Source organism: Lissotriton vulgaris, chromosome 7 (assembly GCF_964263255.1).
Source record: "Lissotriton vulgaris chromosome 7, aLisVul1.2, whole genome shotgun sequence".
Lineage (NCBI taxonomy): Eukaryota > Metazoa > Chordata > Amphibia > Caudata > Salamandridae > Lissotriton > Lissotriton vulgaris.
In genome coordinates, this window is record NC_141695.1 from 1,043,104,746 (window position 1) to 1,044,258,178 (window position 1,153,433).

The 1,153,433-nt window shown below is 45.2% G+C and overlaps 2 protein-coding genes, 1 non-coding gene and 1 pseudogene across 4 annotated transcripts; 2 read left to right on the top strand and 2 right to left on the bottom strand.

The window, feature by feature from the left end:
- The first annotated feature begins 96,458 nt into the window (after positions 1-96,458).
- MYOT (myotilin) lies at positions 96,459-897,895 on the top strand. 2 transcript variants are annotated; one of them, XM_086931487.1, is made up of 18 exons: positions 96,459-96,643; positions 204,377-204,468; positions 237,559-237,604; positions 266,913-267,036; positions 353,734-353,787; positions 362,454-362,595; positions 384,939-384,962; positions 467,845-467,964; positions 529,776-530,034; positions 568,691-569,284; positions 600,212-600,356; positions 604,031-604,129; positions 668,505-668,548; positions 689,063-689,192; positions 733,360-733,567; positions 771,197-771,362; positions 806,193-806,326; positions 896,783-897,895. In XM_086931487.1, exons 3-18 carry the CDS (start codon positions 237,597-237,599, stop codon positions 896,944-896,946), a joined length of 2,415 nt encoding a protein of 804 aa, XP_086787613.1. In that variant the 5' UTR covers positions 96,459-96,643; positions 204,377-204,468; positions 237,559-237,596; the 3' UTR covers positions 896,947-897,895. The 2 variants fall into 2 exon arrangements, with proteins under 2 accessions (XP_086787613.1, XP_086787612.1); XM_086931486.1 differs by having other exon boundaries at positions 96,462-96,643; positions 668,502-668,548.
- On the bottom strand, positions 210,864-211,748 carry LOC147702898 (peptidyl-prolyl cis-trans isomerase FKBP3 pseudogene; annotated as a pseudogene).
- On the top strand, positions 399,371-399,588 carry LOC147702899 (small nucleolar RNA U3). Its single transcript, XR_015298626.1, has one exon. It is a non-coding gene; the product is annotated as a small nucleolar RNA U3 (small nucleolar RNA).
- Positions 897,896-1,083,016: 185,121 nt separating the features above from the next.
- LOC147702900 (uncharacterized) lies at positions 1,083,017-1,084,432 on the bottom strand. The gene has a single exon (XM_086928844.1). It carries the CDS (start codon positions 1,084,430-1,084,432, stop codon positions 1,083,017-1,083,019), a length of 1,416 nt encoding a protein of 471 aa, XP_086784970.1.
- Between the last annotated feature and the right edge of the window lie 69,001 nt (positions 1,084,433-1,153,433).

Sequence of the window (1,153,433 nt, forward strand, 5' to 3'; positions counted from 1 at the left end):
GGGCGAGACACCGAAATAGAGGCACTGCAGCAGGAAATCATCCGTATACATGATCAACAGGTGGACCTTCAGTCTCACGTCGAAGATTTGGAGAACCGATCCCGGTGGCATAACATCAGGATCCGGGGGTGAAGCAGTCTCCCGACACGGATGACCTCTTCCACTTCACGCAAGGCCTCTTTAACCACATGTAGAAAAAGGTAGGGCCAATGTTGATCGAGAACCTTTTTAAGTATTGCCCGGCACTAACCGCCTCTCATACCATTCGAATCTTTCAAACAAAGAGGCAGGCGCTGGAGGCTGGAAGGCAGGAAACAGAAGTTTATTCCGACGGAGCAGAACACGTCAACTCAGACAACAGGGTATCTTCTCGAGGTGCTCTAACCGCATCTCTGAGGTCGGGCCTCTTAGACACAGGTTTATGGCTTTATTGCATGAAACACATCTTTGTCAATACTTTGATGTACGGAAAGACATCCTCGGAATCCCCGCTCCAAGCCCGTTCCCACACACATTTACAGTAGAAGTCCCCACCCCGGTCACAATAGGTGATGATTGTCACACAGCTGGGCATTCCGCCGATTCCCGGAATGCATGTGGTTGATCGGATCTCATGGGGTGGGGGCTTTGATCAGTTGTGGATCCTTTGATGGGGGAGCTTCCTACTGTATGGGGGCAATAAACAGCATCCGCAGGGCCAGGTGGCGGCCTGGGTACGAGCAGGACAATCGGGCACAGAGGAAAGGGGGTTTTATCAAAGGGATACGGGATCATGAAAGGGATGGAGGGAGGTGTTGCGCTGGGAACAGGATGGGGTTCCGAGGCAGGGTTGCGCTGAAGAGGGGTTTATGGCCCGAGCATGTGAGAGCGGGGGCTGTCAGCGTGCGGGGGATGTTTGCGAGGTTAGGAGAGAGAGAGAGAGAGACGTGCTGGCTATCGGCAGTAGGCAGAGAGGCCATGGCATTCAAAATGGTTGCCGCTTACGTGCACGGATGAGCCTAAAATGGGACAAGATGGCGCCGATAATGTTGATGTCGCAAACTAGATTTTAACAGTCCTCCCTTTTTAACATATCTAGCCAGCTTGTTTAATCGATATCTATCTTCATCAAATTCCTAACCTCGACATCGTACAATGCTCTCATGTGTTCTTTTTCGAAGTCCAGAGTCTTAGTGCAGATACAATTCGCACATAGTGAACACAGAGGTGGCAGGCATTGGATTCCTAGGCAGAACCCACATATTACAACAACAGGTATCAGTATAATTATAAATAACTTCCACCCCCAGTTCTTTACAGTACTCCAGAACCAACCACCAAGCGGCCATTCTTCTTGTTCCTGGTGAACTTCTGAGGATAGTCTGTGGAGATGTTCGATGGCTTTGTACACTGAGGGTGAATTGTCTGGTATATAGGTGCAGCAGCTGGACCCGAGGATACGGCATGCTCCTCCACGATCCGCTAGAACCACATCTAGAACAAGGCGGTTCTGGAGAGCCACCAGGCAGACCGCTTGAAGCTCGGCTGTATTGTTCGCAAGGATGCCAGCTGTAATGTTCATCGTTGTTTCAACTGCCTGGATCAAATGTCGGATGGCACGGCTGTTCGCCATCGGGCCCCAGAGTGGAACAAGTCCCTTCATTGCATCGAGGAACTGTGCTCCGGTGGAGTCGGTTTGCTCAATGTCCTTGGCTCGTTTTTGTCTGTGGTGATTCGCTGGAGCCACATTGGTCGGAGGAAGGATGAAGGCGATATAACAGGTGTCCCCCCAGCCTTTGGGGAGCCAGGTGTAAGCCTTTGTACCACAAACAAAGTACATGTTCGGAGAAGAGACAAAAGAGGGTGGATCAGTGGAGTCCGAAGTTCTGGTGATGCGGCAAGCGCTGAGGCCTACCAGCTGTGTCCCAAGCCCTCCGATGCACATAAGGCCTGTGACGTTGATGACGGATAGGGCCACAGTCAGGGTGGCAGCTGTTCGTTTCCGGAGGTAGGAGAAGGTGGGTCTGGTCGGATTGTTAAACATCTGCATTTCAATCCGTTCTTTGACAGGGATGTCCATGTGGATAGAATCGTTGGAGGTCTGTGGGCAGAAGTGTGCAGCAGTTTTCTTCGTTTTGTTCTGCCAGACCTCATGAAAGAAATGTGTCATAGTTCTTCTGGAGGTGGCATTATCCCTATAGTTTTCTTGCAAGAGGATCAGCCAAGCAAGGCAGGAGCCGTGAACTGAGAAGGGTGAAGGGATGAAGGGCATAGAATGTCCAGTGGCGTGGGGTAGCAACCCACAGATCCAGCAGTTGGTGGCATTGGTAGCAAGTTGTTCCAAAACTCCTTACGCCTTTCTCGGAGTTGGGGTGAAAGAGAAATCAGATAATGTTCTTTCATTGTGGTAGGCTGTGCAGTGGACAGGAATGTCTCATGAGCTGGTGCGCTCTCTTCCACAATCCAGAGGGTGGTCATGAGGAGGAGGCAAAAGAGAAGGGCGATAAAAAGTGCAATAGTCTTTGAACTGTGAATTTTGTCAGTCTTTGGGTTTCTGTAGCGAATCTTCGAATGTCCGGTTGCTTCCATCATCTTCGTGCCGGGCGCTTCCATCATCTTCAAGGGGGCTCGGTAGCGGGCAGAACCACAAACTTCATCTGGCTTCTCTCCTGACAGCCTTAGTAGTGTTAGGCCACCGTTCTGAGAATTACGACTTAGTCAGTGGTCTGCTTAGCCGAAGCTCCCTCCTTTCGTCGCAGGTTATACCCTTCTCTGGATGGCACAGTGGGATCGGGAAATTTTGCTAATTCAAGTGTCTCTGTATCAGGATAGCAGTTCAGTGATGGTCGGTCTTTGTTCAGGAGCTCTTCCTGGGTAGCCACGTCTTCGGTCGTCGTCAGAGTCGAGGTGATTTTCTTGCAGTGGTGTGCATGCACCCAATTGCGCTTTCCTTCCACTCGAAGAGCTGTTCGGGTGGTGATCAAGACTTGCCAGGGGCCCGTCCACCGGGGTTCCAGACTCTTCGCACGCTGGAAGTTTCGAATCAACACGAAGTCCCCAGGTTGGATGGCGTGTCCGGAACCCCTGGAAGCATCGGGAATGGCATGCAGCACCTGTTGGTGGATAACAGACAGTGTCTTAGTCAATTGGTACAAGTAATCAGACATTAGGACGTTCGGGACGTCATGAATGGATGTCGGTTTTGGTGCAGACCAGATGTTCATGAGCCGGCCGAAAACAACCTCGTAAGGTGTCAAGTGGTGTTTGGTGGGGGTGGAACGCATTGATAGCAATGCCAGTGGGAGAGCGTCTGGCCATTTCAGTCCTGTGGTAGCCACTATCTTAGCTAACTTGAGTTTCAAGGTGGCATTATGTCGTTCAACTAGTCCAGCAGATTGGGGGTGGAAGACTGCGTGGAACTTTTGTTTTACACCCAACCCCTTCAAGATGAGTTGGATAACTTCGGCTACGAAGTGGGGGCCATTGTCGCTCCACAAAATTCGACAAAGGCCGTAACAAGGGAAGAATTCCTTTAGTAGTATCTTTGCAGTGGCCATGGCAGTGTTGTCACGGGTCGGATAGGCTTCCACCCACTTGCTAAATGCGCACACTACAACAAGTACATACTTCAGGCCTTGGCATCTTTCTAGCTGGATGTAGTCCATCTGCAGGACTTCAAACGGATGATTGGGAACCCCAAACCCTCCCCGGGGTACTACAGTTCCTTTCCCAGGGTTGTGTTGCAAGCATATCGGACATTGTTGGACCAGACGTCTGGCGGAGTATGCGATCTTGTCATTGTGCCAAACTTTTGAGACAAGTTAGGTCATAGGGGCTGATCCTATGTGTGCAGGGGAGTGTGCCATGGTCAGTATGGGGATCAGGTATGAATCGGGTAGCAACCATTTGTTCGTGTCTTTTGTTCGCCAGCAGCCTTCATCGTCTTTCAGTCCCACCTGTGCCCATTCAGTCAATTCGTGTTGCGAGCTGGCCATTTGGATGTCCCTAATAGTTTCCCTAGCGTCTGTCCATTTCTCTGCTTGTGACCTGGTCACGTACATGCGTGTCGTCGTCCTATTCTCAGCTGTGGTTCGGGCAGTGATGTCGGCCAGTGCATTCCCCTGTCACATGATGTCCGTCACCCTTTTGTGTGCTTGGCATTTTATTACTGCAAGTTGTTTGGGAAGAAGGACTGCTTCAGTTAAGGCGGAGACTAGATCTCCGTGTAAGATGGGGGTGCCGTGTGAGGTCAAGAATCCCCTCTCCTTCCAAAGGAGCCCAAAATGATGAACCACCCCGAAGGCGTACTGGCTGTTGGTGTAAATGTTTGCTGTGGTCCCTACTGCCAGGATACATGCTCGTGTGAGGGCAATCAGTTCTGCTGCCTGTGCAGATCGTTGTGTGATGCGGGCTGTCTCTACTACAGTTTGGGCTGTGGTAACTGCATAAGCAGCTGAGGTGGTGCCATCGAGGAGTTTGATGCAAGAACCGTCCACCCATAGCTCTCCGTCAGGGTCAGGGAAAGCTGTGTCTCTGAGGTCGACCCTACTCCTAGTCTGTTCGTCCGTGAGGGTCACGCAGTCATGTACAGGGGACACATTGGGATCGTTCTCTGGTAGGGGTAACAAAGTCGCTGGGTTCAGTGTGGTGCATCTCTTCAGGGTGATTTGGGGTGCAAGCAGAGTCAATTTGTATCCAGTCAGTCGTGCACTCGTCAGGTGTTGCGTCTTAGTCTGGTTCAGGAGGGTGTCAACCGCATGGGGTACTAACACCGTGAGGGAGTTCGAGAGCACGATCCCCTCACTTTGTCGGATAGAGATAGCAGCGGCAGCTACAGCTCGAAGGCAGGCAGGCAAAGCTCTGGCTACAGGGTCAAGAGTGGCAGAGAAGTAAGCGCATGGTTGTTGCTTTGGGCAAATGGACTGGGTCAAGACAGACAAAGCACATCCCTCCCTTTCGTGAGTGTAGAGGGAGAAGGGCTTCGTGTAATCGGGGGTTCCTAGAACAGGGGCCGAGCAGAGGGCATCTCTTAGTTCTATGAAGGAGGATTGGCATTCAGGGGTCCAAGGGAGTGGGAAGGGGACATCTTTAGCTAGCAGAGAAAGCAGCGGTTTCACAATGAGGCTGAAATTCGGTAACCACTGTCGGCAGAAGGAAGTGAGGCCTAGTAGGGAGCAAACTTGTTTCTGGGTCTTAGGGACAGGGGTCTCTAGAATGGTCTGGATTCGGTCGGGAGTAAGTTTCCTTCCGTATTTGGACAAGAGGTGGCCTAGGTAAGTGACCTGGGGTTGGCAGAATTGCAACTTCTTTTTGGAGACCTTGTGGCCATTTTCCGCAAGGAAGTGCAAGAGTTGGATGGTGGCTGTGACCGCAAGTGGAGTGGTGTCGGCCGCCAAAAGGATGTCATCGACGTATTGTATCAACACCACCCCATCTGGTAACTGGACTGCGTCCAATTGTCTCTTGAGGGCCTGACTGTAGATGCTGGGGCTTTCAGTGTAGCCTTGGGGTGCTCGACAGAATCTATAAGAGCGGGCTTTTAGGGTGAAGCCAAAGAGGTATGAGCTGTCTGGGTGGATGGGGATAGAGAAGAAGGCGTTCTTTAGATCAATGACAGTGAAGGTGGTGGCAGTGGAAGGAATCAGAGTCAGAATAGTGGTGATGTCTGAGTCTACGGGGTACTGAGGTACAACTACTTTGTTGACCTCTCGTAGGTCGATGATGAAGCGGTATGCTTTCTCGTCTCCCTCTCCTTGCTTCTTTATGATGGGTAGGATAGGGCTGTTGCAAACATTGCTAACTACTTCCTCTACCACTCCTGCATCTATTAGGGACTGAATAATCTTTACCAATGCCTTCTCGCCCTCGGGCGATATCCGATATTGTGGAAGTTTTGGGAGTATTGCGTCTTGTCGAACAGTTATTTGCACTGGGTCGATCATCATGCGTCCTACGTCCGAGTCAGTTTTGGCCCACAGATATGGAGGCAGAGTGTCAAGTAGGGACGAGTCAGCGTTAGAAATGGAAAACATGCGTCGGGAAGGACAAAGTCTGAGCAGAGTCGGATTGTCGTACAGGAAGACCCGAACTCCATCTTGCGAACACCTAATAGTGGCTCGGAAATGCTTCAGCAAGTCAAGTCCCATAATGGCGTCAGGGGTATTTGAAGAAAGCAAAAAAGTTGTGTCAGTGATGTTATTTTCTAAGTCAAAGAAGATCGGTGAGGACAAGGGGTTAGTGGAGGGCGTCCCATCGAAACCTATCGATGTTACAAGTGAGCCAGACAAGGGTGCCCTTGGAATCAGTCGTTTAGATAACGCACTACGTGTCGCGCCAGTGTCTACCAGAAATGGAGACTTCGTACCCAGGACCTTAGCGGTGACATAAGGACCTTGCTGGTCAACATAGAGCTCGACTGGATCCCTCCCTTGCCCTAGGCAGTCCTATGCGAAGTCGTGGGCGTCGTCGCAGTCAGACTGTTGGTACTGGTTCTGTCGGGGACGGTCAAATGTATTCGGTCTGCCTGATCTGTCGTTATTTGTATCATTTGTGGACCCTCGTTGCTGTCCTCTATTTCTCGGTCCACCCGCTACGTCTTTGGGGTCCCTATTCTTGTTCATCTCCAACAGAACCAGACACTGGAATTTCCAATGGCCGAATCCCTTGCAGAATGCACACTGGTCCTCGCTAATATCTTTACGTCCAACATAGGGTGCGGGAGTACGGTCTTTAGGGGGTGGATTCCTAGGGGCAGTCGTCTGGTAATTTCCCTTGTACTGCTCTCGTCCTATAGTCACCCCTTGCAACTGTGCGATCATCACCCTCTCCTTCAAGTCCTTTTTCTTTTTCTCAGTCGCTCTATCATTTTCATTTTTCTGATGCTCATAATATTGGGCCATCTGGAGGATAGCCGCGGGTTTGGAGGCTGCCCAACTACTCTCGCTGGCCTGCAGTTTCTGAGAGACCTCCTGCGATAGACCTTTGACATAATTCTGGACAAACAGAAGGTGTCCGGTTGCAGTGGTCATGTCCTGGCCACTGTAATCGGAGAACACCGTTTCAAACCGGGAGAAGTATTCTGATAAGTCTTCCTGGGGTTTCTGACGACAGGCCGTTACTATCGACCAGTCTACTTTCTTTTCTGGGATCAGGGTTTTTAGTTTCTGCACAATTTTGTCTGGGAGTTCTAAAATGGATTTCAAAGGCTTCTGTCCAGGCTCTCGTTGTCTATCTATGCCATCAAGTTGTGACCAGGTATGTCCGAACAGCTCAAGGTGGTCGTCTTTCCGGATTTGCTTCCACACAGCAGCTGGCAGACATAACCCGAAAAACAAGTCGATGTCAGCCAGGGTCATAATCGTTGAACCTAAGGGTGTACCTAGTTCAGTATAGAAGGCAGTGGGGTTTTTACGTAAATCGGGCAGAGATTTTCGGAACGTCAGAATATCTTGCCAATCCCATGGTTGGTAGACCCAGTTATACACTACCCTCCCTCTTGCATCTTGGTGGTTGACATCATCGTGTGTTCCCTGACCTCGTGGGGGAACCAAGTAGGGAGCAGCCTCTCTTATTGGCATCATGGCGCCAGCTTGCTCTATTCGTGGTTCGGTCGCTACAGAACTCGTAGGTTTAGCTTCCAACCCTTGTTCAGTGAGGTGGCGGAAAACCTCAAGCGTACGCACAAGGAGGTCCGTCACGTCACACTCGCCCTCATCCCCGATATCGACCTTTCTATACAGAGTCGTTAGGCTCTCGGGACCTTTGTCTCGATATCGGTCCTCATACGCATTTAGGGCATGATAACATAATCGTACAACAAAGTGTTGTCTGTGGCTCCCAGCATATGAGTTGAACATATCCATGATGTGCTCCTCACTCTCCTTTCATTCTACTAGTGTCCTGACTACCTTGTCAATCCCTGCTCGCTCATCTTTGCTCAACCTGTTCGTTCTCGTGGAATCTGTCTATCGGGCCTCAGGATTATCTAACATCGTTGCTTGTGCTGTATCTAGTACAAGGGGTTCGGCCGGCGCGGAGGCCATGGGGACCGAGGCCCTGGTACTACTCTCGCCTGTGCTCGGGGGCAGCGGGTGCTGTGCTAAAGGTTGGGAAGGGGCATATGGTGGGGGCATGTAGATGATCGGAGGACCTAATAAGAGATCATCGTTGGCTCGCTGTTTCGAGGGTAATTCAGGGTAGAGCGTAGGGGGTGTTCTAACAGGACACTGACTCGATGTTTCGGATTCTTGTTTCCGTTTGGCTTCCTCTCTCTCCTTTATCTCTTCTTCTAATTTTCTAGCAGCTAGGTGAGCTGCCTTTCGTAGCTCTTTCTCTATTCTAATTTCGTTTCTCTTTTTACGTTGTTCTGTTTCTTTACGCCACATGCCGAGACTATCAAGCATAGTGGGCGTTGTCTTATTGTTACAGAGGGCTGTTTCTAGCGCGCTTATTTTATCTTCATCGAAGGATCCTATCAGTGGCCACTGACTTTTCTGATCCTTTCTCGTATATTTATGCCATAGTTTGCTATAGGCTATGGCGATTAATCCATGCTTCATGAACATGTCCTTATTAGGGGTGCCTTCCAGTGGAGCTGGATGGTTCATCTCTAATAAGCGGTCCGGGCTGAACCAACTACCAATCAGTGGGGAGAAGATAGGCATGACAGATTACAACGGGGGACGAAGGTCCGCACTACCTATACTTTCACTATTTGCAAAGACTAGACAAAATATTTCTATTCTACGTTATTTGCAAGCAGAGAATATCTCAAAGAACCAATATCGAACAGTCAATGTTCGGACAATCAAACAATCAGTGGGGAGAATGAAATAGGCACGACGGGTTACAACGGGGGACAAAAGTCCGCGTTACCTACCCCTCACTATCTGCAAAGGAAGAGAGAATATTTCTATTCTTCCTCGTTTGTAGACAGAGAGAATCTCAAGAGAACAATCCTCGAACAAACAATGTTCGGGCAAACAATCAATCAGTGGGGGAGAAAAATAGGCACGACGGGTTACAACGGGGGACAAAAGTCCGCGTTACCTACCCTTCACTACCTGCAAAGGAAGAGAGAATCTTTCTATTCTTCTCCGTTTGCAGACAGAGAATCTCCAAAAAGAACCAACAATTCGAAGAGTAATACTAGTATTTTCCAAACAATCAAACAATTACTTCGCAATTCGTCGTGTTACACGACCCTTCCCGGACCGCATGGACAGTTTCTTGTCTTCCGAATCCAGCGCCCGATCATCCTCTATTCTCTGTGACTGTCGCGGCACTCCTGATGGTTCCCAGTCAGGACCGTAGATCACTCGAGAGAGGTCTGTTCGGAACCAGTGAAGTTCGGATGATCGGCTGTCAGACGAGGGTCTATCGGACAGGAGCTCTCCCGATCGTTGCAGTCGTTCACTCTGTCGTCAGGACCTCTCCCACTGAATCCACGTGTCGCTGATGGGCCCCACGTTTGAGACGCCAATTGTAGAAAAAGGTAGGGCCGATGTTGATCGAGAACCTTTTTAAGTATTGCCCGGCGCTAACCGCCTCTCATACCATTCGAATCTTTCAAACAAAGAGGCAGGCGCTGGAGACTGGAAGGCAGGAAACAGAAGTTTATTCCGACGGAGCAGAACACTTCAACTCAGACAACAGGGTATCTTCTCGAGGTGCTCTAACCGCATCTCTGAGGTCGGGCCTCTTATACACAGGTTTATGGCTTTATTGCATGAAACACATCTTTGTCAATACTTTGATGTACGGAAAGACATCCTCGGAATCCCCGCTCCAAGCCCGTTCCCACACACATTTACAGTAGAAGTCCCCACCCCGGTCACAACAGGTGATGATTGTCACACAGCTGGACATTCCACCGATTCCCGGAATGCATGTGGTTGATCGGATCTCATGGGGTGGGGGCTTTGATCAGTTGTGGATCCTTTGATGGGGGAGCTTCCTACTGTATGGGGGCAATAAACAGCATCCGCAGGGCCAGGTGGCGGCCTGGGAACGAGCAGGACAATCGGGCACAGAGGAAAGGGGGTTTTATCAAAGGGATACAGGATCATGAAAGGGATGGAGGGAGGTGTTGCGCTGGGAACAGGATGGGGTTCCGAGGAAGGGTTGCGCTGAAGAGGGGTTTATGGCCCGAGCATGTGAGAGTGGGGGCTGTCAGCGTGCGGGGGATGATTGCGAGGTTAGGAGAGAGAGAGAGAGAGAGACGCGCTGGCTATCGGCAGTAGGCAGAGAGGCCATGGCATTCAAAATGGCTGCCGCTCACGCGCACGGATGAGCCTAAAATGGGACAAGATGGCGCCAATAATGTTGATGTCGCAAACTAGATTTTAACACACATTCTGGGCAGACCAGCGGACTCCGCACTCCGCCTGGACAGGGCGCACCAGACAGGCCCACCGAGAGCTACCTCGGCCCTGCCGGCTGATATCCTGGTCTGTGTGCAAGACTTCTGTACCAATGAAGAGATCCTTAGCAAGGCCCGCCAGATGGGAACCATCTCCTATGGAGTTCATTCACCATCTTTATATCAGGATCTGGCGGCCATAACTCTAGGAAAACGTCGGTCCTTCAGACCGGTCACTGCGGAACAGAGACGGCGCAACATCTCATATAACTGGGGCCACCCCTTCCGCCTAGTGTTTCGGCTGGGCAACAAGGTTTGCCAGTTGCGGTCTTTCAAGGAAGCATGCCGACTCTTAGGACTCGAGGAGCCGAAGGAGGAGGAAGAACCGCCTGGACGGGGCGCGACTGGGGTGGACTCCACTGGGCAATGGCAACAACGACGACGAAGGCGCAGGCCGAAATGTCCGCCCGCGTTGGAGATCAAAGAGGGTGAACAAGCGGCGGTGGAGACAGTAGCGACGGAACTGGCAGGCCCTGATAGTGGGTGACCACAGTTATCGACACTCTGAGGCACTGCTGAGATAGGCGGGGACGGGGCCAGACGGGCTGGCGGCGGGGGAGAAAGTAATGGATCTGGACACATTCCCCCGATATCTACAATTGTGGATGATGGACAAGACTGTTTTCTGCATCCTTCATGTTGGGGAAGGGGGGGGGGGGCTTGTTGGTTGTTCGACCAGGGGAGGGGGGTGTTGTTTGTGATGCTTTGTTGGTTGCTTCTTGTCTCTAGCCGGGGGGGGGGGTTGCGGCGGGTGGGCTGAGGTTGTGGGTGGGGCAGGGTCCAGGTCCAAAGGCTCTTGCCGGTGCTGAGGCGTTGCCTCCTGCAGATTCTAGCGCGATGCTGGCTCCTAGGTGCGCCTCAGGGAGGAGACAGAGGTGCGAGAGGCATACTTGGCCAATGCTTGATTCCGCCCTGACAGGGGTCCGGGCGGCACACACATTTCCCTATGCCGCCAACTGAGTTGCGCATCCTCACACTCAATGTGCGGGGACTCAACAATGCAGCGAAAAGGAGAGCCGTACTTTCCCTTCTGGAGGCCTCTAAGGCCGATATATGCCTGCTCCAAGAGACACACCTATTGCTAAAGGACTGCCATAGGATGCGCTCGTGCTATTTCCCCCATCAGTTCTACTCTTCCTCTTCCACTAAAACCGCGGGGGTGGCGGTTCTGGTGGCCCAGAGGTTCAGGGGCAAGGTCTTACAGAGGGGGACAGAGGTGAAGGGGAGGTTGCTGTCTTATAGATTCTCCCTTGGGGGGAGACCTTCACGGTCTGTTCCATCTATGCCCCTAATGAAGGCCAGGAGAAGTTTCTACACTCCGCACTCACAGAGATGGCCGCGTCTCCTGATCGTCATGTGCTGATGGTAGGTGACCTGAATCTAGTCATGGACAATGTGCAGGACAGGTCGGCGCAGCGCTCCACTCAGGCTGGGACACTCTCTGCTGGGGGGCTGGCTAGACTAAAGGACATGGGTATGGTGGATTTATGGCGCCGCTTTCATCCCTCTGAAAGGGAATACACTTACTACTCAAATGCCCACAAAACCTATGCCTGGTTGGATTACTTTTTGGCCTCTCCCTCGCTTCAGGCTCTGGCAACGGAGGCGGAGATTGGGGCCGCATCCCTCTCTGACCACTTCAATATGGTGGCGGTGTTTTCCCTGCCTCCACGCACACCGCGCTGCTGGAGGCTACGCGACTCGCTGCTGCACTGCGCTGACATGGTGGGGAAGGTACGAGGGGCTATTACTGACTACCTGGCGCATAACAGCACTGACACTACATCCTTAACCACACACTGGGCGGCGATAAAAGCGGTTCTACGCGGCGAGTTTATAGCGATCTCGGCTGCCGAGAACGTGGATCGCGCACGGAAACAGGAGGAGCTGTTGATGCTGACGCGGGAACTTGAACGTATACATCAGCGGACCGGGGCGCCGAGGATCTGGAGGCAGTTACGACAAGCTAGGCAACAATTGGTAGCACTAGATCAAGACCTTGCGGAATACGCGGCGTTAAGGGTGCGACACTTATACTACACTGGGGGAGACCGCTGCGGGAGACTGCTGGGTCTTGCCCTTCGGGAAAAACAACGGAAACAAGCGGTGCAGGAGATTGTCTTGCCAGACGGATGGGTGGTCACTTAGGACGCGGACATTGCGGGGGCATGTAGCACCTTTTATACCTCCCTGTACACTGCGTCGGTGCTTAACCCGGATGAAATTGAGAGGTTCTTGGCCTCGGTGGCCCTCCCTACACTGACCCCGGAACAGTTGGATCTTCTGGAGCGACCTATTCGACCGGAGGAGGTAATTGAAGCCATCTCGTGCCTCAAAGTAGCAAAAGCGCCGGGACCAGATGGCTTCTCGGCGCTCTTTTATAAGACGTTTTGTGCACAGGTAACACCTCTATTGACCGCTCTCTTTAATTATTTTGCGGACCCCGAGGCAATTACGAGCGATTTGCTGGAGGCTACCATCTCGGTCATCCCCAAACCGGGGAAGGATCATTCGAGGTGCGAAGCATACCGCCCTATATCTCTGCTCAATGTAGACCTCAAACTCTACACCGGCATACTGGCGACACGCCTCGCACCGCACATGCAGGGGCTGATTGATCCGGACCAGGCGGGATTCATCCCTGCACGCCAGACCGTAGATAACACTAAAAGGGCACTGCATCTGATTGAGAAGGCCGAGAGAACGTCCGGAGAGTACATGTTGCTTGCGATAGATGCTGAGAAGGCATTCAACAGGGTCCACTGGCCTTATCTGGAGCAAGTGATGCTGAAGGCCGGACTAGGCGACCGATTCCGTGCATGGGTCCTTAATTGCTATTCTTACTCCTCCGCGACGGTCAGGGTCAATGGATTCACCTCGCCCCGATTCCCGATAGAGCATGGCACACGGCAGGGATGCCCACTGTCGCCCCTGCTCTTTGCCTTATATATGGAACCGGTAGCACAACAGATGCGCACTACTCCCGAGGTACGCGGGGTCAAGTTCGGGGCATATGTCCATACCATCAGCCTGTATGCTGACGATGTCCATCTGTCCTTGTCTTCCCCGGATACGTCTCTCCCGGCATGTGTGGAAATCCTGGATGCGTTCTCCAAGGTGTCGGGGTTTAAGGTGAATATGACCAAGTCGGAGGCCCTGGACCTCTCCCTGGCCCCGCACACACGGGCTCAGCTGCAGGGGCGCTTCCCGTTCTGCTGGGTGCAGAGGTCGGCCCCCTATTTGGGGATTCACCTTGTAGCCGCGCTGTCAGACACGGTCGAGATCAACTATTTGCGGCTACGACGGCTCATTTGTACCAAGCTGGGCAGGTGGAGGCACCTCCCCATGTCATGGCTGGGCAGGGTGGCGGCCATCAAAATGACGGTCTTACCACAGATTCTATATGTGTTCCGCGCCATCCCTCTCCGCCCGTCGGACGGCTGGCTTCGCCAGACGCAAGCGGAGTTGGCACAGTTCATATGGAATGGCAGGAAACCCCGGATGAAGCTGCGCCTCGTGATGCTCCCCCCTGAGAAAGGGGGACTGGGTATCCCAGATCTCCTGCTTTACTACCAGGCGGTACAGCTGCGCACGTTGGTGGAGTGGGGCAGGTGGGAGTCAGACAAACACTGGCTCTTCCAGGACCAGGCGTTCGCGGGTCGTCCACTCCAGGAGATGCCCTTCCTCTGTCGCCAGCACCGTCTCCCCAACCTCTACGCCTCCTATATCACGAGGGTACCACTCGAGGTCTGGGATTGCACCAGTCTTAAATCCGAGTTGACCACCTTTTCATCCCCACTTACTCCAATACTTGAGAACCCGGACTTCACTCCCGGGATGGATGTAGTGGCATTTGCGAGGTGGCGCCCGGCGGGCTGTAGAGCCCTGTCCCATCTGTATACAAAGGATGGGATTATCCCCTTCGAGACCTTCAAGCAAGAATATCAATTGCCGGAATAGGAACGCCTCCGATATCTCCAGGCCCGGCACTGGGCCTTGCATAGCCAAGTGCGGGAGGGGGCTGACCGACGGCTGCGGCCCTGCGAATACTGGCTGCTCTCGAGGACCTCGGATAAATATCTGATCTCTGATCTATATCGCACTCTTCTAGACCGGTACTCTCGGGTGTACAGCTCAGGCAGGGCGCGCTGGGAGAGGGAATTGGGACGCACCCTTAGCACCACAGAGTGGGATGGCATTTACTACAGCGAGTGACACTCTGCTTATCACATGGGATTGACTGACACGCTCACCAAAATAGCGACATATTGGTACTATACCCTCGAGAGACTACACGAATAGACCACAGAAGAGAGGCGACGTGCTGGAGAGGGTGTGGGGTAAGGGGGTCCTTGACTCGTCTATTATGGGATTGTGTCCATCTGAAGGAGTATTGGAAATTGGTGTTGGATGAGGTCGATGCCCACTTTGATACCGAACTCCCTCGCTTTCCCACATACATCCTGCTGGGTTTGCCCAATACTGTCACATATCCCTTGCGCTCACGCCATTGCGCTGGGTTCAGCATTGCAGAACATTGTGTCCCTCTGGCGCACTCCTCACGTGCCCACCCTTCAGGGGTGGCTTCATCGTCTGTGGGCGGTTCTGGGCATGGAGAAGCTCTCCCTTTTTGGGGCGGGGGAGGGGAACATATATGCGGAGTTGTGGCAACCATTCCTTTTCTTTCTGGCCACGAAATTTAGGGAGGTTAAGTGTCCTAAGTATCTGCGTCTGCTGCGTTTGGCCCAGACTGAGCCTGATGGAGTCTGAGAAGCCCAGTTGTTATTTGTGGAGAGTGATGGACCTGGACCGGGGGGGCGTGGTGGGTGGTGGAGTTCAGGGGGGGTTCGGGGTGGGAGGGTTCCTTTTGGGGTTTCTGGTTTTGTGTGTTTTGTTTCCCAACATCTTGGCAAACGCAGCCTTTGCAGTAGCAACACCTACCCAACGAGGCATGGAGAGGGATGCCCCGAGTGGGCTATTTACCCGGGGGTTCCCTGAGGCCATGATTCACAATCTTCTTATTTTCCCCACCTCATCCCCCCGATTTGAGACGCGGCCGGCCCCTCGGGGTTGTAGGCGGCTTGCTGTGTTAATTACCGACTGCATCCCTGTTATCATTGCAATGCCTGCACGGTATCACGATCTCAAGCCGGCCCATCGGGTTGTAGGCGATTTTGTCATGTATGTTTTCTCCTATAACACTAATAAAACAGATTTAATACTAAAACAGCTTATAGGCAATACCTTCACTGAGAGGTAGACAGGATGGGAAAATGCTTGCACGACACCCCAAAAGAAAGTTACCTCATACCACAATTTTAGGAAAAAAGAATGAAGGGGACAGGGTGACTCATGCTGTAAAAAATAATATATTCACAACACACCTGCAGAAAGTGCATACCCAATCCTAAAGACCAGCAGAGTACAACCTTGCCCCTTTTTAAACAACATCACACCAAGCCTTACAAATTACCAAATGCACTATAGGAAGCACTACTAAGTATGGGGGGATAATGAAATTTGTTAGAGATCTCACGAGAGGGAAAGCAAAGATTCTAGGAAAAACACTAGCTAGCAGACTGCAAAATGTATTAGAATCACTAGTGCACAAGAATCAATGTAGGTTTATACCACTCAAGAATGGAACATTGAACATCGGGAGACTTACACATCATGCACAGCCTAGAAGGCAAAAAGAAATCCGTACCTATAAAAAAGCATTTCATACCATAGGCTGGACATACGTGATACAGGTCTTAAGGCATACGGGATTCCGAACGAACCTCATGGCATAGATAACATTGTTGTATGACGAACCTAGAGCCCAAGTCAAGACTGGCAGAGGTTGACCAGAAGCTCCTACTGCTCCTGTTCACATTAGCAGTGGAGCCATTAGCTTGATAGTTGAGGAGTAAGCTTAATGTCCAGCGCATCACATTAGTATCCACCACACATACAGTCTCAATGAATGCTAACAATACATTAGTGTACTTGAAGGCCCAGAAACAGCAATGCCATTGCTCCTAAGTAAATTCAATGAGACCATCAAAGTAAATTGCCAAGATTGAATGCCAATAGAGACAAAAGAAACTATTCCCACTGTGGGAGCTGGTTGACCTCAATAGAGAAAACTACCTTAACCTCAGGATATACCACGTATTAACTACATTTAGATACTTAGACATTCAGGTAACTTAGAGAGTACAGAAGCAATACTGATGCAACCTGGGCTGAGTATTGAGTAATGTTGGTAAGTCTGTGACATTCTGTCGTATCCTGCCACTATCCTTGAAGGGTCATGTGTCTTCTGTAAAAATGGTGGTCCTCCTTCGATGTTTGAATTTGTTGTTGGATACCATGTACTCTCTACCACCAACCTGTTCACAAAATGTGTCCAAATACTAGTGTCCTTCGTTTGGGTGGGAAATGAAGCAGAGTGAGCAAAGAAATATTGAAAAATCAGTGGTTTGAGTGTTGTGCAGGCTGCATTTCAAACTGTATTACAAGGCAACTCAAATGCAGCATACAGTCCGCTAGTTTGACAAATGCCTTTACTGCGAGAAAGGTTTCATGGCAAGTATGAACCCATAAACAAACAGGCCTTAAAGAATTACTAATGTTGGGCAACTGGATACCAAGTCAATGACCATATATAGCATGACAAATAGGCGGCAGAAAAATAAAACAGGCCCATCTTATACCTTAACTAGGTTATTGGTTTCTCAAGCCCTTCCAGAGGATCAAACAAAACGTGGGAATTACATTGTGCTTCGACAGGGGATTTATAATAATAGGAGACTTACACTTGAGTGGCTCTTGCCTGACTTTTGAAGCAATACAGGAGACCTTTGTAGTCAGGACAGGCTAATTATTTCAACACAGCAGTTTGGTTCGTGCAGCAAGGAAAATATGATTGGGTTTCTATACGACAATGCCCATTCCCAGATGAATAATTTGCTGGCACCCATAAAGCTGAATACAGGGAAGAAATGGATAACTAACATTTACAAAGCACTCAAAAAAGATAAATAAGGAGCACTGTTGCCAATCAAACTGAAAGAAAGACTTAGCGTCACGCACAACAGATAAAGACTGGGATACAATTTGTCCTTAGTTTAAGCAAACCGCCAGTAATGCCAGATTCAAACTAGTTCAATGTAAGTACATACACATGGCATATCTCACATTGGTCAAGACACACAGGACATACCTGGAGCGTCCCCTCTGAGTGCCCCTGGTGTGAGAATGATAGGGTGGGGTTCTTAGGTATATGGGCAGCAATCGGACTCATAGTTTTTGGACAAAAGTAATCAGAACCTGTTGAGGGGGGCACAGGTTAGACAGGGGCTAGTGGGCACAAACAATGTTGTTTGAGGTTCATTGCCCCTGGTGTTCGTCCTGCTATAGGCCTGCAAATCGCACCAAAGACAACTCTTTCAGCCCTAAACTCTAAGGGTAGCAAGGGTGAGTAGTCGCAGGATTTTCAGAGAGGTAGTTTGGGGAATATAAACCCAGATTACTAAACCAACAGACACAATAATTTCAATGTCCAGCTCAATGCTTGTCAATTTAGAATAGAAGTACTTATTAAACTCACAACAGTGCTAAATACTATACAATTTAATCAGGAATACAGGGCAGTGAGGTGTCCTGGTCACAATTCATCTTGTGACGCCATGCCTGCTGATTCCCCCCTCGTGCTATCTCCCACCCTGGTGACCCTTGATAAGCGTGTGCCCCCAGAAATTATAGGAGCAGCATGAATCTGTCTCAGACTCACATTCTTGATCCCAATAGGTCAAAGTTCAATTAGTTCATGCATATCACTTGATCTTCCCCTTGTTGGTGTAGTAGCTATCACGCATCTGGTAGCTTAGTCCTCCTCTCACAGTCAGATGTATGTGGTAGTGAAGGCAGTCCTTGGAAGGCACAAAAGTGGGTTGGTGTGGCCTGCATATCTTTTCATGCCTGGTTTCAATCCAGCATCAATTGGCAGTCTTTGCACTTTGCCGCAGGAGAGGATCCGGTTGTTGTGGCTCCAGACACAACCCTTCTGGTCTCCAAACTGGAGCACCTACAATATGAATACATTTAAGTGTGCGGTTTCTGCACCTGACTGTCATCAGCCGTTCGGAAGCAGTAATCAGAAATAGGCAAAAGAGTAGGCCTGAGGTAGTAACCTCACCTGGTGCAACGGAAACTGCTGTCCCAACCCCCAAAAACCCGACTATCAAACAAATACAGTGCTTGGGAACTAATCAGCAGCACTTGCAAACACAATTCTCCATGGAATTTCCAAGGGTAGCCATCTCCATCCTCCTCTCTTCACTAACAGAAAGGTCAGCAACACACTTCCACTGTCTGGGGAAGGTGTCTTCATCTTCCCTGTTGTGCCATGCGAAACCAGAGACATCCAAAATCGATCCCACAGGCTTCAGTACTCCGATTCTCTCATAGAGTTAGTCCTACTACTGCACCTGTGCAACATGCACGCTACACAGTCACTCGACCTACAGATAGGATGTCAAAGCAAGATTCTGGGTATTCACGCGTATTGTCCTATCATGTTTCTGTGCACATCACAGTGACACCGCCAGATATTTGTGCACAGCATAAACCATGGCGCTTTTCATGCGAAGAACTGTTGGATAGTGTATTATAGAGGAAGTACGTGAAACATGCAGGGATATGCAAATCACTCACAACGACCCTGACCATGATAGAGGCTTCTCTTAAAGAAAAAGAGAAGCTGTATTGCGAAACCTGATGTATTACTACAAAACACACATCAGAGCTCTCTAGCGACTAAGCGGATACAGCTAATAAGTAAAGACGATACTTGGGCAAGTATGCCACCACAAGAAAATATGGAGATGGTGAGAGAACTAGTTTGACTCTGGCATAAATGATTTGGAAATAACAGCATATCAATGGGGGTGGCTGAGCTGCATGATGGACTGAGAGAGAGTATATGAATGCTCAATGAATTCACAAACATTTACACCAATCACATTCTCTGCACTGATACTGAGATAAATTACTACCTTGAGGACGTCACCCTTGTCTGGCTAGAGACCTCACCAAGGGAGTACCATCAAACAAAGCATATGTGCATTGTCAGAGGGCAGCCACAGGCTCATATCGGACTTCTACAAGGAGTATGTAAATATACTTGTGCTTCACCTCTTACGAGCCTATGTATCTGCAGGCCCAACATCATATAATCTGAGAAGTTGTTCACTATTTTTAAATGTATTGTAAATGGTTTATAATTGTTTTGAAGTTCAAGCATGACTGCTAAATTTAGAACCAATGTCCTGGCCATCTTGGAATGCTTAAACAATTATACACTATGGACAACAGCACTGCAAAGTGATCTCTTGCTTTAGAGGAAATAGCCATGTGCAATGCAGCGCACTGCAAGTGAAATGAGCAGTAAGCAAGCAACCCAAGGGACCTGCCTGGAGAGCTGACGTATGCTCTTAGGAAACATTAAAATAAATAGAGAAGAAGAAAATAAATGAAGGGGGACTATGAAAGGAGAAAACTCAAAACTAAAGGACTGGTCTACCAGCCTTGATACTGAAGTGCACTCATTTTCAGGTGGATCTACAAACATGGTCAGAAAATTGCATCATTCACAAGGCAAAAGAATCAATGACTCATGCAGACTGAACAATTACCCCTGTGCAAGCCAGTTGGTACATGGACGAACTCAGTCTGATGAGACACCTCTGCAAACAACTGGAATGCAAATGGAGAATGAGCCAGGGCAATGCAGGCAGCAGCAGATACAAATCTCACCTAAGACACTACCACCAAATGTTCAGTACCACCAAATGTGCCTCTCTGGCTGACTGCATCGATTCCATCACCAACAAAAGCAAATAAATATTCGATATTGTAAAATATTTCACCTCATTATCAGCCGCCTGCAACTCAATCACTCCCTTGCAGGACCTTTGCAACTGTCTCTTTCAATTCTTCAGCAATAACAACACCTCCATTTACAGCAACTTCAAATCGCAACTGGACCCGACAGTTCTCACCAAATGCCTCCCAATTGTGTCTAAAGAACCAGTGATAACCACATGGCCCATCATCACCCTGGAAGAAACTGCCACCATCATGAAGTCCATCCACTCAGTGGCCCCATTGGACCCCTGCCTCCACCACTCCTATTTCAGAGGTCTGCAATCCTTCAGCGCCATGCTCACACCCTTTCTGAATTCCTCCACCTATTCCAAGACCTACCAAGATGCTTGGAAACACTTAACTGCCTTCCCTTTACTGAAGAAAAGTTCTGCTGATCCTTCAGTGCTTGCCAACTACAGTCCAATCTTCCTGCTACAATTCCGGGTCAAGCTCTTAAAGACACCTCACAGAATACCTCAATTACCACCAACTCCTCAACACCACTCAGTCTGGTTTCAGATCCACCACAGCACGGAAACTGCATTCATCACTGCCATGGATGACCTCCGCATGACTCTGGGCAAAGGAGACATGGCTGGACCTCACCACAGCGTTTGAAACAGTTTTCAACCTCATTCTTTTTCCAACGCCTACATGGCATCGGAACCAAGGACACTAATTCCTAGTGATTTTGCTCCTTCTTGACTTGAAAGGCCCAGTCAGTCAACCTGGCACTGTGAAAGTTGAAGAAATTGATGTACATAGACAGCATTCATTCCCCTCCTTCTCCCACTCCTCTCCCTGTGAGCACCATGAATACTGTAAACTATTGACCGTATCACCCTGCCAGTAAGAGCCCATACCCCTATGCATATGTACAGCCATTCTAGGCACCATGGCCTTTTACCCATTGGAATCCCCGGTTTCCCTCCTGCGCGTATCTTAAACCCCCTCTCTCATGCATAGACCATGAAACCCTCTCCCTCTGCGCGACCCTGCTGTGAAAGGCAACTCTCCTGCTTGACCCGCACAAAACCCCCCATTCCCTCTTGAAGAGGCATCCTTCGCCTTGGCTGACGTAGCCCTCCCCAGCTGCACCCGACTGCCCCCGCTCTCTCATGTACGGGTCATCAGATCTCTCTCTCTCTCTGTGTGACTCTGTCCCTGTGTCCACCCTGGCTACCCCTCCCTTCTCCTCACATGGGCAAGTCATAAACCTTCTTCTTCTGCAAGGCCCTGTCCTTGAGAGTCACGGCCGCGCCTGACCAACACCTCCTTTCCTTCCATGAATACCCCTCTGTTGACGAGCCTTCCCTCCGCGCTCGATTGTCCACGCGGCATGAATACCACTCCTTTGATGACCCCTTCCCCCGAGTCCGGCTGACCACACATGTCCGAGGCCATCGCCTGAGCCAGGAGATACCATTTACTGCCCTTATTGTATGAAGTCACTCCCCTTCAAAGGATCCACTATTGATCCTAGCCACCCCACCCCCGGGGCTATGGTCAGGCGTACACATCCTACGGAACACTCAGCTGCGTGATTGCCCTCCCCTCTTATCAGCAGGTCAAGGGTCCCCATTGTGAACATATGTGGGGTAGGATTGACACGAGGATTATAGGGATGTCTTTCTTTTGCGTCATACTGTCCTGATTGTACTATCAAGTGTTTTGTAAGGTATAAAAGCAAGAGTCTCAGCTCACTTGTTAGAGCACCTCCCGAAAGACACTGTGTTTCGTGTCCGAAATGACTGGCTCTCCTCATGAGAATTAAACTCTGTTCTTGATTCCTGCTTCCAGCGCCCGTCTCTTTATTTGGTAATTATTCAACATGGGAACTAAGAGGCGGTTTGCGCCAGCGGCCTGGGCATCGATAGAATTATGGGCTCATGTTCCACAATTGGCGTCCCAACGCGGGGTCCATCAGTGACATAAGGTTCGGTAAGAGAGATCCAGACGGAGAAGTGAACATCTAAATGATCGGGGTATGCCTGCCTTGAGAGGGCCCTCGCCCGGCTGCCGATCGAAAGAACTTCGCCAATTCTGAACGGACCTCTCTTGAGTGACCTATTGTCCTGACTGGAATCCCACAGGAAAGCTACATGGAGTAAGAGAACGATCGGGCGCTGGAGGAGGAAGTCGAAGAACTGTCCGTATGGTCCGGTCCGGGTAAGATTAAGTAGGGTGTTTTTACGCCTGATTGGTAGGGTGGTTCTATCCACCTGATTGATTGATTGTTTGTATTGAAATCGGTATTTGTATACTGATATTGTTGGTATTGGTTCATTTAGCTTTGAATGCTACTTGACATATTGGTTCTCTTTTGAGAACGAGACATTCTCTGTTTGCAAACAGCGGCGAATAGGAACGTCGTCCCTCTTTGCAGATAGAGAAGGGTAGGTAATGCAGACTTTTGTCCCCGTTGTAATCCGTCATGCCTACTTTTCTCCCCACTGGATTGTTTGAAATCGATTAATAATCGATTGTTGCTCTTTGAGATCTTCCCTGTCTACAAACTGAGACGAGTAGAAATATTCTGTCTTCCTTTCTGGATAGCGAAGGGCAGGTAATGCAGACGTTTGTCCCCGTTGTAATCCGTCATGCCTGTTTTTCTCCCCACTGATTGGTTGGTTGCCTGGACATTGTTGTTCCAGGAATTGTTTCGTTTGAGGTATTTTCTACTTGCAAACAACGTGGAGTAGAAATATTCTATCTAGTCTTTGCAAGTAGTAAAGGGTAGGTTATGCCCCTTTGTGAATTCGTCAGTCCTACCCACTCCCCACTGTTTGGTTATTTGGGGGGTAGCTCGCATGGTCCGCCCAGGAGACTACCCTTATGGAGGACATATGCTCCCCGCTCATGGGCCATTTAGTGGAAGTAGACCATCTGGTCCGTCCAGGAGGCTACCCTAGTAAGTGGAAGTACATCGCTCGGTCTGTCCAGGATGATACCCTAATGAAGGAATATATGTTCCCCTTTTTGATCGATAATCTCGTTCCACCCCGGACCATTTATTGGAGGGAACTCGTCTGGTCCGTCCAGAAGTACCCCCTAGTGAAAAGGACACATAAAAATATGAAGTGATCACCGTTCCCTACTAACAGAAAGCTTTAGCTCGAAACACGCTAAGGAAGAGAAAGAAAAATAAAAAGAAATCAGGCTAAGTCAGTAACCCCCTGATGAGCTTTTGACTTCACTAAAAATAAGAAACATTAGAAATAGTTCGTAATAAGAAATATAAAATGGCGAAAAGTTTGGCAGCAAAAATAGCCACGAGGTAGCTAGGCTCTACTGCCTATTCCTGCTCCCAACATGTCTGCCTCATTGCCCGCCACGCCCAAAATAACGGTCACATGAAATAGAAACAATTCAATAGGTACCTACCCCCATTCCGGAAGCTCCCGAAATGCAACAGGTCCGCGGTTACGCCCATCCGGAAGGCGAGGCCTCGAGGCACGAGGGGCCCGCCTGGCCACGGTCAGTAGAGATGATGTTGGGCAGGCGGTCCAAAGGATGACAAGGACCTCTCCATCTCTTCTCTTCTGCCGCCCTGCAGGCCGCGGGGAGAGAGGGGGCTGTCTTGCCTCGGCCACCGACCACCCCTCTCTCTCACCCGATCCGGCTTTCGTTGATGGGCGAAGCCAAGGCAAGGATGGCGGCATTTCTTTGTGCTATAATGGCCGCAACTACACCCAACGCCTGACAGTTGCAAGTAGTCCCGTCACATGCCATCGCCTGCATAGTTACAGGTAGTCCCGCCACATGTCGACGCCTGGACAGTTCCAGGTAGTCCCGCCACATGTCAAGAGAAAAGGGGGGGCTGTCTTGCCTCAGCCGCCGACCACCCCCCCCCCCCCATCTTCAATGGCTGGCACGGCCAATATCGAAGCGACGGAGCCGAGGAACGGCGCGGGGTCGCTGGAAGGGGGAGGCGGCGCGAACGAGCCTCCCCCACCTCCCTCCAGGTGGAGGCTTCCAGCGACACCCCAATGCTCTTACTTAAAGAGGGTCAACATCAAAAAGCGGTCTTCTTCCCAGGACGGGCACACGCTCCATGCCTTCTCTCCTCAACCTTGAAGATTCTATAAGAGCCGGGGGGCACCCTGATCCCTCCGCATGGGCGCCCCCGCCCCCTTCACTGGGAACCACGACATCGGTGCAACTCCTGCCGGCGCCAGCCTCGGATTGGAAATGGCTAAAATGCAGCCACGGCACAGACTTGTTCAGTTCCGGAGGAACACCAGAATGACCCGGTAGGAAAATTGTTGCCGCCCTCCCCACTCTTTGACTAATGGTCCATATTTGTTAGACTGTTAACCACATAGCACAAAACTTTTTGAACTGCCAACGGAAGGTTCTGGGCCAACCATGCGAGACTAGAGACATTCTGACTGTGCTGGAACTCGCCTGACCCCACCCAAAATGGCGCCGACACAAAATGAGACGTTTTAAATAAACTTTGTTGCACCCTGATTGCGCAGCTTTTTGTCCCGAGATATATATGCAGTTTTTGGATAATGAAAGTAGATATGAAGGATGTTGAGTATGTGCTTGGACAATGAACTGACTTAGGGTGGGTACTGATTATGATTTGGAAAATGAATTGGTGTAATTTAGGTAATGAATGAACATTGGATAATGAATTTATGAATTTTTTAAAGATGAATTACTGACATGCATCATGCTTGCTCTGTAGGGAAGTTTTAATACGATTTTATTGCACTGCTGCACTTTATGCAATGAACTGCCACCAATTTCGTTTATTAAAAGTATTTTGAAAAAGAAAGCATGGTTGTAGCAGTTGCATTAATGAGTTTTGGATACCTTACTACTGTGAGCGAAGAATAAGTATGATGAAGGATGTAGATCAAAAGGGATCAGATATTTAGCAGCTACATTATGTGTCACAGGCAGCCGGAAAAGTGCTTTAGACACCCTTAAAACGACACCACGGAAATGCCATCTGACCGTCACCCTAGCACCCGATAAAGAGGGTTACGACCAAGTAACTCATGTAGATACGCAGATCGTCAATGATTATCTATCTGACATTACTGATCCCTCTGGGCTTAAACGCCGAGATGGTAACGAAATGCAGTACGTGGAGATAGGTCGAGTAAGTGGTAGGTAAAAAGGTTTTCGGACTACTGCATGCTGATGTACTTTGAATGCTGCCCCCCACCCCCCTCTTTTCCCTCCCTTCTGCAGGTCACGTCAGAACGGCGGCTGAAGTGTGGAAGAGCGATGGTCGGACCACCGACGAAAAGGGAAAGAGGGAATAAGTGTGTAGTCCTCATAACGATAAGTTTTAAAAAAGACGTGGACTTAAACATGACTGTTCCTCCTTAGGACATAGCGACTGAGAGGATGGACTGACATAGAAATTGGACAGGTACTGAATGACGAAAAAATGACTAGAAATGACGCATTAAATAATGTAATTGGACGTTTGACTAGGTAGGGAAAGGACAAAGGAAAATATACGGGTAAGGGTTGCCACGGCACCACCCGTCTAGGAAGTTAGAAATGTTGCTGATGTTCAAAATGCACTGCCCCCTTTCTCACACTCTTATAGATATAGCCAAGCTGCCCGACTGTTCTCCCGATCAATACTTGCCGTTGCCTCAGCCTGGAGAACTTCCCACCAAAGGAAGGAACTGAAAATGGTTTAAAATCCAACCATGGGTAACTAGCACGACCAGGTTAATTTCTGATCGACCAACCGAGGTGTGAGTATTGGTAATTGGGAACGCTCGCAGACGTGACAAGCGAGAAGAAAAAGGAGGGAAGGGTAGAAAGAGCTAAGCACGTAGATAAATAGGATAGTAAAGATACGTAGGATATATAAAACAGATCTTGTTGGCTAACAATTGTTTCCTGTCTTGTCGTGAATGTCTTATATATGTGTAATACATGTGCCGTCTTCCCTGTCTGAGCTTGTGTGTGTGTAATGTACGGATTTATGTCTTCCCTCTGTCTGTATCTGCGTGTTACCTGACCTTTGCTGTTCTGTGTTGTGAGCGCACTAAATGACCTATTTTCGTACACGTCTCTCTCTCTCTCTCTCACCACCCCTTATCTCTCTCTCTCTCTCTCTCCCCCTCTCTCTACATGTCATACGTGTACCGAATGGCTCGTTTAGATTGCGGACGATTCTCACTCTCTATGAGAGTCTCCCTATTTTCTCTCCCTCTTTTTGGTAAAATTGTGCCCCACCGGCACCAGTCTGATTTGATACATATTGAATGCGAAGGTGTTCAGCGAAATTGACCGAAGCTAAAATGATTGTATCTCGCCATATTACTGCCTCTCCTTTCTGCAAAATGAATGAACTTGAATTGGCTGAAAAAGAAAGGACAGGTAAGACGACTAAAGTCCCCCAAATCTGGCCATTTATAGGGGAACTGTATGTCCATGGCACCTTATGTCTGTTCTTCAGAGACGAACGCCAACGTCTAGATTGACCCCCAATGCCCAGATTGCCCCACCCCCTTTTGCACCCAAGCGCGAGCACCCGAAACATCCCCGCCCCATTTTTGATAGACCCCAGTTGCTGTCCCGAATATAAACATGATGACCATGAGTAACTGTTGACCATCGAGAAAATATTGTTCTGCCTGACTCTCGATGATGGCACCCCCGCCCTGTTTGAAAAGGTTAGCCAGTCCTGAAGTGAAATGCTCCGTAATGTTGAATATGATGTAATGCACAGTTGATGGGAATCTCATTTATCCTCACTTGAGTTATAAATAGGACGATGAATAAACATGCCATGAACTCAGTAGGAATGCTGACACATGCACTGCTTGGTAATGGACCTCTGACTGTGACCAATGGGCGTATCTCCCAAATGCGTAGAATTGAGGGAGGAATTCACATGCGTAGATATCTTCTTCTGCCATTTCTCTAAAACCTTGTCTTGTACCTATTCAAAGATTCACGATCACCGAAGGAGATGGGTCAGATGTGACGTACAGCCCGACTGCGGATCTTGGGACACGTGTGACCTCGACCAAAGGTGGAGCCGCAGAGCAACAGGATACGGGACGAGACCGCAACTTCAACGTGGAAAATGAAAAATGATGGGCCGCCTTGAAGCCCTCCGTCTGCTAACCCACGTGTGCCTGGAGTCTCCGTCCCCCTTCTTTGGGCTCGATTGATGGGCCTGCCTGCTTGTTATCCTTTGCTCCCTTGGTCCCTTTTGTGTGTCCCAGGCACTCTGACCCAACTCCGCTCGCTCTCTCTCCTATCGACTATTTGAACCATGCTCACCCTCTTTCCCACGTGACTTTTTGCCAAAGGGAAGAACTGCCTTCATATGGGAATAGGGTGTTGCCACAGAAATATAGGTGCCGAGCATAAGGCGCCGCCAAACGGACTGTTTAGGGAACAGGACTGTGGTCTAACAGCAGAGGACTGACCGCACCCTGCAACGCGTAAGGATAGAACCGAGCTGGACCTATAGCTCCACCGCCGGTGCTCAACAGCGCCAACAAAAGTACACGGACTAGAGCCTACCAGTGATGGCTCAATGATAAAAAGACACTGTGACGAAGAAATATCGTGTATTGAACTGAATTCCGCTCTCAACTACCTGGTCAAAACTGTTCATTGGTCACATTTTTAAGTTAGAAGGATTTATGCTATGTAGTGCGTTTTATTGTCAGGAACACAACGAAAATGCAATTTCCTATGTGCTGCATTCTGCCCATCACCTCGACTGTCTATGATTGTACGCCAAATGTTAGTATCGACAAAATGCTAATTCATCAACGATGCCTGTCTACCTGTAAACCCATCAATTGCAAAAATGACTGCTGTTATGTAAAAAGGGGCGACTGTGAAAGTTGAAGAAATTGATGTACATAGACAGCATTCATTCCCCTCCTTCTCCCACTCCTCTCCCTGTGAGCACCATGAATACTGTAAACTATTGACCGTATCACCCTGCCAGTAAGAGCCCATACCCCTATGCATATTTACAGCCATTCTAGGCACCATGGCCTTTTACCCATTGGAATCCCCGGTTTCCCTCCTGCGCGTATCTTAAACCCCCTCTCTCATGCATAGACCATGAAACCCTCTCCCTCTGCGCGACCCTGCTGTGAAAGGCAACTCTCCTGCTTGACCCGCACAAAACCCCCCATTCCCTCTTGAAGAGGCATCCTTCGCCTTGGCTGACGTAGCCCTCCCCAGCTGCACCCGACTGCCCCCGCTCTCTCATGTACGGGTCATCAGATCTCTCTCTCTCTCTGTGTGACTCTGTCCCTGTGTCCACCCTGGCTACCCCTCCCTTCTCCTCACATGGGCAAGTCATAAACCTTCTTCTTCTGCAAGGCCCTGTCCTTGAGAGTCACGGCCGCGCCTGACCAACACCTCCTTTCCTTCCATGAATACCCCTCTGTTGACGAGCCTTCCCTCCGCGCTCGATTGTCCACGCGGCATGAATACCACTCCTTTGATGACCCCTTCCCCCGAGTCCGGCTGACCACACATGTCCGAGGCCATCGCCTGAGCCAGGAGATACCATTTACTGCCCTTATTGTATGAAGTCACTCCCCTTCAAAGGATCCACTATTGATCCTAGCCACCCCACCCCCGGGGCTATGGTCAGGCGTACACATCCTACGGAACACTCAGCTGCGTGATTGCCCTCCCCTCTTATCAGCAGGTCAAGGGTCCCCATTGTGAACATATGTGGGGTAGGATTGACACGAGGATTATAGGGATGTCTTTCTTTTGCGTCATACTGTCCTGATTGTACTATCAAGTGTTTTGTAAGGTATAAAAGCAAGAGTCTCAGCTCACTTGTTAGAGCACCTCCCGAAAGACACTGTGTTTCGTGTCTGAAATGACTGGCTCTCCTCATGAGAATTAAACTCTGTTCTTGATTCCTGCTTCCAGCGCCCGTCTCTTTATTTGGTAATTATTCAACATGGGAACTAAGAGGCGGTTTGCGCCAGCGGCCTGGGCATCGATAGAATTATGGGCTCATGTTCCACAGCACAGTACACCTCGGACACCCGCAACCTCATCTGCAGTGTGCCTCCCTGACCTTGATCCTCTACAGTGCATACATGATCTTTCTAGCCAGCATCATCTGTTCTTATGACATCAACACCCTCTCTTACGCCAATAACATGGAACTCATTCTCTCACTCACAGACAAGACATTCAGTAGCTGGATCAAATTTAATGCCTGGATGACAGAAATCACCCACTGGATAAGGACCAACTGTCTAAACCTGAACACTGACCAGAACTAAATTGTGATCTTTGGGAAGAGCACTTCACTTTGGTTCTTTACCCTGTGGCAAACACCCAACCCCACTACCCACTTCCATACCCTAAATATGCTGAGGAAGGTTTTCAAATGGCTCCTAATCAGCCCCCGAAAAAACATCCTGCACATTCTGGTCACAAGCAAGCTGGACTATGGCAAAACCCTCTATGCTGGGATCAACAAAAAACTCACCAGAAGGCTGCAGACCGTTCAGAACTCAGGGATCAGATTCATTCGCAATCTTCCATGCCACATTCAAATCACACTCTACCTGAAGTGGCACAATGGCACATCATACCTCAGTAATCGTATCTGCTGTCACAAACCTTCCAGATACCTCCACTCATCCGCATTCCTACTTGCAAAAATCCCAAGCATATGGAAAACAAGATCTGTTGGTTCATGCTTCTCCTGCATCACTCCGAAAGCATGCAATGACCTGCCGCTACACTAAAGAGCCTCCTTCTCACTTCTTCCACAATAAGCTAAAGACCTGTGTTTTCGAATAGTCCACTAGACGCTAGATGTGGCTAAGCATGCCCATGGTCAGTGCCACGATACACTCCCGGGTGATAGCGTGCTTTATAAATCTGGATAACATAACATGCGATTAGTACCAATTACCCCTGAGCACACAATTATTAATATATAAGTCCAGATATCCTGATGCTTAAATTAATCAGCAAACCACGAAAATTAAGTAGAGAAAAGTCCTTAGATTGTCCTTCAGATTTTAATTCCAAATGTTCCAATATTGATCAGAATCAATGCAAAATCTTCAGTACATCAATTTGGGTCAAGATGCCAAAATCTTCAGTACATCAATTTGGGTCAAGATGCCAACACGTGTTTCGTCGTGTGTGTATTTCACACATAGACTTCCTCAGGGCTGAAAACACAATATACAGAAGCCCTGTATTAAAATCATTCATATTAATAGCTTTCGGGAAATATAGGTATAGTCCCCATCACCACCGAAATTATTTCGTGCAAAAGATGTGTGGGCTCAAGGTCGGAAAAAGATAGGAAAGAAGAATTACACCATAAAAAATCACCAACAAAAGGTGCGTACCCTAAAGCCAATAACACAAGAGAGAGTGAGGTCTCATATTCACCTTCAAATTATAGATATATAATTCTCTCACAACTTCCGTTCTTCTATCCAGCAGAATTGCGAATGTCTGAATAATATAAAAGACAGACATCACTACAATATACTCAAAATACTTGTTATACTTCTCCCTACGTTCCTAGCAGAGGTCTACATATTGAGAGTTACTCCACAAGTTTAAATAGTATATCCACTATAGGGAACTCAATCATTCTAATCTTAATCTCATTAATGCAAAATAACCAGTGATGGACTCGTCTTAGGTCTGCCTGTGTGAAACCACATTGCGGTATAAACTAGTGACTCACCCAATGTCTCGTGGTGATCACTTCACATGAAATACCTTATCGTCTCTGTCACAATCGTTCTGGAATAGATATCCATATAACAGAACAAACATAAGAAAATCTGCAAATCTCATACTATAAACTAAAAGATCAGCGTAAGGACTACACTCACCGGTTCCAGCAATGTAAATCTCTTTGTGCTGGGGCGCTGGAAATTAGAAACATACATATTCACTATACACGTAAAAATAACTTTAAATTTATGTCAATTACAGACTACGCGTTCATGCTCACCTATATCATACAAAATAACCGCCCGGTCCCCAGGCTAATCCGTGTAATCCAATATATCTGTTGAGCTAATCAACTACGAGTATTAAAGGACCTTTGGAAAAACAAGTAAACAGAAAGCAAAAACAGTTGTCAGTGATGGTGTTCTAAGTATCGTTTGCAGGTATTCTCACAACCTACACCCCCGCGTAATTATCTTACCGAGGGTTGTCAATACAGGCGGAACATCATTTAAGTCCCCACCTAAAAACACGAAGGAAAACATTAGGTACTGGCTTCATGAACGATGATCTCTTTAGTTTAAGCCAAAAACCAAAAAGCGGACGCTGAACACAGAGCCACTCACCCGTCGTGCAGCGGCAAGTGTCCTCGCTGAACTCCGGCGTTTGCTGTAAGCGCCATCTTGGAATGTCTAATTATAGGGCCTACTGCAGTCGCCATCTTGTAATGGTGTGCTAGTAATAATGCTTTCCTATCTATCTTTACTGCCACTGCGATCCAATATGTACCCATAGCTTTAATGTTTAAATGCTATACATCCTCCGTGTTCGGTCGTTTAAATCTAGCGTCAGGCGGCTTATACCCGGTAATGTATCGCCGCAATATTCTACTCATTCTCGAAAGAATAATAAATAACGTGCTATTTGAATTTATCACTATCACCTCCAAACTGTAGTCACTTAACACTGCTGAATATGGTTAGTGCAGAACAGAGTTACCATATATAACTCTCTTAAATCTAAATAATATTACTGTCACTCCATTGGTTGACATGAGAGCCAATAAACCTGTGTGGAAATCACAGACGCGTTCCATGGACGAGACCAACAGAAGTAAAGTACGTTCACCCTGTGTGGCTGGGTGTGTTGTATATAATTCCTCAGAAGTAAAGAAGGAAGAGGTGTACAGATAGATTACACACCAACGGAGGGAAAGACAGCCCAATATCTTGTGTGTAAGAGCACATTCTATAACCCTGTACATATCTTGTGTATAAGAGCACGATTTATAACTCTCACATAATACAATATTTGTTCACAAAGTTCGGAGGAAAAAAGAAAAGAACCTAATGGCAGTATATGTATATACGGTTGACAAAATTATACATCAGATACATCACAAAGATACATCATTTCCCAACCGTAATTACTGATACATAGAAACAGACACTGTAGAGTATTACTTATCTTTACATATCATATACACATTGTTTCATGAGAGCCAAGGTCATCATCATAGACATCGTTAATCCTGACCCAAGTAGTATTGATACTCATTATCAATGTTCAAACCCCTGCTTACAGCCTGAAGCTTCATAATCCAGATTACTTCCCTTCTTCTAAGCTTAAGTTGTCTGTTGCCACCCCTACGGTCGGCTGTAACATGATCTATTGCATGATAGCTAAATTGGTGTTGTTCCTGTTTATCATGATGCTGTACACTATGGGCTGCAATCGGGTATCTGGTGTCACCATTTTTCCATGCACGGAAATGCTCTACCATTCTATCTCTCAGTCTTCTAATGGTGCTGCCCACATATATCTGACCACATGAGCAGGCAATGACATATACAACATAAGTGGTGTCACAGTTGATGAATACATCTATGGCATATGTCTCTGAGCCATTGTAACTGAAACGGAGTACTTTCTTCTCTGCCCATCTACATGAGTTACAACGCCCACATTTATGAAAGCCCTTCCTAAAGTCATCAAACCAAACTTCTCTCCTGGTTTTGATGGGATAACTTGGGCTTAAATCGTTGGCTAGTGTCCTGCCCTTCCTGTACGCAATTGAAGGTTTCGTAGTTATGAATGGCAGTAAATCTTTATCCGCCTTCAATAAATGCCAGTGTCTGTTGATGATAGAGTAAAGCGTATTCGATTCTGTATTGTATTGTGTGATCAGCCTCACTTTATCTGTACGATCACTAGTAACCACTTTACTCGCTAAGGTCTGCTGTCTTTGTAGGTTCTTAGCCCACCTCCTGGCTTTGCTGATTACATCTCTGTTATAACCTCTTGCCATAAATCTATTTGACATATCTTGTAAGTTATACTCAAAATCCTCATCTTCAGAGCAATTCCTTCTTGCTCTGGTCATCTCTGAATAGGGAATGGATCTTTTCTGACAGTTTGGGTGACAACTGGATGCATATAAAACTGCATTGCAGCTCGTATCTTTCCTGAACATCCTCGAGCAGAGTCTCATGTCCTTTACAAAAAGCTCAACATCTAAAAATTCTATTCTCTTTGTGTCATGTTTGGTAGTGAACCGTAAATTGACATTATTACTATTCAAGTAATCAAAGAAACAATGCAAGTCAGCAAGCGAACCAGTCCAGATCATGAGACAATCGTCGATATATCTGCCCCAGTATTGAATATATTCCATCCATCTCTGTCCTTGATGGCCCCAGATCCACTCCGCCTCGAACCACCCCATAAAGAGGTTAGCAAAAGACGGAGCGAATCTGGAACCCATCGCGGTCCCAAGACGTTGTCTGTACCACTTCTGGTCAAATAAGAACACATTGTTTTTCAAGACAATATCAGTCATGCTTAGCAGCATCCCAGTGTGTTCGAAAAAATCAACTGATCTCTTGTTGAGGAAGGTTTCAATTGCCATAATGCCTAAGGAATGTTCAATATTTGAGTAGAGAGAAACCACGTCTAGTGTTACCAAGTACATCCCTTCCTCCCATGTCACATCCGACATAATGTTAAGTACATGCTTAGTGTCCTGAATATAGGAGGGCAACGATTGTACATACGGTCTTAAAAATACATCTATGTATTGTGATATCTTCTCCGTGGGACCACCTATGCCTGAGATAATCGGTCTCCCCGGTGGATTGTCTCTGTTTTTATGAACTTTTGGCAATGTGTACAGGCAAGGAGCTCTAGGTGTCGAGACTAACAAGTAGTTATATTCATCGTTATCCAAAAGAGACAGGTCATACCACTCCTTAAGTTGGATGTTAATACTCGTTTTAAATTTCTCTAGAGGATTACCACTAAGTACCTCATAGTAACGTGAGTCATTTAGTTGAGTATAGACCTCTGCATTATAATTAGTGGTGTCCATGACGACAATATTGCCGCCTTTATCCGCCATACGAATAGTGATGTCATCATTGTCCCTCAAAGTCTTGAGCGCTGCCCTCTCTGAGCTTGTCAGATTATCCGGTTTCCTTGGATGTCCGCTCCTAGAGCCCTTTTCAGCCATCTTGTCTATATCTAATTCCACCATTCTGTGAAAAGTATATATCGTGTTGCCTGTACTTAATTGTGGTGTCCACTTAGACTTCATTTTCAAACCACTACTCTCACTCATGAATCTATTAATTTCAAGATCGTCAAGCAGTTTCGTCATAGTAATAGGGTCTTGTTCGTTTTCTGTTAGTGAAAGTAGTAGTTTGGTTGCATTTGCTCCCTCTATACTTAGATCACTCAGGGTCTGTGAATAATCTGAATTTATAGCTTTAATAGGTACATGCACAAAATGTTTCTTGATTTTCAACATTCTCACAAACTTATATACATCAATTTTTGCATGATACCAATCCGACGATACATTCGGACAGAAACCCAGACCCTTTTTCAACAAAGAGATCATATCATCAGTAAGAATCAAATTTGACAAATTAATAATCTCCAGTTCCCAATTCTGTACATTAGGACTCTGAGTTAATCCTTCCACGATCTGAGTCTCATTCCTCTTCTTGGAGCCTGCTGACCCCTTGCCCCTTGATCCTCGTCTTGTCTTGACAGACCCCCACCTCTGCCTTGGTAGGTACTGTCCCGATTCCCTATTCTGACCCGTTTCACTTCCTCTAAAAAATTGTTGCTAGTGTCTTCCACAACTCCATCAGCCTGCAATGTACCTCCCACCTCCTCATTCTCACTACTAGCCAGCGAGGATAATTCTGTCTCACTCGCACTAGCAGTAACCTGGGACTTCTGTTTAGAACCACGGGATTGTTTAATTAAATAATCGAACCGTTTAGCAAAAGTGAAAACGCGGCCTGTTTTATAATCCCTCTCATCCCTTTGTAATTTACGTGCCTTCCTCCGTTTGATATCTGCCTGAAGGTCATTTAAATAATTATCAAGAATAGTATAATTCTTGACAGTGGCCTCTGGCATATTCAATTCCTTAATCTCCTCTTCAAGTTTGTGTATCTCCTCCAGTAATTTAGTGATCTTACGATCAGCATTTTCAATTAGTAAATTCATCAAATTCCTGGAAGAGGAGATTAATTCCTTCTCCCATCTATCTAATAGATCTAATTCCAGAACTTCGTAGGTAGGCATGATTTGTGATCTGAGACCCCTAGGTATTCTATTGAGGATCAGATACTGTTTCAGGGTGGCCGCGTCCCACCATTTATTCAATTCTTGTTTCTTAAGGTATTCTAATCTCTTAAATTTCTCCTTCAGACCCACATTCTTCGTTGGCTGTTGCACATTTGTGGGTTCACTGGTTCTACCTGACTGTAAATTGCTGAACAAGTCTTGTGCTTCCTGATCTCTATTCATAATGCTACTTCCCACCGGGTCTGCACCTGATTTGACAAATAACTCCAAAATTGGGATACAAACAAAACTCAGGGCGCTCCTCTTACTATCAGGGAATAGTGTTAGCTATATACAAATCGGAGATGGTGCATCTAGAGGAAGGGCGTGTATCCGACACCCTTGTCTTTCTGTAACACACAGAAATAGAACAGTACCAATTACCCCTGAGCACACAATTATTAATATATAAGTCCAGATATCCTGATGCTTAAATTAATCAGCAAACCACGAAAATTAAGTAGAGAAAAGTCCTTAGATTGTCCTTCAGATTTTAATTCCAAATGTTCCAATATTGATCAGAATCAATGCAAAATCTTCAGTACATCAATTTGGGTCAAGATGCCAAAATCTTCAGTACATCAATTTGGGTCAAGATGCCAACACGTGTTTCGTCGTGTGTGTATTTCACACATAGACTTCCTCAGGGCTGAAAACACAATATACAGAAGCCCTGTATTAAATTCATTCATATTAATAGCTTTCGGGAAATATAGGTATAGTCCCCATCACCACCGAAATTATTTCGTGCAAAAGATGTGTGGGCTCAAGGTCGGAAAAAGATAGGAAAGAAGAATTACACCATAAAAAATCACCAACAAAAGGTGAGTACCCTAAAGCCAATAACACAAGAGAGAGTGAGGTCTCATATTCACCTTCAAATTATAGATATATAATTCTCTCACAACTTCCGTTCTTCTATCCAGCAGAATTGCGAATGTCTGAATAATATAAAAGACAGACATCACTACAATATACTCAAAATACTTGTTATACTTCTCCCTACGTTCCTAGCAGAGGTCTACATATTGAGAGTTACTCCACAAGTTTAAATAGTATAGCCACTAAAGGGAACTCAATCATTCTAATCTTAATCTCATTAATGCAAAATAACCAGTGATGGACTCGTCTTAGGTCTGCCTGTGTGAAACCACATTGCGGTATAAACTAGTGACTCACCCAATGTCTCGTGGTGATCACTTCACATGAAATACCTTATCGTCTCTGTCACAATCGTTCTGGAATAGATATCCATATAACAGAACAAACATAAGAAAATCTGCAAATCTCATACTATAAACTAAAAGATCAGCGTAAGGACTACACTCACCGGTTCCAGCAATGTAAATCTCTTTGTGCTGGGGCGCTGGAAATTAGAAACATACATATTCACTATACACGTAAAAATAACTTTAAATTTATGTCAATTACAGACTACGCGTTCATGCTCACCTATATCATACAAAATAACCGCCCGGTCCCCAGGCTAATCCGTGTAATCCAATATATCTGTTGAGCTAATCAACTACGAGTATTAAAGGACCTTTGGAAAAACAAGTAAACAGAAAGCAAAAACAGTTGTCAGTGATGGTGTTCTAAGTATCGTTTGCAGGTATTCTCACAACCTACACCCCCGCGTAATTATCTTACCGAGGGTTGTCAATACAGGCGGAACATCATTTAAGTCCCCACCTAAAAACACGAAGGAAAACATTAGGTACTGGCTTCATGAACGATGATCTCTTTAGTTTAAGCCAAAAACCAAAAAGCGGGCGCTGAACACAGAGCCACTCACCCGTCGTGCAGCGGCAAGTGTCCTCGCTGAACTCCGGCGTTTGCTGTAAGCGCCATCTTGGAATGTCTAATTATAGGGTCTACTGCAGTCGCCATCTTGTAATGGTGTGCTAGTAATAATGCTTTCCTATCTATCTTTACTGCCACTGCGATCCAATATGTACCCATAGCTTTAATGTTTAAATGCTATACATCCTCCGTGTTCGGTCGTTTAAATCTAGCGGCAGGCGGCTTATACCCGGTAATGTATCGCCGCAATATTCTACTCATTCTCGAAAGAATAATACATAAAGTGCTATTTGAATTTATCACTATCACCTCCAAACTGTAGTCACTTAACACTGCTGAATATGGTTAGTGCAGAACAGAGTTACCATATATAACTCTCTTAAATCTAAATAATATTACTGTCACTCCATTGGTTGACATGAGAGCCAATAAACCTGTGTGGAAATCACAGACGCGTTCCATGGACGAGACCAACAGAAGTAAAGTACGTTCACCCTGTGTGGCTGGGTGTGTTGTATATAATTCCTCAGAAGTAAAGAAGGAAGAGGTGTACAGATAGATTACACACCAACGGAGGGAAAGACAGCCCAATATCTTGTGTGTAAGAGCACAGTCTATAACCCTGTACATATCTTGTGTATAAGGGCACGATTTATAACTCTCACATAATACAATATTTGTTCACAAAGTTCGGAGGAAAAAAGAAAAGAACCTAATGGCAGTATATGTATATACGGTTGACAAAATTATACATCAGATACATCACAAAGATACATCATTTCCCAACCGTAATTACTGATACATAGAAACAGACACTGTACAGTATTACTTATCTTTACATATCATATACACATTGTTTCATGAGAGCCAAGGTCATCATCATAGACATCGTTAATCCTGACCCAAGTAGTATTGATACTCATTATCAATGTTCAAACCCCTGCTTACAGCCCGAAGCTTCATAATCCAGATTACTTCCCTTCTTCTAAGCTTAAGTTGTCTGTTGCCACCCCTAGGGTCGGCTGTAACATGATCTATTGCATGATAGCTAAATTGGTGTTGTTCCTGTTTATCATGATGCTGTACACTATGGGCTGCAATCGGGTATCTGGTGTCACCATTTTTCCATGCACGGAAATGCTCTACCATTCTATCTCTCAGTCTTCTAATGGTGCTACCCACATATATCTGACCACATGAGCAGGCAATGACATATACAACATAAGTGGTGTCACAGTTGATGAATACATCTATGGCATATGTCTCTGAGCCATTGTAACTGAAACGGAGTACTTTCTTCTCTGCCCATCTACATGAGTTACAACGCCCACATTTATGAAAGCCCTTCCTAAAGTCATCAAACCAAACTTCTCTCCTGGTTTTGATGGGATAACTTGGGCTTAAATCGTTGGCTAGTGTCCTGCCCTTCCTGTACGCAATTGAAGGTTTCGTAGTTATGAATGGCAGTAAATCTTTATCCGCCTTCAATAAATGCCAGTGTCTGTTGATGATAGAGTAAAGCGTATTCGATTCTGTATTGTATTGTGTGATCAGCCTCACTTTATCTGTACGATCACTAGTAACCACTTTACTCGCTAAGGTCTGCTGTCTTTGTAGGTTCTTAGCCCTCCTCCTGGCTTTGCTGATTACATCTCTGTTATAACCTCTTGCCATAAATCTATTTGACATATCTTGTAAGTTATACTCAAAATCCTCATCTTCAGAGCAATTCCTTCTTGCTCTGGTCATCTCTGAATAGGGAATGGATCTTTTCTGACAGTTTGGGTGACAACTGGATGCATATAAAACTGCATTGCAGCTCGTATCTTTCCTGAACATCCTCGAGCAGAGTCTCATGTCCTTTACAAAAAGCTCAACATCTAAAAATTCTATTCTCTTTGTGTCATGTTTGGTAGTGAACCGTAAATTGACATTATTACTATTCAAGTAATCAAAGAAACAATGCAAGTCAGCAAGCGAACCAGTCCAGATCATGAGACAATCGTCGATATATCTGCCCCAGTATTGAATATATTCCATCCATCTCTGTCCTCGATGGCCCCAGATCCACTCCGCCTCGAACCACCCCATAAAGAGGTTAGCAAAAGACGGAGCGAATCTGGAACCCATCGCGGTCCCAAGACGTTGTCTGTACCACTTCTGGTCAAATAAGAACACATTGTTTTTCAAGACAATATCAGTCATGCTTAGCAGCATCCCAGTGTGTTCGAAAAAATCAACTGATCTCTTGTTGAGGAAGGTTTCAATTGCCATAATGCCTAAGGTGCCTAATGGTGACACCAGATACCCGATTGCAGCCCATAGTGTACAGCATCATGATAAACAGGAACAACACCAATTTAGCTATCATGCAATAGATCATGTTACAGCCGACCCTAGGGGTGGCAACAGACAACTTAAGCTTAGAAGAAGGGAAGTAATCTGGATTATGAAGCTTCGGGCTGTAAGCAGGGGTTTGAACATTGATAATGAGTATCAATACTACTTGGGTCAGGATTAACGATGTCTATGATGATGACCTTGGCTCTCATGAAACAATGTGTATATGATATGTAAAGATAAGTAATACTGTACAGTGTCTGTTTCTATGTATCAGTAATTACGGTTGGGAAATGATGTATCTTTGTGATGTATCTGATGTATAATTTTGTCAACCGTATATACATATACTGCCATTAGGTTCTTTTCTTTTTTCCTCCGAACTTTGTGAACAAATATTGTATTATGTGAGAGTTATAAATCGTGCTCTTATACACAAGATATGTACAGGGTTATAGACTGTGCTCTTACACACAAGATATTGGGCTGTCTTTCCCTCCGTTGGTGTGTAATCTATCTGTACACCTCTTCCTTCTTTACTTCTGAGGAATTATATACAACACACCCAGCCACACAGGGTGAACGTACTTTACTTCTGTTGGTCTCGTCCATGGAACGCGTCTGTGATTTCCACACAGGTTTATTGGCTCTCATGTCAACCAATGGAGTGACAGTAATATTATTTAGATTTAAGAGAGTTATATATGGTAACTCTGTTCTGCACTAACCATATTCAGCAGTGTTAAGTGACTACAGTTTGGAGGTGATAGTGATAAATTCAAATAGCACTTTATTTATTATTCTTTCGAGAATGAGTAGAATATTGCGGCGATACATTACCGGGTATAAGCCGCCTGACGCTAGATTTAAACGACCGAACACGGAGGATGTATAGCATTTAAACATTAAAGCTATGGGTACATATTGGATCGCAGTGGCAGTAAAGATAGATAGGAAAGCATTATTACTAGCACACCATTACAAGATGGCGACTGCAGTAGACCCTATAATTAGACATTCCAAGATGGCGCTTACAGCAAACGCCGGAGTTCAGCGAGGACACTTGCCGCTGCACGACGGGTGAGTGGCTCTGTGTTCAGCGCCCGCTTTTTGGTTTTTGGCTTAAACTAAAGAGATCATCGTTCATGAAGCCAGTACCTAATGTTTTCCTTCGTGTTTTTAGGTGGGGACTTAAATGATGTTCCGCCTGTATTGACAACCCTCGGTAAGATAATTACGCGGGGTGTAGGTTGTGAGAATACCTGCAAACGATACTTAGAACACCATCACTGACAACTGTTTTTGCTTTCTGTTTACTTGTTTTTCCAAAGGTCCTTTAATACTCGTAGTTGATTAGCTCAACAGATATATTGGATTACACGGATTAGCCTGGGGACCGGGCGGTTATTTTGTATGATATAGGTGAGCATGAACGCGTAGTCTGTAATTGACATAAATTTAAAGTTATTTTTACGTGTATAGTGAATATGTATGTTTCTAATTTCCAGCGCCCCAGCACAAAGAGATTTACATTGCTGGAACCGGTGAGTGTAGTCCTTACGCTGATCTTTTAGTTTATAATATGAGATTTGCAGATTTTCTTATGTTTGTTCTGTTATATGGATATCTATTCCAGAACGATTGTGACAGAGACGATAAGGTATTTCATGTGAAGTGATCACCACGAGACATTGGGTGAGTCACTAGTTTATACCGCAATGTGGTTTCACACAGGCAGACCTAAGACGAGTCCATCACTGGTTATTTTGCATTAATGAGATTAAGATTAGAATGATTGAGTTCCCTTTAGTGGATATACTATTTAAACTTGTGGAGTAACTCTCAATATGTAGACCTCTGCTAGGAACGTAGGGAGAAGTATAACAAGTATTTTGAGTATATTGTAGTGATGTCTGTCTTTTATATTATTCAGACATTCGCAATTCTGCTGGATAGAAGAACGGAAGTTGTGAGAGAATTATATATCTATAATTTGAAGGTGAATATGAGACCTCACTCTCTCTTGTGTTATTGGCTTTAGGGTACGCACCTTTTGTTGGTGATTTTTTATGGTGTAATTCTTCTTTCCTATCTTTTTCCGACCTTGAGCCCACACATCTTTTGCACGAAATAATTTCGGTGGTGATGGGGACTATACCTATATTTCCCGAAAGCTATTAATATGAATGATTTTAATACAGGGCTTCTGTATATTGTGTTTTCAGCCCTGAGGAAGTCTATGTGTGAAATACACACACGACGAAACACGTGTTGGCATCTTGACCCAAATTGATGTACTGAAGATTTTGGCATCTTGACCCAAATTGATGTACTGAAGATTTTGCATTGATTCTGATCAATATTGGAACATTTGGAATTAAAATCTGAAGGACAATCTAAGGACTTTTCTCTACTTAATTTTCGTGGTTTGCTGATTAATTTAAGCATCAGGATATCTGGACTTATATATTAATAATTGTGTGCTCAGGGGTAATTGGTACTGTTCTATTTCTGTGTGTTACAGAAAGACAAGGGTGTCGGATACACGCCCTTCCTCTAGATGCACCATCTCCGATTTGTATATAGCTAACACTATTCCCTGATAGTAAGAGGAGCGCCCTGAGTTTTGTTTGTATCCCAATTTTGGAGTTATTTGTCAAATCAGGTGCAGACCCGGTGGGAAGTAGCATTATGAATAGAGATCAGGAAGCACAAGACTTGTTCAGCAATTTACAGTCAGGTAGAACCAGCAAACCCACAAATGTGCAACAGCCAACGAAGAATGTGGGTCTGAAGGAGAAATTTAAGAGATTAGAATACCTTAAGAAACAAGAATTGAATAAATGGTGGGACGCGGCCACCCTGAAACAGTATCTGATCCTCAATAGAATACCTAGGGGTCTCAGATCACAAATCATGCCTACCTACGAAGATCTGGAATTAGATCTATTAGATAGATGGGAGAAGGAATTAATCTCCTCTTCCAGGAATTTGATGAATTTACTAATTGAAAATGCTGATCGTAAGATCACTAAATTACTGGAGGAGATACACAAACTTGAAGAGGAGATTAAGGAATTGAATATGCCAGAGGCCACTGTCAAGAATTATACTATTCTTGATAATTATTTAAATGACCTTCAGGCAGATATCAAACGGAGGAAGGCACGTAAATTACAAAGGGATGAGAGGGATTATAAAACAGGCCGCGTTTTCACTTTTGCTAAACGGTTCGATTATTTAATTAAACAATCCCGTGGTTCTAAACAGAAGTCCCAGGTTACTGCTAGTGCGAGTGAGACAGAATTATCCTCGCTGGCTAGTAGTGAGAATGAGGAGGTGGGAGGTACATTGCAGGCTGATGGAGTTGTGGAAGACACTAGCAACAATTTTTTAGAGGAAGTGAAACGGGTCAGAATAGGGAATCGGGACAGTACCTACCAAGGCAGAGGTGGGGGTCTGTCAAGACAAGACGAGGATCAAGGGGCAAGGGGTCAGCAGGCTCCAAGAAGAGGAATGAGACTCAGATCGTGGAAGGATTAACTCAGAGTCCTAATGTACAGAATTGGGAACTGGAGATTATTAATTTGTCAAATTTGATTCTTACTGATGATATGATCTCTTTGTTGAAAAAGGGTCTGGGTTTCTGTCCGAATGTATCGTCGGATTGGTATCATGCAAAAATTGATGTATATAAGTTTGTGAGAATGTTGAAAATCAAGAAACATTTTGTGCATGTACCTATTAAAGCTATAAGTTCAGATTATTCGCAGACCCTGAGTGATCTAAGTATAGAGGGAGCAAATGCAACCAAACTACTACTTTCACTAACAGAAAACGAACAAGACCCTATTACTATGACGAAACTGCTTGACGATCTTGAAATTAATAGATTCATGAGTGAGAGTAGTGGTTTGAAAATGAAGTCTAAGTGGACACCACAATTAAGTACAGGCAACACGATAGATACTTTTCACAGAATGGTGGAATTAGATATAGACAAGATGATTGAAAAGGGCTCTAGGAGCGGACATCCAAGGAAACCGGATAATCTGACAAGCTCAGAGAGGGCAGCGCTCAAGACTTTGAGGGACAATGATGACATCACTATTCGTATGGCGGATAAAGGCGGCAATATTGTCGTCATGGACACCACTAATTATAATGCAGAGGTCTATACTCAACTAAATGACTCACGTTACTATGAGGTACTTAGTGGTAATCCTCTAGAGAAATTAAAAACGAGTATTAACATCCAACTTAAGGAGTGGTATGACCTGTCTCTTTTGAATAACGATGAATATAACTACTTGTTAGTCTCGACACCTAGAGCTCCTTGCCTGTACACATTGCCAAAAGTTCATAAAAACAGAAACAATCCACCGGGGAGACCGATTATCTCAGGCATAGGTGGTCCCACGGAGAAGATATCACAATACATAGATGTATTTTTAAGACCGTATGTACAATCGTTGCCCTCCTATATTCAGGACACTAAGCATGTACTTAACATTATGTCGGATGTGACATGGGAGGAAGGGATGTACTTGGTAACACTAGACGTGGTTTCTCTCTACTCAAATATTGAACATTCCTTAGGCATTATGGCAATTGAAACCTTCCTCAACAAGAGATCAGTTGATTTTTTCGAACACACTGGGATGCTGCTAAGCATGACTGATATTGTCTTGAAAAACAATGTGTTCTTATTTGACCAGAAGTGGTACAGACAACGTCTTGGGACCGCGATGGGTTCCAGATTCGCTCCGTCTTTTGCTAACCTCTTTATGGGGTGGTTCGAGGCGGAGTGGATCTGGGGCCATCGAGGACAGAGATGGATGGAATATATTCAATACTGGGGCAGATATATCGACGATTGTCTCATGATCTGGACTGGTTCGCTTGCTGACTTGCATTGTTTCTTTGATTACTTGAATAGTAATAATGTCAATTTACGGTTCACTACCAAACATGACACAAAGAGAATAGAATTTTTAGATGTTGAGCTTTTTGTAAAGGACATGAGACTCTGCTCGAGGATGTTCAGGAAAGATACGAGCTGCAATGCAGTTTTATATGCATCCAGTTGTCACCCAAACTGTCAGAAAAGATCCATTCCCTATTCAGAGATGACCAGAGCAAGAAGGAATTGCTCTGAAGATGAGGATTTTGAGTATAACTTACAAGATATGTCAAATAGATTTATGGCAAGAGGTTATAACAGAGATGTAATCAGAAAAGCCAGGAGGAGGGCTAAGAACCTACAAAGACAGCAGACCTTAGCGAGTAAAGTGGTTACTAGTGATCGTACAGATAAAGTGAGGCTGATCACTCAATACAATACAGAATCGAATACGCTTTACTCTATCATCAACAGACACTGGCATTTATTGAAGGCGGATAAAGATTTACTGCCATTCATAACTACGAAACCTTCAATTGCGTACAGGAAGGGCAGGACACTAGCCAACGATTTAAGCCCAAGTTATCCCATCAAAACCAGGAGAGAAGTTTGGTTTGATGACTTTAGGAAGGGCTTTCATAAATGTGGGCGTTGTAACTCATGTAGATGGGCAGAGAAGAAAGTACTCCGTTTCAGTTACAATGGCTCAGAGACATATGCCATAGATGTATTCATCAACTGTGACACCACTTATGTTGTATATGTCATTGCCTGCTCATGTGGTCAGATATATGTGGGTAGCACCATTAGAAGACTGAGAGATAGAATGGTAGAGCATTTCCGTGCATGGAAAAATGGTGACACCAGATACCCGATTGCAGCCCATAGTGTACAGCATCATGATAAACAGGAACAACACCAATTTAGCTATCATGCAATAGATCATGTTACAGCCGACCCTAGGGGTGGCAACAGACAACTTAAGCTTAGAAGAAGGGAAGTAATCTGGATTATGAAGCTTCGGGCTGTAAGCAGGGGTTTGAACATTGATAATGAGTATCAATACTACTTGGGTCAGGATTAACGATGTCTATGATGATGACCTTGGCTCTCATGAAACAATGTGTATATGATATGTAAAGATAAGTAATACTGTACAGTGTCTGTTTCTATGTATCAGTAATTACGGTTGGGAAATGATGTATCTTTGTGATGTATCTGATGTATAATTTTGTCAACCGTATATACATATACTGCCATTAGGTTCTTTTCTTTTTTCCTCCGAACTTTGTGAACAAATATTGTATTATGTGAGAGTTATAAATCGTGCTCTTATACACAAGATATGTACAGGGTTATAGACTGTGCTCTTACACACAAGATATTGGGCTGTCTTTCCCTCCGTTGGTGTGTAATCTATCTGTACACCTCTTCCTTCTTTACTTCTGAGGAATTATATACAACACACCCAGCCACACAGGGTGAACGTACTTTACTTCTGTTGGTCTCGTCCATGGAACGCGTCTGTGATTTCCACACAGGTTTATTGGCTCTCATGTCAACCAATGGAGTGACAGTAATATTATTTAGATTTAAGAGAGTTATATATGGTAACTCTGTTCTGCACTAACCATATTCAGCAGTGTTAAGTGACTACAGTTTGGAGGTGATAGTGATAAATTCAAATAGCACTTTATTTATTATTCTTTCGAGAATGAGTAGAATATTGCGGCGATACATTACCGGGTATAAGCCGCCTGACGCTAGATTTAAACGACCGAACACGGAGGATGTATAGCATTTAAACATTAAAGCTATGGGTACATATTGGATCGAAGTGGCAGTAAAGATAGATAGGAAAGCATTATTACTAGCACACCATTACAAGATGGCGACTGCAGTAGACCCTATAATTAGACATTCCAAGATGGCGCTTACAGCAAACGCCGGAGTTCAGCGAGGACACTTGCCGCTGCACGACGGGTGAGTGGCTCTGTGTTCAGCGCCCGCTTTTTGGTTTTTGGCTTAAACTAAAGAGATCATCGTTCATGAAGCCAGTACCTAATGTTTTCCTTCGTGTTTTTAGGTGGGGACTTAAATGATGTTCCGCCTGTATTGACAACCCTCGGTAAGATAATTACGCGGGGTGTAGGTTGTGAGAATACCTGCAAACGATACTTAGAACACCATCACTGACAACTGTTTTTGCTTTCTGTTTACTTGTTTTTCCAAAGGTCCTTTAATACTCGTAGTTGATTAGCTCAACAGATATATTGGATTACACGGATTAGCCTGGGGACCGGGCGGTTATTTTGTATGATATAGGTGAGCATGAACGCGTAGTCTGTAATTGACATAAATTTAAAGTTATTTTTACGTGTATAGTGAATATGTATGTTTCTAATTTCCAGCGCCCCAGCACAAAGAGATTTACATTGCTGGAAACGGTGAGTGTAGTCCTTACGCTGATCTTTTAGTTTATAGTATGAGATTTGCAGATTTTCTTATGTTTGTTCTGTTATATGGATATCTATTCCAGAACGATTGTGACAGAGACGATAAGGTATTTCATGTGAAGTGATCACCACGAGACATTGGGTGAGTCACTAGTTTATACCGCAATGTGGTTTCACACAGGCAGACCTAAGACGAGTCCATCACTGGTTATTTTGCATTAATGAGATTAAGATTAGAATGATTGAGTTCCCTTTAGTGGATATACTATTTAAACTTGTGGAGTAACTCTCAATATGTAGACCTCTGCTAGGAACGTAGGGAGAAGTATAACAAGTATTTTGAGTATATTGTAGTGATGTCTGTCTTTTATATTATTCAGACATTCGCAATTCTGCTGGATAGAAGAACGGAAGTTGTGAGAGAATTATATATCTATAATTTGAAGGTGAATATGAGACCTCACTCTCTCTTGTGTTATTGGCTTTAGGGTACGCACCTTTTGTTGGTGATTTTTTATGGTGTAATTCTTCTTTCCTATCTTTTTCCGACCTTGAGCCCACACATCTTTTGCACGAAATAATTTCGGTGGTGATGGGGACTATACCTATATTTCCCGAAAGCTATTAATATGAATGATTTTAATACAGGGCTTCTGTATATTGTGTTTTCAGCCCTGAGGAAGTCTATGTGTGAAATACACACACGACGAAACACGTGTTGGCATCTTGACCCAAATTGATGTACTGAAGATTTTGGCATCTTGACCCAAATTGATGTACTGAAGATTTTGCATTGATTCTGATCAATATTGGAACATTTGGAATTAAAATCTGAAGGACAATCTAAGGACTTTTCTCTACTTAATTTTCGTGGTTTGCTGATTAATTTAAGCATCAGGATATCTGGACTTATATATTAATAATTGTGTGCTCAGGGGTAATTGGTACTGTTCTATTTCTGTGTGTTACAGAAAGACAAGGGTGTCGGATACACGCCCTTCCTCTAGATGCACCATCTCCGATTTGTATATAGCTAACACTATTCCCTGATAGTAAGAGGAGCGCCCTGAGTTTTGTTTGTATCCCAATTTTGGAATAACATGCGATTAACTGTCATGGATGGAGGCACAGTATCAATGATAAACCAATGGCCGAACAGAGTGGACACAAATGCCTTCTATTTATTTATATGGATATATATTTATATATATTGATGTTTCTGATATGTGATTATTATTTTATTACAAGATTCTGGCAGCCATCTAAGAAGAGATTCTCTCAAGAACACATCTTCTGCCGCTAGAGTTTTTTAGTTTAATAACCAACTCTAAAAGCATTCCCTACAAAGGCAATCTGGCAACAAAATACATATCCATCAGCTTTAAAACAGAAATAAAAGTCCACCCTTGAATGCCCATTGATTTTAACATATGTTTTTCACAATCAATATTTCAAGCCTAATGTGTTTATCATAACTTTTATAAAAACAGGTCAGACTTAGAGCAATAGAGATATTTTTTCCTGGTGAACCAAACAGTCCTGTAGCTGTTATCAATGGCTTATCGCCGTAACCAACTCAGGCCTACCGCACCGAGTATACACTTTCCCACAAGGCAACCATCAGGCATGCAGTTAAAAATTGATATAGTATACAAAGCAAAATACTATCTCTCCTAAAATAGTCCAAGGATTCCAGTAGTATAAATCTTCTATACCCATGCTTTGTATACCAGCACAAACATCCTGGCCTACTATGGTAATCTGTGAGATTCAATGTAACAAAATACCTATCTGTAGACTTGAATACAGAGTAGTACAAATCTACCCGTACATGTCCATTGACTTTGTTGGACCCGGCCCTTTTGGCAGGTTCACCCCGAGACTTTTTGCTTTTTCCTAGCCTGTTTCTGGAACCTGATGGTGGTGATGTTAGGCCTCTGCGCACTTTTTTCACTGTGGTACAGTAAAGTGCGTGAGCTCTCTGTGTATGTGTGGTGAGTGACCTGCCCTCCCTTAGGAATGAATGGGGAATATGTATGCCCATGGTAGTTCCTGATGTGTGGGGAGTGCAGGGTTGAGTTTGGTATGTGCGAACACGTGAGATTGAATGCTGCGTAATGATATATGCGGCATGAGTGTGTCTAGTGTAGAAGTGAGACTTCTAGAAGTTGGTATATTTGTGTAATTTGTGTCTGGCGTGTGATTGGCTGAGGCTGGCTGGTGAGCCTGGCTCCAAGAGTCTGGGAGGGTCTGCCCCGGTGGTGAATGGAGTGTTTAGCATGCTGATGTGAGGGGAGGAGTGATCCTGGGCCTGCTTGTGGATTGACCATCTGGTTTGAGGGTCCTGAATGGGTCTGGGTTTTCCCCACACAATGCTGGCTCCACCCCCTGGGGTGCGTCTGATGTCCCTAGCCTGGCCAGTGAAAGGAATTCCCTATAACCAGTTCTAGCTGGTTCTCACACTGCCTGCACCCTGATAGACAAAGGAATTTACAGTATAAAAAGGGGCTGTGTCTCCTTACAATTTGTTCTTGTTTCTGACTTGAATCCTACCAGGGGCGTGCTGCTGCTTGGGCCCAGGGGAATCCCTGGGCCCTGCCCAGCACCTGGATATCTGATGGACTTTCCTTTTCTGGGAGCTGCTGTGCTCCACCTTATGTCCTGGACTGCTGAGGTCCTGGACCCCTGAAGGACTTTTGTGACTTTCTGTTGCCCTGGCACCTGGGAGCGCTTTCCTATGGTCCCCAGCGCTTAATAGCGCTTTGCTCTGCTTCTAACACCTGGAAGCGCTTTGGTGACTGTCGTAGCGCTGGGGAGCGCTTCATCTGCCTTTGGCGCTTAGGAGCGCTTCATTCGTGCTAGCGAGTGCCTACCTCGCTTATTTTTTTATGATTTGGTCCCCTGGCAGGTGCTCACCCCGCCAGGGGCCTGGCAGCTATTTTTATACTTTTAATTTAACTCGAGGGAGCCCACCCCTCGGTTAATTATCCCCCAGCCTACAAGTGCCTGAAACGGGCCGCCGCGCTGCCCGCGACGACCCGGAAGTGGTTGGCCGGCCGGTCAATTGCGGCGCGGCCCGGAAGTCCCGCCCCCGCAGCCCGGGGAGGGAGAAGAAGTACGGCGGGAGATGGCGCGGAGCTCCCGTGAGCCTGGGAGAGCCCCGCACTGCCACCGGAAGAAGGAAGCCGCCTGTCGTGTCCGTCCCGGGGCTCCTGAGTGAAGGGAGAGCCCCGGGGAGAGATAGAAGTCCGGCTGCCCGAGCCGCGAGGCCTCCGTGCTGCACGGAGAGCCCCGCAGCAGGAGAAAGGAGAGCCCCGCATCAGGAAGCAGACCGGTGAGTGCGGGGCCGCTTCGGAAGAGGGAAGCAGTTGTGGCTTAGTGAGTCCCATCGGACTCGGGGACTCCATCGCAGGGGCCAGCATTGTCAGAGGGGGCGTCGGGGCACATTGCCGGTGCCCGCCCCCTCCTACCAAGTGCCCCTCCTGATTTTCAGGCGCATTGTTGTTGATGTCTGGTGATTGGAGCCCTGAGAGGCTCCGGGGGCATTTTCCTTTACTGAGAGCCTGAGAGAGGCTCTGAATATGTTGGTTTATGCATCATGTGTTTTTCCTTCCCTACACCTCTGAATGTTTTAGGCATCATGTGTTTTCTTTCCTTACACTGCTGAATGTGTTTTTATGCATCATGTGTTTTCTTTCCTTACACCTCTGAATGTGATGATGCATCATGCGTAATGTGTTCTTGTTTATACCCCTAGATGTATTTGATACTTAGGTGGTTGTTCTTTCTAGTACAGGTGGTCCTAGTGAGGTCCTAGTTCCCTGCGTGACATTTCTACTAAGGTGTTTAGGGTTGCGTAGGTGGTACTTACCTGTTCCCAGTAGTTACTGGATGTGATCTATAACTGCTATTTTGTGCTATACTTATTCTAAGTTCTAGAAGTGCTATTTCTACTAAGTGCTGATTCTGACAGTGGCCCACGTGGCCCTGTCCTGTGTAAATAATCCCTAGTGAATATTGCCCGTGCCAGTTGGCACAATGTACATGTGTGACTTCTATCTGATGTGTTTTTACAATACAGAAGTTATTTTTATGTAACCTTGTGTGGAGTTCCTTTTGTGGTGTGCCTAGGATGTTGTTGCTGTTGTGTGCTGACGCAAATGCTGTACACATTGCCTCCGAGTTTAACCTTACTGCTCATGCCAAGCTACCAGGGGGTGAGCAGGGGTTATCTTGGCGTGTGACTCCCTTGCCCTGACTAGAATGGTGGTTTCTGCCTGGCTTTGGCGTCAGCCTTAGCCTGCCAGAAATAGCCAGTTCTAACAGACTTAATGATATTCTTTTCACAATCAATATGCCTTTATTAAAACTTTTCATCATAAACAATCAGGTTTATGACCTTTATCGTTGGCTTGTCACCGTAAGCAACTGAGACCTACTGTGTTCCCACACTGAATTCCTTCCCACAAGGCTACTTTCAGGTTTATCGTAATAAAATTACAAATATGTTCAAAGTACAGTTGTCAAAACAATACAAAATATCTACAAATTGAGCTTAATAAGAATTTCCATAGTGCAAATCGTCAATCCCCCATGGTTTATTCAGGTGGGTCACCAGCACCAAAACCCTTGCCTACTACAGTAATCTTCAAGATTCTATGTAACAAACTGCCTCCTACAGACTATAACACATTTAATAACAATCCACCCTTAAAACCTGCCTTTATCCAGCCTTATAAGCCTTTAATCCATACTTTTCGCACTTTCATTATAAATGACCACACCAAAGGAATCTGACATACCTTTTCTCAGTGGACTGATAAGACCTCTACACTTTACCAATGGTTTGCACAGAAGATGGACCCATCAGCATACATTTATACAATTACAAATAGGTACAACATTACAGTTGGCAAAACAATATACTGCCCCTCTCAACAGGACCTAACAAGAATCATTACAGAAAAGATTATAGTCCCGGAATTTGTCATAGTGGGTAACCAACACCAAAACCCTTCCCTACAGTGGTAATCTGTGATATTACATGCAACCAAATTCCATATACTCTATGCATTTTACCACTACTATCCAGCACTAAAGTGCTTGTGCCCACCCCCTTAAGATGGTTTGATTGGCTTACACATGATTGGCATATTTAATTTACCTATAAGTCCCTTGTAGAGTGGTACCATGTTCTCAGAGTCTGTAAATTAAATGCTGCTAATGGTCTTGCAGCACTTATTGTGCCACCAACTTAAGTAGTACCTTAAAACATGTACCAGGTCTGCCACTGCAGCCTGAGTGCAGTTTTAAAGTGCCATGTCGACTTGGCATTTAAACCCCTTGACAATCGTTAAACTCCCATTTTATTACATATAAATCAACCCTAAGGAAGGCCCTAGGTATCCCATAGGACAGGGTGCTGTGCTGTGTAATGAAAAGATTGGACATGCACTTTTAAGTTGCACATATCCTGGTAATAAAATACTCCTGAATTCATTTTTCACTACTGTGAGGCATACCCCTCATAATGGAAATTCCTTTTTACAAATCAAATCAAATCAAATCAAAAGAGACTTTATTTCGGTTATATTACAAACCATAAAAGTACACATATAAACAATACAATTAAAAACACATTATTCACATTATTGCCACAGATTATAGCCACAGTACAAAGTCATAATAGACATTTCTCAGTAAAAAGTGCAAACAGTGCAAAGTAAAGTGCAGAAGAGATGGTTATATATCCATAAACTGGCCAATTAGTCAAACAAAATAGAACGGTCATTGGTCCAGACAGAGTCTCAGTCTAACAGCTAGTTTTAAAAACGCTATTATTTGGAGAACACTGTCACTGTGCAAGAGCTGTAGATAAATAAGAGCTGGTCTGATTTGGTTAAAATTAAGTCTTCTTAGGAGGGCAACAAGATAACGTCGGCGTGGATATTCATAAAACCTACATAAAAACATAAAATGCAGCATATCCTGTGGAGACTTCCCGTCGCAGCCACAGGGAGCTGCAGGCTTGCTAAAAATGTCCGACTTGGGTCTGATTAAAAGATGATGAACCATCTGAGATTATCGTGCCCTGCCCCACAGGTATTTCATGTCAATCACACATCTCCAGGCCAGATAGAGACTCATACCTGTTCTGTGTGTTGACATTAAATCCCTGCTGATAATGATCATTGAAGTTAGATCTATTGTGTGTATTACCAACATTTCCAGGTCCACAAGAATTAACAATGTTATACATAAAACGCGTGTCATTGACCGGGGTCTGAATATCGCACAAGGGTGTCGCAAGCCTTTGTTATGGGGGTTATTGCACAAATGTGCGTAGAAATACCCTAGCATGCGTACACATATACTACCCTCATTATATATTAAAGAAGATGCTCTTAGAAGTACCGTGGCCACATGTTGGGGATGTTTGAAGTTCACCACAATACAATCTCCACTGCCTACTTTTTTAGACGGTCCCACCCAGTTCACCCTCCTTACCGCCATTACCTGGTCTAAATACCCAATCGGAAAACCACAGTTTGTATTTAACCAGGACACTGTTTTATTTTTGAGTGAGGTGTGCGACTTGCCATGAGGTGAAGCAGGATGGGTACCAACAGGTGGAACATTGGTCAAAACCACCACAAATGGCGCACAGTCCGGTGGTATATTAAGATAGCGGTTACTTCTTTGGGGTCTAGGATCCGCTCAATTACATACAGTTGGATTGGGTTGCAACTGCAGGTTTGAAGTTTCCGGTTGAACTGGGGTAATTGGTGTTATTGAAGGCCTACTATTCGCGGTGCTGGCCACTACCACAGCATTGCTGGTATTCTGCTGGTTTTTACCTTGCGCTACCGCTACCTGCCTTCCTTCCCCCGGTTTGGCCCTTATACATGTCGTTGCCCTTTGTTGGGGGGAGACCAGGCCACCAAGCCTAGCCACCTCCGTGACCAGGGTGTCTATCTTGGCAACCAATGGTCTGAGTGCCTCCTCTAACTTTGCCTCCAATTTGGACTCCAAGTTTTTAATAAGAGTGGTAAACTGTTCAATATTTATGTTTAAATTAGAACTACCTTCATTATTCCCCGTGAATACAAAGGGATTGATCCCTGGGCCAATATTAGTTTTGGGTTCTACAACACCTCCTTTCTTGTTCTGCTTCCCCCCCCTTTTTGTCAATGCTTTCCTGCAGGTCCTTACCGGCCTTGTGCTAGTTGGAACTTCCTCCCGCTCTTCACTAGATACATCATAATGATCTGAATATACCTCCGCCCTAACCACAATGGGTGTTGGGGGCTCTTCACCAACTAAACCATCGCAGTTAGCTTCCATCACAACGTCCCCCACTACCTGCGGCGGCTCATCCAAACAGATTGCAGTACTCCCCTTCCCCAGTGATGCTCGTCGTTCACTATTGATCTGGGAAACCTTTCTGACCATATAATTATCGATGGTACTAAGGCCAGTGGCAGGTTTTTCGTTTTTGGATTTCGACATCCTGTGTCACGGATAGGGCAAAACGTAAGTCAAGATATATGGCAATGTGAACACAATAATTACAAAGATAAAAAGTCTCACTTGATAATTAAACAGGTCGGGTCAGTGCAATAGGACCAGGATATCTGGCCCAGTCCAGCCTCTAAAGGCCTCTGAGGGCCACAGAGGGCCTGCCCTTTGCCCGGGCTTAGCCCCGGGCGCTCCCGCTCGTGACTCGAAGGGCGAGAGGCCGCAGTCTGTTTAATAGCGCCTCCGGGCGCTCTGCACGCGTCACCGGCGCGCCGCCCCCGAGGCTGCTGGGTGCTGTAGGAGAGAGAGGGAGTCTCCCGGCGCTCCCTCTGTGCCCGGATACACTGCCGTTCCCCTCACGGCTTTGCCTGGTGGCATCCCGAGTCAAGGTTTGTTCCTGCTCCCCCCGGGGCTCACGGCCGCAGTCTGTTTAATAGCGCCTCCGGGCGCTCTGCACGTGTCACCGGCGTCCCGCCCCCGAGGCTGCTGGGTACTGTAGGAGAGAGAGGGAGTCTCCCGGCGCTCCCTCTGTGCCCGGATACACTGCCGTTCCCCTCACAGCTTTGCCTGGTGGCGTCCCGGGTCAAGGTTTGTTCTTGTTCCCCCCGGGGCTCACGGCCGCAGTCTGTTTAATAGCGCCTCCGGGCGCTCTGCACGCGTCACTGGCGCGCGGCCCCTGAGGCTGCTGGGTGCTGTAGGAGAGAGAGGGAGTCTCCCGGCGCTCCCTCTGTGCCCGGATACACTGCCGTTCCCCTCACGGCTTTGCCTGGTGGCGTCCCGAGTCAAGGTTTGTTCCTGCTCCCCCCGGGGCTCACGGCCGCAGTCTGTTTAATAGCGCCTCCGGGCGCTCTGCACGTGTCACCGGCGTCCCGCCCCGAGGCTGCTGGGTACTGTAGGAGAGAGAGGGAGTCTCCCGGCGCTCCCTCTGTGCCCGGATACACTGCCGTTCCCCTCACGGCTTTGCCTGGTGGCGTCCCGAGTCAAGGTTTGTTCCTGCTCCCCCCCGGGGCTCACGGCCGCAGTCTGTTTAATAGCGCCTCCGGGCGCTCTGCACGCGCCACCGGCGCGCCACCCCCGTGGCTGCTGGGTGCTGTAGGAGAGAGAGGGAGTCTCCCGGCGCTCCCTCAGTGCCCGGATACACTGCCGTTCCCCTCACGGCTTTGCCTGGTGGCGTCCTGAGTCAAGGTTTGTTCCTGCTCCTTCCTTTTTACATTTAATAAGCTATAATTCCTAATTGGAACAAGAAGGTAGCTATGTCATGTTTGGTATCTATGAAACTTTAATGATAAACCCACTTTAAAGGTAAAGTCAGATATTTCTTTACAAATTTGAAAATGCCACTTATAGAAAGTTCTATGAAATGTCTTAAATAAGTTGCTGGGACATTCAGATAATAGTGTATATTATGTCTTTTTAGGGGGTCACAGCTCCAAATTAATTTTTTGTCCTGAAGATGGTCTGAAAGAGTTGTACCATATAAGACCGAAACGTCGACGACTACGTCGATTACTTTACCTGCTTTTTATACAAGTGATCTTTATTTTGGTGAAATAAGAGTCATTTGTTTTTTATTTGCACTGGTTTGTACTTTCTACTCAAATGAATTATAGGAATAAGTTAGTATTTTCCTGTTCATTTGAATGAGTTATGATTAATTCTCGTTGTTTACATGTACCCTATGAATATTTGCCTAAACAATCTATATAAAATCAATATTTTTTATATGAAAATCTTCCTGTGTTGCTTTCTTCTCATGTCTTCATTGTCTACATAGGTAGCTTTATGATAAAAGTTTCAGATACCAATTCAGTTGGAACAGACACATACAGGTATTGAACAAACAGTCTGTAATCTGTGATAAACTCCTCTAAGGAAAACCCCGTGCTGGCACTCCTTTGAAGTCATTTGATCTGCCCAAGCCCGCAAGGGCATATTGTGTTTCCCACCCTTTTTCCCTACTTTTAGAAAGTTGGCATTTTCCTGCCCTTAGCCCTTTGTGCCTGCAGCTTGTCTTGGGTCGCAGGACTGGGTGTAGCTGACAGTTAGATGTTGTGAATTACTCCCAGACAGTCACACAAAAGGGGAATTAGGTGTGCCTCAATGGGACATCTGCTGGCAGGAGAGGGGCAGAGCTAAGCACAGCCACACTTGCAACTGAATAGGGTGTGCTCTGCCTTCACACAAAGGCCTAATAACCTCACATTGTCACTGCAACCAGCTTGGAGCCAGAGCAGTCAGAAAATTCCATGCACTTCAAAGAACCTTTCTAGAAGCGTCATCCACCTTCCAGAAGAAGGGCACCAGGGTATAAAAATAGGACCTTCAGACCCACTCTTCAGTTTACTTTCTGGACCTGCAGAAGGACTCTCAGAGGACTGCCTGCTGCTTTCACCTGATGTGGACCCTACAAGGCTGCTGCTGTACTTGGAAGAACTGCTTTGCTGTCTGGAGCCTGGGTTGAACACTCAGAGGCGAGCCCTGCATCTTCACCTGCACCCAGGACTATCAGAGTGACTCCACGGGCTAGTTTGCTGACTTTATGTTCAGAGCCACATGGACACAAAAGGCACCCACTAATTTGAACCCCCACCTGGACCATGCCTGAGTGAGTCCTGAGCCACCAAGAGTTGTCCTATCAGTCCAGGATCCCTGGATACAGTGCTAAAGGTGACCAGATAGCCAAAACCAGACATTGAGGACTCTTAAAATATTTTGGCAAAAAACTGCTCTGAGAACCAGCAGGAGACTGGGACCAAACTGCTTGCCTATTGAACCACAACACATCGCTGATCGGATTTACTTTGAAGCTTCTCCCGCTATGTTCTTCTCCAAAGCAGCAAGTGCTTTTCAGCAGTCCTTCGCCAAAGGGGTAAATGTATAGAGAGGGTCCCCGTGAGAGGAGCGTGTAAACAAACGATAACAAATTAGAAAATTCAAAGGACTAAAGTGGTGGTTTAAAAAGGGAGAGGACAGTTGCCATTTATTCAACAACACATCATGATGATTTGGTGAAACATTGTTACAATCATTTCAAGAGAAAGGAAATTTAGAAAATGAAATGGCCCCAATATGGGAAGGAGGGAAGGAGAAGGTGGTGCTCGAAGGCTGTGAAAAAGGTTAAGGATAGTATACAGACTTAAACATGATGTACATAAATACAAGGATCAAACAGGAATTAGGAATTATTCCAAAAACCAAAACAGCCTGTATCAATTAAGGCAAGTATTGAAAATACACTTCAAATATGGACATTCTGCGGTCACATGTGCAATTAAGTATAATACAGGGAATGTGCCGGACGTCCCAAAGCGAAGAGGAGTCGACGTTTCGACCCCTGTTTGTAGGCTAAATTAAGTCCTTTGCCGGGGTCTTCATCAGGACCGTTACAGTGGGGGAAAGGACGGAAGGGGGCCGTCCTGTCTGAAAAATTAAAAACCAATATCAGAAACTGGGGTATTAAGTCTAAACATCACAGTCACTGTCCTGTACACCATAAAGGTGGTTAATTGAGAAAGAACTAATACCATGGAGTCCGGGTCGTAAGGACCTCTGGATAGGGGGAACGAGGAGCTGAGTAGGCAATAAGTCATGCTCACGCTCAATGGTATACATCTTAATTGTCAAACGCACTACTTAATTATCGAGGGAAACATTAGCCAACAAAAGTATTTAAGAGAAATATCTCCAGGGGACTCACTAGGAGTGGAGGAGAAAGGTACAGTTGCCCATTCTAATGGTATACTACTATATAAGGGGAAAAAACTTGCTCCTACAGGGCTGTCAATTGTCAATAGGACCACTGGTCAACTTAAGTTCAAATAGCAATGTGTCACGGTGTCATGGTGAGTCACCCGTGCACGAACATGGTTATATGTATCCAAGTTCAAGATGAACAGTTGCGGTAAATATGTAATTACCTTAGGTCGAGGTAAACATACTCCATCACGATAAACATCAGCGGGACCAGATGACAGCGTGTTGGTATATGGTAAAAACAGCTGGACAATTCTAGGTAAAACCAGATACTTAAGGTTATTAAATTGTTAGGACACTGGTGTAAAACGATCCAAGTCTCAGGGAGTCCTGGTGCAGTACTGTTACACAGACAGAATGTGGACAGGTATGAAGTTATCTAAATTTAGATTAAACACCTTCCATTAGGATGAAAACCAGCGAAAGTAGTTGCTGCCAAAACTGGTGGGCGCCGTGCTAGTTTTCTGGCGAAATGACTGTTAAATCTAAATCAAACCAAATATTTCGGGAATCAATTTAAGAAAACAATAGACGTCTTTGTAGTACACAACATAGTTGTGTAGCAAACAGGGACCAAGTATGTGTAAGTCCCAGTCCGAAAATACCTTGTTAGGGTCCACGCAGGGTCTATGTGAACCGGAAAACCCTGGTGCACGCGGCGGTCGCCATGGAAAATCGGTCGACTGGGTGCCTTCACAATTACTTCCTAGAGAAGTGAAATATAGGCGCGTGTTATCGTTTCTGATCAATATCAAGCCAGAGCAAAGGATAGCAACACTTACTGGGTGCACAGGTCGCAAGGCACAAGCCTTCTTTCCGCTAGCGATCCTCTGAACTCCGTCAGTTGGTACGCGGAGTTTGGGGGCGGAGCCTATGACATTGCATGGCTGATAGAAATAAAAGAAATGCTGCCTGGTTTGAATAAAGATTGGGAGCGGAATTCGATAGTTGCAACGCATCGTCTCGCCAGTGCTCCACAATTACGGGTAACAATGAGCTAACAACAGCTCAAATTACTATATCCAAAAATACGCTTAAAACAATCTGCTCGCGCACTACCCATGTAACGCGGAGTTAGGGGGCGGAGCCTATGTCATTGCATGGCTAATAGAATGAGTAAGTTCTATCGTCTCGCAAGTGGGTTTACAGATAAAGCTAACAATATGCTAACCATAGCTCCTCAAAGGTATTCAAAATCACTTAGTCCAAAGTTACACTTAAAATATAATACTCGCGCACTACCCGTGCAAGGGAGTGAAGGCGAGCTAGCATGTGATTATTTGCTATTGAAATTTCGCAACTATCACACGATTAGACATGTATGTAGAGCTGGGGAAAGGGTTGAGAAATCAAAAATGAATTACACTCAAGTTATACCCAAACACGGGAATGGAAATGCTCGTGCACCTGTCACGCATGGTGGTGTAGACGAGTAACCCAGGGATGTTCCAAAGACAAGTTAGTGTGGGTGAGTGAACGGATTATCGAGAGGGTGTATTGTACCTCTCAAATGTCAGTATGGCTAGATTACAGTTTAAAGGATTCTATCATCTTAGTGCAGCCAATTGGGCAAAACTGCCATCCTGTTCGTTCAAGCCATTTTTGATGGAGTCTAGGAGAGACATCCATTTACACTCTCGTAAGTTAAGCACAGCTGCTAAATTTCCACCTCTCCTACCTAGGGAGACTTTCTCAATTACCAGCCACTTTAGGTCTGCCAGTGTGTGTCCAGCGGTCTGCCAGTGGTCCACCAGGGGGGCACCTAGGACCTTGCAACATAGTCTGCTGCTGTGTGCAGAAATACGGGATTTTATTTTTTGCTGGGTTTGCCCAACATATACTTTATTACACGGGCATGTAATTATGTAAATCACACTGTTAGTGTTACAGTTGGTATGGTGTTTTAGTGTGAAGGCCTGCTCACCATGGGTGAAATTTTTCGTCTGGATGGTAGTCTCGCAAGCTGTACAGGTCCCACATCTAAAGTGACCTATCACAGGCGGTAAGTGCCATAGACTTGTGAGTGTTGGAGGGCTCTCGGGTTCCAAGTATGAGTGGACCACCATATCTCGAATGTTTTTAGATCTTTTGAAAGAATGCAGAGGAAGCTGTGGTTGATCAATCTCATAAGCTATTAAAGGCCAGTTCTTGTTGATCACTTGTTTGACCTCGTTACTCCTTGTAGTGAAGGTGGTAACACAAATCATCCGGTTCATCTCAGGGTCTATACGAGCTTCAGGATTCAGCAAATTCACTCTCGGGTTATACCAAGCTCGCTTTCTGGCACGTCTCACCATGCGAGCTGGGTAACCCCGTGAGACGAGGCGCTCTTTAAGGATCTCTGATTCCTTGATATAGTTAGTCCGGGTAGAGCAGTTTCGTCTAATTCTCAGAAACTGTCCTACAGGAAGCTTGGTATAACCCGAGAGTGAATTTGCTGAATCCTGAAGCTCGTATAGAGTTTTTAGATCTTTTGAAAGAATGCAGAGGAAGCTGTGGTTGATCAATCTCATCAGCTATTAAAGGCCAGTTCTTGTTGATCACTTGTTTGACCTCGTTACACCTTTACCGGTCCCCACTCTTATCCCCTCACACCCATCCCATCTAACTACCCCTTTTCTTGTGCACTAAAGAGCACGTTGATATACCAGAATGTAATTGGCTCTCAATCTGATGAGCACACTTGTTCTTTTCAATTTGTCTTTTCTAATTTTTCCTTGATAAAATGAAGTAATTGATATGCTTTAAGTTTTGATTTCTCTAACCTTGTTACTCAATGACTGATAATTAGTATCTTACCTATGACGTGCTAAAATAAAATATGCACTGCACCTATGGACTGTTCATGATTTAAGTGACATAAGTTTGATTTGTGATATATATGGTCATTTGATGCCTATGAAAGCAATAGACTCCGACCACCTTCATACGTACCTGTTGCTTGACCAGGGCTCACACCCCAGTCAACTAGCAACCCAATTTTTTACATTGGTGTTCAGCGGTGTGGATCAGAACCTGTGTTTTGTGCAGTACCATACTGTGATTTGTGTTACACAAACATCCCTGATAAATAATTTGACATCAGAGTGACTCCTTTTTAAATTCTTCCTAAGTTTTTAATTTACTGTTTTCTCGCTTTTCTAAATTTAAGTGACCTACTTTCCTTTTTCCACCACGGAGATCAATCAATCAATCAATCAATAAATCAATCAATCAATCAGGAGTTTGTTAAAGCGCGACTACTCACCCGTGAGGGTCTCAAGGCGCTAGGGGTGGGGGGGAGGGGGTGCAGGTTCCATTCCATCAAGGAGGGGGTCTGTCGAAGAGCCAGGTTTTGAGGTTTCTTGCGAAGATGGGGAGCGATGTTGTCTGTCTGAGGTGGAGCGGAAGGGCGTTCCATGCTTTGGCCGCGAGGAAGGAGAAGGAGCGGCCCCCGATCTGGTCTTTCTGGTGCGAGGGACCACGGCGTAGGAAAGCTGGGCTGACCGTAGGGTCCTTTGGGGTGCGTGGAATTTGAGTCGGCTGTTCAGGTATGCTGGTCCGGTGCCGTGGAGGGCCTTGTGTGCGTGGGTGAACATCTTAAAGGTGATTCTCGCCTCGACGGGGAGCCAGTGGAGTGTGCGCAGGTGCTTTGAGATGTGGCAGTGTTTTGGCAGGTTGAGGACCAGTCTTGCGGCGACGTTCTGGATGTTCTGTAGCTTGCGGATGAAGTTTTTGTTTATTCCAACGTAGAGTGTGTTGCCGTAGTCGAGTCTGCTGGTGACCAGGGCGTGAGTGACTGTTCGAGGGGGATCCATTTGAAGGTCTTACGAAGGAGGCGGAGGGTGTGGAAGCAGGAAGAGACAGAGTTGATCTGGCGGTCCATTTTGAGCTCGGAGTCCAGGATGATTCCCAGGTTGCGTGCGTGGTCTGTGGGGGTTGGCGGGTTTCCGAGGGCGGTGGGCCACCAGGTGTCGCTCCAGGCGTCGGGGTTTGGGCCCATGATGAGTACTTCTGTTTTGTTGGTGTTTAGTTGTAGGCAGCTGTTTTTCATCCATTTGGCAACGGCTTCCATGCCTTCTCGAAAGTTGCGTCTGGCGGTGTTGGGCTCGTTGGATAGGGAGAGGATGAGCTGGGTGTCGTCTGCGTATGACACGATGTTGAGTCCGTAGGTTCTGACGATGGGGGCAAGTGGAGCCATGTAGACGTAGAAGAGCGTCGGGCTGAGGGAGGAGCCCTGGGGGACTTCGCAGGTGGTAGGTGTGGGGTCCGAGAGGGAAGGGGGGGGTCTGACCCACTGCGTCCTGCCGGAGAGGAAGGAGCAGATCCAGTCGAGGGCCTTGTCCTGGATTCCTGCATCGTAGAGTCTGCGTATTAGGGTGCGGTGGGAGACTGTGTCGAACGCCGCTGATAGGTCGAGGAGGATGAGGGCTACTGTTTCTCCTTTGTCCAGTAAGGTGCGGATGTCGTCTGTTGCGGCGAGGAGAACGGTTTCTGTACTGTGGTTTTTTCTGAAGCCGGAGATGGAGCTGTACAAGTTTAACACCTTCAGCAGGGCTGAGCTGCTGAAACTACAAAAAGAGGGTTTTGAAAGCAGCCAAGAAGGCTACCAAACTGGATAATCATGTAGCTCTCAGGGCCGTTGAGGAGGTGCAGAAGTTGCAGTCCTATTCAGGAGAGGATTATGTGGATGACAATGAGGATGAGGAGCACAAACAGATGATTAGAAGAGAGACGACGCAGTCCAGGATCCTAAGCTACAAGGAAAGCCCAACTCGACCCCCGGAGATGACTAAGATGGCCAGGATGGAGCAGGAAGCAGTGTGTCTGCAAGGGGCCGGACCCGAGAGGAGCTGGAGGGCTGGAAAGAGAAGAGAAAACTGGAGAAGGCTAAGTTAAGGGTGGAAAAGAACAGGCTGGCCCAGAAGCTCAGTCTCAAAGAGCAGGACATAAAAACCAAGCAAGTGGAATCCAGCAATATTGGTGGCAGCATACCAGCAGTATAGATTGTGGCATCTTAGGTGTAACGTTACTGAGCCATATCACCGTCATACTTTACACTTGTCTGGGGATGCGTTTTGTAAACTCAGCTTTTTTCAACCTCGCTCCCCAATGACATTAATTTGTTAATTACGATCTTTGACAAATGGATTTAAAAATGTGCTGCAAGCAGGTGATTATACCAGCGGCAATAATGGTCTAGTACTAGTCTCGGGCTTATAGGCATCAATACGAATAAACTCCTGATATTTTCCCAAATTCACGACACAATGTCCTTCGGGTGCTCCTACAAATAAGGACTGATGGGGTGTGCCTGAAGAGATGTTGTCAACAACAGTTTTAACCGACTGTTTGAATTTATTGGTTTAAGTTTTGAAGGTTGGCGGTCACTATGAGGCGTTCTAACTGGTCTTTTTTATGGTTTGTTATTTATTGTTAACATTAGAGCGGTGCCCCCGATTCCTGAGCTGTGGCCAGACGAGGAGCAGCACAGGTCTCGCAAACTCTAGGTGAGTGAGAAGCATTCATAAACTAGAAATGGTTGGGCCATGTACCTGTAATTGTGCGAGTACATAAACAATTGCTAGTAATGGAAACTCATGACAGATAACTCTCTTTAATGTGTTTTTCTCTGTTTTCTTTTTATGTGTCCTCCACACTTGATTCATTCCTCCTGTGGCAATCAGCTTCCACTTATTAGAAGTATTGAGAAGGCCTTATCAGGTGATATCCTAATGTTTGTTTGAATTTTGTGATACACACACTCACGTTTTCTAAGCAGTAGCAAAATAGAATTTTGGTCCTGAGGAAGCAGGAGATACACTTGGTATCTACAACTGCAGAAACATGTCGACCCACATAAACAGGCAGTAGATATTTGTTTAAACTACTGTTATTTTGCACTCCACGTTCTTTTAATCTTGGAAGTGGTTTGCTCCTCATTAAAGTTTCTCTTTGCAACCACTATCCATTTTTAAACCACTCACTTTCACTTGTTATAATTTTTGTGCACTGCTTTTCAGTTACCTGTATTGGTATGTACTGAGTATGCGCTGTGGACATACCACTTGTTGAGACTGGCCCATATGATGACAAATAGGGCGGTCCAGATAGAGTAACTGATGGGATTTCATATCACTAAGTGAAGGGTCCTAGCGCATCAGGTAATGGATAAGACACATCTTTTGAATACAGTTTGAGTTTCCTTAGACCCACAGTTATTATCATTGTGTATAGTGTTTGTTGAGGGGCTATAACTGTGAGTGGTCTATAAATATTTCCCTTGGACCCTATTCTTTCTGATTGTGTTGTGATTTAAGAGCAGTTGTATGACTGCGGGTCCTTTCTTCTTTTTAAAACTTCTCTTGAAAGTTTTAGACAGTGTGAAGCTGTGCTCCACTTAAGTATCCCAAACCAACTGACCATAACTTTGACAGTGTTTGCCTCAACTAGACTACCGCTTTCCCTTGATCTTCGACCAGATAATGGCGACCAACTTAGGTTTGGCCTTCGATGAGGCAGAAATCCAATCTATTTTAAGTGACAACCCCAGCATGCTTGAATCAATGCCAACCCAACCTGTGACTAATGAAGATGGGTGGCCTAAAATTCTAGTACTGAAAAAAAGCTATTCCCGTACTTGTGTACATGGGATTGCCATGGCTGAGTATCCCCGGGGCGACTGTGCTCCGTCGGGATTGATTGTTACCAATGCCCCAAGACTTTTTCTCGACGATAAAGACTTTTTACGCAACTGGTCACTAATAGCATGGAAATGCACTCGTGACTGGCTCGTGTTGATAATTAAAACAGCAAAACGTATCTCTGATAAAAGGCTTGTGGAGATTCAGATACTGGAAGGTCAAATCAGCACTAAGATCACAGCGAAGCTATTTACTAAACAACAAGACGAAAACAACAAAACTTCCAAAGAATTTAAGGATTCCATCCTGTTTGCAAAGCTTGAAAAATGCAAGAAAGATCTGGACAAATTCGCTATGGATAAGGTGTATCCTTATACCAGCCCCACTTATGTACCTCCCACTTACAACAGGAATGGACGCAAAGGGGGTTCTACCTATGGTACATCGACCTCTGAGGATAATTCCAGTGACTCAGATTCTAGTTTTCAAGGCAACCCTACTAACCAACAAAGCGGTAGAGGAAACAGAAGGAACTGGAGAGGCCAAAATTACGGTCCCAATCAATTCACTCCCTGGTGGTCACCGAATCCATGGATGACAGGAGGGGCTTTTCCTCCCCAACCTATGGGCCCTTTCGGCCCCATGCCTTTTCCTCACCATCAGAACATGCAACCTTTTTTAGGGTTTGGCCAAGGAAGAACAAGAGGCAGAAGACGATCCTCCCGGGGAACAGTACAGTGGACAGTGCCTCCACAATCGATGGGTCTGCGGAGCGGCAAACAAGTACCCCAGGAACAAGCGGGAACGAGCACAGAGACAGTTTGATAATCAACTTAAGCTCTAGAGAGCTCACCCCTACTGAGACCCAAGTGCTGAACCGAGGACTAGGCTTTGTCCAGACTACTATTGGAGATCCTTTTCAGACTAACATTGAGCTGGCCCAGTTCTTTAGGAAGATTAGACTGCACTTCTTCTTTTTGAACTCTGAGAGTCCTTCCACTGAAACTAATACAGGGTTAAGAAAGGTTTCTAACTTCATGCCTCTACCACATACCATTCCAACGAAGGTATTAACCTTTGAGGAAGCAGAAAGACATGACATTCAGACCCTGTTTACTAAAACTAACTCACCATTCATGAATCTTTCAAGGCAGGAACAGCAGGCCTTGACGGGTCTAGCTAAAGATGATGCAGTTATCATTAAACCTGCAGATAAAGGTGGCGCCACGGTCCTGTTAGATACAAGCACCTATAGGCAGGAATGTCTCAGACAACTCAGTGACATCAAATCGTACAGTCCTTTGTCGACAGATCCGACTAAGAGACTTTCCTTGCAAATCAAACATCTCACTGAGGAGGCTCTGTCAGAAGGTTGGATCACGGCAAATGAAGCCTCTTTCCTCTGCACTTCCAATCCGGTGATGCCATACTTTTATGTGCTCCCGAAAGTTCACAAGACACAACGCCCTCCACCGGGACGTCCCATAATTTCTGGCATCGGGTCTATTCTGGAACCCTTATCGACATTTGTCCACATCTTTTTGCGACCCCTGGTGAAGTTGATGCCTACTTATATTCAGGACACGAAAGATCTGTTGAGAACTTTACCAGGAATTGAGTTTGACACCAATTTGGATCTTTTAGTATCCTTTGATGTAGAGTCTCTCTACTCCTCAATACCGCAAAATGAGACACTAGAGGTGGTAGAGTCACTACTACGCGAACAAACTTGGGATTCCATCACTCCAGTATCTTTTATTATGGAACTCGTCACTATGGCGATGAAAGAAAACTTCTTTCAGTTCGAAGATACAGTGTACCTTCAGACCTCAGGGACTAGTATTAGCAGCGTTTTTGGCCTGTCCCTAGCGAACCTTTATGTTCATAGGTTTGAACAAGAGTGTGCATTATCATCTACAAACCCGTACTTACCATCCATAAAGGTTTGGAAACGCTACATAGATGATATTCTGGTCGTGTGGCGTGGAACTGCGGACAAACTTAAGATCTTCCATCAGTGGTTGAACGAGCAAAATACGTTCTTGCGTTTCACTATTGAATTCTCTACAACCACTTTGGCTTTCCTGGACCTTCGGATCACAGCAACCACAGGGGGCCTGGAATCCGAACTGTATAAGAAACCCATGGCACGAAACTCCTTGCTTCAATATGACAGCTGTCATCCTAACGCCCTGAGGGACAATCTGCCCTTTGGGCAGTTTTTGCGTATTCAACGCAACTGCAGCACTAAGGAGGGCTTCAACAAGCATGCTGGAGAACTTGAATCTTGTCTTCGTAACAACAAATACCCTAGAAAACTGATTCGGGATTCTAGAAAAAGAGCCTCAAACAACAATCGTGAATCCCTATTAGATGTCACTCTCCCGAAACCAAAAAATGAGAGGATGGCATTTGTAAATACATTCAATACACGGTCAAATGCCATCAAGAAAATTGTAAAACGACATTGGAGGATCCTCAACACTGGCCCTGACAACCTGCCTGTACCTCTATTTACGTATAAAAGAGGATCAAGTCTCAAAGACTGGCTAGTGCACACTAGACCTGGTCCAAAGAAAATTCATCAAGTGGGCACCTTATGGGACCTTCCACCAGTGGTGGGTCACCACCCCTGAGGGAACTGTGCTGCATGTGCACAGACGGACCATACAACAAGTATTGACATCGGGACATCCAGACAGTGGGAACAACAGAAGCAGTTTACCAACTGCAACAGTTCCAACCTTATCTACCTTATCAAATGCTCTTGTCCCTTACAATACGTGGGAATGACAAGAAAAATAAAAGTAAGGATATCGGAACATAAGAGCACGATCCGATGCAAGAAGCAAGCGACCCGCCTCACGAACCACTTTCTAGAGGTGGGACATACACCCACAGATTTTTCTTGGACCGTGCTAGAACAACCTCGGATCCCCCCACATATTGTCGACATCACAAAATATGTTTTCAAACTGGAGGAAAAATGGATATACCATCTGAATACAGACAAAAATGGCCTGAATGAGGACATACCTTGGACCTCATTATAGAGTGATGCCTTCTTGACCTTCAGTATTTACATCTCCAAGTAGCAACGCAAGTTTTGTGTACTCTCAACTTTGGAGATACGATAACATACATATCGTCCTATTCACCTTTAGGACCATGTCTATATGTATTTGAGAGCATACTTAGATATTGGTTCTGCACTACACATTCACTATACATCATTTCTTAGGCACTCGATAATGGTTGGAATGTCTTGTAATTATCCTCGGGTCATATTCGGTTTAATATCCGTGCTTAAAATATGTACTCTGTAATGCTAACGACACTGTGCGGTCCTGGTTTGATCCTATACACACATATAAATGATACGTTTTAACGATTTTCTTTCTCCCCCCTTTAAGTCAGGGAAATTGGTAACAATCTTTAATCGGCTCAGCCTTGAATATATGAGAAGCACTATCTAAGTGCCGAGTTCACACTACTTTGGAACTTTACAATTCCAAATCCGCGATCTATGCAATGTGTTTGCATTGACTTTTTTGTTATTCGTATTACTATTTTTAACATCGCGTAAATCATACTCGGTGTTTTGACTACATTTCCCAGAGTTTCCAGGCGCCGCACTGACACGTAGTCAGGTGCGCGACAGAAGGTTTGGCGCATGCGCACTAACACGATGCCGGAACTAACCGACACTTCCGCGTCTAGAAAAACGGTGAGAAAGCCTGTCTCGCAGCCTCCCCGTACAGCGCAGATGCCTGACTGGGGTATCGACGGACAGGTAGGTGAACCTGTTCGCATTGCGCTCTTGATAACGTATTTAATCTTGAGAGCGGTCTTCCTTACTCTGCTAACCATATAGATTGTGGCATCTTAGGTGTAATGTTACTGAGCCATATCACCGTCATACTCTACACTTGTCTGGGGATGCGTTTTGTAAACTCAGCTTTTTTCAACCTCGCTCCCCAATGACATTAATTTGTTAATTACGATCTTTGACAAATGGATTTAAAAATGTGCTGCAAGCAGGTGATTATACCAGCGGCAATAATGGTCTAGTACTAGTCTCGGGCTTATAGGCATCAATACGAATAAACTCCTGATATTTTCCCAAATTCACGACACAATGTCCTTCGGGTGCTCCTACAAATAAGGACTGATGGGGTGTGCCTGAAGAGATGTTGTCAACAACAGTTTTAACCGACTGTTTGAATTTATTGGTTTAAGTTTTGAAGGTTGGCGGTCACTATGAGGCGTTCTAACTGGTCTTTTTTATGGTTTGTTATTTATTGTTAACATTAGAGCGGTGCCCCCGATTCCTGAGCTGTGGCCAGACGAGGAGCAGCACCGGTCTTGCAAACTCTAGGTGAGTGAGAAGCATTCATAAACTAGAAATGGTTGGGCCATGTACCTGTAATTGTGCGAGTACATAAACAATTGCTAGTAATGGAAACTCATGACAGATAACTCTCTTTAATGTGTTTTTCTCTGTTTTCTTTTTATGTGTCCTCCACACTTGATTCATTCCTCCTGTGGCAATCAGCTTCCACTTATTAGAAGTATTGAGAAGGCCTTATCAGGTGATATCCTAATGTTTGTTTGAATTTTGTGATACACACACTCACGTTTTCTAAGCAGTAGCAAAATAGAATTTTGGTCCTGAGGAAGCAGGAGATACACTTGGTATCTACAACTGCAGAAACATGTCGACCCACAAAAACAGGCAGTAGATATTTGTTTAAACTACTGTTATTTTGCACTCCACGTTCTTTTAATCTTGGAAGTGGTTTGCTCCTCATTAAAGTTTCTCTTTGCAACCACTATCCATTTTTAAACCACTCACTTTCACTTGTTATAATTTTTGTGCACTGCTTTTCAGTTACCTGTATTGGTATGTACTGAGTATGCGCTGTGGACATACCACTTGTTGAGACTGGCCCATATGATGACAAATAGGGCGGTCCAGATAGAGTAACTGATGGGATTTCATATCACTAAGTGAAGGGTCCTAGCGCATCAGGTAATGGATAAGACACATCTTTTGAATACAGTTTGAGTTTCCTTAGACCCACAGTTATTATCATTGTGTATAGTGTTTGTTGAGGGGCTATAACTGTGAGTGGTCTATAAATATTTCCCTTGGACACTATTCTTTCTGATTGTGTTGTGATTCAAGAGCAGTTGTATGACTGCGGGTCCTTTCTTCTTTTTAAAACTTCTCTTGAAAGTTTTAGACAGTGTGAAGCTGTGCTCCACTTAAGTATCCCAAACCAACTGACCATAACTTTGACAGTGTTTGCCTCAACTAGACGACCGCCTTCCCTTGATCTTCGACCAGATAATGGCGACCAACTTAGGTTTGGCCTTCGATGAGGCAGAAATCCAATCTATTTTAAGTGACAACCCCAGCATGCTTGAATCAATGCCAACCCAACCTGTGACTAATGAAGATGGGTGGCCTAAAATTCTAGTACTGAAAAAAAGCTATTCCCGTACTTGTGTACATGGGATTGCCATGGCTGAGTATCCCCGGGGCGACTGTGCTCCGTCGGGATTGATTGTTACCAATGCCCCAAGACTTTTTCTCGACGATAAAGACTTTTTACGCAACTGGTCACTAATAGCATGGAAATGCACTCGTGACTGTCTCGTGTTGATAATTAAAACAGCAAAACGTATCTCTGATAAAAGGCTTGTGGAGATTCAGATACTGGAAGGTCAAATCAGCACTAAGATCACAGCGAAGCTATTTACTAAACAACAAGACGAAAACAACAAAACTTCCAAAGAATTTAAGGATTCCATCCTGTTTGCAAAGCTTGAAAAATGCAAGAAAGATCTGGACAAATTCGCTATGGATAAGGTGTATCCTTATACCAGCCCCACTTATGTACCTCCCACTTACAACAGGAATGGACGCAAAGGGGGTTCTACCTATGGTACATCGACCTCTGAGGATAATTCCAGTGACTCAGATTCTAGTTTTCAAGGCAACCCTACTAACCAACAAAGCGGTAGAGGAAACAGAAGGAACTGGAGAGGCCAAAATTACGGTCCCAATCAATTCACTCCCTGGTGGTCACCGAATCCATGGATGACAGGAGGGGCTTTTCCTCCCCAACCTATGGGCCCTTTCGGCCCCATGCCTTTTCCTCACCATCAGAACATGCAACCTTTTTTAGGGTTTGGCCAAGGAAGAACAAGAGGCAGAAGACGATCCTCCCGGGGAACAGTACATTGGACAGTGCCTCCACAATCGATGGGTCTGCGGAGCGGCAAACAAGTACCCCAGGAACAAGCGGGAACGAGCACAGAGACAGTTTGATAATCAACTTAAGCTCTAGAGAGCTCACCCCTACTGAGACCCAAGTGCTGAACCGAGGACTAGGCTTTGTCCAGACTACTATTGGAGATCCTTTTCAGACTAACATTGAGCTGGCCCAGTTCTTTAGGAAGATTAGACTGCACTTCTTCTTTTTGAACTCTGAGAGTCCTTCCACTGAAACTAATACAGGGTTAAGAAAGGTTTCTAACTTCATGCCTCTACCACATACCATTCCAACGAAGGTATTAACCTTTGAGGAAGCAGTAAGACATGACATTCAGACCCTGTTTACTAAAACTAACTCACCATTCATGAATCTTTCAAGGCAGGAACAGCAGGCCTTGACGGGTCTAGCTAAAGATGATGCAGTTATCATTAAACCTGCAGATAAAGGTGGCGCCACGGTCCTGTTAGATACAAGCACCTATAGGCAAGAATGTCTCAGACAACTCAGTGACATCAAATCGTACAGTCCTTTGTCTACAGATCCGACTAAGAGACTTTCCTTGCAAATCAAACATCTCACTGAGGAGGCTCTGTCAGAAGGTTGGATCACGGCAAATGAAGCCTCTTTCCTCTGCACTTCCAATCCGGTGATGCCATACTTTTATGTGCTCCCGAAAGTTCACAAGACACAACGCCCTCCACCGGGATGTCCCATAATTTCTGGCATCGGGTCTATTCTGGAACCCTTATCGACATTTGTCCACATCTTTTTGCGACCCCTGGTGAAGTTGATGCCTACTTATATTCAGGACACAAAAGATCTGTTGAGAACTTTACCAGGAATTGAGTTTGACACCAATTTGGATCTTTTAGTATCCTTTGATGTAGAGTCTCTCTACACCTCAATACCGCAAAATGAGACACTAGAGGTGGTAGAGTCACTACTACGCGAACAAACTTGGGATTCCATCACTCCAGTATCTTTTATTATGGAACTCGCCACTATGGCGATGAAAGAAAACTTCTTTCAGTTCGAAGATACAGTGTACCTTCAGACCTCAGGGACTAGTATTAGCAGCGTTTTTGGCCTGTCCCTAGCGAACCTTTATGTTCATAGGTTTGAACAAGAGTGTGCATTATCATCTACAAACCCGTACTTACCATCCATAAAGGTTTGGAAACGCTACATAGATGATATTCTGGTCGTGTGGCGTGGAACTGCGGACAAACTTAAGATCTTCCATCAGTGGTTGAACGAGCAAAATACGTTCTTGCGTTTCACTATTGAATTCTCTAAAACCACTTTGGCTTTCCTGGACCTTCGGATCACAGCAACCACAGGGGGCCTGGAATCCGAACTGTATAAGAAACCCATGGCACGAAACTCCTTGCTTCAATATGACAGCTGTCATCCTAACGCCCTGAGGGACAATCTGCCCTTTGGGCAGTTTTTGCGTATTCAACGCAACTGCAGCACTAAGGAGGGCTTCAACAAGCATGCTGGAGAACTTGAATCTTGTCTTCGTAACAACAAATACCCTAGAAAACTGATTCGGGATTCTAGAAAAAGAGCCTCAAACAACAATCGTGAATCTCTATTAGATGTCACTCTCCCGAAACCAAAAAATGAGAGGATGGCATTTGTAAATACATTCAATACACGGTCAAATGCCATCAAGAAAATTGTAAAACGACATTGGAGGATCCTCAACACTGGCCCTGACAACCTGCCTGTACCTCTATTTACGTATAAAAGAGGATCAAGTCTCAAAGACCGGCTAGTGCACACTAGACCTGGTCCAAAGAAAATTCATCAAGTAGGCACCTTATGGGACCTTCCACCAGTGGTGGGTCACCACCCCTGAGGGAACTGTGCTGCATGTGCACAGACGGACCATACAACAAGTATTGACATCGGGACATCCAGACAGTGGGAACAACAGAAGCAGTTTACCAACTGCAACAGTTCCAACCTTATCTACCTTATCAAATGCTCTTGTCCCTTACAATACGTGGGAATGACAAGAAAAATAAAAGTAAGGATATCGGAACATAAGAGCACGATCCGATGCAAGAAGCAAGCGACCCGCCTCACAAACCACTTTCTAGAGGTGGGACATACACCCACAGATTTTTCTTGGACCGTGCTAGAACAACCTCGGATCCCCCCACATATTGTGGACATCACAAAATATGTTTTCAAACTGGAGCAAAAATGGATATACCATCTGAATACAGACAAAAATGGCCTGAATGAGGACATACCTTGGACCTCATTATAGAGTGATGCCTTCTTGACCTTCAGTATTTACATCTCCAAGTAGCAACGCAAGTTTTGTGTACTCTCAACTTTGGAGATACCATAACATACATATCGTCCTATTCACCTTTAGGACCATGTCTATATGTATTTGAGAGCATACTTAGATTTTGGTTCTGCACTACACATTCACTATACATCATTTCTTAGGCACTCGATAATGGTTGGAATGTCTTGTAATTATCCTCGGGTCATATTCGGTTTAATATCCGTGCTTAAAATATGTACTCTGTAATGCTAACGACACCGTGCGGTCCTGGTTTGATCCTATACACACATATAAATGATACGTTTTAACGATTTTCTTTCTCCCCCCTTTAAGTCAGGGAAATTGGTAACAATCTTTAATCGGCTCAGCCTTAAATATATGAGAAGCACTATCTAAGTGCCGAGTTCACACTACTTTGGAACTTTACAATTCCAAATCCGCGATCTATGCAATGTGTTTGCATTGACTTTTTTGTTATTCGTATTACTATTTTTAACATCGCGTAAATCATATTCGGTGTTTTGACTACATTTCCCAGAGTTTCCAGGCGCCGCACTGACACGTAGTCAGGTGCGCGACAGAAGGTTTGGCGCATGCGCACTAACACGATGCCGGAACTAACCGACACTTCCGCGTCTAGAAAAACGGTGAGAAAGCCTGTCTCGCAGCCTCCCCGTACAGCGCAGATGCCTGACTGGGGTATCGACGGACAGGTAGGTGAACCTGTTCGCATTGCGCTCTTGATAACGTATTTAATCTTGAGAGCGGTCTTCCTTACTCTGCTAACCATATAGATTGTGGCATCTTAGGTGTAATGTTACTGAGCCATATCACCGTCATACTCTACACTTGTCTGGGGATGCGTTTTGTAAACTCAGCTTTTTTCAACCTCGCTCCCCAATGACATTAATTTGTTAATTACGATCTTTGACAAATGGATTTAAAAATGTGCTGCAAGCAGGTGATTATACCAGCGGCAATAATGGTCTAGTACTAGTCTCGGGCTTATAGGCATCAATACGAATAAACTCCTGATATTTTCCCAAATTCACGACACAATGTCCTTCGGGTGCTCCTACAAATAAGGACTGATGGGGTGTGCCTGAAGAGATGTTGTCAACAACAGTTTTAACCGACTGTTTGAATTTATTGGTTTAAGTTTTGAAGGTTGGCGGTCACTATGAGGCGTTCTAACTGGTCTTTTTTATGGTTTGTTATTTATTGTTAACATTAGAGCGGTGCCCCCGATTCCTGAGCTGTGGCCAGACGAGGAGCAGCTCCGGTCTCGCAAACTCTAGGTGAGTGAGAAGCATTCATAAACTAGAAATGGTTGGGCCATGTACCTGTAATTGTGCGAGTACATAAACAATTGCTAGTAATGGAAACTCATGACAGATAACTCTCTTTAATGTGTTTTTCTCTGTTTTCTTTTTATGTGTCCTCCACACTTGATTCATTCCTCCTGTGGCAATCAGCTTCCACTTATTAGAAGTATTGAGAAGGCCTTATCAGGTGATATCCTAATGTTTGTTTGAATTTTGTGATACACACACTCACGTTTTCTAAGCAGTAGCAAAATAGAATTTTGGTCCTGAGGAAGCAGGAGATACACTTGGTATCTACAACTGCAGAAACATGTCGACCCACATAAACAGGCAGTAGATATTTGTTTAAACTACTGTTATTTTGCACTCCACGTTCTTTTAATCTTGGAAGTGGTTTGCTCCTCATTAAAGTTTCTCTTTGCAACCACTATCCATTTTTAAACCACTCACTTTCACTTGTTATAATTTTTGTGCACTGCTTTTCAGTTACCTGTATTGGTATGTACTGAGTATGCGCTGTGGACATACCACTTGTTGAGACTGGCCCATATGATGACAAATAGGGCGGTCCAGATAGAGTAACTGATGGGATTTCATATCACTAAGTGAAGGGTCCTAGCGCATCAGTTAATGGATAAGACACATCTTTTGAATACAGTTTTTTGAGTTTCCTTAGACCCACAGTTATTATCATTGTGTATAGCATACCAGCAGTGCCCACTGGAGAGGCGAGGATCGGCATACCCAATCACCTGGTGTCCAACTATGTGGTGGGAGATTATATTGATGAATGGTTCTCAGCAGACAAGGTTGCTCTGAGAGTACAGAACGTTCCAGAGAAATAATGGGGGAGGGGGTGTAGCTTGTGGAGGTACATGCCCTTGGTAGGAAGGGACACTCTACTTACACTTCAGGTAGAGGACCAGACAAACAGCCTGATTTAGATCTCGGAGGACAGGTTACTTCATCACAACGGTGGCGGATAACCTGTCCACAAAAATATAAATCCCATAGTATTTTTTATTTATTTTATTTATAAAGTTTTATGTAGCGCAAACATGACCCTAGAGGGTAATAGCACGCTTTACATGAGAGCACAGAAGGATATAGTTGTGAGAACAAAAACTTGACACATATGAATGGAAGATAGTAAGTTTGACATCTATAGAGCTTCATCAATGTAGTAAACATACGCCGTACCGGAATAGTGGGCAGGTATATAGTCAATAAAACATAAGGTGTTATCAATGGAATATAAGGGGATTATCTTAGGGCAGAAACGTATTCATCAGAAGAGTTTCCACTTCTGTTTTGAAGAAGGATATAGATGACATTAGGCGGATATAATGGGATTTATATTTTGGCGGATGGGATATCCGTCAACGTTGTGATGGAGTAAGCAATCCATCCACATCTAAATAAAGCCCTAAGTATGCCCCCATGAACGCCATTCTTCTTTTCTTCTTTAAAAATGTGGGAACATACCCCTGAGAAATACCGTCAGAGGGTCAGAAACAGCCACAAACTCTCAAATAAATCCTATGCTGACTTCTTAGAATATTCCAGCAAAACACTGAAGCCCTGGGTGAGGGACAGCTAAGTGGATGATTTTGCTGGGCTGTACAATATGATTCTGAGGGAGCAGATGCTCAATACCTGTTTGACAGAGCTGTGCCCACATCTGGTAGATAGCATGCGATCAACACAAGGAAACTTGCTGCAGAGGCAGACCTCTGTGGCAACACCAGAGTGCCCAAAAGGGCATCTTGGCGGGACTTACTAAAGAGTAATCAGGGTTCCACCAGAAGAAAGAAGGAGAGACAAAAACAAGAAAGAGTTCTCTCAAGGCCCCCACAACACTTCTCAGGGGAAAGGTTCCCAATCCTAATCTGGTCACCAGAAAAAAAAATTCCTTGAGAGGAACACTGGCAGGTTTGCCTCCAGGTGCTATGAGTGTTATGAGTATGTTTACAAAAAGGGGTGGTGAGGGACAGAGTCTCTGAATTAAGCAGAAAGCTCTCACCCAGTCAAGAGATCAGGGCTAGATCCAACACCGTTTTTTAGCTCACTGCACCATCCCAGTTTCAGAACCTGGCTGTATGCAAATTAGTCTGTTCCTGTCCCAGTGCATGATGGGAACAGGGCAAACCAAACTACAAAAGCCAATTCTTACACTGGGAAGGAAACAAGCTCCCGGGGACCGGTTTCTGGCATTACAGCCGTCTTCGGCCCGGTTTGCTTGAATCCTGATGGTGCAATGAGCAAGGGTCTCACATCTGAGAATACCCTTCCACGCTTAGGAAGAAGGAAGAAGGCTGAAATGCCAGAAACCGGTCCCCGGTAGCTTGTCTCCTTTCTGGTGAAGAATTGGCTTGGTAGTTTAGTCTGCCCTGTTCCCATGATGCACTGGGCCAGGGACAGACTGATTTGCATATAGCCAGGTTCTGAGCTGGGATGGGGCAGTGAGATAAATAACGGTGATGGATCAAGCCCTGATCTTTGGACTGGGTAAGAGTGGTCTGTTTAACTCAGACACTCTGTTCATCACCACCCCCTTTTCTAAATCGTTTTTGGCCACTATAGGTGTGGCAGGGTATACTCAGACATGAGTCCCTTTCTCACTGCTCCATCAGGATTCAAGCAAGCCGGGCCGAAGAAGGCTGAAATGCCAGAAACCGGTCCCCGGTAGCTTGTCTCCTTTCTGGTGAAGAATTGGCTTGGTAGTTTAGTCTGCCCTGTTCCCATGATGCACTGGGCCAGGGACAGACTGATTTGCATATAGCCAGGTTCTGAGCTGGGATGGGGCAGTGAGATAAATAACGGTGATGGATCAAGCCCTGATCTTTGGACTGGGTAAGAGTGGTCTGTTTAACTCAGACACTCTGTTCATCACCACCCCCTTTTCTAAATCGTTTTTGGCCACTATAGGTGTGGCAGGGTATACTCAGACATGAGTCCCTTTCTCACTGCTCCATCAGGATTCAAGCAAGCCGGGCCGAAGAAGGCTGAAATGCCAGAAACCGGTCCCCGGTAGCTTGTCTCCTTTCTGGTGAAGAATTGGCTTGGTAGTTTAGTCTGCCCTGTTCCCATGATGCACTGGGCCAGGGACAGACTGATTTGCATATAGCCAGGTTCTGAGCTGGGATGGGGCAGTGAGATAAATAATGGTGATGGATCAAGCCCTGATCTTTGGACTGGGTAAGAGTGGTCTGTTTAACTCAGACACTCTGTTCATCACCACCCCCTTTTCTAAATCGTTTTTGGCCACTATAGGTGTGGCAGGGTATACTCAGACATGAGTCCCTTTCTCACTGCTCCATCAGGATTCAAGCAAGCCGGGCCGAAGAAGGCTGAAATGCCAGAAACCGGTCCCCGGTAGCTTGTCTCCTTTCTGGTGAAGAATTGGCTTGGTAGTTTAGTCTGCCCTGTTCCCATGATGCACTGGGCCAGGGACAGACTGATTTGCATATAGCCAGGTTCTGAGCTGGGATGGGGCAGTGAGATAAATAACGGTGATGGATCAAGCCCTGATCTTTGGACTGGGTAAGAGTGGTCTGTTTAACTCAGACACTCTGTTCATCACCACCCCCTTTTCTAAATTGTTATGAGTATGGGCACACCAAGGGTGATCCCAGGTGTCCCAAGCGGTGACAGCCCCCTCAGTGGTGGGCAGGCCATGGGGTTGGCTAGTATGGTGCTTGGGAAGAAGATGGCCTCAGTTAGTGTGGGGGAGACTAGTGAGGTTACCCTAGTGTCCCTGGGTTACAAGGAGGTGGTGCCCAAAGTCCACATGCCTTCCAATACTTCCACATATAGGAAGTGGGTGATAATCAATGGGTGGAGGCTCCTAGGGACACAGGAGCCAATATGACTACTGTCAGGTGTCATCTGGTGTCCTCAGAGCACTCGATTCCCAATACATTAGACCAGGTTGTAGTAGCATACAACCGGGGGAGCCCCTACCCTATGACTCTGACTCCCTTTAAATGAGGGGGTCCTCTGGTCTTCTGAAAGTTGCTGTGAGCCCTGCCATGTCTGCGGGCTGTCTGTTAGGGAATGATCAAGAGTACACTGCCTGGAAGGAAGTGGAGCTCAGGTCACACCCGGAAATATCGGGGTTGCCGGAGTAGGTCGGTATGATCATCAGGTCCATGCTTCCCAGGAGGGGAGTCCAAGAGGTCTGGAGCCAAAAAAAACGGCCAAGACATCTGCCAATAAAGGGAAGGGTGGGGGTGGGAAACCAGATGCTGATTGTCCAATGACACATTGTGATAAGGTGTCGTAGTAGGCCACCCCATAGGTTACCAAGGGAGGCAACATCGTTCTCTGTAGCCTATCTGAACTTGTTTGGATGTCAAGCAGAAGGAGAATCCACTAGAGAGGAGTACTGTAATGCACAGGAGTGCCCAACCATGGAGAACACGAGACGGAAAGATGATTGGCACCCGCTTTGAAGGGTAAACATCGACATTGTGGAACCCTTGGACCCAAAGACAGCCTTAGGTAACAGGTTTATCCTGTTCTTGGTGGACCACGCCATTAGACACCCAGAGACCATACCTCTGAGGTCTGTAACTGCATCTGCAGTGGCTAGGGCCCTCGTAGGGGTTTGTACCAGAATGGGTTTCTTCAAAGAGGTGGTGTCAGACAGGTTCACCAACTTCACGTCTGCATACATTACACCAATGTGGAAGGAGTGTGGAGTAACTTACAAGTTCTTCATACCCTACCATCCAATCACCAATTGGCTTGCTGAAAGATTTAACAATAACCGTAAAAGGCATGATTATGGACCTGGTTGATCCCATGAGGCGGAACTGGGACATCCTCTTACCATGCCTGCCCTTTGCCTACAAGAGGTGCCACAGAAGGAGATTGGATTCAGCCCCTTTGAACTGCAGCATGGGGACCTCTCAGTCTGGTGAAGGAGAGGTAGGGGCAAGCTCCCAAGAACCCACCCAGGATGTGTATAGCTACCTGCAAGACCTCAAGAATCAGATAGCCAAGTTCTGGAAGAAAGCGCTTGAGAACATGAAGGCTAACCAGTGGTACCAGACTGTTACCTTTGTGAAATTACAACCTGGACAGAAAGTGTGGATAACAAAGCCTGTGGAGGCTAGGGCCTTCCAAGACCATTGGACTGGGCATTATGAAGTGATAGAGAAGAAATGGAGGCCACTTACCTGGTGGACCTTAAGATGCCCCTTAAGGGTACTCCAAATCAACCGCCTCAAACCACGCTATGAGAGGTCTGAGGCACCATGCTGCTGTTGACAGGTGATGGGGAGGAGGAGGAAAGTGATCCTCTTTCCAACTTCCAGTCATCAAAAGAGAAAGATGGGTAAGCGGAGGGTGTCAACAGCACCCCTACACTGACCCCAGACTAGCAAGGTGCCTGTCACCAGTTATTAGGACAGTTTGACTCTCTGTTATGCCACATTCCTGGGCTTCCACATCTATGTACCCATGATATTGACACTAGAGACAGCCCCCTGCCAAAACAAACTATACAAGCTGTATGACAAACTGAGGGCCAGCATCAAAGAAGAGGTTTCTAAGATGTTGGAACTAGGAGTAGTTGAGCACTCCACTAGCCCCTGGTCCAGTCCAGTGGTGCTGGTACCAAAAGCTCCCCAAATGCATGCTACCCCAGAAATCCGGTTATGCGTGGTCTACAGGGGGCTCAACTCAGTAACAAAGACTGATGCTCCCACCCCTTCCCCAGAGCTAAAGGGGTCATTGACAGATTAAGGGCTCCCAAGTTCCCGAGCGCCTTTGATTTAACGTCAGGTACTGTTAGATTTCCCTAACTGAAGGAGTTAAAGAGAGATCAGCCTTTCCCACACCAAAGGGCCACTTCAGTTTAAAATGTTTGCACTTTGGGCTGAAAAATGCTCCTGTCACCTTCCAGAGGCTGGTGAATCAGGTCTCTGCTGAGATGAGGCCTTCAGTGCTGTTTAGTTGGACGACATAGCTGTCTTCAGTAGCAGATTGGAGGTCCACTTATTTCACCTGCAGGAAGTGCTTCAGGCCATGCAACACGTAGACCTGACTATCAAATCTAGTAGGTGCCAGATAGGGAAGGAGTCTTTGGTGTACTAGGGAGACCTCGTGGGTGGAGAAAAGGTGCAGCCCTTCCAGGCCAAAATAGAAATTATTCACACAATAATACAGGAGGTTTGTCAAGGGATATGGCACCATTTTTGCTCCCTTGACTGAGCTGACTTTTAAGAAGCAGCCCAAGACGGTGATCTGGACGCAGGTTTGTCAGAAAGGGCGAACACCCATTACAACGATGGCACTGCTACGCCGTGCGATCGCAACTTTTACATCGCAGGATCCTTTTCATCGCATGCTTTTACCACGCATGCTATAACACTGCACTGACTTTTTCAACGCATGCTATTACAGCGCACTGACTTTTAATTGGCACAGCGCACTGAGTTTTAAGCATGTTGATGATGGGAAACTGACTTTTGATGCTTAGCGCACTGACTTTTAATGAAAATGACTTTTAATGCTTAGCGCACTGACTTTTAATTGGCACAGCGCACTGACATGTGACATGTACACAGTCCAGAGATAAATGTAACAGGAGTCGATTTTATCTACTGCGTACAACAGAATACATTAAAACATTTTGAGAGCATGTGAAAATAATTGCTATTACAATGCTTTTACCTTGTGGTGACGTGTGGTTGTGTGCTTGCGGTGCTCGCATGTGGACACTTTACTTTAACGCGTATCCGCCCAGAAGTGGTTACTGTGTGACATTGTGATGACGTGTGGTGACGTCATTGACTTTTATGTGCACAGACATGAGCTTGCAGTGCTCGAATGTGGACACTTTACTTTAACGCTCGTCCGTCCAGAGAGCACATGTGCTTGTGACAGTGGAAAGGCTATCTATGCCTCAACTTCCCAGGGCACAGCGGCCATTCGACTACACCTATATTGCACTCTCAGTAACTGAAACATGTGTTGAATCTGATAGCTGGCCTCATCTTCACCATGCTGAGGGCTACTCATGTTATCAGTGGTGGAAAGATAAATATGCAGGTCAATCACCAGCAGGGCTTTAAGTGTGATGAAACAAATGGAGGGTTTCTCACAGGGGCGTGGCCTGTGTAATTAGCGGCGTGGCTTTAAAACGTTTACACTAAAAATCTGTGTTTAGCATAGTCTGCCGCCCGACTTGTATTTTGTGCTGTCTCGAACGGGTGTCGATCGGGCTGTTTTGCGCCCTGGCACTTTTTTCCGGAGTGCAGTGACAGCAAACGGCTGTCACTGCAGTCCGGTACAAAAACATGGACCGCCTGTGCCAGGGCTCAAAACAAAGCCCGATAGAGACCCGTTTCGAGGCAGCCTTTAAACAAGCATTTACAATGCAATGGTCTCGCCTTTGCCAAAGTTAGAGCTATTGGCATTGTAAATGACAACATTTTTATTTATGTGTTGGTTTTGAAAGAAGATAAATAAATGGCATTGCCATTTACAATGTCAATAGCTTAATCTCTCGCAAATGTGAGACCTATTGGATTTGCACCCCCACACACACACACACACACAGAGCCACACACACAGAGCCCCCCACACACATACAGAGCCCCCACACACACAGAGCCCCCCCACACACACAGGCAGCCCTCCCCACACACACATACAGAGAGCCCACCTCACACACACAGAGAGCTCCCCCCAAACACACAGAGAGCTTCCCCCCACACACACACAGAGCCCCACACACACAGAGGCCCCCCATGCACACACAGAGCCCCCCCACACACACACACAGCCCCCCCCACACACACAGAGCCCCCCCCACACACACAGAGAGCCCCACACACACACACACACAGAGAGCCCCCCCCCCACACACACACACAGAGCCACACACACACAGAGCCAATCAGTGAACCCCTGAAGCCCAATGCTACTTAAATAACGTATTTCCTTTTATATTAACTAAAGGTCACTGATAATTTGTCCCCTTAACGGAACAGTTTCTCGCGTATAAGCGTATCAGACAGCAGGAGTTACTACTGCATAATGACATCGGAAGGATGACAGGCCGAGTTGGCCTTACCTGAATTCGAAGGTGTAAGTGCAGATCACACGTAAATCAGGAGCATGAGTTTACTCAATCACCCACTTTATTTAAATGACTGACAAATTAGCAGCTCTTTGCCAGCTGTCCCTCAGAGGAGGTAATTGTCATCAGCAAAAGGCTTCAGGGAAAAATATCCCGCGATTTAACGTATCGAATAATGGTGGAGGTGGGGAGGGGTGTGGAGAAAAGCGCACACGATTGTTTCAGGTGCATCACCGTTATGCGCAAACATTTTCATGTTAATTTCATACTAAGCAACGTTTAACAGCAGTACGTAGCTCACAAACTCCGAGCAAAGCTGGTTTCTAAGCGCTCTCCGCATTCTCCCTTCAATAGGCAATAAAACTGCTGAATGCACCACTATTAACTGACGGAAATCACACAATGTGCCAAGAATCCAAGACAAAAACTGAGATCTTCCTTGTCGCATTTATAGATACCCAGAAAGCCCATTGCCAACGACACCCTAAAACAGTTTTCTTGAAGGAGAGGTGAGAACAAAATTACCAAAGAAATCTCACCGGCACTTTGGACGGGGTTACGGTTCGTTCAGTGTGAGGTGCAGCTAGCAGGGTGCTGTAATGTACGAGCGTGGGAGCAGTGGGGGGGGTCGGGGGCTCTGGCATCGGCCTGTCGTGCCTTAAGGTGCAGCCCTGTGTTTATCTGTGCAGTTTAAAACTGCGGCAAGGTACCGTGGCACGCCACAACTTTGTACAGGAGCATGGGGTACAGTTATCTAATATCAACAAACACAGAGCAGAGCGGGGAGTGCGGAGACAGAAGACAGAGGAAGACGCCGAGAACAGAAGAGGGTCGGCAAAAAATAAACAAAATGTATCAGCATGGAGGGTGCAGAAAGCGACAGTGTTGAACAAACACACGATTTATTAGTGTGTTTTTTATACAAGAGGGCCCCGTTGCCTCTCCCGACGTCAGAGAGATTCACAATTAGAGACGGTTCTTGAACACACAAGTTGCCAAATAACTTCAACAGTAATGAAATTCCCTGGGAGGCTGTGCTGCGCTGTCCTTCCTGCCTCCGGCGGGCGCTCCGTCCACACACTGAGAGCCTCCCTCGGTCAAGATGACGGACTAGCGGCTTCAAATTAAGAATTAGAGCCAGAGGCAATCTTAGCCCAGGAGCGTCTCAGAAGTTTGTCGTCACTGAGGGAGACTGGAAGGGGGGGAGGGCTGGGGGTGCTGGGGACGCTGAGGTTGCGACAGGAGACAAAAGGGTGAAGTTCTGGTATTTTAAGTTGCAATTTGAAAATCAAGGCAGTCTCTTGCTGCGTTCCGAGCATTCTGGCGCATGTCAGATGCAGAACAAAGGAACCACCGTCAGCACCGACAAAACCGATAGAGCTGCATAAAAAAGCCGATAATTCTGCTTTCTGGAGAGCCCGGAATGGGGGCACGATGTACACGCAAATAGAATCAACAAGCGAAAGCACAGCGCATCCTGTATTTGAGTGGAAGGGTGGAAGCAGTGACGAGCGCAGAGCCACCATTTAAAAACAAAGCAAGACAGGGGGGGCGTGCCCCCTCCTATAGAGGCCCCTTGTTGTGGAATTCTCTTCCACCTCAGTTGAGGCTAACTCCTAATCTCTTTTCCTTTAGGAAAAAATTAAAAACTCACCTGTTCTCATACGAATAACATGGCCACTCTCTTTGTCACCTCACTTACTACAGTCTGCCCAATTCATGCAAGCTACGCGCGGAGATACCCCTTCGGGGCTGATTCATGCGCGATATAAGACTATAAATAAATAAATAAAAAGGCAGATACTAGAGAAACAACTTGTCTGCCACTTACACGGACTGCCCGTGCATTCTCCCCAATGCTTAACCAATCCGAGCACGCCACAAACAATTCCGACATGCTTGTTGACTGTGGACTCCGACAGTGGTTTCGTCCGAGCCATCCTCCTTTAATTGGCGGGTACTGTTCAGTTTTGAGCGCGTCTGGTTCGGTTGGTGGTATTGCGCTCAGTTAGCCACGTACCGGGCAATGACAGCATCTCTTGGGCCGTACATGTTACGCTGCTGTCATCTCCCACCACCACGTTCCTCCGAGGCGAAGCAGGAATGCCTCGGAGAAACGCAAGGTCATTTTGGGATTCCAGGGCGTGTTTCCGTGCTCTCCCCTTCCCATTGGCTGGAAGGTAAAATTCCAGCCGAATCGCGTCGTGGCGGGGGAAAGATTGATTGACAACCATCTCTTCCAATGGCTAGCCTCCATTTATGGAGCTACCCAATGTAAAAGAGAGGCGCAGTGCTACGGCCAGGCGAAACCTAAAAACCAGCTCTGTGCATTCCTTGGGGCGGCATGCTTCTGCCTATCACCGAAAGAGTCCACCCTCAACCCTGGGCTGTTTAATACAGGCAAAAACGGCGGCTGCACCGAGAACGAAAGAGAAAGCGAGCGTCTCTCTAAAATGACCATTGAGGAAGCAGATTCACGTTTAATTTCCAGAGGCATACATGATGCTAAACAGTTTTGTTTACTTAGATAACTTCGCCAAAGAGGTAAAGTTGAACAATTCGGGCAACGATTGTTGCCCGCCACTTGGATTACCTGTCCAGAGCATCTGAAGCCAATATGCCATTTTGACGCCTCTGACGTCCGATGGTAATAAGATGAAACAGACCGATAATGGACCTGGTCAAGGTCCAATGCCTGTACATGGGTAATACATAACAGCCATAGTTGTAATGGCCCTGGCATTAAGGTAATATAGCAATAAGTCTCGCCAACACTGCATCATTTATTATTGACATATTAGCTTCAAATATATTATGGATATTAAATCATTTTTCTCCAAACATCAGCTTAGGAGTTCTGAAACATTTTCAATTGTGATTTACACATATAAATTCATTTAAGCTAAAGCTTCTAATTTAGTCATCTGGGCTACACACAAAAGAGCAACCGAGGTACTCGTTAGAGAAGCCTGTTTTATACCTTACATTTCCATTTCCAACAACATTTCCCCTACCTGGATGTTCCTTCTACAATAAGTATTTGCATCACGTTTTAACCATATATGTATATATCTTGATTAGGTGCTTTTATTGCACAGAATACAGTGGTAAATACAATATTTCACAGGGAACTGTGAAATATGGATTTTATTGTCATGACAGCCCTCAAACCACTCTGCAGAGATTTACACCTGACAGGGCTACTAGAATAAAAAAGTCAGGTTACCATATGGAGAAAAAAAATTGCAAACTAAACAACACATTCTCTTTGTTTCAACCATTTGAGCTCGAAACATTTGTGAAATCTGCAAAATATGTGTCAAATACAGTAAATCCATACCAATACTGTAATTGCAGCAGCCACAAAATCGCATACATCAAACTGCTTTCACCGCTGTTTTAGCAACAATTTATGTAAGGTAAACAAAACCTAAACATTCTAATTCCTGTTAGTAGCCATTGGTAACTATACTTTGAGGAAAGTGGCTTTCTATGATTAACTACCCCAAAATACACAAGTAATACAAAAAGTCAGTTACGGATAACATGTTACATCGTGCTAAACTTGTACTGCCATTTCAGGGGTATTGTGACATTTACAAACCATTAAGGGCCAGATGTAGGTGGCCGTTTGAGGCCATTTACCGAGCGGTAACGGCCGATTTTGGCCGTTACCGATCGGTAAATGGGTGAAAGGTATGTAGGGGGCATTATTTTACCGAATCGGTAAAATTACCGAATCGGTAAAATAGAAATTCGGTAATTTTACCGATTCTGAGGCACCCAGATGTAGGTGGGACTCTTCAGAGTCCCAGAGGCCTTACCGAATCGGTATTTTACCATCAAATCCAATTTGATGGTAAAATACTGATTCCGGTGTGCATGCACATGTGTGCATGCACACCTATGCCATGTGACAGGCATACCTGCTCTTAGGGCATGTATGCCTGCCACATGGCACCCGAGCCTGTTTTGGGGGTGCCAGAGGGTGTCAAAGTGATACCCCCTGCACCCTTGTGAAAATCGGTATTTACCGATTCGGTAAATACCGAATTCTTCCGAATTGGTATTCCAGCACATCTGGAATACCTACATATCCACCCCTTAGATTTACCGATTTTTAATTACCGAATCGGTAAAATTCGGTAATTAAAAATCGTTAAATCTATTTTACCTACATCTGGCCCTAAGCCTCAGGATTTAAAATGTTAACCTGAAGCCCTTGGTGCAATACTGCAAGTTATATATCATCTTCCTCCACAGGGATACCTCAGGCTCCCACCCGTCTCCGGATGCGGCCTCGATAGTTGTATACACTAATATGCATTTTTGCCCTTAACATCTAAGTACTCCTAAACAAACAAGTCCTTTGTCGGGTCCAAACTGACCGGCCTTGCTTTATAGTTGACAGCACTTTGTATGGTGCGTTTTGAGTAAATATTTTTAAAAGGAAAGGGTAAGATACATATAAGCGAATGGTAATGATGTGGAATAAAAATACCAGAATTGCTGAATGGCGCCTATGTAATTTCCCTATACGTCTGCATTCGGAGGCATCGACAGATCAACCAATGTCTTCAAGTGCTATCGACCCACCCCCCTAAAACGGACCAAGTTCGATCGCCAGTGATTTAGTGTCTTTATTTTCCCAACATACATTTCATGAACTTCACTTCAAGCATAGTCTCGATAGAGCATAGCAGAGCCGAGCCTCTCCCAGCCGTGGCCTAACCCTCTCCCCAACCAGCGGCCCAAATCTCCTCAAAAGAGCTCTACACTCACTTCGGTCCACAAAATAAGCTTCAAGATGTTCGTGGTCCTTCTGCGAACCCTGGGAGGTAGCGCTGGAAGCTGTAGCCCCCTGAAGCACCTCTCAAACCCGGTTACCACCAACCTCAATCAGCGGAAGACATGGCAATGACGTCATAGAGGCGCTCCCTCCGCCGGGGATCATAGAGATGGCCAGCGAGACGAGAAATAGGTGTAGCACGGAAGAGCACTCAGACGGCCATGTCGAAGCTGTGCTGCATACGGATTTCAGAAGGAATGATGCAAGACCGACAGGGTAAATACGTTCAGAACCTTGTAGCGAAGCAACAGGAGTGGACTGCTTTAGCAAATCAGTGAAAATAAGAATTCATTCATTAGACTAAAAATGAGCTCTTCAAACGTTGTCATTCTTTTTGATTTTGTAAAGGATAAAGTGGATTGATTAGCGTGGTTGTTTTACCGATACAGTATTGTTTTTAATACATATTGTTAATTGTGATATGACCCATCACCACTGAAGATGGTTACTTCATGTACACGTAAATAAAGTGACTCGGCACCGGGAAGAGGCGAGCGCTGTGACCCTCCGAAGCCAGGAGGCCATTTTGAAACGCAACTGTTTACTTTTCACTTTTGTTTATAACAGTGCGTGTACTGTGACTTCAAATTATATAATTCGATGATACTGGAAAATTTCATTTTTATTAACTGCAACGTTTTAAATTCTGTCACGGTCAGGAAGACGAGAGTTTACACTTTTTTCCCTTGACTCCCATAGTCAGCACCATTATTAAAAGTTAAAAATAAGGTCATTTTGGGATTCGGGGGGGTGTTTTTTGTGCTCTCCCCTTCCCATTGGCTGGAAGGTAAAATTCCAGCCAATGGGAAGAGGAGAGGGTGGGACTTAAAAAAAGACCCAGAAACGCCCCCGAATCGCGTTGTGATGGGGAAAGAGTGATTGACAATCAATCTCTTCCAATGGCTAGCCTCCATTTATTGAGCTAGTCAATGGAAGAGAGAGGCGGGACAAAGCCCCACACTGTACATCAAAAGATTTCGCCTGTGCGAGCACTGCTGCGCAGTGCTACGGCCAGGCGAAACCTAAAAACTGCTGGTGCTCAGACCCTTTGAGACCCGGCCCACTTAAAGCCCCGATCACCTGGATTATCACATTCAGTTTAATTACAGACTCCTAGAGGACATGTTAGTCCACCAATCATTGCCACAGAGGCACCCCATCCGTCAATGGGCGATCATGAGTGACTGATTTAAGAGCTCTTGTTGTCATTGTCTCATTCTTTCAAGGTGAATCAGCCGTCTTGGGAGCAGCCAGGAAACCTTACACAAGTAAATTTCACACTCTGCCTGTTCATATGTAGTTGGAAATTAGGGGTGCCTCTCAGATTTGTTCCATGTGAAAGCAAGCTTTTGGTTGACGTTTTGAAGTTTTCCTCATGAGCACCAGCCTTCAGAGTGGTTCTGAATCTTGACTCATATATCTTTTGAACTCAGGACCTCTGTTGACATTAAAGCAGTGACCGCAAAAGCATCTTTCTGCTGTTGATTGCTGGCACAAGGAGATGAAAGGAGCTCTGCAAGCTCATTCTGCAGAGGAGTTCATGTTGTCTTTGACGAAGAGGAGCTTGTTTAACCCTTTCGATGCTGATGACGAGCTCAGCTCGTCATCACCCACGGGTGTCGTGTGCTGATGACGAGCTGAGCTCGTCATGGAAACAGCAAAATGGTAATTCCCAGCACAGGAGGGGGAAAACGCCTAGCAGCCAAGGTGTTAGAGCCCGCTGTTCTTTTTCCCCAAATTAGTTACATTTGTTGCTTGAATCAGGATGTTTTTCATCAAGCTTTTCTTTCCCAATCATTCATCAAAAGCTGGAAGGACTTTGTCTGTCTAGCTCCCCTGTTTGTGATCTGGGTACGTCCAAACTGTTTCTCCAGTGTAGATGTTACTTGTTACTCTTCGATCCTGCAGCAGTCAAAGACACAACCTACTCTCCTGGCGGCGAACCCCCTTTTTCCCACGATGTGCGCACATCACGGTTGCATTACAACGTACATTTCACGCATTTTAAAAAAAAAAACATCTGAAACTGTTGTAGGGCTGCACATATGCGTTGTAATGGCATGCATTTTTACAGTGTGCGATGTATTCTTCTTGGCAATAGGAAACACCGCATTGGCGTTGAAACGCCGTGCGTTGTTAAATATGCCGGTGTGATGGTCTTTGCGATGTTTTTGACGTGTGGTAAAAGCACGCGTTGGAATCGTTTTCGATGTGCGATCATACATTCCCAGAAAGCCTTTGACTCCCTATTATAACCTATGTGCACAGCCACTGTGCTCAGAGCCCCCGACTTACCTAAGGACTTCATAGTCCAAACAGATGCCTCAGAGAATGAAATTGGGGCAGTTCTATCACAACTCAATAAAGAAGGCCTAGAAAAACCTGTAGCTTTCCTCTCTAGGAGGTTACTTCCCAGGGAACAGTGGTGGAGTGCTATTGAAAGAGAAGCCTTTGCTGTAGTCTGGGCCCTGCAGAAGTTGCGACCATACTTGTTTTGGACTCAGTTCCAGGTTCGGAAAGATCACAGGCCCCTCAGGTGGCTAATGAAAATGAGAAGTGAGAATCCAAAATTGTTGAGGTGGTCCATCTCCCTACAGGGAATGGTCCATCTCAGCACAGGAACTTCACGATGGACCACTGACCTGCGTCAGACCACCCCAATGCTGATATTCTATCGAGGTTGTTCCGCCTTCATGATGAGAACCCCCTGGAGGTTGGATAGCTCTCCCTAGTTTCAGATGGGAGGGCACGTGTCAGATCTGTAAGCCTTAGGGTGGTCTTCCGCCAAACGTTTTGCCTACTTACCTCCATTTTTGGTGCTGAAATTCGTTTTTCTTGGCGTTAGAACTCAGTGCACTTCATCACTGCTATCCAGTGCTAAAGTGTTTGTGCCCACCTCCATAAATAATGTTTGACTGGCTTACACTGGATTGGCATATTTAATTTACTTAGAGGTACCTTGTGGAGTTTTGCTAAAGGCATATTGGGGACATTCAGAAAGTCGACCTAGTAATGCATTATGATAGTTGCTTACCATTGTCTATGTGGTGTGTTAACTCACATTTTCTGGATTTCTATTTGCTGGCCTTATTTGTCTTAGGCTGTCCTGCTCATGTTTGTCACTCCTTTTGCCCAAACCTGGTTTACTGTATTCTTCTGTGAACTCGCTTTCTGTAACCAGGCCTTTAATCTTGCTCGTATCTTGTCACATGAGAAAGACGGAGGTCAAATGTCAGGCTGCTTCTTCCAGTGAGCTTGGTGTTTATTTTTCTTTCTCTGACTTCAAAGTAAGACGATTTATATGACAATCATGTTGGCTAGTAGGGTCTGCTTGAGAAAGGCTGTACAGATGTTATCTTATTTTTCTAGCAAACAACACAATGTAAATGCCTGTAAATAAATGGTGCTGATTATCAAATCATTACATTGGGTGATGACATATCCATACATTATTGTTTTTGCGCTGTATACTTTTATCAGTATAACTGTATGTGAGTACAAATGTAATGGCCATTTCAATTGAAGATGTGTTGTCTGAAATAGCAGTACGCTACTATACCAGGCATACTCCATGTTACTCCACTCCAATCTGCTCCACTTCACGCCACTGCACTCTACTCTGCACCACTCCACACTACGCCACTCCACACCTCTCTACTCTCCATTACTCCTTTATACTCTTTGCCAATGTAATCTACTCCACACTACTCAACTATGCACCACTGCACTCTTTGCCATTGTACTCTACTCCACTCCATGCCACTCCACTCTTTGCCACCCTACTCTGCAACACTGCACAATGCCGCTGCACTCTACGCCAATCTACTCTGCACCAAATGACTCTATGACACTGCATTCTACGCCTCCCTATTCTACTCTGCGTCACTGCTCTCTGTGTCACTCTATTCTACTCTGCACCACTGTACTCTATACCACTGCTCTCTACACCACTCTACTCTGCGCCACTATAGTCTATGCCACTCTACTCCTTGCAACTGCTCTCCACACCAATTCACTCCACACCACTCTACTATGCACCACTGCACCCTCGGACAGTATACTCTGCAATACTGCACTCTCTGCCACTCTACTTTATGCCACTCTATGCCATTGAACTCTACGCCAACGCACTCTACGCCAATTGACTAATCTACTTTGCACCACTGCATCCTATGACACTCAACTCTATACCACCATACTCTTCGCCACTTCACTCTACTCGAAAACAATCTACTCTGCAACTGCAATCAACGCCACTCTATTGCACTGTGCGCCACTGCACTCTACGCCACTGCACTCAACACTACTTTACTCAAAACCACTGCGCTCCATGCCAATCCATTCTACACCACTGCACTGGATGCAACTATACTCTACTCTATGGCACGCAGTCTACGCCACTCTGCTCTAAACAATTGCACTCTATGTCACTTTACTGTTCACCACAGTACACCGCTGCACTCTACGGCACTCTACTCTGCACTTTCTGCCACTAAACTTTCTTCCACTAAACTCTACACCTCTCTGTTCTATGCCACTCTTCTCTATGCCACTCTTCTCTACGTCACTCTTCTCTTTGCCACTCTTCTCTGCGCCACTCTTCTCTGCGCCACTCTTCTCTGCGCCACTCTTCTCTGCGCCACTCTTCTCTGCGCCACTCTTCTCTGCGCCACTCTTCTCTGCGCCACTCTACTCTGAGCCACTCTACTCTGAGCCACTCTACTCTGCGCCACTCTACTCTGCGCCACTCTACTCTGCGCCACTCTGCTGCACTCTATGCTCTTTTACTCTACTGTGCACCACTGCACTCTGACACTGAACTCTAAGCCACTTCACCCTACTCCTCTCTACTTTGCATTACTCTACTCTGTGCAAGAGCACTCTAGCCTGCTCTATTACCCACCACTGCACTCTTCACCACTGCACTCTACACCACTCCATGCCACTCCACTCTGCAACAGTACACTTTGTGACACTACTCTATATCACTCCATTATACCGTGCACCACTCCACTCTATGTCACTCTACTTTGAAACCATCTACTCTACACCACTGCACTCTATGCCACTTCACTTTATGCCTCTCTATACCACTGCACTCTATGACACTACACTTTATGCCACTGTACTCCACTCTGGGCCACTCCATTGTACACCCCTGCAATAAACGCTGCACCACTCTACTATACGTCACCACTTTATGCCACTGCATTCTACCCTGCACCACTATATTCTACACTACTCCATGGCTTTCTACTCTGAAACAATCTACTCTATGCCACTGCACTATATGTCACTGCACTCTACACCACTCTGTGCCACTCCACGCCACTGCACTCCATGCTATGCCACTCTACTCTAAACCACTGCACTCTATGTCAATTCACTCTGCACCCCTTTACTCAAAGCCAATGCACCCTACACGCTGTGCATATGCCAACTAATTTTCACCACTTCACATTATGCCACTATACTCTACAAAATTGTATTCTCTGCCACTGCACTCTACATCTGTGCACACATCACTTTACACCATTGTGCTCTATGCCACTGCACTCTACGCCACTCTATTCTGCTCTGCACCACTGCACTCTATTTTACAGCTTTCTGCTCTGCTCTACTTTGCACCTCTCTACGCCACTGCACTCTATGACACTGCAGTGTATGACACCCTACTCTGCATGACTGCACTCTACACCACTGCACTCTACAAAACTGCATTCTGTGCCATTCTACTGCATTGTGCGCCACTCCACTCTAAGCCACTATACTATACTCTACACCAGTCTACAGTATCCTATCCCACTGCACCATTCTACTCTATGCCAATGCACTGAACACCACTCTGCTCTGCATCACTCTACTCTTATGCCACTGCACTCTACACTCTACTCTGCACCACTCCACTCTATGCCACTTCACTGTGCTCTGCAAAACTGCTGTCTCTGCCACTGAAATTTACAGCACTCTACTCTAAATCACTCCACTCTACGCCACTGTACTCTATGTCAATTGACTCTAAGCCAATCTAATCTGCTCTCCACCACTGGGCTCTATGACCCAGTACTCGATACCATTGCACTCTATGTCTCTTGACTCTACTCTGAAACAATTTAATCTATGCCACTGCAGTCTACGCCACTCTATTCCACTCTGCTCCAATCCACTATACACCACTCCACAGTACCTCCGCCAATTGTATACAGCTGCACTCTATACCAATGCTCTCCACACCACTTTTATCTGAACCATTACACTCAACGCCACAGCACTCTATACCAATCTTATCTGCACCACTCTATGCCACTGTATGCTACTCTATGACAGTGCACTCTACGCCACTGTACACCATTGTACTTTGTTATTTTACTCTGCACCACTCTAAGTTCCTGCACTCTACATCAGTGCTCCCTATGCCACTCTACACCACTGCACTCTATGACACTCTTCTCTGCACTCTGTTCTGCAGCACTGCACTCTCTGGTACTATGCCAGTCTACTCTATTCTGCACCACTTTACTGAACTCCACTCCATTGCACTCCATGCCACTCTAATCTACTGTGCACCACTGCACTCTATTACACTGCACTCTACACCACTCCAGTCTAGGCCACGCCACAACACTGTCCTCTATGCCAAAGCAGTCTACACCATTACTCTATACCACTCCACTCAACACCACTTTATTCTACCCTGAAACAATCTACTCAGCGCAACTGCACTCTACGCCTCTCTACTCCACTCTGTGCCACTTCACTTTATGGCACTGCAATCAATGCTGTGCCACACTACTCTATATCATTCTACTCTATGCCACTGTGCTCCACCCTGAACCACTGTACTCTACTCTGTATCGCTCCACTCTACTCTGAAACAATCTGTTCTATGGCCACTGAACTTTATGTCATTGCACTCTACGGAACTCTACACCTCTCTATGCGACTGCAGTATACCCTATGTCACTGTACTCTAAACCACTGCACTCTATGCCAATGCACTCTACACCACTTTACTCAAAACCGATGATTCCAACACCACTGCACCTACTCCAAATACTTTGCACCACTGTACTTAACTTCATTATACTCTACAACATTCTACTCTATGCCACTACTTGCTACATCACTCTGTACCACTGCACTCTACACCACTCTAGTCTACTCTGCACCACTGTACTCTACTTCACTGCTCTCTGGCTTCACTCTACTCTGCACTGCACTACTCTACTCTGCCCCACTCTATTACCCTGCACTCTACAACCCTGCAGTCTCACACTCTATTCTGTATGACTGCACTCTATGTCACTGCACTCTATGCCACTGCACTCCACTCTGAACGGTTCTATTCTATGCCACTGCATTCTAGGCTACTTTCTATCAATGCACTCACTGCCAATCTACTCTGTACCACTGTACTTTACGCCACTTCGCTCTAGGCCTCTATATTCCATTCTACTACACTACACTGTACGACACTCCAATCCACAATAGTTCACTTTATGATGCTCAACTCCATTAAACTCTGCTCCACTGATGCACTTCACTCTATGCGACTCTACAGTACTCTACTCCACCCAATGCAATTCTACGACACTACGCCCCTCTACGAAACTCTACACAACTCCCTATAATGCCACATTACTCAACTCTATTTTAAGACACACTACTCCACTCTACTACCCTCCGCTCTATACCATTACGCTCTATGACAATGTACTCTGCTGTACGCCACTCTACACAACACCCTATATGCCACTCCTCTCTGCTCTACACCACTCCATGACACTCTACTCAAATGACACTGTGCTCAGCTCTACACCAATCAACTCTACGCCCTTCCCCTCTATGACACACTCCTCCCTCCACAACACTCCACTTCACTCAACTCTACTATACACCACTCTATGCCACTCCATTTGATAATACTCCAAGCCATTCTCCTTTACCCTGCTAACTTTTGCCATGCTGTGCAGCAGCCACTCAGGTATACAACAGTGCTAAAACATATTGGCAAAGTCAATTCCTCTTGTATAGAAAAGACCTATTGGCTTTGCCAGTGCTAGTTTCTTTTAGGCCTAGTGGTTGCCCAGCTTGAATAAGTCCTTCAGTCACTCCTGGCTTTTGTAGCCAAAAGCACGTTGAAATCTAGGATGCTACTAGTAGCATTAGAAGTATTGTACTGGTTGAAAAAATTCCTGCGCGCAGTGTTAATAGCAGAAAAACTGGGTCTGGCGGAAAGAGTCGGACAGAACATGAACATCAGCCGCATAGCTCTAGCAAGCCAGCTGAACTCGGCCATAGCTAACCATCTACAGTACAAAGGCTGCTCTCGTGTACGGTCTCGGGACAACGGACCTACGCTTTAAGACTTTACCATAAATATATCTTGTAGTTGTTCACCACGTCCGTCTAGTTTTCAAAATATTAAAGTACATAATTTAAGTCAAATATTGTTTACTTTTAGTGCTTTCCTACCCAGCGCTGAAATCAGCCGGCAGAAATCCGAGTGCCCTGTGAGGTCACTGGCTTGATTTACTTCCTGGCGATTCGCGTGCCGCCCGGTGGCTTCGGGGACTGCAGCAAGCTGGGGCTCAGACCATGACGAGCCCTGCGCGCGTGCTTTCTCGGTGTCCAGTGTGTTTGGGATTGTTCAGGGAATACCCTCCGTCACGCGCCGGCCTGTCTCGGGCCCAGCTGCAACAAGAGCTGAGGAGAAACATTTTCACATTGGACGAAAAGTAACAGGTATGTACCAACAAGTAATTCAACCATTTATTCTGCACTTAGGGCGGAGGAAATGAAGGGGGTCGGAACTCTGTGTAAACAAAGCATTTAATCTGAGACAACGAACGCTCAAATGCGGAATATACCCCTTTCATTTACCCGCGCAATTTGATTTAGAGGTTGTGTGTGCTGTGGAAAATCACGTAATGGAGGAACAGAAACGTGTGTTGGGTTTTCTTTAAATTCTCATTGAAAGTTTCCTTGGCAAGAGCGTGCTACGTGCGAGCTGATTTATTGGTCGCCACCTGTTCCTCTTCTCAAGCTTGTCCATCCATGGCGGTAAAATTAGACCTCAGGGGGGAACTATTTCTACGAGGGAAGGAGCCTCTGCGCCCCAGAGACCAAACGAATTAGCGCCTACAGTGTTAAAACATGGAGCCTTTGAGTGAAGGATAAAGGCAGCCAGAACCCTCGTTATGCATGATCTAATTTAAATATAACATGCTGCTCCGTGGACTGGCGGGCGCTCGGAGTAGAATTCATTTGTGGTCCCCTCAGAAGTAGAGGGTGCTTTACGTATCCCTTAATTTCAAGACAGTAAATTAGTTAATTGAAGTATTGTTTAAATATTTGGACTAAATGGCTTTTCTAACTTCGATATTTAACCGTGATATGGCGTGGTAGGTGTGATTTCAAAATTGGTTGTCAGGTGAAAGTAGTTCTGGTTTATCAATGGAAACCGAGAAAGTAATGTAGCAGAGCTGTGGGATCTATAAAGTGTCTGTCCTGTGACCCTTGTATGCCTTTCTTGCTTCGTGAACTCTCCGAGATCATTCTGCTGTGTGTAACTTACTACTTATGCAAATTACTTTCACAAATGTATTCACCTTCGCATCAACCAGTATAAATAGTATGTTGCCTGTATTCTCTTCAGTTGTAAAGCCTTTGATGTTTACTCTTGTGTGTCTGCAATGCTTGATTTGTCCCTATGGTCAGAAGTGGTGGGCAACCGCTCTCAATTTTGGGAACCAGGAATTCATTTGTCATTATCAGACTTTGATAGCAAGTTAGAGAAAAGGAGCAAAGGGAACAAGTCAACATAGCTGCCAACGGTCCGTTTTTGCCGGGACAGTCCCGGCAAATAGGGGGCTGTTCCGGGTAATTCACTATCCCGGGACAGTCCCAGTGATTGCACTTCAGTTCCAGCCCCAGTGATTGCACTTCCAGCCCAGCTAAGACAATTGCAATGGGAATATGAAACTTTGGGACCTAAGTAGCCGAGTTGGAAAAAATCTCCTATGCAGCTGAATGGGAGAATTATTCCAACTCAGCAACCTTGGCCTTAAGTTTGAAATTCCTATCTCAATTCCCTACAATTTTCTCTTTATTGAGTAGACCCTATAATCTGCACTGTGATAAGTAGGCAGAGTCATAGTACGCTAATTATCTGGGTTGGGCAGAGGGGTCTGGTAAAGTTTAATGTAAGAAATCGATAGCTGTGCTGCAAAGTGTCCCTGGATTACCCCCCTCCCCCCCCCATTTTGGCAGCTATGGAACAAGCATTGGTAAATGCATTAGTTGTCACGTATGTGATTAATAATAAGCTGTTTTTGTTGTAAATTGTAGCTTGCTGAGCAGTTGTGCAATATAAGCTACAGAAAGTCTGTTAAAGTATTATGACTTGTTTATGTACGAAAAGGTAATTGTTGAGCTGCTACTAGTGCCATTGTGCAGGTAAGTAACAGCAACATTTTGAAAAATGAAATGAAAGAAGGAAATAATAGGATTAATTGACATAATCGCAGTATTATGTCTTTAGAGGCGTTCTGATCACTTTTGGGCTAGGTGCTGCTGCACCTGTTGCACCATTCAAATCATGCCCCTAGTGCATGCAAGGTAACAGCACTTGTGACTTCTTATTCAGTAGTTAAATATAGCAATAATTGGTGTTTAGTTCTGACAACCTCAGGCCCTGGTACCAATGCAATTGCTGCACCATTTAAATCAAGCCCCTTTCAACTGCAAGGTAACTGCAATTATCACTCCCTGTTTAATAGTAAAATATATCAATATTAGGTGGTTAGAGGAGTTCTGATAATGACCCTGGTGCCTGCAAGATAACTGCCCTAGTGACTGCCAGTTTAGTAGTCAAATACAGCAATATTTGGTGTTTAGTGGAGTTAATAGAACGTTTGGCCCGCTGCCACTGCACCTGCAGCAACATTTAAATCCAGCCCCTATTAACTTCACGTTAACTGCAATTGTTACTGCCTGTTAAGTAGTCAAATATAGCAATCTTATGTGTTTAAATGCGTTTGGACAAGTTTTGGACCCAGTGCCACTGCACCTATCAAATCATGACCCTGTTATCCGCAAGGCAACCGCACTTGTGATGGACTGTTCCCATGAGGCACAGGGTCAGACTGATTTGCATATAGCTGTATCTGAACTGGGGTGGCAAAGCGAACTAAAGAATGATGATGGATTCAACCCAGATCTGTGACTGGTGGTGAGTGTCTGAAAAGTTTCAGCACTCCGTCAATCATCTCCTTGTGTTTGCCTAACTGCAATTGTGATGCCTGTTTAGTTTAACATTTTTGCAATTATCTGGTTTTAGTGGGTCCTTGGAGATTTTGGCTCCAGCACTGCTGCACCATTCAAATCAAGTTTTTTTTAACTGCTAACTGTAATTGTGTGAGTAGTCAAATATAGCAATATTATGTGTTTAGAGGAGTTCTGACAACTTTTTGTGCCTGGTGTACTGTACCTGCAGCACCATTCAAATCATGACCCGGTTTTCTGAAAGGCAACTGCACTTGTGGCTGCCTGTTTAGTAGTAGAATATAGCATAGCTCGTGTTATATTCACATATGTCATACGCACAGTGTTTATTACAACACTTAGAAGTTAATCATAATGACCAAATAGATTAAGTTGAAAAAATCAATCCGATGATGCCTACACATTGCAAAGAAAGGTACTGAGGCATGACTAGGAAATGCCGCAAACATTCTTCGGCTACAGCATTTGCTTAACAAAGCTAAGTAATAAAAAGCAAATATTCCAGCATACTGTTTGAAACTGTCTGCCTTTTCCTTGGGAAGAGTTCCTATCTTGACAGTGAATAGGGCTTAAACAGTGTGAACAGCATTGGTGAAGTATCGTAAATGCTTGCAGCCAGAGGAAGTTATAAAAAAAAAGTTCCATACAAAAGCGAATGAACTCAGTAAAGCTAAAAAAAAGCTTATTGTGTTAATTGCCTGTGAGGAGATGGGACCACCTCATGGTGGTGTTACTGGGATGAGGAGGACCTTAATCCGGGTAATGAAGGTTACCTATAACTAATGGTTCATTGCCTAGTGCAGTGATAGGTCATGAATGGTTACATTTGACTTTTGCTGCATGTATTCACAGCGATGGTACCAGGGTATAACTTTTTTGTTTGCATTTGTTTATTTTGTGTGCAAAGGCACCAAGTACAGTGCATGTGAACATAATGGTTTCAGTGGCTTGTGGTCTTGATTGATGAGCAAGGAGGACACAGAGGGAACAAGCAGGTAATTTGCATTGAACACTATTTAAATATTCACAATGTCCAGGACTAGAAGAGTATTGGGTAAGAAGGAGGAAAGGTAACAACAGACTTGCTGAGCCTCACACTGAAAGAAGTGGACTTTGGCCTCGGGTTTTGGAATGTGGAAACGAGAAGCTGGCATCAGGCTCTTGTGGGCTGGCATTCCAGGGCTGAAACCCATTAGCAGTATGGTTCTGAACTAAGAGCTATTGCATTGTACTTTGGAGACTTCTAATAGGAGGTCAGAGAAGGAACACAGTGGCGTATGAGGTTGGGTGTAGTTAGGTTATGTTATTAGTTTTGGTAGTGCTCAAACGGCTACCCAGATCAGGCTTCCTGGCGCTAACAGTAGTGGCATGGCATGTGTTAGAAATGGGGTTTCTGGTTGGCTAGAGTGTACACCTAAGCCAGGCAGAACCCACAACTTTAGTCAGGGTAAGGGAGTTTCACACCCAAAATAACCCCTGCTCACCCCCTTGGCAGCTTGGCACAGCTGTCAGACTTATCCCACAGGCAATGTGTAAAGCATTTGCGCAACACACTCACACAGCAGCGACACACTAGGTACACCACAAAAGAGACTCCAAACAAGGTTATGTAAAAATAGCCTCCGTATTACCCATAAAAACACAATAGAACACAATCACATATCTTACACTTTGCCACTGGCACTATTCTTGACTTTACCGGGGTTACATAAATCGCTAGGCCACTGTAATAACATCATGAATAACACAGTTAGTGAGGACAACCAGTGACTACTGGTAAGAGTGCACTTGGCACCAGACGTTATGCAAAAATAATTAGCAGTTCACCCTAGGAAACACTTCAAGTGTGCACTTTTTAGGTATATCCTCCCAATATCACCAGCAGTAAAAGGACCCCCTATGCCTTTAGATCAGGGCAATATAATCATGACACAGTACATGGGGTGCCAGGACCCTGGCAATGTATCACCTAATGCATAATCACCTCAGGGCATAGCGCTTATAACTGGCCAGCGGGCCAAATAACCTTAGGAGGCTTGTAACTCTCCACCCAACCTGGAGTTCAGGAGTCTCCGCTCCCCCTTTGCAATAATGCACTCTGGGCCCTGTTCTGGGCTCGCCCGCACTGCCCTTTTCAAAAGTGAGGGCTTAGGCCAATGGGACAGGCCGTGCCCCTAACAAGCAAGGCCATATTCTTTTCATGCAAACGCCCCTGAGGGCTGGAAGACCTCACCCGTCCCGTTTTCAGAAGAAATGGCCCGGCAGTCCTGCAGGCGTGCGGGGGGGTAATGGGTGGGGACTGCCAACAATAAATGTGGCATGCACAGGTCCCTGAGGATGGGGGACACACACACTGTCCACTCTGGCAGGGCGACCTCCCTAGGCCACCCCGCTTACAACTTGTAGTAGGCAGCCACCTCCGACGCCGGAAATGTGGGAAAATACAACAGGGCTCATTACCGGGGTCTCCTCTGTCTCTTGCTGGTGAGAAGACCCTCCTCTTGACTGCACTAAAAGCCCATGAGGCTCCGACTCATTCTCGCCACCAGCCCGGCCCTCAAACAGGCTCAGGCAGCACGCAGTCTCTCCCTTTCCTTACAGGAGCCTCGCCCACGACCAGGCATCCTCCACCTGACTTCCTGCCTCTGTAGGGCCAATAGTGTTCAGAGCGAAGTCTACGTCAACTTGGCTCCTTCCATTACACCTTATGGGGTAGCAGCCCAGGGCCACTCAGCAGAGCCCCGGCTGCAGAAATCGGCATCGATTCGCCAACACGAGGGTAAAGCGTTCCGCTTCCTTTAGCTCTCCCCTCAGCTCTCCCCTCCTGCTCTCACTCAGCGCTACGGTCCCTCTTAAGGGGGACCAGAGAACTGGGTACAGCAGTCCTGGAGTGCTCCACGCACTGGTTTACAGAAAAATATGAAGCGCTCAGCCTGTATCCTCCTTCAAGAGAGCAGGCAGCGCTCTTCTCTAGGAATTGGCAAGGGCAGAGCTGGGCACTGGCAGGCCAGCACAGAGGCTTGGGCGGTAGTAGTTGAAGTCCTTCCCTCAACATTAAAGTCCAATGGCAGTTCCTCCTGGCGCACTGCAGTCCACACAGTGTTTCAGCTCCACGAGTTCCAAGTAAGCTCTCAGACATGGGGTCACAACCCCAATATTTATAGTACTAACAGTCTTTGTTCCCTACTGGTAGAGGGCTCTGAGCCCAGTCCAAACCAGTTCTGGGGGGCACTTTGCAAGTGCACAGCACTCCCCAGTGTAAGTGTGAGCCCTGGCCCCAGACACTCCACAGGGGGGCGGAGCCATCATTGTGGAATGCAGGCACAGCCCTATTCAGGTGCAGGTTCTACTCCTCCCACCACTCTAAAAGCAGACCAGGCCTATTCAGCCTAGCACTGAATCATCCAGACTCCCTGGAGCCACTGCACCTCCCTAGCCCCTGTCACTCCAAAGCCAGACAGTCAATACACATCCTAGCAGAGGACGAAATGCACTATAAAGTGCCTACTTCTAAAAGTGGCATTTCTAAAATAGTAATAATAAATCCGCTAACACCACTACGCAGCATTTATCACCACTGTTCCAAACATACCAAATTATTTTTTTTGCTAAGTATTTTTATTAGCATTTTCTTTAGAGAAACACATTGTATGAATATACATGTGAATTAGCATTGTTATATGTGCTTCCAATCTGCGGAACCATGGTCACAACTTCAATTGGAATTTTTCTAATACATAGTATAATTGCTGCCATACACGATGTCTCCCAACCTTGCATGTCTTTTCACATGAGGATATATCTCCTTCCCTTTTGTTGCTAGTGTGGTAACTACTGGTTATGGTATTGAACTACTAACTGGAGGGGGTCTAACTGGGGTAGTGTTCTTATATTGCGGGGTATATGAATCGTACAGGTTCCAAACATACCAAACTTGATCAAGCTACCCCCTCATGTCAGGATTTACCAGTGGAGCATATATCAGGGAATTCCCAATGCATCCTATGGGAGGGTATCCTCACAGCAGTGAGAAACCAAATAGGCTGTTTGTCACTATCAGGACATGCCAAACAGTTAAGGCACATGTCCTACCTTCTACCTACACCGCACCCTGCCCATAGGGCTAGCTAGAGCCTACCTTAGGGGTGACTGATATGTAGTAAATGGGGAGTCACAGACGTGGCAACTACTTTATGTGCCACATCACAGCAGCAGTAAACTGCGCACACAGCCCCTGCAGTGGCAGAGGCCTGAGACAGGTTTGAAAGGCTACTTTGGTGGGTGGCACAGACAGCGCTCCAAGCCCACAAGTAGCATTTAATTTACTGGCCCTGGGTATATGAGATTCCACTGTACAAGGTACTGACAGGTAAATTAAATAAGCAGAACAGGTGTAGACTAATCTACCAAGTTTACCGTAGAGAACACATGCACGTTAGCACTCATCAGCAGTGATAAAGTGCCCAGAGTCCTAAAACCACCACCAACAAGTCAGAAAAAATACAGGAGGAAGGCTAAACGTTCAGGGAGGACCTTGCAAAAAGGGCCAAGTCCAACAGCATGTACAAGAGATATCGACATGCCATGGATAGTTAGGAATACCAATGTGCAGAATTTGTACAGGGCCCAGCTATATGATCCTAGGCACTCAGCTATAAATAGGAATAGTCATGTAAGGGTGTGCTGGGGTAATCTGGAAAAAAAGGCAGAGATCATGTCTATGAAGCAAAGGTGCTTTAGTGGGAGGCCAATGAAGAGGCTGCAACCGAAACAAGGTTGTTAGGTGCTTTGGCTTTGTAAAAGGGTTGCGAAGAGAACGTTTCTCAGATATTTAGTAGGTGAAATCTTACACAGTAACAATAGTAAAGATGGTGCAAAAATGCCTGTCGAGCGTATCAGCACAATTTTCACCTCCGATGTTTTGCGTCATAAGAAAGATAATGTTGAATCTGCAGCTATGTGGATGCTCCTGTTTACCAGTTGCAGTTCTCAAAGGTACAGAAAATACAATTCGTCTTCTATCTATGTAAGCAAAATCTGTGAAACTTTAAAGCATCTATGAGCTTGTGAAAGGAGCTACCTTTTCAAGGTCTGCCTACAGACATCTGTAGCGTTTGATTGTCCTCCTGTTATCAATTATTCAAACAGCGCAAAAAGAACTACAGAGAGAGTGGGCTTTGGGTCACCACCCTTCAGCCATTAGCTTGCAGGTGTTTTCCATAGTTTGTCATTGCCTAGAAGTGTTGTCCATCATGGTCATGACATTACAAGGAGGCTACGTTGTCCTATTTTTCGTCCCATTAAGTTTAAAAGATAGGACATAGAATGCTCCTTCTGTTAGACTGCAGATGTGATATATATTTTGAGACCCACTGTGATTTCCTTGATGTATTTTTTTTGCTGACCCATCACTTTAACACCTTGGGTGTTCATGACGGCTCCTGGCCTTCATGTGTCATAGTAGGCATGTGCTCATGACGGCCGGGAGCCGTCCGAACATTGCCGCTCTGCCCACGCAGTATTAATTCCCTGCCTGTGCGAGGGAATTAATCAGTGGGCGGAGTTCGGACGGCTCCCGGGCGTCATGAGCACACGCCTACCGTGATTTATGACGGCTGGGAGCCGTCCTCAGTACAGGAGCGCTACGCCCAGCTCCGCCCTCCTCCCACCGCAGCGTAATTTTCCGTGCAGCGAAGGGGTTAATTTCTAATTTATGGATTTTTTTGTTTAGGAATGGCTTGCTGTTTGGATTCCATAGTTTGTCATAAATGAACGCACAATGGCACTTAGTGAATAGCACTGTGCCTTTGTTTTACTTTGCTTCCACAATAACAACTTATTCAAGTCACTTTTTTGTTCACAAAGAAACGATGTAGATGCACAGAACTCCAACAATATCTAATATGCAATATGTTGCTGAGTATGACTTCTACTTACAGCACATCCTTCATCTTCTGACTCCTTCCAACAACACTTCTTTGTGGGTAAACCTTTTTTTTAATTGCTCCTTAATATTTATGTTAGTTCAATATTCAGTCATATCGGCATGTTGCAGACGCGCATAACAGTACTGTATCACACGATATCAATTTAAATAGTCTTAAAGCCGCAATTAACTCGCAAAGCTTCACTAATCTGTGGTATGTTAACCTTCAAATGGAAACTTTCCTGACCTAATTTAGCAACAATGTATCTATATATTGCATTCAAAATTGTGGCCGCATAATAGCATACAACTTTCCTTAAATTCGCTACTCTAGTTATATTTCATTTTACACTCGACATCATTACCCCGTCCCAAAAGTTATTATTGACAACATTTTCACGGCATTCAAAAGAACATTAGGTTCAATAATAATAAACCACCCAAATGGGCAATTATAATCCAGTTTTCATTCTCTCCAGAAATCAAGGTAGACGGCCACCTGTTTTCAATATCACCACCAATAGGATAATGTTCCAGTCCGTTAATGGAGTACACCCCCAGTCACTTCAATTGAATCGTAATGGCTTTTTCCTCACCGAAGGTCAATTTTTGTAGAAGTTGCAACCACTTTGTAACATAAGGTGTTTTTCAACATATTGCATATTTCGCTTTCCTGTGACCATTGACAGATATATATGTATATAATATATATTGGCAAGTGTGAGCACGATGTGCAGGGGAGCCAACCACCACTGAGTAAGGCGGAGCCGATAAAGGATTTAGAGAAAGGGAGACATGACGCTGGGACAAAGAAGCATTCGAAAAAGGCAGTTTGCCGAAACCGGCCATGCTGGTCTGAATAAAAGAAACCGTGAAAGAAATCCCCGCTGTGTCCTGTCATTTCGAATCCCGTGTGGAGGAGATGTTCGAATTGATGTTCAGCGCGTTACCCACGATGCGCATGCAGGACCCTTTCAGATTTGTGGCCAGGTAATCATGGGACTTTCTTTGATGGTAACTGTGGTAGCGGATTAATTCCCTGGCCCTCCACCGTACCCTCCGATGAGTCATTGGATATGAAACAACGAACTTTAATTGAAAGTGCTGCCAAGTGTGTTGCGCAGAAAAAGAACTGTTTAAAAGCACGGAGGTTGGTGGATGAAAGTAGGGGCAAAAGACTTTAACGATTTTCATGTTCCCGCACTACACTGCACTAAGGCAGCTGTTATGTTCCTGAAGGTCCGCCCCCGGTGCCCCGAGGGCTGGACGTGTTGGTCATGTGACTTCCCTATAATAAAAAGAGGTCTAGCACGTGCGCGGGCGTTCAGAGAGAGACGCACAGACCGAGCAAGCAAACTTATTCCCAGTGTCCGGCTGAGTTTATTCTAGGGCCACGTGTCAGGCCTAGTTAGGGTTAGATGCCCCTGAGTGCAGGTCCCAGAGAGATCTCCCTAGGGCTATCCTGTCCCCATCACCCGACACAACAATTGGCGACGAGGGTGGTTGTCGATCCCTCGCTCGGGGTGTGTGTGTGTCCCTCTTGGGGTGAGGCGGCTGCGGGCACTCCCACTTGCCTGCGGTGCTCGTGCCTTGCTACCACACACCCCCCGCTCTGCTCGCCTGGAGGAACGACTCTGATCCCTGGTTCTCGACAGGTGAGCGGCGCTGGCTTGCACCTTCCTGCTGCGCACAGGAGTTTGATTGGTCGCGCGAGGTGCTCCCTCTGTGGACCCTCCACGCCCGGTGCCGCACCGTGCTTGGCTGCACGTGTGTGAATCGCACCTCGGCGCGCCTGGCGAGGCACTCCGGTCGGCGCCCGGTCCTGCCCAGCTGTTCGAGGGGACGTGGTGCTGACCCGTCCCGGGCCTTCACCCTACTTCCAGACGCTGGAGCGCCAGGGCCATCATTCACTCGGCCCGTGGAATTTACCTCGCCCGAGCGCATTCGACGCCCCATCCGCACTGATCGGGGTGCCTCCTCGGATCATCTCCGGGCCGCCCACGGACATACTCCAGAGCGTCCAGGGCGATGGCTACCATTCCGCCCATTGAACCGTTTGTGGTGGAGGGTGCGCCCTCCACTCTCGCACCAAAGTGGAAGGAGTGGGTGGACAGGCTCCTAATATTCTTCGAGGCCACCAAGGTCCATAAGGAACAGAAGCGCGCCATGATTCTCCATCTTGGTGGCAAGGACATCCACTCTATTGCCCGGACCCTCACGGAGGCAACTCCCAAAACCCATCACACACTAATCAATGCACTCAACGCGCATTTTGAACCCATGGCCAACCAAGACTATGAACGATTCATTTTTCGGCAAGCGCGGCAACTACCAGACGAGTCGCTGGATGCCTATCACTCCAGGCTAATGAAACTAGCACTAACGTGTGGATTTCAGGACATCACAGAAGAGATCAGAGGCCAGATAATCCAGGGATGCGCCTCTGCTAAGCTACGCGAGAGAATACTGGAGGAGTCGGGGAAGCCTCTCCCAGACATTCTCACGCTGGGTCGCACAAAGGAGCTGTCCAAGGCCAGGGCAGCCCACATGGAAGCAGCACTACAAGCCAACATGAAAATGGAGCCGGTTAATAAACTACAAGTCCGCCCACAGCCCAAATGGGCAAAACGAACAACAACTCCGCAGGGCGGAGCTTCAGCGCAGTCATGTGGTTACTGTGGCGGCCCAAGACATCCGGCGCCAGAGTGCCCAGCACGGGGCAAGAGATGCTCCGGTTGCGGGAAAATGAATCACTTTGAAAAAGTGTGCCGGTCCAAAAAGTTCGGCAAGCCTCGCCAGACAATACACACTGTGGCTGAGCCCGAAGGCGCCGAAGGAGAACCCAGCAACAGTGACATGGACGATGACGAGGAGGAGCGATCCGTACACAAGGTGCACATGATCGGCACTGCCACCAGACGCACCAGGACACTACCACAGTGCGCCATACAAGTGGCCGATCAGGACATCATGGCGACAGTTGACACGGGCGCCTCGATAAATCTCATGAGTGCATCCCTCTACGGAGACATGGCTACTCCTCCCAGCCTCTGCTCCACTCCGATCACCGTTTTTGCCTACGGTCAGGACGTTCCCCTCCGCATCCGGGGAAAATTTAAAGCAGCGGTCCGACACGGGGACAAAATCACGCGAGCCAACATCTTTGTGTCGGAAGAAGGTCAAGGTATGCTCCTGAGTTGCCGGACGGCAGAGGATCTGGGGGTGGTCTCATTTGCGTTTGGTGTGCATGAGGAATCGGTGCAGCAACTGATTGCAGACTTTTCTGACCTATTTGAAGGGATTGGCTGTTTCAAGGGTCGGGAAATACATCTGCATGTGGACCCCACTGTTCAACCGGTGGCCCTGCGACACCGTCGTGTTGCGTTCCATTTGAGACCACTGGTTGAGGAAGAACTGCAGAAGCTGGAAGCAGCGGGGATAATCGAGAAGGTGTCCGGTCCCACCCCCTGGGTATCACCCATCGTGGTCACGAGGAAGCCAAAGCAGCCTGGAGCGGTCCGGATTTGCGTGGACATGCGCTTACCCAATGCTGCCATCAAAAGGGAACGACACATCACCCCCACGATCGATGACCTGATCGGAGAGATGGCCGGGGCCAGGTGGTTCTCCAAGTTGGACCTCCGGGCGGGGTACCATCAACTTGTACTGGACAAAGAGTCCCGGAACATCACGACGTTCTCCACCCACATCGGACTGCGCAGGTACACCAGGTTGAGTTTTGGGATATCCAGTGCTGCCGAGGTTTTCCAGAATGTTATCCAGGAACTAATTGCTGGCATACCGGGGGTGATCAATGTCAGTGATGACATCATGGTGCACGCAAGAACAATCCCTGAACACAACCAACGCTTGGCGCAGGTGTTCCGCAGGCTCCGCAGTGCCGGACTCACTCTGCACCGAGACAAGTGCGAATTCCTTCAGACCAAACTAGGATTTTTCGGATATGTGTTCTCAGCCGACGGCGTCAACCCTGATCCTGACAAGGTCAAAGACATCAAGGATGCACCACCGCCCACCACAGTCACGGAGGTCCGAAGCTTCCTCGGGATGGTAAATTACTGTGGCCGCTTCATAAGGGACTTAGCCAACCTGACTCTCCCTCTGCGCGAACTAACCAAAGACTCCACCCCATGGAACTGGGGACCTGAGCAGGAAAGGGCATTTCAAGACATTAAGAGCGCACTTTCCAACAACACCACATTGGCGTTCTTTGACCCACGACACTCCACCCTCATTGCAGTAGATGCCGGACCGGCGGGACTGGGGGCCGTTCTGATGCAGAGAGCCCGAGATGAGGTAGACTGGGCCCCTGTTGCTTTTGCCAGCCGGTCCCTCACGGACACAGAACAAAGATATTCCCAAATCGAGAAAGAGGCCATCGCAATACATTGGGGATGTCGGCACTTCCACTTATACGTATATGGCAAGCCCTTCACAGTAGTGACGGACCACAAACCGCTGCTGGCTCTGTTTTCAGGCACCTCCTCCAAGCCACCCCCTAGAATTGAAAAGTGGATCTTACAACTGCAAGAATATAATTGCGCCATCGAGTACCAGCCAGGGGCAAAGAATCCGGCGGATTACCTATCACGACACCCTAGGCCTGCAACCCCTGAGGAGATGGATGAGGCAGAAGAGACGGAAGCCTATGTACAGTGGGTCGTGGCCAGATCATGCCCGCGCCCCATATCCTTGGAAGAGGTCGTGAGCACCACGGCTCAGGATGCCTGCATACAGCGGGCCAAGGATCTGCTCCGAACGGCCAACTGGCAGAAAGCCAAGGAGAGCTGGAAAGTACTCACACCGGAGGCTCAGAAAATCATGGACAGTCTGTACCACGTGAGGGCTGAACTAAATGAAGACGCGGCGGGGTGCCTCCTGCGAGGGCATCGCCTGGTAATCCCGACGGCTTTGACAGGACGAGTGATTCAACTGGCACACGTAGGACACCAGGGGATGGTCAAGACGAAGGCCCGGCTGCGGACAAAGGTATGGTTCCCGCTCATGGATGATATGGTGGAGAGCGTGGTGCGAACGTGCGCGGCCTGTCAAGTCACGGGCGACAGCCCCCGTGAGGCCCCCATCATTGTGGAACCCAGGCCACGAGGGCCCTGGGAGAGAGTCAGTATGGACTTTGGCAGCCTTCCGGATGGGAGACACACGCTGGTAATGATAGACGACCACTCAAAATATCCTGAAGTCGAAATTGTCACCAGCACCAGTGCAGACTGTGTCATCCCCAAAATAGAAAAAATCATTGCCACTCATGGAGCCATGAGGGAACTCAGAACAGACAATGGACCGCCATTCCAGGGTCAAGACTTTGCTGAATATCTCTCATCTCTGGGAACACGTCATAGGCGCATCACACCGAGGTGGCCTCAAGCCAATGGGGAGGCCGAGAGATTCATGAGGACTTTGAACAAGGTCATCCGTATTGCTCATGACAAGGGGCAGTCAGTGGAAATGGCCATTTTCACGTTCCTCCGAAGTTATCGCCAGACCCCGCACTCCACAACTGGGGTGGCCCCCGCACATCTCCTCCTAGGAAGGGTAATAACTGACTCCATTCCTCATCACCCCCAGTGGGCACCTGCAATGATAGATGAACACGCAGTGGAGAAGAAAAGAAATTCTGCATGTGACAAGATCAGTAAGAGACGCCGGGCTGTGGCCCCGCACTTCAAAAGAGGCGATGTGGTGCTCATCAGAAATCGTGTAACTGGTGGCAAGTTTAAACTTAACTACGAAAAACGACCATGGCGAGTCATTGGGGTGAAAGGCACCCGCATCACGGCCACTCGAGGACGAGACAGGGTGACTCGCAATGTGTCTCATTTCAAACTGTATCATCCTTCAAGCATCGAGCCAGGGCGCCAGCAAGGCGGCGAACAAACCGAAACTGCAACCACGTTGCCGACCGTTGAATCAACACCTCGGCACGAGGTCAGGCATAGTAGCGAGCATCAGGGTTCTAGCGAAGAAGTGGGAGGTGACGCGGAGGCCCTGGATGAGGCCCCAGATCCGGAGGGGGCAGACAGAGAGGCGCCAAGACACGAGGTGGAGGTTGGAACGGAACTGATAACTCATCGGGGGTCCCAACGTCAGCTACGTGACAAACCCACCCCCTCCGGCTGGCTGAAAGATTACTTTACGTAAGACTGTTCCCATTTACATATATACATGTGATGTTTGAACTGAATGCACTAGCATTTAAAGGACGCTGAAGGCATCGGTCCTAACGTTTTCTTGAGTAAGAAAAGTTATGGTTGAATTGTGTTCAATGTTTGCAGTCTTTTGGTTTTTCCTTATTTTAGGAGGAATGTTATGTTCCTGAAGGTCCTCCCCCGGTGCCCCGAGGGCTGGACGTGTTGGTCATGTGACTTCCCTATAATAAAAAGAGGTCTAGCACGTGCGCGGGCGTTCAGAGAGAGACGCACAGACCGAGCAAGCAAACTTATTCCCAGTGTCCGGCTGAGTTTATTCTAGGGCCACGTGTCAGGCCTAGTTAGGGTTAGATGCCCCTGAGTGCAGGTCCCAGAGAGATCTCCCTAGGGCTATCCTGTCCCCATCACCCGACACAACAGCAGCATCTTGCAGCATTATGGGACTGGTAGTCCCCTGTTATTGGCAAGTGTGAGCACGAGGTGCAGGGGAGCCAACCACCATTGAGTAAGGCGGAGCCGATAAAGGATTTAGAGAAAGGGAGACATGACGCTGGGACAAAGAAGCATTCGAAAAAGGCAGTTTGCCGAAACCGGTCATGCTGGTCTGATTAAAAGAAACCGTGAAAGAAATCCCCGCTGTGTCCTGTCATTTCGAATCCCGTGTGTAGGAGATGTTGGAATTGATATATATATATATATATATATATATATATATACACATACATACATACACTAAGCAGGACCTGTAAGTTCAACACAAGAATCCAATAAAGCGCACACTCAGAGGTAGTTGACTAAGTGCAAGAGTTTAATCCTCTGTTGTTACGCGTTTTGACTGATGGACTGTCTTGATCACAGACAGTGACAGACATTACATCTATGTTAAGCCTGGCTGCTTTTGTGACAACCTAACAGGGGGTTTAAGCACAGGTACATTGTGTGACTTTTTTGTTTCACCTTGACAAGGATTGTGGTTGTTGTTTGAGAAGGGTTTCCACCCCGTCAATCCTAAACCCAATTTCTGACATTGGTGTTAAGTGATGGGATTTAATATTTGTGTTTGTGCTGTGCCATTCAGTGATTTTGTGTAACATTAAAATCCAATATAAATAAATTGATACCAGATTCCACCTCCAAATTTCTCACAATATACTGCTACTTACACCTTTGAATGCTTCCCATTCTATAGTTAAGTCAAAAGCTGTGTCTTAATTCTCACAAAAATATAGATCCCTGATTGTGGCTCTAGAAGGAGGATTTGAGCAAGGCATCAGTTTGAAACATACACATGGAGGAAGATGGAACTGACATCCCCACTGTAGTGAGAGCAGTAATAGGTTGTGATTGGAATCTGTATGACATAAGTATTCTGTACCATGCACCCTAAGCACAATTCATATTCTTCCTATAAACATGTCTAGTCTGAAGTGTATCTCTTGGACAGCAGAGTGATATTAATACTGTCTTCAGAGTACATTCCACTCCATATAGCTAGCAGCCCCCACTGCCTTGACCATTGTTAAAATCTGTGAGACAATGCACTTCATGCTGTATTCCATACTGGAGGGATCGACCTGGGGGATTGACCTGTCTCTATAATAACCATATACTAAGATATAGTTGCCACTAAAGTGACTTGGGTTTCCAGTGTCCTAGTCAGGCTTGGTGACAATGCGTTAAAAAATTGCCTTGTGTTTGGGGCATTTGCGCTTGCAATGGTTATCTAGAGTACCCACTATTTTTGTATTACTATCATCATTATCGTGATATGTATTCTCTATTATGTATGAAACCCTAGGTGCCCCATGAAAATGCAAAGCATGTGGTGTCTTATTTGTCCTCACCATTTTTAGGTCGAGACCTGCGTAGGCTGCGCTTGCGCAGTCGCAGGGAGAGATCTTATGTCGACAGTGTGGGTGCTTGAACCCGCCTGTAACAAATAAAGTCCTTAAATCCAGTATGTATAAATAGGTATGATTTATTGTAGCTTAGTTCCAGGTAAATATAATAATAAAGATATAAGTAGATGTAAATATAAAACCCCACCAGGAGCAGTTCTTCTGTCGCTCAGCCTGCCTGCCATCAACTGCCTCTCCACAGATCAGTCAGGTACCAAACATTCTAAGGTGCCATCAAACCTTCTACCAGATACAGTGGCTAGGCAATGGGGAAATCTAAGCAAGGGAAATGCAAGACATAAGCAAGATGTAACACCGCCCCTCTTCTCCATTGGCTGGCTTCCTAAACGGAGACAAACCATTGGAGGAGAGGGGCGTCACTCCATTCAAGCCCCGTGGATTCGGGGGTGTGTTTTTAACTTTCTTTTTCTTTTCTTTCTCTCCTCTTCCCATTGGCTGGAATTTTACCTTCCAGCCAATGGGAAGAGGAGAGAACGAAAACACGCCCCCGAATCCCAAAATGAGACTGCGTTTCTCCGAGGCATTTCTGGCTCGCCTCGGAGAAACGTGGTGGCTCTTGTTCATGGCTGCTGCGGGAAGGCGAGGGTTCCTGCTGTTCTTCCAAGTTATAGGTGGGGGCTCTTTTTGCAGTAGTTAACACTTAATCCGTTTCATCGGTTCTTTCTTGTGTTTGTGGCTTGTGTTTAGACTTCTGTGGAAGCCCCTTCCCGCACCCGTGGTGTCACCTTACAGTGCTTGCAGGAACTTTCGGGCGAATTCAGGGCTGGAGGGCGCCCCTCACTCTTTGTGTTTCCCGAGGCCGCAGCCTTTGCACTGCAGTCCAGACTAGTGCATCCGTAGAGACAGTACTGCAATAAAATGTGCGATTTTACATATATTTATGACCTGGCAATTTTTGTGTATTTTCCCTGATACATTTCAAATACTTTGGCCCAGATCACAGGCAGATACCCCCTCGCCCCTCCCTGGCCCACCCTCCTATTGACACACTGCACAATGTTTCACGGTTTTGTATTTTTTGCAGAGCAGGTTTCTGGGCTCGAGTTACCAGCTCCCCTGCTCAGCATGTGCCGAGCACGCTTTGAAGGGAGCCCGCCAGGCGCTAAACTTGAAAACAGCGTGGGGTGGATGTGGGGTAGGGGGGATGCACCCGAACCAGGACAGAGTGACATCCCTCCATGTCCCCCATCAGTGGCAGCCCCAGCCATCCTGGGGAGCAGATAAGGACACCCTATAACACAGCAACCTCTAGCCACCCGTCCGCCAGCGGCAGCCTCTGCCGTCCAGGGGTGCAGGTAAAGACATCTCTAGCCCCCTCCACCAGCGGTGCATATAAAGAACCCCCCCTCAAGACCTCCCCCCACCAGCGTCATCCAGGGGTGCAGGCAAAGACCACCCTGTACCCTCCCATCAGCCTGGAGTTCATGTACAGCCACCCCTCTAACTCTCCCCCTCCCACTCCTTTCCACCAGCTTCAGTCTCTGCCATACAGGGGTGCAGGTAAAGACCGCCCTGTACACCCCCAACCCCCCATCATCCAGGGGTGCATGTACACCCACCCCCCCAACTCTCCACCCCCCCACCCTTTTCCACCAGCGTCAGCCTCTGCTGTCCGGGGGCACACGTGAAACCCTTTTTGTCAGGCCAGAATATTGTAATAAACTGCTCACTACTACCTGCTATTGCCTGCAGCACCCTGTCTTAAGCAACACATGCATCAGTAGACGGTCGACTACAACATGTACAACTCAGCTTATGAGCCACGTTTCGCCCCCACCACCCAGCTAAACAGCACTCCAGTTGTCTAATTCAGGAATGATGAAAGGCAGAGTTGTCCCTGCAGTATTCAAAACAATCAAAGTGCAACTCGCACAGTGACCACAGCAGCGGGCGTGCAGCACAACAAAATGTCTTTGGGAACGTAGTCTGTCCTAATGGTAAAATGCATCATGTATTTATGGGTTGAACCGTGTATACATGTATGTATTATATACAAATATGTCATGTGGCCTATTGGATCAGATGCTTCCTCTATTTAAGGTGTGAGCCCAACACACACACAAACAAATATGTATACGCCGAGCGCCATACACAGTCCTGTATACACACACATACAGATTAATTGTTTGGATTTATACATCTCCTGTGAAGCCAGATATTGCTATTTCCTAGCACATTGAATAGCACTTCAAACAGTGAGTTGATGGAACTCATGTACAGATTCCCAAAAGGAAAAAGGCTGTGTGTGTGGACATGTGTGTGTGTGGGTGCATATATATATATATGTGTATATATATAAATATTGTATACATAGTACTAGAAGGCAGCGCGGTGCCACATTTACATTTCAGACCCACAGTGTAACACGCTGCACACACCTTGAAGACATTGCACTGCTGAGCCAAAGTGTTGAAAGTTTCAAATGAGCAGTGGCGTGCATGTGATATTACTCTGCTGCCTCCTATGTTTTCTACGGTCGTTCAAGGCAAGCAATAACTTTATTTTTATTGTATCCGGAGGGGGCTGGATCGTTACAAAATGTTTCACACCCCAGATCCCAGCCTCAGAGTGATTGTTTATAGTCGGGATGCGTATATTTATTCCTAGAGTAACCACAATACATCATTGATTGGGATCATCGATTCTCAGCGGTGTGGGAAATATATCTGTATCGGCATACCGTGTAATATTACGAAGGCTGTCATTATGTGGCTACAGCCGCATACGCACACACAGCTCCTTGGCTCTATCACTTTAGCTGCTGCGCTTTGTCATTTGAAGAAGCTCTGTAGAGCTCCAACTACAAGGCGCCACGAGTTAAGCATGGGGAGTGAGGCAGAGTGTGTTGTTGACTAGTTTAGATATTGCATTGTATATTGTAGTACTTGTATAGCGCTTCCTAAATTTATCTGAGACACTGCAGCGCTTAACCACAAGGCATCATTGAGTTGCACTGCTCGGCGGACCCGTGTGAGAACGAAGGCACAGAGATTATATTTGATACTATTGTGTATTACGGTTACATCGATTAGCGCCTCATACCTCTTACGAGGCGCCAAAGAGGATCTTGGTGGATGTCTCGCAGAGGCTGTGCTGTGTTGGAAGAGAGACGTATGATCGTTGTGTTGTGGTATCGCGCATGAACACCTTGGTGATAGGGCGTCGAGGCGCTAGCTTGCTGGGCGAAGAGAAGTGAGAGATAGCTCCGCCGTGATGGCACCTTTGCCTGCCCAGAAAAGTCCGGTGTAGACAGTTGGGTGACCACCAGTTTGTCACACATTGCACAGAGGACCCCATTCCTTAACGCAGGGCTCTTTGCGTCCATGGGTCATGAATATGTTTGTGTGGACAATAGCAGTTTGGCACAGGAAAAGGGGGCGTGGCTACCGCACAATAATGCGAGTTTATACCCAGATGGTGCGAAATTCAAATTCTACACAAATATTATGGTGCACATGAATGGAAGGGCACGTGCTCTGTGTGTGTGGGTGTGTGTGGCTCTGTGTATGGGTGCATGTGGCTCTGTGTGTGGGTGCGTATAGCTCTGTGTGTGGGTGCATGTGGCTCTGTGTGTGGGTGTGTGTGGCTCTGTGTGTGGGTGCATGTGGCTCTGTGTGTGGGTGCATGTGGCTCTGTGTGTGGGTGCGTGTGGCTCTGTGTGTGGCTCTGTGTGTGAGTGCAAATGCAATAGGTCTCCCATTTGCGAGAGATTAAGCTATTGGCATTGGAAATGACAATGCCATTTATTTCTATGTTTTAAAAACTAAAATAATGTCATGAGCAATGCCAATAGCTCTAACTTTAACAAGGACGAGACCATTGCATTGTAAATGCTTGTTTCTTCAGTTTATCTAGTTCAGTTGCCGTAAAATGCATCTCTTATAGGCAAGCTAGTTGAACCTTCTTACATTACCTGAAAGTGTAGATTCTCTATCTCTTAATTGGTGAACCCATCCCCTGAACAACTAGAGTCTATTGAAAGGATTATAATATCCATAGTGATACAGCAACAAGGCGACTGTGAGGGTGGCGGAGCAAAATCAGTATTGTGTTAATCTCTAAAGTGTTGACTGGGTGATCAAACTGTAAGCTGCATAAGGATATATATCATCAGTTAAAATAAAGTGCAATTTCTTCCTTTTATTTGCATGAGAAAGTGTAGGTCATGTTCATTACAAACACCCTGTCCCCGGTCATTGGTAGAACATACTTTGGTCACCACAACAACTATTTTAGAAGCAAATAGCAACTAATTACGTATTTCGGTTAAAGTGTCTGATATAAGCAAGAGTGAAATGGGGGTGGGGAGTTGACCTGCTGTAATACAATATCCAATCCAAGTCCAGCATTAATATTGGGCACCAGTCAAGCAGAATAAGCGTCATGCAAGGTTACAGATCACCAAAGCAAGCATTGTGTGTCAAACAATATCTTCTGCTGTCATTGAGGTAATCGAGGAGCCCTGTTAGTGGATCAGTGTGTCATATGTTGAGAATATATCTGACCCCTCCTCCAGTGGTTATGGGTCACTATAGGTACATGTTGTGAAGAACTGAAATCTTCATTCTCAGGGGTCCCACTAATACAAAAGAACTTGGCACAGAAGCTGAAATATGAAAAGACATCTTTATTAAACTTAATACGTGAGGCCACGTCACACAGAAGCCGCAGCAACTGAATGAGGTAGTCTAAAGAGTACAAAACACAGAGGCCTTTTATATGCTTAGAGTTACAAACTCAGCATCAAAGAAAGGGGCAGTCTTAGCTTCTGCAAGCATACAAAATACCTAATATGGACATACAAGATCTGCAAAATATTAGCCAATACAAAAACATCATGTAACCAGAATTTCCCCCTTACGTCGTGTTTCTGCCCTACCCATAAGTCAATCAATTACAGCACTTATAGGTAAATCAGTAATGGCAGAACATGTCTGTATGCAGTTAGGACAGCTAGTGTCTGAGATTACTTTCAAAGCAAGGACAGAGGGGGGTTTTCTACACGTTGCAGTCCAAAGGGCAGAAACACTTCATGAATAGAGCAGTCTGTGTAAAGGCAACACAAATTGATGACAAATGTAAGATGGAGTCAAAATTAAAGAACCTCAGACCCCGCTTCTGCCATTTACACAGGCAAATCCTAAAATTATTTTGCAAACATTATGTATTTCAGTGACTATTGACAATGCCAATAAAACAATAAGAATCAGTCTCCAAACACCCATTCTATGCAATTGCACGAGAAATACCCAGAGTCCGTCGAAGCCTCTCTGGCAGGCTTCTATTGTCCATCAAATCCTGTTTCTGTTGTTTTCTTCCGCATGGGCCTCTTCATTCAGGCCTGTCATGAAAATGATGTTACTCAGTATCAGTTGGAGTGCCTTCCTGGCAAACCCTCACAGCTCACTTGAAAGTCTCAATGTCTCAATGCAGTGCACCAATATTTCCTGTGCTGCAGGCACTACAGATAGTGTGCTCTTCATTGATCAAGGGCACAGATCATCTCATGCAGACCCAAGTACTATTAATCGGGAAAGAGAAACAGACTGTCACTCTCAGCAACACTTTCAGGCTCCAACACTCTCTATTCAGTGTCAGAGGATGCTCGGCCTGCTCTTTCATTGGCACCATATTGTAGTGCCTTTTGCCAATCTCAAATCCTCCAGGGCACTGCACTTCCGTTGGAGCAAAGGAAAAGGGGGTGTGTGGCCAAAAACTCAGGCCAAGGGTCTCAAGGGACTGCACACTGTCAGAGGTTAACCAGCACATGACAGGTGGAAAACTGAAGCCTCAAAAACAAGAATCCTTCTCTTTCGCTCTTTTGCACTGAAATTCTGGTTCTGTGGCAAAACCAGATCCTCCTTCTTTTCTGATGTTCAACGCCTTCTGATGAAGCAAGTACAATACGTCGGAGATAAAACTGATGGCACGCTGGCGATCGCTGTCCAATCTTGCTACTTTTCTGGGTGCTGGGACTTTTCATCTGCTAACTGTCACTGATGGGATTGTGGGTGAGTTCCGCAGGTTATCATGACTTAATCCCGCAGAACCTAGTGACGTAGGAAATGTGACACAGTTGTTTCCTTCAATTAAGTACAAAAACAGTTCATTGTATAACAAGGGGACTGCAAGCAAGTGGCCTGCAATCTTTAAAGGAGTGGCCATACGGCATGGGACATTTCTGTTCTAGAATACACTGTCATTCTCAAAGGCAATACAAAGACAAAGGCAGTAGGCAAAACAGTGCCTCTAGCCTCTTTAATTGGGTTTCCATGTGAGAGCATATCCTCTACCACCTAAGGGTAGATAGCTACATGGGAATTCTATCTGAATGGATGTCCTCACATATGGTGGCATTGTCTAATGGGGCAAACACATTTGTTTCTCAATTATTACATATAGGTGTTCCTAAATTCCTTATCTAGAACACCTCAAAAGAGAGATCACATAATACATATTATCAGGGACATGTAGATACCTCCCTTTAATAATTGTGCATCAGGTGGACTATGCGATACAAAAGCTAATGATCAAAATTTGGAAACAAAAGACAAGAACTAGAGAGTCCTGGTATTTCCATTATTTAAAATACATCTGGTCCATCAAAAATTAAAGCAGCAGAAAAAAGGTACTAAAAACCAAATTAGAATAGGCATTGAATTTGTCATATTCAAAAAAACGTAAGGTGTCTCCTATTGAGGTGGAAAACATAGTATTGAGTCAGTTAATCAGTCCATCACTACCCTAACAGTCAGACTGGAAAACATCAGAGTAGGCCTAATGAAAATTTTTGAAAACCTGACTGGTCATACAAAAGGGAATTATACATAATATGGGGTCTCTGGTACATTACTGCAGTCTGTAAGCGTGAACCTGAGCAATACAACAACTGGTGAAAGGAATTTGGAAAAGGGAAATGGGAATAGGTAAAAATGAAGCCTTGTTTCCTTTATGGTACAAAGCCATACACTACTTAGGAAGCAGAACAAAACTGACTAATGTAATATAGAAATTTGGTTACCATGTACAAGAGTCACAAATCTATAATTTATCCTTACGTCCAATCAGGATACATAAATGTAGGGCTGCCTGTTCCTTAAGGGAAGGGGCAGTACGTGACTAACAGCATGTGACATACTTTGATCCTGTATATCTTTTATTTTTCTTCAATACTATATAGCCAAATTTGACATACACTGGTGAAGTGTTGTCTTGTTTTGTTCACAGCACGAAAAATCATATCTGTGAAATGTAGTATCAGCGCAAAAAAAAAACCACACATATGCCAAGCCATCAGATATACGCGCTGTATATCTAGCACAAAAAGCATAGACGAAACAATAGCATATGTAAATAAGCGGTGACACACAACACTATTGCATGCACTTTTATGCACTGTGAACCTGCAGCCCAAAACAGAATATTCAGGCCTGCTTAATTTGTCAGGCTTAAAATCCTCACCCTCCTTTTGACAGCAGATCACCAGTTAGTGGACATTTGGCTGTCAAACACAACTGTGTCGCTTCTGACACACAGGACCGGTAGGAACAATCCACAAAAGGACAAAATGCAAAAATATGTAAAACGCACAAACATTTCTGCACATAACACACAAAATATCAACTGTAACAACCATCTTTTGAAAACATGCTAAACCTTTTTAACTTTCCAAAAACTTTTTCACAGACACTCTGCGTGTCCCGTGCACCAACACCCTTTGAGGCCCTGCTTTTCCAAGCAATAATTTCTCCATCTCTTTACACTTACTCCTATCCTACCTCACTGACCTTAAGGTCAAAATCTGCCTTGCGGGCTCCTCAGCCCTCTATCTCTTCCTCACTCTAAGGCTGAAAAAGGGAAAAAAAAAACCTTCACAACTCGTTCTAACCTGCAATAACCAACCCTATTTAAAAACACATGATATAGATATTACTCCTGTTAGGGGCTACAATTTATTTCTATACTTAGATTATTAAAACAGTTACTGTGAATAATTCGCAGAACATAATAACACACATACCAGTTTTTAGAACAAATGCTTGGTTGCAATGGTACTCATTTCATCAACCTTAAAAGGATGGAGGTCTCAGTTAGGTCCAGCAAAAGTTAAAACCTTCCACCCTGATATTAAACTCAAACCTCTGCACCACGCACATTGGCTCACTGGCCTATTTAAGGAAACCCAAATGGGAACAACCTGAAAACTTGTATTATACCTAAATGTATGCATTTACTGAATCCTAAAGCACTTTAAAGCTATTGTAAATGGCAAAAATGCCCAAATTTTACCCAAATTCGACTTTGATATTTGGGGCACTTAAAAATAAAGATCCTACAATTGCATTACGTATTAATCATCCTCAGAATGTTCTTTACAAATTGCAGAGATTGGACATTAGACATATCTCCTGCAAATCCTGAGAAAAATGAGTTTTTCACGCCTGCGTCAAGTGAAATTCTATATGCTAATGTCTTCATTATGCAGTATACCATACCTTAAATTAAATGATAATGCTAGGAGGTCACAGTATAAGTATTAAGATTCATGAATAGTAAAAAATGAATTTTGTAGCACTTATTTTTATAACCCAATCATTTTTGATAATTCCACATATTAAGGCTCTGTAATTCCTCGAATCTGACTTCATTTTCTTTTATTTTTTATTTTCTCTGTGCCACGTAGGCCTGCAAAGATAGCCTGACGAACAAGGTGGTCTTGCCTCCCCAGGTCATGTACACATTAACCAGATTAAACTGTAAGAAACTAACCTCTTCACCCGAAACTGACCTCGCAAAGCCAATTTCCCTGATTGATCTTTATCTGAGATTGCCAATCAATGTTCAAGACATCGTTAACTTTTTAGTTTCCTTGCAATTGCCTTATCTTGTTTCAGCATCTGTTACGGTTTCTTTTTTAAAAAATGTTTCTTCATTACATGGGTTAATTATTATTTAGCAACTGAGCCAAGAATATACTTACAGAAATGCTTAAAGAGAGGAAAACCCTTAATTGAAATGTCTTCCTATTATACAAAATAATGAACCTTAGTTTTAGAACCTTTTTAAAACAACATTCTGAAATGCTAAATTTCACCCGTGCAACTGAGGGCAAAATCCTGGTTGAATAAATATTCCTGTTTATGTAGCTTGTCTCTAAATGTTCGTAACATGAGCAGCTGGCAGTCTTTTTCAAACTAAAACATATCAATGCATGTTCTATAATATTTTGAGTTCAGCAGGAATTTACTTCAGCTGATCTGTTTGCCTGTTAATATCTAACACAATGTATGTAAGTAAAAAATACTATAAGTTTATTTAATTTTTTTGCAAAACACCCAATTTCGTTTTTGGAGGCTTTTTATTCCTAGTGAATGTGAATTTACGTTTTTAAACATTTAGACATCTTGCTTAATAGACTGAAAACATCAAAAAGAAACACAAACACACATTTGAGCTCATTTCAAACATAAACAGAAAAGGGGTCAAACACTCCGGACACACAATATGGCGCGTTTTAGTCATGCATTTCGTGAATCGCGCCATCGCCATTCACTTACAGAAATTGCACTCATGGGAAAACCACATAGACATTTAAACACACATTTAACCCACATATCAATACTCAGGACAGAAATAGAGGACAGCCCACAGACTGTACTTAAACCAAACCATTTGTAAATACTAGTTGTAAGTCATATTTACAAGAAACGCTTCTCAATTGTGTTCCAAAATACTGCAAAACAGCCCAACAGACTGATGTATGTCCAAGAAGCGAAAATACACTCAATTCACTAGCTTTGACTAGCAGAACACCAAAAATCGCTCTGCATATCTTCATTCATAAAATTACGCAGAACAAAGGATCCTTGTATGTATTATGTCCATATTTTAATTCCCTGTGGATACAAAATCACCGAGGAAGAAATATGTTTGTAAATCTAAACCGATTTAGATATTTCCCGCTAGAGGGGCCGGCTAATTTTCTTCACATCACACTATGGCACCTTCCAAATAAAGCAACACATTCCTCTGTGTGAGATTTGAAACAGGCATGCCAAAAATATTGCAAAATATACAATATTATCAAAATAGTGCTTAATGTACTTTTCGTACGTGCACCGTTCAACTAAACCAAATAGAGAAAATTCTCCTCATTACCTGTCTACACAAATTGCAATTCGCATATACAAACCTATACAAATCCAAAAGTTGGCCAACACAAATTCCAAAGTTCCAAAGCTACATTTCCAAATTTGCTAAGATCAGGCATCTTATAGCTCACTAATCTAGCTTCAAACTTCAAGGGGTTATCTCTACCGATACACTCGCAAATCTACAAGCCCCTCTGCTTTGGTTATTGCAGCAACCAAATAAAACCAAGAAACCAACCCTCAGCTTTGGTAATTGCAATAACCAAATCAAAACCAAGAAACCAAACAAAATCGTGGGAGCAACCCACTTGTACTTCTTACTCTTACTAATGAAAAGGTTACCCAAATTCTAACTGTCAAGTTCTACATGACCTAACGGTCTTTTTTAGAATACTCAATAATAATAATAATAATAAAAACACTTATAGAGCGCCTGGTTACACTTATGACAGTGTGTCCCCGCGCTAAGAAATGCTGCAGTATACCAAGAACTCACGCCAAAAAGGTTCTCAGTCAGGAGTGACATCATGTGGAGGATCAAAATCAGGAAGAGCAGAAATACACTGGGCTGCAGAGAAGAAGAATCCCCAGAATCCCTGTGCACAGAGTACCTTCTTAGTAGAATCCTGTCTTGTCCTCCTCAGTAGATTTCTGTCTCCTGACAAGATCACTCCTTCAAAAAGTCACTTCTCTGATGAAGCCCGCGTTTGCCGCGCCATCTGAAGAACTGAAATCTTCATTCTCAGGGGTCCCACTAATACAAAAGAACTTGGCACAGAAGCTGAAATATGAAAAGACATCTTTATTAAACTTAATACGTGAGGCCACGTCACACAGAAGCCGTAGCAACTGAATGAGGTAGTCTAAAGAGTACAAAACACAGAGGCCTTTTATATGCTTAGAGTTACAAACTCAGCATCAAAGAAAGGGGTAGTACTAGCTTCTGCAAGCATACAAAATACCTAATATGGACATACAAGATCTGCAAAATATTAGCCAATAGAAAAACATCATGTAACCAGAATGTCCCCCTTACGTCGTGTTTCTGTCCTACCCATAAGTCAATCAATTACAGCACTCGTAGGTCAATCAGTAATGGCAGAACATGTCTGTATGCAGTTAGGCCAGCTAGTGTCTGAGATTGCTTTCAAAGCAAGGACAGAGGGGGGTTTTCTACACTTTGCAGTCCAAGGGGCAAAAACACTTCATGAATAGAGCAGTCTGTGTAAAGGCAACACAAATTGATGACAAATGTAAGATGGAGTCAAAATTAAAGAACCTCAGTTGATTTGGATCTCTCTGCTTAGAAATGTCTTCACCTAGACTGACCCTCCTACTAGCCCTTTGCTCATTTGTTGTACCTCTCAGTGGATGTTGAGGCCCACAATGCTCATTCCATCTCGCTGGCCTCTTACTGATTTGCTTAAGGAGGTGATTTATCTCTGCTCTCCAGCCAGGACCATGCTTCTTCAAATGTGTTGTGTTATCCACTTAGACACTGGGTATATCAATCGGTATTTAATATAACATTTCTGCAGTGTCTATTAACCTCGAGGAAGCTGTTGCATTTTCGTTGCACCAAGGTGTTTAATGAGGGAGAATGTACACTTTCAGTCCTTCCATTTACCATGGGCCATCTTGCTTTGCTGCTCGTAAGATGTCAACTCTACCACTATGGTGCAACACTGAACCACAGATAGTTCAACAGTCTCTGGGTTGCCCCCAGAGCAGAAGGACATGCCTGCACTTGATGCTTTTTCGCTATTGAAAATAATTTTGAGTGAGTACCCGGAATACCAGTAGACCTAATACAGTCTTCGAGAACTAATTCCGCTTTCAGGTCCTCCATCATCTCCTGAAGATTTACAACGCTACTATTTTTCTAGCAGAAGCATCCTTCTGCATCCTCACTCTATCATGGAGATTTTGGGCTTCACATTTCAATTCTTTATGTTGCTGTTACATATTGGTGACCAATGGTCTCATTGCAGCTAAAATAGACAAATTTTCTGTCGCTGACAGCTAGTGAATAATCGACTTGCATCTAAACAAGCGGCATCAATTTACAGTTCTAGGGTATCTATGGTTTGAAGAATAATATAAAACAAATCTGTATGTGGTACAGAAGAGGACACAGCCAGGGCAAGTGGAGTCCTACTTGTAGTGCCACATCTGAGGCACCAACCTCATGTCGCTACTTCAGATTTCTACTTATAATTGCTTTACTTTTGCTCTTTTATAATAATAATTATTTGTATTTGTATAGCGCACATATCACCCCCAGGGGGTCTCAAAGCGCTTGTACGCATACCGCTGTGGACCCCATCCTGGCTTTCCCTGTGAAGTGCCCACTCCTGGGCACACCCAGGGTGAAGCCAGGCATCCCAGCGCTGTTGGGGCCGTTGTGGAGATTAAGCAAGCTATTGCCCAGAGTTGCAGAGTGGGACCCATGATTAGAGCAGGCACCGAGGCGAGAATTATCAAGTCCGCGGACACTGAGCCCAAGATCCTGCCGCGTCGGGAATTGAATCGGGGTCCCAGGCCTGACCTCTGATTCAGGATCTGCCACTTCTAACCAGTGAGCCACACATCTTCACTTTGATGTAGCTGATATTGTGGGCATATTGCATTTGTAAGATGGTGAATCACTGTTACTGCAATCCCGCATACAGGAAATGTTTATTACTGTGTTAGAAATGAGAAACTGAACCAATCCGAATAATAGTCCAGGGACTGACAAGTGGTCTTAAGTTCTCCACCAATGTGTAATATGCCTGATCACAATCTGTGGATGGTATAATAAGTACCAGCATCTCCACAGTTGGCTTCCACAACATGCCTACATGGAGGAGAATACATGCAGGAGCTATCCATTATGTTGCATATATCCTGCTCATATATAGTAGTGTGTTGATCACACAAAGGACTGCTTCAGCGATTCTAGCATGGGGGTAATCTAGATCAGGAGGGAGATTCACCAGAGCGATCCTATTGGTTGTCCTATCCAATTGTGTGCACATCATTTTGCCCTATTGCAATAACTGGAAACTAGCATGTCTGGTAAAGAGGTTGCCTGTTGGGGAATCCCTTCTGCTTTGTTAGTTTGCCATCTGCAATTTCTTGGTGCATTGGAAGCTTTGGAAATTGTTTAAAAACCCAGGTTTCTGTATATGTTTTGTTTTCTTCTGGTTTATACCGTTTTCTGACTTGTTAATTTCACGCTTCTTATGCAATGAACCTCTGCACCAGAAAGGACTTAAATCTTGGAACACAATTTTAGGAAGGTTGTTTTGTATATACAATACTTCATATTGTAAGTGAATAAAGTTTTGAGCAGATAAAAAAAGAATACTCATGGCCCTGATTTTGAGCTGGGCGGATTTAGTTGTGTAAATACTGGTTGTCTGGAAGGAATAATTTCGACAATATATCTACATATAAATCTGCCTCTCGTAAGGTATTCTATTCCCTCGGGGATGGAGATCCAACCTGATTAAATTATGTATGGAATTCTCTTTTCCATGTGGAAGACTCTCCGGTAGAGTGGTACGGGGCAGGAGGGTGGCAGTGGGCAGAGTAGGATGTGGTCTAGTAGGAAGGGGCATTGCATGCTCCCCCTGCCATAAGAAATGGTAGGATGTTGGCCGGGGACCGGACTGCGCTTGCAGCCCGAGCCTAAATAAAGCAAGATTTTTTAATGTATTTTGTAGCTAGTAAATTCAGGTTCCGTGTTCCTGCACCCAAAAAATCCAGGTGAAGAAACACCGGGCCAATTATAATTGGCCAGAGTTAAGGACCCAATTCTCAAGAGAGGGATAGGTGCTGGTCTTTATTACCCTCGAGCCAACTCCTTTTGGAAATAATATGTGTTAAATTATATTTTCCTGCAGAATTAGACCGGTTTAAATCGCATGATGAGCTCAAGCTCCCAAAGGGGCCATGATAAACAATCTGACTGTTTAAAGAAGTAATTGAACCAGTGAATACCTGGTGGCTACTATAGAGTACTGAATCTAATGTTTGCCTTCAAAAGGAAGCAGGATTAGTCAAGGCAGAGACTTAAATTGCCAAGCCTAAAAAGTGGACCTGTCAAAATAAGTTAAAAAATATATTTAGCAAAGCAGCAACATTTCAAAGAGGCTGATCCAGACCAATCAAGTAAAATAAGCTTTTAAATCCCATTTTGTAAGTAGATGGAATCTATGGAGGGCAGAAGACGAGGGCAGTCTAGAAAAGTATGTGTAATATGCCAAAAGGTTCTCAGTGGTATCATTGTGTAAAAGGGCTATTCTAGAATGTTTCAATTAAGAGTGCTGCACAGTATGCCAATTTGCCTTACGTAACACAAATGTTACTCAGCGTGCCAGGTCCTGCTGTTTGCATTCATCAGGCTGTACTACAGGTCTCAGCTTTGAACCTTTGTGACCCAAAACAACCAGTGCCCTTGTTTTTACTCCCTGGTCAATGGAGGATCTACTGGTTTGTTTATGTGTTTCCCCAGGGGGTTGGTATTTTGGAAAAGCACCATCGTAGTGCTCCATGGAACACTGCAGCCTTGGGGGTTGATGTAACCCAAAGCTGAGAAAATGTAACTGACGGGGAGCTCTCTGAGCATTTGCTTGCATCCATGAAGGTCATTTAGGGGTTTGCCAGGGGGACAGCTGCAGTCTCTGAACTTCAGCTTGTAACTGCTAGCTTGCTGCTTGAGGCAACAGCCTTTGTGGTGGAAACGAGATAATATTTGTTTGCTGTCCTTCAGCACTAGCAGTGTGTGAGCTCCGAATACTCTTTGGATTTTATATGTATACTGATTTATTTTTGGGAAATGTCACTTTCTCTCAAGGAGGTGGCTAAAAATAATCGAGTCCAGTATTTTTTTATCTACCCACATTTCTCATTTCTGAAAGTCTTTGTAAATACGTTCCTATTATGTGTGTTTGGAGTGCTTGTCTGGCTACATGTTTTTCTGCATGTGCAAGGAATGCCTAGCTGTTTGTGTGCCTGACTGTGTCAGTAATACTCTACTAGTCTACAAGTGACTGTGGTTTACGAGTGTGTCCATAACGTCTGTATAATTCCCACCCCAAAAAGTGAAGTCAAGAACTTGGGGGTCATGATGGACTCTTCAATTTCCTTTCAGGCACATACCAAGCAGTTAGCCGCATCGTGTTTTGGTATCTTGCGAAGCTTAAGACCCATTCTTAAATACTTTGCCCCCTCGGTCCGCCAACTCATCGTGCAAGCTACCATCATTTCACGTTTGGACTACTCAAATTCTCTTTTTCTGGGGGCAAACAAAGCAGAGATAACAAGACTGTAACGCATTCAAAATGCAGCAGCCAGAGCCTTGGTGGGTTTGCCACGTTTCTGCTCAGTTTCTAGTACTATCCGTAAATTGCATTGGCTCCACATTGACAGACGCATTCACTATAAAACACTTTGTATTTCCTTTAAGATTCTGAAAAGTGCTAGCCCAGCCTTGCTGAGCAACTTGATTTCACACTATGTTCCGTTGCGCTCCCTTCGCTCAGCAGATCTACACTTAGCTACGGAGCCCAGAATTAGGCTTTCCAGGACAGGAGGTCGGGCTTTTCGATATCTTGCGCCTAAGCTTTGGAATTCTCTTCCGGTTCACATCCGCGCTATGAATTGTTTGACATCCTTCAGAAAGGCTATTAAGACCTTTCTGTTCCCATCACCTTAGTCTCTTCTGGTAATTTCCTGGCTGGCCCATATTGTTATCATCTCCTCATGTGATAGCACCGGGACGCCCTTTAGCTGGGGCAGCTGCGCGCTTAATAAAATGGTTAACATAACATAACATATAATATACTAGCAGCCTGTCCCGACGTTGTCCGGGTATGAATTGCTGCCAGCCAGTAGTATATTGTTTTGTATGATTTCATTTTGATAGCATTTCTTATCTGTGACAGGCCTGTGAAACACTCTGATTCACAGTGCACTGCTGATGCACTTAAGAGTGCGCGTTCAGTAGTGTGTGAACTCGAGTTTCCCTACTTTATTTTACCTTGTAATATTATGTAGCGCGAACTCGACAACATGGCATGAGCACAGTTTACATTACAGAAGAACACATTCATTTGTGGTAGGCACGGGGAGACAAATCGATTTGCCTGGAATCACAGGATGTTGAGCTGATGCAGAGATTCGAACGTAGCTCCCCAGCTCTAAAGTTCGCTATTCTAAAACTTGTGGCGGGAGGTGTGTCTAAAAGTGTATGTCGGTGCTGGCCATCAATGAGATAGACCTGTGCATTTTTCAAATGGGTGGTGAAAAAATATGAATATGTTGCTGGAGATGTGGGCCGCCGTGCCACCAATGTACTTACCGGGGGAGGGTAAACACCCATTATTCCGCAACTTTCTTTCCACATACCATCACTCCGCATACTTTCATTATGAAAGTACCATGACTCCGCAATGCCATTATAACGCATGGCATTACATTTTAAATGCTTTTACCACGCATACATTTACAAAGAAATTCGTTGTAAATGCATGAATGGTAAAAGCATGTTTTTTTAAATGTTTGGATAAGGTAAGTATGGGTATAGGGGTATATCTTTTGGGGTACTGAGGTATATGTTTTGGGGTGTTTGGGTATTTTAAGCGTTCAGATATAATTTTGGGTTATGGGGTACAGGGGTAGTTTTAGGGTTTAGGGATATATATGGGTTTTGGGGCACAGGGGTATTTTTAGGGTTTAGGGCTAGGTTTGGGTGTTGGGCTATAAGGGTATTTTTAGGGTTCAGGGGTAGGTTTGGGTTTTGGGGTACAGGGTTATTTTTAGTGTTCAGGGCTAGGCTTGGGTTTTGGGGTGCAGGGGTATTTTTAGGGTTCAGGGGTAGGTTTGAGTTTTGAGGTACAGGGGTATTTTAAGGGTCATAGGCTATGCAGACGCCCACAATATACATTTAAAAGGTAAAAGAACCGTGCCAGCAAAGTAGTCCCTTGTGGGCGTGTCTGCGTTGTGCTGTGGGCGTGTGCTGGGGACGTGACAAACGCAGGGGGCGTGATGTACGTTCTGCCCTTCATGCCATGTCTCATATTGTGTGCTAATCCCACCCTGCTCCCTTTAAATACCCCTGCACCCCATAATCATAACCTACCCGTACTCCCTAAAATACCCCAACATCCTTAAACACTAACCCATCTTAACCCTATACATATACCCTGTACCCCAAAACCCAAACCTATCCTTAATTGAGGCATAAATACTGTGTGGATAGTGGAGATGAGTGAACAAGTACCTAATATTTTTTTCAATTCAGGTTCTGTCTTTTTGAAATAACATTTAGCTACTTTTAACCAGTACTTTTTGTCGATTCACTGATGTGCATCTGCCACCCCCGGAGTGGATTGAGATGAAAAACAGGATTGGATAATGACTGCCTAGCCTTGTCTTATAGAAACAAAGAAAATGAAGAAGGTGCTTTCCAGAACAAAAGGTCTCAGAGGCCATGAAATCAAAGCCTCAATATTAATGGTTAATAGTGCCAAGAAATTCCATTGAGGGTGAATATGCACTTCTCAAATATGCCTGTTATGTCATATTTGGCTTTCTACCATCAATTTTCTTCCAGAATCTATCGGCCAAACGGCAGATTTCTGTTTGGGTTAGAGAAGGAGACTGCGAGAGTTAAGGAGTCTGTTACGTCTGGTTTATCACCAATCCACACTCGCTATAGACACTTATTAGGAATATAATGGTTGGGGCTAGAAGGAAAGACACTTGGATGGGTTACCAATGCTTAAAGTCTCCTCCTTTTCAAGCCCACCTTTGGACTCTCCCCTTTATCATTGGAAAAGCGGAGTCTTGGAATGAGGATGCAATGGTTTTTCATCCCTGAAGATACTCCTGCAGCAACCAATGCTACCTTTTGAGCTAGATGGTAGAACTGGGTGCTTCTGCCTGACCTCTCTTCCACAGTGTGACTATAAGAAATAGTATGCAAGGCACCCTTTTTTCAGCCCCCTAATTTACTGTTTGAAAGGGGGAGATCAAAGGGTGCTAGGTTAAGGGAATTCTAAAAGTAGTAGATACCCCTTCCCAATCTACTTCTGAAGCACGGATAAGAGAACAAAATGTCCCATAGACTAATAGTTTAAAAACAAAACCAGAGGCTCAGAAGAAGAGAAAACGAGATACCACATATGCAGTATGGAGACTGAATGAGATCACATAATACAGAGGAGGGAGAAAGAGACTGAGAGACACAACAAACAAAGGGAGAGAGTACTCATAGAAGCAAAGATAAAAGGGAGCGAAGTCACACGAAAGTTACTGAGGTGAAGGAAATAATTCAGCGGTACAGATCTACCATAGAAACCAGTGAGCAAGACAAAGCGACTTAGAGATGAGAGAACTTGGGTACATAGAGGAGTAAAAGAGCAATCATATAAGTTAATATTGACACCTATTTGAGAGGCTCATGAGACACAAATTTGTAAAGATACAAATACAGAGAAACCAATGTGAGCTAAGGAGACTTAACAGGCATACTGGTGAGAGGGAGCAAGCAGTTAGCTTGGGAAGTTTCAGGATTTGTGGTGTGTCTGTCAGAGCAGTGTGAGGATTGGGTTTAGAAATGGAAGAAGGGGAAACCTGCTTAAATATTAAATATAAGCAAAATATCAGCTAATGCTCCATTACATCCAGCCATGACATACTTTGAGTGTGGTCAGTGTTGCTGTGCGTATGTGCAAAGGCACCTCTAACATGTAACAAGTAGGCTAGTACCTTACCCATATTCCTAATAGTTCTCCCCACACCTACTAAGGTGCACAACCTTAATATCATTACAAAAGTATTATTGGGCACAAATATCATGTAAAAAGTAGTAGTGAAGTTTATTTTCAGTGGGAAAAAGCCTAAAAAACTTTTACAAAATATAAAATACTGTACATCAGTCCATAACATACAATTCATCATCCCATGCCACTTTAAAAGAATACATTTAAAAATACTTATTTCATCCATATTTCTAAAATCTCAAAATACTTCAGTTAGTCTGCGTAATTTCCCCCATGCATAGAGTAAATATCCTGCTACCGCAAAAATAATCCGCTCCATATTATCAGTTCTTAAAATGCGAGTGGTATCTAGATAATATCTTACTCCCAACAGGTGACAAACAGGAATTCACCAAGTCTTCCTTAGATGATGTCAAATGGGACAAAAAAATGCTCTTCAGATCCAGAACACAGCTTGCATGAAGGACAAATATGTGAAATAGCACATCCCCCCATCTACTTCAAAATGTATTTACTAGTAAAATCCTATATCTGGATTTCAGAATTAAGGATCTTCTTTGTAATGGTTCAGTGTGATTCATACACATTTCAAATTCCAAATCCTGATTAAATTTAAGAAATCTTTCCATCAGGGTGCCTCCTAATGGCTCTATATTTTGCTTTTATCGGCCCAGCTTTCCCTTGTTTAACTGTTATGAGTTTTCCCAGGCATGTGCATATCCACCTTGTACATCAAAGAGTTTATATAATTAAACCAAGATAGTGATCCATGCTTATCTAACATTTTTAAAATTAAAAATGCTTGTTTTTAAGGTGCCAGAAACTCGCTATTTTAGCGTCTTATCAAAATGGCTCAAGTTTAGCTTCATCCGCTATATTCCTTTAACCCAAGTCTAGGCGCATAGGTGTTAAAGTGATACTTTGGGGCACCTTGAGAATTGATCGAATAAACCTATTCTCAGTTTTCACCAAGACTTCAATTCCATCCGTGCTCCATATCTCTGCGCAATAGAGTTCTGCGTCAAGTCCTCTTTGCACAATAAATCTATAAAGCAGGTGATATCAATAGGAAATTAGATTAATTTAGTTTCTAGGCAATCGCTGACTCCGTATGTTGCAGTGACATTTGACTTATTATTATTTGAAGAGCCCGTGACAATATGTTTGTGATCTGGACTCCCAAATAGGTATACTCCCTAACTTGTTTTAGGTAAGAGGACCCCAGCTTCAACTTCCTACGGAAAGACCTGTGTGGATGGAAACCCATTTTGGAAACATTGATATCCAAGTCAAGTGTTCACAGGTGATAGAGAATCTATTAATGAAGATCTGCAGCCCCATGGGAGTTTTTTAAATCAATAGCAGTAAGGCAGGAATTCTGTGGTCGGCCAATTTGGGGGTGCGGGGTTCACCTTTGCAATCCTATAGCTTATTAAATGTGCCATTAATGTTAAGTGTGAGTAGAGCTGGCGTGAGTATGCATCGCTGGTGTACCCCTCTCGCAACACTAATACAGTCCATCAGTTTTCCCTCCGTGCCCTATCTCACTTGTTCCAAATTATTACAATACAGACTAATTACTAGATCATGTTACCAAAGGGGGATTTTACCCAAAAAAGTCGCTGGGACCTGGGTGCTAGGCAATACATATATAGGTGTCCCAGGGAAGAGACGTATCATAAAAGCACGTAATTAGTCAGGACATTACTGAATATAGAATTCATCATATTTAATGAAGCCAACACTGTCATTCAATCACAATGTGCTATTCAAACATTTCAAATTTGGTCATCTTCTGACACGTTACCTTCAAGAAAACATAATCCCAGTGGATATGCAAATTAAAATAGAACCCGCGATTTTTGTTGACGTCCCAAAATTTAAGGAGGGCTTCAGCTACGTTCCGAATAACTGCTCCCGGCACTGGATGGTGCTGGGAGTAGAAACGGCCGCCGAACAGGTCCAGTCACTATCTAAGGAGATAGCATCATTGAGATCTGAGATTCTTGGGGACACTACATTAACCAAAGCTAAAGAGGCACTGGAAAGTCTGGATGCTACCTTAAAGGACTTCGATATAACGGCTCAAACAAAAAAAATTGAAAAACTTGCGAAAGATCTGCGCACATTTGATAAGATGAGTGTCTATCCTTTTCTACAACCTGATTATTTTAAACAGGATAATCAACGCCGGTTCACCAATCGTGGGCGCGGTAACTATCGAGGGAGACGTAATTATACTACGTTCTCTGATTCATCTTTCGGCTCGGGAAGTGAAGGAGAACCGAGCACGAGCACGTCCTACAACTACCAACAACAGGATTTTGGATACCAACCAGATCCGCCCCAATTTCCAGCTCAATGTCCGCCTCATTTTTTAGATCAAGGCCGGGGCCAGTGGAGACCACCCCGTGGTCGCGGCAACAATTGGGCCCGCGGACAAGCGCTGGGCCAACAACAGAATCCGAACAACTGGAGCGGAGGCAGAGGCAAGGTGCAGAGACAAGTAACCTTTCGCCCAGAGACACACGGAGAAATTTCAACCAGGAGGAACACTTACCGATCGTAAACAACCCTTTCACTGCTCAGGCGGTCACCAATGGCCAGGATGATGACAGTAATATACAATTAATTACCAATCCGGTCATCAATATTTCCCAACATAAACTAAATGATCTGGAAATACAGGTCTTGAGTAGAGGTCTATCTTATGTTCCGACATCCACACCTAATAAATTCCAACTGAAGACGGAGTTGGTTAGATTTTTTCGGAAGATCCGTTTGAGATATTATTTCAGAAACCAAACCACTCAACAACGAACTTCCACCACTGGGCTAAGATCACCTTCAACCTTTTTTCCTCCAACTTATGCTATGAGTCACAAAATCTTGGCCTTTGAGGATATAGTGACGAAAGAAGTTGACACACTTCTTGGACATCAGAAGTATACACGATTCAATCTGAGTAAAGCTAAAAAGACTGCATTGACCACTCTTAATAAGAACAAAAAGGTGGTAATAAAACCCGCTGACAAAGGAGGAGCCATCGTGGTACAAGACCTTACCAAATATAAGGATGAGATATGCCGTTAACTTTCGGATGGAACAAGCTACCAAAAGCTACATTGGACCCTTCTCGTGAACTAGCTATGGATATACTTAAAGTGACACAGAGAGGCCTGGATGAAGGTTTCTTGTCAGAATTGGAGTTTAAGTTCTCAAATCAACAACATCCTAGGTTGGCCACCATATATACTTTACCAAAAGTGCATAAGGATGTTAACAACCCGCCGGGCCGACCGATCGTCTCGGGCTGCGGCTCAATGCTGGAACCGCTTTGCAAGTATATAGACTTTTTTCTTAAACCTATAGCCATTAAGACCCACGCATATCTCCGAGACACCACTCAAACCATCAACCTAGTGGACCAGCGCCCCTTTGACCGCACGCAACAACTGTTAGTCACCTGCGATATAGTGTCTTTATACACTAGTATACCACAGCTGGAAGCTCTCGAAGTTATCCGCAAAGTCTTGGATGAACGTCCAGCACCTGTACCAGTACCAACCGACTTTATTGTGGATTTGCTGAAGTTAGCCATGATGAAGAATTTTTTTATTTTTGAAGAAGACTTCTACCTCCAAACAAAGGGGGTCGCCATGGGGGCTACTTTTGCCTCAAATTTAGCAAATCAACCCATTTAATGCAAATTTGGCATTATGGGTAAGATATATTGATGATGTCCTTTGTGTTTGGGATGGCAATTTGGAACAATTAAATAGTTTTCATACCTGGCTAAATTTATGCAATGAACCCATTCAGTTTACCATGCAGTCTAGCAATAATCGGATTCCATTACCATCTATGTTGAAAATGATCATTTACAGACAACTTTGTATAGAAAACCTATGGAGAGGAATTCCTTGTTGCAATACTGAAGTCATCACCTAAGGGGACTAAAAGATAATCTGCCTGTGGGACAATTCTTACGTATCAGAAGGAATTGTTCCAAGAAGGACGACTATATGTCCGAGTCCCAGGATTTATCAGATCGCCTAGTAGCCTGAGGGTACCCGGGACGCCTTGTGAAAAAAGCCTGCAAACGGGCGTGGTACAACCCACGTGAAATTCTTCTCAATACTGGAATTCAGGACAAAACCGATCCTGAGCGCATCATCTGTGTAACAACTTTTTCAACGAGAAGTAACGAAATCAAAAAGATCATTAACAAGAACTGGCCCTTGGTAGCTGACGACATCAAGCAGGAGGATCTACCATTACACTCTTTTAAAAGAGCAAAAAACATCAGAGACATAGTGATTCATTCTTTCCTAGAGTTGTCTGAACAACCGACCATTACCTCACTATGGAACCTTCCTCCAATTATTGGGCACTATAAGTGTGGAGCATGTATTGCTTGTGCCACCACATTACAAACCAAAAAGTTTGTATATCAAAACCGGACATTTGATTTGAAATCTTACACTAATTGCAATACGGCCAACGTCATATATATCATTCAATGCCCTTGTGAGAAAATATATATTGGTCAGACCCAACAAAAGGTTAAACAAAGGATTCTGCAACATGGCAGCAGAATACGCTGTGCTGTACCAGGAGCTCCCCTGGTTGAGCATTGCCAAAGAATGGGACACACTGCGCAAGAGTTGACATGGTTAGTCATAGAAAAGATCACATTGGGCAGAAGGGGTGGTAATTTGGCGACAGTGCTCAATACACGGGAATTGAAATGGATGGCTACATTTAATTCAATTACAAATGGCCTTAATGAAACGAACAGTAGCTATGCCCAGATGGCAGCACTGGGACATTAACATGAAAATGTACAATCCATGTAGAATGACTACCTCTTATGGTTTTTAGATGTGAACTGATTGATAACGTCTACACCCTCATACTGGAGAGGTGCACGTTTCCGAACCACTCTGAACCGCTATTACATAAGATCGAGCTGTATCTTTACATATTAGATAAACTGTTCCGGGATTAGTTTATATAATGAACTCTGGAAATGTCATAATGAGTAACGTCTACACCCTCATGTGCGAGAGGTGCATGTTTTGTAAATTGTTCACACTTAGGTATGGCATTCTTATTCTCAATTTGTAAGAGTGTCGGTACAATTTTAAACATCAGTTCGATTTACCAGATAGCTTGCTTAGTATTTCTTCACTTTCAGTCACTGGGACATTAACATGAAAATGTACAATCCATGTAGAATGACTATCTCCTATGGTTTATAGATGTGAATTGATTGATAATGTCTACACCCTCATACTGGAGAGGTGCACGTTTCCGAACCACTCTGAATCGTTATTACATAAGATCGAGTTCTATCTTTACATATTAGATAAACTGTTCCGTGATTAGTTTATACAATAAATTCTGGAAATGTCATAAGGAGTAACGTCTACACCCTCATGTGCGAGAGGTGCACGTTTTGTAAATTGGCCTTCTTAATTTCAATTTGTAAGAGCTTCTGTACAATTTTAAACATCGGTTTGAATCCCCGAAAGCTTGCTTTGTATTTTTTCACTTTCAGTCACTCATGTGACCACGCCATCAGGCTTTCATCCAAAACACGGAAGTGCATCTGCTTCGCGTATACGAAGAAGCAAGCACTTCGGTAGCAAGAGACTGCTGCTACGCTTTTTAGTAAGTCCCGACTGCGGCAGACCGTTATTTTTCAAGCTTCCTAAACTAGTCAAACAATGACTAATATCCCCTTAATTACTTTAAATCTTTCAGGGATTTTTGAAAAATACTGACAAGCTTTCATCGCCAAGGGCTACTAATCTTGGATTAAATCCTCGGTTACTGCATGACTAATGTAAATGTTTTGTTCAGGTATCACGTTGTCACATATGGTTAGATCCCCAGAGTCATTGGGCTATAACCTTATTCATCTTCTTCTTTTAGTGACAATCTAGGGAAGAAGTTCACTTTTACCCCAGCAGTCCGTCTATACGGATGGACGCATTCCAACCCTAAAAGTGGAAGATATATGTAAGTGAGCCGTTGTTAAAAGTCACAACCCCCAATTTTAAATTGCCTGTATCTAACTGATTAAAGTCCATTCTTGCTCCCCTTTAGTCGGCTCGATATCTGAGCACTTTAACATCCGACTACACAGAAGGTGGTCTTACAGATTCCTGACATTCGGTGCTGGCTGGCCCAAAACCCATGGTAAAATTCTCTTAACAATTCTATTCTTTCGCTAATATAGAGTTAAGATCTCAAATTTAATTTTTGTTTAGAATTTACTGAGTCTCCTTTATCTTTTTAGAATTGCACTGCCCCACTTTAACACTTCCTGTCCTGATGAAGACCCCGTCTTAAGGGCTCAAGTAAACCTCCCATGTAGGGGTCGAAACGTCGACGGCTCTACTTGTCCCTTCATCCGGCACTATCCATGATTAAACCATTTATGATCGTGACCGTAGAATGATTTGTATATCAGTTTCATTGTAACATTGGCTTGAATAAGTTATAGCCCTCCTCAATTTATAATGAATGTTTTGCATTGAATTTGAAATTCAGTTCCTTTCTCTTTTTTTTTAACCACTTCACCTTTTTTCATTTTACACCCTACACTTCTTTTCCCTTCTCTGTACTTGGGGCTTTAATGTCTTATGTTGCAAAATTTGAAATGTTTGAATAGCACATTGTGATTGAATGACAGTGTTGGCTTCATTAAATATGATGATTTCTATATTCAGTAATGCCCTGTCTAAATAATTACGTGCTTTTATGATACGTCTCTTCCCTGGGACCCATATATATGTATTAATTACTAGATCAAGCAAATTAGCTGGCATCCCCATATCTCTAAGAGCCACCCATGGTTTAAGAGGCTTCTCCTAGGTCTATAAAACTACATATATGTGGCCTTTTATTTAAATTAATGTCTTGTAAATAATTAAAATAAAGTGAAACACCTAATCAATAGTGCTCGTATATGACCGGAATCTGCCTGAAGGTGTGACATCACTTTGATGTCGCTCCATCCATGTTTGATTTTTAACAAATAGTAGTCTACTTAATATTTGTTGGGCATTATCTATCAGGCTAATTGGTATATAATTACCTGGGTTACCTTTATCTTCTTTTTAGGTCTAGCCTAGAGCAGCGCGCATGCGCTGCTCTATGGGAGGCTTCTTGTGAGCCCTCCAAACTTCCCCAAAGCTTGTCCATGTGATTTAGTTAACTCCCACATATTTCATTGGCCACTGCGTGTGTCTTTCAAAAAAGAAAGCACGCAAATGGCCGAAGGCTTGTGTTTGTCCCACCTTTTGTTGAAATAGTCCCTCCCATGGCGTTTGGGTCTCGGAGCAAGCAGGGGTGCGCAGCGTGGCAGCTGCATTCCTCCCTTGTTGTTGTGGATCATGTAACTAATATTTAACACAGCGCTGTCGCTTTCACTGTCGCTTTCACTTTCGTGGCCGCGATTGTTAGTCACACGTGGCCTGCTTCGGGGGACCTTCTCGGACCTGGCAGTGGCATTCGGTTGGATACCGAGGAAACATCAGAGTATAAAAGACACAGAAACCAAGAAGCTCAGTGCAGGGGTGGTATTGGTGCTGCTATGGGCTCTATGCATTATGGCATCTTCTTCACTCATGATGTCCTCATATCCTTTGTATAAGATTTCTAGACTCTGACGTGCATGGCAGAAAATGGGCTATGTCTCATTCAAAAAATATGGCTAATTGTATATCCATGTTCTTTGGCCATTTGCTGTACATATCATTGAACAAATACTGTTCCAAAATGGCCGCCAGGTTACTCTCGCTTTTGGAGATTAGACCTGTAGGCGAGCTGCGAACCTTCCTTGATTCAGCAGAGAAGTACGCTACCTGCAAACTGCAATTAGTTCCTAGGTTTCAGTTTAAGACAGAGAGCTAGAAAATAACGACTTACACAGACCATCGCAGACCTATCAGAGCTCCGGCTTCCGGAAAGGGTCACAGCTTAGTCCTTCCTTTGTGGCAACAGCCTGGAGAGTGTCAGCTGTGCTCACCACAGACTTTTCTCCAAGCCTGAGAATCTCCTTCAGATACACTGTGACCCCTGCTTTTTACCACAATGGGTGCTCAAATTAGCACAGTAGGTGTCTCATAAGGGAGGTTGTCGCATCACATTATTTGTATGCTGAGATGTAGTCTGAGCAGCGGACATCCAAATGTGGTTTACGCAGGTGTAGTTTCAAGAGTGCATCCTGGCATGGGCTTTCTTCACCCGCTTTCCTACCACTAATGCACAAGTTTTTGTGCAAGAGGCCGAGGAAGTGTGTGCATGCCTATCTGCAACTCTAGGAGTTAGACATGTAGTTTCAGCAGGCCTTTAAGTGGCATAAACAGGAGGTGGCTATCCGAAAGCGAGCACTAAGAAACATAAACTAGAAATCCTTCCCAAGAGGCGTGGCCAATGTAATTAAGGGTGTGTCTTAAAACATATAAAGTGAAATTCCTCATTTGGTATAGTGTGACATCCGACCAGTATTTGGTGCCTGTTCGTTTTCTACTATCTGGTGGGTGCTTCTGGATGACAACTTTGTTGGCAACTGGGTTTTGTTTTGTGCACAAATAAAGTGGATTTACCTGGCCTGAATTCACAGAGATGAAACCTCCCAGTACTTTAAGATCGTCTCAGAAGGCAGCCGGCCGCCGAGGTCCCCCAGTGCAGTGAGGGGCCCTGATTGCTTGCTGGGGCAGAGAAGCCCAACAGATGAAGAAGGGGTTGCACTGCCTCGCTGCAGCCGGAAACCAAAGGTAAGGCTGGCTGCAGTGTCACCCGCCTGGTTCTTGGGTTTCTTGTATGGGTTTCTTGTCTGTGTGACTACTCCGCCTCCCTGCCTGGGAGCGTCTGTCTTGTTTTCATCTGTCAGATTCCTTCTGACAGTGATGAGTTTTTGGATACCGAGGCAGTAGCCTCATTACTCCACACTAATTTTGAATTTTTTAGTCGCTGTTTAGGTGGTCTTATTGATGTATGACTCTTTGTCACAGTTGAGGTTGTATCACATGGTCAGCTCAGTGATGGGCCGCGGGAGTTGCTCTTCTTGGGGCTTTAATATGCAGGCAGAGGGGACCCCGCTGGCAGTGAAGGGGTGCCTGTCCTGTGTGTATACAGACATCTCCATTCACCGGATCTCAGGCAGGGGCGTGATGCTTAGAGGCACGTTTGTCACATTTTCACCAACAGGCTCTACTGTCTTCACACACCAGGCTGAGCTACAAAGTAGCTGTAGTGTGCGCCAGTGAGGACGCAGCAAGTGTGTGGGACGCAGAGATTGTCTTCTTTCTTTTATTTCCCCACCCCCGGGGAGGGGGCTGCTCTCGTGTACCCTTTCTTGCCCGTAGGTCTCCCTTTGCTAACAGAAGTGTCTGTGCAGAAGAGAAGTACTAGTAAAACAAACAGTGAAAATGTGTATAGTGAACCCCCAACCACGCAATGCTAAACACAGAGTAAACTTTTTTTAACGCATATCATGTTTTCTCGGATTTAATGGCACATCGTTTTATTTGATCAAACACTAAGCCAATCTCCGTTGATATTTGAGGAGGTTTTTAACATTAAAACGAGGATGCTCAGGTGTCAGACCACAAAACTGCCACTTTATAGCCTTTTCCTGAAACTGCTGTCTCTCTGGATGTGCTGTCTCTCTGGATGTGCTGTCCAGAAATATCTTTGCTGTTCCTTATTACCTTTACTTGCAGCCACGCTGGTATACAACATGGCTAAAACATATAGACAAAGCCAACAGCTCTCGTGTAGTAATGTGCTGCATAACTAAACACTTAGAAGGTCCCAAAGGTGAGACCTTTTGGCTATGCCAATGCATGTTTATAAAGGATTCATGCATCTACACTACTCTGGCTATAGCATTCGATAAAGCACTCAATATGAAGCCCCAAACAACTGGTTCTGATTGATAGAGATCCCCAGGAATCTTGTCCATCTTGTCCAGTCCCTGGACTTTCCCTGTTTTCATACTATCTATGTTCTGCAAAAGACTCTTCCATGGAAAAAGAGTCTATAGAAGTACATTCTGAGTTGTACAATAGATTCTTCTGTTCTCTAGTCATATCTAGACACTCTCTCATTCAGGACAGTTTAAAGAAAATTAAAATGATGTGCTCAGGTATGAGGTTGGTCATAAAAATCTTTGTTTCTAGTGATATGAGTGGCCCTATATGCTGGTGTATGCCAAAAAGCTTTGCTGTCTTTCTTATTGGCAGCTGTGATTAAGTCCACCAATTTCTATACTCCCTTCTCTTCCTGGGAGCTAATAGTGTGCATCTGTATTGTTTCCTTCCCAGAGCTATTGACTCTCTTACTCTGATTTTTATAGCAGCCATTAATTTATGTATGCACAACCTGCATTGTTTGGCAAACCAGAGTGTGTCTTGCTATCTGTGCAGTGGAGCCTTCTCGTTTTATAAAAATACACTCTGATGAAACCGAGTAGGTGCTTAAAAATATTCATTGTTGGGGCATCTTCTTGAACAGAATCCTCATGTAAATATAAGACATTGAAAACTAACAAATACATGTTTGCAAGTGTATCTACATTGGTCATAATAGTGGGTTATTTAATCCTTTTATTATTAGAGTTTGAAACTGGTACTTCAGTAGATGAACTTAAGTGTTAACCAAATTAAAGGAATATTCCTTAATGATAGAGACAGAGCATTGTCATCATTTTCATTTCCATTAATTACCACCATAGCTTTTATTTTCTGCCAAAGACATATGTCTAGTAATACGTAGTTCTGCTTCTAGACAGCGTTCTTTGGAAAGCATAAGCAGCTTCTTTGTCAGAGATTACGACCAGCCATTACAAGCATTAAGGCCATAAAATAATGTAATACAATACAGGGTTAAACCCACTGGAGTCAATAAGGACCTGGGTAATTATCAGAATGAAAGGAAGGGGTCCTCAGACACAAAAATATGGATTCAAAATTATTTCATTTGCAATTAAATTCATTCAAAAAAAGCAAAGCCATTGTATGCAAAAGAGTTTAATTCAAAATTGCATATACATCCTATTCAATGGATTAGAACTCATAATACATTTAATTTATATAACAAGTTTGTATAGATGTACGTGCCCACATTCACAACGGGGAGGGGTGAAGTGAGGGAAGTGTCAGGGATAGGATAGGAATGGTCTGATGCATTCAGTGACAAGTCTTATTCTTAATTTGAAGACTGTGTACATGTGGTCCCTTTAACCAAAGGCCACACCATGAGGCTCATAAAGAGTCCGAAGTATGACTAACGAACAAAGGCCTAACTCCGCTAGAGCCGTTAATGTCTTGCTTTGGGTCGGACTTGGTCGATGATTGTGTAGTCTACGTTTCGACCCGGTTAAACGGTAGGAGTCTGTTCCTTACAGAGAGGGTCTTCGTCAGGACAAAGAAGTTGTGGGTGGGCAACCTCCTATCCTAACAACAACAACAACAACAATTTGGAGGGGGCAGAAAGGGTAGAGGTGCCAGATTCCAACAACAACGAAGAACACCTACAAACTGGTCATTCGACAATACGTCCAGTGAGGAGGAACCTGAGCCAGCACAACGTGCTAGCAGAGTGAGATTTAACCAACCTGAGGTCTCTAACCCAAACACTGACTTGAGCGCACTGTTGCGGAATTTTTTAGAACAAGGTCAAGCAACCAACAAAGGTCCGGGACAACAGCAGCAACAACTGGGCAGAGGGGGAAACCGAGGCAATCGACCACCGCAACAATGGCAAACATTCTCCCCACGCCAGACACGGAGCAGAGGAAGACGACCAGTATAAACAACATCGTAGTCAATCTATCTGATCACCAGTTAACTGACGACGAGGAAAAAGTGCTCAACAAAGGGCTAGGATTTGTTCCTATGCCCAACCATGATGCTTTCAAATGCCGCACTTAGTTCCATGAGACGATGCGAAAAATAAAGCTAAAGAAGTTTTTCGCGAAACAACCATGTGAGGAAAGCACTGGATACAATACCAACTTAAGAAAGCCTTCCACTTTCTGCCCTTCAAGCGGCACAGTTGGACCAGAGGTCGCTGTTTTCGAGACCAAAGTCCTAGAGGAAATTGGCAGAATTGAAAGAGATATGAAAACAAATGGCTTCAAGAACATGACGAAAGCAGACTGGGAGGCTATGAGATCGCTGCAGAACAACAATAACATAACAATAAAAAGTGCGGATAAAGGCGGAGCCATCGTCATACTAAATACCAGTGACTATGACGCCGAAGTACAGCGCCTACTCAACATGAGAGCTAATTATCAACCTATAAAGAAAGACCCGACGCCTGAATTGATGAAAACAATAAAAGAACTTGTTGGCGGAGCTAAAGAGAAACAGTGGATAAATGTGAAGGAGGCGGAGTTCCTTATAAACACCAACCCTAGGACCCCCACCTTCTACATCCTTCCGAAGATACACAAGCTGGCCCGGCCTCCGCCGGGTCGGCCCATTGTATCCCTAATCCAATCCATACTGGAACCTTTATCACAGTTCGCCGATTATTTCCTACGCGAATCTGTGATAACCCAAAAATCCTATGTCAAGGACACAATGGCCATTCTAAATGTCCTGGCAGATATGAATTTTGATCCTGGCACAGAATATATTGTAACCATCGATATCGAGTCGCTTTACTCGTGTATCCCACAAGATGCTGCATTAGTGGCAACAGCGAGGGCACTAGCCAAACAGGAGTGGTTTTATGATGCCCCCCAGCGCTTTGTCATGCAATGCGTTGAATTGGCGCTTACGCGCAATTTCTTCAGTTACAAGAACGATCTGTTCCTTCAAGTGACCGGAACATCGATGGGAGCCACAATGGCTCCCAGCTTGGCCTGTATTTATGTCGGCCAATTTGAGGAGCACATCATCGAAGTTGAGAGTAATCCCTTCAAAGATCATATCCGCCTTTGGAGGCGATATATAGATGATGTGCTCCTCCTGTGGACCGGGGATGAATCATCCCTCCTCCAGTTTCTGAATTGGCTGAATACACAGGATATGAGCCTCCGCTTCAGCTGGAATTACCATCACACCAGTGCAGTTTATCTTGATTTAGATATCGAAGCAGTGGATGGAGGATTCCGCACGAGCGTTCACCAAAAACCGACTGATAGGAATTCACTACTCTCATATCAGTCATACCACCCGAGAGCACTCAGGGACAATCTCCCTGTAGGGCAATTTTTAAGATACAGGCGTAACTGCTCATCTACAGAAATATATAAAGAACAAGCGGGAGCACGAAGTGAGAAATTGGAAGCCAGAGATTACCCGCGAAGAGTCATCAAACATGCGCAAAAGAGAGCTTTAAATACACCGAGGGCGGCCCTGTTAGAGACGCAAATAAAGGAAAGAAGGGACTGTCTACCAGTGGTCATGACTTTTGACCCCATGGCCACTAAGATTCGCCAATCCATCAGGAAACACTGGTCCTTACTTTCTACGGGAAACTTTAAGATGCCTCCCCCGCGCTTTGCCTTCCGCAGAGCTAGTAATTTGAAGGACAAGTTAGTCCACACCAGGACTGATGTGAGAGTTGAGACAGAAACGAAAACCATTCCAAATGGACATTTCCCTTGTGGAAATTGCTCTGTGTGCCCAATGACAAAAAAAGCCACCACAGTGACACTACAATCTGGCAAGACTTGGACACTGAACCATTTCAGTAATTGCAACACTTCTAATGTTGTGTATAGACTGAGATGTGAATGTGGGTTGGAGTATATAGGGCTCACTACATGCAAAATCAAACTCCGGATCCAGGAACATGTCAGTACAATCAGGATCGGGAAATTGACCACCAAGTTAGTGCAGCACTGCCACCGCAACAAACACACCTTTACGTGGGTGGTATTAGAGAGAGTGATGGGTGACACCCAAACCATTGAGAGACGTCAGATTACCAAGGAAGCACGCTGGATATACCAAGAACAAAGCGAGCAGAGGGGACTAAATGAACTTTTGGAGTGGAACAAGCTACGCTGAGACAAATGACGTAAATGCTCCTTGGCCCAGTTGGTTGCTAGATCCTCCTAACAGCCCCTGAGTATTAGACATTAATTTGATTTATTCGGTATTGTGTTATGTCTAAGCAAAAAAATGACGTGAATGCTCCTTGGCCCAGTTGGTTGCTAGATCCTCTTAACAGCCCATGCGCACTAGACATTAATTCGATCTATCCGGTACTGTGTTATGCCTAAGCAGAAAATGAAATAGAGGTTGTACATGGTACCTGAAATAGCCTCGACCAGTGGGACCGATATCATTCCGTCTCTATACACTGGGCATTGAATATCGGAGTAATTGAGCCATAGGTTGGTCTTTGCCTCTAGCACTATGTATTATTGGGACCGACATAACTCCCTCTATATATACGGGGCATTTAATATCTGATTGTCCATATATATTAAGGTATGAAAATTGTACCACATGAATGAGTAGAGTTTGAGACGAATACCAATTGCAGCGTTATAGCTGATTCCATTAATCTGATGTACATACCATTTCAAGATGGCCCCCACATAAAACAGCATTGTCACATTAGGTTAACGTGAATCATGACACGAGTATTTTTTGGGACACTTTCCCTGCAATATAGAAGCTGTGGACATATTGAACGACTAAAATAGGGTTTCACTAAATATAAGATATGCCCCCTTGCTTTGTTTTCCTGAAAATTGAAGGAGGAAAGTGCATGTTTACAGTCTGTTTAGAACGAATGACGTTGTGAAAGTATAGAGTTTCCAACCAGAACGAGGGTTCTCCGCCCCTCGAGAAACATCATAACTATTGATAATCACTGAGAACTGCTACAGGAACCCTTTGAATAAGGGTTGGTTATGGCAATCGGCCCGTTTAATCATGGCCGCCGTTGTCCGGTAATGATATGAACAAGCTCGGTGAGCCAGGAATTGACCAATGAGGTAGCATGAAAATCGGCAGGTCAAGCAAGGATTGCGGAGACATGTGATGAGCAGAGCCAATCAGGTAGGCGGAATCGCGGCCAATGAGAGACCGCGAAAATCGGCACCGGGGGAAACAAATAGATCAGCTGTGCACTCGTTCGGCGTTCGAGTAATGAGAAGACGCCGAACGAGTATTCTCCACGGGTGAGACTAGAGGGTCTGGTAACCAAAGGGGAAGGTTTTGCTAACACAGGCAAGGTCGCGTTGTGAATGAGGCTAATCCCTGATGTTCAATATTTTATTGCAGTAACCACATTGAAGGGAGATAGGACTACGCTGACCATTGGGGGCATTTTCCCTGTGTTTTTCCTCTCGGCTGGTATGAGGGGTTAAACCACACGAAGGGTAATTATAATATCCTGTAATTGGGACAGCATGATTGTTAGACTGCATTAGTGCTAATTTCTACAATTCAGTTAGGTGGCCAGGAAGGTAACCCCATATATTTCTGTCTGTTTTTATTACAGCGTTGGCAGCACAGTGCCTCTAGCAGTGGCATTCAAATTGAGTGGCCCTGAGGAAATTGCCTGATCTAAACCACAGCAATGAAACATGTCGGCTGTGAGTGGGGTGTGAAGTGATAGGTAGTCTTCACACTCCTCTTTTTTATATTTAAGTGTTTACTGCTTGCAACAAAGAAGGGAACATAAGTAAAGTTTAACGCCCTGGTTGCACAGAATCTTATATGTTTAAATGTTTAATGTTTGTCAGTTATTGTTACATATAAGTTGTGTTCACTGCATCACGCACTGTTACTTTGGGTTTGAGACACGTTTCCGTTAAAGCTTGATGGCACCAATGATGATAACAGGGCCATCCTGGTGAGTACCAGCCAGGGGTCCCATTGGTGGTGCGCCCGTGAGGTGCCATCTTGCTCTTCACACATTTTCTTGTCCGTTCAAAATGTCTGTGAGTTCTGTGTTGTCTCGTATTGTCAATATCAGAGCGAGGCTGCTTTTTTTTTTATTTAAGCAATAGATTGAGATGTCGCGAGTATCCCTAGATTAAGGAACTCCCTGGTGTGATTTATGAGCAACCATTGATGTCTATATATCACTATGAAGTATTGCAGTGAGAACTAGGACTTGTTTTGTTTGATGAGAGAATAATGCTAGACAGCATCACCATCTGATCTTCTCAATTAATAACATGCCTTACCCCATGGGTTATATTGTTTTCAGTGGCTCATTGTCCTCTTTGTCTCCCGTGATAATCTAGGTACATTTACCATAATTTCCCTTATTTGTCATATGTTCGAAAAAATTTTGAGACTCCAGCTACACTGTAATATACATTGTCAATGTACCATGAGATAACATCTGTTCAGAACCTAGTAGTCTCTCTCTTTTTTTGTTTGATTCAAATGCAATTTTTAAAAGCATATGCACTTGCCCACATGACTGATTCTGTTTGTCTTTAAATGTTTTCTGTGTAATAACTATATATCAATCTATTTGAGATGTCACTCTCTGGCATCACAGAGTAATGAAACATGTCCTCAACATTCTTGCTTCCAAGTGAATCCCTTGTTGACACCTTTGCCTACCTTATCATAGTTACCCAAGCCTACTAGGGAATATTGTGTTGCCTTGTTATGTATAATATTCCACTCGGAACAGGCCATCTACATGGCCAGGAGCTCCCTTTCTAGAACCAAGTAGATTCGGTCTGTGTTGGGTGGAATGTGGGGCATATAAAAAATTGGGTACTCCAAACCATCATCCTCCTGAGTCTGTAAAAGTACAAACCCCCTACAGCCTGTTTGGAAGCATCCATCTCCACAATAAATCTTTTTGTTGGGTCTTGATGTTGAAGGATTGGAGCTAGAGTGAAGATTTGTTTTAGCTTGATGAAGGCACCTTGACTCAAGCGTCCAATGAAAACCTTGATGATGATCCTCTTTTTTCTTTTTAATTAAGTGTTTTGTATATGCGAGGAAGCACGATACAACAATACAGAAAATTAACACTAAGCAGTGGCCGCTAGCTTAAATAAGAAATGGTGAGGCGCGAAGGCTCATGACTCACCATTAGAGCATGGAGCACGACTAATGCACCACTTCTCTTTACTTCTCTTTGCTGTCCATGACCAGGAACAGGAAGGACTTCCTTCCTGCTGGTGTAACACAATTTCAACTAATCCTGGAGGTGCTCTAATGCTGTTTTCAGCATGAAAGCAGCTCCAGAATTGGTGGGAGCAGGCTCACCCAGTACTCATTTTGAGGCTGGGGGACTGTACCAGCAATCCCAAGGCTGTTCACAGCCTTGGGATTTCTGGGTCTGCAGGGCGCATGTCGGGCTGGCTGGCGCAAGATGGCCGGCCAATCCAACATGCGCACTATAGAACAGTGCTGTCATCCTGAATTTGCAGGATTCAGCCTCGTGCCCTCCCTTCGCTGTACACAGCGTGAGCCGGTGCAGTGGCAAATAAAATGACATTGACATGTCATTTTATTTATTTGTGCTTGTCTGCTGCACTCGCAGCAGGCGGGGTGATTCTCCTCTGCTCCTGAGGAAGAGCTGCCCCTATCAGTGAAGTTTCCAATGTTACATAGATGGCTTAGTTAGGTTCACATAAAATACGGTACAGATGATACAGGCAATGAGGGCAGTGCCGCAGGTATTGAGTCCTTGCGGTTCCGGGTCGGGGAGGAAGGTCATTGATACACCTGGAGAACCAGCTAAATACATGAAAGTGTTCCAAATGTCCTTGGAATTAGTCACCGCAGGCATTAGCGCCCAGTAATCCTTGAGACATTCTTGAAAATAGACTACGTCTGTAAGCCAATCGGAAAGTTTGGGGCTACTGCTGTGACCCAGATGGACCACAACTCTTCTATTTGCAATGCGTAGCAACATTGCTGTTAACCGCTTCGCTGCTAGAGAGTTTCCCCTGCTGTGCTGGACAGCAATACAAATGGGTGTGGTCATGACGAGCTGAGCTCGTCATGAGCATGGAAGGGGTTAAGCAGCAAAAACCTGCTGGTATGTTTCTTACAAACGCCAATAGGACAAAGAGCAGAGTTTAGGGTACAGAGCCTGCTATCGCCTAGTCAACATTATCAGGTTTTGCTGTCCAGTAGGTAGCTATTGCAGGGCAAGCAAGATGTAGGAAGTCTTTGTCTGCAGCCCCGCAGCGCACCTAGCTCACCTCCGGCTCCAGCCCCATCCTCCGAAAGGATGCCGGGGTACCGTTTATATGTTGTATAACTTTTACATGAGTCTTAACCTATAATTTGGCAACAGCATGCTGATTTGGAAATGGCAATATCTCCACTTGTCCTGCGTCAGGACATCCCTCAAGCCTGCCTGCCACTTTGATAAGGCTGTGGGCTTGGGCACTGGGGCTTTTCTTGCATTATAGAGTACAAGCATGAGATAAGCCTCCTAGGTGAGTGGTGAGTGAGCACACAGTCTAGTGCATGAAATGTCACAGGTTCACGGGAAATGAGCTATATCTGGCTTTACGAGGTCCTGTAGGTCCTGTTGAAACAAGAATTGTCCAGCAGGGTAGAAGTCCCCCATCTTCTCCAATTCCAGCTTGCAAAGATGGCGCTAAGTGGACTCATCGGCCGCATGGGGCAAGGCCAGGTTGTCAATAATGAGGAGATTAGCAGAATAAAAGCAGTACAGTCTTGCCCTGGTGCAAAGGCAGTGCCAGGCCCAGGCAGTGCATTGAATAGTGTCTGTGTCACGGTGCAGGAGTCCCAGAGTGGGTGCAAACTACTGGGTGCAGAGGGCATGCACGAGCATTATTCCCCTCTATCGCAATATGTGGCAGGTGTAGAATGGGATGTACCCAATAGTGTGCAATATGTGCTCTGGGCAGAAATAATAAAATTCAATATCTAGGGCACACATGCCCCCCTGTTCAAAGGTGAGTGTCAATGTCTCCCAGGACAACCTTGGCTGCTTGCCTGCCCATGTCTGCTGAATTAGGAGGAAGCAAATGTACTTGAGGAATGCTGGGATAAGTGGCATTGGTATATATACACAAACAAATCAAGATGTTTCAGGAGCACCACCATTTTTGCAATGGCGACATGTCTGGTGAGGGATAGAGGTAATCTAATCCACACCGGAAGGCGCTCCGCCACCCAGCCTTCATTCTTTTTCCAGATCTGGGTCACATCTCTACTGACATGAGTCCCAAAATACCGGACACTGCCGGTTGACTATTTGAGGGGGTACTTTGTGGGGAAGTGTTCTGTGCATTCAGTGAGCGGGAACAGTGTTGATTATAATTCCAGTGAGGGTCACATAATAGATGAATTCATAGATGAAGTTGTGCAGTAGGGGTGCAATATTCACGGCCAGATTCCACACACAATGGGTAACATTATCTACATACCAAGACTCCTCCAGCCACTGCGATATGTAGTAAAGGTCATGTTCAACTTGGTGCTGCCACAAGGGTGCTGCTAGTGGCACAATGGCAGTTGCATATAGAATCATGGAAAGTGGGAAACCCTATCTGGTGCATCTATTTATAGCTATGGGCTCAGTAACCTTTCTGTTGATGTGAGATTTCCCAGTCAGTAAAGTATACAATAGCTTAACCTACCGAAGGAAGCCTGGGCTAAATCCCATTCGCCGAAGGAGAGGAAATGGGTACAAACACCCAAGTGAATCAAATGCTTTAGTTGCATCAAGGAAGGCGCCCACTGCTGGGAGTTTCTGGTTTAAGGTATGGAGGAAAGCAAAGAAGGTGCAGAGGTTATGGCTTGTCGACCAAATAGGTACAAAATCCAAGCATGTCCTTCTTTCAGAATGAGGTGCTATTGATAGAAAACTGAGCGAAGTCTCTGATAAACTGTCGATAAAAATGGGCAAACCCAAAGAAGCATTGAGCCGCCTTTACATTAGAAGAGGAAGGCCAATTTAGGATGGCTGAGACTTCGCTCTTATCCATAGAAACCCCTGTGCTATTTAAATGAAAACCTAAGTATTCAACCTCAGGTTGATCAAATTTGCACTTTTCCAGTTTACAGTACAACTGATTTGACGTAGTCTATGTAACACTTGACTGACATTTTTGTGATGTAAAAGGGGGTATTTTGAAGATATCAAGATGACATAAAGATAGACTACAACAAAGTTGTTTAGCATGTCAGAAAAAACATGATCCATGGAATACAGCAGGAGCAACCCTTAACCCAAAGCGTATTACACAATATTCAAAGTGGCCTAAGGGAGTCATAAAGGCTGTCTTCCATTTGTCTACTTCCTTGATGCACACACAGATCTAATTTAGTAAAGATTTTAGTTCCCCAGACGGATTCCAAGATATTCTTATTTAGAGGCAAAGGATACCTATCTTTGATACTCATCTTATTTACGCCTCTAAAGTCTATGCAGGGTCTGAGTTTCTTTGACTTGTTTGGAACAAAGAACATAGAGGCACCTGAGGGAAAAGAAAATCAGGTAATTAGTCTATTCTGTTTTCTTCCAAATATAACTTAATAGCTTTTTTCTCAGACTCCAAGAGAGAATTTATTCTACCAGAAGGAACCACTGACCCAGGTTCTAGCGGAATAACACAATCAAACTCTTGATGTGGAGGTGAAGAGAGATCTTTGGGTTTCTGAAAAAATCAGAACAATCTTAATATTGATCCAAAAAACAATCAAGGAAGTGTAGAGTCAGTGGTGATAGATTCACCCTCCTAAATGGTATACATAACCAATGAGATTCTATCAATGTGAAGGGAGTGAATAATTTATTGGTTTTTCAAATATTGGCGAAGGTCTTATATCTAAAGGTGGTGGAAAAGGCTCTCTTTGCAAATGGCAAAGGGGGAGAAATATGTGCTTTTAAAATACCCCTCACACTAAAAATCCTTTAGTGTCATGCTTCATCATAGGGGTCTTTCCGTCCCTCTACGGGGCGGACGTGCTGTGACCTACGAACTACGCGGGAGCACTTAGTTTTTGACGATAGGCTATGTGTGATGTGTAGGACAGTGAAAAGTAATTAGGATAAAGTGTAGGGACCTATATAAGTGAAAGGTAAACAATTAAAAATTCCCTGGCTAGTAGAAAAAAATAATTTAATGACTTCTCTGGCTCGGAACAGTAAAAAAGGGGTTTTAAGTAGGGCCGGTTATTTCACATATAGTTTGCCCCATGAGCCTGCATCTTAGGGTTTTGTCAGGCGGTATAGTGACCGCTGGCAAAAGTCTGCCTTAATCCTACCCCTCAGCAGTTCCGTGGGACCGCCTAACAAAACCCTAGGATGCAGGCTCATGGGGCAAACTATATGTGAAATAACTGGACCACAATAGGTCTTTTCTTTTTCTCTTCTTTTCCGCTTCACAGAGGGCCCACTCAAGCCCGGAAGCAAAACCAAGTAGCCGATTTTTGCTACTAGGTTTTAGGACTTTAGGCATACTACATTCAATTAGAATTGAGTTCTTTTAGTAGGGACCAACAGAGGTCCTGAGGAGTAAGCAGGAGGGGACTGCTTACGAAACAGGTCATGTCTACCAAGTAGATAGCGTATTTCGCCCTACTTAAAACCCCTTTTTTACTGTTCCTAGCCAGAGAAGTCATTAAATTAATTCTTCTACTAGCCAGGGATTTTTTTATTTTTTACCTTTCACTTATATAGGTCCCTACACTTTATCCTAATCACTTTTCACTGTCCTACACATCACACATAGCCTATTGTCAAAAACTAAGTGCTCCCACGTAGTTCGTAGGTCGCAGCACGCCCCGCCCCGTAGAGGGACGGGAAGACCCCTATGAGATTCTTAGTGTGATAGGGGGATTTTAAAAGCACATAGTGCTCCCCCTTTGCCATTTGCAAAGAGAGCCTTTTCCACCACCTTTAGATATAAAACCTTCACCAATATTTGAAAAACCAATAAATCAATCTTAATATTGCTTTAGTATAGCCTGTAGTAAATTGATTGCACCAGGGTCTTCCGTGGGTGCCTTAACCATCTCCTTGGACATACGGGAATCCTCAGAGAAAAACAATATTGGTGGCAAAACTGAGAGGATAGGGATATCGTTTAAGTTTCCTAGTTGATGTTCAGATTTCGACGAGATAATCATGGCACTCCTAAGACGATTATATGATTTGGGGAGGTTATGAGATCAAAAGATGCTTTTTCATGGTGCCATCTAAAAGTTAGCTTTAATGGAGCTGTCATTTCTTTAACTGGTCTGGAAACCAAAAGTGTACCATCGACAGTCGGAACCTGCTCAGGAATCCTATTGGTAATTCTGGGTACCCCTTTCTCTTGAGTCTCATTTTCATCCAGATAAATACCACTTGCCCCACTGTAAAGAAGTGCTAGAATCTTCTCCTTTCTTTCATTTCAAGTTTCTCATAGAACCATCAGGAGGATGAGAGATGCTTGAGACTCTTCGGAGGCTCTGAAGAGAGGGATTTGAGACACTCCTGTCTTTTCCCCATTCACTAGAAACAGGATCTGGTGTTTCCGAAGGCCTTTGTGGGCAAACAGGACAGGCTCAAACCAAGTGTTCTGCAGATCCGCAATACATGCAACATCCATATTTACTGTGATGTTCTCTTTACACCCCAGGCAATGCCCCTTGAGCACTGAAGGGCCTGTCAGCAGGAGTGACAGGCCCTTCAGGAGAAGGTTCCACTATACAATCTGATAACCGAGGGCATCCAAAATAGGAGGAATACTGGGTGCTTGTTTTTTTGGAACTTGCGTTCCCGAAACCAATATTAGGCTTTAAAGAAAAATAGTTTCTGAATGAACTGACTGGACAAGCTTATCTTTTATTTCTTCTTTAAGACCTCTGGAAAACATTGTGACAAGGGCTCGTTCTACCCTTGTAATCTCTGCTGCCAACTGACAGAACTAGGTAATATAAGCCAATGCATCTTGATTTCCATGTGGGATTTCGCAGAGGGCCTCCTCCTCTGTAAACTCCAAATCTGGTCTTTCAAACATCCGTCTGAATGGTGTCAAGAAAGTTATTGGAAGGACATGGATCTTCTGAGGCTACTAGAGGGGTCACCCAAACCAGGGCAGGCCCACACAGGACAATGATGAGATATCCGACCTTGGCTCTAACCTGACCGTATTGTGCTGGGCGGAAGGAGAAGAAGACTGTTAGGGAGTCAATGAACACCTTCAGCTTATGTGGATCTCCAGAAAAGCATGGTTAGGCCCTAGTGTCTAGAGATTGTCATAGAGCGAGATTTCCCCGCACGTAGCTGTTGCAATTCTTGTGTCTGTTGTTCGATAGTCTGATGCAGTGATTGAGCTTGATCAGTTTGATCTAAAGGTGGTATGGTCTGGTCTTCATCCATCTCTCCAGGTCCAAAACCAAATTCTAGGCATCGCAAATTGTTGTCCATCGAAGACTAATGCCTAGCTGAAGTTCCTAGGTAGCAGTTGGTTCGGGAGGTCCAGGTCTTGATGGTCCTAGTCTGCCAGAGGTAAGGGTGCCCCCTTTTAGTAGACCCGATGGTGTCAGCACTAGATAGCGCTAAAGCAGATAGTACCTTCCAGAAAAAGCTCCTCAGGGAGGTACAAACCTAGTGGGCAGAGTTGTTCCAGGAGCAGGCAAGGAATCCAGCAAACAGGTCAGCAACAAGGAGCAGGCTATGGAATCCAGAGAACAGGCCAGCGACCAGGTGCAGGCTGAGGAGCACACAGGAATACTCCGGAAAATAAATTACAAACAGGACAAGGAATAACTGGAAACAAGTGGGAGCAAAGAGGCTAACAACAAGACTGCTGAAACTCTGCAATGCAAAGTAAAATAATTCTGAGTTTCTTTTATAGGTAAATGGCAGGTAATGACATCAGAAAAGATGGCGCCCTAATGGATTGAGAAGGCCTAATAATAGTCTCTGGGAGTCCTCCATCTTGGATTGGGAAGCTATATCCCATGAACCCTTGCTAGAGGATTCTTGGAAGAGGATTGTATCTGGTTATGGAGACCCCATAGGATCCTCCTTGCCTCTACTCCCCCAGGAAAAGAACAAAGATGCAGGAGATTATACCGGCAGGCCGGCCGCCACCAAGCAAGTGTCTGAAAGGAAGGCGACAGCCCGCCGGTGCTCCCTTCACCTCTCCTGCCTTCTGCCCTCAGCGTACTCTGACAATCCATAAACACCATGGTAATCGGCGTCTGGCAAGGGAGCAGAGCAACCTACAGTACCTTGCAGGGATAAGAAAACAAGAAGGGAGGAGTAGCCGTTATAAACAAAAACACAAAAGAAAAATAGAGTTACAATGCCACTACAATTGTCAGGAATATTGTGGTAAAGAATATTGTAGTTAACAATATCATGGTTCAAGTGTTAAAAGTCCAACACTTTCCTTACTATTGCTCAGGTTGGAATGGGGATAGTAAATCAAATCTAAGTTTTGGTTTACATTTTTTTTTAAATTAATTTTCTTTTCACATGAATCTTTTTGTCTTTGTTTATTTTGTATATTGTTTAATATATATAATTCTGAAATATTCTAGCTATTATTATGTATTTTCTTTGATTAATTATGTTTATTGATAATTTGTATTTCTTTCCTTACATTTATTTTAAAGTGTATATAGCTTTTTTATGTTTTTAAGTTACATTTATTTATTTACTTTCTACTTTATATGTATGATGTTTCGTAATTGTTAAAGTTAACATAATGCTAAATATTTAAAATTCAATATGCTTACCTATTTAGTGACTATATTTTGGTCCACTTTATTTTGTTGTTCATATTTAGCTACTTTAAATAGATGGCATTTGTCTCCTCTGTATTATTTTGGTGATATTTAGAATTTTAAAATTTGTATTGGAGATATTATGTCATAGAAGCCATTCTAGTTTTATGTCTGAGTATCAGTGGCTTTGTAATGTGCGTAAGATTACCTCCCTCATATGTTGTCACACATACACACATTCATGCAAAAAATAACAACAACCGATTTAGAAAGATGTCTATGTGCATGTCCTTGTTTTTAACATCTTAGTCATACAGGGAATCATCAACCCTATGTACAATGAAACACCTACAAGGATACCTAACCGGTTGCCTAATGAGTCGAAAATTCCCCCCCCAAAAAAACGTAAAACCGAGACATTTAAACCCATGCACCCACATATATCCCAAATTTATGGTTATATGCCTGGACATTTGGGGGCATTTGGACAGCTTGACGCCGCCGTGAGGGAAACGGCTCCAGGCAAACTTACCTGCGGACCTGCGGACTACCGCTCCCAGCAGCCCCGGAGAGGGCGTGACACTTCTCCTCGCGCCCGGAGGCGCTACAAAAGCTCCGAGCGCCGAGAGCTCCTGGGGGGCAGTTGGACAGCTTGACGCCGCCGTGAGGGAAACGGCTCCAGGCAAACTTACCTGCGGACCTGCGGACTACCGCTCCCAGCAGCCCCGGAGAGGGCGTGACACTTCTCCTCGCGCCCGGAGGCGCTACAAAAGCTCCGAGCGCCGAGAGCTCCTGGGGGGCATTTGGACAGCTTGACGCCGCCGTGAGGGAAACGGCTCCAGGCAAACTTACCTGCGGACCTGCGGACTACCGCTCCCAGCAGCCCCGGAGAGGGCGTGACACTTCTCCTCGCGCCCGGAGGCGCTACAAAAGCTCCGAGCGCCGAGAGCTCCTGGGGGGCATTTGGACAGCTTGACGCCGCCGTGAGGGAAACGGCTCCAGGCAAACTTACCTGCGGACCTGCGGACTACCGCTCCCAGCAGCCCCGGAGAGGGCGTGACACTTCTCCTCGCGCCCGGAGGCGCTACAAAAGCTCTGAGCGCCGAGAGCTCCTGGGGGGCATTTGGACAGCTTGACGCCGCCGTGAGGGAAACGGCTCCAGGCAAACTTACCTGCGGACCTGCGGACTACCGCTCCCAGCAGCCCCGGAGAGGGCGTGACACTTCTCCTCGCGCCCGGAGGCGCTACAAAAGCTCCGAGCGCCGAGAGCTCCTGGGGGGCATTTGGACAGCTTGACGCCGCCGTGAGGGAAACGGCTCCAGGCAAACTTACCTGCGGACCTGCGGACTACCGCTCCCAGCAGCCCCGGAGAGGGCGTGACACTTCTCCTCGCGCCCGGAGGCGCTACAAAAGCTCCGAGCGCCGAGAGCTCCTGGGGGGCATTTGGACAGCTTGACGCCGCCGTGAGGGAAACGGCTCCAGGCAAACTTACCTGCGGACCTGCGGACTACCGCTCCCAGCAGCCCCGGAGAGGGCGTGACACTTCTCCTCGCGCCCGGAGGCGCTACAAAAGCTCCGAGAGCCTCCCGCCCCGCGGGACGCGCGCGGGCGGCGCCGGGCGGAGCCCGGGCAGAGGGCGGGCCGTCTTAGGCCGTCAGCGGCCGGAGGTGGACGGGACGGGTCCAGTCCCCTAACGTTGCCATCAACATAAGGTATTTGGTAGTCCTCTCCGAGTGACTTTGTGTTTTGCCAACCATTCTAAAGACTATTGGATCGGGAGAAAACCAGACTGTTACTATCAGCTATTGTTGCTGTTGCTTCACAGACTGTGGGACCACGTATATTTTATTTTAGGTACCAGGTATTTGCTAACTTATAAATTGATTGCTGTAGTTCTTACACTTCGATTTATGAGGTGATAACAACTACAGTTACTACTTTCTCCTACCTACCGCAAATAAGTATGTCTCCACGGGGAAGTCGCAGCAGAACTGCAGCTGCCGGGGGCAGTAGTAAAGTTAGCAAAACAGGTCCTATTGACAATTTTATAATCAAGGCCAATGATGCCATAAATCAAGGTATATCCCTTTTGGAACGTAGGGTCTCACAAGATCTTGCTCATGCAAGACGCTCTTCCTTGGGACTTATTGCTTCTGCTACTACTCCCATTCAGGTTCCAGCTGTTAATAACAATAGATCTTTACTGAACATGTGTGTTGATGTTCATACCATACCCAATGAAGTAAATCTATCTGCTTCCATTCCCCTGATTGATTCCGATACAGACACTAGCCTAGACTTGGAGAAGACCCCTGACCTACATATGACTCCCTCACCTGAAATTATATCAGCAGAGAATGTTAGGGAAGTAAGGGGCAGACGTGAGGGCGCTATTCAAAAATTACAACATAACCAAAGCGCACCCACGCCAAAAGCCCCTAGGGTCAGTAAACACCAAGGGGAAGAAACTAGTACCAACCCCAACTCAAATATAAGCAGGACTGTGGACACAGCTAACAATCGCCATGAGTATGAGGCTGGGAAAGGAAAAGAAACGGAACACCTGGAAGGGTTAGCAGTAAAGGATGGTAGATTGATCGACCCTACTGAATTAATGAATGACTATATATTGGCAAAACTGGGTGAACTTCTTGGTATTTATCTATCCCCTATCGAAAGTAGGCTCACCCGGATAGAAAAGCATCTAGCAGAACTAACCAGGCCAACTAAGAGCTTAGCTAAAGTAACCGTTGCAAAAGACACAAGTCAACCCACTCCTAATCCAGCAGTGGGTCCCGATTCGAATGTCTCTCAGGTATTATTTGCAAATACAGTTAACCCACCCAAACCTGCCCTAGCACCACCGAAGGGGATAAGTGTCAGCCAACCAACAGCGAAATGTAACAAGGCAGCCCCTGTAATAAGGAAGGATAATATCACAAAACATGTAAATGTCCCTATGATGGGCCAGCCCCCAAATTCTGGAGGTGGTTCCATCCAGGCCCAACCACTACAAAAAACATCTAGACATGCTCCTTCCCGCATTAATTTACCACCTGAATGCGGGGCCTATGTCCTTGTTCTAGTTAATGTATCCAAACTAAGGAAGGACCAAGAAGAAATTCCCACATCTCTTAAAAACAAAACCCTACATTGGTTAATTGCAAATTGCAATTTCCCAATAGAAGGTGCAAGAGAAATTATCAATACTCAGCGGGTGGGCTGGATAGGCCCACTCAGGAAAAAGTTTGAGGGTGACTGTGTTATAATTAATTTTAAAAACCCACAGTGGGCAGAGAAAACACTAGCAAGCGCCCCACCACCCTCAACTCGGGAATTCAATACTACACTCCTTCCCTTAGGGTATTTCTATAGACATTTGATACCCCAGAACCAAGTCATGGAGAGCAATCCCATCACCACCTTTCAAGATTTGAATTTTGGTGCAAGATTCAAATCGCCGCTCTTCTTACAAAATCAGGATTTTGGTCATTTGAATGGCCATAATAATTGGCGGAACCAAATGCCAAACCAGATGCCAATGTTAGTATCCCCTAGTTACCCTCCGCACCACTTTCAATTCCCAAACATGCAGCAAGCTAACCATTATAGAGATAGATCCTATCCTGCCCCTGACCCTCATCTATTCCAACCATCATTCGAAGCGAGGTCAACATTTAACATCCCTACCTATAATCGTTTTGACTATTTTTCCAACCTAGATGAACAGGACTGACTGTATATAATGGCAACAAAAGATACTGATAGCCTAACTACAGTTAACATACCAGAGGTTCCGGTTGTACATGCTCAGGCTATGGGTGATATTGAAGAAATCCTGGACCTAATGCCTGTTGACGACAATCAACCTGCAGTTGTTAATATCATTTCTGAAAAAACAGGGAGTAGCTGTACTAGGGTTAGGCCAAGTAACCGTCGCAATACTCATGGGCTAACAATCTTAAGTTGGAATGTTGCAGGATTAGAATCCAAATTATTGGATCCTGCATGGATTAAGATAATTAATGATGCGGATATTGTTATGTTTCAGGAAACATGGGCTGTTGGTAACTTGTATATTGAGGGCTATCACTGCTTTAGTTTAACATCGCCGAAACCATGTTTTGGCCGAGCGGTGGGTGGTCTTTTCATCGGGATCAAGATTCTTGCAGGTGGTACAATTGGAAACCTGCAATATGATGGTCCGGCAAACCCCAACATCCAGATTCTTGAGTATAAATTGAAGTCAAAGACCACAATCTATTTAATAAATTTTTATAACAATGATTTTTATTATGTACCAAACAAGAACCTTTTGGCATTATCTAATGTTTTAAGAAATCTGGAATGTTCCCTTGCAGTAGACAAAAAGTCATGTATATTAATAGGGGGTGATTTTAACGCAAAATTAGCAGGGAGTGCTGGATCTGTTAATCACGTTTATTTTGACCCAGCAGAGCGTAGGGGTTTTGAACTATCCAAACTACTCACTGAATTTGACTTAGATGATGCTTTGAGTGTAGGACATAATTATGACTCCCATCACGCTCCTACATATATTGGTGGGAACAGTAGTTCCACTATTGATTACGTTTTTATGTCACCACTGTTAATAGATTGTATAGTGGAAACTTCTGTTTTACAAACACCCTTTAGCGATCACAATCCATTGGTTGTAATTTTGGATCTTGCCCCAAGCCCGATTTTCGAAAATTTAAATGGTGCAAGGGACATTACCCCATCAATTGATGGCCTGCGGTTAAAATGGAGGGGGGTGAATTGTGAGGCTATTTTAACAAATGTACAATTGCTATTTCCACATTTGATTGACTCTTGTAAAGTTTTAAGTAATAATTATGATCAATTAATTGCTGATTTTGAATCCTTGTGTTCAGCCATCAAAACCCTTTTGTCTGTTCCACTACCCATAGAAGGTAAAGAGCCAAGATGGTTCGATTCAGCATGTTCCCTGGCAAATAGAGAACTAAGAAAGGCTCTCTCCATGAAACCTAGGTGTAAAACAACCGTTCAGTTAGCTAGGAAACAGTACAAAGCTACAATATCAGAACGGAAGGCTAATTTACTTTCCGACCAATGGGACTCTTGGGTAATCAGCGCAAACTTGGGTGGTAGCGGCCCATTCTGGTCATCTGTTAGAAAAACACGGGAAATGGGAAAGAAACTCACCCAAATCAGTTGTAACATAACAAGTGCTGCATGGGAGACCCATTTTTCTAACATCTATGCAGCCCCTAAAGAGGAGTATTCTCCATCTATTTCTGACCAATCAGGGGGTCTATTAATTTTAGAGCATGAAATTAGAATAGCCATAAAAGAGAGTCTGGGAAATAAAGCACCCGTACCAGATGGTCTCCCTATTGACATCATTAAACATGATGTTGATTTGTGGACACCCATATTTCTTAATGTTTTTAACAGTTTACCAAAAACAGCCATGCCAACTACTTGGGCCACCAGTATTATGTCCCTATCTACAAAAAGGGAGATAGGTCTGATCCAGCGAACTATCGCCCTATCTCCCTTTTGGATAATACTTTGAAAGTATTGGGTCGTATAATCTTTCATAGAATACTGGACTGGGCGAATGACACTGACTTTTTAGATCCATGTCAGATGGGGTTCCGTAGTGGGGTAGGAACCAATGCCTAAACTTAAAATTGATAATTGACAAATATAGTGTTGCCCGCTCCTCCCCCACTTACCTTGCATTTATGGACCTCTCGTCCGCCTTTGATCTTGTTAATAGATCAAAGCTTTGGTCCATTCTCTCAACTAATGGTCTTGATGACACTCTGGTAGATTTCCTAGCCTATCTCCATACGGACCTGAAAGCACGGGTACGTATCGGGATGGGCGGAGAGGTATCAGGAGCCATTGAGATAGGAAGGGGGGTGAGACAGGGGTGCGTTTTAGCACCCCTGTTGTTCATCATTTATATTAATGGCTTATCCACCTGTCTGAAAAAAGTTACCACAGATGTCCCATTTGTTTCAGGGAAACCACTTCCAGTACTTTTATATGCAGACGATGCGGTGCTAATGGCCCGCACTCCTAATGCCCTTCGTCTGCTTGTACATAGTTTTGTTAAGTTCATGGAGGATCTGGATTTAAAGGTCAATTTTAAAAAATCTTTTATTATGTCCTGTGGCCCTGGCAAAAAGAAACTTAATACCATCCAGTTAGGCACAGATAAATTGATATCTGTCCCCAAATTCCCATATTTAGGGTTGGTTTTCGCTGCGAACGGCTCGTGGAGTGGGCATATGGCCCACGCCACGAGCAAGTTCTCGAAAGCCAACAACTCTGTTCTAAGTCTCCCGCGCCCAAAGAAAATAGGTGCCACTAGGGCTATTTTAAAGATTTTTAAATTACAGTGCGCACCTGTTGCCACGTATGGAGCGGAGGTATGGGGATCAAGAAACAGTCCATGCATCCAAAGTGAGGAGAATCGCTTCTGCAGGAAAGTGTTGGGTGTACCAATCTCCTCATCAACCTTCATCTGTCATAGTGAACTAAACACTCCATATATTAGTGATTTTATTAGAGCAAGACCGGCACTCTTTTGGATCAGAATCTGGCAGAATGAAGCTGCTGCTCTTACTCAGAATATTATAAAGGACTGTCTAAGTAGCGACCATGGAATGAGAATTCCATGGTTGTCTGAAGTTTTAAAATCTTTGAATGAAGTTGGCAGAGGAACTTTGTTTAATGATCCCACAACTATAGAACCGCAGGACAAAGTTCAGGTTAAGAACGCACTATATGCACTTTACAACAATGAAAGGCTCAGAAGCGAATCACAAAAATCAACTGTAACGAAATATATAGGCAATGGTTTGTGTGGACCGACTTTGCCGCCCTACCTCTCGCTGCCTATGACTAGCTGGGAGAGATCATTGTTGTTTCGTTTAAGGGCAGGAACAGTAAAATTTATGTTGTCATTTCCACTAGGACATTGTCACAGTGTTGATTCTACCTCATGTCCCTGTGATGGCGTGAGCACTCAGGATGATTTGCACTTTTTATTTTTCTGTAAATTTTATTCTGTGTATATCAAATGGTTTTTAACTCCGTATTTTAAAAAATCCAGACCACTGACTCTTCAAGACTCATATAACATGTTAATTGCCTTGGATAGTGATGAACTGACTTTTCGTGTCAGTTCTTTTTTAAGACTGGCTATACGAGCACGCAAAACGATGGAAAACCCATGAGTATGATAAATCAGCTTTGTTAACATTACTATGGAAATTAGCATATTGTTTTTAAAACACATTGTATTGTCACTGCATAAAAGGGTACGTCATATGTATATTGATTCTTAATTACTATTTGTATGTTTAATTACTTTATTTTTGTTGATGAATTATGTTCGGTACTTTTATGAATTTTAAGGAATTCGAATAAAGGTCTTTTGAACTTGAACTTGCCTGGACATCTTACAACCACCTATTACATTCTCAATTCTCTTGAGCACCACAAATGCACAAATACTCCCAAGGCACCTATCTGAAGAGATTCACAACAACCTTACAATATATACAATTCACACTCAAATACAAAAATCGCCTGTAAAGAAATATAAACGGATATGGGTAAAAGATGATGCAATGCATACTCTTTGAAACAAATATGATGATACACTTATCTGAAGAGATCCACAACCGTGCAATATATACAAATACACACTCAATTACACAAATCACCTGTAGAAAAATATATACAGATATGGGTAAAATTTGATGCAGTTGCGTACTCTTTGAAATATGATGATGCACGCATAACTACCATGCTTATCAGTCGGAAAAGCAATCTTTTATCCACTGATATTGTTGCCTAGTGTTCCTGTTCTTATGAGAATGCTATACACGTCTGGTATTACGTTCAACCGAGAGATCAAGGGAAGTTCAAATATAGGTCAATGATACTTTGATTTTGGCCAAGACAGAAGATATAGGTCTTATTTTTAGAAATGCCATGCAAAATATCACAGAAATGCAATTTTCCTCCACTGTTTTCTAATCGGTTAGTCAGAATATTATTTGCTGGCCACCCAACCCTGATGTTAATTTCTCTTTGTTGAAAAAATATGGAAACAAATGTTCCTCCCTTTGGTTTTAGTTCTGTGATTATTATTCAAATGGAAATAGTGTGGGCTGCTTATTGGTAAGGCAGATGTAGGCCTGGACATGGACGGTCAGGAGTTCATGAATTGAGATGCTGAACGCTCCTTACACGCTTACCCTGATGCTGTAGGACCAGAGAAGAGACGTGTGGGGGGTCAGGGCAGAGGGGGGTGGGGGAAAAAGAGAAGATGCTTGAGAGAAAAAAATATTTCTGCTTTTTCGTAAGCAGAGAATTATGTCCCTATTTGGTATCTCACAGGTTCATATACATGGATACTGACAATAATGCAAGGGCAAAGGGGGATTACTATTTATGAAACCATTAATACACATTTACGAAATCTGACTCATTGGTTTTGGCAGTAGCAGCAGCATTATTGAGCCAGCAGAGATGACCAGGATACTAACCATGCAGCCCAAGGAAACCTGTAACTGATTGCGGAATACTGACAGCAGTGTAGCTGGAAGAGGCTGGAGTTTGGAGAGTGCCCTAAAGAGAACATGTTCAAGAACTTGAACTTGAGACATAAAATGAAAAGGAAACTGACAAAACAAGAAGGGTGTAGTCCAGGTGCAAATTGGAACAACAGCAAAATGCCAGAGATGGCCAGGATGAATTGCAAGGCACCATATTATTTTCTTGCACCGTTCTATTGTTCTTATGCTGCTCCTGCTAATTCTCTTGCTGAAGGATTATCATTGACTATTAAGCAATTTTGCTCTTTTCTATAGGGGCAGCTTTGTTTGTAGTCCCAGTTTCTACAATACAGGGTCCACTTCCCTGTTTACAACAGTCGGCAACTTCCTCTTTCTCGTAACATGTATCTTAGGACTAGTTTGTTGCATATGGTTCCTGGCAGTATCACCTACCTCAATAAATTCTCCCATGAGGGAGAAGATACCAAACCATATTTGTTAGGATGTTTGAGGTGAAATCCGGTCACTAATTTATGAGGATGTACAAAGTCAGCAGGTTTCCAGGACCTCTCTGAGCTATCATACCCTTTTCAGGCCACTAAGTACCGGAGTTGACCATGATGAATATGGGTGTCCATGACAACCTTCGTATCATACTCCAAAGAGCTGCCCACTATCAGAGGGGAAGCAGGAGGACTTGTAGGCCTTGTTATTCCCTGTATAAAATGAACAACCAGGCTTACTTTACAATGCATTGGCAAGGACATGTCCAATTTAAGAATAGTAAATGAACTCACACGTTTGATACTAAATGTGAGGTGAGACCAGGAAATGAACAAAAACTTTGTTGACAGGCAGACTATATCTGTTACCTGGTACGGTCGAGCAGGCGAAAAATATTTGTCAGGTAAGTGACTTGTTCTGCTTTAATTTGTACGAGATGCTGATGGGCAGAGTGTCTAACATATCTGACCTTATGTAATATGCTTGTTACTGAAGAGGTAGTTGTGGGAGATAGTACTATATGCATTTTAATGTGCATGAATATAAGCCATGAGGGTAAAAAAACTGAAATATAAACTTAATATCTGGACTGTTCTCATGGGGTACAGGGTCAAGACTGATTTTCATGGCTGGGTCTAAACTGAAATGGCATGGGGAGCAAAAATCTGTGGATTTAGGCCCAGATCTCCTTACTGGGGTGAAAGTATGACATTGTTCAGTATTCTGCTCATGAATTGTTATTTTGCATTTGTCACCCTGAGTGGGATGAGTATGCCCAGACATGGGACCTGTGCACTCAATGCCACTGGAGTCAAGCTAGCCTGGCTGATGAGGGCTGATACCCCGACACCGGTCCTAGGATGCTTGTTTCCAGTCCAGGGAGGACCTGGCTGGGCAGTTCAGGCTGAACTGTTCCCATGAGGCACAGGATCAAGATTGATTTGCATATAGCTGGGTCTGAACTGGTGTAGTGAAGTGAGCTAAAGAATGATGATGGATTTAACCCAGATCTGTGACTGGGAGTGAGTGTCTGAAAAGTTTCAGCGCTCCATCCATCATCTCCTTGTGTTTGCTTTGTTCGCCCTAATTTAGCAGGGAATGCCCAGACATGGGTCCCTTGCTCACTTTGGCACTGGATTCAAGCTAGCCTGGCTGATGACGGCTGCTACCCTGAAACTATTCCCAGGATGCTGGTTTCCGGTCCAGGGAAGACTTGGCTTGGCAGTTCGGGCGGGACTTTTCCCAAGAAGCACAGGGTCAAGACTGGTTTGCATATAGCTGGGTCTGAACTTGGGGGGGCAAAGTGAGCTAAAGAAGGATGATGGATTCAACCCAGATATGTGATTTGGGGGTGAGTGTCTGAAAAGTTTCAGCACTCCGTCCATCATCTCCTTGTGTTTGCTTTGTTTGCCCTAAGTTGGCAGGGTATGCCCAGACTTGGGTCCCTTGCTCACTTTTCCACTGGATTCAAGCTAGCCTAGCTGATGAGAGGTGCTACCCTGAAACTGGTCACAGGATGCTTGTTTCTGGTCCAGGGAACAACTGGCTTGGCAGTTCGGGCTGGACTGTCCCCATGAGGCACAGGGCCAAACCTGATTTGCATATAGCAGGGTCTGAGCGGGGTTGGCGAAGTGAGCTAAATAATGATGATGGATTCAACCCAGATCTGTGACTGGGGGCGAGTGTCTGAAAAGTTTAAGAGCTCCGTCCATCATCTCCTTGTGTTGGCATATATGTTCATGCCATTCCTGCTGCTAATGGGAGAGTACGGCAATTGCATATACCTGTAAACATGTGTATGTCATTTTCATTTCAATGTGTGTTTAATACAAAGACCAGTGTTTTATACATATTGTGTAAAGTCTTTATGTAATGTACTCCGTGTGTTGCAAGGGCAGTGCTGTGCCAATACTTTACCCTTCGATATTTATAATAAGCCTGATTGCTCTGCGTCAAGCTACCAAAGGGTGAGCACAGGTTATCTTACTAGTGTATTTTACTCATCCTGTCCGGCGCAGTGATTTCTTTCTGGCTTTGATGCGTGCCTGCCAGCCACAAATGGCTGGGTCTAACAGTGTTATTCAAAATAAATAAAGTATCAAATATTTGGTATTCTTTGGTATTCAAAATGCTATTCAGGATGTCTGCATAACAGATATTCATGAGGTAAGGAATCAGGTGTTTTGATGAATTATGGCGCCAATAGGGATGCTGTGGTGGGGCTGTGCTGTTGGCAATAAAAAAAATCTCTCTCCATCGGATATAACGGGATGCAAGATACCTGCCCACATTTATATATATATATATATGTATATATACTAAGCCAAGCAGTGAAGTGGCCTTAAAAGGAAGCAAAATCTAAAAAAAAATGGTATTCTTAAAACCGCACACAATAGTTGCTTGGCTGGTACTCACGGTTTGACGAATAAGCAAGACCAGGTTAATAGCTGTGAATAAGCTCTTGGTCTTGAATATTGCATCGCGGAAACTCGTCCGTGTTAGTAAACAATACGTAAAGCGGTTGCCTAGGGAGAGAAGGGTGTAAAGTCATACTACCTTGCATTATGACCCTCTAATACAGGTGGAGCCTAAAGGAATTCAGCCCAATGGTGGAAACCTAAGGAATTTCACACTAACAGGAAGGAGGTCAAAACTGTGGCTGCAGTAAGGAAGGCATGCATTTACCCTACCTCAGTGGAGGCTTACAATGCCACGCAAATTTCATTTTCCCATCTGAAAAGGACTGCATGTGGAAGCTCGATCAGAAAAGTAACCCAAAATGTCTGGGGAGAGAAAGAAGGTAGATATGCTGTGCGGGACAACTTGGTTTTAGATATATCCTCACACTCATGAAGGGAAATAAACCCTAATGTCAATTTAAGGAACATCAAATGGTAAAAAGAAATATGAAAAAGAGATTTGTTAAATCTATACTCATTCATGGAAACGAGGTATTGTATCAAAGTAATATATTTGCTATTTAGTGAACACAAAATGGGTGTAAAAGAATATGAAAATCACTTTTTCCTACCCGATCGAACTTGAACTAGCAAAGCATTCTTTCAGTTTCAAAAGTGCATACAATGCCAATGACATGATTGCGTGAAAACCATCAATTGATCATTGGACATAATTTGAACATGTAAAACACATCGGTCTCAATAAAGTTTGTCGCAAACATCACCTCAGGATAGTTGCTGACATAGCAGTTCAACTTCCATTACTACATTATTTTAGTCCAACAGCATTCGAGCTACATTGAAAAATCAATTTATATTCTCTTTGCAGAAGAATCACCTTAATTTCTATGCCTCTACGGGGGTCTATGCAACAGTTCAATCACTAGCAACAAATATCCTCTTCACTGTGTCCCTTCCCCAAAAAGTGGATTACTAGAAGAGTAGAAGTTACTTTACAACAGATTCTACTTCTGTGTTGGCATATTGTTGTCTTGATAGTTTGTGAACTAACGTACATAAACCAAATTACATGTACAGCATATGCTATAAATTACATTGATGAATTACAATTTGAGAAAAAAATGGATTCACACATTATATCTAAGAATTTTTGTATTTGTGGTGTACTGACACACAATGAAATTGTCACATTTGTTCCTGTATTAATGGGAGACTCAAGAGACTTAATATGATGTTTTCAGCAGAATTTCTTTTGCCTGCATGGACTATATGATCTTTCACATTCTCCCCACATATATAGGCATACATAGGGGCATCAAAGGCAAATCACCTGCTTTGAGCACATGCTAAAGTTTTTGATATTCTTAACCAATATGTTGGGGTGTGGATTGAATATGGTCACACACACAATAGTCTCTGTGCAGCCTTCCTTGTTTTTTTTTTATGTCCTCATCTCACCTTTCAAGCCGCTGTGGAACTTATATAGCCATTTTCGCTAACTGTGGACCTCTCGGCTTATCGCACTCGCTTGGGTCACCTGAGCCCATCCCCTTTTTGTACGGGGATGTGGTGTAATCATTGTACCAGCTAAATCAGTCTTAAGCTTCGCCCCCAACTCAATAGAGGATGCCAGATGTAAATCAGCTTATCCTCTAAACCAGGGGTCTCCAAACTGGTCCTGGAGGGCCAGATCCATGCCAGATTTTTAAAATAACTACATGTATCTCAATGGGGATATCCAAAAAATCTGGCATGGATCCGGCCCTCCAGGACCGGTTTGGAGACCCCTGCTCTAAACCTTCATATTCTAGCCAGGCCATAACAAACGATGCTTTGAGTCAGTCCTCTCTTTTTGGAGGGAGGGGGTCTTTCCATTTTCTGCAGATCTCTCTCCACGCCAATAAGATCATATATAGTAAGAGACCTCTGTCCCGCCTTGAAGCAATCTGACAAAAGAGACCATTGTCTCCAAATAAAACTAAGGAGAGATTAACCTCCACCCTGGTTTTAAAAACTCCAAAAGAGTATCCCCCACCTCTTTCCAAAAAAAAATCCAACTTTGTACATTCAAAGAAAATGTGAATGTCATTTGCTAGCGGAGTATGAAATCTCTGGCATTTGGGTTGAGGTGCTGGGGTGAATTTTGCTATCTTAGAAGGGGTGTAATAGTGTCTATTAATGACGAAAGAGTGGTTCTTTTTCAAACAGGTCGGTTTTATAGACTTGTATAGTATCTTCCTTGTTTTTATGTTAGTAGCTCTGTCCTAGGTGAGAACCGGGCTAGTTTTTCAGTTGAGCCTAGACAGCACTCGCGACATGTTGTATATACTTTGCGGAGTTCAACTCCGCCCATTTCTTGCCATTGCTTTTCATTTGTCTAATGTCAGTGTCCTTGGTTGCTAGTGGTCAGTCCTGCCTCTTTGTTCCTTCTTTTTTCTTCCATTTCTTCCACAGAGCAGGGACTAAGTACTGTATCATTACGCTATGCTTCTATATCTGTTCTTAGGAGGACTATTTCTTTTCCTGGTTTCCTGCTCTGTTACTCTTTGTCTGTGTTCAGAATCGGTGCCATAGGTGCTTACATTGTAATATAGCATTCCTCACACCCACCTCCTCTTAATGCCACAGTTGTGTTAGAGCTGCACCCGTGCCATGCGTCCTGCTTCCTTACTTGTATTTGTTTAGCCTTTTTGCAATTTTGGATGTCTATCATCAGTTGGGCTACTTTTGGTAAGATGTTAGATTAGTTTTGGGCTTTCTTTTAGGGGGGGACTGAGCTTATTTCAAATGTTGTTTGTTATGCTGTTCTGCCAGCGCATGAGGCATTGCAGCCCCTCCCACTACCTGTTGTTAGGTATGGCAGTGGCTTCGGATGCCACACACCTTTCTTATTTCCTGCAAGCGCCCACTTGTTTAAACCCTCTGCCTCCACGCTCATTTGTTGTTCTCCCTAGTATATTCAATGCTTCAAAGTTTATGGGAGCAGGCTACTCATTTAGGAGGCATGTAAGTTTACGTTTTTCTCAATAAATGGTTTGTAGGTCAAGGCAACACAGCCTCTCGCTGAGTTCTAAACCTTTATTCTAGTCCAGTCATTTCAATATTAAAGTTTCTCTTTGAAGATTGCCGCCAATTTTGTGCTCTGCTAACATGGCCTACCTGGCTTGCTCCTCGTGTTCTTCTTCAATGTCTATGAATAACCCAGACCATGAAGAATTGGCAAATCACTGCTTTCACCTGCAAGTGGAGAAGTGTGGCTCAATGGTTAGAGCGGCAGACCTTGATGCAGAACGCTGGCCAGGGACCAGGGTTCGATTCCCGCCTCGGCGGGTTTCGGGCTTAAATTCCTCTGACCGGATATTCTCGCCTCAGTGCCGATTCTAAGCATGGGTCCCACGCTGCAACTCTGGGCAATAGCTTGCTTAGTCTCCACAAAGGCCCCCTGATACACAAGGGATGCCTGGTTTCACCATGGGATGCCCAGGAGTGGACACCCCACAAGGAAAAGCCAGGAGGGGTTCCCTTGTGGTAGGAGTACAAGCGCCGGGATGCCTCCGGGTCACTGTTCGCGCTATACAAATACGCCACATTTACATTTACAAATACCAACAAATGTTCATATGGTTGGCCTACAGCAGGAAGTGTCCCCGCAAGTGCTGAGTTAGTTCTTGAGTGCCGGCTGTGTTCATGCCCATCAGAATAGTGTTCGCTCTGTGGATTAGTAGACCCCTTCTGAGGAGCTTCGAGGCCTGCAGCCCTGTAGAGCTTGTGAGAATCCGGAGGCCGGTCCAGTCCACTGCATTTCGCAGCACACTCAACACTGGTTACATTCATTTTCTATGTTAACCAGCGTCGAACGTTCAGCGCCCAGTGCTGAACGTTCGGAGAACGAATGCTGACCGGACGGCCAACGGTCGTGCGCAGCACTGGGGAGGTAGCGCTCGTTACGACCGTTGGCCGACGGCAGCAATTAAAGGGTTAATACGTCAGATGAACGTAAATAATATCTAGCTCATTAACTACATATTTTGTGTGCACTGATTCACTAGTTATGTCTGTTCAGTGTCTATGCGAATAAAGCCTGCTAAATAGTCCACTTTTTGATTCTCTCTGTGGCTGTCAGTATAAGCGAAGTTTAAAAAGATTGGAACCGCTTCATTAAATATAACTTTACTGTGCAACGAGTGGCTTTCAACTTCTAACCGGTAAACAGTCAAAATATTGATTCCAAAATATAGAATGGACATAATATCGAAGTAAAAATATAGAATGGACAAAATATCGAATGGACACAATATAGTGGTTAAAAATATCGAATTTAAGGTAAGTAATATCGATTTTCAAAATATAGAATCAAAACATCGAAGTATACAATATAGGCATTAAATATATCGATTTTTTAATAATATCAATTTTTTTAAAGTGTTGTGTATGTTAGTATATGTGTGAAAAGTGTATATTAATTTTTGTAATGCATGTTTAATGTATTTTAAGTCATGATTTTTATGTTATTTAATTTTTGCGTAATTTAATTCTGTAGCGGGTTGTGGGTTTATACGGGAATAGGGTGGGAAGTAATTTAATTGTGATTAATTAAATATTTGTATTTATTTATTGGTATTCATTTTGAATTTATTGTTATTTTTTAATTGGTAATTAATTTTTATTAATTGCCAATTCATTTGTATTAATTGATTAATTGTTAATTATGTTAATTTTCTGTAGCGGGTTGTGGGTTTATAGGGGAATAGGGTGGGAAGTAATTTAATTGTAATTAAGTAAATACTTTTTTTTCATTTATTGGTATTGATTTTAAATTTATTGTTAATTAATTTTTAATTGGCAAATAATTTTTATGAATTGGTAATTATTTTGTATTAATTAAATATTTGATAATTATGATAATTGTATTAATGTATTTTCTGTAGTGGGATGTGGGTTTATAGGGGAATAGGGTGGGAAGTAATGTAATTGTAATTAATTACATATTAAAAATACTTTTTGTGTATTGATAATTAATTAACTGTTAATTTTTAATTGGTATTAATTTTTATTATTAATTAGTTTTTGTTATTGAAAATTAATTAGTTAAATAATTATGAATAGGTTATTAATTTTTAATAACTAATATGTAGTTGTATTTCTAATTAATTATTACATAATATTAAATTGGTTATTAATTTCAATTAATGTTTTATTGGTATTGATATTTAATTTATTTTTAATAATATATTAAATCATTACTTTCCCTACTGTTAAACTCACTGGAGTGGAATAGTAATGTTCACCCTCCCGCTATCCAATGCTTTCCCTACTGTTGCACTATCTGGAGTGGGAATAGTAATTTTTACCCCTACGCTATCCAAAGCTTTCCCTACTGTTGCACTATCTGGAGTGGGAATAGTAATTTTCACACTCCCGCTATCCAACGCTTTCCCTACTGTTGAACTCTCTGGAGTGGAAATAGTATTTTTTACCCCTACGCTATCCAACGCTTTCCCTACTGTTGCACTCCCTGGAGTGGGAATAGTAATTTTTACCCCTACGCTATCCAATGCTTTCCCTACTGTTGTACTCTCTGGAGTGGAAATAGTAATTTTTACCCTTCCAATATCCAACGCTTTCCCTACTGTTGCACTCTCTGGAGTGGGAATAGTAATTCTTACCCCTACGCTATCCAACGCTTTCCCTACTGTTGCACTCTCTGGAGTGGGAATAGTAATTTTTACCCCTACGCTATCCAAAGCTTTCCCTACTGTTGCACTATCTGGAGTGGGAATAGTAATTTTCACACTCCCGCTATCCAACGCTTTCCCTACTGTTGAACTCTCTGGAGTGGAAATAGTATTTTTTACCCCTACGCTATCCAACGCTTTCCCTACTGTTGCACTCCCTGGAGTGGGAATAGTAATTTTTACTCCTACGCTATCCAATGCTTTCCCTACTGTTGTACTCTCTGGAGTGGAAATAGTAATTTTTACTCTTCCAATATCCAACGCTTTCCCTACTGTTGCACTCTCTGGAGTGGGAATAGTAATTCTTACCCCTACGCTATCCAACGCTTTCCCTACTTTTGCACGCTCTGGAGTTGGAATAGTAATTTTTACCCTCCCGCTATCAAACGCTTTCCCTACTGTTGCACTCTCTGGAGTGGGAATAGTAATTTTTACCCCTACGCTATCCAACGCTTTCCCTACTGTTGCACTCTCTGGAGTGGGAATAGTATTTTTTACCTCTACGCTATCCAACGCTTTCCCTACTGTTGCACTCACTGGAGTGGGAATAGTATTTTTTACCCTCCCGCTATCCAACGATTTACCTACTGTTGCACTCTCAAGAGTGGGAATAGTAATTTTTACCCTTACGCTATCCAACGCTTTCCCTACTGTTGCACTCACTGGAGTGGGAATAGTATTATTTACCCCTACGCTATCCAACGCTTTCCCTACTGTTGCACTCTCTGGAGTGGGAATAGTAATTTTTACCCCTACGCTATCCAACGCTTTCCCTACTGTTGCACTCTGGAGTGGGAATAGTATTTTTTACCCCTACGCTATCCAACGCTTTCCCTACTGTTGCACTCACTGGATTGGGAATAGTATTTTTTATCCCTACGCTATCCAACGCTTTCCCTACTGTTGCACTCACTGGAGTGGTAATATTAAATGTTACCCTCCTGCTATCCTACGGTAAAATATTGTACATTTTTTATTTATAACTTAAATTAACTATATCTTAATTTTAAGGTTATTTGAATATTTTTAAGTATGTTGTAGTTAATTATATTTATTATTTCATTAATTTTAAATTACTTTTAAGACATTTAAAAAAATTCGATATTTTGACTGACTATATTTTTTACAGACTATATTTTGGATTCGATATTTTTGTACTTACCCGTTTGTAGATAGGAATTTGATATTTTGGCATTCTATATTTTGGTGACTATATTCTGGTAAGTCTATATTTTGTCATTCTATATTATGTCAGTGATCCCTTATAACCATCCCAAGTTTCTTGTTTTGACTGCATGCCAAGGTTTAATGTTTTTAAACATGTTGTTTTTGTTTTTTTTGATTTTGCGGACCAACTGCTGTTTCTCTGTGCCTTACCTTGGAGTCTGCTCATGTTACAAAAGTTCAAATGTAACAAGATGATTTTTACAGGAAGATCATTAAGCCATGCTTTAGGATTTATCTGACCCAATCTCGCACAAGAAGGGTTTTGTTTGTGACATTCACGATTCCAATCCTTTCATCTCTAGACTTCAAAACTGCAAAAAGTGTTTTCTCTTATTTTTCACTGCCAGGATTGACAACTATGTACTGTCGCCTCATGGGGGCACATTATGTATGTGGCTCCATAGCACAGTGGAAGTTTGTAAAATGGCCCTTCGATTCCTTCATAAATTCAGCACAGCTTGCAATATTTTAAACCATAAAATAGACCCAAGCTGTATCACTCATCGGAAAAGCCATGCATGTTTGTCTTGTGTAGGGCCACTGGAATTATGCTATTCTGCAGATTTTAACAAAAATAAAAAAATTCTAGCTCAAATGGAGCAAAAGTTACAAAAAATATAGCGACTCAAGTTCCTGCACACCGGAAAACTTTTCACTAAGTTTGACTGTTCATCTTTAAGTTGCTTATTGCTGTATTTTGGTGTTAAATTGTAACTAATAAGGCACACTCTGTTCCCAAACAGTATTACCAGGTGAAAAAATAACAGAATAATGAAGTATTACTATCATAAAATGTGCCGCATTATGCCGCATAATTTGCCTTTTCTTGACGCATAATTTGTTCAGCCCTATTGCATAATTTGGTTCGCCTCTGCTATATAATTCCAGTGGACCTGGTAATTTATCAAAACGTGACTGGTATGTTAAATGGCTAATACATTACCTCCTCCCACTCGAAGTGTATGCAGCATTGTATCCGCCTCCTCCAATACATCCTGAAAGTTAACTCTTAAAGGCTCGACTACAGAACAAGAGGATCGGAGATTTTGAAAGGATAAAAAACATTTTAACTTCTTTGACCAGCTGCTGAATGGAGATAATCTGAAGGAGTGCGACTCCTTAAGATTATCGTTGAAAAATTAAAATTGTGGTTTTGGTTACCTCCATTTTATAGAGCAAGTACTTCAAACATAAATTGGGTTACTTGTCGTCTGTCTTTTTCTTTTGTAGCCACTTGGCTGTTTTTTTCTCTTGAAAGAACCTATGCTATGCAGTTTCTTTGTATTCCCCCCCATTTCCATGACTTCCTCCACTGCCTTCTATTGGCGCAGTCTGCCTATTTCTTCGTTTTGATTGGTTCATACTTTGAACAGCAGAGCCTTCCTGTTTTTTCAAATCACAGTGTACCGTTCCGAAAAAAATTGGCCCAGAGATATTATCCTTAACTGAATGCAGGTACCCTAAGAAGCATGTGCCTTTGAGAATAGTTGCCCTTACTCACCCGAAGGTGACATGCTTCATCATTGGGCTGGGCTCCTCTCAAGGCAGGTGCTGCAATGTCTGGCGGTCCCCGCAAGAGGGTGCTTTACCGGAGATTTTCTAATAAATTCGCCAGGTGACCAAAGCAGGACAGGTAAATGTTGTGACCTACAGGGTGAGAGGATTGGTGAAAGTGTGGAGATAAAATCAACTGGCAACCTGATGCCGCAAAATATTTTAATGTGATCTTTCTGGTTGGTGTTGAGCTTAAAAAGGTGGCAGAGAAACTGAGGAAATAATGGTCCCTGTATGTGAGAGGGTGTATCGGTCATGTATAGACCTGCTAATAAGCGAAGGTATTTGCTACAGGTCATCCTTTGAGCAACACATGCTTGGTGGAGATAATTACTCTTCATGTTCCCCAAATAAGCGCCCCTTATTTTATCGACACCGGGTGGATGTGAAAGGCGGGTTGCTGCATCGGAATGTCGCGCTGTTCTTCTTTGGTAGAAGTCTTATTAACGCACTCTGCTATCCTATTATATTTCCAACATGGTAAACATCATACTAAATAACTTGTATTTCAAGTGTGTAGTTTTTGTAAAGCACTTTTAATGGGAAGTTCTTGTCGCAGTTCCCGTCACAGTCTAGCAGATCCTTAGCATGTAAAATTTAGTTTTGCTGTTAGATATTTCGTGGCACTTATTTTAGCGGCTTTAGAAATAAGGATGAGTGTAGGCACTGGGAGTTTATCCCGATGCTTTCAGATTACACACAGAGCTAGTACTTTCAGATTATGCAGAGATCACAAACTTGAGCAGTAAAGCACCGTCACACATTCTATTTTGTGTTCATCAGTTTTACTTGTAGCATGTGGCAAGCCTGAATATAGAGAAGAGCGGTCGCTCCTGTCTCCAGGTACCTGCTGACCAGGGTCAGTACTCTCCTGGTCACTGTGCCTGTGATGGACAACAGCTTTGTCTGTCAAAGAACAGGACCAATGAGTTAGCAGCCCAGTGGTGGTTGACTCGTAATGCTAACAGTCCATCCAGCACTTTGGTCATGTCACCCATTCAGCCTGCGGCCTACTGCTTTTATAGTTGGAGAAATGCGTGATTCACCACCCCTCGAAGTATCACTGACTAAACTACACTTAATCCCCGCACATTCTATTTTGTTCCCCATTTCCTCCCCTCCCCTAGTTCATCCATTGTATCACCCAAACCTACTCAACGAGCTTTTTTTTTCTCAATTATTACTTCTTTTCCATCATGCCCACCTGCTACTCTGTTGATTGCATACCTTCTTGCTCAGTCATATTCTGTTTTAAAAACCTAATTATTCTTTTCTTTTTTGGAAGGGCTTCACAGCTCCTATTTCTTAAGGCCATTTCTTTATTCTTTCATTTGCTGTGTGCATATGTTTTGTTTTAATTCACCTCTTCAAGATAGACATCAGCTATCTTGGAATTGTATGCTTGGTGATGCATGTGCGCATATGTGTCATCACATTGCAGCAGCTTGTTTCATAGGCTATTCAATACTCTACTGATGCAGTCGCACACAGAATGTTATCTTATCTTATCTTATTAGGGGATTCTTATATAGCGCACTGACACCGAAAGGTTTCCTGGCGCTGGCTGAGTGCCAATGAGATGAAGAGACGGGGGTCTAGCCAGTCTGTGTGAAGAGGTGAGTTCTCAGGAGTTTTCTGAAAGCCAGAAGGGAATTGGCAGATTTAAGAGGTAGGCAAATCTGCGACCGCCGTTTTTTTTAAGTTTGGTAGCAGGGACAGCTAGCAAAAGGCGATGGGAGGAACGAAGATTGCGTACCGGACGGTAAGGAATGACCAGTGATTTGAGAAAGGCAGGGGAGGTCCCGAACACAGCTTTGAAGGTCAGGCAGCCGATCTTAAATGCAGTCCTCTGCTCCACCGGCAACCAGTGGAGTCTGTGAAGCAGTGGTCTCGCGGATTGCCACTTCGGGGTTTTATAGGCCCCCTTGCCGCTTGGTTCAGTACAATCTGGAGCCCATCAAGGAGGAATTTAGGTAGGCCGTAGTACAGGGAGTTTGAAAAATCCAGGCGGGAGAGCACCAGGGCGATCAGGACTTGTATCAGGGCCTCTGGTGTCAGGAGATAGGAAACTTTCCTGATTTTTCTGAGCTGGAACATACATGAGGACACAACCGCACCAACCTGAGGCTTAAGAGAGAGCTCCGAGTCAATTATGACCCCAAGGCTCTTTGCTGCCTTAGCCGGGACGGGCGGGGAGCCGAGCTCAGTTGGCCAGAACTGTGGGCCCCAGTGAGTGAGACTGTTTCCTGGAAGGATTAACTCGGTCTTCCCCGGGTTCAATTTAAGCTGGTGGGAGTTCATCCAATGTTGGATGTGTAGCATCACTCTTGACAATCGAGGGCTGCATTGGGGGTGTTAAGCGGGAAAATGATTTGCAGATCGTCTGCATAGTTGTATACGATGATATTCCACCTCTTCAAGGAAAAAATGAGCGGCTGAAGATAGAGATTAAAAAGCAGAGGGGACAGGGACGATCCCTGAGGCACTCCGCAGATGGATGGGACCTGTGCGGCTGTGAAGGGACCAAGCCGGACCGCCTGCATTCTGCCCGACAAGAAGGATTTGAGCCAGGCAGAGGCCAGGCCTCGGATGCCGGCTTGCTCGGCACGGTGGATAAGGATGTTGCGGTCCACCGTGTCGAACGCAGCCGACATATCCAATAAAACGAGCGCCTGTGATGTCCCTTTATCGGCATTAGCCCTAAGTGTATCCATGACTGCCAAGATCACAGCCTCAGTGGAATGGGCTGGTCTGAACCCAGCCTGATTAGGTTTGAGAAAGTTGGAACGCTCGATGAATTCAGATAGGCAGCTAGTAACATGTGCCTCCAGGAGTTTGGATAGGTAGGGCAAGAGGGAGATAGGCCGATAGTTGGCGAGATCGTCCGGGTCAGCTCCAGGCTTCTTCAGTAAGGGCACAAGGACAGCCTCCTTGAAGGAATTAGGTACTACTCCTGCCTCCAATGAGGCGTTTAATAAAGGCAAGATGCAGTCTGGTATGGACAGGCAGATGTCGCGAAAGACAGAGGGGGGACAGCAATCATTAGGTGAGCCAGATTTGACTCGAGCAACAAGTTTTGCCAGAGTGCTGGGGTCGAGGGCAGGGAAAGAAAGCAAGGAGAGCGGGTTTTCAGGGGGGGAAGCTGGCATATCATCAGGGAGGACTGAAGGAATCGTATTCTTGATCTTGGCAATTTTTTCAATAAAGAAATTATTTAAGGCATTACAAGATTCTTGCGTCGGGGTCTGAGAAGGAAGAGCCCTTGCATCAGATGTAAGCTCCCTCATGATTGAAAAGATCTCCTGAGATTTGTTATGAGCAGTGAGAATCCTTTCCGAGATGTGAAGAGCTTTTGCTGCAATAATAGCATCTTTATATTTTTTTCTCGCAGGGATATATAGCTCTCTGTCGATGGGCAGATAATTGCGTCTCCACCTACGCTCCGTTTGGCGCAGTTATAGTGCTGTTCACTTGAATCAAGCACTTATCTTTCTGCCTGTGCATTAAAAGGCCTTGAAATGTGTCCATAAATGTTTCTGAAGGCAAGCATGCATTCCTGAATCAAACTGCATGACCCAGTGTGTAGTAATTATATAGCTCTTTAATCCCTAGTTAAGTGCAGTTTTGCAAGAGACTGCTCTTAAATAGCAAGCTGAACAGATGGCGAAGGTATAACATCCTTAAATCTGATAGGAGATAATTCCGTAGTCTAGAACTCATCTCAAAGATTGTATGGCCTTCATTAGATATTAATTTAAAAATAGCCCCTTCCATATTGTTTATCTTTACGAACTGGGGTCTGCGAATACGAGTACAGTTTTTGCTAATGTGCAGAAGCGTGAGCATTGAGGCGTCACAATAGTCTATGATTAATAGCACTTAACTATACTTTGTCACTCCCGTTAGACATAGATAGGATTAGCTTCCCTCCGACTGTACAACAAACACCCACACGACATAATTCCACATCTCATCAGAAAATTGAACAGCACACCATATAATTAAACTCCACTACACAACACTTCACAGCACAAAAACGATAAATGTAATGACTCTCCATAACACACAATTCCACTCTACATAATTCCTATATACTAAATACCACATATGTCTATCCGCATAATTCAACTGCACTACACATCACATACATCCACTCCACTCCAAAACACATAAGTAAAACGTATTTACATTTACAATACCAATGGCTCTAACTCTCGCTAATGCAAGACCCATTGCATTGAAAATGCTTGTTTACTGCTGTTGTTATAATTCCTGTGAGTAGAAAAAAAGCTTCTTTAAAGTAGTCTTCCTTAAATGTACAGTTCCGTCTTAGCCTCAAAAGGAAGGCCACGCGCTCAACTCTCTGGGGAGGCAGCTCTTATATTTTAGGAGAGAGTTCTTATCTGTTGGCTTCCCGTAAAGAGTGGTGCTGCGCTCTCAATTTACCTATTTCATCATGAAGTACAGGAAGGGGATAGTTTTGTTATTATATGTATATGTAAAACGTAAGTAATTCTGATTGGTCCCAAAATACTTCACAAATTATTGTGTTCTAGTGAATCTTATAGTTTTATTGCTTAGTAACTAAGATGACATTCGTGTTCAGCAGGAGGAAAAAAACCTGCCTTTGCCCTCTTTCTTTTTAGCAACACTGCAGACTTAAAATGTATTGCAAACTCTCCATGTCTAGACCTCTGCTCCATTTCCCAACATCTGTCAGCCAAAGACATTTCTCTCTCCCCGCCAACCACACTTATGTTCTCTTAAGCCATTCTTTCAGATGGGACATTTCTTAAGTTTAGTGCCCGATCACTTCACCTCTAGTACTGTTGTACAGTCCATACTTTTGCACTCAGTGTGTCAAGATGGTGATTTTTGGGAAACATTATTTAATTGTTATAATGATATTCAGTTTTACCTAACCTAAAGCATGAGTCGTTATTTTTGTTAGACGCACAAATACCGGAGGGCTAGTGACTACTGACAGTGGCGGCTGGAGGAATTTGAAACTGGTGTGGTGTATGCAGAACGAATTAAAGTATGCGAGCGAGCATAGCAAGCGAACCCAATGGCAATGAGGGTGGCTCAGGGGTGGGGGGGGGGGGTTCTACTCCGTGAAGATTTTTTTTTTTTAAATTAGCATCTTTTTGGTGTGATTTTCTGCACTATTTCAGTAATAAATGGCCTAAAAATTCAGTTCTTCTAGGCATTCTTAAAAGAAAACACATACATTATTTCAGAGAATTTCTGGGTTGCCAGCAAGTCTGACTTCTGAAGAGGGCTAGGGTACTAAGGAAAACTGCTTTGGCTCTACCCTTTCCAATAGAAAACACTAGTTGGCGATGTGAACACGTTCAATGGACAAACCTGGGGTCTAGGGAAAGTCCCTTGAGGCAGAGAGAGCTGACTGGTGCCAAGCTCACCTGGGGAGGGTTTGCTTTCACCTGGGGAAGCCATGGCTTAGTCTGCTTAACTCGAGTGGGCTGTTGCCAGGGGAGGGGCTGCCACCAGCACCATATATCACCAGCAGAGGGGCACCCCTTGGTGGAAAAGTTGCAAATTCCGCCTGATCTCTTAAGGAAAGGTTGTGCAGCTTGTAGCATGCAATGCCAAACGGTATTACTGGAACTCATAGTAAATATGAGGTCCTGATTTCAAAAACATAACATTCATGTTCGTGGAGGCTTGCCTGTGAATTCAGCAAGTTTTTCAATGTGAACTCTGTAAGCTTTCGAATTTTAGGAGCAAGCACGTGTTTGTACAATTAGTGGTTTACCAAACATGCTCAAACGAGTTGACATGGGGTTGTGAAGTGCGATGCTGTTACATTGAAGGAAATCAGATATTTTCTTAACGCGCTCCTCGTAATATATAACCTAGCCTGAGGCATGTAGTAGGCACGTCTTTTTTGATTGATGAGCAATCTCTACTTTTAACCTGTGCAGTTTTTGGGGCTTGGTGGAGAACCTGATATACAGAGTAAATTGTTGCCTGTCTGCTACAGGTTTTAAAGAGAGGTAAAACAAGACACACTTGTGTATTTTTTTAAATGAAACGGTCTAATGTTTTGGCAACCTGCTATTGTGTAAACGTTGATTTGTCTTTCAATTGCATTCTAAAACAGGCATGTTTGTGTAGTAGTGCAATAACCGGTAATCCACTACCCACCCAGCCTTAATACCCTACCCACTGCATTCTATGAGTGGCAGTATGAGAAAGCGTTAGCACGCTTTGCAGGGGGGCCTCGAGGTGGTATATTTTACACAACATGCTGAAAATAAGCTCCAAGCTTTGCACGAAGACTAAACCAGAGGTCTAAAATCTCGTGCAGGATTCAGAAAGATATTTTTTGTTTTGCACCAAGAATAGGAATATTTTCCGCATCTCAGACGGGGACCATTAAGAGAGAATAAGATTATTAGCGCTTGTTTGCTTTGCGTGAGCCCAAATAAGGAGAGGCTGCCTCTTTCACAGTGATCAGGAAAGAGGGTACATCTTGCACAGGGACTGGGAAAGAGAGCCTACATCTTGCATGCCAGCCGGAAATGGGGACTACGCCTTGCACGGACATCAGTAAAGAGAGAAGTGGCTATTCACAAGGGGCGGAAAGGAAAGACGACCTCTCGAACAAGGAGCTGGAAAGATGAGACACGTCCTACTTAACAAGCAAGGGGAAGGGACGCATTGACGGGAAGCACTTGGCTCTAGCCCTCTCCTCAGAAATTACCCATCCGCCCCAAGTCCACCCATAGCCGCCCCAGTCATATCATCTTTTCACTTTTAAACTCATCCTGCACTATTCTGGAAGCAACCCGTGCACGCAGCGGCCCTTTAACTCCCCCCTGTGCACCCCCTACCTCTCTGCACCTGAACAGTAAGAGGTGTGACCCCCGCTTGTAGCATCCATTCACAATCACACAATCTCTGTCCCTTGTCGAGCCTTAAGCCCGCCTCTCCTGAAGGTGCCTCTGCCGCAGCTGTCATTTCACCCATCCCACCCTCCCTCCCCCATTGCACCCTTTCCCAAAAGCAAGCGCCTCCTCTTCGCGAATCCCGCAAGAAGCACATTTTCTGCATTGAGTATTTAGCTGCCCCTCCCCCTCCGCCATAAATTCAGGCCCCCTTAGTCTGCACTGCCCTCTCTCTCTTGTGCAGGAACAACGGACTTGTTCCTGAACGGTCGCTCCCTCCCTCCCTCCCTCCCTCGCTGGTCTCACGCACTGTGGGCGCTGCTGTTCTGACTTGGGTATCGTTACTTGCGCTATGAAAGCTTCTGAAATTAACTGACGCTGTGTTTATTTTCCGAGAGCTTCTGAAATAGACTCACGCTGTGCTTGTGTACCGAGAGCGTCTGACATTGACTAGCGCTGTGCTCGTTTTCCAAGAGCCTCTGAAATTGACTAGCGCTGTGCGTGATTACCGAAAGCTTCTGACATTGACTAGCGCTCTGCTCGTTTTCCAAGAGCCTCTGAAATTGACTAGCGATGTGCGTGATCACCGAAAGCTGAAAGCTTCTGAAATTGACTAGCGCTGTGCTCGTTTTCCAAGAGCCTCTGAAATTGACTAGCGCTGTGCGTGATCACCGAAAGCTGAAAGCTTCTGAAATTGACTAGCGCTGTGCTCGTTTACTGTGTACTCCCTGTATAGCGCTGTGTTTGCCCGCTTGGCAGCTCGTTCTTTGAGAGCTTGAAAACCGACCTGGAATTGTCTTTGGCGCCGCTCTCTCAGCTCTACATTGTAGCGCGACATTTGCTCTCTGTGCCTGCTGGCGCTTTAACTGGACAGTAGGCGCGCTGGTCCATTTGCTGCCCCTGCCTCACTTTCCCTTTGACCCTCCATTTTGTTTGTTGCAGTTCCCTGGCCCTCCCCTCCTCCCCGCTACCGCCTCCCAGCTGCTGCCCCTCCCACGCTCCGCCCCCTCCACCATCCATTTATGACCAATGCCCCCACGCCCAGCGCCACACCCCTTGGCCCCCGTCCCACCCACCCCACCCGCATCACTTACGCCGCTTCCACCCTCCTAGCCCTTAACCCCGGCCGCCTCTCCGACTGCGCTCAAGCCGCCCCCGGACACACCCATGGACCCTTCACGTGCAACTCCTGCAAGTTTGACGGCACCAAGACCAATTCCACATCCACTAACACTAAACAGAGACCTGACGCCAACCACCTAAAATGCATCCTACTCAATACCCGCTCAGTCCACAGGCACGCCATCGACCTCTGGAATCTACTAGACACCTTCTCTCCAGATATCGCCTTCCTAACAGAAACATGGATGAAATCTACGTCAGCCCCAGACATCACCATTGCCATCCCGAAAGGTTACAAGATCATCCGTAAGGACCGGACCGACCAAACAGGAGGAGGCATCGCTATCGTCCACAAGAAATCCATCCGCATCTCAACCAGCTCAGACGTCAATCTCGCAAACACTGAACACCTCCACTTCCAGATCCACATCGACCCCAAGACCACACTCAGAGGCACCCTCCTCTACAGGCCACCGGGACCCCGTGCACATTTCAGTGACGACATCACGGACTTCATCACCCCACACGCCCTCCCCTCCGAGGATTACATTCTTCTGGGAGACCTCAACTTTCATCTCGAAAAGAACAACGACCGCAACGCCACCACCCTTCTGGACAATCTCGCCAACCTCGGACTTAAACAACTTGTCACCACCCCGACCCACATCGCAGGTCACACACTCGACCCTATCTTCACCTCCAGCAAACATGTCTCCTTCAGCCACACCACTGCTCTCCATTGGACGGACCACAGCTGCTTTCACTTTACCTACAACAAGACCACAACCAACAACCATCCTCAACCCACTCTGCAAAGAAACTGGAACAAAATCACCATCAACCAGATCTCCTCATCGCTTCTTCAAAACCCCCCTGCCCACTCCACAAACCCCGACCAAGCAGCCATTAACCTCACCCAATGGCTATCCAACAGCGCTGACATCCTAGCACCGTTGAAAAAACGGCAAATCATTCTAGGCAGCAAGAAGGCCTCCGGGTTCAACGATGATCTTAAGAAATCTAAGAAACTCTGTCGCTCCCTTGAGAAGGCCTGGAAAAAAGACCCAAACACCAGCACCAGGGACGCCTTCAAAAACGCCACCCGCATACACCACCAACTAATCCGATCTGCCAAGAAAGACGCTTTCAATGACCGACTAGATAACAACGCCCACAACAGCAAGGAATTATTCAACATCGTCAAGGAATTTACCAACCCCTCAGCCAACTCCAACGACATCACCCCCTCTCAAGCCCTCTGCGACTCCCTAGCCTCATTCTTCCACAACAAGATTGCAGAAATCCACAACAGCTTCGACAACCGACCCGAAGACCAACCCACCCAACCCTCTGCAGGACCCCCACCCCCCTTGAACATCCTCAACGACTGGAACCCAATCTCCACTGAGGACACCATCCGCCTGATGAACTCCATCCACTCAGGATCCCCCGCAGACCCATGCCCTCACCACATCTTTAACAAAGCAGACTCCATTATAGCACCGCACCTCCAAGACGTCATCAACTGCTCCCTCAACTCCGCTATCTTCCCGGAAAGTTGGAAACATGCCGAACTCAGCACCCTTCTGAAGAAACCTACAGCTGACCCCACCGAACTCAAAAACTACCGCCCCATCTCGCTCCTTCCATTCCCGGCCAAAGTCATTGAGAAAGCTGTCAACAACCAACTCGCCGCCTTCCTCGAAACCAACAAGTCCCTCGACTCCTCACAGTCCGGCTTCCGAGCCAAACACAGCACTGAGACCGCACTCATCGCAGCAACTGACGACATTCGAACTCTGCTAGACAACGGAGACACAGTCGCCCTCATCCTCCTCGACCTCTCCGCAGCCTTTGACACAGTTTGTCATAGCACCTTAATACAACGCCTCAGAAACATCGGAATCCAAGGAAAAGCACTGGAATGGATCACCTCGTTCCTTGCCGGAAGAACTCAGAGAGTCCGCCTTCCACCATTCAAATCAGAAGCCACAGATGTCATCTGCGGCGTGCAACAAGGATCTTCACTCAGCCCTACCCTCTTCAACGTATATATGAGCCCCCTCGCAGCCATCGCACGCCAACACAACCTCAACATCATCTCCTACGCTGATGACACCCAACTGATACTATCGCTCACCAAAGACCCCAACACCGCCAAAACCAACCTACATGAAGGAATGAAAGAAGTAGCCAAGTGGATGAAGTACAGCCGTCTAAAACTGAACTCCGACAAAACAGAAGTCCTCATCCTTGGCCCCTCCCCCTCCACCTGGGATGACTCTTGGTGGCCAGAGGCCCTTGGAAAAGCACCCATCCCGACGGACCACGCACGGAACTTAGGTGTCATCCTGGACTCCTCACTTTCTATGAACAGACAAGTCAACACCGTCTCATCTTCTTGCTTCAATATTCTTCGCATGCTCAAAAAAACATTCCGCTGGATCCCCACCGAAACTAGAAAAACGGTCACCCACGCACTGGTCACGAGTTGCCTGGACTACGGAAACACCCTATACGCCGGTACCACCGCAAAACTCCAGAAAAAACTTCAACGCGTCCAGAACGCGTCAGCCAGACTCATACTAGACATCCCGCGTAAAGACCACATCTCTGGACACCTGAAAAACCTCCACTGGCTCCCCGTTAAGAAGAGAATTACTTTCCGCCTCCTAACCCACGCACACAAAGCACTCTACGAACATGGACCCGAATGCCTCAACTCGCGACTTTCCTTCTACACCCCCTCCCGCCACCTACGATCCTCCAACCAAGCCCTTGCAACTGTACCTCGCATCAACAAAACCACCATGGGAGGCAGATCCTTCTCCTACCTGGCAGCTAAAACCTGGAACTCACTTCCCACTCACCTTCGCCTCACTCAGAACCACCTTACATTCAGAAAGCAACTTAAAACCTGGATATTCGACAAGTAACTCCTCACCCTCCTCAAGCGCCTTGAGACCCTCTGGGTATGTAGCGTGCTATATAAATCTCTTGACTTGACTTGACTTGACTTGAGATGGTAGGAGTTGCAAAGGTATGGACATACACCTAAGTGCAGGATACATGAATCAAAGAATTCTACAACAATTCAAAAGGGTCTGTCACCTTGCATGAGGTGACCCCAGCTGTAAGCTTCATGCTTAAGCAGCATTTCAAGCAAAAAAGTGCTACACCTTTTTGGACTCCAGAGGAAGATTGTGACCATCATTCATTAGCAAAACCACACCAACAATTTCAATTGTACCGACCGCTTTTCTTGCCTAAAGAAGCATTTATATATGCCTGGAAGGAAGTGAGCTACAGGTGAAATAATATGTCTAATTCATTTGTTTAGTGCCACCAAATTATGTCCTGAGTGTGAGGGCCCGCACTAGCGAGGGCCTACGCGCTTCTAATAACGGCACACAGACATGTTGGCTAGAGCACTCAGGTGGACCGGAAGTCCCGATCGACCCCCAGTTCGTTTCTTTAAGCCTTCTCACCATGCCTGGCTCGAAGGTGATACATTGTGTGCATCTACTTCCAGGTAAGGGGTCCCCACATAATTAGGGGTGAACAACTAGACTGCTACATCCCATCCCAAATCAGTTATTTTGTTTTTAAAGAAACGGAATAAATAAGCAAATACATAAATAGATAAATAGATAATTTAACATGCAAAATCGGCAAGCCTTTAGTTCGGCCCTGGATTTGGTCTCAAATCATAATGACATTGATGAGCAAGTGTGTTGGCTCGTGGCATGGTTGTTTCTCTTTCACTGGGTGAAGATCTTGATCCGGTGACGGCGGACAAGTCAGGGATTCTAGGACTAGTCGCACGGGTTTCTGTAGGATTCAGTTCATCAGTCACCCAATCTGGATCACTGTTGGTGGGCGCTTCGGTCCGAACTCTCCTGTGCTCCGTAGCAGGTATTTCTTTGAACCAAGATATATTTCGAGTGATTATTTCTCCGTTTTTTCCGCTGTCACAGCAGTCCCTTTAATTGTTTTGACATTCCACAGTCCTGGTTCATAGAATGTATGGAATTTTCCTGCACTCCACTGATTTCTCACCAGAACTGTACATCCAGGCACCAACAGCCTTTGTCGTTCTTTCTGTTGCTGACTGGCCTTTTGGTCGGTTGCTATCCTACGGGCTTGAGTCTCCTCAGGACGGTATGACTCTGGCTTACAATTCTCAGCTGCTTGGATGGTGTCTCGTCTTTGTCCTGAAAACATCAGTGACCACGGTGACCTTTGAGCGGTGCAATGAGGAGTACTATGGTACTCCCGCAGAATTTTCTGTAGCGCTACTTCTGGGTCTAATTGCTCTCTATTGCTATTCGTAGAATTTTATTAAGGGTTCTCATGAATTGTTCAGCCTCCCCATTAGCTTGTGGCTATTGTGGAGTGATGCAATGGTGTTTTATCCCCAGTCTTGTTAGATATGCTTTAAATTCGTTTCCTTAAAAAAGGTGGTCCATTATCTGTTCTGATTGTGTGTGGTAACCCAAATAGGGCAAAGGTCATCTCAAACATCGGTAGTAAGTGGTTAAATGCAGTTAATGGCAGTACCCCTACGATTGGATATTTGGTGTATCCAACGATTAGCACTGTAGCGGTTCTACCATCTGGAAAGCTTCCGAAATCTAAACTTATCCACGACCAAGGTGACGGTGCTGGCTCTTCGGTTATAACAGGAGCCGGTGACTCAGAGTTTCCAGTGATTTGGCATACCTGGCATTCACGTACCAGCTCATCCACAGCTTCTTCTAAGCCTGGGAACCACACCTTTTCTCTCATTCTGGATTTCATTTTTTTGTACCTTGGTGTCCGTCATGTGCTAGAGAAGTAGCTCGTTTCTGGAGACTTAGGGGTATCACAATGCAGGACCCTCTTAGCACAATGCCGCTGGGTGTTGCTCTTAGCTCTTCATGTATTTTCCACATCTTCCCTAGACGGGTCCGGTCCGCTTCATTCCACCCATTGATGTTGTGGAGAAAGTTTGCCCACATTCCCTTCTTTAGAGCATCCATTACCCTCTCGAGCACAATGTCAGTTCTTGCGTGGGCTTCAATTTCTGAAATTGTGAGAGCTTTTGGGCACACCCATTGATTTATTATATGATGAAGTCTTCAATTTGTTCATCCAGTTCAGAGTTGTGATTTGTGGGTTCCACACGGTGTTGTGACAAAAAGTCTGCTGGGTTCTTTGCACCCGGTCGATAAATTGGATCTAGTTGATAATGTTGAAGTTGAAACGCCCATCTTTCTATTCAGGGTGGCAGGTGTGGGGAAGTACCCTTGAATAGCGGGATCAGCGGCTGGTGATCAGTTATCACACGGAACGGGTGTCCTGAGATATATAAATGAAAGTGGTTGCATGCCCACTTTATGGCCAGAGCTTCTCGTTCGATTTGTGAGTATCGGGTTTCCGTCGCCGTCGGTGCTTTGCTCGCGAAGGCTAGCGGGCCCATGTTTCTGGTGTTGTGTCTTGGGCCAGAAGGGCTCCTAACCCTACTGGGCTGGCATCCACTATCAGTTCTGTTTGTCGTGTGGTGTCAAAATTGGCCATTGTAGTCTTTTCTTGCAAGGCTGACTTTACTCTATGAAACGCTTTTTCTTCCTCTTTGCCCAATTTCCACCCAGCTTCTTTTTTTTGTTAAGCTCCGAAGTGGTTCAGCAGGGGTGGCCAGGTTGGGCATGACTCTTCCGCAATACGTCGCCATACTCCGGAAACTCCGAACTTTGGACACAGACGTCGGTGCTGGAGCCAGCTAGATGGCATAAGACTTTCTTGGGTCGACTTTTACCCCCTCTTGACTAAATAAATACCCAAAAACTCGATGCTTTTCTTAAAAAATTGACATTTTTCTTTGTGGAGTGTGACACCATAATCCTGTAGGCGTTGCAGAGTAGCTCGGAGTCGTCGATGATGTTCTCCAAGTGTAGCAGAATGTATTAAAATGTCATCACTGACATTAAGCACTCCTTGTAGACCAGTTAGGATTTCTCTAATTGTATTTTGAAAAATCTCTACGGCCGAAGATATTCCGAAGTTTAATCTTTTGTAACGTCGAAGTCCTAGGTGTCTTGAAAATGTTGTTATATACCTGCTCTCTTCAGCTAGCTTTAACTGGTGGTATCCGGCGTTGAGGTCCACTTTTGAAAATCACTGAGAACCATTAAGATCAGCAAGAATATCATCAACTGTGGGTTTCAAATGTCTCTCCCTGCGTATTGCCTGATTGAGCATCCTCATATTGATGCAAAGTCTGATTTGGCCGGGCTGTTTTGGTTTTTCAGATATAGCCATGGGTAACGCCCAGGGAGTTAGGCCAGTTACTTTTTCTATCACCCCCGGTTGTTCCAGTTTTTGTATTTCTTGCTCTACCAGGTGTCGCAAATGAAATGGTATATGTCGGTGTCACAGAGCAATTGCTTGTACTGATGTGTCAATATGTAGTTTTACTGGTGGTCGTTTTACGCATCCTAATCCTTTGAATAGTTGCGGGAACAGGTCTAGCATATCTTCTGTCTGCAGAGTTTTTACTGCATTTGCAAATGTTATGAGGCTTAAATCTTCGGCTGTATGGCTTCCCACTAATATGTCCGCTTCTCTGTCAACTACATGAAATGTTGTGGCAATTTTGCGGTCCTCTGACTTTACTTGCACAGTCATCTTAACCTTCAGATGTAGGGGTTTCTGACTGCTATACGTGAGTATTCTCACTTTGGATGGTACTAGTGGCGGTCTTGGGTTGGGCTTTTTGTAGTGCTGGCTTCCCATTACATTCACTGATGCTCCAGTGTCAATGAGGGCCGTAACTGGTGATCCTGTGATTTCTATGGCACATGTTGGCTGGGGACGCCTTCGCCGTTTCAGGTCACTTGCAAAAGAGACAAGGTAGCATTCCTCCTCTTCATCTGTAGATGAATCTTTCGATGTGTTGTCTATGGGTCATCTGTGTTTTCAAGATTATTGTTTTGCTGGGATCATCTAGCGAAAGATGTTTCACCAACCTTGCTGGGGGTCTTCTCCCAGGAGTTCCTCTGCTACGCATGCCGCCTCGACACACACTTGAAAAATGATTGGGGAATCCATATTTTGAGCATATCTTGTCTTTCCCTGGACATTCATGATGTGGATGTTCTTCTCTCCCACAGTATCCACATTGGGGCTGTCGTGGTCTTCTGGTGGGCCATCGTCCTCATTTTCCGCGAGTGGAGGTGCGAACGACGTCAACTTGCTCTGTTTTGACACTTGCTGCCAGTTCATTTGGCTTGTTAAGCGCTGCTCTCGTGGCTGTTGCCATGACATCAGAAAGTTCATGAGATCGTGCTAGGATTAGTATATCTTCCAGAGATATACGTGGTTGAATGAGAATGAGGGTCCGCAGGGTTTTGTTGCAGCACCCTTGAATGGTCTGTGCTCGCACCTATTTGTCTTGATCATCATCTGTGCAAGTGCTGGCTAATTCTCTGAGACGGGCATGAAAAGTGTCCATAGATTCTCCTTCTCTTTGACGGGCTTGTCGCAACCTAAAATGTTCATAGTCAGGGTTCAGTTGAGTGTCAAAATGTGCATTGAGTGCCCGAACTGCAGCTTCATAGTCAGTTGGTTGTCCAGTAATTGGTACATGTGCAAATCTGCAAAATGTAATAGTAGGGATCTTTCTACAGCACCATCTGTCTCCCTTGTTGCGATAAAGTAGTTATTTAAACAGCCAATCCATATGTTCCACATTGGTGACGCAGTGGGGGGGTCAATTAATTCACTTAATGGGGGACTGTACTGACTTGTGAATGTGCATGCGTGGGCGCGACCGCCGGAGTTGCGGGTGGTAGAGGTAGCCTATTCAGTCATGGTGATTCAGCATATGAAGTTGATTTTGACAATGCTTGTTTGTTTGCCAATGCTTGTTTGCTTTACGCTTATTCACTTTAGTTCATAGACCACTAGTTTTGCCAATGCTTGTTTGTTTGCCACTGCTTGGCTGTTCTTGTAATGTTGTTGCCTTAGTTAGTAGACAATTGGTTTTGCTATTGCTTGTTTGTTTGCCAATGCGCGGACAATTGGTTTTGCCAATGCTTGTTTGTTTGCCAATGCTTGTTTGTTTTACGCTTATTCACTTTAGTTCATAGACAACTGGTTTTGCCAATGCTTGTTTGTTTACAAGTGCTTGTTTGTCTTGTGATGTAGTTGTTTTTGTTAGCAGACAATTTGTTTTGCCAGTGCTTTTTTGTTTGCCAACGCTTGTTTGCCTTCTGACGTTACTTTAGTGTGCATTCAACTGATCTTGCCAATGTATGTTTGTTTGTTCAATTTGCTCTGGTTTATGGATGGTTGATTATGCCAGTGCTTGTCCAGCGCCAGTATTTGTTTGCATGCTGCCGTTAGACAATCTGTCAATTTTCAGCGGGCGTTTCAGACTTCAAGATCTTCTTGTCAGGCACAGCTGATTCTGACTATGCATGCGCGCACTTCAGATTTCAGGGCGGGCTTTGCCGTGTCTCCTCGACAACACTATCACACTAATCGCTTCACAAGTACAATCAATTTCACAGCGAGAGCGCAGAGCAGGCGGTACCTTGATTTTCTTGGCTCCTTCACGATCGCATCTTACTGCGCTGACACGATCAGGTTTCCTCGCGCCACCACGATGTCGGTTGCGTTTCGTTTTTGACATTGGCATGTCAACGGTCCAGAGTATACAAACTTTTCTCTGGTTGTGAGGCATCAGCTTCACATGTATCCCATCCTACATCGCCAGTGTGAGGGCCCGAACTAGCGAGGACCTACGAGCTTCTAATAACGGCACACAGACACGTTGGCTAGAGACTCAGGTGGACCAGAAGTCCAGAGCGACCCTGGCCCGTTTATTTAAGCCTTTTCGCCATGTCTGGCTCGAAGGTGATACATTGTGTGCATCTACTCACGGGTAGGGGTCCCCACGTGATTAGCGGTGAACAACTAGACCGCTACACAGCCAACAGTTTCATATGTAATTGCAAAAACGCAATGGGAAAGAGGCAGCCATTTATGCTCAATTATGTAGCTGTTCCAATAACATCTCCCAATAAGATACGTTTGGTGAGGTGTTGTTCCATCGAATAGCAAACAGATGATATTGCTGCAATGGCTTTGAAGAGAGGGAATAACATGCCGAACAGTTAAGATTTGTCCTATAATCAACGTGGACCATGAATGCGGCTAAAATTTACATCACAGTTTAAAATACAGGATCACCAAAACAACCTTCTCATAATCAACATTTAGCAATAGTTGTTCACCCACCATTCTTAAAATAAGACTTCAGTCGCGGCTCGCAGTACTCTCTGGGGGGGGGGCGGAGTGGAGGCGCAGGGGTGGGGGCCGTGCCGAGAAGAGTTAAAAAAAAAAAAATCTTACCTGACGGGTCTGCGTCGTTTCTGCTCTGGCGTCCTGTTGGTTGGCACCTACAAATAGCTGCGTCACTGCTTGCAAACCCTCTCAGCCAATCCTGGCGCTGCTCCAGCAGCACCATGATTGGCTTAGCAGGGCTGCTTGCCGTCCACTTGCCCATTAGAAGACCGAGGTTTGAGCCTTTGCTCAACCCTTGCTCTCCTAATGCGCAGTCACAGCCTGAGCAGACACTAGTGCGCATGACTGGGCTGGTCAGAAAAATTTGCCGACCTTCACCAGTCATGCACATTAGTGCTGCTGCCTGCCCCCGGTCACACAAAGCATGCATGTCATGCTAACATGACACCAGTCCGCCCACCCCGGTCAGACTCTGAAGGGGGTGGGTGGTTCGACGTAATGCTGACTAACATGATTGTCAGTTCTCCCTCGAATCTCTGAACTGAGACCAACACGAAACTTCCACCCCTTAGGGGTCTCCACAGGGTTTAATCATGCATTGTCGCTAGCTGAGAAGGCATTTTTCGTAACATCAATACTGTAGTGAGGAATATCATCAAAAAATGACTCTTAGCACAAGTTATAAGCTGGACATCTTGCAAATTCCATGAATTGAAAAATGTCATAGAAATACTGTTAAATTCACCTACTTGCGAAATGTGCACATCACCTGGCAGAAGAATGCAGTTGAGGGAAAAAAACTGTAACAAGCTCTTCACGACCTTCATGTTTAATATTGCCATTTTCATATATCATGTTGTAGCCAACTGTTACAAAATGTAAATCATTGATGTAGGGAATTAGGGGGAAATGTTATCTTGGTTATATTAATTCATATTCTGTGTTAAAAATCGAGCCATGGAGCATGTGACCACAACATGGAATTTCTTGACATTGGCCAGTCACCATCGAAGAAGCCCTGATTTTTCTTTAGAATGATTAGATTGTCAGAATGTTCATCAGTATAGGGTCAGTAGAAATATCAACATCCTGTTTGAATCTGTTTAAATCTGGCGAGCCCTTTTTCGAGTGAGAATGCTGGAAATCCACAAATATGCCATGGCAATGCAAGGCTAGTCTTCTTCAAGCACCAATAGGCAGAGCCATTGGTTGCTGACATTTGATAATGACAACTTCAAGTCGGTCTGCTGCATGAATTCTAAATGTTTTTTGTGGATCTTTCAGTGGCTCACATGGCCACCTTGTGTCGTATTACATGTTCCAAGATGCACGAGGAGCTGTATGATAGTGACTCACATGGGGACCAGAGTCCAATGCAGATTCGTTGTATGCACATTCATTCTTTTGAAATGGTAAAAATCTGGCATGGATTCTGTCCCTACACCCTGGGCACCCCTGCTGTAGAAGAGAAGCGTGGAAATCTAGGCGTACCATTGTGCTGGAGTGGGAAACAACATCAATTATTCCGCACTTAAATGCCTTAAAGCATAAAAATGTGATTAACAAATGCATGGTTTAGGTTATGTACTGATTTTTTGTTTTTGTGTTGATATGTTTTGTGAATTTATATTATATATCTATGGTCCATACTCATGTGGGAGATATTATATTCTCCTGATAGCATTGCTATGGGAAGTGTTACATGTAGAGCGTCCGTATGCTGTGACAGGTCACACAACGCAGTGCTGGGCTGTACGATTGTGAAGATAGGTAAGAGACCTAGCACTGCACATATCACTTGATCCATGTGTCGTAGAGTACAGGAGCCCTCGTCTCCACTGAAGGAGCCAGATGCCTCTGATTATAAAGTTAAACACATGCCCCCCCCCTTGAATACTGGCTTCAGTAACAAGCACTTCCACCTTCAAATAACAATGAGCGTGTTTCTCTTTCTACTTAACATAATAAAGGATCAGTTTTCAAACTTAAAAAATATCGGTTAAGTTAAATGTAGTGTCCTTTGAACATGCATGTGGAGTCTTTTTTATTTGTGCTCTTCAAACTGCACATCTTTACTCGTGTTGCTGGATGTTGCCAGTGCTTGATTTGAGCCTGTGGTTCCAGATGGGCCCACCAGCACTCCTTTTTGGGGCCAGAACGTATTTTTAATCATCAGACTTTGGCCCAGATCATAGTCACATCAGGGCCACATGAACCCCCGCCCCACATGCCCAAACCCGCAAATAACACAATGACACAAATAATAGGTTTGGGTAAAAATTGCTGCAGGTTTATTACATACAACATATGTAATGACGGTGGGTTAGCTTACGGGCGATCCTAGGGCAGGCCACATTCTCGCCACCTGCCCGCCTGTTGAGCCAAACAACACAGTGGCGAACCACCCAACTGTTGTACAATTACCATAATTATAATGACACGCCCATTGCGGGGCGTGACTAGGCAAACCCCCGGTTGCGCAGGCCCACAACCGCCCGAAGGACTACTGGGGCGCCGACACGGATTCCTGCACCTCCCATGAGGTTACAGGTTAGGCTCTGAGGTTATGCTCTGGCACCCCTATGTGCCCGCTGACGTCCAGCGTTTGCACCTCTCTTCTTCCGGATCGCCCAGTAACTCCGCCACAGCCCGTGAGGTGGTTCCCGCTGCCGCACGGGCCCCCCACCAAATTACTGCTCTTTACCTGCAACCTACACCTAGAATTGCAACCTCCAGACAGAGGAGGAACAAGGCAACGCCCATAGGCGTGGGGTACCACCATCAGGCACCAATAAACCTGTCCTACAACCCCTCAGGGAAACAAAAGGGATAGGAAGGGGGCCCAAACTACAGAGGCCCCAGGTAACATGAAATAGGCTGTCCAGCGCAAGCCGCTGGGACACCAACATATCCCTTCCCCCTGAACGTCAGGAAACTGCGCCAAGGAGTCACTGATACGTCTGAATCACTGTCTTCATAATCCAGCAGGGAGAGGAAGTGTGCTTACTGACACGAGGGAATAGGAGGGCACCGGACATACTATAGAACTTGGACGAGTCCCAGTTAAGCGATAATCCGGGTCCACAGGCCGAACAGCCGGCATCCCCTGCCCTCTTAGGTTTTTGGCTGGAAGCGGCTACAGACATAGTACAGTTAGATAGCTAGACTGAAGGCCGACTACGACCACTTCCCGGGGACCGCAGCGCCTGCAACCGAGAGGCCCCTCGGCTGACCTGCGCAAGGGCATGCATGGATAAATGCCAGCCACTCCGACACCAATAGCCATCCACCCGGGAACAATCCCACTACCCCAATAGGGAAGACTATCCCAGGCAAGAGACCAGGTGATGGGAAGGGCCCCCCCAGCAGAGAATCCCTCCCGAATAAACAAGCGCTGTCACAAAACCAATCAACTGCCCGATTCCGCTTCAGCAACTAATCCCCACAGGATACAGAAATCTATTGCAGTACTCAAATGCATATATTGGAGTGACTAGCGAAGTGGTCTTGCAAGAAATAAACTGAAAACCACGGGGGCAGCTGAAAACACTGGCCCCCCCTAGGTAATGCATTAATTCCTAAATAAGGCAGGAGAACCAAAGGAAGGGGGGGGAATGACTATGACGTAAGACCCTACCAACATGGGAGAGCAACACATGTGCCGTTATCAAGGGTGCACAGGTAGAATTTCTCAGTTTAAAGTGGTTGCCATTATTGCAGTGCTCTCTATGTACCTGTGTTGGTACCCTTTGTTGCACACCACGCCACTTCTCTTAACGCACTGTTTGCTAATTTTTCACGTGCTTATCTTAACACTTGCACCGGTGCAAACATAGCCTACGTAACGTTTGTTCTTGTACTTGGGTGTCTGGTGTGCACTGCGTGCTAAACCTATTGCACCCCACACAGGGTGGCAAGTTTGCCGACGGCCTGGCACAATCACTTGTGCTGCACCCCCTTCGCCTGCCCTAAATAATACGGGGGGTACTATCAACTCCTAGAGTTCTAAGCATATATATGATTACCCTAGTTAGTAATTCAACACATGTAGATCCATTCAGAATTCTCAGGTGTAACTCAATACTTAGCCTGGGCTGTCAAGCAATTACACCCCCAGTATTACAAATAATAGCAAGCCACCTGTTTAACTTACTGGAGTAATTACGAGGACCCATACATAGCTGACAACGTCTGGGAATATGTGGGTGGCCTATCCAGTCATTTTTGTTTATGACGTGACATAAGAATGTCTATGTCCAGCACTTCACCGCATGTTAGAAAAGTACTAAAAGAGATCGGCCGTTGTGCCTAACTATTAGGATGAAGACCTCTTTGTGGTAAATGGGGTCAAGGTAACGTCAGTGCTTTGAAAATAACAATACATAAAAGATACTGGATTTTCTTTGGAGAATACCTGCGCGTCAGATACATGGCAGAGCTATCAAATTAAAGTAGTCGTGCGTTGCCCAGACGACAGGTTACTTACGTAACATGGGCCGAAGTGCAGCGCTATCTATAGCTGTGTTTTGCCTTGTTTACTTTGAGCATGAATCGCAAGGTTTGGGTGCGCGGTGCCTGTCTAATAGGGCAATGAGTGTGACATAGGCACTGTTAAGAGGAAGAATATGGGCCCCAGGAAGGAGAAAGGGTGATGAAATTGCAGCCATGATCACTAGAGTAATGTCACTTTACCCTGAAATACAAGCCCCTACCGTGGACCAGAAGGAGCCACATTGTAGGGTAAACTTCCCCCGGCTCCGGGGTTCCTTCCAAAGAGTACAAATGGGGTAAAAGACCGCCCCCACCCCATATACACAGCCAGTTGCCTGCTCACTGGCTTGGGCCACCACTAAAAGTGCGCACTCGACCCTTAAAACACCCCACCATCTGCACATAAAATACTCTTGCAGCATGCCTACCGGACCCTTTTCCACTTGTAACGCCCCACAAGCTAACACGTAAAGTAACTCAGGGAAACTGGTCTTGCCAAACTGGTCTGGTCATATAAGAACAGGTGTAGGGTCTTATACATAATTTCTTGTCCTGCATACAGCTAAAATATTATCATGCCAGTTCTATCACATGCTAAGCTGATGACATCCTCCCACCCACACCATTGCTGAACTTGTAATGCTGGCCTATAGATAGATGAGGGAGTACCAGGGCTACATAAGGGTAAAGTTATAAGCTATAGTATTAAGCTATAGAGGAAACCGAACATATCAGACATGATGACCAGTGTCCCTACCACTTCCAGACTTTACAAGGGGCAAATCAGTCATAGAGCATCTATTTCTTAGCCCGAATGAGCCGGTCATACTAGGATCTCAATGGCAACTCATGCTAAAACCCAGGACGAAAGAACAGATAAAAGCGGATGGGTAGCAAACGGGCGGGGCATCATGTCCTAATCGTGCCTGCCACTCGAAACCTAACCAGGCCGCGCCTGGGCTAAAACAACATGCATCAAGTCCTAAACCCAACAGGTATAAAGCATGCGACCGACATCTGATAGTCATCTGAGGATTGAATGTACTCAATTTCGCAACGGAATGTATAGGAAGAAAAGTAGCTGGTCTCAAGAAGGGGGGGGGGGTACCACTGTTGAAGGGGGGGGGGGTGGCTATTGGCAGGCCAGCCAAGCCAGCGCATAAAATACGTGTCGCTCAATAAGCCTAACCAGGGGGTCTGGATGGTGAGGGCGAATGCCCCAACACCGAGAACCAGGATGCTTGTATCCAAACCAGGGAGGGCCAGGATTGGCAGGAAGGGCTGGACTATTCCCAAGAGAAGACGAGACTAGAATAATGCACATATAGGAGCGTCTATACTGGAGTGGCGAAGAGAGCTACCGGACGAAGATGGATGCAACCCATCGCAAAGACTGGGGAGGGACTCTGAAGGGATTCCGCGCTCCGCCCCACAACCTATGCGTCTAGTAACTGAATGACAATTTGCATCCAACAAGTGCACACGTGTGCCAAGACAGCCCCAGAAATGCTTCGTAGCCGGGCATAGCTCTCTCCAGCCCTCGTCTAAAGTTCTGATGCTTGAAAAATGACCTGCGGCATCATCGTACTCAAATAAAGGTTCCGGACTGGTAAGGAATGACTAGAATTGAAAGAAAACCGATATCCAGGCAGGAATATCATGCCCGCGATTAACGCCTGTCCACGCCCTCACCGACCGCCACCACCCGTGGCCGACCATCGGCTAACCCTGGGCATCAAATGGCGCGTGCCAGCAAGTTTTAATCAGGGCAAAGCGAGTTTCATCAACTAGGGGAAACAACGTGGACAGGATAATTTCCCTGGAAGTGAGGCAGGGACCCAGGGCCTGGGAGGGGTGGGGCGCATTGAGGTGCCTAAAGGGGGACACGATGTGTAAGGCCCGCAACCTAATCCTGTGTGCAACAGAGCAGCTCGATATGAAGGTGAATGGAAAGCTCCAGGAAAAGTCTCTCGCGATGCAGAAGTATTCAGTATAGGGCATGTTTCTCACATGCATTTCATTTGTTTTATAGCACCCAGAGTAGGGAGTCAGAGCACTTAACATTCCACACACGCATTAAACAGGACAATGAAAATATATAACCAGACAAGCCTGATAACAAGGAGTGGGAAAGAAATGCATCCCTACCAGTGGACAGAATCTTTAAGAGTGTTTGGAAAGGCAAAGCACAAACTCTGGACTCAAAACATCGACAGTGGTTAGAATTGGCATTATAATAGGAGAGCATTCCTAACCAAACCAACCCATTTTGGGAACATTAGGGTAATGTAAAGGCTGGGGGAAACCATAAGGATTCAAACCTTTAACTTGCGGTTTGCAGGCAACTCTTTGAGGACAGTTAATTGCATCACTGTACTACTTTAGGATTGTAACTTATAACTGACATAACAAGAGTATCTGTGACAAAGCTGAAACCCATTGAGCTATCCCTGAACCAAAACCAGGTGAGGATGTGTTTCCAGACGAAATGGCACGCGCGAGGCACTGCTTAGGCAACGCAGCGCAATACCTAGCTCCAGTAGTATTACATGACACATGTTTTCCTGTACGGGAAGAAGTGCATGGCACCTAATGCGTGGGAACCGGGTGGAAGCCTCCCCGGGCTGTGACCGACCCGGGCCGAGACCCCCCCACCCCACAAAGTCCTATGCCGTAGCTCCTGCAGACTCGCACCAACCAGGTCAAAGCTGGCGAGACAGACACCACGCTACTGAAGGTATTTCAAATATATTCTGGCTTTACCGCAGCGCAGCAAGCACACGGATCTACCGATTAATGTACACAAGCTGGGCATATGCTAAAGTGTATTTACGAACGTGACCACAGATCTCACATAATATGCGCCAAGCAACAACTCAAATGTAGAATATCCTGTATGGCCCGGCCACAGGCAGCCTACACAACGTCGGAGAATGTGGACACGGTAGGGACCTTCCTGCACTGAAGTACCCCAGGCAACAACTCAAATGTAGAATATCCTGTATGGCCCAGCCACAGGCAGCCTACACATCGTCGGAGCATGTGGACACGGTAGGGACCTTCCTGCACTGAAGTACCCCTGATATGCAAAGGATCTCTCATGAGCAATTCAAGAGTACAACGCCGGCTGAATTCACTCGCTGTGGACTAGCAGGCTGAAGAGTACAAATAGTCACTCGCTGACGCACCGGAGGTTACTGCCTAATTAAGTAGTAACATGAATATTTTGACAAGGACGCAAATTCGCGTGTGCATACACATGCCAGAGGAGCGAGTTATCTCACCACCCTTGGGATGCTTGCCGTGGCAGATTGTAACACGTACAGGAAGACTGCTAGCCTTAAGAAAATTAGATAGCCGGGGAAGTATACACATAGCAGAACCGTAGGCAGAGTGCTGTCCCACGCGGGAATGTGACGCTCGTGGAGTACCACTCCCGCGTGGACTGACCTCCGCGAAGCACCTAGCCTCGGCACCTTATTACACACAACATACCTGCACCCTTTGCGAGCACCATAAATAACGCACACGCGCACAACATAGAACCATATCCACTGATCTGACATGCCGCCCCCACAAGAATCTAAATGTCCGCCCGACAACAATACCCCTCCAAGATGGCCACCGGAAATGCCGAAATGGGGGGGGGGGGGGTGTCCGAGGGCACTGAGCTTGCCGACTATACGGGAGCAACTTTGCGGGATCTGTACAATCACCCCCCCCCCCTCCCCCAAGGCCGGATCACCAATGAAGCGTGGAACGGGACTAGCGGGTATTAGGGCAATACAGCGGGGCCCGACATGTACAGGCCGGACCCGCACTAAACGTAAAACCACCATAGGAGGAAAAAAGGCCGAGGGGCCCGAGGACGAAACCGGAAGGTTTGGGGACGGGGGCCGTGTTACATGAAGCGCGTTACATGAAGTTACATGAAGAGCCTCCCAGGACAAAATGCGATGTGTAGCTCAGAATTAGCTCGTTTACAAGCGCTTAGAAACCTAGCTCTCACACGCACAACCACAAAATTCACTCTGAGAGAACTGAGCCCGGGCGCCATGGCGCATGGCCAGGTCACAAGAACGCCTACGGACACAGCCTGGAAGGGGATCCTACCTGGCGAATAATTCATCAAGCAAACAAACGCATTCGAAGCCTAAGACATAACCGTCGCCACGAAGGGAACGCACAAGAGACTTAGCCTACGACAGCAGCGCTACTCCAAATGTCCGCACATGCATCCGCGGATAAGCAAGCACCTCGGGAAAATATAGGGGACAGACGAAACGGCCATCTGCCCCCTTACTTCTCTCATAACGCGCTGGGCCTGAACAAAACTAGAACGGACTCGTAGCCTAGCAATCCTCATCGTGCTCTATGCAACCGGTGAAGGAAGGCGCCTTAAATGCCCCACATTATGTAATCGAACCCCTGGAGGGAGACGTAACGAAGGGCACCGAGAAACAATCAATTGCTCCGTGGGGACACACACTCACGAGCTAAGGTAAGCGCCACGGAAGCATATGCAGGAAACAAGATGCTGGAGTGGTAGTACCCCTGGAGGGAGACAACAAACAACTGCTCCGGTGAGACACGAGCACAGCAAGAATAAGGGCCAGGACTGCTCAAAAAGTCCCATGCATTAACCAAGTGTTACCCGACGCGTGGGGGAGGACCGCCGGGGCCACACCTGTGACCCCCATGCCCCCGAACAAGACAATTGCCTACAACCCACCTAAGTCCTCCCCACTCACCACAGGCAACACGGACCGTCGAACGCCGGGTAAAACGTCGCAAAAAACGTCGCAAGACCGGACCTCTGGAAGACGGCCAGAGGCAAGACAAAGAGTGTCCCAACATGGAACTGCGACGTCCGGGGCGGCAAAGAGGCCTCCCCAGCAGGGCAGAGGTCTGATGTACTCCAGACGGCTCCTCCCCACCGCCCCGGACGTGCATCACTACCAGTCTCCACCAACCGGGGGAGACTGCCTCAGGAGAGGAACTACCGCGTCATGCGGGGGCGGGACAGCCCTCCGTGACTAGGAGCCCGCCCTCCTGATGGCCACTGCGTGGCCTCGGGCAGGCGCAAGAAAGACACAAAGCAACAAAGGGGAAAGAGCATGGTGTCAAAGCGAGAAACCAGGAACGAAAAGGAACCCACACCAGTTCAATATAGCGACAGGAAGGTTATATTGGTGGATGAAAGAAACATGAGATTAAATAAAGACCAACCAGCCCTGGTATTCATCAGCCCGGCATTCCACTGGCTTCTTACAAAAATTTGAGCCCGCCACTTATTTCACTAACTAAGCACTCCACTCTGCATTTGTAAACCGGAATTCCATGAGGAACTTCTGGGTTGCACGAATTGTCAGTACTGGCTGGAATCCCCTTTGACTTTGAGCAGGTGCTAAATGTGAGATGAAGATGCTGTTAGGTGAGGGTGGAGGGAGTGGATTTAGATCATGGAGGAGGAAATGTAAAATGGTGATTCAGCCAAAGCAACATGCGATTTTAAAGGTTGGAATGAATTATCGCATTCAGTAAAAACCGGGTGTGGGAATACTGGGCCAGTTGTCATCAGGCAGGTGGTATCCTACCCGGGGTACTCTTAATCAGGCCTTCAATGTTGAATGCATCTAGTTAAAACAAACTTACTATACTCTTAGTATGTGTTATCCGATTACCATCACCCATTAGCATTTTCTGTTCCTACTAAAATTAAACTTGTATTTTGTTTGTTACAGATCATGGGTCACCATGTTTGAGAAGAGAAATATGTAGATTCTATTTCTGAAATCCAAAAACCGTCTATCAACTTCATATTTTCGCACGACAGGTGAGTTTTGTGAAAGAGAATATTTGTTATTCTTTGATTTACCTAAGTGTATTGAAATTGGACCTCATAATATTCGTATACTCCGTTAATTAAGTGTTGCAGTGTGATCTAGATTAAAATATATATATTTGGTTATTGTAGATAGTCCTAGGTGGTAAAGTTTCCATTGGAAGATTTTGTTTGAATTTGCTATATATGTTGTTGGTACTGTGTAGGAAAGTAGGACCTGCTTCTTATTTTACCCCCACTTTTTTGCTGATGTATCACTGTTTATGACTAGTCTGACTGGGATCCTGCTAATCGGGCCCCAGTCTATCTGCTTTCTCCCTGGAATTGTTGTATATGTACTTTAGGTACACTCCAAATTGGATACTGGGGTACCCTTATCAGTTCCTAGAATATAGTACCCCATGTAACCAGGTCATAGGTACCCCAGAGACCTCCCATGGGCTGCAGCATGTATTATGCCACCCATGAGAGGCCATTCAAAATAACACGACAGGTCTGCTACAGCAGACTGTGTAAGATGGTGCTTGCACCACTTACTGAGATATATTTCACTATATCTATCTAAATCACTACACATAAAAACCTATCAGTAACCCCTAGGGCAGGCCTTATCAATCCTGAAGGCAGGATGCTGGGTTTTACGTGAGAGTGTGCCCCTGCATGAGCAGAACCCCTCGACAGCCTTAGAAGACCAATTTTCCAGGGTTGTCTGTGATGCAGCCAGACATATATGTTTAAGTACATTATAACCTTGTCGTAAATGCTAACTTTATTACGGCTGCTTAGAGATATGTCTTGGTTGGTATCAAACACCTTGGAATCAATCCTCCACACCAGTAACTGGTGCGGGAGGTATGATTCCACCCTTCAAGAACCACTACTGTGGGTCACCGGGTTTACCCAATACCAGTTTTCTCGACCTGGGCTGCACAAAATGGATGCTGCCAGCCACAGACATGAGTCTGCCCTCCTGCTGCTGAGCCAAGCTTGCGCAGAGGAAGGCATGACAATAGGCATCCTGAAACAGGGTGATGAAACCACCTCCCAGATAGGATTTAGTGTATTGGGGCCTGGGTGGGTGCACTCTGAGAGTGCCAGAAAGTCTGCACTGGGGGCACATTTGGTGTCCCTGTGGATAGGCCAGATCAAACCAGTTCTGGGAGCCATTGGCTCCTGCTCTGGTGCGAAGCTGGACAAAGGACATGGGTGTACCTACCCCTCTGTCCTACCCATCCCCTAGGAGGATCCACAGAATCTTTCCAACCCCTTCCCATAGGTATAAAGTGGGTTACCTGACTACAGGACTTTAGATTTTACCTGGACAATATTCTGCTAAGAAGAAACCAAGGGCCATATGTATCAAGATACCTATGTACAAAATCGCATTTATTTTGCGATTCCTTAAAATTCCTTAATTGCGATTAGCAAATTGCGAATCACAATTAAGGAATACTTTCCCATTCATTTTATTGGCCAGGAGGCACATAGAAATGAATGGGAAGTTATTCTCAATTTACGATTCACAATTTGCTAATCGCAAATTGAGAATAATTTCAAGGGTGCAGGGGTGTCCAAAGGACACCCTGTTGCACCCCTGAAATATGCATGGGTGCACATGTAGTGCACATGCATGCTCTAAGGGCATGTATGTGCATCACATGGCACTTTGAAAAATGCAAAAATGTGCATTTTTCAAGGAATTCGCAACTTACCACCAACTAGAAGTTGGTGGTAATTTGCGATTCCTTAAGGGCATTTTGCAAATTTTGTTTGCTACATACATTGCATTTAAGGAATCGCAAAATGTGCGATTCCTTAAATGCAATTGCAAAGTAAGGAATCGCAAATTTTGCGATTCCTTATTTTGCACCAAATTTTTCTTAATACATTCCATTTAGCAAATTCGCATTCGCAAAGGCCTTTGCGAATGCGAATTTGCTTGATACATATGGCCCCAAGTACTTTGACTACCTGCACTACGATTGCACGACTGAAGAATCTCCTTTGGAGTAAAGGAGTTACTTCCCTGCAGCAACAGGCACCTAAACGCATTTGACCGGTTTGCTTCTCCAGAGCTCCTGCGGACTCTGAAGAGTTCAGCAGCACAGGAGGTGGGTTCCTAAAGGTCCCTGAGGTAGATTTGAACTCTCAGTGATTCTGAGACCAGTATGCCTCGTGGGGACCGTGCAACCCAAACCCCTGTGCACCGAGCACATTTGCAAGTGCGTATGCTTTTTGGCGATCCCTTAGCCTGTGCATTGGACTCTGTGTAGTCCTGACTCCAAGCAGTATTTGCTCCTAAGATATCCAGCCTCCACTCACAAAGTGCTCTGTGAGCTGGTATTTTGCACACTTGCTTGAGGTCTCCTCGCGATCCCCGGTCCGTTGGCCTGTGGGTCATGGCGAGGGTTACCTTGTTTGTTCTTGGACTTTCCTGGTTGCTTCAGACGTGCCATGACTCTCCATTGCTTGGCGAGTCCCCTGGACCTTGCTGGTCACACAAGCAGTGAGGGTTTTTGTTTTAGTAGTGTTGGTGTGGAGATGTGGCTGCCCAGCGCTGTGGGGTTCATACAATTGAGTAGAAACCCTAATTAAATCCATAATAAATAACAAGACCTAGCGGTAGAACACAATGTCGCCCCTTATACAATAGGTGTATTGTGGCACGGTATGGATTTTAAAATCGTGCGGTACCTTAAAGATGGCCCCCGCTTTGCTTGAGAACCATGGGGGAGGTCCTGTTATGGATTTCCAGACTGTCCATTTCCGGGAGTGTGTCTTTCACCGGGCGATTGAAATTCACACGCTCGCGTCCCGATTGTTGTGGAACGGGACGGAGCACCGAGCATAGCAAGACACCGTGGATGTGGTAAGGGGAAGAGAGGGCACCCGTAAGAGTGGCTGTTAACCTAAGGTGAGATTTACGGGCGGAATTGGTTTAAGCCAGTGGTTGAAGTTTTCTTGGGGCAAAGACTACTCGGCAATGCCGGGGTGGGAGCTGCAGATTAAATTAATTCCTAGGGCAGTACACTAAATGGGATACCATAGTTCGATACAAAACAAAGGATAATTGAGTGTAACAACTCCCTTTTTAAATATGTGAATCAATATGATCCTAGCTGAGACTGACGCTAGCAGGCACAAGCTGGACTGTGACTTTTTAGCACATTGTCCTAGAAGGTGGTGTGCAGGTACGACGGACTACAGCAGCCACCTGGTAAATGGATATTAAACTATGTATATACATTTCTTGAGCAAGGCTTATCTAAATACGTTGTTGAGAGATCGAGTTGTGTTTTTGTTGAAATTCGCTTCACAGTCGTTTTTATGTATTCCTTTATTTCATGTGACCGCAGGTTTGAGTGACCAACAAGCAATGTGTTACATGGTCCCACACTTGACCTGATGAAGTTGCCGGAATAATAGTAGGCAACTAAACATTTTGGCCCAGATGGTGATGAATGGCCAATTAGATGCCGTTTTTAAGTGATGACACTTACTGCATTGAATAAATTCCTGTCGCAAGTAAGCGATACCTCTTTTTAATTGAGGATTGCATCTCCTCTTTTGTGTTGTGTGTGGGACGTGGTAGGCACGCAGTGATGTTTTTCATTGACTGTGTCATCTTTCTTTTTTCACTCATCTTTTCATAGATTTCCCAGCCCAGAGGAATCTCTTTACTTTCATCTTTTTCTTCCTCTTGGAAAGTTACAGAGGATGATAAGCGTGGGCATACTGGTTAATATATGTTAGCAGCCCCCCGTGGTGTTTTTACCGTGAGGTACTTTCCATTCTTTTCACACATTTTTTGGTGAGATAATAATTTTGTTTTTGGCTTGTTGGAAGCTGTGGTACATGACAAGATTGGATAGAAAGTATGAACAGTAGGATATACAGGCAAGTAATAATTTACTGCCTTGTAAAGGGAATTAATACCCCTGGTCATTGGAAATATGAGATACTGTTCTGAGTAGGTCAGGCCTTATTGAAATAGATTGTTGAGTGGGGGGTGACCTGATTATTTACCCCTTGGTGCTCCTGTTTTTTGTTTGGATTTTAATATACAGCCACAAGCTTCAATGGACTAGCAAAGGAGAATCCAGCCCATAACACATTTTCAGAATAGCTGATCTCTATGTATGTAACACATGTTTCTATTTCTGGTATTTAAAATTAGCTGAGGTGTATATAATCAAAATTTGACATGAATCTAGCCTCTATCGACCTCTGTTGAAGACCCCTGCACCAAACCGCATCCATCTAATATATATATGTTTTTTGAAACATGGCTTGTTCTATTCTTATTTGGCCTTGAATTGGCTCTTCACAGAAAGGTATTTCGAAATAATTGTTACGGCAATGCCGTCTTCAGAAAAATTTATTGCAGTCTCTTGGAAGATTCTGTAAAAGTTTACAAGCCTTTTAGACCAGCGAAAAGAGGCATTTTGTGGGAGAATTTTTTTATTTACCTCAGTAATTGTTTTTGCTTCTGTAGTGGTTAAGGCTGGAAGGGGGATAGTTTGTTGCTTTGTTCATTTCTTTACTGCATTTCAGCAATTAGCATGAATGGGCAATCCGAAATTGAGGACTTGTACTTGGGTTATCTGACTGACTAAAGAAGCATTTGCAATGCAATAGGCCTTGCATTACTGAAAAGTTTGAGCTATTACCATTCAAAATATTAATGTGTCTGATTTTGATTTTTTGTCAACAAACATCCCAGCAGTAGCATAAAAAATTAAAGAAAATCCACGAAAAAAGGCAAGGGTACATATATAGACTGTTACTAGGTGTCCCTATGGAGTTGTAAGAGAACCCCTATTAGCTATATACGGTACTGCACCTTAATACAATTATAAAGAGAGAGATTGCAGCTGAGCACAGGTTTCTATTTGTTTTTTTACTGAAAGTGAGATTTTTGTTACCTTGAGTTTTAAAATTGGACTGTTAAACAACATTGGTGCATTTTCAAAACTCAAGCTAACAAAAATCTCACTTCCAATAAAACAAATGGAAGCATATGCTCACATGGGCGTCCGCAGGGGGGGCAAGGAGGGGCGCTTGCCCCCCCTGGAGAGACCCTCCTTGCCCCCCTGCGGACGCCCATGAAATCTGTGACTTCAAGACAGGGTTCTCACTCTCTTTCCTCTCCTTTCTTATATTTGCTTCCCTGTGAAATGGATCCAAAAAAGAAAGACGCTTTTGCTGGAAATGTCATATTTTTCTGACATTTTAATTCCAAAGTGCAGCATTGGGTATAAAAGGCTATACATATGAAAAATAGATAAATAACTAAATAAAGTAAGACAGAGTGGTAGCAAACTGGCCAAACTGATTTTATTCACACTGAAACACAATAGCGTCACTTTTACAGAGTTTGCCAGTGAAGCGCTATTTTTGTTTTCTTGTCTTTGTTTTCTTGTCTTTGTTTTCCTTGGACTTGGAACTAGTGCACCAATCCTGGAGGTACTGCAATGTGTGGATTGGAAAACAAAATGTGTGCTGCGGCTCCGCGTCCAGGGATGTGGTCTTTTTACCATACTGCTTACATTTTGTAAGGATATAAGCAATGGCCATTGAAATAGGCCAATTCAGGACCCTGTAGTCGTGTCCTTAACTTTTCAGGCAAAAGCACTCACTGATTTCTAAATAGTGAGTGTAAAAGCATTAAGGTAACCATGTTGTTACTGCTTACATTTCCCATGGTTTGCTACATTTTGCATTCCCTATAAGTGTTTGCATTTTCCAGGATGTTGTTACTTTTTTTTTGTAGGCCGCATATTGCTCTTGTCTAGTGCGTAATTTAAATTGAGACGCATCCAGGTGTTTATAGCGGGCAACAATTGGATTGTAGTTGAAAATAGTGGGAGTTTTTATCAGTGGGGCAGAATGGTGTTCAGTGGGGGAGAGGATGTGGCACTATGGTCAGAGCTGCTGAATTTGGAACTGGGAACCAGGTTCAGCCTTAATAACCAGCCCACCGGACCACTCTCCTGCAAGAGCACAATCACATGCTAGACCTTAGAAGGCTTCGCAACACCTTAGAAGTCCTGGTGTCTTCGCACCAGCAGGTGGATCCTAGCATTACAAGTGTAGGGTAACCTTCAAGGCATGTCCACCACTATCAATGAAGATGTTCACCTTGAGTCTTGCGGGCAGGCCTATGAAGCAGCACACCCTAGAACAACAGTCACTGAGGTCACAGGACCCTTGAGAAGGGCCAGCTCTAGGGAGGTGCAACCAATGTGACCACACCGGGTGCTGACTTTAGGTGGAGGCAGCATGTTTGCAAGTATATTATGGTTTTAAAAACGCTTGCTGCCTCCTTACTGGCCTCCAGCAAATAGATAGTTTTATTTATCTGCAATTAAATTGACAGACACGGTTTACCATGAAAAGATATAGGTATAACGTTTGCGTAAAATTGGATTATCACTAAATGTCCTACAAGAATGTAGAACACAAACTGAATGTACAAGCTTTTCATTCGCTGTATTTACAACAAGATAAAATCAAGTATATTCGCTGCAGTGAAAATAGCCGATGTTGCAGTCTTGAAGCTTCAATCTTCTGGTTCACCAAAGAATCGCACAGGTAACACTTACTCGATATCCACCAACTCCACTTCAAAAATTAATTTTGCATTAGGTGGTATTTTAGCATCTGGCTGTCCTTTCTTGCCATAAGCCCTTTCAGATTCGATTTCCATGTAAGCCTTTTCACCTTTGCTCATTGTTAGAAGGGCTTCATCCCACCCTCTGATAACTTTTCCTAATCCAACTTTGATACTCAAAGGTTTACCCACTTTCTTCTTTTTCAAACTTGTTGAAATATTTGTATCAAATTCAGTCCCATTCTCCAATGATCCTGTATACCAGCAATGTACAGTGTCTCCTTTTTTTGGAAATTTAACTCTATCTCCCTTTTTCAGAATGGATTTTCTGTACTTTGGTGGACCCTCGTAAACGATCTCTTCAGGCTTTGGTGGGGCATCTTCTTCTAACTTCACATTCTTAACTTTCTCAGGCACTCTAACTATAGTGTCAATCCCTTTAAAGCGCTTATTTTGAAACAGCTCGTTGTACGCTGGAATTAATTGGTCCTTCTTTGCAGTCTTGGCAACACTTTTTATGTTCCCCAGTAACTTATGCTCTGCAAGAAACGATTCTGAGCCGTGATCCTGTAGGAACTTAATGATGTCCTTCTTGGGCAGGTCGTCATTTTTTCAGCTGCTCCTCGCTCCACTCTCGCTGCGGTTCGGTTGCTGCCATCTGGCTGGCCTCCAGCAATTTTCGGCAACAATAAAAATGTCATGATGACTGGTGATTAATGTTCTTCCTAGAGAGAGATCAAAATTTTGTCTAGTAGAAGTTTTGACTCATGGAAAGGTAGCTCAGAGTGTTAATGTACCGGCTGCAAAGAACATGTGCCATGCAGATCACAAAGTTCACATAATGTAAATAGGTCAGTGGGCTATTGCTTTTGTCAGAGAGATCCTTTTGTTACTAGCAGGTTATAAATTAAAATCCTAACATAGAACAGTGAGCTATTAGCTGTCATCAAAGAGCTGCATACAAACTGCAAGGTATAAATTGGAGTGTTATGTTTTTTCCCCCAGTCTTTGATTATCCTAATTTGGACAGAAATCAATACTGATTATTAAGGAGAACCCCCAACCATGGTATTACGTTTTAAATTCCGGGAATTGTGTTTCTCCAGACCAATCACTATAAAACTATACAGGCTATTAGTATGGTTGTCATGTGACTCCTACACCTTGTAGTCCTTAGTCTTATGTAACATTTTCTATACAGTGATGTCTCTCTGGTATGAGTGGTGCTGTAAATCAAATTAAATGCATCTGAGAGACAGTGGCTATGGAGACTTGGTTGGCACAGTTAAAGGGTGGTAGTGAGGGAATCCATTGCGTAGGTGGTCATTGGGGGGCACTAACAAACATTAATGCACAGGACACCACCAGGTGCTATGGCTGGCCCTGCCCTTGAGGCTAGTCTGCCTCACCCATAGGTACCTCCATTGGCCTTGTTTCAGCAGCAGTAGCTGCAGCTCACCAGGGATTGGCAATGCAGGATTTACACGCACACCAAACTAAGTTCACAAACTTCACAGTCTCCCTGCTTCATTCACAAGCACTTTTAACATGTGCTGCCTGCTGTGGGGCCACTGATATTAATTATGCAGCAAAGGATGACAACATTATGCCGTAGTGTTGACTAAATTATGCATTAAAAAAAAGGCTGCAGCGTAATGCAGTATATTTTCAGGTATTTTATTATTTTGACGTGTGTACACATGCTAACAGTCTCTGGAAAGATTTTGCCTTATTAGTACCAGTGTAACATACAAACACAGCAGTGAAAAAGGTGACCAGTCAACTTTACAGTAGGCCATCCACTCCGCAGCAACACAAGTCGCATTTTATATTAACTTTTGATATGTTTGAGCTACAAACAATTTATTAGTTTAAATGGTCAGATCATGCAGCAGATCTTGCATTATGAGGCAAATATGGCAGAGCCGTAATTTTAGAGAAAACATTTGCAAACTAGGATATTTTGCCATTCATGTTTGAACTGCTGTTGTGGAAAAAGGGAGAAGTACTGATGACAGAAACTCCATGGCTCGGAGACAAATGGCTTGTTTCCACATTTTATCATATTTGGTACAGTCTGTGATTAGAAGCATATCCCACTTTTTGAATATATTTTAATGTCAATAACTCATTATAACCTTAAATAATCTTGTGTATCCATTGGTTGATTAAACTGGGCAGTGAAATGCCAAACAAATACTAAAAATTGGGATGTCTGCGCATTCTAGCCACAACTTTGGCTCCACCCACAGATACAATCCTTGGGTTATTCCCCCCCTTTGATTCTCCGCCCACTGTTCCCCTACTTTTTTCCCCCCACTTCTACCACTGTGTAAGACTCAGCATTCCTGGACCTGAGATGTGGCGCAGCTGCGGGCGCCGCATGTGCCACACATTTACGGTGCCGGGCTTCCGCATAAGGGAGCTGGCCATTATTGTATCCCTAAACATGCGCACGTTGTCAGTTTGACATTGACTACACACGTAGAAGGACTCTAAGTTTATTTTCAAAAATATAGCTAACATTTAGACCTAAACATTTTATTTTGTATAAATTAATTGAATGTGTGTAAAATTTAGCAATGCCCGTGGAATTCTAGTAAAGGGAGCACCCACTGGCAAATCACTAGCGTGTGTGATTGCTGCATTATTTATTACTAACTTTGACGTTGGGCTTTAACTTTGGATAAAAGTTATCATGAATTCTAGCACCAAGAAGCCAATATTGGTAAATATGTGTGCTACAAATAATCCCTAAAAAAACAACAAGTGATGGACCGAATGTGGATCAATGTCACACATTCTCCCAGTCAAAAGATCTGGGCCCAAATCCATCGTTTTTTTGCACTCCACACCACCCTGGGTTAGACAATGGCGATATGCAAATCAGCTCTGACCCTGTTGCCCCATGGGAACAGTCCAGTCCGAACTACAAAAGCCATGTCCTTCCCAGAACGGAATCAAGCATCCGAGGACCGGACCGGTTTGGAGGTAACACCTCTCATCAGCCCGGCTAGCTTGACTCCAAGTGGTGTGGAGTGCCTGGGACCCACGTCTGGGCATCCCCAGCGCACTTAGTGCGGCAATTGCAAAAACAACAAGTGATGGACCGAATGTGGATCAATGTCACACATTCCCCCAGTCAAAATATCTGGGCTCAAATCCATAGTTTTTTTGCACTCCACACCACCCTGGGTTAGACAATGGCGATATGCAAATCAGCTCTGACCCTGTTGCCCCATGGGAACAGTCCAGTCCGAACTACAAAAGCCATGTCCTTCCCAGAACGGAATCAAGCATCCGAGGACCGGACCGGTTTCGAGGTAACACCTCTCATCAGCCCGGCTAGCTTGACTCCAGTGGCTTTTGTACAGGGTCAGAGCTGATTTGCATATCGCCATTGTCTAACCCAGGGTGGTGTGGAGTGCAAAAAAACGATGGATTTGGGCCCAGATCTTTGGACTGGGGTGAATGTGTGACATTGATCCACATTCTGTCCATCACCTGTTTTGTTTGCAATTGCCGCCATAAGTGCGCTGGGGATGCTCAGACGTGGGTCCCAGGCACTCCACACCACTGGAGTCAAGCTAGCCGGGCTGATGAGAGGTGTTACCTCGAAACCGGTCCGGTCCTCGGATGCTTGATTCCGTACTGGGAAGGACATGGCTTTTGTAGTTCGGACTGGACTGTTCCCATGGGGCACAGGGTCAGAGCTGATTTGCATATCGCCATTGTCTAACCCAGGGTGGTGTGCAGTGCAAAAAAACGATGGATTTGGGCCCAGATCTTTGGACTGGGGTGAATGTGTGACATTGATCCACATTCTGTCCATCACCTGTTTTGTTTGCAATTGCCGCCATAAGTGCGCTGGGGATGCTCAGACGTGGGTCCCAGGCACTCCACACCACTGGAGTCAAGCTAGCCGGGCTGATGAGAGGTGTTACCTCGAAACCGGTCCGGTCCTCGGATGCTTGATTCCGTACTGGGAAGGACATGGCTTTTGTAGTTCGGACTGGACTGTTCCCATGGGGCACAGGGTCAGAGCTGATTTGCATATCGCCATTGTCTAACCCTGGGTGGTGTGGAGTGCAAAAAAACGATGGATTTGGGCCCTAATCTTTGGACCGGGGTGAATGTGTGACATTGATCCACATTCTGTCCATCACCTGTTTTGTTTGCAATTGCCGCCATAAGTGCGCTGGGGATGCTCAGACGTGGGTCCCAGGCACTCCACACCACTGGAGTCAAGCTAGCCGGGCTGATGAGAGGTGTTACCTCGAAACCGGTCCGGTCCTCGGATGCTTGATTCCGTACTGGGAAGGACATGGCTTTTGTAGTTCGGACTGGACTGTTCCCATGGGGCACAGGGTCAGAGCTGATTTGCATATCGCCATTGTCTAACCCAGGGTGGTGTGGAGTGCAAAAAAACGATGGATTTGGGCCCAGATCTTTGGACTGGGGTGAATGTGTGACTTTGATCCACATTCTGTCCATCACCTGTTTTGTTTGCAATTGCCGCCATAAGTGCGCTGGGAATGCTCAGACGTGGGTCCCAGGCACTCCACACCACTGGAGTCAAGCTAGCCGGGCTGATGAGAGGTGTTACCTCGAAACCGGTCCGGTCCTCGGATGCTTGATTCCGTACTGGGAAGGACATGGCTTTTGTAGTTCGGACTGGACTGTTCCCATGGGGCACAGGGTCAGAGCTGATTTGCATATCGCCATTGTCTAACCCAGGGTGGTGTGGAGTGCAAAAAAACAATGGATTTGGGCCCAGATCTTTGGACTGGGGTGAATGTGTGACATTGATCCACATTCTGTCCATCACCTGTTTTGTTTGCAATTGCTGCCATAAGTGCGCTGGGGATGCTCAGACGTGGGTCCCAGGCACTCCACACCACTGGAGTCAAGCTAGCCGGGCTGATGAGAGGTGTTACCTCGAAACCGGCCCGGTCCTCGGATGCTTGATTCCGTACTGGGAAGGACATGGCTTTTGTAGTTCGGACTGGACTGTTCCCATGGGGCACAGGGTCAGAGCTGATTTGCATATCGCCATTGTCTAACCCAGGGTGGTGTGGAGTGCAAAAAAACGATGGATTTGGGCCCAGATCTTTGGACTGGGGTGAATGTGTGACATTGATCCACATTCTGTCCATCACCTGTTTTGTTTACAAATAATCCCTAACATACACTGTACATACAGTATATTTAATCTGGTGCTTTAATCATAGGCTGTTTTAAAGTATTCTGATAAAAATCTAATTATGCGGAAGACAGCCTTGATTGGTGTTGGATCGAGGACCCAGAAGTCTGCACATCTAGCAGACAGAGGTAAAGCACCTTGTCAGAAAATTTAACGTTTGCCCTACAGGTGGTGTTTGTTGGCCTGTGGCAGGGTCAGTCACATGTCCTGGTTTCCTGGCATTTAATTGAGTCTATCCTAGTTCTGCGCCCCAGCGTTTCTTGTGCCCCACCTGGCACACATCATGTCGGAGGATGGTGAGGACGTTAACATTTTGCCCCCCCTTGGAAAAATGTCTGCGGACGCCCATGTATGCTCAGCTGAAATCTTTCTCTTTATAATTGCATTACAGATGCAGTAGCTTACGTGGCTAATAGAGAGTTCCATTTACAACCCCACAGGGACACCTAGTAACAGCCTGTGGTACTGCAATTTTTTCTTGCTTTGTGGATTTCATTTTATTATTTATGTTTCTGCTGGGATATTTCTTGACAAAAAAAATTACAATTTATAAACTTTCGGTAATGCATGACCTATTGTATTGCAAATACCTATTGATTTTGTATTTACAGTGTAGGTTTACTTTTTTGTGCGCACTCGTTGGCAGATTTCTGTTGTTTGTGGTTGATATGTCATGTTGTCAGCCGCCTGTTGTATCCAGTGTTCTATTATTCTGTGGGCAAAGTTGCTAAAATTAATGTAAAAGCAAAATACATTTCCATTTGGCACCTGCGACCCATTATATTCAGTTTTCGTTTGCTTTTGGCCCTTTCTCTGATTAAGTGTCAATGAACTGACGCACGACAATACAACAACAGGAAAACTGCTGCCTACAGTAAAGGAAAACATACAACCCTGAGAAAATAATAGATGTTTTCATAAATGACTTTCACTGCTGGCTTTCTTTTCCGTTCTATAATTGTGTTACAACAGCTTCAGCAAGAACAGCTGCCACGCATGCTTTGTGTCTTTACCATAACTAGAAAGCTCTAATTAAGACATAAATTACTTCTTGAGTCTTCCCATGCTAACTTGAAAAACACGATAATAAGAATGAACCAAAAAAGAGAGAACAGTCAATCAAGTTAAAAAAGAGAAAGGGGGATATAGTGACAAACAAGCATTGGAAATACAATAGGTCTCGCATTTTCTTTGAGGTAGAGCTATTAGCATTGTAAATGGCAATGTCTTTTACTATGTTTTCTGGAATGTATGTATGTGGTGTGTAGTGGAATTATGTGGGTTGGATAAGTTAGTTGTGGAATTGTGTGGTGTGGAGTGGATTTGTGTAGTTAATTATGTGGCATGGTGTGCTGTAGAATTATGTGGACAGATTTGGGAGTAGAAGTGGGGCTGTCCTCGTCAGCTGTGAGGCACCCATTTTTCATACCCAGATACAGGCATCATTTCTTCCTGATGGGGCATCTTTTTGTTCACTTTTGCTCAAGGCCCAGTAATTGTCCTTTAGGCCCTCAGGTTTCTGATGGATTGGCTGCTGTCAGCAAGTGATGTTGGAGACTTACGTAGATGGTCACGGCAAATGGAGTTGCCACTACAGTTCATCAGCTAGGTGGGAATTATTAAGCATCTCAGTGATTGCGGTCTTATTGCTCTCTCCCAATCCCTGGGTAACCTGCAATAAGGGGGAATTACATGAGGAGGTGGCACACTGCCCTGTTAAGTTCCTCTGAGTCCGCCTTCTAAGTGGATGGTAGCCAAGCAGGTGATCCTGCCCCACTAGTGGCGCAGGGGGAGAGCCAGACCTGCTGGACACAGCCTACATCCGACAGAGGCCATGGAGACAGAGTGCCACTGGGTGGGGAGCTCTGTTGTTGTGGGGGGAAGCCTTGTTTCACCTCCCTACATCCAGTGAGCTTTCCAGAACATGCAGAGGCATGCCTTGTGGTCTGTGTTTACAATTTCAGCTGAGATATCCGCTACATAGTTATCTATTGAGAAATAATTTCTGGCCATCATTGGTTCAAAGATGTAAATATAAGTAAGGTAAAAAATGTGCCCATCAAGTCAATAAGTGAGTTGAGTGCCAGCAGACCCAAATTATGTTTAACTGCAGTCCTGAGATACCACCATTGCCAGAGAGGTTGAAACAGTTGGGTTATTGTGCACGTACTAACCAAAGAGACCTGGACATTTAGGGCCTTTAATACAAGTGGCCCATAATTTGATCTGCAAATTGCACACCAGGTAAATGACGATATCCTGGGCCGTGGTGTTAATCTAGTAGGCACTGTATATGTGTGTGCGCGTTTCAAACCTCAAAATGAGTATGCTGTGATAATTGCCCATGCCCCCTCCACACACATTTTGGGAATGCTCAAACAGGAGTTATGCAGTTTGCCTGTATCTATTTATGCCATATTGTATATGGTGCAAGCAGAAGTGAGCGACCCAGCAAATTAAAAGGGCGAGCTGAGCCAAAACTGAGCTATGGGTCTGGCGTGTCTCTTTGAGAAACTGTGCTAACTGAGCCTTGAAAAAGTTTGCCTTGTAAGTCATACAACAAACATCAGATAAAATATGATTAATTCAAATCACAGTTAAAAAAGTGGCTTTCTTTCACATGTGGAACCTTCAACATTAATTTGTCCATTAAAGCAGGGCACTGAGAAGTACTTATTAAAAGTGATAGTTTTTAAGCATATACTGAGAACCTTTCTGCCCCCGCCCCCACCAAGGAGAAAGCACCATTAGTGAACTACGAGGCAAAATAGTTGTCACTTGGACCCTGTATGTGGCTGAGATTCTTGTAGATAATGGGACATTATAGTCTTAAATCAAACACAATAATTTTTTGTACAGCTTATATATGTAACACAGGATTTTGAAAGTGCTTTCATTTTTTATAGTGAAGAAAAAAGCGGAGCCATAAAATAAAATCTCTGCCTACAATCACTCAATTTGGTTAAGCTTGGAATCCGTGTTTAATGTAAGTTTTCTGGTTTCACTTTGTACAAACCAGCCACTACACAGATGTCTATTTTTGCCTCCTTTGTAACTCAAATATTAGTGCTTTGTTTTACCTCTTTGTGCATGAAGGTAGATGAGCGATGGTACAGGCAGAAGCCATATTAAAAGCTGGGCTCCAGGTTCCAACAGCACCTCGAGGGGAGACAGGCTTCAGGTTCGAGCTTTCAGTGGCTCGCCCATCTCTAGGTACTAATTGCACAGGCAATAACTAGAAGGATAAGCAATAGGTGGACTCCTTTTAATCCCATGTTTGCAAACAGTAGTTTGATTTTGAATCAGAATTTGCTCGGAAAGGTAAATGAGTCTCAATTATGTTGATGGCCCTGCTTATTTGTGGGAAAGTGTGCATATCGAAGCCACACAATATTCGAACCCGAAGATCCCAACAATTCAGGAAATTCAAATATCCATATCATAAAACAGAAGTCAGGATTCTCTGAGGAGTCTGTGCGTTTCTTAATAAATGTACACAGTATATATGCATTTGTCATGTCTTTTGACTTCGTTCACCCCATCCTGTTACAAATAGTCACGCACAAGCTAAACCCTTTAAAGCCTGCTTCTCATTTAATGAACCGAAGACATTGCAGCCACTCTGTTACCTTGCTCATTCCTTCGAGCCTCCCGTGCCCCTGCAGCACCTCCAGGAGACCCAGCAGTGCCACCCCTACTACCAGTGGCGGCTGGTGGAATTTTAAACTGATGAGGCGTTAACAGAACAAGTCTCTGCCCCGATATCGTACTTGTGAAATAGTGAGCTCCGAGAGTGTGCACCCCAGAAGCGTCATGGTGAGAGTTAATCTCCAGAAGTAGTTTTCCTGTCATCTGCATGCATAGGAGATATGGCCGTGAATATTTTAGTCACAGGGATTCATTGTACTTGTAGTATATTATGAGCATCAGTGTTTTAGTAGGGAATAATTTACTGCATTTTTATACATCGTTTTTAGAGTGACATTTAGGAGGAAAGTTACGAGTGGCTGCAGAGTATACTTGTTGTTTCAAATGTTTATATAAAAGGCCGACTGTGCACGGAAACGTGAAAAATTCCTCTGGCTCCCACATGTGTTCTTGTTGTTGTTTCCTTGCACCTTTCACTCTCGGTTGGGTAGTGTGAGTTATTAACACACTTGCCTTTGCTTCCAAGACGCCCCCGGTTCCAAATCCATGTGTAACACTTTATGTTCATGCTGCAGAACTTATGGTTTAAAATCTCACCCTGGCAGGATATGTGTGCGTTTGTTTGTAAATCGACTTCCGTTACACTGAGTGGTATTTTGCGAGGCAGAAGCAAAAAGTTATACGTGTTCACCAAAACTGGAAATTTCACACTTAAAGTAGGGGGATTGCGTTTATATACATGGAAGGAAATTCTTAACAAACTGAAAATGCATACTTTCCTCCCTCCGAAACAATACACCAATGAATCGAGCCTCCCTCCAAAACAATACACCAATGAATCGAGACGATCATAAACTCAGTGACCGAACAATTCAGAGCAGTGTGAATAACTATGGAGGGGAACATGCGATCTTTTAAAAAGCCTCCAACAATTTTAGTTTACCACTGCAGGATCACGTTGCACAAGCCCGGTCACTCTTACACAGTGTATGCAACCCCTACCTCCCCCTCACCGACAGCGTCCATGAAAAAAATAAAATAAAACGTACCTGCTGCCTTGCCGTCTTGGTGCTCAGCTCCTCTGCCGTGCACAGGCCCCCAGACAAACTCCTGACTGTGGTAATGCTTTTGCATTAGCGCTCTAGTGTTCCGCTAGGCGGAACAGGAAGGGGAACAGCGGAACCGGAAGGCGGCCATTTTAGGGCATTGGCGCCGACCGTTCCAGTGTAAGCGGTTGTGTTTCCCCGGCGCTCCGTCAATAAAGATAGTTAAATACATCACGAGTCTTCATTACTTTGAACTCCACAATGGCGACGAGGCTTCAGGCGTGACGCCGACCCCCGAACAGCGTGCCGCGCTGGTTGAGCCGATCCTTATGAGGCTGCATTTTCTATCGGACCGGCGCACTCGACAGTTGGAGAAATCGACGGAGCGTGGCAGAGGGCCACAACGAGCAGTACACAGCACACCCCAGTCTGCGGAGCATAGAGGAAGTAGACGGTGGAGGTAGGCCTGCAGGCACCCCAGCCACCGCGCATCACGAGGCCATCAATCCCAGTCACAGGCTCATCAGCCCCACGCCTGCGAGCATAGCGATAGTGCCCGAGCAGCGGGGAAGCAGGCCGAGGGCAGAGGGGAGCACCGGCCTCGGTGAGGAGAGACCTGGCCTGGCAAGCTGGCGGAACTGGGTGAGGGGAGAGGGGAGTCATCCAACGCTCGCCCAGGAGGAGGAGCAGGCACACAGGAAGAGGGAGTGGAAGACTCACATACAAGTCCTGCTCCCGACCATGCTCTACGGACGGAAGACAGTGACAGTGACCGTGAGGCAAGGGACCCGGCTGAGCAAAACGCGCCAGGTAGCCCTCCCGGGAGAACTTTCCCCATCCAGCCCACCAGACGTAGAGCGGACAAGATGGCGGTTCCCTCGTCGTCCCTCACACAACTCGTGCCTTTCCTAACCAATCCAGGGGAGCCAGAGAGGCTATGGGAGGACTGGAAGAGATATTTCCTCAACTACCTCGACGCCTTGGAGGAGGAGGCAGGGGCGCCATATTCAAGCAAGAGAAGAAAAAAAATCTTGCTACACAACTTAGGCCCGGAGGGGATCAGAGTCTACGACACCGTCGTAAAAGTAGAAAGAGATGCTGCGGACAACGATGTATTCAGCCACGCCATCGCCGACCTAGACGCACATTTCAGGCCGGTGGTGTGTGTTGCCATTGACCGTTATAATTTCTTCCAAAGGAAACAAAAGAGTACTGAGACTGTAGATGAATACGTGGTTGCCCTGCAAAAACTGGCGCTCACATGCAAGTTTGGGACACTACATGATGACCTAATCAGGGACCAGATCATCATGCATACATCGAGCACCCATGTCCAGGAGAAGCTATGGGTGAATGGAGATGCCCCCCTCAAGGAAATTTGGGCGATGGTAAAGAAGGTCGAGCTATCCAAACGCTGCGCCCAGGCCGCCAAAAAGGAAACGGGTAGCACGCAGACCGTGTGCAAGATATCGACACATGTAAGAGGAGAGCGTCCCAAGCCAGGAGAGCCCCAGAGAAACCAGGACAGCAGACGCCCAAAATCCAACAATTCGACAAATCAAAGGGCGATCAAAGGAGGACGTCAGAGCTGCTACAGGTGCGGTAGTGCTACGCATCTGGGAAACGATAAAGTGTGCCCAGCGTTCCGGGCGAAATGTTCATATTGCGGAATATTTGGCCACTACGAAAAAGTGTGCCACCGAAAGGAACTGCAGTCAAATATGTGGACCATGAACAGCAAGGCGAAACCACTAAATCAGAGGAGACAGAAGAACTGGAAGAAATACTGTACATAGACGTCCAGGTACTGGAAATGGATGGGTCAGGAATCGACAAGCCCCGTTTGGACATGCACATTGGGGGAATACCATTGGAAATGATAGCGGACAGCGGTGCTCCGATTTCCATAATTCAAAGGAAGGTGTGGGAGGACAAGTTCGTGTCAATGCACGGTGAGAACCTACACCCCATGGACTTGCGTCCCGTCACATACACGGGACAGAAAATCCCTATGTTGGGGTATTGTCCTCTATCATTTGAATTCAGAGGCCGCCAAGCCATATGCAAACTATACATAGCAGAGAAAGGCCCATCGGTGTTGAGTTGGAGAGACCAGGGTGCCTTAGGGATTCAACTCAACCCGGGAGGAATCGAGAAAATCCTCCTTATGGACATGGACAGAAGAGATGACATCGACTCGTGGAAACGAGCGTACCCAAGAGTATTCAATGGCCCAATAGGGGAGCTAATCAGATACAAGCACCTTATCAAGTTGAAAGAAGGAGCAACTCCGGTGGTGCACAAAATGAGAAATATCCCATTCCGGAGCAGGGAAGCGGTACAACAGGAACTGGACAGACTCGAAAAGGAAGGGGTCATCAGAGCCATAGAAAGTGCAGAGTGGCTTTCCCCGTTAGTGGTGGCTCAGAAACCAAATGGCAAAGTCCGGCTGTGCGTGGACCTGAGAGAGTTAAATAACAATATAATCATCGACAAGTTTCCCCTACCACGAATCAACGAAATGCTGTCAAAGACCAAGAACATCAAGTGGTTCTCAACAGTGGACCTATCATCGGCCTATCACCAAGTAAAGTTGCACCCCTCGTGCACCCACCTCACGTCATTCATCACCCCGTTCGGTTGTTATGAATTCGTGAGGATGCCGTTCGGCCTAGCGTCTGCGGCCGCGGTTTTCCAGAAGATGATGCACAAGCTGCTGAAAGGCGTGGACGATGTCCAGTTCTTTCAAGATGATATCTTGGTGATGGGAAAGTCCATGCACGACCACAATGAAAAGCTTCATAAGGTACTCAAGATCCTGCAGGACAACGGGTTGACAGCGGAATGGTTGAAGTGCAAATTGGGAGTAAAATCAGTCACGTACCTGGGCCACGAAGTGAGTGAAGAAGGGATCAAACCCAAAACTGCAAACATGAAGGCTATTCAAGATGCTCCCACCACGAGCAAGAAGGAAGATGTTCGGTCATTCTTGGGGATGGCCGAGTACTATAGTAAGTTCGTGCCTCACTTTGCATCCAAGACGCACCACTTACGTCAGCTGCTCAAGGAGAAGAACAAATTCTTATGGGGTCAGGAGGAACGAGCGGAGTTCGAGTCACTGAAGAAAGAGATGAGTGCCACCATTCCCCTTAAAGAATTCGATCCCAGTGCTGAGTCCATACTCACGACGGACGCCAGTGACCGGGGCTTAGGGGCAGTCTTAATGCAGCGGTCAGAGACGGGTGAAATGCAAACTGTCAGCTTCGCCTCCAGATCACTAGCCACCAACGAAGAAAAGTTTAGCGTGGTCGAGAAGGAGATGCTGGCCGTCGTGTGGGCTATGGAGCGATTCCGCCAATACCTGTGGGGAGCAAAGTTCCTAGTAAAGACGGACCATAAGCCTTTGGTCAGAGTGTTAACTTCGAGTGACCATGCACACGCCACACCCAGAATAACAAAGATGACACTTCGCCTTTTGGACTTCGTGTATGACGTGGAACACATCCCTGGACCACAGAACAAGGTGGCTGATTTTCTCAGAAGAGCGGCAGCAATGGAAGATGCGAATGACCACGAAGAACAGAAGTGGGAAGGTTATGTTGTTGCCACGATCCAAGAAGCGGAAAGGGTGATAAGCATGCAAGAGTGGGAGGAAGCATACAAGGAGGATGAGAATCTAGAGGCTATCAAGGGATACGTCATCCATGGGTGGCCAGAGAAGAGACACCTAAAGGAGGAACTCCGAAGATATTGGGAAGTGAGAGAGGAACTATCGTTGGCCGAGAATCCCATCTTCCTGTTAAGAGGGGACAAAGTGGTACCACCCCAAGGCATATTGGAACACCTAATGGCTGTACTGCACGAAGGGCATCAGGGCATCACCAAAACCAAGGCCCTAGCCAGACAAGCCTACTGGTGGCCGGCCATCGACATGCAGGTCGAGAGACATGTGAGGCAGTGCGAGTCCTGCGCCAGGGCGGACAAGTCGCAAAGCCTAATCAGACCCCCTCTGGGAAAATTCCCAATACCAGATGGGCCCTGGGAAATACTATTGGTGGACATCTTGGGACCTGTCCTAAATAGAGCAGGGACACAGAAGTACGTAGTGGCCCTAGTAGACAAATTCTCCAAATGGCCTGAAATTCAGGTAAGGGAAGTCATGGACACGGAAGCAGTGGTGAACTTCCTACAATCCACCTTCATAAGAGAAGGAATCCCGAAGGTCATCATCAGCGACAATGGACCTCAATTCACTTCGGCAAAATGGGTGGCCTTCACAGAGAGAAATGGCATCGAGGTGAAACACCCGCCAATATATCATCCCTCAGGAAACGGCCAAGTGGAGCGGTTCAACCGCGTGATCATGGGAACCATCCAAGCGGCCATCAACGATGGTTTAGACTGGGAGAAGGAACTGGAGAGAATGATTTGGGCATACAGGATCACACCAGGAAGTACCGGATACAGCCCCTTTAAGGTCTTGAGAGGGAGAGAAGCATTCACCAAGGATAACCAAGCGTGGAGGAAGCTGGTGGTACAGAGCAAGTGGTCTCCAGCAGTGGTGAAGAGAAACCTGGAGAGAGCACAAGAGATCTACACGACACACTTCAACAGGAATCATAATGTGAAGAGAACGGAACTAGAAAAAGGGGACTGGGTAAGAGTCAAACTAGCGGTCCTCAAGAAGAAAGGCGAAAGCAAGTTCTCACCACCTTTACAAGTTCTAGAGCCGTATGCCCGATCGGCCTTACTTAGCGACAGAAAGGTATGGTCACAAGACAGGATGGCCAAATGCAGCAAGATCATCAAATGGGAAAGCGAAGTGGAAGAAGGATCAGAGAATGTCGTGGAAGATGGAGAAGAAGGAAGTAGCAGGAGGAGAAGTGAGGACGTAGAAGAAAGTATGCAGAAAGTAGAAGAGGGCGAAGATGGAGCAGAAGAGAGAGGAGAGCAGAGGATTAGATGCAATGAAGAGAGGAGCGAGGAGGTGATAAACAAAGAAGGTGAAAGAGAGGTAGAGCAAGCAGCAAGAAGGGAACAGGAATGTAATGAGAGAATGACGAAGGTGAGAACCAGAGCTGAGAGAGAGGTGAAGACGCCAGAAAGATTTAAGGACTTTAACATGGACTGGAAGTAAGAACTTTATTGTTGAATTGCAATGGTTAAAGGGGGGAGATATGTGGTAATGCTTTTGCATTAGCGCACTAGTGTCTAGGCGGAACAGGAAGGGGAACAGCGGAACCGGAAGGCGGCCATCTTAGGGCATTGGCGCCGACCGTTCCAGTGTAAGCGGTTGTGTTTTAAGTATGGGCGGAAAATCCGTTTCGCTCGCGGATTTTGCGGATTTTCGGTAAATTCGCAATCCGCGAGATTCGCGAATCTCCCGCAAATCCGCGAGCAGCGGATTTTGCTCGCACTGTTCGCGTGAGTTCGCGGCTTCCCAGTACAACTTTGCGCCCCGCGAATAAGTGCAAAATTGCAGAAATACGATCTTAGCAAAACTGAAACTACTTACCAGGTTCAAAAGTTCAGGCTCATCATTAGTAGCCATTTCCTGTAGTGCTTCCTGAGGGGCCCCTCCAGAGTTCAGTTGCCAGTTGCAACTATTATGTGACCCTGCTCTGAACCTCAGAATAGTTACACATATGCCACAAAGGTCCTGAATTACAGCTAAGGGAGACAAGCAGGAGCCAGGCTGGAAGTTCAAATCCATTAATCAGCCCCTAATTCATTATTGTCAGTTGGGGCAGGGCAGGTGTTGTAACTAATTTTGAAACAATGAAAGCACTTAGCAAGTGCAAAAGATCACTAATCAGGAAGCACTAAGGAAGCAGGTGCCAGCTAAAAAAATATTCTGTGACACATTAATCAGCCCCAAATTAATTCAGGTCACTTGAGGCAGGGAAGGTGTGCTTGCGTTGCCACAATAATGTACACTGACTGGACAACCAGAGGGTGCTGTGATGAAACAGAGGGTGGCATGGGTGGGCCAGAGGGTGGCATGAGTAGTCAGAGAGTGGCAGTGGTGACAGAGAGTGGCAGTGATGAAGAAGAGTGTCCCAAACAGGCTGGACACGTAGAAACAACAAGTTCGCAAAACTTGCGACCCGACAGGTAAGTTCGCAATTTGCGAAATTGTACAAAACCCTCGCGAACTGGCAGAAACCCGCGCAAACACACAAAAAAAAAATCCGCAAATTCGCGAGAATTCGCGGATTTTGCGGATTGCGAGTTCGCAAATCCGCAAAATTCGCGAACGCGAGATTCGCAAAATTCGCCCATGCTTATTGTGTTTCCCCGGCGCTCCGTCAATAAAGATAGTTAAATACATCCCGAGTCTTCATTACTTTGAACTCCACACTGACCCTTGGGCCAATGCATTTGCTCTTCTGCCAGACTCGAATCCTCTGCTTCCCGCCTGTCACACCCCTTTCCCAATTCGTCACAGGGTGGGTCTCACCACGCCCTGTAATGAGTTGGGAAAGGGTGGGGTGACAGTCTCCACTCTTTGATTGACGTGGAGGGGTAGCGATCCCGGGCTTGGATTTAAAACGCCCGGGGCTAACTTCACCTCCACGCCATCTGGGGGTGGAGACTGGGCCCTGAAGCTAGGTCTTTGCCGAGCTGATGACATCACAGCCTTCAGGGCTGTGAGGTTCTCAGCCGGAAAATACTTAAGCTTCTTTGCGCCCGCAAGGGGTCAGTCACGTCACTTGACATGCCTGCGTCTAGTCACGGCGGCAGTATCAGTGATTGGGGCTGCTCGGGCAGACAGTGCCTAGCTGTATTCGCTAATGGTCACGGAGATTGGAGACTAAATTATTTTAATATTTAAAAGGAAAAAAAGGTATATTTTTTTAAAATAAATAAAATATGATCTAGCACTTTTGGCAACGGGGCGGAGCCCCGACGCCCACAGGCAGAAACCGCCACTGCCTACTACTCTGTGCTGGAGGCTGTGGTCTGGACCGCTTCTCTGTTTTGTTGTGTCTGCTTCATTCTAGCATAAGCATAAATTACGGTCTACGTGTGTCTATTTCTGGGTCATGTGGCACACTAGAACTAATTTTTTTTCTCAGTAAAAGGGGTCTTTATTCAAAGTCCGAGGAAGAAAGCCAAATTAAAAAGGTAGGGTTGTGGGAAATGAGAATAAGCAGTTTAAAAGAACGCTGAAGGAGTAACAATTTGCGAGGACTGGAAGAACATGAAAGCAGGGTGGATAGAAGCCAGGATGGGGTGGAACAAATGGAGGGGGGTGTATGAAGGATGCCAGCAATAACTGGGAAGGAGGGTGCTAAGATGCACAAAAATATGGCGCCAAAGCTAAACACACACCTGAAGAAGCTTGGGAGAGATGCTGTATAAAAAAAGAGTCCCTAAGTAGAAAGCAGAAAAGTGGAAGCAGACAAGTCCTGCGGCAGTACTACAGAACCCACAAAGTACATATAACAGATGACAGGACGAACCAGCAGGGCAGGCCGGCTTGCAGCTGAAGGTCCCCGGCATGGCTCTCGCCGTTGAGTCGGCCCCCTTATAGAGCTTTTTTCCAAAGTTGCTCCAAACATCTGGAACTTCTTCCTGAAGTGCCTCATGGGGGTCCAGAGTGTCCAAACTGCAGTCCAAGTGTCTGGAATCTCCAAGATGGTCCTTGAAAGTTTAGGACTTATGTTCCCACAATCCATTTGGACAAATCCTTTAGAACTCCACTGGATGCACTCCAGGCTGGGGATTCTTGGTGGGGATGGTCCAGTTGATCTTGGTTAACCTGTACCTTGCAGGGGGTCCACTCTTTATTCCTCCTGAAGCAAGGTACATCCAAAGGGCTGTAGTTCCAGATAATGCAGCAGGCGCAGTCAGTAGGATGCAGGGCCTGATGTTGCAAATCAAGTTTCCAGCTTGGCAGGCCTTCTTCTTCCATTGGTTTCAAGCAACAGATCTGAGAGGCTCTGCACAGCTCACATATTTATTCAGTGTTCTCTGGGGTCAAGCAGGAGAGCACTCCTGTTCAATGAGGTACAGGTCAACACCCCCGAGCATGGCCACTTCCTCCAAAGTGAGGCATAATCTTCTCCCAGAAATTACTATTCCTCCAAAAATCAGTATGGCAGAATTCTCAGTAGAGGACCAAGAACTAGTTAAACCAACTTTCCAGCGTGGCTTATTTACATACCTATCCTCTTCTTACCATCTGCAAATTCCTGCCTGAAGCCTGCCATCTGGCTGGGTCAGAGGGCTGGGCCAGATGGGGCCTGGTATTGCTTTACGACCCATCCTCCCTGCTCTGGCATTCCTTTCTAGCATAGCTCTCTCTACCAGATAGCCTCCACTGTGTGAGCCACTTATCACTTCATCACAGCAGCCAGGCTAATCCTGTTAACTCTGATCAATCAGGGGAGACCACAGGAAGGCTGAGTTTTGCTTTAAAGACAAGAAAGTCTTATAACCTTTTTCTGTAATTTTTAGGATAAATTCAACAATTGTCAGAACCTTCAAAAATTGGTTCATAATGGTTTTGTTCCTCAGGAGCAGTACCCAAAAGCCCACCTTCCAGCAGCTTCGGCTCTGCACTATAAGTTCAGCAGAAGGCCAAAGTGGCTAGACGAGGGGAGGTAAGGGAGGGTACTGCGGGGAGGGAGATCTGGAACGAGAAAAAATAACAACCGGAACACGTGAGCGCTAGTCGCTACAAAAATCACCTGCTGCTCTCACAGAATGGCTTCCGGATACCTAAAGGAAAGAACTGGCTTTTAATAGTATAACTCAAGTTAAAAACATCACTTAGAAAGTTTACCTAGGCTTACATCCAGTATAACACTAGAAATCAAAGTGCAAACAGATTCTTCTGAATTATAATAGTTCTTAAAACATTCACATACTTTCTGTAAAGTGACACCTAGAGTTGTCACAACTGACATCAATGATAATACTCTTAGTAATTGTTATAACAACATTCCCAAAATGCATTTACCTCATGCACACATCAAAAGAAATAAACACAGCAATTGTTTTAGCTAGATTTCCTAATGCATTAACCTCATGCACCAAAGATTCTGTACAGAAGTAAAACCCCCAGACGATTAACAAGACTTTCTGAGGGATTCGAGAAGTGAAATACAACTTAGCTGAGTTGTTTATTATTGCCCAGGAAATGAGGTCAAGCCGTGTAAATAGGCGAGTAACACAAGGTATTTCAAGAAGAGAAGAAGCTTTCAGCCGAAAGACTTCTGAACATTGAAGGCGCGATTGAAAACGGGTCCGCACCAAGACACGCAAAGTGAAGGTCAGAGATGAAGGCCGCCCGCACCAAGACACGCGGTAGCATGGCTTTCCAAGAATCGGCATTAGAGAAATGGTTGGATCCTACCTGAGATTTCTTCGAACGGATCTCAGAAGTAGGATTCAACCCAAAGGTCAGGATCTTCTGCGGAGGGGTCAGGAAACAAGCCGGGAACAGGAGAGGCGCCGGGAAATCAGAAGTGGTCCGGAGCTCTGGAAACAACGTTCAGCAACAGAAATCCCCTAGAATAATCTGCAAGGAATCTAGGGCGTGGCTCCATTTATAGCCCCTGATTCCGGTCTACAGATGCTGCTAAGGACCAAAAGGCCTCCAGCAAAGTAAAGAAAAGAAACAAACATTGATACCAACAATAGGCAAATGAGAAAACAAGAGTCGACAATAAACATTGGCACCTGCAAAACAAAAAGTTAGCAAGGACACAGTTATAAGCAAGTTAGGCACATGAGATTTATAGACCATTACAGGATTGGATCCTTGGATCCTGACAACAATAGCATATTATTGGATTTATCAATACCATTCTTCTAAGTCCTTGAATGATATTTCTCATTAATTCCTAGCTATAGTTATGAGTTCATAAACTATTGCAATGTTATCCTATGTGGCTGGGGATCTACAATGAGGGAAATGAAATATGCAATTTCTCCAACACCAGAGCATATAAAACATATTTTATAAAGGCCCTGTTTATTTTTACATGACTCCCTGCCCCTGGGACACATAGGGGAGACTTTAGGGATCCTAAATATACAAGAATAGTGTAGATCTTCACTCGACTGTGCTCCTAGCATCAAAGTTGGTTTCGGGAAGCACTTTACCAAAATGGGGGGAGTGAAATGTGCAATTTCTCTATTCCCATTGCATATAATACCTCTTTTATAAGGGCCCTCCTTATAAGTACATGACCCACCACCCCTGGGGGTACCTTATATGCCAAATTATTATAGATTATCACATTTTGAGTCTCTCTACCACCAAAGTAGAGTTTGGACACAATTTACATTTAAAAGCAGTTCAGCAACACAGGGCTGCTTTTAAAATGACCTCATGCTCTCAGCAGTGCATACATGCACGTTCCTAAAAAGCTGCTGGCCCCTAAACTGCCATGCCCTATTATATAATAGGGACTTATAGGTTTTTTTAATTCCCCTATCCTATTATGTTCTACGGACCTATAGGGTAGGTCATGCTAATCATAAGGGTAACCTAACACATAGTGAAACCTAATGTATGTTTGTGTTTTCACTGTGTTTTCAACATAGCACTGGCCCTGTATCTAGTTAGACAGAGCCCAGGGGCAGTCAGAATGCATTACCAGCAATACAAGTCAGTAAAGAAATGAGGGTGCACATGGCATACAGGATTACTTTACAACACCGGCGTACTCTGGATTCTCGGCACCTTGGACGAGTAAGCCTTCTGCACTTGACTCTTAGTGGTAGAAGTAGGCAGTCAGGCTCCCTCGGGGTGGAGTTGTGAATACAAGTTAGTGAACGTGGGCTCACAACTCAAAATGCGTGCAGCAGCAGCAATAAATCATTGTCCACCAATACTCACTTCTAGAAAAAAAGAGAAGTATTTTGTTTTTACTGCTAGCCGCACAAACTGAGGTCAGGGCTCTGTGGTCTCTCTGCTGATTCTCTGTCCCACTCACACCTTGTGTTAGCTATTGGGGTTATTTCCCATTCATTACTAGTAACATCCAGGGTATGCCCCACTAGTAGTCCAAGTATCAAGATTCCACTATGACTCTGATTTAAAGGCAATGGTGTTCCAATGCATATGCACTTGATTTAGCAGCACATTTACCAAGGGCGTAAGGCCCAAATCAAGTCAACGTGGTTTGGCTTAAGTGAAGCATTTGGAGTCCTTGAGTGCACCCCGCCTGCAGGCACTCACAGCAGCTCTGTCTAAGATAGGTGAGTCAGTCACACACGGACTCAGCGCTGCACTCGGTGGGCACAGGCTCATTCCCTTATTATTGCGCCTCTTCTTGTGGCTACTCCTGCGAAGTAAGTTTTGCCACTCTCCCAATGGGAGCGATGGCTATGACGATCCTGGTCTTGGCCCCACTTGGGTGACGGTGCTCTCACAGCATACTCACTCATTCAACAGAGTTGAATTAATCACAGTCCTTATTGTTTCTTCTGGCCTATGGGTCACCACTGCTCACTGTCCACAGGCTTCAGTCAGGTCAACATCGCAAAGTATCCATGGTAGCCCTCTCCTGGCATACAGGGTTGCCACACCGCTGCTGCACAAGGCTTCAAATGCAAAAAGAACAGATGATGGTGGGAATGCTGAATCAATCAAACAGTCACCCCCAGTCGCAGATTTGGGTTCAATGAATAGTGTTTTTTGCATGCCACGCCATTCCAGTTTGGACCCAGCCATATGCAAATCAGTATATATTGGATGTCCGGAGCACCACCAATTAGATTGTGAATAGTCCCACACTTAGACAGGCCCATGGTTATAAAAACAGAGTCCATTTGTTTTATTCCAATTCTTTGTATAATTCAATTAGAACAACAGCTGACATGTATTTTGTCATTTTTGAGGATTTTTTCAAGGTTGTGAAGTTAAACAAAATATGAGTTTTCTTAAAATAAATACACATTCACCAAATGGAATGATAGAATGTTAATGCAAAGAAGGGAGTGTACTCAAAACACATTAATTAATAGTGAATATTTGAAATACATTAGTGATCTTTAGAGAACATCTCATATCGCAGGGCAAGCCTGATACATGAATTAAATACAATGAATAGAGCCCTGATACATTCGAGCGAGGTGAAGATGAGATGAGGAAATTGTGTAAAGAAAGATTCGTGAGTAAATTTAAACGGAAAATCCAACCAAAAAAGTGGTGTTAACCCCAAACAGAGTAAAAGGAAAATAAAAAGGAAAAAGATAGACTAAGCCTCCATAGGTAAATAAACCTTAGCCCAAAACCAAAGTGGGAAGAGCTGAGACAAGATATTCCTAATATACATACCTCCAATAACTAGTCAATAGACAGCCGATACAATCCGTAGATATGCGAAAATCAAATCCTGGTCCTCGGAGCCCCGAGGATCACAAGTAGAAACAATCCGTGAGGAAAGTACTTCAGGCACGGAACCTCACAATTAGTGTCCTGGCAATGGTATTCAATAAAGATCATGAAGCTGCGAGGAAAAGAAAAAAGTAAAGTGAAAAAAATACAGTCTACTATTTTACAGATTGCCAATTGGAGTCTATGCTATAGACTTGTTTCTGATTAATTATTATACAAAAGTGTTTGGCCACACAGTTCCCCCTTTTCTAATTAATTGGGGATTATCTTTATTGAAGACTGTTGTCTTGGTCACAGTAATTTTGTCAGACTTTATTTCTGTACCTGACCTTCTACTTTTTCACAGCTTTTTTTGCTTTTATATACTTTGCTTTTTTCTTTTCCTCGCAGCCTGTATTAGCATTCTATCATCCTATTTGGTGAATGTGTATATATTTTAAGAAAACTCATGTTTTGTTTAACTTCACAGCTTTTGAAAAGTCATCAGAAACTATGGAAATCTGAAATAATTTCCGTTAGCATAAGTTGAAGCCATTTTCGTTGTGGCATCCATTTTGTTAGCTATGTAATTCTTCTGTCTTCACTGTTACTTGCCTTCTATTCTGCTTGAGTCATCAGCTTTAGTTAACTCCTTCTCTACTGGGCCAAAGTAAATGTATGTGCTGAGCTAAGGCCTGTAGCTGCTGAAATGCACCTGGTTCAAGATGTAACTGTCAACTATTTTCTGCTGTTGTAAACAGTACTGTTCCCCCTCCCACTCTGCTGACTAAGTGATCTCTCATCTGCCCATGTTGGACGGTAACTATTCCTGTGTAGGCCTCTACATTCTATTTGTGTCTTCATACTTACTCTGCAACAAAGTGTGTATATAAGGACAATGGTCTGTGTATTCAATGTACTACCTCCTGGAACACTTGAGGTTGTTGTATGGACGTGGTCCCACACATGAGTGATTAATAAACTTGTTATTTGAATTCCAGCTGCAGTGCCAATCTCTATTTTGTTGGTCTACAGACCCGTGAACAGAGAAGGGTGACCCCTGCACCAGTGTGCCCATTAAATGGCACATTACCACAAAAGGACGAAACACGAGACGGCTGTTTTTCTAATTAAATTATACAAATAATTGGAATAAAACAAATGGACTCTTCGATCTTTTGTCTTTTTTTACAACCATGGGCCTATCTTAAGTGATTGACTATTCACAATCTAATTGATCGTGCTCTGGACATCCAATATATATATTGTGTGTATTTCATGGGAAGTTTTCTTAGATTTACTCTGCACTATTAGAGGGGGCATAGTGCTTCATGTTCCATTGAGCACACTTTACTATAGATGTGTTAAAAATTGCTTTCCTGAATATTATGTATGTGCTAGCAGGTCTATTGGCCACTGTCACCCTCATATGTGCTTATATGCAAATCAGTCTTGACCCTGTTCCCCATGGGAACAGTCCTGCCTGAACTGCCAGGCCAGGTACTCCCCGACCAGAAACAAGCATCTTAGTACCTGCTTCTAGGTTTCACTCCTCATCAGCCAGGATAACTTGAATCTGGTAGCGTAGTGAGCACAGTACCCAAGTCTGGGTAACCCTTATCACTTAGGGCAACAAATGCAAAAAGAGCAGATGATGTACGGAATGCAGACTCAATCAAACATTCACTCCAGTCACAGATTTGGGTTGAATCCAACTTTTTTTGAACACCACGCCATTTCAGTTTGGTCCCGGACATATGCAAATCAGTCTTACCCTGTTCCCCATGGGAACAATCGAGCCCGAACTGCCAGGTCAGGTCCTCCCTGGACCAGAAACAAGCATCCTAGAAACGGTTTTGGGGTTTCACCCCTCGTCAGCCAGGATAATCTAATTCTGGTGGTGTAGCAAGCACGGGACCTACGTCTGGGTATACCCTTCCCACTTAGGGTGACAAACGCAAAAAGAACAGATGATGGACGGAATGCTGAATCAATCGAATATTCACCCCCAGTCACAGATCTGCGTGAAATCCATTGTTTTTTGCAAGCCACACCATACCAGTTTGGACCCAGCCATAGGCAAATCAATCTTGACCCTATTCCCCATGGGAACAGTCCAGTCCTCCCTTGACCAGAAACAAGCATCCTAGAACCGATTTTGGGTTTTACCCCTCATCAGCAAGGATAGCTTGAATCTGGTGGTGTAGGGAGCACATATTACACCACGGTGGCCACCACTTCCATACAGGGTTACTGCACTGCAAGTGTGCAAGGCTTGGGCCTTTACTGCTGTGTCTTTTCCATGGCTGTCTTCACACCTGCCCTCTACTGGACACAGGGATCACCGACTCAGTCCTGCACACAAGTAATGACACAATTGGTGCAGCACCTACTTCCTCTGCTCGCACAGGGAGTCCACCCGACTGGATTCCCGACTGGAACTTGCTCCCTAAGAACATTCTCCTCTTCCTCACAAGGCACCCTGGTTTCGGCAAGCAGTCAGGAGCTGGTGGTCTTTGATTCCCAGGGTGACTTTCCCTCACCCAGCAAGGAGACTAGCAGGCCTTGCCCGCCAGTCCTGGTCAGAGGCAGAAGGCTTGCAGAGTTTCCTGCCTTCACACAGCCCACCTGGCTGCTTGCCGATGACAATTTTTGGGGTCTCAGCCTACCCTTCTTATTGTCCATTTCCAGACACTACATGTGATTTAGGTTCGGAGTCTCTGAGTTTTTATGTTGGGTTTTTACCTATTTTGAAGTGCATGCTTCTCTGCAGTGTTCCCAGCCAGCAGCACTTTTATTTATTTATTTATTTATTTATTTACAAGCTTATATAGCGCTGGAATCGACTCCATCAGGAGTATCTCTGCGCTTTTGGGCCAGTCAACAAATACAGATAGGAACACTGATACGGATTAGATCTCATTTTTAAATAAAACAGTTTTAAGGAGTTTTCTAAACTGTATGTGAGAGGTGCAGAGTCTGAGATTTAAGGGGAGTCGATTCCATAGATTGGGTCCTGCTACGGACAGTGCTCTGCCTCCGTGTCTGGTCTTTTTGACACGAGGAACCACCAGTTGATGGCTTGTGCTGGATCTAAGTGGCCTAGACGGGATGTAAGGAATGAATTTCTGTCGCAGGTAGGTAGGGCCTTGTCCATTTATGTTTTTATGTATTATACAACAAATTTTAAATTTTACTCGTTGTCGTATGGAGAGCCAATGAAGTTGTTGTAAAAGAGGTTTGGATGCTGTTCTTGGTGGGGTATTCAGAACTAGGCGTGCCGCTGTATTCTGGACTACCTGAAGTCTGGCCAACACTCCCTCGTTGGCAGATAGGAGCAGGCCGTTACAGTAGTCGATACGACTTAGAACGAGGGTTTGCACTAAGGTCCTCCTAAACGTGTCACTTCACACCATTTTGATGTAGCCAAGGGTGAGTTAAGCACACAGGAGCTGATCTTTTAAAAGTGAGTGAGTCTGTAGGCCTCACTCCAGTGACACAGGTTAAAAGGGACCTGCTCAGTCTTACTGATCACTACATAATATACTGCCACCACTGCGCTTGTGCTGCTTAACTCCTGGCGAAGGCAGTAGCCTTCCACCACTATGAAGGTAGCTCTTTGGGTTCCCATTCCAGTCCAACAAGACAGCGATCCATCAGACAGGCCTATGTCATGGCGCGCACACATGATCCATGATTGCCTATGGCAGCAAATATCAGCACTAGGGATCCAGACATCAGTACAGTCAGGCACTCCAGGCAGGGGTACACACCCATTACCATGCAGAGGACTTTTCCGTCCCAATAGTTATATGTTGATGCTTTAAATAACAAGAGGACATTTTCAACAGCTCAAAAATAAAAGGCCAATGATGATGGGCTTGCTCGGATAGGAAAGGCATGAAAGAAATGAGGAAAGCGGATTCTTCTGTACAGCCCAGCATTCTAAAGATGATCTTTTGAACATAAATCAAACTAATTCTGACATATCTAGCGAATTATAAAGAATCAAAATAAACTTTGCATTTTGGATAACTGAGCGTGAATAAAGACGATGGACCTGCTAAATGGCTTTTGCGGGTGTTTATGAAGCTCCTGCTAGCAATGTGTTTAGCTTTTATTTAATGATATGTTATGATAATGAGATGTGCAAATGAAGGACGAATCTGTGTTTTTTGTATGGCATGAATAACAGTAAAGAAAAATTTACATTTTTGGCATTTTGTCTCAACAGATTTATCCAAAACCCATTCAGTTTTTCATCTATGAAACATGTCACAGTGAGTAAATGATCAATTTAATGACGTATATGCAGTATATTTGAATGTATACATAAAAAAAAAACAGTCCACCAAATGGGGAAAAACTAAAGCTTATGATTAACAGTGCAGTAGTCCGATATTTGGATCCTATGGCAGTGAAATGTCAAATATGTTTCTGGGTGGATTACAGACTGTTTGTAACAAAGAGTATCAGCGGAGGAAATTCAACCATGATCTTATCCGAGTGTGTCAGTCCTTTTTATTAAGCCACGTCATCAAACAGGTAAACACACAGTGATGGTGTCTGCGGGGCAGTAATGGTGGGGCAGGGAGAGAGGGGGTTAAAACAAAAAAAAGAAAATATCAGATACCTGCCGGCCGGCTGGCGTCTCTCCTCCGTTCTCTTCTGTTAACCGGAAGCACACAGACTCCCTTAGCCAGTCACCAGCACGGCAGAAGCGTTGTCATTGGTGAGAGTGGCCTGGTTCGGTACTGAGACAGGGAGTGGGAGCCTGTGCATATTCTTCATCCAGGCTGCGCAATACTGACTGGTGGAGAACATGCTAAGTGCACATTACTATTTGGCGGGCTTAAGACAGCCAACCAATCAGCGCAGTTCAGTACACCAACAACTCCTCCCCTGCTGACTGTGACGACAGCCAAGCCCCACCTAGCCCAAAACTGGCTTCACCACGGAAAATAAAATAATACCATTGTGTTATTAGCATTTTATTTTTCCTTTTTTTTTTCACTGCTGAAAAACAGCGGAGGAGCCGCCACTGGAAACACATTTTCATTGCTAACCGATGTCCTTTGTTGATTGGCGAATTAGCACTTGTAGACTGGTGGATTTGTGAGTGGGTGAATACTAGAATGAGTCTAAAAGTGGATGAATGAATAAATAAGTGTGCACACGGATAATAAACAGATATTTGAGTGAGAGCAAGGATGAAGTAAGAAATGTATGAGAGAACACATGCACGTTGGCAGAATGAATAGCTAACTCTAAGCATTAATGAATGGCTAAGTGAGTGTATGTATGCATGACAGAGTGTTGAATGAGATTGCATAGATGGATAAGGGAGGGGTAATATGATGTGTGAATGCATTGGTGACTGAGGTTAGGTTGCCAGAGGTGATTGAAGGCACACCAGTGGCAACCGGCTGTTGTCCATTCCGATATGCTGGTGCTTACTTGCTCATCCATGTGCTCACTCAGTCATTCGTTCATCCATGCACCATAAGAAACCAGTTGGAGTCACCCTTGCTTGTCAGGCTTTACTTGAGCTGAAAGGGCTTCTGTTTGTTGTGAATAGTAATAACATCTAACTGATATGAGAACAGCACTGAAAACAGATTAGAAAAAACTCTGCCCTGACACAGATAGAATGTCTCTTGGCTTGGCCCTTTTGCTGCGTAGGACCCAGAGTAGAAAATCCCAGCTACTGCCCCTGTCATGGTCTTGTTGTCAAGTGATTTTGGAGCAAAGACATCCTTGTCATGATGGAATGAATGCCTTTATCAAACCACTGCTGGGCTTCTGGAGAAGGATTGGTTCATGAATCTTAATTAGTATCTATCATTAACCCTTACTAAAAAATCTCCAATTGCACCTTTACATCTTTACAGACAAGCGATCCTCTTAAGCGTGTCGTTACAAGCAGCTGTAGCTATCTATTGCAAGCACTAATGAGCTCAATACAGAGCTATAGCATATCACAGATGTTTATGCTTTATCACTGACATTACATTATGTTGTTAGTGATGTGAAAATGTAGGGCTTCATGAATAAAGGAATTTAATATTCGCAAATCCTCAGAATCACTAAATTAGGTAGTTTGCAAAAAATACAATCTATTTTCTATGAACTAAACGCATTTAGCAATTTGGAATAGCGTTTCTAAATCACTAAATGTGTTTAGAAAGGGTAACTGATTCAGTATTTGTAAGGGACATGTTGTAGACATCCCTTCCAAACACTGAATGAGTATGCTACATATAAATGTTTTGCAAATTAAATCTGGCTGCAGAAGACCTCAAAGGAGTGGTAACATATTCACAAAAGGGGAGGAGTCCCCTCCGGATCCCTTCCAGTTCATGAATGTTGTAAAACCGTGTGTTGGGGTGTAGGCACTGCCAACAAACAGAAAAAAGTTATTTTTTCTTTTTAAAAGCAGGCATGCTTTGTTTAAGGAAAACGGGCTGTATTTTGAAGAATGTTTGCTTTATTCAAATGTGTTCACAGACATGGTAGTCTGCTGACCCCAGCAGGCCACCATCCATGTGATGGCCTCCAGTTAGAGGGAGTCATAATTTGCGACCTACCTGATTAATATTCTTGAGGCAGGTCGAATTGTGACTCACCCCGATTCCTTATTTCATAAACGGACCTATTTGTACTAACATAGGTTTGCAAAATAATTGCATGGTGGCAAAGATGTGGTGCACAAATTGGACCCAGTTTCTGTAAACACTTAAATAGTAAACTATGCCCCTTGTTCCTATGTAGTCAGTTTCTACTTCTTAATTTCATATGCATGGAATAATGGAGCGCTACCTTATGTCATGTGTGTGTACTAGCAAGCATTTTTAGATTTCTCCTACAGACAGCATTAGATGTTTATTGTTGAAAACTGATTTGTTTAAAACACAATGCAGAGAGTGAGCTTTGGGTCAGGCTGTTGCTAATGATTGGATGGCTATCTCAATTCTCTGCTCCTTATTTGGTGTCTTTTCTCTCTATTATTGTGTTTGTACTGCCCATGGAGCATTGCTGCTTTATATTGTTTCTGATTGAATGAGTCACGTCCTTCTGCTGCTGACTTCAGAGGAATCTTATTATTTTCATGTCCAGCCTATTGGTGTAGCGCATGCGCTGCTCGCTTTGCGAGGCATGCAGGATTCAGTATGGTGTGGAAGCTTTGTGGAAGTTCCGCTCACTCTCCACCCACCTTTTTCATTGACTTAGTTCTTAAATGCTGCCTCCCGATTGGTTAAAGGCTTGTTAGTCCCTCCTCATGAGGACCATGTCGTCATTTGTATCCTTCCAAGGCTACTGGCCCCTTTACTTAGAGTGTTGCACGGTAACTATTTTCTTCCTGTGCCTTCTCCCCCACCGCCCCTCTTCCAGAGTCCGTGCGTTCTCGCCCCCACTCTTGTTATTCGTGCCTTCACGCTCCCTACCTGCCCTCCGCCCACACTCCAGTTTTCAATGCAATAGGTCTCGCGTAAATGCGAGTCCTATTGCAATGCAAATGCTTGTTTATAAAAATTGCTACCAAGTCAAAGGGGTGGGCCTGCACACCTGTGTGATCATAGGATTCAAAACTTAATCGTTGTGAACAAAGTTTAAAACAGATAGTGTGTGCTATCACGTGTGAGGGGTTTAGCCCAAAAACACAAAAAAACTTTACACCATGCGAGACAATGGAGACCACTGACTACGTGGTGCACTGCTAGTGACACCTAGTGTCTATTTAGAAATTAAACACTCTTTTCTGCTTGCAAATCTTGTATTTCTGAATTTTCCATCAATTTTTGATCAACAAGAAATCAGAAATCATAAATTATACTAATTTGTTAAAATACAAAATTATAATACATTCGCATTTCAACAGTCCATCACCATGATAATTTCAATTCTCATGGAGTACACTTATGCAAACGATTTTTAACCAACTGAAAAAATGACAATACTCCCAATGCATTTCGGGTTCATCCAAACCCTTCTTCAGGGGAGATACAGTAGTTCAATGCAGAACGTTTATTCAAATCATCATGTCCTCTTCACGGACCCACTACGCAATATTGAAAATTCAATTAGTAAAATTGACCGGAGCCAATTTGATGAATACATGTGAAAAACGCTATTAGGATTTGCACTCGTGAAGGACAAAGGAAAAAACGTGTTTGCCATATGCAGTGAAACTTATATGGGCCAAAGCCCCTATTTGCTACACTACTATCCACATTCATAAAAGTGTAAACGCGCACTATACCAAAAACGCACGTATATTAGGTAAAACGACTTACAGCCATCCTGGATACCTCACCCGTGTGTTGCATGCTCAACAAAACCAATTAACTGTGCCAAAAGGAATTTAAGGGTGTATCCGCTGTATCCGTGAAATGTTAAAGCCCCAACGCTGCAAGCATAGAATCAATGTTTACACCATGGTATTATAAACGAGCTTACCGCAGCCTCATTGCAACTGCTAAGAACTCTTCTAAACTGGAAAGACTAATCATACCACATAAACGCTAAGTGTTAGTTCTATACTGAGAATGACATCCAAAGCCGTCCATGTAACAGTGCTCAGCCATTAACCTTACCCGTACGAAGCGTAAGCCCTCGGGTAATGTCGTATCGAGTCTCCGGCAAAACCCAGTTAAAAGAATCTGTAAAACAAGTGATGCGGTTCATAATAAGGGTACTGTTTATCTCACTATACCGCTGCCGCCTGGGGCACTCAGGCAATGCTGACAGGCTGGACTGATAGGTAAGTGTGTGGAACCTTTTTTTGCTGTCAGTGGGCCTGTTTTGGGGTCTGACAGGCCAGTATTTACTGTTAACTTCCCAGAGATTAAAACAAACATTGCCTAGAACAAGCTCAAATCCATTCCATCTGCCATACCTTGTAAAACACTTATACAGTTAGCAGGTTCAAAACTGCCCGGATTTGCAAACATAGGACACTTTTTAGCTATCTAATTTAGAAATGGGATTCACTTTTATTTTGGTGTCTGAGCCTATTTTCTGTCCCAGTGCGACCCTGCAGAGATCCCAGAAAACGTGCAATTGTTATTTAGAATTTTTGCATACCAGGATGATAAAACCAAGGTACCCTAAAAAGAAGAGTGTGCTTTTTAGGTCTCGCATGGCGTACTGAGCACATGCGCAGTCGAGCTCGCGAGATTTTATGTTTTAGAGTCCCGTCCTTTTCAGACTGGATTCCTTGCCTTACGTTTGTGGTAAAAGATTATTTATCTTCTTTATGGGTCCAGTTGGCTCCATAAAGAAGATAGGAAACCTTTTAAGTCAGCAGGAAGTCCGGGAGCCCAGTCTGAAAAGGACGGGGCTAAAATAGAAATGTGTACGTCATCTTTCATGCAATGGAATACAACGGCAATTAGTAATGAACGACAACAATCGTGTTTCTTTTTTCTTGTTGTAATGACTCGGGCTCCCTTTAACAAATGAGGTAATGCCATCTATATTTACAAGTTTGGGGTGGGGCTACAAGTTTCCGGTAATGAAGCGCTGCCACGGTCCACCCACTAAATCCTGAACTCCATGACACGTTGTTGGCGTCTCCAGGGAGTCTCAGTGGGAGGGTAAGCTAACGGGCTGAATAAAACCTTTCACCTCAGCTACAAGCCCTCGGAGAGTAAGGTCCCCTCTGCACTGTTCACAGATCAAGGTGCGGAAACAAAATCTCAAAGAAAGCCCCGTCCCGCCCTCTCCTTCGAGGCCAGTCATCCATCGACAGCATTGCCCGCCGCCGTCTACGTAACCACTCCACACTCATCCCTAGTGCACGACAGCCCTCCTGTTCTTTTGCACTATGCGCAAGCGTGCCCTGCCTTAAGAATACGCCATCGACATCTAGTGAGGAAGGATTGATACATAATTCAGATCTCCTTTCTAAATGAGATTACTATATCACAGTATTTCCACCCACATTAAAACATACGGTTCTGCTTGATAGGTGCAAGTGTAAGAGTAAGTGGCTGTATTCAACGGTGTGCATTTATGCACACCCAATGACTGCAATATTTACTCATGGACTTCAGTGCATAGGAGCACTCCCTCACCTGCTCTTTGGTACTTCTGACACAGCTCTTTCCACCGCTGGTTGCAGGAACAAAAGGGAAACGAGGCTCTCTATGAGACACGTTTACTTTCTGTATTTCCCACCCCGTGCCTTAACCCTGAGCAGGGAAATGAAGGGTGTCAAGGGTCTACAGGCGGGACAAGGGGTCCAACCCGTGGTGTTACCAGGGGTCAAACGGTAATTGATGTTGCAACCGCTACCCTTGCCATTTTGGTGAACAGCTGTTTCGGTATTTAATTCTGACTCATTAGAGCTATGATAAAAAGATTATATCACTTATGTTTCCTCTACCTTTCAAATGGGGGGGACATAACCATAACAGATTATCTGTTGTGCGAGTGTCTCAACCTTACAATTGCTTCTCTAAATGCACCCACTGAGTAGGGAGACATAGACCAGCTCTCTGTTTAGCAGGGTGCAGACGTGTTATGTGCATTGAACATTATAAAAGTGATTGTGACTTTTTCTCACTAAATCCCAAACCCATTGTTTCTTGAATAAAATGTCAAAGCAGCAACTACAAGGGAAAGTGAGGTTAGCATTAAACAGCCTGCCATCAAAATTAATTGATTCTGCAAGACTGTCATACAAAACCAGCCATTGTTGGGTCATTAGTGCTTTCTTAAGGCCAATGCATGAACAGAATAGCATATGGTTGCCTTAAAGATCTCCACCAGCAGAACGTGTCAGAAGAAAGCAGTTCACAAACATAACATGCACCTGCCCCCTCTATAGATGGAAGGACTGGCTCAAACCAATTATTTTAACAACAAGCATTTTCAATGCAACGGCTCTGTGTGTCTGGGGGGGGGGCTCTGTGTGTGTGGGTCTCTGTGGCTGTGTGTGTGGCTGTGTGTGTGGCTCTGTGTGTGTGGGGGGGCTTTGTGTATGTGGGGGGCTCTGTGTGTGTGTGGAGCTCTGTGTGTGTGGGGGGAGCTCTGTGTGTGTGTGTCGGTCTGTCTGTTTGTGTGTGGCATTTGTGAGAGATTAAGCTATTGACATTGTAAATGACAATTCCATTTATTTATCTGTTTTCAAAACCAACACATAATAAAAAAAAAGTCATTTGCAAAGCCAATAGCTCTAACCTTTGCAAAGGCGAGACCGTTGCATTGTAAATGCTTGTTTGTTTTACAGCAGAAAATTAACTGAAAACGATCTTCTGTTTTCAATGGTTACAATGACATTTAGACATGTATGCACTTCCCTTCGAAACTCAAGTTTCATGTGTGATATACTCACAAGTCCACATCTAGAAACCAATCTAAACACTTTTTAGGTCTCGTGACCTATCGATGTGCGTAAGCGCATCGAGCGGAGCGAGAATTCATGTCGGCAAAATCAACTTCAAACTAAGGACTTTCAGCCCCGCGGTTTTCTTGAAGTTCACGTGAATCACGTGAGCAACAAGCACGCGCATTCCCGCCTAGCACAGCACATCAAAGGGCTTCTCCTCCCCTAATTATTCATGGCCGGCCGCAGGCCGGCCGCACTTTCAGTTTGCCGGCATCTCCTCCCCTAATTATTCATGGCCGGCCGCAGGCCGGCCTTACTTTCAGTTCCCTCCTGTATCAGTTTCCCTGACGTCACATTCCCCGCCCTGCCTCCACCGTTCCCTGCAAATGTTGCCCTGCTTGTTTAATATGTGTTGTGGTTTTAAGTCCATACTTATGAGGGTGCCTGGGAAACTGCAAGATCCAGAGTACAAAGCGGTTTTGATCTATTAGCACGCAATGTCTATTGGAGTATCACATGCGGTTTTGTTCTATTAGCACGCAATGTCTATTGGAGTCTCACATTAGACGGAGCCACTTCGCTATGGCAGATCCGAGGTTCTGTTTTTGCCTCTGCCCTCTTGTGCCAAGAAGGACAGACATAGATTTTCAAACCTCACTGGCCCGTGTTTGTTTTACAGTGCCAAATTGTGCATCCTCCCCACTGATACACTTCCTTACGTGTTGCGATTAACTAACTATCTGATCGCAAACACGAGCACGCATGCGCGCATCCTCCTCACTGATGCACTTCCATGTACTTGCTGTGCTTCACGAACGTCGCAGGCCCCAGACAGCAGAGCTATCGCTAGACGCAGCCTACGTTGCACGATATGTAGTTATAGGACATTTGTCCCCTTCCATCAGCTCTACTTGGGGCACAATCGCCCCCCTCCCCACGCCCCTTTCCCCACCCCCTAGCCCCCGGTGCAACTACTTTACTTATTATAGCTAACCCTTGTGCATCAGAGACACCAGATAGAGGGGTGTGAGGAAACGACCACTGCACTCCAGCGCGTGCTTCTGTGCAGCGCTTCCTTAGTACAACGATGAGTGAGTGACAGTGACCCCATGCTCTTCTTAGGAGAGACTCCCCCCCACACACACACACACACACACACACACACTGTCCCTACTCTTTCGCTTCAGAGGGGAGTTCTCATGTTCTCTGAGTGGGCGCCGGGGTCCCTCACTGATACTACTAGCAAAGCTGGATGCTCCTCCCCTAATTATTCACTTTCCCGGCCGCTCACAGCACATCAAAGGGCTTCGCCCAGCGTGCGCTCTGCGGCTTCTCCTCCCCTATGCCTTTTCTTTCACACGCAGCCTCCTCTCGCCCCCTGCAACACTCCTGCCTCCCCCCTCACCCCTCACCCACTGTCTTCCTAGTTATTTCAACAATCCACCCTCTACCCAGCTCCCCTCTTGTTATATAGATTAATGCATCTTTCATGGAGCACTGCATTGTTCATCAGTGGCGACGAATTGCATGATCTTAGCCAATGCGACAGGAATACCAACAATTTGAAGAAGCTTGTGCTAGACTTCTGCTATTGTACAGTGCTCCCGATATCTAAATGCCCATCTTGTTTTTTTAGCCGACCTTCTTGTTGTAAGTAGGTAGCGAGGGGTGTTCCTCTAATCCATGTATTAAGACACCCCACATACCTTATTTGGCTCTTAGTACAATTTTTCTCCTGCCGCAGTTTTTTTTGGGTTCTTTACATTTACAATGATGGAGACAAACCTCCCTTTCTTCATTGTTGCATTTTTTGTGGTAGATTGGGGGAGTGATGTTTTTGGGTGGATGGATGCATGTGCAGGACTGAGATTTTGCATATTTGCCTCTTATTTCCTTCCTCAAGCTATAGGGGCACAAGATAAAATGCACTGCGATCCAATCTGCTGAGTGAATGAATAACTGCAGTGTCTCGCACCAAACGAAGCTTTCTTAACGTACTGCCTCTTGATAAGTTGCAAAGTGACGTGCAGAATTGCCCCAGCTGGCATCCAGTTGGACCTCTTTGATCTCCTAGCCAGACCACAAATGAGGAGGTACTATTTGCAGCACGGTCTCCCTGGGAAGGAAATTAAACACCTGCCCACTGACCCCAACCCGCTGCTCTATGCTAAGTCATCGACTTTCAACCATAATCTTTTTGAAGTCTTTTTCCTTAAATCAGGGGGACTGGCGTTCATGGGAAAAAGGGGCGCTGCTCTGGGAAGAGGCAAAAAATGCGAAAATCAACAGAAAGCAGCTGAAAACACATGACTGCTCCGAGGCGGTGCACTGAATCTCCTGGGTAAACTCGAGTGAACTTTACAGATGTCCTACTGCACAAGCACCAGCGGGGAAGGTTTTCTTTGACCTGGAGGCAAAAGCTGCAGCAGTGATGTCACATGAAAAGGAGTGCTGAATTAGAAATACATGGATCCGATTGCTTTTGGGGCGCATGAACAGTGTCCCTGGGAAGAGTTACATTCACTTCAATGTCTGGGGGTGGGGCAGGCCGATGAGGACAAGAAGGGATTGGGTGGCAACAATTTGTTGATTATCGCAGATGGGCAGGCTATAAGAGGGTTGCAGGGGGCTGCTCTTCTGGTTGTAACAGGTGTCTAGTACTGCATTTGGTTTCACTATGAAAACATGGCGCTGAGCACACAGAGTGCCCCTTATCTCGACTGTAGACCATAAAGGTCCAAACGAAGGAAGGAACCAGCTGCAGACAACATTTGAAGTAGTAGACTAAGAGGTAAGTGTGCAGTTAAGCCTCTGCATCAAGGGAATCATCGCCCCCCCCCCCAATCTCAACCCTCCCTGCTTTAGCAGCTACAGAGGGAATGGGTTCCTTATGGGCCTCTTCTGTCTGCAAAGTGGCAGGCAAAAGTTCATAATGAATTTGGGAGGGTGAGTGAGTGAAAGAAAGGGTGGAAGAATGGATAGATTGAACAATAGATGGCATAATGGGTGGATGGGTGGGTGCAACCTTGAATAGCTGAGTGAAAGGGTAGATAGATGGATGAGCCGCCAAAGGGAGGATGATGGACGGAGTGAAAAGGTAGATAGATGGAATAAAAGGATGGATGTATGATTGAAAGGCCAGATAAAAGGGGTGGTGGATAAGTGAAAGTTTGGATGATTGAGTCGATGGATTGGTTTGATGGATGGGTATCCCTGGACCAGTGGCAGCTCTCCTTTTTGGGCTTCACAGCTACACTACATCCTCCTTGTTTAGTGGTCCATTTTTATTTTATCAAGAGTGAATAATTATTCACTCTTGGTACAATAAAAATAAAATGCAGACCCTCTTCGGGTCCAGCATCAAGCTGAGGCAGCTAGTGACATTGATTTCTGAAACAGGTGCATGAAGGTGCATGTGCCATTCCAGCACTGTGAGCATGTCTGTGTGACTGAGGGGGCGTGGCCGAACAGCCACGATGGCGGACGGTCTCCGGTAGAGCTCCATGCCCGGCCGGGCCTGATCCGAGATATACGGACTGTCGGAGACCATCTGCAGGCTGCTGGACGAAGACCCGAGGCGGCACACTACCCGGAGCACGGGCCGCCGAGCAGCGGCGGAGGGAAACGTAGGAGAAAGCCCTCTGCGGGACGCGCTGGTGACCGCGTTACAGGGCCTGGAAAGCCGGGAGGCAGGGTGCTGCTGAGATCCGGACGCAGCACACCGGACCCCGGGGAAAGGCTGGAGGGCGAGAGCCCGGATTGGAGGGCGGAGCCGGAGCCCTGCCGAGGGCTGGAGCTTTGATACATACTCCTTCGCGGACAGCGCTGAGATGCGGAGGAACTGCTAACCCACGGTGAGGGAGACGGGGGGAGAGGAGCCGGACCCCCGGAACCCAGCCGAGGCCCCAGGATAGGGAGAGCCGCCATTTTGTAGGGACCGACCGAGAGGAGGCCTTGTCGCGACGGCTGAGCCCTCGTGAAGCACAGATCATCGGGGACCCGGTGCAGACTTACCCCGCACTCGCTGGCTGTTCTTCCCCCCCCATACCCCCCACTTTGACCTCAGGCTTCCAGAGGACGGTCCGGGAAGCAAGCAATAGAACTGAGGCAGTGCTTCCACATACGTCGAGGGCCTGCACACGAGGGGGGCGGGACGGGTTAAGACTCCTGTTTGTAGAACTGGCCGATTGCGGAGGGGGCCTGGCTGAGGTGCAGATTGCTGTCTGGTGGGCTCCTGGGAGGAGCTGGACCCCACTCGACTCGACCCGGTGGGAGCTGGCTGACATTGCTGGTGGCCACTTCCTGCTCGGGGGCCCGGTACGGAACCCCAGCGATAGAGATATAGGGAGCCTGGCCCTATAGACTGCCTTGCTGAACCCGGGAGCCGGGACGACTCCAGGTCTGACCGGAGAGAAGATCGGACGCACCATGGTCAGGAAGGGCCAGAGGAACGTAGAAGGGCCGGGAGAGTCGTCTGGGCAGACGGGAGCCGGAGCGGGTGGAGTTGGACCCGGCTCGATTGACCAGTCCGGACAGGCCACTCAACAGGCGGACAACCTGGACTTAATCCTCCAAGAGATCCGTGATTCCCGCCAGGCGCTGGAACAACAATTGGGGACCCTCACTACCAACTTCTCCCTCCTGAAAGCGGACCACGGCAAGCTGGCGGATAAAATCAAGGATCAGGGACTGGCGATAGCGGACCCCACACCCACGGTGGCCGACCATGGACGATCTATCCAGGACCTCCGGAGTCAGGTGAACGCACTGATGGAACGGGTTGAGGACGCGGAAGGACGCAATCGGAGGAATAACATCAGGGTAATCGGCCTGCCAAAAAAATGTGAGGAACCGCGGGCGGAAGGGTTCATGGAGCAGTGGTTCAAAGAGCATGTGGCGCCGGACAGCCTCTCCCCATACTTCCGTGTGGAACGAGCGCATAGGATTCCGACGGGCCAGCCCCGACCGGGGCGCCCTTCCCGCCCTCTTATCGTCCGTATCCTTAACTATCGGGATAGTGACACCCTGCTGAGGAAAGCCCGAGAAAAATCCGCCATCCACTTTGAGAACCAGAGGGTGCCACTCTATCCGGACTTCACGAATATGGTGCAAAAACAGCGGGCAACCTACCTGGCGGTGAAGAAGAAACTGCGGAGTGCGCAACTGAAATATGCTTTGCTCTTTCCCGCTCTCCTGAAGGTCATTCATGGGAAGAAATCGCATTTCTTCGAGAGCCCTGCAGATGCTGAAGAGTGGCTAGAGGTGATGGGGCTGGACGGCGGTCAGGAAGCATCCCAAGAGGCAGACGCAGGAGTGAGGGACAGGAACTCGGGAGGACGCCGCCGCTCCTCGTCAGGATCCGGAAAAGGGAATGCTGAGTGCGGCCCATCATGGAATCACCAGAGGGACGAACGACAGCAGGCCATCTCACTTGCCGGCACCTTCAGGGAGGACCCGGAAAAAATTACCACGGACTCTGATGATACCACTGGACACTCAGACTCTGATACCAGTGTGCTGCTTTTTCCTACGATTACTCCTAGGGCTGCTGATGAACTCATGGACAATTGACTGCCTGAGTGAGATCCTGAACCTACTTCTTTGCAGCAGTTATTGCAGAGTATCCTTTTCTGTTTTAATTAGGCCTCGGGAGATGGATCCTGACTGGGATCCGGGCTGTACGGGTGGGGGAAGAGGGGACCGTGGAATGGTCACTGATTCCCGGCTGAAAGCATGCCTCATCCTTAGAGGGGACACAATAATGGGTTCTTTCGGGATGAGTCTGGAAGCCACCTGTCATTGACTTTACACCTTTGTCTGTAATCACACTTCACTTCCCCTATAGCATTAAGTGCCTGGCCGGGCCACTGCTGAGCCAGCGGAGACTGAGACTGGTTACGCAATGGACACATGTGCTCTGGGCCGACCCCCCCCCAAGGCGTAGGCACAACTATTTGGTTTCTTATGGTTTTATTGTTCAGGTTGGGCTCGGCTATGTTTACTGGCTGCGCCAAGTTTGGTTTTACAATGTTGCTACTTTTTATAGGTGCTCTCTCCTGGGTTCGGCTCCCCGGGGTCCTAGACACACGACCACCTCTGACACTATTTTTACCGCCTGCTGATCATGGCTGAACAATCAGGTGTGTATACAGTCACCACCTGGAATGTTCGAGGGTTGGAGGCGGTGCAGAAACGACACAGGGTCCACTCTTATCTCCTTCAACAGCAGACACAGATCGCCTTCTTGCAGGAGACACACCTCACGGCCTCGGAGGCTCAGAAGCTCCGGAAGAAATGGAGGGGGACTCTATATTCTACATCCTATTCGGCGTTCTCTAGGGGGGCCACTATCTGGGTGCGCCATGGAACACCGTTTAATGCGATAGAGGAGCAAGCGGATGACCAGGGCAGGTATATCCTGGTTAAAGGGACTCTGGATGGCCAAATGATTGTCCTGGGTTGTATATACGCCCCGAACTACAAACAGGAACTATTCCTACAAAGGGTCGGGAGGGCACTCTCCCTGTGGGCAGGTATCCCCTGGGTGCTCGGTGCCTGGGTGCTCGGTGGGGACTGGAACGCTGTGCTGGATGTGGCCCTCGACCGATCACACCCACCCCTACAGGCTGCTAGTGCAACCAAGCTTACTGACATTTTCAAGTCCTGGGTGAAGGGCTGGAACCTAAAGGATGTTTGGCGGGAGAGGCACCCCACACACAAAGAATACTCTTTCTACTCCCCCGTACATGACCTACACACACGGATTGACTGATTCCTATGTTCCCACACGATGGTCCCACTGACGAACTCCCCGGAATACATAGCGAAGACCTTTTCGGCTCACAGGCCCCTTAAATGTGCTATCTCCTGGGGCAGGGTCCCGACTCCGGTTCCTACATGGCGTCTCAACCCCCAACACCTGGAGGCTGGCCCGTTCAAAGCAGCCCTCTCAGAGGCCCCGACACAGTACTGGGAGGTTAATTGGGATACTGCCTCCTCTAATTTGGTGGCCTGGGACGCAATGAAGGTGGTTATGCGGGGAGTGGCGATTGGGAAGCCGGTGGGGGCCAGGCAGGAGATCCACCGAAAGTTGTGTGAAGTAGAGAGCAGGCTGGCAGAGCTGGAACGGGAGGTGGGGGAGGACCCAGGCAAAAAACAGGCCCTACAGGAACAAAATATCGTACACGCTGAGACACTTGAGACACTGCGCATTATTGATCACAAGGCCTACCTACACCGTCAGCATACGGAGGCGGACCGCTCTGGGGCGCTATTAGCCCGCTTGATCCGTGATAAACCGGACGTCCCGGTAATTACCCAAATCCGTACCCGGGAGGGGGACTTAGCAGACACACAATCTGACATTAACTGGGCGTTCCACGATCACTTACAGGCAATATACGCTCGGACTGAGGCCCTTAATCCTACATACATGACCGACTTCATGCAAGTCCTCCCCTTCCCTCGACTGTCGGCAGAGGTGCAAAAATCGATGGAGGGCCCCATCGCCCCACACAAAATACGCGCGATTTTATACTTGAACAGGAATAAGACCCCGGGCATGGACGGACTACCTGTCGAGTTCTATTCTACTTATGCTGACATACTGGTGCCGGTCCTGGAACTAATTTATAAGGAGGCCTTTGAGAAAGGTCACCTGCCGCACTCGACCATGCAGGCCATAGTGATATCTATTTCAACCCCATTTGACTACACTTATACACTGTGACCAATGTGCGCAGCACTTCCCTCAATAAGAGACGCCTCCACGCCATCATGCTCGCGTCACCACCTGAGCTACCACGGGCGGGATGCATTGCGTTGGACCTTAAAGAAGCGTTTGATTCGCTCTCCTGGCCCTTTATTTTTGAGGCCTTGAGCCGATTCGGGTTTCCGGCCCCGCTGCTGCGGTGGATCAGGTTACTGTATACTAATTCCACGGCCAGGGCCAGAACAGGACGGTATGTGTCGGATGCATACACAATCGATCGTGGCACCAGGCAAGGCTGCCCCCTATCCCCACTGCTGTTCGTGCTGGCGCTGGAACCCTTATCCATTGCCCTTCGACAACACGCGGAGGGGATGGGCATACCAGTGGTGGGGACGTCACATCTTCTGTCCGTTTACGCGGATGACATGCTACTATACCTTCGAGACCTGGAAGCTGACCACACGCTATTGTGTGATACCTTCCGCCGATTTGAAACAATATCGGGACAGGCCATTCATCCGGACAAATCGGTGGGATTCTATTTCCGTGAGGAATATGGTCTGCCCTCAATGCCGTTTGGCACCTATGAGATCCCGGTAGCCTAATCCAGCTTTAAATACCTGGGCGTTCGCATATATAGGAAACCGGAAGATCAACTGGATGGTAATATTACTAGGGCCATCACTGGTCTCCGGGGCAGTATCGGATTTTGGACCTCACTCCCTTTATCGGTCTTGGGACGCATAGCGATAGCGAAGATGGTCATGTTGCCACGCTTACTTTATTATTTTGTGAACCTGCCCCTGTGTATTCCGCGCCGCACTTTCGATTTCCTTAAATCCTTATTGATCACCCTAATATGGGGATTGGGCAGACGGCGGATTAGCCTGCGGAAATTACAACTCAGTACCTCCCAAGGGGGCCTGGGTCCCCCTGACTTTCAAGGCTATTTCTATGCAAGCCAACTCCTGTGGCTGTCCTACTGGCTGGCCGGGAGGAATCTCCACGAAATAGGTTGGATGAAGGGTCGGCTTGATCGGGGTGAATTACACGCATTGCTACTACCCAGAAGTAGGATCCCGCGTGGATGCCACCCACTGCTCCGCACTGCCCTTTTATGTTGGAAAAAGGCACTGGCTTACACGTCCACGGCCCTGCCTTACGCAGATAATATCCCATTGTTGGGTATCCCAACGCCGCACGGGCGACTCACCAGACTCGCGCTTAGAGAATGGACGGCGAGTGGGATAGAAGGAGTGGGCAGTTTCTTTGGGGATGACCAATTGTTAGACTACCACACCTTCGTGCATACAACAGGGACATCGGACAGACATTATTTGCTACACGCAACTGTTTCCCATTACATCAGGACGACATGGGCTCCACAACGCGCCCACCCACAGTAGCATGAACTGGTACATCTGATACACTACATGGGGGCTGGCCGGGCACTTAGTGCGCTGACTGTACACCGGGGTCAGGGCACATGCTGCACTCTCCCTTGACGCGCTGCGGGCGACTTGGTCGAGGGACACAGGGGAAGAATTGACAGATAGGACTTGGAAATTGGCCCTAGAACACCCGAGGAGAGTTTCCAGAAATGTGAAGTTTAAATATAATCATGCCATGATCCTACACAGGGCGTACCTCACCCCGGTGCGGATCCACAAGATGTTCCCCAACGCTTCCCACCAGTGCCTGCGATGTCAGGCGGACGAAGCGGACTTCCTACATATGCTCTGGTCATGCCCGCGGCCCACGCCCAGACTAAGACTGTCTCTCTGGTGTCTTCCCACACAGTCTCTGTGACTTCTGCCATTTCAAGCTCTGCGGTGATGGTATCTACATCTGCCATTACCTCACCTATTGTTTCAGCTAAGATTTCCTCTAAGAAATCTTCATGGACTAAGGACGAAAAATCATCGTCGACCATTCCATCAACGACGATACCTTAGTCAATGAAGTCATCGACGATAAAAGTCCTGTCGACGGCGAAATCATCGTCGACGAAGAGCCCGTCGACGACGGTGTCAACGACAGCCACGTCGACGAAGAACCCGTCGACGAAGAGCCCGTCGATGAAGAGTCCGTCGACGACGACCCCGTCGACTACAGCCCCGTCGACGAGGACCCCGTCGACGACGACCCCGTCGACGAAGAGTCCATCCACAGTACCACCGTCGACGACGACCCCATCGATGACCCCATCGACGACGAGCTTGTCGACGGCGCTTCTGCCAATAAGCCAGCCGCCTTCAGCGCAGCTTGTTAAGACGCCTAAATCTTCAAGGAGTTCAGCTATTACCAAAACTCCGCCAACAAGACCCTGGCCTGTTCCATCTCAGGTGTCTCATGTCTCATATGTGGCCTATACACACTTTCAGCTCAAGACCTATCATAGGCAGGACTATTCTAATATATCCCCACTGCTGCCATCGCAGATCTTAGAGTCTTATGTGGAAGAAAAGGATTCTGAGGAGGATGACCGCGATAATGAAGGTCCCTTTGGGATTGCTCGCCATCCATCCGAATTACACAGAAATTGCCAGGATGAGGAGGACGAAGAGGATATGCAAGAGCATTACTACCAAGAGGAATTGGCTACACCTTTCTATAGGCAACCATATAGACCTCCACGATTGGAGGAGACTAGTCATCTACCTCCTTCTTTGATACAGTATTTGCAGGCCATGTTGGCAGACTATCGCCAGAGGTTCCCACCGACACCATCCACGCAAGAAGTACCTCCGGTACCAGCGGACGTACCTGCACCTCCTCCACCGCAGCCTCCAATGTCACCAAGACACACTGAAGAACCCGCGCCACAAGGGGATACCTCCTCTTCGGATGAAGATGGAAGAGAGGAAGGTGAGCTGCCTCAAGACAACACGCCTACGGATCCATGGGATGAATACGTAATACCCATGCCTTCACCTCCTTTGCCACAGCCCTCTGATTCTCCGCCGGAGGACATTGGAGGCTTTCATAACATCATGCAAAGGGCTGCTACAAGGTTTGAACTGCCAGTTACCATTGAGCAGTCGGACTGTTTCCTACATGATTTTAAAGAAGGGTATAGAAGGGTCACAAGGGCCATTCCCATTATAGACTTTATTTGGCAAGAAGGTCTAAAGATTATGAAGACACCCGCTTCTATCCCTGCAGTCCTTCCTTGTATAGAGAAAAAGTACAGGGCTCCACCAGAAACTCCATCTTTTTTGGTGGGTCACTTTCGTCCGGACTCTGTGATATCTCAAGCCGCTCAACAGAGGTCCAAGAATTCGTCCACTCCAATCTCAACGCCACCGGATAAAGAAGGCAGAAGATTAGACTTAATAGGCAAGATGTTTTCCATCTACGCTGCATCCTCTATCAAGGCAGCAAATTCTCTTGCGATTCTTGCCCGTTATGACCGACAGATGTGGTCGGAGCTGTCTGAATACCTGGAGTTGATACCGGAGGACCGTCAATAAGAGGCACGTAAGATACTGCTTGAAGGAGAAAGAGCAGCTTCTGAAATATTAGATTGTGCCCTGGACATTGCATATACTAATTCCCGTCAGTTAGCGGGCGCTGCGGTGCTCAGACGCCAAGGTTGGCTTAGAAGAACATCTTTCAGACCTGAGGTTCAAACAAAAATCCTCGATATGGCTTACGACGGGGACTCGCTCTTCGGTAAGCACATAGATGACGCCTTGCTTGCCATCAAAACTGATACGGATACCGCAAAATCGCTTGGTACTCTACAGTACAAGAGAGGTTATTTTAGAGGAGCAAGAGGTTGTGGCTTTTCTTCTAGAGGAAGTTACCATAACCAACAGAACCGGCAATACCAATCACAGTACAAGCACCCGTATTACCAGTTATCAAATCGTCAGTCTACCTCCAATAATTTCTCTCGTCGGGGAGGAAGACGAAGAGCAAACAATCAAGGACTAGACTCTAACAAGCGTCAATGAGTTTTGCCGGATGCCAGTCCAACATCCTTTCCTCCCTGTGGGCGCGAAGATCTCTGCATTTTACCATCATTGGCGGAACATCACATCGGACCGGTGGGTCCTAGAATTAATGGAAAAAGGGCACACTCTGGAATTCCTAAAGAAACCGCCTACAACTCCACCCAAGGGCCCCCCTCCCCCTCGTCTTCACTTATTGTTCAAGGAGGCCTTAAACATGTTTCGCAAGAATGCGATAGAGAAGGTTCCAATCTCGCAGAAGGGAAGAGGATTTTACGCTTGCTTCTTCCTGATAAAAAAGAAATCGGGAGAGTGGCGCCCGGTTTTGGATCTGCGCAGGCTCAACAAATTCTTGAAGAAACAGAGTTTTCGCATGGTGACATTGGCAGATGTGCTCAATTGTCTCAACGAAGGCGATTTTATGGCTTCTCTGGACTTGGAAGACGCCTACTTCCATATCCCTGTACACCCCAAACATATCAAATACCTCTGATTCACAGTGGCTGCGGTCCACTTTCAATTCAAGATGCTTCCATTCGGGTTAAAGTCGGCACCAAGAATATTTACAAAATGCTTGGCCCCAGTCTCTGCAGCGTTGAGGTCCCAGGTAATACAGGTCTTCCTGTACCTAGACGAGTGGTTGCTCAAAGGACCATCGAAACAGATCACAAGACAAGCGTTCAAAAGCACCCTGAGTCTATTCTCAAGACTGGGCCTCACTCTAAATGCGAAAAATTCACAAGTACAGCCCCTACAGGTATTAACCTTTCTGGGAGCCTCTCTGGACACTTGAAAGTGCAAAGCATTCCTGTCTCAGGAGCGTCAGGATGGACTTCAAAGACTGGCAAAGCAGATCTCACCAGAAAAGTCACTTTCTGTCCGGTCGTATGCGTCTCTCCTAGGGATGTGCTCTTCAGCAATCAACCTAGTTCCCTTTGCAAGACTCAGGATGAGGCCACTGCAGGAGGGACTACAACAACAATGGCAACAACTAGGAGGATCTTTCGACGATCACATAAAGGTGACACCCAAAATGAGACAAGCTCTCCAGTGGTGGTCGAAAGAAAGCAATCTGTCTCCGGGCCTCACATTTCTTCAGGCTATCCCGGAATTCGTTCTGACTACAGATGCATCAATGGAGGGATGGGGAGGTCATCTTCAGGCCCTCCAGATTCAAGGCTGTTGGTCTCATCAGTATCGGCAGAAGCGCATCAACAGTCTCAAATTAAGAGCCATTTTCATTTCTCTGCAAGCGTTCCTTCCAAGAATTGCAAATTCATCAGTATTGGTGCGTACGGACAATACCACCAGCATGTTTTACATAAACAAGCAAAGAGGAACGAGATCTCTATCCCTATCGCAGGAAGCTCAAGAGATGTGGGAGTGGATTATACAGCACGGCATAACACTCAGAGCGGAGCATGTGAAGGGGGTTCACAACTCCTTAGCCGAAAACCTCAGCAGATCCCTCACAGGCTGCCACGAATGGGAGCTAGAACAGGAACAGGTGAACAGACTCTTTCAAAGTTGGGGCACACCAACTCTGGATCTGTTTGGGACAAGACAAAACAGCAAATGCCTGTTCTACCCCAGCAGATTTCCACAACGGGGGTCAAGAGGGAATGCCCTGTCCATGAGATGGTCAGGAATCTATGCGTACGCTTTTCCCCCGATACTGTTGATACCAAGGATTCTGCAGAAGATGAAAAGGGAACATTGCACTCTTCTTCTCATTGCTCCTCGCTGGCCGAGGCAGTGCTGGTTCCAAGAACTGCTCCTGTTATCGCGACAACCTCCAATTCGTCTCAAACCGACTCTTTCTATGCTGTCAAGGGAAGGAGGTCAGATTCTGCACCCGGATCCTCAATCACTGCACTTGCACGCATGGCTCCTGACTTCTTAGAGATTAAAGATCTCCAAATCTCTGAAGACTGTAGAGCAATTCTGTCTCAAGCCTGTGCTCAGACTACTATCAGAACGTACCGTTTCAAATGGAAACGCTTTTGTTGCTGGTGTGAAGCAAATAATATTCATCCTCTTCAAGCTCCACCTGAGGATATTCTACCTTACTTACTTTCTCTAGCCAAGGCGGGTCTGGTATTCTCTTCTGTTAAGGTACATCTTGCCGCCATATCCCGATTCAGAAAAAGTGCGAACAAGCCTTCACTATGTTCATCTTCACTGATAAAACAATTTCTGAAAGGATTGTTTCGAGCCTTTCCTCCAATTCGACTTCCGCCTCCCGAATGGGACCTCAATATTGTCTTGTCCCAATTAATGAGGAGACCGTTCGAGCCTATCCATAAGGCGGAATTGAAATTCTTAACCTGGAAAGTGGCTATTTTACTAGCTCTCACTTCAGCCCGGAGGGTTAGTGAAATTCAGGCGTTCACCATTTCAGAACCTTTCTTACATTTCTCAAAGAATTATGTCACATTGAGAACCAATCTGAAATTCATACCTAAGGTACTGTCTCATTTTCATTTAAACCAGCCGGTAAAGTTGAAGACCTTTTTCCCGGATCCTGTCACACCAGCTGAGAAGGCCCTCCACTCTCTTGATGTCAAACGATGTCTAAAGTTTTACCTTCAACAAACTAAGGACATAAGAAAATCTAACCAGCTATTTGTTGCTTACGGACAGGTCACGCTAGGACAAGCTGTAACTAAAGCAATCATAGCTAGATGGTTATCCTCAGTGATACAATTCTGTCATGAAAAGGCTAATAGACCTTTAGTCAGAAAAGTCAGAGCGCATTCCACTAGAATGATGTCGGCGTCGTCAGCTTTATTTGCTGGAGTCACGCTGGAGAACATTTGCCGAGCTGCTACTTGGAAGAGTGTCCATACTTTTACAAGACACTACTGTTTGCAGTCGGCATTACATGATGATACAGCAGTTGGAGAGGCAGTGCTGCAGCATCTTCTTCATTAAGGTTAGACTTTTCAAAGTCTCTTACATTATATGGATGTTATGTAAAGATGTATGGTTTACTATAATGCTCTGTTTATCAAATGTTGTCTTTATTAAATGATAGTATAAGAAAGTTCTTCTGCATGTGTGTATACTTACATTTTAGTGCTCTATAACCTTCCGGTTGTGTGGGGGATATGTACAATTACGGTTTGTCTCCCACCTTCTGCTAACGACAGATATGACTTTACTGCTTGCTATTCCGATTCAGGCATGTGAATCTATGAAAGATACCCCAATACTGGATAAGAAAACAAGTTACTTACCTGTAACTACAGTTACCCAGTATTGGTATCTTTCATAGATTCACATGCACCTACTCTCCTCCCCGTCAGGGCAATTCTTTATTAGGGATACATACTTCTCACTTGTGCTGGGAAAATCTGAGGAGAACTGCCTCTGTTGGGAAGGTTCTAGAGGGTGCTGTCAGCTGATTGGTTGGGACTACTTTTCAGTCCTTTTTACATAGTGAGGTAGATAGGCTGCTAAGTTTTGGGCTTAGTTGGGCCTATAGTCTTTGCAGCCTACTACAAATAATTTTCTAAGGCACAGCTATTGTATATATTATTACCGTGGGACTCCCGCCTCGACGACGGGGAATGATTCAGGCATGTTAATCTATGAATGATACCAATACTGGATAACTGTAGGTACAGGTAAGTAACTTGTTTTCTTCCCTCATACCTCAGTTTCACAGAGCACCCCCCTTTCATCTATTGACATCTTGTTGCTACTTCTCTTGGACTACGTGGTCGTCACCTCTGCACTTCCACAGTGTCCAACTTAGGAATGTACTGAGGTCACAGTGACCATTGCATCACACTGTGCAGTTGTGCGTATGCCTCAGCTCTTTTCAACAGTCAAAGCTGTGCAAGCTCTTCATGGTTTGTTGATGACAACTGTCCCGTTGATGTGGTGGTGCGTAACTCCTAGTGCTGCCAAGCACTGAAAAGGATATCCTTGAACAATGACTGTCATGTAGATGTGCTCTGTGCCCTATTTCAAATATCTGTCTGCTGGCTGGCCTTTCTATTCTATTTTTTCATTAGTCTTGTAACCATTTTTCAATTCCCTGCCAATGTCAAATGCCTGCATACCTTAAACACAACGTTTCCTTAGCTTTAGATTCCAATGTGTTATTGTCATGCATGAAATTCAATTTGCTGCAATCAACTTTCCATCACTAGAGTGAGTAAGGAGTTTAAATGCATGGCCTACATGACATGAGCTCTTTTACTACTTCCGACGAACAGACATTAAGGCCTGTATTTAGAGTTTGGCAGACAGGGTGCTCTGCAAATATCATGGAAGAATGTTTCTGATTGTGGACCCTGCATTGGCTCCAACAATAACAAGCATTTGTAAAGCGATAGGTCTCACATTTGAGCGAGTTTGAGCTATTCGCATTGTAAATGATAATGCCTTTAATATATATGATTTGAAAAACTGCAAGCGGTGCGTAAACACACACTTTGTACTTATAGTCCTTGCTAATGAGAAGGAAGACTGGCAGTAAAAGAGGCGCAATTACTCCCAGCCTTGCTTCTCGTAAGCAACGACTATAAGTTCGAAGTGCGTGTTTATGCACCGCTTACAGGTTTTCAAAATACAGAAATTATGAGCATTGTCATTTACAATGCCAATAGCTCAAACTCTCGCAAACGCGAGACCTATTGCATTGCAAATGCTTGTTTTTTTGTCCTAGCACAGCTTAAAGGAGGTTGAAGCACGTGCCTTCAGACATAAACTTGAGCACATCTGATGCAAAGCCTGACACTCATCGCAACTGCCTTAAACATTTTTGACTTCTGCTCCTTGATTGCCTTTGTGTACATGAAGCCACACTGCTCCAAGAGTTGGGCTTGTGCTTCTACTCCAAGCACTACAAACCGACCTTGTGTGGGTCTGAAATAGACTTTTCCTAAGACTGGAGCACCGAGATTAAAATGTGATTTCTTTGGGGCAGACATTCCCTAAAGCACTGCAAAATGCTGGAAAAGTTTACAAAAGAATCTCAGGTCTCAGATGTTTGCCTTCACCACATGTGCTTTAGCGGCAGCCGTCTTGGGCAAGAATGGTGCATGTCACCCCCTTGGGAAAGCAAACAGATGTTGCAGGGACAAGGCCTGGCTGAGTGCAGCAGATAGTATATCGCTGAAAGTATAGGACATCCCTCCTCCCCACTTCTGCCCCCAAGGTGTCTGTCACCTGTGGGCCTGAACCGGCAGGGTCCTCGTTTTAAAGCCCTGTCGGTTAGGTGGCTGGTGCTCCTAGGCTGGGTCTCAGAAGCAATACATTTATCAGAATTTATGTGAGAGTGCATGCAGAGTGAGCATGGGTACTGGTGTCTGTAGGTATGTGTTTGCAGAATGTGTCCCGGTGTCTGCCCGCAGGGGGTGCTATATCTCAGTGAAGGGAGTGTTTGCATCGTTGATTTGAACTCTATATGTCTACAAGGGAATGTGCAACACCATTAGGGTTTTGGTCATTTGCTTGTGTTTAAGGGAGTCTGATGGATTGTGCGCCTTCAGCTGGAGGTCTGCTTGAATGTCAGGAGTTTATCTGCTGACTGAATGTGCTTGTCAGCTGATGTGGGTGTGGGTAGAAGTGACAACCACCTTCTGCCCACACTTACCTCTGTTCCGGGCTAACACCGACCAAAGAGAACAGACAGCTAGACAACCAAGAGCGAAAGAGGTTGCAGCTGAAAGGCTATTCGCCGTGCAAGACGCCATTTTAATGTTAAAAAACTTCACCAAAAAGGTGTTTCTTGGTTGCAAATGTTCAGTTACATTATTTCTATTTTTCGCACAATCCTAAATTGCAACATTTTTTAAACTGTGGAGACATAATAGCGGTAAGACACCGGGCAAATGCATGTAGCTGGCATGGAAGCCTTCATTGTGAAGCCCCTGCCCCAGTGGGGAAGATGTTCCTGTGGTTGACAGATCTGCTCTTGCTGTGTGCGGAAAATAACTAATTTTCCACATCATAAAGCCATAAAGGTAACGGCATAGTGTAACCCTCCGAGAAATGCTGTGGTCCTGTAATGGTCACATTAGCACTGGCACCAAAGAGTCTGTCTGCAGCAGGACACTAACCAGGGAAAGGCTATGGAGCCCATAAACATGAAAATGGGTGCCATGGTGAAACAAAGCACGGCGCCCGTCTACATAAGACGTATGAGTGTAGCAACCCGTGAAGTGGGCGCCATAGTAATGAAAAAAAAGCATAAAAGCGGGCGGCATGCTATATATAAAGCGTGTGCCTTAATACATACTAGTTATGCTCGCAGCGCAAAAAAACATAAATGCGGGCACCGTTCTAAATAAAAAGCGCAGCACCCGAATACATACAAGTTATGCATGCTGCGGCCTGTAAAGCGGGCACCATGTAGAAATAAATAAATAGCGCAAACTACTGTTAACAGGCACTCCCACCACACAGTAAAACTAGCAGGTAATAAGGTAAACTAGTAGTCCCCAAAGGAACACATAACACCTACAAGTGTAAGGAAACTGTAGTTGACCGGTGCTCCTTACCTAAAACCGGAAGTGATGTATCATGAGTGCCAACCAATAAGAAGCCAGGAAATAAAAGCGACGCAGGAGTGACCTAATTGCAAGCAGCAGGTGGTATTACACTCTGTATAGCGATTACAGCAAGTCTTACAGACAGAGCATAAGCACTGCCTAGGCTCGACCTAAAAATTACAGTTTCAAACAGGAAATAGGATTAATGATCATCTCCACCCAATGCGTTGGGAAAAAAACTCCCAATACTAAAGACCATTCATATTTTGTTTTTCAACAGCAAACTCGTGCTTTGTGAGTTTGTTTTTAAAAAGCAAACACTTTGAGGGTGTATTGAGCACATCCCTCTGCTGACCTGGTGGACTGTAGTACAGCCGGCCATACTTTAAATAAGACCCTCTGATGCAGCAATATAATTTCCTATTGAAGCTTTAGTACCCTGAAGAACAGACTCCAAACCACCTTGGCATTCTCCACCAGTCAGTCACCTATCCAAAGTCTGCAAGCAAGCTAAAAACATGCTCTGCAAGAGAGGGGCAAAAGTGAGGTAATATCCGTCACCATTACAGATTCTAAACCACCTCCCTTGCCGGTTAAAGAGATTCCGCATTTCAAGCCTGAATGCTTTTTTTGACTAGTGTATAGAACGTTAATCACATCCAGTGCAACATAAGACTCAGCTTTGTGATAAAGGTCCTAAATGTGGATTCATAAGACCAATCTGCTTCCTTCCATATATCCTCTTGCCTCCCGATAGGAAAAAGAGCCACATGCCACTTCAACCCAGGCACAATAAGTTCCAAAATAGTCTACCCTGCTGTGTCAAAATAATGGGAGAGAATGAAACAGAATCCTCCATGTATTAAATCAGAAGCAGGGGGCTGTAAGAGGTATGAACATGTCAGTCTTTCCTACATACTAATTGAGTAATTTTACTACTTCACTCTATAAAAGAAACTTGAATATAAGTTCTAAGTAGATTTGAATTATGTATTTCTGTTAACATAAATAGAAACCATTCTTTTGGATGGAAATGCTACTGCTCATATTCAAATCAGTCACTTGATGAACCTACCAAAAGATCGTAAGCACCCCCAGCATTGTTAACTCGGCTAGCAATTGTATCATCAAAAGGTAAGTGGTACATTTTCAGACCACTGATAAACAGAAAATTGGGAATCAATATGATATCCCTGATATAAATACCTGAGCCTAGAAGTAACGTTTAAATGGATCAAACAAAGAGGAACTTAGACCAGTAAACAGTTAACTACCAATGAATCGACATATGAACTTTGAAAGTGGCTGGCCTAAAGGCATTGACATTCAGCTTTCAATGCACAAGGCAGTTCACTATTGCAACTGTAGAGGTGAATAATGGATCAATCATTCCCTCAGACACCACATTGAAATTTCAGTAACTTAATTGAGTTGATCGAGCCAAAGACACTCTGTTGACAGACAATAATTCTACTGACTTCCCGAGATGGCATGAAGTTCACCAAACAACCAGCGTCAGATGACCCAGAAAAATCAAGACATTATTTACTTTTGGGAAAAAGAAACTAACAGTGAGGTGATAGACAGAAAAGTCCAGCAGTGAAAGAAAACACACCAAAGCTCAGTGTTATACACCAGTCTCTGAAACTAAAACCATGCACCCAACTGCATCTTGGCAGAAGCTATTGGGCCTTTAGCAGCTTGGCTCCAGCTCGTGCTGGATCCTAGGCTAGGCAGCTGCTGCTGCTCTTCAGAACAAAGAGCCTCTTTTGAAGTGTATCGATGCTTCACTATCAATATTTTGCATTGGGAAGCTTTCTTAAGGCAGACTGATCTACCATACAGCCAATGAATTTGCAGCATGGCAATAAACAGAAACTATTTCTTTGGGTTGAAACAGGTTTCACTATAGCCCCTCTTTGATTTTTTTTCTATTCATTACATGCACTCTAGCAGGCAATTAAACAAATCTCCTGCTAGATCATATTAAGTCAACAGACAAGACTAATATGTTTTCTGAAGTTTCAGCAATGTGACTTTCATCTGAAGCCTTCAATATTTAATAGTATGAGTTTTAGATTTCCACCCATAGGTTTCATTTGATGTTTATGATGTTGACAATTTCACTTATGTTTGATGTTCTGCTTCAAATTGAATGAAAGCCTTTTGCAGCGCATGACCAAGTAAATAGAAAAACAAATTATGTATTCATTTTTTTATTATTGTACTGTGCCAATCTAGCAGACTTTAATTAGCCGTAATTATATTTCTGTCTGCAGACAAACGGTCATGTGCAATAAGACTTTGTAATGACCTACTTTGATATCAGTAACTTGTTACTTTCAGGCAAATGTAGTGCATTTCTTTTTACACAAAGCTAAGACCTGTCTTAAATGTGATATAACTTTAGTTTCTGGTTATGCTAAAAAGGAAAATAGTAAATTGAGCATTACATGGTGCAAGAGCTAAAATCTGTTTTTGAAGCCTGATGCTTACATAACTCTCCCTCTATCGACAGCAAAGCCGTCAATTCACCTTGCAGGACCTCAGCCACTTTGTACTCGTATTTTTAAGCTGGTTTGGCCAAATGAATCCTGCAAGAGGCACTTATAGAGATAAACCTAAAACCATTATGGATGTCCCGAGATATGAAGATTACTGGGACATAATAACCAAGTTAAACGACCGGAAACTGTATCATCAACTGAGAGTGGGCTCGCTACCTGTGCGTGGGCTAACACACTCTTGGAATCCAGAAAGTAGTGACAAATGTCCTTTTTGTGTAACGGAAGTAGAAAATATTGAACATCTACTATTCTGATGTCCAAAGTATTCACTACCCAGAAGAGTCTGGTTAAGACCAGTATGTTGTTCGTTGGGCACTAGATCTGCTATTGCTGCCAGTAGGATTTTGAAAACGGACAATACTGCCTTTATTGTCATCGGTGTAGCAAAGTTCATTAGCTGGGCCTGGTCTATACGTTCCCGTAACCTTAGTCACTGAGTCATAGCTTTTACGTCATCTGTTTTGTAATTGTGTATTGTCGTATGTCGTAGTCATGGTCTTTTTCTGTCCAATTTAATGCTGTTTTACCCAGGTTTTAAAATGTATTGTATTTATTGTCTTAACCTTTTTATGAAATGTATTTTATGCTTGTTGTATATTGTCTTTTATGATATATATCGAAATAAAGACCTTTTTATTTACTTTGATAAACCTAAAATGGAATTAAGGAGAATTTCTGATCTTACTGTAGTGGCTAGGCATATATTTCTCTTTTTTGGATGGTTGGACCAAAAAGCTCAATAATTATCATGAGTTCAATTATTAAAGAATAGGTTTTCGGCTGACTATGGACTTCTACAGACAAGCATGGGAAGCAAAGAAAATTATCAGCCTACATACACTATATATATAGTCAGTCCTTATGAACTGATTAAGGAATCAGAAAAAGGCAGCTCCATCAAGTTAATTGACTGTTATGCAGCACATGAGCTGCCCGAAGCGGTATCCCTGGAGGTGGGGCTAACGCACCAAGCAACTATGGGTTTCTCACGCTCTCCGAGTCCAAAATTATTTTTCCACACACTCCATTTCAGATAATTCTGGACCTGGAGATACTGGACCCATATTTTCAGGTGGAGCTGCAGTGGCTGTGCCCAGGTGCTGCGCTAATTCCCCACCTGCCCGTACACTGCAGCATGGGGAGCAGAACAATCCTTCTCTATCCCCCCCAGCTGAAGCAAGCCCCACAATATCTTTCACTTCACCCTGCTCCCACCTTGCAGACCATGGTGAAAAAAAAAATAGTACAGTAGATCAAAAGTGGGACTCAAAGAAAGGAGGGCTAATCAGGTTGAAAGAGAGGTGGATGAAGAGATGATTTGTGAGAAAGGAGTTAACAACAATATAAAGTTAAAGAAAGAGTGAACTAGAAAGTGAAAGAGGTATAGAGAAAAAGCAAGAGCGAGAGAAAGACAAAATCATGTTTATGCACTCAGTAACCAACATGTAGTACACTATAATTTATGTGATTAACATCTTGTCCTCTGATTGTTTCTGGTTTCTTTCCTTTCTTAAAGGATAAAGAGAAAAACTACCAGTGTTTCACTGACAATTGGGTCCTCACTGAAGGAAACAAGCAGCAATGCAGTACGACAGAGCTCATCAACATTAATTCAGCCCATTTCCATTGATCCTAAAAGGGTATGTTACTTTCCTTGTCTAATTATAAATACTTTCTTGTTGGCGGCGATGATGTTTTAATAATTTAGAGAGATGGCAACACTTGTGTTTCAAAAGCAGAAATATCAAGCCTCAACCATTTTCTGGCAAATGCACATTGTTAGCCAAATATTTCTAAAGAGATGCGAGTAAAAACAATTACTTGATATGAGTGACGACTGTTGAGGAGGGGGTGTAAGTGTGTGACAACAGCTAGTGCCGCATTACATAAATCGCTCCAGGGCACTGTGCTATTACAGAAGGGGCCGCAGAAGCTTCCACTGATGCTCTTTAATAGAAATTGTGGCACAATAAAAGCATTAGCGCGATTCTAATGGGGTGTTCCCTCATTCGCATACGGGTTGGCCCCTTTCTAATAAGCGAATCCATTTTCCTCTGCATCCCTGCCATATGATAGACACAGGTGCAGGGGCGCAGAGGTTTTCCGGAAGGGCACAGTCATTGCATTCTTTGAGGGTGACCCCTGCAAAGGGCAAAACGGGGTCACATAGATCCCGAAGAATTCCCCTACAGTCGGGTGCAGTTACTCAGTGGGATCTCTGTACCCCCTTGTAAAGCAACCACATGACGCCGGCACTGTGAAAGATGTCTGCTTCAAAGAGCCATATCCACTTTCGCCAATTATCTGTAACAGAGTGCACTGTCCTTGTTTGTACCTCGTACACCTAGTTATAGATATGCTGCAGTGAAAACAGGAACAGTGCGCCCAATGTATAATATATCCCTGGTACCAGGTCTAGAGATATCTGTGTGTGTGTGCGCCGGCGCGTGTGTATGTTTTGGGCAAGCATGTGCATGCACAGTAGAGAAAGTATGTGCCTGTATGTGTGAAAGATTGGGTGGGGCACTTCTTGTTTTTTAGGTCTCGCCTAGCGACGCAGCGCATGCGTGCTCGCTTGCGAGATCTATTGTTGTCGGTTTTCTTTTGGAAGTGGGGTTGGTGACCGCGCTGTCTCCCTTAGGCCCCGCCCACCCGGACTGGACTTGTGTGCGTGTCGGCAATCGACATTGCCATGTTGTGACCTTGCCTCACGCTTGAGCCCCCCTTCTCTGAGAGACTTGTTTCACAATGTTCCATCTCTAATCGGGGCTTGAAGTCTGGCCATTGTTGTCAACAAGAGCGAGGAAGCGGGTCTAATTGTGCATGCTTCGAGCCAAGCCCCCTCTGTCGGCGGCGCTGCCTCGTGCTGCACCACGGCCATTCATAAACGAGAGGCGACGTCAAGGCTGTTAGCGATTGTCCAGTTTCAGGGTCTAGTGCAAAGCCCCTTGCTGCGGGCCCGGAACCAGCAAGGAAGAGGAGGTAATGTTTTTTTAATGGCCCGGGCAGCGGTGGTCTCTTCTGTCCATCGCGCTTAAACTGCTTCCCTTTTGTTTTGCACTTAAGCTGTGTATTCACTTGTAAAACAACAACCACAATTCCGGACTATTCGATGTTGTGAAGGGGGCCCAGACTGACACGCAATCACCCAGTCAATTTTGAACTGCAAATGCGTCGGTTTCCTAGAAACTTTTTGAGGGTCGCAGTTCAAAAATGGGCAATTATTTGCAGATACAAGGGGGGGGTGGTTACAGAGCAAGGGTGTGAACTACAAATATTGCAGAGCGTGCCCCTGCCCCTACCCTGAACTTTTTATTGTAAAACTTAATTGTTCTGTGTGGTCAGGAAGAATGTCTCACTCCTCACTTGCTTCAGGACGTGCATGTATTCTTTGAGTCTTACTTGGAGTGGACCGACACAGTGGTAATCTGCTGTCCTGCAGATACAAGCACCTAAGAGCTTAAAAATTGCCCAGACAACCCATGCCCCCTATGTGCTTTGCACCAGTGGGCCCCTGAAGACGTGACAAGCCTTCCTGGTTGCCTCTGTGTATGACACATACCAAGAAGATCTGCCCTCAGGCCATTGAAGAGAAGGGTGAAACGTTAAGTGCACACCCCCCCCCTCCTCCTCTCTCTAGCCCCTGCTGGCTCGGAGGAGCCAGAGCTATTATGCTGCATTGTCCAGACAGAAGGCTCTTTATTTCAGAGTACCTGGGAATAGCTCGGGAGGGGCTGGGAAGGAGCAAAGTGTGTCCCCCGCCAGTTTCATTGAAGCCAGAGGTGTGTGTAGAGGTGAAATGTGGCCTGACAGATGTGTAGGTGGAGGCTGTACCCGGCATTGGAAGCGGCTGCCAAGTCCAAATCTGCTAACCGGCTGGAAAGTAGAGGGGGCTGCCATAGAAAACCGTATCAGGCGACGCATGTGTGCAGTGTGCCCCAGTTTGTGTTACTCAGACCATGTCCTTCCTCAGGCTCACCGGAGGAAGAGGCTTTCCTGGAAAAAAGCAGTGCACACCTCGGTGGTATGCATTATTTAAAGCCCGCCAATTCTGTGTCCATATGTGCACCTTTCATTTAGAAGCTGGCAGCTGCCACTCTATTGTACCCTGGACCCACCGGTCTGGCATGGCATGCCTGGAAAGCATAACATTTTTGTAGTCGCATTAATTAAACAAATGTGTAGCAGTTATGTATATAGTGAGAACTGTGAAGTGCATTCAGAATCTTGCACTTATTTCTTGTGGGGGAGGGGGAATGGCGGGGTGTAGGGTTTCTCTCTTGTGTTGTTCAACGCAAGAGGCAAAGAAGCACACAAGGTTAGTATAGATGGAGGCCGATGCAGTCCTGGAAGAAGCAGGTCTTCTATATTTTTTGAGTGGACATCTGATCCATCACAGGGTGTTTTTCCAGATCGTTTTCAAGTTGGGAAATTCATCTTTTCTGGTCCTATCTCCTTTTTGTATCTGCTGAGTTCTAGTCCAACCAGGTCAAGTCTTCTTGAATTGCTTCAACCCCAGTATCTGAGGATTTTCTCGGCCAGGTAGGGTGTAGTATTAGTAGTTTTTGTTTTGAGGATGGCAAGCAAGTTTTAACAGGTCAGACTAGTGTTGATCCTTCAACACCTGCTGCGTTCTTCCCAAGTTTATTTTTTGCACACCATGAGCATGACATGCACATCAATTCACCAAAATGCCTGGGGTAACGGAAGTAACATCACACACCCTTTCACCTTCACTTTCACACACACATGCTTACATATACACACACATCCACACTTACACATACACACTCATAAACACAGTCACCCGCAAGCACGTACACAATATACATTTAAAAGCATATTTTACATACCTCATCTGCCTGAGAAGGTCATATTTCAGCTAATTGAACTCATTTTTACAACACTTATAGTGAAAAATATTTTATATATTAACTATTGGCGGTCACCAGTAGGTAGTTATAGTTAGGACTTAGTTACCATAGGAAAATCGCAATATTCTATTCACAATAACTTTGGCGCCGATAGACGAATCTTCGCAAATTTTTCAAAACTTATGGCCCGCTTCGGTCCGTTCTTATCTTGAAAGTTTTGGAGTGATTCGGCAAGCGGGAGCTGAGAAAACATGTTTTCTCCATGCAATTTTCCATAGGAAACTTTAGACACAACTACAGCCGGAACTCCTGAACGGAATTACACCAAATTTGGCAAAGAGGTAGCCCTTGGTTCAGAAAAAGACCTTTTTGGTAAATGGTGTAAATCAGTTCAGTAGTTTTTTTAAATATTAATGGAAAAAGAAATATATGTATACCTGGGCGGACCCTAACCACATACATCGTGAGATCTGATTGGCTGTCAGCACTTCATCCAAGAAGTGTTGGCAGCCATCCTGGGACCAATATACATGATAGCACCTCATTAAAAAGCATTGCAGTTAATAGAAGGTTTTAAGACTTTAGTTACATTATAAATCATTTGTTGGTGGTAGCGTACTCATTTTAGGAATTGTGGTGTGTTCTAAGGTGATTTTACCATGTCAAAAAGCCTTCTGCTGGGATATCATGAATCATGTTTAAGAGGAAACTATTTTCTCATGCTTTTCCCACAGAGGTTTGGAAGGTGATCTTTGAGCTAAACTGAGAGCATACTTTCTGAAAAATTCACATTATCTTTCTCAGTCATGTGAGAATGAAGTCTGACATTCTCAGTAAAACATGTACATCCAACAAGGGCTGAGACTGTCAGTTTGTTCCTTTGTGTTCTACTGCAGCTTCTCAGAGTGTTCTAAAGAACAACTTGAGCGCTAACAGTCCTACTTATGACAAACGTATTGCACACCTGAAGCCATCTTGATTGGAATAAAGTGGTAACTCATAAAACATTTAATTTAAAAAGGAACAAAATGAGGGGGTTCATGTTGCCATAGAAAGTTTGATTAGTGCTGCAGAAAGAAAAATCAGGGCACATTTTCAGTGACTTCTCAAATCCTCTTCTATTTCATAAAAAAATTCTGACATGCAGACTGAAACATGCACTTTCAATACCAGCAGCAGACTTCCCTGGTGAGCAGTAGCTTTACTACAGTGATCTAATAAGCAACTTGAGTGCTAACATTCAGAATTTATGGCAAATGTGTGACACATCTGAATGCCTTCTTGATGGAATAAAAGTAAAAAACTGAAAGTATTTCCTACTGAGGAGCCTGTAGTAAATGAGGAAATTAGGAAACTTCATAACAAATAAGGCTCCCAAGATGGCCACCAGAGACAAAAAAAAAACAAATGTAGCACACATATCACCCAGATGTAGCCCAAATATAGATCAATGACAGAATGTCCCAGAGTGTTCTTAAGAACAACTAGAGCGCTTACTGTCTTACCTATGGCAAACGTATGGCACACCTGAAGCCATCTTGATTGGAATAAACTGGTAACACTTAAAACATTTAATTTAAAAAGGAACACAATGAGGGGGTTCATTTTGCCATAGAAATTATGATTAATGCTGAAGAAAGAAAAATTAGGGCAAAATTTGAGAGACTTCTGAAATCCTCTTCTATTTCATAAAAAAATTCTGACATGCAGACTGAAACATGCACTTCTAATACCAGCAGCAGACTTCCGTGGTGAGCAGTAGCTTTACTACAATGATCTAATGAGCAACTTGAGTGCTAACATTCAGAATTTATGGCAAATGTGTGACATATCTGAATACCTTCTTGATGGAATCAAAGTAAAAAACTGAAAGCATTTCCTACTGAGGAGACTGCAGTAAATGAGGAAATTAGGAAACTTCATAACAAATAAACCTCCCAAGATAGCCACCGGAGACAAAAGAGCCCAAATGTATCACAAATATCACCCAGATGTAGGCCACATGTAGCCCAATGACAGAAGTGTGCAAAACACTTTTTATTTTGTGTGTTTTTGCAGTTGTATATAGTGCAGACTTGCCAGGTATTGGAGTGCTTTACATGAGCATTGGTTACATCACACAAGAACAAATTCATTTTGGTTTTAGACATGGGTAGAATAAGTGATTTGACCAGAATCACAGAATGTCGAGCTGAAGCAGAAACTCCAACCTGGTTCCCCAGTTGCAAAGTCTGCACCTCTGGAAGTAACACCACATCCTCTCCCCTAAGTGCAACATTTAATCAAGTGGTCAACTAGATAAAAAAAAAAAATAAAGATTACAAATAATTTAAAAGTGCTTTGTGGCTATTTGAAAACTCAGAATGTATGTCCTCATTTTAGTTTTTTAGAGCACTAACCATAATTTCGATGCACATAAAACCCTCTCATATATGAAATTTCTAAAGGAAATGCTCTAGGTATTACGGTTTTGATTACATCAAGATGAGGTCAGGCTTTCCACACTTTTGTAATAAATATAGAATTATAGCAATCTAATTGTTCATTAGGATACTGTTGAGTGGCAGAGGCCAGGCGGCAGGAGGGTGCAGAGGCAACAATTTGACCACACTGGGCAGGCAGGAAGGGCAGTGGCAGCACACCAGACTATGGAGGGCAGTGGAAAGGGGGGCAAGGGCAACAAACTAAAAATACAGGACTGGCAAGAGAGGCTGTGGCAATATAATAGACCATTGTGGGCAGAAGTTAGAGGCAGAGGTATTACAACCATACATGCCAACAGACCAATTCAGCCAGGAAACGTCCAATGTTGCTTTATTTGATCTGTCTCCTGTCTACAATCTCCTCTTTTTCAATGTAAGTCAAAAGGAAAAATCAATACCCCAGTTTTTTTTCAAAATCTCCCTCTTACCAAGTTCAAAATGTTAACAAGTATGGTATATTAGATCATGGAAGGCAGAAGAATTGGGGTAGGGACATGGACTTGGATAACAGAGGACAGGAGGGACATGGAGAGGTGCACCAAACTGACCTTACAGGGCAGGCATCAGGGTTTGCAGCAGCACAATACACCACACAGGTCATGCGGGACGGGAGTGCAGCACAACAATCCATAGAAAGCATTAGGATGGGACCGGACCATGCGCATGGACAACAGAGAACAGAGGGGAAAGAGGCAATGGTAGCTAGCTGACCATAATGGACAGACAGGAGAGTAAGCTGCAGCATAATAGACCATAAATATTTATTTATTTATTTTATAGCACTTATAAGGCGCACAGCTACCTACAAAGGGTTTCCCGGCGCCGGACTAGCAAAGCACAAGACACAACTAAAGAGAGAACAATCAAAGGCAATTATTTGTCGAACAACCAGGTTTTTACCCATAAAGGGCAGGAGGGACGGATCAGGGGCATTACAATACAACAGACAAGCCAGGAGGGAGGGAATAGGGGTCTGCACATGGAAACAGAGGGCTGGGGGCAAGCGGGCAGGGCAGGAACAGCAAGATGACCATGGAGATCAGGCAGGATGGGCACTAGAAGGAAGACACACCATGGAGAGCAACAGTGAGACTATAATGGCATACACACAGACCATGGAGGGAAGGTGGGAGGGGGTCAGGGGCAGCTAGCTGACCACACAGGATAGGTGGGAGGGGCTGTGGCAGCACAGAAGATCATGCATGGCAAGCGGAAGGGTTAGTGGCAGCACAATGGCTATGATGGGCAAGAAGGAGGTTCTAGGGGCATGCACAAAGGACCATGGAGGATAGAAGGGAGGGTCAGGACCTGGGCACAGACAAGAGAGTTCAGGGGAAGGGGCCTCACAACAGACCACGTGGGGCAGGCAGGAGGAGAAGTTGCAGCACAACAGACCAGGGAGGGCAGAAGGGTGTGGCAGTAAAATGGACCATGGGGTTCAGTAGGAAGAGGGTAGGGGCATGGAATGTAGACAGGCAGAGTGGAGGTGGCAGGGACAGGTTGCAATCATTTGACAATGCTAGGCAGGTGGTAGAAGAGTGGCAGCTCAACAGAACACTTAGAGTAGATAGGAGTGGCAGGTCCATGGAACATGGTGGGCAAAATGGATGTAGCAGGAGCATGCACACAGACATCGGAGGGCAGGGGAAAGGAGAATAGGGGCAGCAAGCTAAGCGCAGAGGCTAAGCAGGAGGTCAATGATGGGGCATGGAATTGGGCAATGGAGGGCAGGAGGAGTGAACTGGTACATCATGCTAAATGGAGGGCAGTGGCAGCACATCAGACCATGCATGGCAGGAGGGAGGAGGCTAGTCCATGGATTCAGACAACAGAGGATAGGAAGGAGGTGGATGGGGCAGCAAGCTAACTGTTCAGAGAAGGCAGGAAGGCCAGTGGCAGAACAACGGCCATGCAGGGCTGTACTAAGGGAGCAGGGACATGGACTTGGGCAAGGAGGAGGGAAGGCAGGAGCAGCAAGCTTGGGTGGGGGCTCCACAATGCCAGGCCCTGCTCCCAACACCCCACCCTCCATTGTGATATGCATCTTACTTAACGTTAAAAAAAACCTCGACATTTGCTGAAAAAAACAAAGATTACAGGGACGTTATTGTTAGACTCAGATTTCACTCATACACAACCAGTGAAATTCAGCAGTTATAGTTACCTGAGCTAACTATAACTTATGCCCCTGCAATGTACTGCTAATGACGTCAGACATTACATCATTCATGACATGGTCAGTTATATCACTCATGACATCTCAAATGAGCTGTGAATGGAATGGAACTATAATCGCTAGAACTTTATTTAGGGATAGTGTGTGTATATTAACATCCCTTTTTTTTCTTTTCTTTCGCGTAAGAACCATTATAATACACAACGTGCCCAGATTAATATGGCCGAAAGCCTTTCACTTTAAAGTAATGTGTAACCCTGGGCATAGTTTGCATAGTAGCGCTACGCGTAGCTAGGCGAAGTGCACTTCGCGAGCTAAGAGTAGCTACGCGAACTGCGTAGTGCACTGTGCAAAATGCTGTTCGCACTGATTGCACAGTGCCGGATGCTTGTCCGCACTGTGCAATCAGTGCATACAGCATCTCACCCAGTGCAAGCAGTCGTTTTCGGCCGCTCGAGCTTTCTCAACGCGGACTGGTAGTTTCTCATCCCGAGCGGTCGCGAGCTTACGCGACCACTCGCAATGAGAAACCTGGCCTCCCCGCGTTGAGAATCTCGCCGGGAGGTTTAATTTCCACGCTCGCGATCGGCAGCTTGATGTTGCTGATCACGAATGAGGAAAAAGTCTCGACAGGATGTCATTTTGCTCGCTCGTGGTCGTCAACTTGACGTTGAGGACCGCGAGCAAGCAAAAAATGACTGATACGCTACGCGTGTTTGCACTGTGCTACGTGCAATTTGTGATGTGCGAAGTAGCGCAAACTACGCGAGTGTACTGTAGTTTTTCGCCCAGGATTAGTAATGTGTAGTCCATTGTTTATGTTGATGTTTGCAATCCTAAATATGTTTATTATGAATAAGTCACGTTGACGAACATACTGGTATGGCGGTCACGGGGCAAGACATGCTGAAATGACATTGTGTGCATATTAACACTTCTTTTCTTTTCTTTATTGTATCAATTGTATCAATTCCTCAATTTTCACATCGTGACCAGGCCAATATGGCTGCCAGCTTTTTGGATTAAAGTAATATGCAGTCCTTTGTTAATGTTGGTAACTTTAGGCATTTGTACATTTAAATAAGGATGCTACAATGACTTCTTGTATCGTTATCAAGGTTCGGACGAGCCGAAACGCGTGGATCACGTCCTTTGCAGATTAAATACTTCCAAACTACAACCTGAGTGCTGATTCCTTCCTTGTAAGAGTGAGAGGAGATTAAATACATATATATAAAATTCACTGAAAAAAACACGTTTCAGGGACATTATAGTCAGAAATTAGCGTTTAAAAACCTCAGAAATTCACACACAAAAAAACACAGGTTTCATGGACGTCATAGTTAGTTGGATATTTCTCTCGTACAAAACAAGAGAAATTTGTCCGTTATAGTTAGTTGTGCTAACTATAACTCGCGCCACCGCAATGCACTGCTGATGACATCACATATTACATCACTCATGACATGGTCAGTGACATCACTCATGACATCTCTGATGACATCATCCACGTCATCATCTGATGCACCTCCTCACACCCAAAAATACAGACTACCATTCTCGAAACCATAGATACACCAATATTCTGTACAGTATGCATGCAGACCTCTAACCAGCTACATACTATTGATACGCTCTTCTGAATACCCAGTTAGTACCTATGCAGTCTAGGAATCCTTCTGTCTGTCCCATGCACTTTACCATTTCACTCATCCAGCACTATCTACTTATCCTATCACTCCACCAATACCTAAGCACTTATAAATTCAGCACGCCCTTTCTTTGCATCTCTGAAATTACTCCAGTTATTAGCCGTATACTTAAGGAATGGCATAGTCACTAACACAAGTTCAGGGACAATATTTTGTACACTATACATGCACACCTCTAACCAGCTACAAACTATTGATACGCTCTTCTAACTACCCAGTTAGTACCTATGCAGTGTAGGAATCCTCCTGTCTATGTCATGCATTTCTCCAATCACCCATCCAGAACTATCTACTTATCCTATTACTCAACCAATACCTAAGCACTTACAAATTCACTCTACACTCTGTTTGTAACACTGTAATTATTCTAGTTACTAGTCATGAAATTATGGAATGGCTTAGCTACCAACACAAGTACAGATTTTATATTTTGTGCACTATCCAAGCAGACCGCTAACTAGCTACATACTATTGATACACTCTTCTAAATCCCCAGTTAGTACTCATGCAGTGTACGAATCGTCCAGTCTGTCCCATGCACTTCTTTAATCACTTATCTACCACTATCTACTTATCCTATCACTCCACCAATACGTAAGCACTTATAAATTAAGTGTTCACTCTGTTTGCAGCACTATCATCATTCCAGTTACTAGTGGTATTCTTATAAAATGACCTAGACACCAACACAAGTACACATAAAATATTCTGTGCATAATCCCTACAAATCTCTAAGCAGATACATACTATTGGTCCACTCCATTAAATACTGAAGTAGTTCCCATGCAGCGTAGGATACCTCCTGTCAGGCTCATGCAATTCTTCAGTCACCCATCCAGCACTATGTTCTTATTGTATCAGTCTGCCAATACCTAAGCACTTATGGGGCAGATTTATAAGCACCCTGCGCCACCAGTACGTCACTTATTGTAACGTAGTGATGGTGCCAGGTGCTCCTTCATATTTACAAGGAGAGGAAAAGCCACCCTGCATGGTTTTTCCTCTCCTTGTATATACGACCCCTTCATACACAGAACTTTGCGTTGAAGGGGCGGTCCATAGGTGTTGCTGTGGGTGTTCCCACGCAACACCCATAGATCAAGACACATCACCAGATTTATGATAAATCGTAAATCTGGAGATGTGCGTGAATGCTGCGCCATTCTAGAGTTTTTGTAGCAAGGCGCAATGAGGAGAATTGTTTTCATTTCTCCTCATTTTTTCTTTCAATGCATGCTGCATTCCACAGCTTACATTGAAAGAGGAAAATGTATTTACTGATTGTTTTTGTGCAGGAAGGTGTCCCTTCCTGCACAAAAACAATCTCCACACGACACAGACATCCCTGCACCATGGTGCAAGGGTGCCTGTGTCACCGCATGGGTGTAGTTTGTGCAGTAGTGCAGAGGGAAGCACAGAGTTGCAACATATTCATGTGCATATGTCACATCCCTGTGCTTCAGAAGTGCCACAGTGCAGTGCAGCTAAAGAGCTTGCAGTGTCACGCTACAGTACTTCCTCATAAATCTTCACCTGTAAATTAATCATACACTACTAATGCATTCTTTCAGTCAATCATGCTGTATACATATATTCAACCAAACTTTCACACATTACCTTGCAATCATAGTTGTTTCTTTAACCAGATAAGGTAGTTCTGATAAGAGATTTTTTTCTTCTTTTGTATTTTTTTAATTTTTTTAACAATTTTGTATTTTTTTTCCGTGTTTTTTCAAAAAATGAACAAAAAAAGCAGGAAACTTTTGTAATTACTTATCATATCAAAACAACAACAACAAAAAAATTAACAACGATGGTTGCGTTGCGCAGCACAAACTGCATCCACCGACTGCTCACCGAAGCATATAAGTTTCTTACACTTCACGCAGTGTTGCTCGAGAAAGGCAAATTCTGGCCTAATGTCCATTGCATGTGTTTCTGAGGACGCTCCAGAAGTACTTGCCACCGCAGGTGAGGGGTTCAAAGCAGCTCGCCTCATTTCCTCCAGAGCAAGATTGAGAGGATGTGTGGACCGGAGATGCTTATACATAGAATCAGTGCCACAAGAGTATTTTTTTTCACTGCTTCTTGGGTCACAAATTTTGCATGTCACCTTTCTCGCATTTAGTTTTTTTTTCTCCAGGTGGAAAAGTGAAGACTTTCCACACAACATATTTCGGCCTCTCTGGAAGTGGTACCTCCTGCAAGAATTCTTCTTCAGAAGATACTTCCTACTGCTGCTGCTGTCCACAGATACCATTTTGTTTGATATTTTTTGAAAAACACCAAAAAAACAAGCAAAAAGGGCTCTTGTAGAAAAAGAGATGTCTCTCCAAAGATGCTCCAACAAGAATGATTAAAATGGGTGGGGTCCTTCAATAGTTACAGTGGGAAATGTTATGAACCAATGAAATCTTTTTTATTGAGGTAACATGGAATCTGCGCACTCTTCGCTCACGAGGTACGCACCCGACGCAACTTTGCGTTTATTATAAGTACAAATATATTATTTTTAAGAATATCTTAGATAATCTCTTTCCCTAATATGTATATTAAAGACACATACATATCATTTTAGAACATACATTTTTTTGCGGGAATCGCGCACCCAGCACACCCCAGCACGTATATGACATCACGCGCGACCGGCCACGGCGCAAGTGTCGCGTACCGTAATGCGCATGTGCTGCGAATGCGTGGGATCAGGAGTCCCGGACTGGTCGCATACCAATTGCACACATCACGTAATATTAAATGTATATGATGTAACTGAAAAACACGCAGCCATCGCACTCCGTACATGGATCCTTCACAACTTTTCTAAAATGGCGGCTAGAATCCGCACACCCACCGTGTTGTGTACGCTTTGGGTGCGCGGCTCTGAACATTTTTGGGAAAATAATATAAATATATTAAAATTAAAAAAAAAAAAATTAAACAATATTTCCGTTTAAATTATTTTAGAAAACATTTTTAAGCAATTTTCAGAAAAATATATATTATTTAATTAATAAATTATTTATAAATAAACAGTTAGAAAACTGTAGAAAATCAGTACAAAATTCACTGAAAAAACCATAGGTTTCAGAAACGTTATCGTCATTAGAAATTAGCATTTAAAAAAGCTTTGAAATTCACTGAAAAAAACATAGATTTCAGAGGCGTTATAGTTAGAAATTAGCATTTAAAAAAACGTAGAAATTAAAAAAAAAACATAGGTTTCAGGTGTGTTATAGTTAGCTGGACATTTCACTCGTACAAAACCAAATAAATACCTCCGTTATAGTTAGTACTTCTAACTATAACTCACACAACCGCAATGAACTGCTGATGATATCACATATTACATCATTCATGACATGGTCAGTGACATCACTGATGACATCAATGATGACATCTCAAATGACATCATTGATGATATCACTGATGACATCATCCACATGACAATCTGATACCTCATCATATACTAATATAACATTTTCATCACTCACTGTAAAATACAGAGTACAATATTTGAAACCATTGACACCCCAATACCTGTTACTACATACCAACTCACTGATTCCTAAGTCTACACACACAACTACCCATTCAACAACAGAATCACTTATACATGTAGTCACTAATTAATAGAACACTATCAAATGCACTTATACACGTATATAGACATCGACACATCAGCAGTCATCCTAGTCGGTTATGCAGTCATCCTACTCACTCATGAAATTGTTTTATCACACTTACATTTACTCACTTACACAATTATACACACAACACCTCATTTATTCAAACACCTAGGGCCAGATGTAGGACGGTCGGTAACGGCCAAAAATCGGTATTTTCGGCCGTTACCGATCGGTAAATATGTGATAGGTATGTAGGGGGCATTATTTTACCAAATCGGTAAAATTACCGAATCCGTAATTTTACCGATTCGGTAAAATAAAAAATCTGTAAATTTACTGAATCTGAGCCACCCAGATGTAGGGGGACTCTTCAGAGTCCCAGAGGCCTTACCGAATCGGTATTTTACCATCAAATCCAATTTGATGGTAAAATACCAATTCCAGTGTGCATGCACATGTGTGCATGCACACCTATGCCATGTGACAGGCAGACCTGCCCTTAGGGCATGTATGCCTGCCACATGGCACCCGAGCCGGTTTTGGGGGTGCCAGAGGGTGTCAAAGTGACCTCCCCTGCACCCTTGTGAAAATCGGTATTTACCGATTCGGTAAATACCGAATCGGTAATGCTAATTCATTCCTATGGGCTTCAAAGCCCATAGGAATGACTGGGCATTACCGATTCGGTATTTACCGAATCGGTAAATACCGAAATCATCCGATTCGGTATTCCAGCACATCTGGAATACCTACATGTCGACCCCATAGATTTACCGATTTTTAATTACCGAATTGGTAAAATTCGGTAATTAAAAATCGGTAAATCTATTTCACCTACATCTGGCCCATAGTAACTCATAGTTAATATGTTAAAAACTCCCCATTACAATTATACACTCATTCATATAGTTATCCAGTATTATGGGTATCTTTCATAGATTCACATGCCTGAATCATTCCCCGTCGTCGGGGTGGGAGTCCCCGGTACATAAATAAAGTAATGTCACATAGACATATATATATATAGTAATGGTCCAGAGGCCTCTCATTAGTAACATATCCATGTCCTTTTGTGAAAAGGACCAAACTTTGGCCAAGAGCCAATCAGCTATCACCACCCTCTAGAGCCTTCCTGGAAAGAGCTTTAGTCCCTCAGATTTTTTACCCCACGTCGTGCTAAGGGAGTCTCCACTGAGCTCTGCTCAGTTTTCCTTAATTCTCTGGATTTTCCAATACTTTTCTCTCAGAACTTCTTCATTTGTGTGGGGTTTTTCAATTTAATTTGGCTGATACTCCTAAATAAGGTCTTTTTAGACCTTGTGCCTCTTGTGGCAAGAAGAGGCTTCATGTAGATGACAAGCATAAGGATTGCCTTTACTGTCTCTACCCAAACCACTCTTCTAAAGATTGTACGGTCTGCCGGACTTTCTCAACAAAGACCCTCAAGGACATAGAGGGGCGCCTGTTGATATGGCTACAGATACTGAAAGATAAAGACCAGGCAGTCTCTTCTGGTGAGAGTGAGTGTTCCGTCAGGAGTCCACATTCCTCTCCCAAAAGGCCTAGAGTGACATCCCCAGGACCATCTTCGGAGCCACCTCAAAAGAAGACGCTGAAGTCTTCAGAGGTTCATTCTAAGGTCTTGCCCGTGAAGGTTTCTCTTCAGGGCTCTGCTCCCACCTTCAAGAAACCCTTCAGGACCTCATCAGCTCTGCCTGTGACAGCGTCGACAGCGACCATCTCCACTTCTGCGGCGTCATCTTCACTATCCACGTCGATGTCCACAACATCCTCGTCGTCGACGGGTAGGTCCATCTTATCTATTATAAAAATATAGAAATCGTCGTCAACGCCATCGTCGACGAGCACTTCCACATTGACGAAGTCCACACCATCGTCGCCGACGAAAGCTCCATCAACGTCATCGCCGTTGTCGACGAGACCATCACCGTCCTCGATGCCAACGTCGACGAAGCCGTCGACGAAGAAATTACCGTCGACGCCAACGTCGACGGGCTCGACGACGACAAAGGAACCTACATTAAAGAGTGCGTATGTTCACCTAAAAATTATCAAATGCACGCTGACACCGGATTTAACCTCTCCGAGCAGAGTCCAGGCTTTACCACCTGCGCATCTTCTGGACGACGATGACTCGGATGAGGGCTCAATGTTCCAGACAGCTACTAGCCCATCTGAACTGAAAGTAAAATATCAGGAGAGTTCAGATTATGAAGAACAAGAACTGTACGAACAAGTGGATTACCAGGAGGAATTCCAACCTCTTCCTCCTCAACCTATGGTGTGTTTACCCGCATCTATAGTCACGGATCTGCAGTTCTTGATTGCAGACTATAAACAGGGGTTTCCCTCTATGCCTACAACTCCACCACCTCCAGTGGTTTCTCCTCCGCCTAGGCCTCGGCCTCCACCTCTAGTGCTTCAGCCGGATCCTGCTCCTTCACATCCTTCACTATCCTCAGATGATGAAGAGGAGGAGCAACAACAGGGGGAAGGGGAACTCCTGGACTCACATGACGAGTGGGATGATTACGTCATTCCATGTCCGGCAAGCCGATTCGCCCCCGAAGGATATTGGGGGATTCCATAATAAACTGGAAAGGGCGGCTTTGCGTTTCAAGATTCCAATTACCACCCAACAACAAGACTGTTTCCTTTATGATTTTAAGGAACAGTTCAAAAAGGCTGTTAGGTCCATCCCTATCATCGACTACATTTGGAATCAAGGGGTTAAGATCATGCAAAACCCTTCTTCCTTGACCCCAGTTCTGCCTAGGCTGGACAAGAAATATAGGGCTCCAGACACAGCTCCAGCTTGCCTTACTGGCCATCCCAAGCCGGGCTCTGTCATTACTCAAGCAGCGCAGGGCAAATCGAAAAATCCATCTGCTGCTCTAACTGCGCCACCGGGTAAGGAGGGACGAAAACTGGACAATATTGGAAAGCGTTTTTCTTCTATGTCCGCGTTGACAGTGCGCGCTTCATACACTATGGCACTGTTAGGACGTTAAAACCGTCAAATGTGGGCTGATATCGCCCCATATTTGGGATAATTATCAGAGGAACAAAAGGAAGAGGCTAGAAAAATTCTCTTGGAAGGTGAACGCTCAGCCTCAGAGATGATTGATTGTGCGATGGATTTCGCAACCTTGGTATTCCGCCAACTAGCCTCGGCTGCGGTACTGAGACGACAAGGTTGGCTCAAACCAACTACTTTCCGACCGGAAGTGCAAACTAAGGTGCTTGACATGCCTTATGATGGCCAACTTCTGTTTGAAGCACACATTGATGAGGCGCTTCAAGGTATTAAAAAAGATACCAATACAGCGAAGGCACTGGTTAGCCTCCAGTTTAAAAATTCTCCCTTTCGGGGCTCAAGAGGGAGAGGCCAATCTGCAAGAGGAGATTTTCAAGGTTACCGGTCCTCTTACAGCTCAAATCAGGAGGAAACAAACCGCAATATCAACAAAGACAATAACAACAGTGGTCCTACACGAAGTCTTCCTTTCGTGGTAAAGGAGGAAAAAAGGACACAGCCAAAAGATAATGACTTCTTTCTGCCACGGGTCTCCACTTCTCTGTCATGCAAAGTTGGAGGAAGAATTTCATCTTTCCTGCAAAATTGGAGAAAGATTACTACGGATCGAAGGGTCATCCAACTAGTTCAATTCGGAAACTCAAACTCCTCCTCGCCCAATGCTCCACAAAAATGTACATCTACTGCGATTGTAACTCTCCCTAATGCTCCAGAAAGGCGCCATAGAAAGAGTCCCTCGTGGTCAGAGAGGCAAGGGGTTCTACTCCCGTTTCCTCTTATTCCGGAAGAAAGAGAAAAAATGGAGACCTATATTGGACTTAAGATACCTAAACAAGTATCTAAATAAACAGTCATTCCGTATAGTGTCCATTCAGGAGGTGCTACAACTCCTCAATGCGAACGACTTCATGGTGTCTCTAGACCTTCAAGACGCTTATTTTCACGTACCTATCCACAGAAATCACAAGCAATACCTTGAAGTCGGCACCACACATTTTCACAAAATGCCTATCTCCAGTAGCAGCGTACCTCCGGCAATAACATCACCAGGTCTTCCCATACTTTGATGACTGGCTCGTCAAGGCACCTTCTCTTGCAGGCGTGACCAAGTCCTCCAATGCCTGTCTTCAACTTTTCAACAACTTGGGCCTCACTCTCAATCTAGACAAATCCATCCTTCAGCCTTCCCAGCGTCTCACTTTCCTAGGCGCTGTACTCGATACGGCACAGAATAAAGAATTTCCTTTGCAGGAGCGTCAATCTTAGCTGGTATCCTCCGCGGCCCATGTACAAACCAAAAAATCCCTCACAGTGCGCCTTTACATGTCCCTGCTAGGGATGATGTCTTCTTGCATCCTGTTAGTTCCACACTGCCATCTTCATTTGCGCCCTCTTCAGGAAGCGCTATCCACTCAATGGATCCAGTGTAGAGGATCGTTCGAAGATGTAATCCAAGTGACTCCTCCGATGGGGAAAGCTCTACAGTGGTGGATTCACCAACAGAACCTTATGCGGGGTATGCCTTTCCTGCTTCCAGTTTCTCCGCTTATATTAACAACCTATGCGTCCCTGGAAGGTTGGGGTGCCTTCCTCCAAGAACTCAAAATCAACAGACAGTGGTCCCCCGCCGAGCGACAACTGCACATAAACCTTCTCGAGTTACGAGCAGTGTACCTGGCGCTTCGAGCGTTTCTGCCTCGGATCAGAAATTCCCCAGTGCTTGTGAGAACAGACACCACCACCACAATGCACTATATAAAAAAACAAGAGGGGACCCGTTCTCTGACGTTGTCTCACGAATCTCAGAAAATCTGGAACTGGCTGCTTCTTCACAACATTTCCCTTTGGGCGGAATACGTCCCTGGAATGGACAATGTCCTTGCAGACTCACTGAGCAGACAACGCTCTGTGTGCCATGAGTGGGAGCTGGACCAGCAACTTCTCAGTCACATCTTCTTCCGATGGGGCAGACCTCACCTGGATCTGTTTGCAACCAGACACAATGCCAAATGCCAACATTACGCAAGCTGGCGTCCCCAGAAGGGCTCTCTAGGGAATGCATTTTCAATCGCATGGTTCAACATCTTTGCGTACGCATTTCTTCCATTTCCCCTGATTCCCAGGGTCCTCCGGAAGCTGAAGGCGGAACATTGTACCCTGATCTTGATAGCTCCAGCTTGGCCCCGCCAGCACTGGTTTATGGAGCTTCATCTCCTATCGCTGGAACCGCCGATCCCCTTGCATCCGTACCCCAATCTCCTTACAATGAACCACTGACAAGTCCAGCATCCGGATCAGGCATCTCTTAAATTATCGGCTTGGCTCCTGAGTTCAGCGAACTTAGACATCCCACCAGATTGCAGAGCTGTTCTAGCCTGGGCTCGGTCCGACAGTACCAACAAAACGTATTCCCTGAAATGGAAAAGGTTCTGCATGTGGTATGAATCAAAGAAAATACATCCCTTTTCTTCGTCACCTGCACAGATTTTGCCTTACCTTCTACACTTGGCAAACTCAGGTCTTGCTCATGCTTCAATAAAAGTTCACCTGGCTGCCCTATCTCGTTTCAGGCGTTCCTCAACTGGTGCTTCCCTATGGTCTAGTAGACTCCTAAAACAATTTCTTAAAGATTTGTTCAGGACATTCCCTCCAGTAAAGACTTTACCGCCTACCTGGCAGCTAAACATTGTGCTTGCTCAATTAATGAAACATCCCTTTGAGCCAATACACAAAGCTGATATCAAACATTTTTTCCTGGAAAACGGCTCTTCTACTGGCGCTTACTTCAGCGAGACGTGTAAGCGAACTCCAAGCCTTCTCAATTCAAAACCCTTTCCTCCAATTCAGGCAGGACAGAGTGATTCTAAGGACTAATCCCAAATTCATTCCAAAGGTCCCATCTGACTTTCACCTTAATGAGCCTATAGTCCTGCGGTCTTTCTTCCCGAATCCACATTCCGCAGCAGAGAGGTCTCTCCACTTTCTTGATCTCAAACGCTGTCTTAAATTCTACATCCACAGAACACAGACATTTCGATAATATAACCAACTCTTTGTTGCTTTTAGCAGACCTAGGAAATGTCTTCCCTTGACTAAGCAGAGTATTTCACATTGGATCTTAGCAGCTATTGCTTTCTGTCATCGGCAAGCAGGACATCCTCTGCATTCCAAGGTTCGCGCTCATTCCACTAGAGCAGTCTCAACCTCCATGGCGCTCTTTGCGGGAGGGCCCATTATTGACATCTGCAGAGCGGCGACATGGAAGATGCTGCATACGTTCACCAGGCACTACTGCTTGGATACTGAACTAATGAAAGATGCGGCAGTGGGGCAAGCTGTGCCTCGTCATCTATTTCGCCTTCTCTTTCATCCCACCTTCCTACTGTCTACTTAGACATTTCTCTCTCTCTCTCAAATTGCATTTTGGTACCTTTTGCATTTCATAATTGATATGTTATTAACTAGTAAGATTTGTTGTTGTATCATTCGAAATGTGCTTGTTATTGCTCGCTACTCTGATTCAGGCATGTGAATCTATGAAAGATACCTGTAATACTGGATAAGAAATGCGTTACTTACCTGTAACTGCAGTTATCCAGTATCTTTCATAGATTCACATGCAACCCACCCACCTCCCCTGGAAGGGCTCACCTTAGTTCTCTCAGTGATATACTACTTAGCACTGTGCTTACGAAAATCTGAGGGACTAGAGCTCCTTTCAGGAACGTTCTAGAGGGTGGTGATAGCTGATTGGCTCTTGGCCAAAGTTTGGTCCTTTTCACAAAAGGACATGGATATGTTACTAATGAGAGGCCTCTGGCCCATTACTATATATATATGTCTATGTGACATTACTTTATTTATGTACCGGGGACTACCAGCCCGACGACGGGGAATGATTCAAGCATGTGAATCTATGAAAGATACCAATACTGGATAACTGCAGTTAGAGGTAAGTAACTCATTCCTTACTCTCACAATCACTGACTCTTACATATACTTATTTATGTACACCAACTCTCACACACAATGCCTTTTATTTTTTTACTTTGTTGAAGATGTACAACTAAAACATATATTCGCTCACCAACACACAAATAAATACACTCAGTCACTCAGACAACTGTTTCCACATGCACTCTTAAACCTATACACCTAGTCAATCAACCATTCACACATCTATGCACAGAGTTACACTCACCCCATCCCACCACACACAAACTTAGTGTCCCATACAAATACTCACCTAACAAATCAATAACTAATATACACACGCATGTAGTTAGTGACCAACTGATGCAGCATGTCATGCAACAACAGTGACAGCGTTGCACAAATTCACATCGTTTAGTTACTAATCCATGTATTAAGTGAAACACTTTTAATTACTCACTTAAACAGACAGTCAGACAGCTACTAAATCCTCCATCCAGACAGTTATATATCAACTCAATCTTCAATATAGATTGGTGTATATATATATATATATATATATATATATATATATATATATATAATACATATTTAAATTTCAAACTAAACCACATTCACTGGATGATGTCATCTTTGATGTCATTTGAGATGTCATCAGTGATGTCACTGACCATGTCATGAATGATGTAATATGTGACATCATCATCAGTTCATTGCGGGTGCGCGAGTTATAGTTAGCAGAACTAACTATAACAGAGAAATTTTGTATGGTTTTGTACAAGTGAAATGACCAGCTAACTATAACACCCCTGAAACCTACGGGTTTTTCTTTGAATTTCACAGCTTTTTTAAATGCTAGTTTCTAACTATAACATCTCTGAAACCTGTTTTTTTCAATGCAAAATCTCAAAATTCTATTTGGAATAACTTTGGCGCCGGTTGACGAATCTGCCTGAAAATTTCCTCAAAATGGCCTCGTCGAGCACCGGGCCTTCCCTGAAAGTTTGGGGGGATGCGTCAAGCGGGGGTCGAGATAAAAGGGGGGTCCCAAAACGCGTTTTCCCCATGTTAATTTCCATAGGGCGGTCGAACTCACTTTTAGCCCGAACGGCTTAATGGATTTCCACGAAACTTGACAAAATTGTAGCCCGATGTGCCTTTGCTATGTCTCAAGATATGTGCTCCAGTGGATTTTGAGTAATTTAGGTTAAAAAAAAAATATATATCTATGGCAGCGCCCCGGTACGCGCTCCGGGGAGCGCTCTGGGCGTGCCACGCGACTTCCGCACAGAAAGCTGATTGGCTCTCGGGTGTCTGTCAACATTCGAAAGAGTCCGGAGCGGCCGCCATCTTGTGTCTCGGTAAAATCGAGACATAAGAGGTGGAAAAATCAAAGGGGGAAATGACCATAAGGGGGCAGGGATAGACCCCCCCTGACCCCCTAGGTTTGATGTGGGGGCCATAAAAGGGCCCAGCGGGGCAAAAAAAAAATTGTTTTTTTTGATTTGCGCGGGGGAGCGCCCAGTACGCGCACCGGGGAGCAGACCGGCGAGCGTCCCATGGGGAAAAATTAATAATAGAGTTTTTTAAAAATGTAGCCTTTTTTTATAAATTGGAGGTAGTTCTAAAAAGAACAGTTTTTTTTCTTCTTTTTGTTGTTTTATATTTTTTTTATTGTTTTTTGAACATTTTGTACTTTTTTGGGGTTTTCTGAACAGTTTTATATATTTTTTTTATTTTTCATGGGGAGAAACGAAAAAACAGGGAATTGAAAATGGCTCAACTGGAGCAAAACAAAAAAAGAAAAGAAATAATTAGGGTTGATTGGGGCATTTATGGTTGTCCCCAGCAAGGACGATGAGCTTTACGCTTTGTTCTCCGTAGGAGATGGTCTTCCCACAATATTTACAGATAATTCGGAAATCTGCAAATCGTGGCTGAATGCACGGCATCGTCTCACTTTCCTCTGGTGCAGACAGAGTGGGGTGCTTCCTTTTTGAGGTGGTGCTTGTGGATTGGGGAGGGTTACTGGCCAGTTCCCTCATCTCTGCAGCAGAATAATTTATTGGATGCTTGCGCTGCATGTGGCGTATCATCCTGTTGTTTCCAAATGAATATTTCCTGTTGGGGTTTCCCCTGGAAAGTTCCACGCCACAGATTTTGCAAGTCACCTTGGCTGCATTTACTTTTTTCTTCCCCTGTGGGATGGAAAAAAACTCCCATATAAAGTGTGGTCTTGGCTGGTATGGGGTATTTTGTTCATCAAGCCATCTTCTCCCTTCTTCCTCCTCCTCCTCCTCTTCCTCCTCTTGTAGACCACCAATGATATCTTGTGGTGGTCCTCTTGGTGGTTGTGGTGGTGGTGGTGGTGCAGATGCACCAGCTGCTGCTGCTACTGAAGCCATTATAAAGATCAAAAAGGTACAGAGAAGTACAAACAGGTCTTCCTAAGTCAAAGGACAAAGTCAGAATAAGGAAAAAAGGTGAGGTCTTTCATCCTTTTGAAAAAAAAAATGTATTGAACCAATGAAAAGTGTTATTTTCAGGTCACATTACCAGGGGCTTCATCATTATGAAACCAAAACTGTTATGAACTAATAAAAAGTGTTATTTTCAGGTCACATGACCCGACGCGCTTACGCTACGTGCCCCGGGGCGCGTTGCGTAAGCGCGTCGGACGCCTAGGTTGCGCAATCGAATTCGCTCGAGTGCTTCCGGGTGCGTTTACGCCGTGCGTATCACGCGGTCGCGGCTACGCGATCCGTCACGATCATGTTTTCGTTCGCAATATTGGTGCTTACGGGACGCTCCCCGGTGCGCGCCCCGGGGCGCTTCATAAAACTATGCTTTCCGGGGCGCTCACCGGGGCGCGCACCGGGAGCGCTCCAAGGCAAAAAAAAATAAAAAAAATATATATATACAAAAAAAAATTGGCAAAATTGTAGGGACTGGTAGCCCGATGTGCCTTTGCTATGTCTCAAGATATATGCTCAAGTGGTTTTTACGAAAATTAACTTTGAAAAAAATATATATTGTGCTACATTGGGCTAGATATATGTTTGAGCCCAAATGTAGCCCAAATGTAGCCCAATGTAGCCCAAAGATGGCCACCAGAGACAAAAAAAAACCAAATGTAGCCCAAATATCAGCCAGATGTAGCCCAAATATAGCCCAATGACAGAATGTCACAGAGTGTTCTAAAGAACGACTAGAGCGCTAACAGTCTTACTTATAAACTGAGACTTATAGTTAGGGATTAACATTTAAAAAACCTTTGAAAATTCACTGAAAAAAACATAGGTTTCACACCAGTTATAGTTAGGAATTAGCATTTAAAAAACCTATGAAATTCACTGAAAAAACCATAGGTTTCACGCCAGTTATAGTTAGGAAATAGCATTTAAAAAACCTATTAAATTCACTGAAACAACCATAGGTTTCACACCAGTTATAGTTAGCTGGAAATTTTACTGACATAAAACCATTGAAATTCCACGTTATAGTTAGTTGGACTCACTATAACTTGCGCGTGTAATGCACTGCTGATGACGTCACATATTACATCACTCATGACATGGTCAGTGACATCACTCATGACATCACTGATGACACCATCCAGTGAATGTGTGCCTTTCTGAAAAATAAATATGTTTTATATATGTATATGTAAAGGTCGATGGAAGAATAAATGTTAAATTAAGTGTCTTAATGGTGTATTTTAGTGAATACATATATTAGCGAATATTGTTTAAATGTTTGTATCAGTGTTTCACTTTGTGTATAAGTGGCTGCATGGGTTAATGAGTAGCTACATGTGTGTGTATATGGGTTATTAGATGTTTTTTTAAGTATCAGTATGAGTGTCTGTATGGTTTGGTGGGGGTATTACTTAGCACATAGATGCATCAATGACTGACTCACTGTTTGTATGTTTGTATGTGTTTGGAAGACGGCATATGTGCAGGACTGTATGGATGGAGGAGTGTGTATATGTGTGTGTTAGTGAGTGAATGACTGTCTCACTAGTGTCTTTATCAGTAACTACATATGTTTTAATCTAGTATATGTGAGTATTGATGTATATAAGTGAGTATATGTGAGAGTGAGAAATTGTAACTAACTATAACGTGGAATTTCATTGGTTTTATGTCAGTAAAATTTCCAGCTAACCATAACTGGTGTGAAACCTATGGTTGTTTCAGTGAATTTAATAGGTTTTTTAAATGCTATTTCCTAACTATAACTGGTGTGAAACCTATGGTTTTTTCAGTGAATATATATATATATATATATATATATATATATATATATATATATATATATATATATATATATATATATATATATATATATACTGAAAAAACCATAGGTTTAACACTCGTTATAGTTAGGAATTAGCATTTAAAAAACCTTTGAAATTCACCGAAAAAAGCATAGGTTTAACACTCGTTATAGTTAGGAATTAGCATTTAAAAAACCTTTGAAATTCACTGAAAAAACCATAGGTTTAACACCAGTTATAGTTAGCTGGACATTTTACTCATACAAAACCATTGAAATTCCCACGTTATAGTTAGTTGGACTCACTATAACTTGTGCGCCCGCAATCCACTGCTGATGATGTCACATATTACATCGTTCATGACATGGTCAGTGACATCACTGATGACATCTCAAATGACATCACTGATGACATCACTGATGACATCATCCAGTGAATGTGTGCTTATGTAAAGTTAAAATATGTTTTACATATTGAAGAATGAGTGTATGTATGAGTGTGTGGATGAAGGATTTAGTAGGTGCGTGACTGACTGTATGAGTGAGTGATTAAATGTGTCTTACTGAATGCATAGGTTAGTGACTAAACTGTCTGAATATGTGCATCATTATGGCTGTTGTGTAAGCTGCTGCATGAGTTGATTAGTAGCTATATGAGTGGCTATGTGGGTTATTGATTGGTTGCCTAAGTATTTGTATATGAGGGTGAGTGTGTGTGGGGGTGGCTGGGAGGTGTGTGACTCTGTGCATAGATGTGTGAGCAGTTGATTCACTTGGTGTATGGGTTCAAGAGTGCCTGTGGAAACAGTTGTATGGGCGGTTGACTGTGTGCATGGGTGTGTTGGTGAGTGAATGGATATCTCAGTGCTACATGTCCAAGTCAGTACATATGTAAAACACAGTGCATGTGAGAGTTGGCATATATTAATGACTATACATGAGAGCCTGTGATTGCGTAAGTGACTGTATAGATCAATGTGTACTTGTATCAGTGATTGTAAAAGAGAGAAAGTATGTGTTAGTATATGTTTGAATAAGTAAGGTTATGTGTGTATAACTGTATAGATGAGGAAATGGGAGTGTGATTGATTCTTTGCATGACTGACAAGGTGTGTGAGTAACTCCATGGATGAGTGGCAGTGTGTACCACCAATGTACTTACCGGGGGAGGGTAAACACCCATTATTCCGCAACTTTTATTCCGCTTACCATCACTCCGCATACTTTCATTACGAAAGTACCATGACTCCGCAATGCCATTATAACGCATGGCATTACATTTTTTATGCATTTACCATGCATACATTTACAAAGAAATTCTTTGTAAATGCATGAATGGTAAAAGCATGTTTTTTTAACGTTTGGATAAGGTAAGTATGGGTATAGGGGTATATCTTTTGGGGTACTGAGGTATATGCTTTGGGGTGTTTGGGTATTTTAAGCGTTCAGATATAGTTTTGGGTTATGGGGTACAGGGGTAGTTTTAGGGTTTAGGGATAGGTATGGGTTTTGGGGTACAGGGGTATTTTTAGGGTTCAGGGCTAGGTTTGGGTTTTGGGGTACAGGGGTATTTTAGGGTTCAGGGGTAGGTTTGGTTTTTGGGGTACAGGGTTATTTTTAGGGTTCAGGGCTAGGCTTGGGTTTTGGGGTACAGGGGTATTTTTAGGGTTCAGGGTTAGGTTTGAGTTTTGGGGTACAGGTGTACAGGGGTATTTTAAGGGTTCAGGGCTAGGTTTGGGTTTTGGGGTACAGAGGTATTTTAGGGTTCAGGGGTAGGTTTGGGTTTTGGGGTACAGTGGTATTTTTAGGGTTCATGGCTAGGTTTGGGTTTTGGGGTAGAGGGGTATTTTTAGGGTTCAGGGGTAGGTTTGGGTTTTGAGGTACAGGGGTATTTATAGGGTTCAGGGCTAGGTTTGGGTTTTGGGGTACAGGGGTAGTTTTAGGGTTTAGGGATAGGTTTGGGTTTTGGGGTACAGGGTATATTTAGAGGGTTAAGATGGGTTAGTGTTTAAGGGTGTTGGGGTATTTTAAGGAGTAAGGGTGGGTTATGATTATGGGGTGCAGGGGTATTTAATGGGACAAGGGTGAGATTAGCATACGATATGAGACATGGCATGAAGGGCGGAACGTACCACACGCCCCCAGCGTTTGTCACTCCCCCCCGCACAAGCCCAGAGCACAATGCAGACACGCCCATAAGGGACTACTTTGCTGGCACGGTTCTTTTCCCTTTTAAATGTATATGGTGGGCGTCTGCATAGCCTATGTCCTTCTGCTTCAACTCCCCTTTCCAACGCTGTATTGGGTGTTGTTATTGGTGCTGTGGTTCCTTAGATTACCCGCCTCAAAGGTTTGGACTCTCTCTTTATTATATTAGTATGGATAGATTCGGCATAAAAGTCATAATGTGATGAACTCCAAATCAAAATGCAACACAAAATGGAAGCTGAGTCTAATTATCTTTTCATTGAGAAGAAAAAATAAAGGTTATCTTTCTCTATACTGCTCTCACCGAGGGTCCTGCCTACCTCCCTTGCATCATACCCCAAAGATGTCAGTACATGTTGACTTCCTAAGAAGTACTCACGTCAAATGGGTCCGATAGCTTAAGTCTGTGGAGCTCACTCTAAGATGCTCCTTCTCCTCCGAAAATATGCAGAAGTCTCTTTACACTGTCTCTGCGCACCATACAAAAAGACAATGTTCCTTCCGCCCCCAATACATCACATGAAAAAACTTTTCCTTGCAACTTTATGTACTTTTTCTACAGGAGCCATGTTGTTCAGCTCCTGCTCAGGGGCCTTGTTTCCCAGATCAGCCAGACACGAAAAGCGTCCTCCCTTTTCGCCTTCTAGTCTTCTTCAAAGACATTCCGGGTATTTCCTTAAATCTAAGAATAACAAGGTCGAATTCCTGCACCTGCAGTAGGATGTGAACATACTGTCTTCGCATACAAAAAGGATTCATTTAATGAATTCTTGAGAAACCAAGGAGAAACGAATATTCAAAACAACCTGCAGTGTTGAGCCTACAGTACAGGCAACTTAAACGATACACAGTTACATTTGTATGAATATAATATCATCCTGCACATTATGCATACAGGAATTAAAAGCTTTTTTAATACATACAAATCCTACTGAAATGTGCATACAACATTTTAATGCTTATATGATTTGAATAAATGCATCTTAATGGTCATATAACACTGCAAACAATAAAATATATGGGAGTGCATTAGATAATGCACCCATATAATTTAGAGTGCTGTAAGCACTCTATCAGCTCCCCCCTCTAAAGGCTAGTGTCATAACACCAAAAATCTACTTCCCTTAGAGTTTTCTCCTTGTAGAAGAGATCGACCTAAACAGAAGTTGTAGCTTGCCGTTCCTGTCTAAATCTTTCTAACCCTTTAAGATGCAGATAATGGCTGTCCTGCAGTTGTTCTAACTGCTGCTCTCTTTCTTCAATGAGTTATCATTATGACGTGCCTTTTGCCATTTGTAAGCTTTGATGGCTCCCAATAGTACAATTTCACAAATGACAGCTATTATAATAGGTTTCAAAATGTATCTCATTATTCATTGTCCCAGACTTCCAAACCAGCTTCCAATCTTCCCAAATCCCTTGCCAATTTGTTCCCAAATTCCATGTGCAGCCAAGTCCCGTAAATCTTGATGTATCTCTGAAATATTACTAATATATTTTCGAATATCCCGACTATTGTCAGGAATATACGTGCAGCACTGTTGAACTTTCAATAACTTACAGACTCTTCCGGCTTTTGCTAATATCACATCTAAAGCAAGATGTTTTTGAAGAACCACAGCCCTTATCGAAACCATTTCCCCATCAACGAGTAATAAGATTTGCGCTGTATTCACAGAGAGCTTATCCACTATTGTTGCCAACTTTCTTATTTTTACATCATTCAAAATCACACCCACACTAGGTATCATGGCTCCAAATACATCTCCAACAATGTCACCTGCACTTGCACCACATTTTCCTCTGTGTATTCTTTTCCCTTATTAAGGTCATAAATCATCTACATAATAAAAATTGGGAAATACCACAGCTAAATAACATGTACCAAACCAGTTCTTAGGCAATATAACATAAGCACTTTTCCCACACACAAAATACACATTTGGTACTATGGTTAATTTATCCAATAGAGCCTTTCTTATTGACTCCTCAATTAAGAAAATGTGTTCACAATCTCTCTCACCCACAAATATTTTGTCATGATATATTGACGGGTGTCTGATGCACAATTTCCCTTTTTGCTGGAAATCTAAAGCTATTGGACCAGAGCGTCCCTTTGCCTTATGATCTAATTCTTCCTGTGTTCGTGGGATAACCTTATGGTTTGGGTCTGGCCTAAATAAAGTCTGCCTATGTCGATCTTCTATCTGATCTACGAACTTCTTTTCGATATCAGACAATATGCAATTCAGATTGTGTCTATGAGCATACGATGTATCCAAAGTAATAGTGGGTCCAAAATACTTAGACAACCTTTCTACCTCCTTATAGTAATCATATTTATTCATGTACTTAAGAACTGGAACTTCTGAGAGTACCACATCATAATTTGAGAAGTAGTACTCAAAATGGGCCTTACTATAAAACATGCTCAACAACACACTACATGTGATGCCATAGGTCAAAGGTAAGCGATGATATTGGATGCCCTCTTCTACTGATGCTGGCAGTTGCATACACACATAACAATCTTTCTCTTCCATTGAATAAACATACTCATACAACAAGCGAGCATATGCATTCAGCGTGAAATCACCCTTTGATAAATCTATATGCAACATCCCACTAGTTTCCCCTAATCATATCTCTATCTTTGGCCGATGCACCTTCATCTACGTCTGAGTTAGATGGGATAGGTGTTGCTTGTTTCCCATTCTTTTCAGCATCGTGAGACCCAACCAAAGATGTAACAATCACCACAGCTATGCCAATAAGCACCACAACAATAAGGGTATCAATTATGCATTACTGCTTGCGTGCTGACTTTTCAGATTCCATTTTGAATCACTGTTTAGTTGAGATGTAAATGAACTTAACAAAGAATCTGTTCTTCTTTTCTTTGCTTGATTTTGTTAATTACAATGTCTTTTTATTGTTCTTTTTCATTTGATTATTGCTATGTTCAGTTCGATGATACCAAACCTATTGTAGAGATGTAGTCAGCCCTAACCCTCAATTCTTCTTCTAATGAAGGTCCCTACTGTAAATCTTCTTCCACTTGGGGCTAGGTTATCTTCTTTCTACGGCTACTAAGATTTTCTTTTACATTCAAGCTTCATCGTTTATGATGTTAGATCCAAGCATAGCAAGAACAAGCTGCAGAATCTCTGTGCGAATCTTTCCCATTTCTTGTGCAGTAGGCTGTCGATCAAAGGTAGGGAAAGCAATTCGGTCAAGGATCAAAAATCGCAACCCACTCAGCCTTGGTGGATCAAGAACTGTCAGAGTCAGAATTCCGAAAGCATCAACTCCAGGGACTATTAACTGAATTTCAATTGTCAGAGTGCTCTCTCTGTGACTCACTGTGCTGGTCTCTGCATCTGCAGCCAGGTACGTCCACTCAGGGGATGCGTACTTTTGAGACGGTACTCTCTCTCTTTTGGATCATCTTAGACCATCCGGTCTTTCTTCGGTTTCACTTTGATCGGATTCAGATGTTTCAGGAATCGGAGTGAGATTCTTTTCAGATGCAAGCCTTATGTTCAGCCTTTCTTTCTTTATTGGCCATTTTGCAGCTGCAGCATCTGTTCTCCTCTCTTCCTCTCGATCTGATCCTTTTGCACCAGGCTGTTCATTTTGCTCTGGTTCAAAGTTCACGTCTGCAATCTCGCCTATATAGGAATCTGAATTTAACTCTGGAGCTGTTTGAATTATTCTTTGTTGCTCAGTTGATTGTTCTGCCTCATCAAGAGTTCTCAAGATTTGACCTTTTCCTTCTGTGTCTGTTGCGTTCTTAGTTACACTTCTCGGAACAAGGAGAGTTGTGTCCTCGTCAGGTTCTGGGACTGCGAGTATGTGAAGTGTTGATCCAGTTTGGCAATCCTCCACACTTTACAGTCCTACTTGTGACCAATATTAGCTAGTATGGTCCTCGCCAGCGGGCATCAAGACAGCTCCACCTCACGTGCTTTCGGACAAGCTCCCAGTCACCAGGGTTAAGATCATGCAGCAGGTCTCTCAAGGTGGATGCAGTTGCAGCCTCGATCTGGTGGGACACAGAATTAGTCAAATCAGCAAGTCCCCTACTATAAGCCATAACCAAATAATCTGTGATGTTTATCAATGCTGTAGCTAGCACCATAGGCAAGCGCATAGCTCTTCCCATCAATATTTCATGGGGAGAGAGCTGGCCTCCTATCGGGAGTGCTACGCAGACTCATCAATGCCAATGGCAATGCATCCGGCCACTTCAATGAAGTTAATGAACACACCTTCGATACCCTCATTTTGATTGTGCTGTTTATCTGCTACACAAGACCAAAAGCCTCAGGCCTGTAACTACAGTGCAATCTTTGATCAATCTTCAAAGCTGTACACAACAATTTTATGATTTCATTATGGAAGTGTCTTCCTCTAGCTGTCTCCACTGAGGTCGGAAATCCAAACAGTGGTATCAGTTCCCTTAAGAGCAGTTTTGCCACTTTGAGACTATCACATCGTCTAGTTGGATATGCCTCAACCCAACGTGAAAAGATACACACCACCACCAAAACATATCTGAGACTATTGCACCTGGACATTTCAATAAAATCCAATTGTATCCTAGTGAAAGGACCCCTTGATCTTCTAATGTGGCTCATTGCAACCACAGTTCTCTTTCCAACATTCATTTCTTGACACATAACACATGTGTGACACCTTGCTTCAGCATGCACACGAAATTGTGGGTTGAACCTAGTTTGCCTAAGCACTCGTACCATGGCATCTCTCCCAAGGTGAACTGCTCCATGAATCTGCCTTGCCATTGGGCTCAACAAACAGTTAGGTAATACTGCTCCTTCATCTGTCAAAACCCAAATGCCATCTTTTCTCTTTTTAAAGCCTGCTCTAACCCATGATGCAGCTTCCTCCTCTGGGACCTCATCCTGCAGCCGCTTCACCTCATTCCAAGTATCGGCTACAGCTAACATCATGCTGAGCTCGGTCTCTTCTGTGCTCTCTCCTACAAATTCACCAATATAAACACAAGCATGTATAGCACAAAAACGAGCTACTTCATCAGCATAGTTATTTCCTTTAGTAACAAAGTCCTCTCTCTTCCCATGGGCTGCACATTTTACCATTGCAATCTCCTAGGTTTCTGTAAAGCCTCCAATAATTGACTCACAAATTCTCCGTTACAGATAGAGGATCTTGAGGACGTTAAAAATTCCCTCTGTGACCATAACTGTCCGAAATCATGAACCACTCCAAACCCATATTGGCTGTCCGTATAGATCAGGGCCGGACTGGGAACCAGAACCGGCCCTGGCAAAGTGCTCGGCCGGCCCCCCCCCACCCCCACCCCCATCCGGGAGGAGGAGGGGGAGGGGGGGCGCGACCGCGCTCTGTGCCGGGGCCGGTTTTCGGCCGTTTTTGTTACAGGGCCGTTTCTGCAGCATAGCTGCAAAAACGGCCCTGTAAGAAAAACGGCCCCCAGGGGCCCAAACCCGGCCCCCAACCATGCAGCCCACCGGGGGATTGCCCGGTGCCCGCAACGGCCAGTCCGGGCCTGGTATAGATAGTCACTCGGACTCCATCCGCAATGGTACAGGCACGTATCAGAGCAATAAGTTTGTCCACCTGAGCAGAGTATACTCTTTTCAACCAGGCAGCTTCCACCACCCCCAAGATGGTGCACACAGCAAACGCTGCTCTCAAACACCCTTAATTGTCTCTTAGGCATGAACCATCAACAAAAAGGATCAAATCAGATTCAGGCCGTGGTTCATCAACAATGTCTGGTCTGGGTTTGGTAGATAGCTCAGTAACATCCAGACAGTTATGCTTTTTACAATCCTCTCCTTCCTTTTGCGGAAGAGGCAACAATGTGGCAGGGTTCAAAGTGGTACAGTGTTTCAGAGTAACATTTTCAGAAGCCAATATAACTTGCTCATACTTTGTAAGCCTGTTATACATTAAATACTGTGTCTTTGTTCTTGTCATTAACAGTCCTACTGCATGTGGCACGTAAACAATCAGTGGATGACTCATTACTAAGTTTTTACCTCTATCAATGCTGACACCTGTTGCTGCAACGGATTTAAGACATCCGGGCAACACAGAAGCTACTGGATCTAATGTAGCTGAAAAATAAGCCACTAGTCTACGGGCACCTCCATGTGTTTGTACAAGGACCTCTAACACACATCCTTCCTTCTCACAGCAGAAAAGTGAAAACCCTTTGGTGTCATCTGGCATTCCCAGACCTGGAGTGTGACATAGGCTCTCTCTCAGCTCGTGGAAAGCTCTCAAGCATTCGTTATCCCATGGTACCGGATCAATAATGTCATTTCGACTCAACCTCCACAGTGGCTTTGCTTGCAAGGAAAAATTTGGGATCCACTGTCGACAGTAGCCAACCATTCCCAAAAACATGCAGACTTCTTTTTGTGTTTTCGGAGTTCCCATTTGCAAAATCGTCTCTATCCTATCTGGCGACACTCTTTGTTTACCCTTCTCAATTTGATGACCCAGATATTTCACTTCTGTTTGACAATACTGATGTTTGTTTGGGGACACCTTGTGTCCATTCTCTACCAACTGTTTCAGCAAAGCCACTGTGTCAATCTTGCAAGCATTCTCAGTCTCTGAAGCGACCAAAAGGTTGTCGATAAACTGAGCCAAGACTGAGCTCTGAGGCATCACCAGCCCTTCAAGTTTCTTTTTCAAACATCGGCTAAAGATAGAGGGACTTTCTGTATACCCTTGAGGGATAAAGCACCATGTTAACACACTGTCGTCCATCCTAAATGCAAATAAATATTGACACTCTTCATGAAGTGGTATGGAGAAAAATGCCTGACATAAATCGATGACAGTAAACCATTCTGCCTGGCATGGTATCTGAAATAATATAACACCTGGATTTGGTACCACAGGACAACATGGGATCACGATTTCATTGACCCTGCGCAAATCCTCCACTATTCTGTACTTGCCACTAGGCTTCTGTAGTCCCATAGTAGGTGAGTTACAGGGACTTCCTCTTATCTCTTTCAGATTGCCTTGTGCAAACATGGGCTTGATAACAGGTCTTATTCCAGCCACAGTTTCTGGAGTCAATTTATACTGTGGAGTTCGTGGGAATTTAGCATTTGGTCTGACCTGTATCTTAACAGGTTCAATCGCTCGGATCAGTCCTATCTCCTCACCTGTGAAATACCACACTTTTGGAGAAACCGAATCTTTCAAATCATGTGGTAAGTTCTTCGTCATGATAACCACAAACAATTTGGCACACAGGCTCATATTGGCCATTTTAAAATCAGCATCGTCATCATAGGTCTGCAGCTCCACACCCCTCGTAGTGGAAGATATAGTGCAATTTAGATTACACAAAAGATCTCGTCCCAATAGACAGACTGGGCTGGAATCACACACCACAAATTGATGTTTGTCTTGGAATGGCCCTATTGTCACAGGTAACTCATTTGTTAACGGGTTAGTCATTTGCAGATTGGTAACTCCCATTACTTGAATCGAATGTCCTGAAAGGCATCAATTTGGAACCACTTCTGTCCTTACTGTGGAGCGTGCAGCTCCAGTATCTAACAAAAAGGTAACAGGATGTCCATTCACTGCTGCATCTACAAACGGTCCACTTTGATCCACTTCCAGGGCAGCACCCAAAGTGCAATCTCCCTGCACCCCTCCTCTGACACTCACGAGGACCTTGTATCTGATCTAATCTGTCTTGTATTTCAAAATAGGGCCTCTGATGGTACAAGTGATTACTTGTGGGTAGTCTTGGAGGTTGAGGAATCTGCATCTGCGACTCACAACCTCCCCAAACAAGGAACTTGGTCTTGTCACAGTGTTCAACCCTCTGCATCTGTCCCTCTCCCTCATATTGCTTTTGATTTGCTGGATTCAATTGACGCTTGTACTTCCAATGCCCGATTTTGTCACAATAATGACACGCTGTGATTTTCTTTTGATTTGCCACCCAATCGCCTCCCATTCTGGCATCCATACCCCTTCCTCTTCCCTGTCCAGGTTAAGATACAGACTGTTGGTTCATTCCTCTACCACTTCCTCTACCTCTACCCATTGCTCCTCCAACCCCTTGCATCCAATCAGGCCTTTCCGGACTCCTCAACTGTACCAAAATCAATTTCTCTTTTGTTTTCTTTTGTGCTGCCTCTACCTGTTTGCTGCAGTATTTTGCATAATGCAGAATTTTGTCTACGGACGTATTCTGTCAAGATATCAAGTAATGCTGTATCATCAAATTAATAACAGATTTCCGTCCCAACACAAACTTCGAAACAAACTGTCCCATATCTTTTGGCTCAATAGTGTCCATTCCACTATGCTGTTTAAAGGCCACCAAAAGTCTCTCATAATAGTCATGTACCGATTCCTTAGGATCTTGAGTAGTACGATCGATTTTAAGCCAATCAAAAGTCTGAGGAGCTACTTTAGACTGCAACCATGTAATCACGTGTTCATATTTCTTCATGACCTCAGCCGAAGGACCATGAGTCACCGCATCTGTAGCTGGTTCTGCAGTGGGCCAATCAACAGCAACCTTGCATGCCGTCCATAAATCACCCGGGACCTCTATGTCAAACAAGGTATTCATCAATCCATAACACCTTTGAAATCTTAACAAACCGGTCAATTTGCTTATACCAGTTGGCAGGTTTCTCCCTCAGCCAAGGAAAATCATTAGTAAATGCTGCCAAATCACCCCTGCTCCATGGCACATTTACATACCCTCCATTCTGTACTTCTCTCAGAGGATACTTTCCTGCTGCTTCCGTCCCTCCACTCTGAGGCGGAGTATCTCCTATCACTTTCTTGGCACTTTTCTTTTTTGACCACCTTTCTTCTCATTTGTCTAATTCTCTACATGGTGGCATCGTTATTATCAAGTCTCTAATTTGTTCCTTTAATCCTGTCATTCTCTTTTCTTCGACATCTCTTTTCTTCTTCATTATCAGTATAATTTATTCTGCAGCTTCCCAGCATTAATTTTGTCTTGGTCAAATCCACCTCATACCTTCGTGCCAACTGTACCAATGCTTCATGAGCTTGCTTTGCGTTTTTAGTAACATCCTTAGCTACAAATAGTGACTCGCTTGGGTCAAATGTTTCAATCCTATCCAATGGTAGATTCCCTTCCATCACTTCATCTATTTCAGCTTTTAGTTTTACCACATCTATCGATGGGGCCTTCATTGCCACTTATATGATTCTCTGACCTCTTTCACTTCCTGATTCTTCTCTGCCACACCTTTGTGCACTCCTTGAGCCTACACCCTCCTCCAATCTCACAACTGGGTGACTTTCTCTCTTGCAACTTCGACTTCTCCAATGGTTACCTTCACACAAATTCTGAGGTTCGAACATTTTTCTAGGTGCTTCCCATCTCATATCTAGTTCCTCTCTCTGTATCATTGACTACCTCACTGGTGGAACCCACATTCTGATGTCTGACCTACAATTTGCTAAAGCTCCTGTTCGTCTTCATTCTGATCCACTGTCCATTCTTGATGGATCAGCTTAAGCTGGCAGTGGAGGACTAGCTTCTACTGGCATCTGAGCCATACCTGTTCCACTCTTGGAAGACTCCCACCAGACATAGTTTCTTCTCCTCCTTTTAGCTGCTGGCTTCCACCTGCCCCCTCTCCAGAATCATATATTGAAACCACAGGTCCAATAGTAACTGGTACAGTAAGAGACTCTGGTAACCGCATGGTACATGCAATTTCATCTAACCCAGGAGCTGCATATCCTATTCCTCCAGATCCTCCTGGAATTGTTATTCCCACTGACATTCTCCCCCTTACTCCTGTTGTCTGCTCCTCTGAGCCGATTCGCCCCACTCCTTAAGCTTCTTCTGTTTTCTGCGTCTTCTCCAGCTCCGATCTGGAGTCACAAGTTGGAGGACGTTCTGCTAGAAGTCTATCAAGGAAACTGTCATCTGTATCACTGCCCTCCTCTGTCTTACTCTTCTCCCCAGACCCTTCCACTAGTAACCTGACTAGATACAATTGTTCTCCCTCTATAGTATCTACTCTCCATCTCTTCAGCTGTGCATCCCACCTGGCATCCTGATATGCCTTCATTGCTTTCTTCATTCGTCCCTGTGAAGCTTCTCTTCTCTTTGCAATTGCTGCCCTCATCCATGCATCTAATGCCTCAAATTACGTGGTCTGGGCAGAGGGTTCAGAGAAGATATCACTACTCTCAGCTGGTACAGCACCTCCATCCGAAATGATCCATAACGAGGGAAAGCCAATTCTCCCTCTTTCTCTGTAATTTTATGCCAACTTTGAAGCCACACTATAGTATGGAGTCCTACATTTGTTGCCATAAAATGTGCAGGGGTGTCCGCTGGTAGAGCTTCTTCTCCCACCCAAGTTACCACCCCTGTGTCGCCTCTACACAGATCACGCAACACCTTAAAACATCTCATTGTGAAAATCAATTATTTGCAATTCAAACTTCAATATTCAACTCTGGATGAACTTCCACCAATCGCAGCGCGGCGTTACACTAACCAGCCTATACCGGCGCGGCACGCACTGACATCACAACTCCCTCTTCCCAGAGGTTCACCCTCCTTTACAATATTACCCTGTACACTCGCACACACATTCGTACTACAAGTAACTGTATATCCAAAAGCTATTAACCAAGTAACTGCTTCCTAACACAGTCACAAACACTTACAGTTACATAAAACAAGTAATTGTCTGTCCGCTAAAAGATCGATAGAACACTCTTACAAGAACATGAGCTGTGACCCCCAACCTGCGTTGGTCCCTCAATCGCTGAAGTCTACCCCCGTACCTGAGGTTTAACACCGCAACGCTCTCTGCATTCACACAAAGTTCCCTTTCACAAGTGGATCGTCGATAGCGCTTCACGAATCCCACAGTATTGATCAGACAATTACATATACAAAACTATCCCAGGATCTTTGACTTCTCTTGAGTCCGCTCACCAAACTTCCTGATCCGCTCGTGTCTAGACCATTACACCGATTAACCCACAATCACTCAACTTGCATTCCAACTTTGCAAGACATCACACAATTAATTCATCAAGGCAATCTAACACACCACACGATTTCATACTCGCGCTACAACTATTTCCACCGCACCATCAACATCCACCGACCTCCATCAATCTTCGTTTTCGCCGTCGTCTACTCCAAGTCCAGAGCCCGATTTTCTTCCACTTTTACTCTAAATTCTCATTCTCCCCTCACTTTAGAGGCAAACCATCCCCTGCTACCATTTGATTACGCCAAATCTACTCCTTACCTTCCCTATTAGATATAATGCAGATGGTCCTTTAATTGCCTGCTGAAGGTGGTTGAGGGGAGCAAAACAATTCAGGATTATATTTACAATATAGTCATGTTTAAAAGACCACAGACTCCAAACTCTAGGTTTGTGGATTCATTATAAGGCCAAAAATAATTGAATAGAAACACACCTTATTATCAGAGTATATAGATACATGAAAATCAATACAAAGCTGAGTCAATCGCTGTTGTCTATCCCCATACCTGAGGCTTACCACTGCAACAAAGTTCCCTATCACAAGTGGATCGTCTATAGCGCTTCACGACACCCACAGTATTGATCAGACAATTACATATACAAAACTATCCCAGGATCATGGATTTCTCTTGAGTCCGCTCACCAAACTTCCTGATCAGCACGTGTCTAGACCATTACACCGATTAACCCACAATCACTCAAATTGCATCCCAAATTCGCAAGACATCACACAATTAATTATTCACGGCAATCTAACACACCACACGATTTCATACTCACGTTACCACTGTTTCCGCCCCACCATCAGCATTCGCCGACCTCCATCAATCTTCGTTTTCGCCGTTGTCTACTCCAAGTCTAGAACCCGATTTTCTTCCGCTTTTACTCTAAATTCTCATTCTCCCCTCACTTTAGAGGCAAACCATCCTCTGCTACCATTTGATTACGCCAAATCTACTCCTTACCTTCCATATTGGATATAATGCAGATGGTCCTTTAATTGCCTGCTGAAAGTGGTTGAGGGGAGCAAAACAATTCCAAATTATATTTACAATATAGTCATGCTTAAAAGACCACAGACTCCGACCTCTAGGTTTGTGGATTCATTATAAGGCCAAAAATAATTAAATATAAACACACCTTAATATCAGAGTATATAGATACACGAAAATCAATACAGAGCTAAGTCTACCAATATAAGTCATTCGGGATCAAAGGCATTATGTGATGAACTCCAAAATTAAAATGCAACACAAAATGGAAGCTGAGTCTAATTATCTTTTCATTGAGAAGAAAAAATAAAGGTTATCTTTCCCTATACTGCTCTCCCTGAGGGTCCTGCCTATCTCCCTTGCATCATACCCCAAAGATGTCAGCACATGTTGACTTCCTAAGAAGTACTCACGTCAAATGGGTCAGAATGCTTAAGGCTGTGGAGCTCACTCTAAGATGTTCCTTCTCCTCTGAAAATATGCAGAAGTCTCTTTATACTGTCTCTGCGCAGCATACAAAAATGCAATGTTCCGCCCCAATACATCACATAAAAAAACTTTTCATTGCAACTGTCTGTACTTTTCCACAGGAGCCATGTTGTTCAGCTCCTGCTCAGTGGCCTTGGTTTCCAGATCTGCCAGACACAAAAGGTGTCCTCCCTTTTCACCTTATGTCTTCTTCAAAGACATTCCGGGTATCTCCTTAAATCAAAGAATAACGATGTCAAATTCCTGCACCTGCAGTAGGATGAGAACATACTGTCTTCGCATACAAAAAGGATTCATTTAATAAATTCTTGAGCAACCAAGGAGAAACGAATATTCAAAACAACCTGCAGTGTTGGGCCTACAGTACAGGCAACTTAAACAATACACAGTGACATTTGTATGAATATGTCATCCTGCACATTATGCATACAGGAATTATAGGTTTTTCTAATACATACAAATCCTACTGAAATATGCATACAACATTTTAATGCTTATATGATTTGAATAAATGCATCTTAATGGTCATATAACACTGCAAACGATAAAATATATGTGAATGCATTTGAACCATGAGTATAATGCACCCATACAATTTAGAGTGCTGCAAGCGCTCTATCAAAGGTATAGATGGAAATGGTAACACCACTGGAAGACAGCATGGTCTCTTTTTCAATGTGGGAGTAATGTTCTGTGGAAGTTAGTGCTCCCCTCACAAACGCTGCTCTTGCACTCAAACTACATGGCTGTTTCAGAAACAGTACCACTCCCAGCACAGAGCGATTAGCATCTACTGACAGTTCAGTTCCTCTGGCATGTTCAAAGTACTTTAGGGTTGTCTCTTCTTCACGTTGTCTTCTCCAACCAGGCCAGTCAGCACATCCCTGATGGTAATCGTATAGACGTTTGTGGTGATAGAGATTCATAGTTCATTCTTTTGTAGCTGTAGAGGCCAGGGTGCTTTGAAAAGGTTGTTATGTACCCGGCTGGGAGCCCGAGAGTTATTGATGGTATTCCGAATTGTAGTCAGTGTTGGAGAACCGCTGTGAGCCATTGATCTCATCCAATAGGTCATCTACTGTGGCTGACAAGTGGCGTTCCCACTAGATGGTCATGTTTGGCAGCTCATATCCAAATTAATGAGCACTTGTTCTGTCTATAAGAGTTTCCGACTGACAACGATGGGCAAAATCCAAGGAGTGGGACCTTTTCCTTACTTTATTTTGGCCGCTCTCTCCAGCTTTTGCAGTTCAGCCTTGAGTTTTGGGTGGAGGTGCATCGTCACCCTCCTATGGTGGAGAGCAGCACGCTGAACTGACTCATAAACATGCAGTTTGACTACTTTGTCCTTCATGCATTGAGTCCCTCAAAAAGATTCTGTTGCTCTGGCAATGGAGTGTCTATGTTTTTAGTGTGCAGATTAGAGTGGCTGCAGCCGCTCTGCTGTATGTCAGCTCAATAAAGCCCATTGTTTCTTGAGTGAGGTATGTTTTGGTGGTTGCAGAGCATTCACCATGAATCAATTCTACGCGGAAAATCACACACAGGGGCCTGGCAACTTGTTCCTGTGGGCAAACAAGTTTCCCTTGCTGTGTTTGAGCGCTAGTTGCAGTGTCAAGGGTTCAGAATGGCTGTTCACCTTGACATTGATCGATGCACTGGTGTCAATGAGGGTAGTGATCTCTTGCCGCCCTAGTCTGATTTAGCAATACGTTGGTGGTCGCATATTTCTAAACTTTTACTCCATGATGTAGACCCCTTCTTCTTCTTCATCATCATCCATGTCTTATTTAGCTTTTGCTTTTGGGAATACTTCATAGAATCGATTGTTTCTGCCTCCTTGCACTAAATGGCACATGCTTACAAATGGATTGACTCTCCTCAGTACAGTCTCTAGTAACTTGGGAAGTTGCCACTGTATTGTCCACAGGTCTTAACTTCGACTTTTTAGGTCTCGCCTACGCAGCACGCATACGCTGCATAGGAAGAGATCTTTAGTAATCAATTCAGTTTTTGGCCCAAAAAACGTGCACGCGTTGCATTGCTTTCAATGGCAACGCGTGCACGTTTGGCAATTCCCTTGCGGGAGCGAGCTTTGAAACTATCTGTTTGTAATTAACAGATGGTTCCTGCTTGCTCCCGCAAGGGAAACAGGCGCAGGCCCCCTCCTCTCTCCCTTCCCCCTGCTTCCTCCTCCTCTTTCAGTGCAAGGCGCGTGAGCTTGTCATTGTATTGGATTGTAAAAGGTACGGAAAGGGGTACAATGAAATTGCGCACATTACTTCTTTGCCATTGGAAATGAGTTTTATCACAATTCTATTTTAAAACCTTTCACAACAAATACCCTTTGAGATACACTGATACAATTACAGTGAGGTATTTTCTTATCTCCTCTGCATCTACGACTATTGCGCCTTATGTCCATGCCCTTTCCCTCTGGTAGTGCGATATTAGAGCACCCTTTTCTTGAACGCCACTACTCAAATAGTACACAATTCAGGTTACTCGTTTCATTTGCTTGAAAGGTTGAGTCAGCCCTGCACATACTGAAACCTGAGACAAGATGGTTGCACAGAGATCTCTGCAGACACTCAATGTATCTCACTGTCTGATATAGCGGCCCTTGGGTAGCTTGTATGGGTTTCTCTCAGGAGGGTTTCAATTTAGTGGCTTTTGTTGCATGACAGCGGTCTGAAACCCTTCTTCGATCTATTCCGGCCTTGAGAGCCCCGCTCAAGCATCCACAACGCTGAGAAGATAGCTCAGTGGGTTTAGCGACTAATGATGGGGATCTCTGTGCAACCTGCAACTAGCTGTTTGATTGGGGTTGCTGAGCCTTTATTATTTTATTTTATTTACAGTGCTTAGAAGCTGCAGCCTGTGGCACGAAGACCTCAGCCATCAGGAGTAGCGCGATGTGGTCCTTACCAGGGCTGCCGATGTGCATGGGTGTGCCGTGGACCGTGTGCATGGAATGCGTGGCTCCCACAGCTGCGTCCAGTTTATCCTCAGGCACCGGCCTCATGGTGACCACCAGGGGACAGTGGAAGCTGGCAACGCTGAAGCAACGCACCGCTGTCTGACAGGACAAGGAAGGAAGGAAAGACCACAGAGTGAATGAACTGAGGACGAAACTCAGACTAGTCCTAATAATAGATTTATAGGTGGGCAAGCCGGTGAATTCACAGAAAGCCACACGCCCCACCCCCTCCCTGCACCCTTGGGGTCTCGGAGAAAGGTGCTACAGTGCAGAGAGAGATGCAAAATAAACAGAAACTAGGACATCTCGGCTCAACTCTACTCTCTTTTGTTTCAAGATTCCCAGCTGACCTCGAGACGATCCAGAGCCGGACACTAGGCTCGAGCGAGTCTGAGCCTTCAGTGGCTTGCACCCCACTAAATGGCACCCGTACAAGTTCTTTGATTTGCACGACAAAAAGAACATGGAGTGATACAAAGACATTTTTTCAATACATATATAATGGCACATAAGCACTGAAACAAGTCATACAACGAGTTAAACATACAATGCACTGACGATACATTTTAAAACAGGCACTTCAATAAGGCAATCAACGAAATGGATAAATAACGCAAATAAGAGAAGAATGTTAAACAACATATGCACAAACTTTTACGATTACAAGGGAAAATACGCGGTTGGGGTGGAGGGGGGAGTTGTGAGGGTTTGTTGGCTCAGGCAACAGAAATGTCTGGCTAAGTGAAGAACAGAGTGACTGCCCTTTATACTAGAAATATTCGTTCACAACACTCCAATGTTACTCATTTTATCACTCTCACAAAATGAAAGACTGAGCTTGCCCTGCTGGGATTCAAACCTGACAGCCACAAGATGCACACAGATCATAGCAGCAAGCTCGCAACGCGTGGAGTGGAGCTGTCCAAGAGTGGTCTTCCTCAGCGAGTACAGTGGTCTCTTCGGAAGGAGAAGTCCCATCCGAAGCATTCTGGGGGATTGACTGGCCCACAACGCAGAATACCAGATTCATCAAGTCATTTTTTTTTAATTTCAATAAAACATCTCTCTCTCTCAATTTCCAATTTAGCAGCTTAAAATTATCACTGCACAGTCGTCACCTTTACCCCTCATGGCAGATCTCTGACACCATTCAGGCGAAAGATGGGTACAGGTGACTCTATGTGGATGCGTTGTAATGAGAACTCAACAAAAGTAACTTCAAATCTTTCATGGAAAATAGAAGATTGCATTTTTTAAAACATTTTTATTAGTTTTGAACATCGTCCTCATGGTGGCACATGACTATCAGGATCAACGGTTATAGAAGCTTGCAACTGTTAGCCTTTCCCTCCTAAAGTTAGACAAGCATTGGCATAGCCAATAGGTCTCGCTTTTGGGACCTTATAAGTGTTTACCCATGCAACAGTTGATGTTGTTGCACCAAGAATATTGTGCTGCATAACTAAATACTCATAAGGTCCCAAAGGCGAGATCTATTGGCTATGCCAATGCTCGTTTTGGAGTTGGCTTGGTTAGGTCTAGTCTTGGAGCGGGCCACTCTTTTCCATAGTAGATTGACAGGGCTTCCTTCATGGGCTCGTGAGGGCCATTTCCATGCGTGACGGCAGAGCACTGGAAAGACACCTGCAAGAAGAGGCCAGGCATTTTTTTTTTAGCAGCACAGAGTCACAGGAGGCAACCAACAAACCAGCATTACAGAGGGGTGTTTGTGTGAAGGTGGTATGCCTCCCTAGTCTCATGCATGCGTGATACTTCAGTGCCTTCTAACTTGTTACTATTTCACCCCGGGATCTACATAGTTATTAGATTTATAAAAAAGATATACATATATTTTCCCTATGGCAATGTCTTGGAAGTAAAGCTATTATTTTAGAATTGAGATGCACCTTACTAGATCACTTTCACTGTTGCCCTTAAGGAGCGCATAGGACATATAAGCGCAAAAGTGCAGCCTCTATGGTCAGACTGACCGTTTTGTCACTCTGGCATTTCCAGGTTGGTTGCAGGGCTGCTTCCAGAACTGGAGGGAAGTGCATGAACCAAGCATGCAAATCCCCACGAGCATTACAGTTCTCAAAGCTATATTGCTGACTTGTCCAAAAATGTCAATAACACTTGATGAAAGCAGATGCTACTGGTAGATAACCAGGGCACTCCTCTATGTATTGTTTGTTTAATGGCAGAAGCTTCTCTGGCATAAAGTTCTCTGAAGCCTGCACAATGATGTGCACACTCAAAAGGCCTCTTCCACAATCCGCAGCTCTTTTTTAGGTACAAAAATCATGCGAGACTTTATGAACGATTACAGGCATACTGTATACACAGCATGCCCCCCACCCCATTAGAAGTAGAAGACTTACAGTTTAGCCACACACATATATCAAACCAAATTGTCAGTATACTACATCGGGCAATGTAAAACGGCTGCAGTTTCATATTAGTTGAATCTTTGCTGCCATCCGGTGGACACTTAATACTATTGATTTGGATACATGGCAATTCTGTATTTGGTGCTCATGACTGCACGCATCTCTTCCGCTAAATGCCTCATATTTCGCACATTGCCATCATACTCATCTGAAGTATAAAACGTTTATCCAGAAATCATTTTTCGAATGCTTTCAGGGCTGGACTTAAAACAAATAATTCCTTGTAAAAATGTTCAAGCCAAACCCGGGCTGCAGGAGGACGGCTATTGTCGATTATTAATGATACATTGAGTTTTACTTTTTACAGATATAACCGTTCCACTGGTAGAGCAGTGGTGTAGTTAGATTGCGGTGATCCATAAAGCAAGTGAGAAAAAGAGCACCCCACCCCCAGCTGGTGCATGCAATGTCTCTGGTGCCCCCTATGTGAGCCTTTGATTACAGAAACAGTGCTCACCAAAGGCTAAGATGTGCGGCACACTGCTTACAATAGCAGTATCGTCAATCCGGTAGATGCTGGCATAGTAGTCCAGTCCAGAGGAATACCATAGCACTCTGAGTGCATTTTGCACCTTAGCATTGACGATGGGTAAACTAACTTCGAATCTTGTGAGGCTGAGCTCCCTACTCCAAACTGCACTGAGCAAGCACAGCAACTGTGTTGTTTAATGTGGCTGATGATGTGCATCAAAAGTTCAAATTGTAAATGAAAAATGACATAAATCTCACAATTTGTGACTTTTGCCTGTAGAGCTAACCCGGAGTACAGAAAGATTAGATGTTCAGACAGCAGCCATATTGCTCAAGCGACACTCATCTTAATCTCTCTTAACACATACAGAAGTTATATATGTTGATAAAAAAATGCACAAAGATTGATAATGAAATGCCTTCGTGAGCAAGGCCAGACAGGCCTGTTATTCCATCGGGCATTTCCCAAGTGGATTGGAGCCCTTGGAGGAGAGTTTTGAAAGCCCAGGCCCACTCCTTGTGCCTCTGTCACTTTCCCCAGCTTACATGAGGAAGTACAGTGAGCCTTCAAGAGATAGTGAAAGAGAAGGAGAGACAGGGAGCATAGAGAGAAAGCGACCAGAGAGGGAGTAGAGAGAGACGAAAGTGAGAGTGGATGGATGGAAAGAGAGTCGTTGCTCAAGGGTTTGAGCATTTTTGTCAGATATCCTTTTGGTTTCCCAGTCCAGCCCTGTTTGTGAGTCATGAAAAAAGCACCATTGATAGCATGCCAGTGATGGTCACCATATACCAGGAACCTCTCCTAGTGACTGGGTATGATGACTCAGCGGACTAATACATTCAATGCAAAGACTTGTATTTACCCTCAACTGCAACAGGTTTGAATCCCAGAGGACAATGCTGAATTCGAGGTGGTTACTGGTGGGGCCAATCAATATGCATTTTTAGGTAGTGGCGCCTATTTTTCTTATAGGACTGACCCGGTGCAAGAGAGGGAGAAGCACAAAAGGGTAAAAGAAAGAAAAACAAAAAAAAAACCAGAGAAAATAGTGACAAAGAAAGCAAGCTAATTATTCGACTTAAATATTGGAAGTAGATGACAAATAACACGTTTCTTTGATATATTCAACTATCTCGTGCCAACTGTATGAACTTTGGATAGCGGATCTATCCAAACATTACCACCTATAAATTGTAGCAAAATGTATTTTCATGTTAAAATGCTAAATAGAATTTTTTTTAAAGGATGAAAAATAACCTGAAAGAGTGAAATAAAGGGGCCGAGAGTGTCTGAGGGTGGATGAACAAGGCATCCAGTCTGCAGCACCTAATGTTCTCATATGACCTCCAACTGCAGCACAAGTCACAATTTCATTCAAGCTGGTTCAGCGGCCAAATTGCCTTCAACAGCGGCAGAGCCCCTATTGTCCATATTAAACTCAACTAAAGACCACAGCGCAGCCCTCGAAGCAGACTCGCCCTCCTCAAGTAAACCTTTTGCAGAGCTCTTGAGATGCCCCTGCTACAGCAGAGCCCTGTAAATGTCGACTTTTCAGCTGCAGCAGAGCCCCCAAAACTACATTGAAAGGCAGCAACAGAATCCCTATCCCTCCCCAGACACCCCCTGCTCCCCAAGGCCCCCAGCTGCAGCACAGGGCCCCGCAGCGTCACTCAGCTGGAGGAGAACCCGCTTCGTAGCTGACATCAGCTGCGCTGCGGCGTTGCCTCACACTGTGACTTAAGCTGCAGCAGACGCCTCCCCAGGCAGCCTGTTAGTTGCACGTGAAAGAAACCCGGAGCCGGTGACCAACTCCAAGCTCCCGTGGAGGACGGGTGAGAATCACTGCCTGGTGCACACCGGAGGAGTCAGCTGTGTGAGTGGAAATGCACGTACAATAACCTGCAAAGCCAAGCTAATAAACCAACCTCACTAGAGTGCTATGTTGGCCCCACAGCAGGGTTTTAAGCGGGATGAAAAAGCTGGGGGGGTCGCTCAAAGGGGCGTGGCCAATCTAATTAAGGGCATGGCTTAAAAACATGTAAACTAAAAATCTGTGTTTAGCACAGTGTGCCGCCCGACTTGTATTTTGCTGTTTCATTCTGTCAGTGCATCCATATATGACACAATAAGTAACATTATACCTACAAGTCTGGACTATTGGCTTTGTCAATGGTTGTTAGTTGCATAAGATTAATAAGCAGCAACTATGGCTTGTATTTAATATTGAAAACGCTTCCACTTAAAGACCAGGTGACCCCACGACAGTGTTGCTGCTCCTGAGTTTCAAAAAGAGAAAGGAAATCCAGAGAGAAAATGACTCTCTTTGAAGGATTTCCCTTCCCCTACAACGCTCTCCTGGCATGAAGTCATGCCATAACTTCTCCACTAATGCGAAGTGAGCAGTGTGAGCAGCGCACATCTATGTGCCTGCTGTCACTGCAGTCCGGAAAAAAACGGACCGCCTGTGCTAGGGCACAAAACAGAACCTGATAGAGACCCATTTCCAGGCCTCCTTTAAAAAACTGCCGGTGCTCAGTACCAGTGAGACACAGCCCGTTTAAAGCCCTGGCCCACAGACAAGAGTTTCCACTGCCTACCTCAAATAACTCCGCAAAATATCTAAATCGTTGTGTGTGTGTGAATGTCACCAGGCATAACATAACTCCGTGATGTAAGTTGATATTTCCATGAGATGTTACAATTATACCATCGGCATAAAATGAAAAATGAACCTGTAGTTCTATAAAATCAATGGATCCGGCACTGGGTGTACGCTCTGTGGCGGAGTAACACTGTTCACTCATTCGGTCTTTTCTAGGACCACATACGTTGCTGCACACACGGCTGTAATCCACTGCACAGGTCAGGAGGCTTTCCACCTTGGGAGTGTGGGCCCCACATTCTATGCAGCCCAGTCCGACGGTCTTTGCTCTGCAAGTCTTCATTCACTACCAGGAAGTCACGATCTCTGCACTGGGTTTACATTCTGCATGGGTTAACACTGTGGTCACATCCTGTGCTGCCCAGTTTCACGTTTAGTTTTGCACAATCACACATTCGAAGCAACCCGGTCCCAAATTCCAAGCTGCATAGTCCCACATTTCGCAGTAAGCAGTCTACCATTCTATGTAACTAGGTCGTTCTTCTGTGATACATAGTTCGCTATTCTCCTGCCCAATGTGCTACCCAGTCCCACACTCAGCGCCTGTGTTATCCAATGGGCAGAGATGCACAGAAAGACACTTAATGCACAGCCACATCCTACGTAGCTTATTCTTTCTTCCGAGGGGCCAAAGACCACATTCTGCACTGCCCAGACTAGTCCAATGTACTTGTCTGTCCAGTCCCACATTCTTTTACGTGCAGTCTCACTGTCAGACTAGCCAGCCACACACTCTAGGTTGCATAGAATTTACATTATGTACAGGTGTAACATTTTGCCCTACCAGACCGATATGTCGTACTACTACGTCACACCTTGCACCGTGCCTAGTCCAGTGTTTTGTGCTGCGGTCCGCGCTCTGTGCAGTCCATTCTTCTGTACTGCAATGCATAATGCAATGTGCTGCATAGTGCAGTGCCACTTGTTTCTTTATGCAGTGCCCTCTCTCTGACCTGAATAGACTCGTATTCTGCATTAAGCATTTACCTTCAAACGGCTCTGTCCCACTCTCCTAGCACGCGTACCCTTCACGTTGCCTCTTTGTGCACCAGCACTTGTCACTCAGTGTACATACAAGCATTACGAGAAAGAACAGATTCCTTTAAAATAGACCAGGCTATTGATATACCATGGGTGAAGTTCCCTCTCACATTTGCTTTGTTTTGTGCACACAAGAACACTTTGGTGTGCAGTGTACCATGTTACGCTTTGTTCTGTGTGCCGCTGTGATCGTTGTATTTCATTGTACTGTGCACTCACTGCCTGTGTGTGCAATCATATAGTCACCCCTGCCCTGCCTGCGTCTTGTCCTGAGTGCAGAGTGCCGTTTTCACACCTCTTCCCCATCAGCACACGTCACTGTGCACTGTGTAGTATTTTTATCCCATGTGTAACAGGAATACACAGCGTTATCTTCGAGCAGAGCACCCTCAATCTTCAAATACCCCTCATTGGCGGCTTCATCTCTGGATCCTGAGAACAGCTCTGGAACCCCCTCTGGTCAGACCTTTGGATGTACAATATGTCAGAATGAACCCGGGGCTCTTCCAGCCCTCTGCTGAACCCAACCCAGAGTACACAAAAGTCTTTAAACTGCCCCTCGGTCATGACACACTTCAGGGTAATGGGCTCTCCAGGCGCAACCGCTGCTGAGGGGTCCTGGGTCAGCACTGGCACTGCCAGGGCACCTGTGAAGAAGAGGCACAGAGGGCATTGGTGCATCCCTCGAACACACATTGTCCATCTACTCCCAACTTGCTACCCAGATGCCCAGTGACCCATTAGCCATGATCTGATTGTCTGCCCAGGGCTGAGAAGCCCCATTGGAATGCATTTGGACATTACACCTTGATAGGGGGTGGCCCTCACCTCTCCCTCTGTTGTTTCTGTTCTACTTACAAAAAAAACAAAAACATCAACAACAATGAGACGAGGCCCAGGACCTTACATGTGGCAGTGAGGTGGACCCCCAGTGCTAATGACGTCAAGTGGGGCCATGGCTTCACTTCAGAAAGTCCCTCTGTGTCCCAGATCAGTGGTCCCTGCCCTGACCCATGTCTGCAGCTCTTATCTTTAGCCTGCACAGCAGCTGAATGCAAATCAACGGCAGCCCCTCTGAAAGAGATTGGGCAGTGCAGGTGCCCGCCAATATTTATCTTATGCACAGCACCGACTTACATTATGTAATGAACCATTGCATACCTTTATAATCTGGTTACAGAGGCTTAGTTTTTTCTGGTTCCACGCAGTACCCCCTGGGCCTATTCCTTACATTTGAAATTCACATGTACTGCTATAGTGTGAGAAGGCATTTCATGAAAAGGAATATAAAGTACGGTTGCCAAAAGAAAATGCCAGCCATGTGTTGTTTTAAGACACTAAGGGCCAGATGTAGGTCGCCAATTACCGGTCAGTAACGGCCGATTTCGGCCGTTACCGACCGGTAATTGGTGATTGAGATGTAGGGGCCATTATTTTACAGAATGGGTAAATTTACTGAATCAGTAAATTTACCGATTCTGTAAAATACTGAATTGGTAATTTTACCGATTCGGTAAATCAAGATGTAGGTGGCACTCCACAGAGTGCCACAGGCTCTTAAGAGTCGGTATTTTACCACCCAATCCTATTGGGTGGTAAAATACCGAATTCAGGTGTGCATGCTCATCTGTGCATGCACACCTGTGTAATATGACACACAGACATGCCCTTAGGGCATGTATGTGTGCCACATGGCACAGAAGCCTGCACTTGGGGTGCTAGAAGGGTGTCAAAGTGACACCCCCTGCACCCTTGCTGGATTCGGTATTTACCGATTCGGTAAATACCGAATCGGTATTCCCCATTGATTCCTATGGGCTCAAAAGCCCATAGGAATCAATGGGGAATACCGATTCGGTATTTACAGAATCGGTAAATACCGAATCTTACAGATTCGGTAATTCAAAATAAAAAATTACCTACATATCCCTCCTTCTAATTTACCGATTCATCAATACCGAATCGGTAAAATTCGGTATTTATGAGTCGGTAAATTAGATTTACCTATATCTGGCCCGTAATCGGGTTATAAAAAAAAATGTATGTATTCATTTGTTATATGACTTTTCGGTCTTTGTTCCCTTAAAGCAGGGGTCTCCAAACCGGTCCTGGAGAGCCGGATCCATGCCAGATTTTTAAAATTACTACATGTATCTCAATGGGGATATCCAAAAAATCTGGCATGGATCCGGCCCTCCAGGACCGGTTTGGAGACCCCTGCCTTAAAGTATCAGCCATGGATCATTCAGGCAGCCCTTAAACACAATTAAGTGTTTGCTATTTATATTTGCTGTTTGAAGTATGCACAGATATGTATGCGGATAATTCAACAGTCTATTTCTCTTGACTTTGGCAGGATACTGAGTTATAGCTTGTGTACTTCTCATGTATATGGTCAGTCGAGTTTTTATGGAATTGCAGGTTTGGGTTTCTCTTTCAAAGTTTCAAGGTATTTTCAATTCTATATCATACCCTTCATAGTTCTTTGTTCTTCAGCCATAGGCAGTCCCTGAGACAATAGGATCACTCCTTGGCATTGTTCTGATTGCTGCCTCAGATAAATATTCTGCTTTTGACAGTATTGTTGCAAATGGCATAGCGTGTATGTTGAGAGTGTTTCCCACTTTCTCACTAGAACTTACAGAAAGACAATATAGAGGTATTTCATTTAAATGTTGGAGGTTTTAAAGAAAAATATGCTAGATTTCTGGGTGGTAGGGCAAAGTGGTACACGGTGGGCCGCGCCGCAGGGGTGGGGGGGGGCTCCATGTGCTTTGCAGGGAGCCCCCTCAACTTTCGTTACGCCACTGATCCAGTGCCATCAAGACTACACAGCCTTGATATTCGGCACCCCCAAAGTTAGATAGTGCTGGGCACAGGTTTCTGAGCAAACGTTTGGGCACCAGCACTCGTTCTTTTTCACATAAAGCACTGCCTGTAGTTAAAATCAGACTTTCATGTTTCTAAGGACTATAAAATATCATCGACTTAGATAACTATATATAGAGTGTACTATTTATTAAGAGCTCCAAGACACCCCATGTGGGTGTGAACATGCCTGGCCATATTATGCCAGAGATGCCCCACCAGATGACTGCTAGCGAGGCCACTGTATGCAAAGGATGTTCATAAGATACCAGGAATGGCCACCAGGTGCATTGGAGGGCCAACAGATGCTAAGGACTAAGGATGCTGCCAAATGCCAAAAATAATTAACAATTGCCTTACCTGAAATAACCTTCAAATTGCAAGAGGTGGACAATCCATTCCAGGGAGAGCAATTGAATCCCCGAATGAGCCACTACATGCCAGAGTGGAACAGCACATGCCATTGAAAGCCACTGCATATCGGTTAGGATCACAACTATAATGGTCACAACTTATATAGGATTGTCCACTGTGGAAGCTCGACAGAGAAGGTAAGATTAAACAGGTTCTTTATTTAAGAACACCTCAGCCACAGATCCGGCTCAACTTCATCAACAATCTGGAATGTCAGAGCCCACATTCCAGAAGCATCTTAGTTACCACACAACACCCTCCCTAAAACCATTGCAACAATATGAACAAAATACACAAAAACATAAAGGAATAAAAAAACATTAAGGAAATATCTTCACCACTTTATACAGACCGAAAGTCTTTGAAATCCCTCCAGATCTTGTGTTTATTTTTTTGCCACATCATCCCCAATCCTGAACACAGGATTTGTGGCCACCTTACGCAGGTCACAGTTCAATTTTCTGTTTTTCCACACACTTCTTTTCACTGGATATGCCATTTTCAGATTCCCCAAATGAACACTGCATTCTTTCCCCTAAATCATCCAATCTAGAGACATTTTCTTGTTTGCTTTTCTACCCCTGAACAACTCGAAGGGCACTTTCCTGTGGTAGAGTGTGGGGAAAACATGTACGCATTCAAAACGTTCTTCAAACCTCTTTCCAAGGTATACCAGCACTTCTCTCCAATTGTATACATTCTTTTAGTGCTCTATTAAATCTTTCCTTGGTGCCAATCCCTTCTGAATGATACAATGAACATGTCATATGTTTGATACCTTTCTGATGAAGAATCTTTCCATCTCTCATTAAACAAATTGCGGACCATTGTCTGTAAAAATGCTTTTAGGCAAACACTCTCTGCCAAAAATCTCACTCAGAAAATCCATACTTCTTAGTCTTAACACCCCTACCAATACCAATCTCAGCCCACCGAGAAAACTGAAACAAAGGATAATTGCAAGATCCACTGCAATATAAAGGTCTTACTATATATAAGACAACAGCTTCCCACTTTTTACTTGGGATGTCTCTATATTCCATTGGGGGATTTCTAACCATATGAATCTTCTCACACAATCCTGACATTCTCTGACTAATCTTTCAATCTGGACATCTATCCCAGCCCACCATTAGCTCAATCTAATTCTTGCCCAAGTCTTACTCATATCTTGATTGCCTACATGCCCAAGGTTCATGATCTTTTCCCTGAGCTAGTAAGGCAGAATTATTCTGGTACACAACACAACAACACCATCATCACCAGACAGCCCATGTCTTTTTTTCTGTACAATTCCAGTTCTGGGTCCTTTTTCATTGAACTCCACCCTCCACACAACACCACACACAATCTCTGCAAAGTAGCATCTTCGCTAACACTCTGATCCCATTCCTCTCACAACATGGCGCCTTCAGTTCACATAGATACTTGAATTTATTCATCATTTCCACGCACATCTTCCTCATTAACCAGACTCAGTCGCAACAAACAGTTTGTAACCTTGTTGTTAGGCCCCGGGACATAACAAAACTCAAAACAATACTCTTGTAGAACTACAATCCACCTACTGATACACCTGGAGACCACACCCAACCCCTTCTTCCCCCAAATTCCCACCAACAGTTTATGATCAGTCAACACAACAATCCTTCTTCGTCATACAAAATTTCTCAACTTCCTAATAGATCAATCAATCAATCAATCAAGAGTATTTGTAAAGCACGCTACTCACCCGCTAGGGTCTCAAGGCGCTGGGGGGCGGGGGGGCTGCTACTCTCTGAAGGAGAGATGGTCCTGGGTGAGTTGTAGGTGGGTGGGAAGGGTGTTCCAGGTCTTGGCCACCAGGTAGGTGAAGGACCTTACTCCGGTGGTGGTTCTGCGGATCCGTGGGACGGTGGTGAGGGCGAGGCTTGCGGAGCTGGCGGGTTGGCATGTAGAACGTGAGGCTGTTGTTGAGGTATTCGGGGCCCAAGTTGTGGAGAGCCTTGTGTGCATGGGTGAGGAGTCTGAACATGATCCTTTTGCTGACGGGGAGCCAGTGCAGGTCCCTCAGGTGGGCGGAGATGTGGCTGTGTCGGGGGATGTCCAAGACGAGTCGTGCTGAGGCGTTCTAGATGCGCTGGAGTCTTTTCTGTAGTTTGGCGGTGGTCCCAGCGTAGAGGGTGTTCCCGTAGTCCAGACGGCTGGTTACGAGGGCCTGGGTGATCGTTTTCCTGGTTCCAGTGGGGATCCAGCGTAAGATCTTACGGAGCATGCGGAGAGTGTTGAAGCAGGAGGAGGTAACAGCATTAACTTGCTTGGCCATCGTGAGGGAGGAGTCAAGGATGAAGCCCAGGTTGAATGCGTGGTCCGTGGGCTTGGGTGGGGGGCCCAGAGCAGGGGGCCACCAGGAGTCGTCCCAGGCGGAGATGGATGGGCGAGGATGAGGACTTCCGTCTTGTCTGAGTTCAGTTTCAGGCGGCTGAGCTTCATCCAGTCTGCGATGTCTTTCATTCCGTCCTGGAAGCTGGCTCTAGTGGAGGTGGGCTCGTTGGTGAGGGAGAGGATCAGTTGGGTATCGTTGGCATAGGAGATGATGTTGAGGTTGTGCTTGAGTGCGATGGCTGCGAGAGGGCTCATGTAGACGTTGAAGAGGGTGAGGCCGGATGTCATCGGTGGCCGCGATGAGGGCGGTCTAGGTGCTGTGGTTCGCTCGGAATCTGGACTGCGATGGGTCAAGAGATCCGTTTGTCTCCAGGAAGGCTGTCAGCTGTATGTTAACAGTTTTCTCAATGACTTTTGTAGGAAAAGGGAGGAGCCAGATGGTGCGGAAGTTCTCGAGGTCTGAGGGGTCTGCGGTGGGTTTCTTCAGGAGGGCGCTGATCTCTGCGTGCTTCCAGCTCTCCAGGAAGGTGGCGGATATGAAGGAGTTGTTGATGATGTCCCGAAGTTTGGGTGTGATGATGGAGTCGGCTTTGTTGAAGATGTGGTGTGGGCAGGGATCGGCTGGGGAGCCCGAGTGGATGGTGTTTATCGTGTGGGTGGTATCTTCCGTGCGGACCTGAGTCCAGGCGCACATGGTGGTGGTGGGGGGTGTAGGTTCGGTGGTGGGGTACGTGTTCTGAGCGCCGAAGCTGTTGTGTATGTCGATGATCTTACGGTGAAAAAAGGTGGCCAGAGAGTTGCAGAGGTCTTGAGAAGGCGTGATGTCGTTGTTGCTGGCGTTGGCGTGCTCTTTCACGATGTTGAAGAGTTCCTTGCTGTTGTGGGTGTTGTTGTCCAGTCGTTCTCTAAAGGATGACCTTTTGGTGGTGCGGATCAGCTGGTGGTGTTTGCGGGTGTCGTTCTTGAGGGCTGTCATGTTGTCCGTTGACTGGTTGTGGCGCCAGGCTTTTTCTAGGTCACGGCAGGATTTCATGGAGTCTTTGAGATCATTGGTGAACCACGTGGCTTTCTTGCTGTTGAGGTTGCTGGGAGGGTTTTTCAGTGGAGCAAGGGTGTCGGCGCAGTCGGTGATCCACTGTGTGAGGTTGCGGGCACCTTCGTTAGGGTCCGTGGTGTTTGTGGGAGGGTTTAGGCGCAAGGAGGTGGTGAGTTGGTCGGTGGTGATCTAGCTCCAGCATCTTCGGGGGTTTGTTGAGGGCGGTGGTGGGTCGTTGTTTTCCTGAAGTTGAAGTGTACGCAGCTGTGGTCGGTCCAGTGGAGCTCGGTGGTGTGGCTGAAGGAGATGTGGTTTCTGGAGGAGAAGACAGGGTCGAGCGTGTGGCCGGCGTAATGGGTGGGGGTGTTGACCAGTTGCTTGAATTCGAGGTTGGTGAGGTTGTCTAGTAGGGCGGTGGTGTTGTTGTCCTGGTCGTTCTCCAGGTGGAAATTGAGGTCTCCTAGGAGGATGTAGTCGGGGGAGGCAAGGGCGAGTGGGCTGATGAAGTCTGCGATGGCCTCGCTGAAGTGTGAGCGTGGTACCGGGGGTCTGTAGATGAGGGTTCCTCTGAGGGTGGTCTTGGGGTCGGTGTGAATCTGGAAGTGCAGGTGCTCTGCGGTGGCGAGGGTGGCGTTGGTGTTTGTCGTCATGCGGATAGTGTTTCTGTGGGCGATGGCGATGTCTCCTCCGGTCTGGTTGACGCGGAACCTCCGGGTGATCTTGTAGCCGTCCGGGATGGCAATGGCGATGTTGGGGGCTGAGGAGGCGTTCATCCAGGTTTCCGTGAAGAAGGCGACGTCTGGTGCTGTTTTGTCCAGGAGGTCCCATAGTTCGAGGGCGTGCCTGTAGATGGAGCGGGTGTTGAGCAGGATGCACTTGAGGTGGTTGTTGTTGGCGGCTGTTTTGGCTGGCGTGGTGCAGGACTGAGTGCAGGTGAAGTAGCAGGCGTGGCAGGTGAAGGCTCCGTGGGTGCAATCAAAACACACTCAAAGCTTCCCTCCCTACAGTAGAATACTTAAATTCAGCACCATGGAAAGCCCTGGAAATGTGTGTTATTGTTCTAAATTTATCCTTCACTTTCTCGTTCTGCAATAGTACAGCTCCAAGATCAACTGCACTGGCACCAATCATAATATAGCAATACTGGGTTGGGTCATGTTAGAACTGGGATGTCTGGTTGGCTAAGGCTTGCGCCAAAGCCAGGCAGAAACCACCACTCTTGTCAGGGCAAGGGAGTTACACGCCAAAGATAACCCCTTCTCACCCCCTTGGTAGCTTGGCACGAGCAGCCAGGCTTATCCCGAAGGCAATGTGTAAAGCATTTGTGCACGTACACACCAACAACATCCCAGGCACACTACAAAAGGAACTCCACACAAGATTATAAAAAAATAGCCTTTGTATTCTCATAACACATTAGAATAGTAAACACATAACATACACTGTGCCAACTGGCACGGGCAATATACACAAGTGATTATTTACACTTGACAGGGCCATGTGGGCCACTGTCACAATCAGCATAAATTGGTACAAGTAACAAAGATCAGAAACATATAACCACTAGCCACTGGAAATCACTGTACTCCACCTCAACCTGTAACATAACTTTCCAGTATGCACAGTCGCGAATTACATCCTGCGCCAACCTCACCAGCATAAACACATTATGCGATCTCTCATTAGTCTAAACACATTAGACCCTACCTCCTAAGCAGTGTTCCCTCTAACCTGCGCGCCTGCGCTCGCGCGCACCTTTAAGGCACGTAGCGCGCAGTGCCACAAGTGAAGCGCGCAAACGTCGCTGCCGCCCGCTTTTAAAGCGCGAGCGGCGAAAAACGGCAATTTACTCGTTGCCAGAGGCCTTTGTGAAAGTATTCCTGTTAATCACAGCGCCAGTCAGGCGCTGCAATTAAGTGGAATACTTTCACAAATGCTCACAATCATCCCGCAGCCTCTCGCCATTGAGAACAGACATGTAGCAAATCCAAAAGCACAACGTGTGCTTTACACGTTTTGCTTTCAGACGGGATTCCTGTTAATTACAGCGCCCATCATGCGCTGCAGTTAACAGGAATATTTTCACAATGGCCCACAATCAGCACCCTGCTGCTCTCTATTTAGAAAAGAAATGAAGTGCGTCTGAAAGCAAAACGTGTAAAGCACACTCTTCAGGTGCTTTTGGGCCTGGTATGACAGAGCGGGTGCAGCTGCCACTCTGTGCCCCAGCAGAGAATAGCAGCCGGTGTGCCAGCGTAGGGCCCATGCAATAGCTGCTGATGGCTGTGGCTCGGGATCCGCATGCCTCTACTGCTTCCGTTGTGCGGCTGCTGCAGAGCTTTCCCCTCTGATCCTGCAGTGGTGGCCGCGGTCCGAGGGAACTGAATGAAGCTTGAGCCATGGATACATTTGTAGTGCGGGATGAGAACAGCAGCGTCTATGCAGAGGGTTCCAAGATCCTCCTCTCCACCGGTCAGTGGAAGAGGTTTAAGAGGGACAATCCCAGATTCAACCTGATGCTGGGAGAGAGGAACTGGCTACCCTTCGGGAGGCTTGGTAAGGATCATTCAGACAATGCTCCATTCTCCTACTACCAGCTCCAGACCCTTTCCGTGCATCCTCAGTCAACTCTCACCAATAAAAGCACACCCACCGCTACGTATGCTGCTGCTTCTTTCTTATTTTTACCCTACATATGCCTACTTCTTGAAACCGAATCAGGCAGCTTATTTATGCTATTCCTTTTCCCCACGCGCGTTCCTTAATTATTTCAGAGGAAATTTAGGACGCTTTCCGTGCTTGGAGAAAGGCGAGACGTGGTCTAGAATAAGTCACGATGCGAGTGAGAAGTTGACTCGAGCAGCGACCTGTACCATTTCTCCTGAATATAACGCTGTAAATGGTTTGTCCGGGATTAAGTATGTTCCTAGAGGTTAAGTGTTCCATTCCTTTTCGGAGAGCATGAACCAAAGGACCGTCTCTCCGTTTGGATTCCTTAATGCAGATGTTGTCATCCATGGCAGCATTAGAAAAGCAGGAACGGCATTTAGGCGAAGGAGGGGTTTCTTGGGGTACTGACCCAACACTGTAAAGAGGGATATTGTAAATGTTCAGAAATATAACTTCTGAATAGATGCTTTCAATGTTTGGTATATCTTAAAACGAGTTAGAAAGTTTTTTTTAACATGATTTTATTATTATACTCCTTGGTTCGCCAAGAGGTTGATCTAGTACCCTGTTGACCTTCATTCCGTTTCTGCATTTAGTATACACTTGTATTTACGCATGATTCTTTAAGAATATACTTGACAGCAACTTTGCCAGTGTCCAATTTTTTGGGGGGGTCTTTTTGAACCTATTCCACACCGAGGATTTTGCACTACTTTCACAGACACTATTCAAGCAAGCATGAAAAGCATGCTTAGCAAAATTAGCCAAAGCACTAAGCCTAGTAAAAGCGTGTTGTAAATTTATCATATTGAGATTTGTACTGTCATATTATCATGAGTTTCTGTCACTTAGCTGTTGCCTGGTGTCTGAGTAGGATTTTATATATTCCCACAGAGTATCAAACAGTTTCCATCAAGTACATTTATATAGATCTATTTCAGTGAGTAAAACTCAGATTTTAAGTGGATACTGATTTTTTTTAACTAAGTCTGAGGTGATGAGCAGCATTTTCAATTATTCTAGTTACACACAAATACGTGTTGGTACACATTGAACGCTCTTGACCTGAGAAAATTTACTATGTGTATATAGAGATAACTCTAATCACTAGCATATGCAGTATACCTTTGTACTGTCTACCATTCCTATGTAACTCTTAGAGTATAGCCATTTGTATCTCTTCCTTGAGTGACTTTATTACCTGTACATTCACAATTTTTCTTTCACTTTGTATCTCTTCCTTGTGTGACTTTACATCTTGTACATTTGAAATTTTTTCTGTTTGTATCTTTTGTGTAATGCATGTAATCCTAAATCCTTATGTTTTGCAACTGGTTCTTATGTAAAGCGCTCTGACACCTTCGGGTAAAGTTTGCGCTATATAAAACCGCAGAATCGCAGGAGGTTAGGCTGATCAGAGACTAAAAACCCATCTCCTAAATCGATAGCTTGAGCATTAGCCACAACCCCAACCATAAGAGCGGAAGCATTTTCAATATTATTTACAACTTGATGCAAAAGACAACCATTGGCTAAGCCAATAGTCTTGGCTTTTTGTAGGTGTAATGTTACTTGTATTATATATCTGGATGCAATGACAGAAGCAGCAAAATTCGGGTAGGGTGGCGCACTATGCGATGCACATATTTTTAGTGTAATTGCCTTTAAGCCACACCCTTAATTGTATCGGTTACGCCCCTTTGAAAGATCTCAGAGTATTTCCATCCCTCTCAAAGCCCTAGTCTACACACGCGGTCAGGTCCTTGGCGCGCATAGCCTTGGCTGCAGCGCACACAGACCTTACTCTGCCGCACACAGAGGAAAATAATTAGAGGGAACATTGCTCCTAAGTATAACTCACCTTAGGGGCGTAAATCACAGTGAAGTAAAATCCCACTAACACAAACTTAAATAGGTAAAACAAACTCATAAACCTAAACCATATCTAGAGGTATCAAAACAGGGTGCGTAAAACATACTAAATGCATGACATTTCCTAGCACCACATTCTCTTCAGCACATAAATCACATTAGGGCCTTGCGCCCTAACCATATTCCAGCCCCTCTGGCCAACTGGCCATCCATGAAGGGGCTCAAATGCCCTGTGTCCAGAATGTCAGGGCGCGCTGCTAAGGCAGCGCCAGTCAGGGGTGCGCCATCTGCGCAACCTAAATGTTGCAGCTGCCCACTACTTGCTGGGCAGCTGAGAACAAGAACAGGGCCTAAACGCTGCAGCTGGCACTAAGTGCTGCGCAGCTGTGGAGGCCAAAGTAGCGGCGAAGGGAGTGCGTCTCACTCCTGAGTTCACCAAGACATGTCCCCTAGAAAGAAAGAACCTAAACGGTGCAGCTGCCCTCTACTTGCTGGGCAGCTGTGGATGCAAAACGGCTGCATGGGCCCTCACTGGCCCTTGAACAAATGTGCCAAACGTTGGAGCCCTCTAGGCTCTATAAATAAATACTGCGCACATTGGAGCCTTCTCGACTCTGAAAACATATGTGCCCTGGGTCGGAGCCATCTAGGCTCTGGAAATCACCATGTTGCTCTTAAAACACTCTGGAGCGCTGGAGCCACACGGGGCTCTGTAAAATAAACAATGTACTACTGTGAGCCATCTGGCTCTCAAAATAACTGGCGCCTCGGAGCCACGGGGCTCTGCAATGGAAACTTGCCCCCAGGAGCCCACTGGCTCCTTAAAGAAATAAATGCCTTCATCGGTGGAGATACGCGGGCCCATAAAATACTCATGCCCACTGGTGGACAAGAACTTGCCCCCAAACACTGAGGCATCCCACGAAGGAAGACACGGACCCCTCGGGACCTGTTAAACACTGTCATCCACGTTGGAGCGGCCTGCTACCAGACGGGGCCGCTCTGAGTGCGAGCCTGCCACGGTGCCTTGACCAGGCACCTCGCCACCCCATACAGAGCCCTCCCAGTCCATCTGGCGGCCCTGCCCACAGTCAGGCGGGCCGTGGACGGTAACCTCGGGGCAGGATGAGGGGTAGGCTCGCTCGGGTTTTGAAAATAAAGGTAGTATGCGGGGTAGGCAATGCTGAGACTCGAATAAGCGGGGTGGGCACCCGCAGTTGTTATACTATCAAAACGAAGATGCAGGGTGGGCACCAGCGCATGGGCATCCCCAGATAAAGGGCCAATGGCCATAAGGCAAGGTGGGCACCTGCCTTAAATATCAAAATCAGCGGGGCAAAGAGGGAAAAAGCGCCCCGGGCGCTAAAGGGACAGATATCCAGCCCTGAAGCTCAAAATGGCACAAAAGGGTCCCAGGGCGTAGCTGGGCCAGGAAGAAGGGCCCATAGAGAAGTCCTCCAGGGATCCAGGGGCTGGGCAGGGGCCCCAGCAGCAGCATGCCCCTGGCAGATTCTTTTATTCACAAAATCCATTTGTTTCCAAAGGTGCAGGCAAGGGGCGAACCAGATGCAACTGGTTCTTGAGCACTTTGTTTTGCTCAGCCCCTCTGCCTATTGACAGGGTGGGTCAGGGACATCAGACACACTACAGGGGGTGGAGCCAGCATTGCGGAGGGAAGGCCCAACCCTATTCAGGTCCCAGGTGCACTCCTCCCTCCCATCAACATGCAGATCTCCCCATTCACCACCGGGCAGACCCATCCTGACTCCTGAAGCCAGGCACACCAGCCAGCTCTACCCAATCACAAGCCAGACAGTCAATTCATATTCACTGCACAGACATGCCATCTTCTAGAAGTGGCACTTCCACACTAGTCACAATAAATCCGCGCACATCATCGCACAGCATTTAATCTCACGAGTTCGCACATACCAACCTCGACCCTGCACTCCCCACACATGAGGAACTACCATGGACACACATATCCCCATGCATTCCTATGGGAGGGCAGGCCACTCTCACCACACATACACAGAGAGTGCACGCACTTTACACTGGACCACAGTGAAAAAGTGCGCAGAGGCCTAAAATCACCAACACCAGGTTACGGAAACAGGCTAGGAACATGCAAAAAGTTTTGGGTGAATCTGCTAAAAGGGCCAAGTCCAACAGGTCATAACACTGTAAATTATTTACACACAACAAATCCATCTTCACTCCATTAAACTCCCTTTCACATTCTTGACAAAAGAACCATTTTATGTTTTTCTTCAGTAATTGACACACATTGGCAGTCTTGGAGGCTACATTAGAAATACTTTGTAATGGAATTCCATTATTCCAAGAAACAACATCAGTCCTTCATTTTTCGAGGGATGTTTCAGACACACAATGTTGAAAACGAGTTCTTTCTTGGGACTAATCCAAGTCTGATTGATGCAGTGTCAAATACTCAATTACTTCTCTTGCAACGGTATACTTACTAAACTTGAGATTAACCCCTTCTCCTACAAAATACCTGAAACTTGTCTAACTCTCACATCATGTATTTCACGTGTTTCCCCAAAAATCAGAGTGTCATCTTGGAAATACTTAATTCTATCCAACAGATGCCTCATCCTTTGGAACACAGATGCCGCTGAGGCTACCCCAAACAGCATTCCTACAAAACCTTTGGTACCAAAGGGAGTAATAAAAGTAGTAAGATCCTTTGAATAGGGTGATGCCTTATCTAACGATATGCCACTGTGAGATCCAGTGTGGAAAATAGTTTTGCCTCATGCAACATCAACACACAATCTCCATAATATTCAGCAGCGAAAACCAGTCAACAACAACACATCTATTTAGAGCCCTCAAGTCCACACACAACCTTATGTCTCCTGACTGTTTTTGTGCTATAGCGATGCTGCAATGAGGGCAAATATTTAGAGCTCTCCACAGGCTCAATTATGCCTTCTGCACCTAAGCACACCAGTTACTTTTTAACTGATGCTCTTACTGATACGGGAATCGATCTAACTTTACAATCCACAGGCATGGAATTATCCTTAATTCTTATCGGATGAACATAACCCTTCAGACAACTCATTCTTTCAAAAAATGCTTCAGGAAATTCATCCACAAAGTTGTTTGTTAAATTGTTTCAGCATGCTTCCAGACAATGGACACTCACTTCCTGCAATTCTCTAATGTAATCCTCTCTAATTCTGACAGGAGGTGATGCATTGGTATCTAAAGAATACCAAAATCCCTTTGATGGTGCTAATATCACACTGTCACCTTTTACTGGTACATATGCTTTACTACAAAATTTGTTACACTGGACTCCTATCTCAGCCGCAATAATCCTCAATAACCCTCTCAATTCCATCACTTGTTCATCATAGCAACCTGGAATAACATCCGTTGTTTTTAAACTCTAATGTTTCAACATACTATTTATCAAAGACATCCCTGGATATTAAGGTCAACCAAGCTCCAAAATCTATCAAGCCTTCTGACAATAAAATCTGTGGAATATTCTGTTTTCCCCACTTATCTGGAAACAGACAAAATGCAATCCTCTACCGCCTTGGCAGATTCAGATGACAATTTGTTAACATTTACATTGTTGTTGCCTTAAGGGCAACATTTAGCAACATTTCCTATCTAAGTGCAGAATTTGCATAATACTTTTAAAGCAGGAAACGTTTTGTAAGAAGAAACATGTCCTATTACTCCACATCATAGCACACTCCTTTAAACTTTGCAAACGGATTTTGAAAAGATTTACTTTTGTTGTCAACCTCCTTTAAGTCCCCGCACTTACTGTGGGTTTGCTGCTCCTAACCAACTCCTTTGCACCTGCCAAAGAATGTTCAACTTGCTTCACAATAGATGTAACTTTTTTCAATGTAGAGTGCTCTTTAAACAAGTGTTCTATTCTCAACTTGTCTAAGCGACACCTTAGCACAAACTTAAAGAAAGAATCTAACTTCCTTAAACTGGTGATGTACTCCTCCATACTTTCCCCGGTTCCTTGTTTTCTCATCACGAAATGATACCTTTCCAACACTGTACTTATTTTTGGAAGAAAATGTAGATCTAATTTCTTTATGCAAATCTCAAACTCATTCAAATCTTCTTCCTCCTTCTCTAGGTTAGGAAAAGTCTCAAAAACCTCCTGATCCTCACATCCTAAACAGTGCATTAAAAGTTTTTCTCTCTGGTATCAAATTCGACCCTCACACCTTAGCATGGTGCCAGAATGTTCTTTTTCTACTTGGACCATTTTATATGGTGATGAGAGGAAGAATGGTGGAGCTACAATGTTTTGCATGGTAGGACTTGTAAAAAAAGGAAGTTAGTTAATACATTTAAAATAGACATTTTATCAATTTGGGAAATGAAACAAAAATAATAATAAAAATTAACATGTTCAGCATAAGATAATTGCTCCTCACACAAGATTAATTTACAATCTAACAAAGCGCTTCAGAACTAGCACTCCAACATGTCTGACAAACCTATACATTATATATTAATATATCCAGAATAACCAGTCTTTCTGTAATCCATGCGCAGGATGCAGCAAGAAGAACAAAGGTCAGTAATCTAGTGTTCCAACGAAACACTTGTTTCTTTAATTTTCTCTTGATATCGATTAATGAAGGGCGTAACAAGGGTGGGGCTGGAAAACAGCAGACACTCTTGCTGCAGTAAGTGTAAATGTCATTTGTAAAGTAATGGAAGCTTAATGTCCTCAAACATATTCCTAGCTGAACAGTGGGCCACACTGAAATATTTCAGAGGAGGAACATGCAGCAGATACAGCTGCAGCCCAGCCCAGGTAAAGAAGACTGTGTGGAACTGGATAGCCGTGGCTGATTAATGCATGAGGCCTAAGCGGCTCGTCACAGCCATTCCAATGCAGATCTTGTGCTGTACACTTGTGCCGTCAAGATAATACAGTGTGCAGCCTCAAAATCGGTCAAATATTACCAAAAGGAAGGTACGCCACTTTGAAATGCAGAACTCAGAATTATCTGGTCCAGCAGGAAAAGCTCAACAGTGAAAATGTACACATGAATCAAAATTTCAGCCACCCTGATGATCCCCCACAAAAGGTAAATATGCACATGTGTATGCACCACAATGCACTTGAAAAATGATTTTTGTTGCATTTTTCAAAAGAATTGCAAATTACCATCACATTGAAGTTGATGGTAAGTTGCAAACCTAAATTGTGAAAACACAATTTGCAATTGCATAATGCATCGCATTTAAGGGATCGCAATTTGCGATTCCCTAACTGCACCCGCAATTAAGGGAATTGCAAAAAATGGGGAATTCCTTAATTGCGAATTGCAAATAAGGGACATGCATCTCAAAAGGCCGTGTTGCGATCACAAACAGACGAATTTTGTGATTCTCACTATTTGCGAAAGGAAAATGGTTTTATGCAATGTCATGCCCAGGCCAGGGACAGTAGGTCCCTGGGCAGAGGCCAAGGGACACCGGACACCGCTTCCGGTTTAGCGGAGGGGACAGGAAGGGACAAGGACATTCCAGGGAGGACCTCGAGGCGAGAGGTCAGGGATCATACTGCTGTGCAGATAAGCCAATAAAGAGTACCTGCATATCGATTTCGCATCCTGTGTGTTCCTGGGGCTGATGTACCCGACAACTGGGGACGAAGCGGGCTATTGTGTGCCCAGCTGGACCGAAGAAAAGAAGAGCTGCTGCACGTCGCGTCGAGGGACGAGCGTGGACACCAGCGAAACCAGGAGCCCACCCTGTCTCGTGTATTCAGGAGGAAACGTCGCGGGAGCCCACCCCGACCGCCAGTGAGCAGAGAAAAGAAGCGTCTGCAACACCCGGTAAGCAGATTGAAAGTGGAGCGAGCGCGCGCATTGAATAGAAGAAAGTGCGAGATCTCGCGAGAAGAGCGACAGCCATTTTGAAGTCAGGTCGCCGGAGCCAATCAACGCAAAGGAAAATCGGGCGGCCATTTTGAAGTCAGGCAGTGCTCCGATTGGTCGAGAAGTCTCAAGAGACTACCGGCGGCCATTTTGAAGTGAGGCAAACTGACCAATGAGAAGACAGAACAGCGCCGCGGCCATTTTGAAACCAGGAAAATACGAATAAAACGAGGAAAGTGACGTTTGAGCACCAGAAAAGAAATAAGCACAGACAAAGGCAAAGAAAATATAAAGTGATAATGGAAAGTGCTAAATAGAGCACTAGATATAAAAAGAAGCACAGGCAAAGCCAAAAACAAAGGAATAGGAGCAGAAAGTGCTAAGAAAATACACAATAAAGAACTAAAGAAAGGATAAAACAAGAATTAATAAAAGAGTGCCAGGGAGAGCACAGAAGAAATAAAACAAGCACAAGGCAAGACAAAGGGAACCAATAAAAGGAAAGGATGGCAGATACAAAACCAGAAAGACAAAGTGCACAGTATAGAAGACCACTACCATTCAACTTATCTGAGCCACAAGTAGGAATTCGATGGGAGAAATGGGTCAGATGCTTCGAGAGACACATGGAAGCCACCGATGTGACTGACCCAAAACAACTAGGCATATTCCTAAACTTAGCAGTGATGAAGTTGAAGACCTATTAGTGACACTGCCAAAAGAAGAGACTGCTAGCTATGACAAAGTAAAAAAGTGCCTAACAGACAAATTTGACCCGCAGAGAAATGTCGACTTCGAGCGATACACCTTCACGATTGCGTTTCAACAACCGGATGAAACACTAGATGATTTTGCAAGAAGATTGCGAAAGCTCGTAACACACTGTGAGTTCGACAAGTTTGATAATGAACAAGCAATCAGACTGCTTATCATTGAGGGCTGCCATGACATGGAGTTCTGTGCAAGGATTCTAAAGGAACCAACATCACTAGAAAATATCCTATCATTAGCAAGAGCGGAGGCAAGAGCGACAGCACACGCAAAGGAAATGGAGCGAGGAAAAGAAAGACGAGTGGAACAAGCACACCGCATGACAAACAACAACCGCACGAGCGGCTGGAAAAAAGACAGAAATGAACAGACAGCAAAGAAACAACCGGAAGTAACATGCTACAGGTGTGGACTTTAATTTCCACATCGAGGCCCGTGCCCGGCATTTGGCCAGACGTGCAGGAAATGCAATGGGAGAAACCACTATGCCAGTGTGTGTCAAGGAATGCATTTCAGGAATGACAGAGGAAGAATGGGAAGACCACGAATGTCAACAAGCAGGCACGTCAGACATGTTGAGACAGGAACAAGGAGCTTATCAATAGAGTCAGGTGAAGAAGAGGAAGAGTAAAAGACTGAACGACTCTATCTCATGTCGGATGTCACTACAGAATCAGCTGATGAGGGTGACAAAGGAGAAAGAATATGTCTTGTAGACAAAAACAAAATGAAAAAGACAGAGTCTGTGACCATAGGTGTAGGATCACACAAAGCAAAGTTTGTCCTGGACAGCGGTGCAAAATGTAATATCATGTGTGTGTCGGAATACGAAAAGATGAAGATAAAGCCAACGTTGAGGCCGTCCCGAATTGAAGTATTCACCTGGGGGTCCCGGAAACCAGTAACAAACATGGGAAAATTCACGGAAGAACTGACATACAAAGACCAGAAGACAAAAGAAGAGATTCACGTGTTGAAGGGTGACATCCCAGCACCATGCCTGTTGAACAACATCACAGCTCAGATGATGGGTCTACTGGAAATTAATTGAATTGACGTACAATATATCAGAGAAAAGAAGCATCCTGAAGGAATATCCCAAGTTACTGCAGGGCCTAGGAAAGTTGAAAGGGCGGCAAATAACGCTACACATTGATGAAACAGTGAGGCCAATAGCGCAACACCATCGGAGAGTGCCAATACACCTGCAGCCACAAGTAGAGGAAGAGCTTAAAGCACTCCTCAAGCAAGACATAATAGAACCAGCAGAAGGACCAACGCCGTGGATGTCACCGATCGTGGCCCTACCAAAGAAAGACACGTCAAAAATAAGAATATGTGTCAACATGAGGATACCAAACAAAGCAATCGAACATGAGAGGCATCCTGGACCTCATCTTGATGATATGATCAGCTGCCTAACAGGCACAAGACTTTTCTCCAAATTAGATTTATGCAAGGGATACCACCAGCTAGAACTAGATCCTCAGTCTCGATACATCACGATATTCTCTACACACCTCGGTCTCTTCAGGTATAAACGTTTGAGTTTTGGAATATCGTCCGCTGCAGATATTTCAGGAAACAATACGACAGGTAATAAGGCCAGGGAAAAATAGCTTAAACTACAGCGATGACATTCTGGTGTTTGGAAAGTCGAACGAGGAGCACGACAAAGCATTGAGAGATGTATGCTCTCACCTAGAGCAGGCGGGTCCGATACTAAATGAAGATAAATGTGAGCTGGAGCAGGACGAATTAGTATTTTCTGGCCACATCTTCTCCAAGAAAGGAATGCGGCTGGATCGCAGCAAAGTAAAGACACTGGAAAGAGCGAAAGAACCAAGCGATGTGGCAGAAGTGAGGTCATTCCTCGGCCTTGCCAGCTACTGTGCAAGATATATTCAAGACTTTGCCACTGTAAGCGCACCACTAAGAGAATTGACAAAACAAGGCCAAAGCTTCACATGGACCGAAAGATTGCAGCAAAGCCTTTGAAGAGATCAGACATGCTGTGACGGCAGTAGACCACCTAGCATATTTTGACCCAAGGCTGTGCACTGAACTGACGGTGGATGCCAGCCCAGTGGGACTAGGAGCAATATTGGCACAACACCAACCAGGAAAAAACTCCCCAAGACACGTAGTAGCATACGGAAGCAAGAGCCTATCGGACGTAGAAAAAGGATACTCCCAGCCGGAAAAAGAGAACTTGGCGGTAGTATGGGCATGTGAACTCTTTCACATGTTCATCTTCGGAAAACCGTTCACAATAATAACAGATCACCAAGCACTGATAACAATATATGGAAATCCAAATGCAAAAATACCACCCAGGATAGAGAGAATGGGGATACGGCTAATAGACTACAATTTCAAAATAATACACACACAAGGGAAGGAGCATAATCCGGCTGACTACGTATCAAGGCACCCCCTGCCACAAGCGTCGCAAGCGACAACCATGGCAGAGGAATACCTAAATTTTGCACTCAAACACAACACACCGGAAACCATAACAATGGAAGAGCTAGAACAGGAGACAAAGCAAGACCTCACCATGCAAGCTATAATGAAAGTGACAAAATAGCAAAGGTGGAGGCACATAAATAACAGCAGCTGGGAAGAAGGAGTGATGAAAGAAGAGCTGTTGGCGTTCAAAATGATCAGTGAAGAGCTCTCAGAAAGTGAGAATGGAATAGTTATGAGAGGCACCCGGATAGTAATGCCCCGAACACTTAGGAGAAGGACAGTAGAACTAGCACATGAGTCACATTGAGGGATTGTAGCAACCAAAAAAATGCTACAAAAAAAGTGTGGTTCCCGGGACTAGACAACATGGTAGAACAAACTGTGATGCACTGTCACATCTGCCAAATAACAGGGCCCCCATCAAAGCCGGAGCCACTGCAAATGTCCAAACTTCCACAGGCAGTGTGGACAGAACTGGCAGCTGATTTCTATGGGCCTCTGGAGACAGGAAATTACCTGTTGAAGGACTGGGTTCTTTAAGACCCAGCGGTGCCAGGGGACAACACCTGAAACCTTCGTGGGTGACCTGCTCCGGCGTACGAATGACAGAGACACGGGACACTTCCTTCGGCGTCAAAGATTCAAGGTTTATTTACTGCAGGGAAACACAGAAGTCACAGGAAGTACAACGAGTGTAGTTCGGGGAGACTGCTTCAAATTGGTTCTGTGGATCGCTCCTTTTATACACGATTCTCCCATAGGTTTACATGGTACACAAAGGTTTACGACTTGGTTCCCACAATTATCCCCGAGAGGGGTCGCTTTGGTCACTTTGATACATTCGAGGTCCGGAATATAAGTGCGGAAACATTTGGCGGTTCCCAACTGTAAAAACCCATCTTCCCACCATTAGTACATTCCAATCAGCAGTAAAACAGATCGAAGAAGGAACAAGAACAGGTGTGGAGGAAGATGGAAACAGTGGGGAGATTGGAAAGGGTGTAAAAGGGGAGGTATCGGGAAACACGAGCTACAGGCATCAAAGGGACGTGCCTAATGAGATGCACGGCTGAGACAATAAACCAGCACGGCGAGATGAGCCGCGAGCGGGGCCATCTGCCTTACAGTATCATCCCCCTCGTCATAAAGACACTTTCAAAGGACATGTGTCTTCCGCAGAAATCTTGGGAATCCCAGGGTCGCGAAGCAGACAACGTCCGTTCGCTGGCTACTTGAGGGCAAGAGACAAAATGGATGCCATATCTAAGATGGAACCCGTGAGGTACAGATGAAAAACCCACGTAACAAACGAACGTTTTAAGTTAGCACAGCGAAACTGCGCACACTTACTAAACTCGTCATTTGCGGTTCGTAGATACCAGACTCGACCATATTCGTGCGAGTCGAAAACACCACTTACAATTGTCACGGAACCTCAGACGCTCCTTTTGCCCTCATGTAGGCAAGCACTAGTCGGAATCATACTCGATATTCATCAGACCATCTAGATGTTGCTGTAACATAGCTCTGTCCAACCGAGTCCCCTTGGTAACAGGTGGTTGTCTTATACACGTTGTAGCACAGAGGCCACATAAGGCAGGACCACACTGCACACAAAGGCAACACGTGAACAGGAACGCCACAACAACTCCGATAATCATCAGAATCTTCCAACCCCAAGTCGACATCAGGCCCCAAAACCACCCAAGTAGCGTCCAATCCCCTACATCCACGTGTATGGATTCAGAGATTTTATGCAACTTTGAGATGGCTTGATAGACAGTCGGAGCGTTATCCGGAATGAAAATACAGCAGCTCGAATGGATCACCTTACATACCCCACCTCGATCTGCTAAGATCACGTCTAAAACCATACGGTTTTGTAACGTCATAAGTCTATCCGCCTGAAGTTCTGTGGTGATATTACCAAGGGCACTGGCAGTAATATTAGCTGTCGATTCTACCACTCGAGTCAACTGTCTCAGGTTCCTACTATTAACCATAGGCCCCCAAAACGGGAGGAAACCCTTGAAAAAGTCTCCTGCCTCTTGACCGGCAGTATCCTCTTCGCTAATTACGCCTCTCACAACTCTTGTCTTGTGATAATCTGCATCTACAGTGAACGTCGGAGGCAACAAATTTGCGATAAAGCATGCGCCCACAAAGTCGGAGGGCAACCATGCATACGCACGATCATGGCAGACAAAGTACGTACCCTTGGCAGCCAGAAACACAGGGGACGAGACCATCGGCAGAATGTAATTCTCGGTGCAAGCACTCTCTCCAAGTCGGGCTTTCGATCTTCGGCCACGACCCATTAGACAAAAATTACCAATGTGGGGTACGACCCATATCGGAGGCGAGCTTTTAAGCTGTTTATCACTCGTGAGCGCACTGTACTCGACCCTACTCAAGACCCTATAGGCTTGTACCTCTTCCTCTGGGATGAGCGACGGCTTATAGATATCTCTATCTAAATCTTCTATCGCTATGGACAAAGGCTTATAGTACGAGCCAAGGCCAAGGTAGGGAGAACGTGGCTCTCGACTGGGGTGAGAATCTAGTGCGCTTCGAAACATTGTTTGGAATGCTCGAGCTGAACCCTGGGAACTATACGGTAAGACCAAATATGGAATTCCCTTATCCGTGGTATGTGGCATCAACCCACACACCCAACAATTAGTAGTATTTACCACTAACTGGTGCTGGTGAAGGAGCTGAATAAAGGAATTATTGCGGAATTCTGCACATCTAGCCTGCTCGTGTTCGGGTAAGATATGAAAAGAATGAGGGGATGCAGTGGAGGTAAGTGTAGGGTCAGAGGTAGGAATAGGTATCGCAGAAGGTAAGAAGTACGACATCATGTAATACACCCCACCCGCCAATAGAGCAGAAACAATCAGAAGCAGTACGAATATTTGAAACATAAAACATTTGGTACGAGTAAGTTGTTGTAACTTGAACCTTTGCGCCTGAGCTTCTTCCAAGTCCATCAGCTTCGAAAACGGCATCCCCTTTGACCGTCCGCAACGTTTCTTGACGCACTTCGTTCTGTGTAGCAGTAGTCAATCCCTAGGAGTTCCCAGGAACCGACGGTCTTTAACCTAGCGTCAAGACCTGCTAACCAGAAGGAAGTACACGCGCGGCCCTACGGCTTTTATTCACAATGTATATGCAAAAAAATGTCTCTCAGCTGTGGAAGCAAAAACACATATGAAACGAAACTCAATATATATATACAAAAATAATTACAATGATACGGGTGTTCGGACTGATCGTGGAAAACGGGATAATGCAATTATCAAGGGGCAGAACAGGATTATTTTATTTGTCCTTAGTGCTGGAACGCAAAAAGTATCGAGTTTTCCCAGGACGTGTATGTTCATCAAACAAAGGATCTGATGAGGGAACAGAGTCCTGTTGATCAGCCGAATGTTCTGGTCTCGAGTCTTTTGATAACAAATGTTCAACAGTGTCTTTCTGCTGCACTGAGGGTTCTCCGACAGGTTGTGCGTCGCTGAAAGGTACAAACGCCGGCAATCCTTCGGATTCAGATGAAGCAATGCCCCTCCTCACCCACGAGTCTGCCGGCAAAGGAATAGGAACTTTCTTTGTATGGGTGGCATGCACCCAATTTTTCCGGCCCTCTAAACGAACGGCAGTTCTCGTGGCAAGGAGGACCTGGTAGGGTCCAGTAAACCGGGGTTCCAAGTTCTTCTTGCGGGAAAAATTTCTGGTGACCACCCAGTCTCCGGGCTGGAGCTGGTGGCCTGGACCCTCCGTCTGCGTCGGCAATGCTTTGTAAACCTGTTGGTGAATTAACCTCAGTTTAGCAGTCAGATCATGAAGATAGTCAATCAACATTGGGTATTCGAGACTGGAGAACACACCCGGTCTAGGAACCCCCCACACATTCGCAGGACGACCGAACACTATTTCATAGGGGCTAAGCCCTACTCGGGAGTGTACGGTTGCCCTAGTTGATAACAAAGCTAAGGGTAAAGCATCAGGCCACGAAAGACCAGTCGTAGCCTGAATCTTCGCTAGTTTCAATTTAAGGGTGCCATTATACCCTTCAACCAAACCAGCTGACTGGGGATGATTGGCGCTATGGAATTTTTGATTAATTCCAAGGCCCTTACATACACTCTTCATCACACTCCGCACAAACTCACTTCCGTTATCCGACCATACAATCCGAGGCATTCCATACCGAGGAAAGTATTCCTTCAGTAGGATTTTCGCGGTAGACAAAGCAGTGTTGTCTTTGAGGGGATAGGCTTCAATCCATCGGGAGAACGCGCAAACCACAACTAAAACGTATTTCAGGTTATTGCATCGCTCCATATGGATGAAGTCTAATTGGATCACCTCAAAGGGACATGAAGGGGGAGCGAAACTACCAGGAGGAGTTGGGGTTCCCTTACCAGGATTGTACAACATACATACCATACAATTCTTAACCAATCGTTCAGCACATTTCGTGATACCATCATTCTTCCACACAGGGGACAGCAACTTAGAAATACCTTTCACGCTAATATGTGCTAACCCATGCGCCATTGTCACAACAGCCAGCACATACGCATCCGGTAACATCCATCTCTTACGTTCCGACAAATCAACCCAACAACCATTCGCATCCAACTTTCCCGTACTTTCTTTCCACTTCGTCTTTTCAGTCTCGGTGGCCTCATTCTGAATTGCTTTCACACTCTCGATAGTGTCCTCACACATACTCGATTCTATAGGCCACCTAACCGAACTCATCACATACATTCTAGTGCTAAGATTCCGTGCAGTCTCCTTAGCAATCTCATCCGCAAAGGCATTACCACGACCAACATCATCCGTCACCTTACGATGCGCACTACATTTAACAATCGCTACCTGCTTAGGCAAAGTAAGTGCATCCAAAAGATCATTCACGAGCTGTCCATGCTGAATCTTTGTACCATGCGATGTCATAAAACCTCTCTCTCTCCACAACCGTCCAAAGCTATGGGCGACGCCAAAAGCGTATTGGCTGTCGGTAAACACATTCACACGTTTCCCTTTCGCTAACACACACGCTCTAGTTAGAGCGATCAGCTCTGCAGCCTGGGCAGAGTTCTGATTCAATCTCGCAGTTTCCACAACAGTATTCAAAGATACAACAGCATATGCAGTAGTCACATCACCATTCGGCAATTTAAAACATGAACCATCCACATACAACGTTCCGTCTGGATTTTCCAAAGGAGTGTTTTTAAGGTCCACTCGACCTTTTGTTTCCTCTTCAGTTCTCAAATAGCAGTCATGGGCTGCTATTTCATCTGACTCTGTGCTAATGGGTAACAAAGTTGCCGGGTTCAGAACGTTACAACGTTTTATCTGAATATGACTTGCCAACAGCGTCAATTCGTACCCAGACAACCTCGCACTCGTCAAGTGCTGAGTTTTCGTACGATTCAAAAGAGTATCGACTGCATGCGGAACCATCACCGTAAGCATGTTATCCATGACCAATCCTGCTGATTGTCGGATGGACACCGCAGCTGCCGCTGTTGCTCTCAAACAACTCGGCAATGCTCTAGCTACCGGGTCCAAGGTCGAGTAAAAATATGCACATGGACGTTGCTTACCACCAAAAGGTTGCGTTAAGACACTCAAAGCACAACCTTCCCTCTCGTGAACATATAGTGTAAACGGCTTGCTGTAGTCAGGGGTACCTAACACAGGAGCCGAACACAATGAGTCACGTAATTCAGAAAAACTTTTCTGACATTCTTCCGTCCATGGTAAAGGAGTTGAAACATCCTTACACGTAAGAGCCACCAATGGTTTCGCTAGCAATGAAAAATTTGGAATCCATTGCCTGCAATACGACGTGATACCTAGAAAGGCATGCACATCTCTTTGGGTTGTTGGCACAGCCATTCGCGCAATTGCTGCAATTCTCTCTGGGGTCAACCGTCTTCCCTCCTTTGACAATAAGTGACCTAGATAGGTTACTTCTTGACAACAATATTGGAGTTTAGAAGGTGACACCTTGTGATGTAAGTCACAGAGATGTTGCAGCAACGACACCGTAGCAATTTGGCAAATGTCCTGAGTATCTGCAGCCACCAATAAGTCATCGACATATTGGATTAAGGCCGCACCAGCCGGCAACGAAAACGCATCCAGTTGACCCTTCAAGGCTTGACTGTAAATCGATGGACTCTCACAGTAGCCCTGAGGAGCGCGTTTAAACCGGAAGCTGCGTCCACCAAGAGAGAAACCGAAAAGGTCTCTGCTCTCTTCTGCAATTGGAATGCTGAAGAACGCATTCTTCAAATCGAAAACCACGATGCAGAAGCTGGAATCAGAGTCAGTAGCGCCGTGATGTCAGGCACAACAGGAAACTGAGGAATCACAATTTTATTTACCTCCCGTAAATCGATAACGAAACGATAAACAGGTGGTTTCGAAGAATCAGTACGTTTTAGAATAGGCAGTACAGGGCTGTTGCACACGTTTCCCTGTGTCTCTTCAATTACGTCTTTCTCGATCAAATCATAAATGATCGCTAACAATGCTCGTTCACCATCAAGAGAGATACGATACTGGGGAATACGTGGCAACCGCACATTAGATTTCAACTGAACAACATAAGGGGAGATGTCAAGCAGGCCCACATCATTGGGACCTGTTGCCCACAAAGATGCAGGAAGAGAACTCAATTCCGGTGGAAGCTTATCGAGAGACAAGTACATAGGAGAGACAACCCTCTCTCCTAAAGTAAGCTTTACACCCGCAGGAGAACAATACAGAGTTGCATACAAACGTTTTAGCAAATCCAGGCCCAAAAGATTTTCACCACAACCCGTAGTCAAAATCAACGGAGCTTCTAGCTCACGAGGCCCAATTGTAAGGGGCAAAGGGCGTGAAACTGGGTTGCTAACGGGGGCGCCAGAGAATCCAACGGAAACATTTGTTAAGCCAGACAAAGGTGCGCCAGGGAGTTTCGAATGCATTATGGAACTTTTCGCTGCACCAGTGTCCAACAGAAAAGGCTCAACGACGCCCGATGTAGCAACTGCGACGTAAGGCCCTCTCTGATCAACCGGAACTGATACCACTCCCTCTCCTTGTCTATGGCTGTCCTAGTAATTACTGTCCTCAGTTCCCTGATCGACGTAATAATCGTCTACATTGTACTGCGCAGATCGTCCTTGCGACGATCCACGTTGATCAAAACAATTATCGGAATTTGATGAGTTGTCTGAACGGTCATTTTGAACACCGCGACCTCTACCACGTGGTGCCTGCTGAGAACCACCACGACCTCCTCTAGATGAGTTACCACTGTTACGATCGTTTAAAACGGGACAGTTACATTTTAAATGACCCTCTTGTCTACAATAGGCACATTGATTGTACCCTAACGAAGATCTTTGGGAAGAGGAGTCATTTCGAGGTTGTGACCTATTTGATTGCGACTGCGGTCTATTTTGCTGCGAAGTATTCTGATTCGAGCGCGGGGGATACGCCTGCTGTAACAACACTTTAGTTTTGAGTTCTTTCGTCTTTTTATCAGCGCGGTCGTTCTCCTCTTTTTCTCTGTTCTCATAATACTGAGCCGTAGCCAATATTTGAGCCGAGGTAGAAACGGCCCACGCACTCTCAGAATTTTTCAATTTATTGCTCAAATCGGGCAATAAGTTAGAGACAAATTTGTCCACGAACAACCGCTGACCACCCTCAGTGCTCATATCTTGACCACTATGATCAATGAATGCCTCCTCAAATCTCGTAAAGAAATCAGAGACACTCTCGTCCTTTTTCTGTTTACAAGCTGACAGTTTGTCCCAGTTCACCCTCATAGCCGGCATAAGTGTTTTCATTAGCGTAATTATTCTTTGAGGGAGAGCAGTAATGAGCTGTTCAGGCTTAGCCCCGCCGACTTGCCGCGTATCGGCCGCAGTAAGAGCAGCCCAATCGCCACCTAATTCGTTTGCGTGATCTTCGTGCCTAATCTTAGCCCATACCGGTTGCGGTACGATATTGCCGAACAGCATATCGATATCGGCAAGATTCATTACCGTAGCGTCTACAAGCTGTGATAATTCTTTATAATACCCTGCAGGATTTTTGCGAGGGTCAGGCAAAGATTGCTTCACCTGTAAAACTTCTGATCGTTTCCATGGAAGATGTATCCATACTCTCTGAAAGAACGGCAAGATCGGAGGTTGAGCTGCAGGATTACCTGGCATCCACACTGGTGGAACTTCCCGCATAGGAAACTGACCGGACGCATCTAACTGCCTCTCAACATCCTCAACAAACAAAGCTTGAGGTATAGGAGCGGGACGGAAAGATAACAACCGTTCAACAGCACGTCGAACATTAGTATCCACTATCAGTCCATTCGAGAACTGAAGCTGTAGATCAGACAAAGCGGTCAACACCTCGTCAGGTGCATCGGCCGATATCTGATCACGCAGTACCTTGCACATTTCTTCAAACACGTATCTTTGGGTCGGTTCATTGAATTGGCAAAACGTATCAAGTACAACACGCGGAGGATTTCTAAGAGGGTGCGTCATCCAACCCATCGCCATATTGTATAGCGAAGCACGTTCCCTGTTACCGGGAAGCTGACTACGTCTCTGAGGACCGTCTGAACCAGCGGACCCAAAAACGGGTCCGAGAGAATGGAAAAAACTAGCCGCAACAGGAGAAGTACGACTACGAGTAGACGGAGAAGTATAGCACAAGGGACTAACAAGAGAAGAGGTAGAAACAGAAGAAGCAACAGGAGTAAGTAGAGCAGGAGCAGTAGCGGGAGCAGGAGGATGTGGAAGCGGAGGAGCAGTAGGAATAGCAATAGGCAAATGAGCGGGAACAGTCGGAAGAACGGGTGCAGGTTGAGGAACAGGTTGAGGAACAGGTACAGGGGGGACCACAGGAGTTGCGGTACCCTGCACGTACGGAGGTGGTGACTTCATAAGATAAGACATTAGGGGATCCTCAACTGACTCTTCCTTCTTATCCGACTCCGTTGGCAAAACAGGATAGCATTTATCTATGGACATACGCTGTAGCCTGTCAAACACTTCCTTTTCCTTAACCTCCTTATCACGCTGAAACTGCTCTGCTTTCTTTACAATGGTAGCAACACCATCTCTCTGATTATGTTTAGTCTGTCTGATCTCTTTCTGTCGGGCTTCTTTACGCCACAACCGAAAGGCATCAAACATGGCCGGCCTTGACTTTCTCTCAAACAATTTAGTCTCAAGATTATCTAAGATCGTTGCCTCAAAACTACCATGAGGTGGCCAACTAAGGGCACCATCTTTCTTAGTGTAACGGATCCAGTAATCATTGAAAGTAATCGGGCCTAGCCCGTGTTTGCTGTACAGCTCATAAGTTGGAGTTCCAACCGGAGGTATCGGACACGAGTCCTCCAGTCGGGAATCCGTACCACAACGTCTGAAACAACTAAACAAAGTACTGCGACCAGGCATCTTGCACACTAGCCGAGTTTCACAAACGTCAAGGGTTACGGGATTTACCAAGTCCCTGCAAAGAGCAAAAACCCTCGGTTTTTGGCGACTGCAGACGTCAAATATCACAACAAAGTACCAAAAACTACAAATGCAATGGAACCATGCAACAACTAAGCAACCACAACCAAGAACTCTGGGAGCGACCCACAAATACTTAACTCAAAGATCGATGGCGCCACCAGGAAGGCCCGTCAATCGTCTCGCTATACCAAGGTCTACGCCAGGCGCCAAAACAGGTCTACAGTCAGGGCAGCAGTCCGTCGCAGCCGTCAGGAGGCGGGAATCTTCGCGGGAAAAGTCTTCGGGCCACTTGTTTCGACAACAGGATCGATGAAGCGGAGTGCACCTTCCCTCGGAGATTTCACACGAAGTTCCTCACGATCGTCGGGCTTGGACCGGTACCACTGATGCAGCCCCACGTTGGGCGCCAACTGAAGGACTGGGTTCTTTAAGACCCAGCGGTGCCAGGGGACAACACCTGAAACCTTCGTGGGTGACCTGCTCCGGCGTACGAATGACAGAGACACGGGACACTTCCTTCGGCGTCAAAGATTCAAGGTTTATTTACTGCAGGGAAACACAGAAGTCACAGGAAGTACAACGAGTGTAGTTCGGGGAGACTGCTTCAAATTGGTTCTGTGGATCGCTCCTTTTATACACGATTCTCCCATAGGTTTACATGGTACACAAAGGTTTACGACTTGGTTCCCACAATTATCCCCGAGAGGGGTCGCTTTGGTCACTTTGATACATTCGAGGTCCGGAATATAAGTGCGGAAACATTTGGCGGTTCCCAACTGTAAAAACCCATCTTCCCACCATTAGTACATTCCAATCAGCAGTAAAACAGATCGAAGAAGGAACAAGAACAGGTGTGGAGGAAGATGGAAACAGTGGGGAGATTGGAAAGGGTGTAAAAGGGGAGGTATCGGGAAACACGAGCTACAGGCATCAAAGGGACGTGCCTAATGAGATGCACGGCTGAGACAATAAACCAGCACGGCGAGATGAGCCTCGAGCGGGGCCATCTGCCTTACAGTATCATCCCCCTCGTCATAAAGACACTTTCAAAGGACATGTGTCTTCCGCAGATATCTTGGGAATCCCAGGGTCGCGAAGCGGACAACGTCCGTTCGCTGGCTACTTGAGGGCAAGAGACAAAATGGATGCCGTATCTAAGATGGAACCCGTGAGGTACAGATGAAAAACCCACGTAACAAACGAACGGTTTAAGTTAGCACAGCGAAACTGCGCACACTTACTAAACTCGTCATTTGCGGTTCGTAGATACCAGACTCGACCATATTCGTGCGAGTCGAAAACACCACTTACAATTGTCACGGAACCTCACTGTTGGTAATAATAGATGAGTTCTCCAGATTCCCAATCGTGAGACAAGTAGCATCAACCTCGGCAAATGCAACTCTGCCAGTTCTGGATGACATATTCGCAGCATGGGGCTCGCCACAGACACTGAAGACAGACAATGGCCCACCATTTTCTGGCGAAGAATTAAAAAGGTTTATGGAATACCTCGGGATTCACCATCGAAGAATAACACCTCTGTGGCCACAAGCAAACGGAATGGCGGAACGGTTCATGGGAACCATCAAAAAGGCAATACAGAGGGCCAACTTAACGCAGATCTCAATTGGACAAGCATAATGCCAAGTGCTGAGAAACTATCGGAACACCCCTCACAGTTCCACAGGAAGGTGCCCAGCTGAATTGGTGTTGGGGCGATCAAGCAGAACGAGGTTGCCACAAATGAAAGAAGTGGAAAGTGTGAAGCAAAAAGACATAGCTGTGAGAGACAAAGAAGCGAAAACAAAAACGAAGGAATATGCTGATCGGAGGAGACATGCAACAGATGCCAAAATAAAAGAAGGGGACACCGTGGTAGTCCAGCAAAGACAATCACGGAAATCAGACAGTGCGTTCTCAAGGGACCCCTTGACAGTGACAGAAGTGAAGGGGCCAATGATAACTGCGTCAGCAGGACAATACCACATCACTGTAAATAGTTTGCACTTCAGAGAACTGAAAATAAAAGAAGATGAGTTGCCGACACATGGGCTGAAGGAAGACATACAAGCAGCACAAACTGACATCTCTCTCTCTCTCTCTCTCTCTCTCTCTCTCTCTCTCTCTCTCTCTCTCTCTCTCTCTCTCTCTCTCTCTCTCTCTCTTTTTTCAGGCGAAATGTTTTGTTTTGCAACAAGGGGGGAGATGTCATACCCAGGCCAGGGTCACTAGGACCCTGGGCAGAGGCCAAGGGACACCGCTACCGGTTTAGGGGAGGGGACAGGAAGGGACAAGGACATTCCAGGGAGGGAAGACCTCGAGGCGAGAGGTCAGGGATCATACAGCTGTGCAGATAAGCCAATAAAGAGTGCCTGCATATCGACATCGCGTCCTGTGTGTTCCTGGGGCTGATGTACACGACATGCATGTGCCCCTGTGTCTGTTTAATATTGTATGTGCTCACACATGGAGAAGCCTGTCTAGTCACCAAACAGACATAAATTTATCAATTGCATATACTTTTTTCGCTTATTTATTTTGTTTTATTGAGGAAGTAAAATTCAAAATGCATATTTTAAAAGAGGATAATAGATTAAGCATTAGTTACTTAGATCTGTGAGCAACCTGCAGGTCACAAGTTTAAATTTTACCATTGCCAGCTCAAGAATTAGTCCTTCTGTTATCAAATGAGTAATAAGATAATACTAGCAAACCAATAACGTTCTATATATGTAGCATGTATAAATAATGCTTTTTATTAGAAAACATCATTATTTTGATAGTGAAATTGAGATGCTATAATTTTATCCTTGTATTCTTTTCACTCTCGAGTCAAAACTCAATAGAACTCGACTCTGAGCTCAGAGTAATAGGAGGCTTTCTTATTGTCTAGGGCAAACGTTTGGACTTCAGGACCGGAACAGGGGCAGGGCAGGTCAAACTGGCATTCTGGTCTGCTACTGCCCTGCCATCAATGAGCCTACTCCTGAACTTGTTTCAGTTCTGGTGTTCGCAGAGACGTTTTAAGGCTTGGGCAAAGTGGGCTATTGCCCAGTGGCCCCACTTTCAAAGGGGCCTCTGAGAATGTGAATTTTCTGTCTTTGACTTCTGTCTATTCTTTTTCACTGTCTAAATCTCAGTGCCTCTCTGGGTATCCCTGTTAGAAATTAGGTCTCTATTTGGCATAGGTTTGCATCCAATTCCAAGAACAGCCCACCATCGCAGTCAGGGTAAACTACATGTGCATTTTAATTTAACCTGTGCTCGCCCTCTGGTAGCTTGGCACAGAGCAGGCAGGTTTAACTTAAGAGGTAATTTGTAAAGTATGTTTGCAACACACACACACACAGACACACACACAGTAACACAATGAAAACAACGCAAAAAGACTCCACACAGGTTTAGTAAAATAGAGAATATGTATCTGAGTAAACCAAGACCAAAACAACAGACCTCCAATAACTAAAAGTCAAGATATGGATTTTTAAACAATAAATGCAAATATAGTGCTTTGAAGTCAATAGAACTAAAAGGTTACTTGAGGTCGCAAGGGGCCGAGGTAAATCCAAAACTCAGGACAACTGCGATGGATTGCCTACGAGACTCCCACAGGTCACACTGAAAAAGTAACTTGGATGGAGCAAAGCGTCGATGCTGAGGACACGATGTGTCGATCTTTTCCACGTAGTTGAGTCGCTGCGCCGTCGTCGAAATCCATTGAGATGCAGGCAATGCATCGTTGTCGATCCTCACCAAGTGTTGTTGTTGGGCCACACAGGCTGTAGAACCGCTGTCGTCGAACAGCTTCTGTGTCAGCGTCGAAGGATGATGCCTACGTTTTCAACCGGCGCAAAGGTGACGATGCATCCGTTTTGTAGCAAAACAGCTACAGAACCCACTCTGAGGTGCAGAACTGGAAGAGGCACCTCAGGCTAGGGTAGGACTCACAGATGCTACAGAGTCCGGTAGCACCATCAGAATTACAGGAAGTATTTTGCGTCCCTGAGATTTCAGAAAACAGGAAGCAAGCCAGCAAGCCCTTGGAGTCACCCTGGGTTAAAGTGAGATGGGCCCAGTCCTTGTCCTCAGGAGGACAGAGATCTGCAGGCAGCAGGGCAGCTCAGCAAAGCAGAGAAGCCATTCCTCAAAACAGTTGTCCAGGCAAAGTGGAAATCCTTACAGCACAGCAGTCTTTACTCCTGCAGAGTTCTTCCAAGGTATTTAGTGTTAAAGTCAGGGTCCCAGTACATATACCCAAATGTACCTTTAAAGTGGAGGGTGACTTCAAAGCATCTCCTTGAAGTGCACAGGTTCCCTTTCATGCCAGCCCTGTCTGTCTGCCGGGCTATCTGAGGGGGGGTAATGAGCCATTTGTGTGGGACACAGGACACTGTCCATACAGATATAAGTGTTAGCTCCCACTCCCCCTTCCTGCCCAGGAAGATTATCAGAATGCAGATAAATGTAAATGTGTTCTCTGTCACAACCACCCTTCATGTGTTTGTGGCTGTCTAGAGAGAATGCACAAAGTGTAGCGGTCACTCAGATGTGTATCGGAGACAGGCTGCAGGCACAGAGCTAAATTGAGAGCAGTGAAAGTACTTATTTTTAAAAGTGTCATTTCTAAATTAGTAATGTCAAATCCAACTCTATTACAAAAGAAGATTCATCATTACCATTCCAAAGATATGAAACCGGATTTAGCTACTCCTTTCTAATCTGGAATTACAGCTTAAAAGGGTTTAAAGGAATTCCCAGTGTTAGCCTATAGCAGGAGTAGGCCTCACAGTAGGGAAGACCGGCTTTAGCTGTTTGCCACTATCAGGTCATGTAACACTTAAAAGTACATATCCTATCTTTTACTTACACAGCACCCTGCCCTTAGAGCTACTTAGGGCCTACCTTATGGGTGGCCTATCTGTAATAAAATGGGAGTTTAAGGCTTGGCAAGTGGTGTTAAATGCCAAGTCGAAGAGGCAGTAAGCTTGGAATGGCAGGCCTGAGATAGGTTTGAAAGGCTACTTGAGTGGGTGGCATAATCAGTGCTGCTGGTCCAATAGTAGCATTTAGATTACAGCCCTAGGTATATGGTATACCACTTTACAAGGGACTTATAAGTAAACTAAATATGTCAATCTGGTATATACCAATGTCACCATATATAGGGGCGAAGCACATGTACTTTCCCACTGGTTAGAAGTGGAAAGGTGCTCAGAGTCCTAAGGCCAACGAAAAGACACAGCAAAAAGTGGAGGCAAAAGACAAAAAGTATAGGGGAAGACCCCCTAAGGATACCAGGTGTAACACTTCCTAGCTCAGACTGTGTCTTTCTAACCACTAACTTTGTAAGGATCAAATGGTTCTGGAGTAAGACCTATTTCATCTATTTTTGTGAGACCCTATTAAAGTTTCACATATAATTTAGTATTGTTTGGCATCATTTGGGACTGAATTAGTAGGAAATGGGTAATAACATTCAAAATGTGTTTGGTACTGAGGACCCCAAAATTTGTCTTGTATGCGTTTTCCAGTTGTCTCCCTTGTGTATCTCTCACCCCCTCCACTTCTCTTGTGACCATGTGTTTCCTACTGCCAGATCCCTATTGCTCTCTCTCACCCGTTTGCTTCTCTCCCACCCGCGCCGTCTATTTTGCTTCTGCCCAACTCGTGCCCATCCTTGGGCTCCCTGCCCTGCCGTCCGTGCTGCCTCCGATACCCACACCCTTCTTGTTGCCTAAGCTCCCCAGCCTCGTTGCATCCTCCCAATCTCGTTGCTTTGCCACAATCTGCTTTAAAACATGCTTTCATGTGAGTTTTTTTATTTTTAGTTACCGATGTGACATAAGAATTTGCATACTTATTCATTGTTCTTTGAACCTTTTTAAGATTGTTTTTATCGAAAATGCTAAACCCCTGAAGTTATGTTTTTCTTTTGGCATTTTATAGATATATATCTGGATTTTAATTATAAATTGATGAATGTAATGTATGCTTTTATGATATCTTTGTGATAATCGAATAAAGCTTATTTTGATTTGATTTGATTTAGTTACCGATCCAACTCAGATCGGTAACTAAAAAGAAAAAAAAGCAGCCTCATCATTATGTATGTACCGGCATACGTGTTGCTCGCACCTTCAAAACTATGCTCGTCAAAGGCTTTTGTTTAAATCTTTGGCCATGTCGCCCAGCATCCAGGATGCAGGGTAGTTTGGCTAAAAACCATTTGCAAAGCCAGGAGATTCCAAAGTCGAAACCTCTTAATTGTACCAATACTTGTTATTCAAATGCTACATTGTACCCAGTCAGAATCTGAGAGGCTGACGCGCATACATTTAGTTGAGAGTGAGCTCCAGGAACCTAATTAGACATTGATGTAATAATGATGACACCGACTAAAGATCACTTAAGTTAGGGGTGTGTGGAAGGAAATGAATAAATGTGTAAGTGATTGAAAAATACTCTTCCAGTTTAGTGGTAAAATCACAAAACCCTCAACAGAAAAGGAAGGCCGAATACAGTCACAGCCTAGATAGGAACAGACCTGTAAGTACTTCATTTCCAGTTCATGACAACAACTTTAAATATAAAATATTTTGTCCAGATATTTTTGAAATCTCCCATAGTGATTCAATGTGTTGTTTTACGTATGCACACTCCAGGCAGTTTAAGGTTACACCGCTTTGCTAATTCTTAAAATAGGTTTCGTTCATGTAGAAGTTTCCAGAAGGTCTTCCAGAGAATGTATAGTGTTCATTGTTATCCGGCAGACTTTAAATGAAGGGATTCATACACCTCTACTCCACTCCTAGCAGTAAGTGCAATACATACACTCTACAACAAACAAGAGAGGAAAGTTGAAAACAGCGTGCTCCAGTGCTAGACTTGTCAGCTATACTGACAGTGCAAAAATGTTAAACAAGATTGTATTTTAATGGGAATTCAACTATTCGGAATATCTAGGAGTATTACCAAACACTTAACAGGTTCATTCATTAAATGCAATTAACTTGATGTTTATTTGTTTCGTTCTTTAAGTGTTTAGACTCTAGTAAATGATGTCTTCATTTAAAATATTTTTGCGGTTTTGAATAAAAAAATGTTATGGTGTGGATTGATTTTTGTTCATTTGAAGTGAAATTTTGACTGATTACTTCACCCCCTCAGTGAAACTCACAGATCAAAGGGCCGGACTAACACATAAAGCAGTTTGCACATTACTTGATGAAGTTCTTATGTACAGTACTATGACATCCCGCTAATTACAGAAAATGCCAGGCAAATGTACTGTAACGTAACATAACATTGAAAGACATAGCATACTAGTAATAACTTTATGGGTGGTATGTCATAAGATCTGGGCCCTTGCCCCGTATTCGTAACACTGAAAAATAAACTCTTTTCGTGTAAATAGGGGTAAAGAGCATCGAAAGAGCTTGCCAATAGACATGTATCAGACTTATCAGTTATTGTTAACATCAAATAACGACATTATATTGTAAGCAATTTTTAGTGCAGTCTACAGTATATGACACTGAAAATGTTTGAGGAACCCTTCTTTTCATGTTTTTTATACCTTACAAATTGATAATGTAATAATAACCTGAAGTGTGAAAAATTAGGCTACTCTCCGTGGCCCCGGCTATAGTGTTCAATGTCAAAAAATGGAATGCTGACAATGTATTAAATTTATTCCAAATTGTAAGGAAGGTGCTCTCAATATATATCTAGGGATATTGATGGTAAAATAGCTGAATTTTGTGGAAAGTTCTGGTTTATTTTAATCAACACTGTCCCCATTAAAGAATGTTTGAGCCTGTCAAGTGACCTAGATTTGCAATCAAAAGAAATCTGAGCATACCTAAGTTGCAAATCTTTAAGAAGCTAATAAACGCATGTTGGCTTTTCTACAGGTACAGGGTCCATCTGCAGGCCATTCAACAGGCATTGGCCCCGTGTTTACTAAGGTAAGACTTACACATCAAAACGTAGCATTTAACCAGCATGATATTGGCTTTTTGTGATAAAAGGAAATCTAGCTCAGGTTGAGTGCCTGTTGTAAACATGCTCCCAACCACAGTTGAGCAGTTCAAATGTTCTTGATGGCAGGGATACTCGTATTTTTGTATAGCTTATGGCTCTAGTCAGCTTGTCATTTGGGTTCTTATTTTTTTATCTGATCGTTGATAGCTGTATCCTCGGATATCATGTGTGCGACACCTCAGCAGCGTTGATTGCTGCTAATTGTACATAGTGAGTCACACCTCATTCGCTCAGTAGTTTTTTGACCTGGAACATTGTACATAGTCCTAACAGCCTCCAAAATCTCACAGCTTCATTGAAAAATAAAGAGTTGGGGTACCACCGACTATATACCCTACAAAGGGCAGGAAGCCGATTTTGTAGGAAAGTTTTTGGCTGCTCCTTTATCTACTTCACACTACATCTGCCATAAGGAGTTGGGTCTAACTTATTTTAGTGTCTACATTTCATCAAGCTTAATTTATTATGACGTAGGAAATATCACTCGCAAGGGACTGCCTGGCTTGTGATAAGGGTTCATCTATCCCATGGTTAGCCTATGTTAAAAAATAATTTGAAGGCGATTGGTTTACCTCACTTTTTCTCAGACTCAGCATCCCACGATGTCTCTGGCAGATAGCGGATGTAGGCTTTATTACTGGGGCAGATGCAAGCAGATAGGCTGAGAGGTGAGATCTCGAAACGAACAGTTGCACGCTGCTTGCATCTAAATCCTGAGACCTCTCCCACTGGCTGTGTGTGGAATACCATTGGGAATTGGGTATGTACCCTGCTATTTCGCTTCAGAGCAGATATTAAATATTCACTCTGCTTCCCTCTTGGGTATCAGTGCAGGCTTGACTCTAGAGCCTGCCCTTGCAATGGTTTTTCCAATCCGATAATGTTACACTTTCTCTTCTTCTGTGAATTTTATAATAGCTACTCTAAAATATGTTAGTCCCTTTTATAAGGCTTAGGAATCCGTGGCACTGTATCCAGGACTATCACTATTTACAACACTATCTGATAAAGTGACCTGTAAATGTGTGGGCTCATTTCTTCGTGCAGCTGTACATTCACGGGCACAATGAATTGTGACATATAATTTATAAATCTCTGAAAGTATTATGAAAATGTTGAAGGACTGTCGGCCTGGTATGCCATTGTTTTATACCAAAAAAGAGAATTTCCTTTCTGTGTGTTTAAAGCTAAAAGCTTTAGTATAAGATTTAAGCAATGACACCTTACTTGAATCAGTAGTATCCCCAATCCATAATATAGTACACATAGATTATATCATACCATAGGATGTATCCAAGCAAATTTAGTTAAAATATTTATTAAAAAAGTTTCATCACAGGACTTAATGTAAACATTTACTTACATAAAAAATTTTTTATACACATATATTCAAGGGTCACAATAAATGATACTTAGTACATCAATACACAATAATCGGTTAAAAACAAAACTGTCGACGCGTTTCGGTGCTTCACTGATTAGGACACCTTCCTCAGGACTACATTAAAAACATCTTCTTTATTTTAAAGCAATATTACTTTGCGGAACCAGTGTCGATCCGGGAGTTGAGGCTAAGTTTACTAGTCCCCTGCAACTCTGCTTGATCGTCAGCGGATTTCGTATTTTGAATGAGGCCACGTGAGTCAATGAACTCCTTAAGACTTTCGTATTTGTGGTCTTTACTCTGTATTAGACCAATCCCAATTTCTTAATTTCTTAATAATTTTTTGAAAACCGGAGACCAGGGAGACCGGGCTGATGGTGCGTGGGTCGCTTAATCAGATCACAAAGATTACCTCAATTTAAAAAGAGGATAAACTAACGCACAAATTCCCCAAAAACGAAGAAATTGGGATTGGTCTAATACAAAGTAAAGACCACAAATACGAAAGTCTTAAGGAGTTCATTGACTCACGTGGCCTCATTCAAAATACGAAATCCGCTGACGATCAAGCAGAGTTGCAGGGGACTAGTAAACTTAGCCTCAACTTCCGGATCGACACTGGTTCGGCAAAGTAATATTGCTTTAAAATAAAGAAGATGTTTTTAATGTAGTCCTGAGGAAGGTGTCCTAATCAGTGAAGCACCGAAACGCGTCAACAGTTTTGTTTTTAACCGATTAGGGCTTCAAGTGAGATGAAAAAACAGGGGGGGGTTCTCCCAAAGGGGCGTGGTCGATGTAATTAAGGGCGTGGCTTAACACAGAAACTAAAAATCTGTGCTTAGCATAGTGTGCCGTCCGACTGGTATTTTGCTGCTTCTGTTGCATCCATATAAATAATATATGTAACATTAAACCTACAACAAGCCAGGACTATTGGCTGTCAATGGTTATTATCACTATGGCTTCGTTGTATAGAATATTGCAAATGCTTCAGTTCTGAAATGATGAGACTGTGAAAGAAATAGAACTAGTCTCTTTGAAGTTACATCAAAGGCAGCAAAGGATGGTTCTGCTGCAGAGTTGATTTTTTTTTCACCCTGAGTGTGAGGGCAAAAATGGAGAGCCCGATAGGGACCCGTCTCAGCACCTGCTTTTTAGAACTGCTGGTGCTGAGCACTGACAGGACCCGGCCCACTTAAAGCCCTGCCCTTCTCCTACCTTTACTATTCTCATTCCCTGACCACCACCCTTCTGGTATCCGTGCCACTCTCCCTCAGACCACAGACTAAATCTTTGGGCTCCTAGGAAAATGTTTGCGCTAGGGTCCGCTAGGGTGCTAAAATCCTTTTCGATCGCCACTGGAGCAAAGACACTGCACGGCTCCTATTTTTTTTTTGGTTTCCTGATTGATATTAGTGTGTATACTCTTATGCGATTGCTACCCTACCTTGCAACCCTCCCATTACCGAATATTATAATGTCTCCAAGAATTTGTCTACCCCACCTCCTGTTTCTGTAAAGCGCTCTGATATCTGCAAGGATCTTGTTCGCGCTATATAAAACCTGAAAAATAAATAAATAAATATTGTGTATTGATGTACTAAGTATCATTTATTGTGACCCTTGAATATATGTGTATAAAAAATGTTTTTTATGTAAGTAAATGTTTACATTAAGTCCGGTGATGAAACTTTTTTAATAAATATTTTAACTAAAGCTTTTAGCTTTAAGCACACAGAAAGGAAATTCTCTTTTTTGGTATAATATTTCCCGGTCCTTTCTGGGTTGATAAGGGAAAACTCTCTTTTTTTCTGCCATGCCATTGTTTTATAGCAATGCTGCTAATACTGTTTTACTGTATGTACATTGCTCATTTTCTGCTATGTATATTTCTTATCTTGATTATTTACTTTTTATATTGTGTATGATTTTTAACTGCTATGGATTGTCATGTCTCTTTCATGGATGTTCATCGCATCCGAATAAAGATTTACTGATTCTAATTCTTATTGAAAAACAAAACGTTATTGAAATTGAGAAACAAAGGGCCCACTCCAACACGTCCAACTGCTCATGGTCAAAACAGAAGAGAGCTAAGGGATAAACACTGCTTTCTAGAAACACTATTTGGACTGTAAGCAAATTTCAGCATCACAGTAGGCTGCCTATCAAAGAAGTGAACAGTGAGACTTGCATGTCTGATGAAAGGTCACTCCCACCTATTGTAGCTTCCAGAAGGTGATGGCAGATAAAGGGTACAGTCTGTTACTCCAACGTATGGGCATTGTGAGCTGCTAGTGTCTAAATACCTATCTTCAACCCTAGGAATGATTGGATGATGCCTTGAGCACCGTCGCACCAGGAAAGATACACATGTTTCCAAATTGATACAAATGTAAATATTTCATCTGGAATTTCAAATGTCTGCAGATGCAGTTATCAGCTGTGGGGAAAGTCCAGTCCTGGACCATGCTACCGAAAGACACATCACCATAGAGTAATCTTTCATTCTGAGATGTAAAGTTTAATCTGGGGTTGGTCTACATTTTGTAGTCCCATGCCCTTTTGTGACTTTCCCCATAATCAGGGACTTTACGGAAGATGTATCCAATACCGTTGATACCACAGTACCTAGAGTCATGTTGGTTGGCTTCCAATGGGATACTAAAGAGATGCAAATGAACTCTGGGGATACAGAGGGTTACCTAGTGTATTGGACAAGTTTCTGTTAAATGGACATCTATCATTGGGAGCCTAGTGGCATCTAACCTGTGGAAGTCAGGGTAATGCCAAGCAGCCACTAGCGGCCCTACCCCTCCACAACAAAATTATATCTTGCTCCAATGTTGCAATTGGACCACAGTGTCATGCACTCTTGTTCAGTGTTTAATTTTGGTTTCACATTGTTGGCTGAAGGCACCCAACTTTTCATAAGACCGCCCTATGACACCTTTTCGTCTGATAGTTATGCGAACCTCAGGGTGTACCTTTGCTGGTTATTGGATGAAAGCACCATGCTATTCATAACGGATTGTTTATAAGTCCCAGGTCGTCATTTAAAAACCTTTATTTTTCAATGTATGTTAAGTATGGTAAAAGTTCTACCGGCAGAATGCCCATACATTTTGTCGCAGTTTGCTTCATAATGATCATCGTTTACTTAAACTGGATATTTTCTGAATCTCCAAGGAGAAGGCTAAAGTGTATGTGGGGCTATGACCACATCATTTAACAGTTTTGAAGACCATGGATTTTTTTGTTACTTAAAATGGGAGCCATGACTTGCTGTGTAGGTTCCATCCCACCATTCCTTTACCTTCTTTTTTGTAGAGAGTACCCCTTTTTCAAGATCTGGAGATGGGATAGGATCTGTATCCTGTATCAGAATCCTTCGTTCTATATGTAGGATCTGCTTACCTAACTCACTCTCAGGAGCTAAAGGTGTTATTGTTATTGTTACCAGGTCTTGTATAGCGCACAGCTGCCCCAGCGGAGGGGCGTCCCGGCGCTTTCAGCATCAGTAAGGCGGGTCAGACACCATAACAGAACAGTACCAAAAGAAGACCACAAAGGCTAAATTAAAGGAAAGAGAAAGGTTTTGATGGCTTTCCTAAAAACAAGCGGACATTCCATACTGCGTATCTGCACAGGCAAGGAGTTCCATAGCTTTGCCGCCAGGCAGCGAAAGGAACGCCCCCCCTGCACGACAGCTCTTCACTCGGGGAACACTGACCAGGTGTTGCCCCGCAGAGCGCAACTGGCAGGGGGGAACATAGGGGGTAAGCAGATTACCTAACAAGCTAGGCATCTTAAAAAAAAAGACACAAAGTCTTAAATTGGATGCGCTTTTCTATAGGAAGCCAGTGAAGTCTCTGAATAACGGCAGCCACGGGACAGAACCGTGGGAGCCCCACCAAGGTTCTGGCAGCAGAGTTTTGAACACGTAGCAGCCGGACATACCCCCACATTTTTTACCACTTACTTTGAATTAGGAGCCTTTCCCAGTGCACTCGACCACCATTGCTCGCTCCACAAGCTTGCGTTCTTCCCGACCAGCAAAACATCGGTTTTGTTAGCATTCAATTGCAAGCAGTTGGTAGCCAACCATTCTGGTACGGCTGCCAGCCCATCTCTAAACCTGGAGGCATTCGGAGAGAAGCCTTTAGCCAAGGTCACCACAAGCTGCGTGTCGTCCGCATACAAGACCATAGGTCCCACTGCCTGGCGACCGCTGCCAGAGGCTGAACATACAGATTAAATAACGAGGGACTCAACGCCGAGCACTGGGCACCCCCTGGTTGATGGACTGGGCCTGAGAAAGAAACAAGGGGCAGAGACTCGGTAAGATCTTCCAGTCAGAAAAGATCTGAACCATTCCAGAGCCAAACTAGTCACCCCCCACCTCCAGCCGCTGTAGCAGGATACCATGCAAAACTGTGTCAAAGGCGGCACTAAGATCCAGCAGGATCAGTGCCTCCGTCTGACTGGAATCGAGAATGGCCTGCAGATATTCAGTCGTGGCTAGGAGAGCCGTCTCGGTACGGTGGCCCGTGCGTAAACGTTTTGCGATGGATCCAAGATGTTGTTGGAGTTCAAAAAGTGTGTAAGTGCGTTATTAACGTGTGCCTCTGCTATCTTGGCCACCCAGGGGGGAAGAGAAATAGGTCTGAAGTTTTCAAGCTTGGCCGGGTCAAGAGATGGTTTCTTGAGGATGGGGGATACCCATGCCTGTTTCCACAGTGCTGGAACAGTTGCTGTGGAGAAGGAGGAATTGACTATTTGGCATAGCGGGCCAGGAGAAGGAAGAGCGACTCCCTAAACTGTGCCAGCTTCAAAGGATCAGATGGAGAGCCAGATTTAATTTTTCCACTCAACTGAGTGAGCTCATCCTATGAGATGCAAGGAATGGCTGCCAGAGTCGGCCATGGCCCGACTCTAGGAGATGGAGTGGTAAAAGGAATGGTCGCTTGTGGAAAAGACTTATAGATAGCACATACTTTCTCCACAAAATAGGTGGGTAGATCCTCACACTGCTGTGCGGATGAAATAACAGGCACAGTGGCTTTGCTAGTCCTGAGATCTTTAAGGATCTTAAAGATACATTTGGCCGGATTATGACTAATCTTAATTTCATTTGCATAGTAATCTACACAAACTTTGCAGATAGCCTATGATAATGTTTAATCTCAGCGAGGTAGCATACTTTTTTCTTGTGATCATAATCCTTTCTCCACTCGCATTCTGCTCTTTTACAAGCCTACAATTGGTCTATAATCTCTTTGAGGTTCCTGTTGATTAGGGTTTGCACCTTTCTGTAAGCCGCCTACCCCCCCAACCTTTTCAAGTTTAAACATAGTTTTGATTGGAGTGGAGGCTTCCCTCACATGCACATTCAGTGGCAGTTCTCAGGAATTTGTTTATCAGGACCATGAACAAACTAGACGCATATAACCCCAACCATACAGGTGTTGGGTTTGCCATGAGGGGTGGATGCCCTTCAGGTGATGATTGCTATTCCTCAGCTTCACACCCCCTGATGAGTCTATCTTTATTTGTATTATCATACACCTTGTCAGTTTGCTCACTATTATGGTACATAGTTTGTAACAGCGACGTCCACACTTAAAATCATAGATCATGTATGGTGATAACTGTGTAGGGTAAACTCATTTTACTTGATCTCATGTTGGCTTTTAATATAGTTGATCATAGTGAACTATTCTCCATCCTGGAACATCGCATGTGGTTTCACAGCAAAGTCCTAAGTTCGTTTTTTTCTCATTTCTAATCATACATTCTCAGGTGGTCAAAACTAGAAGTCACTCTTCGGAGAGTACTGATAATTTGTGTGTTTTACATCAGAAATCTATATCAGTGGCCACCATATTCAATCTGTATCTTGAGCCTTTAAGTTCTCTTTTTATAGGACCAGGAGTTTTCCTAGACCAATATGTGGATGCCACTGAAACATATTTAGAAACACCCTCCGTAATTGACGTCATCACCTTAGGCACTGCCCTCACCAAATTACAATTTTAGAAGGCTGCCACCTTCCTACTGCCCAGCCCCCTGAAAATATCAATATTTATCTTGACAACAAAACAAAAGAAAACATTTGACAGATTACTTCTTTAGCTCCTACATTAAAATGTCTTAGCTTCACTTTAGACTACTTTCGTTCCATGGCTCCTCACAATAACAAAAAATGCAAAAGCAGTACATTTCACCTTCACTGCCTCTAAAGAATTCTTCTAATGTCACCTGTCCAATTAAGGATAGTTTCTTATAAATAGTTTATCTCAAGATTGGATTTTGGTAATGCCATTCTAGCCAGGGTGCTTCACACATCGCTCAACCCACGTACGGCTGTCTTACACTCCACAACCATATTCTTGTCGACAACTTACTTTGACTGCCAGTTGATGAACACATTAAATCTAAAATTGCAATTGAGTATCTTGCCTGCCACGTCTGCACCTTCATAACCCTTCTTAATTGGCCAGTCTACCCTGTATCTGTCTTTGGACAAAGAGGACTAAGAAACAGGGACTTTGAAGGGTCTAAATTCAGAAGCACCCCCGCACAACAACAGTTTGTTTCTGGAGCAGCAATTACATTTTGTACTCTCTTTCAGCAGATCTGAGGGTCAAACCTTTGTCACTTAAAGCTCAGATGTTCCTGGTTTAGCAAACTTAACTTTCCCTTTAATTGTGTCTAACTACTAATGTTCTCTTTTCCTGTCTATGCATTAGTAGTAATCTGAATTTTCTATTTTTCTTATGTTCAGCGCCTATTGCATTCTTAGTTCTGGAGTGCTATCTAAAACTGTTAACTAAATAAATACATTTTACAGAAAGTTTATCAGTCCAATTATTTGCAGTGGACGTTTTTCTTTTTATTTAACAGTACACACTATCTCCATCTATGTAGTTGTAATGTTCCTTTCAGTAAAATGCTAAACGATTTGTGAGAGTAGTTGCTGCACAATGATGGCCCTTGATTGGTTGTTTTTAACTTGTGACCTGGTACAGCATTTAAAAGAAATTGTTACACACACAATATTAACATTTACACTCCTAATTTGCTTCCCAAAATAACATATTTGATTGTAAAGTGTGTGCTTTGCAACAGAAGTACAAATTGCCTACCACATTATTGTTGTTGATGAAATTTTTGTATAGTCACCATAAATTGTTTTTCCCGCAGGGTCTCCAAGACATAAGTACATCAAAAGGTCATTTGGTGGTCTTTGAATGTCGCATCCGTGCAAAATCCCCCTTTCAAGTCAATTGGTACAGAGAGCATCATCCGATCATCGATTCTGCAGACTTCCGAATACTACGAAAAAGTATGTCATGTTTTTTGTTTATATTGTGTGTGTATATATATATATATATATATATATATATATATATATATATATATATATATATATATATATATATAGTTTTTTATCTGAATTCTTTATTACTTTTTTCAAAATCAGACAAATAATGGTCATCTATCAAATGCCTTCATATAAATATAACTTGCTGATGATTCATAAAAATAATAGTAATAGAGAAGAAACACAAGAAAAAATATTTCAAGTATCACATTTACATGCATAACAAACCGAATCTGAAGAAGCATTTAACCTAATAATGTACTTCACAGCAGAAACGTGAAAAACCATATAGTCTACATTGTAGTTTGTAAAAGCAGATCAAATAGTGTGAAATCAATCTGCTACAAGTTAACCTTGAAATAAATGCTGATTGTGTTCGTCCATATACTAAAAGTGACATAAACAATGGATATGGACTAGCCTTGATTTCTTTGATTTAGTGTGAAATTCAGTGATCTGGTCTATGACGCACTCTGAATGTAGCAACCACATAGAGAGCATCTTGTCCCTCATTCATCAGCTCTCACTCCATACCAATGCATTTCGCCCTACAGACATTAACACACAACTGTGCCAAAATCTTTCATGCCCAGGGACTATATTTAGCTGCCCATAGACAGGGAGGAGAAATAGTGTAATAGTTAATCCATCAAAATCATTACAGTAAGTCGTACCGAGATACCTTGGTATTCTTTATTTAGCACAATTCCGTGCCTATTTTTGGAAACTACCTATACTCCGAAAACAATAAGACTATGCAAAAAATGTTCTCTTTAGGCCTGCAGAGCAGAATGCCTCCTCATTTCTTAAGGGTTGGAATTTTGTCAGTAGCAGGCTCACGAAGAGAAGTAACATGATGACAAAAGATTTCTATTTTCCAAAAGTTGTTAATGCAGAGGATTGGTACCATAGCAAAATAATTTGATGAAGGTGCTATGGCACCACTAGTCGCGGTATCATAACTGTGCAGCCTCCCGTAGCTGCGCAGCTTTCCTGAGTTAACACCTTATTCGTATATGGCCCTGCCAGTTGTGCCTTCTTCCTTTTAATCCAGCTAGGGTTAGATGTCCATTTAGCTCTGGTAGTGTGTCACGAAATTCAATTGAACGTTACTGTTTAGTATATATATAAGATTTCATACTGATGCACTTAATTGCTCTTAAATGCTTCCAGGCCTTGTCACATTTGATCAAGTATTCATTTCATCATTGTAAGTGGTAATGAATTTGTGTGAATTGATTTTTACTTAAATGTTGGCCAACAGTATGTTTTTTTAACTTCTAGAACAGCAAAGGTCTGTTGCATATCATATTTCCGCTTTAATAATGTTTGCATGTATTTGTGTTTTTAAATGTATGACCAGATGAGTGAAATTGTTTTGAGTAACCAATCGATAAACCTAGAGTGATTGATTGATTGATTGACTAGCCAAGGCATCACCTCGCAACTCTCCGAAAGACTCCAGACAATTCAGAATGTAACAGCCAAACTCACTCTCAAACCTCCACTCCACATTCATATATACAAATCTCTCAAAGATCTATATTGGCTCCGTATACACAAAGGTGTTATCTTCAAGCTGCTCACACATAACTACAAAGCACTACCCAAACAAGGTGCTGCATCTTTGATGGCTGCATCAACTTCCACACCAACCAGACACCTCCACTTGGCCAACCCACTACTTGCTCGAGTCCTCCACACACGAAGAACCAGAGCCTGAGGCTGCACCTTTTCCTATCTGCCTCCTTTAGCCTGGTACAACCTCCCCTAACACTTCGATTTACCAACTCCTTCTTACAATTTTACAAGAAACTGAAAACCTGGCTATTCCAATAGGCCCCAGTCAGGGCATCCCTCTTCCCCTTCTTATATGTTAGCATACCCTCTAATGTGATATGCACACCATATAAATTATCATAAGTTCGCTGGGCGCCATATGGCCAGTAACACCAACAAAAACTGCCCCACTGTCATGGGAAGAGCAACAGTATGTCACATAGCACCTGAACCCATTACAGGGCCATGGAAGAAGAGTTTGGGGTTGCAAAGTAGAATCAAGGGACATATGTTACACCACAAAACACTTATATAAATTTGTTTTTAATTTACTCTTCCCAGAGAGCCCTAAAATGTTGGTACACCTAAAAGCCTTTCTCTAAATCTCCTCAAAATCGCCTATATAGTTCTATATTTCTTTAATTCCTGCACCTTGTTCTCTAACGTAGTTTAAACGAGGAAATGCCCAAATGAAGCCTTCAAGATAAAGTGAAGCATTGTAAGAGAAAACAATTATTGTGTCCCGCCACAAATTGCAGTAGTATATTGTAGTGCACGTGCAGAAAAAATCAAAAGCCCATTATTTAAACTGACTGATAGGCTACATTTTTATTGTGCACAGTACGCTTCAGTTTCTTTTATAGCTGATTTAAACATGCAATATTGGAGAGGCAAGTTTTAACCAAACATGATTTTCTGTATGCTCAAAATATCCCATGAAATCACATATCCTTCATCTCAACATGGTGGGTAGTGAATAGTCCTCAGAACTTTAACAAGCAGCTAGAAAATGTAAATTGCAGGCCCTTTGTCTACACTTACGTTCTCTAGACTTTTCATAATCGGAGCTTCAAATGTAATATAAGCATTGCTTTGCTGCCCTTTGGCTAGGTTTCCACTATAGAAATAGTGCACACATACATACAAGCATACAGGCACCATAGGAGTGTAGGTACCAAGGGAACATTTTTGTGAAGAATGGAGAAGTTGTTATTTGGGATACATAATTGGGCCTTTCCAATTACATTTAATGTCTGTGTCAAACCTCAACGAGGTCCTCAGAGGCCACAATTTATTCGTGTTCAGGCTATCAAATGCTGAAGACAGACCCATAAACGCAAAATGGATATCGCCAGAACTGGCATTAGTAGATCTTTGGGATCTCTCCGATACCGTCACCCCACACAGTGATCGCTCCTGAAATACTGCCTGTACCTGCCTAAAATGACAGCCTCAACAAACCCTCCTGCGTCTCTCCTGACCTTATCTCACTTCTCCCCATAGACCCTACCCCTCCTCACTCTACTCTTCTCCACTTTCCTGCTACTGACCTTTGCCATCACCTGTCCTGTCCCTTAGTCCCCACCCTGTTTATCTGTGAAGTTTTCCCTTGTCAATTGAGATCTAGCTATTTTGTCTGAGGCCCGATGGAGCTACCTGGTTTAGCTATAGGGGAGACAGTTCGGGGATTCCCTCCTTGGACGTCACCTACCCAGTCGGTCTTTAGACAGACTTCCTTTTGTCTCTCCTGTCATCTCTTCCTGCACCCTTCCTCTATTTATGTCTCTCCTTCTCTCCTCTCTCAATGTACTGAGACTGAACTATTTTGTCCGATGCCCGATGGAGCTACCTGGTTTAGCTATAGGGGAGACAGTCAGGGATTCCCTCCTTGGACGTTACCTACCCAGTAGGTCTTTAGACAGACTTCCTTTTGTCTCTCTTGTCGTCTCTTCCCACATCCTCCCTCTATTTATGTCTCTTCTTCTCTCCTCTCTCAATGTGTTGAGACTGAACTATTTTGTTTGATGCCCGATGGAGCTACCTGGTTTAGCTATAGGGTAGATGGGCCGTGGATTCCCTCCTTGGTCGTCACCTACCCAGTTGGTCTTTAGACAGACTTCCTTTTGTCTCTCCTTGTTGTCTCTTACCTTATCCTCCCTTTCTCACCTCCCCTTTCCCCTTCCACTACTTTTCTCTCTCGATTCTCTCCTCTCCTAATGTGTTGCCTATTTTATGATGTATTGTATAATTGTTGAACTTTTTCTGTTACATTGTTGATTCTCATGTAAAGCGCTCTTATAGCTTTGGGTCTAGCCAGCGCTATATAAAACTCTTTAAATAAAATAAGTAAATAATTACATGTGTTCACAATCAAATATAAATTTAGAGACTTATTGATGGAGCTTTTCCCCGGCCTCAATCCAAATCGGATATCAGAAAGTGTGTGAGTTTGCTCCGCCCATTCCTGAAGTGGAGATAATATCACCATCAATCAGTCTCTGAATTTATATCTAATTGTAAATAAATTTACTGTAGCCATGCCTTGCATGTGAACCATGTGGATGGTCATTTCCTATTTGAAGGCTTTGATCTGCCACTAATGGGCAACAGACTTATTCCAGTCCTTCTTTATGCAGACGTTGCAGTCTTTCTTGCAAGGACTGCATTGGGCCTTTAACGCTTACTTGATTAATTCGAGAGCTTCATCGCATTTAAGCATGGGCGGAAAATCCGTTTCGCTCGCGGATTTTGCGGATTTTCGGTAAATTCGCAATCCGCGAGATTCGCGAATCTCCCGCAAAATCCGCAAATCCGCGAGCAGCGGATTTTGCTCACACTGCTCGCACTGTTCGCGTGAGTTCGCGGCTTCCCAGTACAACTTCGCGCCCCGCGAATAAGTGCAAAATTGCAGAAATACGATCTTAGCAAAACTGAAACTACTTACCAGGTTCAAAAGTTCAGGCTCATCATTAGTAGCCATTTCCTGTAGTGCTTCCTGAGGGGCCCCTCCAGAGTTCAGTTGCCAGTTGCAACTATTATGTGACCCTGCTCTGAACCTCAGAATAGTTACACATATGCCACAAAGGTCCTGAATTACAGCTAAGGGAGACAAGCAGGAGCCAGGCTGGAGGTTCAAATCCATTAATCAGCCCCTAATTCATTATTGTCAGTTGGGGCAGGGCAGGTGTTGTAACTAATTTTGCAACAATGAAAGCACTTAGCAAGTGCAAAAGATCACTAATCAGGAAGCACTAAGGAAGCAGGTGCCCGCTAAAAAAATATTCTGTGACACATTAATCAGCCCCAAATTAATTCAGGTCACTTGAGGCAGGGAAGGTGTGCTTGCGTTGCCACAATAATGTACACTGACTGGACAACCAGAGGGTGCTGTGATGAAACAGAGGGTGGCATGGGTGGGCCAGAGGGTGGCATGAGTAGTCAGAGAGTGGCAGTGGTGACAGATAGTGGCAGTGATGAAGAAGAGTGTCCCAAACAGGCTGGACACGTAGAAACAACAAGTTCGCGAAACTTGCGACCCGACAGGTAAGTTCGCAATTTGCGACATTGTACAAAACCCTCGCGAACTGGCAGAAACCCGCGCAAACACAAAAAAAAAAAATCCGCAAATTCGCGAGAATTCGCGGATTTTGCGGATTGCGAGTTCGCAAATCCGCAAAATTCGCGAACGCGAGATTCGCAAAATTCGCCCATGCTTAATCGCATTGCTTCATTTAGCAACAAACCTGGGAACGTCCTATGTTACGATATTTGGCCCCAGAAACACTAAGACCATAAAAAATATGATTTTGGGGGTTGAAATTTCAAGGGCCCTTTGTTGCCCTTATGTAGACGTTTTGTTTGACCACAAATGTTCCTGGTCCCCTTTGATCTCTTCTTAACGACTTCACGTGAGACTAATCAGATCCAGACTGTACTTAAAATTTATGAGGCCAAATATGTGTATGCAGTGTTGTACTGGAGTGTTTTTTTAGGGTAACTGGATCGTTCATCATTCCAAGTTATAGAGAACGTCTTTTTTAAACGCCTACTTGCGTTCCCACGTTGCACGTCATCTTTTGTTTATCGCGACAAATTAGATCAGAAATACATTGTTTTCATGATATTCCTTTGTCCTTTAATTAAATGGTCCTCGGTCTGGGTTAATCCAGACCCAGACCTCAATAGACTAATTCGGAGGGACTGCTTTTCTTTTGAATATGCAAAATAAGATCCCATGGTTTAATTATGTGAGATCGGGCTTCCAGGCCTTTAGGCACCCGTTTTTTGTTTATGGCTCCTGATTCTTTTTTTTAAAAAGCTGACCTCGACAAAGAATGATTTTCTTGCACTTAGAAAATCCAACAGGGAGGATTATGAACTGCAGAATGGGACAGTTCGCACTTATGTTATTTTCAAAACAACTTTGTATATCAAACCTTATTTGATTTCTGTAAGTAATAGTTTCCTTCTATACCTTCTGAACAGATTTCGCCTATGTTTGATATACCATCTGCTGGCGCTCCCCAAAGACTGGTCCTTGGTCGGGGACCTTGACCCCTGCAGTTGTTACAGGTCTACGACCAAAGATAACCTTTGTGTTACTATGTTTTGTGATATTTACACTGATTTATTTACTCAGGCAAGACATGCTTTTTTTTTTACAATTGTCATCTTCTGAGTGTATATGTTTTTATATTGTTGGCATTTTAAAGGGTGCACTACAGAAGAGCCTGAGCATGGGTATTCAATTGTCGTAAGTAATTTTAGGTCGAGCCTAGAGCAGGGCATGCGCTGCTTGCTTGACTTTAGTAAGGGATTTTTCAAAGTGCTACCCACAAGTTTTTGCGGGCCTGAAGCTTGCGCGCGTAGCCGCCATCTGCCTTTCTTATCTCTTTCACCGCGCTGGCCATTACTTTCACTTTCGCGGACGTATCTACCTTTCTTATCTCTGCTTGTTATTCTATGGAATGCTTACCCTTCATAAATCTTTTTCGTTTCGCTCACAGCGTCACGATCGCTCACAGGCGGCGTGGTTGAATCTTTCTTGACACTTTCACTTTTTAGTTTTCTATCGGACCTTGCTCTCCTTTCTTTTATAAGTGTAGGTTTCACATTAGCTGATTTCATCATGTAATTCCATGAGCGCGCTGATACATGGTACTCCATTTATCACCGTTAGCGCTCCTTCAAACACTAAGTAACTAGGAGGTTCTTCGCATACCATGCGCCACTATTTTTACGTAAGCCTGCATTTGAGCTTGCACTTGAATTATTCAAGCCAGTCTTCACGTTATCCGTGAGCGCGTTGCCTCATTCCTCACTATTCATGTGACTCCATTAATCTTGGTTTGCGCTCCTCCAAACATTAAGTAACTTGAAGGTCCTTAGCATACCACGCGCCACTATTTCAAAGTAAGCCTGCATTTGACTTCAGCTTCAAATGTAATTGCTGGCTTAGATTAAACGTGCATTAGCAGTCCTTTGCTAATTATGGAGCTCTGTTTGAAAGAATTTTTTCACTCACTTAGGTTGCCCGGTTTCATGGGATGTATGACGGTACAACGCGTACCGTCACAACGCATCCCTTTACACCGCATCCCTTACAACGCAAGTCGTTACCACGACTTGCGTTGGGGGCGCGGATTTCGAATAGTATAATTAACTATTCTAACACCAGTCCCCGTGGACCCTAGGGAAGGTGTTGGGATAGTAAATTTACTATTTTTAATCCTTTAGCGCCCTCCAGCGCAAGTCGTGGTAACGACTTGCCTTGTAACGGCCGCGTGGTAAAGGTACCATGTGGTAAAAACTTTGTGGTAAAGGATGTTTACCGGTTTCATGGTATCTCCATTCCTGCCTTGCGCCTTCCTGCTTCCCTTCCTGCCTTCTATTCCACCCTCCTCTTCGCTCCACGTACCTCCAGCAGCCCTCTCGTGTTTTACAGTGCCTGCTTGAGATGCCCTCGCCCCTCCTTGGGCATATCACGGTGTGTGTACTGAGAGGACGTTTTTACGGCTCGCAGCCAAGCGCTTCTCAGAGGCGCTACATGTGTAACAAGGGCGCTGGCGGCTCGGCTTTCTGGCATCTGAGCCCTCTGATCATGGAGCATCTCAGCGCCCTGAATTGGCATATCTGTTGTAGGGCAGGTTGTGGGACCCAACTCACTGGAAGTTCTAGTGAGCACAGTAGAGCCCCCTCCCACCCCCTGCTGTCACAGCTCCAGCATTTTATGGTCACCACTCCAGCATTTTATGGTCCGAATTCAGAGACAAACAGGGTTTCCCGGAATGTTGTGATTTTTGCATTGGGTTCTGGAGCTGGGTTCCGGTGCTGCTTGTGGTAAAACGCTTCAACGTCTCGTCAGCGGTAGTAATCGCTATATAAATGCAACTACAATTACTCGCCCTACCAAAGTTCACTTTCTCTGACGATGTGGCTGATTGAGATCTCAGGAGCATCTTGAACTAAGGTGACTGACCCTTGTAACAAGAGCGCCCTATTCACTGCCAGACCCAGAGTCCCGTCCTGGGGTGTCCTCTTCCAAACCATGTGATCGCGAACTTAGGGCAACAGTTTCACTGAAGGAAGACTCGCCTTGGAGAACTCCTCCCCTCCATCTGAGAAGAGCGGGTCCTCCAACTGAAGAGCATGTCTCTGTTCCACCAATATCCACCCTCCCTGGTGTCTGCCTGGCGCACTAGCGCTCTGAAGTGACAGCAAGGTGTCACTTAGCACTCTGCAAAATACCCCAATACCTGGTCTAGTAGAAGGGGGAGAGTGGCTTTGATTGGTCAGGTGAGGTTAGTACGACTAACCTGTGTTTAGATAATATAGTGCTTCTTCGCCAGATAGGCTTTTTGGCTCTAGAGACAGAGATTCAGATCATAAAGTGAGCACCTAGAACTTCAGCTGACAACAAAGCGCCTCTCAGTTTCCAAGTTGAAAACCGTGGTGATGCCATTCACACATTTGTATAGCAAGCGATCTACCACTTTCATGACCTGGCTTCCAGGAGTCCGGGGGTTAATTCCACACAGTCTCCAGGTTTCCATCCCAGAAGGTGTTTGGTTCAACCTTATCTCAGTGGTGTGAAGGGATCCGCAGCTGTGTTCGATGAATGTGTTTGTTCAGTGAGCTGTGGTTGCTGGCACTGCCAGCGCTCACTGTATGTTCGCGCAGGACTCCTCTTGGAACCAGCAACGAGTCAGACTGAGATCTTAGATATCCAGAGGAAAGAAATCCTGCTAGTTCAGCTTTATACACCCCCCGGCATTAAAAAAATGTCTTTCCTATTTCGTCCTCTCCCTCCTCACCTCCCTCTGTCGTCCGATCTCTAACCCTGTCTTTCCTCCCCACTCACTCCCCAACAGTCTCTCGATCCCTTTATATTTATCCCCCTACTTGCTTCTTCTCGACATCTTCTTTTTCTTTGTCTCACTCTCTCTCATGTTATGTTATGTTAAGTGCAATTTATAGAGCGCACTGACACCAAAGGCAAGGTTTTAACCAAGAGGATGGAAGAGGTGGGTTTTAAGCAATTTCCTGAAGTTAAGGAGAGAAAGGGTGGATTTGATGGAAAGAGGGAGGAGATTCCAAAGCCCGGGAGCCAGACGGGAGAAGCGGCGACCACCGAATTTCTTGGTTTTGACTTTAGGGGTGACTAGTAAATGACGGTGGGCTGAACGAAGATTGCGCGTTGGTTGATGAGGAGTAATTAAAGATTTGAGAAACGCGAGGCCGGGACAGTGAAGGGCCTTGAATGTAAGGCAGGCCACTTTGACAGCTGCCCTTTGGCCTATTGGGAGCCAGGGCAATTGGTGAAGTAAAGGTTTGGCCGATTGCCATCTGGGGGTTTTGTGAATGAGTCGGGCCGCTTGGTTCTGAACTACCTGAAGGCGGTGTAACAGGGATTGTGGGAGACCGCAGTAGAGGGAGTTGGAGAAGTCCAGCCGGGAAAGCACAAGTGCGATGACAACTTGGGTAAGTGTGGCGAAAGTAGGTGGCAGACTTTACGAATCTTCCGGAGCTGGTACATGCAGGATGAGATTACCGCACCCACTTGGGCTTTGAGGGACAGTTCGGCGTCGATAATCACTCCCAGACTCTTCACTGATTTGACTGGGACTGGGGGGGGCCGAGCTCTGCGGGCCAGAACTGCGGGCCCCAATGGGCATGACTGAGTCCAGGAAGGAGCAGCTCGGTTTTCCCGGGGTTTAACTTCAGTTGGTTTTGGTTCATCCAATGCTGGATATGGATCATAACTGCGTGAAAAGTTTTGATGGCAGAGGGTGAATTGAGCAGAAGGATAAGCTGTAAGTCGTTGGCGTAGTTATATACGATGATGTCCCATTTCTGGAGAGAGTGGATCAAGGGCTGGAGGTATAAGTTGAATAGAAGCTGTGAGAGGGAGGAGCCCTGGGGGACTCCACAGGTCGTGGGGGTTTCTGCTGCAGTGTAGGGGCCCAGACGAACAGCCTGAGTTCTGCCTGTTAGGAAGGACTCAATCGACTTGAGAGCGGGACCCTGGATGCCTGCCTGTCCGACACGGTGGAGGAGAATGTTGTGGTCCACCGTGTCGAACGCGGCCGACAGGTCCAGGAGCACGAGGGCTTGGGGAGACTCCGCGTCCGCATTCCTCCTGAGTGTGTCCAGGACTGCCAAGATGACGGCCTCAGTGGAATGGGCAGGTCTGAAGCCGGCTTGGTTGGGTTCAATGTTACATGAGGATTCGATAAAATTTGACAAACATCGGGTGACGTGGGCCTCCATTAATTTCGAGAAGTAGGAAAGGAGGGAGATGGGGCAATAGTTCGACGGTTCCAAGGGGTCGGCGCCAGGTTTCTTGAGGAGTGGCACAAGGATGGCCTCCTTAAAAGAACTAGGAACGATGCCGCTACTGAGTGAGCCATTCAGCAGGGGTAGAATACAATCAGGTAGATTGAGGCAGATACTCCGCAGGACAGATGGCGGACAGCAATCGTTAGGGGAGCCGGATTTCACTCGAGTGGCGAGTTCCGCTAATGAGATGGGGTACAGGGTGGAGAAAGTGGACAAGGTAGAGGTATTATCGGAGGAGGTGTCCAATGGGTGTAGCTGGGGTAGGGGAGGTATAGAGTTTTTGATTTTTGTGATCTTTTTCACAAAAAAGAGGTTGAGGGTGTCACATGCCTCTTAAGTAGGGGTCTGGGCGGGGAGGGTTCTATCATCAGTGGTGAGCTCGTTCATCACTTTGAACACCTCCTTAGACTTGTTGGCCGCTGACGAAATCCTGTTGGAAAAGTGTTCCCTTTTGGCTAGGGTGATAGCGGTTTTGTATACTCTGCGCGCAGACATGTAAGACTGCCTGGCTGTGTTGGAATAGTCACATCTCCAGGTACGCTCCCGCTGGGGCGTTTTTAGTTATTGCTGTTTAAGGTCATCAGAGAACCACCTGTGGGAGTTGTGATGCCTAGTGCGGGGGAATGTGATCAGGGGGGCAAAGAGGTCGCTGGCTGACTTCAGCCAGGATCCAATGTCGTGTTCTATTCCTTCGACGTTGTCAGAGGGATTGAAGACTGGGCGGGTGTCCGCCAGGGTGATGAGGAAGCCCTGAGAGTCGTGTGTACTCCATTTTCGAGAGGAGCCGCCGACCATCAAAGGAGCAGGAGTTCGGCCGACGACAGTGATGGTAGTGTCTACCAAGTAGTGGTCTGACCAGACACAGGGGGATATGGCTGGCTGGGACAGAGCCTGATTGCAGGTCCAAATCTGGTCCAGAATGTGGCCCTTAGTGTGTGTGGGTTGGGTAACCTGTTGGTTGAGGTTCAAGCTGTTGAGAGTCTCGAAGAGCTCTGTAGCATGGGGACCGGCGTTAGTATCATTAAACCAATAGTTCAGGTCGCCGAAAAGGGCGAAACTGGAATGCTGCGTGAGTAGGTTGGAAAGTTGTTCGCTCAAGATGGTTGGGAAAGATGGCATAGAGTGTAGAGGCCGGTACAAGAGGAGGAAGGTAAGGACACCGGTGTCAGTCTCCACACTGATGAGTAAGTTATCCACTTCAGGAAGTGGAAGGGAAAAGGAGGAGAGTGATTTCAGACGTTTGGATATGATGGCTGCCACCCCACCCCCGGGCCGGTCGCCGGGACGATCGGCATGGAGAATGTAGTAGTCAGGGGGGAGGGCCGCCAGAATGTCTGGGAGGGACTCTGATGTTAACCATGTTTCCGTGAGCAGGAGCATGTCGGCTGTCAGTCAACAGGATGAAAATATCTGCATAGTGCTTTACTAGCGAGCGGGTGTTCAAATATGACACCCTGATGGACGTTGCGTTCCTGGACAGGCTGATTGGGGGTGTGCGAGCACATGGGGAGTGTAGAGCGGGGGTGCATGAGGCCGGCTGTATGAATACGGCGGTTGGTGTTAGGAGATAACGGGGGGGCAAGATGCTGTAGCTCTCTGAGAGACTGAGAGGAGTATGAGATGGAATGGCCAGCGTGGCATGCCCTGATGCCCAGTCTGGCGCGGACGGGCGCAGACGGGCTTTCCTTAGGCGCGCCTTCGGAGCGGAATCGGCGCGCCCGCTGCGCTCGTACGCTGCGCGTCCTAAAGAGGCACATTATTTATGTGGGTGGAGGGGCGGCGTCGGGGGCGTGGCCTCCAAAGGGGCGTGGCCTCCGTCCTCGCCAAAATGGCGGTTGTCGAGAAGTTTGTGGTTGAGGGGCTGTAGCAGCGCTAGATCCACTACGCGACAGCAAATAGGTGCAGGTGAGTGCCTAGAGCACCAAGGTACAGTGACAATAGTTAACAGAAGAAAGTTTTTAAAATGGTTAAAAAAACGCTCCCGGCTTCCGCCTCAAGAGCTCTCGTCTATCTCATCCTTTGCTTCTCCCTCCCTACCCCCAGCTCATCTGCTGCCCTCTTCTTCCCCTATCACACTTTCCTGGTTTCCTTTTTCGTATCCCTTTATGTTAAATTGCATCTCTTACCAAACTTCCCAACACCTCTGGCAAAACACTTATAAGGTCCCAGAGGCGAGACCTATTGGCTATGCCAATGTTTGTTTTCTATTAGGACTTATCCCTTCGCATTGCTTAGTGGAATCTCTGCAGATAATGCTGCTTGGCTGAGAGTTTGTGCATCCACAGGTGTTAAGCCTTTAAGAAAAAGCTGTGAGTAGGGAGGAAGTGGAAAGTGCTATGAGGCTTTGTCCATCAGTAAGAAAGCTTATGAACAGCTGCTTCAATTAAAGTTGCAGCCTTTTGCAAGCAAGTGATGGACTGCACATTAGCCAGCTGGGATGAAAAGCTTGTTTAATGAACAGTGTAGAAATTAGAAGTAAAAATATTCTCGGATCCTGAAATTTGGGATGCTCGGAGGATTGGCCTGGGATAGAAAAGGAGAAGATTCCATAATGGTCAAATCAGGATTGGAGCTATCAATGACAGCTAACCAAGGTTGACATTACATATGAATTATATTAAACCATGCTTCCAAAGCAATGGGCAAGTAGAAATTCTTATATTAAAGTTGATCTGACTTCCTTTATTTAGTACTAATAGACCATATTTTTAGAAACACCGCTGTGTTTTGTCACCTCACTTACTAAAAAAATTCAAATAAGGTGAAAACAAATGCATTCCTGAGCATGGCATGAATAAGAGATTCTAGAGAACAGCTCTAATTTTGCTTATCAAATTAGCCGTCACTTTACAGTCACAAGCTATATTATTCGCGATTCACTGCACATAATATTCTGACTTGGTCTCCCTTAGGAGGCCCATTGCTTATACCAACAACAGATGGAGTGAGTTCTTATTAGGAGTTCAAGTGTTGCTTGAATGGTTAGAAGTCAGAATTTCATGCACCAAAATACCATATTTCATAAATATTGTGCCGTACTTATCGTTTACAAAAACATTACCTAATTGGGTATATTTTACTATTATTAATTCCAATTTGGCACTATTTTGTAAACAATATTTAAGACACAACATTTAGGTAAGATCACATTTTGGCTGAATACTCTGGTGCCAAAGGTGTTCTTGTGGAAATCATTCCCATTCTGATGTGGAGTCTGTGGTTTATTTTTGGAAGATGGGTGAGGGTAATGGTGAACCACCGAACAATACAACTGACCGCAGGACAGATTCAAAGATGTAGCAGGCAGGTATTTTTAAGACCTCCCACACATAAGCCCCCTCCCATCTGGGCGAGATGGGAAACAGCAACCAGCCCTGGCAGACTGCTGGTCGACCGGCCCTAGGAGCCAGGGGGGGAAGGTTGCTAGCAGGAAGCACTGCTCCCGCTTTTGTTACAGGGTGCCCATATTGCAGCACTGCTGCAAAACCGGCCCCCAGTGACAAAACTGGCCCCCACCCCTCTGGCCCACCAGGGAAATGCCCTGTGCCCGGTACCGCCAGTCAGGGCCTGCCTCTCACTCCTTATTTTCTCCATCACATTGAGCATAATATTCAGTGCTCCAGCGTTGATTGGTACTGATTTGTTTTCTTCCATTTTTCATTTCTGCAGCCTGCAGGCCAGCCCTCCCTATCACTCTGAGTCCTTTTTTAGGTTTCGCCTGGCGTCCGCTGCGCAGCAGCGTTCGCGCAGGCAAAATCTTTTGAGAAGCAGTATGTGGCTTTGTTCTGCCTCTCTCTTCCATTGGCTAGCTCCATAAATGGAGGCTAGCCATTGGAAGAGAGATATGTCCGTCATTGTCCGAGGCGATTCGTGGGCATTCATACATTTTTTCCTTCTCCTCCCCTTTTAGAACATCATTGCGGCGGTGGGCGGATGTTTTTTTTTTTTTTGCCATCATGTTTTCCTTGTTTTCAAAGTGCCTTTTGCCGGAGTGGGCTGCGAGAATTAAGTTCCCAGTAAGTACTTTGTGTTTGCGATCAGGTAAGCAGCATTTTCTTATACTTTTCTTTTCACTTTGTACGTCTACTCGTCTTATGTCGTCTCCGTGTTTGTTTTCCGTCTTTGCGTGTTTTGTTGCTGTCGTCTCACACTCCCGTCCTGCACAGCGCAGTCACCACCTGTGCAGCGGTGCTGTGTCCGAAGCCATGCCAGCGCGCTTCCAGGAGAGCCTCTCCGCCGCCGCTGGGAAGATGGATCTACCACCCTTGCAACAATAGCCCCCGCGGGGTGCACCACTGGGGGGCGGGGAAGTGCCCTCCGAGGGGACCCCGTCCCTGCCCGCAGCCTCCGAGGACCCCAGAGCTGCTGAACATGCCGGACCACTGCTCAGGGAGCAGGAGAGGGGGGGGGCAGGTGGGGGCGGGTGTAGCCGTCCGGCGCTTTCTGTGGCCCAGCAGTACTATCCTGTACGGCACAAGGAGCGGCCCCAGTACCGCTCAGCGCGGGCCTCTTTACATCTAAAAGGAGCACAGCACTTGTCAGCGGGGCTCTGTGCTGTTTAACATGAGTTTGATTGGGGTGCAAAACCGGATGTAGGTACCTCTAAAAGGGGCGTGGCCCATGAAAATAAGGGCGTGGGGTACTTATGTGACCTCTATAGCGAACCACCAACTGATATTTTGGTACAAGATTAATTAAAACATGTGAAATATAAACAGAAACTAAATGTCTGACTTGGATTACCCTAATCTTTTTCACATGACTTGTTCAGAAATTGATCTGTGTTATTGACCAGTAAAGTCAAGGATGTGATGAATACAGGACCCGACAGGGACCTTTTGCAATGCCCAGTTTTATTAACTAACGGGTCTGAGGCAGGGATGGCTTTGATGACCGTGTTGCCCCCTTCCCCCAGAGCCCGACACGCTCCATGCAAGTGTGCCCACTCGTCCCATTTCCAGACTCTGTCATCGAGGCCTTTGGGACACCACAGGGCTTTGGAGTCCCTGGGAATCTGCAGGATCGAAGTTTGAGACATATCATCAAGGAAGCTTTTCACTCCTCTGAGGTCAGTAGGAGCATCATTGAGTCACAATGATAAAGCGCCCACAGACACTTCCGTTTGCATGGAGCGCTACAAAACACTCATGACTGCAGCGTGGACCATCATAGATCGATAACCTCCTGCTACAAAATAATAAATGGGATAAGCCCCCATTGCTTCCTATATTTAAGGGTAGACACTTCCAGACATACCTCCGAAAAGAACTTATTTACTTGGACAATCTCTGTATGAGTATGACACTCTACCTTACACTTGAATTTGTTAGATTTTAAATTACATGTAGTTATTTACAGTAACATAACACATACCAAACTGTGTATCAACATTAGGGAGTCTTGCAACGTTCGATTGTTGGTGGGGCTGTATTTAAAATTCACCTCCCAGATCTTTATTTGTGAGGTGTACTCAGACCTCCAGGAGCTATACGTGTCGCTCTATTTTAAAGTAAATAAGGGCTCAGTAAACAGTGAGCGCGCATCTGCGCTCCTCTTACCACCGGCTCTGCCCCCCTCGCTGAGGCTTCTGCTGAGGCTCCTCCCTCTCCCTAAGGCTCCAGCACCCCCCGCCTCCGCCCATCTGTGTCCAGCAGCAAAGGAAATGCCACTCGGTCTTCAAGGCGCTGTTGGGCTCCCAGTCAGGGCTGCGGCCACACAGAGGCACGGGAAGGCGAGCCCCAGCCTCCTTCGTGACCCCTCCCTTTTCTTCTTTCCTTCACCCTCCCATGCATGTCTCCTGTCCCTCCACCACACATTATTGTGTATCTTCTGGTCTCCCCTGTTTCTCCCTCCTTTCTTACGCTATTTCACTCCTCTCGTATCCTGCCTTTTTCTGACCTCCGAAACCTCTTTCCACGATCTATCAGCTTAGGCCTGACCCCACCCCAATTCCTTTGCCCCGCGTTCCTCTTGTTTCCATATTTGTTTTCTTACCCCCAACTTTTCCATCCTTAAATGCTTCTCCCTCAGACCTCTCCCTCCTTACTTTCTTCAAACCCCTCCACCCCCGTGCATTTGCCTCGACTCCCCGGCGACGGTGCACCACTATCTCACAGGTGCCCCCCCTTCTCTCACCTTCACACTTCACCTTCGTCCTCTTGCCTGATCTGTTGTGTCCTTGTGTAATGTAACTGGTGCTTCATGTAAAGCCTCCAAGACCTTCGGTGCGAGTTCGAGTTACATAAAACTGAAAAAACAGTCACAGGGCTGCAGCTGTGGGCATCTCCAAAGCACCCCCATCCTCCCTGCAATCAGAATTCACTGGTGTGTGAAATCCGCGCTTCAGAGAACCTTCAAGAGGTGTCAGCTGTGAAGAGGGGTCACAGACGGAGGGGCATAGGCGTCAATGCAGCGCCAATTTACACCTGAGGTTAATTTATAAGGGAGAGTCAGACCTGTGTCCCACCCCTACTTACTAACACGGTGAATGCCACATTGTGCTATATCAATGCATGTAAATAAAATAAAGTGTTGCATGCAGCACCTCGAACCCGAGGCATGCCCATGCACATTGTGCCACCCACACTACCGCCAGGTCAGTGCCCCGCCCTCCTCTCTGTGGTGTCAGACCTCACTCGTGTATGAGGGTGTCCAGCAGGAGTGTGTCAGATTCCACCAGCTGAGTGTGGAGCACACACAAGACAATAACTCGGACATCTGGTCCCCGAGGGGTGAAGCAAACTCTCCCACATTGTGCGTGGAGCTCTCTCAGCACATATTAATAAGATCAGCAACGTGCTTTCTTATAGCTGCATGGAAGCAGTTTCCTTGTGGATGATTCACAATTCACTTAAACTGAACGGCGAGAAGACTGAGATCTTGGTGTCGGTCCCAACCAGAACATCTGGTCACCTGATTGGTGGCCGCCCTCTCTGGGAGCCTGTCCCACAACCACGGAGTCGGCGCGGAACCTGGGGGTGTTAATTGACCCCGCTCTCTCCATGTCTTTGCAGGTAAATAGAACAGTGGCGACCTGTTGGGGTATTATTAAAATACTCAGAAAAATAAAGCACTATCTGTCTCCTCAGGCGCGGAAGCAAGTGGTGGTAGCTCTTGTCGCTTCGCGACTTGACTACTGTAATGCGCTATACATAGGCATTAATAGGAACCTGCTACAGCGTCTTCAGACTGCCCAAAACGCGGCAGCCAAATTTGTTTTGGACGCCACCAGATCAGCGTCCGCAACAGCAGCCAGGAGGGCCCTACACTGGCTTCCAATTGAATCGATGATTACTTTTAAAATTCTTTTCCTTACCTACAATGCTCTCTCTGGTAAAGGTGCTGGGGGCGTTAACAAGTTGCTTTTACCATATGTTCCGGGGAGAGAGCTCCGCTCCTCTTCAAAGAATCTGCTTGTGGTACCTCGTTTCTGCAGGATTAAGTGGGGTGGTAGGGCCTTTTCTACAATTGCTCCTAAGCTATGAAATACTCTCCCTGGCGAAAATAAATCAATGTCCTCCGCCTTGCTGTTTCGAAAAGCCTTGAAAACTTGGCTTTTCGCTAGGGCGTACCCGTAGTTGTGTTTATACTTAGTTTATGGTTTTCTGTTTGGCGCCTTAATGCCTTCGGGCTTAGTTGCGCATTATAAGATTTCTTTAATTTCATTTCATAGCGCTTCATACCTTGTTATTATGGTGAGCCAGTGAAGGGAACAAATCCCATCCCTGACCGAGAAGTGTTAAGGGCCAATCGGGCTGCTGCAATCTGGGCTATTTGAAGCTGATTAAGGCAGGAGGCATTAATGATGAATTGCAGTAATCCAATTCCGAGGTCCCCTGAGTGATGACAGATTGGTGCAGTTCCATGTGAGGGTGGCTCTGTGTAGGTTGCTGTGTGTGTGAGGGTGGCTCTGTGTAGGTGGCTCTGTGTGTGCGGGTGGCTCTATGTGAATGACTCTGTGGGTGGCTCTGTGTGTGTATGTGGCTCTGTCTGTGTGGCTCTGTCTGTGTGTGTGTGTGTGTGTGGCTTTGTGTGTGTTTTTGTGCTCTGTGTGTGTGTGCAAATGCAATAGGTCTCGCATTTGTGAGAGATTAAACTATTGGCATTGTAAATGACAATGCCATTTATTTATCTGTTTTCAAAACCCACACATAAATACAAAATGTTTCATTTACAAGGCCAATAGCTCTAACTTTTACAAAGGCGAAACCGTTGCATTGTAAATGCTTGTTATTCCCATGATAGAGAGACATGGCTGCAGCACATTCACACCTCTAACCATCTGAGCTGCCTGTATTTGCCTGATATATTCAGTTAGGTGAACTCAGCTGATGCTGGCCATGCATGACCACGTTCTTCTGCCTGCGTATGCCTTCCCCACAGTCTTGCTGCCTCCCACATATGAGACTGGATGTGTTGTTGTTCCACAAGCCTGCAGTGCCCTCCCAACAAAGCAGTGTCATGCTGCTCTCCCTTTACGGCACCCACCCATCTTGAAGCAGTAACATAAAGCTCTGAATGCTACACATTGCACTGATTGCAATCTACGAAGGCTTTCTGTACCCCGCATGGAACAGCAGTATCACTCCATCTGTGTAACTATGCATGATACTATGTGGTGGTTGTCAGATTGTGGTGTGAGCTGCCACACTGGTTTGTTGCCCCTTGAACTGCGAAGTACTTATGTGAGTGAGTGACCAGGACGGACACTCCATCTCAATCCTCACTGCTCCATAGCTATCAATTTTAATACCTTCAGGGTATCTTTCAAGACTTGCAATAAAACTCAAATAAGTATCTTTGCAGACATATTGTGAAGGGATATAAGTTAATATGAGGCAAGTTATTCCTGTGACCCTTCCTTCGTGATTGCTTTCACCACAGAGCCCACCTATGTAACAAGAACTACCCAATCTCGACTATATATTGCAATGGAGAACAATAAGTGTTAGCCCAAACATCTAGTGATTTTTTAATAACCATATTTTGTGCACCGTCCAGGCAAGGGCCCTGCGGTCACGTTGCTAAATATTTGTCATTTGGGGATATCTGCAGGCATTTTAACTTTTAGTTTAATTATTTTCAAAGCCAATTTAACCTCAAAAAGAAGTCCTAAGCAACCTCCGCATAACATCACATGCAAATATCAATGGTGCAACAAAAATGCACCTACTGTTGAGATTTGATCCTGTGAATAGATAGATGAATGACAATGAAGGCTCCCGTATTTCAGTATTCTGCTATCACTGGGAATAACTAAAGGATTTGGAGTCCCTCAATGCCTCATTTATATATTAACTCTTCATTTTGATTTCCAAGATATGAATCCCATATTGTATTGTTACCTTCAAGTCTATGAGCACTACCCGTACCCTTCCTTGATTGCTGTACACTCTCGATTTTTCTAGTGTACTATGTGTATTGTTTAATATTGTACACTACTAATATATACAGTAATGGGTATGATGATCAAAAGTAAATAAAACTCTTTGTAAAAAAAAAAACAACACATAATATTCAAGCATACATAATGCATAGATCATTTATCCTGAACAGTTACACTTTAGGATTGCTTGAGAAACCCATAACAAATTCAAATCCGCATGGCTAAGAAGGTAAAAAGTAAATCACTTCCAGCAATTTTGCTATTATTAGATGCAGAGAAGTCCTTTGATCGGGTGTTCTGGTGCTTGCTGGATAAGAACTTTGCAGAAATGTAAAAAGTACATTAAAGTGGGGGTCTAAGCCTCCGCTGAACTATTACGCTTTTATTTATGCTTAGGATGTATAATGTTTTTCTCGCCTTGTACTCTGTCCAGTGAACTACATTACAACATCGCCATCTAACAGTGTAATTAATTAATGTTTTCAAAATTGAGTTTTGTAATTAGGCAGCAACTCTGTATCTAGTAATTTCTACTAAATGATTTAAAATGTTAACTTTTAAACACTAGCAAAGCTAAGACTAAGAGCAACACCACGGTTTCCTCGTCCCCATAGCCAATAAATAACTGATTTTTCAACCAATTGAAGACTATCAAACGTTCCCCATTACTATCACGATCTGTTTTCCTCTACCTAATTATATTTAAGCACAATCTAGTCTTGCACACCAGAATACCAGGATAAAAGGTGATCATTAATTTAGTTAGTTATACCTTAACACGTGGCTCAGCACCTTGCAACAATTTAAAAGTTTGATTGTAAAAAACTGTTCTGTAACAAAATTGTAGATACATAAAGGTTTATAGCAATTAGTGTCATACATATCGTTATAATTACCGCTGCTAATTCAAATAGTGACGACACATAATGTCTGCTGATTGGCATGCAGGAGTGTTCCAATTTTCTTCTAAACGAATGGCTGGTGCAGCATTTTTAAAACATAGGTGCCTTTTCAAAATGAGCATTTAAATCAAATCAAATCTCTCACAAATTTCACATACCTCAATGTATCTTTTGTGAACAACTGCACATCACAGTGGTGTCATAAAAGTAGAGGGCCCCCTCTGCAAAGTACATGGTGGGAGCCCCCAAGCTCTGTACCCAGTCAGTAGCTCTCAGGCCTCTGAATCACTTGCTATCCCTTTCTTATTACTGATTATAGTTAGACAGTTTTATTCCAGAACTTCTGTTAGAAGGGTTCTGTTAGGAAACAACATTGATATCTTACGTAACCCGAAACAAGACTGTATCCTTGCTGTCCTCTTTTTTTCTTTACATTTTTCTGATTTATCCAGGGCTTTTGTTGCATCATAAGATTGACCCTGAACTGTGAATAGAAAGATTGCCAAAATGCTGTAATATTCGACAGTTTATAAATCATGGATAGAACGGCGATCAGATAGCAACTTACACTTTCCGTTTTAAAATCCATGCAATGTAAATAAGCTTACCCTAAACACATCAACAACTTATTGTCACTTTTTGGAAAAAAGCATATTGACTTTGAGTGGCGATTGATGCTTTTAGGATTGCCCCTGCTGAGATGGTTAAATAATGAATGTCACTTTTAAAGAAAGCTTAAGCTGGGTGGTGCATTAAGAAATGAACTTACAGTTAGGAATGAGTTGGTTCATTTAAACACCATGTAAGGAGGGTGACTGCCTGAGAAAACTTTGTAAAGAGCATAGTCATAGAAAGATGCTCCAATTGATATTAGTGGATTTTAAATGACTTAAGAAGGCTTTTTCAATGCAAATATCTATCTGTGTAGAGTACATAAGGATAGAGTTAAGTTTACACTCATATAATAATCACAAAGCTAATTCTTGGGGTTGAAATTTGTTATAGTATCGGCGAAGGAAGAAACTCTTTCACAACAGCACACACAGAAAATTGGTGTGTAGACTATTTGTAGGTAGGAGGAGCAGTTTACAAGCATTGTTGAAGATACGCCAATGCCGCAGCTCAATCAAATTACGTTAGAGATGCTTCTTTTTATTTGTCATTTGAGAATGATGTGGCCTATGTTAAGAACAGATCATCTTTGGGCCCATTTCAGTCAACTTAAAACTAAGGCACTATGGGGAAAGAAACGGAATGTACTTTTGTAGAGCACCATAACAGCTGTGTCATTTTCTTGTGATATGTACTCATTTTATGGAGGTTAGCATGACTCACTTGTGTCATTAAAAGTCATTTAAATGGACATTTTTACAATTAGTTCTGTAACGTTGGTTGTGGCAGTGGTTCAAATAAATTGAATTAGTAATGGTGATAATGTTATTTAAAATTAGTGCATGTTTCAATTTAGGTAAATTGTTTATATTGAATTATTTGAAGATTTTAAATAGATTTATTATTTTGCACGGTTTAATTAAACTGTCTTAGTAAGCTAACCTAGATGGACTTTGCTCTATCCCTCCATGTTTTTCTAATAGCACTCTTTTCTCCCTCTCTTTCAGAAGCCTATTTATCAGCAGTCCCTGGTAAGTTTGTATAACTACATAGACTTTCCATTAGAATTCACTGTACAATGGCAAAATGAATGTACCTTTATGAGTTTAAAACCAATTTTTTTTTTTAATTAACAATTGCGAAAGTGAGTACATAAGAATGATAGTTCAAGTCGAAGCAAACCCCCCACCCACCCTGTAAGAAAAACAGCGTGTAAATTGAATAAAAAGGCGCACACAAAAAATAAGAAAAGAGAGAAGAAAGAAAAAAAAATAGTGGAGAGATGAAGTAGAAAAAAAAGAAGAGGTAATCCAGCGGCATTAATGATTACGTGCATGGAACAAGTCTATAAAGTTTTAGAGAGAAAGTAGAAGTAGGATAGGAGCAAGAGCAAAGTTGAACATACAAGCGGTGTTGAAAATAAGAAGGAAAAAGTAAAGAAAAAAAAAAAAGAAGCAAAGCAATGCAAGCCATAAGATAAGACAGAGACAATCGGGGGCTTATCCCGGCTGTTCCAATCAAGTTGTCAGTTTTTCACAAACCTCCAAGCCCTTTTTACGACCCTTACGCCTTTTTCTGGCGTAGATAGCTTTTTCTAGGTGATAGGTGGCAACAAACCTAGCCAGCCACTGAGAGAATGAGGGGGACTCAGAGTCAAGCCAGGCGGAGCCATCACAAATCCGCCATACTGCCATTGCAATGAAGATTACTCCATCGCTTTTAACACTAGGGATTTCAGACTGTGTACCCAGTAAGATAACAGTAGGGTTTAGTGATGTATGCTGGGTAGTAACTTCGCTTAGGAATTTCTGTACGTGGGCTAGTGTTGAGCAAGCTTTGGACATGTAGCAAATATGTGGATTGAGTTGGCTCCAAATTCCGAGCATCGGGGGCATAGAGTCCCTTTACCTGCCCCCCACTTCGCTATCTTCCTGGGGGTAATGTACAAGAAAAAGATAGTTTTAAAGTGTTGTGCCTGAAGCTTGGCTGACAATAAGATGTTCTGAGAGAGAGCTAGTGAGTTAAAAAAGTACTGCGTGGAGTATCGAGTTTTGTATGCCATTTGTCTGCTATGGTTTGTAAATCGTCAGGGGTTTGTCTGTTTAGGATGTTATAAAGCAGACCAATTCGGGGAGCAGTGGGGTTACGCAATGTGTTAAGAACATCTACTTCCATAAACCCTGCGGCGCCCCCAACCTTCCTGGAGAGATAATCGTGTATGGAGAGGTACTTAAAGTAATTGTGGTTCTTCAGGCTGAACTTGGATAGCAAATCGGAAAAAGATATAACACCCTCACTGGTTATGAGATCTCCCAGTTTTGTAATGCTAGCTTTGTGCCAGTCTGCGAAATAGGACCTTTCGAAGATAGCAGGAAGGTTGTCGTTGTCAAGTGTGGGGGAATAGTGATTAAATCTGCCCAGCCCGAAGATTCTACGGATGTTGCGAAAGACTTTGTAAGAGCTCATAAGCGTCTTAAATCTCACACGTTTGTAGTATCCGTATGAGGTCTCCAGGAGTAGGCAGCCCGAGTGTTGTTCGCCCAGCAGGAGTTGAAAGGGCGAGGCAGGTCCGGGTTTGGAGGGGAGAGGTGTTTCCCTTAACAGTTCAGAGCTATACTGTAGGACCGAGGCCCAATAATATAGTAAAATGTTAGGAAAGGACCAGCCTCCTCGTTCTGGAGAGATAGCTGTCTTAGTGCCAGCCTGGGTTGGGAGTATGCCCATATAAACTGTGTAAAGATTTGTTGAAATTTCAGCAGGTTGGTTTTGCTAAATTCCAAAGGTATTGTACGGAAAAAGTATAGAAGTTTAGGGAAGTATGTCATTTTTATAACATTACATCTTCCAACGAGAGTTAGGTGCAGGATATCGATCTGTTTTAGGGCCTTACTAGTATGAGCAGCAAGAGGGGCTAAGTTGCCTGTTACAATTTCCTCTAAATTAGAAGAAATAGAGATCCCCAGATATTTTGCCTTGGGGACCGCTCTGTAATCAGTCCATGCAATTTGACTATTTATTATAATTTGAGTTTTGTTTTTATTCAGAGCGTAGCCGGAAAGATTCCCAAATTTTAAAGCCTCAGTTTCTAAAGCCAGTATGGTATGGTATTGCAGGGGTCGGGCGAAGTGATGGCAAGGTCGTCGGCATAGGCCATTATTTTGGTGTTACTCCCCTGGAGGCTAACTGAAGGAATGTCCTGTTTTTTTTCAATTTGTTTAATGAAGGGTCTAGGTATAGGGCTAACAGCAGATGGGAGCAAGCACAGCCCTGCCTAGTTCCCCGAGAGATATCAAATTGGTCAGTAGGTTGCCCATTGATGGAAACACAGGCCTTAGGTTTAACATAGAGGGCTTGCACCGCCTGTGTATGTTTTGGCCCAAAACCCATCCTACTCATGACAGCCCACAGGAATCACCAGGAGACCCGGTCAAACGCTTTTTCGGCGTCGAGCAGTGTTAGTGACATCGGGTCTCGGCTGCTTGTGCGGCGTCGAATAGGGTGATGGCCCGCCTGACGTATTCCGTTGTGCCTTTTTTGGGATAAACCCATGCTGCCATTCTGAGACTAGAAACTCTGCCACGGAAGAGATTCTTGTTGCTAGTACTTTAGAGAAAATGTTTGCATCACAGTTAATGAGGGTGATAGGCCTATAGGAACTCATCTTTAATGGGGATTTATCCTTTTTTGGGAATATAGCTATCCTGGCCTTAAAACAAGAAGCAGGAGGCAAAGCCTCATTAAAAATAGAGATTACTTCCTCTGTAAAGATTGTTTTAATTTGGGGGGTGAAGATCTTATAAAACTGTACAGGGATGCCGTCCAGACCTGCGGCTTTCCCATCCCGGAGGCTGGATAAGGATTCCATAATCTCATCCCAGGTTGGGGTTAGGTCTAAAAGCTCCCTGTTGTCTGGGCTAAGTCGTTTAAGATCAATCTCGGTAAGATAGTGAGCGGTCTCCATTTCAAATGTATTGTTTGCACAGTGATTTTCCTCGGTGTACAACTTGGCGTAAAATATCTGGAAACCCTTCCGTATAAGATTGGAATCATTGGTCACGCTCCCGAAGGGGAGTCTAATTGTATGTATCTCCCTGCTGGAGACCTGTTGCCTAGTCCTAGAGGCCAGGTGGTGTCCAATGCTGTCACTGCACTGATAGTTTTTCTCATGAGAGCTTTCCCCCTTGGCGATTTTTTCAGCGAAGACTGCCCCAATCTCAGCCTTGGCCAGAACTACTATTTTTTTCTGAACGTTCTCAATATCTTGTCCTTTTTGGATAAGTTGGGCCAGAGTGGTTTCGGCAATCTTTAATTTCCCCTGTAGGTTACTAATCGGTAGTTTTTATTTTTTATTTTTGCAAGCTGAAAACCTAAGAGTCTCTCCCCTGACCCCTGCCTTTAGCGTGTCCCATACAATCATTAAGGGAGCAGAACCAATGTTTATTTCCAGGAATTCCTGGATCCACCCTTGCATGTGCATTTGGTAGTTAATGTCTAGGAGAAGAGCTTTCTCAAAGCTCCAAATGGGCATCATTTTCCATTTCCCTAAACCTTTCAGGTTGAGTATAAGAGGATTGTGGTCAGCCATAAAACGGAGAGCTATATCAATGGCAGTTATTAACAAGTGAGGCTGAAAGAAAGAAGTAGTCCAGTCTGGCTAGGGAGTGATGAGGGCAGAAAAGAAGGTGTAGCCAGGCTGATTGGGGTTTAATCTAGCCCATATGTCTCTTAGTCCGTGAGCCTGGGCAAGATTAGCTAGAGCCTGGAAGGCCTGAGGTTTCCTACCCTTGTATCTCCAGTGGCTATCGGTCTCCCAGTTACAAGGCAGATGTATATTGAGGTCGCCACACAGAATAATGGGAGTTGGCCAGTGAGCTAGTTCGTCTGACGCTAAGTTTATAACCCCTGGGTCGTCAGCATTACTCCCATATATAGTGCAGAGGGTAAAGGGGGGGGGGGGTGTTAGATAGATGACATTCAGTTATAACCCATCTGCCCAAAGGGTCGGATTTAACCCGGGTAATGTTGAGGGATAATCTTTTGTCTGCCAGAATTCTAACCCCTTTCGTTTTAGTACCCTGTGTTGTGGCCCCCAGAGTTTTGAACCTCATAGTGTCCAATAAATGCTTCTGAGAGCCCTCAATGTGGGTTTCTTGTAGACAGTTGATGTCCCCCCCCCAGGGATCGTAGCCCTAGGGCCACACTTTGCCTTTTGGAGGGATCATTAAGCCCACAAATGTTAGCAGAGACAATTCTTAATAAGTCTAACTTAGCCATTTAAAAAAAAAAAAGTAGTCAAGATCTTGCAATCCTGTCCTAAGCCATAGAAAGTGTAATTAAGAGTGTGTGTGTGTGTGTGCACGTGCCAAAAGAAATCAACAGTGCTGCAGCGCCAATTCATTCTACAATCGCGCCCAAACCGACCCCCCACCCCTACCCAGCCCCCCCCCCTTCTTTGAGCAATCAGGTAAAGCCTGAAAGATGATAGTCAACATGAGTCCCGACTGCCTGCCACACCGGACCAAAGAAGAAAAACAGGTTATAATTTCAGATGGCTAGAGGCCCTTTAAGTAGTAAGAAGAAAAAAGCAGTAACAAGCACAGTCCGTCAGATTAATATCTATGTTTACCCAGTGACATCGGAGGGATTAGTGCTAAGATAAACAACAATGCTGTACCCTGGCTGTAGGACAAAAACGAAAAAGAGGAGAAGGGTAAAGTAGAAAAGGGAAAGAAGAAAGCGAGAGGGTCCAGATGTTAGAGTTCATTGTGGCAGGAACAGTATCTGAGAGAGTAACCGGCCCTGTGTTGAAGTGGAATTAATTGCGAAAGGGCGGAGGATGGATTTTTCATCTGTTGCTTTTCTTGGATTTCAGCTCCCCCAAATACTCCCCCGCTTTTATTTCGGATAGAAAGACCTTGGTAGTCCCGTTTGTGATTACTTTGAGCTTGGCAGGGATCATTAAGTAGACTTCAGCGCCCTGCTGTTGGAAAGGAGTGATCAATTGTCTCAGATGCCATCTCCATTCTACCGTCTGGTGGCAAAAGTCTGGCTTGGCTAAAAATGTAATCCCGTTGGGTCCTTTCTTGGAATTAAAGCGAGCCTGATCATATATCAGCTGTCTAAGGAGAAAGTTTCCGAAATAAGCAAGGAATACCCTTGGCTGCGCTCCAGTCGCGTGACCGCTATTACAATGCCTTTTCTGGTTGAAGGGAAAGCGGTGTGCCCTTTGCACTTCCCGATCCCAGTCCCAACCCTGGTGGTCCGGAAAAGAATCTTTTAATAGTTTGACGATGAAGCGTCTTGGGTCATCCCCCTCTTTACCCTCCGGAATACCAAGCAAGCGTAGGTTGTTTCAGGGCTGGCGATTCTCTTGATCCTCCATCTTGGACATCAGATCAACCAGGCGGGCGGTGTTGGATTCCCCCTGTTGTTTAGTAGCCAAGGATTCAGCCTCCATGTGCTCCGTTCGTGCTTCCACCATGGTGACCCGGTCATTGATCTCGGTGCAGGTTTTATTCAAACGTCTTAGTCCGCCCTGCAGCTTCTTAGACGCGGTTTTGGCAGCGCGGTTGTCAGCCCGGACCTCTTCATGAAATTCTTTGATGGAAGCAAGTATAGAGGCTAAGGAAGGATCGACTGTGTCTGCCTGCAGGCTCTTGGAGCTTCCCCACTGTGTCGTGTTGGAGTCGTCTTCGTCAAGTGGATATGACATTTGGGAGTCAGAATATTCCCATTTCAGGTGGCTGCGGCACTTGCTCTCGCTTCTGCGTTTCTTGGGCCGCAAGACTGTGCCTGTGTCCTTGTGGGAGACCTCGCTGTCTCCTTCACTAGCATCCCCAGACTCCCCCCCCCCCCCCCTTCAGAAGAGGTAGGTGTGCTGTCTGAGACTGAGTAGAAATGCTCAGGTCCTGCCTCAGGAGTCCAGGGGTTTTGCGAGCCAGGAGGTACCACTAGGCCTTGTATGACATTATTTGTGCCTACTAGTTGTGTGTCTAGATTGCCAAAGTGCCAAGGCTACCATCACTGGGATTTTTATCCTGAGCCTGTGTTTGTGCCACCGTGAGGGTCTTAGAGGGGATCGATAGATGGACAATAGCCCCAGCCGATTGATCGCAGGCAGGTACCAAAGGAGGGGAGTGTAGATTCAGGATAGCATCAGTAGTTTCTGCAGAGGGCCCAGCCATAATGGTATCAGTGTTGACAGGCAGAGTTCCAACCGGCCTACCTTCCCCGGCACCACCCTCTTGATGCAGTCCTGGCTTAGAATCTCCAGAGGGCGTGTGCTCAATGGGGGGCGTGTGGTTCTTTGTTCTGGCATTTGGTGGCTGATTTTTGGCACCCATGAACATTTTCGCCATGGGGTGGTGTCAGGATTTCTTGAGTCTCTAATCAGCGTGCCCCCCCTGTTTTGCCCAACATTTTTTTATCGGTAATACCCTCTAACCTGGGTTTTGAGGCGCCTTCGGTATATGTGGCTGCCGCAGCATCTCTGGGGTCTGCCGGAGTTCTCAGCTTGCTGCCTCTCCGCGCCCCCCGGGCACTCATGTCGGGTCTGTTAGCCTGTACAGATGAAAAGAGCCAGGTTCAGCTGCAGGGAGATCAGTGGGAGACGATGGACGTAGGAGGATGCTTGAGAAGGATCACAGCCACAATGAAATGAAGGATGGCCCGAGCGTGTGGAGCTGGGAAGGCTGCAGCTAAATCCAGGAGAGCTTTGCGGGTTGCTTCGCAAGCGCCTTGCCAAGAAGAGAATAATCAGAAAGAGCCACGTCCAAGTCCGCGGGGAAGCGTCCACTGTTACGGCGTTCTGGGCAGCCTCGGTGATCGGTGTATCTGGTGCGTTAGACAGACCGGCATCACCTTGAGATGCGCAGGGCGGCTAGCCGATTGTTACGCGTCCGGCGTGAGGTGGCCGAGCAGCAAGAACTCACGCTGACTCCATCTTGCTTCACGCTGACTCCATCTTGCTCTCACGATGACTCCATCTTGCTCCCTAAAACAAATTCTTAACATATTTCTTTCTCATCCTCCTTCATGATCATCACATTTCATATGTATGATGATGTATTGATTTGAAGGAAACCTTTGTTTCTGTTATGAGAGACTTGCTTGAAATTGCAAAGAACAGGCCCTGTTCTAAGATGAGTGGGTGCTGGGCATGTAAATGTAAATGTAAATGTACATGTATTTATATAGCGCGAATCACCGACCCGGTATCTAAGCGCTTGCTTAGGGAACCCGTCCTGGTATTCCCCTGTGAGATAACCCCGGCAGGGTATCCACAAGGTGAAAGCCAGGCATCCCACCGCGAGGGGCCGTTGTGGAGATTAAGCAAGCTATTGCCCAGAGTCGCAGAGTATGAACCGAGTAGGCACCGGGGCGAGAATTGTCGAGTCCGTGGACATTTTAGGACTCAAGACCCGCCGAGCCGGGAATTGAACCCTGGTCCCTGGCTGACCTCTGCTTCCAGGTCTGCCTCCTCTAACCAGTGAGCCACACTTCTCCACGTCATTCGTCTTGGTTTACCAAAACTCCTATGGAGGAATGGGGAAACATGGGGGAACCCTGTGTTCTGGAAGAACCGCGGCATCAGTAAATATATAGCTGCAGTGGTTCCTTAAAAAGACAATTATTTAACCTTTACAATAATTTAAAGGCTGGAATTATCGTTTAGGCATCAGAAACAAATACAACATATCCAATTTATAATATATCAGAAGCTGAAAAAACGTCTATTTACATATCCTTGCAAGTGGTATAGAGTAGTGCCATGAATGCTTCACTCATGATACCCCAATCTTGGTGCAATAACCCTCAGATGTTAAGAAATACTATTGCAAAAGGGGAAAAGGACAAGAATGAATACCCTTTTTCATTTTTCGTCCAATGTTTGATAATTACATAAAACCCAAACTGCACATAGTTTTGGGTAAAGGAGTCACAAAATGTCCAGGGACCAAATGTACAAAGCTGTTTGTGCCTGCAAAAATGATTTTTAAAATGTATAACCACCAAATTGCGATTCAGCTTTAGGACCTAAAACCGAATCACTATTTGGAAGGGGCATGTTCAGGCTATCCGTTCCAAATAGGGAATTTGAATGATCTGTACTAATGTTTTGTTCCCGAAATGTGGTTGCAAAACATTTGTACTTTGCTACCAACTCAAAGTTGATGGTAACCCATTCACAAATGAGAAAACGTCCCCTCAGCAATGTTTACAAAAATATTTTTTAAGAGCAAGCAGTGATCCCATTTTTTTTTTTATGAAACATATAATTGTTTTTTTAACTCATCCTGTTTTCCATCCTGTTTACCTCTTAGGAAAATGGGCTGCATTTGAAAATAAAAGATTGCTTTATTTAAAAGAAATCACAGACATGGTGGTGAGCTGACCCCAGCAGACCACCATCCTGTGATGACAGCAAATTCCTAGTGAGTCATAAATTGCGACTTACCTCATTGATATTCCTGAGGTAGATCTATTTGTGACCCAGTACGCATCTCTAATTATTAAATCCCTCAACACAGTCCACAACAAAAAACTTAACAGTATTTCAACCCTAATTGTGCGAAATACTTGTTGTCTTCATCAGAACAATATGGTGGCCAAGAGATAATAAATGAATCATTAAAAAAAAAATGAAATCACAAAAATTGTAGAACTGATATGTCAGGGATTAGTAGGTTACCGTGATCGTTCTTACTGCTGGTCTAACTAAAACATGGTATCAAAGGTGTGATTAGCTAAACAAATCTCTAAATAAATTCTAGCAATGTACAATTTCTAACACAGTCTTAATCTTAATTGAATCACCCCAATGACACAGTGATGTAAATTACTTGTCAGATTTTAAAGTACTCCTGGCCCAATGATGTATGTTCAGTTAGGATAATGCATGAAACAGAATCCCTGTTGATGCATTAACTTTCCCTCATCGTTTAACTTGGGCTCAGCGCCTGTAGACTTGAAGCTTGTGATAATTCACCTTTTCTGAAAAAGCCTATATTTGACCCTGTTAGACCTGACATCATTGGTGTGGGTTTCCCCTTTATTTTTGCCTTTGCTTCCTGTTATTTTGCTGTGTGTTGGACTTCATTTTTCGCTGGTCTAGATGCGTTGGGCACTTTGCCACTGCTGTTCAGTGCCAAAGTGCAAGTGTTCCCTTTGTAAATTATTGCTATGGATTAGTGATTACATGATTGTCATATTTGATTTACTAGTTAGTCCCTGGTACAGTGCACTGTGTGTGCCCAGGGCCTGTAAATCAAAAGCTGCTAGTGGGCCTGCAGCACTGATTGTGCCACCCAGATAAGCAGCCTGTAAATGTAACTCAGATCTGCACACTGCAGTATCTGTTTGTAGTCTAGTATAGCCTTGCCGACTTGGCAAGTGCAACCACTTCCCAGGCCCTACCCTTCCCTTCCATTTTCTTACATGTTAGCCACCCCTAAGGTTGGCCCAAAGTACCCCTGGGGGCAGGGTGCAGTGTATGTGAAAGGTAGGACATGCCCTGCTGTGTGTAGCATGTCCTGATAGTGAAATACTGCTAATTTCGTTTTTCACTATTGCAAGGCTACCTGTTCCCATAGGATAGAATGGGGAGTTTGCTTATAACATCTTATAAACATAACTACCCCTGGAAACAAGCTAGGAAAGTAAAGTTTAGTATACCTGCACTCAGAATGTTAAAATGCATCTTTTAGTGAGGATGATGTTTACATTCTGTGTTTGAAACTACCACTTTTAGAAAGTAGGTATTTTCTTGCTTAGCCATCCAATGTGCCTCTGTTAAGATGTGTCTTGACTGTCTGGTTTTGAGTGACGGGGCTGGGGATGTGTAGTGGCTACAGAGAGTCTGGATGAGTCAGGGCTGGGATGAATAGACCTGGGCTGCATTTAGGGTAGGGTGGAGGAGATTTCCTTTCACCTAATTGGGCCTGGTCTGCCTTCCACACTGCTGTCTCCACCTCTTGCCAGGAAGCTGCACCCAGAGAGGACAGAACTGGTTTTGACTGAGCACAGGGCATCTCTGCCACCAGAGAACAAAGGATTTTGCTGTATAAATATTGGGGCCCAGACCCCAGAACTTTAGATCACTTTTGGACTTCAAGATGAGCCTCTGCCAAGGAGAAGTGCTGGAGAAACTGAAGGAGGAGTATTGCCCCTTTGATGTGTGCTGTCTGGGGTTGGCCTGCAGTGGCTGTTTCTACCAAAGAGAGGAACTGTGTGTGCATCCTGCTTGAGAAAGTATCTCCAAGGGCTTGAAGTGGAGTTTGCCCCCTGTTCAAGGGGTCTCAGGAACAGCAAAGACCTCACCATCCTTCTGGGCACTGTCTCTGGCTCCAGTCACCGCAGAAGAACAGAGCAGCCTACTCCGTCACCGAGTCCATCCCAGACTCAATGTCCTAGAGGCCCCGTAGAGAGCACTGCCTTGCTTCACAACGCAACCCTGGTCTCACTGACTCCGTCGCTGCCCGACTCAAACATCAACGGGCTCCGTCGCTGCACCGCGACCTGCCAGCACCGCATCGAGCACCGTATCAACCTGCAATACAAGCCTTGGTCTCACCGACTCCGTCATTTAGTCGCTGCCTGCACCGAGCCGTGAGGACACCACACTCTGCAACTCTTCCATTTCACATTGCAACCGTGAAGGTTGCACCGACCAACTCGCATCGGCACGTTGGCCGTAACAAGAAAGGTACTATCTCCGAGTCTGTTGACGCTGTAGCTAAGCCGTAGCGATGAGGTTGGCTGGAATTGTTAGATTCTGTCGTGTTCAGTATCACGGTAGCCCCAAACGAAGCTACTGAGACGGAGGGACTGTGTTTTCACGTTATTCCTGCAATTTAAAGGTTATTTTATGTAGTAACTATTTTTACTATATTTATTGTATGCTGGATTTTTGTTGTTCTTGGTCTTGTTGGTTTAGATAAAGTTTTGCTTATTTTTTTTCTAAACTGGTGTGGTGTCCATTTGTAGCGTTTTCACTGTGTTACTCTATGCATGTACTGATGCTTTACACACTGCCTCTGAGATAAGCCTGTCTGCTCGTGCCAAGCTACGAAGGGAGTGAGCAGTGGTTATTTTAAGTGTATCCCCTTACCCTGACTAAGAAACAAGGGTCCCTATTTGGACAAAGGTACCTACCTCTGCCAACTAGAGACCCCCATTTCTAACAGACCCCAAACATTGCCCTCATTGTCAGCTGAATTAATCAATGCCTTATACCCAGTGCTTTAAATGGGAAAAAATAAGTGCAGGTACTCATTAAAATGAGCAAGAGGTGTAATGCGTGGGCGGGGCTAGGGGCGGTACTAGGGGCGGGGCTAAGGGCAAGACATAATGCTACGTAACGACTACTATAATAGTTGCAGCACACAGCAAAACACATGATAGATGTGTTTATATAAACAAAGTATTTTAACTCATTACACAAAACAAAAGAGAAATGCGATATGTTAACATTTCCTTTTTATTTTAGCAATAGTTGCACCTTCTTAATGCCATACTTTTAATTGCTGTTGTTTTGCACAATACTATATATTTTTAGCATGTGAGTAGGAAGAAATTGAAAATACCCCCACTTCGAACCAAAGCTCTTATGGCACCAAGCAAATGAAGCAAATCATCATAACCCTCTCCACGAGATATCTCTTGTCTCTTCCATCGATCTATCCATTCATTCTTTCATCCTACCATTTACCTGCTGATGTCCACCATTTACCCTTTACATTCTTTCGTCTATTCAGTTTTCAATCGATCATTCAGTTTTTCACCATTCCATCTGACCACCCTTCATATCCAAACCTATCCATCTATCCATGTTTAAACCTATCCATTCATCCTTTCACTCATCCATCTCTTTATCCACCCTTTCACTCATCCATCAATCCTTTTGCACATCTATCCATCAACACTTTAACTCCTTTATACCATACACCCTTTCACTGCTTTATACCATACACCCTTTCATTCCATCCACCCTTTCACTCAATCCCTCCTTTCACTCATCCATCATCCACACTTTCATCCATCCTCCCTCCCTCCCTTACATTCATCCATCCAATCTTTCACTTATCCACCCATCATCCGCCCTTTTATCCAATCATCCATCCTCTTTCACCCATTCATCCATTTACCCATCCATCCATTCACTCATCCATCCATCTATCCACCCTTGCTCAGTCATCCATCCTCTCACTCACCCACAATCCTCCCTACTACAGTCTAACTGTGAAAATAAAGGGTGCTGCTTCGTAATGTCACTGTCAAGCAAGGATGTTAAACACTTTGCACTACTAATAAAACAGCAAAACTGCTAGTTTAGACAAAACATAGCGCTTTTTCAGCATAAACATGCAACTCTAGTGTGCCCATTTGCAAGGCCCCATGCCGTGCTCCAGCCCCCTAATCATTTCCGTAACACACATTTTAAATGTCAGCAGGAGATTATTAAATTAATATCTGACTTACCTGAATCTCTTTACAGCTGTCAGAACGATCGAGAGGAACTGCTGGCCTGTCTCTTCTTCAGAGAGCCAGCCAGTGTGTCAATGTGGGGGGTGTGGCTCAATGTTTAGAGCGGCAGACCCTGATGCAGAGTTCTGGCCCGGGACCAGGCTTCAATCGCCGCCTCAGCGGGTCTTGGGCTCAATTTCCTCGGACCTGACAATTCTTGCCTCAGTGCTTATTCTAATCATAGGCCCCTCGCTGCAACTCTGGGCAATAGCTTGCTTAACCTCCACACCGGCCCCAACAGCGCTAGGATGCCTGGCTTCACCCTGGGGGTGCCCAGGAGTGGGCACTTCACAGGGAAAGCCAGGAAGGGTTCCACAGGGGTATGAGTAATAGCACCAGGAAACGGCTTGGTGGCAGTGCGCTCTACAAATACCTTGACATTTTACGTTTACATTTACCTAACGTGACCCGGGGAAAAGTAACATCAAGCAGGGTTGGCGGCGCTAGTTTTGAGCTTATTGGGCATATCAGAAAGCATTCTATGCACAGACCGGGTAATTGAGGCATTTGACGTTAGAAAGGTAGGTGCCTCAGTATAGAAAGCAGTTTGATTAGCGCTCCAGGGGCCTCTTCAATCACATTTTCTGGTCATTAACCCTCCGATCGAGAGAAAATACGGGAAGTGAGACAGTTCGCCGCCTTTGCCCCTGATAACATTTCTATCTTCAAAGTGCTACCCTGCACTGACTTTTCACTACCTGAAGGGCTGCGCTTTGAAAATCACACGCGCACACTAGCAGGTAAAATGACTCTGGACCCAGCTCTGACAAGCACAGCGTGACAGTGAGCACCGGACATTATTCAAATGGCCTTGCTGAAAAGCTCAGCAGGGGCTCAGATCATGGCTGCAGAACTTGGCACCTTCCTGGACCCTGCCAGAGACTCGTTTCACTCCACTGATTAGCGCTCACAGCCAATGAGCCTACCCTGTCATGAGTACCGGTACTCTCCACAACAGTAGAGAAGTGCCGGTACTCAGAGTGATAAATTTAAGAAGTGCCAGTACTCAGTACCGGTGAGTACCGGCCCATTTAGAGCACTGCTTATACCACCAAGCTGTTAGAAAATGCAGCTATGTCCCAGCTACGGTCAAATGTGAAAACCATAACTATTGGATTATTACGTCAGTGCCAGCTAGGTTTCAGACTAGGAATGACTTCCAAGATTGTGGGTATTTAGCTGGATGATAAATTAGGAGTAATAGTGAGTTTGTAGTGCTGATGTTGTTAGAGTGATCTGTAGCTTTGGACTCCGCTGACCATCAGCTTCGATTTCACCACCTCTTCAGCCTCTAAATGAGAAGCAAAGTACTATGCTAGATTAAATATTTGATGGAGAACGTAATGCAAATGGTTTAGTCATTCATTTTCACATCTAGCTCATCCCAGACTATTGTAGATGCTTCAAGGATCTGTACTTGCCCCACTTTTGTGTAATAGTTATCTTTGCCAATTAGCTGATCATTTGCATCAGTATGATTAATGTTTTTCACATGCAAAAACAACACTCAGGCCCTCCTCAATATTAAAGAAGAATATCGGAGTGCCACGAAATGGTTACCAATGGTTTTGAAAGCCGTCCAAAGAAGGATAGTATAAAACATTTAAAATAATATATTCATCACACATGGAAGTAATGCTAATTAGAAAAAAAATCCAAATTGCTTGGACTCTACCCTAGGACCTAAATCACTTAGTACTTGTTCTGCTCCAATGCCTATATTTGGATTTGTGGCATGATGCCTGACTTCAGTTTGAATATGGCGAATTAAGTGGTAGCAATCAATAAATCTTGTTAATCTGGGTTTTACCAAGGATTGTAATGTGAAATATCAGGATAGTAAAATTTCCAGTTACCATAATCTGCTACATCTAAAAAGTTTGATCATGTCTGAGAACCTCTATGCCAATTACACTGGTTTTTATACTCTCAGGGGTCATTTCTATAGTTTTTAACTAGGGAGATGTGTTTGAAAGTGTCTGGTCTTCGCTAACTACGAGGAAGAATTATAGTGTTCTCTTCTGAGTATGAAGTGAGGAGACCGTATCGCAATCATGCAGCTGCATTTTGATGTTGATTTGTTTTGTATTTATTTATATATTTTGTTGTAAAGATGACTCTAGATGCAGTAGAAGGTAAGAACGTGTCTTGATTCGTCACCCACTCTCCGACACTGCTTTGTGGCTGTGAACATTCTACAGCAGACTCCAGTGGAACATTCCATCAGGGAGGGAACATGGGGGGCAGGAATGTACCACTGAGATTATACATAGAGGTGGGGGTAGGTTACAACCATACCTCCAATGTACTACTATAAATACCATTAACTATAAGCAGATTACAACACATCTCCCTTCGCTTGAGGAGGAACAAAGGAAACAGAAGGAAGGAAGGAACGAACGAACGAAATGAGAGAGAGCCTCCGAGAGAGGAGAGAGAAAATGCAGGAGGAAGGAAGAACGGGAGCAACCCAGGCAGGATGCCAGAAAGGATAGAAGGGTAGGGGTAGAGGACAGATGCAAAAAGTAATTCCATTATAAGGCTAACAGAGAACACGTAACAAGGGAGCGATCACAAATGCATCTGTATATCCTCCCTAGAGGACGCAAAGCTAAATACATTCAGTTTGAAGAAGAGAACATTCATATGCTCCTGTATACAGGCAAATCTTGTCATAGTTATACTCAAATTACCTTCCACATGCCTTACCCTACCGGCGGGTTCTACTAGAAGATACATCTCCAAGGGCTTCTGCAGAGATTAATAGGCTGGCCCACTGGATGCTTTTATGAAGAGGGAAAAGGAGTCTTATAACCAAAGATTCAAGACAGAAGAGATATTACTCACCAACCTCACTAATCGGGTTAGGCCTTAATCTTTACCCTGCTCCTCAGGTGTATGGACTCCCCCGCATAGCTAAAAGCCATACCTCGTGTCTTGCAATGTTTAGAATGGAAAAGCTAACCAGATCATTAATCTTACGTAGTTCCTCTCTACTGCAGGGATTGTGAGAACACCATGCAGACTGGTCCCAAAAGGACGTGGACAGGGTAGCCAGGGAGAAAAATAAAAGGATTCGAGCCCCCCCCCCCTCCTAACTCAAAGAGTAGGATCAAATGTACCATGGTCACAGGTACGGAAACACCCAGGGCCAGGGTCCTTCCAATACTAACCCCGAGGGAAAAGAAAGGAGGGAGGATGGGAGTCGCAACTGAGGGCGGTGCTAACTAAATGTAGACATACCAAATTACTCTGAGGACAAGGAGTACACAACTTGCCTTCTATAAATCACTGGGTGAAGTGCCCCGGTAATCCGGATATCACCAGTTGTGCCTATAACTGAAAATTTGGACTGAGAAGTACTGAAGGTCACTACCCCACACATAACAAAAGTGTCACCATCGCTCTGAAAATGTGCAAGGAAAAACTGAACAGCAAAAGGAGTACTCCTCATATGGTAGAACTGGAACCTCTACAGACACTGCAAAAATACCTAGTGTACCAAACTGTCACCCTTTCCCCCTTGTAATTACCTAGTCACCATTGCACAATATGCCACCACCTTCACCGTACAACTGAAATTTGGGACTGTGGTATGGTGTGCGTCGAATTAAACTTTCACTGTTAACACACAAATGGAACCTGAAATACTGGGGTACTAGTCAACCCTGTATATTGGATGTCACACACTGCACCATAAAACTGAAGGTAGGTACTTTGGAGTGTGTACCCTGGAATACCCAGATATCACTGCTTCCCATCACCTGTAACTTGTAAAGATGCACAGTGTCACACTTCACTAAATAGGCAGCTACCCTAAGAACTGAACCCCAAGAATAAAAGAACGCCAAGGCCTATCGTCGTGAAATCACTCATGCATAGGCCGCAGCTCCAGAATTATTTTCACACCTGTAACTTAGAATCAAACAGTACGGAGTGAACCATGACAGGTTCCTGAAATATAGATTATTCTTTTTCCTCTAGAGGGGGAAAGAAAGACATAACATTAGGTTGCAGGGGCGCTGGGAGGCAGAATGGAACGATTTTATCGGGGGAATGTCTAGCAGAGGGCTAAAGGTTAGGAGGGGAGGGCAACCAAATAACATCTAACAGGGACGGAAAGGACTGGGGGACGTAGCAGTCTTATATGAGAACCAGCAGTCCCCACGTCACCCAAACACCGTCTTACAAAGGACCCACAAAGTAATGGAAGTGAGGCAGTCTATTGGCAGTCTTACTTTGAAATGAGCAGTCTCCGAAGTAAACAAGGACTAATCAGGACAGTGAGAGTAGCAGTCTCGCAACCTTCTTACTTGAATACCTGTAGTTCTCACTTCTTCCTTCTTACCCAGGAGTAGCTTCGCAGGCCGAAAATTGCCCTCTCTCACACTCTCCGATCCTCACACCAAAATGCTGTAGCACTAGGTTCACAGCGCGAACAGAAAGTAGACTGAAGATAATTGTCCTCTCACAGAAGTTCTACCCCCGCTTGAAGTCAGGATCCAGTGTATGCCTGTGCACTGTGACACAGGGTTGTTCCGGAAATAGACCCCACAGGCGGCGCTGAGGTAGTTGGTGCGTCAGAACAAACGCGCCGCTCTGAGGGAGACGCTGAAGACTCGACTAGCTGACAGGATTTACCATCGGAACTGGAACTGCGCAGGCCGGGACATCAACACAGAGGTGTGAAGTCTCCCATAGGTTGAATCTCGGATGAGGCGACAGCCCCCAATTACGGAGTAACTGGCAGAGTCCATCACGTTACCACAGATTTCTAGTCAGGGACCAGGAAGTAGGACCGGTGCTGAGGCAGCTGGTGCGCCGGGAATTTGTAGAGGAATGCACTGTTGAGGTTATCACTGGAAGCCCCTTGAAAATAACCACGCTGCCCCCTGGAGGAACAGGCGCGCGGACTGTTGCACTGACGAGGGCGCTCTGAGGGGAAACTGACGGGAGGCGCTCCGATGACAGGAACTCCTGACATGTGACAACAGCACCCTGAGAGGAATATCGACCGGCTCGCAGAGGCACAAGTTTGACCAAAGTACTGAGTGAACTGAGCGTAGACCTGTGATCAATCGGAGGCACCTTTGACACGGTTACTCCCAAGCAACACGTAAAGAACAGCAGGCACTGTGATCCGAACAGACAGCAGGGCTAAACACTTGTAGAACGAGGACCTGAACTGCAGCACTTCAAAACTTGAGGGGAACCACGGAGTGCAGCACCGTTTGGGCCCCAAGATCAGCGGACACGGGCACAGGCTGTAGAGAGCCTAGGCAAATGATCGTCAGCACGTCCTCAGATGGCAGAAGGAGGAGTAGAATTTTCAACCGATGACAGATGTGGAACCCAGACGAACCGGCTGATCAATAATAAAAGTGATGACACGACGTTCGTCTCACCTGTACACAGGACACTTCAGCACATGGCACTTTACTACTTCACTTCACACTTGGATCACGCTCTTCAGTTTCCAAGAATCTTTTGTCAGCTGGATGTGTCGATTGAAGATCCTCTTGCAATTATATCACTTCAGCACACATGTACCGATTGGGCAGCTTTCTTCAATCAACACATCGCATTCTCCAGTAACTATAGCACATGTTCACCGGATGGAGAGAGTACTGAAAGGGGAGGTGACAGAAAGGCCCCCTGCGCCAGGTTCTTCACCTCGTCGCCAGTGTTGTAAAGATGACTCTAGATGCAGTAGAAGGTAAGAACGTGTCTTTATTCGTCACCCACTCTCCAACACTGCTTTGTGGCTGTGAACATTCTACAGCAGACTCCAGTGGAACATTCCATCAGGGAGGGAACATGGGGGGCAGGAATGTACCACTGAGATTATACATAGAGGTGGGGGTAGGTTACAACCATACCTCCAATGTACTACTATAAATACCATTAACTATAAGCAGATTACAACATATTTATTTATTTAAAGAGTTTTATATAGCACTGGCTAGACCCGGAGGTATCAGAGCGCTTTACATGAGAATCAACAATGTATCAGAAAAAGTTCAACAATTACACAATAAATCCTAAAAAAATTTTTTTTTTTTTAAACTGGATGGAAGGAAACACAAACTGAACCGAATGCTGGTTTCCAGGCAGTAAACAAATCATCTTTAAATCAACATCCATTATGCACCTAACCTTTTATTCTCCAAAGCTTTGAGTGACAAATTTAGCAAATATGATCCATGATCCCGCACTTGATGAAGATCCTGATATCTAAACTAAAAAAGGTGAGATGATCGGTCATTCAGGACAACACAAGACTCTATCAGAAACTTTATACCTATAAGAATTTGCATCTAGGTGGTCAATTTCAGATTTTGGGGGCAAAAAACAAAAAGTTGTACTATTCTCACCTTGGCTATTTGCCTGTAGATGTGTTGTTTTTATTTCCAGACTCTCAATAGCAGCAAGTGGACCTTCTAGGGTGAACTACCCTTGAAAATGCCCGTAGTATTAATAGTGGGTGACACCCTTTCTTACCATACAGTTTAGTGAGAGGTGTAAGTTAATTTCTTAGTAAAAAGGAATACGTACCAACACATGAATACAATTAGGACTAGTTGATCACGCTGACATTGGTTGTCTATTAGTTCCTAAAGTAATCACACCAACACAGTAAGACTCTTTCTCACCTTGTAGCGTTGGGTTGTGTCAGTTGCGCTTTTGTTTCTAAACAAATTCAAATAATCAGGGTATGCATGCAGTCCTATTGGGTAATTTACAAGAAACCATAAAATATGTAATCCTGATAAATGTTCACACAAGCACTATAGACTGGAATCTATTTACAGAAAAATCTGATATATATAATAGTAGAGGACCGGATAAAAAAGTGGACAGAGTCGCCGTCATTGCCTCAGTCCTTGGTGAGCAGAAGGGGTCCTCGCCTCACGAAAATGTAAGATGCAAGTGGTCAAAGTGTCTATCTGTACCAGTGCACGGACTAGAGAACACCATCTGCTATCATTGAATGACACATTCACCATGCATGCCAACCTCAATATCAATACAGCTGATTCAGGGCAGAGTATATACTTAATGGGCAAAAAACAGAAGAGGGACCCTGAACCAAAACCAATGGAAAAGGATACGGGAAGGGAACTACCTACCAGGGAAGTAAATATAAGTAACATGAAAGGGAGATTCCCAATAATCTAAAGGACCAATAGGTTCCAATATTGACAATTGCCCACAGAACAGCTGTATTTAAATCATTTTATTGTTGTTTATCTTTATAAAAATAAATTACTTCAATCAATAAAGCAGCAATTGTAATTAATAAAGCGTTGGCCCAGAGCTGCCAAGAACAATAAAAACATTTCTCATAACTCGTTCATCCAAAAAATAAATCACAATCATACTCATGAAGCAAAACATCCATCTAAATTCAAACAACTAAGAACAAACCACACACACTTTCATCAGTCAGACAAAGAAAAGCGCCGACGCGCGTTTCGGAAAATGCCACAGTGGGGAATTCCTTCATCAGGGCGCCAGTCAATACATTTTATGCAGCCATCCAGGTCCTTCAGAAGTCCTCGGAAATAGAGAGATTATATTTTTGGATTCTCAGTCGGGCAGAGTAAAATGGAACACATATAAGGGAGCTTCAGTCAGTATATCCAGAAAATTAGTGTTAATACAAAATTAGACAGTCCTCTCAATAGAGAATTACGAGAATCTCAAGTATCAGCCACCGCGGTCACGTACTTCGCCGATGAAGAGAAAAGTTTTTCTCTTCATCGGCGAAGTACGTGACCGCGGTGGCTTATACTTGAGATTCTCGTCATTCTCTATGTCCGTGCTACTGGAACCAGGATTTCGGGGCTCATCTTGCTCCACGTAAACGCTGCCCTTTAATTTATTCAGAGACTGGTCTTCTCGTGCCGACATATCATCTTCCTTGCTTTGTTCAACGAGGATTGCTATTCACCTTCTGTCTGTACTAGACTCCGATGAGTCTTCCATTGTGATACGCTGATATAAATTGCTGGTTGCCCAGAAATTTGGAAATTGAAAATATTCTTTCATCTTGAAACTTCTGAAGGACCTGGATGGCCGCATAAAATTTATTGACTGGCGCCCTGAAGAAGGAATTCCTCACTGTGACATTTTCCGAAACGCGCGTCGACGCTTTTCTTTGTCTGACTGATGAAAGTGTGTGTGGTTTGTTCTTAGTTGTTTGTATTTAGATGGATGTTTTGCTTCATGAGTATGATTGTGATTTATTTTTTGGATGAACGAGTTATGAGAAATGTTTTTTTTGTTCTTTGCAGTTCTGGGCCAACACTTTATTAATTACAATTGCTGCTTTATTGATTGAAGTAATGAATTTTTATAAAGATAAACGACAATAAAAAGATTTAAATACAATCAGCTGTTCTGTGGGCAATTGCCAATATTGGAACCTATTGGTCCTTTAGATTATTGGGAATCTCCCTTTCATGTTACTTATATATACTTAATGGGCAACCTATAGCCTATAGTCTTTCTCGGGTATCCCTGATGCACTTGAAAGAATCAGTTGAACAACAGGTTTCCTGAGAGTTACTGATATGTTCATAATTTGTAAAATGATCAGACTAGAAGAGTGTAATTATTTTTTTTAAACTGAAAATAAATAGTTTAATACCCGTTATCATTTTACTGAATCAGAAATCAGAATATATTTTATTGTTAAGTTAATTAAAACCATAACAATATGTCAATAATCTCAATTACAAAACACAGTTAAAATATAGCTTAAAAAGATTGCCATTTAAAACAATGTTGTTGTAGGATTACCGTAAAACTTCAGTTGGGGAGTATAAAAGTCACGATGAATTTATAGTGCATCTACGGGTCATAAATACACAGAGTATACAGGATAGGTAATCAATACAGTACATTTGATATTGGAGAGGAGACAAGTCTCTAAAGTCCCGCTGTAGGTGTCTGCTAGCCGTGCTTAATGCTTTCTCGCAATGAATTACCTTTTTTATTGAATTATAGTTGAGCTGTGGGTCATTTGGATCAAGACATTTTAGTATTGCAGTTCTACGAATGTCTCTTATGTTGAATAGTTTCTTCAACAATTTACAACGGTGTAGACTTAGGGCTGGGCAGATGCATATTAAATAATAAAATCCTGTGTGGGTGCCTCAAAAAGTACATGAGTTTGGGCTCTTATATTTCCAGCTGGCCTGGTCTGTATAAGACGGCAACATTCCTAGTCATACTGCTAAAAACGTAGTCTTTAAGTAAGGAGAAAAGGACAGTCCCAGCTAGGGAGCTGGTTCCGGTTTTGTATACAATTGCAGTACCATCCATGTATGGGCACGCTTGCTTAGCATGGCTTTGTCCTCGGTTAGTGAATGCTTTTTGCAACCTTCTTTAGTATTTGTTGAAGAGAAGTAAATGGTAGATTCCGCTGCCAAAGGTCTGAAAGGTTGGTAAGTTTTAAAGATGATTGTAGGTACTTGGTATAGGCGGACTGAGGATCACCTGTAATGCATTCCAGAGTGCATTATTAATCTCATTTCCTCGGTTACTCCAGATTTTAGATCAGATTTTTATTGTTGCATATCTTCTGTATGTTAGTTGCTTTTGCAGACCGAATTCCAACCGGATCTGCGCCGGTGAGGAGATGCGTGGTAAAGAAAATACCATTCTGTTTACCCGTCTTTGGAGGCTGTCCAGGATTGCTGCATCTTTCCCGTGTTGTACTTCACTTACATAAGCTACAGTTGGTAAAAGATTTGCTTTAATGATCTCTAATAATGGAGTGAACAATGGACCTTTTAATCTCTTTGACATCGTACAGAATGCAAATGTTAGGGCGTTTCCCTTTTTTAGTTTGGCTTCGTTCTGCTTTTGAAAAGTTAATATTTTTATCTAAATGTCTCCCTAGGTATTTATAACTACTAACCACTTCCATTTTTTCGTTGGTGATTGTGAATGGTGATTGATTATGGACGCAACGGCTTATAATGGCTTTTGTTTTTGTGACGTTTATCTCTAAAAAGAGTTAGACTTGGCAAAGTTCCCTAGTTGACTAATTGCTCTTTGCAGGCCAATTCACGTGTAACTTAGGAGCACAATGTCATCAGGATAAGAAAGGTGTTTAATTGGCAGTGTGCCCAAGCGTGGGGCATGCAAGTTGATCTCAACTAGCCTCGGTGATAGGTCGGCCATGAATAAGTTGAATAAATGTGGTGCTGGGGGGGGTGGGGGCAACAACATGGATACCTCGCGGACCACGACTACAGCAGTGGCCGGATTATTGGCGACTATGAAGGATGCGGCCTGGGGAGTCAACGACACCAAAGACCGGGCCCGTAGGAACCACCTGCGATTCGTAGGTTTTCCAGGAACCGCAGAACGCTCGGATCCGGGCCAGTTTCTGCTGACCTTCATCAAGAATTCCCTTACATAGACACAATTCTCGTCATGCTTCCTTATAGAAAGGGCGCACAGAAAGCCTGGAATCCGGCCGCAGCCAGGGGCCCCGTCTCGGCCGCTGATAGCTAGATTCCTGAATTTTCAGGACCGATATCTACTACTCCGAGAGTTCCAGTAGAAGGGCGAGGTCAACTATGAGAATACAAGGGTGATAGTCTTCCTGGACTACTCCAGAGAAGTGCAAAAACAACGCTGCACCTTTGACCCGGTAAAGGCGAAACTCCGTGCTCTTGGACTCCATTATATGCTCCTGTTTCCCGCTAAGCTCAAAGTCATTTTTCAAAACAATACACATTTTTTTCAGACACCAGAGGAGGCAGTGGTCATGGATAGAAGAACGGCCTCAGTTGAGGCAACCATCGCCGCCCGCGGCTCTCTCGCTTGCTGACAAGCGGCCAGGCCCAAGCTGGGAATTGATCAAGGAAAAGAGACAGCGACGAGCGCCCAGGCGCCAGACTCAGATTAAGACTACACCAGGGAGACCCTGAGACTAAGAGACCAGAAAAATACTATCTCAGATACGGGCGATGATACAGCCCTTGAATGTATGTCGAAAACCTCACAGAGATAAAGTTGTAACGAGGACTCTGATCAAGCTGAAATGCGCAGAACCGTGACTGAAGACGCCACACACCTGCTTCTGTAGCAGATCCAACCTCTGGAGTCTTCAGGCTCAAACCCTCCCGGTGAGAACTCTCAACTGCAGCAATCCAATAATGTCGACAAGGAGGAATGATAATTAGGGGCCAGATGCCCTCCAAGAGATGCTGTGGACTTTCGCCAATCTCCAGGAGAAGGGAAGTATACAGTGAACTGTTCGGTTTTTTTTTTGGTTTAAAACTTGGAATATTTACAGGGGTGGGGCAACAGACCCCTTGAGCGATTTGCCAACACCAGTGTTGTCATGTTTACACAATTGGGGTTGGTGGGGGTGCCGTCAGAGTATGGGGAGGGGGGCGTTTTGGACACTGTTAAAAGTATTGAAGTGTGCAACTAGGGTAGAGGGGGGCGGGTTTGTTCAAATTGTTTGCATGAATATCGGAGCTGTGCTAAGAGGTCAGTATCTGGGTGTGGTGGGGGACCCAGGGCGGGAACAGGACATCTTGACCTTCTTTTCCAGATGAAGATAGGGGAATATTGGAATGGGTAATAAAATTAAACGTGGGTTAGTCTCTAAATACTTCAAAAGGATTAAACCAGATGTAATATTCTTGCAGGAAACCTCTTTTGGGCCCCAACTGTTCATTTTTAGGTAGGGGGCAATATACCACTTTGGCGCACGCAGGCTTTACCCGTGGCTCCCACGGAGTGGCAATTCATGTCAAGAAGATGCCCCCCTTCCGAGTCACGTGAAAATGGGAAGTCCAGAATGGCACTTATGTGGCAGTCCAGGGCATTTGGAATCACACAAGTGGCGGTAGTTCTTTTGCAATCTGGTAACGCCACGCACATAATTGGGGATGACTTCAACGACTTGAGTGACATGCCTTTAGATAGTATAGTGACTCGGCCTGGGTTGCAGGAGGCTACTGCCCTGGCAAAGTTCCAGGCGGCCCTCAGGCTAACGGATCCTTGGAGGCGACACCACCCTTTAGTATGTGCGTATTCATACTTTTTTGGTGCCCATGGGGTGTTTTCTATGTTGGATTACCTGTTTGCCCCGGCTGGGTAGGTGGGCTGTGTAGAAGAAGTGGAATATTTGGCTAGGGGTATTTCGGATCATTCACCGCTCCATTTGCGGGTGGGAAAGCGCAGGGGAGGTCCGGGGGCATTGTGAAGACTGAATGCCTGGCCATTGAAGCATGAAAGGGTGGCTAAAGAAATAAAGGTAGAAACAGAGCTATATTTTACAGAGAACGCTGGTTCAGTGAGATCGGCTGTTACCCAATAGGAAGCGTTAAGGCAGTGCTGCGGAACGGGCCCAGAATACTATTGCATTAAAAAAACAGCAGGATACTCAGGTGATCCTTGAAATGGAGCGCAGGTTAGTGGACCTGGAAAACAGTGATTGATTCTCCAACACTAAGCCCCAGATGCATCAAGGTAAAATCCGCTCGCAAAGGGGAAGATTCCCAGAATCTGCCCCTTTGCGACCAGTATTTTTGCACTTGGGATGCATCATCCCAAATTCAAAAATAGCAAATTAAGAATTCGCTAAATTGCGATTACTTGCATTTAAGGAATCTCGCAATTTGCGAGTCGTAATTAAGGAATTTTAAGAATTAAAAGCATATTATAGGAATTCTCATCTCATCGTCATAAACGAATGGGTTCATGCGTCTGGGGATCACCCAACATATAGATTGGAAAGAGAGCAGTTTAGGCAACATACACACCTACACTATATATACGAAGGCTGAGGAGGCAGTCAACTGCAGGCAACCCAGAGACTGTTGGAGGCTTGGCTAGGAGCAGAAAGGCAGATGCACTGGGGGTCAAAAGCTTACCAGGGAAGGAAACAGATTAAAAGAGATTGGGAAGCTTAGAGGCTTTAGGCAATAGGAGCTGATTGGGAAAGTGGAGGATGTCCTGGAAAAAGGGGAACTAGCCTCCTTCCGCACACTCCAGACCAGATACCAACTCCACGACACTCAAGCATATGAATATCTCTGTCTGAAACACTCGTGGTCGGCAGAGGGACTGGATGGGGAGGCAATACCAGAATATGCCCCGCTGGAGGGTCGTCTCCTGCAGGAGGAGATCCCGGCTAAAGCAATCTCATATACATATAGGACGCTAATTAATAACATGCCGGACAAACTAAGTGCCCTCCGAGCCAAGTGAGAAAAAACAACAGGGAACTTGGATGATTTAGACTGGGAGGCAGCCCTTATGAATCAACGAGAAGTAGCAATTAAATGTATGAAACTTATATGTAAATGTATGAAACTTATATAGCGCAGGACTTACCCTGGGGCATCTCTGCGCTTGCTTAGGGAACCCGTCCTGGTATTCCCCTGTGAGATAGCCCTGGAAGGGTATCCACAAGGTGAAAGCCAGGCATCCCGTCGCGAAGGGCCAATGTGGAGATTAAGCAAGCTATTGCCCAGAGTCGCAGAGTGTGAACCCGTGAGTCGAGAAGGCACCGGAGCGAGAATTATCGAGTCCGTGGGATTATTGAGTCCAAGACCCGCCGAGGCGGGGAATTGAACCCTGGTCCAGGGCCGAAACTCAAGCTCCAGGTCTGCCGCCTCTAACCCCTGAGCCACACTTCTCCACAAGCTGCGATTGCATCTTATTCAATATAAGATACTTCATCGGGTCTACTTTGACAGGGCAAGATTACACAAAATAGGACGAGCTCCGAATCCTGAGTGCCTCAGATGTAGTACCGGAATTGGAACTTTTATACATACCCTATGGGAATGCACTAACATTCAAAGGTACTGGGGTAAAATAGTGGCCGAGCTTAATAATATACTAGATGCACAGTTTGAAATTCCCCCAGAAGTAGACATCCAGAGGCCTACATTCATTTTGGTAAACCTGGGTTGGTTGTGGCCAGACGAGATGTATCTAGATATTGGGGGGCCCCCGAAAGTACCCACTCTGAAAGAATGGAGAGCAAGTCTTGATTTGTATATGGTGCCGGAACAAGTTATGTATAAAGCCTGGGGTTGTCCACGAAAATGTAGTAAAATATGGGCGCTGTGGATAGAGTATTGCAATCTGGAAGTGGAAGGGGACGAGGAAAATCGGGACTCACAACGGGGAAGGCCTCAGGAGACATGTTGCATGTTGTATTGTTTATCCCACTGTGGGTGCCTGAATGCACTATAGAGATCGCTGAATGTTCCTATTACGCTCAAAAGGCTCAAACCAAACCGTGGGTCCAACAGCTGACGAGTTTCTGTTCCGATAGATACCTCACTATGCCACTCTGGAGGAAAATTTGTAATGCACGGTGTATTCATGCTTTGTTTTTTGTTTTGTAATATGATAAAAATAAAATACAAATATATATTTTTTTTTTTCAAAGAATAAGAATGTGGTGCTAGGGCACAGCCTTGCTTTAGACCCTGTGTAGATTTTTCTGGAGAGCCTCTTACCATCGGCTATTTTAACTTGCATCAATGTGTCAGTGTGTAGTTCCATTATTGATCTTAGTATTGCTTCCGGAAGGCCCCACTGCTTCAACTTGTGCCACAAAATGCTACTGCTGACTTGATCCAATGCAGCTTTAAAATCAATGAAGCATAGATATTCTTTCACTGTCATAGGCTTTTCTCTGCCATTAGACCTAGAGCAAGGATATTCGTGATGGTGCCAGTGCCCCGACCGAAGCCAGATTGGTTAATGGGAATTATTTTGTTGCTCTAAGACCAGCTAATTAAATCTGCCAAAATCAGTGAGACTTAATATTTTGCTACACCATCTATTAAGGCAATCAGTTGATAATTGGCTGGATAAGTTCGCTCCCCACCTTTGTAAACTGGATTTATTGTTGAACCTCTCCAGCTCTCTGGGAGGCAGTTCGTAGTGCCAACAATGCAGAACAGGCGGGACAACCTGGCCACCCAAAAGTTGGGATCTTGCTTGTAGATTGCTTGGGGTATGCTGTATGAGCCTGGTGCCCGTCTAGTCTGCCCTTAGCTAAGACCTTGGAGATTTGTTCTTCAGAGTATAGTATGAATGATTGGTCTATGGCCAAATTGCCCTTTGGGATTCTTCCTGATGCTTTGGAGAGCATGGCAATTGTGCTGATCTGTTTTTGTGAGCCTGCTCATGGTATATGGGCTGCTGGGGTTAGTCTTGACAGCATTGTTGAGATTTTGGACCTTATCTAAAGGAGGGTTTAGCGTTTCCGGCACCGCAATCTCTCTCTCGGGTGCAGCTGAGAATGTGGTGATTAGGTGTTGCGTCCAAGCTGGTTCTGTTACACAGGCCGTGTTTATTACTTTTGACATTCTTGCAAGGGAGTTTACTTGATCCTGAAAAGCTCTAGGGTTTGATCGTTTAGCTTTGTATAATAGTTTCAACCAGAAGTTGTCCTAATGTTTTCTTTTGTCCTCCTACATTTGATTTTTGTACTGCTTCTTATTTTTTCCCATGTCGCTGTAGGTGTGTTGTGTCCCCCTGTAGACCTGATGGCGCCTCTTAATTCTTTCATTACATTTCTAGCTGCTTGACTAAGGAATCAGTGTTGGTCGATCTTCGTACTGCGTTGTGATTTTGTTGTTGTAGCTTCCTGGGAGAGGTTTGTTAAAAAGGTGGCCCAGGATTCTATTGTCAAACTGTTTTGTGACACTTGGGTTGCTATCAGTTCCTTTGCCCTCAAGGCTATTTGGGGGAGTGTGCTACTCGTCCATGGTAATCGTTTAAGGTTTATTGTTGTTGTAGACCCAACCTTTGCTGGTGCTTTACTGTACCTTGGAAACGATGTTGCTAGTTAAAGATGTTAACACAAATGGTCGATCTCAGTGGTGTATATAATCGGAAATAAATGTATTTCCGCTAACAGCCGTAGGGTGACTATTGTGTAGTCTATAATGGAGCTTGCTTTGGGACCATCTATCCTGTGCCGCTCTACCATTTAGTACTTGTATCCCAAAGCTTTCAAGATCTGTCACCAATTGCTGCCCACTGGAATCAGACCGTTTAAAGGTAGAATTGACTTGCGTTTGTACGGCACAGATTGCATTCACTGCAGTTATGATGTCTTCCTCTGGGGTGTATATTACATTTGAATTAAAGTCTCCTGTTGGTATTATTTCCCACTTTGGTTGTTCAAACCGAAGTTCTGCTATTGTAGCCATTAGTGTTTTGAATAACTCTTTTTTGATCTTTTGTTTTGGGTGTATGTAGAGATTAGTGAGGATGATGGTACTTACAGCACGGTTGGGGCCCAAGTCCATTTTTATTATTTGCATATCTGTTCTTGTGGCAGGCAGGTGGACAGATGTGATGTTTAAAGTTGTGGAAATGTAAACGGCAGGGCCGCCCTTCGGTCTGCTATACTGCTGAGTTCTTGTGGCATTTATGTGATGAAGAATGCACCAGCGGACCTCGACTGGGGCTGTTAGCCATGTTTCTTGGAGGACAACTATTTCAGTTCTCGGGAGGCGTATTGTCCTCCAGGTCACTCTTTGCTCCTGCTACATTCCATGACAAGATGTTTATTGGCAGGTTCACTGATGTGCTGCGTGTCATTGCGGGTCATTCTCTACGTGGATCTAGTCTTGTTTTGCAGGGTCCTGTGTGTGTTGTGTCTTGTGGTTTTGATGTTTGTGCCAGGCTACCCTCTTTACCTCTCACTCTTCGTTGTACTGAATGAACTGGCTTTACACTGGAATGATTGGGCTTGGATTTGGCTCTACGTCTCTCTACAGATCTGCACAGCGCTGGGACACTCTGCATGAGTAGCCGCGCGCTATATAAACCCCTTTTTAACATAACATAACATAACATTTGTACAGATGGAGAAAGGGTAGGGGGCAGGGTCGGATTGGGATCACAATTTGGCCCGGGCACTGACGAAAAAGTGGCCCACATTCAAGGGGCGTGGCATACATTTAATGGGCGTGGCCTACAGTTAAGGGGCGTGGTCCACATTCAAGGGGCGTGCCCTTTCATGAAACAATGAAACACTATTTGGTTACTCTTTGAGGTCTAATTTGTAGAGAAATATTTAGTAAATTAAGCCTTTTAAAGCTTACAGAGCAAGTAACATTGGTAAAGACTAGGAGCACTGCAGGTCTGATAACTGAATACTTACATCCAGTCTTAACGCCCTGCTCAAGGTCGTTAGATACTCTTTCCCAACCAGCTAATCAACACATAAATCAAAAATCTAGTACAAAGTCAAGGAGAAAGGGTAAGACTGGAATCTCTGGGAACAGAACATGTAATAACAAAAGTAAGAATTCACAAATGAGGAAAAGGCAGTCTGGGGTGTAAAGAATGCTGAAAAAATGTTTCTGTACAATCTAGTCATACATTTATTTCACAGCCAACAGTTTTATTCACATCTGTTGCTGCCTTCAAGTCTGGGCCATGAGGAGACTGAGGATTACTCAATTAACCATGAAAATGATATAAAATCTGCAAAAAGGAATTCTAACATGAACATGCTAGAAAAGTTAATTCTTCTGCACAGAGAAAGAAGTGCCAAGTTTGCAAATTGTGCTTAGGCCTCGAACAAGGCCTAGCATAGAATGAGGCTAAACAGCTTTTGAGAAATCACATTACACAAAGTCTTAGACGTGTCCTGAAATCAACACACAAACATGTTGCCACATTCTGGCCTAGGACCTAAAATAGAGTGCAGTCAGACCTACACACTACAAACAAAAACTAACCAAAACTTACTAATTCATATTTTTGGCAAATAGAGAAATATGCACCTTGTCTACATTTTGGATGAGGCCTTTAAAATAAAGTTACATTATTAACTGGCACACAAATGAATCAGTAAATTGTGCAAAGAAATGGTAAACAAAATGGTTCCTACCGGTTCCTTCTTGCTTCAGAGGAAGGGATCGGCTAGCAACACATTGCATTTCTGGGTGCTGGATGTGGCAAGTCAAGTAAACCTTTGAGGAAGACCTACTGCACTGAGTCTTATGCAGTATTTTCTGGATTCGGTGGGATGACAATTGAGGCACACTAGATGTAGCTTTGAGTACTGCTTTACTCAGCCTACTTTGGTCAGCCCTGTGGAGAGTGGGATGCCAAGGGGATTAGATGGCCCCTCTTGAGTTAGAGCTTGGCAGTGTGGTGCATCTGGTTACAAGAGTAACCAAAAAGAAAGGCAGGGTGAACACTCTGTAGTTCTGTATGGGAGTGTCAGGACTAGGGTGACCAACTGGCATGGGTGCAAATTCAGGATGGGGAGTGTAAAAATTCAGAACAAAGGGTTAAAATTCAGAACAAACCTTCTGGACAAAAGGTACGTTTTACAGACCCATCAGAGGAGGTTGCGCATTATTATGTAAGTAAGTAAATAGACAACCATTTAAGCACTAGTCAAAATAAGTTTATATCAGGTTGAACCAATCGTGTACTTCACGGTTTTTCAGTATGCACGCAGCTTTGATCAACTGTGCAGGTCTTTTTGTGATATTTCATATGATAATAATCTATATATATGGTTACAGCACTGGGTTGTCCAGTCTGATATTTTGTTTACAATTTATGGTTCTGAGCAGGCATGTTTGGTGAGAGAAATGGTCAGGAAAATCTGCTTGGATAGTCATTGTGAGATGTAAAGTGGCAAACATAAGATGCCGCTAATCCAGACCCAAACATATTAAACCATTTGCAAACCTATCCATCATGTATTCTTCCATCCATCATTTCACTCATCCATCCCTCCATCCACCCTTTTACTCATCCACCCATTATCCACCCATTCATCCACTCTTCCACCCATCCATCCATTCACTCATCCATCCATTTACCCTTTCACCCATCCAGCCACCCTTTCACTTACTCATCCATCCACCCAGTCACTCACCCTTAGACACATTCACCCTTTCAGTCATCCACACATCCATCCTCACTTTTTCTCTCCATCCACCCTTTCACCCAATCCATCTCTTCACTCATCCATCTAGCCATTTGCCCTCTCACCCATCCAGCCATCCTTTCACTTTCTTATCCATCCACCCAGTCACTCATCCTTCCACCTATTCACCCTTTCAGCCATCCATTCTCCCTTTCTCTCTCCATCGACCCTTTCACTTAGCTATCCATCCTTCCTTCGATCCACCCAACTATCCATCTACTCATCCACTCATGCATCCATCCACTGACCCTATCACTCATCCATCCTTTCAATCATCCATCCATCTTTTCTCTCCTCCATCCTTTCACTCCTTCACTCATCTATCCAATCTTTTGCCCATGTACCCTCCCTTTCACTCACTCATCCATCCTTATGGCCACCCTTTCACACATCTGTTCATCCATTCACACTTTCATTTATCAGTTAATCAATCCATCCATCATTTCACTCATCCATCCACCCATTCTCTCTCATCATCCATCCATTCACCCTTTCATTCATCCATTCACTCTTTCACTGATCCATCCAGCCACCTCTTCACTTACTCTCTCACCCACCTTTTCACAATAATTGTGAGCTGATCCTTTGTACGCAGAGTTGCAGACAGAAGAGACTCATCAGGAACTCACCCCTCGCTGTAGTTCCTAAATCAAAGGGAGGCGTTCAAGATGCCCCTGCACATAGTCAATCTGAAACCTTGGAAGTCATGAGTCATGCATGATGCACAGTGCCAGGCCCTGAGGTGTCTGTGACATGGTGTTGTTTCCAGGACTTTAAGTGGGATGAAAAAACTGAGGGGTCTCTCCAAAGGGGGTGTTCAATGTAATTATGGGCGTAGCTTAAAACACCAAAGCTACAAATCTGTGCTTAGCATAGTGTGCCGCCCGACTGGTATTTTGCTGCTTCTCTCATTGCGTTTAGATATATAATACAGCAAGTAATGTTACACCTACAGCGAGCCAGAACTAACGGTTTTGTCAATGGTTGTTAGTTGCATAAAATAGAAAAGCTGCAACCATGACTTCCTTGAATGTAATATTGAAAATGAAACAGTTCTAAAATGATGACACCGAGAAAGAACTATAACCCTTTTTTTAAAACTTCTTGCAGGGGGGGCTAAGGTGAAGATTGTGCGTTTTCAAAACATCCCCTGGCCCCCACAGCCAGACCCATTCTTCCTCGCCCACTGTGCCCTGAATGTGAGGGGCTGTGGGCGAGGTGTTAAGACTATCACTGATTCCCCGGCGGCGTGGGGGCCAGGGTGAAAATGGCTCAAAAGGCCTGAGAAACACCTGGCCCCCAGGGAGGCCGATTCTTGTAAACAATCACCCCCTACCCAGCCACCCTCAGCGTGATTGCTTTGCAGGGCAGGGGGTGCAGTAGAGGCCACAGCTGATAATCGCTGTATGGCCTGCACAGTGAAGCGCTTTCATTTCTGTCTCTGTCTCCGTGCTGTGGGCCGTTTTTTTTCTCCCATTTCCCAGTCGATAGAGAGCAGACAGCAGAGAGCACTCTCTGTGGACTGGGAAAGGGGAGAAAAAAACGGCTCACAGATGGCACTGAAACAGCGGCACTTCGGCCGATTCCCGAATGCCAGCAGTGCCAATCCACCCCTGGTAGGGGGTAACGTTGTTTTGTGGGAGTAGACCGAGATATACCCAAGCATTAAACTGTGGGGCAGCTTTTAGGATAGCTGAAACTATATCTTCCATCTTCCAGGTTGCGAGTGTTTTTTCACTTCCATTGTTCTCCTCCTGTTTGATGAACTCTATTGCTGACAAGTGGGGGGGCAGAGCTTGCCGGCTACCGTGATGGCCGCCTAAACCCAGAGCTCTGCCTCGTTGGCAGCATTATCTTGCATAATCCTGCATCAGCAACTGTTTTTACTTGATCAAAATACCCCCCAAGACTGAAGACGGTGTGGCAGTTCAGCGACGGCCAGGCATTTGCTCCGTGCGGGCGGGAATCTGCTGCTCGCAGCCGTGTCTGATCGGCGGAGTGGTGGGCCGTGGAGCCGTGTCCTGGGGTGTTGGACGTGCCCGGGCGCGTCGCGGTACGTGCGACCCCTTGCGCCCGGGAGAGCCGGGAGTTCATCTGGCGGCCGCACTCGCGGCCCGAGGAGCAGCGAGCACCCCCTCTTCTTGCCCCCACAGTTGAGGTGAGAGGCCTGGCGATATCCCCCTCCCCTCTCTCTACCTACCGTGGCGGATTAGCGGTGGGGGGGTGAGGAGCCAGCTGCGTCCCGTTGACAGAGGGCTGCCTCGAGGCCCGAGGCTACCTCCCGGGGCCCTGGAGATGTGACGCGGCGCCCCCCAGCAACGAGCACGGGCAGCACAGCGCCACGAAGGTCATCGGCCGCAACGGTGGCAGCGCCATCACCCATACCAAGGCAGGAGAACTACGGGCGACACTTGGGTGCGACCCCATCGTGGGAGGTCGGGCCTGCGGCCCACGTGAATAGGGCATAGGTGGAGGCCTCTGGAGCAGCCCGGGGACAGCGCTGCCATAGCCCTTGCTGTGGTGTCGATGCGGTGGAGCTCCCACCGGTTCAGGAAGCTCACTTGAGGAGGCGGAGAGAGGTCCCTGTTGTGGACCCGGCGGACTACTGACCCCAGGGATTGCTGCCTGTGCCCCCACCCTTTCTACTTGTGGCACAGGACTAGGCAGTACCGAGCTGGCTGACTTTACCTGCACTCCCCAGCTGGTGTTGTGACTGGGGTGGATTGTGAGGGCTGCGGTGGGACCAACGAGTGAGCCACCAGGGTTGCTGGGCGGACGGTGACACGAGAAGTGAGCCCTGAGCCCTTGACGCAGAATGGCTACCGCGAGGACTTCACTTATTATTCACTTGTACACTGCAGAGTGTCTATGAGGATATAGTCCGAAGGGGGTCCGCGGAAGGCACTACCAACTAACAAAGTGGGATACCAGCCGCGCCTGGCTCGGTACTACAAGATGGGGCGGGGAGACAAGACACAGAGCAAACTCTCCTTTGATCAACGGCGCTCCAAGTCACAGGACGCCGGGGGCGCGGAGGGGGGCGCCACGCGGGACGGCGACGACGCCGCAGGAAGCACAGACATTAAAAGCATGCTTCTGGCAATTGAAAAAGGCCTCCAGTACAGCATGACGTCCTTAGGCTCGAAGCTGGACTCCCTCACCTACAGAATGGACAGAATGGCAGAGCGGATTGACAAGCACGCAGAACGGCTCGATATGTCAGAGAGACGGATGACTGAGGTCGAGGAGGCGCAAACGGAGCTTGACACTGGCCATAAAAAGATTGAAAAACTGATGCAAGCCTTGCAAGACAAAACAGAGGATTTAGAGGCTCAATCCCGCCGCTGCAACCTACGAATAACGGGTCTTCCAGGAACGACCCAGACTGACAATATGGAGAGATTTGTCAAAAAACTCCTGATCACCCTTCTCGGAGAGGAGACATTCTCCCTGATGTTTGTGGTGGAGCGTGCTCGCACCCACGCCCTGGCCCCCCCCCATCCCATCATAGCCAAGTTACTCAATTACAGGGACAGAGATGCAGCCCTACGACAAGCCAGGGACAAGAAATCGCTGCAATACGAGGGTTCGGAGATCTCTCTCCCGACTTCACTGCTAGAGTGCAAGAAGCTCGCAAACACTTTGCCCCGGTCAAGCGTCAGCTTCGGGATCTAGGTCTGGACTACGCACTGCTGTACCCAGCAAAACTACGTGTCAACCGACAGGGGCAATCCCACTTCTTCACAGACCCAAGAGCCTTGCAGCAAGCCTTAAAAGGTTGGTCAAGAGAACGCCGTGGAGATCCAAGAGGGCCGACGGACGGGGAGATGGGCAGCAGCCAGCTGAATGTACAGGAGTGACTGACCCCTTCCTGTTAGTGCCAAGTGGAGGTAAGGCGCAAGTGCTGCGGTATGCAGCGAGGACATACCTGATGGACTGCCTGGATGTATGTGTTCTTGCTGGGTGGATTTCAGGGTGGGGGGGGTAGCAGGGGAACTGATTGCCTGCTTTGGGTACTCTGAAATGCGGCACAGCGTAGCTATGATTGCCAGGCTCCATGGCTACTGGTCATTAACAATAGCCCCGAGGACATGGACTCAAGATTGTCGCAGTAGGATTGATTAGCCAGTCTACGGCCGGGGGTATACTTGCATATGTACGTTTTTTTCAGGATTACTAGACTCGCTACAAGTTTTGGATAACCAATATCTTACTGATGCACATTATACGGTATAACGGGCGGTTTATGGAGGGTCACCAGTTAGTGCGCGTTTGCACTCTTTGTTGGTGGTGCGGCAACCTTGGCCCAGCGCACGTTGCACCAATATGACTCTTCGGAGATCATAAAGCTTGGGGATCAGGACGGGGCGAGGGAGGGTGGTGGTGTACTCTGCAAGGCCTTGTTGGGGGTGGTCTGCTGTGGGTGGGGGGCGGGAATGTTCTTCTGTTTGGTTCAAATTTTGGGGAGATGGGGGGGTGTTATTTCGCAATTTGCACACACAGTCCACTGCAGGCGAGCATGGTTCCCAAGCCTTCACACAGTATAGAATGAGTGGCAATGGCGAGTATGGCTGAACCAGATAGAACTGGCCCGACTGCCCCAATTTGTGTGCTCACATGGAATGTTAGAGGGCTCAATGACTACCGCAAGCTGCGGAAGGTGCTTAGCTACCTCCAGCGGCAACATGTAGATTATTTGGCCTACTATGATATTCACACCAGAATCGATTACTGGTTGGCGTCTACTTCCCTGATGGGACGGATTAGGGATTGCAAGGTCCTTCCGCGCACGTTGTCGGATCACTCACCACTCTTATTAGTTTTAGGTTCCCATGCGAAGGCAATTCCCCCATTCACTTGGCGTTTCCCACCGTACTCGTTACTTGACTCAATCAATCAATCAAACACATTTATATAGCGCACTACTCACCCGGAGGGTCTCAAGGCGCTGGTGAGGGGGGTCCGCTACTGCTCGAACAGCCAGGTCTTGAGCTGCTTCCTGAAGGCGAGGTGGTCTTGGGTCAGGCGGAGGTGAGTCGGGAGGGTGTTCCAAGTCTTGGCGGCCAGGTAGGAGAAGGACCTTCCTCCTGTGGTGGCTCTTCGGATGCGGGTGACGGCGGCGAGGGCGTGGCTGGTCGATCGAAGCTGGCGGGTGGGAGTGTAGAAGTTGAGGCGGCTGTTGAGGTATCTTGGGCCTTGGTTGTGTAGGGCTTTGTGAGCGTGGGTGAGGAGGCGGAAGGTGATTCTCTTGTTGACCGGGAGCCAGTGCAGGTCTCTGAGGTGTCCGGAGATGTGGCTGTGTCGGGGGATGTCGAGGATGAGTCTTGCTGAGGCGTTCTGGATCCGCTGGAGTCTCTTCTGGAGCTTGGCGGTGGTTCCGGCGTAGAGGGCGTTGCCGTAGTCCAGTCGGCTGGTGACGAGGGCCTGGGTGACCGTCTTCCTGGTCTCGGTGGGGATCCACCGGAAGATCTTACGTAGCATGCGCAGGATGTTGAAGCAAGACGAGGAGACGTCGTTGACTTGTCTGGTCATGGAGAGGGAGGAGTCCAGGATGAAGCCCAGGTTGCGTGCGTGGTCTGTCGGTTTGGGTGCACTGCCCAGGGCGGGGGGCCACCAGGAGTCGTCCCATGCGGAGGGTGAGGAGCCCAGGATGAGGACTTCCGTCTTGTCTGAGTTCAGTTTCAGGTGGCTGGTCGTCATCCACTCGGCTACGTCTGTCATCCCTTTGTGAAGGTTGGCTCTGGCGGTGGCGGGGTCGTTGGTGAGGGAGAGGATCAGCTGAGTGTCGTCGGCGTAGGAGATGATGTTGAGGTTGTGTTGGCGTGCGATGGCCGCAAAGGGGCTCATGTAGACATTGAAGAGGGTGGGGCTGAGCGAGGAGCCCTGAGGAACGCCGCAGATGACTTCGGTGGCTTCTGATCTGAACGGGGGTAGGCGGACTCTCTGTGTCCTTCCGGCGAGGAAGGAGATGATCCACTCCAGTGCCTTCTCCTGGATTCCGACGTTGTTGAGGCGCTGCACTAGGGTGCGGTGGCAGACCGTGTCAAATGCCGCGGAGAGATCCAGGAGGATGAGGGCCGCTGTTTCTCCGTTGTCGAGCAGGGCTCGGATGTCATCGGTGGCTGCGATGAGGGCGGTCTCGGTGCTGTGGTTGGCCCGGAAGCCTGACTGCGAGAGGTCGAGGGACTCATTTGTCTCGAGGAAGGCGGCCAGCTGTTTGTTGACGGTCTTCTCTATGACTTTGGCCGGAAACGGGAGGAGCGAGATGGGGCAGTAGTTTTTGAGTTCGGTGGGGTCCGCTGATGGTTTCTTCAGTAGAGCGCTGAGTTCGGCGTGCTTCCAGCTCTCCGGGAAGGTTGCGGTGTCGAAGGAGGTGTTGATGATGTCCCGCAGGTGGGGTGCGATGACCGCGTCGGCCTTGTTGAAGACGTGGTGAGGGCAGGGGTCGGTTGGAGATCCGGAGTTGATGGTGTTCATCGTGCGGATGGTGTCTTCAGTGCTGATCGGGGTCCAGGCGCGGAGGGTGGTGGTGGGGGGCGTAGGTGCGTTCTTGGGGAGCGTTGGCTGTGTGCTGAAGCTTTTGTGAATGTCCGCGATCTTGTTGTGGAAGTAGGAGGCAAGGGAGTTGCAGAGGTCTTGAGATGGGGTGATGTCGTTGTTTCCGGCGTTGGGGTTGGAGAGCTCTTTAACATTGTTGAAGAGTTCCTTGCTGTTGTGTGCGTTGTTGTCCAGTCTTTCCTTGAATGCAGTTTTCTTGGTGGCGTGGATCAGTTGATGGTGTTTTCGGGTGGCGAGCTTGAGGGTGGTCATGTTGTTTGGTGTTGGGTCTCTGCGCCAGGCTCTCTCGAGGGCTCTGCAGTTCTTCTTGGAGCTCTTGAGTTAGTCGGTGAACCAAGGTGCTTTCTTACTGCCGGGTCTGCTAGGCGGGGTCCTCAGTGGGGTGAGGTCGTCTGCGCAGCTGCTGATCCATTTAGTGAGGTTGTCGGCGGCCTGGCTGGGGTCCGCTGAGCTGGTGGGGGGTGCTGGCTCAGGGATGCGGCGAGCTGGTCGGCTGTGATCTTGTTCCAGCTTCTGCGTGCGACTTGTTGCTGGTGGTGGTGGACCGTTGTTCTTCTGAAGCTGAAGTGGATGCAGCTGTGGTCCGTCCAGTGGAGTCCGGTGGCGTGGCTGAAGACAATGTCCTTGCTGGATGAGAAGACGGGGTTGAGTGTGTGTCCGGCATAGTGGGTGGGGGTGGTCACCAGCTGCTTGAGACAGAGGTTGGTGAGGTTGTCCAGCAGGGTGGTGGTGTTGCGGTCGTTGTTGTTCTCCAGGTGGAAGTTGAGGTCCCCGAGGAGGATGTAGTCAGTGGAGGGGAGGGCGTGCGGGCTGATGAAGTCGGCGATGTCTTCGCTGAATTGTGTGCGTGGTCCCGGGGGTCTGTAGATGAGGGTGCCTCTGAGGGTGGTCTTGGGGTCGGTGTGGATCTGGAAGAGCAGGTGTTCGGCGGTTGTCAGGGTGTCGTCGGTGTTGGTAGTGATGCGGATGGTGTTCCTGTGGATGATGGCGATGCCTCCTCCGGTCTGGTTGCCGCGGTCCCTCCGGGTGATCTTGTATCCGTCCGGGATGGCGATGGCGATGTCGGGTGCTGAGGAGGTGTTCATCCAGGTTTCCGTGAGGAAGGCGACGTCTGGGGATGTGGTGTTGAGGAGGTTCCAGAGTTCGACGGCGTGTCTGTGGACGGAGCGAGTTCAGAGGGGAGGTAGCAGAGGCAAAAGGCGTCTTTTATTAGGCCAATGTGGGCTCTGTGGACAGCTTCCAATCTGTGTGGGAGGCCTTCAAGGTTTACATACGCGGCATCGGCATGTCCAAACACTCGGGTGTACTCAAATCCATCAGACACAGGCTGTCGGAGCTAGAGCGACAACTAGCAATATTGGAGGAGCGTAAAATTAAGACACCCTGAAACCATTGTGGTCGAAGAGATAAAGTCCCTTCAGGCTGAATACAATGAGGAAGCAGATAGGGAGGTCAAGCACATGGGAAAGTACGCGACGGCGCGGACCTATGGAGAGGGGGAGAGGTCCAGCTCCGTCCTAGCTAGAATACTTAAGGGGAGCAGGGGAAAACCGCAGGTTAAAGGGTTAAAGGCGCCCGACGGTTCGGTCCTCACAGATGAGACCGATATAGCACAAATGTTCAGAAGCTTCTATGCTGACTTGTACTCCTCCATGATGCGGATCCCTCACTGATGAAACTATGGATTACCTGGAACACATAGACCTGCCTACGCCCATCGCCACACACAGGGAATTCCTGATGCTTCCCATAGAGAAGGATGAAATAATTGAGGCTCTGGCGAGCATGCGGCCGGGTAGTGCTCCTGGGGCAGATGGCCTTACCGTGGGCTTCTATAAAGCTTTTCAGGATAAACTGATCCCACACCTCTCCACGCTGTTTGATGACATCTGTGTGGAGGGTAGCATGCCACTTTCCATGAGGGAGGTGCTATTAGTCACGATTCTTAAATCTGGCAAGCCACATGATGAGTGCGGCTCCTACAGGCCCCTTTCCCTACTTAACGTCGATACCAAGCTCTCTGAAATGAGCAAGATTCTGGAGCTTGAGCTGCCTCTGGACCCTGCGCTTGCACTGCTCGGCCACTCCAGGGGGCTGCTGCGGTTGCAGTTCGCAGGCTGACAGTCATGGGGATGCTTATGGCTAAGCGTGTGGTGGCACTATGTTGGATGAGAGGGCCACTGCCTACAACTAAGCTCTGGGTGCACGATATGCTTTACTGCTTCACGCAAACTGAACACCATAGTGAGTTGCTGCCCCCTACAAGTCGCCCCAAAAATTTCTGGGGACTGTATCAAAAGCACATTAGCAGCAGTGCTGCAGAGGGCGAATCTGCAGAGGCGCGCGACGACGGCGCTCCGGACAGCACAGGGCTGGATACACTAACGGTTCACTAAGGGTGGTGCTTGGTGGTTGCAAAGTGGGAATGTCGGGGTCTGGACTATGTTTCCCTAGTGCTGAACTGGGGCTGATACACTTGCTCCCGGTGCTGGGCCCTGTAACGGTGGGTTTGGAGGGGTGTGTGTCTGGGTCGGGTGGGGGGCGGAGTTTGCTTGGCAAGGTTCAACTGCTACTTTTAGGTAGTCTGCTTGCTTTTAGACATTGTTCTGGGGTACTTGGCGCCTGCCCGCTAACGGGCAGCCAGATGCTTAGCTGAGTATGGGTTTTCCGAAGGGACAGTAGTAATAGGTAGCTGGATTGTGGTACTGTGTGTGCTCAATTGGAGGGGGTGGGGGGATTGTTGTTCGTATTAATTGTATGTTTCTAATCTTTGGGGACATTTTCTCCTACCAAATAGGGGCGTTATGGCAGGGAGGGATGGTGGTTAAATCACGAGTTTGTGTAAACATAATCTTCATGGTTGCTATGACACTTTACTCATTCACATGGGGAATATGCTGAACGTCCTGAGTGCGCATATACCTGATCTGCCGCCGGACCCCAGGGTTGTCGGCTGAAGGGCTGTGTTATTCTTGAGGTACTGAGTCTAATCTTTAAGCTGCCGGCCCCTGGGTTGTAGGCACATTACAGTGTCATTATCTGCGAATGTCAATAAAGGTTTTGGAAACTAAAAAAAAAAAAAAGCTCTATTGCTGACAAGTCAGTTGATGAATTTGATGATAGGTGCTTGAGTGTTGTGATGCCTCCCATTAGGCTCAGGACAATTCCTATGTTTAAATAGTCTTGTGGTCCTTGTGATGTGTAGTGTGGCGTTAATAGTATCCGGTTGTTTAAATGTTGTATAGGGGTATTGATCTGTAAGTGAGATGTAAATGCTGGACTAAGGCTTTGATTTCCAGCCCGCCCATTTTGATCTTTGTGAGAAGTTGGCCTGATATGTGATGCTCACTAATTCTAGTGATCACCTTGTATCATGCCAAGCAACCCTTATGATGATCGGTTGTAAGTCAACCTTATAGACCAGTTATCCTAGTGGTAACGTGGACAAAGCAGTCTTAGGCTAAACTCTGAAAGGCATGTGAAGCCAGCTGTATTACCATACACAACCCCCTTGAATACCACATGAAAGGACACCACACAGATATATATTGAAAATATATATATATTTATTAACTACAAATATCCCCTGAACTCTTTATGAGCACAGAAGCACAAGCGTTAAACAAAACACAGTTTAAAGTACACAAAAGTTGCACAATATGGATGAGCCCTAGGGGCCACCTAAACCATATACTAAGAAAGTGGTATAAGAGATACCAATCTATAGGGAAACAGGCATAGGGCCTTGGGAATCGCTGGAGCTGTTCGGGACTAGCAGTGACTAAGTCGGGAAAGGCCCGCGGGACTTGGGTGCAGTGTTTACAGGGTGGCCACTCCTAGGCCACAAGGGAGATGCTCTTCAGTCTTCTGTGCAGCAGAATGTCGAAGTCCAGTCGTCTTCTTAGTTTCAAGTTGATTCCGGATGATCTGAGGTGCTCTGGCACTGCTCCCACTCTTATTCCCAATCTGAGGGGTGGATCACCTGCTAGGTCCCTCCTCTGGGTGGGACCAGAAAGGGGGTGGTTACACCCCCTTTCCTTTGTCCAGCTCCTCGCCAGGCCTGGGTCTGGAAAGTCCCAGGACCGGTTTGGACTGGCTTATGCACGGGGACACCTTGTGTGCCCCGGGCATGTCTCAATCTATTCAGCCCTGTCCTACCCAATACACAAAATCCTGTCTGGGGTGGTGCTCGCACCTCCCAAGGCAGGAAACCCTTTGTCTCCCTCGCTGGAAGGACTCCCAGCAGCAGGAGGTCAGACTTGTGTCTGTGGTGGCAGCATCCATTTTGTGATGCTGAGGCTCTGGTTAACTTTAACCGGGGTTAAGGCTACGCACATGTCGTGTCCCTCTAGAAGGGTGGAATGCTATCCCCGTTGACAGAACTGTCGAGGGGATAGTATTCCGAATCGTATGACACCTTACTCGACATGTTTTGATAAAGCCAAACCAAAGTTAGCATATAACCGCGAGGATTATAATGCACTTAAGAGTATATGGTATGGCAATATCCCGGAACAGCTAAGGGAGTTGTTCCCGACAGCTGCAGACAGGCTCAGCTCATGCTAGAGCACCATCTCACATATTTCCAAGCACTCCACCTCCAGGATTGATGAAGCCTTCCATAGGAGTGGCTGATAGGAACATATGTGTCCAGTTAAGGTTAGATATAGGGATACTATATCTAAGTAAGAGGTGATTACACCAACTTACCCCAGCTGAGTGATCAGCCAGTTGTGTCAAAATATGGAGGTCAGGCCAGGGGTGGCACAATACATGCTGCAGCCCCTGGTAGGCCTTGGCTACACCTATGCCCTGGGTACCTATGGTACACTGTTACAGGGGCCTATAAGGTGAACCAGTTCCAACTGTGTATGCACCTAAGGTACATGGAGTCCATTTTAAGGAGAGAGCAATTAGCCTGGGGCCCTGACTAGCAGGATCCCACGCCAACTATGTCAAAAACCAGCTAAACACCAGCCAAAAAGTTTGGGGGTAACCATAGTCCGATATCCACCTTCCTACAACCCTCTCTTTTTCGCGTTGTAGGTTCATTTTTATCAGTACCTGGTCGCTTGGTTCTCTGCCAAGTTGGTGGCCTCTCTGTAATATAATATCTCGTTCTCCTCTACAGGGGTTGATTGTCTCAATATGGGAATGTGAGACAAGAACTGGACTTTTGTAAGTGCAACAAGCCACTTTTGTGTTATTAACTGCTGTTTGGCAGGGATTTGTCAAGCCATTATAGTTTTTGTTTGATGTGTCCTCCGTTGTATTTATATTACTCGTGGGTGCAATGATCTTCTGTCTAAGGGCTTTGTTACTTCTGTCTGAGCTATGTTTGGCAGAGGCCCCCTAACTGAAGACTTCTCTGTAGTTTTTTTAAGCCATTTGGTCCAGATAATTCTCCTGATGATAAACCTGACATCTCCAATGTCACCAATTGATCGTGGCAGTATTTCTCTCCTTCCTCTTTATGGCCTCAACTGGGTATGGTGGCAGTTAGTGACCGGTTCTTTTCCTCATTAAATTTAAAGATTGGTTAAATTCCATTTACCTGTTGGTCTATTGCCTTATTATTGCGAAGGTGTTTTCTGGCCTTCCTAGCACGTTTCTTCTGTCTTTTAGTTAGAGGTGGAGAAAGTGTATTTGAGTGTTCCGTCATGGAATTTGTTTGCCGGTCCGTTAAGCTTCGGTGCACGTCATTCTGAGTAACAGGTGAGACTGGTGGTGGTTCTGTAACAGATGCCTTGTCGTCTGTTCCCAGTGAGGTTTTCCATTTGTCAGTTGCTGAGAAATTGTTACTACGAGTTTTTGGCGAGGCTGAGGGGTTTGATGTTTTTTCCCATTTGGTGAGTCACTCTGCTTGCATTCCTTTAAAATATTTGTTAGAATGGTTGATAGTTCACTTAATTGTTCCACTACTGGGCAACATGCCCCATTGATTATCAGATCCGAGGAAGGTGTGTTGAGTTTGGTGTTTATACCGGAGATATAATCTGCTATGATGTTCATCAGATTGATTTGAACATTAAGTTTGTCAGACTGCATATTGAGGGCACTAACTGAAGTTTGCAAGGTTTTCATTAAAGAGGTGTGCAGGTGTGAGACAAATTCCAATTTTACGTTGGATTTATCGGATTCATAATTTCTTCCTGTTGGTTGTTGATTAGTGGTCAAAAGCCTCTGTTCATTTTAATCCATTGTGAACCCGGCAGATTTGGCCAAAGTGTCTCTGTATATGGTGTTGTCCTTTCTGGACTGCTGGTCGTTATTTGTTTTATTTTTATTTTTGCTGAACTTGTGATGTCATTGTTCAATTGCTCGGGCGAACTTGGTATTTCTATTCTTGATTGTTGACGGTCTACCAGTTGAGGTGTCACTTTATTACTGCCTTGTGCATTGGCTAGATTCTTGATGATAATTCCTGTTGCCTGCATTAAACCGGTGTTGTTTGTTACTGAGGGTGGCTCTTTGCTGTCTTTGTCAGATTTGCCCTCCTGTTTGGTCTGCTGAACATTAAGTGTTTTATTTTTATTGATATTATTATTTGCTAAACTTATTACGTTGTTTATTGGCCACTCAAGCAAACTGGATATTTCTACTATTGTTTGTTGATGTTCCTCCTGTTGGAATGTTGGTTGATTACTAGATTTAGCTGGGTTCTTGGTGGTAATTCCTATTGTTTGCATTATGTCTGTGTCGTTTTGTTATTGAGAGAGACTCCATCTAGAGGTCAATAAGATTTTCTGTGTTATTGGGTGACTTCCTGCGTATTGTTGATCACTGATTGTTGCCATGGAGTGGAATGGTCATTGGATTTATCTGCGCTACAGATGGCTTCCAGGCTATTATCTGTCCTATATCAAACCTGGACATGCAATGGGCTGCAATGTTCGTGTGGACTTGAGCTTGGGTGGCTTGCCTTGTACTGCTGAATCTGTTTAACTTTACGGCCTCTGGTTGTATGTCCGTTACCGTAGAATATGAGTTTCTGGTGCTGCATGAAATTGTATCCTTTGCTATTGTTATTGATGTGTGCCTCGCACTGTCCTTTAAGTCTTCATCCTGTGCGGAGGCTAATTTGTGCAGCGTCAGAGTTTGGGAAGTCCTATGATTTTGTCTGGTGAATAAATGATGAGTGACTTGTACATATATTTTGGTCCTGATGAATGTCTAAGAACTCCTTTTGGAGTGTACGAAAGGTAGAAACATGTTGACCTTTGAGTTGGTATATCTGTTTAGAACCCCCTTCCTCTGCTTTTTTAATCCTATCCAAGAACACTGCTGAATAAAATTATTTGAGCCCTAGTTTTAACTTTCCTTGCACTTTTCACTGCACTCTGTCCCTCACTCACCGGCATCCCTTCTGCCTTAAAACACCTCAGCTCCTCCTCACACCACCACACTAGGTGGGGAGCTGTAGCCCACATCTGGGACCATCTGGCCCGATGTGCGGAGGGAGCCCAATGATGAAGCATGTCACCCTTGTGTGAGTGAGGGTTCTTGTCTGTAAGGAGATATCTTTCCCACATATACATCACACTAACCCCATTACTAGCAGAACATATCTTTAGTGAGACACTAGATTTAGATAGGGAGTGATATGTTCTTTGTCGCTCTCCCTTGGATCCTACGTGTGGTATTATTGTTGATTAAATGGCTGCTGATGGGTCCTGCAAAAGCGTAAATTTCCCAGTGCGATTCATTGATCCAAAAATGGCGTATGTTGGTGATATTAGTGTTTCTCCAGAATTTTGAGATGGTTTCAGCGAACATCCCTGTGGGACTTGATGCCTTTTAGTTTTTGATTCTGCCATGGTTTTTTTTTGTGTTGGTTGTAATGGTTGCTTCCTAGTCCTGCCTAATCTCATTTTCCTGGTATAAAGTGGTAGCTAGGTAGCAAATTAATTAAACTGTGTTTGTGAAACTGGGCTGTTCTTGTTGCCTCTTTAGGTCGAGACTATTATATCCCGCAAGGGATAAATAGACGAGAGTATAGTGGGCAAACCAAGGTCTTAAACCATTGCGGATTTCGGACAGTTCGTGTGGTGCACTCATGCGGAATGCGCGTCCACATCAAAGCCATCAGCCTCCCTCCCACAGGCACCTGTTGATTCCCCAGCGTGTGCAGTGCGCGCTCGCCCTTACTTCACCTCCCCCCTAATTATTACATCCCGCTTTCACTTTCACTGCCACGAGGCCGTGAGCTTCACTTCAAAGGGGCCGCCAATGCTTTCAGCACTCCTCTTCCCCGCAACCAGCATTCAACCCCCACCTTTTAGTTAAAAAAAAATTGCAGCTTTGCCAAGCTCTCTACTATTTCCAATGTTCCAGGTTTTACAAGTTTTGCCTCTTTTCACTTGCCGCTTTTCTCTGGATCACACATTGGTTTACTGGTTTCCCTGGCCTCCTTAGTGCCGGTCCGCCAGCTCCCACATCTGCCTCTACCTCATCCTGCGCCGCCCTGGAAGATTCTGCTTCACCTTCCACGTCCCGAGCCTGCTCCGCCACTGTGTTCCGCTCCAACTCTCTGCTCTGCACTGCCGTTTCACCGTACTGCACTGCCGTGTAACCGCTTCACCATCCCCCGGTAGGTTTGCTTCACTATACTTCGGTTTTGCTCTTCTACTGCTTTGTGCAGCTTTTAGGAAAAAAAAGCCTCTCTTTTTCTTTTGGAACTTCCTGCTGTCTGCGACTTAAATGTGCACCCTGCTCATTTTTCGACAGTGTGTGATGCTTTACACAATAGTGTTTCATTTTATTTAGAGGCTATTTGCGGGGCAGGGCGGTACAAGTTTTGAAAAAAAGGAAGAAAAGGATTTACTATTTAAACATTTACGCTAAAATCTGTGCTTAGCATAGTGTGTTGCAGACTGGTATTTTGCTGCTTATGTCTTTACATCCAGATATACAATACAACAAAAACATGACACCTATTTATTTTATTTTATGTAATGCGATTTTATATAGCGCAAACATTACCCGAGAACGAACCAGGACTATTGGCTTTGTCAATGGTTGTTAGTTGCGCCGCGCACCACTCTCGGGCTCACCTCCTGCTCCCCCATTCACAATGCGCGTGCATCCCCCCACCCCTCCCATTTGTTTTCTATTCACCTTCCGCACCCATGTGGTCTCTTAGGCTCTGCGCGCACAGCCATGTTGTTTTTTCAGTAATTGAAAAGAACACTTTTCGGAGCCACAGTAGGGATAGCCGTGGCACAAAGCAGCATACCGGGTCCCGGGATGAAGACATGCAGGCATGGGAGCCACTGTTTATTTTTTTTAAAACATCACACATCTCCAATAGAAGTGCTTAACAGCTGGGCACTTACCGCACCATCTAATGCTCATGACACCAATGGAGCATCTGTTAAACCTTGCAAGGTGAAACACCAATGCCCAGAAGTTAGATCGTTGTTTTAAACATTTACGCTAAAATCTGTGCTTAGCATAGTTTACTGCGGACAGGTATTTTGCTGCTTATGTCTATACATCCATATATACAATACAACAACTAACATTACACCTACAACAAACAAGAACTATTGGCTTTGTCAATGGTTGCTAGTTGCGCCTCGCACCACTCTCGGGCTCACCTCCTGCTCCCCCTTTCACAATGCGCGTGCACTCCCCCCACCCCTCCCTTTTGTTCTCTATTCGCCTCCCGCACCCATGCGGTCTCTTGGGCTCTGCGGGCACAGCCATGTTTTTCAGTAATTGAAAAGAACACTTTTTGTAGCCACAGTAGGTATAGCCGTGGCACAGAGCAGCATACTGTGTCCTGGGATTAAGACATTGCAGGCATAACTTAACGTATGCTTTTGTAATTTCTTCACTTGTAATTTTCTCCTCATGTATCAGTTATGTTCCTGTTGTGAAGCGCTCTGACACCTTCGGGTAAAGTCAGCGCTATATAAAACACAAAATAAATAAATAAATAAATAAGTATAGAGCCACTGTTTTATGTTTCTTTTAAAAACATCACACATCTCCACTAGAAGTGCTCCAACAGTCGGGCACTTACTGCACCATCACTCAGCACCTCCACAGCATCACTCAGCACCACCACAGCACCACTCAGCACCAACACAGTACCACTCAGCACCACCACAGCATCACTCAGCACCACCACAGCACCACTCAGCACCACCACAGCATCACTCAGCACCACCACAGCATCACTCAGCACCACTCAGCACCACCACAGCACCACTCAGCACCACCACAGCATCACTCAGCACCACCACAGCACCCCTCAGCACCACAACAGCATCACTCAGCCCCACCACAGCATCACTCAGCCCCACCACAGCATCACTCAGCCCCACCACAGCACCACTCAGCACCACCACAGCATCACTCAGCACCACTCAGCACCAGAACAGCACCAGAACAGCACCACTCAGCACCACCACAGCATCACTCAGCACCAGCACAGCACCACTCAGCACCACCTCAGCACCACTCCGCACCACCACAGCACCACTCAGCACCGCCACAGCATCACTCAGCAGCATCACCACAGCATCACTCAGCACCACCACAGCATCACTCAGCACCACCTCAGCACCACCACAGCACCACCACAGCACCACTCAGCACCACCACAGCATCACTCAGTACCACCACAGCACCCCTCAGCACCACAACAGCATCACTCAGCCCCACCACAGCATCACTCAGCCCCACCACAGCATCACTCAGCCCCACCACAGCATCACTCAGCCCCACCACAGCATCACTCAGCGTCACCACAGCACCACTCAGCACCACCACAATATCACTCAGCACCACTCAGCACCACCACAGCACCACTCAGCACCAGAACAGCACCACTCAGCACCACCACAGCATCACTCCGCACCACCACAGCATCACTCAGCACCACCACAGCACCACTCAGCACCACCACAGCACCACTCAGCACCACTCAGCACCACCACAGCACTACTCAGCACCACCACAGCACCACTCAGCACCACCACAGCACCACTCAGCACCACCACAGCATCACTCAGCACCATCACAGGACCCTCAGCACCACCACAGCATCACTCAGCCCCACCACAGCATCACTCAGCACCACCACAGCACCACTCAGCACCACCACAGCACCACTCAGCACCACCACAGCATCACTCAGTACCACCACAGCACCCCTCAGCACCACAACAGCATCACTCAGCCCCACCACAGCATCACTCAGCCCCACCACAGCATCACTCAGCGCCACCACAGCACCACTCAGCACCACCACAATATCACTCAGCACCACTCAGCACTACCACAGCACCACTCAGCACCAGAACAGCACCACTCAGCACCACCACAGCATCACTCAGCACCACCACAGCATCTCAGCACCACCACAGCACCACTCAGCACCACCACAGCACCACTCAGCGCAACCACAGCACCACTCAGCACTACCACAGCATCACTCAGGACCACCACAGCATCACTCAGCACCACCACAGCACCACTCAGCACCACTCAGCACCACCACAGCACCACTCAGCACCACCACATCATCACTCAGCACCACCACAGCACCCTCAGCACCACAACAGCACCACAACAGCATCACTCAGCCCCACCACAGCATCACTCAGCCCCACCACAGCATCACTCAGCCCCACCACAGCATCACTCAGCACCACCACAGCACCACTCACTACCACCACAGCATCACTCAGCACCACCACAGCACCACTCAGCACCAGAACAGCACCACTCAGCACCAGAACAGCACCACCACAGCACCACTCAGCACCACCAGAGCACCACCACAGCACCACTCAGCACCACCACAGCATCACTCAGCACCACCACAGCACCACTCAGCACCACAACAGCATAACTCAGCACCACCACAATACCACTTAGCACCACCACAGCATCACTCAGCACCACCACAGCATCACTCAGCACCACCACAGCACCACTCAGCACCACCACAGCACCACTCAGTACCACCACAGCATCACTCAGCACCACCACAGCACCCCTCAGCACCACCACAGCATCACTCAGCACCACCACAGCCCCACTCAGCACCACCACAGCATCACTCAGCACCACCACAGCATCACTCAGCATCACCACAGTACCACTTAGCACCACCACAGTACCACCACAGCACCACTCAGCACCACCACTGCATCCCTCAGCACCACCACAGCATCACTCAGCACCACCACAGCACCACTCAATACCACCACAGCACCACTCAGCACCACCACAGCATCACTCAGCACTAGCACAGCATCACTCAGCACCACCACAGCACCACTCAGTACCACCACATTATCACTCAGCACAACCACAGCACCACTCAGCACCACCACAGCACCACTCAGCACCACTCAGCACCACCACAGCACCACTCAGCACCACCACAGCACCACTCAGCACCACCACATTATCACTCAGCACCACCACATTATCACTCAGCACCACCACATTATCACTCAGCACCACGACTGCACCACTCAGCACCACCACAGCATCACTCAGCACCACCACAGCATCACTCTGCACCACCCCAATGCCACTCAGCATGACCACATCATCACTCAGCGCTACTCCAGCATCACTCAGCACCACCACGTTATCAATCAGCACCACCACATTATCACTCAGCACCACCACGTTATCAATCAGCACCACCATATTATCACTCAGCACCACCACAGCACCACTCATCACCACCACAGCATCACTCAGCAGCACCACAGCATCACTCAGCACCACCACAGCACCACTCAGCACCACAACAGCACCACTCAGCACCACCACATTATCACTCAGCACCACCACATTATCACTCAGCACCACCACATTATCACTCAGCACCACCACATTATCATTCAGCAACACCACAGCACCACTCAGCGAATGTCTGACAAATTATCGAAATACAGAATATCGTAGTACACCAATATCGGAACAAAAATATCGACAACACTATTATCGACTTCCTATACTTAACTATAGATTTACAAATATATCGATTACTTAATATCGACATACACAAACATCGTTTTCATTTATATCAACTACTTTGATATCGATATACATAAATATCGACTTCTAAAAAATACATACACAATAGATAAAATATCGACATCAAAAATATCGTGAACAAAAACATCGGATTTTCAGATATATCGACAGTTTATATACATATCTTTCCTCATTTATTTAACATTATAATTTTTTAACAAAAAAAATACACACTACTTAATTTAACATTTTATTTTTTTTATTAAATATTCAAAAGTATTCTATATTTTCTATTATATTACCTACACATAGAAAACTATTCTCTACTATTTTTATAATTATATAATTATTTTTCTTTTCACTTCTATTACAAAATACTCACAACTGAAATTCAAAAATACTAACTAACCAATTACAACACTGATTTTTTAAAACAACCAATAGCAAACTAAGTACTAATGACACTCCTCTATATAAACAATTAAACCCTAAACACCAACCACTTGCTAAAAGTCACGGAAGGAGATACATCTCTGGATGAATTGCAGCACACTAACAAGAACATCAAGACTATCAACATATAATGACATCTTCCAAGTAAGTAAATAAATTTAAAACGACATAAATAGCTGCTACTACATTACTTACCTGCTAAATACCCAGTGCTCCTTTTCTATTACTGCTACTGAACATGCTAATAATTTATATATACAAATGTTTTTATAGATACTACAACTAAAGAAAATTCTACACAAAACAACTGTGAACAAGATAATAAGAGAACAGATTATAATAACTAAGTAAGTAAATTGTCAGTTTTAATTTACTTGTAAATTATTCTAAACACACACAAACTATGACATTTATCCCACATATGTGATTTTTTTCTCCAGAATCTATGCTTGAAAACTACACTACAAATGAACAAAGAACATAATTTCTATTTCTACATTACATATTACTAAGTAAGTATTTGTAAACTAAAATAAATGTGGTAAAAACGGACAAACATTAGCACTTGCTCTAATTAGTTGCTATTATCTATTTTTTTAACACAGCTAACACTACCGATAAATATACTGAAAATATTCAGATCTCCAAAATCGGAATACCGCAAATACAACTCACTAAGTAAGTATATTAAAGAACATATTTAACTGCTAATCTGTTGAAAACCTACACACATGGTGACTGTTCTAACACATATGTACCTTTTTTTTAAAGATAACACTACAAACTACTCTCCAGAAAAAGAACATACAGCTATAGTGGAAAACCCTACTTAAAAAAAATTAAGTAAGTATCTTGACAATGTAAACGAAAAACCTAAACTTATTAGTATCCACTTTTATAGTCGAAATTAGCTGTAACATTGTAAATATACACAAAATTGGGTAATAATATACTCTTTTTATTTTTTTCCTAACAGCTCTAACAACATCAGAAAACAGTATCCCCAACAAAAGAATAAAGCATATCAAAAGATTGCACTGATTTATAAAACACGTAAGTATATACATTACTAATAATCACTTACTTAGAATTATAAACACAATTTACTTGACATTAACTCTTATATATATATTTTCTAGATATACAAACAACAAAATGACAGAAGGAGCAGAATTTGTTACCAGCCAGAAAGAAAAGCTATTACTGTGCTACATGGGTTACACTTATACACAAGAAAAGCAATATGGCATGAAAGTTAATTGGAAATGTTGTAAATATTATAAATATTATTCTAACAAGTGTTATGGAAGGGCAACAACTAGAGAAGCTACTGTACTGTATAGTAGGGAACACAATCATCCACCAAATGTTACTGAAATTGAAGTTAGAACAGCATTGGAAAATATAAAAGAGGCAAGTACAGGTTCCCAAAATCAAACCAACGTCATATTACAAGAAGCTATTCCTAAAATCCCTAAAACTGCCACAACCCAAATGCCAAATATTCTTTCCCTAAAAAGAACTATAGCACGAACTAAAAAAGCTACTACTACTACCACACCACCTCCCACAACTTATCATGATATCAATTTAAATGCCAACCAAATTATAACTTTAAACAAACATCCATTTATAGTTTACGACAATGAAAACAATGACAAAAGACTTATTATTTTTGGGACAAATATGAATCTAGTAAAACTTCAGCAAAGCCAATATTGGATGATGGATGGGACTTTTAACATCTGTCCCAAACCATTTTTCCAATTATACACAGTACATGGCCTCTACCAAAACTGCAATATACCACTACTGTATGCACTATTACCAAACAAAAATAGTTCCACATATATGAAATTATTAAATATAATTAAACAAAAAATTAATGATTATTCTCCTGAAAAAATAATTCTAGATTTTGAGCAATGAATGCTTTCAACCATCCTAAAAATCCACCCCCATACCTGCATTCAAGGCTGCTACTATCATTTAAACCAGTGTTTATGGAGACATCTACAAAAAACTGCCTTAAGTGTAGAATATGCTACGAACTCATCTTTTGCATACCAAATTAAAAAACTCATAGCACTGGCTTATGTTCCAGAAACAGACGTAGCAGAACACTACAACTTTCTTATAGACAGCCCCTTCTACAAACAAAATGAAGCAAAGTTGAGTCCATTTCTGGACTACTTTGAAGACACCTGGGTAGGCAGACTCCACAGATCTGGCCACAGAAGAAACCCCAAATTCCTAATACCCTGGTGGAACGTTTACAGAAGCACCTTAAATGGAGAATCTAAAACTAACAATGAGGTAGAAGGTTGGCACAATGCCTTTGTACAATCAACTGGCAGAACAAAACCAACTCTAGAACATTTTATTAAGTCCCTACAGAAAGAACAAAGCTACCAGGAATTCAGAATGGACCAATCCATAACTGAACTAGTCCCTAAAACATCAAAACAAAATAAGCAAATGCACAAATACCTCGAAGAGCAAGAAAAATTTTACCTTAGTACAAAAGGCATTGAATACTTAAACATCATTGCCAAAACCCTACTCTGAAAAATTCGCAACACCAAAGCAATCCCTAAAACAATCACCTAAATATGCATAACATTTCAAACTTGATCTTTAAAAGTATTTAATGTATGCAATATATAGAGATATTAATCACATATATGCACACATTAAATAAAAATAAAAACTATTAAACAATGCCATATTAATAATCACATTACCCACCCACAAAAGATAAAACATAAATGACTTACCAATCATGTTGTAAATCCAATGACGTCCTTCTCCGCCAAAGTAATCCAGTTTGTGCAAATTTAACCCAAAAAAAATGCAAAAATACAACTGTTCCAAAAAATCCAAATCCACGGTGTGAAGAGCCATTGAATAACCATAAAAAACCCGAAAAATAGTAAAAAGTTGAAGAAACGCTCCAGGAAAACCGAAAAGTTCAAAGAAGTGTTTGCAAAGCAGTGGTGAATAAAACCAACAAACACTTCCTTTAAAAAAAAACGGAACTTCCGATTTAGCGTACACCTATAACAAAAACATAGAAAACAGACATTCCCACCCAGATTAACCAACACATAAATAAGTACTAACAATAGTAAAAACATAATTTTGGTAGTACATAAACTTAAACCTACATAAAGTTACTCTGTAAACAATCCTACAACAAAGTTAAACGACGTGTATGTACCACACGGACATAATCATTTTCAAAATATAAAACACAACTCCCTCACATATAAAAACACTAAATAGAAGCACACTACTCTCAAAAGTTGATTATAATACACATAAAACATATAAAATAAACCTTACCTGAAGCGACGTGAAGTGTCTCCCAACCGCGAGCTGCTCTTCATCCAAATGACCCAAAACGACCTGACCCGGTTACAAAATAAAAAACCCAAAAGCAATAAAGTAGTCCAAAGTAAGAAATATAATATCAATAATTTACACAATTACCTGAAATCAGTTAAAAAATACTAAGATTTGCTAAATTTTTTTTACTTTTTTACTACTTTGAATTTATTTACAAATATGTATAAAAACTTTATGAATAAATATTATGACAAAAAATAATATTTATTAAAACGATGTATAGAAATATTATAACAATGTCACACAATGTTTAAATGTACAAATTATGTTAACAAAAAATATCCCTTTTTGTAATAATCTTTAATGTAAAAAATTAATGGTTAAAAAAATATTAATATAATTAATATTATTAATACATTTTTTATTTACTATATAATATGTAATACTATACAAAATAATATTACATATTAATTATAACCATTTAATGTTATCTTCTTCTTCAGTAAATTTTATTGTCATTGTGTTTGGAAATTATTATCAGAAAAATAAATGTTTCATAAAAGTGAATGTATTATGATTTAAATTGTTATGTCTGCTAAAAATACAAAACATAATAAATATTATTTTACAAACATGTTGGACATTTTCTATTTTGTTATTACTATAATGTAACAATATTATGAGTGGGAAAATCTAATTAGCTACAAGATTTTAATTACATTTACCTTACTATTCCCACTCCAATCTATATTACATATAAATCAATGCTGGACACTAATTTAAGAAAAATAATTATTCCAACTCCACTCTACTTAATATAGAAATAGATGCTAAAAACTAACAAAATATTACTTAGTATTCCCACTCCACTCTACATTACATAAAAGTAGGTGCTGGACACTAATTAAATAATAATTACTATTCCAACTCCAGTCTACATAAAATTGAAGTATGTGCTGGACACTAATTAATTAATAATTACTATTCCAACTCCAGTCTACATTAAATTGAAGTAGGTGCTGGAGACTAATTAATTATTAATTACTATTCCAACTCCAGTCTACATAAAATTGAAGTAGGTGCTGGACATTAATTAATGAATAATTACTATTCCAACTCCAGTCTACATTAAATTGGAGTAGGTGCTGGACACTAATTAATTAATAATTACTATTCCAACTCCAGTCTACATTAAATTGGAGTAGGTGCTGGACACTAATTAATTAATAATTACTATTCCAACTCCAGTCTACAAAAAATTGAAGTAGGTGCTGGACACTAATTTATTAATAATTACTATTCCAACTCCAGTCTACATTAAATTGAAGTAGTGCTGGACACTAATTAATTGATAATTACTATTCCAACTCCAGTCTACATAAAATTAAAGTAGGTGCTGGACACTAATTAATTAATAATTACTATTCCAACTCCAGTCTACATTAAATTGAAGTAGGTGCTAGACACTAATTAATTAATAATTACTATTAAAACTCCAGTCTACATTAAATTGAAGTAGGTGCTGGACACTAATTAATTAATAATTACTATTCCAACTCCAGTCTACATTAAATTGAAGTAGGTGCTGGACACTAATTAATTAATAATTACGATTCCAACTCCAGTCTACATTAAATTGAAGTAGGTGCTGGACACTAATTAATAATTACTATTCTAACTCCAGTATACATTAAATTGAAGTAGGTGCTGGACACTAATTAATTAATAATTACTATTCCAACTCCAGTCTACATTAAATTGAAGTAGGTGCAGGACACTAATTAATTAATAATTACTATTCCAACTCCAGTCTACATTAAATTAAAGTAGGTGCTGGACACTAATTAAATAATAATTACTATTCCAACTCCAGTCTACATTAAATTGGAGTAGGTGCTGGAGACTAATTAATTAATAATTACTATTCCAACTCCAGTCTAAAAAAAATGAAGTAGGTGCTGGACACTAATTAATTAATATTAACTATTCCAACTCCAGTCTACATTAAATTGAAGTATGTGCTGGACACTAATTAATTAATAATTACTATTCCAACTCCAGTCTACATAAAATTAAAGTAGGTGCTGGACACTAATTAATTAATAATTACTATTCCAACTCCAGTCTACATTAAATTGAAGTAGGTGCTGGACACTAATTTATTAATAATTACTATTCCAACTCCAGTCCACATTAAATTGAAGTAGTGCTGGACACTAATTAATTAATAATTACTATTCCAACTCCAGTCTACATAAAATTAAAGTAGGTGCTGGACACTAATTAATTAATAATTACTATTCCAACTCCGGTCTACATTAAATTGAAGTAGGTGCTAGACACTAATTAATTAATAATTACTATTCAAACTCCAGTCTACATTAAATTGAAGTAGGTGCTGGACACTAATTAAATAATAATTACTATTCCAACTCCAGTCTACATTAAATTGTAGTAGGTGCTGGACACTAAATAATTAATAATTACTATTCCAACTCCAATCAACATAAAAGTGAAGTAGGTGCTGGACACTAATTAATTAATAATTACTATTCCAACTCCAGTCTACATTAAATTGAAGTAGGTGCTGGACACTAATTAATTAATAATTACTATTCCAAATCCAGTCTACATTAAATTGAAGTAGGTGCTGGACACTAATTAATTAATAATTACTATTCCAACTCCAGTCTACATTAAATTGAAGTAGGTGCTGGACACTAATTAATTAATAATTACTATTCCAACTCCAGTCTATATTAAATTGAAGTAGGTGCAGGACACTAATTAATTAATAATTACTATTCCAACTCCTGTCTACATTAAATTAAAGTAGGTGCTGGACACTAATTAAATAATAATTACTATTCCAACTCCAGTCTACATTAAATTGGAGTAGTTGCTGGACACTAATTAATTAATAATTACTATTCCAACTCCAGTCTACATAAAATTAAAGTAGGTGCTGGACACTAATTAATTAATAATTACTATTCCAACTCCAGTCTACATTAAATTGAAGTAGGTGCTGGACACTAATTAATTAATAATTACTATTCTAACTACAGTCTACATTAAATTGAAGTAGGTGCTGGACACTAATTAAATAATTTTTACTATTCCAACTCCAGTCTACATTAAATTGAAGTAGGTGCTGGACACTAAATAATTAATAATTACTATTCCCACTCCAATCAACATAAAATTGAAGTAGGTGCTGGACACTAATTAATTAATAATTACTATTCCAACTCCAGTCTACATTAAATTGAAGTAGGTGCTGGACAATAATTAATTAATATTTACTATTCCAACTCCAGTCTACATTAAATTGAAGTAGGTGCTGGACACTAATTAATTAATAATTACTATTCCAACTCCAGTCTACATTAAATTGAAGTAGGTGCTGGACACTAATTAATTAATTACTATTCCAACTCCAGTCTACATAAAATTAAAGTAGGTGCTGGACACTAATTAATTAATAATTACTATTCCAAATCCAGTCTACAATAAATTGAAGTAGGTGCTGGACACTAATTAATTAATAATTACTATTCCAACTCCAGTCTACATAAAATTAAAGTAGGTGCTGGACACTAATTAATTAATATTTACTATTCCAAATCCAGTCTACATTAAATTGAAGTTTTTTTATAACAATCCTCACCCTTATCCCCTATTAACCCAATAACACACTTCTAAAAGTAGACATGTCTTATTATTAATATTTTTATTAATAAATATAAAAACATTAATTGTAATTTTTTATTTAATTTTGTTTTTTTAAATATATTTAATAACACTCCCCACCCTTATCCCCTATTAACCCAATAACCTACTCCTACTACTAGATATGTATTTTTTAATATATTTTTATTTAAAAAAAAATATTCATATTTTAATAATAAATAAAATAAAAAAATATAATAATTTATAATTTTTTTAAAAAAAATAAAATATATTTTAAAACACTCCCCACCCTTATCCCCTAGTAACCCAATAACCCGCTCCTAAAACTCGATATGTTTTATTAAAATATTTTTTATTAATAAATACAATTAAATTATTTAATAATTTATTAATTTTTTAAATTTTTTTAAATATATTTTAAAACACTCGCCACCCTTATCCCCTATTAACCCAATTACCCGCTCCTAAAACTAGATATTTTTTTTATTAATATATTTATTAATAAATAATATAAATTTAATTTATGATTTTTTTAAAATATTTTTTATCATATATTTTAATACACTCCCCACCCTTATCCCCTATAAACCCAATAACCCGCTCCTAAACCTAGATATGTTTTTTAATAATTTATTTTATTATTTTTATTATAATTTTTTTTAGTATTTATATATTTTTTATTAATATTTTATTCTAATATCATTACTTTTTTTTACTACTTTGATTTTTTTTCCACTATAAAACGATATTTTTCATAGTCGATATTTTCTCTAACGATATTCTTGCTTTCGATATTTTATCATACTTACTAATTACGATATTTTTGTATTCGATATTTTTTTTTACTATATTATCTACTTTCGATATATAAAGTTCGATATTATGTCTTTTCGATATTTTTTTTTCGATATTATGTCTGATTACCCCACTGAGCACCACCACCGCATCACTCAGCACCACCACAGCATCACTCAGCACCACCACAGCACCACTCGGCACCACCACAGCACCACTCAGCACCACCACAGCACCACTCAGCATTACCACAGCACCACTCAGCACCACCACGCATCACTCAGCAGCACCACAGCACCACTCCACACCACCACAGCATCACTCAGCGCAACCTCAGCATCACTCAGCACCACCACCGCATCACTCAGCGCCACCACAACATCACTCCGCGCCACCACAACATCACTCCGCGCCATCACAGCATCAATCTGTGCAACCATTCAACAACAACTGGTTCAAATATGTTCTCTCAATGTTTCAAGCTTTATTACAAATGTCACAAAAAGATGTTAATATTTCACTTCTGTTCTTGGATTTTCATCACAATAAAATACACTGAACATAATCTTCACAAAAGTTATTTACAAACGTTTAAGCTATTGCCATTATAAATTACAATCACTTTTATTTAAGTATTAATTATTTTAAAAAATTAAAAGCCATTGTTATTTGTAATATCAATACATCTAAGTCACGTAAATACAAAACATGTTGCATTACAAATGCTATAGGTGTCACATTTGCGAAAGTTATACCTATTGGCATTGTAAATCACAAAGCTATTAATTTAGCTATTTTAAAACCAACACATAAATTAAAAAATTGTCATTTACAAGACCAATAGCTCAAACTTTCATAATGCGAGACCTATTACATTGCAAATGCTTGTTTTGTTTGTCTCCTGCCTTATCTGTCCAGTAGATTAGCTGGTTTACTGTGACCAAAGGCGCAAGGACCTGAGAGCTGTACAGGGGCCCTTCCACGAGTGACAACTTGTCACTCAAGGGCCCAGAGGTGCGTGGAGCGTGGAGCATCCTGCTCTAATAAAGGTGGCTGAATCTTAACCCCAGCGCACCACACTGTCATATTCTTGCTCTGATGGCACAATAGTGAACGCTAGTGGTGCTTTGTAGGTGGGGCAGCAAGCCACACCCAACCTAGCTGGGGCGCTTCCACTGCCTCACCTGGGCTCACACTCAGTGACCGCTCGCTCCCCACCAGGCCCCACCTTCCACCTTACAAATGTGCTAATGTGCTCTGTGCTCTATACTCTGTGCTGTGCACAGTGCTCGCGAGCCGAGGTTCTCAGCTCTGCTCAAGCCCTGCTCGGGCCGGGCGGCACCGGCACCGGCTGCAGGACTTCTGCTGGGGGTTGCGGTGGCCAGAGACGGCAAGAGATGAAAGGGAATAAAGGGCACATTGGGGGTGGGGGATGGGGGACATTGGAAGGGTCGTGGCCGCAACGTCTCCGTAGCTGTCTGCATACTTGCGGCAAACCTGCGGTTTCATTTTACTGGATGCAAACAATGGATACAATTTGCAACCAGTATTTTCCAACTAGTATTGAGTTTTGTGGTCCAGCATATGAACTAAAAGGACAGCTCATAAAATTCTGAATGGAGTGAACTGCATTCCAACCTACTGAATTACTGTTCATTAAGTAGGTTACAAATCACAACTCACTCTGATTGCATATAATCACAGGGAGGGTGTCCTGCACGTGTCCGCATACCATTATGCCTTAGCATGTATATAAAGAAACTTTTCTTCAAAGCTGTCCAATTTCCTAAAAGACAACAGGAATGCGTTTAAAAAAAGTCTCTTTTTTAAAAGTATCGTTCAGACGTGGCAGTGGTCGCCTTGATCACTTAATACACCCCCAGAATCCTCTTACACAATTCACAAAGGATAAGGGACCCAAAGGGTACCCTTTCTATTTTGCAAATAAGTTACCACCCCAACTAGGGGAAACTTTTCAATGATATGAGACCACAACAAGCCCCTTCTAAACTGCGATTTGTAATCCATTTCATACCCATTTTAGGAGTCTGTACATATTTACCAAAGGTCGAAGTGAAATCTGGACGGGGAACAATATTCCCAGGCTTTATCAATTTGAGCAAAACAGTTCCCATGCCTTTTATTTAAAAACACTGTTTGTGAACAGTTGAGTTGCTTCTGGTTGAAAGGGGAAAAGAATGCTCTCCTTAACCATGATGTGAGAGAAAGGAGAGGGGGCTAAAACAGAAACACTCCTTCTCTTTATGGTATCTGCTACCTGAAAGAAATGTAAATAATTGATGTTGTTTAATTGGCAAATCTGAATGCTGCTTGGGACTCAGTAAAAATTTAATTTGTTGATGGAATCTGGAATTTGTTCTTTTACTCCCTTTTACACTCCTTGTAATTGGTTAAGAAGGTCACGGGTATCTTTGAGATACGTGGGGGTATTCTGAACCAACGGTTTCAAAAATTGGTCAGCGAATTGGGACAGTAGTTCCAATACTGAACCTATCCCTGAGACTATTGGTCGTCCCAGAGGGGGTATTCTTACCTTGTGGGTCTTGGGTAGAGAGTAGAAGTAGGGAATTTTAGGGGCTTTTGTCTCTAGGAAATGAGCTTCATTTTTTGAGATCCAATTGTGGATCTCTCCTTCCTCAACCATCATTGCTGGTGACGTGACCTTCTTAACCAATTACAAGGAGTGGAATACTCACAAGACACAATGCTACTAGTAGGACTTGATGTGGAAAGTCTCTACACGAGCCTGCCTCAGCAGAAAACTTTGGACACAATGGAGACCTTTATTTTCAACATGGATTGGCCACATAGAACCCCAAGACAATTCCTACCGTAATGCTGTAGACTCGCACTCATGGTGAATTACTTCCAGTATAAAGAGACCCTCTATTTACAATGCCATGGTACCTCAATGGTCAGTACATTTGCCCCAAGTGTAGCAGGGCTTTATGTCAGCACCTTTGAGGAGACACACATCCAGAATGAGATCAACCCATTCCAAAGTCAAATACTATTCTGGAAAAGATATATTGACGACATTTTACTAATCTGGAACGGAGATATGGAAGGTCTACAGAACTTCCACTCTTGGATAAACACTACAGATGAGAGTCTGAAATTCACTTATAATGCTGACAAACAGAGTCTGGATTTCCTGGACTTAACCATCTATGCGGAAGCCGGAACTTTACAAACACACACCTTTTTCAAAGCAACAGCAAAATACAGCTTGCTATCATTTAATAGCTTTCATCCTCGCTCTCTGAGGGAAAATCTCCCCTACAGCCAAATCCTCAGATTGCGGAGGAATTACAGCAATACTAAGGAATACAAGACGCAAGCAGAGGACCTCTGCCAGAAACTTGAGGACCGAAATTACCCAACGAAGGTGATAAATAAATGTAAAAAGCGAGCCCGCAATCAGAACAGAGAAAGTCTCCTTGGGTCAACTGCCAAAGCAGCACAGGAAGAATTAATGACATGCGTGATGACCTACAGCCCTGTGACTGATAACGTCAAAAAGATAATCAATAAGAACTGGAGGATACTCACATCGGGTACCTTGACATGGCCAAAACCCAGGTTCGCCAACAAAAGAAGCCGGAATCTGAAGGACATACTCGTCCATACAAGACCACCCCCTCACAAACCTAAGGAAAGAACAGGCTTATGGGGCAACCCACCAGTTACAGGACACTTCCCTTGTGGCTCCTGCTCGGTGTGCAACCTCACTCAACCGACAAAAGAATTACAACTTCTCCCAAACCTGAAATGGACCTTAAGGAACCACACTGACTGTAATACCAGTCACGTGATATACATGATAACGTGTCCGTGTAACATGAGATACATCGGAATGATATGCAGGAAGGCCAAATAGAGGATCTGCGAACACCGCAGCAATGTCAAATGCAAAAAAAAGTACCACCAAGATGGCCAACCATTTTCTGGAAGTGGGTCACACGGTAGATGAGCTCCATTGGGTTATCCTAGAAATCCTAGAAACAAGAGACAGGAATGCAGAGCAGATCCTTTTCGAAAAAGAACAACGGTGAGTCCATAGACTTAAGACAGATTCTGAGGGCCTAAATGATAATATACCTTGGCTAAGCCTGGCGAAATGACTACTACTGTATTCATGAATCATGAAACAATTCACCCTGGCTACACAGAATGCACATATCTGGTCTGTACCAGCACTCTCTCTGACAATTCCTATTATGTGAAAACCCTCCTATTTCAGCAACTAACTCGATCTTAATTTAATCGAGACCCCCACGCGCCAAAAGAGCTGACTCAATAATCATATCTCCCCATTAGTCTGTACACCCCTGTGATTAAAACGCAACAACCAACATTCGCTACTTTATATTTAATTATGAGAAATTCCGCGTATTGAGAACAGACTCTTTTGAGTGACCTCGTCTGTTTTCAGTTTTCTCCTCTGACAGCTCAAAATAGACCCGGCAGTAACCGCCAGTCATTTGCGGGTTACGGGAGAAGTGTCGGCACAAGCAGCACACGAGGCATGGAGCAATAGGTATCAGGAATGGACCTCCGGCTTACTTCGCATAACCCAAACCGCAAGTACTCCATTGAATAATGAACAATGTCTCCTCCGATTTTCTTTTGGTAAAGCCCCCTCAACTCCCGTTAACATCCAAGGAAGTGTGACAGTTTCACACTTAAGGTACGTTTCACCAGCGCGCTAAATTAGGCGCAGGTTTCTCGGTCACCATACACATGCTATTCTGAATAAAATTGCCTCATGGCACTATGCCTACTAGTTCCCAACAGCCTTGCGTTGCACAGTGGTTTACCTATCCTAATTAAACGCGCACACCTCCAATAACGGCAACTATGCCACCTCTGCGCAACGCTTACTTTAACCCCCTAAAGAGCTGGTGTCACTCAGCAAATTTCCACAAGAGATATACGCATGCCCCTCACATTGGGCGATTTTGTCATTTACCCACTGCATGCTTCACATATAGTCATGAAATTGGCTAATCACGCAGAAACCTAGAGATCGTCAGCATGTCACAACAGATGGATGATGAGAGAGTTGACACTGCCATGGACTGTGAGGTCTGTAAAGTATTGCCATTTTTTAGTTGCTACATAATCGACTTCCGATTTTGTAATGAATGTAGTAATGTACTTCCTTTTCCTCCGCCCCTACCCCGTATTGTTTTATTTCTTGCAGGTACATTGTGACCTTCCATACTGAAAAAGAAACAGGTTGAATGTTTCCTTTTCTTACACTGTTTATAATGAGGCAATATTTGTTATAAACATTCACATTTCTCACCTTGCACTATTGGTCCTGAAGAAAGCCCATAAGACCTAACCAGGCAAATTGGGCTGAAACATGTCAACCACTTTTTAATCACTTACCTTTGAGTGCGTTAGAATCCATTACACGTTCGCTGAACGCACACAAATCTTTTAATACCATTTGACGGGCTACCCGAATCCAGACCGAATAAAGTGAAATATATGGCTGTCCGGGTATTTTAATTAATCTGAGTACTGTCCACATCACTCGATCACTACTGTTTTAACCATGGGTAGAGACCTCCTGGTGGAGGCTGCATAACCAAACTGACCGGATGATTATGTACACACGTGAATGCAGAGCGGAGAACCAACATATACCGCTTCCACGACTTTCCCATCACGTGCATGAGGGTTTTTTATTGTGAGAAACCCCAAGTAGCTCCTGTATACCCTGGTTGTACAGGACAAGTGATCCTTCCCCTATGATTAATTGAGATTAAATAACAGGAAACTGAATGGATGAGAACTTCCTCCTCCCCTATATGATTGATACATAATATTTTATACACAGTTACCTGCAGGTCAAAGGCTAACAGCATATTTACAGAACATTTTGTCTATTTAGCCACGTCTTTGACCCCACCCCACACTCACTTGACACACCCTCATTGTACTGATGATCACAGTTAGCATAGTTTTCTTTATGCACTTCGACCCCTGATCTTTACAAATTTCTAAGATGGTTTTGCACATAATGCAAAACTTTTTAGTGTCCCAAAGCCGCAAATTTTGCAAATGGAATGGTTAGCGACCACAAACATTTTTCTTACATCTGACCCATATTTCTTAAACTTCCATCTGTTACCATTCATGATTCTTGTGATTAACACAATTGTATTTTTATTCAATTACAATACCAATTGAAAAAGATTCAGAAATATTTTTATAGACTGAAGAGCACTTTACATATGTAGTTGTAACCTACAAGAGGGTACTGCGAATATTTAGACCTACCCTTCTACTGCATTTGGTTGTAACTGAGACAAACGCTGTTTTGCCTACGGGCTTCTTTATAGAAAGGTCCTGGATTATAAAGTTTTTGTAGGGTTTGGCCCAGTGTAGGCATGTTCAGTAGGGTACGTTAGTGCTGTAGTTCTGTTATCGGAGCTTGGGACATTAATACGAAGAAAAATCAGGATGTTGCTTTTGTAGGTTGCTCCCTACATTTGGAGTAAATTTGTCTTTCTTCTGCAATTTACAGTGTTCTAGGAACATGCAGGTGACTCTGTGAGGTTGGCCAGCTTGCCTTGATACTGCTTTACAAATGGTGGGAATTTCCATTCACAGCACTGCCATTTCTGCATCTGAAAACTGCACATAGCTTATACACAAATTTAGGTAAATGTCTCGAATATGAGCAATTGTTCTTTATAACTGCTGTTTCCACAGGAAACGCTGTTTTCTTTCTGGAGAATCCCCTTCCCCTACGCTGTGCCTAATTTTGGGGATAGCTTCTTCTCATGTACATCCTGGAAACGTATTTTAGCCAGTAGAAAACAAATACAGGGTCGGAAAAGGAGTGAAATAGTTTGTGAATACGACCAAATGAGTAAACTTGTGGATGATCCCAAAATGTCCTGGGCATGCCTTTCACGAAAGTCGATTCTCCTACCCTAGTAGAAGATTTACTCAAATAAAAATATATGTATGCATAACTCTTTTTTGAGTGTAAAAAAGGTTTTATGAACCTCGAACATGGCTTACACACATACAAAGTCGTCTCATTGATGTAAGCCAATCTTGCAAGTGCAAAGTACTGGCTCGAGCTGCTAAAATTCAAGACAGGATGAGCCAACATAGATTTTGATGCCGTTTTACTGCATCAATCCTATTTTCACACCTTGGATTGTTGGATAACACAACAGTACCATGAGTTATGCTCCATATTGATATTTTTCTGTGCACAAATTTGTAGTATCTCCCTGTTGTGTTTATAATGTTACCTGGCTCCTGGCTGCTTAGCCAGTGTAAGTGTTCTGTGTGGAATGTTGGTGTGAGTGACATGAGTGGAATGCTTGTGTCCCGGGTCTAAGTGTTGACAGTTGAAGATGGTCTGAGCAGTAGGGAGGTTGCTCCTGGTGTGGCTGCTACCACTGATGTTAGGGTCTTAATAAATTACTTACAAAGATACTACTTGGCTACGTGTACTTCATAACCTCTACTCATGGAACATCATTACTACATTTTGGCGACAATCTGGAGGCTAACGTACGCTCTACAAGTGATCTTAAGGAAGTTAAAGATGTGTCAAGCAAGTCTTCATGTTGTGGGGGGGCAAGGCTACGAGGCTCTGCAGGATGGCCGCCTGCTGAAGGGGCTCTGAAGGCCAGGCTACACTATCCTGAAAATACCACCGTAAAACCTTGCTCCTGACAGCTGAAAACTTCAATGCCATCAGCTTAACCTGCCTCGGCTGCGCGGCTGCAGTCTTGGGTTGACGCACTCAGAGACAGCCATTTTTCGGTTGCATTGTTGTCGTACGGAATACAAGTTTTTTTTGTTTATGTACTGATGAGGCATTTCTTGATTGCAGCAAGGTGATATGGCAGTTACAACGTTTATGTGATTTTTCCTATCAGGATTTCATATTGAGTCCCTCTTTTAGAGCTCCTGTACATGGCATCCTCCTTTTCGCTTTACTATGACAGAAAGCAGGTGTCTTACATGGAACGTAAGGGGACTCAATGATTTTAAGAAGGCGCAGCTAGTCCATACATACTTGCGTAGATACCACATACACATCTTTTTTTTGCAGGAGACCCACTTGAAATGCAATACTAATCCCAAACTGACACACTGATGCTGGGGTGAGGTACTCTCAGCAACCTTCTCCAATTATGCCAGAGGCGTCTCCATATTGATCAGGAGAGGGCTAGGCTGGACCACAACACAAACCCTGATAGATCCTGAAGGGCGCTATGTCATAGGCGCTGGTTGTCTCATGTCGACACACGTTACTTTGGTGGCTGTCTATGGCCCCAACATGGACGACCCACAATTTTTTCTTAACGTTTGGGCCAAAATAGTGACAATTGGAGGTGACACAGTAATCTGGGGTGGAGATTTTAATGCAGTCTTGGGCAACATTTTAGATAGGGAGGGCACCCCTCGTAATCCACATTATAAGAAAACCCAACAATTGAATGATATACTTCTTGAACATGGGCTCTTAGACATTTTGCGTAAATTCAACACGGCCACCAGGGAAGGTAAATGTATCACCTCCTATCACCAAGCCTGGTCCAGATTGGACTATTGGTTGGTTTCAGTGAACATTATGACCTGGGCCTCAGATGTAATGCATCTACCACGCACACTCTCTGACCATGGCCCTGTGTTGTTAAAGTGGAAGATTCCCAGTACTTTACAGCATGCATTCAGTTGGTGACCCCCCCCCCCCCTCATGCTCTCCTAAATACCGTGTTTAAAGGGGAAATAAATCTAGAAATCCAGAACTACTTCACTATTAATGAGAGCTCTGTGACTCCCCTTCTACACTCTGGGAGGCTTTTAAAGTCATAGTCCGTGGAGCATGTAGCTTTAAACAGTCTGGTGTCCTTGATTCCATATGCACAACACTCACTAAACTAGAACAGGCTATTGGAGACCTGGACACACAATATTTCATTACCAAAGACCCTAAAATTCAGTCTTCCATACGTAGTACTATGTCCGAGTTTGAGGAGGAGGTGGAGAGGGAGACCAGATTCCTGTGTAAAAATACAAAGGCGCGTGGCTCTGGCGAGGGTGATAGACCCAGGAAACAGCTTGACAATCTACTTAAACAAAACACAGTGCCCGCTTTTATTGGGGAACTGGTAGGCGGTGATTCTCCCCCTTCTAGAGGTCAGGTGGCCACACACAAACATTTAACTGGATTTTGTGCCTCTCTCTACACTACCACACAACAGTCCCCCCGTCCCTGTTCAGGGAAACCTTTTAGATTCCCTGAAGCTCCTTTGGCTTAGCCCAGCTCATAGAGAATACCTGGACATTCCACTCACTACAGACGATATCACGCAGGTGATCAAGAGCCTCCCTACCGGGAAAGCCCCCGGACTTGACGGACGACACTGTTTTACAAGACGTACACAGACGTTTTTGCGCCCTGTCTTGTTGTGTGATTTTTATCAAGAATCCCTGGAAGCTGGGGAACTTCCGCCATCCATGAGAGATGCAGTAATTATTACCCTGCTCAAGCCCGATAAGCCAGCAATGTTTTTCAATTCCTACAGACCCCTTTCTTTAATAAATGTAAATGCCAACATTTTGGCCAAATTAATTGCAAATAGATTACAGACGCTGATGCCCCTCATTGCCCGACCAGACCAATCCGGATTTATACCGGGCAGGTCGACAGCTCCCAATTTGCGCACTTATTTTCCTATAATTCACCAAATTGACAGTAAACATCCAGCAGTAGCAGTTTTCCTTGACACCACTAAAGCGTTTGACTCTTTGGAATGGCCCTTCCTGTTTGCTATACTTCCCAGATTAGGGTTTAGTCCCAATTTTATCAAATTGATTAAATTACTTTACACTAATCTGACTGCCCGTCTTCAAGCCAACGGCTTGATATCAGACGCCTTCGCCGTTTCACTTGGAACCAGGCAGGGCTGCCCCCTGTCACCTCTCCTGTTTGCTGTAGTTATGGAACCACTGGCTGCTAGAGTTCGCCAGCATCATTCTGCCCGGAGCCTGGTTTTTACTGACCGAAATCTTATCATCTCCATATATGCAGATGATATCACATTGTGTATTAGACGACCAGATGATAATCTGAATCCGGTTCTGCAGGAGGTGCTTCGTTTTGGTGCCCTGTCGGGTTTTATATAAACTGAACCAAGTCTTCCATCCTGCCCCTCACTTATGCCCCTTTAGATACCTCAGTGGATTTCTGTTGCTGTGGGCGATGACGCTGTTAAATATTTGGGCATTTGGCTAAGTAGAGACATACAGCCAATCTGGCTCCTAAACTTTGGAAGGTTGCAAAATGGGTTTGAAGATGAAATCAAATTGTGGAATGCATTGCCCTTATCATTGGCCGGTAGGATCGCCATATTGAAAACGATCGTCCTCCCTAAGCTGTTGTACCTATTCGTGAATATACCCATACTACTCACCCAAGTCTTCTTTAAATCCCTGAGATCTGCTGCACTCTCTATGATTTGGGCTGGAGATCTACCCAGAATTAGCTGGGTTCTGCTGACGTGTCCGCTGTCCAAAGACGGAGTGGGCGCACCAGAATTTGAATGATATGCTTTAAGTGCCCATGCTCAATTTTTACACTATTGGATATACCCAGTCCCCTTTCAACCCCACGTGGCCACTGGGAAGGATATAGCGGATCCCACTCCTTTACATATGGCTATATATCAGCCTTACTGCAGAACTCCTAATAAACTCAACACTGTTGAAACGGTGCTTTGGGCGTGGGAAGGGATACGTAAGCGACATACCCCTCTTCTTTATGCACCCTCTACACAAATTGCATTTCACCCAAATTTTTCATTTTTTGCACGACAAGGGCGCCATTGATTGGGCACATAACATCGGCAATAACACGTAAATGTAAATGTATGTGTCTTGTAAAGCGCACTGCTGCCCTGAGGCGTCGTGGCGCTGTAGACCGCTGGGGAACCCGTCCTGGCTATCCCTGTGAGATGGTCCCTACTTGGTATCTCCAAGGTGAAACCAGGCATCCCCGGCGAATGTGGGGGCCGTTGTAGAGATGAGGCAAGCTAATGCTCAGAGTTGCCGAGTGTGATCCCTGGTTAGAGTAGGCACCGAGGTGAGAATTATCGAGTCCGCTGACCCTGGTCCACGACCTTGCCGCGTCGGGAATTGAACCCTGGTCCCTGGCCCCTGGCCGTTCTCTGCTTCCGGGTCTGCCGCCTCTAACCAGTGAGCCACACCACTCCACGTTAGGGGACCTTTACCCATAGGGCACATTCTTGGAGCAGCTTGCTAGTCCAGCCGGGGAACGAACTCCAGTTCTCGAGTGGTTATTATATCACCAACTCAAGGCCACTTGTAAAGCATTGCATCCCACCTTTCTGGCTCCTCCAGACCCGCTGCATCTTCTAGACTACCTTTTAGTCACACCATCCCCCAGAAAATTGCTCACCAGGCTCTATGTCCATACGCAAGCACACACTCCATGGGCAGACCGGAGGGTGTTGGAACAATGGAGATTGGAGCTTTTCGAACAGCCCACGGACGAACAATGGGCGTTTTGTTGTTTACAAATGAGTCACTTATCCCCTAATTATAAATTGAGGCTCATACACTTTAAATTCCTGCACCGTTATTATCCTACCCCCCTTCAGCTATTTAAATTAAAATTGAGAGCTGATTCTAATTGTTGGAAATGTAAGCATGAGGGAGCCGCCTTCCTTCATATAGCATGGGGTGTCCTGTGGTCTCACGATACTGAGAGGGGGTGTGTGATACCAGTCAAGCCATCAGAGGCCAGCCCCTTGAGTGTTCCCCACTAGAAATGCTGCTGGGCTATGTGGCGCAGTCCCATCCTTCACACACGTAATGCTGCTGGTTCTTGCAAGGTGACGTTTAGTTATACACTTGGGTGCCCCTAGTTGTCCAAGTGTTAAGACATGGATTCAAGATGTTGCCTATTGCCAAGAACAGCTGACGAACTATTGGGGCCTCATGCAAACAGCATCTCACACTAAAGAAATTTGGGAGCCTTTCAGGAACTGGCTTCAGATGAGAGATACCTCATTGGACAATGATGTACCAATACCAGCATCCGCTGGTGGTCAGGACGTCGCCCCATAGAGGTATCTTTTTCACTGCAAAATAGTTGGTACACTATAACTGGTCCATATGGAGCCCTTGTGACAAATCTTTGGCTCAGATTTTGCTACAGTCTATTCAGTTGATGAGGACTGAACGGGTCTGTGAAAATATTGATTTGCCTTTTGGTTTTTAATGGTCTGTAAGATGTTGTGATGCCTCCTTATGTATGATGCCTCTACGTTCTTTGTGAGCATTCTGAGTATATTTTGTACTGCCATGTTTTCTATGTGTTACAATAAAGTGTGCAACAGTTTATTTTTCTTTCACTGCTGTGTCCTTAAAATCATAAATAAAAAATAAAAAGTCTTCATGTTGGAAGGAACCTACAGAAACTGCAAGCGCAGACAGCACACAGAACAGTTCTGAGAGGTAGTGGTTCGCAATTGACCACACAGACATCGCTAGTACACTTCCAGGAGGAAGTAAAAGAAGCAAGACCCACAAGAAACGAGAGGAACTGAAGCAGCATGCCTCGCAGCCCTACCAGTGACATTCACATCGAACCGTCCCAGCCCAGGCATGCACTCACCAACTTTACATCTTTTGGCCTTTTAAGTAACAAGTCTTGCTCCCATCATCAAGCTCATCAAAATACAAACTGTTGGTGTCACCCTGAACATTTTTCACCCTTGTTGTTTAGGGTTATTTTTCATCCTTGGCAACAACTGCTCAAAAATTAACAAGCTGATCTTTGGTGCCTGGTATGATTGTTGACAGTTGCAGATGGGCTGAGCAGTAGGGAGGCTGCTCCTGGTGGGGCTGTTACCACTGATGTTATGGACTTAAGAAATAACCTACAAAGATACTACTCAGCTACATCTATTTTATCACCTCTAAGCATGGAACTTCATCTCTACATTCCACACCTTGGAATGTTGGATAACACGACAGTACCATGAGTTTTACACCATGTTGATATTTTTCTGTGCACAAATTCCACCAGGTTCTTGCTAACAAAAATAGTTTACAGGAAAACACTGTAGATTAGGTAATTAGTATGCAAGTTGGAATCCCACTTCAGGCACAATGCACATTTTTCTAACATTTTGTTGAGGAGAAAATGTGAAATGCGTTAAGTAAATGTAGGGTAGGGCAATGAGCGGAGGAGATGGAAGGACTTTTTAATGCAGGTTTTCTTTTTCAATAGGCTTTTTTTGGGCAGTAATCCAGTTTGTATTGGTGGGGATAATGCTTCTTCTCCTCCTCCTTGTCCAGAACTGGGTTTGTGATCGTCGGCCTGCAGAGAGTGGATTGGGAAAATGCTTCTTATCGCCGGTTTCCTTGTAATGCCAGCAACCGTGCCTCCTAGCGCATCCTCTCTCCCGTGGGTCAGGTCCTCTTGGTGGACTCGGTGGTAGGGAGAAAGCGAGAGACAAAAATATGCCGTCCGTGAGGTTCCGGGAATAGTTATGAGTGAAGGGGAAAAGGAGTGAGGGATCACCGGTGCAGTGTCACACAATCTAGGTGGGTGATAGTGCAGAGAGCCCGGGGGGGATGCGGGTTGACAGGAAGGACGTTAAGCAGCAGGCTTCCTCCTCACTCACCTGGTAATGCGCTCCCATATCTGTTGAAGCCACGCTCCTCCTGGAGCGTGGCTCGGCGCAGCACCGTCTCGGAGACCTCCTGGCTCTTTCGTCGGCACCATCTTCGCATTGGATGTTTACAGCAAGGCTCGGTCTCTCCCTCTCGTACTTCTCGGCTCCTTCGGCTCCTCGACTCTCCAACACACTCCAATGCTTCCAGATTACTCTTCGTCCTCAGGCGAGCCTCCCTCTAATGGCCAGCTCCCGTCAACGCCATCCTGATGTCTCTCGTCTCTGGGCTCTCGCTTTCTCTTAAAGGGATGAACCATGTTCAGTATACTCCATGTCATCCTCCTGCAGGTTGTTTCCAGAATTGCGGCGTTCTTCTGGCTGGGGAGAGAAAAAGGGACTCATTTGGAGAGAGTCCTGCCACCCTGCCCCTTGTTCTCTCGGTGGATCCCGTGCGGAGGTGACCCCGCAACAGTAAATAATTACAAACTTCAGTTTGTATATGTCAGGGATGAGGGCACGATCTGGTGTGTTTCTTTTGTGGTAAACTGAAAACAGCTGGCTTCATTTCCCTGCTAACTTTATAGGGAACACAGACAGACGTATGTAATGTTCGAGGCAGCATGTATGCGGTCTAAGCTTCCGCGCCCCAGGCAGCGCGGCTTCGCGTGCGTGTGGCGTCACACGCTCGAATATAAAATAAAGGAGGCGTGGCCGGAGCAGGCAGTCCGGACCACGTGCAAGACCAAATGTGTGTCCTGAGTGTTCTTATTGCCGCAGCGCTAATACCATTGTGCGCCTGCGGCCCATGAGCACCACACTGGCGACGAGTGGTCGTGAACCCATGCTGTGCCCCCAGTACCCGCCGCTATCGGGGCCCGGAGGGCTTAGTCATTAAGAGGAGACCCCGCATCAAGAGCTCTCCAGCTGGCGGCGGAATGCAGATGCGCCACCCCACACCACGTGCCTGAAACAAACAAAAAAAACACCGGCACGACAAGAGTGCCGTGGACGCGCCCAGAGCACCAGAGTGTGCCGGCTCTTCCCGAGGCCCAGGAAGTCGACGCTCCGACCGGTGGGAGGCCCTGAGAGGAGATATCCACGGCCGGGCCGACGCCACGGCCGGACCCAGACAGCGGGGACCTCTCACCGAAGAGGAGAGGTCAGTGCCAACACGGTCAAGGCCCCTGCGGGCCGACACTGTGTCACCAACACGAAATCTGGGAAACCCTGACCACGCCCCGGCGCACGTGGCTGCCCCGCTTAAGCCACACTCATCAAACCACTCCACTAAGGAAGGCCGCAAGCGGTGAGCCAAGCCCTGCGTTGTGCCCGCATGGCGTCCATACCGGCAATCGAGCCGTTTGTCGTGGATGGTGCACCAGCATCCCTTGCACCTTGGTGGAACGACTGGACGGATCGACTGCACATATACTTCGAGGGGGCAGGCACAGCCAGGGAACGCCGCAGAGCCTTACTTTTACATCTGGGTGGGAAGGATATCAACAGAATCTACAAGACGATCGTGGAGGCTACCCCAAAGACTTACCTCACGCTCCTCAATGCCCTCAATGCACACTTTGAACCCATGGCCAGCAAAGACTATGAGAGATTCATTGTTCGCCAAGCAAGGCAAGGAGCAGAGGAATCACTTGACGCATTTCATGGTAGGCTGAAAGAGCTAGCCAGCACGTGTGGTTTCCGCGACGAACAAGAGGAGATACGTGGACAGATAATTCAAGGGTGCTACTCCTCCAAGCTGAGAGTCACAATCTTACAGGAAGATGGCAAACCTCTGGCGGACATCCTCAAATTGGGGCGCTCCAAAGAACTATCGCAGGCCAGAGCCTCGCATATGGAGGCCGCTCTACACCGCCCCATTAAAGCAGAGCAGGTCAATACGGCGGAACAAGTCAATACCGTCAAACCGCAAGAAAAGAGCAGGGAATGCGGATACTGCGGAGGCCAGCCCCACCGCGCCCAAGACTTCCCGGCAAGAGGAAAAAGATGCAGTTCATGTGGTCGGATGAACCACTTCGCAGCTGTGTGCAGATCCACCAAGCCAAAGAAAGAGACGGCACACCCTATAGTGGAGGATCAAGACAGTGAGGACATGGACGACGACACCGGTAGCTATCCCGTCCATTACGTATTCGCCATTGACCAACCCCAGTGGAAGAAACAGCGTCTCCCGAAGTGCCGCATCAAGATACATCAACAGGACAGGAAGTGAGGGCCACAATTGACACTGGAGCATCCATCGAATTAATGGCAGCCAACGTGTACCACCAGCTCAGCACCAAACCACCGCGGCGAGCAGCGAAGATCAAAATATTCGCATACGGGCAGAAAACGCTGATCCCGCTAATAGGATGCTTCCAGACTGATCTCCAGCACCAAGACCTGAGAGTCCTGATGACGGTTTACGTCACCAAAGAGGGCAGGGGCATGTTGATCAGCGGGCAGGCCGCAGAAGAGCTCAGACTGATATCATTCGCCATGGCTGTACTGACCGAAGAACTAGACACCATATTGGAAGAGTTCGAAGACCCTTTCCAAGGCATCGGGTGCCTAAAAGGGAAGGAGGTGTCCCTCCACATCGATCAATCGATCCAACCAGTAGCTCTCAGGCACAGAAGGATAGCATTCCACCTAAGGAAGAAAGTAGAAGAAGAACTGGAGTCCCTCGAGCGGCAAGGCATCATCGAAAAGGTCAACGGGCCCACCCCGTGGGTATCTCCAATCGTGGTGGTACGCAAACCGAAGCAGCCGGGACAAGTCCACATATGCGTGGACATGCGTCTACCCAATGCAGCAGTCAAAAGGCAGAGGCATCTGATCCCCATGATCGACATTTTGGGAGAGCTAAACGGAGCCCGATGGTTCTCAAAGATGGACCTCCGCTCAGGCTATCATCAACTGCCCCTTCATCCAGACTCCCGCTACATAACTACATTCTCTACCCACGTGGGACTCAGACGATATCGACGTCTCAATTTTGGCATCTCAAGTGCCGCTGAAGTCTTTCAGAACACCATCAGAGAGGTCCTCAGCGGGCTCCCGGGGGTTTTGAACGTCAGCGACGACCTGTTGATCTACGCTAACTCTGTTGAGGAACATCATCGAAGACTACGAGGCGTGCTGCAGAGGATCAAAGATGCCGGCCTGACATTGCACCGGGAGAAGTGCCAATTCCTGCAAAACAAAATCGGTTTTTTTGGCTATACCTTTTTAGATCAAGGGATAGCCCCAGACCCAGACAAGGTAAAGGATGTCCAAAACGCACCGGCCCCCTCCAACATATCCGAGATGAGGAGCTTCTTGGGCATGGTGAACTTCTGCGGAAGGTTTATACCAGACCAATCGAACCTCACCAGGCCTCTCCGAGAGCTGACCAAGGCCGCTACCCCCTGGCAGTGGGGCGAAGAACAAGAAAAGGCGTTCCAAGACACCAAAGCAGCCCTATCAGCAGACAGGACACTGTCGTACTTCGACCCAGCCAAGCCCACCAACATAGCAGTTGACGCCAGCCCTTATGGCCTAGGGGCTGTACTCACTCAACGTCAGGGCAATGACGAGTGGGCCCCGATCGCTTACGCCAGCTGCTCCCTGACAGACACTGAACAAAGATATTCACAGATAGAGAGGGAGGCAATTGCGATCCACTGGGCGTGCAGACACTTCCACGTTTACGTGTATGGGCACCCTTTTACAGTGTCGACGGACCATAAGCCCCTGATTCCCCTATTCCGAGGATCCGTGTCCAAACCACCTCCGAGGATCGAAAAGTGGATCCTCCAATTACAAGAGTACGATTGTTATGTTATGTTATGTTATTTATATTTTTATAGCGCACAGCTGCCCCAGCAAAGGGGCGTCCTGGCGCTTTGACAGGCACTATAACATAACACACAATAAAAGAAAGGGACAACTATTCGGAGACGGGAAACAAGAAGGTTTTAATCACCTGCCTAAAGGCGAGCAAGTCATCAAGAGCTCGGATGCGCACCGGAAGCGAGTTCCATAACCCTGCCGCGAGCACCCGAAAGGAACGGCCACCCATTCTGCTAAATTTAAAACGGGGGCAAACTGCCAGGTGGAGCGCCTCAGATCTCAGAGATCTCAGAGGAATATAAGGAGTGAGTAAATTGGCAAGTGCCGGCGGCGAGGAAGATTTCAAAATTTTAAAGGCCAGGCACAGTACCAGACACTGAGCAATGTCTGGGGAGGCCCACAATGGCCCGTGCCGCGGCGTTTTGCACCCTTTGGAGCCTAGAGGCCTCCGCCTGATTCATCCCTAACATCAGCGAGCTGCCGTAGTCCAGCCGAGATAAAATTGATGCCTGGACCACAAGCTGTCTGGTAGGGGGATCAAAATACTTTAAGACCGGCCTTTTGACCCGCAGGATGCCATAACACGTGGCGGCCACCTTCTTGGTATGATCCATAAAAGTGAGCGCAGGGTCCAGCCAAATGCCTAGATTTTTCACTCCAGAGGCTGGAATCGGAGTGACGCCCAACTCTGGTGGCCACCACTGGTTTCCCCACAGCTCAGCGTGCTTCCCTAATACCAACACCTCAGTTTTGGTGGCATTCAACTGAAGGCAGTTGGTGCGAAGCCAGCTTGCTACTGCCACAAGACCCGCTCGGAATCTGGGGGCCTCCACCTCAGGGTCTCCACTAAGTGTCACCGCTAGCTGTGTGTCGTCAGCATATGAGGTCATCGTCAAACCCCACTGTTTGACGACTGCAGCTAACGGTTTCACATAGAGGTTGAACATTGTGGGGCTCAACGAGGAGCCCTGTGGGACTCCCAGCTCCAAGGAATGGGTGGTGGATTGGCCTGGTGGTATTGCCACTTTAAAGGTTCGGTCCGATAAAAATGATCGAAACCACTGGAGAGCGATGTCAGTGACTCCAGCTTCCTGTAAGCGTTGGATCAGTATATGGTGGGACACAGTATCGAAAGCAGCGCTTAGGTCTAATAACAAAAGCGCTGCTGTACGTCCAGAGTCAAGTACCTGGCGAAGATGTTCCGTGATGTAAAGTAATGCCGTCTCGGTACTGTGTCCTGGCCGGAAGCCATTCTAACTGGGATCCAATATCTGGTTGCGAGCCAGATGCTCAGACAGAACAGAGTTGACGTGGGCTTCCGTTACCTTAGCTATCCAAGGCAATAGGGATATAGGTCGGTAATTTTCTGGCAGCCGAGGGTCAGAGTTGGCCTTTTTTAAGATAGGAGTAACCACTGCCTGTTTCCAGGCAGTGGGTACCGTTCCGTTGGACAATGACATATTGATAAGGTTCAATATGGGAGCTCGGCACAGCGGGGAAAGTGTGCTGATAAAGGCTGGTTTCAGCGGGTCTAGAGGAGAACCTGATTTAACCCTAAGGCTAAGCCTGTCAAAGGTCTCAATGGACAAGTCTGGTAGAATAGCCAGGGTCTCATATCCCACTGCGTCGGGGTCAGTTACCTCTGGATTCGGGCGGCATGTATCAAATCCTTGGTAAATTTTTTCCACTTTCTCCAAGAAAAAAGTGGCCAGATTTTCACAGTGGGAGTCTGTGCAAATCACCTCCGAGGTGGCTCTTTTTTTCATAAGGTCCTTCAGGACCTTAAAGATCAGTTTAGATGGATTGGAACTGGTTGCAAATTCCTGAGCATAAAATGTGGCCCGTGCTCTGCAGATAGCCCTGTGATAGAGCTTCAGATCAGCGAAATACCGAATTTTCAGAGCAGGATCATAAGATCTTCTCCATTCCCTCTCTGTTTTTCGGCAAGATTTTTTCAGCTCTGCAAGGGACTCATTATACCAAGGGCTAGGTGTTTTTGCCCGGCCTTTCGACCACCGCAGAGGTATAAGAGAGTCAAGAGCATCGGTGATCCAAGTGCAGAACTGTTGGTAGCCTTGGTCCACATTAACAAAGGCGCTCAAAGGTTTCTGTTCCAGTAAACTGTAAAACTCTTCAAGTTTGAGCTTATGCCAAAGCCTTTTTAAAATAGGTCTGTCCACCGATATGAAAGGCTTATCGTGGACCGGACAAAAGGCTTCCACTAGCAAATGATCCGTCCATCCCATCTGCATCGGGTCTGACATCTTCACCCCCTCAAGCGTGGTAAAAAAGGGGTCCAAAATATGGCCCCCTGAGTGGGTAGGAAGGGAGACAAGCTGGATGAGTTGAAGAGCTTCAAGATCCGCCAGCAGAGTGTTCACGTAGATTGTCAAGTAGAATACAAGCCAGGAGCGACAAATCCAGCAGACTACCTCTCCAGACACCTCCGCCCTGCCACAAAAGGGGAGAAGGATGACGCCGAGGAGACGGAGGAATACATGAGGATTGTGCTAGAAAGGTCGAGACCTCTACCCATGAGCCTGCACATGATCATCGAAGCTACTCAGAATGTCGAAGTGCTACAACTGGTGGCGAATGCCCTAAGGTCCAATGACTGGCGACCGATCCAAGCTTCCCTGGGCAAATGAACACCGCAAGCAAGGACCTCACTCGAGGCACTCCTGAGGGTAATAGAGGAGCTATCTGTTGACCTCCAAGGATGCCTACTGAGGGGACCGAGGATAGTGATGCCAACAAGTCTGGCCCAGCAAGCCGTGGAACTAGCTCACCAAGGGCACCAGGGCATGGTAAAGACCAAGAGTAGACTCTGAGCCAAGGTATGGTTCCCCGAGATGGACACCATGGTGGAACAGTTGGTCAAAACGTGCACATGGTGCCAAGCGGCCGGACAACCCGAGCGTCCAGCCCCAGTCATCACCGAAGAAGGCCCGCAGAGACCGTGGGAGAGTGTCAGCGCGGATTTCGGGCACCTACCAGACGGGAGATATGTACTTGTCATCATCGACGACTTCACCAAGTACCCAGAAATCGAAGTTGTCGAAACCCAAACAGCCAAGGAAGTCATTGCAAAGTTCGAAAAGACAATAGCGACACATGGCATATTTGAGACCGTCAAAACGGACAACGGACCCCCTTTTTGAGGACAAGAGTTCGCCGAGTACCTACAAAGCTGGGGGATCCATCACCGGAAAGTAACCCCCCGCTGGCCTCAAGCCAACGGGGAGGTAGAGAGGTTCATGCGCACACTGAACAAGGTCATAAGGTAGCCCATGTGGAGGAAGCCCCCCTGGAAAAAGAAGTATACAGCTTCTTACGAGAATACCGCCTGACACCCCATCGAACCACGGAAGCGGCGCCAGGTCCCTCTGCCATAGGGCGAGTGGTCAGGGACACCCTCCCCAATCACCCCAACTGGATACCACACCAAGCAGACCGACAGGTAACCATCTCCAACCGAGCCCGTTCCAACGACTACGCCAGTTACCGGCGCAGGGCCAAAAGGTCGGAGATGAAATGAAATGAAATGAATGAGACTTATATAGCGCACGACTTACCCTGGGGCATCTCAGCGCTTGCTTAGGGAACCCGTCCTGGTATTCCCCTGTGAGATAACCCTGGCAGGGTATCCACAAGGTGAAAGCCAGGCATCCCACCGCGAGGGGCCGTTGTGGAGATTAAGCAAGCTATTGCCCAGAGTCGCAGAGTGTGAACCCGTGAGTTGAGAAGGCACCGGAGCGAGAATTAACGAGTCCGTGGAATTTTGAGCCCAAGACCCGCCGAGGCGGGGAATTGAACCCTGGTCCCGGGCCGAACTCAAGCTCCAGGTCTGCCGCCTCTAACCCCTGAGCCACACTTCTCAGGGGTTAGAGGTCCAGGAAAGAGACCGAGTGTATATGAAGGACCGATATCCGGGAAGCAAGTTTCGACTCCCATTTGAACCCAGGCCGTGGACGGTAGTGCGCCACGGACCGGCACCATGGTGACCGCCCAGCGAGGACCGGAAACAGTCACACGCAACGTGTCCTTTGTCAAAAGGGCTCCCCCCGACACTGTGTGCCCCCCTGAACTGGAGCGGGAAGAAGAGACCTCCAGCCATCCGGAGGGGCCGGATGGACCCGAGAGCAGTAGTCAAGAGGTCCTGAGTGAGACCACGGAGGCGAGTCCCTCGACAGCCGGGACCCCCAGACTCAACACCCCCCGATCTCCTGACACTCCCTGAGGGGCCCAAAGTTCCCCGCCGGTCACCCCACTGAGGGCCCCCGCCAGAGGAGAAGCCACAGTCTGCGGAGGAATCCTGTACCGTCCTCCCAGCTAGCGGACTTTGCGGTGGGGTAAACCCGGACAACCTACCCTCCAGACTGGTAATTGGCCGGTTGGCCCTGTTTTTCATTTCCTGAGACTATTGAGTAATTTGTGTTGAGTTTTTGTTGATCAAATAAAGGTTAGAAGGAATGTAATGTTCGAGGCCGCATGTATGCGGTCTAGTCTTCCGCGCCCCAGGCAGCGCGGCTACGCGAGCGTGTGACGTCACACGCTCGAATATAAAATAAAGGAGGCGTGGCTGGAGCAGGCAGTCCGGACCACGCGCAAGACCAAATGCGTGTCCTGAGTGTTCTTATTGCTGCAGCGCTAATGCCATTGTGCGCCTGCGGCCCATGAGCACCACAACGTGTACACCTCATTTTTTCATGAAAAAGAAGTTCAAGAAAGAACACAACTGGGAAGTAGAACATTATTTCACAACGTATACATTACGTACACTTCTAAATATTACAGGGTCTTTTCTGTTAACATAGTTTTCTTCAGGGCTGCGCAGCTTTTGGTTCTCAATAACTGGTGGTTTGGGGAATTTGAAGACCCAGCCTATGTGATGGAGGGTTGGTTGATTGACGAGACCCCTCTCCGGCATTTCCTGTATGGGGTATCGTACCTCAGCAGCTCCCACCTGCTAGACATGTGGGTATTAAGATCTGTAAGGAGGTGGCAGCATTAACGGAGTGAAAGGTTTGACGTACGTTACAGACTCCCCTGTGAGTGAGCACCGTCCTGCGAGAGTCAACTGGTTTGCAGGGCTTTCAATGCTAGGATCTCAACGGCACCTTGGTTAAGATCCCAGCATTCAGTCCCCTGGAGGACAAAAGAATTCTGACGAATATCTCAGAACACAAGATTTCCAACATTTATTGGTCCCTGGTGGTCAATGCAGTTGACGCCTTTGGGCCGCTGTGTGAGGCCTGGTAATGGGTTGTGACCCCTTTCACAATTAGGACTGGGGGAGGCGCTGGCCTTGCAGATATAGGCGGCCATTGCGTCCCAGTGCGGCTGATTTAGTTGCAATATGGTGTACTTTATCAGGGAGAGGTAGTAGAGGAGGGGGTTGATCGAGTCCGTAAGTTGCCTACGCTGCTGAACAGAGGCAGGATATGTTCTGCATAATGTTTCGGGCTGTGTGGTGTTAGCTCCCTACTGGGAGTGGGTTTTCATTGTTTGGTTGAAGTGCTGGGTCAGACCCAGCCGCGGACCCTGCAATGTGCCCTGCTACATATCATAGATGAGGCGGGTGGTAATAGATACAAGTGGGCCTTGCTCGGGCTGGGCCTTGTCATTGCTAAAAGAAACATAGCAAGAGCTTGGAAGGACACTTGGGCCCCCAGTGGATAAGTTTGGTGGGTGGTGGGGTGCAGCTCATACACTGAACATCGTGGGTTGCTATGCTGCGGGTGGGAGTGTTGTTTTTCTGTTTTGTTGTTTTTTCTGTATTGTGCAACACTATTAGGGGTTGAACAACAAAGTTTGGGGGACCATCAGTCCGAATGTGTGCTGGCTGTGTTGCATCAGAGCCTGCCTTCTGTACGCCGCTATTGTTCTATATCAATCTCAATAAAAATGTCAATAAAAATGCTTCAGATAAAAAAACAACATTTCTTCAGTCTGAAAGAGGAAATATAAAACTTTAATTAACGGGAATGACAATGTGTGATATTTTGTGTTCTATTTCAGAGGAGGTGTGCACATTGGTAATTACAGAAGCCTACCCAGAAGACTCCGGAGTATTTAAATGTGTCGCAAAAAATAATGAGGCTGTTGTGACCTCCAGTGCCCATCTGTTTGTTTTCCCAGGTAACAAGAAGTGACAATTATGAGTGGTGGGATTTTTCATGGGCACAGGATACTACCCACTGAGTGATTCAATCTGTACCAGTGCCAATTTAATTCTGTTTGTTCTGTTGCTGGAGTCTGTGTGCATGTACTGATGTTCTCTGGCACCTGGATTTGTCCTGTGATTGGGCAAAAAGTGGAGTTAGACTACATATTTTTCTGATATTTACTATCAGTCAATCAGCCAAACCAAAAATGCGTATCAATAAATGTCCTTTCGGCCATGCACGTAAATGCAAAATTACAGTTGCCCTGAATTAATATATTCAAACACACAAAAGGTTGTGGGAAAAGTGTTTGCAATCGCTTTGGGTAGAATTCCTACTCATTTTTTTTGCCCACTTGGTCACTCTAGACAGAGGGCCAGCTTATGCAAATTAGTACAGACTTTGCGCCTCAAGAGAATAGTCCATTTCGAACTGCAAGCTGAGGCACCTGTCAGAGGGTAGCACAACCAACCGCAGTCCGGTTTAGAAATTTTTAGGCCTTGTCAGTGAGGTAATGTTTGGATCCTGTGGCACAGCGAGTAAGGAACCGAATATAACCTTTATAAATAAACCCTGGTTTTCTCCCACCTCTTCTCCCTCGTATGAACTTCTGTTACCTAACAGTTGCTAACTGAACCACATTGTCAGTACCAAAAACACTGTCCAATGTCATCCTGGACTGTAATCACCAAAGCCTAATTCCATGATGGACCTGCTCTCCCTCACTTCCTTAAAATTCATGCTAACGGCTATCAAATGTATCCAAGACAAAACCTTAGACTTCCACAATATATATCACCTTTCTGGACTTGACCTACCAATTTTAGATTCATTTAATGATCTTATCTTTTCCCTGACACTGTGCTACACGACCATCAACTCTTTATGGGATTTTAAAGTCACAACACTTTGAAAGGAAGAACAGTTGCCTATTGCATGTCCACCTATAAATGTCAAACAACAAATTTCACACCAAACTAGGAACAAAATAAGTACTCTACCTCTGTAATAGCAACTGCTAACATCATGAACTCAGATTAAACTTCACTGGTTCGGCCTACAAGGCACCCCTTCACTTCTCCATCTATAAGGTGAATCTTATTTGGTTTGGTAAAGATCTGAGCTCTAGCAAAACATGTCCAGAAAATTGAAATGACATGGAAAAAATAGCAATCTCTCGAAACCTCATCAGTACAAAAAAATCAAGGAACATTTCACAGATATAATTCTCCACACTAACACCCATTACTTAAGAAGCCAAATCATCTCAACATGTAACCCCCACTCCCCCAGAGTTCTTTTGAATATATGACCATCTTTTTGGGTACCTGGACCTCTTCTGCCCAGTAACATCCTGTTCCCACTTGCAAAGTCTGAGCACATCCCAGTGACCATTTTCTATATGAAGGTGGAAAACCTGACTGGACTGTGACTTTTCTCAAGTGGATGTATGACGTTACAACGCATACTTTTACCACGCATGCCTTTACAACGTGGTTTTTACATCGCAAACCTTTACAACGCATAGCGCTTTGGGGTGCTGGATAGTGAATAGTTTAATTTACTATTCCAACTCCAGTCCCCGTGGACACTAGGGAAGGTGTTGGATAGTAAATTAAACTTATTCCCTATCCTAGAGAGCCCCCCAGCGCAATGCGTTGTAATGGTTTTCGTTGTAAATACCGCGTTGTAAAGGCACTGCGTTGTAAAAGTTTCGTTGTAAAGGTTTTTCACCTTCTCAAGTGGGTCCATTTTCAAGTAAATACTGACCCTATTAAACCAGACAAGAAAGTAGGCACTCTGAAGTTAAACTAGTAGGTAGATTTCTTTAAGCTCTGAAAATTCGTAAAAGCAGTGGATCAGCGAAATATCCAAGACTTTTACTTAATCATGATTGTTTCTTTCACTGTTATCCACCAACGTTTCGCAGCTTTGTGGCCTTTTCATAAAACTTACCTTTCAGTGGTCCGATTTGAAAGGCACACTTTCTGTAGCATTGTGCAGGACTTAAAGGTTAAAGTGAACTTGCCTTTCAGCGAATTACGTCTAAAGAAAATAAATTAACTACGGTCATAGCCATTCCTAAGTACCCTGAAGGAAAGACCCACATACAGTGTTTAATAATCTACTGTGTCAGACATATGCATGTTGGTTAGAGCATATGAGAGGAAACATCATACAATCTGCTGAGCATGTCATTCAGCATTGGTAGACCTGTAAAAATGATGGTGGCCTTCCTCTAAACTTTTTGCCTTTGCTCCCCCTCTTTTGCTAAAATTCATTTTTCTTCTCCTGAGGACTCTGTGCACTTTACCACTGCTAACCTGCCTGTGCTCATTCCCTAAAATATGGTAAAATTGGCTTACACATTATTGCCATTTTCAATTTACTTTTACGTCCCTTGTAGAGTGATATGCCATATACCCAGGGTCTGTAATTTAAATGTTAATAGTGGGCCTGCAGCACTTATTGTGCCACCCACCTAAGTAGCCCCTTAATACATGTCCCAGGCCTGCTACTGGAGCCTGAATGCAGTTGTAAACTGCAGATTCAACTTGGCATTCTAACCCTCTTTGCCAAGCCTTAAACCCTCCTTTAATTGCATATATGTCATCCATAAGTTAGGCTTTAATTAGCCCATAGGGCAAGAGGCATTGTAATTGAAAGGTTATACCTGTACATTTAAGTTTTAAATGTCCTAGTAATGAAAATCCCTAAACTCATTTTTCACTTTTGTGAGGCCTACCTCTCTCAAAGGATAACACAGGGGTGCCTTATTACATTTAATAAGTGCTAACTTTTGATTTGAAACAGGTACAAATGTTGCATTTGGTGTCTGAGAAATTGTATTTTAAAATCCTCTTTAATTTTAAAGTCGGATTTTAAGTTACAGTTTTTGAAAATCCTACTTCTAGAACATTGGCATTATCCTGTTCTAAATCTTTGGTGACTACAGCCTGTCTTAGGTTACATAAGTGGGTGTATTTGAACTTTGGTTTTTTCTGCTAGACAGCCACACAATAGAGGGATAAAGTGTGTCTGGATGGGCCATCAACTAGCACAATGGGAGGACGGAGCAGGGCACAGCCCACCAACAACTTAATAGGCGGCACCCTACCTTCACACAACAGAAGTATACCCCTGCATCGTTCATGCAACCAGCTTGGAGCCAGGGCAGGGAAGTCAGGAAACTTTAAGCACTTCAAAGGGAGTTCTTTAAAAACTTCTCCTAATTCAAAGAAGGTACCAGGTATAAAAATAGAACCCTCAGGCCCACTTTTCAGTATACCTCTGGACATGTGGATGACTCAGAAGGAGTGCAGTGCTGCTCTGCAAGAAGGACTGCTACCCTGCAGCCCTGCTACCTGAGTGAAAGGACAAATCTCAGCAAACACAAGGAGATGATAGACGGAGCGCTGAAACTTTTCAAATACTCACCCCAGTCACAGATCTGGGTTGAATCCATCATCGTTCTTTAGCTCACTTCGCCACCCTAGTTCAGACCCAGCTATATGGAAATCCGTTTTGGGAACAGTCTAGTCCAAAATGCGAAACCAGGGCTTCCCTGGGCCGGAAACAAGTATCCTCGGACTGGTTTCAGGGTGAAAAACACACAAAGTACTAATGGCTGGGAGTGAGGAAATAAAGGTTGCGTGATATCAGAGAAAAATAAAAAGATAAAGGACAAATCCTTTCAGAATGAGAACCCTCACTCCCCGTAAGGTGACATGCTTCAACTCCCTGAGTGGAGGAGCTGAGTTGTTTTTGAAGAAGAGCGGTAAAAGAAGGTGAATGAGGGGCAGAGTACAAGAACGTGATATATGTGGTGACTAAAATCCTCTAAGGCAGTCCACTAAATCTTTATTGGGTAGCCTAAGGGACAAAGTTAAAAAAGGAGAGGCTGAGGATTAATCAAATATATCCCCCATGAGGGTCAACATGTTTATGCCATAAGTTGGTCCCCTATAAGGATCCAGGGGCATTTGTCAGGACGTTAGTGTTAAATAGTCACTCTTCAAAAGTGCATAAATGTGAAAAAAAATCGGAGGGAAAAATTAAAGGAAAACGTGTTTATACTGGCCACCACAGTATCAGGGCGGACAGGCTGGCGATGACCCATGTAATTCTTAGGGGTTCGTCTTCCTGAAAATGAAAGTATAATCATGACATCACATTGACAAAATATTCTTTCTAGAAATACACAATGTATGTATGTAATCAGTCTATCTTACCTATTGTGGGTGTGAAAGAACTGCTCTCCAAGCTCTAGGTACGCCTCATAGTGCCCAACTGCAAGGTAAGGATGCACAGCAGTTTTCTGTTAAATGTGTATATCTAGACACACATAAAAGTGATGTGCATGATACAGCAGCAAATGGCTCAGATTAGTATAGATTAAAAGTGAATAATTGAGCCGGAAACTCAGGGTGCCTTAACATTAAGTAAGTCTAGAGAGGTAGCTACATCAGCCACGTTATGTTAGCAGGATTGGAAAACCCCAGGGCCTGTAATACATATTGGATTTGGCATCCCTTAATTAATGCTCATAAGTGTAGCGACTAGCCGATTAGTCTGTAAAAGCTGGAATCAGCACAGTTGTTTCTTCGTAGTAAAAGAACCAGTATAGTGCGTATTAAGTTTGAGATCTTTTAAAAGAACATTGCAAGGGTATATTGATTTAGCCGATTGGCCTCAGAAAACCTGAATTGGCATGGATGTTTCTTCTTAGTGAAAAAGGCAACATTTGCATGGGATCGGTCTCTTTAGACCCATGCCTCCAACCCCAGTGTCTCAATACTGGTCCCTGTCCCATTTTACAAATTCATGCATATACAGATTGGCCATGCTGGGAACGAAGGTACTTCCCATGGGATTACCTGATGTTTGTTAGAATAGTAGGTCCTGATACTGAAAAAAGTAATTTTTCATTGCTAGGGTCGCACAGTCCATAATAAAGAAGGTGGCTGTCATTTCCCCCTCTGTTCTCTGTTCCAAAAGTGTTCTGATAGCTGATAGAGTATTGTCCTGAGGGATATTCTTATATAACGATTCCACTTCAAATGAGACCAAGAAATGTAAACCAGTATCAAAGGGGATGTCTGTCAGAACATTCAACACGTGCTTAGTGTCCTGCAAATACAAGGGCATAAAGGCTAAAAAGGGACATAGGAAACAATCTACACACTGAGATAAAGCTTCTAACAAAGACCCTATCCCAGATACTATTGGCCTACCCAGTAGTGGCCTCTTGGGTTTATGAATTATGGGCAGGATATAGAAGTAGGCTGTCCTGGGGTTGGTGGGTTGTAAAAATCCGCACTCACTCTTGGTGATCCACCCTTCTTCTCTACCCTTCTTCGCCAGGTCTCGGATGCGCCTCTGTAATCTAGATGTTGGATCACTCTGTAGTTTTGTGTAGGGCTTGGTATCTTGTAGTTGTTGGAAGCACTCATCGTGGTATTCCTTGTGATCCATAATAACTGTGGCACCAACCTTGTCTTTAGTTTTAATGATAATCTCTTCATCACACCCAATGCCCTAAGGAATGTCATCTCTTCCTTGGCGATATTGAAAAAGGGGGAGTTTGGCAAGTGATGTCTGATGTTCACAATCTTTCAGAACTTCTTTTTCGAAGGTGGCTACTTCAGTGGGGACCAAGTGCAATGGTGGATTAAAAGTTGATTTATTTTGCAACTTTCTGTTGTATCAAAAACAGACCGGTCAAAGAAAAAATTCAATCTGATCTGAAAGAATTCTGAAAGTTCAATGCACATGGTAAAGTCATCACCTAGATGAGAAGGGACAAATCCAAATCCTTTATTGAGAACTTGGGTTTCCAAAGTAGTGAGGCTCCTCTGGCTCAAGTTAACGATCAAGTCGGCACATGGCCATTTGAGGCTGGTGGGTCCTTGGTCGTACTCCTCTTCACTTTTGTTTGATCAATGGATCCTGTTAGATCTGGGGGTCTCTAGTTAGAAATGGTATTCACCTTTGTCCAAATAGGGACCCTTACTTCTAAGCCAGGATAAGGGGATTACACTCCTTAATAACCCCTGCTCACCCCCTTGGTAGCTTGGCACAAGCAGACAGGCTTATCTCAGAGGCAGTGTGTTAAGCATTTGTGAAAATACACAGTAATACAGTGAAAACACTACAGATGGACACAACACAGGTTTAAAAAAAAAGTATTCTTTATATAGAATTAAACACAAGACCACAAATGACAAAAATCGACAATACTACACTTAAGATGACTTAAAGATGAATAAACGTTGCTTAGTTCAAGTTGATGATAAATGGGACAAAGTTCTCAACAAAGTACCTGGATGCGTAACGCAAAGTAAACAAAAGGCTTGCAAAAGGGGATATGCGTGGGTTTGATCCGGGGGAGATGATGCGTCATGCCTCAATGCTTGTGCAGAGTAGGGGATGCGTTGTGATCCTTACCGGTGCGGAGGTGATGCGTAGATTCTCGGCCTGCGGGACCCTTGCGGTGCGCAATATGACGCATTGATGCGATACTATGATCCGGTTGCGATGCGAGAAGATGGTGCCCTTGATGCAGCGATGCGTTGACGATGTGATGACGCCTTGGCAGCCTTGCGACGATTCTGTACTTTGGAGCCGCGACAGTCCCTGCGGCACGCTTCTCCAGTGATGCGATGGCAACTCTCACGATGGCGTCATGCTTCTCCGGTGATGCGACAGCAGGCAGCTTTGATGAACACACACTTCGAGGGAGATGCGGCGAAGGCTCGCTTCTCCAGGGATGTGACAATTTCAGTTGAGGCGGCGACACGCTTCCTCTTGGTACGTCGCGCTTCCAGCTCCCAGCCACACGCAAATGTCTCGAGTTGAGAATTCCCAGCAAGGAAATTCAGAGGGGAGCTGGAGATAAAGACTTTTGTCCCTGCGACTTCAGCAGGAGGCAAGCACAGTTCAAGCCCTTGGAAAATATTCTGTAAATGATGAAAGTCCTTAAAAAGTTCCTTCTCCTTTCCTTGGCAATGAAGCAACCACTGCAGGCCAATCCAGCAAACAGCACACTGGCAGAGGGGCAGTACAAATCCTGCAGCTTCCTTGGCAAAAGGTTTCTTGTTTCAGAAGTGATCTAATTTCTTGGGATCAGGGTCCCAATATTTATACCCCAAAATCCTGTGTTCTCCGAAGGCAGAGAGGCCTCTGCTTAGTCCAAACCAGTTCCTGTGCACTTTGTTTACATGATTCTCTTCTTCCTTTCACTGTGCAGGACAGAGCCATCAGCCGCCCCACAGGAGGTGGAGCCAGAACAGGGGAGGGAAGATACAGCTCTGGAGCACTTTGTTGACATTATTCCTCCTCTCCTTTCACAGTGCAGGGCAGAGACATCAGCCAAGCCACAGGAGGTGGAGCCTGCATTGTAGAGAGAAGGCCCAGCCCTATTCAGGTTCCAGGTGCAACTCCTCCCTCCCATCTAAATGCAGATCACTCTATTCACCCCTGGGCTGTCCCAGCCTGTCTCCTGGAATCCCCCAGCCCTGTCACTCACAAACCCAGACAAGGAATACACAACCTAGCAGAGGCAGGCCTGGACAGTTAGGCAAGAAAAGATCTACTTTCTAAAAGTGGTATTTTCAAACACAGAATATTAAAACCAACTTTACTAAAAGATGCATCTTAACATTCTGAGTTCAGGCATAATAAGTTAGAATTTCTACCATGTTTCCTGAGTAAGTAAGTAAGTAAGTAAAATGTTTATTGTATGTAGTTAATTAAAACCTTTAAAATATTGATGACATAAAAAAGAAAAAAAACACGTGATTTAAAACTATTATGAACAAGCTGACGGATCATTAAAAAAGAAAGCTTTCTGTAATGTCTTGTGCATGATATATTTGCGGATGTAACTGATTTATTGCACGTTCACACAATCGAATTCTTACCTTTGGAATCCTTGTTCTCAATGTTCACTATTAACTGAAGTGCCTTTTGGCAAAATCTAGCGGCCCTGCAGGCTATCTGCAGTTGGTAACTGTTCAGAGCTAGTATAACGGCCGGGCGGCATGATCTAATTTGAGAAAGTCGGAATACGTGAAGTAAATAATAACGTCTCAAGTTAGTCAAAGCCGGACAAATGCACAGTATGTGCATCATAGTTTCTTCCATTTGCCCACATAGTCTACAAACAGGTGTCGGCCATGTTTGTTTCCATGCCGGTGTCTGATCTTTTAATATGGAGGTTCCCAGCCGTAATTTTAGAAGTATTTTTTGGGCTGCTGGGGATATATGATTAACTAAATATGGTTGCGACTCCAATTTCCCGTACGTGGACAGCACAGTCCAACCATGCTTTTTCTTCGCTGTAGCAGCTTTGTCTATTGCCCATGATCTTTGCTTTGCTGCCGCGTTGGTCTCTTTTTTGAAGGCCGCAAATGATTGATTTGTGTTCCATGCCTTTTCCAACTTGAGGTTTGACACGGCGTTCTCCCATGCCATTTTCCAAGGATTTTTGGACTTTTTCTGGTTGTTCATCTCAAACCAACAGTGGCCCATGAGCGTGTTCTCTTCAGCAGATCTCAGTTTCCAACATGTTTTTAATATGGCTGCTTGTCTGCTTAGGTGCTGATTTAGTAGAACAAATTCCAAGCGGATCTTTGGTTGGGAATCAAACCTCGAAATCTGGAAAATGTATTTGAACAGCTCTGATTGTTGTGAGTTCAAAAAGTTAGCGTCTTTTCCCTTGTACAGTTCGGACCCATATGTGAGAGATGGGAGAAATTTTGCAGCTATTACCTTCAACAAGTGCAAGTTAAATGGACAATTCAGTTTCGTTTTTAATAGGTTTAGTGCAAAGCGTAGTTTGATTGCCTGAGCCTTTCTGTATGACTGATGGTCTTTCAGCGACCACCTGGCATCGACTACTACTCCCAAGTATTTGTAAGTGGTGGTCTGCTCTATTTTGCCTGCAATGTGCCAATTAAAGGATTTCCTCCCAGGCCGAGAGGCAAAACAGACTATCTTTGTTTTTTTTAATTGATTTGCAGACCTTGTGCACTGATGTAATCGTTGAGCTTCGTGATGGAGCGTTGTAACCCAACGGGGTCTGACTGCATAGTACGATGTCGTCTACATACTGTATGCTCCTGATTTTGTGGTTGGCTAACTTTGGTGGATCACTTTCTATTTCCGCAATGCTCTTGTCAAGGTCCGCTGTAAAAATGTTGAAAAGAGTTGGTGCTAAAACGCAGCCCTGCTTGAGGCCTACATAGGTGGGGATTTTTTCTGTCGTTCTATCGCCATTGGCTAGTTTTATTCTAACCCAGGTGTACGAGTATAGGTTTATAATGGCCCGCAACAGTTTCAATGGTATTCCCCGGTTGGCCATCTTTTGCCATAATGTCTCCCTCGGGACTGTGTCGAACGCTGCTTTGAGGTCTACAAAGCACGTATACCGCTTGGCTGATTTTTCCTTTCCTTTATCCACCATAAGATTTAGCGCCAGCAGCTTGCATGATGTGTTGGTACCAGGCCTGAAGCCTGTCTGCGTGATCGGCAGAATCTTATTCGCACAGACCCAATCTTCCAAGTCCCTCAGAAGATTTGAAGCATAAATTTTGGCCTCAACATCTATAAGTGCGATGAGGCGGTAATTGCCTGGATCGGACCTTGTACCGGCCTTGAAGATAGGATGTAAGATGCTGCCTCTCCATGACTCAGGGATACTTCCGTTTTGAAATACATTGTTATAAAGTGGGTTGAGATATTCTGCCCAAACTGTTGGTCTTGTTTGAACAGACCATTCGGTAGGCCGTTTGGGCCTGGGGCCCCTTTGGACTTCAAGTTTTTGAGTACTATTACTACCTGAGATGGCGTTATCCAATTTCCATCAGGTTGTGTCTCTGCTTCTTGGTTATTTATTAGTTGGGTCGTCTGCTGGCCCGGGTGCCATGCTGGAGTGTTGTTACATTGAGCTTGCTCTATATGCCGTATATAGTCTCCCTCAAGTATGTTGGCATTAACGACCTGTTCCGCTCCATTTGCCACTTTATTTATTTCAGCCCAGAATTTCCCGTTGTTGTTTGATTTGCTGGATTCTAGTAGTGCTTGCCAGATATCTGTTTGGTATTTAGATTTTTCTAACCATACTTCTTTTTTGTAGTTTTGTCTTAAACTGTAAATTTGTTTACCAGTATCTTCACCCTTTGTCTTGGCTGTTGCGTGTAGCTTTCTGATTTCTTGGTTTAGGGACCTTTTCTTACGCACTATTGGTCCCAGAGACACTTGGGGTGGTTTTCCGGTCTTCCTTTTGGTGATATGGGTTTGATTAGCGAATCTCTCCATTATTTTTATCATCAAACTTTCCCAGTTGTCCCGGGGGGCGAATGCGTCTACACCGATCGTTTCTGAGTGTACATTTTGCACATACGTCATTATCTCTTTGATGTTATTGCCATTCCATACTAGTCTCTTGAGATTATAGAGACTTGAAGGTTCAATCAGGGCTTTGCATGGAGTGGTCCTTTTGTGTTGGACGCTGAATTCAATGGCTTGCAGGCTGTGGTCGCTCTCCAGTTTGAGGATGATTTTGTAACTCACAATGGTTTGCAAGGTCTCTAAGTCCACAATTGTATAGTCCAGTACAGATTGAGACTGTTTGGCTATTCTATTTGGCGCCGCTGGTTGATCTTGTGGAAACTGGCCGTTCAAAGCAACCATTCCAACTTCAGAGAGCATTAGTGCACACTGTTGTAGTGTAGTTCCTATTTTCCCTATAGGCCCTGCGCATTGGAATAACATAAACAGCAGTGTAGACATAGGACTGCGGTCTTCTAGGTCTCTACTGACTATGTTAGACTTAACTTAGGTTTGCGCCAGCTAGCTCAGAGGTCACTGGAAACTTTCTTGACTGAATAGGAAGTGATCAGCTTCCCTGGCTCAGACAAGAAGGGATTCAGCTTCCGACAACCGCATAAACATGACAACTTTGCTCCTCAGAATAAGAGTCAATCTCTAGAGTCGTGTGAAACAATAGACAGCTATTTCACTCAGTCAGTTGTGCAGATTTACTTTCACCAGAGTGCAGAGAATAGAGAGACGGGCGTTTTCAATAAAAGATATTATTTATTGAGCAGTCTTCCTTCTCATGCAAGAGAAATGAATTGCCACAATTGCAAGACTTGTTATTATGAAAAGTGCGTACAGTAAAAGGAGTATTACGAAATAATACTGTAAAAGCATTGATATGGTTTCTTAGCCATAAGATAGTTAAAATGACTAAAATATATACATTCATATATACATTGGCTAACGACCTCAACTGGTGCTTCTAACTACGCCTACCCCGGTGTACCTGACCTAAGCCTAATACATGGGAGGGAGTAAGTAAGTAGCAGTTTAAGTTAAGTTGGTTTTGCCATCAGTTTGTTTCAAAAATTCTCTCTAAGGGTTTAGTCAGCACCGTACCTCTGGAATAGAATGCAGGAGGTCTGGTATCTCCTCTCAGGACCCGATATTCCAGTCACCCGCAAGGGTAGGCTGGAAACGCCGGAGCTGGATTTTCTCGGCAGGAGAAAAGACAGTGTCTTTCTCAGCGCGTCAAGGCGGAGGGGCAGCGTCCGTGGGCTCCTCGCATCTGCTGGGCTCTCTGCAAGGGGACAGCTGTTCTGCTCCAGTATTCACCACCACCGTGTTTGCTTAAGGCAACGTTGGTACATTTATACCTGAAAGGTGCCGAGTTTGACGTAAGTTTTTGGACATAAGACGTCAATAAAGATGTCACTAAGAACTGGTCGTTCTTACAGTGCTCGCAGGAGTTCTATTACTAATCAAAACAAAGCAAGCGGGGCTTTCCCAGGTTGCTGGGGGTTTGTTATGTCGAAAGAACTTGGTGTGCTATCTAGGAATCTAATGAAGTGGCTTCTGCTGTGTCATGGATTGTCTTGGTCTGCAGAGGCGAGTTACTGAAATATGGCTCTGATTGTTATGCCGTTTATAGGGATATGTATTGATTATAGCCGTATAGGGGCATGAGGTCACAATATTGATCGGGTCCTAGATAAAACACATCACCCACTCCACGAATTTATGTCCATCAAATTACTAAAAACTAAAGCAATAAGAAGCACGTGTATTCCTACCAACCCCAAAATACATTTTGCATTTGAAATGGTGTACATGAAATACATGAAAATGAATAGGTACTGTACGTCATCAAGCATAGTAATCATTCAAAAAAATATTGCATATGCATTCAGTTGAACGATTCTGCTAAGAATTACACATGAAAAGTCTCTAAATACAGAAAAGAAGGGCGAGACTATTTCATCACATAGTAAATTCAATTGTTTGTAAAATGTGCTGGAGGCTGAGGTAATATTTTGTCTCTAGATCTACTAAAAACAGAAGCTCTGTTCTTTATGAATAGTTCTACTTCAAGCAAAGTACGTGTGCCAGAAAAAAGGTAAATATTTTGGAAATTTTTGAAAAGAAAATAATTTCATGATGAGCGGGGAAAAAAATAGTTCAAAACGCTTTTCAGTAGCTTTTGTTTATCAAAGCTGAAGGCCGAATTCAGAGTTCATGGGAACGCTGTGTGCCGGATTCTTTTCCAAAAGTTATTGTTTCTGTTCAGGGGAGAACATCATTTCAGACAGGCTCTCAAAGAATTGGTCTACATATTCAGGTGACAGTTCGACCAAGTTCGATAATGCTGTAACTTGGCAGTTGTGAGAATGATTGCTATCATCGATTTCAGGATCAGCAATGCTCATAGAAGGTCGTACCTGTGTGATGCTGCTTTCATTTCTAACTTCACTGCCACCACCTAGTCGTAGCGCAGGAGTCTCAACGAATGCCGTCATCAGGATTGGTAACCGCTGGGGACAACACGATGCGTGAGCCGTTACTGGACTTAGCAAAGTATCGACGTCCATTGGTATTGCTGATGGTAGTGCAAGACATGTGTCTAACACGCATTCCTCTCCGCATAGCATACATCGAAGCACAGGTAAGATGCAGGTCTGCCATATAGGTCTGAATGAAATAAACCAGGTCATATTCAGATCTCGTAGCCAGGCTATCCCAAGGACTTTAGTTATGCGGTCCCGGTAGCGTATTGCTAGGATCGTTTCTTCCATCCGTGCCGGAGTCATGTCTGCGTTTTGGTTTGCCATATCGGAGCAGGAGGGTCAAAAATAAAATACCTGCTACGAGTCCCAAAAGTAGTGGTAGGCCGCCAAAGATCGAATGGACAAAATTTAGAAAGATACCCAGGACTGCTTCAAATGATGTTAACAGTCCCGAAAAAATTGTCTTAAATACACTCGAGATACCACTGGCATTCGACATATTTAGGATTTGGCTGAGTATTTCTGTGAAATGCACCGGGCAATTTGTTGATAAAAGTGTATGTATCTCTGCCACCGTCCTTGCAACTTGGAGATCATACGTCTCTTTTGATGACGAGATGGGCACCGTTGTCTGCAAAAGCACAGACTTCATTCTGCCTAAAGTATCAATTCGTATAGAAGAGATATTCAAACTAGGCCAAATCGGAGCCACTGAGTCTCCAGGGCCATTCGGATACAATGCTTGCATACAGCAAGTGACCATGGAACTCACGCTTAAGAGATATGCTTTCCCTGGCACCAAGCCACAACAGCTGTGATCCGTTATTAGAACGTAACTCCCGTTAGAAAGTTGCCTAAAGAATGGCTCTATTTGTGCTGCAGGTGTGCAGTGCTGGTGGCATGAAAGGTTATTCGAAGTACCCTCACAGGACCCATGTAAGTTAATACCTTGGCACAAAAGTATACCGCTTAGTGAATGTTTACACTCATTACCACTAAGAAATACATTTTTGTTGTTGTCACTATAACATGTGTGTGTATAAGGTAATTTACATGTTAACTTAATGTATCCTTTACCCAACTTTTCATACTGGCCTGCCGGTATATACTCAAGCAATTTTTAAATTGGAAAGTTGTTATCGGAATTGTGATAATCCTGTGTATTATCCATTCATTGACAGGTCTTTCTGACATTGTCAATGGTAATCTCTCAAGTTTTTCGATGCTCAGGATTGTATAGTCTGCTCCTTTCTGTGCCAAACTGATTTGTTTATCAGTAAGGTTAAAGATGGAAAACAATGACGTTGTGTTGATTAAACGCCATGGCACATAGCCCGAACGGAGATTTTGCAACGTCCAGCCTAGCTGTACAATAGAACGTAATTGGGACTGGCCATGTTGTAACATTAACAAGTCCTGGTCTATTATATCAGTTGCAGATGTACAATACTGTCTAGTGAATATATTCTGGAGGAGAGAGTCATTAACCCATTGTCCACAACAGAAAGTGATTTTTCCAAATTTATACGATCAATTTCTCGTATTTTCTCGGCTGTTTCAATTTGAGTTTCTTTCCATGCCTCGTTGTATGCAGCATATATGCTGGCCGCTATGAAACGTTTTTGACGCTGTTTGCGTGGTCCCATAATGAAATCGCGCAAGTCAGCACCATCTTTAAGTAAAGACAAGTGTTGCTTAATTTGTGCCATTGTGGATGTTTGTAGCCATTCAAGGCATAGTTTCCCTACACTGTACGTTGTTACTATCCCTGGATGTTGTCTCTGGGAGTATCTAGGGTCTGGTCTGGTCATTTTTAACCCCTGTACTTTGTTCAGGAATCTATCTTGACAGTTATTCGTGTCTGTAGGCCAGATTAACCACTTTTTCCAATCAGGATGTGTTCTGTTTTCATTTTAAATTTGGGATACGTCTATTTCAATATCTGTGGTTGCATTATCAGGTATTGGCTTTGGAATAGACAGTTTGTTGAGGTCTTTAATCTTGGCTAAGCCAAGACAGGTTGTTGAATTGTGTCATTCAAGAACATTATTTGTTCTGGGATCATGCAGGCTCGAAATAATGCTTCTAGGCCTTGTACCTGCCAATCTTTTGTACCCCAGATGGTTTTTGTTTCAATATTATTTTTCCAGAAATCAAAACCAAACGAAATCATTTTTTCATAAAATGCTTCTGAATATATCAATTTAGTATTTGTCAGCATGGTTTTTGTCCCTGTTTTATCCAACAGTTTATAATAAAATGTTTCTGCATTACTCGTGTTAAACCCTGAGAAGTATTGGAATTTCTCATAGAATGTTTTTGAACTGCTTTTAGGTGGAGTAGCACAATGTTCCCATTGGTTATATTTTAAAACATTTCTAGGTTGAGCAGATTTATGTAAATAGTGGTCTGCGTAATGTGTAAAACAGTACATCTGTTCATAATTAGATGAACCTTGTAAATAATCATGTTCTGTAAATTTTGCTGACAACACTAAATCCGACGACATATTATTTATACTTTCAAAATCCCAATCATCAGAGAATGTACTTGGTTTTACAAAGTCACTTAATGAAACCTTAAATTGTTGAGGATATTTCAAGAGCTCGTCCGGGCCATATATTTCATAGTCTGTCTTGTCCCAAACTACTTCTCCGGGTATTGGAATGGCTGTGACATTTACTGATGATAGTTCTCTTTTCTCGATGTGAGATGATTTGTGAGGCTTCAGAACTAAGTTGATGTTCTGACTTGCTGTGTCCAATGAACTGTATTTTCCCTCAATGAATTTTCCCAAACAAAGTACCATGATGAGCCAAAGCAGGAGGAAAAATACACCTAGCCCAAACCAAAATTCTAACCATGGAGAAATAAGATAGGTTTCTTTGAGTTGATGAAAGAGTTCTGTTGCTTTTTCTTTAAAAATCCTTGTTTCTTGATCTTCAGAAAAGTTGTCGAAATTGATGAAGTAGCCAGATGCAGTTCTGTCGATTGTTGGAATCGTTTTTCCCATTTGGCTTTCATTAGCACATTCTGATGCCACATCATTGTAGACTGGTATTTCATGACGAACTGTTTCAATTTGTGTGTCAAGAGGCACAAGTTCCATGGCATTTCTGCATAGTCCTTTTTTATTCACTGCAGGTTTATCAAATGTGATTAGTCTTTCAGTTTGAACCTCTTGGATACTAGCAAATGTAGGTATTCTGTTACTTCTTGGGAGTCCACTGGGCCTGCTATTGATTATAGGCCACATGATTGTGGTTTTACCAGGTCGATTGATACAACTCTGTTCTCCTTTTTACCAGCAAGGGGCGGTAGTACTACTGATCTTGTTCCGTTGATTGCTAAGACAGGTACTGCTTTTCTGTAAGAAGGCCCAAATTCCTTCTTCACCGCTATTTTCTTTCTGACCAGATCCCCAATCTTTGGAATCCAGACAGGTCTTGCTGGGACAGGTGGTGTGTCTTCAGTGGTGGTTGGCTGTTGTTTTAACTTTATGTTGCTCAGGGCTTTCCTTGTTTCATTTAAGTCCTGTAAAACAGCCAAACGATCTTTGATGTCAAAGTCTTTTTTCTTATCTTCTACCACTGAAGCAAGACTATCTAAGTCCTGAACATACATTCTAGTTCCGAACAATAGTTCGTACGGGCTGAAACCTTTTAGAGAATTTCTTGGCAGGTTGTTAAGACTACGTTGGACACTTATTAAAAGCTTGACCCACCCATCACCCGAACCTAATACCTTTGCAGTTATAGATTGCTTTATGTCTCGGTTTTTTCTTTCCACTACCCCGTTTCCCTCAGGATGGAAGGGACAAGAGAATCGCAATCCAATGCCCATGCTGGTCATGGCCTCCTTATAAGCTCAAGAGCTAAAAGCAGGACCCTAGTCAGAATGAAGCATGGCATTTGCGTATGTGCCGATAAAGACTCGCAAATCTTTTATAACAGTTCTGGCGTCAGCCGAGCGCTGGGGCCACATTTTTTAAGTGAATGTAGTCTTAAACAATTAATAGGACGCTGGATTGCATGTGTAGATAGCTCTATGCTACCTTCATAAATGGCCATGGCATTACTCCGCTTGACTCGTTACTGCGGTCTCTGTCGCAGTCTGGACAGTTCTTTACAAATTTATAATGGTGCAGGCTCATCCCCGGCCACCAGTATGCTGATTGTAATTCAGTCAGAGATTCCTTCATCTGTTTGTGCCTTGGACCTTCACCCATGTGTGCGTCTGCTATTAATAAAATTCTCTGATTCGTGTTTGGAATTACCCTATCCCCCACTCCTGGGATTTGAGCAAAAGGAACGGAGTTTGCATCAATTACGTATGTATAATTGAGTGGATAGTTCACAGGTAGTGCTGCACAGTTGCCTTTTGAGGACGTTTTTACCGCCAGCATGGTTTCCCCGTCTATATATTTTTCTGAACGCTTTTTTGTGGCTACGGAAGCCGGTTTAGTTGCTTCCGTTGTGGCTGAACTAGCCAATGAATTCCCTGCAACGTGAACGCCATCACGTTGATGACTCAGAGTACGTATCACATGAGTCTTCTGTAGTTCTTTCTGAAAAAGACCTACTTGTTTCCAGAGCATTTTATGCTTGATTGTTGCACCTGTATCCTCTTTGTAATCATTTTGAACCCAGTTCTGCAAGTCATTATTGTAAGAATTGACGCAAAAATGCGAATCGCACACGATTAGTGTCGGGAATTCACGTTCGGCATTTTCAAGCGACATCTTTAAAGATCTGATTTCTGCTCGCTGAGCCGAACATTTTCTCAGTGATTCAGTTTTTGTTATTTTCGGTCTGAATTTACCGCAGAGCCAGCGACCTTTAACAATCGCGCAGGCTGCATCGTAGGATGTATATTCTACATTGTAATGCTGTACAAATCTGTCTGTATAGATTATACAGGAGTACTGTTCTAGAGGGAGAATTTCGATTGGCAGAGGATATTCTTTTTCATATTTTAAATCATTCAGTTTTTTCATGTGTGGGGCGAAATAGTATTTCACGTCTTCTGCAGCAAGAGAGTTTTCCCACTGTATCCATTTCGGATCTAGTGACACTGTAGGCAGGTTTACTGGGCTGAATAGTGCCTCAAAGGCTGATTCTACTGTGAGAACAGTGATCCTTTTGCCTTGTGCCAGTGCTCGTTCTTTCGCTAAAGCAGTTTGCACTGCCTTTACAGTATTTTCTGTGAGACTGAATGTTTTTTCTGCTTGTGTGTACAAATGTGATTTGTAAGCTATTGGTAACGTTTCTCCCTCATTAGAGGTCAGGTACGTGAATCCGCATCTTCCTGGGATGACCCGGATTACAAGGTTGCGTGTATTGTCACGTGTTTCTAATTTTGTTTTAGCTAACATGTCTGTTTGCAGTGATCTCAAAATTTCTGTGTGTTTTTGAGTCCAGTTGATTGGTTTAAAATCAGGTTTTATTAATTCGTAGAGAGGTTTAATCCTCTCTGCATAGTTTAAAATGTACGTTTTTCCGAAATTCAGGAAGCCTAGAATCGATTGTAAGTTCTTCAACGTTTTCGGTGCTTGGAGTACAGCGCACTTCTCTAAGAAGTTGTCTGCTAGGCATTTTCCTTCACTTGATAATTTGTAACCTAAAAATAGGGCTGTTAAATGGGCAATTCGTGATTTTTTAAAGTTGAATTTGTAACCCTCTGCTGCGAACCCAAGTATTATAGTGTTCACTCTTTTCAAGTGAGTATCCAAGTCGTCGTCTGTGAGATAGATGTCATCGACATAAGATAATGCCTCATCATCATACATTTGTAGTAACTCTGTTACTCTGGCTGAGAATAGTCCTGGGCTGTTCTTGAATCCCTGTGGGAGCCTACAGAAATTTTTCTGTGACCCCATTATTGAGAAAGCGGTCAAGTACCTGCTTTCTGGTGCAATATTTTGGCAAAAGAACCCATTAGATATGTCTAATGTTGTTTTGTACTTTTTGCGAACTATGTTATTCATTAGTGCAGCACTATGCGAATTTTGTACTGCAAATGTTTTGCAACACGAGTTAAGATGTCTGTAGTCCAAGACTAGACGGTACGATTCGTCCGGTTTGGAGACAGGAAACAAAGGATTGTTCATTTGAGAGGTGCATGTTTCAATTACCCCTTGGTATTCAAGTTGATCTAAAATCTCCCTGACTTGTTTTTTTTTGCTTCTTGCTTAATTGGGTGCTGCCTTTGTGCAGTTGGTTGACTTTTTAACTGGATTTTGTGAGGAGGAGAGTCCTCATCCCATCCTGCATGATTTTTATATAATGCTGGTGCCTGGGCTACTGCCCATTTCCTTGCATATATATATTTAGTGTGTATTGGAATGTGATTTGAGAAGGCAGGCATAATCATTTCTTCGCCATGAGGGCACTCCCTGACAAACTCTGGGGGCCAATCTTTCTCGGCTAACAGGATGTCATAGCCTTTTGAGAGGTTATCCCAAAATAGACCCCTTATTTTTCTAGTCTTATCTCCCTCTATACGCAGTGTTATTTCGTATATCTTATAAGGTTCGCTAACTCTGGTGTCTGCAGTTTCTACCTGAATGTATTCATTCGTGTCCACTGTCTCCAGATGACTCATCAGGATCTTGCGCGCTATGTTGATTTCTGCTGCACTGTCTAGCATTGTCTGTGCCCACTCTCCGTTTTTCAGCTGTGTCCTCAGTATTCTCGGCATGTTCGATTACTCTAATACTGGCTACCTTCTTTCTTGGGAATTGTAATTTTTTACTTTGAACAGGTTCCTTGTCTTTGGACTTGGTGTGCTCTTCCCTTGGGTCTGACCATCCTCTTCTTTCCGATTTCTGCGAAAAAGATCGAGAGGGACGTGTATCAATACTTTGATATCTATCAGGCTTTTTCAAGTTATCCCTATTTCTAAGGTTATATCTTTTCTCAGAGTGCTCCCTCTGGGGGAGACTGGTGTTCTCGAGTCGGAGTTCTTTTTCTCCGTAGAGGAGACCTTCCTATGGAAAACTTTTTCTTTGAGAGTGGATTGTTTATTTCCTTCCCAGCTCTTTTTAGGAGTATTTAGATTATTTTTAATAAATAATTTTTCAGGGTTTTCGAGTAGTTGGGGTTTTACTGGTTTCCCACCCAAACTATCTCTACCTAATTCTTCATAGCATTTTTCTATAATTCTGGCAAGCTCAATTGGTTGATCTGTTATATCTGTTTCTTTCAATTTCTGGCGGATCGCCACAGATGCTGCTTTTCCTTTTATGTTGGCTAGTAATATTGCCGAGACCTGCTTGAAGTCTTTCAGTAATTTCATACCAAGAGTTAAAGCAGGTTCTGGACCGTATTCATTCTGAATTTGTTTTAGCACATTCGGTATTACCGCCATGGACAGAACACCATGTGTTTTTGTGTAAATGGAAGCAAAGACTGTACCCCAAGTGTCACAGTCCTCCACATGTGGTGCGACCCCCATTAGAAGGCAGATAGTCAGAATTCTGTGTTTCTCAATAGGGGTAGTATTCGGGAATACTGCCTCTATTTGAGTAATTTTCTGTGCTGACCAAAAAGGAATTTGTTCCCGTTTTGCAGGAGTTTTTCCAAGACATGACTGTATGTTCTGTGGTGTAATTTTATTTGTGTTCCCCTGATGAGGGGTCAGCTGTGGAATATTAACAGCTGTTTGGACTGTTGCAGTCCGCATTACATAATTGACTAACTGTCTGTGTATTTTAATTAGTAATTTTAGCTGTGCTAAAAGTTCTTCTTTTGACATTTTATCAATGTCTGGATGTGGTGTGTAGCTGCCAAGAACCAGCCACGTTGCTCCTGGTCTACCTAGCGGACCGAGCCTGGTAATGTGATCATTATGTTTTAGGGCGCCTTTAAACCAGAGCAGGTGCTCTTGGTATTTTAATGGGATTTCAATCTCCTCGAAAGGAGCGTATTCATCCGGTGGTTCCTCTATTTTATAATAGTGGAACTTGTGTGTTGTAGCGTCTGCCGCTGGAAAGTTTATCCAAGAATAGAATACCTCTGTCTGCCGATATTCGTGTGCCTCTATCACGAAAATGGCTGTACCACCTCGCGATGTCAGTCCGTTTTCTATAAGTTTTGAAGTTATAGATTTTCTTATGTTTGCCGGGATGATAATCGCACCCGGTTCATTAATTCCTGTAATATCGGGACCTTGTTGATTCGCGTCTGCTGCGACTTCATTGGTTCCGTTGTTATTGCCATTTACTGACATTGTATTAATGAAGGTTTGCAGAGCAGGTTTCCAAGGAAACAAAGATTAGGTGCACAATATTTTGGAACACTGTATTCTTCAACGCTGACTAAACCAGAAACTCTACATAGGAATCTCTTCCTACTAAGTTTCGGCGGATTTTAACCTTTCACCCACTCCAGACGTCTATTGGAGTATTTACGGGAGAAAGGGTATGTGTGAAAAAGCACGACTGAATTACTCTAACGTCTTGCGTTAGTTTTATCGCCTTACCAAACGTTGGGCGCCATGTAGTGTAGTTCCTATTTTCCCTATAGGCCCTGCTGGGCTCTCTGCAAGGGGACAGCTGTTCTGCTCCAGTATTCACCACCACCGTGTTTGCTTAAGGCAACGTTGGTATATTTATACCTGAAAGGTGCCGAGTTTGACGTAAGTTTTTGGACATAAGACGTCAAAAAAAATGTCACTAAGAACTGGTCGTTCTTACAGTGCTCGCAGGAGTTCTATTACTAATCAAAACAAAGCAAGCGGGGCTTTCCCAGGTTGCTGGGGGTTTGGTATGTCGAAAGAACTTGGTGTGCTACCTAGGAATCTAAGGAAGTGGCTTCTGCTGTGTCATGGACTGTCATGGACTGCAGAGGCGAGTTACTGAAATATGGCTCTGATTGTTATGCCGTTTATAGGGATATGTATTGATTATAGCCGCATAGGGGCATGAGGTCACAATATTGATCGGGGTTCTAGATAAAACACATCACTGTGACCGTACTTATCCTTTTTTCGGTGATTTGTGATGATGCTTGGGATAGCTCTGCCTTTACATTTGTTTTGAGTCATGGTTTGGGCCTGATCCTTTTCAAGCAAGAACATGTTCAGGTCACCTGACACAACCAGCCCGGCCTGCGGATAGATAGATTGCATTGATTTAATGTAGGCTTTAAGAGTCAGGATCTTCTCCATTTTGTTCTTGGAGTCTGGGTGTAGATATATGTTACAAATTATCATTGACAGGGGATTTTGCACCTTCTTTGTGCCTTTGCCGAGATTTTTCTTTAAATCAAGTTTGATGCACTGAATCCAATCTTGTCGTGTGCCAATAGTAAGGAAAGTCCAAATGATACCCGTGTTGAGGTAGATGGATAGGCCTCCGGCTGCCCTTCCTGAAGGGCCTCTTTTGATGGCTTGTAGTTGGATTTCCTTAAAACCATCAATGGGCAGGGAAGCCGTTAGCCAGGTTTCTTGGAGTAGAATAATGTCAAAGCCTTTTAAAAATGATATTAATTCTACGTCGTTAGATTTGCCCCCCAGTCCGTTGATATTCCACGAGCAGGCTTTCAGAATCGGTTTTCACGCTGCCACCTTCCTTGCCTCTAGTGTGTTTCGTGTTGGGGCTAGGATTGTCCGGCCTTCTTTGGACCCCCTGACTGACCTTGATGTATGATGCGGAGGTTGGTCCATCCCCCCTTAATTGTGTCTGTGCCACCGACGGCCCCCCCTGAGGAATCCGCCTTCTGGTTTTGGTCTTTCTTCCGCCAATATTGATAACGGGCCCGGATATCTTTCTGGCGGCACTGGTCTTATTTCAATTTCCCAGTTGGCGAACTCTCCTCTATATCGCCAGACTTTTTTGGCTATTTCGGGGTCATTCCATGTAGCCACTGTCATTTCTTTCCCGTTTGAATTAGGAATTGTTTTGAATTCGATGCTTTCTATGTGATTTGTATTCACATATTTTAGCGTCTCGAACAAATTGATGAGTTTTAATATGGCACTCCTATTTAAGATATCATGGTTCCCCCTTGAATTATAATGCTGTATTATTTCATGCATAATTGAGCCCGCCGGATAGATTGAGTCTTGCATCTCATGGTGATTTGAGAGGCAGATTTGATTGTTAGATTTTACTGGTCTTACTCTAGTTCCCTGCTTTGGGTCGATCGACTGAGTTTCCGGCGTAATTTCAAAGTCCGCCTGCTGTGGGCTTGGGCCCACCTGGACCTGTAAAATGTGTCTCTGTTATTGCTCGATTATTGGGAGATTGTTTTTAAAAGCCGGCTCGGTGTCAAAAGCCGCCTGCTGGGATCCTAGGGCCATCGGGGCTTTTAGAATGAGTCTCTGTTGTTGCTCGGTTGCTGGGGGGTAGATTTTAGGTGCCTTTGCAAATTTCGGAAAGAAGTATGAAATGTTTTTCTGTTCTTTGTGCGGCTTCTGCGGGGAAGGGCCTACCACTGGTTGCCTGACTGTTTGAACTTTTTTTGAATTAGGGATGCTTAGGTTCTTTATTTCGGCTGTTGATTTGACTTCCTAGGGCGGAATCACTAGAGAAGAAGCCCGCACACAGTCCACTTGTTCTTCCTGTTCCACGTTGAATGATTCCTTGCGGCTCGATCCTTGCGATATTGTTCCTATAATTAAGTTTGGCGTGATGGTACTTGTAGCAACTTTTTTCCCCTGGAGCTTTCCTTAGTCTTTTGCTTTCACGCTTTGTCAATGGAATGATTTGTTTTGTTTGCCCGTTAGATGTTGTCCCCGGGTCTTCTCTAGACGGGTTTTCCGACTCGGCCATAGGTCTGCTGGGTTGGTGCCCGTTTGATTGCGATGGCCTGAGGGCTTCATTTCCTAAATAAGCTGAGACCGGAATACCTTTTTGATGGTGTGTAACGGCTTCATTGGTTATTATCTGCGTAGGTGAGAAACGGGGTGGAGGACTGCCTTCCGTTTTGTCAGCCCTCTTATCCTCCCTATGTGGTGTGGCGTAGCTAATTGAGCTTGACAAGCTTACGGGCGGGCTTCCAGTCCCAAATATTTTAGAAGAATTATGGGCATCGTTTGATTTTGCTTTGAACCTCTGCCAGGATGTCAGTTAGAATGGCTGGTAAAACCTTGAGCTGATTCATGGTTTCAGAGCACTGACATTCAAGGTACATCAGTTAGGATTATAAGAATGTAATATTCTAACTGCCCATTTTAGCCTATGAAGAACAGGTAGCCTGCAATAGTGATAAACGAAAATGGCTGTAATTTACTATTAGGACATGCTACACACATCAGAGCATGTCCTACCTTATACTTACAATGCACCCTGGCATTGGGCCTACCATAGGGGTCTCTAATATGAAGCAAAGGGAAGGTTTAGGGACTGGCAAGTGGGTGCACTTGGCCAAGTCGACATGGCAGTGCTAGACTGCACATAGGCCTTGCAATGGCAGGCCTGAGACACACTTTACAAGCTGCTTCTGTGGGTGGCACAACGAGTGATGCAAGCCCACCAGCAGCATTTGATTTACAAGCCCTGGGCACACATGGTGCACTGTACTAGGGTTTGACAAGTAAATCAAATAACCCAATCATGGAATCACCAATTAGTACATTAATTTAACATAGGGAACACTTGCACTGTGGCACTTATTAGCAGTGGCACAGTGCCCAAAGCAGAAAACAAGCAGAAACATATCAAGACAGAGGAGGCAATCCGTCAGAAATGTAAGGGAGACTCCGCCAATGATGCCAGGTCTAACAGATCTCGTTGTAATTGCGGTCTCTGAAGCTCTTGTCGAGTGTCTTGGTAAAATCTGTTCCCTCTTCATCTTCTGGTTCGTCCACCTCAGCCTTGCCCAAAAAAAAAGATGATTGAAAAGGTAGTCCTCCAAAGAATTATGGTTGAAATGGTTGCAGAGGATAACCCCCAGGTTGTGGGGGCCACCATGGGAGTTGGAAGGTTGAGGGAGGGGTAGTGGACAGAGCCCAGATGTATAACCTCTATTTCTCATCTGTCTGTGTCTTAACGGGGGTACTGGTGACCCACTGAAATCAGAATTGTCAGTGTTGCTCCATTCATCTGAGTTTGAAGTCCATTCATCAGTTCCCTGGTGCCATCATTTAATTCCTCTTTTCAAGTTCTTTTTCGTGGTTTGTGTGTGGTATTAATCCACCAAATAGGGGTACACCTTTTCATCGCTAAATTTCTCCATACCTTTCCTAAGTTTGTTGATTTTGTATTTCAAAATCTCTCCTTTTGTTTCACTAAGGGTCTTCTTCACTTCTTCGACTTTCTTTTTAAATACACATAGCTTGATTGTGCATTTGATCTGAGATTCTATCTGCTGAATCTCAATGAAAAGTAATTTGACTGTCTCTTTGGCTGCATACATAAGCAAGACAAACACATCTCTTGTACATTTCCACAAGATTAGGGACCAGTTTTTTTTAAACACTTTGTTCTGCTAAAACAATTTAGGCCTTCAAGATCGGCTGCCTCACCTTCAAATCTTTAACCGGTCCCTGCCCTGCCTTCCTGAAATCCCTTATCAGTCCCTACTGCCCTTCACGTAACCTCAGATCTTCTCACCTCCACCTCCTGGCTGTCCCCTCTATCAAACTTTGTAGATCCGGATGTCGGAGATTCGCACATTTGGCCCCTAAACTCTGGAACTCCCTCCCCTGCTCAAATCCTCTAATTACCTCATTCAATTTCGTAAATCTCTAAAAACATGGCTTTTCCCACAATCCAGCTAATTCCCTTTGCCCCTTAGCATCAGATCAGCGCCAGGAAACCCACGGTGACAGTGCGCTTTATAAGCCTACCTTAACATAACATAACATAACATAACAGGCGCATTGGTTACTATGAGCATTTGAGGTGTCAAGTTTCCTCGTAGCTATTCGGTGAGGATGACTGCATGCATCATTGTACAGATATGTTGTTTCTTCAGATTGGATAGTATACTCCATTGATCTGATTGGTTTGGAGTTGGTACAGTCAATACTTCAGACTAGGTGTTTGAAGTATGGACTGTATCATGATATCATCAAATGTTAGGCCTGCAGTGTCTCCCATCATTTTGTCTGAGTAGAATGTGGTAGTAAACTTGTGTGTTTGTTAACCACAAGTTTTATTTAAAAAAAATGATCCTTAGCCTACTGGCTGTGCTATAATAGTTTCCACACACTAGATCTACAGGCATCTGGAAAAAACAAGTAGTTATGATCCCAAAAGTAATTCTGAAAAACACACAAAGTACTAACGGCTAGTAGTGAAAAAGATTAAGGTTGTGTAATCCAGAGAAAAAAGAAGAATTTGAAGGAAAAATCCTTTCAGGACGAGAACCCTCATTCACCGTAAGGTGACATGCTTCATCATATGGGCTCCCTTCTCACACGGAGGTGTGGGCTACATCACCCAGAGGGGAGGAGTCGAGGTGTTTTCTCAAGATGAGAGGTGAAAGAAGGTGAATGAGAGGCAGAGTGCAAAAAGATGTGATATATGTGGTGACTAAGATCTGGGGCCGGCCGGCCGCCCTGGAGCCATTAGGAAGTGCCCGTCGCTGGTATCCTACCCCAATATTGAGGTATTTATCCCACCAACCTTAGGACCGGTAGTACGACTGAATGCGAGGCGGCATTGCTCAAACCACATTACAAGGAGTGGTATCCTTGCATCCTCTATTTCCCTTGCGGAAAGAGTTATTTGAAATCTTTGATAAGGATTTATCTGGAACTTGCTGGAGCCTTGTCTTGAAGTCCTACCCTCTCATGTCGGAAGTTGCACTATATCTAGAAAAACCAGTCTCTTCCTTTTGTATTTAAACAACAGGTGTGCTGTCACACACCACTCGTCCATCTCCGCCCTGATGAAGGTGTAGCCCCGGCTGGGGCCAGACACCGAAACGCGCGTTGGTGTTGTTACTGTTGGGGTATCTGGGTTGTACCTACCCCTACCCCCGGATGATTATTCTTAATCTGTCATCCGATCATTCTGTGGCCTTTGTTTCTATTCTGCTGCACTTGTTTATGTGATGTGTATCTGTTATGTTGGATAAATGATGAGTTTTGGAATGGATGATCATATGACTGCGATGTGTGAATATGATGTGTGGGACATGACTAATGTATTAATGTTTTACTGAATATTGTCTTTGTACTGTATCTATTTTTGCCGAAAAAATGATGAAATGTTTTTTGTGAATATGAAAAATAAAATAAAAAATGATTATCTATTCTGATTAATAAGCTCTAGTTGATTGATGATCTTTGATAATAGCCTTGGTCCGCTCCGGTGTGTGCTTACTAGTATCAGGACCCTCTCCTAGGGCCTTATTGAAATTGTTGGGCAGGTAATTTCTTGTTGTTGGTTGCTCTCATTTAGCTAGGCTAGACCATGGGTAACACCAGTTTCAGGTTAACACCCCTCATCAGCCAGGCTTGCTTGAATCTAGTGGCAAACTGAGAAAAGGACCCACGTCTGGGCATTCCCAGCCAACTTGGGTCAAACAAAGCAAACACAAGGAGATAATGGACGGAGCACTGAAACATTTCAGACACTCACCCCCAGTCACAGATTCCATCCTCGTTCTTTAGCTCACTTCGCCATTGTAGTTCAGACCCAGCTAATCAGTCTTGACCCTGTGCCTCATGGGAACAGTCCAGTCCGAGCTGCCAAGCCAGGACTTCCTTGGACCGGAAACAAGCATCCTGGGACTGGTTTCGGGGTAACAACCCATATAAGCCAGGCTAGCTTGAATCTAGTGTCAAAGTGAGAAAGGACAGAGCCTGCATCTTGAACCCAGGACCATAAGAGGGATTCGAAGTGCTAGTTGGTTGGCCTCCTGAACAGAGCCTCGGGGACCGAAAAGTGTCCAACCACCCTGAACCCAGCACCTGGACTGTGTCTGCTGTGAGCCACAATGGTGCCACCTGAGTCCTGGACCCTTTGTAGTGGGCCTGAAGGTGCTCTGCCAACCTAGCTGTGTTCCTGTGGGAAGGACCAACACAGCGCCACTCATATCTTCATAGCTCCGCTTTTGAACCACGACTGTGAAACAAATCCCAGATGCAGGACATCACATCACAGCCTGCAATTTCCTTGGAACCACCACTGCAGACCTCAGTGCAGACTTTTGAATCACTAGCCCCTCGTCAACAGCCTCTTTGACAAAGAAGCAGGACTCAGCATCGCTGCTCTGCAGCTTCTTCAGAACTGCTGGTGCGCAACACATCTTCAACACAGGACTGAGTATCGCAAGTCCCTCGTCAACCACATTCTCAACAATGACATAGCATCTCTTATCCCAGCCTCGCAGCACTTCAGACCAACCGCTGTACGACGCATCCTAGACATAGGATATCATAACTCTCCACAACCAGTATTTAGGCACTTTTTTACTTAAAGCTTTAAAATTGCATATCTCTGATTCTAATAATTAGATTGTTGTAATTTTGCTGTCAAATAATTTATTAAATGTTGCTCTATATTTCTAAATTGGTGTGGTATATGTCTTGTGATGTGTTTTCACTTTATTACTCTTTAAAATGCTGCATAAATACTTTACACGTAGCCTTGAAGGTAAACATGATTGCTTTGTACCAAACTACCAGAGGGTTAATCACAGGTCAATTTCGGGTAAGCGTGTGACTTCACCCTGCCAGAATTTGTGGATGGTGCTTGAGGAGCAGGGTTTCACCCCCCAACATGTAACCCAATTTCCAACTATTCTCTTTGAAATCTCATAATTTGGCATATTATTTGCCAATTTGCTGAGCCAATTTTCAATGCATGCTCATTTGAACATATTTGTTCTGCACTAAGTAGTTTGGTTGGGGCACAGGCATTACCTAATTTGAGCTGAAGGTTGCAGGTTGGGCCCAAAGGTACTCATTTGTGGGGAACAGCATACATTTTTCTTTATCATACTCTGACCCAGAGCAGGAGAGGGAGAAACACATAATTGAGAAAAAGGAGGATTACAGAAAGATGCCAAAGGGAGAAAACAGGAACCAGCAAGAGTTAGATAAAGAGGTAGAACGTGTCTGGGTATGGATTTAAAAAGCATAAGGTGGAACCAAAACTATACAGCCTTCATATTCCACACACCAACATTCAATAGCACAATAACATACCCCAAAGCAATAGAACTACGAAACATAAATATAACCAGGAACAAACCAAAAAACTGTTGGAACAGAACACAAAAAAACAGTATAACATATATTGCTGAATATCAGTTGTTACGATGCATGCAAGATCTGTACCACAACAAAACACAATATAACAAACAATCACACATTTTTTTGTCATATATTGCTGAATATCAGTTGTTACGATGCATACTACACAAGTAAAGCAATCGGTTGACCTTTACAATGTGCTGTTGTACGTGGTGGTATTTTACAGTGCATTTAATGTTGGAGCAGCTCATTTATAGACATATATCATATATGTATGTATATATACAGATATCTATACATATATACATATATATTTACATATATATGTTTGTGTGTATATATATATATATATATATATATATATATAAACACCTGTAACAATGCACATACATATATATGTATATAGCCATGTATATATGTATGTGTGTGTGTGTGTATAACTACATATATACATATATAAAAACTTCCTCCAAATACGAGAGAAAAACATATATTTATGTGTATGTTTATATATATATACATATATATATATATATACATACCCTTTCAGGCATAGAGTGATGAATAAATTATGCAAAAAAGAAGCAGAGAACTCTGGGTAGTTCTCAAGTTTAGGTGGAAATCAGCTCCTGTATAGAGCACTCTCAACACCAGTGACACTCTAGATCTGCTCACCTCAAATGTCTGCTTTTCTATCAAAGTCTTTAAGCATAGGATTCGCACAGTGCTATCCATGCCGAGCTAGAAAATGACAAATTATTTTGGCATTCCTACAGCAAAGTCTTTAAGCATAGGACTAGCACAGTGCTGTCCTTGCCGAGCTGTAAAATGACAAAAGCCATTTACCACTCCCGGCACAGTATTACAGCTTTGAATTAGTAAAATACCAACGAAGCCAACCTGAAATGAGTAAAAGAAACCCCTGACACAGTGTTTCGCTCTAATTAGAGCTCTTCATAGAGGTATAGCTTTATCCAGACACAAGGGAGCACTCCCAACACCAGCGACACTGGATGGTCTGGATCCTGTGTAGGCGAGTTCTGTTGATTGCGGCATATAGGGCATTGCGGTAGTCCCGTCTGCTGGTTACGAGTGCGTGAGTGACGGTCCTTCTACAGTCTGGGGGATCCATTTGTAGGTCTTGTGGGGGAAGCACAGGCAGTTGAAGCTAGTGGAAGCAACGGCGTTGATCTGGCGGTTCATGGAGAGGGAGGAGTTGAGGATGATGCTGAGGTTTCGTGCGTGGTCTATAGGGGGGTTGGATTCCCAAGGGCAGAGGGCCACCAGGTGTTGTTCCAGGCAGAGGTGCAGGGTCCTAGAATGAGGACCTGGGTCTTCTCTGAGTTGAGCTTCAAACAGCTGTCTTTCATCCAGGCTGCCATATTCTTTATCCCTTCCTGGAAGCAGAGTCTGTTGTCTTCGGGATTCTTCAGGAGTGGGAGGATGAGCTGGGTGTCGTCGGCGTAGGACACGATGCTGAGCCCATGCTGTCTGACGATGGCGGCGAGGGGGGCCATGTAGATGTTGAAGAGCATTGGGCTGAGCGATGATCCTTGGGGTACTCCACAGTAGATATCAGTGGTTTCGAAGAGGAACGGAGGGAGTCTGATCCTCTGGGTTCTGTTGGAGAGAAAGGATTGGATTCAGTTGGGGGCGGCTCCTGGTAGCCCGCCATCGCGAAGTCTGGTTGGGCGAATGCGATGTGAAACATTGTCGAAGGCTTCGGAGAAGTCTAGAAGGATGAGGGCCGTAGTATGTCCCTGGTCGAGTAGCATGCGGATGTTGTCAGGGGTGGTGAGGAGGGTGGTCTTGGTGCTGTGGTTTCTGCGGAATCCAGACTGGGAGGGGTCTAGAATGGAGTTCTAGTCGATGAAGGCGGTCAGCTGGGTGTTTACGAGTCTCTATGACTTTGGCCGCAAAGGGGAGGAGAGAGATGGGCCGGTAGTTTTTCAGGTCTGTACGTCGGCCGTTGGTTTCTTGAGGAGGGGTTTAACCTCTACCCGTTTCCAGTCATCAGGGAAGATGCCGGACTTGAAGGAGGCGCTGATGGTCCATCCTAATTCGGGTGCGATGGCGGTGGTGGCCCTGTGGAATATCTGCGGTGAGCAGGGGTCTGTTGGGGCTCTTGAGTGGGTTTTCTTCATGGTCGCGTTCATGTGTTAGACGGTGGCGGGATTCCAGGTCATGATGGTAGGCTTCCCCGAGGCTTTGGGGCGGTGGGTGGTGTCCGGCGTCTGTTCGCTGAAGTTGTCGTAGAGGACCTTGATTGTTGGACGTGTTAGTCTGAACTTTGTCTCTTATGAAGGTCCGTTTGGTGTCTCTTATGCGCTTGTGGTACTCTTTCAGGGCAGTCCTGTGGTTGTTCCTTGCTTTGGTGGTTTTCTGGTTTCAACAGGTTTTCTCAAGGTGTTTGCAGGAGCGTCTGGCTTCTTGGAGTTTGGAGGTGAACCAGGCAGCTTTCGGGGGGCGTTGTTTGTCGAGTGGCATAGAGGTGCGAGTTTGTTGGCGCAGATGGAGATCCGGCTGTGAAATTCCTTTGCTGCGGGGATGGAGTCGGTCGTGGCGCTGGAGAGTTCTTGGAGGAGGGTGGGGTTGAGATGTTCTTCTGTGACCTTGCTCCAGTTCCTTCGTGGCGGGCGTGGGGTGGAAGCGGGTGCGGTGGTGGTGTTGAAGGTGAAATGGACGCAGTGGTGGTCCTTTCAGAGGGGATGGGTGCATTGGCTGAAGCGGACATTCGTCCCTCACGCAAAGATTGGGTCGAGGGTGAGTCCAGCTCTGTGAGTGGGCGTTTTGACCAGCTGCTTCAGTCCGAGGTTGGCGAGGTTGTCGAGTAGCGTGGTGAGTTGGGGTCATTGCAGTTATCGAGGTGGAAGTTCAGGTCCCCGAGTAGGATGTAGTCCATGGAGGTGATGGCGTGGGGAGCGGCGAGCTCGGCAAAGGCAGTTGTGGACTGGGTGCGAGTTCCCGGCTGTAGATGAGGGTGCCTCATACCGTGGTCCTGGGGTTGGTCAGAATCTGGAAGTGGAGGTGTTTTGTGTTCGAATGGGGGTCACTCATGGAGTGTGTGGAGAGTTGGAGTGGGGCCTTGTGTGCGATGGTGAGTCCTCCTCCTGGGCGGTCCCTTCTCTGGAACTTGTAGCAGTCAGGGATGGCAGCGGCGATGTCAGGGCTAGAGGTGGTGTTGGTTCAGGATTCTGTGAAGAAGGCGATTTCACACGAGAGTGTGTCAATCAAGTCCCAGATCTCTGTGGCGCATCGGTGCAGGGAGCGCACAATGAGGAGGATGCATGTCAGTGATTTGTCTGTGCGTGCATCAGGAGGGCCCTCAGCAGTTGTGGGGGTTTGTCGATGGTGAAGGATACGCTGCAGGATCTGCACGAGAATTGTCCATGGGTGGTGTTCGGCGAGGATCTTTCGCTGTCGGTGTGTTTTCCGGGATTGATTGCATGGAGGAGTCGTAGCGGTGGAGCCTAGGAGAACCAGGGTTCCTGGCCCTAGCCGCGGTTGGGATGCGGACGGGCGCAGACGGGCTTGCCTTGGGCGCGACCGAGCAGCGGCTGCAATTAAGTATGGGAGGGGGCGGGACTGTAGGTAGGGAGGCAGGGGCTGAGGCAGGGGGAGGGGCTGTGGGGCAGCAGTGGAGGGAACAGAGGCAAAATGCTAAGGTTAAAAATAAACACAACACAAAAATTAAAGGCCGAATACAGTAGTCTAGAAACACGGAAAACTGCTAGGGAGGTCACTTAGGCACACAAGCAAAAATACCAGAGCAGCAGAGAGCAGAGGTTGCCGGCGTGAACCCTGGAGGCAGCAGGAGGGCTCAGGAAGCAGAGCTTGGATGCAGAGCTGCTGGGGAGAGTGTTGTCCAGGACCGAGGTCTAGGTGGTCACACGTGCTCCCCTAGAGCGGCTGCTTTTAAGTGGGGAGGGGGGCGGGACTGTAGGTATGGAGGCGGGAGCAGGGGCTGAGGCAGTGGGAGTGGCCGCGGGGCATCAGCAGCGGGAACAGAGACAAAAACTAAATGCTAAGGTTTAAAAAAAACACACCGCAAGACTGAAATGCCGAATACAGTAGTCTAGAGACACGGAAAACGCTATGGAGGTCACATGGGCAAAAATACCACAGCAGCAGAGAGCAGGGGCTGCCAGTGCGAATCCTGGAGGCAGCAGGAGGGCTCAGGAAGCGTTGCTGTGCGCGGAGCTGCTGGGGAAAGTGCTGGCCTGGACCGTGGTCTAGGTAGTCCAGATGTTTTGTTCTAAAAGAGAGCCAATGAAACTCACTATAGGTCTTCCTGGTGGATTTGTTAGTGATTTATGCACATTTGGTAGAGAGTATATAGTTGGGATGGTAGGATGATCAACCTTTAAGTACAAAATCAATCAAACCTTGATCTTTCCATTCCTGTCATTCAAGATGATATTCTTGAGTCCAAGCTTCCATGGGGTTATCTTTGAGTTTTTCATAGTGATCTTCATTTCTCAATTGTTTATTGGCTTCTTCTATATAGTTGTTAAGATCTTGAATAACAACATTACTGCCTTTGTCTGAGTTTTTGATGATAATATGAGGATCTTCCTTTAACTCCTTTAAAGCTCTACATTCTCCTTGTGTAAGGTTCCATGATTTTTTGTTTTCTTACTTTTCTTTATCTGGGTGTTATTTTGTATTAGTTGATTGCTATCCTCTATCATGATCTCATTAAATAAACCACTTTTATTGCCGGGTAGTAGTTGTAGGCAAAAGGTTGATGGCGCTTTTAACCCACGGTCTCCTCCTTTCCATGTCGCAATGCCCAAATTCTGACAGAATTGTTTGTCCGTTTCCATAGGCTGCACCAATTCTGTGGATCTGAGTTCTTGTTCTTCTCCTAAAGATATCAATGTTCTTACAATTGGTAAATCTTTTTGACTTAGTGATATATCCGTGCTTGTCACAGTTACTTTTGCTGGGTTCTGTGGTTTGCTCTCAAAGTGTGTTTTGAGTTTCAATTTGCAACAAAATTTATATAGATCAATGCAGGGTAGGTTGATGTCATTGCTGGGTGTTAAACCTGACATCATTGGCGTGAGTCTCACTTCCATTTTGGACGGATTGCCTCCTCTCTTTTGATATGTTTTTGCTGGATTTATGCTTTGTGCACTGTGCCACTGCTAATCAGTGCCATAGTGCAAGTGCTCCATATGTGAAATTGATATACTAATTGGATTCCATGATTGGGTATTTGATGTATCTGTCAGCCCCTAGTACAGTGCACCATGTGTGCCCAGGGCTTGTAAATCAAATGCTGCTGGTGGGCTTGCAGCACTGGTTGTGCCACCCCCAGAAGCAGCTTGTAAAGTGTGTCTCAGGCCTACCATTGCAAGGCCTATGGGCAGTCTAGCACTGCCATTTCGACTTGGCCAAGTACACCCACTTGCCAGTCCCTAAACCTTCCCTTTGCTTCATATTAGAGAACCCGATTGTAGGCCCAAGGGCAGGGTGCATTGTAAGTATAAGGTAGGACATGCTCTGATGTGTGTAGCATGTTCTAATAGTGAATTACAGCTGTTTTCGTTTTTCACTATTGAAGGCTACCTGTTCTCATAGGCCAGAATGGGCAGTTGGATCATTACATTCTTATAATCCTAACTGACTCAGGGAACATGGTAGAAATTCAAGTTTAGTATGCCTGAACTCAGAATAATAAAATACATCTTATAGTAAAGGTTATTTTAATATTCTGTGTTTGCAAATACCAGTTTTAGAAAGCGGCTATTTGCTTGCCTAACCATTTGAGCCTGTCTTTGCTGGGTTGTGTATTCCTTGTCAAGGTTTGTCAGTGACAGGGCTGGGTGATTCCAGGAGACAGGCTGGGGCAGCCCGTGGTGAATAGAGAGATTTGCATCTAGATGGGAGGGAGGAGTTACACCTGGGACCTGAATAGGGCTGGGCCTTCCCTCTACAATGCTGGTTCCACCCCCTGTGGTTTGTCTGATGTCTCTGCCCTACACTGTGAAAGGAGAGGAGGAATCATGTCAACAGAGTGCTCCAGAGCTGTAGTTTCCCTCCCCTGTGCTGGCTCCACCTCCTGTGGGGCGGCTGATGTCTCTGCCCTGCACAGTGAAAGTAAGAAGGGAGTCATGTAATCAAAGTGCTCAGGAACTGATTTGGACTAGGCAGAGGCCTCTCTGCCTTCAGAGAACAAGGGATTTTGGGGTATAAATATTGGGACCCTATCCCAAGAAATTAGATCACTTCTGGAACAAGAAACCTTTCTGCCAAGGAGAAGAACCAAGGAAGCTGCAGGAGTTTGGACTGCCCCTCTGCCAGTGTGCTGTTTGCTGGGTTGGCCTGCAGTGGTTGCTTTATTGCCAAGGGAAAGGAGAACAAACTTTGTAGGGACTTTCATCTACAGAATATTCTCCAAGGGCTTGAACTGTGCTTGCCTTCTGCTGAAGACTCAGGGACAAAAGACTTCACCTCCAGCTCCCTCCTGAATTTCCTTGCTGGGAATTCTGTCGCGATTTCTCTCGCCACCACAGCCAGAAGAAAGAGACGTCGAATAGAGTGTCCTCTCCAGACGGACTACATGTCCCAGAAGGCTATGCGGCTTTGGAAGGCCGGAAAACGGGCTGAGCCTATATAGGCTCCTCCCCTGCAGCAGGAAGTTGCTTGACAATTGTTTTTGCAGTTTTGTTGATGGCGGAAGGTGTTGTCCCCGCCGGATGTATTACCTAGAAATCCAGCGCCGACTAAGAGCCTGCGAGGTCAGAGTTGTTTCCCAGCGCCGACGAAGAGCCTGCGAGGTCAGAGGAGAAGCTGTTTTCCTGCTACAAGTCGCAAGTATATTAAGGAAGAACGGGCTCGTTCTACTTTCTAAACCTTTTACTTTCTTGATTCTAAATTGTGCTGTGCGCATCCTATGTTTCTTCATCGCACCAGAGTTTCCCGACTTGAAAAGTATTGATCCTAATTTTGTATACTTTCCTTTAATACATTGGCCATCTTCTTTGTTCCCAAGAATTATTGAGGGTAAAACGAGACTCTGGGGCCACTGGAAATTACATCGACCAAGACTTTGCATTACAGATGGGCTTCGCTTGCGAAAAGAAGCTTAGACCCGAAACAGTAAAGGCGGTGGACGGCACAGTCCTTTCATCGGTCCCGGTGGTATATAACACCCTTTCACTGTTGATGGCGTTCGGGGTGGATCATCAAGAACGTATACAATTCGACCTGATTGACGCACCGCAATTTCGTCTTATCCTGGATATGCCATGGCTCATCCTGCATGATCCTTTTGTGAGCTGGTCATCCCGTACCGTCAGTATGAACTCTCTCTATTGTAAGGAACATTGTAGGAACCAGGAGTTCCTTCCTTTAACCACTGAACCCTCACCAGCCACCTATTTGGCGAATGCATGCACCCTCGAGATGTTCTGTTGTGCCACGGCGCTTCCTGCTGAATACCTAGAGTACCAAGCCTTATTTGACAAACAAAAGGCAGCCCAATTACCACCCCATAGGGTCTATGACTGCCGTGTAGACCTGGTCCCGGAGCGGATATTCCTTGCAGCAGGGTGTATGCACTGACGGAAAAGGAAACCCAATATTTGAAAACCTATATTGAGGACAACTTGGCAACCGGGTTTATCAGACACTCAACCTCCCCAGCTTCCTCGCCGATGTTTTTCATTGCCAAGAAGGACTGTGATGAGCTAAGACCCTGCATAGATTACCGCACCATCAACAAGGTGACAATAAAGAACCGTTATCCCCTCCCCCTGATTCCAGTCCTGATGGATCAATTGAAGGGAGCACGTTATTTCACAAAGCTCGATCTCCGGGGAGCGTACCACCTTGTAAGAGTACAGAAAGGAGACGAGTGGAAGACGGCGTTCAGGACCAAATTTGGTCTTTTTGAATATAGGGTAATGCCCTTTGGTCTCTGCAACGCCCCGGCCGCCTTTCAATTCTTAATGGACGAGGTACTAAGAGGGTGTTTGGAGTCCTATTGAGTGGTCTACATCGACGATATTTTGATTTATTCTTCTACTATGTCAGATCATATCGCCCATGTTAAGACTGTGTTGAAAAAGCTCCAGCAAAATTTGTTGTACGCTAAGCTGGAAAAGTGCCTTTTCCATGTCCAAGAAGTCGCCTTCTTGGGGTACATTATAGATGCCCAAGGGTTCAGGATGGACATGAGCAAGGTTGAGTCGATTCTTAACTGGAAGACTCCGCAGAACATTAAGGCTGTGCAAAGTTTTCTTGGCTTTGCCAACTATTATCGGCGCCTCATTCAGGACTTTTCCAAGACCATACACCCCATCACAGCCCTCTTAAGAAAGAACGTACCCTTCAAATGGGGAGCAGAAGCAGACATATCCTTTTGGCTCCTGAAGTACAGGTTTACTCAAGCCCCCATTCTCAGACATCCGGATCCTCAGCTGCCATTTATCCTAGAGACCGATGCGTCCCAATTCGCCCTCGGAGGGGTTTTATCCCAACGGCATCCCACCACAGGGCAGCTCCACCCGGTGGCCTACTATTCGAGGAAACTTACACCCTGTGAGATGAACTACACCATCACGGATAAAGAACTCCTTGCCATCAAAAGAGCGTGTGAAGAGTGGCGACACTATCTCCTGGGGGCTCTGCATAATGTTGAAATCATCACGGATCATCGGAACCTGTTGTTCCTAAAAACGGCTAAGGCCTTGACTCCACAGCAGCTTAGATGGACCTTGTTCTTCTCCAACTTCGACGTCGTGATCAAATATAGACCTGGGTCATGTAATGGAAAAGCGGACGCCTTATCCCGTCTGGGAGAAGGAGACAGTTGAACCTGAGGAACCCCTTTATATCCTTAAGGAAGCAGAGTGGTCAAATTAATTGTTGTGTCTTGTAAAGCGCACTGCTACCCGGAGGCCTCGTAGCGCTATAGACCGCTGGGGAACCCGTCCTGGCTTTCCCTGTGAGATAGTCCCTCCTGGGGGTCTCCAAGGTGAAACCAGGCATCCCCGGCGTTTGTGTGGGGCCGTTGTGGAGATGAGGCAAGCTAATGCCCAGAGTTGCCGAGTGTGCTCCCTGGTCGGAGTAGGCACCGATGCGAGAATTATCAGTCCGCTGATCCTGGTCCAAGACCCTGCCGCGTCGGGAATCGAACCCTGGTCCCGGGCCGTTCTCTGCACTCGGGTCTGCCGCCTCTAACCAGTGAGCCACACCTCTCCACTCTCCGTCAACAACATCAATTGCCCTGATCACTTCTAAGGACTTTCTGGAAGATGTTAGAGTGGCACTATCTGATATTGATATCCCCTCCTGGATACAGGAGGCGCCGGAACACCGACACACAGAAGACGACCTGGCATACCATTATCATGCGTTGTAAATACCCCTGATTGGGTTACAACAACAGGTGTTGAAGTGGGCACAAGATTCTGTATTAGGAGGACACATGGGCATATACAAAACCACAGCTAACGTGGAACGTTCCTTTTGGTGGAAGGGTGTAAAGGAATATGTCAAGAACTGTGCGATTTGTGCCCAGGGCAAATCAGTCCACACTAAACCATCGGGCTTACTCCATCCATTGTATGGATTTTATTGTGGAGATGCCTCCCTGCGTCAATCAGATGGTCATTTTGGTAGTAGTAGACCACCTCACAAAGATGGGACATTTTATTTCATTACCAGGTCTACCTACGTCTGTGGAGTTAGCTACGGTATTCCTCCAACACATTGTACGAGCGCATGGATTACCGAGTGTGCTGGTAACTGATCGCGGTACGCAATTCACATCCCACTTTTGGAAGGCTCTCTGTGCCATCTTGCAGATTGACGCAAGTCTATCATCCAGCTACCATCCCCAGACAGATGGTAAAACCGAACGTCTGAATCAGGCATTGGAACAATACCTCCGCTGTTTTACCTTGCAGAATGCCACGCATTGGACCACCCTTTTGTGGTTAGCGGAATTCGCATATAACAATGCTGTTCACACCACTTTGGGGTGTTCTCCCTTCTTCTGCCTCAACGGTTTCCATCCGAACATGCTTCCATTCGACTGGCCTGCGGAATCCTTGGTTCCTACCATACAGGAGCATCATGCTCATTTAAGAGCCATCCTGATCGATGCTCGGAATTGTTTGGAGACTGCCCAAGCTGTTCATAAACTCTTTGCTGATCGGAAGAGGTCTGAGGAGCCAGCTTATAAAGTAGGGGACAAGGTGTGGCTTTCCACACGTAACTTACATCTGAAAGGGGTTAACAAACTGAAGCCTAAGTTTATCGGTCCATATGGGATCTGTGAAGTTGTGAATCCTGTAGCAATGAAGCTATCCTTGCCTGTTTCATGGTCTATCCATCCGGTGTTCCATGTGTCCCTCCTCCGACCCTGTCTGCTGAGTATGCGTTTGCCGGAGCGTCCTCAAGCTCTGGAGGTTAAAGGGCAGGATGAGTATGAGGTTCAGAGGGTTCTGGATTCACGTATGGTGCGTGGCAGGGTCCAGTACCTGGTCGATTGGAAATGGTATGGACCCGACGATAGGACATGGGAACCTGTGGATCATTTGCATTGCCCGGAACTGGTCGCTCAATTCCACGAGCGGTGCCCTGGTAAGCCGGGTCGACCACCGAGACGGCTGTCCTCGAGAGGGGGTACTGTCGCGATCTCTCTCGCCGCCACAGCCAGAAGAAAGAGACGTCGAATAGAGCGTCTTCCCCAGATGGACTACATGTCCTAGAAGGCTATGCGGCTTTGGAAGGCTGGAAAATGGGCTGAGCCTATATAGGCTCCTCCCCTGCAGCAGGAAGTTGCTTGACAATTGTTTTTGCAGTTTTGGTGATGGCGGAAGGTGTTGTCCCCGCCGGATGTATTACCTAGAAATCCAGCGCCGACGAAGAGCCTGCGAGGTCAGAGTTGTGTTTCCCAGCGCCGACGAAGAGCCTGCGAGGTCAAAGTGTTCAAGTCCAGCGCCGACGAAAAGCCTGCGAGGTCAGAGGAGAAGCTGTTTTCCTGCTACAAGTCGCAAGTATATTAAGGAAGAACTGGCTCGTTCTTCTTTCTAAACCTTTTACTTTCTTGATTCTAAACCGTGCTGTGCGCATCCTATGTTTCTTCATCGCACCAGAGTTTCCCAACTTAAAAAGTATTGGTCCTTATTTTTTATACTTTCCTTTGATACATTGGCCATCTTCTTTGTTCCCAAGAATTATTGAGGGCAAAACGAGACGGGCAAGAAACGCCCATAACAAAAAGCACCTTTCAGAGCCGGAGGGTAGAAGAGTCTCTCTGGAACCAACGTACTCTATTGAGGGAAGTGACTTTAACTTTCCTTTCAAAGTATCTGGTTATCTCGGATTCAGGCACTGCACGATTATGCTGTACGAACCTTACAGTGTTACCTTTGGTAAGTGTAGTAACCCAGGGGCAGGGGGGATTGACATTAGTCTGGTGAGGTACTCACTCCTGCTCTCTGTCTCTCCACGCTGCAGTACGTTCCTTGACCGAGATCTCACGGATAACTCAGACCAGACCCAGAAGAGAGTGCAGCAAACCCCGAATCTTCTCCACCGTACCACCTCCCGGCTTCTCGCAATACACGCTCAGAAAGTGGCTAGTACTTCTCTGCTGGGTGTTGTGTTGGGACAAGTCGAGGGGACTTTCATCCAATCGTCTCTGCTGGTCATTTGCATAAGGTTAGTGGTGCGCGTTAGTTCTTGCGCTGCTTACAATCACGACAAATTCTGACTCCAGACACTGCGTGCCACTGGGAGCTGGAAAAATCGAGAAAAAGTGTGTCGCTGCCACAGCTGAAATTATCGCAACGCCGGAGAAGCGAGCCTTTGCTGCATCTCCCTGGAAGCGTGTGTTCATCGAAGCTGTCTGCTGTCGCATCACCGGAGAAGCGTGTCGCAGGGCTTGTCGCGGCTCCAAAGTACAGAGTTGCCGCAAGTCTGCCAGGGCGTCATCGCATCGCTGCATCAAGGCGCCATCTTGCGCACCGCAACGGGGCTGCAGGCCGAGAATCTACGCATCACCTCCGCACCGGTAAGTCTCACGACGAGTCCCCTACTTTGCGCAAGGATTGAGGCAGGACGCAACCGTTCCCCCAGGTCCCGGATCCGACGCATCTCCCCTTTTGTGAGCCTTTTGTTCACTTTGCGTTACGCATCCAGGTACTTTGTTCAGAATTTTGTCGCATTTAACAACAACTTAAACTAAGAGACTTTAATCATCTTTTAAGTAATCTTAAGTGTAGTATTGTGGATTTTTGTTGTTTGTGGTCTTGTGTTTGAGTCTATATAAAGAATACTTATTTTTATAAAACCTGTGTTGTGTCCATCTGTAGTGTTATCACTGTATTACTGTGTATATTCACAAATGCTTAACACACTGCATCTGAGATAAGCATTTCTGCGTGTGCCAAGCTACCAAGGGGGTGAGCAGGGGTTATTAAGGAGTGTAATCCCCTTATCCTGACTTAGAAGTAAGGGTCACTATTTGAACAAAGGTGATAACCATTGCCAACTAGAGACCCCCAGATCTAACATTGGTGGTCAGCGATGAGGATTTGGACTTCGCATTTGTGTTTCATAAACAGTGATTGGTGTACACTACTAGTGATTGCAGACCTAACGCGACCACATGCTTTTTTTACAATCCTTTTTCCTTGGACTGTTTGTTTTTCCTGAAAACAACTCTCCATTTTCACTACCATGAGTAAACCAGCATCTGTTGCATCTATGGATCTTGATTTTGAGGAAGAGAGGTTGGAAACCTACACTGTGAAACAGCTCAAGTATCTCTGCAGGAAATTGAAAGTTGCTACACCAGGCATTTCTAAAAAGGAAGACTACCAAAAAGCACTGAGGGCCTGGGTAGAAGCAACAAATGTCCCTGATCTTGTGGTGGAGCCTGATGGGGATGAAGATGGGCAAATTGATAGGCCAGTGTTTCCAGACATCGCAGGGGTGCAGTCCCCGTCTGGCAGCAGCATTTCTTCCAAAGACCTGTCCCCCAGAGAGTTGGAAGACAGGGAGAGAAGTAGGGCACACAAGGTGGAGATGGCTAAGCTTAAGATGGAGAGTCAGGGGGAAACAGAGAATAACAGGTTGTCTTTGGAAAGGGAGAGAATGAGAATGGAGCATGAGAGGATGTTGAGGAAGTTAGAGGCCAAGGACTTAGAAATCAAACCCTCCGGTGGCAGCGTACCATCTGTGCCTTCAGAAGGCAGGGTACATATTCCCAAGGATGTTATCAAAGATTTCCACAAAAGTGAAGATATTGGTCAGTGGTTTGCAGCCTATGAGATAGCAATGTTGGCCCACGGGTCCCTGAGAAAGATTGTGGAGCGAGGGTGTGGGGCCGCTTTCTGACTTAGGGGAGGGATGCTTTGTTAGACCTACCCAGTGAGCATAGGATGTCTTATCACCACATGAAAGCAGCACTAATGACAAGGAATAGGTAAACTCCAGAGCTCTATAGACCGAGGTTCAGGAATTGTGTGAAACTGGAGGGAACCACTTGGGTAGAATATGTGTCTTTCTTTTGCAGTGCTATGGATGGTTGGGTGAGGGGTACCAATGTTGATAATTTTCAAGCTTTCTATGATTTGATTGCTAGGGAGAACTTGTCTGCTAATTGTTTTCCAGAGCTACGCCAGCACCTTATTGATAGTAAGTTGACTAATCCTAGAAAGCTTGCTGAAGAGGCGGACCGCTGGGTCAGTACCAGGGTCCACAAGGGTCTTGTGGGAAACTCCGCCAAAGGTGGGCAGGGTCCCCAGTAGAAGAGTAGGGGGGGCAAGGGTAAACAGAGGGAGTTCCAAAAAGGTTCCCAAAGTAATTCCCCAGGGAACCACGGTAAGGTTTCCCAACCTCCCCCTGAGAAGAAGTCAGGACCCCCGACAGGTAAACCTGTTCATAGGGGGCCTGTTACCGGCTTTCAGTGTAAGCAGATGGGACACCGTTGGTATGATCCCCAGTGTCCTCAGAAAGGACAGTATGTGCCACCCCGTGCACCACCCCTTCAGATGGCCAGTGTAGCCCTGGGTGGGGAGGAGATGGGTGCCCAAGGTGGGTGGGGTCCCGCAGAAATGTCCCTTGTCCCATTAGGACCCTTTGAGATGGTCCCTAAAACTCAGCTGCCTGAGAACACTAAAAAATACAGGCAGTGGGTGACCATCAATGGCCATAGAGTGGAGGCTCTGAGAGACACAGGAGCAAGTGTGACAGGAGAAAAGTATCACTTGGTGTCTGAAGAGAAGGTAATCACTCATGCATTCTTCTCAGTTGTTGCTGCTGACAACACAGAGAGCCATTGCAAGGTGCCTCAAATTCCCTTTGAGTGCGGGGGGGTCTCTGGTACTCCTCAAGTAGCTGGGAGGCCATCCATGCCTGTTGATTGTCTGTTAGGCAATGATTTAGAAAGTTCCCCTTGGGCTAAGGTGGAGAGGAAGGCGCATTTAGAGATGTTGGGTCTGCCTGAGTGGGTATGTGGGACTACTCGGTCTATGGCAGCTAAGGGTGTTCAAGAGATCCTGGAGCCTGAAAGTATGGCCCATGGACCTGCCTTAAAGAGGCGCAGGAAACCAGCCCCCATAGTTCCCACGGTCCCGGAGGAGGCAGACCTTGAGGGGGATGCTCGGGAACTCACTGGTGAACAAGTTTCTGAACTGGGGAACCTACCTGCGCTAACCAATTGGCAGCAAGAAGGGGGTCCCTCCAGGGAGGAATTTTGTGAAGAGCAGCTGAAGTGCCCTTCTCTTGTGGGCTTGAGGCAACGTGCCACAAACCAGGCGGCAGGTGATCAGTCTGGATCACATTGGATCTACTGGGAGAATGGTCTCCTGTATAGCGAGCCTAAGGTTGCTGAGCCTGGGTCAGCCTATGTGCTGTTAGTACCCCAGCGCTTCAGAGCCTTCCTACTGGGTTTGGCTCATGATGTTCCTTTAACTGGTCATCTGGTGCAGAACAAGACCTTTGAAAGGCTTGTCACCCACTTTTATTGGCCCCAGATCTGGAAGAGTTCAGATACTCATTGTAGGACCTGTCAAACTTGCCAGGTAAGTGGGAAAAGTGGGAGGAGGCACAAGGCCCCTCACCAACCTTTCCCTGTAGTCAGTACCCCCTTTGAACGGATGGGCATTGAGATTGCGGGGCCTCTGGACCCCAAGACAGCCATAGGCAATAGGTTTTTCCTGGTCTTGGTGGACCATGCTACTTGGTACCCGGAAGCCATTCCGCTCAGGACAGTGACGGCCCGTGGTGGGACGTGTACTGATGGGGATCTTCTCCCGTGTGGGGTTCCCCAGAGAGGTTGTGTCTGACCGAGGTACAAACTTCATTTCCAATTATATGAAGTCTCTGTGGAAGGAGTGTGGTGTTACCTAGAAGTTCACCACTCCTTACCACCCACAAGGAAATGGGCTGGTTGAAAGATTCAACCGGACCCTTAAAGGCATGATCATGGGTCTTGAGGAACCAATAAGGCGTAAGTGGGACGTCCTCCTGCCATGCCTTCTGTTTGCCTACCGTAAGGTGCCACAAAAGTGTCCTGGGTTCAGCCCCTTTGAGCTATTGTATGGTCACCCGGTAAGAGGACCTTTGAGTTTGGTCAAGGAAGGCTGGGAGCAATCTCCCAGTAAACCTCCCCAGGATTATATAGCTACATGCTGGCCTTCAGGAACCAAACTCTGCGTTTCAGGGATCTCGCTCAGGCGAATCTGGAAGCCAGCCAGGAGGAAATGAAGCAGTGATACGATCAGAATGCCACTCTGATTGAGCTTCAACCTGGACAGAAAGTTTGGGTCATGGCCCCTGTGGAGCCTTGTGGGCTCCAAGACAGGTGGACCGGTCCATATGAGGTGGTGGAGCGCAAGAGTGATGTCACTTATCTGGTGAACTTGCGGTCTTCCAGGAACCCCTTGCGGATCCGGCATGATAACCGCCTAAAGCCCCACTTAGAAAGGTCCGAAGTGGGCATGCTCCTAGCGACAGATGATGGCATGGAGGAGGAGACCGAGACTCTTCCTGCCCTCCTGTCTGCAACAGAGCAAGATGGGTCAGTGGATGGTGTCAGCCTCTCTTCCACACTGACCCTTGATCAGCAGCTAGATTTTCGCCAGCTGTTGGAGCAATTCTTTGATCTATTTTCCTTGGTTCCTGGTGCCTGGTGTCACAGAGTGGTGCGTCCATGATGTGGACACCGGCAACAGTCCTTCTGGCAAGCACATGGCTTACAGAGTGACTGACAAGTTTAGGGCTTAGTTTAAGGAGGAAATCTCCAATATGTTTGCTTTAGGGGTAATTGAGTCCTCAAACAGTCCTTGGGCCAGCACAGTGGACTTGGTCCCAAAGGCTGCCTCGCCGTGTGCCAACCTGAACTCTGGTTCTGTGTGGACTACAGAGGGCTTAGTTCAGTCACCAGGACTGATGCACACCCCATCCCCAGAGCTGATGAGCTCATTGATCGGTAGGGGTTGCCCCATGCCTCAGCATATTTGATTTGACGTCTGGGTACTGGCAGATCACCTTGACTGATGGGGCTAAGTAGAGGTCAGCATTCTCCACACCATTTGGGCACTACCAATTCCAGGTTATGCCCTTTGGGATGAAGAATGTACCTGCCACCGTTCAGAGGTTGGTCAACCAGGTGTTGGCTGGGCTGGAGGATTTCAGTGCCGCCTACCTGGATGACATTTCAGTGTTCAGCGCCAGTTGGGAAGAACACTTGCAGCACCTCTGGGAAGTGTTGATGGCACTGCGCAAGGCAGGCCTCACGATCAAAGCAAGTAACTCCCAAGGGGAAGGGTAGTTCTCCCCACATTTCAGCTGGAGGGGACACGTGTTAGACCTGACATCATTGGCGTGAGTCTCGGTTCCATTTTTGATGGATTGCCTCCTCTGTTTTGATATGTTTTTGCTGGATTTATGCTTTGGGCCGTGTGCCACTGCTAATCAGTGCCACAGTGCAAGTGCTCCATATGTTAAAGTGATATACTAATTGGATTCCATGATTGTGTTATTTGATTTATCTGTCAGCCCCTAGTACAGTGCATCATGTGTGCCCAGGGCTTGTAAATCAAATGCTGCTGGTGGGCTTGCAGCACTGGTTGTGCCACCCACAGAATCAGCTTGTAAAGTGTGCCTCAGGCCTGCTATTGCAAGGCCTATGTGCAGTCTAGCACTGCCATTTCGACTTGGCCAAGTGCACTCACTTGCCAGTCCCTAAACCTTCTCTTTGCTTCATATTAGACACCCCTATGGTAGGCCCATGGGAAGGGTGCATTGTAAGTATAAGGTAGGTCATGCTCTGATGTGTGTAGCATGTTCTAATAGTGAATTACAGCCATTTTCGTTTTTCACTATTGAAGGCTACCTCTTCTCATAGACCAGAATGGGCAGTTGGATTATTACATTCTTATAATCCTAACTGACTCAGGGAACATGGTAGAAATTCGAGTTTAGTATGCCTGAACTCAGAATAATACAATACATATATTAGTAAAGGTCATTTTAATATTCTGTGTTTGCAAATACCACAGGTATTTGCTTGCCTAACCATTTGAGCATGCCTCTGCTGGGTTGTGTATTCCTTGTCTGGGTTTGTGAGCGACAGGGCTGGGTGATTCCAGGAGACAGGCTGGGGCAGCCCGCTGGTGAATAGAGAGATCTGCATCTAGATGGGAGGGAGGAGTTGCACCTGGGACCTGAATAGGGCTGGGCCTTCCCTCTGCAATGCTGGCTCCACCTCCTGTGGTTTGTCTGATGTCTCTGCCCTGCACTGTGAAAGGAGAGGAGGAATCATGTCAACAGAGTGCTCCAGAGCTGAAGCTTCCCTCCCCTGTGCTGGCTCAACCTCCTGTGGGGCGGCTGATGTCTCTGCCCTGCACAGTGAAAGGAAGAAGAGAGTCATGTAAACAAAGTGCTCAGGAACTGGTTTGGACTAGGCAGAGGCCTCTCTGCCTTCAGAGAACAAAGGATTTTGGGGTATAAATATTGGGACCCTGATCCCAAGAAATTAGATCACTTCTGGAACAAGAAACCTTTCTGCCAAGGAGAAGAATCAAGGAAGCTGTAGGAGTTTGGACTGCCCCTCTGCCAGTTTGCTGTTTGCTGGGTTGGCCTGCAGTGGTTGCTGCATTGCCAAGGGAAAAAAGAAGCAACTTTGTAAGGACTTTCATCTACAGAATATTCTCCAAGGGCTTGAACAGTGCTTGCCTCTTGCTGAGGTCTCAGGGACAAAAGACGTCACCTCCAGCTCCCTCCTGAATTTCCTTGCTGGGAATTCTGACTCCAGACACAGCGTGCCGCTGGGAGCTGGAAGCGTGACGCATCGAGAAGAAGTGCGTGCCCACCGCAGCTGAAATCATCTCGGCGCTGTAGAAGCGAGCCTTCGCCGCATCTCCCTGGAAGCATGTGTTCATCGACGCAGTCTACTGTCGCATCACCAGAGAAGCGTGACGCCATTGAGAGAGTCCCCATCGCATCACCAGAGAAGCATGTCGCATGGCCTCTCGTGGCTCCAAAGTACAGAGTCGCCGCAAGGCTGCCAGGGAGTCATCGCATCGCCGCATCAAGGACGCCATCTTCGCGCATCGCAAAAGGGTCATCGCATCGCATCAAGGCGCCATCTTGCGCACCGCAACGGGCCCGCAGGCAGAGAATCTATGCATCACCTCCTCACCGGTAATGCTCATGACGATTTCCCTACTCTACACAAGCATTGAGGCAGGACGCAACCGTTCCCCCGGGTCACGGAATCCACACATCTCCCATTTTGCAAGCCTTTTGTTCAGTTTGCGTTACGCATCCAGGTACTTTATTGAGAACTTTGTCGCATTTACCAACAACTTGAACTAAGAGACTTTAATCATCTTTTAAGTAATCTTAAGTGTAGTTTTGTGGATTTTTGTCGTTTGTGGTCTTGTGTTTAAGTCTATAGAAAGAATACTTATTTTTATAAAATCTGTTTTGTGTCCATCTGTAGTGTTATCACTGTATTACTGTGTGTATTCACAAATGCTTAACACACTGCCTCTGAGATAAGCCTGTCTGCTCGTGCCAAGCCACCAAGTGGGTGAGCAGGGGTTATTAAGGAGTGTAATCCCCTTATCCTGACTTAGAAGTAAGGGTCCCTATTTGGACAAAGGTGATAACCATTGCCAACTAGAGACCCCCAGATATAACACTGGGGCAAAAAAAGAGTCCTTTATTCAACAATTTAATCTGATCAGGACTTAAAGTTTTGGTAGAGATGTTGATCACTAAGTCCTTCTTGATTAGTTTGTTTTTTAATTTAGCTATTTCTTTCCACTTAATTTTTTGCTCCGTTTTCTGCTTCTTCTGGTTGTGGTTTGCTTTGTCCTCTCCCCCACATGGTTTCTCTTCCTCTCCCTCTTTGTCACGTGATCATCTGGATTAATCGTATCTCCCTGAAAAAATCCAGAATCGAGGTGTTAGGTTCTTTATCCACTGAGCTTATATCTGAGCTGTCCGCCGTTCCTTTAGTTTCATAGCCAGCACATTTATCCATCACTGCTCTATTTCTGTGCATGTTGTATTTTCTTGCAAATGTGTAAATCGGTCCCGGTTAAATTTATTTGATTTCCTTTTTTCCACTTCTGTTTCATGTTTCTTTATCTTTTTCTCCATGCTTCCATTAATGGCCACCTTAAGGTGAGGCTCCCGCTGCCTGGAGCTAAAATCCTTCAATAATCCTGTTTAAATAGTCTGCCTACTGGACACCACGAAGTGTATGGATTATTAATCCTATTCCCCAGACTCGGTGCAAGTTTGAGGTGGATCGCATGCTCACAGCCTGAGCGACACAACCAGATCGTTTCCACCGGGAATGGCGCTGGAGCGCCAGAGTGCATGCAGAGCGGCGTCCTGTGGCAGGGGAGCCCGCGGCTTGCCACGAGGCAGGTAGGCCCGGACGGCTGGCGGCAGACAACAAGGAATCAGCGACTGGCGTCTAACACAGCGAAGTGTGCTCTACTAGGGCGCGAGAATAGCGGGCCCCATAAGAAAGGCTCCACTACTTGGTGCGACATCAAATTTTGACCCTTGAGACGGCGTGCGAAGCCCTATCACGCGGAAGCCACATCAGGCAAACACCGGGGTAAGATGGAGAACGCGCTGCGGAGCCTGCACACGAGGCTGCGTCCACCCCTAAGCTGCGACCCTTTGGCAATAGTGTCGCCTTGACATCAGAAGCACTGAGGCACACCGTTGTGGTCCCGCCGGCAGGGGATTAAGGCAGACTGCGGTAAGTCGCTGCAAGAGCGGCTTTCCTATCTGCAGTATTGCCCGCACATGGCAGCTACATTGGCTGTGGGGACTCTTGCAGTGCCACGAGGCGCGAGAGAGGGCACACTGAGACAAACCCCATACTGGGCACAGAGACTGACCGGCGATTTGCGGGCCGGATGCTGCTGAGATCATTGCGCCTCAGTGACTTGATAGAGCATCGGAGTGTGTGCTTTCCCACCCGATATCTAAGCCTGCATACCATTGGACACATATTGCGACTATACCTGAGTGGTGGGCGGCTGGCTTGAAGGTGCAGGACGATATAGACTTTTGGAGGCCGCTATTTACAAGGTTGGCAGATCTGGCGTGCAGCCCGCGGCCCGAGACAAGTGGACACCCTTGGTGCTTGGCCCAGGTGTGGTGGAAGTGAGACAGTGACATGGCCTACCCACAGACACCATGGGGAAGCTAGACAATCGCCAACCGAAACTCAGCTTTGAGGCGTCCAAAAAGGGACCCAAGCCAGGCTCCTCGACGGCTGAATCGCATGGCGCGGACACAGTGAATGGGGGAGAAACGTCTGCAGATCAGGATCTGCGCCAAATCCTACAGGAAATGAGGCAGGGGTTTGCCACTGTAGTGGATAAAGTGGACCGAATGTCTTCCAGAATGGACGCACTGGTGCACAAGGTTGATCTGCACGAGGAAAGGTTGACAGAGGCTGAAAGGCGTATCTCAGACTCGGACGATACCACGGCCAGTCATGCAACGAGGCTGGCGCGGATGGACAACATACTTCGGACAATCATGGCCAAAGATTAAGATTTAGAAGCCCGTAGTAGGCAAAACAACATACGCGTAGTTAACATCCCGGAATCCACAAACACGGGGCGTATGGAGGACTATATTGAAAAACTTCTGCAGTCCGCGATTGGAGCTGAGGCCTTCTTGGCGCAATTCATAGTTGAGCGTGCACATAGATCATTGGGCCCACAACCGAAGCCTGGCCACCACCTAGGCCAATCATTGCGCGCTTGCTAAACTATTGTGACCGCAATGTGGCCTTACGGGCTGCTCGCATGAAGCAGAAATTGGTGTACGATGGTGTGACATTTTCAATCTACCCGGACTTCACTCCGCTAGTCCAAGAAGAGCGTTGCAAATTTTTGGAGGTGAAAAAGAAATTATGTGCAGCGCAGATTGACTATGCGCTACTATATTCAGCGAGGCTGCGTGTGACACACCAGGGCAAACAACGTTTTTTCCCCAACCCGCAACATGTGGAGGACTACCTACGGCAATGGAAGCGTGCGCAACGTAGAGCAGCATGACAATCCTCAAGAAGAGGGCGAAAATGATTGACCTCTTATAGGCACACTTGTGAGTTTTTTGATTTCCACAGACAGACTGTGGGTCACTGGTGCCCTATACGGAAGCGGAGAGACTGGGGACACTCCATACAATACAGGACGGCGAGAACTGTGGTGTTCCAGTGGTAACGTATTCCAGGCCCCACCGCCCCTCTTTGATTAGAGCCCAGTGGTTATACAGGTTCCAGGACTTAGGGAGGGATGGTGGCCGTGTGACTGTCTGAAGCGTTTTCCCTATGGGTGATCCCTCATGTTGAATTATATCATAGGGATAGTGATGTTTTTTTTGTTGAGTGGGATGGGGGGGTTGGAAAAATCATCTGGCATGTTGGGATTGCTTTAGTGGGTGGGGGGGAGGCAGGGAGGGTGAACGCGGAGAATGGTGGTTTTTCTTGACAGTATGTGGGGAGGGGTGGGGGGGTTGGTGTGGGAGGTATTGGACACAGCTGGTAGTTCTTGGTGGGATGCATCGGCAGGGAGACATGGGCAGGAGCTGATATGGGTGGCTAGTTGGGGGTGCCTCAGATGGGGAGGGGGGAGGGGTTGTTATAAGTTATATTGTTGGTGTAAAACACACGATTCGCGCAATGGAGCAGCATTGGATGTTGGTGGATGGTGATATCATGCCATATTTCGCGGTTGTATGATGCATGCATAATGTGTATTTCTGATGGGCGATACTGTCACACATAATTGTACGATTTTATCATGGAATATCAGAGGACTTAAGGACCCTCGAAAGTGCAGACAGGTCTTGGCTTATCTAGATAGGCATAACGTAAGTGTGGTGCTTTTGCAGGAGACACATATGGCCTCACAGCCTAACTCCACCTTTGCCAGCAGATGGGCAGGAGTCAGGGTGTTTTCTAATTATTCTTCTTATGCTAGGGGAACTGCCATACTGATACGTCGTTCGGTCCCCTTCACACTGCTGGGGTAGCAGGTTGACAAGGCAGGACGCTATGTCATACTATGGGGGAGGCTGAGGGGGGATACCATCACATTTGTCAATTGCTATGCTCCGAATACGGACGATCCGGGGTTCTTCACACTACTATGGGGCAAGATACTGGATGTTGGGTCTCGACAGATCGTCTGGGGAGGCGACTTTAATGTGGTAGTGGTGCCTTCAATGGATAGAACTGACGGTCAGGCACATTATCAGTCTAGGATGCGATGAGCACTGAGGGGCATTATAGAAGAGGGAGGCCTTGTGGACAGTTGGAGATACATGCACCCCACACTCCAGGAGGGTACACACTTTACCTCTTACACGGGTACGTGGGCGATACTGCATTATTGTTTGTTAACTATTGATTTAGCACTTGGGATTATCGAGGCCCGACATCTTGCTAGAACCCAGTCGGATCATTCTCCTGTCTTAGTCACGCTGAATATAACAGGCTATGATCACCCTAAACGTACATGGCGACTTCAACCCACTGCCTTACTAGATACAGTTTTCCGCGAGGAATTGAGGGAGGATATAAAGGATTTCTTCCCCCGTAATAAGAACACGGTAGACAGTGTTGAGACAATTTGGGAGGCCTTTAAGGTCACAGTTCGAGGGTGGTGTATGACCAAAAGCTTTGAGGTACTCCAGGATATTCGACGTACTTTATCTAAATTGGAGAGGGAGCTGCAAGCGCTGGAGAGACAGATGGCGGGACAGGATGGTGGGACAGCACACCAACAGTTTCGCACTAAACTGACTGAATACGAAGAGGAGGTGCAGCGTGAAGCAAAATTTAGAAGCAAATACTGGGTCGCCCGCAAATATAGTGAGGGGAAACGACCAGGGAGGGCACTGGCTGAGGTTGGGCGGATTGAAAGAGGCACCAATGCCATCTTAGAGATTGTTGATCAAGAGGGTGAGACCTGCAGAGACAGTGACCGGATACTAAAGACTCTCCATATGCACTATGCGCTCTTACACACCACACAGTCCACCGGGGAGATCGATTTAGATGGTTTTCTGGGGGAGCTGGCACTTTGTTGGTTGAGTAATGTGCACAGAACCTTCCTAAGTGCTCCGTTCGAGATAGATGAAATCAAGGAGGCCATAATGTCGCTGGGGACTGGAAAAGCGCCAGGTTTAGACGGCATTCCCGCTTAATTCTATAAATGCTATATTGATATCATGGCGCCGGTACTGAAAGAGGTCTTTGAAGAATCTCTGGAGGTGGGGATTCTGCCCCGACCCATGCATGAAGTGGTGATCACATCCCTATTGAAGCCGGGAAATGATCCTACACGGTATGATTCTTACAGGCCCATGTCTCTCATTAATTGTGACGAAAAAATGTTGGCTAAAATTTTAGCCATGAGGCTGTCCCTCTTAATGACTAAAATAATACTTCCCGATCATTCGGGCTTTGTCCCGACGAGAGCGACGTCTCACAATTTACGATTGTTGTTCTCCCTCATAGAGACGGTTGCACCGGAGTTTCCCCTGGCCGGGGTATTTTTGGACGATTCTAAGGCGTTTGACTCCGTGGAGTGGAGCTATCTTTTTACTGTCTTACATAAAATGGGGTTCCCCGCTATATTTATAGCATGGGTGCAGCTACTGTAAACGGAGCCCACGGCGAAGGTGCTTGTGAATGGGCATCTCTCCGATACACTCAAGATCACTAGGGGCACCCGTCAGGGTTGCCCCCTATCTCCCCTACTGTTCACCATCGCGATTGAGCCGTTGGCATGCCGTATACGACAGCTCCATCAGGGGAGCGCTTTCCGATGCTTCCAGCACCAGATATCTATTTCCCTTTATCGCTGACGATGTCACTCTATATGTTGTAGACCCTGAAAATTAGTTGAATGCATTATTACGAGAATTCATCGCCTTCAGCAGGCTATCCGGAGTTTCAATCAACTGGGGGAAATCACAGTTCTTTCCACTGACCCCTGCGGTGCGGGAGTTCCCATTGGACTTCCCTTTGTAATGGTGCAACGGTGATTTTCGCTATTTGGCGATTCAGATCTCTACAGATAGGGAAGAGACCTTGAGAGACTCAATTATGGGACAGCCATAACAAAATTGGCAGACACTATTACGAGATGGATCGCACTGCCGTTATCCATGGCTGGCAGAGTCTCCCTTATCAAAATGGTCATTTTGCCTCGCTTTTTATATTATTTCCTCAACATCCCTTACCATCCCGGTGCTTTCATTTTTAAGACTTTGCAATCGGAATTGATTAGGCTAGTGTGGGGAGGGCGACAGTCAAGGCTCAAATGGGCGGTTTTAACGCAACCATATAGTAAGGGTGGGTTTGACATCCAGGATTTTGAGGCATATTACATTAGTGCACAGGCCCACTACTTATATCACTGGGTGAAACCCACTCGATATATGCCCCAGATTGCGGTCGCGGACTGGATTGCACACCCTATCCCGCTGAACGGCATTGTATATTGGCCCCCGGCGGTGTTGGATACTCCCCCAACCACGGTGTCATGCACGATAGATGCCTGGCAGAGGTTGCTGCATAGCGTTCGGGCGCCCCTTCTGTATACACCACGTATGCCTCTTACCCATCATCCAGGAGTAGTGCTGTTACAGGAGGCTGGATTCCAGAGGATGTGTTGTGCTCTACACATAACATCCTGGGGGGATCTGTTTGTTGCAAACAAATTTCGTACTCGAGATTACTTTTTTGGTGAACATACTCCTAGCCCCCTGGAGGTTTTTTATTACATAAGATTGAGAAAAAAAGCATGAGAGTTCTCCTCCCGGACTACCCAAGGGAGCCGGACTGGGTTGCTCCCCTAAATGTTGTATTATGCAGCAGCGATGGTGCACACATGGTGTCGCGTATATATGGCGGAACCTTGTACTCTAATTTTAATAGCCCCAACTTGGACACGACAGCATTGGTTCACAGAACTCCGCCGCCTATCTCTGGAGCCACCGATCCGTTTGAAGCAGTGTCCGTCTCTACTCACAATGAGCAACCGGCAAGTCCAACCTCCAAATCTACCATCTCTCAGGTTAGCCGCCTGGCTCCTGAGTTCCGAGAGCTTCGAAATTTGAAAATTTCAGCTGATTATTTAGAGATCCTAGATCGGGCTCGAGCAGATAGCACCAATAAAACATATTCTCTGAAATGGAAGAGGTTTTGTATATGGTGTAGAGATCGAGGAATACACCCTTTCACTTCCTCTCCTGAGCAGGTTTTACCTTATCTTTTACACTTGGCAACGTCGGGCCTTGCTCACTCCTCCATCAGGGTCCACTTTGCTGCAATATCCCGCTTCAAGAGATCTTCAGAGGGTCCTTCTCTCTGGTCTCATAGACTGATCAAACTATTTTTAAAAGGATTGTACAGGACTTTCCCTCCGGTGAAAATGTTGCCACCTGCCTGGCACCTTAATATAGCCCTTAATCAACTCATGAAGCATCCCTTTGAGCCGGTTCACAAGGCTGACCTGAAATACCTATCTTGGAAGACAGCTCTCCTTCTTGTGCTCACCTCCACGAGGAGGGTGAGTGAGCTGCAGGCATTCTCGATTCAAGGTCCTTTCCTACAATTTAAACAAGACAGAGTGATCTTGCGAACAAATCCGAAGTTTATTCCAAAAGTCCCATCGGATTTCCATCTTAATGAGCCTGTGGTTTTGCGCTCTTTCTTCCCGAATCCCAGTACGGCAGCTGAAAGATCGTTGCATTCACTGGATCTCAAAAGGTGCTTAAAATTTTATATAGACAAGACAAAAGCTTTCAGAAAGTCAAATCAATATTTGTAGCTTAGGAAAGGACTTCCACTCACTAAACAGAGCATTTCCCGCTGGATCTCGGCGGCTATCTCTTTTTGTCATGAACAAACAGAACATTCACTGCATTCCAGAGTACCAGCCCATTCTACTAGGGCGATGTCCACATCCATGGCACTGTTTGCAGGTGTGCCTGTCATTGACATTTGCAGAGCAGCAACATTGAAGTCGCCGCATACCTTCACTAGGCATTACTGCCTGGACACAGAACTTATGACGGATGCAACGGTGGGACAAGCAGTACTTCGCCATCTATTTCACTAGAGGTCAGCCTTCTGTCATCCCTCCATCCTTTTCATGTACGCACATTTCTCTACTATATAATTTGTTGGTACTTGTTGTTTGCAAATATTTGATCTGGCTAGTCGCTTGATGTGTTATTATCAAATGACTTGTATATGATGTACCATCGGAAATGTGCTCTCTGCATTACTGATTCAGGCATGTGAATCTATGAAAGACACACATAATACTGGATAAGAAATGCGTTACTTACCTGTAACTGTAGTTATCCAGTATTGATGTCTTTCATAGATTCACATGCAACCCTCTCCCGTCCCCTCTGGAAGGGCTCATCTAATTCTCTCAGTGGCACGACTACTTAACTTTGTGCATATGAAATCTGAGGGACTGAGGGTCCTTCCAGGAAGGTTCTAGAGGGAGGTGACAGCTGATTGGCTCTCTTCTAGAGTTTGGTCCTTTTTACAAAAGGACATGGATCTGTTACTAAAGTAAGGCCTGTGGGCCTATTTCTCTATATGTCTATAGGACATTACTTTATTTATGTACCGGGGACTCCCATCCCGACGACGGGGAATGATTCAGGCATGTGAATATATGAAAGACACCAATACTGGATAACTGCAGTTACAGGTAAGTAACGCATTTCATATATATATAAGTGTTTCAGAGGGGGACCAAAGGCAAACCACCAGAAAGAAAACAAGACAGACGAGGCGAGGTGGCTATAACAGAAGAGCATCTAGGAGTAGCCTCATACACTCGGAGCAAGAGAGGCAACAGACGGTGACGAATCAAGAAGATCTCACAATTGTGAATTTGACATCGTACCATTTAAGCAAAAATGAAGAAAGTGTTTTGAAAAAAGGACTCACCTTTTGTCCTGATCCTAAATCTGAATATACTCAATCAAGGATTGATCTGTTTCAGTTTTGCAGAAAGCTCAAACTTTTGAAATTTAACAAATTGAAAGCTACACCAAACATTGATCAGCAAAGGGAGACCTCAGATACAGAATTGCGAAACCTAGTTGGCGATGATTTTAATCTATTGCAAATAATGGCAAGTCAACCGACAAGTGAATTACAAGTAACTGAATCGGTAGCTCAATATGGGATTAATCAAATAAGACCCAAGACAATCTTTAAAGCTCGATCCAAATTTTTTACTATTACCTCATGATTCGATCGATGTATTCGAAGAATCGGTAAAAAGTGACTTGATGAAAATTAAGGTTTCAAAACCCAGTTAATGACAGGAATCAACAATGGAATTTGACAAAAGAACAACAAATTGCCCTAGAAAAATTGAAAACAAACAAAAATTTGGTATGCAAACCATCAGACAAGGGGGGCAACATTGTTCTCATGTCCTGTGAATATTACACCACAGAAGCAATTCGTCAATTGAATGACACAACATGTTACTATAAGATCAGCAAAGAAGAGTACAATGAAAGTATTGGCCAATATCATATTCTTCTTGATAATTGGAGGGCACAAGGCATGTTGAATAATGACGAATTCAAATTCCCGACATGTCGGCAACCAACCACACCTACTTTTTATCACTTGCCTAAATTACACAAAAGCATCACTTGTCCACCAGGGAAACCAATTATCTCCTCCAAAGGGAGTCTCATGGAAGCGATGTCCCAGTACATAGACTATTTTTTGATTGACTTTGTGAAAACATTATCTTCGTATATCAAAGACACTACTGATTTTATACGAACCATTGCCAATATCACATGGGAACCAGATATGTGGATGATTGTCCTGGACGTCGCAGGATTGTATACATGCATTGCACACGACCAGGGCATTCAGGCAGTACAATATTTTCTTAAAAGTCGATCACTTCAATTTATCTTACACAACCAGATGCTTCTTGAATTTATCACCTTCTGTGTAAATAATAACATCTTCCTATTTCAAAAACAACACTACAGACAGATCAGAGGGACGGCAATGGGAACCTGCTTCGCCCCCAGCTACGCGAACTTGTTCGCCGGCTGGTGGGAGAAGCAGGTGGCCTCGGCCGACAAAAATTCCCAATGGGTCCAATCGATCATCAGTTGGCATCGATACATCGATGATCTCTTTATCTTTTGGAAGGGCACTAAGGATAATGCAGAAGCATACATTAAAAATCTGAATGTTAATAATCTAAACTTACATTTCAGTGGTCAGATAAGCAACACTGAAGTCGACTGTCTAGATTTGAGAATCTCAATCAAAGAAGGTAAGATTTGTACCTCATTGTTCCGTCAAATTACAGCTGGAAATTCCATTTTGGAGGCATCTAGCTGTCATCCTCTGAAAAATAGCATCCCCTATGGAGAATTGCTATGTTTGAAACGGAACTGTACTTTAAAACAGGGTTTTGAGATAGCAGCAAAAGCATCTATTGAAAGGTTCAAAAGAAGAGGATACGCAGAATCAATTCTGGATCAACCCTTAGAGAAAGTGCGAAAAATACCACAGCTGTGTCGTTTAAAAGATTCCAAAAAGAAAGAAAAAGTTATCAAAGGCACTTTACGTTTTATCACCACTTTCTCCCAAGACTCTAAAAAGATTCACAATGTTCTCTCACGTAATTGGCATATCCTTAAATCAGACTGTACTATAGGCAAAGAGATTTCAGATTTTCCGCAGATTACATACAGACGTAATCGATCGTTGATAGACTTACTTGTCCACAGTCATTTTGACCCTATTCCTAAAACACCAAGACTTGGTAACCTTACTGGGTTTTTCCTTGTCAACATTGCAAGGCGTGTAAAACCAGTCCTAAAACCACTCACTATCTTATCCCTGGGAGAATCTCAGCTAGAAAAATCAACAAACACATGACATGTACCACTCCTTACTGCGTTTACTGCCTGGAATGCCCCTGCAAACTGCGTTATATTGGCAGAACAAAACATCCTGTCAAGAGGAGAATTTTAGAATACGCAAGACCAATTGAACACAATGACCCTAACTATCCTGTAGCCCGGCATTTTGCCCAAAAACATCAAAGCGACCGTAGCCTCCTTCGCTTCTTCTGCCTTGACCACATTCCATTCAAAGACCGCGGGGGATAGTGATCTACAGTTACGTAGGTTGGAATATCGGTTTATTATTGACCTACAAACCAAGACACCGCTCTGCCTCAACATTGAGGAGGAGTTATCAATTCATATAGGGTAGTGACACCCTTGGATCTCTTCCCTCCTTCATTTAGCTTACCTGTAAATCGAATGAATCTATTTTGCACAATAAATTTACTCAGCCTATCGAAGGCTTGATTGTAAATAGTGTATATATAAATCTGTTTGGATTAATGAATTTATTCAAAAAACATGAATTTAATGTACTGAGAATGTAGGTTTTTAATTTTTCACCTTTGTTTGTATCTTCTAATTTCTATTTTCATTAGCTTACAAACAATTTGTGCAAACATAACGCCGATACATGGCTTAATAATTTCTGTTCTTTCCTATAGAAAGAATAATGACTAAACACACTTTAAGATGTCCGCCTTTGTAACAAACATACTAAAGTGCATTATTTATGTTGATTACACGTCGATCACCTTGCTGATGTGAAAACTTTATTTAAAAGATCATTGCAAAAAATGTGCCCAACAGCAAGAAGAAGGCGCAAAGCCGAAACGCGTCCTATTTGATTAATAAACTCGTTCTTATTTTTCACGCAATGGAGTGCAGTCAGTTCTTTTGGTTATCCTGAAGAAATTGGAGCGAGATATATATATATATATACCTGACTGGGTCCGTGTCTGTTTTTTGCTGACGGAAGACTGGAGGAATGAAACGGAGTTCTTCTCATATGTATATATATATATGTATGTATATATACATGTATGTATAATTATATGTATATAATCTTTTGTAGGAGATATACCATATACCCACAAGCCCTATGTGTGTGTGTATATATATATATATATATATATATATATATATCAGTACATATATATTTTTACACAACTAACCTTACCCCTCATTAAACCCAAAAGAAAACCTACCTCCTCATACATTTACCCTTACTTTATCCCAGGAAGCCCTTGCCAATCTGAACCTTGCCCGGAACCCTAAGAAATACTTATAACTCACAAGACCTGGTACCCTTAGCCACTCAAAACCCTACAACCCCCTACTGCTACTATACCCTTACCAACTCCAAATACAAAGAACTCATTACTAACCCTTACCCATCCCTTAACCCTAAATGTCCGTATAACCTTACTCCCCCATAACCTTACCCATCCCAGAACACTAAAAACCCCTTGTCAACCCAAACTCTTACCCAACCACACCTTTAATTCAGCTGGTTCCGAGTAATAAAGTCAAAATACTTACCTGTGATGTAAACTGCTATGTTGTGAAGTACTGAAAAACCCCTTGTTGTATTTATCTGCACTGTAACATTCTTTTGTTTACCTTCCTCCATGGTCATGCTTGCATTGGAAGCATTACATAGTGATATTGCCACCTACACAAATCTGCTTTAATGATGTGGTGGTATTTTATGAGGGCTAGTCAGTGCAAAATGTTAGTTTAACACTGGAATTTGCTGCGTTTAGCTGCAAATGTAGCAGAATTTTCTGGCATCTCTAATGTAAATACAGAACACAACACAATTCTGAGCAAAATAACAGCACAACATGAACAGGAAACAATACTGTTGAAGCACAACACAGCACAACAACCACAGTACAACTCAACAAAAGTACAAAAAAATATTACAGTGCAAAAACATACAAACATCAACACAATAGTTGATTATCACAGCAATCTGCACCCATATTCTTGTAGCATATTGCGACCTACACAATCTACCTACATGATATTATGGTAAAAGATGTGTGCATCAAGCACTATCTTACTTACCAACAATGATATATAATAGTGCCAGTCAAACATATCTTGTGGTATCCGGTATGGTCTATACAGTGCTCTGATGCGTTTTAGGTTTCTAGACAAAAATACAGCAACTGTTGATGTGCAAATGGCATCAATTTTGAACTGCCACAGTTCCCAATACACCAACATTGCCATTACTAATAAACAAACTATCCTGTTTTCAATAAAAGGGTTGTTAGTTGATTTGTTAGACAGCTGCCACTCATGCTCCATTCTATCAAAGAAGGGTCCATTATAAACTGAAAAAATAGGTGGAGTTATTCATCACCTTGTTAAATGTCCACTTGCCTGTAGCTGAATAAGTGTTGAAAAAAAATATAAACTCTCTTGCTTTACTTTGCATATGAAAGATATGCTAGAAAATGTTTAATGTTTTCAACACATTTTGGAAATCAAACTTACTATATGAATCCACTAGTTACATTTACTGTTTAAATTGTAATGGAATTTTCTTTACCGAACTGTTGTTAATCTCATAATAAAATTGCTGCTACCAAACATTTCTCTATAATTATATATGGAATAAAGTCACCCCTGAAATACATTATAAAGATATTGCAAGTCACCAAGGAGTTCCGCGAAGGGTGAATGTTGAGTTTCTTTATATGGTCATGGAACTCTGAGGTGACTTGCAACATCCTTTTAACTTACAGCTGGGGGGCACTCTATTTCTTACATTAGAATTAGTTTAACATAAGCTCAATTACAAAAATGCTGCAGCTCACATTGGGTAGAATCATGCAGAGATTCTATTTTTCCTGCAAAGGCATATAGCGTGGAAAAAGTAAACATGGTTGCTTTCAATATCTCTTTTTTGGTGATCACTGTTCATTTAGATAAAAATCTGATAAGAACAAAAAGCCAGTTCTTGTTTTCGTTGTCTAAACTACAGCTGTATTGTTGCTCAGTTACTTGCCTTGCACCATGGCTGCTGGCTCTGGTAGCAGGCAATATGAAGTCACAACTCAATTGTAATAACTTATTATTGGTGAGCAGCTACATCATTTCATTGTTAAAGGTGATGTAGATGTCACAACTTAGCCATTATAAGGAAATTAGAGTCAGGCTTTTATACAGGTATCGCACGCGCCCATGAATCTTTGACCCACGTTAAGTTTTGCCGGGCTGTAATATTTTTTCCTTAATTCTTGTTCTCCTACATTTGTCAACCATTAATATTCATTTCTAGCTTAAAATGTGTTTTTCATGCTATGTTTGTGACTTACAATTTTTGTTTTTCATCTGCTAGAATCCCATGACATTGAAATATTGGAAGGTCTGCAATCGGGACCTGGTTTAGAAGGTGATATGGAAAAAATGTGTTTACAAAATGAAACTGAAAACGTCATATATGCAGGAGGTCATAAAGTTGTCAATGCATTGCAACAAACAACACAGCCAGAAAATCTGAAGATCCACCCTGGATATAAAAACGATGATGTTGAAACAATTGAAGGTTTTGAGGCTGTTTCAGACAGCTCAGCTGAACATGAAATGTCATCTCACCGGTAAGAAAGAAAAGAGATTACAAAAACTAGAAAATATAGTGATTATATAATAGTATCTCAATTGTTAAGATGCTCTATCTATATCTATACTGAATTAAAGCTTAGTTATAGGTAGGAAAAGTTCATTTATTATTTCTGTACAAAACTAACTTAAATAACACAAAGCTTAGACATTCTAAACTTAAAGGTATAACTTTAGAATTATAACTTAAAGTTATAACTTATGTTCCACCCTAAAATATTGTAGCTTGTGCACCTCTGTACAGAGTCTTGTCAACTATATAGCCACACTACAATAACTAGTGTAGTGTTGTTGCGTGGACTGTCGTGGAGTAGAGTAGAAGAGAGTGTTGTAGATTGTAGTGGTGTAGACTGGAGGGCCACAGATTGGCATGTTGTAGAGTAGAGTATCGTAGAGTGGAGTGGAGTAGAGTGTGGTAGGGTGAAGTGGCCTATAATGTTGTAGAGTAGAGTAGAGTGGAGTGGTATAGAGTGGCATTGAATGGAGTAGTTGAGTACAGTGGAGTAGTGTGTCAAAGAGTAAAGTGGCATGGAGTGGAATAGAGGGATTTGTGTAGAGTGTCATAGAGTGTGTAGAGTGGAGTGTGTTAGACTTGAGGGATGTAGAGTGGAGCACAGTGCTGTTCACTGGAGTAAAGTGTAGTGGCATAGATTGGAGAGGCGTAGAATGTTGTGTTGTAGAATGCTGTTGCGTGAAGTGTCATGAGTGTCGTGGTATATAGTGGAGAGTTGTGTCATAGAGTAGAGTAGACTGGAGTGCCATTAAGTGGACTGGCGTGCATAGAGTAGACTGGAGTAGCGTTTTACAGAGTGGCATCGCGTAGCATATAATAAAGTGCAGGATATAGAGTAAAGTGGTATGTCATAGAATGGAGCCATGTCTCATAGTCTGGAGTGGTGTAGAGTGGAGCGGAGTGGTGTGGCGTGTCATAGAGCGGAGTAGCCTGGAGTGGCGTAGAGTGGAGTGACATGTCGTAAAGTTGAGTGCCAGTTACGTGGTGTGTCGTAGAGTTGAGTGGCATGTCAAAGAGCAGTATGTCATACAGTGGAGTGGAGTGGAGTGGAGTGGAGTGGAGTGGAGTGGAGTGGAGTGGAGTGGCATAGAGTGGAGTGGCATAGAGTGGAGTGGCATAGAGTGGAGTGGCATAGAGTGGAGTGGCATAGAGTGGAGTGCCATAGAGTGTCGCATAGTGGAGTGCCTCTGAGTTATGTGTCATCGAGTAGAGTGGAGTGGCATAGAGTTGAGTAGAGTGTCATCAAGGGGAGTGTAAAGGGCAGTGTCGTGCAGTTTCGTAGAGAGGAGAGTTCTAGAGTGGAGTGTCACACAGTGTCATAGAGTGGAGTGCCATAGAGTGGAGTACAGTACTGTACAGAGGAGTGTGGTAGAGAGGGATGGCATAAAATGTTGTAGAGTAGAGTGGCGTAAAGAAGCATAGTGGAGTAGAGTGAAGTAGTGTGTCGTATAGTAGAGTAAAGTGGCGTGGAGTGGCCTAGAGGGTGTTGCATTGAGTGTCGTAGAGTGGAGTACCTTGTAGAGTGACAGAGAGTGGAGTAGAGTGAAGGGGCGTGGAGTGAAGAAGAGAGTTGTGGTGTATAGTGGCTTGCCTGGCTGTACAGTAGATGGGAATGGCATAGAGTGGCGTGCCATAGAGTAGAGTGGAGTGGCTTGTCCTAGAGTGGAGTGCCATAGAGTGTCTTATAGGGAAGTGGCATAGAAAGGAGTGGCATTGAGCAGAATAACATGGCCTAGAGTGGCGTGGCATTTTTTTATAATGGTGTGTCATGAAGTGGAGTGGCATGTTGTAGAGTTGAGTGATGTGTCATAGAGTGTAGTGGCGTGTTGTACAGTGGAGTGGAGTGAAACAGAGTGTCGTCAAGTGGAGCGCCACCGAGTTAAGTGACATCGAGTAGAGGGTCGTAGAAGTGCCATAAAGTGAAGTAAAGTGTTTTAGAGTGGAATGGTAAAGAGTGGAAAGGAGGGGCATAGCGTGTTGCAGAGTGGAGTAGAGTGGCATAGTGTGGAGTGGCATAGTGTTGTTTCGAAGAGTGTTTTGCCTTAGAGTGGAGTGGCATAGAGTAGGCTGGAGTGGCATACAGTGGAGTTGTGGGGCGTTCAGTGGGGTGGTGTGTCATAGACTGGAGTGGCCTGTCATACAATGGAGTGGAGGGGTGTAGAGTGGAGTAGTGGTTTACTGTGGACTTGAGTGGAGTAGTGTGTTGTAGAGTGGAGTAAAATGGTGTGTAATGCATAAAGTGACATTTGTTTAGAATGTTGTAGAGTGGAGTACAGTGTTTTGGAGTGACATTGAGTGGAGTAAAGTGTTGTAGAATGACATAGAGTAAAGTATTGTTGAGTGGAGTGGCATAGAGTGTTGTCATAGAGTGGAGTGGCGTAGAGTAGACTGGAGTGGCATACAGTGGAGTAGTGTGTGTTAGACTGGACTGGAGTGGAGTGGCGTGTCATAGATTTTTTTTGTCATATCTATTTTGTTTAATTCATTAGGTACCGGTGTACTTTCTAGATACTTTGTAAGAGTACCGCTGTCTTGCTAAATTACCTCACTTCTTTGTCAACATTAAACCAAGAAGAGTAGCCTCTATCTCACAATATACACAAAACAAAGCCAAAGTGTGGACTAAACAATAAGGATGCCTTTTTATTTTGTAAGGGCTTTCATGAACCAACCATATTGAGTATCGTCATCTCCAGGTGCTAGGTATACCGCAAAAGTACAGCGTTATACCTTGGCCCATTATATCACTACGTGTTTGTCCCTTATTACTTAAAAACTACTAAATCATTGTACATCTACTAACAAATAGGACCCTTTCCACACTATAATCTATATTCCTGCCAAATGTAATCAAAATTCGTTCAGCCATTTTGCCACTATGTCTGTTTAAAAAGTCTATAGAAAATGTGCGGGTGGAAAAACTTGTTTTGAGACCCCCTTATTCTTTGTACCCCCTTAACCAATCAACACAAAATGTCGTAGGGATTTGTCAAATGGTGGCAATGTTATTACTCAACAACAGTCCAAGGAATTCCTATTTCTCAGAATCCTACTTATAGCTACATAGTGGGTACCCTCACTATGTTATATATATCTATACATTTTTTTAGATATATTATATATTAATATATATATATATATATATATATATATATATATATATATATATATATATATATATAATTAATGCGTGTATATATATTTATATATATCAATAGATCTATCTTTATATATCTATCTATATATATATATATATACATACACACATACATACTATTTAATTAACTTTAAGTTGTGGATGAGTTTTTTGCAACGGAGTAGGATGTCTCTTGTATCCAAATGCCTCTAGTATTGCCCTTATTGCAAGTGGTGTGGAAATGCTCCAGATTTTCCCCATTTGTGGAGTTACCAATACTTGGCCATTATGAGCAGCCCTAAGGGTTCACTAAGAAATGTGGAATTCCCCAGGTCCAGTTCCACAACTAATTCCTTCTTTCTTCCGCAGACTAACTAACTCAGTGTTGTGGCTGCTGTAACAGTGAAAGTAAAAAACTGCTGTTACCAACCTCATTGGAGTTAAGAGGCCACTCCTGTTGAGGGGCTATGTGAGAAGATTCTCTGACCATCCAACAGTTTATGTGAAAATGCAAGGCAATGACATGCCTGAAGCCAGACTAATGATAAAGGGAGGCTGCTATCTGGGAGCAAATAAAGGGAGAATCGGGAATTTATAACAAAAGAGGCAATCTCAGACACAAACATACATACTGAGGCATTTGTGTATTGCAAGAAAATACCGTCCTGTTCAACTGTAAATCTCCCAACCCTTTGACAAATGTAAAGTCTTACAGTGTATCCATTTTTTAACAGTTTGTGTGAAAGCTTCTCCTGCATGTGTGTATGTTCGAACCAATGTGTCAATCATTCATGACTGACGCCCTGCTGCCTATCCTGTTGCAAGTAGTGAAGAGAGTTCCCATGTTACTGAAGGTGTCTCGGGCTATGACTCTATAATCAACAGACAACATAATCCTTTGATGAACGCAGCATTGTTTTTGACACTTGCAAAGCTGACTAAATGTTCTTGAACATTAAGCTAAATAGGCCAATCAGAAATGCAAGAAGGTATTTGGCTGCAGTGGCTGGGGAAGATAGTGTACATTGTTTTTACTACACACGTCAAACACCACAGACTGATATGTGTCACCAACATAATTAATAGAAGGGATCAGAGGAAATGTAAACTAGAGAAACGTTGTGAAATTTCACGCCAAACTTGTGCCTCTGAAAGCAGGCCACACTGAAGATACGGCCAGAATTTTCTAACGTGATTGCCTGTTCTCCAGGCTAGTGTTTTTGAGACGCAAAACTGTCAAGAAAATCTCTTATTTTCATTACAGACAAGGGTCTACTGCACACATCCTTTATTGAGTAAAGACCCTGGACTTCCAGTCATCCACCGCTACACACAGCTGAAACCAGCAGTGTGGGTGGAGACTACTGAGGTATAAAAAAAAATTAGAGTTGCATGTAAAATATTTACTGAAGAAACTTTGTTAAAGATAAATGATCGTTTAATTTGGTCATAATATATTCACATATAGTTTAAAATAAATCTCTGACATCCCCTGATAAAATCACTGAAGTTAATGTGTGATGTCATCTGTGACACTGTGAGGTCATAAACAATGACTTATGAGGTGAGTTATTAACACTGTGGAGGAGATGCAGCCTGATGGTCAAAGCTGCTTAAAACGTTGTTAAATGACATCAAATAAATTGACTTGACAAGGTAAGGTCGGTAAGTGGGTTTAATAACCTCATCCACAAACAGCAAAGATCAACTGACAAATCCAAGTATGATGTTCCAAGCTAGAATACAGATCAAGGGTTCAAAGGTCTTAAAGGAGAAGGAAGAATAATATCACACATCTTCCTTCCTAACAAAACAGAAGTAAGATAAAGAATAGAAAGAAAAGAAAGAAATGAAAGAAAGAACAATTTTCATGTGATGTAACTACAGTATAACAATTAAACATAGTCTTTCAAATAAGTAGGAGCCCTACGAGCTCTTTGACTCCTCTTGTATGATAACAATGTGTTGGACCCATCAAGAAGGCTGTTATTTACACGATGAAATTTGCTACATGAGTCATCGTTGTGCACAGAAGCATAAGAAACAGATAACTTAGGATCGACCACCACCACACGACTCTTATTCCATATTCTCCAATCTTCCGCCTTAATGGCGTTCTTGAAAATCTTAACAGCTCTAACATCAGTGTATTTAGACCACGGTTTGCGTCCTACAGGAGTCTTAATTTTTACAAAATCACCCACCTTGACCTCTTGATATGCCACACACTTTCTCTTATCAAAATATTCCTTACGAGCAGTTTGTTTATCTAACTCTTTGCTTCTCCATTCTCCAATGTCATTATCTACCAGACCTTTATTGAAACTCATCCACCCTGGACACCATAAAGTATTAGGAACCCTCCCCTTGAATAACTCAAATGGAGACCTCCCAGTAGAAGAATGAGGAGCAAATCGATAAGTATTGATCCTGTCCTGAAGAGTTGTCTTCCAATTCAAACCAGAAGACCGAGCTAACTGTATTGACTCCTTAAGAGTCTTGTTGACTCTTTCAACAGCACCATTAGTTTCAGGGTGATATAAAGAACACCTCTTATGTACCACACCGCACTGTTTTAAGAATTCAGTAAACAGAGTTGAACAGAATTGAGGTCCATTACCGGACAACAAGCTATTAGGAAAACTTTCCTTATTAAACACACCCTCCAAAAACTTAATTACAGAATCAGAGGTAATTCTCTAACAGCACATACTTCAATCCATCTAGAATAAAGGTCAATTAAATACGGAGTATCTGAAACGCCAGATAATGGACCCAAAATATCAATCGCAACCTCATCCCAAGGGTGACTTGGCAAAACTCTTTTAAGCATTTGTTTTGTCTTTAAAATTTTGTCACTAGCACAGCATTCAACAAAATCCCTGACCAACCTCTCTATTTCTAAATCTATGCCAGGCCACCAGAATTGCATACGAAGAATCTCCTTCGTTTTCACAATTCCTAAATGACCACAATGGGCATGAGACAACAATTTTTTCCTTATACCTAGAGGAGGAACAAGTTTTGTTCCACGAGTTAACAAACCTTCAGTAACAGAAAGTTCATCAGAGACCAACAACCACAGCTTTTCCAAACGAGAATTGCTCTTCAAAGAAGAAATAACCTTACAGATCTCTTCATCCTTCTCCAACTCCTTCATCCATTCAGACTCTTCTATTGCCCCATCAGTCACCTCACACACATTGATGTATTCATCCGACTCATTCATATCATCCTCATGAAAATTCTCAGTATCAACCAATCTAGATAAACAATCAGCTGACCTATTTGCTACACCTGGAATATACTGAACTTCAAAATCAAATTCCTTTAGAGAAACAATCCATCTTCTGATTCTCAAAGATATAGCATCCAAACCTTTCTTCAAAAAAACTTCTCTCAAGAGCTTGTGATCAGATAGAATGCACACCTTTGAACCCCAAATCAAATTTCTAAATTTCCTCAATGCCCAAAAAATTGCAAGAGACTCTTTCTCTATCACAGAGTAATTACGCTCTGAACCTTTAAGACATCTTGACGAACAGCAAATAAGAGAATCTTTACCATCCTTCTTCTGAACAAGAACAGCTCCAAGTCCTTTGTCACTTGCATCCGTAAATAAATAGTGGGAAGTCCTGGAACAAATGCATGAAGAGGAGGAGCCTAGTTTAACTCTTTCTTGATACACACAAATTCACTCATGCACTCAGGGGACCATTCAAAAACAACATTTTTGGCCGTCAACCTTCTTAAATTATGAGTTTTGTCTGCAAAATTGGTAATAAATTTCCCATAAAACTCAACCATCCCCAGAAACGAGAGTAACTCCTCCTTATTAATAGGTTCCTTCACCTTGTCGATAGATTCAACCAAATCTCTCTTTGGAAAAACACCATTACCAGTGATACGATGCCCCAAATAATTAGCCTCTTCTACCCTAAACTTCCATTTGGTCTTTTTAAGAGACATGCCCGCTTCATCTAAGCGTTTCAGTACAGCACATACACGTCTATCATGTTCTTGAATATCATTACCATAGATCAAAAGATCGTCTTGATAACATTTAACACCAATCAACCCTTTTAAAATTCTGGACATAATTCGTTGAAAGACTGAGGCCGCTGATACAAGGCCAAAAGGCATTCTTTTAAACTTAAAAGTGCCCATGTGTTTAATGAAGGCAGTTAGATCCTGAGAGGACTCATCTAGCTCCACCTGGTGGTAAGCGGAAGCTAGATCAAGAGTAGTGAAATATTTGGCACCTTCCAGGGTACCAACCATCTCATCAATGTTGGGAAGGGGAAATCTATCCACCACAACCTCTTTATTTAAGGATCTTAAATCTATGCATAGACAAATTTCCCCTGTTGGTTTCTTAGCGATTACGACAGGAGCGAGCCATTCTGTGGCTTCAACGGGTTCAATAATATCATTCTTTACAAGCTTATCTATTTCTTCTTGAACTTTAACTTGCTCTATTAGAGGAATCCTCCTTACCTTTGCTACAACAGGAATAGCATTATTTTTTAACCTAATGCGATGTTTGTAACCTCGCAAACATCCTAAATTTTCTTTAAATACATTTGGAAACTGTTTTGCTAAGACATTTGACAAATTATCATTACTCTTGGCTTGAACAGAATTGGAGATGACCTGAATTTGTACCTGTGGTGAAGCATTAGGATCAAGTTTTACCCCAAGTTGACGATGTAGCCACCCTAACAATGCATCACCTTTTTTTGCAACATAAACTTTTCCAACAATGATGTGGTTACCCAATTCTATCTCAGCCATAAAATAGCCTAACATTCTAATTGGTTTCTCACTATAACCCAAAGGGGAGATATCACATTTCATCAACTTTACTTTTTTCGAAAAGAATTAGTTAAATAATTTCTCATCAATTATCGTTATTTTAGAGCAAGAATCAAATTTAAAATTTATCATTGAATTTTCCACACTAACCAAACAAGAGGGATGATCTGTCTTATCACTATTCACCTCAAAACACACAGATCTTACTTGAGGTTGAGGCCATCTTTTTTTAGAGCTATCGCCTTTATATGTTTTCGTTCTGCAAAATTTGGCATAATGCCCTCTTTTACCACACAAGTTACATATAACTTTCAGAGCAGGACATATAGGTGAATTCGCTAAATGACTAACTTGTCCACACCTAAAACAAGAAAACTTGTTATTCAAAGTGACATTTGATGTGTTAGGAAACATATTTTGCTTCTCTTGTAAACCTGTGCCCTCCTATTTCTTAATTTGACATACAGTCTCCTCTACTTTTGTTTCATCTTTTGAATCTGAACAAGATGGTTTCTCTTTTTCTTTCTTTAATTCTCCAACACATTTAGTCATGTGTTCAACTTGTTTTGCAATGACTAATACTTCTTCAAGAGGAGGTTCATACTTCAGCCAGAGCTCCTTCCTAATGTCATCATGTGCACATCTCAAAACAAATTGATCACAAATTCTTTCATTCAAAGTTTGACCAAAGTTGCATGAAGATGCCAACTTCCTTAGAGAAGATACATATTCTTCTACTGTTTGATCTTTTTTTTGTTCTCTTAACCCAAAGTGATATCTCTCCATTATAGTGCTGAGTCTCGGTAAATAATGCCGATCTAGTTGAATAATAGCAATCTCATACTCATTTAAGTTTCTTTGTTCCGCAGCAGTTAAATCAGGCAAATGCTCTAAAACATCTTGTCCCTCTCCGCTAAGACAATGTAAAAGAAGTGAATGTTTTGTTTCTGCACTTAAATTTGTTCCACAAACTCTTGCATAATTTGCAAAGATTTTTTTCCATTTTTTCCACTTTACGTTTGGTTCACCAGGACTTGTTAGAAAAAACGCAGGTTAAGTAACATTCTGCATTTTAAATTTTTAAAGAATATATGTATCTATATATTTAACAGAATTAACTTTTTATTTCTTTAAAAAATGAATATGTTGTTAATATTTAAGTTTGTATCCTTGAATTTTTAATAAAGAAAATGTCTTCTCCTTATATTTTATTCGTACATCAAAAATATATAAATATAAATTGCAGAAGGATGAGAGGCAGTCTTTATTTAACACGAATTACAGCTGAATTCTCTGTTATGCAATTAGTTGTCCACTGTGCAGAATTAAGTAGAATTTTAATCTTCCTTAGATAATTATTTCACAAAGAGTGTTTGTCTTCTCTTCATTTACTGAGTGAAAACGTCATAGAAGGAGTCTTTAAATAGAAGAATGCGTGACAATAGGAGAATGGAACACACGCATTTTAATGTTGGGAGCAGTGTTAGAATATTCAATTGTCTCAGACGCGCGTCTTTTGCTGGAACGCAACGTCAGAGACGTGGAGCCGAACCACAATGTTTGACGCGTACAGCTGAGACGTCCGTTGTTGGAACGCAACGTCTGAGATGTACAGCTGGAACGCAGCGCTCGTACAGTTGAAACAAAGCGTTTTCACTACGTCAGGAAAGTCATTCCACGCGCACAGCTTTAACTTTAATTATTCACCAATTTAATTTAATAAATGTCCCGTAATATCTTCTAAGACAACGTTTTTCCTCCCTCCGCTCTCCTCATCATTACGATAAGCTTATTCAGCTGCTGTGAAGACAACGCTTCTCTTCTTGACCGAACAGCCGCTGGAGGAGAGGCAAGGTTTATTTCCTTTTTCTTGTTGTCGTGTTGAGGTCGTTTTTCCAATTGTCGCCAATAAAACGTTGTTAAATGACATCAAATAAATTGACTTGACAAGGTAAGGTCGGTAAGTGGGTTTAATAACCTTATCCACAAACAGCAAAGATCAACTGACAAATCCAAGTATGATGTTCCAAGCTAGAATACAGATCAAGGGTTCTAAGGAGAAGGAAGAATAATATCACACTGCTGACTCTGGAACTGGTGAACCAGCATTAGGTCTCGCATTTGGATCACCGTCCTATGATTCTGGGCAAAGCACATTATATCTCTGCACCTAAACAAATGAACATTTCCTTGTTTAACGTAATCTGGAGCTCATGCAAAGAGCTCCACAGCCCTCATACTGAGTTTGTGCTATAAAACAAGCACACTGCAAAAAGTGCACTGATGTGAATGCCCTGTCTGGTGCAGTGCTACCATAGGTTTTGACTGTGTAGAAATTCGAGAAAATATCCAGCTGGCCAATATCTGTTTGCAAACAGTTTTTCTGTACTTTCACATATACCATGGAAAACTGATGTTTGCTGCATTTTTCTCTTCCTGCTTTTGCATAATTGATGCATTTTATTTGGTGGTAAAATGTGAAGGGTGGTGTCTAGTACCCCGCAGAAATGTGGCAGGGAAAGTAGATTAGACGAACTTACTGGACAGTGACCACTACGTGGGAGGAGGGAGAACAGGAAGTGGCCAAAGTCAGGCCGGCAAGAAGACAGTCGCATGCTTGGTGGGTACCTCACCAATTTCTAAAAGAATAAGAACTAGAACTAAGGTAGCCATAACAAAGAAGCGAGGGAATAATGAGACTCCAACTCAAGTAAGTCAAGCAAATACCACTTTATTCACACGTCAAGTTCCACAGCTCCAGCCTTAACAATCAATCAAACGTCACTTCAGCATGATAACCTGTCCCGCGTTCTCAGTGCAAGCCAGGAAGAACCAATGAGGATAAGAACAAAGGGAAAGGGGAATAAACTGGAAATGCATAACGAACAAAGCAAACAACTAAATATAATGGCACAGAATGTAACACATCTTCTTTCTTTAACAAAGAAACATTCATTAATCGTCATACACATTTTTCCTAGAAGATATTCTAGACCAAGGTGCATTCCTAACTCTTTCCACCAGTGGATTCATTTGAGTCAGATGTGGGAACACTGTCATGTGAACAAAATGAGGAATTAACATCATTATCATCAGGAAAAGATAGTGCAACAATCTCATTTTCTGCAGGTAAGTACAAGTGTTGGTTAATTTGGTTTTCAATCACACCATCATAAATGTAATCATTTCCATAACCAGAATGATGACTGGAAACATTGTTACATGGATGTTGGAGTTGACTATGTGTCTCACCAGCTTTACACTTAGCTATACTTTCAGCATTTGTCATCGTGGGTGATGACACTACCCTTGTTCACTTTGATTGGTTTGGAAAATTTGCTTGTGCCTTTATTTACTTGGTGTCCCAAACAAATGTTGACCCTATTGCTTACAAAAATGTCAGATGACGCCACTCCATATGTTTTGTCATACCATGTGTTGGAAAATGGCCCTCTCTGTAGGGTCAGCCCCACACTTTTTGCCTTCTATCTCCACTTTTTCTGACTGCATTTTTGTTGGCTTTAGGACTCTGATCACTTTACCACTGCTAACCAGTGCTAAAGTGCATTAGCTCTCTCCTAAAGTGCCCTACATGTGCCCAGGGCCTGTAAATTAAATGCTACTCGTGGCCCTGCAACACTGTGTGTGCCACTTAGTTAAGTAGCTCTCTAACCATGTCTTAGGCCTGCGTTTGCAGACAGGGCCGGACTGGGAACAGCAACTAGCCCTGTCAGATTGCTGTTTGCCTGGCCCCGCAAAGGGGGTGCTAGCAAAAAGCACCACTCCCGCTTTCGTGACTGGGGGCCGATATTGCAGCATTGCTAGAAAACCAGCCCCTTGGCCAAAAAAACGTCCGCCACCCCTCCAGCCAATCGGGGAAATGCCTGGTGCCCGCTACGGTCAGTCTGACCCTGATTGCAAAGCCTTTACATAAACTGCCATTTCGACCTGGCAAAATAAAACTTTTGTGAGGCACCAAATCATGCATATTCATACACATGTCACCCCTAGGGCAGGCATTAGACATCCTAGTGGGCATGGTGCAATGTATTTAAAACGTAGGACATTTACTGTCAGTTTTACATTTCCTAATAGTGAAATCTCACTACTGCAAGGCCTATCTCTCTCATAGGATAACATTAGGATTACCTTATTACATTTTATAAGTGTAATGTCCATTTGAAAAGAGATAAGATACCCAAGTCTGGTGTCTCTGGAATCTTAATTTAAAAACGATAATTAATGGTGAAGTTGGATTATAAATTACCAATCGAGAAATGCCACATTTTAGGTAGGTGTAATTTTTTTACTTTAGCCATTTGGTGCCTGCTGTCTGCTGCCTGTCTCTTGCCAGTCTGCGGTGAGTGACAGCTGGACTTGGTGTATTCCCCCTAGACAGCCACACACAATGGAAGCTTAGGTGTGACTTGATGGGCCTTCCTGGGAGGATGGTAGGGAGAAGCTGGACCCAGTCTCACTTAACCTGAATAGACTGTGTCCTGACCCCACACAAAGGGCTGCATACCCCCCTGTAGTGAGTCTGGAGCCCAGGCAGGAAGGGAGGACCTCTGTGCACCTCAAAGACCTGTCTTTGAAGTCTCCCCCATTTCAAAGGCACAACTGGGAATACGTACTGGATCTCTGACACCATGACTTCAGTACACGTCTGGACCTATGACGCCTGCCAGTAAGGATTACTGTGCAGCTGAAGATCTGTCAGTCTGATGAACTGTTGCTTTGCTGGACTTCTGCCTTGCTGTGCTGCCCTGCTGCCTGCTGTTCCCGTGCCTGGGTGAGAAGGACTGGACCTGCATTACTTGAATCCAGAGTTACTCCAAGGGCTAGTTGGCTAGCCTCATGATCTGAAGTCTTAGGGACATAAAAGACTTCCAACTTTATTGCTTCTACACCTGGATTCTGCCATCTGTAAGTCTGCCCCGCCAAGCAGTGCCACTCCAGTCCTGCACCCTTGGAGGTCAGGCCTAAGGTGCTTGCTTCAGCAAAACCCACAGATTCTCTGTCTAATTGACACATCGGCTCACTTGCATGGGCCAGAACTGGCAAATTGCCCCTGCTCAGTGGATCGTAACCAGTGCATCTCTACTGTTGCCGGATCAGAACCAGCACATCACCTCTAATGTGTGGATTGGGCCGACGCATCGCCTTTGGAACCACCACTGCACAAGGTTCCCACATCTCCATCTATGGTATCTTGGACAACAACGAATCTCAGCATTGCAGCTCTTCGCTCATCAGAACCGACTCATTGTTCCTTCACTTGGATCAGTACCGGTGCATTGTCGAACCCCCGCCAAACCCCCCTCTCGTGGATCAACACATTGCTTCAACTGTGGTCCACATCTACATCATCACATCCAAGATCAAGGTACATTTGTTCAGCTGGCCTCACGGGGCCCCTATATCTGCCCTGTGCACCATCACAGTCAGCCTGGGCTTTGTCCCATGTCTGGGACGACCAGATATCCCAAGTAAGCACTTATTGCTTCTAAGTGCTATTTTACCGTTCATTATTCACAAATTCATATCTCAGTTTCTACTTATTGGAATTTTGTTGTTTTGGTCTTGTTTGATTTATTAAATGAAGTACTATTTCTCTAACCTGGTGTGGTATCTTTTTACGTGGTGTTTTCACTGTTTGAAGTGTTGCACACATACTTTACACATTGCCTTTCATTAAACCTGGCTGCTCTGTGCCAAGCTACAAAAATGTGAGCACAGGTTAATTTAGGGATTGCCTACTTCTTCACCTGACTAGAATTGTGGTTGCTGCTTGAGTAGGGTTCATACACCTGTCAACCTCTAACCCAATTTCTAACACCATTATTTTGAACTCCTTTGGGTAGCAGCAACTCTGGCCCTCAGAACATCTAGATTAGCTCCACCCTTCATTTGGCCTAACTGAAAATTGGTTTTAAACCACAAACGGCAAATAGATGATGTTGGTTGCCTTCTTTTCATTAAAACCAAATGGTGAAACACCCGGCATGTAGTGTGGTGTAATTCTGTTTGACCATAATCATTCATGGATTGATAGAACAAAAGTCATTCCTCCAAACATGGTCAAAAGGACACTTTCCTTGATATATCTTTTAAATAATTCCGCCAAACCATTGTAGTGGGGGACATACAAAGCTGGCGTATATGTTCCATGTTGTAGGTGCATAGGAATTTTGTCATTTCTGCTGATAAACATTGAACACCAATATAAGTGACCAATTATTTCAAGAAACCTTTCTCTACAGAAAACTTCCATTAGAAATTCAAGCACCACCAACGTAGTCACACTCTCCAAAAACATCACCTCAGGCCACTTGGAATGGTAAATGATTAGCACATAGTGAATTGAAGATCATATGGTAAAGACTTAAAAGGACCCACAATGTCCAACCCCACCTTCTGCCATGTGAAATCAGGCCACTGCTTCGGGGCTACATGGCAGGAATGCAGGTCTTACATTTTTTGTCAGAAGAGACACGTCACAATTGCGTACCAATCAATCAGCTTCCAAACCAGCCACCAATACAAACTACTTGGTAAATTCTTTAGAGCCGACATTTTCATTGTTGTGTGGCGATTTAGATACTGTATATAGATTTCCCGATTCATGCCCTTTTATAGGTACAATTCACATTACCCTTATTTAGGCATAGAAATCCAGCCCTTCTTTACGCATTGCTCGTGCTAACCAAATACAGGCATGATCAACTACATCCGTCTATCCATGGGACAACGAGTTCTTGGAAAACCAGACTCTTAAGCCTTTAGGACTTCCCCTTGCTTGGATATTGATTTCTCCAAGAACTCATTTATTATGCATGAGCATCTATTCCTTAGGGTTTCATTCATGGCGTTCTTATGCCTACCTTTTACGTCAATACTGGCATTTCTGAGCACCTTCAAGGTATAAATATACCTTCACTTGCCATGGCAAACCAAGGTACGGTTCAGCTGCCTACTTTCATGACGCAGCTCGCCACAGCAAGTTCAGAAGGAAGTCGAGTCCCCAACTGACGCACTAACCAGTCGCTGTCATCCTCCTCGCAGGCAATCCAGCTCCAGTGTTTCTGATTCCCCTTGCGTGGTGTTAGAGATCAAGACCCGGAAAGAGATTCCAACCTCACTCATTCTAAGGTATGGAGCGGACTAGAACCTAGAGAAACTTTTGGCAACTCTTGGTTAAACTAGACTATAGCTAAAGAGCACCTTCTTCTTCCCTCGTACTACACTTAGGTTAGGTACACTGGGGTAGGATTATTTTAGAAGCACCCGACGAGTATTTTAGCCAGTGTTATTTATGTATGTATTTTTATGAATGTATGTCATGGCTACAAACCATGCTGTTACAGTATTATTTTATCTTACTGCAAACGCTGTACGTATTATACTTAGCATTCTGTCTTACAATTGTAGCAGTTCATATCTATTGCATGAGAAATAAGACTGTTCAATAAACCCTTTTTATTGAAACGCCTGTCTCCCTATTTCTGTGCAAACTCTGTAAAAACGAAGCATGCACAATAGACTAAGTGAAACTGCTATCTCTTGTTTCCATGATTCTGAGATTGTTCCTATTTTAAGGGAAACAAAGTTGTCATGTTTATGCGTTTGTAAGAAACTAATCCCTTCTTATTTATTCAAGACGTTTCTAGTGACTCCTGAGTTAGCTGGCACACACAAGTAATTAGGTTTAATGTACTCGATAGAGACATACTGACCTCAGTCCTATTTCAAAACTATAGTGTATATTATTCCAATGCGCAGAGCCTATCAAGCATACACGAACTACACTACATGGCACCCAACGGTTTGGTAAGGCAATAATTTAACGGTAGATACTGAAGTAACTCAGTCATGCTTTTCGCAGAGACCCCTACTCATAATACTCCGTAAGAAGTCGGCAGTGGGTAGGTATAATATCCGCCATAGCTGAGTAGGACGACAAATCCTATGTATTAGCTTGTTTGGTTTGTTCAACGTTGAAGGATACAGTGTTCCAAAGTATTGTGCACCTTATCTTTGTTCCCTTGAAACTTGCTCTGCAACTTTCATTAAACAATGGCCGAAGATGCCGTTAACACCGAAGCTGTACCCGAAAATGTTGCAGGACTTTTTGACAATACAGGTTTTAATGAAACTGATGAGAATGCAATAATTATTCCTCCAAATTTAATGAGAGCCATCACTCTAAAACTTATAAGAAATGGTCTAACACCAAGAGGTGGTAGAGCAGTTTTTGTGAAAGAGGCACATGAATCTCACCAGGTATTCTACTCATGGGTAGTATTCCCAGAATCAATTCCAATAACAAGAGTGTTTCACTTCTACAAAGAAGATGTACCACCTGAGGAATATCTTCTGTTCGAGGATATTGAAATGCCACTCACATACCAGGAGCATGATCTCTGGTTTGAAGGTGCCCCAAAACATTTAAATCACATTACCAGGCTCGGTCCACGAGGTAGACCAGGAGCACCATGGCCGGTGTTGGCCTGCTATACACCTGACCCTGACATTGAAGCAATGTCGGACGATGAATTACTTTGTAATATACAAAGATTAATAAAATTATACAGTGAAACTACAACTGTCTGAAAGTCCTGAAAAGGACTTTCCTAAAACCAAACCTACATCTTCTAAAACGAAGTGGGAAAATAACAAACAACATCCAAAAGAGAAAGATTCTCAATCCCGAGGAAGGTCTCCTCAAAAGGAGCCCTCTGAAAGGAGGTGTAACCTCAGGAATAGGGATAATTTGAGAAAACCTGACAGGTATCAAGATACTGATACACGTTCCTCTTGTACCTTTCAGATCTTGTTACAGACATCCAAAAGAAGAAGAACAAAAAGAAGAATGTGTGAAGTCCAAAGACGATAAACACTTTCAGAAAAACAAAACAAAACCTCAATTCTCCAAGAAGAAAGTAGCAGGTCTAAAGATCAGACATGCCGAGGATTCTGAGAACACAGCTCAAGAACGGAGAATGAGCTCAGACAATGTTGGACAGCGCAGCTGAAGTATCAATAGCTCGCCAGAACCTGAAGGGACTTCTGGAGACAGTGGACCTGAATAAAAACATTCAAATTGAAACTGCAGACTCCAGGGTTAGTTCTCCACAAAGGTCATATGAAACAACACTCCGGATGAAGGGAGACATACCAAGAAAAGTGAAAGTACTCTTTTAGGAGCAACTTTCCAAGGGTTATGATATACTTCTAGCAGAACCGGACTGGTCACCAGACTTTGTCAGAGAGTGACCACATGGCGAAGACATCATTATGCCAGCCTTCTCCAACTATGTTCCAGTACATTTAAAATATTCTTATGCCAGGAAATGGGCGGTTGCCCAAGCCCCAGCATTATATAAAAATCATGTAGGATGGGATGAGGACTCACCTCACTACACAATTCAGTTAAAAAATCACCCAACTACACAAAGGCAGTATCCAATTAAGCAAGAAGCTAAAAAAACAGGTCAGGGTGATCTTAGATCAACTTGAATACCAAGGGGTGATTGAAACATGCACCTCGTCAATGAGCAATCCTTTGTTTCCTGTTTCCAAATCAGACAATACATATCGTTTAGTTTTGGATTACAGACACCTAAACTGTTGTTGTAAAACATTTGCATTGCAAAATGCACACAGTACAGCATTAATGAATAACATTGTGTTTAAAAAATATAAAACCACATTAGATATGTCTAACGGTTTCTTTTGTCAAAACATTGCACCTGAAAGTAGGTATTTGACCGCTTTCTCAATAATGGGGACTCAATGTCACATCTGTCGTCTCCCTCAAGGATTCAAGAATAGTCTGGGGTTATTCTCAGCAAGGGTAATGGAGTTACTATAAACTTATGATAACGAGGCATTGTCATATGTCGATGATATCTATCTGACAGACGATGGCCTGAACAGGCACTTGAACAGGGTGAACACCAGTATATTGGGCTTTGCCTCTGAGGGTTATAAATTCAATTTAAAAAAATCAAGAATCACCCATCTCAACGTCCTTTTTCTAGGATATGAACTATCAAGTGAAGGCAAAATCCTGGCAAAAACTGGCAGCCAACTTTTTAGAAAAGTGTGGGCTGCTCCAACCTCCAAAAACACTGAAAACCCTACAGTCGATTCTAGGTTTCCTGAATTTTGGAAGAACTTACATTCTAAACTACGCAGAAAGGGTTAAACCTCTCTGCGAATTAATCAAACCTGATTTTCGAACAATAAATTGGACACAGAAATTTTGCGTTCACTACAAATAGACATGTTAGCAACAAAACATTTACAAACACGTGTAAACATACGCAAGTTAGTGTTCCGAATCATTCCAGGTCAATGCGGATTCAACTACTTAACTTTTAATGAAGGTGAAAAAGTACCAATTGCATACAAATCACATTTGTACACGCAAGCAGAAATGAAATTAACATCAACAGAAAAAATTCTGACAGCAGTTCAAAGCGCTGTAGCAAAAGAAAGAGCCCTAGCACAGGGGAAACACATTATGGTAATAACTCCGGTACCAGGCTTAGAGGCAATTACAAAAGCTAGCATTCCGAATGCAAAAGCTTTACATCCAAGATGGATACAATGGGTTAATTCTCTTGCTGCAACTGATGTTGAATATGTTTTTGATCCTTAATTGAAAACACAAGCATTCCTGCAATACGAACACAAATGTCCTCTGCCTAGTGAAATTCTAGCTCTACACCAGTATGAATGTATAATTTATACTGACGGATCTGCACAGCATGCTACTGGGGGTAAACAAGCTTATAGTGCAGCATGCGTGATCATTAAAGGTCGTATGCGCGATGGCAAATTCAAACTTATGGTCACGAAAACGCAATCTCTTGGAGATTGACCAGCTCAGCGAGCTGGACTACAAGCATTCATAATGGCACTTGAAACTACGGATAGCAAATTCCCCACACTCATAGTGTGTGATTCCTTTTACTGTGTTCAATCTTACAATGAATATTTACAGAATTGGCTTCAAAATGGTTTCAAAGATGCAAAAGGTGGCTCAATCAAGCACAATACACTTTGGGAACAAGTAGTTCAGTTGCAAAACGGACTACAAAACGCAGAGTCATCAACGTGATGGCCTTCACGTTGAAGGGAATTCGTTGACTGATGAAGCCACGAACTAGGCTGGGCAAATGGCTTCCGTAGCTGAATTCACTCGATTAAAACAGAAAATAGACAGTGAAATAATACTGGTGGTCAATGCTTAAAGCAAAGGCAGCAGTGCAGCGTTACCTAAAACATTTCCACTCGTATATAACTGCTGCGAACAACGTTCCGTTTGCTTGAATCCCTGGAGTGGGGGATAGGGTAATTTCAAACATGGAACATAGATTAGGACTAATCCTAGCAGCACATGAAGGGCTCGCCTCTGCTCATGCAGGTGTTTCCGCCACAGTGTCATTATTAAAACAACGATACTGGTGGCCCGGCATTAGGAAACAGACCAGAAACTACGTCCTGGACTGACTGTGAAATATGCCAAAAGAAGAAAGTCTCTACTGTGAAACGTCCTGTGCAGACGCCCCTGTTCATTTCAGATAAACCATTAGCTTGTGTTTACCTGTACCTCTGCGGTCCCTTACAAAGGGATGGTAACTATAAATGCATCCTGGTTGTAGTGGCCTCGTGTTCAAGGTTCCTTTGGATGTGGACTCAGCACTCTGCTGACTCTTGAACTGTTATAAAAGATTTGCGAGTCTTTATCGGCACAGATGCAATAGGCAACCTACACTCTGACCAGGGCCTTGCGTTTAGCTCTCGAACTAACAAAGAAGCCATGGCCAGTTTGGGCATTGGATTGCGGTATTCTTCTCCATTCCATACTGTGGGACATTCTGTTGTGGAAAGAAAAAAACGGAACATAAAGCAGTCTACAACAGCTAGGGTATTAGGGTCGAGGGATGGGTGGGTCAAACATCTTTATGGGGTCCAACGGGCATTAAACAATTTCCCAAGAAGTTCTCTAGGGGGTGTCACTCCATATGAGGTCCTGTTTGGGACTAGAATGTAGGTTCCAGACCTTGATTGTCATGGAACAGTGGTGGAAAATAAGAAATTTGATATCAAAGATCGTTTGGCTGTTATACAGGACTTAAATGAAGTAAAATTGAAACAAAGCAATGTGTTCCTGAAGCCAACCACCACTGGGGAAACACCAACCATCCCAGCAAGGCCTATCTGGATCCCAAAGCTTGGTGATCTAGTCAGAAAAAAAGATCGCAGACAACCAGTACCTGTCCTTGCAATCCACAGATCAAGAACAGTACTACTACTGCCCCTTGCTGGTAAAAAGGAGAAGATTTGTGTCCATCGACCTGATCAAACCACACTTTGTGGCCAATACTATGCAGTAAGCCAAGTTGACTCCGACAATGTAGCAGACGCAATCCGCTAGCTACAAATCCAAAAGGTTCAAACTGAGAGACTTATCACCTTTGAAGATTCTACAGTGAGAAAAGAAGGACTATGCAACAAAGCTATGGAACTCGTCTCTCTTGAGACCCAAATAACAGTTCGTCCTGATACACCTGTCTACAACGAAGGAACAAGTGATCAAGTGGTTCCAGCAATTTCAACGAATCCGGATGCAATTCCAACCATTGGCAGAACTGCCTCTGGCTATTTCATTAACTTTGATACGTTTTCTGAGGATCCCAGCGAACCTGAAACGACGCCAGCTCAAAGAACTTTCAAAGAACAAGCAACAGACTTTTTTAATTTCCTGAAAAAGACTTATCTGGTTTCACCATGGTTTGAACTATGGATTTTTTTGGGACTATTCTTCTTTTTACTTTGGTTAGCTCTGGTAATATCACTGGGTGTGCTGATAAATGGAAGATATATTCATATGGACACAGCAAGTAAAAAAGTGAACTTACCTCTCCAGCCACACAAATCATCCCATCGTGAACAAAGAGACTTGTCAGCAGTGAACATCACTGTTTGGGACAGAACTGAATATGACATTTTTGGCCCGTTTGAGCTTTTGAAGATTCCACACTTATTAAAGATTTCATTAAGTGACTTTATTACCTCTAGTACCTTTTCTGATGATTGGGATTTTGAGACTGTTAATAACATGATGTCTGATTTAGAAATGTCTGCATTATTCTCAAATCATGAATATTTAGAGGGTTCATCAGACTATGAACAAATATATTGTTATAACCATCATGGTCATCATTTCTTGCACAAATCTGCAATACCTAGAAATGTATATATGTATAACCAATGGGAACATTGTCCTTCACCTCGAAAGGGTAGCTCAAAAACGTTTGCAATTAAATTTCTATATTTTTCAGGGTTCAATTTATCCAATGCTGAATCATTTTATTTTAAAAATGTGAACAACACAGGAACAAAAAATATGCTAACTAATTCGAAACAGATGTATTCTGTTGCCTTTATTGCCCAACTGTCTAGACCGGTTTTTGACTTTTGGAAAGACAACATTGAGACAAAAACTGTCTGGGGTACAAAAGATTGGCAGGTGCAGGGGGTAGAAGCTTTGTTTAGAGCCTGTATCATCCTTGAGCAAATTATGTTTTTGAATGGCACTGTCCAACAAATGTCTTGCCTTGGGTTAGCCAAGATCAAAGACATTAACACACCGACCATACATATACCTGAAAGTAATAGCACTGAATGGGGGGAGGTCGACGTACATAATATTTTGCATCACAACAGATCAGATCTAGAATGGAACAAATGGTTGCTCTGGCCTACAGACACAAACAACTGTCAAAATCGATTCCTGAACAAAACACAGGGTTTCACTATCAATAGACCAGACCAAAGATATGTTCAAAGACAGCATGCTGGGGTAGTAACAACATACAGTGTAGGGAAACTATGCCTTGTTTGGCTACGGAAATCTACACTTGAGGATGTAAGACAACACTTACCTTTACTTAAAGATGGCGCAGACCTTGGGGAATTCTTGCTAGGACCAAGAAAAACGCGTCAAAAACGTTTCATATATGCCGGTATCTATGCTGCTTATAAGAGAAATCTCTTTCTGTAGTAGACAATGGGTTAACGACTCTGTTGTCCAGGATATATTCATTGGACAGCATTGTGTCTTCTGCCATAGGGTAATCCACGTTTACTACTAATCTTTTTTTCCGCGGACTTTAACTCTGCATACCTTTACTCCGCGAGGTCATTGGCCCCGCATATCATCACTCTGCATTTTTGTGTGCATTTACCACGCATGCCTTTACAACGAATTACGTTATAAAGGCATGTATGGTAAATGCACACGCGCTGTGAAAAAAAACAATCTTCGTGGAGAAGAAACCAGGAGGAGAGAGGAACCACAACTAGAGAGAGGTAAGGGGGTTTGGGTTAATTTTTTTAGGGTTGGGGGTTGTGCTGGGATAGTGATTGTGTAGGGTAGTGTTTGTGTAGTGTAGTGTTGTGGTGGTTGTTTAGTGTAGGGTCGTGCTGGGGGTAGAGTTATAGGGTTTAGGGTAGTGTGGTGATTGTGTAATGTAGGGTGTAGGGTAGTGTTTTAGGGTTTAAGGTAGTGTCGAGGGTCGTGTAGGCGTGGGCGGAAAATCCGTTCCGCTCGCGGATTTTGCGGATTTTCGGGAAATCCGCAATCCGCGAGATTTGCGAATTTCCCGCAAAATCCGCAAATCCGCGAGCAGCGGATTTTGCTCGCACTGCTCGCACTGTTCGCGTGAGTTCGCGCCCCGCGAATAAGTGCAAAATTGCAGAAATACGATCTTAGCAAAACTGAAAGTAACTACTTACCAGGTTCAAAAGTTCAGGCTCATCATTAGTAGCCATTTCCTGGAGTGCTTCCTGAGGGGCCCCTCCAGAGTTCAGTTGCCAGTTGAAACTAGTATGTGACCCTGCTCTGAACCTCAGAATAGTTACACATATGCCACAAAGGTCCTGAATTACAGCTAAGGGAGACAAGCAGGAGCCAGGCTGGAAGTTAAAATCCATTAATCAGCCCCTAATTCATTATTGTCAGTTGGGGCAGGGCAGGTGTTGTAACTAATTTTGCAACAATGAAAGCACTTAGCAAGTGCAAAAGATCACTAATCAGGGCGCACTAAGGAAGCAGGTGCCAGCTAAAAAAATATTCTGTGACACATGAATCAGCCCCAAAATAATTCAGGTCACTTGAGGCAGGGAAGGTGTGCTTTGCTTTGCCGAAAATAATGTACACTGGACAACCAGAGGGTGTGGTGATGAAACAGAGGGTGGCATGGGTGGGCCAGAGGGTGGCATGAGTAGTCAGAGAGTGGCAGTGGTGACAGAGAGTGGCAGTGATGAAGAAGAGTGTCCCAAACAGGCTGGACACGTAGAAACAACAAGTTCGCGAAACTTGCGACCCGACAGGTAAGTTCGCAATTTGCGAAAGTGTACAAAACCCTCGCGAACTGGCAGAAACACGGGCGAACACAAAAAAAAAAAAATCCGCAAATTCGCGGGAATTCGCGGATTTTGCGGATTGCGAATCCGCAAATCCGCAAAATTCGCGAACGCGAGATCCGCAAAATTCGCTCATGCTTAGGGTCGTGCAGGGTAGTGTTTTAGGGTCAAGGGAATTGTTGTAGTGATTGTGTAGTGTAGGGTTTAGGGTAGTGTTGTGGTGATTGTGCAGTGTAGGGTGTGGGGTAGTTTAGGGTAGTGTTTTAGGGTTTAAGGTAGTATTGGTGTCGTGCAGGGTAGTGTTGCAGGGTTAAGTGAATTGTTGTAGTGATTGTGTAGTGTAGGGTTGTGTTGGGGGTAGTGTGTTAGGGTTTTGGGTAGTGTTGTGGCATTTGTGTAGGGTCATGCTGGGGTAGTGTTTTAGGGTTTAGGGTAGTGTTGTGGTGTTTGTGTAGTGCAAGGTCATGCTGGGGGTAGTGTTTTAGGGTTTAGGGTAGTGTTTATGTAGTGGTGGGTAGTGTTTTAGGGTTTAGGGTAGTGTTTATAAAGTGTAGGGTAGTGATGTGGTGTTTGTGTAGTGTAGGGTCATGCAGGGGTTGTGTATTAAGGTAGTGTTGTAGTGTTTGTGTAGGGAAGAAAAGTGGTTTATGGTAGTTTTGGGGGGTTGTGCTGGTAATGTAGGGAAAGGTGCTGAGTAAATGTAGGGAAAGGCCTGGGTGTCGAGGGTGGGTTGTGCAGGGGTTCTACATTAGGGTGTAGGGTAGGGTAGTGTACTCTCACTTACCTTTAAAACTTATACAATGAGTATACCTTTAACATGCATGCCTTTGCGTTGTAATGGCATGCGTGGTAAAGGCATAGTCGTTGTAAAAGTTTGAATTGTGATAATTTGTGGGGTGATTGTACTTGCGGTATAATAATTGCAGAGTGATGGTATGTGGGGTAATTGTTTGCGGGAAAACGTCACATATTCCTGTCATGGAACAAGACTTGGTCATGTTGCAGCATGGGCAGTCTCAATTACGATCTATCATACTATTAGACTGGACGCTACAAAACGTGCATGCAGGCTATGTGCCTTGGCGTTTAATCAACACTACGTCACTGGTTTCAGAATTCAATCTCATTGATAAACATATCAAACTGGCACAAAGGGGAGCAGACTATATAGTGCTGAGCATTGAAAAACTGGAAAAATAACCCTTCACAGTGGCAGAGAAACCAGCTACTGAGTGGATCATACATGGTAAAATTACTCTGCCTGTTACAATTTTCCATTTTCAGTATTGCCTAAAACATATACCAGCAGGCAAATATGAAAGGTTGGTAAAGAATACATAAAGACATCCTGGGATTTACCATACACACACAGATGTTAGAGTGGGGGGCATGAAGTGTTTCTTAGCAGTTCTAACTGTGAAAACGCACTAAGCAGTTCTCTCCTTTGTCAGGGTATTAACTTACACTGGGCCTGCAATAGTTCCACTACAAACTTATCCTGTCACCTGCAAGGCTCACCAGCTGTAGTGATAAATCCAATTTTTGGACTACTTTCTAATGGAAGTTACCTCATGTTGAATGATCACAGCTGCTTTGGCATGTTGCCAGGTATCCCATATCTAGTTACTGTTTCATCCAGGGTCACTTGCTGTATGCAAGTATTGTTTCCACAAACCAAGACAGCCAGGGAGTTGCCTGTATGGCCTTCACTGAACATCTCTTCTATACAAATTGATACTTTACGTAGAATGAAAGCCATTCTTTTGCAACAAACTGTGCCACTGACCTCGGCCAAAGAAACCTATGATCTACAAGTCGCAAGGACTTCTGCTGAGATACATGCCCTTTTTAATACAAACTGCCCTATACATTTCTCAGAAATGTTGGAACGTATCTTAAACATGTCTGATACGAGCGGTATTGTGCATGTATTTAAGACCGTATGTTCAGGACTCTTAGCACCTTTTCAAGCAGTCCTCTGAATACTTCCCAACTTCGTGCACTCGGTGTTTGGCGGACTGCCATTACTTTTTGGACTCGTTGCAGGGATCCTATTTTTGCTCCTACTACTACTTTATGGCAAGCCAAATCACCAATGTCACTCTAAGCACCATAGAGAGAGCTCTATTGGAGATGAAGTGTCGTGAGCGCATCGTCCAAATTTTAGGGCTACCTCGTCTACGAGAATTAAATACCACATGGTTTCTGTCATTCAGACCGATCTGGCAAGATTGCATCTTACCTGTTCTACGCTGCCTGCTTTGCGGTGAAGAATGCGTGCTAGACATCTGTCTAACACTCCGATCAGTCATGCCTATGGATATCGATACCCTGCAGGACCCGGTAACGGCCCATGCACTGTGTTGACCCCAGCGGCTACCAATCCTGATGACGACATTCATTGAGATCTCACAGACGCAAAATGCTACTGCTGAGGTACAAGAGGAAAGAACAGGCACCCAGGTAACATCCGATACGAACATTGCTGATGCGACCAATGCTGAAGGCGATGCTTCTCATCTATGTGCAGTTAGTAAACAATGGTAGACAACTTTTTGTCTACAGACATAGAAGATTTCATGTTTTCTCCAAGCCCTTATACTGACTTTTGATTTTGGCACGCAGTGTTCTGAGAGACTTTGAATTTGATCTTCATTTTTTAAAAACAAGGGTCTAACTTTGGATCTTTTTCCTAAGATTAATTTTTTTTATCCAAATTTGTATTTTTCATTTTTTGGCACAAGTAATCTGCTTATCGTAGAACTATTCACAGAGAACGAGAACAATAATTCTTTGAATACTTCCAGAGACAATATATGACCTTGTCCACTACAAAATGATTATGTAATCTTAAATGAAATGGTTTCGGCCCTTTTTCTTCTGTATTTACAAGCCATTTCATGTTGTATATATGTTTAAGATTTATTCATGTAGCATTCAAACATCTACATAAGCTTAGAATGACCATTGCTTTAATGTGTACAGCAACACTTTTAAATGCATTTAAAAAAAATATGTTTTGGGACATATTTTAGCAAATCATGCAAAACTATATTTTAGATATGTTCAACATGTTTAGAATTTAGTAATGGTATTCATACGAAAGTGGAGGGGATGTTGTGTGTCGATTTAGTTACCGTATATATATTTCCCGATTCATGCCCTTATATAGGTACAATTCACTTTGACCTTATTTAGGCATTGCTCGTGCTAACCAAATACAGGCATGATCAACTAGATCCGTCTATCCAAGTCACAACGAGTTCTTGGAAAACCAGACTCTTAAGCCTTTAGGACTTCACCTTGCTTGGATATTGATTTCTCCAAGAAGTCATTTACTATGCTTGAACATCTATTCCTTAGGGGTGCATTCATGACGTTCTTATGCCCCACTTTTCCGTCAATACTGACATTCCTAAACACCTTCAAGGTATAAATACACCTTCACACGGTACGGTTCAGCTCCCTATTTGCACGACGTGGCTCACCACGGCAAGTTCAGAAGGAAGTCGAGTTCCCAACTGACGCACTGATCAGATGCTGTCACCCTCCTCGCAGAGAATCCAGCTCCAGTGTTTCTGACCTTGCGGGGTGTTCGAGATCGAGACCCGGAAAGAGATTCCAACCTCACTCATTCTAAGGTATGGAGCTGACAGGAACCTAGAGAAAGTTTTTTGGCAACTCTTGGCTAAACTAGACTATAGCTAATGGCAATGGTAGCAGGTGTTAATAGATTCTCATATCCGTTTTTAACCCCTTCCCTGCTGATGACGAGCTCAGCTCGTCATCAGCCACGGGTGGCGTGTGCTGATGACGAGCTGAGCTCGTCATGTAACGCGGCTTTTTAAAAAAAGCCGCACAGCGCAAAAATCGCCGCAGCAGCGATGCGGTTAAGCAAATGCCTCCGTTTGCACCACATTGCAAATAAAAAATTCGAAATAAGGACGACAAAAACCGGGTTGGTATCTGTTTTTAAAATCCTGAAAAATTCTATATAATTTCTAATACCCAGGTTTCTGGAAAGTTGAATCACCCACTTAAATCTAGATCTCTTATAGGCCAAGCAGAAGAACACCACATGAATCACTGTTTCTTCCTCCACTAGGCACCTGGGGCAAGGATGACGAGTAGCACCTTCCCACTTATTAGTAAAGGCATAAAGTGGGGGCGTCCTATATCTAAATTGCAAGAACAACTTTTTTGCTAATGGTGGTTGTATAGAATCTAGCATCAAATTGATATTGATACTTAATATCCAGAAACCGATAGATTAAACTGGAAGCATTAGCTATATGTAGGATACGTGTCAGCTTGTGTTCCTTCAGAGCACTAGCTAGAGAGTTTTTAGAAATCGCTAAGCATGTCTCCTCAGGTGCAGTCCGTAAGTCCTCCCTCCCCATCGCTCGAAATGAGTCCGTAATAAAGGACAACCAAGGGATTCTCCCGGCCCCATAAGTAGACAGTACCACTTGTAATTCCTCCCTGTAGTGGCCCAACTCTGGCGTGCTCCACAGCCGTCGCCAATACAGCAGTGGGCGCGAAGAGATCAGGTCGGCGATCGGGGGAATATCCAAATCCATCCGTAGTGGTACTAGTGGTGTATTTTTGGGCAGGCTTAAAATCTGTCTGATGAAATTATTTTCTGTTCTTGTAGGGGCATTCGCTACACTGTGCCCCCACAATTCTTCCCCATACAAGGTAGCTCCCCTAGCTTGAACTTTTTAAATTTTGACTGGCTGGCTTATAACCTTTAGGGCACAGGTCTTATGGAGTTTTAGGTTGCCCCCGAAAGCCTGAATTAGCTTTAAGTTAGCTTTATTGATTTGTGGTCCCCACCCCATTTTATCGTTTAAGGTAAGACCCAAATATTCAAACATGGGGACCCTATCCAGTGGTCTGTCATCCGTTCTATGATGTGGGCAATTTATAGATTTGGCATTGAAGACCATATATTTTGTCTTTTTGACGTTAACCACCAAGTTCCTCCTCTTGCAAAACTGACTAAATTCCTCTAGTACACGCTGCATCCCCATAGATGGTTTTGAGAGGAGCAGGCTGTCATCCGCAAATATTAATGCTGGGAATTTGCGGTTAGCTAGTTTTGGGGGGTCGATATCCTTAACGGCAAGAAGGTCTTCAATTAACCCGTTAAGAAAGAGCGAGAAGAGAGTTGGCGCAAGCACATAGCCCTGCCTCACCCCCTTTTGAATGGGAAAGGGTGCCGTACGTTTTTCATTCCTGCCGAACCTCACTCTCGCGAATGTTCCCTCATGAAGACGTCTAAGTAGGTGGCATAGGTATGGTGGAGCCCCCATATCCAGCATAATGCCCCACAACTTGTCTCGATCCACCATATCAAACGCTGATGTAAGATCTACGAATGTGGGGTACAGGCTCCCACCCTCCAAGACTATGTGCTTCCAATAGATCAATTGAAGCCTAAATAACTGATCTGTGGTTGATGTTTTACTTCTAAAGCCTGCTTGCAAGGGGATTAGAATATTAAGGTCCTCTATCCATTCTTGGAGTCTGCCCAGTAATACCCTGGAGAATTTTTTTTGGGTCACATCAATAAGGCTGATTGGCCTATAATTTACTGGTTTAACGGGGGACCCCTTTTTATAAATTTGGATGATCTCTGCCCCTGCCCACATTGGGGGGGGGGGGGTGAGGGTGGTGCCCAACTTGAAGGATTGCATTAAATAATAATTGGTAATTGGAGGTATGGGGCCCACACTACCTGTTCATTTCTGTACAAATTCCCGGGGATTCTATCTAACCCGGGAGCTTTGTTTGGTAATACCATAGCAATGGCAGCGAACACCTCAGCCAATGTACAAGGCGGTGTGTCCCCAGAAAAGTCCAAAGTTTGACAATGGACCTAAATCCCGCTCGTACTGGGGGCATTGTGTGGGCTTGAATACAGATCCTTAAAATAAAGAGGCCAGGTGTCCTCGCCAATATTAGGCTCAATGGTAGTCCTTCCCTCAATTCTTCCGGTATGGACTAAATTCCAGAAACCTCTTGTGTCTTTATGGTCCAAGGCATTCTTAATTGCCTGCCATCTTTCCATTTCCCATTCAGATTTTGCTCGTAAAATAGTTTTTTTTTTTAAAGCCTACTTTCCCTTATGCTTACGCTGTCACCCTTCTTAAGGCTTAACAGCAATGTTCTCTTTGCATCCCTACACGACAGATTATACCAAAGGTTTTTTTCTCTGAAACAGTTACTCTTAGCTGATTTACTACTATAAAAAAAGTCCGGCAGGATTACAAACAAATCTTGGTGGATATTTCCAAGCTCTGTAGTTTCTTCTCCACTGACACCATTACCTGATAAAAGGCTTGCCTTTTCCAGGAGAGGGATAATGCATGTATACATATCTGCCATCGGATCCGGTGATTGGATTATTGTACCCCAGCGGTTTCTTCGCCCTCCATCAACCACTACTAAGTACTCTTGTTGGTGGGAATCCAGTACTTGCCCTATTTCTACCAACTGGGCTTTTAAAGTTACGACTAAAGGGTTATGGTCGCTTTCTTCCCGGGGATGGACACAAAGCTTTGCATCTTTGTGCCAGATTTCAGTGTTTATTAAGATTTAGTCTATTATAGTAGCCTGCCAAATTTGTCAAAAGTAGGATGCCCAGGACTGTTATCCGGAAACCGGCCATTGCAAGCACTCAGCGTATTCGTGAGGGTAAGAGAGGTCAATTGCAGGACCAAAAGGGTCTACCCCTTTAACGGGTAGGTGTTAGATGCGGGGATTGACCATATTGAATCCTCATCGCTGGTGATAGATGATGACAACCCACTAAGGGGTTCAAAGTAGCAGTTGATGTCCCCGCCTATTATGGGGTACACTTCCCCTGAGAGTGAGGTAAGAAGGGCCCCCACGCAATCCAATGTTGGAGATATATCCCCATACATGACTGGCTTAGGGAGATTTCTGAGTGAGAAGAATGCATAAAATATCTGGCGAGTCGATTTCAATTCTCTTCACCATGCACCCTAAATGAATACCCACCCAAATACATAGACCCCCCGCCCGATGGTCTACTCCTAGGACCCTTCACTGTCGCTTCACTATACGCTGTGAAGCCAACCCTAAATAAAGATTATAAGGCCCAGGTTTCTTGAAATAGACAAATCTCATGGGAGTCTATGAAATCACCCCAATCAGGCAACTCTAATCTAGCCATTAATCCCGCAATATTCCATGACAGAATCTTGGGGCCATTTGATCTTGCTTCGATCAGACTCTCAGAAGTCACCTCCAATTCTCTTCTATTTATGGATTCAGGGGACCCAAATTATTATCAGTAGTCACTGTCATTTGGGGAATAATCCCTCCTCACTAGTTGTAGGATTATTATATTTGGCATCAACTATGAAATTCCCCACCTCCTCACAGATACCAACTATCATATCTCTACTTCTATCTTCATGCCCCAACACATCACTTCACTCTAGCTGACGTTTCGACACCTCAGCCCCCATACCCAGGGTGATGTCACACAGCTGGTTAGACCGGGTCGGAGGACAGATATGAATTGGGGTTGGTCAGTCCACCATGTCAAGTACACCAAATCTGTTGCTAAGAGGTATACGTATTATTTTATCTTACTGCAAACGCTGTACGTATTATACTTCACATTCTGTCTTACGATTGTAGCAATTCATATTTATTGCATGAGAAATAAGACTGTTCAATAAACCCTTTTATTGAAACGCCCAACTCCCTATTTCTTTGTAAACTCAGTAGAAATGAAGCATGCGCGATTGACTGAGTGAAACTGTTATCTATTGTTTCCGCGATTCTGAGATTGTTCCGATTCTAAAGGAAACAAAGTTGTCATGTTTATGCGGTTGTCAGAAACTAATCCCTTCTTGTTTAATCAAGAAGTTTCTAGTGACCTCTGAGTTAGCTGGCACACACAAGTAATTAAGTTTAATGTACTCCATAGAGACATACTGACCTCAGTCCTATTTCAAAACTATAGTGTATATTATTCCAATGCGCAGAGCCTATCAGGGATATAGGGACTACACTACACCATGTATAGTTTATTGCACATCTCCAGCAAACAGCTTTGGAATCCTTTAGGTGGCACACACATGTCATTGCAAAACAAAAGCTCTCCATTCACTGACAACTCAGATGCTACTTGAGTGAAGTGAGCCTTCTGAATGCTTACTCAAAGGCCACCTTTCTCTTAAGTATTTTTACCCAGCTTTAATTTGCTATCATTTTCATACTCTGTTATCCATTTACTCTCATCCATCTCCATTCCATTGACCACGCACACAAATTTGCTACTACTTAAGAATCCTCATTTGGCTTATCATCCTCACCTTCTTTATGACACAATAATCTAGACAATCTGCTGTTCGGTTCTGCTGACCTGACACACGTATTGTGTTGAAATTATATTCTTGAAGTTTTGAACTCAATTTCGTAATGCAAGGTGTTCAATTCTGCCCACTGCCCGGAGACAAAATGAAAATCAGTGCCTTATGGGCATACTGGATCGTAAACCTGTTACCCCAAACAAAGTATTGAAAATGACTAGTAGCCCAAACACAATCTAATAGTTCCCATTCAATGACAGAGTATTTGCATTCACATTGATTTAAAACTCTGGATGCATAGGCCACCACCCACTTTGAACTGCCTGATCTCTGGAATAACACAGCCCCAAGCCCATGAGCGCTAGCATCTACAGAAATTACCCACCTGCTCCCTCTGGAAAAAAAGGTTGTACGGCAAGAGCATTCATAATACGGGTCATGACAAAGTCAAGGACATGCTGTTGCTCTGGACCCCCATTCACATCCTTTCCAAAACATACTTCTCAGTGGTTCCACGTGGTTTGCGAAGGTATGAACAAACCTTTCGTAGTACTCACACAACCCTATAACTGTCTTGAGTTTGTCCTGGTCATAAGGTGCAGGAGCATTCTTAATGACATAAACAAGACTTTCCTTAGGGAATACTCCTTTGTAAGATATGGCATGACCCAAATAGTTGACTTGTGATTCAAACAGTTTACATGTTTCCAAACTTAACACCAAACCTTTATTGGACAGTCTCCTGCACACTTCCATCTGGATCTCACCATGTTCCTCCCCACCGTTGGAGAATAGCAACCTATCGTCTTCAAAACATCTAACATGTTCTTCTGTGTCTAAAAATGTGGAACATCATTCTCTGGAATACCGGAGAAGCTGAACCAGTCCAAAAGGCATCCTTTTAAACTGGAATAGTGTCAAATGGTATGACAAAGGCTGTTAAGGACTTGGAAGCCTATGTCAATTCCACTTGGTGGTACGCATTTCCGCGGTCAAGTGTGAAAAAGACAGAAGAAACATGTAATAATGCCAACAGATCATTGATTGTTATCAAAGGATTTCTGTCCAGGAAGATGTTATCTTTGAGAGTCCTCAAATCCACACAAGGTCTGAGGCTTCTAGCTCCGTTCTTAGCTAGATCAATAGATGAAATCCACTCTGATGATTCAGTCTCCCTGATGACATCGTCTCACAGCAATTGATCAAAAAGGTTCTGTACCTCACTTCTCACACGAAATGGTATATTTCTCACCTTTTGTCTCATTGGTTCAGCATCAGTTTTTAACTTAATCTCATGTACAAACCCTGTGGTTTTCCTACTATTTTAGAGAAAACTTTAGGAAAGGTTGACATGATTTGCTCCTTCATATCACTTACCTTGAACTTGATTCTAAGTCTTATCTGATCTTCCCAACCTGAAACATTGGCACCTTTCTGTGCTACATATATCTTCAAATATGATGTTCTCCCCTTGAATTTGGAGCATGTTCTGAAATGTCCTAGAAATTGGATGTCGACCATCAAAAGTCACTGCTTGTATGTCTGATGGCGAGAGATGTTTTACTTTATTTCCAAGGTGTGCTTCAACGTAGGATTTTGTGATGATGGTGAAAAGAGAACCAGAACTGACCAGAATCAGTCATTTATAGCAATAGTCTATCATGTGCCAGCACTGAACACATCACTGGTTTGACACAATCCTTGGTACCTTCCTCACCATCTCCTCTTACCGTAAGTACCATATTTTTAGTCAGAGATTCCACAACGGTTAAATTTACCTACATCTCTCAATGCGCCCTTTATTACTTGAGAGATGTGTGACTTGTTTTGTTTCTTTGCTTTATGGCACACTTTTGTAAAATGTACTTTTTCCGCAAATATTACATTACTTGTTTACAGCAGGACAACTCTTTGAAGATGCTAGATGTGATGGGTCACCAAACTTGTAACTAGTTATTTAGTTTTATTAGGCCAATTTTTTGATGCTTCAATTTTACTTCTTTTACTGTTGAGGTAAAATGCTTCATCCTCTTTTTTTCTTATACATAACTCATTTACCTCCTTCACCCAATGCATAGATTACTCATTTGCTTTCGCCCAAATAACTACTTCCTCCAATGTCAGATCCCCCAAAATCTGCAACCTTTCCTGTATACGCTTATTGTTTGTGTTGACCATTTTTGGTCATGTGCAATTTTGGAAATACCACTGATGAGAGCATTTCAAAAATTGCACGTGTTGGACAAGCTTCTAAGTGCCATTAGAAAATAATCAAAGCTTATCTCCTCTTTTTGACTCCTATTATAGAAATTATATCTCTAAACGCTGTGCTTAAAGTGGGCTTAAAACGTGCATCCAATCGCAAAGTGGCCTCATCCTATTCGTCAAGATCGTCCTCTCCTATGAATGGCTCAGTCTTGTGGAGGGGTCTAAAAACATCTTGATCTTCAGAACCTAGAGAGTGTAATAAAATACTTTTCCATTTTTCTGACGCCATTTTTTCACTATCAATAGACTTGAAATAAGTGGAAAACTCCTTCTTCCATCTCTTGCATGGAATGAAAGGCACTCCTATTGTCATTAAAAACTTTAAAGGAGGATCCAATTGCATACTTGACATAGGTCAAATTCACACACAAAATCCACAATAATACGAACTTAATGTCACTGTAATTGTCCAGGACTCTATACTGTGTTTAATTCTGTGCGCATCAAACAACAGTATGGCCTAATAAACTTGTGAATACTTCAACACAGGACTAACCATTGCGAATCTCCATAAAACTTCTTCATACTAAATGTCTGCCCCAGGCTGGAATGCACAAATGACTGGTAAAGTGTGGAAATCAAAAAGATTGCTCTCTCCCAAAACGAGACTTAACCCAAAAGGTATCCCTTGCTGGTTTCCTCAAAGTTAATCCTTCCTGGCCTCCTCCCCCAGGTGTACCTGACATGTGGGGAAAGAAATGCTATCTATCCCAAAGAAGCGAAATGCTCTCATGGAGGCAAAGTGTGACACGGAGCAGTTCCGGTAAGCGGGAGATCGGTGGTCCAAACAAATAACCTTCAGATGATGCGCAACAACGTCTCTCCGTGGCCGCATCACTACAGTCCAACAAACTCAGATTCGGATCACCCTCCTCGTCTCCAGAGGATAGTTGAAAAGCGAGGGAATAATGAGACTCCAACTCAAGTAAGTCAAGAAGGAACCACTTTATTCACACGTCAAGTTCTCCAGCCTTAACAAATCAATCAAACCGCCACTTTAGAGCGTTAATCTGTCCCCCGTTCTCAGCACGAGCCAGGAAGAACCAGTGAGGATAAGAGAAAAGGGGAGGGGGAAAACACTGAAATACATAATGGACAAAGCAAACATCGAAATATGATGGTACAGGATGTAACACATCATCAGCTGTAATGTGGGCTCCTCCTGTCAACTGTTCCTCATTAGTGCATGTTGTGCACCAAGCCCTCAATGAGCGACTATTTTATCAGATTGAAATGTAATTACTAAAACACCACAATAGTGTGAGAGATGCCCAGGTATAACGGAAAAGGGACAGGGTCAATTACAATGTAAACAGAAGTGAGTCCCTCTCGTGTTCAATGTTTTAATAATATAATCAGTACTTTCATGACCATACCCCACTCACTCTAATATCCACACATTGAACCTTGTTATATGAAAAAACTTCTCTTTTATTATAATATAAAAAGTGTATTTATTATAATAATCTCCTTAAATAACATTTATATAGCTTTTCACGTCTTAAAAACCAAATTATTTCATATAAAATACTGCATTATATTTCATCAGTGTTAAAAGCACATTTGAGACAATTTCATAAAAAAACACATACATTTCACATTCAATATGTACAATTTAACTACATAATTTTACCCTCATAGTACACAGAGAAATCACACACAAATTCTAAAGTTGTCGACGCAGCGTTTCGGTGGATGAAGTTTGATAGACACCACCTTCTTCAGGACAAGAACATATTTTTTAGAGTGATCCTACAATTGCAAGAGAGGAAGTGAACAGAATAATTACAATCTTCCTGAAAGGGGTAACAAGGAGATAAATAGAAGAAAATATCACATCCTAACACATTCTCGAACCAGCATGGAAAATAGGAAGGGATCGGTGAAAAACAGATGCAGAGAGACTTCTGTTGTCAAAAATATGTTCTCGTCCTGAAGAAGGTGGTGTCTATCAAACTTCATCCACAAAACGCTGCGTCGACGACTTTAGAATTACTGTATGATTTCTCTGTGTACTTCGATGATGAAATTATGTAGTTAAATTGTACATATTGGAATGTGACATTATTATGTTTTTTTTTTAAATTGTCTCAAATGGGCTTTCAACACTGATGAAATATAATGTAGAGTTTTATATGAAATAATTTGGTTTTTAAGGAGTGAAAAGCTATATATATATATATATATATGTTATTTTAGGAGAATATTTTAATTAATACACTTTTTATATTATAGTAAAAGAGAAATATTTTCATTTAACAAGGTTCAGTGTGTGGATACTAAAATGAGTGGGGTATGGTCATGAGAGTGCTGATTATATTAATAAAACACTGAACACAAGAGGGGCTCACTTCTGTTTACATTACTAAAGCAAACATTCCTATGAATAGCAGTGAACGGAGAAATAAAGTACAATATATTATTTATCGTAGCAATGCCATAAATAGGAACGAATATATAATATGCCGTTTTGTACTGAAAACCTTTTCAATGGTGCCAAAATCTATATCTTAATCGAAGTACACTGAAATACTGTTTGATAAATGATCTTGAATATGATGTAAATGTCATCGTATGGGAATGAGAATGGTGTCTGTTAATAACTTCGTACACGGCCCGCTGTTAGTGCTAAAAATACACAAGCATCATGGCAACTTTCAGGCCACGCTTCTCCTGACATGAAGCACACAATGTAAGCTCGGAAACAAGATGTACGAATGGTTTGAGCATGCTTCAACTTTGAATGCAGTTCAGATAGAACACTGTCCTACAAATATCCCAGCGTACATTCTTGCACAGGCTCCGCTCCCGTCAGTCCAGCTGTAAAGTTTTCGTACTTGGGACTCTTATTTTGATGTCCCTTTTTGAGAGAGGGCGGAGTTGCGTGGCAAATGCCATTCCATGGCAGCTGATAAAGGTCTCTGGGATTATGACAAGAAACTAAATTGCAACGATGCCCTGCGCTTGTCAGCGAAGCAGCAGGTGACGCCGGGCATAGGTAAGGAGCTTGTTTCAAGTATAATTGAACCGAAATCGAGTTGTATAATAATAATGAGGCGTCTGTCTACCTTTCAATGCTTCTTACTGCACTAATGAAGTGTATCTGTTCAGAGTAAATTGATGTCATGTATACTACTTGCTATAGGATTTATTTTTAGAACAAAGAAGAAAAAGTAATTATTTATTTACTAGCGGCATATTCGATTTTTACAAGCTTGTTTCGGCTACTTTTAATTCAAATAAAAGTTAAATGTTCAAATGTAACTTTAAGGTTGTAAGCTTGACTGAAACTTCAGCTGCCCCCTCCAGCTAGATAGAGTTCACACCTAAACATAGAAATTAGCACATTACACTTAAGAGCAAGCCAACAGCATCAGGACAGGTGCGGGGTCTTGATTTCCTCCAAAGGGAGCAGTGTGTGGTGAATGTGTTTGTCAATCGTTTGCACGTGCTGCTAGATTTGTATTTGGGTGCTTTATGCCTTGAAATTGTTTAGTATGGACGAAAGAACACTACTTTCCATGTACGTACTTTGCTACATCTATAAACCTATATATCCAACATTACTCACGTAGCTGGGTCATTAGCTGATCACAACAAATGAAAGGTCGTAGAAATTGTTTCTGCCAGTTTGAAATAGATAACCCCAGAAGAAGGGAACATTAGTTAAAGTAAAAAATATGTACATTATGAACACGGAAGCTATTTTGGTTGCAGATCATTTTATATTCTATAAGATATCAACGCATAATATAAAAACTAAAGGCATTTGACAATAAAATATGCAGGCACAGGTTTGCCACTTTTCAAACTTACCATCACCCTGGAGTTGTCTGGGAAGCTTGATAACTCTGTTGCCTATATTCATGCAGAAAAAGAAATGTCACAACTCCGTTGACATCATAAACAAAACATATCATACCAGATACACATAAGTCAAGTTATTATTTCCTTTACTTTAAAATGCGCATAAAGCTAGATTTTAGACCTGAGAAGGGTGCAATGTATTTTTGTAGCACTAATGGCCTATGGCAATTATTTTATTTGTACAATACATTAGATTTTCTTTGCTTTTTGGTCCATCTCGAAGGGCAGACCATGAACTGTCTTACCCTTTGCTGCTTGCAGACTTTCAAGGAAAGTTATTGCAAGGAGCATATTTAATCTGTACACAATCTACGGCACACATCCAATATATGATAATGATGGCAGCATATTTTGATTGGAAATATAAAAATACAATATGAAATAACTTAGGTTTGAAGACTCAACTTAAGTTCTGAATATACACCTAATGTTCCGATCAGCCAAGACACAGAACCTTTCTTGGTTCTAAGGCTGGCGAGCAATGTAATTTTCCTATATAGTGGGTGAGGATACCAGCTAAGGTAAGAATCTTTCATTGGCAACATAAAATATGAATGTTAGACTATGCAAAAATTAAGAGTAAAAAGATGTAGAGGTGGACACGTTTTTGGGCGCAGGGATAACAGCAAAGCAAGCAAGCATGGGCAATGTTAGAGCATGACTATCACACTCTTCCAGCTGTTGCATCTTAATGAAATGTTTTTCTGGACGTGTCAACAGTGTTTATTATTTGTCATATTTAGGAATACACAGCTTTCCAACAGAGATTGCACACCAGACCCCACTCCAACCAAGACGGTCGACCAAAGGAAGTTTCAAGATTTTCCACCTGAAGCTCAATCAACCATCTCTCCAAATTACATTTCCCACAACAATACCATCCAGAACAGACCAGGTGTATCCTGTGGGAGCGGTCCTGACCGTGTTTCCATTTCCTCTGTGCCTCCACCAAGCATGTTTAACTATGAGCGTCCAAAACATTTTATCCAGGCACAGCCAACACACCCAGCTCAGTGGTCATCTCAAGGAACTGGAACATCTAACTTTGAGGTAAAATCACCTTCAAATCAAACTCATAATGTTGGTGAGCAGAAACATTCTCCATCATCAACGTCCATAAACTCTCCAAAATATTTCTCCTCAACTTCCTTTGTACCAACCATGGAACCTACCCGTCAAACAGTTTCCTCAGCTGCACAGTTTTCCCCCAGCTCCTCGCAAGGGCAGAAAACGACCTTGATGCACAGTCAATCACCAGCGGCTTACCTCAGCTCAGTGTTGCCCTCGCACACAGATCATATGAACAATCACAAAGCTCCTACAACTGTGGAATCAAGGTGAGGTTTATGAATATAAAACGTTGTCCTGGCTTTCTCTTATTTTAACCTACAGTAGGAATTTCTGAAATGAGGTGCTATTGGAAGAACTATTGTGCACCATTTGAAGCGTAATAGTGCTAAATCAGCAGTATAAAGTAATGGAAAGGATAGCTTTCTATTGTGATTAATGTACCACGTGTCCTTCATATCTGAAGTTACTTGCTGGGTCAATGAGGATTTTTTTGCCATAAGAGATTGTGTTGATGTGACAGAAGCACTTTTGGTCAAATTATTTAATCCTGACCAGTCTGCCATGTCATTGCGGCATGGCGGACAGATAGGCATTGTTTTTTGCTTTTTAAAGACAAACCCTAAAAGCAGGTGGTTGGGTTTGAAAGCAAAAAATAAATGGACTGAGGCACTGGGAGTTTTTTTGACCTGCATGGCAGGCACGTTATTGACATTTTCTTGCATAGAGATGTCTTGCTTCGAATGATGGTTCTTCTGAAAACTTCAATCCAATAATGTTTACTCTCCTATCATACACTATATCATTTTTTCTATGGTTCTCTTTTCTTTCTTGATTTTAGCTCTATCTGTAGTAGTTCCAAAGTTCATTGACTATAAAAACATAGCCTGAATCAAAGCACACACTTTTGCAATTAAAACCCTCGTGCCTAGTTGGCTTGGAAGATGGTTGCTAGGCCCGGTGTTACTGATTTTAGTTATCATCAGCACCCCATTTACTGACTATTGCAGGTTTGATGTCCAGAATCTGGAATAACGTGGGTTCAGGAATTATTTGGCCATGTAGCACATGTATTGTCTGCATTCAGGCCCTTTCCACTCACACTTTCTACCAGCTTTCTGCAGGTGAAACATTGAATTTAGATTACTGGGTGAAACGCCACCTCAGTTAAACGTCTAACTGGAGTGTTAATTCAATAGAGAAGCCATGAAGATCCACTCTGCATAATTAAGAATAAACACAAGTTTAGGAGGCATGTTATCTTCTAAAAAACAAAAGTCCCTCGTGAGATCTTTTTATTCTAAATCACACTATAATTTCTAATTCTAATAATTCAAACAACAATTTGTCAAATGTACAGAAGAGACATTTAATATTAATTGACTGTAGAACAGCACCTTAAAAATAATCTATTCTCATTCCCTTTTGCTCCAAATGAATATAAGTATAGTTTTAAGAGTTGTGCATACATTGCTGGAATCCTGAGATCTGTATTCATGACTTCTGTTGGTCCATCCATAGCGACATTTGAACACAACGTACACTAAGTGTAAGTATGTACATTTTTCGCTGGCAGTATATTACTACATTAAGAGTAAGGTACTACATAGCTATCGTTGTACAGTTAGTTTCCCTTTAGTCAGACAAATAGTTAACTCAAATAAATGAATTGATCACTACTCCTTGTGGGTTCTTCCCATTTTAGTTTTGAATTTGGAATGTAAAGTGGCTCCTAAACTGGTGTTAGTTAGGCAATGTAAAACATTGCCATACCAGGGGTTATATGATTGATAGGAAAGCACTTCAGAAGCGTAGAACTAAGTCCCTGATTTAGGGTTGACTAGGTGGCCTGTGTCTGTCACTGTGACGGAAGACATTACAACCACCACCCTGACGAAATGCCACCCCACCCCCCATATTGTGGGATCACCACCGGCCTTGCATTGATCTGTGCCTTCACACCAAACAGTTTTCTTTTTCACAAACAAACTGTTAAAGCAGGAGTTTGTTTTTGTAGACCCAACTACTAATGACCCTGACACCCAGTTTTTTCAGTGTTTTTTCAGTGTCATGAATATTTCATATGTGTTTAACGTCTTTCCTGTTCAGGACTGTCAGGTTTTCCTTGGTGGTCTCAAAAAGAAAAACTAAATCAAACAGTCTGCTGTAAATAGGACTGGCTCTGTGATGGTCTTACACCGACGCCCTCTAATCCGTCAGGCTGTCGGTTCAAGGTTTCTGCCAGTGGTGGCAGTGGGGACCCTGCTGTCGAAAACCTGACGATTTACTCGACTCAAAACAAAGTGGGCAGACCCATAGTTCGACAATGTATGTATTGTGGTGGAGGACACTGTCAGACAAACTCATAATTGGGCCTTACATCTCATCAATTAACATATTTGCATGAAACCAGATTAAGTGCCTAAATCCATGCCGCGTTATTTGAATAGAAAGTACCTCAATGTGCACATGCTTCCAAAGCATGCTGTTACATATTAAACTTTGAAGCAGCTGCTAGAGAACGGTTTTGATCTGCTATGGGAATTATATATTTATATGTTAATGTTGTTTTCGTTTCTCTGAATAGATTCTTTGAATAAATAGAACTCCTTTCGTCTTCAAATGATATTGGTGGCTGGTGTTTGCAGTTAGATTTGGAGCACTGTGTTATTTCACCTTGCCGCCTTTTAACTTTTGGTTGGATTCAACTTTCACCATAAAACTTATTTTGAAAATCACTGCTAAGCTACAAATTGATAAGGTGCTGGGCCTTACGAAGGACTTCATTACTCCCGAGGTTATGGTAGAAGACAAAAACAAGGGAAGGAACCAGTTGGAGACCTTCCACCCAATCAGCATGGAGGAGACTTCTAAGGCAATCTTAGCTGCCAAGTCAGGCTCTCCTTTTGACCCATGTCCCCCAGCACTGCTACACATGATTGTTGAGGTAGCTAACTCAGTGATTAATGGCATCGTAAATTCCTCCTTGGTCACAGCAAAAATTCCATCAGAAAGGAAACTAGCTGCAGTCAAACCACTACAAAAAAAACAACTGTCCGATCCCACCACATTATCAAATCTACGACCAATATCTCTACTTCCAGTGCTATGTAAAATCACAGAGGCATGTGTAAACAAACAGATTGCCAAGTTCCTGGAAGATAATGAAGCATGGCATCCCAATCAATCTGGCTTCAGGGCACAACATTCCACGGAATCTGCCCTCCTGCTCACTTCAGACACCATTCGTATGGCACTGGACCAGGGTAAGAAGGCCGTCCTGATTTTGTTAGATCTGTCGGCGGCCTTCGACACGGTTTCGCATGCCATCCTGATTAATAGGTTGGAAACCTCTGGCATCTCCGGCACAGTGTTAGAATGGATTAAGAACTTCCTGAGTGGCAGGAGACAAGTAGTCACCTTGGGCGAATTTCGATCTAAGGAGAAGCAAATAAAGATGGGAGTGCCGCAAGGGTCGAGCCTTAGCCCAACACTGTTTAATGTTTACACTGCTCCTCTAATTAAGTTAATATCGACATTTGGAATTGATGTAGTGGCATATGCCGACGACACTCAACTGATACTGGTCATGGACAAAGATACACAGGAATGGGAAGAAAAGCTCAAATGTTGCCTTACTGCTACATTCAATTGGATGAAGTCTAATCATCTAAAATGCAACACGGGCAAGACGGAGATTGTGCCCATGGGCCTGAATAACAACTTCGTTCGCAAAACTTGGTGGCCGGAAAAGGCAGAAATCCCGCCCCACACAACTGAGTCGGCACGGAATCTAGGGATCACGTTCGACAGCAATCTGTCTTTTAAGCAGCAAGCCCTGAAGGTCGCAGGGACCTGCTTTGCCATCATCAAAGGACTCAGGAAGTTTTTTGATGTACTTCCGCTGGAGGCCAGAAAAACGGTAACAGTTGCCTCAGTGACATCGAGGATAGACTACTGCAACAGTCTATATGCAGGGACCACCAAAACTATCACCCATAAGCTTCAAATGGTGCAAAATGCAGCAGCCAGGATAGTTCTTAAATGGCCGCAGAAATCATCTGCAACATCGGCACTAAATACACTGCATTGGTTACCAATAACCAAGAGGGTCCTTTTCAAAATATTGATAATTACCTTTAGAGCCATCCATGCCCTAGGACCAAAATACTTGCAGCGGAGATTTGCCAGATACCACCCTACACGCACTCTTCGCTCGTCTAGTGCGAACTTGTCGGTCCCCATTTTCAGGCTTAGCACGAGAGGCGGCAAATCACTCCCAGTACTTGGAGCTAAAGCTTGGAATACTCTCCCCCCTTCTCTACGTGCATTAGACAAGGAAAAAGACTTCAGAAAGGGACTGAAAACCTGGGTCTTTAAGCTACAGGACACTTGCGCTAGAGCCCTAGTGTAACAGTTGGATGAGTTTTCACCTACCACCAACCTGTTTCCTACATCTCTGGATCATTATCTGGCGCCTAGATGCTCCTTGGAGCGATTGCTGCGCGTTATAAATGTTCACTTACATTACATTACATATTGTATTCAGACTCTCTACATCTGAATCTGTTTCAGGGTCTAAACTCTGCTTTCCATACCCAAGCCAAAAAACTATCTGGGCCCATATTATGGAAGGATACAAAACAGTATGTGAATTAGAGAATCTATAAGGATGTTCAATTAGGAAACATAAGCTAGGCCAACACAACTCCAGGGTAAGGTCGAGATTGTTGTTGATCTGAGGCAATTTACTTTTGGTCCGGTGCGAAGTTGGTGCTTTTGAAGTGGGAAAGGAGGGTCCTATAAACCCCTTAGCACAGTGGTTCTTAACCTTTTTGACTTCTATGGACCTCCACTTGATCATTGCTGGAATGCGGAGACCACCCACTAAATCATTACAGGAATCCAGGGACCCCATGGACTCATTATCGGAATCCAATTTTGATGATTTGAACCGCAAAACAATACACCAAAATATGGAAACAAGCATTCATCAAACAAATGCACAAATCATAAAATATTTTGTTTAATTCATAAACTAATATAAGCAAATCAAAATTTTAATGGTAGGGTTGGAGCCTATTAAAGTTCAATTTAGGCCACCGATCATCAATTCTATAATCTGTTGAGGCACTGGCACTGCTCCCATGAATCAATTGGAGGAGACCAACATACATTTTTGGCTACAATTTCTTCGCATTTACAAAACATTTACAATTTTTCAATTTTACATTTTGCTTCTTTATTTATATACACCTTATTTATCTGTTAATATTATTTAATTTTCTAAGCCTGTGCAGAGTCCCTGAGTTGGCATCACGGTACCCCAGTGATCCTTGGACCACAGGTTACGAACTGCTGCCTTAGCATGTCACTGCACAGCTGCCTGGGGCTCCAGCAGTCTAATATGGTGTCCCATGCCACTGTGCTGTGGGTGTTTCAGTGATCTCATTGTGCCTTCAGCATGCTGACCTGCAACTCCTAAATGAATCATTCTTCACCTAAGAGCTTATGTGAAATCTTTATGTCCACCAATATCTTATTCAATACTTTCAAACCAACCATTGTACTTCCGCTTCTGGAAAAAAATGTTCTTGAACTTTGCGTTCAAAGTATTGCTCATTTATCTATTTCCCATCGTTTCCTTCTTTTTAAATGTCAGTAAGAAGTCAGTCCACCCTTTTACATGCTTTTTCACATACTTGCCTAAACTATTTCTCACGTGTGCAATTCCACAGAAGGAACATCATCCTTTATTTTCTTTCCGTCATGACTATATGTCACTTAAAATGTATAAAAATGTCACCTTCATCTTTAAAGCACATAGTAAATTCGGATTCAAACTATGGAGCTCAGTGCAGTAATACCTTGACGTGACTTGTTTGTTATCTCTGCGGATCTAAAAGGTTTAGAGGCTACCATAGTCTCGCATGAATTAATTTATCACAGTTTGCTACATAAAAGTCTCCATGTTAGAAAATGCAGTCTTGATTAATTCACAAATTTACACCAGCTCTCTTGAACGATATTCATATTGGTCAACACAGGAGCACATTTAGAGATGTCTGGGACATCTTCAATGCAATCCAATTTTGGCCGTTTTTATGAATTAAATGTGGATTTAAAATTTTCAGCAATTGCGTATCAGATTTTTCTGTAGTAAAATACGGGCAGAAAGCAGTTACATCCAAATTGCCAAAAAATCATGTGATTAGTTCTTAAATTAGGTCGATTGCTATAATCAAGTCAGGGTATGACCTGGACATTAGCTGCCCTTTCCTTCCTAGCCTTTAAATATCCCTGTTCTCTCTTTGAGTTATACGGGCTGTTTGTTTCTTTTTGATCAAATTTGATATCAGAGATGCCGGTAAGACTGTGCAATCTTGACCGAGGTGGGGGAAAGTACTATAGCTTGGTCATCATTCCACATTCAACTCTTGTACAACCCAGCATGATTTTACCTATCTGTTAGAAATTGGGTTGAAGGTTGACTTGGGGATGAGCCCTAGTCAAGCAACAACCCCAATCCTAGTCAAGGTAAGAAACAGGCAAACTCTAAATTAACTGTGCTCACCCACTAGTAGCTTGGCACAGAGCAGTCAGGCTTAACTAAGAGGCAATGTGTAAAGTATTTGTGCTACACTTTAAACAGTAAAAAAGCCACACTAAAAGATCCCACACCAAGTTAAAGAGTTTAATTTAATAAATGAACAAGACCAAAATGACAATAATCTAATAAATAGAATTTGAGATTTGAATCTCATAATTTGTAGGTAAAATAGCACCAAGAAGCAAAAAGGGCTATTTGGGATATTTGGTTGCACCAGATCGGGACAAATTCATAATTTCAGGCTGATCATGATAGAGCACAGGTCGGATACAGGGACCCAGCTTGCCCTCTAAACCAAAGCACCTTAATCCTGTTTGTGGATCACTTGCGTAGATCCACGTCAAAAATGCATTGCACAGCTGAGGCGAAAAGTTGGTTCCGAGATCTGGCGAGGCTGCAGTGCGAGGTTGTGATGCATCGTCGCCGAAGATCTAGTTACAGGGCTTGCAATACAAAGTCTGGTATCGAACATGCAAGGCACATCAGAGGCAATGCATCGGTTCGATGAGCGGTGAAGCTGCAATGCGGTGAACCAGCATCGTCGTTTAGGCTGCCATTGATGAGGGATACAAGGAGCTTGCACAGAGTAGAGCATCACGCAGCAGCGGTTCCAAAGGTGATGCAATGGTCCCAGATGCGGGAGGCTGCGGTTTACGACTGTCTTTTGCAATGGGTCCAATTCATGCAACAGTGGTGATGTGTCCGTTCTGCTCAAAGTTGCGCTGGTCAGCCGTGGAAATGTGTCAGTTCTGCTTGGGGATTTGTGGCTCAGCAGAAGATGTGTCTGTTTCCCTGGAGATACACCTTTGGCCCACTTCCGAGGGTCTAGGGCTGGGATGGCACCACTTAGCAGGGCAGAATCACAGATGGTAGAGTCTAGGTAGTGGCGATTCCTTTGTTGGCGCGTTGCCCCATTGATAATTTGCCCCTAGGGGTCCACCAGCAGCAGCACTTACATTTCTTATCAATTTCAGCCCGCAGCATGCACGGCACAGCAGGTCAGCACTCAGCTGTCTGTCTCCGTCGGTATGTAACTGTTTCCACAGATTTTGTACAACGCATACCATTACCACGCATACTTTTACAACGCAGGTCATTTCACAACGATTACCTTTACAACGCATTACACTACAATGCACATACTATTACATCGCATACCATTACAACGTAAGTATAGGTAAGTATTTTTAGGTTTTAGGGCTGGGTTTGGGTTTTGGGGTACAGGGGCATTTTTAGGTTTTAGGGCTGGGTTTGGGTTTTGGGGTACAGGGGTATTTTTAGGTTTTAGGGCTGGGTTTGGGTTTTGGGGTACAGGGGTATTTTTAGGTTTTAGGGCTGGGTTTGGGTTTTGGGGTACAGGGGTATTTTTAGGTTTTAGGGCTGGGTTTGGGTTTTGGGTTACAGGGGTATTTTTAGGTTTTAGGGCTGGGTTTGGGTTTTGGGGTACAGGGGTATTTTTAGGTTTTAGGGCTGGGTTTGAGTTTTGGGGTACAGGGGTATTTTTAGGTTTTAGAGCTGGGTTTGGGTTTTGAGGTACAGGGGTATTTTTTGGTTTTAGGGCTGGGTTTGGGTTTTGGGGTACAGGGGTATTTTTAGGTTTTAGGGCTGGGTTTGGGTTTTGGGGTACAGGGGTATTTTTAGGTTTTAGGGCTGGGTTTGGGTTTTGGGGTACAGGGGTATTTTTAACATATATTTACAAATAATAAAATTAAAATTAATTTTATTAATAAAATTATTTAATAATTAAATAAATAATTAAATTAAATAATACAAAAATAATTATTTACATTATATATTGATATTATATACTTACCTATACTTACGTTGTAATGGTATGCATTGTAATAGTATCTGCGTTGTAGTGTATTGTGTTGTAAAGGTTTCCATTGTAAAATGACCTGCGTTGTAAAAAATGCGTGGTAATGGTATGCGTGCTAAAAGTACACGTGGTAACATCATATATCCGTCTCAGTAAGCCGTGCCGCGGGCATGCCATTAGTACGTGATGTCACTCACAGGGATGGGGTATGAGCAACTTGCATGTGTTACTGGTCTTACCGCACTCTCGCCTGTAATAGAGGGGGTCTAAGCCGCAGCCCCACGGACTCTTAAGGAGTGGTGAGTTCTCCAGCCCCCGGCCAATCCAAGTGCCTGGATTGGCTGCTTTAGTCACTGGGCAGAGGCTGCATAGAACGCGGCAGAGCCTGTGACTGGCGGCATGTCCTAGAGTATGGGGGCATATTGGCCAATCACTGCATAGCTTTATTGAAAGGCAGTGCAGTAATTGTTCATGGTGACGGTCATCAGCCCTGCTCTCTCTGCTCTGGGACGGTGCTCCCCCTCCCCTCCGTGCATTCATGCCTGCGTGCCATTGCACACACAGAAGGGAGTGTCAGTGTAACTGAGCGAGTGAGAGAAAGTCGGAGGCTTGGAGTACTCGAGCTCCGCCTGAGTGACCTCTTTGCCCTTCCCTGACCTGGGAGGCCTCGCTCTGTCTACTCTTCATTGTCGCATCGAACAAGCGCAGTCAGTACTCTATCAGACTCTGAGTCTGTCTGACTCGACCACAGCGCTCGGCTCAGGGTAAAAGGCTCGATGTCGACGACACACAGTACTGAGTCTCGACTCAACACAGTGAATGAGTATGAGTCTAGCTCTAGCTACACCCTGCGCAGAGTGCTGCATATTTATGATGATGATTATTTATAAATTGATGATTTGTTGGCCTGTGTTTGTCTGCTCTGGTCTGTGATGTGACCGTACGCTACGCTGTGCAGACAGTCAGTCAGCAGATACTGCTGACCGACTTTTGGTGTCTCTCTCGCTGCATCTCCAAAAAGTGAACTAAAGTCATCAGACACCAGCACTGTTCTGCCCTGGGCCTGCCCTGGCCATTATTACGGCGGGCCATGATGACTGTGTGCAGCTATAGCTGCATGCGTCACGTTGCTCTCACTGGTGGTAGGCCATGGCCTGCTCCTCCTGGCCTGGGCCTGGAGTCTGGAGTCCTGCTGTCTACAAACAATAATTTTTAATTTCAGGTTTATATCCGGCATCGGCGGTGAAGGGGCAGGATGATTGCCTACTACTCAGGAGCCCGAGCCGTATACACAGAGGCCCAATCCGCTGATGTACGAACCGCCGGTCATTGATGTTGCATTTTAATCTTGACTATTAGGCAAGGAACAGTGCAATTGAGGTACGACATTCCCGCAAATGGTAATGAGTATATAAACCTGAAATTAAAAATTATTGTTTGTAGACTTTATCACAGAGGTCCTGATGAATCGCGTGTCAATGCACCATAGCGAGAAACATGTTGACCGATTTTAAACACCTCCTAGTCTAGTCTAGAGCTAGGGAACATCAATTCCAGCAATCCCAGACTAGCCTCAATTTTAATTGAAGCAAGGGACCGCCCGAATAAAGTAGTCTCAGGTACCATTTGCCTCATTTTAATCCACTCTCCGTCTACAACCTTCAGACCCCACACCCGCACTTCACCCATAGGCAGTTGGATTAAAAGATCTCTGCTAAAGAGCCCCTCTTTGAGGTGAGCCCGTTGGGTATTGCACTGCCTGCCCAACGAGGAGCACTGTCGATGATGAAGCATGACACCTGCAAAGGTGTGTGAGGCAACTATATCCAACTCAATGGATACCCAGTGGTAGGTTTGCAAACGCTAATCACCACGTTTTCCCTCTTCTGTCATGCGACCAGCACACCACCCGTTTTCAGGAACAGCGCTGTCTACTTTATTTGTTAAAAAAAAAGGTTTGTTTTGCCAGGTTGATATGGCAGTGTGACTACACACACATGTTCTGCAATGGCAGGCCTGAGACATGGTTTAAGGGCTACTTAAGTGGGTGGCACAACAGTGCTGCAAGTCTACTAGTAGCATTTAATTTACAGACCAGGGCTCATGTTGTGCATTTTACTAGGGACTTCTAAGTAAATTAAATATACCAACTAGGTATGAGCCAATCTTACCATGTTTTACTGAGAGAGCAGGTGCACTGGGTAGCAATGGTAAAGTACTCAGAGTCCAAAGGCCAAGAACAACAAATTCAGCAAAAAGTAGGAGGAAGGAAAAACGTTTGGGGTGACCCTGCAGAAAGGGTTGTTTCCTGCAGTATCTTGTAGGGAGCCTCTCCTGGAGGAGTTCGACTGTGGCTGCAGATTTAGTTGACCTATTCCTCTAACACCTCATTTGCCCTCAACACTCAAGCAGTATGATTCACAAGTGAGGGCATTCACTTGCAGTTATTGACTAGAGTACGGAATGACCATCTCAGAATTGATGTGCCCGTAAAATCATGCTCTTTCTCTTTTGATGGATTCAGAACTCTGTGCACTTTAAGCCTTATAAGCAGTGGCAATGTACCTGTAGCCCCCCTTTAAAGATGGTTGAACTGGCATACTTCTAATAGATATATTTCACTTCCCTTTATGTCCCTAGTATATGGTGTTAATAGTGTACGTATGGTCTGGAAGTAAAATTCCATGAGTGGACTGCAGCACCTATTGTGCCATCCAGTTCAGTGGCAAAGCAAACATGGCTTCAGGCATACACGGTTAGGGAGAAGTCTCTGGGCCTGCATCCAGCCACGGGCCATATTTCAATGGAATCAATAGGTTACTGGTAGAGCTCTGCCCTCAGGAAAGAATAGTCATTGTTACTCTAAAATGTGTTATGTATAGTGTAATTTAGAATATGTTAATACAGTATTCATTTTTTCTTGATACTATTTAAATAGAAGCTTATTTGAAGCATAATTGTATAATTGGTTTCGATAGAAAGACTGCATGATTGTTGAACATGAGGAGTGCATGCCTTTTTCGAGGATTATATAGCACAGTAGAGTATTTAAAAGCAGACAATATTACTTTCAGCCACAGTTTAAATTAGGCAGAGTTTAGAAATTGTAATGAACATTAAAATGTTTTGCCATGTCAAAAATAAATGACTGATCACCTCCTGGGATTTCATTAAGCATTTTTGAGTGGAAACAGTGTTTTCTCATGATAAATCTAAGGGAGCTTTGGTTAGTGTTCCAAAAAGCTGACAGGAAAATATATTGTTTATAATTTTATAATTCTTCCTAATACATCTCAGAGTACGTCGGGCATGTTGACTGAAACGTACTTCATGGCATCTACATTTTAAACAAGAACATGGCAACATTTTGAAACACAGTCTTTCTTTTGTCTTCTGTCATATTCACTTGGAGTAGCTATTTGCCACCAGGTGTTGTTCCATGCCGATGGGGTGGCTCCGAGGATGAGAAGTACAGTCTTCTCCGAGTTGAGCTTTAGGCAACTGTTGCTCTTCCAGGCTGTGATGTCCTGCATTCCTTCCTGGAATTTGAGTCGGGTGGTGGTGGGTTTCTTGTTGAGGAAGAGGATGAGCTGGGTGTCGCCGGCATAGGCTACTATGCTGAGGCCGTGCTGTCGGTCGGTTCACAGCTCCCACTGCATCATTCAACTAATAACAAATATGTGACATTAATGCTGGTCTTGAGGAATCCCTCTTCAGCTTGTGCATTTCAAGACTGCTTTGTGGTGCGTTTATGTGCAAGGTGGCAGCCATATTGGAATTGTAAAAGTATTTACCATTTCAAGATGACAGGTCACTGCAGTGGTGTACTGCTGGTGGTGGAAAAATAGGGGTATGAGGGAACATCAAGGAACACTCCAGCGCTTATCCTGCCCTCTATCTTTCTAGTAATCTGCTCCCCATAAACCACAGTGTTTTGTGTTTTAGTTACTAGTGACTCACACCTCCTTTTGTAGGATGCGGTTCATGCTGTTGGAGTAGACACCAAGGCTGACTTAGGTGGCCACAGCCCATGGTGAGTTCCTAAGATGGGATATGTATATGGTTAATTACTTTGCTTTGGATGGACCCCATTACTAATTCAAACATGTCCTCACCCTGACTGTGATAATGAAATCACAGCTGCCATCTTTTGACTGCTGTGGATCTCTCCTAAGCTCATAATGTCCCTCCCCTCCACATGCATAATCAGTGACATAGGTCAAACCATCCCAATTAGGGCCATAGACAGAGGGCTGCACTCCCTACTCTTCTAAAGGGGCAGACATCTTAAAACAACTCCTCTTCCATTAAAGGCCCTACACCTGCTTTCCCTCTCATAACCCTAGCTACTCCCTGCTCTGAATCAATCAATCACTCAATAAGGGAATTGTAAGTGCTTTACTCACCCGTTAGGGTCTCAAGGCGCTGGGGAGGAGGGAGGTTAACAGATCCGTTCAGCCAAAGAGCCAGGCCTTGAGAGCCTTCTTGAAGGTGTTCAGGGAGGGGGCAAGTCTGATGTTGATTGGGAGCTCGTTCCAGGTCTTGGCCACGGGGAGCCAGTGGAGCTTACATAATATGTTGGCTGATGTGCTCGTCTCGAGGGATACCGAGGACGAGTCTGGTGGCGGTGCTCTGTATCATCTGAAGCTTGCAGAGTAGAGACTTGTTTATGCCGGCACAGAGGGTGTTTCTGTAGTCCAGCCTGCTGGTAATGAGTGGGTGGGTGATTGTCTTCCTTGACTCAGAGGGGATCCATTTGAAGGTCTTACAGAGAATGGGGAGGGTCTTGAAGCAGCTGGAGGTTATGCCGTTGACCTGTCGGTTCATGGAGAGGGAGGAGTTGAGTACGATGCAGAGGTTCCTGCCATGGTCCGTGGGGGTCGGTGGGCTACCAAGGGCGGTGGGCCACTAGGTGTTGTTACATGACGATGGGGTGGCTTCAAGGATGAGGAGTTCTGTCTACTCAGAGTTGAGCTTTAGGCAGCTGTTGCTCATCCAGGCTGAGACGTCCTGCATTCCTTCCTGGAAGTTGAGTCTGGTGGTGGGGGTCCTTGGTGAGGGAGATGATGAGCTGGGTGTTGTTGGCGTTGGATACTATGCTGAGGCCATGCTGTCAGACGATGGCGGTGAGGGGGGCTATGTAGATGTTGAAAAGGGTTGGGCTGAGCGAAGATCCCTGTGGCCCTCCGCAGTTGATTACCGTGAGTTCCGAGAGGAAGGGTGGCAGTCTAATCCTTTCGCTTCTGCCGGTGACAAACGATCGGATCAAGTCAAGGGTGGCTCCTGGTATTCTGGCGTTGTGTAGTCTGGTGGCAAGTGTGCGGTGGGAGACGGTGTTGAATTCTGCTGACAGGTCGAGTAGAATCAGGGCTGCGGTGTGGCCTTGGTCGAGGAGGATGCGGATGTGGTCTGTTGCGTCGAGTAGGGCGGTCTCGGTGCTGTGGTTGCTGCAGAATCCGGATTGAGAAGGGTTGAGGATGGCGTTGTCTCCAATGAACCTTGTCAGTTCTGCATTGACGGTCTTCTCAGCAACTTTCACTGCGAAGGGGAGGAGCTAGATGGGCCGGTAGTTCTTGAGGTCAGTCGCATCTGCTTAGGGCTTCTTGAGCAGGGCTTGACTTCTGCACATTTCCAGTTGTCGGGGAAGGTGCTGCTCTCTAGGGTTGTGTTGATGGTGTGCCGTAGTTCGGGTGCGTTGGCGGCTCTGTGGTAAATGTGTGGTGGGCAGGGGTCCGTGGGGGACCCTGAGTGGATGCCTTTCATGGTCGAGGCAGTCTCTTCGGTCGTGATCGGTGTCCAGGAGGAGATGGTGGGCTGGCTGGCATTGCTGGAGGGTGAGATGGCTGAAGAGTCAGGCGTATGGTCATTGAAGTTGTCGTAGAGGTTTTTGATCTTCAGGTGAAAGTGGGATCCGAGCTTTTCACAGAGGTCCTGGGAGGGGGTGATGTCCATGGCTTCGCTGCGGCCTTGGTGAGTTCCTGGTTGACGCTGCAGAGTTCCTTGGGGTTGCTGGAGTTGCCAAGGATTTTGATGTGGATGAATGTCCTTTTGGTGGTTCTGATGCATTGGTGGTATTCCATCATGGCAACCTTGTAGGAGGTGTAATTTGTAGGTGTCTTGCTGTTTCTCCAGCCTCACCATGGAATCATCCCAGCTACTAACACCAATGTCTAGAGAATGGGCTAACAAACATTATAATTCTCTTTCTCTCTTGTTTGTTGCATACTGAATTTATTAGAGTGCAACAATTGTAGTTACAGATTCATATAGGGTCATTTGCAATATATTGTTCGGTGGTTTGACTATTTAAAATCATGACGTCTATTTTTGTAATATATGGATAATTAATTATGTCTGATATTTATTGTCTATCAATGTATGTAAACTAAATGACTGTTGTCAGAAATAATGGATAAACAGTATGTATAAAATGGGAAAATAATAAATCAAAAATATATATTTTTCTATAAATGTTGTTTCATGCACTTTGATTGAATAGTGGTCTACAGGCTATGAGTTTTATTATTATCCAGCACTGAACTCGGTGCATCCCCCCTTTTCCCACTAGCATTGTTTCTTTGATAGGGTAGTATCCTATTTTCAGGGGCCCCAGGTTTTCCAAAGCAAATCATCCCATATCAATACATTGAACGACCTGCTATCTTCTACTGGCAACAACTTGTTAAAAATTGTTTATCCACCAAACTTAACTAGAAACGCTTCAAAATACCTCAAACACAAAATACTCAAATTGAATAAAGAAACTCCCCTCCTAGATTCCTGCTTCGGCTGCAATAAGGGATCGATATTTAACGATCTAATACTTTTCATCAACCCACACGCCCAATGGAAAAAACCTTATCCACCATACTCAAGGTCACCTTCACCAAGAAGATTTTGCACAGCCTCAAACATGTTATCGCACCTTCATCTGTATACAATGCTGAAACCACCATTACTATTTACAGCAATAACACTGTACTCATCCAATCACAATCTGGAGCTCTTTGATAATCTCTTCTTTTGCATAAAAAATATGACAGGCAAAGATCTAACCCCCACCCCCTTGTCTTCAAAACCAGCCACTACCCCACTAAGCGATCCCCATTCACACTTTTTCTCACCTTTCTCCACCACTCTCCTGTGCCCTCTACCTTCCCTGCCACCCATGGCTCCATTACAATCCGGACTGCTCTCACCTACCTCGAGAACAATAACACTAACCCAACTCACCACAGTACTACAATACAGAAAATGACCTTCCCACCTAAGAGGGACAACCCCACTACAAGCACCCATATCCCTACCTACTCCGCTCTCAAATTAAAAAGTGACCCGTATACCAATGCTGAACTCTGGAATAACGCAAAAACAACAATTGATGGACAGAATGCAGAACAATGTCATACATTCACCCCAGTACAGAAATCTAGGCCTAAATCCATCGTTTTATTGCACTCTACACCACCCCAGTTCAGACATGGCCATATGCAAATCAGCCTTGACCCTGTGTCTCATGGGAACAGTCCAGCCGGAACTGCCAAGCCATGTCTTTCCTGGATCGGAATCAAGCATCCTAGGATCGGTTTCTGGCTATCAGCCATCTTCAGCCAGGATAGCTTGACTCCAGTTGTCTGGAGAGCATAGGACTCACATCTGAGCATACCCATCCCACTCGGGATGACAAATGCAAAAACAACAATTGATGGACAGAATGAAGAACAATGTCATACATTCACCCCAGTACAGAGATCTGGGCCTAAATCCATTGTTTTTTTTGCAATCTACACCACCCCAGTTCAGACATGGCCATATGCAAATCAGCCTTGACCCTGTGCCTCGTGGGAACAGTCCAGCCCAAACTGCCAAGCCATGTCTTTCCTGGACCGGAATCAAGCATCCTAGGACCGGTTTCTGGCTATCAGCCTTCTTCAGCCAGGATAGCTTGACTCCAGTGGTGTGGAGAGCATGGGACTCACGTCGGAGCATACCCATCACACTCGGGGTGACAAATGCAAAAACAACAATTGATGGACAGAATGCAGAACAATGTCATACATTCACCCAAGTACAGAGATCTGGGCCAAAATCCATCGTTTTTTTGCACTCCACACCACCCAGTTCAGACATGGCCATATGCAAATCAGCCTTGACCCTGTGCCTCATGGGAATAGTCCAGCCCGAACTGCCAAGCCATATCTTTCCTGGACTGGAATCAAGCATCCTAGGACCGGTTTCTGGCTATCAGCCTAACTCCTCTCACGATCAACTGTCTGACATTGCGAAGTCGTTCGCCACATCTACTATTCATACACCTCCCACTTCTGAAGTAATTACTCCCCCAATCAGGATCTAAATTGGACCCACCGCACCACCTCCAATTCCAAAATCCTCTTTTTTCCCATGCGTCAACCCTTACACAATCGCACAGTCATTGACGGACATCCATCCCCGTTTGTCGGGGCCTCTCCAAATCATCAATATCCTCACTACCCCCAAAATCTCTTATACCTCCCCTTCAAATCAACCCAAAAGCACCCCCACTCGGGTCAAAGCTTGATGACTTAAAAACAGAATTACATTTAATATGGGCTGAAATACAGAGCCTAGTACATACTACCTTTAAACTGGAGCATAAAGGAACACATCATAAAAAGCATTACTGGAACCAGAATATTGTCAGCTTCGAACACCCTTTTGCCAACAACCCTGCGGACACCAAGTCTCCTCTACCTAAATATAACTGTACACTGAATCTAGACTTCTCCTTCCGGCCTAATAGGATAGCTAGTCACTTATCAAACAAGGACATCATTTCCCTTCTCGCCTTCCTCAATCATGCACCTATGAAACAAACTATGCCAGTGGGGAAAATCCATAGAGTCATCAGTCACCCACATAGGGATCATCATCCCATCTTAAAGCCCATTACCAAATCCAGCCTCAAATTATTCCCTGTATCTCATCCATTCACAACTCTATTGAAAACTAACCTGAAATGTGCATTAATCAACTGCAGATCTGTTGTGAAACGTGCTGGCGATATTGCTGACCTCATCCTCACTCTTGACCTGAAAGTCCTACTACTCACAAAGCCATGTCTTAATGAATCCTAACCCCCCACTCTTTACCTCCGAATCCCTCCCAGCTATGACATCACTCATTTGGACCTTTCAGGCTGAAAGGAACGGGTCACTGCCTGTATTCATAGGAATAATATCTCAATTAAACAAACTCACACCCATGTCCTCATGCGAATACCTGGAGATTAATATCTCAACTAAAGAAAACACATTTTGTACACTGTACATGACCCACCAACCTCCTGGTGACAACCACACATTCATCAACAAATCATGAAGGACATCTCTATCAACAATGGATCACACAACAATTAGATTTTCCTTGGGCATTTTAATGTCCATTGCACAGACACATACAACCCTCTGGTGAATAGCTTCAAATCCTTACTTCATGACCTCAACTTGATTCAAAAACCGTCTTATACTTCAAGAAATATTTAGAGATCAGGTTATGGCTAGGTGGTATAGCGCTGGAATTTGTAAAATTGGAGATCTGTTCTAGGGGAAGCAGTTTGTTCCTTTTGATCTTTTGCAGAGGAAATATAAGTTAGCTCGAATTGATTTTTTTAAATATCTTCAGCTACGTAGTTTTTTTTAACAAAAAATTACTCAAAATCAGATTATACTAAAAAGAATAGAAATCATGGAAGCTATCAAATTAAGATATAAAATGGGGCCTTTATATCAGGTGCTTATTGAAAAGGTGGAGGATGATCTTGAGGGCTGGGAGGTAAAACAGCCCCAGACGTCGCCTTCATCACGGAAACCTGGATGAACGCCTCCTCAGCGCCCGACATCGCCATCACCGCTACAAGATCATCCGGAGGGACCGCATCAACCAGACTGGAGGAGGAGGCATCGCCATCGTCCACAGGAACACCATCCGCATCACGACCAACACAGACGACACCCTCACACCCGCCGAGCACCTGCACTTCCAGATCCACATCAACCCCAAGACCACCCTCAGAGGCACCCTCATCTACAGACCCCCGGGACCACGCACACAATTCAGGGAGGACATCGCCGACTTCGTCAGCCCGCACGCCCTCCCCTCCGCTGACTACATCCTCCTCAGGGACCTCAACTTCCACCTGGAGAACAACAACGACCGCAACACCACCACCCTGCTGGACAACCTCGCTAACCTCGGACTCAAGCAACTGGTGACCACCCCCACCCACTACGCCGGACACACACTCGACCCCGTCTTCTCATCCAGCAAGGACATCGCCTTCAGCCACGCCACCGGACTCCACTGGACGGACCACAGCTGCGTCCACTTCAGCTTCAGAAGGACCACGACCCACCACCACCAGCAACAGGTTGCACGCAGAAGCTGGAATAAGATCACAGCCGACCAGCTCGCGACTTCCCTGAGCAAGAACCCATCCACCAGCGCAACGAACCCCAGCCGAGCGGCCACCAACCTCACGAAGTGGATCAGCGACTGTGCAGACGACCTCGCCCCTCTGAAGACCCCGCCCAGCAGACCCGGCAGCAAGAAAGCCCCATGGTTTACTGACGAACTCAAGAGCTCCAAGAAGAACTGCAGAACCCTCGAGAAAGACTGGCGCAGAAACCCAACACCTGACAACATGACTGCCCTCAAACTCGCCACCCGAAAACACCACCAACTGATCCACGCCACCAAGAAAACTGCATTCAAGGAACGACTGGACAACAACGCACACAACAGCAAGGAGCTCTTCAACATCGTCAAAGAGCTCTCCAACCCCAACGCCGGAAACAACGACATCACCCCTTCGCAAGACCTCTGCAACTCCCTCGCCTCCTACTTCCACAACAAGATCGCGGTCATACACAACAGCTTCAGCACTCAACCGACGCACGCTACGACCGAACCACCGCCCCCCACCACCACCCTCCACGCCTGGACCCTGATCATCACCGAAGACACCGTCCGCACGATGAACTCCATCCACTCCGGATCTCCGACCGACCCCTGCCCTCACCACGTCTTCAACAAGGCCGACGTTGTCATCGCACCCCACCTGCGGGACATCATCAACACCTCCTTCGACACCGCTACCTTCCCGGAGAGCTGGAAGCATGCCGAACTCAGCGCTCTACTAAAGAAGCCATCAGCCAACCCCACCGACCTCAAGAACTACCGCCCCATCTCGCTGCTCCCGTTCCCTGCAAAAGTCATCGAGAAGACCGTCAACAAACAGCTGGCCGCCTTCCTCGAGACGAACGGATCCCTCGACCTCTCGCAGTCTGGCTTCCGGGCCAACCACAGCACCGAGACCGCCCTGATCGCAGCAACCGATGACATCCGAGCCCTGCTCGACAACGGAGAAACAGCGGCCCTCATCCTCCTGGACCTCTCCGCGGCCTTCGACACTGTCTGCCACCGCACCCTAGTGCAGCGCCTCAGCAGCGTCAGAATCCAGGAGAAGGCACTGGAGTGGATCATCTCCTTCCTCGCCGGAAGGACACAGAGAGTCCGCCTCCCCCGTTCAGATCAGAAGCCACCGAAGTCATCTGCGGCGTTCCTCAAGGCTCCTCGCTCAGCCCTACCCTCTTCAACGTCTACATGAGCCCCCTCGCAGCCATTGCACGCCAGCACAACCTCAACATCATCTCCTACGCCAACGACACCCAGATGATCCTCTTCCCTCACCAACGACCCCGCCACCGCCAGAGCCAACCTACACGAAGGGATGAAAGAGGTAGCCGAATGGATGAAGAACAGCCGCCTGAAACTGAACTCGGACAAGACGGAAGTCCTCATCCTGGGATCTTCACCCTCCGCCTGGGATGACTCCTGGTGGCCCCCCCCCCTTAGGCAGCGCACCCAAACCATCAGACCACGCGGGCAACCTGGGCTTCATCCTGGACTCCTCCCTCTCCATGACCAGACAAGTCAACGCCGTCTCCTCGTCGTGCTTCAACATCCTGCGCATGCTATGGAAGATCTTCTGATGGATCCCCACCGAGACCAGGAAGACGGTCTCCCAGGCCCTTGTCATCAGCCGTCTGGACTACGGCAACTCCCTCTACGCCGGAACCACCGCCAAACTCCAGAAGAGACTCCAGCGGATCCAGAACGCCTCAGCACGACTCATGGACATCCCCCGCCGCAACCACATCTCCGGACAGCTGAGAGACCTGCACTGGCTCCCGGTCAACAAGAGAATCACCTTCCGTCTCCTCACCCACGCGCACAAAGCCCTACACAGGTCCAGGATACCTCAACAGCCGCCTCAACTTCTACGCACCCAAACGCCAGCTTCGATCGACCGGCCACGCCCTCGCCGTCGCCCCCGCATCCGAAGAGCCACCACAGGGGGAAGGTCTTTCTCCTACCTCGCCGCCAAGACTTGGAACTCCCTCCCGGCCCACCTCCGCCTGACCCAGGACCACCTCACCTTCAGGAAGCAGCTCAAGACCTGGCTGTTCGAGCAGTAGCGGACCCCCCCCCCCTCCCCCCCCCACCTAGCACCTTGAGACCTCCGGGTGAGTAGCGCGCTTTATAAATGCTTTGATTGATTGATTGATTGATTGATTAAAATGGCAAAATAGACTGGGAATTGAGCGTATCAAATTTGAGAGAATTATTGAGTTAGCTATGAATGTTGTTTTTAGTGGCCCCCTACAGAGTCCGCACTTTGTCACTTTTTGACTTATATTTTATGCTGGGAAAACTTGCTAAATGGAATTCTACAAGGGGGAATAAGTGTAATGGCTGTGGGCTATATGCCGCGGATGCATCTCACATGTTTTATTTTTGCCCCAAACTTTCCCAGTTTATTAAGGAAGTGGAGTATTTTCTGTTAAATGCTCTGGGTATTCGGCAGCAACTATCGGCAGATCTGGTGATCTTTGGCCTTCATGAAAGATCGGCCAATTCTCGATCGTTGGCTGAGGAAGGGTTTATTTTTATTTGTATGTCTACCTTTCGTTTATGCATTACGTCTCAATGATTGGATGCGGAACCACCGACCTTTATTAATTGACAATCTAGACTATTGTCTATCTACTATCGGGAGACCGTGGCCTATAAAGCTAAGGGCATGAGAAGAAAAACTCAGGGGTTGAAACTGTGGTCTCCTATTGCTAATTGGATATCATTTATGAGGTTGTGGTATGATCAAATGATTTCTTTTTAACTGTATAAGATGCTTATTTTCTGATACTCAAAAGATGAATGATGTATTTATGATTGCTTATACTTTTTGTGCTGTGTTTTGTCTGCTTGCTGATATAAATTTCAAATAAAAATATAATTAAAAAAATACAACTAAAAAGAGTCCAGATCAGAAAATCAAATCCATGGTTTGATAGCAGCCTTAACGAAGAACCTCGCTCACTAAGATCAACGAAAAGAACATGTAGAATCTCTCTCTCTCCTACTAACCTCAATCTACTGAAACAGCACATGAAAGTCTACAACAGGCATACTAGAAGTTCCAAAGCATCTTTTTCAAACTACAACTAGACAAATCTTCCCAAAAAACTGCTTGAAATAATCAAAAATCAAACCAACAGGAAACGTTCAAACGTGCAAATTCAGCACCACTGAGCTGCGAGGTATTGGTGTCCTTCTTCAATGAGAAAACAAAGATAATTGACACTGATCTCCAAAAAGCTGTAGAGCTCTGATATACCAACAACCCTCTTCCTCATTTTCCCATACTTCAGGGAGAACGCCCTGGAAGCCCCTCAACTAATCCAAAAAACAATGCCTTATGGTCCTCCTTCAAGACTATTTACAGTTCTGACCTCCTTAAGCTACTATCTTCTCTAAGATACTCTAACCACTTCAACAACCCCTTACCCTCCAAACTTCCCAAGGAGATCAACCACTCCCTACATCCCTTAAGGATCAAGATTATTGATCCTCTCCTAACACAAGGCTCCATATCAGATTGCTTAAAAAGTGGCCAGATCACCCCTATATTAAAAAAACCTCATTCCGACCAGTCAGACCCACACAGCTACTGCCATTTCTCCAATATCCCAATTATGACCAAGCTCCTGGAAAAATGCGTACATCGACAACTATGCAACCACATAGACCAATTCGAACTCCTCGACCAAAGGCAATCCGGTTTCAGGCCAGTTCACAGTACTGAAACTGCTCTCCCCACCCAACCGAACTCCTCACATCAAAGATGGCTCACACAGCTTACTGCTTGAACTGTACCCCACACATCATAACCTCATCAAAATCACTAGGAAACACCTTGGACAATCATCTTTCAATGCAGGATCATATCAGCGCCTCCACCAGGGTGACCAACTTCCACCTACACGTACTAAGGAAATTAAAACCTTTCATTCTGATCGCAGATCTCAAGACAGATGTTCAAGCAGTAGTGATCTCCGAACTAGATTACACCAGCACCACCCTAGTGGGGACTACCTAAAGCAAAACTGCCATCACTAGAGGCAACCTTTATCACAGTGGCTCAACTTATCACAGGCTCTAAAGAAAGCAATCAAATCACCCCAGACGTGAAAGCACAGAACTGCCTACCCTGTGACCTAAATATCCATCTAAAACTAGCCCGCCTGACTCATAAAGCTTTTCACCACAACACTCCAACATACCTGGACAGGAAAATCATCCTATCATGCAAAAACAAACTTTCAAATGTACACACAAAACACCTGAGCACCCCAATATCATTATTTCCCAAAAATCGGTTGTATAGGTATTTCTCCAAACAATCCGATGAAGTCCCAGCACCCTATGTATTTTAGATCCAGAATGTCTCAAAAAGGAAAATCAAGTAGTCCAAACAGATCATCTTAGGTTGAGGTCTGTGTTTAATTTCCACAGTTCACAAGAAGAAAACAGCAGCCGACGTGCTTTTCGCCCACAGTGCTTCCTCAAGGCTGCAAGGAAGATGTTTGTGCATGTCCATCAAATAGTAATTGGTTTCAATCTAGGTCAAACATTTATATTTGTCTATTAGGCATGCAAAATCCCTTGTGACTAAGAATAATCAACCTAGTTTTTGTACAAATATCAAACTAGAAGGAGTTATTATATGTATGCACAACACCCTTGTGGATCAAGTCTCCCAGAGACCATCTATTTATGATGGTGGAAAGACCAAAAAAGTTCATGTTCCCAAAAATTGGAACATTATCAGAGTAAAATTCCAAAGACAGACACACACCTCCAATTTAAATGCAAATTATTATATTTGTTGTGACATAGTGAGAAGTATTTAAACATTGTAAACCATGCCCATCACTAGGTGCAAGTAACGTGCACCTATTGTTGTGATGTTTCTCACCTCGTTGCTAATTGCTCCAAAAGTCTGTGATTGTAAGTATTCTCTAAGGTTGCACTTCTCTATGACGGATGGATAGTAGCCCGGATGTTTGACAGCACATTTGCAGGTCAATATTGTAAGTTTGCGCTCCTAATGTCATTCTGTAAAAGTGATGACATCATAAGTATTTACAAAAGCTAATCAAATTAAAAACAAATTCCAGCTATAAGCCCTAATCCGCTTTTATGCAATGAGTCATATTTTACTGTCATTGTGATGATAGTGCTATTCGCCAATGATAACCCATTTATTTGGGGATATATAGCTCTATTGCATACTGGGGGCCTAAAAACCATCATGTATAGGTAACATAGCGTATTTGTATATAAGAGCAATCCACATCTTAGGGGGCTATTGTGGGAAAAACATCAGGTGTATCACATACTTAATGTATTAATACGAACTTTGAAAACAATTGTTCTAAGTTAAGTTTTTTTTTGTAAGTTTATTTTATAGTTTTTTTAAGAATGGCCTTACCATCATTGTAATAGTTGTGGCCCCAATATATAAAATCTTGTCCTCTTCAAAGTTTAACATCCAGTCTTAGGATCCAAGTTCATCATTTGTAGAGTAATCCTGTCCATTTGAATCTTGATAAATCCCAAAGTATGCTAACATAAGTACGAAGAGATTGCAAGAGAGATTGTAAGAATAGAATATTTGCGCCCGCGTTAATCATAATTAGATGTGTTAACACCAGTTTTTAAACTGAGCCGTTCTAATCACAGTGAGACGGAGTTTTCACCCCCATCCGTTGTAAGCCGATAAAGTTTGTATGTTTATCCGGCAAAATGCAGTTCTTAACCGACTATTTTAGCAACAAATGGGGTTGTATATTCGAATAACCCATTAAGAAATAACCGTTTAAGTCAGTAATCACCCAGGATCCTCACCTCTTCTCCTCCTGAAAGCGCTAAACGTGAGGCCCACTCATGCTCCTTTCTCGTACAAGGTGCCGGCATCGAAGTTCCGCATCTGTTAAGAAACGCTGGGAACGCTAATGGTATCATAGACACAGAAAGAGGGCTGGCCTGCTCGGATCATATCGTTATTACCAAGCGCCCAGTCGCCATTATTAAAACATAGTGAGTCTGTACTCTCGCCTAAATAAAAAACCCTCGGCTTCATGACACCGACCAAATTAGTCATTGATATATACCTACGAAAGTAATTGCGATCAGTTTTGTCAGTTTTGTTAATACTCCGTGATTTACAAGACCAATATTTTAGGTCTCAATTTTTTTCCTAGATAATATCCACATGTGACATAAGTCCTATCCAACTTAAATGTAAATAAAAACCGCTGCAATATTTCGTAGAAATTGTGTCATCAATGCAATCTCTTTCCATCATGAAGCGTGCCGATATGGATGTTCGAGTATTCCACCAACATAAAAGAAGGACACCAGAAGTCTTGTGTCCACCATTACAGTCTAAATGAGAGAGACAAAAGCATTTTTCTTAATCATAACCGAGAGAGAGAGAATCAAAATCAGCATTTTCAGAACCACCTTTGTGTTATTGTTGTACATGGTAAGGTTATATGTCACCATATGATTCATTGATTAGCTTCATTCGTTTGTAAGAGAGAGCCAGTTTAAAAACATTGGTCCTCATGGTACATGTAAAAAATAGAAAAACCCGATCCATTCTTACATGTGTGTACTTGCATTGGCATTATATGAAGCTCATGATTGTGAACAGTCAGCATTACCCAATTACACATATCATCATAGGTACATCGCTGTACAAGAGTCTAGCAGTAACATATTTGCTTTTGGGTGTCTACCATTCAGAGGAATTCATGAAGATCCTTGACAATGTTGATCCCACATTCAACCACACGTAGCTTGATAATCCATAGGCTTTCTGTCTTGCGTAAGCATGATAGTTTATCACCACCACTTGGACCCATGTTTACGCTCTCAATACCATGAATGCCAAGTTTGTGCAGGTCATTTGGATTATGTGTGTTGTTAAAATGTACTGCCAGTGGGTATTGTGTGTTGTTATTCTTCAAATGGACAGGGTTCCTCTACAAATGATGGACTTGGATCCTAAGACTGGATGTTAAACTTTGAAGAGGACAAGATTTTATATATTGGGACCACAACTATTACAATGATGGTAAGGCCATTCTTTAAAAAAACTATAAAATAAACTTTAAAAAAAAACTTAACTTAACTTGGAACAATTGTTTTCAAAGTTCGTATTAATACATTAAATATGTGATACACCTGATGTTTTTCCCACAATAGCCCCCTAAGATGTGGATTACTCTTATATACAAATACGCTAGGTTACCTATACATGATGGTTTTTAGGCCCCCAATATGCAATAGAGCTATATATCCCCAGATAAATGGGTTACCATTGGCGAATAGCACTATCATCACAATGGCAGTAAAATATGACTCATTGCATAAAAGCGGATTAGGGCTTATAGCTGGAATTTGTTTTTAATTTGATTAGCTTTTGTAAATACTTATTATGGCATCACTTTTACAGAATGACATTAGGAGCGCAAACTTACAATATTGACCTGCAAATGTGCTGTCAAACATCCGGGCTACTATCCATCCATCATAGAGAAGTGCAACCTTAGAGAATACTTACAATCACAGACTTTTGGAGCAATTAGCAACGAGGTGAGAAACATCACAACAATAGGTGCACGTTACTTGCACCTGGTGATGGGCATGGTTTACAATGTTTAAATACTTCTCACTATGTCACAACAAATATAATAATTTGGATTTAAATTGGAGGTGTGTGCCTGTCTTTGGAATTTTACTCTGATAATGTTCCAATTTTTGGGAACATGAACTTTTTTGGTCTTTCCACCAGCATAAATTGATGGTCTCTGGGAGACTTGATCCACAAGGGTGTTGTGCATACATAGAATAACTCCTTCTAGTTTGATATTTGTACAAAAACTAGGTTGATTATTCTTAGTCACAAGGGATTTTGCATGCCTAATAGACGAATATAAATATTTCAACTAGATTTAAACCAATTACTATCTGATGGACATGTACAAACATCTTCCTTGCAGCCTTGAGAGAAAGCCCTGTGGGCAAAACGCGCGTCGGCTGCTGTTTTCTTCTTGTGAACTGTGGAAATTAAACACAGACCTCAACCTAAGAAGATCTGTTTGGACTACTTGATTTTCCTTTTTGAGACATTCTGGATCTAAAATACATAGGGTGCTGAGACGTCATCGGATTGTTTGGAGAAATACCTATACTACCGATTTTTTGGAAATAATGATATTGGTGTGCTCAGGTGTTTTGTGTGTATATGTATGACCCGGGTTCGTCTTGAATCCTGGGACTGAATGACATTTTGGTGGGTAGGTGTCATATACCTTTAGAGCACTCTAGCCATAGTTGCTTTTTGTTACTAGTAGATGCTTTCTTTACAATTGGCATAACATTGTGATGTGCGGCTCAATCTAAGCAAACCCATTCTCTATAAATGTAAAGTTTCAAATGTACTGGCTCAATCCTACTGAAGTCCTACAAATAAAAAAAAAGAAACCTACAAGCGTTTCTTCTTCAGAAGCGACCCCACAATTTGGATTTCTCTTCCTCCAGAGGCTAGGACCAATCCCTCAACTGCCCTCTTTAAATGAAATGTAAAGAAACTACTAATTAACAGATTCCTTTCCTATTGAAGATGCATCCATCCCAGACTATAATCTCCATGGACTGCCTCTCCATAAGACTTGCTGGTCCTTCTACATACACACTGTTACCTTTTTCTATGATGACACCCTACACATTATTTAATAGACTTCCCCGAATCCAGACTTTATGAATGCCAAGTTATGTTCTATATTGACTTTGCTGTTCTCCATCAATTCTATACTCATATCTGTGTACCTTTTTGGGATCCTGATGTACAGTGCTGTGATACCAAAAGGTGAATGTTTGTGCCATACAGAACTTAATTAAACAAAAACAAAACATGAATTGGTAAATACACATACTTAGCCTCATCAGAGCTTCGAACGTTCAGCGCCCAGTGCTGAACGTTCGAAGAACGAATGCTGGCTCGACGGCCAACGGTCGTGCGCAGCACTGGGGAGGTAGTGCTTGTGACGACCGTTGGCCGTCGGCAGCAGTTAAGGGGTTAACACCTTGGCTGCTCATGATATTCCTCTGCTGTGCTGGGCCATAATGATAACGGGTGTGGTCATGACGAGCTCAGCTCATCATGAGCACACGAGCACTGTGCCTCATGACGAGCTGAGCTCGTCATGAGCACCGAAGGGGTTAAAAAATGATGTCAATATTGCATGCATTTGAATATGAGCAAACTTCGCACAAAGGTAGGTTTTTGGCATAGCTGAGTGGAGAAGCTGTAAAAAGGTGGTGAAATCCCTCGTATTCACCAACCTTTAGTAGATTGTTTTCTGCTCTGATAAATGTTGCACAGTTACTCCTTTCAAAGACAGACCTAAGTTTGTTTAATAGGGTTAGGGTTGGGTTGCCACCTCACTCCAGGTCATTTGGGATACTATCTCGAATCTGCCACCTATTACCCATAAATCCTCATTTTCTGGTGTGTTAGTCTATTTGGTTCAGTGGAAGCAAAACAAAACCACAACACTCACAAAGTTTCAGGACTGGAAACAGTGTCCTTGATCTGGAGGGAAGTGTTCACTCTAATTGGGCGGAGAAGGGGTATACAACACCCACAGATTTGTATTGGGCATACAGGAAGAACTTTGTTTACAGAGGAAAACATTTTTCCTTTATGAAAAAACAAAATGATATGCCCTGTGTAAGTAATTGATTATGGGATGAGGGCATGGAAGCCCCGCTCATGCAAAAACCACTTTCCTTGTCATTATGAACCACAAAGTCATTAAATTGACCTGTGCTTACCCCTCTGGTACCTTGCCACAAACGCAGTCAGGCTTATCTTTTAGGCAACGTGTAAAGTATTTATGCAGCATACAAAGAGTAATAAAGTGAAAACATAGCAAAATATAAATCCCAAACCGATTTAGTAAAATAGGGTGCATTTTAATAAATAAAATGACACTAAAACGTCAAAGTTCCAAGCGGTAGAACCAGGCATATGCAATTTAAAAAAGTTTTGATGGAGCATGGGCTTGATCCACAGATTAGATTAGTCCAGCTGAAAAAGTTACCTTCTCAAAGTCTGACGCAAAGAGTTACGTTCGCTGTGGAGGAGGTTTTGAGAAGGCAAGGAGAGTGTTGAGGATGGCCATTGCTGTAACGCAAAGAACAGGCTGGGCGATGCAGTCTCTCGTCACTGTAGCAAAAAGAGCCTGTCGAACGTCACATGCAGTCGTTGCTGGAGCTCCGCGCTTGTGGTCAGTATGGGCTGTTGTTGCTGTAGGAAGAGTGCGGATCTCATGTTGCCAGTTGTCACTGCAGTAGCTGTTGCTGGGGCGTAACACAGGCACCCGTGGTGCAGGGGGTGCCCCAGGTGCAGGGGGCCCCTCAGCACAGTACTCAGTGATGAGAGCTCTGGATTAAATCCAGAGCGGGCCCCTCCGTGTACCTTGCAGGGGGCACCTCCCTGAAATTACATTACGCCACTGAGCTGCAAACGAAGAGTCGGCCTCACTGTAGCATTGCATTAGCGATCATCGTGGGAGGCAAATTCTTGACGTGAATGGGACCATTCACAGTCATGAAGAGGGCAAAACATCAGAATTTCACCTTTCTTCTTACAAAGTGCTCAACTGATGCCAGCCAAGGGTCCAGGACCTGCAGAGGCACCTCATGGAGATCAAGAACTCACTCCAGAGAAGGCCAGCAGGGCTCAGGCAGGTGCAAATATCTAGATGGGTCCAGTGCAACAGGCCAACTGGGCATTTGTAGGGAGGTTTCTGGAACTTGTTTTGTCCCTGTATCTCAGGCTGGAGATCAGCCAACTTTCCCTTTAAGTCACTCAGGATAGACTGGGAAGAAGGGAGCAGGCCCAGTCTTCTTTCCCAGAGAGCAAGGCAATCACCAAGCAGCAGAGGCAGAACATGTTGGCAGGGAAGTCCTTCATGTTTAATGTCCTCAGATCCATGAGTGCTCTGAAGAGTGTCTCAGGAGCTCCAATTTTTATCCCTGGTGCAAGCTTTTGTATGTGTGGGGAACACCCTGTCCTATCCCCATATCTGGTTCTTGGAAGTTCTTTCCTTCCCCTATCAAGAATCCAAAATATCAGGGGGGACAGTAGGCTGGTTTCAGCATCTTCTGTGTGTTCTGGTGACAATCCCTTTGAAGTGTAAGTGGATCAGGGAATAGCTCCATCCCATCCATCCTTGCTAGATGTCCCAACCTGCCCACTCCTAGTCCCCTTTGTGTCACTTTCTGGGAGAAATACACAAAACCCCAACAGCAGAACCATATACAGTCATGTATCCAGCATGCTGGTAGAAGGCACAAATCGCTAGGGCGAGAAAATGCCAACTTTCTGCAAGTGGCACTTTCAGAATTGAGGCTTTACACCTAATTCAATATGAGTCTAAACAGCATACCTCCATCTGCTCCCAGTCTAAAGTTAGCACTTATTAAATGAAATAAGGTAGCCCAGTGTTAGCAAATGGAAAAGATAGGCCTTAAAGTAGTGAAAAACGACATTAGGATTTTTTCACCAAAGGAGATGTTAAACTTAAATACGCATGACCTACCTTTTAAATACCATGCACCCTGTCTCACCTTAGGGGTGACTTACAAGTGCTAAAAAAAAGGTTTAGGCCTGGTAAAAGGTTTATTTTGCGAGGTGGATAGGGCAGTTAAAACCACTTCAGGCTGCGAAGGCAGGCCTGAGGCTTGTTTTAAAATGCTGATTTAGTGGACGACACAGTAAATGCTGCTTCTCACTAGAAGTATTTAATTTACTTTACAGGCCCTGGCTACCCATAGTACCATTTATTAGAGACTTCCAAATCAATTAAATGTGCCGATTAGGTGTAGTCCAAATTTACCATTTTTGAAGGAGAGAGCACAAGCACTTCAGCATTGGTTAGTAGTGGTAAAGTGCCCATAGTTCTAATGCCAACAAACACCAGTCCAGCAAAATAGAAAGGGTGAAGGTGAAAGGTGTGGGGGAATACCACGCCAAAGATATCAGTTCTAATACTGTGTAAATGTGCATTTGGTACACTTGTGAATGTATATATGTTTTCTTGTGAATATTAATGAGGACCTGGGCAAATTGCTGCTTTCTTCAAGTACTCCTAGATTTCTGTGTGAATTCAAAGAAAGCCAGACATTTACTGATACTGGTTATTTTCTCCTAAAATATACATTTCAGACATTTCACCCACATTCTATGCAGTAAATGCATCAAGCAATAGATCAGACTGTTCTAAAGTATTTTTCTTCTTTAACCAGTTACTTAGAACCATCATACAAGAACGTGCAGAGGCAGCCACCACCCACCTCTGACCATCAGATTCAAGGAACTAAAAATGCTCTGATTCAAGACCTCGAAAGAAAGTTGCGGTGCAAAGACAATTTATTACAGAATGGAAATCAGGTATGATTTTTTTTATAAAGGGAAGCTGTATTCCTAATATGTGTGTGTGTCCGAATAGAGCTTATCACCATTGCCCTGTTTATTGAAGTGGCCAAAAAAATACAGAATGCTTCAAGTTAGCAGCATGATGAGGTCATACAAGAGGCACACTCAATAGGATAGAGATGTACTTTAGTACAGCCTGACTGACCAGGATTTAGCTTTAAAGTTAAGACAGCTATGTTTGTTGAATGCAATTTTTACAGAAAGGAACATTAGGAACGTGTGATAAATGGTAGAGGAGGTCATGAAAATTTGTTTGGGCAGGGAAAGGAGTAAGGCCGGACATTGCATCAGATACCAGAAAAGTTTGCTCCTTTTTATCATGGTGTATACAGTCCACAATTTGCGCTCCCCTCAGTTGTGACTGCAGTCACCATGATGCAAAAGAGCGAACTTTTCTGATCACAGGGGGAACGGAGCCCACTGCGAAAATGTGCCCTTTTTTCCCTTTTATTCTCTCTGCCGGGAAAATGTTTACACATAGAGAAAGCCATTGCCCTACACCACTACCAAATAGGATGGTCAACCATTCCCTCTACCACACTGAAATGGCAGTTACTCCAGCATATGACCGGAGTAAATATTCAACCATTTCCACATTGTGAACGGGTCAGATCGGTGTTTGGGAATTAACACTTTCCACCATTTGCATATGTTTTACTACTGCTTTTTTCTACACTCACGGCAAAGAATCCTCAGTGGTAAATCCATTTACATCTACCATGCATCCTTTGGTGAATGCCTGGCAGGTGTAAATTGAGTTGTTTTCAGCCATACACATACCCTTTTAGCCAAAACACCTCTGTGATTCAGGCCCTCTTATTTGCCACAATCCCTGCAAGTTATCAAGCAACTCTATGTTTGCCTTAAGTATGGCAATGATCTCAATTATACAGGACCTGAAGGTGCTCATTTCTTGCAAGGTGGCACCAGTCTCCTTCATCTGACCTTCCAAAACTTGACCTTGGAATTGAGTTTTCTTCTGCTACTGCTCACCTTTTAGCACTTTCTGGTATGCAGAGGCTTTCCCGACCTCTCATGCCTCTCACTGTAGGATTTGGTGATATGGGGATCACCAACACTGATGCTGACTTACCTCAGATCTCTAACGAGAGTCCAGAGAAGGTGACTACTGTATCATCCCCACTCTGCTGATTCCTAGATTGCTGCTCTAACAAGGGCAAACAGTTGTTGAGTCATTCCAGAGGTCTTTAGGCACGCCAAGCTGGCCAGTGTGCAGAGAATGATGGCACTTATCAGGAGCTCTAAAGAATTGCAGCCATCTTATGTCTCTGATGGCCCTGCTGTCCATCTTGCATGGGTTTAAACAGTGATTTGATATATTACACCCACAACTAGCAAAGTCTCCCCTACGTACTAGTGCAACACATGTATAAATTAATTAATTTGTTAATTATATTTATAGTGCTACTGTGTCACTGTGCAGCCCCTTCCGACCACTCTGGGGACCAACCTGCCCTAGCAGGTTGCAGGAGTGAATACTTCAGGTTGAATGTTCGTCGGTCTAATCAATTGAAGGTGCATGGCTGAGATTCATCCTATGGTTCTGAAGAGTCTTTTGGATAAGGGTTCACACTTCTTAAGTGGGCAGGGGAGTACCATTCGTCAAACATGTGCCTCAGACACTTCAGACACCTCAGAACTTTGTGATTAACCCATCCTTCTTGAATACAAACTTTTACTTAGGATTTCAGTTTGGTGCTCTGTACACAGGCCTTTGACCCTCAATGGGTTTATCCTAATTGGATTCGGGGGGGGGGGGGATTTAACATGTAATTGCTTGATTTTAAGTTTTGGGTGGATTATAGTGCAGTGCTAGGTTCTGACCCATTATCTGTGTCTTAGCCATCTTTCCACATGATTTTACTGCTGCTCTTCCATCAGGTCCTGCTATTAAGTTGGTATTATGTTATTGATTGTATCTACTAGTAATCTTGTTAGTAGAAATTGTAAAACCTGTTCAGTCGGTGTTTCAGTGCCTGCAAACAATTTGTTTCTCAAATCACTTTCGAGAGTAAAAATATATATGCATTTTACACCAAAGTGTTGTATACAGTGTCCAATTCCTGTTGCGAGGAAAGGTTATGAGTTTCCTCTTGAAGACCTAAACTCACAACTGTGCTGTTAGATCATGATGTTCTAGCAACAGCACTTTGTGGCGATCATGTGCTACATAGGTCAGGAAGCCTTATGTATGTGAATTAACAGAATGCGAAAACTGAGAAACCACATTGGAGGAAACCAATTCAAACAGTTTTAAGGAAAGACAATTTTAAGGAAAAATCCAAAATTACTTTAAAATGGGTTGGAGTTCAGGGATAGTGAGGATTTTTAGGTTCAAGGATGAGTGATGTTTAGGGGTGATGCAGGATTTTTAGGGGTCAGGGGTGTGTGAATTTCTGGCATAGAAAGGGGTTTTTAGGGTTCAGGGATTGGTGGTGAGGGGTTTTGAAGGTTCAGAGATGGGTAGAGTTTAGGGGTATAGAAGGCATTTAGGGATCCGGGATCGGTGGAGTTTAGGAGTGAGGAGGAGTTTTAGGGGTCTGGGATGGATTGTATTGAAGAGTGTTTATGTGCTTTTAGGGATCAGGGCCGTGTGTTTAGGCAATAAAAAAAAGACATGCTATAAATTGGTCAATGCCATTCATCCTACAAATTTCCATAAAAAAGTTTAGGTGAAACGGTTTCTCAGAAATGGTATTCCTTGAAATTGTGTTTTTTTATTAAATCACATACAACCTAGTAAGACAGTCATTTGGTGTCTGTCATTTCATGACATAAGCTCCTCAAACAAGCAGCTATTGACCTTACTATCACAACACTGGTTTCATCTGTCAAAAACTGCACACACAACTATTTCAAAGCAGCGATTGAGCTAAAATAGCAAAAGCAACCCTTTGAATAACTCAAAGGCATTCATTATGCCATCCATTTGTCATCTAACGCACACTGTCAAAATTCACAAACGAAAAAGCAATGTAGCGATATTAGTGTTCCGTAGTTGGTTCTCTTTACTTTCTGACGTGATATTATGAAAACAATCTGGTAACTTCATCCAAGCCGTCATGCAGCATATACTGCATGTTGTAGAAACGTAATACAGGGCCAGGATGGTAGGAAAATGTTAGGGAGCGCTATATATAGCCAACTACTTCATTGCTGTAGCTAGACTACTGAAAGTAATTGTGGTTCGTATTGGGTTGCTTTATTAGTAAATGACAGGAGAAGGTCAAAGATAAGTCAAAACAGCTGCCACATTCTAGCAAGTGGAGGAAGAAAATACTAACAAAGCCTGCAAGCTTAGAGGAAATGCCCTGCAGTCGTGCATAGCCAACCTGAGAGCTAAACAAAGATCCTCATGAAAGTGAAGGCGCCCTGTCACTGCATAGTTCTTACACAAGTGGCTTTCTGGCATGTGTTCATAATTGTCAGGGAAAGGGTTTTACCATTCCAGTCTTTTTTCCCTTTTTGGGACAATCATGTCAGTTGTGTCGCTGTTAGGATCTTCTTTTCCATAAGAGTGAAGCTGAAATCTATTCTTATACGAGAATGGAGTGTTACTATGCATTTATTATTTGTCTAAAATATGCCCCCACTTTATTTATACCTAGCGATTAACGTATGAAGAAAAAATGGCTCGCAGATTACTGGGACGTGAAAATGCGGCGTCAGTGTTTGAAATAGATGCGGATGGTGTGCAGGACTCCGAGGTACAATTTTGTGTTCTTATACCAATTGTTATTTTTTACAAACATTAGACTGCTTTGTTATATGGAGGGAAAGAGAATTATTTCACAAACTAGAGATCAGAATATGGAATTTTTACACGTTAGTAGTCAAATTGTCACTGTATATTACAAACAAGCATTCAACAGCTTGCTCATATACAAGGAGAGTGGCAGCATACTAGCTTTGCCAACGCTTATTTGCATTAGCACTAGTGTTTCGGCGCACATGCATTAATGCGTGTGTGCACACACAGCAGCAATCTGGTAAACTATGCGCATATGAGATTATGCATTATGCATATTATGCATATGAGATTATGCATATGAGATTATGCATATGAGATATGCATTACTCGTTTGCGTAATGACGAGCTATCGGTCATTTTTTACTGTACAGTTGCTGATGGCCATGTTGGAAGAGTAACATGAACATTTTTACAAAAGCATATAATTGTGCTTAAAAACAAAGTAAGCGGCCCAATAGCGCTTTGCCAATGTGTGTGAATTACTGTTGAAAAGAGTTCAATTCTGTGATTTACTCTGGCATAATATCCACCTTGATGGTCAGCCCTGTTGTGCAGTGCCACAAGCTATCTGAATGACAATAGCCAATAATTTAAAGGGGATGTTGTGTGTCTTGTGTTGGGTGGGTGTGTGGTGTGTGTGACGACATGAGCACTCATCATACAGCGGTTTCTAGGCGAGCCCTAAAAAATAGCAATGGATGCACAAGAGGTAACAATTTGGCAAAATTGTTGATGTCTACCACTTTTAGTTCAACCTGAAATCCATTCTGCTATACACAAGGCACCAGTGGACAATTTATTCTGGCACATTGAAACAGGAAAGTTGTTCTCCTCTATTTGGTAACACCCCATGCAAATGAGAAGTTGCGTAGGTTGTAATGTGGAATGATCCCAGTACCAATCACAAATCCTTAGCCCTTCAACGCACCTCACAGGAAGAAATAAAGTGGAAGTCATGCAGGCTGTGGTCTGCATTTGGGTCCCCTTGTCTGGGAGTGACTATAAGAAGAGTTAAGAAAAGTCCCTGAGACACTCAGACACTTTGTACAGCATGTCTCCTCCTCTAGCTGGGTGCAGTAATTGGGAGTAAACTTATGGAATGTTAGCCGGGGTCCCGACCACCCATCAAAGTCAGGCTATGGTACTCCAGTCCATGTGTATGTGGAACATAAGAAAAGGCCAAAAAGTGGTATGTTATCTACTTTCACTGGCGCCACTCAGGAGAAAGCCACAAAAATTCTTCCGAAGTTGCCTATTTTTGATGACGGTGCTGCAAGGTGAGGAGAACCACAAGCCTCCCCAAATTTTTTGGCCTAAGCCTACAGAATGCAATAACACTCCCCAGCACACGTTGACGATTTGTGAGATTAGTTCAACAGTGCATGAAATAGGCACAATTCATACAAAAGAATTCACATTCTCTCTGTTTTCTTTTCTCCTTTTATTATGTAGATCTTCTAACAGCAAACAGCCAATAGCCGACACGTGTTTCGTTGCATACATGGGAATTTGTCCCGCAACTTTTTCAAGGCTGTCTTCTCAGTTAAGAATTTTATTTCTGTGGTGATAATTCCAACCCACAAAGGGTGCCCGTATATTGCGGCGTCCTTTACATACAGTTCCTATGTATCCAGCAATCCTGATATTTTCTGGTATTGTAAGCGTATATCAGTGTCTCTATCCTGTGGATGCAGTCAGTCGCATGTTGTCAAGTACGCAACTGGAGTTGTTGCGTACTCAACAACATTCGACTAAGAAGACTTAGCCTTGAAAAAGTTGAGAGACCAATTACCATGTATGCGACGAAACATAAGTCGGCTGTTGGCTGTTTGCTGTTTGAAGATCTACAGAATAAAAGGAGAAAAGAAGACTGAAAGAATCTGAATTCTTCTGTATAAATTGTTCTTATTTCATGCACTGTTGAACTGTTCTCACAATCTTTGACGTGTGCTGGGGAGTGTTATTGCTGTATGCGGAACATACATAGAACCTGCAAACGTCTATGAACTTGCATGGAAATACAATTACCAACATAGTTGCCATATACATCTCTGTTGCAGTGTGTATGATAATGATAATAAAAGATTCATGGAAAAAAAATCTGTTACTGTGCTCTTTTTTGTACTTTCTTCATGGGATTAGGAGTTGCTTTTATGCTGTTGGAAATGGACCACCAATTGCTCTCCTTCATTCGTGGAACAGTGGAGTGAGTGTAAAGAATTAGTTAGGGCCAGCGTTACACAAAGTGCCCCAGGGGCGCAACGGACGTTTGCACCCACTTTGCGTGCCCATGGGGCACTTGGTATTACAGAAGGGGCCGCAGTCTCTTGTCACCCGCTTTCTCAAGAGGGTGTACCCTCATTTGCATGGGGGCGTGACTCCATGCAAATGAGTGAATCCCTTTGCCTCTGCGCCGGCAGCTGTATTACAGATATAGGTTCAGAGGCAAAGAAGCTCTCAGAGGCTCACTGACAGGAGGCTACCTAAAAGGTGGCACACTGTTGGTGTGTCCCCTGATAGCAGCCCTCTTAAGGGGGAAATGTTGCCTTCACAGTAAATTAAGGAGTGGCTGCTTCAAAGCTGTTCTGTATTTCATTTGAATGTGCTTCTCCCCGGGAATCATGAGTTAGTGGCTGCCCTGGGAGCAGCACATTCTATGTAATAGGGTGCACTTTTCCTGTTTATGCCCGGCGCACCTGTATCATGGTGCGCCAAGCACAATCAGGGAAAGTGCGCCCTGTACATAATAGGGCCCATGGTGGCTAAAACCTTGTCAGTCTGAATAGAGTTCATCAAGTCAGGCTCTTTTAAAAAATGAATTTAATGTGTGAAACACTGTAAACAAGCCTAATATCTCAAGAACACCTACCACGTTTTACAATGGCAGTTGCTGCATATTTTTTAAATGCGTGCACTGAATCTGAACAAAAATTTGAAAATTCAAAGTCTGGAAACTGCCCTTAGCAGACGTCCCATGTGAAAAAATGTATTCAGTCTATTTAATACCCCCAAACCTTTCACCTTTGGGACTACCTGGTTAATTTACTTTTGCAGTCAGTAAGGCTCACTAGCTCAATCTTATTTGCTATAAGCCCTGTTGAAATGAATTGACAATCCTAACACTCAGTGTCTGCCAGTGTCTGCCTTGTCAGATAAGGTCCTATCCTGTGCATCTAGGGTAAGAGGCTCTGGCCTGGTTGCACATGAGTATATGCATGTATACACAAGTGCAGGCTGGGCATGTGATTTTAACGTCTTACTCAGTCTGGTATCTGCGCACAGCTTGTTGCAGAGGGGACCTTTCATGTATTAGTGGTGTGTAGGTCTAATAATAGGAGTGGGCATTAGTAATGTGTGCATGTGCATCTTTGCTGCTTCCCTGAGGTTTAGAAAGTGCTTTAATATATAATGCACTATGGGCGAAATCCGCACCAAAATACAGTTTTGCCATAGTTAGGTCTAGTATCAAGTTTGACCCACTGATCCTGTAGAAAATCAGAATGCCAAATGCAGATCTAACAATTTCCACATATCAGTACAAGATTTTTTTGCCACAGCTCCTATTTAGATTCGGGCCTTTGAGTCACTCTGCTGGGCCAATTTAATTACTCTGCTGGCCAGCTGAAGGATCAAAAGTCACCCACCCAAAAGGACCATTAGCCCTGCTTCTGGAGAGAAAAGACTGGAGACCGAATCTGCATGTGCTAATTACTTTTTACACTGCACTTTGCCAGGGAAAGCTTATCCCATTGCAGCAAGGAGGGTAGCCAGACCTCTTGAGCTAGTTACAGGAGGTGTTGCCCTTTGAATTTGTAGAGGGAATGGATCAGGCAGCTTTGGGCTAAGCTTACATCTCAGAGAAGGCCTTTCAACAGACCACTTGACAGCATCATCTTGGAAATTCCCAAAAGGCTGTGTAGGAGGGGCAGGGAGGGAGTGATGATGTGTCACCCTATGATTTGGCAGAGTTGCCTAGCTTCTGGAACTTTCCACACCCACTTAAAAACCCCTGCACAGGGAGACAAAGGGAAACAATGCCAACAGAATGCTCAGCTGGAGGATGAAAAACACCGAACCCCTTTGCAATGATGTCCTCAAGGACTTCTCTTTTCACTTGACACCCAGGTACTAGAACGTCTTTCTCCAGGGCCAATGGCCGTCTGCCCCCCTCCCTCTAGGGACAGTAGAGGGATCGACCTACTTGAGGAGACCACGGAGAGTCCCCCAGGACTTCGAACTGGTCCTGCAGGAGTGTTGCCTCCAGGCCTTGAAGTCCGCTGATGCATGTGCTCTGCAAGTGGCCAAAGGAGGCAGTGAGACCTGGAGGGTACAGACAGGGAGGGCACATTGCCTTGGTTTCCAGAGGGAGTGTGCCCAGGGTCCAAGAGAAGTGCCAGGGACCCTAACAGGAGACAGGCCCTGTTTGAGGAGGGAGAGCAGTAACAAATAGGGAGGCCAGGAGCCCTGACGAAACCACGTCTGGTGGCTGGTACACACCACTAGGAGCAAGCAGTGAATTATTACTGGTATTAATGAATGGCATTGAAAGAGGGTATCATCCTTAGTGGTTTTAATGGTGTTCCTTTGGTTTATCTTGATATATTTCAGCTTTTATTATAAAAGTGACACCCTGACAAAGCCAGTAGGCATTCCTTTCTTTTGATAACTACAACCCATTATGTTGTGTGTATTGTATGTAGGGGTATATTGGACTTATGGTTCAGGACTCAGTGGGGTTGTGAACTGTTAGGAGAGTGCCGCCTTAGGTATTTCCATCTGCCATCATAGATATATTTGTAAATTAATGCAGAGCATTAAGTAGCGTGTGCCTGATAAAGTATGTTTCCTTTTTATAAGTAAATGCACTGACTGGACAATGATTTGTTGTTTGTACTTTGTTACGTACCTGGAGGCTTGGGTACCAGCCCACACCACATCCCTTGAGTAGGCCTTGGATGCCTCTACCTTGAGAGAGTCAAGTGCTATAAGATAGTACCCCTCTTTCTCACATTCCATATTTCCAAGTATCCTTATACAATAGCCTCCAAATCACACCACATATCTAAACCTTTTCCCAAGGCAAACTCACTTATTCTTGCATTACTATTGAACATGATGTAGGCAGCCAATTAGAAGTTGCCGGATGGAGACCATCTGCCAACAAAAAAATTGCAGATGCCCCATGTGCTAACCTCATGGTTCCCCTGTGCCATTTATAGGTTGTGTAAATGCGGAGTCTCCAACAGTGCAGCCTCATCTGGCTCTCCTAGTTGATATTTTTGATCTGGCACCACAGGGCTGGTGGGTCTCAGTGGTGCTACCCCACCCTGGCTTTGGGACTGCACATGGATTTTTCTGCTTGGACTGCCACACAACCATGGCTCAATCAAGAATGGAAGAGGAACAGTAGCTCTGGCGTACTGCAAAAAGCATCCCAGCACACCAGGGCCACTATATGTATTGTGTTTCTCAAACAAAAACCTGCTTTGGGATTCAATTTTATCAAAACAAAAACATGCTAATTGGGGACAAAACAAAATGTTTCCTGATTTGTACTCTACTCTACCTTCAGTGTATCCGTCTTACGACCTGCTGCACTTATGGTACAGAGATCCCCACCAGAAAGGCAGCACTCTATAAGTATGGTGAACTGTCCCCCATAGGGCGGGCATGTGGGCCACTCACTATAGTTCCAATGAGCCCCCTGGTCCACACATTCCCTAATCGTTGTCTCGACTTCTCAAACACTTGAACCAATAATTCGATGTAATCATCTGCTTAGTTTTAGTCTATCCTAATTATCTGTCAACATAATCTTTATTAAACTTTGCTAATTGTCTCTGAGAGAAGCAAACAGTTCCCTCTAGTGAACAACTCATTCTCCATTTACAAATCTTTTTTGTTCATCAGTCAGTCAATTACGATAACTTTATTCGGATGCACAAGGTATCCATAAAAGCACAGCGCATAGCATAAAGACATGTAAATACATAATAAAAACATCTAAAAAAACACAAATAAAATCCAATCCAGATCATAGAAGCATTAGTCAAAACAGTACATTCTAATCAATAGTGCACACTTATCTTGTATACATGGAGCTATGAGCCTAGACAGCCATTCTGAAAAATGCACTAATATGAAAACTTATCTCATCATCAGGGAGCTGTAACAAAAGGCTAAAATCTACCCTAAAGTCCCTAATGTTACTTCTTTTAATAAGCAAAAGTAAGAATGTTTCATGTACCTAATATAAAAGTTTTTTTTTTTAAATGTAAAGTGCTGCATGGACTGCCCAGATCTCCCATTACGAGGACAGGGACTTGAGTCAGGATTCTTTTGAAAGACCAGTGGAAAGTAGATATTGATATTTAAGTATGCCTGCCCTGAAATGGAACAATAAACTGCGTTCCAAGCATCTCATGGCTCTAATAAGGTATCTTGTGGATGGGTCTTCTGGAACCTTATTCATATAGGCTGCCACACTAGTGTTCCCCCTCTCTACTCTCATTCTTGCAGTGTGATCAAGATCATGTAAGTCTCACTGTACTGTTTTTTCTTTATACTACTATTACTATTAAGTTGGGACCTGAAAAAACCATGTTGCAAGCCGATCCTATGACAGCTGAGTTCCATGCCAGCTAGCCATTGGATTGTTAGGCCCCTTTCACATTTAAGGCAGCCCATAATGATGTCCCTTATCAAACTGTCCTCCTTTGTATTTCCATATTGCTGGCCATAATAAGGTGGGGTATGCTCTAATGTAATCTATGTATGTGATGCCCAGTTCTTCTTGGCAAATTAAGTGGGATGACAATATAGGGACGGCCAGGGCCTTTCTGCAAAACCTGTTTTCTCCAGACTGAATAGCATCACTTTTAGAGGTACCCCACACCCCAGCTCCGTATGTGGCAATCGGGATACACTGTGTTTTATACATTTGCAAAATGGGGATAAAAGCTCCCCCTCCAGATGGTTGCGGTAAGTTAAATAGTGACTCAATAGCCCCAATAGCCCTTGACAGTGTCATCTTACACCAAGTCCTATGTGGTACCCACGATCCAGTTATGGCAAAAGTAACCCCCAGATATGAAAAAGTGGTAGAGCACTTTAAGCTGTTGGAACCAACAGAGAGAGTTGTTAACTCATGTCTCTTAGGCCTCATGCCATAATATAGGATTTAGTAAAATTAGTTTGAAAATCCAGAGTGCCCATAAAATCCACAAAAGTGTGCACTAAAAGGTGCAGGGCTTTGAGCGTTTGTGCCATCAGCACTGTGTGGTCCGCATATAGGCGTGAAAGGAGTGAAAAACCAGTAACAGAAGTTAAAAAGGGGGAAGCTTATCTATACTAATATAATAAAGAGAGAGAACCCAAACCTTTGAGGCGGGTAATCTCAGGAACCACAGCGCCAATCCAAACACCCAATACAGCATTGGAAATGTCAGGGTAAGCAGATGGACATAGGCTATATACCAGCACAACATATACTTTAGAAGGGCAAAGTACGTTCTTTGACAAAGTATTCCCTTGGAAGTAGCGCCATCTCTGAGGTGGGCGTGTGCGTTTTGCGAGGGTGGGCGTGTGGGTGGGCGTGTGCGTTCAGAGACGCATGCAGCCTGAGAACGTTGTCAGGGTATAAAAAAGGTGGGCGTGTGCATTCAGAGACGCATGCAGCCTGAAAACGTTGTCCGGGTATAAAAAAGATTTACCGGAAGGACGGCAAACCTTACCGAACGCTACCTACCCCGTGCGTTCGTGCACGTCGGGAGGTGTGCGTGCCCTTCAGTGTTGTTGTGTGTGGGCTTGTGCATTCTAAGAAGCCTGCTGCATTGTAAAGCCGTGGGGTAGCGTTCGGTACGGTTTGCCGTCCTTCAGGTAAATCTTTTTTATACCCGGACAACGTCGGGACGGGCAGCTAGTTAATATATAAAATGAATAAAAGAGGGGTTAATACACACTCCTGCCTCACTCCACGATAAACATCTACATTATTTGATACATCTCCTTTGGTACTAATTTGAATTCTCGCTTTCATATCCCTGTGCAAATAAGCTACAAAGTGCACCACTGCTTCATAGCTCTTTTTTTCATAGCACATATATCCTTCTCGTCTTCTATCTCACCTGCCTTTCTGCCACCAATTCCAGACAGTCTTTCCAAGCAATCTGCTGCCCTCTTCTTCACCCCCTGGAAAACCTCTATGTAAATTCATGTATTACTGTTGCCCATCTGATCTGTCTGAACATCGACAAACGCCTTACACTGAATTACCACCATTAAGCAGCCAATACCTCTATAACACAGCTCCCTTTCCCAGAATTTCTGCAAATGTAAGTGTGACCTCCCAAATAAAATACTTTAAAGAGGGTCAAAGGGAATATATTTACCGACCTGACATCTCACTTCCCTCCTATAGTCATATAAAAATACAAAAGAGAGATGCCCTGGTTCACTATGTGTGCTTCTGTACTAGTAACTAGGAACCAACAGGAATTATACAAAAGAAAAATTAGTTACATCATTCCTATCAGCCCACCCTTCTGGCGGGATCTCATCATGTGGGAGTTGGTAAACAATCCAAACACCGCCCAAACCATCAAGTGACGGTGCGGATGTGGATATCAAAATAAACTCTAGCCAGAATGTTACTCAAAAGGGTGATGCTAATGAAGTCCATTGCTCAAGTGAAAGTGATAATTAAAATTAACTGCTTAGACAAAAAATATGTTTAATGAGGATTGTCCAAGTGTTAAGGTTAAAACCACGCCAAGTAGTCTGAATCTATAACTACACTATGGCGCTGTGCAGGACGGTCAACATGTTTCAGCCTAAATGGAAACTCTATCCGGCTTTCTTCAGGACCCTAGTGATGGTAAGCTACTCTCTGGAGACAATACTGTCAATATGCTTTAAGTACCAATATCAGTTTTAATATTTACAAGCTGGTAGTCACACATGACAAATGCTAACTTCTCTTATAATCCCCTGAATTCTAACTAACATTCTACTAACCACACTCTACCTTCCTTCTAACTAGGCTCTCCCAGTGCCCAATTCCTTCGGTCACTTCAATGGGGGAGCATGGGGTGTCATATCCCAATAATAAATTAATTCACATACTGGTAGTTGGAACCAGTACTTCTGTGTCTCTTTGTGGCACTGTCTGAACAGCAGGGCTGCAGCAAAGACATTTGTCAACGTAAACCCTGCCCCCTTCCAAGACAAAACTGACAGGGAAAATAAACTGAGCAGCCACTGCTGGTTAGAGCGGTGGGGCTGGCTGGGAGGGATATCAAGAGATGACCACGAGTGACAATTATTTATTTAATTTTCCCTTATGGTCGTCTCTCGAAATCATTTATAACATAGCAAAGAAGAACATTGTATAAAGAGGTGGTAATGATCAAGCCTGTGTGACTTGTACATTTTTGCAAGTTTTTAAATTATGCAGGAACAACTTTCATCAACTATTATGTATAGTCACTGAATTATAATCCACCATCTAATGTGCTAGTGCGTAAGGTTCACTGAATAAAGAGTATAGTACCCCAATAACTTAACACATTGATGTGTCTTTCGAACCCATAATATGCATCTTTGCATTTATTTTCCTAGCACATATCTTGAACTGTATTCTGTTGGGTAACTGTTCCCCTAATCTGTCCTAGTTTACTTATGGCGTTGAGGTGACTATAACCGCAAGGTATCAAATATAACATCTCATACTGCACAAATAAATGTTAAGGTACATGCTTTTTAATTAAAGGCATAGTTCACCCAACTGTTGGAATAAAGTGTAAGGGCCAGATGTATCAAAGGGTTTTTCCCATTCTGTGTCTATGGGGAAAAGTGTTGATACATATGGCCCTAAGTGTTAGCATTTTCTATTGCAGAGATGGAAGAAAAAAGTGCATGAATTGAAGTACATATGCAAACATTACAGGATAAAGTGTCTAATTAAAAATGCCATAACCACAGCACTCCTGATTACTTAGTATAAAGAAAGTGTGCTAACATCCCATATTGCACAAACAAAGGATAACGTTCCTGATTTTAAATTAAGGTCACATTTCAACTAACAGTTACATTAGTGTGTGTGCTAGCATTTTGTATTGCATAGATGGAAGAAATGTACCTGATTTAAAGTACAGATGCAAGAAATACAGAATAAAACCTGACCAGGACATGTGCATATCTAAGACTATAGGACACTGTTAGACCTGACACCCTTGGCGTGGTTTTCCCCTATTTTTTTGCCTCTGCCTCCTGTATTTTTGATGATGTGCTGGATTTCGTTTTTTTGCTGGTTTAGATGCTTTGGACACTCTGCCACTGCTGATCAGTGCCAGAGTGTAAGTGCTCCCTATGGAAATTATCATATTGATTGGATGTACCTAATTGGCATATTTGTATCACCACGAAGTCCCTAGTAAAGTGCACTGGGTGTGCCAGGGCTGGTGATGACAGATGCTACTAGTGGGCCTGGGGCACTGATAGTGCCACCCACATGAGTAGCCGTAAAATGGTGTCTCAGGCCTGCCACCGCAGTGCCTGTGTGCAGTCAGTGAACTGCCATGTCCTCCTGGCCAGTGTCCCCACTGGCTGGGCCTAACCCTACCCTTTATGTACACATTGGTCACCCCTATGGAAGGCTCAAGGTACCCCCCTGGGCAGGGTGCAGTGAATAGGTAAGGTAGAGCATGTACTAGTGCAGGTAAGATGCTCTGGTAGTGAACAGCAGCCATTATGTGTGCTCACTGCTGCAAGGTTATCTTGCTCCATAGACTAACATGGGGGAGACTGGTCCCAATGGATACCAGCCTATCTTCCCACAGGAACAAGATGGCACATAAGTGATTGATATCCCTGAACTCAGAATTTAATAACACATTTTTTAGGAAAGGTTGTTTTTAAATTCTGTGTTTGAGAACAGTACTTTTAGAAAGTGGCTGTTCTCTTTCTGTGTGCCTGGGCCTGCTTGTGGATTGACTGTCTGGTTTGAGGGTGACAGGGGCTGGGGAGCCCCCAGGAGGTTGTCTGAGTCAGCCCGTGGTTGAATGACTGCATCTGCAACTAGAGTGATGGGAGGAGATAGCACCTGGTAGTGAATAGGGCTGTGCCTGCCTGCCACAATGCTGGCTCCACCTCCTGCTGGGTGGCTGACGACTCTGCCCCTCACTCTGAAAAGAAGGAAGAAGCCAGGAAAACAAAGTACTCCAGCAACACCCAGAACTGGTTTAGACCGGGCTCAGGGCCCACTTGCACAAAGACTTCAAAGACTTTTAGGGGTATAAGAGAAGGGCCCCTGACAACAGATTTTCAGATTCTACAATCAAGAGGAACCTCTGCCAGAAGAAGAACAGCTGAATAAACTAGGAAGACTGCCCTTGCTGTGTGCTCTGGGGCTGACCTGTTTTGCTGCTCAACTGATGGAGGGAAGAAGGGGACTTTGCTGTGTGCTGTGACTCATGCCTGCTTGACCTCAAGACTTTGCTGTGTGCTGTGTCTACAAGAATCTCCAAGGGCTTGAGAAGAGCAGGCCTCCTGTCCTGAACCCAGGGTCAAAAGGTTCCCCCAGAAACTACAAGACGCTGTGGAGAACGTGCTCCATTTACTACTTGATGCGTTTTTCCACTGCGGGCCGTACCAGCTGACCGGTGTGCTCATCGGCACCTCCGTGTATAAGATCGGAGGATCCTTGTGCCTCCCCTCGTGGCCTAACCCCTAAAAAGAGTTGGTGGCTTCGCAAGCTCTCTGCCGGCCTTTGCCCATCCAGAAATCGCCATGCCGCTTACACCGCCACTGCCCGGGACCTAAATCATTCCGGGAATCTTGCCGTCCCGTGCCGGGGCCGCTGAAGAAGCCCTGATTGGTTCAGAGCGGTGAACCCCTCAGTAACGCCGCGCAAGGATTGGCTGCAGCAAGAAGCTCTTCCGCGGCGCCGCACTGTCATTGGCGGACTGCGGGAGGCTTGCCTGAAGGTTGCAAGCTGAGTGGCTTACACAAGAGCATCGCCGCAAAGACGCTGAGGGAGCCGTAAGAACCTTCCCTGGCCTGCCGTCTTCCCGTCTACATCGTGACACACCCAAGGAGCCATATGAGTATCTCCGGCCTGCCGTCCCCGCGCCTGTCAGGTATTTTAGCTCCCCGGCTCCGGGTGTAATCCCGCTGAAAGCGCTTCGTGAACAGCGCTAGACACGGCATTTAGGTCCTTGTTTCTAGCAGTATCGATTACAGCTATCTGCCTGCAAGTGCTCTGCTAAACTGAAGACTGAGACTGGGATAAGTGCCAATATAAAGAAGAGTTAAGCGATTTGTGTGTAATTATATTACCTTTGGTGAAATGCCTAAAACTAGATAAAGTTATATTTTTGATATACTTACCTGTGTGGTGTCAGTGTGTGGTGTATACTGAAGTTATTATGTGTGCTAATTGCCTTGGGGATAAGCCTGTCTGCTCGTGCCAAGCTACCTAGGGGGTGAGCAGGGGTTATCTACAGTGTGTATCTCTCTACCCTGACTAGAAGTAGGGTTCCCTATTTGGTCAAAGGTACTTATCAATGCCAACTAGAGACCCCCAGTTCTAACAGCCACATAATATACTAAGTGTTGCATATTTATTTTAAACTCAAAATATCTGAATGGTATGTGCACTAAACCCATACTGATCTGTTCTGAAAGATCAAACGTCTCTGATAATTTGAGATTGGGAAGAGAATCCCTATGGTAAAAATATCAAAGTTAACATTTTGATGGAAGCCAAGTAAATATGAGATAATGAAAACGGAGTAAAGTCCCAGGTAAAATCCATAGCTAATTATTTATAGTTGTTATAAATAAACATGAATTTGATGGGGGCTGCCTGATGCTGTCTGAGCTCTACCCAGACATTAAATTCATCACCTGTCAGGAGGCGGTGACAACCTTTGAGCTGGGCTCGGGGCAGTTTTTGCAATATGCTAAAATAGCAGCAACGGCGCAGCACTTGTGGCCCTCGTTTCCAGAAGCTCCGGGGCACACCCTAACTCTGGTCACTATGATCACCATGGCTGCGGGGGGCGGAAATTTGTTACTTGCCTCTACAGGGCGCTGAGGGACAATAAAAAGAATGGCCCTTAAAAGTAGAAGAAAAATGGCAGCGGGTGTGTCCACAAGAGATCACACAACGGTAAGGGGAAAAGGTACACAAGAGTGTGCTGAAGATGTCCGTATGCAATCGCTTCAAACAAATCCAGTATAATATAAACACATGACCTACCTCTCACCCAGGCGGCTTCAGGCCATCGATGGATCCAGGGAACCACACTGCCCTAGATGTCGTAATGCCCAGGCTGGTTTTCCACACATGGTGTGGACATGCCCAACGATCCAGACGTACTAGATGGCGGTCCTAGAGGACCTGACCAGGATAACTGGGTGGACAATTGCCCTGGACCCGCGCACCTGTCTCTAGGGCTTGATTCCTCGAGATCCTAAATGTAAGACAAGTAGGCGGTTCCTGGTCCTGGGCCTTGTTGTAGCCAAGCGGGGTATCGCGATCCATTGGTTAACCCAGCAGGCACCACAGTTGGTGAAATGGAGGGCAGATCTGCGAGAGTGGGCTCTGGTAGAGGAAGGGCACATGCCTAACACCAGCAGAGATAACAAACTACCCGAGGTGCTATTGGTGTGGGGAGTGATGATTCACGAGATAGCGGAACAGGCCCCACAACCCACTCAAGAAAGATCAAAGGAGAAGCCTTCCACAGGGGGGACGGGTCCAGGTCGAAGGGTAAAGACACAAGGAGACACAACATGAATGATAAGATGCATATACCTTCCGTTGTACAGACCTGGAGAGGGAAGGGGGGACAGAGAGGGGGGGTTTTGTCGGCGTTGGAAGGGAGGCGGGGGGAGTTTAATAGCAGTTGAGTTAAGATGGAGCTTATAAAAACGAAGAGAACAGTGAAGACGGCGAATCCTCCACCAATGCGACCTTAGGCTTAATTGCTGGCATGTATTACTGTTAAATCGTTCACCACCTCGGCTGCGGTGGACGAGTTGTATGATTGTTTTTATACATGGTCTGTTGATTTGGAGGAACAAAATAAAGAAATTTAAAAAATAAATAAATAAATTAACATGGAGTTCAGCATCCATATTTAAGCCGGTGAGGGTCCCTGTGCCCATTAATATAATCAACCTTAACTCAGTTCTTCGCAACATTAACTCCTGATCGCCCCCTCTCAGTGTTTTGGTTACAAGCTGGATGCCATTATAACTTAAGTCCTCATTGTTGCCATTATGTGTCTCCAAGACATGTTTTGCTACTGCATAGGAAAAATCGTTATTCTTGATTGCACGAAGATGTGGTAATACCCTTAATTTCAATTTATCATTGTACTTCCAGTATACCTTTTACCACAACCGCACTCAAACGTGTAAACTACATAGACTGTTTCACATACAATACAATATGTTAACATCTTCTATCCATTTCCAAGTTCATAAAATTATTTATTGACACCATGTTCACATGCTTTGCATCTGAAACATTTCCAAAAACCATTTTGCCTCTTGTTAAGCCATCCACCAGTATTCAGTTTGGTGTATGGCATGTAAATCTGTTTGAGCAAATCGCAGAAGGAAGCTACTTTTCTACAAGTTATTTTTAGTTGTTTAGGTAAAATTTCCTTCAAGTGTTCATTTGATCCCAATATTTGCCAATTAACCTTTAACCCCTCCCCTGCTGGTGACGGAACCACTCCGTCATCAGCCGCGGTCACGCTGTTCTGATGATGGAGCGGTTCCGTCACGGCCCGCTCGGCACGCCTGCGCGGATTCCGCACCTGCGCTGAGCGTTCCTTTGAGCGGGCAGGGCCATGACGGAACCGCGCCGTCATGAGCACAGCGCGACCGCGGCTGGTGACGGAGCGGTTCCGTCACCAGCATGGAAGCGCCGCACGGTCCCCCCGCCCCCTTAGCGCTGCGGCAGAATAGCCGCTGCAGCGAAGGGGTTAATACATTTTCACATTATCCTTGGACACAATAAAATCCATAATATATCTCACACAATCTCCTTTGCACTGGGTCTACCTTTCAATTTTGTTGTAAAGAGGTTATCCCTATTTTTGTCTTGCGCTCTTCTTAATGCATCCTCCAGCACTACTTTTGGATAATCTCTCTGTTCGAGATGCAAGCTATGGAATGTTTGAAGGTATTAAAGTCCCCTACTTCAGAACAGTTTAGTCGAGCTTCATAGAATTTACCACATTGGACACTCCACTCTCAGGGTTTGGGATGTATATATCTTACTCGGTTGCCACTGAGTAGTTCTAGTTAGGACCATGTTTCCATAGGAAATTACATTTTTTGATTTGCCTATAACTTTGGTGCCATTTAAGGACTTTTCACGAAACTTTCTAAAAAAAAAAATGTCTCCTTCCTGGAAAGTTTTGAGGTGATCCGTCAAGTGGGACAGAGAAAAAGGGGGAAGGTCCCAGACACGTTTTCCACTTTCAATTTTTAATAGGAAAATTAGATCTAGCTACATACAAAAGGGCAGAACAGAAGTACACCTAATTTGGCAGAAAGTGTGCTTTTATTGCTGTAGTGTAAAACTGTTCAGTAGTTGTAGAGAATTTGAGCTTCTATGTATATTTCACACCACAGAGGATGCTTGGTGCTGACAGATCTAAAGAGAAGATCTGATTGGCTGCCACCACATCTACCATTTCAGGGCTCAGGGACTAATTCCCCTCTCCTAGAAACAGATAGGAGGCAGGGTAGGGATACCGCAACCCTCTAAACTTGATTGGGGGAGTCCTAGAGGAACACCCAGGTACTGCAGATCTGATAAAATAAAAAAAATAGCAGATACCTGCCCTTTTGAACAAAAAGGCCCCAGGGGGTGACACAATGTATCTTTCAGTTACAAAATTGCCAGCTCCTGCCGGCACCCACAATAGGTGTTGGCTGGGGAGCTGACAGGAGCCACAGTGGCCTGAGGGCTCCCCCACAACCCCCAATGACTTGGCCAGTTGTGGGTGTCCCTGGGTGAGTCTGAAATAATTGTCGGCTCCTACCTGCACCCATTGTGGTTGGTGTCTAGGGAGACAGCAGGGGCCATGGGGTCTTGGAGCTCCCCTTGTGGCCCAAACTTATATTAACTTTAGGTGTCTTAGGTGGCACTGGGACACCCCCAAAAAAATGAAAACATTATTAAATGGAATAAGAAATTATTTATTTTTCCTTCGTGGTGGTGCCCCAAGAACAGGCAGGGGCACCACCAACCATGTTTTTAATATTGTGGAGGGCTGCAGAAGGGCGCAACAACCTCATTTTACATTAAAACACACAGTAAATATCCTGGATCATTGAATCCATGTCTCCAAAAGAGCTTGCCATATCTTTTTAAAGCACTCAGAGCTGAAGTTGTATACTCTTCAGCTGGAGTGCAGGGACCCCTTGTGGTTAATTTGTTGGCTTCACTTTGTTGCCTGATTTTTTTTAAAAAGACTCAGACATGTTTCATGTTTTTTTTTTTACATTTTGCTTTATAGAAACTATTTTGTTATAAATTACTATAATTAAACATTGCAATATGTGAATTTATGAAGTATACATTTGTTTATAGTTATTATTGATTCTATTGACAAAAGCAGTCGGTCTGCTTTATATATGTTTATGAGCGGTCCACTTCATAAAGCCGAGAGACCTGTCGCTATATATATTTGGAATTTTAAGCCTTTGACAAAGCCAGTATGTCTGCCTTACTTGAAATGCCACCCTCAATATTGTTACATAACATAGCTGTGTGCTGCAGCAGGGAGTTGGGCACAGGGCACAGGGTCTGGTCCAACTCTACGCCATGGAATTGCGATGAACAGCTTACTATATGAAATAAATAAAATCACAAAAATTCCCTGAAAATACAAATATTTTATAATTCGAAATTCTTATGATATCTTACTTTACATTTAATATAAAACCTTTAGCAATTGACAGATAAAAACAAAGGTTAAAGGGAAGTTATAGCTAGGTGAAAATGTCACATACCATTTTACACAAAGAAAGTACTGGAATTCACCAAGTAGTTCTAAATTGTGACTTAAAGTGACTGTAACGCATGCCTCGCCATTTACTGCTAATTATCTCACATATTACATTACACATGACATGTTCTATAACATCAGTGATAACAACACTGCAGCATCTGATATTATATCATTGATGACAACACTGTCCATGGTAGGGGCAAAGTTTTAGTTACTTTAGGGCACAAGTTAGAATTACTTGTGATAACTATAACATTAAAATGTAGAGGCCGCTATTATGGACTCGGGTACCCATGTCCTGCACATAAAACTATAAGTTATAAGCGGGCACGGTAAGGGTACCCTGGAGCTTGTGGGGGGTTCAGTTTTAAACAACATTATTGGATGGAACAGTCCTGCAGAGTTCTGCAAATAGGGGAATGTGTGGTATGGGTCCAAGGGTGGTTGCCCGCTAATGTGGGGTTGACCAGCTGTAGGGCAGGCCCTGTGGACAACACTTACTATACACAGCTGTGCATGGCAAGCGATTGGCCACCCTCTGTGGATTTTGGCGCAAGGCCTGGCAGCCAATTGCCTGTCCTGCATTGCCAAAATATGGGCATGAGGGGAGTAGCTGTAAACTGATCTCAATAAGGTTTTACTTTATGTTTAAAAAACAAAGTTATTCAGTGAAAAAAGCAAAGGTTAAAGTGGATACACGAGGATGGTAGTAGGATTTTAGCTTACGTTAAAAACGTGGAAATTTACTAAAACATCACTCACAACTGTCCAGTTATATGTAACTGACTTTAGAATAACTTCCACTACTGTGATGCACTGCTTATGAATCAAATATTACGTCACTGATTACATCTGAAATCTATGGCAATACAAGTGTTTTTTGGACATTAGTTTTTTTTTTCAATGAAATTCTAAGGATTTATAACTTACTACCTTCCTCACATGTAACACCACATTAACATACTCTTCTTTCAGTTTTATATATATATATATATATATATATATATATATATATATATATACCACCAGTCTCTTCTTCGAAAAAAGAAAGAGTGTGACCAGCTCCGGGGGATATAAACAATTGCTTTATTGATGGTACAAGTGCTGGCAAGCAAAAGGGTCCCTGAAACGTTAGGCAGACGCGTTTCAGACTTCGTTTGTCCTTCCTCAGTGCCCATTTCAATTGTGTCCTTCTTGTTACCAGGGGTTCAAGGCTCCGATGTATTAAAGCCGTGGCCACTCCCAATCACGTGACCACTTACCCCGCCTTTGCCTCACAGGTGTCAGGCACCTCACGCTGCTCCTGCGGCCCAACTGCATGCTGGGCACTGTAGTACACCGATTGCCCTCTTACAGTGAAGAGACGGCAAAGACAGCAAGTGCTGCCCTCCAACATCGCTGGACAGTGTTGCAGCGCCGATGCAGCAGTCACACAGCAGGTAAAGCCAATTGTTTGCCCCCCTTCTCAGGCAGATCCATTCTGCCTCCTCTCTCCCCAGCCGCCAATCACCTCCATGTGGGAATCTTGCACCGGGGGGGGTATATTTATTTATTTATTTTTAGTCCTCTTGTTGGCCTGCCACTGCTGCACTGACAGGAGGACCACCAAGTCTGTCAAGCACACGCCACCTGGATTACAACCGTAATCCAGGCGACTGCGCTGTGGCGGTCTCATGGGGGCATCTATATAAAGCTCCTAGGTGAGAGTTATCTGCAGGTGCTACTGTGACAGCACCTGCAGCAGTATCTAGCAAGGTGTGGCATGCTCCCCACACCGTGCAGGAACTGGAGTGCAATTCCAGAGGAGCACAACGTGTGCCCCCGCTCCAGCCTGTACACCTAGGCCCAGGAGCAGCCGGGGGCCCTGCTAGGGTCCCCTTAGTTGCCTCTCTGCCACCCTTTTCATGGTGTGCTCACCTCCATGAAAGGGGCGGTGGACAGTCAACTCGTGATATGCTCAGCGGTGCCTCAGCAGCACCACCAGAATATTGGTGCCCCTTTCGCTCCGAAACCTCCATGGGATTCTGGATCCCTGGTGGATGCAGCGGTCCTGTGGCGGTCCGACCGTTACACTCTGAATACTGTGGGAAGGCCTGCAGTAGTGGTTTTGGTGCTGGTCAAATTCGTCACCGCGCATATGGTGGTCCTGTGGACTGCTGTACTCATAGTAAGGCCCTAAGGCTGCTCACCTCAAATGCCTGTTTTTTGCCAGAGTTTGTAAGCATAGGATTAGCACAGGGCCATCCACGGCGAGCTAGAAAGTGAGAAAGCCTTTTGCCAATTTTTTTTTAACAACAAATTTTATTCGGTTTTTCGTTGGAAAGACGGTTGACAGCCCTTCAATGACCTGTAGGAAAAAAAGAATTAATATCACGATAATTCCAGCATTTTGACCAATTTCCAAAACCTGCAGAACATGCAGGAAGTAAAACTCAAACAAATTGCAGACTTTACTAGATCTCAAGACATGAGTGCATGATAAATTAAAATAGGGATCCGTTATCAGACATTGTGGGATGATGCAAGCAATATACATTAGGAACTGGGATTCTAATCAGGGGTCCACAGGCGCCAAGGGGGGAAGCTCGATTCCTCGATATGACGCCCATCGGGTCCAGATTTTCCTATGTTTAACAGGGCAACCAAGAGCTAAAAATACTGCCATTTCGGCCCCCATACATCTATCCAGTTAGGTCTTCCATTTGCCCCTCGTCGGGGAGACATCCCTTTCCACAGTTGTGCTATGTCTCTCTTGGCAATAGTGAGCGCTAAAAACAGTAAATGTTGCTTATACTTACTTACCCCAATGTCGTCTGTGCTGTGTAAGAGGAAGATTTGCGGGTCAAGCGGGTGTTCCCACGTGAATACCTCCTGGAGGTAGGACCTAATTGCGCCAAAAGGGTTGCAACGCCTTGCAACTCCTAATTTTATGCAAGAACGTCCCTTCCTCTCGGTCACACCGCAGACATGTGGAGGATTGGATCACTCCCATCCCCTATTTCTGACCGGCGGTAATCCAAGATGCAGGAAATCAGAGACGGTCATGGACCCAGAGTAAGTGCTAAGAATATTTTATTCTTCCATTGTCATCCAAACGCATTTCGGTTCTTGTGTGCCTTGTTCACATCAAGCTGTATTTACGCACTTATAAAAATCAGCACGCTGACTCTTTTTATACTGTATTCTATCCATTGTGTTTCAATTTACCAGACCAGCTTTCTGCTTGGTAGACTCTGGCTTGTTTTTCCCAATTTTTTCCCTTCAGGATACTCCGAGCCAAATAAGTTAAAGTTTTTTTTTCATGCTAGCATGTTATCATACGATAGCCCTCCATTACATGATACCACAGCTGCATTTTAAAGACACTGTACGTGGTATATTTGGTATTGGGGCACAGGTGCCTACAAGGTACTTCCGTAACCCAGTTTTGATATCAAAAGTGCTCCTACAAATGCATCTGCAGCAATATAGGAAATCTGCTAGTAGATGTTTGATTGTGTCGTTCAAATGTTTCTCCCCCTTGTGTTTTCTTTTCTTGTGGCTTACTTTGCTTTTTACAAGGTGGGTAGCTGTAATAAGAGGTGGGAGTGGAGGAGATACAATAAACAGAAGTGCAAATCAGAGACACCATTGATCTTCATTCCTCTGCCCTTTTAGCATATTATGTGTCACGAAAGCTCCTTAAAACAGGAGTTTGCACATGACCTGTTTTGGTCTTCCAGCTCCATATCTAACTTCCTGCTTCAATGGCAAGCCGGGGAGCACCCCATTCCCTAAAAAAACACTTAAATCTATGTCTGTTGACCTCATTGGCCAAGACATCAGGGAAGGAATCAAGCCATGAAAAATGAAAAAAGAATAGAACAAGTGCCTGCGACAGAGATCCACGTTAAACAATTCCCAAGGACCTGCTTTGTTGCCAAGCCCACCACAGATGGAAAGCAAGGACAAGAAGGTGGCCTCAAAGCCCTGCAGTGACTTTGTCAGGATAAAAGAGTGCCAGTTCCCTTGGCACCTGGATTGGATGGGTGGGAGATTTAGAGCTCTCCATCCCTTAATGATGTTTTCATGTCTGGAATGTGAGGTCGAGTTGGAGGTGATGGTTGCACGCTCCTGAGCAAAACGTGAGCATCTTTTATGAACTCCTTGATAACTTGCAAAGTGTTTCTTATTAAATAAGCAGAGAGTTAGTGGGGGCAGTGGGTTGGATACAGCCGTTGGGTCTGGATCTGACAGGAGGCAAGGGGGTGGACCACCGTCTGCATTAGTGCCATGCCTGGTTCTTTCCTCACGGTGTTTTAATTGTATGCTATTGCATTCCTTTCCCATTAATCCGTTCCCTCCCTGTTTTTGTTTTTTGAATATGTTTTATTGGTTTTCAGGCATGCATAGTCAGTACATAATTATGCAGTGAGCAAAAGGATACAACACACATATTCTGCATGGTGGCATAGCGACAGTATGATACAATGGCAATACATAACAGGATAATCAACAGGTATCAAAAATCTCCTATTAGAAGTGGTGGAACACTGTGTATCATTACGGGAGTCGATGCTAGTGTGATGTCGCTTTGTACCAATAGTAATGTGGTCTGGGGTTAGAAGATGAGATTTGGCGTGGGCCGTCATGTTCCAATGGTTATGCGCCTTTCCCGGGTCTCTCCTTACATCTAATGTGTGACATGTCACCCAGTACATTGTTGGATCAGGAGTGTTGAATGCCAGTTGTTTATCGTCAACCAATACAATATATATAACTTCATGGCAGATGACATCTTAACGTAACCAGTGGGGGGGGGTAACAAAATAAAACAAGACAGGGAGAGGAAATAATCCTCTCCAACACCATTAGATAATAAGGGGGAGATCGGAAAAAAGGAAAGTAATGTTTTGCGAAGAGTATGATGAGGCGAAAGGTCTATTGTGTCGTGAAGAATGTCAATGCGTGGCTCTGGAGATTAATCTCCGGGTTCATGAAGAGTGCAATGGGCGATAGGCACTCCGTGGGGCGTGGGTCCCGCCCAGTGGAGGGGAAAGGTGGCCCAGCAGTGTCCAGCAGACACCAGGGTGTTGGTGTCAGGAGCATGGGGGCCTCAGGCGACCGCCGCAGCGTGGCGCTGCAGCACCATCTCTCTGCATAGGCATATGTCGCTTCTGGCACTGTGTCCAAAAAGGGGGATTATCAGAGTGGGTGCAGGGCTGTCCATCACATCCTCCATCTAGGGGCAGCTCGGAAAAGGGGCTGTGACTAGGTAATTCCCTGGTCAAAACACACCTGTGGGAAGGATGTCAGGGTGTCATCCCAGAGCTGTGCAATGGGGAACTTCCTCAGGCCCGCTATCTCTTCCCGATGTAGAGTGGCGCTTTCCGCTCTTGCCCAGTTAGTAAAGGATCTGTACCAGTATTTGGCATGTGAGGGTTCGCTTTTCTTCCATCTCCTGGTGAGCAGGCGCTTAGCCGTGATGAGTCCCAGGTCCCAGAACCTAGCTGGCACCTTGTTTAGTTTTGTCCTCTTGTACAACCCCAGGATGCAGGCCTCCCATGTATGCAGCAGGTCGTCGCCAGTGCCCTGTGTCAAGAGAGTTGTCACCATAGTCCAGTATGTTTGGATAGTGGGACATGTCCAGAGCATATGTAAAAGGTCCGCTCCAGTTAGGGAGCATCTTGGACACCGAGCAGTATTAGTCGAGAAGTATTTATTAATCTTATCTGGCGATAAGTACGTGCGGTGCAGGATGTAAAACTGTATGAGTTTGAAGCGGGAGTTACGTGGGACGTTAACAGGACTGGTCAGTACCATCGCCCACTCCTTGTCCGTCCATTCCTTCCTCCTATCCGGCGCCCATTTGTCACGTAGCAGTAGGGTGGAATGTTGTGTATGCTCTAGGAGGGCTTGCGCTAACCAGTGAATTATGTGGGAGCCGTTACCCATGACATGGAGGTATTGCACAAAGTGATGCATTTGCAGCTCCTCGGATATGTCTCCCCATGAGTCCGCAAACGTGCGTATTATAGACGCGTGTAGGAGAAATTGTCCGGCCGGAATGCCCGTGCCTCTGGCTTGCTCTTTGAAGGGGAGCAGGGTTTCATCTGCGCAGAGATCTCCCATCGTTTCCACTCAACCTCCGCCCATCTCTCTAGTATAGCCTCCATCACCACTCCACCTTCTCTAGGGGTGCCTAGTAGAGGGAGCACTGGGGCGTAGGGTTTCACCTCCCGAGTTAGTCTCAGGCTACGCAGCAAACATCTGCGAGCCACCGCCAAGTGCAACTGCCCTGGACAGGGGACCCTGGTCAGAGGGTGAAACAATGTGCAGATTTGTGTATGGGTCGAAGAAGTGGTGTATGTGGCAGTATCACCTAGGTTCCTCCCACTCAGCCAGCCTGACACCCACTGCAGCTGCGCCGCTAAATAGTATAATTCCAGGTTGGGGACCGCAAGGCCACCAGCCTCAGTGGGCACATAGAGTTTAGTCTGTGCCACTCGTGGCCTCCCGGCGTTCCAGATCAGGTTCCAGAGCAAGGTGTCGAGGTCACGAGTTGGGACATATATTGAGATGTTGGCATAGTAGTATAATAATCTTGGGAGGGCTATCATTTTCGTTAATGCTACGCGGCTAGGCACGTTTAGGGGAAGGGTCTTCCAGAAGGTCACCTGCGCGAGCAGCGAGGAGTTGGCTCGCATCAGGTTGCCCTCCAGTATGTCTGATGGAATCCTGTAAATGTGGATCCCAAGATACCTAAACGTAGTAGGGTACCAGGCAAGTCTCTCACCATTAATGCGGATGTCACATTCCTGTGTTTCTGGGCTGAAGGAGTACGCTCCTGATTTAGCCCAGTTGACTTTCAGTCCCGATACGGTTTCAAAGGTCTGGAATATATCAGATAGGGATTGTGGCCCACGGGTCAGGTCTTTGACGTATAAGAGCAGGCCATTGGCATATAGTGAAATCGTATGCATGCCACCCGCTAATGGAATCCCCCACTCCTCCCCCCTGCGCTCTCAACAACACTGCAAGAGGCTCTATGGCCATGGAAAAGAGCAGTGGAGATAAGGGGCAGCCCTGTCTAGTCCCTCTTTGTACCCTGATTGCGTCTGACAGCAGTGTGCCCATCCGTACACGTATGGTGGGTCTTTGATATAGTAAGCCAACCATGTCAATGTAATCGTCCCCTAGGTCAAATTTCTCTAGTGTCGCCTTAAGGTAGGGCCACTCCACGGAATCAAACGCCTTCTAAGGGTCCAGCACTAGGCACCCTGATCTCGGCCATTGATGGGTGGCATATTCCTGCACTCTGAACAGCCTGCGGATATTATAAGAGGTGCTGCACGTGGGTACAAAACCATTCTGGTCATGGTGAACAAGAGTTGAAACCAGAGGTGCCAGTCGCTGAGCCAGGGTAGAGACAAGTATTTTATAATCAGTATTTAGTAGGGCCAGCAGCTGGTTATGTTATGTTATGTTATGCAGGGGTTTTGTATAGCGTACGGCTACTCAGAAGAGTGTCCGACGCTTTAGATTGCGCACTAATCTCATAACACAACAGGGAAAATAAGAAACAGAAATAGAAGGAACCTAAAAGGGGCCGAAACTAAGAGGAAAAGAGCCAGGTTTTAAGCCCTTTCCGGAAGGCCAACAAATTAGGAATGCTGCGCAGGGACACAGGAAGTTTATTCCATAACTGAGGTGCTAGTAGTTTAAAAGAGCGGCCTCCGATGCGGGCTCTCTTCGCACGAGGAACCGCCGCAAGAGACAGGGCTTCAGACCTGAGCGACCTAGCAGGTAAATAAAAGGCCAGCCACTTCTGCAGGTATTTAGCTCCGGAGGCAGGCAAGGCTTTGTGCGCCAGAGTAAGCGTTTTAAAAATTATCCGCTTCCGGACAGGGAGCCAGTGCAGAGCCTCCAGAAGACCCGAGGCTCTGGCACGGCGCGATAGTCCAAAAATGGCCCGTGCTGCCGAATTCTGGACAACCTGTAACCGTTGGAGCAGATACTCTGGCAAGCCGAGATAAAGGACGTTGGCATAGTCAATTCTCGAGCCTATAATCGCCTGCACCGTGATCTTCCTATGTTCCTCCGATAACAGGGGAAGGAACTTGCGTAGCATTCGGAGTAGGCCAAAGCAGGTACCAGTGAGACCGATTACCTGTGAACGTAGTGTGAGGCCATTATCGATCTTAATCCCAAGGTTTTTAGCCACCTGGGACGAACTTGCTGGTGGAAACATGTTCTCAGGCCACCACACTTTCCAGTCCGGATCCGAACAGCACCCAAAAAAGAGGACCTCGGATTTATCCGAGTTGCCCATACGCATGCCATCCCTGCCAGGCTTTAGAATGGAGATGAGGTTGGCTTCATTTAGTTTTGGGGTGAGAGAGGAGTCCTCGGCGGCGGCCGCGTACACTTTCAGTAGCTTAGGGATCAGGATATCAGAGCAGGCTTTGAAAAATTCAGCAGGTAGCCCGTCTGGGCCAGGAGACTTGCCATTAGATAGAGCAAAAAAGGCAGTGCGCAGCTCCTCGGGCGCAAGCGGTGCTCCAAGGTCTCCCTGCTGTGCGTTGGTCAACCTCGGTAATTGTATGCCTGGGAGATAGTGTGTGATCTCCGCAGCAGGGACTCGCAGTTGGGAGCAATACACGGCTCTGTAGTGGTTTGTAAAGGCCTCGTGTGTTTTGTTTTGCATGTACACCACCCCCTCCTCAGCAGTGCATATTGCGGACACCGGCGTTGTGCGATCCTCCTGCTTAATAAGCCAGGCCAGCAATTTCCCGGGTTTATCACTAAGGTGATGCGTGCGCGCTGCATAATTGATATGACAGAGCCGCTTCAACAACTGCGCATGCTCCTTGCGAGCCGCAAGTAATGGACCATCCGCCCCTCCCAACGCCTCCTGTTCTCGTTGGAGCAGGTCAGTTTCTACCTGTTTTAATTCCTTTTCCAATTGCTTCTGTATATGTCCCTGTGTGCCCAGGCAGTGTCCCCTGATCACGACTTTGATGGCGTCCCACTCTACCTGCGGGGAGGACGCCGTATTGGAATTTTCCTCAAAGTATCGCACTGTTTGTGCAAGCAGGGAGTCTCGGAAGGGGGCATCCAGGAGTAAGGCAGGCTGTAGCCTCCAAGTAGGGATGGGCGGGTGCGGACGCTCCCATGCTATATCTAGTACGTGCGGTTTATCGTCGGAGTGGGTGCGGCCCATGTATTGTGTGTCTATAATGTGGGTTAGGAGTTCAGTGGATACCATGTATCTATCTAACCAGACATGTAGGGTGTGCGCACCTGAATAGTAGGAATATACCCTCGAGGTAGGGTTACGAGCTCGCCAAGCATCTTGTAAGTCCCATTGAGTTGCCCAGCCGGTGAGTGCTTTCATGGCCCCGTGTGCTGGTGTGCTGGTCTGGGGTGGGGAAGAGCGATCTAGCCTCGCGTCCGGAATGCAATTAAATCACCCCCCAGTATCCAAGGGACGCCATGCCAGGGTGCCAATTTCACTGATAATTGCGTGAGAAAGCTCCCCTGGTCTGTGTTAAGAGAGTACATGGAAGCCAGAACTACTGGTTGCCCATCCAGCCGGCCCTGGACAATTACATATCTGCCCTCCGGGTCAGTGTGGGAATGAGTTACTGCCAAGGGGGTTCCAGGCCTCACCCACAGCAGTGCCCCTCGGGCGTAGGAGGAGTATTCCGTGGCATAGAGCTGCCTGCGCCATCTGCGGTGTAGTGCTTGTGCTTCTGTCTTGTTTAAATGTGTCTCCTACAGGAGTGCCATGTGGACCTGGTGGCGTTTAAGATAGGAGTAGATTTGATACCTGCGTGAGGGTGTGTGCATGCCTCTGATGCTCCAAGTACATATTTTTATCGCGGTCATTTTGTCATTTTAGGCAACCCCTACACACCCTCTCCACCACTCCCTCATCATGGTAGCACTCCCCCGGACCCCCCACACAACCCTTCCAGCCACCCTCAGAGACACCTTCGCTGACATCAGGATAAAGTCTTCGCAAAAATATAAGAAGTGTGAGTCAAAACACATAACAGACCAGAAAGAGTCGAACCAATAAGGAATTCCAAAAGGTCGGTTGCCAAATATGCCACCGTCCAAACTCTCAATCGAGATAAGTAACCTTTCAATTCTAGGGGGTTCTATGCGTTAGGCACAGTTACAGTGTTACAGCAATGTTATCAACTATAGAGTCTTTGTCCCTACCTAGGTCTCATCAAGTAGGCTTTGCTCAGCAGGAGCCATTGAGGACTATCGTGTCCTGGTTCACTGTACATGAGTCCGTGCGGGGTAAGCCACCATACTGTAAAGCATGCGGAGCTGTACGTCTTTGGTGTGGCCGGGTTATCAACAGTCAGGGCCCAGCAGACAGGGGCTGCAGAGGGGCACCGGCAGTGTGGCGCTGCGCCGCTGACAGGGTTACAGGGGTAGTACTCACTGCGTCTTGTCACCGCCGCTCCTCGGCCAGGCGGGGACCCCGCACCAAGCGTCGCTGGGCAGCAGTCCCGCAGAGATGTGTACCAGCTTCATGATCAATATGTTGCTGCCCAGGATTTACCCATGGAAGTCCGACGAGTGTCTTCAATTGAGCAAATCCGCTGTCTGTGGTGTGATGTCTGGTTGGTCCATGGACATCTGGGAGTCCGGCATTCCATAGATGGCCTCGTTGTCGCTCGCGAATGTCCGGGAGCTGGCGTCCTGGGCAGGGTCCGAGGCGGGAGAGCTGCTGATTTCCGTGACTCTGCGGAGGGCATCCTGTTGTTCCAGGAGAATTAGTTCCACAGGTGGGGAATGGTCTGTTGTCCCTTGCGACTGGTGGGCCGCTGGTGATTTGTGCCTTCGGCGTCGTCACGATCCGGGCGAGCGTGTCATTGTGGTGGATCCCTGAGCCCGCTTGGGCGCCGTGTCCACGCCGTTGTCCAGCCAAGCCTCGGATTCCTCAGGGCTGGTGAAGAAATGTGTTTTGTCCTGTGCCACCACTCTCAGCCTAGCAGGGAAGAGGAGGGAGTATTTGAGGCCCATGTTGCGTAGTCTTTGCTTTACAATAAGGAAGGAATGTCTCTGGTGCTGCACCTGGACCATGTAATCATGAAAGAACATTATTTTGGCATTGTTGATCTGGACATCTCCGAGTTTTCTAGTTTCACGCAGGATGGAGTCTCGGTCACGATAGTTCAGGACCCGGAGGAGCAGTGGTCGAGGGTTAGAGCCTGTGGGGAGCGGCCTCGTCGGCACTTGGTGTGCACGTTCCACCACGAAGTGCGGCGACAATGCACCCTCCGGTAGTAGGACCCTCAGCCAGTCTTTCACGTGTTGTGTAGGGTCCTTGCCCTCCCATCTTTCCGGCACCCCTACAAGTCTGATGTTGTTTCTTCGTGCCCTTCCTTCCGCATCCTCAGCTCGGTCTTCCAAAAACTCTACTCTATTCAGAAGATCCTTTACTTGCTTGTCCGTCTGGCTGACTCGGGGCTCGATATCCGTCATCGCTCCTTCCAGAGATGTAGTGCGTTCTGCCAATTTCTTGTGGTCGGCTCTCAGGTGGGTGAGGTCAATCGCCACACTATCTATTTTCGTTGCTAGAAAGGTGCGGGTTAGTTGTAGTGACTCTTCCTGCCGTTCCATGGCAACAAGTACAGTGTCCAGCTTTGTCGCCACATGGCCGGCGTCCATTGGTTTCGGTGGTTTGTCTATTTTTCCTTTTGGTAGTGCACCTCCAGTGCCGGTGCGCGTCTTCACACCTCCAGACATGGGGGAAACAGTGAGCGAGGGGGCCTGTGGCATCCGCGGGTGTCTTCAGCAGCAGGGCTTGTAATGGTTCGCGTCTAGGAGTACAGCAGCTTCAGGGGGTCACCAGTGTAGGGAAGTTGCAGTTCATCCTCACGCAGTGACAACCATTGCAGATTAGGGTATCGGGTGGAGTCCGTCGTAGCCCAGGAGCGTTCGCCCGCTGGTAATGTCTTCTGAGTACGGTGACAGGGTATATATGCCACCAGTACGCCGGCGGTAGTTCTTGTCAGTATGGTTCTATACTGCGTTTCCCTGTCGGTCTTCCGTCACTGTAGGAATGTTAGCAAGGATGGTTCCTGGCGCAGGGCCCCCGACCTCGTGGATCACAAGGGCTTATCACTAGGTCCGAGGGGGGAAGGAGGGGGAGGCACATGTGGTCCGCCACTGCACCCAAAATGGCGCCGCGCCGCGGTGCCCCGGTGTTTTCTTCACGTGGTTGCCGCTGTGATGGCTAGCATTGTGGTCTTCTCCCTCAGGTGCGGAGCTCCGCTGCCAACCACGGGGCGTGCACCTTGTTCTTGGGGGGGGTCATATCTCTTCGGCAAGACCTCCCGGGCATCTGTTCGTGAGAGGTCGGGAGCGTTGAACCTCCAGCGCGTCTCAGCAGTGGACGTGCGCTCTGCTCTGGTTTCAGGCTCCCAAGGGACCCCCCGGAGTCACACGGTGCCGGCCTCGCCCCCAGGCCCAGCTCCCCGGTGAAGTTTTTGACCACTTTTAATTATTCCCCTCAGCTCGACAGTGCGCGGTGGCTCTGGGAGGTGGCAGCGAGTGCCCAGAGCCACTCGGCATATCCCCCCAGCGCCTGAGCAGGCAAGAAGGTAGGAGACGTCGGCAGAGCGTCCCATCCGCAGGCCTCAATGAGGTGTGCACTGTGGGGTGCGCCTCGTCTCCAGCATAACGCAGGTGTTATCTTGGGCCAATTCCGCCGTCATGGAAACCCAGTCCAGGCAGCAGCACCAGCGCACCCACCGAGTCGTATCGCTCCGGGGTCTAAATCCCTTCAGGCGGCAGGTGTGCGATAGGGCCCCCCGTTCCGGGCCTCACCCGCGCTTCGCGCTGTGAAAGATGTGGGGTTATCGTTACCCGCGTGGTGCAGCCTCCAGCAGGGTTCCGGGGTGCGGGCTCATCTGTCCTGGCTCCGTTGCGGTGTTTTTTGGAGGTCTCCCACGATTCGTTTAGCAGGCTGTGTCTCCAGGCCTAGTACCCTGGTAGAGGCCCCGGTCTCGCGTAATCGCGCCCGCAGACCAGGCGGTGCGCGATGTGGCAAGAAGCCTTCAGAGGGTGTCGGAGCGGCCGTGATCGGTCAATCTGCGTCAAAGTCTGTGGTGGGGCGGAGGGTGTTGCTGTAGTGCTCCTCCTGTGTTTGTAGCCGGCTACGGAGAAATGTTACGGAGCATTGACCCAGAGAAGGGGAGCTCAGATCGGAGCTCTACTCATATGCAACCGCTGCCATTGCGTGCCTAGCCACGCCCCCATCCCTTCCCTCCCTGATGCCGCCTGCAGTCCCAAGTGCCGATAATGAGGTCATCGATTTGCTTACATACACTGATTTGATGCCAATTGTGTGTTATTGTTTATGTTGTGTAAACTGAAAAATAAAATGTATTAAAAAAAACAGAGTTTGGTGGCAGTGCTTTGATGCATCATGATTGTTATCTGAAGGTAGGTAGGTCTGCTAATTTGTTATACTCTGGGATAGAACTGTATGTGTCACTACCTTGTACGTAAATCCCCTAATGGCAAGTCAGTCCACCCTGGCAGAATAGACCCTGAGGAATAAAGACTTTTCTTGAATATGCCATTTTTCTGCGTTTGGTGCTGTCACTGCCTAGAAACTGGCTCAAAGGCAGGAGGTAAACGACTGGCAAGTATAGCCGAAAAGGCTGCCGCATTGTCTCGAACACCTTCCTGTAATGTGATCTCAATTTCATTTGTGCATGCGCATGTGTTCCAGCATGCACTTCATTGTTATGTTCACCTCTATTCCATATCTGCATGCGCATGCTCTCCTTCTGATTTGCACGCTATTGTTTATGTATGATTATTTCACAGTTACTGCATGCGCACATTATGTGCTGTCGTACATTTCGTGTATTTATTTGAATTAGCATTCTCGTGCATCAGTGCCAAGCATGCACCCTTAAAGGCAGGGCCCGCGCTAGGCATGGGCAGCGTGGGCCTCGCACTCAGCCCACCAGCATGGGGCCACGCACTGGTGATGTGTCCTTTTGTTTCCCTGGCGATCTATCACAAAGAAAGGTGTCGCCTGCAATTAAGGTCCATTGGAGGGAGCCCCCTCCCTGGGCCTCTCATGGATGGTGTCAGGAGGCATAGGGGAGGGAGACGGAGACGCTCCCTCAATTGCAAGGAGACCATTCGCAAACCCAATCCACCAAACTGGCAGCCACCTGCTTCGGCCTCCTCAGAGTGCTAAGGAAGGTACTCCATCTTCTCCCGATGGAGGCAAAACAAGTAGCCATTCAGGGCCTTATCCAGTCACGACTGGATTATAACAACGCCCTCTACCTCGCCGCCCCTGAGTACACGATACGGAGATTACAGACGGTGCAGAACTGTGCCGCGCGCATTTTGCTTCAGATCCCTCGACGTCAATCAGTCAAAAATGGACTGAAAAAACTGCATTGGCTACCCATTCCCCAAAGAATACAATTCAAAGCCTTATGCATTGCGCACCAGGCGTTCTGGAAAACGGGTCCTCTCATCACTCGCAACCTAGTGTCACACTACCTCCCCACTAGGAATTTGCGATCCAACCAGACCTTCATGGCCACAATTCCCAAAATAAAAAAGTCCAGAACTGGCGGTAGGACTTTCACTTACAACGCTTCCAAGCTATGGAACACCCTACCCCTCCACCTAAGGAAAAATTCCAATCTCACCTCATTCAGGAAACAGCTAAAAACATTCCTCTTCACTACTGCCCAATAACACCGGGCTACCTCCCCTTGTTCTGTTGGTTTCTTAGCGCTTGGACGCCCCCGGGCAGCAATCGCGCTCTACAAATCGACATACAAATACAAATACAAATACTGTGGGGGGCCCATTGTCCAGCATTTTGGCGCACCCACAGTTTTAACTTTTAGACCACAATCAATTCTCACACCTATGAAGGTGTGAGAAATGCTTGTGGAGTAAAAGTTAAAACTGTGGGGGCGCCAAAATGCTGGACAATGGTGCCCCCACAGTGTCTGTGAATGTTCTCCTTGCAAGGGGCCACTTATGTATATTAGAGGGGGCCTCGCGCACGGTCCCTTTTAGCCCAGGGCCTCGCAAATCCTAGGACCGGCCCTGCTTGAAGGGATTTCTGGTGTGGCACAGTGGGTGTGCCCTGGTAAACAACTGCCGACACGTTTTAATCAAAGACAACTAACTCTAGGGTCTCAACCGCCCCTTATAGTCACGGTGACATTATACAGGCTTCCTGCAAAAGTTAATGGCATGTCAAAACGTTAGTTCCAGTGGAGAACTGTTGCTTTTTTTTCTGTCAGTCCCAGGCACGCATATGTCACTAGCTTCACCGGCAACAACTGGGAACGTTTCTGGAAGCAGGTGGTGTGATTCTATCTTTTTCCACCCATCATAAGCGTGGCAGCTGCACCCTATTGGCATACATTCAATTATTTGACAGGCTGTTCAAAATATAAAGCATTACTATAATCGAGGATTCGAAGACCGCGAGCCACCAACAGGCTGAGGTAACGCAGGGGTAACCGTGTGTTACTGGTCTGTTATTTATAAATCTGCCCTTCCTTTTATTGATAACATGCATGCTAGCCTTCAGCTTTATGCGAGGTAATCGATGGAGTGATTTTGTAGCCATGTTCACCAAAGACCTTTCCAGTCGTTTTCAGACGCGATTCTTAGAGCATAGAAAGGTCACTGGAGAAACAGCTGATGTCTCCAGTCTAGACTGGCATAGGTAATGTAATGTAAATGTAAATTGATACTTGTATAGCGCACTACTCACCCGCAAGGGTCTCAAGGCGCTTGTACGAATACCGCTGTGGGACCCATCCTGGCTTTCCCTGTGAGCCGTCCACTCCTGGGCACCCCCAAGGTGGAGGCCAGGCATCCTTAGCGTTGTGGGGGCCGTGGTGGAGATTAAGCAAGCTATTGCCCAGAGTTGCAGAGTGGGACTCCATGATTGGAATAGGCACCGAGGCGAGAATTATCAGGTCCGTGGAATTTTGAGCCCAAGACCCGCCGAGGCGGGGAATTGAACCCTGGTACCGGGTTAGACCTCTGCATCAGGGTCTGCCGCTCTAATTATTGAGCCACACTTCTCCAGGTAGCTATTGTGTGACAGTACAGATTGTACCAGGAACTAAAGAGCTACTTAAAGCTACCATCGAAAATGTCCAATATCTTTGAGCTAATGCATACATTGAAATCTGACTGACGGCTGCAGGTAACAATATTATTTAGTGAGAACGTGGTTAACAGAAGAGTTTATTTGGAAGGGGCCCTGCAAACTTAGAAAAGAGTCTGAAAGCCGAATTCTACATAAAAAAATATTCTTTATGCTAAATAATGTACACCAGAGTATACTTTGATTTTGCCTACCTTTTACTACTTTGAATGATTACTTTTCGCTTTTGGTAAAACAGAGAATGAGGTTGCGGTTCTTTGTTAAACCTGTGCGAGTTTAAGGATTATCTCTCTACTACACAGGCCTGTGATGTAGGTGCAAAAGCATTTTGAACCTTTTGTTATTTGTGCTATTTATAAATGGGAAAAGCTAAGCCCCTCTATTATGCAAGTGACCCGACTTCTATTTGAGCTTTGTTGAAAGAACATTCTCTGCACATTCCAGCTCAATGCACGTGGCCCCCTTGCCAACTATTTCTGTCCCCTAATTCATTAATAGTTCAACGAGGTAGCCAGATGCAGCACTCTGTCATGATAAAGTGGCCTGGGTGTTCGCATATTATGCCAAACCCATAACCACACGGTACTACTAGTGGTATACCCGGTCAGGAGTAAAATCCATAACTGGGGTGCAGGGGATCGGGAGTGACAACAAACTGCAGTTTAGGGAGATCTTCATTGCCATGGGAACGTCATCGAATATGTGCGGGTGAGGAAGTACAAACAAATAAGAAATAAGAACAATGAAGCGATCCTTAACTATTAGGTAATCAACCCATAGCCCCAGGAATTGCTGTCTTGTGGACTTATCTTGATAAGTGCATGCTCTGACTGTGATCACTCAGAAATGTAAGGTATTCATTTTTTAAGTAAAACATTTAAACGGCTATTTCAGTTTGTGGCATTAATAATATTCTTTTAGTTGTCATTTTTCAACGCTTCCAAAGCAGGGATGTCACCCAATGGCTCCTACATACAGGGAGAAAACTCCCTGCACACTGGCACGTTTTGTTTTTTGTTTTAAGAAGAAACTCCCACTTCGGAAGTTTATTCTTCGAAAACAAAAAAGATGGCCAAGTGGGCTCTTCAAACGTGGTCGGCAAAGCTTCACGGTCTTGAAAGGCTACTGCAGCAGCAGCTACACTAAAGGCAGGGGTGGGTGGTCTTTGATTTGGAAAGTAGAGGTGATAACTTTAGCTAACCTGGAGACCAGGTGGACCATACACCATACTGTAAATGGCCTTGAACGTCTTCGAAAAAAACAAACACAGGAGTTAGATAGAAGTTGATTGATATGGCCTATGAAGGGCATTTGGGAGACCATTCGCCAGATGCATACCTACACAATATTGGTGGCTAGGTACAGATTTCCAGTTTGAGGAAAGTTCAAGCATAGTTTGACCCGTGCCACAAGAAATAACATAATGCTAACTAGGAAAGAGTTTTTATCACCTGTTAAAGTGCCAGAGATACTGTTGGCCAACTAGGCTTTAATATTCCGGCACCGATAAACGAACATAGATAAGTAAGAAGACTTCTCTTTGTTTTAGTGAATTATCATTTGAATTGGCCTATTGTCAATATGGGAAATTCAGTAAGACTGAGATACTGTAGATGTCCTTAGGGATATGTTTGTGAATGTAGGGACCCCAGCAAAACTCTACTCATAATGCAGTATAAGTTACCTCTGGAGACATTAAAACCTCTTTCAAGCAAATTTCTTTAAAACAGTTTAGTAATGTGCTGTTTTGGCCCTAAATCAATGGATTGTTGCGTGAGAAAATAAACAGGATGGCAAAAACATTCTCCAGCTAGCTACAGTCAATGGTATTTCTGGGGGGAAAAACATTACAAGGAAACGTTTGAGTCTATTGTACTAGTTCCAACACTATCATAGTGGTTTCACTATTTAAATATCTGAAGGGGAGATAACCAGACACCAATTTAAACCGTATAGGGTTGTGTGGGCGAGAGACACTAAAGAATAAATTGGAGATAAATTTGAGAATAATTAGAAAAATATCAATAAATACAGGAGGAACTATGACATAAGGGGTTTAGTGAAGGATGCTGTGTGGAGGGTAGGAAAATCTATGATAGCCAGTGATCCTGGAAACGGCAAATGGAGCTTTTCGAATTATTTTTGGCAATCTGAGATAAGCAAGGTAGAGAACAGTAAGCCAGATCGCCAAAGTGAAGGATAGTGAAGATTGTACTTTGTCACACAAGAAAATCAATAGATAGAAAGAATATACTTGGGAAGAAAGAAAATCCAACATCTATCAGAATATCTGTTTCCCCAAAATAGTTCAACATCTTTGAAATGTGTTAAAAGTTTCCTGGATGTGTCTTATCATTATTATAAACTTTAATTTTTTTAACAAAACAAAAATCGGCCAATACTGGCTTTGCCTTGTATTTCTATTTTATTGATAGTTTGAATCTGTAGTTTTATGGGGGGTCATGTAATGCAGTGTCATTCAGTAAAAGGAATATTCATTTTAAACATTGCAGAATGAGATGGGCCATTCCAGATCAGGTGTAGATGTTGTTATCTGAAATGTCATTACATCGTTTTCATCTTATAAGAGAGTCATCTTCCCTACACATATCCTCCCACATACTCTCATTCTTCCATATTCAACATCTTCTCACCCAAATTCGTCCCAATCATTAGCACACAGGATTTCAGTTTAAGCTTAGGCATTTGAAGGATTTCATGAGGCTTTATGAGCATTAAATGATATGCTCTTCCTCTTGTCAATGTTCAGTCTTTCTTTCGGCTTCTTTTCGTCCAAACTCTGACTGGGTCTCTTTGGATCAACCATATTTAAGGATTTTGGCAGTGCCTCCTTTTGTGCCAGTATTGACATTCTGGGCAGAGGTCTCAAATAACAAAATTCTGCTTGCCAAGAATGCCTCTGTTCCAGCAGTCAACAGCAGCAACCATATTACCTTTACTAATAAGCATTTAAAAAACCAGAAACAGACCATTCACACATAAGTATAATCGTGCAGATGCACCTACACACATAGACCACAAATGCATGCACACTGGGCAGCTACCAAAAGTCACAAAATTCCACAGGCATACAAGCATCCATAACATTCATTGGCACATATATATATATGAAAAATTACGCCATGGATTGTGCTTTGTAAGAAGGAACAGGGCGCTTGGAGGGCTGACGAAGTCAGGGCGCAATCGTATGCCTGAGAGGAACATTGTATGTTGCTCACGTTTCCAAAGCGTGTTTGTCCCTGTAAAAGCGCGATCCGAGCACTGGAGAGACCTTGGAACCAGAGAGGGGAAAAGTACTGTGTGTGGAATTGTCCCAGTCCTCTCTCTGTGTGAATATCTGCTGTCCAATGGGGTCACTCACCTGGCTATTTAAACTGCCTACGAGAGTCTTCGCACAACTCACCCTTCCAGCAAACAACTGGCACTGAAGAAAGCATACCGCTGAAACGCGTCTGCCAGGAGCTGGGAGACAGGACCTCTTGAATTTTGTAAAGTGTCAATTGGTGGCATTAAAACTTACCTGAATGCAGCTCAAGCATGTGTCAGACCCGTTTTTCCAACAAAGACGGGATTGGTGGCAATATATATATATATTTGGAAAGGATTTTTACCATCAGGAACGCGGGGTGGCCATGGGTTCATGCTTCTCCCCCAGCTACTCATGTCTCCATGTTGGCTGGTGGGAGAGGCATGTCCTAGGGGTCACCCATGCACATTGGCTTCCCCATCTAGCGCATTATTGGCGCTTTATTGATGATATTTTTATCGTCTGGCGGGGCACCAAGGAACAGGCTGCTTCATTTGTTGATGACATTAATGTCAATGACAGGAATTTCAAATTTACGGCAAATATAACATCTGATTCCGCTGAATTTTTGGATGTCCAACTTAAGTCTATATTGATCATGACACCATACACACCAAACTCCACAGGAAGAGCACTGCGGGTAACTCGATCTTGCATGCCCGCAGTGCTCATCCTCCACACACTATCAACAGCATCCCTCTGGGTGAATTCATCCGGATCAAACGTATTTGCAGTAGTCCTGATGTCTTAGACAAATGCTTAACGGAATCCAGGATAAGGTTCCTAAAACGTGCCTAAAACGTGGCTATAGCAAAGTCATTTTGGATCAGGCTCTTGCCAAGGTACTTGCTCGCCCTCGTGAGGAACTCTTAATCTCTAGAAACAACGAGATCCCCGAATCCAACAAACAGGGCTCTGTTCGTTTTATCACCACCTTTTGTTCCCAAACATCCAAGATCAGCAATATCATCAGATCGGAGTGGCCAATTGTATTAACTGATGTGATTCTGGCTCCATTTTTACCTAAATCACCAGCTATTACTTTTAGGAGGGCTCCGTCTATGAAAGATTCACTGGATCGAACCCAACCTGAACTTTCACCCAAAACCAATTGGCTTAACAGACCAGATTTTTTCAGGTGCACCTCCTGTCGTGCCTGCACTTTTGCAGTCAACGGTACACATTATGCTTCGGCTTTCAATGACAGGTTGATTCCAATACGTGAACATCTGACATGTCGCAGTGACTTTGTAGTTTACCAGCTAACCTGCACATGTTCATTATCTTATATTGGAAGCACCAAATTACCAGCGAATCAGCGCATTTTGCAGCACATCAGGGCCATAGTCAACTCTGATATGAACTATCCAGTGGCTCGCCACTTTAAAGCGGTGCATGATAAGAAATTAAAAGATCTCACATATACCCTATTGTGTTCTGTAGCCAATCCCGGCAGAGGTGGTGACCGCGAAAAATTGTTACGCCAAAGGGAAGCATATTTCATATTGCTGCTTGATACCCGGTCCCCTGCAGGATTAAATGCGTTTGATGAATTACATCACTTTCTATAAATTGTGTGTATTTTGCCTTAGCCTGTATGAACCTAGTTTTCTTTCTTATTTGATTTGTTTCCTAGGTGATTTGCTGTTGCTGACTATTACTCTCAAATTTGAAATATCAAAATGTGAAATTGCTTCTGTTTTGTTCTCTCTTGTAGGTTTCCAAATTGAGTTTTCTGTACCCTGATAATTTTTTCATTGGATCATGAAATTGTTTTTAAGCATTTGCACTTTAGCACTGTGGCACTTTGTTGACACTCAGACATATTATGCATTAGTGATAGGGATGTTGACAACCAGCCCAGGGAGCATAACTTGTTGGTTTTTATCGTTTTTAGAATGTTTCTATGCATTAGCATTAGATTTCCAGGGCACTTGCTGTATTTACATTTTGCTATGTTGAAACTTAAGATTTGTTCCACATTTTGGTTTATGTATATAAACCTAGATGAGACCAACAGAATCAATTTATTTCAGTTGATTCACTCCCTGAATGTGTTTGTCAGCCTGATTATGTGACGCCATCCTTATATGTCATTTGAGCACTATGCTCTAACTGTGCTTTTATGTCCACTTATCTAAAACATCATTGTTTTGCACTATTGCTTTCACTGTGAATTGGTGGCCCATTTGCTTTGTTGCAACCCTTGCGTCCTGTTTCTTTAGGCGCTAGGGCTTTTAATTTCAATTTAATGCACAGCCTACTCCTGACGCGTCATGTGATCAAGCTCCGCCTGCGGAGCGAAACGCGTCAGGGAGGGCACTCGCTCTTTTCACTTTGCTGGAATAAAGATGGATAACTGTGGCTTTTTGGTGTTTGCTAAGATCGAGTAAGAACACCCATCATTGGAGTAGAGGTCTACGCCTGTTGAAACCGCTACATTTGGCGGTCAGGAGTCTTCGTTCAAATATATATATATATATATATATATATATATATATATATATATATAAGAAAATCCCAAACCCGTCAATGGATGACAGGCTACGGCAGGGTGCAGACCTCAGAACGCCACAGCAAACAGTCAGGGAGGCTCACAGACGATCCAACTCAAGTGAGTATGCAGGACAAACGTTTATTTCACAATGACGCGTTTCGCTCCGCAAGGGAGCTTGTTCACATACAAGCACTCGAGAAAAACGGAAAGATTATATACACAACATGGGGAGGGGCTTAATTGAGGGAACACGCCCAGGAAAAAATATAGAAAAACAGTGCAAACAAAGAATTATCTTAAAATTGCAATGACATTAGCAGTAAAATACGGAAATCAAACAATAGATAATACGGCAATAACCTTTGCTGCGTGTCATTAAGGTGATAGTGGCAAAATGAACAACTGATGACAGTATGTGGTAAGTAAGAAAAAATACAAGAAACTGACACGTTATAGATTGATCACATGTGAACAATGACTTTGGCAAGCATAGCTCAAAAAACAGACTTCATGTTAGTCAAATACTGGAGTAATGGCACAGAAACAAATAAACTGCAATGATAATGGCAAAATGCCAGGTATCTGTGTTGTGTGCCGAAAAAAGCCAGAAGGAGCAAATACGAGCCAGCAACATAAAATGAACAACACGTGTCAGAAAAGTCAAGACATAGTGCCTGGATGAACATAACCACATCACTGTTGCAATATTAAATCAAGACATAGTGCCTAAAAGAACATAACCACATCACTGTAGCAATTTAAAGGCCTGCCACATCAGCTAGAGAAAACAGTAATAATATGGGTCATGTGATGCAAAAAAAGTGCTAAACTCAAAATACATGTGTATCAAAAAATAACCGTAAAGTAAAAGTGGAAGTAGAAAAAATAAAAAAAGGCCCAACCAAAAAATGTGTAAAGTAATTAAAAGAAGTCCAGAGAGAAGCAAGGGAAAATTGCATGCGAAGCAAAGAGATAGGTGCTGAAAAAGAGCAAGGGTTAAAATAACACCGATGCTTGGAAGGAAAATTCCATAGATCAGATGCTGAAAGCATCAAAGCAAATAAACAAAAGTAGACCAAGACCACTAGGTGACGCAGTTTCTTGAACAAGAAAAAATAGAAAATTCAATGTAGTCACAGTCTCAGAGAGAGGCAGACAGAAACCAAGACCAAAACCAAGTACAGACCACATCAGAGAAAGCTTTTCAAATCCTCCGTCAGATTTAAACCATTTGGGGCCTTGGTGTCGAGTGACATGATAAGCTGGGATTCACGTTGTCTCAGTAGTTTTTCGCGGTCACCGCCGCGGCTCGGTTGAGGTACTGAACATAGAACAGTATATTGTAGGTCTTTCAATTTTTTGTCATGTGTTGCCTCAAAATGTCTGGCCACAGGATAATTACTGTCACTGTTAACAATAGCTCTAATATGTTGGAGTATTCTTTGATGGACAGGCAGCTTAGTGCTGCCTATGTACTCCAGGTTGCATGTACATTTGAGCTTGTAAACAACAACAAATATATATATATATATATATATATATACACCAAGCTGTATTGGTGAATCAGTGGGTGTATGAGTGCCTGTTTGGATGATTGAGTGGGTGCATGACTGACCGTATAAGTGAGTGATTAGGTGTCTCAGTGATTGATTAGGTGGGTGACTAATTGTGTGAATGTCTGTATTAGTCTGTCAGTTGGGGAATTAGTGACTGTATGTGAGTAGTTGCATTGGTGAGTGGTTGTATGGATGTCTTTGTGGTTGGGTGAGGGTGTGGGTGTGACATCCTGCATAGATGAATGAGTGGGTGAGTCAGTGGCTGTATAGGTTAGTAAGTGCATGTATGAGGGGCTGAATGGGTGAGTGAGTGTCTGTATGGCTCTGTGGGTAAGTGAGTGGATGTGTCAGTGGTACATGGGTGAGTAACTTGGTATGTGAAAGGCAGTCGAGGTGAGTAATGTGTATAAGAGTGACTGTATGGGTGAGTGAATGTGAGAGTGACTGTATGGTTAAGTGTTTGGTTGTGTCAGTGACTGTATATGGGAGTGAGTATGCGTCATTATCTGTGTGAGTAAGTGAGAGTGTGTGTGAGTATCTGTATGGGTGAGTAAGTGGCTGTTTGATTGACTGTGTGGGTGAGTGAGTAGGAGTATGATTAGCTCTATGGGTGACTGACTCAGTGTGTGAGTGGCTGTATGGGTGTCTGAGTAGATATGTCAGTGGCTGTATTAGTGTATGAATGGGTGCATGAGTGGCTATATGGGTGAGTGAGAAGATGTGTGTGTTGATCTATGAATCAGTGAGTGCGTGTGTAAGTTCTGGTATGGGTCTGTGAATGTCATTTGAGACGTCATCAGTGATGTAATATGTGAGGTCATAAGCAGTGCTTTGCTGAGGCGTGAGCTATAGTTAGCTCAGCTAACTATAACTGCTGAATTTCACTGGTTTTGTATGAGCGAAACCTGAGCCTAACTATAACTTCCCTGTAACCTTTGTTTTTTCATTTAATTTTTTTAAAGGTTTTTTAAATTCTATTTCCTAACTATTACTGGTCCCACCCAGGGCACCCAGTTTGTTTTGTTGCAGACCTCAGGTGGATCCTGAAGACCACCCGTTCCCTGCCGGCTTGCTGCCTCCTGCGGGAGCCGGAATTGTTTTGACGGAGAGAGCTGCTGACAATGCACCTCCCTAGCTGTCAAAGCAATTGTGATCCTTGTGAGCAAGCGAGGGCAAAATGCTCTTGGTTGCTCAAAACTGAGCACAGTTTGCTATGGGTTGGTGGGAGCGCAAAAGCTCCTACTAAGCAATATCAAACAGCTATGTCCCAGGGGTGGGTACCCCAAACCATAGCTGGAGCCCGGCCCTGAGGGTGGCGGTCTCCAGGGCCATGTATGGCTCCAGGAGGGGGACTGCACGGCAACCCCATCAATCCCGGGGACGGTGGTCCCCGGGGTCAGTGGTCTGCTACAGACCCCCTCGATTATATTATTTGAGCCCCAGGGAGGTGGTGGTCCCTGGGGCTTTGGTGTGGCTGTGCAGGCCCTCTGCATTTCAATAACTGAATAGCCCCGGGTAGGTGGCAGTCTCATGGGTTGCGGGTGGGCTGCGTGGGGGCCCCCCCATTTCTGTAATTCCTTGCCCCGGGGAGGTGGTGGTTCCTCGGGCTGCAGGGTGGCAGTGTGGGCCCACTTGCATTTCTATAATTAATGGACCCGGGAAGGTGGTGGTCCCCAGGCTTGCGGGAGGGCTGTGCTGCCCCCCCCCCCCATTTCTATAGTGGGGTCCCCAGGGCTGCGGGTGGCAACGTGGCCCTCGCATACTATTACATATGTCCTGGGGACTTCGCCCACCCACAGCCACAGGCTTTCAAACACAAGCACAGGAGATGCCGCTTGAGGTTTTTGTTTTTACCGTAAATTCATTGCAAGCTCACAGTAAAATGTTTTGAAGAAAATGCTTTCTTTTGCAGGGTTTGGGGGTCAGGGTTCTCCTACCCTGCCCCCCTTTCTATATTTTCACTTTTTGGAGGAGGGATTCGGGGAAGCAGATATCACTATTTTTCAACATGAATTTCTCAAAAACCTATGAATGGATTTCCACCAAACAACAAAAAAGCACTGTCTGCCTAACAAAATCTACCTTTCTGCCAAATTTCGTGTAATTCCGTCCAGTGGTTCGGGCTGTAGGTTCAACTATGCTTCCTATGTAAAAACGCATTTTTATGCTTTGTCTTTCTTGGCCCCGGCCTGATGTATCATCCTGACACTAGCCATGCACGACAAGACTTACTATGACACTATTTTCTGAAAATGTTGTGAAGATGTATCAACCAGCACCAAATATATAGGCGTCAAAAAACACTTTTCCTATGGAAACTAGGTCCTAACTATAGCTACTTACTGGTGACCGCCAGTAGGTATAAATAAATACACACACACTCATTCACACAGGTATATACACATTCATGCACCTGTATGCACAGTCCAACTGTATGTTTAATCCTGAGTAGCCACAGCATCAGGGCAGCCCTTAATGGTAGGCTATGGGGCAGCAGAGGACAATGGGTGGCAGGGGACACCGTGTGATGTGCAGGAGCGAGTACATGGTTGTGTGCAGAAAGATCAGCATGATGTGCAACAGGTGAGTTCAGGGTGATGTGCACCACAGAAGCACAGTGTGATGTGCACCACCTTGATGAACCTCAGGAGAACACTGTGTGAGATGCCCAAGGGCAGCAAAGGGAGTGGTGCTTTAGTGGAACTCTTGTGTGCCATGCATCATTAGTAGGCATTCATTGATAGGTTTGAGTTCCAGATGAGAATTAGTATTAGGTTTAGTGTCAAGTTTAGGGAAAGAGTTGGATTTAAGATTGTTTGCGGGAGAAGGTTAAGAGTTGGAGGTAAAGTAAGGGTTGGTATTAGAGTTTGAGTACGAGTGAGGGTAAGGGTCAGATGATTGAAATGATTTGAACCTAGTTTACATCTGAAACAAGTGCTTTGCAATTGACTCACCTCTCAGTTTCTGTGTTGGCTACGGACGCACTCTCGTGGAGAACCTCCCACTTTTCAGCCCTCACTTCCACCTTCCTGTTCCGACGCCGCCATCGGCAGCCGTATCGGCAGCCGCACTCGGGGAAACCATTGCAGGGAGCACGGCGTGTTGGGATGCTTGCGGGGCCACGACGATCGTAATTCAGGGGGGGCCAGCGAGGGCGTAGAGCCCGCATTTTCCGTGTCTGCCAGAAGGACATAAGGTACGAACCGCACCACGTGAGACAAATGAAACGCGGGGGCGCGAGCTGTGTAACGTGAGTGGCAGCCAGACTGCAGTGCAACTTGGGTGGATACAGAACCCTTTAAAATACAAGCGGCAGGTAAAATACACTCAGGAGGACGAAAGACAAACATAAGAAGCTGCGAGGGGGTGATTGTAGGCACTGAAGACACTTGAAATTTGCAGCAGTCTAAGGTGAAGAAGTGGTTGAGTATTCGGCCTGGAGTTTGATTGGAGAATGAGAAAGTGAGGCTGTAATTGAGAAGTGGTGGAGGCAAGAGTACGTGCCCACAGAAAAGAGGTAAGTGGAAGAGACAATTTCACCCCTTTTTAATAATAATAAGGGGAATTATATAAAGTGCATAGGGAGTGGGGGCAGTAGTGTACCCATAGAGCTGTGGAAGTTAGAGAAAGTGAATGAGAAGACAATTCTAACATTGTGTACTCCGGAAAGAAGGAGTTCAGGAAAGTAAAAGCAATGGCCCTAGGTAAATCTAAACCCCGGAAAGTTCCAAAACATCTTGAGAAATCAGGAAATAAAAGCTCCGGGATGGAGGATCTGACTGAAATACCGAAAGGTCTGAATGATGTAAATGTGAATATGGCGACACCCACCGGTAGTAGAACAGCAGCAATGGGGTCTACCCCCTCACCAAGCTCAATCCCACAGGTAGCGTTGAAAACTTCTAAGTCAGCAGGCGCAAAAGGAGTATTGGCAGTATCAAAATTTATTAAGGATTTTTAGGTAAACATTTTAAAGTGAAGGAGGCGTCGGACAAGGAGATAAGGGTGCTAGAGACTCCGCAAATAATAGAGGACCCGGCAGCTATAAGCGTGGAATCTCTGAACCAGACTAATTTTAATATTGCTGAAATACCAATGGAACCACGCTTGTCTTCCTCACCACGGCTGTTTCAGTCGATACTTATCCAGGACGTAGAGGTGGTGGAGGAAGAAAGAACAAACCAAAGTAAATCCTTGTGTGAGGAAGACCCCGCCCAGAGGGAATTTAGCACAAATGGGAAAGAAAGACTGGAAAACTCTTATGCTGCCCGAACTGACTTATCAAGCCTGCCTCTACATAGTCTGGAGATGATGGGTTCCTCCAGTTTATCTATGCTTGAGGTCAAGTTAATGCTGCAGAAAACCTTGCAGGGCATTTTAGAGGTCTCGGTTTTAAATAATGAAATTTTAAAAACACAAGGCAACCAGTTTAAGGATATAATTGGGGATTTGGCACAGATTAAAAGCCTAATGCCCTCACTAGTAAGGCCAGTAGAAGTCCAGGAGGAAAATAAAGTGGACAGGGGGGAAGTAGTATTAAGGGCAAGCTGTCCTAAGGAGGATGAACCCACAGTATATATATCCTGTTGCCCCATGAATATCAAGAGGTATTGGGTAAGGACGTATATAAAGCAAAATACAATGTGGCGAAGAAAAGGGTAAAAGGCCCCATCTAAATGCCAACCTGCGAAGCAACAGGAGAACGGGAGGGGGGTAACCTCAGAACAAAGGCCACTTGATAAGGTAGTGAGGCCAGAAACAAAAAAGTTAAGCTACGCAGATATAGGAGCAATTACCCGTAGACCTGAGGGACAACCCAGGTGGAAAACAGGGAAAAGTATGGAAAACAGCGAGAAGGATACCTTGAGGAAATACCCTTCGGAAAAGGAGAACGCAGCACCAGAATGGGGGATGGAGACGTCCTTAGTTACAGGGCATAGTAACCCAATTCCCGGGAAGGGTCTCAGGAACAGATGTAGAGAAGAAGCAAATAGGCAAAGAAGGGAAGAAACGCCAGATGAAAACCCACAAGATTTGCAGTCAGAAAGGCCTGCTGATACCTGGCTATTTGTTGAATCAATAGGACAGGGAAAGGGGGGGAAAAGAATTAAGAAATTAAATCCTCTGAATTGTTCCCAGCTCCTCTCTTCATTTGCAAAATATCCTAGTTTAAGATATGTTAGTACTGAAGACCTAAAAGAAGTGGGGCTCATGGTTAACAGCAAGGGGGAAGAAATACCAAAGGTTCTACTCCACTCAGCACTAATAAAAGTTGCAATGGAAAAGGCGGAAGCTGAGATGCTATGGGAAGGAATTAGAATACTAAAAAGGGAGGATGCGCTGATGGACAAACAAGTGAAATCATTCCTCAGGAACCATGCGGGGTTGGGAGAACGACAAATAAAAATGATCAGTTCGGGATGGAGTGAAAAGGAAGCTCTTGAAATCACTATAATTCCTAAAAATCCAAGGTGGGATGTCGAAGATGCCCTGGGCAGGAACAGATATAGATAATTGGCATATATGAACTGTGAGGAAGATGGGTACTTGAGTAATATTGATTAGGAAGTAGGGTCGTCACACAGCCTATCCATTTTGTCTTGGAACTTTAGCAAAGGATCTCTTTGTAAAAAAAAAAAGGAAGGAATATTTTGCTAGCATAAAAATACGTAAGAAAAAATATTATACTGCAAAGATTTCTGAAGCTCAACAAAAACAAAAAACTGTGTTTAGTATAGTGAAATCTTTCACCCATCCTAAAGTGTTGCAAACGGAAATTCCTCCCTCACAGGTGTTTTGCAACCAGATCGCAGATTATTTTGAGGAAACAATAAGCTGTATTCAGGATAATTTCCCAAAAATAACTTTACACAATCCAAAGGAAACTAACGACACCTTGATCATGTCATACGAACCCCTTAGTAGGTTTAGACCGGCCACCCTGTCCCGCACTAGGGATGCCATTATATCCTGCAAATCGGGCTCGCCCCTGGACTCATGTCTCCCCTTTGTCCTCCACCAAATTGTGGATATTGTGAACCCCTACATTAACAAAATTGTGAATGACTCTCTGAGCTCTGGTTTGGTACATAAATATTGGAAAAAAGCTATAATCAAACCACTTATGAAGAAACAAAACAAAAGTCCTGTTGACTTATCGAATCTTCAACCCATTTCTCTCTTGCCAATTCTTGGCAAGATAACGGAAGCTATAGTTCATCAAGAGCTTTCCAATTTTGTGGAACAGAACAATATTCTGCATCATAAACAATCTGTGTTCCGTCCTAAGCATTCAACAGAAACTGCTCTTTTGGAGTTGACTTATTCCAATAAATTTTTGCAAGATGAGGGAAAGAACGCCATCCTGATTTTCCTTGATTTATCGGTGGCATTCGACACCATCTCCCACTAAATACTAATCGATAGATTGAGAAACAACGGCATCACTGATAGTGCCCTTAACTGGATTAGTTTGTTCCTTTTGGAAAGAACACAATTCATATCTTTGGCCACGTTTCTTTCTAAGGGCAAAAAAATTAATGCGGGAGTACCTCAGGGCTCAATCCTGAGTCCCCTCCTTTTTAATTTATATATGATGCCCCTCATCTCCCTCATTGAGTCATACGGCATATGCGTTACTTCTTATGCAGATGATACGCAATTGATTGTCTCCCTGGAAAATAATTCTACCAAAGCCGAACTAAACTTCCAAATTTGCTTGACTGAGATCTTTAGGTGGATGGACAGTAACCATCTTAAATCCAATTCAAGCCAAACGGAAATCCTGCCCATGGGGAAAAATGCGGAGTTTTGCCCTAATAAATGGTGGCCGGAGGGCATCACTCCCCAGCCGACTGTGTTTGATTCGGCAAGGAATCTGGGTATCCTCTATGACTCCTCACTATCCTTCGATCCACATGTAAGAAGTCTAGCTGGCTGCTGTTTTAGTATGATAAAATCCCTGAAGAAATTTTTTGACTTCTTGCCTATGGAGGCCAGAAAGTCTGTTGCAGTCTCTTTGATACTTTCCCGTCTCGATTACTGCAATGGGCTGATGGCAGGAGCAAAAAAAAAAACCTCTGCAGAAATTACAGAGTATTCAACATGCAGCCGCGCGGCTGGTACTTAAACTTCCTAGGCAATCTTCAGCATCTGCAGCACTTAGAACTCTGCATTGGCTCCTGATCCATAAAAGAATTCTTTTTAAAATTTTACTGACTACTGTTAGAGCCCTAAATAATATCGGACCTAAGTATCTAGCAAACAGATTCACCCGCTATAACCCCTCCAGAGTCCTGAGGTCAGCAGGGCAGAACCTCGTGAACACCCCAAAATTTCTCCTCAAAAGGAAAGGTGGAAAAACACTTAATGTTTTGGCCTCCAAAGCATGGAATTCCATGCCCAATGCCATGAGAATGTTTCCCACGGAGTCCCTCTTTAGGAAGAGACTAAAAACCTGGATATTTAACGTAACAGACTCTTATGTGCTGAATGCAATCTAGCGCTCTTTCATAACACTCACTGTATCTCCTATAGCGCCAGGATGCTCCTTTCGGAGCGACAGTTTGCGCTTTATAAGTGCCGAATAACATAACATAACATAACATAATGGATATAAAAGAATATTGGTACAGGAAAATTTTGAAAACATCCGTAGGAAGACAGATATTGTCTGTTTACAGGAAACTTGCCTGTGCGACAAAACCCCTGTTACCGAAGGCTTTACTCACCATGTAAAACCTGCAAGAAAGAACATAGTAGGTAGGCCATCAGGCGGTCAGATGACGTTGGTCTCAACAAGGATAGCTAGAGACATAGAACCCCTCAAACTCAAGTGTAACTGGGCATTAGGTAGTAGAGTGCAGATTTTAAATAATATCTTAGGCGGTGAAAGCCTATGCATTATAAATGTGTACATACTGAAAGGAAAAGTAAATGAGTATAAAGCAGACCTGGAACACTTAAAAAAGGACCTGGAGGGTTTAATGCAATAGTTACCCGAGAGATATGCTCTTGATACTGGGTGACTTTAACCATAGATTAAACCCCCAAAAAATTGACTCTTGGCAGAGTGATCTGTTAAGAGTATATAATATAGAGTTTGCTAAGTTTCCTAGTTGCGACATCTCAACCCAAGATGTCGAGCTCGGCCAGCTGTTGGGGGCTATGGGCCTGGTCTGTGCTAATGGGAGAAAGGAAGTGGATTGGCCCACTAAGCACACCTTTAAAATAGGGCAGCAAAAGTGCCCCATAGATTACGCATTTATCCAGGCATGGAGCTTCCACTTAATTAAACAGTTTGAAATACTCAGGGTGGAGCGCAGTGTCCATTACCCACTGCTGGTAGAATTACAGGTAAACAGCGCCCGCAGAGACAAAAAGCGTTACAAGTAGAGGTTGAATACCCAAAGCGACTTGCAACCCGATTAGCGAAGAATATATAAAGAAACTGAGTGCACTCCAGTTAACAGTTGAGTTAGATAACTTACTTCTAGGAGAGGACATATCCTGGTATTAGGGCATAATTAGGCAACTGGTAGAAGGCCTCAGGATAAAAATTAAATGTGGCAAATACGAGTTAGTAAGTAAAGCTAAATTACATCCTAATAATAAACCCTGCTTCGATGATGATTTCCAGAAAGTAAAGGCCGGCATTAGGCAACAAGAGAGATGCCTTAGAGGTAGATACAATGAAGTAGCATCATCTGAACTTAGGAAATTTAAGATAAAATACAAGGCAATTATTAGAGATAAAAAAGATCCTATAAGGATACATGTTGGGTGAATTTACTCGAAGTAATTGAAGAAAAAAACGAGAAAGGCTTTTGGAAATTAATACAAGGATGTACGGGGAAAGTTGTAGGGACCCTGCAGTGCTCTGTGCCAGAGGATAAGTGGGTGGTCTATCTTGAGAAAATCTATGGTAAATGGCCAAGGTGGGTGGAAAAATATCCAAAAGCTGGCCTGGAGTCTGGGAAGAAGTGAAAGAGCATTTCTCCCCAGACCATATTAGGAGCATAATAGCTAGGCTAAATTTAACACGAGCTGACGGCCCAGATTACTTACCAGCAGTCATTATAAAGACAAATCCAGAATGGTGGGCCGAGTTCTTCTTGAATGTGTTCCAGGGGATATTAAAAACCGAAATTATTCCAGATAGTTGGAAAGGGGCCTTTGTCAGACCAATACACAAAAAAGGTGACGTAAATTCCCCTAAAAACTATTGTCTGATAAATCTCCTGGACATAGGCGAAAAGGTATTTTCCAAAGTAATTTTAGGTTTGCTAAATGATTGGGCAGATGACAAACAGATAGTACCCCCAGAACAGGGTGGGTTTAAAGAAGGTCACTCAACGGTGGACCGCTGCTTTGCTCTCTAGTCCATTGCGCGGAAGTCGATAGAACAGAGGGGTAATTTATTATGCTGTTTTGTGGACTTCCGTGCGGCATTCGATCTTGTGGACAGGGAGCAGCTGTGGTCAACCCTGGTAGGGTACGAAATACATGGTGATTTATTGGCCCTGATCCAAGCCTTACATACTGAAAACTGGACTCAGATAATCTTGGATGAGGAGGGAGGATTGTCTGAGAGGATCCACATTGGAAATAGCTTGAGGCAGGGGTGCATACTTGCCCCTTTACTCTTCTCCCTGTTCTTAGCTGACCTGCCTTTAAAATTAAGATAGGTTAGAGGGGCTAGTCCGAAATTGGGAGGAAATCATATATCCTGCTTATGCAGATGACCTGGTGATTATGGACCAGACGGAGATAGGCCTCCTGAGAAAATTGAACATGTTTAAAGAATACTGCCTAAATAAAAAAATAGTAGTGAACATGGAGAAGACTAAAATGTTATGTTTCGGAAGGAGCAAAATAAAGTTCTCCTGGTATCTTGGCGCAGAATTACTCGAGAGGGTAACAGAGTACAGATATCTGGGAATGTGGTTTACGAGTACCCTGAAATGGTATACCCATCTGGAAGCATTAAAAATGAGGGCATCGGCTTCTGTGAAGGGCCTTAACAGTGTTTACGGAGAAATTTCGGATAGGCCGGTTATAAAGGCCTACTGAGCAATGGTCCCTCCATAATTCCTGTATGGGGCAGAGGTACTTTACTTAAGTGGTAATATCCTAAAAAGCTTGTTCTTGCTGCCTAGATCATCAATGGTACAGGCAGCAAGAATTTAGTTGGGAATTACCTCCTGGGCTATAACAGCTTGCATGGCCCTAATACGCTTCTGGCAGCGCCTAGGGTCAGGGGAGTCCCTTAAAATTTCCGAATGGTGTAAAGGTGAAATTGCCATTAGTGAGCTGCCCTGGGCAAGAGAGACAAGAGCATCAATAAGTAAAGCGTATGGGGTGCTTGGTTTAAGGCTAAGCTCAGCAAGGCCATGTGATATTAGACAAGAAAGAACTTAGGTCATTGGGATTTCATATGTCTCGTATACATTATCGGGAGTATCTCTCGCGAAAAACTTCAGTGGCCCATATGACCCTGGCTTGGGAAAATGATCCACATTTTCCTTATGTAGACTGGTTACCCAGTTACCGTTTAACGCAGGAAGTATTAAAAATGCGATTTGGGATAAATCCATGTTATGCGAATAATGGGGTTCGAAACTTTATGATAGATAGTAATGGCAAATGCACTTGTATGTTAGGAACCCCCTGTGATATTTTATACATTTTAATAGACTGCATGAAGATTTTAGACATACGAAAGGAGATTTTATGCCCGATTTTCAAAAAATATAGGATTAAGAATAGGACGCAAGCTGTTAACCTTTTGGTGGGAATGATGGACTTAGATATAGCCTGTGCTATGGGAAAATTTATGAGTAAAGTTACAGTGTTCCTCAAGTGCACAGAGTAAGCATCGTAAGTGGTTCCCTTAGGATAATACGAGATTGTGCTATTAAGGGATAACAGCACTGCTCGCCATATATATGAAGGATTTGATGTACATGTATGAATTACTTGATTTTACCAATTTTAAGATGATATTTGACTCTTATTTTAAAGGGAATGTATTATTTTATGTGTGTGAATATGTGCCATATTTTATATGATACTGCCGTGTTTATGCTTTTTAACGGAATGATAAGATGTAAATTGTATACTTTTATGGTTGTAACACCCCAAATAAAGGCTTGTTTGACTGACAAAGTGATTTGAACCAATATTCGTTTCAAAGCAAATTATAATTTCTGATTCATTTGCATTCAGACGTTGCAGTTTTAGCCACATGTTTTTCAAATGAATTGTTTCAAACTATTCACATGGACTGTTAATGGGGCACTGGTTGATGTACATCTCAGTGGCACAGGACTGTGTGCCTTTCCTGGGTGTAGTGCACGGGGGCATCTGATGTATAATGCGGCAAAAGGTCATGTAAAGTTGAATTACAGTGATTAGCTACCAAACTGGGCACAGGTGCGTTAGGTAGGTACACACTGATGTCTCAAGTGGTTCCAGGCCAGCTGTGAGTACTTAATAATGTACCTTTCCATTGGGACATCCTAATGCAGGGCTAAAAGTAACGGAATGCAAAGAAAAACAGGACAGATAAAGTACTAATTTCATACATGGGAGAGAATGTGACATCAATAAGGGTTTGTTCATCCTATCATTGTAATTCACAGGAGTTGCATTACGGTAGCAAGACGCAGTCTTCTATCACGTTCGAATGATGTATTTTTAATCCTCAACAAGTGACAGACTTGTTTGAAGAGGAAATGTTTCATTTTTTTGTGTTTTACACAGTCACTTTTTCAACTTCGCCCTTTCTCCCTCTCATGCTTAAAAGTGCTATGGATGCAAATACTTCTATTTGTGAGTAAATAATATGGTGTCATCTGCGGCAGGGTTACTGCATGGCATGCGTCCTTGCAAATTCTCATTGTTATGGTAAATGAGGATGGGTATGATTTCCAATACACTATATTCCATTGAGTAGTGCAGCTTTACATAGATAAGCAGTAAATAGTCCAGTATGTGTACAATTTGGCTATTAGATAAACACAAGTTTTGTATTTTCATGATACTGACTGTTTGGATAGAAGACATTCCTAATCAGTGACTCGGGAGTGCTAAGCTTTGAAAAAAAACTAGAGAGATGTGCAAGCAACACTAATGATGTTTGTTGTTCAGCTCTTGACCCATGCAACCATGGCATTTGCTTTTTCGAGGGCATGTCAAAATGGAGGTCCTGGGATCGTAGAAACCGTTGTCGGTTCCAGCATTTCCTTTAACAATACTAGGCCATCATTACATATTTGCGTGAATGGGATAGGGTATTTATAACACTTGGTAAATACTATTAACTCAAGCTGAGGTATTTACAACGTGTTGCAAATACCTTCTATTCTGAAACTGAAAATCGGGCATAACACATGCAGTCTATTTTTTACACTGAATTCCACTTATTTTGCCAGTATGTGGGCCTTTTCCCCAGATACATTTCAGCAGGTTTGACCTGCCAGATGTTTGAGGGGAACACTGCGAGAGAGGGATAATTATCACACAACTCGTAATTCTGATTTCTGTGCAAACACAGTGACTGCACAGGGATCAGAATTTTGCCTTCAACTAATGAGGGCCTTTATGTCTTTCACTGCATAACATAATTGAATTAATTAATAAATTGCAAAGTAGTGCAGCATATCTTAACTTTTTCACGTTATTATGCTATTTTTATTGCATGAGATCGTTTGAATCTGCATAGTAAGCACTGCCAATTGGCAAAGTTCAATAGAAGAATGTTGTATAACAAGTTTACTACACAAGTGCAGTGCACCTTTCACAAAATGTATCAGATGTGTCTGCAGTGCAATGTAGGAAATCTACATTTTATGTTGTGTCAACAGGTTAATGGATTTTTTTTTTTAAACAAACATTATTGCCTTTTACATATCATTCAGCCATTCCGCTGATTGTGGTACAATTAAATGCATAACATTTCCATGGTCAGACTATTCCATTACATATTGTACATATCCATGCCTGTATTGTGCCCGGTTCCATCTGTCTCAGGCTTTGCTTAGTAGGGATTCTTCTATGTGGGTCTCAATTTCCCCCCACTCCCCTGCCCCTCCTCAACAAGGTAACTACCCCATCCCTTCCCCCTCCTGCTCCGCACTGTTGTCTCCTAACTGCATTTATTGAGCCCAGTAAGTCCCTTCTCTGCACCTTGCAGTGTGCTTTTGTGTTTCGCAGTCGCTTTATTTCCAGGTCCAGGCCCTCCCTTGCGTAGAGATGTTATATGTCCCCATCGCCCAGGATCTGCATTAGTTCTCCATCCTAGTCTGGCCTCTGGGGGTTCTCCTGTTGTGACTGTCTCTCTGGAGTGGAGGCTCCAGATGTCCGACCATCTCTCTTCAGGTCTTCCATCAGCACCTCCCACACTCAAGCTCTTTCCGTCTTGCCTATTCCACGTCTCCCAATTCTAAGCAAGACCCTGCCCTTGCATCCAGCCCATTTCACCAGCTCTCGCTTCCATGTGTGTACATTAGGGCCGTCTGGATTCCTCCATCTGCTAGTGATTTCTTGCTTCGCAAGTATGAAGGCAATATCTTGGAACTTGTCCGTGGTCTTAGTTTTGGCAGTGTGTGGGAACAGGCTAAGCAAAACATGTTCAGGTGTGCAAGGGATTACCCTCTTCATTATTCTATCTGTCTCCCATGTCACTTCCTGCCAGTAATACGTCAAGGGTGGACAGCTCCATATCATGTGAATAAAAGTCACCCCTTGTGTATTATATCTCGGGCATCTGGTATCCTCTCTAGCAAAGTATCGATCAATAAGTTCTGGGGTTATGTATGCTCGGTGAAGTATATAAAAGCCAATCGGGATAAAATGTGCTTTTCGGGACACTTTGGTTGGCCGTACAAGTATGTTCTCCCAGTCCTTGTCCTCCAGTGGTCTGTCAATGTCGTCCCCACATTAGTTTCTCACCCGGTCCAGTGGCTGTATGGCGTCTCGTCCTATGGCCCTGTAGAGGCACGTGACAGCTTTTATAGTCCCCACTGTGAGACCTATGTACACACAGGTGGTGTGTCATTGCGTTTCAGTTGTGCCCGTGCCCCAATGTCGTCTTATGGCCCCCATAACTGCCCTATGGAGTAGGAAATGCTCTTGTGGTATATCCCATTCGGTGCTAAATTGCTCAAAGGAAACTACTTCCCCGTCCCGGTAGAGATCTCCCACCTTCGTGGCTCCTGCCTGTACCCATCCACCTATCTCCCTTCATTGTCCCCCGTGGGGAAGGGCCCCTAGCAGTGTCATTGCTAATTCCGGTGAATATGGACATCTTGTCCTATTTTTCTGAAGGCACCTACCCCAGCACCTTCGTATCACTTCGTAGGCACCCCCTATCCGGGTCTATGCTCCCCGCCACCCACTGCGTGAATCTCTGCAACTGCCCTGCCAGGTAGTATGCCTCCATATCAGGCACAGCGAGAGCCCCCCCCCCCCCCCTCTGACCATGGTCTTTTCAGTGTGTTAAGGGTCACTCTATCCCGGCCCGCCCTCCATACGAATGCAGAAAGGCCGGAGTCCAGCTCCCGGAACCAAGCCCCTTATATCCACACCGGGAGCGTGGTGAAAATGTACAGCATAACACAAATAACTTTCAGTACGGTCAGAGGCAATCTTTAAAGACCTGCCTGGATACCTTGCCCCAATATAACAGTATCCACAAACCTAGAATATCCAAGGGTCTACAATGAAGTTACAAACACTCTTAAGTTTTGGAGAACAAAAACCAAAATGTCTAGGCATAACAAATAAAGAAATATTCATTACATTTCCGGATTCCCATCACTCACCAATTTGGTGACATGCTTCATAATGTGGGTCTCCTCTTGAAGTTAACCTAGTGACTCAAAGGCTACAACCCCATCATAATGATGGAGGAGCCCAAGGATGTTTTTGTTCAACTTGTAAGAGATGATAACTATCTAGACTATCAGATAAGAGCTGTGGAGTGTATGGGAAATAAGTGCAGTGCATCAGTGATATGTGAGGTTAAAATTGAATCACGACAGACCCTGTATTTATCATTGTCTACCGTAATCCAAGCTAAAAACAGTGCAAAAGACAGTTTAAACAAATAGCTGTCTGATGTTATAGAGTAGTCAACATGTTTCGGCACGCCCTGACACCAATCTGCCCTATGCCATCGTCAGGACCCACCAAAATATTGCTACTGCAAAAAATGAAAATAATAAATTAATTAATACAAGTACACTTAGAGCGGTTGGAAAAGATCCAATCGGCTCACCTGTATTATGGAGTGTACAATCCTTCTTCAATCAAATTCATATACCCAGAGGTATCTCTAAAATAGAAAAGAAAAATTGTTTGCCACATTTGTGTTCATTACCAAAATCAATAAAGTGCTATCAAAACTATTGGAATAGTGACAATAACGTTGCCATCTATCTTTCTCCAACATTGGAAGTCAGTCACTTATTCTTACCTCGAATTTCTGAGGAGACTACCTCACCTCACCTGGCAACAGCTCAGGGGAAAGGAGGCACCGCTCTACAAAGGAAAAACGTTGAACAAACCATAATTTATTATGGTGTTCTGCCTCTCCTGACATCCTGTTATTTGTCATCATGCTCTAATCGTCATACATGAACATACATGCGCACGAAGTTGAAACCCAGTTATCTGAGTTTGTTATCCTTCTATCAGCTCTTAGGGTACTAGTTGCTATCCCTGCAGTATGTGCAACTAACTCCCTTCTTCTTCGCGTTTACACACAAGCACAACATCCCTTTAGTTGGAAAACTACAATTCGGCTAATTGTCACGTCCCCGACCTTGCTAGGGGTCTTTTAACAACCACATAGATGTATTAGTAAAAAGGTAATATCTAGGCTACTACATTGGCTGCCTCTTCATAACTCAAGTTCTATGGCAACCAAGTTATATTTCGAAAAACTGTTGTAAAATGACGGCCATGCCCTTAAGAAATGAACATGTATAGGCGACATACAAAGGCAGTATCAGTCATTAGACAGTGACAACTTAATTGCTAACATCGATCTTCCACATACTTATAGTACCCCCAACTTCGCAGCAAGTTAGGGAACTTTACGTTCTAGTAGCGTTAAATGACGTTTCAAAAGGACCTATAGGTGTTGACAAAGAGGGTTCTTAATAGTTACTGGGCGGAGTTCGGGCTAGTTTGGGCGTCAGAGTTCCACCTCCCTCAGCACTCAGTCAGCCCGTTCTACATCTGGGGGTAGTGTTTGCCGTACCCCGATTGATAGAGCCATGCATCACTGTTGGACTTGGCCCTTCTGGCAGGTTCACCCCTAAACTTTTTTGCTTTTGAATGGTAATCCGTGGTAGTGATTTTTGGTCTCCGCACAATTTTTCCCTGTGTCCCAGGGTAAAGTGCGTGCGTGTAGTGATATTGGCCTGCCCTCCCATAGGAATGCATGGGGAATGTCTGTGACCATGTTAGTTCCTGATGTGTGGGGAGTGCAGGCTCGAGTTTGGTATTTGCGGACTCGTGAGATTGAATGCTGCGCAATGATGTGTGCGGCGTGAATGTGTCTAGTGTGGAAGTGCCACTTCTAGGCATTGGTGTGTGTGTGTAGTAAGGGTGCTGGCGTGTGATTGGCTGGAGCTAGGTCAGCCTGGCTCCAGGAGTCTGGATGGGTCTGCCCCGGTGGTGAGTGGAGAGATTAGCATGTTGATGTGAGGGAGGGGTGCACACGGGTCCTGAATAGGGCTGGGCTTTCCCCACACAATGATGTCTCTGCCCCCGTGGTGCGTCTAATGACCCTAGCCTGCCTAGTGAATGGAAAGGGTGGCTGAGGAAAACAAAGTACTCCAAAGCCAGCTGCGACTGGTTTTTCCCCCACCCTGCACCCTGAGACAAAGGGATTTAATGTATAAAAAGGGGCTGTGTCCCCTTGCAAAATGTTCTCTTCCAGGATCCTATCTGAGGGGGGTTGCCGCTGTTGCTGAGCGCCAGGATGACCACCACTTGAACTGCCTCCCTGCCTGGAGGCTCAGTGAGCTGGCTCTGGGCCCAGCCTTGCCCCCCTGCCTGCCTAAAAGAACTTTGCTGGATCTGGACCTTGCCCCTAGTGCTTGGGGGCGCTTTACCTTGCCACTAGTGCTTGGGAGCGCTTTGTTTTGCTTATAGCGCCTGGGAGTGCTGTGTTTTACTTATGGCGCTGGGAGCGCTTTATTTTTCCCCTAAGCGCTTAGTAGCGCTTTTATTCCACTTCCAAGGATGCCCACACCTCACTTGCCCCGTAAATTGTGCCAGCGATTGTCCCTACCGCCGCCCGGCGCCCGAACCGGAAGTCAGCTAGGCTGTGGGCGGGACAACAGGAAGCCGACGGGAGCCCACCCCGTGCTCCTGCATCAAGAGGGAAGAGCCTTGAAGTGAAGCGGCGAGACCCCGGAGAGGAGGAGTCCCGCCCGCGGCACCAAGCAAAGTGCAGCCGCCCTAGGAGTGCTGCAGCGGAGCCATCCGGTGACCGCAGCGCCCGAGAGCCCCGAGGAGCGGGAGCTCTCCTCCTCCAGCCGTCCTTCCACTGGTGAGTGCCTGCATAGGAGGGGGGAGCGTCGGGGCACATTGCCGGTGCCCGCCCCGCCCCTCCAGAGCGAGGCCCCTGTGAGTAAGAGTCTGAAGAGCTCCGGGGGGGCCTATTTGTGCTACGATTCCCGAGTGGCTCAACCCACCCATTTGTATTTACGAACCTGCGAGGTTCGAGGGGGCAGTTTCCTCTTTGTTCGCAGAGCAGCCCCGGTTGCCAGAGGGCCGCTCCAATGAGTGGGGCATTCTTTATTTAGAGCCTGCGAGGCTCAACGGGGCATTCTTTCTTAGAGCCCAAGAGGCTCTAACGCAAATAGGCATTCTTTAGTTAGAGCCTGCGAGGCTCAAGGGGGCATTTGTGTATCTTGAGTTCCCCGAATGGGACTCCAACAAAGGCACAGCATTGTTGCTAGAGCCACGAGGCTCCCACGTTGTGTTTGGCCCCATTGTTGTTCTTGAGCCCACGAGGCTCCAGCGCGTGTTTTCCCATTGCCTCCACAGCTGCCCAGCACTTAGTGGGCAGCTGCCACTTTTAGGCTTGTTCCTGACTTTTGGACTGATGGCATTTTAGCCCCTGAAAGTCCAGTTGGCCTCAGGGACAGTGCTGGTGTTGTGCCTATGTGCACCTTGCGCAACTTGTGATTTACTTGCCAATGTGATTTCTGCGCAATTGTTCTTCCTGCACCTCTGAATGTGTTTTTATGCATCATGTGGTTGGCTTCTTTCCCTTTGCTATGTGTTTTATGCTTAGGTGGTTGTTTCTCCTTCTATAGGTCCTGCTAGTGAGGTCCTGGTTCCCTGCGTGATTTTCCTTAGGTGGTTAGGGTTGCGTAGCTGGTACTTACCTTTACCAATAATTACTGGGTGTGTGCTACATGTACTATTTTGGTGCTACAGTCATTATACGTTCTATGTACTAAGTACTAATGTTCCTACAAAGTGCTAATTCCAACAAGTATTCTAATTCTAAGTGCATATCCCTAACAGTGGTCCACGTGGCCCTGTCCTGTACATAATCCCCAGTAAATTCTGCCTGTGCCTGTTGGCACATTGTAAAGTGTGTGTTTTTATCTAAGGTGTTTTGTATAATACAAATTCTATTTTTATATATAACTTTGTGTGGAGTTTCCTTTGTGGTGGGCCTTGGGTGTTGTTGCTGGGTGCGCCCGCAAACGCTTTACACATCGCCTCCGAGATTAGCCTTGCTGCTCGCGTCACGTTGCCTAGAGGGTGAGATGGGGTTGTCTCGGTGTGTAACTCCCTTGCCCTGACTTAGAGTGGTGGTCTCTGACTGACTTTGGCGCGAGCCTTGTCCATCCGGAGATCCCATTTCTAACAATCACCTCCTAATTACAACCTTAAAGGCCTTCCATTCTGTCCGCCTGGAGTCTGTGGACTGTGAATTGTCGGCAAAATATGTAACAATATGACCCCTGATCTCATGTAAAAATACTTGATCCTCTAGGGCCTCGAGTCGGGCTTAAGGGACCACGTGGGAATGGGTTGCTGCTGGGCCCCCAAATGCAGTTGAGTCAGCACAGGGTTGTGGTCTGACACTGCTCGAGTGAGGTATTCCATGTTGTGGAGCCGTGCGTGCATGTCGGGTGAGCATAGGAAGGTGTCTAGGCGGACATACAAGTCATGTACATGGGAGAGGTGGGAATATTCCCTGTCCAGTGGGTGTGTGTTGTTCCACGTGTCCACCAGGCCCCAGTGAGACTGCCAGTTCCTGAACATCCTAGCTGTCCTATGTACCGGGGCATCCAGGAGTAGTGGGTGGGACCGGTCAAGATCTGGATCTGCAATGCAATTAAACCCCCCCACCCCCATGATGATGGACCCCGTCATGTATGGTGCCAAAGTCCCAGACAGTTGTTTCAAGAAAGCCCCTTGTTCCGCATTCGGGCCATAAATATTTATCAGCATGACATCCTGCCGTCCTGTCTCCCTGTGACTCCTACATAACGGCCCTCTGGGTCTACTTTGTGTCCGGTGTGCTGGAAGGGGACACCAGCCCTTATCCATATCAGGACCCCCTTGGCAAATGCCAAAAATGAAGTATAGTATGCCTGACCTCTCCGTCTACAGTGTAGTGCCGCCCCTCAGAGGCCAATGTGTGCGTTTCCTGCAACATAGCTATATGGATTCCAAGCCTGTTCAGATGGGAGAACATTTTGTAGTGTTTGTGCATGGAGTGCATCCCCCGGACATTCCATGAGAGGAGGTTATATACTTTCTGATTTGGCATTACAGATTAATCTCTCCACCTCTGCTGTCCCCCTTGCCCCTGCTTTGCTTCCAGCGACATACTCTGGGTGAAGTGAACGTTCCCTCTGCAGCTCATGTCCCAGTGTATGTGTTGACAGCACTGCCCCCAACTTAAAACAATAGAACTTCCCCAACTACCCTTCTCCAGGACAAATAGAAAACACTCCGCCATCCAAACGGAGCTCTTACATAAAAACAAACAAGTGTCAGACATTCAGGTGGCGGCTGGGCTAACGATTGCTTGAAGGAAAGCCTTCCCCTGCCCCATGGGTGCCCCCCATCTAGTGGTTGGGCCACATCGTGCCCATCTTGGGCCCCTCCCGTACTCAATCAGCCCCTAATCAGGGTGCCTCACCTTCCTAACTCAGGTTTCCAGCTGATACTTGCGTGCTAAGTGTCCATTAGATCAAGTCATCCGCCGTTCTGGGAGTCACTTCTGGTAGGGTCTGGCTGGCATACCCCATGGTGCTCGAGTTGGTGTCAGAGTCCGAGTCTCTCTGTTCATCTCCTGATAGGGAGGAGGTGCCCCATGGGCCTGCAGGGCTCAGGGATGCTATTGCCGCAACCACGCTCTCCTTTTCTCATCGAGCCTCCTCCAGTGGAAGAGTTCCTTCCTGGGCACTCCTGCCTGGGAGGTCACCTTGACCAGTGGTGGCTCACCTCCTCTTCTACAAAGACAGGGATCATGTGCTGAGCCAAGCGCGACTCAAAGGTCAACTCAAAATTGATAACAGCATCATCCGGGTCTTCCCGGACTTCTCCCTGGAAGTACAGAGGCAGCGCGCTTCCTTTGTCACGGCCTGTCAGATCCCAGTTTCAGATATGTAGGCAGATTCCCAAACCTTCTTTCAGGTTAAATTCAATGCAAGCTTCTCCCTTCCCTGTTTGGAGTTGGAGGCAGCGATTGTCAACGGTTATCGCTAAAAGATGTTGAGTTTTAGTTTCTTGGGAGAAATACAACCGTGGATCAGCTTACGTAAATACTTCCTGGTTGTGCCATCACAAACAGAAGTCAGCATTCTAGCCTCTACAAACAGTCGGCCATTTCGTGCGCTTAATACGCGGCGCACTTCAACTGAACATTTCGGCGGTTCAGACGTGTTTATGTTTCGTCGTCTGAATTCCGCTATTTCCAAGCCCTAAGTTTTTGCGCTGGTTCAGGCTTATTCTGAGCTTGAATTTTAGCGCTTTCCTGTGGACTTCGTTTGGGTTAAGCTCCGACCCTTCTGTTGCGTGCAGTGAGCAGCGCAACCCTCTGGGAGCTTCTGGTATCTCTCGGAGCTCGTCCTATTCATGAAGAAAACCCGGTAGGCAGAGCCACGTTTATTCTGCGGTGGCAGTTCCTGAGCACAGCGGTAAGAGTTTCTGCTCTGAGAAGTATCGGTGCCAACTGAAAGCTTTTGGTTTCCTGAGCCTTTCCAGTCAGAGCAAGGATTAATGCTAACTTCTGTATGAGACTCATTTGAACTATATATATATATATATTTTTTTTGTGGAACTTTCACGAGTGTAGTAACTCGTTTTGACAACCATTCAGTATATTTTCACTGAGGATATTTTCAGCCTGCTTCATCAAGTAAATTGGGGTATATTTGTATGCATATGATATACGTTAGTTTACCACCTTATTTGTCTGACAACTACTGAGTTCTTCGTTATTCCCAGAGACTGTTCTAGAGCAAAATATGGTGATAGGCCCTCCGCTGCCACCTTAATGCGAGTCCAGTTCTCCCCAGGTAAGCCCCCATTTTGTTCCCTTCGACTTTTTCTGGCAGCCCAGTGGCTCAGATGTTATTGCTTCTTGCTCTATTTTCGACATCCTCGATTAGCCGTTCCAGCACATACACCATTTTTCGATGTCAGTGAGTTTGTGGGTGGACGTGGATACTTGCGGTTTCAGGTCTTTGACATCTCCTTCCACTGTCGTGACTCGGTCGGCCAGCTTCCTGGGATCTGCCCATAGTAGGCCCAGATCCTCCCGGAGCGTGTCAATTTTAGATTCTACAGCCGTCAGTGATGTTTCTATGGCCTGCAGGATGTCGTATAACGATATGTCGTATTGGGTCGCAGTCTTGTTGCTTCGAGCCCCTGTGTGTGTTCGTGACTCTCCAGCATCTTCTTCCGCTGGCTCCTTTTGCTCTGTATCTCGCCTTTTGCTGACTCTCCTCATATTGGTTTCTGTGTGACAACAGACTGGTTAGAGAAGATGTCAAGTGGCTCTGATGGCGATTATGCAGAGGACCCTCTAGGGTGTGAAGGCTACTGGGGTCGAATGCTTGGTGTGCGGGTTCTCACCACGAGTCACAGAGGCAGCATCGTAGAAATGTAGCAGGCGGCGCAGACTAAGAGAAGGTCCGGAGTGGCGGTGGTGATGATGGGTACTCGTCGCATTCAGTAGTAATCTAGGCCGGCATGAAGTTGCGTGGCTGTGCAGTACTTCTCTGCCAGTAGGGTGTGCAGCCCTGACCTGCGTTACTCTTGGGGCTACCCTTAGTTCTCGTTCTGCGGCGTTGCGGGTGAGAGTGTAACCTAGGCCTCAGCAGGAAAGTGTGGTTCTGTCCCTGTGGTGCCTGCAGTGATGGGCCCAGTGGTCAGCACATGCACCGAGGACTGTGCATGGGCCTGTGCTTTAAGTAGCTGAGCCGGGCCGCATGCAAGCGTTCGGAGCAAGAGCGAAGGAGGCCAGTGTTCTGCCGTATGTTTCCCTTTTTGCGCTGCAGCCACTGCTGGCACTGGTGGGGGCCGCATGTGAAGCGCGGGCCCGCAGCATCTGCAGCCTGATGCCACCCGCAGAGACCGCAGGGAGGAAGCGGGACGACAAAGCGGCAGGAGCGTCTTGGTCTCCAGGGGAAGCCCCTGCAGTCCCTGGCAACCCCCACTCACCGTTTGGTTGCGCTGCCTCAGCAGCGTGAGGTGGGCTCTCCGAGGGGGTGGCGGGGCCCTCTCCAGCAAGGACTGTGTAGCAGCGTCACCGAACTCCGTGGCTGCGTCGGGCAGGTAGGTCACAGCGCGTCTGATGATCAGGCTCTCACCCCTGGTTAGGGAAACTACAGAGTACTGTCCCAAGTTCGCCCGCAACAGTGCTTGGATCTGTCACCGCCAGGTGCTCACAGCTCCCCCTGCGCTGCTGCCGCCTGAGCCGCCCCCCACCCCCATTGCACTACCATACACCTCGGTGTGCATTCAGGCTGATGGATGGTAGGAATCCTAGGATTTGAATTTCATTCTTATCAAGGATAATCCTACATAATACATACCTTTGATGATTACATTGTTGATAAGTTCACATATTTTCCTGTTTTACTTGGGAAGTAATTGCATGCATCTCCAATTTCATTTTGAGTCAGCATAGATGCAAACTTGGTGCACAAATTGTTTTGTTTTTCCAGCACCCTATCTAGCTTTAGTCTGTTTACACGTTTTGCTACAGTCCCGAAGGAACCAATGCAATAATCTGTTGTAATAGAACTTGTGAAAAGTGAACCTTGCAGAACCACTCTAGTATGATTGACTCACAATTGCCAGGAAACACAATGAAGGGCACACCGAGTGTTTGCAGGAAATTTCAAGACCCAAAAAACACGGATTCCGTACTTGTAGGCCGTCTGTTTTAATAGCCCAACAATGAAAGCAGCTAGTGCCACATTATCCATGGTGAAGAAACTACACACATCACAAGATTCTTGAAACGTGCATGCCTATCTTTCTGCACACTATATCACACAAAGTCCTTTATTCTTATATTTACCAAAAAAGTTTATCATGAATAAATGCAACTACCATAATTTTTTTAGCCTGAAATTCAAAGCTTGACAGTATGTGTAAATAAATGTGTGCATCCTTTCGGTTAAGTCATATACATTACAGTGGCACTTATTTTATATTTTTTCAATAGCAGTGCCCCGACATTCAAGCAACACCCGGCCAAACAACACAAGACTGGTAAGAAATGTGTGCAGTTTTATTTTTTCCTTATTATTTATCAGACTTCAAAATCACAGGTTTTTGATTTAGCTAATGAAAAGAAATGTTCACTGTTGTAATGATATTAATGGTGGTGGTTAAGAGTTCATTGCTGTTTAAGAACCTACTTGCATTTACTCATCGTTCGTTTCGTTTAAATCTCTTTATTCGACGTTGAACAGCCATAAGATAATATAGAAAGACATCTGTCATGAGATAAAATACATTACCAGATGTCAAAACACGATTAAGATACAAAGAGAGCAATAAACTGGTAAAACCGCATACTACAATATAAAATATCATTTTTAAGCGTTTTTTATCAGAGCATTGACTCGCGTGACTGAACAGCTGCACGAACAAAAAACCCCACGCAATGTATGTTCCATGTTGTAATTATATTAATGGTGGTGGTTTACCTTTCAGTGCTGTTTAAGAACCTATTTCCAGTAACTCATTATTCATAAGCGGTCAACTAATTAGACAGAGTTCCTGAATAGGTACTTTACCTGTGGACATAAATTGATACAATGGATTACTGTGTACTGCTAGCTTGAGCCCTTCCTGTTTTACACAACTTGATTTTCAGAACCCAAACTTAGCAAAAACCTTTGAACATGATTTTATTTAATTAATTGTGTGCATTTTATCACCCCATCATGTTGGCTTTCAGCCACCTTGGAACGTTATGAAATATATTGATATATAAAAATGTTGGTAATATTTGGTGGCAGCATGTAACGTGTTTTGGTACATGTAGTTGGGGAGTGGGTCTTTACCAATTATTGAATAGCGGGGCTGAGTGAGGATGGGTCATGAAAGATAGTAGGTCAGCATATTTCTAATCCACCCCCTAAAGCTGAAGTCCTGCCAGCTGGCATCCCTCAGTGCTGTGCCTAACGACCTCCGATATCAGTCACATGATTGTCAAAACACTTTAGGACCTGATTTAGGATTGGGAGGGCAACCTGCCACCAGTCAGGGTGGTGGAGAGCATATGTTTGTATCTTTGACGGACTGCCACTTGCTGTATTGTGAGATCACATTGGGAGTTCTGTGAGTTCATTTTTTTGTATTCATGAGCACCAGGTTTTAACTGGCAGTCCCGAACTGGGTTGCAAACTATTAGACCATTGGGTCTAAATAGCCGTATTTCGTCAGCCTGCTGGTGTAATGTTCCCGTTCCGACAGCAAATCTAGGGGGACACCGCTGTCAGAAACCTAGTGGTCTGACTAACTCAAAAATAGCCGAAGGATTTGGCAGACAGGGTATACTTTTGTGTCGAGTACCCTGCCCGCCAAACTCATATTTAGGCCCTTTAGATTTCAACAGCAGCATCAGGCAAAGTATTTCATCCATATTACCAAGTCCAATGACGACACATGTTAATAGGCTCTTATGTTTCAGAATTCTGAAGTTTGGCTTGCACAGGACCTGTGCTCTGGGTAATCAAAAATGTATTAATGGCAACGTAATTTGTGCTCAGTTTCTGTGTATTTGCTTGACTGCTGTTCCACCGGCTTTAAAAAGAGGTGTGCGAAATATGTATTGCACACGAATTATTGGCAATAATGGAAACATTTCGGCTATGTGTAGTAGCCGGAGTTTCCCATTGTTTTCTAACTGTGCAAGTGCATGCACAAGGCTAGTAAACCCCTTCACACCAACGCTCTCGCTCTGGCTAGAAAACTGAAGGGACTGTTGGTGCTTCCCATGATGGACTTTGGTCAGGCATTTTGCTCTTTGGGGTGGAAATATATTTTCTCAATCTTAGAAAATGCAAACTTTGCCCTTAGGTTCGTATGATATAAGTGCCAAACATATCAAATTGATGATGAGAGTCCAGATTAAAAGAGTGATGCATTCCAATAGGCAGGGTAACTCGTAAGGGGTTCCCACTCTTCCACTGTTCTTTTTCATCACGATAGAGCCCTTTGCAGAATGCATCCGAATCAACGCCCGATTCAGGGGCCTCAAGTGGTCACCAGATGTGGCAGATAGAGTATGCCTATACTCCAATCATATCAAATTGATGATGAGAGTCCAGATTAACAGAGTGATGCATTCCAATAGGCAGGGTAACTTGTAAGGGGTGCCCACTCTTCCACTGCTCTTTGTCATCACAATAGAGCCCTTTGCAGAATGGATCCGAATCAACGCCCGACTCAGGGGCCTCAAGTGGTCACCGGATGTGGTAGATAGAGTATGCCTATACTCCCCCAATTTACTCCTGTTCTTCCAACATTCAAGTGGTTAGGTCTCAGGGCTCTACAGATAGGTCTCCAGTCCTGAAAGCAATATGTCTTAAGTCTGTATGTTTCAAACTCAACTGACTAAGCTGGGACTCAGACTCAAAGATCTCTAAAGATAGCTTCGACTGCCTAGTTGTATACATAACCATTGACATGTCTGGCCAAGGAATGAAAACTTACACTCCAACTTAAGAAACTACAAAGTGACTTGGCATATTGGTCCGAATATCCCAGATGGGTGATCATACCTCTTTAAGATTATTTCAATATCCGGCCTGCAATATCAGATTCAAAATTACCCATATTATATCCCTCAGGAATTACTGATATATCTCACAAATCTTTGGGGCATTCACTGATCGCAGTGGCTGCCGGTCTTACTTTGATAAAGGCATAGGAGCAGCAGAAGTGGTCTAGTACTACAACTCCTACCACTTAAGTATTATAATTGATTGGCAGATCCAGGCTATACGACACAGAGATGGAAGAGGCAGAACATCCCCCATTGCACTTCCTATATTAAAGAGACTCCAATCCACCTTCTCCTTGTGGCGCCGACTGTGATATGGTTAAAACGGGAGCCCTGAGGAGTATCAGGTGGCATGATAAACTCACAAAAGAGACTCCAATATAAATGGACAACATACTGGACCAAGTCCAGACCCAGACAGGCTGTCTTCAAACCAACTATGATCTGCACAAAAGTCAATGGATCTCCAGATCGGACCTGCATTAACACTATACGTTAAAGATCTTGCAGAGTCTCCTGATTTTACCCACTGGAGACAAAACTGCTGATGGATAACCTGGTGAGAAAAATGATTTCAACTTTCTACTGCTCATTAAGCATGGGCGAATTTTGCGAATCTCGCGTTCACGAATTTTGCGGATTTGCGAACGCGCAATCCGCAAAATCTGCGAATTCTCGCGAATTTGCGGATTTTTTTTTTTGTGTTTGCGCGGGTTTCTGCCAGTTCGCGAGGGTTTTGTACAATTTCGCAAAACGCGAACTTACCTGTCGGGTCGCAAGTTTCGCGAACTTGTTGTTTCTACGTGTCCAGCCTGTTTGGGACACTCTTCTTCATCACTGCCACTCTCTGTCACCACTGCCACTCTCTGACTACTCATGCCACCCTCTGGCCCACCCATGCCACCCTGTTTCATCACAGCACCCTCTGGTTGTCCAGTCAGTGTACATTATTGTGGCAACGCAAGCACACCTTCCCTGCCTCAAGTGACCTGAATTAATTTGGGGCTGATTAATGTGTCACAGAATATTTTTTTAGCTGGCACCTGCTTCCTTAGTGCTTCCTGATTAGTGATCTTTTGCACTTGCTAAGTGCTTTCATTGTTGCAAAATTAGTTACAACACCTGCCCTGCCCCAACTGACAATAATGAATTAGGGGCTGATTAATGGATTTGAACTTCCAGCTTGGCTCCTGCTTGTCTCCCTTAGCTGTAATTCAGGACCTTTGTGGCATATGTGTAACTATTCTGAGGTTCAGAGCAGGGTCACATAATAGTTGCAACTGGCAACTGAACTCTGGAGGGGCCCCTCAGGAAGCACTACAGGAAATGGCTACTAATGATGAGCCTGAACTTTTGAACCTGGTAAGTAGTTTCAGTTTTCCTAAGATCGTATTTCTGCAATTTTGCACTTATTCGCGGGGCGCGAAGTTGTACTGGGAAGCCGCGAACTCACGCGAACAGTGCGAGCAAAATCCGCTGCTCGCGGATTTGCGGATTTTGCGGGAGATTCGCGAATCTCGCGGATTGCGAATTTACCGAAAATCCGCAAAATCCGCGAGCTAAACGGATTTTCCGCCCATGCTTACTGCTCATTGGGGAGTTACCTACCTGACATGTTTGATATCCATAGATGCTCCTGGGAGGGTGATGTGTAATCACTCACAGATGAGGAATGGAAAGAAGCGAAGGTGGCGTCACTGAAGCCTGCTATTGCCAACCATTCCACATTGTTCAACTCAAATATTTACTCTGAATTTACCTCGCACACCTAAAGTTCTTATGTTTTGGTTGAATCAGCTCCCTGGACTGCACTCAATGTGGCGAAGAACAAGGAGACTTTCTTTATACTACCTGGTGATGTCACAATTAAAAACTATTTTAGGAGGGAATTCGACATACACTTGGGTAAGTAATTGTATGGAGGAAAAACAATGATCCCTCACTATTGCTTTTTAGGTCGAGAACCGTAGGCTGCGCTTGCGCAGTTCGGTCCGAAGATTTTATGTCTTCTAGTTAGGGGGCTTGAACCTGCGCCTCTTCTCTATTGGCTGGCTTCCTAAACGGAGGCCAGCCATTGGAGGAGAGGGGCGTCACTGAGTTCAAGCCCCGTCTCTTTCGGATTTGGGGGCGTGTTTTTTGCGTCCTTTCTGTCTGTGACGTTATCTGTCACTCCGCAAAAAACACACCACCGATTCCGAAAATTTCGGACCTTTGCGGCAGCCATTTTTTTTGTTGTTGTTGAATGATTTTCACTCCGACGCTCCCGATGATCAGCCTTGTTCAAGTATTGTTCACTTCCTCTTCTTTGTCCCTCTGAGACCCCAGTACTGCAGAGGTCTTTTTGTCCCTCCCACCCTCCCTCCCGCTGCCATGAAGATGTCCGCTATGGAGGCCTGTGACCCAGGGACAGAAGCCACTGCATCTTTTGCCATTATGGAATCTTTACCCGACTGCCCAGGCTCACCACATTTTGGCAGCAGCAGCTTTCAAACTCGGGCGTTGCCACCCCTTCCTTCCGCTTTTGATCGAGGAAATCCAGATCCTCATGCATCCACTGATCTCCCAGGTCGCTCCTGCGTCCATTGATTCTTCGGCAGCATGTTCCTGGGAAGCCGGGTAAAGTGAGGCTGAGAGCGGCTGCTGAGGCCACTTGAGATAAAGCACGCCATAATGCACTGCCTGAGGCAGTCAGCTTGAATATTGCAATGTTTTGATGCAGCGTTTATAAGGAGTTCCAGGCGTGACTGTAAGCGGCAGCCTTGTCTGCCTCGGATACCCCTCCCCAGCCCCATCTCTGACAGTCCGTGATCCTTGCGCAGGGTCAGACAGGAAGCAGTGTGTACGGACCCGCCCCAACTCTTGGGCGTATCTCTTTGCAGATTTCTAAATCGCAAACTTGACCCAAGGGCATTAGAGCGCTTTGCACGTGCATCAGATTACACTACACAATATCACAGTCAATTTTTCCCCCTATTTTTCTCAAGTGATTTGCCCAGGGTCACAGGCTGTTAAGCAAACGCCAGGACTCGGACCTGGTTCCTAGTTCGAGAGTTGGCAGCTCTGGCCGTGTGGCCACATCTCCTTCATAAACTATTGGTAGGGCACAACCAGGTGCCATGCTTGCCATGCCCCAAATCTGCCCATATTTATTTTTTCTAGGCCCTCCCATCCCAAGAAGTGCCCCCGATGGCGGTAAAGCGCCCACCGCCCCGTCCTGTCCCCCAGAGATGAACTCTTGTGACATGTGTGATCCTCGTTAAACTGCGCTGTCTGCCCGCGCCAGGTCTCCTGCCCTTTATGCACTGTAATGGTAAGTGCTTAGAAACAGGCTGGACACCGCCTTAAGTGCTGTGTATGTGTGGGTCCCTGTGTGTGTGTGTGTGGGGGGCTCTGTGTGTGTGTGTGTGTGTGGCTCTCTGTGTGTGTGTCGCTCTATGTGTGTGTGTGTGTGTGGCTCTGTGTCCGCAAATACTCTCTACTACTCTCTAATGCTCACCTATTGTCGTTGTAAATGACAATACCATTTATTTATGTTTTAAAAAAAAGAAAAAAAATGTCATGAGCAATGCCAATAGCTCTACCTTTAATAATGCTGAGACTATTGCATTGTAAATGCTTGTTACACATTTCCTCTGACCTAGACACAAATAGATAGGTATGGTTGCCTGACATAATGTTGACAACAAAAATATTGCAACACAAAAATATTGCGACATTAAAATATTGAAAACACAAAAATTGGCTTTGTTTACTTATTATGTTAAGTACAAAAATATTGACAAAAACAATTTTTTGGCCCAAAATATTGTCATTAACCCCTTGCCTGCTGATGACGAGCCCAGCTCGCCATGAGGCACAGTGGAGCTGTGCTCATGACGAGCTGGGCTCGTTATAACGGCCGCGCCACTCCCCCGCGAGGTGAATTCCACACCCGTGCGGACATTCTATGGGAGTGGGCGGAGTCATGACGAGGCCAGCTCGACATGAGCACAGCTGCATTGTGCCTCATGACGAGCTGGGCTCGTCATGAGCACCGCGGCACCGCACGCGGCCCCTCTCCCCCCGCACAGGAGGGGAATTACGCCCGCCCGCGGTTAAGGGGTTAAAGAGGTAAGGATAACGAACTTTAAAAGCTTATTATAGTAACTTTAAAAAAATATATTATGCTTTAAAATGATATTGCATTTAAAAAAGTACAATTTAAAAATTATGTATGCACTTTAAAACAAAAAAATTTTCATTAAATTATATACTTAAAAAAACATGAAACGGAAAAAAATAAAATTATTAAAAAGATTAATAATAAAATCAAAAATAACAATGCTAATTAAAAAATAATTTAAGAAACAACATATTTAAATGTATATCAAAAACATATATGTAATAAAATTATTATTTTTTTAAATTATTGAAACTTAACTGATTCCCAAAAACAAAAATATACAATACAAAACTACAACTAAAATAATTTTTAACATTAAATCACAAAAAATAAATGTAAAAATGCAATACAATTAAAAAAAAAAAGAATTATAATTTGAAGGGGACAAAGTCAGTATTCCATCTCTAAATTATGCAGTAGGTACAGTGTTGGACTTTGGAGCGGGCAGATTTACTATTCACTCTTCAACCTGAGCAACAGTAGGACATTTGTTGGATTTTGGAGGCGTCAGATTTAACTATTCCCATTTCAATGTAAGCAACTGTAAGGTGAAGTGTTGAACTTTGGACAGCGTCAAATTTAAATATGCACACACCAAAGTAAGCAACATTGCCGGGGCTGTGGAGGGTCCGATTTACTTCCAATGTAAGCAACAGTAGAGAAAGTGTTGGATTTTGAGGAGTTAATAGTACTATTTCAACACCAAGTTGACTAACCATAGGGAAAGTGTTGGACTATGGTGAGGTCAAAATTACCTTTGCCACTCCAAGCAAATCAATGATAGAAAACACAATTACTATTTCCAATCCAATGTAAGCAACAGTATGGATAGAGTTGGACCTTGGAGGGGGCCAGATATTCTATTCCCACTCCAACCTGAGCAACAATAGGGAAAGTGTTGGACTTTGAGGAGGTCAAATTTACTATTCCCGCTCCAACCTATTCCTTCTCTAACCTGAACAATAGTTGAAAAACTGTTGGACTTTGGAGCAACAGTTACTGTTCCTACTCTCACCTAAACAACAGTAGGAAACCTGTTGGTCGCTGGAACAGTTAGATTTACTAATCCCACTCCAATGTAAGCAACAGTAGGTAAAGTGGTGGACTTTGGAGAAGTCAGGTTTACCTTTCCTATTCCAACATAAGAAACAGTAAGGAAAGCTTTGATGTTCGGAGGTGTCCGATTTACTCTTCCCACTCCAATATAAGCAACAGTAGGGAAAGGGTTGGACATTGTAATAGGAAGATTTACTATTCCCACTCCGAAATTAAAAAGAAATATACATAAAAAGGAAGCAAACTAAATTTCTTTTAATATATTAGATATATACCATAATTCTACATTATAAAATGTACAGTATAAAATGTGTATAACTAATTAAAAATGATGATTATATTGAAATTAGAAATCCATAAAAAAATATATATTTAGCAATTATAACTATGTAAAACACTCTGAGCACTACTTTAAAGACCCAACACCCACCAAATAAATACTACTAAAAAGATTGTACACAATTATTTTTTAAACAATATTATATTAAGTATTATTTGCTTAAAATCAATAAGTAATTTAAGCTAATTAACCAATTACTAACTAAAACAATTAATAGTTTAAATCAACATTTAAAACAAATACAACGTTATGTAATCATGTTATTGAGAAATAATTAACAGAAATAATGTACATTAAACAATGAATTACTAAATTAACACATTTAAATTTAAAAAAACTAAACTACACTTAAAAACTATAAAATATATTAATGAAACGTCCTACCCTGCTCCCTTACGAACCCAACAACAAATACATGTATCAAAATATAATCAGAAAATAACATTATAAATATAGTACCAAAGTAAAAATCAAGCAAGCTATAACAAAAAATTATTACACATAACTAATATTAAAATAATAATTACTTATAACACAAAAAGTGACAAAACATAACAAAATAATTACAAAACGAGATAATTGACCACTATAAAAAAAATATATAAAACAATGGAAAAAAACAACAGAATTACCGCAAAATTCTGTCCCACAATATTTTTGCCATCACAGTATTTTACTTTACATGAATATATTTGAGTCACATTACATTTTTTAAATGATATTTTGGTGGGGCATTGCTAGCACCCCTAGGAACTGGTTAAGGTGGGACCTACCCATCCTGGTGGGATGTGCAGCGACAATGGCCCCCTGCATGACATGTGAAATCCCAATTTATCAGTCACCTGGGTGCACTAACAAACATACCAACATATGCACAGACAGGATGGAGTACCATGGCATTGTGCCTGAGTTGTTGGGTTGGCAGATGATTTTCCAGGCACCAAGGTGGGTACCTGGACCAAACTCAAGATAATGTGCTATTGCATAAAGCATGCCAGGCCAAAATATTATACTCCCTACCATTCATTTTTAGAAATGTGTGATGTTATTGCTAAATGGTTCTGTGAACGAATAATTTATATAAAGGTAAATGCCAATACATTAGTTTTTTTTATTAAAAAGTGATATCAAGGTGAGGAGTAGTGGATGTTGCCAGGCTAGTGTCGTGGGAGTTAACGATGCAAACGAGGAAACACTCACAGAGTCCTAACTTTTATTGATAATTACACATTCCTGTGAAAAACCTTTCCCATTCTTACACTATTTATAACTTTACACTAACAAAAATGTGAAGACCGTGAAGCCTTGGGTGGTCATCAAGCTCCATAGAAACTGGCACAACATAACAGATGCAATGCACAATGGAGCAAAGCGCACATATCTGCCTAGCTGTGGCCGTCCCCGCGGCCTCTTCTTAATACGTAAGGAAAGACATACCAGGAATGTGTTGTACTTTTTCCCTTTATATGGTGTTACATTTCATGCAGAGACAAAGCAAGTTTGTGTTCTAGCTGCACACTGGATGTATAGGATGTTCTGATCTTAAAAGGAGGGGCATGGATAGGCACCAAGCCATTCTGAGTTTGTTGAGGAAGAAGGAGGAGGAAACAAGACATAGTCACTATGGAAGAGGTTAGGGCATCTTGAGTTTACTGGTGATCCGGTGGGCGCGTAAACTCTGCTAGGTGGGGTAGGCAAAGTTTTTGCCAAACTCCGCACTCCAAGCAGAGTGACAAAAACTCACTGAACTCAGCCGATGGAGCGAAGTTTACTGCCCAGCCCTACCTTTAACATTTAAACCAAAATCCCACAAGTTCTGAGCTTAGTGATCATTTTTTTAAACTGTAACTACATCTTCCTCACTTTTCAGAACATCAATTGTACACTTCAGTGGCACCAGTGAAAGTGATGTAGATCATGCTGCCTTTAGGTGAAATGTGGGTCGCCGAGTAAGGGCTGTTGGGACTGGTGCCATTAAAAAATAAAAGTAGATTAGGATAGCCCCTTAACCATAAATCATGATTTTATGTACAAAGGATGTGTAACTTATCTGTCTATATCAAAGATATTTATTTTCCATGATTATGAATTATTTTGCATTTAGCAGGAAAATACTTTTCCAGGCCACAAAAAGGGACATTTACACACTTTGTCACAACATACACAAACCTTCTTATAGAATATTCATGAATAGTGTTGAAGACATTTAGAGCAAAGACCCTTAGACCAATTGTGGAGAAGCCTAATTTTACAGTAATTATTTTATATTCAAAAGTATTAGACTCTTCACTTACAGAAAACTAATATTCACCCTGAAATAAACATCATATCTAAATACAGATGTGTTCTGATGATCGACAAGGGCATTTTATGAACGCAAGAGTTCAGTCCATCACAGCCCTTTATACAAGATATTTTTCAGAGATGCAAATAACAGGAACCCTGTCTGCAGTTGTTGACATGAAGGTATTCTGTCTGAGCTTCTGATTGTGTTGGTCTGGCCGACTCTGTATTGATACATAGCCAGGTGAAGCTTGCCATGCTGAAATTGCCTTAGCGGGGCTAGGGCCTAGGGCTCCCTATCATTTTTTTGTACTATACAGCTATTCAATTGCAACACGCAGTGCAATGGTTTGGTAAGGACCGAACGTTCGAAGAGAATCTCCTTGCGGAGTCACCTGATCCGCATACTTTTATAGAGGTCGTCATGATGGGTAATAAGGTCCCTACTTTCCTCCTGTATTTATTGCAAAGTATGGGATGGGTTTGGCACAGAGTGGTGGAAGTGGTCCTGCAAAGGCCACCCTATGCAGTGGGACTGCCTCTATAGGCATTAAGGTCGTTCTCCACTCTCGGACAGGACATGTCCTTTGTGAGATGGTGGGAAGGTGGTAGCCTGACTGCAGGAGATCTCTATATTAATAAGAGGTTTATCTCCTTTGAACAGGCGCAGGACAGTTTAATATAGACCAGAGACAATTCCTACAGTATGCTAGGTTGGATCACACAGCCTGTGGGCTCTGAACATAGTTTTGGGACGAGTCACAGGAACACACTGTGATGAGGCAGCTGATGGAACTGGCAGGCTGTAGGAGACTTATCACACACCTCCATCTAGCTCTACTTACGGACATGGGGGACAATGGCACGGGCAAAGTAGAGGTGGACAGTAGACTGCGAGGAGAAGTTGACCAATGCTGATTGGCGGAGAGCATGTGAGCAAGTCCGACAGGTGTCGCCCAAAGCCTGCTTTAGGCTTATTCAATTTAATTACTTTCATCAAACATGTATGACCCAGTTGAAACTATTTAATATATTCATTCTGGTTCTTTTTAATGGTAGCAAGACCCCTGACCTTTGGTGGCGAGACTGCTCTTCCCCCGTGCAGGTCTGCGGTAGGTGTCCTTCCCCTTGTGCTGCTGATACTGGTTTTCGAGGCCCCTGTGCCTCGGTGCCGCCTAGTGCTTGTCAGTGCCTTTTGCGTGTACGGAGCTGTTTTTGCCTCATTTTTTTTCATCTTTTGCTCACTGTCTGCTTTTTGCACTTGCCTTTTTTCCTGTTTACCTTTCTTTTCCGGTCGTATTTCTGCCGCTTTCCTTTTCCCTTGTCTGCTTCCTTTTCCCGTTTTTGCTACCCCTGCGGCCCCTCCCTCCCCTGTGCTCTCTCCCGAATCCTGCTGCGGCCTCCCAGCTGACCCTCCCGCCCGCCCCCTACTTAATGTCAGCTGCTGTGCGTGCACGCACAGGAGGGCGTGCCAAGGTGTGCATAAGGAAAGCCTGTCCGCGACTCGACCGCGGCCAACGCCAGGAACCCTGGTCCTCCGATGTGCCAACGCCACAGCTTCTGGGCTCTCTAAACACTCAACGTCAGCAAAAACAACAACTGCAAGCTCGCCTCACCCCTCGACACCCAAAGACCCTTCACCATCCCTGAAGGATACAAAGTCACCCGGAAGGACCGCCCAAACCACCACGGGGGAGGCATCGCCATCGCCCACAATGCCAACCTGAACACCTACACCGACGGGCCCACAGATCTGATGGAACACCTCCACTTCAAGATCCAGACCACCCCGCCCACCAGCCTCCGAAGCACCCTTATCTAAGACCCCACGCACCTTTCTCTGACTGCATCACCCACGTCATCACCCTGCATGCCATCACCTCCACCAACTACACATTGCTGGGAGCCCTCAACTTCCACCTCAACAAACTCCAGGACCCCAACTCCACCACCCTCCTAGACAACCTCCACAACATCAGACTCAAACAGATCGTGCCAGAGCTAACGCACTCTGCAGGACACACCCTCGACCACATCTTTACAGCAGGGAACTCCATCACCTTCAGTTACACCTCCGAACTCCTATGGACAGACCACTGCTGCGTACACTTCACCTTCAAAGCTAACATCTCCCGCAGATGTCCACACCAATTCCAACGCAGAAATTGGACCAGGATCTCCAATGACCAGCTCGCTTCTGCCTTCAGCGACTCTGCTTCCACCGCCACAGACAACGACCCTACCACCACCGCCCACACCCTACACAACTGGATCAACAACTGCGCCAACAGCATTGCCCCCCTCAAGAAAACCTCCAACCCTCACACCAAGAAAAACCGCTGGTTCTACAGTGATCTAGACACACCTGCAGATGCCTCGGAAGCTATGGAGGAACTCCAAATCCCCAGCCGACCTCGACAAGTTCAAAACAGCCACCCCCGCCCACCACAAACTCATCAGACACTCAAGGAAGAAAGCACTCCAGGACAGAATCTCCAACCACGCACACAACAGCGAAGAACTCTTCGGCATCATCAAAGAGTTCACCCAACCTTACAGCGAGACTACTGACATCCCACCCTCCCATGACCTCTACGGCAGACTCAGCACCTTCTTCCACCGCAAAATCAAGACCATTTATGACAACTTCGACGACAATTACCTCCACCAGGAACCCTCCCCCAACATTCCCAGCCCCACGCATCCAACACTGGACAGCTGGACCGCCCTTAGCGTTGAAGACACTCTAAAGATTATAAGGACCACCCACTCCGGGACCCTCATGGGCCCCTGCTCCCACCACATCTACCACAGAGCCGGAGAAATCATTGCCCCAGGCTTCAACAAATCATCCTGCTCTTTGAGACTGCCTCCTTTCCAGATGACTGGAAACACGCAGAAATGAACCCTCTCCTGAAAAAACCCTCTGTATACCCCACCGACCTCAAAAACTTCAGACCAATCTCTTTACTCCCGTACCCAGCAAGAGTCTTTGGAAAAGCACAAAATAGCCAACTTGCCCCCTTCATAGAAGAAAACAAGTCAAGTCAAGTCAATAAATTTATATAGCGCGCTACATACCCAGAGGGTCTCAAGGCGCTTGAAGAAGGGTGGGGAATTACTTGTCAAATATCCATGTTTTAAGTTGCTTTCTGAATGCTAGGTGGTTCTGAGTAAGGCGAAGGTGAGTGGGAAGTGAGTTCCAGGTTGTAGCTGCCAGGTAGGAGAAGGATCTACCTCCAATGGTGGTTTTGTTGATGCGAGGTACAGTGGCAAGGGCTTGGTTGGAGGATCGTAGCTGGCGGGAGGGGGTGTAGAAGGACAGTCGTGTGTTGAGGCATTCGGGTCCGATTTCGTAGAGTGCTTTGTGTGCGTGGGTTAGGAGCCGGAAAGTAATCCTCTTATTGACGGGAAGCCAGTGGAGGTTTTTCAGGTGACCAGAGATGTGTTCTTTTCGCGGGATGTCTAATATGAGCCTGGCTGAAGCGTTCTGGATGCGTTGGAGTTTTTTCTGGAGTTTTGCGGTGGTACCGGCGTAGAGGGTGTTTCCGTAGTCCAGTCGGCTCGTGACCAGAGCGTGGGTGACCGTTTTTCTAGTTTCGGTGGGGATCCAACGAAATGTTTTTTTGAGCATGCGAAGAATGTTGAAGCAAGATGAAGAAACGGCGTGGACTTGTCTGTTCATCGAGAGTGAGGAATCCAGGATGACGCCCAGGTTCCGTGCGTGGTCCGTCGGGATGGGTGCATTTCCAAGGGCCTCTGGCCACCAAGAGTCATCCCAGGCGGAGGGGGAGGTGCCTAGGATGAGGACTTCTGTTTTGTCTGAGTTAAGTTTCAGACGACATCCTCGAACCCTCCCAATCGAACAGAAAACATCCGCTAGCTCCTTGACAAAGCAGAGACTCTGGCCCTCATCCTCCTAGACATCTCTGCGATCTTCAATGCATTTTCTCATCGCACCCTAGCACGCATACTTCGCAACGCCGGAATCCGGAACAAGGCCCTCGACTGGATCCGCTCTTTCCTTTCCGGCACAACGCAACGGGTCAGACTCCTTTTCTCTCCGAACCCACACCGACTCCATGCAGAGTCCACCAAGGCTCCTCCATCAGCCCGACCCTGTTCAACGTCTACATGGCCCAGCTTGCATCCATCGTCAGACCACACACACTCCACATTGCATCGTTCGCAGACGACACCCAACTCATCGTCTCCCTGTTCAACGAACCCAACCTCTCCAAACATAACGTTCAAGACCTTATGAAAGCAGTCGCCAAATGGATGAAGACCAGCTGCCTACAACTCAACACAGACAAAACAGAGGTGCTCACCATGGGACCACATCCGATGCCTGGAACGACACCTGGTGGCCCACTGCCCTCGGGAATCCCCTCTTCCCCACGGACCAAGCAAGCAACCTCAAAATCATCCTGGGCGCCATACTCAAAATGGACCGCCAGATAAATGCAGTCAACTTTGATCAACTTTCAACTGGATTCCCCTCGAATACAGGAAAACAGTTACCCATGCCCTAATCAGCAGCAGACTATACTACAGCAACGCACTCTACACCAGGATAAAGAAGAACCTCACCCGCAAACTACAGAAGGTCCAGAACGCTGCCGCCAGACTAGTTCCCAACCTACCACGCCACTGCCACGTTAGTCAACACCTACAGACTCTACACTGACTCCCTGACCAGAAGAAAATCAGCTTCAAGCTTCTCACCCACGCCCACAAAGCCCTCCACTGCACCGGACCAGCTTACATGAATCACCGCCTCACTTTCCATGCACCCGAAAGATCCCTCCGCTCGGCCCAGCTCTCCCTGGCGACAGTACCAAGCACAAGGAAGACCAGATCAGGAGGACGCTCCTCGCTGTCTAGCCATGCAACTCCCTCCCTCTCTACCTCCGACAGACTCCAACAGTCCCCAAGTTCTTGAAGGACCTCAGGGCCTGGCTCTTCGAAGGAGCTCAGTAATCTTCCGGGAGCTGTGGATCCCCACACCCATCCCCAGCACCTTGATACCCCTTCCTGGCTGCGCTTTACAAACCCTTGATTGATTTTTTAATTGAAATCTGGCAGGTGTTGTCAGCCTTTGGCAGGCTTTCTGCACATGACTTGGTCTTGTGTGGAACTGGTGGGCTTCTGCACTCATGTAATTAGTACCCTGTCTCATGTTACTGTGTTAGGTGTGGCCCTGATGGGGACGGAGAAGATTTTCAGGTTGGGTCTTCTCCCCTCGAGATCACTATGGAAAATGTCTACCCGGACATTGGCACTTGCCATGGTCCTGGCGAGACACCAAACCACTATCAGCTGGAAGAGGCCCCAGGTGCTGGAACCCTCAAGTGGAGGTGAGGCTTGTTAGAGTGGGCACTGGCAGATGAGCAGCATATTAAACATACCCCTAGGGACAATTGAAAATATAATGACCCCTCCAGACGTTGGTTTGCTGTAATAATCCAAATGGGAATGTGTACACGGACTATGGATAATCAAATGGTCAAAAATGTGGGGAATCGTTCTGGTGGTGGGGCTGGGTAACTGAGTCTTACAACGGAATAATATGGAGAAGGAATGTGAAGGGTACATGTCATGCTGTTTTGCTTGCCTTTAGTTTGTTATGTTGTTCTTCGAGAAAATTGCTAATTAACAGATATACATGAATCAAGGCCTGCCTGCAAGTTCCTATATTAAGTTGATTAAAACCAGCAAGCTAGGCATATACATAAAAAGTGCACCAAAGACTATTCTTTGTAACCTCAAAGCCTGAATTTTCATCTGTCCTTCTTACTTTCCATCTTGGAACAAAGTCTTTTGTGGCAAAAATTGCTCACCCTTTATGCAAGGAACATCAGCTTCAGATTAGGGGAAAAGTTAGTTTTGGGATATTTGGGTGGCACCGAGGAAGAATGCACGAATTTAAAACAATCCAAATATGTTATTGTTTGCCAATAATATCCTTGTCACGCAGTTGCAAAGAACTTTTTAAAGTTTTGTTAACTGGGCATCTAAAAACCACAGGCGAAGTTGGTACGGCCTGCAAATCATTAAGGCCTAATGTACTTAATGAGGATTCTAGATATTTCTGCCAAGGATTACCGGGTCTAGGGTGAACGATGTCTTGCCATGAAGGGTAAATCAACATACTACTTGGGGTCTTCTTAATCCTTTTCATGATTCGATGAGTGCACCTTGCAGAGCTATTTGTAGAGACATAAGGCCAAATTCCAGGTGTACCTGAGCTTGCATAACATTCTTTGGCAGTTTAAACAGTCACTTGTATATTAAGACTTGTATAGAGTCCAATAGTGGTCAATACATTTCCCTATCACCCCACCTGGCCGATTGGTTTTCCCAACTGTACCTTTTAGTGTTTGTGGCCAAAGGCTACTTCTAAAGAATCTGTGGGCACAAAACAGCTTTTAGTCATTGTGGTCAATAAAACCTCTTTTTAAAATGTGTACTTGTTAGAAATTGGATCTCTAGTTGGCAGAAGTATGCACCCTGTCCAATTGGGGACCACAATCCTAGTTAGGGTAAGATACATAAAAACTAAAAGGTAACTTGTGCTCTCCGTCTGGTAGTTTAGCACAGACCAGTCAGGCATATCTAAAGAGTCAATGTGTGAAGTATTTATGCAACACATAGTAACACAATGGAAACATCACGAAAATTCTCCACACATGTTTAGAACATTAGATTATAGTTTTATGAATAAAACAACACCAAAATGACAAAAATCAAATAAGTGGAGCCAGCGTGATCTATTTTTAAAGAATAATTAAAAAAGTGGTGCTTAGAGTCAATTAGGGCTTAGAGGTTACTTGAGGTCGTGCTGGACAAGGGTAAATCCAAAGTTTAGGCCGGCTGGGATTCAAGGCATGTCGGCTACAGGACTTATTCAGGGCCCTCTGAAAAAGTGCTTGGATGGAGCAAGCGTCGTTATCGAAGATTCAGTGTGTCGGTTCCGATTCATGCAGTCGGGTTGAGGCATTGTTGTTGAGCCACATATTTGCGTCACGTGTCATTGTCTAACCCCTTAAGTTTTAGGCGCTGCATCAGCGTCGAACCTCGCAGTAGGGTGCAGCGTTGTCTAGCCACGCAGGGATGTCCTGGGATCGGCATTGCATGGGTGTAGAAGGGCACTGAGTTGTTTCTGATTGGTGCAAAGTCATCACTGCATCAATTCAGAAGGTTCTGGACAGCATAAATCACCTTTCAAGGACCCAGGACTGGACTGGCACCCGCTGGCAGGGCAGGATTCCCAAGTGTCTGAGTTCAGGTGCTGCTGCAGAGTTGCAGAAAGTCTTTGACGGCCCTGAGACTTCAGAACAGGGGGCAAGTCAGCAAGCCCTTGGATTTACTCTGGGTTCAAGTGAGATGGATCCAGTCCTTGTCCTCAGCAGGGCAGAGATCAGCAGGCAGCATGGCAGCTCAGCAAAGCAGAAAGCAGTTCCTTCAGAGCAACAGTCAGACAGGGTGGCAATCCTTGTAGCACAGCATTCCTTACCCCTGACAGTGTTCTTCACAGGTTCAGTAGTGTACTGTCTTTGCAGTTATCACTTTGAAGTAGGGGTGACTTCGAAGCAGGCCCTTTAAGTGTACAGGTCCCTCTTTCTTCCAACCTTGGCTCCAGACTATAAATAGGGGCCAATCAGCCCTTTGTGTGAGAAACAGGACATTGCCTATTCAGGTGTAAGAGTCAACACCCCCTTCATGCCTGGAAGAGCTATCAGAATGCAGATGAGTTCACTGTCACACCCACCCTTCCTGTGTTTGTGGCTGTCTAGAGGGAATGCATAAAGTGTAGCTGTCACCCACCCTCAGCGTTTATTGGAGACAGGCTGCAGGCACACAGAGCAGTAAGAGCAGAGAAATGCCCACTTTTAAAAGAGTAATATTAAATCTAACCTTACCATTGAAAAAGATTTATCATTACCGTTTCAAAAATATAAAACATCATGCAGCTACTCCTTTCTAATCAGGAATTTGAGCTTACAAATGTATTAAGGGATTCTCAATGCTAACCTAGGAGAGGAATGGGTATCACAGCAGTGAAAAATCGTACCTTACATGTCCTCCCTTTTACCTTCACAGCATCCTGCTCCATGGGCTACCTAGGGACTACCTTAGGGTGACTTATGTGTAACAAAGGGGGATTTTAAGGCTTGGCAAATACTTTTAAATGCCAATTCAAAAAAGCAGTAAACTGCACACACAGGTCCTGCAATGGCAGACCTTAGACAGGTTTGCAAGGCTACTTGTGTGGGTGGTACAAACAATGTTGAAGGCTTTTTTAGTAGTAGTTAGGTTATAGGCCCTCGGTATATGGTAGATTACTTTACAAGGAACTTACAAGTAAACAAAATATGTCAATTGTGTATACCCCAATGTCACCATGTTTATGGGAGAAGCGCATGCACTTTAGCACTGGTCAGCAATGGTAAAATGCTCAGAGTCCTAAGAACAAATAGGAGGAGGAAGGCAAAATGTTTGGGGCGCCCTTTCAGAGAGGGCCATTTCCAAAAGTAATACCGTACCCTACAGTTGTGCCTGGCTTTAAATGTTAGTGATTTTTGTCAATATAAACTCCTAATAAAAGAAAATGTGAAAAAATACCAGCTTTTAGGAAAACGAAAAAGAACGCGTGCATAGAATGATAACCCATTGATGGAACTATTTGTTTCCGTCCAGAGCACCAGCAACGTATGATACATTGTTGATGCTGTGTCCTTTGACTCATCCTCAAATGAGCTTAGAGTTATGGAATGGGTAAGCGTTTCAGCACAGTTTGATACACGTGTGGATTGTATTGGTCACTTGTAGGGTGATTCTGTAGGTGGTCAGATTACATTATTATTGAGTTTTACAATAATTTGTGAGCATTGTGTGTGTTTTGTTCTCATTACAGGAAGTAAGGTATTATCCCTCGACTCTTCCAGTATTAATGTAGCATTCCTCTTTCTCCCTTCCAGTAGTAGTGACAGGGCAAGTGATTAGGGTTCATTAGTCCTCATGAAACCCATTGAGGCTTCTGCATGCTTGTGAGGTCTGCAATATTTTGACTGTGTTTAGACGCTGAAGCAGGTACCATAATATGTACTTAGATACTCCCACGTCTAGGTTTTATTTTTAATCTTGTATAAGATAGGTGATATCTTTTTAAATGATGTCAATTTTACCTACCCTAATGCAGTTTTAACAGCTACTCAGATAGGGACCATTTACATCAAAGAAATACTCCCATATTAATTTATCAAAACCTCTCAAGAGAATTCAAGAGCTCAGGATGAGCCCGCCTAACACCATTCATGCTGGCTAGGGGGCAACCCTGATGGGTAAGCATGTGGGTGAGGAGATTTCTTTTTAAGGAAAACCCATATAATACTAGGGACAAGAGTTTGGCCTCACAGTACTTTCAAGACTACAGGTTCTTCTTAGGTGTTAACATGACCTAGAAAGGGAGGTGATACCTCTCCAGGCTGTTTTCCTTTCTCTCTTCCCCTGTCAATTAATATAATAATTTATAACTGTCATGGAAAGGATCAAATGACAACACAAAGCCGGCACAACAATGGCAACCCTTACTTAAGGAGATTGGCACTTTCCCAGTATGAAATAATTATAAAAATATAGCTAAATACATTTCAGCACAGATATAGATCTGTACATTGATCCATAGGCGCATACTCCGTTTTGCCCTAGTCAGAAATACTCTTTGTATAAAAGAGTGCCTTATTTTCCAGAAGCACTGCATGATGAACTGGATCATGGCACAATTGTAAGTAACTCCTACATGGTCAGGACACTTAACTCTTCTACATAGCTAGAAGGTCATAATATAGACCAGTCAAGAGTTGTCTCACTAACCCCAAGGCTTGAGCCCATGCTGGTGATATAAAAGGAATAATGTTCAGCTTAAAGGTGACAGTGTTCCTCATGCTCCAATTCAAAGATATCCTAAGACACTGAGTGATACCGATGCCAAGGTATTTGACATTATCTTGCGGCAAACCATTTAACTGTCCATGGTTCTTCATTGACTTTCTCATTCAGGGGTTTCCTGTGTGGCATTTTAAAAGACTGGTGTTTGCTTATACCTTAAATGTGCAGCCCCTCACTCATGTAATGTTCCCACAGGAACAGGCCTTCCAGAGGAGAAGGAAATGAACATAGATCAATCCAGGAGAAGCTGTTCCCTCCTCGATTTCTCACCATCCCAGGAGATTTAGAGCTTGAAGAAGGACGGTTCTGCAGGATAGACTTCAAAGTGAGTTTGAATTGCATGACATCTTGCCATGTTATCTAATATGTAACTAGTATTAATCAAAGGCCTGTGTTTAAATTGATAATGTTGCAACTACTAGAGGGCTGTTGTCTTGTAATGATGTGATTGAGTTCCATTTTTATATTCCTCATCATCTTCATTGATCTGATACTACTAAACGATAATGTCTCTTTTTAAATGTAACGTGTTCCTCCTTAACTGAAGATGTACATGCTTTCTGCTTGAAGTTCACAGAAAGAGTCTGTTGCTGATTAAATATATCTAGCAATGCATAAACCAAGCTTGTATCTGCCCCTTAGTATAAATGGTTGAACACTCTGCCTGCTAAAAAGTGCTATTTTGTGTCGCCGCACAGGAAAAAGTCTTACGCTCAGCTGGGTATGGGTGATGGGCTGTTTTAGAAAAGTGCAGTGGGGCTTTACATACTGGACCCTGGCAGGCCTCGCATCCATGAAAGAAGCTTCGAAGTCTGCATGGGCAGTCCAGTCCTCTCTCCCAGGGTTGTGCCACCATCCGTGTTTGTCTTTGATTGTGTCAGACTTTCCACTTTAGTGTTGCCTACTCCAAATGGCCAGTTATATATTTCTAGGATCGGATTGGCCATTTATTCTATCGGGCATTTCCCCTGGAGGTTTTCAGCTATTAAAGGCCAACCTTTGAAGGCCCATGGGCTCTCCTGTGCCTCTGACACCACTCCATCCCCCTGGGGTTAATTGTGGCATTCGAAATGGGGGCATCAGGAAAACAAGAAAGAGAGCGAAAGGGTGAGGGGAAAGGAAGAGAGCAAAGGAAGGGAGTGGGCAAGATTGAGCATTTTTGCCAGGGCTGATTTTGGTTTTCAGCCTGCTCTGTATTTCAATCATCATCATCACAGTAGTGAAAAAATCAACTGATCTACCAAGGATACCAAAGGCAACATATAAGCTTTTATTGAAGCAAAAATGTGTTGGCCTAAATCTGCCAATATAAAACAACAAGCTGGAAACAAATTAGCCATCAATGACATTTTGATATGCTTTGTTGTTTAAAGATTGTGTCTGAGGAAGCTATCCAAAATGTATCTTTGTAAAATTGTGAAAATGTGGTGGCTAAGCTCTTTTCTTGAACCATAATTATATTTGTGAGACCTTCACTTCAGTTATATTTTTACACGTTTTCTTAATGTAATGTTTTCAAGATGATTAAGAGTCCTTTCTGAAGGACAAAATCCCTGATGTTTCCACTGGCGGTTGAAATCCTATGGAGTTTGGAGTTTACCACTCCCCTACAACTCAAAACTAAGTTTATGTACCTAGGCATGCAGATCTCCACGAAGGATGATGATTTTCTGGTGGAGAAAGTGTATCCCCAGATACAGAGATTATGTAGAGACATGGAACACTTGAGGAAACTGCCAGTGTCAATGATGCAGAGAGCAGTCCTTTTTAGGTCTCGCCTAAGCAGTGCGCATACGTTGTTTAGGAGGGGACCTCATGTAATCGACTTGCTTTTTGGGCAAAAAACGTGCACGCATTGCATTGCTTTCAATGGCAACGCGTGCACGTTTGGCGATTCCCCTGCGTGAGCGAGCTTGAAACCATCTGTTTGTAATTAACTTGCAAACAGATGGTGCCCTTGGCTCGCTCACGCAAGGGAAATGCTCTGCAAGTCTTTTTTTTACTTTGTGTTTTTTTTTTACTTTGAAACTGAGCGCGGCGCCACTTCACGGACATCGCGCTCGGTTTATTTATATATTTCTTAACTTTAGCACTGAGCGCAGCACCCACTTCAAGGACACCGCGCTCAGTGTTGAAGTTAAGAAATATATTAAAAAAACGAGCACGGTGTCCCTAAAGCGGCGCCACACTTAGTTTTAAACGTAAGCATTTGCAATGCAATCGGACCGATTACATTGCAAATGCTTCTTTTTTTAATGGGGGCGGGCTCAGCAGCTTGTTTGATTTGCGCTATCTGCATTATTGTCCCTGCCCTGCACAGCGAGGCCATGTCACCGCGTTCCCATAACCGCAACAGAGACAGGGGTGGCTGGTAGGCATTCAAACTGCAGTGGGGGGTCATCAGGACGGCTCTAGCTCCCACCCTATTGCCCTACACGTGCAGCATCAATTCAACTGCAACTTATGTTAATTCACCGTGAGCGGAAAGCATGCAGATTTCTTCAAATCTTGTTTTCTTTCAATTTACACTGCAGGAAGACCGAGGGCTACATAGTAACCTCGTGGCCGCTGAGGCGCAAATAAACAACACACACCCTACTTCCAAGGAGGGAACACTGCCCCGCTGCCCGGACTCCCCAAAGATGGTGCACAGAAATAAATGCCTCCTAAAACATCCCAGTTCTTGCTGTGAACACTGTTGCATGTTCAGCCTTCATGTGTCTCTTAAATATATTAGCTTTTTAAAAAGTACAAGTAAATGCCGTTTTCAGTACACATTTCTAGTTCCCATGCAGTCCCGTGTGCACTTCTTTGCATCACCTGCCGATGCCAGAGATAGGCATCTCGAGCCCTATTCATCATTGTCTTGGAAAAGGGAGTGTGTTTTCTCGGTCTCCGAGCCCTGTAACCCGACACCTTTGAGCCATAAAATCACATAGGGCTCTGCGAGGAGAAGGCGACGCTAAAATCAGAAAATGCATTTCACTACGTGCACCAGAGATCAAAGCCAACAAACATGTCTACGCAACTGTGAAAATACGATTGCATGAAATAAAAACACAAGACAGCATCGCCGAGCACGGACCATAAACAGCTAATATTTTCCTACTGCGCATACAGCAACGTTGCTGCATTCCTCTGCAGTTCAAGTCAAGTTAAATCAATGCACACAACTGAAAAATAAAATCAAGTATGCAGCACAGATTTGTTATCCACCAGAAAAATATGATTGCAAACAAGCTGGCATCTCACAAAGGGGTCTGGAACAAGGTACAGCTTTAGAAATAGAAATAAATGCCCACCATCCCAACAGTTGCTGCGCAAAGTACTTGTGTCCATGATGATATTTGGCCATCGACGCAGCTCAATTATAAATAACCATATTCCGTGACCAAGTCTTCAAAAAATGCACTCTCACTCTCCCTCCCTCACCATGCGCCCTCCCTCTCACTCACACACACAAAGCAAGCAGGCAGCCAAGGGAGGGGAGCAGAACAAGTCTTTATGTATACACAGATATCAACGCAGCCGCCCACGAGCTCGCTGAAAGCAAGAAATCGGGATAAAATAGAACAGTGCAAAATGTTTTACCTAGGTGAGGCAGCCCCTTGTTTAGCAAATGTGAACTTCCCATTGAGATGTATGTCCAGACTCTCTACAGTTAAGAACTTGAGAAAAATGATTTAAAAATCCTAAGCATATGGCGGCCACTTCAGTTTTTTCCCCTGAAGCAACACACGAGTGCACACGCACTTAAGCCCCACGGTTGCAGTCTCTGAAAGTGGGAGAGGCGAGGCAGGCAGAGCTTGGCTCAAGCCGGATTGATCTTCTGTTTAGGAAGGCTCGAAAGAGCATTAAAAGATGAGGAGGGAGGTGTAAAAAGAGAAATTAAAACAATCTCCATCCGCCTTATCTACAAAATGGGGAACCGTGCAGTTTTTCTTCTGGGTGTGGTCAAATGCGTTAACACCAGCTTGCAATGTGGCTGCTTTGCAGTTAGTGCAGGTAGTTTAGTGACAGTCAGTGACATCTAACATCTTATTTTAAACAAGCATTGGCATAGCCAATAGGTCTCGCCTTTGGGACCTCATAAGTGTTTAGCCATGCAACAGTTGATGTTGTTGCACCAAGGATATTGTGCTGGATAACTAATCCCAAAGGTGAGACCTATTGGCTATGCCAATGTTTGTTAAAATGATGTCCCTGCCCAGATTACTATATGTGATGCATAATATCTCCCACGCGGTACTAAAGATATAAACAGCGAAGTACGTAAACTCCTTTGGGGTGAAGGGAGTGCTAGGATATCCCTAGGTAAGCTTCAGAGGGATATATGCGAAGGAGGGTTAGCCGTCCCAGATGTGAAAATATAACTATGTGAAGGCGCGGTGCAGTGTGGTCGACATGTTTCAGCCTAGTGGACAAATTATGTCCAGCTTTCTTCAGGACCGTGATGTATTAACACTGCTAATGTCAGTGAACAACTAGTGTGATATGTGAAACAAGAAAAGTATCAAGTCAAAAATAATCCTACCAGAAACTTGGATCCCCAATGTAGTCTGGAGGAAAATGGAATAGTTATCCCTTCCTGTGGAAAGAATTATATACAAAATTCGTGATATAAAGCTGTGTTTTCCAAAACACCAATAAAGCAGAGAGAAAAAGTATAAACAACACATATAGTGAAGACAAGCATAATGTCTACTTCACTGAACAGAGGCAATAGTCCTCCTGCATTTGCATGCCATGTTTGTGTTTGCAATTGCATACTCACCCAGCTTTATGTGGGAAGATGCCTCACCTCACCCGGCACCCACTCGGGCAAATGAGGCCCCGCTCTGTTTGAAAAAATGGAAGAGGTAGTGGAACACCTTGCATTACAGGGATAATATAATTGCATTAGATTCCCATCAAGACTTCCAGAAAGATTTTCAAAACAACCTCCAGTTGCTCACACAAAAAGGACACCTCAGACCAATGACTGAACCCCAACAGGTCCAGATCAGAGACTAAGTCTCATTTTTTAAAAATAGAATCAGATGTAGAGCTAAAGGAACCACTCCAGAGAAGTTCAAAGTTATAAGGTTTAAGAGTTTAGAAAGGCAGTTCCTGGGAAAACAGCAAAAAGGTTGAAAATGCTCAATTTTGCCCCTGTACTCACCTCTCCGTCGGTACCCCTTGCCTGCTTCCAAGTGGGAGTGGAGGTACCGAACGGGAGGAAAGCGCGTCTTTTTAAACCCGAGTTAATTGGTTTCAATATGGCCCACCTGCGGAAAACAAGGCACTCTGCTCCAGACCGCGCAGGGTCAGAGGCATATAGACTAACCCGCTGCCTCTAGCGCATGAGTAATCGTCAGCCTGGTATCTCTCACGCATGCGCACCTGAGAACAGAAGTGTTGCGCATGCGCCGCGGAGTGACAGAAGTTACTGGTACAGCGCTCGGCAGTTCTTATAACTATTAACAAATGTAAACTCAATTTCTACAATACCAACACTGATCCAAAGTTCGTGCAGGCACTAGAAATACGAGCGAAAACATGATTTAATACCCGGATAGAAGATTTATAAAAATAACGTAAATCGGCATGTCAGTGCGAGCGCACAGAAATTCATCAATGTTGAGGGCTGGCATTAGGTGTAAAGATGTATGCATAGCCATAGGCTCATAAAGGCAATTATCATTAAATTATGACAACGATGGAGCCTGATATTGGAAATGTATTAGATAGCACCCTAAGATTCAGGGGAAAGCAAGGAAAAATAAAGAGTGCAAAACATCGTTGCGCTCCACATGTACTACACAGATGTCCTATATAAGGGCTTTTGATGGAATTAAAATTATAGGGTGCCCACAATTGTCTCGTATATAATGGGGAACTGATCATGTGCTCTCAATCAGACTGGAAAGTAAGAATGCACCGAAGTGCATCCCAACAGAATTAAAGGCCTCTCACAACTAGGTACAAGGATAAGGGAAGCAGTTATCAATAACACATCGTGGAGCATGATGCTCTGGATGTATTTAACTCAATGCTGGGGGCTAGGCCAGGCAAAATGCTGAGTACATCATATTGTTATACACCAGATATGAGCAACCAATGTCTGGTACGTAGGCATCATATCTCAAAAGTCTCCTCCTGGATAACCAACTGTTCATATGTCAGAGGAAAAAGGAGTGAAATAGATGGCCTATAGCGAGATCCAAGATATCGTTATAAATGTAAATGTACATGTATTTATATAGCGCAAATCGCCCACATCGCAGGCATCTATGCGCTTGCTTAGGGAACCCGTCCTGGTATTCCCCTGTGAGATACCCCGGCAGGGTATCCACAAGGTGAAATCCAGGCATCCCGCCGCGAGGGGCCGTTGTGGAGATTAAGCAAGCTATTGCCCAGAGTCGCAGAGTGTGAACCCGTGAGTCGAGTAGGCACCGGAGCGAGAATTATCGAGTCCGTAGAATTATTGAGCCCAACCCCCGTCGGGGCGGGGAATTGAACCCTGGTCCAGGGCCGATCTCAGCTTCCGGGTCTGCCGCCTCTCGTTGAGGCCCCTGCTGTCACTTTTGAGGGAGAAAATCCACTTTTGTTCTTTAATATAAAAGAATCTAGAAATGTCGCTAATATGGGGTGGAATTATCGGCTGTTCTAGAACCACCCACCTCATGTCTTTTGCTGTATGTTTATGAGTGAGAAAGTGGTCAGTCAAGCGAGTAGACTGTTTATGGCACCGAATTGTGCTCTTATGCTCGCTGATCCTGAGTTTGATTTTACGGGTAGTATACCCGATGTACCGTAGAGAGCAAGGACAGGTGACCATATATATAACTCAATTACAGAATTACAATTAGTGTGTTTTCTTCAGAAGCCATAACTTGCCAGTACCTAGGTCTACTTTGTCCGTTTGGGGACAGACATTACAGGAACCACATGGATAGTGGCCCTGTACTGGTGGGAGAACCCAGAGTGTGGCTGGTCTGTCTTTCACTGGAATCCTAGGTCTGGTATGAACCAGACTATCACACAAGCTGGGTGCTCTTTTAAAAGAGAACAACGGTAAAGGTATGTGATTGTCCGTGATGTTGAGGATGTCCCAGTGCTTGCGTATTGTCTTTTGGATTTTGTTAGAATGAACATTGAATGTGCTAACAAAAGTTAGTCTTTCCAAAGGAGGTTTAGCAGGTCTTTTTTCCAGGAGTGCCTCCCGGTTATTGTTCGAGGCACGTTTCCAAGCCCTTCTGACCAGATGTTTGGGATATTGTCTATCCAGTAAATGACTAGACAATGTGGTTGCGTGTTTCTCAAAGAGTTCTTTAGACGAACAGTTTCTTCTCACCCGAAGAAACTGACCCACTGGTAAGTTGGCTCGTAGTGAGCGCGGATGATGACTGCTGTATTCAAGGAGGGAGTTCCTGGCCATCGGTTTGGTATAAAGCTCACATTGGAGCCCTCCATCCGTATCCCACATGACGATACTCCACCATAATGGTGGTCTGATGGGAGTTTTCAGCCAAATGTAATCTTTGGTGTTCTCCATGACCCAGTGTAGTTTTTAGATTAAGTACAACACATAGTCTGACTTTATATCTCCTGTATTTTTCTGATTTTGATAGGGTTTGAGATGTAGAGGTCAATAAACCAACCCATAGACCCCCCTCCACTTCCCCCTGTTTTGTGCACAATATGCACCACAATTGAGAGAATGGGAGGGTGATTTGGACTGGTGTTCCAATGCTGAGAAAGTAATCTATAAAGCCAGAGGCTACTCACACAAATGGGAGAAAATATGGGGGCACTGGCAGAAATATCAGGGTATTTAGACTGAGTAGGGGAAGGGTGGCGTCTGAAGGAGTAGTTTCTGTCCTGTAACTCCAGTTCTGTAGTAGGGGTATCTCTGTTATAGTCATAATCTAGTGAATAGTCCCGCCCATGTGCGTGGACCCCGGCAATCAAAAATAATCTCTTAAGCTGTCAAAAATAATGCAGAAACTGCAAAGACACTTAAGAGAGAATTTAAAGACAAATAATGCAGCCTATATTCACAGGCTACACTGTCCAGTACTTCAACTAGAAATTCCACCAAAAACACCACACACATCACAGCCTGCTAGTTTCTACCATAGAGAAACTTGCCTCCTCCAGTCAAAGACTCAGGAATGATAGAGAGGAAGGTAGGGACAGACAAGCCCCATAGGCTGCCATTATGTGGCTTAAATAGGATACTGTGCCTTTAAGAGAACTTTCCAGAACTTCTCCCAGTATCCCAGAATGCATAGCAGGTCCCTCTACTTTCAGTTCTTTTTGAAGGCGAAGCACGCCAGACCTGTCGCATTCTTTACATGATGAAAAATCTCCACCGGGGAGGAGGGCGGGCGCTTATGACTATAACAGAGATACCCCTACTACAGAACTGGAGTTACAGGACAGAAACTACTCCTTCTGTATTAGGGGATCTCTGTGTATAGTCATAATCTAGTGAATAGAATGGCAAGCCCATCCCCACACCAAAGCGGCGGTGGAGAACAATACATAACGCCACTACTGTGCGAACAAATTCCGCAGCGAAGCCTGCCCAACCTGAGCGTCTGCCCTGACGTCAGTGTCCAGGCAGTAATGCTTAGCAAAGGTATGAACCGACTTCCAAGTGGCTGCCTTGCAGATCTCAGCAATCAGCACTTTACGGAGCAGAGCCGTCGTGGCAGCTTTGCCCCTGGTGGAATGAGCCTTAGGCTTACCTCCTAAGGTCTTATTAGCCTTTTGGTAACACAATTGTATGCAGGACACAATCCACCTCGAGATGGACTGCTTAGAGGTCGCAAGACCCGTCCTGACCGATCCATAATTGATGAACAACTGGTCAGACCTACGAATATCCTTGGTTTTATCCAGATAAAATTTCAACACCCTCCTAACATCCAGGGAATGGAGAGACCTCTCCGCTGGGGATGAAGGGTTCTGAAAAAACGTAGGCAAAGTTATAGTCTGGTTGACATGAAAATCAGAAATAACCTTGGGAAGAAATTTAGGGTGAGTACGCATAACAACCTTAGCAGCATGAAATACAGTATAAGGTTCATTACAACACAACTCCTGAATTTCACTCACCCTGCGGGCCGATGTAATACGAAGCCTTATGAATAGGTTCAAAAGGCTCCTTCATCAATCTGGACAGCACCACATTCAATTCCCATGAAGGCGAGGGAAGCCTGACAGGAGGGAATACTTTCTTCAAGCCTTCCAGAAAATCTTTGATCACAGGGATCTGGAAAAAGGAAGTCTGTGAAGGGCATTTCCTGTAGGCAGTCAATGCAGCAAGATGTACCTTAATGGAATGGACATTAAGGCCAGACTGCGCCAAATGTAAAAGGTAAGGAAGGATGACATCTTCCTTGCAGGTCGTAGGATCATGGTTCTTAGACTGGCACCAGATACAAAACCTCTTCCACTTGTAAGCATATGAAGTCCGAGTGGAAGGTCTCTTAGACTCCTTCAGTATGTCCATGCAATCATCGGGCAGATTCAGATGGCCATATTGCACTATCTCAGGAGCCATGCCGCCAAACTCAAAGACGAGAGGTTGGGGTGTAACATCCGTCCCCCGAACTTCGTAAGAAGGTCCGGCCTGCACGGCAACCAAATGTGAGGAAGGAGAGACCGGTGAAGTAGGTCCGTGAACCACCACTGCCTGGGCCACTCCGGGGCGATGAGTATCATCCGAGCTCTGGACCGGGCCAGCTTGATGAGCACCACCGGAATCAGGGAAATGGGAGGAAAGGCGTATAGAAAGCTGTTCGTCCAGTTGATCCATAACACATTCCCCAGCGTCCCCTGCTGGCAGTACCTGGAGGCGAAGTCTCTGCACTTGCTGTTTTTGGCGGTGGCAAACAAATCTACGTCTGGAGTTCCCCACCTTGCGAAGACTTCTCCCAGTACTTCGTTGTTTATGACCCATTCGTGGTTTTCCTGAACCAGTCTGCTCAGTGCGTCTGCCTGAACATTCTGCACACGTGGTAGATGGGTGGCCATTATCGTCAGTCCTCTGGCTAGGAGCCAGTGCCAGATTGTCTGCGCCTCCTGTGACAGAGTGCGCGATCTCGAGCCCCCCTGCTTGTTGAGGTAATACATTGTGGTGGTATTGTCCGTCTGTACAAGCAGAGAGTTGGTCTGGAAGGACGGAAGAAAGGCCTTCAGCGCCAAGTGAACAGCCCTGAGTTCCAGGAAATTGATGTGATACGTGGCCTCCATCGGTGACCACGTGCCTTGAATCTGTAGAGTCCCGGAGTGCGCTCCCCATCCCAGAAGAGACGCATCCGTCACGACAGTCTGCGTGGGAATGTCCTTGTAAAAGGGAACTCCTCTGAGGAGATTCTCCGCCGAACACCACCACTTCAGAGACTGAAGAGCATGCAGCGACAGTCGAATCTTGTCGTCCCAAGATCCTTTCCTCTGATCCCACTGGTCCTCCAAGCACTCCTGCAGTGGTCTCATGTGCAGCCGTGCGTGTGGCGTCAGGAAGATACAAGAGGCCATCGATCCCAGTAGAGAAGACACCGTCCTCACTGTTGTAGATGGAGTCGTCATAAGAGCCTGAGCCTTCCGAAGGAGTGATAATCGTCGCTCTTCCGAAGGAGACACGCTTGCTGACAGCGTATTGATGGAGGCTCCCAAGTACTGTATGCATTGGACCGGAGTCGGGACAGACTTGGCCATGTTGATGTGCAGCCCCAGCTTGTTCAAGAGAACGCACATCTTCTGGAAGTGTGCTTGCGCTTCCGAGAAGGAGGACGCCTTGATCAACCAATCGTCCAAGTACAGGTAGACGAACACCTTGTTCTTCCTCAGGTGCGCTGCTACCACCGCCATGCACTTTGAGAACGTTCTCGGCGCAGACTTCAGTCCGAATGGGAGTACTGTGTATTGATAGTGATTGGTGCCGACTTGGAACCGCAGGAACTTCCTGTGTTTGTGTGCAATGGGCACATGGAAGTAAGCATCCTGTAGGTCTATAGCGCATAGCCAGTCTCCCTGTTGCAACTGAGGGTAAATCTGATGCAACGACAGCATGCAAACTTTTTCTCTGCGAATCCATTTGTTCGCCTGTCCCAAATCCAGAATGGGCCTGAACTCGTTCTTGTCCTTCTTGCGAACCAGAAAGAACCGGGAGTACAGACCTCTTCCTCTCTGAGACAGAGGTACGTCCTCTATCGCGCTTTTCCTCAACAGGATATCCGCTTCCGCCTGAAGCTCGCGCAGCTGAAACTGCGAGCTGACCGGGGGAATTGCTGGAGGAGGGCTGGTGAACCGAAGACTGTATCCATTGCAAACAATATTCAGCACCCACTTGTCCTGAGTAATTTTTCTCCACTCTGCCAGAAAAAATTGAATGCTTCCCCCTACCGGAGTGGGCAACAGATCCGGGGGAAGTAGGTTCCTAGGGCCTAGACCCAGCCTGGCCCTTGGGCGCTGGGGCGATTGCTGGCCACCTCTGCCCTTCTGGCGCTTCTGGAACGGCTTACGGAACTGGTGTTGCTGTTGCGATTGCCCCGAAGCCTGTCCCCGTCGTCGGCCTTGCCCGCCGAACCGCCGTTGGAAAGGGCGGTACTGCTTCTTGGTCTCTTTAGGCTTCTCCAGGCCCACAGCCGTTAGCGTCTCGGCCTCCGCCTTCATGCGGGCCATCTCATCGTCCGCATGCTTCCCGAAGAGGGTCTCGCCAGAGAATGGTAGGTTGGCCACCCTCTGCTGTGCGTCCGGTTTCAGGGACGTAAGCCGGAGCCATGCGTGGCGCCTTTGGTTGACTCTGTGGCAAAATCCGTGAGCAGCCAACAGGGAAGAGTCCGCTGCCGCTCTGATAATCTGGTTGGCCACCAGCATCCCCTCACTCAGTACTTCCATGAAGTCTTCACGCTTCTCCCGAGGTAAATGCTCCGCAAAGCGCTCGAGGGAGTCCCAGAGGGCGCGGTCGTATCGGCTCAACAGCGCCGTGGCACTCGCAGCTTTCATGGAGGTAGCGGAAGTGCCACAGACTTTCCTCCCCGCAGAATCCATCCACCTTGACTCCTTATCCGGGGGAACCGTTGAGGACGGAGTGGTGGCATGCTGCTTGCGGGCCGCCGTCACAATGACAGAGTCAGGAGGAGGTTCCGTTCTCAAAAAGGCCGGATCCGAATCGGGAGCCCGGTACTTCTTCAGTAATCTTGACGGAGCTGCCTTCGTCACCGCAGGGGTGAGAAACAGGGCCATAGCTGGTTCCTCCAGGCCCGGCACCAGAGGCAGGAGAGGACGAGACAGGTGTTTTTGATGTAAAGTCTCAAAAATGACTGACGTTTTCGGGGTAGGCACCGTCAGGGAGATGCCCAACTTCGCAGCTCCCCTTAAAAGGACGTCATGGAACGCCACCAGGTCATCTATCGGGGACACTCTCGTGTCCGGTGACCCTGATAGGGTAGGAGAATAGTCCCTGGTCCCAGAGGACCTCGTTTGTGAGCGAGATTCGCGCCTCCTACGGCGGTGTCTTGACCTCGTGGATGATCTGCGTCGCGATCTCTCCTTCCTCCCAGAGCGAGAGCGAGACCTGCCTGCACGTGGCCGCTCCTTCGGTTTACGTGGAGGGGTCCTCCTCGGTTCCTCACTGGGCTTCGTCTGGTTCCTCACAGGGTTTCGGTTTTGGGGTCCCCTTAGGAGGAACAGGCAGGGACGGCAGGGAAGTGGTCCTCGGTGGAGGAACCTTCGGCTGCGGGGTGGGCCCATGCGGAGGGACCGGAGGCGGAGGAGGGTCTCCTGAAGGCAGTGGAGGTTTGGGTGGAGGGTCCTCCTTAGACACAGGGGGAGGAGTCGGAGTCCTGGGCCGAGATGGTGTGTACACCTCTGAGTACACCGAGCCCGGTGACCCTTTAGGCGAAGGGTGCGGAGAGCCAGCCCCATCAGCAGGTGACCGCTTCCTTTTGCGTCCTCCACTTGAAGCAGCGTGACTTCTGGGACTAGAATCCCTCTTGCGTCGTTTTGGAGTGACTGACCGACTCCTAGACGCTGACCGCTGTCTGCTGGGCGCAGAGCAACGCTTTCCCGGCGTCGAACGACGTTTCCTCGACTCCGGCGTCGATCGCCGTCTCCTCGGCGTCGACCCTCTTTTCCTCGGCGTCGATCGTCGACTCCTCGACGTCGACCTCTTCTCCCGCGACGTCGTACGCCGCCTTCTCGACGTCGAGCGTTCCGTCTTTGACGACGAACGACGGAGTCGCCTCGACGGTGTCGCCTCGACGGTGAGCGTCGATGCCGCTTCGACGGCGAGCGCCGATGCCTGTCACTTTGCCTTCGGCGTCGGTAGGAAGACCTCGACGAAGACGATGACGTCGACGGCGGCTTCGACGGCGACTTCTCCCTGACCTTCGACGTCGAGCCGTCACGCCGTCTCGACCCGGAGCCCCGGGGAGAAGGGGAGCACAACGCCGTCATCCCTCTCAACGTCGTCGTCGATGCAATCGACGTCGACGGAGACCGGGACCGTTTGCTGGACTTCCTGCCCCTGGGGAGCCCCCCAGGGGCCTCAGCAGAGGCAGAGGGAACCTTCCCAGCCTGCCCAGACCCACCTGCAGCCTGCAGACGCCTCTCCTCCAGGCCAGAAAGCCTGATCTTCAATCTGTCCCTCAGAGTCCGAGCAGAAAGCTGCTGGCAGATGACACAATCCTCAGGGACATGATCTTCAGGGAGGCACACGATGCAGACCTCATGGGGATCACTCTTGGCCTTCTTCCTCTCACATGCTGGGCACTTATCAAAAAGGCCAGGTATTTTAGAGCCCTAAAACGCCTAAAACAGCACAAAAAGGGAGAAGAGAACACCAAGAAGTAAACTGTAACACTTTTAGAATTCAAAAGTGTCAAAAAATTCCAATAAACCCGTGAAAAAGGGAGAGCTCAATGCCAGGGTCCTGTAAGCAGGAGCCGGAAAAAAGAACTGAAAGAAGAGGGACCTGCTATGCATTCTGGGATACTGGGAGAAGTTCTGGAAAGTTCTCTTAAAGGCACAGTATCCTATTTAAGCCACATAATGGCAGCCTATGGGGCTTGTCTGTCCCTACCTTCCTCTCTATCATTCCTGAGTCTTTGACTGGAGGAGGCAAGTTTCTCTATGGTAGAAACTAGCAGGCTGTGCTGTGTGTGGTGTTTTTTGGTGGAATTTCTAGTTGAAGTACTGGACAGTGTAGCCTGTGAATATAGGCTGCATTATTTGTCTTTAAATTCTCTCTTAAGTGTCTTTGCAGTTTCTGCATAATTTTTGACAATTTAAGAGATTATTTTTGATTGCCGGGGTCCACGCACATGGGCGGGACTATTCACTAGATTATGACTATACACAGAGATCCCCTACTACAGAACTTCAGATTAAATTAGAGAGCTTCTGTTGTCTCTATTGGTAAGAAGAATAGACTTGTAAGTGTGGCTACGCTATTGACTAAGATATTATAATGTGAATATGTAACCGCGATTTTGTTATCCTGTGATTAACACTGAGCTTGTTCAATAAAAATAATTTAAAAAGAGTCTTTTCTGAAATACATGTTACAGGTGTGCTGCAGTGTTTTACTTGCCATGTCTTTTTGGGAACACAAAGGACAACACACTTGGAGACATTCAGTCAAATGCATAAATGCCTGTATTCAGAAGGATTTATGGTCTGACCTCAGTGATAATAGAAACAATGTCTTCTTGTAGGGCAACAAAGTCTTCACACTAATTCTTTGAGGTAATAATTGGCAAATGTGCTTGGAGAAAAGCTTTGGGTTTACACATGACTGAGAATACGAAATCGGATGCAAACACGTTTGTATCTCCTTTCATATTACCAGTCAGCAGCCAGTACAAAATACCAACCGTTCAGGTTGAGGCAGTGCCTTCTTTTTCAGAGGAGTTTCTGGGAAACGTAGCTCTTGTTGTGCTCCCAATTGTACAGTGGGGATTGGGCCTACGGATGAGGCAGGTACAGTCTCCAGGGTCGTGGCTGAAAACGTGAATTTCGCTCAGTCAAGACATGGACAACAATCATTGATAAAGCCAATAGGTCTCACCTTTGCTACTGTGGTGTGACCCCATTGGCTAACATCTATAGAGGCAAGAGTCAGGCTGTGTTGACTTTAGTGGAGCGCTCAATGAGGCAGAGAACAGGGAAGAGGTGGACAGAGTGGGCAGAAAGGAAAAACTGTGTCAGATGTTTCATAGGAATGGAATTTGTGAAAGGTAGATTTTTGTGTATTTTGCAGGCTGGGGAGGACAGGTATTAGTTATATGAGGATTTTAGAGAAGAAATAAAGTTGAGAAACAGGAAGGCTATTTAAGGGTGTTAGAAGGTGAATAATTAGTAGGTGCAGGCAGGTACCTACAGCTAGTAATAACCCCACTATCACAAATAAGGTCCAGTCAAGTCTCAATAAATTAATCCTTTTTCAACCTTTGGTACCATGGCAGACGAGGGGTGAGGCGTGTAAAGCATTTAATATCACCAAAACAGTAAATAAGTAAAGGACACAACACAATAAATGTCCAACACCAAATTATAAAAATAGAGAATATTTATATCTCTAAAATGAGACCACAACAACAACTAAAATTCAATGAAGGGAGCCAGAAAAATGAATTTTTAAAGTTTAAAATTAATAAATGTTTTTTCTAGCGCCAAAAAGTTTAAAGCAGCAACTGTGGCTATTTGGGCACGCTGGACCGGGACAAAGTCAAACTATCAGGCCAACCACGATGGAGAGTGGGTCGGATACAATGAGCTGTTAGGCCTGGTCAAATTTGTACCTTCCGATTTCTCGACCATGTGCGATTGGGTCTTCTAACCTGGATTCTGTGTCGATGACGGTGGCTGCTCCACCGCAATGCCTCAGTGAGCCATGGGGGTCTTTGTCTACATCATCAACGGCGAAGACCACCTGAGCATTATGCAGAACAAACAAGTGCGGCCAGGCCAAGTTGCAGTTCGACATTGCTGATTGACTCTCGTCGTCAATGCCGGTCTTATTCTGGAGCTTTTTTCCACAAGTTAACAAAAAGTTTCCAAACTTTCAGATATTTTTGTTAAAGGTTCCTTGAGGGTCAGGAAGGGTCCAAAAGCACCAGCCAAGGGTTCTGATACTCTATTTTGCCTCTTGGGGTCAGGGACTCCAACTCCCACAATGCACCTGTCATCCCAGGAAAATCCAGGTGAAGCCGGTCAGCTGGAGTTGTCTTTTCAGTGGATGCTGCAGGTGACTTCTTCCAGCACTTTTCTACCTGTTGCTGCTCATGAAATCCTGCCTGTTGCTGCCCACACTCAAATATAATACCCTAATATCCTGGGCGTGCACATGCTCAGCGCAGTAGGGACACTGATCAGACAGCAATGTACAGGACCAATTTGCAATCACCATTTAACCCAGTAGTATGGCAACCGCTTGAAAATGGTGTTTACTCTTTAGTGTTCTTCTCCTCACAAACACACGCCTCAGACCCTCCCACCTGGCAGCTGTACTTCTCGATGCACAGAAGAACCCCCCACCCAACTGCTGCCTGTTGGAACTAGTCCTTATTGCATGGTTATACTCAACTTGTTTGTCTTCCTCCTGTATATTTTATGACCTGTTTTTGTTGGTTTTATGACTCTGTGCACCTTACCACTGCTAATCGGTGCTAAAGTGTATGTGCTATCTCCTGTAAACCTGGTAAAACTGGTCTACACCTGTTTGGCATTTGTAATTTATCTGTAAGTCACTTGTACAGTGGTATCCTATATACCCAGGACCCCGTATAATAAATGTTATTAGACGGCCTGCAGGGCTGCTTGCGCCACCCACAAAAGTAGAATTTCAAACCTGTCTCAGGCCTCTGCCGCTGAAGGGCCTGCGTGCGTAGCTTACTGCCACCGTGGCACGCCATTTAAAGTGTTTGCTAATCGGAAACACTGCTTTTAGTAAATATGGGTCACACCTTAGGTAGGCCCAAGATAGCCCTATGGGCAGGGTGCTGTGTAGGTAAATGGTAGGACATGTGCATTTGTTGTGTTGTTGTGAACATATCTAGGACCCTAATTAAATATTCCCGATTTATGCCCTTATGTGGTTATAACAAATCATATCTTTATAAAGGCATAAGAATCATATCCATATTTAGTCATAGCCAATGCAGTCCAAATACGGCAAGGCTACTTCCCTAGACTCCTGGAAAGTGCAACGCGTTCTTTAAACAAACCAAACCTCCGGCAGCCCGGGAAATCCACTGCTTCTGTTTTGATTTGTCCTAGAACTCCGGAGAGTCCTGAAAGAACTCACAGTTCTTAGTGACAGTTCTTAGTGACGTCTTATGTCCAACCTTACGTCAAACACGGCACCTTCCAGGTATAAATATACCAGCATTTGCCTTAAGCAAACACACGGTGGTTTGGAGCAGAGCGGCTATCTACTTACCCAAAGCCCAGCTAATGCGAGTGCCGAAGGAAGCCGACCCTCCCATTTGACGCACTTCAAAGATGCTGTCTTTTCTCCTACCAAGAAATCCAGCTCCAGTGTTTCCAGTCACCCTTGCGGGTTGCTGGGAGATCGATTCCTGAGAAAGAGATACAAGACCTCCTTCATTCTATAACCAAGGTACAGAGCTGATTAGATCCTTAGAGAATTCTTGATTCAGATTCTTGGCAAAACTAACTTAACTTAAACTGCAGCTCACTTACTCCTTCCCACGTACTAGGCTTAGGTTAGGTACACTGGGGTAGGCGTATTTAAGAAGCACCAGTTGAGTACGTTTAGTCATCTTTTATCATTGCATGTATTGTATATATTTTATCCGTTTTAAGTATCATATGGCTCAGAAACCATATAAATGCTTTTACAGTATTATTTCATAATACTTCTTTTACTGTACGCACTTTACTTTATGGTAAGTATTGCAATTGTGGCAATTCATTTCTCTTGCATGAGAAAGAAGACTGCTCAATAAATAACACCTTTTATTGAAAACGCCCGTCTCTATTTCTCTGCACTCTGGTGAAACTAAGCATGGACGATTGACTGAGTGAAATAGCTATATATTGTTTTCACACGACTCTGGAGATATACTCCTTATTCTGGAGGGAGAAAAGTTGTCATGTTTATGCGGTTGTCAGAAACTAATTCCTTCTTGTCTAATCAGGAAAGTTAACTCCTTCTTGTTCATTCGAGAAAGTTTCTAGTGACCTCTGAGCTAGCTGGCATACCTAATTAAGTCTAACATATTCAGTAGAGACCTAGTCGACCTCAGTCCTATGTCTAAACTACCGTTTATGTTATTCCAATGCGCAGAGCCTATTGGGAATATAGGAACTACACTACATGGTGCCCAATGTTTGGTAAGGCGATAATCTAACGCAAGATACTAGAGTAACTCAGTCGTGCTTTTCACACAGACCCCTTTTTCCCGTAAAAACTCCAATAGACGTCTGGAGAGGGTAAAAGGTTAATATCTGCCAGAACTTAGTAGGAAGAGATTCCTATTTATTCGTTTTTGGTTTAGTCAACGTTGAAGGATACAGTGTTCCAAAATATTGTGCACCTAATCTTTGTTTCCTTGAAACTTGATCTGCAAACTTTTCATTAAACAATGTCAAATAACGGCGACAACAACGAAACCGGTTGAGCTGCAGTAGATGCGAATCAACTGGGTTCAGATGTTACAGGGGTTTAGTGAAAATGACGACCCGAATGCTATAATAATCCCGGTCAATATAAGAAAAACCATAACTATAAAACTTATAGAAAATGGAGTATCATCAAGAGGTGGTACAGTTGTATTTGTGGTAGAGGCCCATGAATATCGGCAGACAGAGGTATTCTATTCCTGGATAACTTTTCCAGCAGCACATGCTGTGACACGCGAGTTCCACTACTACAAAATAGAGGAATCTGCAGAGGAATAGTCTCCTTTTGAGGAAGTTGAAATTCCACAAACATACCAAGAGCACCTGCTCTGGTTTAATGGCGCCCTAAAACATCAAAATCACATTACCAGGCTTGGTCCACTAGGTAGACCAGGAGCCACATGGCCGGTTCTAGCCAGCTACACACCACACCCCGACATTGAAAAAATGTCAAGCAAAGAACTCTTAGTTAAAATAAAAGAATTAACAAAAGCATATAGAGATTTAGTTCAATTAACAGTTAACGGTACAACCTACCAACTAAGAACCCCAACTAATTGAAAATCCTTAAAAAACTTTCATTAAAAATAATCTCAATTCTCAAAAGAAGAAGTGGGAGGGTAATAAACAAACAGACAAAATAGTTTCAGACCAGAGGAAGGTCTCCCCAACGAAGAGATAGATCTCCAGAAGGGGGGTGGGCAAGTCTCCACAACAGGAGCCCTCTGAAAAAAGATACAACCTTAGAAATAGGGACAATTTGAGAAAACCTGACAGATATCAAGATATTGATACACGTCCCTCTCGATCTTTTCAGACTTCCTCACAGAAATCGGAAAGAAGAGGACAGTCAGAACATAAAGGAGAGCACGACAAGTCCAAAGACAAGGAAGCTGCTCATCAAAGTAAAAAAATACAATTTCCCAGAAAGAAGGTAGCCAGTATTAAAGTAAAACATGCCCAGAATTCTGAGGACACAACTGAAAAACGGAGAGTGGGCCCAGACAATGCTAGACAGCGCAGCAGAAGTGACCATAGCTTGCAAGATCCTGATGAATCTTCTGGAGACAGTGGACACGAATGAATACATTCAAGTGGAAACTGCGGACACCCGAGTTAGCGTGCCCCATAAACTATATGAAATAACATTACGTATAGAGGGAGATAAAACTAGGAAAATGAGAGGTCTCTTTTGGGAGAATCTATCTAAAGGCTATGATATCCTTCTAGTAGAAAAAGACTGGCCACCAGAGTTTGTCAGGGAGTGCCCACATGCCGAAGAAATGATTATGCCTGCCTCCTCAAAGCACGTTCCAATTCATAAAAAATACACCTTTGCAAGAAAATGGCCAGTGGCCCAAGCCCCTGCATTATATAAACATCATGTTGGATGGGATGAGGATTCTCCTCACCATAAAAACCAGTTAAAAAAATCAACCTACAGCACATAGGCATTATCCTGTTAAGCAAGAAGCTAAAAAACAAGTCAGAGAAATTTTAGATCAACTTGAATATCAGGGGGTAATTGAAACATGTACCTCACAAATGAACAATCCTTTGTTTCCTGTCTCCAAGCCAGACGATTCATATCGTCTAGTTTTGGACTACAGACACCTAAACTCCTGCTGTAAAACTTTTGCAGTAAAAAACTCACACAGTGCAGCACTAATGAATAACATTGTGCGCAAGAAATATAAAACAACATTAGATATTTCAAATGGTTTCTTCTGTCAAAACATAGCACCTGAAAGGAGATATTTGACCGCTTTCTCCAGCATGGGGACCCAAAAACAATGTTGTCGTCTCCCACAGGGATTCAAGAACAGCCCAGGATTATTTTCAGCCAGGGTAACAGAGTTACTACAAATATATGATGTTGAGGCATTATCTTATGTCAATGACATCTATCTTACAGACGATGACCTGGAGACTCACTTGAAAAGAGTGAACACCATCATACTTGGGTTCGCATCTGAAGGGTACAAATTTAACTTTAAAAAATCACAAATTCCCCATCTAACTGTCCTAGTATTTTTAGGATATGAATTATCAAGTGAAGGCAAAAGCCTAGCAGACAACTTCTTAGAGAAGTGTGCAGTACTCCAAGCTACAAAAACTCTGAAAAACTTACAATCAATTCTAGGTTTCCTGAATTTCGGAAGAACATACATTCTAAATTATGCAGAGTGGGTTAAACCTCTCTACGAACTAATAAAACCTGATTTTAAACCAATTAATTGGACTCAAAAACACACAGAAATTTTAAGATCATTACAGGCAGACATGTTAACTAAAATAAAACTGCAAACACACGCAAACGAACGCAACCTTGTAATCCGAGTCATCCCAGGAAGATGCAGATTCACATACCTGACCTCTAATGAGGGAGAAACGGTACCAAATAGCTTACAAATCACACTTGTACACACAAGCTGAAATGAAATTCAGTTCTACTGAAAAAAATTCTAACTGCGGTTCAAACGGCTGTAGCAAAAGAAAAAGCCCTAGCTCATGGGAAGAGGATATCTGTTTTAACAGCAGTATCAGCCTTTGAGGCAGTAACAAAACCAGGCATTCTAAATACTAAAGCTCTAGATCCAAAATGGATACAATGGGTTAATTCTCTTGTTACAACTGACGTGAAACACGCATTTGATCCGAAAATGAAAAAACTAGAATATCTAGAATACCAAAAAGAATGTCCTCTGTCAATCGAAATTCTGCCTCTCGAACAGTACACCTGTGTAATCTACACGGACAGATTTGCACAACACTACGTTGTGGAAAAACAAATTTACAATGCAGCGTGCGCGAAGGTTAAAGGTCGCTGGCGCTTAGGTAAATTCAGACCGATGGTCACTAAAACTGAATCAATCAGAAAATGTACAGCTCAGCGAGCCGAACTACGATCTTTAAAGATGGCGCTTGAAAATGCTGATCGCGAATTCCCGACACTTATAGTGTGCGATTCGTATTACTGCGTCGAATCTTACAATAATTCCATGCAGACCTGGATTGAAAACGGTTACAAAGATGAGACAGGTGCCACAATAACATATAAAAAACTATGGGAACAAGTAGATTTTTTGCAGAACGAACTACGAAAGACTCACGTGATACATACGCAGAGCCTTCAACGTGATGGCGTTCACGTTGCAGGGAATTCATTGGCTGACAGAGCCACGGCGGCAGCTGGTCAACCAGCTTCCGTAGCCACAAAAAAGCGTTCTAAAAAACACATAGATGGAGAAACGCTACTAGCAGTAAAAGCCTCAATGGAAGGCAATTATGCGGCGTTACCTCTAAACTATCCACTCGGAAATACATACATAATTGATGAGAACTTTGTTCCGTTTGCTCAAATCCCTGGAATGGGGGATAGAATAATTCCAAACACGAACCGGAGAGTCTTCTTGATTGAAGAAGCACACATGGGATTGGGTCTGAGGCACCAAGAGATCCTGAAATCTCTAATAGAATTACAATCACGATACTGGTGGCCGGGAATGAGCGTGCAAGTTTATAACTTTGCAATGGTGTGTCAGGACTGCACTAGAGATCGCAGTTATGAACCGGACCAGATATCAGACTCTAGCACAGTAAGGCCTGCCCAGACTCTTCTATTAGACCGCATTAGATTGTCTACATGCAGGCGTCCGACCGGACAAATGCGATCCCATAAATATTAGGACGAGATTCAATTGGATGTGGCCCCAGCGCTCGACTGACGCCGGAACTGTTATAAAAGATTTGCGAGTCTTTATCAGCACGTACACAATTGGCATGCTACATTCTGACCAGGGTCCTGCGTTTAGCTCTCGGGCTTACAAGGAGGCCATGGCCAGCATGGGCATTGCATTGCGGTACTCTAGTAGATTCCATCCCGAGGGAAATGCGGTAGTGGAGAGAAAAAACTGTGACATAATGCAATCTATAACAGCGAGGGTATTAGGTTCGGGTGACGAGTGGGTCAAACATCTAATAAGTGTCCAACGTAGTCTTAATAATCTGCCAAGAAATTCTCTAGGAGGTATCACTCCGTACGAACTTTTGTTTAGTACAAGAATGATCATTCATGATCTCGATTGTCACACTTCAGTGGTGAAACAAAAAACCTTTGACATCAAAGATCGTTTGGCTGTTTTAAAGGACTTGAATGAAACAAGAAAAAGTCTAAGTAACGAAAAAAAGCTAAAGCAAACGACCACTGAAGAAAAACCACCTGTCCCAGCAAGACTTGTCTGGATTCCAAAGATTGGGGATCTGGTCAGAGAAAAAAAGATTGCGGCGAAGAAGGAATTTGGGCCTTCCTACAGAAAAGCAGTACCTGTCTTAGCTGTCAGCAGAACAAGATCAGTAGTACTACCGCCCCTTGCTGGTAAAAAGGAGAACCGAGTTGTATCAATTGACCTGGTGAAACCACAACCATGTGGCCAATAATAGGTAGTAGGCCCAGTGGACTCCCAAGAAATAGCAGAAGACCTAATCTGGCTACAATCCAAGAGGTTCAAACTGAGAGACTAATCACATTTGATAAACCTGCAGTGAATAAAACAGGACTATGCAACAAAGCCATAGAACTTGTGCCTCTTGAAACCCAAATTGCAACAGTTCGTCAAGAAACACCTGTCTACAACGATGTAGCCTCTGATTATACAAATGTAACAAAAGAAAATCCAAAGATAAATGGAAATCCGGAAGCAATTCCACCAATTGACAGAACTGCATCTGCCTACTTTATCAACTTTGATGACCTTTCTGATGATCCAAGAGAACATGAAGAAACGCCAGCAGCAAAAACTTTCAAAAAGAAAATTATAGAATTCTTTCATCAACTCAGAGAAACATATCTAATCTCACCATGGATTGAATTATGGATTGTGTTAGGTGTACTTTTCCTCCTTCTATGGCTCATCTTGGTTTTAAGTTTGGGTAGATTTATTGATGGAAAATATAGTACAATGGACACAGCAAGTCAGAACATCAACTTGGTCCTAAAAACCACACAGATCTTCTCACATCGAAAAAAGAGAACTATCATCAGTGAACATCACAACCATCCCTATACCTGGTGGTATAGCATGGGACACAACTGACTATGAAATCTATGGCCCGGTTGAGCTCTTGAAATATCCACACCAATTCAAGATCTCTTTAAGTGACTTTGTATCACCTAGTGCTTTCTCTGATGATTGGGACTTTGAAAATATTAATAATATGATGTCAGATTTAGAAATGTCAGCAAAATTTACAGAAAATGATTATTTACAGGGTTCTTCGAATTATGAAGAAATGTATTGCTTCAATCACTTTGGGCATTATTATCTGCATAAATCTGCTAATCCTAGAAATGTTTTCAGTTATAATCAATGGGAACATTGTCCAACTCCACCAAAAGGCAGTTCAAAAACATTTTATGAAAAGTTTCCATACTTCTCAGGGTTTAGTTTCTCTAATCCAGAAATGTTTTATTTTAAAATTATGAATAAGACAGGAGTGAAAAACATGTTGACAAATACTAAATTGATTTATTCTGAAAAGTTTTATGAAAAAATGTCTACATTTGGTTTTGAATTTTTTAAAAACAACATTGAGACAAAAACTATCTGGGGTACAAAAGAGTGGCAGGTACAAGGTTTAGAATCATTATTTAGAGCCTGCATGATCCCAGAACAAATGATGTTCCTGAATGGCACCACTCAACAAACAACCTGTCTTGGCCTAGCCAAGATAAAAGATTTAAACAACCCGTCTATACCAAAGCCTATGCCTGATTGAAACCCCACTACAGATGAGGGGTTAGACGTGTCCTATATTTTAAAACAAAACAGAACTATTCCTGATTGAAACAAATGGTTGATCTGGCCCACAGACACTAATAACTGTCAAGATAGATTCCTGAACAAAATACAGGGGTTCAAACAGAATAGGCCAGACCCAAGATATTCCCAAAGACAACATCCAGGCATAATTAAACATACAGTGTAGGAAAACTATGCCTCGACTAGGTACAGAAATCCACACTACCCGAAATTAAGCAACACTTAACTTTACTTAAAGAAGCTGCTGTCTTGCGAGATTTCATAATGGAACCTCGCAAACAGCGTTAAAAACGTTTCTTATACGCCGGTATATACGCAGCTTACAATGAAGCTTGGAAAGTAACACAAATTGAAACTGCAGAAAAAATATGAGAAATTGATCGTATTAATTTGGAAAAATCACTTTCTGTAGTGGACAATGGGTTAACGACTCTGTCCTCCAGAATTTATTCACTGGACAGCATTGTATAATCTGCTATTGATATAATAGAACAGGATATGCTAATGTGACAACATGTGTATTAAGCCTGACACCAGACTGGCTGCCAGGACTCTAAGGTGCACAACATAAAACTGAGCAAGCTCTTAATTCGTTTAACTTTCTTGTTTATATTACAACCATTAATTCATCATGTTGAATACATTTCATAAACATGCTTTCTCTTCATCAATCACAATTTTTACTTTGCAGATCATTGAGAGTTACCAACTCAACATAAAGATAACACAAAATAATGTTACTTAATATGAACACTTAAGAACCCAATGCATTTCGGGACCTTTCGTGGCCCCTTCGTCAGGGGTCTGTTGAAAAAAGAAAAAATTAGTGTATAGAAAACTATTCCTTTGATGTTTATAAGTTTCTCAGTTATTGCTCGCCATATCAAATTGCTTAATGATTATTTCTATATCTCAATACTTGAGATTTAAACCTTTTAAATTTCAATGGAATTATATTCCTCTCTGTTTTTATTTTGTTGCCTGTACAAAACGATATAACCATTAACTGTATATTAGATAATTATTTTGAATTCATTGTTCATTTGAACTGCAACTGAGCCTACCTACCGTGACTGACAGGTTGCTTGGAAAAACGGTATTCCTATGTACAAAAGGGATGAAGTTGAGCGAGATGCTTATAAATATCTTGTACTTAAACTTTGCTTCTGCACATTTATCGAATCTTAAAAAAACGGATAAAATAATTACCTGCGAGCCGATGCGTGATGCGTTGGTCTCGCTTCTATGGCCAATTAAATTAATTTTATACTGAAAAGGAAAAAATAAGGTTGCAGTCTAATTTCCTTGGATAACAGGAAAATAGTCTATTTTACGTATACATGTAACAAACTCATGTTGTACCTGTTTCGTATAACGTTTCCGAGTCTTTCTTGTTATTTGGGCTGGCAGCCCACACCAACCTGTTGAAAGGTTGAGAGTCTTGTTTTAATGCCATGATCGTTTTCCTAATCAACACGTATTTTTGCAAAAGGGTTTTAGTTTACCTGCGGTCCTATGCTGTGGCGCTTCGGTCCCGCAGTATTAGTCTTTCTGATGTTTTAGCTGTGGAAAGACCACAGAATTAGTTTACCCAATTTGAGTTTGTTTTCAAATCCCCTTTACTTTAAGCGTTTTCGGAAAAGCGCATTACGCGGCTTACCTAGAATGCAAGTTTTGTAGGCCTTCTAAGGTTCCACTCTGGCGTGTTCGCAGCCGCCATTGAAGTTTTAGTCCTTCTTCTAGTTTTGGTGTTTTAAGTTTACCCTAACACTAAAAAGGGACTTTAGCAGTTCTGCACTGGTTAGTTATGAGCGAATAGGGGCAGCCATTTTAGAGTGTTCTATAAAAACGATCAAACCTAATCTACGTTTTCATGCTTGTACAGTATTAGGTATGACTTAAAACTTTCATTTGGTTTGTATTCAAAAGAAAATAATTGTTTGCGACTTTTAACTAAACGAATGTTAATTTCCTCGAAATAAATGAAACTAATAAACCAAATGAGAAATGATAGTACGAATACATAACATGTGCATCCAAGCAAAAAAACTCATTTCAGAACATATATAACATCAAATAGATATTTACAATCCCTTTATATTCTATAACGATGCCTGCCTATTTACAATCTTCTGTTTAGTGTGTTTGTGTATGTGGAGTGATGTGAATTATTAGTGGTTTATGCCTCTTTGAATTTATTTATAGATTTTTAAGTGGATCGCGTATCTGAATTCACGGGGGTGTCAGGACCGACCATCAAAATTGGTTGTTTAAAGAAAACATACCATCTCAATTTTATCGTTGAGCCCAAATGGGACCAAAGTCTGCAATTTACGTATCCAGAAGGCTTCTCTCTGGAGAAGAATCTTTGCATTATCGAATCCCAATCTTTGTGGAACCTGCTCGACTATTTGGAATCTTAATTGCGCTATCGTGTGCCTCGCTTCTGTCCAATGTTGCGCTAGAGGTGATGTGATATTTTTTAATCGTATCCTACTCTTGTGTTCCGTTAATCTCACTTTTAGCTTTCTATCTGTTTTTCCTATGTAGAGGAGTCCACACGGGCATTTGATGGCATATATCACGTGTTCGGAATTGCATGTTGTGTTATGCTTAAGTTGAATTTTCTCTCCTGTTCTTGGATGCAATATTATATTTCCCAGGATAATGTTATTGCAATTTTTGCAGTTATGGCATTTCATTGTCCCTTTAAATGACGCTTGGTCCTCAATGGTGGTTACTGACTTGCTAGGTTTGTTGAGCATTTCTTTGAGATTTTGTGCCCTTTTGTAGGCAAACAAAGGTTGCTCGTGAAACAATGAACCAAAGTCCTTTTCTATTTGCAATATCTCCCATCTTTTTTTGATTATTTTCTTGATCTCCCAGGATGATGTGGAGTACTTCGATACAAATACCATTCTTTTGTTTGTATTCTTCAACTTTTTTACTAGTAGTTCCTTTCTAGGAATAGTCTTGATCTTCTCTACATGTGCCTCCAAGAGTTTTTTCGGATAACCTCTGTCCAAATACTTTTGTTTTTGTTCATCAATACTTTTATCACAAATCGCTGGGTCTGATGTGATTCTCTTGATTCGCATGAATTGCGACACTGGCAAGTTGTTAATCAGGCTCGCTGGGTGAAAACTGCCAAATAGCAGGGCATTATTCTTGTCAGTTGGTTTTTTGTATACACTTGTGTGTATGGAGTCTTCTTTGATTTCCACTAAAACATCGAGGAAAGGCAGTGCTTCGGTGCTTATGCTGTGTGTAAACTGGATCCGAGCATCAATGTTGTTGAGGTTTTGAATGTTCTCTAGTAGTTTCTTTTGTGAATCTTTCCAAAGTATAAAGATATCATCTATATATCTTTTATAGTGAACCAGTCCTTGTTGCCATTCAGGTTTTGTCAAAATGTGGTCATCTTCAAATTTAGCCATGTAGATATTGGCGTAAATACAGGCTCCGGGAAAACCCATTGCTGTGCCTTTTAGTTGTATGTAGAAATCATTTTGCCATGTAAAATAGCTATTTTCCAAGCAAAATTCCAGTAGCTTAAGGGTCATGCATTTGACTTCTTCTGATTTTTCTCCCTTTAAAAGCGCCCATTCCATGGCTTCCAGGCCTTGTTGGTGTGGTATTGAAGTATATAGAGATGTAACATCTATAGTACAGATGATCCATTTTGTTGCTCCTTGCGTGTCGATAGTTTGAAGATTCCTTAGGAAGTCTGAAGTGTCTTCCAAATACGTTGACCAGTTCTGTATGAATGACTGCATGTGGGTATCGATGAATATTCCCAGATTTTCAAAAATTGAGGAGCACCCCGATACTATTGGTCTGAATGGTGGATTTTGGAGACTTTTATGAATCTTAGGTAAAAAATATATCCGCGGTCTTCTTGGATACACTTGTCTCAAATAGCGTTTTGTTGTTGAATTGATCCAACACAACTCTTCAGCTTTATTTAATATTTCATCCAAAGCATGTGCTATTTCCATTGTGGGGTCTTTGTCAAGTTTTGCGTACTAGAGAACATTCAAAACCTCAACAACATTGATGCTCGGATCCAGTTTACACACAGCATAAGCACCGAAGCACTGCCTTTCCTCGATGTTTTAGTGGAAATCAAAGAAGACTCCATACACACAAGTGTATACAAAAAACCAACTGACAAGAATAATGCCCTGCTATTTGGCAGTTTTCACCCAGCGAGCCTGATTAACAACTTGCCAGTGTCGCAATTCATGCGAATCAAGAGAATCACATCAGACCCAGCGATTTGTGATAAAAGTATTGATGAACAAAAACAAAAGTATTTGGACAGAGGTTATCCGAAAAAACTCTTGGAGGCACATGTAGAGAAGATCAAGACTATTCCTAGAAAGGAACTACTAGTAAAAAAGTTGAAGAATACAAACAAAAGAATGGTATTTGTATCGAAGTACTCCACATCATCCTGGGAGATCAAGAAAATAATCAAAAAAAGATGGGAGATATTGCAAATAGAAAAGGACTTTGGTTCATTGTTTCACGAGCAACCTTTGTTTGCCTACAAAAGGGCACAAAATCTCAAAGAAATGCTCAACAAACCTAGCAAGTCAGTAACCACCATTGAGGACCAAGCGTCATTTAAAGGGACAATGAAATGCCATAACTGCAAAAATTGCAATAACATTATCCTGGGAAATATAATATTGCATCCAAGAACAGGAGAGAAAATTCAACTTAAGCATAACACAACATGCAATTCCGAACACGTGATATATGCCATCAAATGCCCGTGTGGACTCCTCTACATAGGAAAAACAGATAGAAAGCTAAAAGTGAGATTAACGGAACACAAGAGTAGGATACGATTAAAAAATATCACATCACCTTAGCGCAACATTGGACAGAAGCGAGGCACACGATAGCGCAATTAAGATTCCAAATAGTCGAGCAGGTTCCACAAAGATTGGGATTCGATAATGCAAAGATTCTTCTCCAGAGAGAAGCCTTCTGGATACGTAAATTGCAGACTTTGGTCCCATTTGGGCTCAACGATAAAATTGAGATGGTATGTTTTCTTTAAACAACCAATTTTGATGGTCGGTCCTGACACCCCCGTGAATTCAGATACGCGATCCACTTAAAAATCTATAAATAAATTCAAAGAGGCATAAACCACTAATAATTCACATCACTCCACATACACAAACACACTAAACAGAAGATTGTAAATAGGCAGGCATCGTTATAGAATATAAAGGGATTGTAAATATCTATTTGATGTTATATATGTTCTGAAATGAGTTTTTTTGCTTGGATGCACATGTTATGTATTCGTACTATCATTTCTCATTTGGTTTATTAGTTTCATTTATTTCGAGGAAATTAACATTAGTTTAGTTAAAAGTCGCAAACAATTATTTTCTTTTGAATACAAACCAAATGAAAGTTTTAAGTCATACCTAATACTGTACAAGCATGAAAACGTAGATTAGGTTTGATCGTTTTTATAGAACACTCTAAAATGGCTGCCCCTATTCGCTCATAACTAACCAGTGCAGAACTGCTAAAGTCCCTTTTTAGTGTTAGGGTAAACTTAAAACACCAAAACTAGAAGAAGGACTAAAACTTCAATGGCGGCTGCGAACACGCCAGAGTGGAACCTCAGAAGGCCTACAAAACTTGCATTCTAGGTAAGCCGCGTAATGCGCTTTTCCGAAAACGCTTAAAGTAAAGGGGATTTGAAAACAAACTCAAATTGGGTAAACTAATTCTGTGGTCTTTCCACAGCTAAAACATCAGAAAGACTAATACTGCGGGACCGAAGCGCCACAGCATAGGACCGCAGGTAAACTAAAACCCTTTTGCAAAAATACGTGTTGATTAGGAAAACGATCATGGCATTAAAACAAGACTCTCAACCTTTCAACAGGTTGGTGTGGGCTGCCAGCCCAAATAACAAGAAAGACTCGGAAACGTTATACGAAACAGGTACAACATGAGTTTGTTACATGTATACGTAAAATAGACTATTTTCCTGTTATCCAAGGAAATTAGACTGCAACCTTATTTTTTCCTTTTCAGTATAAAATTAATTTAATTGGCCATAGAAGCGAGACCAACGCATCACGCATCGGCTCGCAGGTAATTATTTTATCCGTTTTTTTAAGATTCGATAAATGTGCAGAAGCAAAGTTTAAGTACAAGATATTTATAAGCATCTCGCTCAACTTCATCCCTTTTGTACATAGGAATACCGTTTTTCCAAGCAACCTGTCAGTCACGGTAGGTAGGCTCAGTTGCAGTTCAAATGAACAATGAATTCAAAATAATTATCTAATATACAGTTAATGGTTATATCGTTTTGTACAGGCAACAAAATAAAAACAGAGAGGAATATAATTCCATTGAAATTTAAAAGGTTTAAATCTCAAGTATTGAGATATAGAAATAATCATTAAGCAATTTGATATGGCGAGCAATAACTGAGAAACTTATAAACATCAAAGGAATAGTTTTCTATACACTAATTTTTTCTTTTTTCAACAGACCCCTGACGAAGGGGCCACGAAAGGTCCCGAAATGCATTGGGTTCTTAAGTGTTCATATTAAGTAACATTATTTTGTGTTATCTTTATGTTGAGTTGGTAACTCTCAATGATCTGCAAAGTAAAAATTGTGATTGATGAAGAGAAAGCATGTTTATGAAATGTATTCAACATGATGAATTAATGGTTGTAATATAAACAAGAAAGTTAAACGAATTAAGAGCTTGCTCAGTTTTATGTTGTGCACCTTAGAGTCCTGGCAGCCAGTCTGGTGTCAGGCTTAATACACAGGTTTACATGGTGTGGCAGACATCAATCAAAGGTAGCACACAATCTTGATTAAACGCCCTTAAATTTGAAAACAGTGTGCAGTACCCACACACATACAATGTGACAACATGGCCAGTCCCAATTACGATCTATTGTACAGCTAGGCTGGACGTTACAAAACCTCCGTTCAGGCTACGTGCCATGGCGTCTAATCAACACAACATCATTATTTTCTATCTTTAACCTTACTGATAGACAAATCTCATTGGCACAAAAAGAAGCAGACTATACGGTGCTGAGCATTGAAAAACTAGAAAGATTACCATTGACAATGTCAGAAAGACCTGTCATTGAATGGATAATACATGGCGCCTTTACAATCCCGATAACAACTTTTCAGTTTCAATACTGACAAAAGTATACACCAGCAGGCCTGTATGAAAGGTTGGGTAAAGGATACATCAAGTCAACCTGGAATTTACCGTATACACATAGATGTTATAGTGAAGGGAAAAAAGAGGTATTTCTTAGTGGTAACAATTGTAAAAAATTGCTAAGCGGTACACTTCTGTGTCATAACTTGCATGGAGCCTGCAAAGGTTCATCAAACAACCTTTCATGTCATCTGCACGGCACCCCTGCTACACAGATAGAGTCCTTTTTCAGACAACTTTCCAACGGTAGCTACGTTATAATAAGTGACCACAGTTGTTGTGGCATGATGCCAGGAAAAGCCTATCTCGTGAGCGTTACTTCCAGGGTCATTTGTTGCAAGTATTGTATCCAAACAGCAATCCAGAAATGGAGGCAGCAATATGGCCTTCTGTGAATATCTCTTATATTCGAATTGATACTTTAAGCAGAATGAAGTCTATTCTTTTACAGACAACAATGCCTTTAACCTCGTCCAAAGAGACGTATGAACTGCAAGTTGCAAGGACAGCGGCAGAGATACATACCCTATAATCGACAAATTGCCCCGTCCATTTCGTCCAAATGTTAAGCCAAATCTTAAACATGTCAGATACCAGTGGCATCACACATGTATTTAAGACAATTTTTCGGGACTGTTAGCACCCTTTGAAACAGTTCTGGGCATCTTCCCGAGTTTTGTGCATTCTCTATTCGGTGGCCTGCCACTTATTTTGGGACTCGTAGCAGGAATTTTATTTTTGTTCCTTCTGCTCCGATATGGCAAGCCAAGTCACAGACAAAACTCAGGCTACGATGGAAGAAACGATCCTAGCAATACGATACAGAGAACGTATCACTAAAGTCCTCGTATTGGCCCGGCTAAGAGATCTGAACACTACCTGGTTTCTTTCATTAAGACCAATCTGGCAAGATTGCATCTTACCTGTGCTTCGATGTCTGCTATGCAGAGAAAAATGCGTGTTGGACGTCTGTCTTACACTACCAATGGATATCGATGCTTTTCTTGGTCCGGTAACAACTCTTGCAACGTGTTAGCCCCAGCGGCTACCTATTCTGATGATGGCATTCGTTGAGACTTCACCATTACGATTAGGTGGCGTTGAAGTACGAGATGAAAGCGGCACCACACAGGTACAGCCTTCCATGACCATTGCTGATCTAAACACCGATGTGGGCAATGCATCGCATATATGCACTATTTCCACTTTTTCGGAATTGGCCCAACTTTCACCTACTGTTGTAGACAATTTTTTTGCTGGCCTATCTGTGGTAATGTTCTCTCCTAAAAACGGGAATAATATTTGAAATAGCGAGCACACAGCGTTCCCTGAACTCTGAATTCGGCCTTCAGTTTTTATAAACAAAACTTCTGAAAAGTTTTGAAACTATTTTTTCCCATGAAAGCGAAATCTATTTTTTCCAATTTCCAAAATATTTACTTTTTTTTGGCACATGGTACTCTGCTTAACACCTTGGCTGCTGTGGTTATTTTTCCCCTGTGCTGGAAAATCCTTGATGCCCTATATTCATGACGAGCTCAGCTCGTCATCAGCACACGACCACCGTGGCTGATGACGAGCTGAGCTCGTCATCAGCATCGAAGGGGTTAAAGTAGAACTATTCTTAGAGAACAGTACTTCTATTTTTAGAGACTCTAGAGACAATATTTTGAATCAGCCTCTAGCACATTTACAATCTTGTATAAATATGTGATGAAATGGTCTCGGCCTTTTCTTCTGTATTAAGAGCCATTTCATAAATGTAAATTTTGTGATTCATTCAGTGAAGATTATAATGCACTACAAAAATGTTATCTGAATGATACCACTGCTTGAAAACGTACAGTATAATACTCATTTTCGTGTATCTATACCATTTCAAATGTATTTGATGTATTTTGGGGTGGGCTGGAAAACACATGCATACTTATATGTTTATATATTGCTTAATATTTAGTAATGATGGACATTATACGTGGAGCGGGTGTTGTGAACGTATCTAGGACCCTAATTAAATATTCCCGATTTATGCCCTCATGTGGTTATAACAAATCATATCCTTATAAAGGCATAAGAATCATATCCATATTTAGTCATAGCCAATGCAGTCCAAATACGGCAAGGCTACTTCCCTAGACTCCTAGAAATTTCAACGCGTTCTTTAAACAAACCAAACCTCCAGCAGCCCGGGAAATCCCCCTGCTTCTGTTTTGATTTGTCCTAGAACTCCTGAGAGTCCTGAAAGACAGAAAGAACTGCCAGTTCTTAGTGACAGTTCTTAGTGACGTCTTATGTCCAACCTTACTTCAAACACAGCACCTTCCAGGTATAAATATACCAGCATTAGCCTTAAGCAAACACACAGTGGTTTGGAGCAGAGCGGCTATCTACTTACCCAATGCCCAGCTGATGCGAGTGCCGAAAGAAGCCGACCCTCCCATTTGACGCACTGAGAAAGACGCTGTCTTTTCTCCTGCGGAGAAATCCAGCTCCAGTGTTTCCAGTCACCCTTGCGGGTTGCTGGGAGATCGAGTCCTGAGAAAGAGATACAAGACCTCCTTCATTCTATAACCAAGGTACGGAGCTGATTAGATCCTTAGAGAATTCTTGATTCAGATTCTTGGCAAAACTAACTTACTAATAGCCACCGCAGTGAAGGGGTTAATAGGGCTCTGCCTGCCTTTCACAATGCTGTCTCCACCCCCCTGTAGTGTGTCTGGAGCAAGGGCTGGGGATTGAATGGGGTGTTGTGCACTTCTAAAGTTGTTTGAAGTGCCCCAAGAGCAAAGACTTTGGGAGTGTAAGGTCAGGGGTTTTGACCCCATGATTTTAGTATGCTGGAATGCCAGGAGGACCGCTGTGGGACTGGATTACTCTGTAGTACTGACGTGCTGCACTGAGATGAGGACTGCCATTTTGCTCTGAGGACCCTTGTGCTGGCCTGCCTGTCTGCACCTTGCTGGTGTGCGCCAGTGCTCTCCAAGGAGGGCTGCTTATGCCCCTTATCCTTGCCAATAGAGCGCAGGGTGAGCACTTAATTCCCTCCTAGCGTGTGAGGAGCGCTTCATTTCTTGCCCCCCAACTTACCCCTGATAGGGCATGGTGAGCTCTCTGCGGTCTCCTTATGATCAGAGCACTGTATAGCCACAAACTTGGCGGTGCCTCCGGGTGTGCTTGCATGTTCCGGACTCCTCCCTGTCCAAGTGCCCGTGTTGTACACAGGGATTTTAATGAGGTGTAAACATATATTTATCAATGCACATACTTGACAAGAGGTGGAACTGGACTGATGGACATAGGAGTATATGAGTACTAGGAAATTAGACTGGCATGGATAAGGGGAATAACTAGTATAGTGTTACTTGAAAAGCAAATTCAGTGAACCGGTACCATGAAGAGGAAGGAAGGAAGAAAATGGATTCCAATGTCTTTATAACCCCTGGAAAAACACCATTCCCGTGATTATGTAAGGAGCAAAAAATGAATAAACACGATAACCACCGTTTTTTTTAGTTTTTGAGATGCGTGGTGAGGATTTAGGTGCTAAATAACACAGAACACACACGGAGACAAGTGAACTCTACAGTCTTACAGGATCAACTTTTTGCTATTAAACTCAATGAATTGTTGGACCAGTTACAGCAATATAATTAAGATAATCATAAAAGTCAATTTCTTTAGAACACCGAGTATAAATTGCTCAATACAATAACTAGTATTCCAAGCCATGTTAGGGCACACATTCATCTCCAAAGTCTGTAATTTTTCCCTGGCTAGTAAAGGGTTCCTTATGGTGCTGGCTCTGCATAATGAATCTCACCTGACTTCTACAAGACGATATGATCTGCTTAAATACGAGCTATGTATATGGTATTGACTACCTATAAACACAGGTCAAAAGATGTACAGACTCAACCCGTTGTGTAAGGCAGAAGTCTGACATGCATTAAGGAGAGGTAAGGGGATATATTCTATGGCACTGAGGTGTTGAAATGTATTCCGGAGAGGAATGCAGTCTAGTGAAAAGATAAAAAGTGTTGGGTAAGGGTTCGATAACCCCCACTTGTTTTTATCCCTGACGGTCCTTTTCATCTTTCTTAATAGCATCACCCACTCAATAGTCATGCAACTGAAATTGGAATATTGAAGACATATATTACGAAATGTCATAATATAACATTCCATAATTTAGAAAATGAACTATCTTATGTGGCAAACCTAAATAATAAGGCCGGCAAAACAATGCACACATTATGTAAGGTGCACTGCCTGCTCCTTGTTAGATTGCGGTTTGTAATCTGACTGGTTGAAGATCAAATGTAGAGTTCTGTTCTGATAATAGCACGTCTAAATGTATCATAGACAAAGGCTGTTGTTAAACCCAATATATCAACCATAGAGTTTTAAGGTGGCATTGCGACGCTGATCAGAGAAAATTCAATTATCTGAAGAAGACTGCAAACGTAATGATACTAAAACGTTTCTTTAATTTTATTTCCCTTCTCTCTGTAGTGCACGCAGTGTGAGTCTGTGCGCAGGGTGATGAATGCCAGGAGAGTAGTTGAGAAGTCTACCAGCCCATGCAACTTGCCACCAAATATGGGAAACACTGCAGATACATGCACCATAGCAAATAACGCAGCATTTGCACTAAGCATGTCACCTCTTGTAATTTGGAGTGTTTTCGTTTTTACAGGGGTGTGCTGCTCTCCAGTGGCGTCCTTCAGTTCAGTACAGCAGGGAGAAAAAGCCAACTCGAAGAAAGAAATAATATAAACTAAACACTTTTAATTCATTATTTTTGTATTTATTTATATTATTTTATAAAGTGAAGACATTGCCACGTAGGCATCAGAGCGCTTTACCAAAAAACACTTATTTCCACAAGAAATAAATTAGAGCGGCTGACTTTGAAGCTTGGAAACCAGGTTCGAGTGTGGCGGGAGGCTCAAGCATCCTGTGATTCTGGGCAAATCGCTTCATCTCCCCTTCCCTAAAAAAACAGCATTTACAATGCAACGGTCTCGCCTTTGCAAAAGTTAGAGCTATTGGCATTGTAAATGACAACCTTTTTATTTATGTGTTGGTTCTGAAAACAGATAAATAATGGCATTGTCATTTACAATGCCAATAGCATAATCTCTCGCAAATGCAAGACCTATTGCATTTGCACCCACACACACACACACACAAAGCCACACACACACAGAGCCACACACACACACACAGCCCCCCCCCCACACACACACAGAGCCACATACACACAGAGCCACACACACACAGAGCCACATACACGCTGACAGCTCTTTTGCAACCATGCGCTTGGGGGTCCATCACTGGGTGCTGAGGTAAACACCCTGTGTCACGAGGCCACCAGAAACCTAAAAAAAGACCCACTACTCCCAGGCCCGCCCGTCCCGTCACACACTGAAAACATTTTAAAACATTTTAGCAGATTATCTCACAAAGAGAGGTGCGGGGGAGGACACTTTTTTTTGGTAAATGAGTGCTCAGCTTAAAAGGGAATGAAGAACCTTTGACCATAGATTGGCCATGACCTATATCGGAAAATCTATGAAGCAGATAGATGTTGCTTTTAGGTAACTCCATGTCACAGAAATACATGATGTAAAATGAACGGAGTGCATTGTGGGAGCGGTAGTCTTCATTGGTTTATAAATAAACTTGGAATAAGCATGCTGAATATTGTCAGAGCATACAGGAAGCAATCACCAAGGCAAAAGAAAGAAACTGCAACAGGTAAAGGCATCCCAAGAGCAGCTTAGCAGACAACCCCACTTCTCCCAGGCCCGTCCCTCCTCTCCTCTCATGCAATAAAAGAGCACCGGCACTGCGCCCCCATCAAGCCCCACTTACCGGAGCTCTCGGGCATCCCTCGACGACTGGACGCGGCTGCGGGAGCCCTGCCTCTGTGATTCCTGAAAGCGTTGTTGGGGCAACGTCACGGGGCAGGGTTCAGGTAGGAGGTATCAAGGGCAGCAGGGCGGCAGGGGAGTGAGGGATGCACGGGGTTCAGGTAGGAGGCATCAAAGGAGGCAGGGGAGTGAGGTATGCACGGGGTTCAGGTAGGAGGCATCAAGGGCAGCAGGGAGGCAGGGGAGTAAGTTATGCACAGGGTTCAGGTAGGAGGCATCGAGGGCAGCAGGGAGGCACAGGAGTTCAGAGAGGACACAGGGGCCGCCAGGGGCACTGAGTATGCACACGGTACAGAGATCCAACAAGGGCAGAGATGAAGTATGAAGGGTGTCGAGGAGGCACAGGGGCAGCAGTGAGGCCTGTGCCCATAATCTAATGATCCGCCGGCCTAAAGGTCTTGGAAACTGACTGGTAGGGCAGGTGTTGTATCGGCTAACTCACCTTCACGAGACAGCAGGCTCTGGCTCTGGGCTGCATCCAGGGCGCACAGAGGTCGCGCCTGCGGTGGCACCGCTCTTGCAGCGGGCAGCATGGACGGCAATTCCGTGAAGGCCCAAAGCAGCTCTCATCAGTCACTGTCATATATAATGCACATCACCCCTGGCGAGCCCGTGACCCTTCTGTAGGCAAGAGACGTCGAATCCTGTCAGCGTCCGGAAGGCAAACAGCACATTTGTTTTGCTAATGGTATTAGAGATTACAATCCAGGAGGTGGGAGGTGGAGTACAGCGCTAAAAATCATCAACAAACTCCAGTAGCACAATGTGTCTCTATTTTATGGCATATGCTTCGGGTTTTTGTGTTTAAATGGCAAAGAAAGGCTACCTTTGCCATGATGCAAAAACAATTCACTCCTATACAAACTACATACACTAGCTTGAGATCTGGGCGAATGGGGTCTGTGTGTGGAGGAGACCCTGAGATCTGTGTGTGTCTTTGGTGGAGCAGGGGGTGCTTGAGACCTATATGTGTATGGACTGGAGGCTCCCCAATGCAAGAGTTGCATTATAACCATGTGATACAGCTAACGGTACACTAGAAATTACACCTGTGCAAGGTAGAGGGTTCTGCCAGATCTGCACGTGCTCCACAATACATGAATATTTATCAGCAAGGCCACTGGAATTATGCAATTTTGCACCTACTACGTTTTCCACATTAATACCAATTTGCCATATAATGTATCACCTGCTTCATAATCTGCTAAATTTAACAAAAAAAATTGGACCTAGCTCATACGGATCAACAGTTATTAAAACGAAGTGACGTGTTGCAGCACTGTATAAGGGCCTTGGCAAAGATTTGTGTGTCACCTTTCTGTTGCTTATTGTTGTATTTGGGTGTTCACAGGGTACCAATTAGGTGAAACCTTGGCCAGAAAGCATTAACATATAGAGAAATCAGAACATATTCAATTAATACTATCACAAAATATGACGCATTAGGCAGCATCATTTGCCTTGTCTTGCAGTTTTATTTTGTTAACCCTGCTGCACAATTTGGTCCTTCCTGTCATATAATTCCAGTGGCCCTGTTTATCACTTACTGACTGCACAGCGACAAAAAAAGAGCCCAATGTTATAAGCTAAAGGAGGCGAATGGAAAACATACAGGTGGCCAGAAGAGTCACACACACACCGAGAGCAGAGGCGTGAACTAACACATGAGGCTAGCGTAAGCACAAACAGGAGCAAGTGAAGACAGGCACTGTAGGACAAGGGGCGTCGGCACAAGTTTAGGCTCTATCCCCATGTCTTTGGTGACGGGCTTGGGGATTGGTGCAGGTAGAGACAGGAAGCACAAGTGGGATCACTGGAAGATCGAGCAGACTGGCTGTTAATCTTCACACACAAATCCTGAGCACGCGCACACTGGAAGCCAGTTGGTGCACAGTTATCAAGCAGAGAGCGGACACAGGATGCTCAATCACAGGAGGCAAGAGGGCAGGCACTGAAAGGCAGCGGGGCACAGAGGAAGTAGGGCGTAGCTTCCACTGGTGCAGCAGGTACAGTGGCACCTAGGCCCCGCGGGACTCACTGAACACTGATATAAGCTCTTTTTTTTAATCATTCAAAAAGCATCCAGAGGCCCATTTCCTTCCTTGCACAAGGGCCAATGTGAAACAGTGGAGGAGCTATTTGTGACACACACAGAAGAGGAACGAGGAAGCGCACACCGGAGACCAGTAGAGACACCCACTGGTGGCCAGTGCTGCAGATTAAAACAGACATTAGTCATGCTGCAGTGATTTTGATCAAATACGTTGTCATTAGCATGGCTTCCTGTCGCTGTCAGGGTCCAGTCCTATGCTCAACTCATCTCCTGTTCTATGCATTATTATGTACTGAGGAGAGAGAGCGCGGTTGAAGAAGGCAAGGGCGCCATTGCTTAGATATGAGACAGGAAAAATCAGCTGTGTGCGATGCAGCCCCCCCCCCCCCCGCACATGGCCCTGCGTTGACACAATTGTTGCTGAGCTGAAAGTGGCTAGAGGCACACGGCAGAGCCTTGGCACTCTTTCTTGTGGAGCCTCCGTTAGGTAATTGGCTATTGATTCGTGATAGTGCACTGGAGTCTGCAAAACAAAGGTATGCCTCATCCAATACTCAACATTGCATTAATACTGACAAAAATAGGTACTTTTTAACTACATAAACCTACAGAAAAGGGTCATTTGTCCGCTGGCTGTAGATGCGCTTGACATTAGTGACTGCAATTTCCCTTTAAAAAAGAAAAATACATCATATCTATTTTTGGATCGACAAACATTTTTCATTTGAAAGAATGACTCCCAACTTTGCTGATAGCGTGCGGCTGCCGCGGCGGTAACGAGCATGGATTTCAATCTTCAGAAGGAGGCGCATAGAGGTGAAAATCGCGCTTCCAGTGAGGGCCCGTATATTCTGACTCAGTATTCCCAGAACAGCTGATCTTATCAATCATCTCATGTTTTATGCATTATTATGTACTGAGGAGAGGGAGCGCGGTCGAAGAAGGCAAGGGATGGTGGGAGCGTGCGCACTGCTACAAGGGGCGCAGACTCACAAGCGGGAACCATCTGCTGGCCTGCGCCTGCCCTGCCCTCTTCCAATAGCATTACACATGGCGCCATTGCATAGATATGAGACAGGAAAAAGCGGCTGTGTGCGATGCATCCCACCCCGCACATGGCCCGTGCTGACTCAATTGTTCCTGAGCTGAAAGTGGCTGGAGGCACTCGGCAGATGCACTTCCAGGGCTGCTGAGCAGGGGCCTTTCCCCCCTTCGAGGCATTTTGTCTGCATTCCTGTCAGGACATTTACGGCGGCTACAGCTTTGTTGCCTCGCTGGCTCGGTGCCCTTGGGAAGCCCCGTCCCTTTCAGACTGGGTGCCCTGACTTCCTGCTGGGGCAAGAGATTTCCTTATCTTCTTTATTGGGCCATCCGGACCCATAAAGAAGATAAGAAACCTTTTACCACATCAGTAAGTCAAGGAGCATAGTCTGAAAAGGACGGGGCTTAAAGAGAAAGAAATAAGTCATGGCAACCTCTTCTCCAATGGCTGACCACCGTTTAGGAGGCCAGCCAATAGAGAAGAGAGGCGGGGCTTAACCCTCGCTAGTGTACACACTCTAAAACATAAAATCTCGCGAGTTTGACTGCGCATGTGCGCAGTACGCCACGCGAGACCTAAAAACCAAGTATTTGCAATGCAATAGGTCTCGCATTCACGCGAGTTTGAGCTATTGGCATTGTAAATGACAATACCTTTTATTTATGTTTTGGGTTTTAAAGCATAAATAAAAGGCATTGTCATTTACAATACTAACAGCTTACACTCTCGCAAATGCGAGACCTACTGCATTGCAATAAAGGGCCTTCTCGACCGCTTGTTAGATTGTAAATATCAGAGGACGAGCCCAGCCTGCAACGTTTTCAAAGTAGAGATAAATAGTACAGTGAAGAAGATGTGTAAGTGTTGTAAATTACTAAGACACAAAGTGTGGAGTGAGAGTTACATATGATCCGAGCTATTAACATTAACAAAGCGCTCTAATACCTTTCGCTCTATGATTACACTGCCGCGGCTCAGGAGGAAGAGCAGGAAGGGGGGCTAGTTCCTGCCCTCTCCGTGATTTGAGTGTGCAGTGTGACATTGCGTAATGTCATTGCTATCTGAGGCCTAATAAAACACACTCCAGCTTTAGTAGGGCCCTGGCTTCACCTCCTGGTGCAGGGCAGGCTGTGTTTTATGGAAGGCAGAAGGGAGGGAGGGATGGTCTCCGCTGCAGCTCCGGTCTCGTGCAGTGCCCCTGGTATTACTAGTGAGTGAGACGCTCTGAGGTGGTTGTATTAGTATTGGTGGTGGTGGTATTGGTATTGTTGGTGGTGCTTGTATTGGTGGTATTGGTGGTGGTAGTATTGGTGGCATTGATTGGTGATATTGGTAGAGGTGGGGCTATTGGTGGTGGCGGTATTGGTGGTGGCAGTATTGGTATTGGTGGTGATATTGATGGTGGTAATTGTATTGGTGGTGGTACTGGTAGTGGTGGTACTGGTATTGGTGGTGGTACTGGTATTGGTGTGTTGGTATTGGTGGTATTGGTATTGATGGTATTGGTGGTGGGGTATTGGTGGTGGGATTAGTGGTGGTATTGGTGGTGGTGGTGGTGATATTGGTGGTGGTGGTATTGGTATTGGTGGTGGTATTGGTATTGGAGGTGGTGGTGGTATTAGTGGTGGTATTATGGTATTGGTGGTGGTACTTTGGTATTTGTCGTGTTGGTATTGGTATTGGCGGTGGTATTGGTATTGATGGTGGTATTGGTGGTGGTGGTATTGGTGGTAGTGGTGGAATCGTTGGTGGTGGTATAGGTGGTGATATTGATGGTGGAATTGGTGGTGGTATTGATTGTGGTGGTAATGGAATTGGTGGTGGTGATGTTGGTGGTGGTGGTATTGGTGGTGGTAGTATTGGTGGTGGTGGTATTATTGGTGTTGGTATTGGTGGGGGTGTTGGTGGTGGTATTGGTGGTGGTGGTAGCATTGGTGGTGGTATTAATAATGGTGGTATTGGTGGTGGTGGTATTGGCTTTGACTGCGGTATTGATGGTGGGGGTATTGGTGGTGGTGGTGGTATTGGTAGTATTAGTGGTGTTGGTGGTTGTATTGGTGGTGGTGGGGGTGTTGGTGGTGGTATTGGTGGTGGTGGTAGAATTAGTGGTGGTAGTAGTATTGGTGGTGTTGATGGCAGTGGTGGTGGTATTGGTGGTGGTGATGGGAGGGGTGGTGGTGGTATCGGTATTGGTGGTGGTGGTGGTATTGGTGGTGGTGGTGGTATTGATGGTGGTGTTGTTAATAAAACAGGCTTTTGAAACCAACCCATTAGGTGGCTTTAGTACAGATGACATGTTACAAAGGTGGGCTGATGTCAGCTTCGGCCCATTAGCACAGAATTAGGTGTTGCCTGAAATGCTCATGGCTTTCGCTAACCGTTTCTAAATCCCTTTTAATGAGGGGGGTTGAAACAGACACAAGATAACGCCGAAAGCAGGCGCCCGTGTTACGGGGGCGGCTGTGCTGCTTAAAAAAACACAAGCGGTTTCCGCTGAAGCAGCGCTTGTCTGGCCTGCAGTAAGAGAAACTCAATAAAATAAACAGTGCTTACAGACTAAATAAGAGGCCCCGTGTAACAACTGAAGTAAAAGGGCCAGTCGCCAAGGGAGGGTACAAATGAAGACAAGGCCGTACTAAGGAGGGACTAACAAGCCTATTAACAAATCTGAAGGCAGAATTTGCTTAAGACAATGACACATGCCAATGAAAAATATGGGAGGAGAGTGGGCATGGCTTCTCTCCCATACTCTACTACAGCAGTCTCTCAGAGCGAGCAGCGCATGTGCACTGCCGCTAGCCTCGACCTAATTAATGTGTCTGTCTGTAAGGCAACTGATGCTCATGTAAAGCGCTTTGATACCTTCTGGTCGAGTGTACGCTATATAAAAACTGCACATTAAGAAGCCATAGCAGGAAATAGCTAAAGGGTGCAAGCTAAGAGGAGACAAAGGTTCTCATGCTTGTGACCATGAAAACCTATATCCCGATTCACAGTCTGGCAGAGAGGGCACTGAGACGGAGTGCCCTGTTCGCCAAACTCTTAGTCTTTCCACTCAATTTAGAGTTAGGTGGACTGCTAGGTTTACGCTGATAGAGTAACATTGATTTCGTCAGCATAAACATTCACCCAATGGCCCTACAGGGTGGGGGCCATTGGAGGAAGCACATAACATCCATCCTCCGTCCAATTAGGGTCAGCGTAAACATTCCCCCAATGGCCCGACAGATTGGGGGCGATTGGAGGAAGCACATAACATCCTCCGTCCAATTAGGGTGAACAGGTAAAACTAGGCTGGCACATCACGGGGGGGGGACGACCACGTTGTGGTGCCAGTAGTTTTTCATTTTTAGAAGAGAAACTCGTGCTTTGGCAGTTTGTTTTAAAAAATATATATTCTTTGGAATAGTTTGATGGGTTGACAGTGTCATCCGTCAAACTTTTCCAACATTAACCATAAGCACTGTGACTAGGGTTGCTGCCAATATATAGAGAATTTCACTAAGTATCACCAAGTTTGTTGTTAATGGGCCCCTAGGATTAGTATTCTCTCAAAGTGTGTCCACAAAAATAAAAATACACAAGAACACTGAGAACTGAAGTAAACAAAAAATCGCTGCTATCCTTAGAGTATGGATAAAGTTATATTTCGGACTACTTCTATCATTGTGTCAATCAAAATATTCTCTCCTGAATGTATGTTGTTACAGTGCTCTATTCATTTTATCTTTTAACACAAGACTTTGCATTTTTACAGGTGACTGGTTTGCCAGCTCCTGATGTGGCATGGTTTCTAAATGGAAGGCTTGTCCGTGCAGATCAGTTTCATAAAATGATCGTGTCGGAGAAGAGCTTCCATTCCTTGATCTTTGAAGTGGTTCAGCGTGCTGACGCGGGGGAGTATGAATGTGTCGCAACCAACCGTGCTGGAAAGGCCACGTTCAGAATGCAACTCGATGTTCTGGGTAAGGAAGGAACACTTTATTTGCATACACCGTGTAAGCCTATGAGCTGAACATGGAAAGGCGATGAGATCAGATGCTATCGTTTCAAATTTTCGTTTTTGCACTCAGTTCTTAAAAGGTTTTGCACGTATAAACTGAATCCGTTTGCAAGGTAGAATTTGTAGTCCCGAGTCACACAATTGTAAATGGCAGAGTTGAGCCTTATAAAATGCCCGGTTACTTACCGGTAATACTCATTACTCCGAGTCCTGGTCTCCCCGTCCCATTCCTGACAAGTGAGCAGCTAGTCTGCTCTACAGAAACCCCTACCTAGCTGAGCTGTTAGCACTTCCCCCTATGATGACGTCACCATCACGTGACTATAAAGGGGGAAGTGCATCTAATCATCATCCTGAAAATACCAAAGAAAACCAAAACGAAAAAACAGACAATCGCCCAAAGAAAAACCCAAACCAGGGAGGGAGGGAAGGGCTCAGGAATGGGACGGGGAGACCAGGACTCGGAGTAATGAGTATTACCGGTAAGTAACCGGGCATTATCTCCTCGTCCTGTCTCCCCGTCCCATTCCTGGCAAGTGAGCCCATACCCAAGCACACGGTGATTGTAAGAAAAAAACAGACCAGAAAGTATGAGAAAAAACAGGTCCATTTTAATCATCAGAAAACAGTACAAACTATAAATCATGTACAGAAGACAGGACACAAGCCCCAAAGGCAGCAGAGGCCGCCATCCCCAACTGAAGACCGTAATGTGCAACAAAAGCATGGGGAGAAGCCCACGTGGCAGCATTGCAAATGTCTCTCAACGAGGCACCCTTGAACATGGCCCAGGAGGACGACACGCTCCTAGTCGATCTACCCTGACTAGAAGAAGGCAGAGGACAGTGGGCAGAATCGTAAGCAGAAACCACAGCGCCCCTGACTCAACGAGACAAGGTGGCCAAAGAAGGACGAAGCCCCAGCCCGAGAGGCCATAGCTGACAAAAAGGGAATCAACTTTACGGAAACCAGCCGTGCGCTCCAAGTAGATGCGGAGAGCCCTCAGCACATCCACCGAATGGAGGAGCACTTCCTCGGGAGAGGCAGGAGCCGGAAAAAACACAGGGAGAACAATATCCTCCTGACAGTGAAAGGAAGACACCACCTTAGGAAGAAAGAACTGGCTGGGATGGAGAATGACCTTATCGCAAAAGCGCAAGAAGGGGGGGGGGCATCAGCGCCCCAATCTCACCAACCCTCCGTCCGGAAGTAATGGCCACAGGGAAAATAACCTTAGCAGAAAGGAATTTCAGGGCCACGGAGTCCAAAGGCTCGAAAGGAGGACCCGTCAAAGCCCGGAGAACCAAGGGAAGATCCCAAGGAGGCACAGGAGAATGAGAGACAGGACGCTGAAGCATGAAACCCCGCAGGATGCGAGCCACCAACGGAGAGAGAGAGGAAACAGAAGAACCCGGAAAGCAAGAATGGCAGCCCACTGGGCCCGCAGGGAAGAAACCGCAAGCCCCAAGACGAAACCATCCTGCAAGAAGTCCAAAACCTTCACGGCCTCACAGGAGGCAGAAGAGAGACACCTCACAAGACACCAGGAGGAGAAATTCTTCCAGTGACGGTCATACGACTTCAAGGTGGAAGGACGCCGAGAAAGCTGGAGACAACGGGTAACCTCAACTGAGCAACCCAGACCCAGTAAACTCATCCTCTCAAGTGCCAAACCCCCAGCCGGAGGCGACGCAGGGAGGCAACCCCCAGAAGAGGAGCCCGTAGCGGGGAGGGGGACAGAGGAAACCTCCAATGAGGGCAAACAGAAAAAGTCAGCAGAAGGGGGAACCAAGACTGCAGAGACCATTCCGGAACTACCAAGAGAACCTCCGCCCGATCCCAACGAATCTTCCGGAGGACCCTCGAAATCAAGGCAAACGGAGGGAAGGCAAACAGCAGACCCCTCGACCAAGGAATCGAGAAAGCATCGGAAGCCCACGCCAACGGAGAGGGAACTATGCTGCAAAACCGAGGAAGAAGGGCGGACTCCTCCGAGGCAAACCGATCCAGCCAAGGAAGGCGGAACCGGAGGACAATCAGGTTGAACAGATCCGGGGACAGACAAAGGGACACCGAGGAGGGGAACACCCTGCTCAAAGAATCCGCAAGCCCATTCTCCTTCCCCGGAAGATAGACCGCCGTCAGAGATAAGAGAGTCGACTCTGCCCCAAGGCCGATCTCCCGGGACAGGAGAAACAGGGCACAACACATGTCCCCCTGGTGATTCACATGAGAACGAACTACCTGATTGTCCGTCTGCACAGAGACCGCCCGACCCCGAAGGAGAGGAGCGAACCAAAGAAGGGCCAACCAAACCGCCCTCAACTCCTTCCAGTTCGACGACTGGAGGGACTCAAAACTGGACCACCGACCCTGAGCCTTGGAGGTACCCAAAACGGCACCCCACCCCAAAGCACTGGCATCCGTGGACAACACGATCACAGACTGAGGAGGAAGGAGATCGAATCCCCGGGAAAGAGAGAGAGGGGATAACCACCACTGGAGATCTGCCCGAATCCATGGAGTGACAGGAATCAGAGTCTCGTAGTCCAAGGAGGCAGGATCCCAGTGCGACAGGACATGATGCAACAGGGGGTACAGATGGAGTCTGGACCAAGGAAGGAGATGCAGAGTGGAAGCGTTCTCCCCCTGACTCCGCAACCAGAGACGGCCAGACACCCTGGATTGGGACAGAAGCCAGGAAAGGTGACGAAACAAAGTCAACTGGTGCTCCTGTGAGAGAAAAACCATGTCCAAGTCCATGCGGAAGAGAGCCCCCAGGAACTTCAGGGACTGGGAGTGCACCAGGGAGGACTTCCTGTGGTTGATAAGGAACCCAAAGGAACCGAGCAGAAGACACACCTGGTCCACATCCGACAGAGCCTGCGAAAAAGAAGGAGAGACAATCAACCAGTCATCCAGATACGGAAAAACCAGAAGACCCCTGGAATGAAGGATACCCACCAGAGGGGCCAAGAGCTTGGTGAACACTCTGGGCACCGAGGAAAGTCCGAAAGGGAGTACTCTGAACTGATAGTGAAGGCTCCCCACAGCAAACCGGAGAAAACGCTGGATCTTCTGGATGGACAGGAACGTGCAGATAAGCATCCATGAGATCCAGGGACGCTATGAAGCCCCCTGGCAGGACCAGAGGCAGGATGGACTGGAGCGTCACCATCTTGAACGGACGGTGGACCACGAAGCGATTGACCCGCTTCAGATCCAGAATAGGACGAAGATCCGAAGTGTCCTTCTTCGAGACAAGAAAGAGGATAGAATAGCAACCTCTTCCCCTCTCCCAAGGGGGGACCTCCACAATAGCCCTCTTTTCCAACAGGAGACGTACACCTGTCAACAAAGCATCCCTGCGCAGAGGAAGACGCAGCAGGGGAGTCTGAACAAAACCCGGAGGAGGAGGAGATGAAAACTCTATCCGGCAACCTTCCGAAACAGTCTGAACCGCCCAGGCATCCGGAACCGACAACCACTGGGCACGGAAGGATTGGAGGCGACCACCAACCGGCAAGGGCAGACAGTCATTGAGAAGAGGAGGAAGCGGGGGTGGCAACACCGGCAGCGGCTCGGGGCTTGGCACTTCGAGGGGCCCCCGGACAAGACCCCTGCCACAAAAGGGCTGAGAAGCGCCACGAGCAGGAGGCCCAAAAGCACGACGGTAACCAAATCCACGACCCCGAGAAGGAGGGCGGACCAGAGCCACAAATTTGCGGTTCTCAGCAGACTGCTTGACCATACCCTCAAGCTGAGGGCCGAACACCTTGGAACCTGAAAAGGGCAACTTAAGGAGGACCGACTTCTGTGAAGAGTCCACCTTCTAGGAGCGCATCCAATTATGACGACGGGCAGCGATGGAAGCACCAGAAGCAGCCGCCGCCACCCCCAAATTGTCAAAGGAAATATCCGACAGGTACCTAACCTGTTGCTCCATCAAAGACAAAAGAGGCGTGGCATCCTCGCCGCCCTGCAGCAGAACCGACAGGGACTGGAAATCCATAAGGAGCGACTGAACCATATAGTTTGAATAGGCAGTCGCACGGATGGAAAAATTGAAAGCAGCATAGGAACGCTTCACAGCACCTTCAATACGCCTATCCACAGCGTCCGCAGGAAGGGCGTCCTCAGAAACGACCAAACCCTGAGAAGAGAGGCCAGCTATCAGATTATCCACCTTCACAGCCTGAGGGAACTCAGCAGCAAAACCCTCCAGAGGATAACGCCGAGACAGGAAACGAGGAAAAGCAGACTTGTCCACCTCCTGCCATTCGTGGGACAACACCTTGCGGACAGCACCGTGCAAAGGCAAAGAATCCAGAGCAGGCTGGACATATTGCGTGAAGAAGTCATCCTCCAAAACATCAGCGGCAGGAGGAGAGAACCCCAAATTGGACCTAACATGTGCGAACAGTTCAGTAATCTCAGTACCCTGAACAAAACGTCCACGCACACCCTCATCCTCCTCAGGACCCAAGTCATCCTCAGGGTCAGCCTGTGGAGCCACAGAAACACAAGGTCTCTTGGGAGGAGGACCAACCGCATCCCTACCCAGGAAAGCAGCAGCCTCAGCCTCACTGACAAGGAGGCGCAGGGCATCCAGAGGGGTCGCAGAAGATGAAGCCTCAGCATCCATCCTAGAAGCACATGTCCAAAAACCACACCAACAGGCAAAAACAATGACAAAAAAACATCCAAGAAGGACCCCATATATACATGACGAGGACCCGAACACCTGTGGCAGGAAAAGCAATGGGCCGGCATAAAAAGCCCAATTAGCAGCCAACACGCTCCCTAATGCACAAACCATCGGAGCGCCATAACACTAACTCCTGCAAAGCCCCTGCCCGCTAAAGCATGGCGAAAAAGGACCGGAGGAAACCCAGGGACCAAAAACGGCCGCTAACGCGAGCCACGTGTGCAAACAGTGCCCCAAAACAGAGACGGCCGCTAACGCGAGCCGCGTGCAAAGCAACAGCCCCAAACACAAGAGGCATCACGGTGGGAGCGGCAGCGCGAGAAACAAGGCGGCCGCTAAAGCACGCCGCCGCATCCACAAACACAACAGCAGGGAACTTACCCGGTATACCGGCAGCCCCGAACAGCACAGCCAGGAACGCGGTCTCAGGATCGCAGAAAAAAAAGAACAGGATGATGATTAGATGCACTTCCCCCTTTATAGTCACGTGGTGGTGACGTCATCATAGGGGGAAGTGCTAACAGCTCAGCTAGGTAGGGGTTTCTGTAGAGCAGACTAGCTGCTCACTTGTCAGGAATGGGACGGGGAGACAGGGCGAGGAGATAATGGCCTTGCGAAAAGCTATTCACGACACGAGTATGGTTCTTGCCATTTCTGGGTAGACCTTTAAGCAAAAGTAGGTGTGTTCAGAAAACTCACTGATTTGTGAGTGCTTGTACACCAATTGGAGGTAGTGTCACATCCTAGAAACACTCACATGTTTACTACTGCCAAGGTTAGAAGTAACAGCGTTTTCAAGGGCGATAACGGAAAGGATTATTTATAATGGTGAATGGAATTGCAGCAGGAAAAAAAACGCTTTCCATTTGTAGAAACAAAACAGTTAAATGTAAAAATACATATTTGGTTCACATTTTCAGTACCGAAAATTCCACAAGTGTGAATGTTACACCTGTTGAATGCCATGAAAGTTGAATATTTTCTCTTTGACATAGGAGTAATGTACCTTGGGCAAACGTCTGACTTTTCGCCCTGCAGTTTCCGTATCGAGCTTTTAAATATTGATCTAATATTTTCAAAAAAACATTGTTTACAAATGCCAAATACCAACACATCTTCCTACAATCCAAGTGAGGCCAGGAAGACACAGCTGTATGGCTTAAAAAGATGAATGGATGCAGTAACCCAGTCATCCACTCTAGTCAGCCTAACGAGGAAAGTGCAGAGAAGAGGGGTTCAAATAAATAATATTGATTAATGGTCCTTTACAGCTTCACTTAAAAATTGAATCATACCATAAATGGGTCAAAAAGAATAAATGAGAAGGTATATGGCTGATGGTGCTCATCCAAGATCTACCACCAGGCCACTCCGATGGTTTAATACGAAAAAAGAAACACTCAAATGGCAGTAGTCCGTTCTTCCATCACCCAGTTTTCCGCAGGTAAACTTGCATGGGGCTTTGGCTCCAAGGGTGGTTTCTGTAGCGCTCTAGTGCTCCCGGGGTCTCAGTTTGAGCCCCGGAAGCACTACCCCCAAATGTATCACCTTCTGGCCAGGCGTGGCCAGAAGGCTTTAAATAAACGGACAGGAGTGGCACGGGACATCCGGTCCACACTAGCATAGCTTGTGTGCGTGTCCAATTATTGTATGCTTGTGCATTGCATGCGTGGGCTCACATCTGGCCCAGTAACTTTCTTGACCCCCACACTGGCGACGAGGGTGGGATCAACGCATACAACGCGGCCCGAGGACGGCTCCGGCCCCGCTTGACGCCGCTCAAAAATACCGGCAGCAGCGCCGGAGCCAAGCGAAGAAGAGGACCAAGGCCGACCCGCTAATCAAAGAAAGAAACCACCTACCGGTAAGCAGCAGATGCGAGGAGCTGCGTGGCACACCGATGGTGGGAATCCTAGGGCGTCCCGAGCAGCGAGAAGCGCTGAGCCAGGAAAGCTCCGCCGGCAGGCCCAGCAGTGCGCGCATGCGCAGAGGAGCAAAAGCTGACGCCCACAGCAGAAGAGCTCCGCGTAAGCACACACGGCGAGAGACACACACGCTTATCAAAGCGCGAAGCCCCGGACGGGGCCAAAGTAAGACCCGCCCGGAACAAACAGAGAGAGAACAGCCGCACACGCCGAACAGTACCCAGACACAAAAGAAAAAGAAAAAAAACAAGCACAAGCACGGGCAAAACGACCAGGATCAGCAGAGAAGCCCACAGAAAGCCCAAAAAGAGGCCCCAAAACGGCCAGTTGAGAAAACACAACCCAGGGGCTAAGCAATTAACACAGCGAGAACCCAGCATCAACCAAGCATAAGCAAAGGCAAGGAAGCAAAGTAAGAGCAAGGCATTCATAAAAGGAACGACACACCAGTACCAGGCACAGACATGTCTAACACCCAAGGGGGAGCAACAGGAGGAGCGCAGCAAGCAGCGGCTCCAGCACAACAAGCAGGACCCCCAGCTCAGGCAGCGGTCTACATAGCCCAACCCCCAGTACCATCGGCGCACTCCCAAATACAGGCCTTGCCTTCTTTCAGTGAACTAATTGATCCAGGCACAGCAGCGCCACGGTAGGCCGTGTGGCTAGGACAACTCAACAATTACTTCACTGCCACCAGAGAAAAAGACGATGAAGTGAAGAGATCACTACTATTACACTTTGGAGGCACAGAACTTTATAAGCTATTCAAACACCTGCCAAACACTGGGGCCGACACCGACTATGACGCAGCTGTTGCCGCGCTGAACGCCCACTTTGATCCCCAATTGAACCCCCACTATGAACGCTTCAAATTCCGGCAATCCAAACAAAGAGAAGGGGATACGATGGACACGTTTCATGCACGCCTGAGAGACCTCATAAGCACGTGCACAGAAGACGACGAAAAGAAGAAAGTAACTGCGCAACTCATCCTGATGTGTCGCAACAAACACCTGAGAACTCTAATTCTGAGACAACCACGCATATCGCTCGAAGAAAAACGAATCCTCGCCATGTCACATGAGCTATCAGATGCCCGAGCGACGGCGATGGAAGCGGCCCTGAATCCACGATCAGAAGCGGGAACGACGGTGAAGACAGAAAGAGTAGATGCAGCTCGCAGTTTTAGCCGAGGAGGAAGAGGAAGATGGCCGACCAGAACGCCGCGCCGAGCACCATGCGGATACTGTGGCAGAGAGGAGCATAACCAAGATGGCTGCCCAGCACGTGGAAAAACATGTTCAAAATGCGGAGTGCCCAACCACTTCGCGAGCGTATGCAGAGGAGGCTTTCGCGGACGAGGTGCTTCAGAAAAAAAGACAATCACCGGAACTGTGAGACATCTATCACTGGACGACGCACCGTCATCACGAGCAGGCAAAACGCAGCGACAACCACAACCACAGTTTGACGAGTCGTCCACCGAGGAGGACGATGAATGCTACTACGTGTCATTTGTCAGTGAGCTGAAGAAACGACGAAAACCTCAGCCAAAATGGCAGATACAAATTGATGGGTCACCGGTGACCGGAGTCATCGACACAGGGGCCACGGTGAATGTAATGGGCATACAACACTACAAATCCCTGACGCCAAGGCCAAAAGTAGTTCCCTCCAAAGCCCGAATACTCCCCTATGGCAGCCAAGACCCACTTCCGTTGCGAGGGAAGATGGTGGTACAGGTCAAAGCAGAAGACCAAGAAGTAAAGACGACATTTCATGTAATAGACAAAGAAGCAGACTTACTGGTTGGAAGCAACACTGCGGAAGATCTCCGCCTTATTGCGTTTGCAAACGCAGTGAAGGCCCTCCAGACCGAGGAGGTCTTACAAATGTTTCCCAAGTTATTTGAAGGACTTGGAACCATCAAACGCCCTCCCATTAAGCTACACATAGATCCCGCCATACAACCAGTAGCACTGAGGCACCGAAGGGTCCCGTTTCACCTTCGCACAGCAGTAGAGCAAGAGCTGAACCAGTTAGAGGCACAAGGAGTGATTGAGAAGGTGTCTGGACCGACACCATGGGTGTCCCCCATGGTGATAGCAGAGAAGCCACGCCAACCTCGGAAAATCAGGATTTGCATAGATATGAGGATCCCCAACAAAGCCATACGGCGGGAGCAACACCTCACGCCCACTGTAGACGACATCTTGACAGATCTAAACGGAGCCCCGTGGTTCTCCAAGCTAGACCTTAACGCAGGATACCATCAGCTGAGGCTAGCAGATGAGAGCCGCTATATAACGACATTCTCAACACACCTGGGGCTGAGACGATATAAGAGACTGAATTTTGGAATCTCGTCCGCGGCTGAAATATTTCAAAATACCATTAAGGAAATTCTATTTGGATTTCATGGAGTACTAAATGTCAGCGACGACATTCTAATCCACGCCAAGATGAGTGAAGAACACCATCACAGATTGAAAGCGGCACTGCAGAGACTCGCGCAATATGGAGTAACATTACACAAGGAGAAGTGCCAGTTTTTTAGGAAATCCATTGAATTCTTTGGCTACGTATTTGATTCAGAAGGAGTGAAGGTAGACCCACGCAAATCACACACCATCAAAAACGCCCCTGCACCCACTACCGCATCGGAAGTGAGGAGTTTCTTAGGGATGGCACAATATTGTGCGAGATTTATCCCCAACTTAGCCACGATCGCGGAACCTCTAAGGAATTTGACAAAGAAAGAAAACTTGTGAAAATGGACAGACATCGAAGACAAGGCATTCCACCAAATCAAGGATGCCCTGCTTGATAGCACCACAATGGCGCATTTCAACACTGCAAAACCCACAGAGATACTGGTGGACGCTAGCCCAGTGGGGTTAGGAGCCCTAATTTCACAGGAAACAGAACTAGGGGTGTGGGCCCCCCTAGCATTCGCAAGCAAAGCACTAACAGCGACAGAGTCAAGATACTCACAAATTGAAAGAGAAGCCCTGGCAGTCAAATGGGCGTGCAATCACTTTCACCTATACATATCTGGCCACCCGTTCAGAATGGTGACGGATCACCAAACTCTGATCCCTCTATTCCGAGGCACGGCTCCTCACCCACCGCCGAGGATTGAACGTTGGGCCATCCAAGTTCAACAATACCAAATGGACCTCGTCGATCGACCAGGAGCAAGAAACCCGGCGGATTTTCTCTCACGCGACCCCTCTCTAGAAGGACCCCACAACAATGAACAAGAGAGTCAGACTGAAGAATTCATAAACATGCTATCAACTGGATCATGCCCCCGAGCCCTCACCGCAGACACCATCATCTCCCAGTATGACAGTGATGCAGTCATCCAACGCGTGAAAGAAGCCATACAGTCGGGTTCGTGGGAGAACTTCCTGAAGAATGTCAGTGGCTGGAACGAGGCGGACAGAACATGCCTGAACCAATTTTGGAGGGTTCACAATGACCTCAGCAGTGCCGATAATGGACTAATTCTTAGGGGCTCCCCAGTAGTAATCCCAAAGACATTGCAAGATAGAGCGACAGCACTAGCGCAGGAGGGTCACCAAGGCACTCGCAGGATGAAAGCCCGGATGCGCGTGAAAGTGTGGTTCCCCAACTTGGAAGAAAGCGTCGACGCAGTAGTACGGCAATGTCGGGCATGCCAAATAACCAGCAATCCAGACGTTCCGGCCCCGGTGATCACGGAAGACCATGCTCCATCACCATGGTCGTGGCTAAGTCTAGATTTTGGAAGTTTCCCGGATGGGAGGGTCACCATAGTACTAATCGATAGCTACACGAAATATCCCATTGTGGACCTAGCAGCATCCACCAGCTTCAAAAACATTCGCCCTATTCTCAGCAGATCGTTCGCAATGTTCGGAGTCCCGCTCGTTATCAAGACAGACAATGGGCCCCCATTCCAAGGGAGCGACTTCAAAGAATTTCTACAAAATCTAGGCATAAAGCACCACAGGATCACGCCACAGTGACCTCAAGCTAATGGCGAGGTGGAAAGATTTATGAGGACAGTAAACAAAATTCTGTGAATAGCCACTGCGGAGGGGAGTGACCCGGAAGAAGCACTACAGTCATTCTTAAGAGAATACCGGAGCACCCCGCACAGCACCACACAACGCTCACCATGGGCACTAATGCTAGCCGGACCGAGGAGAGACTTGCTCCCCATGGCGGACAATTGGACTCCGGCAAAAATACTCGCCAGCAAACACGCAAGAGCGGAGGAGAAGGACGAATGAGAAAGCGAGTTGCAAACGACGAGCTCAGACAAGGACCATGAACCCTGGCGAGACGGTATTGATACGGACGCGAAGACCAGGAGGAAAATTCAGAACACCGTTTGAGCCAGAACCCTGGACCATCAAAGAAGCAAGAGGAATGGCAATAACAGTCAGCCGGAACGGAGAAGAAGTGACCCGAAACATATCGTGGTTCAAGCAAATATCACCGACACGAGAACAAACACACCCCCATGATGAATCTGCAACAAGGGAAGAAGGAGGAAACACGAAAGAAGTAAGCACCCTTCTGCCCACAGCTGCAGCTGACGTAACAGCCCGCTCTCACCTGGACACTCTCAAGAATCAACATCAACACCCATGAGAGGCAAGTGGCATTACAACCTCAGGCCCAATCCTACGCCTAACCAAAGACTAGCAGGCTTTGCATGTTGAACTTTCTATTTTCAATTTTTCAAAAATCCAAGTTGGGAAGGTATGTAGCGCTCTAGTGCTCCCGGGGTCTCAGTTTGAGCCCCGGAAGCACTACCCCCAAATGTATCACCGGTCCGCACTAGCATAGCATGTGTGCGTGTCCAATTATTGTATGCTTGTGCATTGCATGCGTGGGCTCACATCTGGCCCAGTAACTTTCTTGACCCCCACAGTTTCCATTCCTTGATCTTTGATGTGGTTTGGCTCGTTGGCGCGTGGACTGAGAGTATGCAATTAACCCTGCTGGAAAGGCCACGGTCAGAATGCAACTCGATGTTTTAGGTAAAAAAGGCTTTCTTTGCATAATCCGTGTAAGTCTCAGGTTGAACTTAGAAAGTCGGTAAGGTTTTGCACATTACATTGACTCCGTTTACAAGGTCAAGTTCACTGTCCTGAGTCACACAGTTGGAATTGGCGGAATGTCGTCTTTACAGATGGGTCCCTCGGTGTTTGCAAAACTTTTTCTTTTGCAAGTGAGGAGTGCGCAATGCCACCCCGTGCCAAAACGATTCTTCCATTTCCCACCCTTCACTCGCCTAGGCTCTGCATTCATCCTGCTGAGAACGAAATCAACCACCTCTGTCTGCTATTTTGCTGAAGGATTGGTAGTTTCGTCGGCGAACGCAGTCGGATAGATTGGTCTTTAACACACTGGTTTGCAATTTGCATATTTCATGAGGCAAACATACTTCCATATTCTTTGACATTTTTATGGTGATCATATTGCCACCATCGTAATGTGCAGTACCAAAAATCTGAATCGGGGCTTGATTGTCTGTAGAGGAGAATGGTGTCATTGACAATGTTATGGTCGGTGGTTAGTTTGTCCAGTGTATTTATGATTTAAGGAAAACGGTGTGCTGGATTTGTATCTCAGGTAAATTATGTTGCACATTTTGGCCATTTCGATCCTAAAGCAGTCAGTTGCACTTTTCATAAAGCTGCGGTACAACTGGATGTTTGAACGGTACATATTTTAAAGAGTTCATGTGGACACCTATTTGCATTAGAATGTGTGAAGAGAATTGCCCCCAATCGTTGCTTTGAAGATAGCATGTAGTATCTGGAAGTGTTTTAAAGTACCTGGGGTGTTCATGTGGGAAAATATTTTGCCAGATTTATTCAGCCTGTTGGTAACTTTGACTTGGTGGATTAAGCAATAGACCAGCTGGTACTTGCCTTGCATTGCAAAAGTGGCTGGCCACATCAATGGCTTCCAAACTGATATACTACAAGAGCTGAGTATTTTCATATCTCAGGACATAAGAGGTGGTTGTGATAAATATGGTGAACATGGCAATTCTAATGCTTTACTATATGTATAATGTATATGTATGTATACGTATGTATGTATGTATGTATGTATGTATAAACCGTTTTGTAACGCGCTCTGTTACTGGTGAGTATCCTGGCGCGGGGAAAGGGACAGATCGGCAGAGAACAAGACATCGGGGGATCTTCCTAGCCTACACTCGTGAATAGGTGAGTTTTCAGGTGTTTTTTGAAAGCAGTCACTGTCGGCGTGGAGCGTAGATGGAGAGGGAGGGCATTCCAGGCCCGAGCCACCACAACAGACAGTGACTGGCCGCCCAGTCTGGCACGTTTAAAACGGGGAAGGGACAGTTTAAACAGAGAGGCAGATCTCAGGGTGCGTGCCGGAATGTACCTTGTGAATCTCTTTCTCGGGTACGAGGGGCCTTGGTCATGAATTGCACGAAACGCCAACACCAAAGATTTAAACAGAATACGTTGCGCTACGGGAAGCCAGTGAAGCGAGCGCAGCTCCGTGTGAACGCTCTTCCACCTGGGGATGTTAACTAATAAGCGTACAGCCGCATTCTGAATAATTTGGAGGCGTTTGACCAGGTATGCCGGAATGCCACTGAACAGTGCATTCGCGTAATCGAGGCGAGCCAGTATGAGCGCTCTGGCAACCGACTCTCTGGCCTCCCTAGGGAGCAAGGGGAAAAATTTGCGGAGCATTTTCAGAGTGGCAAAGCAGGTGCCTGTAAGTTTTTTGATGTGATGCTCAAATCTGAGATCCTCCGTAAACCAAATGCCCAGATTTTTTGCTGGTCTCCCCATCTCTATTGGGCAAGGAATGTTAGAAGGCCAAAGTGTGCTCTTAAATGAGGGGGGGAAGGAGCCATAAAAGAGCACTTCGGACTTGTCCTCATTGCACTTCAGCTGGGCCTGTGTTAGCCAGCGAAATACTGAGGACAGACACAGATGGACTGTAGACGTGTCCAGATTGTCGTCTGGCCAGGTAAACAACAATTGGGTGTCATCAGCATACCCTAAGATTTTAGCCCCAAACTGTTCAGCTAGGGATACCAAAGGTGTAATGTACACATTGAACAGTAAGGGGCTAAGTGTGGACCCCTGCGGGACCCCTGTAAGCAAAGGCTTTTGCTCCGAGGCATGCGGAGGCATCCAGACCTGCTGGGTCCTATCAGATAAAAAAGAGGACAGCCATTCCAGCACCACTCCCCCAATACCAATGTCAGACAGCCGACCGAGAAGGAGATCATAAGGGACAGTATCGAAAGCGGCAGAGAGGTCCAATAAAATTAGGACCGCTCTGCCACCTCCGCCTAGACATTCCCGAATAGCCTCGGTCATCTCCACCAGGGCCGTCTCGGCATGGAGATATATGCTGATACAGTTTTTGATTATATGGTGTGCTTGCTTTATTGTGGTTCAAGTTAGGAGTCTTTAAATGGAAATGCACTGTCGTCTTTGTAGGGCAGGACATGTTTGGTGTAGTGTTCTATTTAGGGTTGGGCAGAACTCGTGGAGTTTAAACTCTGTGGAATTCCCAGATTTACCTAAAAACTCAGCAAGATTTTGCAGAGTTCTACGAGCGTCAGAGTTCAGCACACCAGGAGCTTATGTTGCACTGTAAAATCAGCATAAATGGAACCATGCAGAGTGCCAGGGGGCGCTGCTTTATTTCAGCTAGTCGAGTGGATTTTCTCCTCAAGCAGCAGCTTTCTTGATGTGGGGAGTAGCGACCTGCAGCAACCGGCCACGTTGAGAAATCTCACCTGGGAGGCGGCCTAACACTCAATTTTCTGGCTCGCGGTGGAGCGGGGCACGAGAAAAACTGGGCCACGCATTGGTTAGCGTAGTTTTAAGTGAGCAAAACTCTGTGAAATCCACTGGAGTGGAGTTTGCCACCCACCCCTAGTTTTAATTTGTATGTTGTAGACAACAAAAGAAGTAGCAGCTAACGTGATGTTAGTGTTTGGGACAAAAATTCTCCACGTTGCTTAGAAAAGTTCTGCTCCATGACTCTGTTTTTTTCTGGTTTGCCATATGTTTGCCTCCACTTAACTCAACAAACTGCAAGGACATTGGAGATGTTCTAAATATGTTTTGCTTTTCAGCTGACAGGATGTTACCTATAGTGTACTCTAGTCTGAGTGAGTTTAGCTATTTTCTTCTCACACGAGACTGCTAGCATTCGTGGATAGCAGTTCTAGTCCAGTGGCATAGGCCATTTTACCTTTAGCTCTCATGGGAGAATAACTCTTGGCACTCCACTATAAATGTTAATTCAGCCCTCATAATTGGAAACCTTTATTTACCATCATGTGTGGGTTTTATGTGGAAAATGTATATTTTGTTTCTGTGTTTTACTAGGTAAGAGAGAAAGGTGGTGTCCATTTTTGACACTGTATACATAGGTGCAGAAGATGATGGGCAATAGGCTAGCTTCCCACTCCCAACCCTGAACCAATGCCTACCCTGAAGCCAATGAAGTGGTGATATTCCATTGCCTTCCTTTGTTTAAAGCAGGTTTCTCCTGCTGAGTTGAAACCCAGCCATCCCCCCATCGTCATGGGTTTCTGGCTGGTGCCTCTGAATGGTAGGTTTATCCTCGACTTCATCGGGGGGGGGCAATTCATATTAAAAAATTGTCTAGTTGAAGCTTGTTTGACCTTGAACCATATGCTCTGGTTCTCCTAGAATTTCACAAGGCAAATATAAAGATGCACTGGTCCAGGAAGAAGAAGCATGTTTGAAAAAGAAAGTTCGGATTTTGCGCAGGTTTCCTACTCCAGGTACAAAAATACAGAATTTGGTGTATCATCTGGAAACCCAGGGGCTCCTTGCACCAGCTCAGAGGAGACACGGTGCCTGGGAGTTGATCACATACTGGATTACAATTCACCTTCACAGACTTGAGAGTGCCATGATTCTTGGATAAAGCCTTGTGGTTGTGACCTGGAGACAGAATAGGAGCTGATCTGTCATTCAACAGGAGGAGCTTTGTTGCCTTTGCAAGCACAGAACCTGTTCTGATCTTTAAAAGCTTTGCACAAGTTCCAACTGTCTGAAGAAACTGCGTGAAGGATGCTTCAAAATTCAGTGAAAACACTGAAACATTGATATACCGCATCCCGGCAGCAACAATGGCAAGTAAAATTAAAATCTGAAGCTGGAAAGATACCTTTTTTTTAAGTTACTATTGAGTTTTTACTGTTGTCGGCTCTACTTGTACCTTTATGGTGCCCATATCTCCCACAGGCCCATCACCAGAAGGACCAGGAGATCCTCTGCCTTCATACCCCAGGATGGGTTCCACTTCCATTGTCAGCAGTACACTTGCTTGATGCTGGTACCACTGACTACTCTTTAACTCATAGGGTTTTGGAGATACCATCATTTGTAGTCCATGTTGGTCCCTAAGGTCCAGTTATCACCAGGAAGTAATCAAACCTCGGGGTTCCAGTGGATGCACCCAGTCGCACCAGTGCACTCATCAACTATAAAGATTTTGACCACAATGAGTCATTTAAAAAAAATTCCTCTAAACCTAGGTGTGCACAGGGAATGTCACAGTGGCTTCTCTCTCACTCGTACTTCTGCAACTCTTGTAAAAATATAAGAACCGCTGGGACCATAACTGTGTTTTAAGAAACATATAAACTTTCTCTGGCTCATTCCCAGTTTAAGTGGACCACATGTCTTAATTACTTGCTCAGTAAGCCTCTAAAGAACCACGAACACCACCATTGACTATACTGGAACTGACCCTTGTTGTTTGTGTAACCAGTTTGGGAAAACAAATGTATTTCTTCATTTTGAGATTTGAAACTATACCCCATTGTTGGTACAGAGATGATTGTGTCTCTCTGAGCTCCGAGAGAGAAGTTGGGCATTTTGCCTCCAACACATAGCCCAAATTAGACATCCGAGCTCCACTTCCCTTGAGAGACGCTTGGCACAGCTTTGTGCAGCTGCTTTGTTGGAGAACCTATTAGTGCCTGAAGCCCGTGAGAGGTTGCGCCCTACAAGAGCACCTTGGTAGTAAGATGGACATTTAACCACCTTCTGTCAGAGCCCTTGGCCCCAGATGATGAGCGCAGAAGACCATGATCTGAGAAATGGGAAGGAGATGGCGTGAGACTTCCTGCCTACCCAGAGACATCAAGCTTTTCTTCCTGCGGCTGAGAGAGTCCTATAGATCAACTTGACAGTAGGAGAAAAACAATTCCACAACCGACCCTCACCCCAGTGCAGCAGACTGGCTTTGGGAAATAGAGACAGAGGAAATCTGTAGCCTGATGTCCTCTCACCCGCATCTATGAAAGAGACAGCTCCTTAGAAGCGATGATTTTAGAGGTCTTATCTGTCTGGCTGTACTTTGCCACGGCAAAAGAGTACATCCAATCACTGACGGAATGGAGTACAGCACACCAAAAATGAAATAAGCCGGATAGGCTGTAGCTGAATTCACTTTATGCAATACCTTGGCCAAGTTAGTGGTGTATCAGACGCATGACGGGCAACTATTTGGCCGCTGCTGTCATTTACTTTTGCAGCTCTGCCACATGGCTAGACATTGAGGTGGCATCAGAGCGTTTTTAAACACAAATCTAGCAATGTACTGAGCTCTGCTCACTGTGCTAGAGCACAATATGGGGACCAGACTAATTTCCTGAAAGTTCCAGAGTACTGACACCCAGGGTAGGTCAACTCCTTGTCACGTAAATTATGTGGTTGTAGGGCAGCTCAGCATGGGGTTTCTCTAAAGGAATGACACTACTACCGCATGCTGTCAGCAATTGGTTCTTATTTAGACCTCCCCACCTGAGCAAGCCATCTGCTGCCAGTTTGTAGGATTCAAATTGGAGTGTACAGTACATCGCAGAGCTCCTTAATCCATGCTTCTTGTCAGGCTGCGGAGTAGCACTTGGCATTCCTTGTATAAATTGACAGGATGTATCGACTGGGTCATTTACAGGATTGCTTCAGGTCACCTACTCAGTTAATGGGAAGCAGCCAGTGTTGCGTTGGTTGGACTTCGCTTAACTGTTTCATAGCATGTGGGTTTTCTGTTTTTAATCGATTGAAAAGCTCTGTGAGTAAGGGTGATAACCGGTGATATAACAGGCAATAGAACAGGACACTCTTGTAAAACGGTACAAAAGAGGCCCTACTCGAACTGAACAGCACAAAAAGGAGCAGAGGACAGTACAAATATAGCCCAAACTCATTATTTCAGGAGAGGCAGAAAACAAAACGAAAGCATGGCTCTCTCATGAAGACTTTCTTCAGCATTTTGGCAGTCAGTGCAGAGACACCGCAAGGACTCCTCGTACCTCTACTGTAGTATGAAATATAATGGAGGCGGCGAAGGGTCCGGGCATCAGTTTGTCTCTGCAAGGACATTGGAGATGTTCTAAATATGTTTTGCTTTTCAGCTGACAGGATGTTACCTATAGTGTACTCTAGTCTGAGTGAGTTTAGCTATTTTCTTCTCACACGAGACTGCTAGCATTCGTGGATAGCAGTTCTAGTCCAGTGGCATAGGCCATTTTACCTTTAGCTCTCATGGGAGAATAACTCTTGGCACTCCACTATAAATGAAAAGGGGCGACCACTCGGTCCCCCCTACTCCGCCATACGTTCGGGGGGACCGAGTGGTCGCCCCTTTTCATTTATAGTGGAGTGCCAAGAGTTATTCTCCCATGAGAGCTAAAGGTAAAATGGCCTATGCCACTGGACTAGAACTGCTATCCACGAATGCTAGCAGTCTCGTGTGAGAAGAAAATAGCTAAACTCACTCAGACTAGAGTACACTATAGGTAACATCCTGTCAGCTGAAAAGCAAAACATATTTAGAACATCTCCAATGTCCTTGCAGTTTGTTGAGTTAAGTGGAGGCAAACATATGGCAAACCAGAAAAAAACAGAGTCATGGAGCAGAACTTTTCTAAGCAACGTGGAGAATTTTTGTCCCAAACACTAACATCACGTTAGCTGCTACTTCTTTTGTTGTCTACAACATACAAATTAAAACTAGGGGTGGGTGGCAAACTCCACTCCAGTGGATTTCACAGAGTTTTGCTCACTTAAAACTACGCTAACCAATGCGTGGCCCAGTTTTTCTCGTGCCCCGCTCCACCGCGAGCCAGAAAATTGAGTGTTAGGCCGCCTCCCAGGTGAGATTTCTCAACGTGGCCGGTTGCTGCAGGTCGCTACTCCCCACATCAAGAAAGCTGCTGCTTGAGGAGAAAATCCACTCGACTAGCTGAAATAAAGCAGCGCCCCCTGGCACTCTGCATGGTTCCATTTATGCTGATTTTACAGTGCAACATAAGCTCCTGGTGTGCTGAACTCTGACGCTCGTAGAACTCTGCAAAATCTTGCTGAGTTTTTAGGTAAATCTGGGAATTCCACAGAGTTTAAACTCCACGAGTTCTGCCCAACCCTAAATAGAACACTACACCAAACATGTCCTGCCCTACAAAGACGACAGTGCATTTCCATTTAAAGACTCCTAACTTGAACCACAATAAAGCAAGCACACCATATAATCAAAAACTGTATCAGCATATATCTCCATGCCGAGACGGCCCTGGTGGAGATGACCGAGGCTATTCGGGAATGTCTAGGCGGAGGTGGCAGAGCGGTCCTAATTTTATTGGACCTCTCTGCCGCTTTCGATACTGTCCCTTATGATCTCCTTCTCGGTCGGCTGTCTGACATTGGTATTGGGGGAGTGGTGCTGGAATGGCTGTCCTCTTTTTTATCTGATAGGACCCAGCAGGTCTGGATGCCTCCGCATGCCTCGGAGCAAAAGCCTGAGCTCGGGACAGAACGAAGAGCCAATTTTGAGCGTTTTGATCTTTTTCTTTGTCTTCTAGATACCTCGTCGGAGAGATGCCCAAGAAAGGCGCAAAGAAAATGACGACCGAACAGATGGTGCGGGCCCTTTGCAAAGAGGTGTCCGACATAAAGAAACGGTTGGCGGAGCGAGACGGGGAGGAGGGTTCGGGCTCTGCGCCGGCTGGAGGGAGACCTAAGAGGCCGAGAAGGGTTCCAGCCGGTGGAGATGTCCCGGTTACCTCTGCCCCGCTCGAGGCACCGACACCAGTACCGATGGAGGGGAATCCAATCCCCGTTGTCGTCACCCCGACATCCAAGAAAGACATACCCCCCGAGCTGGCAGCACAGCTAGCAGCTTGGTTGGGGGATAGTTGTGATGGCGCCACGGCTGCCGAGGCACAGGCGCTGATAAGAGGGCTTCGTGAGAAGAGAGATGCAGCTAAAGTGACTACGCCGTTGGCGGGAATAGACAAGCCGCAAGCGGCAGAAGCTGCGTCCGGTGCAGGTAAGCGGCCATTGCCGATTGCAAGGGACGAGTCAGCACCCTCTCGTAGAGAGAGATTGGGACAACATGTACCTTTAGCTATAAAGGAAAAGATCTGGGCTGGGGAGTACGTGAATATTTTCTCCTTGCTTGTTGATCATTATGAGGTGGAGCATGTTAGAAGTCAGAAGGACCTAATGCATCCGAGTGTTTGGCGCGCAAAAATGGCCGCCTTTAAGGTAAATGAGAATATTGGCAACTGGGGCAATGCGTGGGGTATTTTTACATCGATTTTGGGGGAACGTAGCCCCGAGTTGCTTCCTGAGTTTCCCATTTATCAATCACGAATTATGGGTTACTCGACAGCGTATCAAGGTAACCATTGGTTTTGTTATGACAATTTGTTCAGGAAAGAAAAGGAACATAACAAGAGTTTGACCTGGGATTGTTACGATTCTGTAACATGGGATAAAATGAAAGAATCGGGAATGTTAAAAATGCCATTGGTTGGGAGCAATGTTGTTGATTACTCCCGCCAAAATGTGGGGACGCCCTTTCGACCAAGTACGAGCACCGACGATCAGTCGAGGCCCGCAGGCAATGCAGGGAGAAAGGGTTTCTGCTTTAATTACAACAAAGGTAAATGTACCAGGCCTCCGGGATCGTGTAAATTCAAGCACGAGTGTAGTACGTGTGGGTCGTCCCATCCTGAATCATCGTGCAGAGCCAGAACGGGTGAGAATGGGGGTAAGGGAGGCGCCAAACAGGTCTAAACTAGTCCGAGGGGCGCCTTTACCAACCCCGATTGATACCTTGGCAATGATTCCCTGGCTCAATGAATACCCGGATCGTACTTCTGCCGGGGTGCTGCGGAACGGTTTTACACATGGTTTCCGCATCCCGGTGGGGGACTTTCAGGGTGTAGGGATTCGCAAAAATCAACTTTCCGTTTTACAACATACATCTGTAGTACAAGAGAAAATTCAGAAAGAGGTTAGCCGGGGACGGGTCGCCGGCCCGTTTTGCGTACCCCCGGTACCGGATTTTGTTTGTTCTCCGTTAGGGGTGGTCCCCAAGAAGGACCCAGGTGAGTTTCGTTTGATCCATAATCTGTCTGCTCCACATGGTCTTTCGGTGAACGACGCAATTGATCCAGAAGTTTGTTCGGTGCGATACGCATCGTTTGATGAGGCACTAGCCATCTTGAATCGCCTGGGGCCCGGGACGTTGATGGCGAAATCAGATATCGAGTCAGCGTTCCGGTTGCTCCCGGTACACCCAGACGATCAGCGTCTTCTGGGATTCGGGTTCCAGGGGTCATTTTACATGGATAGGTGCATGCCAATGGGATGCTCTATATCATGTGCTTATTTTGAGCAATTCAGTACTTTCCTGCAATGGGTGTTTACTAGGAAAACGGGTTTCCGAAATGTAATGCACTACCTTGACGATTTCCTGTTCCTTGGCCCCGCCGGAAATCCCGAATGTGCCCAGGCCTTAGCTGAATTTTGTGTGTTGATGGGTCATTTTGGCGTGCCATTGGCACCGGGTAAAACTATGGGTCCCACGACTTGCCTCGAGTTTTTGGGGATCGAGTTGGACTCAAGGGAGGGGTGTTTCCGTTTACCAGCCAGCAAAGTGTTGAAATTCAGGACAGCCCTCCAAGTATGTTTAAAGGCATCTAAGGTTACACTGCATCAGTTGCAACAATTAGTGGGAAAGTTGAACTTTGCCTTGAGGGTGATCCCAATGGCTCGCCCCTTTTCCCGCTCAATTGCCCAATCGATGGTCGGCCTAAAGGAGGGTCATCATCGCACAAGGTTATCGGCTGAGGTCCGCCAGGACATGCGGATTTGGTTAGCATTTCTGGCGGACTTCAATGGCCGAGTCGTCTGGAACAAGCCAGCCGTGTCCTCCGAAGAGCTCGGGCTATGGACGGATTCAGCAGGAAGCATAGGCTTTGGCGCCATCTTCGGCACAAAATGGTCTGCACAAAGGTGGCCTCTATGGTGGCACGAGAAGGGGCTGACGAGTAATATTGCTTTCCTTGAACTATTTCCCATTCTGGTGGCCCTGAGAACCTGGCCAGAAGGGTTCAGAGATCATTCTGTCGTGTTCTGGTCCGACAATATGACCGTGGTAGAATGCATCAATAGTCAGGCGGCCCGTTGTAAATTGATTTTGAGGCTGCTCAAAGAAATTGTCTTACTGTGTATGCAACTGAACGTGATATTCAGAGCACAACATGTCCCAGGGGTGATGAATCAGGCGGCTGATGCACTGTCTCGTTTTTACATGCAGGCTTTCTCGGGTTTCCTTCCTTCAGCGGACCCAGAGCCGGCACCCTTCCCCGAAGCTCTCTGGTCTCTCGGTGCCCCGAACTTCGTCACCTCGTGGGAGAGAGTCTAGCACCCAGGACAAGGAAGGCATATGAAGGGGCGTTTCAGGCCTATTTAGCCTTTTTGGGAGCAGAGAGAGGGGGACTTTGGGGTCAGGAAGAGTGGGTAGTACTTTTTCTGATGTCTTTACGGAGGGCTGGGAAATCGGTGGCTACGGCCCAAAGGCATCGTGCCGCCATTTCCTTTGTTGCCAGGGCCCATGGCATCCAGGACCCGACAGCGTCTTTTACAGTACAAAGGGCGCTGCGTGGGTGGCAACGCCTAGAGGGTCGCAGAGTTGACGTAAGACGACCGATAGGTCTGGATAGGTTGTTCCAGTTGCTGGCTTCACTCCCTAACACATGCTCGTCTCCTTTCGAGACCTGTTTGTTCCGGACTGCATTTACGCTAGCATTTCACGGGGCTATGAGAGTTAGTGAGCTGGTTGCAAGGAACAAACGGGATGTGGCGGGGGGCTTGTGCAGGGAACATGTTCAGATCAGGGGCGATGCGATGATTGTCTCCTTTCTCAGGTCCAAGACCGACCAAGATGGGAGGGGGGACTGCACGATCATTCGCAGGATCCCCGGGTCATCCATGTGTCCGGTACAGTGCTTAGAAGATTACCTAGCACGAAGGGTGGCATCATGGGGGGGGACATTGTTGAGGCATGTAGACGCCACCCCGCTGACGAGGTTTCAGTTTCAGCGGGTGCTTGCAATGGCCATTGCCGCAGCGGGCTTGGACCCGGGCGAATTTGGGACCCATTCCTTTCGAATAGGGGCTGCCACTGAAGCGACAGCCAGGGGTCTTAATGTAGAACAAGTGAAACGTGTGGGGCGCTGGTCCTCCAATTGTTATAAGAGGTACGTGCGATTGCACATGTTGTGAAGCGGTAATCATGTACTCACGCTTCTTGTCTTTTGTTTGTTTTCAGTTGCGCAAGCCTACGCGGCAGGGCGGACTGTGCAGTCGACCCAACACCAGGCCAGCGGTCGCACGTCACCGGCTGTGAAGAAGGAGGTGTGGGTCGTGGGCCACTCATACGTGAGACGGGCCGCAGACGTATTCAAAGCAGGTGACATGATTCACGTACCTGGGGAATACGGGTACAGAGTGTCCTTCTACGGAAGGGGCGGTCTCTGTATTGACCAGTTTCAGGCATTCTTTGAGGGTCTGTTAGAGCGGATAAGGTCACCGCCGTCCATAGTCATAGTGCATTTGGGGGGCAATGATTTGGTCACCACCGGTAGACGACTTCTCCTGGAGGCTATGCTTTCCACGGTAAGTTGGTTAGCGAGGAGAGTTCCGGGGTGCATAATTGCGTGGTCTCATATGATCCCACGAAAAGTGTGGCGGGGGGCTATCTCGATCCCTGCTTTGAATCATTCTGTTAGAAAATTGAATAACAAAGTGAGTAGGTTGTTCCGTGCCAAGACATTGCATTCGATCTCGCATAGTTGTATTAATGATGACAGTATGTATATGGGGGATGGTGTGCATTTGTCAAGGGTGGGGAATGAGTTACTCATAGGAGACTTCTTAGCTTGGTTAAAGTCGTTAAAACATGACCTTTAGGTAGGAGTTTTGTGGGGGGTCCAGATAGCCGGTCAACTATCCGGACCTGTGGCGGTAAGGTCATGATCGGTGAGCACTAATTGGTAGATCCCTATGAGTGGGCGTCACCCAACACGGATGGGAGCGCTCGGGAGAGGTGGCCATTGGCCCCTCAAGGGGGAGGCGGTCCCGTCTAAGGGCGGGTCGCCGGAAGTAAAGGAAAGGCGGTCAAGGCCCCTTCCTTTGTAGGAGGGGTTACAGCCCCCTCCTGGGGAATTTCCCGGGGCCAGTGTCATCTGCGACGGCAGATGCGGTAAGTTGTGTGGGGTGGGGGGAGGTCCACGATACCTTCCAGATACCACACACAAGTCTTCGAACGACCTTTAAATGGCGTCGAGTCTTAAGTGCCCCCGTCAAGTCAAGGGAAATTGTTAGTAGTTGCACTTGAGGTAAGCCTCTGTGCTGTCGCCCCTCCCAAGTGGGAGGGGTAAGTCTGGTTAGGGATCTTGACACCGGTTATGACCTTGCCGTTGGCCCTTAAACGTTAGGATGTACAATTTCAGTGTTTCTAGAGAATGTTTTGTAGGATGCTAGTTCGGCTAGGAGAACCTCTGTATTAGAGAATATGTTAAGGTTAGCCAAACATCGCAATGTGATAATGAAATTGTACATAACATGAAACGTTTAATGTTTTAATTTTTTGTTTTAATAAATACGGCCGGGAGGGTCACTCCCTCCCACATCCAAAAACTTAAAGAACTGTTTCCGGTTTCCCTCCTTTTGGGGATTGTGTTGAGAGGGGGTGGCGGGTATCTCAGCCATATGAAAAGGGGCGACCACTCGGTCCCCCCGAACGTATGGCGGAGTGCCTCGATCCCCCCGGGAAGCCATTTTTTGGGCGGGAGGCGCGTCTCGGCTGGTATGCCCGAAGCGGCGTAGCCAGGGCGCGCTTTTTCCCGCCCTAGAGTGGGCTGGCCTAGACACCGACGTAGCCAGCCCCGCCCTAGGGGCAGGCAGGGGCGGGTTCTCGCCCGCCCTGAAGACGGATAAAGAGAGACGCAAGACCAGAAGACGTCCTCTTGTTCTTGTGCTCCGAAGCTGCACCTCCTCGCTACCCGTGAGCTCGGGACAGAACGAAGAGCCAATTTTGACCCACCCACCAGCCCCTGAGGACAGCAAGTCATCGTGCAATAAAGTGAATGTTATAAGTATGTTTTCCGTTTCGTTTACAGGCTGTGAAAGTATCAGTTTGTTGTTGATCATAATAAAGTATGGTGAATATCGTGTAAGTTGTTACGATTAAAATGATTTGATGTAGTGTTGCATTTGAAGCATGTTCTTTGGGTCGTAGCGACCAATGTTTTCCTGGGTTTGAATAAGAATTGTCGTATTTATTTTTGGTAGGCGGTAAGGTCATGATCGGTGAGCACTAATTGGTAGATCCCTATGAGTGGGCGTCACCCAACACGGATGGGAGCGCTCGGGAGAGGTGGCCATTGGCCCCTCAAGGGGGAGGCGGTCCCGTCTAAGGGCGGGTCGCCGGAAGTAAAGGAAAGGCGGTCAAGGCCCCTTCCTTTGTAGGAGGGGTTACAGCCCCCTCCTGGGGAATTTCCCGGGGCCAGTGTCATCTGCGACGGCAGATGCGGTAAGTTGTGTGGGGTGGGGGGAGGTCCACGATACCTTCCAGATACCACACACAAGTCTTCGAACGACCTTTAAATGGCGTCGAGTCTTAAGTGCCCCCGTCAAGTCAAGGGAAATTGTTAGTAGTTGCACTTGAGGTAAGCCTCTGTGCTGTCGCCCCTCCCAAGTGGGAGGGGTAAGTCTGATTAGGGATCTTGACACCGGTTATGACCTTGCCGTTGGCCCTTAAACGTTAGGATGTACAATTTCAGTGTTTCTAGAGAATGTTTTGTAGGATGCTAGTTCGGCTAGGAGAACCTCTGTATTAGAGAATATGTTAAGGTTAGCCAAACATCGCAATGTGATAATGAAATTGTACATAACATGAAACGTTTAATGTTTTAATTTTTTGTTTTAATAAATACGGCCGGGAGGGTCACTCCCTCCCACATCCAAAAACTTAAAGAACTGTTTCCGGTTTCCCTCCTTTTGGGGATTGTGTTGAGAGGGGGTGGCGGGTATCTCAGCCATATGTTAATTCAGCCCTCATAATTGGAAACCTTTATTTACCATCATGTGTGGGTTTTATGTGGAAAATGTATATTTTGTTTCTGTGTTTTACTAGGTAAGAGAGAAAGGTGGTGTCCATTTTTGACACTGTATACATAGGTGCAGAAGATGATGGGCAATAGGCTAGCTTCCCACTCCCAACCCTGAACCAATGCCTACCCTGAAGCCAATGAAGTGGTGATATTCCATTGCCTTCCTTTGTTTAAAGCAGGTTTCTCCTGCTGAGTTGAAACCCAGCCATCCCCCCATCGTCATGGGTTTCTGGCTGGTGCCTCTGAATGGTAGGTTTATCCTCGACTTCATCGGGGGGGGGCAATTCATATTAAAAAATTGTCTAGTTGAAGCTTGTTTGACCTTGAACCATATGCTCTGGTTCTCCTAGAATTTCACAAGGCAAATATAAAGATGCACTGGTCCAGGAAGAAGAAGCATGTTTGAAAAAGAAAGTTCGGATTTTGCGCAGGTTTCCTACTCCAGGTACAAAAATACAGAATTTGGTGTATCATCTGGAAACCCAGGGGCTCCTTGCACCAGCTCAGAGGAGACACGGTGCCTGGGAGTTGATCACATACTGGATTACAATTCACCTTCACAGACTTGAGAGTGCCATGATTCTTGGATGAAGCCTTGTGGTTGTGACCTGGAGACAGAATAGGAGCTGATCTGTCATTCAACAGGAGGAGCTTTGTTGCCTTTGCAAGCACAGAACCTGTTCTGATCTTTAAAAGCTTTGCACAAGTTCCAACTGTCTGAAGAAACTGCGTGAAGGATGCTTCAAAATTCAGTGAAAACACTGAAACATTGATATACCGCATCCCGGCAGCAACAATGGCAAGTAAAATTAAAATCTGAAGCTGGAAAGATACCTTTTTCTTAAGTTACTATTGAGTTTTTACTGTTGTCGGCTCTACTTGTACCTTTATGGTGCCCATATCTCCCACAGGCCCATCACCAGAAGGACCAGGAGATCCTCTGCCTTCATACCCCAGGATGGGTTCCACTTCCATTGTCAGCAGTACACTTGCTTGATGCTGGTACCACTGACTACTCTTTAACTCATAGGGTTTTGGAGATACCATCATTTGTAGTCCATGTTGGTCCCTAAGGTCCAGTTATCACCAGGAAGTAATCAAACCTCGGGGTTCCAGTGGATGCACCCAGTCGCACCAGTGCACTCATCAACTATAAAGATTTTGACCACAATGAGTCATTTAAAAAAAAATCCTCTAAACCTAGGTGTGCACAGGGAATGTCACAGTGGCTTCTCTCTCACTCGTACTTCTGCAACTCTTGTAAAAATATAAGAACCGCTGGGACCATAACTGTGTTTTAAGAAACATATAAACTTTCTCTGGCTCATTCCCAGTTTAAGTGGACCACATGTCTTAATTACTTGCTCAGTAAGCCTCTAAAGAACCACGAACACCACCATTGACTATACTGGAACTGACCCTTGTTGTTTGTGTAACCAGTTTGGGAAAACAAATGTATTTCTTCATTTTGAGATTTGAAACTATACCCCATTGTTGGTACAGAGATGATTGTGTCTCTCTGAGCTCCGAGAGAGAAGTTGGGCATTTTGCCTCCAACACATAGCCCAAATTAGACATCCGAGCTCCACTTCCCTTGAGAGACGCTTGGCACAGCTTTGTGCAGCTGCTTTGTTGGAGAACCTATTAGTGCCTGAAGCCCGTGAGAGGTTGCGCCCTACAAGAGCACCTTGGTAGTAAGATGGACATTTAACCACCTTCTGTCAGAGCCCTTGGCCCCAGATGATGAGCGCAGAAGACCATGATCTGAGAAATGGGAAGGAGATGGCGTGAGACTTCCTGCCTACCCAGAGACATCAAGCTTTTCTTCCTGCGGCTGAGAGAGTCCTATAGATCAACTTGACAGTAGGAGAAAAACAATTCCACAACCGACCCTCACCCCAGTGCAGCAGACTGGCTTTGGGAAATAGAGACAGAGGAAATCTGTAGCCTGATGTCCTCTCACCCGCATCTATGAAAGAGACAGCTCCTTAGAAGCGATGATTTTAGAGGTCTTATCTGTCTGGCTGTACTTTGCCACGGCAAAAGAGTACATCCAATCACTGACGGAATGGAGTACAGCACACCAAAAATGAAATAAGCCGGATAGGCTGTAGCTGAATTCACTTTATGCAATACCTTGGCCAAGTTAGTGGTGTATCAGACGCATGACGGGCAACTATTTGGCCGCTGCTGTCATTTACTTTTGCAGCTCTGCCACATGGCTAGACATTGAGGTGGCATCAGAGCGTTTTTAAACACAAATCTAGCAATGTACTGAGCTCTGCTCACTGTGCTAGAGCACAATATGGGGACCAGACTAATTTCCTGAAAGTTCCAGAGTACTGACACCCAGGGTAGGTCAACTCCTTGTCACGTAAATTATGTGGTTGTAGGGCAGCTCAGCATGGGGTTTCTCTAAAGGAATGACACTACTACCGCATGCTGTCAGCAATTGGTTCTTATTTAGACCTCCCCACCTGAGCAAGCCATCTGCTGCCAGTTTGTAGGATTCAAATTGGAGTGTACAGTACATCGCAGAGCTCCTTAATCCATGCTTCTTGTCAGGCTGCGGAGTAGCACTTGGCATTCCTTGTATAAATTGACAGGATGTATCGACTGGGTCATTTACAGGATTGCTTCAGGTCACCTACTCAGTTAATGGGAAGCAGCCAGTGTTGCGTTGGTTGGACTTCGCTTAACTGTTTCATAGCATGTGGGTTTTCTGTTTTTAATCGATTGAAAAGCTCTGTGAGTAAGGGTGATAACCGGTGATATAACAGGCAATAGAACAGGACACTCTTGTAAAACGGTACAAAAGAGGCCCTACTCGAACTGAACAGCACAAAAAGGAGCAGAGGACAGTACAAATATAGCCCAAACTCATTATTTCAGGAGAGGCAGAAAACAAAACGAAAGCATGGCTCTCTCATGAAGACTTTCTTCAGCATTTTGGCAGTCAGTGCAGAGACACCGCAAGGACTCCTCGTACCTCTACTGTAGTATGAAATATAATGGAGGCGGCGAAGGGTCCGGGCATCAGTTTGTCTCAGATGCTAATTCAAGTGCTAATTTGCTAAAGTTGATCAAATGTGGACAAAATACCAGATTAATGGTGTGAATATTTGCATTTGTCTAAGGTAAAAGTGTTTCATGAAGATTATTTGAAGACTCCAATACAAAAAAATCTGTATGGCTTTGATGATGAAATAATAATCTTAAAAGGAGTGCTAGATGGAGATAGGTTAAAAGTGGTTAAACCTTGAACACTCCTTTTGTGTTGGTTTTGTTTTGGTGATCCGGAAAAAAGGAATGTTATGTGGATTAATTATACATTTAACATCCTTGTGTAAAATAAGTGGGGCAAAAGAACCTTGAGTTTGGTTCTAAAAAATTGTATATATGTGTAAATGAGAATTATTTCTTTGTGTTTGTATATATGAATTTTGTATAGCTGTGTTAAATGTGAGAGACCAATATTTATGGTAAAATGTGGTTTAATTAAAAGAAATAGTTGAACCATATACTTGATAATCCTTTGTATTTGTTTTGTTGTGGCGATCCAGTTGGAGAATCTCTATATCTGAAAATGTTTTTCAATTAAATTGTGTTGAGAATGACTAATCCAAGAATGGATAATTGATGGTATCCATTCTTATAATCAGCTAGATATATTACAATTCCGTAGGCTTTACTTTTTTTGTTTACCTTGTTTTATACCCAAAGGCCTATGGGTTAATTGGGTTACCCCTGTAGTATGTTCAATGTCATGCACCCAGCTGGTTAGGTCTTTAGAAAATATAGCTTCCCTCCTCAGAAGCAATATAGATTTAAGGCCCTGGGCTGTTGAAGGTATGTTAATGAATCCAAAAGAGAAGGAACAGTACTCCAAATACCAAACTCACCAAAAAATCGCTTCCTTTTTCAGTCCAGCAGCTTTAAGCAGTGATGATGGTGAATCAGTCTTTCAGCCATTGAATTCATCATTGTAAAGGGAATTTCTAGGCCTGGGCGGAACTCACGGAATTTCACGTTGCGGGATCACGCAGTTACATAAAAATTCTGAGAGATTCCGGAGGGTTCCGCCAGTGGGCAGAAAATGCTCCAGTTTTACCGCCGGTCTTGTATTCCACTTTGAAAAATCATCCAGAATAGCGCCACTCTATTTTCCAGTTGATGTAGCTGCTGCTCAAGTAGAAAATCTACTCTGAAAGCAGCCCTTGCAACCGTTCACAGCAGTAAAATCTTGCCGGAAGCCCTCCTAGCAACTGAAAAGCGTGGTAGGGGATGCCAATTCTCACTCACGCTTGCCAGCATGCATTCTGATGCCATGCGTTGTTCCCGCTGTCATTGCGTCGCTTCAACAGGAAAAAAATTCCATGATTTAGCAATTGGCGGAAGTTGGTGATAACTTGTGTTTCAAGAGTAATGCAGAGTCACCAAAATTCTCCAGTTCCGCTTGCGGAATCAAAATTTCACCTGAGCCTTGGAAATACCTCGAAGGAGACATGTGTTTCATCTGTAAATACTTATACATCTTACTTCAGGTGCATGATTATGTTTACTACGATAAACGGAACAGTCCTCCACTTCACAGACTTTAAAAATTGAACGAGGCTCAGGTGCGTCTGCATTTTCAAGCACTGCTGCATATGTGATGCACCTCTTACCATAAATGAATACGATCTCTGGAGAGGCTACCCAGTACATTAAGACCCTTGTAGTATTTGTGTAAAGAAGACAAATAGAGTAAGGTGCTTAATACTTGTGTCCATCTGGTGTGAAACATTGACCTCCGGTCCAGGCCAGCACTCTCCCCAGCAGCTCCGCTTCATCGCCTCAGTGCAGAGCCCTCACGTCTTCAGGGTTCGTGTCGGCAGCCCGTCGCAGCCTTAGAGGCAATCCAGTCCAGCCCGCCTAGTGTCCCCCTCACCCACTGCTCACTTGGATTTCTCCTGATTATTTTATTAAAAGTTTCACTTGGTTTTCTTCTGATTATTTTATTAAAAGTTTCACTTGGTTTTCTTCTGATTATTTTATTTAATTCTATTTCCTGCCGCTGCTGTCCCTGCGGTCCCTTCCCCCTCGACCGAGCTCCCGCTTCCGCCTCCCTACCTCTGGTTCCACCCCCTCCCCTACTTAATGGCAGCCGTTGCGCGGTCGCGCCGCTGGCGGGCCAAAGGTGTGCCAAAGGCAAGCCCGTCTGCGCCCGTCCCCGACCAGTGGGAGGGCCCCTGGATCCACAACCTTCCACCACTATGACGACAGTGCCCACCTTGCACTCAACTCCGGAAGGCACAGAGACTGCCAACAGGCCTCGCCAACCTCGACGACACCGCCCTCCTCGCACTCAACCCCGGAAGGCACAGAGACTGCCAACAGGCCTCGCCAACCTCAACCCACGGCCAGTTCACCTGCCTCCACTACTGACAGACCTTCAACACCACCTCAACCCCCGACACCGCTGACACCCGCGCCGACTACACACTAAGATGTATCCTCCTCAACGTGGGCTCCGTACCCAAACAATCCATAGAAATCTGGAACCTACTCTACTCTCTCCCGACATCGCCTTCCTCACAGAGACATGGACCAAAGCCGCCTCTGCCCCTGACATCAACACCAGCATCCCAGACAGTTACAAGATCCAAAGAAAGGACCGCCCCAATCGCCCCGGAGGGGGCCTCGCGATCACACACAAGAGCACTCTCCGCCTCACCACCTCCAGTGAAACCTTTCCCTCCGCCAAACACCTTCACTTCCAGATACAGACCAGCCCTAACACCACATTCTGAGGAACCCTAATCTACAGACCCCCTAGCCCTTGGACACCCTTCGCCACCCCCATCACAGACTTCATCGTAACCCCACGCCATCGCATCAATGATCTGCATACTCATTGGAGACCTTAATTTCCACCCGACAATCCCAGCGACCCCAACTCCACCATCCTCCGGGACAACCTCACCACCATCGGACTCAACCAACTCGTCACTACACCCACACACAGAGCAGGACACACCCTTGACCCCATATTCACTGCAGGTAACAGCGTTCACTTCTGCCACACAACGTAACCACCATGGACCGACCACCACTGCGTCCATTTCACCGTCCACAAACCCAATGCACCAAAACCACCCCCACCCACCACGAAGGAACTGAAGCAAGGTTACAGACGAGCAACTGAACTCCGCCCTCACCGTAGACAACCCCACCTGGACATCCGACGCAAATATCGCAGCCACAGGACTACAACTGCGCGGACAAGCTCACCCCGCTACGCAACTCCGTCAAACAGCGAACCAGGAAAGCCGCCAGGTTCACCACTGATCTCCAAGAAATCAGGCGCACCATCAGACATCTGGAGAAGAACTGGAGGAACACCAAGACTACCGATAACTACTCCACCTACAAAGATGCCATTACAGACTACCACAATCAAAGAAGAACAACCCTAGTACAGCGCCTCAGCAACATCGGAATCCAGGACAAGGCGCTGGAATGGATCATCTCCTTCCTCGACGGAAGAACACAGAGAGTCCGCCTACCACCGTACAAGTCAGAGGCCTCCGAAGTCATCTGCGGCGTCCCTCAAGGATCATCTCTGAGCCCCACCCTCTTCAACGTCTACATGAGCCCCCTCGCGGCCATCGTACGCAAACACAACCTCAGCATAATCTCCTACGCCGACGACACCCAGCTGATCCTCTCCCTGACCAACGACCCCGCCTCCGCCAGAGCCAACCTGCACGAAGGGATGAAAGAGGTAGCCGAGTGGATGACGACCAGCCGCCTGAAACTGAACTCTGACAAGACGGAGGTCCTCATCCTGGGCTCTTCACCCTCCGCCTGGGACGACTCCTGGTGGCCTCCCGCCCTGGGCACCGCACCCAAACCGACAGACCATGCACGCAACCTGGGCTTCATCCTGGACTCCTCCCTCTCCATGACCAGGCAAGTCAACAACGTCTCCTCGGCGTGCTTCAACATCCTACGCATGCTACGGAAGATCTTCTGGTGGATCCCCACCGAGACCAGGAAGAACGTCACCCAGGCCCTCGTCACCAGCCGACTGGACTACGGCAACGCCCTCTACGCCGGTACCACCGCCAAGATCCAGAAGAGACTCCAGCGGATCCAGAATGCCTCCGCCAGACTCATTCTCGACATCCCACGAACCAGCCACATCACCGGACACCTGAGAGACCTTCACTGGCTCCCCGTCAACAAAAGAATCACCTTCCGCCTCCTCACCCACGCACACAAAGCCCTACACGACCAAGGCCCGAGCTACCTCAACAGCCGGATCAACTTCTACGCTCCCAAACGCCACCTCCGATCAGCCAACCACGCCCTCGCCGCCGTCCCCCGCATCCGAAGAGCGACTACAGGAGGAAGGTCCTTCTCCTACCTGGCCGCCAAGACCTGGAACTCCCTCCCGACCGACCTGCGCCTGACCCAAGACCACCTCTCCTTCAGGAAGAAGCTGAAGACCTGGCTGTTCGAGCAGTAGCGGCACCCCCCCCCCCCCAAGCGCCTTGAGACCCTATGGGTATGTAGTGCGCTCTATAAGTGTCATTGATTGATTGAAAGGAACTTTATCCACAACAACATTCTCACCAACTCCAAGGAACTCTTCAGTGTCATTCAGGATTTTAATAACCCAGGCAGCAAAGCCACAGGCATCACCCTTTCCCAAGACCTCTGCGACAAGCTTGGAACCTTCTTCCACCTCAAGATCAGGACACTCCACAACAACTTTGTCAACCACCAACAAGACAACAAAGCCGCACCCCCAACCCCCAGAGACACCAGCCTGCCCACCATCTCCAACTGGACACCAATCACGGCCTTCAATACCGCCACGACCATGAAAGGCATCCTCTCAGGGACCCCCACTGACCCCTGCCCCCACACATCTACCACAGAGCCGCTGACTCCATCGCACCAGAACTACAACAGACCATCAACAACACCTTCACAACAGGCACCTTCCCTGTTTTTTTTGTTTGAATATATTTTATTAGTTTTCTGGTATTCATTTTCAGCATACAATTATGCATTATGTAAGAGGAAATGGTACATATAATCCGCATAACAGCATAACGACAATACAGTATAGCAATGATACATAATGGGTCATTGAACACATATCACGTTTCCTGCAGCAAAACTGATAGGATATATGAGAAGGGATGTATCTTTCTGAGAGTGGGACGTCGTATGGTGTTATTGGCAGTGTAGCTTGGGGTACGGGGAGGAGATGTGGTGTGAGGCGGCATGTTCGTGCTGTTAAGCGCCTTCCCCAGGTCACTACCGTCAGCTGATATGTAGTGTATCCCCCATTGTATGGTCATATCTAGAATGTTGCGGGTATCAGTAACTAATATAATATTCACAACTGTATAACTGGCATGTCACAGGTAAAACTTCAGTGACATCCAAACGGAACCAGGAGGGGAAATTGAAGTCAGGATAAAATAAAAAGGAAAGGACTCGCCAACATTGTGAGGTGTCGGGGGAAGAAACTAAAGAGAAAGAAAATAACTTAAAATGGGGAGGCGAGGGTAAAGGGTTAGTAGATCTAAAAGAATATCAATGTGTGTCTGTGGGGGTGTGCCTCTGAGCCCGGGGCAAGAGCGTGTGACAGGTGGGGCCTTGTTGAGCATGGGTCTTTCTCAGAGGAGGGGGGGGAGAGCGGCTCAGTGATGTCTAACAGGCATCGTAATGCTGGTGTCGGAAGAGCGGGGATCCTGAGCGGCTGTCATGTTACATCTCTGTGGTAGCACCTCTCAGTATAAGTATCAGCTATGTCTGTCACTTATTTAAAATGGGGAGGTATCGATGGGGGCATGAGGGTTTCTGCCCCACCTACTGGTCGCGGCCGGTCTAAAGAGAGGTATAATCTAAGTGATTCCTTGATCTAAGCTCGTCTGTTGGAAGGATTTCAGGGTGTCATCCCAGAGTTGCGCAATGGGGAATTTCCTGTGCCCCACCGTCTCCTCCCTGTGCAGTACGACGCTCTCCGCTCTCGCCGATTTATCAAACGAGGCACACCAGTGTTTGGCTTGTGGGGGTTCTCCCTTCTTCCAACGTTTAGTGAGTAAGCGTTTGGCTGTAACGAGGCCCAGGTCCCAGAACCTAGCCGGTACTCTGTTGAGCTTCGTCCTTTTGTAGAGTTCCAGAATACAAGCTTCCCACGTGTGTGGCAGGTCTTCGCCAGCACTCTGCCGTAGCAGGGCAGTCACTGTGGTCCAGTATGTGTGTATATTGGGGCAAGCCCAGAGCATATGTAGTATGTCCGCGTCGACCAGGGAGCAGCGTGGGCACGCAGTAGTGGTAACCGAGAAGTATTTGTTGATTTTGTCTGGCGACAGGTATGCGTGGTGTAGTATATAAAATTGTATGATTTTAAAGCAGGAGTTGCGAGGGACGTTAACTGGGCCAGCCAGTACCATTGCCCACTCTTTATCCGTCAATGCCCTCCCCCTATCTGCCGCCCACTTGTCCCATAACTGTTGAGTGGAGTGCTGTGTGTGCATCAGGAGAGCCTGCGCTAGCCAATGGATTACGTGGGACCCATTGCCCAAACAGGCCCCTTCCCTGACGCCTGGAAGTGCACAGAAGTCAGACCCCTACTCAAGAAGCCCACGGCCATCCCCTCCGACACGGCCATCCCCTCCGACCTCAAGAACTACCAGCCCATCTCGCTCCTCCCTTTCGCAGCCAAGGTGGCAGAGAAAGCAGTCAACAGGGAGCTGATACGATTCATCAAAGAGAACGCCATCCTCGACCCGTCCCAATCCGGATTCTGAAGCAACTACAGCACTGAGGCCACCCTACTCGCCGCCACAGACATCCGCACCCTTCTGGATCAAGGCCACTCTGCAGCCCTCATCCTCCTGTATCTATCTGCAGCCTTCGACACCGTCTCTCACCGCACACTAGCCAACAGACTACACAATGCCGGTATACAAGGAACTGCCCTGGACTGGATCCGATCGTTCCTCACTGGAAGAAGCCAAAGAATCAGACTACCACCTTTCCTCTCCACCCCTACGGAAATCCTTGAAGTCCCACAGGGGTCATCACTGAGCCTGACCCTCTTCAACATCTACATGGCCCCCCCTCGCAGCCATCGTCGGACAACACACCCTCAACATCGTATCCTACGCCGATGACACCCAGCTCATCCTCTCCCTCACAAGGGACCCCATCACTGCAAAACTCAACTTCCAGAGAGCAATGCAAGACGTCCCAGTCTGGATGACCAACAGCTGCCTTAAACTCAATGCCGAAAAGACAGAAGTCCTCGTCCTCTGAACAGAACTCCTCATCCTCTGAACCACCTCTTCAGCATGGGATAACACCTGGTGGCCCACTGCCCTTGGAAGTCCACCTACCCCCTCAGACCATGCCCAAAACTTCAGCATTGTACTCGATTCATCTCTCGCCATGACCCGGCAGCTCAACGCCCTCACCTCCAGCTGCTCCAACTCCCTCTGCATCCTTCAAAAGTCCTTCAAATGGATCCCCCCTCAGTCAAGGAAGACATTCACCCACGCATTCATCACTAGTAAACTGGACTATGGAAACGCTCTCTACGCTGGCATCAACAAATCCCTACTCCGCAAACTCCAGTGGATACAGAACACTGCGGCCAGACTCGTCCTCGGCATCACCTGGTACGAACACATCATCCAACACCTGCGGAGACTCCACTGGCTCCCATAGAGAAGAGAGTCACTTTGAAGATCCTCACCCACGCCTACAAATGCCTACACAACAACGGACCCAAATACCTCAATGACAGAATAAACTTCCACCTGCCCAAAATAAACCTCCGATCTGCCAACCTCGCACTAGCTGAAACCCAGCGCATTCACATAGCCAGGGCAGGTGGAAGATCATTCTCCCACATTGCAGCCAAAACCTGGAACGAACTACAGACAGACATCAAATGTGCCCCCTCCCTGAACACTTTCAAGAAGACCCTCAAGACCTGGCTCTTCAGCTGAATGCATCTGCGTACCCCCGCCCCTCCCCGGCGCCTTGAGACCCTCATGGGTTAGTAGCGCGCTTACAATTCCCTGATTCCCTGATGGATTGATCTTCTTTTTTTATTAAATCCGTATCATAAATTTGATAATACTCCAGCGATTTGGTTCTCTAAGCATTGGTATTTTAATGTAATGTTCTCTACCCTGGCCTCAAAAGTTTGTACTTGTAGCTTTCATTAGTCAGGTCACCTTCCGGTGATACCTTTTTATGAGGGAACCCCAGATCATTATTTGAGCCACAGAAAGTGAAACAATATATGCTATGGGGTGTTGTAACACTCTCTGAACGGCAATTAAATGTTTCATTTGTTTTCATTGTTTTTTTTAACACCTGTGTGCAACAAGAATTTCAAAATGTACTTTACTCTTTGCTTTTTAGCACATGAGCACACAAGGACACCATCATTTATTCGCAAACCACAGAGTGCACGTGGTATGGAAGGAGATACAGTGAAGATTGAATGCCAAGTCGCTGCTGTGCCATTTCCACAAATCTTATTGAAGAAAAATAATGAAATGCTGCAGTACAACACGGACAGAATAAGGTATGATGCAAAATACCATGACTAAAGCAAGAAAACCACTAATACAATAGTGCTCAGTTGTCTGCCCTACATTTATTTTTAAAATCACTTTAGTAATCTGCTCACAATAATTTATAGCACTGAATTAACACATAGGCACCATTTGAAATGAAGAAGCACAAACTAAGCAGTATGCTCAGAGTATAGAAATGCCCATACAAACAATCATATAGTTTATGACATTGTAGGTAATTGGGTTTTTTGTTGAGGGGGGGTGCGAAAATATTGACCCTGCAGATGAATTACCTCTGTAGATGCAAGGGGAAAGAAGGTACCTAAGTTGCAATGTTGCAACACAAGAAGTCTTGGGAGACTGGTAATGATGCACACATGCTACCCCTCTGTGCTGTTGTCAAGTTTGGCCATCTACGAACTCCCCAAGAACAAGGTAATTCGGATCACTTGTACTGGTCTACGGTCAACCGAGCCTGGGGTGGGAAGGGAAGGGAGGATGTTAATAAAAGGCACGTATGTTGAAGATGTTTGGGACAATGTTCTGGTGCTTCTGAGATAATGTATGTAACCTTTTCTTTGTCCTTGAAATGCAGATAAAAACATATATATATTTAAAAAAACACACACACAAATAAGTCATTAAATTAACCTGTGCTTAATCCTCTAGTCGCTTGGCACAAAAACAATCTGGCTTAATTTAGAGGTCGTGTGTAAGGTATTACTGCCGCACTCAAACAGTAATACGGTGAAAACACAGGACAAGGAAAATCCCACACTAATTTTGAAAAATCAAGTAAAATGTATTAAATATTTTGGCACAGAAAAACGGTAAAAATCTAATCCGTACAACTAGAGTTATTAATTTTAAAAGTTTTCTGTGAAAATAGTGCCTGAAAGATTAAAGCACCAACTACAGACATATAGTTGGGTGAGACCCTGGCGAAAATTATGACCAACAGTGATAAAGCATTATTCAGATACACCAAGTGGAATGGGCCCCGTCTCAGCTTTCTTTCGGACTCAGAAGAATTTTGGAAGATAAATGTTTGGGAAGGTATAGTTCAGCCTGGCAAGCCAGCCGGCGGTGTCCGAGGTTGAGACTTTTTCATTGGATAGCTGCTGGACAATGTTGTGGTGAAGACATTCAGGTTTTGTTACTTTTTTGGAAGTTGAAAATCTCCAGCTGCACAGAGCAGCAGGCTGTAACCGATAAGCGATTCTTGATTCAAGATACCCTTCCGAAGAGGAGCCGCTGAACAAGACTTGCTGCACCTTTGGGCAAATCGGCTAGCAGTTAAGTCCCAGTCCACTGTCGGCTCTCAGTTCACTTTTTAGTGAACATTTTTTTATGTCCCACGTTTGGAATTGTGACTGTTTGGACACATTTACCATAGTATCCAAGGCTCCAGGACTGGAGGGCAGGACTCATTTCATGCAGGGTCCAGGTGCTGGTTCTAAGTTGTTGGAGCTTGCTGTGTCCCTGTAACTCAGAACAGGAGGCAGGCCAACAAGCCATTAGAGTCTCTCTGGCAGCCTAGGTTCAAGCAGCAAGACAAACATCAAGTTGCAGGACAGTTCTCCAGGTTACAAGGCAGACTTCAAGCAGCAGGGTAGTTCTCTGAGGTACATGGCAGGTCTTCGGAGTGTTCTCCACAGGTCCAGGTGTGTACTGAAGGGTTGGTTAGAGGGTCAAATATTTATACCTGGTGCTAGCCTTTGAAGGAGGAGAAACTTCTAGACTTACCCCTAGACCTGGTTCAGTAAATTTTCCTTTTCCCCTGCCCAAGCTCCAAGAGGTCTAGAATGATAAAAGATCGGTGTCAAGCACGTTGTTACAGGACTGGTGGCAGCTTCTTTGGAGTGTAAATAGGACATTGAACAGCTCCGCCCCTTCTCCTACTGACAGGATGGCTAATCCTGCCAACTCCTAGTCCTTTTGTCTTACTGCCGGGGAGGAATGAAATAAAAAACAGCTGCGACTCTGCTCATAGTCGTCTGACCCAGGACACAGGCTGCACACACCAAATGGTTAGGACACGAAAATGGCAATTTTATAAAAGTGTCATTTTAAGAATTATGACTTAAAATCCGACTATACCATTAAAGGGGATTTAAAATTATAATTCTTTTCAGAACAAACATGATTGTACCTGTTCCCAAACAAAAGTTATCACTTATTAAATATAATAAGGTAACCTGTATGTTATCCTATGGGAGAGGTAGGCTTCACATTAGTGAAAAATGAATTCAGAAGTTTTCCTTGCCAGGGCATAACAATTTTTTAATTACATGTTTAACTTTTTAAATACTCTGCACCTAGCCCAATGAGCATTTCAGTATCAAAAAGCAAGCTTTAGCCCTTGGAAAAGGTTTATTGTGCCATGTCGAATTGGCAGTCTAAAACTGCATGCAGGCTGCAATGGCAGGCCTAAGACATGTTTTATGGGGCTACTTGAATGGGTGGTTAAAAAATTGCTGCGTGCCAATCTTTAGCTTTTAATACACAGCCCTAGGTACATGTTGTACCACCTTTCTAGGTTCTATACATAAATTAAATATGCCAATCAGGTGTAGGCAAATTATACCAAGTTTTAAGGAGTATGAGCAAGCAAGTAGGTTAGTTCCAAATATATTGTCTGGCAGGGACAACTGACTTCACCCCAAAACAAACACACTCACCTCTTGCTATTATGATTAATTAAAAAAAGATAAGGAAGGATAATCTGTTAGCACTACTGCCTTTGCTGCCTGACTACTTTTTATTTAGCTATTATGGGCCTGTAGCATTTGGAATTTGCACACTAGTAATTCAGTTCACACTAGGCCAGACCAGGAAACCTAATTAGCTTTGGTGAAATATTCATGTCAAGCCCACATTGTACCTAATGAACCTGTGCAGCAAGGGAGGCCAGTGTGCTCTATTTTGGTGTGGCTGAACTTCACATACTCCAGAGGCAATAAGAGGATACACTGAAGAGAAACAGTACATTTTACATAACATTTTTAAAGTATCTTAACCATAGGTTTTACCTGCAAGTGCTAACTATTTCACTATTTCAGCCCGCCACAGCAACCATGCATGTGTTGATGAGAAAATTGTGTACTTGAAACACAAAACTGGGCATGCAGCAGGCAAATTCTTTTGTGTCATAGAACAAACATCCTATATGATACACTGCACTATTATGAATCAACAGGACTCTCATGATGTACTTCTATACTGACATGTACTTTGTAGAACTGTCACTTTATGGATTCATCCATAGTGCTCTCAAGGCTTCCATATCCTGTTGTAGGCCAGTGGTGTCCAACCTTTTCTAGAATATTCATGAAAATTCACTTGAGCTACTAATATTCAATGCCAGTGTAGTCATGCCGCAGGGGAGGACCAAACTATACAGCAGCGTTTACTAAATATGCAACCAGAAATGGCAAATTATGCAGTGTAAAGTGTCTCATTTTTACATCGTATTACTTTATTATTTTGCCATTTTTAAACAGGTTCACACTTTATGGGCAAGGTTTCCTCATGAGTACCAGTCTGATACGCAAAACAGCAATAAACAACAGAAAGATGACTTGTCAACCCTTGCTAAGGACCTCCCACTGAGCAGCAACATGTGTTGCTTATTTATTTAGCCAATTTTGATCAATTTGAGCTAGAAACAATTTTGTTTTGTTAATGTAGATTGTGCAGCAGATGATGGATTTTTCGGCAACTGCAAATCAATAATTATGCAGAAAACTATGCAGACGAAAAATCGCATACTTTAAGTAAACGGGCTATTATTATTGTAGATCCAATTGTAAGCAAACATTGAACAGTTTGCTGCAGTACCTTCTGTGGCAGAATGGACCTCCTCGTATAGCCCTTGCGTAGCTCCAGCTCTCATCATATGAGGGCAGCATAGCACTCCTGAATTTCTCGAAATACTACAAAGTGACACAACTTAGGCCCCCATTAGGATGTCGGGCAGACTTTGCCCACCCGCCATCCCATCGTGGAAAGGGACCGCCACCATAAGGGCAGGGGTCCCATGGGGGGAATTAGGATGTGCCCGCTACAGTGGCAGGCGCATCCTGTATTTTTAACATTGTGGCGGACGGTGCTGAATGTACCACCCGCTGCTATGTTAAAAATACATGTTGTGCATTTCAAAGCACAACGTGACAAGCACTGCGCGGTGCCTGCCACGTTGTCCTTTGAAATGCAGGGGGTTCCATAGGTATGCCCCATGTGCACCCCCACCCCCCCGAGTCCTTGGGGGCCCGCAACTGTGGTGGGGAACTAAATTGGGTCGATGAGTAACCTCCCAGGATACTGGACATGGGACCTGAAAGGTCTATCTACACAGGCAGGCATATGGGATGCAAACGATATGGTCTCATTTGAGTATCTGAGAAGGGAGTAGGATATGGCTCCTAGGTATATGTTCAGGTACTTACAACTTCACCATGCGCTTCGTGCTTAAAACGCACTTAAGGAGGAGACAATGAAAGAGTCCCCTCATGGAGAGACAGCTGCTGAGTGGCCATATGACCGCTAAGGCAATCCCTCTCACCTATGGAACCTTGATGGTGGCCACAATGGGTGATCTGAGTAACCTACAAGAAAGCTGTCAGGCAGACGTGTGGGACATAGATGTTAAAGACTGGATGGATGCCCTACAATTCCCCATTGAAGTGGCCATACAAGCGCACCTTCGCCTTATACAGCTAAAAATCCTGTCCAGGATCTACTACACTAGGACACTATTACATAAAATAGGGCAGTCAGACCATGGTACATGCTTGCGAGGGTGCAGGCAAGCATTGAACCTTCCTCCAAACTATGGGACTGCCCGAAGCTGGGACAATACTGGCCAGGGATACTGACCAGGCTAGAGACTTAGGTCGGTACACAAATAGATGGACAGGTGCCACTGGTACTGCTGGGTGTCTGGAGGGGTCAGACATCACATCAAAGAGTGCATGTAAACCTGGGGCTGGTGTTGGCTAAAAGGAAAATACTATGGAAGTGGGGTAGGGCAGACAAACCAAGGCTTCAGGACTAGGTGCAGGAAATAAAAAAATGCTGATCAATAGAACCGCTGGTCTTTGGGGCAGAGGATGGCCCAAAAAGTTGGGAAAATATGACAGCTGGGGCAAAGAAGAAAATACTAGTCCTGCCAGGAGGTGAGGAGGAGTGTGGGTGTTTCACATCAACAAGAAGCGGGTTTGCACCAAAGAGGAACCACTTTCATTCCTCAGGCCACCAGTAGAGGCATACTGCCACACGGAACTATGCCCAGTAAAACTAAAAGAGATACTGTGGGAACCCAAGTCGAGGTAGATCAACAGGGGGGAGAAGGGAGGGTGGTGGGACACTGCACAGTTTATAGTTGTATTGTGTGTTGCTAAATAGCTTCAGAGTAGGCAATTCGCCACTGACGATGTACTAAATGTAATTAAATTGAAATAATAATAGCCATCCTGGTTGCAAATATTTGATTAGAGCTGCAGGTGTTTGAGATTCTGGATTTAGATGCTTCTCTTGATGTTCAGTTTATTCTAAATGCATGTAGGTCAAAGTTGAGCTACACGTATTTAGAATAAACACTCTTCTTGGGGTATTGACATCACAGACTCCCTTTTCTGACTGTAGCTTGAGTTGACACCAGTGCAATATTCAGTTACAGAACCATAACAACTGATGATAACGATGATTCTAGGATTAGTAAAGCTTGTAAATACCACAGGTGGTGTTACAGTGCTAGAACTGACTGGGTCAAATAATTACAAAAACATAGGCGATTCACTAGAAATGTGATACTGGAATGAAGTTTATAAACCATCTGGCTGCAAAGTGAGCAAAAGAGCAGCAATCATGTGGGCTTTACGAGTAAGCTGTTGTGATCATTCATACATGACAGTGTCTATTCTGCTATTGAAAGCCTGTGTCTATTACAGAACAGGGCTTGTGGTCTCATTACGCATTAGACAACTCTTCTACACTCAGGCTTTAGAACTGAGATCCCCAAAGTCCCTATTACTACAAGGAAACACTTCACAATAATAGTACTTGTAAATCATTTGCCTTTATTTACTTATGATTACATGCTTACATGTTGAGCTGCATAGAATAATCAAAACAATAAACCCTAAAGTAGTGGTTATTAACATAAATAAAGTGAACATAAAGAATAAGGCTAACATATCAAGATCAGTTATACCAAGATCCTGCTTCATTACACAGATTTCAAATTCTTTAAACATTCTTATATAAAATCGCTAGCTACCGAATCAAGCTTCGACCAAGAAAAGGGTTAAAAAAGAAGCTATGTGCTTATCCTGTTGCCTTGACCCACTGTGTAAACAAAGAGCCTGCTGTGAGTTGATGTGTCAGATGGGTCCTTGTATTTAAAACAAAACATTTTGCCAGGCTAGCTGTAGCATAGTGTGTTATGTCAGTCCAATTGCATAGCCCCCAAAGTTACATTAGCCCATTTTTTCCACACCAGAGGTTGCAAATGTAATGGCCGGATCAGAGGCCATGTTGGAGGATCCAGCAACTTCCAACCAGAAATTTCATGCAAGCCTGATAATTTCTTTTCTGAACTAAAACTGTAAGGCAGATCACTGAGTTGGTAAAAAATAAGTTTGAAGGGTTATATATGGGAATCAACTAGAGAGAACTGAGTTCACAACCCTTCCATGTGGTCTTAACTCAGCTCATTGGTGCTTTACCAAAGTCATATCTCTAGCAGTCTAGTTTTGGATGACCCTGAAAAGTAGGTTGATAATATATCTGTATGACATGATTTTCATGCCTCAAATTCACCTCTCATGTCCCTAGGTTCTACAACCATAGTCCTTCAAGACCTAGGTTTGTGATTGTTAGACATGGGGTTTCTGGTTGGCTAGGGTATACATCCAAGCCAGGCAGAACCCACCATTCTAGTCAGAGCAAGGGAGTTACACAACCAAGATAACCCCTGGTCACCCGCTTGGTCACTTGGCAGAGCAGTCATTCTCCAGTATTAGGGGTGTCTTTCATAGATTCACATGCCTGAATCATTCCCAGTCGTCAGAGTGGGAGTCCCACAGTACATAAAAAAGCAATAAAATGCCATAATAACATAGGAAAAAAACAGTAATTCCCAACCAGGAAGTAAAGTAGCCAAAGCTACAGGAGAAAAAACTTCCACACTCATGACTATCCTAGTGATTTTGTATAGTCCAAACTACAGCCAATCAGGCGACAGCACCCACCAGAAGGTTCTCCCCTCAAGCTCAGGCTCTCAGATTTTCTACCGCACGTCGTGTGAAGGGAGTCTCCCTGAGCTCTGCTCAGTTTCTTCTCTTTATTCCAGTTGGATTCTACTTTTCAAGAATGTCTTCTAAGACATCTTTATTTAGAGCATGTGACTCTTGTGGTAAGCTCCGGCTTTTTAAAGAGGATCCCCACAAAAAGTGCATATATTGCCTTTATCCTGATCACCAAGTCAAGGACTGTAAAATTTGTAGAACCTTCCCTCAAAAAACTCTCAGGGACAGAGAGGGTCGCCTGCTTTTGTGGCTACAAAAGCTCAAGGATTCTGATAATCCTGCGTCTGAGGTAGGCAGTATTGCCTCTGGTTCTACTTCAGCCTCTAGGAAGAGGCCTGCGACTGAGGTGTTAACATCTCCTGTGGCTAAGGTGGCTAGGAAACAACTGCCATCTAAGGGGTCTGACAAGCCTTCTACTCTCAAGGCTACTCCCCCAGTCAAGGAGACGGAGGGACCATCTACACCCCCTAAAAAATCTTCCAGAAAATTGCCTCTGACATCTGAGAAGAATCTGCCTCAGATTCCACCACTGTCGTTGACGGCGCTATCTTCAACTCCTTCGTCGACGAGGATCTCCATCGACGCTACGTCTACGTCGACTGTAACATTTTCATCTCCTAAGCCTCATATGATCATGTCGACGGCGGCTTCATCTCCTACTATGATCTATGTTTCTGTCAGACCTCTCTCGTCGACGGCGCAGCTTTCATCTTCTGCCGTCATCGGCGCATCGTCGTCGACTCCTCTGAAGAAAATCCCGTCGACGACAGTGTCGCCGACATCTTCGTTGACGCCCTCTCTTCCGTCGACGAAGAAGCTACCGTCGGCGGGCTCGTCGACGAGTTCCACTCCATTGACGACGATACCATCGTCGACGAAAATAATTCCGTCGACGAAGACCGTCCCGTCGACGAAGACCGTCCCGTCGACGAAGTCTGTTCCGTCGACGAAGCCTGGCCCATCGACGAAGTCTATATCGCCGACGACACCAACACCGTCGACGGACCCTTCATTGTCCACATCGACGACGACCTCGTCTAAAGCAAAATCCACTGCATCGAATCCTTCAGTGGATCTAACGTCAATGCCGCAACTATCCTCTTGTACCGCTTTGCAGGTCTGGTCACCTTCTACGGTTTTTCTGACGCCGAAACAATCTTTTTTACTTCAGAGACGTGGGTCGACCTTGAACTCGCACCCCTGCATATCTCTCCACCAAAGATACCCCTGCAGGTGCCTGATAAATTTCTTTGATTTTGAACACAGTGAGGAAGACTCAGACATTGGGGAAACCTTTGGCACAGCTACTAGTCCTTTCGAGTTAAATATCAAGTATCAAGAGGACGATCAGGATGATCAGCAGTCACCTATACATATGCCGTCCCCTGTAACAGGTGTCCCTGCCACGTAGGTGCCGATTGCATTGCTCACCAACCTCCAATCCATGTTGAATGACTATTACAGACGGTTCCCACCATCAGAATCTACAGGCTCGGTGCCTCCTACACCTGCTACGGAAGCACCTATACAAGACTTTCGACCTCTAAAGTCTCCTCCACCTCTGCCGTCCACTCAGCCTGAGGATCAACAGCTTTCAGATGAAGAAGACCAGAGAGAGGAAGGCGAAGTAGATGATATGTCGGAGTGGGATGAATATCAAGTGCAAACTCCCTCTCAATCACCTCAGGCTGCCTCGGATTCACCACCAGTCGATGTGGGTGGTTTCCACCTCTTGATGGAACGGGCTACTAAGCGTTTCCATATTGATATGGAGCAAATGGAGCAAGAATGTTTTCTCTATGACTTTAAAGACCAGCCTAGAAAACAAGTCAAATCCATACCGATTATTGACTTTATCTGGAAGGAGGATATAAAGGTCATGTCTACTCCAGCATCCATTCCTCCGGTCTTGCCACGGATTGACAAGAAGTACAAGGCACCTGGAAAGTCACCTGCGTGCCTTATAGGACAACCGAAACTGGACTCAGTTATCATCCAAGCGGTGCAAAAGAGAGCTAGAAACCCTTCATCTCCAGTTGCAGCCCCACCGGACAGAGATGGCAGGCGCCTGGATGCCATTGGGAAATGCGTTTCAATGATGGCAGCTACCACAGTCCTGGCTGCTAATTCTTTGGCCATCCTCGGCAGGTATGACCGGCAGATGTGGTCGGACATAGCTCTGTACATAGACCTCCTTCCTGAGCCTTCTAAATATGAAGCGCAGAAGATCTTACAGAGAGGACAAAGAATCTCAGAGGAGATTATTGATTCGGCGGTTGACGTCGCCTCAACTGGTTTCTGGCAGCTAGCTGGTGCTGCTGTCTTGCGTAGGCAGGGGTGGCTACAACCTACTTCTTTCAGTCAGGAGGTACAATCTAAGGTATTGGATATGCCTTATGATGGTGAATTTCTGTTTGGTCCGCAAGTTGAAGAAGCCCTACAAACAATAAAGAAAGATACAGAAATGGCGAAATCCTTGGGTACACTTCAATTTTGCAAACCGCCCTTTCGAGGAGCGAGAGGACGTGGATCGTTCTCCAACAGAGGTGGATACACACAACAATCCTCCTACAGACAAGGAAATCAGCGCTACCAGACCCAGCGCTATCAAACCTACGCCAGAGGAGAACTAATTATTCCCAGAACAGGGGAAAAACTACCTATCGCGGAAATGATAAGCACCAATGAGACCCGTCACCTGCCACCACTGCTACCCCACTCTCGAGAAAAAGTTGGAGGACAGATATCAAAATTTTACTCAAATTGGCTATCGATAACATCCGACAGGTGGGTCCTTGATATTGTAGCCAAGGGCCATGCCTTAGAATTCAACCATTTTCCTCTGAATGTTTCCCCAAAAGGCCCACCTCCAGCTCACCTGGAAGAGCTATTTGCCCAGATCAATTTGATGCTACAGAAAGGAGCAATCGAGAGAGTACCTCAAAATATGAGGGGAATGGGACTTTACTCCAGATTTTTCCTAATAAAGAAAAAGTCCGGAGAATGGCGTCCGATTCTGGATCTCCATGCCCTAAACAAATATTTGAAAAAGTTAACATTCAGGATGTTGTCACTTCAGGAAATACTGCATCTTCTAGCAGCGGGAGACTACATGGCCACCTTGAATCTCCAAGATGCATATTTCCATATCCCCATCTTACCTCGCCACAGAAAATTCCTGCGATTCAGAGTGGCTGGCAGGGATTACCAGTTCAAAGTACTTCCCTTCGGTCTACGCTTAGCGCCAAGGGTGTTTACAAAGGTCTTAGCCCCATTGGCTGCTCACCTCCGGCTGGAGGAGATTCAAATATTTCCATATTTGGATGACTGCCTTATCAAGGCCAGTTCTTACGAGGAGACAGACAATCATCTATAACTGTGTCTGAACCTTTTTCAGTCCCTGGGTCTCTCCATCAACTTCAGCAAATCCCAGTTGATACCATCACAAAGACGGGCTTTCCTAGGAGTAAATTTAGACACCCAGTTGCTCCAAGCCTTCGTCTCGGACGAGAGACAAATCAAGATACGAAATATGGCCGGAAATCTACTTTCAAAAAAGTCAGTTTCAGTTCGACAGTACAAGTCTTTTCTGGGGATGGTATCGTCTTGCATTCCATTAATACCAAATTGCCAACTCAGGATGAGGCCTCTGCAGGAAGAACTGAGCTTACAATGGCTACAGGTCTCCGGCTCTTTCGAGGATCTCATCCAAATCACACCTCACATGCGGAGGTCCCTCCTCTGGTGGACGCAAAGAAAACATCTGCGGCAAGGTTGCGGTTTCCTCCAGGATGCGCCAAGCTTTACAATCACCACTGATGCATCCCTCGAACGCTGGGGAGCTCATCTTCAGGGCCTAACTATCAGCCGCAAGTGGAACCCTCAACAAAGGCGTTGGCACATTAACCGGCTAGAACTGAGAGCCATTTTCCTTGCGCTCAAGGCATTTCGTGCAATCATCTAGGATGCCAATGTGTTGGTACGCACAGACAACACAACGAGCATGCATTACGTAAACAACAGGGAGGAACAAGATCACTTCTCCTTTCTCAGGAAGCCCAAAGGCTATGGACATGGTCAATGCAACATAACATCAATCTTCAAGCGGTGCATGTTCCTGGAACGGAGAACGTCTTGGTAGACGCACTCAGCAGGACAACCGTATCCACTCACGAGTGGGAACTTCATCAGCTGACCGTGGATCGGATCTTTCAACTATGGAGTCATCCAGACCTAGACCTCTTTGCAACCAAGACCAACAGCAAATGCTGATTCTTCGCAAGCAGGCATCCCCACAAGGACTCTCAGGGGAATGAGTTTTCGATCGACTGGTCTCTGACATATGCGTACGCTTTTCCACCAATTCCGCTAGTTCCCAGAGTCCTGCGGAAGATGAAGAAGGAGCCATGTCGGCTGATTCTAATTGCTCCCAGATGGCCTCGCCAGTACTGGTTCACAGAGCTCCTTCTCCTATCGGAGTGCAAACCGATTCAGTTGAGTCCAATTCCGGATTTACTCTCCATTCAGAACGGCCAGATTTACCATCCGGATCCAACATCGCTGAAATTAGCGGCCTGGCGCCTGAGTACCGTAAGTTTGCCCATCTAAACATCCCTGCGGATTGCAAGGAAGTTCTGGCCAAGGCAAGGGCACCTGCTACCATAAAGACGTACAGTTTTAAATGGAAACGTTTTTGTGTCTGGTGTCGTTCAGCTGGAATTCCCCCCTTTTCAGCTAAACCAGAGGAGATCCTGCCTTTTTTCCTACATCTGGCACGATCAGGATTATTTCATGCTACCCTAAAAGTTTTCCTGGCAGCGATTTCAAGATATTGACAAGATGGGACCAATTCTCTTTACTCTGCGAGGATTATACAGCAATTCTTTAAAGGCCTTTTTAGAATGTTCCCTCCGGTACGTCATCCACCTCCATCGTGGCATCTCAATGTAGTGTTGGCACAGCTCATGCGACACCCATTCGAACCCATCCACAGAGCAGATCTGAAATTTTTTACGTGGAAGGTGTCACTTCTATTGGCCCTAACCTCCTCTAAGAGAGTCCGCAATATCCAGGCTTTTACTGTTCTTCATCCTTTCTTACAGTTCACAAATGACTCTGTGGTGCTCCTTATCAATCCGAAATTAATTCCAAAAGTACCTTCGGATTTCCATCTGAATGAACCGGGTGTTTTAAAGACATTTTTTCCTAACCCTCAGTCACCTGCGGAAAGGGCATTGCATACTCTGGACATTAAAAGATGTCTAAAATTCTATTTGCAAAGAACATCTAAATTGCGCAGGTCTGATCAACTATTTGTCACTTATGGGACAATTCGTAAGGGACAGGCAGTTTCTAAACAAACAATTGCACGATGGATATCTGTAGCTATTGCATTTTTCCACGCACAAGCAGGAAGACCTCTGCAAGTAGCTCCTAGAGCGCATTCTACAAGAGCAGTGTCTTCTTCTACGGCCTTATTTGCTGGAGTTCCTCTTCAGCACATCTGCAAAGCGGCAACCTGGGCCAATCGCCATACTTTCCCCAAACACTATTGTTTGGATGCAGCCAGCGAGACCGATGCTTCAGTGGGTCGAACAGTTCTAAGAAACCTTTTCATCTAAGGTGAGCCTCTGTATCCCACCTCATATTCCTGCTGTCAGACGCTTGTTATGTTTCTGTTATGCACATGATCAAGTGATTGCGTTCTACTATGCTTTTACTGATGTTCTTTTTACATTTTGCATTGTTATGTGCTTCTAATATTGACAAGCTTATGCTACCATTAGCGTCTGCCAAGCACGGATATGTACTGCTTTCTACTCTGATTCAGGCATGTGAATTTATGAAAGACACCCCTAATACTGGAAAAGAACAATAGTTTCTTACCTGTAATCTGTGGTTCTCCAGTATTGGTGTCTTTCATAGATTCACATGCAACCCGCCCACCTCCCCTCAGAGGCTCTTAGGCTACATTGGTTTACCATCACTCCTTGCGAGAAAATCTGAGAGCCGGAGCCTCTGGGGAGAACCTTCTGGTGGGTGCTGTTGCCTGATTGGTTGTAGTTTGGACTATACAAAATGACTAGGATAGTCATGAGTGTGGAAGTTTTTTCTCCTGTAGCTTTGGCTACTTTACTTCCTGGATGGAAATTACTGGTATTTCCCTATGTTATTATGGCATTTTATTGCTTTTTTATGTACCGTGGGACTCCCACTCCGACAACGGGGAATGATTCAGGCATGTGAATCTATGAAAGACACCAATACTGGAGAACCACAGATTACAGGTAAGTAACTATTGTTAGTCTTATCACACTAGGCACACCACAAATAGAGAGATTCCATTCAAGGTTATATTAAAAATATCCTTTGTATTGTAAAATATAAAAACATTAAACCACATCACATAAATCACTGCGCAAATAGGCCCTTGTCAGGACATCACATAGATCATAAATCATTTTTGTAGGAGGTAACATACCTTAGATCACCAATCGCATTTATCACTGTGCCACTGGGCACTTGTCATAAAAACATGCATAGATCAGAAACCGGTTTGCCATGAGGCCATAGTCATAACATCAAGTGTAGTGCAATGAAGCAAATAAAAGTAGCACAGGTCACAACATCACCTAGCAAAAAACAAACAATTGGTGGACAGAATGCAGAACAAATCAAAACATTCACCCCCAGTCAAGAGATATGGATTAAATCCATCATTCTTTTGCTCGCCATGCGACCCCAGTTTAGACAAGGCCTTCTACTAATTAGTCTTGACCCTGTGCCTCATAGGAACAATCGAGCACGAACTGCCAAGCCAGGTCCTCCCTGGATCGGAAACAAGCATCCTAGCAAGGTTTCACCCCGCATCATCCAGGATAGCTTGAAACCAGTGGCACAGCGAGCCCGGGACCCACGTCTGGGCATTCCTGGTGCACTTATGGCGATAAAGCAAAAAACAAACAATTGATGGACAGAATGCAGAACAAATCAAAACATGCACCCCCAGTCAAGAGATTTTGGTTAAATCTATCATTCTTTTGCTCACCATGCCACCCCAGTTTAGACTTTGCCATGTGCATATCAGTCTTGACCCTGTGCCTCATAGGAACAGTCCCGTCCAGTCCATGCCACTGGAGTCAAACTATCCTGGCTGATATGGGGTGAAACACCAAAACCAGTTCTAGGATGCTTGTTTCCAGTCCAGGGAGGACCTGGCCTGGCAGTTCAGGCTGGGCTGTTCCCTTTGGGCACAGGGTCAAGACTGATTTGCATATGGCTGAGTTCAAACTGGAATGGCATGGTGAGCAAAAAAGCAATGGATTTAGGCCCAGATCTCTGTACTGGGGTGAATGTATGATATTGTTCTACATTCTGTCCATCAATTGTTCTTTTTGCACAAAACCTAGCTCATGAATCACTTGGTATTAGAGTAAATACTCATGTCATGAACCATCAGGAAAACATTATCACAGGTCTTTCTACCCTGTCACCCGTCATCTAGTCGCCACATCAGGGCATACATCAAGGTGCAGTATGTCTCAATGCCTTTGCATACCCGTAATGGCAAAGGCGATCATCTGAAAGAAATGCCCTCAAGGTAGGTGATTTAACAGCTGCCTGCTATGGCACCGAGGGGCAGCTGCGGCAAGACCACACACAGAGTCCTCCCCCGACCTTGGTAAGTCAATCGGAGAGGGCCTGTCCTGGTTTGGCAACCCCTTGGGAAGACCTTGCTGGGCACCCTTTCCCCTCAGCAGCACCGCACGGCTGCCCACGAGACCACGGTGCAGCCAAAACTAATTTGGGCAGCCCTGCCCCAGCCCTCACAAAGCTCAGGTCTCACCTTCTGGCTGCAGCCTCAGGGCGATCTCAAACTTCCAGGGTTGCTTGCTGTGGTGACAGGCCCCGCCCACTGGTGTGGCCGCATCCTGCGTTCCCAGATGGCACCACACTTTTCGACGGGTGTAAGAGACGACGTGCCCCCCAGTTGGCTTCTTGGTGGTGCCGGTCTTCCCATCCTCAGCAGCGGCTGGCCCGTACACGGGACATCCACATTGATCCAAGGCAGGGGGAGGGAACTACCGGTTGGGATTCCTTCCCTTTTGCGTACTGCAAGGTCTCACAGCCCGTGGCCATGTAAGCAGAGCCCCATCTGGAAATTTGAATGTGGGACAAGGCGAGAGAGAGCGCGCTCCTTGCGCCTCAGCTCTCCCCTCCTTTTAACTCGCTGCAATCACAGCCTTGAAGTGTAAACCCTAGTGCTCCTTCCCAACGGGGGAAGGTTTCTTAAGCTGCGCTGGAAGGCAAAGCGCTCTTTCATGCCCTGGGCTGCCAGATACAGCACTTCTCACATGCTTTCCTTTTCCTCTGCCATACAGAAAGGCACCAAGACAGTCCAGTCCTCTTCCTGCCCCAGGCAGGAGCAACAACTAGAGGCTGTCCTACCCCACACGAGCCAGAGGCAGCGTTCCTCGCACAGTTTCTCCAGCAATCCTCCCAGGAAGGTACTTTAAGATCCAGCAAGGATCTTTCTTTGAAACTTTTATTTCCCTGAGATTCCCAACAGGAGGCCAGCACACACAAGCCCTTGGAGAGTCCTTCACAAGCAGGATACCAAAGCAGGGTAAAAAGAGTCAGTCCTTTTTCTCCACCACAGACGGCAGGCCAACCTACACCTCTGTCTGAAAAGGAGCGCTCCTCACACAGTCCTTCCTCTCTTCTTCTTAGCAGGGTCCTCTTGGTTCTTGAAGAAATCTAAAGTCCTGCAGTTTTAGATGTCATACTTGTATGCCGTCTTTGTTCTCTTAGTGGCAAGGGTCTCTGAATCCAGTCCAAACAGCATTGTGCAAAAGTAGACACAGCCTATTCAGGTGTAAGCAAAACTCCTCCCACCACTCTAAATGCAGACCAGGTCTATTCAGTCCTGTGATGAGTCACACAGGCCAGGCAGGGCCCCTCAACCCACCCCCCACAGTGACTGTCTAGAGTGAATGCACATCTCAGCTCCCGTCAATCACACACCAGACGCTGAATACACAAGCAGAAAGAGGCACACAGAATGGTAAAGTAAGAAAATGCCCACTTTTTCAAAGTGGCATTTTCAAACACAGGATTTAAAAACCACCTTCACCAAAAGGTGCGTTAATAAATTCTGAGTTCAAAGATTCTAAACTTCATTTTTCCACCCTGCCCCTATTGCAAGTTATACATTTAAAAATGTTACAGTGCAACCCCAATGATAAGCCTGTGGGGCAGATAGCCTTTCAATAGTGAAAAACAAATTACACAATATTTCACAATCAGGATACACTATTACATTGCCTAACTTTGACATATACTGCACCCTGGCTATGGGGGTACCTTGGTCCTACCTTAGGGATGCCTTACATCTAAGGAAAGGGAAGGCTTTGGCCTGGCGAGAGGATGTCAGGACAGCATGGCAGTTCACAACTGTGCAAGCAGGCACTACAGTGGTAGGTTTGAGATACATGTACAGGGCTACTCCTTTGGGTACCACAACCAGTGCTGCAAGCCCACTAGTGGCATTTGATTTACAGACTCTAGCACACACCATCCACTCTACTAGGGTCTTACCAGCAAATCAGATATGCCAATCATGGATTACTAATCATTGTCACAATGTATACAGAGAGCATATGCACTGGTCAGTCATGGTAAAGTGTCCAGAATCCTATACCCACGAAAACAGGGTCAGGAAATAGACCTGTCAGAAGGGCCAGGTCTAACAGTGATCAAAATGTATCAGGACCACAAGAGTCAACTAGATTTTTTGTTGATCAAGATCCACTCCGTTAAGGCTACCTTGCTGTTGCCCACAGAGAAAGTTAAAGCCATAAGAAAAGAGATTCTTTGAACTCTAACCAAGAATCTTTCAAATTCTTAGTAGTAAAGTAGGAGCACTCACCTCCTTGATTCAAGACCCTTTTCCAGCTCCCTGTTATTGAGCCCTACAACGACTAGAGATTTGCTAATAATTCTTGGAACTTCTCCCCCTGTTATTATGAGATCCCTGTGGGCCTTCTAATTGGTCATGGCAGAAATTGTGATCCCCATCAGCAAGGCCGGACATCATCATGCCTTTTATTCCACCATGCATTTCCTGGGTGGGCTGAAGGCCGGATTTGAAAGCCCCTGTTGCCACTGTCATTTTCCTCAGCTCCTCGAGGATAATTGCAGCAGGCTCAGCAGTTTTTTAAAGAAAAAAACAATAGACGAAGGGGGGAGAAGGTAGAGAGAAATTGATCAGTGATGGAGGAGAACGAATGAGAAGAGAACTGAGTGGATAGGAAGAGAGAGAATGCGCAAGAGGTCAAGGGAGCGGTGCTGGTCCGATTATTTATTTCAGAGCTACTTTTGGCTCCTCCCCCAACCCTGACTGCCACGGCCGATCTTGGCAAAAAAAAGGCAGGACTGAACACTTTGTTTAGTGAAAGTTGCACCTTATTCTCTTTTAAAAGCCTGGTGCCAGACGGTGGCACTTATATTTTGCACTATCATTTCCAGATTTCAAAACTTGCACAGACATGGACGTCGACATCTGAACTACCGACTGGTGTGAAACGTTCTTTTAGCATTCATCAGGGGGTGTAAATATTAGTCCAAACGAAACTGAAGTAAATGTATAGTTGGTTAAAAACCAGTTGTGATAAGTCTGTTGCTAGCCTCTTGACATGCGGATATAATACCAGTCCTGTAAGTACCTTAAAGGAACTCAGGCTGACAGCTAGTATACATTGGATCATACTGCTATTATTATCACTGACATTTCCCTGTGTAGCACCAAGGTCAGGAAAGGTGTGAGAATCTTCAACACTTCAAATAAAATAGCATTTTATGTTTACTGGAGCACACCCTAATACACTGATAAAATCTTTTTTTAGCAAATTTGTAGTGGGAAATGTGTCTGTTGAGATGAAGAAAAGGGGTAGAATCTCCTTTATCAAAAACGACCAGATCTTTTGACATGAATGAAAAGGGCATGGTGCTCACTATAAACAGCCAGACCTAATGGGCATCTGTCATCATTCAGCTCAAAGTTCAAAGCAGGCTATCCATGATCCCGCATAACCCATTAACATCCAACAGCCATGTCATTCACACCATTGGGACCACGTAGAGAGCACAGTTTTATTCTCGACTCAATTCCAACTTGGAATTCACTTTGTAGCTACATTGGCTGAGAGTCTTGTCGTGCCTCAAGTAGATGAGGGTAATTAAGACAAGATATGTAGTACATTCTAAACCTGAACAAAGACATTTTCTGAACCATTCATCTTGCATTGGCAGAGGTTAGACTACAGATGTCCACTTTAAGGTAAGAAGATGGTGAGATTTTGCTTTTCTTTTTATGCTTAAGTATTTGTGGCTCAGACTTGAGTGTTGTGTGGTCGATGTCAGGGACTGCAGCTTGGTAAGCTTTTATTTCTGAGAGCTTCATATTTTTTGTGGGCACAAAAGGCTTTATGACCGGCCATGGCATTGATAGATGGCTTGCAGATTATTGAAATCATTATAATAGGTATTATAATTCCAGTTGTCTTCCAACATCCAGAAGCTTAACTGCTGTATGGGATCCAATAGAATACTTAGGAGTGGGCAAGGGTTAGGTCAGAAAAGAAATATAAAGGAGTCGTGGGTAGGTGACCCATGACGGAGAAGCTGTTGTAGTCTGTCAACTCACTGCAGCAATCTTAGACAAACTGATACCTGGAATCTTGCTTTCCTCCATTAACTTGACTCCTTTTGTTTTAGTCAACCACCAAATGCGAAGTGGTGAACCAAACCCTCAGGCAATTCTAGTCTGGATCTTATGCTTTTATGGCCTGAGATCCCTAACCCGTGCAACACCCATGATGCTCCAGCAGGCTGGTCCCTTAGAGTGGGTAATTAATTATAGAGGCCTCAGACCTCTCTATATTATAATAAGCTTAGGGTCTCTTGTATGCAGGCCTCAGGGTACACAGTTGACAACAGAAAGTGGAGGCCACTTAGGCATTCTTAACTCTGGTAAGTTTTGCAAGAGCTGTGCAAAGCTTAACTCAAAAGTAGGCGCGTGAAACGAGTTGCGACACAGCGCGACTCAGTAATCCAAGAAATAATAAAATACATTTCTCCAACCAAACATTGTGTGTACTCTTTTAAGACTAACTCATATGTAAAACATATATATAGTACCAACAGTTCATATCGAATGGACAGGATACAAACCACAATCGTTCAGAATACCAAGCACAATTCTCAATGTTCTGTTAAGGTGTAATAAGGCTCTGATCCCATTCTGAGAGAGGCCATCTCTAGTGAGGCCAATGGACACAATCAGCACAGATGTAAAACACAATACAGTTAAAAAACCATAGACCCCGCTTCAACACATGGACTCTGAATGTTTGTAGAAAGGCTGCAAGTTTAAAAAGCAAAGCAGCAATCTAATGCATTAGGGCTACTAGCTACAGCTATTATTTGCAAAAACCCATGGATTCATATATCCTCAAACAAAACTTGAGGATGATAAAACCTTTCTGCCACAATGGGATATATTGCACATCTTCAGGTAATTCAATGATGTTTGCACGTCTAAATCTTCATTAATTTTGGATTAACGCAAGATAAAACGAATACAAAAGTGAAGGCAGCATCATGGGTTTCTGTAAGGCAAGGGGAATAAGCATCAGATTTTTATATGTACATGGGATATAGTGTAGGTGCGTTATCTTAGGGGTGCTAACTAGCACCACTTAGAAAATTGTACAGAAACACATGCGACTGAAGGTGGACCACTAAGTTCTCTGAATCTGCCTGCTTTGCTAGCTAAAGGGATGCTGGACCGTGGCACAAGTCAGGGCAAACAGGGCAACCAATAAATGGATACTAATACTACAAGGTGAGGATACGAGGAGTGTGCTCGCCAGTCACCACTGTCTTGACCATACATGCAGGGGGCATCTCTCAGGCTGGCGATTTCTGTAGCTTTCACAAGATGTTCACAAACATCAGTATCTGACGAGGTCCAAGTCTCAGCAGCCTTCCTCTATCTTGTGGTGAGAGTTACAGTGAGATGAGGTTTTTCAGGCTCTCTGTGGGTGAGGGATCCTCATACGCTGGTTATGGCCTTCCGTGCTGGGGGGGCAGGGATAGCGGCATCAAAACCGACAAACAGAGGTTCAGCTGGGGTCTGGCTTATTCCCAGCCACGACGATGCGCGCAGCATTCAGACTCAATATTCTGGATACAGTTATGCAACAAAGGGTCTCTTTTGGTTAAAATCCAGGGCAGGGCAGCTCACAACTATATTCACAAAGTTGGGCAGGTGACAGAGAGCTAATGCCCAATGACTAGCCATTGCCAGCTAAACAGATGTTCCCTCCTGAGAGAACAGTAGAAAACTATAGCCCAGATTTACTAATGCTTTGCGCCAGTTCCTGAGCAATGCAAAGGAGCAGCAATCATTGCCGTTTTGCATCAACGTTTTTTTTTTACTGGGGCCGGATCAGAGTAGGGTTTGATGCAAAAGGTATTCTACTAAGGGGCCTGTCCGCGCCTTGCATCAAAAACTAACGCCTCGTGGAAGCAAGAGCAAACAAAAGGGGACTGTGTTAATGTCCCCCAAAAGCTGAGACGCTATATTTGTAGTCCAGTGCATAGCACAAATTCATGGCAAAATGTTTGTGAATATTTATAGACAGCCCTAAGACAGGCTCCAATAAAGTGTATGACTCTTTATCCGAATTGAAACACAATAATCCTTGCCAAGGGTTATGTTATACCAGCAGTAGCTGCAAGTACATTTTATGAATAATATAATTAATAAAAAATGTACCCATGAAGGGGCTCCATTGCTTCAAAACTATGTACCGAGAGTCACACTGAGATGTCAGAATACAGCTCCCCATGTTACATTAGGCTACCCCAAAAACTACTTTGAGAATCAGATATGACCCTTTAAAGGTTCTGGTATCCGATCAAGGTTTTATTTTTTTATCGCAGTGGTGATTACAAACCATTGATACATGCACGTCTGAATCACAGATAAGAGGAGCATGCCGCTTTCATGCTCCCTCCTATTTGAGATTGGGACAGGGTCGCAAAAGCTTATGTATGATTTGGAAAGAGTTTTCTAACTCATAAAAGCGTTTTTGTTAATAGTAACAATGTATTTCCCCAATTGCAAAACTTGTAACTTTATGAATCGCAAGCTTCGCCACCATAAAATACTTTGGTACATAAGGCCCTTTTTCCTATTATACCCATGTTATGACTTCAGATCACCAGTAATAGGAAATTGATGGACCCAAACACTTGTAATAAGTTATTTCAAATGAGTTGCAACGCATTACAGTATTCAAGGAGCGTAGAGGGGATCAGGGCCGGCTTTAGCATTGTTGGAGCCCTGTGCGACAATCCTTCTTGGCACCCCCAATAACTACCTCCGAATCTGATTTCCTCACTACCACCCTTTAACAGTGCCCTCAGGTCTCCTTAACCACACTCTCTCAGATACGTTTAATTCATTTTATAGCGCCGTTGCCACTCAAACTAGTGTAGGGTGTCAGAGCACTTTACACCACACACACCTACACAGAGAAAATCAATAATAGGTGCGTAGATTAGTGTATAGGAAATGTTACATAAGACAGAGGACTACAAGGTACAGGTGTTGCGTCATCCATTCTGGTAGACAGTATAGTTTAATAGTAATTGGTCTGGAGAAGCGCAAACTCTGAATTTAAAACTTAACACAATGGTTGGGGGTTCTTGTTAATAATCAGAATTGATTTCTAATCAAATGAACCCTTTTTCCAACATTGGGATAATGAAAGACAGGATAGCATCAGAACGCTCTTATCTATTCCTTGCAGTTTTTATGCAGCTCTTCGGTGACAGTTAATAGCTCACTTTTCTACGTTAGGATTATAATTTATAAACTGCAAGTCACAAAAGGATCTTTCCGGAAAAAAACAGTAACCCACTGACCTATCTGTATTGTATGCGCTATGTGATCTAAATGGTACAAGTTCTTTGCAGCCGGCATATTACCCTTCGCACTACCTTACCATGAGTCAAAACTTCCACGAGACAAACCTCTGATCGATCGCTTTCAAAGAAGAATATTAATCACCAGATTAATCTTGACATTTATAATGTTGCCTGTAAATTTCTGGAGGCCAGGAACATTGTAGCAGGTGCTTTTAAAACCTGATAATACTTCCAAATACGATGCCCCACTCAAAGTCAGTGCCTGGTGTGGGCGCACCGCCCTAGAGCTGGCCCCAGAGGGGATCCTACAGCCCAGTAGCAGCCAGCACGGATCAGGAGTGCAGGTGCCGGAGTTCAGGGGGTTGGGTGAAATTAAGGGGATTATAAAAAAATGAAGAAAACATATCTTACCGCCTTGTCTCTCCGTCGTCTCTTCTCGGGAATGGTACAGGAAGCAGGCAGCCAGGCTCCTCTGACCAATCAAAACGCTATAATGGAGCGGTGTCATTGGTAAGCACCCAGGCTCCCTTGAATCACTTGATTGGTCTGAGTGCCATGGTTTGGCGCTCAGCCAGGGGTTGTAATGCAGCCTGCATGGAGAACATGCAAAGTGCGCCTGAATGTTTGGCCAAACAGTCACTGCGCAATTAGGAGGGTGCTACCAATCCTCCAATGCTCTGTGAGCAGAGAAGCTCCAGCCAGTCACGCAAAGCTGCCGCAGCAGGACAAAATACAATGATAATAACATTATGTTATTATCACTTTATTTTTCCTTTCTTTCACTGCTTCCAAGAAGTGGGGCAAAGATCCTCCGCCTTAGCGGAGGAGCCACCACTGCTACAGCGCCTGAAAGAAGTTGGTATTCCATCCTGATCTCAAACATCGTCTGTGTTCCAGTAGCAGTTTGTAAAAGAATCTGTTCCTTCACAGAGTCAGTACTTGGGAGCCCATATTCTAGCTTCACTCATTTCTCTGGAAAGTAATTCAGGCTGTCCTAGTCAGCCTGCAACAATAAGCAACAAAGATCTAAGAATACAACTATTTATTTCGAGTGCCTAATTTGTAAAATGACTGTTTTGCTCAGAAGCCATTGGCCAGTGCATTTGAAGATTGGTGTGCCCTCAAGGCTATGAAGTTTTGATTCCACGCTATCTCTCTTTGAATGCACCAGCAGACACCCCTATAAGTACACTCTTGCAGGTTCTTTTTCATCTCTCATTTCTCCCATTGTCACTGTTTTTAGGTCTTTATCTTCCTCTGTCTTCCCCCTTTTGAGTTCTTCTCTCTCACACACTGAGTCTATTGAGCAAAAATTAGTGCTGATCCTGAAAAATGCCATTAAATATAATGGGGTTACCCTGTGTTCCTCAGAACCCGGGTATACAGTAATGAGCTACAAACAGTTCTTTGAAGTAAGCAAAATCTTCTCAAGGGGAATTGTAAAATAATGTTTTTCATTCAACATTAAATACTAGAAGTGCCTATAAATGATCCCTCAAAAATGTGTGAAACCGCTCCTGACTCAAATAACACAAATCTTTCAAGAAAATTATATCTAAAAACCACTGGCACAACACAACCATTAACTTGTTTTAAATATATTATTTTTCATATATCAAAACATGCATATCTATCTCAATGAATATTTCTCTTTTCAACAGCTGTCCCGAGAACATAAAGAAAAATACATCACATTAACATATACAAAGTGAAAGTCAAAAAATCTCCCAGTAGTTACATACACAAACATTACGTTATGACCTCTGTCAGCTATCCTTGGAACATGTAAAGAAGATATAAGGATACACTGAAAGAAACATTTTTGGGACATTTTCATTATTTAGGGTTCCAAGGTCTCATGTTTGTGTATAATAGCATAATGATGTATTTTTCCTGCTTCCTTACAATTTAATGTACTATCCTTTTGCTTTTTATTCTTGAGTTCCAAGAAGTGCATGTTAAAGCAGGGGGGCCAACCCTCTGTTTGGCCCATTTTATGATCCTTAGAGGTATGAGAGTATCTAATGAGGACTTGATCCAGTCATTGAACATTAGAATTACCTCAAATATTTCACTCTTTACTATAGGTATAGAATTTAAAAGTCTATTTTCCCAGTTGGCATTGTCCAGTTTAGACCAACAGCGATCTATTCTCTGCTGTTGGGAGTGAGAATTTTTCCTCCAATGCCTCGCGAGGAGGAAAGGAACAATATAATGGTCCGACCATAGAACTAAAAAAGGTTTTTTGTTCTCATGTTTGATAAATTAGTAAAATTAAGTCAAGAAGATGGCCCTTTTTGTGCGTTGGATCCTCCACTAAGTGCACAAGTTGGATAGCAGATAGGCCCTAAAGGAGGCTCCCTGCACTCTTACAGCTAATATCTCCGAAGTGTAAAATTGTCCTTATTTAGGGCCTGTTCAGCCAAACTATCAGTTAAGGCTTGCAGAAAATGAGTTACCAAGCCAAGGAGGACGATAAGCCAGTACCCCTGAAAAGGTTAAAGCAGGGATGAAGTTGATGGAAAAGGAAAGACTCTCACAACCTGGAATAGTGAGAGGAGTAAATATACCATTCAAAGTGTCCTTATAAATTATGGCAACCGGACACTTATTTAATTTGGCTGATCACATCTAGCTATAGTATAACCCATTCGAAGAGCCTGTGTTACTTCTAGCATGGACTCTTCACAAAGCCACTTTTCTTTGAGAAACAGGGCCTCCAGATGGTATTCATCAAGAAAAGCAACCAGATCGAATTTGTGTCTTGGCAGCAATCTACAATTAATCAGATACATCTGCCACACTTCATTTTTATTAAACGAGGATTTTCGTACATCCCATTGAGAAGGTGTATGTTGCAAGCCAAAATTGCGCTTCCACATGTCACAAAACAAACTTTTGTTCTAAGTAGGCACTTGTATTTTCTTAAACACAATGGCAACATCACAGCAGTTCATTTTAAACCCAGCGCAATCATTTCTTTCAGTGCTTAGAGAGCCCAGCATGAAATGGGTGGAGTGGAAGTATTTTTTATAACTACATTTTTAATATTGAGGGTGAGAATGTGAACTTCTCCTCTGGAAGGAAAAGAAATCTTGTTGCATCGCCTTGAGCCAAAAGATTATGTGTATGTAATCAGATGCAAAATGTGTGTGTGTGTGTGTGGGGGGGGGGGCGGGGGGGGGAGCAGGACATATTGATATCAGTTTGCATAGCAATTAGACGTTACAAACTTTCCTAACTTCAGAAGGAAAAACACGAGGCGGGGGAAGATTACGTGTCGACTCAAACAAAAAAAACTTGCACGCAATTGAACATTTGGCACACTGCACGATGAGTTCAACTGAACTAAGCAGTAATGCATATATATATATATATATATATATATATATATATATATCATGGAGTGCAGGAGAAACCTTGGGTTGACTGAGATTCACCTCTGAAGGGTATCAATGTCATACCAGTTGATTAAACAAAAGAAAGTTTAATTGTCGGAGGTGTGCAAAACTTGCATTGCAAGAAAGGAGGAGACAATTTGTGAGATAGTTATTAAAATATCTGAGTGTAAAGTGACGGTGAGAGAGGAAAAGGGACAAGCCTACAATGCCTCTTCAACAAACAAAGAATCGCAGTTATTCATGTTACCGTTGTGTCAGTGTACAACATTCCAAGTGTCCTGCTATGAAAGCTAAAAGCTTAGAGTGTTCAAAAAAGATGAAGACGGATTACCAAATTATGCATTGAGGCAGACATCATAAGTGCTTCTGAAACTAACAGTGAGTCTTAAAGACTAAGGGGTCAATTATGAGATTGGCGGTCCTTCCTCCAGACTGCCATTGCAGTGGTTGGGAGAAGGCTGCCAAGCCTGCGGCTTCCCAACTGCCTTGTTCCAAGTTGACCACTGGCCCAGCAGTGTGCCGGAGGCTCTCTTGCTGCGGCAGCATTCTGCGGCTCACAGAGTGAGCCTGAAGGCTATGCCGCCACACAGATGCACCTACACTTTTGTGCGCTCACTGTTACCATGCTCCATGCCGTGCCCGGCGCACAGTGAACGCACGACAGTGCAGGCATAAGGGGGCACAACATGAGTCCCCAGGCACAATGCCCAATGAGTAAAAAAGCACAGGGCCCTTTTTCGGTCCTGCTCCCTGCCTCTCTGCTAACCTTTGCGGCCGCGGATGAGGGAGGATGCGAGGACTGCTCTTGAACTAATGGAATTTCCATGTACCCCTCTTCCAGTCCGGCTCATGGGCCACTGACTCCTATTTATTCCAACCCACGACTCAGAAATACTGACAGGGCTATAACTGTTCAATATTGAATGCCATTTTGCAGTTGTATTATAATCTATTTTCCATCCACCTGTATATACACATAGCACACATTGTTGCCAACCTTAGTGGGTGACAGAGGGATCTGACCCCGTCCTGACGAAGAGGCAGTCAGCCTCGAAACATGTTGACAACACCAGGAGAACTAGCCCATTGTTAAGCTAGATTGTCTCCGCCACACTATTTTTAACGGTACCAGCCTATGACTAATAAATAATTTTTTGCTTTCATAAGGCCAGGTATTCTTTTAAATCTCACTTTTCTATATCACTCCTGACCCTACTCACACTCACTCAATACACTGCACATAGCACTTACAATATCTAAGTGCTCCAGCGTAGCACGCCCCGTCCCGCAGCGGGGCGGGAAGACCCCGATGATGAAGCATGACACCAAGGGCTCTTTTGGTGTGTGAGGGGTATTTTAACAAATACTGTGTATGCTATTTAAAAAGATGGACATGTGTTTTTTAACTTTTACTTGTCCTGGTAGTGAAATCCTACATTCGTTTTTCACTACTAGAAGGCCTGCCTCTAACATTGAGTTAACTTATCACATTTAATAAGCGGCTACTCTCAATTGGGAGCAGGTTGAATGTCACGTTTGATGTCTAAAGAATTGTAATTTAAACTCCACTTCAATGGTAAAGTCAGATTTTAAGTCGCAGTTGTGAAAAAGGCACTTTTCGAAAGGAGACATTTTTGTATCCCAACCAATTGGTGTCTGCTGCCTGCATTCTTGGTCACATTGCTAGGTGCAGCAGGCAGTTGGTCATTGTATATTCCTCCCAGACGGCCATACAATAGAGGGGTTTGGTGTGCCTGAATGGCCATATGCAGGCAGGATGGGGGAGGTGAGCCGGGAACAGCCCTACGTCAACTGATTAGGTTGCGCTCTGCCGTCACACAAAGGGCTTGTCACCTCCACATTGTCTCTGCAGCCAGCTTTCAGCCAGGATGGGGGAGTCAAGACATCCCAAGCACTACAAAGAAAAGCCTCTAGAAACTTCTCCCAACTTCAAAGAAGGCACTAGGTATAAAAATAGGGCCGTCGGACCCACTCCATGGTTCACATTCTGGACCTGTGGAAGGACTCTCAGGGGACTCCCTGCTGCTGTGACCTGCTTTGTACTTAACAAGACAGAGTTTCTGCATCTGGAAGGATAATTTTTAACTTTAACCTGGTACCATGCAACTAGACATCCGCGCTTTGATCTTTTAGGTGCTAGTTTTTACTAAAAACCTTAAAAATTCAAAACTCTGTTTTGATGTCAAATAATGTATTAACCCCTTCGACACTCATGACGAGCTGGGCTCGTCATGGTGTAGCCTCCTCAAACACTGATGACGAGCCCAGCTCGTCAAAAAACAATGTAAAAAAAGAATTTTCAGCACAGAGGGGGAAAACGCATAGCAGCCATGGAGTTAAAATGTACTCTCGTTTTTAAATTGGTGAGGGATTTTTCTTGTGTTTTGTTTCTACGACCTTGGCTGACACTCCATTCAACCAATAACCCAATTTATCACAATTGGTCATAACTGAATGGCTGGAGAAGCTCTCACCCAGATACAAAGAAATATCCTTGTTATTTCTTAGTGCATGACCTCTAATCCAGACTAAACGATATACTCTTTAACACCATCAACTCTTATGATTTCCCCCCCCCTGCGCTGAAAATCTGTAAATCCCGTTGTTCATGACGAGCTCAGCTCGGCATGAGTGTACGAGAGGTGTACCTCATGACGAGCTGAACTCGTCATGAGCGTCGAAGGGGCTATACAAAATATTTACAGATCAATATGAAGATCAGAATATTTAAGTAGAACATTATTGGATCACAACCAACTATTAGTCAAGTTATAGTGGGGTAGGTAACCGGCTCCTATTCCCATCACGCAGCTACAAATAACAAACCTGGAAGATGCAGTTTGCAAAGCCACTTTACAGGAGGTATTAGATGTGTACATAGCCATTAACACTGGAACGACATCTAATAGGTTGGCGGGATGTGAAGCAACACAGTTATGAGATGCATATCCACAAAAAAGACTTTTGGTTACTGTGAACCAATGCTTAAAGGAATAAAACCACTAGTAAATAGACTAACAATTTGGCAACCTTAAACCATAGTGAATCCTTCTCCATTCCCACACTGTTACAGATCAAGAAAGATTATGATGTGCTCTTTGACAGGCAGTGTTGAATAAACTATAAGAAATATTTCGTATAAACACACAACCATGCCGACAAAGCAGGGAGATTGATGGCCAGAATCCTGAGGAATGATAAAGGACATGCTCCAGTCACAGTCTTTAGAGATACTCTGGGGCAAACACAACAGTTGTAGATGCCTATTACCATGGCACTTACCACATATTATTCACAACCATTCACAAATGCAGATCACAAGATGCGATTACTTCGTTTTTTGAAGTGTCAACCCTCCCCACATTTGGCCCAGTTGATAGGGTTGTGTTTGATTCCCCATTAATGATCAGGAACTCATAGGTGCCATAGAAGGTTGCCAGGAACAGATGGCCTGCCAATCGAATTTTAGAATACCTTTTCCAGTGTCCTGACATTCAAGCTGACGCATTCCTGTAGATGGGTTGTCTCCCAACAACCACTCGTGAAGCTCTGGTTGCAGCTTTACCCAAACTAGGTCACAACCCACTGGATATGGCATCATATCATCCTCTTCTATACTCAGCACAGATTATGCACTTCTAAGCAGGATCCTTGCCACTAGATTGTTACCACATATGCTCAGACAGGTCCATATGGAGTAAAATGGCTTTAGGCATGGGCGTAACATATCATTTAACGATAGGCATTATTTTGTGTGATAGAAGGCTCTTCCAAAACATTCCCATATTCGGTCATACTCGTTTTGGATATAGAGAAGGCCTTTGACACTTTCAGTTGGAAATACTTATTCTTGGTACTACACAAATTTGGCATAAGTGACCATATGTTCCAATGGATACAACTACTTGTCCCACAGCTAGAGTCTAAATGGGGTGTTCCATCTTGCCGCAGTATAATATAGAAAGGGGGACATAGCAGGGATGTTTGCTATCTCCCATCCTATTTGCACTGGCAATGAAGCTATTTGCTGAAGCTTTAAGAAAAGCTGGTGCATATTGGGGTATACCTGTGAATGATGGAACTCACTTGGTCTCTCTGTATGCAAATAATATGGATGTTAGGGGGAACTTCAAATCCAAATTTGAGCTAATGCATAAAATAGAAGAACTAGCAGGACTAAAGGTGATAATCTTTCATATACCCAGCAGGAAAGGGGTGTCCATCCAGCCAACCTCACTCATAGGCATTTTATTATAACATGGGAGCAGCATACATTTAGATACCTGGGTATCAGAGTATCCTATAAACACAAAGACATATTGGAGGTCAACGTGGGAGCCTTGAATGCATCTCTTAGAAAGTAAATTGCCTTTTGGAAGGGATTACTTCTTGCCCCAATTGGTCTTGTGGGAATTGCAAAAATGGTAATGCTTCCCAGACTGCTCTAGTACTTTGTTATTCTACCATGCATGTGCCCTCAATTATCATTAAGGAATTTGATAGCCTCTTGGGGGAACTGCTATGGGGACATAGTAGGAGACGAGTCACACTTTCTAAAATAAAAGCTCCCACAGCCAAAGCGGGCTATGGGCCCCAGATATGAAAATATATTACCTAGCATCCCAGCTTCAGTGGATGACGTATTGGGTATGTGGACGTAACACCATTGAGACTGGATACACACTTGAAATAATACAGGATGTTAAGCTATTTAAAATGTAGTATGATAACTGTAAACCTGAGGTTGTGCTGTATGTGTGTGTCCATATGTGTGCCTATGCATGTGTCTGACTGCTAACTCCTGGCATCTGGAGGCCGCAACCCCTAGCATACAGGCATCATCACCTGTGGCATTTGGAGCACTTGCACTATGAGATGACAGTCTTTAAACTACTGTGGCATTCTAGGAACCAAGGTTGTCGTGGCATAAGGTTGATGTCATTGGCATATTATGACCTTTACTGTGGCCCTGGCATAACGAGTCATTTATTGGCATAATGTGAGCATTCAAGGCATCACGTTTGCGGTGGGTTAAGGGCCCCTTCTGTTTCATATATAATATAAAAATGAAAAAGGGCTGTATTGGAAAATAAATCTAGTGGATGTTAGAAGTGAGGAAAGATGATGTACATCCAGCTAGACAAGCGATAAGAGGTTATGCCAAAATGCTCACCCAGATTATATTAGCCTGTAAAACAAATGACCTATTAGCCAATTTCCTATAGAAATTGCTCTCCATGTTTACCCAGTTTCCCTGGAGGTGGTCTCCTCCAACCAACATCACATAAAAGTATCGGACTTGCTCTGCAAACCATTGAAAGCATTAGAATATCAGCAGTGCCCCATGGTATTTAAACATCTTTTAAAATGCGCAGTTTTGCCCTATTGATTCAAAATGTTCATGTGGAAAACCTCTGAATACTCTTAGGGAAATTTGGTCTCAGTCATTCATATTTTAGCAAGCTACTTATACCTAATCCCTTTAAACGTTCAGCAGCTGCCACTGAGATTTTCTTGGGGTGAACCACTCACCGCCAGTCACTTCTGACTACAATATGAATTGTTTAGAACACTAAAATTAGGTGCTGGAATATTCATTGAATACCCTTACAGAACTGGCAATAAAATGATTTCTTCAGAGACAGTATTTTTAGAATTGTTTCTGTGTAATATGTTCTTGGTTCTGCGGTTTACTGATATATTCTTCATAATTAAAGCTATTAAAAGGTGAGTATTCTCCTGTGAATGGACAGATCACAGCATGCTGCATCCATGTGTGTAGGAAAATGTTTTTAACATGAACAATTATTTCCCAATTGTCTAAAACTCTTCGGGGTCAGGGAGGTGATAAGGAGTAATCACTAAATGATTGGACTGCATGCTTGTCCTCTTGAGCCTGATGAGTTGGCTAGTGAACCACGACCAGTCATGTTACTGTTGAGAACTCATCAGACAAGCCATGACAACAACAGATTAAAGATGATTATTTTTCGTGACCCTGGGCTCAGGTGACAAGTGGTGCCGTACAAACGTCCCTGATAAATAAAAATATATTAACGTTACAGTGGCCTTTAACGAGAGTCTTAAGACTGTGGACTAGGACTTCTTCAGCAGAGGATAATCTATGCCACTGCCTTGGGAAGTGTACAGTGTTTTGACTCAGTTCAAATATAGTCTCCACATTTACCCCAGACTTTTTAATGTACTATCCGTAACCTGCCTTGGTCTTAGGGCCCTATTTCTAGCTGTGTGTTACTGTCAAACCCTACGCAGTCTTACGCATTACCCTTCCGCATTGAAGTGCAGGTCTCACAAGCATTACTTCTGTTGTTATTTGCATCTGCCCTCAAGAGCAAAAAAGAGGGAGACAAGAATAAGTAGGAGCAAGAAAGTTCTGCCGTAGCATGTTCTTGCATAACTCTCCCAAGAAACCTTTGCAGTGGTCCACTCATTCGCTCAGTACACATATATGGGCTGTGTTGAGGACATCTGCCAGGTCTACTTTTAGGACCAGTCCGACCCTGAGTTGACTTCACCTGTCTACTTAACACATCCACAGGTGGATAAACATTCCCTGGGGTGACCGAGGCCAGGCCAGGCATCGCATCTTCCTTCAACGTTTCGTTGTAGCAACCTTCCTTGTATGGTAACTAAAAAAAAGTTTCAACACCACATAATTGAGTCATTTGGGAAGACAGCACCATTCATCTCCTCAGTGATCTTTGTGAAGTCTTTGCACTGTTTTCATGTGAGCCAGACTTGTGAATGACTCACTTGTCATACACTCATACATGAGTCTAAGAGTCTCATCAGCCTGCCATCTCACTCTTCTGTCGCTGCCTGGTGGAGACTTGAAATTACTCTAACTACTTAGTCTTGCTGTCCTTATACCCAGATTTTCAAATGGCACAATGCTGGTCCGATCAGGAAACCTGTCAGCAAACCAGTGCCCAATCCACTCTGTCAAATTGAACCTCTGTGGTGCATGGGCCAAATAGCCGAACACTTTTATCCCACTGGGTCTGCTCATTAGAGTCCAGCCAATTAGCAAGTGTACTATCTGTGGTGCTGGGCATTCACTTTTGATTGGCATAAGCCGTGAACCCCTGGGAATATGGGGCTAGAGAGTGTGGACAGTGGATGGTACAGCTGCCTCCAAAGCATGATGACACCACGTTTACGGATGTATTGCCAATTTAATTACAACTGCATCCAGGTGCTCTGGCCCCGGGTTCCCTACATGTAGCTATAACGTAGCTATAATGATTTGTGTGCCAGATCTGCCCTGTGCTGATCTGTGCATTCAAGCTGCATGTAACCTGACACCACGTACAGTGACAGAGGTTGTATAATTATAATGAGAAAACATTCACAACACTGCGCCACATGACCTACAAACAAGCACAAATAGAATAGAGGAGGGATAGAGGAAGGGAGAGTCTAGAAGGTGTTATTTGGGAAATCATAGTAGTAAAATGGAGTTTGGGATGATTCAAAGGAGGGATAGAGTTGGGAAGAGGCTAAAAGGGCTATTAGGGATACCATAGTAGTACAATGAGGTTGGTGAAAAGTCAGAGAGTGGAGGTAGAGGATATATTGAAAGAGGTATAGGATGTGACATAGAGTAGTGAATTAAATGGGGTTGAACGTCTTTTGGGTATTTATTTATTTTTCTACAGTAGAAGTAAAGTAATAAATATATAGATACATAACTACATAGAGAGGTATACCTGCATATGGAAAATAATAAAGAGATATAAAGCTGTATTATATAAAGTCTTATATATACATGGATGGATAAATAGTTAAACTCCGACTTTCAAGTGTTGCTATACATAAAGCTAATTTATTTATATATGTTTAAGATATATATATTTATTTGATACTTTTACCAATATTTCAATATTGATGCACTTTCAGATACAATTGTTACGATCACATTTACACGTTATGATAGATAAAATAAAATGAAAATTGAGACCCATAAGCATGTATTCAAATCATTTACATAACTTATCACATATTGTAACAAATAGATAAAACAGAGACCCGTAAGCATATAATCAAATAACTTATATATTTCAACTATGCAGTGACCTTATGCATGTTACGCATAAAATAATATGTATACACATGATTAATATATACATTTGCTAAGCAGGCCTAGAAGAATATCTATGTATGTTTAAACCATAAATAGAATACCTATTTGTACGAAGTTTTGCACACAGATTCCTGCTCAGCTGCAGGATGTTCGGCCCACCTTGAACATTTTGCAGCACACAATTGTCATAGGGAAGGCAGTCCATATTTCCCACTAAATTCAGAGTCAAAGACGCGAACTTGCATTACTTAGTCCAATTTCATGAAGGCCAAAGTTTCACAAATGTTCCAGATTTTCTGGGCATAATGGGCACAATTTGGCCTCTAGTATATTTTTTTATCTGGAGCAGATTTATCTGTTGCTGTGAGTGCGGCAGCGCCATGGTAGTTATATAATTACAGTGGGTCCCCTTTGGTCATATAATGTATTCCCGATGTTTTGGCTTTGAATTGTGAGCTGTTGTGGAGATGAAGATCACAACTCTACTGTATTTATTTACCAACTTAAGCAAACAACTTGTATGAAGATGCAGGGAAAAGTGTGTGCATCTGTTTGGCTCACGTTCCACCTCTTTGCATTCAGAAAGCAATGAAAATCAAAAGTCGGTTGCCATATGTTCTGCGCCATTGTCCATGCTGACCCTTACCAAAAATTGCCCTAACCTGGAAACGCTAAGAGCAAGAGAAACGGATCCTGTAACCTAATTGCTAGCCCCCAAAGCTGAATTATATTTCTCAATACATCTCGTATTTCAACATTTTGGTCTCTCCTGTTAGGGATGGGCTCTTTATTAAATGAGCTATTGACACCTATAGAACAATAGTACTTCACATTAGTTTACTTTTGGCAAAAGTCTTACAATAAATCATTTAATAAGTATAGAAAGCAATGCCTTCTCAATTATAACGAAGAAGACCAAAAAAAGGATATTTTTTAATATGGAATAGGATTGAAATGTATATTCCTAAATCTCCTTTCACTTCAGCTCTATCTTTCATATTATAGGTTGCTTCAAGATTCCAATGGGAAAATCTGTCTCCTTATTTATAACGTGAGCAAGAAAGATGATGGATGGTATACGATATCCGCAGTAAATGAGGCTGGAGTAGCTACATGTCATGCACGAGTTGATGTTGGAAGTAAGTGCCCTTATGCAAGTCACATGAATTTCCAGTTCTCTATCACACACACGCACACATAAAAATGTATCTATATACTTACATATGTGCAGCAACAGCCCTGTATTGTGAGATGAAATGTGTGGGAGAGGTAGAGGAATTGAACTGAACGCCTCAGACCCAGATCAGACAGAACACAATCAATTGTGTCTCAGGTCTTTCTGAAATATAAAGTTTGCCTCTGCATTTTCACTAGCATTGGCTAAAACTCTTAACTGTAAAGATACCTATCACACGTTGGATATGATAAGTGTTCCGCTGCCTTCTGAGGATAGTTCTTAACTTTATAAATACCTTCAATACAATTCAATACGGTTTAGATAAAATATAAAATAATCATTGTTCTACTTGAAATATATCTTGTTTGTGCCGTTAATATTAAAGCGTCATGGTTATTGTCAGTTGCTATGTTAACAATGAATGAGTGGGTTGTGCACACCTTCTCTTGTTTTTGTTAGAAAGCTTAATTACTCACTTTATACTTTATGGCTTGCCTATGCCTACCTGGCATGAATGATAACTCAATAGTCGGCAGGTCTCACTCAGGCGACCTGAACTCAAATGTGCACAGCTATGTCGGTTAAATACTGTCTTAATTCTCCTATTGTTCTTTCGTTGTTGACAGATTAAACAAAAAATGTTAACATTTTCAATTAAGCAATTTATTCTTCATTGCATTATTGAGATTATTTCCATGTTATATCTTTTATATAAATCAGTTGCTGAATATTTGATTATGTTTGATCATCACTATACATCATTGTACGGCGATTGAAGATTCGTAATCACGCCCAATGCATTTCGGGATTGGTGGTCCCTTCGTCAGGGGCAAGCCTATGAAAAAATATATACATTATTGACAATATCCTGCTTTTCGAGGTGCTTATACAGAGCCATCATCAAATACATGAAATTTCTAGATTTTGATTATTATTATATCCAAAGTTTTTTCACCAGATTAAACTGGCATTCGTGAGATGCGAGCTTATGGCCATCTTCATTAGGTAGTACTGTTCATTAACATTTCCAACGTTTACTTTACAGTGTGCTATACATGTCAGAAGTCTGTTGTTGTGTTATTTAACCGTGCCATCTGTCATAATGTTATATTAGTGCACCATCAAAACCAGATGCGACTTATGTGGTAAAAAGGTAATGAATTATTTTACTTACTGAGCTGCGTCCATCTCAGTGTCGCTTGTCTTTCGTATTCAATCCGTAGTATAATCGTTGAGGGACATTAAAAGAAACTGAAAAACATAATATTTATATACATGATCCGAAAGGATCTGTGTGTCAATGTATTATCCATCACTAGTGATTGTATAAAATCTTACCACTGTATTCCAAACTGGTTCTATTGCTTTCGGGCTCTTCTGATTCCCCACTAGATACCTATGTGAATTATATCATATCAGTCTTGTATTGGTCCTGAAGATTGGTTCTGAGCATTTCTAGAAACATTATCGATTCTTACCGGATTGGGATCTTCTGCTGTTCCGGCTAGAATTGTGCTGCGGGTGAAGAGGTGATAGCGGTGGTGTGTTCCTCGGATCACTGACTTAATATCGAAGAACAAAATATAGACTACCAAAAATATCAATGCCAAAATATCGAATTCCTGTCTACAAACAGGTAAGTACAAAAATATCGAACCCAAAATATCGTTTAAAAATATATACTTTGTAAAAATATTGAATTTCTTAAAAATAATGTAAAATTCATAAAATATACTTAAAAATACTTAAATAACTAAGTTATAACAAAAAGCATACAATCTTATTTGTTAAAACATATATATATATATATATATATATATATATATATATATATATATATATATATATATATATATATATAACATAATATTAATAAAAAATATACAATTTTATTACCGTAGGATAGCGGGAGTGTACAAATTACTATTCCCACTCCAGAGAGTGCAACAGTAGGGAAAGCGTTGGATAGCGTAGGGTAAAAATTACTATTCCCACTCCAAAGAGTGTAACAGTAGGGAAAGCGTTGGATAGTGTAGGGGTAAAAATTATTATTCCCACTCCAGTGAGTGCAACAGTAGGGAAAGAGTTGGTTAGCGTAGGGGTAAAAATTACTATTCCCACTCTAGAGAGTGCTACAGTAGCGAAGGCGTTGGATAGCGTAGGGGTAAAAATTACTATTCCCACTCCAGAGAGTGCAACAGTAGAGAAAGCGTTGGATAGCGTAGGGGTAAAAATTACTATTCCCACTCCAGTGAGTGCAACAGTAGGGAAAGCGTTGGATAGCATTGGGTTAAACATTACTATTCCCACTCCAGTGAGTGCAACAGTAGGGAAAGCGATGGATAGCTTAGGGGTAAAAATTACTATTCCCACTTCAGTGTGTGCAACATTAGGGAAGGCGTTGGATAGTGTAGGTTACAAATTTCTATTCCCACTCCAGAAAGTGCAACAGTAGGGAAAGCATTATGTGGTAAATTTTAATCACCTATGCGGAATTTATGCGGTAAAGTTCAATAAGAATAACTCAGTGAAAAATAAGAGACAGAGTCCGTGGTATTTGAGGTTTTAAAAGGGGTTTTATTCCTTACAAAGGAATTGGTTTAAACCAGGCAATCATGTTCCATCACCACGAAGGTTCAGGAAGGGATAGACAATATTTTATTGACAGGTTATCATATATATAGTCAATGCATTACAGTAAAACATATGCAGGAGGCGTAACAGCTGAGAGAAACGAGATAAAGTCATATGTACGTAACAGAAGGCGTGCATAAAGGCGTGCATGAAGGCGTGTGCTAGACAACGTCACATAAAACGTATTACAAGTGGGTGGATCCATAAGTGAATCCTGCAGTGACAGCAGAAAATATGTGGCAGAGATGCGCGCGCAGCAGCATGACGTGTGATTGACGTGGAACTGGAGGGTGAAGGGGACTTGACATTTAGCTCTACATGAGGAGACAGAAGTCTGGGGGGTCAGAACAACCTAATCCCAAATCATATCTATATCTTGTGTATATCTTGTGTTTAAGGAACTGTATTATCTAGAAGGAAAGGTCTCTCGGGCAGAGGCTATTCTATACTGACTGCTAGTGCGTGCATATGCGACTACGTGTCTACATGAGATGTGAGGGGCCATGGGCCTACCATGGTAACGGAAGCTATGAATTACTTGCATGGAGACAGTGAGGCCGGGCCCTTTGCTCTGCAGCTGGGAAGGATGTTTTCGTAAACTACTAGACAGGAATGTATTTTCGAGGAGCGGAGCAGATAACTTGAAGGTTGAATTCGGTCTTGGCAGGAAAGGCAGGCCGAGCCAGGCACAGCTCGCCGCGCAGGGAGTAAGTCAAGGGTCAGGAAGCAGCATGCTGCGGCTTTCAGAGACAGAGGGCAGAAAAGAGGCTCGATGGCAGAAATCAGGGCCTAACTCGCCAGAGCTAGAAAACATGAAAGTGCACCATTTAAAGACGTTGGCAAGGTACACTTAGGAACGGAATATCTGACCCATTCACGGTGGATCTGAAAGAGGACATGTTAACGTTGGACGCAAATGTATTTGCGTCTTCATAGCTGGAAGTGGAGGGAACTTACATGTACTAGAAGCACGTACATGGAGCCGTTGGGGTCTACGATAGGGGACATAACTGACCAAAAAATTCATATTACCTCATTCCGTCCTTGTCCCCTACGGACCCTTCATGATATATCAATCCTCATTAACCTATCAATCTGTTCATGTAACATCATTTGCTCTTCTTTCTTCGATGGCGTTTTGAATGGGGACTTGAATGAGGAATACATGATGTGGCGCAAAGGCCGCAAATCGCTGGCCCACATTGTAGACATAGGCAACAACTGAACATTATGAGAAGGCCAATACCTATGAAGGATAGGATTTTCCATCCCCAGGCTGACAACGTGGTCCAGAACCAACCGGACCAAGTCCAGGTGCCTGGATTCTGGTGTATCAGACTTGCAATCTTGTGAAGACGGGTAATGGCTCTATACACAGATGGCGCGTTTTCTGGAATGAAAACACAGCAGCTCGACCCGATGACCTTACAGGCTCCGCCCCTATCGGCCAGGATGACGTCAAGGACGAGACGATTTTGAAGAACAACAATCCGTATAGCAGACTGCTCCTCTGTTAAGTTACTTAGGGCGGACGTAGCTTCATTCACTACTGCTTCAAGGGTTCTGGTTAATTTTTGTATCAGTTTACTATTGGAGACAGTACCTAAGTAGGGAAAGAAACCTTTATTGAAGTCTGTATACTGCTCCCATGCCGTTTCAGTGTAGTCGACAATCGGGAGATCTCTCTGTGGTCTATTGTGTACTAGATGGGTGTTCCTATGATAATCAGGAGGGGCTAGGAAAACAGGTGGCAGAAGGAATGCAATGTAACAAGTGCCATCCCAATCTAGAGGTAAGCGTATATATGCAGTATGGCCACAAACGAAGTAGGAATGACGTGAAGCTTTAAATGTGGACTTGCCCTTATCACTGAATTCAATCACAGTAGTACATTTACTATGACCAAGGTGTACTGAACCATTCTTTCTGACACATAATTCACCTTTGACTGGTAGTACGGACATAGCAGGCAAGATTGGTTCGGATTCGGACTCGACATTCAGAATCATGAGGTTAAGTGTAAAGTTACCTAATCCATATACTTCGTTTTCTAAGTCAGTTCCTGTCCTTTTCGGAAGACCCTCCTTGTCAGGGAAACATACTTTATGCAAAACTGTGTTCAGATTTCCCCACACCCAGTTGCCCTGGTAAACTACAGAATCTGAATCTAAGGAATTAATCAAACTAAACCATGCCCCACAGGAACCATTGTGTGTAAACGGGTACGGGAAGAGGGGCAGAACTCCCTTGTATTTCTGATAGGGAGGGAGTCGGCCACATATCCAACAATTTGTAGCGTTGCTGGTCTGATGGGAATGATGTAACATACTGATGAATGTATTGTTACGTAGCGCAAGTCGGTAAGATAACTCGTGCGGGGGCAGTTCACTGAAAGAGTGTTCGGCAGTGACATTGAAGGGAGAATGTGCACGCTTGAAAATAGGGTGGTACATATGTAAAAGTACACTTGCAGCAATAATCAGAAGACTTAGAAAAAACATAATCAATAGTGTCACAATGCAGTGGCTGCGAAGAGATTTACAATATTCATGTTTCTTGAGCTGTTTCTGTCTATCTCTCTCTCTGTTGGGGTCTAGGGGATACATGTCAGAAAACACGTCTAACCGATTCACCTAGGGGAGGACTTAAACAATTAAACTGTCTGACTTGCTAGACCTTAGTTCGGATTTATACTCTTCGGACGGAGTTTTCTCTATCAGGGGAAGTTTAGAGTCACTGAAATCTGGGCAGTCCTTAGAGGGGGAGGGCTGAGAGTCTGTAACTGGAAGCAGTCCATGAAATATCTTGACGTGGCTGGAGTGGAGCCACCCTTTGCGGCCCTCGACCTTGATTGCAGTCCTCGTGGTTAGCAGGACAAGTTTCGGCCCCTGCCAACGGGGCTCCAGCGGACTCCTCCGATCAAAGTTCCTGACGAGAATAAGGTCCCCCAGAATGATCCCATGTGGCTTTACATCGGTGTTGTCGGGGAAGGCTGCAGCAACCTGTGAACGACATGATTGGAGTGCAGACATCAAGGAAGCAAGGTAATCTGTCAGCATGTTACAATCGACATCGGTTATTTTTCTAGGCAAAGGCGTCCCCCACATATTCGGCGGCCTACCAAAGACCACCTCGTGCGGGGATAGCCCTGTTCTGGAATGTGCAACCATTCTCATATAGAAGAGTGCGACTGGCAAAGCTACTATCCAGTCGACTCCTTTCTCTCTACAAATCTTGGCAAGACGAATTTTCAGAGTCTGATTATGGCGTTCCACGAGGCCTGCTGCCTCGGGATGTCGGACACAATGGAACTTCCACTGGTAGCCGAGCAGGAGAGATACTTGCTTCATTAACTCGGACGAAAATGGCTGACCGTTATCGGAGTATACGACGCGGGGCAAACCATATCTGGGGAAGAATTCACGAACCAGCTGCTTGGCAGTGGTCGGAGCAGTGTAATCTGGGACTGGATATGCTTCTGTCCAACGGGAAAGTGCACATACAACTACGAGGACATATTTGAATCCTCGACAACGTTCCATCTGGATATAATCCATCTGGAGGACTTCAAAAGGGTGATCGGGAGGATGAAATCCACCTTGCTCTACGGGAATGCTTTTACCTGGATTGAACTGACAACATATCATGCAAGTACGCACTTTCTGTTTGGCTGCTGCTCGTAAGTGTTTATTAAACCAGATATTTTGAATACTGTCTAACATGGCTTTTTCTCCTAAATGTGCTGGACTGTGTACTGTGTTAATGATTACTTGGACCATAGAGTCAGGGAGAAACCATATAGATTTTCCCTTCGTCATCCATCCTTGTTCTGTCTGGATCCCTCCTAGTTCAATCCATTTCTTGATTTCATCTGGTGTAGCATGTGTCTGTATATCAATTACATCTAGGGCGGGATCCTTAACTGTCATACAATGTGTCGGTGTCTGGACTATTATTTTTGTCAGGTCAGTTGTGTGAGTCTGAGCTGTATGTTTAGCTGTGCGGTCTGCCAGGTCGTTACCCTGAGAAATTGAATCTGTGACTTTCGTATGTGCCTTGCACTTCATGATGGATATCGCTGTAGGCAGATGTATTGCATCTAACAGAGTTTGAATGAGGGAACCGTGCTGAATTTTGGCACCGTGAGAAGTCAAAAAACCTCTCTCTCGCCAAAGGACACCGAAGTCGTGTATGACTCCGAATGCATAACGTGAATCTGTGTATATGTTAACCCTCTTGTTCTTTGCTTGAATGCAGGCTTGGGTCAGAGCGATGAGCTCTGCTGCTTGAGCTGACAAAGTGTCTATACAATTTGTTTCTATGACTTCAGTTTCTGTCGTGACTGCATAAGCGGCCACTAATTCTCCTGTACTTGTTCTCATGCATGAACCATCCACATAAAGTGTCAGGTCTGGATCTGGTAATGCGGTGTCTGTCAAGTCTTGTCTAGGTTTCGTCGTAATAGTAATAACTTCAATACAATCATGTGCCAATGGGTCTGTCTCACTTAATTGCAAAAGTGTAGCAGAGTTCAATGTGTTGCTGCGTCTGATTTCTATGTGTGGCTGAAACAATGTCAATTCATAACCTGTCAGTCGTGCTATAGTCAAGTGTTGAGTCTGTGTTCGGTTTAAAAGAACTTCCACAGAGTGTGGAACCTGTACTGTTAATTGATGTCCTAACACTATGGAATCACTTTGTCTGATTGCTAGAGCTGTTGCTGCTACTGATTTCAAACATGCAGGCAGAGCCTGGGCTACTGAATCTAATGTACTAGAAAAATAAGCACACGGTTTGTGTGATCCTGCTTGTTCTTGCGTCAGCACTGACAATGCAGTACCTTCGCGTTCTGTGACAAAAAGTGTAAAAGATTTGCTGTAACATGGTGTCGCTAAAACTGGTGCTTGGCATAAGGCTTTCTTTAAGTCCTCAAAAGCTTGTGTATGTTCCTGAGTCCAAGGGAGGACAGTCGAAGACGCTGCCTCCTGGGTTGTCAACTGTATGAGTGGCTTTGCTAGAATGCGTACTGAGGAATCCATTGTCTGCAGTAAGAAGTGAGGCCTATAAAGGCTCGTACCTCCTTTTGTGTCTTGGGTTGTGACATGTTTGCAATTAACTGGATACGGTCAGGTGTTAGCTGTCTCCCCCATTTGGACAGCAAGTGCCCAAGGTACACCACTTGCTGAACACAGAATTGCAGCTTCGAAGGGGACACCTTGTGCCCCTTGTCAGCCAGGAAATGTAAAACCGTCAGTGACGCTTGCTCACATTCGGGTTCGCTGCGGGCGGTGATCAACAGATCATCGACGTACTGTAACAGAGCAGTGTTGTCAGGCATGTGTATACTGTCTAGTTGTCTTTTTAGTGCTTGACTATAGATGCTGGGGCTTTCTGTGAATCCTTGAGGTGCGCGTGCAAATTTGAAGCTTCGTCCATTTAAACAGAATCCGAAAAGGTATTGGCTTTCCGGGTCAATGGGGACACTAAAGAAGGCGTTCTTCAGGTCAATTACAGTAAAGAACGTTGCTTCAGAATCAATGGCAGTCAATAGAGACGAGATATCTGGAACCACAGGGTATTGTGGTACAATGCATTTATTCAATTCGCGCAAATCGATAACTAATCGATAAACAGGAGGTGCATTAGGATCAGTGCGTTTAAGAATTGGAATGATGGGGGAATTACATACATTGGAGTCGGTTTCCACAACCACTCCTTGTGCAATAAGCTTGTCAATGATTTTCAGTAAAGCCGCTACAGCATCTGGAGGTAACTTGTATTGTCGAATTCGTGGCAAGACCACTCCTGGTCTGAGTGTGACTCGATATGGTGTAATGTGCATACAACCTACATCAGTAGGGCCTTGTGCCCATAAATGTGCAGGAACATTCTGTAACCTGGGATCAATATCTCTCAACACATAGTGACCTTTAAAGTCACGTAGGAACAGTCTTACTCCTTCCGGAGAACAGCAAATGACAGCTCCTAGAGCTTTCAATGTCTTGATACCTAACAAGTTTTCTGGACATGACTTCGTTAGTAATAGGTCTGTAGTACGTTTCAATGGACCAACTGCAAGGGAAAGTGGTTGCGATACTTCATTAATAATAGGCTTTCCTGAAAATCCAAGGGAAACATTCTGTGAGCCTGAGAGGGGTGCCCCTGGAACCTCGTCGTGACTTATAGTTGTTCTGCTTGCCCCTGTATCAATTAAAAACTTTCTGTCTTTCCCTAATACTTGACTATGTACATAAGGACCTTCTTGATCTACAGGAACCTCAATGAGAGGCAAGCCAACTTCCCTCTCTGGGCTGTTTCATGTGTATCGCTGATAATCAGGATAATCTGTCTGTGCATACTGGTACATCTGTTGTGTCGTGTTTTGTGTTGCGGCAATGGGCTGTGGCTGTGGTACCGCTACTGTCTGTTGTGAGGCCTGCATAGGCTGGATATTCTGTGGTACTTGTTGTTGGACCTGGTCCTGTCTTGGTTTCTTATCAAGCAGTTTATGAAAAAACGTAATATCATTTTCTGAGTGTCAACTTTCTGGTATGCTATGGCATCGCCAATACTTTCAGGACCTTCCCCCGTCTGAACAAAGTGATATATTCTGTCTAGATGATCAATCATTCCTGGTAATATCATTAAATAGTTTGCAACTCGTCGTAGACGTACTGATGATAGCATCATTCTGTCATCCTTACCGGGTACTGGATCATATCTACAATCTGTAAGAGGCTCTTTCAGTATGTCATAATTCGCTGACTGAGGTGTACGTTGGTGTGCTAAATCCCTATAAGTCAATCGATGTGCTGGTGGTGGCGTTTGAAAACCTCCTATGGCACCTCCTGAGGTGCCAGGTCCAAAAGGATTTGTTGGGTGCATAGTAGGGAGAATGGGTGCGGGAAGGGGTGGAGGAATCGGCGGAGGATGTGGAACGGGAGGAGGAGTATGTCGTTGCAGAGGTGGCGGTAGATTATCTTGGGGTGGAGTGCCGTCAGCAGGTGGTGTGCGTGGCGGTGCGGCATTAACATATTCGGGGGCTACATCGTCTAGATAGGAAGAAAGGAAGATGTCCTTTGCGGTCTTGTGGTGTAATTTTGTCGGGAGCAATGGAGGTGGCAGGTCTTTTGGTACTTCCGGGGTGGCCTTAGGTAAACCCTCGGCCAGGAGAGGATACATACCATTCATAATAGTGTTTCGCTGTCTGTCTACTTGTTCTGCTTTTACTCGTATACCTTCCTCAACTAATACGTTTTCTCGGGCTTTTTCTGAATCCTCTCTACTTTTCTCTTCTTTTCGAAGTGCTTTCTCTGTGCGTCTGTGCGATTCTTTACGCCATAATTCAATGGCATCTTTCTGTGACTGTCTGGCTTTCTTTTTCCATAATGCTTCTTCTACTCTCATGATGCAATCGGCATCCCATGTCCCAGCAGCGGGCCATCTCTGATTCTCTGCTAGATCTTTGGTATAATCCACCCACAAATCGAGAAATAATACGGCATCTAGGCCATGCTTATGGTACATAAAGTACCCTGGAGTATCCCTAGGTGGAATGGGAACAGCTTCCTCTAGTATCCCTTTTCTAGTTTTTATCTGTCTTAGTTTAGAGAATAACAGCATCTCGAACCATAAACACGATAATACAGATCGAACAATCACTCATACCACAATATTAAAACACATTTTAAACATTTTGAAAACGAACAATAATAATTATAATAAAACTAGCTACCTTCATACTTGATATACTGCTAAACAGTACAGATACACCGCTAAACAGTGCAGACCGGGTCTGTGTACCCAAACCCGTCTTGACCGGCACAAATTAATGCGCACGTCTAGATGCGTCCCCAGCAACGGTACTCACGGGAAGCACGGAACAGAAGGCCTCGGAAACTCGACACTGGACTGGACCGGACTCGACTGGACTGGACTGGACTCGTGACGTAGGTATTTCGGGACTTCGGAACCTGGTGGGCCTCTGAATACCTCGGACCTTGTTCTCTCAGCTAGGCTCTGGTCGGGATCCTCCGCACTCCTCACCGCCTCGTCTGGGTGTCGATCGCAGCCTCAGTCACCTCCGTTGGCCTGAGGGAGATACAGGAAATCCTGCGGGTACGCGTAGTTGTCCGTCAGCGCTGTGGCAGGGCACCGGGCCTGCAACGCACCTCCGGCGCGTGGGGTGGGGGAGTGGTCCCTGTTCGGGCGCCAATTATGTGGTAAATTTTAATTACCTATGCGGAATTTATGCGGTAAAGTTCAATAAGAATAACTCAGTCAAAAATAAGAGACAGAGTCCGTGGTATTTGAGGTTTTAAAAGGGGTTTTATTCCTTACAAAGGAATTGGTTTAAACCAGGCAATCATGTTCCATCACCACGAAGGTTCAGGAAGGGATAGACAATATTTTATTGACAGGTTATCATATATATAGTCAATGCATTACAGTAAAACATATGCAGGAGGCGTAACAGCTGAGAGAAACGAGATAAAGTCATATGTACGTAACAGAAGGCGTGCATAAAGGCGTGCATGAAGGCGTGTGCTAGACAACGTCACATAAAACGTATTACAAGTGGGTGGATCCATAAGTGAATCCTGCAGTGACAGCAGAAAATATGTGGCAGAGATGCGCGCGCAGCAGCATGACGTGTGATTGACGTGGAACTGGAGGGTGAAGGGGACTTGACATTTAGCTCTACATGAGGAGACAGAAGTCTGGGGGGTCAGAACAACCTAATCCCAAATCATATCTATATCTTGTGTATATCTTGTGTTTAAGGAACTGTATTATCTAGAAGGAAAGGTCTCTCGGGCAGAGGCTATTCTATACTGACTGCTAGTGCGTGCATATGCGACTACGTGTCTACATGAGATGTGAGGGGCCATGGGCCTACCATGGTAACGGAAGCTATGAATTACTTGCATGGAGACAGTGAGGCCGGGCCCTTTGCTCTGCAGCTGGGAAGGATGTTTTCGTAAACTACTAGACAGGAATGTATTTTCGAGGAGCGTAGCAGATAACTTGAAGGTTGAATTCGGTCTTGGCAGGAAAGGCAGGCCGAGCCAGGCACAGCTCGCCGCGCAGGGAGTAAGTCAAGGGTCAGGAAGCAGCATGCTGCGGCTTTCAGAGACAGAGGGCAGAAAAGAGGCTCGATGGCAGAAATCAGGGCCTAACTCGCCAGAGCTAGAAAACATGAAAGTGCACCACATAAAGACGTTGGCAAGGTACACTTAGGAACGGAATATCTGACCCATTCATGGTGGATCTGAAAGAGGACATGTTAACGTTGGACGCAAATGTATTTGCGTCTTCATAGCTGGAAGTGGAGGGAACTTACATGTACTAGAAGCACGTACATGGAGCCGTTGGGGTCTACGATAGGGGACATAACTGACCAAAAAATTCATATTACCTCAGTTGGATAGCGTAGGGATAAAAATTACTATTCCCACTCCAGAGAGTGCAACAGTAGGGAAAGTAAAGATTTAATATATTAATAAAAATTAATTAAATATCATTACCAAGAATAAATTAATTAAAACAAATTACCAATTTAATATTATGTAACAATCACTCAATTAAAAATACAAATTATTATTAGTTATTAAAATGATTTACCCATTAATACAAATTAATTACCAATTACCAATTAATTAACAATACATTAAACATTAATACAAATAAATAAATATTATCTACTTAATTACAATTAAATTACTTCCCACCCTATTACCCTATAAACCCACAACCCGCTACAGAGAATATATTAATACAATAAACATATTTACAAATTAATCAATTATTAAAAATAAATTACAAATTAAAAATTAATTACAATTACAAATTAATTAATTACCTTTAAACTTCAATTAACAATTATTTCAAAATAAATACCAATAAATAAATTAACATATTTAATTAATTACAATTAAATTACTTCCCACCCTATTTCCCTATATATCCACAACCTGCTACAGAATTAAATTATGCAAAAATTAAATAATATAAAACTAATTAATTACCAACTAAAATTTAATTATCAATTAATTCAAAATAAATACCAATAAATAAATCAACGTATTTAATTACAATTAAATTACTCCCCACCCTATTCCCCTATAAACCCACAACCCATTACAGAATTAAATTACGCAAAAATTAAATATTACATTAATTAATTACCAATTAAAATGTAATTTCCAATTAATTCTAAATAAATACCAATAAATAAATTAATATATTTAATTAATTACAATTAAATTACTTCCCACCCTATTCCCCTATAAACCCACAACCCGCTACAGAATTAAATTACACAAAAATTAAATAAAATTAAAAAAAAATTTAAAAAAAAATCGATATTAATTAAAATTCGATATATTTAGAAACCTATATTATGTACTTTGATATTTTGACTTTCTATATTTCAAAATTCAATATTAAAATACTTACCTTCAATTCGATATTTTCAACCACTATATTCTGTCCATTCGATATTTTGTCCATTCTATATTTTGACTTCGATATTATGTCCATTCGATATTTTTGACTCAATATTATGTCTTTGCACGGTGTTCCTCCTCGAGTGGCCTATGCTTCTCTCAGATATCTGTATCGTGAACATAAACACTAATTGCTAAATGCGAAGGTCTAGACTTGACTAGCGGGACAGCCAAACCTTCGCATTCATGAGAGATTCGCTGAATAATTTGAAACCGTAGTAAGGTAAGATTGTCGGCTTGTAAAACATAACGTATATGATTTACCGAAACAGACCGCTCATAATTAGTGAATATGTTCACAATACAGATAACATAGAGAAATATAGGACACTCGAGGAGGACCACACCACCGCCACAACTACTTTACTCGCAGAATATTTTAAACCGGAACGGCAGAAGACTGCAATCCGGTTAGACTAATGGATTGCTAAACATAACGTACATGAATCACAAAAAAGGGCAGCTCGTAATTAGTGTTTATGTTTACGATACAGACAACTTAGAGAAGCATAGGCCACTCGAGGAGGAGCACACCACCGCCATCACCTCTTCACCCGCAGCACAATTCTAACCAGAACGGCAGAAGACCGCAATCCGGTCAGAATCGATAATGTTTCTAGAAATGCTCAGAACCAATCTTGAGGACCAACACGAGACTGATATGATATATTTCACACAGGTATCTAGGGAAGAATCAGAAGAGCCCGAAAGCAATAGAACCAGTTTGGAATACAGTGGTAAGATTTTAGACAATCACTGGTGAAGGATAATACATTGACACACAGATCCTTTTGGATCATACAAATAAATATTATGTTTTTCAGATTCTTTTAATGTCCCTCAACCATTATACTACGGTTTGAATACGAAAGACAAGTGACACTGAGTTGGACACAGCTCAGTAAGAAAAATTATTAATTACCTTTTTACCACGTAAGGGGCATCTGGGTTCGATGGTGCACTAATATAACATTATGACAGATGGCACGGTTAAATAACACAACAGACTTCTGACATTTATAGCGCACTGCAATGTAAACTCTTGAAATGTTAATGAACAGAATTACCTAATGAATATGGCCATGAACTCAAATCTCTCGAATGTCAGTTTAATCTGGTCAAAGATAATCTTTGGATATGATAATAATCAAAATCTAAAAATGTCATGTATTTGATGATGGCTCTGTATAAGCACCTCGAAAAGCAGGATATTGTCAATAAAGTATTTATTTTTTCATAGGCTTGCCCCGGATGAAGGGACCGCCAGTCCCAAAATGCATTGGGCTTGATTACGAATCTTTAATCACCATTCAATGATGTATAGTGATGATCAAATATAATCAATTATTGAGCAACTGATTTATATAAAAGATATAGCATGGAAACAATGTCAATAATGCAATAAAGAATAAATTGCTGAATTGAAAATGTTAACATTTTCTGTTTAATCTGTCAACAACAAAAGGACAATAGGAGAATTAAGACAGTATTTAACCACATAGCTGTGCACATTTGAGTTCAGGTCACCTGAGTGGGACCTGATCACTTTTGACTTGCTATGTTAATACACATTCAAAACTAGTGCATGTATAAACATGATTCATTGTGGAGCAGCGCCTAAACTACAGTACGGTGATTAAAGTAACATTTGGTTCAGCAGTGATTCTACTTGTACATTAACTTGCACCAATATGGTGTCATTAAACCTATAAAAAAATCTCCTGGTGCGGAGGAACATGGCTGCCACTAGCTAGACGCTAGCGGACGCGGGCGCCAGTCCCGGGGGTAACACGGCGGGGATAGTGTTCTATTATTTTCAGCGAGTTCAGAGGCGATTCAAGTATGTACCGGCCATAATTGAGGTGCTAGGCAATGCTCACGGAGCCCAGGCTCACGTCAAGAAGCTGCTGGGGAGCACAGCGCGATGTACAGCTGACGCGCTGGGAAGAGGCAGCCGGAAGTCTCCAACGGATCTGGTGAGCTGGAATTGGGGGCAGAGGCAGAACAAGCAGGGCTTTTCTGCACTAGGTGGAGGAAGTGGGGGCTGAGGCCCGACTAGAGCTGAGAAACAGCAGACGCGAGGATCGAGAGAGCGGGGAGGAAGTCCCTCGCATATGGAGATAGGGATCCACAAGGAAGGTGAGGTCCTCTCCAGGTATACGCTAAGGACAAGGAATATTGAAGTTTTCTTCCTAATTCACCAGGAGCCCTGCCTGATCTTCAACAAGGGGTGAAGACTATAATTAAGCCAAAATGGGGGCAACAAAGGGTGTCCTCGCAAGTCAGGGAGAGTAGGGGTCTTCAAAGAAAACCAGCGAGGGAAAGAATATAAAGAAATCTTGCCTCACAACCACGAGAGTTAAGGTGACTCCTTCGGATGTATGACGGTACCACGCGTACTTTTACAACGCGTACCGTTACCACGCTACTTTTACCACGCAAGTCGTTACAACGACTTGCGTGGAGGGGCGCTGGATAGTAAATTATTTAATTTACTATTCCAACTCCAGTCCCCGTGGACTCTAGGGAAAGGAGTTGGATAGTAAATTAAAGTATTTACTATCCTGGAGCGCCCCCCAGCGCATTTCGTTGTAACGACCTGCGTGGTAAAAGTAGCGTGCTAACGGTACCGCGTTGTAAAAAATGCGTGGTAACCGTTGCATACCGACTCCTTCACTTAACTCTTTTTTTCACGTGTTGCCAAGCATCCTGAAAATGCAGCAAGCACAAGTCCTAGCCCTGAAGAGCGCATTCTTGAAGATACAATGGTGAGTGCTAGCAACATGGGAAAAGTCAATGATACTGAAGCCATTGCTGGAATGAGTAACTTGAGAAATTCGACCAGAAATAAACGGGGATAACCAGAATCGCATAACCAGTCCAGTAGAAAGAACATCTGCAATAAGTGTGGAGACAGAGACCTCACTGGCCAGTATCCTATTGGAGCTGAAAAACGATATCAAAGAGCGTTTTGAGGTATCAGAGACTAATCAACTAGGTATACAAGCATCTTGCTCTGAACTAGCCCAGAAGCTAGATGAGGTTACCTCCCGCACAAACATTTTGGAGGAAGGAGTCAGCGCTGTTAAACAGGATGTTGAGAAAAATGCAATTGAGATTTCTAATCTTGGATGACAAAACCAAATGGTAAGAGGCGATATAGAGAGAATTGAGAATCACTCTTGCAGGAATAATGTAAGATTCTTAAATATTCCTGAAAGCGAGGAACAGACATGAAGGCTTTTATAATCTCCCTTCTTCGGAAAACGTTCCTGAAGGATAAATCTTGAGACCAAAATACAGAGGGCACACAGAGAGCCCATTCAAGGTAACCCGCAGAGAATCAAACCAAGAAAGATCTTGGTAAACTTCCTTTCCTACAATATCAAGGAGGAGATACTTAGCAGTGCTTTGAAAAATGGCCCATACATGGTCAATGGCTATTCCTTTTTGGTTAGATCTGATGTATGTTAGGTCACAGAACAAAAGCAGTAGGAGCTAGGGGGAAAGATGGGGGAGCTTTGAAAGTTAGGAGCGAAAGTCCAGTTAAAATTCCCCACTATGCCCCGCATAATGTGGAATAATAAAATGTATAACTACCGCTCAGTGGAAGATGTTGAAGAGTTAATAAATAGAATGAGTGACGAGAATATGTTGAAGTAAAACATAGCTCAATAGCTCTCTGGCACTCTAGCAATGTATACGTTAGTAGTGTGTTAGTAAACCCCTCCCCCCCCCATTGGTACTCCTGTAGGCATTATTATGCCTAATAACATAGGGAGGATTCCTCAGGGTGGGCACAGAAGTGGTAGGGAGGGGGGAGTTGGTGGGGGAGCATGGATGGGGAGCAGAGGGTAAAAAAACAAAAAAAGTCCTCAACACCTTTTATGCAGGAATATTTCTTTAGTGCAGGATTGAAACCAGGAAGGGAACCCATTACGAAAGATGTTTCAATTAACATTCAGAGTATCGAAATTCTCACTTGGAATGTGAATGGTATGAGGTCCAAACCTAGGCAGAGGAAAATATTAGAATATTTAAAAAATAGTCAGACCCAGGTAATGCTGCTACAGGAAACACACCTTTTGGAAAATGAGAGTAAGGAGTTGGTTGGGAGGTGTGGTTGGGTTCAAAATGTTATTGTTTCAGATCAATTATATTGCTGCAAGGGAGTGGCTATTCTGATTAGGAGTGGTTGCGGAATAGAAATGAAAGAGTCAAGCACAGGTAGTTCGGGTAGGTGGGCTTCAACCCGTTTAAGGTGGGCTGACCGGTACTTCTTATGTATGGTATATTATGGACCTAATGAGGATAACCCTCAATACATTGTAGATCTAGAATTGATGATGGCAGCAATCTCTGTTCCCGCAATTGTAGGTGGGGACTTCAATGTTCTGTTAGACCCTGTGTTAGATCAGTCTACAAGAAGAGAGAGTGTATATGTCCCCAGAATGAGGAACGTCCTGAAAAGCATGATACGTGACTTTAATCTAGTGGATGTTTCGAGACACTTGAAGGGTAAGATAAGGGGGTACACGTACCATTGCAAAAAACATCACCACTTTTCGAGACTTGACTATTTTTTAGCTGATAGATCCTTGGCAGCAAATATTAAGAAGATCAAGCATCTCCCCGCCCATATTTCAGACCACTCACCCATAATGATAACCATACAATCTTTGGGGCCACAGCCACCTTGGAGATGGACTTTAAGGCGTGCACTGCTCCTAGAAGAGGGGGTAGATATAGCTCTGAACGATGCAACAACTGAATACCTTGTCAACAATCAAGATACTGCTCCCTTGGGTATTGTTTGGGATACCTTTAAGGCATGTATCCAGTGAATCCTAAAAAGCCTAACCTCATTAGAAAATCGGAAAGCACCTACAGAATTGGAGAATATGGAAATGGAGATTGGGATTTTAGAGGAGGCTCTATATTCCTTGAGCATGGGGGAAGAAAAAGTGAAGATGGAGGAGAGGTTAAATGAGGCACAATTGGAATTCAAAATAAAAATAGAGCAAAAGTGTAAAGCTAGATGGCAAGCAACGAATATAAAGGAATTTGAATACGGTGAAAAAGCAGGTGCTCTTCTTGCCTGGAAAGCGAGAGTAGAAAGGTCAAGGAACGATATAAAAGAGTTAAAAAATGAAGCAGGAGAAAAGTTGGATAGTTGGGATTCCATGCAGGAGCACATAGTAGCATTATTTTCACAGCTCGATACAGAAAATATTATTACTGATATCACAAAGATCAGATGTTGGCTTAGCTCACTTGATCTTCCATTGCTGAGTGAAGAAGCAAAAGATACACTACAAGCACCAATCACAAAAGAAGAGATAAAAGGAGCAATAAAAAAAGTCTAAAAATGGAAAGGCGGCATGGCTTGATGCTCTCCCGGCAGAAATGTATAAAACGTGGTTGATGAAATATTACCTACTTGGGAGATGTTGTTTAACTTGATATATAGAGGGGGAGGGAAGGCCACAGAATCATGGTGTGAAGCCGCTGTAGTTTTAATATTGAAACCTGCTAAGGACTCAGCTAAGGCAGAATCATACCGGTCAATCTCCCTGCTAAATGCTGACTATAAGATCTTTGTTCGAATTTTGGCAGGAAGGCTATCCAAAGTAATACCTCAATTAATACATGAGGACCAGAAGGGGTTTATCCCCATAAGGCAAATGTGTGAGCTGACCCAACAACTAATAGGATGCATTGACATAGCTACAGAAAGATCTGTCCCCTTGGCGGTTGTCACATTGGACGCCGCTAAGGCGTTTGATCAAGTTTGCTGGGATTATCTATGGGTAGTCTTAGAACATATGGGATTTGGGCCACACTTCATAATCACACTAAAAAACAATATATAATTTTTCAACAGCAAGGATTCTTTTAAATGGAGTCCTTACTAAGAGTTTTAAGATCACAAGAGGGACGCAACAGGGCTGTCCAATTATTCAATCTATTTATCGAGCCATTCGCTCAGGCGCTTCGTCAGGATAACCAGGTGAAGGCTTTCCGTATAGAAATGTTTGAAAAAAAAATCTTGTACGCGGACGACCTAATCATTTATACAGCGGACCCAGTCACAACAATCCCAAGGTAGAGCAATTGAGGGACGACTATGGGGCCCTGTTTGGATACCTAGTAAAGAGAGAAAAAACCGGGATTATGTGCTGGAACATCCCAGACTGGGGGGGAGTGTACTGAGAGAGATTAGGTACTTAAGAATTAACATTATCAATACAATGCAGGATGTCCCACAGCATAATCGTGAGAGAATTACAAAGGAGATTGAGAAAACATGATCTAGGTGGAAGAACCTTCCGTTAACGGTATATGGAAGGGTTAATTTGATTAAAATGGTCATTCTGCCAAAGCTTACATTTCTTTTTAATTTAAGTAGGTTAATGGATAAAATACAGGGTAAATTGGGCAGTTTTGTTTGGGCAGATTAGGGAGTACGTATGTCCTGGAAGAGCCTCAGGCGAAAATTGGCAGAAGGAGGGATTGCACTACCAGACGTAAACTTATACTGTATGGCATTCCAGTTCAAAAATTGGAGGGTTCTATTAAGTACATCAGGGCACAGGGTGTGGGGGGGGTCTGTGTGAGGAGATGATTAAAGAGTGGGGTGAGAAAGGATTCTTGTTTAAGTTTGGTGCAAAGACATTTTTCAAAAACGTAAAGTTAAAGATGTTGAAGGCAGCTTTGATTTTGTGGGTAAAGATCAGGAACATTTTAGAAATCGGTTACTATTCAGGAGAGGCTCCAATATGGGACTCTCCTGGTACGCCCGAATGTTTGCAGGATCAGCTGAATTCCCACTTAGGAGGGCAGGAATAGAGGTATGGGGGGACCTGATAGTGATGAATGAAGTGGTCACATGGAAAATATTATGCAGTAAGACAGGGGGATCTCTGTCTCGGTTTAAATTTCTTCAGTTAAAATCCTGGGGGGAAGTAAACAAGCATGAAACCAAGAGCCTTTGGGAGTTCGAAAAAAAATTAAAGGACGAAACCATACTGAAGAAGGAAATAAGCGGATAGTACCACACACTACTGACTTTTGAGGAGTAAAAAATCAAAGCCCCTTATGAAATATGGGACGAGGTGACGCAGATTCATGAGCCACAAAAATGATGGCAGCTTTCTTTCAAGTTGCTTTACAAAACGGTTAGACCATCAAACTTGAAGAGGAATCACTTCTTTGCGGCAAATAGACTTTCCTGGACTCCACAAAAACTAGCAACGTTTGTTACTGATGCCCCCTCCCAAATGTCGCAGGTGCAGAGTAATAAGTGCTAACGATAATCATATGTTTTTTGAATGCCCTCAGAGGAGTACTGGTCGGAGGTGGAAAAGATAATCAATTACATTTTTGACACAAACATCAAAGTTAGCCTCCTATATAATTTTGGGGGTAGAAGATAAGCCATGTAATAACATCACTGGGGATAAACAGGCCTTGTTATTTTACTTAATTCTTCTTGCCAGGTAGGAAATTTGTAAAAAATGGATTGAACCTGCCCCGCCTCAAGGGATGGACTGGATACAAACAGTAAGGAGAACGGAAAAAATGGATATTGGTCTGGAGCCCAATGTACATTCTAAGATTTGGGTGGCTTTCCAGGACTGGAATGGTGCTATAAGTGTGTAACCCCTTCTGTCCAATGATTACACCTGCATGGTCTGTGCAGCCAGGACAATGGAAGGGGACAAGCGCAGGTGTTATTGAAATATCACAAAAGCCTGGGGAGGTATAGATCGGTCGACAGGCTGTTATTTGCATATAATGGTGGTATGAGGACAAGAAAAAAAAAACGAAAGAAAATCTCCTGCCAGAGTAGTAAGATGAGGTTACAGAGTGGAATACCGTGATGAGTAGAACACCAACAAAACCATGAGCTTGTAGGTATTCACAAACCTTTGCAACACACGTTCCCATTATTGACAGGGAGCAAAATATGCAGTGAAAAGAGGAAAGGAAGGCTCCAATGGTAAATCTATGGACAGCAAATTAGTGGAAAACAAAAGTGGACTATCCCCCAGTGACAGGGTGTAGGAAGGGTAGTATGGAAAAAAGAATCAATGTAAACTTTGTAAAAATAAACTACAACAAAAAACAATGGAGCCCTGTTTCAAGATTAATGTAATTCACACTTTAACGACACTGGAATATCACAATGTCAATAGACCTAGCTATTTTTTAAGTGAAACAGATTTTTTTATAGATTGTCAAGCGTGCATGTGTTTGTGGGGATGGGTGAGTGGATGAATGTCAACATGTCAAATTATGAATGTTTGCATGAATGGGTGAATGTGTAGGTGGATACGTTTGGGGAAAGTTACTTCATATAATTCATAGTTAGTTGAATGGTGGTTTAGGTGCAAGAATGGATTAATGAGTGAGTGCATGATTTGATGTAAACAGGCTTCATTACTCATTAAGGCACAGGCCTCAGACAGCAGTAGTATAAGTATTATAAAAAATATCAAGAACTACTTGCATTGTGCCATTGCAAGCAATGCAACTAAGGTGTAAACTGTAATGCATTTAAGATTTGTCCCACCACTCATTAATCCTTAAAAACATGTTTAGAAATACACCTTAACTCATGGACATCTTCCTGCACAAAATCAATACTTAATGGCATTTTCCTTTTACTATATGTGATGCAGAATGCATCACGCATTAAGAAAGGATATAACGAGGAGAAATAAAGATATTTCTCCCCGTTACATCTGGGTCTGAGAGGCATGCCATTTTGATAAATTCACAGGTTTATAACTCTATTTAAATCTGGGAATACGCCAAAATCCATGGATGTATGCGTGGGAATATACATGCTCCACCCATGTAATGCCTCGCAAGGATATGGGCTGCCTTGCGTTATTTTGAATTTACTAAACCGCATAGAGCCACGCGAGATGGCTATGCATGGCTTAGTAAATCCCACTAAAGGACGGCGGAAGAACATGGCGGCCGTTAGCTAAGCGGTCGCGGGTCGCCTCGGCTCCCTGGATGCAGGTGCGATTAAGGTTCTGAATTCGGCGTAATAGAAGCGGAATAGAGCGGTATTACCTTTCTAGACGTTCCTGGGAAAGTGGAGTGGTTGGAGGATCGAGGGGGGCTGGATTGGATGGGCGCAGGAGCGGAGCAGCGTGACCTGGCGAGGGACGTAGGGGAGGGTCAGTGGCTTGGAGGTGGCGTCGGCGTCTGTGGAGGCGTCGGCGGGAGGTCCTGTCGAACACGGTGGGAGGAGGCAGCTCTTCTAGCGAGAATGAGACGCAATTTCGTCCGCAGTTCCCTGGGGACGTTTGGAGTGCACCAAGCACTGAGGAGGAGAGGAGACGTCGTTCCGATAAGAGGAGAGGTATTTTACCAGGGTAAAAGTGACAGCAATAAGGGGACTACGTTCAGCGCTGTCGATGCAAGTTTACCAATCAGCGCTTTCAGAGGGAGCACAGAGTTTTGTGTACAATTTACAGTTGAAAAACAAGTAACTGCTGTGGAGATGCAACACAGGAAGTACACTTTAAAGCACCTCTCGGGGAGGGCTGATCAGGTTGATCGAGCTGGGGTATTCAATTTAGTGGAGTTGTCTAAACTGAAAATATCAGATAAGTTTGTTGCCACTGCATTTTTACAGAAAGAGGAATGGATGATGCAAATGTATGCTCAGAGAGGGCCAATGAGTGGAGTGTGTACGATCAAATAAAACCTGAGACAGTGGAACCTGTGGAAGAGACAGTGGGATCTGTGGGGCAGAAGGGAGGCGCTGCCCAGGCACAAAACTGTGGTGTACGAGTCAACAGGTATGCACTGAGGGCAAGGTTAATACGAGATCCCCTGCAAGAAAACTCAGGATACCCTACGAGAGTGTCCCCGTCGATCTCCGCTTTAAGGTCAAGCAATAGGCAAGTTAGGCAAGCTAGGCAAGGTAGGGGTAAAAGTGATAGCCCGGATAAAAGTCCAGAAGAAGCTGTGGTAAGAACAAGAACGGCAAAAAAGAAGACTAGAACTAAGAAAGACGTCCCTCTATATACCAAGGTCACCCGTTCATTGAAAACTTACCATAAAGTAATGGCTTCTAGTACCTCTCAGACAACATCCAAACCACTAAAGTCCTCGAAAATACAGACATCCCTGTCACCATTGGCCTCAACCCCCCAAATGAATGCCACAAAGCAGAGAATAGGGGCAGAGAGAAAGAAACATTCCCCTGCTAAGGGAGAAAGAAACATTCCCCTGCTAAGGGAGGCGGTGAGACGAGAGGAAACCTGTAAAAGTCTCCGCGGAAGTCCCTGCAAATAATGAGACAACCAGAGGAATTGCAATTGAAGGGGTGGATGAAGTGGATGTAGGCGAGACTGAGACAGTTAATTTAGACAATCTGTCTATACATCCAGATGTGACTCTCTCTAACAAATACTCTGTGCTGATAGACGGCAACACAGATGAGGGGGGTATACCTCATTCGGTCACCAGTCTCCCAAAAAGCCTGAAAGGCCTGAGCTGAATGGGAGTTTAGCGCTGATTTGTACTAGTGAGTCAGCTGCCACTAAAGCAGATGTGACATCTTCAACAGTGGCAGATATCCTTCTGACTATGAAGGAGGAAATATCAAATAGGTTTACGGTTTCTGAGAACAATCAGTCTGAGTTGGCTAGCCGGTTTTCGACCTCTGAAGCAAATCAGACAGCCATTCAGGCCTCGTGCGAAGCACTTGCAAAAAGGCTAGACGATGTAACATTAAGGACTGAAATATTGGAGAAACAAAGTTGAGTGTGCAAAACCGAGAATTAAAAGAGGACATTGAGAGGTTAGAGAATCATTCTCGATGGAATAACTTAAAAATACTCAATGTACCAGAGGCAATGGAAGGAGCCGATCTGAAGGGCTTTGTGATATCAATACTCAAAGGGACTGTTTTGAAGGGGGACGAGACGGTCGATTTAACCCAGGAAATACAGAGGGTGCATCAAGACCCCTTTCGAAGAAATCCTGCTAGACAAAAGCCAAGGAAAATTTTGGTAAATTTCTTGACCTACACTGTAAAGGAGCAGATCCTCCTATCAGCATTGAAAGAAAAAACTATTGCATTCAACAGCTCTAACCCGTTTCATTTTCAAATAAGGTCTGATATTTCTCATGTGACTGCCACTAGACAGTGGGAGCTGGGGAAAAGACTGGATGAATTGAATGGTTTGGGGGTCAAGGCACAACTAAAGTTCCCTGCTCATTTACGGGTAATGTGGAATAATCATATGCATTTGGTAAAAACAGGGGAAGAAGCTGATGATCTAATTTTGAGAATCAGGAAAGAACAGGGCACAAAAGGCAAGGAGTAGGCGGGAAAAAGTTGTATAGGTTGAGGACAGAAGTTCTCTTTTTCTCTGATTTTTTTGTATTATTTTCTCTCTACTTGCAGTTAAGTTTTTCCCATTATATACTTCCATATGGGACTCAGTATGCCTGATTGGTGATAAGTGGTAAGACCGTAACATAAAGACCGGCGAATGACAGAACACTATAAAATTAATTGAAAAGAAAACTGCATCCAGGAGAGGGAGCTTAGCCATATAGGCTTAGCCTATTGGAAGGGTGGGTTCCTCATGGGGGGTTAGGGCACAGGGGGAGTTCGCGTGGGGAGGGGGGACAGGGGGAGCACTGAGGGGGAGCATAGGGATAAAATTAAAAAAAATACTAATCTCACTAGAGTTAAGAAATTGAGCCTGTTAGGGAATAGAAAGAGTAATGGGAGAACAAAGTATAGGGAGTAAACAAACCATTTTTATCACTTGGAATGTGAATGGAATGCGGTGTCCTCGTAGACAGAGACTTATTTAAAACAATTGGTAATATCGAGTGCTCAGATTTTTCTACTACAGGAGACCCATTTGAGTGTAGTTGAAAGTCGATCTATACTCTCTAAGGTCAGATGGATAAAACTTTGAGGTCTCACAGCAGACAATACATAATAGAGGAGTAGCTATATTAGTGAAACAAGGCACCTCAGTAACAATCAGGGGGGTACATACAGACTCCTCTGGAAGATGGATAGTTTTTAAAATGTCGTTAAATAACATTGAGGTTGTATGTGCTTCTTTTTTACGGCCCTAATGTGGACGATCCATCTTATCTCTTGAGACTGCAATCCATATTGATGTTAGAGTCCCCACCTTATATCTTGGGAGGGGACTTTAATGTACTACTAGACCCCATCAAAGATAGGTCCAATTTGAGTTAATACGTAGGGGCACCAAAGATACGGCGTGCACTACGTAATATGATCCATAATCTCGATTTGGAGGATGCATGGAGAGCTAAGCACGGTCCACTACAGGGTCATACATTTTACAGTAAGAAGTCTAAGCATGCCTCTAGGATAGATTAAATGTTCACAGATAGGCATTCAATCAATGTCATCAAGAAGGTAGAAGTGATGCCTAGTCTCTTATCATATCATGCCCCTATACAGTTAGTGTTTGTGAAAAGTGCAATACAGACGCAGTCTAGATGGACATTAAAGAGGGCTATTTTGTCCAGTCCAGAGACTATACAATCGATCCAAGCATTTACCCTAGAATTTTTTACATTTAATATGGGGTCTACCACTCCCGATAATGTTTGGGATTCCTATAAGGCAGGGCTTAGAGGGAAGCTCCATGCATTAGTTTGTGTAAAGAATAGAATGAAAGTGAGGGAACTAAGGGAAATTGAGAACAGAATAGGTCAGCTAGAGCAAGATAGGATTAATGTGCACAGTAGTGAGCAAGAAAGACTTCTTCAGATCGAAATGGACCTAGAATCAGCTAAGCAATTGTACAAAGGGCGCTTGGATGCAAAGTGCAAAGCCCAGTGGGATGTAAGTAGGATGGATAATTTTGAATATGGAGAAAAAGCAGGAGCATTACTAGCATGGAAATCAAGATCTGACCGTGCTAGGAATGACATCAAGGAGTTAATAATCAATAATAATGGGGATACATCAAGGAATATTGAGGATATGCAAGGCTGCCTTCTTTCTCTATTTTCAAATTTGTATAAAGAGGAGGTGAAGCCGCCATCGAAGCCATACGTACTTGGCTGAGTAATAAGAATCTGCCTAAATTGTCTGAGGAGGGAAGAAATAGTTTGGATGCCCCCATAACTGTAGAAGAAATATCAGCACAGATCAAGAAGTTAAAAAACAAAAAAGCTGCCGGGACGGATGCACTACCTAGTGAGATACCGTATTTTCCGGCGTATAAGACGACTTTTTAACCCCTTAAAATGTTCTGGAAAGTCGGGGGTCGTCTTATACGCCGGGTACCAAATTTGACGGTATGTTTTCATGCGTTTTTACATAGCGCGGACTTCACCCAAAGGTGTCAGACCGCTTCTCAATAGGAAATGGTGCAGCTTAACTTTAACAGAAGACCGATGCTGTTTTTCTGTGGCAAGAGACAGGATTTTCAGTTGCCACATGGTGATGTCCACCTGTGCATGAGCATTCGCAAACTTGTGCCAGGTACATAATATGAGGCCATGTTGTTTGCAGAAGTTCTGGACGAATAACGCAAGTCTCTGGAAGCCTTATTATTGGTCCTCAATAGCAAGTATTCTGGGGAACTATGTGCTACTAGCTTGTTTCCTTTTTCACTGATGTAATAAAGTTCAATCGACAGTATGTAAGAAGAGCATGTGCCTCATTTACCTGTCCGCACAATGTGTGTACAATGAAATATGACAGATTAGAACTAAACCTTGCACCTAATGCCAGTGGCAACACACATCTGAACTTAAGCTTATATACACATCCTGCGTTGGGCTGCGCTGGAAGTGGGGGTAGTCTTATACGGCGAGTACAGCATGAAACCTACATTTTATCAAGAAAAGTAGGGGGTCGTCTTATACGCCGGGTCGTCTTATACGCCGGAAAATACGGTATATAAATATCTAACAGATGATCTATGTTCAATATTAGAAATTATTTTCAACTCAATCTCCTCACTTACGGGCAGGGTTCCAAATTCATAGAAGGAAGCTATAATAGTCTTGATTTTGAAGCCTGGGAAGGATCCCCAAAGAGCGGACTCATATAGACCAATCTCCCTGCTTAATGCAGATTATAAAATCTTTATGGGCATTCTGGCAGGGAGATTGGCCAAATTAACATCTCAATTGATCCATGAAGATCAGAAGGGCTTTGTGGCTGGTAGACACATTGAAGATCAAATACACCTCCTGCTGGGAAACATCGACCTTGCAGTGGAAAAATCCGAACCCTTGGCTGTGGTAGCCCTAGACGCAGCCAAAGCGTTTGACAAAGTTTGTTGGAAATACCTTTGGGAGGTTCTAGAGATAATGGGGTTTGGACCACTATTTATAAATACGCTTAAAAGCTGCTATAGAGGTGCCTCTGCTAGGATCCTTTTAAAATGGAGCATTAACATCAGTCTTTCACATTCAGCAAGGAACCAGACAGGGGTGCCCTATCTCCCCGTTGCTGTTCAATCTATATATTGAGCCTTTGGCTCAGGCTATTAGGCTCGATACTGTTATAACACCTTTTTCATTCTGGGCAGTACAGCTCTAAGTTAGCTCTCAATGCGGAAGATCTAGTTCTATACACAAGCGACCCAGTAACAGCTATCCCTCGTATTGAGGAATTGACAGCAGAGTTTGGTGCACTGTCTGGGTATATGGCGAATAGATCAAAGACCGAGGTCATGTGTTGGAACATAGATCATTGGTTAGTAGGGGAGAGTGTGGAGTTCAGATATCTGGGGATCTACATTGTGAGGGAATTAGATCGGATTCCCAAGATAAATCTGGATAGAACCACTAAAGAAATAGACCGTCTGTTTAGTAGATGGAGGAACCTCCCATTGACAATCTATGGGAAAGTGAATTTAGTTTAAATGGTTATTCTGCCCAAGCTTTCATATTTATTTTCAACTATACCGTTACTATTCCCTAAGAAGGATGTAAAAAAAATACAGAGTAAAATTGGGAGTTTCGTGTGGGGAGATAAAGGGATACGATTAACCTGGAAAAAACTTAGAAGAAGGTTGTTAGAGGGTGGGCTAGCCCTCCCGGATATTAATCTCTATGCTGTGGCTTTTCAGTTCAAGAGTCTCTGCATGCTTCTCACGAGACCTGATGATTCAACTTGGGGTAAATTGTTGCAAGAAATGGTGAGAGTAGAAGGGCGGAATGATGAATTTTTGATAAGTTTGGCTCTCCAAAATACTTCAAAAGGGTCCGCCTGAAGATATTAAAAACAGCTTTGGAGGTATGGTACAGAGTAAGGGTAGTCTGTGGGATTGGATTTTTTTCAGCTTTATCTCCAATCTGCGACTCGCCTGGCACCCCCGACTGTCTAAATGATGTTCTGGCTATGCCCATAAAAAGAGCCGGAATTTTGAGGTGGAATGAGTTAATGGATGAGGAGGGGCTATACCCATGGGAATATCTAAGGGCAAAGGCAGGGAATGATCTATCAAGGTTCAAATACCTCCAATTAGTGTCCTGGCATACAGCTGAGCGGGAGGAGATGAGGAGCAACGAGGTAGTTGAAAGTCTAAGCCAATCCCCCCACATTGATACCAAAAGAAATCTCAATATGGTATAAACATTTAGTAGAGGGAGAAGACATGGGGATACCATCGGCAGAGGGGATTTGGAACAACACTGTATTGGCATTGCAGGCAGAGGATATGCTTGAACAATCTCTGAAGCTTTTATATAAATATATAAAGCCTGCCTGTCTGAAGAAAAATCACTTTTTTTTGATTAATAGGCTTTACTACACCCCCTATAAAACCGGGAAATTTGCCCCTATCCCCCCACCAAAATGCCCAAGTTGTCAGGAACCGATGGCTAATGACATCCACATGTTTATCAATTGCGAAGAGCTGGATCAATACTGGAAGGAGATAGGACAGGTTTTGTCGGGACTATTCAGCACCACAATTAAAGTAAACTCCTCACTCGTTATTTTTGGAGATGATGAACGCTTCTACCAGCAAGCTACATGTCAGGAAAAAGGGCTCCTCCTCTTTTTGATATTGTTGCCAAGTAGGGAAATATGTAAAAGATGGAAAGACCGCCTTCCCCCGAGCAGTGAGGACTGGCTAAAAGCATCATTCAGTATGGCTCGGTTGGAATACGAAAGGGCAGAGGAGAAGCCGTCTAACATTTGGCACCCTCTAATGAGGTGGGGTAGAGACTTAAGAATGATCCGGTCACTCCAATGATTACACCATGTCCCCGATACTAAGGGGGAGGAGGTCTGGTGACCCAAGTAAAGCGTGGTCAGCTTGGTAGTGCACAGTGAGCGAGTATGGCTGTAAATGTTCCACAAAGACTTGACACAGTGAGATGAGGAGTAAAAAAATAAAATAAAATACCACTAAAGGACTTGCATTGCCCTGAAACGACTTATGTCACACAAGGACAATGCAAGTCTGAAGTAAATCTAGCCCTGGATATCTACACTGTGCCTGTTCTTACAGCTCTGCACCGATTGCAGCGCAGAAGTGTTAATATCCTATATAATAAATAACTCAATGCTTTGTCATTTGAATTACAGTTCACTAATCCTAATATGACATATGATACGCCTTGTTGAAATCTCTGTATTTCTGACTCCCTATAGTGGATTGAAACTTTGTGAAAATGATGCCCATATGTTCTTTGAATGCCCCTTTGTATCAGCTTTCTGGGACTCTATCAGCAATCTACTCACGTCATCTTTGGGTCTTCAAATTTCGATTGATCTCCCTCTTGCAATTTTTGGGGTAACTGATGGAGCTCGGAGCCCGGCAAAGAACCTTCTCTTTTACTCCATCTTATTGGCTAGAAGAGAGATCTGTAAAAGGTAGAAGGACCATCATCCACCTACACTTTTAGACCGGCGAGTTTCGGTCTTACAAGTGTCAAAGCTTGACCTGGCAAGGTCTGGGAACCGAAATAAAAGATCTTTTTGGCATTTGCTTAAATGGAATTAACTGACCGGGATTTTTTTTTGTTTTTTTTTCCCCTGGTCCAATGACTATGCTGCTGTGGTTTATTTCCCTTGTCTTTGCCTATACTTAGGTTGGAATCCCGGGAATGATGGCAGCACTGTCCATGCTTATTTGGTTTCGATGCGCAGGTCTTGGAATATGCTTCTTCTTGCTGAAGGGTGACGGAACAATAACATTGTATAACCCTTGCCAGTTATATACTGAGACAGCGAAAAGGATCTGTTAGACCTTTTACACATGAAACCATGGTGGAAAATGAGGACCAAAAAAAAAGGAAAATGAAACCTCTATGATAGATGCACGAAATAACTTGAACGACAATACACTGTTCTATATAGATAACTACCTTCACTGATTTGTAAATGTAATCTGTTAACTGATCTGAATGTTACGAAATCTAACAAGTTCACAAGCGGTAACTTAACTAATTAGTAGTGTACTTTCTCTCCTAAAATAAACAATCACTGCCCCAACATGGGGAATACCTTAATAACATACATGACTCAAAAGAACTATAAACAATATCTGTACATGCTGATCACAATGCATGGTAAAATGTCACTAGTAGCAGTGTACAAATATCAAAGTCTAATTCATTGATCTCAAGGTTATCCCAGAATACACTTCTGAATCCAGTAATCAGGCTCTGGCACCAAGGGTCCAGCTGCAGTAGCCAAGTAGCTGCATTGCACAGCAAGGAACATTTTGAAACATGAGGAACTTAAACTCAGGGGGCTGATGCTGGCCACACTATGGCTCTGATCATGTTAGACCTCAGTGCCGCCTTCAACACTGTAGCACATTACGCCATGCTGCTGTGTCTGAATAAGGGCAGTGTCTCAGGCCCGGCCCTGAAATGGCTGAAGCCCTTCTTGGTAGGCCGCAGTTTTCAGGTTAGACAGGGTGCACATTACTCCAATGATTTTAAATTGGAGCAGAGAGTGCCTCATGGTTCTGCCCTGAGCCCCACCCTGTTCAACCTGTACATGACTCCTTTGGCGGAGATAGTACAGGGTTTTGGAGTTGTCTCTTATGCTGACGACACCCAGCTGCTGATATCCCTATCCCAAGCACCGGAGGTAGCGGCCTCTAACGTAAGGGCTTGCATGCAGGAGCTGGCCTTCTGGATGGATAAGAACTGTCTGAAGTTGAATGGCAGCAAGACAGAGGTGCTTGTGGTGGGAGGTGACACATCGAGCTGGACGGTGGCTTGGTGGCCTCCGAGTCTGGGCCCTACCCCCATTCCATGCACTGAGGCGAAAAACCTGGGGGTCTGGGTGGATTCCACTCTTTCCTATGATGGACATATTAGAAGGGTAGTGGGGAAATGTTTTGGAGTCCTAAAAAATCTGCGCAAAACATTAGATCTCCTCCCTATAGGGCTAGGAAGACAATGGTGCATACTCTTATTACATCTCGCCTAGACTATGGCAACATACTCTACATTGGGGCCACAGCTAAAGCTCTGGGGAGAATACAGGTCTTGCAGAATGCGGCCGCATGGCTAGTACTTAAGCAGCTTAGGAGGCAGGCCTCAAAAAAAGCCTTGGACTCACTGCATTGGCTTCCATTAAAGAAAAGAGTGACGTTTAAGGCATTATGCACCTGTCACCGCATCTCCAAGAACCTTGGCCCCTCATATCTGAGTGACTTGGTCACCAGGTATGTGCCAGAAAAGTCCCTTAGATCCAGTGGGACCGGGCTGATGAAAATTCTGAAGGTAAAGAAGGCCAGAATGGGAGGCCGTTCCTTTAGGTTCCTGGCAGCTCAGAACTGGAACAAACTCCCTGTAAAACTCAGGGTGGAGATCTCTGAAGCCAAGTTTAGAAGGGCGATTAAAACATATCTGTTTTCCGGTTAGCTTAGAGTTTAATCTCCGTTGCGGTCAGCTTGTCTCTTCCCTTTCATTCAGCACGGGGACACGCCAAGATGGCATAACCATGCGCTTTATAAATTTCTTTATTATTATTATTAATGCGTGCAAGTGTGTTTTTATACCTGTCCCTGGTGTATATATGTTAGCGTAGGCCTCAGATCACAACAGCAAACTTTAGTGCATGTTCAGATTTGTACCGGCCCTCATTTATCTTGAATGTTGTATATCAAGCCATATTTTGTACCATGAGTGACAGGGCATGGTGGAATGGGCATATTTTTTCCATTGCTCACCAATCCAAGCAGGTCGATCAGATTTACACATCACTCAGTAGTCATTAGAGCTTGTTGAGCTTTTCACCATCTATCACTAATCCTAAGTACATACTACTAGTAATACTACGACTTTCCATTTGTGTGTGTGTATATATATATATATATATATATATATATATATATATATATATATTTATATATCCACTCCACGAGTTGCCACAAAGTGAGGAAGCCACACGCTATCAAGTTTCATCCTTTTATTTGCAGATTGTGAGGACAGACATCCTGGAGCCCCCAACAATGTTCAATAAGCCAAACGCGTTTCGGGTATTCACCAACCCTTGTTCACTGGCAGTAGGAGGCAGCAACGAGGAAAAACTACCTACGCACATTGAAATATCCCGCCCATGTGGGCGTGTGCGCTTTGAATGCTGGTCTCTGTAGTTTCACCATAATCATCCCGAGTGGGTGTTGCTGCAACTACTCAAATTAAAAAGTCTCACCCAAGTGGGTATGTTGAGGGTTCCCAGGACGTTGCCCCAACAGTATCACCTCCACAAAGCGGACTTGATGCTCAGACAGCGCCTCTTAGTCCATTGCGCTGTAGACCCGCTAGGTACGCGGTGGGACTTCCTCGCGGCTTGGCTGCCGCAAATATCCACTCCACGAGTTGCCACAAAGTGAGGAAGCCACACGCTATCAAGTTTCATCCTTTTATTTGCAGATTGTGAGGACAGACATCCTGGAGCCCCCAACAATGTTCAATAAGCCAAACGCGTTTCGGGTATTCACCAACCCTTGTTCACTGGCAGTAGGAGGCAGCAACGAGGAAAAACTACCTACGCACATTGAAATATCCCGCCCATGTGGGCGTGTGCGCTTTGAATGCTGGTCTCTGTAGTTTCACCATAATCATCCCGAGTGGGTGTTGCTGCAACTACTCAAATTAAAAAGTCTCACCCAAGTGGGTATGTTGAGGGTTCCCAGGACGTTGCCCCAACAGTATCACCTCCACAAAGCGGACTTGATGCTCAGACAGCGCCTCTTAGTCCATTGCGCTGTAGACCCGCTAGGTACGCGGTGGGACTTCCTCGCGGCTTGGCTGCCGCAAATATCCACTCCACGAGTTGCCACAAAGTGAGGAAGCCACACGCTATCAAGTTTCATCCTTTTATTTGCAGATTGTGAGGACAGACATCCTGGAGCCCCCAACAATGTTCAATAAGCCAAACGCGTTTCGGGTATTCACCAACCCTTGTTCACTGGCAGTAGGAGGCAGCAACGAGGAAAAACTACCTACGCACATTGAAATATCCCGCCCATGTGGGCGTGTGCGCTTTGAATGCTGGTCTCTGTAGTTTCACCATAATCATCCCGAGTGGGTGTTGCTGCAACTACTCAAATTAAAAAGTCTCACCCAAGTGGGTATGTTGAGGGTTCCCAGGACGTTGCCCCAACAGTATCACCTCCACAAAGCGGACTTGATGCTCAGACAGCGCCTCTTAGTCCATTGCGCTGTAGACCCGCTAGGTACGCGGTGGGACTTCCTCGCGGCTTGGCTGCCGCAAATATCCACTCCACGAGTTGCCACAAAGTGAGGAAGCCACACGCTATCAAGTTTCATCCTTTTATTTGCAGATTGTGAGGACAGACATCCTGGAGCCCCCAACAATGTTCAATAAGCCAAACGCGTTTCGGGTATTCACCAACCCTTGTTCACTGGCAGTAGGAGGCAGCAACGAGGAAAAACTACCTACGCACATTGAAATATCCCGCCCATGTGGGCGTGTGCGCTTTGAATGCTGGTCTCTGTAGTTTCACCATAATCATCCCGAGTGGGTGTTGCTGCAACTACTCAAATTAAAAAGTCTCACCCAAGTGGGTATGTTGAGGGTTCCCAGGACGTTGCCCCAACAGTATCACCTCCACAAAGCGGACTTGATGCTCAGACAGCGCCTCTTAGTCCATTGCGCTGTAGACCCGCTAGGTACGCGGTGGGACTTCCTCGCGGCTTGGCTGCCGCAAATATCCACTCCACGAGTTGCCACAAAGTGAGGAAGCCACACGCTATCAAGTTTCATCCTTTTATTTGCAGATTGTGAGGACAGACATCCTGGAGCCCCCAACAATGTTCAATAAGCCAAACGCGTTTCGGGTATTCACCAACCCTTGTTCACTGGCAGTAGGAGGCAGCAACGAGGAAAAACTACCTACGCACATTGAAATATCCCGCCCATGTGGGCGTGTGCGCTTTGAATGCTGGTCTCTGTAGTTTCACCATAATCATCCCGAGTGGGTGTTGCTGCAACTACTCAAATTAAAAAGTCTCACCCAAGTGGGTATGTTGAGGGTTCCCAGGACGTTGCCCCAACAGTATCACCTCCACAAAGCGGACTTGATGCTCAGACAGCGCCTCTTAGTCCATTGCGCTGTAGACCCGCTAGGTACGCGGTGGGACTTCCTCGCGGCTTGGCTGCCGCAAATATCCACTCCACGAGTTGCCACAAAGTGAGGAAGCCACACGCTATCAAGTTTCATCCTTTTATTTGCAGATTGTGAGGACAGACATCCTGGAGCCCCCAACAATGTTCAATAAGCCAAACGCGTTTCGGGTATTCACCAACCCTTGTTCACTGGCAGTAGGAGGCAGCAACGAGGAAAAACTACCTACGCACATTGAAATATCCCGCCCATGTGGGCGTGTGCGCTTTGAATGCTGGTCTCTGTAGTTTCACCATAATCATCCCGAGTGGGTGTTGCTGCAACTACTCAAATTAAAAAGTCTCACCCAAGTGGGTATGTTGAGGGTTCCCAGGACGTTGCCCCAACAGTATCACCTCCACAAAGCGGACTTGATGCTCAGACAGCGCCTCTTAGTCCATTGCGCTGTAGACCCGCTAGGTACGCGGTGGGACTTCCTCGCGGCTTGGCTGCCGCAAATATCCACTCCACGAGTTGCCACAAAGTGAGGAAGCCACACGCTATCAAGTTTCATCCTTTTATTTGCAGATTGTGAGGACAGACATCCTGGAGCCCCCAACAATGTTCAATAAGCCAAACGCGTTTCGGGTATTCACCAACCCTTGTTCACTGGCAGTAGGAGGCAGCAACAAGGAAAAACTACCTACGCACATTGAAATATCCCGCCCATGTGGGCGTGTGCGCTTTGAATGCTGGTCTCTGTAGTTTCACCATAATCATCCCGAGTGGGTGTTGCTGCAACTACTCAAATTAAAAAGTCTCACCCAAGTGGGTATGTTGAGGGTTCCCAGGACGTTGCCCCAACAGTATCACCTCCACAAAGCGGACTTGATGCTCAGACAGCGCCTCTTAGTCCATTGCGCTGTAGACCCGCTAGGTACGCGGTGGGACTTCCTCGCGGCTTGGCTGCCGCAAATATCCACTCCACGAGTTGCCACAAAGTGAGGAAGCCACACGCTATCAAGTTTCATCCTTTTATTTGCAGATTGTGAGGACAGACATCCTGGAGCCCCCAACAATGTTCAATAAGCCAAACGCGTTTCGGGTATTCACCAACTCTTGTTCACTGGCAGTAGGAGGCAGCAACGAGGAAAAACTACCTACGCACATTGAAATATCCCGCCCATGTGGGCGTGTGCGCTTTGAATGCTGGTCTCTGTAGTTTCACCATAATCATCCCGAGTGGGTGTTGCTGCAACTACTCAAATTAAAAAGTCTCACCCAAGTGGGTATGTTGAGGGTTCCCAGGACGTTGCCCCAACAGTATCACCTCCACAAAGCGGACTTGATGCTCAGACAGCGCCTCTTAGTCCATTGCGCTGTAGACCCGCTAGGTACGCGGTGGGACTTCCTCGCGGCTTGGCTGCCGCAAATATCCACTCCACGAGTTGCCACAAAGTGAGGAAGCCACACGCTATCAAGTTTCATCCTTTTATTTGCAGATTGTGAGGACAGACATCCTGGAGCCCCCAACAATGTTCAATAAGCCAAACGCGTTTCGGGTATTCACCAACCCTTGTTCACTGGCAGTAGGAGGCAGCAACGAGGAAAAACTACCTACGCACATTGAAATATCCCGCCCATGTGGGCGTGTGCGCTTTGAATGCTGGTCTCTGTAGTTTCACCATAATCATCCCGAGTGGGTGTTGCTGCAACTACTCAAATTAAAAAGTCTCACCCAAGTGGGTATGTTGAGGGTTCCCAGGACGTTGCCCCAACAGTATCACCTCCACAAAGCGGACTTGATGCTCAGACAGCGCCTCTTAGTCCATTGCGCTGTAGACCCGCTAGGTACGCGGTGGGACTTCCTCGCGGCTTGGCTGCCGCAAATATCCACTCCACGAGTTGCCACAAAGTGAGGAAGCCACACGCTATCAAGTTTCATCCTTTTATTTGCAGATTGTGAGGACAGACATCCTGGAGCCCCCAACAATGTTCAATAAGCCAAACGCGTTTCGGGTATTCACCAACCCTTGTTCACTGGCAGTAGGAGGCAGCAACGAGGAAAAACTACCTACGCACATTGAAATATCCCGCCCATGTGGGCGTGTGCGCTTTGAATGCTGGTCTCTGTAGTTTCACCATAATCATCCCGAGTGGGTGTTGCTGCAACTACTCAAATTAAAAAGTCTCACCCAAGTGGGTATGTTGAGGGTTCCCAGGACGTTGCCCCAACAGTATCACCTCCACAAAGCGGACTTGATGCTCAGACAGCGCCTCTTAGTCCATTGCGCTGTAGACCCGCTAGGTACGCGGTGGGACTTCCTCGCGGCTTGGCTGCCGCAAATATCCACTCCACGAGTTGCCACAAAGTGAGGAAGCCACACGCTATCAAGTTTCATCCTTTTATTTGCAGATTGTGAGGACAGACATCCTGGAGCCCCCAACAATGTTCAATAAGCCAAACGCGTTTCGGGTATTCACCAACCCTTGTTCACTGGCAGTAGGAGGCAGCAACGAGGAAAAACTACCTACGCACATTGAAATATCCCGCCCATGTGGGCGTGTGCGCTTTGAATGCTGGTCTCTGTAGTTTCACCATAATCATCCCGAGTGGGTGTTGCTGCAACTACTCAAATTAAAAAGTCTCACCCAAGTGGGTATGTTGAGGGTTCCCAGGACGTTGCCCCAACAGTATCACCTCCACAAAGCGGACTTGATGCTCAGACAGCGCCTCTTAGTCCATTGCGCTGTAGACCCGCTAGGTACGCGGTGGGACTTCCTCGCGGCTTGGCTGCCGCAAATATCCACTCCACGAGTTGCCACAAAGTGAGGAAGCCACACGCTATCAAGTTTCATCCTTTTATTTGCAGATTGTGAGGACAGACATCCTGGAGCCCCCAACAATGTTCAATAAGCCAAACGCGTTTCGGGTATTCACCAACCCTTGTTCACTGGCAGTAGGAGGCAGCAACGAGGAAAAACTACCTACGCACATTGAAATATCCCGCCCATGTGGGCGTGTGCGCTTTGAATGCTGGTCTCTGTAGTTTCACCATAATCATCCCGAGTGGGTGTTGCTGCAACTACTCAAATTAAAAAGTCTCACCCAAGTGGGTATGTTGAGGGTTCCCAGGACGTTGCCCCAACAGTATCACCTCCACAAAGCGGACTTGATGCTCAGACAGCGCCTCTTAGTCCATTGCGCTGTAGACCCGCTAGGTACGCGGTGGGACTTCCTCGCGGCTTGGCTGCCGCAAATATCCACTCCACGAGTTGCCACAAAGTGAGGAAGCCACACGCTATCAAGTTTCATCCTTTTATTTGCAGATTGTGAGGACAGACATCCTGGAGCCCCCAACAATGTTCAATAAGCCAAACGCGTTTCGGGTATTCACCAACCCTTGTTCACTGGCAGTAGGAGGCAGCAACGAGGAAAAGCTACCTACGCACATTGAAATATCCCGCCCATGTGGGCGTGTGCGCTTTGAATGCTGGTCTCTGTAGTTTCACCATAATCATCCCGAGTGGGTGTTGCTGCAACTACTCAAATTAAAAAGTCTCACCCAAGTGGGTATGTTGAGGGTTCCCAGGACGTTGCCCCAACAGTATCACCTCCACAAAGCGGACTTGATGCTCAGACAGCGCCTCTTAGTCCATTGCGCTGTAGACCCGCTAGGTACGCGGTGGGACTTCCTCGCGGCTTGGCTGCCGCAAATATCCACTCCACGAGTTGCCACAAAGTGAGGAAGCCACACGCTATCAAGTTTCATCCTTTTATTTGCAGATTGTGAGGACAGACATCCTGGAGCCCCCAACAATGTTCAATAAGCCAAACGCGTTTCGGGTATTCACCAACCCTTGTTCACTGGCAGTAGGAGGCAGCAACGAGGAAAAACTACCTACGCACATTGAAATATCCCGCCCATGTGGGCGTGTGCGCTTTGAATGCTGGTCTCTGTAGTTTCACCATAATCATCCCGAGTGGGTGTTGCTGCAACTACTCAAATTAAAAAGTCTCACCCAAGTGGGTATGTTGAGGGTTCCCAGGACGTTGCCCCAACAGTATCACCTCCACAAAGCGGACTTGATGCTCAGACAGCGCCTCTTAGTCCATTGCGCTGTAGACCCGCTAGGTACGCGGTGGGACTTCCTCGCGGCTTGGCTGCCGCAAATATCCACTCCACGAGTTGCCACAAAGTGAGGAAGCCACACGCTATCAAGTTTCATCCTTTTATTTGCAGATTGTGAGGACAGACATCCTGGAGCCCCCAACAATGTTCAATAAGCCAAACGCGTTTCGGGTATTCACCAACCCTTGTTCACTGGCAGTAGGAGGCAGCAACGAGGAAAAACTACCTACGCACATTGAAATATCCCGCCCATGTGGGCGTGTGCGCTTTGAATGCTGGTCTCTGTAGTTTCACCATAATCATCCCGAGTGGGTGTTGCTGCAACTACTCAAATTAAAAAGTCTCACCCAAGTGGGTATGTTGAGGGTTCCCAGGACGTTGCCCCAACAGTATCACCTCCACAAAGCGGACTTGATGCTCAGACAGCGCCTCTTAGTCCATTGCGCTGTAGACCCGCTAGGTACGCGGTGGGACTTCCTCGCGGCTTGGCTGCCGCAAATATCCACTCCACGAGTTGCCACAAAGTGAGGAAGCCACACGCTATCAAGTTTCATCCTTTTATTTGCAGATTGTGAGGACAGACATCCTGGAGCCCCCAACAATGTTCAATAAGCCAAACGCGTTTCGGGTATTCACCAACCCTTGTTCACTGGCAGTAGGAGGCAGCAACGAGGAAAAACTACCTACGCACATTGAAATATCCCGCCCATGTGGGCGTGTGCGCTTTGAATGCTGGTCTCTGTAGTTTCACCATAATCATCCCGAGTGGGTGTTGCTGCAACTACTCAAATTAAAAAGTCTCACCCAAGTGGGTATGTTGAGGGTTCCCAGGACGTTGCCCCAACAGTATCACCTCCACAAAGCGGACTTGATGCTCAGACAGCGCCTCTTAGTCCATTGCGCTGTAGACCCGCTAGGTACGCGGTGGGACTTCCTCGCGGCTTGGCTGCCGCAAATATCCACTCCACGAGTTGCCACAAAGTGAGGAAGCCACACGCTATCAAGTTTCATCCTTTTATTTGCAGATTGTGAGGACAGACATCCTGGAGCCCCCAACAATGTTCAATAAGCCAAACGCGTTTCGGGTATTCACCAACCCTTGTTCACTGGCAGTAGGAGGCAGCAACGAGGAAAAACTACCTACGCACATTGAAATATCCCGCCCATGTGGGCGTGTGCGCTTTGAATGCTGGTCTCTGTAGTTTCACCATAATCATCCCGAGTGGGTGTTGCTGCAACTACTCAAATTAAAAAGTCTCACCCAAGTGGGTATGTTGAGGGTTCCCAGGACGTTGCCCCAACAGTATCACCTCCACAAAGCGGACTTGATGCTCAGACAGCGCCTCTTAGTCCATTGCGCTGTAGACCCGCTAGGTACGCGGTGGGACTTCCTCGCGGCTTGGCTGCCGCAAATATCCACTCCACGAGTTGCCACAAAGTGAGGAAGCCACACGCTATCAAGTTTCATCCTTTTATTTGCAGATTGTGAGGACAGACATCCTGGAGCCCCCAACAATGTTCAATAAGCCAAACGCGTTTCGGGTATTCACCAACCCTTGTTCACTGGCAGTAGGAGGCAGCAACGAGGAAAAACTACCTACGCACATTGAAATATCCCGCCCATGTGGGCGTGTGCGCTTTGAATGCTGGTCTCTGTAGTTTCACCATAATCATCCCGAGTGGGTGTTGCTGCAACTACTCAAATTAAAAAGTCTCACCCAAGTGGGTATGTTGAGGGTTCCCAGGACGTTGCCCCAACAGTATCACCTCCACAAAGCGGACTTGATGCTCAGACAGCGCCTCTTAGTCCATTGCGCTGTAGACCCGCTAGGTACGCGGTGGGACTTCCTCGCGGCTTGGCTGCCGCAAATATCCACTCCACGAGTTGCCACAAAGTGAGGAAGCCACACGCTATCAAGTTTCATCCTTTTATTTGCAGATTGTGAGGACAGACATCCTGGAGCCCCCAACAATGTTCAATAAGCCAAACGCGTTTCGGGTATTCACCAACCCTTGTTCACTGGCAGTAGGAGGCAGCAACGAGGAAAAACTACCTACGCACATTGAAATATCCCGCCCATGTGGGCGTGTGCGCTTTGAATGCTGGTCTCTGTAGTTTCACCATAATCATCCCGAGTGGGTGTTGCTGCAACTACTCAAATTAAAAAGTCTCACCCAAGTGGGTATGTTGAGGGTTCCCAGGACGTTGCCCCAACAGTATCACCTCCACAAAGCGGACTTGATGCTCAGACAGCGCCTCTTAGTCCATTGCGCTGTAGACCCGCTAGGTACGCGGTGGGACTTCCTCGCGGCTTGGCTGCCGCAAATATCCACTCCACGAGTTGCCACAAAGTGAGGAAGCCACACGCTATCAAGTTTCATCCTTTTATTTGCAGATTGTGAGGACAGACATCCTGGAGCCCCCAACAATGTTCAATAAGCCAAACGCGTTTCGGGTATTCACCAACCCTTGTTCACTGGCAGTAGGAGGCAGCAACGAGGAAAAACTACCTACGCACATTGAAATATCCCGCCCATGTGGGCGTGTGCGCTTTGAATGCTGGTCTCTGTAGTTTCACCATAATCATCCCGAGTGGGTGTTGCTGCAACTACTCAAATTAAAAAGTCTCACCCAAGTGGGTATGTTGAGGGTTCCCAGGACGTTGCCCCAACAGTATCACCTCCACAAAGCGGACTTGATGCTCAGACAGCGCCTCTTAGTCCATTGCGCTGTAGACCCGCTAGGTACGCGGTGGGACTTCCTCGCGGCTTGGCTGCCGCAAATATCCACTCCACGAGTTGCCACAAAGTGAGGAAGCCACACGCTATCAAGTTTCATCCTTTTATTTGCAGATTGTGAGGACAGACATCCTGGAGCCCCCAACAATGTTCAATAAGCCAAACGCGTTTCGGGTATTCACCAACCCTTGTTCACTGGCAGTAGGAGGCAGCAACGAGGAAAAACTACCTACGCACATTGAAATATCCCGCCCATGTGGGCGTGTGCGCTTTGAATGCTGGTCTCTGTAGTTTCACCATAATCATCCCGAGTGGGTGTTGCTGCAACTACTCAAATTAAAAAGTCTCACCCAAGTGGGTATGTTGAGGGTTCCCAGGACGTTGCCCCAACAGTATCACCTCCACAAAGCGGACTTGATGCTCAGACAGCGCCTCTTAGTCCATTGCGCTGTAGACCCGCTAGGTACGCGGTGGGACTTCCTCGCGGCTTGGCTGCCGCAAATATCCACTCCACGAGTTGCCACAAAGTGAGGAAGCCACACGCTATCAAGTTTCATCCTTTTATTTGCAGATTGTGAGGACAGACATCCTGGAGCCCCCAACAATGTTCAATAAGCCAAACGCGTTTCGGGTATTCACCAACCCTTGTTCACTGGCAGTAGGAGGCAGCAACGAGGAAAAACTACCTACGCACATTGAAATATCCCGCCCATGTGGGCGTGTGCGCTTTGAATGCTGGTCTCTGTAGTTTCACCATAATCATCCCGAGTGGGTGTTGCTGCAACTACTCAAATTAAAAAGTCTCACCCAAGTGGGTATGTTGAGGGTTCCCAGGACGTTGCCCCAACAGTATCACCTCCACAAAGCGGACTTGATGCTCAGACAGCGCCTCTTAGTCCATTGCGCTGTAGACCCGCTAGGTACGCGGTGGGACTTCCTCGCGGCTTGGCTGCCGCAAATATCCACTCCACGAGTTGCCACAAAGTGAGGAAGCCACACGCTATCAAGTTTCATCCTTTTATTTGCAGATTGTGAGGACAGACATCCTGGAGCCCCCAACAATGTTCAATAAGCCAAACGCGTTTCGGGTATTCACCAACCCTTGTTCACTGGCAGTAGGAGGCAGCAACGAGGAAAAACTACCTACGCACATTGAAATATCCCGCCCATGTGGGCGTGTGCGCTTTGAATGCTGGTCTCTGTAGTTTCACCATAATCATCCCGAGTGGGTGTTGCTGCAACTACTCAAATTAAAAAGTCTCACCCAAGTGGGTATGTTGAGGGTTCCCAGGACGTTGCCCCAACAGTATCACCTCCACAAAGCGGACTTGATGCTCAGACAGCGCCTCTTAGTCCATTGCGCTGTAGACCCGCTAGGTACGCGGTGGGACTTCCTCGCGGCTTGGCTGCCGCAAATATCCACTCCACGAGTTGCCACAAAGTGAGGAAGCCACACGCTATCAAGTTTCATCCTTTTATTTGCAGATTGTGAGGACAGACATCCTGGAGCCCCCAACAATGTTCAATAAGCCAAACGCGTTTCGGGTATTCACCAACCCTTGTTCACTGGCAGTAGGAGGCAGCAACGAGGAAAAACTACCTACGCACATTGAAATATCCCGCCCATGTGGGCGTGTGCGCTTTGAATGCTGGTCTCTGTAGTTTCACCATAATCATCCCGAGTGGGTGTTGCTGCAACTACTCAAATTAAAAAGTCTCACCCAAGTGGGTATGTTGAGGGTTCCCAGGACGTTGCCCCAACAGTATCACCTCCACAAAGCGGACTTGATGCTCAGACAGCGCCTCTTAGTCCATTGCGCTGTAGACCCGCTAGGTACGCGGTGGGACTTCCTCGCGGCTTGGCTGCCGCAAATATCCACTCCACGAGTTGCCACAAAGTGAGGAAGCCACACGCTATCAAGTTTCATCCTTTTATTTGCAGATTGTGAGGACAGACATCCTGGAGCCCCCAACAATGTTCAATAAGCCAAACGCGTTTCGGGTATTCACCAACCCTTGTTCACTGGCAGTAGGAGGCAGCAACGAGGAAAAACTACCTACGCACATTGAAATATCCCGCCCATGTGGGCGTGTGCGCTTTGAATGCTGGTCTCTGTAGTTTCACCATAATCATCCCGAGTGGGTGTTGCTGCAACTACTCAAATTAAAAAGTCTCACCCAAGTGGGTATGTTGAGGGTTCCCAGGACGTTGCCCCAACAGTATCACCTCCACAAAGCGGACTTGATGCTCAGACAGCGCCTCTTAGTCCATTGCGCTGTAGACCCGCTAGGTACGCGGTGGGACTTCCTCGCGGCTTGGCTGCCGCAAATATCCACTCCACGAGTTGCCACAAAGTGAGGAAGCCACACGCTATCAAGTTTCATCCTTTTATTTGCAGATTGTGAGGACAGACATCCTGGAGCCCCCAACAATGTTCAATAAGCCAAACGCGTTTCGGGTATTCACCAACCCTTGTTCACTGGCAGTAGGAGGCAGCAACGAGGAAAAACTACCTACGCACATTGAAATATCCCGCCCATGTGGGCGTGTGCGCTTTGAATGCTGGTCTCTGTAGTTTCACCATAATCATCCCGAGTGGGTGTTGCTGCAACTACTCAAATTAAAAAGTCTCACCCAAGTGGGTATGTTGAGGGTTCCCAGGACGTTGCCCCAACAGTATCACCTCCACAAAGCGGACTTGATGCTCAGACAGCGCCTCTTAGTCCATTGCGCTGTAGACCCGCTAGGTACGCGGTGGGACTTCCTCGCGGCTTGGCTGCCGCAAATATCCACTCCACGAGTTGCCACAAAGTGAGGAAGCCACACGCTATCAAGTTTCATCCTTTTATTTGCAGATTGTGAGGACAGACATCCTGGAGCCCCCAACAATGTTCAATAAGCCAAACGCGTTTCGGGTATTCACCAACCCTTGTTCACTGGCAGTAGGAGGCAGCAACGAGGAAAAACTACCTACGCACATTGAAATATCCCGCCCATGTGGGCGTGTGCGCTTTGAATGCTGGTCTCTGTAGTTTCACCATAATCATCCCGAGTGGGTGTTGCTGCAACTACTCAAATTAAAAAGTCTCACCCAAGTGGGTATGTTGAGGGTTCCCAGGACGTTGCCCCAACAGTATCACCTCCACAAAGCGGACTTGATGCTCAGACAGCGCCTCTTAGTCCATTGCGCTGTAGACCCGCTAGGTACGCGGTGGGACTTCCTCGCGGCTTGGCTGCCGCAAATATCCACTCCACGAGTTGCCACAAAGTGAGGAAGCCACACGCTATCAAGTTTCATCCTTTTATTTGCAGATTGTGAGGACAGACATCCTGGAGCCCCCAACAATGTTCAATAAGCCAAACGCGTTTCGGGTATTCACCAACCCTTGTTCACTGGCAGTAGGAGGCAGCAACGAGGAAAAACTACCTACGCACATTGAAATATCCCGCCCATGTGGGCGTGTGCGCTTTGAATGCTGGTCTCTGTAGTTTCACCATAATCATCCCGAGTGGGTGTTGCTGCAACTACTCAAATTAAAAAGTCTCACCCAAGTGGGTATGTTGAGGGTTCCCAGGACGTTGCCCCAACAGTATCACCTCCACAAAGCGGACTTGATGCTCAGACAGCGCCTCTTAGTCCATTGCGCTGTAGACCCGCTAGGTACGCGGTGGGACTTCCTCGCGGCTTGGCTGCCGCAAATATCCACTCCACGAGTTGCCACAAAGTGAGGAAGCCACACGCTATCAAGTTTCATCCTTTTATTTGCAGATTGTGAGGACAGACATCCTGGAGCCCCCAACAATGTTCAATAAGCCAAACGCGTTTCGGGTATTCACCAACCCTTGTTCACTGGCAGTAGGAGGCAGCAACGAGGAAAAACTACCTACGCACATTGAAATATCCCGCCCATGTGGGCGTGTGCGCTTTGAATGCTGGTCTCTGTAGTTTCACCATAATCATCCCGAGTGGGTGTTGCTGCAACTACTCAAATTAAAAAGTCTCACCCAAGTGGGTATGTTGAGGGTTCCCAGGACGTTGCCCCAACAGTATCACCTCCACAAAGCGGACTTGATGCTCAGACAGCGCCTCTTAGTCCATTGCGCTGTAGACCCGCTAGGTACGCGGTGGGACTTCCTCGCGGCTTGGCTGCCGCAAATATCCACTCCACGAGTTGCCACAAAGTGAGGAAGCCACACGCTATCAAGTTTCATCCTTTTATTTGCAGATTGTGAGGACAGACATCCTGGAGCCCCCAACAATGTTCAATAAGCCAAACGCGTTTCGGGTATTCACCAACCCTTGTTCACTGGCAGTAGGAGGCAGCAACGAGGAAAAACTACCTACGCACATTGAAATATCCCGCCCATGTGGGCGTGTGCGCTTTGAATGCTGGTCTCTGTAGTTTCACCATAATCATCCCGAGTGGGTGTTGCTGCAACTACTCAAATTAAAAAGTCTCACCCAAGTGGGTATGTTGAGGGTTCCCAGGACGTTGCCCCAACAGTATCACCTCCACAAAGCGGACTTGATGCTCAGACAGCGCCTCTTAGTCCATTGCGCTGTAGACCCGCTAGGTACGCGGTGGGACTTCCTCGCGGCTTGGCTGCCGTAAATATCCACTCCACGAGTTGCCACAAAGTGAGGAAGCCACACGCTATCAAGTTTCATCCTTTTATTTGCAGATTGTGAGGACAGACATCCTGGAGCCCCCAACAATGTTCAATAAGCCAAACGCGTTTCGGGTATTCACCAACCCTTGTTCACTGGCAGTAGGAGGCAGCAACGAGGAAAAACTACCTACGCACATTGAAATATCCCGCCCATGTGGGCGTGTGCGCTTTGAATGCTGGTCTCTGTAGTTTCACCATAATCATCCCGAGTGGGTGTTGCTGCAACTACTCAAATTAAAAAGTCTCACCCAAGTGGGTATGTTGAGGGTTCCCAGGACGTTGCCCCAACAGTATCACCTCCACAAAGCGGACTTGATGCTCAGACAGCGCCTCTTAGTCCATTGCGCTGTAGACCCGCTAGGTACGCGGTGGGACTTCCTCGCGGCTTGGCTGCCGCAAATATCCACTCCACGAGTTGCCACAAAGTGAGGAAGCCACACGCTATCAAGTTTCATCCTTTTATTTGCAGATTGTGAGGACAGACATCCTGGAGCCCCCAACAATGTTCAATAAGCCAAACGCGTTTCGGGTATTCACCAACCCTTGTTCACTGGCAGTAGGAGGCAGCAACGAGGAAAAACTACCTACGCACATTGAAATATCCCGCCCATGTGGGCGTGTGCGCTTTGAATGCTGGTCTCTGTAGTTTCACCATAATCATCCCGAGTGGGTGTTGCTGCAACTACTCAAATTAAAAAGTCTCACCCAAGTGGGTATGTTGAGGGTTCCCAGGACGTTGCCCCAACAGTATCACCTCCACAAAGCGGACTTGATGCTCAGACAGCGCCTCTTAGTCCATTGCGCTGTAGACCCGCTAGGTACGCGGTGGGACTTCCTCGCGGCTTGGCTGCCGCAAATATCCACTCCACGAGTTGCCACAAAGTGAGGAAGCCACACGCTATCAAGTTTCATCCTTTTATTTGCAGATTGTGAGGACAGACATCCTGGAGCCCCCAACAATGTTCAATAAGCCAAACGCGTTTCGGGTATTCACCAACCCTTGTTCACTGGCAGTAGGAGGCAGCAACGAGGAAAAACTACCTACGCACATTGAAATATCCCGCCCATGTGGGCGTGTGCGCTTTGAATGCTGGTCTCTGTAGTTTCACCATAATCATCCCGAGTGGGTGTTGCTGCAACTACTCAAATTAAAAAGTCTCACCCAAGTGGGTATGTTGAGGGTTCCCAGGACGTTGCCCCAACAGTATCACCTCCACAAAGCGGACTTGATGCTCAGACAGCGCCTCTTAGTCCATTGCGCTGTAGACCCGCTAGGTACGCGGTGGGACTTCCTCGCGGCTTGGCTGCCGCAAATATCCACTCCACGAGTTGCCACAAAGTGAGGAAGCCACACGCTATCAAGTTTCATCCTTTTATTTGCAGATTGTGAGGACAGACATCCTGGAGCCCCCAACAATGTTCAATAAGCCAAACACGTTTCGGGTATTCACCAACCCTTGTTCACTGGCAGTAGGAGGCAGCAACGAGGAAAAACTACCTACGCACATTGAAATATCCCGCCCATGTGGGCGTGTGCGCTTTGAATGCTGGTCTCTGTAGTTTCACCATAATCATCCCGAGTGGGTGTTGCTGCAACTACTCAAATTAAAAAGTCTCACCCAAGTGGGTATGTTGAGGGTTCCCAGGACGTTGCCCCAACAGTATCACCTCCACAAAGCGGACTTGATGCTCAGACAGCGCCTCTTAGTCCATTGCGCTGTAGACCCGCTAGGTACGCGGTGGGACTTCCTCGCGGCTTGGCTGCCGCAAATATCCACTCCACGAGTTGCCACAAAGTGAGGAAGCCACACGCTATCAAGTTTCATCCTTTTATTTGCAGATTGTGAGGACAGACATCCTGGAGCCCCCAACAATGTTCAATAAGCCAAACGCGTTTCGGGTATTCACCAACCCTTGTTCACTGGCAGTAGGAGGCAGCAACGAGGAAAAACTGCCTACGCACATTGAAATATCCCGCCCATGTGGGCGTGTGCGCTTTGAATGCTGGTCTCTGTAGTTTCACCATAATCATCCCGAGTGGGTGTTGCTGCAACTACTCAAATTAAAAAGTCTCACCCAAGTGGGTATGTTGAGGGTTCCCAGGACGTTGCCCCAACAGTATCACCTCCACAAAGCGGACTTGATGCTCAGACAGCGCCTCTTAGTCCATTGCGCTGTAGACCCGCTAGGTACGCGGTGGGACTTCCTCGCGGCTTGGCTGCCGCAAATATCCACTCCACGAGTTGCCACAAAGTGAGGAAGCCACACGCTATCAAGTTTCATCCTTTTATTTGCAGATTGTGAGGACAGACATCCTGGAGCCCCCAACAATGTTCAATAAGCCAAACGCGTTTCGGGTATTCACCAACCCTTGTTCACTGGCAGTAGGAGGCAGCAACGAGGAAAAACTACCTACGCACATTGAAATATCCCGCCCATGTGGGCGTGTGCGCTTTGAATGCTGGTCTCTGTAGTTTCACCATAATCATCCCGAGTGGGTGTTGCTGCAACTACTCAAATTAAAAAGTCTCACCCAAGTGGGTATGTTGAGGGTTCCCAGGACGTTGCCCCAACAGTATCACCTCCACAAAGCGGACTTGATGCTCAGACAGCGCCTCTTAGTCCATTGCGCTGTAGACCCGCTAGGTACGCGGTGGGACTTCCTCGCGGCTTGGCTGCCGCAAATATCCACTCCACGAGTTGCCACAAAGTGAGGAAGCCACACGCTATCAAGTTTCATCCTTTTATTTGCAGATTGTGAGGACAGACATCCTGGAGCCCCCAACAATGTTCAATAAGCCAAACGCGTTTCGGGTATTCACCAACCCTTGTTCACTGGCAGTAGGAGGCAGCAACGAGGAAAAACTACCTACGCACATTGAAATATCCCGCCCATGTGGGCGTGTGCGCTTTGAATGCTGGTCTCTGTAGTTTCACCATAATCATCCCGAGTGGGTGTTGCTGCAACTACTCAAATTAAAAAGTCTCACCCAAGTGGGTATGTTGAGGGTTCCCAGGACGTTGCCCCAACAGTATCACCTCCACAAAGCGGACTTGATGCTCAGACAGCGCCTCTTAGTCCATTGCGCTGTAGACCCGCTAGGTACGCGGTGGGACTTCCTCGCGGCTTGGCTGCCGCAAATATCCACTCCACGAGTTGCCACAAAGTGAGGAAGCCACACGCTATCAAGTTTCATCCTTTTATTTGCAGATTGTGAGGACAGACATCCTGGAGCCCCCAACAATGTTCAATAAGCCAAACGCGTTTCGGGTATTCACCAACCCTTGTTCACTGGCAGTAGGAGGCAGCAACGAGGAAAAACTACCTACGCACATTGAAATATCCCGCCCATGTGGGCGTGTGCGCTTTGAATGCTGGTCTCTGTAGTTTCACCATAATCATCCCGAGTGGGTGTTGCTGCAACTACTCAAATTAAAAAGTCTCACCCAAGTGGGTATGTTGAGGGTTCCCAGGACGTTGCCCCAACAGTATCACCTCCACAAAGCGGACTTGATGCTCAGACAGCGCCTCTTAGTCCATTGCGCTGTAGACCCGCTAGGTACGCGGTGGGACTTCCTCGCGGCTTGGCTGCCGCAAATATCCACTCCACGAGTTGCCACAAAGTGAGGAAGCCACACGCTATCAAGTTTCATCCTTTTATTTGCAGATTGTGAGGACAGACATCCTGGAGCCCCCAACAATGTTCAATAAGCCAAACGCGTTTCGGGTATTCACCAACCCTTGTTCACTGGCAGTAGGAGGCAGCAACGAGGAAAAACTACCTACGCACATTGAAATATCCCGCCCATGTGGGCGTGTGCGCTTTGAATGCTGGTCTCTGTAGTTTCACCATAATCATCCCGAGTGGGTGTTGCTGCAACTACTCAAATTAAAAAGTCTCACCCAAGTGGGTATGTTGAGGGTTCCCAGGACGTTGCCCCAACAGTATCACCTCCACAAAGCGGACTTGATGCTCAGACAGCGCCTCTTAGTCCATTGCGCTGTAGACCCGCTAGGTACGCGGTGGGACTTCCTCGCGGCTTGGCTGCCGCAAATATCCACTCCACGAGTTGCCACAAAGTGAGGAAGCCACACGCTATCAAGTTTCATCCTTTTATTTGCAGATTGTGAGGACAGACATCCTGGAGCCCCCAACAATGTTCAATAAGCCAAACGCGTTTCGGGTATTCACCAACCCTTGTTCACTGGCAGTAGGAGGCAGCAACGAGGAAAAACTACCTACGCACATTGAAATATCCCGCCCATGTGGGCGTGTGCGCTTTGAATGCTGGTCTCTGTAGTTTCACCATAATCATCCCGAGTGGGTGTTGCTGCAACTACTCAAATTAAAAAGTCTCACCCAAGTGGGTATGTTGAGGGTTCCCAGGACGTTGCCCCAACAGTATCACCTCCACAAAGCGGACTTGATGCTCAGACAGCGCCTCTTAGTCCATTGCGCTGTAGACCCGCTAGGTACGCGGTGGGACTTCCTCGCGGCTTGGCTGCCGCAAATATCCACTCCACGAGTTGCCACAAAGTGAGGAAGCCACACGCTATCAAGTTTCATCCTTTTATTTGCAGATTGTGAGGACAGACATCCTGGAGCCCCCAACAATGTTCAATAAGCCAAACGCGTTTCGGGTATTCACCAACCCTTGTTCACTGGCAGTAGGAGGCAGCAACGAGGAAAAACTACCTACGCACATTGAAATATCCCGCCCATGTGGGCGTGTGCGCTTTGAATGCTGGTCTCTGTAGTTTCACCATAATCATCCCGAGTGGGTGTTGCTGCAACTACTCAAATTAAAAAGTCTCACCCAAGTGGGTATGTTGAGGGTTCCCAGGACGTTGCCCCAACAGTATCACCTCCACAAAGCGGACTTGATGCTCAGACAGCGCCTCTTAGTCCATTGCGCTGTAGACCCGCTAGGTACGCGGTGGGACTTCCTCGCGGCTTGGCTGCCGCAAATATCCACTCCACGAGTTGCCACAAAGTGAGGAAGCCACACGCTATCAAGTTTCATCCTTTTATTTGCAGATTGTGAGGACAGACATCCTGGAGCCCCCAACAATGTTCAATAAGCCAAACGCGTTTCGGGTATTCACCAACCCTTGTTCACTGGCAGTAGGAGGCAGCAACGAGGAAAAACTACCTACGCACATTGAAATATCCCGCCCATGTGGGCGTGTGCGCTTTGAATGCTGGTCTCTGTAGTTTCACCATAATCATCCCGAGTGGGTGTTGCTGCAACTACTCAAATTAAAAAGTCTCACCCAAGTGGGTATGTTGAGGGTTCCCAGGACGTTGCCCCAACAGTATCACCTCCACAAAGCGGACTTGATGCTCAGACAGCGCCTCTTAGTCCATTGCGCTGTAGACCCGCTAGGTACGCGGTGGGACTTCCTCGCGGCTTGGCTGCCGCAAATATCCACTCCACGAGTTGCCACAAAGTGAGGAAGCCACACGCTATCAAGTTTCATCCTTTTATTTGCAGATTGTGAGGACAGACATCCTGGAGCCCCCAACAATGTTCAATAAGCCAAACGCGTTTCGGGTATTCACCAACCCTTGTTCACTGGCAGTAGGAGGCAGCAACGAGGAAAAACTACCTACGCACATTGAAATATCCCGCCCATGTGGGCGTGTGCGCTTTGAATGCTGGTCTCTGTAGTTTCACCATAATCATCCCGAGTGGGTGTTGCTGCAACTACTCAAATTAAAAAGTCTCACCCAAGTGGGTATGTTGAGGGTTCCCAGGACGTTGCCCCAACAGTATCACCTCCACAAAGCGGACTTGATGCTCAGACAGCGCCTCTTAGTCCATTGCGCTGTAGACCCGCTAGGTACGCGGTGGGACTTCCTCGCGGCTTGGCTGCCGTAAATATCCACTCCACGAGTTGCCACAAAGTGAGGAAGCCACACGCTATCAAGTTTCATCCTTTTATTTGCAGATTGTGAGGACAGACATCCTGGAGCCCCCAACAATGTTCAATAAGCCAAACGCGTTTCGGGTATTCACCAACCCTTGTTCACTGGCAGTAGGAGGCAGCAACGAGGAAAAACTACCTACGCACATTGAAATATCCCGCCCATGTGGGCGTGTGCGCTTTGAATGCTGGTCTCTGTAGTTTCACCATAATCATCCCGAGTGGGTGTTGCTGCAACTACTCAAATTAAAAAGTCTCACCCAAGTGGGTATGTTGAGGGTTCCCAGGACGTTGCCCCAACAGTATCACCTCCACAAAGCGGACTTGATGCTCAGACAGCGCCTCTTAGTCCATTGCGCTGTAGACCCGCTAGGTACGCGGTGGGACTTCCTCGCGGCTTGGCTGCCGCAAATATCCACTCCACGAGTTGCCACAAAGTGAGGAAGCCACACGCTATCAAGTTTCATCCTTTTATTTGCAGATTGTGAGGACAGACATCCTGGAGCCCCCAACAATGTTCAATAAGCCAAACGCGTTTCGGGTATTCACCAACCCTTGTTCACTGGCAGTAGGAGGCAGCAACGAGGAAAAACTACCTACGCACATTGAAATATCCCGCCCATGTGGGCGTGTGCGCTTTGAATGCTGGTCTCTGTAGTTTCACCATAATCATCCCGAGTGGGTGTTGCTGCAACTACTCAAATTAAAAAGTCTCACCCAAGTGGGTATGTTGAGGGTTCCCAGGACGTTGCCCCAACAGTATCACCTCCACAAAGCGGACTTGATGCTCAGACAGCGCCTCTTAGTCCATTGCGCTGTAGACCCGCTAGGTACGCGGTGGGACTTCCTCGCGGCTTGGCTGCCGCAAATATCCACTCCACGAGTTGCCACAAAGTGAGGAAGCCACACGCTATCAAGTTTCATCCTTTTATTTGCAGATTGTGAGGACAGACATCCTGGAGCCCCCAACAATGTTCAATAAGCCAAACGCGTTTCGGGTATTCACCAACCCTTGTTCACTGGCAGTAGGAGGCAGCAACGAGGAAAAACTACCTACGCACATTGAAATATCCCGCCCATGTGGGCGTGTGCGCTTTGAATGCTGGTCTCTGTAGTTTCACCATAATCATCCCGAGTGGGTGTTGCTGCAACTACTCAAATTAAAAAGTCTCACCCAAGTGGGTATGTTGAGGGTTCCCAGGACGTTGCCCCAACAGTATCACCTCCACAAAGCGGACTTGATGCTCAGACAGCGCCTCTTAGTCCATTGCGCTGTAGACCCGCTAGGTACGCGGTGGGACTTCCTCGCGGCTTGGCTGCCGTAAATATCCACTCCACGAGTTGCCACAAAGTGAGGAAGCCACACGCTATCAAGTTTCATCCTTTTATTTGCAGATTGTGAGGACAGACATCCTGGAGCCCCCAACAATGTTCAATAAGCCAAACGCGTTTCGGGTATTCACCAACCCTTGTTCACTGGCAGTAGGAGGCAGCAACGAGGAAAAACTACCTACGCACATTGAAATATCCCGCCCATGTGGGCGTGTGCGCTTTGAATGCTGGTCTCTGTAGTTTCACCATAATCATCCCGAGTGGGTGTTGCTGCAACTACTCAAATTAAAAAGTCTCACCCAAGTGGGTATGTTGAGGGTTCCCAGGACGTTGCCCCAACAGTATCACCTCCACAAAGCGGACTTGATGCTCAGACAGCGCCTCTTAGTCCATTGCGCTGTAGACCCGCTAGGTACGCGGTGGGACTTCCTCGCGGCTTGGCTGCCGCAAATATCCACTCCACGAGTTGCCACAAAGTGAGGAAGCCACACGCTATCAAGTTTCATCCTTTTATTTGCAGATTGTGAGGACAGACATCCTGGAGCCCCCAACAATGTTCAATAAGCCAAACGCGTTTCGGGTATTCACCAACCCTTGTTCACTGGCAGTAGGAGGCAGCAACGAGGAAAAACTACCTACGCACATTGAAATATCCCGCCCATGTGGGCGTGTGCGCTTTGAATGCTGGTCTCTGTAGTTTCACCATAATCATCCCGAGTGGGTGTTGCTGCAACTACTCAAATTAAAAAGTCTCACCCAAGTGGGTATGTTGAGGGTTCCCAGGACGTTGCCCCAACAGTATCACCTCCACAAAGCGGACTTGATGCTCAGACAGCGCCTCTTAGTCCATTGCGCTGTAGACCCGCTAGGTACGCGGTGGGACTTCCTCGCGGCTTGGCTGCCGCAAATATCCACTCCACGAGTTGCCACAAAGTGAGGAAGCCACACGCTATCAAGTTTCATCCTTTTATTTGCAGATTGTGAGGACAGACATCCTGGAGCCCCCAACAATGTTCAATAAGCCAAACGCGTTTCGGGTATTCACCAACCCTTGTTCACTGGCAGTAGGAGGCAGCAACGAGGAAAAACTACCTACGCACATTGAAATATCCCGCCCATGTGGGCGTGTGCGCTTTGAATGCTGGTCTCTGTAGTTTCACCATAATCATCCCGAGTGGGTGTTGCTGCAACTACTCAAATTAAAAAGTCTCACCCAAGTGGGTATGTTGAGGGTTCCCAGGACGTTGCCCCAACAGTATCACCTCCACAAAGCGGACTTGATGCTCAGACAGCGCCTCTTAGTCCATTGCGCTGTAGACCCGCTAGGTACGCGGTGGGACTTCCTCGCGGCTTGGCTGCCGCAAATATCCACTCCACGAGTTGCCACAAAGTGAGGAAGCCACACGCTATCAAGTTTCATCCTTTTATTTGCAGATTGTGAGGACAGACATCCTGGAGCCCCCAACAATGTTCAATAAGCCAAACACGTTTCGGGTATTCACCAACCCTTGTTCACTGGCAGTAGGAGGCAGCAACGAGGAAAAACTACCTACGCACATTGAAATATCCCGCCCATGTGGGCGTGTGCGCTTTGAATGCTGGTCTCTGTAGTTTCACCATAATCATCCCGAGTGGGTGTTGCTGCAACTACTCAAATTAAAAAGTCTCACCCAAGTGGGTATGTTGAGGGTTCCCAGGACGTTGCCCCAACAGTATCACCTCCACAAAGCGGACTTGATGCTCAGACAGCGCCTCTTAGTCCATTGCGCTGTAGACCCGCTAGGTACGCGGTGGGACTTCCTCGCGGCTTGGCTGCCGCAAATATCCACTCCACGAGTTGCCACAAAGTGAGGAAGCCACACGCTATCAAGTTTCATCCTTTTATTTGCAGATTGTGAGGACAGACATCCTGGAGCCCCCAACAATGTTCAATAAGCCAAACGCGTTTCGGGTATTCACCAACCCTTGTTCACTGGCAGTAGGAGGCAGCAACGAGGAAAAACTGCCTACGCACATTGAAATATCCCGCCCATGTGGGCGTGTGCGCTTTGAATGCTGGTCTCTGTAGTTTCACCATAATCATCCCGAGTGGGTGTTGCTGCAACTACTCAAATTAAAAAGTCTCACCCAAGTGGGTATGTTGAGGGTTCCCAGGACGTTGCCCCAACAGTATCACCTCCACAAAGCGGACTTGATGCTCAGACAGCGCCTCTTAGTCCATTGCGCTGTAGACCCGCTAGGTACGCGGTGGGACTTCCTCGCGGCTTGGCTGCCGCAAATATCCACTCCACGAGTTGCCACAAAGTGAGGAAGCCACACGCTATCAAGTTTCATCCTTTTATTTGCAGATTGTGAGGACAGACATCCTGGAGCCCCCAACAATGTTCAATAAGCCAAACGCGTTTCGGGTATTCACCAACCCTTGTTCACTGGCAGTAGGAGGCAGCAACGAGGAAAAACTACCTACGCACATTGAAATATCCCGCCCATGTGGGCGTGTGCGCTTTGAATGCTGGTCTCTGTAGTTTCACCATAATCATCCCGAGTGGGTGTTGCTGCAACTACTCAAATTAAAAAGTCTCACCCAAGTGGGTATGTTGAGGGTTCCCAGGACGTTGCCCCAACAGTATCACCTCCACAAAGCGGACTTGATGCTCAGACAGCGCCTCTTAGTCCATTGCGCTGTAGACCCGCTAGGTACGCGGTGGGACTTCCTCGCGGCTTGGCTGCCGCAAATATCCACTCCACGAGTTGCCACAAAGTGAGGAAGCCACACGCTATCAAGTTTCATCCTTTTATTTGCAGATTGTGAGGACAGACATCCTGGAGCCCCCAACAATGTTCAATAAGCCAAACGCGTTTCGGGTATTCACCAACCCTTGTTCACTGGCAGTAGGAGGCAGCAACGAGGAAAAACTACCTACGCACATTGAAATATCCCGCCCATGTGGGCGTGTGCGCTTTGAATGCTGGTCTCTGTAGTTTCACCATAATCATCCCGAGTGGGTGTTGCTGCAACTACTCAAATTAAAAAGTCTCACCCAAGTGGGTATGTTGAGGGTTCCCAGGACGTTGCCCCAACAGTATCACCTCCACAAAGCGGACTTGATGCTCAGACAGCGCCTCTTAGTCCATTGCGCTGTAGACCCGCTAGGTACGCGGTGGGACTTCCTCGCGGCTTGGCTGCCGCAAATATCCACTCCACGAGTTGCCACAAAGTGAGGAAGCCACACGCTATCAAGTTTCATCCTTTTATTTGCAGATTGTGAGGACAGACATCCTGGAGCCCCCAACAATGTTCAATAAGCCAAACGCGTTTCGGGTATTCACCAACCCTTGTTCACTGGCAGTAGGAGGCAGCAACGAGGAAAAACTACCTACGCACATTGAAATATCCCGCCCATGTGGGCGTGTGCGCTTTGAATGCTGGTCTCTGTAGTTTCACCATAATCATCCCGAGTGGGTGTTGCTGCAACTACTCAAATTAAAAAGTCTCACCCAAGTGGGTATGTTGAGGGTTCCCAGGACGTTGCCCCAACAGTATCACCTCCACAAAGCGGACTTGATGCTCAGACAGCGCCTCTTAGTCCATTGCGCTGTAGACCCGCTAGGTACGCGGTGGGACTTCCTCGCGGCTTGGCTGCCGCAAATATCCACTCCACGAGTTGCCACAAAGTGAGGAAGCCACACGCTATCAAGTTTCATCCTTTTATTTGCAGATTGTGAGGACAGACATCCTGGAGCCCCCAACAATGTTCAATAAGCCAAACGCGTTTCGGGTATTCACCAACACTTGTTCACTGGCAGTAGGAGGCAGCAACGAGGAAAAACTACCTACGCACATTGAAATATCCCGCCCATGTGGGCGTGTGCGCTTTGAATGCTGGTCTCTGTAGTTTCACCATAATCATCCCGAGTGGGTGTTGCTGCAACTACTCAAATTAAAAAGTCTCACCCAAGTGGGTATGTTGAGGGTTCCCAGGACGTTGCCCCAACAGTATCACCTCCACAAAGCGGACTTGATGCTCAGACAGCGCCTCTTAGTCCATTGCGCTGTAGACCCGCTAGGTACGCGGTGGGACTTCCTCGCGGCTTGGCTGCCGCAAATATCCACTCCACGAGTTGCCACAAAGTGAGGAAGCCACACGCTATCAAGTTTCATCCTTTTATTTGCAGATTGTGAGGACAGACATCCTGGAGCCCCCAACAATGTTCAATAAGCCAAACGCGTTTCGGGTATTCACCAACCCTTGTTCACTGGCAGTAGGAGGCAGCAACGAGGAAAAACTACCTACGCACATTGAAATATCCCGCCCATGTGGGCGTGTGCGCTTTGAATGCTGGTCTCTGTAGTTTCACCATAATCATCCCGAGTGGGTGTTGCTGCAACTACTCAAATTAAAAAGTCTCACCCAAGTGGGTATGTTGAGGGTTCCCAGGACGTTGCCCCAACAGTATCACCTCCACAAAGCGGACTTGATGCTCAGACAGCGCCTCTTAGTCCATTGCGCTGTAGACCCGCTAGGTACGCGGTGGGACTTCCTCGCGGCTTGGCTGCCGCAAATATCCACTCCACGAGTTGCCACAAAGTGAGGAAGCCACACGCTATCAAGTTTCATCCTTTTATTTGCAGATTGTGAGGACAGACATCCTGGAGCCCCCAACAATGTTCAATAAGCCAAACGCGTTTCGGGTATTCACCAACCCTTGTTCACTGGCAGTAGGAGGCAGCAACGAGGAAAAACTACCTACGCACATTGAAATATCCCGCCCATGTGGGCGTGTGCGCTTTGAATGCTGGTCTCTGTAGTTTCACCATAATCATCCCGAGTGGGTGTTGCTGCAACTACTCAAATTAAAAAGTCTCACCCAAGTGGGTATGTTGAGGGTTCCCAGGACGTTGCCCCAACAGTATCACCTCCACAAAGCGGACTTGATGCTCAGACAGCGCCTCTTAGTCCATTGCGCTGTAGACCCGCTAGGTACGCGGTGGGACTTCCTCGCGGCTTGGCTGCCGTAAATATCCACTCCACGAGTTGCCACAAAGTGAGGAAGCCACACGCTATCAAGTTTCATCCTTTTATTTGCAGATTGTGAGGACAGACATCCTGGAGCCCCCAACAATGTTCAATAAGCCAAACGCGTTTCGGGTATTCACCAACCCTTGTTCACTGGCAGTAGGAGGCAGCAACGAGGAAAAACTACCTACGCACATTGAAATATCCCGCCCATGTGGGCGTGTGCGCTTTGAATGCTGGTCTCTGTAGTTTCACCATAATCATCCCGAGTGGGTGTTGCTGCAACTACTCAAATTAAAAAGTCTCACCCAAGTGGGTATGTTGAGGGTTCCCAGGACGTTGCCCCAACAGTATCACCTCCACAAAGCGGACTTGATGCTCAGACAGCGCCTCTTAGTCCATTGCGCTGTAGACCCGCTAGGTACGCGGTGGGACTTCCTCGCGGCTTGGCTGCCGCAAATATCCACTCCACGAGTTGCCACAAAGTGAGGAAGCCACACGCTATCAAGTTTCATCCTTTTATTTGCAGATTGTGAGGACAGACATCCTGGAGCCCCCAACAATGTTCAATAAGCCAAACGCGTTTCGGGTATTCACCAACCCTTGTTCACTGGCAGTAGGAGGCAGCAACGAGGAAAAACTACCTACGCACATTGAAATATCCCGCCCATGTGGGCGTGTGCGCTTTGAATGATGGTCTCTGTAGTTTCACCATAATCATCCCGAGTGGGTGTTGCTGCAACTACTCAAATTAAAAAGTCTCACCCAAGTGGGTATGTTGAGGGTTCCCAGGACGTTGCCCCAACAGTATCACCTCCACAAAGCGGACTTGATGCTCAGACAGCGCCTCTTAGTCCATTGCGCTGTAGACCCGCTAGGTACGCGGTGGGACTTCCTCGCGGCTTGGCTGCCGCAAATATCCACTCCACGAGTTGCCACAAAGTGAGGAAGCCACACGCTATCAAGTTTCATCCTTTTATTTGCAGATTGTGAGGACAGACATCCTGGAGCCCCCAACAATGTTCAATAAGCCAAACGCGTTTCGGGTATTCACCAACCCTTGTTCACTGGCAGTAGGAGGCAGCAACGAGGAAAAACTACCTACGCACATTGAAATATCCCGCCCATGTGGGCGTGTGCGCTTTGAATGCTGGTCTCTGTAGTTTCACCATAATCATCCCGAGTGGGTGTTGCTGCAACTACTCAAATTAAAAAGTCTCACCCAAGTGGGTATGTTGAGGGTTCCCAGGACGTTGCCCCAACAGTATCACCTCCACAAAGCGGACTTGATGCTCAGACAGCGCCTCTTAGTCCATTGCGCTGTAGACCCGCTAGGTACGCGGTGGGACTTCCTCGCGGCTTGGCTGCCGCAAATATCCACTCCACGAGTTGCCACAAAGTGAGGAAGCCACACGCTATCAAGTTTCATCCTTTTATTTGCAGATTGTGAGGACAGACATCCTGGAGCCCCCAACAATGTTCAATAAGCCAAACACGTTTCGGGTATTCACCAACCCTTGTTCACTGGCAGTAGGAGGCAGCAACGAGGAAAAACTACCTACGCACATTGAAATATCCCGCCCATGTGGGCGTGTGCGCTTTGAATGCTGGTCTCTGTAGTTTCACCATAATCATCCCGAGTGGGTGTTGCTGCAACTACTCAAATTAAAAAGTCTCACCCAAGTGGGTATGTTGAGGGTTCCCAGGACGTTGCCCCAACAGTATCACCTCCACAAAGCGGACTTGATGCTCAGACAGCGCCTCTTAGTCCATTGCGCTGTAGACCCGCTAGGTACGCGGTGGGACTTCCTCGCGGCTTGGCTGCCGCAAATATCCACTCCACGAGTTGCCACAAAGTGAGGAAGCCACACGCTATCAAGTTTCATCCTTTTATTTGCAGATTGTGAGGACAGACATCCTGGAGCCCCCAACAATGTTCAATAAGCCAAACGCGTTTCGGGTATTCACCAACCCTTGTTCACTGGCAGTAGGAGGCAGCAACGAGGAAAAACTGCCTACGCACATTGAAATATCCCGCCCATGTGGGCGTGTGCGCTTTGAATGCTGGTCTCTGTAGTTTCACCATAATCATCCCGAGTGGGTGTTGCTGCAACTACTCAAATTAAAAAGTCTCACCCAAGTGGGTATGTTGAGGGTTCCCAGGACGTTGCCCCAACAGTATCACCTCCACAAAGCGGACTTGATGCTCAGACAGCGCCTCTTAGTCCATTGCGCTGTAGACCCGCTAGGTACGCGGTGGGACTTCCTCGCGGCTTGGCTGCCGCAAATATCCACTCCACGAGTTGCCACAAAGTGAGGAAGCCACACGCTATCAAGTTTCATCCTTTTATTTGCAGATTGTGAGGACAGACATCCTGGAGCCCCCAACAATGTTCAATAAGCCAAACGCGTTTCGGGTATTCACCAACCCTTGTTCACTGGCAGTAGGAGGCAGCAACGAGGAAAAACTACCTACGCACATTGAAATATCCCGCCCATGTGGGCGTGTGCGCTTTGAATGCTGGTCTCTGTAGTTTCACCATAATCATCCCGAGTGGGTGTTGCTGCAACTACTCAAATTAAAAAGTCTCACCCAAGTGGGTATGTTGAGGGTTCCCAGGACGTTGCCCCAACAGTATCACCTCCACAAAGCGGACTTGATGCTCAGACAGCGCCTCTTAGTCCATTGCGCTGTAGACCCGCTAGGTACGCGGTGGGACTTCCTCGCGGCTTGGCTGCCGCAAATATCCACTCCACGAGTTGCCACAAAGTGAGGAAGCCACACGCTATCAAGTTTCATCCTTTTATTTGCAGATTGTGAGGACAGACATCCTGGAGCCCCCAACAATGTTCAATAAGCCAAACGCGTTTCGGGTATTCACCAACCCTTGTTCACTGGCAGTAGGAGGCAGCAACGAGGAAAAACTACCTACGCACATTGAAATATCCCGCCCATGTGGGCGTGTGCGCTTTGAATGCTGGTCTCTGTAGTTTCACCATAATCATCCCGAGTGGGTGTTGCTGCAACTACTCAAATTAAAAAGTCTCACCCAAGTGGGTATGTTGAGGGTTCCCAGGACGTTGCCCCAACAGTATCACCTCCACAAAGCGGACTTGATGCTCAGACAGCGCCTCTTAGTCCATTGCGCTGTAGACCCGCTAGGTACGCGGTGGGACTTCCTCGCGGCTTGGCTGCCGCAAATATCCACTCCACGAGTTGCCACAAAGTGAGGAAGCCACACGCTATCAAGTTTCATCCTTTTATTTGCAGATTGTGAGGACAGACATCCTGGAGCCCCCAACAATGTTCAATAAGCCAAACACGTTTCGGGTATTCACCAACCCTTGTTCACTGGCAGTAGGAGGCAGCAACGAGGAAAAACTACCTACGCACATTGAAATATCCCGCCCATGTGGGCGTGTGCGCTTTGAATGCTGGTCTCTGTAGTTTCACCATAATCATCCCGAGTGGGTGTTGCTGCAACTACTCAAATTAAAAAGTCTCACCCAAGTGGGTATGTTGAGGGTTCCCAGGACGTTGCCCCAACAGTATCACCTCCACAAAGCGGACTTGATGCTCAGACAGCGCCTCTTAGTCCATTGCGCTGTAGACCCGCTAGGTACGCGGTGGGACTTCCTCGCGGCTTGGCTGCCGCAAATATCCACTCCACGAGTTGCCACAAAGTGAGGAAGCCACACGCTATCAAGTTTCATCCTTTTATTTGCAGATTGTGAGGACAGACATCCTGGAGCCCCCAACAATGTTCAATAAGCCAAACGCGTTTCGGGTATTCACCAACCCTTGTTCACTGGCAGTAGGAGGCAGCAACGAGGAAAAACTACCTACGCACATTGAAATATCCCGCCCATGTGGGCGTGTGCGCTTTGAATGCTGGTCTCTGTAGTTTCACCATAATCATCCCGAGTGGGTGTTGCTGCAACTACTCAAATTAAAAAGTCTCACCCAAGTGGGTATGTTGAGGGTTCCCAGGACGTTGCCCCAACAGTATCACCTCCACAAAGCGGACTTGATGCTCAGACAGCGCCTCTTAGTCCATTGCGCTGTAGACCCGCTAGGTACGCGGTGGGACTTCCTCGCGGCTTGGCTGCCGCAAATATCCACTCCACGAGTTGCCACAAAGTGAGGAAGCCACACGCTATCAAGTTTCATCCTTTTATTTGCAGATTGTGAGGACAGACATCCTGGAGCCCCCAACAATGTTCAATAAGCCAAACGCGTTTCGGGTATTCACCAACCCTTGTTCACTGGCAGTAGGAGGCAGCAACGAGGAAAAACTACCTACGCACATTGAAATATCCCGCCCATGTGGGCGTGTGCGCTTTGAATGCTGGTCTCTGTAGTTTCACCATAATCATCCCGAGTGGGTGTTGCTGCAACTACTCAAATTAAAAAGTCTCACCCAAGTGGGTATGTTGAGGGTTCCCAGGACGTTGCCCCAACAGTATCACCTCCACAAAGCGGACTTGATGCTCAGACAGCGCCTCTTAGTCCATTGCGCTGTAGACCCGCTAGGTACGCGGTGGGACTTCCTCGCGGCTTGGCTGCCGCAAATATCCACTCCACGACTTGCCACAAAGTGAGGAAGCCACACGCTATCAAGTTTCATCCTTTTATTTGCAGATTGTGAGGACAGACATCCTGGAGCCCCCAACAATGTTCAATAAGCCAAACGCGTTTCGGGTATTCACCAACCCTTGTTCACTGGCAGTAGGAGGCAGCAACGAGGAAAAACTACCTACGCACATTGAAATATCCCGCCCATGTGGGCGTGTGCGCTTTGAATGCTGGTCTCTGTAGTTTCACCATAATCATCCCGAGTGGGTGTTGCTGCAACTACTCAAATTAAAAAGTCTCACCCAAGTGGGTATGTTGAGGGTTCCCAGGACGTTGCCCCAACAGTATCACCTCCACAAAGCGGACTTGATGCTCAGACAGCGCCTCTTAGTCCATTGCGCTGTAGACCCGCTAGGTACGCGGTGGGACTTCCTCGCGGCTTGGCTGCCGCAAATATCCACTCCACGAGTTGCCACAAAGTGAGGAAGCCACACGCTATATATATATATATATATATATATATATATTTATATTCACTGAAAAAACCATAGGTTTCACACCAGTTATAGTTAGCTGGAAATTTTACTGACATAAACCATTGAAATTTCCACGTTATAGTTAGTTGGACTCACTATAACTTGCGCTCCTGCAATGCACTGCTGATGACGTCACATATTACATCACTCATGACATGGTCAGTGACATCACTCATGACATCACTGATGACACCATCCAGTGAATGTGTGTCTTTCTGAAAAATAAATATGGTTTATTTATGTATATGTAAAGGTCGATGAAAGAATAAATGTTTAAATAAGTGTCTAAATGGATTTTTTTTTAATTGATTGGTTAACTGACTTATTAAGTGTATCTTAGTGAATACATATATTAGTGAGTAACTTTTAAATATTGAAATATATGTATCAGTGTTTCACTTTGTGTATAAGTGGCTGCATGGGTTGGTGACTGACTCACTGTTTGTATATGTTTGGAAGACACCATAAGTGTAGGATTGTACGGGTGGATGAGTGTGTATATGTGTGTGTTAGTGAGTGAATGACTGTCTCACTAGTGTCTTTATTAGTAACAACATATGTTTTAATCTAGTATATGTGAGTATTGATGTATATAAGTAAGTATATGTGAGAGTGAGAGATTGTAAGAGTTCCTGTTTAAATAAGTATGTGTTTCTTTAAGTGATTGTTTATGAGTGTAAGTATGTGTAAGTTTCCTTAGAAGTAATGTGCTAGTGTGTGTATACTTGTAAATGCAAATAAATGGATGTTCAATAGTTTATTTGCATGTGTGAGTATGTGTGAGAGTAACTTTTGGATGACTGTCGGTGTGTAACAGGATGTATATGTGTATCACTACATATGATGAGTGAGTATATGTATGAGTGACTATATAGAACTGTTGCTGAATGAGTGGATGTGTATATAGATGGTGGAATTACTGAATTGGTTGTTGTATCTGGTATGTGTATCTCCATTTTTTTGAAAATGTTAGTTTCTATTTTTGAATATGTGTTTCAAGGGTTACATTACACTGAAAGGAGGTCTGTCAGTCTGTCACAAGGATGGTGTCATCAGTGATGTCATGAGTGATGTCACTGACCATGTCATGACTGATGTAATATGTGACGTCATCAGCAGTGCATTGCAGGCGCGCAAGTTATAGTGAGTCCAACTAACTATAACTTGGGAATTTCAATGGTTTTATGTCAGTAAAATAGCAGCAAAAATAAGATCAAGAAAAAGGCAAAAAAAATGAGGTCACCAGGTAGATTAGGCAAGTCTCCTACACAATTCTATTTGTTATTTACTACCAAACAGTAAAAGTCAATCATCTTGAAATGTCAATTAAACGGTTTAGGCAAAATAGGTTACAGATATGGTGTTCTATCATTTTTTTGTGAGTCCCTTTCTTCTTCCGTTATTGCCTGTGACCCATTAGGGTACCGTTCCAAAATGTGCTCCACTCTGCCCTCTACCCTCTTGAGGTTTGGTAGTGGCCAATCAATTGGATGACAATGAAAGCTATGGCATACACTCTATGCAGATTACATAGAGTATAACCTGCTCTATTCGTATGTCCTGGGATGGGTGGGGGCAGTTTTTTATGTCACGCCTGCGGATTATGTACAGTTCATGTGAGCTGGGCGTGTGCACATCGCCAGCCACATCGTTGTCTGAACCTCGGCATCAGACTTCAAAGGAAGCCAATCTGCTCCCCCGTACCCCCCCCCCCCCCGAACGCAATGCCTAGAGCTTGTTCTTTGTATCAGCCTGACTGCATGCTTGTTTAATGTGGTGGATACTCACTGCCATCTAGTGGCCATGTTTTATTGTGAAAAGCTTCAGTTTTTCCAGTAGGTTCATATAGAATCACTGCTGGTCTCTTGTTTACTTCTTTAGGTGCGTTATTATTATTTTGTTTCACTCTTTCCCCACTTGTTTAAGTACTAATGAAAAAGCTTCGTAAAAATGCATTCCATGTACCGTCATGAAATAAATTTTTACAAAGCATTTTCATTTTCACTTAAAAAGCAAAGCAGCAGAATGTAAACTGCCGTCTGTCAGATCTCCTCCTTGCCACCACTGCTCCTACCTTCCACCCCACACTCGCCTTCCCACCCTCCTACATGTCTCTGCCAGTCCTATCCTCAACAGCCCTGTGGCCGCCCAGCCCCCTTATGGTCTCTGCCCCTGGGTCTTCCACACTGCCCTGCTCTTCCTACTCTTTGTCCCTACGGCCTGTCCTCTCCCTGTCCAGCCTCTTCTGCCACCCCCCCTCCTCCTCTGCATGTCCCTACCTCCTTCTCTCCAGCCTCCTCTCTTGCCACTCTCCCTCAGTATTTACATTGCAAGGGTGCCCCCCCGGGTGTGTGTCCATCTCCGTGACTCCTTGGTTGAGCCCTCCTCCTCTGACCCTCTGCGCCCACCCCCCCCCTTATCGGCGCTAGTCTCACATACATGCAAAGAGACTGTGTGCCCCCAACCGTCTTTTCCGCCTCTTTTATCTCCTACAGTCCCGTGCACTCTTCACCCACCCCCTCCATCCATCTCTCCCCGCTCTGCTGTGCCATCTCGCAGGGCCTCCTGCTCTTCCCCGAGCCTCGTCCTCCCCACGCCGCCTCAAGTGCCATAGCTCCAGGGCTCCAGCCTCGCGCCACTTCCCAGCCTCGCACGTTTCCTATCCTCGTGCCGGACCTCAGCCACGCGCCAGACCCCAGCATCACGAATTTCCCATCCTCGTGCCGCATACCAGCCTTGCGCTCTGCCTCTTGCGCTGCCCTCTCGTGCAGCTTCCCCTCTCACGCATACACCCCTTCTTCGGAGGTCTCCCGCGCACCGCCTAACCCCTCTGTTATTTTTCTTCCTTCTGTTTTTATTTCTTTATTGCACACACAACCCCACACACACACAGCCCCACATGCACACACAACCCCACATGCACACACAACCCCACACACACACAACCCCCACACACACACACACAGACACACACCCAGACCCCCCACACCCCACCCTACACACATCCCCCACACACACAACCCCCCACATACACATACAACCCCGCACACACACATCCCCACACACACTACCACCCCACACACACCAACCCCCCACATACAACCCCCCACACACACTACCCCCACACACACACTACCCCCACACACACACTACCCCCACACACACACCCACATGCACACAACCACACACAAACAACCACACACACACCCACACACACAACCACACACACACACACAACCACACACAAACAACCACACTCAACCACAAAACCACACACACTGCCACTGACCTGCGCGTTGCGGGGGGAGCCGAGGAACAGCGCTTCCTTCCCGCGCCATTCCCGCTGCTCTTCTCAGCCTCTCTGCACTCCTGACGCCTGCCACATCAGCCGCTGGACATCGCGGCACGGAGGAACGGGGACTACATCCCCCAGCGGCACCATCGCGACAGGAAGTCGGGCACGCCCTGTCCTGCCCCCGGAGGTGCTCTTAGACCAGCGAGAGCCCCGGGGGAGTGGGGGACACACTGCCACTGACCTGGGCGTTGCTGGGGGAGCCGAGGAACAGCTCTTCCTTCCCGTGCCATTCCCGCTGCTCTTCTCAGCCTCTCTGCACTCCTGACACCTGCCACATCAGCCGCTGGACATTGTGGCACGGAGGACCAGGGACCTACATCCCCCAGCGGCCCCTTCACGACAGGAAGTCGCGCATGCCCTGTCCCGCCCCCGTAGGTCCTCGCACCGGACCTCAGCCACGCACCGGACCCCAGCATCACAAATTTCCCATCCTCGTGCCGCATACCAGCCTCGCGCTCTGCCTCTTGCGCTGCCCTCTTGTGCAGCTTCCCCTCTCACGCATACACCCCTTCTTCGGAGGTGTCCCGCGCACCGCCTAACCCCTCTGTTATTTTTCTTCCTTTTGTTTTTATTTCTTTATTGCACACACAACCCCACACACACACAGCCCCACATGCACACACAACCCCACACGCACACACAACCCCACATGCACACAACCCCCCCACACACACACCCAGACCCTACACACAACCCCCACACACACAACCCCCCCCCCACACACACAACCCCTCCACACACACATGCAACCCCCACACACACACACATCCCCACACACACCAACACACCACACACACAAACCCCCCACATACAACCCCCATAAACACACGACCCCCCACACACACTACCCCACACACTACCCCCCACACACACACTACCCCCCACACACAACCCCACATGAACACAACCATACACACACAACCAGACACACACCCACACACACAACCACACACACACCCAACCACACACACAACCACAACCACACACACAACCACACACAACCACATTCAACCACAAACCCACACACACTGCCACTGACCTGGGCGTTGCGGGGAGAGCCGAGGAACAGCGCTTCCTCCCGCGCCATTCCCGCAGCTCTTCTCAGCCTCTCTGCACTCCTGACGCCTGCCACATCAGCCGCTGGACATCGCGGCATGGAGGAACGGGGACCTACATCCCCCAGCGGCCCCGTCACGACAGGACGTCACGCACGCCCTGTCCCGCCCCCGGAGGTGCTCTTAGACCAGCGAGAGCCCCAGGGGAGCGGGGGACACACTGCCACTGACCTGGGCATTGCGGGGGGAGCAGAGGAACAGCGCTTTCTTCCCCCGCCATTCCCGCTTCTCAGCCGCTGGACATCTAGGCACAGAGGAACGGGGACTACATCCGCCAGCGGCCCCTTCGCGACAGGAAGTCGCGCACGCCCTGTCCCGCCACTGAAGGACTGGGTTCTTTTGGACCCAGCGGTGCCAGGGCACAACACCTGAAACCTTCGTGGGTAACCTGCTCCGGCGTACAAGTCACAGAGACACGGGACACTTCCTTCGGCGTCAAAGAGTCAAGGTTTATTTACTGCAGGGAACACAGAAGTCACAGGAAGTACATCGAGTGTAGTTCGGGGAGACTGCTTCAAATTGTATTTGTGGATCGCTCCTTTTATACAGTTTTTACCCATAGGATAACATGATACACAATAGTTTACAACCTGGTTCCCACAAGTCGCTCTCAGAGGGGTCGCTTTGGTCACTTTGAAACACACAAGGTCCGGAACATAAGTGCGGAAACATTTGGCGGTTCCCAACTGTAAAAACCCATCTTCCCACCATTAGCAAATTCCAATCAGCAGTAAAGTAGATCGAAATAGGAACGAAGACAGGTGCAGAGGAAGACGGAGACAGTAGGGAGATCGGAAAGGGTGTAAAAAGGGAGGTATCGAGAAGCACGAGATACAGGCATCAAAGGGACGTGCCTAATGAGATGCACGGCTGAGACAATGAGTCCGTGCGGCAAGATGAGCCTCGAGCGGCGTCATCTGCCTTACAGCAGCAACCCCCTCGTCATAAAGACACTTTCAAAGAACATGTGTCTTCCGCAAATATCTTGGGAGTCCCAGGGTCGCGAAGCGGACAGCGTCCGTTCGCTGGCTACTTGAGGGCAAGAGACAAAATGGATGCCGTATCTAAGATGGAACCCGTGGGTACAGATGAAAAACCCACGTAACAAACGAACGGTTTAAGTTAGCACAGCGAAACTGCGCACACTTACTAAACTCGTCATTTGCGGTTCATAGATACTAGACTCGCCATATTCGTGCGAGTCGAAAACACCACTTACAATTGTCACGGAACCTCAGACGCTCCTTTTGCCCTCATGTAGGCAAGCACTAGTCGGAATCATATTCGATATTCATCAGACCATCAAGATGTCGTTGTAGCATAGCTCTGTCCGATCGAGTCCCCTTGGTAACAGATGGTTGTCTCATACACGTTGTAGCACAGAGGCCACATAAGGCGGGACCACACTGCACACAAAGGCAACACGTGAACAGGAACACTACCACAACCCCGATGATCGTCAGAATCTTCCAACCCCAAGCCGACACCAGGCCCCAAAACCAACCAAGTAGCGTCCAATCCCCTACATCCACGTGTATGGATTCGGAGATCTTATGCAACTTCGAGATGGCTTGATAGACAGTAGGAGCATTATCTGGAATGAAAATGCAACAGCTCGAATGGATCACTTTACACACCCCACCGCGATCTGCTAGGACAACATCTAAAACCATACGGTTTTGTAATGTCATAAGTCTCTCCGCCTGAAGTTCTGTGGTGATATTACCAAGGGCACTGGCAGTAATATTAGCTGTCGATTCTACCACTCGAGTCAAATGTCTCAGGTTCCTACTATTAACCATAGGTCCCCAAAACGGGAGGAAACCCTTGAAAAAGTCTCCTGCCTCTTGACCGGCAGTATCCTCTTCGCTAATTACGCCTCGTACAACTCTAGTCTTATGATAATCGGCATCTACAGTAAACGTCGGAGGCAACAAATTTGCAACGAAACATGAGCCCATGAAGTCTGCGGGCAACCATGTGTATGCACGATCATGACAGATAAAGTATGTACCCTTGGCAGCCAGAAACACAGGGGACGGGGACATTGGCAGAACGTAACTTTCAGTGCAAGCACTTACTCCAAGTGAGGCTTGCGAGCCACGACCCACAAGACAAAGATTACCAGTGTGGGGTACGACCCATATTGGAGACGAGCTTTTAAGCTGCTTTTCATTAGTGAACATACTATATTCCCCTCTACTTAGGACCCTATAGGCTTGTACCTCTTCTCTAGGGATAAGAAAAGGATCATGGATCTCATCTTCCATATCCTCTATAGCCATCGATAGCAGCCTCTGATACGAGGTAGGACCAAAGTTGGGGGAACGTTGTTCTTGCGTGGGGTGGGAACCCAGTGCGCTTCGAAACATTGTTTGGAATGCTCGAGCTGACCCTTGGGAACTATACGGTAACACCAGATATGGAATTCCCTTACCCGTAGTATGTGGCATCAACCCACACACCCAACAATTAGTAGTGTTAACCACTAACTGATGCTGATGGAGGAGCTGGATAAAGGAATTATTGCGGAATTCTACACGTCTAGCCTGTTCGTGTTCTGGTAACATATGAAAGGAATGAGGAGAAGCAGTAGAAGTAAGGTTAGGGTAAGGAGTAGGAGTAGGAGTAGCAAGGAAAACGTAAGACATAGTGTAATACACCCCACCCGCCAAAAATGCAGAAGCAGTCAAAAACAAAACAAACAATTGGGATACAAAACATTTCGTACGACTAAGTTTCTGCAGCTTGACTCTATACGCCTGAGCTCCTTCCAAATCATTCAGCTTCGAAAATGCCATTTCCCTACGACCGTCCGCAACGTTTCTTGACGCACTTCGTTCTGTGCAGCAATAGTCAATCCCCAGGAGTTCCTAGGAACCGACGGTCTTTAACCTAGCGTCAAGACCTACTGTCCAGAAGGAAGTACGCGCGCGGCCCTACGGCCCTCAATACACAATATGTATTTATTTAGCACAATATTTCTCAGCTGTGGAAGGAAAAAGATACAAGGAAGAAGCTTGATATATATACAAAAACTTTCAATGATACGAATGTTCAAAATTGATCATGGGAAACGAGGATATTGCAGTTATCAATCTCAGCAAAGCAAGCAAATTTTATTTGTCCTTAGTGTGAGATCGCAAAGAATATCGATGTTTCCCTGGACGTGTCTGCTCGTCGAACAAAGGATCTGGTGAAGAGACAGCGTCCTGCTGATCAGTTCGTTGATCTGGTCTTGAGTCTTTTGCTGACAAATGTTCAACAGTGGCTTTCTGCTGCGCTGAGGGTTCTCCAACAAGCTGTGCGTCGCTAAAAGGTACAAACGCCGGCAATGTTTCTGTTTCTGTTGACGCGATGCCTTTCCTTATCCACGGGTCTGCCGGCAAAGGAATAGGGACTCGCTTACAATGGGTAGCATGTACCCAATTTTTCCGCCCCTCAAGACGAACGGCAGTCCTCGTGGCCAGGAGCACCTGGTAAGGTCCGGTGAATCGGGGGTCCAGATTGTTTTTTCGTGAGAAGTTACGAGTAACCACCCAGTTCCCGGGCTGGAGCTGGTGGCCTGGACCCTCCGTCTGCGTCGGCAAGGCGTCGTAAACCTGTTGATGAATTAACCTCAGTTTAGCAGTCAAGTCATGTAAGTAATCGATCAACATCGGAAACTCAAGATCAGAGAATATTCCTGGCCTAGGAACCCCCCACACATTCGCAGGACGGCCGAACACTATTTCATAGGGACTAAGCCCTATTCGGGAGTGTACAGTCGCCCTAGTTGACAGTAATGCTAGGGGCAAAGCATCAGGCCACGAAAGTCCAGTCGTAGCTTGAATCTTCGCTAATTTTAGTTTAAGGGTGCCATTGTACCCTTCAACCAATCCAGCTGACTGAGGATGATTGGCGCTATGGAATTTCTGATTGATTCCAAGGCCCTTACACACACTCTTCATCACACTTCCAACAAACTCACTTCCGTTATCTGACCACACGACTCTAGGCATTCCATACCGAGGAAAGTATTCCTTCAGTAGGATTTTCGCAGTAGACAAAGCAGTATTGTCTTTGAGGGGATAGGCCTCAATCCATCGGGAGAATGCGCAAACCACAACCAAAACGTATTTCAGGTTATTGCATCGCTCCATATGGACGAAGTCCAATACGGCCAGTACATACGCATCAGGCAACATCCATCTTTTCTGATCCGACAAATCAATCCAGCAACCATTCACATCCAACCTTCCCGTACTTTCTTTCCACTTCATCTTTTCAGTGTCGGTGGCCTCATTCTGAATAGCTTTCACACTCTCTATGGTATTTTCACACATACTTGATTCTGTAGGCCACCTAACCGAACTTGTCACATACATTCGAGTGCTAAGGTTCCGAGCAGTCTCCTTAGCAATCTCATCTGCAAACGCATTACCACGACCAACATCATCCGTCACTTTACGATGCGCACTACACTTAATAATTGCAATTTGAGCAGGCAAAGTCAATGCATCCAAAAGATCGTTCACAAGCTGGCCATGCTGTATTTTCGTGCCATGCGACGTCAAGAAACCACGCTCTCGCCACAACCGTCCAAAACTATGCGCTACACCGAAAGCATACTGACTATCGGTGTACACATTCACACGTTTACCTTTTGCTAATACACATGCTCTAGTGAGAGCAATCAGCTCTGCAGCTTGGGCAGAATTCTGATTCAATCTCGCAGTCTCAACAACAGTATTCAATGTCACCACAGCATAAGCAGTAGTCACATCACCATTCGGCAACTTAAAACATGACCCATCCACATACAGGGTGCCATCCGGGTCTTCCAATGGGGTGTTTTTAAGGTCCACACGACCTTTTGTTTCCTCTTCTGTCCGCAAGTAACAGTCATGTTCTGCTACTTCATCTGACTCTGCACTAACTGGTAACAAAGTTGCCGGATTTAGGACATTACAACGTTTTATCTGAATGTGGCTTGCCAAAAGCGTCAATTCGTACCCAGACAACCTCGCACTCGTCAAGTGCTGAGTTTTCGTACGATTCAAAAGAGTATCGACTGCATGCGGAACCATCACCGTAAGCATATTATCCATGACCAATCCTGCTGATTGTCGGATGGAGACCGCAGCTGCCGCAGTTGCTCTCAAACAACTCGGCAATGCTCTAGCTACTGGGTCTAAGGTCGAGGAAAAATATGCACATGGACGTTGTTTACCACCAAAAGGTTGCGTTAAGACACTCAAAGCACAACCTTCCCTCTCGTAAACATATAACGTGAACGGTTTACTGTAATCAGGGGTACCTAACACAGGAGCCGAACACAATGAATCACGTAATTCAGAAAAACTTTTCTGGCATTCTTCCGTCCATGGTAAAGGAGTCGAAACATCCTTGCACGTAAGAGCCACCAATGGTTTCGCTAGCAATGAAAAATTAGGAATCCACTGCCTGCAGTACGACGTGATACCTAAAAAGGCACGCACATCTCTTTGGGTTTGTGGCACAGCCATGCGTGCAATCGCTGCAATTCTCTCTGGGGTCAATCTCCTTCCCTCCTTTGACAATAAGTGACCTAGGTAGGTTACTTCTTGACAACAATATTGGAGTTTAGAAGGTGACACCTTGTGATTTAACTCACAGAGATGTTGCAGCAACGACACTGTAGCGATTTTGCAGATGTCCTGAGTATCAGCAGCCACCAATAAGTCGTCGACGTATTGGATTAAAGCCGCACCAACCGGCAACCTAAACGCATCTAGTTGACCCTTCAAAGCTTGACTGTAAATCGATGGACTTTCACAGTAGCCCTGAGGAGCGCGTTTGAACCGGAAGCTACGTCCACCAAGAGAGAAACCGAAAAGGTCCCTACTCTCTTCGGCAATCGGGATGCTGAAAAATGCATTTTTCAAATCAATCACCGAAAACCATGAAGCAGTAGCTGGAATCAGAGTCAGTAGCGCCGTGATGTCAGGCACAACAGGGAATTGAGGAACCACAATTTTATTTACCTCCCGTAAATCGATAACAAAACGATAAACAGGCGGTTTGGTAGGATCAGTACGTTTAAGAATGGGCAGTACAGGACTATTGCACACGTTTCCCCGAGTTTCTTCAATGACATCTTTCTCGATCAAATCATAGATGATCGTTAACAAAGCTCGTTCACCATCAAGGGAGATACGGTATTGGGGAATACGTGGCAAGCGCACATTAGATTTCAACTGAACAACATAAGGGGAGATATCAAGTAGGCCCACATCATTTGGACCCGTCGCCCACAAAGACGCAGGAAGAGAATCCAATTCCGGTGGAAGCTTATCGAGAGACAAGTACATGGGAGAGACTACTCTCTCCCCTAACGTAAGCTTCACACCCGCAGGAGAACAATACAAAGTTGCATACAAGCGTTTAAGCAAATCCAGACCCAAAAGATTTTCGCCACAACCAGTAGACAAAATCAATGGAGCTTCGAGCTCACGAGGCCCAATTTTAAGGGGCAAAGGGCGCGAAACTGGATTGCTAACGGGGGCGCCAGAGAATCCAACGGAAACATTTGTTAAGCCAGACAAAGGTGCGCCAGGGAGTTTCGAATGCATGATAGAACTTTTCGCTGCACCAGTGTCCAACAGAAAAGGCTCAACGACGCCCGATGTAGCAACTGCGACGTAAGGCCCTCTCTGATCAACCGGAACTGATACCACTCCCTCTCCTTGTCTTTGGCTGTCCTAGTAATTACTATCGTCAGTTCCCTGATCGACGTAATAATCGTCTACATTGTACTGCGCAGATCGTCCTTGCGATGATCCACGTTGATCGAAACAGTTATTAGAATTTGATGAATGGTCAGAGCGATCATTCTGAGCACCACGACCTCTACCACGTGATGCGTGCTGTGCACCACCACGGCCTCCTCTAGACGAATTACCACCACTACGGTCATTTAAAGCAGGACAATTGAATTTAATGTGTCCCTCCTGTCTACAATAAGCACATTGGTTGTACCCTAATGAAGATCTTTGGAAAGAAAAATCATTACGCGGCTGCGATCGATTCGATTGCGACTGCGATCTATTCTGCTGAGGCGCATTCTGATTAGAACGCGGAGGATATACTTGTTGTAACAACACTTTAGTTTTTAGCTCTTTCGTTTTTTTTATCGGCACGGTCATTTTCCTCTTTTTCTCTATTTTCGTAATATTGTGCCGTAGCCAATATCTGAGCTGAGGTAGAAACGGCCCACGCACTTTCAGAATTCCTTAATTTATGGCTCAAGTCGGGCAATAAGTTTGACACAAACTTATCCACAAACAACCTCTGTCCACCCTCAGTACCCATATCCTGTCCACTATGATCAACGAATGCTTCCTCGAACCTCGTAAAGAAGTCCGAGACACTCTCATCTTTCTTTTGCTTACAGGCTGACAACTTATCCCAATTTACCTTCATAGCTGGCATAAGCGTTTTCATTAATGTAATGATTCGCTGAGGAAGTTCAGCAATCAACTGATCGGGTTTAGTGGCAGCCACTTGTCCAGCGTCTGCCGCTGTAATGGCATTCCAATCACCACCTAATTCATTTGCGTGATCTTGGTGACGAATCTTCGCCCATACCGGTTGTGGTACGATATTACCGAACAACATGTCGATATCGGCAAGATTCATTATCGTAGCGTCTACGAGCTGCGATAATTCCTTGTAATACCCAGCAGGATTTTTGCGAGGATCGGGCAAAGTTTGTTTCACTTGAAGCACTTCCGATCGTTTCCATGGGAGGTGTATCCACACTCTCTGGAAATGTGCCGGAACTGGCTGGGCACCAGTATTATCAATTGGTATCCAAACTGGCGGAACTTCACGCATAGGATATTGGCCAGACTCGGTTTGTTTTTCAATGTCCTCAACGAACAATGCATGAGGAATAGGAGCGGGACGAAGAGATAGTAAGTGCTCAACAGCACGTCGAACATTAGTGTCGACTATCAGTCCAGTTGCGAACTGGAGCCGAAGTTCAGACAGGGCGGTCAGCACCTCGTCAGGCGCATTAACCACTATCTGATCATGTAAGAACTTGCACATTTCATCAAACACATATCTCTGAGTTGGTATGTTGAATTGATCAAACGTTTCGAGGACAACACGAGGTGGATTTCTAACAGGGTTTATCATCCAACCCATCGCCATTTTGTATAGCGCAACACGTTCTCTATTACCAGGAAGCTGGCTACGTCTCTGAGGACCATCAGAACCAGCAGACCCAAAAACAGGTCCGAGCGACTGGAAGAAGTTTGTCGCAAGGGGAGAATTACGATTACAAGTAGAGGGAGAAGAATAAGACACAGGACTAACAAGAGAAGGAGTAGAGACATTAGCAGCAACAGGGGTTAACAACACAGGAGCAGTAGCGGGAACAGGAGTATGTGGAAGCGGAGGAGCAGTAGGAATAGAAATAGGCAAAGGAGCAGGAACAGGCGGAAGAGCGGGTGCAGGTTGAGGAACTGGTGGAGGAATAACAGGTGGAAGAACAGGTACGGCAGGGACCACAGGAGCTGCGGTACCCTGTACGTACGGAGGTGGCGACTTCATAAGATAAGACATTAAAGAATCCTCAACTGCCTCTTCCTTCTTATCCGACTCCGTAGGCAAAGCAGGATAGCATTTGTCTATGGACATACGCTGTAATCTCTCAAACACTTCCTTATCCTTATCCTCCTTATCACGCTGAAACTGCTCAGCTTTCTTCACTATAGTAGCAACAGTATCTCGCTGACTACGTTTATTTTGTCTGATCTCTTTCTGTCGGGCTTCTTTGCGCCAGAACCGAAAGGCATCAAACATGGCCGGCCTAGATTTGCGTTCGAACAACTTTATTTCCAAATTATCTAAGATCGACGCTTCGAAGCTACCGTGAGGTGGCCAACGAAGATCGCCGTCTTTCTTTGTATATTTTATCCAATAATCGTTAAAAGCAATCGGGCCTAGCCCATGCTTGCTATATAAATCATAAGTAGGAGTTCCAACCGGAGGTATCGGACACGAGTCCTCCAGCAGGGAATCCGCACCACAAGGTCTAAAGCAACTGAACAAAGTACTACGACCAGGCATCTTGCACACTAGCCGAGTTTCACAAACTTCAAGGGTTACGGGATTTCGGGATTTACCAAGTCCCAGCAAAGAACTAAACCCTCGGTCTTTGGCGGCTGCAGTCGTCAAACAAATACAACAACAACAAAGTACGCTAGCAAAGTGTCACCGACAAAAACACTCACACAGCGTGTACAACAAAGACACCCGCTAAAGTGTCTACAACAAAAACACTCGCTAAAGTGTTTACAACAAAGACACTCGCTAAAGTGTCTACAACCAAGAACTCTGGGAGCGACCCACAAATACTTAACTCAAAGATCAATGGCGTCCTCAGGAAGGCCCGTCAATCGTCTCGCTATACCAAGGTCTACGCCAGGCGCCAAAACAGGTCTACAGTCAGGGCAGCAGTCCGTCGCAGCCGTTAGGAGGCGGGAATCTTCGCGGGAAAAGTCTTCGGGCCACTTATTTCGACAACAGGATCGATGAAGCGGGGTGCACCTTCCCTCGGAGATTTCACACGAAGTTCCTCACGATCGTCGGGCTTGGACCGGTACCACTGATGCAGCCCCACGTTGGGCGCCAACTGAAGGACTGGGTTCTTTTGGACCCAGCGGTGCCAGGGCACAACACCTGAAACCTTCGTGGGTAACCTGCTCCGGCGTACAAGTCACAGAGACACGGGACACTTCCTTCGGCGTCAAAGAGTCAAGGTTTATTTACTGCAGGGAACACAGAAGTCACAGGAAGTACATCGAGTGTAGTTCGGGGAGACTGCTTCAAATTGTATTTGTGGATCGCTCCTTTTATACAGTTTTTACCCATAGGATAACATGATACACAATAGTTTACAACCTGGTTCCCACAAGTCGCTCTCAGAGGGGTCGCTTTGGTCACTTTGAAACACACAAGGTCCGGAACATAAGTGCGGAAACATTTGGCGGTTCCCAACTGTAAAAACCCATCTTCCCACCATTAGCAAATTCCAATCAGCAGTAAAGTAGATCGAAATAGGAACGAAGACAGGTGCAGAGGAAGACGGAGACAGTAGGGAGATCGGAAAGGGTGTAAAAAGGGAGGTATCGAGAAGCACGAGATACAGGCATCAAAGGGACGTGCCTAATGAGATGCACGGCTGAGACAATGAGTCCGTGCGGCAAGATGAGCCTCGAGCGGCGTCATCTGCCTTACAGCAGCAACCCCCTCGTCATAAAGACACTTTCAAAGAACATGTGTCTTCCGCAAATATCTTGGGAGTCCCAGGGTCGCGAAGCGGACAGCGTCCGTTCGCTGGCTACTTGAGGGCAAGAGACAAAATGGATGCCGTATCTAAGATGGAACCCGTGGGTACAGATGAAAAACCCACGTAACAAACGAACGGTTTAAGTTAGCACAGCGAAACTGCGCACACTTACTAAACTCGTCATTTGCGGTTCATAGATACTAGACTCGCCATATTCGTGCGAGTCGAAAACACCACTTACAATTGTCACGGAACCTCACCCCCGGAGGTGCTCTTAGACCAGCGAGAGCCCCGGGGGAACGGGGGACACACTGCCACTGACCTGGGTGTTGCGGGGGGAGCCGAGGAACAGCTCTTCCTTCCCGCGCCATTCCCGCTGCTCTTCTCAGCCTCTCTGCACTCCTGACGCCTGCCACATCAGCCGCTGGACATCGCGGCACGGAGGAACTGGGACTACATCCCCCAGCGGCCCCTTCGTGACAGGGAATCGCGCACGCCCTGTCCCGCCCCCGGAGGTGCTCCTAGACCAGCGAGAGCCCCGGGGAGCGGGGGATACACTGCCACTGACCTGGGTGTTGCGGGGGGAGCCGAGAAACAGCGCTTCCTTCCCGTGCCATTCCCGCAGCTCTTCTCAGCCTCTCTGCACTCGTGACGCCTGCCACATCAGCCGCTGGACATCGCGGCATGGAGGAACGGGGAATACATCCGCCAGTGGCCCCTTCGCGACAGGAAGTCGCGCACGCCCTGTCCCGCCCCCGGAGGTGCTCTTAGACCAGCGAGAGCCCCGGGGGAGCGGGGGACACACTGCCACTGACCTGGGTGTTGCGGGGGGAGCCGAGGAACAGCGCTTCCTTCCCGTGCCATTCCCGCTGCTCTTCTCAGCCTCTCTGCACTCCTGACGCCTGCCACATCAGCCGCTGGACATCGCGGCATGGAGGAACGGGGACCTACATCCCCCAGCGGCCCCTTCACGACAGGAAGTCACGCACGCCCTGTCCCGACCCCGGAGGTGCCTTTAGACCAGCGAGAGCCCCGGGGGAGCGGGGGACACACTGCCACTGACCGGGGCGTTGCGGGGGGAGCCGAGGAACAGCGCTTTCTTCCCGCGCCAATCCCGCTGCTCTTCTCAGCCCCTCTGCACTCCTGACGCCTGCCACATCAGCCGCTGGACATCGCGGCATGGAGGAACGGGGACTACATCCGCCAGCGGCCCCTTCGCGACAGGAAGTCGCGCACGCCCTGTCCCGCCCTCGGAGGTGCTCTTAGACCAGCCAGAGCCTGGGGGGAGCGGGGGACACACTGCCACTGACCTGGGTGTTGCAGGGGGAGCCGAGGAACAGCGATTCCTTCCCGCGCCATTCCTGCAGCTCTTCTCAGCCTCTCTGCACTCCTGACGCCTGCCACATCAGCCGCTGGACATTGCGGCATGGAGGAATGGGGACTACATCCCCCAGCGGCCCCTTCGCGACAGGAAGTCGGGCACGCCCTGTCCCGCCCCCGGAGGTGCTCTTAGACCAGCGAGAGCTTCGGGGGAGCGGGGGACGCACTGCCACTTACCTGGGCATTGCGGGGGGAGCTGAGGAACAGCGCTTCCTTCCCGTGCCATTCCCGCTGCTCTTCTCAGCCTCTCTGCACTCCTGACGCCTGCCACATCAGCCGCTGGACATCGCGGCATGGAGGAACGGGGACCTACATCCCCCAGCGGCCCCTTCACGACAGGAAGTCACGCACGCCCTGTACCGACCCTGGAGGTGCCTTTAGACCAGCGAGAGCCCCAGGGGAGCGGGGGACACACTGCCACTGACCTGGGCATTGCGGGGGGAGCAGAGGAACAGCGCTTTCTTCCCCCGCCATTCCCGCTTCTCAGCCGCTGGACATCGCAGCACAGAGGAACGGGGACTACATCCGCCAGCGGCCCCTTCGTGACAGAAAGTCGCGCACGCCCTGTACCGCCCCCGGAGGTGCTCTTAGACCAGCGAGAGCCCCGGGGGAACGGGGGACACACTGCCACTGACCTGGGTGTTGCGGGGGGAGCCGAGGAAAAGCTCTTCCTTCCCGCGCCATTCCCGCTGCTCTTCTCAGCCTCTCTGCACTCCTGACGCCTGCCACATCAGCCGCTGGACATCGCGGCACGGAGGAACTGGGACTACATCCCCCAGCGGCCCCTTCGTGACAGGGAATCGCGCACGCCCTGTCCCGCCCCCGGAGGTGCTCCTAGACCAGCGAGAGCCCCGGGGAGCGGGGGATACACTGCCACTGACCTGGGTGTTGCGGGGGGAGCCGAGAAACAGCGCTTCCTTCCCGTGCCATTCCCGCAGCTCTTCTCAGCCTCTCTGCACTCGTGACTAAGCATGAGCGAATTTTGCGGATCTCGCGTTCGCGAATTTTGCGGATTTGCGGATTCGCAATCCGCAAAATCCGCGAATTCCCGCGAATTTGCGGATTTTTTTTTTGTGTTCGCCCGTGTTTCTGCCAGTTCGCGAGGGTTTTTACAATTTCGCAATTTGCGAACTTACCTGTCGGGTCGCAAGTTTTGCGAACTTGTTGTTTCTACGTGTCCAGCCTGTTTGGGACACTCTTCTTCATCACTGCCACTCTCTGTCACCACTGCCACTCTCTGACTACTCATGCCACCCTCTGGCCCACCCATGCCACCCTCTGTTTCATCACCACACCCTCTGGTTGTCCAGTGTACATTATTTTCGGCAAAGCAAAGCACACCTTCCCTGCCTCAAGTGACCTGAATTAATTTGGGGCTGATTAATGTGTCACAGAATATTTTTTTAGCTGGCACCTGCTTCCTTAGTGCGCCCTGATTAGTGATCTTTTGCACTTGCTAAGTGCTTTCATTGTTGCAAAATTAGTTACAACACCTGCCCTGCCCCAACTGACAATAATGAATTAGGGGCTGATTAATGGATTTTAACTTCCAGCCTGGCTCCTGCTTGTCTCCCTTAGCTGTAATTCAGGACCTTTGTGGCATATGTGTAACTATTCTGAGGTTCAGAGCAGGGTCACATAATAGTTTCAACTGGCAACTGAACTCTGGAGGGGCCCCTCAGGAAGCACTACAGGAAATGGCTACTAATGATGAGCCTGAACTTTTGAACCTGGTAAGTAGTTACTTTCAGTTTTGCTAAGATCGTATTTCTGCAATTTTGCACTTATTCGCGGGGCGCGAACTCACGCGAACAGTGCGAGCAGTGCGAGCAAAATCCGCTGCTCGCGGATTTGCGGATTTTGCGGGAGATTCGCGAATCTCGCGGATTGCGAATTTCCCGAAAATCCGCAAAATCCGCGAGCGGAACGGATTTTCCGCCCATGCCCACTCGTGACGCCTGCCACATCAGCCGCTGGACATCGCGGCATGGAGGAACGGGGAATACATCCGCCAGTGGCCCCTTCGCGACAGGAAGTCGCGCACGCCCTGTCCCGCCCCCGGAGGTGCTCTTAGACCAGCGAGAGCCCCGGGGGAGCGGGGGACACACTGCCACTGACCTGGGTGTTGCGGGGGGAGCCGAGGAACAGCGCTTCCTTCCCGTGCCATTCCCGCTGCTCTTCTCAGCCTCTCTGCACTCCTGACGCCTGCCACATCAGCCGCTGGACATCGCGGCATGGAGGAACGGGGACCTACATCCCCCAGCGGCCCCTTCACGACAGGAAGTCACGCACGCCCTGTCCCGACCCCGGAGGTGCCTTTAGACCAGCGAGAGCCCCGGGGGAGCGGGGGACACACTGCCACTGACCGGGGCGTTGCGGGGGGAGCCGAGGAACAGCGCTTTCTTCCCGCGCCAATCCCGCTGCTCTTCTCAGCCCCTCTGCACTCCTGACGCCTGCCACATCAGCCGCTGGACATCGCGGCATGGAGGAACGGGGACCTACATCCCCCAGCGGCCCCGTCACGACAGGACGTCACGCACGCCCTGTCCCGCCCCCGGAGGTGCTCTTAGACCAGCGAGAGCCCCGGGGGAGCGGGGGACACACTGCCACTGACCTGGGTGTTGCGGTGGGAGCCGAGGAACAGCGCTTCCTTCCCGTGCCATTCCCGCTGCTCTTCTCAGCCTCTCTGCACTCCTGACGCCTGCCACATCAGCCGCTGGACATCGCGGCATGGAGGAACGGGGACTACATCCACCAGCGGCCCCTTCACGACAGGAAGTCACGCACGCCCTGTCCCGACCCCGGAGGTGCCTTTAGACCAGCGAGAGCCCCGGGGGAGCGGGGGACAAACTGCCACTGACCGGGGCGTTGCGGGGGGAGCCGAGGAACAGCGCTTTCTTCCCGCGCCAATCCCGCTGCTCTTCTCAGCCCCTCTGCACTCCTGACGCCTGCCACATCAGCCGCTGGACATCGCGGCATGGAGGAACGGGGACTACATCCACCAGCGGCCCCTTCGCGACAGGAAGTCGCGCACGCCCTGTCCCGCCCCCGGAGGTGCTCTTAGACCAGCCAGAGCCTGGGGGGAGCGGGGGACACACTGCCACTGACCTGGGTGTTGCAGGGGGAGCCGAGGAACAGCGATTCCTTCCCGCGCCATTCCTGCAGCTCTTCTCAGCCTCTCTGCACTCCTGACGCCTGCCACATCAGCCGCTGGACATCGCGGCACGGAGGAACGGGGACTACATCCCCCAGCGGCCCCTTCGCGACAGGAAGTCGGGCACGCCCTGTCCCGCCCCCGGAGGTGCTCTTAGACCAGCGAGAGCTTCGGGGGAGCGGGGGACGCACTGCCACTTACCTGGGCATTGCGGGGGGAGCTGAGGAACAGCGCTTCCTTCCCGTGCCATTCCCGCTGCTCTTCTCAGCCTCTCTGCACTCCTGACGCCTGCCACATCAGCCGCTGGACATCGCGGCATGGAGGAACGGGGACCTACATCCCCCAGCGGCCCCTTCACGACAGGAAGTCACGCACGCCCTGTACCGACCCTGGAGGTGCCTTTAGACCAGCGAGAGCCCCAGGGGAGCGGGGGACACACTGCCACTGACCTGGGCATTGCGGGGGGAGCAGAGGAACAGCGCTTTCTTCCCCCGCCATTCCCGCTTCTCAGCCGCTGGACATCGCAGCACAGAGGAACGGGGACTACATCCGCCAGCGGCCCCTTCGTGACAGGAAGTCGCGCACGCCCTGTCCCGCCCCCGGAGGTGCTCTTAGACCAGCGAGAGCCCCGGGGGAACGGGGGACACACTGCCACTGACCTGGGTGTTGCGGGGGGAGCCGAGGAACAGCTCTTCCTTCCCGCGCCATTCCCGCTGCTCTTCTCAGCCTCTCTGCAGTCCTGAAGCCTGCCACCTCAGCCGCTGGACATCGCAGCACAGAGGATCGGGGAGTACATCCCCCAGCGGCCCCTTCGCGACAGGAAGTCGCACACGCCCTGTCCCTTCCCCGGAGGTGCTCATAGACCAGAGAGAGGACAAGCGCAGGCGGCGCCGGACTAAGCCCGGGCAAAGGGTGGGCCGTCTGTGGCCGTCCGGGGCAGGAGGAGGCAGGGCTGAGCCACCCCTCTGACATCGGGCCATGGGTAAGCGCAAGAACACCACAAACTCTGAGGAGAGGGGCAAGAAGGCTAAAGTACTGAGACATTCAGAGTCCATTATTTCCTATCTCACATCTGCGGTGGGGGCTTTGTCTAAGGAAATAGCTACAGCCCAACAAAAGCTGGGCTTGTTATCTCCCACACTTACTAGCCTGCATACTACCCCAGACATTGCCCCGGCCTCAAGCATCCCACTAGAACCAGAAGTGACAGTCTTGAACTCTAACCCCTGCACTGGTAATACTATCTGCCCAGAACAAGCCCGCTCACCTGTCACGATTCTGCAAAGTCAGCCTCAGGGGCTTCGGCTTGAGAAGAAAAAAGTTAACACTAAAAAGAAGAAAAAGCCTCAGAGTGCAAACACCTTTGAACATTTGGACATGGAGAATTTGAGCGACCACTTAGAAGCGCTTTTTGTTGCTCGTATCAAACCTTTGTTAGTGGGCATAGCGAAAGACATTGTCGACACCATGAACACTTGTTTTGCCGGCCTCCTAAAGAAATGTGCTCTAATTGACAATTTGGTTAAGAAACTGGACCCTGTTCAGGACTTAGCAAGGGGGGGGTCAAGAGTTGCGCAGACATTACCTCACATAACACAGTAAGTCTAACGGCCTCACCATTGCTAAGTGAGGGAGGGACTGTAGAGACTCCTAGGGCACGGGCTATTAGTAACCCTCTAAATAGTGCCCCTAATATCCAGCCAATTTCGGGAAATATTGACACGCACCCAGAGAATCACTGCCAAACAACCAGCACAAGGGCTAAGGCGTGTCAACCACACTTAGATCTACCCCCCGACTCCGCACCTTTAGTTGCTGTATTCATAGGCGTCCCTGTGCTAGCAATTGGGAAGTTAGAACCCACAACGGCACTAATACAAAAGGCCAGCCAATGGTGCGCTGACACTAGTAGTGATGGGACAAACATGGCTAACAGGATCATAATGGCTAGAAGGGTGGGCTGGATCGGCCACCGCCCCAAAAACATGAAGGGTGACTGCGTCATAGTTAACTTTGACAGTCCGAACCTGGCGGATAGCCTGTTTTGGGACGGTCAGCAATCAGAGCCACTGGGATTATGAGACCGGTTCCCTTGGGATTTTTTTATACGCCGTCTGGCAAACAACACTTACCTGTAGACCCACATCTTAGGTCATGTCATTCGGCCATGGTAGGGAACGGTTGGAGAGCAGTCACAGAAAGGCCCAGACGGGGTAGCCCTCCTATCTTGGGTGTAGGCCCAGACCCAGTTCTATTCAACAGATTCTCTCCTCTTGCTGACATAGAGGAGAATGACTGACAACCAGCCGCAATGTTGTCCCTGGCAAATGGCACACCGACTGAAGAGGGCATAGCACTGTGCAAATTCATTAGCTTGAACGTTTCAGGCATCAGAGCGAAAAGGGCAGACACAGCTTGGATTAACTTTGTTAGTAGCCACGATGTGATAGCCATACAAGAATCGTGGGACACCTCTACAAGCTTTTGGTTAGATGGCTTCACCAGCCTCGCTGTTCCTGCAACACTTAGTACCGCAGGCAGAGCTAAGGAAGGTCTCCTTTTTCTCCTTTCCTTACAGCTCCCTGGGTTATTTAAGCAGTTGGAGTCAGGTTCCCCGAACATTTTAATTGTGGAATAGACAGTTTCTTCTGCCTGTACACTTTTTTTAATTAACTTTTATAATTCCTGGGATAGGGTAGAGGAGAATGATCACATCGCCTCCCTGGATAATTTCTTAGGTAAACTCAGTCTAAATAATCACACTAATTTTGAGCTCATTTTAATGGGCGATTTTAACACTCATCTATGTGGCAATCCCTGTTACACAGGAGAGCATGAAGTCTTCCCGGGTGCGACGGCCCCACACTTTGTACATACAAAGTCAGGAGAAGCTCTTGAAGAGTTAATGGCCAATTTTAACATATATGAACCATCCTATACGGGGGGAGAGAGATTATGTACATACAAGGGCACGGACCAGGGTTCTATTATAGATTATATTTTTATGACCCCAGGGATCATCACTAATGTCAGGAAGTACAAAGCTATTGTCTCCACCCATAGTGACCACAATCCTTTGTTGTTGGAGTTAACGTGGGGTGATTTCATCCGTAAGCAAGTTTGTCCCTCTCAGACAAGGTCTACATTGGTGCCTACAGACCAGGGCAGACGGCTCAAATAGGGAAAGGTGGTCCCAGAAAGTTTTACTGCTATTTTACTTCCCAAAATTGAGGGCCATATAGCAACCTGTTTAGATCCAAAGGCCTCCAATTTAGAAATTACAGTGGCCTTTGAGTCGGTATGTGTACAAATCTCGAGGAACCTGACGTCACAGCAGAGCCGGAGAAGCGAAATCCCCCATAAATGGTTTGATGCAAAGTGCTCAAGAATCCATAGGCGCCTTAAGCAAGCCCTCACAGCCACCCCGAGAGATAAGGGCCTCATTACCAATCTGAGAAGGGATCATAAAAAAATCTTAAATGGGAGGAAAAATGCCATTAAAAGCGAGGCGTGGGACAAGCTACTTTCCATAGACGTTCTGCGAGATAGCAAACAATTTTGGGACACAATTAATCAACCTTTTTTTGACGACTCAGAGAACACAGTTACAGACTGCGTCATCCCTGACGAGAGATGGCTTCACCATTTCAAAGAAGTATACGGTGACAAGGACTGTCTCGCTCCCTGTGGCCCAATGGCATCCCTGGATTCCGCCCCTGTAGTTTTTAGCAAGGACGAAGTGGAGAAAGCCATTTTCCTGGGCCTGATGGCGTACCGGCAGACCTATATAGACACTCCCCGAACCTATGGTCGCAGGTGCTAATAAACGTTTTCTGTGCTGCCAATCATAATGTATTTCCTTCCACCTGGGCAACCTCAATCATTGTGCCAATTTTTAAAAAGGGGCAACGTGAGCATGCTACATACCCATTTCCTTTCTTGACTCTGCCATTAAGATATTAGGCAGAGTCCTTTTGTTTAAGCTAAGGGCAAATTTAGAGGTCTACTGGGTCTATCGAATATACAATATGGTTTCAGAGAGAAACGGGGCACCCTGGATCAATGCTCAAACTTGCACCTTTTAATCTCCAAATATACGGTAGCCAAGGAGTGGTCCCTTTTTCTGGCCTTTATGGACCTCTCCTCGGCTTTCGACTTGGTGAATAGGTCCAAGCTGTGGTCCTCTCTGCACCAGGAGTTATTTGCCACAGTCAGGGTCACCAAGGAAGGAAGGTGTACGTCTAAATTTAAATCAGTCAGGGGAGTGCGACAGGGATGCATCTTGGCCCCGCTTCTCTTCACCATTTACATCAATGGTTTAGGAAAATACCTTGAGGCAGGGGGGGCGGACGTTCCGCGTGTAGGAGGTGTCAATGTACCGGCCCTCCGATACGCGGACGACGCAGTTTTAATAGCGCGCACTGGCAATGGTCTCCAGATTCTCTTGGACCTCTTTGGGTCCTTTATGGAGAACCTAGATTTAAGGATTAACGCAAAAAAATCCCATTCAATGGTGGTAGGCCAACAAAGAAGTAAGACTAAATCTAAAACCTTCATCTGTAAAGGGGAGGTGGTTTCTAGGGTGACAGTCTTCCCTTACTTGGGGGTCCTGTTCGATGAGAGGGGGTTGTGCGTCCCCCAGATTAAGGCTAAGAGTCTATCCTTGGCCCATTCCACGGCCGCACTGATGGGTTTCTCTAAAAGATTAGGGGCTAGACCAATGGAGGCCCTCTTGAAAGTTTATAACAGCAAATGTATCCCTATCGCCACCTACGGGTCAGCCATGTGGGGCTATGTAGCTCAAGATAAAATCCAGAGGGTAGAAATTGGGCTCTTAAGACAATTTCTTTCTGTCCCGAAGTCCTCTCCTACCTTTTTTATCCATTCTGAGGTGGGCTTGATTTATGTAACTGATAAACTGAAATCGGCCCTCCTAGTATTTTGGGTTAAAACATGGCTTAACTCAGAATTAACACGGAACCATGCAATCATGTCAGATGTTTTGTCCATGGACCATGCCATGAGAATACCCTGGTTGACCTACCTAAAAAACACTTTCACTTATCTGGGGAGACCTGAACTCTTCTTTTCTCCGTCTAACATCAGGAGAGAGGACGTCAAATGGATTAAGAGCAACTTCCTGGAGTGGGCTTGTTTGGCCAGAGAGGAGAGGGATCTAGCGAAACCCTCAGTTAGATCACATCTAATGCTAATTACTACCCCTTCTCTCGAACCTTACCTCAAAATTGTCCCCAAACCCCTACACAGATTTTTACTAACAAAGTTTAGGTTTAATTTGATTCATTTCTTACTAGGTTGTTATCAATCATGGGCCAAACCAGAAGAAGCTCCCCCGTGTGATTGTGACACATTTTCCAACCAATACCATCCATTTCATGATGTTCTGTGGGTTTTATGTCATCCCAAGAAAAAAATATTTACTACCTGTTTTGAAGGAGGCCTGGTTTATTCAAGTTAGGCCCGCATTAATCTATCTCCAGATGTTGAGCAACACCCGCATGACTTATTGTGTGGCTAGTTTCCTTGCGGCAGCTTTCAGAATTAAAAATAAATACAAGCCATCGAACGCACTTTATTAACTAGGGTATTGCTTATATTGTTTTTATCTCGTGTAATCTGCTGTATTAATGTTTATTTGGACCTAGCATTGACCCTGTACATTAATGAATTGCCAATTTTAATCTAGTATGTACATTTTATGCCTTTTATGATTTAAAAGAAAAATCGAATAAAGTGTATTTTGACTGACTGACACACACACACAATCCCCCACACATACCTCACACACAACTACACACACAACCCCACACACACAACCCCCCACACACCCCCACTCACAACCCCCCACACACACCACCACACACACACACCCACACACACACCCACACACACAACCCCCACACACACAACCCCCCACACATACAACCCTCCCACACACACACACAACCCCACCACACACACAACCCCCCCCACACACAACTATCTATCTATCTATGGCCCTCACTCTATCTATCTATTGCCCTCACTCTATCTATCTATGGCCCTCACTCTATCTATCTATCGCCCTCACTCTATCGCCCTCACTCTATCTATCTATCTCACTCACTCTATCGCCCTCACACTATCTATCTATCTATCGCCCTCACTCTATCTATCGCCCTCACTCTATCTATCTATCGCCCTCACTCTATCTATCGATCCATCGCCCTCACTCTATCTATCGCCCTCCCTCTATCTATCTATCGCCCTCCCTCTATCTATCTATCGCCCTCACTCTATCTATCTATCGCACTCACTCTATCTATTGCCCTCCCTCTATCTATCTATCGCACTCACTCTATCTATCTATCGCATCACCACAGCATCACTCAGCACCACCACAGCATCACTCAGGGGCACCACAACATCACTATGCGATACCACAGCATCACTGAACGTCACAGCATCACTCGTCGCCACCACAACATCACTCAGCGCCACCATAGTATCAATCTGTGCAACCATTCAACAACTGGTTCAAATATGTTCTCTCAATGTTTCAAGCTTTATTACAAATGTCACAAAAAGATGTTAATATTTCACTTCTGTTCTTGGATTTTCGTCGCAATAAAATACACTGAACATAATCTTCACAAAAGTCATTTACAAAAGTTTAAGCTATTGCCATTATAAATTACAATAACTTTTATTTAAGTATTAATTATTTAAAAAAATTAAAAGCCATTGTTATTTGTAATATCAATACATCTAAGTCACGTAAATACAACACATATTACAGTACAAATGCTATAGCTGTCACATTTGCGAAAGTTAAAACTATTGGCATTGTAAATGACACAGCTATTTCGCTATTTTCAAATGCAACACATAAATAAAAAAATTGTCATTTACAATACCAATAGCTCAAACTTTCCTAATGCGAGACCTATTTCATTGTAAATACTTGTGTTACTGGAGGCCGGTTTTGCAGCAGTGCCTCTCTCAGTAGCACCCCCCAAAACTCCAGCCCCCCCACGCCTACTCGTGGGTGCCGGGTTGCCTGTCCAGCGGAATTGCCAGGGCTGGTTTCTGTTCCCAGTCCGGCTGAGGATCCTGCAAAGAGTGGGACCCTCGTGAATAGGATCTGGAGCATATTTTGCACGGGTGCTTGTGTGGCATACCACAATGTAAAACATAACCTCTTTATTGTAAAAGCACGTGAGTGCCTCAGAAAACTGTATTGAGCTGTACCAGTGCCCATATAAACTTATTATATATTCCTTTATGTTCACTGTCTGGCAGGGAAGCATCTTGTACTGAATGAGGAACATTTCCAAGCAAGTGCAAATTTAAATACCAATGAATTTGTGAAATAGATACATAAGCAAACAAGTGAATTGACAGTTCTCCTCTTCTGTTTCAGCTCGTTTCAACCCAAACACCTCAGCTCCCAAGCCGCTGAAAGTACGGCCAACGTTCAGCCTCTATTCTGCGCTCAATGAGAGAGTACAGGAAGCAAAGCATGGAGAACCCTTCAAAAACGAAGAACCACCCTACCCTGGACTCTTTGAAAGTGATGAACTTTAAAAACACGGAAACATCCCTGGAATCACAAAGCATCTACTCACAATGTACTTCAGCAGTAACAGTAGTAAAGTAGTCGTTGATGAATACTTGCAATGTTTTCTTTGTGACTGCTAGTAGTGGTGGATACAGAACGTTCTGTGTGCATTGCATTTCTGGTTTCTTTCTTGTCCATTTCTGTTACTGTCGTGATACAACGATTTGTATTAAAACTCTGTGTCCGAAAGTACAGGATCTGCTATTTTTAAAAAAGTGAAGGGAAATTGGACTATAAACACAAAAACCAGCACCAGTGTACCCCTGATTCTGGTAGTACAGTGAAAGTAACGCTGGTAGCAGCTGCCACAATATTTAATTTAAAAATACCATAGCAATAAATGGAGGACCGCTTGCAGGCGCCAACTATTTTTCATTACCCTCGAGTGGGTTCTTGATGTGCTTTACCTTATTTCCACTCAAGCAATGTACAAGTAAATTATCAAAAGATTCCCTGTGGCTATCCTGTTACCTGAATTTAACAGTTCAATGTGTTGACAAGCAAAACACTTGCCACAAAACATTTTCTATCGGACTCAAATTCTTAAATAAGTATCCTGATATGGCTTCAGAAGCCGAGATTGCTGGAAAAATATTTTTCGTCTGTTGGTTCCAGTCAATAAGCCTTGGTTCCACCATTTTGGTACTTTTCCCCATATTTAGTCCAGTCAACTTCTTTGCAGGGACCCTGAATCGACCTAGTGAGCGTGCCTACTGCTGGACAGAATACTGATGAATTATATGAGTGACTGACAAACTGTATGCAAATACGATTTTGCACAATTTGTTAGAAAAGTGTATTTTATTATTTGAATGATGTTTTCTGAACGGTGTATTTCATGTATTTGCACAGTAACTCCATAACTACTGTTTGAGCTGCTAATCTACTTCTAATAAAAGTGAATTGAAAATGTCAGTGTTTTCCAAATGGAATACAATTTCAGCTATTCCAGTCAAGTGAAGATATTTATTATTTTGTTGAAAACATGTTTTTTTTAAAACTTTATTTAGTATTTTTCAAAAGAAAAAATATAGCAACATTAACTCAATGTGTCGAGTTGAGGGAACAAATTAATGAATACACGCATCTTCATAAAAAGAATAACAAAAGTTTAACCTACTACACAATCTAGGATTTTACATTATTGGGAGAAGAATGAAAAAACATTAAAAAAAGAAAAATAATTTTAATGCGAAAGCCAATACTCAATAGTGACCCAAATCTTAGATGCCTCTTGACACCTACTTCTTCCCCTCAGCAGATGTACTGAAGATTCCAAATTATGCCAAGCCAACATCATAGCTTTCCAGTGACCAAAGGTAGGAGCCTCTAGGCTTAGCCACTGCGAGGGTATACATAAACGAATCATTGCCATTGCAATAAACGAAAAGGCTCAAACAAATCTTGTTCTTTCAATACCACCTGAATATTCACAACCCAATATAATCAATTCTGGAGAGATGTTAACTGTGATTTTAAGCGCCTGGTTGATGAAAACCTCAATGTCATTCAGAAAAGAACGTAAGTTAGGACATGAGTAAAACATGTGAGTTGCATCAGCTGCAAAAAACTTACATCTAGAACAGGAATCCCCTTTAGCACCCCCCCATCTAGCAATCTTAGTCGGGGTATGATATAAATTGAACATAGCCATGTAACTTTGCATACGCAAAGTACCCGAAACTAAAACATAGCTGGCTAGGTCAAGCTGCTGTTTCAAATCCAGTATTGGAATCCCGAATTTCTGCGCCCACTTAGCGTTATGAATATCCAAATCATCAGGAAGATCTGAGAGAAGATACTGATAGATAGCACCTATTCTAGCTCTTTTCTTAATCAGTTCAACTAAAGTAATCTTTTCATACAAGCTAGGATTACTACTATAATTTCTATCCAAGAAGCTCCTAAGCTGCAGATATTTTAAAAAATAATTAGAATGCAAATGAAACTTGTCTTTTAAGAAGGAAAAAGAGGCCAGCTGACCATCACAACCCAGATCCCCAATATCTTTTAAACCCGCAGAGTACCATTTTAATGTGACAGCATCCTGAAATATCGGTGTTAACACACCCACAGCACTTAGTGGAGTATAAAACTTGATCTTTGAAATAGCCATACGGAGACAGATTTTCTGCCAGATAGAAAACTACCTTAAATTTTGTTTTTTTTAAATAGCTTGGCTCTAACACACGGGTTAAAACCCCCTTAGCAGCATCACCAAGGGCAAGATTGTAAATAGATGGACTAATACATACCGGAATATCTACCCTATCGCCCATCAATGGCGAGCGAAATGTTGAAGCATGGCAGCCCAATAATAATATAAGAGATTAGGAACGGGCCAGCCCCCCATCTCCCTAGGGAGGCAGGTCCATTTTGCAGCTCTTCGAACACGACGATAGCCCCATAGAAACCGCTGACAGATTCTCTCCGCCCTAATCAATGTTGTCTGTGGGATCAAAAGAGGAATTGACCTAAAAAAAATATAAGAACTTTGGGAGGATTAACATTTTCAGACAATTGCAGTGCCCAAAGAGTGACAAATGAAGATAGTCTAGCCTCTCAAGCTTGGTATGAAGAGAGTCAATACCAGGAAGATAATTTAAGTCCGGAATCTTCTCAACCACAGGAGAAATTTGAACCCCAAGATAGGTAGCTTCGGTTGCAATAGATACCTGCGAGGAAGACATACCTGATGACTGAATAACTTGAGTTTTCGCACTATTAAGCTTATATCCAGACATGGCCCCAAATTGAGAGGCCAGGGTCTCTAAAGCCTGAAAAGTGGGCCCAACATCATCAGTTAGAACAACAATATTATCAGCATATGCCAATGCCTTATATTCTACCTCATGAACCTTGACTGGTAAAATATCCTGACACGCTTCCATCATATTGAGGAAAGGCTCCATGAACAGGGCAAATAGCAGGGGCGAGTAGGGGCACCCTTGTCTGGTTCCCCTGCTGATGGTAAAGCTCCCTGACTCTTGCCCTGAAATGCGAATTGTCGCAACCGGAAAGATATAAAGCGCCTGGAGAGCCTGAATAAACTCGGAACAAAACCCTTTCCAGCACAGCACGGCCCACAGGAACGCCCAAGAGACCCTGTCAAACGCCTTCTCGGCGTCCAACAGGATCACCCCAAGGGGGGAGCCCATGGCCTGCGCCCAATCCAGAAGAGCTATTATGCAACGGACATGGTCGGTTGTTTCCCTATTAGGAATGAGCCCATGGTGGCGTAATGAGACCAAAGGAACTATGAAACGTGCTAATCTAAAAGCTAGAATCCTAGAGTAAATTTTGCTGTCGGTGTTAATAAGTGATATTGGCTGATAAGAAGAGGGATTCAGCTCATCTTTACCTTTCTTTTGAATAAAACAACCATGGTCTGTCTCCAAGAATCAGGAATAATACCGGCCTGTGCGGCCCTAAATACAGCAAGTAGATCCTGTCTCATCACTGCCGAAAAGGTCTTATAAAATTCTAAATGAATGAGATCAGGCCCAGCGGCCTTACCGTTAGCCAGAGATTTAATTGCAACTTCCGCCTCTTCCCAAGTAATAGGTGCAGAAAGTACCTCATTTTGTTCTACTGTTATCCTGGGGGTATCTATAGCCTGCAAGAAATCATCCACACCCTCCTGATTCTGAATGACATTAGACTCCTCAGTATACAGACTAGCATAAAATTTCAGAAAAACATCCATTACACCCAACGGGGTCTCCTGAATACAACCCTGCTGATCCATAACCCGGACAATATGATTTGTGACAAACTTTTGCTGAAGCCTCTTGTCTAAAACCCTACCCAAGTTTTCACCAAATTCATACATCATAGTTCGAAATTTGGCGTATTTAACTGCCAGATCTCGACAAAAAAACACCTGCAATTTAGATTTTAATATGGCAATCGACTTCTGACTCTGGGAGATCTCACAACCTAGCCGAATGTTGGTACTTAGCCCCAGCTCTGCCAGACGAAGTTCCTCTAACCAGCTCTTAGTCTGCGCCTGTATGATCTTCCAACGATGAGCACCAAAAATGTTCGTTTCTCCGCGCAGCGTAGCTTTGAATGCGTCCCAGACTACGCAGTCCGTGGCAGTCCCCCTGTTTAATATCCATGAACTCTGAAATCCAGCGCCCCATGTGGTCCTGATACAGTTGAGTTAAAAGAATCTTCCTCTCAAATGTCCAAGACCTAAGTTGTTTAATGGTGCTGTCCCAGGGAAACTCTGCCACTAAAGCATTGTGATCTGATAAGATCCATGGCACCACCTCTATATTTACCATCCCCGCACACTGATCAGACAAAAAAACATTGGAACGAAGGTGGCAGCTTCGTCAGTTAATAACTTTGTTTCAGGCCAAGGGCGCTCAGGCTTTCTTACTTTTTCCATCTAAGTTGAAAGTAATCCTTAAAGCTCAAACAAAGTATTTTCTCTCGGAGATACAGGCAAAGGAGTTTTTGGGTTCCATCTAATCAGAGTCATTTTATATAGCTGGCTATTGTGGGGAGGGGTACGTATAGATGGGTTGTACCAGAATAGGCTGATCTGATCATACTGTCTCACTTTTCAGTTTTCGGTGTCTGGTCTGGTCTAGAGATCCGGGTCAGCCTTCTAATTTTGTTAGCAGGGGGGCCTGGGATGCAGCGGAATGGGGGTGGTCAGCAACCTAAACCATCACAAGGACTACAGTCATGTTGCTCTACAAGGGGGGTGAGGGGTTGGGTGGGGGGTGGGCTCCGGTTTGGGTGAGGGTTTGGTGGTGGGGGGTGTTTTGGGGCTGGTTTGCTGTTTCATCTGGGTGTTCGAGTGAGGGGAATGTGTATTATGTTATCATGTGCAGAATTTGTTTGTCTATATCTAGGATTACTAGGATAATTCTCATGTTTATTCTGATTTTGGATCTGGGAGAAGGTGACATAAATTTGCTTTTGAATGGGGCAGAATAAATTGCGTCTTGGCTCATGGAATATTTGTGGGTTAAATGATGCGAAAAAACGGGGGATGTTTTATAAAATTTTGAAAATGTTGCGACTGGATATACTGTGCCTTCAGGAGACCCACATTCCATGGAGTAACCGTAGGCTCTTAAGACTGCTTGCTCTCGTCAGACTTCGATGATCAGGGGAGTGGCTATTCTGCTGAAGAAGAAGATTGGTTGTCTTAAGAAAGTTAAAGAGGACAATGCGGGCAGGTGGGTGATTGCTGAGATAATGATAAATACCCGTTCCTTATTGGTTTGTTCAATTTATGGCACTAACCTGAATGACCCTGAGGTCTTCAGAAATATTAATATCAAACGAGCAGTATGGTCACACCCAGATCTTCTGTGGGGATTTTAATATCAACTTAGCTTGTCAATTTAATTTGATAACTGATTGTAATTATGTAGGTAGGAAGCCCCGTGTGTTCAAGGCTCTTTAAACTCTAATTGCTGAACATGGTCTGATAGACCTTTGGCACTACCATTATCAAGATAAGGATAGGTACATATTTTATTCCATCCCGAATAACAAAATAGTCCATCTTGATTATGTTTTTTTGTTTGTTGAAAACATGTTAGTGTAATTGTGGTTAATTCCACTAAGTATGTGGTTTTGATCAGTGGGGTTGTGAACCCCCGCTTTGGTGCTTAAGCAGGGGTGGTGTTGAACTCAATTATTTATGAGCTATTCTTGCCTGCAGCTCTGTAGACAAAAGCTCTTAAAACACAAAAATATGGGACATGATAACAGAGGTCAAGCAAGAAAAGCTAATAACAAAGAAATGTAGAGGAAAGGATAGGATTGGGAAAATGAGAGAGAGGACTGGAAGGTAGAAACTGTGCCGAGAAGGATAGGTAAAAAGGATGAAAGGATGGATGCAAGGGCGAATGGACTGATGGATGTAAGGATAAAATAATATTTGCATGAGTAAGAAAAAGAAAGTGCCTGGAATGATAAAAGTCTGGAGGAACGGGCGAATGCATGAGTATTTGCCTGGATGGAGGTGTGGAAGATTGGATTGCTGGACTGATAAAAGGAAGGTGAATTGGTGGATGGATGAAGACTGGATGATGAATAGATGGATTAAAAGGATGTATGAAGATTTAGAAGTATGAGTGGAGGGATAGAAAACTAATAATGAAATGGTGGATGGATGTAATTGTGAAATGATGGATAGAAGTATGAAAAGATGGCGAGATGGATGCGTATATGAAAGGCTTAAAAATGAATGGAAGGCGTTAATAAGGGACCTCATCTTAGAGCACCTGGTCAGCTGCAGCGAGGGCTAACCTCTGTTGAGAGTTCCAGAGGCAATATATTCTCTGAAGGTTTGGAAAAACACAAGCAAGACAAAACGTTGAGGGAGCCTCACACTATCGATGAGATGAAGTGAATTTAGCAGCAGAAGTAGCATTAACATGTGGTGATAACAAATCTTCAAAGCCAGAGGCTAATTGGGCACATTTAACACACCTCTTCTTCCAAAGGCTCCTCAGTGAATGGCTGTGAAGTTAAAGTCTTCGAAGGTTATGTTTGGTGGACTCAATGCTAGTACCCAACACTCCAACCTTGGAGAGCAATACAGTTCTGAGTAAGAGAAGCTCAGTTACCACACTCTCTATTGGAGTAAATGGAGTTAAGGGTTACAGAAAAACGGGAAACATGTTTTACATTATTGTATTTGTCGAAGTCAATGCCCTATTGAAAAAAACCAACAGCACACCCCAACACCCTCAGCAGCTACAGACTAATTATGTTCCTACCTTTTCCAGCTAAAGTCATTGAGAAAACCATCAATACCCAACTCGCAGACCACCTAGAACTCCATCAACTCCTAGACAGCTCTCAATCAGACTTTTGCACCAGCCACAGCACCGAAATAGCCCTCATTGCATCCACCGATTACATAAGAAGCAACCTTGACCAAGGAGAAATGGCATATGGTCTCCCACAAGTCACTCATCAGAAAGCTTCAGCACTTTGGTATCTGCGGACCAGCCCTCAAGTGGATATCCTCCTTCCTCAAGGACAGAGCTCAATGACTTAGACTTCCCCCGTACTCCTCAGAACTCGAGAAACTCATCTGCGGAGTCACTCAAGGAGTGTCACTCAGCCTAACACTCTTCAAAGTCTGCATGATGCCCATTGTGGATAGCGTCAAAGCCCACAGCATCAACATAGTATCCTACTCCAACAACACACAGCTCATCATTTCCCTTATTGACTCAACGTACACTGCCAAAGCGAACTTTGCCAACTGCATGAGCAACGTCTCTGCTTGGATAAAAAACAACTGCCTCTAGCTCAACACAGACAGAACAAAAGTCCTAATCTTCAGCAACAACCACTCCCTCTTGGATGTCTCTTGGTGGCCTTCCGATGTTGGGCCCTCACCCATCCCTGTGGAAAATGCCAAGAACCTCAGGATCATCCTGGATACCAACTACTCCATCTGCAGACAGATCAATGCCATCTCTTCTTCATGCTTCCGCATCGTGCGAATGCTACACAAGATTTTCAAGTGGATCTCACTGTACACCAGTCGAACGATCACCCAGGCTGTTATCACAAGTAGACTTGATTATGGAAAAGCCCTCTAACTTGGAATCCCAGCCCATGTCCTAGCCGATTCCAAACCACCAAGCAAGCCACTGCCACACTCATCCTGAACATCCCTCAAAATAACCACATCTCTCCACACCTCAACAATCTTTACTAGCTCCCAATCCAGGAAAGATGTAAATTCAAGCTACTCACCCTGCCTACAAAGCTCGCCACACCAGTCCAGCTTAACTAACCACTACTTCAACTAATACCAGATGCCTTCGATCTGCGTCCCAGGCAAGAGCACACCTTCCTTGCATCAAGAAGACCAGAAGCGGAGAACACTCCTCATATACCTTACAGTCAAGACCTGGACCGACCTCCCAAAACACCTCAGGGGGTGGTGATGGACAGAGTATCTGAATTAAGCACAACACTCCTACCCAGTCCAAAGATCAGGGCTTGATCCATCACCGTTTTTTAGCTCACTGCACCATCCCAGCTCAGAACCTGGCTACATGCAAATTAGTCTGTCCCTGGCCCAGTGCATCATGGGAACAGGGCAGACCAAACTACCAAGCCAATTCTTATACTGGGAAGGAAACAAGCTTCCGGGGACCGGTTTCTGGCATTTCAGCCGTCTTCAGCCCGGCTTGCTTGAATCCTGATGGTGCAGTGAGCAAGGGACTCGCATCTGAGTATACCCTTCCACGCTTATGGTGGACAAAACGATTCAGAAAAGGGGGTGGTGATGGACAGAGTATCTGAATTAAGCAGAACACTCCTACCCAGTCCAAAGATCAGGGCTTGATCCATCACCCTTTTTTAGCTCACTGCACCATCCCAGCTCAGAACCTGGCTACATGCAAATTAGTCTGTCCCTGGCCCAGTGCATCATGGGAACAGGGTAGACCAAACTACCAAGCCAATTCTTATACTCACAGCACACAAGAGCTGTAAATGACAGTACAGGGGTGGCGGAATTAAAATATAATCAAGGCAAATCACCATTCAACCTTAGGTGCAAGCTGAAGGGTGGGCAGAACGATTCAGAAAAGGGGGTGGTGATGGACAGAGTATCTGAATTAAGCAGAACACTCCTACCCAGTCCAAAGATCAGAGCTTGATCCATCACCGTTTTTTAGCTCACTGCACCATCCCAGCTCAGAACCTGGCTACATGCAAATTAGTCTGTCCCTGGCCCAGTGCATCATGGGAACAGGGCAGACCAAACTACCAAGCCAATTCTTATATTGGGAAGGAAACAAGCTTCCGGGGACCGGTTTCTGGCATTTCAGCCGTCTTTGGCCCGGCTTGCTTGAATCCTGATGGTACAGTGAGCAAGGGACTCACATCTGAGTATACCCTTCCACGCTTATGGTGGACAAAACGATTCAGAAAAGGGGGTGGTGATGGACAGAGTATCTGAATTAAGCAGAACACTCCTACCCAGTCCAAAGATCAGGGCTTGATCCATCACCGTTTTTTAGCTCACTGCACCATCCCAGCTCAGAACCTGGCTACATGCAAATTAGTCTGTCCCTAGCCCAGTGCATCATGGGAACAGGGCAGACCAAACTACCAAGCCATTTCTTATACTGGGAAGGAAACAAGCTTCCGGGGACCGGTTACTAGCATTTCAGCCGTCTTCGGCCCGGCTTGCTTGAATCCTGATGGTGCAGTGAGCAAGGGACTCACATCTGAGTATACCCTTCCACGCTTATGGCGGACAAAACGATTCAGAAGCTCCCCCTTCCTCATAGACTTCCAAGCAAACCTCAAGACATAGGTCTTCCAGGTGAAACAGGCATGATCGACTCCTCCCCCTCAGGCATGCCCTACTCAGTGCCTCGATACCCCCGCTGGTGATTAGCTGTGCTCGACAAATTTACATAACATAACAGAGCGGTTCCCAACTTGTAGTCCGCAGACCCCCAGAGGTCCGTGACACATTCCTAGGGGTTCCACAGGTCTCGTGCTCCTTCTTTCATAGGAAATGCCATGCGCTCTCACAGCACACAAGAGCTGTAAATGACAGTACAGGGGTGGCGGGATTAAAATGTAATCAAGGCAAATCATGATTCAACCTTAGGTGCAAGCTGAAGGGGGATCAACCTTATTTTATTATCTGTCTCCGTTGCGCTCACATGACAGTGCTGGCGCCCCCTTGTGTGTGGGCCCAGGTCCAGACCATTTTGATGCCCCTCTCGCCAGTTTTGCCCACGCATCATCTGCATATAGAAGGGTTGTGCCTCTCATTGTTTAGAAGCTAAACAGTGCTTGGGCACCTCAAGGTCTGGCATGGCAGGAAGGTACTTCTCCCACTGAAACGGTGGGCCTCTCAATAGAAACACGTACGTGTTTTCATATTTATGCTCCACATAAAATTGGCAGAGGGGTTTAATATGACATTCCTCCGAGACTTCATTGACATATATTTTTGTATTTCCAGCTTTATTTTCTTGCGACAGAGTATAAAACCTAGTTTATAATGCCAAAGAAAGTACTATTTTTTAACAAGCTTCATGCTGCAGTAGCAGCAGTTGCATCATAATACGGCACAGGAACTTTCCCAGCCTCTGCAGTCGGAATCGAAACCCTGCCACGGCAGTCGGACTGTCTGTCCAACCAGCATTGTAATGAGGCCCAAAGTGATTTAAGTCAAAAGAAAATGGAGTGTTGCAAATACGATTTTTTATATTTATCATTTAGTTACACATGTTCCGATTCAAAACACAAGCCACAATGTGTGCTATGTTATGAAATTTTGGCAAATGAGGCAATGAAACTTTCTAAATTATGAAGACTCTTGGAAACTAAGCATAAAGAACATGCTACTAAATCCATAGAATTCTTTACAATTAAAATTCAAGAGCTCCGACAAAGTAGAAAATTAATTAATAAAATTGCAATAGGGTCTTTTAATGAAAATGCCCTTAAAGCTTCATATGAAGTTCCCAGGCTCATAGCAAACCACCTTTTTTAGGCAGAGTCTGGGGCAGAGGGAGAGGCAAAAGAAGAGGAGGCAACAACCCACGCATGCAAGTACAATGGCAGGACCCACCTCACCACCCACACATGGAACTCAGGAGCCAGACAGGCAAGAAAAATGAGTTGTCATTCTCTCTAAGCGGACACTAAACAAAATAGAAGAAAAGGTCCTTCATAAAAGACTGGGGTTTTTACCTACCCCGAAGACCAATAACTTCAGAACTAACTGGGAACTTCATGACTTCTTCAGAAAAGTTTGTGTAAGTCGTTTTTTCGCTGACCAACACAACCCCGTACCTGTGGACACAGGATTACGAAAAACCATCTACCTTCACTCCAACTGCAGGCATGATACCACTGAGGTCCCAACCTTTGAAAAGCCAGTCCTTAAGGTTATCAGGACTATCCGGACCAACAATGCCTTTCACAACATCTCATGGAAAGAAAATGAGGCCACGATCAAATAGTTAGATTTGTGGGCTCGTCGCTTATCACAAAGAAATTTTGATTCTTTACTAAATCTGAAGATATTCTTGGAATCTGCTGATGATGAATTATCACATGAAGTCTTGGAATTTTTTATCCAGCATCTCCAAGATATGCAGTTGTAGTTTTTGTCAGTACTTGCCATTTCCAGATGAAAGCAAAAACTAAATTAAAGATCCTTTTTAAGTAGATATTGACAATTTAACAGCGCTGACACCCTCTGAAGAAAATAGTCTGATTGAAAGCTTTACATATAGAGCACTTAAACTTCAATTCAATGAAAATTCTCTGGCGAATGTTTGACTGCATGTACAAATAGATTATCCTACAAAGCACTTAAGGTTTTACTTCCTACCCCACCACATATTTATGTGAAAAACCTTTCTCAGTTCTGATGTACCTAAAAAATAAAAACAGAAATTGCTTGGGAAATGTAGAATCTGAAATATACAAAATATACTCCAGCGTCTAAATGACGAGAGAACTAAAGAAAGAAAGTTCCCACCAAGAATCAAAGCTATGAAGTTAAATAAACATAAGAATTTAAGTGTATGGATTCCCATCATTCTCCAAGCCTGGTGATCAGCTTCATCATTTGGGTATCCTTGATGTATAGAATGACAGACTAGCTCTATAGGTATCAGAGCTTACGAATGTCAGATGTGTGTATTTCCAAGATGAGCAAGATGTAATGCATGGGACCCCAAAGAAAATATTTTTTTCGTGAGTATTTTATTATATGCAGTGTGAAAGTGAAGTGTGAAAATATAAAATTGGTGCGTGAACAGACTAATTCTTCTAATTTGTGTCAGTCACGATCAAAGATTAAAAACATGAACGCCAGGACTAGTTTTCAAAAAATAGCTGTCCTAGACAGTGGTGGTCAACATGTTTCAGCACGTTAAGGCAATGGATACAGCCATGTGCTTTCGTTAGGACCTCAACACAACAAAACTGCAATGACTATTGTTTACAATACAAGGAAAGGATATGGTGTGAGTACAACATCTCACAATTCCGATTCCTTCTTGAGATCTTCAATTTTCTGAAAGATACAGAACACAAGAGATTCTTGGAAAGGAACGACCAATAAAGTTCACTCTTAATATGCGGCCACAAAACTTCCAGCCTACATATACAGCCCTTAATGGCACTTAATTCCATCTTACCTTCGTAATATGGAAGACAGCCTCACCCCACCTGGCAACGGCTCAGGATGTAAGAGGCACCGCTCTAAAAAGAAAAATACACCAAACTAAAATTCTTGTGGTGCATCCGACTTTAACATTTAAAAACAATACCGTCTATCCTCAGTACACAACTCCAAAACCATTCAGCATGAGGTACACGTTCCACATGTATGTAATTTGGCACCTGATAGTAGATGTTAAAACACAGACCCTAGATGTGGTAATGCGTAAAGCTCTAGGGTACATTTCAACTCAATATATGTAAAAAGTGTGTCTGTTATTACACATATTCGGAGAAAGGTAAAGCTACTTTCTCATATATAGATACTTATCCTGCATCTAAATCGACCCATTAAGGCATGTGTTGCCTCTATTAGACAAACTGTCAATCAATGATGTGGCTTTTCAATAGCATAGGTGTAATATGTCCCTTCTATGTAGGTGATACGTGGTGAATTGCTCGCCTAGTCTCCATGAAACAGACCCATATCTGTCCTGTGTATCACATTCTGCCACACGGTTATTTAGCACGAAAAAAACAACCATACAGCTGTTTCTATCGGTATCTAAAACATACTATGCCCCTTTCTTTAGCGCGAAGCGTCTAAATATCTGGCAGCTAAAGTTCGAGACAAACAACCCCATTTATGCTAGATCTCTGCATATCTCTGCCCAAAGCGGACATTAAGCATACCACCTACCTTTCCGTCGGTACCTCGGACGGTCAACAGAGCCGTCGGGGAGGTACCGAACGGAAGGTGAACCCGGTATAAGTATGTTATGCTTCTGCTGAAGTCTTCCGGGTCCTGCTCCGTGGTCCGTGATCTCGCGGTGTGCGAAGTCCCGCGAGATTACGGAGTGAACTACCAGATAGATGGGAATTGTAGTTCTCTTGCGGGCCACTCGAGTAATGGCACAACTTCATAAACAGAAAAGTGCGTGTATCTATTGTAAGGGGAGCATTTGTCCCTCGTAATCCCACTATTATGCTTAGTTATAAAATGTATATTACAATGGGAGAATTGTAGGACAGTCCTAATCTGGCATATTCAGGCAGAAAGGAGAGAGTTTTTTTTAAATATAAGTGGTGCAAAGCGCTAGTGTATGGGAATATTTACAAGGAATAACAAAATCTATGACAGATTGAGAGACTTGAATCTTAGTTATTCCTTCTTCCCTGACATGTTATTTTATTAAATATAAATGGTGCACAGCGCTAATGTATGGGAATATTTACAAGGAATAATAAAATACATGACAGATTGAGAAACATGAATCTTAGTTATTCCTTCTTCCCTAACATGTTATGTTTATTGTGATAATCACTGTTAGAAAGCACCTGCATAGAACAAAGACATAGCTAAAGAGTTACTCCTTTGTATTAAAAGGAAAAACAAAGGAGTCTTTATAGCAAAGACCATGGGATACAGTCATTTAATCCCTTTGTGTCGCTCTTAAGCCTGAAGACCCAGCGCTGTTCTCGAAGGAGCAGAAATTTCGAAATGTCAGTAACGTGCTGTGGAATATACGGTTGTTCCAGAATGGTCCACACCATATCTTCAGGTTTATGATTTTTTTCAAGAAAGTGAGCAGTTAATCTTGTGGCTTGTTTTTTACACCTTATTGTGCTCATATGCTCCATAATACGCAGTTTAACTTTGCGTGTAGTCATGCCCACATACTGCAGCATGCAGGGGAAAGTTATCAAATAGACCACTTGCTCGGTGTTGCAGTTGGTTAACTTGTTTTGTACCCACGGGTGTTCGGTGCCTATATCTACTGTTTTAGATTTACTTGTCATCGGGCATACCTTACAAGAACCACAGGGATAGTGACCCTGTAGATTCGGGGTGCCCCAGATGGTATCCTGTGCAGTCGGTTTAATTGCGAGGGGTCTCGTGTGCACCAACTTATCTCGTAGATTGCTGTTCCTCTTAAAGGCAAAAAGAGGGCGGGGCAGGCTATCACCTTCCACGTTGAGAATCTTCCAATTTTTCCGAATGGATTTTTTTATCTCGTTGGACATCATTGAGAATGTGTTAACACATGTCAGTTTCTGAGTCGTGGTCTGTTTGGTGTTAACCTCAAGTAAACTTTCACGGTTGTTATTGCTGGCCCGTTTGGCCGCTTGCCTAACAACTTTCTTTGGATAGTTTCTCTCTATTAACTGGGATGTTAGAGTTTTTGCGTGTTTAGAAAAACTTTCTTTTGTAGAGCAGTTTCTCCGAATACGGAGAAATTGCCCATAAGGCAGGTTGTCCCTGAGAGCTACAGGATGGTGACTGTTGTAGCTCAACAGGGAATTCCTTGCCATGGGTTTGGTATACAATTCAGTCTCAAGGCCATCCGGTGAGGCAGTGATCAGAAGGTCTAGAAAGGGGAGTGTGTGTTTATCTATTTCAACTGTAAATCTCAAGAAATTGTTCCTTCCATTCAACCATATGAGGAACTCTTTTACACTTGAGATATCTCCTCTCCAGATAACCAAAATATCATCAATATATCGCCTCCACAGGCGGATGGAGTTGCGATAAGGGTTATTCTGGTTGAGGACATGTTCCTGCTCAAACACGTGAACATAGAGATTTGCCATGCTGGGAGCAAAAACGCTCCCCATGCTCGTGCCAGATGTTTGGAGGTAGATGGTATCCTCAAATCGAAAGAAGTTTTCTTTCATGGCTATCTGTGCGCACGCCATGATGAAATGCGGTGGTGTGATGGAATCTAAATTACGTTGTGACAACAGCATGTTCACAGAGTCCGGAGTCTCGTCCTGTGAGATAGAGGTGTAGAGGGACTCTACATCGAACGATACAAGTATATCTGTCTCATAGTTATACTCGATGTCTGGGATGAGTCTGAGGACATCTTTAGTGTCCTGAAGGAACGTTGGAGTTTCCTTCACCATGGGATTTAAAAAGAAATCGACAAAAGTGGATAAGGGTTCTAGCAGAGACCCAATTCCTGATATGATTGGTCGTTCCAAAGGTGGTCTATTAGGTTTATGAACCTTTGGGAGGACATAGAAATAGGGCATCACGGGTTTGTTCGTAATGAGGAACTTAGCTTCATGAGCTGTTATCCAGCCTTCACTCTCTGCTTCCTCCACAATGATAGCGATTTCTCTTTTAATTCTTTCTGTTGGATCTTGTTTAAGGGGTCGATAGGCATTCCTCATCCCTAGTTGCCGAAGACACTCGTTCCGATAGACGTCAGTGTCTAGGAGAACCATCGCTCCCCCTTTGTCTGCCGGCTTAATTGTAATAGTAGTATCAGACATAAGACTTCGAAGAGCTTGATGCTCTTCTTTAGTGAGATTAGAGAATTTTTTACGTTCCTTCTGTAGAGCAACAGTAAGATCCCTATTGACCGCTTTTTCAAAAGTTAGTACCTGTGGAGGTACAAGGTTAGTGGGGGGACAAAATGTGGATGGTTGTCTCAACCCAGTATTGGAGTCAAACGATTCTGCATCTGTTTCTTTATCTTTAAAGAAAAAGTGTAGTCTTACTTTGCGAAAAACGTTGGCCATTTCCCAAGTCACTTTAAAAGGATCACCATGGGTAGTACTTACAAACCCCAAGCCTCTGTTGAGTATCTTTTCTTCGTTCTCAGTTAATTCTCTTGAGCTCCGATTAATTACTAATCTAACTCGTTGCTCGTCCCTGCTTGCCCCTGTTTGTTCTTCTTGGAGCTGCGCAATGTCCGGGGCGACGGAGGTGGACTCCAATGTACTTGTGCTCTCTGAATGATGGGAATCCATACACTTAAATTCTTATGTTTATTTAACTTCATAGCTTTGATTCTTGGTGGGAACTTTCTTTCTTTAGTTCTCTCGTCATTTAGAAGCTGGAGTATATTTTGTATATTTAAGTTAGTTTAGTGGCTACATACTCCTAGTTAGTCTTTACATTTTGGCCTCTGACCCCAATTCAACCTCTCTTTGTGTATATTGTGTTCTAGTGCAGCTTTGGCTGTGGGTCATTCTGTTGTCCTATATTTTACTAGGGCCGGTTACACTAAGTATACCGATAGCTCCGTTTTCACAGTACCTTGGTCCTTGATCACAACACAAGTCCTTTTGTGCACAGTTACACACACCTCCCTCCGACACCACCTTTGACTCAATCATGGCAGAGATCCGTGGCTTATCTTATGATGAGAACGAGCTAGAATCCATTCTGGCATTAAACCCTAGCATCCTTGACAGTCTCCCTTCATCGACAGCGGCTCTTAATGAAGATGAATGGTACAAGGTACTTGGCCCTAAAAAGTCTCATTCACGCACCATAGTCCACGGTCTAACAATGGCAGAGTATCTCAGAGTGAACTGTGCCCCTTCAGGACTTATAGTTACTAATGCACCAAGATTGTTCCTGAAGGATAAGGAATTTCTTAAAGACTGGTCGATGATTGCCTGGCGCTGCACACGCAACTGGTTAATTTTAATCATTAAAACCGCAAAACGCGTGGCAGACATCATCCTCATAGAGATACAGGTGCTTGAGAATCAAATTAAGACCACTATTAGCACGTCCTTTAAAAAGAACCAGGAAGAATCTAATAAGACCAATAAAGAATTTAAAGATAACATTCTGTTTTCTAAAATGGAAAAATTCAAAAAAGACTTAGCGAAATTTAAGTTTGAGAAAATATATCCGTACACTAGTGAAGGATATGTTCCACCTGATCTCAACAATAAAGGTCGTAGACTTGGATCGGGCTATGGTTCATCATCTGATGACAGAACTGACTCTAGTGATTCTGATTCATCAGCCCAAGGCGGGAAGCAAAGAGGTAGAGGGAGAGGTAGAATGTACCAACAGAATTGGCGAGGGGGTTCTTATAATCAATTCCCTCCGTGGTGGCAACACAATCCGTGGCAACCCCCCTTTCCCCCTGGCCCCATGGGTCCTATGGGACCGATGCTACCCTATCAAAACTTTCAAGGCAATTTTCCTAACCAGCATTTTTTAGGGTTTGGCCGAGGACAACAGAGAGGCAGACGCAGAAACCAGAGAGCACAAGTACATTGGAGTCCACCTCCGTCGCCCCGGACATTGCGCAGCTCCAAGAAGAACAAACAGGGGCAAGCAGGGACGAGCAACGAGTCGGATTAGTAATTAATCTGAGCTCAAGAGAATTAACTGAGAACGAAGAAAAGATACTCAACAGAGGCTTGGGGTTTGTAAGTACTACCCATGGTGATCCTTTTAAAGTGACTTGGGAAATGGCCAACGTTTTTCGCAAAGTAAGACTACACTTTTTCTTTAAAGATAAAGAAACAGATGCAGAATCGTTTGACTCCAATACTGGGTTGAGACAACCATCCACATTTTGTCCCCCCACTAACCTTGTACCTCCACAGGTACTAACTTTTGAAAAAGCGGTCAATAGGGATCTTACTGTCGCTCTACAGAAGGAACGTAAAAAATTCTCTAATCTCACTAAAGAAGAGCATCAAGCTCTTCGAAGTCTTATGTCTGATACTACTATTACAATTAAGCCGGCAGACAAAGGGGGAGCGATTGTTCTCCTAGACACTGACGTCTATCAGAACGAGTGTCTTCGGCAACTAGGGATGAGGAATGCCTATCGACCCCTTAAACAAGATCCAACAGAAAGAATTAAAAGAGAAATCGCTATCATTGTGGAGGAAGCAGAGAGTGAAGGCTGGATAACAGCTCATGAAGCTAAGTTCCTCATTACGAACAAACCCGTGATGCCCTATTTCTATGTCCTCCCAAAGGTTCATAAACCTAATAGACCACCTTTGGAACGACCAATCATATCAGGAATTGGGTCTCTGCTAGAACCCTTATCCACTTTTGTCGATTTCTTTTTAAATCCCATGGTGAAGGAAACTCCAACGTTCCTTCAGGACACTAAAGATGTCCTCAGACTCATCCCAGACATCGAGTATAACTATGAGACAGATATACTTGTATCGTTCGATGTAGAGTCCCTCTACACCTCTATCCCACAGGACGAGACTCTGGACTCTGTGAACATGCTGTTGTCACAACGTAATTTAGATTCCATCACACCACCGCATTTCATCATGGCGTGCGCACAGATAGCCATGAAAGAAAACTTCTTTCGATTTGAGGATACCATCTACCTCCAAACATCTGGCACGAGCATGGGGAGCGTTTTTGCTCCCAGCATGGCAAATCTCTATGTTCACGTGTTTGAGCAGGAACATGTCCTCAACCAGAATAACCCTTATCGCAACTCCATCCGCCTGTGGAGGCGATATATTGATGATATTTTGGTTATCTGGAGAGGAGATATCTCAAGTGTAAATGAGTTCCTCATATGGTTGAATGGAAGGAACAATTTCTTGAGATTTACAGTTGAAATAGATAAACACACACTCCCCTTTCTAGACCTTCTGATCACTGCCTCACCGGATGGCCTTGAGACTGAATTGTATACCAAACCCATGGCAAGGAATTCCCTGTTGAGCTACAACAGTCACCATCCTGTAGCTCTCAGGGACAACCTGCCTTATGGGCAATTTCTCCGTATTCGGAGAAACTGCTCTACAAAAGAAAGTTTTTCTAAACACGCAAAAACTCTAACATCCCAGTTAATAGAGAGAAACTATCCAAAGAAAGTTGTTAGGCAAGCGGCCAAACGGGCCAGCAATAACAACCGTGAAAGTTTACTTGAGGTTAACACCAAACAGACCACGACTCAGAAACTGACATGTGTTAACACATTCTCAACGATGTCCAACGAGATAAAAAAATCCATTCGGAAAAATTGGAAGATTCTCAACGTGGAAGGTGATAGCCTGCCCCGCCCTCTTTTTGCCTTTAAGATGAACAGCAATCTACGAGATAAGTTGGTGCACACGAGACCCCTCACAATTAAACCGACTGCACAGGATACCATCTGGGGCACCCCGAATCTACAGGGTCACTATCCCTGTGGTTCTTGTAAGGTATGCCCGATGACAAGTAAATCTAAAACAGTAGATATAGGCACAGAACGCCCGTGGGTACAAAACAAGTTAACCAACTGCAACACCGAGCAAGTGGTCTATTTGATAACTTGCCCCTGCATGCTGCAGTATGTGGACATGACTACACGCAAAGTTAAACTGCGTATTATGGAGCATATGAGCACAATAAGGTGTAAAAAACAAGCCACAAGATTAACTGCTCACTTTCTTGAAAAAAATCATAAACCTGAAGATATGGTGTGGACCATTCTGGAACAACCGTATATTCCACAGCACGTTACTGACATTTCTAAATTTCTGCTCCTTTGAGAACAGCGCTGGGTCTTCAGGCTTAAGAGCGACACGAAGGGATTAAATGACTGTATCCCATGGTCTTTGCTATAAAGACTCCTTTGTTTTTCCTTTTAATACAAAGGAGTAACTCTTTAGCTATGTCTTTGTTCTATGCAGGTGCTTTCTAACAGTGATTATCACAATAAACATGACATGTTAGGGAAGAAGGAATAACTAAGATTCATGTTTCTCAATCGGTCATGTATTTTATTATTCCTTGTAAATATTCCCATACATTAGCGCTGTGCACCATTTATATTTAATAAAATAACATGTCAGGGAAGAAGGAATAACTAAGATTCAAGTCTCTCAATCTGTCATAGATTTTGTTATAACTTGTAAATATTCCCATACACTAGCGCTTTGCACCACTTATATTTAAAAAAAACTCTCTCCTTTCTGCCTGAATATGCCAGATTAGGACTGTCCTACAATCCTCCCATTTTAATATACATTTTATAACTAAGCATAATAGTGGGATTACGAGGGACAAATGCTCCCCTTACAATAGATACACGCACTTTTCTGTTTATGAAGTTGTGCCATTACTCGAGTGGCCCGCAAGAGAACTACAATTCCCATCTATCTGGTAGTTCACTCCGTAATCTCGCGGGACTTCGCACACCGCGAGATCACGGACCACGGAGCAGGACCCGGAAGACTTCAGCAGAAGCATAACATACTTATACCGGGTTCACCTTCCGTTCGGTACCTCCCCGACGGCTCTGTTGACCGTCCGAGGTACCGATGGAAAGGTAGGTGGTATGCTTAATGTCCGCTTTGGGCAGAGATATGCAGAGATCTAGCATAAATGGGGTTGTTTGTCTCGAACTTTAGCTGCCAGATATTTAGACGCTTCGCGCTAAAGAAAGGGGCATAGTATGTTTTAGATACCGATAGAAACAGCTGTATGGTTGTTTTTTCGTGCTAAATAACCGTGTGGCAGAATGTGATACACAGGACAGATATGGGTCTGTTTCATGGAGACTAGGCGAGCAATTCACCACGTATCACCTACATAGAAGGGACATATAACACCTATGCTATTGAAAAGCCACATCATTGATTGACAGTTTGTCTAATAGAGGCAACACATGCCTTAATGGGTCGATTTAGATGCAGGATAAGTATCTATATATGAGAAAGTAGCTTTACCTTTCTCCGAATATGTGTAATAACAGACACACTTTTTACATATATTGAGTTGAAATGTACCCTAGAGCTTTACGCATTACCACATCTAGGGTCTGTGTTTTAACATCTACTATCAGGTGCCAAATTACATACATGTGGAACGTGTACCTCATGCTGAATGGTTTTGGAGTTGTGTACTGAGGATAGACGGTATTGTTTTTAAATGTTAAAGTCGGATGCACCACAAGAATTTGGGGTGAGGCTTTGTCTTCCATATTACGATGGTAAGATGGAATTAAGTGCCATTAAGGGCCGTATATGTAGGCTGGAAGTTTTGTGGCCACATATTAAGAGTGAACTTTATTGGTCGTTCCTTTCCAAGAATCTCTTGTGTTCTGTATCTTTCAGAAAATTGAAGATCTCAAGAAGGAATCGGAATTGTGAGATGTTGTACTCACACCATATCCTTTTCTTGTATTGTAAATAATAGTCATTGCAGTTTTGTTATGTTGAGGTCCTGACGAAAGCACATGGCTGTATCCATTGCCTTAACGTGCTGAAACATGTTGACCACCACTGTCAAGGACAGCTATTTTTTTTAAAACTAGTCCTGGCGTTCATGTTTTTAATCTATGATCGTGACTGACACAAATTAGAAGAGTTAGTCTGTTCACGCACCAATTTTATATTTTCACACTTCACTTTCACACTGCATATAATAAAATACTCACAAAAAAAATATTTTCTTTGGGGTCCCATGCATTACATATTGCTCATCTTGGAAATACACGCATCTGACATTCGTAAGCTCTGATACCTATAGAGCTAGTCTGTCATTCTATACATCAAGGATACCCAAATGATGAAGCTTATCACCAGGCTTGGTGAATGATGGGAATCCATACACTTAAATTCTTATGTTTATTTAACTTCATAGCTTTGATTCTTGGTGGGAACTTTCTTTCTTTAGTTCTCTCGTCATTTAGACGCTGGAGTATATTTTGTATATTTAAGTTAGTTTAGGGGCTACATACTCCTAGTTAGTCTTTAAATTTTGGCCTCTGACCCCAATTCAACCTCTCTTTGTGTATAAAATGTAGAATCTGGCCTGAGGATTCAACTTTCCAAAATAAAACCAAACATTGACAAGTGAGTCTACGAGATGAAGCACCAGCATGCCCATTAACATTTTTTGATTTTTGCATATTTTTTCAATATAACATAATAAAAGATTTAGTAAATTACTATTTGTTTGGTTTGAGTGTTTTCTGTGAACTACAGTTTTAATGTTTGAAATTTAAATCATACAAATTGCCTGGGGTCCCCAGCTTTCAGCAGGGATTCAAGGTTGGGGACCACTGACATAACATAAATGAATGAATGAAGATATTTGTAGAGCGCACTACTGCCGAGGTGACTTGGCGCTAAAGAAAAGTGAACAGACACCATGCATACCAGATTTAACGCTGAGTAAAAAGCCAGCTTTTAATTTCCTTCCGGACCAGCATTCGATTAGCTACCCTTCTCAAAGTAACGGGAATTGAATTCCATAGCTTAGCTGCTAGGAAGAAATAATGTTTTCCTCCTCATCTTGCTCTTTTTATCTTGGGAAGTTTGACCAACCCAAGAGTGGCAGACCTCAGAGCACGCATTGGTATGTAGCGGGAAAACAGTGACTGCACACTCCTCTGCCCCTCCACCAAACAAGGCTTTATGAACCAAGCAGAGTGATTTCAACTGAATGCGCCGCCGTACAGGGAGCCAATGGAGTTGTTTTAACGTGTGTGATGTGCGGTGATATATCTGTAAGTTAAGCAACACTCTGGCTGCCGCATTCTGAATTGATTGCAGTTTAGCCAGTTGTCCCGCACCAGCTCCTAAATACAGAGCATTGCCATAATCAATTCTGGAGAGAATTGCGGCAATTATCACTGTTTTCCTCAATGTAAGAGGGATGAACGGGAGGATCTTTCTCAGGAGTTTCAACATAAAAAAACAGGCAGATGATACTTGATTAATCTGAGCAGCCCAGTCCGGTTTTTTATCAAACATAATGCCAAGATTCCTGGCTTTATTTATTGGTACTGGGAAGACCCCAGCTGAAGATGGCCACCAATGCTGATTCCAGATCAAGACTCTAGTACTTCCATTTTATCAGTATTCAGTTTTAAAAAGTTCGAGTTCATCCAAGTCATCAAAGCTGAGGTTCACTTGGAAAATTCCACTGCTGTGACATTGGCCGCCTGAGTTACAGACACTATCAGCTGAGTGTCATCGGCATATGACACCAGGTTTGCCAATGGGGCAACGTAGATGTTAAAAAGAGTGGGGGATAATGCGTTACCCAGGGGGACTCCTCCTGGAAGAAGAACTTCCTCCGACTGATATCCATCCCAACAGATGACGTTCTCTAGATGATAGAAAAGAGGAGAGGAGGGCAAGAGCTGTACCAGAAATACCTATGTCCTGAAGCCTTTGATTTAGCACCACATAACTCACAGTATCAAAGGCTGCTGTTAAGTCAAGCAGGACTAGTATGGCCCTTCCACCCTCATCCATAACCTTGCGTATTTCTTCCGCTGCCATGATCAGTGCTATCTCCGTGGAGTGTTTTGCACGGAAGCCATGTTGGGTATTATCCAGAATGTTGTAGGTTTCTAGATAGGATGTTATTTCCGCATTCATGGATTTCTCCAGCACTTTAGCAGGCAGCGGTAAGCAGGAGATGGGATGATAGTTTTTTTCATCTAGAGGTCCAGCTTTGTTTTTTTTTTAAAAGGGGACGGATACAGGCCTTTTTCCACTGTGTTGGATAGACTCCTGAGGTAAAGATTAAATTTAGCACAGGGGATGGGACAAAGCTTATTTCTTCTGGGGCCAGATGTAATACATACGGCGGACAAGGGTCCATAGGGGAACCAGATTTAATTTGTAGCAGTAGACTTGCTACTTTTCCTGCTGCCATATATGGGAATTGGGATAAGCTGTGTTCTTAGACCCTAGTAGTAGACTGCACAGGGACTTTTCCCTTGATGTCATCTGCTACTCTTGAAAGCTCATTGTACACCGACTGAACCTTGTTTTGGCTAGTTTATCTGTAAGGTTTTGGTCGGGAGCGAAAATGGCACCCTGAGGATACTTCAGTAATGCAGTAACTGTTTGAAACAGTTCCTTAGGAGCGTTGACCGCCTCTTTAATTATAGTAGTAAAGAAAGCAGTCTTTGCCTGAATAATTGCATTCTTGTATTCTTCAAGTGCCGCACAGTAGAGCTTCTTCTGTGCAGCGTCATATTGTGACCTCCAGGCACGCTCTTTTTGTCTGCATTTGATTTTAGCTAGTTTAAGATCCGCAGAGTACCATGGAGATGAAGCCTTTTTTAGTCGTACTTTTAAGGGTCTTTCTGGGGCTATCTTATTAAGCCAATTATGAAATTCCATGGCTTCTAGATTTGCGTCGGGGGAAATTACAGGCCTGATGTCAAATGCAGACACTAGGTCGTGTTTTTTTATGGCCTTCCATGCACAATATTTCCTCGCCGGAGATCTGATTCTCCGTTGGTTAGCTACTGTTTTCAAAACTACAGTGAAATGCACTGCAGCATGGTCAGACCAAGGGAGAGGGATGACCGTATTGACTTCCATCCTTGGGTCACTGGTACATGATCCATCAAGTGTAAGTTCTGCCATATGGGTAGGTTCATGCACAATTTGTTTTAATCCCAAAATAGCAAGAATATCAAGAAAATGGATAGTATCTGAGTTATTGTTATCTTCCAAGTGAAGATTAAAATCTCCTAAAATAGTAAAACTATCAGTGTCAGTGCAGGATTCCAAAATGTCTGAAGGGAGAGGGAAAACGGAGATCTTGGGCCAGGAGGCCTGTAAATTAATAGCCCAGAGAAGATTTCTAGATTCTTAGATTCTAGCAGAAATTACATAGCTTCCGTGCCAACTAAGGACTCAGTGGAAAACGTGACTGTGAAGAGAGAGCGATAAATTATAGTAGGATTGCCGATATATACGGGATCGCTGTACCTAGGATTATTGAGATGGGTGAATCGGGCCCCAATGGTCAAGCCGCAGAAATCCATAGGAAGTTGGCTCTCTCACTAGGGGATTTGTTCTACCCAGTAAGTGGGACTAAACGCTGTGGGGCTAATAAGACACACCCCTGGTAAGATGACAACTGCAGGAAAGCAAAAAGGGATGTCCTTTCGGCAATCAAATCTAGAGATAGTGTAGAATCAGGCTATCTAGACAGGTCTATAAAAAGGCAATTATTAAAGGTAAGAGGGATTGGGTGGAAACGAGGTGGGAGGAATTGAGATTTGCGCTCCTTTTCAAGGATGCCAAGTCATTCTGGGCCATTGTTAGCTCAGGTGTAAGAGGGGGAGGGGAGGCCGTTCTCTCGAATATTGCGCCCTCAGTGTGGGAGGCGCATTTCGGAGCACTATATAAACCACTATCAAAACCTTTCTGTTCCCATTACTCTAATCTTTGCTCTGTCTGATCTCTTCCTCTGGTTGTGTTATTCTGTCTAATATAGCGCCGGGACGCCACTTTGCTGCGGCAGCTGAGCGCTCTATAAGTTTTATAACATAACATAACATAACATAACATATGGAATCTGGCGACGTCCATCGCCTAGGTTCCAAATCTGCCCAAGAGTATAGAACAACTAGGACGACGAATTCGCTCCAGGAAGGAGACGTGGCCCTTCCGCCATCCCCCGTCCCAGACCCCCACCACGAGTATCGACTGGTGGGGGACTCGGGTGCAAGGTTGTGGGGGGATTACCTGGAAGCTCCAGAGACTTACCTCTCTGAAATACTAGAGATCATCACCCTGAAGGAGGTAGAATCTGCCATAGCAAGGCTGAACCCCAACAAAGCTCCTGGTCTTGATAAACTGCCTGGGGACCTGTTCCGATCTCAACCCAAAATATGGGCACCGTACCTTGTTATCCTGTTCAATGCGGTTCTTACGGGGTTTGATTTACCGGACACCTGGTTGGGAGCTAAGATCGTCCCCATTCACAAGAAGGGTTGTCTGCTAACCCCATCAAACTATAGGCCCATTTGCATTATAGATGTAACACAAAAACTAATGGGTAGGATCATATAGGACAGGATACAAGGGTGGATGGAGGAACACCAAATACTGACTACTCTCCAGGCCGGATTTAGATCAGGCATCTCAACCCTGGACCAAATCTTTCGGCTCCAGGTCTTATTCTGGAAAACAGCAAGAGTGGAGGGTGGCAGCCTCTACCTTGTCTTTGTGGACCTGCGGGCCGCATTTGATCTGGTTCCTAGGGAAAAGTTGTGAAAAGTACTCGCAGATTTGGGTCTCCCACCTTACCTATTGAACATCTTAACTAGATTGCATGTTGGCAATTATGCTCAGGTTAGGTGTGGGAGACATGGAGATCTTTCAGCCCGTTTTCCCGTATCTAGGGGTGTGCGACAGGGGTGCGTCCTGGCTCCCACGTTGTTTAGCCTTTTCATCAATGGCCTTGTGGACGCCTTAAATGGTGTAAAAGACAATGACGCTCCCTGGTTGACCTCTGGTCGGGTGCCCGCTCTGATGTTTGCGGATGACACTTTGTTGTTATCCAAAACATCATCGGGCATCCAGCATGTTCTGGATGTGTTTGTATCATTCTGTGCCTCGCCGGGTTTGGAGATCAACTTGGACAAAACCAAGTTTATGATCTTCGATCCCCCGAGGCAGACCCGTCCAAACCCTGTCTTGAACAGTATTCCCCTGGAACGGGTCAAGACTTTTGTCTACCTTGGCATCACGTTAACAGAAGATTTTGGCGGGGGTCACCAAATTGCTAAATCTGCGCTTAGACTATCGCAAATAGTAGGGGGTATCAGCAAGTTCCACATAACATCAGGATTTAAACCGGTAGCTCCAGTCCTTGAAATCTACGGACTCCAGGCGAGGACAGCAGCTATGTATGGCTCTGAACTCTGGGGACACAAGAATACCTATAGCCTCTTGAGGGTTGAGCAGTCCTTCATGAGGAATTTGGTGGGTCTACCACAAAGTACACCACTTACCCCCTTGAGGTTGGATTTGGGACTAGAGTCCATAGAGGAACTGGTAGCTGCCCGGCCATTGCTCTACTGGAGGAGGTTCTGGTCAGCACCGAAACTGGTATCCTATAGAGCTGAGTTTTTGGAGGTCTGGGGTCATATAAAAAACTAAAATATTCCTTGGCTAATCATATTAAGGCCCTCACCACCTATGTAGGATTGCCCCAGCTATGGGAGACCCCCGAGTTGAGCTGCCCAAGTACACCTAGGGCACAGCTGTTAACCCTGGTGAGGGAGAAAAATCTACTTGCAGTATACCGATTAACAACCCAGGGTAGGCTGTCTGTGGAGTTCCTACTAGTGAAATCTGTACCTCGACAGGAGGAATTCCTAGATGTAGTCCAACCCCCTCTTGCGAGGAAATTATATATTCAATTGGGGCATGGATGCCTGCCAATTAGGGCATTTACCTCGAAATGGGCTAAAACAGAAAATGTATCCTGCCCAGCATGTAATTACATTCGAGAAGATGTTGCCCATGTTATGTTTTTCTGCCCAGCGTATATCGCAATAAGAAAATGCTGGTTGATCCCACTATGTTGAAACTTGGGCTTTAGGCAATATATGCAGGCGTGTAGAGTTTTAATGCGCGGCACCTCGCTAACCTATTGTCTTTGCTGTTTCTCGCTTTTTTTACATGGAATGTGGCGACGAAGGAAAGGTTTTGTTTAACCCCTTCCATGCTCATGACGAGCTCAGCTAGTCATGCAGTACACTGCTCATGTGCTCATGACGAGCTCAGCTGGTCATGAACAATGGGATTCAAGTAGGTGCAGCATCTGGGATGTATTGCTGTAGCATTGAAGGTTTTTAAGTCATTGTAAATATACCTGGATTAATTCTTTAAAAAAAAACAGCAAAAAACTATCTTATCTAAATTCCCAATCGATAGGTATTTGTTTAATTAACTTTTGCTCTGTAATATCAGTCATTCATATTTATTGTTTTAATTACTGTGCCTTGTATGTATCTTATCTGCACTTTTATGGTCTTCGCCCGAGATAAAGTTATCATTGATTGATTTAATTGTCATGTATCTTTTAGATAAATATTTGTATTTCTATTTCTTTTTACTATCTCTTGAAGAAAACCCTAAAAAAAACATTTGCACTGAATACTAAACTAAAAAATAATAAATATATGAATTTTGATATACATCCTTTTTCTTTGTGTTTGTATTTTCTGAAATTATATACAAGACTGATTGTAATAATTTATATTGTTGTGTTGCTTAGAAAATTTAATTGAAAACTGTTAACTTGCTTATGTACTGCTTTTCCCCACATAATCAACTTTCTCAGCTATGTTCATAGTGGAGCATGCCCATCGATCGCTTGCCCCAAGACTGGTGCCGGGTGCCCCACCTTGCCCCAACATAGCGAGACTGCTCAACTACCGGGATAGGGACGCTGCCCTACGCCGTGCTAGGGAACTCAAGGCACTCATCTGTGAGGCTTCTGATATATCTCTGTACCCAGACTTCACCCCGCAGGTTGCAAGTAGCATGAAGTCAATTCGTCTCGGCAATAACAAAACTATGTGAGCTCAACTTGGAGTACGCTATGCTATACTCGCCGAGAATGCGTGTAATGGTGGTGGGGAAACCCAGGATCTTTACAGATCTAAAAAGTCTTCAGCAAATGATCAGGATGTTGTAAGGATCAAGGAAGCGCAATGAGACCTTCAGCAGCCTCGACCGGCAGGATGAGTAGAAAACAGCCTGTGTGACCAGTCACCTAAGTAGAACTTGGATAAAACCACAAAATGTATCAGAAGTGGTTAGTCACCTGTATATAGCATGTGCTGGTCTACTTCACTCGTTCCTGAGACGCTGATGCCACAGTATGTCTGCCTATCATGCACGGCAGGGTGAGTCCCCCAAAGAACTGCTACTTGGTGAACTGTGCTGCTGTGTTAGAACCAGAACATATTATTAGGTTCTGGGAATGTGCCTGAGGTTGCCGGGAAGAGCGCCAACACTTGACTAGATACCATCGGATGGGCAATGATACTTACATGTAGACACGATGCAGCAGCGAAAAGTGTAATGCAGCAGGGCTATGCCTACTTATACTTATGTAAACATAATCAATACAGCAGTTCTCGCCCCTGTGTGTTAAAGACACTGACTGTTTGGTTAGAAAGTGTAGGATCTAATTTCTCCCCCTCTTTGATTTTTTTCTCTCTTTCCTTTCCTCTTCAGTTTTTATATGGGAGTTGTAATACAGTATTGCTGGTAAGCTAAGTCTCATGTTTAGGAACACAGTGTGGGTGGAAGGTGGGTTTAGGGTCCTTATGTGGTTGCATTGTGGCTGTTGGCATAATCGTTTGCAAGGACAAGAGGCGAGCTCTAACAAGCAGACAAAGGACAGGATCAATGGGTAACGTACATGACACTATTAGCTTGCCATCGAAGCGAGGTACTGCCTTAAGATTCCTCATGTGGAATGTAGGGGGATTAAATGATCACCATAAAACACACATAATAGGGTCATACCTCAAAACACATAATATAGAAGTGGCCATACTGCAGGAAACATACCTAGCACCCCAGACTAGTCGCTTATCACAAAGTAGAAGAGGGGAGAGTGATTGGCAGAAGGGTTCACCTCGCATGCACATGGGGTGTTGCTATGGGTCCGATCCAACTCTGGCATTACACTTATGAAGGTACATTCTGACACAGACAGCAGATTTGTGATTGCGCATTGCAGACAGGGCCCTTTCGAGGCATTATTAAAGGCATATATGGCCTAAACTAAGGCGCTTCGCAATTTTACCACGCATTGCACAATAAGACAATAGCATACAGCCATACATCACATATATGGGGAGGAGACTTTAACGGCATTCTAACCCCTGAATTGGACTGATCCCAAGGAATGTAGCAGACTAATGGATGCCCGGTGACAAATAGATCCCTAATGTAGACAGTACACACATTATTCTATTGTTTATGATACTCACACATGCATTGATTATTGGTTAATATCCCGCTACCTGCTGCCATGTTTGTGAGAACCTCTCCAGAACCTACTCTGATCACTCCCCAGTGCAGCCTAAAATGGTGCCATGGTGGTTCCCACAATACTCACTATTAGACCAAGTGTTTCGAGATGACCTTGCACAAGCAATTGATAATTACTTCAATACAAATACAGGCAATGTCACTAAAATGACAAGGCTCTGGGAAGCCTTTAAGGCATACATTCAGGGTATCACAATTTCGAAACATGTGGGAGTGCTGCGCTCGATCCGATGTTGACTGCAGAAACTAGAGGGGGAGCTGAAAATATTAGAATTAAAACTGACGCAGGGTCCAAGTTCAGAACTGCAGGCCCAGATTAAAACCTGAATAAAAGAATACAATGAGCTAGCCCAAACCAAGATTACACACTTGGGGAAGTACACCACTGCCAGGGTATATGGAGAGGGAGAAAGACCTAATGCCACAATAGCAGCCTGACCCGACCAAGTAGAACTGAAATCGAAGTGCTCAGACTACAGGGAGGTAAAGGCGAGCCCATTAGCGGAGCAATACAAGTAGTTGATATATTCTGTGAATATTATTCTGAACTTTATACAACTCGCCCCACTCTGGCAGGGAAAGAAAACTCAGACTACTTAGCTCTTATCAAAATGCAGTGGCTTACGAACGATGATAGAGAAAAGCTGAAAGCTCCTCTCCGCCCTACAGAAGAAATAACTGCGGCACTTAGAGAGATGCCTAGCGAGAAGGCACCTGGTGCTGATGGCCTCACCGTGACCTTCTACAAGGCATACCAGGACAAGTTGGTCCCCCATACCAGGACAAGTTGGTCCCCCATCTAGTGAATCTCTTTGAAGAGATGGCGTGCAATGGTACCATGCCTTTAACCATGCGAGAAGCAATGTTAATAGTGATACGTAAACCAGGAAAACCTGCTGAACATTGCTTCTTCTATCGACTCCTGTCACTACAAAACCTAGACATGAAATTATTTGCTAATTCTAGCAAATAGATTAGCCCCTCTACTAGTATTATCTAACCTGAACAATCTGGTTTTGTTCCCAGACGAAACCTGTCCAGTAACCTTAGAACTCTGTTTGGTGCTGCCGCTCTAATCGACCCAGCAGTTCAGGCTGCAGCGGTGTTGTTAGATGCCAAAAAGGCATTTGATTCTGTAGGATAGCCTTTCATGCTGGTGGTGCTACACCGGGTGGGAGTAGGAGAAGTAAAGTTTACAATAAATAAATATAAGTCCTGTACTCGAATCTCACTGCTCGATAATACATGAATGGGAAACTTTCTGCTCCTATAGTGATCACATGCGAAACCCGACAGGGTTGTCCGCTCTACCCCCTCCTATATGCATTAGAGGCAGAACCCCTGGCATGCACTTTACGCAAATATCATTCACATTGGGGCATCCAATTCCCAAATTATAAATTAATCATGTCGGCATACGCAGATGGCACTCTGTTATATGTCAGCAATCCAGAGCAGAACTTAGCTCCAGCGCTGTGGGAAGTGGTCACTCGGGGCTGAGAGTTACCTGGGGGTAATCACTGATATTTCTGCTCACAGCCTCTACCATACCTATCCAAACTACATTTCCCTTGGTGTGTAGTAGCAAACCAGTGTGATACCTAGGGATACAGAGACACTCGGACACTGACATGGTAATGAACGAGAATTATTTGAAAGCAGTGCAATGACTGACAGAAGTGATAGAACACTGAATACAACTGCCCCATTTACTACTGGGCCATATAGCGCTTATGAAAAGGATTGTTCTCTTTTTGTTTGTTAACATACCGATACTGCTTCCAAAAATGGTATTTTGCACACTGCGCATGCTTATGATCCGCCTAGCTTGGGCAAGGAAAAAACCATGCATAGGATGGAACACATTGACCTCCCCCTAAGCTATGGGCTGGCTGGATGCTTCAGACCTGGAAACATACTATAGAGCCACCCAGATCATGCACACATATTATTGGTTTCATGGCCTCAAGATCTACCACATCCATACTTGGAAAGGGAAGCTGCTGCCCCGATAGTGCCCTCAAGCTACCTGTTAGCCACGGTGCGACCCAAATTCTGAGTAATTGACCCTATAGGCACTGTACAATATCTAATCCAGAAAACAGTGAACGAAAACCAGGCTTTGCTACTGTACTCACCAAAACTTCCCATAGAATGGTGTACCTGGTTTCCATTGAGCGTAGATGGGGCAGTAAAGCGAGCACTAAAGCAGGCGAAAATACATACTAATGGGGACTTCTTTAAGGATGGAACTCTGAGACCCTGGGGAGAGGTTCTAGAATGAATATTTAAGACACCAGTTACATCATATTCCACAAAGGGTTAGATTCAAGGGCTTGTGCATTGCACATAAATCCCTGTTTGGCGAAGCCTCCAAATATATCAAGGACCATTTGAAGCCCTATGCACCGGCCCGCCAGCTTTGCTCATCACAGGTCAGTCTTCTTGTCTGCCCTCGTGCCAGTATGGCGACATTTGGAGGCAGGGCCTTTTCAGTCTGTATTCCCCAGATGTGGAATAAGCTACCAGATGACATGCGCAAGGAAGATAGACTGCTCCCATTTCGGAAAAGGCTCAAGACGAAACTGTTCATAGAGGTATTTGATCAGGCCTATTAGGATTAATGTCAGGTTCAGTGGCACAATGGAATTTGGACTGTCGTTCTATGATGCAGCACTTATTAGCGCTTTGTAAATGTAATTTAACATTAACATTAAAACCACTAAGCGTTAGATATAACTGCCACAGAGCATATCAATCTCTGATAGAGCAGATGAGTACAGACAAGACAGAGCCACCTGAAACCATCCCCCTGTCATACCTACCAAATGCAACTTCCCCAGCCCATGGGATCTCAATATTGTATAATTTACTGCGACAGAACGATGACTCAGCTAGTAAAAGGCAAAACTGGAATGGCAGGAAGAGTTGAGAGTAACAATAACTGACAAACAATGGACATACTGCATTAAAACCAAATTGCAAAATGGCAGGCACCCACTAGTGCTTTTTAAATACCTCAAAAGAGTATAGTATACTCCAGCCCAACTATGTAGATATGGACTGCACGAGGAGGACAAATGCGTAAGATGCAGCTGGGAATGCTGTGTTTGGTCACCTTGATTGGTTCTGCCTTGAGATACATGCATTCTGATTAAAAGTGATGGCAGAGGTTCAGGGAATGGTAGGTCAGACATTACCAGACCTGCCCCCTATTGGGACTAGACTCTGAGGAACCAAAACAACATAGAAAACTAGTGGCATTGGGCATGATGCTGGCTAAGAGGCAAGTAGCGATGCGTTAGATGCGAGGTCTGATAGCGACCATTACTTGATCCAGGGCTTTGGCTTGACGGACAGATGTTGCACCTGGTAGGGGAGGGTGTGAACGGTCGAGTAATGTATCCAACACTGCAATGAAATCCCCTCCTATTATCCATGGGTAGGTAAACCAGTCTGCCAAAGCTAAGCCGAGTTGTGTGAGAAAACTATCTTGTTCCGTGTTCAGGGTGTATACGCTTCTGAGAATTACTTGTGTATCGTCTAGGGTACCTCGGAGTAGTGCATATCATCCATTGCTCTCTACTCGTTTTTCTAGGACTTCAAACGAGACCCCAGCTCTGATCCACATTATAGTCCTGCGCAAATGCTGAGTAGGACATCTTATGTTTCTGCCCTCCATTTCTTTTGTAGTTTGGTAGCCTGGTAGTTTGGTAGCCTTGGCGTTGGTTATATGCGTTTCTTGAAGGTATGCAATGTGAATATTACGCCAACGTAATTGTGCATATATTCTATATCACCTATGTAGGGAGCCCATGCCCCGGACGTTCCATGTAGTTATGTTGTATAAAACCTTCTCCTCCATGTATGTATGTACTGTCTTCTTATATTCTCCTGCAGTGTAGGTGTCAGGGGAGTCCATGTGTATGTCATGGTTATAGGGTGACCAGCAGTGGATCTATTAGGGAACTGTAACTTATGAAATCCCAATACTCGGTCTGACATTTGAACGTTGTCCGACCAAACTATCTCGATCAAACATATGAACTTTATAGTACTGTGTGCATTTGCTGTTGGAGTGATGCCAAACCAGTCTTTGATGAAGCGTGCGGTGAGCTTATTGGCTCTATGGTGATCTTGAGGGGGGCTCCCGTAACCCTCTTAAAGCTGCATCTACACCGCTTAGTGATTGTGGGGAGTGAAAGTGTATGCGGGGGACAAGGGGCATTTTAACCCGTAAATACAATAGCGTGTGGTCTTGTTATCTTCTATTAATTTTCCACTATTTCCCCCTCTGCCAGATTGGTGTGGATTGGGAAAGAGTTCCATGATACATCACCATCTCGTGGTCCACATGGTATGCCAGTCGCATAGTCGTCAACATAGGAGGTCGTTCACCATTTGCGGTTTGATAATGGGGAATAGGGTCAGACTGTTTTCCGAATCCGAATGCACTGTTGTGCCGGCGATATGAAGTAATGCAAAAATAACATAAAGGGCTTTACCTACCAACAGCGCAAATCCCATTACTAAATAATCAGTCAGTTGGCAGTGAAGAAGGTTCAATCATTTATTAAGCAAAATACTCTATAGAGGAGCCTCTCTGTCCTCACCTATCCGGTGCGCAGAGAAGATAGGCCCGACAGCTAGTAGATACTATCATCACTCCATCTGGGTCAGTTCTTGTGTGGAATCAAACGGGTCATAGATATACTCAGGTGAGATAGTGGTGATCCTTACCAATGCTCTCAGGTAAAATGAGGATACTCTTTATCAGAGTACGGACTTGATCCAGTTCTATTAAACAGAACACTACTCTTAAACAATGCCAGCAGAACAGTAAGAACAGTGAGAACAGTCACACAAATTCACTTCTGGTGGACCATTTTGAATGCTAGGGGTGGAGCCACTTCCTCTTCCATGGCAATTCAGTCAACTGGGAACATATCTAACACCCACTTTATACAATTGCACTGGAATCACTTGTGCAACTATTCCCAAAGTCCGTTCTAAGCCTATTTGGTAGGCGTCTATCGTCCATCAAATCTGCTTCCATTGTCTTCTTCCACGTTGGGCCTCTCGATCCAGGCCTTTCCATGAAAATAGTGCTTCTTAGTATCTGTTAGAGTGCCCTCCTGGCAAACACTCACAGCTCACTCGAAAGTCTCAATGTCTCAAGGCAGTGCACCAGTGTTTCTCCTCTGCGGCAGGCACTACAGATATCGTGCTCTTTGTTGGTCGTGGGTGCAGATCATATTGTGCAGACCCAAGTACTGTTTAATCAGGGAAAGAGCAACAGACTTTCACGTTCAGCAACACTCTTGGGCTCCAACACTTGTTATTCAGTGTCAGAGGACGCTCGGGCTGCTCTTTCATTTTATTTTTCCTTTCAACATGGGCATCACAAATGCAGTGCCTCTTGCCAATCTTGGATCTTCCGGTGCACTGCCCTTTTGTTGGAGCAAAGAAAAGGAGAGGGGGTGGCCAAAACTTAGGCCAAGGGGCTCAAGGGACCGCGTGCTGTCAGAGGTTACCAGCACATGACAGGTAGAAAACTGAAGCCTCAAACCAGCCCTGCCGTCAACAACAGGGATCCTTCTCTTTCGCTCTTTTGCACTGAAACTCTTGTTCCGTGGCAAACATGGAACCAGCTCCTCCTTCCTCTCTGATGTCCAACGCCGTTTGATGAAGCAAGCACAATGCTTTTGAGAGGTCATTGATGACGCGCTGGCGGTCACTGTCCAGCCTTGATACTTTCTGGGTGCTGGGACTGTAGGTTCTAGACATCCGTCCTTCATCTGTAGCTGTCACTGATGGGAATTTAGGACTCATATTAATCATCGTTCTGCAGGTTATTATAACTCTTCCTTTTTATTCTGGAAGATCCCGCAGAACCTAGTGATGTAGGAAATGTGACACAGTTGTTAGTTTCCTTCAAATTAACGCAAAAACTATTTATTGTATTTAACAATTGGACTGCTAGTAGGTGGCCTGCAATCTTCGAGGGAGTGGCCCGACGCCATGGGACAACTCTGGTCTAGAATGCACTGTCACTCTCATAGGATGCAAAGGTAAAGGCAGTGCTTCTAGTCTCTTCAACTGGGTACTCTTCATTATCCTCACTAACTTCAATGTGAGAGCATTATTCTCTGTACCGGGCATGTTGGCTCACTGAGCAATAAAAAAAAACACAACCCTACTTGGACCAACCTGCAAATTCCAAATGCACACACATTTTTTTTTTTTACCTGAACTTTTGATCTGTCCATATTTTCTTTTCGTTAGCACTTTTTTACATCAAGATTATCATCAAATCACAGGGGGTGCTCTTTTTCGAGCTGCACCCCTTTCAATTTCCTTTTGCGACGCATTGATGGCGATTTAGGCCAAATTAAACTCACTCCTTGACAATTTTACTACTCACATTCTCTCACACATTCACATCCACAATGCTTTAAACAAAAAGGGTGTAATACCATGCTTTACATACATATCATAACTCGGGCTGCCCTCAGGTGGTGCAGGTTTTACTCTCAGCCAAGCGCGTATCATTTAGGACGACAACATCCAAAACAACTCCATTTGCTAATACATGGCATAGTGATAGTTGCCAAGTATTCCTCACTTAATCATGAAAACATACTTTCAACCATGGCCATGTTCACACATTCACAACACATTCACCCTTGCTCTTATTCAAACTCACACAGAACAATAATGTATGTACACAAGAGTATTTCAAAATGACATGTCCAAACAGAGAACAGAGCCCGTCGACTCCTGTTCATGGAGAACTAATCAATTCAGATTCCAGACCAAACAGATTCTCAAAATCAAGCAGTCCAAAGACTACCAAGAGACCGTCAGACAGGTATTAACCACAGACCGGACTACAGACCATCCCGCAATCTTCCTGGTTCACCCCCGGGACTATTCTGACTGAGCCCGCTGCCTTAGCGTCGCTTCAGATATGTCCCAAAAGCTACCCAGGTGCAACCACGGGCCTTTCCGAGAGCAGTCCAGCCGGGTGTGCACCACACAGGTCACACCAAGGCATCCGATCGATATCTCTATTATTCACAAAACAAGTCCGTGGAGCATCTGCCCGTTCAGCCACAATGCTGCCTCGTCAGACCCCCAAAGTTCTCTGTGGTACACCGACCACCAAATCGGGTTGGGGGGCCTGCTGAGCAGTTTGCCAGGACCGGTTTCTGATCCCAGTCCGGCCCTGCTGGTACTGGTCTTCTGGCAGGGGCCCTATGGGCTTTCTTAATGCATAACCAGTCAGTGAGCCTTTCTGGTGCCACTTCTGTCCGCAGCCATGTTTCTATTAATTGTGTTACTTGGGTGCCTTTGCAGTTTTCTGGCAGTCCCACTATCCTTACGTTTTGTCAGCGGGAGCGGCCCTGCATCTTCTACGACATTTTGTAGTACAGCCACTTGTCTTTGAAGTTGTATGATTTTACCTGCGTGGTCTTTTTGCTGTGGGGTTATTTCGGCCAGCTCCATCATGTTGGTTTTTACTGCGTCCACCAATTTTCTGTGGTCTGCCTTGGGGAGGGTGGGTACTGTTGTCAGGGTCCCCAGTTGTTGTTTAATCGCTTTGCAAGAGTCTCGGATTTCTTGTAGTATGACATCGAATTTGTCTTTTGGCGGGTCCTCCACAATGGGGGATGTGGTGAGGGAATCCTCAGGTTCTTCATTCCGCATGCACCCAGTGTCTGCTTGGTCCGTTGTCTTTCCTCTTGTGCGCCCCATCCCTTCCCAGAGCGGTGATTCTAGGCTTTTGTGTGGTCGCTTCTAGGGTGACACCTGGTGGTATCAGGGGGCCCAGGGGTCTTGCCACTCTATAATGTTCGTTCTGAACTGTGCCCCGCTGTGTCTCCTCCAGGGAGACAATGAGTCACACCCAGGCGTTTAGTGTGTCGTAGCTTACACCAGTGTGTATTGACGGTACCCTAGTCAGAAATATGCCCTTTCACATGCTGGGAGTGGGAGAGGGGGGATAGAAGTGGGTGCTTTTATATTGTGTTATTATAGTGCCCACAGATGAGCTCTCATCAGTATCCTTGCCTCTCAATGTACTCAAAGTCTCAGCGGGGGTCGGCTTCCCTTTATTTTACGCAGCTGGGGTTCAGGCCCCAGGGCGGCTAGACCATGTTCCTGTGGTACTTTCGACTGGTCGAGATCGCTATGTGTGCACTTGGCATTCACTCACCTCGGGGGCAGAGGGGGGCTAAACGCTACTCTGGCCGGCACTTCTGGGCAGCCCCAATGGTGCTTATCTCGCCAATGTTACCGCACTCTGGAGTAATTAACGCAGACCCTTCCGTTTCTTGGGCCTTGGGTCTTGGTGGTTCTTTCTTCCTGACTCTGCAACTATCCTCAGTTCTGGCGATACTGATCAAACTGGTACAAGCACCATTTTGGCGGCAGTGCTCACTGTTGCCTCTCTGGCATATTCACGCTTCCCCTCACCTGGTCTTGTCTTCGGGCCTGCTGCGGCTTGGTCTAGGCTCTCCACACAGTCTGGATGGAGGTGGTGCACTCCGGGCCCAGTACTCACGCCAGTGCCCAGGCCGCAGGTCGGTGACCAACACAATTTCGCACCTGGCAAGAGGCAAGAGGAAGGGTCAGTATTCGCTGCCTCTACTGGGGTCTCTTTTTTGGCTGGTTACGACAAGTATGCCCATAGGAACCAGGCTGCTCTCGGCGAGACTACGTTTCTGAGGTAGTGTCCACTGGTTAAGTTTGCTATGTGCGCGATTGGCGTCCGCTTACCTCGGGGGCCCTCCTCCGATCAAATTCACCTGTACAACCTTAACGGTGCTGGTCGCCTCAGTGTTATTGCACTCTGTGGTAAGTAATGTAGACCTTTCAATTTGTTGGGCCCTGAGACCCGGTGGCCCCCTCCTTCCGATTCTGCAGCTATTTTCAATGTTGGAAATACTTTGCATCAGCGTTCCTCGCAACCTAGGCGGGTTCACAACAGGTCCGTTATGTAATATTCTTGGTCTGGGAAAGCCCCTCTTTCACCAGTCTCTCCTCACTCCTGCAGCAGCCACCCAGGAACCTTGGTCAGACAGGGTCCCAGTTTGTTGCAGCAGCCGTTGAGGCCCAGTCGGGTTTTCTGTCAGCAGGGCCAGGGTGTGCTCCAACTCTAGGGAGACCTCCGTTGTTCACAGTGCTTTCTAGACAGGCTGTGACCTCATAGCACTAAAATTACACAAGCCGCTATTCTCCACTACACCAACCAAGATTTAGTTCTGTAGATCTCGGGTTACACGCAGACCTCTGCAGTGGATTAACTAATAGAGGTTTCATAATGTACTATAGTACATTTCAAACTGAGTGACAACTTTTTCTACTTATTTTTCTTTTAAGCTGCACCTTATTTTATATGTAGCTGCCTGGCAGTGAAAGACCCAAAAAACCGCCAGCATATTTTGTTTTCTAGACGCATCTTGTAGTATTATAAAAACAGTGTGGAATGTATGTGACCCCAACCTATGTGTAAGCTCTACCTTTTCCTTCCTACAAAAGCTTTAATATTAGTGTGGATTGATATTGGGCTTCAGTCACACTTGCACATGACTGAGTTTTGCTTTGGCCGGCAATAAAAGTATGCTGCTGTGTATAATATTGGTGTAGGTTAAAAGGCCAGGTGCCAGAGCTAAAAAACACATGTAGGTTAATGACTCAGTTGGTTGTGTGGCTTGTCTAAGATGTGTAGGATGGGTTACTGAACATCAATTAATACAGTACCAGCTTGGAAACAACAGTTTTCCTGTTTTACATTTCATTTTCACTTACTCTTGCATTCTCTAACAATATTTTCTTTTTTTTCTCAAAGGTGTAGCTATAGTTTTTTGTATGCAACATATTACTCATGCATAGTACTTGGCTTAAGAGTTGCTCATATATAACTGTGTGAGTTCAGGTTGTGGGTGAACCACGGTTGACACCTATGGAGTTCAGTCTGAACGCAGTTAGAATTCCTCATAGTCCCTCTTCGTGGGTCACAAAGGGGTTCAAAAGACTTATTCGTCCAATCCTTGGCCTCCTTGTAAAGCACACAGAGCAATGGCAAGGTGTGTCTATTGTCATTGTTATTAAATGCGAAAATGTGTTAAGGAGATGCTACATTTCCCATCCTCTGAGCAGTGCTCTACTGAGAATCTTTAGTAAAATCCTATAATGTTACAACCGTTGATGTCCTGTGCTTTTCTAATACCGGAGTGTACTTGCCTTTGTAACCAATTCATATCATGGCATGTGGATCTAAATTGCAAACCTGTCTTAAAACCCTCACGTGGTGGTGTATGTGTGGAAATGCACCTTCTTTTCACTTTTTTTTAGCAAAACTTTGGAGTGGTATTTGCACCAATATTTGACACGGCACATACAGCCTTGGCTGCAGGCCACAGAGACCCCAAACTGCCGGACACAGAAGAAACAAGCATTGGCATAGCTAATGGGTCTCACCTTTAGGACCTTATAAGTTTTTAGCCATGCAATAGTTAATGTTGTTGCACCAAGGATATTGTGCTGCATAGCTAAATACTTATAAGGTCCCAAAAGCGAAACCTATTGGCAATGCTAATGCTTGTTTATGTTACTGCTAGAAACCCGTTGTGATGCACGGAGTGGATCAACGGTGCTAACCTTGCACAGGGTGGCGACTAAAGTAATCTTGTCTGTGATCACAATCACAACACTGCAAAACGAATAATATTAGTAAGCTCTGGATGATTTTCAATGAACAGAAGTAGCTCCAATTAAAGAAAAGATTGGAGACCCTTATTACAGTCTATGAAACGGCATTTGAGATGTGTGCTAGTACGGCTTCAAGCACCCGTCTGAGATTCAGGCCTGAGGAAATGCCGGTCCCAGAGACAGAGAGTTGTCCCCACACCTCATGAACCGCACCGACTACAGGAAGGAGGCCAGAGACGCCATGTTTACCCTGATGTGAGGCTGAAATATCTGGACCACACTACGGGAAAGTATGAGAGTTACCAACATTTTATTACCATAAATTCTCAATATTCACTGCCAAATAAGTGATAACAGGCTTCTACTACTAGCAGCCTAAAAAACCCAACATCTGCATATGTCCAAAAGGTGCAAATACTGAAAAGTTATCTGCAAACACCTTGCTTCGTAATACAGCAAAACAAAAAAACAAAAAGCAGACTTGCGGGAAGTTTTTCCCCTGCATACTAACTTTGATTTTGAAAAATAAACTGTGTCTGGTATTTTTACAAAATCATTTTATTTTCCAGTACTATGAAAAACCCGTTTAATTGCACCATACTGTACGGATAGTGGCGGATGTCAACATTGTCCTCTGCCCTAAAGCAGTGAAAACCCCTCAAATCTATGCCGCCTGATATCCTGTCCAGCAAGAACGGACAACAAGTTGCAGGGATATTATGGCCACTTTGCAATAACATCTATGTTCCATGGTCGCAGCCATTGCAGAGGGTCACAGGCCGGTAGGCTTCTGTGACTGGAGAACAGCGAAAAGCTCAGTTTTTCTTTTCGCCATTTTGTTGTGCTTAAAAGTTTATCTTATGAAAATATATACCATTATGTTTTCTAAAATTCAGATTTCTGGCTTGGGTATGAAAACAACCCAAGCCACCTAAATGTACTTGTTGACACACATAAAAAAGACTATATATTTGAAAATGAAACTGTTTGCATCTCAGTTCTTTCTTAATAAAGTAAAATGCCAATCTTTTAACATTTAGATTAGTACCTTGAATGCAAACTTGTGGCATAAGGGTCAGACCCAGCAATGCCACCCTAGTACCCATTCTTACCCCCCTCAAGATGTTTATTAAGTTGAACTTCCACTAGGGCTCATCTCTGATGGTCAGTTCACTTTCACCAGACGTTACACATAGCGCTGCAGGTGTATTCACCCGTCTTCTGGGAGCTCCTTCCACCCTGCCAAAACATGACAAACTCCTAAATCATAACACTGCAATGGCTCCTGACTTATGACACAGACCCGATGTGCTTTAAAAGGCTCACTGTCACTGCCACGTTTCCAAACACCTCTAGCGGGACGAGGCCAACCTCTTATACAAAGTGACGTTTAAACATGGTCTGCAGGAAGCTCAAATCCATGCAGTCATGCTACCCTTGCAAATCACATAGACAGCGTGCCTTTACACCTGCAAATCTGCCCTATTTGCAAACATGGGCCGCTTTTTTTTTTATTTTTCTGATTCACTAATGAAGGCCATTTTTATTTGGGTGCCTGGCCCTATTTTCTGTCCCTGTAGTACCCTGGTCCTGGAGTGGGCCTCCACGGCTATAGGTGGTGTGTTTGCAGCGGCATGCGAATACCACCCTAGTTTTTGGCTTGAAAGGTTAACAAGTATTTTACAGCTAGATACATCAAACAAAAATCCGCTCGCAAAGGGGGAGATTCTCAGAATCTGCCCCTTTGCGACCAGTATTTTTGCATTCGGGATGCAAAAATCGCAAATTGAAAAATCTCTAAATTGCGATTATTTGCATATAAGGAATCTCAAATTGAGATTCCTTAAATGCAATGCATGAAAGTTTTAAAAATAGCGAATTCGCTAATAGGGCAGGCAAATTACCATGAAGTACAACTTCATGGTAATTTTCAAAAACTTTGAAAAATGCACTTAAGTGCATTTTTCAAAGTTTCATGTTGCGCACACACATGCCCTAAGGGCATGTATGTGCGCAACATATTTGCACAGATCAATTTCAGGGGTGCAACAGGGTGTCCTTTGGACACCCCTGCACCCTTGAAATCGCAATCTCAATGTGCGATTCGCTAATTGCGATTCGCAAATTGAGATTGTCTTCCCATTCATTCCTATGGGCCTTTAGGCCCATAGGAATGAATGGGGAGGTATTCCTTAATTCCGACTCGCAATTTGAGAGTCGCAATTAAGGAATTCTAAGAAATCGCTATTTCTTTAGTGATTTCTTGATGCATTCCATTTTGCTATTTCTTAATAGCGAATCGGTATTTTTCGCTATTAAGGAATCGCAAAATGGGTTGTTGATGCATCTGGGGGATAGTGTCCAAGAACTTGCACATGTCCAGACATGAACAGTGAAAAGCATGATTCAAACACACCAGGCAAATATTTTATATCTAAACTGCTAGCTACAAAAATCAAGAGTTCGGAGCCGTTGTGTCAAGTAAGAAAATGCATCTCAAATATTGAGAGAAAAGATAGATCGTTTGCTGTCCCAGAGCAACATCTGGTGGCCTTCTGCTTATATTCATTTCAACCGTTAACCCACGGCTACACAAATATTTTTTCAACATACTCAAAATTTTTCGTTTAGGCCTACAGAGAGTGTATGGATATATTATGGGAATACTGGGGTACATTCGTGCTGATTTCCTTATCTGTATATATTAAAAGTATTAATATGCCCACTAAAAATAATATATCACGATTTGAAAGCATACTTATACTTAGTTTTACTAAATATATTTCTGTTTTTATATTTCAACGTGGGTGTGAAGACGGTGGCACGCTGGCGAGAAAAACAAGACGCGCTCTGTGGTGGGGGGGGGGGGGGCGGAGGGCAAAGTGCCGGTGCTGCGAAGAAGGCAAATGGCAGCTGTGCACGATGGCAGGCAGCTGTGTACGTCACGCGCGCACTTGTGGGCGTAATAGCAAGCTGGTCGCCTGGAAAGAAGCACGTTTTAAAGCAGCTTCTAAATGTCACGGCCAGACCAGCGCATGTGCTGGATCAGGCCGAGACCTAATGAGAGGGAACAGTGTAAGGCTCTTAGGAACTTTCAAGAGCTGACCTAAAGGAGATCTCAATTTCAAGACAGTTAATAATGAGTAAGCCTCTCATACAGATGCTTCGGCCCTAACACAATGACTTCAGTGGGTCTACACCATAGTTTTAAAAAGAATCTGTTTCTTTAGCGGCAGCCAGTGCAGCTGCTTTAGATGTCCAGAGACACATACTCTTTGGGCTGAGTCCAGAATCAGACACGCTGCCAGATTCCTAACAACCAGTAATCTATTTATCAGGTTCTATGGCAGCCCAAAATAAAGAGAATTGAAGCAGTCGAACTGTGATGTAACTGTGTCATGAATGATGGTTCCCTTGATCTCATTGGGGGAGCAGACAAGTGTTTTTCTTATAGATTTAAGAAGAGATAAACAGGTGCCTGCTACTGAGATAATCTGCAGACAAAAGGGGAGCTCACTGTCAAATTTCACCCAGAGGGTTCTTGACCTAGAAATAGGAATTGCAGCCTCACCCAACTCCGTTGGCCAACAATTCATTTTTGTTCTATCTAAACAACAGAACTTTAGTTTTTCCCATGCAGCATTCCAGTCTGCTTCTGTGAGCAAGATAAATTGAGTGTTGTCAGTATACAAGACACCTGGAATGCCAAGCGACTTGATGTTTGATGTCTCATGTGATCACATTCTAGGCACGGGCAGAGCACCACTATTTCGCATGTTTATGTTAACTCAACATCTTTTCCTTAACACTGTACATTCACATTTTACACACATTTCATTGCGTGCCTGTGCAGGATTATATTCTCTGAAATGGCTTTGCTTACATTTACACTTTGTAGGCATATTATCAACTGCCTTGAACATTCTGTGCAAGGGCTAAGTTCACAACGTAACGTTACTTATTTTGTCTGTTCAGTGACAGAGCTATCACAATAGAAAAAACAATAGTGGCCTGACTGAGGTTTCGGCATGGCAGCACAGGTGATTTTGTTATATAAACAGCATCACTTCCTTCTTTAGGTAGAGACGCATTTTGTTGGCAATGAGAGGTCGCATATGCCGGAATTCCAGCCCAGCTGATCGCTGGTTACCTCTGCGAAGGATGCTCCCTAGCTCTCCACCAAGGTGGGCACTCTGATGACACTTACCCACAGTTAATGAGGAGTTAGTTCACCCTATAGGGATTTGGCAGATTCACCCACCCTAGACATACTAGGATAAGTAACACTAGGTAAGCGTACAGTATAATATAGTACTTGAATGCAGGTATATATTCTCTGTTACAGCACTATGGTTTAACAGTTTATCTTCTTCACCATTCTCGTAACACTGATCACGTTATTCTGTTTCCTTCTATTGATTACAGCAGTGTGCGCTTTTTATAAAAGAATCACAATGCTACGATAAATATTGAAATGCCTTGCTGCGTATTTGTTGTGTATCTCTTTGGGTATGCATGAGTAACCAAACAAAAAGGTTCTAGATCTGTTACCACGATTTCCTTGGGGGAGGCAGGGTTGTCATGTACTGAGGTTGCACAATCCATTTGCTACGTTGTCAGGTATAGGGGTACAGATGGTGCTCTGTGAGCTAGCAGGACTACAGGCCAACATATCCTGAGGGTGTGCAGAAAATCAGACTTGCACAATCCTGAAGTTTATGTTACTTAACAAATGTACAGTTTTACTTGGGAAATTATAAGTCGTACATAGAAGCCATCTGAGCAATATAGATGTTAAACAATGTTGGGCTGAGGGAGGACACACTACGGAACCCCGCAACTTCAGTTCTGAGACCTCAAGCAGTGTGGTTTCAGTGCTATGCCTCAGACAAAACTCAGACTGCGAGGAATGAACTAGTTCAAACTTCAAATTGGTCAGGTAGTTGGCAAATTGATCATCTTCTCCAAAACTAAGAAACTGCTGGAAGCAGAGAGGTTGTTCTATAATTAATCAAAACTGCAGGATCTGCTGGTGATTTTTCAAGTAGAGGTACTACATTGGCCGATTTCCATTAAGATGGAACCTCAGTAGTTTCTGAAGAGAGATTGAGGACCTTATTCAGGATTCTGGATTAATAACCTGAATTACTTTATGAAGCACTTGTGGAGGCAAGGTTCATTCGAAGATGCTGATGTACAGGTCAGCTAAACGTTTTTTAGAGTATTTCAAGGAAATAGGTTTGAACTGAGAAAGTGAACTATTCCCCCTAGAACCATGATTAGGAGGGACTGGACCCTGAATTTTATCAATTTTGTACAAAAAAATAAGCATGTTTCTCATTCAGGTTAGCCAATAGGAAACCATGTACCCTTCAGTCCTCAGGGCCCAGAAAAAACTTTATAACTTTAGAGCCTTCACAACATGAATTCTGGGCCTTCTTAATTTTATAAGTAACTAGCAGCCCGCCCCAGCGTTGCCTGGGGGCAATGAGGCTTTAGGGCCAACCTATAGATAAAGGACACATTATTATTGCACATTTTGTATTGCTTTTGCACTGTTTATGGAACCCCCTTCTATCACAATTTTCACCAATATCCATAAACTGAAAGAAATCTCAGTAGCTCTTCTCATTTAAATGTATTTATTACTTATCTTTCAATGCCTCTTTTTCGAAGGTTCCACGGTAAAAGAAACCGTCTCCCTTTCGATGAGAAAAAACACACGAACGAACACAAATTCTTACTTAGTGCATGACTGCCCTCTACAGGTCATATAAAACAGACTGCTGAGAAGGCACCTTTGACGAGTTAGGAGGGCCTCTTTTAACAAAGTACTCCTTACATCGATGAGTGTTAATAGAGAATACCAGCAGAAGTAAAAAAAAAAAGTGATCTACTTTTGAAAGAATTTTCATTTGACCGTATTAATGCTCATTTCCCTAAACCGGATTCCAAGAAATGTTAAGTCTTAACTCTTGAGTTGGATTTTTCGCTACACAACCCTTTAAGTTAAGGCTGTCCGTAGCAAAGCTTTTTTAAACGCCAACAACTTCATAAAAATCTGGACAACATACTTTTTTCTGTAAGAATTTCTGGAATGAAAGTTCTGCATTGCTTCATAAAGCTGACGCTGTCCTGTCATGCCTTGCTCTTGCACGTTCCCGAACAGAACAGCCCTGTGTGCTTTTCCTTCCATGCACTCCACCACCACAGTCTGCGAGCCACAACCACATGGGTGGGGGGGGGGCTGTTATGATAATGGCTCCCGTCCTCAAAAGACAGTACGCTCTACCTGTTGCTTCCACGCCGCTCCTTCCTGCGCTCCCGATGTCATCACGCAGACGTCGCGGCCGGCGCTAGTTGCAAGGGACTACTTTTTTGTATTTATAATTTTTTTTTTAAAACAACGTATTTTTTTTTTTAGATAGCCTATGTCCTTCTGCTTGCCCTGTGGTTTTCAATGATGTCTTGGGTGTTCGGATTGGTGGTGTACTTTTCAAGTTTACCTTGCCAAAAGGTGCAAGTTCTCTCTTTATAATAGTAGTATAGAAGAACGCAGTCTGGACAGCAGAGCTGTAGGATAAACCTTCATTTCATTGTTAATGTATTGCTTTCTCCAGATTCTTTAAAGAAGCTCATTTCCTCCAGGTGTTCACTAGAGAACCATGGAGCTAAACATTTTAGTGTGGGGGACTGGACCAGTTTAAAAGGTCGATGGCAGACTCTAAACAGGCATTCATCTCATATCTAGCCCCTCCATGGTCCCATGTAGGGCATGTATATGTTTAGTCAAAAAGTTCACTCCTGACATAGAAAAGTTAGGAAAGATTTTCATGTTAAATTCCAATCCTTCTGCCCCACAAGATTTCCAAGATTACATGTAGTGCACTGAAAATCCATATGAAAATATAATTAACACAGCCCCTCTTTGTGACCAGGCCTATCTGGGTGCCTAATGGAATAACCTTGGGGACACAGCTACTGCGATATATGGGTTAGAAGTAGCACTAATCCAAGTTTCTATAACAAACATAATGGGCCAGTTGTAAGAAGCCGTTTGCGATTCGCAAACGCCGGAATTCGCAAACGGTGTTTTGGTGTGTATGAGCCAAATAGCAAAATAAGAAATCACAAAAATTGCGATTCCTTATTTTGCTCAAGCATTTAAGAAATTGCAATTTTGCGATTCCTTAAATGCTATGCATCAAGCATTTTATTTTTGCGAACTTGAAATTGGTGGTAATTTGCGAATTCTTTCACAAATGCACTTTTTTGCATTTGTGAAGGTGGCATGTGGCGCACATACATGCCCTTAGGGCATGTATGTGCGCCATATGCACACACATGTAAATTTCAGGGGTGCATCAGGGTGTCCTTATGACACCCTCGCACCCTTGAAATTATTCTCAATTTGCGATTCTCAAATTGCGAATCGCAAATTGAGAATAACTTCACATTCATTCCTATGGGCATCCTGGCCCATCGAAATGAATGGGAAATTATTCCTTAATTGCGAATTCGCAAATTGCGAATTCACAAATAAGGAATAATAAGAAATCGCTAAAAATTGCGATTTTTTTAGATACATACCACTTTGCAATTCTCAAATAGCGATTCTCAAAAAATCGCTATTTGAGAATCGCAAATAGGTATTTTGATACATCTGACCCAATATCCCAGATTTCATCAGTTAGGGAATAGGGGTAGTCAAGTTCATGTCTAGGTAGTGAGCGAGAATCACTAAGGCAGGCTGTGATTTGGGAACATGTTGTAACGACAGCCGGTTGTCTGCGCTTCGCCAAAGCATTGGTACATAAACTCGCTTCTGTGGTGGCCGGTAGAGTGCCTATGGGCGCCCTGCAAACCCAACATGAGGCTGGCCTCATCAACAACTCACATAACAACAGATTATGAGGTAGACACTTACCCTGCACTCGCAGCACCATCAGGTCCTGTCTGGAATAAGTGATATAGGAGGCAAAATCTGTAGATGGACCGACAGCATGGCTGGTGCAATGGTGCTGCACTTCATTGCCACCCACGTACAAGGTGGCATGCACTGTGCGGTGCCTGTCAAGTTGTGCATGGCAATGCACAACATGCCACTTTAATATTGCAGCGGGTGCTGCTTACAGCACCGCACGCCGCAATGATAAAGATGCTGGATGCGACCGCCAGGGTGGTGGTCGCATCCTAATTGGCCCCGCGGGACCGCCGCACCTCTGGCGGTCGGTCCGTTTTCCAATACGGTGGCAGTCGGAAACAGGATCTTGCATGTAGTAGCATGATGCACGCTGTGATTGGGATTACAAGATCAAAATGCTTGTTTGAGCAGAAAGTGACTTGTGCATAAATTCATGTTCTGATTCCATACTCCCTCAATACAGGATCGAAGAACCTTTTTTCTCTCAAACAAAAACAATCTAAAATAAGGTGCATTAATAAGTATTTCAGTTTTAATTCACAAAACCTACATTCATTTTTTCAGAGATCCTACTTCTAAAACCAGGGTTTCTCCTGACTGCGTACACTTCTTATGGGAATTTAAAAATGATACTCCAGACTAGTATATTATAAACTACAGTGCATTCCCTTACAACATCTCTTAGCACGTTCTTTAACTTATAAAAGCTTAAGATTTTTTATAACATATTATCATGTCCAGTGATGCCCAGAATCAGATGTTAATGGTATACGGCAACGTTAGGCCTTTTCAACAATACTTGACGTCATAGTGATAACCAATCACTACCAAGTTTATTTATTTTAGAGTTGGTAAAGTGGTACAAGTAGTTGTAGGTTACTCCAGAGTTTGATCTTAGGTTGAACAATTATATAGAAGTGATAGGGTTCAGATCAGTAGTTGGTCAGATCAGAAGTTCTTCCTTCGCTCCCATGCCTATGTATTATTTAACTAAAAACAAGCCTCGATTGGTCAATTTTCAAGAGTTCCCTGTGCCACAGGTTATTTCATATTCTTGACTCCCAAGCATCTGCCTTCGTGTTTCATCCTCTTGTAGGACGATGATTGATCATATGAGAAGAGGTTTCTGGAAGGTGCCTCAAGAGGTAATAGTTGCTGTACTTATCATAGGCCAGTAATCTACGATGCTTTGTGAATTGTGCAACGGACATTGAATTTAATACTGGCTTCAAATGGGAACTAGTGGAGAGCTTTGAATGTGATTTTGATGTGATCATGTTCGCAGATGATTATGCATAGACAAAACTCTTGTCAGCTACACCCTATGCTTGGATTTGGGTAGGCTTTGGATTTTGTGGACATGGAAGACCTAGAGATTAGTGCCTGTAACAACTCATCCACATTGACCTCAGGTGCAAAAGAACGGTCTGGGAAAGAGTAAGTGAGTAAGTGACTAAAATCTCAGTCATAAAAGGGATGTTTGGGGTGAGAGTGAATGCTGAATTTCTCTACTAATTAGGGCACAGAGTACTCTGTCTCTGATGGAAGGCTAGCTTTCCAATCTCCTTTTCTCCTTCACTTCATTCATGGTATATCATGACCTTTGACCCTGCCCGCAGGAAGGTGGCCCCACAGCCGCCACACGGTCCTCCTGTGACGCTGCCCCCGCTGTCGCCTTGCCCCTGGTGCCGCGTGAGTCCCCTCGGTTGCTCACGGTATTTTATTTTATTTTTTACTGTCATTGCATTCTGTGATTATTTGTATTCTCCTGCTGCTCGCTGTGCTTTATTTTTACTTTCATTGCATTCTGTGATTATTTGTATTCTCCTGCTGTGCCTTGTGCCTTGTTGCCTTCTGTGCCCCTTGTTCCCCCACATCGCCTTCCGTGTCCTGTCCCCCGTTTCCCCAGTTCCCTCTGTGCCTTCTCCCCGCCGCTGCTTCCCTGCGGCCCCGCCCCCCGCCATTCCCATTCGCCACCCCACTCCCGCCTCCCAGCTGCTCCTCCCTCCCACAACCCCTCATATGGAGGCCGCGCAGCAGCACGCCAAAGGCAAGCCCGTCTGCCCCTGTCCGCGCTAGGACCGCGCCCAGCGCCAGAACCCTTGGCCCCCGCCGGAGCCAGGGAACTCGACTGAGATACGACTCCTCCACCCTCAACACACTCAACACCGGACGTCGACCCGCCTGCTACAGAGCAACCCCAAAGCGAACCCAGGGACCCTTCACCTGTCAAGCCTGCAAATTCACCTGCCTCCGAACCGGCAGACCTCCCACCAGACCTAACATCAACAACAACCACCTCAAGTGCATCCTCCTCAACACCCGCTCCGTCCACAAGCACTCCATCGAACTCTGGGACCTCCTCGACACAACACCACCAGACATCGCCTTCCTCACGGAAACCTGTATGAACGCCTCCTCGGCCCCAGACATCGCCATAGCCATCCCGGATGGCTACAACCAAACTGGAGGAGGAATCGCCATCATCTACAGGAACACCATCAACATCACAACCAACGACGAAGACACGCTCTCTACCGCCGAACACTTGCACTTCCAGATTCACACCAACCCCAAGACTACCCTTAGAGGAACACTTATCTACAGACCCCCGGGCCCGCGCACACAATTCAGCGAAACCATCGCCGACTTCCTCAGCCCGCACGCCCTAGCCTCACCAGAATACATCCTCCTAGGGGACCTGAACTTCCACCTGGAGAAAAACAACGACAACAACACCACCACCCTGCTCGACAACCTCGACAACCTCGGACTCAAGCAACTGGTGAACACCCCCACTCACCTAGCAGGCCACACGCTCGACCCCATCTTTTCCGCCAGCAACCACGTCTTCTTCAGCCACTCCACCGGGCTACACTGGACCAACCCCAGATGCATCCACTTCACCTTCAAAAAGACCACATCCCACCTCCGCACGCAACAAATCCCCCGCAGATGCTGGAGCAAAATCACCACAGACCAGCTCCTCTCATCACTGAGCCAGAACCCGCCAGCCGACACCGCAGACACCAACAACGCAGTTCATAACCTCACGCAGTGGATCACCAATTGCGCCAACGACCTCGCTCCACTGAAGAACCCCCCAGGCTAGTCCTGCAACTGGAAATCCTCATGGTTTACCGACGCCCTCAAAAACTCAAAGAAATCCTGCCGAACCCTCGAAAAAACCTGGCGCCACGATCAGACTACCGTAAACATGACTGCCCTCAAGAACGCCACTCGCGAACACCACCAGCTGATCCGCACCACCAAAAGGGCATAGTTCAAAGAGCGGCTAAACAGCAACACCCACAACAGCAAGGAACTCTTCAGCATCGTCAAAGAGCTCTCCAACCCCAGCGTCAGCAACAATGACATCACACCATCACAAGACGTCTGCAACTCCCTCGCCACGTTCTTCCACCGCAAAATCGCAGACATACATGACAGCTTCAGACCCCAGACACCGCCTCCAGTCCCCGAACCACCGACCCCCACCACCATCCTCAGCACCTGGACCCCATCAGCACTGAAGACACCACCCACATCATGAACACCATCCACTCTGGCTCCCCCTCTGACCCTTGCCCCCATCACATCTTCAACAAAGCCGACATCATTATTGCACCCCACCTCCGGAACATCATAAACAACTCCTTCACGTCAGCCACCTTCCCTGAGAGCTGTAAGCACACAGAAATCAACGCCCTTCTGAAGAAACACACGGCAGACCCCAAAAACCTCAAGAACTTCCGCCCCATCTCTCTTCTTCCCTTCCCAGCTAAAGTCATCAAGAAGACCGTCAATAAATAGCTGACTGCTTTCCTCGAGGCAAATAACTCGCTCGACCCTTCCCAGTCCGGATTTCGAGCCAACCACAGCATCGAGACCGCCCTCATCGCAGCCACCGACGACATCAGGACCCTGATGGACAACAGAGAAACAACCGCTCTCATCCTCCTAGACCTCTCGGCTGCCTTTGACACCGTTTGCCACCGCACCATGATAACCCGTCTCTTCAACACAGGGATCCAAGGAAAGGCCCTGGACTGGGTCACCTCGTTCCTCTCGTACATAACCCAGAGCATCCGCCTACCTCCTTTCCGCTCAGCAGCCACCGAGATCCTCTGCGGCGTACCCCAAGGCTCCTCGCTCATCCCAACTCTCTTCAACATCTACATGAGCCCCCTCGCCACCATCGCACGCAAACACAACATCATCTCCTATGCCTGCGACACCCAACTGATACTCTCCCTTGCCAAAGACCCAGCCACCGCCAAAACCAGCCGCCAGGAAGGAATGAAAGACGTCGCAGAATGGATGAAACTCAGTCGCCTGAAGTTGAACTCCGACAAGATGGAGGTCCTCATCCCCGGACAATCCCCTTCTGCCTGGGATGACTCCTGGTGGCCCACAGCACACCAAAACTCCCGGACTCCCGGACCACGCACGCAACCTGGGATTCATCCTGGACTCCTCCCTCACAATGGCCAAGCAAGTCAACGCCATCTCGTCATCTTGCTTCAACACTCTGCGCATGCTCCGTAAGATCTTTCGGTGGATCCCCATCTAAACCAGAAAAACCATCACCCAGGCCCTCGTCACCAGACGACTGGACTACGGAAATGCCCTATACGCAGGAACCACAGCCAAACTGCAGAAACGACTCCAGCGTATACAGGACGCCTCCGCACGACTCATCCATGACATCCACAGCCACATATCCGCCCACCTGAGAAACCTGCACTGGCTCCCCGTCAGCAAGAGGATCACGTTCAGGCTCCTCACCCACGCACACAAAGCACTCCACGACAATTACCCCGAATACCTCAACAACCGCCTCTCATTCTACACCCCCACCCGCCAGCTACGCTCAGCCAGCCTCGCCCTCGCCACTTTCCCACGGATCCGCAGAACCACCACCGGAGGAAGATCGTTCTCCTACCTGGCAGCCAAAACATGGAACTCCCTCCCCACACACCTACGACTGACTGAGGACCATCTCACCTTCAGGAAACACCTCAAGACCTGGCTCTTCGAGCAGTACCAACACCTTCCCCCCTCCCTCTCAAGTGCCTTGAGACCCTCACGGGTGAGTAGCGCGCTCCATAAATTTATTGATTGATTGATTGAATCATTCATTAAGTGTATCTGAAATAACCACTTCTAGACTACACAAGCCTTCAGGTCTGTACAGCAGAAGCTGACTGCAGGGCCTTGCCTTTGTCGAGCTATTGGATATACCCCGAAAGGTAGCAATCCCATGCAGCAAGTGGTCTTCAGCTTGCGTAATTGAGGTTTGCTGCAGAGCCTGGCCTTTACACAGGCCCTGTTAAAAAATGTTCGCAGGTGACACAGTCCCGCTGTGCACAGATTTCGACCATGCACAGAAGTACTTTGCTGTGGAGACAGTGTTGTATAGTTCACACTAGTCCGTAGGATCTCCACATTTGTGGACAAAATAAACTTTGGGTGAGGTGCTTAAACTGATTCCCTGCACCCCTGCTGTATATGTTGGCCTAGAGACCAGCTAGCTCACAGTGCCACCATAAGCCCCCCAGTCCCAAACAGGGAGCAAATGGTTTCCAGCAACCACTGAACAGGACAACCCTGACACCTTAGGGATCGTGGTAACAGATCTATAAGCCTTTGGCTCAGTCACTCTGTTGCAGAGATTCTGCACATACACACAACTATGGACAGGACAGGGAAAAAGGACCTCAGTGTATAGGGGTGTACCAACTTACCATATTAGTACTCAAAATCCAAAACCGACAAGCTATAGTGTCTCATTCGTTCTACTCCAAATATCACAGAGCTACAAATGATTAGACAACCAGAACACTCCTGACTCTCTCAGGAATCGCGGGAACAAGACATACTCTTTTGCTCACTCACTCGTACTTGTCCACAATGAGAGTCAGCAGAGCCACTGAAATAGTTCAAAATGTTTTTTTAACTATTGTGCTCTAATATACAGTATACACGCAACTACTAGCAGCAAACTGCATAAACTCAGCACAGTTAGCATTGTTAAAATTCCATAGAATACAGAGGGAGAAGTCATTTTATAAAGACTGTGGAAATAAGGGCTTTTAGGCCTAACCACCCTCCCGTTGACTAGAAGAAGTTTATCTATACTACTATTATAAAGAGAGAACTTGCACCTTTTGGCAAGGTAAACTCGAAAAGTAGACCACCAATCCGAACACCCAAGACATCATTGAAAACCGCAGGGCAAGCAGAAGGACATAGGCTATCTAAAAAAAAATATACGTTGTTTTAAAAAAAAAATTATAAATAAAAAAAAGTAGTCCCTTGCAACTAGCGCCGGCCGCGACGTCTGCGTGATGACATCGGGAGCGCAGGAAGGAGCGGCGTGGAAGCAACAGGTAGAGCGTACTGTCTTTTGAGGACGGGAGTCATTATCATAACAGCCCCCCCATGTGGTTGTGACTCGCAGACTGTGGTGGTGGAGTGCATGGAAGGAAAAGCACACAGGGCTGTTCTGTTGGGGAACGTGCTAGAGCAAGGCATGACAGGACAGCGTCAGCTTAATGAAGCAATGCAGAACTTTCAATCCAGAAATTCTTACAGAAAAAAGTATGTTATCCAGATTTTTATGAAGTTGTTGGCGTTTAAAAAAGCTTTGCTACGGACAGCCTTAACTTAAAGGGTTGTGTAGCGAAAAATCCAACTCAAGAGTTAAGACTTAACATTTCTTGGAATCCGGTTTAGGGAAATGAGCATTAATACGGTCAAATGAAAATTCTTCCAAAAGTAGATCACTTTTTTTTTTTACTTCTGCTGGTATTCTCTATTAACACTCATCGATGTAAGGAGTACTTTGTTAAAAGAGGCCCTCCTACATCGTCAAAGGTGCCATCTCAGCAGTCTGTTTTATATGGCCTGTAGAGGGCAGTCATGCACTAAGAAAGATTTTGTGTTGGTTCATGTGTTTTTTCTCATCGAAAGGGAGACGGTTTCTTTTACCGTGGAACATTCGAAAAAGAGGCATTGAAAGATAAGTAATAAATACATTTAAATGAGAAGAGCTACTGAGATTTCTTTCAGTTTATGGATATTGGTGAAAATTGTGATAGAAGGGGGTTCCATAAACAGTGCAAAAGCAATACAAAATGTGCAATAATAATGTGTCCTTTATCTATAGGTTGGCCCTAAAGCCTCATTGCCCCCAGGCAACGCTGGGGCGGGCTGCTAGTTTTATATAAAGAAAGATCTCTGGGCTTTGACAGCAGACCCCATACCTTAAAGCCTGAAATGAAATGAAATGAAAAAAGGTTTTATAAAGCGCTGCAGTTGCCCTGAGGCGTCCAGGCGCTAGGAATCAAGAGCACAGCTTCAGGTGAGACAGAACCAACAAGGGTTAGAATTAGTCAAAGAGGAAAGTTTTAAGTTGTTTCCGGACGGTCAGCAGATTGGGATTAGATCTGAGGTGCAAGGGAAGTGAATTCCAGAACTTGGGTGTGGTGTGAAAAGGATCGGCCTCTTGCTCTGGATCTCTTAATCCTAGGAACTACTGCTAGAAAAGCATGAGAGGAGCGAAGTTCTTTTTTTTTGATAATAGGGGGTGATCAAAGCATGGTTGATTGTAGGGCCAGCTTTCCAATAGGCTTGATGGGCGATGCACATGGATTTAAACTTGATTCTCTCTCTAACGGGGAGCCAGTGCAAAGCTCTTAGTCCAGGCTCTATTCGAGTTCTGCGGGGGATTCCAAGAAGTGTGCGCGCAGCGCAGTTCTGGATCCGCTGCAGTTTGTTCAGGCAGTACTCTGGTGCCCCCAGATATAGGGCATTGCAAAAATCGATGCAGGACTGAATTAGGCCCTGGATGACTACCTGTTTGGCCTCAAAAGGTAACAGTGGAAGAATCTGTTTCAACATCCTGATGAGGCCAAAGCAGATTGCTAAAGTTTTAGTGGCCTGAATATTAAAGGTCAGGGCCTTATCCAGCCATACCCCCAGGCTTTTTATGTTTTCTCTGGGTGAGGGGGGGTCGCCTAGACTGGCTGGCCATATCCGCTCCAGATTGGAGGGGGTCGGTGGGCCTAGGATCATGAGCTCAGTTTTATCTCCGTTGAGCTTCAAGCATGATTCCGCCATCCAGTTCTTCACCTGCTCTAGGCAGGTTGTGAGGTTACTCTGTTGTTGATGGCAATTCTTGTGTGCAAGCAAGACCACCAGCTGGGTGTCGTCCGCATAGGTAACTATCTTAATACCGTGCGGACGAACAATCCCAGCCAGCGGCCTCATGAAGGCATTAAAAAGCGTGGGGCTCAGGGAAGAACCCTGTGGGACCCCACAGTCCAACGGCTTGCTGGCGGAAACAGAAGCTCCCTCGAACACTCGAAAGGTCCGTTCGCTCAAGAAAGACCTAAGCCAGGCCAATGCTTCTCCAGATATTCCCAGGCCAAGAAGGCGGCGCAGGAGGATCCTGTGGTTCACAGTATTGAAGGCAGCGCTCAGATCAAGAAGGATCACTGCCAATGATCCTCCCTGATCTAAGAACCACCTTGCTTCCTCAGTGACTGCCATCAGAGCCGTCTCCGTTCCATGTTTGGGTCGGAAGCCTGTCTGAGTAATGTCGAGCAATTGGTTACTCTCAAGAAAGTTAGTCAGAGAGGCGTTAATATGTTTTTCTAGTACTTTGCTTGCCCAAGGGAGCAGTGAAATCGGATGGTAATTACCGAGATCGCCAGGGTCGAAGGTGGGCTTCTTCAAGAGTGCTCGTAACCTGGCATGTTTCCATTTGGGTGGTAAGATGCCCGTCATTATAGAGGAGTTCAATAACTCCATTAACGTGGGAAGGATGACCTGGTTGGCTAGGACCAGCGTGCTCGGCAGAGCAGGGTAACATGGAGACCCAGATTTGATCTGATGCATCAGTGGCTCAAGTGTTTCTGGGTCTAACTGAGGATAATGGTCCAAGATGTGTTGAGGTGGCTCCTCTGCATCACCCGCTAGATACAGTCCTTGGGTAAGGGGATCAGAGTCACAATCAGGAAAGGATAAATAGATTTTGTTGACTTTATGAAAAAATTCGGCCAGATTATTACATTGGGCAAGTGGGTTGTAATTAGCTGCCGGGGAATATTGAAGCTTAATTAGACTCTTTACTGTCTGATACATTTCTTTCGGCTTAGATTTGGCCGACATTATTCTGTCGTTGTAGTAGGCCGATTGAGTCACTTTTATTGCTAATTTATAAGCTTTAATAGCTTCCCTATAGGTCGCTTTATCTGTAGTTCTGTAGTTCAAGTGCCACTTTCCTTCCAGCCTCTTACATAAACGTTTTTTTCCTCTGAGCTCTTCCGAGTACCAGGGCGCTGTCTTACGGTGTCTTTTTGGGTTAGAGGTGCGAAGGGGTAATATTGAGTCTAATGAGTTTGTGATCCAGTTATCATATTCGTTATTATCTAGAGAAGGATCGCCGGTAAGCGTGGGTCTAGTGGCTGTGAGAATGTTGGTCCAACGGTTCATACATAATCTTGACTAGTTTCTCATTTTACGCGGGATGGGGGTAGGGGAAACAAATTTATGGGTGGTCCAGGTAAGGGGGATCAAGAAGTGATCAGTCCAGGGGAGGCGACTTACCGTACTCACTTTAAGATGTGCACAGTTAGCAGTGGCGGCTGGTCCATTGGGGGCGTTGGGGCATTGCCCCCCCGCCCGCACCCATCCCGCAGCTCCCTCGGCGTACTCTGAACTGAAGTAAACTCTCAGTTTACTTAAGTTCAAAACGCCGAGGGAAAATCCCTATCAGTCAGAATGATGCAGGACCGCCCACCCCCTTCAGAGTCTGAAGGGGGTGGGCGGTCCTGTGTCATGTTGACTGACAGGCATAAGGCATTGTCTGGGGCAGGCAGCAGCACACAGGTATGCATGAGTGGGGATGGAGGCACATTTTTCAGCCTTGCCCACGCATGCGTACTTGTGCCTGCACATGCCCATTACAATAGCGAAAGCTCGCTTTCCTGAAGGGCAGGCGGGCAGAAAGCAACCATGCCCTGTGTGCGCCAGGATTGGCTGAGGACGGAGGGCGGGGTTTCCGCTCCAGTGAAGGCGCCAAGGTCCCAGGATGCGGCGCTGACGGACGGCGGTCAGGTAAGGTAAATTAAAATTACCCTTTTTAATTCTCTGCTGTGAAGAAATGCAGCCGGCTTTTCCAAATAACCCAGAGCTACATAAGTGAGGTAGCAAGGCAGTCGACAGGCCCAGGTTAAGGAAGGGGTGCGTTCAGTCAGTATTGCCCTGGCCCCCTGCATAGAGTGAACAGTTAACCACTTTGAGTAACGGACCGATTAGGAAACCAGCAGCGATTTGGAAACCAGCAGCGGCGTTGGGAAAAATATTTAAATCAGCCCTGGATCTTTCCTTTCCTCGAACTATCTTTCTCTTTCCATCAATCCATGCATTCTCCTTTTCCCATCCTGAACTCTCGCCATTCTCCCTCCATCTCTCTTTCTCGCAGTGGCAGTCACTGACCGGAGGACAGTGGCAGGATTGTTGGCAGAACCAGATTAGCTGCACTAAAATACACTTCACACGCACCGAGGAGAGGGAACACGCGTTCATTGCCGCTCTCGGAGAAGTACTCCTCCAGGCCCCACATTTGACTGCTGTGCTGTACATTTAATTTTCAAGCATGCTGGCACCTTTTATAGAGGTGGGGGGTTAGGGGCTAGAGCTGGGGACTTGGGGGAGAGGATGTGACCTAACGGCCAAAGCTGCCGACCCCATGGAGCTGGGGTACCATGTTCGAGCCTCGGTGTTTGCTCCTTTGACGCTGGGCACATCACTTCATTTCCCCGTGCCAACCCAAAAAAATAATTCATGTGTCCTTGTGTAACGTGAATGATGTAGGCGCTTCAATACCTTCGAGTCGAGTTCGCGCTATTATATAACCGCAAAAACCCCAAACTGCAGAACAAGGCTTGAATCCTCGTCAGTATCAGCATGAAGACATTTGAAATGAATACGGTAACATGGCGGCTCGCTTGTTAATCTGCATAGTGCTAACAATACGATCCAAGCACAGCGCATCAGGGAAGCCCCAGGAAGTAGTAAGGAGAAAAGAAGAAACACCTGCAGGGTGCATATGGACAGCAGCAAAGCATTTAATTACAGCCAAAATGCCTTGATGGATACTATTTAATGACTCATAGGGCTCTTGGTGTCCGGTTATCCATCCCCAATAACCAGCTATTGTGCCTTGTAAATGTTTTGTTTCGTGACTTTCATGCTCATTTTGGTACTGCCTACATCATCTAACATACATATTTATCGAATTTATCAGTGAATTGTGTTTCAGTCTGGAAAGATATTTATTATTAAGGTGGTGTGATTCCTCCCCCAAAATGAATATTAAAAATTCCCACACTTCTGCAAACACGTTTTTTTTTGTTGAATTTCATTTGTGAGGCATGCATACCCTGCAAACTGCATAGTCTGGCACTAAGAGATATACTAACAAGAGCCAGGACGAGTTATGTCACGATACAGAAGTCATTAATTTACTCTTATTGTTAGAGGGATACAGATATTGCTAGGCGACCTCCAGAAAACACATGAAGTGAAAAAGCGAAAGCCAGAATTAAATTGTTCTACCTCCTTCTGGCACTGTTGGCACACTGTAAATGGCAGGAATTTTATGCACTGAGACTGAGCTCTTTGTGGTGGTTTATGGGGTTAATTTAATTTCAGCGATCGAGGAGTAGCACAGAGTGGGGTTCCCTCAGTGGCTTAGTTTATTATTGAAGGACCTCAACAGGAGTGAGAGTTTGCGGTTACATTTAGCTGATCATGGTTTTCATGTTTGCTGTATGTTGAACGTGTTGTGTGCTAAATTTTACCGGGTAAGAGTTGTGCTGAATTGCTGTGTGTTGATTTATATCAGCATTCAGGTGCTTTACATTACATGCTACTGGTGCATTATTTCGTGATTTCAGTGTCCCGAATGTGCTAAGAAATGAATTCCAATTAAGGTTATCGAATGTTTGTGTCCCAGAATGTCTCATGCTGATTGGATTGCTGGGCGGTTACCTGCTGTAGAACGTGTTGATGTCAGATGGGTTGCATGACGCCCAGATTTTTAATGGATTATGGGGCATCACACTGTGATAGCCTGAAGTTGAATGGGTTCAAATCTCCCAATCAATTCGAATGTCGTGTTTAGAAGGGGCTGTTTTGTATGATAACATTTTGAACATGTATGTCGAGTTTAGTAATCCCAGTTGTTCTTTTATTATTGGTATGTTCATCTGTGGTCTTTTTTCCTAGTTTGGACAGCACTCGTTGTGTGTCTTGCACCCACTATCTTCCTGTTGTTGTACAACAATTTACACACAGAGATGACTAATCCAAATAGCCAGTAAGGAGTTATCAATCCTCCAGAGCAGCATCTAGGCTTGACTACACTCAACAGATTATCTGCTCGGCGCGTGCTCCCTGGCACTGCCTGCTTTTACGCACCATCTCATGCCCATCAGGTTGCAATGTGAAATCAGCACCATCAAAAGTTACCCTTCGAACTGCACTGGCGCCAAGAGGTCACAGGTTTGGCACCCTACCCTGTACAGACCACCTCCTGACAACAAGAGCAACTGTGATTCTCAAACACAGAATGCAACACAGCTGCAAAGTGCCCCTTTGAAGAAAGCAATGCACAAGGTGCCTATCGGAACAAAGGCATGGTGTTATATCCTAGTGTGCCTTGGGCTCTGGGTTCAAGCCCGTTCAACATGTGAACCACATACACAACTGCTCTCCATGCCACACATCATATCCCAAGCCTGTAGACTCCAAGTCATACTCTGACAGGCAGCCTCGGAGTTTTATCCCAACAAGCAAAGTGAGTCTGGCTCCATGTAGAGCATGAACGCTGTTCTACGCGCCTCGTGCCATCACGAGTTCGAATCTTCCGTGCGCAGCATCGTGCATCTTTATTCTAATTCCCCGGTCCCCGGGGCCCTGGCTACGCTCACTTGCCGCCATGCGGGCCGGCAATAATTAGCCGGTTCACCACTTTCAAATGTCACCAGCCGCCACTGACAGTTAGTGAATACCGGGTCTAACAAATGGCCTCTAACGTGTGTAAGAGATGGAACCAGTTGTTCTAGTTCAACTGCAGCTAAACTTGCCGTCATCTCTATGGCAACACTATCCAGGGTATTATCAAAATGTATGTTGAGATCGCCTAGTAGTGTAAAGTTTACCGGGGAGGTGATCAGCTCAGCCACGGCAGAGGGGAGCGATGTCTGGAATTGTTTAAGGACCCCAGGAAGACGGTAAATAAGAATACCGGAAAAACTGTCATTCGACGAAAATTCAATGACAAACCGCAAACTTTCACAGTCTGCGATGGTTTCTGGGGGGCAGCGACAGGTGAATATGTCTTTATAAATGATAGCAAGCCCTCCGCCTTTCCCAAGAGCACAGTCTAGGCGGGCTATCTGATAGCCTGGTATAAGCGCTTGTACCAAGTCAGGGTCAGAGTCTTGGGTCAGCCATGTTTCGGTTAGGAAAACAATGTCTGGCATATGTTCCTCTAACAGCAGTGATATTTCTAAGCTGTGTTTGGGTAGTGATCTACAGTTTAGGAGGAACATATGGTAGTCCTGATGTTCATTAGTATTGGGGGGGTTGATGAGCTCTGTGTTACAATGGAGGCAGACACGGGGGGACTCCAGGGGGTGGAACTGGTGGCGACAGCTAGTAGTTACAGAGGGCCTTAGTTGGTGCAAAGACTCTGCACTATAGTGTTTCCTAGTTCCCGAAAATGATGCAGGGGGTTGGCCCCTGGCCCCGTCCTGGCACGGACGGGCGCAGACGGGCCGCCTTTGGCGCACCGCCGGCACGCCCGCTGCGCCGCCGGGAGATGTGGGTCATAATATAGGACAGAGCAGGGGGGAGGAGGCAGCCAACAGCTAGAGCGCTGTCCTCGGCGTACCCCCAAGATGGCGTCCACCCCTGTCTCCTACCGTGTCAGAACCTAATTGGCTGCGCGGGGAGCGGGGTACGAGGTGGCAGGTTGGTTCACACAAAAAAGCAGCAAAACGTTTAAAAACTAGCAATCAGTTTAAAAACAACAATATGCAAATTTAAGCTAAAATGAGTGCAATCTAGGCCCCCGGCTTTCCGCCGCAGGGGAAGTGTGCTAATGAGTCTAAGCGCCGGGACAAAGCGGCGAGCAGCAGAACGTTTAAAAACTAGCAGTCAGTTTAAAAACAACAATGTGCAATTTTAAGCTATGATGTGTGCAATCTAAGCCCCCCGGCTTTCCGCCTCAGGGGAAATGTGCTAATGAATCAAAGCGCCGGAACAGAGGAACGGTTTAAGTAATCCAGGGGGAGGAGGCAGCCAACAGCTAGAGCGCTGTCCTCGGTGTACCCCCAAGATGGCGTCCACCCCTGTCTCCTACCGCGTCAGCACCTAATCGGCGGTATTCTCATGTTGGACGCATGTGCTGTGATGATCAGTAGGCAGAAGCATATGAAAGTGATTACAAGCACCAAAACAGTGAATAGTAGATATAGTTCCACCATGGTGCTAAAACAGTGTATATAGGCAGGCAAATAAAACAAGGTAATATTCAGACATACTCCTATTATGCAATCCCTACTCTATGTGTGTCTAGAGTGTATGTAGGTGTATAGCCAAGAATCCCTCCACGGAATGATCTAACCCCATTACCTGGCGGACAGAATGTAGGAGACCTTCTTGGCCACAAACTGAACACCCCTCACCGAGATGTTAGGCAGTTGCTTGGTGAAGCCACAGCATGCAGGGACCCCTCGATGTCAGCTGAAGTGTCTCCTCTGCTAACCCCGAAAATGTTTCTTTATTTGTAATAAAAAGCCTCCTTGCGATGTTTCTTTATTTGTAATAAAAAGCCTCCTTGCGATGTATATGCAGATTAGTGTTGGTATGGGCATGCAGATAGCCCTGTCGCCCAGTGGATGAAGATAGGACGACATTTGTACAGTGTGTGCAAAGGTATTGTACTCGGTGTTCGAGGAATCATGATAATGTTGCGCAAAGCCAGATGTGTAAGCAAAGCAGTTTCAGAGAAACTAATCCAACATTGCCACACACGCAAATATGTGAAAAAGGTAAAATGTTATTGTGCAGAAAGAGGATAATGTAAGAAAATGTGGAATATTGCTATGTGGGCCTAACCCAGGCACATAACAGGCCCTGCACCCACTCCTTACAAAGGCAGCCAACGTGTGCCAAGTAGAGCCATTTGCAGTGCAAAGCATGGGTTGACAACAGTGCCTGGGTGTCGAGCCCAACCTGCTGTGGGAGACCTGGCAAGGCCTAGTAGTTAGTAGACACAACCTCTTTTATTGATTTTTTGAGTGATTCACAAAAGAACCTTTTTTTTGGTTTTGTTGAGTTTTTTAATTTGTTTGGGTTGTTTGTGTTTTTACTCTAATTTTATGCAACTGTGGTGGCAAATGGCTGCTTACACGCTTTTATCATCTTACATTTATATGTAGAAATTTCCACCATCTCGATCCTAAACCAGTGATTCTTCTCTCTGCACCAGATGTAAACTGTACAAAGTGCAAAAGTGTTTTTTGCAACACCTCTCCAGAAACATTTTAGGGTCTTTTCTATATCCTGGCTTTCTATGTCTCAACAGTAAAAAAACAAATTGGCGTTTTTACTGCAGAAAAGCAGTTAGTCCTATTGGCGAGTGCACCCATTACACACTAATAGCTCATCTTGGAGCAGTATGTATTGAAAATACTTGCAAAGTATTTGGAAGATCATCAACTGCTCCATACTAGACAGGCGGGCTTTAGAGCACATCATGGCACAGAGCTAGTGATGGTGTCCATTTTGGACGAGCTCAGAATTAGGGCCGATAATAAACAACTGAGTGCCCTGATTTTATTAGACCTGTCAGCGGCATTCGATACTGTCAGCCATAACATACTGCTGAACCGTCTTACGAATCTGGGTATAAATGGGCAGGTACATCTTTGGCTTAGGTCTTTTCTATCAGATCGCACTCAGAGAGTTCAATTGGGTGAGCAGCTGTCGGATCTGGGCTCGCTATCCTGCGGAGTACCCCAGGGCTCTGCTTTATCTCCGCTTCTTTTCAACATCTATCTGCAACCCTTGGTGGAGGCCTTGACCCATATGGATTGTCAGGTCTTTAATTATGCCAATGACTCTCAACTTCTTGTCCGGTTTAATAACTCCTGTCAGGCCCAGGATTCAGCAAAAAATATGCTCAGGTTCACTGTAAATTGGATGGCAGCCATTCTGTGAAAATAAATCTGGATAAAACGGAAGTGCTCTTTGTTCCAACAAATAATAGCCCATGGTGTGATCTCTTTTGGCCCTCAGAATTGGGAGTCGTCCCAGTACCAGTCCCGGCGATAAAAAGCTTGGGGCTGAAAATTGATTCAGAATTGTCTATGTCTTGTCAGGTCTCCTCTGTTGTGGGAATCTGTACGGGAGTACTTAGGCAGTTACGGAAACTTGTTCCCCTCCTATCTACATCCGCTCTACAGTCAATTGTCTCTGCCACTGTCATCTCTCGGCCAGACTACGGGAATGCCCTTTACCTTGGCCTTCCCCAGAAGCTCCTTAGGAGACTGCAAGTCGTACAAAATGATGCAGCTAGGCTCATTTTTGGACTCCCTAGGAGGATACAAGCCACCCCTCTGTTACATAAATTGCACTGGTTGCCTAGTAAACAGCGAGTGCAGTTTAAGGGTCTTTGTATCGCCCACTAGGCAATCTATGGTGAGACACTGAAATATATAAAAGATCGTTTGACGAAGTATGTTCCCAGTCGGGTCCTACGATCATCTGAAGTATGTAGGCTAGTTCCACCCAGGTACAGCTCTCAATCCAAAGGGGGTAGAGAGTTTTCTGTCCTCCTCCCGCAGGCCTGGAATGATCTGCCGGAGTACCTCTGAAAGGAACCGGTCTTGCTCATCTTTAGGAAGCTCTTAAAGACCTTCCTTTTCAGAGAGGCACTAACAACTGCGTAATCTCTGCATCCGCCGCTACCAATTATTTCTGCTCTAGTAACTTGCTCACTCTCAAGAAGCGCTTAGAGACTGGTTGGTGATTTGCACTATAAGAAAATAACAGAACATAACATAACTGTGCTAACTTCTGAATAGGACTACCAAAGATGGAACTTCAGGTTATCAAAATAATCGTTACATTAAACCCGACTTGTTGCCCAAGTCGAATTTTATGTTACTTTTTAAGAAATGTAACTTTAAGAAAGTTGCCACACTATTGCCCAAGTTGCCAGCAGTCATTTGCAGATGCTGGCCACAAGACACTGCGTCGTTCAGGGTTCGAGCTTGCTGCCCGGCCTTGCGCCGCAGTCCCCTGACTGCAGTCCACCCACATCATTGCCCCTGGTGTGCCTGTAATTGCTGTCCATTATTTTATTTCATTTTATTTTGACTGTGTTACATTAGTTAACCCTTGGTTGTTTTCGCTCCCATTTTTGTGCCAGTTTCCCGCCACTGCTGCCCCGCCCCCGATCCTGCACGCTCCTGCCTCCTGTCCTCTGCTTCCGTTCCGCTCCCCTTCATATGGCGACCTCGCACGCAGCAGGCGCGCTGCTGATGCACCAAAGGCATGCCTAAGGCAAGCCTGTCTGCGCCTGTCCGCGCCTGGACCGCGCCCAGCACCAGACACCCCTGGCCCGCGAGTGCCAGAACCCGATGCTGCTACGAAGCCACAACCCTCCACAAGCTCAACGCCGGACGATCATCCGTATGCTTCCAGGCCACCCCGAAACTCACCCACAGACGATTCACTTGCCGCAACTGCAGCTACACCAGCCAGCGCCCACCAGCACGGCCTGCCCTTCCCACCAAAGCAGGTCATACGCGCATTTGTAGGATGTTAACTTTTTTTTAAAAACAAATGTTTCTACTTCTTATACAAAAAACACCAATGATGATAAATAAATAAACGGTATGTGAACTGATCTGTGGGTGATTACTATTTATCTTTGGAGCTACTGCCTCATCTTTGCTAATTTTCGGGGGCATTCTCTCATGTCCTTTGTTTGCTCTCTCCCTGGTTTGAATGTTCCCACAGAATGAGTTTCTCAGGGTCCCTCTTATGCACCTCAGATGCATACTTCTCAACACCCGCTCAGTCCACAAGCACACCGTCGAACTTTGGTACCTCCTCGATTCATCCTCCTCGGACATCGCCTTCCTGATAGAGACCTGGATGAATGCCTCATCGGAGCCTGACATAGCCATCCCGGATGGCTACAAGATCACCCGCAGGGACCGTACCAACAAACCAGGAGGAGGAATCGCCATCGTCTACAGGAACACCATCAGCATTTCGACCAACATCGAAGACTCCCTCAGAACACCTACACTTCCAGATCCACGTCGATCACAACACCACCCTCAGAGGAACCCTTGTCTACAGACCCCCGGGACCCCAATCACAGTTCAGCATCTCCATCGCCGTCCTCATCAGCACGCAAGCCCTCGCCTCCACAGACTACATTCTCCTGGGCCATCTGAACTTCCACCTCGAGAACCCCAACAACAACAACAACTCCACAACCCTGATCGACAACCTCGCAAACCTCGGACTCAAACAGCTCATCACGACACCCACCCACTCCGCCAGACACACGCTTGACCCCATCTTCTCTGCCAGCAACCACGTCACCTTCAGCCACACCACCGAACTCCACTGGACCGACCACCACTACATCCACTTCTCCTTCAAGAAACTCACCGCACACAACCAAACACAACGACTCCCACACCGCAACTGGAACAAAGTAACCGAAGACCAGCTCCTCACCACCCTCGCCGGTGACTGTCCATCCGAACCCTTGGACACCAACATAGCAGCTCACAACTTCCGAAAATGGATCAACGACTGCGTCAGCACCCTTGCCCCGATCAAGAAACCCTCAAACAGCCGCACCGAAACGAGAGCCATCTGGTTCAACATCATCCTCTAGAACTCCAAGCAGACCTGCTGAAGACTCGAGAAGCAGTGGTGCCAAGACCAGACAACCACGCAGACCTTGTGAATGCCAGACGCAAGCACCATCAACTCATCCGATCCGCTAAAAGAACCTCCTTCAAGGAACGCATCATCAACAATGCACATAACAAAAAAGAGATCTTCAACATCGTGAAAGAACTCGCCGCTCCAGCTCCAATTACATCCCGCCGTCACAAGAACTCTGCCACTTCCTAGCCACCTTCTTCCAGCGCAAGATCGCAGACATCCAAGAAAGCTTCGACACCCAGACACCGAAGACAGACATCGACACCCCGACCCAATGCCCATTAAGCACACCAACCTCCTGCTCTCCTGGAAAAACGTCAAATGACGAAGACACCATCCAAATCATGAACACCATCCACTCCTGCTCACCTTCCGACCCCTGCCCCACCACATCTTCAACAAAGCAAGCTCTATCATCGCACCCCAACTCCGAAAGATCATCAACAGCTCCTTCGAGACCGCCACCTTCCCAGAGAGCTGGAAACACGCCGAGATCAACGCCCTACTTAAGAAGCCCACGGCGAATCCGAAGGACCTTTAGAACTTTCAACCCATCTCCCAGCGCCTGTTCCCGACGACAGTCATTGAGTAAACTGCCAACAGACAACTGACCCACTTCCTGGAGGAGAACAACATCCTGGACTCCTTCCAATCCAGTTTCCACAGCAATCCCAGCACCGGAACCGCCCTCATCGGCGCCACCGACGACATCAGGACCCTGCTGGACAACGGCGAAACCACAGCCCTCATCCTTCTGGACCTCTCGGCCACCTTCGACACGTCTGTCACCACACCCTGCACACACGCCTCCATGACGCAGGGATCCATGACAAAACCCTGAACTGGGTCTCCTCCTTCCTCACTGCAGAACCCAGAGAGTCAGCCTCCCCCATTCTGATCCGAAGGCTCCACAATCACCGGCAGCATACCCCAATCAGCCCAACCCTTTTCAACATCTACATGGCACCTCTCGCCAACATCGTCCGAGCACACCCCCTCAGCATCATCTCGTACGCCGACGACACCCAGTGTTGTATAACATTTTAGGACCCTATTGTAATTTTCCCGATTCATGCCCTTATATAGGTATAAATCACCATATCCTTATATAGGCATAAGAATCATAACCATATTTAGACATAGCTCATGCAGTCCAAATACGGCAGGGCTACTTCCACTAGTTCCGAAAATCTACAATGATTTCTTGGAAAACTCGGCTTCAGCAGCTAGGGACTTCCCCTTGCTCGAATACTGACTTGTCCAAGGACTCATGGAGTTTTCAAAGAACTGAGACAACATTATGTCCACCTTTACGTCAAACTCGGTACCTTCAAGGTATAAATATGCCCACACTTTCCATAGCAAACACACAGTGGTTTGGAGCAGTTCGACTATCTACTTGCCCAACGCGCCCTGCTACTGCAAGTGCCGAAGGAAGGCGACCCCCCAGCAGACGCACTGAGAGAGACGCTGTCTTTTCTCCTGCCGAGAAATCCAGCTCCAGTGTTTCCAAGCTACCCTTGCGGGTAGTTGGAAAATCGAGTCCTGAGCCTGACCTTCTTCATTCCAAATCAAGGTACGGAGCTGATTAGACCCTAAGAGAAATCTTGGACAGATTCTTGGCAAAGAATACTACATTTATGCTACACCTCACTTACTTCTTCCCTCGTAATAAGCTTAGGTTAGGTACATCGGGGTAGGCGTACTTTAGAAGCAACAGTTGAGTACTTTTAGCCTCTGTTATTTATGTATGTATTTATCTATAGTCTAGGAACCATACAATGTTCTTACAATATTATTTTATCCTACTCTTTTTGCTGGATGTATTATATTTTGCAACCAGCTTTACGATTGTGGCAGTTCATTTCTTATGCTTGAGAAAGAAGACTGTTCAATAAATCCTTTTATTGAAAATGCCCGTCTATCTATTTCTCTGCACCTCTGGTGAAACGAAGTATGCACGATTGACTAAGTGAAATATCTATCTATTGTTTCCACGACTCTGAAGATCAGTTTTATCATGGGGAAACAAAGTTGTCATGTTTATGCGGTTGTCAGTAACTAAATCCCTTCTTGTGAACTTGAGAAAGTTTCTAGTGTTCTCTGAGCTAGCTGGCACTCATAATTAAGTCTAATATATTTCGTTAGAGACCTAGTCGACATAAGTCCTACGTCACATCTATAGGATATATTATTCCAATGTGAAGAGCCTATTGGGAATATAGGAACTACACTACATGGCGCCCAACCTTTGGTAAGGCACTAATTTAACACTAGATACTAGAGTAACTCAGTTATGCTTTTCACAGAGACCCCTTTATCCCGTAAAATACTCCAATAGACGTCTGAAGTGGGTTAAAGGATAAAATATCCGCCTTAAACTGAGTAGGACGAAAAATCCTACTTATTAGTTTTTGGGTTTGTTCAACATTGAAGGATAAAGTGTTCCAAAATATTGTGCACCTTATCTTTATTTCCTTGAAACTTGCTCTGCAAACTTTAAATAAACAATGCCGAATAACGACAACACCGAAGCTGGTGGAGCTGGAACTGCTCGACCAGGTTTTGACACCACAGGTTTTAATGAAGACAACGGGGATGCTATAATCATCCCAGAGAACGTAAGGAAAACCATAGCTATAAAGCTTATAGAAAATGGCCTATCAGCAAGAGGTGGTAGAGTTATATTTGTCATAGAGGCACATGAATATCAGCAGACAGAGGTATTCTATTCATGGGTAATCTTTCCACAAGCAAATCCAACAACACATGTGTTCAACTTCTATAAGGTAGAGGAACCTCCAGCGGAATACGCTCCATTCGAGGACATTGAAATTCCACTAACTTACCAAGAGCATCAGCTCTGGTTTAAAGGCGCCCTACAACATCAAAATCACATTACCAGGCTCGGTCCACTAGGTAGACCAGGAGCAACATGGCCGGTACTAGCCAGCTATCACCACATCCTGACATTGAAAGAATGACAGATGTAGAACTGTTAGCTCAGCGAAAACAATTAAACAAAATCCATAGACAATTGGTACAATATGTCATGAGGACGTTGAGAGTCCAACCTGCTTTAAGAATTCCACAGCACACCCCTCATCAGGGGAACACAAACAAAATTACACCACAGACTATACAATCAGTCATCTGTAAATTACCCACAAAAATGGAACAAATTCCATTCTGGTTAGCTCAAAAAATGACACAGATTGAGGCAGTATTTCCCAATAGTACACCTCGTGAGAAACACAGGGTTCTTACAATCTGTTTATCAATGGGGATCACACCACACCTGGAGGAATGTGACACTTGGGGTACAGGCTTTGCTGCAACCTACACAAAAACACATGGTGTACCGTCCATGGCGGTAATACCAGACATCCTGAAACAGATTCAAAATGAATACGGGGCAGAGCCTGCTTTAAATCTGGGTATGAAATTGCTGAAAGATGTCAAACATGTTTCAGTTATAATATTAGCTAATATTAAAAGTGAAGCAGCATCCGTGGCAATCCGCCAAAAACGAAAAGAACTTGAGCAACCATATGAACTTGCCAGAATAATAGAAAAATCCTATGAAGAACTAGCAAGATATAGTTAGGGAGGGAAACTAGTAAAACCCGGACTAACAGAAAATCCTGAAAATGTTTTTATAAAAAACATACTGACTACTCCTAAAAAGAAGTGGGAAAATACTAGACAGACACTTCCTAAGGAGAAGCGTTCTCAATCAAGAGGAAGGTCTCCTCAAAAGGAGCCCTTTGAAAAGAGGAACAACCTCAGAAACAGGGATAATTTAAGAAAATCTGATAGATATCAAGATACTGATACACGTTCCTCTCGTACCTTTCAGACTTCCTCGCAGAAATCTGGAAGAAGAGGACGATAAGAACACAAGGAAGAATGATTGAAGTCCAAAGACGATCAACACATTCCGAAAATTAAGAAAACTCAATTTACCAAAAAGAAGGTAGCAAGTCTTAAAATCCGACATGCTGATGATCTTGAGGACACGACTCAAGAATGGGGAGTGGGCCCAGACAATGCTGGACAGTGCAGCAGAGGTTATGATAGCTCGCAAGATCCTGAAGGATCATCTGGAGACAGTTGACCTGAAAGAATGCATACAGGTTGAAACTGCAGATACCAGGGTTAGTGTAACGCATAAGTTATATGAAGTCACACTCCAGATAGAGGGGGACATAACTAGGAAAATAAAAGCACTCTTTTGGGAAAAACTATCTAAGGGTTATGACATCCTTCTGGCTGAAAAAGACTGGCCACCTGAATTTGTCAGGGAGTGCCCACATGGCGAAGAGATCATTATGCCAGCCTTCTCAAATCAAATTCCTATTCATAAAAAATACACCTATGCCAGAAAATGGGCTGTGGCCCAGGCTCCAGCATTATATAAAAATCATGTGGGATGGGATGAGGATTCTCCTCACCAAAAAATCCAGTTAAAAAAATCAACCAACTGCTCAGAAGCAGTATCCAGGTAAACAAAAATCAAAGAAACAGGTCAGGGAGATCATAGATCAACTTGAATACCAAGGGGTGATTTAAACATGTACCTCGTCCACGAACAATCCTTTGTTTCCTGTCTCCAAACCAGACAATATATATTGTCTAGTTTTGGACTATAGACATTTAAATTCCTGTTGTAAAACATTTGCAGTACAAAATGCACACAGTGCAGCACTGATGAATAACATTGTGCGCAAAACATATAAAACAACATTAGATATTTCAAACGGTTTCTTCTGTCAAAATATTGCACCTGAAAGTATCCGCCCGCTTTCTCAATAATGGGGACACAACAACACTTTTGTCGTCTCCCCCAGGGATTCAAAAACAGTCCTGGGTCATTTTCAGCCATAGTAACAGAGTTACTACAAACGTACAATGATGAGGCATTATCTTATGTCGATGACATCTATCTTACAGATGATGACTTGGACAGGCACTTGACCAGGGTGAACACCATAATACTTGGATTCGCCTCAGAAGGGTAAAAATTCAATTTTAAGAAATCAAGAATTGCCCACCTCAGCATCCTATTCTTGGGATACGAACTTTCAAGTGAAGGAAAAGCCTGGCAGCAAACTTTTTAGAAAAATGTGCACTGCTCCAACCTCCAAAAACGCTGAAAAACTTACCGTCAGTTCTAGGATTCCTGAATTTCGGAAGAACTTACATACTAAATTACTCAGAAAGGGTTAAATCTCTCTACGAACTAATCAAACATGATTTCACACCTACTAATTGGACTCAAAAACACACAGAAATTTTGCGTTCAGTGCAAACAGACATGTTAGCAACAACACATTTACAGACACGAGTAAATGAACGCAACCTTGTAATCCAAATCTTCCCAGGGAGATGCGGATTCACCCACCTAACCTTTAATGAAGGTGAAAAGGTCCTAATAGCTTACAAATCACACTTGTACACACAAGCTGAAATGAAATTCACTTCAACAGAAAAATGTCTGACAGCGATTCAGACTGTGGTAGCAAAAGAGAGAGCCCTCGGGCAGGGTAAACGCATAAAAGTTGTTACTCCTGTACCTGCCTTAGAGGCAGTGACGAAAGCAAGCATTCCAAATGCAAAAGCTCTACATCCAAGATGTATACAATGGGTTAATTCTCTTGCTGCAACAGACGTTGAATACGTTTTTGACCCCTACTTGAAGACACAAGATTTTCTCCAATACGAACAAGAATGTCCTCTGCCAGCTGAAATTCTGCCTCTAGAACATTACGGATGTATAATTTATACAGACGGATCAGCACAGCCCGCAATTGGGGGAAAACAAGCTTATAGTGCTGCATGCGCGATAGTTAAAGGTCGCTGGCGCGATGGTAAATTCAGACCAATGGTCACAAAAACTCAATCTCTCGGAGACTGTACAGCTCACCGAGCTGAACTACAGGCTTTCAAGATGGCGCTTGAAAATACCGATCGCGAATTCCCCACACTCATTGTATGCGATTCGTATTACTGCGTCCAGCCTTACAATGAATATCTGCAGAACTGGATTCAAAATGAACCGGTCTGTGTCTATTGACCTGGTAAAACCACACCCTGTGGCCGATAATAAGTAGTTGGCCCAGTGGACTCCAAAGTTGTAGCAGGCAACCAAATCTTGCTACCATCCAAGAGGTTCAAACTGAAAGACTGATCACCTTTGAAGAATCCACAGTGAGAAAAGAAAGACTATGCAACAAAGCAATGGAACTTGTGCCTCTTGAAACTCATATAACAGTTTGTCAAAAAACTCCCGTCTACAATGATGTAGCATCTGACTATACTAACATGTCAAGGGAACAAGCAGCTCCAGCGATTTCAAATAATCCGGATGCAATACCAACCATTGACAGAACTGCCTCTGGCTATTTCATCAACTTCGATACCTTTTCTGAGGATCCCAGTGAGCCTGAAACATCGCCAACAAGCACAACTTTCAAGGAACTAGTAACAGAACTTTTTCACCAGCTTGCAAATACATATCTGGTTCCACCATGGGTTGAATTTTGGATTGTGTTAGGTGTACTTTTTCTCCTACAATGGCTCATTCTTGTTTTAAGTTTGGGAAAGCTAATAGATGGAAAATATAGTAAAATGGACACAGCAAGTAAAACATCAACTTGCTCCTGAAGCCACACAAATCATCTCATCGTGAACAACGTGACCTGTCATCAGTGAACATCACAGCCGTTCCTCTACCTGGTGGTATAGCTTGGGATAGAACTGATTATTACATTTATGACCCTGTTGAGCTGCTAAAGATTCCACATCAATTTAAGGTTTCCTTGAGGGATTTTGTTTCACCTAGTACATTTTCTGATGATTGGGACTTTGAGACTGTTAATAACATGATGACAGACTTAGAAATGTCAGCAAAATTTGGAAAAAAAATATTCTTAGAAGGTTCATAAAATTATGAAGAAACGTATTGTTTTAATCATTTTGGTCATCATTATTTGCACAAATCTGCAAATCCTACAAAGGTTTTAACTTAAAATCAATGGGAACATTGTGCAACACCTCCAAAAGGTAGCTCTAAAACATTCTATAGAAAATGTCAATACTTTACAGGTTTTAATGTAACAAACCCAGAAAGCTTTTACTTTAAAAATGTTAATAAGACAGGCATGAAAAGTATGTTGACAAATACTAAACAGATTTATTCTGCGGCCTTTTATGCTCAACTGTCCACATTAGGCTTAGACTTTTGGAAAGACAACATTGAGACAAAAACTGTTTCGGGCACAAAAGACTGGCAGGTACAAGGTTTAGAAGCATTCTTCAGAGCCTGCATCATCCCAGAACAAATACTGTTCTTAAATGAAACTGTTCAACAGACATCTTGTCTTGGCCTGGCTAAGATAAAAGATTTAAACAAACCATCTATACCAAAGCCCACACCTGAAAGTAATATAACTTCGGATGAGGAGGTAGGCGTAAATTATATTTTACTACAAAACAGAACTAATCCTGATTGGAAAAAATGGTTAATCTGGCCAATAGACACGAATAACTGTCAAGATAGATTCCTGAACAAGACACAATGGTTTACAGTAACTCGGCCAGATCAAAGATATGTCCAGAGACAACATCCAGGGATAATAACAACTTACAGTGTAGGAAAACGGTGTCTTGAGTGGCTACAGAAATCTGCACTCCCTGATATAAAACAACACTTATCTTTAATTAAAGATGACGTTGACTTACGAGAATTCTAACTAGGACCTCGCAAACAACGTCATAAACGTTTCATATATGCTGGTATTTACGCTGCTTACAATGAAGCATGGAAAGTCACGCAAACAGAAACAGCTGAACAAATATGAGAAATTGATTGTATTCATTTAGAGAAACCACTCTCTGTGGTTGACAATGGGTTAACAACTCTGTCGTCCAGAATGTATTCCTTGTACAGCATCGTATCCTCTGCCATTGACATAATTGAACAGGACTTGCTAATGTTACAAAATGGCCAGTCTCAATTACGTTCTATAATGCTGTTAGGCTGGACGTTACAAAACCTTTGTTCTGGCTATGTGCCTTGGCGTCTAATCAACACTATGTCATTGTTTTCTGTATTTAACCTTACAGATAAACAAATCTCTTTGGCACAGAGGGGAGCAGACTATACAGTGCTGAGGATAGAAAACTGGAGAGATTACCATTGACAGTTTCAGAAAAACCATCAGTTGAATGGATAATACATGGCACCATCACAATACCAGTGACAATTTTCCAGTTTCATTATTGCTTAAAACACCTACCAGCAGGCCTGTATGAAAGGTTGGGTAAAGAATACATAAAGTCAACCTGGGATTTATCATACACACACAAATATTGGAGTGGGGAAAAGGAGGTATTTCTTAGTGGAAGAAACTGTACAAACCACATTAAGCGGCACACTTCTGTGTCAAGGCATTAATTTACATGTAGCCTGTGAGGGTTCTTTAAACAAGTTATCATGCCACCTGCAGGGTTACCCGGCAGCAGTGATAGATCCAATTTTTAGGCAGCTTTCTGAAGGAAGCTACATAATGCTGAATGATCACAGCTGTTGTGGAATGATGCCAGGGACAGCCTATCTGGTTAGTGTGTCAGCCAGGGTCACTTGTTGTATGCAAGTATTGTTTCCAAAAACTAAGACAGACGGGAAGTCGCCACTATGGCCTTCACTGATAACCTCTACTATACAAATGTATACGTTAAGCAGAATGAAAGCCATTCTTTTACAAAAAACTGTGCCACTGACCTCATCCACAGAGACGTATGCCCAATACATTTTGCAGAAATGTTAGGTCGTATCTTAAACATGTCTGATACCAGCGGTATTGTACATGTATTTAAGACAATTTTTTGGGGACTGTTAGCACCCTTTGAAGCAGTCCTGGGAATTTTTCCTAACTTCGTGCACTCTGTGTTCGGCGGCCTGCCTCTCATCTTGGGACTCGTAGCAGGGATCCTATTTTTATTCCTACTGCTCCGTTATAGCAAGTCCGGCCACCAGCGATACCCAAATTACCACGGAGAATGCTCTGCTAGCAATGACGTATTGTGAACGAATAACACAGATCCTTGGCTTGGCTCATCTGAGAGATCTGAATACCACATGGTTCCTGTCATTCAGACCAATCTGGCAATATTGCATCTTACCTGTTCTACGATGCCTGCTTTGTGGAGAGGGATTCGTGTTAGATATCTGTCTAACACTTCCATAAGCAATGCCAATGGATGTTGACGCTTTGCTGGGTCCGGTAACGGCTCATGTGTTGTGTTGCCTTCAATGGCTACCAATCCTGATGACAAATGCAAAAACAACAATTGACGGACAGAATGCAGAACAATGTCATACATTCACCCCAGTACAGAGATCTGGGCCTAAATCCATCATTTTTTTGCACTCCACACCACCCCAGTTGAGACATGGCCATATGCAAATCAGCCTTGACCCTGTGCCTCATGGGAACAGTCCAGCCCGAACTGCCAAGCCATGTCTTTCCTGGACCGGAATCAAGCATCCTCGGACCGGTTTCTGGCTATCAGCCGTCTTCAGCCAGGATAGCTTGATTCCAGTGGTGTGGAGAGCATGGGACTCACGTCTGAGCATACCCATCCGACTCAGGGTGACAAATGCAAAAACAACAATTAATGGACAGAATGCAGAACAATGTCATACATTCACCCCAGAACAGAGATCTGGGCCTAAATCCATCATTCTTTTTGCACTCCACACCACCCCAGTTCAGACATGGCCATATGCAAATCAGCCTTGACCCTGTACCTCATGGGAACAGTCCAGCACAAACTGCCAGGCCATGTCTTTCCTGGACCGGAATCAAGCATCCTAGGACCGGTTTCTGGCTATCAGCCGACTTCAGCCAGGATAGCTTGACTCCAGTGGTGTGGAGAGCATGGGACTCGTGTCTGAGCATACCCATCCCACTCGGGGTGACAAATGCAAAAACAACAATTGATGGACAGAATGCAGAACAATGTCATACATTCACCCCAGTTCAGATGTCTGAACTGGGGTGGTGTGTAGTGCAAACAAACGATGGATTTAGGCCCAGATCTCTGTACTGGGGTGAATGCATGACATTGTTCTGCATTCTGTCCATCAACTGTGGTTTTTGCACCAATCTTGATGACGGCATTCATTGAGATCTCACCGGCAATTACAGCTGAAGGTGAGATACGCGGACCTACAGGCACACAGGTACCATCTGCTGCGAACATTGTTAATGTGACTGACGCTGAAGGCGTTGTTTCACATCTGTGCACAATTGAGTGGTTCAATTTTCATCTACTGTGGTAGACGATTTCTTTGCCAGCCTTGATGTCTTAATGTTTTCTCCTGACACAGAGAACAACTTTTTAAGTTAGCACACAGTGTTCATTCACACTCTGAAATTCAACCTTCCCTTTTTTCAAAACAAAAGCTTCTAACTTTGGAACTGTATTTTTCTACAATTTGGTTTGACTTTTTTCTAAAACACAATTAACTTTGGCACAATGCAATCTGCTTAAAGTAGAACTATTCTTAGAGAACAAGAATTCTTCGAATACTCCCTAGGAACGATATTGACCTAATACGCATACCAAAACCAAAACAGTTTGTATATTCTGCTACGGGATGGTCTCGACTTTTTCTTCTGTAACTAAGATCCATTTCATAAATGTCATTTTGGTGATTCATACGGTTAGCATTGCTAATATCATATATGCTTACGATGAAATTATTGCTTTTAAATGAGTACTGTACAAATGCTCATTTTATGTGTACAAACTTTTTCAGATGCATTTTATGTATTTTTGGGTGGGATTGTAAACACATGCTCTAGATTATATGTTTGAGTGCTTGAACAGCATGATAAAGTGGAGTGGGTGTTGTATAACATTTTAGGACCCTATTGTAATTTTCCCGATTCATGCCCTTATATAGGTATAAATCACCATATCCTTATATAGGCATAAGAATCATAACCATATTTAGACATAGCTCATGCAGTCCAAATACGGCAGGGCTACTTCCACTAGTTTCCAAAATCTACAACGATTTCTTGGAAAACTCGGCTTCAGCAACTAGGGACTTCCCCTTGCTCGAATACTGACTTGTCCAAGAACTCATAGAGTTTTCAAAGAACTGAGACTCTTTGATGACGTTATTATGTCCACCTTAACCTCAAACTCGGTACCTTCAAGGTATAAATATGCCCACACGTGCCATAGCAAACACACAGTGGTTTGGAGCAGTTCGACTATCTACTTGCCCAACACGCCCTGCTACTGCAGGTGCCGAAGGAAGCCGACCCCCCCAGCAGACGCACTGAGAGAGACGCTGTCTTTTCTCCTGCAGAGAAATCCAGCTCCAGTGTTTCCAAGCTACCCTTGCGGGTTGTTGGAAAATCGAGTTCTGAGCCTGACCTTCTTCATTCCAAATCAAGGTAAGGAGCTGATTAGACCCTAAGAGAAATCTTGGACAGATTCTTGGCAAAGAATACTACATTTATGCTACACCTCAATTACTTCTTCCCTTGTACTAAGCTTAGGTTAGGTACATCGGGGTAGGCGTATTTTAGAAGCACCAGTTGAGTACTTTTAGCCTCTGTTATTTATGTATGTATTTATCTATGGTCTAGGAACCATACAATGCTCTTGCAGTATTATTTTATTTTACTCTTTTTACTGTATGCATTATATTTTGCAACCAGTTTTACGATTGTAGCAGTTCATTTCTTATGCTTGAGAAAGAAGACTGTTCAATACATCCTTTTATTGAAAAAGCCCGTCTATCTATTTCTCTGCACCTCTGGTGAAACAAAGTATGCACGATTGACTGAGTGAAATATCATTCTATTCTTTCCACGACTCTGAAGATCAGTTTTATCTTGGGGAAACAAAGCTGTCATGTTTATGCGGTTGTCACAAACTAAATCCCTTCTTGTGAACTCGAGAAAGTTTCTAGTGACCTCTGAGCTAGCTGGCACTCACAATTAAGTCTAATATATTTCGATAGAGACCTAGTCGACATAAGTCCTACGTCACATCTATAGGATATAATATTCCAATGCGCAGAGCCTATTGGGAATATAGGGACTACACTACACCAGCTGATCCTCTCCCTCACCAAGGACCCGGCCATCGCCAAATCCAACCCCCAAGAGGGAATGAAGGCCGTCGCAGACTGGATGAATTCCAGTGGTTTGAAAAAGAATTCTGACAAGATGGAGGTCCTCTTCCTCGGCCCCACCCCCCCCGGCGTGGAACGACTTCTGGTGGCCGGCCATATTGGGAGCTGCCCCGACACCCACCAACCACGCACGCAACCTGGAGTTTATCCTGGACTCAACGCTCTCCATGACCCAACAAGTCAACGCTGTCTCCTCCTCCTGCTTCAACACCCTCTGTATGCTCCGCAAGATCTACAGATGGATCCCCACCGAAATCAGAAGGACAGTCACCCAAGCCCTCGACAGCAGCAGGCTGGACTACTACAAAGCCCTCTACGCGGGAACCATGGCCACACTCCAGAAAAGACTCCAACGCATACAAAACGCCTCCGCATGCCTCATCTTTGGAATCCCTCGCCACAGCCACATCACGGTCCACCTGAGAGTCCAGTACTGGCTCCCGGTACACAAGAGGATCACCTTCAAGCTCCTCACCCACACTCACAAAGAACTCCACAATGCCAGACAAGCATAATCTAACGAACAGCTCACCTTCTACACCCAGAACCGCCAGCTTCACTCCCCTGACATCATCCTCGCCACTGTCCCACACATCCGCCGAACAAAAACCGGTGGCAGATAATTCTCACACCTAGCCGCCAAGACATGGAACACCCTCCCCATCCACCGGCGTCAGACCCGAGACCTTCTGACTTTCAGGAGACTCCTCAAGACCTGGCTTTCGATCAATAGCTGCGACATCCCCCCACCCTCCCCCCCCCCAGCGCCTCTAGACCCTCACGGGTGAGAAGCGCACTTTAGAAATGTTTGATTGATTGAAAGGCGTAATCAGGCTAGGGGATCCTATTAGCCCATTGTCTTTTAACTACTACATCCCCTCAAGGGCACTTTCTGGGCATAAATATGGCACCCAAACCTCAGATCACATCTAGACTGGAGAGAGTACCGAAGTAGGACTGCCCGACTGTTCCCGGGTCCTGACAAGAGAGGTTGCACCATCCCTGGAATGCAGCTGCTGATCCTTGGACTATGAAATGGAGGACTGTGTCTGTAGTGCCTGGCTCATGGAAAAGTTGCTTAGTGTGAAAAATGGGGGCCCCTACCTTACAGGATAAACCCGAGCAGGGAATCAATATTTTTAGGAAAAGAAGGAATTTGCACCGGGTTGTGTGCAAGGATTTAAATTGCCCAGTTAAGATGCTGAAAGAAGGTTCAGGTACTAGTGAATTTGCATATAAACTATTTTTTGTTTTGGGGGCGTGGCCAAGTGTCGAACATGGCGGATGTGTAGTCCCCGAGCTCCGTCCCTAGCCCTAAATACTAGCACTTTATCCTGTCATCCCAGCCTGCAACCCACCTGAATCCTGTCCGTGAAGCCTCCGAGTGCAAGCGGCGTGCAGCGGTGAAGTGCTGTTCCCCCCGAACCACTCCGGAACAGCGACATGACCGTGGTGCCCATCGCAGCCTGCAGCTCTGCGTGAAGCCTCGGCCTCAATTGAGTGGCCTGCCTGACCTGCTCCTGGCCACTGCCGCTCTCCGGCCGGAACCCCGGACCGGAAGTGAGCCGCGACTCCTGTGGAGGTACCGGGTTGCGGAGAGAGGTCCCTGCACTGCCTGTGTCCCCGCTGCCTCCCTCCTAGGCTCCTACCTGCTTCAGCCCCCAGCCGGCCTGCCCAGCCGTGAGCCCGCCCGAGACGCGGGGCCGCACCGGACCGGCCCGCGACCCGCCCGCAACACCGGCGGTGCCTGCACCATCAACTACCCGGGTGAGGAGAACGGGACGGGTGGAGCACGTGGCCCCCGCCGGCGCTGTGGGCCCCGCTTCTCCCTGGCTGCGCCACACGCCGCGGGCCGGGGGACGACCTGGCATTGAGGCTCCCCTACTGGCGCCATTTTGTCTCCGCGCCGGGGCCGAGACGGGACCCCGGGATTCTGGCCGTGGCGCCTCACCTACCCCTAGATAACACGGCGACGAGCAGAGTGCGAGGACTTGAAGCACAGTGGCACACATCAACAGCCCGAACTCCTTATAGTGAGACATAAGCCCCGAGTACCTGGCTGATAGTGCCGACCTGCGGCGTGGGAGTGCGTCACGCGCTGTGGCGCACTGCTGTGACATCAAACACCCGGCTCCTTTGCGCTCCCAGTCTCCTGAGGACCCCACCTTGCTGTCACCTGGAACTGTGATCTTCCTCTGCCCACCTTGCGAGTCCGTGGACACAACAGCCCGCAAGGTCCCCAACAGAACGCTGACCCACCCTGCAGTGGAGCTACATTAAGCGTGCCATCATTACCCCTGCCGCCACTGGGGTCTGTACCGCGACACTGCCACTGCCTTCCACCGGCGCAGTTCAGGCCCACCACAGCCACTACCTGACACCCTGCGTGGACACTTACAGGGGTTGCAGCAGCCGGCGGCGGCTACTACAGCGCCACCCTGCTCACGAGATCAATGGGCAGACACAGGGGCAGGACACAGGACCAGGGCGCTCCGACGGACATGCAGTCCACGGGCTCCGAGGACCCGCTAGCCCCTTCAAACGCGGACATCATACCGCCAACCGGAAAGGGGTCACAGGATGCCAAGTTGGACCTCATCCTGAACGAAATTTGCGCGACGCGCGAAGCACTTGAATCGCGCATTGACAATATGGCGACTGGCCTATCCCTACTGCGAGCTGACCATAACAAACTAGCGGAGCGGGTCTCCGAACAGAAGATAGCGCTGAGTGATCTCATACCGCAACAGACAGAACATTCCACGAAACTGGAGAACGTGGAGAAACAGCTCAAACAACTATGGGATAGGGTGGATGACGCGGAAGGACGTGCCCGCCGCAACAACGTCCGCATCCTGGGCATTCCGGAGAGAAGCTAGGGGAGGAATCCCACCCAGTTTGTGGAAGATTGGCTGCGGAAACTGGTGGGCCAAGAAGATCTCACGGCCCTATACAGTGTGGAACGGGCACACAGGATGCCGTCGCGACCTCCGCAGCCGGGGGCGCCTCCTCGCCCCTTGATTGCATGCCTTCTTCACTACAGGGATCGGGACACTGTTCTAAGAGCGGCTAGGGAGAAGGCACCGATACGCTTCGAGGACAAGAACATTTCAGTGTACCCTGGTTTGACGCCCACAGTACAACGCGCCAGGTCCACCTTCCTGGGTGTGAAGTGCAAACTGAGAGACAGGAACATGAAATATGCGCTTCTGTTCCCCGCACGGCTCAAGATACTGCATGACAACAAATCTCACTTCTTTGACTCGCCGGAGGAGGCGGAAGAATGGATGGAAGTCACACTAACCCCACCGACCTCTCAAGACCCATTCGCGGATCATCACAGCGGTAGTCACAGGAGCTCGCCAGACCGACGGAAAGACACCTCCAACCCCGGGCACCACCCTCCACAGAATTTGCCGACGACAACGCAACCTTCTGGAGGTCAGGAGACAGGTCATCCGACATTGCAGATGCGGCTAACGGAGGAGGCACTTGCCGCGCACGACACGGGAGCAACCGGAGACAGAATCACCGTTACCACCGACACCCACACTGAGGTATCTGGATCAGTGGACAGCCTACAACTATTCCCAAAAATCACGGCCCAGATGGCGGCGGAGTTCTGAGTGGCAACACGATTGATCCCCTCCGGGTGGTAACGTATAACTGACTCTCTTCTTCAGATATGGTGGGTTGTATAAGGGCCCACCCTTTCGAGGGCTATCATGCCCATGCAGGTTAAGTGACAGTCATCAGAGGCCTACTACCCCCAGTATGCACACAAACCTAACTGACTTATGCTCACGTTGGGCACCTTGGTTTGGCTCCCGGGCCCGTTGGCTTGGGGAACTTGTTGTTAAGGGGTTACATATTCATTAGACACTCTCACCTTGTAGCAAAACAGATCTGACACGGTCACCCGGATGTTCCATTCTACCGCATCACACAGATGGTCATGGGGTCACTTAATGTTTACCACTTGTGCACCTGGAATGTACGGGGCATGGGCTCGGTTCACAAGCGCCATAGAATCTTGGCTCAACTCAACCGCAGGGGGACGCAGATTGCTTGCCTCCAAGAGACACATTTGAACAATGCTGAGAATGTGAAGCTACGCAAGAAATGGAGAGGGCAGCTCTTCGCTACCTCCTATTCAGCGTTCTCCAGGGGGCGGCGATCTGGCTCCGCAACTCTGTCCCTTTTAAGATGTTGGAGCAAAAGATTGATCAGGAAGGACGATATGTTTTGTTAACTTTAAATGGGATACTTGCAGATTGGGCTGACCATCGCTGGATAATTGGGGGAGATTTCAATGCTGTGCTCGATGTTACACTGGATAGGTCACACCCCCCCTTGCAGGCCACTGAGAGCAGGAGACAGGCGGACGCTCTAACACGGTGGGCCGAGGGCTGGGATTTGGCGGACACATGGCAAAGCACACACAGGAGAGGGAATACACCTTTTTCTCCCCACCCCACCAGCTCCACACCAGGATCGACCATGTCTTCTGCTCCCGGTCCCTTACAGACTCCATAGTTCAGGCCCAACAAATGGGGAAAACTCTATCCGACCACAACCCCGTGGAGCTCACTTGGCAGTGGGGCAGGCGGCTGGCCCCTATCCCGACCGGGAGACTGTCTCCAGATCTCCTTGAAGACTCGGTCTTCTGGTCGTCCCTGTCTGACACTATAGACACCTACTTCTCCACAAATGCGAACACTGCCACCACACGCCAGATAGAGTGGGACGCTTTCAAAGTCTGTCTCAGGGGGGCGGCAATGACCACCCGGGTGGGCAGGAAACGGGAGGTGATCAGTCAATTGAAGGAAGTGGAGGGTTCGCTGGCGTCCCTGGAGAACGAGGCAGCGGACACAAATGCACCTTTCACGCCATTGCAAGAGGCTCATATTAGACATGCTGAGCTGCTGGAAGACCTGAGGCTTCTGGACTACAGGGAATACACGAATAGACAGCATACTCAAGCAGATAGGGCCGGTCCCCTGCTAGCCCGCCTCCTGCGTGATTCCCCGGTTTGCCATCCAATCGTGAAAATTCTGGACCAGACAGGCAGCCCAACCTCCACACAAGTAGGGATTAACACGGCGTTCAAAGACTATTATACTACGCTGTACAGCCCCCCCAACCCCTACCAGCGGCTGCGTTCGAGACCTTCCTGGGAGACTTAGACCTCCCCCAACTCACTGACAGGCAATGCAAAGACCTGAAGCGCACCATCTCAGTAGCGGAAGTCAGGCAAGCAATACGGGCTCTCCCGAAGAGCAAGGCTCCCGGAACAGATGGCCTACCGGCCGAGTTCTATGCAACATTCCTTGATCCCCTGGCCCCACGGTTACACTCTGTTTACTTGGAAGCTCTAAGGACGGCCTCCATGCCACAATCATCCATGCAGGCGTTGATCACTTCCCTCTTGAAGCCTGGCAAGGACGGGCTACAGCTGGCCGATTACAGACCCCTGTCCCTCCTCAACACTGACTCCAACATCCTAAGCAAGGTGCTGGCGTCGAGACTCGTACAATTCATACCGCAGCTGATCCATCCTGACCAGTGTGGTTTTGTACCGGGCCGCAATACGGCCATGAATCTCAGGCGCTTAGCCCAGTTGATGCTCGGCAACCAAGTAGATGCGAGCTCGGAAGGCTGCATATCTCTAGATCTGAAGCAGGCGTTCGATTCCTTTAGATGGGACTATATGTTCGCCACACTATCAAAATTCGGGATACCACCCGAATTCATTGCCTGGGTCAGATTGCTTTATGCCCTCCCCACAGCCAGAGTGCGCACCTCCAACCACATCTCGGGACCCATAGCTATAGCGAGGGGCACCCGACAGGGCTGCCCACTCTCCCCTCTCCTATTTATTCTCGCCCACGAACCACTGCTCTGTAAGCTCAGGACGGTGGCCCCCCGCTACGGTGTACAGAGGCACGGGACGGCGCACATTGTGTCAGCTTATGCAGATGATATCATATTGTATCTCCGGGATTTGCGGGGCGACTTGGGCCCTATACCCCGAATATTTGAAGACTTTAGGGCAATCTCTGGCCTCACCATCAGCGAATCTAAGTCCTATGGCTTCGCCTTTGTGACCACGGGCCTGTCTACTCCCCTACCCTTCGCCCCTCACGAATTCCAGATAGCGGATACCACCTTCCGATACCTTGGGATGCACATTTACAGGGAGGTTGACATGATGATAGACGGCAACCTCGGGAGGGCCATCAGAGCACTTAAAACTCAAATTCAATTCTGGCTAACACTGCCACTCTCAATAGCCGGCAGAGTGCCAATCTCTAAGATGGTGATGCTTCCCCGACTCATTTACCACTTCACCAATCTGCCGTTCCTGATCCCAGCAACGAGATTTAATACTCTAGACACACTACTCACGGAACTTGTGTGGGGACACGGGCGCAGACGCATAGGCCTCGCTAAACTATAACTCCCCTCTGACTCCGGGGGTATGGGCCTACCGGGCTTCAGGGCTTATAACAATGCGTGCCAACTGCAGTGGCTGGCTTACTGGGTGGCAGGCCGCAACCTCCACGAGATCAATGTGTCAGAAGATGAGCATGCTAAAGGGAGGGTACACACATTGCTCCTACCCAGAGCAGACCTACCAAGGGACACCCCACCACTCCTTAGGCTTGCAGTGACATACTGGCGGAAGGCATTAAGGTACACGTCCCCCGAGACGTCTTATGCCCCCACGATCCCGCTCTTGGGTATCCCACTGGGCTCGGGAAAGCTCACGACGAACAAGCTGATCCCCTGGCACGACGCAGGAGTGTCTCATGTGGGTGACCTGTTTGAAGGGGGGCGCCTATTGTCCTTTGAAGACTTTAGAGCCACACATAGCGTTCCCCGGGGCACATTCCTCTTGCACGCAGGCCTCGCCATTATGTAACACATAAGTGGTCACCTGAGGGGCAGGAGCCTGTTACAAACCCCCTGATAACAATGCACTACCTCATGGGCACGGGCGGCCATCTGACCAGATGGCTCACTTCTAGCATAAAAATGGGGAGGGCAATCACGCTGTCACCGCTCCGGGCGGCATGGGAAGGTGATATTGGTAGATTCCTGAGAGACAAAGAGTGGGAGCGTATCCTTCAGTTTCCCAAGAAAGTCGCTAGAAACCCCAAGTTCAGGTTCATTCAATTGATGTTACTACATAGAGCCTGCCTGACCCCACACCGCATACATAAGATGTTCCCTGACGCGAGTAGGGCCTGCCCCCGATGTGACATTGACAACGCATCGCTACTACACATGCTATGGCAATGCCCTAAGTTGGGATATTACTGGACCACTGTCCATGACTCGCTTGAGAGGGCCGGTGCCCTGTCCCAGTCACCTACACCAGAACATACACTATTAGGGCTAGGACCGCCAACACGCACTAGAACCGTGGCGACACGTTTCACGGACATGGCCCTATTGATAGCGAAACGTGCAATAACGATGAGGTGGAAGTCGTCCAAACCACCCAACCCTGAACTATGGAAAGCAGAGGTGGTACGGTGGGGCAAGGCGGAAGGCGAGGCACTGCAGCGAGAAGAACGCAGAGGTCTCCGGAAAACTCTAATTTCACTAGACTGGTTTGCCACAGTGGGAACGTTTGAAATGGGGGATGATGAGGATGATGGGGATACACAAGACCCACCAATTATGGGGTGAACGTGTTCGGATCTAGTCCCTTCGCACACCGTCACGGTTCACGGTGCACTGTGATGGGGTACGGGAAGTCCCGAACCATCGACCCTTTCACCCCAACCTACCTGTGTGTATATATACAAGATCATATGTCAAATATCACTGGGGACCCAGATGTAAATATTACGGTTATACGCATCATGAGAGAGTGCCGGGAGGGGCTCATGAGGGTGGGGGGAGGGTACGGATACAGCGTGGGATTGTTCAGTTTGTTTGGTTCCGGACGACATAATGAAAAATTAATGTTACTATGTATCTATATGTTCTGAGCAAGCACATGCATGTAACATCCTGATTGCAACTGCGCTCCAATATGTGTGTAACTGCTCTCCTTACTATGCTAATAAACAGATTTTAAAAAAAAACTATTTTTTTGTTTCATTTTATTAAGTTGCATCAAAAGGTTTGGTCACATATATTTTCCTTATGTATAAAAAGACATTACATATGTTTTGAAACTATACAGAAAGCATCCAATTATCAATGACCATATATATAAATCAATAAATTACAAACGCAGATAACTTTCAAAAAGTTGATCAGTCTTTTGTAGAAATACAGAACCAATTCCTCTTCAACGCGTTTCAGCGGTTAGCCTTCCTCAGGAATTCTGTATTTGTTATCTATAATTCATTGATACTAAAATAAAGAAAAACATGATTTTAGTTAATCAGTCTTACAGATTTGATTTCAATTCACAGCGTCTCACTGATTACATTATTTACTTACATTTTGATTATCATGGAAAAGTTGCTCCTGAGCCCCAGACAAAAGAGGTGAACTTCAAGAATCAGTTGGCTGACTTCCTGTTACACCACTAGGGTCACAAACGCTGAGTAAGCCCGTCCTGGCTAGCCAGTTGCCACAATCAACTAAACACCACTGACTGCTGAGGTGGAGCCAGGGAGACCAAGTCCTGACACTCAAAAGTGGCACCTGAGTCTGCTGGACCTGGTAGAGTGAATGGAGTTCAGTTTGAAGACCCAAGACAGACACCGGCCTTCATCAAACAGAACAACTTATTTTGCTGTTATCGGAGACCAGTGGCAACTGGACATTTGCTAAATCAAAGAGGATTTTGACCCCTGCGGCCAGTCACTTCACCTAGACGGAGGAGTAACCTCAGGAAAAGCCTTGTTGACTGCACAGCATCTACTGCATCTGGCAGCATCCTGTATCAGGACCACTCCGGTAAAGTCTACAGACTATCGCCCATTGAGCTTTGAACTGTACTTGAGACAGCTTTGTTGACTAGGTAACTGCTCCTAAAACTCCTTTCTAGCCTTTCCCCTGCCTGAGATGGTCACACAAAGGGGACTGGAGTAGCCAAACACAATTAGTTAAACGTTTTACAAACTTTTCAAACTTTGCAGTTACTAGTGCTTGTTGGGTGTTTGAAGTGATTTTCGATTTACTTAAAAATCTATATCTCCAGAACCATCTTTCCATTTTGTTTGTTTTGGTGTCTAAAAATTCAGAAAAATAAGATCTATTTTTATAAATTTAAGATGGATTGCTTTTGTTTTCTGTGTCTTTCTTCTTCCATTGTTCTGGTGTGTCTAAATGCTTTACACTAGGTTCTTTGTTTAAGCCCGAGTGCTCGAAGCCAAGTTCAAGTTCAAGTTCAAGAATTTATATAGCACACTACTCACCCAGAGGGTCTCAAGGCGCTTGGGGAGGGGGTTCATTATTTATCGAATAGCCAGGTTTTAAGTTCTTTTCTGAAGGAGATGTGGTTCTGTGTAAGGCGGAGGTGAGTGGGGAGTGAGTTCCAGGTCTTGGCCGCCAAGTAGGAGAAGGATCTACCTCCCATGGTGGATCTTTGGATACGCGGAACTGCGGCGAGGCCTTGATTGGAGGATCTTAGTTGGCGGGTGGGTGTGTAGAAGGATAGTCGAGTGTTGAGGCATTCGGGCCCTAGTTTGTAGAGGGCCTTGTGTGCGTGGGTGAGGAGACGGAATGTTATTCTCTTGTTGACGGGAAGCCAGTGGAGGTCTTTCAGGTGGCCGGTAATGTGATCTTGGCGAGGGATGTCCAAAATGAGTCTCGCTGATGCGTTTTGGATGCATTGGAGTTTTTTCTGTAATTTGGCTGTAATTCTGGCGTAGAGGGTGTTTCCGTAGTCTAGTTGACTCGTAACCAGTGCGTGGGTGACAGTCTTTCTTGTCTCTGTGGGGATCCAATGGAAGATTTTTTTGAGCATACGAAGTACGTTGAAGCAGGAGGATGAGACGGCGTTGACTTGTCTGGTCATCGAGAGGGAGGAGTCTAGGATGAAGCCTAGGTTACGTGCGTGGTCTGTGGGTATGGGTGCTGAGCCCAGATCCGAAGGCCACCATGAGTCATCCCAGGCAGAGGGGGATGATCCTAGGATGAGCACTTCCGTTTTGTCTGAGTTAAGTTTTAGGTGGCTGTTTTTCATCCATATGGCTACTTCTTTCATGCCTTCGTGAAGATTGGTTTTGGCGGTGTTGGGGTCTTTGGTGAGGGAAAGGATCAGCTGGGTGTCGTCAGCGTAGGAGATGATGTTAAGGATGTGTTGACGCGCGATGGAAGCGAGTGGACTCATGTAAATGTTGAAGAGGGTGGGACTGAGTGATGATCCTTGTGGTACACCGCAGATGACTTCGGTGGCCTCTGATTTGAATGGGGGAAGTTGGACTCTCTGAGTTCTCCCAGCTAGGAACGAGATGATCCAGTCCAAGGCTTTTCCTTTTATGCCGATGTTGCTGAGGCGTTGTATGAGGGTGCTGTGACAGACAGTGTCGAAGGCGGCGGAGAGGTCGAGTAGAATGAGGGCCACTGTTTCTCCGTTGTCCAGTAGTGTTCGGATGTCGTCTGTTGCTGCGATGAGGGCGGTTTCGGTGCTGTGTTTGGCTCGAAAGCCGGACTGTGAGGGATCGAGGGAGTTGTTGGATTCGAGGAAGGCGGCGAGTTGGCTATTGACGGCTTTCTCAATGACTTTGGCCAGGAATGGGAGGAGGGATATGGGGCGGTAGTTTTTAAGTTCAGAGGGGTCTGCTGTGGGTTTCTTCAGGAGGGCCCTGACTTCTGCATGTTTCCAGCTTTCTGGGAAGGTAGCAGAGTTGAAGGAGCAGTTGATGATATCACGGAGATGGGTTGCGATGATGGAGTCTGCTTTGTTGAAGATGTGGTGGGGACATGGGTCGGTTGGCGAGCCAGAGTGGATGGAATTCATTAGGCGGATGGTGTCTTCAGTGGTGATTGGGTTCCAGGCGCTGAGGTTGTTAGAGGGCGGTTTAGGTTCTGAGGGGGGTGGAGACGATTGTTTGTTGGAACTGTTTTCGAAGCTGTTATGTATGTCGGCAATTTTGTTGTAGAAGAAGGAGGATAACGAATCGCAGAGGTCTTGGGAGGGAGTGATGTCGTTTGAGGCTGCGGTGGGGTTGGTGAATTCTTTGACGATGTTGAATAGTTCCTTGCTGTTATGGGCATTGTTGTCGAGTCGATTCTTGAATGCTGATTTCTTGGTGGATCGAATCAGCTGGTGGTGTTTGCGGGTGGCTGCCTTGAAGGTGGTCATGTTGTCGGTGGTTGGGTTTTTTCTCCATGTTTTCTCGAGAGTGCAGCATAGCTTCTTGGATTTCTTAAGGTCATCGTTGAACCAGGGGGCCTTTTTGCTGTCTTGTTTGGTGTGATGGTTTTTCAAGGGTGCTAATTCGTCAGCGCTGTGAGTGATCCATTGTTTGAATTTGATGGCAGCTTGGTTTGGGTCCGATGAGAGGGCGGGTGGGATTTTGGTTGAGCGATGTGAGGAGTTGGTCGGTGGTGATTTTGTTCCATTTTCTTCTGGGAATAGGTTGTGGGGGGTTGTGGGTCGAGGTGGTTTTGTAGTTAAAGTGAACACAACAGTGGTCCGTCCAATGGAGAGCTGTGGTGCGATCGAAGGAGATGTGTTTGCTGGAGGTGAAGATTGGGTCGAGCGTATGTCCGGCTACATGGGTGGGGGTGTCAACAAGTTGTTTGAGGCCGAGATTGGCCAGGTTGTCAAGAAGGGTGGTGGTGTTGCTGTCGTTTTTCTTTTCCAGGTGGAAGTTGAGGTCTCCTAGTAGAATGTAGTTCTCGGAGGCGAGGGCATGTGGACTGATGAAGTCAGTGATGTCTTCGCTGAATTGTTTACGGGTTCCTGGAGGCCTGTAGATGATGGTGCCTCTGAGTGTGGTCCTAGGGTCGGTGTGGATCTGGAAGTGGAGGTGTTCGGCGGTTGTAAGGTTATCGTCGGAGCTGGTCGTGATTTTGATGGTGTTCTTATGGACGATGGCGATGCCTCCTCCTGTTTGGACGGTGCGGTCTTTTCGGATGATCTTGTAATTGTCCGGGATGGCAATGGCGATGTCGGGTGTTGATGATGCGTTTATCCATGTTTCAGTAAGGAAAGCGACGTCCGGTGATGTAGTGTCGAGTAGATCCCAGAGTTCAGTGGCGTGTTTGTGGACCGAGCGGGTGTTCAGCAGGATGCACTTCAGGTGGATAGAGTCGGAGCTGTGTTTGGGGTTGGTGGATGTGGTATGGGTCTTGATGCTGGTAAATTTGCAGGAGTGGCAGGCGAAGGGACCGTGGGTACGTCCCGGGGCAGCTTCGTAGCATTGTAGTGTGTGTCCGGGGTTAAGGGCAAGGAAAGTGGGGGCGTCATACGTTAAGCGAGTGGGGTGGGTATGGCGGGGACCAGGGAGTCTGGCACTGGGCGCGGTCCAGGCGTGGACGGGCGTAGACGGGTTTACCTTTGGCGCAACTTCAGCGCGCATGGGGTGCGACCGCTGCGCGTGAACGCTGCGCGAGGCACCATCTGTCATAAGTGGATAGTGGAGGGAGCGGGGGCGAGGGAGGAGCAGCTGGGAGGCGGGTGCGTGCTGGGGAGCCTCACTACGAGGCACAACAAACAAAATGGTGCGCTAAACAAACAAACAACCAACCAGGCAAGCAGTCAGAGCTACGATGCAATCAGGCAGTATTGTATTTAATTTACAGTCCAGCAATGCGAGCACACAATAATTATTCTGCAAAATTAATATTGCCAAGCAGCCACACTACGATACCCAGGCAGCAATCTGATTTGCTCAAGCAGCCAGAGCAAGCGCTACGATGTCCGGCCAGGGAGCGTGGGGGAGCGACCTCTTCTCACGAAGATAGAGAGGTCACAGAGCTACAATCACCGGAGCAAGCTGAAGACAGTCCGTGGGAGGGAGGAGCCCCTGGGAGGCGGGTGCGTGCTGGGGAGCCTCGCTACGAGGCACAACAAACAAAATGGCAGCGCTAAACAAACAAACAACCAACCAGGCAAGCAGTCAGAACTACGATGCAATCAGGCAGTAATGTATTTAATTTACAGTCCAGCAATGCGAGCGCACAATAATTATTCTGCAAAATTAATATTGCCAAGCAGTCACACTACGATACCCAGGCAGCAATCTGATTTGCTCAAGCAGCCAGAGCAAGCGCTACGATGTCCGGCCAGGGAGCGTGGGGGAGCGACCTCTTCTCACGAAGATAGAGAGGTCACAGAGCTACAATCACCGGAGCAAGCTGAAGACAGTCCGTGGGAGGGAGGAGCAGCTGGGAGGCGGGTGCGTGCTGGGGAGCCTCGCTACGAGGCGCAACAAACAAAATGGCAGCGCTAAACAAACAAACAACCAACCAGGCTAACAGTCAGAGCTACGATGCAATCAGGCAGTAATGTATTTAATTTACAGTCCAGCAATGCGAGCGCACAATAATTATTCTGCAAAATTAATATTGCCAAGCAGTCACACTACGATACCCAGGCAGCAATCTGATTTGCTCAAGCAGCCAGAGCAAGCGCTACGATGTCCGGCCAGGGAGCGTGGGGGAGCGACCTCTTCTCACGAAGATAGAGAGGTCACAGAGCTACAATCACCGGAGCAAGCTGAAGACAGTCCGTGGGAGGGAGGAGCCCCTGGGAGGCGGGTGCGTGCTGGGGAGCCTCGCTACGAGGCACAACAAACAAAATGGCAGCGCTAAACAAACAAACAACCAACCAGGCAAGCAGTCAGAACTACGATGCAATCAGGCAGTAATGTATTTAATTTACAGTCCAGCAATGCGAGCGCACAATAATTATTCTGCAAAATTAATATTGCCAAGCAGTCACACTACGATACCCAGGCAGCAATCTGATTTGCTCAAGCAGCCAGAGCAAGCGCTACGATGTCCGGCCAGGGAGCGTGGGGGAGCGACCTCTTCTCACGAAGATAGAGAGGTCACAGAGCTACAATCACCGGAGCAAGCTGAAGACAGTCCGTGGGAGGGAGGAGCAGCTGGGAGGCGGGTGCGTGCTGGGGAGCCTCGCTACGAGGCGCAACAAACAAAATGGCAGCGCTAAACAAACAAACAACCAACCAGGCTAACAGTCAGAGCTACGATGCAATCAGGCAGTAATGTATTTAATTTACAGTCCAGCAATGCGAGCGCACAATAATTATTCTGCAAAATTAATATTGCCAAGCAGTCACACTACGATACCCAGGCAGCAATCTGATTTGCTCAAGCAGCCAGAGCAAGCGCTACGATGTCCGGCCAGGGAGCGTGGGGGAGCGACCTCTTCTCACGAAGATAGCTACAGCTACAAAGGGTTAAGTTAAGGTTTAACAAAAGAGCCTGACTGGAGTCAAGTTGGTATTGTGAGTGTATTATGCGGTGTGGTCGCACAACCACACCATATAATATACCACTTTCCTCACAGCTCCATCTTAAGTTAAAAGCTGTCAAATAGGTAACTGCCGATAGTTGAGAAAAAATGTCGACCATGATGAGCCAAGACATCAGAGAGTTACAAATCAGTGAAATCATTGAGGGGCTACAGAGTGGCAAGGTGTTACAGGTGGAAATGTATAAAAAGATAAAGGAAATTATTCCAGTTGGGAAATGGTTATTTAATATGAACTTAATGGAGAATACGTCTGTGCTCACTTCTTGGAACAAGCAACAATCACTCTGATACTAAACCCAATCAAGAGGTCCCCAAAGATGGGAATAGTATATAGCTATTTGCTATTAAATGTGGATTATAAAATCTTTGCAGGAATACTAGCTGAAAGGCTAGACCCGAAGGCAGGTAGGCTGACCTAGGAAGACCGAAAATAATTGATTAAGGGGATACAACTACCCAATCTCTTTTATTTACTGTTGGTTCAACTGACATGACGATAGCTTATAAAAAGTAGCATTAGCAGTGATAACCTTACATGCAGCTAAGGCCGTCAACCAAGTCAATTGGACATTTATTTGGGAAAGAATTATCCAATTTGGGATTCACCTCAAAATTACTAGTGCAATCCAATCCCTGTTCAAAGTCCATTCGTCTTTTGAGTAATGTTGTTCCCGTTTAAAGTGTGGCTATTTAGACAGCACTTTTAGCCCCAATAGAGGCTGTGTTCGCTCACTATTGCTAATACAACCTCATCTTTCCGCTGCAATGCGCGGCCATGCAGATGGCATTTTGAACCCACACTGAGGCTTTTTGCTCGCTTTCTACCGCCGCGAGAGTATGGAAAGTTGGCAGGAGTTCGTAACAGAAATTCATAGACCGAGTATTAAGACTAGGGGCAAAAAAAAAAAAAAGGGGGTATTATAAGACCAAAACGAGACTGATAGGAACCATGTGTCTTTTCTTGTCACCATCACGATGTAGCCACGAGCGATACTTACCTGGTGTTGGAAAAGAATCTCGAGTGCCACCGGTCCCCCAGTAAACAGGTGAGCATTGACACCAGTGGGGCAACAGGCATTATCTCAGCATTTTACAATTTAGCCTTGTAACCACCTTTAATACTTTTTTTAAAGGTGTGGGATTCACCGTCGTAAAATGATTATCGATCCATATGGTAAAACAACTGTGTTAATCAACAGACACAATACCTAGAGGTAAAAAAGTCTTTAACAATCCTGGGTAGAATAAGAATGATGTCCCTTGAAATGTAGGGAGTAGAAGCTAAACAAACTTCTCTTTCAACAGGGGCAAACCGGACTGCATAGAAAATTGTTTTATGATCCAGTGACAAAAAATCACGCAACATAGAATCAAGTTTGTCTATGCCTACAAGTTACCCTAGAGGTACCATCTAGACCTAAAATAAAGAATACAAAATTAAAACAATCCAAATGATTTTGATTCTGGAGGATTTCCCCTGAGAATTAATTGGCTGCCTTATATTATTTGTTGACAGCTTGGGGAATTGTGAAACATTGACACAACCTCATTCAAGATTTTAACCAACAAATAGGTCACCCATGTGCGTTTGCACAGGTGAGTTATCCCTTAATTATTAAAGAGGGAGTGAATGGTATGAGAGTGTTTTATAGTAATGCATGATGTGGAATAGTAGTAGTGATGTGCACTAGGGATGGATGTGAGTGAAACACTTACAATGTAAGAAATGTTAAAAAATGTGTAGGGTTAAAAAACAGGCTTTTTTATGTCAAATTGAAAATATTTGGAGTCACACATGTATATAAAAGGTAAAGCTGTTGTCTTCTAAAAAAAACGATACCTAATAGGCAACTATGTGGGAGCTCTGTTTTAGCAAAGAACGTCTATAATGTATTCAGAAGGGACCAAGTATGAATTAGACCAATGTAGCATGCAGAGAACACGTTTTATTTTAAAGTAAAGAAATGCTTTATCTCTGCATTAGGTGACTCTTTTGGATAAGGAGAAACGAATAGCTATTGTCCTGAAGAAGGAGGCTACAATCAGCGAAAGCCTCCGAAACGCGTCGACGCATTGTGCATTTGTTAAATTTGGAAGTGGCCAACAAACTATTGGAAATAGGGAAGGGAATCCCTACCCCATGTGCGCATAGAGGGTCTGAATTAACAACAAATAGACAAAGTTTACTGTCTTTCATCTTTTTCTCCTGCACTACTACATGCAAAGTGTTTTTAACTGTATTTCTGTCTCTTTGTTTTTTTTTTTAAAATGATGAAATGTATATTTTATATTGATTGTACCATTATGGAATGATTTTTAAGATGCAAATAAATAGTCTGCTTTGATATAATTAGTGTTTCTTGCGTGTAAGTTTTTTACTGGATGGAGAGATCTGTTTAGATCTCATGTGGGGATTCTGACTGAGTAGAGCGATTGAATGAGTTTGACATTGTTTCTTCCGAAAGGAAAAACTCTTTTTACTTCAAAGTCCCTTATGCCAGAGTATTGATGTATGGTAGTTTAACAAACAAGGAAGGGTTACACAACAGAGCTGCCCTTTCTCTCCTCTGTTATTTGACCAATATACAGAATTCCAGTAAATTAGACACAATCCTCATTTCCCCCCTTTTTGAGTGCAATGACTATTTAATCAAAATTACTCTTTAAGCAGATGACATTGTTATATATACACTCCAAGCCCAATCGAGGCAACAAAAAAAACTGACAGAGAAGCTGGCATTTGAATTTGGGCATCTTTCAGAATATGTATTTAACTACGGAAAGACAAAGGTATTGGAATGGAATATACCATGGTAAGAAGGCACAAAAATGAGTATGAAGGGAATAAGATACCTGTGATATTGATGGTGCATGATATAAACAGCATCCTTCTTAGAAACATAGCAAAGTTAGCAAATAAAGCAGAGGCCATACTAGAAGAATGGGCCAATTTACCAATAACTATATATAAATAGGTTTACTTAATAAAAATGATTATTTTCACCAAATTAACATTCCATTTCCACTGTATATCACTTGCACTTGACAGGGAATTAATCTAAAAAATTCAAAGCATCCTCTCAAGCTTTATAATAGCTGTTAAATGAATTACACGTTACTGGAGAAATAAAAGACTACATGATAGATTACAGCTAGCTTACCTGTTACTTTACTGGGATTTTCAATTTAAAAAATACAGAATCTTGCTATTGGCCCAGATCAATCTCGCAGAGGTCTTTTGCTCCAAATCCTCTAAAGAATATATGATAGAACAGACCACATCTGTATACATTTTGTGGATCCAAATTCTTTTGAAAGGTTTACCTCAAGATATTTCAGGCAGGTGCTAGTGCCTGGTATAACATCAGGCTCAAACTTGAGATACCACAGCATAGAATCATTAATTTGGGAATTCCCTGATACACCCGAATTTATGGAAGACTATATGAGAACTTCTCTGCAAAGAGTGGGGATTCTACATTGGGAAGAATTAGCAGAAGAGTACAAACTAAAAGACTGGGAAACATTAGTAAGAGACACTGCTGGGAACATAACAAAATGCAAGTGTATTACATTGCAATCCTGTAATGCTACTCAAAAAGGGTTTATCAGACACGGACAGAGCTGGAGATGGGTTGTAGACACATTAAGACACAAAAGAAAGAAGTAGCAAGAAGCTATGAAGTACTACGATTGGCAGATGAAGCAAAGAGTAAGACACCATATGCGATTTGGGAAGGATGCTTGCCAAACCAAGATCTGGAAGATTTAAGCCAAGTATCTCTAAGCACTCTTTACGCAACTGTACATTCTGCTGCTCTTAAAAAGAATCATTTCCTCATACTCCACAGCATCAACTGGACTCTACTAAAGGGATGTAAAAGCCAATGAGTGGTAGGTAGAAAGAGAAGTACCCTAGCAGTAGATGGCATACATAGATACGTGAGTTGTCCTCAACTGAAGCCTTACTAGAAGAAGTTGAATTATTGCATATATTCACCTACATAAAGGGATAATAAGTATATCCTTGATTGTATTTGTAATTAAGTCGAAAGAGCATGTTAATATCCCCATTCATAAGCCAAAAAAGAGTCTATTAGCCTGCCACAAGGTTGTTAAGAAATGGATATCACAGAACAAATCGTAAGCAATGGATTGGTTAAGAGAAGTAGCCTTAACATAAAAGTGGGACAGTATTTGTAGTGACCAGAAAAAATTAAAGATCTATAAACAATATTTGATATGGGAGCATAATGAACTAGATTTGGTGTCACAGTCCACTGATTATAACCACGTAGAGAAGAACTACATGTACTTTGCTGCTGAGGTAAACCGCAATTTGTAAATCATAAATTCAGTCTCTATCAGGGATTGATAAAGAGAGAAGGAGATTAACACATGTACATCTTGCGGTGATTGATGACAATATAAAAATATGGTGTTGGTATGTTCCCAGTAAATTATGATTTGCAGATTGCAGGTTCCTGTAGAAAGTGCTGTAGCTTAGATTAATGAAGTACTGTATAGTAATACGTTATGTTATGTTATGGTATTATATTTTTATAAAGTGCCTTATCACCCAGAGGTATCTAAGTGCTAACAGTGGACACACAACACCGGTAGGAAGACCACGCCACCCACTACAGTGACCCCCATGCTTCCACGAAGAGCACCGTCTTCAGATTCTTTCTGAAGATAAGAAGATTAGTTTCTTTCCTCAGTTTAACTGGAAGAGAATTCCATTCTCGGGGGACCGTGCTTGAAAAAGCTCTGCCGCCCTTGGACACCAGGTTGAACCTAGGGCACATCAGATTGCATGCCTCAATAGACCGAAGGGTCCTGATTGGTGTATATTTAGTCAGCCGATCCTTAATATAGGTAGGGGCTGAACCATGGACCGCTTTATGCGCAATACAAAGGCTCTTGATTTTAACTCTCTGAGCAATTGGCAGCCAGTGTAGGTCCTGAAGTAAGGAATTAACCATTTTGAACACAACTCTCAACAGCTTGTAGAGAAACCTGATTTTAGCTGAGAGCCGCCCAGTTTCATAACAAAAGTGAGTGGGTGGTGTTTGCTCAAGTACAATAGGGTTTTGGTCATGAAGTTTAAAACATTGTTCCGTAGTGAGAAGGAATACTGTAGTTGCTCACAAGCATGCACATGCAATAATCTAATTGCAAAATCCTGGAGAATGTATCAGAATCTTAGCAGTATGGAAAGCTTGGTGTGCTTGTTTTGTATTTATTTATTACTTGGCATTGAGCTGCTTTAGCAGTGGCAGTAACTAACTCCTCCATATAGCCCAAATAATTGAACTGTAAGAAAAGGAGGTGTAGATTAGACTGGAGGGACAAGGATAAGGAGAGATATGGGCGAGGTGGGTAAGGTGATGGAAACAGAAGAGAGACAGTAGAGGACTGCAGTTTAGGAATAATTCAGCATAAGGTACCAGAAGGTCAGTCAATGTCGAATTACAGTGAGACAGTCCGTGGTGACTGATCGGAGGTAGGAAGAGAAAAGGGGAAAGAGAACATATTTGTGTCACTGTCAAAGAGATGACTGGACAACCTAAGACAGGAGATGATGTCAATAAGTGAGGCATTATAGAGAGAAAACAGGAGGGGTTCAAAACTGATCGAAAAGGAACAACAAATAGGTTTTCTTGGCATTCCACTTCACTGAGACAAGGTGAAACAACAGGTATGAGGAAAACCACTGAAGAGCCTTATTGTTCATTTCCATTGTTTGGCGAGAGGACAGTCATATATGAGGATCTATAGAAGAATGATAAGAGAAGACTAGTGATTATGGGGTGCAGAGGAAACAAAGTTAGTGATATGGGGGAGCAATGTTTCCTTTGAATAAAGCCTCTGTGGGAGGCACTGAGATGGTTGTTAGAGACAAGACATGTCATGAGTTGCTTGAAGACTAGGCATGTTATCATCTACTGAAGGCTCGTTTATGCCTTCATTATCCAACAAATACTTCTTCTCCACACACATTTAGTACATTTCTCACCTCCCTTCAGGGGTAACCGAGGTCTTTTCCCCATCCTCCCGGGCTAGAGGCATCAGATATAACTTCCATTGGGTGCCCTATCTTCTCCAAGCACCAGAGGCTGCTAATTCATCTTCTAAACACTCTGATCTTTGAGGATTCGTTTCCACACCCAAAAAGCAGCTGGGCCTCTTCTCCAACCTTTAAAAGCCTCTGAGGACACATCTCTTTCCAGGGGCTGCTCAGAGAACTGCATACTAACCCTTCTGACGGACTACTTTCCAGTGGCAGCTGAGACCTCATCTCAAACCTGCAGATACTGTTGAGGCCTAATGTGCACACTTCAGATGCCACTGACACCCCTTATTCACAATCCAGAGGCCACTGAAGCCTCCATTCACACTACAGAATTTGTCTCCGATCATTAGAGGCCTCATCTTCATGACCCAGAGGTCAATGAGATCTCCTCTCCCCACAAGAGACAACCGAGGGCTCATCTTCATCCTCCAAAGGCTGTGGAATCCTCAATGACTCCAGCCATATTCCACTGAGGCCTCATATCCACTCTCCAGCAGACCTGTTCGCGGGTCTTACCGACATTCAGGTGAATCCACCCCTCGCACCCATAAAATTAGCATTTCCACCCACAATCAGATTCTGTTAATAAATCCAGTAGCTGCTGGCCGGCACTGCCATGGCTATTGGGTTTGCTTTGAGTGCTGTAAACATTGCAACATTTTTTTGGGTCAACTATATGTGATGCACAATGAAATTGGATCACTGCCATTTGCTCTCCATTGAATGTAAAAAAAGAAAAAAATATATAATAGGATTTTTGCCCTAATCAGTCACTACACTCACAGTGCATTACAAAGATGATATACGGGCATTTCTATTCCTCCTTCAGCGAATGTCCGACTTTTCAACTGCACATGCTTCCAGTTATGTCTACTGATAACCTTTGTTTATTTTTTTAAAATCTTAAAGACTGATGAAAGTTCAACAGAATTGCATTGATCTATACGAGGAATTCAAGGGGTTCGAAGCATGCCAGTGGCTCTGAAAGCATGGGGTGGGGGGCAGAGTTGGCCACATACTGTCATGTTACTGACTCTTCTCCATTCCCAGATGCTGCTGAGGCCTCATGCCCGCCTCCAGAAGGCGCGTAAGCCTCTAGTCCATCCTCTTTGGCTACTGAAGCCTCCTCTCGCCTGACGTCCGAGGGCACTGAGGCTTCTTGTTCACTTTTCAAGGGCTGCTGACCTTCCAGAAGCCGCTGAGGCATTTTCTTCACTAGAGACCCGCTTCTACGGCTTCTACGCGCTCTATAGCACCTGCCTCTTCCACACTCTTAAGAAACCTTTTGTCCACTGTCCAGCTGCTGATTCCACTTCTGCAACTGTTTTCCGTCCGCATCTCCACACAAAAACCAAAACGATTGGAACGACTAATGATTCTTTTTTAAATAGATGCCTCCTATTGGCTCGAGGGAAGGCATTGAAGCCTTGGACTTTGTATTACTTTCAAAAAGAGCTGTTTTTATATTTAGGCTTGGAAAACTTTCTACGTCACTTCCTATTTCCCGCAAATAAACCCCGGAAGAGTCTTTTATTTAATGCGTCCCTACGGCAAGTTGTGTGCTGCGGTCACCCGTATCCACTAATAGCTGTATTAATTAGAGCCGGCTTGTTAAAGGGGATGTAATTCTAGAACGTTCTGTGAGGCGACGAAAATTCTGACTTGCGGCAGTTGGGCGGGGTTAAGAGAGCGCTTTTCGCATCTATTGCGTACAGCCCACGGAAAACGTCGGAACACCCGTACACTTCGCAGCTATGTCTGGAGTATAAAATGATTGAGGATTGTCTGAAAGCCTAACACACTGGAACGCCGTGGCCAACTGGTAAGTATCAAAAGGGGGTGTGATAAAGGGGTGTGAGGTAGGGTTACCCCCTAACCTTTTTTTACCTGGATTTCTTGTATTTTAATCCCCCAGTCATTGAAAAAAATTAAGAAAATTACTTAAAGCCGGTATTTTTTCCTCTTGTCAGTACAAACTTTAAATAGTAAATATAAAGAAGCACTTTAAAATGTGTTCTAGAGCTGTCTTGATGATCCTTGGCATATAATGAAATAAAGGCAGAAATACCATGTAAAATATGGTTTCAGTTTAGAGCGTTATGCTAATTTCCAGTATATTTTTGAATGGCTAGCAATATTTTTGTCTTCATTATGTTCTGATCTTTTAATAAACTTTCATAGTTTCTAACTTCTATCTGACTCAAGAAAGCTTATTTCATTTACTACTATTTCGTTTGCTGACAATCTTAGTCTTGTTACAATCATATTACCTCATGTATTCTTGAGGATAACACGATCTTTATATTCACTTTATCTTTAAATTATCTGACAAGATAGCTTCATAAGACCCAAAAGGAGAGGCCATTGTTAAAACATATCATATCTTAGTCTTCTGAAGATTTAGAGATAAGTAAGATTTTGATTTCATTAATCATGTCCTGTCCCACTGGGATCCAAGAACAAAAGACTACAAGTTGCTGGTTCTCATTGCCTCAGTGGTACCTCAAAAGTTACAGTGGTGGTGGCTCCATCCATCCCATTTGAACAAAGGAATTATGCTAACTCCTCTTACAGTCACTTTACGAATGCCAGCAGCTTTGGGTGGAGTGTCTCAACGGTGATTGACTCATTCTAGGGGCTTTGATCCAATCTATGTAAACCCTTTAAGGATTACCAGAGTCCCTCGGTTAGCTCACCTGGTGGACCTCATTGGAAGTTTGGCAGAACAAAATGTTCTCTCTCTTACAGTGATCTGTCCTCCATGGATGGAGAAAGGACATACAGATATGTTGAGTCGCTCCTTCCTGTTAGCAGTGTCCATGAGTCTTTCCCCTCTTGTCTTAGAAAATAGGGAGGGAGATGGCGTTTCCTTGGTTAAACCTTTTTTGTATCACCCTAGAATGCTCTTCCCCCAAAATGTTGTACCCTCCTTCCATGTCCCCAAGCATGGAGAGTACTTGCGAAGAGCTTCTAGTGACCCAGGGGTCTTCTCTTTCCCTTCCCTTCGTTTATGTTACTCAGCAACGTTGTGTGCAAGCTCAGAGAAGAAAGGTATAGGTCTTCCTGATGGCTCCCTATTGGTCTCGCTGCCCCTTGATTCCCCCCTTTGGTCAGTTAGTAATCCAGCATCCTTTGATTTTTTCAATATCACTATCTCTCCTTAGGTTGATTCTCCTTCCAGGGAAGGCTCTCTGTTGTGTGCCCTGTGGGGTGGTGACTGGAGATTGAGAGGCAAAGGTGTTAAGCATTAGGTAGTTCCTTGGATGTTGGTCTGTTAATAGAAAATTATTTGAAACAGAACACTTTAATGCTGTATTACTAACATTGGAGACATTTTGATTACTAGTGTGTGTAAAGATGCGCAGTAGTCAAAAATTTATAAAATCTTATTTATTAAGTGCTAAAAATAAAAGACCCACTGGTGCCAATATGAAAGCATCCAGCTCTGTCAAATGTCCATCCACATCTCCTTCAAAGACAAGCTTTTCCCCAAAAGTTCCAATATTACATCAACACATTCTAAATGACCTAAATACACTCTAAACTCTAAAATAAAGATAAAGAAAAGGCACCATTACCACATGTATCCTTTTAACAAAGCAAAAAACTATTTTTTTTAAATCAAAATCATAAAGAATTCTAGACATCCAAAATATAATCATCAGTTTTCTTAGGCATCCTAGAATTTCTCTTTTGTAACACAGAATTTTCTTGTACAGAAGAATCCATCAAATTTTCATCATTGGATTCAGACACATTAGATTCCATAAGACATGCACCAGATGTAGGTGTATTAAGTTCTTCATTACTCATATGACTTTGATGAACATTATCACAAATGCTATTCTCATTATCATCAACCCATACATCACACCCATCTTCATCTTTTCCCAAAAATTGTTCTTTCCCTGGTTTGAGATCCACAATAGAACTGTTGCTCAACCAACCTTTGTCCTTTAATAGTACAGCAGAATCAGTCACTCTTTCAACTTTAAAAGGAAGAGTACATTTGGATGACCCTTTCTGATTCAATGTTGGTTTGATAATACGTACCCAGTTGCCATTTTTCTACATCTTTATTCCTCTTCTTCTTTTTTTTTTTTTACAACAAATTTTATTGAATTTTCCATCCAAAGGGGGAGAGTCCCCAACAAGTCATATTCATACAAGGCAATGAACATAAGTATTTTAGTTGTTTCCGAGGGTATCCTTCGGGAAGCTATAAAACACCTACCCCAACAGCCCCTGCCACCCACCTCCCCCCATCCCTGCACAATCCAACCTGCTTGAAAGACTAAACAGGCATAAATACATATGAGCACATCTTTGCGCCGACTAATCCATGAGTAGGAGTGGAGCGCCATGTGATGGTGAGTCTGTCTATGAGATCTTGATTTGAGGACGCGTGAGACATCGAAAGATCAATACCCCGATACTTGGTCCATGTAGCCTAGATTTTCCCGTGCTTCTGGGGGCACCCCCTCGCCAGAAACACCGCCACCTCGGCAGACATGCATTTATCTAATGCCGATTTCCAGGCCTCCACCCCAGGTGGGGAGAGGACTTCCATTGCTGGGCTATGTCCCGTTTAGCCTGTGTGAGCCCCGGGAAAATAAGTTGTCTCTTATAGATGTTCCCTCCTATATTGTCAGTACTGTGGAGGAGGGTCAGACGCGGATCTTCTGGGAGGTCCCACCCCAATACCCGCCCCAGGCAGGACAGTACCCCCGACCAGAAATGATGCAGCACTGTGCAACCCCAGACCGTGTGTATAAAGGATCCGTCATCTGACTGGCATCTGAGGCATGCAGGGGATGAAATAACTCTCATCTTCCAGAGACGGAAGCGGGTATAGTACACCCGATGCATGTACTTGAACTGTATCAGTCTGTATCTAGATGACACTGCAGAGCCCCTGGTACTAGCAAGAGCCTCGGTCCAGTCGTCCTCAGTAAGGATCGGTATGTCAGCTTCCCATGCCGCCCGTATCCGATGCAGGTTCGTCTTGATGTGTGTGGTCAATGTCTGATAAAGCTGACGGATTTTATGTTCACCCTGATCCCCCATCAACAGTCTGCCCTCCAGGGGATGGAACTCAGGCAAGGTCGTAAGGTCTTTAATCAGGGGAGAAAGAGCGTGCCAAAGTTAGAGATACTTATGGAATTGGGATTTGTGTAGGTCAAACTCCTCCTGCAGCCTTTGGAAGGATTTAAGTGTAGGACCACGCATCACGTCGCCCAGTGTCGAGATCCCAATCGTGTCCCACTGGCGGAACCCAGGCAACGCCGCGACCGATCGGAGGCACGTGCCTCGCCAAAGAGGCGTCTCACACGTCAGCATACCCCATCAACCAATAGACTTCGAAACACTTCTCCATAACTGAATCACAGTACGGCAAGCCGGGGGGAGGGCGTCCAGGGCAGAGGCACTATACAGGAGATCCAGCAGTGAATAGACCTCTTGGAAGAACCGCTCCACTGCATAAGCCCGATCATCCTGCAGATTATACCACCATTCATTGATGACCAGCAGTTGGGACGCCCAGTAGTAAGATTGCACGTCTGCAGCCGCAATACCCCCACAGTAAGTAGATTTGACGCAGGTAGCCAGAGCCACCCGCACCGCCCGCCATCACACAGGAAGCTGTTCAGGAGAGCATTTACTTGACGAAACCAGGACGGAGGGATGGGATAAGGGGTAGTTTTGCAATTTGTCTAATAAGCACGGCAAAGATACCATTTTAAAAATCGCTGACCTGCCATAAAGAGACATGGGAAGATGGGACCATGCAGTCGTCTCCTCCCGGACCACTGGAAGCAGTGAGGCCATGTTAAGCGACCACACCGAGGTGGGATCCCTGGTGATATAAACACCAAGGTATTTAAACCCATCCTTTACCACAACTAGCTGCTCCCTACATATTGGAAAAAGCGTTGATTATGACGGATTGGCACGGAGCCCCGTTGTCTCGCCAAACACCCGGAGTATCTCCAACACTCTTGGAACCGTGACTTTGGGGTCAGAAAAAAAGAATAGCGCATCGTCCGCGTAAAGTGCAATTTTATCTGTGTATTCTGGGGACCAAACTAGACCCTTATATATCGCAATCAGGCATACCCAAGTCGCCAATGGCTCGATGGCCAAAGCAAAAAGGAGCGGGGACAGAGGGCATTCCTGCGATGTCCCCCTCCGGATATAAAAGGGGTCCGAATGATACCCGGCCACCCTCACTGAGGCCGTCAGGTCGGTATTTAGGAGTTTAACATAAGCTCGAAAGCGGGGACCTAGATTAACTGCCTCCAGCAATTTAAAAAGGTAAGGCCAGCCCAGTGAATCAAAGGTCTTATCGATATCGGCCAGTAGGACTGCTGCGCGACGTCCCAGCCAGTGGGCCTCCGCCATGGTGTTATGCGCGCGACGTATGTTATGGCTGGTGGAGCGGCGCGGCATGAAGCCTGACTGGACCGGGTGGACAAGATCCAGAATACAGGTGTGAAGGCGATCAGCCAATACCTTCCCCAGCAGCTTCGGCTCAAAGTTCAACAAGGATTTGGGGCGATACAAGCCCGTGTCCTCAGGCGGCCGACCCGGTTTGAGGAAGACAACGATCTCGGCATGCCGCCAGTCTAGAGGCAGGATTTCCTGCTCGAGTGCCTGGTGTAGTGCCTGGTGTAGTGCCCCGAGAAAGTGGGGTCAACGGTCCCCATGAGAGGACGTAGGAAGTCGCCGGGGAACCCATTGGGGCCAGGTGCACTGCCTGGGTGGGTGTTGGTGAGGGCGGCCTGCAATTCATTGAGAGAGGTAGCTTTATCAAGATCGTCCCGCTGCTCATCGGATAAACGCTTCGGAGGAATATCTACAAGGAAGGCATCTATGAGCGAATCCGCGAGTTCGTCACGAGCATCGTATAGAGTGGCGTAGAACTCCGCAAATACCTGCACCACCACCTCCGGGGAGGAGCACAAGGCGCCAGAAGAAGATCGAAGTACTGGGACCTGGGTCGGGCGGACAGCGCCTGGCAGAATCTGTGGAGCATCTGGCTGGATTTATCGCCCCATTGATATATCCTGTATTGTGTCGCCAGCCACGTATCTTTGGCATTATTTGTAAGCAGCTGGCGCAGCTGCTGCTGAGCATGAAGCAAATTGCGGCGGGCACTACTTCCTGAACCCCTCACCACCGCCTCCTGGAGGTCACGTTGGCGCTCCTCCAGCTCTAGCGTCTGTGCCAGACGACGTCGCCTTTCCCCCGTACAATAGCTAATATCCACCCCATGTATCATGGGTTTAAAGGCTTCCCACACTGATATCTTGGACGTAACCAACCCGACGTTCGAGGCAAAGTAATCAACCGTAGAACGATGGAGCGCCTCCTTATACTCGGTATCTCGAAGTAACCATGGCGACATGCGACAGCGATAGGGGGACCTGCTGGTTTGCAAGCGAAGTATGAGCTGAGTGGGTGAGTGGTCCGACAGGCCTTGGAGGAGGATGGAAGTGGATCTGACTCTATGTGAGTAGCTATGCGGGAGGAAAATGTAGTCTAAGCGAGAAAGTGTGGGATGTACTGAAGACACATACGTGTAGCCAGCCTCATGGAGGTGAAGGGCCCGCCATGTGTCCAACCAGCCCAAAGTGTGTGCCAGGTTGTTAAGTCTGGATCCAGGGGGGGAGCGGTCTCAGACTGCGCTCGCCACCTATCCAAAGGGGCCATAACCTCATTCCAGTCCCCTCCCAGTATAACCAACCCGTCAGGGAGTTCTCCCCAAAGCTTTGTCAGTCTGTCCACAAACGTCTGGTTAAGGGGGGGTGGGAAATATACACTACCAATCGTAATCTGCTCAACCGCTAGCGTACCTGAAACGACAGTAAAGCGGCCCCCAGGGTCTAGCCATTGTCGAGTAACCTAAAAGGGGACCCTGTGGAGGACAAGTATCACCGTGCCGCGTGCGCCTCTAGAAAAGCCCGAATGAAAAACCAAGAGGTGGCAAAATCTGGAGAGGTACGGGCCTTATTGCCTAGTAGATGGGTCTCTTGAAGGAGCAGAATATCTGCAGAGCAGCGCTTGGCCTGTGTCAGTACTGCCCCTCGCTTGACCTTATTCAGCAGGCACCGTACATTCCAGGACACTATTTTACGGTCTCCCGCGGGGGCATCGCTAGCTGTGTGTGTCATGGGCCCAACATGGAGCAAAGCGCGGAAATCTATGCAAGCGTGCGAGTTGGTGCGGTGCAAACAACATACAATCTAACGGAGAAACTAACTGTCTAACCCCCCCCCCTCCTCCCACCACCCCCCTATACTTCCTGGAACATGGAGTATCTGTCACGGCAGAGTCCCTTCCAGGCCCTCCAACGAAAAGACCACAGCGGACCCTCCAATGGATCCCCCCACCAACCCCCATCCATCAACTTAGAACAGGAGGCGAGTCTGGTCCGACCCAGCCAGAGAGAGTGTAACTGTCCCTTCAGCATAGCGTCCGGGCACAGAGTGAGTCATCTCCACTGACACCAGAAGGGAGTAGAGCAGCCAACGGAAGCACCACCCCAGAGTACCTAACTCCGCTGCATTCGTCTTGTCCTGGGATCACCAATTGGAGCAGGAGCGGTGCCGCCGGCGAGGTGCATCTCCGCCCAGACGGCCACTCTGGAGTGAGTTTGGAGAGGAGTCGGAGTCAAAAGGCGGCGGAGTGTGCGGCTGAATGTGTTAGCGTTCATCTGTCCAAGCGAAGACCTCCTCAGGGGTATCAAAGAAGTAGGATTTGGATTGAAAGAGTACTTTCATAAGGGCTGGGAACATAAGAGCGTAGGAAAGCTGTAGGTCGCGCAGTCGCTGCAGCCGCAAAGGACTGTTGCTGCTGCTGGACAATCCGGGTGTAGTCAGGAAAAGCCATGATGGGATGGGACTCAAAGACCATTTTCTCCTTGTGTGTTCGGGCAAAACGCAGTATGGCATCTTGGTCTGCGTAGTTAAGGAGGGGAGCGATGACAGGGCGTGGGCTCTCGCCTGGTTGGGGCCTCTGAGTCAGGGCTCGATGTGCTCTCTCGACCATAAAGCAGGCTGAAATGTCCTAAGGCGGTAACAGCACCTTGAGCCAGTTAGAGAGGAAGTTCCCCATCGAGGACCCCTCGCATCCCTTCCGAAAGCCTACTAGGCAAATGTTATTGCGGCGGGCCCTCCCTTCCGCGTCCTCGGCCCTAGCCGCAAGCTCTGTGGAGACCATGGCCAGCTTGTCAACCTTCTTCAGGAGGGCAGACACAGTATCTTCCACTGTCGAAACCCTCATCTCGACCTCTGTGATCCGGTCCACCGCCCTCCGAAGATCCTGACGGAGGAACCCCACCTCGGGCCCCACCGCCCCGACCTAAGCCTCTAGTGCGGTACGAGACTGTGTGATGGCCTCCAGAAGCATCGCCCTGTCCAAGGTGACCCCCCTGGCGGCCCCTTTCCCGACAGGGGCGGCCTTGCCGTATTGGTCCATGGTAGGCGGATTAGGCGCCGCCGCGCCAGCACTGTTTTACCCATTGTAGGGAGGAGGACTACTCATTGGCAGTCCGGGGCAGCGCAGTCCGTGAAGCAGCCGAGTAGGAGGAGGGTGGCAGGCCCAGCCCCACCACCAGGCGAGACAGAGCCCCCCGCAGGTCTGTCTAGCTGGCACCTCTCCCCGGTGCCCCGGTCTTGGCCAGTCAGGCCCCCAGTCCACAGCCGCAAATGTTAGGCCCACCAGCAGTCCGCCGCCAACAAACGAAACCCAGCCGCAGCAGAGGAATGGGGGGCCCCACCCGCGGCATCACGGTCCTCAGGGCCAGCTCCGGACCCCGCCGGGTGCTCTTCGGGCGATGGCAGGCTCTCCGGGCCCTGATTTCTTCAGCAGGGAGGGGTAGGCCCCATGTACCAGGGCCTTGTGCCCGTCTCAGGCCTCACAGTCCCCCGTGGTCTGGCCCAGAGCACGCGGTCTCACAGGGGCCCGTGTTCTCATAGGGGCCCGCCTCACCACCACCAGGAACCAACGGCTGCCACCGCAGCGGAATGAGCGCTGCAGCAGCAAAGCAGGACCCACCTGGGGCTCGTCAATGTATGGGCCGTTCTCGGTCGGCTTCCCCAGGGCCTCCGCACCTGACAGCTTCTCTAGGCACCGGCCTCCGGCCACATGGAAGGGAGGGGGAATGGACACCACGGCATCCACGCGGCCGCCACCGACCTCAGGAACGGGCGCTGCCCCGTCAAATCAGGCAGCCCCAGCAACTCAGCCCCAGCTTCGGGCGCCACCGCAGAGCCTCTGAGCCTGTCCTCTCACAACCGCCGTCTCCATCGTCAAAAAACGTTGCGGCGGCTCGCCAGTCGGGGGATGTGTGCGATATTAATGGGGGCCCCCCCGGTCCCCAGGACACACCGTCCAGCTCTCGGCACTGTGTCCCGCAAAAGTGCCTCACCACTGCAGATCGTCGGGACCAGGATGGATGGCGGATGATAGCAAGTATGGAGAAACTTTAGTCCATGCATTTGGGGTCATGTGATAACTCCACATTTTTTCCTTCAGAAATTCAAAAACAACAAGATTGCTCTCTAGTGCAGCTTGTATTCCTTGCTTAAGAAATCTATCGGCCCTTTCTACTTGACCATTAGCACGGGGACAATATAATGGCGCTCTTTCTGAATGTACACCATATTTATTCAAAAATAATTTAATTTTACTAGAAATAAATTGCACCCCATTGTCGAACAAAATGGAAATAAGCGCACCTTCAATTCTGAAAATATTGTATAAAAATGCAATAACCTCATCAGTAATTGGATGCTCCACAAAAGTGTAATACATCCATTTAGAAAAATTGTCAATGACAACAATTAAAAATGTCTTTTCTCTGCCTAGACATTCAGAAGGACCAGAAAAATCAATAGATATGTTCTCCCATGGCCCTGCAGGAGCTTCATTAACAGATACAGGCTGAGTAGATAGTTTCCAATGCTTATCAGACTTCATACACACCGAGCAATTATCCACCATCCTCTCAACACAAGCATCCATGCTCGGCCACCAATAGTGAACTTTCAGCAGTTTTTTAGCACCAGATACCCCAGGATGCCCTGAATGAGCTAACTGGATACGCTTATTTCTTACACCAGCCGGTGGCACAAACAAATCTTGTCTTAATAATATGCCATTTTCAATGCTAAGTTCATCAGCAGTCTGAGCAAAACTCCTGAAATAAACTTCTACATTTTTACAAGGCGGCCACCCATTGACAACAAAATGCTTGATTCTGGACAAAATTATGTCATCTGCTATGGCATCATTCCATTCCTTCTCAGAAATGGCAGAGTTACACGAATCAACAGCATCAACCAATGCCACAACGCACTCGTGTTGGTCAAAAATTTCATTTTCACACTCCTCCTGAAAAGGGAGTCTTGATAAGCAATCCGCAGTAAAATGTTTGCCTCCAGGAATTAAACTCTTGCAATCTTGCAATAAGTCTTATAAGCCTGGATGACACTTTGCCACCTTTAACTCCATCCATCATATAAACTAGTGGTTTATGATCGGTAACTAGAACAAAAGGTCTCCCCCAGAAAAAACTCTTGAGTTTTTCTGCAACCCACACACAGGCCAAAGCCTCTTTCTCAATGGTGCTATAGTGCCTTTCAGCTCCTCGAATTCCTCTAGAAATAAATGAAATAACTCTTTCTTTGCTATCCACAATTTGTGTGAACACAGCACCTAGCCCAATGGCACTGGCATCCACAGTAACATAAGATCTTCCTTGGGAGTCAAACGTATTTAGACCAGGCGCTTAAGCTGTGAGTTTTTTAACATTTACAAAAGCTTCCTTTCGAATATCTGTCCAAGTAAAATTAGACCCTTTCTTTAAAAGCTGTCTGAGATGTTCGACAACAAGAGTATGACCCTTAACAAATCTTGAATAGTATTCTCCTAACCCCAGAAAAGAACGCAAAGAATCTTTATCTTTGGGTCTGCTGGCTTTCTCCAAAGTATTGATAAGATCTTCTTTGGGAAAAATGGCATTAGGAGTGATCCTGTGACCCAAATAATTAATCTCTACAAGAAATTTGCATTTGTCTTTACTCACTGTTATCCCTTTGCTTCCTAGAACATTTAATACATTGTCAAGAGTCTTAATATGTTTCTCACAAGTTTCAGCAAAAACTAAAATGTCATCCTGAAATGACTACACACCCTTCAAGCCCTGAAACAGATTTTCCATAAATTTTTGAAAGACACTGGCAGCTGAAGCCAAGCCAAATGGCATTCTCAAAAATCTATACAAACCAAACGGGGTAATGAATGTTGTCAGATCCTTTGAAGACTCATCAAGAAGTACCTGATGGTACGCTGAAATAAGATCAATTACGGAGAAAAACTTTGCACCATTTACAGCTGCCAACATTTCTTGAATACGGGGCAATGGATAAGTATCAACTACAATATTTTTACAGTCTCAAATCTTGATATTTTTAAAGCGCTATCACTAAAGCCGAAACCCACTAAGAGCTATCAGTGGATTCGTTAAGGCTCTCAGAACACAAAGAATCTAAATGAGATTTCAATGTTTGCCTTATGCCTAGGGGAACCATGTGTACTTTATGTTGAATTGGTACAGCTCATTTTTTTAGTCTGATTTTATGTGCATATCCTTTCACTTGTCCAACCTCATCTTTGAAAACAACAGCATGTTTCTTCAGAATAATCTCCAAGGAAGACTTATCTATAGAAATACTATTGACATCTAATTCTCTTAATTGAATAGGGCGATCAGATCCTGGGCATAAATTTACACCTAACCTCCCCAAGTCAAACCATACCTCTATATTTTTACATTTTTGTCATTATCTTCTGTCCTTCAAATTCTAAATAGTCTTCAAAGAAACCTAACATAGAAATGTCAAAATTACCAAACGCTTTTGGGTTAGTATCAGTTTTCTTGAGTTTAACATCCCTCCAATTTTTTTTTTAAAGAAAATATGGCATAGGAGGGAGGCAAGATGGCGGATGCACTCTCATCCGAGTGAGCAGCTGACCTGTGCTCGCTAATGGATCGTCTCCCACCTACAGCATTTACAGTTTTTCCTTGACATTCTACCTGGCTGGGTGTTTCTTGAAGCAGAAAGAGCCCCCGTTATGTTATTATCGGAGGCGCTGGCGGCCGTCTTACCCTGTTATGTGGCTCGATCTGCAGTGCTTCTACCGCCGAGTGCTGTCTGCGGCTTGGCGTTCGGTGGTCGTCTCCTCGGACCGGCTTCTGGGGTGGAGCCGGGCTCACAACCTTTCTGACTCCCTCGGAGAACTCCTGAATCTCCGGCTGGCGACACAACAGGACCAGTGCTTCACATTGGTGGAGGGAAGGAGACGAAAACGGAGACGTTGTGTTGCAATGGCTCCCAAGAACCCGAACTCTGCCTCAACATCAAAAACCTCCAAACCTAAGACTCGGACAGTAACGGCAGCTATGATAACAGTGACCACGGACATCAATGAACAGTCTGAAGATGCCCAGCCCGCTGCTTCAGACCCTTCTAACGCCGCTGCGCCAGCCCCAGCCATTAAACATACAGCCATGGTGCATGCTGGGACTGGTAGTTCTGGAGCTATTCCGAAAATACCTAGCATGTTTCGGAAAAAGAGCGTAATTATCGCAGACGACAGACAAGAAATTGGTGTAGCTCTTGACTCTTTACAGACGCAGCCTCTCACTCATAAACCAGTACCGGCTGGCAATACAGATGGCAAACATCCGGAGGCTATTAAGGATACAATTTCCCTAACTCAAACAAAGTTAGGCGTTCAACTTACTGAGCCCAATGAGGCGCTTTCCCAGAGGGTTGATCCTGGATCCAACACAGGGCTGCTCTACCCTTCTAATATTGCTCCATTAAGCGCTCAAGCAGACTCACAAAGTATGCATCCTTCTACTCAGTGTCAGGAGCTACCTGAACCAATAGGAGACACAGAATCGATTGACTCTGCAGGAAATTTCTATTCAATGTCGGATTTGTCCAATGCACTGGAGCTAGAGAGTTTGGAAGGGGAAGGGGAAGGTGAATGGAGAGACAACTTAAGTGCCACTAGTTGGGCGCAAGATGGGCGGGACTCACTAACCGAAGAGAATGGAGACAATGAGATATCGTCCTCTGCCAGAATAGAGTGGGGAGCCGAAGAGACTACTGTGCGTAAAGCTCTGGGCGCTAATAATAGGGCTACCTATCCAGACCCAGTGGTACCTGAAAATCAAGGCTCACCTATATTAACGGCTACAACCGGAACTATCGCAGGGACCCTGCTTGAAATCACCCAAAAGCCTCAAATGCCCGAAACGCCTGAAATTACATTAGGCATGCGCTATCAGGTTATGCTCCAACATCGAGAGGAAACCAAATCAGAGAATTTGCGTACACAAGGTGCAGTGCGTAAACTCCAAAATAACTTGAGGCGAGTGGCTAAAACCTGTATTGAAACTTCAGCGAGGGTACTCGAGGCAGAGGGTAGGATTTAAGCAATCGAGGATATGATGACACATCATAAGTCACAACTTTCGTCACTAGAAACCTTGAGAGAAGACATTAACTGTAAGTTGGTGGACCTAGAAAATAGATCACAACGCAATAACCTGCGAATCCTGGGTATTCCTGAGGGTAGCGAGGGGTCAAATATCAGGCAGTTTATCATTGATCTTTTCACAGAGCTTTTCCGGAGTTACCCCAGTGGCAGTGGGACCTCGAAATCCAAAGAGCTCATAGATTCCCCTTCCAATTGAGAAAAGATCCCAGGGGAGCCTCAAATGCAATGCCAAGGGCCATATTAATTTGCTTGAATAACTTTCTCGCACGAGAGGCACTCTACGATCTGGCCAGACCAGAACAAAAACGAAAGGGGAATGGAGTGGCATTCTTCGTTCGTCCGGACTATTGTCATGCCACAGTCCAACTCCGCTGGCAGTTTCGGCAACTTATTCCAGCCTTTCAAGCCAAGGGAGCTCAGGCTTTTCTACTTAACCCCTCAAAACTTAAAATAAATAATACATAAAGAGAGAACCTACTTCCTAACTTTGGAGAGTGCGGCAAAAGACTTACTGCTGACCATGTAACTTCTGTCTCTTTTGGATGTCTTTAATTTCGACTTAATTGTGACTAAATAGCATAGCACACTGAATCTATATTTTTCAGAAAAGGCTTAGTTGGTTACTAGATTACTCTCCTTTATCTTATTTTTGATTGCTCATCATTTTGTCCTTTTTTGAGGGGGACTTAGCCGATTTGCAGGTAGATGGGAAACGATCAGCGAGACGCATGATGCTTCTTAGTCCATCACTTTGGGGACTTCTTAGTCCCTTTGCCTTCTTTTTGGGTGGGGGTAGGGTTGGGCGGGGGGGAGGGTGGGTACCAGAGGGTGGGTGGGGGGGCACAGAGGTGGGGCAAGCATCTACAGAATCATTTCTTCTAGTATAGGCATTGTATTTGAAGCTTTCTGTAATTTTCTCTTTTTTTCCCCTGAGGGAAGGGTTCTAAGAATTACTTTACGCATAGACAATCTATGTGCTCGGCAGTCTATTAATCAATTAAAAATCTCAAATGGGTAAACTTAGAATCGGTTCTTGGAATGTGTGCGGATTGAACAAAACAAAGAAGAGAGGCGTATGTGCTCAAATTATACAGAGTATGAGGCTAGATCTATTGTGTCTACAGGAGACACACCTGACATGGAATTGTTGGACTTGGCCCTTCTGGCAGGTTCACCGCTGAACTTTTTGCCTAGTGACTTCTGGTCTTTGCGCACTTTGACACTGTGGCGCAGTGTAAAGTGCGTGCGCTCCCTGAGTGCGTGTGTGAGATTGGCCTGCTCTCCCATAGGAATGCATGGGGAATGTCTGTGTCCCTGGTAGTTCCTGATGCGTGAGGTGTGCATGGCCGAGTTTGGTATGTGCACACTCGTGTGATTGAATGCTTCGCAGCGATGTATGTGACATGACTGTGTCTTGTGTGGAAGCGCCACTTCTAGGAGTTGGCATATTAGTGTAAAATATGCCTGGCGTGTGATTGGCTGGAGCTGGCTGGAATGCCAGGCTCCAGGAGTCTGTGTGCGTCTGCCCCGGTGGTGAATGGAGAGATTAGCATGCTGATGTGAGGGAGGGGCTGCGCCTGTGTCCTGAATGAGGCTGGGTTTCCCCCACACAATGCTGGCTCCGCCCCCTGTGGTGCGACTGATGACCCTAGCCTGCCTGATGAATGAAAGGGGTGGTTGAGCCATCAACAGAGCTCACAGACCAGCTGCGACTGGTTCTGCCCCCACCCTGCACCTACAGACAAAAGAAAAGGTGTATAAAAGAGGGGCTGTGACCCCATGAAGATGTTCTTGTTCTTAACTTGAATCTGACATGGGGCATGCTGCTGCTGGGGCCCGGGGGAAGGCTTGCCTCCCTGTGCCCTGCCCAGCCCCTGGATTCCTGAAGGACTTTCTCTGGGCTTTGCTTGGGTTTGTGGCTGATTTTGCTAGAAGCGCCTGGAAAGCGCTGTTTCTGCCTTTCAGGAGCACTGGGCCTTGTATTTGCAGCCCGGAGCTGCAGTCCGCCTTCTGGAGGGATTCCCCGGCATGGGGATCCTCCTTCCGCTTATTTTCGGCGCGGGAGCCCACTCCGCTTATTTTGCAGATTTTTGATATCCCTGGCGAGTGCCCACCTCACCAGGGACCTGGTGCTGTTTTTATGCCCCCCAAGCGAGTGCCCACCTCGCATTTGTGCCGCTCGTGGCACTTCGTTTTTTATTTAATTCCCGAGGGAGGCCACCCCTCGAGAATCACCGCCGCAGCCCAGGAGTATTGAAAACGTTGCCGGGCCGCTGCCTAGAGCGACCCGGAAGTGCCGCCTCCACGTCCCCCAGGGCCGCGCTGCTACTGGCTGCCCTCAGCAGCGCGACCCGGAAGTGCCCGCGGCCCGCCTGGTTGTAGGCGGGGCCTCGGGCCCAAAGGAGAAGAGTGCGAGGGAGCCTTGGAGGCTCCACAGAGAAGGAGAGCCGCCGCAAGTCAAGAGGCCCGGTGAGTGTGGGCGTCTTGAGGCTCAGGGGCATTGCTGGTGTTCGAGTCCAGCCAGGCTCGGGCCGTCTGAAGGTCTCCTTGTTCTCCCGGTGAGTGCCTGCAATGGGGAGGGGGCAGTCGGGGCACATTTCCGGTGCCCGCCTCTCCCCTCCAGAGCGAGTCTTGTGGTGCTGAGAGGCCCGTGAGGCCTCAAGTGATACCGAGTCCCCCGAGAGGGACTCCGCCTACCCCTACCACGAGTCCTGAGCCCCGAGAGGCTCTTTGCCCACTTTGGCCATGTCGAGTCCCCAGAGGGGGGACTCCACCGAAGGCCCCCACATTATTCCGAGCCCTGAGAGGCTCCAAAGTTGGCTGCAGTGCCTTGAGAGCCTGAGAGGCTCAAGGGGGCACTTTGATTACTGAGAGCCCACGAGGGGCTCAGGGGCCATTTGTTTATTCAAAGCCCAGCAAGGCTCCAAAAAGGGGACAGTCAGTTCTGCAGAGCCTGTGAGGCTCCCCCATCGTGTTGGCCCCATCATTGTTCTTTCAGCTGCCCAGCACTTCGTGGGCAGCTGCCACGTTTAGGCCCCCTGACATTTGGGACACAGGGCGTCCTAGCCCTAGAGAGGCCAGTTGGCCTAGGGACAGTCACAGGTGGTGACTTAAGTGAGTTTGTGCGCAATTGTTCTTTAATACACCGCTGAATGTGTTGTCTAATGCATCATGTGTTTTCCTTCTTTGATACACCTCTGAATGTGTTGTTGATACATCATGTGTTTTCCTTTCCTGCACCTCTGAATGTATGTTTATGCATCATGTGTTTTGTCCCCAGGTCTATACCCCTAAATGTATGGTGATATTTAGTTGGTTGTTCTTGCTAGTACAGGTGGTGCTAGTGAGGTCCTGGTTCCCTGCGTGACCTGTTCCAAAGGTGGTTAGGATTGCGTAGGTGGTACTTACCTGATTACCAGTAGTTACTTGTTTTGTGCTACAGTGATTTTCTGTTATGTTCAAAGTGATATTGCAAGGGCTTGGTACTGAGCTCGCCCCCTGACCAGAGTCCCAGGACCAGTGGACTCTAGTTGTGCCTTCCCTGACAAATTGCTGGGACTTGTCTGATCTCCCTTGGGCCCCTGGGGCCTCGCTGAAGTGTGCCTCGCTCACTCCCCTCGGCAGCTCGTGCCGGCCGCCCGTCCAAGCCTCGAGCCGCGCCGCTCTCCCATGAGCCGCGCCGCTTCGCTGGGCCGCCCGCATCCTGCCTCCCCCTCCTCTCCTGAGCTGCACACATTGGTCGCCCCAGAGAAACGCTTGTAGCTAGCCGGCCGCCCGCTGAAGTTTACTAAGGAGATCACTCGCATTATCCCGCAACTAAGACGGGAGGTACTGCCCGATAGGCTCTATGTTCTAAGTCCTAGGCCTACAAGTATTGTATTCTAAGTTCAAAAAGTGCTGATTCCTGACAGTGGTCCATTTGTCCATGTCTTGTACATATCCCTTGTAAATTCTGCCCGTGCCTGTTGGCACATTGTAAAGTGTGAGTTTTTATCTAATGTGTTTTGGTGTAATACAAAGGCTATTTTTATATATAACCTTGTGTGGAGTTTCCTTTGTGGTGGGCCTTGGGTGTTGTTGCTGGGGTGCGTGCGCAAATACTTAACTCATATCGCCTCCAAGTTTAGCCTTGCTGCTCGCGCCACGTTACCTAGAGGGTGAGCAGGGGTTATCATGGCGCGTAACTCCCTTGCCCTGACTTAGGAGTGGTGGTCTCTGACTGACTTTGGCGCAAGCCCTGGCCAGCCAGGGATCCCATTTCTAACAGGAATAATATGCGATGGCTTGATGAGCTGGCTTTGCAAGTACTGGTATGCACTCGCCAAGGTACCACCACAAGGGGAGTGGCTATTCTCATGAAAAGAGGTAGGGGGATCTGTAAACGCATTAAAGCTGACCATTATGGCAGATGGGTCATAGCGGAGATTTCTATAGGAAGCTATCTTTGGACTATCTGTTCAATCTATGGTCCAAATTCTGATGATCCGGACATTATCAACTTTCTTAGCATAGAATTAGCTGGTTGGCCTGCACCTTTATTACTCTGCGGAGACTTTAATATATATCTTGAGGGCGATTTTGATATTCTCTTTAATCGATCTGATTTGCTATATGCAGGGCTGAAGAAAAAGACTTTTAAAGCTTTAAAGGGCTTAGTAATTGATTTTAGGTTATTTGATGTTGGTTTTCTGAAAAGTACTATCTTGCCGGGTTATACTTTCTTTTCAGCCCCGCACCAGAAATTTGTACGTTTGGATTATTTTTTTGTTACTTCTAGCCTCATTGGGAACATCAGGTATGAAATCACCCCCGTATAATATCGAATCACAATCCCATACTGATAGAGGTTAAGACAGAAATAGATACTATTCCTAATATCACTTCATGGTCATTTGAGCGAAAGTTATTGGCAGACCCTCAATATATTCAGCAAATTAATAATTGGATAAAATACATTTTTTGAATTTCATCGAGGGTCTGCATCAACGCAAACTGTGTGGGACGCTTTCATAGCGGCAGTACGCGTGGAGACGCTGTCTTTTTCAATTAGCAAGCAAAAAAATCGCTCGGGACACACTCGCTATCTATTTTACGTCAGTGCAGGAGTGGGAAACAAAATTAATTCTAGCCATCAATGCCTCACAAGATACTGAGCATATCAAAGCCACCCTAGCCATACATAAATCTAGATTGTATGAGATCTTCGCTACAAGGTTAGCCGAACAGGTAGCAACTTTCCGCTCTCAAATCTATGAAGTCGTAGAAATGTCAAGGAGTATTCTTGCTAAAAAAATAAGGCAAAAGAAAGTACTTAACTACGTAAATGAGATTCAGGACGAAACAGGTCAAATTCATCAAAACCCTGGGGAAATCTTAGAGGTTTTCCGCCTATTTTACAGCAAATTATACATGGAGGAAATCTCATCTTGCTCATTCGAAACTGTGTTAAACTTCTGAGGTCCAGGCAACATCTCCAAACTAAAGCTTCCACAAGCGGCGGCACTTGACTTAGAAATCACATGGGAAGAGCTAGAGACAGCCATCCTCTCTCTCGCGGTAGGTAAGGCGATGGGACCAGATGGTATCCCGTTAGAATTTTATAGAGTATTTAGGCATGTTTTGAAACAAGATCTATTAGTAACCTTTTTAGAAGCGCAAAAAGGGGTAGCTCCAGTATCTTGGAGACACTCGATCATCATGGCCTTTCTTAAAAAAGACAAACCCCCCTTTCTCCTTCATCCTTCAGGCCTATATCACTGATCAATGCGGATAGCAAGGTCTTCTCAAAGATTTTGGCTTCTCGCCTCTCGGGTATAATATCGTCAATTGTATCACCATGGCAACATGGTTTTATTCCCAATAGAGATCCTTCCGACCACGTTAGGCGTGTGATCGCGCTGATGGATTGGGCTCAGGCGACAAAAACTGAAATTAGCATAACCCTGTTGGATGCCAAGAAGGCATTCGACAGGGTAGCCTGGTGGTTTCTCTGGGATATGCTAGCTCTGAAAGGACTTGGCCCTCATATGATTCTAGCTTTAAAAACACTCTTCGTTCTACCTATTTCATGCGTCAAAATTGGTACGAATAAATCTGCCTGTTTTTCTATTCTAAGAGGTACCCGTCAAGGATGCCCGTCGTCACCACTTCTGTTCGCTTTATATATAGATATTTTTTTGAATAAGTTGAATCAAGCAGAGGATATAGCGCCAGTAGTGGCTGCTCAGACTACCTATAGAGCTCTCGCATATGCGGACGACATTGTTTTGACTACAACTAATATTCAGATGGCACTTCCTATAATAGAAGATTTGGCTAAACAGTTTGGAACCTTTTCAGGTTACAAACTGAACATATTAAAAACTCAAACTTTATCTCTTGGCCAGAATCCTCCCGCACAACTTAAGACGGTTGCTGTAGCAAGATACTTGGGCATCAGAATTACATCATCAGTTTCTGACATCCCAGAACTAAATTTAAATGCTGCTATTCAAAAAGCAAATTCTACGTTAGAGCGCATTGACCATCTCCATCTATCCCTGTTCGGTCGGAATAACATTTTAAAAATGATTATACTACCAAAGTTTCTTTAAAAGTTTCGGACAATCCCCCTTGAAATCCCCCTATCCTGCTTTAAACAATTAGAGAAAATGTCTGTAAGATTCTTGTGGGGCTATAAACAACACTGAAGATCATATAAAAAGATGATTCTACCAAAGTCTAGGGGGGGGGGGGGGTCCCGCATTTTTTGTACTATTATATAGCAGCAGTTTTACAGTATATTACCCCTCTAATTATTGGTGTAAAGGCACGAATCCCGCTGAGCCACTCTCCCTCAATCTAAGAATTTGCATTTGGAGAGGAGTGCCTTGGCTGTCTAGTTAGAAATATAGAGCCAAGCTATTATCAAAAAACAAAATTTAATACCCTGACAGCTGCTTATGAGGTATGGAAGATAATCAAACGTCATCTAGGGATTCAGAAAATCTTGATATATACACCCCTTTCTTCATCATCCATCTTTCCCCCGGTTTTCCGAGATCATGCTATGATCAGATGGCGTAATTATTATTATTATTATTATTATTATTATTGTATGTTCTTATATAGCGCTCGAATCACCCGGAGGCATCTCGGCGCTTGCCTTGGGAACCCGTCCTGGCTTTTCCCTGTGAGATTGCCCCTAACGGGCATCCCCAAGGTGAAAGCCAGGCATCCCGCCGCGGGGGGGGGGGGGCGTTGTGGAGATTAAGCAAGCTTAATGCCCAGAGTTGCAGAGTGTGAACCCATGATTAGGTCAGGCACCGAAGCGAGAATTATCGAGTCCGTGGACATTTGAGCTCAAGACCCTGCCGCGTCGGGAATTGAACCCTGGTCCCGGGTCTGACCTCTGCTTCAGGGTCTGCCAGTGAGCCACACTTCTCCACAATCATGGAATTTTCCTGGTAGAGGATCTTTGGCAGAATAATCAATTAAACACTTTTTTAGAACTTAGTAATAAGCACAACTTAACAACACTGGATTACTTCGAATACCTCCAGATCCACAGTTTATTTTACACTCTCCATCCGCAGATCCGATCTGGGTTGTGCAGGATCCCTCTGATTGATAGTATGTTTGCTAAGAAATCAATAGGATATTACTATAATCTGCTGATCGCTGCATGTCCAGACGATCTGGATTCTCATTCTCTTAAATGGGCAGAAAAACTGGGTAGCAATAACATTCAGATAGAGGAATCCATTGCACTTGCTAATACCATTTTGATTACTGGGAGATCACGCACACAGCACTTTATGGCTCTATTTGATCTATATTATACGCCTCTAAAAATTTCTAAATGGGGGTCACGTCTTTTAGCTACATACAATATGGAGATTGCTATATATAAAACGAAGGGCAGGAAAAAAAGGGCTCTGGGTATGAACATGTGGGCACCTGTCCGCCAGTGGATCCAGGAGGAACTGGATTAATCCCATACATGATGTTTTCTAATCTGGGGTTATAGGGGGGAGGAAAACATTATTACTTTTTTTTTTCTTATTCTTTTTTTTCGTCCCTGGGGTGCTCTTATTTAGGAGCGAGGGAAAAAAAAAAAGAATAATAATATATAGACTAATACAGAGCCATGTTATTATTATCATGCTTGTTTATTGTAATTCTGTTCATTATTATCTCTTTTTCTGTTGTCATAATGTGTATTCTGTATTTGCTTGCATTAAATGGGGATAAAAATCAATAAAAATATTTTTAAAAAAAATATATATATATCGAATAGTGAGCCTGAATCTGCCATAGCTTCAAAAGCCACTTCACCAACTAAGACGGTACCCAAAGGAGCTTTAAAAGGAATGGTAATATTGTTTACAGAATCATCAAACAAATCATCATAAACAGTAAGAAGCACATTTTGTAAATCATATTCAACACTAGATATACTGTTAATATTAGAGTTTGACCTTTCTTTGGAGAATGGCATACCGATGAAAAAGGCCTACTTTGCCACATTTGATACATTTTTTTTAATTTCAAATCTGTTTTATTGGAGTCAAAAGCAGAGAAAGGCATTTCAAAACGGCAAGTGAATAGCAGGTATATATAGCGAGCGAGACAGACAGGCACGTCTTCTCTAGAAATCAGCAAGAGAGCAAGAGTAATACACCAACGTAGAGATGTAGAGCCCGTGCTATAACCAAGGTGCCATGCGAAAGGGTCAATGGACCAAAACAAAAGGAACCAAACCCCCCTCCCCCTTCCCAACTTCCCTTCCCTCCCTCCACCACGACCAGTATGCCGTGTACAAGAGACCTGTGGTATGACACTGTTAAAGCCGTGTGTTAGTGGGTGTTCGAGCTCACAGAGGATTACGCGGCGGCCCTGTGAGTCGCAGGATGCGAAGATACTTGGGGCAGGTGATTTCATTAAATTCTTTGGACAACAAGGATAGAAGCGGCCGCCAGGTCTTCTGAAAGGAGTCTGTGGAGTGTGTCAACGTGGCCTGGATACGCTCCATGACTAGCGTGAACCATAATTTGTGTAACCAGCCCGTGTGGGTAGGGGCAGTGGGTGAACCCCAGAGTGATAGGATATGCTGTGACGCTGCTTGCATGGCAATGCCCATCTGTTTGCCACGCATGGACCTCAGGGGGAATGTGAGCGCGTTGGGTAGTCCTAAAACAGCATATGCAGGGAAGCGTGGGATTTCGGTCTGGAAGGTGGAGTCAATGTCCTCTAGGACCGCTTTCCAGTAGTCCCGGACAATGTGGCAGTCCCACAGCAGATGAGTTAACGTACCCTGCTCGCCGCAGCCTCTCCAGCACAGCGCGCTCCGAAGGGGGTTGCCATGGTTGAGTCTGACTGGGGTAAGATGCCAATATATGGCCAATTTCATCGCTGCTTCCCTGGCAGCGGTGTTACGGGTGGTATGCGCCGCTCTGTAATAGATAAACCCCCATTCCTTGGTTGACAGTGCCCCGCCGAGTTCCGATTCCCAGCGTTTCTGTCCCGCCGTTTTGTTTGGGCCATTCTCAGGAGAGAGCATCTTGTAAAGGTCTGAGATAAGGTGTCGATCGGAATCTTTTGTGATCAGCCATTTTTTGAACGGTGTCAGCAGCCGACTCATCAGGGGAGCGCGATCGGGGCTCGACATCCAATGACGTAATTGGAAGTACTGGAACAGGCGAGGTTTGGTTATCCCATAGTCCTGCACAATGTCGGCAAGGGAAAGGAAGCTTTCGGATTCGAAGAAGTAGCCAGCCGAGCGGCACTCCGTACTGCGCCATTGCGGAAAGGCGCGGGGGTCATTGCCTGGTGGGAATTCCGGATTGTCCAGAATCGGGGTGAGCGGGGAGGGGAAAGTTGTTAATCCTCTTTTGACCGCTACTGCGTCCCAAGCCCTCATGATGGTGCGCATGATGGGGGAATTAAGGAGATATCGTGGCCTATGTTGACGGGCGAGAAATGGTATCTTCCATAGGGAGGTCTGGGCCATCGCTCTGTCCTGGAACAGCCACCTTTTTTCGGATTCCGGCCTATACCATTCTACCAGGTAGCGGATTTGCGAGGCACGGAAGTACTGCAGGAGGTTGGGGACCCCAAGACCACCCTCGTCCACCGCTCTGTATGCAACTTGTTTGTGCAGGCGTGCGCGTTGCTTTCCCCAGATGAACTGGTGGAGAGCGGTTTGCAGGTTCGACAATGCGCCAGCCGGCGGAGAGATTGGGAGGGTTTGAAAGATGTACAGAATCTTAGGCAAGGCTGACATTTTCACCGCCGCTATGCGGCCTAACAGGGAAAGGGGTTGTTTTGACCAGCGTGCAAGATCAGCTTGGATCTGGGAGGTGAGCGTTTTATAGTTAAGGGATGCTGTCGCGGCGGTGTTGGAGGTGAGGGTGACCCTTAAGTATGGGAGTTGTGAGGATGTTTGGAGGTCGCACCCAAAATTTGGTGTAGGGGTGCGTGAGTTGGCATTACTGCCCAGAGGCAGAATCAGAGATTTCCCCCGGTTGATCTTGAAGCCAGATATTGCTGCAAATGTTTCCAATTTCTCTAGGAAGGCGGGTATAGAGCGGGATGGATCGTTGAGGGTGGCAATGATATCATCGGCGTAGAGTCCCACCACGTGAGGTTCACGGCCGAAAGTGATACCCTGAATGTTAGGGTTATCTCTAAGTTTCTGCGCCAGCGGTTTCACATAAAGGGCGAACAGGAGGGGCGAGAGAGGGCATCCCTGACGCGTGCCCCGCTGTATCTCAAAGGGGTTTGATTTAAGACTACCTAAGCGGACCTTGGCTCGAGGGTGGTGGTAGCAGCTCACTATCCAGGATTGAAATCGGTCGCCCAGCTGATATTGTTGCAGGACTTTCTGCAGGTAAGTCCAGTCGACACGATCAAACGCTTTCTCTGCGTCTATGGCTAACAGTGCTGAATCCGAGTCCTGAAAATGTGTTTTGTCTACCAAGTGCAGGAGCCTTTTAGTGTTGTCGCTGCATTGGCGATTCTGGACAAATCCCGATTGATCTGGTTCGAGGATTCCCGGGAGGCAGGGGCCTAGGCGTGCTGCCAGTACCCCAGTGAATAACTTTAAGTCCAGATTAAGTAACGAGATGGGGCGGAATGCCGAGCAATGTGTAGGGCTCTTGCCTGGCTTAGGCAACACCACTATGTCTGCTGCAAGCATATTTGGAGGTATGGAACTCGGGCCTTCAAACGAGTTGAATAGCCTTGTGAGTATCGGCGCCAGAAGTGGGCTAAACAGTTTATAGAAGCCTGATGAGAAGCCGTCAGGGCCCGGAGATTTGAACGGCCGTAAGCGGGAGATTGCGGCTAGGACTTCGTCCGACCGAATAGGAGCATCTAAGGCGTCTGAAATCGTTTTGGACAGTGGTGTGATATTCGCTGATTGCAAATATTCATCTATATCCGGGGGTGGTATTTGGTCTTCCCTATATAGGGAAGCGTAAAATGAGCGGAAAGCATCTGCAACCTTTGCCTCGTCAGTGAGGGTCTCCCCAGAGTCATTCAGGAGGGTGGTGATTTTAGAGCGCTGGGTTTTGGCTTTTAGGGCGCTAGCTAGAAGGCGCCCGGTGCGGTTACCCCCCACATAGTAGGAATGGCGGAGTCTGAGGGCAGCAAATTCAGCTCTGTCGGTATCAAGGCTAGCTAATTGGGCCCTGGTAGCTTTTATCTGTCTCCAAACCCTCGGGGCTCCAGTACGGCTGTGAACCCGTTCAAGCTCGGCCACTTGAGCTGTGAGGTCATCTCTTTTTTCCTTTCGTAGTTTGGCGTCTGCTGCCGCTATAGCGATCAGTTCCCCCCTTACTACAGCCTTCAAAGCGCCCCATAGAGCCAAAATGGAGGTGACAGAGCCATCGTTAGTGGCAAGGTAGTCCGAGATGCATTTATGGATTTGCGTGGCGACAGCCGGTCTCTGCAACATGGTTTCGTTGAGCCGCCATGAGCCCGGGGTGCGCGCGGTGGTGGGCATGGTGAGCGTCAGTTCTATCGCGTCATGGTCGGAGAGGGCTGCTGGGATTATGGAGACGTTGGTGATGTGAGTTTCTAGGTCGGAGGAGCCCAGGAAATGATCTAAGCGTCCGTATGTGCGGTGGACATGGGAGTAGAATGTGAACTGTGTCGTGTTGGGGTGTTCCGCCCTCCATAGATCTAACAGGCCCCTTTCTTTCAGCCACAGCCCGCCTGCCTCAGATAATGCTCCAGTGTCCCCATAGCGGTGTCCAGATCTGTCTTAGTGTGTCCATAACAAGGTTGAGGTCCCCCCCAATGAGTAGGTGTGTGCTAGGGGGTTGCAGCGTTTCCGAGAGTGCATTCTTAAGAAAAGCTTCCTGGCCAGTGTTTGGGGCGTATATGGAACCAACTGTCATCGTACTGGTGCCCACAAGAAGGGTGTATGATAGGAGGCGGCCTTTGATTTCTCCCACTTTGACCCCTACCCGGCCCCGAAAGCGTCGGGACACAAGCATCGCCACCCCCGCCTTTTTAGTTGTGAGTGATGAAAAAAATTGTTGAGGGAAGGCCCTGGAGCGCATCCTGTGCCAGTCCTTAGCTAGGAGGTGGGTTTCCTGCAATAGGCATATGTCCGCCCCTGAGTGTTCTAGATATGAAATCACAGCTCGCCTCTTAATGGGATTGTTGAGGCCTTTTACATTGAGAGATAATATCTTAAGTATGTCGGGCATCTTGGGGTGTTACGGGTGTTGCGTAGCGCGATGGCAGTCCTATCCACATGCGCGGCAAACAGTGTGCAGTGTATGAAACTTGTTTATGTCCCTTGGCATACTGGTCCCCTCCCTCAATCCCCCCCCTGCCCCCCCCCCCACCTGAACGAACTCTATCCGGATCCCAAACATCACCCGGAGTAGCGCATTGTCCGTAGCCCCGCCGGGTCAGAACTGTCCCCGCTCCCCCCACCCAGCAACTGTGTCCTCCCCTTCCCACCCTAACCCTAACTTCCAACAACCAACCAGTAGTCATAGTCCCGGGCCTATTCAGAGTCAGTTCAGGCCCGTGGGGTGAAAAAATAGAAGAGGCTGTGGCAGTGGCGACCCATGTGGCCCCGCCCTTCTCCCCTCCCCCCCACTCAGAAAGAGTATAATTGCTATGGCTCCCCTGCTGAGTCAGGCTTAGGAAGGAGCGGCGGTATCCTTGACGACTTCCTCAATGGCTGCAGCTTTGTCTTTGGCAATTGTCCCCAGATCCGGGCGGAGGCGATGTTTGGGTGTACGGCGCCTCCGTACTTGTTGCCAGCCGTTGCCTGGGGGTTGCGGGCGTTTAGTTAGGGAAGATCCCAGGGTGGAATCTCCGTCAGAAGCATCGTCTGGCAGTTCCAGGCCCAGCAAGGCGCATGTGTCCTGCAGCGAGCGGAGCTGGTGCAGGGTGCCCTCCCACTTAAAGATCAGGCGGAAGGGGTGTCCCCAGGAGTAGGGCACACCTTTGTCCCTCAGAAACATGGTGACCACCTTGAAGTCCTTGCGTTTCTGAAGGGTGATGGCGGAGAGGTCTTGGAAAAGCTCAATAGAGTTGTCTCGGAAGCGGATAGGTTGTGCTCAGCGTGCTTCTCTCAATATCCTCTCCTTCAGGGGAAAGTCCGGGAGGAACGCCAGGATGTCCGGAGGAGGCGCAGGGGCACGGCGGGGCAGACCTACTCGGTGCGCTCGGTCAATACGGATGGGGAATTCAGCAGATTCGTTGAGGATCTCTCGGAAGAGGTCTTGGAGGTATTCTGTGACGCTATTACCCTCCGCTTTCGATGGCACGCCTCTGACCCGTATGTTATTCCGTCGGGAACGGTTTTCAAGGTCTTCCGCGTGAGCCTGAAGGCCCACCTGCTGTTCCTGAAGGCGGAGAACTTCTTGCTGGAGGTGCACCAGGTCTTCACCACGGGTCTGATTAGATTCTTCCACTGCCACCACTCTCTCCCCCAGCCCATCCAGATCTCTGCGCAGTTCTCTCTGTTCACTGACCAGTTTGTGTTTCAGGGTCTGGAAGTCGGTGCGCAGCGTGTTGAAGAGGGTTTCCAGAAACAACTTCGTTATAGAGGCGTCCTCAGCCTCCTTATTTGGGGGTGGCCGCCGATGTTGACGGTGATGTGGGTGCATGGGATTTCTCGGGTTTAGAGGACGTTTTCATGAGTAGTTCGTTAATCTGTCGGCCCCCTCTGCGATTGGTGGAGGACATCGTGGTGTGAGGTGAGGATCAGTCCTGATCCTTAAGGATTAGGGGCGCGTTGCCAGAGTTTGAGTACCAAAAGACAGTCCCGGAGAGGCCCAGAGACAGTCACCGAACGTGACTCACACCGTTGTAGCAGTTCGTGGCGCAGAGGGGTCGTGGGCGAGTTTGAACTGCTCCGGGGGCTCGATCCGCGCCCCCCGAGTGCAGATGAGGGCAAGGTTCCGCCGCCCGGGTCGGCCACTAGGGCACAGTGTCTGCTTAGGGTGCCGGCTGAGCCCAGTCCGTGTCCGCCCTGTTCTCCAGTGCAAACTTCAGTGAGTCTGGAGGGGGACCACCAGTGGGTATGCGTCAGCTCTCCTCCCGCGGGGGCGCGACCACCAGGCCCCCCGAGCACGCCCCGCTCCTCACCTCAGGGTCTTTTAGATGTGGTTCGCCAGGAGCCTCACAGATGCCGCCAAGAGGCCCGCTCACAGCTGGGGAAGGGCCTGACTCCGCAGATGAGAGCAAGTCCTGGTTGCTCACTGGAGGTGGAGTATCTTGCTGCAGGCCGCAGCGCCGCACACGTGTCACATGTGGCTCCGCAGGGGTCCCTCAGAGGCTTCAGGCCACAGGGCGGCACACGATGGTAGGGGCCCGCTAAGATGGACGGGCAATGTGGTTGCTTCCCCAGCAGCGCTGGACTCAGGCTGATGGGGGCCCCCGCCCAGGCCGCATCACAGTCTAGGCCCAAGCCGGGGACCAGCGCAGATCGCGCCCGGGCCGCAGTCCGCCCTGGTCGCACTTGTGCTCGCGCCAAAGCGCTGTGGTACAGGGGAAGCAGGCAGCCACTCACTCGCTCCGACGATGATCCTGCGCCGGGCGGTAGCGCCGGCGGGGTGGGCCGCGCCGCCGCGGGCCTCCCCCGCAGCTGAGTAGGCCGAAGCCGGGGGCTCGATTAGAGGAGTGACCGGCCTGGGAGGTGTAGCGGGTACTCGGGTCTCGCTCCTACCCGGCGGTCAATCCACGGCCCGGAAGGGGACGGCAGTCCCGGGAGGCCACTCCGGTCGCAGGATAATCAGGGTTTTGGAACTCGTCCGCCTCCTCTGCGCAGCGGGGCCAGGTAGCGCCCGACTCAGTCTCAGGCGTTCTCCCGCCGCGGCAAGCGGCTGCGGTGAATCCAGGCGACTGCACCTCCCCTAGGTCACCCTGCGGGGCCGTGGGTCTCTCCACGCTGTGGGGTGTGCAGGGGAGCCAGTTTAGGCGAAATCAAGGGCGATCGTGGGGGATTCGGGGATCAAGGGCAAGGAGCTCCGCAACTATGCCTTCGTCCCGGTCGCCATCTTGGCCACGCCCCCTGATGATACATTTTTTTTTAAAGCAGACAGTCAGAAAAATTCGCCAAGTGTGTTTTTGCACCACATTTGTAACAATTTGTTGTCTTTGTTATTTTTGACAATTTCCTTATTAAATGATTGTATGGTACAAACAGGAGAAGTAGAGACAGTATTCTTAGATTCTTCAGCAGAAATAACTTTCAAGGAAATAATTGAAATTTCAATTCCTTTAGCCAAATCCAGTACTTCACTTAAAGTTGATTACGACATGCCAGGAGTCTTTCTTGTATTTTTTTTGACTCACAGTTAAACACAAATTGATCTCTAATGAAGAAATCGACATTTGCTCCATAATCACTTTTTGCAGCCAAAACTCTAAGTGCAGCCACATATTCTTCGACGGTTTCATCAGGAAGTTGCTGTCTCTTTTGGAAAGCATGTCTTTCAATTAAAACATTGGGTTCATTCTGAAATTGTTTCTCTAGTCTTGCTATAGCTTCTTTATAGAAATTCCATCCATCTCCTCTGCTACTGGGTGGTGCTATAGGAATAAGATTTTTAAATATTTCTATTGCTGCAGTCCTGAGAAAACTAAACAAGGTTGCTTTCAATCTTTCGGGTGAGAATTTAGTACCATAAATGGCTACAATGTAGTTTTCAAAGGATTCAAACCATTTTTTCCATACTAATTTTGGTTTGCCTGCAATTTGTAAAAATATTGTAGGCGGGTTACAAACCTGAGAATTCGCCATACTTAAATTGTAATAACAGTATGTATTAAATAATGTAACCACCTCCTGAATGATGAAAACAGTTTTTTTGTTTTTAAACTGTGCATATAACTGTAATGCATAAATTAGTAAACATGCACTAATAACATGTATTAATCAAAGGTGTGCATATCAATGAACAATTCTAAATCAGGAGTCAAGTGTGCACACCACTGTAAAATGCGCTGAAATTCAATGCAAAAGAATATGAATATTATGTCCCTGTAAAAAGAATAATAATTCAAGTGTGCGCATCATTGTGAAAATGCGCTAAAAGTGAAGAGACAGTTAACATCAAGTGTGTGCGTCACTGTGAAAACGTGCTGAAAATGTAGTGAAGATTAAATAAAATGAATACCATATGCAGGATTTCTGAAGAATAGTGAGTGAATCACTGAATCCACTGCAATTCAATGTGGAGAAATGCGCAATGAACCGCTGCCAAACTCGCGGTTGATCCAAATGCGGTTGCTCCTCAATTAACATCAACAATACCGATGACAAATGAAGATGGCCGCCAGTGATGTTTTTTTACGTACGATGTCACGTTCGTAACTAGGCAACCTTTGAAAACAAAATGGCCACTTGTTACGTGGTTGCGTGCAAGTAACTTGCCTGTTGAACCGCAGCGTGATTCAGACGATAAGACGTCACTTCACTCGGCACTTCCCAGGGATTCGGGAGACGAACCTTCAGTGAAACTTCTTGCGCAAGATTTCCTCAGGCATCCACGAGCACACAACGGCCTATCGGTAAATTTAAATGCACAGTACCTTGAACGTTATTTTTGTAGAGTTCACAAATCAATATTAATCATGAAGTTGAAACTGGAGTCGGAAATGGGTATCTTCTTAGTAAAGAGACGGACGAAGGTTGTTCTGTCTCAAACGAAGAAAATAAAAAAATTTAAATAAATGCTCAGTGGGTCAGCACATGAAAAAGTCCCTCGGTGCCATTGTAAAGATGCGCAGTAGTCAAAAATGTATAAAATCTTATTCATTAGGTGCTAAAATAAAAGACCCACTGGTGCCAATATGAAAGCGTCCAACTGTGTCAAATGTCCAACCGCATCTCCTTCAAAACAAGCTTTCCCCCAAAAGTTCCAATATTACATCAACACATTCTAAATGACCTAAATACACTCTAAACTCTAAAATAAAGATAAAGAAAAGACACCATTACCACAGTGTGCATCTAAAAATCTCAAGACCTCTTACTGTAAAGATACTAGCATTTTTGAATTTCTGAGGGATGTCTTCATTTTAGGACTCCCTGTCTCTACATTATGTAGCCAGTGACCAGCCATCAGAGGTTCCTCCATCACTGAGTTTGACTTTATTGCTTCCCTTCTCCTTTCTTCTCCTTACGAGTTTTCACTTAAAACATCCCTTAGTGTACACACCAGTTCCATCCCTGGGACTTGCCTCTGATTCTTAGTGTTTTGCAAGAAGCCTTTTATTAGTCAGTTTATTTATTATAATTTTTTTTTTACATTGAAGGTCTTTTTACTAGTAGCATTTTCTCGTAGAGTAAGGGCGATTGAGGCCATTCTTTCTCTTGAACCTTTCTTAAAGGTTTTTGAGGATAAAGTGTTTTTTAGGTCAGACCCTACCTTTTTTATTTCTAATATCTCCACATCTTTCTATCTTTCTAAGGACTAAGGGCCTCATTGCCAGGCCGTCGTTGGCGATCCTACCGCCATTGGACCATGCAGGACCACCCGCCGCATTATGATGGCGGGCGGATGTAGAGCATGCGGAAAGACTGACTGCTACGCATCAGACGGTCTCCGTCGGAGAGACTGCAGTCTCTACATCAGTGGCGGTCGGTGCCTGATTAGGTACCGCCATAGATTACAATGCCCCTTTCCGCCGATCGTTTCATGAAAGTTAACTCGACATGAAAAGGCAGGCGGAAAGTGACTTGGGGCCCGTAGCAGGCCCCCTTCCACCCAGGCCCTCTGATATGGCCCCCCTATATATCCCTGCACCATGTGGCAGGCACTGCATGGTGCCTGCCACATAGTGTAGGGATATGTCAGATGTGTTTATTTGTATTGCGGAGTTTGCTGCAGCCCTCAACACACTGCAATACACAATGCAACCACCGTGAAGGCGTTAGTATCGTAATGCGGCCAGCAGGACCTACGACTTCTAGCCGGGCAGTCCTGCTTCCGCATCGGTGTTGTCCGCCCAGCATCATAATCAGGCCCTTAGTGTTGCCTGTGTTTTCTCCACTCCTTCAGCAGAGCAAGACGTCCTATGGCATTCTTAAGATCTTCACTAGGCTCTTTCAATTTGCCTGCAGAGAACGTCCTCTTTTCGCCAGCATGATTTTTTTGTTCGTTATCTTTGGTTTAACAATTAAGGGTCATCTGCCTTGTATTTCTAAATCTATTATGAAGTGTTTCTTTAACAATTTTTATGAAACTTGGGTATTTGCTCATTTTTGTGAGGACTGTGGTGAGAAAGATTGGCGCGGAAGGTAATGCTGTGATTACTTACCTGTAATCTCCATTACTTCGAGTCATAGACTTCTTCATCTCCTCCGCTCCCAGTGGAGAAATATTGGTAAATTTCCAATATTTTAGGGGACAGTTAAAATGGTTTCATTTTGTTTTTGGATTGGATCTGTGGTGTTATAGGATATGTATAATGATGTACCCTTTCTTTATGGGTCACAGTACTGGAAGTTCTGTGTTAGCCATATAGCTAGGAAGCAATCCAATACTTTATTTGTATTTGTGAAATCTGTACCCTGACACGATAAAGGCTCATGTTTGAGAAGTCTGTGGCATGGAAAACTATGACTTGGAGTAATGATGGCTACCGGCAAGTAATCCAAGCAAGAATGCCAATATTATAAGGTGGTTAAATAATACTTTGTTGAAAACGTCCCCATAATAAATGTTAATTAAACTTGGTTCAACTGTCCACTGAAATATCTGTGAGGGTATTAATTGATAAATGTTTTTGAGGCTTGTAAATATTTGTTCAACATATTTAATTTGGTATCTATTATAGTACTAGTGGATTGCGGTTATAACGAATGAGTGAAATTTATTGTAACAAACTTTAAAAAATACAAATATTGTATGCTGGTCACATTGTGTTTTTTTAAAATCCTTCCCATAGTGAACTTATATTAAACTTGGTTTCTGATTGTGTTTCACTGTCCACAAAAATATTTGTAGGTATTACTTATTAATATGTTTCAAGGCATGTAAATACATATTTAACATATTAGAATTTGGTACCCTCTGCTTCATGTTAAGCTATAGACACTAAAGTGTAGTGTACCTTTGACAAAATTCGGTTGCAATAAAAAAGGACAGGCAGTTAGGCCATTTATTCTTTGGACTGACAAGGTTCGATGCACAGTGGCACTGATGTACTAAGCGCTTTGGAAAGATACTGCGCTGTACTTCATATTTAAAGTGGGGCATACTTGTATAAAATACATTTAGTGATGTAACAGGTGCCATGGGTCCTAATGCAAGCAAGGACAAAGGTCCCTCGATATGCTTGATTGGTAATAAAAGACTGCCTTAATTGTGGTCTAGCGTGTTCTCTCAGCCGAGTCAGACGTTACTGCACCTGATGTGCTGATGTTCAAGCTTCTAAATACTTAGATGCCAGTTTGAGGTTGGTAGAGGTAGAGCTGTCACCCCTGACTTGCCGCTTGGGACTTGTTCTGGCTGGCCTCACGAGTCATAAAGGCATCATCAGGAACCAAAAGTAAACAAGATTCTAAGAACCCTTCTTTATTTTCCATAGTATCACCTCCATGCTCTTTCTATAGTCTCTCAGCTGGGAGGTTTACGATGTTGAAGGTCTAAAAGTGGGTTGAAGGATCAACTGTAGTATCTCATGGGAGATCAGGATGTACATGGTCGCTTCTGCTTTTCCCAGACGTTTTAGATGAAATGGATGGGGAAAACCTTTTGAGTGGAAGGAATGCCCCCTGAATGGTAAACAGGTGCGTACTCCTGCCATGAGCGACTCAACTGCATGTAAATCTGGTATTCTCTTTTTTACCGAGCCTGTTATCACACTGATACAGCATGCACTCTGAGGCCTAGGTCTGTCTCTGGTAAAGAGAAGTTCCAAAAACAGGTCTGTGACCTGGAAGGGTGCACCTAGTGTGCCCACTTTTTAGACACAGGACTAATGAATGTTCAGGTCCTGAGTTGTGGCTGATTTTTGTGCAATATTATTCCTGACCAGACAATTTTTCTGTGTCAGAAAAGAGTGTGGCCTGCTGTCTCCAATCTCCGCTCCAAGAAAGGTTCTGCCTCCTTATTGTACTGACATCCATTGTGCATGTCAAGTGCATGTGCGGCACATACATGACAGTGAGACTCTATGCAGTGTGGACATCTTTGCTTGGACCAGTGACCTCCATTTTGGATGTCCCCTGATTTAGCATGGCACAAGGTGGACAACATATCCAACTTATTCAGATGCCTTGGCGTGGTAAGACAAACAAAGCACCTTAGCAGACATTTGCATTTTTTGGAATGGCAAAAGCATGCATCAGCGGGCTCGGCGTGGTACACAGGTTTTATGCATGCATTTTCACTCATCAACACTGCCTAAGTTAATTAACCCTGTTCCGTCACAATGTCTTCCATACACTATTCCCTATGTACTCTACACTCTATCCCTTTTGATGAGTGTCAGTTTGTCAGTGCATGCAAAAACCATATCATGTTATTGAATTCACAGGCATAATACTATAGAGTCCAGTAAACATTGCATGATTGTATGAAGTGTCTTTACTCTAACATAGTTGTTTAGTGCTAACATATAACTTGCACATTAGGATAGTAAAAGCAATAAACAGCTAAATTAATGGGTGCAACACCAGACTAAGAATTGTAGCAGCTCCTGGTGCCCAACCAAGAAATATGTCATACCAGTGATGCTCTATTAATTGCTGAATCTAAGATGTGGGATTGCATACATTTATCTTCTAAGCAATGGGTGGATGGTACTAGGGTTCATGCCAAAGGGGTCAGGACCCAAATGTTGTTGGTAGCACATGCCTTCCAAATGGCTACCCCAAGAGCCACTGGTTTTAAGGAAAAGATTTAAGCCTGGGGAAGGTCCGTGCCTAATAATCAATAGTAATATTCTGGATGATAATTCCCAAAATGCAAAGACCTTTTGAGAGCATGATGTGACGTTTTAATTCTTATTCCAGAAATAGCTTAGAGTTATCTACTCGGACCGCAGAGACCACAACTGAAGATAAGTGTGCACAAATCGTATAACCGCACCAAAATTCTCTGCCCTCAAAAAGCCCTTGGCCTGCCGGCCACATGGGCGAAACATGTGTCAGCTGTTCCATTTTTATGTTTGAATGTATATCTGGAATACAAATTAAAATGGCACGGTATTCATAAATTGCTTGGCATAATAGCTGTGTCTTTTGTGTACATAGCAGCTGTGTCAAATTTAGTAACAGCGATTTGTGCATACTGTCTAGTAGCCTCTAATTTTGTAAGTATGGCGAATGGGACTTTCCATTCAAATGACCCTTGAATCTGTACACCCAGTTTAGCCGTGGTAAATTTAGTAAGCAGATACAGTATGTGGGTGCTATATCAATTATGCTGGTCACATTATGAACGCACAACACTTACTCTCCTGTGGTTTCTATGAATCCATTCAATGGTGCTAATTTGCAATTGTGGCAAGGGCAATAGCTGTTGTATCCGTTCAGCACATAGTCAGACATAAAATAAAATCTTCTTGCACACTTGCTACGGCGAGTCACATTTTATCAGGTGGAGCTATTTTTAGGACTTACTAGTCTGTTCTGGCGAGAGAACCTGAGCTGGAAAGAAACAGGTAGTCTGTTCATCCAGAAAATGAATGAGCAATAAAGGTGCTTTTGAATGCGATTCTCCTATTACCATGACTAGAGAACCTGGATTTCATTGAAGACACGGAGGCTAACACTATGCATATAACTTTTAATGCAGACCCAAGCAGCGGCATACATCATAAAGCAAAGGTTCCACAGTAAAACATTAGCAAAAAATATAAAAAAACGAAAACACCAATCAGCCTCTTTTAAATGTGGTGTAGAAAAGGAAAAGTCCAGTAAACTTCAAGAAAAAACTTGATAAATTCTTTAGTGTATCACGAAAATAAGAAAGAGATGAACGATGAGTAAACTGTTCCGTAGACCAAGATCATGCAGTTACGAGAGATTATCTGAAAAAAGAGAAAGGTATAAATGGTTCAAGAATGATACATGCAAAAGGAGGAGAAAGTTCTGTAAAGAGTGCAATCATGAGAAATGAAAGCATTTAAAATAAACATATCACAGTAACAAATATATGATACAAAGTATATCAAAGTATACTATATGATAAAACCACCCACCCAAGGCAAAGTGTGGGAGGGATAATGTTAGTCTCCGTGTCTTTAATGAAATCCAGATTCTCTAGTCATGGTAATAGGAGAATCGCAATTTCATAACAAGACCGGAGTCTACCATTATGCATGTTGGTAGCCTTGTAAGACAACATCAGACATATGAGTGATTGGTTTGCAGTAGTGATGATCAAACGTCCTAGAATTAGACCAATCAGCAGCTTTAAGGATATCATCCAACCTACCACCGGACCAGTAGTACTTACTGGCCATTGCACCTCTGATAGAATGTGGTTTGAAAATATTCAGATCAATACCTGCAAGATTCATGACAATTTTAACCCATCTAGCAATAGAGGCAGAGGTAATACCTTTGTGAGGTTTAACAAAGGAGATAAGTAACTAATTCACACCGGAGGGGCGAAGTGCATTACTTCTTAAGTCATATTATTTCATACAATCTACAACACAAAGTTTTTTACATATATCACAGAGTGGGAAGAAAACAGAATCAGACATCGTCTTGGTTCTTAAATGCAGTTCAAATTTGACTCCAAACATTACAGGATCTATAAGAGATATCGAGAGCTTTAACATGAGAGACCCAAGACAAGAAATGAAGCAAAGAAGTGCAGCTAATTTGATGGAAATGTTCTTTCTGTTTAAAAGGGAATTATCAGGCCAACTAGAGAAAAGTTCAAGAATTATTTTGGCGTCCCACAGAGATTGATACCTTGGTTTTGGAGGTCTCCTTAGTCTGATACTCTTAAAGATTCTACAAATAATGGCATTTTTACCTACCGATTGACCGCTGACCAGAGCATGACCTGCGGAAATAGCTGATCTATAACAATTGATAGATCTATAACTTAGATCCCTGTTGAATTGTTCCACAAGGAAATTAACTATGTTAACAATAGGTGCTTCCATTGAATCCAGGTTCCTTTCCAAGCACCAACGTTACCAAACTTTCCAAATGTTGTTATATAGGTATTGTGTCCCAGGGGCCCAGGATTCTCTGAGGAGAGTTGAAGCTGTCGACGAAGGTCCTGCATGATCATTGGATCTCCTGACACTCTTCAGGCAAGAAGGTTCAAATTCCCTGTTTGAATTAGAGGGTGAATTTGACCGTCTACGTCTGTAAGAAAGTCTGGAAGGGAAGGAATTAGGAAGTAGAGGTCGTAAGCAAGTTCCAGGGTGGTAAGAAACCAGCGATGGGATGGCCAAAAGGGAATTATTAGAACAATTGAAGAGTGATGATGTCTCACCTTCTGAAGGACTCTCTGGATCATGGCAAAGAGGGGGAAAGCATAAGCGTTGATCCCCTCCCAGGGTTGAAGAAAAGCGTTGACCGCTAGAGCCTCTGGGTCAGGCATCCAGCTGTAATAATCCTGCAGTTGGATTGTCAGTCTGTTCGCAAAGAGATCTAATTGGAAGGGACCCCAAAAACTGTTGAGTGAATTTAAAACAGATATGTTGAGTTTCCAGTCGCTGTGATCCAAGAGGAACCTCGAGTTCCAATCCGCACAAAGGTTGGATTTCCCCGGAAGGTATTTTGCTCTTAGGGAGATCTTGTGTTGTAGGCAGAACATCCAGAGTTTCTTGGCTAAGTTCGAAAGGTCTACTGATTTGGTACCTCCCAGGCGATTTATGTAAGCAACAGCGGACATGTTGTCCATTTTCAGTATGACAGAAATGCCATTAAGAGAATGTATTTTTTAAAACATACTTTATTTGTCAATTACATAGAAATTGCAGAACTCTGCACACCAGAGTCATCTGCCGAATCATACGTTGTTACAGAAGCAAGTGACTTTCATGTGTATTCTCCAAGAGAATGATAAGAATGCAAGACACAATAAAACCAACTCCCCCCTCCCTTTCCCCACCCCACGAAGTCGCACACCATTTGCGTAGTCCATGTCACTGCCTCGCTATATATCAACAGAATAACAGCACAAGCTGGCACACCTCCCTAGATCCCCCCCTCCATAGCTGAACCCCTACGTCCCAGCTTACATCAGAACTTATCTCAACGGGTGAGCCTCCATGCCAGTTGGCGGCTCCAGCCATAACCCCTGGTAATCCGCCCCTCTTTTCCATATTTTGAAATGTTTGCATGGGCAGCCCTTGGCTACGAACACTGGCTGTTTCAGCCCCATTCAAAAATCGAAGCCATTCTTCCAGGCGGTCACTGATGAGGCGTTCCACGCTCTGGCGATATCCCGTTCGCCAGTGTAAAGCCAAGTTGCATGAGATGTCGTTTATAAATGTTATCCCCTATGCCCTCCATGACGTGGAGCAGAGCCAGCTGTGGCGTCCGGGGGATCTCCCATCCCAGGACCTCTGACAGACATGAAAACAACCCCCTCCAAAACTTATCCAGGGAAGGGCAGAGCCAGATAGTATGTATGAATGTACTTTCCAGTAAACAGAAAAGGTTCCCTTGAGTAGGGTGTTCAATTGAACAACTTAGATCACCAAGCAATTAGCACAATTCGTATATAAAGTAAAAAAAACACAGTAAAACCAATTAAAAAATGACAATAATAATGAAAGTACATGGAAATTCAAAATTGACCAGCAAAATTGATACAAATAAGGGGGACAGACAACAGTAAGACATCCAATTGTACAATACAAGGTGTATATTCAAACTCTATCTGACACCCATGTGTTATGCACCGTCTTATAATGTATCAACACGTGTCTGAGTTGCAGAATTATACAAGGAAATGCATGTCAGATAGAGTTTGAATATACACCTTGTATTGTCCCCCTTATTTGTGTAATTAATAAACTGTGTTTTTTTTTACTTTATATACGAATTGTGCTAATTGCTTGGTGATCTAAGTTGTTCAATTGAACACCCTACTCAAGGGAACCTTTTCTGTTTACTGGTTGGATTAACCCTACTTCCCTTGATTTTGGTTAAGGGGTACCTCTCACTTTCTTCTACTTGAATGTACTTTCCTCCCGGCCACATCTGAGGCACTCCGGGGAGGCGATCAAGCCCGCTCGGTGCAGTCGTGCTCGAGAACCGTAGACCCTGTGCAAATATTTAAACTGGATAAGCCGAAAGCACATTGCAATAGCCGCTTCCACAACGCCGCCAGAACCTCCCTCCAGTCCTCCTCCTCCAGCTCACCCACATCGGATTCCCAGTCCCCTCACAGCTTCTGAAAGGTGGTGGAGCAGTGTAAAACCAGGGATTGATAGATCTGTGAGATCTTCTTGGTCCCCAAATCCCCCAGAAATACCTTCGCCTTCAGTGGGCTGAATTCAGGGAGAGATTCCAGACCTTCTATGCTAGGGGACAAGGCATGGCGAAACTGGAGATATCTATAGAATTGTGTCTGGGGCATTGAGAAGTCCTTCTGCAGGTCTTGAAAGGACTTGAGTGTGGTGCCCCTCATGACATCCCCAGGGTCGAGATGCCAATATCATCCCAGCCCCGGAAGCCCCATAGGGCCGTTAGTTCTGGTAAGCGCCCGTTGTTCCAAAGAGGGTCTCCCTAGTCAAAGTATTCTACCAACCCATGTGGCGCAGTGCCTGCCGCCATACCAGGAAAACCACCTGCGTGGCTGACTGCATCCTGCCACATAGCGGCGCAGAATATAGTATGGTATGCAATGTATGACACCCCATGAGCAGTCGCTCCAGTGCATATGTCGGATCCCTTCTATCTTCATACCACCACTCATTCAGGACGAGTAGGTGCGAGGCCTGATAATAAGAAAAGATGTCAGAGGACGCAAGTCCTCCACAGTAGGGGGACAGAAAACATGTGCGCACCTTACCTCCCTCCCATAAGAACTGCCCCAGCTCCGAGTTCACCAGCCGGAACCACCGAGCTGGATCAGAAACGGGTGATTCTGAAGCTGATAGAGCAGCCGAGGAAGATCCACCATCTTAAAAATTGCTGACCTCCCATACAGCGTCAGGGGCATACGTGACCAGGTCTTAAGGTCCGCGCAGACTCGTTCCCACAATGGTACCAGATTTCGCTCCCAGGAGACTGCCGGTACATCCGATATGAACACTCCCAGGTACTTCATCCCCCGCCGCTAACTGAAGTCTGTTCGCCCACGCACCCGGCCTCGTCCTATCCCTCAGAATCCATAACGTGAATTTGCGGGGGTTCATATATAGTCCCATCAAATTCCGGCAAATCCGCTCTGAGCCAGCAGTACCAAGACGGAAGGCCACTCGTATGACAGTTTTCTTCCTTTAAGGAAAATATCGTTGACTATAGCAAAAACGGCAGCTTTCTAGCTACAACATGTAAGACTCGGCGGCAATTCTTATATCATCTAAATTCATCGACCCAGGACTCAGATAACCTCAATTGATCGTCTGAAGTTGACTCGTTACAATAAACGTCTGAAGCTGGCTCCGCGTTCGCTTGGGGACTTTCATGTGAGGAGCCTCCCGTATCTCCATTTATATTGAAGCCATATGAGACGGCTGCCTAATTTCATCTGGAATCATAGAACGCACTCCATCAAATTGAACACCCGTAACAATATCTTCATGATTTTATATCTAAGTATGCTTTATTTATTGAGATATCTCGACTGAGCTGAAACCACAGTATATCACTATTCTCATCTCGTTTTTGAGTAGTGGACGGCTACCTGATAAAGGCATGTTTGCCGAAACGCGCGTTGTAGACATCTGCCGCACTGCCTGAGTCAACGTTTCTCGTCTTTCACAAAGGATTTGTATATATTTATGTCTGCGTATGAATTTATTCACATGTAATAACTTGGATCTCCAAAATACAGAATCAAATCATTGTATGATCTACTCAAATATCAACTCTATAAAATTTGAAAAAAAGAAAAAATAATTGTTTAAAAAAAAAAAATATATATACTGACCAATATTACTGTTTTTTGCCTATTATACCTTGTAGAGCGCCTGTCTTATATATATGTCTATATCTCAGACAACAAAGGGTATTTCTTAGGATAAATTGGTTTATGAACAGTTTCTAGCTATAACTTTCCCTCACTTGTTTATTTCCCTATGTTATAGCTAGTTTAACTATAGGGGTCCCTTGTTTTTTAAACAAGTCTCCCCAAAGATCTGCATGATCTCGAGTAACCGTGGCCCCCGCCTATCTAGGGCCGTGAGAAAAAACAAGATATCATCAGCGTACATCGCGATCCTGTCGGATAAGTTTGATGTCCACTCAAAGCCCCGGACCTGTGCATCCATGAGCACCCACGCCGCCAGTGGCTCCATGGCGAGCGCGAATAAATACGGAGACAGGGGGAATCCCTGCCGTGTACCCCTCTGAATCGGGAAGATGGGAGAGGCTGCCCCCGCCACCCGCATTGTCGCCGTCAGGCCTTGATAGAGAAGCATTAAATAAGAGAGAAAGCGCGGGCCCAGGTTAAGTCTGCATAGTAATGCAAAGAGTTATACCCAACTCAGAGAGTCGAATGCCCTGTCCACATCGGCTAGCAAGAGTGCCGCCCGCTCCCCCGTCTGTTGAACCGCTGCAATCATGTTTGACTGAGGCTCATTGTCATCTTTGATGGTCCTGAGTCCTTCAGCACCACTTCAAAAATCGTTTCACCACAAGTCACGATAACAGGTAGGCGGTACTGAACGGCTCAGTCAGTTCCAAGTTTGGCATTCACCTCCAGCATAAGATAAATTAGTGCAAGAAATCGCCAAGGACTGTTGCATCAGTTAGAGGCTAGATATATATGTTTCGATTTCAGGATTAGGAACATCATTGTTTGTTTTCAAAATCTACTTTTTCTTAGAACACAATCTAGTTTATAAATTGGAAACATTAAAAGGTGAAGCATAAGTGTTTGCAAGATAGAAAATCATAATATGTCATTCAATTTGAATAGTTCTCTTCATGTACTTCCAAGTTTAATGCTAGTACAATCATTTTGTTTCTCAACACATTCAAAGTATCTTCCAAACTATCTCACTTGGCCCTTTTCAGTCTAAGACTTTGTCCCTGAGCAAGGGAGTTCCTCAGGGCTCTGCCTGAGTGTCACTCTTTTTAACATTTATATCGCTTCCCTTGCCCAGCTAGTCAAATCCTGCAGCTTCAAAATACTTTCTTATGCAGACGATACCCAGTTGGTCATCTATTTCAGGCAAGATACAGTGAATGTTAACCACCGCTTCATCGCCTACATGAGATAAATTGCCACGTGAATGTCCTAGAATTGTCTTCAGTTAAATGGGGACAAGACTGAGTTTCTATTGTTTGGCTAAGCACAACTCCACTGGACAGAGGAATGGTGACCCGAGGAACTTGGCCCTACTCCCTCTCCAAGAAACACAGTGAGAAACTTAGACAACAAGTTATCAATAAAGGGGACCAAGTGACATCTAACTGTGGCGTGTGCTTCAGGACAATTCACCTTCTTCTGAGGATTTTCCAGTGGCTTCCATTGGCTTCTTGCAAGACCCTCGTCCAGGCCCTGATAATCAGCCACTTGGACTACGGAAATGCGCTTTTGGCAGCATCAAATGCATCTCTTCATTCCAAGATGCAGGGGGTACAAAATAGGCCAGCCCGACTGGTTAATAAATAGCCAGCCTTGCATTGGCTCCACATAAAGAAGAGAGCAATTTTCAAACTCCTTTGCCTAACGTATAAAGCCCTATCAGGTAATGGACCCAAATACCTACTGGACAAATTTGTTCTCTATCTTCTGGATAGAAACCGCATATCAAAAAGTCAAATTCTCCTTTGTCCCTGGCATATTCGCACATCTAAGTATGGTGGACGGGCCTTTACAAACCTTGCCCCTGATCACTGGAATAAACTCCCCCTCTTTATGAGGGCCTTCCCTGACTTTGCAGGTTTTAAAAACCATCTCAAAACCTGGCTGTTTTAATGACCGCTCCTTACTTTTCTGTTGCCTCAGTGCTGAGATGCCCCTTAGGGGATGAGTTGTTGCGCTAATTCAAGTATTCATTATCACTGAAAGAACAAATAAAGGTGGTAACTGTGCTATGTCACCACAGATGAAATATTTTTGTAAGTATTATAAAGAACCAGCAAACGTGTTTTGCAGGATACTTCTTATCCCACTTCATTAGGGCTCATTGACTAATCTATATATTTAGTCGTAAGCAGACGTTATTAGAGTAGTAGTACCCATCTGCAATACATACTTGATTTAGAGTCAAGATGATCACAGTACTTGGATAGCCCAAATAAGATCAACTGAATCAGAAAATCACAATGACTCTGTGAAGAACCTGAATATATTAATGGAAAAATACATATCGGCACACCATAATGGGGCACAGAAAGGTTTTCTATTATGGGAATTTCAACTAACGGGCATAGAGTACTGTTACTGTTAAAGAGGTGCTAAATTTCAATATGCATGGCTATGGTTAGGCTCTCTCTTCACATCAGATTCATGCTTTCCTTCCCTATAAAATACACACACAGGATACCTTCTGTGACCATTATAGTCAGTTCAGCTGGAGTTAAGTCAACCCTGAGGAAGGCAGGCAAGTTTATTCAGAGGCAGCTGTGTGATGGTCTTGCAAGCATCTCAAGAGGCATGACTACTGGCATTGCCAGAGTTATCACCTGGCTGATAGAGATAGCAGAACTGGCCAACCTTTGCTCTGATAGGTAGTGGGACCAGAACTGCAATGAATCTTGTGCTGTACAGGCCAAGTGTGCTCTGCCCCTTACGCTGTGCTGCCTACATGTGTGAGTGAAGCTTGAACTGTTATTTCCCAGGATTTGCAGGTACTTTGTTTGTTAGTGAATTGCAGTGAAAGTGTTTCTCTACACAAAAGACAAAATTATAGCTTTGTCAATGCCTGTTTTTTTTATCCCACAATGAATACGTTTTTTCACTGATGTCAGCACAAGGCGATTCTTCAGTGGCACAACGTCATCAAAATTATAGGGTGGTCTTAATGGTAGCTCACACACTTTAATTCAGTGACCTTTTAAAATCACTCATCCATTGGCCTAAATGGCAGTTCTTTGTATGCTCCTGAAACAATCTTTATTGCAAACTAGAGGTGTGTGCCTTTACACTTGTAGCTCCAAAAATGGCACAACAACTGGCTACTAAAACGGAAAACACGAAAAGCATAAATTAATGTCACTTGGAAGTTTATTATTGCTTGTTTAGGGCAGTGCATAGTGATGGTGCTGGCCTGGGCAGAAGGAGGCTCTTATTCTGAGTCATGGAACTAGGCGGTCAAATTATATTAGAGTTTATCTCATCAGGCTCTCTGACAGTATGTGTGAAACTTTTGTGGAAACATTCCCGCTCACTCACCCATCACTGTCACACACACCAGACTCATCCCACATTCACCTCTTGCAGCATCCCCTAGCTGGCTCTCAAATTCACCATACACCCGTAGTTGTTAAATGTGGAATTGACATTGGGCCTGCAGAGGCTCATTACGATAGATCATGGAATAAACCCCCATTTCTTTACCAGTACAGCACGATTGCTTTACTATAATCCGTTGGTCCGGGTTAGAATGGGGCCCTATATCTCGGATCATATTCGGGTGCGACGGGGGACCCGGCAGGGATGCCCGCTGTCCCCTTTTGTTTGCGCTAGCAGTGGAGCCCCTGGCGGCACACGCACGCACCCATATTGACATGGGTATCGCTCTAGGAGATGGTACACACACCATTGCACTATATGCGGATGATCTGTTATATGTACGCAACCTTCACAACATTCCGCCCTCTCTTGATCAGGGCCTAAGCCATTTTGCACAAGCCTCTGGACTGCGGGTTAACGCAGCTAAATTGATTCTCTCACCGTACCAGAGCTGACTTGTTTGACGGGAACATACTCAGGGCCACCACAGCTATTCAGTCACAAATGAGTTTCTGGAAAACCCTTCCACTGGCAATATCGGGAAGGATTGCTCTTATTAAAATTGTAGCCCTTCCTCGCCTTCTCTACTATTTCACCACTCTACCTATTATCATTTCCCCGCCCTTCTTCAGACAATGGGAAAAGGTTGTGAGGGACTTTATATGGGGGACGTTGAGGCATAGGGTGTTCATTGGGAAATTATTTTTGCCCGCCAAACTGGGAGGACTGGCGGTGCCTAACTTTGAGCATTATCATCTAGCCTCCCAACTGCTATTGGTTGCTCAGTGGCTTTCATCCTGATATTTAGGGGACACAGCTTCATTTCAACCCCCAATAGCGCTCGATAACTTACAACAGAATTTCCATCCATGCACAAAACCCAAACCCCCAGACACACTTCTACTCACCATAGCCTATACATGCTTTCGTAGGAGACTCTTCCTCACCAGAGCCACCACCCCATACGCACCTGCTATCCCACTGCTAGGAACTCCACGAGGAGACACTCCTAACACAGCTGGCCAGCTACGGCACTGGACCTCAGAGAGCATTCAAGACTTAGGAGATCTTTTTCAGGACGGCTCACTCATCCCATATCAGGAACTCATATCAGAAGGGAATTTTCTCCCTGGACAGTTTTGATTTAATCTAAGTGGGGTACACTTGGCCAGGAACCGTCCACACATTGCAATACCTCCACGTGATGGGGACTGGGGGGCACTTGGCACAATGGTTTGCATCCTCCATTCGTCAACACATGGAGGCCGAGCTCACCCACCTGAGACATCATTGGGAGGAGGCCTTGGGGAGGGCATTCACAGATAGAGCTGAGTACAGTTTGGGACAGCCCAACGTACATTCTGCGTAACCAGCGGTTTAAGCAAATCCAATTCTTTGTGTTACACCGGCTTACATCACTTCAGCTCAAATTAATAGATACTTCCTTAGTGCCCATGCGGCCTGTCCTTGTTACTGGCAGTTACATGCCGACATACTCTATATGTTGTGGCATTGTCTAGTTCTGGTCGCATACTGGAGCAGTGTGACAAGCACACTAGCCACCTGCACACATCGCGTTGTCCCACCTCGATGAGCGGTACACATATTACATCTATTTAGCAGGAATAAAAAACACAGGGCTACCTCCTGTTTCCTAGATCTGGTTTAATAACAGCAACACGCTTGATCAGCAAGCAATGGAAATCCCCTCATTCACCTCACACATTAGCCTGGCACAGATCTTTACTTAACTGGGCTTGGCGGAAGGAGTGGTGCTGAGCAGGGAAGCTCTGCTTGGTCTCCGAAAGTTCCCCCTGGCATCTCAATGGGACACCATGGTGTCGAAGTTGCAGGAAATGGTCACTAACACTGGGGAACCCCGGGATCATATTCAGGACTGACACACACAACCCTTGGTAGAGGTGGTGTGTAACCCTGACCCCCAGAGTGATATGGCCCCCCTTTTCAGAATCCTGTTGTCATTGTGCCCTGATAGAGCTGGCTACTCCGGTTGTACTAGGCACGGCAGCAGGTCTCACACCCCTCCTTGCTTAAGTTGTCCTCCTTTTGTTGTACCCCATATCCACAGTTTGGCCTAAGATGCACCATGTCAGAAATGTCCACAAGCCGTCCAGAGGTAAGATTCTTAGGCGCTGCTACGCCTTTTGTGCATGGGCTGTCAGGAGATTCCTTTTAACCTCTGTTACACAACCCATCTGTCCCCCTTCTTTACGGATGGATACTGGAAAATGTAACACTTGCAAATAACTACCCACTGTGTATGGTTGCATGCTTAAAATGTGCAAAATGTTAATAAAAAGATTTAAAAAAACAAAAAAAAACTGATAGCTAAAATGAAAACGTTGGTGCAGCCAAGGTATAATTAGAAAACTACCCTTCTGACAAACTACCCCAATTTTAGCCAACCAATTGTCCATGATATCTGCCTCCTTTGTTCTAATACCAGCTGGAAAATTGCACATTGCATTGTTCAAGTAAATCCAGAAGTAGGTTGTCTGTACAAGTTGGAAATGATTTCACATTAAAATGCCCTGACATATTTTTCTTTTTTTTATGGAATTCCCCCCGTTTGAAACAAACAAGTAAGAATCCGCCACTATTGAATGGGTCAGCGTCCTGCGTTATGCCCTGTAAAACAGTGCTGGCTGTGTTGGTCCTACCTTGCTTTGGAAGAGAAAGGGGAGCAAGGATGTGGAGTGCTTACCAGGTGCAGAGCGCTAAATGAATACCCGACATCCTACATTGAAGACTGGAGGTGAGCCTCATACGAGTGGCCTGAGAGGCTGCACAGGGTCCAGCATTTATGTGTAGTGAATTCCCTGACAAAGAGAAAGTGTGACAGTCATCCCAGATTTCGAGGTGCGGTGATAAAAGAATGGTAAGTAACAAGGGGAAAGCACAGAGGCTTACCAGGTATAAATAGCGGTGAGAGAAGGATAAACGTTCTGTAAAGAGAAATTACTTTTACAGAGTGGCACCCTTATTTCAGAGGAAACGGCCTTCTAAAGTTGCTATTTGGAAATGGCAAATACCCTGTCTGTCCATGGAGCCTACTGCATTACCTTTGACAAAAGCATAGCAGAGAGTTAGAGCATCATGGACCGGAATCAGAGAGGACTGCTTTAAAATCTAATACCCCATAGAAGTGACAACACATGAAGGAAGAGGAACTCCTACATGAAGATCGCAACATTCTATTGAAAGATTTCTACTCCTGTTAGGAATAGGCTAAGAAAAACACAAGGACGAACCCTGTGGAAACATTCCATGAAGTAACTTCTGAGGAAATTGAAAAAAAAAACTGCTCTAACTGCATTGAAAAGTGAGGAATTGATGAACTTTCTCTCCACCCTCGAGACTTCCCTGGCTCACAAAGCAATTACTAAATCTTATGTCAGAGATGATGGCTATCTCAGATTGTTGAAGGACATACAGGCCCTTGGAAACCATGTGAATACACACAAAGAGAATATATTCAACTGAAGTGTGGCACAGAAAGTAATATGGATCATGTTTTTGGTGATGAGAAGCAAACTGCAAGAATTAAGAGACAAATGTGATGATTTGAAAAAAAGAACATGTAGCAGGGTGGAGGGTATCGCGAACGATACAGACTGGTGGACCCCTGATAATCATTCCGCCCCTTCTCTGCTTCAGAACTCCTGGGAATCGGAGTCCGAAGAATGGTGGAACCGCAGGACAGCAGAAAGGAGGACTGTTCCTTTAATTCGGAAGAGGAAGACAGAGGAGACACGTCCCCCTGTGACGAGCTGGTATGCCTCAGCGGAACCAGCATGGAGCGAGCAGTCACGCCCCCCTGTGACGCGTGGCCGAGAGGAGTGGACAAAAACTCGGAAGGAGAGGAATCGGCGTGTCCCGGCACCCCAAACGTGGAGAAGAGTGGAGAGTGAGGAAAGAGCGAGGAGGACGGAAGAGGACCGAGAACGGAGGAAGAAGCGGAGAAAAGGACGAGAGGAGCAGAGCCAGGAGGCCCGCGATACCGCGCTGCGCCCAGCCACACCCCAGGAGGAGGAGGAGTGTGGCTCTCACAGGTGCGTGACCTTGTGTCAGGCTGGTGGGGAAGGTGGGGAGCCGTGTTGTAAATAAAGTATATAGCGTCTCAAGCCATCAACCCCTTTGTACTTACCCTACCTTCCCTGACCTCCTCTCCCTCACAAATACCCTTCACTCTTTCTACATTGTATCTAGCTGTGCACATTCACCGGTGTCCTCACTGCCCCAGGTTTCCCTAGGGAAAACGTAAAACGTGAACAAACCCCCTAAGAGACTGTCTCTTTCTCTTCCGCATGTGGCGCTGGAATCCTACCCGAGAAAGAGACTCCCCAGAGGAAGAAGGACGGCCACCCTAGCAAGAGAAAGACGGTCCCAATGAAAAGAAATAACTTTCATTAAAATAAAACCCCAGGTTCGAGGCATGTGGGCCGCTAAATTCATATCTTGTGCATAGATCACCGCCTAGTGTTGGGTCCGGATGATTGCACCTTGTTGTCCTGGAAGAGTCTTTGAAGTATCACGAGATAGGTGGCTCCTCCCCTGGACTACAGTGCGCATGGGCATCCTATCCATCCTTAGATAGTTTTTTTCTGCCATTGGGTTCAGATGTGTTCCGTGACTCTCGTTTGGAACCTATAGGAAAAACGTGTTTTCTTCAGGCCAAAAGGCCTCTTTAAGCATCTGTATTGTACTTCGTTCGGTTCTGAGTTAACTTATCCGGTTTCCCGGATACTTGAGCACGTGTGCTCCCAGCTTTTTAGGCCCGAACGAAGATTGACATCGACGATGGAATTCCAGGCCCCGTTTAAACGTTGCCCGGTCTGTAACGCGAAGTACCCTCTCTCAGACGTGCACCCTGTATGCAACAGATGTCTGTCTCCAGACCACAATGAGGAGATTTGCTTGGCCTGTTCGAAATTCAGGTCGGAAGAGGCGCTCGCTCTTCAACGTGAGGCGAGACTACCGGCGCGGAGAGCGTCGGATGTGGAGGATATCTTCGAGGCTGGGGACGACGAGGGCGTCCAAGAGGAGGAACCGGAGCACTTCTCCGACCCAGCCTCCTGTCAAGAATCTTACTACGGAGAAGAGGTAGACGATGAGAACATCGAAGACGATGAAGCCGTCAAGGTAATAGACGACGGTATGGCCATTGGAGCCGCAGAGGGCGGCTCCAGCGATGAGCAAGACCCAACCGAACCCTCGGGGGTCGAAAGTGACACTGTCTTGTCAAAGGCTCAGGTCGAAGCATCGCCGGAAGGCCTTAGCCAAGATCTTTATACTCATTCTACAGCCCCGCAATCTGGCCCGGCTAAGAATTTTTCAGAGCCTTCGGTGGGTACGACTTCGAAAACGAAACCGAAACTGAAACTGGTCAAACCAGTATTCGTTTCACAAAGCCTCGTTCCATCGGATCTTAAGAAGGCTCGGAGTGTCATTGCCCCTTCGGGGTCACAAAAGGGTACCAACCCGAAGATCGGTACTTCCAAGAAGGTGCCAAAGGCCCAAAGAGACGGAGCGACGTCATCTAAGGCTGCCCTCGTGGGCGTGGACACTGAAGACGGACTTGAGTCGCAGCCGCCCCTCAGTCCGAATGCATACAAGTTGATGCTGGTGAAGGTTCTCGAAGACAAGCACAAAATGGCCGCGTTGGAACGTGACGCCTCAAGCCGCGACCATTTTGGGAATCCCAGCGCAACACCTGGCTCGAAGTCAGTGATGGCTGTGAAAAAAGTCTCCGACTGCAAGACCTAAAACGTCTAAGCCGGCACAGGGCACTGACACTGGTAACATAATGTCAAAACTTAAGGGAACGACCGCCATTCCTGAAGGCGTCGGTTCCGCGCCACCTTCTTCTGAAAGCTCAAAGAAGTTGTACATTGACTCTGCAACCGGAAGACTCACCCTTTTCAAACGAAAGATCTTGCCGGAGAAGCCAATGGAATCCTATCAAATTCCACTTAAAAAGAAAAAAGGCTCTGCTTCCTCGCCAGTTCTTTTCGAGTCCGTAAGGCCTTATGGACAAGCCTTTACACATTCCCCCACACGCAGCGAGGATGGTGGGGGGATGACCAGAATGACGAGCAATTCAACTATCCTGATGAATCTACTCAGGATGACTCGCAGGATGTGCTCGACGACCAAGGCACGGCAGACACCCAGTCTTACCAAGTAAAGACGGCCCCCGCAGAGGATACTGCAGTGTTCAACGCTCTGATTGAAAGGGCAGCGTTGAACCACAATGTGGTCATGCATGCAGACTCGGTTGAGGAGGACTTTCTGTTTGATACCTTCTCTACGTCGGACAGATCAGTGAAGACACTGCCGATGCTGAAGGGTGTCCTTAAGCACGCTAATGACATTTTCAAGGACACAACCAGAGCAAGGGTGGTGAACCCACGTATTGAGAAGAAATACAGGCCTGCTCCTGTGGACCCTACGTATGTAAGGGGTCAATTGCCATTGGACTCTTTGGTGGTCTCCAATGCCCGGAAGAGGGCGAACTCACAAACAAGTGGTGATGCTCCTCCCCCAGACAAAGAATCTAAAGTGTTAGAAGCCTCTGGGAAGCGGGTTGCTGCACAGGCGGCGAATATTTGGAGAATAGCCAATACACAGGCTCTACTGGCTAGATACGATAGGGCTCACTATGATACACTGGAGAAATTGTTGGAACACTTGCCTGATGCATATAGAGAGGGGGCGGACATGTTGATTCAGGAAGGGAAATTGATATCAAACACTTCTATCAAGTGTGCACTAGATTCAGCAGACTCTGCAGCCAGGGCCATTAACACTAGTGTAATGCTAAGGAGGCAGGCATGGTTACGAATTTCAGGGTTTAAGCCAGAAATACAAACAAGTTTGCTCAATCACCCCGTTAACCCAGATTTCTTGTTTGGGCCTGACGTTGACACAATTCTTGAAAAGATCAAGAAAGACACCGAGACGGCTAAGTCTGTGGGGGCATTGCAGTCTCAACAGTTCAGAGGGGATTCTTTTCGTTGCTCAGGTAGTAGAGGGCCGTCAAGAGGGCAAACATCTCAGCAAACACAATACAATAAAGGTGGTGCACAGACCACCTTTAACAAAAACAATAGAGGTGGATACCGTGGTAACAGCACCAAAGGCAGAGGACGTGGAAATAATAACACCAGGTCCTCAGCGAATACTAAACAGTGACGTCTTGTCACTGCCTCCCGACCATGTAACACCGGTCGGGGGACGACTCCAGCAGTTCCTGCCAGTCTGGGAAGGCATTACCACAGACCAGTGGGTGAGGCAACTTATCCAGTACGGGTATTGTTTAGAACTGACATCCACTCCACCCGACATACCACCAAGACACCATCCTATGTCCGTAGAGCACTTACACTTATTACAGCAAGAAGTGGCCAGTATGCTGCAAAAAGGGGCCATAGAACTGGTGCCTCTAGAGGAGCACGGAACAGGGGTGTACTCTCTCTATTTCTTGGTCCCAAAGAAGGACGGGTCTCTCAGACCCATTCTAGATCTGAGACCCTTGAACCTGTACATCCTTTCAGAACATTTCTACATGCTGACTCTGCAGCAGGTCCTGCCATTGCTCAGTCAGGGGGATTTCCTGGCAACTCTGGATCTGAAGGATGCTTATTTCCATATACCCATACATCAGGCACACTGGAAATACCTCAGGTTCACTATACAGAACAATCATTACCAGTTCAAGGTACTACCCTTTGGAGTGACCACTGCTCTCAGAGTGTTCACCAAGTGCTTGGGGACAGTGGCGGCACACCTTCTGAGACAACACATTCATGTCTACCCTTACCTGGAGGACTGGCTTGTGCAAGCGAAGTCAGCCCAACAGTGCGCCAGCCACGTGTCCCGCACAATTCATCTTCTGCACAGTTTGGGATTTTCTCGAAACGATCCCAAGTCGCGTCTTCAACCCGCTCAAGTACAGCAATACTTGGGAGCGACGTTGGACACTGTGACAGCTACAACCGATCCAAACTCAGTGCGAATCGACAGCATGCAACTGCTGATTCGCAAATTCGGACCACAACACACACTACAGGCGCGAGTGTTTCTGCAGTTGATAGGCATGATGGCCTCCTGCATCTTCATAGTCCTGCACGCGAGACTGCACATGCGTCCGCTCCAAGAGTGTTTAGCACGACAGTGGAATCAGGCTCAAGGACAATTGAAAGACCTAGTGTTGGTGACCGGTCGTGCGTACAACTCTCTGCATTGGTGGAATCCACGCAACCTTTGCAAGGGACGACCGTTCCAAGAGCCTGTACCACAAATAGTGCTCACGACGGACGCATCCCTCCTAGGGTGGGGGGCGCATCTCCTTCATTATACTGTGCAGGGACTATGGTCGGATCAACAGAAGAAGATGCACATCAATCTGCTGGAATTGATGGCAATCTTCATGGCACTGAAGGCTTTCAAGATACACCTGTGCAACAAGGTCGTGTTGATCCGGACGGACAACATGACGGCCATGTATTACATTCAGAAGCAGGGAGGTACTCACTCTCCACAGTTGTCGCACTTGGCTCAGAGCATGTGGAAGTGGGCCATTCAGAGGAACATTTTCCTCATGGCGGAGCACCTCCCGGGCCAGGACAACCATATGGCGGATCTGCTCAGCAGGCACAGCCATCAGGTGCACGAGTGGGAGATTCATCCCTCGGTGCTGCAACCGTACTTCCAGCAGTGGGGACATCCAGACATCGACCTGTTTGCCACAAACGAGAACGCAAAATGCCCAAACTTCGCCGCCAGGTTCCCACACCCGCGGTCTCAGGGCAATGCGATATGGATGAACTGGTCAGGCAGATTTGCGTACGCTTTTCCGCCGGCTCCGCTCATACCTCTGGTGGCACGGAAACTCAAACAGCACTCGATGACTCTCATCCTGGTTGCTCCAACGTGGGCGAGGCAAGCATGGTACACCACGTTCCTAGAACTTTCCGTGGTGCCTCATCAAAGACTGCGTCTTACACCCAGTCTTCTCACCCAGAGCCATGGCAAAGTTCAGCACCAGATCCGCAACAGTTAAACCTTGCGATATGGCTCCTGAAGTCATAGAATTTGTGTATCTGCATCTGCCTCCTGATTGTATGGACATCATCAAGGAGGCAAGGCGGCCTACCACTAGGGCCTGCTATGCTGCCAAATGGAAAAGTTTTGTCATTTACTGTTCCAACCATGACATAAACCCGCTGGATGCATCTACACAGAACATTATTTGTTACCTGTTACATTTATACAAATGCAATCTGGCATACAGTTCTATACGTATTCATTTGGCGGCTATAGCGGCTTACTTACAGAACAGGCAACACCTTTTGCTGTTCCGAGTGCCAGCCATAAAGGCTTTTATGGAGGGACTCAAACGAGTCATTCCACCCAGAAAACCACCTTCACCGGTCTGGAATCTTAATGTAGTTTTGACCAGACTGATGGGACCTCCTTTCGAACCTCTCCACTCCTGTGAGATACAGTTCCTAACTTGGAAGGTTGCCTTCTTAGTAGCGATCACGTCGCTGAGACGGGTTAGCGAGCTGCAAGCCCTAACCATTCAAGAACCTTTTATACAGGTTCATGCAAATAGGGTAGTGCTACGCACTAACCCTAAATTCATGCCCAAGGTAGTTTCTCAGTTCCACATTAATCAAACTATTGAACTGCCGGTTTTCTTCCCTAATCCAGACTCAGTAGCAGAAAGATCACTGCACACGTTAGACGTCAAACGAGCTCTCCTGTACTCTATAGACAGGACAAAGGATTTCAGGAAGACTAAACAACTCTTTGTTGCTTTTTCACCACAGCACAAGGGCAAACCCATTTCCAAATCAGGTATAGCCAGATGGATTGTTAAGTGTATTCAGATTTGTTATCAAAAGGCTAAACGCACACTAACAGTCCCCCCAAGAGCGCATTCCACACGCAAGCTAGGGGCATCCATGGCTTTCCTGGGTAACATTCCATTAGAGGACATATGTAGTGCAGCCACATGGAATAACATACATACATTCACCAAACACTACTGTGTCGATGTACATTCCAAGCAGCAAGCTGCTGTAGGACAGGCTGTTCTTAAGTCCCTCTTTCAGGCTGCGGCAGCTGGCTCGGGCAACCACCGCTAAGGGAGAAACTGCTATTTATTCTATGCACAAGTATGAATTTAGCGGCCCACATGCCTCGAACGGAATATGCTACTTACCAGTATGCATCTGTTCTTGGCATGTAGGGCCGCTAACATTCATATCGCCCGCCCATCCTCCCCGGTGCCTGTCGCAGCTGTAGTAGTCAGAAATATTTGTAAGCATGGTCATCAAGTATTGTATTGGACTCCATCTCTTCCACAATGGCTAAAAACAATCTAAGGATGGATAGGATGCCAATGTGCACTGTAGTCCAGGGGAGGAGCCACCTATCTCGTGATACTTCAAAGACTCTTCCAGGACAACAAGGTGCAATCATCCGGACCCAACACTAGGTGGCGATCTATGCACAAGATATGAATGTTAGCGGCCCTACATGCCAAGAACAGATGCATACTGGTAAGTAGCATATTCCTTACCTCGCTCTGGTGTCTGTGTCCCTCCTTCTGACCGCAACACAACTGCATCATTATAACCTAAGACTAAGAAATGGCAGGGAGATGATGGGTCAGGGAAGTTGTAGGCTTTTGTGTGGCTGTCTTGCACAGCATACTGAACGCCCCAGGGGGGCTTAATATCGACCTCCTCATATCACACAGGGTAAGGTCACTGAGGGAGTAGTGAGAGGCCAGATTGAGAGATATACTGGCCACACCCTCACCCTTTTTATGGATTGGATCTTGAGAGAAAGACAAAAACACAAATCATTGTAATTTTAAAGATTGTGGAACCCAGATTTTTCAAAATCTTTCACAGCACACTGTTAATAGAAGATGGTCTTTGATAACGGTTCTATTAGAATGGAGAAGGTAATTAGTCCGATATCGGTGTCCTTCCCATTTTTTATGGTTCCAGTTGCATTGTCTCCTTCTCACGATCGATCTGCAGAGAGTATGGGAGATTGAACAGAGCAAGGTACCAATGCCACCAGGTCAAGGGAGTGTGTGGGGGGAGGGAATGGATAGGTTCTGGCCTTGGACGAGGATTCATTACAACACCAAGGGCCAGATGTAGGAGCCTTAATACCGGTCGGAGACGGCCGATTTCGGTCGTTTCCGACCGGTATTTTGCTTTTGAGATGTAGGGGGCATTTTATTTACAGAATCAGTATATTTACCGATTTGGTAAATATACAGAATCGGTAAAATACCGAATCGGTAAATATACCGATTCTTTAAATCAAGATGTAGGTGGCACTGTAATCAGTGCCACAGGCCCTTACCGAATCGTTATTTACCATGGAATACTATTCCATGGTAAATAACGAATTCCAGTGTACATGCACATCTGTGCATATACACCTGTGCCATGTGACACACAGACATGCCCTAAGGGCATGTCTGTGTGTCACATGGCACACAAGCCAGAAACAGGGGTGCAACAGGGTGTCAAAGTGACACACTGTCACCCTTGCAAAATCGGTAATTTTACCGATTCTGTAATTACAGAATCAGTATTTGCCATTGATTCCTATGGGCTTCAAGGCCCATAGGAATCAATGGCAAATACCGATTCTGTAATTACAGAATCGGTAATTACCAAATCTTACAGATTCGGTATTTTTACCGAATATTCTACCTACATAGCAATTACCGAATAGTGAATACCGAATCTGTAAAATTCGGTATTTACCATTCGGTAAATTGCTAATACCTACATCTAGGCCCAAGGATCTTAACATCCGGATATCAATGACCTATAAGACACTCTCAAGAGACATGAGAATTATGTCCTTTCTATAGCAATACTTCACCTAATTTCAAGACAACTCCAGGAAGAAGGCTATTCGGCTGATGTTAGCAGTATATAAAGACTTGTCATTCGAATTAGACCAAGTGCTTATTGATAATAAAGAATGGAGACACATAATAGATACCTTGGAGTGGAAGTACACTACACAGGTGATTTTGTATACCCGCAACTCTCAACAAGAAGCTTTTTAGGTCTCGTCCTATTAATCGCGCAAGCGATAATTGGACAAGAGTATTGAGGGCAAAACAAGCTCTGAAACCACCAGGCGGATTACATCGAGTGCATGTGCTCGTGAATGCGCTTACCATTTGCTCCCCCAGCCGCCTGCCTCCGAGAGCTTCACTTCAAAGGCATCGTTCTTCAAAGGCATCCGCTCCCCCGCCTCCTGCTTCACAATTCATGGCCGCCAGGCCGTGTCTCGCATTTCTCCTCCCACCCTCCCCACAGCAATGCCAAGAGCTTGTTACTAAGAACAGACAGCTCAACGAATGGACACAACTGCGTTTGCCTGCTCATCATGTTCAATAAAACACATTTCAAATGAGGGCATTAACAAAACTGAGAGCAGGTGGCTTTTGCACCTCTTATTGCAGTAGTGACTTATGAGCGGAGCACAAGTTGTGCTCTAACAAGTTTTCCATTACACACTTCCACTGCCCACATAAAATCTAAAACGGCACTAACATTTGCGCACATACCTTCCCGGTTATTTTTACACCTTGGGTAGTAGTCGGTTGCAAAAACTAACCCGAAATCAGAAGCAAATGTCATTTACACCGCTGTGGTTTGTGTCCACTATTAACTTCAGTCTGTAAATGACGCATTAATGCGCAACATTAGAAAAACCGTTACCAGAATACCTGCCTGACACAAACCTTTTTGTGGAGATGTTTTTGCACCCGTTTTTTAAACTGGGTTAATTACCGCATTAGCATTATTCTGACAACCTAAAAAAAAGCCGTCCCTTAGCTTGACGTTCCTTCAGGAATCAAACAAGGGAACTGACCACACTCCCAGAAAAAATAATACGTTTGATGATAACATTACATCGATAAACGGGCACATGGTGAAAATGCAAGAAAAGACACTAACCACCACCATTTAATGCGTAACAGAAATGAAGCCTCATCAGTGGCTAGACAACAAAGACGTACATAATTCCAGTCATCAAGCAGGAGGTGAAGATTGGTTTATATAGAGCTCGAGCCATTCGTAAGCGTTTCAAATAGCAGGTGATATTACCATTTCGCCGGCTTCGGTAAAATGGAAGGTTAGTAGGCCCTGTTTACAGGTGTGCTCCAGTAATTGCGACGCCAGTGGTTACCAGGAAAATAGCCTATAGCAACCAAGCACTGCCCGGTGGGCTGGACTGGAAAATCCATGCTTGGGCCAGTTTTATTTATTTTTTTAGCAGTTTTGGGCCGGTTTCATAGCCAGGTGGGTCGTTTTTTTACTGATATTTCTCCAACATTAAAAAACCAAAGGTGATGATGGACAATACAAACACTCACCCCCAGTCAACTAATCTGGGTTTAATCCATCACCGTTCTTTAGCTCACTCCGCCACCCCAGTTCAGACATGCCATATGCAAATCAGTCTGACCCTGTGCCTCATGGGAACAGTCCAGCCAGAAACTGCCAAGCCATGTCTTCCCTGGACCGGAATCAAGCTTCCCTGGACCGGTTTCTGGCATTACAGCCGTCTTACGCCGGGCTTGCTTGACTCCAGTGGCAAAGTGAGCAAGGGACTCATGTCTGAGCATACCCTGCCAACTTAAGTCGAACAAAGAAAAACCAAAGGTGATGATGGACGGAGCGTTGACAATACAAACACTCACCCCCAGTCAACTGATCTGGGTTTAATCCATCACCATTCTTTAGCTCACTCCGCCACCCCAGTTCAGACAATTTCTCCAACATTACCACTTTTTGTTATGTTATGTTATGTTATGTTATGTTATGTTATGTTATTTAGTGATTTATATAGCGCACGGCTACTCGGGCAGAGTGTCCCGGCACTGCACAGATCTGTAGGGAGAGACAGAGCAGAGACCGAGCGCACTAAAGGCTGAAAAGCCAGGTCTTAAGGCTTTTCCCGAAGGATAGGAGATTATCAGCTTTTCTCAGTGAGAGGGGGAGCTTATATCAAAGCTGCGGAGCACAGGCTCTGTAAGAACGACCTCCAATGCGCGAGTGCTTTACGGCATGGAACGACAGCTTGGGCTTGAGTGGCTGAACGTAGCGATCTAGCAGGATGGTAGAACTGAACATGTTTCCTGAGATAGACTGCACCAGTACCGTGTAAGGATTTAAAGGTCAAGGTCAGAGTCTTGAAGATGATACGTTTCCTCACCGGGAGCCAGTGCAGTGAATCAAGGAGGGACAAGGTGTGGGATCTGCGGCTTAGGCCGAAAATGGCCCTTGGGGCAGAATTTTGAACAGTCTGTAAGCGAGATAGGAGGTACTCTGGGAGACCTAAATAGAGCACGTTGGCGTAGTCGAGCCTGGATCCAATCATTGCTTGTACAGTAGTTCTCCTATGAGCCTGTGACAGTAGAGGGAGGAATTTCCTGAGTATACGTAGTAAGCCAAAACATTGGCTGACTAGGGCAAGAATCTGGGGTTTAAAGGTAAGACCATTGTCAAATTTGACACCCAGATTCTTAGCGATCGCAGTGGGGGAAGAAGGAAGGTGCATATCTGCCGGCCACCAAGATTTCCATTGGGTATCAGGGGAGCAGCCAAAAAATAGAATTTCAGACTTGTCTGAACTACATTTGAGCTGGTTCAGCTGAAACCAGGAGAAGACCACCTCCAAACAGCTTTTGATAGAGTCACCTGCGAAATCGGTGTTCTTATCGCAGGTGAAGAGCAGCTGCGTATCATCCGCATAGGACACAATACGCGCGCCACAGGTCTCCACTAGTTCAGCCAAAGGGGAGAGGTAAACGTTAAATAAAGTGGGACTTAAAACTGATCCCTGTGGCACTCCCACATCAAGAGATGGAACTGTTGCTGAAAAAGGTGGTGACCAGATCATTTGTTGGCGCTCGGAGAGGAAGGACTTAATCCAATTGAACACCGTCCCTCTAATTCCGATCTCATGGAGTCTGAAAAGGAGCCGGTTGTGAGGGACGGTGCCAAAGGACGCTGAGAGATCGAGTAATACCAGCATTGCCTTCCCTCCGCGATCTGTCACTTCCTTTATAGTCTCAGTTACCTCCAGTAGTGCTGTTTCTGTACTGAGGTTGGAGCGAAAACCTGACTGCGTCTGATGCAGAATATCATGGGTTTCTAAAAATTTTGATAAGGTGGAATGAACATGTTTTTCTGCGAGTTTGACGAGGGCAGGAAGCAGAGATATTGGCCTATAATTGGAGTGTTCTAAAGGGTTTAGATTTTTTTATAAGAGGGATGACATGGGCCTTTTTCCAGGCCTTTGGGACCTCGCCCGAGGTAAAAGAGGCATTAAGAAGAGGGTTGATCAGAGGATTGAGAACAAGGGCCATTTTGGAAAGGATTTTAGCGGGGCAAGGGTCAGAGGGAGAACCGGATTTCAGTTTTTGTAGCAGATCAAGTGAAGCCTCCAACGACAGAGGAGGAAAATCTGACAGAATATGGGTGTCCTGCGGAATGTTCATGGTAGATGAAAGGGGGCCAAGATCAATGACAGAGGCAGTGGCCGGAAAAGATGCCTGGATGTTAAGAATTTTATTGTAAAAAAAGCTGGCCAGCTGGTTGACCCAGAGTTCAGAGGGAGAAAATTTAGGGTTTGAAGCAAGGGGGGAAGTGAATTCCCTAACGATTTTGAATATTTCCTTACTGATGTTGCAGGCTGAGTCAATTCTTTTAGCGAAGAAAGCTTTTTTCGCCAATGTAATTTCTTTATGATAGGTCTTAGTAAGATTTTTAAAGCTTATTTTCAGGGGGGCATCATAATTTTTTCGCCACAATCGTTCGGCTTTCTTGTAATTTTTCCTGATCACGTGAAGTTCAGTGGTAAACGAGGGGGCTGAGATACGTTGAGATGTTAAAGATCTGGCAGAGATGGGCGCCAATTCATCAAAGCGTTGAGCAAGCCAGGACTGAAAACTAGAGAGGTCCTGCTCAAGGTTGCCGGTCAGTTGACAAGGATGGAGTGCCAAGGACTGCTCCAGCATATCGGTGGTGACACGATGGAAAGGGCGGAAAACCGTAGGTTGTGTGCCATTTTCAGTACAGGCGGATTTAGAAAGACCCACGATATCAAAGTTTAACAGGAAGTGGTCTGACCACGTCACAGGAAGTGGTGGATGAGATTGAATAGACAAAGAGGAGAAAACTTGGTCTAACAAATGACCTTTATTATGAGTAGCAACAGAAAAATATGGTAGGAGATCAAACGTGCTACTAACATCCCTTAATTTGACAGTCACTAGACTCCGGTTCGTCCATATGGATGTTGAAATCTCCAAGAAGAAGAAGATGCTTGTATTTCATAGCAAGAGCGGATAAAGTTTGATGAAGTTTATCACAGAAAGGGCCCAAGTGGCCTGGTGGACAATAGACCAAAAGGCCGGCACAGGAGTGGTGCGGGGAAAAGGATAGGCAGAAGCCAAGTGAATCAACCCCAGGAATGTTGTCAGTTTCAAGTACAGAGCAGGTGTATCGCTTGTCTACCACTATCGCCACTCCTCCTCCTCTTCCCAGCTCTCGGTCTTTCCTAACTATATAGTAGTTAGGGGGGAGGGCAGTGGAGATGTCAGGACTGGAGGAGTCGCATAGCCAGGTCTCCGTGAGAAAGAGACATGACGGCTTCTGATCTGAGAGTAGGTTGAAGAGGTCAAGGGCATGCTTACCAAGAGACCGAGTATTTAAAAGCATGCATCAATGCATGTGGGCCTTCGCAGAGGTCTCCCCAGCAGTGTTAATCAGGCCGGAGGTGACTCGTGATGAAGGCGAAGTAGAAGAAGACCATGCGCATAACTCACAGATATGGCTGACATTAGCAGGGTCACATAGATGTTTAGCACACCCCGAGCTAGTGATATTCCCAACCCTAAATAGAGTGTCACGGTCGTAGGAAATTACCCTCTCAGCGGTGCAGCCTAGATGTACACGGTCCACTGCCGGGCCGGGCGCCTCCGGGACGCGAACGGGCGCAGACGGGCTTACCTCAGGCGGACCTCCGGCGCGCATAAGGCGCGCCCGCTGCACTCGTCCGCTGCACGTCCTCGGAGGCATGCTGGACTTATAGGGGCGGAGGCAGGTCACCAGACGCTAAACACTAGCGTGCCAACCTCCTTCCCCCAATATGGCAGCCGCGCTAGAAGCAGCGTCCAAGATCGAGTGTGGAGTCAGTTAGGTAAACAATTACTCACTCACGCTGTGACATCTTCATTCAACACGCGCTGTGGAGACAATGCCCAAAGTCGGCAGAGGCTGGAGCCAAAACACACAAGCCACAAGTTTAAAAGTGCAAGTAGCAGTAGTAAATCCCGCTAGTTGCAGACAAACAGAATTTCAGCGTAAATTTTAAAAAAGAAGTGTGCGTGTGTGCAAGTTCCCGGCTGAGCCTCAGGAACAGATCTCTCTTTTTAAAAACTATATACCTTGCTAATGGGGGGTGCTTTTATTTTGGTGCCCGGGACTATTTTTTGTCCTAATCCGAACCTGGTGTTAACCCTTGTTGCGCATCTTTCGCAAATAAAAGTTGTACAATTAGCGCCGCACCCCACCCCAATAAATTCCGTCAAGGAACACCTGGCCGACAAAAAAAAAGGGGCATACGGATTTTGTAGAGATGGGCACGCAAATCCGGTTGTTATGCCCCATTTCTAGGGAAGTAACTAGGTGCTAATTTTCACACCATATATATTCCGATCCCGAGGGGTGTCGGAATAGATCAGGAGCGATAAACATTGCACCCTTTTCCAGGCTGATGTAATCAGATCTCAAGTGGATACTGGCAGTTCTAACTCGTGACCTTCAAATAACCGCATTCCTCATCTGCGAGCGCTTAACTCACTGGGTTTCACTCCTGGATGAATAAATATGAGCTCCACTGTGGCCCAGGCGAGGGCAATCCGTATAAATCTTGTTTGCTTTTCCAATCGAGGAAAAGGAAATTCCCCCAATACTGCAGTTTGATTTATGAAGGTCAACCAGAGTCGGTCAACTTTTCTACTAACAGATCATTCCTGTTTATCATTGTGCCAAGAAAGAAAAAAACCCGTCTGCAGTAAACAGTGCATTACAAATAATGTTATTACCCGTCTTCCACAGTGAACGATTACACAGGCGTGTGCGAGTTCAGATCCAGCGTTTGTATGTTTTAGATGTAGATTTACTGCCTCCCATCCAACAGTTGTACACTAGTCCTACCAGAGCACAATTGCCGTTTTATTTTTTCTTTCTTTTCAGTGAGATTCCACTGACAGCACATGTACCATTCTGCGCTTACTGGCAATGGGTCAATGTGCTAGTTATACAGTACTTGTGGTTTCGTACCCACACCCACACACCCCACCCCCCACACACACAATCCCCACACACACCCCCCCACACACACTCCACACACACAACCCCCCCACACACCCACACCCCGCACACCCCCACACACCCCCCACACACAACCCACACACACACACACACCCACCCACACCCCACACACACAACCACCCACACACACAACCCTACACACACACACACACACCCCACACACACAACCCCCCACACACAACCCTACAGACAAAACCCTACACACACCCCACACACAACCCCACACACACCCAGACCCCATCACACACACACCCACACACACAATCCCCCCACACAACCCTGCATACACAACCCCCACACAACCCCATACACACAACTCCACACACACAACCCCCCACACACAACCCCCCACACACACAACCAACCACACACACAACCCCTGACACACACAACCCCCCCCACACACACAACCCATACACACACCCCACACATCCCCCACACACACAACCCCCCCACACACACACCACACAAACCCACACAAACCCCACCCACACAACCCCGCCCAAAAAAAACCCACACAACTCCACACACACACAATTCCACACCCACAACCCTGCACACACAACCACCCATACACACAACCACCCACCCACCCACACACACACTCCCACACACACAACCCCCCACATACACAACCCCCCACACAACCCCCCACACACACAACCCCCCACACACACAATGCCCCCACACACAACCCCCCACACACAACCACCCGCATACAACCCCCCACACACATCCACACACACAACTCCCCGCACACAGACCCCACACACACACCTCAACACACACACCCCACACACACACCCCACACCTCCCCCCACACATCCCCCAAACACAATCCCCCCACACACACAACCCCCCCACACACAGAACCCCCCCCCCACACACAACTCCCCCCCACACACACACACAATGCCCCCCACACACACAACCATCTATCTATCTATCTATCTATCTATCTATCTATCTATCTATCTATCTATCTATCTATCTATCTATCTATCTATCTATCTATCTATCTATCTATCTATCTATCTATCTATCTATCTATCTATCTATCTGTCTATCTATCTATCTATCTATCTATCTATCTATCTATCTATCTATCTATCTATCTATCTATCGCCCTCACTCTATCTGTCCATCTATCTATCGCCCTTACTCTATCTGTCTATCTATCGCACTCACTCTATCTATCACCATCACTCTATCTATCAATCGATCGTCACACACACAACCCCCCCACACACAGAACCCCCCCCACACACACACAACCCCCCCACACACGCACAATGCCCCACACACACACAACCATCTGTCTATCTAACTATCGCCCTCACTCCATCTATCTGTCTGTCTAACTATCGCCCTCACTCTATCTATCTATCTATCTATCTATCTATCTATCTATCTATCTATCTATCTATCTATCTATCTATCTATCTATCTATCTATCTATCTATCTATCTACCTAGCGCCCTCACTCTATCTATCTATCGCCCTCACTCTATCTATCTATCGCCCTCACTCTATTTATCGCCCTCTATCTATCTATCTATCTATCTATCTATCTATCTATCTATCTATCTATCTATCTATCTATCTATCTATCTATCTATCTATCTATCTATCTATCTATCTATCTATCTATCGCCCTCACTCTATCTATCTATCGCCCTCACTCTATCTATCGCCCTCACTCTATCTGTCCATCTATCTATCGCCCTTACTCTATCTGTCTATCTATCGCACTCACTCTATCTATCACCATCACTCTATCTATCAATCGATCGTCACACACACAACCCCCCCACACACAGAACCCCCCCACACACACACAACCCCCCCACACACGCACAATGCCCCACACACACACAACCATCTGTCTATCTAACTATCGCCCTCACTCGATCTATCTGTCTGTCTAACTATCGCCCTCACTCTTTCTATCTATCTATCTATCTATCTATCTATCTATCTATCTATCTATCTATCTATCTATCTATCTATCTATCTATCTATCTATCTATCTATCTATCTATCTATCTATCTATCTATCTATCAATCTATCTATCTATCTAGCTGTCTATCTATCGCCCTTACTCTATCGCCTTCACTATATCTATCTACTAGCAGCCCGTCCCAACGTTGTCCGGGTATGAATTGCTGCCAGCCAGTAGTATATTGTTTTGTAGGATTTCGTTTTGATAGCATTTCTTATCTGTGACAGGCCTGTGAAACGCTCCGATTCACAGTGCACTGCTGATGCACTTAAGAGTGCGCGTTCAGTAGTATGTGAACTCTAGTTTCCCTACTTTATTTTACCTTGCAATATTATATAGCGCGAACTCGACAACATGGCATGAGCACAATTTACATTACAGAAGAACACATTCATTTGTTGTAGGCACGGGGAGACAAAGCGATTTGCCTGGAATCACAAGACACACACAATCACAGGATGTTGAGCTGATGCAGAGATTTGAACAGCTCTAAAGTTCGCAATTGTAAAACTTGTGGCGGGAGGTGTGTCTAAAAGTGTATGTCGGTGCAGGCCATAAATTAGAGAGACCTGTGCATTTTTCAAATGGGTGGTGAAAAAATATGAGTATGTTGCTGGAGAAGTGGGCCGCCGTGCCACCAATGTACTTACCGGGGCAGGGTAAACACCCATTATTCCGCATACCATCACTCCGCATACTTTCATTACGAAAGTACCATGACTCCGCAATGCCATTATAACGCATGGCATTACATTTTATATGCTTTTACCATGCATACATTTACAAAGAAATTCGTTGTAAATGCACGAATGGTAAAAGCATGTTTTTTTTAAATGTTTGGATAAGGTAAGTATGGGTATAGGGGTATATCTTTTGGTGTACTGAGGTATATGTTTTGGGGTGTTTGGGTATTTTAAGGGTTCAGATATAGTTTTGGGTTATGGGGTACAGGGGTAGTTTTAGGGTTTAGGGATAGGTATGGGTTTTGGGGTACAGGGGTATTTTTAGGGTTTAGGGCTAGGTTTGGGTTTTGGGGTATAGGGGTATTTTTAGGGTTCAGGGGTAGGTTTGGGTTTTGGGCTACAGGGGTATTTTAGGGTTCAGGGGTAGGTTTGGGTTTTGCGGTACAGGGTTTTTTTTAGGGTTCAGGGCTAGGCTTGGGTTTTGGGGTATAGGGGTATTTTAAGGGTTATGGGGTAGGTTTGAGTTTTGGGGTACAGGGGTATTTTAAGAGTTCAGGGCTAGGTTTGGGTTTTGGGGTACAGAGGTATTTTAGGGTTCAGGGGTACGTTTGGGTTTTGGGATATAGTGGCATTTATAGGGTTCAGGGCTAGGTTTGGGTTTTGGGGTACGGGGTATTTTTAGGGTTTAGGGGTAGGTTCGGGTTTTGAGGTACAGGGGTATTTATAGGGTTCAGGGCTAGGTTTGGGTTTTGGGGTACAGGGGTAGTTTTAGGGTTTAGGGATAGGTTTGGGTTTTGGGGTACAGGGTATATTTATAGGGTTAAGATGGTTTAGTGTTTAAGGGTGTTTGGGTATTTTAAGGAGTAAGGGTTGGTTATGATTATGGGGTGCAGGGTTATTTAAAGGGAGCTGGGTGGGATTAGCACACGATATGAGACATGGCATAAAGGGCGGAACGTACCACACGCCCCCAGCATTTTGTCACGCCCCCAGCACACGCCCACAGCACAACGCAGACACGCCCACAAGGGAATACTTTGCTGGCACGGTGCTTTTCCCTTTTAAATGTATATGGTGGGCGTCTGCAGAGCCTATGTCCTTCTGCTGCAACTGCCCTTTCCAACGCGGTATTGGGTGTTGTGATTGGTGCTGTGGTTCCTTAGATTACCCGCCTCAAAGGTTTGGACTCTCTCTTTATTATATTAGTATGGATTTATCGCCCTCACTCTATTGCCCTCACTTTATCGCCCTCACTCTATCTATCTATCGCCCTCACTCTGTCAATCTATCTATTGCCCTTACTCTATCTATCGCCCTCACTCTATATATCGCCCTCATTATATCTATCTATCACCCTCACTCTATCTATCTGTCACCCTCACTCACTCTATCTATCTATCTATCTATCTATCTATCTATCTATCTATCTATCTATCTATCTATCTATCTATCTATCTATCTATCTATCGCCCTCACTCTATCTATTGCCTTCACTCTATCTATCTCTCGCCCTTACTCTATATGTCCATCTATCTACGCCCTCACTCTATCTGTCTATCTATCGCACGCACTCACTCTATCTATCGCCATCACTCTATCTATCTATCAATCGATCGCCCTCACTCTAGCTATCTGTCTATCTAACTATCGCCCTCACTCTATCTAGCGCACTCACTCTATCTATCGCCCTCAGTCTATCTATCTATCACTTTCCCTCTATCTATCTATCGCCCTCACTCTATCTATCGCCCTCACTCTATCTAGCTATCGCATCTCCACAGCATCACTCCGCAACACCACAGAATCACTCAGGGCCACCTCAACATCACTCAGGGGCACCACAACATCACTATGCGCTATCACAGCATCACTAAACGCCACAGCATCACTTGTCGCCACCACAACATCACTCACCGCCACCACAGCATTGATCTGTGCAACCATTCAGCAACAACTAGTTCAAATATGTTCTCTCAATGTTTCAAGCTTTATTACAAATGTCATAAAAAGATGTTAATATTTCACTTCTGTTCTTGGATTTTCATCACAATAAAATGCACTGAACATAATCTTCACCAAAGTTATTTTCAAAAGTTAAAGCTATTGCCATTATAAATTACAATAACTTTTATTTAAGTATTAATTATTTAAAACAATTAAAAGCCATTGTTATTTATAATATCAATACATCTAAGTCACGTAAATACAACACATATTGCATTACAAATGCTATAGGTGTCACATTTGCGAAAGTTAAAACCATTGGCATTGTAAATGACAAAGCTATTAATTTCGCTATTTTCAAAACCAACACATAAATAAAATATTTGTCATTTACAATACCAATATCTCAAACTTTCCTAATGCGAGACCTATTGCATTGCAAATGCTTGTTGTTTTCCTTTCTAGACATCAAATGAAAGATGAGAGGAGAACTATAATAGATAGGTGAGTTCAATATAAAAAAGATTCGGTAGCACACAGAGACCCAGAAAACATATATACACTTAAGGAGCTATGTCGAGCCAGTTATGGAGTGCTTTAGCTGAGTTGGAAATATCAGACCTTTTGGAGATCAACTTATCTTCGTGACAAGGAACATGCTTTTTCACATAGTCACACAATGTATTTTAGATTCTGTCATTTAGAGTTTGAACTTCCTTTTAGGGTTGATGGACAGGATTACCAAAGGACTGATAGAATTGTCGGACCACACCCTGATTACATGTGATTTAAAATGGGTGGTGTTTGTGGAAGAAAAGGATCACGGGAGTTTGCTGCTGGCATAGTGAAAGACAAGAATATTTATAGACGGGTAACCCTATTCTGGAATACTTGTACCCTAATGTGACTGCGGAAGTATACACACAGACTGCTGGGTGGCTATCAGGAAGTGGTACGGGGCAAATTTGTAGCCATTAAGGCTAATCAAAGGAGGAACTAAAACCTAGTGAGGTAGAAAATAGGTTAGAATACTAGAATGAGGACATAGCATTACAAGTAAAAGGCCATACTGGGTACACTCAGAGGGCTCACTTCTCTGAAAGGGCAATTGAACCTGCATTTTACAGAGAGGTCAAAAAGGGCACTGCTCGACTTAAAAATTCTGTGTTAACGCAGATAAACTACTAACAGCCACACCCTATGTAGGTAGCCAACGTGAAGTCCTGAATTCGCAGTGTTTGAGATGATTGAGGCAATTTCTTGACCTCTGAGACACAAAAGCAGCAGGCTTTTTCTTCCTTCTACCTTATATTATACGAAGATAATACGATCCAGACTTCTGAGATAGACGACTCCTACGAGAGCATAGGTTTCCCACACTAGGACCACTCAATCAAAAAGTGTCTTGCAACTCTTTTTTATAAACTCAATAAGAAGCAACTCACAAAATTATGCAACGCTTTCCAAATCAAATTATGGTTTACCCATCCATGAGAGAGGCACAGACTGTCCTGATACATAGAGTAGGCAATCTGGCAGAACTCTGCTCTTCTCAAAAATCCCTCTGCTTATTTAACATTTATTAAATCTTAGCAAGCAAAGTGGAAAAATAAATGCCTTTCTGAATGGAGCCCAGCCAATCTGGAATAATTAGAAATAGGGAAATAACATCTTCCAAATAATACAGTTTGCAAAGAAATCGATTAATGGGCAGATCCTGACTTGCCATCCGAGCACTTAGGGCCAGATGTAGGTAAATTTTATTTTCCGACCTCTTAAATACCGAGTCATACCGACTCGGTATTTCAGAGGTCGGAAAATAAAAGTACCGAGATGTAGGTAAATGCAGATGTGCAATTACCGAATCGGAAACAGTCGGTATTTTCCGATGCGGGAAATACCGACCAGTTAATGGCCATTCATTCCTATGGGCTTTGAAGCCCATAGGATTGATTGGGCATTTACCGGTCGGTATTTACCACATCGGAAAATACCGACTGTCACAAGGGTGCAGGGGGTGTCACTTTGACACCCTCTGGCACCCCCAAAAGAGGCTCGGGTGCCATGTGGCAGGCATACCTGCCCTAAGGGCAGGTCTGCCTGTCATATGGCATAGGTGTGCATGCACACATGTGCATGCACACCAGAAACGGTATTTTACCATCAAGTAGTATTTGATGGTAAAATACCGATTTTGTACTGCTTGTGGGACTCAGAAGAGTCCCACCTACATACCAATTTACCGGAATCCGTAATGATACCGACTCGGTATTTTACATACTCGGTAAATTTACCTATCGGTAAATTTACAGAGTCTGTAAAATACAGGGACCTACATGTCAAATTGCTCTTACCAGTCGGTAACGGCCGAATTCGGCCGTTACCACCCGGTAAACGCCTACCTACATCTGGCCCTTAATGTTGAAAAAACATTTGCTTGAGTGAGCTGGGTATTTTTACACTATATACATGTCAAAGTAGGTTTTGGTCCAGCAGCATGAAAATGTATTTGAGCAAGCTAATAGACCTTGAAAGTGAAGTGAAGGTATTTGTGAATGGCTTCAAATCTGCATTCTTCTGTCTGGATAGCAGAAACAAAGTGCTCCCTCTCATCTCGTCTTTTCATCCTGTCTGTAGAAACATTAGCTATTAGAACATTGGAATGTTGGGAGCTCCATTGCAGACAATGGAATGCTCCCTGCTTCTACGGGCCAGTAAAGGCCCGCAGAGCAACATTCCAATGTTCTACTATAGCCTTATAGCCCGCCATAGCGGGCTATACCGGCTATTAAAGGCCCGTTCGGCGAGGGACTTTAACGAGGCAGCGGGACTTTAATTGCCGGTATAGCCCTGCTACGAAGGGCTATAAGGCTATTAGAACATTCTGCCACTAGAGGGCAGAATGTTCTAACAAATTAAACAAACGGTTCTCGAAGCTCGAGGGGATATAAATCTTAATATTTATTAAAATGTATTAATTTAATATTTTATTATTTTCTAAAAATATTCCTAAGTATTAATTCTTCTAATTAAATTTATTATTCCAACATTTTACCAACATTTATTAATATTTATAAATATTAAATTATAAATTCAAAAAAGCCTCTGTAATTTTACATTTACATTTAAAAATGTAATTAAATATATTTACGATCTAAAAGCATGCGTTGTAATAGCACTCCCGTTGTAAAAGCATGCGTTGTAAAAACATGCATTGTAATAGAACTTGCGTTGTAATAGTTGCTTTGTAATAGCACTGCGTTGTAATAGTTGCGTTGTAATGGTTGTTTCCCATATCAGCATGCCTGAAGCAGGCCAATTGATGTTGCGGCATCAGGAAATAGTCCAGCCTAGACATGGAAAGCATCAAATTTGAATTGTAGTATCTTTTCAGATCCCCAGTTGATCCTCTCGTCACCAGTCCAATAGTTCCATGGTGTCCTAAAAGGTTCCTAGCGTATATCTGGTCTTGGCCTTTCCCCAGATTTCCTCAATACGTCCAGGTCCCTGTGATGAGCTCACTTAAGGTCCACTCCAATCCACAGTAGGAACTTCGTCATTTCTGCCAGCCACACTCCTATTTTGTCTAGCCCCATCTTGGATAGGCTGGGGGGAAAGTACCAAGTGGCAAGAGTCAGATTCACCCTATTCCACTGACAACAAAACTCTAAACTGTTGTTGCCCTTTCATGAGGCCTTTGCAGAGGATTTGATGGCAGCATAGACCATGAACAGTCTTATTGCTATGCTCTTTCAAAAGGATCAATTCAAGGCGCTGACCCAGGCTTCTCTGCTCCAGTTCCAACGATTTGGATGGTGCTCTTGTATTTGTAGGACACATATTTGCATGTACCCATCCTGCAGTCCCACAGGCACTCTCTGCGATCTGGTCAGAACACACCAGTTTACTATCTTTCCCTTGAGCCTCAACTTGGCCTCTGAGTTGTACGTCGTGTGTACAGCAACCCTGTACATCGACGACTAGCTATTGTAGACAGGTTTTCCATAGTCCATCGAGTACCACTTACAGACTGGGATCTTTTTGCCATGCTCTCTGGGGTTCTCTGTCAACTAACTGAAGCATTTTCTTTTTTTTTTTTTTTTTTAAATTTTTATTTTCTCCAAAAATCATGGTTACATTTACAACACGCATTATTCAATTAAATGTTCACAATACTGACATATTTCATTTCCCACCAAGAAAAATATAAACATACAAATTCAAATAAACAGTACTAATAATATTTTCCAACTTTTCGAATCCTTCCAACTAATATCTTTTAGTTTATAAGCCCTCATATCCTCCTCCCCTTCCTACGTTATCGGTCTGTTTTTCCAATTCTCAATTGGGTTCCAAATCCTCTTACCCAAAGATCTACCTCTTTTCCCTTTCCTGTCATAAATTGCTTTCTCTAGGTTATATGTTGACAATAGTCTAGCAATCCACATTTGAAATGTTGGTGGTGCCCTATCAAGCCATAATGTTGCAACACATATACGAAATACCGCGGCTACCATAAACATAAACTCAATAGGAATATCATCTTCCCCTGTCACCACCCCCAGCAACAGTAATTCATCAGTCAGATTAACTTTATAACCTAGTGAAACATCAATAAATTTTTCAATATCATTTTTCAAAGAATACAGTTGCGGGCATTTTGAAAATACATGAATTATATCTGCATCAGTAGCATCACACCTGGAACACGTGGTTCCTGTTGTACCTCCCCATTGTGCGATCCTTGCCGGAGTATAGTACAATGAGTACAAGGTTTTATAGTGCTGTGACTGTAAGGTTGTAGAGCATAGAGTGGTTCGACCCAAATCAAGCGATAATTGAAAACCCTCTGGTTTTAAACCAATTTTTTCCTCCCACTTCCTCACATATTTATCCCTATCATCACTTTTATATTTGCCCAGTTCTGCATATAGACAACGAATTGTGCAATGACTGCTGTTCTCTATATAATCCATTATACAACATGAACCAAAGCCCAAAGATCCACCTTGTTTATTTGAAAGATAGCTTCTAACCTGAAGATATTTAAAGAAGCTATTATTCCCTACCATAAAAATGTTTTGGATCTCCTGAAACTGCATAATTCCACCCTGTTGATCCAGTAAATCCCCAATTCTCTTGATCCCTTTATCATCCCATTCCTTCATTACTGGATCTCTAAATATCTCCCCCGGGAGGGAACTGTTAGTATACAACCGTGTGTACCTGTTATATCTTCCTATCCCTATTTTCTTTGATATCGTCCTCCAGATAGTATAGGCAGCTTTTAGAGTTTTAAATCTTGTGTGCTTGAAATAGGTAAAATCAACTGTATTCAAAAATCCATTTAGTGCCCCGTCCCTCATCAATACCGTGTAAACATTGAAAAACCCTTGTGACCTACCTCCCTGTTCTGAATTGCCACCACCAATTAATCCCTGAAAGTACTGCAAAGCTACCGCCCAATAATAAAATCTAAAATCAGGTGCCCCCCACCCTCCTCTTTCCCTTGGTAGTGTAAGATGTCGATATGCTCTTCTGGTTTTACCCTGTGCCCAAATAAATGAATTTACCGTAGCTTCTATCTTGTTGAACCAACTGTGATCAAAGTATAGCGGGATTGCCCTAAATAGGTATAAAAATTTAGGGAATGTTATCATTTTGATTACATTTATTCGTCCCATCAATGTCAAATGTAATCTATGCATCCTTTCTGTGTTCTCTTTAACTTTACTTAGTAGGGGTCTAATGTTAAGGTCTACCAACATATCCAGATCTGCCGTGACTTTTATTCCTAAGTATGTTGCTTCCTTCACAACTCTACTATCCTGAAATATCATATAGTTATTCTGTACTATCTGAGTTTTTCCTTTATTGATTTTGTATCCTGAAAGTGCTCCAAAGTTTGATGCTTCTCTTTCTATCTCTGGTATTGCTATATCTGGTTTGTTGGTGATGACAGCCACATCATCTGCGTACGGAAATACTTTATATCTTCTCTCATGTAACTCGATTGGGGGAATCCTATTGTTTTCTTCCAGTCTCCGTAAAATGGGATCTATATATAGGGCAAATAGAAGTGGTGATGCTGGGCAACCCTGTCGTGTCCCTCGTTGTATCTGTACTGTCTTGGTATACCCTTTATTTATTCTTATTCTGGCCGTAGGGCTAGAATACACAGTCTGTATTGCTCTGATGTACCCACTGCCAATTCCATACCGCTCCATTACCTCCCATAGGTAGTCCCAAGAGACCCTGTCGAAGGCCTTCTTTGCATCCAAAAATATAGCCGCAACAGGAACTCCTGCAACCTCCATAGCATCCAGAATCGTAATCATTTGCCTTGTGTGCTGTGTAGTGCCCTTCCCTGGAATGAAACCGTGCTGCGATGTGCTAACCAAGTGCTCTATAACCTTACTTAACCTATGTGCAAGTGATTTTGTGTATATTTTAGCATCCGAATTCATAAGTGTTATTGGGCGATATGACCCAGGTTCAAGGGGTGGCTTATCTTTCTTTAAAATTACAATGATGTCAGCCCCTGCCCACGATTGCGGTATTGACTCTCCCCTCTGTGCTTGAATAAAAGTTTTGTGCATGTCTTTCCCTAATATATCCCAAAATGTTTTATAAAATTCTGCTGGAATCTGGTCTGGGCCGGTAGCTTTTCCACAGGGTAGACTTTTCACAGCTTTCTGGATCTCCTGTAATGTGAAACTCATGTCCAATTTATCTTTCTCGTCCTCTTCCAATACTGGATGCGTTATAATATTTAAGTATTCTGTGATCTCAGATTTTGATTTGGTTATATCCTGTTCATAAAGTTTCGTGTAGAATCTCTTAAACACATCCTGTATGTCTATCACCTTATTTACTACTACTCCTAACTCATTTTTAATTTCCTTAATCTCCCCCGCTGCTGACTTCTGCCTAGTTTTAATAGCGAGGAGGTGCCCAATTCTCTCGTTGTACTCATATCCCTCCTCTCTTTTGGCTAAATACCTGGCCGCAGCCCTCCTTACTACCCTTTCACCTGCCTCTGCCTTTTTTAACTCTATATTTAGCAATAGATCTTCCAACCGATCCTGCTTGGTAATTGCTATTATTAGGAGGTCTTCTAATTCTTTTAATTCCCTTATCCTTGTTTCCATTTCCTCTCTCTCTTTTTTAGTCCGTTGCAGCGTAAAGCAGAGAGTTTCCCCCCTGATGCCTGCCTTAAAGGCATCCCAGACCATAGCAGTTGTTGCTGTCCCTCTATTAGTTTCCCAGAATTGTTTAATCCAGGCTGCCATTCTATTCACATATCCCTCATCTTTAAGGAGTCCTCTCTCAAAAGTCCAGTTGTAAGTCTTCCTCTCATCTGCTATCTTCTGTGGGAGTGTCAACACTAGCGGGTTATGATCTGATAACATCCTAGGCAGTCTCTCTAATTGACTAACACCTACTAGTGTACTAGAGATCAGAAAGTAGTCTAATCTGACAACCAGTCGATGAGGTGCTGAATAGTATGTACTGCCCGTTCCAGGTGGATGACTCTGTGCCCATAGATCGATCAACAAATTATGTCTCATAAGATCACATACAGCCTTACAAACCCTCTTCTTCCTCCCCCCATACGTCCCACCACCCGTCATACCCGTCCTACCCAAACCATTCAACCCATTTATGTTCAAATCCCCACAGCAAATAATTGGCTCTGGCCACAGAGACAATTCCTGATCCAAATATTCAATAACCTCTGGGTCATCTTCTGTAGAACCATATATCGAGACTAAGGTACAGCATCCTGCACTAGTTTCACCCTCAATTATAACCCATCTCCCCCCCTGATCTTCTTTTTTTCTTTTTGTTTTACAGACTCCTTTCTTAGCTAATATAGCTACTCCCTTGGTCTTGGTATCCTGTCTAGTAAAAGCTAACACCTCAAATCCCATTTGCTCCAGTAGAAATTTATTATTTCCTTCAATATGTGTCTCTTGGAGACAGATTATATCCAGTTTTAGCATTCTTAACATTGCTGCTACTCTCTGCCTTTTCCCTCCATTATTGAGACCACATATATTTATAGAGGCGATCCTCAAAGTCATCGCCAGATCTTATATTTTTCCATCAATTGATACCACTTTTTATTCCCATAATCTTTTGCCTGCAGTGCTCTTCCCTCAAATGCATTGTATCCCTTTGTTTCCTTATTGCGTGTTGTATTTAACCACATGTCGAACTCCTCCTGCCCCCCCCTCTCCCCCCCCATCTCTCCCCCCTCCCCCTGTCTCCCTCCCCCCCTTTTACGGGCAAATAGGTCAATCCTGACCTATGTGTGGCCTCTTCAGCTGTAGGATCGCCTCTCTCTCCTGCCCTTGCCTGTTGCCCTTGCCTGTTGCCTGTTGCTTAATAGTATCATATTCTATGTTGTTTTAGGTGTATTTCTTTCTTTATTATTTTTACTGCTCTGTTCCGTAAGCTCAGCCAAGAATTCTCCTGCTTTAATCTCTGACGTGAACACCCTGATCTGCCCTCGATTAACAATCTTTAGTCTTGCTGGGTAGAGTAAATACGCCTCTGCACCTAGATTTTGAAAGGGGGAAATCAACTGCCGTAACCTCCATCTTCTTTCAACTGTCACATGACAAAAGTCAGGTCTAGCAAAGAATGTAACATTATCAAAAGTCTTCCTGGCGTCTGGTCTTGCTCTGTCCATAATCTCCTGTCTTGCAAGAAAGTTCCCCACAAACACAAGCATTGCTCTTGGTAATGCACTCTGCTGGGCTCTATGATTTTTCTTCATTATGAGTGGGAATCTGTGCGCTCTTTGGATTTCCGACTCCCACTGCCACTGGGAGTCTGGGAAAGCTCCTTTCAATAGTTTGATGACATAACCCCTTGGGTCTTGCCCCTCCAGTCCTTCCTCAATTCCAAGTAGTCTTACGTTGTTCCGTCTTTGCCGGTTTTCAAAATCTTCTATCTTCCATTGAAGATCTTCAATTTTCTTCCCTTGTTCATTTTTAAAGTCTTGCCAGTCCGTCATCTCGTCCTCCATTCTTCCTGTCCTCTGTTCCACTTCTGACACCCTCTCTTCCACCACCTCATACTTCCTGTTCAGTTTTCTAATTGACGCCTGTATTTTCTTTGTATCCCGCCTTGCCCTCCGACTTTCCACCCTGGCCTCCGACTGTATTTGTTTTAAAGTACTGAACATCATCTCCATAGTTATGTTCTGGGATGCACCACCAGCCCCATTTCCATCCCCAGACTCTTGGTAGATCCCAGAGGTTGCTGAATAATCCCAGGACAACTTTTTATTTTTATTACTTTCTCCGCTTCTTCTTGCTCCTGTTTTCTTTTTTCTTTGACTATTTTTATCCCTTGAGTGTCCGGAGTTATCTGAATCGCAACCAGAGGTGGTGACCTCAGTAGTACTGCCCCCCTCCTGCTCGCTTAAATCTGTTGAGTCTGATCCTTCATTAACAGAATAAAACTCTGGAGATCCCCCCTCTAGCGCCTCTGCTCTTAGCCTGCTGCTGTGAGTCTAAACTCGTCAGACTGCCCCATTTAGCTTTGCAATTACTGTTTAGATCCACGTTTAATCCAGCCTCTACTGAGAGTAAAGCATCCATCATCTGTGTATTATTCATTTTTTCAAGCGCCCCCAGCTCCCCATTCACTTCCCCACTCTCCCCTCTGCTCACCGTGATCGACACTGCTTCTTTTCCTTCCATACCGGCAGCTCCCGCTTGATGCGTGTTAGACTGTGAGGGCTTCGCTGGTTGCCCGGCAACAGTTCCACTTGCGTCCTCGAGGACGTCATTCACTTCCGCGTTCGGCGTGTGGAGTCCAATGCCTGTAACCTCGTTCTCTGCCTGCTGCTGGCCTCCGTGATTCGATTTGGAGGAAAAGGATTCTGTTAAGGTAGGCTGCCTCATGCCCGTCGCGTCTTTAGAGGGGAGGGGGAGGGGGTTTATCCTCTGCGCTCTGTGTTTCTCCTTTTCTTTCGTGAGCGCCGCTTTGGCTAACGGTGTCTTCTTCTGTTGTTTTGAAGCCTCCGCATCGGTCCCAGCATCCGTCGCTTGTCCCTTCTTTTCAGCCAGCTCATTTTTCCTTTGTTGAGCTTTGGAGATAGCGATCACTGGAGCCGATGTCTGTTTTTTACCTGGGGCAGCCGTTTTCGGGATAGCGCCGGTAACTGAAGCTACTGGCGCCCCCTTGCTCGGCCCAAGCTGCTTATCCTTGTTGCGCTGAGACATCGTTGATACTCTTTGATATAGGGCTCTGTTAATCCAGCTTCTCCACTTTTGAACAATCGCCACAGCTATCTGTGCAAGGCGTCTTTTTCCCGTACCTCCGTCAGTAACATTCTGGATCCAGTCTCCCAGCAAGAGCATCCTTTTCTTCACTCTACCCACATGATACTATGTGGCAGGAGAGAGAGCAAAGTGCGACTGCTCCCTACAGCATTGTAGCGGCCATCTTGCCCCTAACTGAAGCATTTTCAGTCGGTACAAAGGATTGGAACGCAGAAGCTTTAAGAGCCTACCTGACTCTACCGCAAGGCTGGGATATATATGATAGAACTCCACTGTTTGAGCTCATTCTTGTGTTCTGGCCTGTATAGTTCGGAGGTTTCTTGTTCTCCTAGCCTTGAGTACACTGCTGGTGCCTTGTTGCTGGCAATAGGCGTAGGTGAGCTCTGCAGCGGAGCCTACCCTTTCAATGAGGGCAGCACTGAGGGTCTCTCTGTGTTTCGAAAGAGACAGTCTGAGACCTTCAATAGTTAAAAGAACGCTCAACAGACCAATTTCCTTTCATCATCCAGAGCTCAGAGTTGTGAAAGATACGTCATTTGAAGTCCGGGATGGGATTTACCTGGACAGGATGGAGACCAGAGGTCTCTGGACTACAATGGAGTAAAGGTACCTTATCAGTCTCTTGTAGCTGTGTGCCACCCGGCTGAATCTCAAGGCCTTTCTGCCCTCCATCAGGGGCTAACATGCTCAGGTTTTGACAGACAACATGAACACTATATGATACTGCAGCCGGCTGGATGGAGTGTGGTCTCCTGTACTGTGCCATGAGCAGCTGACACTCTGAGGCTGGCTGTACCTTAAAGGGATTCCCTTAATCTGTAACCCAATGAGCTCCTTCAAAACCACGGCAGACAAGCTCAACAGACATCATCTGGCTGACCCAGAGTAGCGGCTAAATCTGCAGGTGGTTAAAGCCATACTCGCCTGGAGAAGTGGACCCTGGGTGGATCTTTTCACCACTCCATGTTGCGCCTTTTGCCCTCCAGTGTTCCCACTTCGGGACTCGTTAGAAGAGGTGTTCCGCCTTCTTTGGGACTATGGCCCCCTTTATACATTTCGATCCACTGTTTCCCCTGAATTCTGAAGAAGGTCAGAAAATACCAGGAGCAAATTATTGTGGTAGCCCTAGATTTGGCTTAGGTCTGGAACTCCAAGCTGATGAGTATGTATATCTGCCCTCTGTTTCACCTGCCCATTCGGGAGCATCAGTAGGGCAGGTTTCTTTATCAGACCTCCACAAACTGCATCTCATCATCTGGGTCTGAGATTAGGATGCATGTGTTGTAATTTTGTTGGTACATAATACCAGTCATAGAGTCACTTGTAATGAAACTTCTTGTTCTGCATGTTTCTTGTTCTTAGCCATTTAATTATGTATTGCTTCACACTCTTTATCCAAGATAGCCCTGCCAAGGTACTGTTCCTATTTCATCCTTTAGACTTAGGTAGAGGTTCTTTGTGACAAAACAGCGTAGAGCTCGCACCTTTTGGACCCAAGTAGGAGTAAAATCGATTATCATAAGTGGCCTTTTATTTTGTGGTAGCTGATCTAATTTCAGAGTGCATCATGTAATGGCTAATTTGGCAGTGATGTAGCCTTTATTTGTTTCCTAAATGGAGGTGTCTTTGGCAGGTATCAATTGACTTAATAGAGCCCATGTGCCACAGTTCTGTTATAATCTTGTAGCCCCTGTGTGCCAACTGTCCAACTTTCCAGTTACCACTCCTAGTGTAAAATATTGGTTAATATGAGTCAGTGCTTCTGGAGATGGCAATATAGTTAACCCCCTTGTCGTAGCTAGATTCCCAAGTTTTTAAGACTGCACATACTGGGGTGCTAAGGTAAGAAATTAATGGTTTTCTATTTTTTTGGTAACCTAACAAGATCTCAGATGACCTCTAACCATAAACCACTTGTCCCAGCTGTACTCAAGTTTTATTAGTATCTCAGAAAGACCATTGAAACATTACCCAGAGCTGTGCTGCTCGCTCGACTAGTTTAATATTTAGTAACACAACAGTCTGATTTGGGTTGTTGAGGAAGCTTAAGGATGATAGTCTCTCCAAATAAATTTGCTACAGGAACCATAAGAAGCTTGAAACCACTGAAAACTAGAGCAGGGATTGACAGAAGGATAGCACTTGTGGAAGCACATCCATTTTCACGGCATTCATCCTACAAAGTAAGTGATAAAAAGCAGGGACCACAGTCACAAATCACAACATATTTCTTAAAGATAATTTGACCCTCCCCACAGAGATCTTCAATATATCATGTAATTTAGTTTAGAATTACATAGGTTTCAGAGTTGGGTGGAAGATAATAATGTTCCCTCTGAGATCCAATATGGTTTTGGAACTGGTCTGGGCACAATAGAAAAATGTCTCGAACTGCATCTAATAGTTGACAAATATACTGTTACCAAACGAGGTCTGTTTTTTTTTTGTTTTTTTAATCATTCATGGTTCTTAGTAGTGCTTTTAACTGAGTGAACTGATCAAAGCTCTGGCCCATTTCACCAGGCATGTGACTGGACAAGGCTTTATTCTATTTATTTTTTAACATAAAAAGTCTGTTATGGCCAAAGAGGAGAATATTACAACTCATTTGCATTTGAGAAGAGGGATTCACCAGGGCTGTGTCCGTGCCCCAATATTATTTTTATAGTATACTAGCAGCCAGCCCCAGCGTTGCCTGGGGCAGAAAGGGGCTGGGGGCAGCATTTGAGGCTTGCGTGCACTCCCGGCCCCGCCCGCCACAACATCGTCTGTGTCCCGGAGCCTGCGCCTTACCTCAGCCGCCGTAGTTCAGGGCCAACCTCCCGCCCCCATTCCCCTCCCGGCCCCCTCCCGCCTGTGTCCCGGAGAGCCTGTTCCTTACCTCAGCCGCCGGTCCCGATCCAGGCGCCCCGCCCGCACAGGCCGCCACTTCGCCCAGCAGCAAGCAGGGCCGCAGCAGTCCTCCCAGCAGGTCGCGATCTTCGCCGCCATTTCAGGAAGTGTTGGGAGCGCAAATGATGTCATCACGCAGACGTCGCGGTCGGCGCTACTTGCAAGGGACTACTTTATTTTTATTTCTAAATGTTTTAAACAACGTATATTTTTTATTTTTAATAGCCTATGTCCTTCTGCTTGCCCTGAGGTTTTCAAAGATGTCTTAGGTGTTTTGATTGGTGGTGTACTTTTCGAGTTTACCTGGCTCAAAGGACACAGTTTTCTCTTTATAATAGTAGTATAGATTAATTATCTTAAAACTGTTTTAATTACACAATGTAAGGACATGCTGATGGTGAAATTTATAACCACAACAAGGAGATGGATGGAATGCATGAATTAATTGCTCGAGCTGCACCCCGATCCATCTTTTTTCGCAAACCATGCCACCTCAGATTGGAGACAGCCTTATGCAAATCAGCCTTTACCCTGCAGCTCATGGGAACAGTCCAACCTGAACTGCCAAGCCAGGTCCTCCCTAACTGGAATACAAGCAACCTAGGACTGGTTGTGCCCAGATAGGGGTTCATCAACCAGGTATAGCTTGATTCCAGGGCCACAGTGAGCAAAGGATCCATCTGGGCATACCCATCAAACTTAGGGCATCAACTGTAACAACAACAAGGTGATGGATGGAATGCTTGAATTATTCTCAGCCACTGGCAATCGCTCAGGACTGCATCCCAATCCATATTTTTTTGCCCACCATACCACCTCAGTTTCGATCCAGCCAAGACTGTGAAATCTAGACCCATCCCTGTTTAGATGTACCCCGATGATGCCATTTTAACCTCTAGAACACCCAACGGTCTTAAAGCATTGATTGATAGCTTTGTGGCATTCAGTAATTATTTAGACATTTAAACTAATTTTAGTAAAACGTATTACATGGCCGGTGGTCCCCCCCAACAGTCTCTCCATCAAGGGCAAGAAGGTGGGCGCAGTGGTGTCTTTCCAGTACCTGGACTCTTTCAACTCCTGGGTACAGTGGCTGTCTGATAGGAGCATGACATTTAACTATTTAGCTTTGTCCAGAGGATTGGGAATAATCCTATCCGCCCTCTTTTGGAGATTTTTAATAGTAAATGTATTATTATTTTAACCTATTAGGCGGCTATCTGGGGATACCGACCTCACAAGAATTTGCAGGAAGAAGAAAACCTTTTTTGTAGTGGCTCTTGCGGCTCCCTCCCAAACATTCACATTTCTTCCTGCATGGAGAACTAAGTATGAGTTATGTGGAAGCCATTGTTAAATTAGCACCTGTACTATTATGGTTGTCTGTAATAATTAATCCCTATGCTTCCCCGAATTGCTCTGTTATAGAAGACTGCCTAGCCTGCAACTATGGCCCTTCAATACCTTGTCAAAAGTATATTAAACATAAGCCACCATACTTAATACTCAGGTATCCTTTATGAAAATATATTTGTTTTTACTATGTTTAATTTCTAATTATTATTTAATTTTTAATTTAAAATAATACTTAGGTAATTATTTTTATGTTTGTAAAATATTTTAATAAATAATACTCTGGTAATTTTTAATGTAGAAAATAGCGCTTTTTTTATTTTAAAATTATTAGTAATTTTCTGATGGAAAATATGGTTAATAAAAATTAATTATCTACATTTTTTAAATATTTTTAATATATTGGTAAAATGTTGGAAAAATGAATTTAATTTGATGAATAAATACTCAGGTATCTTTATTTAAAATATTTAAATTTTAATTTAATAAATAATAATATTTGTTGGAAAAATGAATTTAAATAGAAGTATTAATACTCAGGTATCTTTTTAGAAAATATGTTTGTTTTAACTATATTTAATTTCTAATTATTATTTATTTTTTAATTTACTAAATATTAAAATGTAATGTTTAATATTAGAAATTTCATTTATATTAAAATAAAATTATTCTAAGGTATTTATATTTATTTTTAATAAATATTTTAAAAAATAATACTCTGGTAATTTTTAAAATAGAAAATAGAGTTTTTATTATTTTTATAATTATTATTAATTTTTTGAAGGAAAATAAGGTTATTAAAAAATAAGTATAAATATTTTTATAATACTTAAAATATTTTGGAATTTTAATAAATGTTAGGAATATTTTAAGATGCATTTTTTGTAAATTTCCCACGGTTTTACATTGATTCCAATGGACGGTTTAGTCCTTCATTTATTTCAATGACTACTCTATAGTAACCCACGGAACTGAACAGCAAGGTCGAAAAACAACAGAAGAAGAAGGGAGAAGATGGAAACAAGACTAGGTAGGAAACTTAAATAACTTTATTTAAAGTAAAAATAGATAAAAATGTATATATATTGTAATGAAAGGATAAGGAGAGGTTGCGGATGAAAAAAAAAGTTGTCTAGTGTTTGTTTTCAGCATGTCGCCGAACATTTTACTTGTATATGCCGTCGTCGGGTTATGTTACGATTAAAGGTATGGGTAAAGATTGAAAAATAAGTAAGTGTTTAATTAAAAGAAAACATTTTGAACGTTTATTGTTTTGTGTAGAGATAGAAATGTATTGCTATTGAAGTTTTGTAGGAGAGAAATAGGATAGTTTTGTTATTTTGGCAAAATGATTGCTTTTGGCTTGGTTGGTAAAAAAGAAAACTGTTTTTTTGAATTGCAAGTGGGAAAAAAGAAGGGAGATGCATTTAGATTAAATTGTTAAACTTTTCGTTTTTGAGGTTTGATTGGTTGCTTTGGTTTAACATTTAATAGGCCAGCAATTTAAAGGAATTATTTTGCGTGTTGTTTTTTGGAAAAAATGGAATGTGATACAATATGATTTAGTCAGCGAGAAAAAATCCAGTTAGGATGTGATGTTACATAACCTTAAAAATTAATTTACAGGTTGGGAACGTTACATTTTGCTATAAAGGATTTAAAAAAAAAAAAAAGAATGCAAAAGGGTTTGGGTATCGAAGACGAATTTGTTGGAATGTGATACAATATCATTTAGTTAGCGAGAAAAAATCTAGTTAGGATGTGATGTTACATAACCTTAAAAATTAAATTACAGGTTGGGAACGTCACATTTTGCTGTAAGGGATTTTTGGAAAAAAGAAAAATGCAAAAGGATTCGGGTAACGATGACGGATTTGTTTTCAAAAACTTAATTTTTCTGTTTGAAAAAGTACAGAAAAAAGAAAAAAAAGTGAAACAATTATGTTATGTATATGGATGTTTTTTATGGCACTTAAATTATTTTTTTACTTGTAAAGAAGAATGCTTTACTCAGAAAATGCATTAAATTATCGATTTTTTAAATTACAAATTGAAAAAGTATCGATTCTAAAATCAGTAATTGAAAAATATTCTGATAAGTTTTTCTGATTTTTGGAAGTATAAATTTTAGAGATAAGAACATTGTTCTTTTTTTCACAATTTGAAAAAATATGTCAAATATTTAAATAAACACTTTTTTAAAAAAACTAGTTTTTTTACAAAATAAATTTCAAGCCAGCATCACTTTGGAAAAAATAAGTGGTGAGGAAGGAAAGGATATTTTTAATGGAACGTTCAAAATGTTTTCAAAAGTAAATATATTCCATTTTAAATTTAATGGATAAAAAATGTTATTTAAACATAAAAGAAGGAGAAGAGTGACTTATCTTTGGATTGTAAGGGTTTTTTTTTGGAAAAAATTACTAATGGATTAGCCTACATTTGTAAATGGTGGAACAGAAAAAAAGAAGACTTCTTAAGATAAGGGAACCCGACGAAAATTAATTTTAAAAATGTTTTAAAAAAATGCCAATTGAATTAAATGTGTAAAAAATAATTTAAGGACAAAGCAGGAAAGTAAGTTTGTGAGAATTGATTAGAAATGTAATATGTTAGCAACATTTTCCAGGTAGTCTAATGCCACACTCATCGAAAATTGTTGAAGTACTGTCAATAGTCTCTCGGACATCTCCTTTGTTTGTTTTGAAGGTCGTGGATTTAGGCTACCTGTTAATGCCTGTGCAAGTCTCATTCCTTGAAAACTTTGCTCCTTCTTCAAAGTTTTCAAAAAAGAGTAGAAATTTGGATGATGTTTCCCAGTTGTATGACTGAAGGAGTTGTGCCATCCCTCTATGGCATTGTTTGTTTTGGCACCTCCTTCCAAGCAGGTTGAGTAGCAGTTCCACCACTCCACATGGAAACGTGGCTTCCTCCTGCGACCTGATCTGCTTAGACGCCCAATCCATGTGTCCTCAAAGTAATTTAACAAGTGTGCCAATTTTTCTTCATTTTCGACATAATATTCTGATTCAGAAATTGCAGTGTAGTACTCGTCTACACTTTCAGGGGGTACAAAACAAAGTGCTGTTAATTTCTTTAATTCAACCTGTAGTTTGCTATCTGAGCAGTAATCTGTAACCAGGGATGTTTTTTGTAATTTACGCCAATATGCCTGGGAAAAATGAAAAAAACATCCCTGAATTTGGGTATCCACGTACAATTTGTTGTTCACATTGATCATAGTCAATTCAAAATCTATAATGATTTTCCTAGGACTTTTTCCGGATGTTTTCTCTTTAATCACTGTCAAAAAATCAGTGTAGGTTGCAGATTGCTTATCTGGTAGCAAACTATACACTAAGGGAACTACATTTTTGTTAATCTGTGCATGAATGCTGTAAATTTGTGTGAAAGGATGGGGCGTACATTTAAACGTCCCATCCATCATCCAAATTTCAGTATTCTCTAATTTAAAAAGGTTGCGGGGAGTGCTAAATATTAGAATACGTTTAAGAGGGTTTTGGTTGTCATAGAGTAAGAAAGGTTCATTAGAGAAAGAAAGAGTAAGTTCATGAGGAATAATTATGTCTGCAAAAGTTTGAGGGGTAACTGTGTGAGTGTTACTTGCCTGCTTTTTACGTTGAATAATTCTACGCATATTGGGTATAGTAGGCATATTACAAGCAATATGTCCAGGGACATGTTGTGCAACCTCTCTTAAAATTTGACCAGGAGTTTCATTGGAGGTGGATGCAATATCTTTCATTTTGTTTATTGTTTCACGTATTTCTATCTCCATTGCAGAGGCAGAGTGGTTATGTTCAGTTGTTTTGATTACGTTGTCACCAACAGTAACCGCTCTGCCGCTGCAACGGGAAGAATAATATTGCACACACCTCCAATGTCTCCTTGGTTCACTTATCCTTTCATTACAATATATATATCCACAATGTTTGGGAAGTCTGTTTCCTTTCCTTGATTTAGTGTAAGATGCTGTGGCCTGGCTTGACATTATCTGTAGAAAAAATGAAACGAGAAAAAAAAAATACTATGTTTTTCTATGTTTTAGTTTTATATTTTTGAATTGTATATTTATTTTCTTATTTATACAAGTTTTTGGAGTTAGAATAGTAAGTGGCACCCCTACACTATCCAACACTTACCCTACTTATGCACTTTCCTGGAGTTAGAATAGTTAGTGGCACCCCTACACTATCCAGCACTTACCCTACTAATGCACTTTCATGGAGTTAGAATAGTTAGTGGCACCCCTACTCTATCCAGCACTCACCCTACTGATGCACTTTCCTGGAGTTATAATAGTAATTGGCACCCCTACACTATCCTGCACTTACCCTACTGATGCACTTTACTGGAGTTAGAATAGTAAGTGGCACCCCTACACTATCCAGCACTTACCATACCGATGCACTTTCCTGGAGTTACAATACTAAGTGGCATCCCTACACTATCCAGCACTTACCATACTGATGCACTTTCCTGGAGTTATAATAGTAATTGGTACCTCTAAATTATCGGGCACTTACCCTACTGATGCACTTTCCTGGAGTTAGAATAGTAAGTGGCACCCCTACACTATCCAGCACTTACCCTACTGATGCACTTTTCTGGAGTTAGAATAGTAATAGGCACCCCTACACTATCCAGCACTTACACTACTGATGCACTTTCTTGGAGTTACAATACTAAGTGGCACCCTTACTCTATCCAGCACTTACCATACTGATGCACTTTCCTGGAGTTAGAATAGTAAGTGGCACCGCTACACTATCCAGCACTTACCTTACTGATGCACTTTCCTGGAGTTATAATAGTAATTGGTACCTCTACATTATCCTGCACTTACCCTACTGATGCACTTTCCTGGAGTTAGAATAGTAAGTGGCACCCCTACACTATCCAGCATTTACCATACTGATGCACTTTCCTGGAGTTATAATAGTAATTGGTACCTCTACATTATCCTGCACTTACCCTACTGATGCACTTTCCTGGAGTTAGAATAGTAAGTGGCACCCCTACACTATCCAGTACTTACCATACTGATGCACTTTCCTGGAGTTAGAATAGTAAGTGGCACCCCTACACTATCCAGCACTTACCCTACTGATGCACTTTCCTGGAGTTACAATACTAAGTGGCACCCCTACACTATCCAGCACTTACCATACTGATGCACTTTCCTGGAGTTAGAATAGTTAGTGGCACCCCTATACTATCCAGCACTTACCATACTGATGCACTTTCCTGGAGTTAGAATAGTTAGTGGCACCTCTACTCTATCCAGCACTTACCCTACTGATGCACTTCCTGGAGTTAGAATAGTAAGTGGCACCCCTACACTATCCAGCACTTACCATACTGATGCACTTTCCTGGAGTTAAAATAGTAAGTGACACCCCTACTCTATCCAGCACTTACCCTACTGATGCACTTTCCTGGAGTTAGAATAGTTAGTGGCACTTCTACACTATCCAGCACTTACTTTACTGATGCACTTTCCTGGAGTTAGGATAGTAAGTTACCCTACTGATGCACTTTCTTGGAGTTAGAATAGTAAGTTGCATCCTACACTATCCAGTACTTACCATACTCATGCACCTTCCTGGAATTAGAATAGTAAGTGATACTTCTAAAAAATTCATCACTTACTCTACTGTGGCTCTTTATTTGCTTTTTACAAACTTTTCAAATCAACTTTTGCAATTCATTTTGCGGATTAGATGTGTTTATCTTTATAAATTACCTTTTGTTTTTGGAGTTTGCTTCTTTGTTTTCTTCCTGGTCTTCTAACTTGTTTTTGTATGTGCTTCTTTCTTGATTGCTCTTTCGAGTTTTGCTTTTCTGGTTTGGCTCTAAAAAACAATTGGAGAATGTTTTATATGTTTTCTAAATGTTTCATGTGCATTTCATTCTAGAAGTTTTTGATGGTGTGCATAATTACAACATTATTGTGCTTTTATTTAATTTTAAACACTGTATTATCACTGTTTAAATTTTTTCTAATTGCCTCATCTTTCTGGAATTAGAATACTTAGTGACACCTCTACACTAGCCAGCATTAAATCTACTGATGCTCTTTCCTGGAGTTAGGATAGTAATTGGCACCTCTACACTATCCTGCACTTACCCTACTGATGCACTTTCCGGGAGTTAGAATAGTAAGTGGCACCCCTACACTATCCAGCACTTACCCTATTCATGCACTTTCCTGGAGTTAGAATAGTAAGTGGCACCCTTACACTATCCAGCACTTACCCTACTTATGCACTTTCCTGGAGTTAGAATAGTAAGTGGCACCCCTACACTATCCAGCACTTACCCTACTAATGCACTTTCCTGGAGTTAGAATAGTTAGTGGCACCCCTACTCTATCCAGCCCTTACCCTACTGATGCACTTTCCTGGAGTTATATTAGTAATTGGCACCCCTACACTATCCTGCACTTACCCTACTGATGCACTTTCCTGAAGTTAGAATAGTAATTGGTACCTCTACATTATCCTGCACTTACCCTACTGATGCACTTTCCTGGAGTTAGAATAGTAAGTGGCACCCCTACACTATCCAGCACTTACCATACTGATGCACTTTCCCGGAGTTACAATAGTAAGTAGCACCCCTACACTATCCAGCACTTACATACTGATGCACTTTCCTGGAGTTAGAATAGTTAGTGGCACCTCTACTCTATCCAGCACTTACCCTACTGATGCACTTCCTGGAGTTAGAATAGTAAGTGGCACCCCTACACTATCCAGCACTTACCATACTGATGCACTTTCCTGGAGTTACAATACTAAGTGGCATCCCTACACTATCCAGCACTTACCATACTGATGCACTTTCCTGGAGTTAGAATAGTAAGTGACACCCCTACACTATCCAGCACTTACCCTACTGATGCACTTTCCTGGAGTTAGAATAGTTATTGGCACTTCTACACTTTTTAGCACTTACCCTACTGATGCACTTTCTTGGAGTTAGAATAGTAAGTTGCATCCTACACTATCCAGTACTTACCATACTCATGCACCTTCCTGGAATTAGAATAGTAAGTGATACTTCTAAAAAATTCATCACTTACTCTACTGTGGCTCTTTATTTGCTTTTTACAAACTTTTGAAATCTACTTTTGCAATTCATTTTGCGGATTAGATGTGTTTATCTTTATAAATTACCTTTGGTTTTTGGAGTTTGCTTCTTTGTTTTCTTCCTGGTCTTCTAACTTGTTTTTGTATGTGCTTCTTTCTTGATTGCTCTTTCGAGTTTTGCTTTTCTGGTTTGGCTCTAAAAAAAACCATTGGAGAATGTTTTATATGTTTTCTAAATGTTTCATGTGCATTTCATTCTAGACGTTTTTGATGGTGTGCATAATTACAACATTATTGTGCTTTTATTTAATTTTAAACACTGTATTATCACTATTTAAATGTTTTTAAACTGCCTCATCTTTCTGGAATTAGAATACTTAGTGGCACCTCTACACTAGCCAGCATTAAATATACTGATGCTCTTTCCTGGAGTTAGGATAGTAATTGGCACCTCTACACTATCCTGCACTTACCCTACTGATGCACTTTCCTGGAGTTAGAATAGTAAGTGGCACCCCTACACTATCCAGCACTTACCCTACTCATGCACTTTCCTGGTATAAGAATAGTAAGTGGCACCCCTATACTATCCAGCACTTACCCTACTCATGCACTTTCCTGCAGTTTGAATAGTAAGTGGCACCTCTACACTATCTAGCACTTACCCTACTGATGTACTTTCTTGGAGTTAGAATAGTAAGTGGCACCCCTACACTATCCAGCACTTACCCTACTCATGCAATTTCCTGGAGTAAGAATAGTAAGTGACACCCCTACACTATCCAGCACTTACTTTACTTATGCACTTTCCTGGAGATAGGATAGTAAGTGGCACTTCTACACTTTTTAGCACTTACCATACTGATGCACTTTCCTGGAGTTAGAATAGTAAGTGGCACCCCTACACTATCCAGCACTTACCCTACTGATGAACTTTCCTGGAGTTAGAATAGTTAGTGGCACTTCTACACTATCCAGCACTTACTTTACTGATGCACTTTCTTGGAGTTAGGATAGTAAGTGGCACTTCTGCACTTTTTAGCACTTACCCTACTGATGCACTTTCTTGGAGTTAGAATAGTAAGTTGCATCCTACACTATCCAGTACTTACCATACTCATGCACCTTCCTGGAGTTAGAATAGTAAGTGCTACTTCTAAAAATGTCATCATTTACTCTACTGTGGCTCTTTATTTGCTTTTTACAAACTTTTCCATTTTATTTTGCGGATTAGATGTGTTTATCTTTATAAATTACCTTTGGTTTTTGGAGTTTGCTTCTTTGTCTTCTTCCTGGTCTTCTAACTTGTTTTTGTATGTGCTTCTTTCTTGATTGCTCTTTCGAGTTTTGCTTTTCTGGTTTGGCTCTAAAAAACAATTGGAGAATGTTTTATATGTTTTCTAAATGTTTTATGTGCATTTCATTTTAGAAGTTTTTCATGGTATGCATAATTACAACATTATTGTGCTTTTATTTAATGTTAAACACTGTATTATCACTGTTTAATTTTTTTCAAATTGCCTCATCTTTCTGGAATTAGAATACTTAGTGGCACCCCTACACTAGCCAGCATTAAATCTACTGATGCTCTTTCCTGGAGTTAGGATAGTAATTGGTACCTCTACATTATCCTGCACTTGCCCTACTGATGCACTTTCCTGGAGTTAGAATAGAAAGTGGCACCCCTACACTATCCAGCACTTACCCTACTGATGCGCTTTCCTGGAGTTAGAATAGTTAATGGCACTTCTACAATATCCAGCAATTACTATACTAATGCACTTTTCTTGAGTTTGGATAGTAAGTGGCACCCTTACACTATACTGCACTTACCCTACTGATGCACTTCCTGGAGTTAGAATAGTAAGTGGCACTTCTACACTATCCAATACTTACCCTACTGATACACTTTCCTGGAGTTAGAGTAGTAAGTGCCACCTTTACAGTATCCAGCACTTACCTTACTGATAATCCTAGTTTTTTTATATGTTTTTCTTTGTCTTTCTTTGTCGACTGGTATTCTCAGTTTTTGTTCTTGTTTGCAGTGCTTCACAAGATAAATTTTAGTATCTAAAATGTATTTAAAACATTGTATGAAAATCTGTTTTCTATTGATTGTGATCTAGTGATCACTGACAAGTTTTAAATAATAAATGATTGTTGTTTTCAAAACATCACATACTTTCTTACTGCTGCATTTTTATTGTGTAGGAATTCAAAACAATTTTTCAAATTAAATTGTTGTTTTCTCTACAATTGTATTGTTTTGATATTGCTCTAGTTATTGTTTATTCTAAACCGTCCAACATTTTGTAACAGCTGCAGTATGTAGTTGTTGGATTTTGATTTGAAAATTCTACATCATGTCACACTTTCTGTACTGTTGCATTTTCAAGTAGTTTGTAGAATTTTTAAAATCCGTTTTTATGGCCTTTTTTCATTTGATATTTATACTTTAATTAAATATAAAAAAATTTACCTTCTTAAAATCTCGACGATTGTATTTCGAAAATGAATGGGTTTTTTCTTAAACCAAGTTTGTTTTTCTGTGAGAAAATAATAATTTTAAGGTATGGATTATTACATCGGAAGGTATGGTAAGGTCTTTACTTATGTGTTTTGGTAAATAGCAAAACAAGTACCTTATTTTAAATCGTGGTGAGTAGTGTCGCTGTTTAGAAAAAAAGCTTTATTTTGAAAAGCTGGTTTATTCGTCTCACCTGGTTGGAGAACTGTTTCTAAATGAAATAAATATTTTTTGTTGTTTTAAAAAAAATATAGTATATTTCTGAATAGAATACTTTCTTTTAAAAAAATTACAACGTTTTAATATTAGTAACGTTTATATATTTTTCGGAATCTTTATAGATGTTTGTAAATATTTTCAGGTATTTCCTTAGTTAAAGGTTAATATTCTATTATTTATTCTATTAAAAAAATATATATTTCTAACATATTGCTGCTCAAATGTTATAATTAAACATTTCTTAACTTCGTTTTCTTAACTCACTTCAATGTGATTGAAAAAATGCTTCAAAGTTGGCTTTGGTTGATATTACGTTGAAGTGGTCAGAGGGTCAGGTTTTCACGTCTGGTCACTCTGCTAGTTGATAATCAACTGACTTAAAAATGGTGTCTTGCACGTATTTATAACTTTTCGTCACTAGCATCATTATTTCTTTAATTTACACCGTTACTTTTATAATTTTATTTTCATTCATATAATGTGAAAATGTATAATTTAAAATGTTGTGTTTTGAAGTAATGTTTTGACAGTTTCGTTCCGTTTTGGCATCCATTTTGAAATATTGTTGATCTTTTATGTCATGGAAATGGTAGATGGACTTCATTTTAAACTACAGTGCTTAAAATGGCGGTTCTCTGTATGTAAAATATTTCTGTTTCTCAACAAAGTTTGTTTTTCTTTTATTTAATAATCGTTTTCACGTTGTTTTTAAAAGTAAATCGTTCTCTCGGTGAAATATGTGAATTTTCATAAATACGAGTATTAATTTTGTTACTCGAGTATTTATTTTGTTACTCGAGTATTAATTTGTAAATCTCTGTGATTTCGGGGCATTTCCGTGCAGTTTATCACCACATTTTAATACACTTCCCCACCCAAAACCCCTAATTTCCCTGCATCCCGTGCCAGGATTTATTTTACTTTTTAAAAAATATTTATTTATTTATTTTATTAAATAAATAATCCGTTCACAAGGTAAGTATTTAAAAAAAATTCAGAGCTTTTCCGTGTAGTTTATCACCACATTTTAATACACTTCCCCACCCAAAACCCCTAATTTCGCTGCATCCCGTGCCAGATTTTATCTTACAAAAAAAAAATATATTATTTAAATGCGTTGTAAAGGTATGCGTGTTAATGGATTTCGTTGTAATGGTACTTTTTCATTAGTAACTCTATATTGCGTTGTAATAGTATTCGTTGTAAAATATTGTGTTGTAATATATTTTGCGTTGTAAAAAATGCGTTGTAAAAGCATGCGTTGTAATAATATGCGTTGTAACGTCATACATCCATATCACTCACCTGTGACTGCATTCTTACAGACGGATATCAAGAGATCACAGGGGAGTGGAAGTTAGACCCCTGTGGCTTTAGAGCAAGGGAAACTAGGAAGCTAGTGATGGAGACCACAACTCAGTACTTTAAGGAAAATATAGGAACAGTGGACTCTGAGATCACAGTATGGGAGGCTTACACATCCATCCTGAGGGGCTGTTTTATAGCTCACATCTCTGGTAAACATAGAGCGAGATAACAATTTTGCAGAGAAGTGGAATCTCGTTTGTGGCCAGAGCTCCTCAAGGTCTTGTGTCATGACACCTATATATTTATAACCACTGCAAATAGTGATGCTCTGGTTATCGGCTAGAATGGAGGCCCCAGTGAGGACAACATTCCTGGCTACTTGGTCTGAGTACACCTGGGGGAGGCATTTCTTTCCATCACCTCCGTTTGTGTACATACTGCATACCTTTCCATCATAACTTCTGAAAGGAGTTCATCTATATAAAACCCAGTATCTTTATCAGATACTGTTCAAGGGCCACAGGGCAAACAGGCAATTGTTCCCCAAACGTAGTGGGTGAGGTCATTTGAGTCTGGTGTCCTGGGGGTACTACTGTGGCTCTGCAAACTAAGCTAAGAACACCCTTTCGACACTAGACTGAGCGCTCGAAGGCGTCTCAGGGAAGGTAGTGTGAGGGACAAGAGCTCAGACCTCGAATATCAACGAACAGATATAATAATGTGTTGTCCAGCTCAATAAATGTGTTTTGAATAAAAGAAAGTACCTTATGTAATAGTACACACACAGTGATTAAAAAAAAGAAAAAGCAACACAGTGTTAAAATCTTGCTTGTGACATTGGCACACTACACCCTTCATTACCCATCCCCCACTAACAGAGTCACCTAGTGTCTGTAATCCCTTGTGTCAAGTCTGGGACAAGCCGCTTTATTTTTGTAATAAAAAACTTTATTTAACATTTCTATGAGAATAATTACAGACAAAAGCAACAAAGTCGGTAGATCTGTTGGCAAAACGTGCAATTACAATCTGGTGTAATAAAAACACAGTCCAAATATGTACAACAAAGAGGTTCAAGCTCGTTAGGCAGAATCTTCCTCCAGGACATCGTATTGCTTCATCCACAATGCCATGATTTGCTCATTCCTTTTTGGACAGCCTCTATACGTAGCCTGATGTGATCTCTGGAAAGAATCACTGACTGCAATGCTATGCATTACGTTGTCACACGAAAGCCCAGGATTGGAAACAGTGGTCGTAATGACTTGGGATGAGGTTTAGATACTAAGGGCTCGATTCCGATCCGGTAAAAAAATCCACCGTACGATTCGTATTCGTAGCTCTTTCCGTACGAATCGTACCCGTCCGTCCGAATCGCGTAGTACGATCCGCATTCCGTGAATCCGTCCGAATCGTCCGATCCGTACGTATTGCAAGGCTGAGACTGTGAACCGTACGACTCGTACACACGCCGTACGACCCGACGAGTACGATCCGGACCGGGGAATCAGGACGCGATTCGTACGGTCCACGTCAGGTAAGGGTGATTCGTACGGAAAAGCGCACGATTACATACACCCCGTACAGCGCGTACCCCCCCCATGATTGCAGGGGTACGGCACGTACCCCTGCGATCATGGGATGTACGAGCCGTACCCCATGTACGATCGCTGTACGAGCTGTACCCCCATTGTACGATCGCTGTACGAGCCGTACCCCCATTGTACGATCGGTGTACGAGCCATACCCCATGTACGATTGGTGTACGAGCCGTATCCCCATCGTACATGGGGTACGGCTCGTACACTGATCGTACATGGGGTACGGCTCGTACACCGATCGTACAATGGGGGTACGGCTTGTACACCCCATGATCACAGGGGTACGGTGCGTACCCCTGCGATCATGGGGGCTACGCACCGTACTTGGGGGGCGTTCCGTACTTGTTTCGGCACAAGCTCTGCTTTTACGGCTGTTTTCAGCTCCCGTAGAAAAAGGGTCGTACGGTGCGTACCCGACACGTATCGTACTTGCTGGGTCGTAAAAACCAGCCGCGAACCGTACAGATGTCGCGTACAACAGGTTCCGAGGGAGAATCGTACGGAGATTAGAGTCGTACGGTGTCTTGTACGACTCATACGGAGTACGGCTCCTGGTACGAATCGTACTTCGTCGTACGTACGGGGGACGTTGCAGGGTACGATTCGTACAGGAAAAACGCTCCGAACGGCTATTCGGAGCGGTTTTTCCCGAATCGGAAACGACCCCTAAATGTGACGCCCCTCAAGCCCTACTGTTTTTTTTAACCGTTTGCCAACAACAGACCTGTCACAGCTAAGGAGGATCTATAGGTGTTTCGTTTGAGAATTGTTTAAAAAACTTTGAACCTTGCGGTCTAAAGTGTGGCAGTTATAGGGAAGGAGTGAGGTTTAAGTTTTTAGGGAGTTTTATATGAGTCTGCTACAAAACTCCAAAATAAACAAGCTGTATGCAATACACCCCTATTCCTTTTTAGGTCTCGCCTAGCGATGCAGCCTTGCCGAGACCTACAGTCATCGGTTTCTCTGCCGAAGTGTGACAGGAGATGTGCATGCGCTCGGACAAAAGATTTGTACGCCGCACGCTTGCACATCTCCCTTCCCCGCGTGAACACAGCGTGCGCATGGCCCACTTTCACTTTCCCTCCCCTGTTCTCCTAGTTAGTTTCAGTGTTGCGCTGAAGCCATGTCCCTCGCAGCCCCACTCGGAGGAAAACAACCCACTCACGAGCCTGGCGCTTCACGCTGCCAGAAAGCTGTCACTTACGATCACACTTCCAGAATGGCCAGACCTGTTTGGCTTGCCAATGTTTGTCCCGACGCATAATTCTTGTCAGTTCAACAAACAGCAGTTAAGCTTGTTATGGATTGGTGGTGAAGTCCAGTTAGGAGAGAGGCCAAAGGATAGTAGGGTGGTAAAAGTTTGGCATCTACCTTTTTAATCTCTTATTTTTTCTATTGAGCCCATTTTCTTTAACTATGTGTTTACACTGACGCTGTTATTTAAACATTTTTTTTTTTAATGTATTTATGTTTTATTCAGCGAACAATCTTGACAAACATATGGTCCCAGCACAGGTACAATCACTGGCATATGGCAATACATGACACATGTGAAAAATGTATACATTATTGGCAACATCCTTTGAGGTTTTTCTACTTGGCATTAAATATCTGCTAAAAAAGTTCAGCACATTAACGTCCTGTGTTTATACAGAAAAAAACAGCTAAATCCGAATCAAGGGGGATTCCGCATAAATAACAAGCTGTGCAGCTAGTAAGTTTTTTTGCAATACACAGAGTTCCTGCAACCGTCTGTATGTGGTCCAATGCAATTATTCTACGCAAGCTGTGGGTTCGTGTCAGCATCCGGTGCAAGTGGATGTTCGATGAGGTACATGGTTAGGGAAGTCCATATATCTCGAGGTCTGGAAGGAACAGGTATCAACTCAGCATAAGTATTCAGTTGCTCTTGCCACAGAATTAGATCCCCCAGCCACTCCTTAAATTTCGGTGCCCTCCCCTGCCCCATCTACAAGCCACTCTACACCTAGCCAGCAGTTTGCTAAAAGTGACAAATTTACGCTGGGCAATTGAAATCTCCTCTGTGTACCCCAACAACGCTAGCAGTGGGGACATCTGTAATTCCATTAGAGTCATGTGTGTCAATGCTCCGAATACCTGCTGCCAATATGAATATACTTCCTCGCAAGACCACGCCAAATGAAGGAAATCGGTATTGTCTAATTTGCATCTATCACAGCATGCACTTTCCCGCAGGCCTTAGCGGTGCAGCCTGGCAGGGGTATAGAATGTACGATGTAAGAACTTTTAATGTGTGACACTAAGCCAACTATTCGAGGAGACAAGCTCGGTTTGTTTACAACAGTAGTCCCACTGCAGGTCTGTGATATCATATCCCAATTCCATGCTCCATTTGACACGTGCCAGACAGGGACTGTATTCGATTTCCGTCACCAGATGTGAGGCCTCATGGGTGCACAGCATTGGATGTAGTGGGGCAACTGTGGGGGGCTCACGAGGGTATGATGATGTGTATTCCCTAACACCTTGTCTCAGCCGCATGTATAGAAAAATGTCCAGAGAAGACGCCTGTGTTTTTTGAAAGAGTTGCGACATGTCTTTAAATGTACCATTTAGATAAAGGTCGCCCCAGGTACTGATCTGAAACTAACTTAGATTTTGTTTTGGAGAATATTCTCTCTAGTAGCAGCGGCATTTTCAGGTGATATGTGAGTGGGAGTAGCGGAGAGTAAAGCACCGACGCCTTAAGTAGATGAAGGATGCGCTGCAATGCTTTAAGAGTGCAGTCAACTGAAGACGGTCCTTCAGGCCTACTTGCAGGCGTTGACAATATAATTCTGTCCAGCGGTATAGGATGCTCTAATCAGTGTTCTGTGGCGACATGCAGTGTGTAAAGGTGGGGATAAAACCAATAGTGCCAAAAATGCGCCTGGGCGCACAGATAGTACAATTCAAAATTGGGAACGTCAAAACCCCCCTGCGAGTAAGGAAGCATAAGTATATCCCATTGCAGTTGTGGTTGTTTACCACCCTAGACCAGTCGTATAAGCTCTGACCGGAGCATATTAACAAAGGGTCATCCAGGGTAGAGCAGAATGTTCAAGAATAAATATAAAAATCTGGGAAGAATGATCATCTTGATAAGCGATATGTTCGCTCTAAGTTGGCAGGGTATGCCCAGACGTGGGTCCCTTGCTTACTTTGCCACTGGATTCAAGGTAGCCTGGCTTATGATGGCTGTTTAGCCAGAAACCGGTCCCAGGATGCTTGTTTCCGGTCCTGGGAAGACATGGCTTGGCAATTCGGGCTGGACTGTTCCCATGAGGCACAGGGTCGGACTGATTTGCGTATGGCCAAGTCTGAACTGGGGTGGTGGAGTGAGCTAAAGAAGGATGATGGATTAAACCCAGATCAGTTGACTGGGGTTGAGTGTCTTATTTGCTCCAACGCTCTGTCCATCATCCCCTTTGGTATCGCATAGTAAGAGGTAGGGCTATTTATCTAGTGATGCTGTTTGTAACGTGTTTCAGCACACACCTGTAGTTACAACGTAGGAGTTCTTTGTGATCGTTAGTAACCTGTAGTCCCAAATATTTCACATTCTCAGCACACCATTCTATGGGATAATCAGTAGGGAATGGCACCGCTACTGAGGTAAGTGGAAATATCTGAGACTTAGCCCAGTTGATAGTAATGTCCGATATTCCCCCAAATCTCACGTATTCTTGCAGCAGCAGGTTGAGATTATGGAGTGGGTGCTTCAGATATAAAGTAACATCATCCGCATATAAAGAGACTTATATGGGACGCAGGAAGCACCAAAGGGTGATTTCTGAGTGGATTTGTCGCAGTCTCGCCGCATGGGGTTCAACAGCAAGGGCAAATAGAAGCGGGAAAGAGGGCATCCCTGACGAGTGCTGCGCGATATAGGGGGAGCCATGTCCATTTATACGCACCTGAGCAGTGGGGAAGGCATACAGAAGATGTATTCACGCAGGGAACCCAACAGGGAGCCCCATGCATTGTAGTATGGTGAAGAGGTAGTCCCATTCCACGGAGTCAAAGGCTTTCGTGGCGTCTAAGAAGATCGCCACATGAGGATCAACCCTGTGCATAACGGAGAACAATGCGCTCAGATTATGAGAGGTCGCCCTCCCAGGTATAAAACCTGCCTGATCTGGTGCCGCCAACTTCTCCTTTAAGAGGCTGAGTCTATTCGCCAGGAGCTTGGCCAGGATCTTTGCATCTGTATTAATAAAAGATAAAGGCATGTACGAATCGCAAGAATCTGTGGGTTTGTCTGGCTTTAGTAAGGAGATGATGAGAGCTTCCCTCATAGTGTCCGGTAGGATTTGAGCCTCCAGCGCCTCCACATAGACTTCCTGTAATATGGATCTCAGCTGTTCTATATAGGTTTTGTAGAAGCCATCAGATCCCGGGGCATTTCCAGATTTCATTTTCATATTTGCTGCTCTGAACTCATCTACCTCAAAAGGTGCAGCCAGACATTCCGGTTGGGAGTCACCCAGCCATCCCAGGGTAAGATCATTTAAAAAGGGGTTAAAATCAAGGGGGGAGGGGGGGTACGCCGGGAGGTGTATAATGTCTCATAGAAAAAGGTCAACATGGCGAGTATGTCACGGCTAACTTTATGGCATGCACCCGTTTCATCCAGCACCTCTAAAATATAGTTAGAAAATTTGGGCGTTTGTACGTCTATGGTGGGTGCCCTAACCGGCTTCTCTCCCTCCCCATAGCGGCGTGCGATTAAGTGTTTCCCTCAGAAGCGAGTCTCCCGCTCTGCAGTGTCCATGTATTCGGTAAGCTGAGCTCTCCGTGTGCCGAGGGATCACGCCACATGTCTACTTCTAGAAGTTTGAGTTCACTTTCCAGGCGATGCAAGCTGCGTCGAATATGCCCGAGCACTCCGAAGCTCTTTGCCTTACAGAATCCATGGATCGTGACTTTAAAAGCTTCCCAAAGTGTGCTCATGCTAAGTACTGAGCCTTTGTTTCGGCTAAAAAAATCTGAGATCTCTTCTCCCAATTCTGCCTGAAGAGTGCTTCGGGCACAGGCCTCCAGCTGAATGGGGGGGGGGCAATGGAGCATGGGAGGGATACTTGTAGAGGCACAGGAGAATGATCAGAGAATGTTCTGGCCATATGTGTTAAGGAGGCTATCCAAGGAGCCACCCCACGAGTGACGATCCAATAATCTAGTCGAGACCAAGCGGCCCGATCAGTAGTGTGATATGTAACCTCTCTCTGCCCAGTGTGAGCATGTCTCCACGCATCTACTAGTCCCTGTGCCTTTAGGATCTATGAAAGAGTCTCCTGTGTTTTTGTGTAGTGATGCGGTTGAGGATGAGAGCGGTCTAATGCGGGGCACAATGTCGTATTAAAATCTCCACCCCAAAGGATATGTGTAGAGCCCACTTTTAGGATCTGCCCCCAAACAGACATGTAATAGTTGGGGTCATCAACGTTAGAGCCATAGCAGCAAACTAATGTGACTGATTACCTACCCAGAACGCCCCAGAGCAGGCAGTGTCTGCCAGAGCGATCCCCCAACGAGCTGCCTAAGACAAAAAAGGGTACCTTTCCTTACCAGTATCAGTGTACCCCATGAATAGGATGAATAGAATTAGAAGACCCTAACCAAAGTCCATCTATCACCAGAGCAGGGCAATCTATGGGATGTAGTGTGCATTTCCTGAAGTGCAACCACGTGTATGTGATGTCTCTCTAAATATGCCAAGAGCTGTCTACACTTGTGGGGGTCACCTAGGCCCCGGATATTACATGTGAGCATATTGATCCGTAAGGGGTCAGTGTTTGTTGCCATACCTAGAATGTATTAGGGTAATAAATGATGAAAGATGAAGTAAACTGCATGTAAGAGGTGCCATGTGTGCCGGTACATTTAGTTGGTGATGTGTCGCAATCTAACTTTTGAAGAACAGTTACAAAAATGAGAGAAAAAACAAATACAAATCCCCTACCCTCCCCCACCACCCACAGCACCCCAATCGTGCCGGGAGCAACCCACCCAAACAAACCCCAATTCAGCCATGTGAATGCATAGCAAATAAGTACAGTTTGTACAGTCAAACCAAAAAAGACCAACAAGTGATGAAGGGGATTTCCCATGTGGGGGGTCTCCGGGGCAGCACAAGAACCACTCCTCCCACTACTAGGAACAGTGATGAACTTAGTGTCCCAGAAGGGAGAAAACCAGCAGGGGGGAGGAGGGGGTCGTTTGGCTCATCATAGAGAGTTACCATCTGCTGTGCTAAAGCGGAAACACAAACAAGGTTTACAAAGGGGACGAATATGGTGCTTCCAGAACCAAAAGTCACTTATCTGGGTACAGCTGACAGTCATCCTCCTGCCACCTCCTGGCCAGCACACCAACGTCGGCAGGCCCCCGAGCTCATATCACAGGGACTATATATGACGAAACCAATTGAGAGGTGCCAGTTACATGAGGGGTCTCGTGCTTAGCGCCACAGTCACTGCTTCTGGAGACAGTCATCAGTCCGCTTGAGGAGAAGGCAACTGAGAAGTGCAACCTCCCGATGTGCCCCCTGGGGAGCGACAATGGATTGACTTTAACAATTCTTCCACCTGATGCGGATTAATGAAGATGGTGCTTTTTTCCCGATAAGTTACCCGCAGGCGGGCTGGATACAGAAGGGCGTATTCAATCTGGGCTTTCTGGAGCTTTTGTTTAACACCTATAAACCTACATCGCGCCTCCTGCACTGCTATGGTTGAAATCAGGAAAAATGGTGATCTCCACACCTTCGAATTGTAAGTTCTTATGCTCTCTTGCCAGCTTCAGAGCGGCGTCCTGATCTCGGTAATTGAGAAGGCGTGCCACAATGGGTCTGGGGGGCCCGCCAGGAGGGGAAGGAGGTCCCAGGGAGCGGTGTGCATGCTCCACTATGAACTGGGAGGAGAACGGATCTTCTTCACTGGCGCCACATAACAATCTCTCAACGTACTCCTCCATACGGCCAGTGTTGGTGCTCTCTGGAATTCCCATGATCCTGATGTTATTCCGGCAGCTGCGATCCTCTAAATCTTCATGTTTTGCTGCAAACACTTTAAGCAGCTTATCCATGTGTGACACCTGTTGCCTCAATTTCAGGGTGGTATCCTGAGTATCTGATATCCGCTGCTCCGCTTCTTTCAACTGTCCATCGCGTTTGTCCACCACCTGTACGAGGAAATCTAGGCGGGTGTTCATGGTATCTATCTACCCGGACAGATCAGACATGCTGTGTTGCAAGGCCAGAAACAACGATTTGACTTTGTCTCCCTGCGCCGGGGGCAGATGCATGTGCCATATCACTAGATGCTGAATTTGAATCCTCTGAGGTCAAGCGCATAGCCACCCTCTTAGCATCGAATACCAGCTTACACTGTCTACCATCCGGTTTACCCATGGCCGATGTGGTAACTTTACCTTCCACCGAACGCTGCTGTGCATCCCCGAACTCCCCGGGGCTCCCTTCTTTTCTTCGAGTTTCCAACGCTGGCGGGGCAGGCCAGGGGGGGCGCAACCCCAGGGGGGTGTGCAAAGCTGCTCCAAGCAGTTCCTATGTGAGGAAAGTTGTTGTAGCAATAAATTGGTCAGCTGGACTCCCAGACAATGCCGTGTTTACAGTGTCTCTGGGAGAGGCCACACAGTCTAAACACCAGCCACCCTCCAAGCTGAGGCCCCCAGTGCAGTATATAGTGATTGCTCCGGGCCCAATGTCACCAGGGGGGCTTACGAATGCCGTCTGTCCAGGCCCCAGCGCCAGTCAATAGGGTTCCCAATGTCAATGCGCTAGGCGGGGACGATTGGGCGTGCAACTAGTACAGCTAGGGTCAGAAAATGAAGTCCCAAACAGCTCCAGCGCCCGGGTTTATGCCCGGTAGTAGGTGTTCACTAAATCTGCACTGACTGCAAAGCCCACATGCATGGAAGCGCTCCCCCTGCTGCTCCCTGAGCGGCGTGATTAATCAACGCTCATCTGTCATGCGGGCGGTTTTGATACAGGCCGCACCGTCAAACAGGACCGCAGAAGCGTTGCCGAGCGGGCTGAGGCAGGGGCTGAGTCGCAGAACCGCAGCACTCACCTCCACCACCGCCCCACAACTATGCACGATCCTCTGCGCTGCTATGCACAACGTTCGCCGCAGCCACGCAGCTCTGCAATCTGTGCCCGGGCTCGATGTGTCCCACCAACCACGTGGGGAGCTGCGGCACTACAGTAGACGCCGCCGCCGATCTGGGCTTTGGGCTGGTCACAGGCGCATCTCGCCGCTCTCCCCAAACGGCTCCAGCCGCCACACGGAGCGGCACTCCAAGCAGAAATTGATACCAGAGATGACAGATGCTGTGTTTAACCGGGTCCCGGTTCGTATGCTGAAGTCCACTACAGAGATAAGGATAATTGAAATATAAGGGAGCCAAACAGCCTGAGCCTCACAGACGTGCGGCCATTATGTTTGTGCGCCATCTAGCGCCCCACCCCAAAGCATATATGGGTCTAATAGTTCAGTTCCCTTTTCACTTTCTGAGATATTCATGAGACCTCTTAGGGGTAGATTTATCAACACTTTGTGCCTGTTTCTCAATCCCTATATAAACAAAGGGGTATACCCTGTCACCCTCCATAGCGCTGGGTAGAAAAACTATGATACGAAAAACACGGTGGTATGGAGGAACAAATAACTCTTTCTTTACTACTCAATAGGGAACAGTAAATTACCCTACATTTGAGGCATTGTCTTGTATGAATTTATGAAAAATACATTAAACATGACACATACCAAGAAGACATTATTTGACAAACTAAATCATAATTATTTTATATATGGCCCAAAGGAAAAGGACAAACCACACGCATGTAATAACTTTTACATTAACATTTGTATCAAACAAACAAACATTTCTATCAACATTTACATAGACATTTATATCACAAAACATTTAAAGGACAAAAAAAATGAATCGAACTCTCAAAGATTAACAAAACTAGAAAGCATAAATAAGTTACCAGTACCCACTTAGTTATGCAAAAATCAGTGTTCACACATCAAATCAGGGTAATCCACTGAGAGATAACACTAAAGGCACATAAGATAAATAACCTCAAAACCAATTACTCAAATGTGTGACAAAATAGAATAATAAATCTCATGTTTTAAGCGAGCTTCTCATATCCAAACTGTCAATGCGTTTCGGCCCCTAATTACTTCTGGGCCTCTTCAGGGCAAGGGTAATGGAACAAACGCAAAGCAAGCCACTAATGGCTTGAGTCAAAACACTTCATATATCCCTCTTGAATAGGAAAACTGGTTACCGCGTTCAAAGGGCCTTTCTTCGTGTGGTCCTTATGGAATAAGGTCTCAAATCCTTTCAATTATATCCGCCATCCAATTGGACAGCTAAATGCTCCAATCACTACTACAGGTTTTGACCTATTCCAATCAATCAAGCCAGCAGCTTAAGGTCTGTACAAAGTCTCCCTCCCGTAGAAGAAGTATGTGCTTCAAAATTCAATGTGGGTTGTATAAAGCATATCACCGCTCCGTCACTTAGCCAGGAATCAGTGTTTCTCAATCCCAGCACTTACCTGAATCTAGGTGTTGCAGGCTGGCCGGTGTAGGACAGATGTGTGCAGCGGTACTGCACTGTCACATTTGAACTGGTACGGCTATAATGGGCTCCTTTTCCAGAACAGAATTTGGAGTGGCACTCCTTCTGGCATCTCTAATCTTTGGCAGTAGCAGCCTCCATAGGCTGGGTGTACATAGGGTGCTGGTTTCACAGGTGTACATTCGCTCTCGGGGTTTAGGAACTAGTCTGGTTTCTTTTATTTGATCTTTTTTCCTCTGCAGTGTGGACAGGTTCTTTGCGAGGCGTGGTAGCTGCTTACAGCAGGTGGTGACAATTCTGGCTCCAAACAGGAGTACCCACAATATGAGCCCAATAAGTGTGATATTGTGCATTAGGCTTGCACCAGACTTCCAGGATGGGCATTCAAAGGGAAACAAGAACCCACACTCTTTCGCAGAAACCTCTCTTTCACTACAAATGTCTCTGCTGACTCACCCCATTTCCCCATCATTCACAAAATGGCAGTGCTCAAGGACAAATCTGTAATCCCTGCTAAAAAAAAAGTCCCACAGAATATTTAAAGGTATCCTGTGTTTATCCAGCCACACCTCTGTGTCTCAAGTTATAGCCACCTCCTCCGGAATGCAGGTAACACACTGCTACTGCCTGGAGTGTTTCACATCCTTCATCTTGTGCTATGTATGCTCAGGAGGATTCTACCATGGTACCCACTGGTAATCGCATACACACACCTTTAAAAATAATATGATGCCCTGTTACATTCACCGTACATGCCCATGCACTCAACATTTACTCTGGGATTTCAACGCAGGGTCTGCTCATGCCACATGAGTGAAACTTTACTTTAGGGTGCTGGCAGGCTTCATACTCATATCTGAGTAGGTAAGGAGGCTTGCTCAGCTACAGATCGCTAAAAACTGTAGAATGCCTCCACAACTTAATGTACATAGCCAGTAACAGAGGCTGTAGACTTGTGGCCAGCTAAGGGGCCCCTTTTGCACACATGGGTTGTTTAACTCCTCCTCCACCACCGAACCAGTTGGAACATGGGTTGTTTAACTCCTCCTCCACCACCAAACCAGTTGGAGATTCACAACTTCACAGTAGGGCTAGGTAGACGTGACACCACACTACCAAAGTTAGCAAAAACTGAATCTCATATGATTGACAAAGATATCCCTCCTACATTGTACAGCCCAAAATTGAAGAGCGTCCTAACGGACACTCCTCTACTTAAACAACAAGGCATACACTACATGAATGTTCTCAGCCACCAGCCACTAATAACACACCAGAGGCTCCGGGAGTAATTTCCATTCTCTCCTGGAATGTCGCTGGGTTAGCCAACAAAGTAGACACGCCTGAATGGGGGGAACTTACCGAAGGATATGATATATGCCTCTTCCAAGAGACATGGGCAAGAGAAAAATATTCTCGGCCGGGCTTTGCTACCTTTGATATCCAAGCAAAATGGGGAGGAAAGGGACGCCCATCAGGAGGACTTTCGACCTGGGTTGGGTCCCACTTGGGTTGCAGGGCCACACATCTGGAAACCAACTCCCTGGACTTCCAGTGTGTTTCTCTGGAATGGCCAGGCGGAGGAAAAGTAACACTGATCAATATATACTCAAGACCGGTGGGGGTTGCAGCCACCTCAGGAACAGTCGAGGACCTAGCGCTGTTTCTCGACTCACTTACCCTCTGCTCCCCACTAATTGTAGGTGGAGACTTTAATCATCAGTATGAACCTCTTCCCGACCACCTGGCGGGTATATCTAGTGAAGAGGACGAATTGTGGAACATCCCCACCCTGACAGACCCATTGGTCAGGGCTTGGACTCCACTTGCCACTCAAATATTGTCCCACACGCTTAGTCACTCGCTGAGGGCTTGCAACGGCCGGATTAAAGGTGACATCCCGCCAAAACAAACCTTTAACAGACCGGGCTATGAGTCACGAATCAACTATATCATGGTCTCAACCAGGGACTGGGGGAAAGTGAAAGATTTTGGTGTAATTCCCAGATACGATAGTGACCATAATTTGCTTTCCTTAAAATTTGAGCTACAGGGGCCACAAATAGTCAAGGTTGATGAAAACTCCGCACTTCAGGTGGACTTTGCACTATCCAGCAATAGGCGCAGAATTAAATGGGCTAAATTGCTGGAAAACCAAAGTAACATCGGGAGACTTTATGCATTAGTCGTCCCCGCCTTGGAAAAAGTTGAGCGCTGCATGCACCATCCAGTTAGTGAACCAGAACTCGATCCCACAGGTAATCCTGGGGCATTCAATTCCTCCTTATATAAGCCGGCACAAATGATCGAACTTGGCACCATTCACTCTGAGTTATGCACTAATCTTGCAGAGGTGCTGAACCCGGTGGCCAGGTTAAATAAGTTCAAGCAGAAAAGAGCCACCTGGTTCAGCGCTACCTGCGGGGCAGCAAAAGCTGCACTATTGAAATCACTTAAAGCGCGAGACACTACAAGTGTAATCAGGGAGAAACGATTAGCCTATAAATTAGCCCTCCGTGCTGCCAAAGTGGATTGGGATGAGGGGAACTGGACCAAAATGACAGCTGCTCTTGCATGTCGAGATGCACGGACTTTCTGGCAGATCGTCAAGCACGGCTCAGCTGAACCACTTGTAGCAGTGGAGGCCAATATAGCACCCTCTGTCTGGGAGGAACACTTTAAAAATTTATACAAACCACATAGTAGCGACCAGGCAATGACCCTACCTGAAGAAGTGTCGTACTCTTCCAACGACAGAGTAGCCGACATGGACGGATTTAGTGTGGAGGAGATCACCATGGCAATCACATCCTTGGCTGCTGGAAAGGCGCCGGGCCTTGACAGGCTGCCAGGCGACCTTTATAAACACGAACCAAAGATATGGGCTCCTTACCTCAAGGTGCTATTCAACTCGATCCTGGAAGGCATGCCAATCCCCCCGACTTGGCCAGGGGCGGAGATAGTCCCAATTTTTAAGAAGGGATCGCCTCTGCTCCCGGCCAACTATAGGCCAATAAGCTTGATTGACGTGTCCCAAAAACTCTTTGCAAAGCTGCTGTTAAATCGCCTGCACGAGTGGATCAGGGATTTTAATATCCTGAGCCCCTTCCAGGCAGGATTCAGGGAGAAGGTCTCTACCATTGACCAGGTCTTTCGGCTTGTCCTCATTTATTGGAAAACGGTGTAGTTGGAGGGTGGCAGCCTCTATACTGTATTCGTGGACCTGAGGGCGGCGTTCGACCTGGTCCCCCGGACCAAGCTGTGGGAGGTCCTGGCCAAACTGGGGGTTCCTGAAGGCTTGTTGAAAATGCTAGTTCGCCTTCACAGCGCCAACTTCGCACAGGTGAGATGTGGCAGGATGGGTGTACTGTCCGAGAGGTTCCCCGTTGGCAGGGGGGTAAGACAGGGTTGTGTGCTTGCACCGACCCTGTTTTGCCTCTATGTCAACGGGGTTATCGCTCACTTAGAGGGGGTACCCAACTCTGATGCTCCAAAACTGGCTGCCGAAAGGGTGCCGGCTATCATGTTTGCCGACGATACTCTGTTGTTATCAAAGTCGGCAATGGGTATCCAGTGCATCCTCGATGGCTTTGTGGATTTCTGTGAGGCCCATGGTTTGGAAATTAACGCCATCAAAACTAAATTCATGGTCCTCAATCCCCCACAGAAATTCCATTTTAGCCCCAGCATTGCACGCATCAGGCTTGAGAGAGTGAAAACCTTCGAATATCTGGGCATAATGTTAAATGGCAAATTAACCTGGAACACGCACCTAGATATGGTCCTACTTAAACTGACCCAACACTCGGGGGCATCATGAAGCTATTGGCGAACAATAAATCCTCAATCAGGCCCATTGGTCCTCCGATGCAGATTTACAAATCACAGGCCAAGGGGGCTGCCATCTACGGGTCCGAACTCTGGGGCCATGTTGGAACATCAGACCTCTTGAAAGTGGAGAATAAATTCATCCGAAACCTTGTTGGATTACCCCCCAGTACGCCCCTTGTCCCCCTCAGGATGGATCTAGGTTTATGTCCGCTAGATGACGACTTGGCTTTCCGCCCACTGGCCTTTTGGCGTAGACTATGGACAACCCCAGAATTGGCGAGCTACAGACAGGGACTCCAGGAGGTCCTTGCTATGCAGGATGCTGGAAAAATCAAATGGCTCAATTTCATCAAACTGGAACTGGAGGGTTTGGGACTTTCTAAAATGTGGTCCGATCCCTTGTCTACTTGCCAACTCATTTCCAAAAAGGAGCTAGCCAAGACACACCGTGACAGTAAATTATCCCTGCTTTAAAATCAATCCAAACTTGGGTCTTTGACAGACTCTTTTTTGTCCTTCAAAGCCACTTACAATTTTGAACCGATTCTGGATAAAGTTTACCCTCCTCCACTCAGGAAATTATACCTACAGTGGAGACATGGGACCCTCCCCATCAGATCATTTACAACTAAATGGAGTGATGACGCAAACAGTACTTGCCCAGCATGTAGAGCCTCGGATGAAACTGAACTTCACACTCTCTTTTTCTGCCCTGTTTACCGAGAGATCCGCAAGTACTGGATTGTCCCTCTATGCAGGAATCTGGGTTTCTCGAAGTGCATGACCGCTTTTAGAGTCCTGAAAACTGATCCGACCGATTACATTGTGTTTGCGGTGGCTAAGTACCTGGGCGCTGTCTGGCTCATCAGAAGGAAATGCCTCAGGGCTGGTAACTGACTTTTCTGTACATAGGACACGCCAGTGCAGCATGGGATTGTGTAAAAACTTGATTTTAACTTTTTTTTACTATACTGTATAAACTTTCTATGAAATAACAGTTTTAAAAATGTATGTTTTAAACGTCTTTTATGGTAAAATCTTACCGAAATAAAGATATTTTGAATTGAATTGCACACAGAGAGCACATAACCTTCCTCTTCATAGCAAAGCAATATGAAAAACGTTTAAAAATCATGCAAATTTAACTCAGGATCTAAGGACAAACCTGCCTTCAAAGAGAGAAAATCATTTTCTGCCTCCTCGGACAAAGGCATACGTTCTGGGAGTAAGATACTTATGGTTTTTACAGTGTAATTGTAACCCCAAATCAATTGTTGGTAATAACCAGCCATTCCTTGACCAGTGCATATTTTGGACAATAAGGATTCGTGGTACCATAACGATTGTCTGAATGAGGTCTTCAGACAGGTGTTATTTTCCGGCTGAGAGTGTGTGGAAGTAGAGTCTACATCAGCTTTATTTAAAATGTAAAAGAAAATATAAATTGACTAGCAAGATGTATTGAAAAGAAAGTAGACCACCAACCAGCCACAGTGAAATAGATAACGGTTGTGCAAGACAAAAAAATGTATGGTCTTCGGACAAACAGTGTAACTGGATCATACGGAGTTCACAGCTCTTAAATCATGTACAGAGCAGTATGTTTCTTTTTGTTGAATCTTAATATGTAGTTAAGGGGTGTTGCAAATTATGAAGTTGGGGTGGGAGTACCCTGGTATAATAATGCAGATACGATCAGATATCTTCTTTTAACAGCTTCATGTTACTGGAGTATACAAATAATCTTAATGGAGTTCAAGTAAATGTGAACAGGGCCAGCAGTGAGAACACATCCTCTTTTGCTAGCATGTCAGTACCAGAAGGAAGCAGAAATCCATTCTGAAATAGACGATGAAAGGAAAGGATAGAAGTTCTGATAACTAGAGGGATATGTTTCGTTAAACACATCTAGACTAATATTCTCATTTAATTTATATTAACACCTTCAAAAGTTCAATTTACATGAAAAATCATAATCGAAATAGTTGTGGGATGATGGGCTAAAGCAAGCTGATCAAATGTCTGTCATAAAGATTCTGCAACTGGGTAGGTAGCGTTGTGGGGTACTATTTAGTTGGATGCGTACCATGCAGGGAACATTCCTGCTCCAACAACACTTCTAACTCAAGTGAAACTGGTATTCTGATTTTTTGTTTGGATCAGCACCCAGAAGATCCTGCATGTATGCTGAAGCTTAGGCCTCACATTTATCCTGAGGCATAGAGCTTGGTACTGAGGTCAACTGGGGAGAGTCCAAGTGCAACTCCATTGACACAATACTGCCTGCCATCTGTGTCCTTAGAACATGTACAGCATGCAGTAGTGGCAGAATACTGTTTTTAAGTTCTTGGTGTGGAAAGCAGCCTGTGTCCTGTTTTCCAGAAATCAGCATGATGCTTGCCAGTGCTCTCTCATATAAAGTTCCACTCACGTATCATGCCCATCCCATGCGCTGACATTCATGACTTTTTGTTGAATACGTGTTTTCTATTTTGTGCTTGCTATCATGACGCCATGTTGGTTATTAGTGTTTGTATGCTATAAGCCAGTTGGATCCATTAGGGATAGCCCTTTGACATTTGGAGATGTTGATGCAGTCTCCCCAGATGGTGGAAGTGTTTTTGCATACATTCCTGCACCAGGCCCGGACTGGCCGTTGCGGGCACTGGGCAATCCCCCGGTGCGCCGCAAGGCTGGGGACCGTTTTTGTTACAGGGCCGTTTATGCAGCGTTGCTGCAAAAACGTCCCTGCAACAAAATAGGCTGAAAACCGGCCTGGCAAAGAGCGCGGTCGCACCCCCAACCTCCCCAGGGGGCCGGCCGAGCACTTTGCCAGGGCCGGTTTTGGTTCCCAGTCCGGCCCTGCCCTGCACCACCATTTGGATGATGATAGGGAAATGGGGTCAGTTGTTAGTGTGAGAGACGTTTCTAGACAAGGTGTGGGCCTTTGGTCTTCCCTTGAGTGGCCCATCAAGGAACAGTGACAACAGCCAGGTGCAGTGCTTCATCCTCATTGTACTCATTTTATGGGTACTTCTGCTTGGAGCCAGGATCGTCACTACCTGCTTTAAGAGCCATCAACTTAAACAAACAGTTGTCTTCATTGCAGAATGAAAATGAAGTCGCATATAGGAATCTCTCCAAACTCATTCCTGAATTGTAGACAGTGGATCCACATCCCCTGTCTAGTAATTCTATATAAAGGTGGACCCAAGCCTCCCTGCTTTGTTTATATTACAAGCTGCTTCACTGAACCTAGGATAAAGGTACTCCGCAGAGTACTCAAAGAGCTGCTTTGATCAAGGTCCGATATTGCTGATGTCCAATCTTCTGAATTTGAGAGAGGACATTGCCTAACACTGCAGATCTTGCCACTAGAGCTGTGGATCTGCCTGAAACCTGGGAGGCTGCCTTGCTGCTGAGATAGGATTTGGAGACCACCTTTTCTCACAGGAGCTGTCCACCCGAGTAGGAGAAGCCCAGACACCTGGGCTGCTCATCTCCCAGACTTGAATAGGTAGTTTAACGATGGACGAGGGTCTGAAGTCAACCTGCTTCAATCAGAGGGACTACCGATCACTAGGGCCATAGGGAACAGATTCTCCACCACAAGTGCTGGGACCATGTGTCCTTCACCGAGCTGCTGTACCCATCATTGGCTTATGTGGAGAGGAGGCAAGCCACTAAGAAAGACTTGACTTGTTTGGTGGGGCTTAGAGTAATACCAGAAAGCTGCATATCAGAACTGTCTTACAGAATATTCAGACTGACCTAAGGGTCACACATTACAGGACAACTTCTCCACTTGAGCCATATTGGTCCTGCACTTCTGTTTAATCAAGAACTTTAGATTTTACTGCAAAGTGAACCATGTAGCTCTGTAGAGTTAACATAGTACTGCTATTTGGTTATGCACCTTATTGTGTTTTGGTGTGATCCATGTATTTATATTTCTAAATGAAAAGCATTTGGCTGGGCATTCACATATTGTGGCAATAGTGTGATTGTTGAAGTGCTGAGTCTAACAACCACGCTGCCTCCCCGATGTGCCTTGGGCTGCTCACTATTGACATCATGATAATCAAGTGTAGTAGGGTTGTACTTGGCCTTACTTTAGAGCAAGTAGGTCGAACTCCAGGACTTCTGTGTTAAACGACCCCAATACCACTGTTTGGGCCCAGTATTGAGAGTGCCCTGATGGACTTTGAACAGGTTCTGAAAAATGGCACCTGCATCAATTACTTTACCTGAGAGACAAAGGGAGGGAGAGAGTCAAATGTTCCAAAGCTGAGCAATTGATATTAAATTGTGCATAAAGTAGTTGCCTCCTCTCAGGTTGTTCTAGAATTGCAGAACTCTGTGGGGAAAAGGAAAGGGAGGAGGAAGAAGGAAACTGTTCTGTTCGTGTTGTTCATGTGACACCTGCGTGGTTCAGACAGCCCCCTTCTCCAGTGACTCAAGTGGCACAGCAGAAACAGTAGGTGATCTGTAGGGGAGTGAACCCACCCCCTTCTCTCCTTTCGCTCTCCCTCTACTACCTCTCTGACCCCATTTACATGCCCTCCCCTTTTTGTTACTTGCTGGAGTGTTTTCATCTGGAGAGACATTGTTTTGTTTTACATTACGTGATTTTCATACCAAGGCTTCTTTATTTAGTGTACAGGGGATTATTCTGACTAAATTGTTTAAAAATATCAACTCCCTTTTACCTGAGTTGGTGTGGCCTGCTGGGCTCACAGAGGGACCACAATAAAATCTCCACTTGCCAAGGGGGGGGGGGGGGGAGTGGAGTGGGCGTTCAACTTTTTGAGTAACAATATATTGTGCACAGCTGCAAGAGAAATTGAAAGAGGCGGGGCTTATTGCATTGTCTTTAAACCCAGAATTGCTGATAGATATGAAGTTCTGGGTTATTGCAAACTCATTTTGGAACAGATTGGCATCAGTCATCAGTATATGCTCCAGATTTTCTAAACTGGTACATCTCTAAGTTTCAAGTACTGGCTAAACTGGGCATAGCTGGAATGTGGAACTCCACTGGGATTTCAAAGACAGTGGACCTGCATGTGTCTGTGGCATTTTTGAGGACATCCAACAGGTGTATTGTGTACCCAATGCCATAGCATTTAGATCCCTGGGTGAGCAACAAAACTGTTGTGGAAAATTGAAAACCTTGAACCACCAACTGACGGAATACTGAACATTTTGCTGCGTGTGGAATGATAAGAAGATGACCACATTGATGTACTCCGCATTCAATCAAGTAGTACCTGTATAGCGTGGCTTATCACCCTATAGGATATCCAGGCGCTGTGCTGCAGGAATCAGCCAAAAACGCTGGTCTTGAGTCCCTTCCTGAAGGGGGTCAGTGAGGATGTTGTGTGGAGGGGAAAGGGTAGGGTGTTCCATGGTTTGGCGATGAGGTGGGAGAAGGAGCTGCAGCAATAGATATGTGTTATCTGTTCAAGGGTGAGGAGTGTAAAGCTGAGATTCCTGGTAGGTCGGTGGACATGAAGGCAGTGGTTCATGTAGGCAGGCCCTTGTTCGTGGAGGGCTTTGTCCGAAGCTTGAAATGACTCCTCTTCTGGACAGGGAGTCAGTGGAGGTCATTCAGGTGCTTGGTGATGTGTGTCCTTTTGGGCAGGTTGTGGATCGGTCTGGGAGCTGTGTTCGGTATCGTCTGGAACCTTTGCATGAGTTTGGTGGTGGCGTGTGCATAGAGTGCGTTGCTGTAGTCTAGTCAGCTGGTGAGGAAGGCCTGCGTCACCATTTTCCTGGTGCTAAACGGGAGCCTTTTGTAGACTTAGATGAGCATGCAGAGCGTGTGGAAGCAGGATGGGGAAACGATGTTGACTTGACGTTCCATGGAGAGTTCGCTGTCCAGGATGAAGCTGAGGTTGCAGGCTGGGAAGTGAGTATGGGCTCCGCAGGCTGCCAGGAGTCGTTCCAGAGTACAGTGTGTCTGCCGAAGATTAGAACTTCAGTTTTGTCCGTGTTGAGCTTCAGGCAGTAGTACTTCACTCATGCAGAGATGTTCTTCAACAGATGTGGAAGTTAGTCTTTGTCGAGGCGTGGTCCGATGAGAGTGACAGAATGAGCTAGATATTGTTGGTGTAGGAGATGATGGTGATGTTGTGTGATCTGACTATGTCTGCGGGTGGTGTCATGTAAATGTTGAAGTGGATTGAACTGAGGACTGAGCCTTGCGGTATGCCGCAGATGTTGTGCTTGGGTTGTGAAGTGAAGGAAGAGAGGCGGACTCTCTGGATCCATCCTGTGAGAAAGGATGCCATCCATCAGAGCACATCGGCTGTTATTCCAATCTGGCGTAGCGGAGTGTATACTGGGAGACCGTGTCAAAAGCTGTGGAGAGGTTCAGGAGGATCAGGGCTGATTCTCCTGTGTCGAGTAGGGTGCGGATGTCATCTGTTGCTGCTGTGGTTGGCTCTGAAACCTGATTGAGAATGGAGGTTTTGGTGGCAGACGGGCAGGTGAATTCTCTGACAATTGTGAAGACTTCTTTGGTTTGGTTGGCGCTGGTCTCGATCCGATGGGTCAGAGCTTCCTTTTTTGCAGCTTTGATCTGGCGGTGGTAGTCGTTGAGGGCATATTTATAGGGTGACTCTGTTGGTGTGGTTCCTGCTGGTCTGTCATCTTTTTTTTCAGTTGTTTGCAACAGCGCTTCTACGTGCTGAGTTCCAGACTGTACCAGTAGTCTGGTTTGGTGGGTCTGTGCTCTTTGGCTGGTTTGGTGGGAGTGGCTCCTTTGGCGGCGCTGTGATCCAGTAAATCTACTGTCTGCTCCTGGTTGGTGGTTGTGTTGAGATGTGTGATGCTGAGGGCATTGTCCATTGTTGTGGAATGACCTTGGTAAAGCTATGGTAGGCGACGCTGTGGCATTTGGGGTCGGTGCGGAAAGCGTCGAGGGTGAAGTGTATGATGGAGTATTCCGACCAGGTGAGTTCTGAAGTATGACTGTATCTTATGGGGATACCACTAACATTATACTGCAGGATTTGAGAGGGAGTTGGATAGGAGGCTTGGGTAAGCAATTGATGGATGCAGAGTAGAATGTGGTGCTGGCACACACCACTATTATCTCCTGACATGCATGCTTCTGTCTTCAACAGTTTAATCACCATTTATTCATCATCAAAAATACTTAATTTAAGTGAAATCTAACTAGGAGTTGGAAACAAATGTCCTGTGTGCCAACAAGCACAAATTCACTTGTACGACATGGTTAGGGACTGTAGAGAACTATTCGACTAATGGGCTTGACAGTCATGGTGTCTTCTGTATTAGGCAATACAAACCTAAGTAGTACAGAGGGTTGCCTGCTGGGAATTACGCCCAGGCACCATAAAGCTAAGGAGGAGAATAAATTCAATGGCTTTGCCTTGCTTCTAAAAGAATAATTGATTGCAATGTAGTGGACCCCTCAGCTTTCACCCTTAGTGCCCACTTTACAAATTGAAAACGTAGCCTAAAGTGGAAAAAGCTGTCATGCTGGTGCTACAGAGACGCTTAGGTAAGTAGCCAAAACTGACAATTTGGGACAACGTACTTCTAAAATTATCAGAAAAATGGTGAATGGCCTGTCCCCAAACCAGAGAGGCGAAAGAATGCCTAAGATCCTCACGGTTGAGGAATTGTGTAGGTAGAGGTACTGGAGTGTGACTCTTAAAAGAAAATTAACAAAATCTCCTTCTGACTTCCATATGAAATAGAAGGGGATGTAAAACACTGTTGGACGCACCTAGAAAATGATAATAATAAGAGATAAATGTATACAAGATACAAATATAAATGTTGTTGAGATAAAATGTGTGATAAAATACTTTGTTAAGCTGATATAAAGTTATGAAACAACTACTCATTTTAAGTAGTTAATGCTTTTTTTGATTTGTTTTTTTTTTCCCTTTTTCCTCTGGTTTATTAGTCCTATAAAAACTTTCTGAAAAGCAATATAGAAATATTTTCAACAGTTCTGTTGGGTTGTGGATATGAATGCAAATAAAGTGGATGCATGACTGCAGGTCTTCCACCCAATCATGTAGCCACTGGAACAAATAAGGCTCAATCAGCAGAGACGGGCCAAGAGAGTTTACTGGACAGTGGCGAGCATCTCAAGGCCAAACAAGAAAGCAAGGAGTGCGGCAGCTGGAGGTCTACAGAATGGTAGACGAGGATGGCAGCCTGAGATGTGACCACAGGGCTGACTGCAGAACACCAAAGAGCAGGCAGTGAATGAAACCGGGAAACAACCTTTACAACGCAACTTTTACAACGCACTACCATTACATCAAAACTTTTACAACGCAACATCCATTACAACGCATGCCATTACAACGCATTACACTACAACGCATACCACTACAAGGCATGTCATTACAACGCAGTCATTACAACCCATACCATTACAACGCATACCATCTCAACGCATAGTACCCTTACACCAGAGGTCTTCAAACTTTTTGATGTCGAGACCCACTTGTTAAACTTTTTTAGGCATAAGGACCCCCTTCGGACAAAAATTTGTACTCTTCATTATCTACAACTATCAACAACTGTTGCTTCGCTGTTTTGTCACAGCGATGCAACAATTTTCATAAATAAGGCCCTCTTTACGTTTTTTAGGTATCTTACCATTAGGTATCGACATAAAAATAGCGTAGTAAATGGAAAATGAATTAAAAAGTTGTTACTCAGTGGGAAATGCACTGCAGTACATTATGAAACCTCTATTAGTTAAAGCACTGCAGAGGTCTGCATGTAACCAGAGAGCCACAGAATTATATATTGGTTGGTTCAGTGGAGACTAGTGATGTGCATTATTAGTGCTACAAGGTCACTCACAGCCTGTGACAGAAAGCACTGCGAATATGTAAGCCATTATTTCATACTTATATTACAGTGTCAGATAGAATGCTGTAAAAGGTGGAAATGGTTTTACGATAAAATGGTGCCTTCAAAGCGTAGACTTTAATAATGCCAAAGTTTGTAATGCAATTTTTTTCCATAGCTGTCCCTTCAACACCTCTTCAGGGGTACTAAGGGCTGTCTAAATGCAGTTAAAATTAAAGCAAGCACTTCTCAGGCCCAGTTGGTAACGCTTTGCACTTCTACTCACAAAAAACAAATCTTTGTTATTACAAAGCTTGGATGAATTTGATTAATTAAAGCCAGATCTTACTGAATGAATTCTTGTGGCAGTCCCTACCATCTAGTGTGGCTCGACGTCTGTCCTTATGCCTAATTGCCAGGAAGGCTTCCTCTTTTAGCCCGGGGCTTATAAATGAAAATAGATTTAAATGAAGTAACAACAAGAGAAATCAGCCAGAACTACTCACAAGCATCGTTTACACTTTTACATTTTCATTTCATTCAGAGAGCAGCTGATAACAATCTAAATCACCATCCCGGGAGGCTTTCTTTTTTCTAAAGGAAAGCGCAGGTGTTAAATTGCTGAGACAAGTGAAGCTGGGGAATGCGCGACCCCCTTGCCAGGACTCCAGGGCCCCCCTGGGGGTCGCGCCCCACAGTTTGAAGACCTCTGCCTTACACTATCCAACACTTACCCTACTGCTGCACCCCCTGGAGATAGAATAGTAATTTGTACCCCTACACTATCCAACACTTACCCTACTGTTGCACCCCCTGAAGTTAGAATAGTAATTTTTACCCCTACACTATCCAACACTTACCCTACTGTTGCATCCCCCTGGAGTTAAAATAGTAATTTTTACCCCTACACTATCCAATTCTTACCATTCATGCAATGTAATGGTATGTGTTGTAATGGTATGCGTTGTAAAGGTAGTATGCGTTGTAATCCAATGCGTTGTAAAGGTAGTTTTTAAAAATTCGTTGTAATGGCATGCGTTGTAATGGAATGCGTTGTAATGGATGTCAGCCATTGGAGCTGCTGAGCCAATTGTGGAGAGGGCCGTCCAAGCCCCTACTTGTGTGGATGCAGCGCTGCTCGCACTGGCAAGGCTGCTATAGGGCCGGAGACCGCCTTTGCCCTTCTGCCCTGACCTGGGGACTACCCGGCGACACCCTCTTGGCGGCCCGAGGCAGCTCGCGTTCTTTGAGAGGTCTGTGGTGCCGGTCCAACAGTGAGTAACAGATGGCTTCTGGGACCTGGTACTGCGCAAGGGGATGACTGGGCCTTTCTTCCCTCACTAAAGGCGGATACGCCCGCATTGAGGAGGGCAGAGCTGAGAGCCTCCCCCTGGACCAGAGCGCCTGATCGTCTGTCTGCTCCAGCGGCTCCGACCACCTTGCCCTGCCACTGCAGCCTTCAGGAGCTGGACAAACGAACACTGAGATTTCATTGGCTGCTCCTTCGCCCCTGTCCACTAGCAGCCTACAAGTGCTGAACTGACCCTGTGGAACCCCTCAGAGGTGAGGTATGGGTCCATAATTTGTTGAATCCGGCCATTGGAGGAATCAAGTGTCTGGGAAACATGCGCTCCCAATCGTAGTGGCCTGGATTTATGCCTAAAGTCGGTCTTGGTGTACGTGCAGCGGTGGGGCACGTGACGAACTACTCTGTGACTGAGGGGGGCAGGCTCTACAACATTGAGCACTTTCCTTTCCTTTGGATCAAGGGCTGGGATTCCGGTTGTGTACACCGCTGACTGGAACAGGTAGACTTACTAACCGTGAATCTCTGCTGGGAAGACCGTCATCTGTCCCTCCTTGTTGTGACACGCCCGCACCATCTCGTCTGGGGGCACCTCATGAACACGTATGAATCTCAGGCTCAGTCCTCCCTGAGTGAGGCACAGTGAGGGTCCGAAGTTGCAGTGACGATGGAACCTCTGAAACTGCTGTGGCACCCTTCCTTGCCTGCGCTCTTCCGCATCTCCAAGGGTAGGCACACAACCTCACTATTCCACTGCCCTATGATCCTGTAGGGGAGTCCCAACACCCGCTGGTCACCAGGGACCCATAGCATTTACAGTTACGTTTCCTGCTGCTGATCAGAGCATGTTGGGGACAATGGGCAAACTCTGTCCAAGGACAGCCTGTGTGCCAGCGGACCATGGAGAAGATGCGGTATCCCAGCAACCAGGGACTCCGATTGAACTAGACCCAGTCTAATAACAACTCGCAAAAATACTAGAGGCCATAGCAGACACGAAGGCTACTCTCCACCAGGACATTATTACAGTATCAGTTGGTCTACGCCTGCTGCGTATGGAACACCGGAAACTAGTGGAGAGGGTGAGGACAGCAAAAACCTCCATTGCACAACTTCAACCTGTGCAACAATCCTTGAAAAGAACCGTAGAAGAACTCATAGACCTGGTGCGCATGCAGGAACTCAGGGTGGACGACGTGGAGGGTCGCAGCCACAGGAAAAACATTTGGGTGGTTGGTGGACCAAAGGGAGCGGATGACACTGATACGCTAACTTTCCTGGAATACTGGCTCCACACAGTGGTGGCCCAGGAGGGCCTTTCTACCTCCTACACACTGGAGAGACCCCACAGAGTTCCTGCCTGACCGCCCGCCCTGGGGCACCAGCTGTAACCTGTGGTGGCACGGCTCCTAAATTTAGGGACAGCCCCTTTGTGATCGATAAAAGCAAGGTATCCATCTTCCCTGACTACACTTCAGATGTGGAGCAGCGACTGGCCCTTTTCATGGAGATAAAGAGGGCAATGCATGAGTAAGGCCTACAATGCTCCTTGAAGCACCCGGCTAAACTTCAAGTAAAACACTTCAAGTAAAAAGACCCTGGCAGGGCCTAGGTAGTGGCTTGAAGCCTATAAGTCAGGACGACCTCTCACAAATTCAGACGATGCGAGTGGGAGTCAAGACTTCCTTCCTAGGAGAAAGCCCGGAACAGACTCAAAAAGAACACGACTAAAAGCCTGTACCCATCTCAGACCAAAAAAAAGAGGGAAGCTGCCCTTCAGGCAGTAGCGGATATTATGAAACCCAAGAAGACTGCATCAGAAAACGGCTCACCCTCAGTGAAGGCGACTGGAGAATCAGACTCAGATTCCTCCCGTGAAGATAGCGTCCAGATGCCAGAAGTTATCCCTAGAACCGCAGATGCCCTTTGATTACGTTGCCCTTGTGTAAGGTGGGCTATGTACTAGTGTATCTGAACGCTTTGCGGCCAGCATGAACAACAGGATCTGAACCTATCTTCCACTGGGCTGGCGTGGGCTGGTGCAGCCACTGTGATACATGAACAAGCATCCACCCCTCAGAAAAAGGGAAACAGTAAAACCATACAAACACTAAGGCGTCGATTCCGATCCGGTAAAATGCGCTCCGAATCGTCGTACGGAGCAATTTTCCCCGTACGAATTGTACCTGTACACGTCCCCGTACGTACGACGAAGTACGATCCGTACCAGGAGCCAAAGACCGTACGAGTCGTACAGGACTCCGTATGACTAAAATTTCCATACGAGTCTCACTCGGAACCCGCTGTACGTGAAATCGCTACGGTTCGCGGCTGGTTTTTACGACCCAGCAAGTACGATTCATGTTGGGTACGCCACGTACGACCCTTTTTTTTACGGGAGCTGGAAATAGCCGTAAACGCATAGTTTGCGCCGAAACACGTACAGAACGCCCCCCCCCGGGGACGCCGCGTACCCCCCATGATCGCCTGGGTACGCGCCGTACCCCTGTGATCATGTGGGGTACGTGCCGTACACCCAGCGTACATGGGGTACGCACCGTACCCCATGTACGGTGGGTGTACGGTGCGCACCCCATGTACGCTGGGTGTACGGCACGTACCCCACATGATCGCAGGGGTACGGCGCGTACCCCGGCGATCATGGGGGGTACGCGGCATACGGTGTGTATGTGTTTGAGCGCTTTTCCGTACGAATCGCCCTTACCTGACGCGGACCGTACGAATAGCGTCCTGATCACCTGGTCCGGATCGTACTCGCCGGGTCGTACGGTGTGTTTACGAGTCGTACGGAAACGGCTACGAATACGATTCGTACGGGGGATTTTTGTTACCGGATCGGAATCGAGCCCTAAAGAGTGTATGTGTGGCACCTCCCTCTAATTAGAAGACAGTATTCTCTATTCCCATACCCTGAAAGAGTCAAACAAAGATTGAGCACTATGGGCCAGGTGCATCAACCAAAATAGCGATTGCAAATGGTGCGAATTACCAATTGCGATCGCAAAAGACAGAAATGCCATTCATGAAGTGAAAACCTTGGAAAAAGCAAAATCGCAAACGCAAAAATGCAATTTTGCAAAAAAAATGGCAGAATCAAGGTAAAACCCCCCTTAGCAAATCGCAATTAGCGAGAACCCATGGATACTGCGAAATATATTGCGAAATCGCAATATCAATATTGCGATATTGCAAGAAAATCGCTAATCCGATGCATGAAAACTCGCTAATTGCGATTACATCTAAATTTGCTATTTAGCAATAGCAGTTTAAAGGGAATCACAATCAGGTGGTAAAAAAGAAAAAAAAAACACTCACCTGCTTTACATCAGAGGTGTATTTAAACAGACCCATGAGGCCATAGTGGCCTCCCACAATGGCAGGACTCTACATTTTTGCGAGGAGGAGGAGGATACTTGCAGCAGGCCAGGCCAGAAGGAGAATCGAGGAGAGAATCTTCCGGCTGCGCATCACATTGTTGGGACAGACTCGTGAGCAAATTTATGACAAGTACAGGATGAATGCAGCAATGATACTAGACTTAATAGATGAATTGGACCCACTATTGCAGCGCCAAACATATAGGACCCAGGCAATCCCTACTCTTGTCCAGGTGCTATGTAGCCTGCACCTGCTTGCGTCAGGTAACTTCCAGGATATAGTGGCAGAAGCTGGAGGGGTATCACAGAGCTCCCTCTCGCGGTTCTTCAAATCCTTCCTGGCCGCCATGATGACTGTGATCAACAACCACATCACCTTCCCCACAACCCCACAGGAATTGAGCCAAACTAAACCGCACTTCTACCAAGTAGCACAGTTTCCACACGTGATCGGATGCATTGATTGCACCCACGTAGCCATATGTCCCCCTGCCGTAAATGAGTATATATTTCGCACCCGGAAAGCATATCACTCAATTAATGTCCAAGCAGTGTGCAATGCTGATAACATCATCACCGACCTCGTTGCACAATACCCTGGAAGCACTCACGATTCCTACATCTTCCGCCATAGCGGCTTGCACACACGTCTGCTCAGGGGTGATTTTGGCAATGGACACCTGCTAGGTAAGTTGAATACAATACTCATCACTGACTTAGGTAATGGCAATGCATACCTGACACTAACATATTGTTCGTTACTCTGTAGGTGACAGTGCATACGCGGTGAGGCATTACATCTTGACTCCATACCTGAACCCAGCCAGCCCACAACAACAGAGGTACAATGCAGCCCACATCAGGACACGCAATGTAATAGAACGGACATTTGGATTGCTCAAGAGTCGCTTCCGCATCCTGCATAAAACTGGAGGAGCAATGCTGTACCAACCGGAAACATGCAGCAGGATTATTGCGGCATGTGCAATGTTGCACAACATAGCAACAAGGAGAGGTATCCCTATTGAGGAATCCGACACAGAGGGCAACCAGCCCCCAGCACTACCACGCCGTGCACATCTTGGGAGTTCAGCGGAGGTACAGACATCACCCTGCATTATTTCTAAGGTATGCAATATTGACACACAACACTCATTTTCATTTGAAGGTGAAATATTTATTACCACGTCAGGCGGTAGGGGTGTGAAATTGAACTGAGATGGTGTCCATTAGCACATTAACTGCATGCCCTGAAGGACACAAGAGACACACAAAGGACTTGTAATGCAGTCACTAAGATGGTCTTGTACATGGTTACGTCACCATGATGTATTACACCCCTCTGATTACGTTTAGCGTCTCCTCCCTCCCACGCCCAAATGTCTTTCTCCTGCATCTGCATCTGCATTTCCGGATGCAGCGGGAGGTGCTTGTCTATGGCTACTGCTCCTGCTCCTCCTGACAGTGGTGAGTGGCGCAGTGATGCTGCTGAGGCTGGATGCCTCACTACCCTCTTCCCCTGTAACATCGCCCTGACCACAAGTGCTAGACTGCATCAGTTCAACGGCAGTTGTAATTTGGCCGAGTGCCTTGGACACATCCCCACAACAATGGCCCATGTCTATCTGCATTTCCACAGACCGACGTGACAGCTGTGCCATGCTTGCGCAGATATTGTTGTTGGACCTGGTATAGGCGCCCATGCAGGTGACAAACTGGTGATGCCTCCTCCTCTGTGTGGTGTGTCCCTCCTGCAACACACGCGCAACCTCCAGCAGGGTGTTGTTGGATTCTCTGTGTGCTTCCACTAGTGCAGTAGTGAGCTCCCTCACGCTCTCAGCCATTACAGATATGTTTGTGTTCATTTTTGTCATCTGCAGGTTGATGGCTCCCATGTGCCTCGCTTGCAGGCGCTGCACCCGCACCATCTGTGACTCCACGCCACCCCACTGATTGGGAGTTCCTGCATCCTGTGCCCAAGTATGGGTCCTTGGCCTGCGTCTTGTTACTGGACGGACATGTGCCTGCGGTGTACTTGTGTTGCTCGCACTTGGACGGCTTGTACTAGGAGCGGTAAATGATTCCTCTTCTGACTCCATTGGCTGCAGTGGTGTAACTGTGGCCCTGCGTTTTGCTGGTGCCTTATATTTGGGTGGTGGTGTCACAGGTTTTGACATGGCAGCCTCTTGGTTGACCTGTGTGCTGTCTCCAATATCACTGTCATCAGTGTTTGCTTCAGCTGCATCTGTGATGTGAAACAGTGCAATGTTATTTTAAGTTGTTGCATTAGTTGAGCAACCCTAATAAATCTATACATTAATGTTCTCACTGTCTCTCATCAATGACTACTGCATTTTGGTAGCATTTGGGCTTACTGTGTTGGATTCTGACAGGCAATTGGGTTCTACTGACTACAAGTCCCATGATGCATTAGTGTCCCTATGTGAAATGTGTGCTGGACTATTTCTGATGTGAAGTTGCAGGTTGATTTACATTTGGGCACTATCAGTATGTACATTGTTCTGTTGATTGTCATGCATCTTACCTTGTGTGCTACTGGCCGCCCCGGATGTGTCCAGCTGCGTTACTCCCACCACTGCTTCTGGCTCAATTGTTCCCTCAACCATGTGCTCCTGGGGTGTGTTGTCTGGGACTGTTGGGCCTCCTCCTCCAGTCCCCTTCGCATCCTTCAGCCTTTCCGCTACCCGCTCCTTGGCACGACTGCGCAGGTCGTACCAGCGTTTCTTCAAGTCATCTATGCTGCGGTGTGTGACCCCCACAGCATTCACCTTGTCTTTGATCCGGTTCCAGATCCTTCTTTTATCTGCCTCTGGCACTTTAAGGGAGAGCTTCCCAAATAGCTTCTCATGGTTGTTTGCAACCTCCTCAATGAGGAGGTCAAGTTCACTCCCACTGAACTTGATTTTTCGCTTCCTGCCCACTGCACCCTCCTCTGTAGCAGTTTGGGACATGGCTGTCTCCACCTGTGAGCAGACTGCAGTTTGTGTTCTTCTGCTCTCTCTCCCTGCACTCAGCTTCTGCCTCTGTGTTCCTCTGTGCACAGGTGGCAGCATAGGCTGATTGACTTCCTGGTTGTGATGTCATCAGCCTGCTCCCAATGCGACTCTGTAGTTTTCACGGCCCCGCTATTTGCGAAATCGCTATTTGCGATATCGTAAGTTGCGATATCGCAAATAGCGGGATCGCTAAATGCGAGTTTGGAGTTTTTTAACAATAGCGATTCCTTAACATGGAATCGCTATTGTATTTTGCGACTTTTTGCGATTCCTTATTTCTTCGCTATCCTCATCATGCATAGCCAACAGCGATTCCTTATTTGCGATTCCTTAATAATCGCAATTAGGGAATCGCTATTTCTTTGCATGATGCATCTGGCCCTAAGCTCCCAGGGTGTGCAGCACCACTGCTCCTGCCTTTTCCAAGGAGCAGTCTGAATGACTAAAATATACTTTTTACAACTGTGGGCTACACCACCAAACCATGTATCCAAAAATAATAATTACATGTGCTCGAAAGGCTTTTCGAGCGCTTAGACTTACGTATACTTCTCTGTCCGAGATGCGTGTTATGGCACAACCGCCATTTAATATTTCTCATCTTTGGCTTTGAGAATTCAGCCATCAACAAGTTTGATAGGCACAACAGCCATTTAATTTTCTTATATCGCTGGACAAGGAGGGTGGCATCCGGGTTCGGAGTTCTTACTTGATCCAGCATTGTAATCTTGCCCTTTTCGAATACAACCACAAACAATCTGATAGCCCTGACGAAGTTCTTGTCTAAAAGAACGAAAAGTGTTGGCTCCCTGGAGCTCTATTTTGAACAAAACAAAGGAAGGAATAAAGAAATTTCAAATATTTTCAACCTTTGATGGACATTTAAATATTATTTTTGGATACATGGTTTGGTGGTGCAGCCCACAGTTGTAAAACGCATCCACCTCTCATACAGAAGTGCGCACCAGAAATTGGCTGTGTCCCTCTGTTAAGACTGTTGTATTGTTTTTTGCAGTTTGGATGACTGGACATTGCCAGACTGCTTGGGGGAAAGGGAGTTCTGCATTGCCTGTTTTTATTCTTGTTTAAAGTAGGAGTGACCTTATTGCTGGTATGGCGATGTAGAGTTCTACTAAAATGTTGGGGACCAGGCATGGGGGGGGGACTGGGATGGTATCTTCAGAAATGTTGTCCGCACCACACACTGAAACTTATGTCTTGGAATATCAGGGGGATGAGGACAGCAGCGAAAAGACAAAATACGCATCAATATTTGAGTAGGAGGGGGTACAGATTGCCCTATTACAGGAGACAGACCGCATCCATAGCCAAGTAAAAAAGTTACGCAGCTGCTGGAGAAGACAAATTTATGCGACATGCACATGCAAGAGGGGTGTTCATTTGGATATGAGGAGGGGTGCGCTTTGAGCCTCTACATATACTGCCGAAGAAAGAGGGTAGATATGTACTACTGAAGGGGAGACTACTAGCGTGTGAGTTTGTGCTAGGCAGCATATATGCCCCATTCAAGACCAGGTGACTTTTCTCAATGGCCTTTCTATTTACTTTGCTACTATGGCAACCAAAGACACAATTATAGGTGGTGATTTTAACTGTGTGGCCGACACTGAGCTTTTAGGGTTTGGATATATCACTGGGGAATAGAAGACATCTGGAAGACGCAACACTTAGATTATAGGGACTATTTCTTTTTTTCCTTCATACACAAATTACATACGCGGATAGACACATTTCTTCGTACACCTGATTTGGGGCAAGCTATTACCCACACAGAATACCTGAGGTGCACCTTCTCAGACCATAGCCACCTGTTGCTTACCCTGCGACCAGTGGGGAAGTGCCCCTCAATCTCGCTTGGTGCCTTGACCCAGAGCTGCTGGAAGATCTCTGTTTCAAGGAGACACTGGGATTGTCTATCGATGTGTACTTTGACATTAAGACAATAGAACAAAGTCAGAGGTGCACTCGTAAATGTAATCTTAAAGTACACAACTTGTTTAAGGGTGCTACACTACTAATTGTGTTGGCTACACAATGCGTACACATCCAAGGACAGTAGATAGAAAATCTACATGTAGTGTGCACTGTTCCTAATGGAAACACTCCTGTTTTCCAAACAATAAGTGACAATAGAACTAAAGTATACTATTCATATTTCTGTTTATAGATCAGAAAGTTCTTTCAAAATATTTTTGTCTTTTTTTTTTACATCAGTTCAAAAATGACATCAAAACAAGTGTACAGTCACTACATATCAATTGATATACATAGATACCTTTGTGTTATATATAGTGAACAGTAAATGAGAAATTAGATCATCATACTATTTCTAAATACAATATGACATAAGCATCTGTCAATGTAAATCATATCTCCAATGGTATATCAAAACAACTTCATGTTCGTGAATACATTATCAACATTATGATTTCACTGAAGTGGCGCCCAATGCATTTTGGGACCAGTGGTACCCTTCTTCAGGGAGAGAAATCCATAGAATGTAAAACTATCATGTATCCAGCTGTGTAAGTGCGCCCCTTGCGCCACACGATTTCTGTAAGCTATTATCTATCAATAATTCTGTTATTAATCCCACAGTGTAGCATCTAGTGGTTACTAGCTCAACATCTTATTCAGTCCAACAATAATAACGCCCTAGAAATATGGGTGTTCAGGTAGGATTAACTGGACACACTGGGTTAATGAGGGCCTTAGGCCCACTCGTTGTTTGTTTATTACTGTTGGGTACAGTCTGGTAGAAGAGAGGGAGCACCTGCAATAGGAGTATTGGCAAAATCGGAAGATTGGAAAAGAGAAGTGAACTCTAAACTAAGTAACTATGAAGGATGGTATGCCAGTTCAGGCACTTTTTGGGCATATCGTAAGGGTCGAGGGGAGCCAGGTCGGAGGTGGGGGACCACAACTCTCAATCATAAGTGTCTGACTATCAGCTCACTCTGAGGGGCAAGATTTTCAAGTTTATACAGGATGGGGAGGTGGGTGCAACAGCCCGGGAGCCAGATGCAGTGCGGTTTTCATTCCGTCCCTACAAATCTGTGCTGCTAGTGCTATCCGAGTGAGAGCAGGATTCAGCCTCCTCTCTTGAGGGTTGGTATCTTTCCGGATGGTCTCAATTTTCTAGGACCTCTCTCTAGGGGCCAGCCATGGGATGCCTTCGCAGCCCTCGGACATCTTTCCTAGCCAAGACCCTTTCTTCTGCTCCTAGTCAGCTATTGTAGGCCCACTAATCGATTTCCATGCTATTGCTATTCTTCTTTGAGTCAAAACTAAAGCCAGATCTATAAATCGCGTACCTACTGTCCGCTTGGGCGGCATTGGGAAAGGTTCCATTATGTAGGGCTACATTGTGGGCTCAAGTGTACGCCCTACTGCTGTACTCATTCGCTGCACAATTTCAGCCCAAAACCTACTTGTGATACGGTCCCTCTTTCATCCCCGCCTGGACTGGGCCCCCTCCCACACCTACCGCTATCTTGTTCGCCAGGTGGAAGCTCCCTCAGACGTTTTTCTAACTCGAGAAGGAGTCCCGGCACAGTAACCATGACTAGCAGACCCCCGCCCCACTCTGTTGTGCAAGAACCAATTGGACGCCAACATCAACAGGAAGCACTTCCCTCTGAAGTCCCAACCCCATGGTGGAGCCGGAACCAGTGAAAAGTGAACGCGGAGAACAGAATGCCGTCGGAGCTTCGTGGCAGGACACTCGGACCGGAGCGGAAGAACGAGAGCAGGCGAACGACGACGAAGACGTGTGGACCGAAGATTGGTAGAGTCCTCAGGAGGTGGCCGAAGAGCGGCCGCAACTCACTGGAGAGTTGCGGCGGACCGAGTGAGTACCCTGTTACATACACCGTTAGAGGTCACTAGGAGCTCACTGTGTATATACCTTAGATAACTCCCCAAGACACACCTGCACTGTAAATCGTGAACAGCACCTTCACTGTAAAAAGCCCTGCCCGCTCACGACCCTACTGGACACTCTTACATCGTACTGCTCCTTTTTCTCTCCAACCCCGATACCTCCCTTTCTCACGACCTCCTTTCCACCCCTCACTACCCGGGTGACAGTGAACAGATACAGTTTATCCGTAACAGCTCAAACCAGACTAACGGTCCCCTTTTCTTTTCTCTTATTGCCCTCTGAGGAAACTCCCCGAAAGCGGAGCTGACAGCGAACCCGCCACTGGATTCGTGAGACCGGAAGACGGACCCAAGACCCGAGAAGACCCGGAGTTCCCCTTGAAACCCTTTCGTATGACTTGTTTTCTGCTTTGTGTGAAATAAAACACCAGCATAGCCCACTATATCCGGCCTACTTGCCTGCTTTTCCAGCCTGCAGCCCGCCCACAATCACATTACTCACAACCGTGCAGCTCCAGATCATGTTGCTGAGATCAGCGCCTCTGTGGTTGCATCTTTAGAAGTTGCGCATCTCCCCGTCAAATGTGACCCAAATCCTGGCGTCAATAACGTCCTATGTGTATAATTAAACTGTATATATTTCAGCCTAGTGTTTCGGGAAACCTTTTTGGGATATGCCAGTATTATTTTCCAATCTGTGTTCATAATTTCCCTGTTCATGGCGGATACCCATTTATCGCATACATTTTGAAGGGGGTGTGAGACATTTGTAGTAGTGCAGTATCAAACCATTTCACCTGATGTTGTTCCCCGCCTAAGGTGAGTATAGACTGTAACATTACGTCTCTCAGGCTCTTCTTGCCTTCTGCCACACAGTATTCTAAATGTGCATGTCAGGACTTCATACTGAAGGAACCGCCCTGGCTGAAGTCCGTTGCTTTCCATCAAGTCCACCAGTAGGGTCAGGACTGACTGCTGATAGCAGTCTTCAACCATCTCCAACCCTACTGCTGTCCAGTGCATAAATTGGTGGGAGGTAAATATTGTCTTACTATTACCATGCGGTAAGCCTATCAGGGGTAGGGCCAGTGCATATAGAGGAGACTTCCCCTGCATGGCAATACAACGCTTCCAACACTGCTAAGCTGTGGTCTGTGACAGGGACTGGTGATGGATTGTCATGGCCGGGTCTAACAAGTTAGCCAGTAGCAGGGATGTGTGTTCTCCTACATTAGTCAGATTTGTGCCTTCAGGGCCTACTCCCTCTAGCCACTGTGCAAACCACTGCATTTGTGAGGCCAAATAGTAGTGTTCGAAATTCAGCACCCCTAACCCACCTTCTGCAGCTGCACACTGCAATGTTGCTAAGGACACCCACAAGCGGCCCTTGGCCCATCTAACATTACAGAGTAGGCATCTAGTTGTCTGAACCTGCTGGGGACACTACTATCGATACGTTAACAAAAAAGTATAGCAGACGTGGTAACATATCAATTTTTAACAGTGAGATTCTTGCCATGATCGGGAGGCGCAGGGAGGACCGGAACGGAACGGAACGCAAGTTATGAGAGATCTCAGAGCACGTCCAAAACTCCCTTCTCTCATATCTTCGAAAGATTGCAAGATGTGTATCCCCAGGTATCTAAAGGTGTGGGGGCACCGTTAAGGTCTGAGGGAAGGTCCACAGGGCGAGGGCTGTCCGGTATCAGCAGGAAAAGGTAGGTCTTACCTTTATTAACCCATTAACCCAGTGTGTCCAGTTAATCCTACCTGAACACCCATATTTCTAGGGCGTTATTATTGTTGGACTGAATAAGATGTTGAGCTAGTAACCACTAGATGCTACACTGTGGGATTAATAACAGAATTATTGATAGATAATAGCTTACAGAAATCGTGTGGCGCAAGGGGCGCACTTACCCAGCTGGATACATGATAGAGAGAATGCGCCATTTATAAATCTAGAAAGTCTATTTGCGGCCCCGTTGCCACTTCCGGCAGTTGTATTTGAACCAGCTGGCCCGCTTGACTCATTAAACTCGCCAAGACATGCCTGGCATGCGCTACTGCAGTACCATGCTGGGGCGCTTTTGTATCCTCCGCTGATGCCCATTGAATGGGTGATCAGGTTGGCCCCATGTAGGGACAAAGGTGTGATTATGGCAATGAAGGCCCTGGGTATACATACGGCGGGAGACATGTTTATAGATGGGACTCTTAAAACACTATCGGATGTGGCAACGCAGGAGATACGGCCCACAGGACTGCAGCGTTTTCAATTTCACAGGGTCAGAGAGGCATGGCGGGAGCAGTTAGGGGAGGACTTCCAGGAGCCCCCAGAACTATTAGAACTTTCATATGTAATTAAATCGGATGCCCGGAGGAAAACGGTCTCTATTTTGTATAAGATTGCCTTGGCTTGGGAGTGTCCAGGGGTGCAACACTATTGGGGCGCGGTGTTTCAAGAACTAAGCAAGATCCTGGAGGTGGTGATCACCCCCGTCTCCGGCGCTTGCGCTGCTGGGTTATTCTAAGGCATTACTGAAGGCTCAGAGTAGGATAGTGGATATTGGGATGCTGATGGCGAAAAGGAGGTTAGCTATGTGCTGGATGAGGGGGCCCCTCCCCAGGACTGAGCAGTGGATTAGTGACTTGACTTATTGCTGCACGTAGTCTGAGACTTATAGTGAACTGCTGCCACCCAAAAGCAGACCCAAGAATGTTTGGGGATTTTACCTGGAATACATGAGACGACAGGACATGATGGCTGCTGGTAATACAAGCATTGGAAATGCAATAGGTCTCGGATTTATTTGAGTTAGAGCTAATGGCAATGTCTTTTAGCCATGTGTTATGGAGTGTATGCATGTGGTGTGTAATGGAATTATGTGGTATGGATTGGAATTGTTCACCCTGCGCACTCACTGCTCTGCACTCACTGCTCTGCACTCACTGCTCTGCACTCACTGCTCTGCACTCACTACTCTGCACTCACTACTCTGCACTCACTACTCTGCACTCACTACTCTGCACTCACTGCTCTGCACTCACTGCTCTGCACTCACTGCTCTGCACTCACTGCTCTGCACTCACTGCTCTGCACTCACTACTCTGCACTCACTACTCTGCACTCACTACTCTGCACTCACTACTCTGCACTCACTACTCACTACTCTGCACTCACTACTCACTACTCTGCACTCACTACTCTGCACTCACTACTCTGCACTCACTACTCACTACTCACTACTCTGCACTCACTACTCACTACTCTGCACTCACTACTCTGCACTCACTACTCTGCACTTACTACTCTGCACTCACTACTCTGCACTCACTACTCTGCACTCACTACTCACTACTCTGCACTCACTACTCTGCACTCACTACTCTGCACTTACTACTCTGCACTCTCACTACTCTGCACTTACTACTCTGCACTCACTACTCTGCACTCACTACTCTGCACTCACTACTCTGCACTCACTACTCACTACTCTGCACTCACTACTCACTACTCTGCACTCACTACTCACTACTCTGCACTCACTACTCACTACTCTGCACTCACTACTCTGCACTCACTACTCTGCACTCACTACTCTGCACTCATTACTCACTACTGTGCACTCATTACTCACTACTGTGCACTCACTACTCTGCACTCACTACTGTGCACTCACTACTGTGCACTCACTACTGTGCACTCACTACTCACTACTCTGCACTCACTACTCACTACTCTGCACTCACTACTCTGCACTCACTACTCACTACTGTGCACTCACTACTCACTACTCTGCACTCACTACTCACTACTCTGCACTCACTACTCACTACTCTGTACTCACTACTCACTACTGTGCACTCACTACTCTGCACTCACTACTCACTACTCTGCACTCACTACTCTGCACTACTCTGCACTCACTACTCTGCACTCACTACTCTGCACTCACTACTCTGCACTCACTACTCACTACTCTGCACTCACTACTCTGCACACACTACTGTGCACTCACTACTCTGCACTCACTACTCTGCACTCACTACTCTGCACTCACTACTCTGCACTCACTACTCTGCACTCATTACTCACTACTGTGCACTCATTACTCACTACTGTGCACTCACTACTCTGCACTCACTACTGTGCACTCACTACTGTGCACTCACTACTGTGCACTCACTACTCACTACTCTGCACTCACTACTCACTACTCTGCACTCACTACTCTGCACTCACTACTGTGCACTCACTACTCTGCACTCACTACTCACTACTCTGCACTCACTACTCTGCACTCACTACTCTGCACTCACTACTCTGCACTCACTACTCTGCACTCACTACACTGCACTCACTACTCTGCACTCACTACTCTGCACTCACTACTCTGCACTCACTACTCTGCACTCACTATTCTGCACTCACTACTCTGCACTCACTACTCACTACTCTGCACTCACTACTCACTACTCTGCACTCACTACTCACTACTCTGCACTCACTACTCACTACTCTGCACTCACTACTCACTACTCTGCACTCACTACTCTGCACTCACTACTCTGCACTCACTACTCACTACTCTGCACTCACTACTCTGCACTCACTACTCTGCACTCACTACTCTGCACTCACTACTCTGCACTCACTACTCACTACTCTGCACTCACTACTCACTACTCTGCACTCACTACTCACTACTCTGCACTCACTACTCTGCACTCACTACTCACTACTCTGCACTCACTACTCTGCACTCACTACTCTGCACTCACTACTCACTACTCACTACTCTGCACTCACTACTCACTACTCTGCACTCACTACTCACTACTCTGCACTCACTACTCTGCACTCTGCACTCACTACTCTGCACTCACTACTCTGCACTCACTACTCTGCACTCACTACTCTGCACTCACTACTCTGCACTCTGGAAACTCATCACTCACTACGGTGCACTCACTACTCTGCACTCACTACTCACTACTCTGCACTCACTACTCTGCACTCAATACTCTGCACTCACTACTCTGCACTCACTACTCACTACTCTGCACTCACTACTCTGCACTCACTACTCTGCACTCACTACTCTGCACTCACTACTCTGCACTCACTACTCACTACTGTGCACTCACTACTACAGGTCGGAGGTGGGGGACCACAACTCTCAATCATAAGTGTCTGACTATCAGCTCACTCTGAGGGGCAAGATTTTCAAGTTTATACAGGACTAGCAGCCCGCCCCAGCGTTGCCTGGGGGCAATGAGGCTTTAGGGCCAACCTATAGATAAAGGACACATTATTATTGCACATTTTGTATTGCTTTTGCACTGTTTATGGAACCCCCTTCTATCACAATTTTCACCAATATCCATAAACTGAAAGAAATCTCAGTAGCTCTTCTCATTTAAATGTATTTATTACTTATCTTTCAATGCCTCTTTTTCGAAGGTTCCACGGTAAAAGAAACCGTCTCCCTTTCGATGAGAAAAAACACACGAACGAACACAAATTCTTACTTAGTGCATGACTGCCCTCTACAGGTCATATAAAACAGACTGCTGAGAAGGCACCTTTGACGAGTTAGGAGGGCCTCTTTTAACAAAGTACTCCTTACATCGATGAGTGTTAATAGAGAATACCAGCAGAAGTAAAAAAAAAAAGTGATCTACTTTTGAAAGAATTTTCATTTGACCGTATTAATGCTCATTTCCCTAAACCGGATTCCAAGAAATGTTAAGTCTTAACTCTTGAGTTGGATTTTTCGCTACACAACCCTTTAAGTTAAGGCTGTCCGTAGCAAAGCTTTTTTAAACGCCAACAACTTCATAAAAATCTGGACAACATACTTTTTTCTGTAAGAATTTCTGGAATGAAAGTTCTGCATTGCTTCATAAAGCTGACGCTGTCCTGTCATGCCTTGCTCTTGCACGTTCCCGAACAGAACAGCCCTGTGTGCTTTTCCTTCCATGCACTCCACCACCACAGTCTGCGAGCCACAACCACATGGGTGGGGGGTGGGGGGGGGGGGGGTGGGCTGTTATGATAATGGCTCCCGTCCTCAAAAGACAGTACGCTCTACCTGTTGCTTCCACGCCGCTCCTTCCTGCGCTCCCGATGTCATCACGCAGACGTCGCGGCCGGCGCTAGTTGCAAGGGACTACTTTTTTGTATTTATAATTTTTTTTTAAAACAACGTATTTTTTTTTTTTAGATAGCCTATGTCCTTCTGCTTGCCCTGTGGTTTTCAATGATGTCTTGGGTGTTCGGATTGGTGGTGTACTTTTCAAGTTTACCTTGCCAAAAGGTGCAAGTTCTCTCTTTATAATAGTAGTATAGATGGGGAGGTGGGTGCAACAGCCCGGGAGCCAGATGCAGTGCGGTTTTCATTCCGTCCCTACAAATCTGTGCTGCTAGTGCTATCCGAGTGAGAGCAGGATTCAGCCTCCTCTCTTGAGGGTTGGTATCTATCCGGATGGTCTCAATTTTCTAGGACCTCTCTCTAGGGGCCAGCCATGGGATGCCTTTGCAGCCCTCGGACATCTTTCCTAGCCAAGACCCTTTCTTCTGCTCCTAGTCAGCTATTGTAGGCCCACTAATCGATTTCCATGCTATTGCTATTCTTCTTTGAGTCAAAACTAAAGCCAGATCTATAAATCGCGTACCTACTGTCCGCTTGGGCGGCATTGGGAAAGGTTCCATTATGTAGGGCTACATTGTGGGCTCAAGTGTACGCCCTACTGCTGTACTCATTCGCTGCACAATTTCAGCCCAAAACCTACTTGTGATACGGTCCCTCTTTCATCCCCGCCTGGACTGGGCCCCCTCCCACACCTACCGCTATCTTGTTCGCCAGGTGGAAGCTCCCTCAGACGTTTTTCTAACTCGAGAAGGAGTCCCGGCACAGTAACCATGACTAGCAGACCCCCGCCCCACTCTGTTGTGCAAGAACCAATTGGACGCCAACATCAACAGGAAGCACTTCCCTCTGAAGTCCCAACCCCATGGTGGAGCCGGAACCAGTGAAAAGTGAACGCGGAGAACAGAATGCCGTCGGAGCTTCGTGGCAGGACACTCGGACCGGAGCGGAAGAACGAGAGCAGGCGAACGACGACGAAGACGTGTGGACCGAAGATTGGTAGAGTCCTCAGGAGGTGGCCGAAGAGCGGCCGCAACTCACTGGAGAGTTGCGGCGGACCGAGTGAGTACCCTGTTACATACACCGTTAGAGGTCACTAGGAGCTCACTGTGTATATACCTTAGATAACTCCCCAAGACACACCTGCACTGTAAATCGTGAACAGCACCTTCACTGTAAAAAGCCCTGCCCGCTCACGACCCTACTGGACACTCTTACATCGTACTGCTCCTTTTTCTCTCCAACCCCGATACCTCCCTTTCTCACGACCTCCTTTCCACCCCTCACTACCCGGGTGACAGTGAACAGATACAGTTTATCCGTAACAGCTCAAACCAGACTAACGGTCCCCTTTTCTTTTCTCTTATTGCCCTCTGAGGAAACTCCCCGAAAGCGGAGCTGACAGCGAACCCGCCACTGGATTCGTGAGACCGGAAGACGGACCCAAGACCCGAGAAGACCCGGAGTTCCCCTTGAAACCCTTTCGTATGACTTGTTTTCTGCTTTGTGTGAAATAAAACACCAGCATAGCCCACTATATCCGGCCTACTTGCCTGCTTTTCCAGCCTGCAGCCCGCCCACAATCACATTACTCACAACCGTGCAGCTCCAGATCATGTTGCTGAGATCAGCGCCTCTGTGGTTGCATCTTTAGAAGTTGCGCATCTCCCCGTCAAATGTGACCCAAATCCTGGCGTCAATAACGTCCTATGTGTATAATTAAACTGTATATATTTCAGCCTAGTGTTTCGGGAAACCTTTTTGGGATATGCCAGTATTATTTTCCAATCTGTGTTCATAATTTCCCTGTTCATGGCGGATACCCATTTATCGCATACATTTTGAAGGGGGTGTGAGACATTTGTAGTAGTGCAGTATCAAACCATTTCACCTGATGTTGTTCCCCGCCTAAGGTGAGTATAGACTGTAACATTACGTCTCTCAGGCTCTTCTTGCCTTCTGCCACACAGTATTCTAAATGTGCATGTCAGGACTTCATACTGAAGGAACCGCCCTGGCTGAAGTCCGTTGCTTTCCATCAAGTCCACCAGTAGGGTCAGGACTGACTGCTGATAGCAGTCTTCAACCATCTCCAACCCTACTGCTGTCCAGTGCATAAATTGGTGGGAGGTAAATATTGTCTTACTATTACCATGCGGTAAGCCTATCAGGGGTAGGGCCAGTGCATATAGAGGAGACTTCCCCTGCATGGCAATACAACGCTTCCAACACTGCTAAGCTGTGGTCTGTGACAGGGACTGGTGATGGATTGTCATGGCCGGGTCTAACAAGTTAGCCAGTAGCAGGGATGTGTGTTCTCCTACATTAGTCAGATTTGTGCCTTCAGGGCCTACTCCCTCTAGCCACTGTGCAAACCACTGCATTTGTGAGGCCAAATAGTAGTGTTCGAAATTCAGCACCCCTAACCCACCTTCTGCAGCTGCACACTGCAATGTTGCTAAGGACACCCACAAGCGGCCCTTGGCCCATCTAACATTACAGAGTAGGCATCTAGTTGTCTGAACCTGCTGGGGACACTACTATCGATACGTTAACAAAAAAGTATAGCAGACGTGGTAACATATCAATTTTTAACAGTGAGATTCTTGCCATGATCGGGAGGCGCAGGGAGGACCGGAACGGAACGGAACGCAAGTTATGAGAGATCTCAGAGCACGTCCAAAACTCCCTTCTCTCATATCTTCGAAAGATTGCAAGATGTGTATCCCCAGGTATCTAAAGGTGTGGGGGCACCGTTAAGGTCTGAGGGAAGGTCCACAGGGCGAGGGCTGTCCGGTATCAGCAGGAAAAGGTAGGTCTTACCTTTATTAACCCATTAACCCAGTGTGTCCAGTTAATCCTACCTGAACACCCATATTTCTAGGGCGTTATTATTGTTGGACTGAATAAGATGTTGAGCTAGTAACCACTAGATGCTACACTGTGGGATTAATAACAGAATTATTGATAGATAATAGCTTACAGAAATCGTGTGGCGCAAGGGGCGCACTTACCCAGCTGGATACATGATAGAGAGAATGCACCATTTATAAATCTAGAAAGTCTATTTGCGGCCCCGTTGCCACTTCCGGCAGTTGTATTTGAACCAGCGGACCGGCTTACTGGCCCGCTTGACTCATTAAACTCGCCAAGACATGCCTGGCATGCGCTACTGCAGTACCATGCTGGGGCGCTTTTGTATCCTCCGCTGATGCCCATTGAATGGGTGATCAGGTTGGCCCCATGTAGGGACAAAGGTGTGATTATGGCAATGAAGGCCCTGGGTATACATACGGCGGGAGACATGTTTATAGATGGGACTCTTAAAACACTATCGGATGTGGCAACGCAGGAGATACGGCCCACAGGACTGCAGCGTTTTCAATTTCACAGGGTCAGAGAGGCATGGCGGGAGCAGTTAGGGGAGGACTTCCAGGAGCCCCCAGAACTATTAGAACTTTCATATGTAATTAAATCGGATGCCCGGAGGAAAACGGTCTCTATTTTGTATAAGATTGCCTTGGCTTGGGAGTGTCCAGGGGTGCAACACTATTGGGGCGCGGTGTTTCAAGAACTAAGCAAGATCCTGGAGGTGGTGATCACCCCCGTCTCCGGCGCTTGCGCTGCTGGGTTATTCTAAGGCATTACTGAAGGCTCAGAGTAGGATAGTGGATATTGGGATGCTGATGGCGAAAAGGAGGTTAGCTATGTGCTGGATGAGGGGGCCCCTCCCCAGGACTGAGCAGTGGATTAGTGACTTGACTTATTGCTGCACGTAGTCTGAGACGTATAGTGAACTGCTGCCACCCAAAAGCAGACCCAAGAATGTTTGGGGATTTTACCTGGAATACATGAGACGACAGGACATGATGGCTGCTGGTAATACAAGCATTGGAAATGCAATAGGTCTCGGATTTATTTGAGTTAGAGCTAATGGCAATGTCTTTTAGCCATGTGTTATGGAGTGTATGCATGTGGTGTGTAATGGAATTATGTGGTATGGATTGGAATTGTTCACCCTGCGCACTCACTGCTCTGCACTCACTGCTCTGCACTCACTGCTCTGCACTCACTGCTCTGCACTCACTACTCTGCACTCACTACTCTGCACTCACTACTCTGCACTCACTGCTCTGCACTCACTGCTCTGCACTCACTGCTCTGCACTCACTGCTCTGCACTCACTACTCTGCACTCACTACTCTGCACTCACTACTCTGCACTCACTACTCACTACTCTGCACTCACTACTCACTACTCTGCACTCACTACTCTGCACTCACTACTCTGCACTCACTACTCACTACTCACTACTCTGCACTCACTACTCACTACTCTGCACCCACTACTCTGCACTCACTACTCTGCACTCACTACTCTGCACTTACTACTCTGCACTCACTACTCTGCACTCACTACTCACTACTCTGCACTCACTACTCTGCACTCACTACTCTGCACTCACTACTCACTACTCTGCACTCACTACTCTGCACTCACTACTCACTACTCTGCACTCACTACTCTGCACTCACTACTCTGCACTCACTACTCTGCACTCACTACTCTGCACTCATTACTCACTACTGTGCACTCATTACTCACTACTGTGCACTCACTACTCTGCACTCACTACTGTGCACTCACTACTGTGCACTCACTACTGTGCACTCACTACTCACTACTCTGCACTCACTACTCACTACTCTGCACTCACTACTCTGCACTCACTACTCTGCACTCACTACTCACTACTCCGCACTCACTACTCACTACTCTGCACTCACTACTCACTACTCTGCACTCACTACTCACTACTCTGCACTCACTACTCACTACTGTGCACTCACTACTCTGCACTCACTACTCACTACTCTGCACTCACTACTCTGCACTCACTACTCTGCACTCACTACTCTGCACTCACTACTCTGCACTCACTACTCTGCACTCACTACTCACTACTCTGCACTCACTACTCTGCACTCACTACTGTGCACTCACTAGTCTGCACTCACTACTCTGCACTCACTACTCTGCACCCACTACTCTGCACTCACTACTCTGCACTCATTACTCATTACTGTGCACTCATTACTCACTACTGTGCACTCACTACTCTGCACTCACTACTGTGCACTCACTACTGTGCACTCACTACTGTGCACTCACTACTCACTACTCTGCACTCACTACTCACTACTCTGCACTCACTACTCTGCACTCACTACTGTGCACTCACTACTCTGCACTCACTACTCACTACTCTGCACTCACTACTCTGCACTCACTACTCACTACTCTGCACTCACTACTCTGCACTCACTACTCTGCACTCACTACACTGCACTCACTACTCTGCACTCACTACTCTGCAGTCACTACTCTGCACTCACTACTCTGCACTCACTACTCTGCACTCACTACTCTGCACTCACTACTCACTACTCTGCACTCACTACTCACTACTCTGCACTCACTACTCACTACTCTGCACTCACTACTCACTACTCTGCACTCACTACTCACTACTCTGCACTCACTACTCTGCACTCACTACTCACTACTCTGCACTCACTACTCACTACTCTGCACTCACTACTCTGCACTCACTACTCTGCACTCACTACTCTGCACTCACTACTCTGCACTCACTACTCTGCACTCACTACTCACTACTCTGCACTCACTACTCACTACTCTGCACTCACTACTCTGCACTCACTACTCTGCACTCACTACTCACTACTCTGCACTCACTACTCTGCACTCACTACTCTGCACTCACTACTCACTACTCTGTACTCACTACTCACTACTCTGCACTCACTACTCACTACTCTGCACTCACTACTCTGCACTCACTACTCTGCACTCTGCACTCACTACTCTGCACTCACTACTCTGCACTCACTACTCTGCACTCACTACTCTGCACTCACTACTCTGCACTCACTACTCTGCACTCTGGAAACTCACTACTCACTACGGTGCACTCACTACTCTGCACTCACTACTCACTACTCTGCACTCACTACTCTGCACTCACTACTCTGCACTCACTACTCTGCACTCACTACTCACTACTCTGCACTCACTACTCTGCACTCACTACTCTGCACTCACTACTCTGCACTCACTACTCACTACTGTGCACTCACTACTCTGTACTCACTACTGTGCACTCACTACTCTGCACTCACTACTCACTACTGTGCACTCACTACTGTGCACTCACTACTCTGCACTCACTACTGTGCACTCACTACTCTGCACTCACTACTCTGCACTCACTACTCTGCACTCACTACTCTGCACTAACTACTCACTACTCTGCACTCACTACTCTGCACTCACTACTCTGCACTCACTACTCTGCACTCACTACTCTGCACTCACTACTCTGCACTCACTACTCTGCACTCATTACTCACTACTGTGCACTCATTACTCACTACTGTGCACTCACTACTCTGCACTCACTACTGTGCACTCACTACTGTGCACTCACTACTCTGCACTCACTACTCACTACTCTGCACTCACTACTCACTACTCTGCACTCACTACTCTGCACTCACTACTGTGCACTCACTACTCTGCACTCACTACTCACTACTCTGCACTCACTACTCTGCACTCACTACTCACTACTCTGCACTCACTACTCTGCACTCACTACTCTGCACTCACTACTCTGCACTCACTACTCTGCAGTCACTACTCTGCACTCACTACTCTGCACTCACTACTCTGCACTCCCTACTCACTACTCTGCACTCACTACTCACTACTCTGCACTCACTACTCACTACTCTGCACTCACTACTCACTACTCTGCACTCACTACTCTGCACTCACTACTCTGCACTCACTACTCTGCACTCACTACTCACTACTCTGCACTCACTACTCACTACTCTGCACTCACTACTCACTACTCTGCACTCACTACTCTGCACTCACTACTCTGCACTCACTACTCTGCACTCACTACTCTGCACTCACTACTCACTTCTCTGCACTCACTACTCACTACTCTGCACTCACTACTCTGCACTCACTACTCTGCACTCACTACTCTGCACTCACTACTCACTACTCACTACTCTGCACTCACTACTCTGCACTCACTACTCACTACTCTGTACTCACTACTCACTACTCTGCACTCACTACTCACTACTCTGCACTCACTACTCACTACTCTGCACTCACTACTCTGCACTCTGCACTCACTACTCTGCACTCACTACTCTGCACTCACTACTCTGCACTCACTACTCTGCACTCTGGAAACTCACTACTCACTACGGTGCACTCACTACTCTGCACTGACTACTCACTACTCTGCACTCACTACTCTGCACTCACTACTCTGCACTCACTACTCACTACTCTGCACTCACTACTCTGCACTCACTACTCTGCACTCACTACTCACTACTCTGCACTCACTACTCACTACTCTGCACTCACTACTCACTACTCTGCACTCACTACTCACTACTGTGCACTCACTACTCTGCACTCACTACTCACTACTGTGCACTCACTACTCTGCACTCACTACTCACTACTGTGCACTCACTACTGTGCACTCACTACTGTGCACTCAGTACTCTGCACTCACTACTCTGCACTCACTACTCTGCACTCACTACTCTGCACTCACTACTCTGCACTCACTACTCTGCACTCACTACTCACTACTCTGCACTCACTACTCTGCACTCACTACTGTGCACTCACTACTGTGCACTCACTACTCTACACTCACTACTCTGCACTCACTACTCTGCACTCACTACTCTGCACTCATTACTCACTACTGTGCACTCATTACTCACTACTGTGCACTCACTACTGTGCACTCACTACTGTGCACTCACTACTGTGCACTCACTACTGTGCACTCACTACTCACTACTCTGCACTCACTACTCACTACTCTGCACTCACTACTCTGCACTCACTACTGTGCACTCACTACTCTGCACTCACTACTCTGCACTCACTACTCACTACTCTGCACTCACTACTCTGCACTCACTACTCACTACTCTGCACTCACTACTCTGCACTCACTACTCTGCACTCACTACTCTGCACTCACTACTCTGCACTCTGGAAACTCACTACTCACTACGGTGCACTCACTACTCTGCACTCACTACTCACTACTCTGCACTCACTACTCACTACTCTGCACTCACTACTCACTACTGTGCACTCACTACTCTTCACTCACTACTCACTACTGTGCACTCACTACTCTGCACTCATTACTCACTACTCTGCACTCACTACTCTGCACTCACTACTCTGCACTCATTACTCACTACTCTGCACTCACTACTCTGCACTCATTACTCACTACTCTGCACTCACTACTCTGCACTCATTACTCACTACTGTGCACTCACTACTCTGCACTCACTACTGTGCACTCACTACTGTGCACTCACTACTGTGCACTCACTACTCACTACTCTGCACTCACTACTCTGCACTCACTACTCTGCACTCACTACTCTGCACTCACTACTGTGCACTCACTACTCTGCACTCACTACTCTGCACACACTACTCTGCACTCACTACTCTGCACTCACTACTCTGCACTCACTACTCTGCACTCACTACTCTGCACTCTGGAAACTCACTACTCACTACTGTGCACTCACTACTCTGCACTCACTACTCTGCACTCACTACTCACTACTGTGCACTCACTACTCTGCACTCATTACTCACTACTGTGCACTCACTACTGTGCACTCACTACTCACTACTGTGCACTCACTACTCACTACTCTGCACTCACTACTGTGCACTCACTACTCTGCACTCACTACTCACTACTCTGCACTCACTACTCACTACTCTGCACTCACTACTCTGCACTCACTACTCACTACTCTGCACTCACTACTCTGCACTCACTACTCTGCACTCACTACTCTGCACTCACTACTCTGCACTCACTACTCTGCACTCTGGAAACTCACTACTCACTACGGTGCACTCACTACTCTGCACTCACTACTCACTACTCTGCACTCACTACTCTGCACTCACTACTCTGCACTCACTACTCTGCACTCACTACTCTGCACTCTGGAAACTCACTACTCACTACTCAGCACTCTGCACTCAGCTGGTGGTGTCTGTGTGTGCATGGCAGTGGTGGTGTGCGTGTGTGCATGGCAGTGGTGGTGTGCGTGTGTGCATGGCAGTGGTGGTGTGCGTGTGTGCATGGCAGTGGTGGTGTGCGTGTGTGCATGGCAGTGGTGGTGTCTGTGTGTGCATGGCAGTGGTGGTGTCCGTGTGTGCATGGCAGTTGTGGTGTGCGTGTGTGCATGGCAGTGGTGGTGTGCGTGTGTGCATGGCAGTGGTGGTGTACGTGTGCATGGAACCTACTTGCAATCAGACATGTTGGTTGTCACCAGAATGCTTCGTTACTGCTGCCGGTAATGCTGCTGGATGCTAGGACGTGAAGAGCACACCACTCACTTGAGTCGGGTCCAGCAACTTTTTGAATATCCGACCTCACTTCCTTCCAGAGGAGGATGCGAGGTCACAGCCACGACACACATAACCACTGCCCGGGTCTCCATACTATTAGGCAGTGAGTCAGTGTTCATCTTTCTTTTCCCGCTCGCCAGCAGTTAAGTCACCCATTCTTTCAGCTCAGTTTGATTCTGGTGGTTAAGTGACACCGCGGGAGCATTTCTTCATCGCTCCAGCGGTACTTAGTAATCGTCTCGGGCGGCATCAATGCTGTAGCGGCTGGGAGCCGACAGAGGGCGCACTAACAGCAACAGTCAGTGAGGTAATAAATAGCATGTGAATAAATGTGACATGCAGTAGACACGGCCCTGATAGGTAAGTGCCGGTGCTAAGCACCAGAAAGCACCGGCACAATTAGCAAAGCAACCCGCTTCTCCCTATGTACTGGCGACCTTAGGCCTGCTGCTTCAGCTGCGGGGGGCGCGCGCAGCCGTGAACGGCGGCTGCGCGCGAGCACTAGCACGCAATCTGAGAGGCAGGGACGGCACGCGACTGGGGCAAGCCGGTGTGTCCTATTGAAAGAGGGTACCCCTCCTTAGATGCTCGGTGACTTGTTGGGGGCCTGTTGACGACTGTGCACCTGCCCGTCCTTGTGCAAGACAGTCTGTCCAGTGCTCACCCTCATTTGGCGAACGTCACCATGGAGCGCAAAGACACGCCGAGACGAGGTAGGAAGGGGGGGGGGTGTCTCTGTGTGTGCTTGCGCATGCGCTGCGGCGAGGGGGGGATGTTCTGTATGTGTGTGTGTGTGAGTGTGTGTGGGTGAGTGTGTGTATGTGCGGCGAGGGGGGGGGGTCTGTATGTGTGTGCGTGCGTGTGAGTCTGCTTCCAAGGAGCCATGGGAGACAGGAAGCGCGCGCGACCTGATCCCAGTTCCAAGGTTGCGCGTGCACCTTGCTTGTCTGTCTCCCTTGACTCCTCGAAAGCCAGAATGATTACAATAGAGTCTCGGAACGACAGATTGCTTCGCAATCTGTTCGCAGTTCCGAGACCTAAAAAACGGACAGGTCGGAGAACTCCCCCCTGAGGCTGGAAAGTGGTGAGACTGTTGATTAAGATGGTATGTCGCTTAGGGTAGTTACTATTTGAGTGCGTTGCGCATCTGAGTCTGCCTAAGCAGCGCTTTGTCTGCTGAGTACTACAGGGCTTGTCAGATGTTACACACCCCAGGTATACAGGTACGGAGACAATGGGGACGGCACCTCTAGTTTGTTTAGATTTATATATATTCAAAAGTTGTGATGTCAATACTGGAATATAGATGATGCAAGTCTTAACAATGTGTGAGCCTATGGTGTCTCTTTGTTTAACGCAGCCCGGCCTTCGGGTTGTGGGCAGAAAGGCTGTATGTGGCTCCCAGGAATGTATGACTCTACTACGGCTATGTAAGACGAGATACACTTTCTTCTGCATGTAATGTTGATGCTGCGGTAACATAAAATAAATAAATACATAAAAAGATAATAGCTTACAGAAATATTACCTGTTGAAAATATGAGCTATTAAAATGTACTGATTGTATACTCAAATGCTAATAAAAATCTGTTAGAAAAAAAGGGGGGGAACAGCTTATGGGCTAGCAGTATTATAACTGAGGAGCAGTAAAGATCCTTCACAGAATGTCTAGTGGGTTTGTGAGAGCAGCTGCTCTGAAAGTATCCGGCCACTAAATGTCCTTGGCAGATACTGTGAGAGCCCTGTGACCCGACAATGGCGGCGTTGTACAAGGTAAATCCAAGGTGTTTTATCCCTTATGAAGAGACAGGAGACATCTGGCTGGAGGTCATCCCAATGAAAGATCACCTGAAACAGCACAGTGACTGCAGGAGAGAGGCTCTTTGGTAAAAGTAGGGAGAAGTGCCCCTAAACAGCTTAGGAAGGAGTGCAGCAACACTATAGAAGGCTTAGCAGATTGCAGATAAAGGGAGGGAAGCATTGCGCCATATTGTGGGCTACTAGACCCTGGAAATATAAGCCTTGACTTGAGACTAAAGCTGGCTAGATGGTTAGTAGCTCTTTGATCTACACTAAGGAAACTGATAGACACTTGATGAGCTTAAGCAAGCGACACATGCAAGGCACAGTGCTTGTAAACCTTGAGCTCGCTAAAGATTGCTGCTGGCACACAGACTGCTTGCACAGTGAACTGTGAGAGACGTCAGATAATGAGCCAGTGAAAAAACAGGAGTTAGAGTAAATATACCAGATCCATAACTCAGAGCTGGCAGAGGGGTATCAATTTTCTCCTTCATTTTTTGTCCTTGGGTTGGTGCCTGGAGCCAGGCGAGGGAGGTTCTTTAAGTTGGCCATGTGAAGGGGAGTTCAAAAGAAGTGCGCAACACCTCTTTTGGACAGCTACAACTGAGAAGCCACAGTCTACCCTTGGAGCAACAAACACCCACTCTACTTAGCAGACAATGGGTGTGGCAAAAAAGACACATCTTTCAAATATTTGGGAAATGAGGGGGATAACTTTTACAGAATATATGTCAGGTCTATGGGGTGCTGTCTTGGAAAGAGCTGGACTAAATCACGTTAGGGGCGGCTGGCAGGGACTTTCCCTGGACATACTGTGAGAGGCTCATCAAGGGGCCAACCTCCTTTAATGTGGTGAATCTAAAAATCAGTTTGTGCTGAGCCTGCCCACTGATGACACTAAATCTGACTTGTACAGCTGAAATATACCATCAGCTCACTAGGAGAAGTCATAGATGGTTTCTAACCAGCAAGGCAGGAATCACCCACATTCTAAAGAGATTTTGGTGAACAGAACAAGGGTTCTCCAGCACCGCCACAGATTCAGTGGAGATACGTAAACTAGGCAGACCAATTAGCAATTATTCCAATCTGCTTGGACGAGTGGCACTCACCCAGAAGACCTGAGATGCAAAGAAACAATAGCTATGCTCATGATGCTTCCGGCAGGGAGGCTGGGAACTGGAGTAGGCCAGAGATTTGCGGCCTGCCACCTTAGTATATCTAATTTGCCACTTGGAGTTGATCCTGTAATCCTTTTAAGTAAAGAGACAGGGATTCTCTTGAAGTATAGCAACCATGTGCCGTAAGAGGTTCACTGTTTTCTTTGTACAGTCGAGAGGGGAAGGGTGTGTGGGGGCCCACACCTAGACACTGGAGCCATACAACAAGGTAAACATCAATCACAACACGGTCAAAACACTACGGTGCTATTATGACGCATCTTTTACTACGCAAGTCATTACCATGACTTGCGCTGGAGGGCGCTCTAGACTAAGGAATAGTAGATTTACTATTCCAACACCTTCCCTACTGTACGAAGGCTGGAGTTGGAATAGTAAATCTTACTATTCCTAAGTCCAACACCCTACAGCGCAAGTCGTGGTAACGACTTGCATTGTAAAAGATGTGTTGTGATCATTTTGTGATCATTTTGATCGCGTTGTAACATCATACAACCACAACAAGAGGCACCCAGTGGCTAGGGCGGTGGAAAAAGCTGAGGATCATAGTTTCGCTTTAATCTGTAGATCACCACTTCACAGTGTCTTTTGTGGTCCCCATGTGCTGTGCGTGAACATTCCAGTTAAGATCCATGATTTGTCCTCCTTTCAGGTGGACCTAGGCTTACTCAAAAGTCCCACCTTATACATCAATACTAGGGGAGAATGAGACCTTCGAGTTCCTGAAGCAAAACCTCTCATCTCTTTGTCAAGTGGGTCATTAATCATTGGAGGCTATCTTAATTTAGTTATGGGCCAGAAAAGTCCTAACTTCGGCAGTGAGGCACATCTATACTGTCTTTAGAGTGTAAGCAGTGGCTTGAATGCCGGGTGCTTGGAGGTTCAAATCATCGTTTGGGGCTAGATTAGTCACTTCTCATCTGTACATCAGAATTCATATTCATGACTATTTGCTGGTGGACAAGTGGTTGCTTGGTAGGCTAGATTCAGTAAACCTTGGTCCATAGACAATTTCTAACCATGACCAGGTGATAGGAATCTTTGGGTGACCAGCAGCTAGAGTTAGAGGTATAACAGGATCCTGAAATTTAAGTAAGTAGCTACTTAAGACCCTATGGTTAAGAGGACAGTCAGGAAATGGAGTACTTATCACAATTTTCTTAATGAGATAAGAGAGGGTAGAAAGAAGATGGTGTGGGATGCCATAAAATCAATTGTGATGGTAACTTTTATCAAAGAAGCAGCTTGCCTAAAACCGATAAAGTTGCAAAAAACACAGTTGATGGACAGAATGCAGAACAATGTCTTACATTCACCCCAGTACAAAGATCTGGGCCTAAATCCATCGTTTTTTTGCTCTCCACACCACCCTAGTTCAGACACTGGCTATATGCAAATCAGCCTTGACCCTGTGCCTCATGGGAACAGTCCAGCCCGAACTACCAAGCCATGTCTTTCCTAGGCCGGAATCAAGCATCCAAGGACCGGTTTCTAGCTATCAGCCTTCTTCAGCCTGGATAGCTTGACTCCAGTGATGTGGAGAGCCTGGGACTCACGTCTGAGCATACCCAGCCCACTCGGGGTGAAAATTGCAAAAAACACAGTTGATGGACAGAATGCAGAACAATGTCTTACATTCACCCCAGTACAAAGATCTGGGCCTAAAACCACCCCCTTTTGTACCGCTTTTGGCCGCCATATGTGTGGCAGGGTATGCTCAGACGTCCCTTGCTCACTTTGCCACTGGTTTCAAGCAAGCCTGGCTGAAGACGGCTGGAATGCCAGAAACCGGTCCTCGGAAGCTTGTTTCCGGTCCAGGGAAGACATGGCTTGGCAGTTCGGGCTGGACTGTTCCCATGAGGCACAGGGTTAGACTGATTTGCATATGCCCACGTCTGAACTGGGGTGGCAGAGTGGGCTAAAGAACTGTGATGGATTAAACCCTGATCTGTTGACTGGGTGTGAGTGTTTGATTGATTCAGATGCTCCGTCCATCACCACCCCCTTTTGTACCGTAAAACCGATAAAGAGCACTCGAATTGATAACCTGAGATCTGTGAGGCAGAACAGAAGCATAACCTTACTCCTTCTTAAGCAGTACCAGGTCTCGGAGGGTAGCTGCATACTTTAGAACACTATAGAGCAAATTACTTTCTAAGTAGCTATAGAGCTAATTACTTACTAGCTAATCTGGGTATGCATATCATAACAGGAAAAATAAATCAAGTTGATTACTAACAAATTCTGGGTTCTTCAGGCCAACAACTATATTTCTGAGATAAAGAATAAGTTTAGGCGGTAAGACAGTCAAATGGAGAAGGGAAACTGAAAGTTTCCATCTTTTTGCCAACACCTCTACACAGCTAAGGCCACAAACTTGCAAGATTGACACCAGTATCGGGCCACTCTGAAGCTAGAACGCCAATAGTGCAGGAAGTAGTGAGGTAAGTAATCAATGGCCTGATATCTGCCAAGGCTTCAGGGTCAGATTGCTTTAGGGCCAACTTCAATAAACCCTTAACCCCTCTGCTGTTTTGTTTTTATTAGTGCTCAGGAAGTCACTTCGGTGATGGAGAAACCTATGATCTTTGTCATTCTTAAACAATTCAAGAACCTGATGCACTGCACCTCAGACTGGCATATCTCACTGTTCAGATGGGAAAATATTAACAGAGAGTTTAGCAAATTGGCTAGAGAAAGTTTTTCCCTCCCTGATTAATGCACACCAGGCCAGGCTGGGTTTATTAAGGGTCGCACCAATATTAATTAGACTAAATATTTACTTCATTTTATAGATATTGCCAATTGGAGTGGAAGGTAGGCAGTCCTGCTTTCTCTAGATGCAAAGAAGGTTTTCAATCAGGTGGACTCTTATTTAAGGGCAGACACACTCAAATCTTTTGGCTTGGTACAGCGCTTTTAGGGACGGCTGCTGTTTAACTAGCAGAGCCCTAGGAAGAGGGTTGGAGGGAATGGCCAGTGCACAGGTGGAACCTACGCTTTGTTTTCTGCCTAGAACTATCCGTCGAAGAATTAGGGACAACCTCTCTATCACTGATATCATACTAAGCCATGATACCTTTAAGGTTAGAGCCTTTGTGTCTCTCCTGAAAAGGCGCAGTCCACTCTGTCAAATCCTTTTCTCCATCCATTGACTGGAGGGTCACCGTCCTGCCACCTTTTCTTTCAGTGTCAGTAATTGCCTGGGTGAAGCCCATTTAGTCTGTTGCACTATTTTTGGTAAATGTACACGATGAGTACTCGTCTGGATCTTAGAGGTTTCACATCCACGTTAGGTAATGAATAAATCATTGAGCTGTGTTTTCCTCCTTCCCTGTCTTCAATCTCTTTTATGCAGCTTGTTGTCTGTTTGGTGTGGAGTTTGTTGGCTAACATCCTTCCTACCTTTCTGCTTCCTTCATAGTATTTCATGTCCAATTTGATAGTATGCGGTGGCTTCTTTTTGTTTTGTGGGTTTGAACCTGTCTCCTTAGTGCAATGATTCTCCTTAATACTTTCTGTGACTGTGTTGATTTACGTTTATGTTGTTCTGTCACTTTTACAATTAATCGACCTCTAAAAGCTACCTGAATGCAGTCCCACACTGTTGATTACAAATTTCCTTATATGGTATTGAGTTGGAGTTAGTCTCTTATTTAGAGTCATACCTTTTTAGCGACCCTCAGAAGATAATAAAATTCCGCTGGTAACAGATGTCTAATGCTATACATTGAATAGCCCCATATTGTCCATCCGTTTTCTACCTCTGGCTGAAATTTCCACTGTTCCTCTAAATCTATTCTGCATTGTGTTCTTCTGGGCCTTCACCAGATCGAAGTCCTTACCTACAAATAAAGGGGTTACACCCAGTCAAAAATTGTATGTAGTGTTGTGTAAGAAAAATGTTTCTTGCTCTATGTTTTTGTGAATTAAGATGTCTGGTCTTGCAGTTTTTATATTTTCGGATTGGAAGTATTGAGTCTGAAAGTGTTTTGACCTTAGTGGGTGTTGATCTGCTTATTCTAGGTGTGTATCTTGTAAAAGATCATTGTTGGTTTCTACTAATGAGAGTTTGTGTAGTATCCCTATCCGTTTCACAGGAGCATTTGGATCACTGGACATTGGAAATGTGATCGTAACTCCTCAACTTACATGATTTGTATTTTATGCTCCCTCGTCCTTCAACTTGAGACTAAGTAGCCACCATAGCTAGGTCATCTTGGTGGCTTTGCAGCTTAGAGGTCCATCTCTGCTCCATCCTCATAATTCCCATCAAACAGCTAAATAAACCGGGAAACCAATAACAATTAACAAGTAACATTAATACAATCTATATCACCCCTTCACTAGAGCTCTTTTCCCCTTATTTTTCTCTAATCCTGGAATCTCCTTTCCTATACTGTTTCATGAGGGTCCATATTCCTTTAACTTCCCTCTATCCTGACCACTTCTTTCATTACTGTTTCACATGGATTCAGATGCTTTTTTTCTGGGGAGTAGTCTGTGGTCTTCTGGTGAGTCTCCACCATTCAGTGCCTTCTTACTAGGCTTTGCGTTTCTTGTTCTTGTGTCATCTAGCTCTCCAGTGAACTTACTGACTCTCTGGAGCTGTTAGATAGCAACTGTCCCCCTTGCAGAATTCCACTTTTTCAGGTCTGCTCGTTGTGCATAGTGTATTGTCCTTTTCCAGCCAGGATCACCTGCCTCTCCACTATTCCCTGGTTACGTTTCAGTATTTTCTGGATATTTGAGTTCTAGTTTCGGGACATTGAAGGCTTCTTTGTTACCAAAGTTAACCTTTCCAATTCAAGCAAATGTTGAAATGGTGCCCCCTGTAAGAAGGCACACACCTGGTTCATCGAAGCCAACGATGCTCCCAATGCCTCCCCACCTCAGGTGCCTCCCGAAAACCTTGTGGCGGCCACTGAAGCGTGGGGGAAAGGGGAAGTGGATAGAGAGAGACTGCCCGGTCGGATAACCTCCATTCTCTTTTCTTCGGTGTCAGCTATTTGGCGTAGTCACTCTGCACCTGCATAAACGACAAACCTTAGAACACACTCTACACAGTTTTAAATACTCTAACCTTTTCTTATTCCACCATTAGTACCTTTTTGACCAGGGCTTAATCCTCCCTCTCAGGAATGCTGCATATAAATGTTGAGCTTGTATTTAGCCTGTCACAGTATCTGTAAATACACAATATCGTTATTCCTATTCCCAAACGGGGACTCTATACTCACTTAAGTATTTTTTATGTATGGAAACTCACCCCTATGTTATTTATAGATGTCGCTGACTGTTGACCCTGAGCTTCCTTAGGTCAGCTTGATTTTTCAACTGACATTGACAAGTCCCAAAAAGATTGTGAATAATTCTTCAGCTATATACCTATAGAGTTCGAGTATGATTTTGTAAAGTCTTTGCTTGTATCTGAAAGTCTGCTACTGCAGTCCATTAAACTATGTCCAAGAATTACCTGAAATATGCTCGCCAGCACAGCAACTCAGTCGGCTCACTTTTTTCACTGCCCCGCTAAGTCGCTGAAATTACAGGTGCTCCCTCGATGCGCATGCGGTACAGCTACTTGTAGGTTCTGTGGCGTTCAAGAGAATTTCCTCGTTATTTTCTAAACTAGCTTCAAAATATCTCAGAATGCGGTCTTCAAATTATGCGCACACTTCATGGTGCGAAGTCAGTTGAAGTGCGCAGATTAGAATGAATCAGCGGTGTTTATCGGTTCTGAAGTCGCGCAACTTCAACCACTAGACCGTGGCCGCTGAACACCGATCACTGACCCCTTGGCATCCATGTTGAGCAGAGTCAAGTAACCAGTGCATACACTGTCTAAACATGAGGCTGGAGACAATATGATTCTTCCTCCAACTCAAATACTTCTTTGCATATCGAACTTTGCGAGACTTTTCAGGCACCTTACTAGTAACAGAGCCCACGATCCTGACACCCCCATATTGTATTCACCCTTTCCAGAGGAAATCTGTCACTTCTCTGAAGTGTTTTGTTTTATGTGGTTTGATTAGAGGTACATTTTGGACCACTTGTATAGCTGTCCTGTTGAATATCCTTGTGACGCACCTCACATATATCCATCTGCTTCTCTCTGTCTTCATAGTTGTGTAGTCTTGTAACAATCTCAAAAAGGTCCTCCCAATTTTGTTTTTGTAGGATAACTCTTGTGAAACTGTTTGACCTGTCTGGATGCATGAACATAAGTGGAAGGCTCCCATGAACTCTCTTCTGGTCCATAACCCTTCCATTCCACTAAATAGTACAATTTGTTTCTAGTAATTTTTGAATCTAAGATTCTGCTGACCTCAAATTCCTCTCCTGATTCAATGCTAACTGAGGTTGGTTTGCCTTTGAATCTAACATTTGGAGGATTCCTTTTTAATAAAGATACATGAACAACTGGGTGTATTTTTATAGTTTTAGGAAGTTGCAATTGTACCACCACAGGGTTTATTTTCTTTTGCACTTTGAATGGCCCAATGAACCTAGGCTGAAACTTCCTGCATACTTTAAATCTAAAAACTAGAGAGCCACCCAATTATCCCCCAGGGACTGGGTATTTTCAATAACAAAATTCTATTGCCCCTAAAGGAATTATTCAACTCAGTTTTTTCTTCAAAATAATGTCACAGTCGTGATCAATATTTAACAAAGCAGGAAACAGTTAACCAGTACAAACAGCCAACTGTATCAAAACACAAGTTTTATTCTTGTAATTTCATTTATCTTATTATGTTTTCTTTATACTTTGGCAGCAAACACAAAACTGGAAAATTTACATTTGGTTACAGTCTTGTAACATCACCATTTGCCAACAATATGGACTTCTGAGATACCATAATATGCGACAGAATCACAAATGATATATAAATTTGTGTGTACTCCAATTACAACAAAATAAGCAGAGTGGTGATATTATGTCGACGTTTCGGTCCTCCTTTCGGTCTAAAAGATCCTTAGGACCATCATCAGGATGATGTAGTTGCACATGTGTATCTAATGGAAAGATAAGCTTGTGCTTTAGTGCTTTAGTAATTCACCTGCATTTAAATATTTGAGTTGCATCACACAGCTAAACAACAAATGAAACCTTATAAACCAAACTGCCCAGTGAATGAGTGGAACAAAAACATTCTAAACGCTCACACCGAATGAAGAGGTCGTGTGGAAAATTATATTTCACACTGATTAAGGGAGATCGGGACTGGGGTTACTCGGTCTCTTGGTAGCTGAGCCGACGGGCGATCTTTGAGACGCATCCGGAAATCCATCTAAGTAAGTTAGAACCCATATGTAATTGTGAATGTTACACGGTCTGATATGTTATCGGAGGTCTTGAGTTGTTCCGGTTTAGTGACCGTTTGCTTTTGTGTATAGGTGATCGACAGTCGACACTCAGCATTCAGTGAGTAGCTTTCCTTGGACACTTTGGGTGTACAGATATATTGGTCTCTGCATGGTCACATTGTGAACTCATGTATTGAAACTCTACCATTGATTTATGTCTCTGCAGGTTATTGTCGTATCATTAATTGTTAATGTAAGTACCCTTGTCACTGTTTCACATATTGCGGTGCTATTCTGAGGCATTAGCAGATCAGGGTGATTCTG

Coding starts and splice junctions, on each gene's coding strand:
- LOC147702900 (XM_086928844.1), bottom strand. CDS start 1,084,432: ATGTCAAGCCAGGCCACAGCATCTTACACTAAATCAAGGAAAGGAAAC.
- MYOT (XM_086931486.1), top strand. Junction 384,963..467,844: donor CTATTTATCAGCAGTCCCTG/GTAAGTTTGTAT, acceptor GTTCTATTTCAG/AGGAGGTGTGCACATTGGTA. Junction 771,363..806,192: donor TACAACACGGACAGAATAAG/GTATGATGCAAA, acceptor TTCATATTATAG/GTTGCTTCAAGATTCCAATG.